This window comes from Homo sapiens, chromosome 13, assembly GCF_000001405.40.
Source record: "Homo sapiens chromosome 13, GRCh38.p14 Primary Assembly".
NCBI classification, from domain to species: Eukaryota; Metazoa; Chordata; class Mammalia; order Primates; family Hominidae; genus Homo; species Homo sapiens.
In genome coordinates this window covers 33,003,227-34,156,659 of record NC_000013.11, presented here as the reverse complement: position 1 = coordinate 34,156,659, position 1,153,433 = coordinate 33,003,227, and the positions used below count along the sequence as shown (strand labels likewise).

The 1,153,433-nt window shown below is 39.2% G+C and overlaps 4 protein-coding genes, 8 long non-coding RNA genes, 1 other non-coding gene and 2 pseudogenes across 42 annotated transcripts, besides 36 other annotated features; 8 read left to right on the top strand and 7 right to left on the bottom strand.

Annotated features, from left to right (window-relative positions):
- Positions 1–107: part of an enhancer, noted in NCBI's record as "P300/CBP strongly-dependent group 1 enhancer chr13:34730690-34731889 (GRCh37/hg19 assembly coordinates)", that runs on past the window's edge. NCBI's record gives its function as "activates an origin of replication core promoter dependent on BRD2, BRD4, P300/CBP, MED14 and CDK7 cofactors, with strong dependence on P300/CBP, by STARR-seq in HCT116 cells {active_cell/tissue: HCT116}" and the evidence as "EXISTENCE:reporter gene assay evidence [ECO:0000049][PMID:35650434]".
- Positions 39,298–40,080: an enhancer, noted in NCBI's record as "NANOG hESC enhancer chr13:34690717-34691499 (GRCh37/hg19 assembly coordinates)". NCBI's record gives its function as "activates a minimal SCP1, AML or CMV promoter by ChIP-STARR-seq in naive H9 embryonic stem cells {active_cell/tissue: H9 hESC(naive)}" and the evidence as "EXISTENCE:reporter gene assay evidence [ECO:0000049][PMID:30033119]".
- On the top strand, positions 55,822–55,949 carry LOC124900343 (small nucleolar RNA SNORA25). The gene has a single exon (XR_007063954.1). It is a non-coding gene; the product is annotated as a small nucleolar RNA SNORA25 (small nucleolar RNA).
- On the top strand, positions 73,350–73,883 carry VDAC1P12 (voltage dependent anion channel 1 pseudogene 12; annotated as a pseudogene).
- LOC124903153 (uncharacterized) lies at positions 75,147–126,895 on the bottom strand. The gene is made up of 2 exons (XR_007063754.1): positions 125,419–126,895; positions 75,147–77,287 (listed from the first exon to the last, which is right to left on the bottom strand). It is a non-coding gene; the product is annotated as an uncharacterized LOC124903153 (long non-coding RNA).
- Positions 135,524–136,723: an enhancer, noted in NCBI's record as "CDK7 strongly-dependent group 2 enhancer chr13:34594074-34595273 (GRCh37/hg19 assembly coordinates)". NCBI's record gives its function as "activates an origin of replication core promoter dependent on BRD2, BRD4, P300/CBP, MED14 and CDK7 cofactors, with strong dependence on CDK7, by STARR-seq in HCT116 cells {active_cell/tissue: HCT116}" and the evidence as "EXISTENCE:reporter gene assay evidence [ECO:0000049][PMID:35650434]".
- LOC107984589 (uncharacterized) lies at positions 137,662–139,462 on the top strand. Its single transcript, XR_001749817.2, has 2 exons — positions 137,662–137,744; positions 139,204–139,462. It is a non-coding gene; the product is annotated as an uncharacterized LOC107984589 (long non-coding RNA).
- A 16,540-nt stretch (positions 139,463–156,002) lies between these two features.
- LOC105370156 (uncharacterized) lies at positions 156,003–172,671 on the top strand. Its single transcript, XR_007063753.1, has 4 exons — positions 156,003–156,153; positions 157,170–157,361; positions 164,272–164,476; positions 172,597–172,671. It is a non-coding gene; the product is annotated as an uncharacterized LOC105370156 (long non-coding RNA).
- Positions 172,672–179,282: 6,611 nt separating this feature from the next.
- On the bottom strand, positions 179,283–338,511 carry RFC3 (replication factor C subunit 3). Of its 14 annotated transcripts, none has more exons than XR_007063695.1 (10): positions 338,395–338,511; positions 335,391–335,528; positions 332,676–332,743; positions 330,774–330,871; positions 326,643–326,824; positions 325,805–325,941; positions 325,306–325,404; positions 321,443–321,512; positions 214,362–267,533; positions 190,102–190,573 (listed from the first exon to the last, which is right to left on the bottom strand). XR_007063695.1 is itself a non-coding variant. In XM_047430491.1 (10 exons), exons 1-9 carry the CDS (start codon positions 338,479–338,481, stop codon positions 267,471–267,473), a joined length of 942 nt encoding a protein of 313 aa, XP_047286447.1. In that variant the 5' UTR covers positions 338,482–338,511; the 3' UTR covers positions 190,102–190,573; positions 267,439–267,470. The 14 variants fall into 14 exon arrangements, 13 of the variants coding, with proteins under 13 accessions (XP_011533477.1, XP_047286447.1, XP_047286448.1 ...); XM_047430491.1 differs by having other exon boundaries at positions 267,439–267,533; XM_047430492.1 differs by having other exon boundaries at positions 214,362–214,407.
- Positions 215,375–215,874: an enhancer, noted in NCBI's record as "H3K27ac hESC enhancer chr13:34514923-34515422 (GRCh37/hg19 assembly coordinates)". NCBI's record gives its function as "activates a minimal SCP1, AML or CMV promoter by ChIP-STARR-seq in naive H9 embryonic stem cells {active_cell/tissue: H9 hESC(naive)}" and the evidence as "EXISTENCE:reporter gene assay evidence [ECO:0000049][PMID:30033119]".
- Positions 327,011–327,121, top strand: RNU5A-4P (RNA, U5A small nuclear 4, pseudogene; annotated as a pseudogene).
- Positions 398,350–398,449: a silencer, noted in NCBI's record as "silent region_5257". NCBI's record gives its function as "represses an Ori minimal core promoter by ATAC-STARR-seq in GM12878 lymphoblastoid cells {active_cell/tissue: GM12878}" and the evidence as "EXISTENCE:reporter gene assay evidence [ECO:0000049][PMID:35858748]".
- Positions 432,546–432,715: a silencer, noted in NCBI's record as "silent region_5256". NCBI's record gives its function as "represses an Ori minimal core promoter by ATAC-STARR-seq in GM12878 lymphoblastoid cells {active_cell/tissue: GM12878}" and the evidence as "EXISTENCE:reporter gene assay evidence [ECO:0000049][PMID:35858748]".
- LOC107984551 (uncharacterized) lies at positions 469,488–477,110 on the bottom strand. The gene is made up of 2 exons (XR_001749964.2): positions 477,054–477,110; positions 469,488–469,793 (listed from the first exon to the last, which is right to left on the bottom strand). It is a non-coding gene; the product is annotated as an uncharacterized LOC107984551 (long non-coding RNA).
- Positions 477,168–477,227: an enhancer, noted in NCBI's record as "active region_7585". NCBI's record gives its function as "activates an Ori minimal core promoter by ATAC-STARR-seq in GM12878 lymphoblastoid cells {active_cell/tissue: GM12878}" and the evidence as "EXISTENCE:reporter gene assay evidence [ECO:0000049][PMID:35858748]".
- Positions 477,238–477,427: an enhancer, noted in NCBI's record as "active region_7584". NCBI's record gives its function as "activates an Ori minimal core promoter by ATAC-STARR-seq in GM12878 lymphoblastoid cells {active_cell/tissue: GM12878}" and the evidence as "EXISTENCE:reporter gene assay evidence [ECO:0000049][PMID:35858748]".
- STARD13 (StAR related lipid transfer domain containing 13) lies at positions 479,866–1,053,523 on the top strand. 11 transcript variants are annotated; one of them, NM_001243476.3, is made up of 18 exons: positions 479,866–479,982; positions 492,523–492,770; positions 495,317–495,383; positions 632,288–632,422; positions 716,936–716,969; positions 989,038–989,109; positions 991,242–991,323; positions 1,014,287–1,014,350; positions 1,026,371–1,027,731; positions 1,029,114–1,029,287; positions 1,030,420–1,030,579; positions 1,038,397–1,038,595; positions 1,043,729–1,043,939; positions 1,044,768–1,044,882; positions 1,045,753–1,045,974; positions 1,046,570–1,046,787; positions 1,049,726–1,049,902; positions 1,050,950–1,053,523. In NM_001243476.3, the coding sequence occupies exons 4-18, from the start codon at positions 632,393–632,395 to the stop codon at positions 1,051,065–1,051,067; spliced, it is 3,237 nt and encodes a 1,078-aa protein (NP_001230405.1). In that variant the 5' UTR covers positions 479,866–479,982; positions 492,523–492,770; positions 495,317–495,383; positions 632,288–632,392; the 3' UTR covers positions 1,051,068–1,053,523. The 11 variants fall into 11 exon arrangements, with proteins under 11 accessions (NP_001230405.1, XP_016876324.1, XP_047286715.1 ...); XM_017020835.3 differs by lacking the exons at positions 492,523–492,770; positions 495,317–495,383; XM_047430759.1 differs by lacking the exons at positions 479,866–479,982; positions 492,523–492,770; positions 495,317–495,383 and adding an exon at positions 600,430–601,729.
- Positions 516,807–516,946: an enhancer, noted in NCBI's record as "active region_7583". NCBI's record gives its function as "activates an Ori minimal core promoter by ATAC-STARR-seq in GM12878 lymphoblastoid cells {active_cell/tissue: GM12878}" and the evidence as "EXISTENCE:reporter gene assay evidence [ECO:0000049][PMID:35858748]".
- Positions 519,283–519,532: an enhancer, noted in NCBI's record as "active region_7582". NCBI's record gives its function as "activates an Ori minimal core promoter by ATAC-STARR-seq in GM12878 lymphoblastoid cells {active_cell/tissue: GM12878}" and the evidence as "EXISTENCE:reporter gene assay evidence [ECO:0000049][PMID:35858748]".
- Positions 544,882–601,927, bottom strand: LOC102723406 (uncharacterized). 2 transcript variants are annotated; one of them, XR_007063750.1, is made up of 6 exons: positions 601,843–601,927; positions 588,375–588,460; positions 585,817–585,998; positions 549,784–549,922; positions 546,032–546,227; positions 544,882–545,893 (listed from the first exon to the last, which is right to left on the bottom strand). It is a non-coding gene; the product is annotated as an uncharacterized LOC102723406 (long non-coding RNA). The 2 variants fall into 2 exon arrangements; XR_001749811.2 differs by lacking the exon at positions 588,375–588,460 and having other exon boundaries at positions 545,002–545,893; positions 601,843–601,910.
- Positions 613,544–613,653: an enhancer, noted in NCBI's record as "active region_7581". NCBI's record gives its function as "activates an Ori minimal core promoter by ATAC-STARR-seq in GM12878 lymphoblastoid cells {active_cell/tissue: GM12878}" and the evidence as "EXISTENCE:reporter gene assay evidence [ECO:0000049][PMID:35858748]".
- Positions 613,754–613,853: an enhancer, noted in NCBI's record as "active region_7580". NCBI's record gives its function as "activates an Ori minimal core promoter by ATAC-STARR-seq in GM12878 lymphoblastoid cells {active_cell/tissue: GM12878}" and the evidence as "EXISTENCE:reporter gene assay evidence [ECO:0000049][PMID:35858748]".
- Positions 666,600–667,176: an enhancer, noted in NCBI's record as "OCT4-NANOG hESC enhancer chr13:34063621-34064197 (GRCh37/hg19 assembly coordinates)". NCBI's record gives its function as "activates a minimal SCP1, AML or CMV promoter by ChIP-STARR-seq in primed H9 embryonic stem cells {active_cell/tissue: H9 hESC(primed)}" and the evidence as "EXISTENCE:reporter gene assay evidence [ECO:0000049][PMID:30033119]".
- Positions 745,925–746,492: an enhancer, noted in NCBI's record as "NANOG hESC enhancer chr13:33984305-33984872 (GRCh37/hg19 assembly coordinates)". NCBI's record gives its function as "activates a minimal SCP1, AML or CMV promoter by ChIP-STARR-seq in naive H9 embryonic stem cells {active_cell/tissue: H9 hESC(naive)}" and the evidence as "EXISTENCE:reporter gene assay evidence [ECO:0000049][PMID:30033119]".
- Positions 768,472–768,551: an enhancer, noted in NCBI's record as "active region_7579". NCBI's record gives its function as "activates an Ori minimal core promoter by ATAC-STARR-seq in GM12878 lymphoblastoid cells {active_cell/tissue: GM12878}" and the evidence as "EXISTENCE:reporter gene assay evidence [ECO:0000049][PMID:35858748]".
- Positions 808,627–821,206, bottom strand: LOC124903152 (uncharacterized). Of its 2 annotated transcripts, none has more exons than XR_007063751.1 (4): positions 821,047–821,206; positions 816,619–816,890; positions 810,469–810,560; positions 808,627–808,706 (listed from the first exon to the last, which is right to left on the bottom strand). It is a non-coding gene; the product is annotated as an uncharacterized LOC124903152 (long non-coding RNA). The 2 variants fall into 2 exon arrangements; XR_007063752.1 differs by having other exon boundaries at positions 810,469–810,537.
- On the top strand, positions 821,394–822,814 carry LINC02344 (long intergenic non-protein coding RNA 2344). Its single transcript, NR_146541.1, has 2 exons — positions 821,394–821,655; positions 822,611–822,814. It is a non-coding gene; the product is annotated as a long intergenic non-protein coding RNA 2344 (long non-coding RNA).
- Positions 870,603–870,732: an enhancer, noted in NCBI's record as "active region_7578". NCBI's record gives its function as "activates an Ori minimal core promoter by ATAC-STARR-seq in GM12878 lymphoblastoid cells {active_cell/tissue: GM12878}" and the evidence as "EXISTENCE:reporter gene assay evidence [ECO:0000049][PMID:35858748]".
- Positions 870,743–870,802: an enhancer, noted in NCBI's record as "active region_7577". NCBI's record gives its function as "activates an Ori minimal core promoter by ATAC-STARR-seq in GM12878 lymphoblastoid cells {active_cell/tissue: GM12878}" and the evidence as "EXISTENCE:reporter gene assay evidence [ECO:0000049][PMID:35858748]".
- STARD13-AS (STARD13 antisense RNA) lies at positions 875,326–879,106 on the bottom strand. Its single transcript, NR_046693.1, has 3 exons — positions 878,964–879,106; positions 877,004–877,199; positions 875,326–875,631 (listed from the first exon to the last, which is right to left on the bottom strand). It is a non-coding gene; the product is annotated as an STARD13 antisense RNA (long non-coding RNA).
- Positions 895,774–896,274: an enhancer, noted in NCBI's record as "H3K27ac hESC enhancer chr13:33834523-33835023 (GRCh37/hg19 assembly coordinates)". NCBI's record gives its function as "activates a minimal SCP1, AML or CMV promoter by ChIP-STARR-seq in primed H9 embryonic stem cells {active_cell/tissue: H9 hESC(primed)}" and the evidence as "EXISTENCE:reporter gene assay evidence [ECO:0000049][PMID:30033119]".
- Positions 905,274–905,483: an enhancer, noted in NCBI's record as "active region_7576". NCBI's record gives its function as "activates an Ori minimal core promoter by ATAC-STARR-seq in GM12878 lymphoblastoid cells {active_cell/tissue: GM12878}" and the evidence as "EXISTENCE:reporter gene assay evidence [ECO:0000049][PMID:35858748]".
- Positions 953,906–953,995: a silencer, noted in NCBI's record as "silent region_5255". NCBI's record gives its function as "represses an Ori minimal core promoter by ATAC-STARR-seq in GM12878 lymphoblastoid cells {active_cell/tissue: GM12878}" and the evidence as "EXISTENCE:reporter gene assay evidence [ECO:0000049][PMID:35858748]".
- Positions 956,347–956,396: an enhancer, noted in NCBI's record as "active region_7575". NCBI's record gives its function as "activates an Ori minimal core promoter by ATAC-STARR-seq in GM12878 lymphoblastoid cells {active_cell/tissue: GM12878}" and the evidence as "EXISTENCE:reporter gene assay evidence [ECO:0000049][PMID:35858748]".
- Positions 956,747–956,816: an enhancer, noted in NCBI's record as "active region_7574". NCBI's record gives its function as "activates an Ori minimal core promoter by ATAC-STARR-seq in GM12878 lymphoblastoid cells {active_cell/tissue: GM12878}" and the evidence as "EXISTENCE:reporter gene assay evidence [ECO:0000049][PMID:35858748]".
- Positions 960,424–960,614: a silencer, noted in NCBI's record as "fragment chr13:33770183-33770373 (GRCh37/hg19 assembly coordinates)". NCBI's record gives its function as "represses an EF-1alpha promoter that drives an FKBP-Casp9 reporter gene in an ReSE screen in K562 erythroleukemia cells {active_cell/tissue: K562}" and the evidence as "EXISTENCE:reporter gene assay evidence [ECO:0000049][PMID:32094911]".
- Positions 968,304–968,453: an enhancer, noted in NCBI's record as "active region_7573". NCBI's record gives its function as "activates an Ori minimal core promoter by ATAC-STARR-seq in GM12878 lymphoblastoid cells {active_cell/tissue: GM12878}" and the evidence as "EXISTENCE:reporter gene assay evidence [ECO:0000049][PMID:35858748]".
- Positions 969,547–970,746: an enhancer, noted in NCBI's record as "CDK7 strongly-dependent group 2 enhancer chr13:33760051-33761250 (GRCh37/hg19 assembly coordinates)". NCBI's record gives its function as "activates an origin of replication core promoter dependent on BRD2, BRD4, P300/CBP, MED14 and CDK7 cofactors, with strong dependence on CDK7, by STARR-seq in HCT116 cells {active_cell/tissue: HCT116}" and the evidence as "EXISTENCE:reporter gene assay evidence [ECO:0000049][PMID:35650434]".
- Positions 972,328–972,417: an enhancer, noted in NCBI's record as "active region_7572". NCBI's record gives its function as "activates an Ori minimal core promoter by ATAC-STARR-seq in GM12878 lymphoblastoid cells {active_cell/tissue: GM12878}" and the evidence as "EXISTENCE:reporter gene assay evidence [ECO:0000049][PMID:35858748]".
- Positions 973,590–973,809: an enhancer, noted in NCBI's record as "active region_7571". NCBI's record gives its function as "activates an Ori minimal core promoter by ATAC-STARR-seq in GM12878 lymphoblastoid cells {active_cell/tissue: GM12878}" and the evidence as "EXISTENCE:reporter gene assay evidence [ECO:0000049][PMID:35858748]".
- Positions 1,009,493–1,009,792: an enhancer, noted in NCBI's record as "active region_7570". NCBI's record gives its function as "activates an Ori minimal core promoter by ATAC-STARR-seq in GM12878 lymphoblastoid cells {active_cell/tissue: GM12878}" and the evidence as "EXISTENCE:reporter gene assay evidence [ECO:0000049][PMID:35858748]".
- Positions 1,046,831–1,046,920: an enhancer, noted in NCBI's record as "active region_7569". NCBI's record gives its function as "activates an Ori minimal core promoter by ATAC-STARR-seq in GM12878 lymphoblastoid cells {active_cell/tissue: GM12878}" and the evidence as "EXISTENCE:reporter gene assay evidence [ECO:0000049][PMID:35858748]".
- Positions 1,047,021–1,047,080: an enhancer, noted in NCBI's record as "active region_7568". NCBI's record gives its function as "activates an Ori minimal core promoter by ATAC-STARR-seq in GM12878 lymphoblastoid cells {active_cell/tissue: GM12878}" and the evidence as "EXISTENCE:reporter gene assay evidence [ECO:0000049][PMID:35858748]".
- Positions 1,063,798–1,064,354: an enhancer, noted in NCBI's record as "OCT4-NANOG hESC enhancer chr13:33666443-33666999 (GRCh37/hg19 assembly coordinates)". NCBI's record gives its function as "activates a minimal SCP1, AML or CMV promoter by ChIP-STARR-seq in naive H9 embryonic stem cells {active_cell/tissue: H9 hESC(naive)}" and the evidence as "EXISTENCE:reporter gene assay evidence [ECO:0000049][PMID:30033119]".
- KL (klotho) lies at positions 1,090,517–1,140,417 on the bottom strand. 4 transcript variants are annotated; one of them, XM_006719895.3, is made up of 5 exons: positions 1,140,347–1,140,417; positions 1,102,383–1,102,893; positions 1,101,345–1,101,613; positions 1,094,880–1,095,981; positions 1,090,517–1,092,811 (listed from the first exon to the last, which is right to left on the bottom strand). In XM_006719895.3, the coding sequence occupies exons 2-5, from the start codon at positions 1,102,789–1,102,791 to the stop codon at positions 1,092,474–1,092,476; spliced, it is 2,118 nt and encodes a 705-aa protein (XP_006719958.1). In that variant the 5' UTR covers positions 1,102,792–1,102,893; positions 1,140,347–1,140,417; the 3' UTR covers positions 1,090,517–1,092,473. The 4 variants fall into 4 exon arrangements, with proteins under 4 accessions (XP_006719958.1, NP_004786.2, XP_047286732.1 ...); NM_004795.4 differs by lacking the exon at positions 1,140,347–1,140,417 and adding an exon at positions 1,139,401–1,140,237; XM_047430776.1 differs by lacking the exons at positions 1,090,517–1,092,811; positions 1,140,347–1,140,417 and adding an exon at positions 1,139,401–1,140,237 and having other exon boundaries at positions 1,095,088–1,095,981; positions 1,101,295–1,101,613.
- Positions 1,139,212–1,139,271: an enhancer, noted in NCBI's record as "active region_7567". NCBI's record gives its function as "activates an Ori minimal core promoter by ATAC-STARR-seq in GM12878 lymphoblastoid cells {active_cell/tissue: GM12878}" and the evidence as "EXISTENCE:reporter gene assay evidence [ECO:0000049][PMID:35858748]".
- Positions 1,139,342–1,139,441: a silencer, noted in NCBI's record as "silent region_5254". NCBI's record gives its function as "represses an Ori minimal core promoter by ATAC-STARR-seq in GM12878 lymphoblastoid cells {active_cell/tissue: GM12878}" and the evidence as "EXISTENCE:reporter gene assay evidence [ECO:0000049][PMID:35858748]".
- Positions 1,139,480–1,140,057: an enhancer, noted in NCBI's record as "H3K27ac-H3K4me1 hESC enhancer chr13:33590741-33591318 (GRCh37/hg19 assembly coordinates)". NCBI's record gives its function as "activates a minimal SCP1, AML or CMV promoter by ChIP-STARR-seq in primed H9 embryonic stem cells {active_cell/tissue: H9 hESC(primed)}" and the evidence as "EXISTENCE:reporter gene assay evidence [ECO:0000049][PMID:30033119]".
- Positions 1,140,058–1,140,633: an enhancer, noted in NCBI's record as "H3K27ac-H3K4me1 hESC enhancer chr13:33590165-33590740 (GRCh37/hg19 assembly coordinates)". NCBI's record gives its function as "activates a minimal SCP1, AML or CMV promoter by ChIP-STARR-seq in primed H9 embryonic stem cells {active_cell/tissue: H9 hESC(primed)}" and the evidence as "EXISTENCE:reporter gene assay evidence [ECO:0000049][PMID:30033119]".
- Positions 1,140,132–1,140,201: a silencer, noted in NCBI's record as "silent region_5253". NCBI's record gives its function as "represses an Ori minimal core promoter by ATAC-STARR-seq in GM12878 lymphoblastoid cells {active_cell/tissue: GM12878}" and the evidence as "EXISTENCE:reporter gene assay evidence [ECO:0000049][PMID:35858748]".
- Positions 1,140,207–1,143,808, top strand: LOC124903151 (translation initiation factor IF-2-like). Of its 2 annotated transcripts, none has more exons than XM_047430819.1 (2): positions 1,140,207–1,140,824; positions 1,143,025–1,143,808. In XM_047430819.1, the coding sequence occupies exons 1-2, from the start codon at positions 1,140,218–1,140,220 to the stop codon at positions 1,143,213–1,143,215; spliced, it is 798 nt and encodes a 265-aa protein (XP_047286775.1). In that variant the 5' UTR covers positions 1,140,207–1,140,217; the 3' UTR covers positions 1,143,216–1,143,808. The 2 variants fall into 2 exon arrangements, 1 of the variants encoding a protein (XP_047286775.1); XR_007063749.1 differs by having other exon boundaries at positions 1,140,646–1,140,824; positions 1,142,987–1,143,808.

Below are 1,153,433 nucleotides of genomic sequence, written 5' to 3'. Positions count from 1 at the left end.
TAAACGCTATGGAGAATCAATAAATATCGACAGGCAAGGGGGCAGAAGGAAGGAGAGAGGTTTTGCCAACCTCAACTGATATCTGTTAATAATACCAAACAGCAATCTGTCATCAGCCTGGCAACACTGGATTTTCCCCAAGGAAAATCCAGGGTCCCCTCCCAGCAGTTCTTGGAGAAAGAGCTTAGAGTTCTGAGTTCCTGGGAGAGGATGGACTGTAGGCGGGATCAGAGTACTGAGATCCTGACAATTAAACCTGCTTACATTTTCCCTGCGTGCAGACATGGTGTTTGGAAACAGCAACCTCCAGTCATCTTGCTTAGCTCTTTGGGGTTCTGGTCATACATACATCTTTCTAAACTTCAAAAGTCTATGCAAGCACACTGACCTGGCAGGTTATTTGAATTCTTGTTCTGGTTTACAAGTCTTTCTAAGACATTTACACCAGAGCTAGAAGAAAGAGACCGGATTTTGGAAATTGCTCACAGGTTCGAGAGAGGATTACCGGAGCACAAGAGCCGGGCGGAGGTTGTCTACTTTTTCTGCTAAATTGCACAGTAGATTCTTTCAGACCTTGAGGAAGAGATTAGAGAAAGATAAATCAGAGTGTTATAACCCTGTGCTGAGTCACAGCTCTGAGGTTCTTTTATATTGCTGGAGGCAGCTTTCAAAATCCGCTGTTTGCGTGTGGCTAGAATAAGGATTTGTCCCTCAGTCTCAGGACGTATCCTGGTCGTGTCTAGTCCTTCAACCTATAATTCCAAATCAGATGAAATTTCTCTCCAGATATTGTGAAAAATACTCTCTATATCGCAAGGTTTTTTTTTTTTTTTTCCTAATGTGTAAACATTTCTCTACCTGGCATATCAGCAAGGCAAAGACCCAAATATTAATTGTCCTTCTCCTGATTGTGTGTGAGTCACAGGACTAAGCTCTGTGGGGTAAGAAACAAATTTTTGAAGACACAGTCTCTTGCTTCCAGGTAGTTGGTCCCAAGCTAATAATAATAGGTACCATCTATTGCAGTCTGCTGTGAGCCAGCCATTTCACATTCATTATCTTATTTAATCTTTCAAATAAATAAATCATGTGTTGTGATTTATGCTATCTTAATGGGTTAAAAAATCATAGTCAATTCTTCTGGTTCTGTTGAAATGTATTCATGCAGGTAAACATCTTTAATCCCATATTAAAAAATTAAGTTATTAAAATAAACGCAAATTAAAATGTAAGAATGTGAGTAGCTTGCAATGTAACAGGGCCAGTTTCTTCTTCATTTTACAGCTATAGAAACTGAAGTTCAGAAAACTTAAGTAAAAATGGCAAAATCCCAATTAGAACTAAGCCTTTGAGTCCAAATTTGAGTGTTTTCCTTTATACCACATTGCTTCCCTGTTCTAGTTTTAGAAACAACATAAATTCTTGAGAAGTTAAATAAAAATACAAAATTTAATGTTATGTCAAGTTAATTCAGGACATGCTACAAGACAGCAGAAAATAAATTTCCAAATGTGCAAGTAAGAGGATGCAGCCCCTACTGAGAGGGAGCCTAGCAAATTTGAACTAGGCCTTGAAAGTAAAATTTGGATACCTTGAATGCAGGGGTGGAGGTCAGTATTTTTCAAGTTTCCCTTTCTTTTTTTTCCTTTTTTTTAAAGAAATACTATTTGATATCTTTTATGCATTGCAAAGTATCTATGGATGGAATGAGATGTCTGGGATTTGCTTATATTACTCAAGAAAAAATAAGTAAATCAATACATTGGGGGGATAGATTAAGCGATGTTGGCAAAATGCTATTAGAGGTTTATGATAACTTCAACAGTGCAAATTATTCGATAAATGAGAGTTCATTGCTCTATCTTCTCTTCTTTTGTGAATGCTTGTAAAGTTCTACACTCACAACTTCACAAAGAAAGTGTAATTGCTGCAGAAGTCTTTGTGCAACTGAGGAAGCCCATCTCTAAGAACAATGATAAGAAACCCACCCTGAACTTTTTCAACAGGTAAGCTCATTTAAAGGTGATAACCAACAGCAACAGGAAAACAGGAATGTCCTCAAGAAATAGTCTAAATTTTAATGACAACATTGTGATTTAAATGAAGATAAACCTAAAAAGGCAGAGAGATTTCAGATATCAAAAGATTGATTCCATGACTCAAAAGCATAATGTGTAATCTGGAGTCAGAGGCAGGTGATATTGACTGAAGCATACGTCTCAATTATTTCTTGAGTTAGCTGGTTCTCCTCCTCTGCTGCTGTACTCTTTCTGTGCCAAATGAGTAGCTTTTCTTATTTCATCACCGCATTTTGACTCTAATCTGAGAACATAATCCTTATTTCAGTTCTAATAAAATTATATTTTTATTTCCATTCATAACAAAGCATCGCACAACAGTGTCATAATTACTATGAATTTCTTGCTTACTTTATTTCTCTTTAATTGGAAATTTCAAAGGATTTAACCTATTGTTAGTGTCTTGGTTATATCCACACACAATCAAATACATATTTAACCTCTCCTGGAACACAGCTAACAAAGGCACTTGTTTCAGAATTGGCCGGTGGGGGGAGTTTTTCAATTAGTTCATTATCCCAACATTTTATAAGCAGAATCTGTGAAAATTCATGGGCCAGATTTTATCAGCTCATGTGTGTAATGAGGAAGGCACGGAAATTATTAAATTAACTGATAGATTAACATACACTTGGGTACAAAAAAATGCACCAGGGCTTTTAGGATTTAACAATAGCTCATTATTTTGACATGACACTGTGGGATATGATGAGGTTTCTCTTCAAATAATCTGATCAATCTTTTATTCTTTAATTCATAGTACCCTCTCCTTTCTCCTTTTTCCCTTTCTGCCTTTGTCAGATGCCCAGGCGCCACAGTACCAGGCGTTATCAGTACCAGCTCACATTCCTTTCCTTATTTGGAAAGAGGACTAACTTTCCAGCTCATTACAGACACCGCTTCCCCTTTCCTCTCCACTTTCTTTTGCGTGCCCACCTTATCTTAAAAAATCAAATGTTTAGCCAACCGGGATTAGTTTAGGTTGTACGACCCGACCCCGGCCAATGGGGAAAGGTTACAGGGGCAGGACTTGAGTCAGGAATAAAGGCTCTCGTGCCCATTTGTTTAGGTGTGCTCTCATGGTGACTGGCCAAGGAGGAACCCCTCTGCACAGAGGTAAAATTGCTTTGCTAAGAATCCTTTGTTCGAGTGTTCAATTTTCTTAGGATTTTGAGAATTACTCCTAACAACACCCTGTGCCTAAAAACTACAAATGGGTTAGGAAGATAACTCATTTTGTCTAATTTAGTCTCTGAATTAGGAAGTTTCTTACTTGGGCTTACTTAGCTGGAAAAAGACCAGAATCTCTCCCAAGTCACCTGGAAGGGCAGAGCTTCCATGCAGGACTGCATGTTTTTTTGGCAACTAAAATGGTGTCAGGTCTGGGCCTGTCCTTTCCCTCACAGCAACCAAGTCCTCTCTACACACCTTCTCCATGTGCCTCTCTCTACCAAAGGCATTTTTCTAGCTATGCTGCCAGTATCAAGATACAAAATGAATACTGGCTATTTCTTGTTAAGCATATCCTGAATCCCCATCAATTTCTAAGTATTTCACACAAATTAATTTATTTGATCCTTTCAACAACTGCTGCCGAACTTTGACTTGCATGTAAATTGGTCTCATCTTGATCCAGAGTTAAACATATAACACAATTTTATCTTTGGTTTCACTAGTAACTCACTCAGCCTCTCCATTTCCAACTTCAGATTATAGAAAGCAAAGATCTGATTGCACCAGCTCATTTCTTGAGCCATGCTACACAAAGTCATCCTGTGGGTTAGCTTCCCTTCTACCCACTACAAAGCACTGCAACATTCAGCTATGAACTGCAGGCAGTTCACTTTGTTCAGAACATAGGACCAAAGCCAGCTATGCCTGTGAGTTGGGTGGAATTCCTGATAAGGAGTTGTAGGAGGGACAGGTATTATTGACATCACTAGGGTCGGGGAAGAAGCAGGATATCACACGCCTAGGAAATTGACCTATGATCTGGGAAGCCTTCTCTTGCCATTCACACGTGAATGGTGTGTGTTGGGACCTGCTCACATTTGGGCTGAGAGATGCATGAATGTGGTAACTAAGCAGCCCTCAGAGTCTGTGTCAGAGCCTGGCTATTACGTAGGTAGATCAAGGAGTTACTTACACAGTGTGGTTTGAGGGACCTCAAAAAATTCACTTCTTCCAAAATTTGTCTCCCACTGGCTGTAACTATGTCTTACATCCACCATTAAAAGAGTTCCTTTGGGTTAAAGTAGATGATAAGGAGGTTTCCTGCTTGCCTCTGTGTTCACCACTCCACCCTTCTCATTCTGCTTTGCAGTTGCATTGCAGCCTCTTAGCTCCTTCCACATGCTCCGTTCCTTTTCATTTACTCACAATGGAGAGTGCCCCATTCTTAAAGCCCTCTGATGCTTGACTAATTTCTACTTGCTCTTCAGGTTTCAGAAGACACTAACTCCAAAATCTGGCTCCACTAGTTATGTACTCTGGCCAATCTCCCTTATCAAAGCTCTATCTACCTACTGTGTACTTCATGTTTTATGAGTAGCCTTGACTTCAAACTCTCCTCTGAGTCAGGACAGCTGATGATTAACCTGGTTACAACTACATAATCAAACCCAACACAGTGCCTGGTACATGTTAAGTGCCAATATATATTTGTTAAAATGAATCAAAATAAAACTGTTACTTATAAGTGGAAAGTCATTAATCGTTGTTAAGCTGCAGACACAATTTACATCGGAGATTCCCTAGAAGGGTGGTGGGGCACGGTCCATAAGTCAAATGCATTTGGGTATTACCTAGAAAAGCTAAAACCAGAGAAGATAAGACCTAGCGATGAATACTCTAGGTTTGTATACTGTGGAGAAAGAGGGCATCCCCAAAGGTGAAGGTTGCATGTCAAACAATGCTGCCCATATCTAAGTTAGTCCCAGTTCACATAAGCTTTATTCTGGACCTGGTGTGACTTTTGTAGCAAAGCCTCATTGGCCTGTTGGTTCTGTTGGTGAAAGATATTGCATAGAGGAGTCTGGATAGGGGCCACAGAACCAGAAATGAGACCTATTCTACCTGCCAAGTCTATAAAAGGGGTGAGTGAAAATTCTAAGTAAGTAGACTCCCATTTCCATATTTGAAGTAGGTGATTAAGCTCTAGAAATGGACTCCAACTACTTGGGGGTCGATTAGTTCTTATGAACCTTTTCTCTTTTTCTCTGGTGAGGAAGTGTACATTTATTAACCAAATAAAACAGAAAAGAATGTTCTTCAGAGGAAAATAGATGGTAATGACCCCAAGGAGATTCAGTTTTTCATAAGACACAGTAGATTTTGAAACACAGAGGAATGCTTGATACTTGATAGGGACTCATTTGTCTTAAACTGAGTTTTACATTCATGTTTTACAGGGCTTTTCTATGAGTTACAAAGTAGTGGCTTAAACTGTTAAGGTTTGACCTGTGTTGATGATTGAGCTTCTTTTTTATTTGTTCGAACAAGAGACTAGTTTTGATTCACCCAGTCTTACAATTACATTGTGAAATCATATTTGAAGACGTATAATATAATAATCATTGTTGACAGATTTGATGCTATATGTCAGTCCTTTTTAAAATGTTTTTATTAATAATGTTCTTGAAAAATGTGATCAGGTGAAAAGAGGAAGGGAATAGATATGGAAAAGAAACAAGACAGAGGCAAAAATGAAGGAGGGGGGAAGAAAAAGGGGGATAAATCTCTCTGCCTTACCTCTCTCCTCTCTAGGCAAGACGGTTTACAGTCCCATTATGGTTTTCAACAGAAACTTTTACATCTCTTGGAGAGACATCTTCCACCCTGAATCGTACAAATGTAAGGTTTGAAGAGTGAAAAAAAAAAAGAATTTAGCTAGGATCTAAAAATATAAATTCCCCAATTTAAAGTTAGAATAGGAAAAAATGTATTTCAAGAAGAACCACCTCACTAACTGACTTTTAAAATATAGTTTTGCAATTTTTTTTTAACCTCAGTTTATTGATGGACTAGAGAGGAAAGATAACTATAATCTTAGAGAACAGAATTTTTTAAATCACATTTATATTTTAGGATGTTGCGGAAAACATTAGAAAAAAATCTTAGAGAGGGCCAGGCACAGTGGCTTATGCCTGTAATCCCAGCACTTTGGGAGGCTGAGGCGGGTGGATCACCTGATGTCAAGGGTTCGAGACCAGCCTCACAAACATGGTGAAACCCTGTCTCTACTAAAAATACAAAATTAGCGAGGCATGCCTGTAATCCCAGCTACTTGGGAAGTGAAGCAGGAGCATCTCTTGAACCCAGGAGGTGGAGGTTGCAGTGAGCCAAGATCATGCCATTGCACTCCAGCCTGGGCAACAACAGCAAAACTCCATCTCAAAAAAACATAAAGAAATAAAAATAAAAATAAATAAAATAAAAGCTGAGAGAAAGACAAATCAATAAAGAAAATTCTTTTAGCTAGGGAAAAAGCCTTTATGAAAAAAAGGAGTTGAAATCCAGGTACTAGGAAATATGTTTACAGGCACTGGAGGATGGTGTCCTTTGAATCTACCTTTTGGCAAGCAGGACTAAAGCACCTGAGGACTCGAATTAGTGGGGTTTTGTTCATGCTGTCTCTTGTAAAAGGTATTTAGATAAGGTGCCGTGAGTATTCCCTGAACCATGTTCACTCAGAAACAAGTAATTCAAGGGACTCATAGCCCTCCACCGTCTCTTTAGAACTAACAGGCAAGTCTCTGAATAGGAGGGAGGAAACAGACTGCCTTCAATAATGGATTCTGAGAATAGCTGAACAGCGTGGGTCTGCTGACAGCGCCCCCACTCCCTGGTAGACTGCTTCTGAAAAAGACTAGGGGAGAAAGAGTCCAAAATATAGTTCTCTAGGCCACCAAGAGATGTGGAATTGGATACGGCTCATGAAGAACTGCCTTTCACCCCAAAGTATATTACTATGCAGCCTCTATTTCACTGGAGAAAGAAATTGCATATAAAGATGGATGCTAGCGATCAGACTTCAGGTGCTAAGTCATGCCGTAACCGTTGGATCACCTGGGAGGGTAAGACCTGGGGAGGAGTCTGGGCAGAGATAATGAAAGGAAAAGAGTTGTTTCATTTCATCTGGAAGTTATCTTTTATCTACAGTTGTCACATTTTAACTGCTTTGATGCCATTTTCCCTCTAGAAATTAAGAACATCTTTTACTGGAGTCAGACAAAGTTGGACAACTTTTCCCATTTACAGAGTACGTGACTATGGATAAAGTACTTAACCTCTCAGTGACTCGGTTTAAAATGGAAATAGCAATGTTATCTGCCTCTCAGGGCTGTTATGAAGATTCAATGAGATAATGCTCATGACATGGATAACCTTGGATGTGGCTTTGTTTAAGCCCCGCAGAGACATTGGCACTACTGCTGTGGTGGCTGCTGCTCTGTGTCCAAGGGCCTTTCATTTTGTATTTAAGGATGGGGGAGAAGGAGTAGGTACAGGTGGGTGGTCAGCACCAGAAGCTTACACGTGACTAGTGTGTGTCTGTAATAAAAAGGAAAATAAGCCGTGAATTGAAGAAAGAAGATTAACATTAATGTTGTCTACAAAGGCCAGAAAACCAACAGAGATTTACAACAACAACAACAGCAACAAGAAACCCTAGAAAATATTGATTAGGTTCTGCAAAAGTAAATAAAAATAGTGTCAGTCAGCTAGCCGCTAATTCTAAGCAGTCCTATCCCCCAGCGTAGGACAGAAACGATTCTGCATATCATTAATACATAACAGATTCATTTTGCTGTAAGTTTAATTTGATTACTTCACTAAATTCTGTTATTAATACTCAGCCTTCTGCTGCTCGTGTAGCAGGGCCCCCTGTTCATGATTTTTAGAAATAAAAGGATGTATTTGCTCAATATCCACCCAGAAGGAAGGGACATGATGTCTCCCTACAGCTAGGATGAGAACGGGCTACTGTGGAACGTGAAGGGGAGAAGGCACGGTGGGCGCTGCTCTGGGACAGAGATGCTAATGCCAACAGAGCCACTTCCCGCCAACCTAAGGTGGGGAGTGATCCCCTCATATGCATTTCACAGGTCCAGTCAGATAACAAAATCCTCTCCAAGTCCTTCCACAAACAGAATTGAATAAAAGAAATGGGTTACAAAGGTGATGAGTTGAGATGGCAAAAAATAAAACTTGGAATAGCAGCATCCAGTCACCACCATGAATCTAAGGGTGGAGTGGCAAGAGGATGGGGTAGCCTTCATTCCCAGAGCCCAAGAGCAGGAAACAAAACTGTGGGAGAGGGTGGCACATGGTAGGTGTTAGAACCTCAGGGAGAGGTACTACTGACCAGTGTTAGAGCCATGAGGAAGATGCAGCTGCTGCCAGATCTGCAGATGGCTCCAAAGCTGAGCAAGATGGAAAAACCTACCCTATTTTTCCCTCTTCCAGCCTTGCAGCCTTCTGCCAATGCCTCCCATTGGCCAAAACTACCAGGAAGCCAGTCTTAAGGGAGCCTAGGAAAGGTAGTTTCCTAGGATACAAGGCAAAAGCAGCGAAAGGAACAGAATGGAGCTGATGAAAGCAAACAGGCCAGCACATCATGTTTGATTGAAACACTTTGTGAAAACTGACCTGTGGTTGGATGTGAGTTAAGCTGAACACCCTTACCCAGGAAGCCCACAGAGAGCAGAAACAGCCAAGTCACACCCCAGACCCCTCAGTCTAGCCAAGTCATGGAAGTCCCCACTGGTGAAAGACAAGGAACTCTGGGTTAAGGAGACTTTTTCTCTCCGCTCACTGTTCTCTGTTGTCTCCTCTCTGAAAACAACTATGTGTTAATTGATGGTTATCAGAGTTGAAATAGATAATAACATATTCATACAATGCAATCTAATTTGCTTAAATCAATGGTCCTTTGTTTCGGATTATCCATTCAAAGCTTTTCCTCATCATCCTTAATAATTGAAAGTTACACCTCATGATTCTCAGAATAATTAACTTCTTAGATTTCTGACTTTACGACTAATACAGCTTTGTAATAAGAACATGTTAGATTTGTATAGATCTTTGCAGCTATGGCTCCCAGTCACGTGCATTATCCCATTTTGCTTTATACTCTGAGGGTCTGAAGTGAGGGAGAGAGAACTAGCATTTGTTGAATATTGATGATGTGCCAGGCACTGTGTCGAGAACTTTCCAAGGATTAATTCAGTTAATCATCACAACACCCCAATGAGGCTGATATTATTATTCCCATCTTACAGACGAGGCAACTCACTTGCAGGGAACTGTTCTGTTTAAGATCACACAGCCAAGTCCAGGACCCTATCAGAGTAAAAAACTTACACCCACACACGCCCCTATCACACACACATAATCTTGTTATATATATGATATGTATGTATATTATAAATTTCATATATGTATATATTTATAAAATTTACTCCATAATTTTGTGATTTTTACAAAAGCCTATATTTACAATTCAGTCATTTAGAAAACTTTAATATTTGAACAATTTCTTTGATGTTACATGTGCTGCTTTGGTATCAGAGATGAAAACAAAAAGGCCTCAGGATGTGACTACTGAATGGCTCTGGTTTTGTATGTACAAAGTTGAGTCCTCTTTAAGCTTCATTTACCTTCTGTGAAATGGGAATAATATATATTCAGTTGAAACACACAGCAATGATATATATAAACACATAATAAAAGTGCCTACTCCATGTAAAGCTAGATGATAAAAGTTGTCATTGTGCTTAGAGTATTCCATTGACAGTTACGAACTCTGTACCCATTACTGCACTAGGTGAGATTTTTCCTTGCACTTCATTCATGAAATAATGCTGAAGGGTGTGCCTCTGACATGTGTTTAACGCTGCAGATGTTCTTAGTGCTCAGAAACATCCCGCTCAATGTTTCCATTTTTGTTTAGCAGAATGTAGTTCAGGAAAAAGTTCTTGTTAGGATCCCTTTCTAATGTCAGGGAGTGAGCACATTTGTAAGCATATAAACCCTGCCTAATTTAAGAGAACTCTGTTATATTTGGATAAAAACAATAATAATATTGATAATAATAGTGAAAGCACAATAACAAGTCAGTTTGCAGAGTCCCAGCCCCAGCACTGCAAGGAAGAATATTGAGGAGTGGCCCATCGATAATACCTCAAACACTGGCACACACTGTATTATAATCTTACTTATTGTAAGATTGATAATACAAATTTATATTCTGTGTATATAGCCAAAAGAATTGAAAGCAAGGTCTTAAAAAGAGATTTGCATGTCCACGTTCCTAACAGCATTATTAACAACAGCCAAAAGGTGGAAACAACTCGTGTCCATCAACAGATGAAAGGATAAGCAAAATATGGTTTATGCCTAGAGTGAAATATTAATCAGCCTTCCAAAAGGAAGGAGATTGTGGCACATGCTATAACATAGATGAGCCTTAACAACATTATGTTAAGTGAAATAAGTTGAGCACAAAATAGCAAATATTGTTTGATTTTACTTATATGAGGTACCTAGAGTAGCCAAATTCATAGAGACACAAAGCAGAATGAGGGAGTTCCTATTTAATAGGCACGGAGTTTCAGTTTTGCAAAATGAAAAATGTTCTGGAGATAGATAGTAATGATGTTTGCACAACCATGTGAATGTACTTAATGCTACTGAACTTTATATTTGAAAATGGTTAAGATAATAAATTTTACGTTATGTGTATTTTACCACAATTTAAATTTTTGAAAAAGAAGACATACACGCACACACTTACATACACACACACACACACACACACACACACACGTGCAAGATAGTAAGACAAGGCATTTTACCCAGCCTGTAATCCCAGTATTTTGGGAGGCCAAGGTGGGTGGATCACCTCAGGTCAGCAGTTCGAGACCAGCCTGACCAATATGGTAAAACCCTGCCTCTAATACAAATACAAAAATTAGCCAGGCATGCTGGTGTGCACCTGTAGTCCCAGCTACTTGGGAGCCTGAGATAGGATAATCGCTTGAACCCGGGAGGTGGAGGTTGCAGTGAGCCAAGATCATGCCACTGCACTACAGCCTGGGCAACAGAGCAATACTCCATCTCAAAAAAAAAAAAGAAGTATTATTTTCCATAGTTACAAAATACTATGTGAACCTCTGAAGGCGTTTATAATCTGGTGATGTCAGGCACTAAATAAATAAATTGATTACAAATTATGATAACCTATGAAATATTTCATTCTATTTTCTTCCCCACTGTAAATATTTGTTTTTCTAAAGTTCACATATCCTGCGAGGTCAATTTCAAATGCTACTTCCTGCCCTGTTCAGCAATCAGAGAGCTACTCCCTTCTAAGCCCAATTAATTACACGCTACACTCTCTTGAGACTTTCAGCATATTTGGCTGTATGTTATGCTCATTAGATTTGAAGCCAAAAGGTAAGGTCTACATTTTATCTCTCTGTGTCTCATGGTACCTAGCACAATATAAGTATTCAAAAATATTTTTTGGTAAAAGCTGTGATATCATCAAAGTACAAAAATCACAGATTTCGGAATTTGGGGTGCAAAGAGGGTGAAGGACCCCCTAGGGCTAAGGATTTCCTGGGATGTCCTGAGATGCAGTATGTCCGCTGCTAAAAGGAGACATACTGGGCAAACCAAGACAAGCAGGTATCCTGGGTGTAAAATGCAGTATCTTAAAACAAAATGGGTGCTTCAGTTTGTAACTCCACTATATACACCTGACAAAATACACTTCTCAAAAGCAAAATAGACATGAACACCAGAGTAAAATAACAAGAAACAATTATATGTAAGTCTTAAGCCTTCTAACCGGAACTCTATTTCTGATATAGTCACAGTTTCTGCTCTTAAACTCACAAATACTGCATAAAAGAGAGTTTGATAATTTCCCTTTCAATATAATTATGAAATCAACACTTCTTTTCCCATTTTGGAGAGAAAGAAATAAATCCATAATAAAGATGCTAATTAAAAATTCCTACATCTCACATTAAAGCCATGGCAGGTATTAAGAGTACTGAATGTTCCGATTAAAACCAGGATGCATTTGCCTTACAATATCCAGTTCCACTCCCTCAGGCATCAATACAAAATTAAAACTGGATGCTGGGAGCCTGAGTGCTTTCATCTAAGAGCATGTGCAGTAAGACATCACAACGTGCTCATAACATGCTGATCTCATTTCAGCCTCCAGCAAAGGGTTGTCGAGAGATGCTAATGACCACTTTATCCTCCCCTTGGACTTACTCTATAGAAAGCTATTTGTGCCATCTCAGAGGGCCAGCATGACCACCACTCCACTGCTCTGGGACACCTAATAAGTCAGGAGCAAAAACACCAGGGACTTATTCATCATTCACTTGTTCATTCCAATGCACATTTGTTGGGCACCTAACTAAGGATGTCCATGGTTCTGCTAATGGCCATGAGTACAAAGAGGAATAAGACTATTTCCAAGGGGTTTACAAACTGATGGGGAAATAAAGTACAAACCAATGGGGGAATAAGGAGTAAAAGGGGGCAATTACTTTATCAGGGAAGGTCAAGGGAAACATCATGGGAGAGGTGACGTGTGTTTTGAGTCCTGAAGAATCCAAAAGTTGCAAGTGGAGGAATGGAAAGGAAAGAGAGATGCATCCTCTAGAAAAGAGTATAGGATATTCCCTGTGTACACTTTCCTGGACCTGTTGTAACAAAGTACCTCCAGCAGGGCAGCTTGTACAACTATTCATTGTCTCACAGTTCTGGATGCTGGAAGTCTGAGATCAAGGTGTGGTCAGGGTTGGTTCATTCTCAGGGTTATGACTGAGAATCTGTCCCATGCTTCTCTCCTAGTTCTAGGAGTGTACTGGCAATCTTTGGCATTGGCTTTGTAAAAGGAAAATATCTTGGGCCCTTTCAAGCTGGGACCCACTCAGGGCAAATCTGCCTCCCATTCTATTCAAGTCATCCCTTGAACTCACAGAGCTAGATGCATATTCTGATTGCCTTCTTTGAAAAGACTTATCCCAAACCAGAAGAATGCAACCATCTGTCTCTCACCTATATGTGACCTGAAAGCCCCTAGTGGGGGTCCTTGCTTTGAGCTGTCTCCGCCTTTCTGGAATTTTCAGGGTTCACAGCTTTTAGACGCATCACTCGTATATCTGCCTCCGCCTCTGCATGGCATTCTTCCCATGTGAACATCTATATCCAAATTTCCCCTTTTTCTAAGGACATCAGTCATATCCAATTAAGGGTCCACTCTACTGCAATAAGACCTAGTCTTAATGTAACTGATGACATCTGAAATGACCCTGCTTTCAAATAAGGCCACATTCTGAAGTGCTGGGGAGTAGGACTTTAACATATGAACTTGGAGGGGGAACATAGTTCAATCCATAATACCCCGGAAAAGGAGTCAGACAAATTAGCACATGGGGGAGGGGATATTTTTAAGGTAGCAGCATATATAATTTTTTTTAAATGGTAGAAGAGAAAGGTGAAGGCAAGGCTTTGAAGCGATTCTAGAGCCATGCTCAGGGTTAAAGAAAGTTGAAATATATGCTCAGATCTTCTGGGAAACATTGATAATTGGTGATGGGATGAAAAGATTCCCAACCATAAATTAAGGGAAATGCTGCATTAAACAAACGTTAATAGGTTTCTTTATAATATAAGCTTCTCAGAGGCTGTAACATGGCAACGTGCTTTATAAACCTAGAAAGGTGAGAGAGAGTATGCAGTGCTTATAAAACTTCTGTCTCTACAGAGACTTTTTTTTCAGTTACTTCCCATTGAAAACTGATATGGACATAGTCGCTGCATGCACTTTCCACCTGACTCCTTTTATATCTCTGAGCTCCCATTCCCTTATTGGTAGAGCTGGATAATCATAGCTTTTCGTAAGTTCAGTCCCCGTGAAGTGAAGAGAATGCATATGGAAGTGATTACGAAAAGGTAAACCACTATGCACATGGGAATCCTTGGAAGCCTCTTGAGCAGCGAGTGGGAGTTTGTAAATTTATTGGAAATCAGGTAAGAAAGCAGAGTAATCATTTGGGAAAATAAAGGCCCCAGGGAAGTGGAAATCCATGTTTTCATCCAGTCAGTATCAAAAGCCTGATGGAAGCATCCCTTGCTTGGGCTACTCATGCCTTTCCCACCCATTCTCCCTATTTGTACTTCATTTACTCATTCAACTAATATTTACCAAGCCCATTACTATGTCCTAGGCTCACTGCTCAGCATTCTTCAGCATGTGCTTTTTCCAAGTAATCTCCATAAATTACTTGAATTCAATCTGTGCTCCGCTTCCTGTTATCAACTTGGCACGTATTGTCTGCATCACATGATTTGACATTTGCGTATGCATCGGCTCAAACCATTAGCTCTTTGCTTCCATTTGTATTTTATGTTCCTCCTAAATGAGACTAAATCTACCCTAAGCAATTACTAATAATACCCCATGGACCCCCAACTGCACTGTACACAATACTAAATATATAGAAGATAATAAATATGCAATGCATGAAGAAAATTTTGCGTCTTGGAGAATAGAATTTCTGTAACGTCATGCTGACTTATCCTAATGTTACACAGACATTGACAACAAAACATAGAATGTGAGGATACACAAATTACATATTTTTATGATTACCCATAATCATAATTGTTCAATAATTCCTAAGTGCTCATGTATGTAAGAAAACCACTGTGTATAAGACCAGCTTTGATTCAAAAGAGTTGAGCTTGCCTCTCACCAGCATGGAGCTATCATAGACAATAAGAAATGACAAACAAATAACATGAAATGGGAAGACAACATCTGTTTATAAAAATGATGATTCAGGCATGGGGGAAATTAAGACCTGATTTATTTAAATAAATGGCTCTTACCACATTATTTGACCATTGGGCTCTTTCTGAACAATTTTTTTTTTTTTTTTTGAGGCAGAGTCTTGCTCTTTCGCCAGGCTGGAGTGCAGTGGTGCAATCTCGGCTCACTGCAAACTCCGCCTCCCAGGTTCAAGCGATTTTCCTGCCTCAGCCTCCCTAGTAGCTGGGATTACAGGCACCCACCACCGTGCCTAGCTAATTTTTGTATTTTTAGTAGAGACAGGATTTCATCATCTTGGCCAGGCTGGTCTCGAACTCCTGATCTCGTGATCCACCCACTTCAGCCTCCCAAAGTGCTGGGATTAAAGGCCTGACTGAACAACTTTTAAAAATTATTTAAGGAAGTTCAAAAGAACAGTTTATTTTCGTTTGAACCCTAAATTAAGGTCATTTGCAGATTACATAATATATTGAATTGCTAAATTAAAAAATCACCAAATTTGCTGTGAAGATCTAATCAGTGCTTCTAAATCTCCAATTTTGTGCTATTTGATGTGTTTTGTTAATTTGTCAGGTTGATGCACTGCATTAAGGTTGAAAATCATTTCTTTGGGAGGAAATTTTACTTTTATCAACTTTAAAAAATGACCATAATTTGTTCAGAAAATATTTTGTCAAGAGTTTAGCTCATAAAAATACTGAATGTTAGCTTGGTGATCTAATAAGTCACTCCCCACATTATGGTTGAGAAAAGACACAATAATAAACCAAAATATGGAGCCAATAATAATTTCCTTCAAAAACCTTGCATATCTACAGATGAATCAAAGGGGAAGAAAACAACCAGACAACAAGCAAGTCCCTGGAGAGTGCCTAGCTGTCTGACAGTCCATGTTTACTCATTCAAAGATGCCCTTCACATATCCTGACCCTCTTTCCAGCACTTCCACTGCTCAATGCGGAACATTATTCTGACTAATGATTCCCTTCCAATCAAGTTTAATAGTTGTTTTCATCTCTTCAGCACTGAGAACTCCATATATCTGTTTCTTTTCAAATATGGTTTTAATTCAGGAAATACAAAAATGTACAAGAAAAAATGATAAATCGATGCCTCTTGTGAGTATAGTAGCATCAGTATAATAGAAAGAACACTGACCTCAGAATTAGAACACTCTGGTTTGAAGTCAAGACCTTCTGAGCCTTGGTTTCTTCCTCTAAGGATATTAACCTCTCAACATTTTCTAATTCATAACATTCATCTAATGACTAAGTGAATGAATCTCACAGGATCATCTCTCTCTGTCCTATTCTACTTTGTCATCCCTCTTTGCCTTTTCTTATTTAATACCACTCCTTCATACTACCTCCTACCTCCTTCCTTTTGTACTCCCAATTACGCAGTGGTTTCCTTTTCTGTGACTTTTCACTTGCAGTCACTTCTCTTGGTTTCTTTATTTACTTTGTATCTCTATCTCCTTTTCTCTTTTCCCACACCCACCTTATGCTTGGAAAAGCCTCCTGTTTTACATTTCCAAAGTCAACTTCTTCCTGTCACACAAAACCTAACAAAATTCACTCCCTCTGCCTTTTATATGCTCGCAGCAAACAATAAATGATTAAAGTGCTGATGGTAAACTCATCTGCAAAAAACATGTATTCTGAGCAATGGATTTTGGCAAAGAAAAGATAGGGAGGAACTGCAACCCACTTAGTAATTTCTCTAACCAACCGTTAACACATTTGTGCTACCATAATTATTGCTCTGGCAAATACTACATTGTCATAGAAACATTGTTTCCCAAACACTTATTTATAGATTTTATTGGTGGCATATGTTAACCGTGAAGCAGTTTCCATAGTGTTGTTGTGAGCTTTGACAATGAAGAGTGATAAGGAACACGATTCAGCTTCCACAGTTGACCCACTAATTGGAAGTCTGTAAAACAAGAAATTTTCCCAGACTTTCTATATGTCAAGGTGAGTAGAGCTGGTGATCCCCCAGATGCACTTCTTATCATAAGGTTTATTGCCCCAAGGAAGAGAAGTAAATGAACCACCTAGAGGTAAGAAGTTCACAAGGGAGAAAATGAGGCTAGAACACAGGGTTTGATCTCATTTGACCAACTGTGCAAGGGAGGGAAGGATATCCTGAGTCTCAGGAAAGTAGCATCTCAATCTCCTTGGACTTGATTCTAGGAGTGAGAGCAATACAAAAAAGGGAAAAAAAAAAAAAAAAAAAAAAAACAAGAAACAAAGGGAAGGAGAGAGGAGGGAAGGGGAAAGGAGGGGGATAAAGGGAAAGGAACGGAAAGGAATGGAAAGACACAACAAAAGCCCAGATAGTATAAAGGGGCAACAGAAGTAAAGGGGATCTGTTACCATTTCCTATTTCAAAACTGGCTAGCAGGCTGCCCCGGAGCTGACATGACAGGTAAGGCAGAATAAAGTGGTGGTGTGGCAGAGGGAAGGCAGGAGAGCACCTCTACATCCTTTTAGCACAAATGTGACAGGCCCACTTGCCAGGGGTTATGGGGAGGTAGCTGACAGTTGAGGTCCAAACTGTTTTGCCAAAGAGCCACTGAGGCGAGGGATAAGATGACCTCCTAGCAGAGACTTGGAGCTCACAAGCCTAGGCCGGGACTGGATAGAATGTTCCTCTAAGATTCCAAAGATCTGCATGCCAAAAGAGCCAAGGTGAAGCCAACTTTGCTGTAGGCCTGCATGAGAACCATGGGGTCCCCACCATATTAAGTGGATATAGACTGTGAGGCACACAAGCCTTGGATACCTCATCAGCAGAGGCAGAGAGGACAAAAGCAATTCTCAGACATCCACTGTGCCTCAGCAAGAGGTCAATAGGTGCTTGCAGGGTAGGACAACAGGTAGATTAGTTGCTTCCCACTAATGCTGTGGGAGCTGTGGAAATAAAGACCAATGAAATGGTGCTATAGCAAGGGAGTCAGCCACCATCACTTTTGTTTTGCTGACACTCAAAGTCAGGGAGAGGACTGGGAAAGCTTTGTAGGGGAAAAAAAGGAAGGCTTCAGGTGTGCCTCAATTAGAGGCTGTTGGTGTGGGAAAGCTGTAGGCAGGCTAACCAGAGCCAGGCATGCTATGGCATTGATTAGGGGTGCATATATTTGGCTTTCACTGGGTTAGTCCTAAACTGGAAGTGCTTACAAAAATTAGGGAAGCTGTCAGTTGTTAATCAAGTCCTGGTTGTCTTTGGCTGATTGTAACAGTAGTTATTGTTAGGTTCTTGGATTGTCACTAAGGATAACAGTCTGGCTTCCTTTAAGTCGGACTTACATAGCAGGCTGGCTTCCTGGGCTGTTTATTGTAGAAAAGGGAGTCGGTTTCCTGGGCAGGTTGCTGCAGACTGTTGGTTGAAGTTCTAATTTTTATATACAATCTGGCCAATGTCAGTTTGTATATTCAGTTTCTCAGAGCACAAAGTATCCCCTGCCACCTGGGTGGCATCTTGGAAAGCAGGTTGAGAAGGAACAACTCGAGAGAAGAGGAATAGCTCTTTTGGAGAGTTCAAATTTTGAATTGATTGGATATTTATTTTTTAAAAAGACTGTGTTAGCCATCAGTAGACTGTGAGGTACACAAGCCATGGATGCCTCATCAGCAGAGGCAGACAGGACAAACAGAAAGAGACTGTTGCCTAAAAGTGAGGGATTTACCACTAACGATCAATTTAGTTTTTGTTGTTTGTTATTCTGCTAGCAACAGAACTAGAGAATCCAAAGCAAGATGAAATCGGGTTAGGAATATAGAGATTTACATTTTTTGCACACACCATCTGTAATGTGCAAATTTTGACCCTGTTTTATTACACATAGTTTACGAATGAAGACTCTGACACTAATAAGTGTTCAAAATAACAATCATTAAAACCATATATTTCAAGGTGCCACTTTCTGGGATACCCAGGACACTTGAACAGAGAAAGGGGCAGTTATGCCACTTGAGGGTCCAAACAATGAACACAAACCCAATAGACTACAGGTTGAGAATGTGGAGAAAACACCCATTCCCAATAAAACTAACTCATAGATTTTCCAGTTTTGTGAAATTTCAGATTTTGCATGCCATTGTTCTTATAAGCACATACACATGGCAATCCAAGAGTTCCCAAGTTTGACCTCGATAACATGGACAGAATTACTGAATAAAACGATAACAATTTGGGATCAAATCACCCAAGCAAGCTAGGTGCTCTTGTCCTGGAAAAGAGTTCTCAGTGAGAACTTAGTGAGAGGCCCACACAGGCCTGTGGACCAAGCTTTCCACAACAGCACCTCTGTAAACTAACTTGGCTCACTTTGAAAAGCTGCAGACAAAGTCAAGGGAGCAGAGGTTATTTAAGTAAAGAGAATAAATAGCTCTGGGCTCACTGTGATTAGTTAGAAAATAAAATGAGATTTGATGAAGCACCTTTGTATTCATTCCAGAACTCCAAATCACTTCTTATTATGAATATAGGGTAATACAAGTTGAATATCATATAATTAATGTTCATTTTTAACACTCTCTGGAATTCTAATTTTTAAAAGCCTCCCTTAAGATGTCTTCCACCCTGACAGCCACATTCTCAAATGTTCTAATGCCACCTAAAAAGACCATGTTTCATAAATTCCACATTGATGTTATAATAAAGTAGCAGAATAATTTTAGGATTTATTTCCATTTGATGATTGCCCTATTGCTTTTGAAAATAATGACTCTCAATTATTCCAATGTGAGATGCATTCACTTTATTACATTACCTAAATTTGTCTAGATATTGCAAGGCTTTAGGCAGCTCCTAGTAAAGACACACAATGTTCCTATTTCTTTCAATTACGCTTTTTAATATTAATTTCCAAAAATGGCATTTTCCCTTATTCTCTTATTTACTAGAAAATAAACATTAGTGTGTTGTTCTTAAGCATGGTGGTTTTACATTTACACATACGGTCCCTATTTTTTCTTCTTATTCGATTAAGGATAGAGGTAGGTAATTAAAATGAGTATTTGACCACTTAATTATCTACTGTGTGCCTTTGCCACTTATTGTGCTTACTCTTTTCATTTTGCAAGAAGAAAGGCTCAGAAAAGCTAAATAACTTGCCTATGACAACACAGTAGTAAGTGATAGACATACTGGGTTTGTCTGAACCATTGCCTCTCACTGCCATTCCAGAGAGGGTGAGAGGGCCTGGTTCTCTTCACATCACATCAAGTCAGTACCCTCTCTTTGTCTTCTTTTTGTCCTCTCTTACCTGATGCAGGAAGCTGCTCTTTAAGAATACCGGCAATGAAGCCAAGAGTTCTAGGTTCAAACTCTGTACCCTCAACAGGTATTAGCTATGTGATAGAAAGTGCACTACTCCCAATGCACCAAAATTAATACTAGTTTGGGTTATAAATTGCTCCGTAAATCTCAGGGCTTAACCCAGTAAAAAGGTATTTCTTGCTGCCATCACAGTATAACACAGGTAGGAAAAATCTCCTCCACATAGTGACTCAGGGATCCAGGATGTCTCCACCTTCTGGTTGCAAAGATGTCCTCCCATGACCCAGCTGACAAATGAGAGGGAAAAGAGGGCATGTGGGTGAAAGGCACTTTGACATGTAACCATTGGCCAGAACTGGTCACTTTTCATCAGCCAACAGGTTTAAACTAAATGCAAAGGAGACTGAGAAAATATCAGTGAGTACATGGATATCAGTGAATAACAGTTTCTGCCACATTGGGCTAGTTTTTTTATTATTTTTTGTTTTCTTGATTTGTCTAGGTCTCTGTTTCTTACTTCTATGAAGTAAAGATAAAGCACTTAGCAGTATGCTTGGCACATAATGTGCATTTACTCCATGTTTTTAAGTTTAATACATTATATAAGTGTGTAAATAGGCCCTCAATAAAGATGAAAAACTACGTTCTTTGGATCAATGAGAGGAAAACTGAGAGAAGAAAGTGGATTTGCCAAACTAAACTTCAACAAAGATCCCCAGGTAAGTCATATTTTAGAATTCTAAACACAAAATTCTCCTTATAACATTATATGCTGGAGAAAAAATAAGAATCTCAGCAGAAGAATAAGTAAGTACTTCGAAGGAAGGAAAAAGGGCAAAAAATGTAGAGTGGGAGGGTTACGAGACAGAGAAGATCATTTGTTTTTGTTGTTGATAATATTTTTCTTCTCAAAATTAGAAGGCCAGGAGATAATAAATAAGTAGAGGAAAATCCACTAATAACTATGATGTCTCTCTGAAAATAGTAACTAGAATTGTTTCTGCTTCCAGTTTTCTAAATTCCCTTTTACACAGGAATGAGTTATTCATTTAATAAACTGAGATTTTTGTCCCAGCTTTTCAAATCTCCTCACTGATCTATATCTTTCAGCTGCATGTCTTATGTGTTCCAGTATTTTAGTATAATTTAATTATTATTTAATGCTTTTTCATATCTCAATCCATTTTTCCTCCCCAAATTTCCTAAATTATCAAACATATTCTCAGGCTTTCCATCTCTGTAAATGATCTTTCTAAGGTCAAGCATGATAGCTACTCTACTTTGATAGAGATGTAGGAATCGTTTTCTGAAATGTAATGCACATTCTTTGCAAGTGCAAGAGTAGCATAAAGTTCAGGGGAAAAAAATTAGCTCACGTTTTAGTAGCTTCCTTTTTACCTTATTGCTGTTAGACTTTTTGTTTGCTTTTTGTCTTGCTTTTAAGAATAATATCTTTATTATTTTGTGTAAACAGTTATTATAAAAATGATTATTCTAAAAATATAAAACAGAAAGTTTTACTACTACAATATGTTTGACAAAATTAATTTAGACATGTTCACATAGAAAATAGGATAAGCTGATAAAGATATATAAATGGAAATAATCAAATTATCGATTAGACTACTTATTACTTTTCAATTAAAAACGATGGCTTTCCTCTCAAAGGTAAGGCACACTCTTTTTCAGATTGTAGCATCTCTGAAATCCAGACATTCTCATAATGGAAAGCATCTTATGTCATCGTGGCCAGGAAGTGGTCCTGATGTGATGTTCATTGCTTGGACCTGCACGAACTTGACTGCCATTCTTGGTGGCCTGATCGACCAAATGCAGCCCTTCAACACTCAGGCAGGAAGGAAGTCTTGCTTATTGTCTAAAAACCTTTCTTTGACACCTGGTTAAAAAAAAAGATACACATACTTGCAATTGAATAACACTGATTATCTCTAGATTATAAACATTTTCAATTTCTTCTTTATATCACCCATTCCTTTACAGCAGCACAGAAATAGACTAATGCAGGGGATTATATAAATCTATGAAGATTTACTGGGGACTCTGAGTTGATAGTAGCCTAAATTTTCACCTCCCGACTATTCTCTGAATCATGAGAAGGTTTTCTATGAAAAAAGAAAACGGAGATGAGTCTGAGCACAACTTCTCCATGATCTCCAGGGGAAGAAAGTGTGGGGTGCAGCAGCAGAGAGGAAGGTGAGCCTCTACTGAAGCTCAGGGTGAAGATTTCTTGCTATGTGGAGGTCCCAGGTCATGTGGACCTACTGATATCGCTGTGAGGAGTAGGGTCTGCTTGCCCCCTAAGAAGTCTGAGAAAAAAAAGATTTTTTTTTTTTTTTCAGATGGAGTTTCACTCTTGTTGCCCAGGCTGGAGTGCAATGGTGCGATCTCAACTCACTGCAACCTCTGACTTCCTGGGTCAAGTGATTCTCCTGCCTAAGCCTCCTGAGTAGCTAGGACTACAGGCGTGTGCCACCATGCCCGGCTAATTTTGTACTATTTTTCTTTTTTTTTTTTTAGTAGAGACAGGGTTTCACCATGTTGGTCAGGCTGGTCTTGAACTCCCGACCCCAGGTGATCTGCCTGCCTCGGACCCCCAGAGTGCTGGGATTACAGGAGTGAGCCACCGCGCCTGGCCAACAAAAAGATATTTTTTAATGTCCACAATACAGAGTTAACAATTTTTCCGACTGTGCTTTAATCTGTTATCCACAAAAGTGGCATGAAAACTAAGGATATAAGAATGATAAAAGTAAAGTAGTGAAAAAAAGATTGATAACTAAATATAAACCAAAAAAACTATAAAAGTGAATATATTATGATCAAGTAGATATATCAGCATGGTTAATCTGAGAAATGCAAAGATTGTTTTAACCCAGGAAATTAATTGACATTTACTACAATAATGATATAAAAGAGAAAACTCACATACTATCTCAACAAATTTTGAAAAAGTATTTAGTATAGTTTAACATCTATTTATTACTTTTTAAAAATCTCTGAAAGATAATTAATAGAAGGGAACCTTCTTAAACTTGACAGAGGAACTTTCTTAAACTTATCAGTAAGCATCATACTTAAGGGGAACACTTTAAATACATTCTTTTTAAAACTCAAAAGTTAGACAAGAATATGCTGTATCACAGAAACTGTTTATATTATGGTCAATGCAAAAGTCAAGAAGAAGAAGAAAGAGTTCTAGTTCTAGCTATGGTGGAGTAGTTGGGGTCCTATGTAAACCACTATAATAGCTGTGTCAAAACTATTACAACAATTCTTTCTAGACAAAATTCTTGAGAGAAGCAAAGAACACACACACACAAAAATGGAAGCTGGAAGGCACTAGGATGACATCTTTTTAACACTGAAATTTAAAAAAAACCACAAAAACAAAAAGCCTGTCAACTTCGAGTTCTATACCGAGTGAATTTATCTTTCAAAACTAGAACCAAAATAAAGATGTTTTTAGGACTATAAACAATCAAAGAACCTGTTGCCAGGGGATGTTTACATGAGAAATAAAAGAAGATTTCCAGGGTGAATAAAAATGTTACTATCAGAAGCATAAGACTGCAAGAAAAACTAAAGTGCACCTGAAAGAATACACAGGTGAGCAAATAGAAATAGATACGAACTGTTTAAAACAACAGCAATAATAATATCTTGTGGGATTTGGAACATATATGAAAGTAGAATATAACAAAAATAGCACAAGGGAGGGAAGGAGTACTAGAAGTTCAACTTTCTAGGCTTCTCTGTTTGGGAAGTGGTAAAATACTAATCTAACAGGCTGTAATGAATCAAACATAAGTATTATAATTTCAAATGCAACCAATACACTCATAATAACAAATTATATAACTGAAGAGCTAATAGAGGAGAAAAAGAAATAACAGAAAATACTTGCTAAATCCAAAAGCAAGCAAGGAAATAAGAAGAAAGGGTACAAACAGATGAGAAAATAGAAAGCAAATATCAAGGTAGTAGACATAAATCCAATTAAATCCATCATTAGAGTAAATGAAAATAGCACGGAAAATGCAAGATGAGCCTGGAGCATCTTCTAACACCAGAACGTAAGGCAGTGCTTAAAAAACAAGAATACCGGCATAGCAAATTCACAAACGCCAAAGCTGGAACAATTTAAGCAACTAAATAAAATAGCCATATTTTCTCTTTGCCCTAAAAGCACTCACATTGGCTGGCCGTGGTCCCTTGCCTGATAATTGACCCAAAGCTTTAATTTTAAAGGACCTAAGCTATTAATAGTCCTGCCTACACTGCATTGCTATAGTTTTCATTTTTCGTAACACCTTTATTGAGATACTCTTCACATATCATACAATTCACCCATTCAAAGTGTAAAATTTAAAGGCTTTTAATATATTTGCAAGGTTGTGCAACCCTAATCACAATCAGCTTTAGAACACACTTATCACACCCCAATCCCCTGCCAAAAAAAACCTGTAACTATTAGTAGTCACTTCCCTACTTACCCCTAAGTGTCTCAACTTTAGGTAACCACTAATATAATTTCCATGTCTGTAGATTTGCCTGTTCTTAGCATTTCATGTGGGTGAAGTCATAAGTAGTTGGAGTCATATAATATGTGGCCTTCTTTGTCTGGCTATTTTCACTTAACTTAATATTTTTAAGGTTTATCCATGCCATAGCATGTGTCAGTACCCCATTTTTTATGCCTAAACACTATTCCATTCAGTATGAAACATATAAAATATACCACATTGTATTCATTCATTCTTCAGTTGATGGACATATAGACAGGTTGTTGCCACATTTTGGCTACTATGAGTAATGCTGCTATGACCTTTGTGTACAAGTGTTTGTGTGGATACATTGATGTTATTACAGGACCTAGGAGGACTGAGAGGCAGGCCAGAGGAACTCCTGCATTGCAGACATACTCTTCATTATCTCCATTGCATGGTAGCAACCAACTTTCCCCTTCATTAGAATCCATCACTCCAGCTACTACAGTAAATTTTTTTTGTCAATTTATTTTATTTAGTAATTCAGAGCCCCAAATGGTTAGGTGGTAGTCTCGACTTCTAGTTAAATAGATCCATTGCTATATCTTTTTGGAAGTTTTCCTTGCTTAGGAAACCCATAGATCAACAATACCCAAAGTCACGGGGGTAGGAAACAAAAACTTTTCTAGTGGATCACTAGAGCTAATAGAAAGAAAAGCCACTCTCATTTTCACCCCTTGATTCTCAGACCCATGATTCTTAAACATAGAAAAACTGAACAATGGAATAGGGAACGATTAGAGTATATATTGTGGGCTGGAAGACCTGCCAGATGTTGAAACCCAGCTGGTACCAGAACTGAATCTTTAAAAAGCGATTCCACTTTCTATCAGATCAGATATTTCAGAGTAATATTAATGTGCTATATTAAAATCAGGAAATTCTACAAGCATAAATCCATTGCTATATTGAAAATGAGTTCTTTGGTCAAAAGCAATGTTGTTAGCATAGCAGCCTTGGTAGATGCACTGTAATTAGGGACAGCAGAGTAAGCATTATATTCTAGTGAGAAGAAAGTTCTGTCCCTTCCATGAGGAAAATAGTTCAGCGTATCAACCTGCCAACACGATCCCCTGAGGAATAATGCCATATTAACGCCTTATCACTACTTTCTGCTGTTGGCAGGTGGGACATTCAGTAGCAGTTGAGCCAGACTGGCCTTAGTGAGTAGAAGTCCACATTATAGAGTCTATGTGCAACTTCTGTCTCTGCTGCTATGACAACTTTGTTTATGAGACTTTGGGGTGAGTTTAAGGTAAGATAAGAAAAGAAGCTGACTGACATCCACAAAATATGTCATCTTGTCCACCTTATTATTAAGACCTTTCTCTGCTGATTTGTCCTTTGGTGAGCATTCACATGAGACATGAATATCTTCAAACTCTGTACCCATTAGGTGAGAGCAATCCACAGACCTCTTCCCTAGACTTCCTTGTCACCTGTGTTTTAATTCTTCTTCTTCTTCTTCTAAGTCCATAACCCCAAAGCCAAACCATTAATCACTGCCCATGACATGATGTAGATCTGTACTTTTGGCCATATTTCTTTCCAGAAAACAACCAAATGCACTTCTCAAAGCTCTGCTGGGAGAATTTTTCTTTATCACTGTCCTTCGGGGCCACCTGGATGGGGCTACAGTGCTGCAAACATGTACTTTCAGGTAGTGACAGCAAATAATGCAGAACCATGTGTAATGCAGATCTAAAGGTTTTCTTCTACAGTCAACTAGATATATAAAAACTCCTCAAAGGCCCAGCATGGTGGCTCACGCCTGTAATACCAGCACTTCGGGAGGTTGAGGTGGGAGGATCACTTGAGCTCAGGAGTTCAAAACCAGCCTGGGCAACATAGTGAGACCAGATATCTAAATTTAGGGGAAAAAAAAAGAAGAAGAAGAAAACTCCTCATAAGGACATAGATATGAGTTGAAGGCAAATGTAGCAGTTTTGGGCAACTGGATGCTTGCTCATTGCTTTCAGGACCTTCTCAAACTCAATATTATATTATGTTTGAGATAATAATAATAGTATATGTTATATACTCATATAACCATATGTATAGTTAAAAGCAATATTGTTAGCATAGTGGCTTTAGTAGATGCATTGTGTTTAGGGAAAGCAAAGTATTGCATTCTAGTGAGAAGAAAGTGCTGCCTCTTCCATGATGAACATAGTTCAATGTATCAACCTGCCAGCAAGATGTGTGTGTGTGTGAATCACTTCTATTTGATGATCAAGGGTTGCTGTGCATGCATAACTTTATGACTTGGTGCATCAGATAACATTCATTCAGGATGGGCAACTCAGGTTATATTGCAAATTGCTCCATGGTCAAGCATTCAGGCTAGTAGCAAGTCAGAAACTGTTTCTTAAAAAGTAGCTATCTGCACAGATTGGCATAACTTTTATCCCAAACCATAAAGAAGTGCACTGTCATTCTCCTATTGAGACTTGCCAAAGGCTCCAAACAGCATCTCTATCTGCCACAGATGCTTCAAGCACCATGAGATCTGGTAGGTCATATGGTCCAAATGAGAGAGCAATTGCACAGCAGCAAGACCTGTTACAGAGCCTACTCTTGTCCTGAACCATGCTAAGAATTGGAAATCTTTCTGGATACTGAGTAAATGTATCAGAATTGCATATTCAAATGAAGTATATATATTGCTTTTAAGATCTAAAGATGCCCCCTAGGGTTACTGCCTCTCTCTTCGTGGTAGGAGTATTCAAATGTACCAACTTGTTCCTTACCTTGAAAAAACATTTCAACATGGTCCAGATGAGAAAACATTTTCTAAAAAGAACCTGATAGTAAATATTTTAGAGTTTGCAGGCCACATACAGTTTCTATTACGTAGTTGTCTTTTAAAAAAAATATGTGATCATTCAAATATGTAAAAAAATATTTTTAGCCCACAGGCCATATAAAAACTGGTCTCTGACCAGTGTCACTGTTTGGCCTGTGAGTCACAGTTTATAATCCCTGCCCTAGAACACCAGAACTCAAATTATTTTTGTCAGGTGGCAAACATCTGGATTTTTGTGGAATTTATTTTATGCCTTCAGGCATGCAAATATCTTACTTAGGCATCTACTAAGGAATACTTGTTACTTTCCTGCTCACCAGGTCTAATCAACACCATCACCCCCACGCCGTGGACCAGTGTGATTTTCTATGGGATGGAGGGATGAACAAGGCTGCTATAGATCAGGTTATGACAGGCCTGGAGAGTTGAGCACATTTTTAACAACAGCTGCAATTGAATTCATCACTGGACGAGTTTTACGATAAGCCATGGTCATTCTTCAATATCCATTTGTCTTCTACATAAACCAAATAATGAGTTTAATGGGGATGTGGGGAGAGTCGCCACCCCGTATCCTTAAAGTCCATGATGGTGGCACTAATCTCTGCAGCCCCTCTAGGGATGTAGTATTGCATTTGATTCACTATTTTAGAAAAGGAATAGTTCCAGTGGCTTTCACTTTCCCATCATAATAGCCCTCTCTCCTAGAGTCATGGAAGCAATGTGGAGATTCTGCCAGTTCTGCACATGTCAATTTTAATTATGCGTTTCAGAATTGGAGAATAACCACAGAATGTGTGCAATGGGCCCCCTGTGAGACAAACCCAGCCAAACTCCATCGATCACTTGAACTTCAGAATTTCCTACTCTGCCTGGTGGATCAAAGTGACATTGGAATCTCTAGGAACTGGTATCAGTTCAGAGCCAGACTATAGTGATCCCTAAATAGTCTGGTTATTTTGCCTTCCCTAATGCATAACCACCCTGGTAAATGGCCACAGATCCCCTCGGAGAAAACTACAAAATGACAGCATCAATTTTTAGCTATGTTGCGTTGTCCCTCCTCAAGGGGACTTGGTCTCCTCTTCATTTAAGGGACTCTGGACCTGTCATCTGGCTCGATTCTTGTAATTGAGGGATCATGACTGCCTTTCGTGATTCAAGTCAGTCTTCCAGATAAATACATGCAGCTTTTTACTTACACGAATCAAGTAAGCCCTTAATAAGCCAACTATTTCAGGTCTAAGGACACCATGAATAATTAGGCAATGCTGACAATCTCTGTGGGTAAAACTACTATGGTTAGTGCTTTAGTTCTGCTATTTATTATGGTAACCAGCCCATCTTGTTATGGTGATGAGTGCATTGCTGCCCCTTGGCCCCCGCCACAACAGGATCCCATCATTTCCATTGAATTCAAGAATGAAAGTATTTCTTTTGCCCCATGGAAATCATCGGCAAAGTTAAAAGATATACAACAGACTGACAGATATCCAAGATCAACATAGATCAAATAATTTGTTCATACAAAGAACTTCTACAAATCAACATGATAAAGAAAAGTAATCAAATAGAGACATGGAAAAGGGATATTAATAAGCTGAGGAAAAATCTTAGTGGCTAAACATGTAGAAATATTCAATTTCACAATTAAACTCAACCTTTTAATTTGCAAATAAATGCACATTAAAATAATGAGAGACCACTTTACACCCATGAGATTGGAAAAATTTAGAATGTTGCATGGTGCCAAGCATTAGCAAGGTTATAGGGCAATGGAAATTCTGAGGAGTGTAAGCAGGTGTAGTCATTCAGATAACCATCCAGGTATATCCTACATCTTAACATTTCCATCCAGACAAATTATCTCACAAGCTGATGAGGAGATATGTATAAGATTTTCAACATACCATTACTAGTGGAAGTCAGATATTGGAAGCAACCTAGATAACCATCATTAGAGAAATATATTAATAATTTTTGAAAAGTAGAATATAGTTGTGAATGCACACTATGCAACATAATGCAGAAAGTCTTGCTGAATTTTCTTGCCAAAATAGATTTTTTTCCTAACTTTTCATTCTATATCCCTATTATCTCTTTGGTTCAAGTGAGCTTTATATGCTGAGAGATGTCATGTCTGTAACAGCCAAAATCAGATCTCCATATTCCACTTTTGGAGTATACTTAACATGATAGCAAAAATGACCTTAAAATATATGTGTAATATAAGTGTTGCCAAATAGGAATTATGGTCCATCTTCCCGTTGATTAAATTTTCATATTATGTTCTCAAATAAGATTTTACAGTTTTCTTCACTTATTCAATCATGTATTAATCCAATAACAATTTATTGCTCACTTACCATATATTCAATCACTGTTCCAGACACTGGAGTACAACAGGGAACGAGATGGACAAAGGCTTCTACCCTAGAGAAGGGTGCTTTCCAGCATTTTAGATAATAATCATGTATTCAAATACATATAAAACACAACATTAAGAAGTCAGATGTGCTTTGTAGAAATAGAACATTTGGCTAGAGAGAATTTGGAGAATATATAGGGCAGATCCTATTTGCACTTGTCTATTCTTTTTTAGTTATTTTTATCCCCAGCTAATTTCAATTTTTTTTCACTATTCTTAGTGGAGGAAACAGAGTGTAAGGAGTAAAACAATACTTCAAAAATTATTATTATTGTTCTCCAAAACACTATTTAGGTAAACCCTTGAAATAAATAAACTAAAAAAGGAGAACTCAGAGAATGAAAATAAACTCCTAGAATATTAAAGATGTGATAGTAGAAATATAAAACCCAACCTCATAATGGAATATAATTTTAAGAAACTAGAACACAAAGACAGAGATGAAAAACTGAAGATAAAAATAAAATAGAGAATCAGTATAGTAAAGGAAACATAAAAATAAAAGATACCAGAGGAGAGAACAGAGACCATACAAGGGAATAATTGTCAAATAATTCAATAATAATAGCAGCAATAAACTACTCAAAATGCAGGGTGTGATTTATTTCAGGTGGAATGAGCCCACCTCCCAAGTGCTTAGCACAATGGTTGGAAAATACCTCACACCAAGTCGCTTTAGTGGGAAATTTCAAAGCATTGGAGACAAACAGACATTTATGGAAGCATCCATGGTGAAATCAGGGATGAGGTGGACACATTTTACGTTGTTTGTAAATGTATCGAAGGATTTTTCAATCTTGCAGAGGATTTGGGGATGAATAAGTAACAGGCTCACAGAAAACTCAGCAAAAGAAAGAAACACAAAGACTACAAGAAAATGTTTAGATTACTTGAAATAAACTATATTTTAACATAAAAGGAGAAGAGCAGGTTGGAATCCACCATAGTGTTCTTCATTGTCATCTCACTTTCTGCTTTACCTCCTCCCCACTGTCAAAGAATTGGTTTGAAGGTAAATGGCAGAAAATAACTCCTGCTATCACCCTGATTTTCATTCCTCTTTCATTTTTTCTGGATTTTGAGAATAAGAAAACTCTTACTTTGGGTTTTCTGTATCCTCCTCATTCCTCTTGGTTTACCATTACTCTTACAATGGTGTCTCCTCTCTGAAAGGGAAATAAAAGCTTTCTCCAGTTATTTTTCCTATATTTCTATGTCTGATGATTTCATGAAAAACAAACTGTCTCAATTTCTTATCTGCAAAATGGACACCATAATTTCTCTATTTCCAGGTAGTTGAAAGCAATCTTGGCTATAAGGATGTTAGAACACTGTCTGACCCTGGTGCAGGGTCAGTGGTGGTTGTTGCCAGTAGTAATAGTAGTAGTAGTACTAATAGTAGTAGCAGCAGCAGCAGCAGCAGCAATAGTGGTTGTAGTATGAAATACTAGTCCTTGTTCACTCGCCTTGTTGCCAAAACTGAGTCATGTCACTGTGTGCACAAAATGTAATTGATGGACACAATATGCCTTGGACAGCATATGCACTCAGTAAATATTTGTTAACTGAATAAATCAATATATATGGGAATGAGTGCTAGGTGCTGGAGGCTTTTTTCTGTTAAATTGACTGGCCTATTTACAGAGAAGTGATCTTTCTGGTTAGATTTCTCCCCAGAGAATTCTATTTTTATTTTAATTGAAGAGTAGTTATAAAAGCTAATTGACTATTTGCATTTGCAGGAAACTATTCCTACCTCCCACCAACCCCAAACCCCAAGCGGCAATCAATATTTAGAGGTTTACACGTATACCCATGGCTTAAAGGAAGTAAAGCCCAAGATTAATGTATACAGCTTGTCAGATATGTACTTAGACATTTTTTTAATGAATCCAACTCAGGCAAGTCAGTAATTAATGCCATAAAATTCAACTCAACAGAAACTCAATTGAAAAATGAGAACAACATAAGAGAGTTCTATTGAAAGAATGGCTGTCCAAGGTTGCTATTTTTAAAAAGTAATTCAAGGTACTGTGTCACTTAAACAAAAGCAAAGATATAGGCACTTTGGCTTATATGGAAACATAAAACTATCCCCTCATGTCTTTAAAACTATGTTTCATATGGATGTATTAGATGCATGTAATGTTTAACAAAAGTGCTGAAAGTTATTTTGCTGGCAAGATATGAAAATAAAATTAAAAATGAAGAAAAATGTCCTTATGTATATAAGCATAGCAGAATTACATATTTAAGGCATTAAATTATTTGACATATTTTAGTAAACCAATTATCCGAAAACATAGTTATCAGAAAAAATGAGTTAATGAATGTGGGGAAAAAAACCTTGTACTAATTTCCAATTTGTTATTTTTTTAAATGTTACATAAATTAACCTATTTTTTTCTACATTGAAAGAAAGAACTGGTAAGGGAAGAAAAACGTTATTGAAAATTTAAAATTAGATAATTCCATAGACATATTCATTACAATAAATCATTTTTATCTAAAAGTATGATGTCAGATAAAATAAAAACATATAGGAGACAGAAATTTTAATCTATGAAAGAGGATTTCCTTAAAAATAATGCTGACTAATTGGTAAGCAAACAAAATATTAATGTAAATTGATATGGTTCACATATTAACATTTAAAAAAAATTTAACTTACGTTTCAATAGCATTCCACTGTCAGGTACTTGACCATGTGTGACTGTGTATGTGTGCTATGCTATTATTTTATGGATTGCTCAAATATTTCATAATACATGACACTATTTAGAGTATTGAGAATAAAATTTAGAAGCAAATATTGTCATATGAGAAATCACAACTAGCTATAGTTTGATTGATGTTTATTTTATACAGTATTTCCCGGGCACTGTTCACTAAAACAGCATTGGTTCCAACCCAGGTATTCCTAGTTCTGTATTAAATTGCTATTTTTATAAGTACTATTTGTAAGTTTTCTTCAAAAATAAAAATGAGCCAGAACAGGGGCTCATCATGCCTGTAATCTCAGCAATAGCAGAGAATGAAATAGGAGGGTTGCTGGAGCCCAGGACTTTAAGACCACACTGGCAACATGGTAATGTAGCAGGACAAGCTGCAAACAAAACCCCTCAGACACCGAGTTAAAGAAAGAAGGGCTTTATTCCGCCGGGAGCTTCGGCAAGACTCATGTCTCCAACAACCGAGCTCCCTGAGTGAGCAATTCCTGTCCCTTTTAAGGGCTCACAACTCTAAGGGAGTCCCCGTGAGAGGGTCGTGATCGATTGAGCAAGCAGGGGGTACGTGACTGGGGGCTGCATGCACCGGTAATTAGAACAGAACAGAACAGAACAGAACAGGATAGGGATTTTCACAGTGCTTTTGTATACAACGTCTGTAATCTATAGAAAACATAACCGATTAGGTCAGGGGTCGATCTTTAACTACCAGGCCCAGGGTGTGGAGCCAGGCTGTCTGCTTGTGGATTTCATTTCTGCCTTTTAGTTTTTACTTCTTCTTTCTTTGGAGGCAGAAATTGGGCATAAGACAATATGAGGGGTGGTCTCCTCCCTTAGTAAGATCCCCATCTCTACAAAAAAAAATTCAAAAATTTAGTCTGGCATGGGGGTTAACTCCTGTGGTCCCAGCTATTTGGGAAGCTAAGGCCCAGGAAATCGAGGCTGCAGTGAGCTGTGTTCATGCTACAGCACTTCAGCTTGGGTGACAGGGCAAGACCCTGTCTCAAAAAATAAATAAGCAAATAAAATAAAAATAAAAATAAGTGCAACCATGCCTCTATCAACATATTTGGCTTTCTGACCTGGCCAGTGAAGATTACATTAGTATTTCGGAGCATATATGGGTTTTTCAGTTCATGCACGTCAAGAGCTTTTCTTTTTTGCTACATGACCAAGTTCAAATTCAAAAAAGGTAATATTCAGATTTTTCTTGAATATTTTCCTAAGTTCCTAAAACTACCAGAAACAGACTCCTCTCTTTGCCCTCACTCCCACCTACACCTCATGCATCTAACCTTCAGCCACCAACACAATGGCCAATGCTTCAGCTGACAAACCCGAGGTGGCATTCCTCCTCTGTGGTCTTCCAGGAATGATGACCAGCACCCATCTCTCCCTACCCTTGGAGAACTTATAACCTTTCCTACACTGCCTACCGACTGATGACTTACTGCCTTTATTGTCCTTTATATATATGAGAACAAGTTTTTATTATATAATATTCTTTCTCACTTAATCAGATTACAAGTTACCAAAATGGACAAATTTAGACTTAACCTCTTTTGTATCTTTTATTTATTAAAACAACAAAAATAACAACTAAAATAATACTGCAGTTAATTTTCCAACTTGATAAATACATAGTGGCTTTTCTTCCTGCTAGAACCCTTTGTATCTGCTGACAAGTTCCAGGATGTCAAGGTGGAGGTAGGAAAAACCTAGAACTCAGGGTAGGAGATAGAAAAATGTAATGAATGGCTGGGGAAATTGGTTTAGCTTGAGGATTTTGAATGAAAAATTTGTTCTATTAGAGCTCAGAACATGCTACCCTAAAATGTGGCACCTTGGCATAGTGAGTGTTTTGAGTTGAAGAAAACTGAGAAAACCACAGAAGCAGGAAAGTCTCTCTGAGCTTCTCTTATTCTTTCTCTCCTGAAGACCCTCATATCACAGTGTCCTACCCTATACCCAGAGGAAGAAATGTCACACAAGGACACAGAAAAGGATAGGAACAAACAGGTCTTCCTAAGTCCCCATCCACCACCAGCTTATTATCAGTAGATCCTACCTTTTTATCCTCCAATCATATTTCCACATGACTGTGCATAAATTACAGTTTTCCCTGGGTCTTTGAGTCTTCATTTCTGAGGGTTCCCATGTCATGTAAAACTTTTATTAAATAAATTTCTATGCTTTTATCTTTTGTTGTAGGGGTCTCAACCATGAACCTCGTGGTGGGTAAGGAAAAGATATTACATTTCTCCCCTACAATTTACTCATCAAACATTTATTTAATGCCTTCTGTGAACCAGGCATTATGAAAGGTTCGAAGGTAGAATATCTGTAAGCCTGTCTTGCTTTCTCTTGAGGGAGACAGCAAGAAATCAATATGAATAGCCTAGTGGCATAAGCACTATACTGTAAGTTTGCATAGGATGTGATGGGAACATAAAATAAGGGAAGGAAAATGAGTCTGACTGGGAGAGTCTCAAAGAAGGACATCTGAAGGTGACTTCTGTGCTGAGTCTGAGTAAAGAATAGAAATTAGCTAGATATAGGAGGAAGATCATCAATACAAAGAACATTCTTGGAAAGAGCATGTGCCCAAGAATAGAGGCAAGAGAACACAGGGTGTGGTCAAGGAATTGCACATAGTTTAGTATGGCTGGAGAGTAGGAAACCTGTAGGAGAGTAAGATGAAAAAGGTAGGAGAATGAGGCAAAGACCAAATCCTTGTATGCCATGTCATTCAGCACTAAGATTCGATCCTGTGGAAGATAGGGAGCCATTTGGGGATATTAAAATAGAGCAATGAAATAATTAAATTTGTATCATAGAAAGATCAGCTTGACAGCTGTGCTTAGGATAGATTAAAGGGGAGGATTAGAAGGCAGGGAGACAATTTAATAATCCAGAAGAGAAATAATGACAGCTGAGCTGGCAAAAGCAGCAGTGAAGACAGAGAGGAGGGAGCCAAATTAAGTAAAAGGAGAGGAGAGCATGAAATGAATAGTGTTCAATCAGTTTGCTGTAGGAGGTGAGCAAGAGGAGCCTAGATTGATTCCTGGAATCATGGCTGGAGTGAGAGAGTGGACAATAGTGCAATCCATCAAAAGAGAAACTCAGGAAGAGGAATGTGGTGTCATGGTGGCAGAAAGATATGATTTCTGTGTGGGACATATTAGATTTTCAGTGTCAAATTTGGAATGGTCATTTGGCAGTTCATTAGAATATATGTGTCTTGAGGACAAGAGAGAGACTTGGGCTGGAGTCATTAGCATATGTAGGGCAGCTGAAGCCAATGAGACTTCTCAGGAAGAATAGAAAAAGTGAGAAGAAGAGGAATGAGAACAATTATTATCATGTAAGATGATAATGAAAAAGGAGGAGGTTAGGTAATGGATGAACCAAGAGGGAATAATGTCAGGATAGCCAAAGGAAATATATTAGAATAAGGAGTAGTCAGTTATATCAAATTGTTGTCAAATTCTGCAAAGAATTAGAATAATCTAAGACAAAAATATTGCCTACTGAGTCTGGCATTTGGAAGACATTAATGACTCTAGTAGAGCCAACAGAACAGAGGTGGGGACAAAAGCAAGACATCAATGGGAAGAAGAAGAATTGAAAACAGTGGACTTGGCCCACCTTTTCAGGAGGCTTGATAACAAAGAAGGCATGTGTAACCTTCCAGGGTAGGCAGCTTCACAAATGACTCCCAAGGACTCCCATATGCTGATGTTCATGCCCTATGCAATCCCTTTTCCTTTGATGGGGCTAGACTACCTAGTGACTTGCTTCTAATATGTAGAATGCAGTAACATTGTTGGGAGTCAATACTTAGATTACCGCAGCTTCTATCTTGCTTGTTCTGTGTGGACTCTCTCCTTTATTCTCTCTCGGGGAAGCCATCTGCCATACTGGGAACTGTTCTATAGAGCAGTCTATGTGGTAAGTAACAGAAATCCTAAGTCCACCAGCCAGTGAGGACCCCAGACCTTTCTCCCACATGAGGGAGCTTGAAAGGGGTTCTTCCTTAAACTTCAGATGAGACTGCAGCCCCATATGACACCTTGATTACAACCTTCTGAGAAACCCTAAGCTGTGTCCATATTCCTCAACTACCAAAAATATGACATAATTCATTTTTTAAGCCTCTAAATTTGAGAACAATTTGTTACACAGCAACAGATTATCATTATACCTTCTAAGAAAAGACGATGGTGGACATGGAGTGGCTAAATAAATAGCAAATAAAAGGCTCCAGGCCAGGTGTGGTGGCTTGCGCCTGTAATCCCAGCACTTTGGGAGGCTGAGGTGGGTGGATTACCAGAGGTCAGGCATTTGAGACCAGCCTAGGCAACATGGCGAAACCGTGTCTCTACTAAAAATATAAAAAAATTAGCTGGGCATGATGGCGCATGCCTGTAGTCCCAGCTACTTGGAAGGCTGAGACAGAAGAATTGCTTGAATCTGGGAAGTAGAGATTGCAGTGAGCCAAGATTGCACCACTGCACTGCAGCCTGGGCAACAAGAGCAAAACTCTGTCTCAAAAAAAGGAAAAAAAAAGGCTCTAAACAGATAAGTGCCTGAGAAGAAATGAGTTGAAAAGTTTTACTCTGGAGAGGAAGAGAAACAGATATTCACTGATTTTGGAGAGAGAAATTAAGTAGGCAGTGTATTTCCTAGTGGGCTTTCTGTTCTTCAAAATAATGTGGATGTCTATTAAGGATGGTGAAGTTGCCGAGTAAGAGATGGGTGGAAACTTGTTATTCTAGGTACTGAGAGGAATGAGAAAGTGAGTCGGGTGAGGAAAAAACTGAAATATAGCTTAGGAGTGATAAGGAACTATAGAAATCGGAAAGAAGAAAGAATGGAAGGACAAAATGAAGGAAGAATAGGGAACTGAAGAACAGAAATATGGAAGAGTGGAAGGAAAAAAAAGAAGTGGGTTAGGTGGTTAAAATTACAGAGTGGATATTGGGCTTAGCAATTACTACAATGTAGATAAGGACAAGAAAGAGCATGGTAATATCATCAGATTGATCAAACAGAATGGATATGCAGGCAAATGAAATTCAGACTCAGGAAAGAATAAATATTTGAATTACTAGTCTACTATGTACAGAAAGTTTTTCTGTGATGATAACAGAATTTATGGTTGAGGAAAATATTATTATTAATAGAAGTAATATTTTTAGTATTGCTTCATAATAATAGCAAGTTACTATGTATGGTGTGCCTATGATACATCAAGTCAGTAGGCTAGGAATATGAACTTAATTCTTCCATTCTTGTCTTATCTTGGTCCTAAAGACTCACTAAGTCTTACTATTTTTTAGTTTTGACGAGCTAAGTAATTTTTCCTCCATCAGACTGTGAAGTAAGGGTAGGAGAGACTGCTCCTTATTCCTTAACATCTATTCTCTCTTTCTTGTATAGCTATAGACTATTTGGTTTGCCTATCCAAATAATGTACCCAGATAAAGAGTACATTTCTCAGTTCCCTGATAGTTGTCTGTGCTTCTAGATTCTGGCCAACAGAACATGAGTAAGAAATAATGTGCGCAACTTACTGGTTATGCTCTGAAAGAGAAATTGTGTGCACATCCCTTCTCTTCTCCTCTTTTCCATTGTCTGGAATGTGAATGTGATGGCAGGAGCTGGAGCAGTCATCTTGGGTCATTTAATGTAAACTGCTTGTTGAAAATGGCAAAATTGCAAGATGGAAAGCATCCAGGTCATTGTTTAGTAGCTTCTCAGCAGAGTGTAGGAATGAAGCCCTCTTTCTAAAATTGAATCAGATATCAAGACTGATACGTGCACACACACACACACACACACACACACACACACACTCCTACACACATTGAAAAGGTTTATTATTCACACATTGAGGCTTTTTGTTGAGAGCTGGACAGGCACCCAAGCAGGTTCAAAATGGCTTCAGCAAAAGGTAGAGTGAATGGCTTTGGTTTTCACTGTGATGAGGACATGGGGTGAGGGTTCTCAAGCTGGCCAGCATTTGTGTGGATTGAACTCCCTGCTGATTCCAAAGGAGGGAGCACAGAGGCTTCCTTATTGGCTTGCCCAGATGTATGGTAAAAGGGAAAGAGTGAGGGGTGAGGTAGAACAGCAGTCAGTCCCACATCCAAAATAAAGTCAGACTGTATTACATCCTCAACTCTATCAGGCCTCATGCTGGCTGTGGACCACCTGCTCAGATATTTATATGACAGAAATAAACTCCAAACTTATTTAAGCCATGGCATTTGGAATTTTCTTTTTGACAGCAATCTAAACTCTACCCTGCCTAATGCAGCAAGTGATGCTGTGGAAACCGTGAGAGGTAAGGTCCTCAAAATACATAAAAGGGAGATGAAAAACATGACTGAGAAGGAGGGAGAGAAAAAAGGAGAAGGCTATACATAGCTGCTATTCTCCTCAAAAATAAAGAAAGAAGAGATTTTGGAAAAGAGTGCAGGTCTGATAATAGGAATGAGAGAGAATGCTGAGCCCCCTCCTGCTGGCTTAGCTCCTATGTGAGCTGTGGACCTCAAGGGTAAGAGAGAGGGAGCAGCCCCTTCTCAAGGGGATTGCAAGAAAGACGAGGCTTCAGAGAAAGTGGTACATTTCACTTAAGCAGAATAGTCGAAGGGAGAATTACGTGAAGATGTGTGAGTTGAAATGGTGGGTTTACAACAGAATAGAAAGACTTGTTATAAAAGGCTGAACCAGGGAGGAAGCATCAAGTTGGAAAACGAGATTACTAGAGTGGGTAAACAATTGAAGGTGGTGCATTTTATGCACTGGATGAGAATAATAGCAGTGGAGTGAAGGGAGGCAGTGGGCTCCGGACTAGATATGAATCACTGATGTAAACGGTGGTGTTAAATAACAATGGAGATTAATCTGTATGTGATGGGAAAGTTGTGGGCTACCTTTGAGGAGAGGTCTGATCAAAATTGCCTTTTAGAAAATCCATTGTAAGAGCAGAGGTGGGTAGAGGAGTCAGGAGGCAGGACGATAGAATTTTCCTTGCCTGAGGTGTTACATTTGCATAAAACCTATAAATTCAATGGTAGGAAATGAATCCTTTCTTCCTCTGGGTTGCCAAAGCACTTGTTTCTACACTTAACCAAATTTTCTTAACACTTTTTCTGTTTTCTTGTTTGCCTTCCCCTACACTGAGAGCTCTTTCTGAGCATGTGTTATCTTTCCATTCTTGTATCCCTAGGGCACAGTCTGGGGATTTGAAGGCATTCAGCAAATGCTGTTCAACGAAGAAATGAATAAGAAGCTGTCAGAATATTTAAGACATATGGTGCATAGGCCTCCCACCAAAGAAGTGACAGCAGGAATGGAGAGAAAGAAGGACATCAGAGGTATTTAAAAGAAACAATCGTCAGGACATGGTGACTGGATGAAGAAATGACAAGACCCAGAAACAATTACAATGTCCAGCCAGAAAGGTCCGGTGGCACTTTGGTACAATTGAAGACACTAGGAAATGTAGATGCGTAGGTAGATTCCCCACGCCCTCTTTTTTTTTTTTTTTTTTTTTTTTTTTTTGGGATGGAGTTTTGCTGTGTCACCCAGGCTGGAGTGCAGTGGCACAATCTCGGCTCATTGCAACCTCTGCCTCCTGGGTTCAGGCGATTCTCCTGCCTCAGCCTCCTGAGTAGCTGGGATTACAGGTGCGTGCCACCACGCCTAGCTAATTTTTTATTCTAGTAGAGACAGGATTTCACTATGTTAGCCAGGCTGGTCTTGAACTCCTGACCTTAAGTGATCCACCTACCCGGCCTCCCAAAGTGCTGGGATTATAGGCAGAGCCACCACATCTGGCTTTTCCCACCCCCTCTTATTTCACCAGTTGATAGTTCTTGGGGCCTGGGAGTGGAGTGGAAGAAAGTGAGGTGGATGGGACAGTGAGAGCAATGTATGATGTCCTATTCTAAAATATAAAATAATAATAATGCAAATAATAATGTAAATAAGTCAACCACATGCTCAAGAATTAAAGATAAGGCTTAAGATACAGATACATAATTAAAACTACACTAAGCTATTGATTCTCTGGCAATACTTTTAAGGATACCTCTAATTCCAAAGGCCTATTATATTTGACAAAAAGCCTATACGATATGCAAGAATTGTATTTTCTCAATATCAACCATCACATTTAGAAAACCTTCAGAAAGCATATGTACATAGTATCTTATGTGTAAGTGAATGAGAATTTTATGAATAAACTTTTTAAGGGAATTAAGACAATACAATCGTCTGTATCTGAAATAAAGCAGAGACAAAGGCAAAGATTATAGCTATGGATGAGGTGAACTGAGTATCAATACATTCTAAGATAACATAGAGTTAATGAAATTTATTAAATGATCAATACCAGTATAATAAATATCCTGGCAATAGTAAAACTGATAGCCCATAATAAAGAGGAAAATATATTCGAATAGTCTTCCAAGAAGACAAAAATATAAATACATGGAGTTGTTTTTTTTTTTTTGAGAGATGGAGTCTTGCTCTGACACCCCAGCTGGAGTGCAGTGGTGTGATCTTGGCTCTCTGCAAGCTCTGGCTCCTGGGTTCACGCTATTCTCCTGCCTCAGCCTCCAGAGTACCTGGGACTACAGGTGCCCACCACCACGCCCGGCTAATTTTTTTGTATTTTTAGTAGAGACGGGGTTTCACCATGTTAGCCAAGATGGTCTCGGTCTCTTGACCTCGTGATCCACCCGCCTCGGCCTCCCAAAGTGCTGGGATTATAGGCATGAGACACCATGCTCGGCTGGAGACATTTTTTACCAGAAATTATTTTGTTCTATCAATTACTTTGAAGATACACTAAGCAGTTATGAATTAGATGAAATTAGCAAAGGTTGCAACAATGTTAGGCATGAACTGGTGATAATGCTGAGCCCATTTCAACCAGAAATAGATGAATTTAGTTTTGCTTAAAGGAAAGATGATCAGCCCAGCCAGGCACTGACCTCAGTAAACCATTTCTAAACAGAGGAAGCTCTAACTTCCTCATTTTGCCCAAAAATGCTGCATTATGGGAAGTCAAGCCTAGGTATTTCCAGGGTTCTCACTCCAGCTGTCCATTCAGCTGCAGCCTGAGCCACCTGTTGCTACCCACAAACCTCCTCAACCAAGGACAGTGGGGATCTAGGACCGTGTCTTTTGCATTGCTTCGTGTCTAAGGAAGGTTGAGACTGCTTAAGAATAGGAATTTCACTCTTGCAATGTAGCTAAGTGTCAAGGTCTGGGAAAGAATGCTGCTACCAAGGGTGGCTCCGCAGGCTTTTATTTTGTCCCACAGCTTGGTTCCAGACACCAACTCTTTATCCTTCAGTCACCCTAGGGTGACTAATGTCTATCAGATGCCTCAATGTATCTTTATATTGAACCTAAATCTTCTTGGGTTAACTTATGGAGAATGGACAGAAATGACTTGGGGAAGAATGAGTATAACAAGTGAGCATGTATAGAACCCAAAAGATCTGAATATGAAGGACTTTTGGGAAATAAATCACTCTTTTTCAGTTTATTGCTGTAAACAGTGTCAAGCTTGCTTTCCAACTACTGCGTCACATAAATGCCAACTCATTTTCATGTACTTTCTGAAAGAGATAACAGAAACAGCAAAACAACAAATATGATTATAAAAATGGCTTTGAAGTAATTAAATGTGTGTCAATTTATTTTCCCTGTACCAATTAATGTAAATGTGTAGAAAGAAAATTGTATCATATTTATACATCACTTCTGGTAAGACTATTGGGTCAAAAGTAATTGAGTCTTATTTCAATCATGTACTAGAACACACAAGGCGTCCATGGGCTTCACCAGCTGCAGTTTGTCTATTCTAGTCAGGTTTGCTTCTGAAACTCTGGTTCCCTAAGGAGAGAAGGCTTGCCTAAGGCTGATCTAGTTCTCCCAGAGGGAGCAGCCAAAATGGAAAACTTCACATCAGCAGTCCAAACAGCAATTCAACCTCCCATGAAGAATAATATTTTTATTTAGCAGATTCAATCAAAGCAGTAATCCCAAAATTCTTCATGCATTTCTTGGGCTTTTCAATAAAAGAGAGGTTATAGTTAGGACATGGATTTAACTATGGAGGAAGAGAAGCTACTATTAATTTTGCCTGCCAAAAAATCAATAACTAATATTTTAACCTTTCTATCTCTTTCTTTCTCACTCACTCTTTGGCTTAAGAAATAAAGCCTGTGTATATTCTTTGCTATGATTTATGGGCTGGTTTGAGACATTAGGAAAGTAAGTCAATAGCCCCTTTAGAAAATCCTGGTGGGAAAATTTTCTGATCCAGGAGTCAATCAGAACTCACACTTCCAGCAAGGACTTCTCTTTGTTATCTTCAAATCCGATTTTTTGGTGACTATTACCTACAATTACCAGGTAACTCATTGCAATTGGAAAGTAAGTTCTCAGATTTCAAGACATTTACAGTATTCTTTTGGGACATCAGCTTCTCCAACAGAATGCATTTGCTGATGTATATAAATAAGACCTCAAAGCTCTATTGAAATGGAAGAGTTCCGTGACCCCCCTTTCAGGATGTGCAACAGGGGTGTGGCTTGTCTGTTTGGCTGCCACTGCTGCTCAGACCCCTAAGGGGAAGAGGAGCACACAGATGGGCAAGTGCAGGAGCCAGGGTGAGCAGTTTTGGGCTCCAGCCCCAAAGTAGCATCTAGGGGTGGGTGCCTGCAACTCCCAAAGCCCCAGTGGGCATGCTACAGAGCTCTTTTAGCTCTGCCATCTATAGATGATCTAAGTGTTAATCAGCTCAGTGCCCTCTTAGTACCGAGTTCTTGTCTGGTGTCTGGCAACCAGGAAGAATCAGGTCACACACAGACTTGAAGGATAGTGAATGCAGAGGTTTAACTGAGTGACGGAGGTGGCTCTCAGTGGGATGGGTAGGAAGCTGGAAAGGAAATGGGGTGGGAAGATGATCTTTTCCTGGAATTTGGCCATCCAGCGGCCGGTATCCTCTCCAACCATCCCCAGATGAACTCCTCTTGATGTCAGACTCTCCTCTCCGTCTGTGCCATGCCGTTCTGCTGCTCTTTTGCCCTTCTGTTCATCTGCTCATGGAGACTGGGGTTTGAGGTTCATATGGGTACAGGATAGAGGGTGTGGTGGGCCAAAAGGCAACTTTTGGGTGCGAAAACAGGAACACTTGTTCCCATTTAGGGTTGCAGGTTTCCAAGCTTGAGGGTGGGGCTTTTGCCAGGGAACCGCCCGCTTCTACCCAGTATTTCCGTCTCAAGTTTGTATCACTATATTTGTCGTTTCTGATGACAGACAATAGGAAAGAACAATAGGAAAAGGGATGGATGGATCCAAGGAATATTCCCACTGAGACTAGCAATCTCAGAATTTGGGCTTAGAGAGTAGCAGCATCACACCCCTTTTGCCTTCACTTTGACCATCTAAGGTTTTAAAGGCTATTTCTTGAAGCAATGTCAACATTAAGAACCTCCATTTGCTTCTTTTCACTAAGAATCTTACAAGTGGTAATAAAATTGTCTTTATTTCATTTAAGATCAGTCAAGTTTTTATTATATTTAGAAAAATTGCCATCCAGCTGTTTGGAGACCAAACACATATCAATGGTAATGACAGGCAAAGTCAGATGGAGCCAGCTTAGGAGACCAGACCTTCATATCCAGTTACTGGATGCCAGTCTATTTTTGCTGTAGAATCTCAATGTTAGAATGTTTTCTGCATCTTAATCTGTTTATGGCCCAGGCTAAGGTCATAGAGAGCTCCCTTCATTTCTATTTCTTCAAGCCAAGCTCCTTCTAAATGAAAAACTTTCCTCCCATTCTTGCATATGTCTAGGGAGCTCATATGCTTGCGTTTTTGTTTGATCTTCAGTTTCCCTAAACCCACAGGCAGTATTTCTCCTTTAGGGTAGGCAGAGAGGTGCCTCATATTTGCTTATGAATAATTTGTCTCCTATCTAGATGCCCAGAAGTACTAAATGATTTTCACAGTATAGCATCACAAAGGATGACATAGATACATGCATCTCTATGCCTGTATATGCATAGGCCATCTCTAGAATGATACACAAGAAATGAATGAAAAGAGTTTTATCTGGGGAGAGTAACTGAGGGGATCAGGATAACTGGTTAGGAGGAAGACTTACTTTACACTGTCTTCTCTTTTGTGATGTTTGAATCTTTTTACAATGTATTGTATTACTCAAATAAAAAATGGATTTAATTGTTTAAAGAAAAAGCTAATATATAGAGAAAATGTATGGTATGGAACAGTACACTTAGTATGGTTTCATTTGGATAAACAAAAGGATCTGGGCATATACATGGAAAATTTCTAGAAGGATACAAAGAGTTAATATTGGTTAGCTCTAATGAAGGGGCATGGATTCTGGAATAGGTAAGAGACACTTCTTATCCATAATATTTTTAATTACAAAGGAAAATGTAAATATAACATATGGAAAGGGGGTGGACTAAGAAAAAGGGAGACATGATGTCTAATCTCACGATTTCTAAAGGATCATGTGTTCTTGAACTAAGTGAGATACTATCATTTCAATAACCAAGGCTGCCCCCAAACACGCATGCGTGCGCACACACACACACACACACACACAGCCATACACAAAGATCGCTGGCTTTACTGAACATGACTTTACATTTTATCAGTAAAAATGAGTTATGCAAGTAACATGCTTAGTTTTTCACAAAACTAAATCATTTTTCTAACTCTTGCATCATTAATGACATGTCAAACACAATCTGCTGCCATTGTCAAGATTGCATGAGAGAAACATAACTTTAGTTTCTAATACGTGTACTGATAATTTATGCAGCATCTTTCCTTTTAAGACACCCATGAAATTTGATTAAAACAGAGACACATCTATCTATAGGCCTGAATTTAGAGTTACCTAGAGAAATTAGGTTTGAAAAAAGGAAAAGAAAAAAAAAAAAGAAATATATCCCCACCACTCTGCTCTCTCCTCATGGGAACTTGAGTATAGGAATGACTGTTGGGAAAGTACTCCGCTCTATTGCCCTGTCCCTATATTCTTCACAGCAGAATCACCCTTGTTCCCAAGACCATGTCAGACTTCACTAAATAATGAATTCAGGAATTCCAATGTTTGTGTGAGTGTGTATGTGGCAGTTAGGGGGATTCTTCATATCACATTTACTTTGTGTTTTGTAAAAAATAATAAGAAAGGTAATGTTTCTTATCATATAGCCATGAATAACCCACAGCAGAATAATCAATTAAGTCTTTAAAATGCAGATTTATGTTATACCACCCTGCCCTCAAAACATACTAAGCCACTGCCCTGGAGGGAGAGCCTCATATCTATATTTAAAACAAATTACTCAGGCAATACTCACATGTATAATTATTTGAGATTCGTGGATCTAAGAAACAAAGGCAATAATAATATTATGACTGACATTGATTGAATGCTTTCTATTTTCCAGTGACTGTTACCACCATCCTGCAAACAACCCTCATCACTCACCAGGACCACTGCCTCAGGCTGTCACTGGGTGTCCCTTATTTTACTTTTATTTTCCCACCTCCATCCCCACAGCAGCCAGACCCTTTTCAGAGACAAATACTCTCTGTGACTCCACTCCTTCAGGTCTTCTAATGACTTCTAATCTCATTCAAAATAAATTAAGAATCTCATCCAAACATTTTCCCATGACTTTCAAGACCCTGCATGAATCAGCCTTTCTAACTTCTTGAACTTCTTTCACCCTTTGCTTCTCCCCTGCTTCTTCAGCAACTCTGGTTTTCATCCTGACCCTTGGACACATCAAGGACACTCTCACCTCCAATTCTTTGCACTTACTATTTCCTCTTCCACAGAAAACTCTTCCCTGAGCTATACATAAGCTTTACTCTTCCAATTAATTTGGTATTCATTTAAGAGAGATATAAATATTTTCTCTATAGGGAGGCCCTCTGTGGCAAGCAGCCTCTAGGATCATGTCTACAGAGTCCCACTTCTTGGTATTCATAATTTCCTCTCCTGGAATAATTTACTTTTAACCAATAGCAGCTAGCAACACTGGGGTGTTGCCACATAAATAATTTGGTTATAAAGATTGTTACTTCTGCCTTGTGTCAGGGTGTCTCTCTTGCAAGCTTTGATGAGATAAGCTGCCATGTTGGAGAGGCCCATGTGGCAAGAAGCAGAATGCAGCCTCCGGCCAACAGTCAGCACAGGCCTGAGGCCCTCAGTCTAACAGCTCTCAAGGCATCAAATCTAGTCAACCACCACATAAGAGAGCTTGTAAGTGGAGCTTTCCCCAGTCAGGCCTTCAGATAAGACCTCAGCCCTTGCCAACTCCTTGATTGCAACCTTATGAGACATCCTGAAGCTAATCATTGTCCAGATTCTTGATCCACAGGAACTGTGAGATAATTAATATGTATTTTTTAAGCTAATAATTTCTGGGGTAATTTTTTACTCAGCCATTGATAGCTGACACAGCCTCCTTACCTGCCATTTATAAAATACCACCTTGCCATCCATCCTGTCTCCTGGCCCTGCTTTTTTTCTTCCTAGTCCATATCACCACCTGACATTATGTATGTATATATGTACTTTGTCTGTCTTCACTTACTGGACTTTTACCCCCTTTTGTTCATTGGTATATGTCCATGGCCTAGAAGCAGTCTTGGCACATTGTAAATTCTCAATAAGTATTTACTGAATTAGTGAATTCGTCATTGAATTTTTCGAACCAATGAATTATATATGTGCATTACTATCTATTTTTTTATGAGGAAACAGAGACATAGAGATTTTAAGAACATGTCAGATCACAACTAATAAGGAGTTGAGACAGGATTTGAATCCAGTCTGTCTGACTCTTTTTCCATTTATAACAATGTTTCTTAACTGGGGGTTTCTTAAACTGGAGGTTCACAAGTCGCTAAGGATTTCAAGCTAACTCTTAGTAGTTTAAATTTGTTTAATTAAAAAAACTGTGTTGATAATCTGAAAATATAAATATATTCTGAGCCACATGGATGTCGATTATTTTACATAATGTTGCCACATTAGCACGGAAGCTTGTGTAAGTGATCAGGTGAGCTCTATTTTAGTTATAGTATCCTTCCTGATTCACAGCCTGTAGACTGTAAATTCCAGCAGCTGATGTGAGGGCAACAGTCTCACAGAGACAGTTTAACCAGCTGCAAAGTTGCAAAAGATCAGACCCCAGCAACAAAGCCCTTGATAAAGTGGTTCTTTTCTTCTGATTGAATGAACAATGAATGACACACTAGCTCAGTATGTATCAAAATAGGGTTGTAAAATGGACAAATACAACCAGTAAAACTTAGTGATGACTTGCCTAGAATTTCAAACAAATGATATCTTATCAAAACAGTTTGTTGCTAAGCGGTCATCAACATCTTCTCCAGATCTATCTCTTAGCCTTTACTCTTCCCAGCCCTTGACTCCCTTCCTCCTTTGCTCTCTATCCTGGTCCCTTCTATCTCAGGGGTCAGAGTGAGTCTGTTTGTGAACAGTGTCTTCCCTAAATAGGAAACATGAAGAACTGTAAAAGAAGTTAAACCAAGGAGTTTTAGCTAGGCACCCACTGTCTACAGCATGGAGGAAAACCACAAACCAGCCTTCCTATATGTTCTGACCCACCTGGAATGCAGGCCAGCACTGTGGGTCCTGGACTTACCACCTCTCCAAGTCTTACAAACCTGCCTGAGCACCAGTAAAGCAAAAGCAGTATTTACCGTGTGTGGAATCACTCTCCAGAAGCCTTGCACTGTCATTTCAGAGATGTATAGTCCCATAGGAAACATTTTGGCCTTAATATAAAAGAAAAGCCAAACCTATGAATCAGGGTGTTACATCAGGCATGCTCTGGACACTCCTTTAAATTTCTATCACACCACTTTGAGAAACAATGGACAGTAATGACCTTTTGAAGGAGCAAATTCACATTTTAAATGTCATCAAGACAGGATATTCCTTATTCCTTTAGCTTTTTAATCTACACCTAAGTAATATGGTATAGCTTTTAGGCCACTGGATCTCTGCCTCCCAGACAGGAGCAGATGGGAAACACACACATTCTATTATGCAGATAAGATGTCCTGAGTGAGAACAGTTCAATTAATATATTACATATTTGAAATTCAAAACTATTATTTGGATTATTTATTATCTATATTACTATTATCTATTAATATTTGATTTGTACTTTAAAAACATATTCTACAGATTCTTTGTATTTTAACATCATAACCTTGACCCTCCAAGGTCAGGCAAGCTCAACATTTTTCTCTAACCATTTTCTTTGTTTTTTTTATTTTTTATTTTTTACTTTTTATTTTTTACAGAGAAATAGCAGTGACTACCTATGGAATACCTACTAATGCCTCGCTCCACGCTAAGTGCTTAGCATGATATTCTGTTTGTCCTCATATCAGCCTGGTGAAGTAGGTATTACTATCTCTAACTAGCACAAGGTCACAGGAGTGGTAGAAGCTGTGTGAAGCAAGGCCTTAAACTCAAGTTATCTGTTTCCAAAGTCAATAATCTTGACCCCATTTTTTAATCTACTAACAGTAGTTATGTATTTTGCATTGCAGAACTCCAAGGCTTTCATTAGCATGTAAACAGAACTAAAATTATTTTACAATATTTGGGTTTGATTCTACCTCCAAATATCCTGTGATAGTATAACCAATTTGGTATGGTCTTCCATATGGGCAAAAATTTGATTTTGAAGATTTTTAAATTTTAAGATTTTTTAAAAGTACAAAAATGTCACCCTTTTTTTTTGTTGTTGTTGTTGTTTGTTTTGTTTTTTTTAGAGACAAAGTCTCACTCTGTTGCCCAAGCTGGGGTGCAGCGGTGTGATCTTGGCTCACTGCCACCTCTACTCCCAGGTTCAAGCAATTCTCATGCCTCAGATTCTCGATTATCTGGAGGTAAAGGCATGCACCACCATGCCCAGCTAATTTTTGTATTTTTAGTACAGACAGGGTCTCACCATTGAGGGGTGAAGTTGGCGGGACTTCCTGGGCCAGTTCAGGGACTTTGGCAAAAGACCCCTGTGACTCAGCGTTTTGAGTTCTTAACCAATTGAGTGAAGGATTCAAAAGTAACCACTCCAAGGGAGGACTGAAAAAAGAACCACTCTCAATGGACAAAAAAAAAAGAAAGGGGAGGGGATAGCACAGGGGTATAAGCCCTAGCCACCCGAGCCAGCAATGGCAGCTCTTCCAGGTCCCCTTCCACCACATGGACGTTTTCCTTTCACTTTGTTCAATAAACTGCGCTGCTGCTCACTCTCCTGGTCTGTGGACTCTTTCTGAGCTGTAACACTCACTGCGAAGGTCCTCAGCTTCACTCTTCGAAGTTACTGAAACCACAAACCCATCTGCAGGGAAATCTCCTGACTCACCATGTTGGCCAGGCTGGTCTCGAACTCCTGACCTCAAATGATCCACCCTCCTCGGCCTCCCAAAGTGCTGGGATTACAGTCAGCCTTGTTTTCTATGTGCTTAGAATCTAAGTTATTATGGATCGTTTTTCCGGTCAAAAACAGAGAAAAGCTGTCTCTACTTTAAGTACTCACTTATAATTTCCATCTTCAATTACTGACCATCCAAATCTTGACAAAAACCTCCTGAAGAAAATCAAGATTTCTGATGACTTTACTAATAATGATTTCCCCTATTTCTAAGCTCTGTCCAAAATTATAATTAGTCAGAGCATCTAAAAACTTTAGCCTGGATTATATTATTTTGTGCCTCACAGAAATACTTTCCCAGATGTACAATTGACTATTAAGTCTTTAAATATGTTAGAAAATATGTTATTTATGCCTGATCATTATTATATTATTTATTCATTCACTTATTAATCAATATCTCTTCTGGACACTATGTTTATTACTAAAGATATGAAGACAAAAAGAAAGTACACATAATCCTTGATCTCCATGATTTAATAAAGCAACTGGGAATAAAAAGGAATAAAGTAAAATAATTGTAACAAGAAATTGTGAACTTAAAATTATGTCACAAGAAACAGGTGATCTTTCCTGATAAATTGATACTCTTTCTTCTATTAAATAATAAAAGCTGTTAAAGTCATCATGAACTCTTTTTGTCCTACCTCTTTATCTGACAACCACATTTTGTGCTCAGGTGCATCAATTTCTCTTTACTTGGATATTCTTATACAAATATTTATCATTTTAACACATCTTTCTCTTTATTTTTATTTTTTTCTTGAGACGAAGTCTTGCTCTGTCACCCAAGCTGGAGTACCATGGCGCAATCTCGGCTCACTGCAACCTGCGGCTGATTCTCCTGCCTCAGGCTTCCGAGTAGCTGGGATTACAGGTGCCTGCCACCACACCCAGCTAATTTTTGTATTTTTAGTAGAGACGGGGTTTCACCATGTTGGCCAGGCTGGTCTCGAACTCTTGGCCTCAGGTGATCCACCCGCCTCGGCCTCCCAAAGTGCTGAGATTACAGGCGTGAGCTTCCCAAAGTGCTGAGATCACAGGTATGAGCCACCACACCCGGCCACATCCTTCTCTTCAATATCTTGACTCTTGTTCTTTTACCCTTATTTCAATTGTTTTACAGGTTTTGGTGGCTACTTTTTAAACAATTCTTCTCCCTGCCAGTCCCCCAACACTCACAGACTTGGCTGAAGCCCCTATGTGTTCAGCCAAAGCTACAAAATGATTTTAGAACCAAAGTGGCCCCAGGACAGGAGCAGATAGAGCAGATCTCAGCCTGTCCTTGGCAACCAGTCTCTGCTGTGGGAACAGAGTGGCCATGACCCTGTTCATGTACGACGGGGTCTCACTGGAGCTGAGGGGCCAAGTTCTTGCCGCATCACTGTTTGTTTTTTTTTTTTTAATTGGGCCTTTCATCACCATTCTAAAAAGACTTACTCTAGAAATACCTGAAAAAGATATAATTACGAGAATAAAATGTTTCCTTGTAGAAATTTTCTGCCTTTTCAAATGTGCAACACATTTCTACCCAGCTCCTCCATAAAACTGCTGCAAAATTGACCCAATACCCATCAAAAATCCATCTAAAAAGTACTTACATTTAGTTTCTTGGAGTTCATTCCCCTTCTCCTGGTGGTTTTACTTGTCCCATGGGATCTAAATGTTCAGGTTGTTGCCCTGGGTTTGCCATTACTTCGCTGTGTGGAAGACACACGTGGAGAGAGTTTCACTTGTAAGAGAAAAACGCCCCAGCTGGGTCCGAAATGGAATTTCAGGGTCTTGCTGTTTTCTGATCTTATGAGCTAGATGTCTATTTTCACTACAGAATTAATTTTAGACTGAGGCAGCAAAGGGAAAGCTTTTTTTTTTTGCCAGGTTGTTTGTTTCTTTTTAAGTCCTGGGGCTTATAGGAAGGAGACAGGAAAGAATTAGAGGAAGACTAAGAGCTGCTTTTATGAAAGACTTTGGAGCCTGATGTCTGAGGGTACAGGAATAGTTGCCTCAGAGGTCCTGCCATCTAACTATAGGTCAGGCCAGTCTGAGGACTCTCAGGAGTAGAAAAAGCTATGCTTGGACAAGGATGGGAGGGAACAGCCCCAAGACCATCCCTTCCTGTAGCAATGACCATGAGGAGAGGCCTTCATCAACAGGCCTCTGTATCGTAGTCACAGAAAGCACAGGCTTTGCCATTAGAAAAACTCTACTGGTGAGTTCAGGCTCCACTCCAGTCTACTTTAGTGGAGTGGCCAATTGCTTAACAACTCCAGACTTTCTGTTCTCTCACGTATACACCAAGGAGAATAATGAATGGCTCCTGTGTCATAAGCTCAGTATGAAGATTAACTGAGATAGTGCTTGCCAAGCTTTGATCACAATATCTGACGCAAAGCAAGTACTTAATAATTATTAACTACGAGAAACAGAAATGCAAAAAAGAAAAAGAAGCAGAGCAGGAGATCCAGGAAGACTAGACCCTGCTATGAGCAGCTTTTAGAGAAAAGGAAATTTCCAGGTGATAGAAAGTGCTAAAGTCCCCTTTCAGGGGTTTAACAGAAGCCATACTTATTAATACTAATATGAATACTACTATTACTTCATGTGTACACTCATGGAACTTGTGGATATTTGGGTTGCTTAAGATCAGTATGAAAAGTTACTTTTCTATGTTTAAAAGAATTTAATACGGCTGATTTTAATTGGATCAAATAATTGGTTGAATCCATTTATATATCCTCTAATTAGTATGAACTTTTATGCCTCATCTTGACCATTGAGAGTCTCCTTAGACGTGTTGGTCCCTTAAGTGACCCTTTTCTTGTAGTTGCAAATTCCAGGACCCTCTGTACAACTGTCCTGATGCACTCTTTTAGGGAATATGTATCTAGCAGCCTGGCTTTGAACTGTGACTCAGAAGGTTCCCACCTTTCAACTCTCCCTGAAGGTTTCATGATAGCCTTTTTTTACTTTCAGTATCCTACTGGCTATATCTTTGGGAAACTAAAATAAAATCTAAGAAAACTTTAAACTTTCTTATAGCAACAAGCTTTAGTCTACAGCGCCCAATTTTCTAAAATCTTTAGAGCTTCGTATTGTCTTTATTTCTGAGGATAATTTTTTTAAAAAAACTTTGTACCATCTTCAGGTTTCCACCTTCCTCCAGGTAAAGAATGGCAAATAGGGATCAGCTTACAAGTCAACCCCAATACATTGTTAATAGGTGCCAACCAAAAGAAAGATTCTGAGGTTTTGATCTGAGTTCAGAGGGAATAGAGTGTGGAGGAACTAAACTGGGAACACAGGAGTCCAGGATGATGGCCCAGAAGCCACAAATCTACTGGGTGCTGCGGTGTGCTACGCTGACCTACCTCCGGAAAAGCCCTTACCTCAAGCCATGCCCAATAATGTAGTCAGAGCACAGGAAGAACATCAACAAGCATCAACACAGCTGACTAGTTTGTTGTCGTTGCTTATAAGAGAATTTCAGTAGAAAGACTTCCAACTCATTAGCTTTTAGACTCCTCCAAGAAAGGTATTTTGGGGGCATTTTCTATAATATAGCAACATTTGAGTCTTTTTTAGACCTTCTGAGGTTAACCCACAGTGGTAGCATAATGACTAACTGCATAATATACCAGCCATGCCCATGATACTTTATATCAAACATGATGGAAATTTTATTAAACTCATAACAACTGCACAATAAGAGGTTGTCATGATATATGAATATTGAGACAAATAGTGTGAAACAAAAAAAAAACACCTCTTCTTCTCTATCCTTGAAATTTTCCACACCTTGACCATAGTTTCAAGGTCTTTATGATTCTTCATGGCTGTCATTTGATATGAAAATTACCTTTTCAAAAATAAATCTTGTCCATGATATTGCTTTAATCTCTAACTTAATGCAAAATTATGCTACTTGGTGCATGAGACTCTCTTCACATTTTCAATGAAGAGAATTCCCCAATACTTAGGTTTTTCAAGAGGTACACTACTATTTCCACATGTCAGGACTTCTAGTTAACAAGACGATTGAACACGCAGTCTGTCTCCACTGCCTTTTAAATTACATTTAAAATAAAAGACATAAGAAAGAAAACCCAGGAAGACAAGGAGAATAGGAACAGAGACAGAATATAAAAGAGATAAAAACAAGATCTAAACACTGGAAGATAGATTATGAGCAATAACTGACTTCCAATCTTAGAGAAAACTACAATCTAATTATAAAGTGGAGGAGGCTAACGAGAAGCAAATTGATGTTCACCTGAAAGACCTCCAAAATGCTCTGGAAATGGCAGAAATAAGTTATTCTAAAAGGGGAGGGACAGTGTCTGAAAACAGAAGGATAAGTTGAAGGACTGGTTAAATTTTTCAAGGGAGAATTGAGCTTCACTCTTGCAATCATCCTTTCCCAATACAGCTAAAGCCTGGAAGTTCACCCTGGAGAATTCAACCTGAAAGGATGTTAGGTTGCTCACAAGACATATAGCTGAGGGCGAATATGAGGGGCTGTATTAAAAACAGGGAAGTTATGTGAACTTTGACATACGGAACCTTGAGACATTCAGCAACCTTCATCACTCAGCTTCCAGGAAAGGAGCAGGTGGATTTTATGTCTCTAAAGCAACAAACTAAGAAAACTGATCTGCCCATGGGAAAAGACCTACAAAAATACACAAATGAAGGCCTGAAACAAAGTAGCTGGGCCACCACCAGTCACCCTATATTGAAGCTCAGCAGTTAACAAGGCATACTCATAAACATGTTTTTATGTCTGTTTTAAATGTGATCACTAGAAAAGTCTAACGTAAAAGAACAAACTGATTTGAAACAAAGAAAAAAGGAGAACTCCAAGACAGCAAATAGAGCAGAAAAAAAACTTTTTAGAACTTCAATATTCTCAGAGATGTAAGAGAAGAAATGGCATGCAGGAAGGGATGCTATTTAAAAAGGATTATTCAGACAATACAGAATTCTTAGAAGATAAAAACAGAATGAAAAAATTTAAACAACAAAACTCAACAGAAGAGTTGAAAGCCACGATTTAATAAATATTTCAGAGAGAAGAAAAACTCACAAAGAGATACAAAATACAAAGAAAAAAGGAATGCAAAATACAAGGAAAAAAGGATCAGGACTTCCAATAGTATACTAATTAAAAACACCAGAAAGAGAGAAGAGTGAAAACAGAAAGGAGGGAATGATTACATAAAAATCTCAAGAAGATCCCTCAGAGTGGAATAACACAAATTTCCAAACTGAGTGCTCAGAATAACAAAATAAAAGTTCTTATCTTCCTAAAAGAGCATGTCTTTATGAAATTTCACAACACTAAGGCAAAAGAAAAAGCAAAAAGCTCCCAGAAAGAAAAATTATGGGTAACATATAAAGAGTCATGAATAAAAACAACATTAGGAAGTATCCCAAAAACAACAGTAGAAATTAGAAAATAGTGGTGGGAGACCTTCAAAATTATGAGAAAAAATTATTTCTAACATGTAGATAACTTCAAAGAGGGCTTGCGGAGCTGCAAAACCAAGAGCTTTTAATGTATTACTGAATATTGAAGTTCTCCGTAGGATGCCATAGTCACTCAGTAGTGCTATATCTTCCTAAGCAGATATAAGACTTAGCTTCTGATAATCATGACCTAATAACCCATGATTGGTAATGTAGGAAGTAAATGTCTCAAAGTTAAAAAAATATTATTTATAACATGGAATGTTATATCTGGGAAAACTATCAATCAAACAATATTCCAAAAAGTTTATCTTTTAGGCACCTTACCTTATGGAGTTACTGGAGGATGCACTTAATGAAAATAAGGGAGGAAACCAAGAAAGCAAAAAACTGGGTTTCAGAACACAAGAAGTCTAACACAGCAGAAAGAAGGGTATTCTAGTGATGACAGCTTGTAGTAAGCCAAAGGAACAGCCACTATCAATTGGTGCAAATGGACAGAAGGCTCCAGGAGTTATATCTCTAAGAAAAAATAATAACACACACACACACACACACACACACACACACACACCACAAGTGAAGGCTGTATTACCTGTAACATTGAATCTACTGAGGGGAGAGTTACATTTCTGGCAATGACAAACTACCCCTAGGGCATTAAGAACCAAAGCAAAAATTAAACGGAGGCAATTATCAACTGAAGACAATTCAAGAAGCTTTACCTAAAAAAGGAAATATAATCATGGACGTCATGTGGTTGAGGAGTGAATAATAATTTTGTAGAATTTTTGACATAGCTGTATCGGGGAGATAAGAGAATGCAATTACCTGGGGGAGGGGAAGAGAGTATATTTTTAAAAGCTAAATCCTTTCTAACCAGATACAAGACTGGGGTACTGGTATTTCTTTATATTACATTCTATAGTGCATTTGTCTTTAAAATCATGTACATGTATTCATTGAACAGAAATAAAACATAACTTTCAAATTGCTGTATAAGCTATCACCCAAATAATTATCTTTTACAATAACTAACCCTAGTAGTGAGCATTTTTACATTTCTAGTTAAATTTTTCTTCCAGTTTTATTTAAAATTTCTTCATGAGACCAAGTGCTCATTGTTGAAATTAATTTGAAAACTGAGATAATTAACAAAGGGAAAAGGCTGCTTTTTTTTTCCCTGAAGGATAATTAAGTGCTCTGATTCTTTTATACACTTTGCCTTTGTAAAATTCATCATAGAAAAAGTAACACCATAATATGGAAGAATAACTTCTCTTGGGAAATCTTGACTATCACAGAGTTGAGTTTCAAATTCTCAGGATAGTTGCCTGAGTATTCCTCCCTAAGAGAAAGATCTGTCCCTTGACAAGGAACTTGGCACTTGAATGATAAATAAAAGCCTTCTCTTCATTAAATCCACTCTTATTTAGTAACTGAGAAGGTCAAGTAAACAAGACAGCAAGGAAAATAGGACAGACTCCTCTAAAATCATCGGGCAAGGTGGATCTTTTTAAGGACTTGTCCTCTAACTGATTCAATCATTCTTGGATAAGTGCTTGCCTCAAAAAAGAAGCCAGCTACTAAGTGGGAAAGGAAGGCTGAAAAGTGATTGCAGAATTATTTTTGTATAGGACTTTATAACCTACACAGATAACCCATCTTATTCTTTCCATTGACCTTGACTTTTTGGTTAGCTCAAGTAATTTTTCAATAAAAGAGTTCATATAATGTAAATCTTTGTAGAAATGAAAACAAAAAAATGTTTGAACTTAATTTGAATGTAAATGTGTTTTACTCTGTTTACAAAATGCTAACCTGAGTCTGAAAACTGTATTATTTCTTTCTGGTCTATAATGGTCAAATAATTGTTTTTGTCATTTTTAGAGCAATTTTCAAAGAGGTCTCATTTCAAAGAGAAGTGTCCAATATCTCGATTTGTTTTTTCATTAGACAATCTCTCTAGTTACAAAAGAGTATTTAATACAAATTTCTGGTGGAGAGATGTTATGTTGGTCCTCTCCCAAATTCTCTTAATATTTTTATTTTTTCATACATCTGAACAACTCATTAATGTAACACCCTATGGGCAATATTGAAGGCATCAAAATAATGCTTAAAGAGTCTCAGAATTTACTGTTGTCTGTTAGTTAAGAGGCAATACTAGCGATGTGTGCATGCACAATTTAAAAGACCAGTACAAAGGGTTTATCCCCACACTTTGTCCACATAAAACCAGAACTTTGATTTATAGCTGCAAACACTGTTTTCCAAACCCACAGGTGTCTGAGAGTTGGCCACTTAGACTCAACTCAGCCTGAAGCCTTTGTTCAAAGGGAGCTCCTTCATCTTCACAGATGCCTAATCTGTTTGCTGCTGCTGTTTCTCAGCAGTTCATAACTGTGCCACATGGTTTAAAATTGAGCCTCAGAGCTACCTTAAACTCTTTATTCTCTCCTGATTGAGGTAGCCCCATTTGCGCACACTATCTAGAAGCTGGTGAGGTGTTCTGCTGTCACCCATCCTGTATCACCTCCAGAGGTGCCCAGTCAGGGCAACTGACCATATGCTACAACTGGGGCTTTCATTCCTAATGATTTTCTGAAGCTGCATTGGTGAAATTACACAAGAGACCAGGTCAGCAGGCTGCTTCCAATCTTTCAAGGAGCTGTTTGTATCACTCTCTTCACCCTCAGCCAATTCTGGAGTTCAGTACCATATTGGCACCTCATTGTCATTCTTGGTATGGGGTTTAGGCTTTGTTTTTCTCAAGGGAGTGTTGGGTTTTGTGCGTCAAGAGCAGACTACTTTCAGGTTTAGGTTGCCTTTAAACATCCTTACATTGTGGGTCTTATGTGACCAACATTGATACGTAATATTGGTCTTTTAAGGTTTATTGTAGATCCATTTGTAACTTAAGACATGAAATAGTCCATGATCACGCCATAGGTGTGTCAGACTTATAGGAATCACTCAGGATGGCAGGAAACTCTCATTTGTTCATGTTCATGGGTACTCACATGAAACTTGTGAGCTGTTCTCCTCCAGAATCTCTTTCTCGCCCATGTGTGGTTTCTCCGTTCTAGATCTTTTCCATTGAACAATCCCATCTAACATATGTGTGTGTGTGTATGTGTTCCCATGTAACAATTTTTCCTGAAAATAAGCAATTTCTAAGGTACAAATTTTTACCTTAATTATGTAAGAGTCTAAATATTTGAGTACCAGTGATAATAAGACACTTTATCACAACTTAAAAATGAGTGCATTCAACTAAAACTCTCATCCACCATAACCTAAAAATTGCAAACCTTTTTATACATCCATCTTTTGAAAAGATCTACATCATAATCAATGTCCAATAATTTAAAAAATATATGTAAGCATCTCAAAGCTATAGCATTTTTAAAATGCTATTGACCAAATGTGTACTTATATTGACTTATCTTGCCAGGAAGTATTATAAATCAAAATAAGACAAATAAAATTATTTTTATAACAGCTTGATTGAGATAGATACTCATTTAGGATACATTTTATGGTATCTAAACTATATATTTATGGTATTTAGATACCATAAGATGTATCCTAAATGAGTCCATTTTATAGTATCTAAATTATCTCAATCAAGCTGTCATAAAAATGTACTCATTTAGAGGTCATTTGTAAAATTCATTACTTTTTGATATATTCACAGAACAACTGTACTGTGAATTTTATTGAATTTTACACATGTATTCTAAATCTACTCATGTACATGTGTTGAGTAAACTGTGCAGCCATCAACACAACCAATTTGAACATTTTCATCACCACCACCCCCACCAAAAAAATCATGTCCCGCGAATTGCTCTCCAATACATCCATCTCTGCTCCCTCCCCTAGCATTAATCTACCACTACACAACCACTAATCTACTTTATGTCTCTATGGATTTGCCTTTTCTGAACATTACATATAAATGTAGTCATATAATATGTGGTCCTCTATACCTGGCTTCTTTCACTCAGCATGATGTTGTCAAGACTCAAACATGTTGTAGCATGTGACAAAGTCTCCTTTCTTTTAATGACTGAATAATATTCTATTCTATGCATATACCACATTTACATTTTGTTTATCTATTTGTCAGTTCATGAACATTTGAGTTGTTTCTACCTCTTGGCTATTATGAATGATGACGCTATGAGCACTCGTGTACAAGTGTTTGTGTGGATATATGTCTTTATTACTCTTAGGTATATAGCTAGGAATGGAATTGCTGGATCAAATTACAATTTTATGTTTAACTTTCTGAGGAAGTGCCAGAATGTTTTCCAAAATCACTGCATCATTTTTTTTAATCCCCACCAGTAGTTTATGAGGGTTCTGATTTCTCTATATCCTTGCCAATATTACTTATTACATCTCTTTTTGATTATAGCCATCCTAATGGGTATGAAGTGGTAACTCATTGTGGTTTTGATGTGTGTTTTCCTGATGACAAATGATGTTGAGCCTTTTTAATGGCCTCATTGGTCATTTCTATGTCTTTTGAGAAATCCCTATTTGAATCTCTTGCCTATTTTTAAATTTGGTGGTCTTTTTATGACTGAGTTGTAGAAGTCCTTATATATTCTAGACACAAGTTCCTTATTGGATATATAAATTTCAAATACTTTATCTCATTCTGTGGGTTGTCTTTTAACTTTCTTGATAGTGCCCTTTGAAGCAGAAACATTTTTAATTTTGATAAAGGCCAATTATGATGATTATTTTTATGTGTCAGCTTGAGTGGGTTAAGGGATGCCCAGATAACTGGCATTATTTCTGGGTGTGTCTCTGAGGATGTTTTCATAAAAGATTATCTTTTGAGTAAATAAGTTTGCCCTCACCAATGTAGGTGGGAATCATCCAATCTACTGAGGGCCAGAATAGAACAAGAAGACAAAGGAAAGGAAAATTTGCTCTCCTTGCTTCTCCTGCCCTTGAATATCAGTGCAGTTGGTTCTCAGGACTCTGGACTAGGACTGGGATTTACACTATTGACTTCCTGGTTCTCAGGTATTTGGACGTGTACTGGAACTGGACCACCAGCTTTCCCAGGCTTCCAGTTTATAGATGGCAGAGCATGGGACTTTTCAGCCTCCATAACCGCATGAGTTAGTCCTTCATAGTGGCTCTCTTTCTGCATATACTTCTATGTCTCCTATTTTTTCTTTTTCTCGAGAGAACCCTAATACACCAATTTATCTATGTTTTATTATTCATGCTTTTAGTGTCATATGGAAGAAACCATTGACAAATTTAAGGTCATAAAGATTTATCCCTAAGTTTTCTTTAAAGGTATTACCTTCTACATTTACGTCTCTGATCCTTTTTGAGTTAATTTTTGTATGTGGTGTGAGGTAAGGACCCAATATCATTCTTTTGCATGTGAATATCAATTTGTCATAGCATCCTTTGCTGAAATTAAATAACACTAAAAAAAGCATCTAATTTCCCCATATAAAAGATTAAAATCCTGATAAAGATATTGTATTCAAATTCACTGAGTCATCATCATAACACTGGTTTAATCACCAATTTCATATGTTATACAGACTGTTAGTATAATTAAGCACAGATGCTTCTTGACTTATGATGGGAATTGGTCCCAATAAGCCCATGAAAATACCATGTCAAAACTGCATTTAATACACCTAACCTACCAAACATCATAGTTTAACCTAGCCTACCTTAAACATGGCCCAAACACTTACATTAGCCTACATTTGGGAAAAATCGTCTGACACAAAGCCTGTTTTAGAATAAAGTATTGACTATCTTTTGTCATATATTGAATGCTGTACTAAATGTAGAAAACAGAATGGCCGTGTGGATACTCAAAGTACAGTTTCTATTGAATGTGTATCACTGTTGCACGATTGACAAATTGTAAGTTGAACCATCCTAAGTCGTGGATATCCATATTTTTTCAAGTAAACACTGGGCAACATAGTTACCAAGCTCAAATGTCATAAACTTATATTTAACAGATAGCAGTATCATAATGTATTATGTAAAATTTCTTACATCCTCTCTTTCTATTTACTGCAACAAATTGTTTAATTAAGAAAAGACTTTTGGTGTCCAAAGTGTCCAGAACACTTTGAGTGTTAATTGAGGATAAATTTAATAAAGGTCAATATTCAAAACTCTAAATACATCCTCACCAACACTTGGCTTTTTCACTTTCATCATTCTCCTGGATGCGCAGTGGAATCTCTTTCTGGTGCTCATTTGCATTTTTCTAATGACTAATGATGTTGGGCATCTTTTTATCTGCTTATCAATCATTTGCATATCTTGTGACATTTCTACTAACATCCGTTACCCATTTTTGTTGCGTTATTTTCTTCTTATGATTGAGTTATCAGAACTCTTTATGCATTTGGGATACCTGTCCTTTGTTACATGTGCATATTGTGAATATTTTCTTTCTGTTGGTGGCTTGCCTTTTCATTTTCTTAATGTTGTCTTTGCCATTCAAACAGCAGACATTTTTAGTAGTGATGAAATAAGATTGAATATATAGCAATAAAACAAAATTAGTTCCAGAAATAGACCCACATATTTATGATAACAGATTGTTTAAGTACATAGGTTGTGTTTTTGCCAACATTTTATAGTTTCAAACCTGAAAAATATTATTTCAAAATAAATGATACCACTGTAAAGCTGAATCAATTGGAAGCATTGGAAAATACTTGTGGTTCTAATAATGAGCACTGGAGCTTGCCCATGGTCAATAGATTTTTAACAATGATTTCAAGGTAACTCCATGGAGGAGGGAGGAATAGACTTCCAACACATGATAGTGGAACAAGTAAATATTCATTTGGGGGAAAATCATGTTTTAATTTTATACCATACATAAAACAGTTAATTAAGTACAGATTATAGGCCTCATCATAAAATCTAAAGCCATGAAATTCTACAAGTAAATAGGAGAAAATCTTCACCACTTTGGTAGGCTAAGATTTCTTAGACAGGAAACAAACAACATAAAGCAGTACATGTTTAAAACATTTCAATATTAGTCCAAAGTATGTCCATGAGGAGATGAGACTTATTTTTCATACCTATAACATGTTACATGTTCAAATGAACATTGCTTATAAGATTAGTCACCCCTTGCTGGTAGAGAAGTGGGGGGTCTACAGCACAAGGGTAAGGTACCCATATGCAGAGGGAAAGGAGATCTCGCCTCTGCCTGATACACAGAGGAGTGTTGGGCTCTGTTCGGTTTTAGTCTGTTTTTGTAACTATGCTTACTTTACCTCCTTCTTTCTCTAGGGTGATGGCTTTCTTAGAGTTGGCCCAATTTCCATTAGGTTTTAAAGAAATTCTAAGCACATTTCTCAGCTGTACTTACACTGAAATCATTTTCTAATGTGACTTCTAAGGAATGCTGTAGTTGTGAGAGGAGAGGATGTTCTTGCTAAGAGTGAAGCAGTGCAGTACCAGCAAAGAGGTGACTACTAAGAAGACACTGTATCCCACAACTGAAAGTTGCAGGGCAACAATGTCATCATCAACATTTTCTTTCTCTTTTCCCTATAGGCATTTTAAGAAGTCTTTTATTTTCAGTATAAAATGTTACGGGAATACAGACAAGTCCTGAAAATAATCTCATAGTATATTTCTACCTACACGCTACATTTACCAAATCTCTTTGAAATTTCAGTTGCTTTCTCCCATTCATGGGCTTTGGTAGTATTTTCTTCTTTTACTGTGCTCAAAAGATTTCTTAATTTCCAAAACTGAATACAATTTGTTCTCCCAGCTTTCTTCTTGGATGTTTTCATCGCTGAGGTCTGTGATCCCATTTCTTTCTGTGCTGAATTTGAATATCTCTTAGTCACTGATAATAAGCTCTCCCATCATTTTCACACTTGAAATCAATCTCTCTTAGCAGTAAACAGCAGTCCTAGTATTCTTTTTAAGTTGTAAAAAAATTTAAAAAGGTATGCTGAAGTAATCCAGCATGCAATACACAAAACTAGAGAATGAAAGAAAACCCTGGTGCAGATTGATTCAGCTAAAGGAAGATATAGTATGATCAATAAAGAACAGACAACTCCTTGTTTCCTTGTCTTCCACACAGATTTATAAAATTGAAAATTAGATTCCATAACCCATTTCCAGGGAAAACAAAAACCGCTTTGAAAGCTAACTCTACTAAGCTCTGCCTATTACCTTTCATCTCTTTCACTAAATCTGATGCTCTTCACAGAAGCACTTTGGAGTTTTATAAATCAAAGAACTAAAAGGAAAATCTACCCTCTGAAAATTCAGCATGCCTTTGTACATTAGCTTTGTCACTATGCTAATAGGAAATATGTCAGCTTCTTATGATACACATTTTACTCCTAGTGTTGTATCTGGGCAATTTTAGGAAGTATATGAACAACTCTTTTAGGCTTAATACTAAAGCCAAGAATATAACAGAGGCATGAAATATCCAAGAGAAAACATAATGTAGAAGTACAAAAGTAACATTGTCTTTTGAACACATTTTTAATACATTTTTGTAATATAGTTGAAATCTTATTATATAATAACTGGGTATATCTTAAATACTTTCAAAATTGGAATTATGTGATAATGAGTTTTATTTGAAATAAATGAGCTGTCACTTGGGAACTGAAATATTTTGTAATTCAAAGATACTTTTGAAATGTTCTTCGGTCTACATTAAAAGTGTTTATGCCTCACACTCAAGTTATTTGTGCTGTGAAATAATGTGCAAAAATGAGATTTTGTGAAGCAAAGGAAACAACCTAAAATGTAACAATTATGAACAATACTGAAACTGGAGCATCTACGGGCTATGAATGGTTGACCCCATAATGGTTAATAACAATTGAAAAGAAATGAACCAAAAACTAAGAAACAAAACTTGCAAATGTACCAACACCAATAAAGACATGTTTAGCCTCACTAGTAAGTCCAGAAAACCAAATTAAAGCAACAGTGAGATGCCATTTTTCAACTATTAAATTGAAATATATAGACACTCACATCTAATAAGGATGGTTTAGGGGGATTTCCAGCAAACTGTTAATACTGGCTACCTCAGATGGATGAAATTAGAAAAGCGAAAAGTAAATTAATTACGCGTTAGGGACTTCTGAAATTCCCTGTTTAAAAAAACATGTAAAAGTTATAACTTGAAAAATAGAAATATGCTAGAAAAGTAATAGAAAACACATATGCACACACACACATAATTCTCCATGTTGGGTTTCCTTAGGTGCTGCTGTCTAAACTGTAAATTTCTGGAGTGCAATTTGGTAAATCAAATAACTTAAAAATGCACAAAAATGTAAACTTAAAAATCTTAAAAAAACTTTAAAATCTTCTTTGACATACAAAAATTTACTTTTAAGAATTTATCTTACCAAAAATAATTATGATGACAGGCAGAAATAACTACGGGAGAGTTTACTAAAGAGCTTTCACCATAGCAAAATGTTGGAAATAATATAAATGTCCAATAATAGTAAGCCAATTAAGTAAATTACATGTTATCTGTATGATACACTACTGCACAGAAATTACAAATTATGCTATAAAAGAAAACTTAATGGTGTTAGAATGTTCATTATATATTATTAAATTAAGAAGTAAGTTGTAAAATAGGATTGCAGTGAACCTGCTTTTGTTTAAAATTACACAGTTGTAATTTTCAATATACCATATATATGATGGCATTATGAATTTACATCGTAATATTAACAGTGGTGATGTCATATTGTTAGGGGATGTGGAGAGTTTTAATGTATCAATGCAATCTGGACATTATTCAAATAGCAGTTAAGATCTAAGAAAAAAACTGTGCAAGGAAGAACCAGTTTGAGTGGTAAAAATATGGGAAAATTTTTCTGTCACTAATATCAGCAGAGAGAAATGAACAGACTTAAAGGAGAGAAAGGAATTATGAGAGCCAGAACTCTAAAATAACCCCCAGTGAATCATGGTATAATCCCCTCCCCTTAAATGTGAGAAAAACCTGCAACTTGCTTCTAGCAAATAGAATATGGCAGTCAGTCCCATAATTATGTTCTTTATGTAAGACTTCATCTCAGTAGACTAGGGCAATGGCTTCTCTGGCTGGCTTTACAGAATCCAGCTGCCACATTGTAAGAGCTATGAACAGGCCACATGGACAATAAGTGCAGGAACCTCTAGAACCTGAGAGGTGGTACCCAGTTGGCAGACAGCAAGAAATTGGGTCTTGAGTCCTACATCCACAAGGAACTGAATTCTTTGTTTTTTTTTTTTTTTTTTTTTTTTTGAGACAGAGTCTCCCTCTTTCTCCCAGGCACCGGACTGCAGTGGCGCTATCTCGGCTCACTGCAAGCTCTGTCTCCCGTGTTCACGCCATTCTCCCGCCTCAGCCTCCCGAGTAGGGGGGACTACAGGCTCACGCCACTGCGCTCAGCTGATTTTTTGTATTTTTAGTAGAGACGGGGTTTCACCGCGTTAGCCAGGATGGTCTCCATCTCCTGACCTCCTGATCTGCCCACCTCAGCCTCCCAAAGTGCTGGGATTACAGGTGTGAGCCACCGTGCCCGGCCAGGAACTGAATTCTTCCAACTACTTAAGCTTAGAAGAAGACCTCGAATTCAATAGAGAAACACAGCTAGTATGACACCTTGAAAGCAATTTTGTGACACTCTGAACAGAGAACTCAGTTAAACTGTGCTTGACTTCTGGGCCACAGAAACCAGGAGATAATAAATACATGCTTTTAAAAATCACCAAATTTGTGATCTTTTTTTAGCAAGTATATAATCAATGCCATGCTCCATGCTTGGCATTGATTATATAGTGTCAGCAATCAAGAAGATTATAGTTAGAGAGAAAGATGGGCAGAGAATAAGAAAAGACAGTGCATTATAAGTGTGATGCAAGAGTCACACACGGGACATGTCAATTACATTATGCTGAGGTGGAATGGTGGTTAAAAGCACAGGCTTCAAATTTTGACTCACTTGGACTTGAATTCTAACCCGACAACTTACTAATTTTATGCACTTAGGAGAGTTGCTTAAATGAAAGATCCTCTTTTTCCATATATAATGGTTATATTAAGGCCAACCTTGTGGAGTTATTGTGTAACTAAATTAAATAATACATAGCTTGCCAGGCGCGTTGGCTCACACCTGTAATCCCAGCACTTTGGGAGGCTGGGGCAGGCAGATCACGAGGTCAGGAGTTCGAGACCAGCCTGACCAACATGGTGAAACCCTGTCTCTACTAAAAATACAAAAATTAGCCAGGCCTGGTGGCATGCGCCTGTAATCCCAGCTACTCAGGAGGCTGAGGCAGGAGAATCACTTGAACCCAGGAGGCAGAGGTTGCAGTGAGCCAAGGTTGCACTACTGCACTCCAGCCTCGGTGACAGAGTGAGACTCCATCTAAAAAAAAAATACAGAGCTGTTTAGAACATAATACATGCTTACTGACTGTGAGCTATCATAATTATTATTTTGCTTCAAGGAGGTAACACCTGAACTAAACTTTGAAAATGAGTTAATCTACTAAATGCTAGTGGGGAGTTTGGAGAGTCTAAGGAAAGGTAAAGGAGTTAAAACTAAAAAGGTAATTGTATTAGTCCATTTTCACACGGCTATAAATAACTTCCTAAGACCAGGTGATTTATAAAGGAAAGAGGTTTAATTAACTCAGTTCCTCATGGCTTGGGAGGCTTCAGGAAACTTACAATCATGGTGGAAGGGAAAACAGGCATATCTTACATGGCAGTGAGAGAGCTTGTGAGAGTGCAGGAAAAACTACCGTTTAAAAAACCATTAGATCTGGTGATAATCCACTCACTGTCATGAGAACAGCTTCCTTCTCTGGCACATGGGGATTACAATTTGAGATGAGATTTTAGTGGGGACACAGAGCCAAACCATATCATTTTGCCCTAGCCCCTCTCAAATCTCATGTCCTTTATACATTTCAAAACCAATCATGCTTTCCCAACAATCCCCAAAGTCTTAACTCATTCCAGCATTAACTTAAAAGTAAAAGTCCAAAGTCTCATCTGAGACAAGTCAAGTCCCTTCTGTTTATAAGCCTGTAAAACCAAAAGCAAGTTAGTTACTTCCAAGATACAATGCGGGTACAGGCACTGGGTAAATATTCCCATTGCAAATGGGAGAAATTGGCCAAAACAAAGGTGCTACAGGCCCCATGTAAATCTGAAATCCAACAGGGAAGTCATTAAATCTTAAAGCTCCAAAATGATCTCCTTGAACTCCATGTCTCACATCCAGGTCATGCTGATACAAGAGGTGGGTTTCCATGGTCTTGGGCAGCTCTGCCCCTGTAGCTTAGCAGTGTATAGCCCCTCTCCCAGCTGCTTTCACAGGCTGGTGCTGAGTGTCTGGGGCTTTTCCAGGTGCACTGTGCAAGCTGTTAGTCAATCTACCCTTCTGGGATCTGGAGGATGGTGGCCTTCTTCTCACAGTTCCACTAGGCAGTGCCTCAGTGGGGACTCTCTCCCACCCCACATTTCCCTTCTGCACTGCCCTAGCAGAGTTTCTCTATGAGGGTTCTGCCTCTGCAGCAAAATTCTGCCTGGACATTCAGACATTTCCATACATCCTCTGAAATCTAAGCAGAGGTTCTTAAATCTCAAATCTTGACTTCTGTGCACCTGCAGGCCCAACACCATGTGGAAGCCACCAAGGCTTGGGACTTGCATTCTCTGAAGCAACAGTCTAAGCCATACCTTGGCCCCTTTTAGCCATGACTGGAGTTGAATGGAGTAGCTGGGATAGACACGCCAAGTCTTGAGGCTGCACAGAGCAGTGGGGGCCTGGCTCGGCCCATGAAACCATTTTTCCCTCCTAGGCCTCCAGGCCTGTGATGGTAGGGGCTACCATCCAGATTTCTGACATGCGCTGGAGACATCTTCCCCATTGTCTTGGCAATTAACATTTGACTCTTCGTTACTTATGCAAATTTGACTTGAATTTCTCCCCAGAAAATGGGTTTCTCTGTCTTACTACATGGTCAGGCTGCAAATTTCCCAAACTTTTATGCTCTGCTTCCTTTTTAAACATAAGTTTCAATTTCAGATCGTCTTTCTCAAGTTCAAAGTTCCACAGATCTCTAGGGCAGTGGTAAAATGCTGCCAGTCTCTTTGCTAAAGCATAGCAAAAGTGACCTTTACTCCAGGTCCCAGTAACTTCCCCATCTCCATCTGAGACCACCTCAGCCTGGACTTCATTGACCATATCACTAGCAGCATTTTGGTCAAAACCATTCAACAAGTCTCTAGGAAGTTCCAAATTTTCCCACATCTTCCTGTCTTCTTCTGAGCCCTCCAAACTGTTCCAACCTCTGCCTGTTACCCACTTGTATTAGAGCCTTGTCCAGGTCTATAATAAACTTTGAGGGAACAATAAACTTATGCTGTATTAAACCACAGAGTTTTCTGTTTGTTTGTTTTTTAATCTCAGCATAATCTTGCCTATCTGATTGATACAGATATTATTACCAGAAATTGGGTAATTTCATAACAAAGAAAATTAGTTATGTGTATTAGTCAAGGGGCTGGATGACAGTGGTGAGAAAACTGATACTGGAGGTTACAAAAATGGTAACCCATGTTATGTAATAGAAAAACAGTTGGAAAAATCTGGCCTAAATGAACGTTTTAGGTAGATTACAAACACAATGAACATGTAGCAAGATTGAGAAGAGATTGAAAAACAGTAAGTAGTATGTGTCAGTTCCAGTTGACTGTGCTAGAAATGGTTCTCTGAGAAAGAAATGAGCTCAAAAAAGTAGTGGCTCGTTTGTAAGTATAATGTAAAAAACATGGAGAGGGCCCAGAAATTCAGAGAATTTGGCATCAAATAGGCAACTGCTTCTCAAACTCAAACAGAAGAAAATGAGTAGGACTTTGGGCAAAGATGGCCCATTAAAACTGAATGTTTCATCTAGGAACAAATTAAGGATTTGTCATGAGACCCATTTTAAAAATCCATGGATAAATTAGGGTACCCAGGGTAAATATCAAATTAAGTTGTAGTATCCAGTAAGTCTTTTAAGTTGGTTAAGATAGCTCAGGGAAAAGAACCTAAAGGTGATTTTTCCACCCACGTCTGATAGGCTCAGGCAGCAAAAATTAATTCAAGGATAGGAGGGAGTGGTAGTTCATGACAGCAAGAAAGTAAAAAATTATAGCTAATATGAAAATTAAGACTCTTGAGTCTTGAGGACTGCTAGTATGGTTATTGACATATGAAACTGACTGTAATTGAACAGATAAGAATCTCAGTGTTTGAGAGTCATACAGCAAAAGAATTATCAACCTGCACTAAAAGAAACTTTTTTGAGTTTTGGGAACTGAAAATGACCCATAGGCCCTCGAACATCAACAGGCAAGAAGTAGACTGAGAAAATGTTACAGCATCTGCTGAAGGCATATTCTAGCAATACCCAAGGAGGAAAATGAAAGGAAGAAAACCTCACAGGAGGTGGAGCGAAGAACTACAGAAAACAACAGACTGTAGAGCCCTTTCCAGGGAACAGAATCTGAAACCTAATCATATACAGTTGTCCTTCCATATCCACAGGTTCTATATTTCAAATTCAACCAACCTCAGATGGAAAATATTTAGGGGAAAAAAGGGATAAACATAACACCACCACAATAAAAAATACAAACTTGTAAAACAATGCAGTATAATAATTGTACAGGAAGATGTACATAGGTCATATGTAAATACTACACCTTTTATATAAGGGACTTGAGCATTCATGGATTTTGGTATTTGCAGGGTATCTTGAAACTAATCTCCCACAGATATTGAGGGATGACTGTATAGCATGCCTTGTTCCAAGGGTAGAGAGCCATTGCAACATCTTTACCCTTGCTGTATACCAGTGATGAATGTATCTTGCATTTTTCCTTCATCTGAATATCTACTGGGGCCATCCTAACCTTGGTATATTGTTATAAGGGGTGTAAGGAGAGACAAACAACTTACCTTATGAATGTATAGGTCTCTGTAATAACAGGGTACATGTCAGGACCAAGGTGACCAAAGGCATCACTCAGAGATCCTGGACTTGAAATAGAATCCAGTTGGTTTGGTTAAAATTTTGGGTTATAATCCCTTAGGAAAGAGGTAAGTATTTTTTGCATGTCAAAAGGAAACTAAATTAACTACTTGTTGTGTGATAGGACTGGGTAGTCATCAGGGCTATTCACCGAATATTTCCAACACTCCTCTAGGTACATGGAAGGAGAAAAATGCTCTGCCCTCTTGAAATTGGATGTGGCCGTATGACCTGATTTAGCCAATGACACATTTTCAGAAGTAGTACCAGTGATTTCTAGGCAGAAGTTTTAAGAGCCAATATGCAATTCTGTCTTCCATCCCCTTCTGTCTGGTTTGGCAACAGGCAATGTTTCAGATCAAATCTATTTCATCAGCCTGGATTCCTCAGTCAGGAAGACAAAAAGCAGAACCTCCCAGCTACTTGTGGAAGATGTTGCTGTGAGCTAGTTCTTGTTGTATGAAGCCAATAAGTTTGTTGAGTTGTTTTTATACTAGCATAACTATTCTATCAAGATCGATCCATTAACATGGGTACAAGGTGCCTGTAATTTTGTTCCTGTCTGACTCTCAAGGCATACGCCAACCATTCTCTGAAATGCTTGTACTCCAGAAATTCTAGTAAGCTACTTTAAAATAAAAGAACAATGGTGTGCAGAGCATAAATCGGAGAGAGGAAAACCAGAGAATGATATTGAAGTCATAGGAACAGATGAGCCCAGGTAAATACACAAAGGAGTCTAAATATGAAAGGCTAAGGACAAAGCAAAGGTATTTAAAAGCTGAATGGAAAAAGGCATGGAATGCAACAAGGGAGGATGGAGGCAACTTAAATCTGTTAGAGAAGTTCTAGGGAAACCAAGGGAGAAACATTACAAAACTGAAAGTCTCATAGCATCAAACTGGACAAAAAGATTAAATAGGATAGAGATTAAGAAGAAACGATTAAATCTGACTATTAACAGGACTCTGTTGTCTTCAAGTAGAGTTTCAATGGAAGAAAGGATCAATAAAAGGACTGAAGAGGCCTGGAGATAAAATGAGAGGAGAGGAAGAGGGAGTTCAAGAAGAACAAGGGAAAACTTGCTTCTGGCAGTCACTGCCTCATTCTTTTTTAAAAAGTAAGTCATCTTCTAAGGCTCCTCCACTTCCAAATTCCAAGGACCCAATCCAGAAAGTGAGGTCTAGATTAACCCCAGACATGTGTTGGTTGACCTCCATGCTAAATCTCTACAAGAATCAATGTGGCGTTGGGATCTAAGCCACTCCAGACTTGACAGTGGACAAGTCTAAACTCCTGGATAAGTCTCTCCAAGCTGCTATGTCTCTGAGTGTAGTTTGGTGCTTGAGGAGGAGCCAACATTTGTTACACTTATTATATCAGTCATCTCATTTAATCCCCATTACAACCCTCCAAGGTGTGTCTGCACTGGATAGGTAAGAAAACCAAGGCTCATGGCCCAGCATGGTGGCTTACGGCTGTAATCCTATCACTTTGGGAGGCCAAGGCAGGTGGATCACATGAGCTCAGGAGTTCAAGACCAGCTGGACAACATGGCAAAACCCAATCTCTATAAAAAATACAAAAATTAGCTGGGCATGGTGGCACATGACTATAGTCCCAGCTACTTGTGGGGGCTGAGGTAAAAGGATCACTTAAGCCTGGGAGGTCAAGGCTGCAGTGAGCTGAGATTACGCCACTGCACCACGGCACTCCAGCCTGGGTGACAAAGTAAGACCCTGTCTCGAGAAAAAAAAGAAAAAGAAAAGAAAATCAAAGCTCACAGTGTTTACATTACAAGATCAACTTGTTATAGGCAGCAAGGCCACTATATCTTTCAGACTCCAAAGCCTGGGCCTGTGCCATACTGGGTGTATCAGTCACCATTCGGGTACGCATGGTCCTATGCCATAACATCTAGTTATGCCACAGAATGTAAAATTTGCATAAATTTTTAAGATGAAATTCAAGACATCCCAAGATGTCCAGGCATCAGTCTGCATGCTCTTTTGCCAAGGTGGGTCCTTCTTCGGAAAAGTTTGAGAAATACTGCATGTTCATACCACCTAGAATGGACCCAGGCTGAAACAGAAATTGCTGAAGCCAGAGCCACTTCAACTCCGGTGAAAGAGAGGCTAGAGACTGTGACAGAGCAAATTCCTCCCTGCATTACATCTTTCTTTGATGCCAGGCTCCTATGTGCACACAAAGCCACTGGTCACTTGTGAAGATTACCCAGTGATGAGATGTGGCCTTCTCAGTTTTTGGAATGGGGAGATGACAAAAAGCAAGCTTTTCTCCAGGTTTCAAATGAAATTTTTAACCTTCTTCTCTCTCATCCCCCAAAATAATTTTGACCTATTGAAATATAAACAGTCTTAATACAAATAGGCAAATATCCATACCTTCCCGCCATGGCTGCTGGAGGCCATCATCACTACCTCTGAGCAGAGGATGGCTGTGCCACTCGCACATGGCAATCTTGGCAAATCTACCAGGGATCCCTTCACCGAAGCTATGGACTTGGTGTAATGAAACTTTATTTAAAAACAAAATCTGGAATTTACAAGTTCGGGTTCAGTCCACACTGAGACCACCAAAGTGATGGGCAGCCTGGAAACCAAGTACAGAAGCATTGAGTGTGGTCCGGCATTTATGGGGAAATGGAACACTGACAACATGTGAGGCACCAAGACTGCCATGAAGATCAGCTTGCATGTGGACTGAAGCTGACCTTCCATTCATCTTTCTTACCTAACACTGGGGAAAAAACGTGCTAAAATCAAGACAGGGTACGATCGGGAGCCCATCTGCCTGGGCTGCAACGTGGATTTGGACATCACTGGGCCTTTAATCTGGGGCATGCTGGTGCCGGGTTAGGAAGGTTGGCTGGCTGGCAACCAAATGAATTTTGAGACTGCAGAGTCCTGAGTAACCCAGAGCAACTTTGTGGTTGGCTACAAGACTGATGAATTCTAGCTTCACACATGTGAATGACAGGACAAGAGTTCAGTGGCTCCATTTACCAGAAGGTGAACAAGAAATTGGAGAGCGCTGTCAATCTCTCCTGGACAGCAGGAAACAATAACACTCATTTCAGAATAGCAGCCAAGTATCAGATTGACTCCGAAGACTGCTTTGCAGGTAAAGTGAACACATCCAACCTGGAGGTGTTTCTACTCCAGTTCATCAACACCTCTTTTACACCAAGCTGATAGGTGTAGGATACACTCACAACCCTAAAGCCAGGTATCAAACAGACACTGTCAGCTCTCCTGGATGGCAAGAACATCAATGTCAGTGGCCACAAGCTCAGTCTAGGACTGGATTCAAGCCTAAATGAATACTGTACAATTGTTTAATTTAAAGTATTTTGAAGCATAGCTACCTTCAGAATTTAGTGTATCTTTCAATGTTGTATGTCCAGGATGCAAATATTGCTAAATATCATATCAGACCTTCAGGTTGTAAAGACAATTCAGCTTTAAGGTGTTACCCTTTCAGAAGTAGAGAAGAAACCCAATTCCACAAAAGATCCTTTCAGCTGTAGACTTGGGGAGCTAGGTGGCCCCTCTAGAGATCAGGTTCCTTTTTTTATCTAGAAATGACTGCAATTGGAAGCTGATGATATGTAGGCACTTTGTAAATGCATATTGAGTAAATGAATGAAATTGTGACTTCCTGAGAAATGAACCGTGGTTACCTAACCCTACTTGATGAGAGGCTCCTTGCTAGATGGTGTGTACAAACTCACCTGAAAGGGACTTTTTAAGACAGCTCTTTATGACCTGTTTCTACTCCAGTTCATCAACACCTCTTTTACACCAAAAGGTCTGCAGGGTGTGGTAACTGTTTCTTTTTTGCCATTTTGAGGTGGAAGAGGGTGCATGTGATGAAGCCAATAATTCAGGACTTAATTCAGTTTTACATTGTGGTTTTTGGTCCTTGGACCAGAGTAGGAAATAGCTACCGGGAGCTCCAGCTATAAGTTTGGAAGAGGCTGTGTGATTGTAATAACATGGTGACAACACTCAGAATCTAAATTGGACTTCTGTTGTATTCTCACCACTCTATTTTTTAGCAGTTTAATGAACACACTTTATATTCTTCCATTTTGTGTGGAATTAGAACCTTCCCTTCAAATACTGTAATTAACATCACTTAAAATAAAATTTGAAGAGAATACTGAAACCTCATCCTTCTATTGTCTTTATTAATTAAATGTAAATAAACAGGAAAAAAACAAATAGGCAAATTCTACTATCTAATTTATTCATTTAGTTTCACATACAGACTTAAAAGAGTAAGTTTATATTAATTTAGCAACATTGCATTTGAAACAATTTTATTCGAATGCCTCATTCGCATCTTGTCTTTATTGCTTTCACCATTGCTTGACTCACTTTTCGAACAGGGTCCAGGGCCCATGTCTTTCTTACAGTCTAAATTGATCGAGAGATGGTTCTTTTCCATTTGTGTGGAGGCCGTCAATGAATACCTCATCTCAAGCCACAAGAAGCCAATTTGTGTATATTTTTTTAGAAAATTGTTTTGTGTGTCTTATAGGTATTTATTTGCAACCTCTACATTATCATTTACTGTATTCCTCCTAAAAGTAATCTTTGAAACTTTAAGCCTTCCTTATATTCAACATTTGAAATTGCATGATCATATACACAGGGGTACAAGTGAAATGTTACAATTTAAATTGTGTTTAAAATAATTTAAACTTAAACTATGCTAAATTTTTGTCTTAAAAAATTTTATCAGCTGACCTTAAAAAATTTTCAAAATTAGCATTGTTTAAGGTATTTTCAGGCAAATGTGTCTTTCCCAAATATATCTTTATTATTCAAAATTAAGTATTAATAATAAAGCCCATACCATGTAATATCAAAGTCCCTCTTCTCTAAGTGATAATTGTTTAAGAAAAAATGATAAACTCACCTTATAGTCAGACATATATGGCAACTATTTTACTAGTGCAAAACTAACCTCAGAACCCAAGAGTTCAGAAGGGATTCATATAACTATTAATGATTCCAAATTATGTCTTACCTTCACAGCATAATGAAATTGGCCACAGCATAATAATAAGTTTCTCTTCCTCCTGTCTCCATATTCGTCTCTCCTCACTTGCCTATGCTTGATTTCTACTCATAATTCAATTCTAGAGCAATTTATATCACTTGCTGGGCCTGTTGCAAGCCCCAAATTAATTACAACTTGGTAGTTTGGGGTCATCTCAACATAGCCCTTCTCTAAGGGAGTGGTTCACAAATGAGGGAGAACCTAATTTCATGTGACTAAAAAAAGTAAACTTGCATCAACAAATTCAGTACCCTTTGAGCATATCACTTGCAATTTAATAAAAGTACATTCAGGGGGTCTTCATTAAATGCTGGCATTCTTTGAGTGATTTTACCTAATAATATTAGCTGACATTCCCGGTGGTGCTGTTTTTCTGAATTATGTGTGAGCTCTTCCAATTCCTAATAAAAATGTCCTTCTATGCTGCTCATTTCCACATTCATATTTCCAGCCCTGATTCTCACCCAAGCTCCACTCCAACCTGCTCCTTAGAAATCATTTCAAACCTAGGATGTTCCACCATCACCTCAAACCCAACATGCACAACGATGAATTTATTTTATTGCTTGTCTGAAGAGTTTTCTAAAAGTTTTGGGTCATTCACCACGGGAAAGAGGGAATGAAAGTTACACTTAATATAGGATGTATGGGTCTATATAAATTAATTGACATAGTGGTCAGAAAACCCTGGCCATAAAATAGTTCCACTTCCTTGTATTACTAATTTTGCACACCCGAGCAAGATTTTATAAGTTGTGCTAATAATAAGTACATGTTTTTCTCTGCCTGGGTTTTGTGTATCAAGTGAGAAGTAAACACCTCCTGCTGCTTCTGCTGTAATTCCCTCTGAGTAAGCACTGCTGTGTTGTGTGTGTACATGTGTGTGTTTGTGTATATGTGTGTGTATGTTTGTGTGTGTATGTGTGCATGTATGTGTATGTATATGTACCTGTGTCTGCATAGGTGTGTATTTGTGTGTGTGTGTTTTTGTGTGTTTCCATGTGTACATATGTGTTTATATGTTTGCATGTGTGTATGTGCACATGCGAATTTGTGTGCTTGTGTTTGAATGTGCACATGTGTATTTGTATATGTGTGAATGTGTGTGCAGTGCACACTGTAAGAAGATTAAACCTGGGTCACAAAGTGGAAACCTTACAGTTGGCCTGTCTCCTTTTTGCCGTCAGCTGGAGCTCTGCCCTTGTAACTTTCAAGTCATTTTCAGGGTGGGTCATTCACATGGTGTCCACCACCAGCCCCTTCAGTCCAGAGTGGGGAATGTCTTGATTGAGACCATTTGCCTTGAAATCAAAGGAACATAATAAGGAAAATAGGATGTTGGTTCCAATTTTTGTTTTCTTGTCTACCACATCCAATAAAGAGACACCTTTTGTTTTAGTTTATATAAAAACATCTCTTTAGAGAGCTCAATCTGCTCAAACAATATGGGTTAGAGAAAAGAAGCTGTTTCCCATTTCTACAAACAACTCAGAGACCAGGTACAACATTCTCCTGATAGATCTCCATACACACACACACACACACACACACACATGCTCACACACATTCACATTCACAGACACATATATTCAGTCACACATTCCCACCCACCCACACACTCACATACACATGCTTATTCACACACACACACTAACATCCACACTTACATACACATATACACATTCATGCCCACACACACACACACATACTCACATACACATACCTTCACACATGTGCACTCATATACACACATATTCACACATATCCATGCCCACACACACTCACACATACTCACATACACATACCTTCACACATGTGCACTCATATACACACATATTCACACATATCCATGCCCACACACACTCACACATAGATACACACACTCATTCACACATATACACACATTGATGCACACACACACACACATTCACACCCACACTCACACTTGCACACTGCCCCACACACAATCAAATACACATCTGCACTCACACACCTACTGTCACACACACCCAGAAGCACCCACACAGCCTTTTCCCCTTCTCACCAGTCATATTTGTTCCTCATCTTTCAAGGAACAGGGCCCAATTACTCTCTCTGGTTCTTTTACAGTGTCTGGCCTGTCAGCTCGTCCTCTCCATCCCCACAGCTGTCTCTTCATTTCAGTGCATCTCCTGACACCCGAGTGACTCACAACTTCCTCCTAATGAATCTCCCTGGCCCCAGAATCTTTACTCTAGTCCACCTTGTCCTGGCACCAGATCCATCTTCTTGATCACAACATTTTCTTACTCCAGCAGGTGCCACCTCATTGATGATCAACAAGTCAGGCACATTTAAACATCATTCAATGAGGAAGGAGAGATTGCGAATGATTCTGGGTGGCTTGGCTGCCTATTCATATGGGGATAGGGGAATTGACGTCTCAGCCTGTCTCTTAGACTCAATAGCCTTGTCAGCAATCTCCAGAAACATAACCATCTTGCACAGGCCCTCATGGTATATTTCTATTTTTGTGCATGTCCTACCTTCCTAAAAATATCATAAGCTTTCTGAGGATAGGGACGGTGCTGAAGCTGTAAGTTCATCCTCCACAGTGGCTGTCAGATACCTTCCCGTGCGAGTGACTCCCAGCACGACCTCCATGACCTCTGTGATCTTGGGCAAGTCATATGAGTTCTCTGAGCCCCACTTCTCTTTTATATAAATGAGACAAAGAATACCTGCCTCAAAATGGTCTTGAGAATCATATTAGCCAATGCAGCTAAAAGGCTCACCACAGTACCTGGCACACAGTAGGTATTGAATAAACCATAGCAATGACAATTATTTGCTCAGTGGAATGCAGATCATCAACTAAAATCCTTTGGAGAAATGTCATGCAAGCATTTGCTGCTCTGAAACTCTGCCTAAGATACAAGGAGGCAGGTGTCACAAACAACAAAGTCTCCAAAACCAATTGCCACAGCCAGAGTTTTATCCAGGACTTGGATTTTGAATGGCAATGTTTATAAACAAAGTAGCTGGTTTTCAGGAAACCCCCAAACTCTCCCAGAGATCAGCAGCACCATTCCTTCCCACAAGAGACAACCAAACAGAAAATGAGCTATGTGTGCAATTTTATGTGCCCCTATCTCAGGCATTGAAATAAGCCCATCTCGAAATGCAGCTCAATCTCTCTCAGCTGTCTTCTCTCTGAAAAGCGTCCTGGCATTGAGCCACTCTCCAGCTCCCATGGACAAAAATGAAGCTCTACACCTTCGTGGTAAACCATTCATGTCCCCAGAAAGGAATGGATGGTTTCAGTCTCCCCCTTTCCGCATTTTAAAAGGTCATTTTAAAAGTTATTGCTTCTTTGCTACCACTAGATGGTACTAGCCAGCTGCTTGTCATGTATATATTTTTTTATTTTGTGTTTTGTTTACTGCCTCTGAGCATTAATCCAAGAAGGCTGATTACAACAACATGCTTTGCAGAAATGGTACTTTGAGAGACCTTGGGCAGTCATCAGAAAGTAACTTAGCTGCCATTTGTTAACTATGTTACCACTTCCCCTTGATATTTATTTATATAAAGTTCCTCTTTGCCCCATCCTGGATAAAGGAAATATTTAGTGTCATACAGATTATTCATACCACACTTGTCCACATTTGGGACCTTAGGAAGGCCTGAGAGAGATGTGGAATGCAATGACTGAATTGAAGGCAGCCAGAATAAACATTGGCTTTTCCACTCTCCTCAGGAGTCATGTCTTGCTGCCCTTTACTGAGGGTACCTCAATACCTCTGAGGGTATCTCAGTCCTCTTGCTTCAGACTCCCAGGAGACCCCCAATGCCTTAGGTTTTCCATACAGATACTTGGATCATCTTTCTCTTTTCTAGAATGGAAAGACAGCAGTGGATATTAGAAAAAGTCATGGGACGTGCTGAGAGAGACTGGGGAGTATGGCCCGGCACCAGATCTCTTTCTTCGCCACTCTGGCTTAAGACAATTGAAGGGCAGACTTCTCCTTGACCCCCCAAGCTCTCAAGACATTAGGTGTCACTAAATCCATACTCACAGGAGATGAATGGATTGTCAAGAGTGGGGAAAGAGTACTTGACTTTGCAATCTGTAGTCAGGCTATGAGAATAAGTGAGAAAGCACTGTAGCAGTACTATGCTAAGCCAAGATTAGTCATGAATAGTCATTTGGAGATGGTTATCAATGAAAGATTAAAAGATTCATGCAAAATTTTAGTTAAACTGAAGGGATGTTTAGCTATGATCCAGACCTCATTTTAATTACAATGCAACCTCTGTTTAAATATGGGCAGTTGGAACAATTGCTTAATCTTTCTGAGCCTCAGTCTTCTCATCTGGAAAAAATAATACTTTCTGCGAAATTATTGAAAAGACCAAGAAAAATAATGGCTGTAAAGCTCCTGACATTTAGCAGGAATTTGCCAAATGTCCCTCTCTCCTCCAAGTAGCTACAATGGAAAGTAGCCCCGCCCCACCCCACCCCCCAGCATCTTCACCCATACCTTTTCCTAGAGTAGAGGCTAAATTCCCAGGAACTAGCCCCCAGACACTGAAATTATTGTGAAATGCAGGAAAACCCATAATGCCAAATCTTTGATTTCCCCTGCCAATAGCAATGGCTTCCACACCTTCTATTCATATGCCAGTCACGTTGAAAAGAGGCACCTTCTAATCTTGGAAGAGTTTACCAGCAGTGAGACAGGTATATTTTTTCATCTGTTATCATAAGGAAAATACTTTTATTTCCTTAAACAGAATTTTTCTATTGAAAAGAGAAACAATTTTGCTTCATTGCTTTTTTTTCCAAAAGTAGTTCCTAATGCCCAGTGTGACAAATCAAAGAGACACTGTGAAATGATGGTATAATCTTTTCTGTCTACATTGAAGGAAAGTATAGTGAAATTACCGGGTAATTCCATACAAATAATTGCTACAGAAACACAGCATGACATTAAGCTAACATATAAAAAAAGGATATTTCATCTCTAGGTATAGAGAACAATAGATTTAAAAAGCAATAATTTGAGTTGACTATTACACACTCTCAATATATAGAGATTCAGGAAAAGCTATTAAATAGCAACCTTACTACCATGTACCAAGCAAGTAGCCAGAGTGAGTAGATTCTCATGTTGGAGCAAGAAATTTAAAAATCTTCTGCTTATCATTAAAAATTATAGTCATCTCAATGTTAGTAGCATCTACAGAAACACAAAAGGAAAAAAGAAAGCTAAAGAGGAAGACTATATGGGCAGGAAGTAGAAAGAATAACATCTATTGTACTACAGTGTCTGCTTTGCGCTTTTAAATGACTCAAATCCTTTGGAGTGTTTTATTTAAAAAACATCAAAGTTAGAATAAAAACTTTGGTAGAATTGGTAATAATCTAGTATTGTGTTGGAAATAATTCTAAAGCCATTTTGGGGTTCTGTATCAAAGACAGCCAAAATCAATTAGTAATTTCTGCCATGCATGCCATAGGCACAATTGAATAGTTTAGAATCTCCCCAGTGTACCTCTAGTATCAGATATCTGGGAGAAATTAGAAGATCACCACACATGCCCAGGAAAAGGCACGGGGTCACAGAAGCGCTAGAAAACTTTAAGTGTACACTTCAGGCTTATCCTCAGTACAGAGACAGCCTGTAACAGTGTACACACACACACACACACACACACACATAACCAAGAATGGTGAAGTAGGAGAATGTAATTTCCAGAATTACCAAACTATTAGATTCAAATATCCAGTTTTCGACAAAAAATAACAAGTCACACCAAGAAACAGGAAAGTATGACCCATTCAAAGAAAAAATATATCAACAGAAATTGTCCCTGAAAACAACCTGATAAAAGTTATACTAGCAAAAGAGTTTTAAAAAACCATATTAAAGATATGGAGAAAGTCCAGAAAATAATGTACGAACAAAATGGAAATACCAGTAAAGAGATAGATAGTCTAAAAAGACAAAATATTTCTGGAGCTGAAAAGCACAATAATAAAAATGAAAAATTTACTAGAGGGATTCAAAAGCAGATTTGAGTGGGTGAAAGAAAGAAGTGATAAACTTAATGATAGGACAATGGAAATGATCAAATCTGAGAAGTAGAAAAAAGATTGAATAAAAGTAAACAGAGCTTAAGGAACCCATGGGATAACATCAAGCAATCCAACACACACATTTTGGAAGTCTCAGAAGAAGAGAGAGAAAAAGATAGATAAATTGTTTGAAACAAATGATAGTCAAAACTTAACTCAAGTTTGATGAAAGACACAAATAGAAACATTCACGATATTCAATAAACTCCAAATAGAAGGAACTCAAAGAAATCAACACTGAAACACATTTTAATCAAACTGTTGAAAGCCAAAAGCAAATAATCTTAAAAGTAGCAAGAGAGAAGTGATTCATCACATACAAGGAATTTTCTATAATATTATTAGCATATGATCATCAGAAACTCTGTGGGTCAGAGTGGGCTAATGTATTCAAATAGCAAAGGGAAAAAGAAAACCAGTCAATATTTTGTGAATTATACTTGTCTCACAAGATATGCTAAAGGGAGTCTGGCAGGTTAAAATAAAAGGACACTAGACAGTAATTTGAAGCTATATGAATACATAAATATCCAGTAAAGGTAAATACATAAAAAATTGTAAAAGGTAGTATTATTGTAACAATAGTGTGTAACTCTACTTTTTATTTTCTGTGTAATTTAAGAGGCTAATAACTTTTTAAAAACCGCAATTATTAGCCAAGGCAATATTATTGTAGTTTTGGTTTATAGCTTCACATTTTGTTTCATATATAACTTAAGAGGCTAATGCATTAATAATTATTAGTTTATGTTTTGGGGCACCCAGTATGTAAAGATGTAATTCTGTAGCATTAACAAGTGAAAGGGGTGGGGACAGAGCTGAAGGAGCAGAATCTTTGTATGTTATTGAGGTTAAGCTGGTATATGTTCAAATTACAGTGTTATAAGTTTTGGTTGTTAATTCCCATAATAACCACAAAGAAAATGGCTAAAGAATATATACAAAAGAAAACAAGGAAGAAATTTAAACATTTCACTACAAAAAAAAAACCTCAACTAAACACAAAATAATAGTCTTGCAGGAAATGAGGGACAAAAAATCTATAAAGCATATAAAAAATAAATCAAAAGATGACAGAAGTAAATCCTTCTTTATGAGTATTAACTTTAATTATAAATGCATTAAACTTTCCAATCAAAACATGGAGATGGGCAGAATGGATTTAAGAAGCATGATCCAACTATATGCTGCCTAAAAGAGACTCACTTTAGATTCAAAGATGAAAATAGGTTGAAACTGAAAGGATGAAAAAGAGTATTCCATGCAAACAGTAACCAAAAAGAGCAAGGGTAGATATAGTAATATCGGAAAAAAAACTTTAAATTTTAAAAGTTTACAACAAACACATAAAGATATTATATACCAATAGGTTTACTACAAAAAGAAGTTATAACAACTGTGTGTAATATTTATCTGGGAGGTGATACCAGGATACAGGATTGGAGGAAGTGAGAAGAATGGGAGAAGAAAAATCCCCCTTCATCTAGACTGCTTCTGTAGACAATGTAGGTTTGACTCTGCACACTTCTATCTATTTTTATAAGGAATTGCTCCATGTTCTTCAACAGTATTGTATATAGAATGCCTCCCAGCACTGTCCACATAAACAGAATTAGCATGGCATGTGGGTGTGGGGAAATGTGAAAGGGAATGCAAGAAAACTTTTTTCTCCCATTAGTTGAAAGTTTTTACATGGCATTCTCTTGGGGCCAGTTTCTATGGCTTTGGAGAAGACCCTGGAACAGAATAAGGAAGGGTGACTATAGCTTCAGAGGTAGAAGGCTGGCAGTTTGAGGGGAGTCTTAGCTTGGAGTATATCTTACAAGTGGGCTGAAGTACTGGTATACTCACTGAACAACTCAGTCTAATGACACACATGAGGTAATTATCAAATGGTGGTGAGTGCACAAATAGAACTTTGCACAAGGGTTAGGGAGTTCAGGGGAGGGCACTTAACTGAGCCTGGGAGTGGGAAGAGCGAGATGTCAGAGAAAGTTGATATTTAAATAATGAGTAGAATTTGGCTAGAAAAAGAGAAGAGAAGGACATTTTAGCAAAGAAGTATGTACAAAAGCAAAGGCATTGAGGCAAGAAACAGAGGTGGGGGGTATGGGATGTGTGTGTGTGTGTGTGTGTGTGCACGCACGTGTGTGTGTTACAGGTGGCCACAGGCAGTTACTGGTGAATGAATGTGCTAGCCAAACATTGAAAAATGACAAGATTAGAGAAGTATGAAAGTGTCACATGAGCCCTGAGTCCCAGGTTAAGGAGTATTGTTCTTTATGCAGAGGACAATTGGCACCTAAAGAAGTATTAAGCAGAGAAGTGACCTGGATGTAGGACAAGATACTGAAGGAGACAGATCAGACTGGCAGCCTCTGCAGTTGTCCAAGCAGGATATAGTAGAGACCTGAGCAACCTTTTTTTTTTAAGTGAAGTCAGTTGATGTGTAATTTGAAAGTCAGGTTTATTGAGGTATAATTTACCTTTTTAAGTGTACAGTTTGATGAGATTTGACAAATGTATGCAGCTGTGTACTTACTGCCACTATCAATAGAGAACGTTTCTGTGATAGGTTGAATCGTGTCACCCCAAAATTCATATTCTGAAGTCTGTAGGAGACCAGAATATGCCACCCCAAAATATGCCTTTTTGGCATAAGAATTATTTTGAGCTAATTATTTTGAGAAACAGCAGACACAAGAGAATCTCTAAAGACAGAGCATAAGTTTCCATTTATAAAGGAAATTTACATCTATAAAGGAAATCTCCATTTAAGGGTGTCTCCCTCTTTATACCAGGAAGACAAGGAGGACTGTTTATCACAAGACACTCTTATCAATGGAGAAGACACTGACTTAAATCTGCATAACATTTAAATCATACCCTTGTTTATCATACTTTTCCTGGTCACCTTCCTACAACTTGCTTCCCTAGACCCAAAACATCTTTCCTTTGTGTTAGCCCAAGTTGGTAAATCCAAGTTCAATGACCCCTTTCAATTATTATTCATCCCTGTTTCTCTTCTCTATATATGAAATAGACATGTAAGTAGACTTACATGGTTATTTTTCTCTTGTTAATCTGTTTTGTTACAGAGCCCCAGCCAGAAACCTAGAAAGGTAAAAGAAAACATATGTTTTACTCCTCTTCAAGTCCTAACTTACAGTACCTCCAAATATGACCTTATTTGGAAAGAGATTAATTGAAGATGTAATTAGTTAAGACGTGGTCCTACTAGAATTAGGTGGGCCCCTCATCAAATATGACTAATGTCCTCATAAAAAGGGAAGAATTTAACACAGACAGGGAAAATGCCACATGAAGATGAAGGCTGAGATCAAAGTGATGCATTATCTGCCATGCAGGGAACCACCAGAGAGTAAGAGAGGAGAGTGGAACAGATTCCCCTCCCAGCTGTCAGAAGAAATCAACCCTGTCAGCATTTTGATCTTAGACTTCTAGCTTCCACAGCTATGAGATAATACATTTCTGTTCCTTAAGCTACTCAATTTGTGGTAACTTGCCATTGCAGCTCTAGCAAACGAACACAGTATTCAATTCCCAAAAGTGCTCTGTCCCCTTGCAGTCAATCGGTATCCCATTCTTGGTCCCTGGCAACAAATCAACTGATTTCTGTCTGCATAGTTTTTCCTTTTGTGCAATATCCTATAAATGAAGTAATAAAGTAGGTAGTAACATTTTGTGCCTAGCTTCTTCCATTTGGCATGATGTTGAGGCTTCAATTTTGTTGCTGCATGTGTCAGCAGTCTGTTTCTTTTCATTGCTGTGTGCTATTTCTTTGCATGGATGTACCACAATTGGTTTATTCATTTACCAATGAATTGGTTTATTCATTTACCAATGTCATTACACATTTGGTTTGTTTCCATTTTGGGGCCTTATGAATAAAGCTGAGATTAATTAATACATAGATGTAGATCTTTTTGTGTGAGGCATTTTTGATTTTTGAATTAATTTTTTTCTCTTTGATTTTCTGGTGTTCCAAGTAGTTGAGGATTAGAGGTCATGTCAGCCACTGCAATTTAGGAAGTCTCAGGAATTGAGAAGGGCCAGCTCAAGTGGTTTCAAATGGATATGTCACTCCAAAGTCTCCCCTTCTGCTTTGGTGTTTCATTTAGTTTCATACTCAGCTTTCTCATCTGACTCAACATCTTAATTCCAGGCACTTGTGAGAAATTACATGGGTTGCAAAATGGCAGGAAGAAAAGATCAAATCTCTTTTGAATTTAAATTTGGAATAAAATGGGACTTCTGTTTAAATTCAATAGAAGCAGTTAACAAAGGAATACAGACATTAAAGATGTTTCATTAAAATTGCCCATAGTGCTACATTGAGTGATTCATGGTTTTGAACATTTAAATGAGTCATACTCATCCAGGGCCTAAGCTAATTTCTATTGTAAATGAAGTACTTAGAGAAATTGTGTTTACCAGCTAAGAACCATGTAAATTCTCCCCAGCTTAGGTTCTACCTCCTTCATGAAGACTTTCTCTAAGGCTCCTGCCTCAATATTTTACACCCTAGATTCCCCCTTGAAAATTATAATACTACCCATTTGATCTCTCATAACAAAATAACACATGCATCTTTATTCAATAGATTTGTGTGTGTGTGTGTGTGTGTGTGTGTGTGCATAAAATATGTTATGAGATTTAATCTCCAAAATGTCAGAGAGTACTCAAACAAAAAGAGCCAGGTAGAGATTTCTTAGTCTGTTTTGTGTTGCTATAACAGAATACTACAGGCTGGGTAATTTAGAAACAAAAGGACATTATTTCTCATGGTTCTGGAGGCTGGTAAGTCCAATATCAAGGTGCCAGTGTCTGGCAAGGGCCTTTGTGTTGTGTTACTCCATGGCAGAAGGCAGGAGGGCAAGAGAACATGAGAGAGCAAGACAGGACTCACTTTTATTTATTTATTTTTTTTAAAAACAAACCACTCCTGTGATAACAATGTTAATCCATTTACAAGGGCAGAGCCCTCATGCACCAATAACCTCTTAAAGGTCCCACCTCTTAACACTGTTGCACTGGGAATTCAGTTTCCAGCACATGAACTTTGAGGGACACATGCAAACCATAGCAAGAGATAATTTTACTATTCATGATTAAACAATTATAAAGCACCTGCCATTTTTAAAGTTACTTCTATGTGCCAGAACTATGCAGACCAATTTATTTATGCTTTCTCACTTATATCAATTTAATTTAACCTAATTCTTATAACAACCTTACAGCATATTAAGGTGGTACAATGTAGTGGTTAAGAGAGAAAGTTTGGGATCAAAGAGAACTGGATTCTCATTTTGGCTCTGTCACTTTCTGGCTGTGTGATCTTGGAGAAGCTGCTTGATGTCTTAAAGCCTTTTTGTTTGTTAAATATTAATACAGGCATCACAATATCTCATGTTATGAAAAGGACAAATGAAGTAATGCATTTAAATAAACACTCAAAAATAAAAATTATATAGGTTAAGCAACACTAATCTGGAAATCCAAAATCCAAAATGCTCCAAAATCTGAAACTTTTTGAGCACCAATATGATGCCATGAGTTAAAAATTACACATGTTAGTTACTGAACACAAACTTTGTTTCATGCACAATATTTTTGTTTGTTTTTCTGAGACAGGGTCTTGCTCTGTTGCCCAGACTGGAGTGCTGTGACATGATCACAGCTAACTGCAGCCTCAACTCTTCCCAGATTTAATAGATCCTTCCATCTCAGCCTCCTGAATAGCTGGTACTACAGGCACATGCCACCACACTTGGCTAATTTTTATTTTTTGTAGTGATGGGGTTTTACTATGTTGCCCTGACTGGTCTCTAACTCCTGAACTCAAGTGATTTACCTGCCTTGGCCTCCCAAAGTGCTGGGATTACAGGCACGAGCCACCACACCTGGTCATTACACAAAATTATTTAAAATATTGTATAAAATTATCTTTAGGTTATGTGGATAAAGTGTACGTGAAACATAAATAAATTCCATATTAAGATTTGTGTCCCATCCCCAACATATCTCATTAGGTATATGCAAATATTCCAAAATAAAAACAGATTACAAAATGTGAAACCCTTCTTGTCATAAGCATTTCAGGGATACTTAACATGTATTGCATATATACATATATAATGAAATGAAGGCTCAGAGAGGTGAATTAATCTGTTCAAGATCACACAAGAGCGGCAGAGTTAGGTAATGAGACAAAGGACATTCATCCCAGACCTGACCTTATAAATGTCCACATCTTACACTTTTATTTTCTCCCCTGTAGCACTTGTCATACCTAAGTATTTATGCTAGATGCACTTTTAAATTTGTTTGGAGCAAAGGAATTAATGCTCATAGTTAGAAAGGACTCTCTCTGACTACGCAACTATCTAGATAAGATTGGCTAAAGCATTCAATCCCATACCTTCAGGAAGCATAAATTGCACTGAGATTTCCAAGTAGTCCTAGAAGATCCATATTCCTATGGCTTCCTCTGCTCCTAGGTCTCTGCTTATTTGTGGTATCTTGACTTCATACATATGGATCCAAACGAGATGCTGAGTTTCTGCATCGGCCTTTGTTGAAATAAAGTGTGGAGACTCATCCAAACTCTAGAGTTGATACGAAGATTATTTTAAACTGAAGACATTTTAGTTTCAGATGCAGAAAGAGCTTTGTTGGAGTTTCTCATATCTGACTAAAAGCAGAGACTTCCAAGAGTGAATCTGCCATAAATCCTCTTGCTGGGGGTGCTTCACTCCAGGTAAGACCACTCACTCACTGGGATGAGAGATTGCATAACAACATCATCACAAACTGTCATATGTTTCATTCGATCTTCTTAAAAGCCAATTTGTTTTTCCTAAAGCCCATTTGTTTTCCCATCGAAGCCCTTTCTCCCTCCTCTCTTTTCTTTATTAAGTTGAGATATAAACCCCTATATCTAGATGTTCAGGAAGCCTCTTAATCCGAATGCTCCTGGATGCATAATAATCTTTTTCCCTGTTAATCTGCTATTGCCCATTAATTTTCAGGCCCCTGATTACTGGAATTAAGTTGGTAAAGTTTTTCCTCTTAACAGAAGTTTCACGTGTCCTCACACGTGTAAGCTCAGCCGACTTTCTTAACAAGTAGGAAGCCACAGGCATGGTTCACTCTCAACTACTCCCTCTGTTATGAGGAAATTCATTCTTTCCTAACTTCTATGTGCAGACATTTCCAAACAAGCCATCAAGCATCCCAGGAGACAAAAACTCCTGTCATTTTAAGGAACACTCTCCTTCAAAGGTAACCATGACTGCAAATAAAAATGTTTTCTGTTAAACATGCGTATAGTTATTGCGTTACTTGTGGGCTTGTGCTGCACCATATTCCATTGTGACTTTATTGTTCTCTACTCTTCATGGCATAAGTAGTAATCTCATTAAGGGAACAAAAAGGTTACGACTTTTTCATATAGTTTAGTTGATTTGGGGATGGATCACATGTTGTGGAGATATCTTCATAGTTAAAACTTTGTGAGGAATTTTCTGAGCACCTTCCTCTCAAAAGCTGAGGGTCTGCAGTATCTTTCATATGCTGACATTTGCCATTTCTTTCTGTCTCTGCAATTGGTACCTTGATCCAAGTCACCAGCATCTCTCATCTGGACTACCACAATAGTCTCGTAACCGGCCTCCTTGTTTCCACACACCAATTAGTGATCTTTTAAAAGTGTAAGCCAAATGAGGTCACTCCATTACCTTTAGAATCTAAACTCCCAATTCCAGCCTTCAAATCTTCCTCTTCAGCCCCATTCCATACCACTGTAACCCCTCCCACTGTTGTCAAATAAAAGGTATTTTGTGCTAGAAGCCAATGCTATGACACCAGGTTTTCGAGAAAAGAAAAGCTTTATATTGCAAGTTGACTCACAAGGAGACAGGAGTGTCAAGCTCAAATCTGTCTGCCCTGCTGGCTTCAAAGCAGGCAGGGGGTAGATTCTGAGATTAGTAGGTGATTAGTGGAAGGAAAGGGGAGGTCTGTAAGGTCCTTGAGCATGTGTAGTTCTCTTGTCATACTATCTCATGGGTCACATGTGCAAACTCAGGGGGAGTTATTATAAAATAGATGGTGGAAATTCAGGTTGTGACCTCAGTAAGCTCATTCTATGCAGACACCAGTCAGCCATATTGGTTCCAACCAATTTCACCCAGTTCTTTCATCTCTTAAGCAGAGGGAGTTTTAGTGTTTCAGCAAGTTGTTTCTTTTTTCATCTGCCATCCTGCAAACTGAATAATTTCTGTCTAGTAATTGGTTTCTTTATCTCTTTGGTTAAGCACAGTTTCATCATCACCTGCTCCAGCTACTTGTACTCTTCCTCCGACACACCTAGATCCTTAAGGTCTCTACACTGGTGGTTTCCTCTGCCAGGAATGCTGTTCCCCTAGATTACATGACTCACTCCTTGTCAGTCAAGTCCTAAATCTTGTGTCACTCCCTAATAGAGGCCACCTAGCCCAGTCACTCTCCCTTTATACCCAGTTTTATTTTCTTCAAAGAACTTCTCTCTAGCTGAAAGAATCATGTCATTAATCTGGGTGATTATTTATTATTGTTTTTACCGCTAGAATATAAACTCCTTGAGATCAAGTAACTGGTCTGTTTTATTCACCTCTGTATTCCTTGTATACAAAACTTAGCAGCTAGCACATAAAAGGTATTCAACAAATATCTGTTGAGTTGTAGAATGAATGGCCTATCTTCTTCATTTCTACTGTCAGTGGTCTATCACAATCTTTCATCTGACTTATTGTTCTTTTCTCCTTAGTAATAAATATCAGTTTCTTCTATTTATTGTTATCAGTATTTTCTTACACATACAGTAAGTCTGCTTATTTTACATCCCACTTTAAAGACTTCTACTCACTTGCTGTTGCCTGAAAAAAAAAAAAGAGAAAACTCTTTAGGTAGCATACAGGGGCCTTTGTGATCTGGGCCCTGCTCACCTTTTGAGGCTGCCATTCAATGACTGCGCCCCAACATGACACCCAGGGACCCTATGATTGAGTGAAACTGAACATCTTTCCAGCCAATTAATAAACTAAAAGTTGTTAATTCGCCCCCAAGTAACAGAGATTACATTTTTCCACTAATATATAATAGCTTCCTAACTCTTTTGTGCAGCTATTCAAGCCCTTCTTCACTCTCCACAAAACCCCAGACCTTCCATTGAACCTCAGCCTCTCTCAGAGTATTCCACTTCTTCCAAGAATTTCCATCCCAGTTTTTATCCTAACGTTCTAGAATTTAAAGCCCTTAATTCAGAGCTTCTTACCATGCTAATCCAATCTGCTTCTTTGCTGAGTTAATTTTGATTAAAAATCCAACCCACAAATTAATAATAAACAACATGAGTGACCTGGTTCCTAATGGTACCATCTTAGACTGAAAGAGTCAATGTGGCTTGCAAATTGACTACAGGGGAGCAGCTATGAGCTTGCAGTCCTGTTCACATGGACATTAGGGATTCTGGCAAGTATTTGTAGCTACAAATAAATGAGTTTCCTGCTAAGTGAGCCATCTGGGATCGCCCCCAGGAAGCTTCTCAAAGTCAAGAAAGTCTCTTGATGAAACAGCCTCTGCATCCCTAACACCAGCTGCCAGGTTCCCACCAGGTGATCTCCAAGTGTACCCCAAATAATGCACACCACAATCTGACAAGCTTCAGTGTCCGAACAATCCACTTTCCCTTAAAAACCTCCTTTTTTTTTCTTGTCCAACACAGCTTCTAACTTCTTTCTAACACTGATATTTCCATGGCAACAAATCCTTCATTGTTCCTTAGGTAATGCTTCCCCAAACTTGTTTGTTTAGCTGTGGCTCTTTTCCCTCCTACTCATATCTAAAATACTAAGAAAATATATTAAGTAACATAACCCAAATGCCTGATGATTCTTAATTGTTTCAATGCCAATTTCCACCATTTCTTTTAAGATGTGTTTCTTCTGGTATAGTGAAATGAAAACCAAGTTCCTGGAAATTCTGAGGACTTGGTAGCACTGCAATCTTATCTTCTCTGCAGTTTCTACATACTGATTTTGGACCTCAGGTTGATCGTCTGTATTAAGAAAGACATTTGGATTTTTCTGGATTTCCACACATAGACCGAATTCCCACAATTAAAGGACTATCAAGAATCACTAGATCCATCCAGATAAGTGACACAGGATACTTACCTCATTCTTGAATTTCTCTGTACTTTTGGAAACAGAGTAATATTTGACTTATGTAATATTCCTTCAGGAAATAATATAACAGAACACTACCTTAGACCAAAACAACAACAATAACTTTTTTTAAACCTGTACTATGGAAAAAATCCTGAACATTACTGGCAGTTTATTCTTTAGTTAGATGCAAAATATATGCACAGTAATGCTAAGATATTTTAGCTTCTGCAATTTCCACTGAGGAAAGAGATGTTAGTACTACTCACTGCATCTGGTGGTTAATTTTGTATCAATTTGGCTGGATTAAGGGATACCCAGATGACTGGTAAAACATACCTGGGTATGTCTGTGAGGATGTTTCCAGAAGAGAAAAGCATCTGAGTTGACACATTAAATGAAGAAGATCCCCCTCAAATATGTGGAAGGACAGCATTTAATCTGTCAGATGACCAGATAAAACAAAAAGGTGAAGGAAGGACAAATTCACCCTCTCTCTGGAGCTGAACCATCCATCTTCTTCTGCCCTCAGACATCAGAACTCAAGGTTCTTGGGTCTTTGGACTCTGAGACCTACCCCAGAGCTTCAGGTCTCAGGCCTTTGGCCTTGGACTGAGAATTACATCATCAGTTCCCCTAGTTCCATGCCTCTGGACTCAGACTGAATTACATTAGCTTCCCTGGTTCTCCAGTTTGTAGCCAGCATATCATGGGACTTCCTGGCCTCCATAATCATGCAAGCCAATTTCCAATAGATCCCATCTTATATATTTCTCTCTATATGTATTCTATCGGTTCTCTTCCTCTGGAGAACCCTGACCAATAAACACAGAATCTCATTGGTATGTTTTGTGAAAATTGGTTGTGCTATCAAACATCTTAGCAGAGCATAGTTCATAAACTGTGTCAGAGAAACATTTGATTACAGAGATACAGAATATTAGTTTTGTGAAATTTTGAAGGGCTTAACTTTCTAAGACCTCTTCCAGGAATCCAAAATATCTGGTTGCTAAATAAGTCCTGTCAAATCACGTATCTGGTATCTCAAAAATCTTTGCTTTGCTGCATACAGGCAGTAAAATTTATATGGCTTCTCAAATACATAATGTGTTAAATTCATGGCTTCATGGGAGTCTGCAAATGACTGACAAGCCTTAAGGTTGCAGGCTGGCAGATATCTCATGCTACTGAGGTTTTTCTTGAAGAGGTGAGGATTCCACAGGAGAATTCTAATAAGCAATCAAGTTTCAGCCCTTGAGCTTCTTAACAGGTGAGCCTAATGATTAGAGGAGGTATGAGAATGCCAGCAGATCCACACCTGATTTGATTCTATGCATCAAATGTGGGTACATTTTTCCTTCCTTATTTGTGTATGTGTGTGTGTGTGTGTGTGTGTGTGTGTGTGTACATGCACACACAGGAATAATGTACTTATATTAGGTAAAGACAGCAGCTGGGGGTGGAAGGGAGGTGTGCATAGTTGGAGAGAACATGTGTCTTTATATTTAAATTCAAGGTAATATCGTATTTTAAAAGGATGGTACTATAGCAGCTAGATTAATGTGTGCAAAGTGATTTCAACTTTTTAGATGAGCCTTTCCCAACTGAGAGTCTGTGGCAGAATTAAGCCCCATATAAAACTGAGTAACTATTTTCTCAACTCTCCAGAGGATGGTACTGTCTAAACAGTACCATTCTAGGTACACAGAAATAAATCAATTCATTACATACAAATGATGACATAGGGTATATATATGTATGTGTGTATATATATATGTGTGTGTATTATATATTTATAGATAAACATGTATTATATATTTATATATAATATACAATTACATATATAGAATTCTACAAAATATCAAAATAGTGTATAATTATACATTTGCTATTTATAAATAAAATAAGACACACAATATTCATAAAATGGAAATGGTAGTAGAAGGGTCTGACTCAGGTCATCTAATGTAATGCAACAGAAATGCAATATTTTCAATTTCTTTTTTACATCTATTCCATGTGAGTATCACAAACACTTTGTAATCACAGCCAATTTCATCGAGGCAGGAACTGAGTCTCAGTGGTTGTGGTAGCTAGTCCTCCAGGACAGCCCCACTGTGACCCATGGTTCATGGTATTCTGGGCTGGCCTTGGGACTGACTCTCTTTTCACCAACAGAATGTGGCAGAAATGAAGGTTCATGTCTTGTGAGGCTCGGTGGTAAGAAGTCTTTCAGCTTCATCCTTGATCTCTTGGAAACACTCTGTCTTGAAGCCTGAGCCTCCATGTTAGAAGTCTGACTGCCCTGAGACTGCTGTGCTTGTGAGGAAGTCCGACCTACCCAGACGCACAGGACACTAGGTGGAAAGAGCAGTGCCAGCTCTAAGGAAGAAAAGCTTTTCCTCTACCGTCTAAGGTTCTATATCTGAGTCTGAGAATTTAATTATATTATTTATGTTTATATATATTCACATATAATATGTAATTGCATACGTAAATTTTCATATAATTACATATTATATATAAATATATACATTGACAGAAGATTAATAGTAGAAAAGCATACAAATTGTAATATTTTTATATGCACATGGGATCCTTCATACGAAAAATGAAGATCCAAAAAAGCTGTTAGGACTGAGAGCTTATATACCAATTATATCAAAGAACAATAAATTTATGGAGAAGTGACAAGACAGAGGAAATGGGGTTTAAACTTCTAGGGGCAGTATTGTGGGGAAGTGACTCAGAAATAGATGAAGTAAACTAATGGACGAGAAAGTGTATTTTAGAAGGCTTGTCTGTACAGATGCATTTCAGCATCAACTCCCAGTCTCTCTCCCTGGTGCAGGGGCAGCACCTTTCTCATGGGAAGTTTTATGACCTGCTTTTAGATAGAAAGAGAGAAGTTCTTTCCTGTATCTATTGCTTCTGAAGTGCCTTCAGCCCAGAATAAGCCATATGTCAAAGTGGCATGTTTTGGATCATATATTTTGATCCTTTTCGTAGCCAGTCCATAGGCACCATGTATGTGGGTGAAGCTGTCTCAGACCCTCTAGACTGGAGCAGCCACCAGCCAATACCACCAAGTGACCTCATGTGACTCCATGTGGGAAAGAATCCCTCCGCAGATCCACGCATGAATTTTTGATGCATGAAATTCTTAGATATGATAAAATGGTGTTTTTTTTTCTTTAACCTTTAAGTTTTGGTTAGCTTGGTATATGGCGGTAGATAACTGTGGCAAGGAAGTTAAATGGCTTGTTCTAGATCCACAGTTTTATAGTAGCTGTCATGAGTGGTACAAGGTTAGAGATAACCAGGTCCACACATGTTTGTGTCTTTCTACAATGTCAAGCTTTTATTAATGTTATTTCAATCACAAAAGTCCCAAGCTCCAAGGAGTTCCCAAGGAGGGCATTCTCCTCAGTACTTATTTACTCGGTAGTCAGAGCCATGGGCACACAGGCTGAAGCCATTCCACAAGTCAACACGGCAAATCATACATAATAGTATATTTAATCAATATATAACTATTGTAAGTTAAACATTCCACAATAAACAAAGTAACATTTAACATCAAGAGGAAAAAGAGATATGAGAAAAGGTTAATGAATCAGTTCAGGGGGAGGGAAGAAGGCAAAAGGAATCCTGGTCTGGGCTCAGTGTCAGTAGGTCTTGAAAGAAAGAATCTTCGAGGTTGCAGAGCCTTTGGCAGCAGATGTCAAATTCTTAACATGAGTGACTGCAAGACGGTGTCAGTTAAGATGGTCACTTTGAGCTGCTGAAGGCCTAATCTTTTATAGTCACAGGGTCCTCTATTGAGAACTGATAGTGGAAGAAATGTGCTTGTATCCTTATCTGGTTAGAGGCAGTCTTTATTTTTTTATTTGTTTATTAGGCACAACATCTTATCCTTGTTGGCAAAGTGCCCTATGAAATATAAAATTCAGCCTTTTTCTAAGATGGAGTTATTTGTGTTAATGGTATTCTATACAGTTGCCAAGTCAGAAGCAAGGTAAGATTCCTAATCTGCAGTTCCTGAGTTAGCATTACTATGGAGGCCCTGAAGCTGTTCTTACAGTTGGAGTTCAGGGGAAAGAAGTCATCTCTACCCCAGGCTCCTGACCACCATCCTGTTGACCATTTAAATTCTCCCATGTATGGCCGGGCGCAGTGGCTCACGCTTGTAATCCCAGCATTTTGGGAGGCCGAGGTGGGCAGATCACGAGGTCAGGAGATTGAGACCATCCTGGCTAACACGGTGAAACCCCATCTCTACCAAAAAAATACAAAAAATTAGTCGGCCGTGGTGTCGGGCACCTGTAGTCCCAGCTACTTGGGAGGCTGAGGCAGAAGAATGGTGTGAACCCGGGAGGCGGAGCTTGCAGTGAGCCAAGATAGCGCACTACTGCACTCCAGCCTGGGCAACAGAGTGAGACTCTGTCTCAAAAAAAAAAAAAAAAAAAATTCTCCCTTGTAACATTCTGCTTTCACTAAAGTGAAGATGACTATGATGACCATAATCTCTACTTATCTTTTGATATCTTAGTTTGAATGACTTTACAATTCTTCCATTGGGAGTAAATTTGATAGAGAAGAAAGAAAAAAGTTAATGTAAGTTGAGGTTAAGGCAGATTTAGCAAATTAAAATAAGGAATGTCAAGTGAAATTTGAATGCTAGATAAACAAAAACATTTCTGTAGTATAGGTATGTACCATTTAATATTTGGGATATACTAAATTAAAAGAAACTTAGGCATTTGATATAGTTTGGATTTGTGTCCCCCCCCAAATCTCATGTTGAATTGTAATTCCCAGTGTTGGAGGAGGGCACTGGTGGGAGGTGATTGGATCACGGGGACAGATTTCCCTTTGCTGTTCTCATGACTGTGAGTTCGTTCTCACGAGATTTGGTTGTTTAAAAGTGTGTAGCACCTCTTTCTTCTTTTTCCTCCTCTTGTTCTGGCCATAGGAAGACATGCTTGCTTCCCCTTCACCTTCCGCCATGATTGTAAGTTTCCTGAGGCCTCCTCAGCTATGCTTTCTGTACAGCCTGTGGAAGTGTGAGCCAATTAAATCTCTTCCCTTTATAAATTACCCAGTCTCAGGTGTTTCTTTATAGCAGTGTAAGAATGAACGAATACAGCATTTATATCAATTTCTAATCTAACTGAGATTCTTATATTTAATCAGGCAACTTTTGGTTGGAGGGAAGGTTTTGGAAAGAGGAGGCTAGAGGTCTAGAGAAAAACATTTTTATCCTTCACATTATTACCTAGGACCAACCCTTCCCAGTCCATTGTTTTTTTTTTGTTTTATTTTGTTTGTTTGTTTGTTTGTTTGTTTGTTTTTGGCAGTGCACACCTTAATTTTAACAACAAGAAGATATGGCTACATCAATGCTAAAACATTTCTGTGGTTAGAAAAGCACTTGGCCGGGCGCAATGGCTCACGCCTGTAATCCCAACACTTTTGGAGTCCGAGGCTGGCAGATCACGAGGTCAGGAGATCGAGACCATCCTGGCTAACACGGTGAAACCCCGTCTCTACTAAAAATACCAAAAAAATTAGCCGGACGTGGTGGCGGCGCCTGTGGTCCCAGCTACTCAGGAGGCTGAGGCAGGAGAATGGCGTGAACCCGGGAGGCGGAGCTTGCAGTGAGCAGGAGATGGCACCACTGCACTCCAGCCTGGGTGACAGAGAAGACTCTGCCTCAAAAAAAAAAAAAAAAAAAAAGAAAAGAAAAAAGAAAAGCACTTGGAGTTCCCACTTTTCTGAAAGTAGGTTGGGAGCATCTATTCCACATATAAAAAAACAGCTTATGTCATTAAACATAATTTATTTTAGCAGTTAGAGCACAGCTTCAAATTCAAAAACAAACAAAAAAAGTCACAAAGCCTAAGTACTTGACTTCTAAAAAGACTTCAAAAAATTTCAGAACAACTTAGAACAGTGTGTAAATTAAATGAGCAATTCAAAAATTTGATAGAAACTAAGAATAGCAAAAAAGGACAATGACAAAATTAGGTGACAGTAAAATTATAAAGACAAATATACCAAGAATTCCAAAGTCAGTGGGAACATTCCCCCTACCCCACCACCATCACACTTTATCCCTGCAGCTGTGTACAAACACCAGACACGTCACGGTGACCTTACATCAAGGGGAGATTACACAAATTGGTGTATTCTGTTAAGAAGAAAAAGTAGTACACAGTACATTTTGAACAAAAATTTAAAATTTAAAATTTTCATTAAAAAAAAGAGGGGAGGCAGTGTGGTGGCTCACAGCTGTAATCCCAGAAATTTGTGAGGCTGAAGTGAGAAGATTGCTTGAGGCCAGAAGTTCAAGACCAGACTGCCATAGCAAGACCCCATCTGTACAAAAATAAAATAAAATAAAATAGAATAAAATAAAGTAAAATATCCAAGTGTAGTGGTATGCTCTTGTAGTTCCAGCTACTCAGGAGGCTAAGGCAAGAGGATTGCTTGAGCCCAGGAGTTCGAGGCTACAGTGTGCCATGATTGTGTCACTGCACCTCAAGCCTGGGCAACAGAGCAAGATCCTGTCTCTTCAAATAAATAAATAAATGAATGAATAAATAAATAAATTTTTAAAAGAGGGGGGCTGATGCTTAAAAGATAAACTTCTTTTTATCTGGAAAGTTTACATATGTGAATTGCCAATAAAAAACAGGTATTAGTGTTTTAATTTGCTAGCTCTAAAATTATTGTAGGGGACAAAAACAATCTTCCTTCTGCCCTTCTAAGTTCTCAGCTGGGCTCCATGTAACAAAAAACAGATTAACAAGAAAAAAACAAGTTTCTAATTGTTATTTTATTTATTTTTCTCTAGACAAGGTATAGCTTTGTCACCCATGCTGGAATGCCATGGCGTTATAATAGCTCAGTGCATCCTCAGACTTCCTGGTTCAAGTGATCCCCCCACCTCAGCCTCCTGAGTAGCTGGGACTACAGCATGCACCACCATACTTGATTAATTTTTTAAAAATTTTTCGTAGTGACAAGGTCTTGCTATGTTTCCCAGGCTAAGCTTGAACTCCTGGCCTCAAGTGATCCTCCTGCCTCAGCCTCCCAAAGAGCTAGGATTATAGGCATGAGCCACCACGCTCAGCCAAATGAGTTTATTAAGATGTGTATTATGCATATAACACATGGGAATGCCCAGAAATGAGTAACTCAAAGAGGTGGCCTAGAACTCTGGCTTACACAGTGTCTTCAACACAGAACAATAAACTTAAAGAGAAATGACAAGGTGAAAGAAAGGGACCCATGTCTCCAGGGACAGTAAATTGTGGAAATGCAAGTATAAAGGAAACTAATGGTAGCTAAAGGCTAAATAGTAAAGTTTATTATGTGGACTGCATTCTGGTATAGTCTCCAGGGTGATTAATTTTGTTCTTCCTGGTAGAGAGAGGAGGGACAGTTTTGTAAATGTAAGTCCTGCTTTGAAGCAAATAAAGGGAGGGCAGGGAGCTTTTCTTGTATCTTCTCAATTGTCTTCAACTTAAAAAAGTCTTTCTGTCACAGTGGCATATTTCAGGCAGGGTGTCATATTCTGCCACCCTTCACTGAGTTTTTGAACTACAACACTAACACACTTCTGTGACAGTCTCTCACCAAATTCTTCTGGCATGTTTTCCAGTGGAGACATTAAAATATTGGAAGAAAGAAAGTGAGGCAGGAGGAAGGGAAGAAAAAGGCCCAGAAGAATGTCGGGAATGTTATCAAGAGCTCCAACTTTGCCATCTAAATATGCCATTTTTAAAAGGTTAATTGTATGATGGGCCACTTCAGCAGGAGGACTACTGTGAAAACAGGAAGGAAGTGTTTGGGGAAAAATGAGTTCCAGGAAATATTCTTCTGCTTCTTGCACACTAAAGAACTCAGACCTACAGAACAATGATATTAAGAAGAGTTGCCTGGGTGGTTATTCAGGCTGTGATTCTGCAGCATGGTAAGCATAGCCTTAGGTGATAATAAACGATAGTGAATGAATGTGTGCTCACCAGCAGACACACAGAGTTGTGCCTTGGCTCAGAATGGAAGGATATGCAAGGGACAGTTGTACAAAGCTAATTTTTCTTTAGGGGATTCATTACAGTACAGCCTACTAACAATAAATGTGCTCCAAGGAAGCTCTGGACAGGTGTTAGGAATCTTTGTCTTAGCATATCAGTCAAATTCAAGTAGCTACTGGTGACCTCATCGCTAATTTGACTACTGTTGGAAAGAAGCTGAATTGTGTATGGCAACTGGGTATTTCCTGAAGTGATAAAGCCATGATTCTCAAAGTATGTTCCCTGGACCAGCATCAGGATCACCTGGGAACCTGTTTAAAATAAAAAATGCACACACACACACACACACACACACGCCCCTACTGAAGTAGAAACTCTAGGAATAAGTCCCTACAATCTGTGTTTTCTCATGTCTTCCAGTTGCTTCTTATGCTTGCCAAGGTTTGAGAACTACTGATGCAGAGAATTAAGACTAATTTTGGGTGTATTAGTAATTCCTCTATCTTTTGAACAACATGAATTATATTTGTGTTTGTTGAGATTTTTTTTTTTACCTTTTTTACCCAAAACTTTCTATCCTCCTTTTCTTCTTTAGTTATATATAAGCATAATTGCTACTTTTTCTAAGAATTAGAGCAGAATTCAAGGCACAAAGATAGTCGTATGATTAGCCAGATAATAGTGGCACATACTAAGTGGGGCTATTGTTGTCAAGAAGGGTTCCTGGCCAGGTGTGATGGCCTATGCCTGTAATCCCAGCACTTTGGGAGGCCAAGGCACACAGATCACTCAAGGCTAGGAGTTCAAGACCAGCCTGGCCAACATGGTGACATCCTGTCTCTTCTAAAAATACAAAAATTAAGTTGGGTCTGGTGGAACATGTGTGTAACCCCAGCTACTTGGGAGGCTAAGGCAGGAGAATCGCTTGAGCCCAGGAGGCAGAGGTTGCAGTAAGCTGAGATCACACCACTGCACTCCAGCCTGGATGACAGAGTGGGACTCCATCTCAAAAAAAAAAAAAAAAAAAGGTTGTGGGGAAAGCCAAGATGACTGAATAGGAGCAGCTCCGGTCTGCAGCTCCCAGCGAGACCAATGCAGAAGGTGGGTGATTTCTGCATTTCCAACTGAGGCACCCAGTTCATCTCATTGGGACTGGTTAGACAGTGACTGCAGCCCACAGAGGGTGAGCAGAAGCAGAATGGAGCGTTGCCTCACTTGGGAAGTGCAAGGGGTGAGGGAACTCCCTCGCCTAGCCAAGAGAAGTCATGAGGGACTGTGCAGTGAGGGACTGTGCTATGAGGGATGGTGCTATCCAGCCCAGATAGTATGCTTTTCCCATGGTTTTTACAATCTGCAGACCAGGAGATTCCCTCGGGTGCCTACACCACCAGTGCTCTGGATTTCAAGCACAAAACTGGGCAGCCGTTTGGACAGACACCAAGCTAGCTGCAGGACTTTTTTTTCATACCTCAGTGGTGTCTGGAACCCCAGTGAGACAGAACCATGCAGTCCCCTGGAAAGGGAGCTGAAGTCAGGGAGCCAAGTGATCTTGCTCAGCGGGTCCCACCCCAATGGAGCCCAGCCAGCTAAGATCTACTGGCTTGAAATTCTTGCTGCCACCACAGCAGTCTGAAGTCGACCTGGGACGCTCAAGCTTGATGCGGGGAGGGGCGTCCACCATTACTGAGGCTCGAGTAGGCCATTTTCCCCTCACAGTGTAAACAAAGCCACTGGGAAGTTCAGACTGGGTAGAAGCCACCACAGCATGGCAAAGCCACTGTAGTCAGACTGCCTCTCTATATTCCTCCTCTCTGAGCAGGGCATCTCTGAAAGAAAGGCAGCAGCCCCAGTCAGGGGCTTATAGATAAAACTCCCATCTCCCTTGGACAGAGCACCTGGGGGAAGGGGTGGCTGTGGGTGCAGCTTCAGCAGACTTTAATGTTCCTGCCTGCCGGCTCTGAAGAGAGCAGTGGATCTCCCAGCACAGCGCCCGAGCTCTGCTAATGGACATACTGCCTCCTCAAGTGGGTCCCTGACCCCCGTGCCTCCTGAAATATGGAACTATGTGAAAAGACCAAACCTATGATTGATTGGTGTACCTGAAAGTGATGGGGAGAATGGAACCAAGTTGGAAAACACACTTCAGGATATTGTCCAGGAGAATTCCCCAACCAGGCAAGACAGGACAATATTCAAATCCAGAAAATAGAGAGACCACCATAAAGATACTCCTTGAGAAGAGTAACCCCAAGACACATAATCATCAGATTCATCAAGGTTGAAATGAAGGAAAAAATGTTATGGGCAGTCAGAGAGAAAGGTCAGGTTACCTACAAAGGGAAGCCCTTCAGACTAACAGCAGATCTCTCTGTAGAAAACCTACAAGCCAGAAGAGAGTGGGGACAAATATTCAACATTCTTAAAGAAAAGAGTTTTCAACCCAGAATTTCTGATCCAGCCAAACTAAGCTTCATAAGCAAAGGAAAAATAAAATCCTTTACAAACAAGCAAATGCTGAGGGATTTTGTCACCACCAGGCCTGCCTTACAAGAATGCCTGAAGGAAGCTCTAAATATGGAAAGGAAAAACCGGTACCAGCCACTGCAAAAACATACCAAAATATAGAGCCAACGACACTGTGAATAAACTGCAACTAATTTGCAAAATAACCAGCTAGCATCACAAGGACAGGATCAAATTCACACATAACAATATTATCCTTAAATGTAAATGGGCTAAATGCCCCAATTAAAAGACACAGACTGGCAAATTGGATAGAGTCAAGACCCATCGGTATGCTGTATTCAGGAGACCCATCTCACATGCAAAGACACATATAGGCTCAAAATAAAGGGATGGAGGAATACTTACCAAGCAAATGGTAAGCAAAAAAAGCAGGGGTTCCAATCCTAGTCTCTGACAAAACAGAATTTAAACCAACAAAGATCAAAAAAGACAAAGAAGAGCAGTACACAATGGTAAAGGGATCAATGCAACAAGAAGAGCTAACCATCCTAAACGCATATGCACCCAATACAGTAGCACCCAGATTCCTAAAACAAGTTCTTAGAGACCTACAAAGAGACTGAGACTCCCACACAACAATAGTGGGAAACTTTAATACCCGACTGTCAATATAGACAGATCAACGAGACAGAAAATTAACAAAGATATTCAGGATTTCAACTCAGCTATGGACCAAGAGGACCTAATAGATATCTACAAAACTCTCCACCCCAAATAAACAGAATATACATTCTTCTCAGCACTACATAGCATTTACTCTAAAACTGACCACATACTTGGAAGTAAAACACTCCTCAGCCAAGGCAAAAGAATGGAAATCATAACGAACAGTCTCTCAGACCACAGTGTAATCAAATCAGGATTTAAAAACTGACTCAAAACTGCACAAGTGTATGGAAACTGAACAACCTGCTCCTGAATGACTACTGGGTAAATAACGATATTAAGGCAGAAATAAAGATGTTATGAGAAAAAAGACACAATGTACCAGAATTTCTGGGACACAGCTAAAGCGGTGTTTAGAGGGAAATTTGTAGCACTAAATGCCCACAGGAGAAAGTGGGAAAGGTCTAAAATCAACACCCTAACATCACAATTAAAAGAACTAGAGAAGCAAGAGCAAACACATTCAAAAGCTAGCAGAAGACAAGAAATAACGTAGAACTGAAGGAGATAGAGACATGAAAAACCCTTCAAAAAAATCAATGAATCCAAGAGCTGGTTTTTTGAAAAGATGAACAAAATAGATTGACTTCTAGCCAGAATAATAAAGAAGAAAAGAGAGAAGACTCAAATAGACACAATAAAAAATGATAAAGGGGATATCATCACTGATCCCACAGAAATACAAATTACCTTCAGAGAATACTATAAACACCTCTATGCAAATAAACTAGAAAATCTAGAAGAAATGGATAAATTCCTGGACACATACACCCTCCCAAGACTAAACCAAGAAGAAGTCAAATCCCTGAATAGACCAATAACAAGCTCTGAAATTGAGGCAATAATTAATAGCCTACCAACCAAAAAAAGCCCAGGACCAGACGGATTCACAGTCAAATTCTACCAGAGGTACAAAGAGGAGCTGGTACCAATCCTTCTGAAACTATTCCAAACAATAGCAAAAGAGAGACTCCTCCCTAACTCATTTTATGAGGCCAGCATTATCCTGATACCGACACCTGTCAGAGACACAACAAAAAAAAAAGAAAATTTCAGGCCAATACCCTGATGAACATCAATGCGAAAATCCTCAATAAAATACTGGCAAACCGAATCCAGCAGCACATCAAAAAGCTTATGCACCATGATCAACTTGGCTTCATCCCTGGGATACCAGGCTGGTTCAACATATGCAAGTCAATAAATGTAATCCATCACATAATAGAACAAATGACAAAAACCACACGATTATCTCAATAGATGCAGAAAGGGCCTTTGATAAAATTCAACATCGCTTCATGCTAAAAACACTCAGTAAACTAGGTATTGATGGAACATATCTCAAAATAATAAAAGCTATTTATGGCAAAGCCACAGCCAATATCATATTGAATGGGCAAAAGCTGGAAGCATTCCCTCTGAAAACTGGCACAAGACAAGGGCATACTATGCCCTCTCTCACCACTCCTATTCAACATAGTGTTGGAAGTTCTGGCCAGGGCAATCAGGCAAGAGAAAGAAATAAAGAGTATTCAAACAGGAAGGCAGGAAGTCATATTGTCTCTGTTTGCAGATGACATGATTGCATATTTATAAAACCCTATCGTCTCAGCCCAAAAATTCCTTAAGCTGATAAGCAATTTCAGCAAAGTCTCAGGATACAAAATCAATGTGCAAAGATCACAAGCATTCCTATACACAAATAATAGACAAACAGAGCCAAATCATGAGTGAACTCCCATTCACAATTGCTACAAAGAGAATAAAATACCTAGGAATACAACTTACAAGGTATGTGAAGGACCTCTTCAAGGAGAACTACAAACCACTGCTCAAGGAAATAAGAGAGGATACAAACAAATGGAAAAACATTCCATGCTTATGGATAGGAAGAATCAGTATTGTGAAAATGGCCATGCTGCACATTCAATGCTATTCCCAACAAACTGCCATTGACTTTCTTCACAGAATTAGAAAAAACTATTTTTAATTTCATGTGGAACCAAAAAAAGTGCCTGTATAGCCAAGACAATTCTAAGCAAAAAGGACAAAGCTGGAGGCATCAGGCTACCTGACTTCAAACTATACTACAAGGCTACAGTAACCAAAACAGCATGGTACTGGTACCAAAACAGATATATAGACCAATGGAACAGAATAGAGGTCTCAGAAATAACACCACACATCTACAACCATCTGATCTTTGATAAACCTGACAAAAACAAGCAATAGGAAAAGGATTCCCTATTTAATAAATGGTGTTGGGAAAATTGGCTAGCCATATGCAGAAAATTGAAACTGGACCCCTTCCTTACACCTTATAGAAAAATTAACTCAAGATGGATTAAAGACTTAAACATAAGACCTAAAACCATAAAAACCCTAGAAGAAAACCTAGGCAATACCATTCAGGACAGAGACACGGGCAAAGACTTCATAACTAAAACACCAAAAGCAATTGTAACGATAGCCAAAATTGACAAATGGGATCTAATTAAACTAAAGCGCTTCTGCACAGCAAAAGAAACTATCATCAGAGTGAACAGGCAACCTACAGAATGGGAGAAAATTTTTGCAATCTACCCATCTGACAAGGGTCTAATATTCAGAATCTACAAGGAACTTAAACAAATTTACAAGAAAAGAACAACCCCATCAAAAAGTGGGCAAAGGATATGAACAGACACTTCTCGAAAGAAGACATATATGCGGCCAACAAACATATGAAAAAAAGCTCAATCAAATCAAAACCACAATGAGATACCATCTCAGGCCAGTTAGAAACAACAGTCAGGAAACAACAGATGCTGGAGAGGATGTGGACAAATAGCAATGCTTTTACACTGTTGGTGGGAGTGTAAAATTAGTTCAACCATTGTGGAAAACAGTACAGTGATTCCTCAAGGATCTAGAACCAGAAATACCATTTGACCCAGCAACCCGATTACTGGGTATATACCCAAAGGGTTATAAATCATTCTACTATGAAGACACTTGGACATATATGTTTATTTCAGCACTATTTACAATAGCAAAGACTTGGAACCAACCCAAATGCCCATCAATGATAGGCTGGATAAAGAAAATGTGGCACATATACACCAACAAATACTGTGCAGCCATAAAAAAGAATGAGTTCATGTCCTTTGCAGGGAATGGATGAAGCGGAAATCATCATTTTCAGCTAACTAACACAGGAACAGAAATCCAAACACCACATGTTCTCACTCATAAGTGGGAGCTGAACAATGAGAAGACATGGACATAGGGAGGGGAACATCACACACCAGGGCCTGTTGGGGGCTTTGGGGGAAGGGGAGGCATAGCATTAGGAGAAATACCTAATGCATGTGGGGCTTAAAACCTAGATAATGAGTTGATGGGTGCAGCAAACCACCATGGCCCATGTATACCTATGTAAAAAACCTTCACGTTCTGCACATGTATCCCACAAAATAAATATACTTTATATAATATTTATACTTTATATATATAGTATAAAATCAAAGTAGTTTAGTAAAAACCCAGTCTTCAAGATTGAGATCTGTAATCTTAAATCTGAATTTTAAATATTACTGTTAACCAATAATTTTCTCCCTTTTAAAAAAATATATATTTCCTATCTCTAACTGAACCAGACTAGAAGAAATGATAAACCTGCAGCAATAAACATCCTAGCATCTGGATTGTGGTTTTTCCACTTAGTCTGTGTACGGTATGCTGCTATAACAAAATCTGTAGTTAGGTAATTTATAAAGAACAGAAATTTATTTTTTCACAATTCTGGAACTGGGAAGTCTAAGATCAAGGCACCAGGAGGTTTGGTTGTCTGGTAAGGGCTGCTTTCTGCTTTTAAGATGGTACCTCATTGCTGTCCTCCAAAGGGCAGGAACACTGTGTCCTCACACACATCTATTCATTTGCTTATTTGTTTATTTAATGAGTGCCCTAGTAAACTTCAGTGTTGACAAATCAGTTTATTTTCTTTTCTCCTACTTTTTCTTTTCTTTTTTTAAGACAAGGTCTCACTCTGTCAACCAGGCTGGAGAGCAATGGTACAATCATGGCCCAGTGCAGCCTTGACCTTCTGGGCTCAAGAAATCCTCCCAACTCAGCCTCCAAAGTAGGTGGGATTACAGGCATGTGACATCATGCCCAGGTAATTTTTTTTTTTTTTTTGTAGAGACAAGGTCTGGCGATGTTGCCCAGGCTTGTCTCAAACTTGTAGGCTCAACCAGTCCTCCCACCTCAGCATTCCGAAGTGTTGGGATTACAGGTGTGAGCCACTGCACCTGGCATCTCTTACTATGTTCTAAGAACAAAGGCATTATTTACTCACATGGCTGCACATTGGCTTATTTTGTATAACTTTATTGAGATATGATTCACATCCCATGCAATTTACCCATTTAAAATACATCATTCCATATTGTTTAGTAAATTACAGAAATGTGTAACTGTCACTACAATCTCTTATTTTTTAACGTACTTTTTCTAGTATTATTTCAGTGCCATCTCTTATTATATATTAAATACATTGTGATATATTGAAAGTATTATTGATTTTGATGCTCAAATTGTTCAATTTAGCCATTGTCCCTTTCCCCCAGGCCTGGCAACCACTGATCTACTTTTTTTTGTTGTTGAGATGGAGTCACGCTCTGTCACCCAGGCTGGAGTGCAGTGGCATGATCTCGGCTCATTGCAAGCTCCACCTCCTGGGTTAATGCCATTCTCCTGCCTCAGCCTCCCAACTAGCTGGGACTACAGGCGCCCACCACCACACCTGGCTAATTTTTTGCGTTTTTAGTAGAGATGGGATTTCATCGTGTTAGCCAGGATGTTCTTGATCTCCTGACCTTGGCCTCCCAAAGTGCTGGGATTATAGGCTTGAGCCACCTCGCCTGGCCTAATCTACTTTCTATCTCTATGGATTTGCCTATTGTGGAGACTTCATATAAATGAAATTATATACTATGTTGCCTTTTGCATTAATTCTTTAACTTAGCGTAATGTTTTCAAGGTTCATTCTTATTTGTAGCATGTATCAGTACTTCATTCCTTTTTATGGCTAATAGTTCATTATATGAATATGCCAGATTTTATGTATCCATTCATAAGTTGTTGGATATTTGAGTTGTTTCTCTTTTTTGGCTATAATGAATAATGATGCTATGAACATTTGTGGGCACTTTTTTGCATGGAAACATGTTGAGTATATACCTAGGATAGGAATTGCCAAGTCACATGGCAATTGTATGTTAACCCTTTTAAGGAATTACCAAAATGTTTTGTGAAGAGATCGTGCCACTCTAGAATCCTACCAGCAATATATGAGCATCCCTACACATTCTCACCAACACTTGTTATTGTCTTTTTTTTAATAGCCATCCTGGTGTATGTGATGTGGTATCTCATTGTGGGGTTTTGTTTGTTTTGTTTTATATTTTATTGCTTCTCTGTTGTTCCTGTAGATCACTGTGGCTTTGATATGCATTTCCCTAATGATGTTGCACGTCTTTTCTTGTGCTTAATGCCTATTTGTAAATCTTCTTTGTTGATTGAAAAGATTCAAATCCTTTGCTCATTTTTAATTGGGGTATTTGTATTTTTATTATTGAGTTGTAAGAGTTCTAGACACAAGTCCTTTATCATACATATGATTTATAAACATGTTCTCCCATCCGTTGTTCCCTTTTAACTTTCTTGTTGATATTGTTTACAGCATAAAGTTTTATAAATTCTGATGTGTTCCAAAAAAAAAAAAAGCATTCCTGACATTGTGATCAGTGGCCTAGCAACTTCTCAGACCACTGGGTCACATGGTCTCTTCCCTCCAACAGACTTCTACTTCCATGCCAGGTGGGGCTGCCAGATTTAGCCAATCAAAATATAGGCCACCCACTTAAATCTGAATTTCAGATAACTAACATTATTTTTTCTAGTATAAGTACATCCTAGGCAATGTTTAGGATATACTGATACTTAAAAATTATTCATTGTTTATCTAAAAATCAAATTTAACCAGGTGGTCTGCATTTTATTTGGCAGCTCTAACTCCAGCCCTCTAACCCAGGGACAATGAACAGCATAAGAGAAAGCTCTGAAGTTTAAGACTTCAACACACATGTACTTTCCCTAGGAAGTAACGAAAAGTAAATGGTATCTCTGGCATTATCCTTCACTATGAAAAAGATTCACAAATAGGTGGCCCTTGGAGGTGATGTACTAGATGGTTCCCATCCCCTTCCTTGCCACAGGCTACCCAGTTGGTGTACTCGTTGCCCTGAAGCAAGGCAAGGCTGGGGTGCGGGGTAACTCTCTGTGTGTGCATGCGTGTGTGTGTGCATACTTGAGGTAGAGAAGAAAGTGCTCCAAGGCCATTTTCTACTGTATTATTTGTGGTCAGTTTTTAGAACGCTCAGCTTTCTCAACCGTAAGAAAGGGAATTACCTCATAGGGCTTCTGGTGTCTCAAATAAAATATTTTTGAAAGTGCTTGGTAAACCATGATACAGTAGAAAGTGCATGGGCTTTGGCATCAAATAGACAACAGAATGAATTTCAGTTCAGAGACTTATAAGCTGAGCAAGTTATTTAAATCTCTGAATGAGTTTCCTCATCTGTGAAGCAGGGATAACAACACATACCTCCAACGCTGTTATCTGCAGAAATAATGTATAAAAAGTTTCAGGAAGTAAGGAGGCACCACAGACAGTACCTGGTCCTATATATTATGGGCTGAAGTTTTGGAACTTTGGGTAGTATAAAACTCAATCTCTTTTCCTGCTCCAGGTTATTAAGTGCCCATGATTTGAATTTTATAAGATCAGGGTCTGACTCTATTCTTTCAAAAGTAATTAAAGCCAGCATAGATTTCTTTTTTTAAATTTGCCACTCAGACTGCAGGATCTGATGCCCTCATTAATGATTTCAAGAACTACTTAGAATGTATTAGAGCAGGGTGACCAGTTTAAATAATTTACAATCTGCTTAGATTATGCTCTTACATCCAGGATGGAAGAGAGTCTTGGAAGACCTGAGGCTGAGGGTATTTGATTTGAATAAATTAAGCAGGAAAAAAATCTACATTAATTTGCAATGGAGTAATTGATACAGTAATATATATTATTAATTTCCATTTGCAACTGGATTAACTATGTAAATATATACATGCCTTGCAGTGTGTCAGGATGACAGGACAGGTAGGGAAATGATTTCTGGTCCAGTCTACCTGTACAGATTTCTTGAGAATGATGGCCTTAACTGTCAAGTTAACTACACAAAGCAATTACGTTGAGTTACCATATTTTACAGACACATGTTTAGCCATTAATTGGCTCATCCTCCTGCATCCAGTCCTCCTGAGTAAAAGGAATTTTGAAAAACAGATTAAGAATTTATGTCAGAGGTATATTCTTTCAGTGGAATCTACTACAAAATGCAATCTTAGAGAAAATCACACCTGACTTGTGGCTAATGAATATTTTCTTTTTCAGTTTCCAATTTTGGACCACTTACCCATTTTAGTTTCTTTCTTTAATGAGTTGCCTTTCATTCAACTCAGCAGGACAAAAAATGTAAACACAACGAGTTCTGAATGTTCAGATGTGAAGGAATTAAAAAACAGGCAGCCACACCACCAAAAACCTCAGTGAAAACTCTACGGAGAGCCCCAGAGTACTCATTAGTCCTCCATGCCACTATCAAGTAATGCAGATTTCAGTCGTGGCAATGCCACTATGTGACTTGAGCCATTTATTTTTCCTACTTTGAATCTTAGAGCCTTAATCTAAAAAGTGAGGAAAGTGAAGAAAGTGAAGAATTTGGGGCCTATATTAGTTTGCTAGTGCTGCCCAACCAAGTACCACTGACTAGGTGGCTTAAACAATGGAAGTATAATTCCTCACCATTGCGGTGGCTACAAATCTGAGTTCAAGATGTCAGTAGGGTTGGTTTCTCCTGAGGCTTCTCTCCTTAGCTTGCAGGTGGCTGCCTTTTCCTTCTGTCTTCACATGATCTTTTCCCTGTGTGTCTGTATCCTAATCTCCTCTTCTAACAAGGATGCCAGTCATACTGGACTAGGGCCTGCCCATGTGACCTCATTTTATCTGAATTACCTCTTGAAAGGTCCTATCTCCATATATAGTCAAGTTTCTGAGGTACTGGGGGTTAGGATTTCAATAAAGGAAAATTTTGCAGACATAATTGAGCCCATAACAGGGTCTGACTCACCCTTCTCTCCAATATCAACTAACCTTGTATTAGTCACTTGTTTCTGATGTAAACAAAGTACCAACACATCCATTCTCACAGTTCTTGTGGTCAGAAGTCTGACATCAAGTGGGCAAAATCAAGTGTTGGCAGGGCTGTGTTCTCTCTGAAGGCTCTAGGGGAGAATCTATTTCCTTGCTTTTCAGAGGCCACACACATTTGTTGGCTCATGGCCCCTTCTTCCATCTTCAAAGCCAGTAATATGGAACTGAGTCCTTTTTACCCCGCCATCTCTGATTCTTTCTTTTGGTTCCTTCTTCTACTTATGGGGTCCCTTGTCCTTACAGTGGACTGCCTCAAAACTGTATTTGTCTCTAAGAACAGCCATAACAAATTACCACAAATAGGGCAGCTTGAAACAACAGAAATGCATTCTTTCACTGTTCTAAGGCTAGATGTTTATTTATTTTATTTCTTAAAATTTCTTTTATAGAAGGCTAGAAGTTTAAAATCAAGGTGTTGGCAGGCCCAGGCACTCTCTGAACACCCTAGGGGAGAATTCTTTCATGCCTCTTTCCAAGTACTAGTGGCTGCCAGCAATTTTTGGCATTCTTTGCTTGTAGAAGCATCCCTCTAATCTATGTCTCCATCTGCACATAGCACTCTCCATTTGCATGTGTTTCTACATCCGAATTCTCCTCTTCTTATAGGAATATAAGTCACATTGGATCCAGGACTCACCCTAGTCCAGTATGACCTCATCTTGCCGTGTTTACATCTACAAAGGCCCTATTTTCAAATAAGGCCACATGCAGGTGGTTTCAGGTGGACATAAATCTGGAGGGAGATACTATTCAACCCAGTACAGCAACCTCAAATTCCATCTGCAGCCTTAATTCCCCTTAGTCATGCAATCTAATATATTCATAGGTTCCATGGATTAGGATATAGACATCTTGGGGGATGGGGTGGTGGAGGGATTCTTCTACTTACCACAAACCTGATAAATAGATCAGCACTTGCTGTATCTCCAAGAAATCTGTATATTTTATCCCACCTCCTAATGATAGTCCTCCTCTCACTAACCTCTGTTGTACAGTTTTGCAATAAGAGATACAGCCATCATTAGCACCCTGGGGAAATCACTTTCCTCAAGTAGACACTCACATTGCTGCTGTTCAATGTATGAAACTGATCACCAATCCGTGATTCCTTAATGGTCTTTTTCTGCTTCTCTCCTGCTTCTCTCCTGCTGCTCTGTGACACTGTTTCTCTACTGCTGATTCTCTCCTGCTGTGCTGTGACACTCTTCACTCACCACCTCCATTTTTTTTTTCCCCCAAGACAGAGTCTTGCTCTATCACCCAGGCTGGAGTACAGTGGTGCAATCTTGGCTCACCACAATCTCCGCCTCCCAAGTTCAAGTGATTCTGGTGCCTCGGCCTCCCAAGTAGCTGAGACTACAGGCACCCACCATGCCCAGCTAATTTTTGTATTTTTAGTAGAAACGGGGTTTCACCATGTTGGCCAGGTTGGTTTTGAACTCCTGACCTCAAGTGATCCACCTTCCTTGGCCCCCAAAGTGCTGGGATTACAGGCATGAGCCACTGCGCCTAGTCATCACCTCCATTATTGACATGGCAGAACCTTTACTTTAGTCAGTTCCCTGTGCATAGAATTTCTTATTATTCCCACTTAAACTATTCTAGCTGATCATGCAAAAACCATATATTTCAACTTTTTCTCCTTTAAACTTGCCCTAAGTAGGTAGTAGACCACCTAATTCTGACACACAATCCATACGTTCATTATTCATAGAAGCTGCCAGAAAATTATTACAACTTCTTTGACAGTCCTCCCATTGAGAGTTGGAGCCTGTATCCCTTCCCCTTGAATCTGAGTGGGTGTATGATTGCTTTAGCAGGGTCATGGAGGTGATCCATGTGAGCCTCACAAGGCTCAGTCATAAAAGGGTATGCCACTTCTGCCTGATTGAGTTGGAATGCTCTTTCTCATGAGGGCCTCTCTCAAAACATTCCTTCTTGGATCTGAGTTCCATGCTTTGAGAAGCCCAAGCCACGTACAGAGGCCACATGTAGCTGATTAATTCTCAAAGTCCCAGCTAAACTCATGTTCAGCCATCCCAGTGCAGGGGCCAGATATGTGAGTGAAAAGGTCTTGGAAGTGGATCCTCCAGCCCGCAGCCATGTGGGTCTTCCCAACTGAGGTTGTGAAGAAAATCTCCTTACTCAATATTTGATTTCTAAAGATGGCTTCTTGGTCCCCTTCTGAGGAAGTCTCACTAACTTCTATAAAGATGCATTTCCTTTCTTTGTGGATAAATTTCAACTCATTACGCTGAGTGAGGAAAGTCAAACTCAAAAGGGTGCATACATACACTATGCATGATTCCATCGATATGAAATTTTAGAGCTGGCACATTAATCTATGAGAAGAGAAATATGATCAGTGGTTGCTTGGAGAAGTGTTTGTGATTATCTGGGAAGGGTCACAAAGGTGATAAGGAGTTGGAAATAGCCTATATCTTGATAAGGACGTGTTTTAGTCCATTTTCTGTCGCTTATAATAGAACACCTGAAACTGGGTAATTTATAAAGAAAAGGAATTTCTTACAGTTATGAAAGCTGAGAAGTCCAAGGTCAAGGAGCCACATCTAGTAGGAGCCTCCTTGGTGGTGTGGACTCTGAAGTCCTGAGGTGATGCAGGGTATCACCAGGCAGTGGGGCTGAGCATGCTAACATGCTAGCCCAGGTCTCTCTTCTTCTTATAAAGCCGCCAGTCCAACTCCCATAATAACCCATTAATCCATTAATCCATGAATAGCTTCATCCATTCATGAGGGCAGAGTTCTGATGATTCAATCATCTCTTAAAGACCCCACCTCTCAATACTGCCACATTAGGGATTAAGTTTCCAACACATGAAATTTGGGGGACATATTCAAACCATGGCAGGCTGTACATTATATGGGGGGGGGGGTCTACATTTTTAAAATGGATCAAATTATATTTTTAAAATCAGCATATTTCACTGTAAGTAAATTATCCTTCAATTTTATACACTAAAAAGTATGTAATAGCCTGAAGTCTGAAGTATATAAAATATAAATGATTAGCTTTTATAAAAATACAGTTAGCTTGTAAAGAGTTGGGAGTTTACATGTTTCCTTCTGTTAGCACTGTGCCTATTGGATTATCAATGGAAATTATGATTTACTGAGATAATTAATAGCTAAGAAATACAAATATTATCCTTTAAAATTTTTTAAATATGTCACTTTGCTCTTCAATCATGAATATAATTCCTGTTCATTGTATAAATGTTAAAAAACATAAAACAGTTTAAAAGCAAAAAACATATGTGATCTCAGTCACAGCCTTTGGGATAAGCAAATGTCTATGTTTTCTTAGTATCAATCCAGAAAATTACAGGTGCAAATATTAGTGCAATGATACCACTACCTTCTTGCTATGTGCATATGTGTGAGTAGGGGGAGTGTATATTCAAAGATGTGTACATCAGCACAGCTCCGCAGCCCTGAGAATGCTGTCTAGTCAGGAAACTAATTTCACTCCATCCCACTGTGGTCTCTACTTCAAGGGCACTGATGATCATTTTATTATTTTGAATCTGACCCAATGAGCCTTAACTGAACTTCACATTTACCCAACAATTCAGGGTTGATAGGTTTTCGTGTCATCAGTTCCTCTTCCACAGAAGAAAAATAAAAACATTAAGCTATAATTTTAAGCATCTGGGGGATGAGAGTAAGGGTCAGGAATGACCTCATTGTATCTGGATGACTTCTCACACGTTTCCTGTTTGTTGACCACATCGGCTACTCAATTCAACACTACTGTGCCTTGGCCAACTTAATGTTGCATTGATCTTGATTTATGTGTCCTAACGGTCATTTATGCAGATCATTCAGATAAGAAAGAAAATAATAATTAGTGAGCCCAGACACAAATATTTGATTTTCTAAAATTTTTATAATTTACCTTACTGTAAGCCAGTAGCAACACCCTGCCTTAATGCCTGCTTGGTTTTTAAATATACACTCTGATATGATAAATACTGGGTCTACAATGTTAATACAAAGTAGATGTGAGTGTAAAGGGATGCTGCTGTGAGAACACTGATGACGGAAATAAAAATTACTATTATAATAAGATGTCACCCATGGCTAACAGGTTAATAAAACACATCTCTTCATTTCAAATTGCATAAAAGCAGAATTTACTTGGATCCTTCCTCAGAATACTAGCAAACAGAGAGCGGGAAACAACATACTGATTTTTAAAATCCTGAATGTGATTAATTGTCCAGCATGTCTATAGAAAATAAAAACCTTAGATTGCACCACTGCACTGCAGCCTGGGTGACAGAGCGAGACTCCGTCTCAAAAAAAAAAAAAGAAAAGAAAAGAAAAGAAAAGAAAAACCTCAGCCATTGCCCACTGATAGTAGAGGAAAAGTAAGATTTAAAAAAATGTTTAGGAAAAGATCCAGTAACCGTGTGCAATGAAATACGAAAAAAGAGAAGTTTGGGAATGCCAGATTCACCCTAAAATGCAGAAGAAGGCACTACCTGTTTCATTGATTGTCCTTTTTATGTGTAGTTCAGCTTCCATAAAATCCCTTTAAAATATACTAGATCTAACTGATCCCTCGTCTCTTATGAAAAGACCAATCCTTTAAACAAAGACTGCTCAGATTTCTTATTTGTAAAGCGCACTAATAATGCCTGCCCCATAGGATTGTGCTTAGAGCACATTAATAAATACAATTTATTCATAAAGTCTTTGTTGAGCCCTTCTGTATGTTTGTACTGTTCTCAGTCCTGAAGGTGTGGTGGTGAGCAAGGCAGATAAGATGCCATCTATATTCTAGAAAGGGTGGATCAGTGAGGAATGTGTTTGTCTGTGAGTAAAAGGATCCTCACCAAATAGTGGCTGCACAGCAGTGCTGGTCTAGAGTGCCTGTAGAGAGGCCTGCAGAGGGCTGTTGAGGTGGTGGCTAAGACCGGGGTGATGGCAGTGGAGATGTATAGGAAGTATATCATGGATTAGAGTCAATGGGACTTGCTGATGGACTGGATGCTGGGGATAAAAGGTAGAGAGGATTCACAACTGACTTTTAGATATTTGTCTTGATAATTAATCAAGAAGGAGAGAAGAAGGAGGAGGAGGAAGAGAAGAAGAAGGAAAAAGAGAAGGGAAAGGACAGGAAGAAGAAGGAGGAGGAGAATGTTGTGTTGTTTCATAGTTTAATGATATTTTATCATTTTAAAAGCATTTCCAACCTATAAAGGCACTCAAAATAATTCTGTAGGCAAATAAAACTGGTATCAAGTCAGGAAACCAGATAAATAGCATGCCTCCAATGTTGATGTAATGTAGGTATGTTTATACCACGTCCTGCAAATAGAATATTTGTAAAAAGCATCTAATTTAACTTTTACAACATCCTATGAAATGAAAATTAATAATCACATTATGAAGATAAATAAACTGAGGCTCAGATAGATTAATTCACTTGTTCAGACTTACATAGTGAGTTGGCCATATCAGGATTCTATCCTCGGTCTCCTTAATGTTCTGCCTTCTTTCCAATGACAAGCATGTAAATTCCTAAGAGCTTTTTTAAGCTCAATGATGGCATTACTTCCTTCTCTGAGTTAATAAAACCCATCCTCGGAAGGTTACCTGGGGGGAAGGTTGTTACCTTTGGCTGCTTAAAAAGGAGAGAGCAAGGCACTGAAAGAATGGGACATCCATTGAATGGGTCCACCTGGACAGAAGTGTGGTGGGAGAAGGGAAAGGCGGGGACATGAGCTTTAGGACACACTGGACCTAAGGCAGATCGAGACAGAACAAAGATGCTGAGAACCTGAGTGGGGGTGGGGCAGGAGCCAAGGAGTAGTTGTGTCCCCACAGGAAACCAGAGCAGCAACAACCGCTTCTTTTTATATCTCAGGTGAGCTCTGTTTCCATATATAACTAAACAGAAGACTTGGGGTCAAATATCTGAAATAGAGATATTTTAAACATTCCTAATATGCCTCTGTTCAGAACAACAAAAAAAAAAAAACAAAAAAAACTCTGCCTAAACTTTACATTCAGATATACCCAGGGCCACATGAAAGAAAGCATTTGTGTTGACTTTGCACTGCTCCTCTTGGGTAATACTGCTTTGCAGTCTGTTCCTCTTAGGTCATTCACAACCAAATAACGCCCCCCTCCTTTGTGGCTCCGGTTAAATTTCATATTTGCTTAAGAAAAACACAGAATCTTGGGAAATTTTAGCCTATTACAGACATTAAGGAGGAACAGTCTATCTGCTTCTTATTTCTCTTAAAACACACACAAACTGCAGTGTGGGCGGCCAATGTTACCCTGGTGATTTCCTTCCCTCTGTTCTCAGCTAAAATTGTGCAAAGCTAATATGAGCACCTGAGTTCTACAAGAGAGGACACAATTTAGAAAGGGAAGCTATTAGAGAGCAGGGGAAGGAATGGGGACTTCCATAGGCTGAATGCTAATCAGATTAAAATATGTGCAAGGAAATTATACTTATGCATTTTAATCTGAGGCAACTGAGCTGGTGCACATTTTCTTAGCTGAAAGGAATGGCGGAAATGAGCTCATTTGAGTAGTGTGGGGACAGTGGCCTCACTCTTGTCTTCCCGTGCAGTCCCCTTACGTTGCACAGTATCCTGCAGAATGATCATTTTTCTCCATCGTGGAAATAAGGTTGCTTAAAAGGGCCAGAAGGTACTGCTGATTCCAAGTCAAGCTGACTCAGACTGAAGGAGGAAAATGAAAAGTAAATGCAATTTCATTTCAGGTTTCTGAAAGCTATTTACAAATGAGAGCAAAAAACACCATAGAAATCATGACCAATGCAGTATGCAGTGTCCCCAAATAGATGATTAAGATGGAATGGAATCACTTAGTAACACCAACTGAATATTCATGGACTGTCAGGGAGCCAGCCTAGAGGAGGTGAGATGCTGCCAAGCCGAGCGGGCCTGTGTGTCCTGGAAGAGGAGGGGTCTCTCTGCCTCTCCTCTTGGGTAGTTAGTGGTGATGTTGGGCTCCCAGCTTTGAAGCTTCCTAATTCAGGCTTTGATTTGGAGGCTTTGCACTAGCCCCTAAAAGCATGAGCCTCTGCATTCCAGAAATCTGATGTCACCCAGGCACAGTTGTGTAGGGGCTTTTCTTTTGTGAACCTTCCTTGAGAAATCTGGCTGCTATACCTGGGAGGTAGGAGAGCTTTTCTATGCCTGTCTTCTCTGTGATGATGTGAAAGCTCCTAATTCCAAAAGATTTCATCTACCCAGTAATAGCTACCAACCCGCTTCCTTCTACTGTTCAACTTATTACTGTGTTTCCTTAACGCTGAGATGCACATTATTTTCCATTTTAAAACTCTGAAATTGAGGGTAGATCTTACAATTGATATTGCCAACTGATCTCTTGCAATCTATATTGTAGTATTTCTTTCCCACTCTTTTTCTCTAAACAGGGGCGATTGAATAAATACAGTATCCTAGTCAGGAAAAATGAAACTCTGCCTCCAGCCTCTAAAGGCCACAAAGAATGAAATTGACAGAAGTAAGTAGGAAGAGAGTGCCCAGGGCTGAACCCTGATGGTTCTGGGTCAAGTAGCCAAGACAAGTGGAGGTCAAAGAGATGTGGCCCTCAGACCTCTACCGGACGATCCATATGGGCTCTGCCAATCTGTGACCACATGGCAATTGTCTTAGAATAAGGGAATCAACCCAAATTTGTCCCTGTTCTTTCTATTGGTTTGTTTTAGCTTTTGCCATCATAGCTATACTAAAAGAATAAGGGTCTTTTTCTACACAAGAGTGGTGAGAAGAGCACTTCACCTGTTTACTTTTTAATGTCCCTTTTAAATACATGCCCCCAGATGTCTAATATGCACATTCTTCCTGCTGCATAATGTGCCTGAAGCACTGGGTTTGCCATGTGCCTCCCCAAAGCAGCCCAACATCCACATGCCCACCTCCCCATTGGCCAAGCAATGTCTGTGTCCTTCTGCCCCTTCTTTCAGGGCTCTGTTAAGTGATTAAAGCCACTTGGAGAAATAAATTTAGGCAAAAAGGTTAATGGATCATAGTATCTGCTTTACTCGGGTATTTGTATTTTAAAGGGTTCTTTAAGAAGTACAGCATCTTAATCAAAAATAATTGACTTTGAATTGAAGGATTTTTCAGGATGCAAGGAAGGATATTTAGGGCAAGAAGGATTTCAAGTACCCATCGAATCCTATCATGTGGGCACACACACACTCTGCCTGAGCCCAAATGGTCTGGGCATCAAGAAATTTAAAAAAGCTACTTCTTTGCTCCTGGCATTGTCATCACAGCTTTGGGGATCCTAATAAGAGAAGAGTTAAAAAAAAAAAAAAAAAAAGAAACCAGTTTTTCATTTGCAAACTGCTTACCAATTAGCTTTTTATGAACACTTTAGTCTTCTTTCATGATGACACAGGCTGAGGGTATTTACTCAATCTAACTTCTCCTCAGCTTAATGGGAGTATTTGACTAGTCTCTGTAACAGATTCACCAAAACAAACATTTATTCTGCTACTAAATGAGAGACACTCTGCCAGTCACTGGGAGAGATTAAGGAATGTATAAGACATGGTCATGCTTTTCAAGGCCTTACTATCTAGCTGGAGAGAAAAATTCATATGAGCCAGACGGAGAGCTAAATGACAGACTCAACACAATGACACACGGATGACACAATGGAAATGAATCAGCAAATGCAAGGTTGAGTATTTCAGGAGAAACAGTTTGCACAAAAAGCCCTTGGATGAGCTGAATCTGAAGGATGGTATTTGGGCCACCTGTTATCTTTATTCCCCTGGTGCCCTCATCTCCTTTGGAGAATTTTCCTCTTTCCATTCCATCTGGTTGTGGAGGCTGTGAGTCCCACATGGTATGATATCTGATTCAGCTTAGAGCAGTCAGAATTCTTCACCCCTCTGATATAAAGAACGGCTCCAGGTAAACACATGACTCAACCTGGGCCAGCTGGAGCCCTTCCCTGCATTGACTGATTCACAGGCAGGGAGGAGCTGTCCTCTTCTCTTAGGATCTCTAAACTGGGGGCTGTGAAGATGTTATTGTTAAATGACATTCCTCTCTCATGGAGAAAGCTTCCCTGCACAGTGAAGCTAAAATTCAGGAGAAAACAGAAATGAGAGAAGAAACAGGGATGTTCCTGACATCTTTTGAGCACTTACACGTAGGTCCACCTTCTAGTTTCACAGGCCAATAAATCCCCTCCGCATCTTATTCTTCAGACACTTCTATCCACCCCACTTCTGGAGCTCAGTTGTTTTCATGTTAGTCCACGTGATGTGGTCCCAAAGAATCACTAATGTTCGGTTCTGTTTTTTCCAGTCTTTCATCTCTGTGTTTAATTTTCTGTAGCTTCTATTGTTATGTATTCAAATTCACTGATCTTTTCTTCTGCAGTGTTTAATCTGCAAGAATCCCATCAAATTTTCTTTTCAGATACTTTTTTAATATTTTGAAGTCCTATTTGAATCTTTAAAAATATACATATTCCATTTATCCTCTCAACATGTTTGTCTTTTTCCCTATACCTTGAATATATGCAGCATATTTATAGTAGCTATTTTTAAATCCTTATGTGCTAATAATATCATATATGAAATTTCCAGGTTTGCTTCTTTTGAATGAACTTTTTTTCCAATTACAAATCATATTTTCCTACTTCTTTACATTCCTGGTAATCTTTATTAAGTGGTAAATCTTGTACATTTAATATTGTTGGACTTTGGCATACAGCTAATTTACCCGGGATCAAGTTTGATTCTTTCAGCATTTTCTTTTAAGCCTTAGTAGGGCAGGTCTAGAGTAGCCTTTTGTTTGGGGCTAATTTAGCCCAATTATTCAGGCAACATCTTCCTGAGTAGTCTACCTGATGCTCTGTATATTGTGAATCCTGTGTGAATTCTAGGAATTATTCTGTCTCCCAGCCTCACAGAGTCCTATACCTGTACTTGTACTTGATATTCAGCCTCACAGAGCCCTGTACCTGTACTTGATATTTAGCCTGATAAAGGAAAAACTTCGGCCGAATTAAATTTAAAATGGTTTAATTGAGCAATGAATGATTCGTGAATCGGGCAGCCTCCTGAGCCACAGCAGGCTCAGAGACTCCAGTGCAGCCACATGGTGAAAGATTTATGGACAGAAAAAGGAAACATACAGAAAATGGAAGTGAGGGACAGAAAAAGCCGGATTGGCTACAGCTCCACATTTGCCTTAGTTGAACATGATTTGAACAGTTAGCTACATTTGATTGGCCAAAACTTGGTGATTGGCACAAGTGTAGGGTACAGTCTGTTTACACTTCCACTTGTGATAGTTCACAGTGTACAGAGAAACCTTTAAGCCAAACTTAAAATATGTAAGGAGGCAGCTTTAGGCTAAACTTGATCTAAAAAGCCAAAGATTTCAGAGAACTCTGAAGATTTCCAGAGCATGTCCTCTCTCTTTCTCTGTGTATATGTGTGTGTGTAGCTTTCTCTGCTCTAGGATTCTGTAAATACTGAAAGTTCTAACTGCCTGGATTCTGAAGTCCACCTCCTCGACTCTGTAAGACCACTGGGCTTTGCTTGGGTTCCTACCCTGTGCTATGCATCGAAACTGCCTTCGAACCTGGACAATTACAGGACTCAGTACATTTACTTCCCTTCTCTTGGAGTCATGGTCCTACCTCTTGTTCAATGTTTGAAAGTTGTTATGCTCTATATTTTGTTTGGTTTTCTAGTTGGATATGGTGGAAGGCAAATCTCAGAGCACTTAATCTTTCATGGATAAAATCAGAACTCCCAAACTCTAACTTTTTATGTACTTTTTATCAAAACTTTTTTCTTGGCTGGGCACGGTGGCTCACGCCTGTAATCCCAGCACCTTGGGAGGCCAAGGCGGGCGGATCATGAGATCAGGAGATCGAGACCATCCTGGCTAACATGGTGAAACCCCATCTCTACTAAAAATACAAAAAATTAGCCGGGTGTGGTGGTGGGCGCCTGTAGTTCTAGCTACTCAGGAGGCTGAGGCAGGAGAATGGCGTGAACCCAGGAGGCGGAGCTTTCAGTGAGTGGAGATTGCACCACTGCACTCCAGCCTGGGTGACAGAGCGAGACTCTGTCTCAAAAAAAAACAAACAAACAAAAAAAAAAAAAAAAAAAAAAAAACCTTTTTTCTTCAGAAACAATCTATAATTTATACTTAGGAAAAAATAAGATCGTGCCCAAATATTAACTAGTTTATGCTTATCCCACCCGATTCCTTATTAATATGCCACATCTCCCCACTTTCCTACTTGAACTGATCTCAGGAGCCTCAAGTTATGAAACTTGGTTCATCTGTCAAATGGGGATAATAAAAGTATTCACAGTTTGTGGTGAAGATCAAATGAGATAAGTTATATAAAGCCTGGAATATAATAATTGTTCTGCAAAGGGCAACTATTAGTACTACTGAATGAATCACAGAAAGTGGAAATACTGATTTAGTTGAGTGAGATGGCAAGATTAGTGGGTCCATTTCCCTACAAATAAACACAGACAATAACACACAAACACATTTTCAGCATAGTTTCATTTGGTGACAACTTTTAGTCCAACAGGCCTTGTTAACTTCTTTACAAAAGTTCCTCAAGAGTTCAAAGGTTCATTGAAAATGCATACCATTCAGTATTTTATGTTCTATAAATCTAATTTTAAAATAATAATTAAAACTAAATATGAGTTGCATAATTGTTATTGAAAATTGATGCCATAAAAATAACCAGTTCTGGTCATCTGAGTCCTAGGGATGTCAGAGTCTCAGAAGAGAGAGCACGGGAGGAAGGAAGGGTTAGGTTGGTCTTGAAATTGAATGATAAATTACAAAATTTGCACATCTCCTAAATCCTGAAAACAGAAGTAATGAAACTTGGTGTCTGTCTTTTGTAAATATTAAAATGCATTAATTATCTGTGGAACATTTTGTTCTGGATTTTGATTTCAAGATACCATTGCTCTCATTTTGAAATAGCGTTCCCATCAGATATTTGTATTGCTAGATCACAAGTATTCCTCAGGAATATGATCGGTCTCTTTTAAATATTCAGGCCTTTTTATTCCTTTACAGAGCAAAGATTTACTAAGTATCTGTATATTCCAGATACTGTGCTCAGTTCTTTCACATGCTAGATTATTTATATTGTTTTCTTACAACATAGATAGTTATTGCCATTTTATAGTTGAGGAAATTGGGGCCAAGAGAGGGGTTATGCTTTACATAAAATCACACAGCTATTAAGTAAAATTTCTAGAGAAATAGGACTGAGCTATTTATCCTTAAGGAACCCTTTCCTTTAGTTTCAAAAATATCTATTAAAAAATGAGGATGATGCCTCAGTCTCAAAAAGACCATGAAAACACAGGCTATAGTGGCAGATGGATGCCTTTACCAACTGTAAGAGAAATGGGAATGATGCTGCCAGCCCCCGGTGAACTGAGATCAGTGAATTCACCCAGCATCTGATCCCAGGAAGACGACCTCAGGGGGTACTATATTGCTTCTTCAAGAAGACTTCTGAAATTTGTCCCAATGTCTAAGGAATTAAAATGTGCTTTAAAGAAAGGGTAAAATTGAAGCATTTTACTTCCTATTTTGCTTCTGTCTATTTGCTCAGGAATTTTCCATAGAGGCTTGAACAAATAATTTACTACAGGGTTTATATATTCATGCAAATAACATTATTTCTCTAGAAGACTACACTCTTTGTTCTTTCAGATGCTGGAATATTTCTGTTTCCTCTTGCAGTTGGTTTAAAAGGATTTCGATGCAAATACATGGCAGCAAATATTCTGTAGTCTTCCCAAGCTCTTCCTTATATACTGAGTAAGAAAAAAACTGTGCTCCTGAACTTGGGTTCCCTGTTGCTTCCAGCAGGTATAGGATTTGACACTGCCAGAGACAAAACAGCTGTGCAGCATGAGTTCCTGCCGGAGAGATATACAGTCTGCCTTCGGCCAAAGTGCTTTGAATTCACCGTGTGCTTTATGACCAGCTTTTCTGATTCTACTATTGTAAGTTGTGATTTCATCAGCTTTTGTTTTGTTTTGTTTTCCCTTTTGATTTAGTTGAGGGGAAAACTCTTTTATCCCCCTTGATATGGCTTAGCATCATGGTTTTTGGTACATTGAGGCAGTTTGAAGTAATAGCTGAAAAATTTCAGGTGTTGATGCCATCAGGGTGTTCTGAGAGGAACTGGTGAGGGAGCAGGCAGCCTGGAAATAGCCCTGCCCTGAAATCATCCCCCAGGACTGCGCCTTGGTTGCGTGAGCTGTGCTGGAGTGGAAGACCCCATTATGTGGGGAGTCCCTGTATCTGGAGGGACTCTCTGGCGGTAGACCTGTGACCAAAATCACTCAAAGTAGAAACACACAAACTTATGCCTTCTTTCTCTATTTGTCTTAGTCCATTTGTACTGTTTTAACAAACTATCAGAAACTAGGTAATTTATAAAGAACAGAAATTTATTCTCACAGTTCCAGAGGCTGGGAAATCCAAGATCAAGGTGCCAGTGGGTTTTGTGTCTGGCGAGGGTCCAGTCTCTGCTTCCAAGATGGCACCTGAACACTGTGTCCTAGCCTGGTGGAAGGTAAAAGAGCAAAGGTGGGAGAATGTTGTATCCTCACATGAAGGAACAGCAGGAGAGCAAAGAAGGTCCTACACTAGTTCCCTCCAGCCTTTTTATAATGCACTAATCCATTCATGAGGGCAGATGCCTCATGACTTAATCACCTCCCAAATGGCCTCATCTCTTAATACCACCACAGTGGGGATTAAGTTTCAGCATGAATTTTGAAGAGGACACATTCAAACCATAGCACTATTGTAGGAAGTCAGCAAATACATTTTTATAAAATAAGCACACATTTTTCTTTATCCTTTATAAATTCTGATTCTGCCTGTGCCATGATAAATGATGCCACTGATATCCTCATGGACTCCAATGGACTCACTTAGCCCACAGACAGACATCGTCTTTCTTCCTATGGTAGACTGTGGAGGCTGTGCTACAATAAGGAAATGGCCCATTGCTTTTTCTGTAAGTAGAGTGCAAGTGCCTTTCCTGAACCACTGTTGAATGAACATAATGTTCCTCTTACCACCCTAGCCATTCCTTTTCAGTCTCCTTTGCTGGTTCAGCCCCATCTCTCTGACCTCTAAATACAGGAGTGCTCCCAGGCTCGGTCTTTGGCCTTGTTTTCTTTTCTATCCACACTCATTGCATTGTTGACCTGATCCATCCTCAGGGCTCTGAAGACCACTTAAATAGTGATGCTTCACAGATTAGTATCTTTAGGAGGAAGCTTCTTCATGAATATCAGACTGATATGTTCAATTACTTACTCACATCTCCACTTGGACATCTAATTAACACCCAAACCCTAACATTTACAAAGCTAAGTTCCTGATATTTTCCCCAACCTTTGCTCCTGTAATCCTCTGCATCTCAGTAAAAGTCACACATATTCTTCTAGATGCTCAGGTCAAAAGTAGTTAAGACTGACACTATCTTTCTTGCACACCCCATATATTATAAGCCATCAGCAAATCCTGATAACTTAGTCTTCAAAATGTATCCACAACCTGAACACTTCTTACCAGCTCTACTGCTCCCACCTTAGTCAAGCAACCATCATCTCTCGCTTGAATAAGCATGCAGCCTCTTAGTTTATCTCCATGCTTTCATTTTTTGTCTATGTCATTTGTCCAAAACACAGCAACGAGGACAATCTTATTAAAAGGTCAACTAAATCATACCACTCCTTAGCTCAAGATCTTCTGATGGCTTCTGATCTCACGCAGAGTAACATCCAAAGCCCTTTCCATGAGCTAGAGGGTCCTACACGACCCGCTCTCTTTTCTCCCCATTGCACTTCTGACCTTTTCCCCTACTACTCCTGCTACCCTCTCCCTCTCCCTCTGTTCCAGTCCAATAGCCTGTCCTGCTATTTCCACTTCAGAGTCATTGCACTTGTCTTTCTCTCTGCCTGCAATGCTCTTCCCCAGATATCATAATGGCTCCAAGTCCTTGCCCGAAGGCTTCATTCACATGTCACCTCGCATGGGAATAAAGACCAACCAAATTAGAACAGGCCACAGCTGTTTACTCAGAGCTTGCTATAGCGATGGGGTCAGCCACCATCAACTTTGAGTTCTTCCATTTTGGCAAGAACTCAAAGGCATGCAGAGGAGTGGGAAAGCTTAGTAGTGGAAAAAAGGGAAGGCTTTCCGTACACCAGGATTGGAGGCTGTTGGTGTGGGGAAGCTGTAGGCAGGCTAACTAGGAGTGGGGCTCCCTATGGGATTGGTTAGAGCTGCATATTTGGCTTTCTCTGATTTGTCCTACATTGGAAGGGGGGACAAAAATCAGGAAAACTGTCAGTTATTAATCAAGTCCTAGCCACTTGGGGATGATTATTACAGAGGTTATTGTTCAGCTTCCTGAATTGTTATCAAAGATAGTAGTCTGACTTCTTATAAGTCTGACTCATAGGTTGCAGGTGGGCTTCCTGGGCTGTTTATTGTAGATGTCGATACTGGGGTTGTTTTTCTGAGCAGCTTGCTGCAGCTTGTGGCCCTGAGTTCTACTTTTTTATGTGGTCCGACCATTGTCCATCTGTATATTCAGTCTTTCACTTCTCAGGGAGGCATTCTCTGACAAGCTCACCTAAAATGCCAACTCTCCCCCACTCCCTTCCTTTGTGTTTATCTTTAATATGAGTCACTATCTATATACCTCATATTTTTTTATTTATCTTATTTATTGTATGCCTCTCCTTCTAGAATATAAACTACTTGAGAAAGGGAATTGGGGCTCTTTTAAAAATTATTGTATTCTAATACCTAGACCAGGTCTATCTGGCCTATTATAGAAAGTCAATGACTACTGCTGAAAAGAGCAATGCAATATTTATTAAGAATCTATTATTAAGGAGGAGCTATACTAGTTAATAACTTTACCATGGAGAAATCTGACAGTCACCATGTTAACCAAGTGATCAAGATTAATGTCACCAGGAATGAGTCATATTGATATTATGTACACCTTGATATTAAGTGATGAGATCACCACATCTTTTCTGTAGTTTTCTTCCCCCAAACCTATAGCTATGATCTAATTATTAGAAAAACATTCTTTGGGAGGCTAAGGTGGGTGGATCACGAGGTCAGGAGATCGAGACCTTCCTGGCTAACACAGTGAAACCCCGTCTCTACTAAAAAAAAAAATACAAAAAATTAGCCGGGTGTGGTGGTGGGTGCCTGCAGTCCCAGCTACTTGGGAGGCTGAGGCAGGAGAATGGCGTGAACCTGGGAGGCGGAGCTTGCAGTAAGCTGAGATCACGCCACTGCACTCTAGCCTGGGCAACAGAGCAAGACTCCATCTCAAAAAAAAAAGAAAAGAAAAGAGAAGAAAAACATTAAACAAATCCAAATTGTGGCACTTTCTGCAAAATACCTAGCCAGTCCATCCAGTACTCTTCAGAAGTATCAAAGTCATGGAAGACAAGGAAAGACAGAGAAAGTATCACAGATTGGAGAAGACAGTTAAATGCAATGTGGTGTCCTGGGTTAGATTTTGTAAAAGAAAAATGACACAGTTTTTCCATGGAACACTGATGAAGTCCAAACAAAATCTATATAATATTGGTTAATAATATATTGTTGGTTAATAATATATTGTATTAGTGTTAATTTCTTACTGTTGATCACTGCATCATGGTTATGTAAGATATGAATGTCAGGAAAAGCTGAAAGAATGGTATATAGAAACTGTACTAATTTTGCAATATTCTATAAATCTAAAATTATTTCAAAATGTAAGATTTTTTAATTAAAAATATTTGAATGAGAGAAAAGGAGTTACATTAGGAACTGGTAGGGGTATTTCAACTCCACAGAACCATTCCAAATGCCTTTATTAAACATCACAATGCACTGAGCATTGTTGAAAATGCTAGTGATGGAATATCAAATAAAATTAAGGGCCTGACTTACGGTCAGGTAGAAAGGACACTATATGCTAAAGTTGCTATGATGGGCCACTGGGCAAGAAAAGGCAGAGGCAGAGAGTTTAATTGTATGGAGACAATTGTGTACAAGTAGGGTCAGTATCAGGAGATGCTTCTTAAAGAAGGTGATGCTTGGGCTGATTCATAAGAGATGAGTGTTTACCTCATGAGGAGGAGCTTGATTGGATGAAGGGAGATGGAAGAGCATGGAGGACAGTACAGAAGCCCAGAGGTAGGCAAGACAACTTCACCCAGGAAGCATATAAAAGTGAGTGCAGAATACCTCTGACACAGCAATGTCCTCCACCAAGCTGCACTGACTTCGGAAGACATATTTTCTGTTTGTTACACAACTTTAAAACTGATATTTTAGTCTTTTTTAATTTTGAATTAAACCAATATACTTGAATCTCATCTTTAAAGACAGACATGTGTCTAAAAGAATTCCAGTTACTCTTATATTTTGAAGTGTTTGTTCATAATTTAAAACTAGCTCATAATTTAAATCCTTATTGTGTTCAGATGGTATTTAATTTTTTGAACGACATTACTGAGGGGTTATTTAGGAAACTTTCCATTGCCAAGAGAGTGAAGTGATATATTTTCTCGAATGGCATTTTTGAATGTGTGGAGTGAGTATAAATTTTGCTGGTTTGTGGTCCCTGGAGCTACTGAAATGTGGTCTGAAGTGTATTGTAAGTATATATTTTAATTTTTTTGTATAATGTCATATTGTGACATCCTGAAAACCCTTTCTGGCTGAGGAGAGACTGCCCTTCTTGGGACTAGCCAATTTTTAAAGATAACAAATAACCTAGCCAGGAGTATGTCTTTGATATACAAACTAATCAATCTAGAGCCATACCTCCTCTATCTGGTTTATCCACCCCAGGAGGCAATATTCCTCTCACGTGATCATCCCAGAGCCAGGTGCCAGGCAACCACAGACCACTGCTATAGCTCAAAGCCCACCAGAACCACCCGAATTATTCAAATGAGCCAATCCTAGTCTGTTTGCCCTGCCACAACTTGCATTTCTTTCAGAAACTGAAAACTGTGGCCTATACCTTCCCCTTGCTCCTATTTTCTGCATCCTGAGCACCATGGTGTTTTTCCCATGTGGCTGTGTCTGGTACATGCTGTGCCTCTTGTTTAGTGGGGAACTGCATTAAAAACCTTCTTTCAATGGAATTAGGCTCACCATGCTGTCACTCAGTCACCCTAATACACTAAGACTTGGGCCCAATAAGTAGAGATCATTTATAAATCTCAATGGGATATAGACAACATTTTAACCAACTGAGTTTAATTCTGTTCATTGTTTTTGATTGTTATGGAATGCCAACTGATGCAATGAGAGTAGGCAATTATATCCCTAGTGATGAGGACTGTGAGAGGTGTGAGTTGAGTTAACCCCAGCCTGGTTTGAGACAGGTCAGGTGAGCCATCACCTAACAGGAGAGTGAAATGCTGGCCGCAAGGTGTATGGATCCTTTCTAGACCTGGGTAGGGGCAGTGTGGGGAAGCAGAAACACTTGAACCAAGTGTCACAGAAGCCCTTCCTCTCCTGCTGCCCCATAGATGAGAAATGTTCTGTCAGTTTGTGCACTGCTGATTTGTATATAAGGAGGTCCCCTAATAGTATCAGAACTTCCTGTTTCCTTTGGCTGGAGCATTTGGGGCAATAAAGAAAAATTCTTGAGACAAAAATGGAAGGCCACAGGAATTTCTGCTTCTATAGCCTGGTGATTTATTTGCTTTTGTTCTCCTTTGTATATCTCTGAGTCATCTGATCTCTGACGATTAGAAAGGACATGGGGGCTGGGCATGGTGGCTCATGCTTATAATCCCAACACTTTGGAAAGCCAAGCTGGGTGGATGCCTTGAGCCTAGGACTTGGAGACCAGCCTGGACAACATGGTGAAACCCCATCTCTACTAAAAATACAAAGAATCAGCTGGGTGTGATAGGGCACAACTGTAATTCCAGCTACTTGGGAGGCTAAGGTGGGAGAATCACCTGAGCCTGGGAAATCAAGGCTGCAGTGAGCCATGATTGCACCACTGCACCCCAGCCTGGGCAACAGGAGTGAGACCCTGCACCCCCGCCCCACCAAAAAGAAAGAAATATAAAAGGACCTGGGGGAGTCTTAACTTGTACCTGTATGCATTCTTTCATCCCACATTAATTCATATCCTTCATCAATATCTCAAGTGCTGCAATGATGGCTATAAATGATCAAGAAAGCAAAAAAAGCCCCTATTGACCTAGAATTTTCTGTAAGTGTCCAGCTAGATTATTATAAATTATGTATCTTTTCATCACTGGCCTTTTCCTTTGATATTTTACTGAAAATTGGCCTGAGGCTTCAAATCATTTTGTACTGGTTTGAAAAAAAATTTCAAGTAATTAGTTGCAGTTTACCATCTATCAACTGCCATCCCCACTCAAAACAATTCCTCCTGCCCCACAGCCACTCCAATGGACAATGTCTTTCTCTTGGACCAGATGAGTTCTGAAATCCAATCTAGTGTAGCCATTGATTCATTTGGATAGAGAAGACAAGATTGAGAAACAGTAAGTTAAAATTCCTGATTGGTGGAAAATTGTTTATAAATATATCAGTGCTTTATTATATTTGTTTAACAGTGGCATACTTAGCATTTTTACAGATTTCTTGAAGTACAATCAACATAGAGTAGACTGCACACATTTAAAGTATACAATTTGATAAGTTTGATATGTATATACACACACCCGTAATCCGTCGCCTCCAAAGTTCCCTTATTCCTCTTTATAATCCCCGCCTCCCACCACTTTCCGCCCACTCCTAATCCCAGGCAACCACTGACCTGTGTTCTGTAACTATAGTTTAATTTACATTCTCTAGAATTTCATTTACATAGAATATATGCAGCATCTGCTCTTTTCTGATGGCTTCTTTTAGCATAATTATTTGGAAATTAAGCCAGGTTGTTTTGTGTATCATTCCAACAGTATCCCAGTATACAGATGTATCACAATTTGTTTCTGTTCTGTTTCTATGGTATTGTTTGATTCATCGCTTTAGAAAAAGGGCCAGAATTGAAGTAATTCAAGTTCTGTTTATTTATTTGCATCTTCATAATCCCCATCCTACTATTGTTTATGTAGAACACATGGTTTAAATGCAGGGACACTAATAAATACAGGGGTTGTACCAAAGCAAGCGTAAAGGATTCAGAGCCATTGTAGGTTAACATGTGTCACTGAGGCTGCAAGGTAAAGACTCTCTGTAAAACAGAAGTTCTCCCAATTAACTTCTACATAGAACACAAGGTTTATTTAAGGCTAAAAAATAAAATGGGCTAATTTGAACTGTGTGTGTGTGTGTGTGTCTGTGTGTACACGCATGTATGTATCCACAAGTAACTATAGCAATTGTCTGGAACTTAAACCAACAAAAGCTATTTGGAGGGGGAACATCTTATATCTGACATTATTTAGAATTGCCAACCCATGGTGATAATAAAAAGGAAGCTGATTTTTAGTCAGTTTGTTTTTTCTTGTTTTAAAATTCTCTACAGGAAACACACCCCCTTATTACCTGCTTCTGAGGTACAGTACTTCCACAAATCTATTCTCAGTAATAAATCATATACTGTTTATTATTTATGAATTATGATACATTTATGGTTTTTAAACATACAATATACTAATAATATCAATATGAATCATTTAAAATTTCCAATATTCCACATTTTTTACATACCAATTGGCATTGTCATGTTTAAACCTAATATATTTATAACTAGTCATACTATAATAGTGATTATAATGGTAAATTTTATTACTGTTATTCAGTAGGACTAACAAAGCTCATCTGTAATGGTCTTATTATCTAAAGGTATAAACCAGAACACGTAACTGCCTTCCTGTATGCCTCAGTGTCCTCAACAAAAGAGAAAGAAAGCCAGAAGAAAAGAAAGAGAGAGAGAGAGAGAGAGAGAGAACAAGAATGAGGTAGATATCATTTCTTCCATCAATTTGCATTGCTGTCATCACAATGAAAATGTGCTGGTCTTTCATTTACATTTTTGTTGAGTGTCTTATTCAATGAAAAGACTTTCAAATATGTGTAAACTAGAGTTTCTCACAAAAGGTGTTAAAATGTAGATTTTCATAGACATGAAATAAGAAAAGCTTTCTAGCTTCATTAATAGATGTAACTATAATTGCACATTGCCATTGGAATAAGAGGCAAAGTTAGCATCATTCTGACAAGACCAAGGATCTGAACAAATCCATAAAGAGAGACTAATGTGACCTAGCCACAAACCAGACATCTAACTCAGCTGGTCAGTTAGTCTACTGGTGTGTGCTGCCTTGATAAATGTTTCCCATCCCAGTGTCTCTCAAATCTGGATTAGATGCACTGCTACATACTCACATAGCATCCTCTATTTTCACTCCTAGAATAAAATTATACAATTGTATTGCAAAACCCTACTTATTTGTTTTCTTTCTCCAGTAAATATCAAGAATTATCTTCATTCATCAATGTATCTCTGATGCAATACCTACCATGTAGCAGAGCTCAAAACATTCTTGTTAAAGAGAAAAATAAGTGTCTAACTTTTCACGAAAACAACTGAGCAGATGGTTTGCTATAACCCTTTTCCATGCAGGAAAGGATTTAAAGTGCTTGACTGACTAACAGTGGCTCAGTAATATCATCTTTAAGTCTAAAATAACATACATCACCAATCAGGAGTGCTTAAATCACATCCTACCAAACACTGTCATCAACGATAAATTTTTTTAAGGTCATTTCTTTATTGAACTATATCTAGTTTGCTGAAGAAAAAAAAACAATATTGGAGGGAAAACAGATAGAAGGCAAGCTTTCTTTTTTCTTTTATAATTAACCATGAAGAGACGCATTTGTTTGCCCAAGCATTCTAAATATTGCCTACATGGTTTTTGGAATATTTTATTTTTCCTTTGAAATCATTTTTAAAAAGAAAAGCATTGCTTCTGAGAGTTACGAAATCTCAAAGGCAGTTACAAATTCATTTATCACTTTAGTGCAGGAAGATAAACAAGGGTATAGAGCAAAGACACTCCATTATGCTGTAGCAGAGCTACATTTTAGCTTTGGCTTTGACTTTACTTGAGGATCCTGTGCTAATAGAAACATTGATCTTATTTCCAACATTGCTTTCCAGCATTCTCCTAAGATGCAAATGCCTCTTCAGCTTTTGTATTTGTCTCTAGGCATGGAGAATTAAATCCACCTTGTGGTTATGCATAAACATCACTGCCTATTGGATGCTTTTCTTGATCACCATGCTGATCACACTTCACAGCAGACAGCCAATCATAGCCCTCCTCAAAGTGTGCTGTAATTGTTTATATGTTTGAATAAGTGGACTGTAATATGTGTGAGGTTTCCTTCAACTCACATAGAATTTTCATAAACTTGCCTGGATAGAATCAGCTCACAAGAAAATGAATTAGAGTCTTAAAAGCAGGAAATAAATCCAATAGCCTAAAGTAGTTTCTACATATTTCTTCTGCCCTTTCAAAGAGAACTTAAAAGAATTCAATCTATCTTTTTTATATTAGGTCAATCTAATCTCTTTTAATTGAATTCAAGATAATTCAACCTAACTCTCTCCATTTACTATTATACTTCTGTTAGACAATTTTCCTCATGTACTTATTTGTTCCTTTAACACATTCTACTTACAGTCTTCCTTTAACCCACTTAAAAAAGATACTAATACAAATATACTACAGCCAGACTATCAAGAAGCTTGAAGCACAGTGGAGAGGACATGCACAAAAACTGCAGTACAAACAGCCTGTACAAGTAGACACTTAGACACAGGGTGTTCCACAAACCTGGAGGAAAGCACAGAAATCTTGCAGATTGTGGGTTGGCTAGTTATGCTTGCCAGGGAAATCTTCCAAGAGGAGCTAATGCTTGAGCTGTATCTAAAGGCTGAGTAGGGATTTTCTGTCTGGATAAGGTAGGAAGGGGAATACAGACAAAGAGTATCACATAGGAGGTCTTGGAGAGCAGAGTATGCTTTGAAAACAGGTGAAGTATGTGTCAGGAAAAGTTTGGAAGTTACTTAACGTGTAACTGGGGACAAAAGCATGAAGGGCCTTGTATCCCTGCTGGGTAGTTTTGAACTTGATCTTATGGGGAATCGATGGTCAATGCAATATTTAAGCACAACTGGGACATATTCAATTTGCATCTTAGAATGATCACTTTAACATAAACATATAGCAATGTTTTGCAAAGAAAATTTCTAGGGAACTTTGTATATTAAAAGTCATGACTTAAAATTATTTCTGGTCAAATAAACTTTGGAAATGATAGGTTAAGCATACTTAACAATTTTTAAGACTTCTCAAAAATCTTTAACTTCCCTATCTTTGTTTTGTTTCTCCAAGAAAAAGAACATGTAACTTTTCCCAAGCCCATTTCATGAAGAAATCTTTGGATTTTTCTCTCACCAAATATCTCATGGGATTAAGGTTCCAAGTAGACACCTTGGAAAATGCAGGTGTATAGGATAAATTGGGGAGTTTCAATGAAGTCAATGAGATCACTTACAAGAATATTATATGAGTTCTATCAGGAGATTAACAGTAGTAAGAGATTAGCAGTGGTAAGGGCATGGAAAAGACAAACCAAATGAAGTTCGGTTATAGGAATGGCAAGAAAGGCCACAATGGTCCCAGGCTTGGTTTGGTGAATCACTTTGATCCCTGAGGTACTAACTTCTTAGAGTCTCAGAACTTAACCTGCTGGAACTTTGTTAGAAGGGGCTACTTTAATCCTAACTATAACATCTCCCTTCTTTTTAACATAAGGAAATCGAGTTCCCAATATGACTGATCAGGATCAAGAATCATCAGCTCTCCACGCTTTTCATATTTTCCCTGGAGAAGAGCCAGGATGTGAATATTTATAAACACTGAATAATCACCAAACAAGGTATGTTTGTCTTTGGATTATATTTCTTTGCTGGTATTTGAATAGAGCTCCATGTGACATTTAGGGAATTGATGATGCTCTAATAAAACTAATGAAGTCCACTGTCAAGACTTGCTCTGAAGGAGCTGGAAAGCTGCCTAGCATTTTTATCCTGTCCAGCTGAGTTCCTTCTCACTTCCTGCTCTGCGTTGGGGAGAGAGAGTAGCACCTTCCAGGCAAGGCTGCCTGAGTTCGCACTGGGCACAATGCTTTTTCTCAGTTCAGTCTATGAGGCACATAACATATTTTGGGAAGGGGATCAAGGGATAATTATGTATTTTGGCTTTAGTAGAATTGTACCATGGCTATGCAATTATTCCTTCAAGTGGCCACTTTTAGGAATATTGGGTGCTAAATGATTGCATATTATTATAGTTTCTATTGTAAATATGTATATGAAAGGGCATTTAAAATCCAGTAGCAAACCACTAGTAAATTTCTGTGATTTTAGTTGAAATGATACACAATCTTTCTTTTTGAGCACAGTGGACACAGAAGGAATATTTTTCGGTGCTCTTCTTCCTGCTCCAAAGAGCCGCATCAACAGACCCATGTCAGTGCTCTTACTCACTGGCCGAATGGGACTTTGATCCTGCCACAGTTAAGATCAAAGGGTTGAGATGCCTTTGAAACGACTCTCCAGTCATAAATTCCACATTTGAAATATCTTGATGTCATAGTCTCCCGGCTGTTCTCTCTGCTCTGTGTTTTCTGGTAGCTTTCAATTTCCTCTGACAAAAATATTATTTTGCATAGTGTATCCCGGGCATTTTCATTCATTGGTGGCAGTTTCTGAAGGGTGTTAATTGGAATACAAGCCACTTTCCTTGGCTGTTAAAAATTACTCAAAGTCAAAGACAATCAACTTACTCTATTCTCATGCATTTTCCATTCTGGTAAAAATGTTTATGACTTGCTTTTACTCAAGATTAATAAGAAGGCAAGGGAACTATCATTGAGACACACCCGATTCACTTAAGGATCTGCAATCTTCATACTAAAGGACTTAATTTGGTTTCTCATTGGGAAGGAAGAAAGGGAGGGAGGGAGAAAAGAAAGGACTGTCTGTAAATATTGAGAAAGGAAGTATAAGAACTAAGAAGCAAAAACATTCTAGGAAACAGCCCTTGTACACTAGGAAAAACATTTCACATTGTTATTCCATAAACCTTGAATCACTTATTTTTAGTCAATACATTATTAAAATGAATATCTTCCCTACTTAGAAAAAATGCTTTTTTAAAAAAACTACCAATTTTTTATCAAGAAAGGTAAAATCTTTAATTATTTTGAAATGTTTTACTTCATTTTCTGGATGATCATGGCTATACCTAAAAAAGAAACTGAAGCAAATAGGTGAATATTTTCAAAATTTAGCTGTTAATTAAATGGTTACACTTAGGAATGCTTCTCAGCTCCATAGGTTAAACTTATTCTGGAGTCATTGACAAAAAGTGTGTGTTTCATGACTGAACATTATTCAATACCTGGATTAAATACAGCCTGTCTATAAAAATTTTCCAAATTCCTAATCTACAGAGGGAAAATTGTGCCTGACCTATTTTGGGTTTATATTCCACCTGGGAGTATCCATAGATAAATACACAGATAGATATATAGATAGCATTAATTATACTTCTTGCAAAACTGAAATGAATGTCTATATCTATAGGAAACTACCTCTAGATGTTCCACAATGACAGGAATGAATCATTCCTACTTCTATCCCCTGTGCCTAAACAGAGCCTAGTACCATAGTAAGTACTATATGTGATAGGTCATTTACTTTTTAAACATATAGTGAAATAAATGATTAGATATATTTGGTATGATCACAACTGTAAAGTTATCTTTTTATAAATTTTTGTCATAAATTTATAATTTTTACATTAAAAATATTACTACATATATTACTACATATATTAGTCAATATATTAACACATCTATTAGTCAATACATTACTACATATATTAGTCAATATATTTATACATATATTGAATGTATTAGTCCTCTTTATTTTATGTCTGTTTTCCATCTAGATCCATATAGGGAGAATACATCTTCCTTGAAGGATCTTTCTATGACTATGACATCAAGATATTTCAAAGTTTTATCTCCATTAGCATGGAAAAACTGAATTATCTTTCATCTCCTAAAATACAACACTTACAAATATTCTGAACTATTTTGGACACCTTAACAAAATGAATACAAATTCTGAGCACATAAAATGGTGAACTATTTTCAAATCCAAGCTTTTAAACTTTCAAAGTGTTGAGCTTCTCTCTCATTTCTTGCTTGAAATAGACTTTAAGAAGGCAGAGTTGTTGGAACAATTAGAAATATTTTTACAATATCAAGGTGTGATATGAATTAAAATTGTTATGCCAAAGAAGCTCCTGAACTGTTTTCCTCTCTTTACATATAGAGAAAATGAGAATCATTTTCTAAAAGCAAAAGAAAATGATGATATCAGGAAAAGACCTGAGAGATTAAGAGACACAGAATAGCTAGATAAATGTAAGAAAAACTTGGTAAAGATGCTATGAACTGTACTAAGTAATACACTAGCACTAACCTCATGTGACATTGAACACTTAAAACAATGTTGTCCAATCTGAGCTGGACAACAAGTATAAAAATACACATTAGATTCTAAAGATGTAGTGCAAAACAATGTAAAATATTTTATTAACAATTATATTACACTGAAACGGTAATATTTTGGATATATTGGATTAAATGACATATATCTTTTAAAGAACCATAGAAATATATTTTGTAAATTAAAGGAAAGATGATGTACTTACATGTTAAAATATATATGTATTATTACAATTAATTTCATATATTTCTTTTTCTTCTTTTTAGTGTGGTAATCAGAAAATTTCAAGCTATATGTATAACTCACGCTGTAGTTCCTTTAAACAGCACCACTGTATAGAATCATTTTTTCTTTTCTAACTTTTATTTAGTTTAAATTGGTCTTTAATTAAATGGACTTCAGCTTTTAAGCAGCACAGAGCCTTGATATTTTTAAATGCCTTTCTATTATAATATCCTCTGGATACATTATAAGAAGCACATTTTAAAATTTATTGATGGGTTTGCAAGACAGCATATAAAACACCTACAAGGAGGAAAAAAAAAGAAAAAGAAGCTGAAAGCAAATGAGTGAGTAATAACCTCCTAACTTGAATCTGTTTCTGTCCTCAGGGCAAGAGGAGAGCTTGGGAGATGAGCCATTTCAGGAGGGCTGGGGTGAAACCAAGCCCTGGTGCCACTCAGAGTGGAGAAGCTGGAGGTGAGAAGTGCACCGGGTCGGGAGCCACGAAGCTGACTATACTACTGTGAAAAAAATAGGCCAGGAAAAAACCTACCTCCCAGAAAGAAAGACCCTTCAAGGAAAACGTATTCTCCCCATATGGTTCCAGAGGGAAAACGGACATACAATAAAGAGGACTAATACATTCAATATATGTATTAATATATTGACTAATATATGTGGTTAGGTATTGACTAATAGATGTGTTAATATATTGACTAATATATGTATTAATATATGTAGTAATATTTTTAATGTAAAAATTATAAATTTATAACAAAAATGTATAAAAAAATTGGTATAAATAAGCCATATTGGGAATTTTTAAAAAGAGGACTTAATTACAGAGGTAGCAGAGATTATAAAATTCAGAAAGAATACTGTGAACAACTATGTATCATTAAATTTTAAAATTCAATTAAAAGATCAGAGGCCTAGCAGGAATAACTTACCAAATCAGGCTCAAAAAGAAGTAAAAAGCCTGAAGAATCTTATAATAATTAGATAAATTAAGTCAGTAGTTTAAAACCTTCCCACAAGGAAAGCATCAAGCTGTGAGTCCTTCCCACCTTTTAAGAAATGAATTATTCTAATATTTTACATATTCTTTTAGGGAATTATGAAAAAGGAATTCTTTGTAAGTCATTTTATGAGATTATATTAACCTTGATCTCAAAACCTGGCAAAGACAGTATGAGAAAGGAAAGTTATGATACAATCTCACTCATTAATCTGTATGTGAAAATTCTAAACAAACTGTTAGCAAATCCAGCAATAAATTTTTCAAAACAAAATCCTCATCAAGTTGAGTTAATGCCAAGACTACATATCCTACAATTTCACTTATATGAAACTCTAGAAAAAGGCAAAACTGGAGTGACAGAAACGGATCAGAGGTCAGCAGGGGTCAGTTATCTCGGAAAAGAATCCGTTGCAAGGAACACAGAAACATTTCAGGATGTGGGTACCCTGTTTATGGGAGACTTTTCTTGTACACACACAAAAAAAACTCCTTTACAGAAAGAGACCTAGAGGAAAGATGGAAAGGGCTGCTGCTTGCCAAATCTGGAGAAATTTGAGGAACAAAATAGATATCAATAGTGGCAAATTGCAATTCGTTGAATAAAATAAGAGCCCATGAGATGACACTGATAATGAATGAATGAGAGAAAGAGAAGGAAAAGCTCTTTTTTGTAGCATAATTTTGACTAATAAATATTGAAGGTGTTATTGAAGTAGAAACCTCAGTATCTTGCAAATACCATTGTTAAAACTGATTGAGACAGGAATCATCAGTGGATGCTAAATCTAGGTGGAAAACACAATCTCAAGCATCTCCCCATGAATTACTTATTACAAAAGAAGAGTTACTAATTGTACAGTGGAACAATGGGACAGTAACTTAATCAAGTGATCAAAGTTAACATCACCAGTGAGGAGCAAACACATCCTGTCCTTGGACATGAATCCCAAGATGGGTGCAATATCACTTATGTCACATTACAGCAAAAAACAGGAACTATCATACAAACCCAAATCGAGAGACATTCTATAAAACATCTGGCATATATTCTCCAGAAGCATCAATGTCATTAAAAATAAACAAAGGCTGAGATTTTTGTTTCAGAATAAAGGAGAACAAAAATACATCACGAACTAAATGCAATTTTGCATCTTAGACAGAATCTTGTACAGAAAAATATGTTATAAAGTACATTTGGAGACAGTTGCTAAATTGGAGTATTGACTCTACAATAGATAAAAATGTATCGACATCACATTTTCTGAATTTGACAGCTGAACACTGGTTATACAAACAAATAGCTTTGTTCTTAGGAAACACATAGTGAAGTATTAAAAGGTAAAGAGTCATATGTATGCCACCTACTCTTGAGTGGCCCAAAAATGATAATAAAAATATTTGAGAAACAGAATGCTAAAGCAAATGGGACAAAATGTTAAAAACTAGTGAATTTGCTAGAGATTACAAGGGATTTCTTCATACCATTCTTGCAAAGTTCTGTTAAGTTTAAATTTATTTTAAGACAGATTTTTTTAAACTTACAAAGTTTATTATATACTAATATCAAGCAATCTCCAAACTTTATCATTGAATAGAATAACCAAGGTGCAGAATGGCATGCTGCTATTTATATAAAATAAGGTGGGTGTGTGTACATATACATTCATACATGCACATACACATGTACATATTTTCTTGGATATGCATGGACTATCAAAAGATAAAAAGAAATTGGTAACACTCTTGGTCTCTAGAGAGAAAAATTGAAGATGAGAGGGAATCTTTGCTTTACAGCCTTTGATCCTCTGGAAGTGTAAATCATCACTCAATCCAAATAATAAATAAATGGGCAAAGATGTAAGTGTCTGACAAAGCCATATATTGGTAAGAATGTGGAACAGTGACATCTCTCATATACCACTGAAGGAGAACACAGGGAAGGAAGGTGTGTGTTCATGGGGAGCAGAGACAGCTTTGAGATATGAAGCAACAGGCATGCCAAGCCTCGGGGAACTGTTCCTGTCCTTCAGGTCAGAGTTCTCCCACCTTCAGGTCCTGGGAGACTGGGAGATAATGGCAAGTTTTCATTTATTCATTCAGCAAACACTGTTGTGTGTTTAGACCCAGGGAGGCACAATCAAATCAACAAGAGGCACCCGGCCTTCTTCCTTTCTCCTCCTCTATGGACCCTTCTCTATCTCCTCTGTGGGCACTTTATTGTGGCCTGTCTCTGTCCTCAGGGATTTAACCCCATTTTCCTTCTCTTTCCACGCTAGGAATAGTGTCTGACATTTTACAAGTCAATGACATCAAGTCCATACATTAAACGTTTTCTGGACATCTCTGTTTACATATTCCATAGCTACCTCTTGAGGAAATAAAACAATTTTGCCAATGGAAGACCCCTCCGTACCAATACAGAAGAGAGAGAGAACAATTTAAGATCAAGTAACTATTACCCCAGGCATATGTGCATGTAAAGGTAGCAGGAAAGTATCTACAGTGTCTGTATAGAATTTCACACAAATTTATTTGTAAAAGTAGAAGATAGAACAATTACAATTCTCTTATCTCCATGAGAGACAAGAAGACACACCTGTTGTGTGTGATTGTCTAGGTATACCCCGTGAGAGGCTTCTAAGTTCATCATGGATGTGTGTGTTTACAGTCTCAAGGGGCGGAAGGCTTATGATCTTGCCTTGTGAAATCCAAGGTCAGATGTTTTATGGGGACCTTAGTGTTTTGAAGGAGATACCCTAAGGAAGAGAACATGGATGAGGCAGTCACCTCTCTCCTCTTTGCTAAAGAAAATGTGATCATCTTGCACTGACATTTAACAGCTTGATCAGTTTGTCCTTCCATTCCACAAATGAATTATTTCCTAAACTGCAGTCGTCTCGTTTGCCTCCAGGGTCAGCCTTCTCCTTCCTCTGAATCCTGTCCCTCAGCATGGCAGTGAATGGCCCTGCCAATCCAACAAGTCTCTGCTGAAGCCACAAATTAAGACATTACCTTTGACTCTTTTGACTCTATTCCAGATTCAAGTCCCCTCTCATATGGCATTAGAAATTCCTGGCATCGTACCTCCTAAATATCTATGAAGTCTGTCTCTTCACTCTGCCCTCACTGCCCCGTGTAATTTGGGCCACACCACCTCCTCTCTACTCTGGGTATCAACAGCAGCCCATTCTCTGGCCTCCCTGTTTCCAGGCATGGGCTCTGTAGGCGTGAGGAGGGGTTGCAGCAAACAGACATGGAAGCAGGAACAATTTATGTTTATTTCTTTTCATCAAAAGAAAGATTTAATAGAAAATAGAGCCATAAAAAATGATTCTTCAGTGCCCTCCTCATATTATTTTACCCGTTTCTCAACTTCTCCATTTTAGAAATAAAGCATTCTTTATTTTACTCCCTTTTCACATTTTACAACCTATTTCTTCTCTCTCACTTTTCTGTTCCATGTAACATTCACCCAAACCCAAATATTAACAAGAATGTAAAATATCCTAAGATAACAAACAGTAATGTGTGGATTTCATCTGGCCAAGTGCCATTCCCTCCGGGGTCATGGTTGGCAGCTTCTGTAGAATGGGAAGGTTCGTCCTGGTGCAGCCGAGTCCCCACAACGGACCAAGGTATTGGGCTATGCAGTAAAGACTGCACTGGTGATGAACAATAGATGAGACAGCCTGTAGAATAAGAAAGGAGCTTTCGGGATTTAAGATGTAAAATCAGTTAGTGTCTCGTACATTTGTTTGTCTCTCCACAATTTGCAAAGCCCTTATTGAGAGAGCAGACTTTTTTCCTCGGAAATGAATTTGCCAAAGGCTTGTACAATTGGGAGTGCACTGGGGCATTTTTGGAAGGGAGATTTGGGGTAGGGGGTGATGAAGCAGTGAACAGCTATGGCTACAAAGGGGAACAGCGGCAAGGCAGGCAACTGGGAAAAAAGCGATACGATGACTTGGGCAAATGGCTTAAGCCAGGTTATTTCTCGCTTTGCTCACTTTTGGCTATGCAAGCAGATCCCTGTGGCTGTGATTTGGTTATTGTTGTTGTTCTTTAATCACTTATGGTAGTGGCAGCTCATTTGGTTTCTGAATTTCAAGCCCTGGTGGGGATTTCTTCAGTGCTCCAAGTGAAGAAACGAAATTGGGTTGTTGTTTTTTATTTGAATCCTTTAAATCTTATGAGAAGAAAACATGTCATGTAGCTGTAATTTTATGGTGTCATTCATACTGCTATTCTGAAAGCTGTGTTGGTGTTTCCATTGCAAATCAGTCCTTTTATAGGTTGATATCTGTCAGGAAATACTCTAGGGATGGAAATGTGCCACCAACATACGTTTTGGTTCACCTGCCTCAGAGCTTAATTAAGATAGCTACTTTTGCTTTTACTCAGTTTTTATCACTGAAAAAATGGAAATATTAAACATAAATATTTTTAGCCTAATGTAGAGAAAAAAACGTCCCTCTCTCTGGCATGTGGCACTCTTTTTCATCTTACAGAAAGAGGAAAAACAAGTCCAAGCGTAGTGTGTACACCTGTCACTTGTTCATACAAAAGCCAGATGAGACCCCAGAGGTGACAAACTTACAAGGTGCTCTGTGAAAACCACCAGATCTATCTCTTCGGGACTCCATGCACTGGATCAAAAGTCGGGCTATTTAGCAAGAACAGTAAATATTCTGTGTGTATATTTGATGATGCATCCACCTTTCTCATATTGAAGAAGGATATTTTCCTGACCCCTTCCCGGGACTCACGACAGGGGTGCTTCATTTACTCAGCTGCTGCCCTCAATCCATGTGGGAGGGAGTATGTAAGCAAACAAGGTGGGAACTGGAGTGCATGAACGCTGGCCATTTCAGCGCCGGCGGGATCAAACTCCACTGACTCAGACCCACTACATTCCACCCCTCACAGGAGAGAACACTTAGGTAAGCAGGCGCAGAAGCTGGAGCAACCTCTTTTGGACACTGACAGGAGCAAACTTCATGCATGCACTGCAGCAGTGTCCAGGCAGGGTGCCTGCAATTCACAAAGTCCCAGAGGGCATGTTACAGTGCTCTTTTAGCTCTGCTGCCCGCAGGCAGCTTAAGTGTTAACAGCTCATTGGGCTCTTTGCCTTTTCACATGAGGCGGCTGACCTCTGCCAGTGAAGGCAAAGGGCCAGTGTGACAGCCCTCTGCACTCGTGGCTCCCAAGCTTTTGTCCAGCATCAGGGAAAAACGAGGTCACATGATCAAATTGAAGCTGGTGAATGCAGGGGATTTTATTGCCAGTGAAAGTGGCCCTTAACGGGGAGGGAAGCTGAAAAGAGGATGAGGTGTGTAGGTAATCTTCCTCTGAAGTCCGGCCATATTCGGCTGATTCTTCTCCGAAGTTATGCCATCAAGCTGTCCCTCTGAAGTCAAGCCCGCTTCTCTCCAATGTCCAACCATAGTCCCTGATGTACAGCTGCTTCTCCCCTCTGCCAGCTGGTTCTGGGGTCTTTATGGGCACAGGATGGGGGGTGGGGTGGGCCATGGGTAGTTTAGGAAAAGACAACATTCGAGTGGGAAAACGGGGAGAGAAGTTGTCACTTTGGGCCATGGGTTTCAGGCTTTTCAGATTGAGAGCTGAGTTTTGTCAGAGACCCGCCCTTTTCTCCCTAGAATTTCTCTGCCCCCTGTACCTATGAATATGAGAATGTCCTTATGAGTGCTAAGCTCTCCTAATGTCCTGTGAAGACATCAGAATCTCATGGATAACTGCTTTCGGTGTTACTGTTCATTATCTAAAAATTTGTTTTTCCCCTGCTGATACAGATCTTTAATAATAGTGATTTATGATTTAGATGCCTGAAAGCTAAGTCTAGAAGGAGCTCTGAAAGAAGATTTATTTCACTTGCTTTCATAAATAAGTACTAAACTACTTGGAACTTGTTTCCTCATTTGCGAAATACCAGTAATGATAGGGCTTTATCTTTATTTTATATAATCTTAAGTAACACCTGCGTATGATAAAGTGAAAAATATTCAAATAGCACATAAGGAGATACAAAAGGGGGAAACATGTCTCTTTTACTCGTCCGAATTCTACTTCCACCGTTCACTCCCTCCCTAATCCAGTCTCTTATGAGTCCTTCCAGAGTGATGCCTTGCTGTGTATATTTGTATACGTATGTGCATACAAGGATACATGCATATGCATATGTCCTTTCTTTTTATTCCAGACATTTGCAGAACATTATAGGATTTAAATTAAAAATTAAATTATACTAGTTCTAATGATTCAGTTTCTTCTTTATATTTTACTCTCTTCAGCTCTTATATGCTAAGGAGTCCTGACATTTTTTAAAGTAGATATCAATCATCTTTTACGTGGGAGGGTGTTTCTTTCACCAAAGAAATCAGTTTCTGAGAGTGTGTCTCTCAAAAATTAGAATAATGCTACGCTCTGTGCACACCAATGACACTTGATGAAAACTGTGTAATGACTGAAAATATGGGTAGATAATATTTTGGTTGTGACATTCTGATGTAGCTTTTTTGATGGTAACTACTTTGACTACTAATTTTTAAATTTTTGCATGCCAATATTAATTTCGCACAATTTTTCACACTTCCCAATTTAACATTTTTTCCTCTAGAAGACTCTTCATTATTTTTGATAATGATTTTTATGTCTTTTCAACAACAACCAATTCTCCAACACCAAACGGCTATCCCATAATTCAATTTAATTCTGACATTCACTGCACAGAGATAGAAATGATCCTAAAGGTTAAGGCATCAGTCTCACAGACTGCCCCACTCCAGATGCTAGCTGCAAATGGGAACCCTAGACTATTCACACTTCTGAGCAGCCAGCTACATATTTAGGTGTTTCCGGGACCCCCTCTTGGGTTAGATAACTCACTAGAATGACTTAGAATAACACTATACTTACACTTATAATTTTATTTTAAAAGATACAACTCAGAAACAGCCAATGGAACAGATGGATAGGACAAGGTATGGGGTGAGGTGTGGAGCTCCCATACCCTCTCCAGGCAAGCACCTGAATGTATTCACCAATTTGGAAGTTCCCCAGATGTCATTGTTTAAGAGTTTCTATGGAGGCTTCATTATGCCGGCATTATGATTAAATCATTGGCCATTGGTGATTAAACTCAATCTCTAGCCCTTCTCCTCTTCCCAGAAGTTGAGTGTGGGGCTGAAAGTTCTAACCCTCTAATCACATGGCTCGTTTTTCTGGTGAGCCACTTAGAACTTCAGTTTTCTCACTGTGATATGCCAATAACAAGAAAGCCTTATTTTTTCTTTAGTTTATTTAATCTTAAGGTCATAGCTGCATATGATAAAGAGAAAAAAATTAAAATAGTATGTAAGGATATACAAAAGGGAAAAATCCCTAATCTGAGGGTAAGACCTCCATCATGAGTAATCTAATTAACCATACCAAAAAAAAACACTCTTGCTTGCATGGTGGGTCACTCCTGTAATCCTAGCACTTTGGGATGTCAAGGCAGGAGGATCACTTAAGCCCAGGGGTTTGAGACCAGCCTGGGCAACATGATAAAACTCCATCTCTAAAATAAATAAAAAATAAATTAGCCGGGCATGGTGGTGCATGCTTGTAGTCCCAGCTATTCGAGAGGCTGAGGTGAGAGAAGTGTTTGAGCCTAGGAGGTCTAGGTTGTAGTGAGCTGTGATCATGCCACTGCACTCCAGCCTGGGTGACAGAGTGAGACCCTGTCTCAAAAATAAATAAACAAATAAATAAATAAATAAATAAAACAGTCTTATCACTCAGGAAATTTCAAGTGTTAGAAGCTCTGTGATTTTTTTTATATATCACAACCATATTTTTGCTATGACCAATTTTCATTTTCTTTAAGAAAATTATGGAGTTGTTCATTCTCTTAATTTAAAATACCACCAACAAATATCAAATTTATAATCATGCATTGGTCTGGTTTTGGACTATTACGTTCACCAATTTATTTATCAACCTCTCCACTTAACACTAATAGAATACTATTACCGTTTTAATATGTTGATACCTTATGACAAGTCCTTTCCCTTTTTCAAAATTTTCTTGATTATGTTTACATATTTAGTCTTCCCAATGGTATTTAGAATCAGCTTGACAAATTCCATGAAGAATCTATTGGAATTTGGATTTGAAATGCATTGAATTTATGGGTTATTTTAGAGAGTCTAGACATTTTTTATTTAATCTTGGTGAAGAGGTACAATATTTTAAACAGAATTCTAAGGTGGCCCAAAGAGTCCTGCCTTATAGTGTACATGCCCTATATAAACCCTATTCTTTGAATACTGGCAAGGCTTGTGCATATGATGGGATTTTACTCCCATGATTATGTTACCACATGTGGCAAAAGGGATTTTGCAGATGTGGTTAAGGTTCCTGATCAGTTGATCATGAGCTACTAGAAAGGGAGATTATTTGGAGGTGGGCCTGATCTAATCAGGTGAGTCCTTAAGAGAGACAAGAATCAGCAGCAGATACTCTTCTGCAGGCCTTTAAGAAATAAATTGCTGTTGTGAGCAGAGGGAAGTCACATGACAAGGAACTGAGAGCAGCCTCTAGGAGCTGAGTACAGTCTCTGAACTCACAGCTATAAAGAAGACAAAGAACCAGTGGGGCTCGGTGACTCATGCCTGTAATCCCAGCACTTTGGGAGGCCGAGGTGGGTGGGTCACCTGAGGTCACAAGTTTGAGACCAGCCTGGCCAACATGATGAAACCCCATCTTTACTAAAAATACAAAAATTAGCTGGGTGTGATGGCACGTGTCTGTAATCCCAGCTACTCAGGAGGCTGAGACAGGAGAATCGCTTGAACCTGGGAGGCAGAGGTTGTAGTGAGCCGAGATTGCACCACTGCACTCCAGTCTGGGTGACAGAGCAAGACCCCGTCTCCAAAAAAAAAAAAAAAAAAAAAAAAAATACAAAGAACCGCAAGAATATGAATTTTGAATTTTGAGAATCACTTGAAGGAGCTTGGAAGAGAACTCAGAGCTGCAGAGGAGAAAACAGCCTGGCCAACACCTAGATGTTAGCCCTGTGAAACCCAAGGCAGACAACCCATTTACACCATGCCCTGACTTCTGATCTACTGAACTGTGAAATAAAAATTGAGTGATGTTTTGAGCCACAAAATTCGTGGTAACTTGTTATGGAGCAATAAGAAATAAATATGTATACCTCTAATGTTGGTAGGCACTTCTAAGTTTTTTCCTTAAAATATTTCCATATTTTTTAAATCTATTTTTAAAGTTTTAAAACTTTTATTACTAGTGGGAACGAGATGTTTTTATTTATCATGTAATTAATTATTGTCACTATAGAAACTAGTGATGTTAACACTCGTGATGTTTTAAGTTAATCTGGTATCTGGCCACCTTGCTAAACATAATCATCTTATTCAATTCATTTTCTTTTATTCTTGCCAATATTTATACATATTTATTCATTTTCTCATCTTACTGCACTAGCTAGAATTTCCCATATAACATTGAAAGTTGTTGATGATAATAGGCTTTCTTTTCTTATTTTATAAACTAAAGGGAGCACACCTAGCTTTTCACCATGAATTTCGATATCAGTTCTGGATTTCTGGTAGACACTTTTATAATATTAAATAAATATTCCTCTATGCTACTTTGGAAAAAGTTTGTTTTTTTGTCATTGGAAATCATGGCTAGGCATTCCTCTTTAGCAACTATTGAATGATTTTTTGTGCTCTTTAGATCGGTTAATGTAATGAATTACAATGATACATTTCTCATGTTAATGTTTCTTGAATTGACTAAACACTTCTTGGTCTTTTAATACATTGTTAATATTTTATTTTGAATTTTTACATGCACTTTTATAAATTAGAATGGCATAGAGTTTTATTTTGTGGTGCTGAACTACCTAAAATATATGGCTAATGGATTAAAATCTTCAGATATACAAATTTATCCTAATTGATTTCTCAACTGTATGCACTTATAAACACAAACACAGATTCACAGTTTAACAGGTAAACCCCATGGATGCAAGCTCAAATGTGTACAGGAACCAGGCAAATATACATAAGTGAAGCCACTTCAATAGGTCTGTGTACAGTGGACAAGTGCTAGACACTCTGGCAGAGAAGCCCATGATCTATCTAAAGAGAGCAGCCTCCACTCAGGTCCAGGCAATGACTGCTGGCGGAAATATGACTACAGTGTTGCCAGATCTACCAGATATTTAATTAATTTCTAAGATTTGACCCAAATGAAAAAAGAAAAGAAAAAGAAAAACCACCCCCTGGGCCTCGTTTGTAACTTTTGAATTAGGCAATCAATTTTAGGATTAACATAGTCAGGCACATAAAAAAGGTATCACTTATTTCTTTAGACAATCAGAATAAGAAGAAAAAATTATGTCCTGTGAACTTTCCATCAATAAATAGACCAGCAAACATCTTTAAAGAGTCCCCAAGAAAGGCAGATTCCTTTAAAAATTAAAGTGCAATTTAAAATGTAAGAAAGCAGAGATGCTTCTGAAAGACAATAAGATCACTGAAGAGTACTTGTTAATCAGATTTTTATGTACAGTGATAAAAATGAACATCTCAAATTGCTTCCAGATCTCGTAACTAGCCAAATAAACCTAAGCAGGACAATGAATCATTGTTTTTTGCCTTAGATGGAAACTATAATTTTCTCTAGGTTAAAAGCACAAAGTTAGAAAGCAGAAAACTTCAGACATTTTTGTAAAACGGAAGCATATCAGCTACATAACTCTTGGTTGATATGAAGTTCACATCTTCCAAAACCAAAAAAAAAAAAATTATACATACTCTCTTGAGATCTATCTTCTGCTTTTACAGGATGTAATTAATATGCAACCCTTGCATCCCTCAGGCATATCTACTTGGGGACAGCCACGAAACAGGGCTAGTAACAAAGGTAGTGGTAAGAAAAGGTAAGGAAAAAGGTCTACGGTTTTGAGTGCCCACCTACATACACTGTCACACCGACACATATACACACAGGGATATCATTGGCACTGCAGACTCTCAAGTCCCCTTCCTATTCCCTAGAAGAATCACAGACAGCTCACATATTCATCTGGGCCCCATATTACTTTTCTTGCCGAAGTCTAGAGTGTTGCTCTTCCATCCGTTATCATTAATTTGGCACTGAAGCTTCTGCAGATTCTATGGTCCGCTCAGCTTCTGATCTGGAGTTTTGTGGAATGGCATTTTGAGAAATGCTATGGCAAAGGAAGGGCCTTTAAAATTATGTCAGCATTGTCTGTTCTGTCTCTGTGGATATGTGCCTTCCAATGTTACTGAGAGTCCTAGTCCAATGATCTCTTTGTTTTCAGCTACAAGTTGGATTTATGCTGATCCAATAGGTGCATGGTGTAGTAATTAGAAGATGTCAGGCTGCAGTAACAAATACACCACACATGTAATGATGCAACATAATAGAAACTTCTCTCTTGCTCTTTTTTTTTTGAAACTGAGTTTTGCTCTTTCGCCCAGGCTGGAGTGCCGTGGGGTGATCTCGGCTCACTGCAACCTCCCGCCTCCTGGGTTCAAGCGATACTCCTGCCTCAGCCTTCCGAGTAGCTGGGATTACAGGTGCCCGCCACCACACCCGGCTAATTTTTCTGTATTTTTAGTACAGACGGGGTTTTATCATGTTGGCCAGGCTGGTCTCAAACTCCTGACCTCAGGTGATCCACCAGCCTCGGCCTCCCAAAGTGCTGGGATTACAGGCGTGAGCCACAGCGACCGGCTGAAACTTCTCATTTATGTGATGAGTCAGAATACTCCTGGGCGGCTCAGCTCAGCGAGGGCTGTCTGCTCCCTTCGCGGCATCAAGCTGGTCATGACCCTGCCTTCTCTGCTGCCTGTCTTCCACAGCCAGCCAAAACGGGAAAACAGTATGGAAGAACATGGGTGGAAGATGTTTATGCCAGGCCTAGATACGACAAACGTGACTTCTGCGCACATTCCATTAGCTATAATTCAGTCACGTGGCCATACCAAACTGTAAAAGAAACCGGGAAATAAGTTCTAGCTGAGTGCCAAGGAGAAGCTGGCAGCAGAAGCAGATGTAGCTAGCAGTCTCGGCTACAGATGGGATGAAATATTATCTAGACCAACAGCTGCAGGGTACCCCATAGAAAAAATAGACCCTCTTTCTCTATAGATTTCTTTTCTCACTTCCCATTTTTGGTAATACTCATCCCACAGGTTAAAGGACCAAAAAGCTGTCTTTGAATATGAGGCATGTATTTTGTAGGTTATAGCATTTGGGCACTTGAAGCCTCTGCCAGTCTCCTGCCTCCCAAACGTGAGATCCGTTCCTGCTACATTCAAAGCATGGAGACTACAGAAGAAACTTAACCCATGATCTCTGTCCTTCGGACGTGTATAGTTAAGTTTCCAGAAAAAAGGGAGACTCATTATATTGACAGACATGATAAAAGTGATCTAAAAGTACACTATTAAATCTCCTCTCGTTACAGAAGAGGAGAAGCAATGCATCACTGGGAAGTTTCTGATTCATCGCCATATACACAGCATGCATGAGTGGTTTAGGGATAAAGAGAAGAAACTGTTGAGGGTTGACTACATTTTTATCAGAAACCACTTTATTAATTGTATAACCAGTGGTTTTAGATACAAAAAAAATCTCACGCCTAGAAAGCTTGACGGTACGCCATTTTAATTTTTTTCTTTTTTGTCCTCTAGTTCTCTCTTGTGACACACTGGATGAGCGAAGAACTCATTAAATTGTATTTCACATTTCTTCTGTCTTCCTTCATAAAATAATGAAATCAAAATTGAGAATTACCGTGGTTAGAGAAGGGCCTGTGATGAGTGCAGGGAAATGGTTTATGTCTAACAACTATTTAATCAAAGCGTTACCAAGATCCATCTGTAGATTTAAAAGAGATTTTCTTCCAAGTTTTGCTGTATTGAAATGCAGTGCAAAACTCTGCATTAAACCACGAATTCTCCAAATTCAATAAAAGGAAGTGTAAAAAGATATTTTCTTCAAATGCCTCCAGCTGGCCATCTGCCTTAATCACATACAGGCCTCAAAATTGTTTTCTGCTGACAATAATAGGCTTTATAAAGAGTATTACTGTGGAGTGATTTGAGAGACTGTGGAGAGTACTGTGACCCCTCGCCTCGGTGGAGTGGAGCGCGCCTGGATGGGAATACAAAGTTAGAAACCAAGAGAGAGGCCGACCCTTTGGTGTGCGGATTCCTCTTTAGCTGCTATGGCACGATTCTGAAATCTTTCCGAGGAGCAAGGGACAGCTGATTAGCTGCTGGTCTTCTGCCCTCTGAGGGCAACCCCACACAGCATAGATGGCGGTGCAATGATTGCAATAATTCAACAAAGCAGGAACTTTAAAAATAGCTACCTTGAGCTGCTACTCCAATCATGGCATTCACTGTGCAGTCCCACGTGGCCATGCTCAGGGCAGCGTGGCGGGTGAGCCCTGTGAATCTGCACAGAGCTAGGGAAAATAGAGGCAGTGAGGAGTGGGGAATGCAGTGAGGTCCCCATATTACTCAGATGGTGTTTCTAAACTCCTGCCTTGCTAAGGAAACTGCCCTAGAGCAGCCCAGCCCCTGGCACAGTCCAGATTGATGGCACAGAAGACCGGGAAGCACTTACAGGAGACAGCCTTTTAAAGGAGGGGAGAACACATACCTTGGAATTGAAAAATCTAGGTTCATAACACAGATATGCCTCCTCTTTCACCCTTCCTGCCGCCTCCCAGGGATGCTAAATAAATTATCTCCTTGAGCCCTAGTTCTCTCATCTGTGAAGGAAGAATTACAGCAACATGCACCATTCAGGATTGCAGTGTGGAGTGATTGAGATGGCTTTGAAAGGGCTTTGAAAACAGCAAAATGACATAAATATTATTGAGTGATATTAAAGAACAGAAAGGAAATTCTACACAGAGATCCTAACATTGGGGTCTTATTTCTTTAGGGAGAAATAGCATCATCAAGCAATTTGAGAAAAATGAGCAAGTAGATTAGAAATGTGAAATCACAGGATAATGACAGGAGTGGTGCTCATTTACCTAGGCACAGATGCACACTTGTATATGCATGTGAAGTTTTCAAAGGGCATCCTTTAAACAGATAGTGGCAACAACTGTGGAACAGAACAATCCCCCCACCATGCCCCGCAGTTGTGTCCATAGAACACATTTATTGTGCCATGCCCTGCTGCACACGCCTGTATGTGTCGTGAGGGGCATGGCATTCTTACAGGGACACAGAGAGGTAGCCACTGGTATCATTTTCCCTTTAGAGACAGGGAAACTGAGGCTCAGAGAAGCTAAGAAACATGTCTGAGGTCATTTAGGTATTTAGTGCTTCAAGGCAAGTTAAAAATCTAGGGAAACAGCCTACACTACTGTCTCAGGTGCAAGAGCTGACGTTCAGAGACCAAAAGGATTTTCCAAGGTGACTCAACTCATAAACAAAGGAATATTCAATACTAAAACATGAGTCTTTTAACTGCTGGCCCAATGATCAGAGACAAAATGTTGGAGTGAAGAAGGGTAACAGACTTGCTCTATTTCTTCCCTCAATTATACATTTTTAGGTAAAAGGGATTGATTAGAAGAGTTGAACATTTACAGTGTTATCTGTATTGACTTGGATAATTTAGGGCCTAAAATTGAAAGTCATGGAAAGATCTGAATTGTATTAGAAAACTTGGCTGACTAATATTTATATTGCAGCCACTATTCCTTCTTCCACATTTCTCCTCATTCTTGATAATTCTCTTGCTCTGGAATCTGCTTGTTTTAGGCATTCGGGTCCCTTAGCAAATTTTGTCATGAGCCAAAATCCCTGCAGCTTTTCCCCCTTGGTTGCCTTCCCCCTGGCTAGCGTGTCTCATCTTCTTATCAAATTCCCAGACAAATGCACAGCTAGCTCAGCTCTTGTTTCACTGGGACTTAAGAAAACTGTTTCCTTCACAAGAGAAACTTTTTAGCTAATTCCAGAAAAGCCCCTACCCCATCACAAACTAACTCCCCAAGTAGTCAGGGCTGTCACATCTTTTTGTCTGCCAAAGGCAGAGAAGAGAGAACGTGAGGGTCCACCTATCTCTCAGTCACAGAGGATGAATGATCTACGCCAGCCTCTCTCCTGCCAAAAATAAATCAGTCACTCCCCACTTGGGTGTCACTGAGTTGCCATTTCTGCCTGCCATGAGAAAGGGTTCTGCGTCAGTACCAGGAAGACTCAGACTTGTGAGTTGGGAGACAGTGTGCCCTAGCAGAACAAGCACACAGGCTTGGAAACCTGTCAGTAATGGTGTCCACTCGCAGAGGTGCTGAGGGAAACAGGAGACATGATCTACAGGAAATGCTCTTCACTGTTCTGGTCTCAATAGAAGGGGGCTGGGATTGGCCTGAATTCTAACCCACCATTTAATAACTTTGAGACCTGAGCATGTCACTTCATTTTTCTGATCTTCAGTGTCTTCAGATTGTTCAGTTCAACAGTTAAACATCCAACTGAAGGCCAGAGTTAATTCAACAAATATTCATGAGGTTCCTATGATAAGCAAGACCTATGTTTGCTCCCATCAATACAGCAGTGAGTAAATTGCACCCTCTAGGCTCCAATAGAGATTATGGTCTAGAGACAGGCATCTATAAAAAGGAGGGCTAAATGCTTGACTGTGGGGTTATTTTGAGAACTGGATGAGAGAAGGGAAAAACAGTACATAGGCACTCAATGTACATTGTCCCTGTGTTTAATCTTCAGAAATTTGCATATATAACAATCAGGTCAATTTCAATAGCTTCAGTAGAGTCTTACCTGAAAGCTTAGTGAGCTCTCCTTATGAGGACCCTCTCATTTAAGAGGGACCCTCTCTTCATAAATTGTACAACATTAAAAACTCACCTGAACTTCTGGACTATGCTTATCCAAGTTGACAAATATGGGAACACCTAATTATCGCATGGTACTCTCCATTTTCCCTTTTGCATATCGAATCCTTTTGAAATTTGACAAGTAGCTTGGGCTGTTCAGAGGGAAGAAGCTATCAAAGTCCAAAGCAATATTCTGGCAGCTAAAATAGGCTGCAGTGACCTCACAATGGCGTTTTAGCAATGGCCCTGCAGGAGGCATTCAGTAATGGGCTACTTGGGCTAGACCCTCTCAGCTAAAGGCTAGGCCTAGTCTAGTAAAAAATGCAAAAGGAAATAGAGGCAATTTTCCAAGTAATTCAGGAGAAAAGCACTTTCATCTCAACTCTCAAGGTACAGTAATTGGCACAAACCTTTGGGCCCTGGCAGTGGAGACCAGGCCATTGGAACCAAGGTGGAGTCAGTCATGCAGGAAACGTGGAGTGCGGGCTGGGAGTGGAAAGGAAATCATGAGGAGGAAGGCACATTCTTGTTTCTCCTAAGATCTGGATGGGGCTCCACCCACTGCATGGATTTGCCCCTCTTCCAGTTGCATATGACCAACTCAACGCTCCAGTTTTGCTGAAAGAACATATCTAGTTATTTTAATTCATACAGCATCTTTCCAGTCATTACTTTCTTCACTTTAAAGTCAGCAATGGAGTTATTTCTGAACCTAGAGAGCAGTGAGCATGCAAAGTCAGAGAGGAGGGCAAACAACTCACAGCAATCATAATAAAAACTCTGCAGGAAAACGGCATCCTCCCCGGGCTGCCAACCAGAATTACATCAAACAATTTTAAAGGAACTAGGAATTTATTGTCATCAGTCTTCCCTCCCTGTGTGTCTCTGGCAAGATGTTTACTTATGGCTCAGCCTGAGTAATTGCACCAATTCATTAAAAATGAATAAATAAAACCCCTCCTTGGTGACTGCTTTATCATTCTGAAACCCAGCCTCCAGGAATAATTTTGCCAAGTTGAACACGGGCAGAAAAGGGAGGTGCTGATACAGTGCCCAGCTCCTGGCTCTGTCTTTTCTGGGATATACACACTCAGTCACTTCAGATAAATCATAAGGAATTGTACTTTAACCAGTGAGTAGCATGTTGTATGGGGAAAAGTATGGATTTTGGACACAAAGAGAAGGATGCTAAAAAAAATGACTTCAATTACTGTGTGATTTTTGATAAATTATCCAACCTCTCTGAATTTGAGTTTCTTTACCTACATAATGGCTGTTGATGAGTATTACTTAGTTAACACAAGGGAAGCACCTATCACAGGGCTAGAGAAAATATTTGTTCTTAGTAAATGTACCTTCCTTCACATTAGTAAATATATCTCTTTCCCTTTCCTCTTGTTTTCTAGGGCTTGCTACGTAGGCCAGAACTACACCAACACGCTTTGATGCTGAAGCAGAATTTGGTACAAGGTGGCTGTAAGTCAGATCTCCTGCTAATTGTGTGAAACTGTTTATGTTGATTCATCTAAGCAGCTGGTCTTTTGAGAGAGATGCAACAGACCAAAGAACAAAGACAGAAGCTTGAGAAGCCATGTTAGGTACAGTTTCCCTTAGCTCCTACTCCTCTTTCCTCCACTTACAAGTAGTTGAGCAGCGTAAAAGCAGAGGTATAACACAGCTCTTATCTTTTTAGTCTCTCAATTTTAGACCCCCCGGTTGGGTTACTGTTAAACAATAAGGTTAACTCTGCAACCTGAGGTGACTTCTTTTATTTGTTTTGCTATTTGTTTATTATAAGTCAAGTGATGTCTATGAAAAAAATGAAAACAATACAGAAAAGTAGTGTGAGGGAGAAAGTGAAAGCCTTCTGAAGACCCATTCCCTTCTCCCTCTACCAAAATGCTGACCCCACACACACAACAGATTTGGAGTCTGACGTCCAGACTGAGGAGGTGACATATTGAATTGCATGAACTGCACTTCTTTGGAAGCCAGTTTCACCATTCAGAAGCCTCAGGGTTGTGATATTTGGTGGGAGATGGTTCTAATGGAAAGTGAATTTTAATCTTTATATTGGCTGAGGCTGCCTTGAGGGGCCTTGATAGCCACTTCTGTCACTCCTGCATAAACCCCTGTGAATATGCCTTTTGGTTCCATTGCAAACAAATTTAGACTCTGTAGAAATTACCAAAGTATTTTTATTATGATATATTAGTTAATAAGGTCTTTCTAACTCCTAAATTTCTTATTACCTTTTTTGAGAGTTACCCAGTAAGAATAATAGCTATCACTTTTTCAACCCACATGATACTCCTCAATTCACTGAAACAGTAAGTTAAAAAGTTTTCCAGTCCTTTAAGGATGGTCAGCAAATAACCAAGATGTTAAAAGAAACTGCTTGAATTCTGTATTTATTATTCACATTTAATGCATACAAAGAAACTCCAGCAATCATCTTCCTATGGATTTTTCTTTCTCCCTTTTCCCTCTTGGCCACGCTTGTCAACTTCATCCTACTCATGAGATTTCTCCCTACAGCAAATTCAAAAAGATGAAAAAAAAACCTACTAAAAAATCATCGTTGGTTCTCCATTACTCACAAAAGTCCAAATGCCTGTCATCCAGGCCTCTTTAGCCTTCTTCTTCCCTTAATTGCCTACATGGATGTAGCACAAGTGGGGCTGCTTCCACAACACTCTCCCAGGATCTTTGCCTCTAAGTATGGACTCTGGTGACTTATTCTATCCACTGAGAATGATCTTCACTCATCTGCCTGAGATATCTTATTTATCTGTATCAGAAATAAAAATGTTTTTTAAAAAAAAAACTACAGAAGCAAAGTGACTGTAGCTACTCCTGCTTTGAATGATGGTGTGGGGATGACAAGATGTGAGATGTAGCATTGGCAACATTCATATTTGAAGAAGACAGTCCTATCAAAGCATTTGAGCTCAGATTAGGAAAACCCTGTTATTTCAATATTTTGTGCTGCTGAAGTATGCAGTCCTAAAACAGAAATTTCATGGTTTAGTATAGTCATAAATTACTTAATGGCGAGAATATGTTCTGAGAAATACATTGTTAGGTGATTTCATCATTGTGTAAATATCATAGAGTGTACTTATACAGACCTAGAGGGGAGAGCCCGCTACGCATCTAGACTGCATGGCATAGCCCATTGCTCCTAGGCTGCACACCTGCACAGCATGTTGTACTGAATACTGTAGGCAACTGTAACACAATGGTAAGCATAGATGCATCTAAACATAGAAAAGGTACAGTACACATATGGTATAAAATATAAAACTGATACACCTGTATAGTGCAGGTATATCTAAGTCAGCTTAGAATTGAATTTTGGGTAAGGTCTGCAGTGAATTGTTCTACAAGGCCTGGGAGCCTTTTGTTGTTTTTTGAGAGGCAGCCAAGGTGCAGTGGAGAGGAGAGCTTTGTAAGATCAGCAAGGACTTAAGTGGAGAGACTGTCTAGAGAAAGGCCCATTAGGGAATGTGGCTGAAAGACTGTTCATGACAGAGCTGTCTAATATTTCCTGTCACATTATCTGCAGTGTGGTATGTACAGTCAGCCTCTCCACCTTCCCAACGTTTTAGTAAAATTTATCCAACTCCCAGCCTACTGTGTGTGTAACTTCAGAAGAGAGAAGGAAGAGGCAGGGGCTGGCCAGTAGGGCAACATGGTGTGGAAGGGGAGAGCATGTCCTAGGCAGAGCTGCTCAAGGGACAGCAAGAATGCAGCAGTGGTTGGGACCCCTGTGAATCCCCGGAGTCAACAGAAATGATGGTGGGTTCCCTTTACATATATAATGGGCATAAACCAGTTTGAGTTAAATCTTAAAAACGCATGATAGTCCTGGAAAACTAAAGGACATGGATCATAAGCAAGAAGGTCATATGTGGGCAAAATATCCACTCCCAAAACTCCAACTGAGAGATCACATTTCCTACAAAGTAAAAAAAAAATTAAGGGATGATGGAAGGAAACAAGAGGAGGGCATGGAAGGAACTGCACAGCTGCAACGAGAAGAGGTGGCGGCTAACAGACACAGTATTTCGTGCGATGACTCTGTCAGCATAGCCTGATGAAGCAATGGTGCACTGCCTGCAGCAGCTCCCTTCATAATCCCTGCACTGGGTTTCCTTCCCATCGCTCCCCTATCCCCACCCATGTCACAAAATCCCCAGGCGTAGCAGTCCTTGTTGTCAAGGAGAGGTTTTGGGCCTGGCACAGTGGCCGATGCCTTAATCCCAATGTTTCGGGAAGCCGAGGCAGGATGATCACTTGAGCCCAGGAATTAGAGACCAGCCTGGGCAACATAGTGAGATCCCACCTCTACAAATAATAAGATAATTAGCTAGGGGTAGTAGTGCATGCCTGTAGTCCCAGCTACTCAGGAGGCTGAGATGGGAGGATCATTTGAGCCCAGGAGTTTGAGGCTGCAGTGGGCTATGGTCGAGCTACACTGCACTCCAGACTGGGCAACAGAGTGAGACTGTGTCTCTAAAATTATAATAACAATAATAAAAATAACAATAATATGGAGAAGTATGGGAAGAAGGAGGGGTTCCAGAGCTGTAAAAAGTTTCATGTTGAGGTTGCCCAAATGTATTTTCTCAATGTTCTGCTATTTCAAGAAATGCTCAAAAATTCTCGGATGTTTGCTAAAAGAGAACTTTTGAACTATTGGGCTTCACAATAATGATATTCCATCCATATTTTCCTTCATATAAAGTTGATATTAAATATGTATTTAGGGACAGGTGGCTCCAAGGTCTTAGTTGTGATTACCCTGTGAAGAGTATAATTTTTCTAATCAAAACTGACATTTCAACTTATAATTGGAATCCTTCTAAATTTTCATATAGTTTCCCTAAGTATTTCTCCATTAAGTTGTTATAGACTATACATTCAATCGGAAATTTCTCTTGACCATGTCTATGCATTTATCATTTAAAGTAATATGAGTCTAGAAGCCTAGGATCATAGAGTTCAAAGGGCCCATAGAGATTATCTAGTTGACACCTTTCATTCTATATATGAGGAAATCAAGGCCCCAGAGGCAGGGAATTAAATTTTACTCTTCTCACTATATTATCATCTTTGGGCTTAACTAAAAATAATAACCTCTCAAATAGAACCTATAAATTCAAAACCACTCAGTATTTGACACAGTGGTAATTCATGAGGATGATGACAATTTTATTTTTAGCCCCATTCTTCACCCCTCCTTATGGTCACACACTTTGACATGTGACTTTTCAGTTCCTCTCAGGAAAAGGATGGAGAATATTTCCCTGATCCTTCAAGTTTAACTTTAAGTTTAGCCAAGTGATTTATGCTGTTCAATAAACTGAGGTGGAAGAGACAGTGAGGGAGCCATATGCAAACCCAGACCTTCCAAAGTCTGTGGGTTTCGGCTTGCTGTCTGGGGCCATGCCCATCACAATGAGAAGAACATTTCTCTTCTAAATCATTGATCCAAGGAAGATGAGAGGCACATGAAGCATGGCTTTCCCATGCAGCCCACAGATGTGCAGTGAGAAGCTGAGCTGCCCAGCAACTTGGGCTTAAAGTAAAACCACCCAGCCAAGCCCAGCCATCCTGCTGATATATAAACAGTCATAAATGACGGTGGGTTTAAGCCAGTGAATTTGAGTATACTTTGTTGTGAGCAATAGCAAGCCATACAATGATGAATCATTCATAACCTCCAAATCTATTTTGAAATTATTGTTAACAGCTTTTAATTGCAACATGGCTTATTTTCATTCCATGTTATATACATTCTGGGATGAATTTTACCCAAAATCAGTTAAAGTGCTGCACTGAGTCATTCCTGTGCTCAAAAACAAATGCTTCAGATGCTTCCGAGTGCCTGAAAAACAAGTTTGAGTTCCTCAGTCTTGCTTTGAGCCTTTGCAGATTAGCTCTCACTGTCTCCTACAGGTTTCCTGCCTTCAGCTGGACCTCCCTGGTGTGTACGTGTATATAAAGTATGGATTTTGGAGTTATGAGTATGAATTAAAATATTGGGTGTCCTCACTTTCTTGTCATTTAATTTTGGGCAAATTCCTTCACCCCAGCCCCAAGTCTCATTTTACCTGCAACGCGGAGCCAATTACACCTCTATCGTTCAGTTACTACGAAGATCCACCTAGGTGGCATATGGAAAAAACCTGCCTTAGAGCTTAGCTTTAGGCAGGAATGAGGGTAGGGAGAGAAGAGAGAGCAGCTATTTCCCTTTTTCCTTTCTTCCTGTCTCCACTCTTGGAGGGTAATACCCTAAATCCCTACTCTCTACCTAGGAGAGCATCAGTAGTAAAACTCGCAGCCTCTCTGATGCCCACATTCCTCACAGAGGAAAGGGCAATGGTGAATGTTGCTAGAATTTGGCATCCATTGAACCATTTTTTTGGTGGTCATGGTGATGGTGCCTACAGCCAGACCAGGTGCACGTTTCCTTTTTCACTCTCAGTACTCTGTCAAACACGAGCCTGTTATTGAGAGGTAACTACCTCACTTCACTTCCTGCCCCTAAATGAATATGTAAGACTTTTTGAGGTCCTCCTTCCTCCAGCTGAGTGGACACAGAAGTTTTCAGTCCATTTTGCAGGCCCAGTAGGATTCAGAGTAGAAGGTAAGAAGCTTATTTCAGCCTTGACTCTAAGACATGGTGTCCAGTCCAACTCTCTATTCCATTCAACTACTTTCTTTTGTGTACGATCCACTGGTGGGCACTCAGAGGAGAAGAGGGCTTCCTTTTCCCTCTTCTTTGCATCTCTCTAAATTCAGCCTGTTCAAAATCTAGCTGCAATTGTGGTCTCTGATTCTTTGCCTTGAAACTGCAATAAGCCTAATCTCTGTATAATTCATGTGGCTTTTGTGTAATTAGCCACGTTTTCACGTTGACATATTATCTCCTCTTTCAGTTGATTCAGTTGATTCTATATGTACCTTTATCAAGGCTAACATAGCACCTGTCACAGGTAAATGTCCACAAAATATTTAACTTATTTATGAATAATCTTTTCTTGTGAATTCATGCCTATTGTCCTATCCAAGAACAGACTATACAGATGAACTTGTAAGTGACCCTTGGCTTTGACCAGTAATGTTGGTTTGTTGTTTTAACTAATATTAGAATTAAAATCGCTCACCTATTGCACAATGGCCTGTGTTTGCTGCTACCTGTCCACCTTTCTTGCTTCTCTTCTCCATTCCTGTTGCCCTGCCTTCCCTACCTCCCACCATCACCATATAGACAGTACATCTCCAGATCCTGAACTAACATAGTTCTCTGATCACACCTCTTTTTTCCCATCTTCCTTAATCTGTCTTTAAGGCAATTTCCCTTAACTGTTGATTTATTTAATTTCGTGGGGCCTATGAATTGACCCTCCAAGCTCTGGTTATTTATTTCTTCTGCTATACTTTCCTTAAGTAGAAAACAAGTAAACCTCTGATTTTTGTTTGTTTGTTTACAAAGCAACTAAAATTTTGCTAGCTACTAAAATTTAGTAGCAACTTTTCAGTAGACAAAACAGTCTATAGACTGTTGGGTATGTCTATAGACAATCTCTGTAGACTGGCTAGCTGCTGAATGCAACGCTAGGTAAATATTGACCAGGTTGGATTGCATAGGGTTAACATAAGCAGTGGTTCTTTTGCAAAGAAAGACAGGGAAATTGGAACACTAAACTTTAGCAGTTGCCAAATGAAGGGCCTCAGGAATCTGAAATGCCCTCTCCCTGACTCTGTCAAGAGGCTCATACTGTTACAAGCACCAAAAAATAAAAATTTCTGTCAAATGTGACGTTTGATCTTGTAGACTAGCTTGTGCCTGACCTGCAGTGGTCAGTGGAGCATGACATTGTAAATGGAGGACAGCAAGAGAGACTGTGTACCCAAAACCTGAAGCAAAGCCTGTGTTTGGAAAATACAGGATGGAAAAAATATATCACCATGGCAACAAATTACTTTTATATTCACATAAAGCAAAAATAGATCTCTCTCTCTCTCTCTCTCTCTCTCTCTGTTTCTCTTTCTTCCTCTTTGAGAAGCACATATTTTAACGTGCATGGAAGATTAAAGGTGATATGCAGAAACAGCTGCACGAATATATTTTCATTTTTCTTTAGTTTATACTAATGTTGGTATCAATCTGAAAGACAGAATTTTGATCTGAAAGTATCTCAGTTTCAGAGAGCAGGAGCAGCTTAGAGGAGAAATGTATAATTTAGTCAAAAGCTCTATTTTGTCTTAATATAATGATGGCAGAATTGAGCTTATCAAAACAAAATGTTCCTGGCATCAGTCACCAGGAAAAATAATATTCCTTCATGTATTTTTTCTTTCTATTTGAAAAGCCCCAAAATGTTTTGCCCCTCCTTTTAGCTAACAAAGAAGAATTCTTCAGCTTAAATTACATGAAGGTAAATGATATTTTCAGGAGTTATTAGATCAGGTTCTTCTTTTTCTTTAAATTCCCAGGACTTGTTGCACAGCATGGTGACTGCTATGGAACATTGGTATGGAGTTTCAGGAGAAATAAGGGTGATAGGATCCAGCTCCCCCCAGCAGAGTTCTTGGATGTCAAGTCCTGATAAATCCCCGCCGCCTCCTGGGTCCAAGCTCGGGTACCACTAACTTGTCCCAAGAGAGTGGGGAGTGAGACCTGTAAGTCAACTAATATAAGGTAGATGTTTTTGATGATACATTTTATCACATTTTATTTCTCTTAAAACATTATTTTCAACACTTAACAATAATCCTTATTTCCTTTGTGAAATCTAAGGAAGATATCTCATAAGTTTCTTCCCAAAGCCAGCAAACTATTTGATCAACCCTGTGAAACTGTCACTTCTTGTAAAACAAAAATGGCCCAATATTAGCAGTTGCATAAGGTTTTAACTTAGTAGGTATCATATCCACTATAATGGTCATGGGACTACCCCCCAAATCACTGAAGTTATTGATGATTCACTTCAAATTCATCACCATCTACTTTTTGCTTTCATAAATGAGAGGTGAAAAGCCTTCACGTTTAGCGATCAGTTGTGTTTCTACCCATCTTACTAGGTACAGCCAAATCTAAACTCATTATCACCACTCACAACCTAGCAAGCTTACTTCTCCTGGAATGTCTGTTTCAGCAATTGGCACTCTTACAGAAAAACCTGGGAGCAATCCTCAATTTCTCTCTCTCTTTCCTTCAGCGCTCAGCACTTACAGTCACTGAGTTTCATCAACTGCAACCTTCCTTTCTCAGCCTCAATGATACTGACTGCTGCTATAATTCAGGACTTTATCACACCTGCATTAGTGCGCTAGTCACACAAATAGTCTCCACATTTGCATCTCTTCATACACAAATTCAAATTCCACTGCTGCCAGAGTAACTTTGCAAATATTACAAATCTAAATAACCCTTTCCTCATCAGAAATTTCATGTTTCCCTATCGCCTAAGGATAAACTCTCAATAGCTAATTGTACCCACCTGGGAGCACCATGCACTTTTATTGTTGGCTTCATTTGCTTATCCTGGCTACCAACCCTGGAATAGCTTACCTCACCCTATTCCATCTTGCCCAGCTTGGAAATCCCTAATCATCATTTAGGACCAAACCCAGGGGCCATGAAAACTTTTGGCGGGGAGAAGAATGAGCTTATTTCATTTGTTTATAGTTTATTTCTATTTCTTCGGCCTACTTATAATCTTCATTTATTTATAGTAAGTTTTTGGACATCTTCTTATTTATTTACAACAGCTTATTAGATATATTTTGTGAATGTGTTTTTCAATTTTATTTACATTCAGATATCTATAGAATATACTTGCATATATAGTATGGCTTAGGGATCAAACTATTTTTTTCCCAAATAGAGTTACTTGTCCTGAAGCCATCTTTTCTTTATGGTTCTGATAAAAGTTTTATAGAAATCTCTAATATTTTTCATTGATTTCCTCTGTCTACATAAATCAAACTATACCAATAATGCTTTAAAATGTTTTTTAGTATTTGATAAAACAAATTCTTACTACTTGCTCTTAACTACCTAAATTTCCTTCATTATTTTCCTGCATCTTCTCTTCTAAGTAAACTTTAGAATCAGTTTATCAAATTTCATTTGGGTTTTAATTAGAATTGCTCTCTATGTATAGAGTAATTTGTTTTTGTTTTTTAATTTATTATTATTATACTTTAAGTTTTAGGGTACATGTGCACAATGTGCAGGTTAGTTACATATGTATACATGTGCCATGCTGGTGTGCTGCACCCCCTAACTCGTCATCTAGCATTAGGTATATCTCCCAATGCTATCCCTCCCCCCTCCCCCCACCCCACAACAGGCCCCAGAGTGTGATGTTCCCCTTCCTGTGTCCATGTGTTCTCATTGTTCAATTCCCACCTATGAGTGAGAATTGCGGTGTCTGGTTTTTTGTTCTTGCGATAGTTTACTGAGAATGATGATTTCCAATTTCATCCATGTCCCTACAAAGGACATGAACTCATCATTTTTTATGGCTGCATAGTATTCCATGGTGTATATGTGCCACATTTTCTTAATCCAGTCTATCATTGTTGGACATTTGGGTTGGTTCCAAGTCTTTGCCATTGTGAATAATGCTGCAATAAACATACATGTGCATGTGTCTTTATAGCAGCACGATTTATAGTCCTTTGGGTATATACCCACTAATGGGATGGCTGGGTCAAATGGTATTTCTAGTTCTAGATCCCTGAAGAATCGCCACACTGACTTCCACAATGGTTGAACTAGTTTACAGTCCCACCAACAGTGTAAAAGTGTTCCTATTTCTCCACATCCTCTCCAGCACCTGTTGTTTCCTGACTTTTTAATGATTGCCATTCTAACAGGTGTGAGATGGTATCTCATTGTGGTTTTGATTTGCATTTCTCTGATGGCCAGTGATGGTGAGCATTTTTTCATGTGTTTTTTGGCTGCATAAATGTCTTCTTTTGAGAAGTATCTGTTCATGTCCTTTGCCCACTTTTTGATGGGGTTGTTTGTTTTTTTCTTGTAAATTTGTTTGAGTTCATTGTAGATTCTGGATATTAGCCCTTTGTCAGATGAGTAGGTTGCAAAAATTTTCTCCCATTTTGTAGGTTGCCTGTTCACTCTGATGGTAGTTTCTTTTGCTGTGCAGAAGCTCTTTAGTTTAATGAGATCCCATTTGCCAATTTGGCTTTTGTTGCCATTGCTTTTGGTGTTTTAGACATGAAGTCCTTGCCCATGCCTATGTCCTAAATGGTAATGCCTAGGTTTTCTTCTAGGGTTTTTATGGTTTTAGGTCTAACATTTAAGTCTTTAATCCATCTTGAATTAATTTTTGTATAAGGTGTAAGGAAGGGATCCAGTTTCAGCTTTCTACATATGGCCAGCCAGGTTTCCCAGCACCATTTATTAAATAGGGAATCCTTTCCCCATTGCTTGTTTTTCTCAGGTTTGTCAAAGATCAGATAGTTGTAGATATGCGGCGTTATTTCTGAGGGCTCTTTTCTGTTCCATTGATCTATATCTCTGTTTTGGTACCAGTACCATGCTGTTGTGGTTACTGTAGCCTTGCAGTATAGTTTGAAGTCAGGTAGCATGATGCCTCCAGCTTTGTTCTTTTGGCTTAGGATTGACTTGGCAATGCAGGCTCTTTTTTGGTTCCATATGAACTTTAAAGTAGTTTTTTCCAATTCTGTGAAGAAAGTCATTGGTAGCTTGATGGGGATGGCATTGAATCTGTAAATTACCTTGGGCAGTATGGCCATTTTCACGATATTGATTCTTCCTACCCATGAGCATGGAATGCTCTTCCATTTGTTTGTATCCTCTTTTATTTCTTTGAGCAGTGGTTTGTAGTTCTCCTTGAAGAGGTCCTTCACATCCTTTGTAAGTTGGATTCCTAGGTATTTTATTCTCTTTGAAGCAATTGTGAATGGGAGTTCACTCATGATTTGGCTCTCTGTTTGTCTGTTCTTGGTGTATAAGAATGCTTGTGATTTTTGTACATTGATTTTGTATCCTGAGACTTTGCTGAAGTTGCTTATCAGCTTAAGGAGATTTTGGGCTGAGACAATGGGGTTTTCTAGATATACAATCATGTCATCTGCAAACAGGGACAATTTGACTTCCTCTTTTCCTATTTGAATACCCTTTATTTCCTTCTCCTGCCTAATTGCCCTGGCCAGAACTTCCAACACTATGTTGAATAGGAGTGGTGAGAGAGGGCATCCCTGTCTTGTGCCCCTTTTTCAAAGGGAATGCTTCCAGTTTTTGCCCATTCAGTATGATATTGGCTATGGGTTTGTCATAGATAGCTCTTATTATTTTGAGATACGTCCCATCAATACCTAATTTATTGAGAGTTTTTAGCACGAAGGGTTGTTGAATTTTGTCAAAGGCCTTTTCTTCATCTATTGAGATAATCATGTGGTTTTTGTCTTTGGTTCTGTTTATATGCTGGATTACATTTATTGATTTGCGTATATTGAACCAGCCTTGCATCCCAGGGATGAAGCCCACTTGATCATGGTGGATAAGCTTTTTGATGTGCTGCTGGATTCGGTTTGCCGGTATTTTATTGAGGATTTTTGCATCAATGTTCATCAAGGATATTGGTCTAAAATTCTCTTTTTTGGTTGTGTCTCTGTCCGGCTTTGGTATCAGGATGATGCTGGCCTCATAAAATGAGTTAGGGAGGATTCCCTCTTTTTCTATTGATTGGAATAGTTTCAGAAGGAATGGTACCAGTTCCTCCTTGTACCTCTGGTAGAATTCGGCTGTGAATCCATCTGGTCCTGGACTCTTTTTGGTTGGTAAGCTATTGATTATTGCCACAATTTCAGCTCCTGTTATTGGTCTATTCAGAGATTCAACATCTTCCTGGTTTAGTCTTGGGAGAGTGTATGTGTCGAGGAATTTATCCATTTCTTCTAGATTTTCTAGTTTATTTGCATAGAGGTGTTTGCAGTATTCTCTGATGGTAGTTTGTATTTCTGTGGGATCGGTGGTGATATCCCCTTTATCATTTTTTATTGCGTCTATTTGATTCTTCTCTCTTTTTTTCTTTATTAGTCTTGCTAGCGGTCTATCAATTTTGTTGATCCTTTCAAAAAACCAGCTCCTGGATTCATTAATTTTTTGAAGGGTTTTTTGTGTCTCTATTTCCTTCAGTTCTGCTCTGATTTTAGTTATTTCTTGCCTTCTGCTAGCTTTTGAATGTGTTTCCTCTTGCTTTTCTAGTTCTTTTAATTGTGATATTAGGGTGTCAATTTTGGATCTTTCCTGCTTTCTCTTGTGGGCATTTAGTGCTATAAATTTCCCTCTACACACTGCTTTGAATGTGTCCCAGAGATTCTGGTATGTTGTGTCTTTGTTCTCCTTGGTTTCAAAGAACATCTTTATTTCTGCCTTCATTTCGTTATGTACCCAGTAGTCATTCAGGAGCAGGTTGTTCAGTTTCCATGTAGTTGAGTGGTTTTGAGTGAGATTTTTAATCCTGAGTTCTAGTTTGATTGCACTGTGGTCTGAGAGATAGTTTGTTATAATTTCTGTTCTTTTACTTTTGCTGAGGAGAGCTTTACTTCTAAGTATGTGGTCAATTTTGGAATAGGTGTGGTGTGGTGCTGAAAAAAATGTATATTCTGTTGATTTGGGGTGGAGAGTTCTGTAGATGTCTATTAGGTCCGCTTGGTGCAGAGCTGAGTTCAATTCCTGGGTATCCTTGTTGACTTTCTGTCTCGTTGATCTGTCTAATGTTGACAGTGGGGTGTTAAAGTCTCCCATTATTAATGTGTGGGAGTCTAAGTCCCTTTGTAGGTCACTCAAGACTTGCTTTATGAATCTGGGTGCTCCTGTATTGGGTGCATATATATTTAGGATAGTTAGCTCTTCTTGTTGAATTGATCCCTTTACCACTATGTAATGGCCTTCTTTGTCTCTTTTGATCTTTGTTGGTTTAAAGTCTGTTTTATCAGAGACTAGGATTGCAACCCCTGCCTTTTTTTGTTTTCCATTGGCTTGGTAGATCTTCCTCCATCCTTTTATTCTGAGCCTATGTGTGTCTCTGCATGTGAGATGGGTTTCCTGAATATAGCACACTGATGGGTCTTGACTCTTTATCCAATTTGCCAGTCTGTGTCTTTTAATTGGTGCATTTAGTCCATTTACATTTAAAGTTAATATTGTTATATGTGAATTTGATCCTGTCATTATGATGTTAGCTGGTTATTTTGCTCGTTAGTTCATGCAGTTTCTTCCTAGTCTCGATGGTCTTTATATTTTGGCATGATTTTGCAGCGGCTGGTACCGGTTGTTCCTTTCCATGTTTAGCACTTCCTTCAGGAGCTCTTTTAGGGCAGGCCTGGTGGTGACAAAATCTCTCAGCATTTGCTTGTCTGTAAAGTATTTTATTTCTCCTTCGCTTATGAAGCTTAGTTTGGCTGGATATGAAATTCTGGGTTGAAAATTTTTCTCTTTAAGAATGTTGAATGTTGGCCCCCACTCTCTTCTGGCTTGTAGAGTTTCTGCTGAGAGATCCGCTGTTAGTCTGATGGGCTTCCCTTTGAGGGTAACCCGACCTTTCTCTCTGGCTGCCCTTAACATTTTTTCCTTCATTTCCACTTTGGTGAATCTGACAATTATGTGTCTTGGAGTTGCTCTTCTCTAGGAGTATCTTTGTGGCCTTCTCTGTATTTCCTGAATCTGAATGTTGGCCTGCCTTGCTAGATTGGGGAAGTTCTCCTGGATAATATCCTGCAGAGTGTTTTCTAACTTGGTTCCATTCTCCTCGTCACTTTCAGGTACACCAATCAGACATAGATTTGGTCTTTTCACATAGTCCCATATTTCTTGGAGGCTTTGCTCGTTTCTTTTTATTCTTTTTTCTCTAAACTTCCCTTCTCGCTTCATTTCATTCATTTCATCCTCCATCGCTGATACCCTTTCTTCCAGTTGATCGCATCAGCTCCTGAGGCTTCTGCATTCTTCACGTAGTTCTCGAGCCTTGGTTTTCAGCTCCATCAGCTCCCTTAAGCACTTCTCTGTATTGGTTATTCTAGTTATACATTCTTCTAAATTTTTTTCAAAGTTTTCAAATTCTTTGCCTTTGGTTTGAATGTCCTCCCGTAGCTCGGAGTAATTTGATCATCTGAAGCCTTCTTCTCTCAGCTCGTCAAAGTCATTCTCCATCCAGCTTTGTTCCGTTGCTGGTGAGGAACTGCGTTCCTTTGGAGGAGGAGAGGCGCTCTGCTTTTTAGAGTTTCCAGTTTTTCTGCTCTGTTTTTTCCCCATCTTTGTGGTTTTATCTACTTTTGGTCTTTGATGATGGTGATGTACAGACGGGTTTTTGGTGTGGATGTCCTTTCTGTTTGTTAGTTTTCCTTCTAACAGACAGGACCCTCAGCTGCAGGTCTGTTGGAGCACGCAGCCATGTGAGGTGTCAGTCTGCCCCTGCTGGGGGGTGTCTCCCAGTTAGGCTGCTCGGGGGTCAGGGGTCAGGGACCCACTTGAGGAAGCAGTCTGCCCATTTTCAGATCTCCAGCTGCATGCTGGGAGAACCACTGCTCTCTTCAAAGCTGTCAGACAGGGACATTTAAGTCTGCAGAGGTTACTGCTGTCTTTTTGTTTGTCTGTGCCCTGCCCCCAGAGGTGGAGCCTACAGAGGCAGGCAGGCCTCCTTGAGCTGTGGTGGGCTCCATCCAGTTCGAGCTGCTTTGTTTACCTAAGCAAGCCTGGCCAATGGCGGGCGCCCCTCCCCCAGCCTCACTGCCGCCTTGCAGTTTGATCTCAGACCGCTGTGCTAGCAATCAGTGAGACTCCTTGGGCGTAGGACCCTCTGAGCCAGGTGCGGGATATAATCTCCTGGTGTGCCATGTTTTAAGCCCGTCAGAAAAGCGCAGTATTCGGGTGGGAGTGACCCGGTTTTCCAGGTGCCGTCTGTCACCCCTTTCTTTGACTAGGAAAGGGAACTCCCTGACCCCTTGCACTTCCCGAGTGAGGGAATGCCTCGCCCTGCTTCGGCTCGTGCACGGTGCGTGCACCCACTAACCTGCGCCCACTGTCTGACACTCCCTAGTGAGATGAACCCGGTACCTCAGATGGAAATGCAGAAATCACCCATCTTCTGCGTTGCTCACGCTGGGAGCTGTAGACCACAGCTGTTCCTATTTGGCCATCTTGGCTCCTCTCTGTAATTTGTTGAAAGACAATTATTTCCCCCAGTCAATTTCCTTTAGAAAAGTTAACTGACCATAAATATGTCAGTTCATTTCTGTAGACTGTTATCACTCTGCCTTGATAACTGTGGCTTTATACCAAGTCTTGCAACCTGATAGCATAAAAGCTGCAATTTCATACTTGTTTCTCAAGAATGCTCTGACTTTTCTAGCTCACTTGCATTTTTATATACATTTTAGAATCAGCTTTTTAATCATTCAAAACGCCCTATTAAATTTTGATTGGGATTGTATTGAATTGTTCAACTAATTTGAAGAGAATTGATATTTTGACAAAATTGAGTCTTTCAACCCACAAGTATGTTTCCATTTATTTCAGTCTTCTTAAATGGTTCTTAGTAATGTTTTGTAGTTTTCAGTGTAGAAATCTTGCAGTTGTTAAATTTATTGATTTTTTTCCTCACAACCCTAAATTTTTAATGCTATTATACATCATGTTTTTAAATTTCATTTATATTTTTATGTGAATAGTTTATAGAAATTCAATTGATATATTCATATGATACAATTTGTCTTCTGTGATCTTGCTGTATTCACTTATTAGTCTTAATATTTCTGTTGCAGATCTCTCAGGATTTTCTAGCAATACAACCATGTGATCTCTGAATAAAGACAGTGTGTGTGTGTATACTGCATATATATGACATATATACATTTATATACTGCATAATGAATTTATACAATGATAAATAATGTAATAATACAATTCATTTTTCTATTTATTTATTCTATTTCTTACTTCATTAGCAAGGACCTCCAGGGCAATTTTGAATAGAAGTGATGAGAATGAAACCCTGTCTAGTTCCTGATTTTAGGGTAAAAGTGTAAACTATTTCACCATTATATATAGTTGTGGCTGTATGATTTCTGTAGACATACTTTATGAGACAGAGGATCTTTCATTCTATTATTGATTTTCTGGAAGTTTTTTTTCTTCTACCATGAATGGGAATTGAATGTTTTCATGTTTTTTTCTATACCACTTGAGATAATAATATAATGATTTCCTTTATCAGTTGTTCAATGAACTATGTTGATTGGTTCTTGAATACTAAACATATTTTGCTTCCTGAGATAAACTTCACTTTCAATACTGTATTCTAGGTGTTTAAAAAATATTTTATTCATTATATTTATTATTAAATATTTTAGACATCATATTATAGATTTTAATATTCAATGGTTACTTTAAATATAGTTCAATTTATTAAATTTAATGTGCTGGTTATTAAACCTTTTAAATTGATTATACATCCAAATAGTATGGAATATTTATTAAATATTCTATTTTTATTTTTATTCAAAATACTTTTAAAAATATTTTCCAGGATGTGATTGTTTATATTGCTAAGGATTTTTGCATCTGTATTAATGAGACACATTTGTCTCTCTTTTAAAAATGTCTTTGGTAGTCTTCTAGACAAATAAGAAAATGTTGTTCCTGCCTCTTTAATAATCAGCAGAGTCTGTGGAAGACTGGCATTGTTTCTTTCTTGAATGTTCCTTCGAATTTACCATTAATGCCATCCTTTAAGGAAAATTTCAATGTCTTTAACGGATATGGGGGTATCCAGACTTTCCATTTATTTTTGTATCCATTTCATGGGATTTGGTAAATTGCTTTTAAAGGAACTTGTCAGTTTCGTTTGAGTTATCTAATTTATTGCCATAAAGTAGTTCATAATATTTTGTTATTATCACTTTAATATCTAGGGGATCCCTGGTGAAGTCCTCTATTTCATTTCTATACTGGTAATTGTGTCTTCTCTCTTAGTTTTTTCTTTGATTAATTTTGCTAGGGGTTTATCATTGTTATTAATGTTTGCTAAACCTACTTTTGTTCTTGTAGATTTTGACTTTTGTTTGCTTGTCTTCTCCACTTTTAAAGTGTATTAAATTTGGACCAATAGACAATGATATATTTCTCTATTTAGATATTCTTTAATTTATCTCAATAATGTTTCATAATTTTCTGTGTAGAGATCTTGTGGCCATTAAATTTATTTTTGTATTAGTTTTTGTTATTATATATGGTATCTTTTTTACAATTAAAACTTATTCCTGATGAATTACAGAAATACAAATAATTTGATATTATCAACATATCTAAAGTGATGCTGGGAAACTCACTTTTAAATTCTCAGTTTATCTGTAGAATTTTTGGGTTTTCTACAGGCACAATTTTGTGATTTGTGAGTAATAACCTTTATTTCTTTGTTGACAACCCTTATACATTTAATATCTTTGCTTGCCTTACTGTTTATATTAGAATTTCTAATAAAATACTGAAATAAATGATGTTAGTAAACATGTTTGCCTCATATCAATCTCAAATGGAAAGTATTTACTATTGCACCATTATCTATGATGTTTACTAAAGGTTTTGAGCAGATATTTGTTTTCAAATTGAAGAAATCCCCTTTCCCTCCTAATTTGTCAGAGGAGTTATTTTTGAATAAAAACTTGGAGAAATTAAAAACTTGAATAAAACTTGAGAAGGAGGGAAACTTATGCAAGTGTGGAGAAAGGGCGTCATGTGAGAGAAAACAGTCCATGCAGGCCCTGGGATGGGAGTACACCTGAAATGTTTGAGGAACAGCAAGAAAACCATGGTTGCTGGAGACAGCTGGGAATCAAGAGGGGGCAGGAGAACATCATGGAAAAAGGATGGGGATTGGGAAGGACAAGATATGACTTTTGTATTAATACAAGCATTGAGATTTCTCTGTTGCTAATAGGAGTCGAAGATAGAAGGAGGGAGGCAGAAAACCTGAAATCATTCAATACCTCTATTTATAATACTGAAACAGTCAACATTGCAGAAATGTCCCCAAATTAATCCATAGATTCATTGTAATACTAATAAACATCCCAGCAAGGTTTGAGGGTAGAAATTATAATCTTATTCTAAAATGAATATGAAATTTGAAGACTAGCCAAAATAATCATGAAGAAGACCCATGTGGAAGCACCTCCATTGCCAGAAATCCTTAAAGCAAGGAAATACAGCACAGTGATGATGCAAGGATGAAAATATGAAACAATAAGCCAGAAGAAAATGGCCAGAAATAGACCCACATATACAGACATTTGGTTTGTTACAAGAATGCCTCTGCAAGGCTGTAGCAAAACAACGGTCCTTCCAATAACTGGTGTTGAGCCAGGTAGGTATCTGTGTAGGAACCTACTTCATACCATTCCCCAAAGCAATTTTTGATGAATTGAAGTCAAATTAAGAATGACAGCCGGGCGTGGTGGCGCATGCCTGTAATCCCAGCTACTCGGGAGGCTGAGCAGGTAAATCACTTGAACCCAGGAGGTGGAGGTTGCAGTGAGCCGAGATCGTACCATTGTACTCCAGCATGGGCAACAAGAGCAAAACTCCCATCTCAAAAAAAAAAAAAAAAAAAAAAAAAAAGGCAAAATCATAAGACTTTTGCAAGGCTACATAAGATAATATCTTTATGACCTTGGGATATGCCAGGGTTTTTTAAAACGGGACAAAAAGCATTAACTATAAAGGTAGAAATTGCCTTTAAATAAGTCATTAAAATAAGAACTTTTGTTCATCATAAGACACCCTCAAAGACTGAAGCCTATATATATGTATATATAGATATATATAGAGAGACAGAGAGAGAAAATATATATAGTGTATGTATATATCTCCATACAAATGTATATATAATATATATACTTCCATATGTGTGTATATATATACTCTTTAGTCTTTTATATATACATACATATATATATATATATGTATATATCTCCTAGTACCATTTACTCTTCTAAGTGTTGATAACTGATTTGATTTGTATCTTTTCATTGACTTTTTTTCTTCATAGGCTATGGTGTTCAAGGTAGCCTTTTGTTTACAGTAATAATTATCATAATAAATGTGACACTTCTAGTAACATACGAAGCATTCTATTTCATATACTTTTGGATATATTTTTGGATGAGTATACTAAATATGTTCTTTTTACAGCCCTTCATTTCTCAGTACATTATTAACAATTATTAATACTGGCCTATATTCAACCTCAATAGCTTAAATAACTGAAAAATCAGTTTTAAATGGCACCTTCAACTCTTGAGGTTTTCTTCAGCCAGTCACTCCTTCTCATAGTCTTTTTTGCTTCTGTCAATCACGAGCAGCACATAGTCTGGTAGGAAGACCACAATGGTCATGCCAATAAAAAATGACCATTAAAATTAAAGGCTTCTGACTTTTTAAAAAATCATCTCTTTCTCTCCCTGCTTTTGACCTCTTCCTGTCCATCATTACTCCTAAATGGCTGCTGCTTATTGGTTTCTTCTGAGCATAGCTTTGATAAATGGGACAAAATCATCTTTTTCTCTTGCCTCAACTTCCACAATTTGATTAAAATTCTGAAGATTGAATAGGGAATTTTATGAATGACCATCTATCATATACAAGATAACCTTGCTATTAGTAGCAGCGTGAATTCATTTGTTTCCTTTCATTATTATTGCTTGGCTGACTAAATAAAAGCTCTTTGGTTACAAATTGTTCCCTATAGAAAAAAGAAAATCAGGACTTGTTGAAGTAGATAAACTGAGATGATAAATTGTATAGCATGTGATGTGCTTCTCTTTAAAAAATAATAATAATGTGCCTATTTGTGTCATTCAGTCAGCAAAGATTTTTAAATGTTGGCTACGTATCAGGCAACTGAATTATGTGTTGGGAATATAAAGTAAAATAAGACACATTCCTGACCTCAAGGAACTTAGAGTCTAATGAAGAGTTGAAATAAGTACATAAGTGGTTATATTTTACTTTGGTAAAAGATATGATAGAGAAAGAATAAATAAATAAGATGGGGCCAGTTAGGAAAGGCTAGATGATGAAAAAGGGGAGTAGAGAGAGATCTCAGAGATGTTTCAAACACATTATATATTTTCAAATAGCTAGAAGGGAGGATATTAAATGTTCCCAACACAAGGAAATAATAAATATTTCATATAGTGAAGATGCTGATTACCCTGATCTGATCACTATACATTGCATGTATCAAAACATCATTATGTACTACATAAATATGTACAATTATTATGTGTTGATTTATAAATAAAAATAAAAAACTATTTTCTAAAAACAACAGAGGGGTGGTGGATTCTTGGTAGATGCCACATATAGGACTGTGGTGATGAGTTTATGTCCTAAGATGAAGAAGAATGACTATTCTAAAGTATCCTATTGCTGGATGTTATTAAGAAATGGCTTATATTTTAGAAAATTCTTTCTAAAATATAAAGATGGATTGAGAAAGATGGATTGAAGGGAGGTCAGACTGGGAACAAAGAAACTAGTTGAAAGATCCAGGTGAGAATAATAAGAGTGTTATACTATGGGTCTGGAAATGGAGAAGCAGGAGGAGCAAAACAGATGTCATAGTAAGTTAGCACAAGACTGTGCTAATTTATTCTAAAATGCTCCTAGGCTTCAGGTTTGCTAGGTGAGGGATATAATAATATGCTGGGAATTGGGTGTGGGTATGATACAATCAGTTTTAGACATGAAGAATTTGAAATACCTGTGAGACAACTAAGTGGAAGAATTTAGCAGACTTGAATAAAGACTTGGAATTCACTAGAGTAATCCTGACCAAAAATCTAGGTTTCTCGAGTTATTTGCATGCTGCCTAATAGTCGAAGCCCTGGATATTGATTATGTCACCCAGGAGGGTGTGAAAAGTAAGAAGAGTAGAAACTCAAAATGGGCCCTAGGGAGCGTCTGCTGTTAAGGCCTGAGTCAGAGAAAGAGGAACCACAGAGGACCACAAAGGAACAACCAGAGATGCAGTAGAACCTAGGAGACAGCTATGCCATGGAGATAGGAAGGGGAAAATTAATTCTCAAATATTACACAGGCCAAAAATCACATCTGACTTTCAAACAAAATTATGGACCAATAGGATTGGGGGATGCAACTCATTAGGTTTGGAAGTATTCAGGGTTGCTGAAAAGAGTAAAGGATGTAGAAAAGATGCAATAGATGAGAAACTAGGAAATGGAAGAACAAAAACAACTTGTTCAATTAGGATAGCACAAAACAAATGCAATTCTTTATGCCTGATCATTTGGTAAATTGGATAAAGGCAAAAACATTTTTGATCTTAGAACCATGAGGGAGTCTCGGGGCCTTTGGTGTCCCCGCCCTTTCTCTTTTAGGCGGGTCAGGTATTTTCATATCTACATATAGACACATTAACTGAGGCTCACAGAGTGATTCATGTGATATTTAGTTAGGTATAAAAAACATCACCCAACACATCACAATCAGGCCTTTGCCTATCCTTTTACCTCTCCTACCAGAAAAGAAAACACTGTTTACTGGTAATTGGTTTGGGAGTCTGAGCCATCTTGCTTGTTAAGTTTCAGGCCTGTTTCTTTTTGCATGCAAGCTTTAATTCTGAACTTGGAGAATTTTTAATGAAAACAGCCATATGTGACAAGGGTCATAAATGAATTATTTATTATATCAATTCCTGGCTGCAGTAGAGACTAGGTTTTGTTGTAGTAAAGTAGCTTTCAAGGCTTTTTTTAAAAAAAACCAACAGAAACGCCCCTTATAGTTAAATAATATAATACATAGAACCAATATATAAAACAGCATTCCAGGATATTAAACAATAATATTTATTAATATAAATGTACTTTATAACATTGAAATTATAGAATATATTTTTACATTGTATTTTTTAAAGTCACTTCATGAAGTTGTTTCAGTAAACACAAACAATTCAAAATTGAGATTATACCGGAAAGTTGAAGATAAATGAACCTGCAGCCAATATCTGTCATGGCTTTTGCTTACATAACTTGGAGAGAGTCCATATTCACACAGATAGGGAGATGCAAGTGGTGATTTTTTTTTTAAACAACTTACCTTGCATTATCACAATACCCTCTGCTTATATAGAGGTGGTTAAGGAAGCACTGCACAAACATGAATCCAGTAGATGGGACAGGATAACATATCAGTTGATTCCAATGTTGAGATGTGCTATGTAACACATTTTAAGAAGCATGTTGGTTTTATTTCTGATTTTGAACAGTGAGAATATATTTAAATATAATTTATAGTAAATTTCTGTCAGATCCCTGGAGTACATAATCTTTTGTGTAAAATAAAGCCTATTCAGGTCTCATTACAAGGTCTGCTAAGCCAGGGTGGAGCAGTGCTTTTTAAAGTAATAGAAATTTTTATAAAACCCTTATTGTTTTTAAATAAAACCTTTATTTCAGAATACACTAAAGTTGGAAAGGTAACAGAGCATTCTCATATATACCCCACATCCGATTTTCCTCATTATTAACATCTTCTATTGCTATGATAGATAGACCGCAGTTAATGAACCAAGACTATGCATTATTATTAGCTAGTCAATATTTATTCATACATCATGCATTAGTCACCGTGTTGCCTTAGGTTCCTCTTGCTTGCCACAGTTTCTCAGACTTTCATTGTTTTTGATGACCTTGACAGTTTTGAGGAATACTGGTCAGGAATTTTGCAGAATGTCCCTCACTTGGGATGTGTGATTTTTTTTCTCACGATTACATTGGTATTGTGAATTTTTGGAAGGAAGCCCACAGAAGTAAAGTGCCATTCTAATCACATCACAATCAACAGGACTCATCACTATTGCTAACCTTGACTACCTGGGCGAGGTAGTGTTTGTCAGGTTTCTCCTCTATTAAGTTACAAGTTTTTTCTCCCTTTTTCATGCTAAACTCTTTGGAAGGAGGCCACCATGCACAGCCCACACTTAAAAAGTGGAGAGTTAAGTTCCATCTTCCTAAGGGCAGAATATGTATGCTAATTATTTGGATTTAGTCTACACGGGGCATTTATTTCCTCACCCCCTTTTATTTTTCTAACCTTATTTTTATTGCTATATAATTGTTGTACATATTTTGGGGGTACATGTGATATTTTGATACCTGTATACAATGTGTAATGATCAAATCAGGGTAATTGGAATATCCATCACTTCAAACATTTATCTTTGTGATGAGAACATTATGAATCTTCTTTTCTAGCTACTTTAAAGTATAAAATACAATGTTGTTAACTATAGTTATCCTACTCTACTAATACTAGAATTTGTTTCTTCTATCTAACTGTATTTTTGTACCTCTTAACCAACTTCTCCTCATCTCTGCTCTCCCCGGCTTCCCTTCCCACCTCTGATAACCCCCATTCTACCCTCTGCTTCCATGAGATCCACTTCCACATATGAATGAGAACGTGCCATATTTGTTTGTACCTGGCTTATTTCACTTAACATAATGACTTCCAGTTCCATTTATGTTGCTACAAGTTACAGGACTTCATTTTAATATTCCATTGTGTATATCTGTTCCCAGATGGATAGTTTGTATTCCATAATTTTCTATATCAGTATGAGTTTGTGAATTTTTATTTCATATGTTTATAATCCAATGCTTCTTTCACTGGGAACCCTTTCAGTTACTTCCTACGTTCTTTGGTATACCCCATCATTGTGGGGTTTTCAACTACTTTTTGGCACTTTCTTATTTTCTTGCAGCACAAATTACTCCAAGTTCATCTCGAATATTTCCTGTCCTCATTCTACAATCAGTCGCTTCTCCAAAGAACCTTGGTTCATTTTATTAGAGAATAATTATCAGAAACCAAAATCTGGGGGCTAGGTAGGCTCTCTGCTCCCAGAATATCATTGCTTCTAGGCCCCCTCTGCTGACAGAGCAAGAAAATATATTTGTAATTCTACATGCATATACATTAAATTAATTTAGTTTTTGTTCAATTCTAGTATACATGTATAGGGGTTTCAGAATCATTAATCCACATACCTGTTGGGCAGCAACTTTATCAGCCACAGTGCAGTGCTTCTGTGTGCTTCTTTCAGCCTTTAGTCTCATAGATTCCACTCATTGTCAAAGTTACTTAGGTCAGCACCTTTACTCCTATGCCCATCAGTGAGCTTGTTTCGTACATTTGTAATATGGTGGGATAATTTTGCCACATTCTATATTCAATCCTGGGATTTCCAGACCTCTTAAGAGATATTTAAAGATTTGCATAAATTACTTTTTTGCTGTAAAGTTCTATGGGTTTTGACAAATACATTATGGCAAGTATCTACCATTAGAATATTATATGGAATAGTTTTACCAGTCTAAAAAAATTCTTTATGCTCATGTACTCAACTCTTTTCCTTTCCCCTATGGAACTTCTAGCAACCACTCATCCGTTTACTATCTCCATAGTTCTGCCTCTTCCATATAGTCATGTAATTGGAATCATATAGTATGTAGCCTTTTTAGACTAGCTTCTTTCACTTAGCAATATTAATTCAAGATTCATCCATACCTTGGCAGGTTTGATAGCTCAGTCTTTGCATTCTTGAATAGTTTCCACTATATGAGCATACTACAGTTTGTTCATCAATTCACCTTTGAAGGACGTCTTGGTTACTTTCAGTTTGAGGTGATTATAAATGAAGTTGCTATAATCATTTATACGAGGTTTTTAAGTTTTCAAATCAGTTAAGTAAATATCTAGTAGCATTACATTGCTGGATTATATGGTAAGACAATGTATAGCTTTACAAGAAACTTCCAAACTGTGTTCCAAAGTGGCTGTACCACTTCTCATTTACACTAGCAATGAATGAGAGTTCCTCTTGTTCCACATCATTGCCATCAGTTAGTATTATCAGGGTTTTGTTGTTGTTGTTGCTGCTGTTGTTTTAATTTTAGCTATTCTAAAGGTATATAGTGATATCTCGTTGTTTTAATTTGAAATATGCAAGTGATAAATGAAGGGGAACTTTTTATATGTTTATTTGGCACCTTTATTTCTTCTTCAGTACAGTGTCTACACTTTTGCTCATTTTTAATTAGTCTGAGCCTTTTTCATCTTTAAAATCTATTCTGATAAATCAAATAATTTGTATAGTTTTCCACTAATTGACATTGCATATTCTTACTTTCTTAAAATTTGGAGAATTGTTCTCGGATGTACTTGAGGTGGTCACTATTCTCTCATTTTGTAAAGTTAGCAAATACAGTCAGGTAAGAATCCTTAATTCATGACAAAAATAAAGACTCAGGGACCATCATTCCATGCTGGGGAAGAGGTAGAGGTTAGGGAAGGAAATAGAGTTGTTTAGCAGCAGAGAAAACAGCAGTCTGGGCCCCAGATGCACAAAGATGTGACTGCTAATGGGCTACTTGTGAGAGCCAGGGCAGTGTGTCCACACACAATCAAAGTGAGACTGGAGATGAGCAAGTGGAAAACAATGTTCCTTATTACTACAACAGTTTGCCTTAAGTCAAGTAAATAAAAAGAAAAAAAGAAGCATATCATGTGCTAACTTATTTTCTAGGCACTTTCATGATCGTTTCCCCCAAATGAAAGATTTAAAGCTTGTTTTGCGCCAGGATGATTTCTGCAGCCACGAGTGCAAATTCACCAGACCTTGGCCAAAAATCAGTGTCTTCTTCAGATACCCTCAGCCTCTGCACTCTTATTAGCCATGTGTGGTACCCACTGTTACTGCCAGTCCTGTATCTCGGCCCTTAGAGCACATGGCCTATGGGAAAGAACAAAATACAGATCTTGGTTTCCAGAATTACTATGCTGGAGAGACAATCAGAGGTGCCTTTGAGTCTTCTACTGGGATACAGCCTAGAAACAAAAAGAGAGGTTGCAGGTCACCTGATGTCAGGAGTTGCAGACCAGCCTGGCCAACATGGTAAAACCCCATCTCTACTAAAAACACAAAAATTAGCCAGGCGTGATGGTGCATTCCTGTAATCCCAGCTACTCAGGAGGCTGAGGCAGGAGAATCGGTTGAACTAAGGAGGCAGAGGTTGCAATGAGCCGAGATTGCACCACTGCACTCCAGCCTGGGCAACAGAGTGAGACTCTGTCAAAAAAAAAAAAAAAGAAGAAGAAGAAGAGGGAGAGGGAGAGGGAGAAGGAGAAGGAGGAGAAGGAGAAGGAGAAGGAGTTGAAAATGACTTTTATAGTCACCAGGTATTACGCCCTATGAGATGCAGTCTTCACCCTTCCTTTCAGTATCTCCCACAAAATGTGTTTCCAAGCCTCACTCGTTGCTAGGTATGCCATACTATCTCCCTTTCCAGATGTGGCTGCAAAAGTAGAGAAGACTGGGCAATATTCAGCGGTTTCAATGAAGGCAGAAATAAATCACCTCCATGACACTGCACTGATTTTTATCTGCTGAGCTTTAGCCATGTACTGTTCCCTCTGCCAGGAAGGCTCTCTCTGGTGAGCTATCCAAATGCTGCCATTCTGGGAAAAATCTGACCAAATCTCTCCTCCTTTAAGATATCTTTCCATAGGGATCTCTCAAATTCTCAAACTTTTATAGAACTTGCAGTTTAACCATTACTACAGTCTATTACTTATGTATATATATATATACACACACACACACAGTCTGCAATATTTGATATGTGTTGTCTTTGCTCTTTTATGAGACAGCAAGGAGTCTATGGCTTTTGCAGAGTAAAATAATTTGTGTTATTTTCTATATCATCCTTCAAAGCTGATATGGATTTTACTCACAATAGGCACTAAATGAATAATATTAAGTAAATTTATTCTTAGTATCCAGTCCAGAAATCACTGTGGCGATTCTTATGCCCTTCTGCAAGGTAGGTCCCATAAAGCCTCTTGACATTTTTCTATTTCATGCACTCTTTATGTATACATTTATCAAGTACCTACGACAATGTCATATTATTGTATTATATGTGTAATACATTAGCATCTAATACTCTGTGATAGATGCTGGAGATAAAATGATATATAACGTATTGTCCCTTCCCTCAACAAGTTCACAATTTAGGCTTAACGGGCCATAATGTGGTACTAAGTAGAGCTAATATTGCCAGCTACATTTCCAGGCTACCAATTTTATTATGAATCTTGCAGGTACAGAGTTTGGTGTCCATTTGGAGAAGCACAATGTGAATAGATTGTGACAGGGACTTGCAAACATCTGGTAGACCCAAGTAGAAATGAAAAGCTTCCATTCCTACTCCAAAAGATAAAAATACTTGGTAAAATACAACAAAAAACATAAAGTCAAACTTAATAGCAAGAAAGAGGAATCTTCAGGTGCTAAACATGAGAAAAGAACTCCAATCTAGGAGAAGTGGAGTTGTCTGTCTTTGAGGACTGAACACACACTGAAGACAGTTGGATTTCAGCACCAACCCAGGGCTGGAAGTGGAGGTTGTGGGCCCAGAGATAAAGGAGAAGCTGTAGTTGGACTCTGTGCATAGAAATAGACCCCAAGAAGGGGCTGTAATAAAGGTAAACTAAGATTTGAATATTTTATACTATCTTGAGGATTTTGAAAAAAAAGTTCAAAAACATAATTTATAAAACAAATTGAAAAAGTTGGCTACATCAAAAAGTATTACCATTTTATTTTGCATTTCTCTGATTATTAGTGAGGACAGAGTCCTGCTCTGTCACCCAGGCCGGAGTGCCGTGGTGCGATCTCGGCTCACTGCCAACCTCCATTGCCCAGGTTCAAGTGATTCTCTTGCCTCAGCCTCCAGAGTAGCTAGGACTACAGGTGCACGCCACCATGCCCAGCTAATTTTTTTTGTATTTTTATTAGAGATGGGGTTGTGCCACGTTGGTCAGGCTGTTCTTGAACTCCTGACCTCAAGTGATCCACCCACCTCGACCTCCCAAAGTACTAGGATTACAGGCGTGAGCCACTGCACCTGACCAGGAATTTTTAAAGTAAACACCAAGAGAAATTCTTACATAACTATTAAAGAGACATATATATTTATTTAATCATGACTTATAATTGCAAAATATTAGAAATGATCTAAATGGCCAGCTGCTGAGACATAGATAAATGCAACTTGGTATGTTCTTGTGATGAAATGCTGCAGAGAAGAAGCAGAGCCCACTGACTGTTTTTGTCAATAAAGTTTTATTGGAGGACAAACATGCTTCTTCATTTGCCTTATAGCCTATGGCTGCTCTTATGCCATAACGGCAGAATTGAGTAGTTGTGACAGAGACTATGTAGCTCACAAAGCCTAAAATATTTATGATCTGGCCCTTTGCAGAAAATGTTTGCTGACTCTTGCTGTAGAACAATTGAAGATAAATGTTTCTGCATGAACAGATTTCAAAAATAATCTTGAGTGAAAATTACAAGTATTCAGAATGACGCACAACATTTATTTTATTCCTATTAATTTGTAAAACAAACAGAACAGCAGTATAAGTTGGTTATAGAAACTTTCTTGGCAAAACTTTTATAAAAACTCAAAGGTCAAAATTTTCATCCAATTCATGATAATGGTTCCAATTCTGAAGTGAGAAAAGGAAAAAGGACTGAAATGATCGCAAAAGAGAGTTCAGCTGGTCTGAAGGTTTTTTTCTTCTGTTTTCTTAAAATATATTTAAAAGAAACTTAACAAATATATCAACTTTGTTAATTCTGCATAATGGATATTTGTTATATTTTCTCTGTTCTATTCTATATTTTTTTTAATAAAAAAGGGGAAAGATCATCTTAGTAGGTTACAGAAAGCCTGGATTCTATCTCAGAGATGTCAAGGCTTGGCTCATACCCACCTGGCTGTTGCCATTTAAGTGTACACCAAGCCCCTTCCAACTCCCAGGACTGACATCTCTTTGGCTAGCAGCTTTCTCTGACTTTCTCTGAACCTGATCAGTCTCTGCATGTAGTAGGCTGAAGTGTCAAGTATTAACTTCCACTCACCCACAAGACCCTTCTCAATGGCTGAAGAGAGTTGGTGTGTATGCGCTCAGCAGGACCACCAGTGAGAGAACCCTGAGGTATGTGTCCTGTGTTGCTTCCCAGAGTTCCCACCCAAACGAAGTCAGTTACATACAGTAAGAATTTATTTGATATTATGCCCAGTACTGCCTCTTTTCCCTTTCCCCTACTGGTGTTTCCTGGAATTATTTTCCAAGTGAACTACTGCACTCAAATTCTTGTCTCAGCATCTGTTTCTTCGGGAATTCAAACTAAGACAGTCATTTACACTTTATAAAATATGATCACACAGTTGGTTCCTCAAAGATCTAGAAGCAGAAACACCATTTGGTCCAACAATCCCATTACTGGGTATATGCCCAAAGGGACATAAAGCATTCTGTTTAAAAATACATGCATGTTTATGTTCATTGCAGCATTATTCTCAATAGCAAAGACATGGAATCGACCCAAATGCCCATCAATGATAGATTGGATAAAGAAAATATGGTACATATATACCATGGAATACTATGCAGCCATAAAAAGGAATGAGATCATGTCTTTTGCAAGGACATGGATGGAGCTGGAAGCCATTATCCTCAGCAAACTAACACAGGAAAAGAAAACCAAACACTACATGTTCTCACTTATGAATGATAGTGAATGATGAGAACACATGAACATTTAGGGGGAACAACACACACTGGGGTCTGTTGGAGGGTGGAGGGTGGGAGGAGGAAGAGCATCAGGAAGAATGGCTAAAGGATGCTGGGCTTAATACCTAGGTTATGGGGTGATCTGTGCAGCAAACAACCATGGCACATGTTTATCTATGCAAAAACCCTGCACATCCCGTACATGTACCCCGGAACATAAAATAAAAGTTGAAGGCAAAAAAAAAAAAAACAAATCTGACAATAAATAGCCACTTAATATCTTTGGAATAGCTTACATAAAAAGACTGATAATACCAGAAATATGCTCACATATAATTTCTATAGTTATATCTTTGTGAAGTAGGTTGGACAGGGCATATAATTTTCTATTTTACAGGAGAGGAAACTGGGGGCTGAAGAAGTTATCTCCCACCACCACCAACAACAAAAACCAGAACAAATAGAATTTGGACTAAGATGCAAGTCTCCTGACTTTCAGGTCGAATCTTTCTATTGTGCTCTTCTACTTAAGAACATCACTCTCAGCCCTCCATTTCCACTGTGTAAATGTAGGCTGTATTAAGAGACCTTGAATCTGTAAAAAATGGTGCCACTTTGATTTTATTGTAACTGCCTTGGAAATAGTCACACATGTGTCCTAAAGGGGCTTTGTCTCTGTGTTCAGAGGACTCTGGGGTTTTCCTGAGTGCCAGCTGGTGAAAATGCTTATTTAGTCTACTCTTTGGGAGCAACGAACAAGGTGCAAAGGCTCCCAGTTTCTGTAGGAAAATCGCTGGTGAAACAGACTTTCTTCCAGTCTCCTGTCTCTAAGTTGCCAAGGTTCACCTTCAAAGGGTGGCGTGTCAAGTTTTGTGAACTAATTGCTTTAGCTTTGAGGTGCTGAGGCTTGTTAAAAATTCTTACTCCTTATTGATTCCCTGTGGCTTTTCAAAAAGAAAGGACACTTTTCATCCAGCATGTGAAGAACCTGTGATACAATATCATCAGGAGTTGAAGGCAATCAAAGTACAGATTTCAAAACCCATTGCTGCAAAATGTTTACTTGTCAGATCTCATTTGTTGACAGTGTTGAAACGTGTGTAACTTCTTGCTAGGCAGACTTTTAAAATGTGAGGACATGGCAGTAATGAAGAAAATTTGTACGGTGGGTGAACTGTGAGCTGGAGTGTTTGAGTTTGACCTGGTAAAGTCAACACAATGCCGGCATTAGTATTCAGATGAAATCTCAGCTCCTGTGAACAAGCTGCCATGCGGTCAATTTGTCAAGATAAAACTTCAGAGCCTTGTTCTGTGTCTCTTCTCTTTAATAACCAGAACTTCCAAGACAACGTAAGAGGCAATTTCAAGGATATTGACGACAATCTTCTTTCTGAAAGGGTTGCACTGAATATACTGGCAAAGTGCTTAGTCAAGCACTTTATAATTTACAAAGTGTCCTCTCCGAATTTTGCTGTTTGGTCTGCACAATCATTTCTTGGAGTTGAGAACATTTTTCAACAATGTTGGATACTAATTATTCTACTGATTATTAAGTACTTCATGCATGGAAAGCACACAGAAAAACTTTTGATTGTTTGATTGGCTAAAAACAAGGCAACCTAAGCTTTGGTAAAGTCTGGTTGTCCTTCATTCTGTGAACTTACTCGTTGATCATTTAGTTAAATTACCATCTGATCCCCATGTTCTCAGCTACATTTGTAAAGAGTAAATGCTGGGCCAGGCGTGGTGGCACACCTGTAATCCCAGCACTGCAGGAGGCCGAGGTGGGAGGATCACTTGAGGTCGGGAGTTTGAGACCAGCCTGGCCAACATTGTGAAACCTCGTCTCTACGAAAATTACAAAAATTAGCCAGGTGTAGTGGCGCACACCTGTAATCCCAGCTACTTGGGAGGCTGAGACAGGAGAATCGCTTGAACCCAGGAGGCAGAGGTTGCAGTGAGCTGAGATCGCATCACTGCACTCCAGCCTAGGCGACAGAGCCAGACTCCATCTCAAAAAAAAGGAGTAAATGCCTATTGCACTAGAGCTGGCTTTAGAGAGGTAAGGTGTTGACCCTAAGTAGTGGTTAAGGGGCACGATCAACTCAAGATAACCCTTCATGGGTGACAATAAAATCATTATACCTTTGTCTTTCTGTAAATTCACATTTTTATCTCAGTCTTCATTACCCTAGCAGAGAATTTGTCAAAGTGTATTCCAAAGAGCTTTATGGATGTCAATGGGTATGACTTGTTTTTTAAAATAAAATTAAGATATCAATAAGTATGATTTGCTTTTTAAAATAAAATAAGGTTAGTGGTCAAATAAGTTTGAGAACTGCTTGTTTAAACCAAGTTTAAGAATTGCTGGTGTAGGCCGGGTGCAGTGGCTCACACCTGTAATCCCAGCACTTTGAGAGGCCGAGGTGGGTAGATCACTAGGTCAGGAGTTCAAGACCAGCCTGGCCAACATGGTGAAACCCCATCTCTACTAAAAATACAAAAATTAGCTGGGCGTGGTGGTGTGTGCCTGTAATCCCAGCTACTTGGGTGGCTGAGGCAGGAGAATCGCTTGAACCCAGAAGGCAGAGGTTACTGTGAGCCAAGACCGCACCACTGCACTCCAGCCTGGATGACAGAGCAAGACTCCATCTCAAAAAAAAAAAAAAAAAAAGAATTGCTGGTTTAAACTAAGTTGAAAATTTCTCAATGGTAGGATTCTGCAGAGCATTTAATGGACTCATATATATTGTACTCTCCAGAAGAGATCTTAAATAGTAGTGTTTCTTAAACAAACTTAACTCATTAAGCTCCTTTACCTGGATCATCTCAAGGACTGGCACTCCGCAGAATACAGTATGGGAAATACTAACTGGGTATTAGAAAAGGATAAAATTTCATTGGCTTCTCTTAATTAGGTCTTTATCCTCATGCTAATAAATTTGTTAACTTTAGTTTATCCCTAATGTTTTCCCTTTTTTTAAATTTTTTTTTTAATTTTTTAAGGTAGAGTCTCACTCTTGTCACCCAGTCTGGAGTGCAGTGGTGTGGTCTCAGCTCACTGCAACCTCTATCTCCTGGGATCTAGTGATCCTCCCACCTCAGCCTCCCGAGTAACTGGGACCACAAGCGGCACCACCACGCCCAGCTAATTTTTTGTATTTTTAGTAGAGACGGGGTTTCGCCATGTTGCCCAGGCTGGTCTTGAACTCCTGAGCTCAGGTGATATGCCTGCCTTGACCTCCCAAAGTGCTGGGATTATGGGTGTGAGCCACCACGCCTGGCCACTTTCCCATTTTTCTATGAAATTTTCCTGGAAAACAATATAATTTACTTGCATGTTGGTTTGTCCAAGAAATTGAGATCTTGTATCCTTGCTGCTATAGAAATTCATGCCACTCTGTAGGGTTACAAAGTATTGAAGAGGAAAGCTGAGAACTCAAAGTGCTCATTTCCAAAAGTAGTATTTTTCATTGAGTCCATTAAGTTCCTAAGCTGTAATTTGAATATAATAAAAGTATAATATACATGTCAGACATTTTACTCCCTGACAAACCAATGTGCATAGAAAAAATATTTGTGAGAAAATAGCAGACCAAAGCTAAAGAAGAGAAAGTAACAATATCATTTTATTGCAGGGTGGCATAGGTAGTTGTACTTATTAAATACATGACAAATAGGTACCAGCAGATGAGTTAGATGTAGGGATACAGATGGAAATAAACTTCCATGGTCCCCATTCATCAAATTTATTGTCCTCTGAGAAAGACATGAGTTCATCTGATCATTACAGAGGAGATGAGTGTTTTGAAGGAGAAGCAGAGGGTTTTGTGGATGTGATTAGCAGGTGGACCTAACCAGCACAGTGGGTCAGGGAGGGATTTTCTCAGGAAATAACATTCAGGCTGGAGTCTGAATCTTGAGCTCTGAAGCAGGTGTCAGGACATTCAGAGCAAAGTGGATTATATTTGCAAAACTTCACATGCTAAAAGATGAGAGAAGTCCAGTCAGTAGCAAGTTGTTCTTTGGAGGTCCTCAGAATATGTCACAGCTTCTTGATTCCTCCTTACATGCCTGTAAGAGATATTCACTATCCAATCAATTGTTTATCACAGACCCTACTATGAATGAGATTCCATAGAGGATACAAAGGATGTGTAATACACTTCAAAGTAATTTAAGGCTCAGGAGCAAGCTACGAATGAATTAAGAAAATAAGGCAAAGACAAGTAAATATTCAATGTCATTAAAGAGCATGCGGAATATAAGAGATGGTGGTCAAACTAGGTCCACTCAATGGGTCAAGCTGAGGGCATATGTCAAGGACACCTGCAAAGCCCTGTCCAGGTGCTTAGAGAAAACAGACTCTAGGGTATTTCAAAATGTGCTAGGTACACTCTAAAACAGAACCACTGTTTAAATGCTGAAGATAGTTTCTATCTGATAAGAGGTGGTGATCCAATACACCTTTAGAGGACTGTCTTCCCTTCTTCAGGCAAACCCCTTTCCTTGGCCTTTTCATTATAAAAATGCAATAACAATAATATATAGACATCTTATTTAAATCTCACAATACCCGTGTGAGGAACATACAGTCTTACATTGCTTCATGATAGAGATACTTTCTGAAAAATGCACTGTAAGGGGATTTTGTCCTTGTGTGAACTTTCTTGGGTGTACTTACACAAAGCTACATAGGATAGCCTACTACACACCTGTACTATTTATTTGGTATAGCTCCTAGGCTACAAACCTGTACAGTATGTTACTGTACTGAATACTCTTGGCAATGGTATTTGTGTATCTAAACATAAAAAGGTGCAATAAAAATACAGTATTAGAATCTCATAGGACTACCTTGTCATTGACCGAATAGCTCATGACTGTATTATTTTTATCATCCCCACCTTACAGATGACTGTAGAGGTTTATCAACTTGCCCAAGGTCATATCGAATTTGGGACTATAGTCCTCATTTGCTAACTCTAGAACCTGCTTCTCTGAGTTTCCTGAAGTAGCTTTGACAAATTATCTTAAACTAGATGCCTTAAAACAAGAGAAATTGACTCATAATTCTAGAGACCAGAAGTTCAAATTCAAGGTGTCAACAGGGCCAGACTTTCCCCCAGAGACTCTAGGGGAGATTGTTTCTTGTCTCTTCCAACTTTTCCAACTTCTGTGGCATCCCTTGGCTTGTGGCCACATCACTCTAATCTCTGCCTCCAGGTTTACACTCCCTCCTCGTTGTCTGTCCTCTTTGTGTTTCTTAAAATAACACATTATGTTGGACATAGAGACCACCTGTATAAGCCAGGGTGATCTTATCTGAAGACCTTTAACTTAGTTATATTTGCAAATATCCTTTTTCCAAATGAAGTGACATTCAGAGTTTCTAGAGAAGTGGACATAGACCTATATTTTTGGGGGTCACCATTCAACCCACTATTCTGCCCTTACCCAGAACATCATACTATTCAATTGGTGATGTGGTCCAGGCAGCTAAAACTACTTTGTGGTAAAAATGTAAAAGATTGTCTATGCTGGAGGCAGACAGCCCAGTTAGCATTTAGGGGAAAATGTGTTTTGTCTCAGGAGGAGACGGGGATGATGGGGAAGATGCTATGGCGTTTATTTCCCACTGTGATTCCCATAGCCAGAGCTGGTGGGAACATTTTCAAAATCAACCTTGTGAAACTCTGGACAAAAACAGAATGATTTGGGGATCCAGGGCTCAAGTGAGGTGCAAGCTTGGGGACTATGCACTACTTCTGAATGGAATCCACACCCATCTGGCTCACAGAAGAACCACTGTTGTGAATCACATTCTTTTCATTATAGCTTATGATTGATAATTGCTTTTAAAAAGTCTAGGCTTTGGAATACCCATTTTCTATCTCTTCTATTTTTCATGAGCTCTCTAGACATACTGTCATTTCCTCTGAAAACAATAACGGTATTGCCTCCTTTATAAATACACATTTTACTAGTTCATGTTTCATGATCTGTCACATTATGTAGATTGTGAGCAGTAACTAGGGTAATGGACATAGCATAGTTGAGCCTCAGAAGAAGGGCTAATTTGTGTACAGTGAGGTCAGCAGCAGAGCAAACAGCCCTGAAGTTACTGCAGCGATTTCATCATTTGAAGGACGACAATGATGGTCAAGACCAGCTTGAAGGCGGAGGGCAGAGGACAGAAGGTGGCTCTTTTCATCACCCCACACTTTAACATGTAGTCCATCATAAATAAAGTAGATTATCACATTTTTCACATTTCACAAACAAAATTGCCTTTTATTTTAGGTGGTTTATTTCCTCTTTGGTGAGGCTTTCATATCTTTCCTGTGGCTTTCATATCTTTCCTCCTGCAATCTCAGTGTTGGCCGTGATAACACGTTCACTTTCTCTTCATTAACTGTCATTCCACAGAGAGACATGAACACAGAAGAACAGAGACAAGTCAGGGAAGCCCAGAAGTCCATTATAGAAACAGAGGATGGAGGAAATATCAAACAAAATTAAAATGTCCCTAAGTAAATGCACACTGCTCTATAGAGCATCTCGAGGTTTGTAATCAGGCATGTGAGTAGGGAAAGGTGTGTCTGGAGTCTCTAAGTTTTGCTCTCACTAACACAGCCTTTCATCAACGATAATTAATTTGGTGTCCTCACTGCAGAGCGTGATTCTCAGCAACTACAGTATCTTACTGTTTAGGTAGTTTTAAGTTTTATAAATATAACACAAACTGTTCCTACAGACCTGTTTTCTGAATTAAGGTTTTGCTTAAGTAGGCAAGAGCCATCCTGAGCCTTCATGTCTGCCAGGAAATATTAGGTCACACAGAGTCTCCTATTTGACCTTGGCATGTTGTTGGCAATAGCCCTAGATCTTTTTATCTTGTCTCTAGCAAGAAAAGAAAATAAAAACGAAAACAAAATAAATATCTCAGCTGTTGCAAACTTTATGTCAATTTACTTATAATATTTTAATTATAATTGTAAAAGTAATATATACTTACTATACATAACTTAAAAATAAAGAAACATGGAGAATAAATTGAAAAACCTGTAATACCACTACTTAGTGGTAACCTGTGGTAATAAGACTTTCATATATTTTGGGTAGTAATATTTTAAATTTATATATGTATATACCATTTATTGAATTCCTGCTGTGGGTAGGACTAGAGTAGTCATTTGACAAAGGGTCTCTCATATAAATTCACAAAAATGTTCTATTAGACAAATTCTATTCCTCTGATTTTATAATGACATCCTGATGCCCAGTGAATTTTCAGAGAATCTCAACTAAAAAACAGTAAAAGTGCCACTAAAAGAGTCTAACTCCAAGCCTCATGCCTCTAACCTCAATGCTTCATTGTGTCTTATGTATGTATCTATACATACATACATACATAACACTATTTGGAACTTAGAATCTTTTATTTTGATTTTCATGATGGCAATCACAAGCATTTCCCTCTGTTATTAAATATTCCCAGAAAATGTTATTCTGATGGTTGGATAGTATTTTGTTGCATGAGCATCTCAGATTGTAATATTGTAATGCACATCAGTGAACATAAATATTTGGCCTCTGATTGGTTCCTTAGGATATGCCCCAGAAGTATATTGTAAAAGCTGTGACTATTTGTCAGACTCTCAACATTTATTCTGAAAGTGTAGGACAGTAGCTTATCCATTAGTAAACATTCATTAAGCCAAAAGCCATTCACTTGGGGTGTGGGGCTGGGGGTTAGGTTGATAAGAAGCAAGAGGAGAGTAAAGAACAGAAAAATGGGGGAAAGCTTCTGCTGAAGAAGTGAAGGAGACAGGATGAGCTGGGACCCTGAGGCACCGACAGGTTAATGGCCTGTGTTTTTGATCTCCTTTCTTTGGCAGATCCATCAAATCTTCCTTTACATATCCCCCCTCATAGCTCTGGCTAATTCTCAAATTAGGATTTGAAGTGGCATGAACAGTCTAGAGAAAGGAGAGGAAGTTTGGGAAAAGGATCCTACAGAGAAAACAGGAAAGTTACCACCTGCCTCTGCAAGCTCTTGCTGCCTGCACTGGCCACACCATCACTTTGTACAGCCAGAAGAAGGGCTTGCCTGACACTCCCAAGCCACTGTTCATGACTCCTCTGGGGACCATTGCTGATGAGATCAGTTTCTTTAAGACAGTTGTGGCCAGATGGTCCCATTCCTTCTCTTTTGCTAAAATTCTTACAGAGGAAAAGATTTCACGGTATAGCCTTTATTTGTCAGCCAGGTCATCAATCTTTACTGTCAAATTCACATTATCCTAAGGCTTATTCTTCCATGGGGTTACTGAGATGCAAGGCTTCCAAAGCACTATTTCCAATCTCTGGTCTCTATGTTCTCAGTTACTGATATCTGGCCATGGGCTTTCTGACTGTGCTGTCTTGAGTGTTCCTCTTGTATCTGCAGCCTGCCTCCTAACTGCAGTCCCCTTAATTGTCTCATAAATATGGCCATCCAGAAATGAGTTAGCAGCTTTGATGTCTGGTATCTTCTTCTCCTTTACCCTGGAAACCTAGGCCTCTGCCCATATGTTTTTCTTTGTGTGCTTTCAAAAGCTAGTAAATGACATCATTTGATTCATCAAACAACAATATTGAACAGCTATGATGTGCCAGCCATTCTGTTATTCTATTTCTGTTTCTAGGAATAGATAAAAGAAGAGGCCATGATTCCTGCCCTCAGGAAATGTTCAGTGAGTCAGAGAAAAATACAAATAAATAATTACAGTAGGTTTGTATAAATAAATTACTAGACATAGGCCCAGGGTAACATAGAGAAGCATTCAAATTAGATTGGAAGTAATGGAGGCTTTGACGAGGAAATGGAAGGAGTTCTGAATGATGCACAGATGTGAAGTAGGAGGAGAGGGAGAAAAATGTGGCCGTGGAAGAAATGACAGCAGGGGAGCAAGCAGGGGTCTTTGAGACCATGTGTGTAATAGGCGGGGTGGCCAGATGTAGCAAATAAAAATCCAGGACACTCAGTAAAATTTGAGTTTCATATAGACAACAAATAATGTTTTACTGTAAGTATAAATACCTCCCATTTAATATTTGGAACATACTTATACTAAACCATTATTTGTGATTTATCTGAGATTCAAACTTAATTGGGTGTCCTGGATTTCACTGGACCACCCTAAGTTGATAGGGAATGGCTAGTGATGTAGGGACTGCAATAAGAAGTGAATAATGGAGTGACCATAGAACAAGAGGGGGGGATCAGATCATGATTTAAACGTGGCCCCAAAAGCACCAGAGATCATTGGCAGATTTCAGGCAGGCAATAATGATCACATTTGCATGTTCAGGGTCACCTGGGTCTCCATCTGGGGCATGAGTGCAGGAGGCCAGTCTGCTGGGGTGCCCTAGGTGAGAAATAAGGGTGTGTGAATTGAGGCAGTGGGAGAAGGGGAGCCTGCACCTCCCAGGGCTATTTGTCATTCTCCTTCTGTGTACTGATTTTCCAGTGAGGTCCTGACAGTTAACCTACAAGAAGAACTGCCCAAAACACCTTTGATATTGACCCAACATGACCAGAAATCTTAGATGAAGGATGCCCAGTCCTTGTAGGTGGAGAATTCACTGACAGTAGAAGGAAGGTAGGTTAACACTGGCTGTGTGTCAGATGGGCCTAACAATGCAAATTTAAAAAATAATTACAGTGCATTTTTATACAGATAAGGTCAGGCATGGGCTCAAGTTTCTGCGGAGAAGCTAGACTCGGGCAAGACTCTTCGTTTATCCTTTAAGGTACCAGAGCCCCTGATCTTATGGAGTGTGCCCAAGGCCATATATCTGTTCAGGTTCAGAGACCGGCCTGAAGACCAGATCTTCTGATTGAGTGCCCTTTCAATACCATCACTTGATTTTTGTTTTTTGGTTGTTTTGTTTTGTTTGTTTTTTGGTTACTGATATAGTTTGTCTATTTGTCTCCACCCAGATCCCATGTTGAAATGTAATCCCTAGTATTAGACGTGGGGCCTGGTGGGAGGTGACTGGATCATGGGGGTGGATTTCTCATGAATGGTTTAGCACCATTCCCTCGGTGGTGTCCTCACAACAGTGAGTTCACATGGGAGCTGGTCATTGAAAAGTGTGTGGCACCTCCCCTGACACTCTCTCTTGCTCCTGCTTTCACTATGTGACCTACAAGCTCCCACTTTGCTTTCTGCGATGAGTAAAACCTTCCTGAGCTGTCCCCAGAAGCTGAGTGATGCCGGCGCTATGCTTCCTGTACAGCCTGCAGAACCATGAGCCAATTAGACCTCTTTTCTTTATAAACTACCCAGTCTCAGGAATTTCTCTATAGCAGTGCAAGAATGGCCTGACACAGTTAGCCTAGGTTGACAAAAAACAGGAAATGGGTGCAAGGTATAAAGCCATACCTTGGTGGTAGAGGAAGGGGCAGGGTGGGTCATTAGGAGATGAAGACCATGTAGTGCCAGAGATCACTGTCTGGTGGAGACCAAAATGGACAAGGCTAACAATAAATAAGTACAACTGGGCCTGAGATAAATGTTCTGGATGTAAACAAATTGCCATGAGAGCTGAGAGTGGGGAGACTCACTGGGAGTGAGGAGATTGAGAATGATTTCATAGGAAGAATGCAATTTATGCTGGGGTCTGCAAGATCAGGGGTCTATGGCAAGGGAATCAAGAGGAAGCCAGGAGCTATGAAGTCTTTGCTGTGTTCAAAATCGTCATTTGTGTCTAGGTCACAGGGGCCTTGAGGGAAGAACTGGGAATAACAGGTGTTGACGTGTGGAGAGGTAACCATTTGCAAAGAGTCTTGGAAGCCCTTAATAAGGAGTTTGGCCTGTATTCTGCAGGTATGAGAAGTTATCGAGTTTGTAAGCAGGGAAATAACCTAATCATAGTTGTGTTTTAGAAGGAGAGCAGAGACCACAGGGTGGAGGTGGCTTACATGTGGGAGGAATTTAACACAAGAGACATTTAAATAAAGTCACTGAAGCAGATCAGGAGTGTTACCAAAGGGCACTCTGTGGATCTCTAGGTCCCTGAGCAGCAACTGGGGTGAAAGAGGCTCTCAAGCATGTCTGGAGACACAGAATCTTATGTCTTTCTTGTATCTCCAAAGCTATTTAAATGCAGAATTTTTTAAAATAATAGTTCTGTGGAACTAATATAAGTGACATTTAAAATATTTAATAACCAGTAATGAATAAATACCAACTAGTCATAATGAATGCCAGTATGGCCTTGGAGGCCCTCTGCAATACCAGGCATGTCCTAGATCATGGAGGCAAATGGGAAGTGCCAGGTAATCATGGGGGTAGGGCAGCCAAGATGCAGAGGGCAGCCAGGATGCTCATGGTATTCATCTCTGCAAGTAAGGTCAAGTGGCTGGTGTCAACATTATGGTGGATTAAAAACATACTTGACATTCAGAGCTTTCCACAGTCTTCCCAGAAGCCACATCAAGCCTTACCTGAAACTCCAGACATCATCCCACACTCTCCCTATAGTAAACAAGATTATTTCCTATTTCTGAAAAACGCCTTCTGTTTTCCGTCTCTATGCTGTTGCATAGAGTACGTTTCCAAAGTATGTTCAGAAAAACTCCACCTCTCAGGGGTAACACTCATCCAGTTTGATCTGGTACAAACATGTCAGTTGTGAAAATACTGAAACACATCCATCTCAGTTTGAAAAGCTTCACTTGATTATAAGAACAGGAGCAAAGTGCAAATACCTCCAGAAATCCCCAATCACTTGTTCTCCTCACTGCTCCTGGGGCATGGGTCTATGACAATTCAAAAGCTACAGCTGTACTCCCTAGACGGGACCCTGCCATTACACTCCAAACGGCCTGGCCCATTCCCACCTCAAGGCCTTTGTACTTGACGTTTCTTTTACTTGCGATGTTCAATCACCCTCTTCCAGCAGAAACTTCTTCATGCTCTGGCATTTAATCTGAGACCTACTTTGATGTCTTAACTTCACTGTCACCTCCTCAAAGAGTCCCTCTCTGATCTCGCTATCCATGGAACCACCTGCTTTTTATTTGTTCTTTCAGTCTATTAATTTCCTTCTTGGCATTTATAATAATTTGGAGTCTAATTTTGTTAGTATGATTTTTTTAAAACTCTCGTCTCTACTAGGATATAAGATTTATAAAGACAGGTGCAGCATCTGCCTGGTTCACCATTGTATTCCTAATTTCCTACAGCAGAGTATGGTACAATAGTAAAAGTTCAGGAACAACCTGTAAAAAGAAAGAGAAGCAGGCAGACCAGCTGCCACCTGGCCAGCCTGGGAGACTGGCAAGACTGGAGAAAGACTCCAGGCTTTGAGGGATTGCCCTCCTCTCCCCACCATCCACGGTGTACAGAAGACCTTCACGTTTGACTACATTGGGTTCTGGGCCAATCAATGCAGTGGGCTTGCGCTTGTGCTAAAGATCAGCCATCACAGTGACATGTTTGTCTAAGTGAACTTAGAGCTTCCGGGCCTCACAGTTATGTACTTGGCTTTCAAAAGAACTATTCATCCTTTAGAGCAAGCAGAATTGGGCCTCATCCTTCCAGGTTACTCCAAAACAAATGTCGCCCATTTCTCTGCACATTTGTAGAATATTCAGTAGTCATAAGTGGTACGGAACAGGGCAAAATGCACACCAACCACACTGCTCTGCATCCTGAGCAACTTCATCCCATGTTTTATTTTGCATTGCCATAATGGTACCTGTTATATTATAAAATTAGGTGACATTACAAAATATAGGTCCTAAATAATCCAATTATGTTTTTCTCCTCTCTGGAATAACTAATACTTTATAACAATAAAGAAGAAAAGAAATGCAGGCTTGATCATCCAATGAGGTTCTGGGAAAATTGACGCAAATAAATTACTATCTTCAGCTTTTCACCATAATTTTTTGACGTAGTCTTTGGGATGCTTCAGAATATTAAGAGAAAGAAATAAATAACCTACACATTTATAGTCATCTTTGAAACCTGTAAAAAAGTCACCAATACAGTTGTATATATACAGAAGCATAACAAAAGGACATGTTTAAATATAGATCAGTAGATAAATAGATAATAGTTGACGATGATCATGGATAGATAGATGATAGATAATAGATAGTAGGTAGATAAATGTTAGATGATAAATGATGAGATGATGATGGAGAAGATAAATAGATATATACAGACAGATATTAGATCTCTGCATAGACCTAAACATATAGACAGAAGGAAAGGAAAAAAGAGAGATGTACAAGATTATATCCTATTCGCAACTAACACACATATACAACTTTACTATTTATTAGGTTCTAAATTTTCTCATTTGATTATCAGGACATATGTGTGGATACTTAAAGCAGGGATTATTTTCCTGTTTTACAAACAATCAAAAACAGCCTCACTAGACATCTAGTGCTTTACCCAGCTTCACACAGCTAAGAGTGGGAAGAGCCTCCTGGGACTCCACACTCTTCTTTATGTGTTCTTGATACAGAAGTTCTAAGAAACAAAATCCCTGAACTACATAACAGTCATGCATTTAAGGTTTGGGCATATGGAAATACTTTTTGGTATGAGATAATGTATTTTATTTGTAGGTTAGAACATCTCCTGTAGCATATGTTTCTAGTTTAGCAGAGTTTAGGGAAATTTATTAGTTTGGGCTTCAGTATTCCTGAGATGATGTACAATTTGCTGTGTTCATCTGTATTCACAAGCTGCCATCAGGAAATATCTTATACCAACGTGGGCCCAGAAATCACTGCTGTGATTACGTCTCAGATTAAACTAATACTTAGGACTTTAACCTACCCTTCCTAGAAATCCAACCACTAATTTCCAATCCAATGTTCTGATTTTTATGTTTCAATATTTCTGATGTATTTTTAATTAACCTCAGTGCAAGAAAGGAAAATACACTTTAATCTTTTCTCTTTATTTTGTGTCCTCTCTGTGTCTTTCCAAGAGGAGGCAAGATAGAGGGGGATTTTTAACACATTGGTGGACACTGGCAGAGAGGTCTGCATTTATTTAAAGAGTTGAATGCAAACAAATAGATTAAAGAAGAGGAGAAATAGTAGATATTTGGTGAATGATACAGTTGTTAAACTTTGTTAATTTTTTCTATTTGAAGAATGCTATAATTTATTTATATTTTGAGAGATGCATTATTAACCAACACTTTATAGATTAGGCTCCTTCTTCAACATTTGGAAAAGTTGGGGCAGTGATAGAAAGTTGTTTAGGACATGCTGCATTCTCCTGCACGTGGCCTGCACATGCGCCTCCTGAAGCCCCTGAGACATCTGGGTGGTGTGTGGGGCAAATTTTTTAACTGGTTTAGCCCAGCATCATGAAGTTATTTGGCTGTGAAACCTATTTCTTGAGGAAAACCCAAATTAGCCATAGAATATACTTTAAGCTACTGCTTGAAGTACATTCATGTTTAAGTTCAATCACTTTCTTATGTTTAAATTGGCCAGCTAATTTGATATTTTTAAAACTTACTGGACAACACTTATGTTGAGCAAAATCAGTGTTTTTGAGAGGCAGGGTTAAGGACTAGTCAGGAGGGAGTGAGATCAGGATTAGGTTTATAGTCAAGGTGAATAAAAGATTTATTTCCCTTTCACGCCCCTCCTTCAGGTAAGCGCCTGTTTATCATGTAGATATACTCTTCCTACCTGACAGCTAGTTGCACTGTAGCAAATTTTTTTTAGCTGTTTTCATTCTACTCTTTCACTTGTAGCTTGTACTAGTAGCATAAGGAAAAAAAATACCCACAAATATCGTTGTTAAGCAGAGTTAAACCTTTTTTTACAAGTCCTCCATCATTTATCTCTTGCAACTGCTTCCTTAAACTTGGTTAGTTTGTAGAATTTCACACATTAATCTTCCTGTAGCTTGCTTCTGAGAAGGCTTCATTTCTCCTTCTTCACTCTTGTTCATTAACCCTATAATTTTTCCGTCTTGGTAGCTCAGTGATGTCATCATTCTTTCTGAAACCATTTCTAGACACTGAAGGGGAAATTAGCACCATAAGATTTAGAGTTTTTGCCACACACACGGCCATGTAGAGAGGCTGCATGAGAAATAGCCAAACCAAATTGCTGAGCCCCATTCAAATGGTTTGAGTCTCAACTGAAGTAAAATGTTTGCTGGAGAGACATCAATATTAAGCTTAGTGCTGAATTTTGAAAAGAGGCAACAGTAAGCAATGGGCTTTGCTGTGGACTGAAGGTTTGTGTTCCCCTAAAATTCATATGTTGAAGCCTTTATCCCCAGTGTGTTGGTATTTGGAGATGAGGTCTCTGGGAAGTAATTAGGTCATGAGGATGGAGCCCTCGTGAGGAGATTAGTGATTTTATAAGGGAATTCAGAGACCTGAGCTTGCTCTCTAATCTCTGCCTTGTGAGGACACAACCAGAAGATGGCTGTCTACAAACCAGGAGGTGGGTCCTCAGCAGACACCTGATCTGCCAGCACCCTTAATCTTGGACTTCCAGCCTCCGGACTGTGAGAAATAAATGTTTGTTGTTTAAACTACCCAGACTATTGTATTCTGTCATAACTGCCTGAACGAACTAAGACAGGCTTCATGAAAATGGAAGTAGATTGCGATAAGTTGGCCCTATCCTCAAATTTTGCACATAATGGCCTGATTAACCTCAAATCATAGTAGGATTATCATAGTCCAAGCACTGTAAAGGAAGACCTCTGTTGCCTGGAATATAAAGCTCATGGACATTTGATGAAATGACCATCACTCAGGGGTCTTCTATGTTCTCAAAATGACAAAAATTTATATTTGTGAATTGTGATCTTTTTCCTTAGCTACACTTATGAAACTCTAATAATTGTGCCCTCTATTGATGTCATGTAAATGTAGCTATTCCATTCTTTTCCCCCAAAATCTGTTTACTAAAATGTATATTTTGCTTGAGAAACAAAGATAATGAGAGGTTATTCTTTTTTACCTTAACTCTTTACAAGGTTGCTATCAATTTTTTTGGTCAATTATTTTCTGGATTGGGAGCTAGGTGAAAGGAAATTACAAATTTTAAACTATTTTCTTAGCACCATACTTGACATTCCTTTAAAATCTTGTTTGTAGAACATGCCTGAGGTCTTCTCATCATCCCAGATTTTCAGAGTTATGCAACACCTATCTTTTAAACTTAAAAGGGAACAAGTAAAATTCTCCAATTAGTAAAACTCTGCTTAACACTGTATATGTTACCTAACATTCATAATTCTCCAAGTAGGTTTTTAGTTTTATGCTTCTTTAAAATTTATTCTAAAATGTCGCATCAAAATTCCATTCAATTTTTAAGCAAAAAATGAACAGACTAAAGAGAAGTATGAAAAATTAGGGAACTGGGCAAACCAAAAACGTCTGGAAATATAACTGGCCTGTTGCATTTGTTCTCTGTAATTAGATTTCAGTTTCTTCTTTGATTCTCGGAATTCTAGCTGACTTTGGGAATTATGTCATCATGAAGGCTACAACTTTATAGGGATAAAGTTGTAAAATGGCAATCATTTTTGTTCCTTAGGAAATAAGCAAATAAAACAAGAAACTGTTTTCCCAATAGTTTTCTTAAGACTATATTTATGACATCTCTAAAATTTAAAAGATTTTTCTACTCACTGTTGAGAAGATGGCTTTAACTTTTCTCATTATCTAGGAGCAACAATTTCAACCACAACATTGCCATTGAGTCACTATTGAAAGGCTTCCAGGAGAAATGACTGGGTTTTCCTTTTATTCACTGGGCTTTTTTTTTTTTTTTTTTTTAAAGAGCAACACCACACTCCAAAGAGGTATTTTTTTATTTCATATTTCTCAAAGTCCAGCCTAGATCTAGACCGCTAATAATTCAGAGCAACAGAATATTCACAAACCCTTCCTACAGGTTAATACGGAACATCCATCCATTCTAAAATAAATACCTTCCAAACAGTCATATAGGAATTGTAAACTATGAGCTAAAATTATAGATAAATTTTCCCCCAAAATTATATATTTAATTTCTTCTAAACTTTTTCTTTTCAATGTGAGCTAACGACTTCAAAGACAACTGTATGCATGTTTATTCTACACAGTCAAAGAAGAATTTACTTAGCCAATTTTTTATAAGAGCAGATTTGTGATTTCAAATATTTGAATGTCTCCCCATACAAAGGAATGAAATATCTTCTAGGTAGCTTCTGCGAACAGATCTGCAACCAAGGGCTGGAAATTACAAAGATATTCTGATAGGAATTAAATTGTGATAGGAAAAAAAAACCTTTCTAAGAATTTGCCTAGGAGGATACTTTGGGAGGAGTGAAATCCTGTCCCTCATGATTTTCAAGGAGTGGCCCAAGCAAGAATGCCACACAGGTTGTTCTTGAGTTTTTATTGGAGGCTGGAGAAAAGGGCCATCATCTCCCTTTCAACTAGGACCAAAACATTCATTTCTCATATCCAAGGTTGTGGTTGTTAAGAGGGTGATTTGAAGAGATCACCAGGGAAAGTAGTGGGATTTCTACTTAGCACCAACTCTGTATGTGAACAGCATTCTTTATTCCTACTTACTTAATCAGCTCAACATTCCTGTGCGACAGATATTACAGCATCTGCAGATGAAAACCTGAGATTCAGAACTGGCTAAGATATAGTCTAATAAATTGAACTTTTTCCCACTTTCCAAAAATTCCTATTTCAGATTCCAAAGTATGTGTTCCTTCTACACATTATATGGTTCTGGTATTCTTTCTCTGCAGTTGCTTCCATTATCAGTAGTCTTCAAGATCAATTCAGAAAGAGATTTAAAGAGTACTGCTTCTAGATGATTTTTCAATAAAAATGAATCCTCAAGGCACATGTCATTCCCTTCTGCTTCTTGGGAGCTGGTTACCATATTTTAATGAGGATTGTGCACTTACGTGTTCAAGTCTATTGACTGCTTGCTGAGAAAAATATTCTCCAGACATAAACAAGCTAAACCATGAGCTCTTTTCTCATTTCAGAATCTCTTGTGGCACCAAGTACAGTGCTTTACATTAGTAGGCATTCAACAAATGAATGTTCAATTGAATCCAATGTTATTCTTGGGAGTGTTTACAACATATGTAAATGGAACTATTACATGCCTTAAAGCCAATGACTTTGTGAATCTTGACTTCCAATTGATAAGCTATGCCAACTTGGAATAGTTATTTAAGCTCTCCGGATCAAATTCCTCAGCTATAAGATAATGATAATAATATTTCCCTTTCATGATTATTGTGGAAATTAAAGATAATTCATGCAAAGAATCTAAGCTACTGCTTATCACATAGAAGTCACTTAGTAAATAGCAGCTATTATTATCTTTGACTTGTCAACTTGTTATTATATTAAACACCTGTATGAGTTTGAAACCATAGAGATTTGCCAGTAGTTCTATTAGATGATTTACTCTAAACCTTTCCTTTATTCCAGAAGGCTGCCTGTGGATAGCTTTCGAAAGGTAATTTCTCCATTTAGTCAACTAAGGAAAAAATTTTTCTAAGAAATGTGAGAAAAACAAAATCCCCTGGGTTTAAAAAAAAAAAGTTATTTACAGCTGGGTGTGGTGGCTCATGCCTGTAATACCAGCACTTTTGAAAGGCCAAGGCCAGCGGATCATGAGGTCCAGAGATGGAGACCATCCTGGCTCACACGGTGAAACCCCGTCTCTACTGAAAATACAAAAAATTAGCCAGGCGTGGTGGCATGCACCTGTATTCCCAGCTACTCGGGAGGCTGAGGCAGGGGAATCGCTTGAACCAGGAGGCAGAGGTTGCAGTGACCCGAGATCGCGCCACTGCACTCCAGCCTGGGCAACAGAGCGAGACTCTGTCTCAAAAAAAAAAAAAAAAATGTACTTATAGTATACCCAGTGATATGCAAAGAGCACTTAAATGTGACCTCTTCCATTAAGAAACTAACATTCTAGTTAGAATGACAAGACCAAAACCCATTAGAAAAGAAAACCAGAGAGTGATTTACCACCAAAAACTTTTCTATTGATAACAGTATGACAGATTTCCAAAAAAAAAAAAAAAAAAAAAAAAGAGCCATCAGAGTGGGCTGGAGACATCAGGGAAGTCTTCAAGAACTTTGGCAGCCACAGGTAGAAGTTGTATGGCATGGAGAGGAAGAACCACATGAGGAATAAGTGAAGGGAAGAGTAAACATGTGGGTGGAAACCTTGGAAGAGCTTATGGTGAATACCAAATTAGAGGAGGAAATTGGGTGAATGAGATGGGACCATCTTATAGAAACATTTTGGCTACAAGGAGAAGAAACCTAACACTGGATTAGGTTCAAAGAGAGAGAGAGAGAGAAAGAGAAGAGAGAGAGAATACATTGGCTCTGTTAAGCAAAAAGTCCAGATCTTGCTTCAGGCAAGGCTAAATCCAAGACAGAAAAAGATGTTATCAGAGCTATCTCTTCTTCTCTCAGCTCAGTTGACCTGTGTGTTGGCCTCATTCTTTCCTAACTACAGACGCTTTCTTCCATGTTGCCAGGGAACATGGCTGGGGCAAGCCCAAATTATCAAGTTAGAAACTTAGAAATTTTGGTGAAAGGAGTATTTCTTTATTCCACTGGTTTTCTAAATATGGTTTGCAGACCCCTAGAGAGTCTCTAAAACCCTTTTAGGGATCCACAGGTCAACACTATTTTTATAATAATACAAAGACTTTTTTCCTTTTTCATTATATCGATATTTTTACTAATAGTGCAAAATCAATGTTAGCTAAAACTGCTAGTTCCTTAGCCAGAGGCACCAAAATTGTACTAGCAGTCATTTTATTCTTTACTGCTACACAGTTACAGTAAAAATTTTAAAAACCACTTTTATTTAAGAACATCCCTGAAGAAACAGTAAAAGTTATTAATTTTATCAAATCTAAACTCAAAGTACATGAATTTTTAATATTCTATGGAATTAAATGGGAAGTGCACTGTACTAGGTTTCTCCAGAGAAACCAAACCATAACGGGGTGTGTGTGTGTGTGTGTGTGTGTGTGTGTGTGTAGAGCGAGAGAGAGAGAGAGGGAGAAAGAGAGAGAGAAAGCAGAGAGAGACAGGCAAGTCCCACGATCTGCAGTCAGAAGCTGGAGACCCAGGAAAGCTCCTGGTTTAGTTTCAATCCCAAGGCCAGCAGGCTTGAGACCCAGGATAAGCCAATATTTTAGCTTGAGTTTAAAGGCAGGAAAAAAGCTTATGTCTCAATTTGAAGGCTGTCAGGTAAGAGAAATTCTCTCTTACCTGGAAAGGTCAGTCTTTTTGTTCTATTCAAGTCTTCAATTTATTGGATGAGGCTCAACCCCATTAGGGAAGACAATCTGCTTTATTCAGTCTACCTATTCAAATGTTAATTTTATCCAGAAACACCCTCACAGAAAAACCCAGAATAATATTTGACCAAATATTTGGGCACTCTGCGGCCTAATCAAGTTGACACATAAAATTAATCATCACGTGCACCTAAAGGACTTCTACTGCACACCACAGTACAATCATGTCATGAGGAAAAGCACTCAGCCAAATGTTTGAGTTGTGAGCCACATTTGCATGGAATACTATTTTAATTTGAAAGAATAACCAATACATAAACTATTGTTATTCAGAATTGAGTACGGTGCTTAACGTAAATGATAAATTTTTAGCTTTCTAATTGCTGATTTTGGAAAACGTGTATTAGTCTGTTCTTAGGCTGCTATAAAGAACTGCCTGAGACTGGGTAATTTATAAAGAAAAGAGGTTTAATTGACTCACAGTTCCGCATCACTGAGAAGGCCTCAGGAAACTTACAATTATGGCAAAAGGCACTTCTTCACAGGGTGACAGGAGAGAGAATGAGTGCAAGTGGGGGAAAATGCCAGGCACTTATAAAACCATCAGATCTTGTGAGATTCACTCATTATCATGAGGGCAGCATGGGGGAAACTGCCCCCATGCTCCAATTACCTCTACCTGTTCCCACACTTGACACGTGGGGAAAGGTGAGATTTGGATGGGGACACAGAGATGAACCATATCATTCCACCCCTGACCCTCCCAAATCTCATGTACTCACATTTCAAAACACAATCATGTCCTTCCAACAGTCCCCCAAAGTCTTAACTCACTCCAGCATTAACCCAAAAGTCCAAGTCCAAAGTCTTATCTGAGACAACACAAGTTGCTTCTGCCTATGAGCCTGCAAAATCACAAGCAAGTTAATTACTTCCTAGATGCAATGGGGGTACAGGCACTGAGTAAATACACCCATTCCAAATGGGAGAAATTGACCAGAACAAAGGGGCTACAGACCCCATGCAAGTCCAAAATCCAATAGGGTAGTCATTAAACCTTAAAGTTTCAAAATGATTTCCTTTAACTCCATGTCTCACGTCCAGGTCATGCTGATGCAAGAGGTAGGCTCCCATGGCCTTGGGCAGCTCCACCCTTGTGGCTTTGCAGGGTACAGCCCCTCTCCTGGCTGAATTCACAGACTGGCATTGAGTGTCTGAGGCTTTTCCAGGCATGCAGGGCAAGCTGTTGGTGGATTGATAATTCTGGGGTCTGGAGGGCAGTGGCCCTCTTCTCACAGCTCCACGAGGCAGTGCCCTAGTGGGGACTTTGGGGGAATCCAACCGCACATTTACTTTCCACACTGCCCTAGTGGAGGTTCTCCATGAAGTTTCCACCCATGAAGCAAACTTGTGCCTGAACATCCAAGCGTTTCCATACATTCTCCGAAATCTAGGCAGAGGTTCTCCAGCCTCAATTCTTGACTTCTGTGCACCCACAGGCCTAACACCACAGGTAAGCCACCAAGGCTTAAAGCTTGAACCCTCTGAAGCAATGGCCTGAGCTGTACCTTGGCCCCTTTAGCCACAGCTAGAGCTGAAGCAGCTGGGACACAGGGCACCATGTCCCAAGGCTGCATGGAGCAGGGGGTCCCTGGGCTCAGCCCACAAAACCATTTTTACCTCTTAGGTCTCGGTCTGTGATGGAAGGGGCTGCCATGAAGGTCTCTAACATGCCCTGGAGACATTTTCCCCATTGTCTTGGTGATTAACATTTCACTCCTCATTACTTATGCGAATTTCTGCAGCAAACTTGAATTTCTCCCAAGAAAATGGGGTTTTCTTTTCTATCACATCGCCAGGCTGCACATTTTCCAAACATTTATGCTCTGCTTCCTCTTGAATGCTTTGCCACTTAGAAATTTCTTCTGCTAGATACCCTAAATCATCCTTCTCAAGTTCAAAGTTCCACAGATCTCTAGGACAGGGCCAAAATGCCACCAGTGTCTTTGCTAAAGCATAGCACGAGTCACCTATGCTCCAGTTCCCAAGAGGTTCCTCATCACCTTTTGAGACCACCTCAGCCTGGACTTCATTGTCCATATCACTATCAGCATTTTGACCAAAGCCATTCAACAAGTCTCTAGGAAGTTCCAAACTTTCTCACATCTTCCTGTCTTCTGAGTCCTCCAAGCTAGGAAGTTCTGAACTTTCCTACATTTTCCTGTCTTCTTCTGAGCCTTCTAAACTGTTCCAATTTCTGCCTGTTGCCCAGTTCCAGAGTCGCTTCAACATTTTTGAGTATCATTATAGCAGCACCCCACTCTCAGTACCAATTTACTGTATTAGTCCATTCTCACGCTGCTATAAAGAACTGCTAGAGACTGGGTAATTTATAAAGAAAAGGGGTTTAATTGACTTATAGTTTCGCATGGCTGAGGAGGCCTCAGGAAACTTACAATCATGAGAGAAGGCACCTCTTCACAGGGCAGCAGGAGAATAAGTGCAAGCAGGGGAAAATGCCAGATGCTTATAAAACCATCAGATCTCATGAGACTCACTCATTATCATGAGAACAGCATAGGGGAAATCACCCCCATGGTCCAATTACCTCCACCTGGTCCTACCCTTGACACATTGACATTTGGGGATTATTACAATTCAAAGTGAGATTTGGGTGGGGACACAGAGCCAAACCATATCAACATGTATGTTGCATTATAAGCTTGATGGTATCCCAATTTTCAGATGAGGTCACTGGTGATGTTACTAAATGTGGTTTAAGACATCATAAAATGAACACATGTCATCATTTAGCAGATATGCATATCTTGATGAACGTATACTTTCCAAATAATCAGTGCATTTCCAAATGAAATCATGAACATGTAAAAGATCTGTACAAACTGCCAACAGATTTTATTATAGCTGCGTACAAAAAGCTCACCGACATGGTTTCAGATTTCACATTGCAACTAACCTTTAGGAAACTGCCACTTGTCAAGTTTTAGTATAGTCTCAAAGAATAATATCCATAATATCTATAAAGACTATTAAAATGATTCTCCCTTTTCCAACTACACATCTGTGAGGCCAGATTTTCTTCATACACTTCATCCGTAGCAACATATTTTATGAACTGCATGTGCAGTAGATTTGTTTATTAGGGTAATTATTAAAGAGATTTACAAAAATATAAAACTATGCCATTTTTCTCACAAAATATTTTCATTTTAGAAAAGTTATATGCTTAAAAGTATTTTATTTACGTTAACATGTAAAGGGTTTACTATTTTGTATTTAAATGAAATAATAAATGTATTTATCATTTTTAATTTATAATATGGAAATGTACAGATAGAAGCCACATTAACAAAAGCTCTTGGGAGTCCTCAATAACTTTTAAGAGTAAAAAGAGTTTCTGAAAGAAAAAAGTCTGGAAACTACTGCTGTATACCAATGTATACAGCAATCCCAGTAATCCCAGGGCACATTCCAATTAGACTGCCTGAGTCATGTGTCTTGACAATGGTTGAGCTGGTTTGGATCACAGGAACATTTATTTGATAACGATGGAAGGAAAAAACAGTGCTGTAATAAGTCGCTTCTTAAAATGTGGGGTGTTATTAAAAGAATAATGGGAAAGTGCTACTGGGAAGGCAAACACAGCAATTGTACTCTACAGACAGGGATTCTCCTATTGGCCATTTTAGAAACATTCCCCAGGCAACATGAGATTATCCAAGTGGAGAGAACCAGAGTCAGAGCCATTTCCTAGGCCGACAGAGCAGCGCTCCAGATGAGATACTGAAGGTTTGAACTCAAGTGATGGCAGTAAGATCAGAAAGCAAAAGGCATATCACAAAGAAACCATAAGATTCTCCATCTGGATATATAGAAGATAAATGGAAAGAGGAAACAAAGATGACTCCAAGATGTCCCGCCTTAGAAAGGGATACAAATGTGGTGTTTGCAGGTAGTAGGAAGAAGGTGCTGTTTAAAATAGTAAGTCAAGAATATACCATCTCATTAGGAGTGTTTGCCCTTTCTAAATTCATATCAGGTTCATCTGAGCGTGAACTAGTTGAAACCACATGGTGATTATCAGGCAGCGTATATCCCTAAAGGCATGTAGTGTTATCATTTGCCAATCTCTCTGCTTCCAAGAGAACAGATGGGGTCTGTGGGTCTGTATTTTAATATCACTTGAGAAATTAAAAACATCATAATGCCTCACTGACTCAACTTTAGGGTGAAGAGAGATGTACAGAGCCTCGTTACCCAGACAGGCCATTTTCAGTTCATTGAAGTTTCCTGGAGCTGTGGGCTCAGGCCAAGAACTCCACTTTGTGCTCCCAGAAGTTAATCCTCTCCTGTCAAGTTTGTTACTATTGTGTTTTTTTCTATATATATTTATCTTCCTTAATTTGCAAACTGTATCTAAGAATCAGAATCCCTCGTAAGGATATTTTGAAGTCTCATGAGTTAACATGTATGAAGTGCTAAGTACTATATGAATATGGAAAATCATAAGGACATAACCTTAACCCTAGGGCTCTATTTTTGTATCTTTCTTGCCAATGGTTTTCCCAATCACACTACAGAATTAGAATATAATGGTTAAAATGGAAATAATAGTATGAAAGAATATGAGGCAAAGGCCATAGAGATGAGCTGGGATCAGAAAGCAGGATGTTAATCAACAAGGCAGAGAAATGGGAGGAGTCTGATCCACAGGGCAAGAGCTGACAAGGCTAACAGATTAGCCGGGATCTGAGGAGGAAATAGGTCTCAGAAACTCAAGATGAGAGGAATAACAACAAAAACAAAAATGTGTTATGCCTGGGAGCCCTTTGGCTCTATGACAATGATTTTGATCTTTCTGAGATGCTGAGTTAAGTCTTCTGGTTGTTTCCAAGGGGTTAATCTGAAGTTTCTTGTACCAATCATGGACTGTTGCTGTTGCATTTGCCCCCACTGTTTCCTTGAATATCCAGGGCAATATCTTCTCATCTCTTGGCAAAAAGAAAGGAATATGTGGAAATTTGAGTGTGTGCGTGTGGGTGGGGCAATACAATTCCATTCTCAAGTGCTAACTTTAGTCGCAAAACTGAAGATTCCTGCACCTTGAACTCAAACAAAATGATTTAAATGTATTTTTAAATGGCTGATTACTGGTATTTTTCAAGGGTCAGTCTGTGACTTCACAAAATTCTTGTGTTGAAAGATTTTCATCCCGTGTTTAAAACAAGCAGAATAGAGGATGGTGATCGCAAATGAACCACATAACCAACAGTTTCTAGGGCTTAAACATATGTGTGACTAAATGGGTTCCACATCCTTGCATTCTTTCCTTCACCTAAAAGTAGATGCTCTCAGAGCATTATCAACAGCACACTCATCGTCATCACTCATTGATCAAAGATTTAAATTTCACACATATAATGAGCAGCGTTGGAAGGAATTGTTACTTAAATGGCATAGCTGCTCACTTTGTTCAATATTACAAATGTAGGGATTTGCAAAGGATGTGTTTTGGATTGAAATAAATTTAGCACTTTTAATTGCACAAGAAAAAGGATGTCACTTGTCACAGAAAGTAGAAGGGTAGTTTATATAGAGAGTTCATAACAACCAAATGAATAGAGGACACAAATACACAAAATACATGATCTTGAATGTCTGCAAACAAATTCCTATCAATCCTTTCTCAGGCTGCAGTGTATGAGAATGGATAACCCTGAGAAAGTAAGCAACAAAGTGCTTATGCTCTAGGGCCAAGCAGCTTGGAGTCAAATCTTACCCTCTACCAATACTGACTAGAAGCAGGTCAATTAATTTTGGGGGGCTTTGTAAAAGACATACCCTAAATTGACAGCCAATGACTCATGCCCTTGTATGTTTACCTCCCCTTGAAAGCTTGCTTCTGCCCAATAGAACCTGCGAATTTGCTTCTAACCAATACAATATGGTAAAAGTCAAGGGATTATTCAGATATCATTAAAGTTCTAATCAGTTGACTTTAATCAAAATAAGAGAATCTCCTTCTGGCCTCAAAAAAGAAGCAAGCCCCCCATGAGTTCTACAGATTCAAGAGAATAAATTCTGCCAACAGCCATGTGAACTTGGAAGAGGACTACAAGCCTAAGATGGAATTTCAGCCCCATCCAACATCTTTTATTTTTGACTGATACGTATTAATTGTACATATTTATAGGGTGCATGTGATATTTGAACACATGCACACAATACATAATGATCAAATCGTGGTAATTAGGATATCCTTCACCTCAAATATTCATCATGTCTTTGTGCTGGAAACATTCCTAATCTTCACTTCTAGACAGCTTTGTGAAACCTTGCAAAAACCATGTAGGTAGGGCATGCTCAGACTCCTGACCATGTAAATGTGAGATAGAAAATATGTATGATGTTTTAAGTCAGTAAGTTTGTGGTAATCTATTAAGCAGCAACAGAAAACTAGTACAGGCTTCTATTTCCTGTAGGCTAGAAATAAAAATAGTACATACCTTATGCCGTGTTATGAAGTTAAAAGAAGTTAACATATGTAATATGCTTAAAATAGAGACCCTAGGTCTATTTCTGAGGCAAGATGCCTCAGAAACTTGCAGAATCTAAGGCAGGGCTTATCCCTGCCCATCAATGAAAAATGAATGCTAAAGTAAATTATGAAATGTCATTAATAAACATACTAGTTCACATGCTATTTTTTGTTAAAGGCCTTGACTAAAATTATGGAAACAACCACATATTGACCTTGACAATCAAAATTATGAAATTCTCCAATGATTATTGATGGGAGCCACTCTGAAGGTGTTTCCTATGCCTCACTCCATTCACCAAGGCAGAAACAGCTCTGCTTTATGGCACCTTAGCAGTCAAGGTTTCATGTCATTGGAACAGGCCAACTGCTAAAGGTGGGCACCAGACTTCTCAAGATTTTCTCCAGGGAATTTAGAACCATTGGCATTCCAATTCAATCTACTCACTACATAAATTGACTACAAGTATACAGCTAACGTGATAAAAAAAAAATAAGATGTTAATTACCCTATCATTCAAATAGCAGGAGGATCTATGAATTAGTACCATGTACCCCAAAACAACAATAATGGTGCTGATATTTATTCTGCTCCTGTATTGTTTATAAACTTATTATGGTATAAAACTACAAGAGTTTAATCAGACATCACAGGAAGTCTGTAAAAAAGGGTGAAACAATTAAGAAGAGTATGTGAAATATGGATGAGCCCACTGCCATTGATGTTGAAACTCTAAGTGCATAATGTACCTTAGCATTAAATTAAAAAGTATGGAATGTTCCTAACACAAAGAAATGATAAAGGCTTGAGGCAATGGATACCCCAATTACCCTGATTTGATTATTATACATTGTATGCCTGTATCAAAGCATCGCATGTACCCCGTAAATATAGACAACCATTATGTACTCGTAAGAATTAAAAATAAAAATTAATAAAATAAAATAATACCTTCAGTCTTCAGGCCATTAGTCATTATTGTTGCTAATATTAGTTACTAAAAAACAAAAATAAAAGGCAAAAAAATTACAATGCATACCAAGAAGCATTATTAAGAATATAAAATAGGATACAGAAACAAACCAACAAGTGATGCAGGCATTAGATTTATCAAACACACACTTTAAAACAGCTATAATTAATGTACAAAAAAAGATAAGAGAATTTTAGAGAAAAAGTAGACAATATTTTAAAAATCAAATAGAAATTTTATCTAAAATTGACAATTCAACAGATCATTAGATTGGGCTCCCCTGAACAAATGATATTACTGAACAGGAAGATAGAAAATATGCAAATTAAAGGATAAAAACATTTTAAAATGTATAAAACAACATAAGTTATGTATGGGAGATATTTAAAAATTCTAAAATACACATGATCAGTGTCCTCAATTGATAACACAAAGAATGAGGTGGAAGCAATATTGAAGAGATGTTTGCCTATAATCTTCAAAATCGGATGGAGGCTCTCAACCCATACATTCAAGAAGTTTCATAAACACTAAGAAGAAAAAAAAAACCTTAAATCTACACTTAGTCACATAATTGCAAACTGTTAAACACCAAAGATAGAAAAATCTTAAAGATAGCCAAAGAAAACAGGCAGCTTCGAAGAAAGAAAACAAGATTGGGCTGGTTTATTGACAGAAACAATGGCAGTTAAAAGACAATAAAAGTATATATTTATGGTGCCAAAAACAAAGTGCCAAACTAGAATAATATAGCAATTGAAAATAACCTTCAGAAACAAAGGTAAAATGAATATGCTGCAGACAAATACAAATTAAGAAAATTCACCACCATCAGACTTTCCTAAAATAATTACTAAAGGAAATTCCTTAGGCTAAAGGAGAATATTCCTAAACAGAAACACAAAATGCAAGAAGGAATAAAGGGTGGCAGTGTTGTAGAAAAAACCAGGTTCTTGTCATATGACCAGAAAGGATTAGGTGCGCAGACACATTGAAGGGTGATTAGAGAGGAATGTATTGGGCAAAAAGGAAAAAAAAAAAATCTCTCAGGAAAGTGAGACGGAGTCCTGCTAACAGGCCCGCCTCCTCACAGACTGATTCCCAGGTTACTACCCCTGCTGAAGAGAACAGCCTCCTCCCCTGCTTAAGGCAGGAATTCCCCATAGCTCCATCCACTTCCCTCAGTACGCATGTCCAGCTCCCATCCACTGTGGGCATGCCCTGACAAAACCCTGGGCAGGTTTCCTCATCTGCACAAAAGCATCTGATGTAAACACTTGTGGGTTGGGTCGGAGATTCTCTGGGGACCCATTTTTATCTGCCCAGGCATTTGGCTGTCTCAGCAGAAAGTTGTAAATATGTGGATAAATATAAATTAAAGTTGGCTATACAAAACAATAATAGTAACGTGCTACAGAGTTCATAACGTAATAAAAATATATGATGGCAATAATGTGAGAGGCAGAATGTAGATGAATGGGGTTAAACTATTGTAAGGTTTCTAAACTATTATAAGGTTTCTAAACTATTGTAAGGTTTCAGCATGATCAGAGAATTGATGAAAGTAATTTTATTAGACTACGGTAAGTCAGGGTAAGCATTAAATAACAATAAAATAAGATATGACAGACAAGGTAATAGAAATTGAAATAAAAACATAAAAATATTTGATGACTTCAACAGAAACATTATAGTAAGATAATGGCTATGACAACAGCATGATGAACATACTTGACACACTTGGTATATACAGACTACTATGCACATCAACTGGAGAATATGCATGCTTTTCACACGCACATGTAACATTTACCAAAATTAGCAACATGCTGGGCTATAAAGCAAATTTTTGAAGAACCAAAACTATCCAGAGAATATTCTCTGATGAAATCATCCCCATGTGTCTGGCAATGAGGCAACATAATCTTAAATTGTTCCATGGATCAAGAATAAGTTGCAATGAAAAAACAAATAATTTTTGAACCTGATAGTAAATATCAGATATAATAAAATTTGTGGAGGGCAGTTGAAGTCATACTTAGAAAAAAAATTATAACATTTGATTAACATATTAAAACAGAAGAAAGGTTCAAAATTAATGATGTAAGAATTCAATTTAGGAATTTAGATAAAAATTCAACAAATTAACTCTCCCCCATAATAAAAAGTAAGGCAGTAGGAAGAAAACAATAAATTAGGAATAAAAATTAATGGAATAAAATCCAGTTATTCAATACAGAAAATCAGTAACATGAAAGTTTTTTATCAAAGTATTAATAAAATGGATAAACTTTTACGAAGATGGATCAGAAAAAAATAGAGTGAACATAAATTGCTGATAACAGAAATATACAAAAGAAGCACCCTCTCAGATCTTACAAATATTAAAAAGACAAGAGAAAATTATGACAATTTGGTTCTCTGGGGTGTTTTCTCTGACACCAACAACCTATTCTCTGATTCTCTAGATACTAGCTGGGTGTCCAAAACTTCAATCCAATTCTGACACTATCTACCCAGAGTTAGTACAGACTCCATAAAGTAAGGAGCTCGACAGGACAAGACTGTTCCCGCTTCCGACACCAGTTTCAAGCCCTGAGCCACCTGTACTTCTGATGAATCAGCTGTAAAGCAAGTGTTTCCACCACCCCTCCTCGGGTTTAATACTTTGCTAGAGCTGCTCACAGAACTTACTTATTTACACTTTTAAACTTACATTTACTGGTTTATTATAAAGGATACAATGCAGGAAGAACCAAATGGAAGCAATGCACATGGCAAGATACAGAGCGAGGGAGTCACACAGAGAGAGCCTCCTTACCCTCTTGGGTGCACCACCTTCCGAGCACCTTGGTGTGTTCACCCACCTGGAAGCTCTCTGAGCCTCACTGTCAAGAGTTTTTACTGAGCCCAATCTCCAGCTCCCTCCCCTCCACTCTTCCCAGAGGGTGGTGGAAGGGCCTGAAAGTTCCAACTCTCATGTCAACTTGGTCTTTCTACCTTGAGTCATCTCATTAGCACAGACTCAGGTGGGATGGATAAATTGGACTATATTTAAATTAAAAATATTTGTTCATCAAAATATGTGATTAACCAAGTGAAAAAACAAGCCACAAAATATATATTCATATATTTTAAAACTACAAATTAATATTATAATGGTAAAATCCCTACAGAAAAATAGGCAAAACACCTTAGCATGCCCTTCATGTTGAGGATCTACAGAATCAATACATACATGAGAAGATGCTCAATTTTATTAATCATCATTATAATTAGCATATCAAAACCATTAATATGATACCACTACACACACACCAGAGTGGTTAAAAAGAAACTAACTGAAAAATCCCAATTGTTGGCAAAAACCTGAAAGATTGAAGAGCTTATTACACTGCCAGTTGGAGTGTAAATTTGTATAATCACTTTGGAAAACTGTTTTGTTGTAGCTACCAGAGTTGAACACATGCATCCCCAATGACCCAGCTTTCCACTCTTCAGAAGCACTCAACAGAAATGCATACATTTGTCCACCAAAGGATATGTACAAAAATGTTGATAGTAGCACTGATTGTAATAGCAAAAAAAAACTGAAATGTAGTGAATTGTGATATATTCATACAATGGCATACTATTTAGCAATGAGAATGAAGAAATCACAAATATATGACACAATGTTGAGAAAAACAGAAGCAAAATAGTACATACTGTATGATTCCACTTGTATAAGTTTCCAAAACAGACCAAATAAATGGATTTTTAACACCATAGTGTTAAAAATCAGAATGGTGGTTATCCCTGGGAAATGATGATATGCTTCTTAATCTGTTGCTTCTTCATGGTTTTTACTTTGTGAAAAATTATCCGGTTGATTATTATGATTTTTATACTTTTCTGAATGTGTGTCAAACTCCAATAAAAAGTTAAAAAATATATTTATGATTTTTAAAAACGGGATAGAGCATATTTCCTTGAGGAAGTGAAGAATATGCCAACATAGTTAATTTGCAAACTTGCAATTACTTTATATTTCATTGCTTTGAAGTCATTTTCATTTTCAACTCTTACTTTTTTTTTTTTTTTTTTTTTTTTGCAGTTGGACTTTATCTTGAGCTGTGGCTGTGAAAATGCCAGATCCTAGCTACTAGAATATTCCTTAGGACATTTGCAAACATCCTTGGACTTAGTGGGAGGGATTTGAGGGAGAGGAGAAATACATCTAAACTAAGTCAGGTAACAGAAACTGCAGTTCAGCCCATGGCGTGCTTCTCTTCCTGATTGATCTTCTGGATAAGCAAGCACAATGGGGCATTGTCTTGTGACCAAGGGCAGAAAGCTGCCACCCCTCTGACTGTACAGAGAGCTGAGACACTAGGAGAGCCAGATACTCCACAGGCACCCCACAAATGTTAATGGCTAGTGGTTTGGAAAACAATGATAAGGGCTACCTGCCCTGAGGAGCACATTAGAGGAAGAAATTTCATTGCTCTCAGGCAGCCACTTAGCATTTTTCAAGTAGCAAAGTTAATCTAAAATACAATTTCAGTTAGATTAATTTTAGATAAGGAGTCCGGCTACACCTTTTCAAAACTCATTTCTAAGTTATGTGATTATCTTCTGTGTATTTCTAATCTGTGTTTCTATGCGCATGCTACATGGTAATTGTGCACAGGAGCAAAAAAGTACAGGAAAAGCACAGACCAAGAGTCAAAAGACAGAGGCTTTAGTCTCAGACTTGCCACATGCTAGCTAGGTGACCTCAAGCAATTAATTCATTTGACCTTTCTAGGCCTCAGTAATTCATTGGTAATATAAGAGGTCTCAACTACACAATTTTTTAAAAAATTGTATATATAAGTCATGCATCTCTTAATGACAGAGATACATTCTGAGAAATGCAATATTAGGCTATTTCATCATTTTACAAACATTGTAGAGTGTACTTACATAAACCTAGATGGTATAGCTTACTACACACCTAACCTTTTGCTCCTAGGCTACAAGCCTGTACAGCATGTCACTGTACTGAATGTTATCGGCAATTGTAACAGAATGGTAAGTATTTGTATATCTAAACATATCTGAACATAGAAAAGGTAAGGTGAACATATGGTATTGTAATCTTATGGGGCGACTCTCACATATCTGATCCCTCGCGTATCTGAAACATTACATGGTACATGACTGTATTTAAGATGTACAACCTGATGATTTAGTATACATATACACCATGAAGTTATCATCACAATCAAGATAATTAACATAGTCATCACATAGTTTTGCTGCTGCTCTTGATTTTTTGTGGTGAGAACATTTAGGATCTATCTCTTAGGAAATTTTAAGTATACAGTACAGTAGTGTTTCCTATGTCAATTATACAATTTCTAGGGTTTCTTCTAGTACTAATATTTTCTGTTAACCAAACCTCCAATCCTCTAGCACCTGTATTCATTCTTTATGGGTGCCATAACTGTACCAGAAATTGAATGGCTCACAATAACTGAAGTTTACTGCCTCACAGTTCTGAAGGAAGTCCGAGATCAAGATGTCGGCAGGATTGCTTCCTTTTAAGGACTTTGAGGGGAAATCTGTTCCAGGGCTCTCTCCTGGCTTCTGGTAATTTGCTAGCAATCTTTTATATTCTTTGGGGCTTGCAGATGCATCACCCCAGTCTCTGCTTTTATCCTCACGTGCTGTTTTCCCTGTGTGTGCTTCCAACTCTATGGACAAATTTTCCCCTTTTTTCAGTCATATTGGATTAGGTCCTATCCTAATAGCCTCACCTTAACTAATTTCATCTTCAAGGACCTTATTTCCAGATAAAGTCACATTCACAGGTACTGGGGTTTGCAACTTTTATGTATTTTGGGGGGTACAAAATTCAACCCATAATAGCATCCATGGTTATAACTAAATAGTAATTTAGTCTAGGAAAATTACTCCATACAAATCCACCCCTAGGATCTCCTCTAAGTCCAATCTAGGGGTTAACGGTCTTGTCTCCCAAAGCCACTGTGCCCACCTGATAGTAACCCTCACCTGCCACCTGGGTTACCTGTTATTATGATCTGCCCAGTGATTACACTTCCCAGATTTCATAATAATGACCACCTGTGGCTTCCACACCTTGGGGGCAGTATGCATAAGACCAAGGCTTTCTGCTTCTTCCTGCCTCCTTCACCTGCAGTCACCCCAACCCGTCATCCCATACAAGTGCACACACTGCACCTGTCATACCATCGCTCTCATAAGGGGAAGATGAGACCAGCTCAGTGGACCCGGAGCCATACATAGCTCCCAGCATGTCATTCAGGGGACCTGCCCATGCTGTTCATGCAGCAGCTTGAGCTGTGAAACAACACTTTAGGCCCAGCACATTTTCCCCTACCAGGTCATTCTAACATAATTATGTAGATTCAGCCATAGATTTAAGTTTTGTCAAGTATTCTTAAGACATTGTTGATTGGTTGGTTTTTTTGTTTGTTCCTAACAGACCAGGTGAAATGCTAATGCTGTGTCCTCTTCCCACAAAGTCAATCAGAACATGCTCATGAGTGACAGGATGAGCAAAGGAACAAAAGTTTCAGAAACAAACCAAACAAGGTTTTATATTACCTCTTTTTTATTTAAAGGTGAATTATGGTGAAAATCTAAGTTCTCTCATCTTACAACCTTCCACAAATTAGGATCAATGGAAAGTGCTGCTACCAGCAATTATGTGAACCACTACAGACAGTAAGTTGATTATGAAAGAAAAAAAGCCTAATTTTTAATTAGAAAGAAAACTTCAATTGTGCCCAACACTTGTACTCACAAGTCAGACATGAAATGACTTCAGATCAGCAGCTATTTAATTTCATCCAATCTCTAGCAAGCAGCTTGGGATATTATTTGCAAGTACAACTTTTTTGCATTATGGAATGAGAGAGCTCTAATTTCTCAAAGAACAAACATGATATATTTTTGGCATCATTTCAATGTCAAAGAGACTTTTGGGAATAACTAGGAAGTTGATGGCATTTTTACATTTTCCAGTTACATTTCTAAAACCTCAGTTGTTTCCTCATAATCATTTCCAGAATCTCAATGGAAAGTTTATTTAAAACATTGTCCCTGCCCCCTTGACATTTGAAAAAAAAAATCTCAAGGCAGAAAATAATATATTATAACATTTCAAAGGAAAAATTGACATATTTTTGGACCTTGACATGATCCAGTTATCTGGTAACCAAATAAGACTTTCCAAACAAGGAAGTCAGCCAAAATATCCATAATGTAGAGTTTCAGGCAGTCTTCATGACAGGTTCAGCAGGGTGCATCACAATGTGAGCAGACCATCAGGAATGGGGGGATTCGGCCATCCAGGCTGATGGTTCCCATCATGAGAGCACTGGATATAGGACATGGGGCTTGGGCTGCAGTCAAAGGTTCCCAGGCTCAGAAGAGACGCTTATAGGAGAAAGGGAATACCTTGCATTTAGAAAGAAAAAAGTAGTAGGGAGATTACCAAAGACAGATGCTTGGCATAGGAAAACAAAACAAAACAAAAACCAGATAGACCCAATGACAGAAAATGAAACACAAAATCAGGGCTAGGCAAGAGGCAAGACTGGTGGCTGCCGAGTCCAGGTGGGGTCAGCATTGACCATAAAGACCAAGGTTATAGTAATAAGCAACTGGGAATCTGGGACACCAGCTATAGAAAGAAGAGACTCCCAGGCTGGGCTGTCAGAGGATCTGGTAGTAACTGATTCGGACATCCAGGGAAACAAGATAGGAACCCAAGCCAAGACACACAGTCATCTCAGAGCTTGGAAAGCCCTCTAAGCATTTCTCTTTTTAGTTCCAGTTGCAGTTGCTTCCTTCTCCCTCTTACTGTCTCATCATGTGCCCTTATCACCTTCCTTCTATCAATTATTGTTTTTTGTTTTTGTTTTCATTTTTGAGACAGGGTCTCACTTTGTCACCCAGGCTGGAGTGCAGTGGCACAATCTCATCTCACTGCAGACTCAACCTCCAAGAATCAAGCCATCCTCCCACCTCAGACTCCCAAGTAGCTGGAACTGTAAGTGCTCACCATTGCACCCAGATTTTTTTTTTTTCTTTTAGTAGAGATGAAGTCTTGCTATGTTGCCCAGGCTGACATACTCCTGAGCTCAAGCTCAAACTCCTGAGCTCACGCCATCCTCCTACATGCTCTTTTCTTTGTCCTTTGGCTCTATTATTAAACATTTAATTTCTCTTTCCTTTCTTTCATTTCCCTTTTTTTCCCCACCACCTTCTCCTCTCTCCTCTAGTTTCCCTGCAGTCTCTGTCTGCCAGTCTCGCCCTCCCCCATACCATTCATCTCCCTCCCCCAATCCTGCAGTCTCCTGTTACTCTCACATTAAATTACATATTTCTCTTAATTTAACGTAGTTAGCCAATGAAACTTTAAAACCCCAAATTTTAACTTTAAAAGAATATCTTTAGTTGTTTATATTTCTCTCTCTTAATAAAAATATAAATGCAAACAAATTATTTTCCTTTTACATGACTTGGGATTTTTTTTTTCCAAGCCGGTCAGTGATCCTTAATAGGAGAGGGGAAAAAAAGTTTCTCCCTTCTTATTTTCAATTTCACAGGTCATCATTTGAAAATGCATCACTAACAATGAAATACTTTGTACATTATTAAATTTTATCATCTCGATTTATTATCTTTGTTACACGGAGACAGAGAAGATGAGAATCTAACCTACTATTATAAATGGTAACAATTATATTCACCTAAGCTAGGGTTTCTTAAAACATCACAGTTAAAGGAAATGAGCATCTAACCCAATCATAGCAGTGGCTATAGAACCCATGATAACAAAAAACAATCACTAAGCCAATAATAAGTTCTTGGGATAAATTGTTTCCACAGCACTGACCAGCAGTTCATTTTAACACAATAGGAGCTCATTCCCAAACAATGTAGGACAGGTAAAATGTGGTTATTGCACATTCTTTGTTCACCCAGATCTCTATGTGTTTTCTGACCTCTAATACTAAAATTGCAACTGAGGTCCATATTCTGCATCATCAGCTCGGCATTAGCAAGCAGGAAAAGAAAAAAGAAAGACGACCACAGATCTGAAGAATGTATTGTTTGCCATAAGCATTTGCATCAATGAGGCTGAGCAGCTGTCTCAAAGCTCTTATGATATCACCATCTGTAACTCAAAGGGAAAAACCAGTATCTCAGATTTTTCAAAGGGTAAAGGGGGTATAATTGTATTTATTAGGTGTTCAAAAGCTTTGACAAGAGTGGCCTGTCAGATGTTATCAGCATGTGCCAGTTGGCATGCAGATTATGGACATATTGTCCATTTAGGCTGTCAGCCTACAAGTCTCAACCAATGTTTGCAAACATGTACAGCAAAAGCCAGTCGTTGTTGTCACAATGTCAGGAATATTGCTCAGAGACTGATGTCCTCACTGTTTAAAACTTATATGGCAATATACTTTGCAAGAGAAACAGACATTTCAAGAAAAAATACATAGACTAGCATTGGATGTGGTTTATGCATGTGGACCATGCATTATTTTACATGACTATCTTGATAACATAAAAATTTTCCTACTGTTTTTGCTTTAGAGTAATTCTTTCTCTGTACTTTCCCTTCTCTGTTTGATAACCTCAAGCCTCATTCCTTCCTTGTGGGCCCAGTTCTACAGTTTCATGGAATTTCTCATATTGCTGATAAAAAGCATTCCAAAAAATTCAGCAGACTAACACATTTTAGTACTTGCATGTTATTTTATAATACAGAGATATGAAAGAAGATCCCAATAAATAAAGGCATACAAAAATGGTTTGGGAGGGAAAACTGTTTTATAAAAGATATCAATTCTTCCCAAAATATACTGCAAGACAATTCCAATGAAAGTCACAAAGAGTTTTCTTCCCCTTTTTGAATTTCTGAAAAAATTATTCCAAGGTATATTAAGAAGAATAAATAGACAAAAATTACTAACTTTTTTAATGGCATTAAGGAATAATTTCTCTACAGCAGATTAAAATGTGTTCTTTAGCTACGACAATTAAAACTAATGTGATGCTTGAGCTAGAATAGACAGATGAACAATGGAACAGACTATTGAGATGGTAAATTTCATGCTGGCAGAGTCCACATGTGTTTTATTCATGACTGTTTCATTCATACTGATATCTCTGCAGTGCTTGGAACATAGTAAGCATTTGTAGAATTAATGAACTAGCACAACAAAGGCAATATAAATAGTCTCAGAATACAAACACACACACACAACATACGAGAAAGATTCCACCATCAGTGAATGAAAAACAAATGTATATTCAAAAAGTATGGAGAAAATTGTCACTTAGGAAAATAATATGCTGTTTTAATCATCACCTCACAGAATACATGAACAGAATTTGACTTTATAATGAAGGTGTTAAAAAGAATTCATTAAAAAAAGCAAACGTAGGTGACTATAAATTTGATCTTTAGATTGCAGGTAGGAGACTCTTAGAGGAAAGGGAGGAGGACTTTCCATGTTTAAAAGTAACATCAGATATCACAAAGGAAAATGTATTTCCACTACCAGACTTCAGGGCCTCTGTATGGTCATGTACCTTATACACAACTTCTAAGGCAGTCATTCACAAGGAAATGGCACCCCCTGGAGGTAACATTATATCTTTGTTGGACCCCCACACTGTGACAGTAATTTTGGTCTCCTGTTCGCAAGATTTTAGAATTTACACATCTCATGATATGAGTCTACACCATGGAAAAAGGTAATATCTTGTCTCACACTCAGCCCCCAGATGGCTTAGATCAGTGGTCTCAAGGTGTTGTCCCCAGACCAAAAGCATCAGCATCACGGTATCCACACCAGACCTATACAGAAACAAAAACTCCAGGGTGGGGACCCGCTCCTGTGTTTAACAGCCCCTCTAGGCAATGCTGTTGTGTGCTAAAGTCTGAGAACCACTGGTTTAGATGAAACGAACTACCATCCACATTACAACTAAATCCATGACTTCTTGGTTCAACTGTACTTTCATTGCCATCGTGAGCAGCATGTAACATCAGCTCTTGAAAATTCTATTTTGATCTGGATATTCTCACTATGTTGCTTTCTGGGAAATTTTCTACAATTCAATATGTCCAAGATCCAGGATCCATAAATCAAAGGTGAGAACATTAATAGCATCTAAGTCCTACATATCATGTAAAGACACATTGAAACACTTCAACTCTAAATTTGCCCCAATCATAAGCTGTCACTAAAAAAAACTCTAAGAAAAAGGGAGAGAATGTAATATATCACCTAGATGCCTTAGAAATATATTAAGAAATGATAGATTATACCAAATGATGGTGACCATTTTCCAAAAGAACTAAAGGAAGAGAGAAAGGCAGGGATCATACTGATTATAACAAGCTTGAGGTTTATCTATCCCTAAATTTTGCCCCAAGCTGTTCATTTTATCACCATTAGTACGTTACATCGATACATATAATTAGTAAGAAAACTTCCAGATCATCAACAGGAAAGTGTTTGAAGGTCAGGAGTTGACAATTCACAGAAGAGGAGATTAAAAGAGCTATGTGATGGTTAATACTGAGTGTCAACTTGATTGGATTGAAGGATGCAAAGTATTATTCCTGGGTGTGTCCGCGAGGGTGTTGCCAAAGGAGATTAACATTTGAGTCAGTGGACTCAGAGAGACAGACCCATCCTCAATCTGGGTGGGCACCATCTAATCAGCTGCCAGCCTGGCTAGTATAAAGCAGGCAGAAGAAGTTGGAGAGAGCAGAATTGCTGAGTCTTCCAGCCTCCATCTTTCTCCTGTGCTAGATGCTCCTTGCCCTCAAATATCAGACTTTAGGTTCTTCAGCATTTGGACTCTTGGAGTCACACCAGTGGTTTCTGAGGGGCTTTCAGGCCTTTGGCCACAGACTGAAGGCTGCACTGTCAGCTTCCCTACTTTTGAGGTTTTGGGACTTCAACTGGCTTCCTTGCTCCTCAACTTGCAGACGGCCTATTGCGGGACTTCACCTTGTGATCATGTGAGTCAATACTCCTTAATAAGCTCCCCTTCATATATACATCTATCTTATTAGTTCTGTTCCTCTAGAGAACCCTAATACAAGCTGATAGATGAATTAGCTAATAGATGAAAGAATTAAGTCTCTTTAGTAATAAAAGAAAAATAAAGCTATACAATTCAGTATTTATTAAATAGTCAGAGATTAGGAAAAACAGTAACACTCAATGCTAAAAATATAAGTATCAAATTATCACAAATATTCAAAAGGAAAGTTGGCAAGCTACATTAAGAACTTTAAAATGCTTAATCTTTCTGACTCGAGAATTTATTCCGGGTCTCTGTTCTAAAGAGATGAACAGAAATACACACAAAGATTCATAAAAATGTTTACCTTAACTTTATTTCTAATAGCATAAATTGGAAATAATCCAATTGTCAAATTATAATAATATAGGGGAAAGTTCAGAAAATTACTTATGAAAATGCAGAATATTGAATTGAAAATATATTATGAGTTCAACTGTATAAAATATAATAAACATGCATCTACCAAAATGTTAGCACTGTTCATTTATAGAGAAAATTATAGGTAAGTTTAAAATTTTTCCATATTTCAAAATATTTTGTAATGAATTAAAATGACATGACATTTACCAGAAAAAGAAATTCCTAAGGACATTACATGAATATCACATTTGAAATATTTGGGAGCTATATGAAGTTGTATGATCTTTCTTAATATCTATAAATCTCAATAACCTTTAGTAAGCTTTATCAACACAATTATTCCATTAAATTTAGTGTTAATTAAATCTCTATAAAGAAAGTATAGTTTTTCCATTGACTTGCAATATGAAGTCAGCGATGTATTTAGATGGCAAAACTCTTCTATTACCTACAATTAAATTTTTTTAAAGCCCACAAGTGTACTGGCTGTGGTTGGAAAAGAAGATACATCAACTACTCTGGCAATATTCTGTGAGCCATGATAGCAATGTCTTCTTCTCTTGCCACCTCATCAACTCTCTAGGATAATTTCCTCATGACTGGGAATGTCTGTCAGACTTCCTTTACCTTTCGTGGTAAATTTACAGTATCAAAAAGGTAAAAGGTAGTAACATATTTTACGAACAACTAGGTAGCCCTCCTTTAAATCCTTTTAATCTATGGTTTCAAATAAAATCTGGAAAAAAAAGAAAAAAATTATTTGTCCATTTTAGAATGGGCAAAGGCCAAATAGATTTTGAAACTTTTTGGCATAATACTGTAGAAAAAAATTGTTTTAAATGGAATCCCAGATCAGGGCCAAAGGTGGGCATATTCTTCTACAAAGAATCCCAATTCTATTTTCTAGGGCAACTAACCCATTTCAGATAGTTTTCACTTCCCCCCCCAGACATTGGTTCTCTTCATTCAAACGCAGTATTTGCTGTAACAGACATATACCTGCCTAGTTCACTGAATGGCGTGCAACTGATCAACACTGTACAGGTTTAAACACAGGCAAGCTGCTATTGGACTTGTATTAAGTATGTGGATAAGATGTAAAGCAAACACCAGAGAAAGTATATTCAGTAATCTAGCACACATCCACCTATGCAGCCTCTTCTAAAGTTAGAGTTGGGAAGAGGCAAGGTGAGCTGATCAATGTAATAAGGCACGGTGAACACCTTTAATTTAACAAGCAGCATATTTAACTCACCTCAACATGCCCAATTTGTGTATACCCGTGAATATCAAGCTCAGAGCATGGTATTTCCTCCGAGTGAACTCTCTCTAAGCCTCTGACTTCTGGTTTATGAGAGGTGAGCAATCCTGCCATCACTATACAACTTGATTGGAAAATTTAGGACTCACATTTGTAGCAGGTATCAACCTTTACAACCATGGATATAACTGCGTAAATACATAAGTGTATGTCCCTATTTTTGCGTAGTACTTGCATCTCAAGTTGTCATTTCTGCTACTGAGTCACTTTCATGATTGACTCAGTCTTTCTTGGATACCTACTCAATCTTGTCTCCTCACCCCTTTCCTGAGAGAAGTGGTTGGGAATACTAGGTAAGCCCACGATCCTGACACTGCCTGCATTCAAATACCAGCAGTCACTTCACTGCGGTGGAAATTTGAACAAATTATTTTACTTCTCTTTCTTCAGATTCACCCTCTGTCAAATGGAGATGATAATAATTGTCACCCACCTTACAGGGCTGTTTGGAAGACTAAATGAGTTATTAGATGTTAACAGTGCCTTGCCCATGGTAGATGTTATGAGAATGTTAGCTGCTATTCTTACTGCTGAATTAAGTCCCTAGAGCTTCTATTCTACTGTCATATTGGTCTTTCTCATCTGAAACTCCTCCTTGGTATTATAGGGCCACCCACTGCTGATGTAAATCAACCTATTTCTCACTCAGTGGCCTTTGTTCCAGGCAGGACCACAGAAGTCACCCACACACCAGGCCTCTCCAGTTCCATAGCTCACCCTCAGCCCCTTCTGAATTTACAAGAGTTGCAGCTGTGAAAGTTGTCAGAATCAAAATAGAGTCACTCGTGTCAAACTCTGGCAAAATGGAGCCAGGGCCATGATGGGAGGGCTCTCACACAGGGCTGGCCCAATAACAAAAACTGCTACAAGAAACTTTTCCAAGCCTTAATTGCTACATGAGTCACACATGGACAACAGCACAAGGAGAGTTGGCCTCTTAAACAAAAACACTCACCAGATCCACTGTTGTGCAAGCCCCTTCCAAGAAAACAGCCTGCTGTGACTTTAAGATGACAAGTTTTACCTAGCAATGCCACCACTCACCAATCAGAGCTCACCAGCTCCTGGAAGACATCACCAGAACCAATGAATTTTCTTTCAAAACAACTTGCATAACCCCCTCTTTCCCCCAATAAAACCCTAACTTTCCCTTTGGTCTTAGGACTTATGAGAGGCCATCCAGGTCTGGGCATGTGCCCCAAATTGCAAATCTTTTTTTTTTTTTTAACTGCTTTAAAAAGCCTTTATTATTTTTCATTACCAAGCAATGTGAACATCAGGTGCCCTCTTATTTTATTCCTGAGACTTACGCCACTCCCGATCTTTTTCTCAATTTTGATCTTTGCCAGGGAAGGTCAAGGATTGGGTGAGATTTCAAGAATGAGGTCAGGGAGGAATATATAATATATTGATATGATATATAATCTATTATCAAAATATTTAAAACTTTCCTATACTTCACTTTCACTGAAGCTTAATTTTCATGTTTTCACTTTTTTCTGGTGTATCTCATTTTATCAGCTCAAATGCAAAATTCTCAAAATCAAATATAATCATTTCCTCTCAGAATGAGCCATTATTTCCTAATTAATACAGAGCTTTGAAATGAATATAATCAAAGCATAGGCCTATACCATATCAATGTACAATGACCAAAGCCTGGTTGGCCTTTTAAAATGTTGACAAAAGTGTATCCCACAGTTGCAGATCTCATTTGACCTTATTCAAGTAATTTCCCCAAAAGTAACTTTATTTCTTTCATATGGTGACTATAGAGTACCACAAAATTAAGAATGAGGGTACAAGTTTTAACCCATATAAACCATTAACATGAAAACTACAGTAAAACTTACTGAATTTGAACTAAAGTAAAACTTACAGTAAAAATTCCCTGAATTTGTTTACTGTGAAAGAATGAAATAAAATCTGCTGGGAATGGGCTAATACATAAACAAATACATGTAGCTAGATAAGAATATTTATAATTACTTTTTAAACTATTGGGGAATATTCAAATTTAATGTGGATTTCCAATTACAACCGACATTTGTTATGACGAATGTGTGCTAGGGTATTTTTTTTTAATTTATTTATTTATTATTATTATACTTTAAGTTTTAGGGTACATGTGCACAATGTGCAGGTTAGTTACATATGTATACATGTGCCATGCTGGTGCGCTGCACCCACTAACTCGTCATGTAGCATTAGGTATATCTCCCAGTGCTATCCCTCCCCCCTCCCCCCACCCCACAACAGTCCCCAGAGTGTGATGTTCCCCTTCCTGTGTCCATGTGTTCTCATTGTTCAATTCCCACCTATGAGTGAGAATATGCGGTGTCTGGTTTTTTGTTCCTGTGATAGTTTACTGAGAATGATGATTTCCAATTTCATCCATGTCCCAACAAAGGACATGAACTCATCATTTTTTATGGCTGCATAGTATTCCATGGTGTATATGTGCCACATTTTCCTAATCCAGTCTATCATTGTTGGACATCCCAAATTGCAATTCTATCATTTGTGTATTCCCAAATAAAACCTTTGGCTTAGAGATTAGTCTTTACATTCTTATTTGATATTGATACAACAATGTCAGACACTCTGCAGTCTCATGTCACTTCAGGATTTCAGGAGATATGTGGTGGTGGTTGGTCGGGGGGTTCATTCCATAGTCTCTTTCTTGGCCTAAAATGCCACATCATCATTTTCTATTTCCACCCTACTGACATACATAAATATATATGTATATGTGTGTGTGTGTGTGTGTATATATACATACACACTAACTTAATTGTGGTAATCATTTCACTATATACATATACATATATATGTATGTATATAGTACACTATATATGTATGTATATAGTACACTATATATGTATGTATATAGTACACTATGTATGTATGTATATAGTACACTATGTATGTATGTATATAGTACACTATGTATGTATGTATATAGTACACTATGTATGTATGTATATAGTACACTATGTATGTATGTATATAGTACACTATGTATGTATGTATATAGTACACTATGTATGTATATAGTACACTATGTATGTATATAGTACACTATATGTATGTATATAGTACACTATATATGTATGTATATAGTACACTATATGTGTATGTATATAGTACACTATATGTGTATGTATATAGTACACTATATGTGTATGTATATAGTACACTATATGTGTATGTATATAGTACACTATATGTGTATGTATATAGTACACTATATGTGTATGTATATAGTACACTATATGTGTATGTATATAGTACACTATATGTGTATGTATATAGTACACTATATATGCATGTATATATGTACACTATATATGCGTGTATATAGTACACTATATATGCGTGTATATAGTACACTATATATGTGTATATATATATGTACACTATATATATGTATATATATAGTGAAATGATTACCACAATTAAGTTAGTTAACACATTTATCACCTCACCCATGATTAAGTTAGTTAACACATCTATCATCTCACCTAGTTATTTTTTTGTCTTTTGTCTTTTGGTGGGAACATTTAAGATCTAATTTCTTAGCAAATTTTAAGTATACAATACAGTATTGTTAACTATAGTCACCATTCTATATATTAGATCTACAAAACTTATAAATAAAAGTTTGTACTCTCTGAACAACATCTCCCCATTTTCCCCTCAATCACCAGGCCCTGATATATATATATATATACACACACACACACACACACACATACACACAATGATGGTATACATATATATATAATATATATATATACACACACATTGATATATAATATCAATAAATGATGGTGTGTATATATATTTACATATATATATATAATCATTTCTTTATCTGTTCATCTTGCTGATGAAGCAAACTTTTTATATATAGGGCCAAACAGTAAATGTTTCAGGCCTTGCAAGCTATACCATACCTATTACAACTACTCTACTTTGTCATTATAGCAGGAAAACAGCTATAATAGCGGTAAGTAAATGGGCATGGCTGTTTTCCAGTAAAGCTCAATTTACAAACACAGTCAGCAGGTAGGATTTGACCTGCCAGGCATAGTTTGCCAACCCTGATCAAGAACAGAAACTCATTGAGAAGGAAGATTATACCTGAATCTTCTTACACAGATAATTTGCCACCTTCCATTCATAGAAAACCGGTGATGTTTGTATAAAAATAAATAAGTGAAAAAAAGAATAAGTGAACTAATATGCTTCCACCTAATACATCTACACTTGTCTTTTAAAGTCAATTATCTGGTTTTCAGAGGACTTGATTGCATCTTTTAGAGTTTAGGTCTGTAAGCACACTTCCTCCTAGGTTTTCTACAAGTTATATTTAGTCTCTTTTTAATTTGATTTTCAAAACCTTGTCAGGGCTGAACCAGAAGTCTAAGAAAGCGCTGAGCCCTGGTGCCAGCCCTGACAAAGAAAGCTTTTGGATCTTGGGAAATCAGCTTCCATCAAGCCTTCAGAGATAACTCCAGCTCTAACCCGAAGGAAAACCAAGGAGTCCCACAAGTGACTTTCTCTACTTTTCCTAATGTGTACCACAGACACATGGAACTAAACTTTCTCTGGCAGCCTGGGACACCTTGGGGCTTAGAAAGCTCTCCTTGGTGTAGAATGGGCCAGGAAAGATTAAAGCACCTTCAGATTTTAAAAGGATGTGAATACCAACTAGGAGTGATAGAGCCAGCTATCCACAGACCCTGGTTCCTGGCCTCTCGTCATTGCATCAGCCTGCCTCACCTCCTCCTGTGGTTGTCTTTCCCATTTACAACCCCATCTATAATTTGAGTTGTTATTCAAGCCCTATGTTCAAAATCCCCAGAATCACAGGGCATCAGCCCTAGTCAATATCACCTCTTCATTCAATCCTGCAAGTGACCATGTGGCCTGAAGACCCCTGGGAACCAGGCCATCCCACTTGTTCTGAATCCACTAGTTTTCGTGTTAATATCCTCACCCCCAACTATGCACCAGCCACACTACAGCCAGGAGCAAGGATGACATTCAAACTGCCAGTCATGGTCTCCAGCCTTTTGTGGCTATTCCTGGCATTTTTTGGGCCCAGCTGCAGATGGATGACCCCCTCCCTGTGTCAATAAACCTAAGTAAAGGAAAGGCTTCAGGGTGTCTGTCTAGGAGCCTTTCTCCTAGCAAGATCGGCTGTCTCTTTGGTCTCTCTCATCTCCTCTCCTCATAGCTAAAAGAACAAAATCAGATTACAGTGCAATAGCTCTATCTCTATGTCACAAAGAATACACATCAAGGGTTATTATTATTTAGTTCTTTAAAAACTGTCATTTTCCAGTCAGAGCGGGGGCTTTTTTGATTCCCTACTTAAGACGAAAGCAACCTCTTTCTCTACTTTTCCTAATGTGTTCTTAAACTTTAATAAATGGTCCCTTTTATCAATTCCCTGGGAGTCTACACTCAATAAAATTCCAGCAGTGATTTATTGAACACTTACTGTATGCCAGCTGCAATACTAATGGCTTTACATATATCATAAGTTAATTCCTGCAACCCTACGAGACACCTACTATTACCTCTATTTTACAAATGAAGAGACTGTGGGCCAGAGAGTTAAGGCATTTGGTTTCATATTCCACAGCCTATAACTGGCTGAATTGGGTTTGAACTCTGGCTCTATAGAGCCCTCGTGCCTAATCCCATGGCCTCTCTACTTAACTCTGCCCTTTCCAATGAGTTTCTGGTAATATATTCAAGATTATTTGACTAGCTACTTTTTCATAACAGCACAAACTAAAAAACATATTTTTCCCAAAGGTTTTATGGCAAGACTTTTTTTATTTATTTGAATAAGTACCACCAGTCATCATTAACTGTTGTTTGCCCAAAAAAAGACCATTTTAACATTTATTAATAATATCAACAAGTAAATTATCTAAAGTTGTAACATACTTAAATAGTTAACATTCTTGATGATAATTATCACAATATGATGATATATGACAACCTGTGGTTATTAAGTAAACATGATGATTAGCTTGGGTCCTTAAATTGAATATTTCCTGAGCATAGTTTAGAATTCATAGACACAAAAAAATTCAAATATTTTCTTTCTAGGATGATGGGAAAGTCCTAAAATTAGATTGTGGTGTTGATCACACAACTCTAAATATACTAAAATTCATTGAATTATACACTCAAAATGGATGTGATGGTATGTAAATTATGTTCCAATAAAGCTGCTTTAAAAAATAAAAAAGAAAGGAAAATACAGCAGTAAAAAAAAAAAAAAAAAGCAATGAAGCTGAGGCTTCTAAAGATTACTCTCTTTCCTAATTCTCGCTTGTGGATGATGCCAGGCACCACTTTAAACAGGTAATAAGTGTCATTTTCACTCCATCTTCCAGCAGCCCTCTGGGCAGGTGTTCCTATCCCTGCCTGACAGATGGGAAGAAGAACATGCTGAAGTTTACCTAGACCTGAGAGAAGGAATCAGGAGGCAAAACCAGATTTCTCTGACTGGACTCCAAACACCATGCTGTCTCCTATAATTCCCTTAATTCTATATGTCCCTACTACACCTTATTTAAAATTAGATAATTAGTTCAAATCCTTGTCTACTTGGCATTTGAATGAGCAACCCCTAGAGAAACCAAAATGTGTTTGAAGTCTGGAGGAAGAGATAAGCAAATCAAAAATCTCAAAGAAACCCCAGAGGGTGTCTTTGTTCCCTCCCAGGGCTCCATTCCAGGGTGCACTGGGAGGGTGCTGTGTTGCTGCAAAGTCATCGTGAAAGGCTGCACCATCAGGGACCCTCAGTGGTGTCACCTCAGCCTAAGAAACACAGATCCCAAGCTGCTGATGCTGCAGTTTATGTAACAAATGCAATCTCCTCCTTAAAAACAGCAAATTCATGTCATCAGTGTATGTTTCATGCAGGGGTTGAGACCCTTCCCTAGGAACGTGTAGGCACAAGAACTCAAGAAACTGTCTTTTGACCTCTGTGTCCATTTACATTTGTTTTTCCCTCGGTTTGGAACACTCTCCCTAACCCTCTAAGTTGTGTGTCTTCAGTTCTCTCCTTCAAAGCCGTTGCCTTCAGGAAGACTTACTTGACTCTTGGGCAGTCCCAAGCTCCACTTACGGAGCCACTAAGTGCTACAGAGCTGGAAGTTCACTGCTGACAGCACTTAGCCGCTGCCATAGTAGATGTGAGCCTCATTGCCTAATGAGGAAGGAAACATGTCTGCCACATTCACTCCTGAATTCCCAACAGTTAGTCTAGCACAGGGAAAATAGTAGAAGCTCATTAAATAATCACTGAATGAGTGAAGAGCCTAACTTACTTGATACTCAAGATTTCAAATTTTAGTTTTGTTTGGTTTCAGAGAATGCAGTCATCTCTAAATTGTTTAATCTATGGGGGATGAATATATGCAAACAATTATAATGCCACGTGGTAAGTGCTATAACTGAGGCATATACGAGGTACGTTGGAAACATAAATTTGCCTCTATATTCACTTTAATTAAAATAAATAAGACTCATAATATGAACCAACTATGTAGTAGGGAAGATTTAGTAAGATAAAGACTCATTTAGTAAGATAAAGACATGCTACCAATACTTCATGATCCCAAGAAGAAAGATTCTGTACCGGTGTAATGAGCTGAGAAAGTAGCTCTATTACTGCATTAAAAATGTTTGGTTGGCTGGGTGCAGTGGCTCACACCTGTAATCCCAGCACTTTGGGAGGCCAGGGTAGAGGGATCACTTTGAGGCCAAGAGTTTGACATCAGCCTGGGCAACATAGCAACATCCCCCTCAATCTCTACAAAAAAATTTAAGAATTAGCTGGGTGTGGTGGCATGCACCTGTGGTCCCAGCTACTTAGGAGGCTAAGGCAGGAGGATCACTTGAGCCTAGGAGGTCCAGGCTGCAGTGAACCATGGTCCTGCCACTGCACTCCAGCCTGAGAGACAGAGTGAGGACCTTGTTGCAAAAAAAAAAAAAAAAAAAAAAAAAGTGTGGTTGTACAAATTCTAAAACTCACACATGCAAGGGTGAACTATTGACTATTGCTCCTAAAGAGCTCTCTCCCCACCCCAACTCAATCATCCAATCAACAGGATATTTGTTTTGGAAGAATAAATTTCTTGAGAGGGTATTTGGTTGGAAGTTACTGTGATGGAACTTTTTTAATCCTTGTGAAGATTCTCTTTCCAGGTCAGGCTTGTCCCGGAACATTGCTTTTTTCCCATAACATGGGGATGCTGTAAGGATGCTAAAAATTTATTGAGGTTCTGCTAGCCAAACATTCTCTCCCTTCAATCCAAACACATAATTCCAGAAACCCAGGAGTGAGTCCCTGTGAGAGGGTGCAGAAGGGAAGGTTGATTAGGGAGACTTAGGCAGGAACAAGAGTAAAATTTCTAGGGCATCTTTTATATGCCTGCCACCATATGAGCAGTATGACATGTATAGTTACGCTTCATCTTTAAACAACCCAATGAGGTTATGACTCTCATTTTACATGTGAAGACTACAACCCAGGTTAAGTATGCACAATTAATAAATGATGCATCTAGTATTTTATCTACGACCATTTAGACTCAGAGGCTTTCTTCCTCAGCCTATATCCTCCATGTATATCTCTTTTCCCCCTGAAATCTGCCAACAGGATTAACAAGAAGCAGACATGACTCTTCAATATAATTTTGACATTTTTCAGAAAAGTTACAGCAAAATGACATTTGAAAAGCATACACACAGACATTAAATAATACCAAAAGTTTAAAGCAAGCAGAATATTTTTGAAAATCATCTAGGCATTACATCACTACTTTCAGGAAAATAAAATAAAAAAACAAGCCAACTGGTTTATTCACTTTTCTAGGTGATCAGTTTACATCTCAAGCATATTGATTCTCATAACCACAGTACAAATATAATTGGTGTAACAGATTTATCGAGCATCTTAACTTAGAGTAAATGTCTTGTGAGCGTATGCATAATAGCTTTCTAGAAGAACTTCAATATCAGCCAAAGAAATAATCACTTACAGAGAAAAAAAGAAATACATTGAGCAATTCAGCCTAACTACTTTCAGGGTTTCCATGACAACCACAATTAGCATCATTAAAAAAAAAATGGATTTGCTGGTGCAGAATAGTAGTCAAATACATGTCTTCTAATTTATTTCTACCAATTAGAAATACAAAAAGATAATTGAAAACACTGCTTTGACTGCGCCCATGAATGTACTGCAGCATTTCTGAATGGGTGAGGCAAAAACATCATCAACATAAACAATAATGATTGTTTGGGACGACTCAGATAAATGTCCTCCAGAAATCTCATCTGAACACTTACCATCAACCCAAATCAATTACTCTATAGAATAAAGAAGAACGGACAAGGTCTTTGTTCCAAAAAGACCAAAAGGTAAAAAGGATTCCCTTGATAAACCTTCATTTTTGGCAGGGTGATCACTTCGAATTACAGAGGTTAACTAAAGGCAAATCAATAAGCTGGAGCTGTCACCATTTCATGATGAGGCCCATAAAAACTTTCTGATCGCCGTTTTCTCTTGGCTTTGCTTTTGAGAATGTGGAAATATGGCCACATCAATTCTGAGCATATAAACTTGGCTGTGATTACTGCCTGCCTTTGGCTGAGTCAGCATGAAGTCACAGCTCCAGAGTAATGGGATGTGACAGCCTCGGCCTTCCTGTCGGGCGGTTTTTGTCGCAATGCCCTCCACTGTTGGCAAATTGTGTACATCAGCCTTCTTTATTTGGTGCTATTATTTGAGGTTTCTTGCAAGTCACAAGTTGATTTGCTCCCCCAGTTTTTTCCTATGGGCAGGGAGGCAGCAACATTTCTATGTCATTTTGGTAATAATAACAGCTACTTTGTATTAATTACCCAACAGCATTTTGCAAGCATTCTCTCATTTACTCCTTACAACAATGCTGTGAGGAAGGTATTATGTTACATGTGCTCATGTTTCTGCTCAAGAGACCTCACTCCAGAGAAGTGACAACCCTGAATGCCACAGCCAGCCAGGGGCCATGAAAGGGTTTGAATCCTAGCAGCCTGGCTCAGGACTGGTACTGTAGCGAAGGTACTCCAGTTGCTGAGGTCAGAAACCCTAGTAATTCTCCAATCCAATAACTGTTGTTAACAGTGTGTATTCCATGCAAACTAAGGCATCTGCAGCATGTCTGTCTGAAATTTATTTTTTTGAGCAAGTATTGCCTTGAGAGGCAGAATGATGCAGTGGAAAGAACAGAGCCACAAGGACCTAGGTTGAAGCACTAGCTCTGTCACTCTCCTGCTCAATGACCTTGGGCAAGCCTCTGGACCTTTCTGAATCCAAGTTTCCTCAACTGTAATAGGAACCCCTGTAGAGCTGTAGGAAATTCTAGCAATGGCATATGTTACATACTTAACAGAGAATGGGTACTCTGAAAATGAAGTGGATAATGATTCTGAGTTTCTTAAAACCAGATCCTTCAGATTCATCTCTGACACCCCCTTACTGGCTGCCCCAACAAGTGAAGGTTTCCTGTTTGTTTGTTTTTTTTTAAACAAAATTCAAGTGGATTGTCTGTGTGCTCTGAAAGCTGCTAGTGGAGTAGACAAAAGGGTCTCTTTTCATTTTTAAGTGAGAAAAATCTTTCACAGACACCTTTATACAGAGTGTTATCAGGAAAGGTTTGCAATCCCAGAGAGCCTGTCATTTTCTAATGAGGAAATTTTACAGTCATGAAAAGGTCAACTTACATAAAACAAGATGGTTTGAGAAGGAAATTAAATGGTGTCTGAGCCACGACCACCAGGTTGTGCTTTGCCCAGCATGTGGAGGGTTGAGAAAGGGCTTTATGAGGCCTACAGAGAGCAACTAAGGAACCAAAATGGCACTGCTGGCAGCATTAGCTTAACTCTAAGGAAACAGGAGGGCTCTTTAGATCCTAATTTATTTAAGGAGATCCTGAAGAGGCCCTGGAAACAGCAGCGTGTGCTGCAATATTAAAAGGATGCTGCTGAGATTCCAGGTCCTAAAATTAGCTCATCAGACTAACCATCCTTTCCATGCCTCGGATTATCTTTCTGGAAGCTAAGGCTCTGGCTTATTTAAAAGTCTACTCTGTTTGCAATAAAGAGGCCCACGAGAAGCCAGGACACTCTGGACTCGCTTACCTACACAAGGGCTACACTTGTATTCTGTGAAATGAGGGGGCTGGCAGGGAAACTGCCTTTGCCTGTGATAGTGTCTTACGACTCAAGGCCTTTACTGGGGAAATGTGGATCCTGGATGTCTTGCAATCTATTCGCATTTTAAGCAAATGAAAACAGGAGCTTATGTCCAAGATCTCACCCTTCTTTTCTGAGTTTTAAAGTTTCAGGAGCTTGAAATTTAGCACAGTAATATTTCTGAAGTCTCCTGCACTCATTTAGAAATTGCATCTTTAATTTTAAAAAAGTCAAAATAACAACTCTGACATATGTTGGGTGTTAAATTATGTCAGTAACCTTGGAAATGTGGGAAGTTATATAAACCAAAAATGCATTTGGCAAATGTAATTAAAAACATTTAGTGCACATACATACACATGCATACACACATATATACACACATATACATACGCATACATGTATATATGTGTATGTACATGCACACTCATATGTACACACATACACACCTATGTGTATATGCATATAAACATGCATATAAACATGCCCATGCTTATATATACACACATGCCTACATATACACAGACACACAGACATCTACGTACATACATTTGTGCAGCTGCTCCCTGTGAGTGGCCTTGGTCAGTCATCACTGGTGCTATTAGCCAAACATCCATAAGTATTATGAGACAATATTCTGCATCATCACATTTCATCTAGTTGAAACCCAGATGGTTGTCAATGCAGAATGCTTTCTACCCAGGTGAAATCTGACTTTGTGTGATCCAGTCCTCTTTGAGACATCTGTTTCTGTCACCAAAGGCCTACAGTGATTTTTATCTAAAGTGAAGATTGAATAGAATAATATACAAGCAAAAGGACCATTGCTTTCTTTTTTTCTTTCTTTCCATCTCTAAGGGGATTTTCAAATAATCTTTTTCAGATCCTGGGTCTTAAGGAAAACAGTTTTGGAAATTGCACCTTTCAGTTTATGGCAGATGGTAAGAGTGGCTCCAAAGTTCAGATGTGCACTATACAACATGCAAATGGCAGGCACCTGCAAGCCAAGCATCTCCAGCAAGCAAGCATGTTCCTCACAAATGTCTAACCCTAATGAAGCTCTGTCATTTAGAAATATAGTTATTCCCAGCTGGGTATGGTGGCTCACCCCTATAATCCCAGCAGTTTGGGTGGCTGAGGCTGGTGGATCACCTGAGGTCAAGAGTTTGAGATCAGCCTGGCCAACATGGCAAAACCCCCATCTCTACCAAAAATACAAAATTAGCTAGGTGTGGTGGAGTGCGCCTATAGTCCCAACTACTTGGGAGGCTGAGGCGTGAGAATCACTTGAACCCCAGAGGCAGAGGTTGCAATGAGCCGAGATCGCACCGCTGCACTCCAGCCTGAGTGACAGAGTGAGACTCTCTCTCAAAATATATATATATATAGAAATATAGAAATATAATTATTGCCTCACAATGTTAATATGAATCATTACGAATAATTTTAGTCATTGTTTTCTTTTTTAATCACACTAAAATAACAACCACATAATATTTATAAAAGCAGCCAGCACAGACTTCCATCTCTCCTACCCAATTCTGACTGGGAAACTATTCTGACATTGGAAATTAGGGTCTAGGAAGTTGAAAGAAAAAGAAAACAAAATTCTGGCATGGGCATGAGGAACATTACAGAAATCTACCCCCAAGGACGGCAGCATTTTCCTTCTTCATTGCTAGTGGATATTCTGATTAGTGAGTACATTTATTTTCTTCTGTAATAATAATTATAGCATGCAAAGCATGTTTTCAGATTAAATAAACCTTATGGTCCACGCACTGAACAAGGTTGGAGTTTAATAGGACAAATATATAGAAAGAGATATACACATATGTACAGTTGGTAATATCAAGAAAAGGGTGCAAGTGTACTGGCATTTACAAACCTCTTCATTTTATCTCCTGAATTCTCTGTTGGCAGCATCATAATTCCTGCAGTAGCAACTATGACAGCCAAACAAAGGATTAAGGCTGTTTGTTGAAAAGCAGCAGCAGTTGAATTCATAAGCAAGAGAAATTCAATATACTTGTAAATGCCTCTCACAGTACAAAACAAGGAAGATAAGACATGGAGAAACAACTATTTATTGCTCTAAGATTACTTGAATTCTAAAAGCAAGGAAGGCTTTTTATTTGGTGTTTGGAAGGTGCCATCTTGGATTTTGACTACATACAGAACAATTCTTTGTGGTGTTCACATTTAATATATCATAAAAGAATATCAAAATGAGTTGTTGAAGACTGAAAAAAGAATATTCCACTCTTCTAACACAATTATTTTCAGTTTTGTTTGCTCTTTCTCAGTCATTTTCCTATTTTATACTTATTCTTTGCATAGCTATAAACATAGAACTGGTGAATTCTTGCAAACTACCTTATTTATGAGATCATAAATTTTGTTCAGATTTCTAAGAAGACTGTAAACATTATAAATAGCTGCATAATGTTATGTAGAATTCATAAATGGGATTGTCATTCTTAATTATTATTTAGCATTGGACATATAATTTGTTTCCAATTTATTCTTATAAATAATTCCACAATAAATATCTTCATACAAGCAGCTTTTTTCTTTGGCTGAATTATTTTCTCCACATAGTTTCCAAGGAGGTGAGATTCCTGGACCAACTGGCATAATACTTTTGTGCTTGATTGACAGAAGCATACTGTTTTCTTAAAATATTGTTCCAATTTACCTTGTCATCAGCCATGTGTGTACACAGGGTGCCCACTTCTACATTTTTCTGGTAGTTTGGACTTTTTAGGAGCAAAGTGGAGGAAGAAGGTAGAGTATGGAAGAAGAAAGTTTGCATGAAAGTATAATAGTGGATGTTCACTAAATGTTGGTTGGCAGAATGAATGGATAGATAATTACTTTTCAAATGCTCATCTTCCTTGGAAGAAAAAGTAGCCTAGAATAAAGCATTTGTCTAGCACAATGAGTGGTTCCATTTTTCTTCCAAAACTTGACTCAACAATACAGAAAGCAGTGGCTTCCTATTAGCTTAAAAGTAGAAATAAGATGCTCTTTTCAATATGATTTATATTATTATAATTGACCATGAACCGCCTTAATATCACTATCATAAGGACAACACACTTTTATCATCATTTCCAATCTTTAACTAAATCTATTTGTAAGGCAATTAGCTGTCTACTATTGATTGGCCATCTGTTTCCCCAGTAATTACATGAGCATATCACTTAGCAACGGGATGCACTCTTCTTTCATATTTTCATAAAATTACATGGTTATGGTTTTAAAGCAAGAAAATAATGAAGTCTTCTGTTATTATAAATACGTGTATAGTCACATGTTCTATACACATATATGTGAATGGGTGTGGCTGTCTGCTCCTTTCCTCCCTGCTGCTGTAGTAAACATGGCAACAAGGATATTTGCCTTCTTGGGATATCTCATAACAGCAACAGTAACTACCAGAGATTGAGGGCTCACTATTGACAAACACTGAAACTTGCCAGAACTTCATATACGATATTTCACTTAATCCTTCAGCAATCCAATAAGCTAGGTGTTTTTATATCTAACTAGGTAGTGTCATCTCATTTAAAGATAAAGAAACTGAGGCTTAGAGAGAGTGAGTAATTTCCCTAAGGTCATATAGAAAGGGACAGAAATGGGAGTTTAAACCAGAATTATCTGCTCAAAAGTCCATGTTTTTAGCTTCTGTGTCCTTTGAGCTTATCACAAAATTAGTTCATTTACTACTCAGGCAACTTGGTGTTTCATGAACAATTTTACTATTATTCCCATGGCTATGAAGAAGAGATTCCGCAGTGCCTCTGGCTTTCTCTCTGAATTCTGGCCTTACATAAGCAGCCCCATCTAGATTTTTCTCTGCTCCTCCTTCTCCCGTTCCCCCAGTGCCTGGCTAGGCACTCTGAGCTCAATTAGAGCCTGTTGGGACTGCTTTGAGTGCTGAGAAACCACCCAGCTCCTAGGTGGAATTTGATCTCCTTATCCAGGGAGTGTATTCATAAAATAACTAGTTATTAAGTTTACATACATACACTGATATTTTCACTGGCCTGCTTTATGCTGGACAGACACACCTGGGTGACCCACAAACATTTCAAATTCAAATGGTCTAAAGCTAAACTCACTCCTTTGTCTTCTGATCCTCTTTATATCCTCAGGCTCTCCCTCTCCCAGTGTCCCCTGTTTCTGTGAACAGGACTAGCAGAGACAGATAGATTCAGTAGCATCTGGTGAGTGCAATTTATCTATGATTTCTCTCTCTCATCCACCCACACACCCAGTTATTAAGCTAATTACCACTCCCATCCTTCCTCTTCCCTTCATCCCTAGGCCACCCTTATAAAAGTCCCCAAGCTGATATTCCTGCACCCACTCTTGGTTATGGCAATCTCTTCTGTGACAGCACTGCAGCAGGAAGGACCTTTCTAAAATCCAATGTCTGATCTTTTTCTCCCCTGCATAAATACTGTATGATCCCACAGCGTTCATAGAATTAACTTTCAATTCCTTTCTCAGGTTCACATGGCCCTTCATATCCGGCTTCTATACCTCTCCAGCCTCCTCTCCAGAGATGAATGAATCCCCTACATTCTAGCCACACTGCCTCTCTTCTGATTCCTCAGTTACAGCCTCTTGCCTCCAGGCCACTGCCCTGATGTTCCCCAGGCCTCCTTTGCCTAACTACCAGTTCTTTCCAGCTCAGTAACTTCTAACCTCTATCTATTTCAAAGCTCAATGCTGAAATTAGTGCCTCTAGAAAGCCCTTCTTGATGCTCTGGATCAGAATAAATGTCCATCTTAGGACATTTATTGCATTTGTCACACTATTTTGCAGTCACTTATTTACTTGTCACATTACCACCATCACTGTGGGGTGGGGCAGTTCATCTTGGTCATTATGGTATCTCTAGGTCCTAGGACCCAGAGTTAATGAAAGCTCCATTTGTCGAATGACAACTAATGGACTAAATAAATACTAATGATGAGAAATTGGGACCTGCAAAACAGTATATCTAGATTTGGACTTTTTTTTCTTGATTACAAATCATTAATTCTTCAGATCCCTTTCTTCATCTTGACCAGATCACATGGCTAAGAATTTGCAAATATTAGGTTGGTGCAAAAGTAATTGCAGTTTTTGCCATTACTTTTAATGGCAAAACCATGATTACTTTTGTATCAACCAAATAGTTCTTAGATTTGCAATGAGGAGAAGTGGTAGTATCAAGTGTGGATGAGCTCTGACAAGAAGAAGCATTAATGTCTTTGCTATAGTTTGGATATGGTTTGTTCGTCCGCACCAAAGCTCATGTTAAAATTTGATTCCCAATATAATGGTATTGGGAGGTGGGTCCTAGTGGGAGGTATTTGGGTCATGGAAGCAGATCCTTCATGAATGGCTTAGTGTTGTTCTTGTGGTAGTGAGAGAATTACTCTGGCAAGACAGGACTAGTTCTCAAAGGAATGCATTAGTTCCCTCAAGAGTGGGTTGTTGTAAAACCAGGACACACCTTGGGTTCAGTCCCTCTTCAGATGTGTCTGCTTCCCCTTTGTCCTTCTTCACCATGTTCTGATGCAGTACAAAAGCCCTCACCGAAAGCTGATCAGGTGCCAGTGCCATGCTTCTTGAACTTTCCAGCCTGCAGAACTGTAAGCTAAATACACCTCTTTTTTTTATAAATTACTCAGCCTCAGGTATTCTGTTATAGCAACACAAAATGGATTAAGACGGGTGTCTAACAATAATACACCCCAAAATACTTGCTTTAATAACCTTAAATACACAGCTAGTTAAGAAAGAGTATAAGTCATGGAGAGACATAGCTGCTGACACAAACTTCTCTACATAAACTCTTGCCTCCTACATGTACACTTACAGCAGGCTGTTCTCCCACTTGACTCTGCACTGGTGATGGAGGCTGTGGTGTAAATGAGCTCTCTCATTCACCAGCTGTTTGACCTTAGTCTATTCAGTTCAACAGAGGCAGCTGGGCCTCAGTCTTCTCATCTGTAAAATGGGTGATTGAACTGTCCTGACACTGACCCCTACAAAGTCTACTTCTGCCGTTTAATAAATAAAACCTTTCTTCTTCAGTGCTCTTCTCCAAGCCCTGTGATGTGGTTTGCTTCTGTGTCCCCACCTAAATCTCATGTCAAATTGTAATCCCCAATGTTGGAGGTGGGGTGTGGTGAGAGGTGATTGGATCATGGGTGTGGATTTCCCCCTTTCGTGCTGCTCTCATGAAAGGGTTCTCATGAGATCTGGTTGTTTAAAAGTGTGTGGCACCTCCCTGCCCCACTTCCTCCTGCTCTGCTCCCCCTTTGCCTTCCACCATGATTGTAAGTTTTCCTGAGGCCTCCCCAGAAGCTGAGCAGATGCCAGCATCATGATTCCTGTACAGCCTGTGGAACCATGAGTCAATTATACCTTTTTTCTTTATAAATTACCCAGTCTCACATATTTCTTTATAGCAGTGTAAGAACAGACTAATACACCTACCTCGAGCTCTTATAGCCTATTGCGTTTTTAAGTGCTGTTCTTCTTTGCCTGAAATATCCTCTTCTAGACTCCTTGCCAGGTAGCTCCTATTCTGCCTATGGTCTTGACTCAAGTGCCATGTCTTCCAGAAAGCCTTCGGTGATCTCTCTAGCTGGGCCAAGTGCTTCCCTGCACTGACATTTGTTACACTGTTCTCTGTTGTTGGTTTACTTCCATAAATCTCTGAGCCAGCTGTCAGTAATAACAATGATGAACATTCATGAGTGCTTACTATGTGCCAAGCACTCCCAAAATGCCTTCAATCTTCACCATAGTCCTATTAATAATCCCCACTTTACAATGAGCAAATTAGGCTTAGAAAAGATAATGTCTAAGTGAGTGACAAAAACTGGGCCTCAGACACCAGCTATCCAATTTCAGAGTCCAAATTTTTAGTCCTTATGCTATGTTATCTCTTTTTGAGAGAAAAATCTGTCTTATTTACTAATACATGCCCAGAACCGAGTAGGAGCTAAGTAAATGTTAGATAATTGGGTAAGTAGTTGAATGAATAAACAAGTGAATTAATGTATGTAGTCAAAGATGCAATAATAACACAATAAGAAGTGCAATAATAAAAATGAAATTAATTAATGCCAAACATTGAGATAATACAAAACTTGAAAAACTTATATAAGCATCATTATCATTATTTCTAGTCTACAATTTTTATGTCCTTTGCTGAAAAGGTTACTACCTTTTTATGATAGACCTTCCCAGACCTCTGTCTTCCTCCTACCTGAGCTGAAGTGCCTAACATAGAACCCAACACATAGTATGTGCTAATTAAATGTGAATCTTACTGAGCAAATGCCCTGAACAATCTTTCCTACGAGATGTCAAGTGTCACCCAAAGGGGCATTACATATGCAGTTACCAAGTCCTCAGGTACACTCTTATTTTGATTATGTCTCTGGGAGCATGGCTCAAAAGAGGAGCCATCACAGGGAGATGACGCCTTCACCTTCAGGCTGAAGAAAGAACAACCTAGGGCAACCTATTTATTAAGTTTATCCCACACTAGAAAATAGAAGACAGAGCAGGAAGAGCAGAAAGAAGAATAGAAGAAAGAGGAAGAGGTAAAGAAGGAGAAAGAGAAGAGAGAGAGGGGTAACAGGAAGAATAAGACAAGGAGTGAGAAAAGTAAGAGGAACAATAGGAGGAAGAGCTTAGGGTAAATGACGAAGAGGAGCAGAATAAAGAGCAGAAGCAGATGAAGGAGAAAACAAGCCTCCCCTCAGGTAATGCCTTCCTTGGCTTTGAGAGGGGTTATGTGGACTGTAGGAGAAGCCCGTGTCTAAGAACAGGAGGTCAGGGACCAGGGTGGCCTCTCATTACCTCAGAGGCCCCAAGAGAGTCATCTTTATGAAGATAAAGTGAAAGAGTTGTACTAGAAATTTAAAATATCTCTTCCAAGTCTGAAACATTAATGGTTCCACATAAAGCCCTGCTTTTAATTCTCTTAAATCTCGCCTGAAAAAAAAAATGTATATTACAGGTAGTTTCAACATCTTTTAGGCAATGTGAGAAAAGCTATTAGATTGGGATGGTTAATTTTATATGTTAACTTGAGTGGACCTGGGGTACCCAGACATTTGGGAGAACATTACTCTGGATAAGATTAACATTTGAATCAGTAGACTATGTAAAGCTGATGGCTTTCCCCACTGTGGTGGGCCTCAATTAGTTGAAGACCTGAAGAGAACAACAAATGTTGACCCTCCCACAAGTAAGAGGAAACTCCTGCCTGAGTGCCTGAGGTTGGACATCAATCTTTTTCTGCTTTTAAACATTGACTAAAACTTTGGCTCTTCTTGGGTCTTGGACCTTTGGCTTTCAGGTTAGAACTTATGTCATTGGCTCTTCTGGTTCTCAGGCCTTTGGACTTAAACAGGATCTAAACCATTTTCACTTCTGAATATCCAGCTTGCCCAAACTATAGATTCTGAGACTTCTTGGCCTCCATATTTCTTGAGACAATTCCTCATATTAAAGCGTGTGTGTGTGTGTGTGTGTGTGTGTGTGTGTGTGTGTGTGTATCTCCTGTGTGTTCTTTTTCTCTGGCGAACCCTGACCAATACACAGACTATTATAGAATACAGACTAACAAACCCTGACAATTGCCCTCCTTCTCTGCAATAATAATAATTCTCCAGCCAATTTTGTGGAGCTGATGATCTCCGTGAGAACTAGGGTTCAAGCTTTCTACATCATAGAGAACCCAGTGAGCTGCCTCTGAAATCACAGATAACCACAGCTCTTTTGGCACTCAAGTTAGAATTTCCAAAAATTCTAGGGCTCTATGCCACAAAAGCCTACTCTATGGCTCCTCAGTGTGATGCTCTGGATGGTTTCCAAATGCTGAACCTCCAAGTCTGCATCATGTCTCTCTCTTCTAATAGGTTGTTCAGAAGACATTATCCTTTTAAAACAACTGCCAAACTGATTAATGTAGCACTGTGTGTGTGTGTTTTTTTTCAGATAAATGCAGTGCAAATTATTAATCTTATTAATGAAAATATTTTGGGGTGTTCTTTGAGTAGTTTAATACTTTAATACCCTTTCTCACTTTCAGCATATCCTTAAAAAGAAAATAAAATTTTATTACCTAGAATTCTTTATTACGAACACATTGAAGACTTTCTATTACAAAAGATCTCAGGGAGAGGTGACATATAACATGTATATCCTATGAAAAAAAAAGAAAGAATTTTTTAAAATATAATGAGGTTATTCCCAAATACTTTTCAAAGGTTTGTAAAAGGCCTTGACTTTAATGTTGAAATGTGACAGAAGAATTATTTCTGATTACATGCTTTCCTTGCTATTTAACAGAGTTTAAATTGGATCACTGATCTAAAATATTCATTTTGAAAATTACTGTACCAAAAATTAAAAGATTAATAGTTGGTGCTTTCAACTGTGGTCTTTAGAGACAGCCAAATGGTATTAAAGCTTGTTCTTCATTGTCTTTTTGTTCTAAATAATATCTATTAGGATGATTAGTATCAATATTTAAATTAACCAAAGAGGCAATTTTAATTCTGTTCTTCTAAAATGAGAATGAATTAAATCTACAAGAAGTTTTTCATTCTAAAATTTTATGAAACATTTAAATGATGTCTTCTTCACTAAAGAAAAGTATTTTCAGGTATAGATTTAAGTGTAATTTTTGAAATAAGCTACATTCACAATTAACTTTTCATTTATTTTATTTGTCTTGGGAAGATTTAATTTTTGATATGTAATAATGGGGTAATAAAATATGTTCTAGGATTTATTATTTTTAAGAACAAATGGCAAACACAGCAATCCAGGATTTCTGGTCCTGGTTTAGGTGTATAAAGATTGCAACTCAATTGTTTCCACTTCTAAATAGTCTTCCATTTTCACAATCCAAAAGCAAGGGTTTAGGAATAGAACATATTACCCAAAGTCTCTACCCCACAAATGATTAGAACTAGAACTCAGTAAATGGTTAGCACTACAGTGGTATGTGAGCAACAGAAAAATACAGATCACAGCTAGTGGCAGTGGCTCATGTACGTAATCCCAGCATTCTGAGAGGCTGAGGCAAGAGGATCATTCGGGCCCAGTGAACTCCTGGGCAACATAGTGAGACCCTATCACTATAAAAAAATTTTTAAAAATTAGCCACGCATGGTAGCATGCATTTGTAGTCTCAGCTACTTTGGAGGCTGAGGTGGAAAGACCACCTGAACTCGGGACACAGAGGCTGCAATGAACCATGATTACTTCACTGCACTCCAGCCTGGACAACAGAGCAAAATCGCTTCTTTGGTACTAATCATCCTAATAGATATTATTTAGAACAGAATGACAAGGAAGAACAAATTTTAATACCATTTGGCCCTCACTACAGACCACAGTTGAAAGCATTAACTATTAATCTTTTAATTTTTTGTGAAGTAATTTTCAAAATGAATATTTTAGATCAGTGATCCAATTTAAACCTTGTTCAACAGCAAGAAAAGCATGTAACAAAAAAATAAAGATCACAAGTGAACCAAGGAAAAGGAGTAGCCCTTTCATAAAAGGGAATATATGCAAATGAAAATAAAAGTCAACAGTTAAACAGACTGCAAGATGATGGCTGATTCTATTAAAATAATAATTTGAGACTTGCGTCTTCATGGAAAGTGATGATCAGAATAGGTAGTGTCTACATGAATCTTAGAAGTCCATATTTAGTCATATGGAGATTCTGGGTATCTCCCGGAAAGCTGGATCCAATGTTACTGAACCTACAACTGGTCAAACCAACATTCTTACCTTGAAGGTCAGTGGACACAATGACTGGGGACTTTCTTATAAATCGGTTTATTAAACTACCAATCAATCTCTCTTGATTTACTATAAGCCAAATAAATAAGAATCACACACTACAGAATGACTTCCAATTTAGATTCACAGGTAGAATTTTAAGATGCTGTGGCAATAAGAACAGAGCTGAATTACAGCCTAAGAACTGTGTTTTGAGGATATGATCAATGTGACACTTACACAAACAGAATCATTAATCAAACAACAGATTAAGTAACACTGTATGCATAGCATTATAAGTAGTGCTAAAATATAAGCCACAATCCCTCAAGGATATTATGATTTTTATGTTAAAAACAGAAGTAATTTGTGAAGACAAAATTCACTACATGGCACATCATAGAAAACTAAGCACAGAAACAGTTCAGAGAAGAGTAGTATCAATATGCCTTTAAGACTTCTTCCTATTAGCACATAGATATGGATTGTCTTATCAGGTCAGACATTTATCAAAGTGGGCTTTCCAATCACTGTTCTTGGTTTGTTTGTTTTGTTGTTGTTTTTATTTTTTATTTTTTGAAAATGACCAGATTTGGTGAAGAATGTTAGTGAATCATTTGAGTTCAATATTAATATAGTCACTGGAAATCCAATAAATAATATTTAGAGTGCACTTACTAGGTGTAAGACACTGAGCTTCATATTGTAGCAATCATCTGTACCATGAACATTGACTATTATAGGGGAAGAGGTTGTGGGAAAACTGCTTCAGCCCTGAAGACCCTATAGTTTCCATAAAACAAGAATGTAGATATTGTTATAAACTCATAGATGAATTATTTTCTTGCCATTTAGATTTTTATTTTATACTTAACAAAAGAGGTCTTTCAGGCTTAGATTTTTTGCCTTATGACACTCATGCATGCAAGAAAAAAAAAAGAGAACACAAGTGAAAGAAATCAGCGATGATGTTTTTAAGGTAAAGACAACTACAGCACAATTGTCACCTGGCTATCTGTGATTGTAGGCCTATCCTGATTTCAGAGATGTTAAAATGTGAAAAGCAACATAATAACAAATAACATGCACTCGTATACCCAGTACCTTGCTTAAGATACAGAACAATTTCTAACATCATTGTGCTGTAGTTGTAAAGACAACTACAGCACAATTGTCACCTGGCTATCTGTGATTGTAGGCCTATCCTGATTTCAGAGATGTTAAAATGTGAAAAGCAACATAATAACAAATAACATGCACTCGTATACCCAGTACCTTGCTTAAGATAGAGAACAATTTCTAACATCATTGGAGCCACTGATATATCCCTCTCTGGTCACAGCTCTCTCCTTTCCACCAAAGATAATTGCTGCCTTCAATTTTGTATTTATCATTCCATTGTTTTTCTCTACAGTTTTGCTAAATGCGTATCCCAAACAACATATTGTTCGGTCTTATTTTTCAACATACTTAGGCTCTGAGAAGTCTCACCAGCTGTTTAGGCCAGCATTGCCTCCCCAGCTTATTTGGCCATGGGGAATGTGTTCAGTGCAACCTCCATTACTTTCTGAGGAAACGGTGTTCTGAGGAAGTCACCTGGGAGACGTGGGCATGTTAAATGTGGAAGAAATTGCGGCGAGAGAAGGGCGGGCAGGCAGATTAAGGCCAGATTGTGGAAGGGCCTGAATGGCACGTGAGGGAATCTGGACTCTATCCTGACGCTTTCAGAGCCATCTGGTCCATTTTAAAGGATGTGACATGATCTGGCCTTGCTTCGGGAGGGTTCCTCTGACACCAGGAAGATGGATTAATGTGAAGAAAGACTGGAGGTAGGAAAACTAATTAGAAGAGAGTTAACAGTAGCCTAGTGAATGATGATAAGGCTCTGAGATGGGCCAGTGGCAGAGTTAAAAAGAATTTACAGGGGCCAAGGGAGAACACATGTTGGGACACTACCAAGACTGGTGACAACTGGGAGTGAAAGAAAGATGCTCATAAGAAAACTCAGGGTTTGAGCTTTGGCAATCAAAAAACGAGTGGTGCCATTAGGAAGAAAAAAACAGGAAAGTCAGGCAGAACAACTGATTTTTTAGAAACTATATAGTTTTGGGCATGGAAGAAGATGCAGTCATCCATTTAGTCAATATTTTCTAAGTGTCTACCACATGCCAGGAAATGTACTAGAGGCTGGGCATACAGTTATGAGAAAGACAAAGTCCCTAAGGTACAGCAAATAAATAAGAGTTAAAATTGACCATAAACAATTTTAGTATGTTCAAATTCAGATAGCATTTCAGAAATAAGTATTTTAAACAAAGGGATATAAAAGAAGCTGGTACTGAAACAGCCTTGTGGGCATGCACACATAAATTCAGGGAAGAAAACGATGTTAGTGTAATAAACATGATGTTTACAAGACACAGCAGGAAATAGATACCTATTTCTTTGCATAATTTTGGACACAGGTGCATAATTGGAAGACAAAATGAGATACTGAGTTTCTGTTTCAGTCTTGGAAGATAACCAATTAGCATCAGAGTTATCACCAAGGAAAGAGAGCACAGGGGCCAAACAAAGGGACTTCAGACCCCAAACCATTTCCCATAAGAGAAAGGTGACATAATGAAATAAACCTAACTAATAAGGCTCCAGGGAAAGTAATACAACTGCAGGAAAGGTCTGGGCTAAATCTCATGGGACAAAACATAGAGGCATTTTCTTGGTTATGCATAAATATGTGAATCCAGGGAAAAATATTGAGGACATCTGGGGTACATAGAGTGGTTGCTGGAGCCCACTTGTGAAACCTATTGTAAAATGTTCAGGAGTTTCATGAGCTAGGTATGAAACACAGATGTTATTTTAAAATAAGTTACATAAACTTACAAGTAAATACATTTCACTTAAAACAAAAGGTAATACACACTCAAAACTTATCACGAGTTATATTACATTGTACTATGACCTATGCTTCTGAGATTTTTTTTACACCTACTGTTTCTGTATGGTGGAAATACTTATAATGGAGTGTGACTGCACATTTCTACCCAAATTCACCTTCAGTGACATCATGTTGCTATCTAGGAGTATTTATACCACAGAAATTGCAAATGCTACAAATCAGTGTTTGATCTATTTCTCTGATTGCCTAGACCTGAGAAAGTGACAGAGAACTTTCTCTGTAGTAGGCTGAGCAAGATGGAGAGAGAGTAACCGGGATTTGGTCAAGAGCTTGGCAGGGGTTGGATTGTGTGGAGCCTTTCAGGCTACAGAAAGGAATCTGGATTTTATTCTTGGTGGAAAAGGGAGTTATAGTAAGGTTGCAAGCTTGTCCAACTGGTGGCGCACAGGCCACATGCGGCCCAGGATGGCTTTGAATGCAGCCTAAGACAAATTCATAAATTTTCTTAAAACATTACGGGATCTTTTTGCAATTTTTTTTTTTTTAGCTCATCAGCTATCGTTAGGGTATTTTAAGTGTGGCCCAAGACAATTCTTTTCTTCCAATGTGGACCAGGGGAGCCAAAACACTGGACACCCCTGGAGCAAGGGAATGACAGGATCTAATTTACCTCTTTTAAAACTTCCTCTGGTGGTTCTGTGGATAACGGACTGTCAGTTCACAAAAGTAGACATAGAGGGGCTACTATAGCCTTTCAGATGAAAAATAATGTTGGCTTGGACGGGGAAGAGTGTCAACAGCAATTAAGAAGAGTAAATGAATAAGGGGTAAACTTGGGAAGTATAACTGATAGGCTTAACATTATATGCAACTAAACTATCTGATATACACAGTATAATATTATTAAACTATAATCATTAAATGCTTTTGAATAAAATACGGAACAATTATCAATAGGCTTTACTGCCAGATGCAAATCCTTTTTTACCACTGATTTCCATATAATTAATAAGTGACATGGACAATGATCCACTAGTTATTTCACATGGTCCTTCAGATGCTAATCCTTATGAGACCTGAGAATCCCATAGTATGTCACCTGCAAAGACAGCCCCATGTTTCTCCACCTACATTCATCCTGCCTTTTCAAATTGCTGATTCTCAAACTATGGCAGGCAGACACTTGCTTCTGATAGAACCACACTGGCTTCAGATAGGGTCAGCGTTATGCTTGAACAAACAAGAAGACTAATTATAATAGGACCTATGAATCTCACCATATTCCATCAGCCTCCAAATATATTCTCCATATTTCTTCACCCACGTCACCCTGTCTCCTGCCCATATATTCACCATTTTTTTAACCTGAACTGATATTCCGTCATCAGTGTTATTCCACCATCACAGCTTTTGCCTTATGTGTGGGATGGCAGAATAGTAATTTTAAAAATGTACCCATAGCAGGGCAGGGGTCAGGGTCTAGGGTGGAAGTGGATATTTCTCTTCTAGAAATCATCATGCTTTTTTCCACTAAGCAGCTTTAAATGAATTAATTTATCACATTTTAGAAGCTGCAAAGAGTCTGATCATGAGATTTTGTTTTTTTGTTTCTTGTTTATTTTTATGTGTTTTTATTTATGCATAAAAGATATATTAATACATAGTTTGGGGTACATATGATAATTTAATACTTTCATGTAAAGATCAAATCAATGTACATGGGATAACCATCACCTTAAATACTTTTCTTAATGCTAGAAACATTTGAATTATTCCCTTATAGCTCACGTGAAACGTAAAATAGATTATTATAAACTATAGTCACCCTACTGATCTATCAAACACTAGGTCTTATTTTTTCTATCAGGTCATATATTTGTACCAATTAATTAACTTCTCTTCATCCTTCCTTCCTCTCTACCCTTCCCAGCCTCTGGTAACTGCCAGTCTACTCTCTATCTCCATGATACCCACATTTTTAGCTGATATATATGAGTGAGAACATGTAATATTTGTCTTTCTGTGCTTGGCTTATCTCATTTAAAATAATGACCTCCAGTTCTATCCATGTTGCTGAAAATGGCAAGATTTTATTTTTTTATGGCTGAATAATATTTCATTGTGTATATATACCACATTTTTTTATCCATTCATCCATTGATGGGCACTTAGGTTGATTCCATTTTTGGTTATTGTAAATAGGGTTGCAATAAACATGAGAATGCAGACATTTCCTCAAAATGTTGATTTACTTTCTTGTGGATACATACCCAGTAGTTGAATTCCTATATCATATAGTAGTTCTATTTTATTTTTGTGACGAATTTCCATATTGTTTTCTACAGTGGCTGTACTAATTTACATTTCCACCGGCAGCGTATAAGGGGTCCCCCTCTCTCCACATCCTCACCAGCATCCATTATTGTCTTTTTGATAAAATTCATTTTAATTGAAGTGAGATAATGTCTCATTGTGATTTTGATTTGCATTTCTTCGATGATTAGTGATGTTGAGCATTTTTTCATATACCTGTTGACCATTTGAAAGTCTTCTTCTGAGACAAGTCTAATCACATTTTTTGTCCATTTTCAATTGGATTATTATATTTATTATTTTTTTTTTTTTTGCTATTCAGTTGTTTTAGCTTCTTCTATATTCTGGTTATTAATACCTTGTCAGATGTATAGTTTTCAAATATTTTCTCCCATTCTGTGGGTTGTCTCTTTGTTGATTGTTTCTTTTGTTGTGCAGAAGCTTTTTAACTTGATGTAATCCCATTTGTCCTTTTTTTGCTTTGGTTGCCTGTGCTTTCGAAGTCTTACACAAACAATCTTTGCCCAGATCAATGTCTTAGAGTGTTTCCCCAGAGTTTTCTTCTACTAATTTCATAATTTCAGGCCTTAGATTTAATACAGGTCTTAATACGTTTTTTTTTCTATATGGTGATAGACAGAGATAGGAATCTAGTTTCATTCTTCTGCAGATAGTTAACCAGGTTTTTCAGCACCATTTATTGAAGAGACTATCCTTTTTTCCATTGTACATTCTTGGAAACTTTGTCAAAGACTAGTTGGCTATAAATGCATGTATTTATGTCTGGGCTCTCTACTCTGTTCCATTGGTCTATGTGTCTGTTTTCATGCCAGTACCATGCTGATTTGGTTACTATAGGTTTGTAGTAAATTTTGAAGTCAAGTAGTGTAATGCCTCCCGCTTTGTTCTTTTTTCTCGGGATTGCTTTAGCTGTTCAGAGTCTTTTGTGGTTTCATATACATTTTATAATTGCTTTTTGTATTTCTGTGAAGAATGTCATTGGCGTTTTGATAGGGATTGCATTGATTCTGTACATTTCTTTGAGTAGTATTGTCATTTTAACAAGATTAATTCTTTCAACCCATGAACATGGAATGTGCTTTCATTTTTTGTGTTCTCTTCCATTTCTTTTATCACTGTTTTACAGGTTTTCTTGTATAGATCTTTCACTTATTCAATTAAATTGATTCCTAGGTGTTTTATATTCTTTGTAGCTATTGTAAATGGGATTTCTTTCTTGACTTATTTTTCAGATTGTTTGCCATTGGCATATATAAATGCTACTAATTTATGTATGTTGGTTTTGTATCCTGCAACTTTACTGAATTTATTTATCAGTTCTAACAGTTTTTGGTGAAGTCTTTAGGTTTTTCTAAGTATAAGGTCATGTCATCTGTGAACAAGGCTAATTTAACTTCTTTTTCCCAATTAGGATGCTCTTTATTTTTTTCTCTTGTCTAATTGATCTAGCCAGGACTTCTAGCATTATGTTAAATAAAAGTGGTGAAAGTGGGCATCCTTGTCTTTTTGCAGATCTTAAAGGAAAAGCCTTCAATTTTTTGCATTCAGTAAAATGTTATCTGTGGGTTTGTCATATACAGGCTTTATTACTTTGAGGTTTGTTTCTTCTTTATCTAGTTTGATGAGGCTTTTTATTGTAAAAGGATGTTGAATTTTATCAAATGCGTTTTTAGCATCTATTGAAATAATTATATTTTTTAAATCTTTGTCTGTTGATATGATGTATCACATTTACTGATTTGCGTATGTTGAACCATCCTTGCATTCCTGGGATGAATCCCACTTGATCATGGTGAATGATCTTATTAATGTATTGCTGAATTCAGTTTGCTCGTATTTTGTTGAGAATTTTTTTGCCTCTATGTTCATCAGGGATATTGGCCTGTAATTTTGTTCTTTTTTTTTTTTTTTTTTTTTTTTTGTCTTATTGTGTCTTCGTCTGGTTTTGTTATCAGGGTAATGCTGGCTCCATAGGAGTTTAAAGTATTTTCTCCTCTTCAATTTTTTTGAAGAGTTTAGTTTGAGTAGAATTGGTGTTAGTTCTTCTTTAAATGTTTGGTAGAATCCAGCAGTGAAGCCATGAGGTCATATACTTTTATTTGATGGGAGACTTTTTATTACAGCTTTGATCTCATTACTTGTTATTGGTTTGTGGAGGTTTTTAATTTCTTCATGGTTCAATCTTGGCAGGTTGTATGTGTTCAGGAATTTATTTATTTCTTCCGGCTTTTCCAATTTGTTGGCCTACAGTTGCTCATAATAGCATAACAGTCTCTAAGGATTTTGTGTATTTCTGAGGTCTCAGTTTTTATGACTCCTTTTTCATTTCTGATTTTATTTACCTGGATTTTCTCTCTTTTTTCTTAGTATAGCTAAAGTTTCGCTGATTCCATTGTTCAAAAAACCAACTTTTTGTTTTGTTGATTTTTTGTTATTTTTTTAGTCCCAACTTCATTTATTTCTCCTGTAATCTTTATAATTTCTTTTCATCTACTAATTTCAGATTTGATTTGTTCTACCTCCCTAGTACATTGAGGTACATCATTAAGTTGTTTATTTAAAGTCTTTCTACTTTATTGATATAGGTATAAATTGCTATAAACTTTCCTCTTAACACTGCTTTTTCGGTATCCCATAGATTTTGGTATGTTTTATTTCCATTTGCATTTGTTTCAATAAATTTTTAAATTTCCTTCTTAATTTCTTTATTGAGCCATTGGTTGTTCAGGAGCATGTTGTTTAATGTACACATGTTTGTGTAGTTTCCAAAATTCCTCTTGTTAATTGATTTCTTGTTTTATTCCATTGTGATCTGAAAAGATTGAAATGGTTTCTACTTTTTTGGATTTGTTGAGGCTTATTTAATGGTTAAAGATATGGTTTATTCCAGAGAATATTTTATGTGCTGATGAATAAGATGTGTATTCTGCAGCCGTTGGGTGAAACGTTTTGTAAATATCAGTTAGGCCTATTAGGTTTAGTGTGTAGTTAAACTCTGATGGTTGAGTTTTTAAAAACGTTTTGTCTGAATGATCTGCCCATTATTACAGTGGGGTGTTAAAGTCCCCTACTTCTATTGTATCACAGTCTATTTCTCCCTTTAGATCTGTTAGTGTTTTTTTAAAGTTTTAATGTTTATGAGTACATAGTAGGTATGTATATTTATGGGGTACATAAGATATTTTGATACAGGCAATTGTTAATGTTTTTATATATACTTGGGAGCTCTGGTGATGGGTACATAGATATTTATAATTGTTGTATTTTCTTGGTGATTTGACCCCTTTATCATTATATAGTGAACTCCTTTGCTTCTTTTTACAGTCTTTGATTTGTAGTCTATTTATCTGATATATTATAGATACTTCTGCCTTTTTTTGGTTTCCAGTTGCCTGGAATATCTTCTTCCATTCCTTCACTTTCAGTCTATGTGTGCCTTTACAGATGAAGTGACTTTTTTGAAGGCAGCATACAGTTGGGTCTTGTTTTATCCCTTCTGCCACTCTATGCCTTTTAATTGGAGAATTCATTCTATTTACATTAAGTGTTAATATTGATAAGTAAGAACTTACTACTGCCATTTTATTGCTTATTTTCTGGTTGTTTTCTAACTCCTTTCTTTTTTTCTTACTCTTTTCCTTTATGGTTAAGTAATTTTTTCCCTGGCAGTATGTTTTAATTCATTGCTATTTATTTTTAGTGACTCTATTATAGGTTTTTATGTTATGAGTACCATGAGGCTTATCAAAAAAATTTCATATATGTAACAAGTTATTTTTAAAGAGTTGATGACTTATCTTAGATCACACAAAAAATAGAAACAAAGAATAGAAACAAAAAAAAATCTACAATGTAACTTCATTCCCCCACATTTTGACTCTTGTCCCAATTTACATATTTTTATATTGTCTATCTCTTAACTGGTTGTTATAGCTATTATTGTTTTTGATATATTTGTCTTTGGAGTTTCAAACTAGAGTTATAAATGGATTGCACACTATAGTTACAGTATTAGAGTATTCTGGATTTTTACATGTACTTAATTTTACCCATGGGTTTTATATCTTCAAATTTTATTTTTGTTTTCCTTTTCTTTTTGTACATTAATTTTTTTGTTTTCTTTCAGGTTGAAGAACTCCCTTATAATTTCTTTTAAGATAGTTCTACTAGTGGTGAATTCTCCCAGCTTTTGTCTCAATAAGATTTTATCTCTCTTGCATATTTGAAGGATAGCTTTGCTAGATACAGTATTTTTGGATGAGAGGTTTTTTTCATTCAGCACTTTAAAAATGCAGTTTCACTCCCTGTTGGCCTATATAGTTTCCATTGAGAAATCTGTTGCTAGACAAAAAGAGGATAGAGCCTCTTTATATGTTACTTGCTTTTTTTTTTTTTTTTTTTTTTTTTTTTTTTTGAGACAAAGTCTTACTCTGTTGCCCAGGCTGGAGTGCAGCAGTGCAATCTCAGCTCACTGCAACCTCTGCCTCCTGAGTTCAGGTGATTTTCATGCCTCAGCCTCCCAAGTAACTGGGGACCACCACTCCTAGCTACTTTTTGTATTTTTAGCAGAATCAGGGTTTCACCATGTTGGCCAGGCTGGTCTCAAATTCCTGACTTCAAGTGATCCACCCTTCTTGGCCTCCCAAAGTGCCAGGATTACAGGCATGAGCCACCAAACCTGACCAAATTACTTATTTTCTTTTGCTGCTTTTACTATCCTCTCTTTGCCTTTGAACATTGAGAGTTTAACTATTATATGCCCTGGGGATAATCTTACTTGGGTTGAAACTATTTGGTGTTCTCTGATGTTCTTATACCTGTATATTTACATCTATTTGAAGATTTGGAAAGTTTTCTTTTTGTTTTGGTTTAAACTATTTTATACTTTCTTTTTATATTAGAATAGAAACTTTTGCAATCAATCCTTTTTTAAAATTATATATATACATATATATATATTTCTTTGTTTCAATAGCTTTTGGGGTACAAGTGGTTTTTTTGTTATGCAAACAAATTGTACAGTGGCGAAGTTAGAGATTAAAGTGAACCTGTCACCTGAGTAGTGTACCTTGTACCCAATATGTAGCTTTTTATTCCTTTCACTCCCACTCTCCCCCATTCTGAGTCTCCAAAGTCCATTATACCACTGTGTATGCCTTTGCATACCCATAGGTTAGTTCCAAATTATAAGTGAGATTATATGGTATTTGGTTTTCCATTCCTGAGTTACTTCACTTAGAATAATGGCCCCCAGCTCCATCCAAGTTGCTGCAAAAGACATTATTTTTTGTTCGTTTTTATGGCTGTGTAGTATTCTATGGTGTGCATATACCACATTTTCATTATCCACTCTTTGGTTGGTGGGCACTTAGGTTGGTTCCATGTCTTTGCAATTATGAATTGTGCTGAAGTAAACATATGTGTGCAGCTGTCTTTATGATATAACGACTTTTTCCCTGTGTATAGATATCAAGAAGTGGAATTCCTGGATCAAATGGTAGATCTACTTTTAGAAATAGAGAAATATCCAGACCTTTAAGAAATATCCACACTGTTTTCCATAGAGGTTACACTAATTTACATTCCCACTAGCAGTGTATAAGCGTTCCCTTTTTACCACATCCATGCCAACATCTATTGTTTTTTGACTTTCTAATAATGGCCATTCTAGCTGGAGTAAGGTGGTATCCCACTTTGGTTTTAATATGCCATATTCCTGATGATTAGTGACGTTGAGCATTTTTATATGTTTTTTGGCCATTTGTACATCTTCTTTTGAGAAATGTCTATCATGTACTCTGACCACTTTTTGATGGGATTATTTGTTTTGCTGATTTGAGTTTCTTATAGATTTTGGATATTAGTCCTGTGTCAGATATATACTTTGTAAGTGTTTTCTCCCACTCTGTGGGTTGTCTGTTTACTTTGATGATTATTTATTTTACTGGGCAGAAGCTTTGTAGTTTAATTAGGTCCCATTATTTTTGTTTGTGTTGCATTGGCTTTTGGGGTTCTAATCATGAATCATTTGCCTAGGCCAATGCCCCAGAAGTGTTTTTCCTAGGTTTTCTTCTAGAATTTTTATGGTTTCAGGTCTTACATTTAAATCCTTGATCCATCATGAGTTGATTTTTGTATACGATGAGAGATAGGTGTCCAGTTCATTCTTCTACGTGTGAATTATCCAGTGTTCTCACCATTCATTGAATAGGTGTCCTTTCCCCCATTTATGTTTTTTTAATACTTTGTCAAAGATCAGTTGGTTGTAAGTATTTGGCTTTATTTCTTGGTTCTCTATTCTATTCCATTGGTCTATGTCTCATTTTTATAGCAGTAACATGCTGTTTTGATTATTCTCACCTTGTAATATAATTTGAAGTTGGGCAATGTGATACCCCCAGATTATCCAGGAACACCTGCAGTGTTCCACTAGCAACAGCTAGCTAGGTTCCAGACAATCTGCGCTCAGAACCCAAAATTGCCCCAGGCCATAAGCCTTCCTAGTGGTGACAGCAACTGGAGCTTTTAGGCCACACTCCTCCCAGTCAGCCAACAAAGGTGGGATATCCAGCTCCTGTACCCTTGGCTGAAGCACACTTCCCACTTGCCCCTCAGTTCTGGCCAAGGGTTTGTCCCCACTCGAGATTATATCATGAATCACAGTTGGAAGCTTCTCTCAACCTATGACTGTCACTTGAGTTAGCTGGCAGACTTCCACGAGGTCTCCTGTGAGGTAAGATCAGGAACGACTTCCCTCCATTCCCACTGGAAACTGGAAGTGCATGCAAAGCACATCCTGATGCCACTCCTTCTCATATACTCCCCACCACTCACTAAATCAGCTCCAGTACTGGGTAGGGTTATGGCCCTCCCCCATATCCTGGATTGCCAGGCTACCCAGTGGAGGTCTATATCCCAGAGGCAGCTTATCCCCCTCTCACACTCTGGGGACTTACAGTTTTTCACCTGGCTCATTGTGTAGGGTTCTGCTTCTTTCAAAGGGTCTGTGGTTTGTTCCTGTGTTGCTTATTGGAAAAAGTTCACAGTGTGAATTTCTACACACTTTTGTCTTTCCAAGTGGAAGAGACATACTAGCAATGCCTCCAAGCTGCCATCTTGGCCCTTTGGAAAGTTGGGGTTTTTTGTTTGTTTGTTTGTTTTTTTCCTTTCAATAACCTTTCTACTCCTTGCTCTTGCTGAACTCCCTCTTGAATAGCAGTATTTCTTAGATTTGGTCATTTGATGTCATTTTCTATATCCTGTAGATGGTCTTCATTCTTTTTTCTTTTTTCTCTCCTAACCATATTTTCAAATAATCTGTCTTTGAGGTGACTGATTCTTTCTTCTGCTTGATCCATTCTGCTGTTGAGAGCCTCTAATAAATTTTTCAATTCAGCAAATGTATTTCTCAGTTCCAAAATTTTTGTTTCTTTTTTATTATTATTATTTCAGTCTTCATAAAATTAGTCTGATAAATTTCTGCATTGATTTTCTGTGTTATCTTGGAGATTGCTGAGTTTCCTTACAACTGCTATTTTGAATTCTTGGTCAGAGAGCTCACATATTGCCTTCTCATTGAGGTCAGGCACTGGTTCCTTATTCTGTCTATTGAAGAGGTCATAGTACCCTGCTTGCTGTTTTGTTTTGTTTTTTTCTTGTGAATGTATGTGTATGTCTTTGTATTAAAGAGTTAGTTATTTATTTCAGTCTTCTTTGTCTAGATATTTTTGGTTTTATTAGATATATTTTCTGAGAGATTCTTCAGTGCTAGGTTGTTGCCTCCTTTTTGGCTCTTGGTGATTCCTTAATCCAAGGTTCACCTAGGTTCTAGTAAATAATTGGGGTGCTACCTGTCCCAAGAGGGGGTTCCAAAGGGGATATCCTGGCAGTGTGGGAAGGCTGGCTAAGGGTTCATGCCCAGGGGTCCTGTGGAATGTACTTCCAATGGTGTGGTGCTGCTGAACAACCACTCTGATTTGGCATCTCCCTTTTTCAAGTTACAGATCAGAGTTTCCAGGGCTGGGGATGGTAGTTCCACCTCCTTCCCTTCTCTCGGCCTGTCCTCAGTGATATTGTCCCTTCTGGCATTTGAAATGCTTTCCATGAGTTAAGGCAGGGACAGTTCTCCTGCCAAGGCTCCCAAGATGGTGGAAAACCTGCTTGTCCACCTTGATCTCACTTTTTTGAGTGTAGAAATTGTGAATGGAGGGAAATACTTTGTGCACTTGGTGCTGGACAGAAGGGGCATTACCAATATAGAAATTCAATTACCTTACAGCCTTCTCAGAGATTTTTCATTTCTCTGTGGCCCCAGGGACTGTCTCCTTTTTGTACTTGAGCTCTGAGATATTGCTGGTGATAATCTTGGTGCTGTCTATTTGTTTTTGGTTTTTGTCTGGGGGAGTGAGGTCATCTTGCTTCTACACTGCTATTTTGGAACTGCCTGAGGTTTGACAGTAAAGAAAAAATGTTCATAAGTGAAAGTGTGATTGGTGGTAATGGCTGGGAGTTGGGAGACACAAAAACACTAACTTGAGAATTATAGGCTCAGATGTTTGGATAAGGTGAGGTAACAAATCTTAAGTGGAAAGACTGATGGGGATATCAAAAAGAAAATAGAGATAGAATGAAGTAGGGAAACAGAAATGAGACGGCACCAATACCCAGCTTTGGAATGCTTACAGTTTTATTTGGAGCAGAAAGGATATAAGATGTTTTCAGGCTGAGGCTGCCTTTCTTTAAGTCTTAAGGCCCTCCAGTTTCAGTTGGATGAAACCTTCTATTAACATATGAGGGACCCACATCCCTTATTCTGGCTCCTGGAGCTCTGCCTTTGATGTTCTCTCTTGGATCCTTTCTTCAACTTTCCTCTAATTTTTGTCTTAGTTAAGCTTAGCTTACCTGCTTCATTCAAGGCAACACTCCCTAAGGAACAGCAAATTTCTGTATTTCAGATGTCTCAGCTATCTCTCAAAGCTAAATCAATACATTTACAGCATATGAACTGTTATGATGATGGAGTTATTGGATTTTTAAAATATTCATTTGACTTGCTTGGATAGTTATCTGACCAAATTGTTTGGTTATTTTGGTATTATGTAGAGACAGTTGAATAATGTTATTAAATTATATCTAATCTGTTTTTTTTCCTGGTTGAATTGTCCTGCTATATTTAACTTCTGTGCCTAGAAATTATTTTCTGATGTCTCGTTAATTTTCCTTGCATTCCTCTGAAAGTTTTCACAACTATTCTTATTCTTAATATATGGGACATAGGACTTTAAGCACATTTATATGATGCAAATATATATATATTCTTGATGTATTTATGTGATTATATGTGTTATGTGTCTATACATATATATTTGACATTGTAGAAGTAGAGCATCTGGTATTTTCATCCACATGTTTGATATTATATAGTTGTTATAATCCAGTTGGCTGTGTGCTTAGGTCACTTTTTTTGTTGTTGTTCATTGATGGGTGTAATATGCAGATAATCAAGATTTGATGCAATTAAGATAAAATACATCTATCATTTCTCCTTGATCTACCATATTAGATTAGCTTAAAAGGATTTGATTTTAAGTAGGACACATTAGTCATTATCCACTAAGTACCTTTTTGTCTTCAAGTTATTTGCAAATTTATTGTATCAGGGTTTCTGCCAGTATTTTCTTAAGCATCCATGTGAAGGTTACTTGTCTGCTCTGCTTGTTATATGACTTGTGACTTCATTTAGTCCTCTACTGGTGACAGATTTCCCTGTTAACACCTCAAGATAAAACCTTTAGGGAACCTTGCATATGAATAAAAAGAATGCATTAAAACCAAGGTTGGTAGAGTTGCTTCTATTATTAGAATTCCTACTATGATTTTCTGCCAGCATTTTGAGGGCATAATGAATGCTTAAAAATACCATTGCCACTCTTAGTTGTATATTTAATATTAGACTTAGCAAGCAAGATTGTAAAAATGCTTAGTTTCTTATTTTTTACAACCACTAAACGTGGTGGAGTCTTCAGTTATTTTAAGTAGTGATGACCTAGAAGGACTAAAAAGATAAAAATTATTGGAAATTATAACCTTTTTCACCTTGTAAGTGAATTAAATTATATGTAACACAAAGTTTATGTTATTTCATGAGGTATGTGATTGATACCCAATAATATTCTGTCTCCTAGCTATGACATTTGCATGTTTTAAAAATTAGGTTAATTTTACATATTGATATATCTAGAAGAAAGCATGGTATAAAAGGAATAGGAATGGATTAAGGAATCCCATTGGCCTAGTTTGAATCTCAGCTGGCCCACCTACAAGCTGTGTGACCTTGGACAAGTAACCTAAGCTCTTGGAGCCAATGTTCATCATCAATAAGATGGTGAAACCATCTCAGTTTCATCATCAATAAGATTACCTATCTTAAGAGTTTGTAGTAAGCTTAAAGGGGATGATGTAATTAAGCTCAGGACAATGCCTGACACAAACATAGTAAATGATAAATAAACATGAGGGTCCAAAGATTCATAGATTTTCCGAAGAGAGGTGGGAAACTGCTAAACCATTTTAGGGCAATTATTTTGCTCATTTCATCACACTGGGTCAATACGATTGCTCATTTCATCACACTGGGTCAATACGATGGCATCCAAATCACCATTGTGAGGTATCTAGGATATAATCCCTTCTAGTCTAATGAAGTCAGATTAACATTGCTATTATCAGATAAGGCAGAACTACCCATATAGGGTAGTAATGGCACATACATGAGCTCTGATATTGCTTCTGGGCATGGATGGAACCAAATTTAGATCATCAGCACAAATGGAAAATTGGTGTAGGCTCTGGCCAAATGACTGAACTCATAAATTAACATCATTTGCTACACAATAGTTCTATTGAGGTGACACATTACCAAGGGTTATGCAGGCCTCAAGTCAAAGCTGGGACCCTACCCACCCCACACAGTTTACATACTGAACCTCAACACCCTCGGAGACTTTAACAGGAGGTCGTAAGGCTGCTCCTGATCATAAAGAGTCATTATCTCCATCATCACCAACGTACTAACAGATACATATATAAAATATATAGGGTCCATGAAGTCAGGACCGTTGAACCTATTGACCACCAGTATATCCCTAGCACTCAGAAAAAGAATCTAATCCATAGTAGGCTAACAAAATGTCTTTGTTCTCCAGCTTCATCCATGTTGACACAAATGACAGGATGTTATCCTTCTTTATAGCTTAGTAATATTATATTGTGTATATATACTGCATTTTAAATAAACCAGGCACAGGCAGACAAATACTGCATGGTTTCATTCATATGTGGCATCTAAAAAGGTTGCTGTCATAGCAGTAGAGAGTAGAATAGTGGTTACCAGAGGCTGGGGATTGGAGGAAGCCTGGGATAGGAGGAGAGGGTGGTCAATGGTTGCAAAGTTATAGTCAGCAAGGAAGAAAAATTTCTGGTGCTCTATTACATAGTATGGTGATTATAGCTAATAACAATTTGTGCATATTTCAAGATAGCTAGAAAAGAGGATTTTGAAAGTCATTAGCACAAAGAAGTAATAAAGGTTTGAGGTGGTAAAAATGCCAACTACCCTGATTTGATCATTATACAATGCATACATGCATTTACACATCACACTACCCTCTAAACATGTACAATTATTATGTGTCAACTATAAAGAGAATGTTAAAAATAAATTTTTAAAAAGGGTATTTGTTTACTAAATTTTCAATTGGCAAATTTTTTAATTATCAACCAGCCTGTGGAGTTATGGAGCTAAAAAATCTTACTAAAGGTTAAAAACTAGCCCAGCCCTGTTGGTTCAACGCTTATGATTTCTAAATGTTCCTCAAAATATCTGTATATTATTTCTTGCCTTACCAAGAATAGTGTAGTGAACATAACTGCATTGTTCAGTGATGTGTTGGATCAATGAAGCTTTGGGTTATCATGCTAAGTCCAGTCTCGTCTTTCAGCTGCAGATACAAATGCAGGAAAAGTAAGAGTTGGCATGAAGAAAGTATGATCTTGTAATACAAATTTAAGATTTTCTTTAAAGGGCCGGGCGCGATGGCTCATGCCTGTAATCCCAGCACTTTGGGAGGCCGAGGTGGCTGGATCACAAGGTCAGGAGATTGAGACCATCCTGGCTAACACGGTGAAACCCCGTCTCTACTAAAAATACAAAAATTAGCCAGGCATGGTGGCGGGCGCCTGTAGTCCCAGCTACTCAGGAGGCTGAGACAGGAGAATGGCGTGAACCTGGGAGGTGGACATTGCAGTGAGCTGAGTTTGTGCCACTGTACTCCAGCCTGGGTGAAAGAGCAAGATTCCATCTCAAAAAAAAAAAAAAAAGATTTTCTTTAAAATAAATATTTGCTATCAATGAATGTTTTCATCACAGATCTTTTTTTCTAAATCCATATGGAGAAAAATAGTATTTTCCAGGAATCTGCTATATGAGATCTGGATAATTTTTACTATACAAAACTTTCATTGTCACTAACAGTTATTTTATTCCAGAAACTGTTTGTGAGCATCTATTGTATACAGGAATATCATTCATTGTATCCATCCATAGAGTAACGCAGCATTGTGGCTACTCGGCTTCCGCACTTGAGAAATAGTCATAGATATTTAACTGCAATTCAATATATTATAAAATTACAATCTTTATAACAATATATAATTACAGGAAACTGTGGTTAACTAGGAGTGACTACTCTGTTTAGGAGGACTTCCCAGAAGAGGCACCATGTGAGGTAAGTCTTGAAGGGTGAGTAAGAGTTCAGTAAACCAAGGCCACTGTGTTATAAAACTCCAAGAAGCACCATTCACGTTGTATGTAATGGTGCCCCCTGAACTTGCATGCCAGTGGAAGAAACTCTTTGTATATCAGTTATGATGCTTTCACCCCATCAAGCTACCAATGACTTTCTTCACAGAATTGGAAAAAACTACTTTAAAGTTCATATGGAACCAAAAAAGAGCCTGCATCACCAAGTCAATCCTAAGCCAAAAGAACAAAGCTGGAGGCATCATGCTACCTGACTTCAAACTATACTACAAGGCTACAGTAACCAAAACAGCATGGTACTGGTACCAAAACAGAGATGTCGATCAATGGAACAGAACAGAGCCCTCAGAAATAATGCTGCGTATCTACAACTATCTGATCTTTGACAAACCTGAGAAAAACAAGAAATGGGGAAAGGATTCCCTATTTAATAAATGGTGCTGGGAAAACTGGCTAGCCATATGTAGAAAGCTGAAACTGGATCCCTTCCTTACACCTTATACAAAAATTAATTCAAGATGGATTAAAGACTTAAACATTAGACCTAAAACCATAAAAACCCTAGAAGAAAACCTAGGCATTACCATTCAGGACATAGGCATGGGCAAGGACTTCATGTCTAAAACACCAAAAGCAATGGCAACTAAAGCCAAAATTGACATCTAATTAAACTAAAGAGCTCCTGCACAGCAAAAGAAACTACCATCAGAGTGAACAGGCAACCTACAAAATGGGAGAAAATTTTCGCAACCTACTCATCTGACAAAGGGCTAATATCCAGAATCTACAATGAACTCAAACAAATTTACAAGAAAAAACCAAACAACACCATCAAAAAGTGGGCAAAGGACATGAACAGACACTTCTCAAAAGAAGACATTTATGCAGCCAAAAAACACATGAAAAAATGCTCACCATCACTGGCCATCAGAGAAACGCAAATCAAAACCACAATGAGATACCATCTCACACCTGTTAGAATGGCAATCATTAAAAAGTCAGGAAACAACAGGTGCTGGAGAGGATGTGGAGAAATAGGAACACTTTTACACTGTTGGTGGGACTGTAAACTAGTTCAACCATTGTGGAAGTCAGTGTGGTGATTCCTCAGGGATCTAGAACTAGAAATACCATTTGACCCAGCCATCCCATTACTGGGTATATACCCAAAGGACTATAAATCATGCTGCTATAAAGACACATGCACACGTATGTTTATTGCGGCACTATTCACAATAGCAAAGACTTGGAACCAACCCAAATGTCCAACAATGATAGACTGGATTAACAAAATGTGGCACATATACACCATGGAATACTATGCAGCCATAAAAAATGATGAGTTCATGTCCTTTGTAGGGACATGGATGAAATTGGAAATCATCATTCTCAGTAAACTATCGCAAGAACAAAAAACCAAACACCGCATATTCTCACTCATAGGTAGGAACTGAACAATGAGAACACATGGACACAGGAAGGGGAACATCACACTCTGGGGACTGTTGTGGGGTGGGGGGAGGGGGGAGGGATAGCTTTAGGAGATATACCTAATGCTAAATGATGAGTTAATGGGTGCAGCACACCAGCATGGCACATGTATACATATGTAACTAACCTGCACATTGTGCACATGTACCCTAAAACTTAAAGTATAATAATAATAAAATTGAAAAAAAAAAGGATGCTTTCAGATGCAAGAAAACAGGATACTACAGAAAGTGGCTGAAATAATGATGGGTTTTTTTTCTTTTTTTTTTTTTTCTTTTTTCAGATGGAGTCTTGCTCTGTCGCCCAGGCTGGAGTGCAGTGGCTCACTGCAACCTCCGCCTCCCAGGTTCAAGCGATTCTCCTGCCTTGGCCTCCCGAGTAGTTGGGACTACAGGTGCCCACCACCACGACCGGCTAATCTTTTGTATTTTTAGTAGAGACAGGGTTTCGCCATGTTAGCCTGGATGGTCTCAGTCTCCTGACCTTGTGATCCTCCCACCTCGGCCTCCCAAAGTGCTGGGATTACAGGCGTGAGCCACTGTGTCTGGTCCGGTTTCATTTTCTTAAAATCTAGAAAAAAGTGGTTCTAGGGTAGTTCAGGCATGTGGCTATGTCTACGCGGCTTTTTCCATCATTTCACTTCTGTCCTCAACATGCAGCTTCTATCCTTGGGCTTATCACTCTGTGGTCAAAAGGCGATTTCTGAAGTCTCAGGTTTACCACATGCAATTACAAGAAGAGAGTCAGGCAGTTGAGAAGACTCTCCTTGAATGTCTTTTTTAAGCTTTTTTTTTTAAGGGAGAAAAAGTCCTCCATGGCAGTCACCCAGAAAATCTACCTGTATGTCTCATTGGCCAGCAGTTATCATATGACCATCACTAGTTGCAAGAGAGAATGGAAAAGCAAGTAAATAATATCTTTAATCTCAATTGTGTGACTCAGTGTCTACTAGAAGGAAAAAGATGGCTGGTGGAGCTCTGGGGTAGGCAACTCACAGTGACTCCAGACTATTTAAAGGTTAAAAAGGGATTATGACTTTTGGTCTCCAGAACCAAACATTCTGACAAACACTAAGGTTATTTTGTCTGTTTCTTCTAAAACTGCACTTGAGTGTTAATAATTTCTAGTAGATAATTATTTTTCCTTTTACTTTCTCAAGAGTAGTATGCTTCAGCTAAACATCCTGTTTTATTCTATCAAGACACCTCTGAGATCAGTATAATTATACTTAATTTTTATTTGCAGAGGTGGGCCAAGAAGGAGTTAAAGTTAAGCAACACAGCTAGCAAATAATTAAATAATGAAACCTAGATGGCTGGGAGGGGAGGAGGGGGTAAGGGCTGAGAAATTACTTAATGTGTATAATGTACATTATCCAGGTGATGGTTACAGTAAAAGCCCAGACTTTATCACTATGCAGTATATGCATGTAACAAAACCGTACTTGTACTCCTTAAAATTACGCAGTTTTTTTTTTTAAAGAAAGCCTGGAATTGGTTCATGGTACTCTGACTATTAGATCAAGTTTTTTTCCTATGATGTCTCAAATATTTATATTTTCATAGTATGATATTATTCTATGATGTGATAATATAATGTGATACCATGATAGAATTCCATACACTAGAATGCAGTTTGATAATATAACATAGAGTTAAATTCTGCCATGTTTCAAACTGACTAGTGCAGCCCAAGGCCGACTAATCAACTTTGTGGGCATTTTTCATTATAGGCTCAAAGGTGGCTCCGTTCAATAGGGCAGTCTTTGTTCCAGGAGCCCACTGTGCCTCTTCCCAGCACGGTGCAGTGCCTGAGAGAAATAAAAGAGTTGGCTCTCACACTAAGAGGTCGAGGAGTTCAGGAAATGACCTGGGTATGAGAGCAACGGAGCATAGGAAAAGTTGATCTTGAAAAGCAAGAACTATACTTTCCTTGGACTCCTTTCTCTTTTTCTTTCCTCTGGTCTGCATCTGTCCACATGAAATAACAAAATCACGAGCAAGTCAAAAGAACATATTGTGCCAAGAGATAAGATGAGCCTTTGGAAACCCATAAGAAGCTCAGATATACTTCAGCCCTGGGGAAAGAGACTGCACGGACCATTTGAAAACTGAGATGGACTCTGTGCTCAAGATCAATAGATTTAATATTCGATAGAGTGGCCGCTGTCGCCATGGTGAGCGGGCTCTGGATGTAATTACAAGGTTCAGCTGGATGGATTGCTGGGAGAAATGCTTTATGAACAAAACAGGGTTGGTACCCTTACACAGTTCATCTCCAGCATATTTCTGACGGTCAGAGACAATTCAGAAGACGGTGCATTTGAAGACATAGTAGAAATGAGAATAACTGGGTCACTTCATTCTGGGGCTTTCAAAGACTGCTCTTCTAAATCAGGCTAGATTCTAAACAGCTCCCAGTGTCTATAGCTATAATTCAGGATTGTGGCTAAATGTTTACCTGACCTCATTTCCCAACTTGAAGAATTAGCTATTAGACAAGTGAATATAAAATTTCTCCAAAGCAAGCACACTTTGGTCAGCGCAGAACCCAATCAAGTAGAACTCTATAGCACGCATCTAAAGAATGGGAGAGGTCGAGAATAGAGTTTGCCTAAGATGCTATCGTGTATCCTTGAAAACAGTGAGCTGAACAAGGGGTGGAATGTCAGGTTTCCACGTTATAGGTGGTTCAGTACATTTTGATCATGCTAATTATCCATTTGTGTAGTTGCTCAATAAATGATGTTTCAGGATACACAGTTGAGCTTTCTGACTGTGCCATATGCACTCTGAATATTCAGAGATTATTCAAAGGCTACACATTGGTGACAAACCCCAGAAATAAAGCAAATGGTGGAGGTGGCTTTTTTTTTTACTTTTAAGTTCAGGGGTACAAGTGCGGGTTTGTTACATACGTAAACGTGTGTCATGTGGATTTGTTACACAGATTATTTCATCACCCAGGTATTAAGCCTAGTACCCATTAGTGTTGTTTTCCTGATCTTCTCTCTCCTCCCACTCTCCACGCTCTGAAAGGCCTCAGTGTGTATTGTTCCCTCATATGTGTCCATGTAGCTTTTTTAAACATAACTTTTTATTTTTGAAATAATGGTAACTTCTCATTCCACTGTTAAAAAATAATACAGAGATCCATGTACCCTTTACCTATTTCTCCCAATGGTAATATCTCACATAACTATAGCACAATGTCACAACCAGGATATTGATAGTGATATGATCCTTCAGCCTCATTCAGATTCCCCCAATTGTTTCAGGTGTGAGTGTTTGTGTGTGTGTATGTGTGTGTGTAATTTTAGTTATATATAGGTTAATGTAGCTACCACCACAATCAAGATGCAAAACAGTTCCATCACCTCAAGGGTCTGTCATGTTGCCTTTGATGTGGCATTTTAATAACCCTTAAAGGAAAGGTGAGAAATATTTCATTATTTCAGTGAAGTGGGAAAAGCAAACTAACAAAAATTATGCAATTTTAAACACTCATTTTCAAGTTTCTTTCATTTTCCATGTCCATATTCTCTCCTGGATTGGACTGCTACAAAATACAATTAATCTGACTTCACAGAGTTCCAATATTTTTGCAGGGTCATTTTAAGATATATAGTTGGTTGTTACTCAGTTACTTCCATTATAACACACATGACCCATCAATTACATGCCTGGGTATTTATTTTAGAGAAACAAAAAGTTACATTTGCCCACAAACCTGTGCACAAATATTCACAGCAGCTTTTTATGTAGTTGCCAAAAGTTAGAAGTAACTCACATGTACATCCTTGAGAGCATGAATGTGTAAACAAACTGGAACATCCACACAATGGGGTACTACTCAGCAACAGAAAGGAATAAAAATGGACACAAACATCAACTTGGATGGATCTCAAAGGCAAGGTGGTAAGTGAAAAGAGCAAATCAAAATATATCCTGTATGATCCCACTTATAAAACATTCTCAAAATGACACAATTAGAATGATGAGAGATTAGTGGTCATTCAAGGTCAGGATTGGGAAGAAAGTGTGAATATAAAAGAAGTTTTATGGAGTTTCTTTGTGGTGATGGAACAGTTGCTGTCTTAGGGCTGCTTTAACAAAAACACAAAAGATTGGGTGGCTTAAACCACAAACATTTACTTCTCACATTTCTGGAAGCTGGGAAGTTCGAGATCTAGGAGCTAGCAGGTCCACTGTTGGGTGAGGTCCTGCCTCCTGTTTGTATCCTCACACGGCAGGCATAGAGACAGACAGAGAGAGGAAGCAAACCCTTTTCTGTCTCTTCTTATAAGGGCACTAATCCCATCATGAGGGCTCCACCCTCATAATCTAATCACATCCCAAAGGCCTCATCTCCAAACACCATCACACTGGAGATTAGGGCTTCAACAGATGCATTTGGTGGGTTTGGGAGGACACAAACATTCAGTCCATAGCAGTTATGCGTCCTGACTATGGTGGAAGTTACATGAATCTACACGTGTGATAAAGTTTTACAGAACTATATAACCCCCTCCCAAACATGTTTGCACATAAAAAACAGGTGAAATTGGAATTAGGTGTATAGTTTAGTTCATAGCACTATATTATACTGTGCCAGTTTTCAGGTTTTGATAATGCATTATGTTTACATAAGATGCTAACATCAGGGGAAGCTGAGAATAGGATACAAAGAAATTATCTGTTCTACTTTCGTAACTTTTTGGTAGTCTAAAATTATTTCAAAATAAAAAATGAAAACAAAACAAAAAGTTCCCCCCAATTTGCAGAGAAGTTAGCTAAGATTCAAACAGGTTAAATAATTTACACTTATTTTTAAAAACCCTCAAGCCAGTAAAAGGCCAAACTGAGATTTGAGCTCCAGGACTTCTGAGTCCAAATTCAGGGCTCTTTATACCACAGTGCTCCTATTAGCCATGCGTTTAGCTTGAGCAGATAAACATTCAAGTGACAGTTGAAGGTCATTTAAGTAGATAGAAGAACATGTTCAAGGTCAGGAGGTAAACAAAAGCAAGGAAAGAAAGTACAAACCATCAAAGCCTGATGGGCAGAGGAAAGCACGGGACTGAGAGAACTGGAGCCATGGAGGGTACAAGAACAGGGACAGAGGGAACGAGAGGGTGTAGGTTGTGAACAGGATATCCTGATTTGAAGATGGAGTGACTCTTGATGATGATAGACCCTCGAAATAGCCCCCGAGAGGAGACAACTGGCCGGATCCTACTGAAAGTAAAGGTCTGAGTATGAGATGGTCAAGGAATTGCGAGGCCTGAGAGTCAAGTGAGTGGTCCATTGGGACATTCAGGTGAGCCAGAATGATGCAAGAATGTGATGGACAGGAAGATGAAGCTCTATCCCTCCTCGCAGTGTAAGCATCCTGGGGGTAGGTACTGTGCTTTATCTTTGCTCATCACAGAGCCTACAACAATGCCATGGACTTAGAGCGCCAATGATGTTTGCTGAACTAACGAATGAATATTCTCATGCCCTAAGAAACTGAAACAGTTATTGACTCTTATTTAGCCCCTATTTTCCCATGAGGGAGTAGCTTTGGTTGATCAGCATGAACCAAAATGACCATTAAATTCCATCTAAAAATATGTTAATATCATTTTTCATAACAAAGATAAAACATCTTACTAAATTTTGTTTAAACAGTTATCTTAAGTGTCATATATTATAAAGTAAATATTAACCCATAGAGTTCTGATTATCACTAACATCTTTTTTTGTTTGTTTGTTTTTGAGACTGAGTCTTGCTCTGTCACCTGGGCTGAAGTCCAAGGGCACGATCTCAGCTCACTGCAACCTCTGCCTCCTGGATTCAAGCAATTCTCCTTCCTCAGCCTCCCGAGTAGCTGGGACTACAGGCGCCCACCACCACGTCCAGCTAACTTTTGTATTTTTAGTAGAGATGGAGTTTCACTATATTGGCCAGGCTGGTCTCGAACTCCTGACCTTGTGATCTGCCCACCCCTGCCTCCCAAGTACAGGCGTGCGCCACCGTGCCCAGCCACTAACATCTTATAATGCGTGCACATCTGTATGTGCACACCTATACACACACCTTTCCATTTAGAGAATTAAAATGTAAGGTGGTATTCAGAGTTGATCTACCATGGTCTCGATTCTAGAGTTGTGCTGTGCAATACAGTAGCCACTAGCACCATGTGGCTGTTGAGATTTAAATTAAATAAAATTTAAATAAAATTAAAAATTCAGTTCCCCATTTGCACTAGCCACATATCAGAGGCGCAATAACAGCCTGTAGCTAATAGTTACCTTATTGGACTGTGCAGTTATAGAACGCCCTCATCATCTCAGAAAGTTATATGGAATAGTCTTGCCTAGAGCAACCCACAATGACTCACTAATTCGTCTTTTCTGACCCTTTCCTACCTCCCTCACACCATAGTGTCACCTAAGTTTAGTACTCTATTTCTCAATGGGCACCTTACATCCAAAATGCTGCACTTAACATTTATTAGGTTACTTTTCAGCACAATTACATAAAATTTGACTATATTAGAATCCTGTTGTCTTTTATATAAACATATCAGATTGACTATTAATATGTCATAATATGTGTTTAATATGGTAAGAAGTGTGTCAGACAGAATAACAATGCCCCAAAGATTCTATGTCCTAATCCTCAGAACCTATAAATAGGTTTTATATTACACGATAAAGGGGAATTGAGGCAGCAGACGGAATCAAGTTTGCTAATCAACTGATCTTGAATGGGAAAGATTGTTCTGGAGTATCCAGGCAGTCCCAATATAATCACAAGGTTCCTTATAAGTGGAAGAGAAGGGGAAAAGAAAAGTTAGTGTCAGAGTGATGCAATATGCGAAAGACTTAAGCCATGGCTGGCTCTGAAGATGGAAGGGGCCATGAGCCCAGAAATGCAGGCCATCTCTGGAAGCTGGGAAAGGCAAGAAAACAGATTCTGTCCTAGAGTCTCCAAAAAGGAACAGAACCCTGCCAACACCTTGGTTTTAGCTCAAAATCAGCGCGGACTTCTACACTCCAGAACTGTAAAAGATAAGCGATATGTAGATTTAAACCGCTAAGTTTGTTGGTAATTTGTTCCAGCAACAATAGGAATCTAATAGAGAGGTTTCCTAAAAGTCAATATAATTGATGTAATTGTTAGTTATTTAATTTTTTATTTATTTCTTTTTTATTTTGGTAGCTGTGGGGAAGTAGATTGTAAAAGTATTAGTGATACTTTAAGTCTTGGAAGTTTTTTGTTTTAGTTTTTGTTTGTTTTTATTTTTCCCCTAAGACTTTGAAGCTTCAAAATTGGCCTTGTAAAACTTCGTGGGAGTGAATGGAAGAAAGGTTTGCAGAGGCAGAGAGCAGGTCTTGAGCTGAGTATCCAAGCATAGAGTTGCTAATGTAGTACAGTTGTTTGCCTGGAAATGACTGAGGATAAAATTAGCTAGCCTATTTTGCTTCAGGAAACGGGCAAGGAAATGATATAATCTTTAAGAACATTAGAAAAGGAAATTCATAATTTATATTACTGAGTAATTTCATTTATGATAGCAATAATACAATTGTTCTATTGTGTCTAGTCACTGAGATTTATGTTATCAGATGAGTTTTTAATCTCCATATGTCATTTTTTTGGTTTAATGTGTTTCTGCAGACAATAAACATAAGAAAATAAAGCACTGAATTTCACATCAAAGTAGTAAACTAGGTCTAATGTATTTGGGATGGGAAGAAATTTATAGGGACCTATGCTAAAATACAACCTAGAGTTCTCATATGTACCAAAAGATTATGATAACGATAAGTGCTAAGAAATCACTTCTAAACCTTCTGAAAATTCACACACTCATCCCCTTTTATGCTTGCCTGAAATTTTCACATTATGAACTGACAGGGTTTTCTTGAAGCTTTAAAGGCCAATGTTAAAATGCAACATGGAATTGAAAAAAGTAGGAAAGGCCAAAAATGAATAAACAAAGAAAAGGTTTTGACAGATGACAGAAGAAACCAAGCAGCAGATAAGCTCATGGAAGCTGGTATGGAAATTATAGACAATTTCTTGGTCAGTTTTTTTCAGCAAATCTATTCTGAATGAACCTGCCAACAGCTCTGAACATCCTGTGTGCACTCTCACACTCTCAGAGCCTTGGAGACCCGCTACATTCCATCTCTTCAGATGCATGTGTCCAGCTGCCTACCACACACCTCAAACTCAACATGTCCCAAACTGAACTATTCGAATTCCTTTCTACCCCATACCTGCTCCTCATCACATTTTTCCTGACCCAACCATTCAAGCTGGAAAGCTCAGTGATCCTTGAATCGTTCCCTCTTCCACCCCTCACCATTTCCAGCCCATCATCAAATCCTCACCATCCCTCCTCCTCTGACCTTTAAGGTACACGCACTTCACATCCATTTCCAGAGCTCATTTCCAAAGCTCGTTAATCTCATGGGTTCTTGTGGAAACTGTAATTGGTCCCTCCTAACTAGTCCTGTCAGTGAAAACGATGTATAACCACTGGATATCACTCAAATTATTTTATTTAAAAATATTTTTGTATGCTTGTTATCTGAAAATCACTGTACAAAGACACGTCCCTTGATATCAAAAAGTTCTAGTGGGATCAGGAACAATAATAATACAGAACAATAATAAAAATAACTGCAGTTACTACTTATTGAGCATCTTATATATTTTTGGCATTGTTACAGATGCATATATTGCCCCTAATAATCACAACAGCCCTACAGGCAGGAATTACACTCATGGTATAGCTGTAGATATGGAAAGCTCAGAGTCAGAGAAGTTACTAACTTGACAAGATCTCACAGTCCTGAGTAGAAACCTGAATTTCTTGAGGGCAGAGGCTATAATAGCCTATATTATATAATATTGTAATAAACTATATTTAGAAATATATTTAATATAAACTTATTATAATCCATTATAGTGAAATGTTTATAATCTAACAACATATTCATATATTATATAAACTATATTATATAATAATAAAACCTTTTCATTTTCTTTTTAATCTCGGAATTTAAAAAATTCAAAGCACCATATATTATATATTATATATAAACTTATTTTATTATAATCTATTATAAAATGTTTATAATCCATCATAATACAATGTTTATTATATAAACTACTATGTAATAACATAATAAAAGCTTTTCATTTTTATTAATGCCAGAATAAAAAAACATCAGACAAAGTAGTGGCTGGCTTTATAATGACAAACAGTCTAAGTCAGAGGAAAGCTATAGCCTGTAGAATGACATTCATATTCCTTAAACAGCTTCCATATCAAAGTGTCAGGTTCTTCCTGTTTATGTTTGTGAGCTCTAATTCTCCTTAATATACCTTGGTCCTATCATTTCTTACCGCTTTTACAAAGAAAATGCATGCAGTTAATGAGATTCTCTCCATAGGAGCACTGTGATCATTTAATGAAAGAATGTCTGTGGAATGCCTGCCACAGAGCCTGACAAAGAGTAGACCCTCTATAAGAAACAGTCAATACAGCATAATGGCTAAGACAGTGGGCCGCATAATCAGCTTACCTCTACTCCTTAATGCTGTGTGACTTTGGCTAAGTCACTCAACCTCTCTGAACCTCAGCCTTCTCACAGGTAAAAATGTGGCTGCTAATAATACTACCTATATCATGAAGTTCCTATGAATCCAATTGGATAATGCATGTAAGCACTTAGCCTGATTTAGTAAGCCATCAATAAATAGTAGCTTTCAGCTGTTATCTTGCCTCCTCCCCAGGAAAGCAAAATTGCAATAAAAGTGTTATAGTGAAAAAAGAAATCAGTGTCTGCTTTTCATCCACTGCATTTATATAGACACCAGGCTTTTTTGCGAAAAGCGCACTGGTTTATCATCTGAACAGAAAGAGAGCAAACCATGGGATTTGGGAGCTCAGAGAGAACATTAGCTGAAATCTAGCTCGATCTGGCCAAGTTCAGAGATAAGATAGAGGTTCATAGAAGAAAATCGACTTCCCAATGCTGCAAAGCTTATTTAAGGCAAACCCAAGAGTAGATTCCAACCTCTCCTTTATAATCCCATGCTCGTTCAACTACGACAAAATGTACACATTTTTGGAGGTCAGTTCAATACCTTCTCATGTGTTAGAAATTCTAAAATAAATTGCTAGTCACATTGTTCCCAAATGTCTAAGTGATTATATTAATTTAAATAAACTATCTATGGCTCAGTTTTCTAAAATTCAAGTAAAAGGGAATTTATATACTACTAAACACGTTTCTAAATTACCTAAAATGGATTAAGATAAAAATATGAATACTCTCACTGAGTTAAAGTTTTTAAGATTAAGTGAGTTTCATACAACCACTCAAATTCAGAAAGCAATGAACATTGATTAAAATAAGGATTGTCAACAAAAACTTTGAAAAATAAAGTGAGGATATTAAAATTGAGTCAGGGGTGCTTTTTGCCTTCAGGGAGATCCCATCTGCCAGTTCCCTGATAGGACAGACCACGGAAGCGCTTCTCTAGCAGCTGTATCTTCAGCTGTATCACCTGGGAGCTAATTGTTTAAACTGTTTGAATATGCTGAGTATGCTCATTTATTGGGTAACTATTGATCAAAACTTCCTTTACTCCAGGCATGGTGGTAGGAGTGGGAACTGAAATAATACAATAAAATAAGGTCCCTGTCTTCAAGAATCTTTGGATACAATAGGAGAAGCAGACAAGTGATTAAGAAGCTGCAATCCAGGATAACGGATATCAGTAGTTAACGCTTAGGATAATCAAAATCAATAGCTAACATTTATGAAACACATACTATGTGCCCAGCAATATACTAAACACTTTCAAGTTGTTTCACAAAACCCTCTCAGAGGGCTGCTATGATTAGCTTCAGGAAACTGATGCCAGGAATCTGCCCAAGGCCACCGAGCCAAAAAGCAGGACTCAAACCTGTCAGCTGAGCCCACGTCCCGTCTGTAAGTGACAGTTGCTCCATGAGTGATTGACGGGGAACATATAACATGCAACGGCACCCCCAGGAGAGGCTCCTAACCCAGGCTTGGTGGATCAGTGCCCATTTCCTAGAGGGCCCCCGAGCCTTGAAACCTGAGGTGAATTGGGATCATGCTGGTTGGAGGAGGGTAAGAAAGACCTTTCAAGTAGGCAAGTGAGTGAAAGAGGACTCGCCTTACCACTGTCCTAAGGATTGTTATGTGGCCTTCAAGTCCCTTCTTGGTTTGGCCCAGCCTCAACTCTTTACCATTGTCTACTCATAGGCTTCTGAAAAGTTAAATGAAAAGTTTAACATTTTTCAGTTTATTTAAAGGACCAAGTTTGCTTTCCCTGCTGGGTCTCTGGGCATGCCACTCCTCTGCCTAGATTATAGCTACTCCTGGGTAATGCTTCGTCATTCTGCAGGTCTCAGCTTACATATTGTTTCCTTTAGGGAATCTTCCATGAGTTCTCTCCAGGCCCTCCCCAAACTGGCTTTTGGGTCCCTACTATGCACCCTGTGGCCCCCTCTATTTTTGTCATCGCAGTAGTAAGTATGCTAATAAATCCACCTTCAAACATCTGCCTTCTCTATGAGACTCCATAACCTCCATTAGCAAGGTTTGTTTTATTCATCACTGTATTACCAAAGCGTGGCACAATGCCAGGCACATAGTAGGTGCTCAATAATTATTTGTAGAATGACTGAAAAGATCTAAGTGTATGGAGTAACATCCCCATCTTGTGGCCTTTTGGAAGACGCCGGGTAAATCTTAATCCGCTGTTGCATTTTCAATACCAAAAGCACAGGTGGACTTTCAAGATCCTTACTCCATGCACTGGATAACATTAAAATAAAAATGGGATCCTATCTCCAAGTTCAATGTTTCCCATGGTTAGTTAACACAAAGCAGGAGAAATAGTTGGAAGGGAATCAACCTGAATATATGGCTCTAAACAGAAGTGAGGCACTTAAACCAGACAAGCCAGTTGCCTTGTCTACTTCCATTATGGAGCAAAGGATTTTATTTAGGTTTACCATCTGGAGGGTCATTTTCCAGGTATATATTTCCTCATGGCCTGAATCATTCTCAGTTGGATTTACAGCCTACTTCCAATCATAGAGCTCAGATGGAAGGAGAAAGCAGATAGTTTGGAGAGGAAGCACCCAGCTAGTGGCCGGGCATGGTGGCTCACGCCTTTAATCCCACAACTTTGGGAGGCCAAGGCAGGTGGATCACCCGAGGTCAGAAGTTTGAGACCAGCTTGGCCAATGTGGTGAAACCCCGTCTCCAATAAAAATACAAAAAATTAGCCAGGCGTGGTGGCGCATGCCTGTAATCCCAGCTACACAGGAGGCTGAGGCAGGAGAATCGCTGGAACCTGGAAGGCGGAGCTTGCAGTTAGCCGAGACTGCACCACTGCACTCCAGCCTGGATAACAGAGTGAGACTCTGTCCCAAAAAACAACAACAAAAAAACAAACAAAAAGAAGCACCCATCTAGTTAGTGGCATTGCTGGGCCAGTGTCCCCATCACGCTGCCTCTGCTGTCACAGTTGAGTTTGTTAATAATTGAGCTATGATTAGTGTGTGGTAGAATAGAATGATGGCATGTTGTTATTTAGCTCATTTCATTATGGAATAATCATAATTAGCATGCAACTTCTCTCTTTATGTGTGGTCCAGAAGAGGATGATGGCGCATAAATTAAAGTTATTCCCAAAGTAGGATGCTTTGAAAATGTTGCAGAGAAAGAGCAATAACATTAAAGTTTTATAGAGAGATTAGAATTTGAGTGAAAATTTTTATATACAAAAGCATTAAATTTTGATGGACAAGTCTATTCATCCCCAAAATAATAATCTACAACTTCAGAATCTTAGACTATTTAAAGAGGAAAGATGCTTAAAGGAAGACTGCCTCTGATTAAAATGAATAAACATTTTTAAAGGACTTTGACCGCCTCAAAGTAATTATTTCAGGCAGTTACCGGAGCATTTCCTGTGAGCCATGAACTGAGCACATCACATAGACTATCCTATTTACCCTCATCATCAACAACAGGGGCCTGGTCTAAAGATGAGGAGATGGAGCAAAAGAGGGTGAAGGGTCTTGTTCAAAGTCTCATCATGAGTAAACAGTGGACCCAAGATTCAAGGCACCAGAATCTAGAGTGCCTGCTTTCATGTCCCTTTGCAAAACCAAAAGTTAAACATATCCTCTCTCTGTCAGTTTGTTACCCTAAAACGTTTTAAAGATGTATCAAAGTTATGATCTCACTTCTCAGACACTCCATGGATGTCTTCTCTGTCCCTTTGCCCAACAGAAATTTCTGGTATAATAATAAGCCACAGTGAAGTCAAAACAGCAGAGTATTTGGAGTTGAAAAACAGGCGCTTTGAAATAGTTTAATCTTCCACTTTATCAGGTCACTTAATCTTCCTCGAACTTTTCTAAATCTGTAAAATGGGTGCAACATCTATTTCACACAGTTGTTGAATTTCATGAAATAATATCTTTAAAAAGGCCTGGGACATGAGGGTTGCTCGAACATTTGTTGGTTCTGACTCAATGACTGTCCCTGGGCTCCACAACCCCCTCTAAACTTGGCAATGCCTCCTCCACCCCATTGTATATAAGCCTGGAGGTGTAGAGTTGGTCACTGAGACATTGGATTGATAGGATAAATTTCTTTGCTAATATTTGAAACATTCTCGAGGACCCTATTAGGTTCATAGAAATCTTTTCCCTCAATTTTGTCTCCTAAACAAACCAAATCTAGCCCTTTCTAGTCACAGGCCTAGGTTGTTTAGCCCAACTTTAAAAGTTAATTGGCTCTTTCAGTCATCACTGAATGTAGAGGAAACATACAAGCCCAAATGAAAACATTCTTCATTTATTTTTCAGAGAGAAACAATCACCAATGATTCACTCATTCATTCAACACCCTGCAAACATTCAAACATTTACTGAGTGCCTACCATGTATTTTGGGGGGGGGGGTTTGGTTTCTTTCTTTTTTTGTTCTGTTTTGTTTTTCATTTTGTTGTTTGTTTGTTATTGAGAGGTAGTTTCACTCTTGTTGCCCAGCCTGGAGTACAGTGGTGCCATCTCAGCTCACCGCAACCTCCACCTCCTGGGTTCAAGCGATTCTCCATCCTCAGCCTCCCGAGTAGCTGGTATTACAGGCGTGTGCCACCAGGCCCGGCTAATTTTGTATTTTTAGTAGAGACGGGGTTTCTCCATGTTGGTCAGGCTGGTCTCGAACTCCCGACCTCAGGTGATCCGCCCGCCTTGGCCTCCCAAAGTGCTGGGATTACAGGCGTGAGCCACCGCACCTGGCCGTTTATTTTTAATAAAATATAATGCCAAATGTTCAGAATATTTGGAGACTGGTAAAGTTCATATAAGTTGTAAATATTTTTACTACCTCTTTCAATCATTTCTCAAGAATTAAATTCCAAGAGTGATGAGTTTACACTGTATGTGAATAGCACAGACGTGTCTGAACTCTCCACGCTGACGACCTTCCAGCACTAATAAGGCCTTCTCCCCTCCAGTGCCTTTGGTAATGGGCATCTCCCTTTCCAATTCAGCCACTTACATCGTATTTAAGATTATGAATAAGCTTTCATTACCACACACTCTGCCCTTTGTCACAGCCAGGGACATGAAGTCGAACAAACAAGTAGATATTAGGCAAGAGTTCTCTTATCTCTTGCCACAAAGATAAAAGAAAAAAAATTGAAGAAACAAATGAAACCTCCTGTCTGAACGTTAATAAAATGATTAAGAACCAAAGGACTTTGAAATACTATTGTAAATACTGACTACTACTAAATACTACTTGGTACAAGCAGGTATGCTTTAAGAACTCTAACTGAACCAGTCTCTAACTGAACCAAAATCTTAAATGTTTTGCTTTTACTAATCTGTAAAATAGTGGGGATACCGGCCCTTCTGCTCATCCAGAGGTCAGGGAGACTGAGTGGCACAGCTGCCATGCCAAGTGAAGAGAATGGCCCCAATGTTACATAAATGTTACTACATGGTTTAGGCTCCAGAAATCTCTTCTGCCTTCTATATTGTTTGTTTTCAGAGAATGGGAGAGGCGATAATGCAAGGTAAAGGGATATGGTGAGCAGAATAATGGCCTACAGAGATGTCCACGTCTTGCTCCCTGGAACCTGTGAATATGTCACCCTACATGATGAGAGGAACTGTGCAGATGTGATTAAATGAAGCATCTGGAAGTGGGAGATTATCCCGGATTAGCTGGCTGTGGCCAATGTCATCACAAGGGTAGTTGGAAGAGGGCAGCAGGAGGGCAGCAGAGTCAGGAGGTGGGATGATAAAAGCAAGAAGTTGGAGGGATACGAGGAAGGGATCATTAACCAACGATTGCAAAAGGCCTCTGGAAGCTGGAAAAGGCACAGACACGGATTCTTCCCTGGAGCTTCTGGGAGCAACCAGCCCTGCTGACACCTTGACTTTAGCCCAGTGAGAATGACTGCAGACTCTGAGCTCCAGAACAGTAAGAGGATAAATGTGGGTTGTTTTGAGCCACTTGATTTATGGTTATTTGTTATGGCAGCTATGTAAAACTAATACAAGTACGAAGCTGTGTTCTCTAGTTACAAAGACCAAAGGACTGAAAATCAGAACACTTCGGTTCCAATTTTGTCTCTGACATTACTAGCTGTGTGATTTTAAATAAGTCACACTGCCTCTCTGGGCCTTGATTTACCATATACCAGAGGGCTCCACTAGTTCACTCTTTAGTGCCTTCTAACTCTGAGGGTCTACAGGGGACACAGTGTGAAAAGCACAGAGACACTTAAATCAATATCCTCCTTGTCCTCCTGATGATATTCTCAATTTTAATTTATATTCTCCTTCGCCTATTATACCTCAAGCAATGATAAAGCCAGATAATAAACTCCAGACATTGGTACTGAAGACATAGAGGCATATTAAATGCATTTATAAGTCCTGGGATCTGTTTGACTAGTATACAAGATTTTTTTGGAAAAACAAAACAAAACAGAACAAACAAACAAAAACAATGGTCCTACCTTAGGTAGGTTTATTTTAGAGAAAGACCTTAGTTCTAGCCAGACATATGGGCCGGCTGTTCCATTGCACCCACTGAGTGTTTATCTTCTCCACTCCTGTGCAATAATTTTAATAAAAGTCCTGCAGCAGCCTTCACCCCAGGTGGTGAGCCAGCCCCACCTGTCTCTCTTCCTGACAGACTGTTGAACATGGATGCCTTCCAGAGACAAAAAGTCATTATTCTGCCTTCTCAACCTTTCTGTTTTTGCTCCAGGTGGCTGTTGCAAAATGTTGTATATTTAGAAACATGATGTCAGCTATTTCTTATTTTGCCATCATTGAGATGTCATGTGCCTTGAATTTTCCAACAAAATAGATCACTTTTCACACCTGTCCCCATTCTGTACACACCAGAGAAAATTAAATGGATTAAAGGGATCCTGCCAATTTATGTTTCATTTCTTCTGAATAAACAAGCCCACCCAGGCACCTGGCACTGGAAGTGAGCTGAAGACAACCAGGCAATGCTTTGCCCTTCACCAGTTCCATGCAAATGATTTTTTATGAAGCTGAGCTGTTCATTGCTTTCAATCTGTCAGATTTTATGAGGATTTTCACCAAAATCAAAACAGAATCCAAAATATTCCGAGCACACCTTTAAGAACTAGATTCTAGGTACTTAGCAAATCTGACAGTAGCTCACTCATGGTATTTTGTCCATTTGATCAAGGATTGCTCGTTCCCTTTGTGGAACCACCAAACAAGGATAAGCAAGTTAGACTGGTATACTTCTTTCTCCGAGATTTGTACAGCATCAGGTTTTTTACGCTGACCATCTTGCTCAACTTGCTCAGCCTCTGAAGGCTTAAGTAATCCAATGGAGGCCTTCTAGGATGTGACTTGAAGTTAAGAAGGTGATAGTCATTATTTTAGCATATTAAGACACCGGACATATGCTAGGAAAAGATTAACTCTCGCAATGTGAAAAGGTCTGAATAATGAAGTCCTTGTCTCTCTCCCCACTTTCCCTGCAGGATTTGAAGCACCCACTTCTCCTTCCCCTTTTCCTCCCAGGCCAGCCCCATCCAGTAGCAAAACTAGATGAGGAAAAGAAAGGCAAAGAACTCACACTGGAGGTGAGACAGAAGGGAGAACTTTGGGAACAGATGGCACAAGAGACATTCAACAATATCTTTCTTTGCAGATAAACATTAATCTTCCTGAAAAGGATTGTATTTTCTATTGATAGAAGTCATTCCATTTTTATATTTTTTAGTTTCTTCTGTGAAAAAAAGCAGTTGAGTAAACAAAACAACAATCATGCCCCCTACCCCTAAAAAAAAAAATCTACACAGTTTTTTATACATCTCTCAATTTTTTGTGGTTCCCTGTCCCTAGATGGAAATCAAATGTTATCCATGAATCAGTCTTGTAAAGGTCAAGGCTCTTGGTTACAAGCAATGGAGACCAAATATCACTAACTTAATGAAGCAGAAAAGGCATTTGCCAAAAGGATATTGTGTCATTAACTCAATCAGCAAAAAGGCCAGAGAATCCAGGCTGAGAAAATGGGCAGGACCAGAGTAGAGTGAACAGCAGGGAACCAGGCACATTTTGTCAGGAAGCCACCTCTGGTGACCACCACTGCTGACAGTAAGAACTCAGTGTCACCACCACCAGACACCTCCTGTTCTTGCCTCCAGGATTCTGACACTAGCCACTGCCCTTGCTGGATTCCACACTTATTCTCAAACTAGCACCCAGAAGCACTTCTCACCTGGCTTTGTACCACTGGAACATTTGAATATTTAAGCCTAGGCAATGCACACATATTCCAGGAGCAGAGGCCACGGGAAAGGAGTGTCTGGCCTTTTTGTTACCTGTGGAGTGTCTTGACTTTGAGTCATCCAGGTTCTTGATATTTTGAACAAGGAATTGGGCAATATTCACAAATAAAGCAACAAAACAATGAAGCAACAAAATCACAGAGCTATTGAAATGAAAGTACACTCCCGTACACTCCACAGAGTGGGAGCAGGCTCCAGCAAGCCACTCAAGAGCACTGGTTACAGAATTTTCTGGGGTTTAAATATCCTTTAGAGGTTTCCCACTGGTTACTTAGTTACACTCTATGTAAATGAAGGAGTGGCCCACAGCCAGTCTGATTAGTTGTGATAGGTGACCAATCAGAGGCTGAAGTTACAAAGTTACAAGTGAAGACTTGCCCCATGACCAGCCTGATTGGTTGCAGGAGGGAACCAATCAAAGGTACTTTCCATTTTTCATCTGTGAGGCGGTGCAAAGTTAGTAGCCTCTTATCCCTTTGTAAGTTGGGTGTGGAGAAGTGGGGTTTTCCTTTTGATTCAGTTCTAGGAAGTAAGTGTGAATCAGCCTTAGTTTCCCTGCCTCCAGACCCTACTCTCCTGCCTCAATTTCAGCTTCTGTAATGGGAAGTGAGGCCTCCCTTCCACCAAGACTCACATTTTAAAGGTCTCTGCACAAATGGAAGGGAAGGGTGTTGGAGCTTGACTTTCCGAACAATAGCTGATGTCCTGCACAGGTCCAGTTATCTTCGTACCTGATATCCACATATGTTCTTCACTTAAAAACACTTATGCCTCATATGATGCAACGTTCCTTAAACAATCAAGACATTTTCAAGCTCTCCCAGCAAAGGAAGGCAACCCTAAGCCTTGTCAGTTACTGCCTCCAGCTCAAAGTCTAAGAGCTCTGAGTGATGTTATTTTCCTCTCTATTTCTGTTGGATTCCACCTTAATATTCTGTAGCCAGTGGCCTGAAATGTAAAATTAACCAACAAAACTCATTTTTTAAATGGCATAGTAGGGAGGAAGGAAAGACAAAGAAAATTAGTCAAAATATACCAATGTATACATAACGTGGTAAAGAAGGAAATATGAGTCCTGGGGTTGTAGCTGATAGTTGTGATTTCTCCCCACTACTGTACAATTCATCTTCCTTTCATCTTCAGCCAACATAGTAACCGGTGTGGGGTCTTTAGCTCATGGGTGACACAAACCTTCCTTCCCATCTGGGAGATCGCAGCCCTGGTGGGTCTGGCCTGTAGGGGGCAGCTGTAATTTTTCATTAATTTTCACCACTTGATAAAGTAATAATAGGATGCTGCCCAGGGAATCATCTACACTCATCTCTTTTGGGTAGTGAGGCCCTATTTCCTCCTGACAGTTAGAATCAATCATCCCATGATTCTTATTTTCCCCTCTTCTCTCAGAAGCATGTGTGGCTTAAAATGATTAAGTTTACTTTCCAATTCTTCTGAAAACTGTTAGTACATCCACTGGAAGAAGCATTTCTCCTTGAGGTACTAAAATGATTAACAGAATCACAGGGAAAGAAAGCAAGCTTTATAGGTGGGTCATTACTTTACCAGGTAGAGAATCAATTCCCATTTCCAATTCATTATTCCTGGACATGCACATCTCTGAGTATGGAAGAAAGAGTACTGTGTTTCAGTTGACAGTTTAGAGTGTATTCTGGATTTTGTAAAATCGGGTATTGGCACTATTATTAAGTATTCCACTGTCCACTGCACTATTCTATAAAGCTAACTGCTTCTAGTGATGGGGATGAGATGAGATCTGGGAACTCCAAGAGTATTAGCATTGCCTTGTTTCTTTTATTGCACTTAAACTTCCAGTTGGCCCTTCCTACTGTAACAGTCCTTCCTTCGTAGATCAGGAAACTTATGAAGATATTTGCCAATTACTCAGGAAATCTATTCCAATTGTATAGAATATGCACACTTATGTATACATATATATTTATATGTACACATATGTACAAGAATGAATAACCATGTTCAAAAACATGATTATTTACCCTATTTACCCTAAACTGGACCCTAATTATCATCTGGCTTTTTAAATACCTATTCCTCCTGGTAGGCCTTAGTGGAATTTCAGAAATTAGTCTAGATTAGAGCCATTGGAAAATCTTCCCTTAGAATATTTAGGTATTTCCTTTTTCCCAGGGCCCAGTTACCATGGTAAATCACTACCAAGAAGGCTTTTAAGGAAAAACCAGTAGAAATATAAAGAGTATCCCCTTGTGACTTTCTATCGGGCCTTTTCTGAGGGGGCTCAGACCTGCCTTTACTCAAGGGGCTCCAGCTTTTTGATGTGGCTCAGGGCTGAGAACTGTATGAGGCATAATGACTCTCCATTACAAAAGCTCAAGTCAGGACTCTTTGCAACACCTAGAGATGGTTTTATTTCTTATTTGAATTCATTAAGAAAGCTATAGTGAGCTTCCAATCAAAGAACTCATGATCAATTATCCACCTCCAAACTGTATGGATCACACCCTTCCAGCTGACCATGAAGGTAAGCACACCATGTTACCTCTCCCAAATAACTGCTAGTACTTGCTTGGGTCTCTGGGTGCTTCCCATTGAGTTTATGAGACCATTGCCCCTGCAGCACTTCCCATTGGCATCTCTGCCTACAGAAAAAACCCCTGGACCACATCTCAAAGGTGCTCACCTCAACAATATATTTGTGAAAGCGTTGGTGAAGACAGTTCCTTCTAAGACCTCTTGGAGGATGTAGTTAGGGGAACCACACTTGATTAGCCAACCAAGAACTACTGTCTCTGGTAGACATAGTCTATGGTACACCGAGTTTCATTTTGTTTTGTTTTTTTTGAGATGGAGTCTCACTCTTGTGCCCAGGCTGGAGTGCAATGGCATGATCTCGGCTCACTGCAACCTCCACCTCCCGGGTTCAAGCAATTCTCCTGCCTCAGCCTCCTGAGTAGCTGGGATTATAGGCATGAGCCACCACGCCCAGCTAATTTTTTGTGTGTATTTTTAGTAGAGACAGGGTTTCTCCATGTTGGTCAGGCTGGTCTGGAACTCCCGACCTCAGGTGATCCACCCGCCTCAGCCTCCCAAAGTGCTGGGATTACAGGTGTGAGCCACCATACCTGGCCACACTGAATATTTTCTGACAGATAAAGTTTATTTACACCTCTGTAGAACCTAGGTTTTATTCAACTACCCAAGTCAACAATGAGAACTATTTCTTGCTGTTTGGTCTAGTACATTGAATCCAGAATCTCTGGGATGTGAGCCTACAATGATAAATGGGTTGATTTATAATTGATTGATTGATTGATAAATACATTGGTCTATAATTATGCTTTTCCCTCCTTGGTAGAGCTTCCTCAGAATTCATTTCCCTGTAGATTTTGCTCATAAGAATTTAGCAAAGTCCTGTTACTCTTTTCTTATGCCAGCTTTCTCCACCTAGGTTTGCCTTTGTAATTTCTCAGGCACCAACTCCTCCATCACACACACTCAATCCATGCATTCCCATTCCAGACCTAGAGCTGTCACTAGAGAGGGTGAGCACAAAGGAAACAACAGCTTCTTACAAGGCAACTCCCTCAGGCAAAGGCACCATGCAACAAATTCCCCTTACTTTCCCAATTTCCACAATCATTATAGAAATATTTTTTTTCATATTTTTTATAGAACTTTCAGGTGTTTTGAATTGGGAGGATTACTGTGCACTGTGAAACCACTATATCCCTGGAAACCTCTCCAGCAACAACTGATGCTGGTGATAACACTCCTATTTAGAAATCCTCCTTCTATGTTTCTATGTCTTCATTCTTCTAATTTTGCATCTTTGTCCAGTTTCTGACTGTTCCTCACTATTCCAAAATGAATTTTGTTCTCTTTCTTCTTCTCTCTTCTATTTCTACAGTTTGAGCTACAATCAATCGATTATTTTCATCAATACATCCCTAGGCTTTACCTCTCTTTACATCTCAAAATCGCCTCTGCAACATCATATGTCCAAGACAGAACTCCCCTTCCTCCTGCATAACTCACCATAGCTCAGGTTAGGTTCTTGGAATCATATTTGAGTTGTCCCCTCCAAATCTCATGTTGAAATGTGATCCCCTATCAAATAACTCCATAAAGTATCTAAAATCTATACCATTTATTGGATTATATCACTTTCTGCTCAATAATTTCCAAAGGCTTCTCATTACCCTAAAGAAAAAAATTCTATAGTTTGAAAACTCGAGACTACTGGTGATCTCTTCAACTTACTCCCAGCCCCATAACTCTCCAAACAGATCTCCAGGTCACCCCTGACCTCCAGTCACACTCCCCAACATAATCACAAGTTTCCACTCACTCTCATATCCACCCTTCATGAGCTCACTTCAGCATCACTGTTCATGCTATTCCATCTTCCAATTCCTAACCCTCTACTCTCAGCTGAACTAACTAAAAAATCCAAGAACTGAAAGAAGACAGAACAAGAGAAAGAGGATACAACAATTAGATGCCAGTCGTGTTCTTGAGAGGATATTCTAGGTAGGCCTAGCCTTTCCATTCTTTGGCTAAATGATATGGTTGGATAATTGTCCCCTCCAAATCTCATTTTGAAATGTGATCCCCAATGTTAGAGGTGGGCCTAGTGGGAGGGGGTGTTTGGGTTAGGAAGGCAGGTCCCTTAGGAAGGTCTTGGTGCTGTCCTCAGGGTAATGAATGATTTATCATTCTACGAGTTCACAGGAGACCTGTTTGTTTAAAGGAGCCTGGCACCTCCTCCCTCGTTCTCTCACTCCCTCTCTCACAATGTGATACTCCAGGTCCCCCATCGCCTTCCACCATGAGTGGAAGCTTCCTGAGACCCTCACCAGAAGCCACGCAGATGTTGGTGACATGCTTGTACAGGCTGCAGAACCATGAGCCAAAATAAACCTCTTCTCCTTATAAATTATCCAGTCTTAGGTATTCCTTTATAGCAGTGCAAATGGACTAAATACGCTAAGTCAGAGAGAGGAGGGGGCAGAAATGACAAAAACCTCGGGAGAGATGTTTGGGAGACTGAGAGTAGAGGAAATCTGTGCCCCATGCCCAGTAGAACTCTGAAAATTGGCAAGATCCCAGGGTTCTCAACCTCACATACAAAAAGCATAGAGTACTTATACAGCAGGGCAGTAACAAATCTGGAACAAAGGACTTAGCGGTTTCATGGAAGGCCTGTGTATCCACGCAGTATCAAGCAAGAGAATGATGTCATTGTACCAGGGAGAAGCCAACCACATGGACAGCATGGACAACCTCTGTACAGAGACAGAATTCTTATGGTTGGAACCAGGAAAACACAGCAATTACCTGGGTAAAATGACTCAAGACTGATGGGAATGAGAATGGCTCAGCTGATGCAGGTGTGGTTAAATGACACAGACCCACAGAACATATGGCTCCACTCAGTACCTGAATATTGCAAAGCCATGTTGCCTTCTCCCAAACACCCTTCCTCCTCCCATAAATGCAACCTAGGCGGGGTGGGGAAGAGTGCTATGTGCATGAAGATGAACTGTCTGTTACCTAGCAGAGTGAGGACCCCAAACAGAAATTAAACCCAGAGACAGAAATAATGAAAACAGTCTTTTCTTAACTGCCTGATTTTGTGCATGAGATTCATATCTGCATATGTGCATTGTGTATATATGTATGTATTGTTTTCATTCATTATATTACTGATGCAGTTATAACTATTGTGATGAAAAACTGTCTATCAGTTAAAGGCACTTTATGACTGGAAGGAACATCATTCCAAAGACTGTACTTCTAGGTACAAAATCATGCTAACCAACTAACCAGCAAAACAGACGCACACATTCTCTGTGGGAAACACTATATGTAAGGACCTCCAGAAAATTATTTTCACAACTTTTCTTAGAAATGCATGTAAGAATTAATTTATTATAAACAATAGAATCTGACAGCATTGGGAGGCAATTTGTAAATTCCATTCTATGATGAAACAGTGCAGCTGGAAACTTGGGAAATGGACTAAGTAAGATGGCCTTAGAGGTGTCTCCAAAACAGCAACCCTCATTATATTTTTAGATCCTGATTTTCCTTCTCCTTGTATAATTTGGGAACATTTAAATTGTCAATTGCAGAAAGTGATCAGATCAAAATACTTGAAAATTTAAGACACAGCTATAGAAGATATGCTTTTCAATATGTATATGAAGATATATGAATATATCAAAATATAGAATGTCAAAAATACATGAATATGTAATACATACATATTATATTTACCTGTATATTTTAACCTATAACATGTCTCGCTTTTAAAATATTTTGACATGTGTGTGTATGAATCAGTGGGAAACATACTGATTTACATAAAATCATTGACAAAAGCAGCTTATTAATGTAGAAAACCAGCAGAAAATAGATGAATAAGTCTAATCATAAAGGATGGGAAGCATTAATGGAAAAAGTTGCATAAAGACATTGAAGCTGATTCAAGTCACGGGAAATCTCTAAGCGTTTTCTTCAAAAATAACTGTTAAATATATTTCATTGCAATTATACTTCACAACATGTTCATTCTCTGTCCCTATGGGATTCCATTTTGCATAAAACCTAAATAAAGTGTCAGACAAAAAAAAAAAAAAAAACTTTGCTGAGATTGGATTTAATTACCAGACCTAATTCTTCAGTATGGCACTCAGCCAAATATCTGGGAGAAAATGCCGACAGGGCTAGAGACCTGAGCGACTTAGCTAAGTGGAAGGGAAAACATTTTTGATTAATTGAAAGGACAAACACTTCATCTTAAAATGTCTAAAGGTGAGACGTATAGAACTAAATAAATCTATACTGCTGTTCAACAGCATTGTTTTGATAATCCTGTGAATTACTGTATCATCTGAAATTGCAAGAAGCATATTTTCACAGGCAACTTTCTACACCTGAAGTAAAATTTAATGTTTCTTAGAGCTTCCAGAATAGGCATTTCTATTGCTCATAAAAACAATTTCTTACATTTTCAGGGTTAGTTTTACTGCAAAGGGTATTCTGCAGTAAATACCTGTAATTGGTTGCAGTACTTTGGTATGGCACAGTGTCGGTACAAAATTGTTAAGTGAAAAATCATTTTGGGAGCCTCTAAGTAGAGGTGTGCGTGTTCTCACAGGTTGAACTACCTCCTTGCCATTGAAGTGCAGTGATTGTACATGCTATTTCAAACACAAAAATGTGATCATTTTTCCGTTTTTTTTTTTTTTTGAGATGGAGTTTTGCTCTTGTTGCCTAGGCTGGAACGAAGTGGCATGATCTCGGCTCCCTGCAAACTCCACCTCCTGGGTTCAAGAGATTCTCCTGCCTCAGCCTCCTGAATAGCTGGAATTACAGGTGCCACCACCACACCCGGCTAATTCACCATGCCTGGCTAATTTTTGTATTTTTAGTAGAGACAGAGTTTCGGCATGTTGGCCAGGCTGGTCTCAAACTCCTGACCTCAGGCGATCTGCCCGCCTCGGCCTCCCAAAGTGCTGGGATTACAGGCATGAGCCACCACACCCAGCCTCCCTTTTCAAAGTCATCCTGCAATCAGCAACAATTAATATGCTTGTAAAATAGAGAGATCACTTTACCGATATTATTAAATCAACACCGCATTAAAATAAAGTTTATCATCAATGCTCTAAGAAATCTTGAAATTGACATGCAACCTCTATTTTTATATTTTACAAATCTTTTTCCCCTTAGTATTTTTTAAGGACAATGACATGAAGCTTTAACTAGTATATTTCACTTTTATGCCAATATATTTTAAAATGTTATGTAATCTGTTCAAATATGTTTCTCAGCTGGGTATGGTGGCTCTGGCCTGTGGTCTCAGCTACTCAGGAGGCTGAGGCGGGAGGATCACTTGAGCCCAGCAGTAGCCTACAATGAGCTAGGATCATACCACTGCACTCCAGCCTGGGTAACAGAGCAAGACCTGGTAAAAAAATATATATATATATTTAATATGTTTCTTAAGTAATGAGAAAGGGGAAAAAAAGGGATTTGGCTACTTTAAGACATCTCTGCGGGACTTGCTGGTTTTATGAAAATGAAGTATCACTAACCAGGAGGAAGTTATTTAAAGGGACGTTAATTGGCGGTTGCCAAAGTAACCTTCCCTGATTGGAGGAAAATCATGACAGGGACTCATGCTGCAGACAGAAATATAACACGGTTCATTTCCCTTTCTTCTCTCCTTGCCTTGGCCTGCAGGGAAAGAACGAGTTTCTCTCTCCTCACGGCTGCCTGGGACACATGCGGAGTCGATTGTCACATTAAAAAGCCGAGGGATAAGCAAAAACACATCCAAAGCAGGCAGCCAGAAGGAAGAGAAGTCTGGGGTCCAAGTCACAGGATGCACATTGGAGGCAACTGGGAATGCCTCCTCTGCAGAGGGGACAAGTAAGGAGCAATACAGTCACTGATTCAAACATCTGGAGCACTCAAAGGTAGATGTCTTTAAATGTGTTTGTGCAGTCATGGAGGGCAAATTCTAGCCCTCCAAGCAAGTGAGTGTGTGGTGGCCAAAAGCCTCCATCCTCCTCCTTCCCTTGGTTTTCCTGAGTCCCCATTTTGCTACTTCAAGTTTCTCTCCTGGCTTTTTTCCTTCTCAAAAGAAAAAAAAAAAAGTGCAACACACTTAGTCTTCTCCAGCTGCCAAAACAAAATGCCACAGGTGGAGTGGCTTAAACAACAGAAACATATTTTTCTCATGGTTCTGGAGGCTGCAAGTCCAAGATCCAAGTGACTGCAGGGTTGGCTTCTCCTGAGGACTGTCCCCTTGGCTTGCAGATGACCACCTTCAAGCTGTGTCCTCACATGGTCTTTCATCTATGCATGCCCCTGGTGTCTCTTCCTCATCTTATGAGGTCACCAGTCCTATTAGATTAGGGCCACACCCTTATGACATCATTCAACCTTAATTACCTCCTGAAAGGCCCTATCTCCATGTATAGTCATATTCATATTGGTGGTTAGGGCTTCAACATATGAATTTGGGGGTGATGGGGACAAAATTCAGTCCATAACATGCCCAGACAGAAGTGAGTCATTTATCCACCATTGAGGACAAAATTCAGTCCATGGCATGCCCAGACAGAAGTGAGTCATTTATCCACCATTACGTATGGGATGGCAACTTTATTTTTTATTTCAAACTGTAAATATATGCACACACATATATATGTGCATCCTAATAATGCTTTATTATAAAAATAATTCATGTTCCTCAGAGGGAAAATTTAGAAAACAAAAAATAGGAATTATCCATAGTCTGCCACCCAATCACTGCTAAAATTATGCTCCTTTTCCTCATGACTTTTCTGAGTATACTTCTAAACTTGTCATCTCTATACATAGTCACTTTTATATACTGTTCTCTTCACTCATTAAAATATAAATGTTTTGATATTATTTACAATCCTTCAAAATATTTAATGACTTTATACTTTTTATCATAATGTTATGTCTAGTTTTCATTATTGGGCATTTAGATTGATTATCGTCTCTATTATAAGTATGTTGGGTTGGTTTGTTATTAACCAATGCATTTATTATCCCTCAAAATTCTTGTTTTGCATCGCAATTCTCTTTTAGGCCTTTAGATGTTGCCTTGGGGAAAAGACGATACACAGATTTAGAGTTCATGCTCAGCTTCCGAGTTTTATAATGGAGTTTTGACTCTCACAGCAAACATGAAGCAAAAGGTTATTTTTGAGTCTCAAAAGCCTGACTTTTGAGTGTCAAATAAAATCATGGTGTATTTGTGGCATTTCGTTTATACCAGGAACAATAAATGTGAAAGGATGTGAAAACAGTCAACACAGTTCATCCAAAGTCCCAGAAGTCAGGGAGAGAAGGATGCTGTGGACACATACGACTGAGTGTGCATTCAGCATTTGAGGATGTGTATACTGTATGTTGTGAATGGAGTTTCAAATTCAGGGACTGCGATGCTACAGTTGAAAGAAAAAGAGATGTCCAAGAAACAGAATTAGAAAAACAATTTTGGGGATAAATTCTTTCTCTAATCTTTGAAAGCCTACCATGTTCATTTCCACTTAAATAGATAGATAAATATCTCATTTTTCCATGGATAGAACAGAGATAGCTAATTGTCTATCTCAATATTTATTTTCCACTTTTTCTCGATAAAAAAAATTAATCAGTGCAATCATATGCCCCACTGTTCTCCAACCGTAGGTATGACCGTGGGTCCAAATTCTTGCCATTGAGAAATAAGTAAAAGTGTATCAGGTGCCTCTAGGAAATCTTCTCAAAAGTTTCCATCCTGGAACATGAACGTGATTATTTGGGGTTTCAGCTGCCATCTCAGAACATGAGGACAAGTTCATGCTCCTGGGCTTGTGAAGTGAAGAGTGGGAAGGGACCTGGTTACCAACAATTTTGCCAAGTTGCCAGACTAGCCGCAGAATTGCTTTTACCTGAGGAAAACACAATTCTGTCATGTTTAATCTACCGTTATTCTTTATTATGGGTTTTTCTGTTATATGCAGCCAAACCTAACCCTACCAAATGCGGTGTGGTACCTGCTGATTTGGAATAGCTGAGAATTAAGTATTCTCAAGCTACAGTAGGAGACCAAGACACAAAACAGAAGACTGTGAAGCTAAAAAGAAATGGAGAAGTCATTTGGCCAAGCTGCTCTATTTTGTAAACTTCATCAAATCTCTCTGGATTAAGGCTGGTCATCCATAAAATAATGTCCACATCTCAGCTTCCGAGATGGTTATGATCTGGTCCCTTCCGCTCCATCCTTATTTCACAATATAGAAATTATCCTCAGGAACTGTCAACTCATGTTAGTATCTTGATAAAACATGCACATCATTTCCCCATGTGTTAATTATGTGCCAGTCCCTCTGTTAAAAATACGCTTTCTCTGCTTAACCATTTTGCTCAAAAATTCCCTTTTTGATGAAAGCTGTCTACCTCCAAACTCCCAGACAGGATGATCACTTTCTCTTCATGCTGTCCTTAAGATTTATGTACTTTTATATTATTGGACTCAAACATGTAAATAAAGTCAGCATCTAATGCAATATTATTTATTTCTATATTCCTAGTACCCAGAACAGAAATATACAATAAGTGCTGAACAACTGTTTGTTGAATTGAATCACATTTCATATTAGGAAATTAAGGACTCTGAAAAGGTTACCACACTGGGTTTTAATGAGCAAAGAGAGCCAAGATTTATATCAAACGTTCAAACAAAAGAGGAGAAAATGAAGCAAAAATATTAATTTTAATGTTAGCCCCACTAACACTCCCCAGTTTTTCATCTTCTTAATTCATTGGGCTTAAACATGAAGCCTATGGTCAGCCAGAGATGCTGATTGCCTTGGGAGAGCATTGCTCCCATCTCCATGAGCCCACACCCTGCACTGAGCTCTGCTGACTTGTGTTTCCTTGAGGTTCCAAGGGCAGGCGGCTTAAATGTCATCCCCAGAAGAATCTGCAGTGAGTCAGAACCATACATTCCATATGTCAGCTTTGAGTCCATTCTGTAGGAAGAGCTGAAAATGTATCCCCTATTCTATTTTCTGTCCAAAATTATGTCCAGGCATACTGTCTAATGTAGCATGTCAGAGATTCCGCAATGAGATTGGACGCTATCTTGAAGATATTCCAATAACCAAACATCTATAAAGAGATGCCTCTTATTTGAAGACAATTTCCTTGCTATTATTAAATTCCAAGGAATAAATTTATGTCTAAAGATTAGATTGCTTTACAAGTTTAAGTTCAAAGACATGAAAATCTAAAAGTACTAAAGTTTGAAATAAAATTCTCTTGCCCCATGTATTAAAATTCAAAGTACAAAGTCCACTTACAAAACAAATACCCTTCCCCTTCATATCATCTTTTCTGCAGGCTTAGTTGGCAGGATTTGCTGTCTGGGTAGAGTTGAGGTTCCTCCAGTAACCACCTGTCTCTCTCTGGAATGGGTCTGGAGCTTCCAAAGCCTTTCAAGTCATAGTAATTCAATGCCCAGTCTCTCAGGGGCCTTACTTTTAAAGAATCAAAACAGCTAACAGGACTCACAAAATTACCACACCTCTTTGTCACACGCACCCAATTTAGAAAGCCAATCTCCTGTGCATAGGTCAATTATTCCAGGCAAAATTGCATTTCCAGAACCAGAGCTACCAGGACCCCAGTAATCCTGGTATCTGAGAGAAAAGGAAAATCTTTCTGGAGTCAATCTCAACAGACGTCTCTCATTCAAGACCAATTGTCTGTATTCCATGACTTGCTTACTTAAGCCCAGTGGAAAAATATTCTCCCAGGAATACGTTTATTTTGCATTTACCATTTACAATTACATTTCCATATCAGTTTTTTAACTTTTATTTTAAGTTCAGGTATACATGTGCAGGTTTGTTACATAGGTAAATTTGTGTCATGGGTGTTTGTTGTACAGATTATCTCATCATCCAGGTATTAAGCCTAATACCCATTCGTTATTTTTCCTGATCCTCTTCTCCTCCCACCCTCCACCTTCTGGTGGGCTCCAGTGTCTGCTGTTTACCTGTCTGTGTCCATCTCTTCTCTTCATTTAACTCCCACTTATAAATAAAAACTTGTGGTATTTGGTTTTCTGTTCCTGAATTAGTTTGCTAAAGAAAATGGCCTCCTGCTCCATCTGTGTTGCTGCAAAGGACATTGAGACTGTTTTACTTCCTTATACCATATATGAAAACCAACTCAAGATGGATTAAGACTTAAATGTAAAACCCAAAGCTATAAAAACCCTGGAAGACAACCTACGAAATGTCATTCTGGACATAGGAATGGGCAAAGATCTAATGGCAAAGATGCTAAAAGCAATTGCAACAAAGGCAAAAACTGACAAATGAGATCTAATTAAACTAAAGAGCTTCTGCACAGCAAAAGAAACTATCAGCAAACTAAACAGATAACCTAGAGAATGGTAGAACGTTTTTGCAAACTATGCATCAGACAGAGGTCTAATATCCAGCACCTATAAAAAACTTAAATTTACAAGACAAAAACAAGCTCATTAAATATGGGCAAAGGACATGAACAGACACTTTTCAAAAGAAGACACACATACAGCCAACAAGCATATGAAAAAAAGTTCAGCATCACTGATCATGAAAGAAATGTAAATCAAAGCCACAACGAGATACCATCTCACATCACTCAAAATGGCTATTGTTAAAAAATCAAAAAATAACCAGTGCTGGCAAGGTTGCAGAGAAAAGGGAATGCTTATACACTGCTGGTGGGAGGGTAAATTAGTTCAACCATTGTGGAATGCAGTGTGGCACTTCCTCAAAGACCTAAAAATAGAACTATTATTCCACCAAGCAATCCCATTACTGGTATATACCAAAGGATTATAAATCCTTCTATCATAAAGACACACACACATACGTTCACTGCAGCACTATTCACAATAGCAAAGACATGGAATCAACCTAAATGCCCGTCAATGGTAGACTGGGTAAAGAAAATAAGGCACATAGACACCATTTCTTTACATTTCCATTTTTGTGGGAAAAAAAATCCATCTATGTTTCCTGTGTGCTTGCTCGGAGCATTAAGAAATATAAAATCAGATCAACTTAGAAAAAATGTTAAAAGTTTATTGTGCACACTAAGAACAGTTCTCAAACTGGGAGACTTCAAACTGAAAGTAGTAAGAAGCCTCAAGAAAAGCAGCCACAGCGCAGATTATAAAGCACAAAGGAGGAGTATTTTAACCTTTTTTTTCTTGCCTGTTGTATATTACCATCCCTTTTAGGGAAGTAGAGTTGTTTAAGCTCATTTGTCGCTAGTCGATTGTTTTGATTTCAACTGAACCATGTTCATAGAGCTTATGTTTTGTTTCCGTCATGATTAGAGCATTATGGGGAAATCAGGATGACTTAAGTTTTGACTACATGGTTATGGGCAGTTGGCCCTGGGGTATATCTAAACTATGGCCTTGGTTCTTCCTTCTTTTTTAATAGTATCATTTCAGGCATTTCTGTCTCCTTGCAAACTTGAAATAGACACCTGAAATAGCAGCAGCCAGTCCCCAAAATCACTGTGGGTTCTTTCTTCCCATCAAGCATACCCAGAACCTCTATTTCCATTTTCCCATAGAATCTTAGGTTTTTAAGCCCTTGATGGTGCCCTAGATTCAGTCTCTAATCCATGCCACACCTGCACCATCTCTCAGGGGCAGCCATTCTTAGTCCTGTGCCACAGGGGCTATTTCCACCATCTGTAGCTATGGAACTACTTGGGACATGAAACCCATCTGCTAGGAAAGACTTCTTCATTCATAATTCATCTTAGCTGAAGAATCACCACTAATAGATTCCTGCACTAAAGCAGTTTTGTTGCTTCTGAAATTAAATTTTTGATGCATTGGTATTTAATTTCCCTGTGCTAGTCCCCAACCCCTTTCAAGGCTACTTGAGTTTCTTAACAATTTAGTCTACTTCTTAAACCAGTCCTTTTTCTTCTCTAGTCTATGTAAGAGCTAATGCTGCCTGCAGGAACTGAGTGGCTCCCTTCCATTTACTTTGTCTTTGCTTTCCGTCTCAGGCAATTATTTTTATAACTACTCTGGATTCATCTGTGAGGTCTACCATAGTAAGAGAGAAGAAATCAACAAGCTCTCTGTTCACCGTTCAGATTTTGTTTACCATACTCTCAATGACATGGATAATCTCCCCAAGAGAGATTCTTCCATCAGACAGTTAACAAAAACCTGAACTTGGTCTCTGATTGTCACATCTACATTTCTTCGTATCTTTCTACTACCTTCCATTAAGATCCTAATTTCATAAATTCATCAACTAAGGTCAATAAGTTCTCTCAGAGTAAATGCAATGCTTGTATCTCCCCGTGATGACTGTGTCACATGGAAACTCACGTAAGAAATGCTTTGAATATCTCTTATGCATTTTCTAAGTCTGTCCAGATTTCTACAACTCCTTGGTACAGCTGTTCCAGTCTTTAAGTAGTAGTTCCCCAGTTGCTCCAAGTGAGGTCCTGTGGGTTTAGAAAGTCACCTCTCAGTGACTTGGGTTTTCTTAGGGTTATCATCCTGGACTTCTCTCTCTTGGGTTCCATACACCATTTATGATTTAGTAACAACAAACATGTATTTCCCTCTTTAAAAGCAGTTAGAATTTAGGTACCTTTTTCTGCCCCTTGTATGTTGGTCTAACTCCATCTTCAACGTACCTTTCTCCCTGTATTCTTTCTTAGTGAATAAATAATCTCTTCCTCCAGCGTATCCTGCCTACTTTCCTTTATTAATCTTCCTCTGTTTCTGGATTTAATGGAACTGAAGTACCATCTTTTAACCACTCTAGTTTTTTCTTTTCTTGAGCAAATGGGATAATTGGAGGCAACCAGTTGCAGGCACAGAACACTTTGATATCCTTGTGTTTGGGTTTCTAATAATGTCATTTAGTTGATTTTCTGTCTCAAGGGGATAGCAATTTCTTTCTAATAAGAGTTCATATCTCTTATTTCCTAATTAATAAAGTCTAATGCACATCTATGGTGAAATCACAATTTGGGTCTCAGATAGCAAGTCAGGGTTAGAACTTAAGATATTAATGTATTCAGAGCCAATTTGGGATTCTATAATGGGAGAGGGAGTCTTAAAAGTCTGTGGAAATGCCACATGAAAGGTTAGCAGGTGCCTTCACAGCCCTCCTTGATCCTGAAAGAGGTCTTCTCTTGAATCTGGAATACCCAATCTAGATTATCTAGCTGGTCTTGGTACTAACCATGTAGACCTAGAGCCCCTCTAGTGCTCTGTTATACATGCAGAGCTAGTTGCCTTGCAGTTTAAAAGTGGCAAATATTCTTCTGACCACCAATGTTTAAAATGCCTGTAAAACTCTTCTCTACAATGGAATCTTGTCTCAATTTAGGACAAGGTTGGTCTGTGCATTAAGCCAAAGCAGTCTCTACCTGAAGCACCCAACACAGCTAAAGGACTGTGTCTTATTTTCTCACGAGTTGCATAAGTCATAGGTTGCAGTCACCTGCCAAGCTTAAAATTCCTCATGACAGCCAGAGCTTTCTTCCCAGGCTACAGAAGTTCAAAGCCAAATGCAAACAAGTAAAAATCAGTTTGACCTAAAATAAGTCTCTATAAACTATTATAAGTCTTTATAAACTATTATACTCAATACATTTAATCCCTAAAGTCCAAGACCCACATTTGTAGGCCTTGGATGCACAAAAACTTTCTCCTTCCAAACTTTCTCTTTTATTATTATTTCTCAATGTTCCTGGTGAATATACCAAATTTTGAGGTTTCTGAGGGTTACTCCCCAATAAATGGCACCATTATTCTATGCTCTGCTTAGAACAAGTTGAGATCAACAAAACAGATTCAGTGGGAAGCCAAAATATAACCTGTTACTGATAGAAATTAGGCCAGAAGACACGGTTTTAGGTGGGGGCAGTGCTAGACTTTAGGCCTCCTTACAGGCAAGAAGCCTGACTACTTACACATAGGCTCATTCTCAACAGAAAAACAGTTGGAGCCACGTCAAGTAGGTTCACTGATTCTTCTCAAAGATGAGAATTAAATAAAATACTCCATCTCTCTAAGAGCTGGATGAATAAAGACAGGCCTGCAGTAACACTACTGAAGCTTACTTCCAGGAAAGAAAGATTAGAAACAGGAAACAATTATTCCTGGATGACAATAACTTACAGTTAAAATCTTTGCTTACTGCTTTTTATATTGAAAGTAACTTTTCTCAAGATATTTGTGCAATTCAGATAGTGCAATACTCTCATAGTTAGTTTTCAATACCATGTTGCACCTCAATTTAATATATCTCATTTGTGGAATATCAATGTTTCACAATATCAATGTCAATTCATTTTTTATAAAATTTGATATCTGAAAGCCAATTTTAAAATTCAGTCTTCAACTTCACAGTTTGGGGAATGGATTCATACTTAGGTCTGTTATTTAAATGTCTGGGTATTCTTTTCCCACAAGATTGTAGACCAGATTATTCCCAGACAAATAGTTTCCTAACGAGCCAACTGCAGAATGTGTGAATTGGATCATATGTGTGTGCAATGCTTTAAGAATGACCTTACACAAAAAATAGTCACTGTTTAGATGGGTTATACAGTTGACCCCTGAAAAACATGGGTTTGAACTGCATGGGTCCATTTATATGTAGGTTTTATTTTGCCTCTGCCACCCCTGAGACAGCAAAGCCAACCCCTCCTCCTCAACAGCCTGCTCAACACAAAGACAGAAAGGATGAAGACCTTTATAATGATCCACTTCTACTTAGTAAATATATATTTTTAGATAGTAAATATATTTTTTCTTCCTCAGGACCTTCTTAATAACCTTTTCTTTCCTCTTATCTGACTTTATGGTAAGAATGTAATATACACGACATACAAAATACGTGTTATCTGAGTATTTCTGTTGTTGGTAAGGCTCTGGTCAACATTAGTCTATTAAGTTTGGGGGAGTCAAAAGTTCTATGTTGATTTTCAACTGTGACGGGTTGATGCTCCAACCCCCGACATTGTTCAAGGGTCAACTATATTATAAACTAAGGAATCCAATCTTTGTAAAGCAGGAAATGGGGGTAGAGAAAAATTAGTAGATTTTCCCTTGGATGACATGAACAATTCAAAAATCATTTGCATATATCCTTGTGTAACTACAGCAGACGCTTTAATTATGGACCCAATTTATCAACAAAGCATTATGCTCTCAAGCCATAAGAATCAATCTAGTTCATGATGTTAATTTCTCATTCCATGGAGGGTTTTGGCTTGCTTTTCAAAGAAATTCATGCTGAATCAGGCAATTAGTAAATTTAAGTTTTATACCCTTCCAACTGAATTTATTTTGTGAGGAAAAAAATCCGAAAGTAATATCAACTACCACAGAAGAATTGTCTTAGTTATGTTTTCTAATTTTGATCAATGTATATTAAGCTTATTGACTTCCTTTCAAAATTAAAAAAAAGTTGTGACTCATGAGCACCAAGTTTTCAAATCCTTTATTAAAATTATCATGTACAAAACTAACTTAATTCAGTGATGTATTTTAAATATCTGCACTTTGATCACTATTAAAAACAGCATAAAATGAGTTTGTCCTGTAAGTTAACTGTATTTTCAAAACAATACTTATGTTTAGATATACTTTTGCTAATGTTTGTTTTTCTAAGTCAATATATATTGTACTCACTCATTTATGAAACTGACATTTGCAAATTGTTTTGCTATTCTGACAATTTTTCATACAGTAAATATTAATTTTACAAGAACATAATTTATTTCAATTAATTTAAAATCAAAGCCTGATTAAATTTTGATGTTTTCTCAGTGTATCAATTTAAAAATCATCTTCATACCTAATCATAACCTGTTGTATGATGTTTCATAATGATATATTAAGCTGTATTCCTTCAAAATAGATACATTTTATTATAAATTAAAAATATCCTTTACATCTATAAAGAAATACGCATGCTCAATTTTTCTTGAACCATATAACCCTCTCTTACCTCTCATTTTACACCAATTTTGATAAAAGGTTTGGTTATTAGAAAGTTTATTTTTCTCATCTCCACAATTTAAAAACAAAGAAAAAACTGTGTAAAATAATAGCTAAAACTGGTGAGAAATGGAAAATGCATACCTATGTAAAAAAGATAGCCACTCCACAATTCAAATTAGTAACATAAAGATCAAATTTGATTTTTTAAGAAAATCAAGAAGTTAATGTTTTTGAAGTATTTCTATATTTTTAAATATTGACAATTAATAATTGAAAACAATGTGTAAGCTAGCACTATGTAAATCAAAGAAAACAGACAAATGTTAACATGTAATTAATATTCTCAACCCAGGAGACAGTTGATTGTTGAAACAGAAACCTGAACACATCATAACTCTAATACTTTTTTGTTTGTTGGTTTGTTTTTTTTTGAGACAGAGTCTTACTCTGTAGTCCAGGCTGGAGTGTGGTGGTGCAATCTCGGCTCACTAAAACCTCTGCCTCTCGGTTCAAGTGATTCTCTTGCCTCAGCCTCCTGAGTAGCTGGGATGACAGACACGCACCACTACTCCCAGCTAATTTTTTGTATTTTTATTAGAAACAGGGCTTCACCACGTTGGCCAGGCTGGTCTCAAACTCCTTACCTCAACTGATCTGCCAGCCTCGGCCTCCTTTGGGATTACAGGCATGAGCCACTGAGCCTGGCCTACTCTAATATTCTTTAGTGGCATCCTTTCTCACTTAAAAAAAAAAATCACTGCAATTGTCCTACAAGGCTCTATATCAGTGATGGCCTGGAGAAGGGTTATACTAGCTCACAAGAGCTGACTGTTATATTTTCCATTGCTAGCTTGAAATTGGCCATGGTGAGAGTGTTTACACCAGAAAAACTGCAAACACTACAGATCAGGACCTTTTATTATTGATTTTTTTCCCTAGAGAGCCAGCTGCTAAACATTTACCAGAATACCAGTACCCTATATGATCTATCCCACCTCACCTCCATGTTAGCTCAATGTTCTCACCTCATCTTTTGCCACTTTCCCATTTGCCCAACCTACTCCACTGGCATATTCCTTCCTGCTTCAGGTCTTGCATATACTGTTTAGTTTGCCTGGACTATGTAAATTACTGTGTAACACAGTCTACCTAAAACAACAAACCAAAATTCTCCACCTCCACAGCACACATGACATAGAATATTTTATCAGTTTATCTATCTGTCTGTCTGCCTGTCTGTCTGCCTGTCTATCTATCTATCTATCATCCTGCATTCATCTCTTCGTGATAGGCTGTAAACTCCACAAAGGAAACTGATGTCAATTTTGTCCTGCTGTATCCCCAGTACCTTAAAAAAGCCATGGCAAACAGCAGGTGCTCAATAAATATTTTTCTGAACAAATGAATGGATAGAAGTTGCCCTTAGTGGTCTAAATCTAAATATTTACATTTCTATCTCTTTTTAATAGAAATTACTTGCCATGTTGAGTATGAAGAATTATTGATTTTTAAATGCACAAATAGCTGTTTTGAATGACACCCATGCTTTTGGTTTAAATCTCTTATGCTCATCTGAGTATACCTAGCCATGAGTCCATCTAGTCTGCCTGTTATGGTTCATTTGATGACAAATACAGGGAGAGATGAAAGCAACATCCATCTACAAGGGATAAAGGCCAGAGCTTGACAAATGACTGTCAAAATGGAGAGAGGGGTCAACTTACATGCTAAAGGTTTACACCCGGTATCTAGAAGAAAAGTAGTACCCTGACACAAGCAATAAGCTAAGAGAAGTAGCTGGTTTAACAGATGCTGGTGAATTTGTTTTAGATAAACCAAAATTGAAATGGCTGATGGTTGTATTAGGAAAAGCACCTCATGTCTGGATGTGGGAATCATCAACACATGTACTCTTTTTGAACTCAAAACTGAGTTGTCTCATGAACAGAAGTAGAAAGGGGGAAGGAGCATGGAAAAGACAGATATTAAGCTGATCATTGAATAAAGAAAATTAGGTAGAACCCCAGATAATCCCCACTGCTGTAGAACATGGAAAAGAATCAGAAAAGATGACATCGAGAAAGGAACAATGGGAAAGGTCTACTTTGGGCTGGAAGAGATCAAAAGCTCAGTGTGGAACATGTTCAGTTTGAGATGTCTCTGAAGTATCTGTGAACGAACGTCAGATAGGTGTTTAGATGCATAAGTGTGAAATTCAGCTAAAGTTTGAGCTCATATAAATGGAGTTAACAGCTAATAGATGGTATATAAAGCCTTGGGCATGTATAAGGTCACCCAGGGAGAGAATCTTATGAGCAGCAGAGAGTCGAGAATAAAGCTATATTCCACATTTGATGGCTTGGTAAGAAAAAGCCTGTAAAGTGAGCAGCCAAAGATGTAGGCGAAAAAATACAAGAGAATATTTGTCTCAGGGAAACCATGGAAAAAGGAGATTCAAGAAAGGGCAACACATATTGCTGAGGTCAATTAAAAGTTCACTGGATACAGAGCAAGAATTCACTGGATGGAGATGCACACATACATACATCCCTTTTAGACTAAACTGTATTTTTGAAGTTATAAGAAGGAAAACCAGATTAAAATGGATTGCAAACTAAGAAAATGTAGGCAATATGAACAGAAAACACTTAAAAAATGTGTAAAGAGTAGAAAGAGAGGGTGCAAGATGAGGATGTGAGGTATATGAATGATTTTTTTTTTTTAAGAGATACTTGACCATATTTATAAAACAATGAGATGGAATTTCTGCTTCTGGTATGGCTGACAATCTTACAGTAGATAACAACTATAAGCTTTGAACAAACTTATAAAAAGCAACTGCTGGAGGAGGAGGTGAAGCAAGATGGCCAGATAGCACCTCCTAGAGATTATCCCCCTCCCCCACCGCAGGAACACCAAATTAGTACCCACACAAGAAAGCACCTTTGTAAGAACAAGAAATCAGATGAGTGATCACAGTACCTGATTTTAACACTGTATTAAAGAAAAAGGCACTGTAGAAGGTAGGAAAGACAGTATTGAATTGCCTACACACCCCTCTCTCATCCCCCATCAGCTGCAGCATGGTGCAGAGAGAATCTGTGTAGGCCAGGCATGGTGGCTCACGCCTGTAATCCCAGCACTTTGGGAGGCTGAGGCAGGTGGATCACCTGAGGTCAGGAGTTCAAGAGAAGCCTGGCCAACATGGTGAAACCCCGTCTCTACTAAAAATACAAAAATTAGCCGGGTGTGGTGGCAGGTGTCTGTAATCCCAGCTACTCGGGAGAGGGAGGTAGGAGAATCGCTTGAACCTAGGAGGCGGAGGCTGCAGTGAGCGAAGATCGCACCACTGCACTTCAGTGCCTGGTCAACAGGGTGAGACTCCACCAAAAAAAAAGAAAAAGAGAGAATCTGTGTGCACTGGACAGTGCTTCCCCGTCACAGTGGAGAGCAACACATGACAGAACCCACAGAGAGAGTATTTAGACCAGCCCTAACCACAGGGGAATTGTCTATCCCAGTGGGCAGAAACTGAGTTCCAGCTAGCACCATCATCATGGGCTAAAGCACTCTGGGGTCCTAAATAAACTTGAATAGCAGTCTACGCCACAAGACTGCAATTCCTGGGCAAGCTCTGGTGCTGTACCGTGCTTGAGTCAGCCAACTTGGGATACACAAGACCCAGTGAGACACCAGCCAGGGCAGCCAAGGGAGTGCCTGCATCACCCCTCCTCCAATCCCAGGCAGTACAAATTGCAGCTGCAGAAGAGATTCCTTCCCTCCACTTGAGGAGAGGGGAGGGAAGAGTAAAGAGGACTTTGTCTTGCAACTTGGAGACCTGCTCAGCCACAGTAGGACAGCACACTTGGTAGAGTCCTGAGGGCCTCATTCCAGGACCTAGCTCCCGGATGACCTTTGTAGACACACCCTGGGCCAGAAGGGAACCCGCTGCCTTGAAGGGAAGAACCCAGCTCTGGCAGAATTCATAATATGCTGACTAAAGAGCCCTTGGGCCTTGAAAAACATCAGTTGTACCCAGGCAGTATTTGCTGTATGTCTTGGGTGAGACTCAGAGATGTTCTGGCTTCAGTCCTGACATAGCACAGTCCCAGTGGTAGTGGTCATAGGCATGCTTGTATCACCTCTCCCCTAGCTCCAGGCAACTCAGCATGGAGAGACAGAAACTCCATTTGTCTGGAGAAAAGGGAAGAGAACAAGAGTCTCTGATTAGTAATCTAGGGAATTCTCTTGTATCTTACCCAAGACCACCAAGGCAATATCTCTATGAGCCTGAAAGAGTCACAGCATTACTGGGGTGCCCCCTAATGCATATATGGCTACAGTAACCAGACTTAGATCACAACACTCAATTTTCTCTGAACACTTGGAATGCCTTCCCAAGAAGGACAGGTATAAACAAGCCCATACTACAATAAATACCTAACTCTTCAATGTCCATACATCTATGAACATCTACAAGCAGCAGGGTCATCCAGGAAACATGACCTCACCAAACAAACTACATAAGGTATCAGTGACCAGTCCAGAAGTGAAAGAGATATGTGACCTTTCAGACAGAGAATTCCAAACAGCTGTTTTGAGGAAGTGCAATGAAATTCAAGATAACATAGAGAAGCAAGTCAGAGTCCTATTAGATAAATGTAACAAAGACATTGAAAAATTTTTAAAAATCAAACAGAAATTCTGCAGCTGAAAAATTCAATTGGCCTATTAATAAATGCATCAGAGCCCTTTAATAATGGAATTGATCAAAAAGAAGAATTAATGAGCTTGAAGACAGGCTATTTGAAAATATACAGAGGAGACAAAAGAAAAAAGAATAAAAAAGAATGAAGCATGCCTACACGATCTAGAAAATATCTTCAAGAGGGCATATCTAAGAGTTACTGGCCTTAAAGAAAAGGTAGAGAGAGATATAGAGGTAGAAAGTTTATTCAAATGGATAGTAACAGAGAACTTCCCAAGCCTAGAGAAAGATGTCAACATTCAAGTTCAAGAAAATTATAGAACACCAAGATTTAACCCAAATAAGACTATCTCAAGGCATCTAATAATCAAACTCCCAAAGGTCATGGATAAAGGATCCTAAAAGCAGCAACAGAAAAGAAACAAACAACATACAATGGGGCTCCAATATGTCTGGCAGCAGATTTCACTATGGAAATCTTACAGGCAGGAAAGAGTGGCATGGCATATTTAAAGTGCTGAAGGAAAATATATTTTATCCTAGACTTATATCCTGTGAAAATATCCTTCAAACATTTAAGGAGAAATATAGACTTTCCCAGATAAACAAAAGCTGAGGAATTTCATCAACACTAAGCCTATCATACAAGTAATGCCAAAGGGATTTCTTCGCTCTGAAAGAAAAGAATGTTAATGAGAAACAAGAAATCATCTGAAGGTACAAGACTCACTGGCAATAGTAAGTACATAGACAAACATAGAATATTATAACACTGTAATTGTGGTGTGTAAACTATCCATATCTTGAATAGAAAGACTAAAAGATGAACCTATCAAAAATAACTACAACAACTTTTCAGAACATAGACAGTATAATAAGATATAAACAGAAATAACCAAAAGTTAAAAAGCAGAAGCGATGAAGTTAAATTGTAGAATTTTTATTAGTTTTCTCTGTTAGTTTTTGAAATTAGTGTTAAATTGTCATCAGTTTAAAATAATGAGTTATATTATTTGCAAACCTGATAGCAACCTCAAATAAAAAATCCTACAACAGATACACAAACAAGAAAAAGCAAGATATTGAAACACACCACTGAGAAAATCACGTAAGCAGGCAAGCAAGAAGGAGGGAAGGAAGGCCACAAAACAACCAGAAAACAAATGATAAAACGGTAGTAGAAAAAACAACTGCTGGAGAGAGAAGAACAGCAGAAACTGGAAGGTAATCAACAATTGGAAGGTGGGCAGAGCACTAGAGTTTTTCATTTTTAAGGCATTTAGCCTGAAGGCAGGCCACAGTCATCACTAACATGGGCAGCTAAAACTCTTATGAAAACTTTACTGTCTTATTGGATTAAAGAACCAGAAGACTAGGGGGCAGCCACTGCTGCTACAAAATGATAGAGGCAATCCTTTAAAAGAGAGAACAAGAGAGCTTGAACCCTAATTCTGCAAATACTTTCTTCTGTAATCTCTAAAGCCCAGATCATTCATAACCACTAGATACTATTCACAATTACTCAACAAAGAAGTAGAAAAACATGATTAATCATCAAAAGAAAAAGACAATCAACATAGAACAAACCCAACAAGATGGGAAGCTTAACAAGGAAGATGGGCAGCTTCTCTACCGTATTAGGAGAATATAGGTTGCATATAAATGTAGATATAGTCAACAGGATGCATACAAATGAGGATATGGTAACATAGGCTGCATATGGATTTGGTTTCGGTAGCTAACAAGAAGGTAAAATTATTTGCTCCAAATTAAGTTTTGAAAAAGGCATTGTGGAGACTTGATCATAGAAACATATGTCCGTTGGGCAGTGTTGACAGCCCATTTCTTGGTTGGTAGCTGTGAATTTATTAGAGTGGCACCCATGATCAGCTGGATCCAGTTTCTCATCTGCAAAACAAGATCATAATGTCTAGTTCAAAGAGTGTTAGGAGAATTAAATGAGAGAATGCCTGTGAAGAATCTAGCATAGTGCCTCACATAAAGGTACTTAATGTTATTCTAGAGAAACTGTGTCAAGCTCTTTCCATGCCTACAGCTAGTAATTATTTTGCACAGCTGCTCTTCAGGAAGTTGCTTAAGTTTCTGGTGCTGCTATATTAAAGAGAAGGTAACTTCAGTGGGCCATCAGCTAATTAAACAACTGCAAAAGGAGCATAAGCTACTAAGCCACAAAGGTACCATATAGTGTTTGTAAATTGGCATTAGGCTGCAATTTAGATAGGAGCTGAGGTTTGTGGAGACCACTATTTTTGCAAAGCTGCAGAGAGGAAAGTAATTTATTGTAAATCTTGTACACTATAATCAAACTGATAGAGAACATCTTGTGATAATGCTCCAAATTTCCATAGAAATTGTAAACAGGAAAAAAAAAAACAGGAGCAAATAGCTAGAGAAATCTGTTCATCAATTTGAAAAATATGAGATGACTATGTTTTACTTGGGAACAAGGTACAAAGAAAATTGCTGCCAAGAGTTGAGGTTTTTTTTGTTTTTTTGTTTTACTTTTTAAGGAATGTGTTTTGTGATTAAGTGCTATAATTTGGAAATAATATTTAATGTACTATTACTCAATTCTGATAAATCTCAGAGTGTAAAACAGCACTTAAAACTACAAGTTTCTGTTGTGATGTATACTGCACAACTACAAATCCCATGAACAAATTTTTAATTTATATGAAACATAAAATCATAGATTTTTAAAGAATGGCATAAAACACTGATTCACACATGGAAACCAGGGCCTTAGGTTAGAATCCTAGCTTCAAGACTTATACTGCCACTAACTGTTAATGGGCTTGCCCTCCCACTGTACAACTAAAAAACTGGACAAAATATATAAAGCAACCAGTAAGGTCAACTCTATACCATCATTCTGGCTTTCTGCCTGGAAGAAAGTGGCTGCGGGGTGGGAAAGAAAAACCTTCCTTCCCACCCTACATTTGGCTGCAGGGTAGGAAGGAAAAACCCAGGTAGAGAACTGTGATAACAGTGAGTTGAGGAAAAGGAGCAGAATTCAGAGAGGCTGAGGTGGCTGCCTATGTTGGGCAGAGATCTGGAAAGAAGGGAGTTACACAGAAAAGCACTCCTACGTTAAGAGTTGCCTTGTTATCTTTGGTTGATTACTAACACGCAAGTAGCAGATACAGTCTGGATCCACTGGACAAAGAGGGTTCACATCTTAGGTGGGATGGAGTAGGATGGTGGAAGATTAGATCGTATTACATTACTCAGAATGGCATGCAATTTGAAACTTACAAATTATTTCTGGATTTTTCTTTTTTTTTTTTTCCTGAGACAGGCTCTTGCTCTGTGGCCCAAGCTGGGGTGCAGTGGCACGATCATAGCCCATTGCAGCTTCAACTTCCTAGATTCAAGTAATCCTCCCACCTCAGCCCCACTAGCGGCTGGGCCCACAAGCACATACCACTACACCCAGCTAATTTTCTATTTTGTTTATCATTTGTAGAGACAGGGTCTCAATATGTTGCCCAGATCATCTCGGGCTCCTGGGCTAAGCAACTTTCCCGCCTCAGCCTCCCAAAGTGCTGGAATTACAGGCATGGTCACCGCACCTGGCCACATAATATTTTCAAATTGCAATTGACCATGGGTAACTAAAACCATGGAGAAAATAAAAACTGCAAGCTGAATAATTTCCAGAGCTCCCACAAGGCTGGAAGATATTTGAGTTCTGGTGACCCAGAATGGTTATACCCCAATGATCTCCAGGACATGCAGTAGAGACCCTAGAAATATCATGCCCCTATTTTAAAGCTAAATTAGGACTCAAGACTACGCCAGGCCTACTCCAAAAAAGTTTACAAACAAGCATGAAAAACAACAAGCTGATAATCAAATACAGTTGACCCTTCAACAATGCAAGAGTTAAGGGCATAGACCCCTATGCAGTCAAAAACCCCTGTATAACTTTTGACTCCCCCAAAATGTAATTACCAATAGTCTATTGTTGACTGAAAGCCTTACCAATAACATAAAGTCAACTCATTTTGTATATGTCTTATATACTGTATTATTATATAAGCTACAGAAAATATTGAGTGATATGGAAGAGAAATTACACCTACAGTACTGTACTGATACTTCAAAATGAATACACTGTCTGAAATTGAGGGCAACCACAGCTTTAGACCTCAATCTGTAAAGGTACCACATGGCATTTTAAATGAATACAACACTTAAGCTCACTGCAATACCAACAGGAGGTGGCTACAGAAGTATTCAGGCAGCATAGTATGTACTGTAATTTTATGCAGTTATGATTTAATACTGCACTCCCCAACCTTTTTAGCACCAGGGACCAGTTTTGTGGAAGACAATTTATCCATGGACCCCAGAAGGCTGGAGGAAGGGGTGGAGAAGGATGAAACTGTTCCATCTCAGATCATCAGGCATTAGAGTCTCATAAGGAGTACACAATCTAGATCCCTCACATGTACAGTTCACAACAGAGTTCCCACTCCTATGAGAATCTAATGCTGTTGCTGATCTGACAGGTGGTGGAGCTCAGGTGGTAATAGTCTCTGGTGCTCACTGGTTGCTCACCTCCTGCTGTGTGGCCCCAGTTCCTAACAGGCCACAGGGGGCTGAGGACCCCTGAATTTTACATTTGTTTACATTTCTCTTGGCTGTGAATGGCACCATGTATGGTCTGAGTTTGTGAAAGTTTTGATAAATTTTAACTTTTTGTACTAGATTTGTATATATTTTATCACAGTAAATGATGAAACAGACTAGTAGCTACACATATTTTAGGCATTTATGATGTACCTTTTTAAAATTTTAAAAGATATTTCTAGGTTATGCATTTTTCCATGAGTATTTTCAAATTAAGTCTCAAAAAAATTTTTTGTTTATTGAAAAAAAAACTACGTATAAATGGATACACACAGTTCAGACTTCTGTAGTTCAAGGATCAACTGTAATTGTCTGCCAAGACAAAGTCCAACAGTTAAAAAAAAACACACACAAAAAAAAGAATTCAGACACTTGATAATGTAACATGACAATGTAATAATGAGAGAGCCAGAATCCAATCCAAATTAATGCACATACAAAAAGGCAAGAAATCTAACCCACAACCAGGAAAAATATCAGTCAATAGAAACAGATCCAGAAATGACAGATATAATAAGCAGACAGACTTCAGAAGAGCTATTATAAATATGTTCAAAAGATTTAAAGAGAAACATAAAAACAATGAGAAATATAAAAAAGCAGCAAATGAAACTGCCAGAGCTGAAAACTTGAAGGAAACTATTCAAACTGTAGGACAGTGAGAAAAAAGCTAGGAAAAAGAGAGACTCTGTGACTTATGCAACACTACCAAATAACGATGTAATTAGTCTTAGAGGAAGGGGCAGAAAAATATTCAAAATCAGTTTTTCAAAATTTAATAAAATACAAAAGCCCATAAATCAAGGACTGCAACAAACCCAAAGTAGTGTAAAGCAAGATAAACACACACACAAATCGCACCAAGACGCTTCTTACTCAAACTGTTGGAAACTAGTCATAAAGAGAAGTTGGAAATCTTAAAAGCAGCCATAGTAGCAAAATAAAATTAAAAATATGATGACTACATATCTCTCTTCAGAAACAACACAACCCAGAAGACAAAACACAGATGGGGAAGAAAAACTGTCAAACTACAGTATTTAATCTGTATTTTGTATTTTGAAACCATCTGTATTTTGTCCATTGAAAATGCTTTCCAAAAGGAATGCAAAACAAAGACATTTTTAAGCCAAAAAACTCTTAAGATAATTCACCAGCAGACCTGCTTCACAAGAAATGATAAACTTTTTCGGGCTTTAAAATAAATGATGCCAGACTGAAATTTGAGTCTACAAAAGCAATGAAGAAATCAATCAGTGGATGGCTACTTCTACTAATGGAAACAGGAAGATATTGGGTGATTTCCCACTACAGTTAAGTAGAGAAGTGAACAAAATTGTCAAAAAACAACCAATTCAGTACACTGAAGCTTGATCAAAGTCACACAACAAATTGAAGAATGTCTATTATTTCAAAACTTATCAGCTGCAGGTAAAAATGGCAGCAACATTATGACCCTCTATGCCTAGTGATACAACCATACACCTGTCACTTGGCCAGTAAAAAATGTAGCTTTATAAGTTTAGGGCTGGATGCAGCCAGAGCAGTGGACTTGATTCAACATCGGGGCAAGGAAAACTCATTGCTTTGCTGGATAAAAATGGCAGACTTGGTTCAAAAAGGATGGGGAAAACCCATACAATAGCTTTGCTAGCCCTAAGTTGCAGGCCTAGTTCATGGCCATTGACAGACAAATCAGAAATTAAACTGAGAGATCCTAGAAGTGGAAGAACCACAGAGGGGTTAAGCTAAGCTCACACATATAACTGACGGACGGCTAAACTAGAAAATAAAAACCAAGGGGTACTGAGGACTGGTTGCAACCTTGAATGCATTCCTCATTCCACATGTAGTTCAGTTGTCTTGTAGTCTCATGATGTCTAAGTATAAACTCTGTTCACATCATTGGTTGGTCACTAAACTACACAGACAGAAGGATAAAGCCAGGCTAAAATAAAAGCGACTGAGCAGAAACATCAGTGATTGCACAATGCGGTGGAGACAAATTACACAGCTGACATCTAAGCAATCCATGAAATAAAAAAAAGAAAAACCATCAGGAGGAAAAAACGTCAGAAAAACAAAAGAGAATCCTAAGTTGCTAAAATATCTTACCTAAAACGTCAAGTTTTCAGCCAAAAATTACCAGACAGGGAAAAAAGGGAAAAGTGTAACAGTACACAGGAGAAAAAGCAGCCAAAAGAAACTGACTCTGAGTGGAGCCAGATGTTTAACAAATACTTCAAAGCAACTAATACAACTCATAATAATCTGATTCAAGAAACTCAACAAAGCCCAAGTAGGAGAAATACAAAGAAAACTACATGTAGACATATCATACACTACTAAAAGCCAAAGAAAAAAAGAAATACTGAAAACTGCAAAAGAAAATTGGCTCATTATGTAAAAGGAAACAACCTCAAGACTACTGGCTAACTTGTCATCAGAAACAACAGAAACGTGAAGGCAGCAGAATGACATATTCAAAGTGGTGGGGGTTTAAAACACCCAAATCAACCAAGAATCCTATAAATGGTAAACTACATTCCAGAGAAACAAAAACTGAGAAAATTGTTAGCAGACGTACGCTATAAGAAATACTCCTACCATGCAAACACTAATCAAAAGAAAGCTGGAGTGTCTACATAAATATTAAAAAAAGTAGATTTTCACAGTAAGGAATATCATTAGAAATAAAAAAGGGCATTTCATACACATGATCTTAGCCAAAAGACAGAGAAGCAACTGGGCACTTCATAATGATAAAGGAGTCAATATATCAAGATATTATTCAAGTACCTAAGAACGATCTTCAAAATGCTTGAAGTCCAAAAGAACTGAATTAGACAGATGCATAATTATGGAGGGAGATTTCAATATTTCTCTCAGTGAAAGACTAAAAACTAAGAAAGACAGAGGAGGTGTAAAAATATATTTGGAAAATCCCTAAGGACTTGGAAATTGAACAACACAATTCCAAGTAATCCATTGGTTAAAAAAAAAATCACAAGTGAAATCAGAAAAGTTTGAACTAAGTAGAAATGAAAACCTAAAATATCAACATTTGTAGGAGAATGTTAAAAAGCTTAATCAGTACTCAGAGTGAAATTTATAACTTTAAATTATATTAGAAAAGAATAGTCTAAAGTTAATTATCTAAATTTCCAAGTACATAACCTAGAAAAATAAGTAGAGGGAAAAAGTAGAAGATAAAAAAGGTAATAAAATATAAATGGACAACAACATAGAAAGTCAATAAAACCAATACTATAGGAACAACAGGAATTCTCTTATATTGCTGGTAGAAGTGTAAAGTAATATAACTTTAGGAAAGTTAAGCAACTTTTTAAAAGTTAATGTTTACAATATTGTATGCCCAGTCATTGCACTCTTACGTAGTTACTCAAGACAAATAAAAACCTGTCCACAAAAAGACTTACACGTAAGTATTCACAGCAACTTTATTCATAATAACCAAACCTGGAAACAAACCAAAGATCCATCAGCAAGTGAATAGGCTTTAAAAGTATATACAAAAATATTGAACAATAAACATTAACTAGTGAAACATTCAACAATATGGATGAATCTCAATAATGAGAGAGAATGAAGTATTACACAAGAATGCTTACAATATCTGATTCCATTAAATTCTTGAACTGGCAAAACTCATCTATAATGACAAGATCAGTGATCATCTGGGCCAGGGTAGGGATGAACTGACTGCAAAGGGATATGGAGGGAACTTTTTGGGGTGACGGCATCTATACCTTGATTGGGATCATAGTTTCACTGGTCAAAAATCAAACTGTACCCTTAAAATGGGTATATTTTATTTTATAAATTATACTTCGTAGTAAAGGAATTGTTCGGAGTCTGTCACACAAATTTGTCAAGTAAACCCTTTGGTCCATGAACCAAAATATTTAATTAAAAAGGGCAGAGCTAATGACAAAACACAAAACCTGTTCAAAGAGTAATTACTACAGTAACATACCTTTCTCCAGAACTTCATTCTGAATTTTCTTCAAGAGTCTCAAGTACTTAAATTAGTGAAAACATGCTTATTTCTTAGTACCGACCTAATACTAATCTGAACCACTGAAATAAAAGTTGGAAATCTGCAGCCTCAACAGAAATGGTATCTGCAATTTTGTCCATACCAATAATTATGTTTCAGAATGAAATCTTACATTTCCTACAAAAATACAATTATTCATTGAGAGAAACTAGAATTAAATATAATGGTGTGTCAAACAATCATGTTACCTGTGGCAGAAAATGGTCATCTGGATAAATGAAAATAATCTTTGCTTTCTAATGTGTAAATCTCCTTTAGCAGGTGAGAGATTAGACGGAAGAGAATAGGAGGATCAACAATGAATACTTGAATAACCAATGCTTAAAGTAAATTAAGATCATTTTCTTAGACTCTAAAGTCTCTAAGTTATGTACAAAACTACATACTTCAATAGTATAGGAGCAATTATTTAACTCAGAGGATGATTAATAGTTCACAGAGAAGTTATTACCAAAAAAACGCAAATACGACATGATTAAGTTCAGTTAATTTACCCACAGCTCTTTTAATATAAGCTGTATGTAAATACTGATACTGAGAAATCTTTGCAAGAATAACTGACAGAAGTCAGAACATCATGCCTTCCAATCCATCCTCCATGAACTTCTTATAAAGTGCCATGAATTTGGCCACAAACGCTTCCAAGTGATAAATGGCTTTGCTACCCAGCTGTAGACGATGCTCATAGTAAGCTGCCATTTGTGCCACCTCCCCTTTCAGTTGTCCATCACAATTATGTAACAGTTCTGAGAGAAGGCCCTAAACAAAAATAATCAGTAATTTAAAAATCATTAATAAAAACAGCTAAGCATGCCTTATTTCTCCCATTCACAAAAAGACTAAAGTTAAACATACTCTCTTTATATGTGTGAGATCTTTAATTTTTTATGTGAATCAACGACCTTCATCCAAAAGCAAAAACTTTGGGTACTTTTTCCATGACATAAAAATGTGGTGGGTATCAACCACATTCTAAATTCCAAATATTTAACTGCACAAAGTGCAAGGATATAAGTGTAAGGATGCTTTCTGCAGCACTATTTATAATAACAATAATAATTTGTAGACAACCTAAAGTTCCACCAATGGAGGTCATATTCGGAAAAGCTATGATACAGTCACACAACAGAAAACCATTCATCCATTAACAGAACGAAGTAAATCTATACATATGGTCATGACACAACATCCATACTAAAGTGTGGAAAACTGAGAAGTTTTGTGAAACCACATATATACACGTACTTGTTTCTATGTGAATAGAAAAGAGGTCTGTTAAAAGTGGTTACCTTTGTGAAAACGGATGGGTGGAACTTCACTTTTTTCTTTGTAGCCCCACCCTCCATTATCATCCCTGCACCTTGGTATTTCCTTTACAGCACTTACAACACTCTGAAATTCTCTTCTTTATTTGTTCTCCTTTTCACACCACTAGAATATAACTTCACTTTAGGCAGGCCCTCCCTTCTTTTCTTCAGCATTCCTCTAATAGTGCCTGGCACACCATAGAGGTTCAGTAAATACGTGCAATTAATGCGCTGGAGAGAAAGAGGTGATATCTTGATACTGCAAAAAGCCCTATGATCACACACCCAGCGTCCAAATTTTATAGCTGTAAAAAGTTCAAGATCTGAAATTGGGTTACCTTCATTATTATCTCAGGAGGAATACAATGAGTTAGAAGCTCATACAGCCTTCCACGAACTTCAAGGAGCCTACATAAAACAAAATAATTGGTATTTTGTGAAGAAAATAAGAGGTAATTTTTCCAAATTCCCACTGTATGGTTTTACTTTATGAATTAACAAACAATCCAATACAGAATTAACAACTTTATGACCTAACTTTATGAATTAACAAACAATCCAGTAAGAAATAATAACTGTTTCTTAAATAGTTTACCATACTTAGGATAAACATATGGAGGCTTCTCCTAACTTCAGTTCATTTTTGAAACAGAACATTTTCAGAACTCTTTTAAAATGAGACGTCTATATTCAGGGTTCCTAATTATATCAAAACACCATGAAAATACCAGATAGAAATTGAGACTTCATGAAGAGCGCGGGTTGAGCTTATTCACACCATGGAATTTAACAAACTTTAATGACATGTCAAGTAATATGTTTTTCTTTTCTCCAGACAGATACCTGAAACATCCAGGAAATGGTCATGAAAAGATTAAAAAGTCAATTACATAGGTGACACAAGATAATATACGCATGAAATATAATACAATGCCACTGCCTAGATTGCACAGTAAAAAAGCAATGTGGCAGGGATACAGAGCTGTCCCTGTCATAAAAGGGGCGGCACAAAGGTTTACAGGTAAGCACGCAACCAGGCTAAGCGAATAGGAACATTCAAACCTCTGAGTCCTTCATTCTAGGCCCTTCTCATATTCTAGGGAGAGAAAGGGGAAGAGGAGGGAAATGTACATATGACGTTTTAAAACAGAAAAAAAAAAAAAAGAGAGAAAGTTCCAAATACACATTCTTAAAGGGAAAAACTTCTGAATTTTTACAGTACAGATATATATATATATATATATATATATATATATACACACAGTACAGATGTTCCATACTTCAGATAAATCCAGGTAGTGATTTATAAGAATTCTTAAAAAGCAGAAGTCAATCCTAAGACGTCAGGAATATGAAGCCCTGGCACATTAAATCTTAAAAAAAGTGGGGGAAAAAAAAAAAGAACTAGCATTTCTGGGGCATCTGCTATGTGTAAGAATTGAAACAAATAATTTAACTCAGTACTTACACTAGCCCATTTATTTCAGATGAAAAAACTAAGGCCCAGATGGTTTAAGTAACTGACAGAACTGACCACAGCAAAGCATGATTTAACACAGATCTATCTTTCTTACTCCAAAGTCCACACCCTTTCCAATGTCTGTGAAAGTATTTAACACCTTAATTCTGTACTAGGTTCGCTGCAATACACTATTAATTCCCCACAACAATGATGCTCTTTTACTGAAACAAACCTGAAGTTCAGACAGGTCAGGCTTCCATCAAGACTTGTGTATTTGAGCCAGCATTTGAATTCAGGCCTGACTCAAAAGCCTGTGATTTCTCTGACATCCCAAGAATAAAACTTGATTATTAAAGCATGAATAATAAAAATAATTTCATATGGTATGAAATTATTTTAATATATGTATATAGCTTACTTCTGAAAAGTTGATTCAGGATGTAGTTACCTATACAATTGAAGTAACTATACTGTGTGTAGTGCATACATGTTAACATGCATCTTGTGTTAGTCTTGAGTTAACTTCTAACATTACTGTTTTACAAAATTAACATATTCTACATTTACCATGTCTGTGTCATTATTTCCTAATAGCTTACAAGTGATTAAGAGTACAAACTCTTCTGTCAGAGAAACATGGGTATCCTAGAACTGTCTCTATTATAATAATGGAATGTACCTGAACAAGGTACCTAATCTCCATAAATGTCAGGGTTTTTTTTTTAATCTAAAAAGTTAATATTTTTCTCATAGGTGTGTTATATCAATTAAATAACACGGTGTAAGAGCTGACATAATCATTCATGAAATATTCGCTGCTATTCAAATTAGAAAATTATGACTGTTCTAAGACAGATCAAATGAAAAATCGAGACCACAAATATTCCAGCAAGACAAAGGAGTCAGAAATCAGAAGTAATCATTTGGAATTGTGTAGCCCAGTGATCAGAAAGATACCAGACTTCCAGGATTTCTGGCCAGCCCCAAGGCTTTCTGGAATTGAGCAAAATTTCTTTTTATGTAGCACAATGGAATCAATTCCTACAATTGTTGGTTTAAACAGGAAACAGGAGCACCGCTTCCTGCACAAGTTCATTTATAAGCCGTCAAAATGTGTTAGGAAAACCAGAAGAAATTTGTAACAGCAGCTAGAAGAATTAAGCAAAGGAATAATCAAGTAGTTTTATAAAAGCACGTGATAATTATCAAACATTACAACCTCAAGTACCTAAATCCCCTAAAAGTAGGTAAGTTATATTGCTATCAATTTTTCTTCTTTAATATCAGAACAAAAACAAGAAAGTCATCTTCAGTGTAGAAATATTTTATAAAAGTAAAAGGCACCTAAGACATGCTTTATTTGAATTTTATCTCTTTAAAGGGTGAGGTCTCTTTATTGATAATCAACATTTTACAAAATAAAATGAACATATTTTTCCTAAAGATGAAGTTTCTTTTCTAATGAGACTACTTATAACATTTGGTACTTCTTGGAGAAAACTATCGATTTCTTCAACTAAAATAATTGAATTCTGAGAATTCAAAGCAAACCTTAAATGAAATACTAAGTACCCACTATGTATGATCCACTATCCACCTCCACCAATCTATATGGTAACCAGGGAATACATGTTACAATACCTTTGAAGAATTTCTTAAAAAATTAGAATTCATCAGATGTATCAACAAAAGGAGAAACATGGCATATTCCTCTATTATTTTCATTAGACCAAGGAAGAGTAAGCTCTATTGGCTGCAGTCTATTCAGTCTATAGACTGAACTCAGTTTATTCTGAACCCTAAAATGATCAACTACCCTCTGTAAGGTCCAAAGATCATTTCTCAGTTCAGAAACCCAACAAGGATATGAGACTGTGCTTTAGCCAAGTCTGAGGAACCTTCTTCATACTCTCCAAAGTTAGTGGGCCTTAACATTGTCATTTTTTATTTGGAGGAAAGCAAACTGTGTTTCTCAATCGAAGCTGCCATAAGTCAAACAACTAGCAGCTGAGGTATTTTCAGAATGGTCAACCTACAAATAATAGACCTACAGAAGTAACGGAAGCAATTTTGAGCAAATGTGTCAAAAAATACTTCCTGAGTAAAAATGGTATATACACAATGCTATCCTTAGTAGAACGCATGGTCATCTATAAGCACAGGGTTTTTTAGTTTTCAAACCATTAATAACTCTTTTGCTCTTCACAACAAATGCAAAAGTACCCTTGGTGAGGCAATAATAATATCTTCAATATACAAATGAAGATAAAACTCTAAAATGAAGTTACCTGATCAAGAACACTTAGCTAGGAGTTCAGGACAAGAACTAGAAGTCTGACTTATAGTCTGGTGTCTTTCTAGCACATGATGCATCATTGATTACAAAGTTTTACATTGTCCTTTACTAGAAAGCTACGCACATTATCTCTAGCTTTGTGTTGTATGTTAATGTTAAGTAATCTGAGATCCTAAAAGGAAAATTAAAATTAATATAAATTCCACTTTTACATGATCACATGTAAGCCATGATATTACAGCTTAATAAAAGCCATAATATCACACACCAACTATTCTGAACCACTAAATTTCTGAAGTTAAATGCTACATTTTCCTTAAAAAGTTAATACATAGATTCAGGATTTAATTATAATTCAAAATGACATTAGCATAAAATAGTTAATATGTGTCCTATGATATCCTGATAATGAAAGCTTTACTGTCATCATTTTATACTGGTACCTTTGTGGAGTTTGCTGACTGACAATAGCATTTGCAGTCTCCCTCAGATACACCTCCCAATCTGTCTCAGGGATTTCTTGATCTGCAGTAAAAGGATATCTACATGACAAAAAGAGAACACAAGAAGTTAAACAGAAGTGTGCTTATGTCCTAAAACAGGAGTCCCCAACCACTGGTCCGTGCGGTTAGGAACCGGGCTGCACAGCAGGAGTGAGCAGCGGATAGGCCAGCATTATGGCCTGAGTTCCACCTCCTGTCGGACCAGTGATGTTATTAGCTTCTGATAGGAGCGTGAACCGTATTGTGAACTGCTTATGCAAGGGATCTACGCTCCAAATGAAAATCTAATGCTTAATAATCTGAGGTGGAACAATTTCATCCTGAAACCATCCCCCACCCCTGCCCAGTCCATGGAAAAATTGTCTTCCACAAAACTGGTCCCTGGTGCCAAAAAGCTTGGGGGCCAAAGTCCTAGAATGTAACTACCCCTTCCACTCACTGTTGCACTCTGCAGGCTTCACACATAAGCAGGGCTTTTCTGAGATTTCTACAAGACTTCTCTGCAAGTCTATGAGCCAGTTGTGAAGGAAGATTCAGACCTTCCTTCTTACACACAGTAGATAACACGTGGCAAATCTACAAATAAAATTAACAAAAATGGGCAATCCATTAAAAAGCAGATTAAGATTCATTTCTGTTGATATCCTCCTAGACCCTTATAACTGTATTACTCTCAAAATTCTTATAAGTGAAACTTACACTAAAAGTAACTTACCACTCTGCATCTAACACAATGTTGCATATTATCCCTACTTTGCATGAAATCTCCCAAAATCTATTAAAAGCTGGAAAGATATTTAATGTGAGGAATCATAATTTTTGCTGATGGCTGTTAAGAATGGAGAAAAAAATATATCTATGTATATATATTCATATTAATGTTATTTCATACTAACTTTAATTCCCTTCCTAGGGACTAGGTATTCCCACATCATCTCTTTGCAAAATCTGTTTCCTCAATATTCCAGCCTCCTCTTATAGCCAACTAAATCAGCTTGAGAAAGAAGACAGTAAATAACTAGCCCTTACCTAGTTTAGTAGAATTCGTAATACCTACTTGTTCAAAGTAAAGATGGTTTAAAGGGAAAAACACTTTCTATATATTGGCATCTGGTATTTACAACTATACGCTTTGGTTTGTTCACATATTAATGCTTTGCATCCAGGTCTGTAGGTGTTCTTAAATTACTGATACGATTCCCTTCTTTTACAACAAGCATACAATATTCAGAGAATCTGAACTGATTTATTTTTCAGAAAAGTGTAACTTGACCTACATCTTCAATGCTGGGAGCAGGCACACGAACCGCCAAGCACCTACTACGAATAGGTGGGATCACTTTAGATGTAGAATTGCAGCACAAGATCAATCTGCAGGTAGACATATATTTTTCCATGGTTCTTCGCAAGGCATGCTGAGCATCTTTGGTGAGTTTGTCAACTTCTGTCAATAATACCACTGAGTCAAAGAGAAACAAAACAAACTTTAACTTGAGTTCACTCAAACTTTAACTTGTCTCTTTCTTCCTTCTCATTATCCAGGATGAAATCCTAAATAATAAGCCTGATATACTACTCTTCCCATTGGCAAAGATAAAGTTATAAGTATGGTAAAATTACTTTATTATTTTAAAATGCTACAATCATACTCCAGTTTCTCTTCAGATCATATAAATATTTTGCCTTTTACTAAAGACTTCTATAGAGAGGAACAGCTCTGAGTTTTTAATATTGTGAGACCTTGCGTTGGCAGGGCTAGTAAAAAAAAGAAAAGAATCTATAATCAAACAAGACCAAGAAACACTAGGCTAAATGAAGTTAAAAGGTCACTTTGTAGTAGAAATCATTGCAACCTTTATTATTTATATGCGCTAAAATTTACCAAGACAAGGAAGTACTGTGCTGCATTTCCCCAAAATAACTTTACTCAGCAGCACATTTCTGTGGTACACCTTAATCTAAAATATTAAATTCCAAGGAATAGACTTTGGAAGACAGTGGTGCAAGAGATGTAGGCAACAAGGCATGAGGATATCTGGCCACCATAAAGTAAGATTCCATCTGGCCACAATCACAGATCAGCCTTAACATAGTTCAGGAATAATGTATACACAGAAACTGAATCCAATATTGTATTTTTCATTATATTAACAAATTATTTCTAGAAGATGAACTGGCAGCATGTAGCATTTAGATCTGCCCCATAAAAATAAACAGAACAACTAAAGATTCCAAAACAAAGAACCCATGAACATTATACAGAAACCAGGCAACAAGCTTTACCCAAGAACCCCAAACATGAGCAAGTGAGAATAAGCAACTAAAACTGGAAAGGCCCACATAGTATCAGCAACGGTGTGGGAGGAAGATTTTGACAGACTTTATGACAGGAAAAGCTCAAAATCACCCACGGGAACATACTAGAAACCATGGTGCGGCCAATTTGAAAGCAGCAGTTGGCCAGGCACAGTGGCTCATGCCTGTAATCTGCCTGTAATCCCAACATTTTGGGAGGCTGAGGAAGGCAGATCCCTTGAGCCCAAGAATTCAACACTAGCCTGGGCAACATAGCAAAACCCCATGTCTACAAAAATACAAAACATTGCCGGGCATGGTGGTGTGTGCCTGTAGTCCCAGGAGACTGAAGTGGGAGGATTACTTGAGCCCAGGAGGTCAAGGCTGCAGTAAGCTCTGATGGCACCGCTGCACTCCAGCCTGTTGCCACACAGTGAGACACTGTCTCAAAGAAAGCAGCAGTCTTACCGAGGGGGGAGATTCGACAGAGCCCAATTTATGGGTGAGAGCAAGGGAACCCTGATGCAGTAAGGTTTGACAGAACAGCAGACTCTGAGAATACCAAAATGAAGTTCCCTTCTAAGACAGTGTTCCAGGTGGCTGTGGCTGGTGCAGTGGCTTGTGCCTGTAATCCCAGCACTGTGGGTAGCCGAGCTAGGAAGATGGCTTGAGGACAGGAGTTCCAGACTAAGACAATGCTCCACAATGAGAAGAAATCCCAGACCAAATTGAGAACAGGTAAAAGAGAGACAAAGGAAAGAATCCCAATAAAGGTGACAGAAAATAAGATAGGGAATAGAGCTCAGAACACAAGGTCATTTATTTACTTTATTTTTTTATTTTATTTTTTTAGAGACAGGGTCTCACTCTGTCACCCAGGCGGGAGTGCAGTAGCTTGATCATGGCTCACTGCAATCCCAAACTCCTGGGTTCAAGCAATCTTCCCACCTCAGCTCCCAAGTAGCTAAGACTACAGGCATGAGCCTAATTTTTTTTTTTTCTTCCTTTGGCAAGATCGGGTCTTGTTGGTCTCAATTTCCTGGCCTTAAGTAAAGTGTCATATATTTTTTATCACTTTGTAAAAATAATACAAGAGGTAGCTGTAGAGCCCCAGACCTAAAAAAAACTCTCTGGCCTTCCTCTCCTTCCCTAAGTACAGGAAAAATCACTTTACTTTTAACAAAATGACCAACACAAAAGGATCATGGCCAAATTTCAACAGTTATGCAAGAAAGACGAGCAGAGGAGCAGAATAACATCTTTATGGATATGAAAGAGACAAATTATTTCCTAAACTGTTACTTAATTCATAGTTATTGTTCTTTTTAAGTAACAGTAAGCTTCATGTAAGAATAGGTTAATTCAACTGTAATTGGGTGGTAAAATATTGTTCACATTTTTAATGACCCTACAACATTTCACTTTTAAAGGTTTGTAATTGTAATCAGGTATTATTAATTTTGATTAAAATTTTAAATTTCAACTAAATTTCTTATAATAACCGATGTTCAACATTTCTCTTATAATATTAATAACAGATTGAGGATAATGGCACAATATTTCCTATATTTACATACACATATCATTATTTTGTATAGTGATGTTTGAAACAGTGACTAAGCAGTACTTGGTAGGCAGAAAACAGCAAATTCAACATGACAAGTCATGTTTACTCTAGAAATGCAGAACAGTTTTGTTTTGCCTTTTTTTGGAGATATAGTCTCGCTCTGTCACCCTGGCTGGAGTACAGTAGTGCAATCACAGCTCACTGCAACCTTGAATTCCTGGGCTCAAGCAATCCTCCTGCTTCAGCCTCCCAAAGCACTGGGATTGCTAGCATAAGCCACTGTGCCTAGCAAAAGTTTTAATATTAGAAAATCCAGTAATATAACCTATGATATTAATGAACTAAAGAAAAATCATAAAAGCATATTCATGGATGAAAAAGAAGCATCAGACAATATTTAACACACATTTGTGTTAAAGACACTCAATAAAATAGGAACTTGAGAATATTTTCTTACCATGATCAAATACATACACCTCAGACCAAAATCCAGCAATTAATTATGGGGAAACACTAAGGCTTTACTTCCAGAGTCATGACATGGACATCTGCTATCTCTATTACTATTAACCACACTATTGGAGGGTTGGCCAACATAATTAGAGAAGAAAAAGTATTTAGAGCCATAAAAATTGGAAAAAGGAAAAACAATTTACAGATTACATTAATATACATCTAAAAAAACTCAAACTACCAAAATACAATTAAAAACAGTAAGAGAATTTAATAACATAGCAAGATATAAAAGTAGGATATGTTAGTAACTCACATATATAAAACATTCAGAAAATATAAGACTCCATATATAGTAGCAAAAAATAAATTCATAAATGTAAATTTATTTTGAAATATGGAGACTGAGGAAAGAAATCAGCTGAGAATATGTACAGCGAATTCACAAAACAATAAAAATGAGCAATAAAGGAAAAATTTATCACACTCACTAAAGAAGAACAAAACACTATCTTCTCCACTCAAACTGACAAAGATTAAAACAAATTATCCTCAGTGTTGGTAAATGTCACGGAGAAATGAGCACTCCCAAACACTGCTATTGGTAGTATAAATCTATACCCTCTTTCAGATAGAGAATTTGGCAAAATATATCAAAAGCATTAAATGATGGCATATTTATTATCACAAAATCTCACCAGTAAGAATGTATCCATATATATAGAAAAAAATGCTTGGATGGTAAAGTCTAAACTGTTATTAGTAGCTGTCTCTGGATGGTGGGAATATAGCTGATATTATTTTCTTTTTTATCTAAATATCTGATAATGAACATATGACTCGGTCATAAGAACAATTATTTTAAAATCATGTAATTTCTGATTTTAAATCACGTATTTTTATTCATCTTGTTCTAAAATATCAAATGGATGGCACAAATAATCCTCTTTCACATAAAATTCAATTCCATTAGACTATAAACTCCCATGAGCCCAGAGATCAGGCTTCTCTCCTGTTCACTTTCATAACTCAAAAAAAAGAGAGAGCACTAATGCTTGGCAGCTTCATAAAAAGAAGTCTTTTGATCACCTACCTTTAAAATCCCTTTGAGAGTTTGTTTCAAGTTGTTGTGATTGTGCCACTGTTTTCAACATCTCCTGAATGACTACTCGGTCACTATTTCCAGCATCACTACACAAAACAAAAATAATGGTATATAGTATGCCCTTAATATTGTTATTATAAGAAAAATGGTGAAGTTCTTAAGTGGTCAAAATTTTAATCAAAATTAATATCACTTAACTATAATTATAAGCCCTTCAAAAGTAAAAAGTTTTAGGGTCATTGAAAATACTAACAATATTCCAATTGGATTAACATCACTGAAAACACTAAATATGTTGTTACATTAAGTTTACTGTTAACATAAAAAGAGCAACTACTAATAATTAGGTAACAGTTTAGCAAATACTTTGACACTTCTGTACCGACTATAGAAAATTAATACCTAATTATAGCTAATTTCTCAACTATCTATAATTGTTGAAAATACAAAACGTAACTCTTTGAAACAGAAATTCAATCCCTAGTCCTCTTCCACATCCCCAAAATAGCAAAGATCTAAGAGAGAACAAACAAAGAGAAGTCTGCTCCCAGCACTAGAATGAAACTGATTCAGAGACTCAGTAAAGCGATGAGATAAGCAAATTGAGTTTAAGACACAAAGTCAAAACTCCGTAAACTGATGACTTATTATAGGTATTGAGCTGTCATTTACACCAATATTATTGCTTTGGCACTTCAGTCAAAGACCTCTCAAGCCAAGAGAAGTCAATTTAGGCTGATTCAATGTTAATTTCAATCACCCCAAAAGCAATCGGCTTATTCTCCAATTGCTTATCTATGCTTCAGAAGAACTCACGATGAGAAAAACAGGTCAAAGCAGTTAACTTTATTTTCTCAAAGAGCCACTAAGTTTTCCCAAGTCACTACTATTATTATAGATCAATATACCTACAGTGTTGCTCTTACGATCATTTTCCTAGCCAAGAATCCAAAACATTCTCCATTTGTATCTGGAATTAACATTCCCTTTGTTTCTTTGATCAAACCCATTCCCAACAACCTTATTTCTCTTAGTTTTCTTTGAGATGCCTAGAGAAAATAATAAAACCTATCTGTTAGGGTTGTTTTAAGGATTAAATGTAATAATACAGGTAAAGCTTCTCACAAAGTGCCTGCTACTGAAAACAAGATACACATTAGCTTGTAATGGTATTCCTCCTGCTCCATTCGGTCTCCTCCCTCTCCCTGAAATGGATGTTCACTCTTGCCTCTATGTCACTGCCCATGTTGAATATGACTGACAATATCCTCAATTCTGTTCTCCTTTAAGAACTCATACAGCCCCACAGATCATAGCAGCTTACCCAATTTAGCTCCCAGAATCATTTCTACACCACTTAATGCTTAATAGCTATTGCATGAATTTTCAACGCCTCTCCAACAAGTTCCTAATTCTTATTACTGCATGATATAGAGAATAAAGATATTGGTTGGTGAACTATTATAATACCTCTAATCAAGAAATTTAAACAAAGAGAGTGACAAAGAAAGATTTGGCAACCCAAAGTCAATTTCTGAAATATTTACTCCAAACACTGTAAACTTTTTAGACACACTGCTCATCAGTAATGAATGAGCCAACATAATTAACAAAAATTTACTGACAATACAATGTACTGTGTGTACATCAATGAGCTCCCTAGAGCTAGAAAAGGTAAATACATTGTTGAAATTATTTGACACAGAAGGCAAAACAGGAAGGGCTCTAGGATTCCCATTTCAAGCAGGGCAGCTCCACTTTAGTCTGTTTTATAAACTGTGCTTCCACACGTATCAATTTATTTCAAAAAAGGGTTTCAATCTTTTAAAAAAAGAAAGCCCAAAACCAATTTCTTTAAAAATACTTAATTTCTATATAGTAGTAACTTACCTAGGATTAACTTCAAGGTGGTAGTTACTTGCAATGGTGCTAATTTCAATTTTTTTTTTAGATGGAGTCTGTGGACAAAGAAAAAGATATTTTTAACATTTATTTATTGCCTATTTCCCCACTCTTTTGTATTTTCATTGGTTTTCCTTTTATTACACAAAGTAAAACTTGAGATAACCACCATTCATGTTTTAACTTTGTTAATCCCACTCTTTTCTCAATGTGCAGATAAACATGTTTTTATATAAATTGGGTCAATCACACATCCTGTTTCATTGTGACTACTTTTTTCTTTTCCTTATCTCCAGAAATCCCCAAACCAAATCTGTATACCATCTGAAACACAGATCATTGCAAACGATCTGTTCCTTTCAGTCTTTCCCATGTTAACACAAAAATAAACATACACAAATGTATTTTCATGGAGTGTCAATGTTTCTTGTAAAAAATAAAAATTAAAAAAAGGAAATCATACACGTCTCTGTGTTTTGCTTTTCCTACTTAATATATCTTGGCAATCCCTCTCAGACAATTGGCACAGTGTTATAGTCACACACCAACCTATGGCATGGATGTTGCAAAGCTGGTCATACTGATGGACATTTTGTTTTCTGAACTCAAACAATTCCACAATTAATATCTCTGTACATATGTTGCATATACTGCTTTCATTTCTATGTAAGAGATTCCCAGTTTTCTGGATTGAAGGGAATGTGTTTTCTAACTTTAATATAATACATGTGTGTGTATGTGTGTATGTATTGACCAGTCTGCTTCATAAAACAGTTTAACAATTCACTTTTCCACTGGCAACACTCTTCCCCAACATTCCCCATCTACAGTAGGTTTTATCATGCCTTTCAATTTTTCAGTTTGGTGAGTATATAATAGACTCACACTGCTTGACTATCACAAAGGTCAAACATCCTTACATGTGTTTAATGCCTCTTATATTTTTCTCCTGTGACTATTTGTTACAGAAGAATCTATTTTTCAGTTTTCTACCAGATTGTCTTTCTGTTGCCAATTTGTAAAAATCTCTTATTTACACAGTCCTTTCAAATTTTTGTGACAATCTTTTTCTATTGATTTTATGTATAATTTCTGTCATAGCAATTTTTCAAATTCATATATCCAGGTATCTACTTTTCTTCTATAGTTTCCATGTTTTCCTACAAAAGGTTTTATTGACCCAGGAGCAATTCATATAGTCTAAAAAATTTTAATCGAAGATATTTAGTGTTTCATTTTAAGTCTTTAATTCATCTGGAATTTATCTCTATAAATTGTATGTCATAGGGACTCAACTTCGTTTTCTCTGGATAGATAACTAGCTATGATGACACACTGCTGGCTTATCCTCTTCCACTGATTTGAAATAGCACCTCTATCACATTTCTAAGCTCTCTTTCCAGTTTCACTTGTCTAATTCTCTATTTTCATGCCAATATAATACTGTTTTATTTACAATAGACATACAATATGATTTACTACACATTAACACAAGCCCTACTTCACTAATCTTTTTTCATAATTACTTTAGCTAGTCTCAGAAATGTACCGTTCCATATGGACGGACTTTAAGATCATTTCATACAATTGTAACAACCACTTGAATTTTAATTAGAATTTCATAGAAATTTATAGTGTCACCTGGGGCAAACAGATAATTTAAAATATTAAGCCACCCATCTGGGAAGATGCTGCAACATTCCATTTGACTGGCTGTTTATTGTCCCTCTATAAGATATTAGTTTCTTCTGACACATCCACACCATTTTTGTTAAATTTGTCCCTATATATTTATACGAATTTCCACAACATACAACCAGCATCTCAAACTCAATGTATCTAAATATATGCTAATCAACATTAGCCTAAAACCCAGTTACCTTCCTGAAGATTCTGTTTATAGCACTACCATCCACACTCAGCATATGATTTTTTCAATGCCTAATATGTAAAGACATTTTACCAGAAGATATGAAGGATATGAAAATGAATATATGTTCTCGACATACAGTCAAAACAAATACAATCTTTTCAAAGTAAAAGATGTATAAACTACTACAACCAAAGCAAAACAAAATAAGTACTATTAAAAGTACAAACTACAAGTTGTAGAAGAAAAGTTAATTCTAATGGGGTATGAAAAGGAAGGATACATTTCAGCTAGATCTTAAACATCATCCATAATGGAAGAGCATAAGAATGTGCTACACGGTATGCAGCTGGACATCTTGGCAAGGGCAAGATCACAGAAAGCCTCTCAACTTCCCAGAGTTGCAGGCCTCCTTTCCCAGTCAGTCAGTTGCCCACTCTTTACCAAGTCACTTGATACCATGTTTAACATTTTTCTCAAAATCATTCTCTTTCTTTCCATCCCCACTACTGCTCTCAGAAAAATGAAGTCTGGAAACCTGAGTTCTAATTTCAGCTAAGACATTGTCTTATTAGGTAATCTGAAATTAATCTCACCCTCTACATTTTACCCCAAACCCTCTGTTGCTCTTATTTCCTATCTAACATAAATGGCTTTGCTCTGGTTATAACAGATCCATATCAGTAGCTCTCAAATCCTGTGCCCCAAGACTACCTGTGGAATTCTTATTTAAATCATACATTAGGAAGCAACTGAGTTGGGGGGACATACATGACCAAGACTGAAAGTCCCCGCTATAAATTACTTTCAGGGCCTCAAAGTGAAATGCTTACTGTGATGGTCTGATGTTCAATTCTCAATTTTTCCACTCCAACACCATAAAGTTCACGTAGAATACACATAATTCTTGTCTTTTTTCCAGCACCTGATGGTCCGTACACTAACAGATGAGGAAAGTCACCACACTGCACCTGAAAAAAAAGAACAAGGCATTTTTCCCTAGTCAAACTGAACTGCTCTAGGTAGAACCAAACTACTTTTTAAGTAACAAATATTTTATGTGTCTACCCATGAAACTCCCAGTTCATGAGTAGATACACCCAATTTTTTATATATGTGTAAAACTTGGAGTTTCATGGGTAGATACACAAAATATTGTGTATCTTTTATATATATATATATATATATAAATATATATATGCTGAAAAGTTTACTATTCGCCTGACACTAATTTTGTATAACTTATATACGTGACAGCACATGCAAGATACAAAACTAAATGCTAGAAAGCGGGAACTCCCAAACCTGACTATCAGAATCTCCTAGAAAACTTTTTAAAATAAAGGACTGACTAATGAACAGACCCTATCATCCATGAGATTAGGATTCTGTAACTCTGAGATTCAGGCCTTTCTTACTTCGGACTATTAGAAACAGTCCCTGTGATAACAATTCAGTGCATTTGGTTTCTTTGGGAGGTTACTTGTGAGATAAAGGAAAACTTCATAGGAGAGTGGGGATGCGAAACAGGGAAAGGAAGGCAGCCAGTAAGAGTGTGTTGTCAAGTTGAATGGCTCTAGGTATCTGTGTTTGATCCTGCTAGGGAAACTCTTAAAGCCAACATAAACACCCACCAGAGTGTTAACCCACCCAAAGGGTGGGGAAGCTGCCGTATGATTATCTCTGATGAGTTCTTTCTTGAAGCCTGCTTAGAAAAGTGGATGGGGGAAAAGAAAGAGCATTAATTCCAGGCATTTCAAATCTACTATGGGTGTCACAGAGAGAAAAGCCCTCAGGCAAAGTACAGATGTACAAAGTTAGAAGTCAGAAGTCAGTCTGTGTGCACTTAAAAGCAAGAGGACTGGGTAGGGCACTAACAGTATCTGCTGATGATGAGTTTTGCAAAAGCTTTTCGGGTGTTTCTGATGATCAGTCTGGTTTGGGAACCAGTGCTATGAAGGCTATAAAGATGAGTGGGTGACAGACCTTAGCCTCGGGAGCATAAAGTCTTGTAAGGTGAAGTTCTGTAAATAACCATTATTGAAAAAATGGAATACGTATCTTAAGAGAAGCGCTTATTGCAATGAATTTTAATACTTTGTAAACTCATCCATCTCTGTCACTAAAAAGTCCCAAGGAAAAGAACTATTCAATCTAATATACTGCCTGGAAAATGGCAAGTGTCCCACAGACACTTACTGCCTTGTTTTTTCAACTTCAATCTAATCAAAAATAAGGGTTATGCTTTAAATGTTTCATAGTTTGATTAAGCTGCAAATAAAAGAGTAAACAGGTGAACATTTCTTAAAAGCAAATTTAACACATAAGACCATTATATTAAATTCATGTCCAAAATATACATTCCAAATTCTGTACAACAAAATGTGGCCACAGAAAATAAAATGTATTCTATCACTAGGAAAACTGAAGACAAAGCTATTGACGGAAAATGTAATTTGTCTATAAATGATGGATACTGCAGTAATCAATTTATTTTAAATTAGTATACATGCAGTATCAATAAAGAGACCAAAAAAAAACCTTCAATGTCACAACACTATCAACTAGTCTAATGATTTTTACGTGTACAATCTTTTCTTATTATTTCTTATTTTTAAGACGCACTTAATTAAATAGTATCTGTAAATCTAAGAAAGGTCGGAAGGGAAAACCAGGGTATTGGGCAAAAACGTTTCCATCAGCATCATATATTAATTTGAGTTCCTTAAAAGGAGTGGATAAATGTCTTCCACAGACACTTTATTCTCCTAAAGATCCTTCTTTACTCTCTACTCCCTGGAAGATTCAGTTCGTTCTCACAAAATATTGCCATTGGGCACTTTTATCAACTACAACAGACAAAGAGGCATCAGGATAGAGGGGAGAGGATCTTTCACAAAGCTCTAATCTCAGCCACGCACGGTGGCCCACGCCTGTAATCCCAGCACTTTGGGAGGCCGAGGCAGGCGGATCACCTGAGGTCAGGAGTTCGAGACCAGCCTGGCCAACGTGGTGAAACCCCGTCTCTACTGAAAAATACAAAAATTAGCTGTGCGTGGTGGCGGGCGCCTGTAATCCCAGCTACTCGGGAGGCTGAGGCAGGAGAATCGCTTGAACCCGTGAGGCGGAGGTTGCAGTGAGCCGAGACCGCGCCATTGCATTCCAGCCTGGGCGACAACAGCTAAACTCCGTCTCAAAAAAAAAAAAAAAAAAAAAAAAAACTAATCTCAGGAACGTCCTAATACAATTTATTTGAGAATTAGAAACGATCTTTGGAGTAAATACATATTTACAACACTTTACTTGTAAATGACAATGACATCGAGAAATCTTAAGCCAGCTAGAAAGTAAATCACATGGTGTCATCTCCGCTCAAAATGCTCCAACGGCTTCTCGTCTTATTCTGAGACTGACTGGGTCTGCACTCCAACTCCATCCCAACACATACACCCATCTCCGATTACCCTTCCCGCTGGTTCACCACTATCGGCTACGCCGGCCTCCTGAGGTTCTTAGAACATGCCGTGCACATCCCTGCCCGGGAATTTTGCACTTGCTGTCCCCTCTTACCTGTTCCACTCTTTGCTCGGATTTCTGTATTTATGACTTTTCAATTTCCTTCAAGTCTCGGCTCAGATGCCACTTCTCAGTGGAGCTTTTCTTGTTTAAAAATACAAGCCAGCCTCCCACACCTCTTCCCCCTTCCCTGTGTTATTTTTCTCCATAGCACTTATCACCTTCCAATGCGGGCGGGAGAAGCACTGCTCCTCAGGGGGGCGCGAAACCCCGAGCCGGGGGGCCTCCCCTCTCCCACGCTCCCGGCCCCCGCAGACTCACCAGGTTCCGCAGCTGGGCCGCCTGCTCCTTGTGATAGTCCAGCCGTCCCAAGGAGCAGGGCCGATACTTGTCCACCCAGAGGCTCATGGCAGCTCGAGTTCCCGGGGGCCTACGCTTGAAAATCCCGCGCGAGCGCGCGTCCTCCCCACAACGCAGAGACAAGTTTTCCCGCGAGCTCCAAATCTCGTGACGTCACTACCGGTCGCGGCCGCGTAAATGATTTTGGACGGAAAGGCTACGGGGGCCGTGTGCAGACAAAATCAGCTGCCGCGTCGATGCCCTCTAGTTCTGAAGTTCACTGCTTTATTTATTTTCTCTTTGTTCGCACCGTCTATTATATTCTAGAAATTATCAAGCGGAATTGAAAATGTGGTTCTGACCCTTTTGGCGTCACATCCAGATACCTCAGAGAAGACCGTTCCTTTCATTTATTCATTCTTTCATTCACTTAATTCATTCAACAAAAATTTACTAAATATCTGCTAGGTGTGGAACTCTGTCCTCGGCACTAGAATATATACATCTCAGGGTTTCACTCACTTGGCAGGTACCCAGTAAAGCTTCATTGGATGAATCGCTTGAAAATGTCTGATCTTCACTATCCTTTGTTACCTCTATTCCTCAATATTCTTATTGGATTAGAAACAAAAGAATCAAGAGCATGGAAAAACTACCCAAATGTGGTCTGTAGGGGAGAAGACACGAGGTTAATATGCATTCTAAGTCTAGAATATTTGAAAGCCCTCCAATTAAAATGTGTAGAAGCATCTGAACCCCTCAGAAAAATATTCTGCATATGAAGTTGATATGCAACTTTTGAAGTTCTCTTCAAATAGTGCCTCTCAAAATGCACTTTACTCATTGTACATAATATTAATTCCTTATTTAATTTATGCTTTTATTTTATGTATTATTAAGAACCCTAAGTCCTGCCATTTGATTGCAAGGTCTTACAGGCAGGAAATGATTTCCAAATATACTTAATAACCTTTCACCAAGGTGCCTCTTACTCATTTATTAATCAATAATTTATCATGTTCTTCTATGAATCGTCATATTACATGAATTACTCCTGCAGGTAAGGTATTATCCACACCACCAAGTATAAGATTTAATCCCTGTTCTCGAGAAACTTTCTATAATAAGCCTGGAAGGCTTCTGCCTCAGGGCCTTTGCAATTACTGTTTCCTCTTCCTGGACTATGTTTCTCCAGTCAGCAGAGTTGGGTCCCTCATTTCCTTCAGGATGTTGGCTCAAGTATTATCTCCTCACTGAGGCTTCCCTGACCACCCTATTTAATATTGCAAAAAAGCTTCATCTTCTTTATGCTTCTCTCCTTTGGAATTGAAATGGAGGAAGTGTTTGAAATGAGAAGGTAAAGGAAATCAGAAGCAGGGATACTGAATTGTGGTCTATGTGTATATCATAATCATAATGAATGATAATGGAAATAAGTACTGAGAGGAATAAAGAGAAGAACCAAGTGCTAGAATGATCAATAATTTGGCAAGAGTGACCACAGGCATGACAGACAACTTCAATAAGGAGCAGTGGTTGATGGTCTCTACCGTGAAGACATGTCTCTACCATTGAAGCACATGAAGACATGTGCTTCAATATTGTTGGGGGTTCTGAGGAAGGAGAAATAGTGTGGTGACCCAGGAAGTCCAGTTAAATTTGAATTTCAGAAGCTTTTTCATATGTCTATGGCAAAATTTATTACAAATGATTTTTTTTCTCATATAAGTATGTCCCTGGCAATATTTGAAATTGTAATAAATATTGCCAGGGACATACTTATATGAGAAAAAAAATCAGCCTTTATCTGAAATTCAAATGTAACCAGGGCCCTGTATTTATCTAGCAATTTTACTCCAGACTCTTGAATATATAGGATATGAGAAATTGCTACAGAGGAAGTAAAGTCCTCGGGGTTGGTAAACTACAGCTGCAATCACTTTAATGTTTAATGACTCTGGCCCTCAGGTATCTTAGCTCTTTTTTTTTTTCTTGAGATGGAGTCCCAGTCTGTCTCCCAGGCTGGAGTGCAGTGATGCGATCTCGGCTCACTGCAACCTCCACCTCCTGGGTTCAAGCGATCCTCCCACCTCAGCCTCCCATGTAGCTAGGGTTACAGTTGTGCACCACCACGCCCAGCTAATTTTTTGTATTTTTAGTAGAGACAGGGTTTTACCATGTTGACCAGGCTGGTCTCGAACTCCTGAGCTCAGGCAAGCCAGCTGCCTCGGCCTCCCAAAGTGCTGGGATTACAGTAGCGAGCCACCACGCCCGGCAATCATATAGTAATTGTAAGTTTAATTTTTTGAGTAACTGCCATACCGTTTTCCACAGTGGCTGCACCACTTTACATTCCCATGAGCAATGCAAAAAGATTCCAATTTCTCCACATCTTCACCAACCAACAACCTTTTTAAATTTTAGTCATTCTGGCAGGTTTACAGAGAAATCTCATTATGATTTTAATTTCCCTAATGATAAATGATGTTGAGCATCTTATTAATTATTAGAATATTCTTTTGTAAAGTGACTATTCAAATATTTTGCCTATTTTTATTAGATTGTTTGTCTTTTTCTTATTAATTTCTTTCCTTTTCATGCATGTATTTTAAATAATCTTTTTCCTACATGTGGCTTGGCTTTAATCTCTGTTAATGGTGTCTTTTGATAAATAGTTCTTAAGTTAAATATAGTTCAGCTTGTACTGTTTTACAAAATCTTTACCTACTCCAAAGTCTTGAAGATGTTCTTCTGTGAGTTTTTCTTCAAGTTTTATGGTTTTGCTCTCACATTTAGATTTTAAATCCACTGGAATTTTTTTTTTGTATGCCTCCATACAAAAAAAAAAGTCTAAAAGGTCAAGGTACATTTTTTTCCATGTGGATATCCAGTTACACCAGCAGTGTTTATTAAAAAGACCTTTATTCACTGTACTGTAGGGTCACCTTGTCATAAATCATGTGACCTTGTATGTGTGGATTTGTTGCCGAACTCCCTGTTTTGTTCCATCAATCTATTTGTCTATCTATGCACAGGTACCAGACTGTCTTGATTACTATAGCCTTATAATAGGTCTTGGTTTCTGGTAGTTTGACTTCTATTCTTATTCAAGATTATCTTTGCCAGTTTTTGTCCTCTGCATTTTCATATAAATGTTAGAATCAGCTTGTTAATGTTGCAGAAATCTTGGCTGAGTTTCTGTTTGGTATGGCTAGTTACAGGGAGTTAAGTCCATGTCTGAACTTTGTGGATTTCACCTTGTTGATCTTCAAAATCATAAAACATAAATTGTTCCACTTGAGCATATTACAAACCACCTATTTTACTGATGCTTTTATATACGCAACTACAATTCTAAAACCAAAAAAAAAACACTTTACTTTCTGTATGATTTAACTGTGATATATATTTAACACATCTTCAATTACCCTTGCTACCTTCTTAAAAGGTAATATGTTAAAACTGAAAATACTCATTCATAGGCATTTAAAAGGAAATTTTATTTTAAGTGAAATGGCATGAAAAAACAATTAAAACTTTAAAAACACAAAATGTGATTAAATATCCTAGGGGTAAAAAGATAGGGTCTTTATTCCTTCGGGGCTTTGTTTCTCTCATCGCTGATGTTATTATCATCTTGATGTTTGAAATATGACTAATCTATGGCCTGTGAGAGACAAACCTTGAACACGGGAGATCCCACAGTGGAGCAAAGTGAGAGGATGACCCAGGCGACAAAGACAGAACAAGCTTGGAAAACCACCAGTCCAGGCAGAAGCAGGAGGATTACTGTCTTCAAGAAGATAAAATTAATACCTGATATGCTTGCACATACTGAGATGAGATTTACTCCTATAGAAAAGAGTTTAGTAATAAATTAGCAAGGTGTGTGTTAAACACTAAGTCAAAGACAAAACAAGACAATTACTAATAGCAGAGTACATAAAAGGTACAGAGTTGTTCCTCCGTGTTAATGAGGAATTGATTCCAGAACCTCTACAGATCACCAAATCCATGGATGTTCAAATTCCTTATATAAAATGATGTAGTATCTGCATATAGTCTACACACATCATCTTGTATACTTTAAATTATCTCTAAATTACTTACAATAAGTAATGTAAAGAAAATGCTATGTAAATAGTTGTTATTGTTTTTTATTTGTATTATTTATTGTTGGTTTGTTATTTTTTGTTGTTGTTTTCTGAATATTTTCAATCTATGTTCGGTTGAATCTGTGGATGTGGAACTGGGATATATGGAGGGCTAACTACATAAGGAATAGATAATACATGAGAAAGGAAATTTTATAGCATTAAAATATGCTCAACTGTGAATAATATTTACATAATCCAAATAATGTAAACATTATGGGCTGGGCATGGTGGCTTACATCTGTAATCCTAGCACTTTGGGAGGCCAGGAATTTGAGACCAGCCTGACCAACATGGTGCAACCCTGTCTCTACTAAAAACACAAAAATTAGCCAGGCAAGGTGCCGTATGCCTGTAATTCCAGCTACTCAGGAGGCAGAGGCAGGAGTATCACTTGAACCCGGTGTATCACTTGAACCCGGTGGAGGTTGCAGTGAGCCGAGATCATGCCACTGCACTCCAGCCTGGGTGACAGAGCAAGACTCGGTTTCAAAAAAAAAAAAAAAATTGTGTATTTCCCTATGAAGAAATTATAATATAAAAATAGGGGGAAATGAGAGGAAAGGAAGTGTGTACAGTTGTGAGAATGGAATTGTATGAGAGGTGAGACCTCATCTCCACAGAAGGAAATTGACAGCTAAACAAGCAAAATCAAGAAGTAGTAGTATTAGCATGTTATTAAGAAACATGGAATTGATGCCAGAATACACATGTGTGCATGCACACACGCACATACACACGCACACAAAAAGAGTTGAAAGTGTTTTCTGGGCCGGGTGCAGTGGCTCACGCCTGTAATTCCAGCACTTTGTGAGGCCGAGGCAGGTGGATCACCTGAGGTCAGGAGTTCAAGACCAGCCTGGCCAACATGGTGAAACCCTGTCTCTACTAAGAATAAAAAATTAGCCAGACGTGGTGGCGGGCGCCTGTAATCCCAGCTACTCAGGAGGCTGAGGCAGGAGAATCGCTTAAACCCAGGAGGCAGAGGCTGCAGTGAGCCAAGATCGTGCCACTGCATTCCAGCCTGGGTGACAGAGTGAGACTTCGTCTCAAAAATAAATAAATAAATAAATAAATAAATAAATAAGAACGTGTTTTCTCTGGGAAGCAGACATGAAGTGTCAGGGCAGAGACCAGGGGCAGAGGATGTCATTTTTTACAACAAGACTTGTGGAAAGTTTTGACTCTTTTACTTTGATAAAAGTGAAAGGTAAGTAAAAAATTTTTAAAAAAGATTAATTCAATGTGAATCCCATGAAAATACTAGTCTCTACTACCACACATATTAAAGTTATTTATTTCAATGTTCATAACAAGATTTCTAGAGGACTCACCTACCTATTCAAGGAAGTCAGGAAAGATTTTTTTGAGGAAGTAACACTTAGAATGAGGCTGGAGCAGTAGAATAGGCCAGAAGGAGAGATGGAGAGTGTATCTTAGGATAAAGGACCAAAAACAGCATAGTTCTGAATGGGGAAGTGGCTGGACTTCTACCTTAAGACTTGCAGGACCTGAGAGCAGTGCCCATGGAGGAGGAAGGAGGAGATGGGGTGGCAGGCCAATGAAGAGACATGTCGGGCACTCTTCTAGGTTTTAGTAAGGATTTTCTGGTCTTCCTTTGGAGTTTCCTCATGTTACCTCACAGGTAATGTAACAGGATTTAGCCATTTTTTCCCAGCTTCAACATTCTACAATTCTAAAACTCTGAGCAGTTTTCCCAGGGATTTTGCGTGGGATTTTGTAATAAAAATCTCTCTGCCTGGACTCAGGAGAAGTTTCCACCCTGGCCCAGGCTTTGTCCTTGCCTCTTTGATTAACTTTGGGCCAGTCCCTTTTTCCACTAGGTCTGAAAGGACTCATCTGCAAAATGCAAGGTGGCTCTAGATAACCTCTACGTGCCCTTCAAGCTCTCACACTATCACTTTGCTATTATTCTCTGTGCCTTTGCCGAAAAGAATATCCAGTTCTTTAAAATATTCACACTTTTATGTGAAACTCCTACCTTGCCCAGGATCTTTAACAATTGCTTAACATTCCAATTTTTTAGATATTTCTATAAAATGGAATAGCTATACCAATAAATGCTAGTTTTAGCAAATGGGACGTGTAGACAATTGGTCTAAGATGAAGGACCATCAAATATTATTTCAATCACTTTTTTACAAATATATAATTTGATTTCTTTCTCTTAGAAATTAATAATTACAATGCTAATTTTATTGTAAACTTGATAATTTTAGAAGCATAATGCTTTTATTATAATCAGCAGCTCATTGACTAGTCAATTATTTGATGATTTTTCTGATTCCCATATATCTTCTGCATCCTTTTTTAATGAAATGTTTCTTTATTATTATTACCACTAACTTATATTCTGAAATACTTCAGCCTTTCAGTGTTATGGAACAATCTGGCTTGATTTAGATGGATCTTTGTTTATTCCGTGGGTAAACTGGACAGGAAAAAGCCATTCACTCACCTCCCGATTACTAGACAGCTGAGGCCTAGTAATGTGCTTAACACTGAAAATAGAAATAATAGTAAGTTTCACGTACCAATAACAAAAGAACTTTAACTTAGATCTCTATTAATAATTAAATGATATGAATTTTTACTCTAGGCATTCAAACTGAAATCTAGTAGGATGAGAACACAGATATGGAGAAATGGAGTCATTTGGGATTTGACAGAATCACAGCAACATGAGCATAATAGGACCATTCCCACTTGACTTTTTAGTCCACTGTCTCACCACTGAGCCACTGTGCAAGTCCCTGACTGACAAATATTTAACTATTACTTGTGTTAATGGCTAATGCCAGACAGTGAGTAACCACCTCCAAGTTACATTTGCTGCTTTTTCTACAATACTCGAGTTGGAAATTGTTCTACTTTTTTTCTGGTTATAAGGCAACAAATGTTCGTTACGGAAAAATTGAAGGAGAAAAAAGAGACAGGTATATATTTATCTATATTTATATTTTTTAATTTATTTTCTATTTTTTGAGACAAAGTCTCCCTGTGTTGCCCAGGCTGGAGTGCAGTGGCACGATCTCAGCTCACTGCAACCTCTGTCTCCCAGATTCAAATGATTCTCCTGCCTCAGCCTCCAGAGTAGCTGGGATTACAGGCATGCACCACCATGCCCAGCTAATTTTTTATTTTTAGTAGAGACGGGATTTTGCCATGTTGGCCAGATTGGTCTTGAACTCTTGACCTCAAGTGATCCACCTGCCTCGGCCTCCCAAAGTGTTGGGATTACAGGCATGAGCCACTGTGCCCGGCACTTTATATTTATATTTTAACCTGCAGAATCTCTAATGCAGTTAAGTTAGCTTGAGTCCCATATTTGCTTATATATATGATAAAGAAATCTGGGATTCCAGTATCATTGCTATTGGATTTCCAGAGTAAGAAATCACTGAATCTATAATGAATGATTGAATAATGAATATATGTCTATAATGAATATATGATCATTTGTATAATGATATATAAAAATGATGAATATATAATTCTATAATGAATCTATGATCATTTTCAACAATATTTCTGTCCAGCAACCTAGGCACTATACCAAAACAACTTTTATCTGCTTAAATTGCTGCTACACACTCTATGTTACTTTTTCATTTTGTTGGAATTTGAGTAACTATATTGCTGTCTCTGGGATTAAAAGAAAAATTTACTTTTAGATTATCTAAAATCATATTCCTTCAGATTTACACATTGTTCTCTGTCAGTTGTAATATGCCCTTTGTATCAAACTCCCTGCAAAAAGTCAGAACCTGAAGCTTTTAAATCCCTTGGTTTCTATAATTACCTCTTGTTTAGAGTTGCTTTCATAATTTTGCTTGCTTTCATATTTTGTTGCTATTACTGTTTATAACTGCCTCCTACCACATATATAATAGTAACAATACTCTCTCAATCACCTTTCTTCTGTAAAAATTCAAAATAATACATATTTAATTAGGAGGTCTCTAAATAGTACCTTTTCTCTGAAAACTATAAAGATTTGGTTTTAAAATATATTACAGTAATGAGTAAGAGAAGACAGTAAGGATCAGAGAAAAGAGTGAAATACAGCAAAGAATTCCAGTCAGCTGCAGAAAACCTCAGAATTTAATTATAACGTTCCTCTACAAAAGGGCCACCCTTGAGTACTATCAATGAGTAAATCAGTTTATGCATACCGTGAAGGGGGTGCAAGATGAATTAGATACAGGCTCTGTTCTCAAGGAGCTTATGGAATGATAAGCATATATGCAAATAACTCTCATGAAAGCAGTAAGTGATAAATGCCTTAATGTAGCTTCAAACATTTTTATAGAGGTTTAAGTTCAATTACAGTTTGACTGACTTGGGAAGGCTTCATGGAGGATCTAGCATTTAGCTGGGTTTTGAAGGACACATAGGTAGGGTTACAAAAGCCATCCCAAGGGAGGATATTACTGGGGTAGAAGATTGTAATGAGCAAAGACCCAAAGGTGTCAAAACACAGAGCAGGATTTTCTTACGGTAGAAAATATAAAGGAGAGATGGGAGAGAAGATTGGGAAGAACATTTAGGGCAAATGTTAGGAGATGTTTAAATGGCAATTTTTAATGAGTTTGCCTTTATGCATACACAAGAAGCCATGGGGGGAATGATATGTCTTCTTGCCTATAGGAAGAGCTTAGTAAATACTTGTTGAATTCAATGGTGATATCTGGATATAGGAAGATGAAATGTGTGAATAGACATAAATAAGGTATGGGGAGTGAGATATTAAAAATAAAGAGACCCGCCCAAAGATTTACAGTTAATAAGAATTGACTGAGATTCCACCCAGAGACTAACTCCAAAGTCTACCTGCTCTAGCACTATGTACACACTGCCTGCCCCTGGCTGTAGTCATACCTCATGATATTGAACACCATGTTCTAAGCACTTCACCTGTGTTATTTTAGCCTCCCAATAATTCTATGAGGTATGTACATCTCTTACAGCTCAAGAAACTGAGAAACAGAGATTTAAAATTGTCTAACAAGTGATGGAGCAAGGATTTCCAACCAAGTCAGTCTCAATTCCAGCACCACTGGGCCTACCTAACCACTGCATACATTCTCTCGGGCTGTGCCCCACACCTTGACACACCATGGTTCCTGACTCTTACCCACAAGTAATACTAAATGACTTTTGGTTTCCAGGAAACTCCAGCTTGCTTATATTTCCATCCCTTAGTATATGATATTCCCTCTTCCTTCACTTCCTTTCTGCTCTCCACCCATCCCATACTGTAGTTCCTCTATGACACCTGCCTTGATGCCCCCAAGCAGGCTCAGATGGTTTTTCTTTATGGTTTTTGCATCTTCTACAAACACCTAATATTGCTATTTCCACATTGATTTGTAACCAGTTATTTTTTCCGTTTAGCTTCTTTAGAATATATATGTCTCTATGCCTTGCTTAATATCAAGAGCTTTTTAGAGACACAGATTCCCAGGCCTTACTTCTGAGGATTTTAATTCAGTATGTCTAGAATGAAGTGTAGGTATCTGTCTTTTTTAAAACACCACAGCCTTTCTGACCTGTCACACAGTTGGAGAATCACTGCATTATGTTTTCAGGTTCCTTGAGGATCATCTTTACAACCTTAACATCTATTACGGTGCCTAGAACTGTCAGGGCTTAATTCATATTGAACAAACAGATGAATAAATGTGGGGTTTGATTGAAATAATAATAATAGAGATAATAGAATAATAGAAATAATAATTTTTTGATTAACAAGAATAGGGCAAACCAGAAGAGGAATTTATTGGATCATGGAGAAAGTAATGAATCTGGTGTTAGACTTGTTGCATGGAAATATTCAGCAGGAAGCTGAGAATGTGGAAATATTATTTGGGAGATGTAGAAACATTATTTGGGAGAGGTCATGAGTGAGCCTGGGAAGTTGAATACATTTCCCAGTCACTGTAGACAGAAAACAGAAATGGACAAATAGTTGAACCTGGGGAATCCCCACATTTACAGAACATGAAGGACAGAAGAAAATAATACATCAACTAATACTACCACATTGACTGACAGCAACAATAGTGGTAGTAACAGTAAGCATGAAAGTCACAATTTTAATGGAGTACCTAGTCTATGGAAGTCTTGTCAGGAAGGGCTCCATACACGTCCACATTAAATCTTCATAGCAAGCCTAGGAGCTAGGTCATTTTTAGTCTCACTTCACAGATGAGAAAACTGAGCTTCAGAGAAGTGGATCAACATGCAATTAATGCTCAATGTCTATTAAATTTATCTGGTCTAAAGTTTTCTCTTAACAAGCCATTAATGGAAACAGAAATAAGAAGAGGATGGTTTAAATGGTTTGAAAGGTAAACAACGTAAACATAAATCCAGCTATTTAGACATTAAGAATTACAAAGTATTTAGAGAGATTGTAAATCTTTTGACTTATTTTCTACTTAAGATTTCTACATTCTGATTTGCAATTTAGAGTTTCATTGTGAAAACTATGAAGTCACGAATATAAAGATGAAGGTGTACTTTTCTCAGTTTGTACCTTATTAACTAAACAAGACAGAAGATCCTGACCAGCAGGGTAGACGAAAAGATAAACACATCGGTGCTAAATTAAGGTGTTACATCTTTGTCTCAGCCTTCCTTATCCATCTCATTGAAGGAAAACTCAACAAAGACTTAAGGTATTGTAGGGTTTCATAGCAAACAAAAGAGTATTTTTTATTGTCTTTGACTTTTAACTTACCTGCTCTGGGTGATCAAATCTGTTACAAGAAAAGATACATTTGTTTTGAAGTGGTATTAGTGCCATCAATTCTCATTTTTCCTCTAGAGTGAACATCCAAAAAGTGGATTTTTAATTTTTTTCTGTTTGTTTTATTGTCACTATCACCTGCCCTCTGCCCTACACCTCCACCTGTCCCTACACAGCAATTACAACCTGAAATGCCATCAGGGGCTGGGCAGGCAAGGGCATGATCTAAATTTTGAGAGAATAAACAGGAAGAGAACACAGGAGGTTTCTCTTCACCAAAAGCAGGTGGCCCCCCAAGCAGGATGCTGGCACACTGGTAATAGATCTTCAAGTGTTTTGCGAAAAGCCCCAGTCTGGATTTTTATATCTAATTCCTTGAGAAAATCAATGACACCATGCAGGTCAACAGGACACTTCCATGGTCCAGATTCAGCCTGTATTCCTTGGCTGACTGACTCTGCTTAAACCTTGTAACATTTCGTTCGAACCTTCTCAGAAAGAGAAGAAACGGTTTTGACTCAAAATTCAAATCATGTAGTATTACGGCTTATTACTTGCTTGGTGCTTGAAGGAAATCTTTGGTGCAGGTAAAAGCTGAAACATTTGACTAACAGGATGCTGAGGAGGTCATTTCGACTGTCACTAATGCAAATGTCCCCTTTTAGTACCCTGGAGCCTCTGACAGCTGATAAACGATTATCTGAAAGCCTGTCGCTCTGGATAACAGGTTAATAGGGTTTTGCTTGTTTTGGTTTTACAAAAAATGTGTGATATAAGAAAATACATTTATTCATGTTTTTCACATTTGAAGATTAACCAAGTCTTTCTATAAATAATACCTTGGCCACAAATAGATAAAAAGCAAAGCACATCTGACGATTTAATAATTTATTTCCACAATAATCTGTTATACGGAAATCAATTCTCTGTTCCATTCCTGGAATGAAAGGGCTCAAAAATCCCTTTAGTTTCATCTATTTTAAGAGATGCACAATATGTTTTACAGCTAGTAGTTATAATCTTATGAAATATGAAAGGCTTTTATACAAACAATGTGATTATACAAGTGAAAGTACAAGAATTAGTGGTGACTTCTAACAGAATCTATTGCGTTTCCCTGTATTCCTTGTACTCTTTTCTTATGTCTCTGATACTTTACAAATGCTCTAATCTACATCCCTCTTACTTTCCAATTTAGGAATGATTACATCTTGTAGGAACCACTTACCTATAGAGGGAATTTTGAATTGTCATGTCTTTTCTTATGATGCTTTCGAATATTAATCATTAGAAATTTAGTTTCAAAAGGCAGTCTATTCATCAGTTTGAGGGCATCTCTATTTATAGGTAGTTTAAAGAGCAATTAGTATCATGAAATTTACTCATAATATTGCTATTAAGTTTTACAAAAAACAAAGTTCATGCAATTTCTATGTAGCATTTCATTGGTAAAACTAGATGCATTCTAAACACTGTTTCTTATTCTGAATAAAACAGCAACTATTCAAATTAGAATATGAATTATTTTATGGCCTACAATTAGCCTGGTTCATCTAATAAAAGAAAGCTAATTTAACAGTAATTTACATTTACAAGCACACATTTTTATAAAATGTTTTATTTAAGAAAATTGAAAACCATAGCCATTAGAGCAAGAATAAAGCAATATTGGCATGCACTGATATTATGATACCCTTCTAGGGTAGGAATTCTGCTATGAAAACATATCATAAGCTGGGTGTGGTGGCTTTTGCCTGTAATCCCAGCACTTTTTGAGGCTGAGGTGGGCGGATCACCAGAGGTCAGGAGTCCTAGACCAGCCTGGCAAACATGGCGAAAACCCGTCTCTACTACAAATACAAAAAAATTAGCCAGGGGTAGTGGTGCACACCTGTAATTCCAGCTACTTGGGAGGCTGAGTCAGGAGAATCTCTTGAACCCAGGAGGTGGAGGTTGCAGTGAACTGGTCGCGCCACTGTACTCCAGCCTGGGCAGCAAGATCGAAACACCATCTCAAAAAAAAAAAAAGAAAAGAAAGGAAAAGAAAATATATCTTAAAGTGTATAATGGCTCATTAATTACAGAATTTTATATTTCACTTACATAAGGTAAAAATGAGTGATCCCGAATAGCAGGTGACTCTCCAACATGCAGTCACACAGAATCACAAGCTCCTTTCAGTCTGCATCTCTGTCATTTTAACACGTGGTTTCCAGGTGTTGCTCATCTGGAATGGGGTTCAGAACATCCTACCCCAAGATATGGCACCTTGGCATATTGAATATTTTAGGCTAAAGGAATCTGAGAAGTGGCATATGCAGGAAAAACTCCCTGACCTTCCCCTGGAGCAGATAATAAGACCCCTATGTAAGAGATGCCCTCTCCATACCCAGAGAAAAGCAGCAACGTTATCTCTGAAAAAGGAGGGATGCTGAGAGGAATCTGAGTGAATAGGCCTTTGTGAGGTGTCTCCAGATTACTACTCTTAGTTCATTCCCCTTTTGTCCTACCCCATTTTTCACAACACTCCTCTCTTCATCACACCTTGTATAATAATGCTTAGGCCTAACCTTTTCTTTGGGTCTTCCTTTCCTTGTGAAGGCTCCCATGTCACAGATAATGTATATGAAATAAATATGCATGCTTTTCTCCTATTAATCTGTCTTTGCTTTAGTCACAGTCAGTGAACCTAAAGTGGGCAGAGAGAGAAGTTGTGTTTTCCGCTTTCTACATCTGTATCAAATCAATGGAAAGGGAAAAAGCATGGGAGATCGCATATGGAAAGTTTGTTTGGGCCAGGACTGGTAGTAGCATATATTACATCCATTGGCTTGACTTAGTGATGTGGCCACACCTAATTCAAATAGAAGTTGGAGAAAATAGTGGGACTATATGTTTTATGTTTTAGAATAAGAGAAAAAGAGCTTAGAGAGCAGGCAGCCAACCTCTGCCACATCAAATATTTGTGATTGTTCATGGAAAGCATGATCTCTGCAAAGATTTAAGTGCTCCATGAGAAATAAAACACCTAATAGAATACTAGATTTATCATCAGAAAATTCAAGAATGTGCTTGTTTTTTGTTTGTTTGTTTATTTGTTTGTTTTGAGACAGATTCTCACTCTATCACCCAGGCTGGAGTGCAGTGGTGCGATCTCGGCTGACCGCAACTTCTGCCTCCTGGGTTTAAGCAATTCTCCTGCCTCAGCCTCCCAAGTAGCTGGGATTACAGGTGCCCACCACCACGTCCGGCAAATTTTTGTGTTTTTATTAGAGACGGTGTTTCACCATGTTGACCAGGCTTGTCTTTAACTCCTTACCTCAAGTGATCTGCCTGCCTCAGCCTCCAAAAGTGCTGGGATTACAGGCATAAGCCACTGCGCCCCACCGAATGTGCTCGTTTTAATACATAAGCACTGAATTTTAGTTAACATTAGAATGAACTTAATAGATCATTAGTAAGTAGCCCCTAGTCATATATAAAGCTATGTCTGTATGCCCAGTGACCATTTTCTAGAAGAAAGGATTGAATTTTAGACCAAACCTAGCTTTTCTTGAGAACCCTTGCAATCCAAAAATGAACTGGCAGACAACCATACATGAGAGACACTGAGAGTCTGTGCGTGAGAGAAAAAAGCTTTATCATTAATTGCATTTTTATTGTGCCGGGCACTGTGGAATACTTTGCCTCCATTGTGGGTAGGTACACATTGTACAGATTAAAAAAACTGAGGTTTGGAGATGTCAGTTAAGGTCACATAAACTAATAGTGGGCAGAACTTGATTGCAAACTGAGGTCCATCTGTCTGTAGAACTCAGGTGCTTAATCACTATACTATATTATCTTGGGCGTTCAACTCAAGCATTCAACTCAACCAGAAACACTCCATTGCTTCATTGTCTTGATAATTCTTATCTTCATATAGGTAAATCCATTTTTTTATTTTGGCATCATGAGCCTTCAGGTTTAGGATAAGCCGGGTGGAAACATTCCTGTTGAGGTGACAAATAGGGTTGAAAAAGCCATGGTCAGGTAGAACTGAGAAGCCCATTATGCAGGAAATAAACATAGCTTAAAAAAGAAAAACTACATGGGAAGCCCATAATTGTATCAAGTACAAAATTATGATCTTTTTCCAGGTGGTTTCCTTGGGTGTCCCTCTCTGGCCAAACAACACTAGGTGATGGCCATACCAAAAGTTGCCTGACACACACTCTCCAGTGTCCGGCCAAGACACAAACTGCTCTCATGGTCTTGCTACTCATTTTCCCTTCTTGTCTCACCTTCATGGGTTTGAAGACAGAATTTAGTCCTCTGTCTTTTCTTGCAGATTAAGAAGCCCAATTTCTTTGAAACAAGATGGAATAATGAAATATGTTTAAAATCTAATTTCTTGAAGGGTCTAAGCCTTTTCTGAGGTTACTCTGTTCTAAATCCTACTGGATGTTCAACCCAGTAAGAGAGACAGGAAGGAAGATCTACAAGGCTTCATAGGAGACGATATTTCCACAAATAACCCTTACTTCCTTTGAGCAGACTTTCTCAACTTTTCTGCCTACCAATGCTGGCCTGATGTACATGATGATTTTTGTTTTCTTACATCTACTGCCTCTTTTCCTTTTCCACTCTAGTTCAAATCTTTTTCTTATGTACATAAATTATGTCAATACTTTACATTGCTCCTGTCTCAAGTCTTACTGCTCTCTGAGCATGTTTTGAATTTTCTATTCATATAATTCTTCTGACTTCAATGACATCTTCCCAATGTCTGCTGTTGAAAATCCCATCTATCCATTAGGGAACAGTGCAAAGACATCCTCTTTCATAAAACTTGCCCCCTCTGGCAAGCTCCTTTCCTCCTTGGCTTCTTAGGACAATGTCTGTGTAGCCCATGTGGTACTTAACTCATGTAACTTTTTATCATAGTGGTAGACAGTGTGAAGAATGACTGCTAAGTGCCAGGCATTGCACTAGATGCTGCATGATGGGTCCAATGATGGAGAAAATGTGGTCCTTTTCTTTGAAGAGTTCACTCTCAAAGGTGGATTCTCAGTGGAGAAGATAACAGAGAACCAAAAACGAGATAGGAGAGGACCCCCACCTGTATTGAGATAGAGACATTTATCTTAGATTTGATGAGCTTAAAGCTTCACTACATCCTTGCTACTCAAAGTGTGGTATCTGGCAACATCTGGGAGCTTGTTAGAAATTCAGAATCTCAGGCCCCACCCCAGCTTCCTGGTGTGCGTTTTAACAATATCCCCAGATGATTTTTACAAACATTAAAGTTGGAGAGACATTATCCTAGGTTAAGAGAGATTCGTATTAGTTTAGGATTATTGTTCTATCTATATAGAATTTACACTTTGTGTGCATGTTTATAGCTTTCATATATGTACATGAACAAACTACACAGACTGTATGTCCAGATATGTGTATATACATATATACAACTAACTATAATTATATATATTGTTCATTTCTTGGTATAAAAGCAATTCTTTTTAAATATTATTTTCTTTCTTTAACATCACAGATTATGAGTTAAATTTTTTCATACTTTTCTAAGGGGAGAGTACCTAAATCAGGTGGACACACGGACAATTTCAGGTAAGGTTTAGATTCCAGACAGTCCTATGAATGAAGCAGCATTTTTCACAGAATGAAGCCTGAATTGTAAATATTCATTTTAGGTTATACCCCCTGCTGGTAGAAGCACCAGGAGAGAAGTTGTGAAATGCGTCTATAAAGTAGTACCATTTGAGGTGGGTCCTAAGTGATATACATATATGTAAAACTCTCACAGTAACGCCATAAACATAATGGTAGGAATGATGATGTCCAGAAGTAAATTGGAGTTCTAAGAATAAGAAAAAAGGAAAGATGAGATGTTCAGTAGGCAACTGTGCACATCTGCCCAAACCAGCACAGCGTGAGGGTTGGGGGGTTGTTAGAAATGACTGGAAATCTAGGCAGGTGCCAGGACAAAAGATCTTTGTACCATTGTATTCAGATGATGTGATTTGTTTTAGAAAAAATATAACCTAGAAGTTATGTGGATGAAGGATGAACTAGAACAAATAGGTGATAAAGCTGGGAGAGCAGTTAGAATGTCTGGTCATGAGATGGCATGAGCCTTTTCTAAGACAGTGGAACTAAGAGGAGATATTTAAATGAGAGTTGCAGAATTGTTACATATGGGGGTGAAGAGAAGTAACCGTCAGGAATATTTCTAAAATTTCTTGTTTAAATGACTGAGTAATAGTAAAGTTATGTACTGAGCTCTGAAAGATCAAATGCATTTTAAACAGAATAGCTTCTAAATGTTTACTTTGTGTATCATAAATTTAATATATAGCCTAAGCCCTTAGTGGATGTTGTAAACACTGAAGAAAATGAACTATCAACCTCCCTTCTCTTCTACTTTCACTTTTTTTTTAAGAGACATTCTCACTCTGTTGTCCAAGCTGGTCTTGAACTCCCGGGCTCAAGCAATCTCCCCATGCAGCTGGGAACTACAGGTACATGCCACTCTGCCTGGCCCTACTTTCTCTTATTATATGGGTCATTCGAAGTTTAATTTTCATATGGCACATTAAAATCAAAATATCACAGCACCACTGAACAAAGAACAGCTATGCCAAGCAATCATTTCAAAGAAAATTTACTTTTACTTCCAAAGGAAATGGTTACTAAATGATAACGTTTTGTTCCCTAAGAATATTATGTGTTATTAAATGGGAAACTAGATTTTCCCTGGGCCCCAAGGTAGCTCAGATTTTTTTTTCCTGAGTCTTGAGTTGTCACTGTTGTTCTCTGAAATAAAAGCTCTATTGCGGCAAAGCCTACAGAACCTTTTATAAGATCATTCAAAGACTACTTCCCAAAGATACAGATTATAGTGCCCCACAGTGGTCTGCAGAGTAACAAGACGTCTTTTTCTGCAAACTTTTCCATACCACAAAAGAAAGCCTATTTATAACAATATACAACTGTATTTGGACTGGCATAATGAATGACCACAAACTTGGTGGTGTAAAACAACAGAAAGGTATTCTCTCACGTTTTTTCTGGAGGCCAGAAGTCTGATATCAAGGTGTCTACCGGGCTGCTTTTTCTGGAGGCTTGGAGGAAGAATCTGTTCAATGCCTCTCTCCTAGCTTCCTGTGCTTGCTGGCAATGCAGCATTCTCCAGTGTGCAGAGGCATCACTCTCATCTCTGCCTCTGTCTTCACATGGTCTCCCTCTCAGTCTTCTCCTCTGTGTCTCTGTATCAAATCTCCCACCCATTTCTCTTACAAGGACACTAGTCATTGGATTTAGGCCCTACTCAAAATCCAGGATCGTCTCGTCTTGGGATCCTTAACTTGATTATATCGGCAAAGACCCTGTTTCCAAATGTCACATTCACAAGTACCGGGGTTGGGACATGGACATAATTTGGGGGGCCGGGGAGACACAACGTAACCCTTCACAACAAGCTTTACTTGTTATTACTTCCAAAGGAAGTAGTTACTAAAACCAAGCTTTTGTGCTGCCCAGGAGGCCAGGGACAATGAGACTGGAACTTGAATTCATTGATCTAACTGTGAACCTAAGAGGAGTAGCAGAGCTCTATTCAGATGAGTGCTTTTGAGGTATTCTATCCAGAGTTCTTTCTAAAGTGTCTCTGATGGAGAGACCCCTTTTTATATTTTTTCTACATGCTACATTCTTCTACTTAAAAATATTTTTTCATTAAATAGTTTAAAATGGATGAAGTTTTTTAGAATTGTGGAATCATCATTACACTTTTCTTTCTCTTACAGCAATAAATCAAAGAAAGACAAAACGTTGCCTATTTTGATTGCCCACTTTTCCTCTCTTCATTACAACTTTATTCACTAGGTGACTTCATCCTGAAAATTTCCACATTTTCAGTTAACTTTTATTTACAGTTTTGAAAGAAGACTCTCTAAACCATAAAAAAAGGCAAAAAATTATCTGAAGTTCTTTGATGTATCCATAAAGCAAATGTGTGTATCTGCTTGATAGCTAACTAATGTTAAATACATCACTAAGACTAAACTTTGATCTTGCATTAAGAATTTTAAAATTCTTTTGAAAGAAATTAAAGTTTAAAGAAAGCAATTTGCATGTTAGTAACTTTTGTCTATAGCGCTCTCATTAGTAGCTTACAATAATATGAAACACAATTTTATATTGTAAGCAAATATTGCCAGGTGCAGTGGCTCATGCCTGTCACCCCAACACTTTGGGAGGATGAGGTGGAAAGATTGCCTGAGCTTAGGAGTTTGAGACCAGCCTAAGCAACATAGTGAGACCTTGTCTCTACAAAAAATACAGAAATTAGCCAGCCATGGTGGTATGTGCCTGTGGTCCCAGCTACTCGGGAAGCTGAGGTGAGAGGATGACTTGAGCCTGGGAGGCAGAGGTTGCAGTGAACCAAGATTATGCCACTGAATTCTAGCCTGAGTGAAAGAGCCAGACCCTTTCTCAGAAAAATAAATAAATAAATAAATAAATAATTACTGGTTAAGAATGTGAATAGAGGCCAGGCGCCGTGGCTCACACCTGTAATCTTAGCACTTTGGGAGGCCAAGGTGGGCAGATCACCTGAGGTGGGGAGTTCTACGTCAGCTTGACCACCATGGAGAAACCTCGTCTCTAATAAAAATACAAAAAATTAGCCAGGCATGGTGGCACATGCCTGTAATCCCAGCTACTCAGGAGGCTGAGGAAGGAGAATTGCTTGAACCTGGGAGGCAGAGATTTCAGTGAGCCAAGATTGCACCATTGCACTCCAACCTGGGCAACAAGAAAAAAACTCCATCTCAAAAAAAATAAAATAAACAAAAAAGAATGTGAATAGAGATGTTTGAAATGTTTGAAAGAATTTAAATGTAGATTCGACCTAACTTTTTTTAAAAAAATTTATTCTTATATTGTATAGTTAAATTCACTCCAAAATAGTCCTTGAGCTATTACCCACTTGAGCTAAGTACTGTTTCAGGATACTATGAACAGACAGACAAGTTCCCTTTTTCATGGAGATGTCATTCTAGTAGGACAATACAGACAATAAATATGCAGCAGGATAATTTCAGATACTGATGAGTGCAATGAAAATGATAATATAAGATACTGTGACTGAGTGTGACATGAGTGTAGGGTGAGAGATAACTGCTTTAGCTAAAGTAGATACAGAAGCCCACCCTAAGAGGATGATGTTTGAACTGAAATTGAAGGCTGAAAAGGTACTTTTAATACTGCTAAAACGGCTCACGTTATTAGGGAAGAAAAATTCATCTACTGTCGCATGAAGCATAAGCAGTCTAAAGAAAGAAGGAACTATGTCAAGTGGCTTCAGGACAAGATTTGAAGCCAGAACATTTATTTCTGAGCTGATGATTCATCAGTGACCTGACTTCACCTTATTTATATGGCCAGAAACCAAACGGTATTATTCCAGACTCAGATCCGTGTTCCTCTACCAGATGCAATTTTCTCCCATCAATTCTGGCTGCGAGAGAAATATCTCAGCAGCAAATAGCTGGAAGTAAAGGCTGAAACTGAAACTCTACAGAAGCGTTCTGTAAACGCTTTCTCCAACCCACCGTTGCTCCCTTTTTCTTACCCACAACCTGTACACAGTTTCACATGTGACCAAGTATTTTGTGGTTCCTGAGGCTTGGAGGGGTGGATCTAGAAAAGCCTGACAATAATGAGAAGATTGGGAACAGAGCCGGATTTTTAGTAGAGAAGCAGGGAGAGGCATTCCAGTTAATTACCTAGTCTGTCCATGCTGTAAAAAGGTTGCCTGGATAAATCAATTCAGCAGAATACCTACCTTGAAGTTATGGTCAAGTTTTTATTTTGTGTTGGAGATCAAGTTTCTCTTGAAGTCCAAACTAATGGTCATCATTACTAGTATTTATTAGTTCCCTTTCTTTTTCTGTTTTTTTGTTTTGTTTTGTTTTGTTGTTGTTGTTGTTGTTGCTTTTGTGGAATCTTGCTCTGTCACCCAGGCTGGAGTGCAGTGGCGTGATCTCGGCTCACTACAACCTCTGCCTCCCAGGTTCAAGTGATTCTCCAGCCTCAGCCTCCTGGTTAGCTGGGACTACAGGTGCGTGCCACCACATCCAGCTAATTTTTTTGTATTTTTAGTAGAGATGGGTTTCACCATGTTGGCCAGGCTGGTCTTGAACTCCTGACCTCAGGTGATCTGCGTGCCTCGGCCTCCCACAGTGCTGGGATTACAGGTGTGAGCCACCGCACCCAGCCCCCTTTCTTCTTTCTTTTGTAAAATCAAAAACTGAGCTATAATTTACATGCTATAAAATGTGTACGGATTACTCAGTGTTGACAAATGTACACATCTATATAAATGCCACACAATGAAGATATCAAGTATTGCCATCACCTTAAGGGTTTTCTTCTGCTTCTTCCCATTCCATTTCTATTCCTCTATCCTCCATTCCAAGAATACTGATCTACTTTCTATCACTATAAATTTTTCATTCCTAGAGATTCATATAAATTGAATAATATAGTACGTGGTCCTTTTTTCCTCTTAGGATGATACATGGAGATTTATCAGTGTTGACTTTGTTCACTGAGAAATATACCATTGTATAGATGTACCGCAATTTATCCACTTGCTTCTTGACGGACACTTGGATTGCTTCCAATTATTTGCTAACATGAATAAATATGTTATTAATATTCCAGTACAGGCCATCTGTTTTCACTTTTCTGGAGTAAATATCTGAGAAATTGCTGGGTTGTAAGGTTAAGGGTATATTAAACTTTGTAAGAGATTTCCAAATAGTTTTCCAAAGTGGTCAAACCATTCTGCATTCTCACCAACAATGTATGAGTGTTCCAGATGCTCTTGTCTTTACCAACATTTGGCATTATATACATATATATATTTACATACATGTATACACACGTATAGCCATTTGATTGGGTGTGTTGTGGTATTGCACTGTGATTTACGTTTTCATTTCCCTGATGACTAAGCATTTTTTCATGTTTATCGACCATTCACATATCTTCCTTTGTGAAGGGTCTAGTCAAATGTTTTGTGCATTTTAATTGGGTTGATTCTTTTTATTGAATTGTGAGAATTCTTTACATATTGTAGATACAGTCCTTTGTGAGATAAATGTATTGTGCCGATTGTCTCCCAGTATGCAGTTTGCCCTTTCATCTTATTAATGTTAATTTTCAAAAAGCAGAAGAGTTCCCTTTCCTATTATGTTGCTGATTTTTTACTTGTTTTTTTCTACTAGTCATTTCCCTAATTTGTGAATATTAGAAAACTAAATATACAATTTGCAGTGATATATATTGCTAAATATTCAATGGTAAAAAAAAATTGTCCTGTAGCATTGAAGGAATGTTCAATATTTGTTGTTGCCTGTATTCATTTTATTAGTTTTCTATAGCTGCTGTCACAAATTACCACAAATAGAGCATCTTAAGATGACGTATTTATTATTTCATAGATGTGTAGATAAGAAGTCTTATTACAGCATGGTTCAGGTGGTTCTCTGCTCCCAATAGCTTAAGGCCAAAATCAAGGCATTAGCAGGGCTGCATTTCTTTCAAGTTCATACAGGTTATTGGCAGGATCCAGCCCATTGCAGTTGTAGAACTCAGGTCCCTGGTGCCCTGCTGGCTGTCGACTAGGGCTCATTCTCAGTTTCTAGGGGCTGTCCACATTTCCTGGCACATGACCTCCTTCCAAGCTTACAGTGGTGGGCTGGGGTGGCGGGGGTCTTCCTCAAGGTCTCTAAGTCCCTAAAGAGAACATAGAATTCTACTTACCGTGCTGCCAAACCAATATCTATACTACCGGTGAAGGGAAATAGATCCAGCTACAGTTTGGAACTAGAAACCCTAAGAGGATGTTTACATTAGAAATTGGGACACCAGTCCTATCATAAATAATTACACCAATGTTAAACATTAGCTTATAACTTAAGAGATTGTGGGTGAGGTTTAAGTTATAGACATTCTGCATCGGTAACTTATCAAATTGTCACTTTTTACCTTTTTTTAATTACTGTCATATTGGGTATGAGAAAGAAATTTTTTTTCTTTTGCTATTTTTTCTTTATTTAGCCATTAATTTGAAGGATACTCTAAACAATTATTTATTAACAACTTTTATCTGGAAATCTACAGCCCTAATGAATCTGAGATATTTATTGAGAATTTGCTAACACTGGTAATGTAAAGAAATCATAACAGCCACAGGTACTAAAAGACTACAAATGATTCTTCCTCTTTTACCCTTTCATTCTATTCTATATCCTTTCAGCTGTTTGAAGACTGATATAGGATATGTGAAAGGTACAAGAAAATATATATGGTGTTTTCATTGTTAAGTTGTTGTATTAGTTGGCTAAAGCTGCCAAAACAAAATACCACAGACTGGGTAGCTTAAACCACAGACACGTATTTCCAAGTCCAAGATCATGGTGCCAGTGGCATTGTTTTCTTCTGAGGCCTCGCTTCCTGGCTTACAGATGGGGCCTTGTCGTTGTGTCCTCATGTGGCCTTTTCTCTGTGCATGTGTGGAGAGAGAGGGCTCTTTTGTATCTCTTCCTCTTCTTATACGTACACCAGTTCTATTGTATTAAGGACCCAACCTATGACCTCACTTAACCATTATTACCTGCTTAAAAGCCCTATCTCCCAATATAGTCACATTGGGCATTTGGACTTGAACCTATGAATTTAGGAGGGGACACAATTCAGTCCATAACAATTGCTTTAATGACATTTTTATAATGAACAAATGACAAATTGAGGTTATGGTTAGATTGTGGCCCCTACTCAAATAAAAAGATATGTTGAAGTCCTAACTCTTATAACTTGAAATGAAATCTTATTTGGAAACAGAGACTTCGTAAATTATTTTTCAAGTTGGTTCATGGCCTTTACTTTAATGATTTAACATAAGGTGGATCTTTAATAATCTGTAAGAGTAAATCATTACTAAAAAACTAATTCATATTACTTTTTTATTGTGGTTAAAAAAACACAAAACATGAGATCTACCCTCTCAACAAATTGTTAAATGTGCAATACATTAGTTAATTATAAACACAATGATGTAGAATAGATCTTTAGACCTTTTTCATCTTGTATAATTTATACCCATTACATAATTCCCTGTTTCCCCAAAGCCCCAGCAATCACATTCAACTTTCTGCTTTGATGATGTGTTAGGCTGTTCTTACATTGTTATAAATACCTATAAATAAGACTGTGTAATTTATAAAGAAAAGAGGTTTAATTGGCTCACTGTTCTGCAGACTGTACAAGCATGATACCAGCATCTGCTTGGCTTCTGAGGAGGCCTCAGGGGAGCTTTTACTCATGGTGAAAGGCAAATGTGGAGCAAGCATGTCACAAGGCAACAACAGGAGCAAGAGGAAAGGACAGGTCCCAGACTTTTAAACATTTAGATCTTGTGTGAACTGAACAGGACTCACTTATCACCAAGGAGAGCTAAACCATTCATGAGGGATCTGCTCCAATGATCCAATCACCTTCTACCAGGCCCCACCTCCAACACTGGGAATCATATTTCTACATGAGATTTGGAGGGAACAAACATCCAAACTACATGAGATGAGTTTGACTACTTTGGATATATCATGTAAGTGGAATCATGCAATATTTGTCCTTTTGTGACTGGCTTATGTCACTTGACATACTGTCATCAAGGTTCATCCATGTTGTAGCATATGACAGATGTAATGGTTAATTTGACTGGGCCAAGGGGTACCTAGACATTTGTCTAAGCATTATTCTGGGTGTGCCTGTGACAGTGTTTCTGAATGAGATTAACATGCGAATCTGTAGCCTGGGTAAAAGAGACCACCCTTCCCAATGTGGGTTGGCCTTATCCAATCAATTGAAGACTTGACTAGAACAAAAAGGCTGTTTCTCTTTCTCTCAAGATAGTTTTTAAATTTTCCTTTTGGTTTCTTCTTTGACTCATTTAAGAATAAATTTCCACATACTTGTGAATTTTCCAGTTTTATTTCTGCAGTTGATTTCTCACTTCATTTTATTGTGTCCAGACAAGATACTTGTTATTATGTCAAACTTCTTAAAAGCGTTTACTTGTTTCATGACCTTATACGGGATATATCCTGGAGAATATTCCATCTGCTTGTGGTAATGTGTATTCCACTGCCATTGAGTGAAATGTCTGTTAGGTTAATTTGGTCTATAGCGTTATTCAAGACTTCTGTTTCCATATTGATCTTTGTTCTCAATGTAATATTCATGATTAAAAATGGTGTATTAAAATCTCCTACTATTGTGATGCTGTCTTTTTCTCCCTTCAGTTCTGTCAACATTTTCTTTGTATGTTAAAGTGCTGTGATATTGCATACATATATATTTAATATTTTTATATCCTCCTGCTAAATTGGCCCTGTTATCCTTATGTAATGATCTTCTTTTCTCTTGTAACAGTTTACAACTTAAAGTCTATTTTGTCTGATATAAATACTGCCATATCTGCTCTCTTTGGTTACTATTTGCATGGAATTTCTGTTTGCATCCTTTCACTTTTAGCCTATGTGTGTCCTTCACTCTAAAGTGGGTCTCTTGTAGACAGCATATAGTTGGACCTTGATGCTAGTCATTCAGCTACTATATGTCTTTTAGTTGAAAGTTTAATTTACATTTAAAGTAATTATTGATACAAAAAACTTATTATAACCATTTACATTTTTTTACATCTGCCTTGTCATTTTTGTCCCTCTTTTTCTCTTGGCTGTCTTCTTTTGCATTTTATTGATTTTTTTAAGTGCTATAATTGGATTTTTTCTTATTTCCTTTTGTGCATCTTCTACAGGTATTTTCTTTGTGGTTACCATGGCACTGTTATAAAACATCATATAGTTGTAACAAACTATTTTAAGTTGATAAAAACTTCCATAGCATACAGAAACTACAATTTTACTTCCTTCTACACACACTTATGTTATTGATGTCACGAATTACACATTTTTGTATTGTGTATCCATTAGCATACTTTTATAGTTTTATATGCTTTGTCTTTTAACTTCTGTACAAGAATTTAAAGTGATTTAGGCACCACTGTTACAGTATTACAGTGCTCAGTATTTGTCTATGTATTTACCTTTATGAATAAGCTTTATACTTTCATATGTTTTTGCATTGCTATTTCAGCTTGACGATCTTCCTGTAGCATTTCTTGTAAGACTGCTCTAGAAATGATGAACTCCCTCAGCTTTTGTTTATCTGAGGAAGTATTTGTCTCTTTTTACTTTTGAAAGACAGTTTTGGCAGATGTATTCTTGATTGGTAGTATTTTTTCTTTTAGCACTTTGAATGTATCATTCCACTCCTTTCTGAGTTACATGGTTTCTGCTGAGAAACCCACTGACAGCCTTATGGGGTTCACTTTATGAAACGAGTTGCTTTTCTCTTGCTGCTTTCAAATTCTCTCTTTGTCTTGACTTTTGACAATTTTATTATAATGTCTCTAAGTGTGGATTCCTTTGGATTTAGGGATTTAGGTGATCCTATTTTAGGTTGTTTGGGTTTTTTAAATCTAAATGTAAATTTTCTTCCTCAGATTTGGCAAGTTTTTAGCCATTATTTCTTTAAATAAGCTTTCTGTACTTTTCTCTCTCTCTGTTCTCCTTCTAGGACCCTCATAATGAGTGTGTTAGAAACCCTAGAAGTGCTTAGGCTTTCTTAACTCTTTCATTCCTTTTTTCTTTTTCCTCCTCTGACTGGTTAATTTCTAATGACTAGTCTTCAAGTTCACTGATTCTTTCTACTGCTTGATCAGATCTGCTTTTGAACTCATCTAGTGATTTTTTTTTTGAGACCAGTTATTGCATTCTTCAGCTCCAAAATTCTATTTGGTTATTTTTTACATTTTCTATTTCTGTGTTGAAATTCTCATTTTGTTTATGCATCATTTTTCCAGGCTCATTGAGCATCTTTATGATGGTTGTTTTGAATTCTTTGTCATATGATTAATATACCTCCATTTCTTTAGGATCAGTTTTTGGAGACCTATTTTGTTTTTTTGATGGGTTATATTCTCTTATTTCTTCATATTTATTGTAACTCTGTGTAGGTATTCATATATTTGAAAAAAAAAAAAGGCCACCTCTGCCAGTCGTTATGGACTGGTTTTGTACAGAGGAAGACGTGTACCAATCAGTTATGCTAGAAATTATGGGGTCCTCTTAAACTGTTTTTGTATATGTGACTTTTCAGAATGTGTGCTTGTAGATTCCTAACTAGGGAGATTTGCCAGTTTCTTTTTTCATCAGTTTTCAATCTCTTGCTCCCTCTGTTGACTGTCATTCAGGTATTATTAGCATTGGGTTTTTTAATAATTAATTTTTATTTTTATTTCACTAGTTTTGGGGGTACATGTGGTTTTTTAATAAAGAACTTACATGGCTAAGTTCTTTAGTGATTTCTGAGATTTTGATGCACCCATCACCCAAGCAGTGTAAACTGTACCCAATGTGTAGCCTTTTATCCCTCACCTTCTTCTCGTCCTTCCCCTCAGGGTCCCAAAGTCCATTATATCATTCTTATGCATTTGCATCCTCATAGCTTAGCTCCCACTTATAAGTGAGAACATATACTATTTGGTTTTTTATTCCTGAGCTACTTCACTTAGAATAATGGCCTCCAGCTCTATCAAAGTTGCTGTAAAAGGCATTATTTTGTTCCTTTTTATGACTGAGTAGTACTTCATGGTGTATATATACCACATTTTCTTTATCCACTCTTTGGACAGTGGGCATTTAGGTTGATTCCATATCTTTGCAATTGCAAATTGGGCTGCTATAACCATGCACGCACATGTGTCTTTTTCATATAATGACTTCTTTTCCTTTGGGTAGATACCTAATAGTGAGATTGCTGGATTGAATGGTAGTTCTACATTTAGTTCTTTAAGGAATTCATAGTGGTTGTACTAATTTACATTCCCACCAGCAGTGTAAAAGTGTTCCCTTTTTATCACATCCACACCAGCAGCTATTGTTTTTTGACTTTTTACTCCTTCTTGTAGGAGTGAGTTAGTATCTCATTGTAGTTTTAATTTGCATTTCCCTGATAATTCCACTGTTTGTACAAAACATAAATTCTAAATACATCTTCCTCACTTTGTTTTTACATGCATTATCAGGACTAGTAGTTGGCTTTCTTTCAGTCTCTTTTTTTTACAAAGGAATAAAGTTGTATCATTTCAGAAGAGTAGAGAACAAGAAACCACAGATATAGCTTTGCTCAGGAGCCAAGCGATCGACTCCCATACCCTAGCCTCAGCCTGTGTGGTGTAAACGTATGCAAATTTCCAACATGTCATCAACCTCTGAGGTCAAAACTACCGTGGTAAATGGTTATTCCATAAAGGCCCTGGGTGGGGGTTATAGTAATTAAAGCTAAGCCCTAAATGCCAGTAAACATAGATGATGGGACTACATTCAAATCATACCAAGAAAGGGATATTGTAGCAATCTGTGGGATAGCTTTCTAAATTACTTTCATCAAATGATATTGGATTCCTACAAGATAAATCCACCCTGAACATTATTTGGAAGATACAACACTCAATATCATGCGTTAATACTAATTACAAATAAAAAAATTAAGGGAAAGTAAGCACATTTTAGAAGAAAATATGTATTATTTAGGAAGTATTTGAATTTATGGAGCAGTTGAAAACATAATACTTCAAGTGCATTAGAACATAAAAGCAATGATTTCTGCTCCAGTCAGATGTCATCACGGGAAGCCTCCTTTTGGTGTATGTTCTTTATTAGGAACATTCATCTTCATGCCAATCAATGCCACCAGTTGATTTTAAATTCCATAGTAACAGTACTAACTATTAGGAATATGAAGAGTAGCAATAAAAATAATAATTATAGTAAATGTCTGCTTAGGGAAAATTTTCAGCTCCTTCAGGAGTTTGATTTCTTCTTTGTCTCATGGAGGCAAATTATAATGATTGTTTTGTCAGTTGCTACTGGAGATCTTTTAGCTTCATACCACATCAGCTCAGAGATCCCAAGTCTGTCACTCACATAATGTTAATTAACCATTTGGGGCCCTGCAGGGAGCTGCTGTTTTCTGATTCCTTCCATTGAATTATATAGAATAAAATTCAGTGTTCTCTTGACACAGTACTCCTTTAATCCCACAATGCTCTGTGGTAATTTTAAATCAGATACATTGAAAGGATATTAACTTTTACAATAATATTGTACAATTAAAACTATATATGTAAATCCAAGAGACTGGAGGAGTCTACATATACTGAGTTTCTTATTTAACAATAACTGATGATTTTTATATAATTGAGAATAAATCTTTATCAGATGATGAGACTCAGAGGATAATAGGTCAATTATTATGGTAATTTTTTAAATCTCTTCTATCGTATCTTGTGAGTGAATAGCTGTGTAGAAACAAGAAGAAGTAATATAGGTCAAATGACAAAAAAGAAAAAATTCTAGAAATTCTTCTCTCATTGGGAGATCTGTAAAAACAGTGTCTCTCATGTTTGTCATTACTGTATCTTGGGGCACAGTGTGTGACATGTGGTCATGCAATAAATAACTGTTGAATGAAGGAAAGGCATGATGACTATCACAGAAGATCTTTCTGCAGTCATTTTGACATCATCTTACCTTGGTGCTTTTATTTCCATCTGCACATTTTTATTATAGTACAAAATTTTTTTAATGGGTGAAAAAGGATGAGTATAACTGTTTTCTCCATTAATTGCACATGGTATTTTGGAACAACATTGTGCTAGGGGTCAGATAGCTTCTGGTGGGATGGTCCCATTCCTGTCGTGATGTGACCTTGAACTACTCAATATCTGCAGTCCAGTTGTCCCATTGACAAAAATGCAGAGAATCACATCTGGCAAGATTTTATTACAGATGGAATTATTTTAATAGCAAAATACAATCATGAAAGATGCATGCTGGGATTAGTAAGAGAAATATTAAACTATGTTGTGTTTATACAGTACTGTAACATTTTAAAAATTCCTCCATTTTTAATCACCTGATTTGCTGATAACAACACTACCAAAAATATTTAACTTTTCCATCAAATACAAATATATTAGCCTTGGTCATCTAAAATAAAACATGGGCATTTTCTAAGCTACATTTAAGTATAATTTACACATCATACAGTTCACCCATTTGAAGTGCAAAATTCAGTTTTTTTTTGGTAAATTTTCAGTTACAGAATCACCACAATCCAAATTTAGAATATTTTCGTTGCCCCCAAAAGATCCCTTGTGCCCTCCCCCTTTCTACCTCCAGCTCTCAAAACAGAAAAACAACAAATACTCTTTTAGTATAAGTATGTTCCACATGTTGAAAGGGACATACTTACAGTAAAACATTTTTTATTATTTGAAATTCAGATTTAACCAGACATCCTGTATTTTATCTGGCCATCCTACCAAAACATAGACTCCAAAATAATATTTTAAGAATTGTTTTTGGAAACATGCTTATTCACAACCTCTTTATTGGTAACCCAAAGTATAGTTTTATATGATGGCTGACCAATGACTTATGTTTTTACAATTTTTGCTACATAAATTACCATTGACACAACCAAGGAGATCTGCGAAAAAAAAAAATGTTTCTAAAGAAATTAACCCTCACATCCTTTTCAGAGGTGAATGCAATTACCAGAGGGCTGCAGGCAGACGGCCAGGCTTAGTGCTGTGCTGTGATGCTGCAAATGTTTGTGATTTTCTCTGCTGTACCCTGAGGCAGTACACTTTCACTTTTGGCATTCTCTAGGAATTTGTGCATTTTAGAATTAGCTGCAGTGCACTGTATATTTGCCCCAACTAGTGAAGGTGTGACCCTCACTCAGTGGGGACTAGTACGTGTCAAGCCACGTGGAAATCACAAAGAAGAGGGTTCACTCTGCTTTATTCATACTCCATGGTATTGGAGACCTGAGCTCTCAGGCTGCAACTGTTTAGTAGCCAGAGACCCATTTTTTATATCAAATAGAAGGTCAGTTGAAACATAAATTTTGGGTTTGGAAGACTACTCTAGATAAATATGAGGTGAAGAAGAATATTCTATCGTGGGTTCTCTTTCGGTTTCAGTTTCTATCATGTGGTTCTTCTTCTTCTTCTTTTTTTTTTTTTTTTTTTTTTTTTTTTGACGGGTCTTATTCTGTCTCCCAGGCTGAAGTGCAGTGGTGCGATCTCCATTCACTGCAACCTCTGCCTCCCGGGTTCAAGCGATTCTCCTGCCTCAGCCTCCGGAGTAGCTGGGACTACAGGCGCCCGCCACCACACCCGGCTAATTTTTGTATTTTTAGTAGAGACGGGGTTTCACTATGTTGGCCAAGTTTGTCTCGAACTCCGGTCCTCAGGTGATCAATCCACCTCGACCTCACAAAGTGCTGGGATTACAGGCGTGAGCTACCACACCCGGCTACGTGGTTTTTGTTTCTCTGATTCTACAACCTCAGCCTAGTCATTCAGTCAATCTGTCCACAAATACTTCTTGAGGGTAGGATTTGAGGGTCTCCTCTCTGCTAGCTGGTAGAGTAGGGATACAGAGGTTCAAAGATTGTGTGTGTCTAGGTAGCTCAGTGCCTGGCAGCATGGGCACTCAATTCACATGGCAAACTCATGTAGCAGTGAATGAGACAGAAACCGCTCTTGCCTCGGTGAGCTTACAACCCATTCTATTGACCGTTCTCAGAAAAGTTTGGAAGCTCAGTGGAGAAAACCAGGCTACAATAATCTCAGCAGTCCTAGCTTTTCTTCTCCTATGGTCTCTTGCTTTCATTGTGAGTGCTAAAATGTCTTAATTTCCTATTATGGATCCCTGGCTTGAATGAGAAGCCAAAATATGAAATGCTTCTTCCTAAGCTTAGAAGTAGAAGATACTACTTCAGGCTGGAAGAGTCAGTGAAGTTTCTCTGAAGAGACAAGAAATGTACAGTTTGCGGAAATGGCACTGCAAACAAAAACCCAGAGGCAAAAGAGGCTGAAATCAATAAAAATATGATTTTGTGCTAATATGAGGCATAAAGTGCTTTTTAAAATCGGTTGAGCATATGTGTGTGGTTTATTTCTAGGTTCTCTGTTCTGTCCCATTGATCTATGCATTTATCCCTCTGCCAATGCCATACCGTCTTGATAACTGCTATATAGTAAATCTTAAAATCAGGTACAATGATTCCTCCAACTTGATTCTTCTTTTTCAAAATCTTCTTACCTATTCTAGGATTTGTGCCTTTCCATAGACATTTTAAAATAAGCTTGTTTTTGTCTATAGAAACCTTGCTGAATTTTGATAGGAATTGAATTAAATTTATAGACTAATCAAAGGCTAAAATGCTTTTATATGTACAAAATCAATTTCCCACCTTGAAACCCACGATAAAGTTCCCATATTGACAACACACACACACACACACACACACACACACACACCCCACACACAAATTCAATGACAGTTGGGCATTGTTTTTTCATATAAAGCAAGGAAGACTGCAGAACCCTTTGCAACAGGAGTGACCCTTTAACACTGGTTCAAATAGGAACTAGAACAAGAAGTGAAGTTCTATAGTGAGATGTAATGCCAATCCTAGGTTGAATGTCAACATAAGGAGTCTCTTATCTCAGCAGGAGGTTACAGCTGATAGGGTGGCCTGACTCACTTTGTGGGGCATTATCAGTCAACCTGAACCATAGAAGCTCACTTCTAATTTTCCTCAGACTGAGGAAATAATTTAGAAATGGCAATTTTCTTCCTAGGCTTATAATTTTCTTTGCACTACATGAAAATTTCATTTCAATTGGCTTATGATAGAGCAGCGTTTTGACAGTTCAAATTCATGAATTAAAACAAAACGAAGCAAAACTTGGACAGTGGCAAAGCAGCACATTACTAAATTTACTGTTACAAACTAATGAAAGCTACTGGCAGCTCAGTTCTATGGCTGTCTAACAATCTTATATGATTAGTATTTTATTTTAAAATAATTACTAGTATTATTCAATATTTAGCTAATATAATCTGTCATAAAAATGGCATTAGATTTGTGGGAGTATAAAATGGTGCTGCTGCTATGGAAAACACTATAGAGATTCCTCTGAAGATAAAATATAGTATTACTATATGATCCAATAATCTCACTTCTGGGTATATATCCAAGGGAATTGAAAGCAGGATCCCAAAGAGATATCTGTATACCTGTGTTCACTGCAGTATTATTCACAACTGCCAAGAGGTAGAAGCAACCCAAATGTCCATCCACAGATGAATGGATAAAGATAATGTGGTATATCCATACAATAGAATATTATACAGCCTTCACAAAGGATATCCTGTCACACATTACAACATAAATGAACCTTAAGGATATGATCCTAGATGAAATAAGCCACTCACAAAAAGACAAGTACTGTATGATTCCATTTATATGAGGTATCTAAGATCCTCGAACTCATCAGAACATAATGTAGAATGATGGTTGCCAGGAGCTGAGGGTAGAGAGAAATGGAGAGTTGTTATTCAATGGGTACAAAGTTTCCCGTTTGCAAGATGAGAAAGTTCTGGATATCTGTTATGTGACAATGGGAATATAGTTATCACAACTTTACTAAAATTTTATGTTATGTGTTTTTTTAACATTTTTTTTAAAAAGGACAAGAGTAGTCATGCTGAGACCAAATACTTTCTTACTCATAAGAAAAAGAATTGAAGGTTTAGCTTTTAAAGCTTGTTATCTCCATATAAAATGAGTTTGTTGTAGACTGGACATGGACTATTTCCAAATTTGCATTGGAGATTGACGCTAAATATGCATCACTATGTGCAAAGCTTAAAAGGGAGAATTATTTAAAATAGATTAAATGATGTGGAATAAAACTTCCAAAAGCTGTAATTGAAAGTGTCAGAAACATTAGCTTTGCAACAAGTAACATTTAATCACATAGATTATACAGAAGCATAAATTTTTGTAGGTTGCTTTCTTCAATCAAATTTACATTTTAATCTGCCAAGACTGTTCATCACTTTTGACTGTCTGGTACCAAGCAGCTTGTCAGAACTTATAAATGCAAACTGCCTGCATTAGGAATAGGACTTCTCCTTTAAACACTAAGATAATGAAAGTTTAATTAGAATACTTCAAGATCGCAAGTGTCTGAGTGCAGTGAGATTAATATAAAGGGCATTTTGTCTATCTGCATTTCTTTAGTTACTGAAATTATAATCATTTAAAAATTATGATCATTTATGCTCATAAAATGATTTAATTAAGGTTCACTAAAATGTAAAACTTTTCAAAGTTGGACACTTGCCAAATGAGAGTGTGACAGGCAATACACCGTTGCTGTCAGAGGAAGCTGTAAGATGCACGTGAGTTCTCTTCAAAGGCCGGATTGGGAGAGGATGCTTATGGCCACTTTGGTGGATCTGCTAAAATGAGAGGGTTCCGAAGAGAAAGAACCCCCATGTGTCTGCAGGCCTCTGCAGCTCCCTCAGTGTATGTATTAAATCCCAACTCCTGGTCGGGCACGCTGGCTCACGTCTGTAATTCCATCACTTTGGGAAGCCGAGGGAGGCAGATTGCCCGAACTCGGGAGTTCGGGACCAGCCTTGGCAACGTGGTGAAACCCTGTCTCTACTAAAATACAAAAAATTAACCAGGCATGGCGGCATGCACCTGTAGTCCCAGCTACTCAGGAGGCTGAGGTAGGAGAACTGCTTGAACCTGGGAGGCAAAGGTGGCAGTGAGCCCACTGCACTCCAGCCTGGGTGACAGAGCGAGATTCCGTCTCAAAAAAATAAATAAATAAATAAATAAATAAATAAATAAATCCCAACTCCTCTTCATAGTTGTCCAGGGAATGTATTTTCCCTATGAGCAGACTCTGAAGCAACCTTCATCTTGATTTTCCCAGTATCACAGAGAGCTGCTATCTCAATAAAGTACAAATGTGTGTGCTTGTTAATATCACTGTAACAAACTGTAGTTTGTAGTGTATGTATTTATTTGTATTCTGTTTTATGATACAAATGCCATCAGGTACAGTACAAATGTCACAAGGAAGATTAGTTAAGAAATGAGGGTGAATCCATGCAAGCACAGAATCTTCCTAGAATATGCATTTTTGGCCAGCAATGACAGTGACCCAGATAAAAATATTATAATGATTAAACATTTACCAAACCATGAGGATTATACACTTCCCCCAAAACACCTCAATGGGTTTGCATTTGTTTACGTAGAGCGACGGAACAGAAGATGTGGCATAAATTGCTCCTGTTGTTATTTGGTGCCTTAGAAAGCAATGCTTTGGGACTAGCCAGCGAGGAGACCATCACACCACCACTGTAGTGTGACAGGTCCCCCATCAGGTTGCTTAAGGGTGTACATCCACTGCTTGAATCATGAAGGCCAGGCAGTGAGCCAAGACCATGTTGCCCAGCCAAGGAGCAGGTGTCCCTGAGAACCCAAATATCCCAGAATGTAGGTGGGAACATACCAAGGAAAATATTCTCATTGCAAATACACAGTAAGCAAATAGCCAGAAAATTAGCTTAAAAGCAGCTGAGAGATGGGTGACAGGGGAGATCTCTGGAGTTGTGCTGCTGCCACCCAGGATTGCCCTGTATATGTCTTAACAAACTCATCTACTCATCAAGCTGGACTCATCCAAGTCATTCCTTCGTCTCTTGGCCCCTTCCCAGGTTGGAGGTGGGGGGAAATTACAATCCCAGGTTTTTCTCATAACAACTGCCAAGCATGCACTGTGAATCTACCACTCATGAGGCATCATGCTGCTCAGCAAGGGGTCCAAACATAAAGAAAATCATCCCTGTATCCACATAAAGAAATATATACCCAAGGAATTAGATTAAAGGTGTTATGAAGATTTGAAGAAAGAATAAATTACTTCCAGTTAGAAATTATTTCATATAAAGCCCCACTGTTATTTTTACTACTGGGAATCTACCCGTATGAGGTAAAAAAATATGGTACTTATGTTTTATGGACATAAAAGTGGTAATAGCTCCTTGGGTCCATGCAAATAATGCACACTGAAAAATCTATTTACTTTAGCATAAGGGCAGGACAAATGTTATTCGTAAGTTGATTACTGTGTGGTGATCGTAAGGGAGACCAGGAGAACATAGTTAGAATGTAGAATTCTTTGTTATTTAACATGGCTCTCTGGTTCCCTGTGCTCAAACGATTCCCTACGGCTCGGATGAGGATGAATGAGTTAACCAGATGGCATCTATCAGTAAAAATATGGCTCAGTCCTGATAATAGCAGGCTTGCAGGTGAACTTGAGGGTGGTTCAAAATGAATTCAGTCCTGGTTGTCTTGAGTCTAAGGTGTCTATGGGCCATCCAAATAGAATTGTAGAGGAAGAGCTTGAATATTGCCATCCAAACTTCAAAGTGGAGATCTGGACAGGAGACACAGACTTTGGAATACTAAGAATAATTAATGTTGCCACAGTGCAAGTAGATGATATTAAGAGTTTACAGCTGCCAGAAGAGGTTCTGAATTTAAGGAGCCATAGTTTTTACATGAGGAAGAAGGACAAATGGTTCAAGAGTGGCATGAAGGTCGGGCACGATGGCTCACACCTGTAATCCCAGCACTTTGAGAGGCCAAGGCGGGTGGATCCGCTTGAGCCCAGGAGTTTGAGATCAGCCTGGGTAACATGGTGAAACCTCGTTTCTACTAAAAATACAAAAAATTAGCTGGGCGTGGTGGCACATGCCTGGAATCCCAGCTACTTAGGAGGCTGAGACAGAAGAATCACTTAAACCCAGGAGGTGGAGGTTGCAGTGAACTGAGATCGTGCCACTGTACTCCAGCCTGGGTGACAGAGTGAGACTCAGTCTCAAGAAAAAAAAGAAAAAAAAAGAGTGGCATGGAGAATACAAAGATTACTGAGATTAAATCTCAGCCTGAATCTACTCGAGGCTGGAAAAATAGACCAAATCCATTTAAAAGGGCCAATTAAGATTCTGTATCTTCAAGGGGATGCCAGCTTTCAGTTCAGGCAAGAGGTGCAAGGGGTTCTCAACAAAGAAGTTGAAGATGTTGATACTGTTTGGATGTTTGTCTATACCTGAATCTCACATTGAAATGTAATCTCCAGTGTTGGAGGTGGGGCCTGGTGAGAGGTGTTTAGGTCATGGAGAGAGATTCCTCATGAATGCCTTGGGCCATCCTTTTGGTGGTAAGTGAGCTCTCAGTCTGAGTTCACACAAGATCTAGTCTTTTAAAAGTGTTTGGCACCTCCTCCCCCACACTCTCTCACTTGCTCCCACTTTGCCTTCCACCATGAGTAAAAGCTCCCTGAGGCCTCCCCAGAAGCTATGCAGATGCCGGCACCATACTTCCTCTACAGCCTGCAGAACCATGAGCCAATTAAATGTCTTTTCCTTATCAATTACCCAGTCTCAGATATTTACTTATGGCAATGCAAGAACAACTTAACACAGATGTCAAGGATTTCATTTACTACATTAAATGCTCCAAGTTCTCAAAGGGGAAAGTGGGGAATGAAATGGAAGGGAACAGAAGGAAAAGGAAGAGCAATGAACTATATAATTTTAAGCCAGATGAAAGAATTCACACAGTGACACGTGGCATGAGATTATGAGAGAGGAAAGAAGCCCAAAGGGCTTATAATACTTTGAAAATAAATGTGAAGCATGGTGGAATTTTCCAAACTCAATATTGCCAAAAGACTTTGTCCCAGCAGGTCCAGTCTAAGAAAAGGCACAGGTCTCTCTGGAAGGAGTTGATCATTTTGCTTGATTGAGAGCAGGCCAAGGGATTTGTATCTCAGGTGAGCAACAGTAAGATTAACTTGTTTTCAGGACTCCCACAAACACTAAACACAGCAGCACCCCTCAGTGGATGGGAGACCTCCATAGAAGCCACCAACAGGTGGCATTCATAAAGGTCTGTCACAATGTCAACGTTCCCTTCTTTTTCTTCTCCTTTATTTTGTTCTATAGTAAATATTTATTGAGAGTTTATAATTGCAAGTAGCTGTCCTGGGGCTTGAAGACACAGAGATAAATAAAGCATATCCGCTGCCCTCCAGATGCTCAGAGCAAAATTATGCTAGTAGTTATATCAATCAAGAAAAATTCTATGAGACAGCCATGAAGATGAACACCCGCAACCTGAATATATCAGAGCCAGTCAGATATCAGATATCAGCTCTCGATGCACAAAAATTTTAACAAAAGTTGAGAAATATCCCTTGGTACCATTCTCCACGTATTTCCTACGACTGTTGTTCACTGCTGTCAAGTATAACATTGCCAAGATAATCAAGTCAGGAAAGCATAGTGAAAATGATGTTAGTGATAGATTTTAGAAAACATACCTGCGTAAATATTATTCCATTTATTAAATCATCATTGTATATGAGCAGAACTTGCCAGTTCTGTTAGCATCTACTCTGTAGTCCGACCTGTCCTCACCAGGTGAGGAGGATCTTGTCCTCTATGGAGGCCAGGCCCTTCTACCCCTCACTGTTCATGCCTGCTCTATCCTCTGCCTGTTATCTTCTCATCAACTGACAAGTGTCAGTGAAACAGTTCAATCTAAGGGCTGGTTTTGGGTCCCATCACAAAACAGATCCAGCCTCCCCTACTCCCCACGATCCACAGTCACTTCTCACCAAAACCAAGTTCTCACCAGCATATATTGCTCTAGCCTAGCAACTCAATAAGAAGTTTCAGCCCTCATTACCAGGGCACACAGTACATTGCCATAATTTATTCATTACACCTTATTGAGTGCCTGCTAAGACCTGGGAATTCAGTATGAATAAGACATGGTTTCCTTCACTAAAAAACTGAGGAGGGAAAACAACAAAATATTCTCTGAGAGCTAAAGGGACTGCTTAGAGAGTGAGCATGAGGCATGGACAAAATCATTTTATTTCCTTCTTTCATGGTACAATAAAAGCCTGGAAATATTTAATAGCTAATGATGTAATCTTTTCTCTATCATCCTTGCCGGAGGAGCCTGGTGACTCTAAATCAAACTCTATTTGCATAAATATTTAACATGCATAAACATAGCATTCATTCATATAGTAATCATACAAACAGGGACATTCAATTCTGAAACTGGCACATTGGTCTACATTTCCTGCAGATAAGAGGGGATTACTGTATTCTCATCGATCCTGCTTTCCTTCAGTTATCATTCTTGTCCTGGTATAGAAACATTTGTAATCATTTCCAAAATATCGGATTTAAAATTTGGAGGCCAAACTGAACACAATATTCTCCAGAGTGAAATATAATAAATGGTTCAACCTAGCCACGGCAAGCAGTAAATAAAGAACCCAGTTCATAGGTTCATGGTACAAAAGATTTAATCATTTATTGTCTAAAATTTACCTTAATTTTTAACCTCTCTTCCATCAGTCCCTGGCATGTGGTAGGTGCTCAGTTACTGTTCATCAAACAAGTATGTGAATGAATGAATTTGTTAGAACAAAACTAAATGTCAGCACGTCCAACTCTCTACCCTTTGCGTTAATCCTCTCTGACAACGAGGCATCCAACCCTTTAAAACCATTCTAGTTTTCTGTTACCTTTAAAAACTATACTGGACATCTTACAGTAATTGTGGCCAATAAGGAGACCATGCATTCTGGTCTTCCAATCTAGTCTTGATGTTAAATATTGTATCCTCTTGTCAGACTGCAAATTGCAATTTTTGTATCAGGATCTATGATCACTATATATAAATTATAGCACTGCTTTTGTCAACCCTAAATAACAAAATTCATGAAATATAATGAATTTAGAGTTTAATTTAAACTCAAAGTTTGAGGCTGGCACCTGGGAACATAGATTCAAGTTGCCTGGAATATATCTTTGGATCAGCAGCAGTTACAAGTGGGTTTTTAAGGAAAAAAAAAGAGGCAATTCCTAAGTTGTTTACCAAGAACTTACACTAAAATAACATAAGCTGTTGATTGGCTAGTCATTGTTTTTTGTACTACAAATTTCACGGATATTAAGATAATACATGAGGTAGCTAGTCAGCAACAAAATGCCTTTGAACAATTGCGCACAGACACGGGTGCAGGGGCCATGACTGAAGTCTCACACTCGTCTCTCTGGATCTGCTAAATTTTGCATACCTTACATAACTTAGACTGCTCTGAGCTTTTAAACTCTTTTTCTCATTCTCATACCTAGCCTATGCCTATCACTTTTGCTTTCCTTCCTTTCTTTTTCATCTTCTAAAACTTTGGAAGAAAGTCAGGAGAGAAGCTGACTTCATGAGTGAATGGAGCAGATGACAGGAGAAAGAGATTATCCCAAAGCTATCTCAAAAGATAGTTTTTGCAGTAATCCTCTGCAGCACTGAACACAACCTGGCTGTGCAGGGAAATGGGCAAACTACCTGTGGAGCCTCTGGGCCAGGTGCTCTTTTGGAAAAGGGATAAGCCCCAACAACATAAGAGTCCAAGAGTCAGCCCAGAACACCGCTCTGTTACTGTATAGTTGCAGTAATGAATGCTGTACTCCCAAGTCATGGTCCTTTTTGAATTCCCCAGTAGGACAATTCCAAATCGATAGCTGCATACCAGGATACCACATGACTTAAGTCTGTGGGCTTTGGAAACATTTGATTTGGAGTAATAGGGAGTATTACTCCAAATAGGGAGAGTAATAGGGATTATCAAGACATTGCTAATCTGAAGACAATGAACAACACAAAAAGCACCAATTAACTTGAGGATGATTTTAAAGAAATTTTTTTTCTATAGTCACTCTGCCATGTGGTTCAGTTTCATGTTTTTTAAATATGTGTAAATTGCAAATGAGTTTCCACACATGTCTCTACGTCAACTAAGCAGGAGACAAACTCACTCAGGTTCTTCAGGTTCATTCCAAACAGCCTGAGAGTAACGGTCTCATATCTGAAGTGACAAAAACTAAATTTGCAGCCTGCCTAGGACCTCAAGGTCACACTCTTTGGGAACGCATTTTTTTCTTTGAGATATAATCAGGACACGTTTTATTCCAAAATTACAACTGTGGACACAGGTTCCAAGAGGTGACAATACTTGTCCAATGTCACTGAGGTAGGTAAAATACCCAAACTCAACCCACACTTGCTGGTCACATTATCTGTTCTCTCTCTATTTTCGAACCCAAACTGGTTTCCTATGATCCTCTTGTCTCTCCCAGGAGGAGCGGTTACAAGGTTAAGGGTAAATAAAGAAAGATTGCAGGTGAGAATTTCAATTAGAGTGAGGATTTCCTCAAATTTAGAAATATCTAGCCTCTTGAATAAAATAAAATAAAATTCAAATTCTGAAATTTTGACCTCTATAAACTTTCTCTTTAAGACAAATCTACACAGTAAGTAGTCAGAGTTTTATAAACATCAGAGGGCTCTGAGCAGATTCTGTCGAAGTATTATTCTTTTTTAAACCACCTATTTCCTGGTTTGTAGCACGGTGTTAAAATGATTGATTGAACAAATAAGTTCGTAGTGGTTGAGAAAAAGCAACGCTTACCCAGCTGAACCAACTACAAATCATACATCATTTTGTAGCATTACATCCTTTGCCTGTTGTAAGAAAAGCCACAATAAATAAAAAATAAAAACACACGCACCCACAGTTCTTAATGACAACACAGAGAGAAACGGGTGGGAGATTTTTGCATCAATCAAATGCTGCTGTTTTTCTTAGAAAAAATTCTCAACACGAAGGCCTCTGGAACAGTGAGCTGTGGGCTAGATATCTCATTTCTCCTTTCTGGGCTACTTCCAGCAACATTTGCAGTAGTACAAACACATCTTTCATCCTTAATATACTTACAACCGAAGATGAAAAAAGCACAATGCACTGCTACCAAGATACTCACATCATCTGTCTTGGAAAGCTATTGAAGTAGCTCATGGCTTTAGCTGTGTCATATAGAACAGTTTGCAAGTCGGTTTTGTACACATTCATTAAGCACCTATATTTTCAGATTGTGCAGCAGAGACACAGAGATGAATAAAACTTAACACAGCCCTTATAAATTTTATTTTACAGTTGTGGAGATATGAGAGCTAGTCAGGAACAAGTGACAACCCATTATGATAAATGCAAGAATAAGTGTGTACCCAAGAGACAGAAAAGAGGTCCTTGGAAGCAGGTGGTGAGCACCTACTTAGAGAGCTCAGAGGAGGCTACCCAGAGGAGATGACAGCAGAACAGGACTTTGAAGAATCAGTAATTCTCATGAGAAAGAATTTGGCTGCAGGCAGTCTGGGCAGAGGGAGCCACATCCACACTGGCATACAAAGCCAGGAACAGAAGCAGCTGGAGCTTGCTGGAATCTAAAGGAAGAATGCAGGAGGTCAGTCACAATAAAATGGCAGGGAGACAGGAGGGAGCATTTTTAAAGTGGCATGAAGTACTGAGACCTTTGTTTATGCACATCTTGCAAAAAGGAGCTAGACTCTTTCCCTCTGCCTTTTGAAAAGCCCCTCATATTTATCCATTTGGTCTGCAACTACCTGATAGGAAAAGCTACCAAACGTTAGAGGCAGATATTTTCCCCCAATTAAATATACATACATATTTTTCTCTAAGAAGTCTGTCTGTCAAACTCAAGATTAGCATGGCCTAGCGATTAGAGCATTGGCTTAGAGTCAGGCAGGTCTGAGTGCAATATCTGATTCTTCCATGTGAATTCTGGCAAGACTGTAAACCAAAAAGTGACTGAAGCAGACCTCAATCTATCAGAGGTTTATTTTGCCAAGGTTGAGGATGCACCCAGAAAAAAGCAACACAAGTCACAATAGCATCTATGACCTGTGCTTTTTATAAAGAAGATTTGGGGAACTTCAATATTTAAAGAGGAAAGAGCAAGCAGGAGGGGAAGAAAAAAAAGGAGGGGGGCAGGCAATGAGGCAAGTGATTACATTCTGATAAGGCTCTGATTAGTGCTCAGTGAATCTACATTTTACATATAAAAAGGAGGGAGTGAGGGAATGTCAATTATGAATTCTTCTTGTGGCTCGGTAAATCTACATTTTTCATAAGATAAAGTAAGCATGTGAAATTACAGCTATCTGTTTGGGAACAAAAGGAAGATAGTTTTTGCATGGCTCAGTTACCAAGTTAACTTTCCCTTTGGCATAGTGAGTTTGGGGTCCTGAGATTCTGTTTTTCTTTCGCATACTTAAACCTCAATGTTTCCATTTTTCTACCTGTAGGATGATTGCTATGGGAATTAAATAACACGTAGTTACCAGTGTCTGGAGAGTGGTGTCAAAACACAATAACCACTGCTGCTGTTATTATTATTATTTTTTTTTTTTGAGACGGAGTCTCGCTCTGTCGCCCAGGCTGGAGTGCAGTGGCGGGATCTCGGCTCACTGCAAGCTCTGTCTCCCGGGTTCACGCCATTCTCCTGCCTCAGCCTCCCAAGTAGCTGGGACTACAGGCGCCCGCCACTAGGCCCGGCTAATTTTTTGTATTTTTAGTAGAGACGGGGTTTCACCGTTTTAGCCGGGATGGTCTCGATCCCTGACCTCGTGATCCGCCCGCCTCGGCCTCCCAAAGTGCTGGGATTACAGGCGTGAGCCACCGCGCCCAGCCTGCTGTTATTATTTTTATTGGCAGTTTCTTAGCATCATATTCCGTTAGTGTCAATTGAATAAATGAGCCATCTCATTATAAATCCTTCCAACCAAGCCCAGTGACAAGCAGGTTGTATATCAGCAAGCAAGCAGCACCTCTGGGAGCCTTGAGATGGGCCAAGAAGAGAAACCATAGGATCCTGAAAGTAGAGAGCGTCCTTTTCCCAACTTACCCCATTGCCTGCCTCCAGTGCGAACTGGGCAGAGCAGCCCAGAAGGTTAGAGGAGTTTTCACATAAACTCCTGACTGTGCATATGGAAATGTGGCCTCTCCTATCCTAGGGGCATGCTTGCCTGGGAAATTGTGAACCAAGGTTATTAGGTCATCTTCCTTATGCGGCCCTCTGCAAAGGCATTTGGTAAAGCCTTGAGCCTGGACTCCGGAGAGCACAATAAAAACAGCTTGATTAGCAAGAGCTGAGAATATTTATTCCCTCCAGAAATATTTTCTTAAACAACCTGAGCTATTTATTCAATCTTGCATTTTAGAAGCAAATTAGATGTTGAGGTGAAAGTACCCTGATGAGAATATCAGAGCTGATTTCCCAAGAAGGAAGGATTTCTTCAGAGTAGAGAAATGGAAATGCCTCAGGCTCCTGTTCCAATAAGGGAATCATATGTTTGTGGATGAGAATCCGTTATCTATGAGATTGCTCTGGAGTTTTTACAGTCCTCACTTCCATAATTTCTATTTTGAAAAGATGCCAGTCTTATTAACTAGAGGATACCTGGATATGTCAGAGATGAAAATGCCTTTATCACATCTTGAGTACATTCTGCATTGCTAAAATGTATATCTCAGGCCGTCTCTGCCAGTCATTCCTCATTACATTCTGGGGCAAGGTTTTCCTACTGTCCTCGCAGGCACAAGCTAGAAGCATGAGGCTACTGAGGAAGGCCAAGATTTAACTCCCAACTTCATTAAAGGTAACTGATGAGTTAAATTTCATAGCTTAGTTACCAAGTCTTTACCTCCCTCATCATAAACAAAGGACAAGTATTTTGGGAGTGTTTCATTAGTGTGCAGATCTATCCTCAGCATTGTACCTAAAGCTAAGAATAAACTATGCTCTTTACAATTAAGAGTTTTGTAACATTGAAGCGAGAGGGAAGGTCACGGAAATTAGCATGCCAAATCAAGAGCAAACAATAAAATCAAAGTAATGTAGAATAATTGAAATAGGTCAGAATATGAAACAGAGTATCCTGCTGTGCAACTTAGTATTTGTGAAATCACAGCTATTAATTTTATTTCACTAAGCCTCAGTTTTCTCATCTCTAAGATAGGGGTCAAGCTCACTGGAAAGTCGTAGGATCAAGCAAGATAACGTATGTAGGTAAGTGTTTTGTAAGCTTCAAAGCACCCCCAACGTTAGGTATTATGAGTACCAAATTCTGTAGTATAGACTTGATATTCCCCGTTACATTTTTCTAACATGGTGACCACTGAGTTATTTGTGATATCTAGTTTAACAGTGTATCATAACACAAGATATAATGGCTGAGTAATGCAGAGAAAATCTATGAAATCTAGAAAATGCATTGCCAAATTGGATTTCTCACTGCATTTAGTCATATTCTTATGATTTTGATTTTGAGTCCCTAAGATACAAAATATTCTTGAGAATTTATGTTAACAACTCTAAATATAACACATTATTTTTTCAAGCTATTATAAATTAGCTATGAACATCACCGTAAGACAATAGCTTTAGAAGATCCCAACTGGCTGCAGTGGCTCACGCCTGTAATCCCAGCACTTTGGGAGGCTGAGGCAGGCAGATCGCTTGAGCTCAGGAGTTTGAAACCAGCCTGGGAAACATGGCAAAACCCCATTTTTACAAAAAATACAAAAAATTAGCCAGGTGTGGTGGTGTGTGCTTGTAGTGTCAGTTACTCGGGAAGGCTGAGGCAGAAGGATTGCTTGAACTGGAAAGGCCAAGGCTGCAGTGAGTTATGATTACACCACTGCACTCCAGCCTGGACGATAGAGTGAGAATCTGTCTCAAATAAATAAAAAATGAAAATCCCAAAACAGAAATCTAGGGAGAGTGATCACATTAAAAACATGATCTTGCCCATAAGGATTTTACTTTGTTTCAGGACTATTTTTGAAAACCAGGGTTGATTTTTCAAGTACTGTATAGAGTAATGAAGGATCATGAGCAAGTTTCAAATAAGACTCTAATACTAGTCATGCAGATTTGCACCTGCATCCATTTATACTCAAACGATGCCATTTGCATGCACAAATTGAGTAATTAAACAGCTAACTACAAGATCAGCAAATGTAAATGCTTATTAGCCCATCAGCAAATTGGTGCTCATAAAAAATTTCCAATCATACCTTATAGTCCAATTTCTTTTCACCTTGCAAATATTGGCAATATTCTTATACTCCCCAAGTTTCCAAGATTTAAAAGACCTTGGGTTTAAAAAAAAAAAAAACTCCCTGAAGTGTTAATTCCCCGTGAAGTTTTCAGAGTTTCATAGATTGAGTTTCTAATATTAGCAAAAATGATTAATTCTCACAAAATACAATGTTGTACAAACATGTGTATAGTGCACATATGTATATATGTGTATATTATAGATACATATACACATACATACATATATATACATACATATACACTATGTTTTTCAATTGAATTTTATTACTAAAATAGATCTTACCACTTTCTCATTTCCTTATTTTTCAGACTATAAAACTAAGAACCAGAATAAGCAAACACCTCTCATTAGTTTGTGCAGCTAACTAGGTTTGGTTCTCCTTCTCCTGATTCATTCACGTTAGCTTCTTTCCTCTTAGGGAATAAACTTTCTTCTTAGAAAAGGCAGAATACCCGAATAAGCCAGAAAGTAAAAATCAATATATGCAAACAATTTTCCAAAATTATTCAAATAAATTTTTCCTTCTTATTTTTTAACAAGATAAACAACTTGAAAATCTGACATCATGTGATGCTTGGAACAGAGTTGAGCAGTTAGGGGAACGGGGGTTGTCAGACTTTATGGACATCTGGGTCTATAAAATTTCAAATAATGTGTTTTCAGCCTTTATTTTGCCGAGTAAGGACATTTAAATAAAACTGCTATAATTCACTAATGTCATAATTTCTAAAAGAAAAAATATTTTCTTACCAAAAAAACTGATAAGATATGATCTCAGAATAAAGGACTATCTTGTAAGTCAAATCATTTGTTTTATGTAAAACTATGTAAATGAAGTTTACATAAACACCATTTTTTCAATCTGTTTTGGGCAACTTAGGACATTCTTCCATATGTTGAATCAAAATTGACCTTCCAAAAACTTTCTCCCATTCTCATTTGTGTGTCCCGGAAGAAATGCTAGTACCGGTGTGGCACCAGTTGTGTACAAACAAGTCCGGTGTCAGACCACTGGATTCTTAGACAAGCACAGCATGGTGGCAGAGACAACCAACGTTTATAAAAAGAACCCATGTCTTAAAGGACGAAGAACAGACCAAAAGATCTGAAAGACATTACTGAGGATTTCAAAAAACTTCTGACAAAATTCCACGCCAAAGACCAAATAATAATGCCAAATAATCATGTCACTATGATTTTTAAAGTGATGACAAAAGCAGAACTACTTGAGCACTGCGTCACCTACAAAGTAATTTTACACTTATTATTTCATATATTATTGATTATGTGGGGGACAAAAAATATCTTTTCCTTCTGCTCCAAATGAACTTTTCCTTAAGTTCATTGGCTGCGGCCCCATATTAAAAGAAAGATTAACAAGATGAAAGCATATGAATTTATTTAATATAAGTTTGACACGACACAGGAGACTTCTTAAGGAAATTAAGACCCAATGAAGCAGTTGAACCTGGGGGTTGATTTGCTAGTTTTGATGAAGAGCAGAGTCATGGCGAAATGTGATAAGACAAAGGGTGTGAGTGAACTGGAGGGAACTCGGCAAGGCCTGTTGGTTCAGAGTCCTCTCCATGTCCATTCATCTTTGGAGACAGGGATGCTCCTTTACTGTAGGTATACGGGGAGCACCTGTCACTCACATGAGGGTCTTCTGAACTGCTTCAGGGGAGGAGGCTGGGGGAACATCAGAAAATCCTTCCTGCACATGCCGTTTCTCAAATTTTTTCAGCTTAAAACATTCACTATGCCAAGGTGTTATATTTTGGCATAATGTGTCCTGAGCCATCACATACATGTATTATAATATTTATGTATATTATTTCCCATATTATTTATGTATACGATTATACATATTTGATCACTATTTTATGTTTGGAGTCAAATCAGAACATTTTTATAAAAAAAAATTACAGGATACAATGGATACAGTTAAGTGTACACTGAGAGAGGTAAAGTGAAGTTCATGAGAATCCTCAAATATCATAGATTTTAACCCATGTGTCTTTGCTCTTGCTCTTCTTTCTGCCCCAAATGACCTTTATCTCTTTAGAAATGCATGAAGGGCCTAATTTCCAGGTCTAGTTCATTGCTTTTTCAAACTCATCTCATTTGTGCTTTATACAGAAAAGTATTATTGCACCTACTGTTGAGTTTTATTTAAATCTGTTTCTGTGGTATACCAGAAGACTCTCAAGGGAAAGAACTGAATCTTACTATTTTATATATTTTTTATCTCATCTCAGGTTCTATGTCACTTTCTTCAGGAAGTCTTCCTTCCAGCTAGGGTAAATATTGGAACATGGTTGGTGTTACCTCAGCACTCAGCACCATATTCATTACCTTAACCTTTGTCAACCTCTACTGTTGTTATCTTATCCTTGTCTGTCTCACCCATTAGAGAACAATACCCGCCATGGTGAATGGCACATGGTAGAGTCTCATTAAGTATTGTGACCAGCAAAGTGACTTACACAGAGTAAATAATAAATTTTTTACATAGGATTATTAATATATATATATTATATAATATATACAATATATATAATATAGACTTCCTGGAATTATTTCTGGAGGTGCAGCTAAATGTGGACATTTCAATTGTTACCTCAAATCAAATATTGTGAATTGCATAATGCATCATCACCTTCCAAAACAATTTTCCCATTCAATTCTCTATATCTGTCAAGATATGATCGATCCTTCTCCATGCCACGCATGTCTCCTAAAGGGGAGGGGAGGGACATTGCTACATCTCCAATGCCAGGACAGAGCTTTGCAATTAGTAGGCACTCAAAAAGTAATTGTTGAATAAATAAAATCTTAAAACTTTGGGGTTTTACTCAAACAGTGTCAACCGTATTGATAATGTTTAGTTTTACAAATGATGAGTACCTGATGTTTGCCATGTTACTTTAAACTACTTTTTGTAAATCTGAAATATTTCAGAAATTTTTTCTTGTGGTAAAAGAGCATAAAATTTACCATCTTAATTTTTTTAGTAAAAGGCAAAATATTTATTCCATCTTATATTTACCATTTTAAAATTTTATTTTATCTTAATGTTTTTGATATATACATGTGTGGGGTACAAGTGTAATTTTGTTACATGCATAGATTGCACAGTGGTTACGTCAGGGCTTTTAGGGTATCCATCACCCGAATAATGTATGTTGTACCCATAAAGTAATTCCTCATCCCTCATCTCCCTCCCACCCTGTCATACTTCTGAGTCTCCATTGTCTGTCATTCCATTCTCTATGTCCAGGTGTACACATCTTTAGTGCATTTTTTATCTTAACCATTTTAAGTGTACAGTTCAACAGTGTTTACTACATGCACTTTCTTGTGCAACCCATCTCTGGAGCTTTTTCATCTTGCAAACTGACACTCTTTATACCTGATGAATAAACCTTCAGTCACTGGTGACCACCGTTCTCCTTTCCTTTTCTGAGTCTGATTCTTTTAGATACCTCGTATAAGTGGAATCAGAAACGGAAAGGAGAATGGTGGTCACCAGTGACTTTTTTGTCTTTTTGTGACTGGCTCATTTCGCTTAGCATAATGTCTGCAAGTTTCATTCATGTTGTAGCATGTGATGAGATTTCCTTCTTTTTTAAAGGCTGAATAATATTCTATTGCATGTATATACCACATTTTTGTTATCCACTCATCCAGCAGTGGACATTTAGGTTGCTTTCACCTCTTGGCTATTATGAATACTGCTACAATAAACAGGGTGGGTCAGAATAAAGTTCTTAAAAACCCAAGCTCATCTTTGACTCATGTGTTATCATGTTCTAATTATTTTCTCAATCTTTCTTCTGTCTCTGCCTTCTTTTCTCACTGACATTTGTTTCAATTTGGTTCAGCTACTCACTGCCTCAGATCTGGATCACTAGAACAGTGCTCTGATTTTTCTCTCCCTCTTCAGTCTCTTCTTACTTAATCAGTTTTTACACTGCCCTCCAACTGACCTTCTTAAAACGGCCACATTAATCACATTAATCTCCCAGTGAATCCTCACTCTGGAAGGAAGTAGGACCTGAATTATAAAGTCCTCCTCTTTCAACTTCATCAATGATTCCTCCTAATCTTTGCTTTTGCCAGTTGCTAGGGTTCCACTAGGCAGGGAGAGCACAGAGAAGTGGCAGAGGGAGGCCCTGCAGAAAGGGGCAGGTGAGACCAGACATGGTGGATCATGCCTATAATCCCAGCACTTTTGGAGGCCAAGGAAGACAGATCATCTGAGGTCAGGAGTTTGAGACCAGCCTGGCCAACATGACAAGATCCTGTCTCTACTAAAAAAATTCAAAAATTAGCCAGGTATGGTGGAGGGTGCCTGTAATCCCAGGTACTTGGGAGGCTGAGGCAGGAGAATCACTTGAACCCAGGAGGCAGAGGCTGCAGTGAGCCAAGACTGTGCCACTGCACTCCAGCCTGGGTGACAGAGTGAGACTCTAACTCAAAAAAAAAAAAAAAGGAGGCAGGGGAGGGCAAGTGAGCTACTCCCTCAAGGAAGATGCCAAAGGAATTGTTTAGAAATATCATTTGATAACCCATTAGGCTGAGATGGCTCCAGTACCCTGGCTTCTTATGTAAGCAATTCAATGTAAACACTAAAATAAAACTTAAGCTTAACCAATCAGAAACAAACAACTAACCTCTAACTAGGAGGATTCCACTTTAATCAATCAAATGTGTTCTTTATCTTGCTTCTGCAAACACCTCATAAAAGTTTTTCCTGCACACCCCTTCCATGAAGCCCAAACCACTTGTGGTTTGGTGCTGCCCAATACATGAATCACTATCTCTTCAAATAAACTCTTTAAAATTTCAGCGCACCTAAGTTTATCTTTCAACAGACTGTAGTCAAGATTTCGGGTTCCCAGAGTAAAGCTGGTGAAACACATTTGGGGTGAAAGTTAAAGCAAAATAGGAGGATGAGCAAAAGGAGTCTCTCTCATGCACACATACACAATGATGAAGTAGAGAGTCACAGGACTGGGGTAGAGAAAGAAGTCACGTCCATCTCCAGTCAGTCAGTCAATATTCCCAGTTCAAAACCAAAGGCAAGAAACTAAACCAGCTCATCCAGGAGTCAGGGACAGGGAATTCAGAAATCTCAGAGAGGGGAGCAAGGCGTGACTGGTTGGCGTGTTCCACCTGCCCTTGTTCATCTGATCCTAACTTGTTTTTAAGTAACTTTTATGCTTTAAACTGCTGACACATTATATTCTTGTGTATGTGGTTTTTAAAAGAATAACCAAAAAATCTTCAAATAAATAGACACATATAAATGAATAATCTTTCCCATAATATTAAAAATTCATTCCAAACATTAATGCTACATAATATTCCATCAAATGTATTTAACTAGTCCTCTATTTATTTGCATTTATGTGAATATCTTTGTGCATAATCTGCTTATTTCCAAAAAGATGGATTCCTAAAAGTAGGCCTGTGTGTCAATAGATTCGAACAACTTTGAGATTCTTTATACATGTTGTTCAATTTCCCTCATAAATACATACCAATGTACAAGACCCTGGTTCTCTAGTCTTCCTAACACTAAGCATTGTGAACCACTACTGTATTTACCATCCTAACCTCATGCACAAATAAGATTAGGCAAGAAAGTAAATTTGCACAAAAAAGAACAACCAAGATGAATAAGCAGAACAACTAGCCGCAGAGAAAACAGATGTAAATCAGAAGACAGAAGGGAGTTTTAAAATTTCTTGTTGATATCCTCAGAGAAATGTAAGAAGATATTGAAACCATAAAACAAAACCGTAGGCTGCTATCAAAAAGGAGCAATGCTAGAAAAATATATTCCTTGGTAATTAAAAAATATTATTGCCAAAATGAAAAATTTAATAGAAGTACTGAGAAAGATGTGTAAACCTCTCATAAGGTGTAAACCTCTCATAAGGTAGAGCAAGAGAAAAAAATGGCAGAAAATCAAGTGGTTAATATCTGGTCTGGCCTTTCTGAACACTGAAAATAACAATATAGTTTTCAGACACTGAGCTGGGAGAGAAGGGATGGGAAGGTGAAGTATAAGGATCAAAAATGTCCATCTGTTAAATCAATGGGTCGAGAAAGTTGGCAAAGCAAAGAAGACAGGATAACATATATTACTTAGAGAAGGAAAGGTGTGAACCAAAAGTATCTGTAGACAGGTCTCAATCAATTTAGAAAGTTTATTTTGCCAAGGTAAAGGACAGACCCGTGACACAGCCTTAGGAGGTCCTGACAACACGTGCCCAAGGTGGTCAGGGTACAGCTTGGTTTTATACATTTTAGTGCAATGGTGCGATCTTGGCTCACTGCAACCTCCGCCTCTCGAGTTCAAGCAATTCTCTGCCTCAGCCTCCTGAGCAGCTGGGATTACAGGCGCCCACCACCATGCCCAGATAATTTTTTTTTTTCTATTTTCAGTAGAGATGGGGTTTCACCATGTTGGACAGGCTGGTCTTGAACTCCTGACCTCATGATCCACCCACCTCGGCCTCCCAAACTGATGGGATTACAGGCATGAGCCACTGCACCTGGCCCAACAATTCTTGAAGAGAGCCAGAGGCCAAATTCAACAGATGAAATACTTAAAAATTATTTTCTAGCTTTCTCCCAACACATTATTTGACATGAACATCTGATGATGACTTGACCCCGTCTATCAAAAAAGTCATTCATTTCTTCTAAGATATTAAGGCCCATAAAATTATTCAACCCCCACAATATTCAGATATGCATATTTATTCTATGAATTACTCCTCTGCAGGAAGAAAAATCTTTGCCTGAAACAAACATCTGTTGCCTGCCCATACAAAGCTATTCTCCCATTTGTTCAATTTAGTGAGATCGTACATATAGGAACACTTTTTTTATGCCTTTATTATGGTTATCCATATTACAAGCAATGCCCCAGAGTCTCACTGTCCAAAGTATTGAGGAAGAAACTACATTGTGGCTGCCATTGTATTCTAATTACACATATATTTGTATATTTTGGAAGAGTATTCTCTTGCCTGTTGTACAGAGGTCTCTTTTTTGATTTAACCATCTTATTAAGTGAAATGGATAATTTTAAAAAGCATCACTGTCTGCTAAAAAGGGAGTATCCTGGTAGAATGGGAAAGTATGTTGCCTTGAAGAGACAGTATTGCTTCTGAAGGCACCTTGCTTTATGCCCCAGGCAGCTTGCCAAGTTTTGCTCTCACACAGCATTTCCTCCCTCTCCCACACCTGAGGCACAAAGAGAATGAGAGAAAGAGGTGGGGCACGGTGGCTCACACCTGGAATCCCAGCAGTTGGGGATGCCAAGGCAGGCGGATCACCTGAGATTAGCAGTTTGAGACCAGCCTGGGCTACATGGCAAAACAGCATCTCTACTAAAAATACAAAAATTAGCCGGGTGTAGTGGTGGGCACCTATAATCCCAGCTACTTGGAAGACTGAGGCAGGAGAATCGCTTGAACCTGGGAGGCGAGGTTGCAGTGAGCCGAGATTGTGCCACTGCACGTCATGCACTCCAGCCTGGGCAACAGAGCAAGACTCCACCATCTCAAAAGAAAAAAAAAAAGAAAATGAAAGAGAGAGAAAAACCTAAGTAATCAGCTCCTCTGCTATTTCAAACAGGTATTCGAAGGTAATCAGAATTGTTCTAGAAACTATTGATAGCGAAAGGTTAAGTGACCTCTTTCATCTCAGAACCTCCAGTGACTACCTCCTCTGTTGCAGGGGCTAAGAAACACAAATGCTTTTCAATACAGCATCCCTTCTAAGTTTACTCTTACGCTTAATCAAAACTAATGAACTAAATTTACGTGATTGTTTTAAAGAAAAAGTGCACATGTAAGCAATCCAGAGGGTCACAAATGCCAGTGAACATGAATCTTTGCTAAGGCATTGGGAAATTCCTTTCTTCTTTGTTTCAAAGACTAAGAGAAGGCTTAGTTCAGAAGTGACACTTGAAATGGCAAAAAGCTTTTGTTGTCATCCCCCTCCTTGTCATCTCATTGACTACAGGGCCATTGTTCCTACCTGGCAGCCAGTGAGAGCCAAGTTTGTTATATAATCTGGAAGGCTTTTGGGTATTTTAGATTAGGTATAGATAGAGGCTAGTTTTTAAAGTGATTTATTGAGTTTGAGCTTCTCAGCTTCTTTAATATGTCTCTGGAACACAATAGTGCCTGCAGCTAGGTACTAGTAGGTATCAGTTAAATTTTACTTCCAGAAAATTTTTAATTAAATGAGAAATATCTGAGAAGAGTGAAATTTGGAATACAGATGTTTCTACCAAAATTGGCACCTACAGCATTTCAGTTGGCAAATTCCTCTCGGGTTTTTTTGTTTTGGGCTTTTTTTGTTTGTTTGTTTGAGACAGGGTTTCACTCTGTTGTCCAGGCTGGGGTGCAGTGGCCCAATCTCAGCTCGCTGCAACCTCTGCTTCCCAGGTTCAAGCAATTCTCCTGCCTCAGCCTCCCAAGTAGCTGGGATTACAGGCACTCACCACCACGCCCAGCTAATTTTTTGTATTTTTGGTAGAGACAGGATTTTACCATGTAGCCTGGGCTGGTCTCCAACTCCTGACCTCAATTGATCCGCCCACCTGGGCCTCCCAAAGTGCTGGGATTACAGGCATGAGCCACTGTGCCCAGCCAATTCCTTTTCTGTATTCACCCCCACCCCCAGCCCTTAACCCTTTCTCCAAGATCAATAAATTACAGACTCTTTTCACCACTGTACTCTAGGAATAACTTCACTTACCACAAATGCAGTGCTCTGTGAGTGTTCACCATGATTGAACAAAATATCAGCAAACTACCTTTTGTCAGCAGACTGAAAAAAACAACAAAAAAAACAAAACTCCTAAACCCACTGCCTGTGTAGCTTTGAGTCATCGTGAATAATTTTAAGAAAATTGGCCAAAATGTCTCATAAGTATGTTATCAAGATGGCAGCAGCAGTACTTTGGTGTCCATTTCTGGGAAATTTAACTTGGGTTATAAAGTTGCATAAGAACGATGTGGGCATAACCTCATCAATCTCATTTTTGAAAACAACAGGAAAGCAGCACTTCCATCTTTTTAAGGAGTTCTAAGAAGCTATGCTATTAAAGAATGGAGAATTTTATATACCAATTCTGGAGAATTTATCTTGTATCTGTGAGAAATATTATGCTTTAATTTTTAGGACAACAGCATTCTCCTCTGATAATTTTTAATTCTCTCACTACTGTCACTAAAAATAATTTGCATAGAGAGCTTAGGTTCATACTCTATCACTTACTAATGCCCATGCAGGGCAGGAAAAACAATTGCATATTTAATCCTTTTCTTTTCTAGCCAAAGAAGGAAGGAATGTTTAAGAGAATGGGCTGGAGGCTGGGCGCGGTGGCTCATACCTGTAATCCCAGCACTTTGGGAGGCCAAGGTAGGGTGGATCACGAGGACAGGAATTCAAGATCAGCCTGGCCAAGATGGTGAAACCCCGTTTCTACTAAAAATACCAAAAAAAAAAAAAAAAAAAAAAAGCCGGGCGTGGTGGCAGGTGCCTGTAATCCCAGCTACTCAGGAGGCTGAGGCAGAGAATTGCTTAAATCTGGGAGGTGGAGGTTGCAGTGAGCTGAGATCGCACCACTGCACTCTAGCCTGGGCAACAGAATGAAACTCCGTCTCAAAAAAAAAAAAAAAAAAGGAATGGGCTGGAGTTGGACTGACCTTGTTCAGCCCATGGTTCTGCAGCTTACAAACTCTGTGATCTTGAGCATGAGACCTAACCTCTTTTTGCCTCAGTTTCCTCATCTTCAAAATGAGGACTGTACTAATACCTATGGTATAGACCAATTGGGAGCTAAACAATATAATACCTGAAAAATGCTTAGCTAGATTCCTGTTCCTATTGTTATCATTTAACCATTTTAAATTTTTTTCTCTTATCTGTGAAAAGAGGATAATTATTTTGACTAACTTACCATGTTGATGTGAACACAAGAGGAAATAAAACACTTACCACACAGCTTGGTACCTAATATGCCCTCGATAAATAGTAGTTATAATTTATTACTCTGACTTTTCAATAAAACAGCAGATGTCATTCCAAATATGGCTCCTTCCCAATGAACTTCAGAAACACTGCCCTCTAGCAACACATCTTAAACCTCCTCCGAGGTTCCCTCTATTTTAGAAGCTGGTTGTAGCACCGTTGTTTCTGGCTTGCTGATGAAATAGGCTCGCTCTGTCCTTTGAAGGTGCACTTTGAAGAGATTGGTCACGGCTGGCCTCTGCTGCCTGCCCCAGGCTCAGGCAGCTGGATACAAAAGGAAAGAAAACACGTTGGAAACATCAGCTCTGTGTGTTCTTGGGTCCTAACAAGCCATTTGCTTCTCTCCTAACTGTTCATGTTGACTCAACCATGAACACCGTGTTTCCTTAGCAAAATCAACCTGAATGTTAATGAAAAATCAACACAAAAAAGCACAGCACAAAGAATTAGCTAGGGCATTACTTCACAAAGTCACAGATGGGCAGATCATCTTGGAGTGGAGGATAGTTAAAACAGCTGGCCGGGTGCGGTGGCTCACGCCTGTAATCTCAGCACTTTGTGAGGCCGAGGCGGGCGGATCACGAGGTCAAGAGATCGAGACCATCCTGGCTAACACGGTGAAACCCTGTCTGCACTAAAAATACAAAAAATTAGCCAGGCGTGGTGGCAGTCGCCTGTCGTCCCAGCTACTGGGGAGGCTGAGGCGGGAGAATGACGTGAACCCGGAAGGCGGAGCTTGCAGTGAGCCGAGATCGCGCCACTGCACTCCAACCTGGGCCACAGAGCCAGACTCTGTCTCAAAAGAAAAAATAAATAAAATTTAAAAAACAGCTAATAAGGAGCTCTGGCAGTTAAACCCCAGGTCCCCTGTAACTGGAGGCCAGAGGAGAAGGAGTGTCTTAGCTAAACCGCAGTGAACTGGGGTGCTGCCGAGACCACCGAACCCCAGTGGCATTCCTGTGTTCATGAACTAGAACAGAAATTGCTCCAAAACATGCTGGGCCGGCTGGCCCTCATCTAAAGAGCAAACGAAGAAAGGTGATAAATAGTGTCCTTTGTACCATTCACCTGAGTGTCTTCCATAATATTTTTATAGTCTTGCTGCTTTTTGCAGGCAAGCAGATTTGGGGAAATAATTTCTCCAGCTTTAGATATTTAGGACATTTCCCAGTTTAGTGATGACCTTCAGAATCTTTTGTTTCAATTACCTAGATAATACAAGTAAAATGTCCAACAGTAGAGATATAGAAGGAAGTCAGGCCTCAACTGCCTAGATTTCTATTTCTACTTTGTGCTTGACCTTTCAGTACGAGACCCCGGTCTTCAAATCTTGGCCTCGTCCTCATTTCTTCAACAAGCCTCGGTTGACCTCCTTAATGAGGTCAGATTTTCTAGCAATGTTTTCATTGAACCAAGCATCCACTTTCTTAGCACTTACTTACATTACATTATATTTATATGGCTGATTACTTGATTAATGTCTCTTTGGTGCACTTGACTGTAAGCTCCATGAGAGCAGGGGTCCTGTCTGCTTTTGCCTAACATTGCATGCCCACACTTAGCATAAGCCTGGCCCAGTGCAGATGCTGAATAAATGAAGAAGGGGAAAATCACTTATTGCTGATATTTAATGACCCCCAAAGCTAAATCTGTTGCTGAACAGAAATGGATGTGGCCTGTGCTAGAGGACCTTAGGACCCATTCACTGTCCATCTGCATGCTGGTTAAAAATGACTTTCTCACACAGATCAGAGGTCCTCTTAGGGGGGAAAATGAGAACTATAGTACAAGAAGAGGGAAAGTAATACCTCACTCCTCTTTCTCTCTAAAACCAGATTCCACTTAGGGCTTATGTCAGAAGGTAACAACTTAATCTCCAAAAGTAAACTTTGGATTAGGTTTAAATGATCAAAATTCAATTTTATATCTGTGGCTTGAAATCAGGTGAGATACAAGTTTTAGAAAAAGGATAAGATGATTTTGCTACTTCCTACTATATTTCTATTTCATTGCATGATCATGGTCTTTAAAAAATCATCTTACGCATGAATTTGAATTGAAACAAAACTTCTTATCTGGTTTGGGGAAAAAAGCAAGATGTGAGCACTTCTATGTAATTATGTAAAACAACCTCAGAAAATGTAAAGTCAAATTAGGGTTTTCAAATTAAATAGAAAGATAAGCTTTGTGAGTAGAGGGAAACATTCACTGAGGAGTCTATTTTCCCCCTTAAAGTTAATTAAATATTGTTTCATTTTTTATTTTTTTGAGACAGAGTCTTGCTCTGTCACCCAGGCTGGAGTGCAACGGCATGATCTCGGCTCACTGCAACCTCCGCCTCCCAGGTTCAAGCGATTCTCCTGCCTCAGCTTCCAGAGTAGCTGGGATTACAGGCGCCCACCACCACACCTGGCTAATTTTTGTATTTTTAGTAGAGACGGGGTTTCACCATTTTGGCCAGGCTTTTCTCAAACTCCTGCCCTTAGGTAATCCACCCACCTCGGCTTCCCAAAGTGCTGGGATTACAGGCGTGAGCCACCGCGCCTGGCCAATTAAATACTGTTTTACAGATTTAATACTGAGATAATGGTCCATACAGAACAAACTGCTTTCAGGTCAGTACCCAACATACATGGAAGTCAGGTTTCACTGCATTGATAGAGGGAAATGGGAAAATGAGGCACAAAAAACATAAAAAGCAATGGAAAGTTTCAAAAAATAATCCTCGTGTCAAGAAAATATCCATTTGTTTCCAGATTATGCATTACAGGATTTCAGTCCTAGCCTTGTCCTTTCAATTTAAAACCATAACATTGAGCCAAGGCTATTCTTCTCTGTGTAGCCAGAAATTCATCAAGTATTTTTAAAATGATAACAGAGAGTGGAGAAATAAAAAAAATGGCCCTTTTTCTGAAGGCAATTATATTATATTTCCATGAGTAACATGTTACATTTGTTATTGTAAAAAGGAAACTGACTTTTACTCTACAAAAAAAAATTATTTTCAGAATACTTTTGTATAAGAGAATTAATCTGATCTTCTCTCATTGGCGGGTGAAGAGGGACATGGAAACAAACAAACAAATATATATATATATTTATATATATATACATGTATATATATATATATATATATATATATACTCTACAAAAAAATTATTTTCAGCATACTTTTGTATAAGAGAATTAATCTGATCTTCTCTCATTGGCCAGTGAAGAGGGACATGGAAACAAACAAACAAATACATATATATACATTTGTGTGTATATATATATATATATTTGTGTATATATATGTATGTATATATATGTATATATACACAAATATATATATACACACACACATATATATTTCTTTTAACATTCAACATTCTGATACATGGCATATTACAGTATATTTTGGAGGGCTACAGTGGATTATGGAATTTGAAAAACTCTACTTCCTTCTGCCTAACGAAATACTTGTATGGAGTCAGGTAAAATTACGGGGGCAATTAAAAATCTGATGGCAATAGTTTTATAGGTTTTGTTTGATTTAAGGAGTACAGTGACAGTCTGGTTATCATAATCTAGTGGTTGGAAATTAGCTTTAAACACTCTGGCAGCCATATCTCCTGAAAAGTGTTCTAAATGGGCTTGAAAAGCCATGAGCTGGGTAGACTTAGGAGTTTTAGAAAAGAAATCTCTCTCAGTAATGAAGGCAGGACCTTATACTACACTGAGCCCCATAATATGCTGGTTCCTGAAAGATGAGATTCATGTAATCACTCATGGTCCTTATTCTTCAGTGTGTTCCTCTGTGAACATACACAGAATGAGAGTTCACTATGGTTCTAGCATACTATCAGTCTCACATCTTAATATGAGTTCTAAGATCATTGTGCCATCTCAACAGTATGCATTTTATTTCTATTTTTTACTAGATTTAAAAAATCTTTATACTGTGATGGGTTTTTGGATACAGTTAGGACTTCTAGGACCCTTATAAACACTGTTTGCTAAGCTGTATAGGTGTCCAATCTGCCCTTTGAGACTAATGGCCCTAATTACATGACTGATGTACTTTGCAGATTAAGTGAAATCTCCTCAGTATAATGACCTTAGCTCATTCATACCTGGCATGTTCTGAGTAATGTAGTTACTTTCATTTATATGTGAGTGTATATTTTACATTATCATTATCACCACATCTTAGCCCATTAATCCGTAGTGTGGTCTTAGGGAAATGAAAGGAAATATGGGAAGGTTCAGTGCTGATAAAGGAACTGAAATTAGGGTTCCTACAAATGCAATGGTAGACTGATTCCTGTTTCAGAGTCAGATCGACAAAAATAACTGAGGGAAGAAGATAGAATTGGCATCAAAGAAGTAAAATTACAACTATTTTCTTACCCTACACTGGCAACAACAGTTAAATTTGAGTTCTTTCCAATTCCCTAAAGGACCAGGCTTTCTCTTGGTTACAATATGCATGGATGTATTCCTAAAAAACTATATAATCTAAATTTTTACAAGACTAAATGTATCACAAATACACAAAGGAAGTAGTTCTCTTTTCCTCCTAAAAAAATAGGTAATGTGACACTCCTATGTCTCTTGTGTCTTGCAATTAGTTCTATAGTATGTCACAAGGAATTTGTTACTACTAACAGCTGAAGTATCAAGGTTTGTGAATTATTTACTTTAAAAAAATGTTGAGTGTGTGCAAGATTTTCCCTACAATAAAATCACTTTTATTAATTTCCGTTTGACCATGCTTCCTTGAGTGGGACAGAAAAGGATGACATTTCAGCCATTATACTGGGAATTGTCTTAATCCATGGCCTAAGTTTGCCAAAGCTGAAGTGGTTGATTTGTCAGTGTGCTATTTATAATCATGGTGTGATAATTAAGTGATTGTGATGTTTCACTAGCCCCACAAAATTGTTTTCAGTTTTGTCAAGATCTAGGTCTGCTCATGGGGGTGTTGGGTGTGTGCATGCCAGCACTCGTGTGCATCAAGGTGGAAAAAGAGACTGAAATAAATATTATTAAATAATTATGCACTCTTCAACGTTTTTAAACTCGTAGAATTCTGATACCCAAGAGATGGTTAATTGACCATAAAAATAAGTCTGTGCTTATGCCTATCACACCATTTTATCATTCTACAATTGTAATTGCTTGTTGACCTATCTGTATCTCTTGAGTTCCTTGAGGACGACAACAGTGTCTTACACACAGAGCACACCCAATAAATATTTGTTCAGTCAACTTCAATAAACATTATTTTAAAAAATCTATAAAATGTGAATTTATACAAAAGCCAAATAGGGAGTCAATTAACTTTACAAATTCCTTGACAGAATGTGTGCTTAAAATTATCTCAGAAAAAGTCGATTTGAGGAGTCCACCCATTAAATGGGCTTTTTTTTAATTAAAATTTTTTTTATTTTCTTTTTTTCTTTCTTTTTCTATTTTTTTTTTTTTTTTTTTTTTTTGGAGATGGGGGGTCTCACTATGTTGACCAGGCTGATCTCCAACTCCTGACTTCAAGCGATCCTCCCATCTTGGCCTCCCAAACGGCTGGGATTACAAGTGTGAGCCACTGCGCCCAGCCGATTCTTTTTTTTTTTTAAGCCAAGCGTATTTGTACTTACTCTTAAGGAATTTCAAACTCTTTACTAACATTAATTCAGTTTAGTTCAACCAAGGTTTTTAGTTTCTACTCTGTGCAAGATTTTATGATGTGTGCTAAGAAAACATGATGAACTAGACATACTTCTTATTCTCAAATATTAGGTGTGCAAGTAAGTAATTGTAATATAGCATGAGAAGGGTAGTTATATATATATATGCACATATATTATATATACATACATATTTTATATATATATACATACACATATGTAAAATATCCAGTTATCATAAAGGAGGGAAGATCAAGCCTACTAAGACAAGTTCTGGAAGTTTTCCTGACAGAAATGACATCTTAGCTGAAGCTTCAGTGATGAATAGTTGGTGATTAATGAGCAAATCATGGGGAAGGAGAAGATAATTATCCTAGGAAGATAGCACAGCATCACAAGAACAAGCACAGAGACATGGAACATCATGGATGGAAATAGATGTGCCAGGGGAATGTGTTGAAACATGTGGTTAGGGAGGCAGGCAGGTTGCAGATTACGTAGGGCCCACCCAGCATGACATTCTGAGGAGCTAGCACTCAATTCCACAGCCAAGAGTTCTAAGCCTAAAGTCAACACAATTATATTTGTGTTTTTAGAAGCCCACCAATGTGGCAGGAGGATGATCAGAGAATGAGAATTGTCCTGACACTTATTTTGCAAATGATAAGGCAGGAACTTTTAAATAATGCCAGACAGTGCCACAAGAAATTCAGAGAAAGAGGTAGACGTAAGAAAGAGTCATGAAGCAAATCCACAGAACTTGGAGGTGAGTAGTGATGGGGTGGTGATGAGTATTACACCAGGCTATTAGCATCTCATTAACACTTCTTAGATCCCCTAGACAAGTTCTTCTGCACTTCAGCATCTCAAAATCACCTGAGGAGCTGTTTAAAACCCTCAAGCCCAGATGCATGAAGTCAAAAATCTCTGGAAGTGGGAGGCCATGTCATTATGATTCCAATGTGCAGTGAAGGCTGAGAAGTACTGGTGTAGATGAAGACTCTTCCTCTAAGTTATTTGGGAAGAAAACGAGAGCTTAAATGACCCATCCAAAGTCACAGATAATGGGAAATAAAATCCAGGCCTCCCATTTCCCAGCCCAGTGGTCTGACCACCAGATTGAATTACACCTAAGAACATCAGCAGATCGTTAACCAGCACTGACAAACCAGGTCCACGGCATTTATTCATTCACACTCCTGTGTGCCCAATGCTAGCAGAAACTGACCATACTAAGAAACAGCAGATATTTTACTTCTTGAGATGATGATGTTGGTGATGATGACAAATTGCTTAGAAAAACATAATACTCCTAAACGTAAAGCCAAAGAATATACAATGCAAGCTATAATTAATGCTAGAAGCACTTGCTGAAAGAGCTACAAGGAGTTCAGAAAAAACGAGAGTTAACTCTGGAAAAGATCATTCAAGGAGGAGACAAGACTCAGCAGAATGTAAACTTGACATTATGAGTATTTCAAAAGGCAATGAATGACATTTCATAATCTTTCACTAGCAATCCAATTAATTCTGACAGGTATGCACATAAGTTACTTAGTATTGCTTTTGCTAGGGAAGATTTAGTAGATTCAGGGGGCGCTTACTGCCCTTGCACAACTTTTAGTCATAAATCAAAATGTAGATACAGTCATTTTATTAACAGAAGGATTGGGTCAATTGGAGAAAAAATCCAATTAACAGTGAAGGAAGATGAATTATTATTAACAAGTTCATGCAGTTGTGAAGAATACCTTCAAAGTGTTTCTTCACACAGAGTAGATAATCTGTTTAACTGGCATAGTGATAATATTCACTGTGCCTACATGTAAATATCATGAAAGTACAAATTTAATACTCAAGAGTTTATCTGGAGAATCTAAAAAGACCAATTTCCTATAATATTACAATAATTCATCATCCCATAACCATCAGTCCTTCATCCCTCTCTCCTTTGTATGTACATTGAACATAGTTTCATCTTTCCTGTGATATCCTCATCCTTTGAGTTTTAGATGTCAAGGTACAATCTACTGCCTTGTCCACTCCCACAAATACCCACTCCTGTTGGGAGAATCCATGGTGAGTGGTGAAGAGCATGGACACTGGCCTCAGACTACCTGGGTTCAAATCCTGGCTCTATCATTTACTAGCTAGATGATTTTGAGTAATTTATTCAAAATTATTCAACCTCTGTGTGTTTCAGTTTCTTCATCCTTAAAATGAGAATAATAGTATCTACCTCAAAAGGTTGTGGTGAAGATACTTCAATCAGTTAAGACTTGCAAAGTGCTTATAACAATGCCTGAATACAATATGTACTCAATAAATATTGGTTATTATTAGAGTGTCCTGTGCTAGCAAGTGTTCAGTCAATATTGCATGGAACGGTTGTTAAGAGACTGATGACATAGAAATAACGCGAAAGATAAAAGCATAACAACATACACTACAACCAACAAGTCTTGGTCTTGACCAGGCACAGTGGCTCATGCCTGTAATCCCAGCACTTTGGGAGGCCAAGGAGGGTGGATCACCTGAGGTCAGGAGTTCAAGACTAGCTTGGCCAACATGACGCAAACACTAAAAGTACAAAAATTAGCCAGGCGTGGTGGCGTGCACCTGTAATCCCAGCTACTCAGGAGGCTGAGGCAGGAGAATTGCTTGAACCGGGGAGGCTGAGGTTGCAGTGAGCTGAGATCGTGCCACTGCACTCCAGCCTGGGTGACAGAGTGAGACTCTATCTCAAAAAACAAAAAGTCTTAGTCTTTTTCCTGATGAATTTCATACTTGGAGTAAAATTCTAGAGAACTTCTGTAACTTCTCTTTGACTTTTATAGCTATAAAAGAATAATGTTAGTACTTTTTTACCCCTTCATACTGACATTAGGATTAATTCTATAATATTTAGTTTGGTGCAAAAGTAATTGTGGTGCAAAAGTAATTTCCTTTTAACGGCAAAAACGGCAATTACTTTTGCACCAACCTAATATTATAGAATTAATATTTTTGAAACATTTGAAGATTGTGTTTTACAGGTGCAAAATATTATTTTTCTCAATATCTCAATTTCTGTACAAAGCTTTCCAGAAAGAACAGGGAACTATTTCTGATGGAATCCTCAAAGAGCTGAATACCACATTCTTTGTTCGACTTGGCAGATTTGGAGCTTCGTGGGTGCTAATTGTCTAATATTAATGCACATAGAGTGAAGACAGATGCAAGCCCTATCAAGAGACTGTGGTGGAAGAACAAAGGATTGTGACAGTGCCTTTTAAGGAAAGTGGCATTGTCCTGTGCTATCTTTTAAAATGCCCAAATAAACCGGCATATGTCTCATGAGATTCTTACCTATGTCAAAGCATTAAATTGATGCCTCGTTGAATTCAAAGTGATCCCATCTCTAAGCTCAATGTCTTTAAGAGTGATAAACCCAAAAGCTGTGGAGGATATTCAGTGCACAACCCCAGGGAATAAAAATGTATGTCAAACACTGATTTATTAAGTAATTTCTGTGAAAGCTGCACCTCGGTGATACATCGCGGGGGCTGAGTTATTGGCGGAGGATGTCCTAGGCCACGTGGAAGCATCCCAAGCTTCTTGAATTTACAACTCACTGAAAGAAAGAGGGGAAAGAGCTGCTGAGAGAAAACCACCATTCCATTTAGGTGGTTTGTTAAATTGTGATTTGTGGCAAGCACTCATTTCAAAGCCACTGTGTTTTGTTTGATGAGTTCTTGCCTTTGCCTGTGACATGGAACCACATGTTCTCTGAGGAGGCTAACGGAGGGCTGCAGGAGCTCTGTGCCTGCCTCCAGGATGCAGAATGGCCAAGTGCATTTTCCACACAGTGGCTTCTTCTCCAACAGATCACTGTCACTGATCTAGACCCCAAATCTGTGAAAACGGATATTAAATTATTCCAAATGACAGTTTCTGTATGATTTCACTTCAAAGGCTTTTAAAGCTAAAAGGAGCCTTAGAGATCATGTAGAGACAAACTTCTCATTTTATAGATTAAAAAATGAAGACTCAGAGAAATGATGAGCCTTGGCCAAGAACACACAGCCAGGCCCTGGTTAAGTCAGGACTGGAGTCCAGTGCCTCAGACTTAGACCAACACCCTTCCCCTGCTTGAGCTAATGTCTGCATCACTGAGGTTGGATTATGCTAATGCATACTGCCCTTTGCTTGAGTGCCTGATATATTACCTAAACACAGCTTAGGACATTAGGAAAACTCAAACACACAAACAAACAAACAAACAAAAAACAACAAAGGAGTGATGTGCTAGGCATTGTTGCTTATAGTAAAGTTATGGGCAAAAAGCCTAAAATGCAGGCTGCTTTTAAATAGGCACAGAATAAGCCAGGTGCGGTGGCTCACACCTGTAATCCCAGCACTTTGAGATGCTGAGGTGGGCAGATAACTTGAGGTCAGGAGGTTGAGACCAGCCTGGCCAACATGACAAAACCCCAACTCTACTAAAAATACAAAAAAATTAGCTACTCGAGAGGCCGAGGCAGGAGAATCCCTTGAACTCAGGAGGCGGAAGTTGCAGTGAGCCAAGATTGTGCCACTGCACTCCAACCTGGGCAACAGAGCGAGACTCTATCTCTGGCGGAGGGGGACGGGGGGAGAAGGCAGAGAATAATATGACTAAACGGCTTGATTAAAAAGTGTTAGTTTTCTTGGGAGACCCAGGCAGGTGGATCACCTGAGGTCAGGAGTTCGAGACCAGTCCGGCCAACATGATGAAACCCCATCTCTACTAAAAGTACAAAAATTAACCAGGTATGGTGACAGGCACCTGTAATCCCAGCTACTCGGGAGGCTGAGGCAGGAGAATTGCCTGAACCTGGGAGGCGGAGGTTGCGGTGAGCCAAGATCACACCACTGCACTCCAGCCTGGGTGACAAGAGCGAGATTCTGTCTCCAAAAAAAAAAAAAAAAGTGTTAGTTCTCAACGAGGTAACATAGAGCATGCTACAGTGAGCAGTAAACATACTGTTTGCAAAGATTTCCAACTCATTGGCCTTATCTAAAATATTTACAACCTATTTCCAAATCTTGTGTTATTTCACTCACTTTCTTATGATTCAACCAGAAGCACATGCCTAGTCAACCACAAGTATTTCTTTCATGCCTATTATGTACTGTTTAATATAATTCTCAGTGATAAGCAGAATACCAATTCAAAATTTCAATTGGTTTGAAATACCAATGCAAAATTAGCTGCTAAAAAAGCAACTTTATAATATCCACCTAAGATTAGATGTGTGTCCAACACAGGATGCTAATTAACATAGAACATTGACTTTCTGTTTTCTCTTTTTCTTTCCCACTTTCTCTCTATATAAATATTTATGCTCACACACACGCACAAACATATCTGTGTAGGTACATATGTATATATAGATACATCTCTTGACATCAAGTAGTATGTGTTTGTGTATATGCATATATACATATACTAGGGCGTGTGCGTGTGCGTATTGCAATAGTCCCATCAAAGTGGTGAATATATAGGTACACAGACTGAGTATGCTTGGAGTTTAGTACACTGGAGAAATTGATAGATATCTACATATGTATATGTGTGTATCTATCTATCTCTCCACCTATCTATACCACCTCCCTTGACCTTGGCTTTGTTCCTGGAGCATAAAGTAGCCAAGGTACCAAAAAGTAAACTTTTCTTTGATTTTGGAATCTTAACTCATTAAAGCTACTCAAAAGCTTGGAAATCTTTGAATGGAATAATCTCCCAACAAATAGTGAATGAAAATGCATGACCAAATGTCATTGCTGTGTAACAGACCACAAAAATAAACCTTGAGTCTAATCAACTTTTATTTAAGTTCACATCTTTCAGCAGCAAGTTCCAGTTTTCCTAAACCATTTGCCTTCTGATGCTTAGAATTACATGAAGCGAGGAGATTGGCTTCATATTCTGCAGGGTGGTGTATTGTAGAGAATCAGAACAGGGCTGTTGCAGTAATGGGAGAAGGCAGCACCTACTTGAACTTCTTCAGATACTTCAATGTTTGTCTGGACCAATGTTAATATCTGGAAGTCTACTGGTAATAAATTATTTATGTGGATCCTCTTAAAATAAACTAAACAAACAAAAGCTGTTTTTCCTCATTGCATAAGTAATTTTATAGGGAAGAAAAGACTGACTTTCTATTCACTTTCCTAGACTCCATAACTGACTCTTTGAAATAAACTGACAGGCAGATTAACAGGAGAAAAAATATACAAACTTATTAATTTTTAATTTCATGTGCATGGGGATATCACAGGAAAATAAGGTGAACACCCAAAGAAATGGTAAGGTTTGGGAGCTTGTATACCATCTTAATAGGGGAAGAGGTGTGGGGAGAGGTAGGTCACATGGGAGAGACCAAATGATTTTTAAGAAAGAAGAATGGGCTTTTAGAAGCATAAATATGATAATGTGATCACTTGTGACAAAATTTGCCTAGGTGTGGTGTCAATTTCCAGTGTCCTCTTTTTTTTTTTTTTTGAGACAGAGTCTTGCTGTGTCACCCAGGCTGGAGTGCAGTGGTACGATCTCCGCTCACTGCAACCTCCGCCTTCCGGGTTCAAGCAATTCCGCCTGCCTCAGCCTCCCAAGTAGCTGGGATTACAGGCACCCACCACCATGCCTAGCTAATTTTTTTTATTTTTTAGTAGAGACAGAGTTTCGCCATGTTGGCCAGGCTGATCTTGAACTCCTGACCTCGGGTGATCCGCCCTGTCCTCTCTTTTAATAAGCGTCAATCTTCTTCTGTTGATGAAATTCCCAGGGAGGGGATTAATGACAATGGAGTCAATTTTGAAGGATCTGTCTTTAGGCAGATAGGAGAGTTCAGAGAAAGCCTCTCATTGCATTTGCTGCTTTTCAAGTGCCCTCAGCTCAAAATAATAAATATAGTTGTCCCTTGGTATCCCTGGGGATTGGTTGCAGGACCCTTGCGAATACCAAAATTCACCAATGCTCAAGTTCCTTATATAAAATGGTGTAGTGGCCAAGCACAGTGGCTCATGCCTATAATCCTGGCACTTTGGGAGGCTGGGGCAGGAGGATCACTTGAGGCCAGGAGTTTGAGATTAGCCTAGGCAACATAGCAAAACCCCATCTGTACAAAAAAATTTTAAAAAATATCTGGACATGGCTGCACATGCCTGGTGTCCCAGCTACTCAGGAGGTTGAGTTGGGGGAGGGTGACTTGAGCCCAGGAGATCATGGTTGCAGGGAGCCATGATTGTGCCACTTTACTCCAGCCTGGGCAACAGAGAAAGACTTCCATCTCTTTTAAAAAAACTAAATATATATACACATATTTTATATATATATATATACACACACACACACACACACACACACACGTATATGTAGGATATATGCAAATACTATACCATTTTATTACATTTATATATACACATATTATATATACACACACATATATATACGTGTGCGTGTGTGTGTGTGTGTGTGTGTGTGTGTGTGTGTGTATATAAAATATGTGAGTCCCTGGAGAGGGCCCCACCCTGGAGCTGAAAAGCCTGATACCTTGGCCCAAAGTGAGAGCTTACATCCATGTTTCCCCACTTGAATGTTGCCTTTTCCAGAATCACCCATGGCCCACCCCATAAAATCCCCAGACTCAGCCAGCAGAGAGGAGGATAAGTAGTTGGACATTGGAGACTATGGTTGGATGTTGGAGAGAAGCAACTTGATTTCAGAGGGACAGCTTGATGGCATATCTTCAGAGAGGAGTCTGGCCAGACATGGCTGGACTCCAGGGGAAGATTATCTTCCCACTTTGTCCCCTTTTCAGCTCCCCTTCCCACTAAGAGCCACTTTCATTGGCAATAAATTCTCCTGTGTTTGCCATCTTCAGTTCATTCCTGCAACCTCATTCCTTCTGGATGCTGGACAAGATCTCGGGTGCCATGAGTGTAGGTGCAAAGGGCTGTCACACTGACCCTCCACTGAGCTGTTAACACTTAAGCCACCCACAGGTGGCAAGGCTAAAAGGGCACTGTAACACTCCTTCTGAGTCTACAGGAGTCACGGGCACCTCCACCCCCAGATGCCACTACAGGGCTGGTACAGAGTTTGTACTTGCCAGTGCCCAAAAGCACTCACCCTGGCTCCTGTACCTGCTCACCTGCCTGCTCCCCATCCCAAGAGAGGTGGAGTGCAGTAGGTCAAGTGAGTAGAGTTTGCTCCTGCCAGTGCCCATGCACTCCAGTTCCCACCCATGAAAATGTCAGGGAAATATCCTCCTTCATTAGGACCCCAAAATCACTACACTGATGGGAAAAGTCAAGCCAGGAACTGCTTTGGGCCAACCTGCCTCCCTTTCTATTCAAAGTCATTCCTATGCTCACTTAGATAAATGTATATCTGACTGCCTCCTTTGGAAAGGCTAATCAGAAACTCAAAAGAATGCAATCATTTATCTCTCACCTACCTATGACCAGGAAGCCCTCTCCCCACTTTGAGTTGTCCCGCCTTTCCAGATGGAACCAACGTACATTTTATATATATTGAATGATATCTGGTGCCTCCCTAAAATGTGACTGGACCACCTTGGGCACATGTTGTCAGGACCTCCTGAGGCTGTGTCATGGGCTTGCATCCTTAACTTTGCCAAAATAAACTTCCTAAATTGACTGAAACCTGTCTCAGTTATTTTGGGTTAACATGTGTGTGTATGCATGATAAAATGGTGATAAAATGGTATAGTATTTGCATATAATCTATATATATCCTTCCATATACTTTAAATCATCTCTAGATTAGTTATAATACCTAATACAATGTAAATGTTGCAAAAAGAGTTGTTACAGTATATTAGGTTTTTATTTGTATTATTTTTTATTATTGTTTTGTTGTTGCTGTTTTCTCTTTTTTGAATATGTTTTGATTTAAATTAGCTGAATACTTAGATACAAAACCCATGGATAAAGAGGGCTGACTGCATACCAAAACAGTATATTTTGGGGTAGCATATCCTGAACTCCTTGACAGTCATACTTTGGGGTAGTATATTCTGGACTCCAATAATACATATTTATTTCAGACTAACATAAGATACCAATAAACAAAAACAGAGAAATAAAAATAACTCATAATCCCATCACCCACAGATAAATACCATTATGTATATAGTCCCCAGGCCTCATTTCTTTTTTCCTAAGAAGGAAATGTGTACCATATTGTATGTTTTATAACCCGCTTTTCTTATTTCTCTCCATATATAGAAATATTCTGCCTTTACAACATTTTCAATATCTATTCCATAGTCCCTTGGAAAGATGTATGCTTTTATTCTACAAATCCCCTTATGTTGGACATTCCGTTTAGTTTCAATCTTCTAATATGATAAGCAATGCTGCAATGAACTTCTTTGTAGGTAAATATTAGGACAAATTAATGATTTATGCTGTTGCTTAGGATGTTTTAGAATTGCTGGTTTTAAAATATGCTAATTTTAATCCTTTTGGTATTTCCAATCTGCTTTATTTATTTATTTATTTATTTATTTATTTTTTGGAGATGGAGTCTCACTCTGTCACCCAGGTTGGAGTGCAGTGGTGTGATCTTGGCTCACTGCAAGCTCTGCCTCCCAGGTTCACGCCATTCTCCTGTCTCAGCCTCCCGAGTAGCTGGGACTACAGGCGCCTACCACCATGCCCGGCTAATTTTTTGTATTTTTAGTAGAGACGGGGTTTCACCGTGTTAGCCAGGATGGTCTCAATCTCCTGACCTCGTGATCCGCCTGCCTCCACCTCCCAAAGTGCTGGGGTTACAGGCATGAACCACCACGCCCGGCCTCCAACCTGCTTTATTAAAAGGCAATACTAAAGTGAAATCTCAGCCATACAGTCTACGTACCATGACTCCTCTTTAGCCACTTTCTATTTCACAATGAACTCCTACATTTTCCATACAGCTACTTTGAACTCTAAATAGGTTCATCATTTCTCTCAATACTGCCAATGCTGGTTATTATCATTTTGTTTCATCTTTGGCAATGCAATAGTAGGAATTCAACAGAGGGCATTGCAATATTATAAGTCCTCTTACTAAATGGAGCATTTAATGAGTACTTGCCCTTCCGAATGAGCATCCGTTGTGGGACAAGCCTGTACTACATGTTGGATATGAAGGTGGATGTGATGTGGTCACTGCCTCCAGGAAGCTTTAGCTTTAGCTAAAGGCATTAAGCCCCCAAGGATGAAGTAGTGGGGGTTTAAGCAGAAGCTGTTTTAAAGAGGGTGAGTGCAAAACGTGTGGTGAGCCACAGGACCATGTGTATTCAAATGTATGCCATGGGCTGCTGCTGCTGCTGCTGTTTCATATCACTTGGCACTGCTGAGAAGGCTGGCAGTGAGGCTGGTTAAATTTGTAATAAGTTGTTCATTTCTGCATAAAGGAAAAATGGAACAGCAATTTTTCTTTTCTAATGTTCAGTTACCACTGTCCTTTATGTGAAACGATAACAATGGACTCCCTCCCATCAGCATCTTTGAAACACTCTCCTCCTGTGGAGACGACTGGCCTGTGGTTGTGCAGCAGAGCAGACATGCTCATTTCTGTCGTCAGGTCACCATGTTCCCTGCAGGTGTGTGGCTCATCGTAATCCTCTATGCTTGCACTTAATGGGTTTTTTTTTGCAAGATTAAAAATGCAGGTGTAGCACACATCATTAATCCCCAATTTCAGTTAACTGAACTGTGTGTGTATTTATGCAGCTGCTGACTCCTGAGACACCCACTTGGAAAGAAGACAAAAGTTCTGAATGTACCTTTCTGTAATTCAGTAAACATACAGAGTACAAATTAAAAAAAAAAAATTAAGGATTTTTAATTCAACAGCCTTGCCAATGGGGGCACTGGCCACAAACACACTTGTTCATGAAAAGATCTATTTCAAGTATTCTCCTGGAAGCAAGAACCAGTATCTGGAATGTAGGCAGCATTTGTTCTTTAAACAAAATTAAAGTTTTACAGGAATGCAATGCTGTGTACTCATTAAAAAAAAATTACAAGTAGAAAAATCTGGAAAGAATCCATTTTGTGCTGTGTCTTTCCGACTGGAGGTTGTAAGTGGTAGCCCCTCCCCTGCCCTGGAGGACTTCCCTGCTCCACCCAGCTGCTCTAATCCCATATACTTCCTGCCTGGAATCCTCCTGAAGCTGCTTCCATCTTCTACCCCACTTCCTCTTGCTGAGCAGCATAGTAACTACCGTTCACATCACCTCCACTATGTTCATCATTCTGTGAAGTAAATAAAAGTGGAGGAAAGGCCCCACTACAGAAGATGAGGTGCAAAAAATGCCACCTCAGAATGTGGCATATTGACATACTGAGTGAAGCATGCTGAAGGAAATTGAGAAAACCTCAGAAGCAAGATAGTCTCTCTGACCTTCTCCCACCCCTTCTCCCCTACAGTGGGACATAGAAACTGAAATTCCTCTTGTCCCTCTCTCCCCTGAAGTGGGCCTTAAAACCTAGGAAGGTTACCTCTGACCTACTCCCACCCTCCTCCCCTGAAGATTTTCATGTGACAGGTGTCTTGTCCTATAGCTGGAGGGAAGGAATGTCACACAGAGAGGCCAAGAGGAATCTGAACAAGCAGGCCTTACCAAGTACCCCCCGCTTATTACCACTTGATCATATCCTTTTGCCTCCAGTCATACTTCTGCATGACTGTCCATAAAAATCCACACTTTTCCCTGGGTCTTTGAGTTTTCATTACTGAAGGTGCCTATGTCACTTAAAACTTGCATTAAATAAATGTGTTATGCTTTTCTCTTGCTAATCCGTATTTTGTTATGGGCCTCAGCCATGAACTGTGAGAGATAAAGAAAAGATACTAAGTTTTCTCCCCTACATAGATGAGGAAGTTGCAACTCAGCAAGAATCAGTGACTTTCCAAGGTCCCATCTTTTCTGAAGGATGCTCCAAGCACCCTGAGTGCACACGCAGGGAACTGGAAGGCCACAGCTCACTCTGCACCCAAACCTGCAGGAAGAAGTTTCTCTAGGAACCAGTCAGGGGCAAGTTGTAGGACTCTTAGCAATAACCTCTGCTGCAGGGTGGAAGAAGCTTCTGCCTGGAAGGCCAGGGGAATGAGGGAGGCTGAATGAGTTTGCCCTCTCCACCAACTCGCCCCACTCTGTCACCACAGCTCCAGTTGTCTCTTTCAGTTCTCATGAAGAGCTCCCAGTTACATGTTAGCTTATTCTCATTGTTTCTAAAGTCTGAGGTGACAGACAGGAAGTCTGTTGATTGTGAAAGATCAGATCCATAATCATCAAAACATACTTGCCCTGGCAATGTCAGTGTGCGAGAGCAGTACCATTCGTTCACATATCCTCCTTCTCTAAACCACCCTCTGTTTCACAATGAAGCCCCGAATTTTCCATATGGCTGGTCTGGACCCTGCATGAGTTCATCATTTCTTGTTTTACCCACTCAGCAAACATTTATGGAGCCATTACTCTGCTGGAGGCTGTTTACAAAGAGTCAAATAAAGCAACATCTCTTATCTCTCCCTTTCCCCCTTCTCTTCCCACTGAGAGCTCACAACATAACAGGTTCTCCAGCTTTCTTCTTCCTGGTTGAGCTGAGCCATTGCAAGCCCCAGGCATCCCAGGGCCTCACCTGGGACTCTACACACACTGATGAATGGGTGGAGGCCGAGTTCACTGTCAGTGTGGAGACTACTCTATGTGGGGCTGTAACACCTGCAAGGGAAAGGGATGGGGCGTCCTGAGTGAGTTACTGGGCTGAGCCACCTGGGAAGGCTAGAGGCTGGAGAGGAGCCATTTCAGCCTGGGTGGCTTGTGGCATTTGTGGGTAAAACTTGGGTGACCAGCAGTATGCAGAACAAATTGCAGAGAAGAGTCAGCCCTCAGATTTCTGATTTGTTAGCCTGCAAAAAGGTGGATAGCCACTCTCACCCCTCATATTTGTACCTGTAAAATCATTCAACCAGCTGGCTGGCTTCCACACTTGCTCCCTCTCAGTCTCTTTGCTACAGGGCAGCCAACATAGCCTAGAAATGCACCAAGCCCTTCTCAATACTTCCATGGGCTTCTCACCACAGTTAGAATAAAATCCAGCTTTAAACTGGACTACAAGGGCCTGAGTTACTTGGCCCTCAGCCTCCATCCTAACTCCTAACACTCCTCTGTCTCCCTCTCAGCCACTTTAGGTCCTTGCTGCCTTCAAGCACTCCCATCTCATTTTCTTTGTCCAGTTCCTCTTCCCTCTAGATGTTCTTGGTTGGATTTAGAACTCAATTCAGATCTCACCTCTTCAGAGGCTCTTTCTGACCACCACTGTTTAAGATAACACTCCCTGCCTCCCTTTTCCTCTTCCCCTGCTTTTCAAAAATATATTTCATAGAATTTATCTCTACCTGATTCTATTCTATACCCATTTATTGTTTGTCTATCATACCCACTAGAATGTAAGCTTCATGAGGGCAGGGGTCTAATCCTAATCACTGTTCTCTCTTCAATGCCCAGGATAGTGCTCTCACAAAGCAGGGGATTGATAAACATACGTTGAATAACTGTGTGAATTAACTAACTTGGAAATGCTGTCAGGCTATATTAAAAAGCGTAAGTCCACTAACAGATTTGGATTTACACATGTGATCAATTACAGAACAATCCAATGAGCACACGTGCTGAGCTAATCCAGCCACTGATTTTACTTTATCTCCAACTAACCAATTTAATGAGATTGTCTTAGTCTGCATGTGTTTCTATAAAGGAATACCTGAGGCTGGGTAATTTGCAAAGAAAAGGGATTTATTTGCCTCATGGTTCTGCAGGCTGTACAAGAAGCATGGCGCCAGCATCTGCATCTGGTGGGGGCCTCAGACTGCCTCCACTTATGGTGGGAAGTGAGTGCAGAGATCACCTGGTGAGAGAGGAAGCACAGGGACAGGAAGAAGGTAGTCTCTTTTTAATAACAAGCTCTCATGGGAACTAATAGAGCCGAAACTTACTCATTACCTTGAAGATGGCACCAAGCCATTCATGAGGGATCTGACCCTGTGACGCAAAAACTTCCCATTAGGCCTCACCTCCAACATTGAGGATTATATTTCAATCTGAGGTTTGAAGGGTCAAATATCCAAACTATAGCATTAACTAAAACAATACTAGGAAATTAATTGATTAAGTTTTTGATAAGTACTAAAAAAGATGGCTTACCATGTGCCATGAAATTAATTAATGGCAACTCAATGTGTTGTGGGATGCCAGAATGGCTTCCCTGAGGAAGTGACATCTAAGCCAAAGTCAAAAGGGTGAGAAGGAGTTATCCAACTTAGGAAGAAGAGATGAGTCTTCCTGGAGGTGAGCAGCACATGCAAGGGCCCTGGGGTGGCTTTCAGTTTAGTTTATTGGAGAAAGTGAGAGAAGAATCTGTGTGGCTAGGTGAAGAGAAGGAGTAAGACAGGAAATGAAGCTGACAAAGCTGGGAGGACCCACACAAGCCTCACACAAGCCCACTAAGAGATGTAAGAAAGGTGACGTGATCAGATTTGCTTTTTTAAACATCTGTTTTTATGTAGCATGGAGGAGAGACTGGAATACGGCAAAACTGGAAACAGGAAGGCCAATTAGGAGGCTATTGAAGTAATTAAGACAAGATATCATGACAGTTTGGACTACTGAAGTGATGCCATAGATGGAGAAACACAGTAGATTCCAAAAGTGATTCAGAGATAAAATAGGCTGTGTTGGTGACCAGACCTGAGAGAGCAGGGAAGAAGGAGGTATCAGGAATGGTTCCTATCTGTTATGAGTTGAATTATATGCCCTTTCCAAATTCATGTGTTGGGGTTCTAACCCACATCAAAATGTGACCTTATTTGGAAACAAGGTTGTTGCAGATGTAATTAGTGAAACCAAGATGAGATTATCCTGGAGTATGGGGGGCTCCTAACCTGGTATGGCAGGTACTCTTATGAAGGGGAAATCAGAGCACAGACATGCACATAGGGAGAACACCCCCTGACACATGAAGGTGAAAGCAGAGATAGGAGTGATATTTGCAAGCCAAAGAATGCCAGAAGATTGCCAGCAAACCCCTAGAAACTAGGGGAAAGGCCTGGAGTAGATTCTAACAGGCCTCAGAAGGACGCAACCTGGACAACACCTTGATCTTGGACTTGAAGCCTCCAGAGCTAAGAGACAATACATGTCTGTTTTGTGAGTCTATTCAGTTTGGGGTACTTTGTTACAATATCCCTAGTTCAAATGAGTACACTCTCATTTTTCCACACCATGACTCCCCACAGGTTCTATGCTAAAGAACAAGGGACAGGCTGGAGATACCTTTCTTCAACTCCGTTACCCCCAAAAACCTGTCGCTACCAAAGACCTTCAGAAAGATTGAGAAATCAAATGCGCAGAGTACAGAATAACTCATCTATTCATCCATCCATTTGTCTAGAGATATTCACGCAACCACTCTTGTCTTTGGGATCTACACTGTTTCAAGTGCTGGATGAAACTTGAAGTATTATCCACTTATATGAAAAAGAGAGGCTGGGCACGGTGGCTCATGCCTGTAATCCCAGCACTTTGGGAGGCCAAGGCAGATAGATCAAGAGGTCAGGAGTTCAAGACTAGCTTGACCAATATGGTGAAACCCCATCTCTACTAAAAATACAAAAATTAGCTGGGCATGGTGGCGCATGCCTGTAATCCCAGCTACTCAGGAGGCTGAGGCAGGAGACTTGCTTGAACCCGGGAGGCAGAGGTTGCAGTGAGCCAAGATCGTACCACTGCACTCCAGCCTGGGCAACAGAGCGAGACTCTGTCTCAAAAAAAAAAAAAAAAAAAAAAAAAAAAAAAAAAAAAAAAAAAAAAGAGGCCTTTGTTTGAGGGTGGTCAGTAAAATTATAGCCAAACTCTTGAATTCAGATGAACAATAAGAAAATTTGGCTGACCTTCAAAAATGCATTCCAAATAGTAAAGGCCATTATTGTGCAAAGAACTTTCCAGAGAATGTGGTAATAATCCCATAGTTTGAATCAGAAGCTATTTTGCTGGACAGGTCATTCAATAATACACTTCGGGGAGCAATCTTAAATAATAAAGGCAAGTAGGCAGGGCAGGATGACTTCATTGTTTCCGTCTTCATTTTCTCTAAAAGCTCCTTGTGGAGACTTCATGACATGGGTGGCCAAATTACAACCACTGAATCATACAGTGGAAGATGAATCAAAATGTCATGATTGTTCCTTCTACTCCTATTTCTGACTTTTATTTGCCAACCTTATCCTCTGGACTTTTTTCTACTTAGCATTTTCAGTTAATCTCCATTTTGCAAAGTTTTCTCTTATTGTCTTTGTGCTTAAACTGCAGGAGTGTTAATTAAGATACAGAAGCTACAGACAGACCAGGTTCACACATCTTTTGGTGTCACCATAGAAAGTAGGCTTTCAGGTGCAAACTGCCAAGAGCATTTGCCCAGTTCCCATGTGTTTTAGTAAGTATTACTTTACATTGTTAGCAGGAAATTAGCAGCAAGATTATCCTCACATATTTTCTTTTGAAATGCCTACATTTTGTATTTAAGAACTGAGTTTTAGTTTCCTGGCAACTTTTAAATTGCTTCCTATTTCTGCAGTTTCACGTGTCTTACTGTATTGGAGGTCAGAGCCAACCCTAGGGTTGCTAATTAGCACAAAGCAATGAATGAGATAGCTTTGAAAAGGCTGTCCTCTTCTAGCCAAATTGGCTTTTTATCAAATATTCATTGATGTCTGATCAAGCCAAAACAGCCTGCACCTAGGAGAATGTAGAAATTGGTCCCATCAGAGGGGACCAAGTGCTTATAGAGCATGCAAACTCAAGCCCATCTTTATTTTTCTTAGGTTCATCACAGAGGCACAGGGCTCGTAAGACACATGGGCCTGCTGTGATACCTCCAAAAATGCCACATCCTGCGGCTCTCATATTACAATGGTTATTTCTGCCTAGAATTCAACTAGTGCTTGGTTTAAGCGTTGCAGATTGTATAGCACTGTATACAGAACCGTTGAGGCAAGAAATCATTTTTCAGGTAAACTTCTTTTCTGGGAAGACTTTCCATAATCCATTGACCTTTCCATCAAATCCTAGTTCTTTTCTTCTTTAAAATCCTGAGCCTATCAGTCAAATTTCCAGCAACAAAAGTCCTTTTCATCCTTTTCTTGCCCCTGAATACAAAAATACAGAGATTCATCAGATAGAGCGCATGAGGGAGGTCACAGTCCTCAGTAAGCAAAATGAACAAGAAAAGATAAAATTTTGAGTACACAAGTTTTTTTTGTTTGATCATTTTGTTGTTGTGTTGTCTTAAGAACTCAAGAGGCTGCAGTGAGTTGTTTTTATTTTTTATTTTATTTTATTTTATTTTTGAGGCAGAGTTTCACTTTGTCACCCAGGCTGGAGGGCAGTGGTGCAATCTTGGCTCACTGCAACCTCTGTTGCCCGGGTTCCAGCAATTCTCCTGACTCAGTCTCCGAGTAGCTGGGATCACAGGTGCCTGCCACCACACCTGGCTAATTTTTGTATTTTCAGTAGAGACAGGGTTTCACCATGATGGCCAGGCTGGTCTCGAACTCCTGACCTCAAGTAATCCGCCTGGCTCAGCCTCCCAAATTGCTGGGGCTACAGGCATGAGCCACCACATCAGTGAGTTATTTTTAAGTTGAAGAAATACAGATAAGGTACTGTCATTGCTGCACACAGCTGTGGGTTTCAATGTCTGTTAAACTTTCCATTCCCTTCTTCACTCCTCCCAAGCACAGCCAATAAAATAAGTCTCACACTTGTCTCTGGACCCTCATAAGCTAAGGAAGAGGAAGAGGGTCAGAGACCCTGGAAGCACATGGCCAGCAACATTGAGATGCATCTGTTTCCCATTGTTGATAGAACAAATTATCACAACTTCAGCAGCTAAAAAAACACACAATTATTATCTCTCATTTGTGGGGTTAGAGATCCACATTTACTTGGTTGGTTTCTTTGCTTTCAGTCACACAAGGACAAAATCAAAGTGTCGGCAAGTTAAGCTTTTAATTCAAAAGCTCTGGGGCAGAGTCTGTTTCCAGGCTCATTCAGGTTGCTGGCAGAACTCAGTCCCACCTAGTTGCAGGAAAGAGGTTTGGATTATCTCTCTGGAGATTTGATGCTTCCAATCTCTTTGGCTCTCCCTTTCAACTTCCTGTCTCTTGCTTTCCTCTTCTGCTGCATCTCCTTGACTGACTATTCCACCTTTTTCTTCTGCCTCCCATTTGAGGTGTCAGAGCCCTGGCACTGGGAAGTGGTCGACTCATGGGTTGGTAAAAGGAATTTACCGACAACAGTATAGGTTTGAAAAAGGAAAGTGTATTAGGAAGAATGTTGCAAAAGGGTGCAGTGGGATGCCTCGGCGAGAGGACTGAGTGCCCCGTGGTGGATTTTCCTTAGGAGCATTTATGGACCTTAAGGCGGGAGCTTAGGGTTGTAAAGTTAGTTTCAGCATGGCATTCCAGATACATATAGAAATTGTAGTTACATATAAAACTTGAAAGAAGCCTGGAATCAGATGCTGACTTTAGATACTAGGGAAATTTGATCACTTCTAAATTCCCAGACAAGGAGTTTTGCCTCCAGGTGTCCTGTTTGATGGTCACCAGGTGGTCTTCGCTCACTTCTAAATTGCTCAAATAAGAAGTTTTTGTCTCTGGGGCCTGTTCACTGGTCACCATATGATTTTTCTCTTCTCACTGCCTTTAAGGGTTTAGGTGATTACAGTGGGCATACCTGGATAATCCAGGATAATATCCCTATTTTAAGGTCAGTTGATTAGTAACCTTAATTATATCTGCAACATGTCTTTGAAGCGGTACCTAGATTAGTGTTTGATTGGATGACCATGGTCTTTCAGAAGTAATTTACAGTCTGCTACTATATAGAATATAATGGGGGGCATGGCCTTGGGCCATCTGTGCACAACAGATTGTTAAACCAATTCTTCGGCTATCTTGGAGTATCAACAGAGGCCTCAAAAATTGAGAACAAAATAGTAGGTGTCAATACCCCAACATGATTTGTTGGAGACATGTTAAATATTACAAGATAGATTTAGTCACCGTTAGCCCATCACTCATTCCAGTACAACGAGCCGCGAATTCACTGGTAGTGAGGACTGTTTGAGAGAGTGCTGTCAGTGTGCTTTGTAGGCTGAGTATACTAGCATGCCCAATGAAGGTGTGTCCGGAATTGGTTCCTGCCAGTGGGTTCGTGGTCTCGCTGACTTCAAGAATGGAGCTGTGGACTTTCATGATAAGTGTTACAGCTCTTAAAGATGGCACGGACCCAAAGAGTGAGGAGTAGCAAGGTTTATCGTGAAGAGCAAAAGGACAAAGCTTCCACAGCATAGAAGGAAACCCGAGCAGGTTGCCACTGCTGCTGGGGTGGCCAGCTTTTATTCCCTTATTTGTCCCCTCCCATGTCCCATTTCTGTCCTGTCAGAACGCCCTTTTTTCAATCCTCCCTGCGATTGGCTACTTTTAGGATCCTGCTGATTGGTGCATTTTACAGAGTGCTGATTGGTGCATTTTACAGAACACTGATTGGTGCATTTTATAATCCTCTTGCTAGCTACAGAGCGCTGATTGGTGCGTTTTTACAGAGTGCTGATTGGTGTGTTTTACAATCCTCTTGTAAGACAGGAAAGTTCTCCAAGTCCCCACTCGACCCAGGAAGTCCAGCTGGCGTCATCTCTCAAAAGGACGAAGCACGCTTCCTTCTACCTGCAGCTGAGGGAATGTGGTTTCAAGACAGCCACTCAGAGAGCTTGACACTTATTCCCTAGAATTTGAGGAAAGCAGAAACAGATATCTGATGCAGGCCTCAAAAGTCAAGGATGTGACTCCCTGGCCTAGTGGAGAGGGAAAGTGCCACAGCTATGTAAAAGAATAGAACACTCCAGAGTTTGGTGAAGCAAGGAAAGATGCTTTGGTTTTCCCTACAGCTGATGGTAAACCTATGGGACAGAACCAGTCTTGGGTCTTTTTAAAAGGGTCTGTGCCCAAGATCACCTTCTAAGAGGGATGAGAAGGCCCAGCAGAGGAAGCCGGTGATTGAGGGTAAAAAGTATCAGCAGCCACCCAGAGGGGGAAATATAGAGGAAAAATCTCCCATCATTGGGGAGACGGTCTCCAGAGAACCCCTAAGCAGCCCACAAATAATTAGAATTTGGACACTGCCACATTCAGAAAACACCAGTACCAGATCACAGCCATATCAGTTAAGGGGAGAAAAAATATCTTTCTCTCCTATCTTAGGTTCATGGCTGAGGCCCGTATAAACAAAAGACAGATTAACAGGAGAAAAGCATACAAATTTATTTAATGTAAGTTTTACATGACACCAGAGCCTTCATAAGGCAATGAAGACCTAAAGAAATAGGTCATAGAAACAATTAAGTGTTTTTATGCCAAGTTGGATGAGGAGTAGAGAGTCACGTAGAAATATGATAGGGCAAAAAAGGGTGTGAGCGAAGGGTAATAAACGGGAAATTTAGCAGGACCTGTGTCTGCAGATTCCTCCCCGTGTCCCTCTATCTTCAGGGATTAGGATGTTCCTTTCTCCCCAGGTATAGTGAGGACACCTCTCACATGAGGTCTTATAAACTGCTTCAGGGAAAGGTCAGAAAATCCTTCCTAGGTTTTATGACCTGCTTCAGGAAGAAGGGTTGGGGAAGGTCAGCGGGACTTTCTTATCTTTGTTGTTTTTTCAAATCCCTTCAGCTTTAAATATTCAGTATGTCTTTTGGGGCAGTGTGTTCTGAGCCCCATGGCAGCCAAACTAGATCATTTTATGCCTTATCTACCTAACACTCCCCTGCCTCTGCCAGCCCTGCAGAGGTGGTGAAAGAAAAAGCAGAATAAGTAGCCTATGCCAACATGAGCTGGAGGATGGGAAAATGTACTTTAGGGGAGAGTCTGCAATGTGGTAATTATAACATGAGACTGGCCTAGACTAGAAGAACTATTGTTAATTCCCTAAGGTTTCATTTAGGGGTAGCAAAAGAGTCTTCAACAGAGAATGGTGATAAAGAATAACAGTGCTTTTTTGCCCTCTTAAATCTAGCTTGTTTGATAAAATAGTTACACGTTATTTATTAAATGTCATTAATTATTATCATCATCTTAATTGTGATGAAATTATCTCTCAGCCTTTCTCTTTGCCTATTTAAATAACATCAGTTCATTTCATTGAGTGTTTTAGTTGTTATTGAGCATCTCCTGAAAATCATTTCTCTGTGGTATCAGGCAAGAGCCAAAATAATTCCATACCCTTAGGTTCTAGTTTTGCTTTTTTTTTTTTTTGTTTTGTTTTGTTTTTGAGACAGAGTTTCACTCTTGTTGCCCAGGCTGGAGTGCAATGGAACTATCTTGGCTCACTGCAACCTCCCCCTCCCGGGTTCAAGTGATTCTCCTGCCTCAGCCTCCAGAGTAGCTGGATTACAGGCATGTGCCACCATGCCTGGCTAATTTTGTATTTTTAGTAGAGATGGGGTTTCTCCATGTTGGTCAAGCTGGTCTCGAACTTTCGACCTCAGGTGATCCACCCTCCTCGGCCTTCCAAAGTGCTGGGATTACAAGTGTGAGCCACCGTGCCCAGCCTCTAGTTTTTAAATATGCAATCTGAGAAAAGAACAAATTACTGCTACAGTTATTTCCAGCAGAGCCATTAGAAAATGAATTGTAGTTTTGTTATTGAGCAAAAGGGTCTCACTGCCCGATGTGCTAGAAGCCAATGCTATGACACAGGGTTTTTGAGAAAAGAAAAGCTTTGTATTGCAAGTTGACTCACAAGAAGACAGGAGTGTCAAGCTCAAATCTGTCTCTCCATGCTGGCTTTAAAGCAGTATTTTCAGTGGAAAGTTTCAGGGTGTGGATTCTGACCCTAATAGGTGATTGGTGGAAGGGAAGGGAGGTCTGGAAGGCCCTTGGACATGCAGTCATCTCTTCATGCTATCTCATGGGTTGCATGTGCAAATTCAGGGAGAATTAGTATAAAATATGTGGTGGAAATTCAAGTTGTGACATCAGCAAGCTGGTTCTGCATAGACTCCATTCGGCCATATTGGTTCCAAGTGATTTCAGCCAGTTCTTTTACCTCAGAAGCAGAGGGAGTTTCAGTGTTTCAGCAAGTTGTTTCTTTTTTAACTGCTATCCTGCAGACTCAAGAATTTCTGTTAGTCATTGGTTTCTTTAACTCTTTGGGGAAGGGTTTCAGTTTTCTCCAAGGTCTCTTTGCCTTATTTAATAGGTTGGTTGTCTGTTTAGTTAGGTTTGAAACTGATAAAGCAACTAATAGTTCTTTCCCCTTCACAGGGCACCTGGTTTTGTGTAGATACAACTCAGGGAATTATCTCCACACTGCATCTGCCATGATCACCTGTGAGCACCTCCTCCTGAAACCCGTCTTCACGTCACCTTTTACCAGGCCGACCCTACTTTTCTCCATCTGCTAAGAAGTGCAGCTCTACCACTGGAAGCATCCACTTCGGTCTCACTCCCATCCCTAGTGCTAAAGGACTCTCTAAGAGAGAATGTCAGCACAGTTTTGACAGAAACACTCTAAAACTCCTGGATATTCCAGAAAAATTAACTCTGGGCAAAAGAACATTGGCATCAAAGTAAAGCTCAATTTATACACCATAGCAATTTTTGATAGCTATAAACCTGACACGCAAATAGAATATTTTATGGCATAACACTACGTTTACATTAAAGTGCTTTTTAATAGAATATGTAATTTAGAAATATAAAAGTGCATCTTAATTGCCCACAAATGAGACTTTAAAGTACTTAGAAGTATCAAGAATATAAAATGCAAGTGATTAGATGAACTATGCTGTGAAAACTAACACTTAATTCAAATGTCAATAATTAAATAAAGAATAACGGTAGCATTAAGACAAAACTCTGTAAACTGTGCATAAAGCCTGTCCTGTGACTTTAAGTTATATCTTATATAGGCACATTGTCACCTTTTATATTTAATGCTGTCATTATGCATGATGTGGGATCATGTAGGTGTGTGTCACAGAGATTTAGGATCGGTAGACACCTTTGTCACTTCTTCATACACTTCCTCACCCATTATTGAACAAAACATTGCCATTCACAGATCTCTTGACTTTACTCAGCACAGAGCATGCTATTTCTAATTTGTTCATCACCTTACCAGCAACCTGTCTACCTCTGTTTCACCTGACCAGAGCAACAGCTTAAGGTTAAAATCTATGGGGACTTTCACAGCATCTGTCTCTTGCTTTGGCCCCATCAGGCTCATCAAACTTCCCCACTGCAAACTTTTGTGTCACTATTAAGTTCAAAACGAGTGAACCAGCAAAATTACAAGCTCATGGACCTGTGGTCCTTCCCGGCCACTGGATGTTAATGATGGCTTTAAGTGATGCTATAGAATGATTATATTCAAATAATGTCAATATCTAATGAAGTCATGTTGTGCTACAAAGCAAGATTGGGACAACAATTTTAATAAATGCCTCAAAAGAAGATTATAGGGAGCCATGAAAGACAGGAAAACTCAACCTACTTTAGGGGGTCTCAAAAGCTTCTCTGAAGACAGGACATCCAATCTCAGACCTAGAGGATGAATGAGTTACCCAGTATGAAGAAAAAGAACATGTTAAGCTTCTAAAGTAAGAAGAAAAATGGAATGAGGAACTAATAGACTAGTAGGGATGAAGAGAGAGGGGGAAAGAACATTGAGCTAAAGCAAGAGAGGAACAGATGTGGCACATGACAATTAGGGAGTGGCAAGAGTAAAAGTGAAGAGAGAGTTTCGAGGCCATTATAATAATTGGGGCAGAAGTGATGTTGGCTTGGACTAGGATGGTGGCAGAAGAAAAGAGAGATGGACATTTAGAAATACACATAACACTGTTTGATGATCAATTGTATATGGTAAGTGAAGAAGAGGCATTTGTTTCCTACATTGTTGTAGGAAATAATGTATATGGTGGTCCATTTTCAAGACAAAGTGCTTTAAATAGGCTCGGGCCTGCAAACTATGGAAAAACAGGATACACTAGGCCCCTGCTTTAATAGCCAGTGCCTGTTTGTCATGGCCCCCTTAGTTACCCTCACCCGAACCAAAAAGTTTAGTCTAGAATGAAAGTGTACTAGCCTGCAAAACAGCTGCTTTATCTATTCTTATCAGCTTGCCTGACTACCTGGGTCATAACTCAAGTACTTGTAAAGTCACGGAGCTGACCATCATTGCAATGCATTATGGGCTGCAACAAAATGCAGCAAGACAACCCTAAAAAAAACACCTAAAAGCCCCAACCCAATGACCAATAGGCGACGTCCGGGAAGATTGTAACCCCATAGTACTCAGCCTGTGAGGAACGGGGAAGGGACTTGTGCACTAGGGGATAAATTGCTTGTTGTAACCGTACTGGGTGTGCCTGCCCATCAGACACCTGATCTTGTAAGACCATCATTAAAAGTCTCTGCTACTCTCTATATCTCTAAGTCCATTCCTTGGGTTTAGATGAGTGAGCGTGTTTCTCACGTTTCTGACCTACACACTTGGGTGGAGGGCAGCACCATTTACTGTGCTAGTGGTCATTAGGAGAAAATGGAGTTGCTGGGGATGGGAGGAGGAGATGAGTTTTAGGCTTAGTGAAATTGATATTCCTGTGAAGTATCCAAGCAGCGATGTTGAGTAAAGCACTGGCCTGGGGCTCAGATCCAAGATCTGGAGTGGGAATGCAAATTTTATGGTAATTAATTTAAAGACCTTATGTGAAGCCATCAGGAGAGATGAGGTTCCCTAGTGAGAACATATAGAAATAAATAATTTTTTTTCAATAAAGAGGGTCTCTGGCCAAGCCTTAAGGGGCTCCAGTACTTAAAAGTTGAGTAGAAGATTATGTGTTAGAAGAACTAGAAATAGTTTTCAAGGATAACTAGTGTGGTACTGTATCCCAAAAGCCAAGGAGATGCAGAGTAGCAAACAACGGAAGTCATCAGAATAGTCTAATAAGTCAGCACAGGGCGGTGGCTCACACCTGTAATCCCAGCACTTTGGGAGGCCAAGGCAGGTGGATCACTTGAGCTCAGAAGTTCAAGACCAGCCTGGCCAACATGATGAAACCCCGTCTCTAATAAAAGTACAAAAGAAATTAGCCGAGCATGGTGGTGCACACCTGTAGTCCCAGCTACTCTGGAGGCTGAGGCAGTAGAATCGCTCGAACCTGGGAGGCGAAGGTTGTAATGAGCAGAGATCACGCCACTGCACTCCAGCCTGGGCGATAGAGTGAGACTTGGTCTCAAAGAAGGAGGAGAAGAAAAAAAGAATAGCCTAATAAGTCAAATAAAAAAGGACTAAAAACATCTTTGTGATTTAGGGACATGGAGGTCCTCAGTGATCTTAGCCAGAGCATTTAGAGAGTGAATAGCATAAGTGTAGTTATTAGTGCTTGAGGGCTGAGGAAGCTCAGAGTGTAGATAACTCTTTTGAGTGGAGTGAGTAACTGTCCAGTGTTGCCTAAGACAGTGCTGGTTTGGCCTGTTGTCCTGGAGAAACAGCTCCCTCTTCGAGTCTCCAACGTCGCCTGGTTTGAATGATAAATTATACATCATCTATATGAAGGGTGAGGAAAGGGAGGCAGCTGGAGGAGAAATTGGCATCGCATAAAAATCCTGAGCACTGTGATACAGCAGGGTGGCGGCATGCAGCTGTGAGTGAACCCCCATTTGAAGGTGGAGAGCCCTAAGTACAATTTTTAGTTCTACCATTTATTGGCTGTGGGACCTTGGGCAGGTTTATTTAAGCTCTCTGAGGCTAAAAGGACTTAAATTTCAGGGTAGAGTAAGGATTTTGTGTCAAGTGCTGACATATCATGCTCAGCAAGCATGAGTTCCCTTCTTTTCGTTCCCTCTCACTTGTTATTTGGCCCATGTTGTAATGGTTCTGCATCATTTCCTTCCCCACCTTCTACCCCCCACTGCTCCCCTCTTCACCCTCAAGTATCTCACACCCTTTGTGACAGAGGAAGTTCTTATTTCTATGTTTCTAGTGAAGCACTCTGTGTGTGTTAACATGTCTCTCTCTAGAAAATAGTTGGTGACCTTGCCTCCCTGCTCCATTATCCTAGCTGGGAAAATGTACTGATGCCCAACTCATTCATGTCAGTACATTTCAGCTAGCACTGATTGTTGCCTGCACCCCATGCTAGAAATGCTGAGAAATTCCACTGAAGTGTATGATATGATTCTTTTTGTCAAGAGCAGTCTCTTTCAGAAAGACAAATACTGTTCATAACATTCTTGCTACTTCCATTCCCACTACTTCGGCAGCTCTCCACCATTTATGGAGCACTTAGATACTCTGGGCTAGGCCTCTAGCATATGTGACAGGAAAGTTTTTAGCTCGTGCAAGGTATTGTTATAATGATTCCATTTTACAAATGAGGAAAACTGAAGTTTTTGTTTTGTTTTGTTTTGTTTTTGAGACGGAGTCTCACTCTGTCACCAGGCTGGAGTGCAGTGGCACAATCTCGGCCCACTGCAACCTCTGCCTCCCTGGTTCAAGTGATTCTCCTGCCTCAGCCTCCCAAGTAGCTGGGACTACAGGCGCCTGCCACCACGCCCAGCTAATTTTTGTATGTTTAGTAGAGACGGGGTTTCACCATGTTGGCCAGGATGGTCTCAATCTCTTGACCTCATGATCCACCTGCCTCGGCCTCCCAAAGTGCTAGGATTACAGGCATGAGCCACCGCTCCCGGCTGAAAACTGAAGTTTTAAGAGGTTAGGCAAACTGCTCAGAATTGCACAGCTCATAAGTATCTAAACTGGAGTCTGAATTTTGATCCATTTGACACCGAAGCCCTTAACCTTTCCATTTCTCAATAGAACAAAAAACAAATGAAATGTCATCTCGACACTTTACAATTTAGACAATATGCCATTTATATAGATTGTTTAAAACTTTTCATTAGAAAACAAAACAAAATCAATTTATGAAAGGGTAGACTTGACTCTTATCATGGGTCCAGATAAATGGTTCACCATTAATAAAGTCAAAGTGTGCACTCACTGAGCCGACATTCAGTACTAGGAGTACTTGCATAGCCTAGCAGGATTTTGGTCAGGACATTTTTTATGGGTGATTGTCTAAGATGGGCAATGTGTTCTACCACTTATTAAACTAGAAATGCTCCCCAAGGATTAGATTATAGATTTCCAGAGTCTCTTCTCTCCTCAGCATTGACTGTTTAAAGCAAATTTTCACTTAAATGCCCTTGAAGTCAAGTTGGACAGATTCAGTCCTGCCATATTCCAATAGCTCCATGTTCCCTCGACATGAACTCTCAGCTTTACAAGTACAAACAGGTGCTCAGGGTTCAAAATGACAGAGTTCACCGCAGTTTCCCAATAGCACATTATTCGTTTTCAGTTCCTGTTTCTAGCACTGAAATGGCACAGCCTTTAGCATGATTTAAACTGCCTGCTTAGAACCTAGCTGAATAATATTTGACTTTCAGCACTGCTGAAAGGATACTTAAAGCACAGACCTGGCATCTGTGTCATCTTCTGCAAATCAAGGTTGATTAATAACAAAATCACCTCGCCCTGGCATCCTGCCTTTCATCTGAGCAAGACTGAAGCTATTCCTGGAAAAAATCCAGCTTTCTTTTGCTACAGTCCTGAGACATGCCAACTGACACAGCAGGGGCAGGAAGGAAGGTCAAAGTTAGCATTTGAGTTTGGGCTGTGGGGAGGGAGGAGACAAGATGGCAACTGGTCCTTAAGAAACCCAGTGTGAAGGTTCTGTACGGTCAGGGCCCAGGGCTGACATCATGGGTGGGGCCACCATCATGCTTTCTCTGTCCAGCCAAGCTGGCACCCTTTTTATGGGCGAGCCTTCCTTCTGGAAATTGTTGATGTCATTAGTGGGTGTGGTTTCAGGCACTTTTCCCGCCTTTCTCCTGAAAACAAGTAGGTTATTCTTCTACATGAGAGAGTTCAATCTGTGCTCCATGGAAACTTGCCATGGCTCTAAGGACTTTTGAAAATGTGGAGTTTAGACTACGGGAATTTTTGTAGAGGAATTTTTTTCCTTCACAATTTACATTAAGAGGAAAAATATTCTGTCACTACTTTCTCCTAATTTTCACCTCACTGTGTCTTACAGCATTGCTGCCTACCTAAGAACACTGCAAGAATGTGCTAGAAAGTAGTAAAACCCATGCAAAGAAGATGCTTTGTGTTGTACTTGACATATATTGGACTCACTTGTATTGCAGTGCTTTCAACTAAATGTTTTCCTTCATGGCTCTTATCATATTTGTATCCATCTGGCCATTTGTGTAGTTTTTAATATTTTTCTGCCCCACCAATCTGTAAGTCCTGTGCCAGCAGGGCCCGTACCTATCAAGGTCACACTGTACAGTTCTAACAGTGATTGTGGTTTGTGGCATGTGATTATGTATGTGCATTTCATATGGGTATATGAAAACTCTATCCTTCAACCCCCAACCCCTCCACAGGCTCAGAACTTTACAACTTGGTTAAGAGTATGAAAAAATATTTAAATCTGGAAAGTTCAATCTTTCAAAAACATTGAAAACTTTTTTAAAAATTGCCTTTAGATACCGAAATTTAAAAAGTTTAAACCCACCTTTTGACCAAGAAAGAGGAGGTTGGCTTTTCTTGAGCAGACTTACTGATGATCTTGATATAACTAGAAGCGATCTGAGCATTCCAAAGGATGTTATAGATAAATTTACTATGAGGCAATAGAGAATTTAAGGCTGGCTACCATCTCCTTGATTTGCATGGTTTTACTTTCAGAACTCCAGCCAGTTGTTGAGTCAGATATCTGTATTATAGTTATAGTTAAATCACCACTTCATCCAAGAGTGGGTGGCATGTTCCTCCTCAAAATAGAAGAAGCAAACATCAAACTCTATCAAAATGCACAAGTGAACTACTTTACTTAAATATAGTTCGGATGGTTTACAGAATTAGAGATTTCAGGCAATGGAAAATCATACTATAAAACTTAGTAAGACAGAGGATAACATTGTTTCTGTTAGAAGTCTGCTATGTTCTAAAAACTTGCAAATGGCAAACTTACTGCTGTGTCCTCATGGAACCTTTTATATGTATATTCTCATTTACTCCTCAGGTCAACTGTTTAAGATGGGGACTATTAATCATATATTTTCAAGGGAAGAGCCAGGTCTCAGAGAAGTGAAATAACTTAGACTATGGAGCTAGTGTGAAAAGCTCTAATGGAAACACATAATGGCTTAACAGGGGTGATTATATTGACTTTAATTCCTTTCTGTCATTTTGTCTTCTTGTTTATCACATATATAACACTTCAGCGTATAAATAAGAAAAAAAAACCTAGTTCTGAAAATTGCCTCTAAAAGCATAATGTTGAAGATTTGGGAAAATAAAACATAGTAGTTAACGTAAAATAGGCACTTGGAAGCAAGAGGTTGCAATTCTAACTCTAAAACGTTTTTCCTATGTGACACTGTCAGAACCAAGTTAGGACAGGGCTGTGTTATTACATCCATTTTGTGGTTATCCAACTTCGGTGATTTTTTTTTTTTTTTTTGACAGAGTCTCGCTCTGTCACCCAGGCTGGAACGCAGTGGTGCAATCTCAGCTCACTGCAACCTCCACCTCCCAGGTTCAAGTTATGTTACCATCTATTAGGGACTAAATTGTGTCCCCTCTAAAATTCCATGTGTTGAAGCACTAACCCTAGGGTGACCATATATGGACATAAGCTTTTCAAAGTAATTAAGGTTAAATGAAATCATAAGGGTGGGGTCCTAATCTGATAAGACTGGTGCCCTTATAAGAAGAAGAGACACCAGCGTTCTCTCTGTCTCTCCATGCTTACAGAAAAAAGACCATGTAAGGACATAGCAAGATGGTGACCATTTGCAACCAGAAACCAACCCTACTGGCACCTGGATGTTGGATTTCTATCCTCCAGAACCTGTAGAAAATAAACTTCTGTCCTGTTCTTTTCTTTCTTTCTTTCTTTCTTTCTTTCTTTCTTTCTTTCTTTTTTTTTTAGAGACAGGGTCTCACTCTGTCACCAGGCTGAAGTGCAATGGCGCGACCTTGGTTCACTGCAATCTCCACCTCCCGAGTTTAAGCGATTCTCCTGCCTCAGCCTCCCAAGTAGCTGGGATTACAGGTGTAAGCCACCACGCCTGGCTAATTTTTTTGTATTATTAGTAGACACAGGGTTTCACCATGTCGGCCAGGCTGGTCTCGAACTCCTGACCTCAGGTGATCCACCTGCCTTGACCTCCCAAATTACTGGGATTACAGGTGTGAGCCACCTTGCCCGGCCTAAACTTTTGTTCTTTAAGCCTCCCAGTCTGGGGTATTTTGCTGTGGCAGCCCAAGCAGACTAATACACAACCCAATTAATAAACACTAATAGTGTCTAAAATTATTCCACCATTCTAGAAAATTATTATTTTTTCATTATCCACAGTCATTGCTTTGTCCTGTGACAAAAAAGCCATGTAGCTGGAAGCCATCTGGGTGGCAGTACAGAATTAAGAGCCACTAGAAATTAAGTCCATACTCTCCCTGGAACTCAAATTCTACCAAAAAATAAATTTTAAGTGAAAGTCTAATGGAAGGAAGAAGAACATTTGGAGCAAGTGTGAAATCAACATTCTGCTCCAGGTAGGCACCATTTGATGGGGAGTGATCCTGAGTGCAGGGTTGGGGAACGGGGTGGAACTTTCCTTTGTGCACAGAACTGGGACTAGAAAACAGTGATTAGGAAAGCAGTCAAGTGACTGATAAGTACACAAATGGAATAGCCCTTGGGAGTTTTTGAGATTGCGTTTGTTTGAAGAAAAGAAGAGCATTTTCTTCATATTGATATGACATTGTATTTGCCAACTGGTATTTACTAGAAGCCCTCCAAGTTCATGATTCACACCTGAACATTCCACATTCTTTAAAATTGTAGTGCACCCTTCATAACTATATATTTAGTATTTTTATAAATTAGATTACAATTTAATTGGAGAATACAATATCAGAAAAATTATCCAAAACTTAGAAATATTGCCTAATCAAATGTGCTACTTGTCTGGCCTTCCACAAGAAAGCACATGAGGAACTAAGACATAATTTTTCCTTCTTATTTGTAAAGTCTAATTCAAAGTTATTAGCTCAGCACAGTAAATATACGTGCTAAAGACTGGGTGAACAATGGCAAATAAACTTTGAAGACCAAATCCTCTTTTACAACTAAAAGTAACATTACTGAGCTTTCTGCAGGATTTTCTGGGTAAGTTTTTCTGCATGGCCAGCCCCAGCAAGGCCCCGAATGCCTGGTTTGCTACTTTCTAATCCTGTAACTTCTCTTCCCATAATAATGTGTAGCTTGTAAGGCCTTAGCTCAATTTTCCAGATGATTTCAGAGACAAAGAATTGCTGATTTGTTACACTAATCTTGACATTTCAAATTACAACTGGAAATAATCTTCCTTAATTAGTCATGTTCTTTCTGTTGAAAATATCAGACATTTGACATATTTGTTTAGCAAATATGTCGATTTTCTGGTCTTTATGGTCTTTCAGTCCCATGTTGATATTCACATATTAAATTTTTAGCTTGCTCCACAGCAAAGATGCAAATATATATGTGCATATGTATATTATATATGTACACATATAGTATATGAATCTACAACCATGCTTGGGGAATACAAGGTATAATATGAATATTATATATATATTCATATATATCTATATATATTTATATATGTGAATCTACAACTATACTTGGGGAAAACAAAGACTTTATCCAGGCTCACCCAGAATGGTTATGAGAAAGTGAAACATTCTTTTCTTCCCTTAATAGGCAAATACATAGTTTAAAAGCTACCTCCCCAAATATGGGAGAATCTTTAGAGAAAGTGTTAAATCACAATAGCATTAAATGTACATTTACTATCAAGTCTTTTGCAATAAAAGCTGACATTAACTTTTTCTCTACAATATTTACTATAGCACTGTGCTTACCCAGGCTTTTATTAATATATGTTTATTTCTGCATTTCCATTTCTCAGCTACCTTTTATATTTTAAAAATTACAGAATTTATAGAAGAAAATTGTAGGCTGATAACAAACAAAAAGGTTTTTCGAAATGGCTAGCATTTGCTCCCAGCAGGGAAAGTAAAGGAATAGTTGCTGTATCCTGAGCCACCCATCCCGGCCCAAGTCTTTGTCCTGCTGAAGTGGTAAATTCTCCCAGAAACGCAACACAAGGTGGTGCTGTTGTATTTATCCTAAACCAGCTGCCAGCCTGGCCACTTAGGCTGTCGGTTTGATCTGAAAGTGGTAGGTGTGTACCAAAGGCATGGGTTTTGCATATGTAGATGTTTACAGTGTAGTCCTCCTTTCAGATAAGAAAAGATAAATAGAAGAAGGAGGAAGAGAGTAAGTTTCTCCACACATGGAAGCTTCTGGAGAAACTGTCTTAAAAAAAAAGAAAGTGCATGGGTTCCTTTTGTTACTAAATTATAGGAGCATGGAAAGTTAGGGCTAGAAGAGATAAAACATTATCTAGCCCATCTTCCTATCTTCAGAGAGGATTTCATTTATAAATTATCAGCCAGTTAAACTTTTTCTTTTGGTTTTAAAATTTTCCAGGGAGGGAGATGCCACTTGCTCCCCCAGCAAATCAATACTCCCTAGTGTTGGGAAATTGTTGTGGACATATGTGCACTTCCTCTTGTTCTGAATCCAGAGGGTATGGGAAGGATTTGATCAGCAGATGTGCCTAGTGAATGAGAAGCACACAAAAAAAAAATGAATTACAAGTCAGGGCTCTGGATTCCTCTCCCTCACTTGCTTAGCTGGGACAAGGTGGGCCTCAGATTTTGCATCTGGAAAACAAAGAGATTGGACTAACATCAGTGGGTTTCCACAAATGGCTGGATCTCAAAATCACCGGGGAAGCTTTTTAAAAAAATACAGATTCCAGGGCCTTGCCTATAAATTTGCTCAGTCAGAAAATCTAGGGCAGGGCCCAGAAATTGCACTTAAAAAAAAATCCAAAAGAACTGTTTTCCTTGGAAAACATTTTTCTTGTCTGAAGACATGGAAATTAGCTAAAAATGTGTAGGCAGGCAGCCCAGCACAGATCTAATGACTGGTGCATAGGTACCACTAGATTAAATAACTCTTAAATCCCATCTGATTTTATGATTTTCCAGGTATCCTTAAAACAAAAGCCCTTGAAAAATAGAAGTGAATTATCCCAGATCTAAAGAATTTCCTCTTGAATCATATTCCCAAGCCTTTGAGTAATCTGCAGTATGGATTTACAGCAAGATGTTTTCTAAATTTTTCAAGCACATGAAATTGGGAAGTCCAGGAATATTATTATAGTAAAGAAAATCCAATAAAGTCCTTGTGTTCAGTCCAATGCCTACACGCTATTCTATTTTCTGGTTACTGTAACTATGAATTAGTTGACAGTTATGAAAATAGTATTTGGACTCTTTCACTTTCATTTTTATAAAACTGGAAAGTTAAAAAACTAGTCAAGTACTTGGCCCATGTATAAATAGATAAGTCACATACTGGCAAATTGAGCTGTATAAAAGTTACTTACACAGACAAAAATGTCTCTAAAGTCTCTATGTAAAACGTTGGCTTTCTGACTCTGAGACTGTCTAGTATCAATGTGAAATTCAGTAACAATGCAATTCAGATTCTTATACCTCAAATGTCTCATTTGAAAGAATCAGATAATTGAAGTATCATTTGTTTATTCTCGTTTATAGTATCAAGGTAAATAATTCTGCCTTCCATTTCCCCTTGCTAATGTAATGTGACCTCAATGTTACATGTTACTAAGTAAATCAATTAGGAGATTTGGCCTGTGTATGTGACTCTTGCAAATGGGTAATTACACCATCAAATAGAAACTTATACACTCTTTGCAAGCCAGTCTTGAAGTCACTTCCAAATAGTTGGTTCTCATTATTTGTACTTTAAGAGCCATTTACAGGTCTAATTAAATTGTTTCTCAGGAATATAAAGATCAATGTTTCCAACCTCATGAATTGAATATATAAAAGAATGCATGAGGCCCAAATTAGCATTTCGTTTATTAAAATAAGTCAGTGTTGGAGCTGAAATCCATTAAATGACTTTAAGTAATCTGTCTGTTAAAGCTTTCAAACCACCTCTCAAAATCTGGCCCAGCTACCACCATTTATCAGTTACAAATTTCCATATTCCTCTGCTGCTCAATCATGCTGTACTAAATTATCTCTGAGATCATGTCTTGTGATTCTCATACAGTAATAACATCTGCATTTCCTGGATTTTCCATGAGCTGTGTCATCCTTTCAAGATTGTTCAAGAACATGTTTGTTCCTTTTATCAGAAGGACAGCAGCACTGCAGATCTTTTCCTACCAAGAGTCCCAAGCTCCACTGAATAAAAATAGCCTTGTGTCCTTTGGAATGCTCTGAACCACTTGGGGAAAAAGAATGTCTGTCATCGAATCACTATCATTTGTAATGTCCTCTCCAAAAGAAAGCCAAGGGGGAAAAATGCTAGAACTATTTGTGACCTCATGAAATACAAAAGAAAATTTACTTAGAACAATACAGCTTTTCTTTATTGTATAGTCCCCACTTCTTTGAACCACACCAATTTTTGGTACCAAACTTTGTTCCTCTTGTGTACAGGCTCTGAGCATGAGGAAATCAGTTGATGTCTCAGTAGTTGGTGCTTTGATAAGCAGATAACCTGTTTTGAACAAGGTTTATCTGCTTTCACTGCCATTACTACTGCTGTCTCCCAAAGACTCAGGATGCCTTCTCCTTGGAGACAGAAAACTTCATTCCTTATTTACCCACAACCCCTATTCAGTGTTGTTATTGAACTGTAGACTACAATGAAAGATTGCAATTCTTCAGTCGGCTCTGTTTTAGTTTTGTCCTTAGTCAAGGTACTGAACTTCTCTGAACTTGAGATACCTCATCTATAAAATGGAAACTGCATGCAAGTGTTGCTTGCGTGGAATTAAGGATTCCAAAAGATAAAGCAATCTTTGCTATGGACTAAATGTTTTTATCCTCCCCGCCGACAAATTCATATGTGGAAATCCTAAGCCCTAAGGCGATGGTGTTAGGAGATGGGGCCTTTGGGAAGTAATTAGGTCGTGAGAGTGGAGCTCTCCTAGTGGGATTGGCACCCTTATAAAAGGGATCCAGGAGAGCTCCCTCATCCTCATTCCACCATGTAAATACAGAGCAAGAATATACTGGTCTATGAACCAAGAAGTGGCACCTTGATCTTGGACTTCCCAGCCTTCAGAACTGTGAGAAATATATATGTTTGTTGTTTAAGCCACTATACTATTCCATGGTATTTTTGCTATAGCAATCTGAATGAACCGAGACACTCTTTCTGAAAACAGTCTGTAAATTGTACATTGCTATACAGATGTAAGAAGTTGTTAAATACTGGTTGTTTACAGCAGTGACCTCCAACTGGGGGCACCCAACTTAAGAGGTACAAAAGCAATACACTGAGGCATGGAAAGAGAATATTAGAACTCCTATGTGTGATTGTGTTTAAACAAACAAAAACTCCAAAAAGACATTAAGCCCTACTGATATTTAATAAATGAATTAAATCTGATGCCTTTCTAAGTGTGCACAGGAAATGGTCATGGAATTGGTACCTGAGATATCCTGAGAGCAGTGTACCGGAAATATTATAGTACCACACAATAGAGTGGCAGTGGTATCCTCACACATCTGTACACATTCTGCACATGGCAACATGCTGCAGTATATGTATGTACTGTTGGCAAGCAGAATAACGCTTCCCTCACTGCCCCACCCAAAAGATGTCCTAACCATCAGAACCTGTGAATATGTTACCTTACATGGCAAAATGAATACTGCAGATGTGATTAAGTAAAGGATCTTGATACAGGGAGATTATCCAGGTAGCCCAATGTAACTACCAGTGTTTTTTATAAAGAACAAGGGAGGGAGGAGGGTCACAGTCAAAGAAAGAGATGTGGAGATTGAAGCAGAGTCAGAGTAATGATTCTTGGAGGGGGCTTTGAAAGAGGCCACAAGCCAAGGAATGCAGGAAGCCTCTGGAAACTGGAACAGGCAAGGAAACAGATTCTCCCTAGAGCCTCCAGAAAAACACAGCCCTACTGACACCTTGAGTTTAGTCCCATGATATCCATTTTGGGCTTCTGACCTCTAGAATGGTAAGATAACAAATTTGTATTATCTGAAGCCACTAACTCTGCTATAATTTGTTACAGCAGTGATAGAAAAATGATATATCCTGTTAGGCAGATTTGTGAATTCTATTATCTAGTTTTAACTGACAGTCATAAAATTGGGAAGTGTCTTAAAGAGATCCCTATAGGCAAACTGTGGCTGGAAGACAGTTGTAGTAATGCAAGCACAAGTGAACAACAAGAAACAGTGGAGTGAACTTTACCTTACACCTCAGTTCATTTTGAGGTCATGGTGATGATGATCTGACATATTTAGTTCCATTGTTTAAATGAGGACAATGGTTTTTTGTATCATAAATATATAAATTTAAAATAATAAATATTACTTTAAAATCTGTTTTTTATATCTATTAAGCCTTTGTTAAATTAACTTTTTTATTTAGAGATAATTATAGGCTCACATCTAGTTCTAAGAAATAATAAAGAAGTCCCTGTACCCTTATCCCAGTTTCTCCCAATTGTAATGTCTTGCATAACTATAGTGCAATATCACAAATGAGATAGTGACAGTGATATTGACATTATTCAGATTGTACCCACTTATATGCACCCATGTGGGTATACGTGTATGTACTGAGCTCTGTGTTAGTACATTCTCACACTGCTATAAATAACTTCCTGAGACTGGGTAATTTATAAAGGAAAGAGGTTTAATGGACTCACAGTTCCACATGGCAGGGGAGGCCTCAGGAAACTTACAATCATGGTGGAAGGGGAAGCAGGCATGGCTTACATTGTGGCAGGCAAGAGAGAGCCAACAAGAGCAGGGGAAACTGCCTTATAAAACCACCACATCTCATGAGAACTCACTCACTATCATGAGAACAGCATGGGGGAAGGAACCTCATAATCCACTCACCTCGCTACCTCAAAAAGTAGGAATTACAGGTCCCTCCTTCAACAAGTGGGGATTACAATTCGAGATGAGATTTGTGTGGGGACACACAGACAAACCATATCAAGCTCCATGCAATTTTAGCACAAGGATAGATTGTGTAGCTAGCCAAGTTACACAATAATTCCATCAGCACAAGGATCCTTCATGCTACCCATTTACAGTCAAATCCACCACCTCTCTTTCCCCCCCAGACTTTAGCAACCATTAATCTGTTTTCCATCTCTATAATTTTATCATTTCAAAAATACTATATAAATGGAATCATTCAGGATGAAACCCTTTGAGTCTGGCTTTATTCACTCCGCATTCTTCTCTTGGGATCCATCCAAGTTGTTGTGCATATTCGTTTTTTAGTGTTACTGTTCCAAATCACCACAAATTTATCTACTTAAAACAACACACATTTATTGTCTCACACATTTCTTCTCTTTTTTATTGTTCTCAAAGTCAAAAGTCTGGGAACAGTGTGGCACAATGGGGCCCTCTGCTTAGAATCTCATAAAGCCTAAAACAAGCTCAGTGTTCCCTCATAGAGACTTGGGATGAATCCACTTCCATGTTCATTCAGGTCGTTGGACAAGTTCAGTGTCTTGCAGCTGTAGAACAGAGGTCCCCATTTCCTTGCTGGCAGTCAGCTGGGAACTAATCTTTGTTCCTAGAGCTTGTCTACATCCTTTTTATACTTAATGTGGTGCACCTCTAGCAATGGCAGATAGGGTATGTCTCATGAGTGGGATCTCTCTAACTTCTGCTGCATCTCTCCCCGACTCTAGCCACAGAACATTTTTTGCTTTTAAGAGTTTCTGTGCTTAGACTGAATCAACCTGAAAAGTCCAGAATAATCAGCAAAGACCCTTTTGCCATGTAATAGGGATAGAGAGTATACATCTTTTGTGGGGAGGTGGGAGCATTATTCTGTCTACCACATTGCATGTATCCATAGTTTGTTTCTTTTTTGTTGTTGTTCAGTAGTGTGCCATGGTATGGATGTAGAACAATTTGTTCATCCATTTACCCATTGAAGAACATTTCAGCTTTCTCCAGTTTAGGGCTAGTGTGAATAAAGATGCTATGAATATTCTTGCACATGGTTTTATGTGAACATAAGTTTCTTTATTTCTCTAGGATAAATACTCAGGAGTGCTATTGCTGAGTCATGTAGCAAGGACATTTTCAGTTCTATAAGGGGAAACTGCCAAACCATTTTCCAGAGTATCTGTGTCTGTGTCATTTTACATAGCCACCAGCAATGTATGTTTTCATTGTAGAAATCTTTTACTTCTTTGGTTATGTTTATTCCTTGGTATTTTATTTTATTTGTAGCTATTGTAAATGGGATTACTTTCTTGATTTCCTTTTTAGATTATTCAGTGTTGGCATGCAGAAACACTACTGAATTTTTTTTTTTTTTTTTTGACAGAGTCTTCCTCTTTTGCCCAGGCTGGAGTGCAGTGGCGCCATCTCGGCTCACTGCAAGCTCCGCCTCCCAGGTTCACGCCATTCTCCTGCCTCAGCCTCCCGAGTAGCTGGGATCAAAGGCACCTGCCACCACGCCCGGCTAATTTTTTGTATTTTTTTAGTAGAGACAGGGTTTCACTGTGTTAGCCAGGATGGTCTCGATTGCCTGACCTCGTGATCTGCCCGCCTTGGCCTCCCAAAGTGCTGGGATTACAGGCATGAGCTACCGCACCTGGCCCCAACACTACTGATTTTTATACGTTGATTTTGTATCCTGCAACTTTACTGAATTCACCAATTCTAATAGCTTTTGATAGAGTCCTTAGGTTTTTCTAAATGTAAGAGCATATCATCTGCAAACAAGGACAATTTGACTTCTTCCGTTCCAATCTGGATGCCCTTTATTTCTTTCTCTTGTCTGATGGCTCTAGCTAGGACTTCCAGTACTATGTCCAATAGCAGTGGTGAAAGTGGGCATCCTTGTCGTGTTCCAGATCTCAGAGGAAAGGCTTTCAGTTTTTCCCCATTCAGTATGATACTATCTGTGGATCTGTCATATATGGCTTTTATTGTGTTCAAGTATGTTCCTTCTACACTCAGTTTTTTGAGAGTTTTTATCATGAAGGGATCTTGAATTTTATCAAATGTTTTTCAGCATCAATTGAGATGATCTGTTGATATGCTGTATCACATTTGCATATGTTGAACCATCCTTGAACCTCTGGGATAAATCCCTTTTGGTCATGATAAATGATTATTTTAATGTGTTGTTGTATTTGGTTTGCTAGTATTTTGTTGAGGATTTTTGCATCTATGTTCATCAGAGATACTGGCCTTTAGCCTTCTCTTTTTCTGATGCGTTTTTGTCTGGTTTTGGTATCAGGGTAATATTGTCGCCAAAGAATAAGTTTAGAAATATTTTCTCTTCTGTTGTTCAGAATAGTTTGAATAGGATCAGTATTAGTTATTCTTTAATGTTCGGTAAAAATCAGCACTGAAGCTATTGGGTCCTGGGCTTTTTTATTTTTCTGGGAGATTTTTATTATGGCTTTGGTTTTGTTACTTGTTATTGGTCTATTTAAGTTTTGGATTTCTCCATGGTTCAGTCTTGGTAGGTTGTATGCTTCTAGAAATTTATCCATTTCTCCTAGGCTTTCCAATTTATAGGCATATAGTTGCTCATACTAGTCTCTAATGATCCTTTGAATTTCCATGGTAACAGTTGTAATGTCTCTTTTTTCAGCTCCAATTTTATTTATTTGGCTCTTCTCTCTTTTTTTCTTAGTTAGTCTGGCTAAAGGTTTGTTCATTTTATTTATCTTTTCAAACATCCAACTTTTTGTTTCATTGATCTTTTGTATTTTTTAATTTCAATTTTATTTTTTTCTGCTCTGGTCTTTACTATTTCTTTTCCTCTACTATTTGGGTTTTCTAGCTCTTTAAGATGCATCATTAAGTTGTTTATTGGAAGTTCTACTTTTTTGATGTAGGCACTTGTTGCTATAAACTTTCCTCTTAGTAGTGCTTTTGCTGTATCCCATAGGCTTTGGTATGTTGTGTCTCCATTTCCATTTGTTTAAAGAATTTTAAAATTTTTCTTCTTAATTTTTTCATTGACCAATCAGTCATTCAGGAGCATATTGTTAAATTTCCATGTGTTTGTATAGTTTTCAAAATTCCTCTTGTTATTGATTTCTAGTTTTATTTCATTGAGGTCAGAGAAGATACAGAAGACTATTTCAATGTTTTTGAATTTATTAAGACTTGTTTTATGGCATAATATATGGTCTATAGTTGAGAATAAATTATGTGCTGAGGAGAAGAATGTGTATTCTGTAGCCACTGGATGAAATGTTCTGTAAATATCTATTAGGTCCATTTGTTCTAGAGTGCAGATTAAGTCCAATGTTTCCTTGTTGATTTTCTGTCAGATGATCTGTTCAGTGCTGAAAGTAAGCTGTTGAAGTCTCCAGCTATTATTGTAATGGGGTCTATCTCTCTCTTTAGCTGTAATAATATTTACTTTATATGTATAGGTGCTTCAGTGTTGGGTGCATATATATTTACAATTGTTATATCCTGTTGCTGAATTTACCCGTTTATCATTATATAATGACATTTTGAGTCTATTTTACAGTTTTTGTCTTGAAATCTATTTTGTCTTATATAAATACAGCTACTCCTACTCTCTTTTGGATTTCCATTGGCATGGAATATCTTTTTCTATTCTTTTATTTTAGTCTATATGTGTCTCTTCAGCGGAAGTGTATTTCTTGTAGACAACAGAGAATTGGTTCTTGTTTTTATATTCTATCCATTCAATGATGCTACATCTTTTGATTGGAGAGTTTAGTCCATTTACATTCAATGTTATTGTTCATAAATAAGGACTGTTACTGCCGTTTTATTTGTTTTCTGGTTGTTTCTCGTTCTTTTTTTCCTTCCTTCACTCTTTCCTTCCTTCCTGTATTTCCATTTTAAAAGTGATTTTATCTCATGGTATGTTTCAATTTCTTGCTTTTTATTTTTTGTGTATCTGTTGTAGGATTTTTAATGTGAGATTACCATGAGGCTTGAACATAACATTGTATAGCACATTATTTCAAACTGATGACAACTTAACTCTGATTGCAAAGCAAACAAACAGACAAGCAAAGAGAAAAGAGATTATCTATTCAAACTTCTTCATTAGCAGATGAAAAACCTTAAATCCACAGACTTATCTTTATCTCTTTCTTGATGTGCTATGCTTCTACCCGTTGCTCAGTCAAGAGCCCTTTTCCCAACCACCTCATGCTTTTTATATCAAAATCAGTCAAGGAAATGTATAGACTTCATTCCTTTATGGTGGTATTTTCTGACAATGACCTTCCTTTCGTCCATTATTTTATGGTTCTTATGCCCCTGCCCAGTCCTGTCTCCCTGCTTTTTGTTACTTGTCACCCACTTGTAAGTTATGATCCTTTCTCGTGAGCCTAGTCAGTACTTTTGTTGTAAGACAGTACAGACTCATTTTTTTCTTCTTCATCACTGATTACATATTAGAATATATGAGCATCTTCTTTTTAACAAAACAGCATTTTTCACAATCCCCACTGAATAGTCAGGAAGAATATACAAAGTCCTAGATCATAACATTGTTTAGAGTGACACAGAGAGAATTCAGAATGTCATTTGGGTTAGATTAGACAGAGAGATATCTCTTTATATTATAAATGCCAGTATTGCAGTTTCATATTTAGGCAAGTATTCACTGCAGAAATTTTATGATTAAATGGAATCAAGAAGAATGTCTGAGTATTGCTATTGTTTTCTTATAAGCATGCTGTTTCTAGATTGATCCCCAAAACCAAGACCCACTTTAGGCCTGCTCCTGAAAAGACTCCCAAAGCACATACAATAAGTAATAAGTTATTTGTGGATGGAATAAATTGGTGCCCTGAATGATGATAGCAAGTAGCCTAAGATCAGATATATGTATTTTTATATTATGGATATCTATAACTCCTAAAGACGTTTTTTAAACCCGATCTAAGAGCAACTCAAGGGAGTATGATCAAAAACTTCCCTGGGGCTCAGAATTATTCAAAGAGCTTAATAGAAACTAACATTGAAATTGTGTTGGCAGGTCGGGCTCGGTGGCCCAGGCCTGTAATCCCAGCCCTTTGGGAAGTTAAGGCAGGCAGATTGCCTGAGCTCAGGAGTTTGAGACCATCCTGTCCAAAATGGTGAAATCCTGTCTCTACTAAAAATAAAAAAATTAACCGGGCATGGTGATGCACACCTGTAATGCCAGCTACTGAGGAGGCTGAGACAGGAGAATCGCTTGAACCTGGAAGGCAGAAGTTGCAGTGAGCTGAGATCGCACCACTGCACTCCAGCCTGGATGACAGAGCAAGACTCCATCTCAAAAAAAAAAAAAAAAAAAAAAGAAAAGAAATTGTGCTGGCATCTGGGAATCTGCATTTTTACAAACTTCTCCAGGTAATTCTGCTCTTCAGTCAAGTAAGAAATCAAAGTCCAGCTACAAAACAAAATAATAGAGTTTCTTTCAAAAACTTCTTGTTCTCAATTTATGTATTGACAACTGCTCTCTATTTTTACTACCTTAAAGTGGGAAGAAGGAGAAGGAGGAGGAGGAGGAGGAGAAGAAGAGGAAAAAGAAGAGGAAGAAGAAGAGGAAGAAAGAAGAAGAAGAAGACCCTGAAGGCTTTCTTAGAAGAGGAAGAAGGAGAGGAAGAAAGAAGAAGAAGAAGGAGGAGAAGGAGAAGGAGAAGGAGGAGAAGGAGAAGGAGAAGAAGAAGACCCTGAAGGCCTTCCTAGGTCTCCAATGTGATACTAGTTGATATTACACAAATTCATTAAAAATAGGACAATACTTCCTAATTGAAGATTTTTTTTTCTTTTGTTGTACATTGCACAGCTGTATAGAATCAATGGTTATGAACTGAAACATTTGACAGCCACAGAGGAGAGAATGTCCCATGATCCACCCAAGCCAAGTAGCATTAAAAGGAGTTTTGTAAGAAATCATTCACTAATTCAATAAATATTTATTTTCTTACATGTTCAATGCACCATTCTACATGTTGTGACCTAATACATATAGTTTTTGTCCTAATGGAGGCACAGCCCAGATAAGAATTCTGTTCAATAAGTAAGTAACTGCAAGGCAATGGAAAGTGTGATGCTTGAGGAAGGACAGGTGCTATAAACATATACAGCAATGTCTTAGTCAGGAATCATTTGGATGCAAGCAACAGAAATCCACTAACAGTAGCAGAAATTGGTAATTTAACACATGGCTACAGGTAATTCTCACAAAACCCAGAGATTAGGAAGTGGAGCTGTAAGGAGGTATGGCGTCTGGTTTTTGTTATTTATCTTCCTGAGGATACATGATCTTGCACATTTTCTTCATTCTGGGCATTTTTTTTTCATTCTCTTTAGCCTGGTTTTCAGGTTTATGATTATTAATTCTCCATGCTCCACAATGGCACTCCAACTGAGTTTATCTCCCTTCCAATTTTTAATACTAACTTAAAATGGATTATTATTTTAGTTTCCAAACCAAATTCCCAGGAAAGAAGCAGACTGGCCTCTTTCAGCTTTGCACCCACGTGGGCTAAGAAAACACCTCAAGTTAGGTCTATTTTAAAGGATGCCTTATAATGATTAGGGGGATAGTATCCTAGAGGAAATGGCAACTAACTGAGGCTGGATAGAGATAATATTATCAAAATCCTGCGGAGGAGGGTCATAGCACCTTTGGAGCACTGAAAGAAGTAAAGGATAGCTAGAACTTAGAAATGGTGGGAAGAGGGAGGGGACAATAGGTTAGAAGTTGAGGCTGGAGGGGAAAGTAGAAGCCAAATGACAAAGGATCTGGAAGGCCATGCTAAGGGACTGGGCTCTAGTGAGGTGGTCCTCCTGGATGTAAACTTCAGCAGTAAGAATGTCCCTACTCCTCAAATCACATCCTTCATACAGCTATGCCAGAATGTTTAGGTTTGGTTTATGGCCATATGGCTTTCTCTCCTGTCTCTTGCTATAAGTGTCCTTTTTTGGGCCTTTCCTGGATCTTGCCTGACATGCAAGTATATAGAGTCATGTTTTTTCACATAAATGGAAACATGTTTAATTTATATTACTTTTCTAGTGATGCCCAACATGTCTTTAACTTCTTTGATGTGTACACACAAAATAAAAGCCAAGTCCCTTGGTTGAGCCACATATTTTTATTTCCAGAAAGGGATATAAATAAAATGAAAGATAAACTAGGCATTAGAATAACTTATCTATTTTCACTTTTCTTTGAGATTTGTCCTCAAGCATGACTAGGAAGGTCATAATGTGACAATTTGGAAAATCTCATTTCAAAGCAATTATCCCAAAAATAATAAGGGAAAATAAACACTAAGATAAGGGACACTGACAAACGAGATGCCAGCTCAATGAGTTGAATTTGGCTTTCACAACGCATTTAAGCAGGACATTCCTGTATTTTGAAATGTTTTACGACAATCCCCACTCCCAGCCCATTTGTTAAACCATGCAGGTTTTTCCAGGCTGTTTCTTCACATCCATCAATTGTGGTTCCAGAACTGAAAACCTGTAACTGACTTCCTCCCACTAGTTCCCTCTCTTTCATCTGCCTGAATTTTCCTTTTGTGCTTCTGATTACACTTTCTCATTTTCACCATTCAATAAGCCTTGCTTAGAACTAACTGTCTTATTGAATTCCTTTTCCACTAGTTTCTGATCATTTTAATTCTGGACTGCTGAAAGATCATTTGCTTGAGTCAGACCAGATATTCAACCTATCTCTAAAACCTGACTTGGAAAAAATAAACAAGTTGTGTGACTTTAAATGGAAGCCCCCTTTCTCGGACCCAATGTCATTGATGTCCTTTTCTTTCAGAGGCTTGAGACAAAGGCAAAGTCAGGCTTATGTAGGAAGTTTGCTACTTTGAGACAAATAAGGGTACACTAGGTGGAGAGGATCCCCTAGAGGACAGCATGTGTGGTTGTCACCTCTTTGTTCTCTGAAGCAAATGAACACACCAACTGTGGACTGTTTTCTAAGAGTGTGGTTAAATGCACATCTTGGAGGGGCTGAGTGGGTGATTACTCTCTGATTTCTGTCTGACTCCCTGCTTAGGACAGGGAAAATAAAAGTTAACTAATTCTCAGGCAAAATGCCATTCTTTTTTCTTGGCAGATCCTAAAGGCCACTGTCTTTAATAATTTAATGTGAAGGGTAAATTCCAGATTAGAAAATATTGTTCTCATTGAAATTTTAACTTGCACACTTTAAGAATTTGAATTCTAGCAGATACTCTTTTTTTAACTGCTTGACTAAATTTTAAGGCTCTAGTATATTGCAATTTTCCTTAGCACACTTTCTGCTGCTGGCTCAAATCTATCATTGAGCTGACTTCTACCGAAACTGGCACTTCATGAATAATTCACACTTACGGAAGTACGAAGTCCATAAAAAATTATTATTTTTGCTACTGACTTGAATAGCCAAGATACTTGTCATCTCTCAACATTAATTTTTGATGGCTTGTTCCAAGAATAACAAAAAATGAAGCCAAAGAGGCTGAAAGGACAATAACAACATCTCTTTTTGTACCTGGAGATATACAACTCCAGTTTTCTCTGACACACAAATTAGCATCTCAGAGGAAGGAACCGTGGCACCAAGGGATGACAGATCCCAAAATGGTAACACTAAAACCAAAATGCAATGAATATTTTGCCATTAAACAAGATAGGTTCTAAATAGATTAAATGTTTATTAAACTAAATTAGTGTTTTTAAATAGTTAAAAGATTTAGAACTTAAATCCCAGTAATATTTCTCAGCAGTTAGAACCAAAAATAAATTCAAGTCCTCATAATTACCTATAAAGATTATAGTTTGCAAAACAAGCACACTGATTTTTAGAGAAGGGAGAAAGAATAGACTTAACAATCCTCCATATTTTCCAAACACAATTTTGCATTAAGCAATCTTCTGGACCTATGTGAAAGTTATTCATCAGAATATTTGCATTTTTATTTTTTGCTCTTTTTATATATCTTGTGACTATATAATATACCTGATGTCAGAAGAAAATTCTGCTTTGTGTGGTTCACAGCAACTTTTCCCCAGAGGAACTTGCAGGACTTTCTAGATCTAATGTGTATAGCCAGCAAGCTTTCTGTTACGTTGTAAAGTGGAATAATATGTAAACATCATTAACACCTTTTTCATTCATGCACCCAGCTGTATTTTCATTTCCTTGATTTATTAGATATAGTGTTCACTTTTATGGTCTCCATTGTCTGAAAATAAAAGGACAATATAAAAACACAGAAACAACATTATAGAGTTTTTCTGTCTTCTAGTTTCTTTATTTAATCAAACCAGTGCTAAAATGGATCATTTAACTATTAGCAGCTTCTAGAAAAATATAAATACATAATTTTTTTTTCTGTCCTATACTAAGTTGTAGATCTTGTCATGCTGTGATATATACTCTTCTCCAAGGTATGATTAAGGAGTTCCTTCATTAAAAAATTAATTTTTCCAGAGTGAGATCACCAAGATGGTAAAATAGAAAGTAAACCATGGCTGGGCGCAGTGTCTCATGCTTGTAATCCCAGCAGTTTGGGAGGCCAAGGCAGGCGGGTCACTTGAGATCAGGAGTTTGACACCAGTCTGGCCAACATGGTGAAATCCCATCTCTTCTAAAAATACAAAAAATAGCTGGGAGTGGTGGCATACCTGTAATCTCAGCTACTCAGGAGGCTGAGGCCGGAGAATCACTTGAACCCAGGAGGCGAAGGTTGCAGTGAGCTGAGATCACACCACTGCACTCCAACCTGGGTGACAGAGCTAGTCCCCGTTTCAAAAAAAAAAAAAAAGAAGGTAATCCATTTATCGCCCCCAGAATATGAAGAACTGTATACCCATCCACAGTCAAAAGTCTCTCTATGGGAGCCTCAGGATGTAGGTAGGAGTTTGTGAAATCACAGTGGAGCCCAAGACCTAGGAGAGTTGTTTTGAGACTACAGACTGACATCTAGTTGGCAGATCTACCCTGGCACACTTGTTTCTGGGTTCAAGCCCATAAATAGCCTAGTCTCCCAAGGGGCTTGGTTATAGCTTCATTTAGCCTTGAGTCTACAACCAAAACCATCTTCCCAGGCATCCAGAAGAAATCATGCACACTAATGCCTTGGTGGAAAGAATTGTTGGTTGGCAGACTGACATCAGTCTCAGCAGTGAACCTGAAAGTTGTCCTGAGGGGCTGCCCCAGGCTTCCCCAGCTGAGGTCCCAGCTCAGAGCTACAAGAGGACCCAGAGGGAGTCGTAAATCCTATATCACCTATATATCCCTGCCTCAGGGTTTGAGTCTCCCTGATGGGCTCACCAACCTCTAACCCACAGTAGATCTCAAGGGGACCCAGTGTCAGCTCCAGCCCCTCTCACTGCAGTGAGGGAACTATCCCATCTGTGCTGAGATCTGCTGGGAGATATGTAACTACCTGCACCAATGACATGGGCTCTCCAGTCTCTGTCCTACAGAAGATCGTGAGGGCCCAGTCTCAGCTCTGGCCCTTCTTGCTGCAGTCAGGTAACTATTCTGTCTGTGCAGCATCCTGGTAGGAGACAGGTGCCCCTCTGGAACAACAAGACTGGGCTCTCTGGCCTCAGTCTCATAGCAGATCTTGAAGGGGCCCAGTCTCAGCTCTTGCCATTCTCACTGAAGTTGGGGAATAATCTTATCTGTGCTGAGACCTGCTGGAAAACATGTACCTGTATGGGCAAAAAAGAGATTTTCCAGCCTCTGTTTCACAGGAAATCTTGAGGGGCCCAGTTCAGCTTCAGCCCCTTCTGATGAAATCAGGGAATTATACCATATGTTCAGAGAACTGTTGGAAGATGCATCTTTATCTAAGCCAATGTAACAAGCATGCCATCCTCCATCCAGAAGAGATCCTGAAGTGGTATAGTCTCAGCTCTGGCCACTTCTGCTGCAGCTGGGGAACTATCCTATGTTTGAGAGAACTTGCTGGGTGATGCATACCCCTCTGAGACAAAACAAGGCTCTCTAGCCTCTGTCTAACAGCAGATATCAAAGTGGCCCAGTCTCAACTCCAGTCCTTTTCACTGCAGTAAGGGACCCATTTTCTCTCTGCCGAGACCTGCTGGGAGGGACACATGTCTAGGTCACCAGGACAGTCTTCTGGACTCAGGTCCCTGACCAGCACTCCCATACAGCTCCAGTACTTCTCTGGGTCTTTGTCAGGTCCACGTGGGCCAGAAAGCTACATCAACCTTGGAGCCCCTGTGAGATTTGCAACAAGCCTGGACTTAGAATATCTCTAGTGCTGAGACAGCTGCAGTGGTCAAAGGCTCAGGGAACAAAACAGTCAGTTGCCCAACAGTCCCTTGAAGGCCCTCTGAAGAAGGGCAGACAGAAACAAAGCTAGATTACAAAGACTAAAATAAATAACGGATCCCTCAATGTGCAGACTTTCACAAGCATGAAGAACATTCAGGGAAATATGACCTCACCAAACAGACAAAATAAGGTGCCAGAAGGCCAGGTGTGGTGGCTCACACCTGTAATATCAGCACTTTGGGAGGCCAAAACAGGAGAATTGCTTGAGCCTAGGAGTTTGAGACCAGCGTGGGCAACATAATGAAACCTCATCTCTACAGATAATTAAAAAAATTAGTTGGGTGTGCTGGCATGTGTTGTGGTCCCAGCTACTTGGGAAGTTGAGTCAGGAGGATTGCCTGAGCCTGGGAGTTCAAGGCCACAGTGAGCTGAGATCAAGCTATAGCATTTCATCCCGAGTGAGAGAGTAAAGCCCTGCCTCAAAAAAGAAAATGATAAAGATAAAAATGTGGGATCTCTCAGACAAAGAACTCAAAAAAATAGCTGTATTAAGGAAGCTCAGCAAACTTCAAGAACACACAAAGATTCAATTCAGAAATTTATCACAAAAATTAACAGAGAGATAAAATGTTTTTTGAAAAATTCTGAAGCTGAAAAATGCAATGCATGAAATTTAAAAATGCAATAGAAAGCATCAAAGCAGAATTGATCAAACAAAAAAATCAGTGAGGTAGAAGACAGAGTATTTAAAAATACACAGTCAGAGGAGAAGAAAAATAAAAAGGAAAGAACAAAGCTTACAGGATCTATGGGACAATATCAAGAGGGCAAATATTTGGGTTCTTGGAGTTAAAGAAGGAACCAAAGAAGAAAAGGGGTAGAAAGTTTATTCAAAGAAATAATAACAGAAAACTTTCTAAATCTGAAGGAGAATAAATATCCAGGTACAGGAAGGTCAAATGTCACCAATCAAATTCAACCCAAATAAGAATACCCTAAGACATAATTAAACCCACAAAAGTCAAAGAGAGGATCCTGAAAGCAGTGAGAGAAAATAAACAAATAACATATAAGGGAGATCTGCTATGACTGGACACAGATTTCTCAGCAGAAACCCTACAGACCAGGAGAGAGTGGAACAATATATTCAGAGTGCTAAAAGAAAAAAAAGAAAACAAATTGTCAACCAAAAATACTGTACACCGCAAAGCTAGCCTTTAAAAATGGACTAACAAAGACTTTTCCAGATGAACAAAAGCTGAGGGAATTTATAGCTACCAGGCCTGTCCAACAAGATATGCTAAAGGGAGTTATTAAAAATGAAACAAAAGGATCCTAACATGATTGTTATGGTAATACTGTACTCATGATGTTTAGATTGCTTATATCTTTAGTCTAAGAAGACTCAAATACAAAGCTATTAAAAATAATAACTACAACTTAAGAGGTGGGCAGTATAAAAAATGTAAATTGTGACAATGAAAATTCAAAACGTGGGAGAATGAAGTTAGTGTGTACAGGTTTGCATTTTGAGGTTTCTTTATTTTCTTCTTGCAATCAAAGTTAAGTTGGTATCAGTATTAAATACTTATTATAACTATAGAATGTTTTTTGTAAGGTTATGATAACCACAAAGCAAAAACCTATAACAGATAATGTAAAAGTAAAAAACAACAAATTTAAACATATACTACAAAGGAAAGTCACTTAACCAAAAAGGAAGACTGGAAGAAAGGAAGAGAGGAGTTACAAAACATAAGGAAAATAAGTAACGAATAGGCAGTAGTAAGTCCTTACCTGTTAATAATAATATTGAATGTAATTGGACTAAATTCTCCAATTAAAAGACATAGAGTAGCAAATAGATTAAAAAACAGGACCCAACTATGTGATGCCTACACAAAACTCACTTCATCTATGAATAAACACATAGACTGAAAGTGAAGGAATGGAAAAAGGCATTCCACACTAATGGAAATCCAAAAAGGGACAAAAGTAGCTACACTCATATCAGATAAAGTGAACTTTGAGTCAAAACTGTAAAAAGAGACACAAATAGTCATTATATAATGATAAAGGAGTCAACTCAGCAAAATGTTTTAACAATAATAAATATATGTGCACCCAACACCAGAGCACCCAGACATATAAAGTGTATGTTAATAGATCTAAAGGGAGAGATACACTGCAATACAATAATAACATGAGACTTCAACACTCACTTTCAGCAATGGACAGATCATCCAAGCAGAAAATCAACAAGAAAAATTACAATTAAACTATACTCTCAAACTGACCTAACAAACATTTAGAGAACAAGTCATTCAATGGCTACAGAATATTTTTCTTATCAACACATGAAACATTCTCCAGGAAAGATCATATGCAGGACCACAAAACAAGTCTCAAAAAATTCAGAAAAGTCAAAATCTATTTCATATATTTTCCAACCACAACAGAATAAAACTAAGAATCAATAACATAATGAATTTTGAAAACTGTCCAAATACATTAAAAGAAAATAACATGCTCCTGAACGACCAATGAAGTCAATAAATAAAAGAAGAAGAAATTTTAAAATTTTCTTGAAACCAAGGAAACACTACATTCCAGAACCTATGGGATACAGCAAAAATGGTACTAAGAGGGAAGTTTATAGCAATAAATGCTTACATCAAAAAAATAGAAAGACTTCAAATAAAGAACCCAACAATGTACCTAGAGGAACTAGAAAATCAAGAACAAAGCAAATCGAAATTGGTAGAAGGAAGTAAATAATAGAGATTAGGGCATAAGTAAATAAAATTGAGACTAAAAAAATACAGAAGATTGACAAAAGAAAAAGTTTTTTAAAATACAAAATTGACAAATATTTAGCTTGACTAACCACAGAAGAAAGAGGATTCAAGTAAATAAAACCAGAGATGAAAAAGGAAACATTGCCACTGAAACTACAGAAATACAACAAATCGTTAGATATTAATATGAGCAATAACATGCCAACAGATTAGACAACCTAGAGGAAACGGATAAAGTCCTGATATTAATACATATAATCCATCAAGTTTGACCCATGAAGAAATGGAAAACCCAAACAGACCAATAATGAGTAACAAAATCTAAGGAGTAACAAAAAGTTTACCACCAATGAAAAGCCCAGGAAATGATGGATCCAGTGCTGAATTCTACCAAACATTTAAAGAAAAGCTAATACCAATTCTACTCAAACTATTTCAAAAATGGAAGAGGAAGTAATATTTCCAAACTCAACATATTAGCCACCTGATACCAAAACCAGACAAGGACACACACACACAAAAGAAAAATACAGACCAAAATCCCTAAAAAACATAGATACAAAAATCCTCAACAGTACACTAGCAAATAGAATGCAACAACACATTAAGAAGTTCCTTCACCATGATCAAGTGGGATTCATCCTAGGGATGCAAGAATGGTTCAACATATACAAATCAATTAATATGATACATGGTGTCAACAGAATGAAGGACAAAACCCATATGGTCATTTCAATAGATGCTGAAAAAGGCTTCAATAAAATTAAATGTCCCTCCATGATGAAACACGGAAGAAATTGGATTTAGAAAGTCAACATGATAAAGATCATATATGACAAGCCCACAGCTAATACCACACTGAATAAGTAAAAACTAAAATCCTTTCTGCTAATGAGTGGAACAAAGCAAGGATGCCCACTGCCACTACTTTTATTCAACATGGTACTGGAAGTTCTAGCCTGAGCAATTAGGCAAGAAAAGGAAATAAATAACATCAGAATTAAAAAAGAAGAAGTAAAATTATCCTTGTTTGCAGACTCCACCAAAGACCTCTTAGAACTGGTACACAAATTTACTAAAGTTGCAGGATACTGACAAAAGTCAGTAGCATTTCTATATGCTAATAGCAATCAATCTGAAAAAGAAATCAAGAAAGCAATTCTCTTTCCAACTTTATGAAAAATATACCTAGAAATAAATTTAATCAAAGAAGTAAGATCTCTACAAGGAAAACTATAAAACATTAATAAAAGAAATAAGAACACACAAAAATGGAAAGGTATTTCATGCTCATGGATTGGAAGAATTAATGTTGTTAAAATGTGTATACTACCCAAAGTGATCTACAGATTCAGTGCAATCCTTATCAAAATTCCAATGACATTCTTCATGGAAATTGGAAAAACAATCTTAAAATTTGTATGGACCCACAAAAGCTAAGGCAATACTGAGAAAAAAAAAACAAAGCTAGAGGCGTAATAGCATGGTGCTGGCATTAAAACAGACACATAAATCAATGGAACAGAATAGAGAACCCAGGAATAAATAAACACCCTTACAGCCAGACAATTTTCAACAAAGGCAGAAAGAACATACATTTGGGAAAGGACAGTCTATTCAATAAATAGTGCTGGGAAACTGGATATTCACATGCAGAAGAATGAAACTAGATCTCCATCCTTCACCATACACAAAAAATCAACTCGAAATGGATTAAAGTCTTAAATGTAAGACTTGAAACTATAAAAGTACTAGAAGAAAACATTGGGGAAATGCTCCAGGACATTGGTCTGGGCAAAGATAATTTGTGTAAGACCTCAAAAGCACAGGCAACAAAAGCAAATCTAGACAAATGGGATTACATCAAGTTTAAAAGCTTCTGCATAGCAAAGGAAACAATCAACAAAGAAAAAACTCACAGAATGTGAGAAAATATTTGTAAGCTATCCATTCCATAAGAGATTAATAACCAGAACATACAAGGAACTCAAGACAACTGAACAACAAACAAACAGATAATCTGATTAAAAAATGGGCAAAATATCTGAATGGACATTTCTAAAAAAAGACACACAAATAACTAACAGGTATATTTAAAAATGCTCAACATCATTAATCATCAGGCAAATGTAAATCAAAACTGCAGTGATACGTCATCTTACACCAGTTAGAATGGCTATTATCAAAAAGACAAAAAATAACAAATGCTGGTGAGGATGCCGAGAAAAGGGAACACTCATATACTGTTGGTAGAAATGTAAAGTAGTACAGCTATCATGGAAAACAGTATGGAGGTTCATCAAAAAACTAAAAATTGAGCTACCATATGATCCAGCAATCTCACTGCTGGGTATATATCCAAAAGAAAGGAAATCACTACACCAAAGAGTTAACTACACTTCCGTGTTTATTACAGCACTATTCATAATAGCCAAAATATGAAGTCAACCTAAGTGTCCATCAGTGGATGAATGAATAAAGAAAATGTGGTATTAATGAACAATGGAAAAGAAAACAAAATGAAATCCTGTCATTTGCAGCAACATGGATGGAAGTGGAGGTCATTATGTTAAGTGAAATAAGCCAGGCCCAGAAAGACAAATATTGCTTGTTCTCCCTCATAGGTGGGAGTTAAAAAAGCAAACCTCATGGAGATAGAAAGTAGAATGGTGGTTACCAGAAGCGGTGAAGGGAAGAGGGAAGGGGAAAAACAAGAGAAAACTGGTTAATGGGTACAAAAATACAATTAAATAGAAGAAATAAATTCTAATATTTAATAGTACAGTAGGAAATTTTAGTCAATAGTAATATGTTGTACATTTCAAAATAGCTAGAAGAAAAGAATTGTAATGTTCCCAATACAAAAAAAGATTAATATTTGAGTTGATGGCTATCCCAATTACCCTGATTTGATTATTACTTATTGTTCACATGCATCAAAACATTACATGTACCCCCAAATATGCACAATTATAATATATTAATAAAACATTCAAACAAGTATTTTTTGAATCACTATGCTATAAGATCATTTCCTCAGGAGTAGAGCAAAGAGGAGCCAAAGCATCATGCAATCATTTAACAATTTGCAGTGTTCCCATAAAAGATAAGATTTTGAGATGATTCTAAATGCTTAGTTCTAAGCAGACTCTGATTTGACAGGTAAGATAGAGAAACTGATGAACACCCCTCTTTCTGGCATAGTGTTGTCAAAATGTTTCAAGGCTATACAAATGAAGATTCCAACAATAAGTTCCAACCGTCTACCGTTCTCCACAAAATTCTTCTTGTGTTAAAAACTTTAGTCTGTCGTTTATTTATCAGAACATATACCACACAACTCTGTGGAGATGCTTCCCTGTGCCAGTGACACTCTGGGCTCTCCATACTTTTACTTTTTAGAAGTTCTGAGGCAAAACACGCTTACACTTCTCAAACAAAGCATTAGTCCCTTGAGATGAGGAGGAAATAAGTACTAGTGTCCTTTTTTTCAACAGGGAAACTGGACAGGGAAAAGTAATGTGTTAGCTAAATCTCTGTTTGCTGAAGCAAAAGGCAATAAATAAATAAATAAATAAATAAATAACATTATCCTTTTATTTATAAGGATAATTATAAATAAAGGGTAAAGGGGCAATTTTCCAGGTAATTTGTACAAAACCATTTGATGTCTTGAATAATATGGGAATGTTTCAGTACTACGTATTTGCAATCTCTATTTTAGTTTTAGAGATAGAGACACAAAAGGATTAGAAGATTGAGCACCATATTTTTATAACTCCACATTTCAATTTCCAGAGATCCTTAAGCTATTGTAGGATGGAAGCAAAATCAGTGCTGGTGTTTTTAACTGTATATTAATTTACCTATTTCCAAAATCTGGAAGAAAACAGATAGAATAGTGCTTTGCTTGAAAGAGTGTTTTGTGAAAAGAACAAACATTCATTTGGGAGTTCTCATCTCTAGCTTGCTTTTCTTTATGGAACTGACAGCATAGATAATATTGTAGAAGCAGAAGTAAAGTGACAGTGAATTGAACCACATGGCATCATTAAACAGGTGTGTCTGACCATCCCAATCAGCAAACTGCAATTTAGATAAGGAGAATTGTGGAAACAATATATGTGTAGTTTGCTTTCTAAATAAGTAAATATGGGTGAACAAGGTACCAGTCATAGACATAAATGTAAGAACTAAAATTATAAAACTTTTGGAAGAAAAACTAGGAGCAAATCTTCCTGACTTTGTGTTAGGCAAGGGTTTCTTAGCTATGCCATCAAAAGTGGCAAAAGTAATAAATAAATGAATAAATTGGACTTCATCAAAATCAAAATATTCTGTGCTTCAAATCATCAAGAAAGTGAAAAAACCACAGAATGGGAGAAAATATTTATGTTTTATATATAGTAAAAGACTTGTATCCAAACTATGCAAAGAACTCTTAAACTCAGCAATGAAACCACAAAAAAACCTATCTTGCAAATGCACAAAGGATTTGAATAGATATTTCTCCAGAGAAGATACACAAATGGCCACCAAGCTCATGAAAAGATGCTTACCATCATTATTCATTAAGGAAATGCAATGCAATGAGATCCCATTCACAGCAACAACGAAACAAAACTTCACACTAAGGACAGGGCTCGGTGGCTCACGCCTGTAATCCCAGCACTTTGGGAGGCTGAGGCGGGTGGATCACGAAGTCAGGAGATTGAGGCCATTCTGGCTAACACTGTGAAACCCCGTCTCTACTAAAAATACAAAAAATTAGCCGGGAGTGGTAGCGGGCGCCTGCAGTCCCAGCTACTCGCGAGGCTGAGGCAGGAGAATGGCGTGAACCAGGGAGGCGGAGCTTGCAGTGAGCCGAGATCGCGCCACTGCACTCCAGCCTGGGCGACGGAGCGAGACTCCGTCTCAAAACAACAACAACAACAACAACTTTACACTAAGGTGGCTAAATTAAAAAGACAGACAGCTAACAAGTGTTGGAAAGGATGTGGAGAAATTGGAAACTTCACATATTGCTGGTGGGAAAATGAAATGGCACAGCTATTTTGGAAAAACAGTTTTGAAGTTTCTCAAACTCTTACACATAGAGTTACTACATGACCCAGCAACTCTCTGCTCAGTAAAAACTCAAAAGAATTTAAAACATACGTCCACACAAAACTTTCTCCCTGAATGTTCATAACATATTCACAATAGCCAGAAAGTGGAAACACCCACATAATCAGTTGGAGGGTACATGAACAAATAGTAATGGAAATTTGTTTGTGGATTAACAGCTGTGCCGTGAAATTTTATTTGGCCCTACAAAGTAATGTGATAACTGTTACAACATGATGAACCTTGAAAACATTATGCTAAGTCAAAGAAGCCAACACGAAAGTTAATGTATCGTATGATTCCATTTATATGAAATGTCTGGAATAGGTGAGTTCATAAACACAGAAAGTACATCCGTGATTGCAGGGGCTGGATGGAGGGTGGTATGGGGTAAGACTGCTAATGGACATGGGGTTTCTTTTTGGATGATGAAAACTTTCTAAAATTAGCAATGATAGATGCAAAACCCTGTTAATATACTAAAAGCCACTAAATTGTACTCTTTAAAATGATGAGTATTTTGGTATGTGACTTATAATAAAGTAGTTATTTTTACAAGTTGTGAATAAGGAGTACAGTTTGGGTGGCTGGGAAGCAGGGAAGCAGGAATGACAAAGAAGATGTGATCAAATTCTCTGCAGGTCATAGAATCTTTACTGAGTTTTTTTTTTTTTTTTTTTTTTTTAGAATGCTCTTTTCATGTTTTGTGTTCCTCCACTGGACTTAATCTAATGCATCCAAAGCATGAGAAGAAAGAGTCCTGTTCCCAAGTACCAGGGAAATTGGGCATTGCTTCCAGAAGACATGAAGAAACCTGCAGCAGATTCTACTCTGGATTTTGCACAAGATCGTGTTTCAAGTCAAGGTGAACCCCAGAAACTGAGAAAGTCAATCCACTCAAGAGAAAATGCTCAACTAAGGAGGAGATAAAGTTCATTTCTTCTGTGATTTGATTTTTTTTCCCTTGCAAATAGAAATCACATTCATTCAAAATCAAAGACATTGAATTAGCTGCATAAGAAGTCATGGATAATTCTTTAAAGATATAGAATCACACAGATAATGGCAAGTGTTGGTGAGGCTTTAGAATAACTGGAATTCTCATACTTTGCAGGTGGGAGTGAAATATGGTTCAGCCTCTTGGGAAAACAGTTGGGCCTTTTTTTATGAACTTATTCGTACACTTTTAGTGCATGACCCAGCAGCCCTACTTCTAAGTACTTACCTCAGAGAAATCAAAACATATTCACACAATAACTTGTATGTGAATTTTTTAAAGGCTTTATTTGTAATCACCCAAAACTGGAAACAAATATCCCTCAGTTGAGGAAAAGATCCCTCAGTTAAGGAAAAGATAAACAAATTGTACATTTGTACCATGTGATACTATTCACCAGTAAAAAACAATGAACTGATTCCTGCAACAAGGTGGATGAATCTTAAATCCATTTTTCTAAGCGAAAGAAGCCAGGCTCAAAGGGTTACATACTTATATAAGATACCACTCGTATAAGATTCTTTTAAACACAAAACTACAGGGACAGAAAACATATCAGCACTGGATAGGGGTTAGGGTGGGAAGAGGGGTTGATTACAAAGTACAAAAGACATTTGGGACAATGACAGAACCATTCCACATCTTGATTGTGGTGATGGTGACATGGCTGTATACATTTCTCAAAACTCACAGAAAAATGCGTGACTTTTACTACATGTAAATTATACCTTAATACAAATATGGGAAAAAAATTCCAATGGACTTACTCACTTTTAAAGACAACATTACTTGATTATGTGGGCCTGGAACAATAATTAAAAGTGTTAGTTTGTGATCAAACAAAATGCTGTTAATAAAAAATCTGTGAGATTTCTGAAAACATGTATATATTATATATAATATATAACTACATATTTTACACACACACACACACTTACATATAACATCTGTAGGTAATTTTTTTTTTTTGAGACGGAGTCTCGCTCAGCTGCCCAGGCTGCAACCGTCTCCTGGGTTCATGCAATCCTCCCGTCTCAGCCTCTAGAGTAGCTGGGATTACAAGCACCCGCCATCATCCCTGGCTAATTTTTGTATTTTAGTAGAGATAGGGTTTCATCATGTTGGCCAGGCTGGTCATGAACTCCTGACCTCAGGTGATCCGCCCACCTTGGCCTCCCAAAGTGCTAGGATTATAGGCGTGAGCCACCATGCCTGGCCTTCTGTAGGTAATTCTAAGTGAATCATCTGGACTTGCTTCAGATAGAGAATAATTTTGGTTAAACTAGGGCTAAAAATGATTCATTGAGTTTTTCCTTTGGAGAAACATAATCATTGTACTTAATCAGAAAACGTTATTAATACATTGCTGAGAATGAAGAATCACAAAGATGTTTTTGTTTATTTTTGTCCCTGTTACAAAATTCTACAAGTCTCTGCAAGCATGTTACCTTTATAGTTATGTTCCAGGGAAGGAAAAAAAAACTGAGGTAGAAATTTTTAGTCCTGAAGTGACATTAGCAAAGATTTCATAAATTTGAGTGACAGATGGTATATGGTATTTATGAGCCCAGTTGTTGAATGCTTACAGAGTGACTCATGTTGTTTATCCAAGGGGAAGGAATGGCATTATCTTGTATAAAACGTTGCCGTGCTGCAGAAAGACTACAAATCTCACTCATCCTTGAGCCCGTCTCCTTTCTAGTTGTATTAGTAATAGGCAAAGTTTCTTTTGTTCAAGTTATTTACCACATCTAAGTCTTTTAATGTAGCTTTTATATGCTGGACCAAATGTTTATTCCAAATGGAAAACAACTGAATTGTGTTTGCACGAATATGTTTTAACCTATTGTTTGTCACGTGTAGAAAGAGTGTCCGTATACATGGATACATTTATGAAATTTGCTTACATATGGTATTTGGATTTGAGTAAACCAGACTTTTCATGTTTTGGTTTCCCTTAATCAAAAAATAAAATTCTATTAAAGTAGAGGGAAAATAAAGAAGCATTTAATGGTATTCATGGATTTTGTATAATTGGTAACAATACCTGTGGTAGTGTAGCAGAAAAAGAGTTTTAGCAACTCTTAGTCATCACAGTTTGTAGATCAAATATTACATATATGATGATGATGTGATTCAAATTTGGAACTATAGCTGGGGACTGCTGAAGGTTGCCTGCAGCTTATGAGATATTTTGGAATAGCACTATTACAAATATTTTAGATGCATTTTTTTTCATTTTCACTATTAGTTTTGATTGTTGAGGCCCGTAACAGATTTCAACTGAGTGGATTACAAGCCTGTAAATGTAAAAAGGGCAGGGAATTCCCAGATCTAAAGTTTAATTTTTGGGGGGGAAAAGTGTTCAGATGAAGAGCAAAGATAACAAGTTTGAGGTACAAGACTGAAATTGGAGCTGAGGTCTTTGGGACATGGGGTTTTTCCTGTCACTCAAGAGTCTGGGCATTTTAAGGAGAATCAAAGTGGAATCCATGCATGTGAATCTGATGGTGGCTCTTCTGGCTGTTCTCACCCTGCTGTGCAGAGATGAGGTGGTCTGTGGAGAAGCTCTTGGAGACTGCTGTGGGGAAAATTGCTTTATGGAAATGAGGTTGTCATTTTTTGATAATAGCAAAGATACCTAGATATTTCACGTTTAAAAAACTCCAAACAGTAAAATTTGGTTATTTGTCACTACCCTACACTGCTTCAGTTCACTCCAACATCTTCACAGGAGCTCTCCACCCTGGCCTGGAGTCAGAGGAAAGAACAGTGTTGCTGGAATCCATGTAGTTGAGGCTCAGCTTGATTTTACCTTCTTTATGGATGCACCTTAGTGTGTGTGAGTATGGCTGCAAACCAAATTCAAAATGAAGGGGAAAAAGCCAATTTGAGAGCCTTATACTAATGAGAACATATATTATGAGAGATTCCTGGCAAATTGTATTTTATTTCTAAGATGTCACTTCCCCATGGTAGAAAATTGCATAAGGGCTCTAGGTCTGAAATCTAAGAGTTACCATATATTTTTGGATGAAATGTTCTGAATCCCACTCTGTAGAGTCTATTCAGACCAAAGTTAAGGACCACGTTATTTACCATTTACCACCCAGGCAAGGGAAATCCAGCCTTCTCCTTGGGGAAGCAGATGATGATTTGTTGGTGGACCTGCAATATTTGCCATCCTATTGACTGGCGTGGTTGATCCAGATTATCTAACTGGATGGGGGTGCCCTTTCTTCCTGAACACTCATGTGGGCACTGCTCAAAGCTGCCTGATACCTGCTAGACCAAAGAAAGGAATCGAAAACTCATTCCATCCCTAAAAAACCAACTAGAGTCAAAGTGTAACAGCTTTAACTATGACATAATAGTAAGATCAGAATTCTTATTCTGCCATAATCTTAGAAAACCAGGTCAATATCTTGATTGCATCACTAGATTCTGGGTCGCGTCTGGTATATGAAGAAAGAACAGTGTAAGTTCAGTGTGCTCAGGGATTGAGCTCTGCCAAAAGCACCAACTGAAAAAGAAATTCTACACACTAAGGACTCTTGGGGAAAGAGAATGTTTCTCCCTTACCTAATAAGCGGTGCTTCTCAGGCATGGATAGAAAACAAATATCACCATTTCCTGTTCCATAAAATGAAGATAATATAGGATGTGGAGGAGGATAAACTGGCTGGGTTGATGTATATACACCCTTAGCATGGTATATAGCTAACAGTAAGTGTTCAAAAAAGGGTAGCTCTTTCTATTTCATTTTTCTCGTTAATGAAATAGAACACAGCAACAACTTATTATGGAAAAAAACATTAGGAATAAAGAAGCAAAGTGTATGTAATTCCTTGCTCTATCTTTTGGCATTTTGTTGACTTCAAAATTAGATGAGTCAATATTAACAGATTCCAGAATTATAAAATTTGAGAGTTAAAAGGCACCTTGTTCATCTGCTTATTGGTTTATTGAGTACCTACTATGTATTAGAAATAGAGATGTAAAGATGACTTAGACACTGCCTTGCCCTCCAGGAATATACACTCTAAGAGGAATGACTTGCAAACAATGTTAAAACAAAGAAGAAATACAGTGAGACAGACATGCAAAATGTATTAGGAAAGCATTGATGATGAAGACTTAACTCACTGAAGAGGTGAAGTCCTGGTTGTTAGGGAAAGCTACCTGGAGTCTATAAATGATGATGGTTGATTCAAGTTTTTATCTACAGCTGGTTAGTGAGGTATGGAATTTGTCCAGTGTCATGATAGGATGGGTTCAGGGCTATTGACAAGGCCTAGTGAGCTGAGGCCAGGAAAGGCCCTACTCAGGAAAGCAAGGAGTAATCCACCCACTTGCAGCTGTTGGCATCTGTAAGGCAGAATTGAAGATCAAGACAAAATAATATCCAAAGGACAGATATTATCTCAGAAAGTATCAGTACTAGGAATTTCAATCTAGTACATAAGGCACAGGAATTGTGGGAAAAAAAATAAATATTAGGTAGTGGTTCTGGGATATCAGTGCACTCACAGCCAGACTCTAGCCAGTGATTGAGGAAGCACAACATGAAATTCACCTCCTGGAAAGATCTGAAAAAATTCGAAAGGAAATCCCAGCCCCAGCTAAGAGGGCTGTGGTTTAGCTCAAGCCTTAGAGGGTCACCAGGGTAGACGGCATTGCATGCAGAGGTTGTGGTGTCGGGAGCAGGTTGGAGCCCCTGCTAGGTACTGGGCCAACAGTGTAAGAACGCAGAGCAAGTAGGGAAAGCACATACTCTGCAGCTGTCTCTGTGTAAGCTGATGCTCTGGGTGCACCTAATCTCAGCTCTTGATGGTGGTATGGATTAACCAACTGACCGGTTGCTTTCTACTTCACTTCATTTTCAATAAGACTTAAACTGACAATCAGCATGGCTAAAACCCATAGACCACTCAGATACTGACAGTTTATCCAGAGTTGCTGTTTGAGTTTAGATTGCATCTCCAGCTTGTATGTAATGGAAACAATTTATGTGGGTGTCTCATGTATGATGGAGAGACATGTAATGGGAAATTGGGGCACTTGACACTTCTAGGGGATAAGGAATTCGTATCTTGAGAAATACGATGGTTATGAATATGCCTTTAAATCTGAGTTCTTAGAGGCCTAGGTCAAGAATACCCAGAAATTAATAGGCCTACATCAGGGCTTGCACACAGTGGAAGCATGACTGATTTCTGCTATTCATGAGCACTCTACCACTTGCCATGCATGGTGTGTCACAGCTACTGTGGGACCAATCTTTCTTCCTGCAGTGGACAGACATTCTCCTCTCCCTCAAGGACATGGAAGATCAGAGAATTTGGCTGAGCCATTCATGGGCTGAGGCTCTCACAATGTCACATACAAACATACTTTTATGCACGAAAACTGTATACTTGCTGCTGATCATGATTATCGATATTAACACAAACTATTATTTTAGTGACTGCATCTATGGCAGATGTGATGCTGAGTATTTTATGAATATTATTTCCAGTCTTCGTAACAACCTTTTGATTTAGGTAGCACTGCTAGCTATATTTTTTTTAATAAATAAACCATGGCTCATAGAGGTTAAACAAATTTTCCTAGAACATAGAACTGGGAAGGGACTAAGGTTTTATTCAAATCTACTTCTATTGGATGCAAAACCAGTGCTATCCCCACCACCATCCTGTGTCTATATACCTTTGTCACAGGGCCTACTGCACTTCCAGGCAATTCCTGTTCTGTACCAAGTTGTCATTTAATGAATTTAAAGACATCCTTCATTTTCTGACATATCTAGCAAAAGGAATCAGAAAAGGGAGGGGGAGGTTAAACAGAAAAAGTCCAGTGGAAATAGCACATAAAAAACCCCTATATGTATTATAAATATATACAGTACCTGTGTGAGTGGAATGTAAACCAAAAATAAAATTTTGAGGCCCCCCTGCCAAACCATCTGAATGGACTCCCTCCTCTCAGTCAGGGCACTCCAAAGTTAACCTGAAGGACAGCTCAGGCCATGACGAGAAGTGAGGGTCAAACATGCCTCCTCATGCCCTCTTCTCTTTTGGAATTCAGGAAAAGCCGACCAGCATTGACATCAACACAGACCTTAAGTATGATGAGAAATATTTACAATCTATTCTTTTTGAAGCCTGCCACCTGGAGGCTTCATCTGCATGGTAAAACTTTGGTCTCCACAAACCTCTTTAATGCAGACATTCCTTTCTATTGACAAACACTCTTTCAACCAATTGCCAATCAGAAATTGTTTAAATCCACTCATGACCTGGAAGCCCCTACTTTGAGTTGTCCCGTCCTTCCAGATGGAACCAGTGTAAATCTTACATGTATTCATTGACGTTTCATGTCTGCCTAAAATGTATAAAACCTAAGTGTACCTTGATCACCTTGGCGCATGTCATCAGGACCTCCTGAGGCTAAGTCATGGGGACATTCTTAACCTTGGCAAAATAAACTTTCTAAATTGATTGAGACCTGTTGAGAGGTGAAGCCAGCAGGGCTTCTGGGTCAGATGGGGACTTGGAGAACTTTTGCATCTAGCTAACGGATTGTAAGGGCACCAATAAGCACTCTGTAAATGGACCAATCAGCGCTCTGTAAAATCGACCAATCAGCGCTCTGTAAAACTGACCAATCAGCCGGATATGGGCGGGGCCAAATAAGGGAATAAAAACTGGCTACCTCAGCCAGCCCCGGCAACCCGCTAGGGTTCCCTTCCGCTGTGTGGAAGCTTTGTTCTTTCACTTTAGACAATAAATCTTGCTGCTGCTCACTGTTTGGGTCCGGACTACCTTTATGAGCTGTAACACTAACCGGGAGGGTCTGTGGCTTCACTCCTGATGTCAGCAAGAGCACGAACCCACCTGAAGGAAGAAACTCAGGACACATCTGAACATCTGAAGGAACAAACTCCGGACACACCATCACTGTAGCACTCACCACCAGGGTCCGCAGCTTCATTCTTTTTTTGTTTTGTTTTGTTTTTTGAGACGGAGTCTTGCTCTGCCGCCCAGGCTGGAGTGCAGTGGTGCGGTCTCGGCTCACTGCAAGCTCCGCCTCCCGGGTTCACGCCATTCTCCTCCCTCAGCCTCCCGAGTAGCTGGGACTACAGGTGCCTGCCACCACACCCGGCTTATTTTTTGTATTTTTAGTAGAGACGGGGTTTCACCGTGTTAGCCAAGATGGTCTCGATCTCCTGACCTCGTGGTCTGCCCGCCTCAGTCTCCCAAGGTGCTGGGATTACAGGCATGAGCCACAGCTCCTGGCCGGCAGCTTCATTCTTGAAGTCAGCAAGACCAAGAACCTCCAGAAGGAATCAGTTCCGAACACACTGTCTCAGATACTTTTAAGTTCACAGCCAATTATACATGCACATACATATTTTATATACACACACTGTCAAAAATTATAAAACTTCAAAAGTACTGGACAATAAAAAGTTGAGGGGCTTAATAAAATTCTATGGTTCTCTGAAAGCAAAGAAAATGCAATTTTTCACAAGAATGGTCTCAGAAGTAGGTCTCCAAGGCAAGGAATCTTGCCCTACCTTGTTCCTTCAATGCCATTGAGCTGTTGGTGTAGAAATGCAGCCACCATCCCTGGAACAATTTACTTCACAAAGGATTCTACAATACGGGGCAAACCACTATGTAAAAGTCAGATGTCTTTTACTTTTTAGAAGTGCCTATCCTATGCCAAGGAGAGGCATAGGATACTATTCTCATTTTTGAAAATGTTCCCTTTTTGATGAAAAATGTTCAAAGCTAGGACAAAGCACTCTTAATTGAAATAATTCAGAAAAAAAATAGCTCCGGATGGTGGGCGTTGAGAAGATGCTTGAAAACTGCAGAAAAAAAATTCCAGAAATATAATTTTAGTATCGTTTTTTCCTAACTATTTTTTTTTCTTTTTGAGACAGAGTTTCTCTCCTGTTGCCCAGGCTGCAGTGCAGTGGCACGATCCCGGCTCACTGTAACCTCCGCCACCCCCACCTCCCCCCCCACCGCCCAGGGGTCAAGAGATTCTCCTGCCTCAGCCTCCCAAGCAGCTGAGATTACAGACACGTGCCAACACATCCAGCTAATTTTTGTATTTTTAGTAGAGACGGGGTTTCGCCACGTTGGCCAGCTGACCTCAGGTGGTCCACCCGCCTCGGCCTCCCCAAGTGCTAGGATTACAGGTATGAGCCATCGCCCCCAGCCCTTTCCTGCCCTTTAAAAATCTCTTTGTTGTGTGGCCGAGGCAGCTTTATGGGTTCTTTATGACAAGTAAGGGGGAAACCTGAATGACTGTTTTCTTGGTAAAAGCTAGAGCTGAGTGCAGATGCAATCTGTTATCCAGGGAGCCAGGGCAGAACGGTATATTCCATTACATGTCCACAGCTGCGTGGGATGTAATGGTTTCTGGTGTCAGAGGTGAAGAGCTTCAATTTAACGGAGACTTCTTGCTGCAAGATTTGCTACAAGGAGTTTGTGAACCTTTTGATATGTATATTTCCAAGTATGTAAGACCCAGAAATAGAAAAGCCCCCATTAGAAAAATTCTCACAGATCACAAACAGCCCAGGAAAGCTAATGGCCTGAAAGGTATCCTCCCCATCCACCTTTCTCCCATCCCACCCCCAACACACACACACACACACACACAAACATCAAATACATACATTTGGAGAAGACAGGAAGTGTATGCTCCAAATATAGAGAGGGCTTGTGCTTATGGTGGGACCTGATTTGATGGACTTCTGTGTTTTCTGTCGTTCTGTGAAAGGGATCTTCCTCTTTGACCTCTATCCTGTTAAAAATTTGTGTTTTCCTGCTAAAAAATTTTGTTTTCTAGCTTTTCTGAGGAGACAGATTATACACTTAGCACAGTAAAGATACATACAGCACTTCCTGAGCCACTGAGGACAGGAATTTTTTTTTCCTAGAAAATAAGCAAACCTGAGTGTGTGTGTAACTGGATTTTTTTTCTTCTCTTAGCTGGAAGGTGTCATGTTTAATGAGTGGCTTTAACCGTTTTTTGCACCCAAATCCACACCTTCATGTCTGTACCTTGAGGCCTCCAAGGAAACAATAATATGGCAGAAAATACCAGGATGGCAATAATGTATCAGATCAGGGATAGGATTCTTTTTCTTATGAAGTCAGGTGAATTGGTTCTCTCTGAAAGGAAAGCCTTCAAAATGTGCGAGGGAAATACAAGGGATTTCAGAAAAATCTGTTGAATTTTTAATAATCTTTCAAATCCCTCTGAGCAGGGAACAACGTTACTTTGCATCCACAAGGACAGCAACTGCAATCTTTCCAGGCCCTAAAATGTTATAGTCAGAACCTTCACTCTGGGCCAGAAGGCCTCTGCAAAACTTCCAGAAGAAAAATCAAAAGTAATTTTAAAAACCTTCAGAGTAAACTATAACATCTACATCTCCACACAGACTGAGTTTCTGATCATGAAAACAAACACTATTCCACTGTTGACTTCATTTTGGAATCATCAGATTGTTATCTTAACAATAAACAGTTTCAACTAAACCATCTCTTATTCAGATTTTTGAAACAGCCAGTGCAAAAAAGGACACACTCTCTCTACACATGACAAATATATCTTTCTTAGACTTTAAAAGGAATTTCTTCAAATTGTTTGCAATTAAATACTGTTCAGAACAATACAAGAAACTCTGACAGGGTTCTAGAAATACTGAAAATCAAAATAGCAAGAGTGAACCTCTTTGATCTAGGGATTCTACAATTAAAGTTTCTTGAACTATACAAGATTTATAAGCACTGTTATCAAACATGGCAACAGGTAGAATTTGATCAGAGAAAGCCATACAGATACATCTAGATTTGTAAAATCCAAGGACGAAGGCTTTAATCGGGTGCTGCAGCCATGGAGATGGGAGCTCAGTCTCAAATCCATCTCCCCTGACGGACTAAAACTAGGGATTTATATAGAAAGGAAAGGATGTAACAATGTGTAAGAAAATAGGAGGGGCAAGGAAGCAACAATGATAAATGAGGGGTCAGACTTGAGAGGCCTGACCTGGTGAGTTTTAGTTCTTTGGCACTTTTTCTGAGAGACCTGAAGGTTGTTTCCTGAGGTAGGAACTCAGATGAAACAAATGTAAGTTTCAAGCTTTAAGACTAGGGGTCAATTTGCAATTAAATATTGTATGTTTATCAAACAAACGAACAAAAACAAACCTATCTATGGCAATGGTCCCCAACCTTTTTGGTGCCAGGGACTAGTTTCATGGAAAACAATTTTTCCATGGTCCAGGGGTGGAGTGGGGGGTTTGTGGGGTGGATGGTTTCAGGATGAAACTGTTCAACCTCAGATCCTCAGGCATTAGATTCTCAAAAGGAGCACACAACCTAGATCCCTCGTATGCGCATTTCACAGTAGGATTTGCACTTGTATGAGAATCTAATGCTGCTGCTGATCTGACAGGAGGTGGATTTCAGGTGGTAACACTTGCCCACCCACAGCTCTCCACCTCCTTTGTGGCCTGGGTCCTAACAGGCCACCAACCCCTGATCTATAAGATTATCGGGTCAATTTCAAGAAGACACTCCAAGTGTTCAACTTCCAGTGCAGCTCATGGCATCTTCAGAGGGAGCTTTTTCAGGGTCATCACTCTGGAGAGATAAAGGAGTGAGCAATCTGGCTTTTCTGTGTCTGGTGTGTCTTGGACTTTAATAGGGAAGATTAAACTTTTTAGAAACAACTATATCTCTCCTAGCTGCAAATAACCTTGAGAGCTCTCTTGAGAGAAAGGATCTCAGCCTTTACTGAGGAGAGATGTTCATTGGAAATGTCAGCGATGTTTTCATGTTTCAGCTATAGGTTTAGTTGTAGTTACACTTAGTTCTACTAGCTTAACATCCATGGTAAAAGTTCTAAGTGGCGAATATTATTTCTCCTTGCCCTGAAGACTGGGTCCCATAGGAGGAGGGTGGACAGGCTTCCAAATTCCTTTCCCATCCTGCACCCTCCTTGGTGCCCCCCTGTATCCCTTCCATCTTGGAGCACTCTTGCTTTGTCTTCTTAGCCCCCAACTTTGCTGGTCAGATGTCCTAAGACCCGCACTTGGCAATCTTGTCTTATCTCTATACCCACTCCTTGAAAAAATGTATCCCATGGCTCTGCAATTTAGCAGCTCCTAGATTCCCAGCCTCAGATCCCATCCCTACTCTTCTCAACACAACAGTGTGGCTAAGTGGAGGGCCCTGCAGTCATACTGTCTGGGTTCAAAACTCCATCCATCAACTTGCAGACTGTGTGACTTGTACAAGTGACTTAGCCTGTCTATGGGCCTCAGTGTCCTCATCAGTAAAATGGTGAGGCTGATAGTGCTTGAGGTTATTTCGAGGAATGTGTGTGTTAAATGCATGGAAAACACTTGGAATAGCACTGGGCATATCAGATGTGCTCAGGAATGTTAGTGGCTATGGCTGCTACTGCTGCTGCTACAATTTAAGACATCTACCTGAATGTCTTGCATGCACCTTGAAACCAGTATTTCTTAATGCAATTGTGAGCCAGGTAGATAATACATTGTGTCATTTAACCCGCACAACAGCTCTCAAAGTAGTATTCCAGGTATCTGACCGTCTACTGCTTCATAACAAACAACTCCAAACGTGGTGGCCTTAAACAAAAACCATTTTATTAGGCACATGAATTCTCTGAGTAGGGAATTCCAACCAGCACAGGGAGGGTGGCTGCTTTTTCACCACATCTGGGACCTCAGCTGGGGGTGATGCAAGCAGCTGGCAGTTGAAATCAACCAGAAGCTTCTTGATCTACATGTCTGGCACCCACAGGGGACTACTTGAGAGTTGGCTTTGGCTGAGACTGTTGACCAGGTCACCTACACGTGGCCTCCCCATGTGACTTGAGCTTCTCAGAGCCTGGCAGCTGGGTCCAGGAGGTAGCATTCTAACAAGACATCTGGAGAGTAAGAGACAGAAGACAGAAGCTGAAAGACCTTTTATGAGCTAGCCTCGAGACAGAGCATTGCTGCTACCATACGTGGTTGGCTAAAGCAATCACAAGCCTGCCCAGGTTCAAGGTTAGGGAAGATAGACTTCACCTTTTATTGGGAGGAGTGTCAACAAATGTATGTTCCTTTTAAAAAATTGCTACAGGCAGGTATCATTATGACTATCCCTCAATAATGAAGAAATAGAAGCTTAAATGGATTAATACAGTAACTTAAAGAAGGTGACATAGTTAGAAGGTGGACGAATCCAGATGTGAGCTCAAGATTTTATGTTGAGCATGAGTTTATTCTTATTTATTCTGCTAGGCACTTTACACAGTTTCAATAAAAGAACCAATGTTTCTGTTCAATTATTAAAAATTCTCAGCTGTTTTCCCTTGAAATATTGCTTATCTTCCAATTCTATTCTCATTTCAAGAATTTACTAATTCTCTTTTTAACTAGATCTCAGTTAGAGTTATGACCTTTTTAAATGTGTTTCAAGAATTTCTAATTACTTATTTTTCATATATACCTGTTTCTGTTTCCGTTCTGCTTATTTTTGCTTTATAATTTTTAAAAGTTTTTAAAGTGAGTTTTATTCTTTTATCTCTTTTGGAACTCTAAACTCAACTGGAGAACGTATCAGAATCCTATTAACTAGAAAGCTCTTGTCAAAATGCATCTCCCTTATTTTCCTCCTTCCTATCCTCCCCTACCCAAACAATAGATTTAGGCAGTTACAGATAGACCCCAGACATGTTTATTTTAGGAATGCTTCTGAGGTGATAATGACCCACTGCCCATCCATCTTCCCCACCCTCTTTCTGCTGACCCATCCCTCAATGCACACACTCCACCCAAGTTTGGGAATCATCACTTTAAAACATAAATTTAAAAAGTATCATGCATGGTAGGTCTTGATTGTGTGTGTTTGTTTACTACCAATCCATCCCAATACCAAGCAGCGCCATTTTCAATTATACTGGAAATATGGATTCTTTGGGGTCATGTAGAACATACTACCTGAAATTTGGGGAGACCCAGATACAACCACCACCCCCTTCATCCTCTTCAAGTAACTAAGCTATTTCAGAAAAATGGAGGAATTGTGATGGAAAAGGAGAGATTTCACAGCCCTAAGCAGGACCAAAATGGGATAGGTGCATGGCAGGTATGTTCTAAGGCTCGAAGTTAAGTCAACAGAAAACCCAAATGCACTGTTATTCAGCAGAGGCCTTAAGTGATCAAGGAACAACTTGAGGCACTGGGCACCATGGGGAAGAGATTCCAGGAGAACAGGGGAAGGTTGTGGAAGGGGCAGTGGTGGGGGAGGGGGAGGAGTTCCTCCTTAAACAGTTTAACTAATTGGTCATATTGTTACTGGTGGAGGGTGTCCAGGTTCTTCACAACTTGAACAAAGAATTGGACAAAACGGATAAACAGAACAAGGAAAGAATGAAGCAATACAAGCAGAGATTTATTGAAAATGAAAGTACACCCCCCAGGGTGGGAATGGGCCGAGCATAGGGGCTCAAGAGCCCCGTTACAGAATTTTCTGGGGTTTAAATACCCTCTGGAGGTTTCCATGGATTAGTTGGTATATGTAAATGAAGAGGATGTAATTGGAAGATTTCATATAAATTGCTTTTGCCTTTTAAAAAATCAAATCAGGACTGAGCATGGTGGCTGACGCCTGTAATCCTAGCACTTTGGGAAGCCTATGTAAATGAATACATACTTAGGAATGCCTATGTAAATGAATACATTTACATAGGCATTCCTATGTAAATGAGGAGGATGAAGTAAATTTACAAAGTCATTTACTTGGTGTACGCCCTATGTAAATGGTGAGGATATTTCCTGTCATAGCTGAAGTGTTTCCATTCGATTTAGTTCTAGGAAGTCAGTGTGAATCGGCCTTATGTTCCCTGCCTCCAGATCCTATTCTCCTGCCTCAATATTGTTTCTTGGGGGCAGGAGGGCGGGGTGAGGGGCGGTTCTTACTGCCAATTTATAAGACAAAAAAAAAAAAGGTTGCCAATCACCTTTTAATGTATACTCTGCATTTTAAAAAAGATTTTTTATTTTTTTTTGGAAGAAAGCAAAAGTCAGACAGGTCTCAAAACCTTACATACCCATCCTGAATAGCATTCTTCAATTGATAGCAAATAACTACTTTTCTAAATTGGACTCAAAATATGACTGGAGATTTTTGCCCTAATATGCAGTGGTGTGCTTCTTTATATAAATCTGATCAATAAAAAGATTCACTGATGAAATGTCAACAGGTAATGGTTTTAATCACAAAGAGATTCACCATAAATTTTTTCTAAATAGCAAGTTTCTTTAATAAAGTATGATTTTTTTTTTTTTTTTTTTTTTTTTTGAGACAGAGTCTTGCTCTGTCGCCCAGGCTGGAGTGCAGCAGCATGATCTCGGCTCACTGCAAGCTCCACCTCCCAGGTTCACGCCATTCTCCTGCCTTATTCTCCCAAGTAGCTGGGACTACAGGTGCCTGTCACCATGCCCGGTAATTTTTATATTTTTTAGTAGAGACAGGGTTTCACCGTGTTAGCCAGGATGGTCTCCATCTCCTGACCTCACGATCCGCCCGCCTCAGCCTCCCAAAGTGCTGGGATTACAGGCATGAGCCACCGCGCCCAGCTGATTTTTTTTTAAAGACAAGGTCTCACTCTGTCACCCAGGCTGGAGTGCAGCTGTGTGATCTTGGCTCACTGTAGCCTCCACCTCATTGGCTCAAGCAATCCTCCTGCCTCAGCCCCCCAAGTAGCTAGGAGTATAGGTGTGCACCACCAAGCCTGGCTGATTTTTTGTATTTTCAGTAGAGACAGGGATTCACCATGTTGCCCAGGCTGGTCTCGAACTCCTGAGCTCAAACAATCTGCCCTCCTTGGCTTCCCAAAGTGCTAGGATTACAGGCGTCGGCCACCATGCCCAGTACTGATTTGATTTTTTTAAAAACAAAAGCAATCTATATGAAATCTTCCAAGAAAACAGTAAATTCACGAAGAACAGTATTCCAACATTTTCTCTTGAATCCATTGTTTAAAAACATTAAGATAATTTATTTTTAGAGTAGTTTTAAGTTTCCAAAACCGTGGAGCAGAAAGCGCAGTTCCATATACCCACCTCCCTCACCTTCTCCCCTCCCCACCCCAGGTTTTCCATTAACATCTTGCACTGCTGCGCTACGTTTGTCACAACTGATGAACCAGTGCCAAAACATTATTACTAACAAAAGTCCATAGTTTGCAATAAGGTTGTTCTTTGAGCTGTGCACTCTCTGGGTTTTGACACAGGCATAATGACATGCATCCACTATCACAGTGTCACACAGAATAGTTCCACCTCCCTAAAAATCTCTGTGCGTCACCTATTCACCCCTCCCTCTCTCCCACTGAACCCCTGGCAACCATTAATATTTTTTACTGTAGCTACAGTTTTGCCTTTTCTAGAATGTCATATAGATGGAATCATATTTATTGTAGCCTTTTCAGACTTGCTTCTTTCACTCAGCAATATGCATTGAAGTTTCCTCCACATCTTTTCATAGCTTGACAGCTCATTTTGTGTCCAGAATTGGTGGGCTCTTGGTCTCGCTGACTTCAAGAGCGAAGCCGTGGCCCCTCCCTGTGAGTGTTACAGTACTTAAAGGCGGCAGGTCCGGAGTTTTATTCCTTCAGATGTTCAGATGTGTCCAGAGTTTCTTTCTTCTGGTGGGTCCGTGGTTTCGCTGACTTCAGGAGTAAAACTGCAGACCTTCGCGGTGAGTGTTACAGCTCATAAAGGCAGCATGGACCCAACGACGGAGCAACAGCAAGATTTACCAGGAAGCAAAAGAACAAACCTTCCACAACGCGGAAGGGTACTCAAGTGGCCCACCAGTGCTGGCTGGGGCAGCCTCCGTTTATTCCCTTATCTGACCCCACCCACATCCTGCTGATTGGTCCATTTTACAGAGTGCTGATTGATCCACTTTACAGAGAGCTGATTGGCCCATTTTACAGAGAGTTGATTGGTCCATTTTGACAGGGTGCTGATTGGTGTGTTTACAAACCTTGAGCTAGACACAGAGTGCTGATTGGTGCATTTACAATCCTTTAGCTAGACACAAAAGTTCTCCAAGTCTCCACTAGAGTACCTAGACACATAGCACTGATTGGTGCCTTTACAAACCTTGAGCTAGACACAGAGTGCTGATTAGTGCCTTTACAATCCTTTAGCTAGACACAAAAGTTCTCCAAGTCCTTACCTGACTCAGGAGCCCAGCTGGCTTGCCTAGTGGATCCCACACCGGGGCCTCGTCTGGCACCGCATGCCCGCACTCCTCAGCCCGTAGGTGGTCAATGGGAACTGGGCTCCCCGGAGCAGGGGGCGTGTCCATTGGGGAGGCTCGGGCCTTGCCGGAGCCCACGGGGGAAGATGTGGGAAGGGGGGGCTCGGGCATGGCGGGCTGCACGTCCCCATCCCTGCCTGGGGGGAGGCGGCTGAGGCCCTGCCAGAATTCGAGTGCAATGTGGCGAGCTGGCAGTGCTGGGGGACCTGGTGTACCCTCCGCAGCTGCTGGCCCAGGTGCTAAGCCCTTCACTGCCTGGTGCGGCACCAGCGGGCGCTCTGAGTTCCGGGCGCGGAGCCCGTGCCCACCCGGAACTCACACTGGACTGCGATCGCTGGCGCAGCCCCAGTTCCCGCCCGTGCCTCTCCCTCCACACCTCCCGGCAAGCAGAGGGAGCCGGCTGCGGCCTCCGCCAGCCCAGAGAGGGGCCCCCACAGTGCAGTGGCGGGCTGAAGGGCTCGTCGACAATGGCCAGAGATGGCCAGAGTGGACGCTGAAGCCGAGGAGGCGCCCAGGGCGAGCGAGGGCTGCTAGCACGTTGTCACCTCTCAGTTTCTTTTTATAGCTGAATAATATTCCATTGTATAGATGGACCATAGTTTATTTATCTGTTCACCTACTGATGGACATATTGGTTGCTTCCAAGTTTTGGCAACTGTGAATAAAGCTACTATAAATATTTGTGTGCCTGTAAGTTTTCAATTCATTTGGGTAAATACCAAGGACAATGATTGCTGGCTCGTATGGTAAGATTGTATTTAGCTTTTTAAGAAACTACCAGATGGCCCATTTTTTAAGCCTGTCTTTTAGACTTTCTAATGTAGAAGACATTTTTTACAATTCCCGTCCATATACGAAAAAGAAATCAAAATAGAGAACAGAATCAAATAGATCACCACACATTGCCCATTGAAGAGTAAAAAAGAATAACTGCAACATCTGTTCTTTCTCAACAAAGGAGATGGTGAAATGGCAACATTGTGATGATGAGAACACAGCTGGGATAGCTCTCCCCCAAAACCGGCCCCAATGCCCCACACCTCCCATACTGAGTAGTCCCCTTCCACCTTGAATCTGGGATAGCTTTGGGACCACTTTCACCAACAGAAAGTAGCAGAAGTTATGTTGTGACAATTCCAGGCCTAAGCCTCAAGATGATCTGGCAATTTCTTTAGTACTTTGGAGAAACTTGATCTGCCGTGTGAGAAGTCTGGCTATTATGACAGAGAGGCCATATGGAGACAGAGAGTGAGAGGGAAAGGGAGGAGGAGAGGGAGAGACCCTAAGGCCACAGAAAGAGAAAGAGAGGCCTATTTGTCTTAGTATCCCAGCTGAGCCCAGTTGAGCCCATTTTCCTGCCATCCCTGCCAAGGCGAGGACATGCCAGGGAACCTTCTTGAATGTTCCAGTGCATCAGTCCCCAGTTGCCTACAATGTTAGCAAATAGTACATGGAGCAGGAGAATCATTCACTTGGGCCCAGTCAACCTAAAGAACTGCTGAGATAATAAGACAGACGCTTTAAGCTACTAAAATTTGGGCTAGTTTACTATTCACCAATGGATAACAGAAACAATCATCTGCACTGCTTTTCCTTCATTTCTTTATTTCCCTGTATTTGCTAATTTCTCAAGTAGTTATAAAATTTTGTGGTTGAAGTAAATGTAATTCAAAAGAAAACTTGCTTATTTTTATTTATTTTATTTTTTGAGACGGAGTCTTGCTCTGTTGCCCAGGCTGGAGTGCAGTGGCACGATCTCGGCTCACTGCAAGCTCCGCCTCCCGGGTTCACGCCATTCTCTTGCCTCAGCTTCCCGAGTAGCTGGGACTACAAGCGCCCGCCACCATGCCCAGCTAATTTTTTGTGTTTTTTTTAGTAGAGAAGGGGTTTCACCTTGTTAGTCGGGATGGTCTTGATCTCCTGACCTCGTGATCTGCCCACTTTGGCCTCCCAGAGTGCTGGGATTACAGGCGTGAGCCACCGCGCCCGGCCGCTTATTTTTATTTTTAAATTTTATTTTAAAATTTGTGGTGGTGGCTGTCTCCAGTGATTTCTATCCACTCTTGTTTTTGGGCCCCCAAAGCCTTCCCAGCAGTGTGTGCTGCCGCGGTCACGGGTTGCCACGTAACTGTTCGTAGCTAAACGGATTCCCTTCACTCCCTCTGTTGCACTTGGGAGAGCAACATGAGATGTGAAGGTGGCCAATTTATGTTAACTCTCAGCTGTATGCTAATTATTGGCCAAAACATCCCCACAGATGGCCATAGGAAACATAAGTAAGAATGCCTAGATAGCTCAGATCATGGCATGGTCAGTAAATATTGCAGTGGGGAGCAAGGTTAGTAAATACTGCAATGGGGAAAGTTACAGTGAGCACTGTACAAACTAAAAATCCACAATAGTATACAATTAAAAAAAAATTAACTATACCTTTGAGAAAACATAATCCTCATAGGAAAAAGCACTATATCTAAATCTAATTTTTTTTCCCAAAAGCTAGCCTTAACACATTAATTTCACTCCATATATAACGGACATTGTACCTCTCTCAGTTATTAGCTTTCTGGCTGTTTACTAATTTATCCAACCAACATTTCATAAGTTCTTTACATGTGCCAAGCATGGACTGTGCTAGAAATAAATGAGAGAGAGAATTTCAGAATACCTGAAGCAATTTACAGTTTAGTGAGGTAGACAGACAAGTGATAAGAAATCAAAATGCAGTTGAAATATTGTAGTAAGATGGAGCAAAATAAGAAATAAAGGGTACTCTATGAGAGAAAGGCACTGTGAGAGGCCAAGGGAAATTTCCTGGCATGAAAAGATTCAGATTGAAGCCACGTTGTGAGAGATCTGAGGCCAGGCCTACCGTGCTCTGGGCTTCCGTGCACAGCCTCTGCTGGGTTCACCGGCCAGGGCAAATATTAATTGAGCATTGTTTGCAGGTCTCTGGCCCGGGTTCTCAGTGAGTCAGCACTCTGTTCACTCAACAAGGGTGAATCCCCCACTCACAACATGGGATTTCCCGCCCAGCGGAAGCTCATGCAATGGCTCAGGAAGAATTGCACTAGTCAGACTTTTCAAACCACAGTTTTTCTAATTTTACTTTTGCACTTTGACGTAGAAGAGACTCATGTAGTCACCTTGTTTTGCATAGATCTCCACCCCTGCCGGGATATCTCTCCTGTATTCAGCAAGTCAATAAACCTTTCTTCCCCTCGGTTCCCAAATGCAGCTCCTTATCATAGCCCTGTTGTACCTTTTGCTTTTACTTTCGATGGCTGAGTCTTGAGATAAGGTAGCAGCATTGCAGTAGTTTTCCTATTACTCAAACAAATATTTCCTTTTCTCCCCAGTGGGCCTTTCTCATGCCTTTTTTTCATTTATCAGATTTTAGAATGTTAATGATACCATGGGTTCCACACCACCCCTTCCAAGGAAGGTCACCCCTTCCACATGAGGTCATCAGTCATGAGGTCATCACCATGAAGAAGAGAAACAAGAGTGCTCAATTTCACTACAAAAGTATTGGGTACAGCTTCTTCATGAAGTCCTACCTTGGCCTTTTAATATCCCAAAAGACAGTTTCTTTTTTTGAGAGTCTTGCTCTGCCACCCAGGCTGGAGTGCAGTGGCACAGTCTCAGCTCACTGCAACCTCTGCCTCTCCGGCTCAAGCGATTCTCATGCCTCAGTCTCCTGAGTAGCTGGGATTACAGGCGTACACCACCATACCCACCTAATTTTTTTTTATTTTTAGTAGAGATGGGGTTTCACCATGTTGGCCAGGCTGCTCTCAAACTCCTGGCCTCAAGTGATCTGCCTACCTCAACCTCCCAAAGTGCTGGGACTACAAGCTTGAGACAGTTTCTTTTAGAGACTAATCTCCTAGGATTATTTTCCACCAGGATGAAACTCAAAATAATGTAGTCCAAAAGTCAAAAAATGATGGGCAGCAGGACAAATTTGACAGGCAGATAGATTTCATTTGGCATTCACAATGTTTTCAAATATTTTGAGTAAGTTACCCACGTATGAAATCTAGGAGATTTCACATAAAAATCTGAAAGTCTAGCTTCTTCTAAAACAGCAGACAATGGGACATAATGCAGCCCCCATTCCAACTGCGAATCAGCTATCACCGAGTGACAGCCATGCTTGGATACATGAGCACACGGTCTCCATCTCCCCTTAGCGCCCACCCAGGGAAGTGCACTCTGCACTCCGAGCCCTTGCAGGTAATCAATTTTCCATCCCTAAACTAGTTCAATTCCCTCACTCGACAGAAAAAGCAACTGAGACCCAGGGCTGGGAGCAGTGGCTCACGCCTATAATCCTAGCACTTTGGGAGGTCACGGAGGGCTGATTGCCTGAGCTCAGGAGTTCAAGACCAGCCTGGGCAACACGGTGAAACCCCGTCTCTACTAAAACACAAAAAAATTAGCCGGGCATGGCGGCCTGCGCCTGTAATCCCAGCTACTCGGGAGGCCGAGGCAGGAGAATTCCTTGAACCCAGGTGGCAGAGGTTGCAGTGAGTCTCGATTGCGCCACTGCACTCCAGCCTGGGCGACAGACTCGGTCTCAAAAAAAAAAAAAAAAAAAAAAAGAAAAGAAAAGGAAAGAAACTGACTGAGACCCAGAAATACCCTAAGAGTTCCCTGGGCTGAGAGTTTATTATTTGTACAACCAAAACCAGATCTCGAACAAACACGGGTCTCTGCAGCACTTTCTACTTCCAGGTGCTATCTTTCTCTCTTCTTCACATCTATGACCAACTGCTCACCATGGTGAACTGCTTCAGGCTCCTGTCCCAGCAAGGAGGATAGAATGAACAGCATCAAGCTCTATGCAAACAGTAATCAGGACTTAAGTCTTAACATTTTGATTTTAAGAAGTTTAATTATTTTGACTTGGCTATATATTTTTTCTACCCAATATCCCTTTTCTGTGTCACATTGTAATCGGTAGATAAATACACAGGTGAGAAAGCAACAGGCAGATGTTTTCCTGGTCATTGTATGTCTGTGTCCTGTAAGAAGGTGTGGACTTCCTCCTCACAATGACTTCTAGTTACCTTGATGGGGAGAGTCCACTTGAAATATTATGTCAATATCACAGATTGATTTTATAACCCAGATGCAGTAGATTTTCATTTTACCCTTGGTCCTGGTGGAACATGGTTAGCAAACATTATTTTACATTGTACACTGATAATCATGAACTTCATTCCAATAAAACTTCCTGTCAGCTCTTACAGAATAGGCACTTTTCTAGGTGGTGAGATGAAGCTTTATAAATTACTCCCTCTCACTAGCCTGAAACAGTAGTAGAATTCCAAAAGATAGCCTTCTCTCTTATCTTAACATGTTGGTGCCGTCTTACTTGTACCTCAGGAAGCTAATTAACAGGAAAAAAAAATTGTCTCTTTTATTTTTAATGAATAAGAGGCACATCTCAGCAAAAGTGTGAAAACTTTCAATTGGCTCGAACATTTTATAACCTTTTTCTTCCCCTAAGAGGTGCCCAGGACCTCACAATGAGGTGCATTGTGAGCCTCATGCCAAGGTTAATTTGGCACCTCTGTCACAAAGAGCATGTGCAGACTCTGACAGGCTTTCAGGGAAGCCACGTCCCCCATGTGCTCTTCTGGTTTCCTCATTGGTGTTCAGGAAGAGGAGGCTGGGCTCTTCTCGGGGAGTGGAGTGCTATGACAGATGAGACTTTCATGCAAGAAAATAAATCCTGCACATTTGATGTACTGCTTTAAACTTAAAGACCTCTTTGGACCCGAAATTGTAAGGTAAGGAGTGCTCAGCCACAATTCTTGAACTTTGAAACTGTGAGTGTAATTTGAGGACGCTCCTTAAAACTCTTTGTTGTTTAATATGAAACTCTAACATGCTGCCTAACCTCCTGCCTTTAGGAATAACAGCTCACTGTCAAACGTGCACGCACAGCTCTGACTTAAAAGGAAAAAACTCACCACTGTTTAAAAAATAAAATGTCTTCCATAATGAAACGGTCATGTAGATTTGTTGTACTTTTACACATGTGTGGAAGTGTCCAGAATAGACTGGGTTTTCTCTCTGCTCTCTGTAAATCAGTATGCTTAAAAATGGGATCAAATTATCCTTGCCAGTTGAAAGGGGGTCTGGGTGCAGGTCCAATCCCATAGAGAGAAAACACCAGTGCAACTGTAACCAAATGGCAGTCCCGATCCGCAGGACTTTATCCTGAATGTCGCTTCCTGCTTGCTTAGGCATGGGAGGGGATTAAACTCCGCCGCTACAACTTCATTGGCACTGCTCTGTAAGATGTGAAAAATCTGTTGGGATCAGGTGTTAGTGTGTACAGTCCAGTTTCCTGTGATTGCGGCAAATTAAATTGGAAAGTTGAAAGTAATTATAGTACAGACTAGGAGCCAAGGATTTATCAGACATAAAAGGAGGTAGAACAAGTTCAACAATATAGAAGGCAATTATTTGTCTAATGTTGTTAACAAAATCCGATCTTCCTGTAGAAATGTACAGGAACTTTTAATATTTTTGTTCAAGTCTGATCTGCCTCCAGAGGTAGAATACTCGATGCTTTTAGCTAGCTCATTGATCTGTTCCTAAGAGGGCATCACTGTATAATATTTCTCTCTCACTGGGGAAAATAAGATGTTGAGTCTTCTTTTTGTGCCCTAGAGAACTTAAAAGAGAAGACGTAGATGATAATCAAACTGCATCTATTTTCTTAAATCTTTGTCCACATGTTCCTACTCTCCTCCTTTGCCTTTATCAGATATACAGGGACTAAGTTAATTGTTACTTCCCCTGAGATCTCCAAACCCTCACTGTACCCTTTTCACAGAGAGCACCAATCTGCATCCATATCTCCCTCCACAAAAAGCAAACCATATTCTTGCTCCATATCCTTTCTCATCCTTGATAGGGGCTTATATTTCCATGTAAGTCCCCAGGGCATATTCCCATGACACAGGTTCTCTCCTACCTACATATTGAGTAGGTGAACCCCAAAGGACATCCTACCTAAAATCTGAGGGTGCAGCAGTAGTGGAGTCTTGGCCTGAAAACTCTCTCCTCCAGACATTTTCCTTTCCAGAACTAAGCTGCTTCACCTGACTTTAGGTATTCTCATGGCTTTATGCTTTGAACCACATGACTGATTAGCTGCGCACAGATTAGGGTAGGTGCTCATTCACTCTAAGGATTAGAATGTTGAAGCTACCTTTGTCCTGGAGGGAAGAAAATTTCCCCAACAGGCATGCCATAAACATTGTGGGGGTCTCTGGAACTGAGAGTGGCTCTCTGAGGATTTTTCTCTTTCTCCTGTCACTCTGTTTCTTGCTAATCTTGGCACACATTTTAAAAATGGCTCTAGCCGAAAGGTGAAGGTTCCTAAGGAAGGGAAGCTGGGCTGTTTACTTCATGCAGCCAGGACACCCAGGATGTAGGTGTGAAGAATAGCAGTGGGCTTGGATTAGCATTCCAGTGTGCCATTGCCTTACTGAAAGAGTTATTTTTAACTTGACAACATTTCTCCACATCTGCATCCAAATACTATGTATGTGAGGATAAATATTTAAGTAATGTGTTAGTTTCATTAACCAGACACGACATCAGAGCCATTCTCGGCAATTTCTTTTCTTGTTTTAATAAAATGAAAAGGAATAATAGGGGGGAAACAAAAATATGTTACTGTGTCAATTTAGAAAAAAAATCACCAGAAAAAAATTTCAAGATTTCTCTGTTTCTTTTACTAAAGATGACACTTTCTTTATTGAAAGATTCACTCAGGTTCTGGTGGTTTTCATCTTTGACAGTCTGGGGTCTTTCCCTCGTGGCTGCACTCAGACCCTGATTTCTCAGCATAGGAATGCCTGGGGGACAGTCCCCAAAAGGTAGAGAAATGCACTGGAATTATAAACTCGAGGAATAAGATTATTCCTCTTCATTGGTCTTACTGCTATTCCTATTCATTGGTCTATGCTAAGAACCAAATCCTGATGAAACCACACCATTACAGAGCTCACATTTAAAGAATATGTCATTTGTCTGTAGAGCTAATAGTTTTCTTTATTTTTCTTAGTTTTACTTTTCATTTTTTATTGAATGAATGAAAGGCTGAAGAAATAGCTGAAATTAACTATTATGATTTCATGTCCCATTTGAAGAATATTTCATTGTAGAAATTTTCACTAAGATTAGGTGGGAATGCAACTCTTCATGAACAAACATGAAGAGATGCAATTAGACCGTTGTATTTTAAACCCTAAGACAGTGAGGAATATGATATTTAAAGATAATAATTCTGGCCTGGTGCGGTGGCTCACGCCTGTAATCCTAGCACTCTGGGAGGCCAAGGTGGGCAGATCATCTGAGGTCAGGAGTTGGAGACCAGCCTGGCCAACATGGTGAAACCCTGTCTCTACTAAAAATACAAAATTTAGCTGGGCATGTGGTGCATGCCTGTAATTCCAGCTACTCGGGAGGCTGAGGCAGGAGAACTGCTTGAACCCAGGAGGTGGAGGTTGCCATGAGCCGAGATCGCACCACTGCACTCCAGCCTGGGAGACAGAGCGACTCTTCCTCAGAAAAAAAGAAAAAAAAAAAGAGTAAAAGAGTTAATAATTCTGGGCCTAGCTCAGTGGCTCACACCTGTAATTCCAGGACTTTGGGAGGCCAAGGCAGGCAGATCACAGGACAGGAGATGACCATCCTGGCTAACATGGCAAAACCCTGTCTCTACTAAAAATACAAAAATTAGCTGGGTGTGGTGGTGTGTGCCTGTAGTTCCAGCTAATCAGGAGGCTGAGGCAGGAGAATTGCTTGAACCAGGGAGGTGGAGGTTGCAGTGAGCCAAGATTGTGCCACTGCACTCCAGCATGGTGACAGAGTGAGACTCTGTCTCAAAAAAAAAAAGAGTTAATAGTTCTGACTGCTTCCATCTATAGACAAGAAAAAAAACTAATGTATATATTCTGTCTTATCTAATATGGCAAAATCATGTAAGGTGTAACTTACTACCTATATGCCTGGTGTCAACACTTAGAGGACTCACAAAGAGTTTATTGGGAATTTCTAGGAGTTTTGCAACTCTTATGCACCTGCCCTCTCAGATGGCCACAAATGTAGGCCATGAGCAGAGCCAAGCAGTACTCACAGCCCTAGAATCACACTGATTTTTAAATAATAGTAAAATAGGTCAAAGGGAAATAATATTGGGAAACCTCTAAGGATGGAGTAAGAAAATAAGAACATAAGAATATTAAACACGTGATATTCTTGAATTGATTCTGTAGAGATGCCAGAGGATGGAGAAGTCAAGCCATTTCCTTGAGAATCAATCAGCACAAAACACTTGGAATAAAATGCGTGGATAGCATCCTAGCTTCATTTGTCAGTGCTTAGCTCAAGCAGGAGGTTGTCCCCCACTGGGGTCTTTGAACCACTCTAAAAGGAACTTATGCATATGCTTAAATTGCCTTAAATTGGCAATATTCTAAAATAGATTATTAAAGGAATGGCTTGTAAGACATCCAAAAGAGATGCCAATGGATCCTAGCATTCAGAACAGATTCACTAAAATGGAAATAATCAATATAGTTATATTGTTTTGTTCTTGTGTTACTAGCCTGTAGATGGATAGCATGTTATTTAGTCGAAAGTAATTTCATCAAAGCAAATTGGTCAACGTGATAAATTGGTTGCAAATAATTATTTCCCATCATTATATATTCAAGTATGGGTGATCAAACATGGGACAGCTTTATAACACTGTATCTTTAAATATTGTTTAACAGTTTTCAGAACTCTTATTTTTGTCATTATGTATAATGAATTCATCTTCAAGTAATTACTTTGTATTGTGAAAAGTTTGAACAACTAAGGAATTGCTTAGAGGATAAGCTAAGGATTTTTTAAATTTTATTTAGTTATTTATTTTATTTTAAGTTCTGGGATACATGTGCAGAACGTGCAGGTTTGTTACATAGGAATACATGTGCCATGGTGGTTTGCTGCACCTGTCAACCCATTATCTAGGTTTTAAGCCCTGCATGCATTAGGTGTTTGTCCTAATGCTCTCCCTCCCCTTGTCCCCACCCTGTGACAGGCCCCAGTGTGTGATGTTCCCTTCCCTGTGTCCATGTGTTCTCATTGTTCAGCTCCCACTTATGAGTGAGAACATGTGGTGTTTGGTTTTCTGTTCCTGTGTTAGTTTGCTGAGAATGTTGGTTTCTAGCCACATCCATGTCCCTGCAAAGGACATGAACCCATTCTTTTTTATGGCTGCATAGTATTCCATGGTATATGTGCCACATTTTCTTTATCCAGTCTATCATTGATGGGCATTTGGGTTGGTTCCAAGTCTTTGATATTGTGAACAGTGCTGCAATAAACATACATGTGCATGTGTCTTTATAGTAGAATGATTTATAATCCTTTGGGTATATACCCAGTAATGGGATTGCTGGGTCAAATGGTATTTCTGGTTCTAGATCTTTGAAGAATTGCCACACTGTCTTCCACAATGGTTGAACTAATTTACACTCCCACCAACAGTGTAAAAGGGACAAGCTAAGGATTTAATAATAGAAGCAAATTATTTGAAATTGATAGAGTGGTTGAACTATAATTGTGACTATAATTGTGACTTATGTATTATTTTAGGCTTTTCATTCATTATTAAATTTAATTGTATTTATTTATTTAATTATTTAATTGTATTTATTTATTTATTTAGAGACAGGGTCTTGCTCTGTTTCCCAGGCTGAAGAGCAGTGGCCCAGTCATAGCCCACTATAACCTGAAATTCCTAGATTCAAGGGATCATCTTGCCTCAGCCTCCAAAGTAGCTGGGAATAAAAGTATGCACCACCACACCAAGTTAATTTTTGTATTTTTTGTAGACAGGAGGCCATGCTATGTTGCCCAGGCCGGTCTTGAACTCCTGACTCAACTGTTCCTCCTGCCTCAGCCTCTCAGTGTTGGGATTACAGGTGTGATCACGACCATCCTATTTTAGGATTTTAAAATAACATATGCATTTTACTGGGAAATAATGAATGCAAACCAGAAAACCAATTTTAAACATAATCCTATTCAAGAAGGGCTAGCCAATGATTGCACATTAGTGCATGGTAGGCTTCCATATTGGAAGACATATGGTCTTTTAACTACCATATGGTAATTGGAAACTATCATAAATTTAAAGCAATCCATCAACTGTTGGACATTTGCATTATTTTAATTAATTGCTGAACAGTTAGATTGTTTCAATTATTCTACATTATAAGCAATGCCTAATAGGAATAACCAGCTGGAAAATAATTAGAAATAAAAAATCAAACTATTGAGGAAAAGCAATACACGCACAAAATACATAGGGTGCAAAATGGGTGGCAATTCAGACCAACTTTGAAAAAATACCTATCAGCATTATTCCCTTTTAACTAGACCATAGTTTTGAAGAAATTATCTTTTTAACCAAATTGCTTTTTGTCAAATTGCTTTTAGGCAAATTGAATTTGGGCAAATTAACGGGAAACAATAGTTCAAGGAAATGCAATAGACAAAATACACTTGAACTTCAGTGGGGCATTTTTGTAAATCCTTCATGGTATCATGGGAGACAAGATGAAGAAATATGGGCCTAGCTAATGCAATGAGGCAGATTAATAACTAGTTGAATGAACTTACGTAGAGGGTGCTTATAAGCAACTCGGGGGAGGGGATGTCTGGTGACTTACTAAAAACCTTGTTCTTGGTCCTGTCCTGATAAGCATTTCTATCAGTGTCTTGGATAAATGCACGTTTAGTAAATTTCTGAATATAACGCCAAAAGGAAGAATGCACTTATGTGACGACAGCATCAAAACAAAAACAGATCTTAACAGGTTGGAATAATGAGCTCAAGCTACCTAGACCTAAGTAACTGTGACAAATATAAGATTATTTATTTTGGTTCATAATCATAAGTGCACAAGCCCTCATTGGAAGAATTTGTACTTGTGAAATAAGACTTTAGGATTTTAGTTGATAGTAAATTCCATATGTTATAGACAAAAAAATGCAACGCGATCTTTGGTGACATTCTCCAATTATGTTCGTTCAATGAGTTATTAATCTGCCTAGTTGCATTAGCGCTGCCCATATTCTTAATCTTGTCTGCAATGATACCATGAAGGATTTTCAAAATGTCCCACTGAAGTTCAATGTGATATTTGGTGACATTATTAGAAACACAGAGGAAGAATATAAGATACTTGGCATACTATATGCCAAGCCCTGTGCAAGTCACAGCCTGTATCGTAGTCTCATCCCCCTGTGGCTTTCCTTGCTTGTGAATACATATGTAATCCTTGAGCTACCCTCAGGATCCTGCAGCCCAAATGATCAGCCAATCCAGAAGGTGATTCCAACACTTCCCACTCCAAAAGTTCTATTTATTTAAATGTTACTCAGGCATTTGTGGGTAAATATGGAGAAGGTGGTAGTAGTTGGCCTACCAGGGCAGGAACAATCTTCAAATCTGCACAAGTGTAAAGAATAATGATTAGATTTTGTAACAAAGTACATTTGGACAGATAGGGCTCTTAAGGGACATACAAGAGTAGGATAAGAAGAACATCCTCTTCTGGCCGGGTGTGGTGGCTCACGCCTGTAATCCCAGCACTTTGGGAGGCCAAAGTGGGTGGATCACGAGGTCAGGAGTTCAAGATCAGCCTAGCCAAAATGATGAAACCCAGTCTCTATTAAAAATACAAAAGTTAGCCGGGTGCGGTGGCAGGTGCCTGTAATCCCAGCTACTCGGGAGGCTGAGGCAGGAGAATTGCTTGAACCCAGGCGGCAGAGGTTGCAGTGAGCTGAGATCACACCACTGCACTCCAGTCTGGGTGACAGAGTGAGATTCTGTCTCAAAAAAAAAAAAAAAAAAAAAAAGAACATCCTCTTCTTATCATAGCAGTTAGTGAGCATGGGTAAGATTCCAGATGGAGGTGAGCAAGCGGTGGAAGTCCCAAAGGACCACTGGCGATGGTGTGCCACACACCAGTGAACCCAGGCATGAGAGGCTGGAGAAAGCATGAGCATACTCTGATAAGGTTTAAAGACTCAGGAGGGGATGAAAATCAGAGAAGCCGGCCTCTTCTGTCTGTCCTGGACAGAACTACATTTATCTACTTAGTAGAGGTTTCTGCATTCCTTTTTTATTTGTTTCTATGAGGGTCATTTCCTGTGTCTGTGTTCCTTTACACCCATCTGCTTCTGCGGATTATAGGCTGAAGGCTGAGTCTTTAGTCCTATTCTGCAAGCCATTCTCAGTAGGATGTGCTTTCCATTGCTCTTAACTTGGTGCAACAGAAAATAAGGCAATACATGGCTGTGACTTAGAGCACAAGTTTACATTGTGATCCAGGACCTGCCACTTGCCAGTTTTGGGAAATGCATTTAACTTTTCTCTGTCCATTTTCCCATGGGTAAAAGTAGAGGTAATATTAGTATTACCTGTCAGGGTTGTTAAGACAATTAAATAAAACAATATGTGGTAAACTACTTAGCACAGCTGGACCATTCAATGAAAATTTTAATTGCTATTTTTGCTGTTTTTAGTTAGCCTCTATGCCAGCTTTCTTCACTCCCTGAAGCTGAGCAAACACCAATGTAAAATAGCATGTGATCTTCAGGGCTAGATGCAATTATGAGGACTAGCCAACCATCCCTGTAACAAAAGGTAGGACCCAGTCAGCTTTAACAAAATAGGGCCTTCAGAAGGAAGGTGAAGAACTAGCGGTGAGCATCATCTTTCACTCATCTTCTCACTCAGGGTTCCAGGAAACACGTTCTCTTTAGTCTCCATCTGTAATCTACTACCTTGGGCATAGAGACTACCTCTTGGGCACATGGGAGCACAGTCCTATTCCTGTTCTGTCACTACTATACAGGCAGAAACTCTTCTTTTCTTGGAATTTTAAGTGAATACTATCATAAGCCCCCCTGTCCTAGCAATCCAGTTTGACCAATTGTCAACTCATAGCCACCCTCACCCATACTCTCCCACAATGCCCACCACCAGGTTGCTGGTGAAGTGAAACTAAGACATCATCATTTCATTTATTCAAATATTCAAGTTTGCATGTCTAATAAAAGACCTAGGACTTGGTTTTAGCAGTTCGATTTTTCCTAGAGGTCCATTTTTGAACAGATATTTGCCATTTTTTAATAGATATTTGAAACAATTAGGTAGGTGCAAAGTGTTTCAGTTCAACAACTGATAAAAGAAAAACTTCAGCCGAATTAAATTTAGAACAGTTTCATTGAGCAATGAATGATCCCCGAATTGGGCAGCCTCTTGAACGAGAGTAGGCTCAGAGACTCCAGCGCAGCCACATGGTGGAAGAAAATCTATGGACAGAAAAAGGAAAGTGATGTAAAGAAAATGGAAGTGAAGGACAGAAACAACCGGATTGTTTATAGCTCAGTGTCTCCTTATTTGAACAGGGTTCAAACAGTTGGCTACATTTGATTGGCCAAAACTCAGTGACAGGCACAAGTGTAGGCTATGGCCCGTGTCTGTTTACACCTTCACATGTTATGGTTCATGATGTACAGAGGAACCTTTAGGCTGAACTTAAGATATGTAAGGAGGCAGCTTTAGGCTAATGCTCATTTAACATGACTCTTCAGCATCCATTGAAAGGGATGTTTTTGTAACAGACCACATGAAAAACATTGTTACCAATGAAGAGTATTCAGGATCTTTTCACATTTTTACATCTCTGAAATTGAGATGCATTTTACAACTGATAGCAAGTGGTAGTTTAATTGACAGTGTTGTTTTTCTTTCTTAATGATACATTATCTAATGGTGCATCTCACAGAGGATGGTGTCTTAGAAGTGAAGAGATGCAATAGTTGAGAAGATAAATGGACACATTCACACATACACACAAATGCACCTAAAACTACTTGCTTAATTGCCTACATGTGCATCTATATGAACTAGAAAATGAAAGTAAATTTAAAGTAAAATGAGTACATGAGTTCTGAGAGAGCAAAGTAGATATTTTTGAACATTTTTCTGAAAAACCAGATAAAAATCATATAGACATTCTATTCCCACAAAGAGATAAAAACCACATAGGCATTCTATTCTCTTCCAACAGGTACAGCAGCATCCCTACCATGGAGGGTAAAGCTTGAGATTCTCAAGATAATGCTGTTTGTCCCTCAATAACATTTCCATAGTCAAACTCTCCTTTCCATATCATCGCTGTTGTCTGCACTTATCATCATATCTTTCAGAAGCTTCTTAAACAGAGATAACAGAAATGGCAAGAATGAACAATGTGGTCAGAGAGGAAAATATATGTGGTTAATAATACATTTTAAAAAGTGCTAAGTTATATATAATGGAAGCATCTATTCAGTCTACATGATGTTTGGTGAACATTCTTGGGTTATTTGTGGTTAACGGAAGTAAATTCTGTCTTCACAGCATTTGTCCCAAAGTTTGGGACCTAAAATTTATCCATCTATTCATCCATCCACTTTTTAAATATATGTGGTTAATAATACATTTTAGGCTGGGTTTGGGGCTCCCGCCTGTAATCCCAGCACTTTGGGAAGCTGAGGAAGGTGGATCACATGAGGTCAGGGGTTCGAGACCAGCCTGGCCAACATGGTGAAACCCTGTCTCTACTAAAAATACAAAAAATTAGCCGGGTGTGGTGGTGGGAGCCTGTAATCCCAGCTACTTGGGAGGCTGAGGCAGTAAAATTGCTTGAACCGGGAAAGCAGAGGTTGCAGTGAGTCGAGATCGCGCCACTGCACCCAACAGCCTGGGTGACAGAGCGTGACTCTGTCTTAAAAAATAAATAGGCTGGGTGCAGTGGCTCACGCCTGTGATCCCAGCACTTTGGGAGGCTGAGGCGGGCAGATCACGAAGTCAGGAGATCGAGACCATCCTGGCTAACACAGTGAAATCCCATCTCTACTAAAAATACAAAAAAAATTAGCCGGGCATGGTGGCATGTGCCTGCAGTCCCAGCTACTTGGGAGGCTGAGGCAGGAGAACGGCGTGAACCTGGGAGGTGGAGCTTGCAGTGAGCCGAGATCGTGCCACCGCACTCCAGCCTAGGGGACAGAGCGAGACTCTCTCTCAAAAAAAACCAAAAACAACAAAAAAAATTATTTCCAGCCTATGAATGTAATTTTATATGATAAGTTCTAATCAATGTATTAGTAACATTAAAACAACAATGCAAAATGAATTCAGAGAAACTTTGGCTATTTCTCCTGAGATCCATGGAAGTGATCTAGAAATTTTCCTCCATTTAGAGATTAGGAAGCATGCCATAGCATTCCCAGAGATTCTGTAAGAAGGCTGGGGTCAAAGGAATGTGTAGACATTACCACATGGCCTAGTCTCATGTTAGCAGCAGCTTCTCTTTCTTCAGGGACAAGTCAGAGGTCTTTTTGTGCCTTGGTTCATTCCAGGTCCCTGTGGTCAAGCATGGATTCTACTGACACGTGCAGCCCAAGAATTTACACTGAGCCAGCTGAGTGACATTGACTTAGGATCTTCCCCCTTGAGACTCTCATTAATCAAAAGTTATGGCACCGAGGAGACCCCAGGAGAGAGTCAGAGCTTGGAGTCCATTTTATTTCTAGCTTAATGTTTCCCTCTTCTCTCATTTAACATCAGCCTTTTCCGAATGGCTGCCTCTGAAAGCCAGAAAGCTTTCAGTTGATTAAACAGCATTAGTTCACCTCATTATTGGAAGAAAAATAGGAAAGTCAAAATAAAGATGCACGTTCTCCTATAAGAGAAAAAATTATCCTTGATAGTAATTCCTCCATTGTCTGAAATAATCCTATTAGGCATTGTCTTTCCATCAAAATTAACCAGCACAAAGCAACTGGCAGGAGAAGGGAGCTGGTGAAAGAAAATATTGCTGTCATTTAACTGCTCATCGAGAGATAACTTAAATGGTCTTATTTCTTAATTAAAGGTACAAGAGTAGCCATTAATTCTTGACCATAACAAGATTAAATATCTGTGTATTGTTTTTTCTTATGTTCTATCTTCAACTCGATAGCTTCTTGCATGTCTTGTTGCATCTGGTCAAAAGTTTATTTGGATTTTTTTTAATTAAATACTTCTTCAGAATATGAAAAATGCCACAGAGGCACTCCTTTGAAAATTTATTGCATAAATTGCATAAAACGTCAAGGGATTCAGGTTTTCTCCAGTTCAGTCACCACTCAACAAGGGAGCATTAGGTAAAACATGATCAAGAACTTCCCTTAAATAAGAAGCAGGACTTTACCTTTGAGCAATCTGGATTCTGTTGTTGGATGCTTCCTTGACAGGCCCCTGACCCTGAAATGCTCGCCACAGTAACAGGGTCTCCACTTCCTCTGTCCCTCCTTCGTTCTCGTCATTGTGACGTTTGCAACACAGTTTACAAAACATTTCTCACACAGGATCTTATTTTATCTTTTCCGTCAGGATGAGTAAGGTAAGTAAAAGAGTAAGTAGTTTTTGGCCGGGCGTAGTGGCTCACGCCTGTAATCCCAACACTTTGGGAGGCCGAGGCGGGCGGATCATGAGGTCAGGGGATCGAGACCATAGTGGCTAACGTGGTGAAACCTCGTCTCTACTAAAAATACAAAAAATTAGCCGGGCGTGGTGGCGGGGGCCTGTAGTCCCCGCTACTCCGGAGGCTGAGGCAGGAGAATGGCAGGAACCTGGGAGGCGGAGGTTGCAGTGAGCTGAAATTGGGCTACTGCACTCCAGCCTGGATAACAGACCGAGACTCCATCTCAATAAATAAAAGAGTCAATAGTTTTTTTAAGTTCGGTAACTGAAGTTCAAAGCAGGCAACTGACTTGTGTCAATTTCAACAAGAACAAGACATGAAGCCAAGAGTGAAATCGATTTCTTCAAGGTGAGAAAGAGCATTGCTAAGTTTCATCACATGCAGCAAACTGTGAATGCATTAAAAGGTGTTTTCACCAAGTCCAAAGACAACACAGTTCTGTAAGTTTTCAGAGAGAAAACCCTCAAGTGAGAAGTACTATTGATGCGGAACCCCTGCTGCCGATGTATTCTGTCAAGCTGTGACACCAAAAACTCAACAACAATTGTAAAAACAAAATAAGTGTGTCTGCTACTAAACCCTATTTAGCGTAGTGTTGTATGTGATAGTGGACCACAAAAAAGGAAATGGGAAGAGTGAAAAGAGCCTCCCCGAGCAGGTTCGCTGAATGGAGTGGAAATGTGAAGTTGAGAAATGAGTGTCTCTTCAGCATCCCTACGTTTTCCCCCTCAGATCCTGAGTGGCAACTGGAAAGGATTCGTGGTTACTTGGATCTAGGAAAATCCTGTTTTATCTCTGATGGGACTAAGACAAAGCACTCCTGTTAGTACAACCCAGCTTGCGTTCCTCCCTGCCTGCAGAGGAAGCATTTGGATGCTTCCCTTCCCGTTGGAAGTTGCCAGTCTCTCTTCAGAGTGATGAGGGCAGAACTGGTCATTACGGAAAGAGTCGGAGGAACGGTGCCACAGCATCAGGTTCAGGCAAGTAAGGCGGAAGCTGAACTCATTAAGAGGCATTTGGAACCCGGGGTTTCTTGTTTTCCTGTTGGAGAAGCTCTAAACTCTGAGAGTGTCCTAACCCGATCTGAGAGAGCCTTTCTGACTTGCTCCCTCCTGCTCTGCTGTCCACTTGACCACTCAGTGTCTATTTTTTTCTGACTGTCGTAGAACACTTGGGCAATGTAGAAAACAGTAAAACACAAGTAAAATTCCCTTATAGTCATACTCCCTTATTAGATAACCTCTGTTAACATTTTGTATGTCTTTGTAATTCTTTTCCTACTATTTTAACATAATTGATCCCAAACTAAATATAATTTGCACTACTCTTATTAGCTAAATATATGACAAAGGCGTTTCCTTATATTTTTAAAATTCATCATAAACATTGTTTTTGTTGATTGCATACTATTACTATTTCAACTTTTTTCACGTACAAAATGAATAAACTATACCCTAGCAGCTAAGCATTTCATTTTCTTACAGTATTTTTATTTTTCAAAATGCTGATATCATTATTTTTTGTCCATAATAATTTTTGTCCATAATATTTTTGGATCTTTTAAGTATCTTTAAATTTTAAAACAGTTTTAAGATTTTTATCATTGAAAGAATATCGTTGGCCAGGCATGGTGGCTCATGCCTGTAATCCCAGCTCTTTGGGAGGCCAAGGTAGGAGGATCAATTGAGCCCAGGAGGTTGAGGCTGCAATGAGCCATGTTCTTACCACTGCACACTACGCTCCAGTCTGGGTGACAGAATGAGACCCTATCTCCAAAAAAAAGAAAGTAATATTGTTTGATATTAGAAAATTATTTTCTAGAAAGGTTGCATCAATTCAAACTACTGTTAGCAGTGAATAGGAATAAATACCTCACCTCACTCTCACCAACACTGAATTTGATATATTCTCAAGACTTTGCTAAGTTTATAAAGAAAACAGTGTCTTATTTTAACTTGCATTATTGTTTACTGCTATGGAAACCAAATTTTTTTAGGGAGAGCGTATTCATTAGCTTTTTATATTTCCTCCTTGGGAAAATTTTATGTCTCCTTATGCATTTGACCAATAGGGTTGTAGCTGTTTTCAAATTAATGGGTGTCAGCTTTAAAAATTCGTTTTAACCTTGTGTGATCTTTAATCTCACAGCAAATAGAGAGGGGGTATAGTGCATGGTATACTCCCTGCTCCCACAGATTTGTCTTTGTTGTCTGCAGTCTGATAAAGAGGGGGAGGTTTGTTTCCAATAGAACTGGATTGGCTTGTGACCATGGCCTGAAAACGGCAGAACGTGAAGTTAAAGTGCAGGGTTTGATTTGTGGAGAGTCACAGACAAAATCAGATGTAACTTGCACCTTGACCAGGTGCACACTTCACTTGGGCCTCCAACAAGGCTGTTTGGGAAAGGAGTGGTAACATATCCATTCCGGTGGCCTTTCCATTACAACATTTTCAAAACAAAGCAAATTTTTACTTCATTTTTATACAACCTGTAAAGTGTCTATATACAATCAAATTAAGAGAAATGTAATAACTCTAAACTGATTGGGAAACCCAGACAGATAGTTTGGTGGTTGGGCAAGAAATAAATAACTTTTTTTTTTTTTTTGAGACGGGGTCTTGCTCTGTCGCCCAGGCTGTAGTACAGTGGCATGATCTCGGCTCACTGCAAGCTCCGCCTCCGGGGTTCACGCCATTCTCCTGCCTCAGCTTCCCGAGTAGCTGGGATTATAGGCGCCCACCACCACGCCCAGCTAATTTTTTGTATTTTTAGTAGAGACGGGGTTTCACCGTGTTAGCCAGGATGGTCTCGATCTCCTGACCTCGTGATCCGCCCACCTCGGCCTCCCAGAGTGCTGGGATTACAGGCATGAGCCACCGCGACCAGCCAAAATAATTACTTTAATGATGACATATTTGTGAACCTATATGTATATTAGAATATAATCATAATTTTTTTTTTTTTTGCCAGGAGATCATATTCCTGATTCTTCCCCTCCTTATCCCTTGCCCTCCCATACGTAGATACACATATATGTACACTCCCCAGTTGATATGGGTTGGCTCTGTGTCCCCACCCAAATCTCACCTTGAATTGTAACAATCCCCATGTGTTAAGGGCAGGACCAGGTGGAGGTAATTCAATCATGGGGGCGGTTTCTCCCATGCTGTTCTCTTGATAATTAGTGAGTTCTCACGAGATCTGATGGTTTTATAAGCGCATGGCATTTCCCCTGCTGGCACTCATTCTCTCTCTTGCCACCCTGTGAAGAAGTGCCTTCTGCCATGACTGTAAATTTCCTGAGGCCTCCCCGGCCATGCGGAACTGTGAGTCAGTTAAACCTCTTTTCTTAATTACCCAGTTTCGGGCAGCTCTTTATAGAAGTGTGAGAACGGACTCATACACCAGTAGAGTACCTACACACACTACAGTTTTTAGGACTAACAAAATTGAGTATGTGTCAGATCTGGACGTGCCTTCTTACTTCCTCTTCCCTTGGCTGGTCTCACAAATCCTGCATTTCAGGTTAACCACCTGGGACGGTAAACTACCGAAGTCTGCTTCTGCTTCCAAAGGAGAACCGCAGTGAAAGGCAAGTCCTCATTATCTCTTGTCCTGTATCCTTGACATTACAATTTATCCTCCAGTTTAGGTCACTCCATATCACCAAGTTCAGCCCCTATCATGATAAGTGGCATTTGTTGATAACACTATGAGATCCTATTCTTTGAGTAATGTTCATGGAAGAAATCTAAGGAATAGTGTTGCCAGATATAATACAAGCCACCCTATTAAATGTGAATTTCCAGGTAAATAACAAATAATATTTCAGTATAAGTATGTTCCAAATGTCACATGGAATCTATTTATAAAAATTTATTTGCTGTTTATCTGAAATTTAACTTTACATGTATGTCCTATGTTTTTCTTTGCTATTTTGGCAACCCTACCAAGAAAGTGAAACCATTAGGAATCTAACAGCACAGGCCAGGCACAGTGGTTCACATCTAGAATCCCAGCACGTTGGAAGGCCAAGGCAGGAGGATCATTCGAGGCTAGGAGTTCAAGACCAGCCTGTGCAACATAGTGAGACTTTGTCTCTACAGAAAATAAAGAATGTAGCCAGACATGGTGGCTCTCACCTCTATTTCCAGCTACTCAGGAGGCTGAGGTGGGAGGATGACTTGAGCCCAGGAGTTCAAGTCTGCAGTGAGTTATAATTGCACCACTTCACTCCAGCCTGGGCAACAGAGGAAAATCTTGTCTCTTGAAAAACAAACAAACCCACAGTACAAATCAAGTAGTTACTTAGTGTCCTACCTCCCTGACAGTACAGAGAGAACCACCCCCAAATGTTACTATCAAAGGAAACAACTGTACTTCACCAATGGTCTGCACCTGATCAGTACCAGCAAGGGAAGGCCAAAGGCAAACAAGTCAGACAAAATGTAAGATTTGGCAACTTTCCTACTGATGTGGAATTATTGTAATTAGAGAGATTTTTAACAATTGGAGAAATGTTAAAATTTAGAGAAGTTCTAACTGATGGAAATATCTTTTTAAATAGTGAAAAACTATGACAACTAACACAGATAATAGCACTATTTCAGAAAAACAGAATCTCACTTACTGTCATTGACATAAAAAAACATGAATTCAGCTAAGAAAACCCCCACAAGTACAAATCAGTAAAAATAAAAACCATGGTTCTGCTTGTGCTGGAGTATTGTTGGGAAGGCCCTCGTGAGCAGAGCGTAGCTGGCCTGGCCACACCTGCCTACCTGGCCTCTTCTCTCCTCCCTCAATGTTCCTCTGAGGACCTCTCAACTTTTCAAACTCTCTATTCAAACATGGCATTGGCATCTCTGCAATTTAATGAAGATTGTTATCAAAGAATAGCATGTAAAACCATATCAGGTATGATTTAAGCCCATGAGTAATCAAGATTTAAATCCTTTATTTTGGTTGTAGACATAGTTTCCCAGCTTGTAGCATTAGACAAAGTTTGAATTTTCTCATAAATGGCACAGTTGAGGGGTAAGCGAGAGACAGTCTGGCTTAGCTCAGGATGTCATTTTCTTGGAGAAAAAACAGCTGCAACTGATGCCTGAAAGATAAATTTTAAAACATAGGTTTCCCCCAAAATATGAGCCTACTGACTTCATTTAGCATGGGTTTTCCCCACGCACCAAGCAAGCAAGCGAGCAAGCATTTCTGTAGCAGACACCAGCTGGGTGTCTTCCAACTCAATTCAGTTCTGGTGCTATCTGCCTGGAGAGAGTGTTAGGTCCCATAGGTTCAGGGCTCAGTCCCACAACTGCTCCGACTTCTAATGCCAATCAAAAGCCACAGGTTGGCTGGGAGCAGTGGCTCACACCTGTAATCCCAGCACTCTGGGAGGCCAAGGCGGGTGGATCACGAGGTCAGGAGATTGAGACCATCCTGGCCAACATGATGAAACCCCATCTCTACTAAAAACACAAAAATTAGCTGAGTGTGGTGGCATATGCCTGTAGTCGCAGCTACTCAGGAGGCTGAGGCAGGAGAGTTGCTTGAACCCGGGAGGCAGAGGTTGCAGTGAGACGAGATGGCACCACTGCACTCCAGCCTGGGCAACAGAGCAAGACTTCATAAAAAAAAAAAAAAAAGAAAAAACCCAGGTTGTGACCTGTGCTTCTGACCAACAGGCTATAAATTGGAGTTCACATACCCACCTTTTCGTGTTACATTAATTTGCTACGGTGGGTCACAGAACTCAGGGAAATGCATTTACCAGTTTATTACAAAGGATATTACAAAAGGATGCAGATGAACAGATGCATAGGGATATGAGGAAGGGGGCAAAGAGCTTCCATGTGCTTCCTGGGCTTGCCACCCTCCAGGAACCTCCACATGTTCAGCTATCAGGAGGCTCTCCAAACCCTGTCCCCTGTGCGTTGTAATGACAGCTTCATTATGTAGGTATGATTGATTAAATCACTGCCCATTGGTGACCAAGTTAACCTCTAGCACCTCTCCTCTTCCCAGAGATTGGGGAGTGGAAGTGAAAGTCCCAACTCTCTCTCTAATCATGCCTTAGTCTTTCTGGTGACCAGCTCCCATCCTGAAACTACCTGGGAGCTGCTAGCCACGGTCTTAGCATACTAAAAGACATCACTTTGAAGATTCTAAGAATTTTAGTAGTTGTTTCCAGGAAAGGAGGACGAAGACCAAATATATATTTTGCAATATCACAGTCTCTGGTATCTTCAGCTGGTGAAGGACCATTGGGATGAAAAGTGAAAGGTATGTTGAGAAAAAGATACTCCAGACTAAGAGTCAGAAACTGTCCCTAAATTGACAAGTGATTTAACTTTTTAAAATTTGGATTTCTTATTTACCAGAAGAGGAAAATACTAACTAATCTATCTCAGAGGGGTTATGATATTATAGCAACAAAAACATTTTGCAAAGTTAAAAACACCACATAAACAAAACAATCATATTTGTACTCACCCATGTTCATGGCAGCATTATGCGCAATAGCAAAAATGTGGAAGCAACTCAAGTGTCTATCAATGGATGAATGGATAAACAAAATGCGGTATGTACATACAACGGACTGCTCTTCAGCCTTCAAGAGGAAGAAAATTCTGACAAATGCTACAACATGGATGAACCTCGAGGACATTACGCTAAGTGAAATAAGCCAGACACAATAGGACCAAAATTGTAGGATTTCATTTAAACGAGGTACCTAGAGTCATCCAATTCAGAGAGACAGGAAGTAGTATGGTGGTTACCAGGGACTGGAGGAAGGGGCATGGGGAAGTATTATTTAATGAGTACAGTTTGGGATCATGAAAAAGTTCTGGAGATGGCTGATGGTGATGGTTGCACAACAATGCAAATGTATTTAATGCCACTAAACTGTACACTTAAAAATAGTTAAAATCATGTATTTTATGTAATGTATATTTTGCCACAGTCAAAAAATACACTATACACCATAAAATAGAAAATCTACTTTATAGAAAAACACCCATAATCATCAGAAGTAATAGTAGATTTACTAGTGTAAGTGGTAGTATGAATGCATAGGTTGAAAAAAGCCTTCACATTGATTGGGTTTATGTAGAAGAGTGAGCACAACTACTCACTGACTTACAAAGAGAGGAGGCAAGACTGCCTTTGGACAGTTACATCTAAACATTTCGAAGGATGTTAATGACACTAAAGGAAGTTTATATACCTATGTTATAAGAATAAGTTAAAGAACTACATCCGTTTCTCTATAATTCATCCCAAACATGTCCCTAAGTTCAGGAAAAGCTTAGTATATTTGCATATTTTCTACACTTTGAACTTTAAATCTGCAGTTTCAGAGACCAGACTAAGTCCTCTGCTGCCTGTAATACCTCCTGTGCTTCCAGTGTTCCCTGATGATTCTGTAAGGTCTGTAACGACAGGGATCATGTTGACTCCTTCAATACTGAACATACAGTGCCCAGCACAGGGCCTGGCACTTACTAGATGCTCAACAAGTATTTTTTGAATGAATCAGGTATTGGGGGACAAACGGTGGAATCCTATTTTTGTTTTTTTTCTTTGTTTGTTTGTTTGAGACGGAGTCTCACTGTCTCCCAGGCTGGAGTGCAGTGGCACAATCTCTGCTCATTGCAAGCTCTGCCTCCCGGGTTCACACCATTCTCCTGCCTCAGCCTCCCGAGTAGCTGGGACTATAGGCGCCCGCCACCACGCCCAGCTAATTTTTTGTATTTTTTAGTAGAGATGGGGTTTCACTGTGTTAGCCAGGATTGTCTCGATCTCTTGATCTCGTGATCCACCCGCCTCGGCCTCCCAAAGTGCTGGGATTAGAGGCGTGAGCCACCGCGCTCAGCCTAGAATTCTATTTTAAGAACATGCTTTGTGATTCTATCACTCCAGTGGTGGACATGTCCTACCATCTGTAAGCTCAAGATCCTCTAGAGAACTGCAGGATTCAGGGTGCTCTACTGACAGTACCTGGGGCAGCCGGATCAGGAAAGAGTTTGTCTAGCCACAGTTGTCCCTTGCAGGTAAGTTCCAGGGATCTCTGGTTTAGATGAACAGATTTAAGGATCTGAGTATTCTCTTCGCATTAGAAGTTCACCCCTTGGGAATATGAATTTCCATAGGAATCTAAATTATTCTGAGGACTTCCTGTGCTACATATCCATAACAAGATTCTCAGAAAATCCAGGAATGATCCCAATTTCCATTCCTGGTTTAAGATTCTCCGGCAAATTAGGTGACTCTGGCCCATGTCCCTACTAAAGCTGCCATTAATGTCTACATGACCAATGAGGAACGAGAGCTAGACCTAGTTTAACCAGACTTATTGGGAGAAACTCATAACCTAATTTTTTATGAGAAGTGTCCAGATTTTCAATTTTTTACAATATTTTTAAGGCAAACAAAAAAATCTGTGAAACAGAAGCTTACCTGAATATATTAAACATCGTAGAAAGCTTTCAAGACTTTTAGATATTTCTTAGATTGATCTTCCCTTTCTTTCCTTTCATTCTTCTTCCATTCCGTCTTCTCTTTCCCTCCCTTCTATCGCTTTTCCCTTTCTTCCATCCATAAATATTTATTGAGAAGCTACTATGTCCAATGACTATTTCTAGCACGGGGTATAGAACAGAGAAACCAGACTATATCAAATCAGAGTTTAGATTCTGTTGAGGTAGGAGGGGAGACAGGTAATAATAAATTTTAAAAAATCATTAGAATACATAGTGATAATTGCTGTGGAGAAAAATGAAGCCAGAAAGTGGGATAAGGAGTAGGAGAGAAGTTGCCCACTTAAGTAGAAAGGTGGGGAGGAGAGTAGGTGCAAAGGCTCATGGCTGGTGTGGACCAGAGTGGTGGCATTGTTAGCTTACTTAAATTCTTTGCCACTAAGAACCTCTGCTTCTAATATGTTTCCCATTTTCAAGCATGTTCTTGCAAGTTTCTCTGGGGTCAGCTGCAGTATTTCCCTGAGGATTTCAAACCTGCAACGACAGCAGCAGTTCTGGGAACCAATTCCAGAACCTCCTTCTAGCTGTTGCTATCCTGTGCTCATATAAAACTTTGCCAACAATTTGCATTTGTGAATTCATTCATCGATGCATTTATTAAATATCTACTATGTTCCAGTTACTATATAGAATTCTTGGGAGTCAAAGATGGAAAAGACACAGCCTCTGTTTTCCAAAGGGCTTACATCTAGTACTAAGGAACAAAAATTATCATAAATAGGTGACATAAAGTGTCTCCGGTCCAATAAAAATATATACAAAGGGAATTAAATGAGGGAGTGATCACTCATACCTGGAGAGATTAGGACTGGAATGGACTGGGAGGGGAGAGACTAAAACTAAGTATGCATTAATTTGAGAGCATCACCATGATCCACAAAGTCACCGTTTATTATGGACTTGCCTCTCATTAAATTATGACTAGTATATTGGCCTCCTGGATTGATGTATTGGAACTGGTCATAGAAAAATACCATCAATTCTTGCCAATAATTATATTTTTCCTCTGAAGGAACTATTCATTGTCTCAGCTCTCATTTCAGTTGCATAATGTTTAGCCAGAATTTTAGTCCATGCAATTCAAAAGAAAAGTTTATTATTGTTGTTTATGCCCATCCACTAAAGAGTAACATCTACATTAGAGTTAACCTCTCACTAATAATTACTTCTGAATTTAGAAAGACATTAGGGATTAGGTCTGCTCGTCCCATTAAAGTCAATTAAAACAAAGAAGGATTCTTAGCTTGTATTTCTAAAGCATTCAGATTTGTAAAATGCCATGCAGTTATTTTGTGTATCTAGTTCTTAACACACCTCCAGGGGTGAGGGACGGGACTAGCAGACTGAAAAAACTCAAAAGAGAGAAATAAGTCACACCATGAGGTGCGGCTTGTCAATGGCCACAGGGCCAGGCACTGGAGAGACAAGACAAGAAGCAGCTAAGTCTGAGGCTGGAGTATTATTCTTTCTATCAAAGTCTCCTTCTATTCAGTCAGCTACAGAAGACCCAGTGCTGTGAGAAAATCAGACAGAAGTATTTCCAAGACTTTCCATGTCTGACTAACCAAGGTAAAATCAGGAACTAACCTAACAGCTTCTGCACCATGGCAGAAGAGTTTGCAGAAATGTACCTGTTTTACTTTTCAATAGATTATATTTTAACACTTTTTATCTTACTCTATTTGAGTTTTTGAGATGTGATTCACATTCTATAAAATTCACTCTTTTAAAGTGTACAATTCAGTAGTTTCAGTATATTCCCAACATTGTTAAATCACCACCACTAACAAATTCCAGAGCATTTTCATTATCCCCAAGAAGATGCCTGCCCCCATTAGCAGTCAGCCCCCATTCTCCCCTTCCCCAGGCTCTGGCAACCACTAATCTACTTTCTGTCTCTATAGATTTGCCTATTTTGCACATTTCATATCAATGAAATCATACAGTATGTACCCTTTTGTGTTTCGCTTCTTCACATAGCATAATATTTTCAAGTTTCATCCATGTAGTAGCATGTATCAGTACTTTATGCTTTTTTATGGTTGAGTAATACTTTAATTCTATTTGTCAATTCATCAGATGATGGACATTTGGGTTGTTTACTCTTTGGGCTATTATAAACATGCATGCACATGTTTTCATTTGTCTTGTGTACATACTTAGGAATGGAATTGCTGGGTCATGTGGTAACTATGTTTAACTTTTTGAGGAACTTTCCCCAAAGTGGCAGCACCATTTTACATTCTCACTAGCAATGTATGAGGATTCAATTTCTCCTCATGTTCACCAATGCTTGTTATTGTCTGTCTTTTTTATGATAACCATTCTAGTTGCTGTGAAGTGGTATCTCATTGTGGTTTTGATTTGCATGTCCTTAATGATTAATGCTGTTGGAAATATTTTCATGTGTGGGTTGGCCATTTGTATATGTTATTTAGGAAGATGTCTATTTAAATCATTTGCCCATTTTTTAAATTGCGTTACTCATCCCTTTGTTGTAGAGTTGTAAGAGATCTTTGTATATTCTGGATGTTAATCCCTTATCAGATAAGTGATTTACAAATATCTTCCTCAATTTTGTGGTTTATCTTTTCACTTTCTTGATAGTGTCCTCTGCAGCACAAAATATTTAATTTTCATAAAATCCAATTGATCTTTTTTCTGTTTTGCTGCTTGTACTTTTGGTGTCATATCTAAGAAACTAGTGCCTAATTGGCCACAAAGATTTATTCTTCTACATTTTGTTCTAAGAGCATTATAATTTTATCTCCTACATTTAGGTATTTGGTCCATTTCGAGTTAATGTTTGTATATAATATAAACTAGTTTTCCAACTTCATTCTTTTGCAAATGGATATTCAGTTGTCTCAGCATCATTTGTTGAAAAGGCTTTTCTTTCCCCCGTTAAATAGCATTGGCATTCTTGTCAAAAATCAATTGACCACAGAGGTATGGGTTTATTTTTGGATTCTGAGTCCTATTCCATTAGTCTATATGTCTATCCTTACTGCCTCTACCACACTGTTTTGATTACTGCAAGTTTATAATAAGTTTGGGAAGAGGGAAGTTTGAGTCTTGTAACTTTGTTCGTCTTCCTCAAGAGTGTTTTGGCTATTCTGTATCACTTGAATTTCTCCGTGAATTTTAGGATCTGCTTCTCAATTTTTGCAAAGCACATGTCTCGGAATTTGATAGAGATTACATTGAATCTCTATATCAATTTGAGCAGTATGGCTATCTTAACAATATTAAGTTGTTCAATCCAAGAGGCATGAGATATCTCTCCATTAACTTGCATCTTCTTAATCTCTTTTAGTGATGTTTTATAGTTTTTCCACTCTAAAAGTCTGGCACTATTTTTGTTAAATTTATCCTAAGTATTTTCTTCTTTTGATGTCATACCTTATTGTATATGATGGTCATTTTTAATGTATCAAAAATTAGAAATATAAGTAGTATCATTAAGAAACAGATATCACTACCTACTAGATACCAGATATTTGACCAACACATTGTCTCATTGAATCTACTCTACAAATTTTGGTAGTTGCTATTACTATTCCCAATCTACAGAAAAAGAAACCAAAGCTCAAAGAAGTTAGGGAACTTGCCCAACATTTTTTCTCCTAAGTAGTTCATTGAAATTAAAACCAGATATAACTGACTCATTAATTTCATGTGTATGTCATTAATGAAAATATTTTTGTGCTCCATTATATTGGCTTTGAAGACAATAATGGTTTGGGAATTCATGTGTTTTTATAGCCTATGGAATTATGAAGCTGTTAAGAGTTTTACTTTCTGTACCCATATGAGGAGTAGATTGTGAATAAAATGTATGGGGAAAAATTACAGAATAACTTTCAATGATGTTTATTGTTTAGAATCTAGAGATTTTGATTTATTAAAGTCCATGTGTGACTTTATCACATATGCAATCATCAAATTGTGGCTTAAATTCGTCTTCACCAAAATTTGAACTTGGTATTAAGTTAAACTTAGTGTTAAGTTAAATTATCAAAATTCCTGCCTCTCATTTCTATGTTGTATGAATCTAATTAGGCTGAGCTGAAGCTGAGGAGGGAGAATATCTGTACAAATGTCATAACCAAAAATTCCCAAATGCTGGGGCATTTTGGTCAGTTCAGTTCAAGAAAGATTTATTGAGGGCTGTGGTTCTGGTTTTCTATTGTTTAGAACAAATATTTGATGGATTGAAACAATAAGCATTTTATTATAGATCATAATCTTGTGGGTCAGGAATTCAGGCAGAGACCAACTGGGCAGTTCTGCTCAACGTGGCACTGCTCAACATGACACTGTTCTTCTGCTCAACATGACACTGTCATTCATTCAAGTCACTTGTTGATATTCGCCAGACAGCTGATCTGGCCTGAAGGGTCCAGGATGGCTTCACTCACATCCCTGATGCCTTGGTGGGGAGAGAGGAAGGTGAGCTCAGCTAGGCCCATTCTCATTTCCTCTCTACTTTCGCCAGCAGAGTGGAAGGACTTCTTGCAGAGTGCTTCAGACTCCTAGAGAAGGGGTGAAAGGTAGCATAATTCCAACATACTCTATTAGGCACAGTAGTCACAGTCTGGCTAATATTCCTAAAGAAGGGAACTGGAGCTCACCTCCAGATGAGAGTAACACCAAGGAATTTACAGCTATTGTTAACCAGCTGTAAAAATCTTGTGCCAGACATGGCATTAGGCTTTGGGGAAACAGAGATTAAAAAGACACTTTCTCCTTAATCAAACATCTCAAAGTTTAATGAGCTGTTGTTAGAATGATCAAATCATATAATTTATTGTCCAAACCAGATATTTTTAAGAATGACAGGGGGTGTAAGTAATTACTATGCTTGGATTAGAGGCATGAAATGGGACTATCCTATGCAACCCGGAATGATGATCACGCTAGTTTATGAACACATTGAAATGTAATACTTCGAAAGTGATAAAAAGCTTAAATTATTTTTCTTTGATGTCTTACAACTCCTGTAGTGCGTACATTTTCATTTTTTAATGAAAGTGAGTTGGGGAATAATTCGAGACAATAACTGTGAGATACCTGTGGGAATTAAAAGTAGTTAATTTTTAAAAATCATGATTTTTTATTAAGAAGAACAGATCTCAGATCTAAAATATTATGTTTCTTGCTACATCCCTAGCTTTTTAAAACATAATAAGGAAGTTGCTTAGTAAAGCTTTGTGATAAAAGCCAATGTTTGTGGACATGAACAAGCTCAGAATTATCCTTGATATTATCCACCTTGTCTTAGTCCATGAGTGTTGCTATAACAAACCACCAAAGACTGGGTAGTTTAGAAAAAACAGAAATTTATTTTTCACAGTTCTTGAGGCTGGGAATTCCAAGATCAAGGTGCCAGTAAGATCAGTGTCTGGCGAGGGCCACTCTCTGCTTTTAAGAAGGCCTTCCCCCAGAGGGGATTGACACTGTGTCCTCACATGGTAGAAAGGCAGAAAGCGGGCTCTGGAGCTCATGCTAAGCTTTTTATAAGAGGACTTACTGCATTCACAGGGGCAGAGCCCTTGTGGCGTAATCACCTCCCAATTGGCCCACTTATTAACATCATCTCTTTGGGAGTTAAGTTCCAACATATGAATTTTGGAGGGACACACACATTCAAATCATAGCATGCACACCTTCATCTGTGGCTTCTGTTTTATCCCTCCAGGACCAATTACTGAATTTTACTTTTACACAAGTTCTTCTTTAGAGTAAAGATTAAGAATTCAATTCTCAGATCTCTCTAAGTTAAAGCGCCAAAAGGCTTATGACTTTAAAATGTAATGTTTTAAAAATTGGAGTCGGCCGGGCGCGGTGGCTCACGCCTGTAATCCCAGCACTTTGGGAGGCCGAGGCGGGCGGATCACGAGGTCAGGAGATCGAGACCATCCCGGCTAAAACGGTGAAACCCCGTCTCTACTAAAAATACAAAAAATTAGCCGGGCGTAGTGGCGGGCGCCTGTAGTCCCAGCTACTTGGGAGGCTGAGGCAGGAGAATGGCGTGAACCCGGGAGGCGGAGCTTGCAGTGAGCAGAGATCGCGCCACTGCACTCCAGGCTGGGTGACAGAGTGAGATGCCGTCTCAAAAAAAAAAAAAAAAAAAAAAAAAAAAAAAAAAAAAAAAAAAATTGGAGTCACGTCACATTCAGGTGTGGGACCAAATAGGCTCCACCGCCAAATAAAAAAGTGACTGTTTGTCACTCTTCATCCCCAGTCAGAAGCAGTTGAGGCTGCGGTTTGTTTCATGTGAGTGTCTGGATTTGGCACTCAAGTGGCTGAGAGTAATTCCTGTGAGCCAGGAAAAAAGGGAATATGAAATTTCCCTGGCCAAATGTTTAGAAGGTATGACAAATACTAAGAATAAAACCTTAGACAAACTATATTTCACAACGACTATTAATTTTTATTTTTTATTAATTGGGGTGGTTTTGGTTTTATTTTTATTGCTTCCAACTGTCTTTAAAGTCAGAGTCACTCACAGCAATGGAATGTGCTGGCTTCTTCCTATTTGCCTGAGAAAAAGATTTTGTTACCTCTTTTACCCTAACTACCAAGGTCAATTTTTTTTAAATTCAGAAGTTAAATTACCAAGCCCTCATCTCTATTTTAGAGTGTTTTGACATCAAGTGTTTTGAGGAAAGGTAATGGATGGAGATAGTCATTAAACCAATATTTATTTTGAACCTATCATGTGACAGGCTCTGGCTTAGGGCAGGAGATATTACAATGAAAACATGCTGACAAGATCCCTTTATGATGTTTATATTCGGTATAGCCAGAGAAATGACAAACAAGTAAATTATAAACACTAAAAAGGCATATTATATTAAGTATCTCTAATGAAATACACAAGATGACGTTATGGAAAGTAACTGGGGGATGTGGGAGGTAGAAGGTGATTAAGACTATCAGAGAAGGCCTCTCAAAGAGAACATATTTGAGCTTAGACCTGAAAAATGAGAAACGGAAAGCCAAGAAAAGTCGAGAGAAGTGCATTTCAGACTGAAAAAACAATAACTGTGAAGGGCCTTTCACCTAGCAGTAAATATGCAATAAACGTGTGTTAGCTAACCTGGGCCAAACTCCCAAAACAAACAAAATACAATAACTACAATTTTGCTAATTATCTGGACTCTAGAGTATCAAGATCCTAGATAATTTGTTCAAATTAGGTCCAAGTCTCATTTTAAGAGCATCACAGGCTGGGCGCAGTGGCTCATGCCTGTAATCCCAGCACTTTGGGAGGCCGAGGCAGGCGATCACCTCAGGTCGGGAGTTCAAGCCAGCCTGACCAACATGGAGAAACCCCATCTCTACTAAAAAAAATACAAAATTAGCTGGGCATGGTGATGCATGCCTGTAATCCCAGCTACTAGGGAAGGCTGAAGCAGGAGAATCGCTTGAACCTGGGAGGCGGAGGTTGCGGTGACCCGAGATCACACCATTGTACTCCAGCCTGGGCAACAAGAGCGAAATTCTGTCTCAAAAAAAAAAAAAAAAAAAAAAAAAGAAAGAGAAAAGAAAAAAAGAGCATCATAAAAACTATTGCTAAGAGAACACAAACTCTTTGGTAAGTAGCTGTGATTTGGGGAAAGCCACTTCTCTTTTAAATTATAAATTGACAAGATTGAACCAGCTGTTCTTTGATGTTTTGAAAGCCCTAAGGACCTCCTTAATACACAGAGAAGGAAACTGAGGCCTAGGCAAGAAGGAAAATTAAGGAGTTAATGTTGACTTAGAAACTACTACATGGGAATCCTTTCCATACTATGCCACATTTCATCCTTCCAATATTCTGGACTAAATAGCAGTATTCCTGTATTCCAAACACGAAAAAAAGTAAAGTAACTTACCTAGTCTGCATAGCTGGTAAGTGGCAGAGCTACGATTTGACCCCAGATCGGCTGAAACCGCTGTACTAGAACCCAAAGTAGTAGGTAAGAGCTTGGGCTGCAGAGTGTGAGAGACATGGATTCAAAGCCTCTGCTCATCCAGCTAGTGAGCCTCGGCAAGTCAATTAATTTCTCTGAGACTCAGTTTCCACACAGGAAAATAGAAATCATATTGTCTACCTCTTACCTTCCTTAGTTACTTTCCATAATGTCATCTTGTGTATTTTGTCAGAGATAATATAATATGCCTTTTTAGTGTTTATAATGTACTTGTTTGTCATGTAGGCTTGTTTGTCATGAGGCAGTTGGAAAGATTAAAATAAAACTCAGCTTATAAATATGCTTTTATTTCATTTCTCCAAGGATGCACAGCACATAGAAACAGACCTTAAGTCTCCTATATCCTAGAACAGAGCACGTATCATTGTCCTTTATGAGATAAGACTATATTAAAAATGAGTATATTCATTCACTGAATACCTGATTATTTAATTGTATATTTATTTAATTGTATATTATTTGATTATATATGTATTGTATATTTATACACAACAATGTAAATGTTGAGGAATGAAAACAATAAAGAGAAGCGTCAGCTTATTTTCCGCATGTGTCAGAATAAGCTTTTAGAGCCTATTCTGCCAAACACTAAGGCAGAATTCAATGGGACCAAAACCTTTGCTAGATCTTTCCCATTTACTGTGTCTTGAATACATAACCACATTATGAACAGGGATTCAACAACCTAGATATGTCAAACTCTTTGCTCAAGGTCCTTCAAGATAGTTTCCAACTAATGGGACTGTCATTGTTAGTATTAAGAAAATAGGGTTTAGGTGAGTATTTGAAGAATTAGATCAATTTATGGAGCCAAACTACATGAATCAGTTTAAATATTTTATTTGAGATAAGGAGCAGGGAGGGGAAGGGGCTGCTGAATGACCTCTGTTGACCTGAACTACTAGACAGTCATCCAGGACAGTGTACAACTGGGAAAAAGGCACAGTGGAAGCTGTTTTCTTAGCCCTAAATATTAAATATATGCTTTTTCTACAATGAAGTAAATTATAGAAATTACTAGTATGATTGAGATAAATGTTTTGGGAGATAAAATTTTTTTGAGTCCCATGGGATGTGGATGTAAAGAAAAACATATTTTGAATTTCTGTGTGATTCTACCTTTCTTCCAAGGACATCAAATCCGTTCACATGCCATCAAACCCTTCTAAGACAGCTACAGGCAGGGCCCTTTTAAACTGTAGACATCAAAGTTAAGGAGGAACTAGTCAAACATTAGTAAAATGCAAAAACATTTTAAGTTAATTGTTGGAACTGGTGGAAGACTTCCTTAAAGGAACATTTCCTTTTAAATTTTTTATTTTATATTTTAGGGGGGGCTGCATACTTCTCTATGTAATTGTTAGATACAAAAGGAGAACCCAATGTGTATGAAGTAATTTCTTTTTATCATTAATTTTTGTACCAATGAATTTTTAAATTCCTCATAAAATATTACTCTTTCAAAAATATTTTATTTAAAATCTAGCAAATAAATAAAATATTGTATTATATAACACCTTCCACTTTTTAAAAGAATTTGCATGTAACATTTCACTGATTTGAATTTTGCAGGAATGTAATATCTTAACACTCTCCTCCTATCCTTTTGCCAGAATTTCAGAATAGTTACAGTTGACCTAAATTTCATTAAAAAAAAAAAGTCAAACTTGTGTGTGATTTCAAAGCTGCAAAATGACAGCTTTGATTCCTGTGTCTCATCCCTATGGCAAAGCAAAATTCTATGTGTGACATCACAAACTAGCCAATAGCAACTTTATCCCCAGAGACACCATGCCTGACTTTTCCTATTGCTGAGGTCTGCTAGAGCTTAGGCAAGTGCTGAGCAGCCGACAGCCATGATGTGTGGGAATTCGCAGAACTTCCCAGAGTCCTTGTATTCCTCTATACTGAACCCATGAGTGCTTCGTGTCCTCTCCGCCACTTACCTCTGTATATCCCGAGGCAGAATGTTTTTCCCTTACAGGGACCACTGATAGAAAGATTCAAACAAACAAAAAGAGCAACAGGATATTTATTTTACCATGTCGCGTTTTAAGATCTTATATGAATACCATGGAGATTATTTTCCTTGGCCAAAAAGGAAAATGAGTTGGGTGAGGACTAGTTATAGACCAGTGTAGTTATTTAATGAAAAAGAACGGGACCTATCTGACAGTCAAAAGCATGCACCTGGGACATGCTCTCTGAGTATGTGCAGTCATTACAGGTTTTACTCTTGCAATTGGACTTAACCAGATTAACTGATTTTGCATTTGCTTTGATAAGCTTTTTGTCCGTGTTAAAAACATTACTATCTCTGTGACAATAGCCTGTGTCCGTGTGTCCCTTATTACTCAGATGTGTTTTCTGGGTAATATTCTCCAGCTAAAATGTCACAGAATTCTTAATTAGTTGCAATAGTTGTCAGAAGGAAAAGAAAAGGGAAATCCCCTTGGTGATATTGCTGCTGATACTTGCAAATAAGATCCACCTTAAGTGACACCCTGGCTTAAGGAGAAGTTGACCCCCACAGGCATTCCTGTGGGCAAGCTTTTGGACAAATCAAACAGCCCCAAGAGCAAGCTCTGCCACCCCACTCTAAAGCCACTTGCTTCTATCTTTAAGAGATAGAACTGAGGGCCAACACCTGCTGTTCACATGGCTAAACAATCATTTTTTGTTTAATGATAATAAATTCCTAACACAATAATCCCTTTAGACTTTGGCTGCCCAAATTCTACTATAGGTTGGTTATGTGAATGTGCTGCCCTCCTTCCTACTTCATAGTTAAAAGAGCACCTGCTTACAATGAGGAAAGTGGTATATCCTTGAGTCCATGATCTGTTTCTGTGTAACAGAACACCCCTCACTTTTGTGGCTTGAAGACACTATTTACTCACAATTCTGTGGGCAAGTGATTCGGGCTGAGCTCAGCTGGGTGAATCCACCTATAGACACATCATCTGGTAGCTTGGCTGTCTGTGAATTGTCTAAGATGGCCTCACTGATGACAGTTGATGCTGGCTGTTAGTGAGGCCTTTCTCTCCCTGTGGTTTCCAGGCCTCAAGAAGGCTAAGCAAGGCCTTTGTACATGGAGGTCTCAGGGCCTGCAGGAGGGCCAAAATGAACACTGCAAGACATCTTGTAACGGAGGCTTGTAGATCACCCACCTTCACTTCTGCCACATCTTATCAGTCAACATAAGTCACAATGCCAGCCAAGGGTCAAGGGGAAGGGAAAGAGACTCCCCCTCTTAGTGGGAGGAACGGCGAGGTCACGTTGCAAGAGACTCCTGCTTCCATCTTTGGAAGCAATCTACCACAAAGAACTACTACCAAAGTATTTGTAATAAAACCACAGCAAGATTCTGCCCAGAAAGAAAATTTCCATGTGTTTTAGCTTACTATTTCTGACTTGAAGGTTTTGTACTCTAATGATGCAAGTCTGTCACATGCATATTGTTATATTGGAGCCATCTCAACATTTGAGTGTCATTATTCCTAGAAAAGCCCATATTTAAGATCTGTCCAGAGAAACTCCCAGGGGAGGGAGTGGAGCATTTCAGGAGGTTGCTCATTGGTTTAGTTCTGCTTTTTTGGAACACAGACTCACCCACAAGTAGTTGCTAGTGCTTTTTCGTTTTGTTTTGTTTTGTCAATTATAGGCTTGGAGTGGAAGAACAGCTGGAAGTAGAAATCTGTCAGCTCTAGGAACTGACCTCCCCCTCTCTTTCATGGCCGCATGACGCCTCTTCAACTCTCTCTGCCTCTCATTGTATCTCTGTTTTTCTCTGTCTCCTCTCTACCAACAAGATCTTCCTAAACTTCTGTCATCTCTGTATGTGTATGTGAGTGTTGCGTGTCTCTGTGTGTGCGCTGTGCAAAGTACCCAATTCATTTTCCCGGCATTCGGGAATCAGGCACCATTCACATCTCTGCCTATGTGATGCTACCCCCAAGGGCCAGGGCTCTTCCTGTTATAGGTAGCTTTTGCTTACTTGGACTAACTTTGTGATAATTATCTGAATGGACTATTATTTTCTCCATTTTACAGGTGAAGAAATTAGGCTAGAAAGATGTTAGTGTTGTCCCAAGTCACACACCCAAGAAATGGCCAGACCAGGCCTGAGTCCAGTACTGTGGGGCCCCTGGAGCCCATGCTTTCAACCCTCTCCGATTCTCCCGCACTGCCTTGTTTTGCACATGGGTGGTCCATTCTTGTCCTTAAAGCTTCTCAACTGTGCAGGTTCAGCTCCCATCCTTTTGTAAAAGGTTGCCAATTGGGAATTTCCCTGTTGTTTCATAATTTTAGTTAAATCCTCAAAACTGAAGCTAACAAGTAGGAAGAGTCCTCAATTTTTAAAGGAGAACCTGGAGGAGCAGCCAGATATCTCCTACCTGCAGCCCTTGCTAAGAGGTGTCCAAACTGGAGTTTTGAATCTTAGCCCATCTCCCCATCCAGCCTCTCTCAGCAGATGTCTAGAATCTCCTGGGGGAAGCAAGGAGGGCATGGAGAGTTCACTGATGCAAGAGAGTAGTCTGAGTTAGGAGAGTTGTTGGGGAAGTTTAAGAAGCGTGCAGTGTGAGCTGCTCACCAGCGGCTTAGACCAGGTGAGAGAGGCGCTGGGGGGAAGTGAGGATGCCTGCCCCATGGCAGACTGGCACCCGTTCACCAGCTGAAAGTATGCTGACCTGCAAAACCAAACTGAACCGGGTGTGCGACAGGAGAGTTCCTGACAAAGAACTTTCTCCAAAGCTAATTTCCTTTATTGTGTCTCGTGAACAAACTGATCTCAAGTCTATATTTCTCAATTCACATTCCCAAGATAGAGTCTGGTTGACTCAGCCCTGACTTTATTCTGGGCCACACTATGAGTCTCCAGCCGGCTGTTGGCTTGGCTGCTGGTGCTGAGTGCCCACCCCTAGTCCAGCTGGCTGTGGCCAGGACAGGGTCAAATGGAACCAAGGACAAGGCCTGAAGGCCATTCCTTTTGAAGGCGTGGTGGGCAGGACACTTCCCTTATGGAGGCAAAACAGGCAAATACGCAGCGTTCTTTTAGGCATCAGGGACTGCTGAAGATTTCTGCAGGAGGAACCAGAGAAGACAGTCAAGCTCTTCCTAAAAGTCCTCCTCTATCTGTGTGTGTGTGTGTGTGTGTGTGTGTGTGTGTGTGTGTGTGTGCATGTTCTATGTAAAGTACCCAACTCACTTCACTGGTATTTAAGAGAATCTCAAGGTACAGCAATGCATTTCGTATTATACATGCATGCATATTTGTGAGAAAGCTGTATGGCTCTCCTTTCCCGAGCAGCTGGAAGCAGTGATCCATCTCTTGCAGGCCTTCATTGCAGGGCGATTGCTTAATAAATATTTATTGTGTGGAAACTCTGTCCTTGTGTATGAGTTCACCCTGACCTCTTGCCTCAGTCCAAACCTGGCTTCCTTGATCTCAGCTTTATTTGTTCTGAAGCAAGTAGGGAGGTTTTTTTTTTTTTTTTTTAATGTTTGTTTGTTTGTTCCCAGCATTCCTCTGCAGTATCTGGGGATCTCACAGCCCCCACTGTCATCCGGCCTTTGAGGAAACACAGGGCGATAGACAGAGCAGGAGAGGCTGGAGTCAGCCAGATGTTACTAAATCCCACCTGCGCCATTTACTGACTGTGTGACTCAGGGCAGGTTATTTAAGGCCTCTTGGATGTTTGAGATCAGGAAACTGAAGTCCAGAAAATTAAGCAGCTGGATCTTGTAAGCTTCTGCTGATTAACTTGTAAACGGGGCTCCTGGGAGTCACCCCTTGGAATGTTTGGAAGCCTTCAAGAAGAGACAAGTTTCTGCAGGGGGCCTGAAGCACAGGAAGTGCCTGACTCTTGAGTGACCAGACCCACAGCCGTCCTGTGTTCTTGCCACAGACTCTTCTCCCTGGCTGGAGCTTTGCTCCAGGCCCACCAACTTTTGCTCAAATTCTCTTTGTCTTGAAACTTCTCAAGCATCTTTCTTAAATTGGCTGCTGAATGCAGCCTTCTGTCTGCATTGCTGATCACACCTCCCTCACTTAAGCATTTGTTAAATCCAGGTGTTTATTTTTTGAGCTCTAATTTATTCACATTCCCTACCTCCCAAGCTTTACCCTCTAGACTGTTATCCTTTTCTCCTAGGTAAACGTCAGAAAAGATCAATCACCCTCATCAATTCATTAATTTAGTCATTCATCCAACTACCCTCTTGCCAGTACTCTGTATCAATACAATGTTTTTCAGTAGGGTGACGGGAAAGAAAAGAAGGGAAGACACAAAGATGAAAAAGACAAATTACTATTTTCAAAGAGCCTAGAGTCTAGAATGAGCACCACCATTGGTAGATAATAGTTGTATCTATCATTGTTATGCAATAGTTATAGCTTAAAATTAACAGAGTCAGTATTTCTTTTTCCTTTTTACATTAGCATGACAAAAATATCACAATCCTGTTCATTTCTATTCCAGTAGTTTGTATGGGACAGAGTAGACAAAAACTTTTGCTACCAAAAGTTACACGATCCAGCTGCTCGATTTTCTGGAATTCGGTTTCCTGATCTCGAACAAATGAGAATAATAATCAGTATATCACAGGCTTCTTCTGGAAATTAAATGAGAGAAAACAGCCATACAGCACGGTTCCAGGAGTACAGTAGACACTCAATAAAGTATGGGCTTGTTGGGGCTCAGAAAACAATACCCCAAAATGAAGACCTCAGAAGTAGTTTCATAAGCAAAACTTTTTCTCTGATCTTCTCCTGCCCTCCTGTCTCTCAATCCCATTCTTTCCCAAAGCTAGCCATAGAAACTAGAATCACTCTTCCCCAAGGTGGGTCATAGAAACCAGAACTCTCATTCCCAGAGCTAGCCATAAAACCTAAAATATGACTCTAAGTTTCCTTCCACCTTTCTGTGTAAAAACTGGCCATAAATAAATTACCTGAGCTGTGTGTGGTGGCCTCACACTTATAAACCCAGCAGTCTTTGGGAGGCAAAGGTGGGAGGATCATTTGAGCTCAGGAGTTTGAAAGCAGCGTTGACAACATGGTGAGACCCTGTCTCTGTTTAAGAAAAAGAAAAAAGAAAAGAAAGGAAATGATCTGACTTAGTTGTTTGACTGTAGGCCATAAGAACCCTATTCTAGAGAGAGTCCTGCCCCATACTCAGAATGAAGGAATGCATGCTCATAGAGGCCAAGCAGGATCTAGACACACAGGCTTTGCTGGGTTTCCCCACTCAGTCTATCAGCATTAGATCATACCCTTTGTGTCTAGTCCTATTTCTACATGGCTGTGCATACTTTGTTGAACCTAAGCCTAAAGATGAACAATTCCCCCTGTGTCTTTGGGTCTTCATTCTGAAGGCTCCTGTGTATACACATTAAATAAATGTGTATGCCTTTTCTCCTATTCATGTGCCTCATATCAGTGACCTTTGAACTTCAGGGAGGCCAAGAGATTCCTCCCAGCTTCCCTTATATTAGAAAAGGAGGAAAAAAGAAAAACAATTCCTATTCTCCACCTACTATCAGTGTTTTTCCCTCCCTTCACTCCTTGATCTGAGATTGGGATCAGTCCCAACCAGGAGATTCTCATGTACTCACTTCCTCTTGGTGCCTTAAGAGCTTTCCTCAAATTGTATTTCTGAGCAGGGACATTTACAAGCCTGCATGGAACTGAAGGATCTCCTGTCTGAAGATTCTCACAAGTAATTGATAGAATGAGATTTATTTGACAAATAACAAAACCATCTGCCAAATCCATGATTAAATGGCAGGGACTCTGGGTCTCTTGTGCTTAGTGAGGGAAGGAAGGAGGTGGTATGTTTTCAGTGAAACACTCACTGAATGGAACTCCAGGCTGGAGGGAGAGTGAAGAGGGAAGAGAATACAGTCCTTGCTATTTTCCTCAGCTGATTCATAATACATTAACACCCTCATTTACATGGCCTATTAGAAGTTATTTATATTCCAATTACAGGCTATTTGAATATTGCATTTGTAGTCGAATTACAGGGTTTAGGGAAAGCTCATTTGTTTTCAAGAAAGGATTCTGGTTTAAAGACAAAGATATGGGCAGCTTGCAGATACGGGCAGCTTGCAGAAGCTCTGGGCACACCACAACCTGCTGTGTAGAGATCACAATGAGAAATGGTGCCTAAGACACAGAAATCACTGACACCCTTGTGGGCCTGTTAAGGGAAAACTAGGCAGAAGCACAAGGAGAATATCTTTCTCTATGACTGAAAACAGCAACTCATGGTAGATTGTACACCTGCTTTAGGAAGCCAGCAATGTGACTCACTATCCCCAGGCAAATTCCCCTAGAAGGTCTCCTCTCACCCATTGCTCTACCCAATGTCGAGAGAAAAACCCATTGACAAGTACAATTTAACAAAGTTTCATTGGGCAAAGAATGATTCATGAATCGGGTAGTCCCCGCCACCCACCAACTAGAATAGATTCAGAGAGACTCCATGTGGCCATGTGATTGGAAAGGATTTATGAACAGAAAAAGGAAAGTGATGTACAGAAAACGGAAGTGAGGTACAGAACAGCTGGGTTGATTACAGTTTGGCTTTTGCCTTATTTGAATGAAGTTTGAACAGTTGTCTGCCTTTGGCCAAAAGTTGGTGATTGGCACAGGAGTAAGTGACAGTCTGTTTACACATCCAGTTAGGTTACAGTTCACTACATACAGAGAAACCATTAATCTAAACTTCAAATATGTAAGGAGGCAGCTTTGGGCTAAACATAATTTAACACCAGGGAAACTGGATCATTCCCTTCTTTCTGCTTTCATGTTGGTACCTACTAGGAGAATTTTTCTATATTACAGTGACTTACATATCTATTTTCTCAACCAATCAGGACTTCCTTGGAGGCAGGACTTTATTTTCCTGCAGACAATAAACTTCACAAGGGCAAAGACCACGGCTGTTCTTGTGCAACTTTGAATCATCCGTCTCCCAGACAGCCCTGGCAGATAGCAGATGCTCAAGGCCTGGGACCTGCTTCTCCCTCAGTCCCACATGGCCTTGGTACAAGTATTCCCATGACTGAATTCCACCCTAATTCTTCTTGAGAGGCCTCTCAGACCACTCGAACTTAAGCAACCTCCTCCTGTTAACTCTCCAACTCTTCATCATCTCACCCTTGTTATGGCTTTGCAGCATTGGTCATCATCTGGCATTATCTTATTTGTCCATTTGTTTCTCATTTCTTCCTTTCTTTTCCCCTTATGCTGCAAACTACTTGAGAGCAGAAAATTTTCACTTTTATTCACTACTTTATCTCCAGCCCCTAGAAAAATGTCTGGTTCACAAATATCTGCGGAAAGAATGAATTTGTAAATTGAGGTCATTAGATGCCAAAAAAAAAGGTTAGCTAAAAAAAGTATGTAAGTGAATGAATGAATAAATAAAACATAACCACAAGTTTGGTTAGAAGTTTAAAACTAACAGCTTTGAACAAAAAAATTATAAACCAAAAATAAAATTCTAAGACCCCCAAGTGACTGATGGGCCCTACCCTCAGCCAAGGGCATTCCAAAGTTAATCCAAAAAACTAGTTCAGGACGTACTGCGAAGTGCGGGTCAGACATGCCTCATTATGCCTTCCTCCTTTTAGAATTCAGGCACAGATGACCAGCACTAACATTAAAACAGAGACCTTAAGACTGATAGAAAAGACTTTTTAAGTCTGAAAAGAAACATTTACAATCTATTCTCTCTGAAGCCTGCTACCTGGAGGCTTCATCTGCATGATAAGGAACTTGGTCTCTACAATCCCTTATCTTAACCCAGACACTCTTTTCTATTGATTTCAGGTCTTTAGATAATAACTCTTTCAACCAATTGCCAATAAGGAAATCTTTGAATCTGCTTATGACCTGGAAGGCTCCCCTCCTTCCAGGTGTCCTGCTTTTCTGGAAGGAACCAGTGTATATCTTACATGTATTGATTGATGTCTTATGTCTTATGTCTCACTTATGTCTTATGTCTCACTTATGTCTTATGTCTCACTAAAATGTATTGATGACATGTATCTTACATGTATTGATTGATGTCTTATGTCTAAAATGTGTAAAACCGAGCTGTAGCCCAACTACCCTGGGTACATGTCCTCAGGATCTTCTGAGTCATGGAGAGAAGCTGCTGAGCCTCCAATTCTCTCCTTTCTAGGAGAGCCAGGGCTCTGTCATGGGCCATTAGTCACTCATATTTGGCTCAGAATAAATCCCTTCAAATATTTTACAGAGTTTGACTCTTTTCATCAACAGAATAAAAGACAGTATTGGTACTATGACTGAAGCAAATCAAGTGACTAAAGAAATCTGGAAAATTGAGTTCAATAGCTGATGTTTCATGAATTTTTTTAACCTGTTAATAAAGTTGACTCTGCAAAAATTAAAATTCAAAACTCAGACCCATTTATTTTACATTTTATAAGAATTTTACTTAGCAATATAATTCAAGTCAATTTAACTCCTGTTTTTAATTATTTCCTTGAAGCAAATTATCTGGGTTAGCATTAATTGTAACTTCCTTGAATTTCTTTCCATAGGATAAAATGTGTGAGTTGATTAGAAACTATTTTTCAGTCTTTGACAAGGTAATTATCATAGCCCTTGAATGAGCTGCAAAATAGTAAGTGTGAACTGCTAAGAAGCCTGATAGAAAATGCCATGTTAGTTGAAAGTTGGATCACATGTTGGTCTGCAACACAGATTGGTGAGCCCTTGAAATGAGTTCCCAATGAGCACAGAGAGAAATCAAAATAATATTGATATTCCAGATCTTTCCAGTTACACAATGGAAACAGCATTCTTCAGAGGGCTATGTGTTAAAACATACCCTGTGGCTGTTTATCCTTCTCACGACAAGTTTTGTTCTCATTTACCCCCTAGGCCAGAAGGTAGCACTTTGAGGGTATGGGCCATGCAAATGACTATTTCAGCTTCTAAGATCAAAATAAATTTTGTTTCCTGTAATGTGGTGGTGGAAATGTAGAGGCCTCTTCCCCTCCTTCAGGCCACCCGACTTTGTTGAATGGCTCAGAGTTTAGAACATGGCCAGAGAAGTCACACTCTCTCCATTTAAAGCCATGCTTCAGCTTACTAGTCGTAAGACCTTGATTAGTCATTTACCTTCTCTCTGTGTCTCAGTGACCCCTCTTTCCAGATGATGACAGTACCTACCACAGAGGTTTGCTGTGGGGATTACATGAAATTATAGTGTCTGGCACATAAAACATTCCAAATAAGGATGAGTAAGGGTACTATTCATTCCTTCATGGTGCTTTCAGGAGTAGTGTGTTGCTCACAACCTAGATTGAACTCTACTTCCAAAAGGAGGCAAAATCTGAGTTTAGAAAAGATAACACCACTGACATTATTACATAATAATACTCCAGGAGATTAAAAACAATTCTAAACCCTTAGAGGTCTCAGAGGTCCCTAGAACCAGCTGCCTGGTTGTGTAAGTGGTATAACTTGGACGAGGATTGTGATAATCCAAGCAGGGCAATGGATCCAGGGTCCTGACGACCCAGCCAAGGTTTTTGACAAAGGAATATAAAAGTAGCAATAATGCTTTCTTGTTGTGACTCATTTTTTAAAAATAGTTTCTGGGTAAAATGGCAAGTATAAGATAAAATAGCAAGTGCAATTATCTCCTATTCTTCTGGAGATACAGGAATAGACTTCTGAGAAAATTATCACCTTAGCCTCCAGTTGAGCTTCAGACTTTGAAACAGGAAGAAGGTTTAGAATTTCAGTTTCTTGAATAGTCCCATAATTAGGGTAACCAAACTCCCAGTGTTCCTGGGAGAGTCCCGGTTTATGCCTATTGCCCTGGTGTCCCATCGCATTCACACTCCATTTCACTCTCCAAAGTAGCCGGGTTTGGATAATGAATTTTACACGTTCCCTACTCAAAATGCAATCACAGCAAGAGTCATGGCGAGAAAAGCTGCTGAGCCTCCAAGTTTCCCCTTTCTAGGAGAGCAGGGACAAATCATGTTTCTTGTGTTCTTTAAAATAGAAGACTAAGGAGAAAGCAAGTGTCAGGGGCTACAAAAATCATCGCAATCAGTCTTACTACCATATACTGAGCATTTAGTGTATTTACTATGAGTGATGATCTCTGCTAAGTTCTGCTATGTGCTTTTTTTTTTTTTTTTTTTTTTGAGACAGAGTCTCGCTCTGTCACCCAGGCTAGTGCAATGGTATGATCTTGGCTCACTGCAACCTCCACTTCCTGGGTTCAAGCTATTCTCCTGTCTCAGACTCCCGAGTAGCTGGGATTACGGGTGCCCACAACCATGCCCAGCTAATGTTTTTTTGAGATGGAGTCTCACTCTGTCGCCCAGGCTGAAGTGCAGTGGCGTTATCTCAGCTCACCGCAAGCTCTGCCTCCCGGGTTCACGCCATTCTCCTGCCTCAGTCTCCCAGGTAGCTGGGAGTACAGGTGCCCGCCACCACACCCGGCTAATTTTTTGTATTTTTAGTAGAGACGGGGTGTCGCCACATTGGCCAGGCTGGTCTTGAACTCCTGACCTCAAGTGATCTGCCCACCTCAGCCTCCCAAAATGCTGGGATTACAGGTGTGAACCACTGCGCCCAGCCTGTGCTAAGTGTTTTTTTTGTTTGTTTGTTTTGTTTTTGAGATGGAGTCTTGCTCTCTCGCCCAGGCTGGAGTGGTGCGGTGGCACAATCTCAGCTCACTGCAAGCTCTGCCTCCCAGGTTCACTCCATTCTCCTGCCTCAGCCTCCCGAGTAGCTGGGACTACAGGCGCCCACCACCACACCCGGCTAATTTTTTCTATTTTTTAGTAGAGATGGGGTTTCACCATGTTAGCCAGGATGGTCTCGATCTCCTGACCTCATGATCCACCCACCTCAGCCTCCCAAAGTGCTGGGATTACAGGCGTGAGCCACCACAACCGGCCTGCTAAGTGTTTTTATATCCATTTTCTCACAACTCTGTGAGGTAGGTATTTAGTTTCCATTTATTAGGGAAACTAAATCAAGGATATAGAGCAGCACATGTTAGAAACGGGATTTTAACCCCGGGCAGTCTGGTGCTATGGTCAGTGCCCTGCTCTGCTGTGCTGTTCTTTTGTACATCCTGTACATGAAGTGGAGGGTCCACAGAGTGGGCACTTTAAAAGGTTTCTCTGAGCCTAGGGAAGCATTTTCTAAAGCGAAGGCAAGAACTGGCTTTACTTCGTAAGCGATCCATATCCACTTTGTTTGGTTCTTTAACATATGGTTTAAAAATGCCTTTAAAAAGACCTGAATGCATCTCAAATGTTCCCCTTTGGTAGTATCTCCAAAGAAGAGCTGGTGCATAGCTGCCTCTCTCCTGCCCTTCACTGCTGATCTTCCACTGCCAGGCATCTGCAGGGGACATTCTGGGGAAATGACAGAGCCAGAGCCTTTGCAGCCAACACAGAGCATGTCTTCTGGTTCACCACCTCTATCCACCCTTCATTCGCAGCGACACCACTTTCCCTGGAGGCCAGTGAATGTTGTTTTTCTCTCTGTCAGTGGGGTAATTCAACCAAGCGAGAGAGAAGTAGGAGAAGAAAACTGTGTGTGTGTGCATGTGTGTGTGTGGCGGCGGGGCAGGGCGGTGTTTATCAAAACGCAACAGTAATTTGAACTATTCAGTTCTGGTACAACATAGAAGCAGTGTAGTGACCTCTCGAGGCTCCTTTCAGGATTTTGGATGTAAGAAAGGAGAATTTTGATTTCAAAAAATGGCTTTGAGGTATCTATTCAAATCTAATAACTTCTGCAAAAAGAAAAAAATAGCTTGGGACTAAAATCTCTTTTAGATGTCTATTTATTTTGTAAATCAAACTTTGAAAACACCCTGGGGCTATGGGTTTAGAAACGGTTCCAAAGTTCTGGGAAACACCCCCTGATGACAATGAGAAATATTCTATGCATTTACTGAACAGCTTCTCCCATTGGATCATGAAGGCATACTTTAACTGTGAGGTAACTGAGGCTGGGTAAGTCAGTAATTCATGGGGTGATCTGCTCCTTAAAGGAGTTCTGACATGTCTTTGGCAAAAGCTTTCAGATGCTATGATGCCACTCAGAATTCTTAGCTCAGGGATATAAATCAGGTTGTAACATGAATAAGGTATGTAAGAAATCTTCCTTTCTGTTATGAGGTAAGAGAAAAATGAGGTTATTTAAACAATCCATGTTTATATGATGGCCATCTTTTAACAAAAATTCTTTTCAATACATTAAAAATGATCATTGAATCATCAAATGTAGTTTTGTCCTCTGATAGACAAAAGAGTAGTGTCTAGACTGTCTGATGAATCTATTTGACTGAAAGATAAAAACAAATGTGGTCTTGTTGTCATCTCTGTGGCCTTCTGAAAGCCCAGTGTACAGAGGTCACACAGGGAGCCCCAAGAGGGTGGTCAGGAGGGAAAATGAGCCCTCCACTGTGCCTACTCATTTAATAACACCGCCCTGGGCAGAGAGGCAAGACTGGGGGTGCTGTTTGCAGAGTCACGTCACCTTCTCCTTGTGACCTTAGAAACCATGCTAAATTCTTCCATTCTGCAATTGCCTTTCACATAAAATTGTTGAATAAAAAAACCTGGAACCAGCCTGAGAGGAAAGTACATGATAACATCTGCCTTTTACTTTTTAAACATTATTCAGAAGATGCAATCAAATATAACCTAGTTGTTATGTGCAGTGATTACATTTTAAAAGTTATGCCAATCATTCATGTAGAGCTAAACACAAAAAAGGAAGCTGCAGATGCAATCTGTGAAGGACATTTAGCGGCAAATGTGCGTTTTCTTCCACTTTTTTCCTGCAATTTAATATCCACTAAACTGGATAATGACTAAGTATATATGTATATCTTTAGAGGCCAGTATATGTTGTTTCTTTGTGTTAGGTACACTTGGAGTCAATCTTGTGACTAAGGCAGAAGTGAGATGATCTACGATTCCATTTACAAGAATCTAATATGAGGCTCTAGCATTCATTTAGAACTTCCATTTATGTACCATAAAAAAGAGGATATCAAGTGAATAAAGGAAACCATCAAATCTTTCCTTAGCACTAGGCAGCATTTGGATGACAAGAGGAATTTAGAAGGTGAGGGCTTTCTAAGTACCCACAAGGGTCAAATGCAGTAAGTGGCATGCTGAATACTACAGCCAATATTATCAAGCACTTTTTATCATTATTGTTATTTACAACATACCCCTCTTAGTAGGAATTAAATAAATTTTTGGAGAATTTCAAGATAAGTCCATTGAACAAAATAAAAAATAACAGCCTGGTCTAGTGACACTGTGCCCTTTTGAAGTGACAGCACTGACATTTTCTAGCATTAATGCTATGTTTATTCAGGTCTTGGGTTATCATTTCATTGATCATTATTCAGTTCCATGAATGATCACTGTGCTCTTGAAAGAAATTACGTCTTGCTTATTGCCTCTTAAATAGAAATGAAAAAAAAAAAAAGAATATAGAACATCATGGCATAGTGATCAATCTGTAGAAAAACAATGAGACTTTATACTTATAGGAAAGTAGGTAGCCAATTGATTTATTTCCCCTGAAATACATTTTTCTAGCAGAGTAAAACCCACAAATCAGAAGGCTAGAAAATAAAATATATGCCAGTGAAGAGAAGTGGTCAAGTTTGGTGATAATTTTGTGAATATCTTTTTTCTACGAAAGCACCAAAAGCTTTTGCTCCCACTTAGATTCCAACCCATTTTCTGAACTTAAGGGATACTTTGGAGCAAAATCCCTTGAATACACCCAAGTTGATATAAAGACATGTAGGTACAATATAGACATAGTGGAAAGGAAGTTGGCTTACCAATGATATTCTGAATATGATTCATGGTCACCTTATAATTTATATCAAACTATAACTATATAATTCTGGAAGAATACCATAGACTCATTCACAAGGTTCTACATAAAATATTGGGTCAAAGTAGTGCTGAATATTGGTGATGAATTGGCTCACTAGGCTAGAATGTACCGGAACATTTTCCATAGGGAGCAAGCAAGAGGAATGGCTCAGGAAATGTGATTTTATGAGAGCTCAAGAGTTCATGTCTTAGCCTATCCTCAATTACTCATATGTGTTCTTTGGCTTTAAGTAAATTGCCTACAGTGTGTTGATTATATGTATTAACTATAGATGGATAGTATCACTATCAACTTGTATCATTGAGCACCATTTGCTAAATAAAGCTAGTAAATGCAAAGTAATGATTCCATTAAATGGCAAAAACTGGCTTCCTTTGACAACACTACGATCAGGAATTTTTATTGTGACCATTACCTGATAAACTCTATTTAAATTTTTATGATGGGTGATTTTCTTCTTATTTCAAATTTAGTGGAAGTGTGTTACCATGAAGCATTCTTTCTTCCCATTACTGTAACCAAAATTTTTAACGCAAATTACTTTTATGTGCTCACCAGATATCATGAAAATATTTTAACCTGATCTCTGAATATGGTATTTTGAATACTAGAAGCTTTTGTATTTACATAGATATTTAAAGAAATAAAGTAAAAAATCATAGCATATATTAATAGCATCTTGTTGTTGTACTCCAGAAATCTACATTTCAATTAATCAAATTCAACAAATATAACTATCATAGACATTTGATTAAAATAAACAAACACAAATCTTCTAGGTTATTCCCTAGTTTCGCACTGTTGAGCCCAAAGCTCATAACTGCATTCACATGTCTTGTACCATGAGGTATAGGCATCAGCATTAGGACCTGGAATGCTCAGCACTTCCGTAATCACCAAGAAGATGAAACCATATCTCTTATACATGATTTACCAATGTAAGAACATGAAGAGGCTATTCTAAGTGCTTTTAGAAAAGAAAATGGAAATCATACTCTTAAATGTCTACCTGATTTTATGAATACTCCGGACAATTTTGGTTTTAGTTCAGCACAATACCTGCTTATTTTGAGAACTGGATAAATGGTTTTAGATAGATAGGTGTCAACCTGCCATTTCTTCAGAAGGAAGGAGGGTAACATATTTTGGAAGATCACTAAAAGTACATGTAGTGTTTATAAATCCCTAGTGCTTTTATTAGTAAAAGATTATTGGGTAAGAAAGAGGCTACCAAGTGAGTCTTGTTGTAAGCTCATAAAACTGTGTGATTTATTTAACACTTTCCAGGGCTGGACAGAGCACTGATTATTTCCACCGGTATATAATGCACACTGGGCTGACAGCAGAACATGGGATCTAATTTACAAAGACTGAGTTTTTTGGTTTTTGTTTTTAAATGCAGGCTCATATCTCAAAGGGATTCATAATGAATGCCAATGAGTTAATTACTGCTTAGGAAGATCTGAATCTTTCTATCTCAGTAACTATACCAGTAAGACAAGGATGGGAAACGTGTTAGAAGAGAAACAAATGTCTTTCTTGCATCTACCACATAATGGCCAAGGAGATGATGAGGGAAGGTGAAGGAGGATTAGGATGGTGGGACTCATGGGCTCTCAGTACCAAAGGTGTACAAGAAAACTTGTGTTTCAGTAGGTGGCTCTACCGGCTAGCACATATCCAGCACTATGAAGAACAAGATACAATTCCACAGACTTGGGTCTTTACAAAAATTCTTCCTCTTCATTTAATTTTTCCTACCCATAACTCTTGGATAAAATTATATTAGCAAGTCAAAGTGGCTATAGGTCACTAGGGACTTGGTGAAATGTGGTTCAGAGCCTAATATTGCATCTTGCAGAGTGACTACGTTGAATCTCTGCACGCAAGGTACGCAATCTACACCTCTGAAGGGAAAATCATTATGTGGTGGCGGCAGCAGGCCAATTTGGAAGAAGTATCAGCAAATTAATTTTTTCCTAGGCTTAAAGAAAAGCTTCCTAGGGGCTAGGAAAGTGGTGAAGAGGTAGGAAAGCTGGCCAAAAGAGGGTCTCAGGGGCCTCATTAAAATAGGCAGAGGGAAAGGAGTGTCTGAGGATGCAAAAAAATGAGAGGAGCTGGGACCTAGTGGCTAATGAGGGAGGGACGCAGGACCAGGAATTTGCAATCTGGATCAGCAGCTGCTTTGCTGAGTCGCTCTGGGAAACACTTCATTTTTCTATTCCTCTTGCACTTTGCTTTAAAGCAAGCTACTACACCTACTTCATAGGGTGGCTGTGAGAAACAGTCCATAAAAGCAAGCTTGAAGACTTTTGTAAATATACAAAAATTATGTAAATGTGAAAGAATAACAAGGACTATCAGAACATATTATGTAAATTATATCAGATTCAATAAAAGGCTTTCATTTGCCTTTGACGTGCATTTTATTTTTTTATATTCATAAACTAAATGATATTGAGCTTGTGTTACTCATCTAGAAAACTGCAAACCTGAGATTTTTGCCACATTAGAAGTAAATTAAACATTTACAACCGGAGATAGTGTTTCAGATAGAAAGGGGTCAGGGAAAGAGGCAATGAGACAGTATTGATTTTTTGCCCAGCTATTCCTTGGCTCTTGACAGTTCAAAAAATGATGTTAAAATTCAGCAGTATTTCTTTTCTGTTTGCTTTATATTCTTACACATCTAAAGACACCAGCTTATAGGTTATATGCTTATAACAAGGAATGCCATATAGTCTCATACATAATTCTCACATTTATCTCTTACTTAATTTAAAATAGATTTAATCTCAAAACTTAGTGTTTTTTCTAGAACACATGCATATTAGTTTCTAGACAAAGTGAAAGCCCAGTAAAAAATCCTTATGAATCATTTGAATATTTATGTTAAGGCCAAGCCACAAATTTGGCTCTATCTAGAAATCTCTAACAAACAAGCTAGAATCTAAAAGACATATGGCTGGCAGCATTGTATTCACTTCTAAACAAGACAACACATAAGCTCTTGGCAATTTTCTTATAAGTTTAAATGGAGACACACTTTAGAGCCCTCTTCCAGGACAGTCTAAGTAATAGTGTCCAGTAATTTCCAGTTAAAGTGTTATTTGTTGATTTGCTAATGAGCTGACATTATTGTTGTCTTACCAATGAAGTATAGTTAAAAGTGAAATCAGGACTTCTAAATGTAATATCTGCTTTCCTATGGCGTTTGGCCCGTGGAGTTGGGGTAGCCTCATGTAGAGGAGGAGTTGAACTGGGGACCTGGCCTACAACCCAAGACATACAAGAAGTAGAGCTGTCTCTTTATGCAGCTACCACCCAGGCCTCTGCCTTCACAGACAATCAAGCTCAACATAGCTAAGAAGCTGCTGGCGACCCTCTTTTGAAAAGATCCCACAGTAATCGTAATCACATAACTGCCATCTGCTATTGATCATTGGCACTGAGCAAATAGCATCTCATGTAACCCTCGCTACCATCATAGCTATTTCCATTTCCAGTTGACAGAGAATGAAACTCAGGGTTGGAACTCTGGTGAAGAGTGATGCAACTTTCCTAAGATCAAAAGGCAGTAGGAGACTGATCTGGGATTTGAATGCAGGTCTATCTGATTGAAAAGTCTCTGTTCATCCCCTACAATGCGGTGCCTCCCTGGGGCAGATGAATGCTCAGCCACGTCAGTCATTCCCATCTGCTGTGCCACGGAGGTTCAGGTGCCTGTTAGAGTGAAAGAAAGAGTGTATCAGGTGTACCTTCTTCTTAGCCTTCCTACTTCAGTCCTTCAAAGAGATTTGATTTCTCTAAGGTGTCTCTTGTTTATACAGAATGGATTGAGTTTTGTCACATTCAATTCTGATTATGTGAGATTCCTGCTGAGTGAAGCCAAAGCTAGTTACTTTAATGCCTATTAGAATAGGTTCCTTACAATGTAATTCTGAGAAAAAGAAGGACCCATTCTGACTCGTACACATACCTGAACTTGAATTTTGATGTTGGTCACAAGAGTTCTTTCTGATGTGGAGGGAACAAACATGACTGGATGAAAAGTGACCAGGCTTGTTATTAATACTAATGAATAAATTAATTAGTACCAGGTACAGAGCAGAAAGAATAGAGACAGGGGCATCCCTAGTTCAATTTCTGGGATAAATAAAAGAAAAACATTAGAAGTATATGTGTCCATGATGCATGTGGTGTGTGTGTGTGTGTGTGTGTGTGTGTGTGTGTGTGTGTGTGTTTTACAAGAGAGAGAGTCCAGGAATGAAAAAAGATATATTTATCCCAACTCATTACCTTGTTCAACCAAAAGATGACTGTCTTAGAAATAGCCTAAAATTAGGTTGCAGTGAGTCGAGATCGTGCCACTGCACTCCAGCCTGGCAACAGAGCGAGACTCCGTCTCAAAAAAAAAAAAAAGAAAGAAAAAAAAGAAATAGCCTAAAATTACGCAAAGTAAATCTAGGCTGATTTACACTATAGTGGTGGGACTTTCTCCAATAGCTTCGATGTTCATCTCACTATTGTGGTTGCTGTACGTCAGAAAAGGCAGGAGCCCCACGGTGCAGCCCTGGAGGATGGGCCATAAATGACACATGTACATAAATTAAGGGCTAGGCCAATGGGCAGGCTTGGGTGCTCACATTCAGAAAGGACCACTGAGGCCTCTCCACCTTTTGGACCATGTCCAGGGCCATGAAGGACAATCTCAACCTATCTTGAGGCAGAAAAGAACATTTTTTTTTTTTTTTTGAGATGGAGTCTTGCTCTGTCACCCAGGCTAGAATGCAGTGACACGGTCTCAGCTCACTGCAACCTCCACCTCCCAGGTTCGAGTGATTCTCCTGGCTCAGCCTCCTGAGTAGCTGGACTTACAGGTGCCCGCCACCGCACTCGGCCAATTTTTGTATTTTTAGTAGAGACGGGGTTTCACCATCTTGGCCAGGCTGGTCTTGAACTCCTGACCTCGTGATCCACCCACCTCAGCCTCCCGAAGTGCTGGGATTACAGACGTGAGCCACCATACCCAGCCAAGGACATAATACATATGTTATAGCATAGATGTACCTATCTACAAGTGGAGAAACTAATCCTACCTGGATGTTGAAGACAGTTACCTTACAATACAGCACTATGCTACACACATAGTAACTACTTACATAATGTTTGCTAATGAAAGAATAGATAAATACCCTTTATATCATTCAAAATATCACTAATTCTGCTACTTGGGAAAGTCAATGCCAAGCTAACACTGTCTAGATTTAAGCAGAAAATATACAATAAAATATTAGTGTTTGTGATTAAAAGCTGGTTTAATGATCTGAAAATGATAAAGGGAACAATGATTGATGAAGTTTGAAGCAGGTTTATTCTATTTCCCTTTATCAGAACCAATTTTGTAACTATACTATTCTAAGTTTTATGGATTCTTTAGTCCTGATGGCCAGAATTTTTATTTTATTTTATTTTTTTGCTAGTGCAGGACAAATCTTGTCATTTACAAATAGGCAAACATGTAATCAAAAGTGTAGACTTCTCAACATGGACCCACAGACAGGTGGGCCTCCACATTCCAGATTTGTTATTCTGAATTTGGGATGTGTGCTGGATTAATTCATACTCTTTCTTACAGTAATGACAATGCTCAGCCTGCTGGCATATAGCACCACTTGCAAAGATGAGGAAGGGGAGTGGATGACATGTTTCTTAGGTTGGCTTCCAAGAGTAGGTAAAGATTATATAATCCCACTCACAGAAAAATACTTTCCTACACTTTCTAAAATAAGAGAGTCACTTGCAGTAATAGCTTTCTCTGGAGATGCATGTAATAACAGCTTTATTTTCTTTATTTTGCTCATTTTTATTGATTTGGTTTTCATTTTATTAGACAGATGGATTAGAGAGATAGATAATAAGGTAGGTGAAGATTTCACCAACAATTTTCTCAAATATTGGAGGTTCAGCCCATGCATTTGATCATTATGCATTATTATCTTTTCTATAATTAGATTCATGTATAGCTAAAGATAAGGTAGAAATAATAGAATGGTTTGAGAGATGGAGGTCAAGCGTGAGGTACTGAAGGAAGACAAAATCTGTTTAGCTGAGAGGATAAAAAGATTAGATAGTTTGACTTTGTCCTTACACTAATCTCCCATTCCTCCCTTTCTCCTCCTGTCTTTGAAGGGGTCACAGCTGTTTCTCAAATAGCTACTCTGTGTGTGTATGCACATGTGCAGATGTGTGTGTGTGTGTTTCTGATGTAGCTATGGTCTATCTATAGACAATGCCAAGAGTCTCTCATATAAAAGTTTTATATTTACATTCATGAGAGGCAGAATAAAAGGCCAAGTCAGAACAGAATAATTTTAAATTGGATTTTCTTAGTGACACTGGGAGAAATATACATTTAAGAATTCTCTTGTTGGGAGGCCAAGGCACACGGATCACGAGGTCAGGAGATTGAGACCATCCTAGCCAACATGGTGAAACCCCATCTCTACTAAAAATACAAAAATTAGCCGGGTATGGTGGCGAGAACCTATAGTCCCAGCTACTAGGGAGGCTGAGGCAGGAGAATCGCTTGAACCTGGGAGGTGGAGGTTGCAGTGAGCTGTGATGGTGCCACCGCATTCTAGCCTGGTGACAGAGCGAGACTCCGTCTCAAAAAAAAAAGGGTACCATTAGGTTAATTCTCTTTCTAACCAAGAGAATTAACCTAATGTTTAACTGTGCTCTCAGACATTATTGTCGATTTTCTGTGGAAGGCCAGACACCCAGGTTTTGACAACTTCTTTTTTATTTTATTTATTTATTTTTGAGACAGTCTCGCTCTGTCGCCAGGCTGGAGTGCAGTGGTGCAATCTCAGCTCACTGCAACCTCTGCCTCCCGGGTTCAAGTGATTCTCCTGCCTCAGCCTCCCGAGTAGCTGGGACTACAGGCGTGTGCCACCACACCCAGCTAATTTTTGTATTTTTAGTAGAGATGGGGTTTCACTATGTTGGCCAGGATGGTCTCAATCTCTTGACCTCATGACCTGCCCGCCTCGGCCTCCCAAAGTGCTGGGATTACAGGCGTGAGCCACCACACCCGGACTTGACTACTTCTTAGAGTACTGCCAAGGTCACCCTTCTCGTTCAGGACAGGCTGGGCTTCTACCTCTGCCCTTGCCTCTGAGAAGATGAGTTCTCATTTCTTTCTCAAGCATGAAGAGGCTAAAATGTCTGTGACCCTACCCCTCCTCCACTCACTCTTGTGCCTAGGCTTGCTCTGACTTGATTCTCAGAAAAGGCTCTGCTCTGCCCCTCAGAAGGGACAGGAAGCAAAAGAACTGCCACTGCTGCCCTCAGGATGGCATGTGGGAGGGACTCCACCTCCCACTGCTTCCGAGGTACCCCAGCCAAACAGGATGACATCTTCCTTGTACAGATTCTGACAGCTTGCAGTTGTTCTGCATGGAAGGAAGTACCACTTTTAGGCACTGACTCCTTGAGCATATTATGAGAGGAGGCAGCTGCAGTGAGGTGGGAAGAACAACTAGTCAGTCACCCACATCTGACACCTGACCAGCTGGGTGGCCTTGGGCAAGTTGCCTTGGATTAAGTTATCTATAACTAATCTAGACAAACTGCTGGCAAGATAGAAACTTTATCCAATTACCTACATCCAAATAATGACTCTCACTTGCTATTTAACAGACACTGTTGAATAGCTATTGTACTGGCCTTAGGAGGCTCAAAGGAAATAAAAGCTGCATCTGAGTGTCCGTTGTTCTTTCATAAATGTTGGTTGAGTCTGTGCTAGATCTCCAATGCTGGGCAGGACATTGGGTAATTAAAGATGTGAGGAAGACCATTGCCAACTTGAAGGAACTCTTGGTGTAAGGAGATGGGGAAGTAAACAAATACATAAATGCTGATAGTGCTGTTTTCAGCACCATGATGGTGATGAGCACAGGTGGGATTCAAGCACTGAAAAGCACAGAGGCAGTGCCTCACTCTGCCCGCAGCGGGGCCCACAAGTGTCCAAGATCACCCTTACAGACATTTAGTCAGTATCTTAGCAATGCATGCATCAGTAGTTCATTTGTTTTTATTGCTGATTAGTACTGCCTTGTATGAGTATACCACAATTTGTTTATCTGTTCTCTTGTTGGAGGACATTTGGGTTGTTACTAGTTTGGGTTGCCTGAGTTTTTTTCCAGCTCATAACTATTATGAATAAAGTAGCTATGAATATTCTTGAATAAGCCTTTTTGTAGGCGTACATACTCATTTCTAGGAGCAGATTTGCTGGAAGGTGTAGTATGTATGTTAGTTTTACAAAAACACTGCCAAACTTTGCCAAAATGTTTGTAATTTATTTTACATTCTTCAACAACATATGACAGCTCCAGTTATTCTACAACTCTCTGATACTGGGAGTACTGTTTTATCAATCTCTTCAATATTCCGCCATTCTAGTCCATGTAAAAGGCTATCTTGGTGTCTTTAATAGCATTTCTCTAATAATGAATGGTGTTGAGCATCTTTTCATGAGTTTATTGGGTCTTCTTATAGCTTCTATTGTGAAGTCTTTTTTTAACACTTTTTTTGGTTGTTGTTGATTTGGTTGTCTTTTTAGTATATAGACAGGTAGATGTAGATAATTAAATACGTAGATGTAAATTAAATATGTAGATGTAGATGTAAATAATATCAGCTCATTTGTTGATTTGGTTGTCTTTTTAGTATATAGACAGGTAGATGCAGATAATTAAATATGTAGATGTAAATTAAATATGTAGATGTAGTTGTAAATAATATCAGCTCATTTATGGGGCGAAAATAACCCTATTACCAAAACCTGACAAAGGTTTTGTATGTATGTACATACATACACAGAAAACAAATATTTTCTTCTGGTCTGTGACTTGCCTTTTCAGAAGCAGACTTTTTTTTTTTTTTTTTTTTTTTTTACTTTATTGAGGTTCAATTTATCATTGTTTTATGTTTAGGGCTTTTTGTGTCTTTTCTAGGCAAATTTCACCCACTTCAAAGTTGAAAAATATTTTGTATTATTTTTCTACAAAATTTGTGGTTTTAAGTTTTATGTTGGGGTCTCAAAATAATGTTTGTGCATGTTATGACATTGAAAATGGCATTAAAACATTTTATATCTCATTTTCAAGATGTTTCTGCAATATTATTCTTTAAATGTGGTAAATTATCTGATCGATCTCACTGATTGCATTTCTGAGATAAAATCCATTTGGTCAATTTATTTTTATTTTATTTTATTTTACTTTTGAGATGGAGTCTCCCTCTGCTGCCTACACTGGAGTGCATGGCACAATCTCAGCTCACTGCAACCTCCGCCTCCCAGGTTCAAGCAATTCTCCTGCCTCAGCCTCCTGAGTAGCTGGGACTACAGGCGTGTGCCACCACACCCAGCTGATTTTTGCATTTTCTTTCTTTTTTTTTTTTTTTAGACAGAGTTTTGCTCTGTCGCCAGGCTAGAGTGCTGTGGCGTGATCTCGGCTCACTGCAACCTCTGACTCCCTGGTTCAAGGGATTCTCCTGCCTCAGCCTCCCGAGTAGCTGGGACTACAGGCATGCGCCACCACGCCCGGCTAATTTTTGTATTTTTAGTAGAGATGGGGTTTTACCATGTTAGCCAGGATGGTCTCGATCTCCTGACCTCGTGATCCGCCCGCCTCAGCCTCCCAAAGTGCTGGGAGTACAGGCTTGAGCCACCACGCCCAGCCTTTTTTTTTTTTTTTTTTTTTTTTTGAGACGGAGTCTCGCTCTGTCGCCGAGACTGGAGTGCAAGCTCCACCTCCCGGGTTCACGCCATTCTCCTGCGTCTGCCTCCCTAGTAGCTGGGACTACAGGCGCCTGCTAGTACGCCCGACTAGTTTTTTGTATTTTTAGTAGAGACGGGGCTTCGACATGTTGGCCAGGCTGGTCTCGAGCTCCTGACCTCAAATGATCCACCCGCCTTGGCCTCCCAAAGTGTTGGGATTACAGGCGTGAGCCTGGCCCATTTGGTCAACTTATTATTCTTTTTACACGGTACTGGAGTGATTTACTAGATTAAAGTGTTAGATTTTATGTCTATGTTCATACAGATGGTGGTCTTCATTTCTAATGTCTTTGTCAGGTTTTGGTAATAGGGTTATTTTCGCCCCATAAATGAGCTGATAAATATTTCCTCTTCCACTATGCTCTGACAACATTTGGTGGAATTGGTTGATTTTTTTCTTTTTGTTTTTTATAAGGTTTGACAGAAATTGCAAGTGCAGGCCTCCACAGTGGCTCACACCTGTAATCCCAGCACTTTGGGAGGCTAAGGCGGGTGGATCACCTGAGGTCAGGAGTTCGTGACCAGCCTGGCCAACATGGTGAAACCCCTTCTCTACTAAAAGTACAAAAATTAGCCGGGCGTGGTGGTGGGCACCTGTAATCCCAGCTACTCAGGAGGCTGAGGTAGGAGAATCGCTTGAACCCGGGAGGGGGAGGTTGCAGTGAGCCATGATCATGCCCCTGCACTCCAGCCTGGATGACAAGAGCGAGACTTCGTCCAAAAAAAAAAGAAAAAAAAATTGCAAGTGCAACCATCTGGGCCTGCAGTTTTTCTTTGTGGAAATGTTTTGAATTATAAATTCAATTCTTTTAATATATATAAGCTTCTCAGATTTTTGAATTTTTTTTTTTTTTTTTTTTTGGAGACTGAGTCTCGCTCTGTCGCCCAGGCTGGAGTGCAATGGCGTGTTCTCGGCTCACTGCAAGCTCTGCCTCCCGGGTTCACGCCATTCTTCTGCCTCAGCCTCCCGAGTAGCTGGGACTACAGGCACCCACCACCACACCCGGCTAATTTCTTTTTGTATTTTTAGTAGAGACAGGGTTTCACCATGTTAGCCAGGATGGTCTTGACCTCCTGACCTGGTGATCTGCCCACCTCGGCCTCCCAAAGTGCTGGGATTACAGGCGTAAGCGACTGTGCCCGGCCAGTTTTTAAATTTTTTTTAGTGTTTTATTAAGATGAGTTTTTCAAAGAGTTTGTTAATTTTATCTATTATCAAATTTATTAAAAGAAACTTTTTTCTAATATATTTTCACTATTCTTCTATATGCAGCAATAGTTCCTCTGTTACTGCTGATGTTAATAATTTGTTTTCACTTTTTCTTGCTAAGTGCTTACCAATTTTATTATTTTCAAAAAACTGTTTGACTTTATTAATTTTCTTTATTGTTTACACATTTTCTACTTCAGTTTATATGCTTTTTTAATTTTCACTCTTCTACTTTAAGTTTAGTTTGCTCTTCTTTTTCTACTTCTTAAGATGGGACTTACTGGTTTTACATCTTTTTTCTAATATAAACATTTAATATTATAACTTTTCTTCTAAACACTTCTTTAGCTGCATCTCACAAATTTTAGCATACTGTGTGTTTTCATTATTACTTAATTCAAAATATGTTTTAAGATTTCTAATATTTCCTTTTGGATTTATTCTTTGATCCATAGGTTTATATAATGTGTTTTTAAATATCCAACTATTTTTGGCATTTCTATGTATTAAATTTTTTATTATATTTTATCTATACAAATATTTGTATATTCTGTTATATATGTTATATAACATATAGCTGTTATTTCTATATTGTTTCTTTTTATTTCTAGATGTATTATTATTTATATATTTTATTGTCATTTATTTTTAATTTAATATTACTCTAAGATTTTAAGTGTGTGAAATGTGTTAAGACAAAGTTTATCTTGGTGAATGCAGCATGTGTACTTGAAAAGAATGCATATTCTGGCCGGGCATGGTGGCCCATGCCTGTAATCTCAGCACTTTCAGAGGCCGAGGTGGGTGGATCACCTGAGGTCAGGAGTTTGAGACTAGCCTGACCAACAAGGTGAAACCCTGTCTCTACTAAAAATACAAAAATTAGCCAGGTGTGGTGGCGGGCACCTGTAATCCTTGCTACTTGGGAGGCGGAGGCAGGAGAATCACTTGAACCTGGGAAGAAGAGGTTTCAGTGAGCTGAGATAGCGCCACTGCACTCCAGCCTGGGCGACAGAGTGAGACTTTGTCTCAAAAAAAAAAAAAAGAAAAAAGAAAAAGAATACATATTCTGCATTGTTGGGTATACTGTTTTTTGAATGTCAATTAGGTCTTGTGGGTTGATAGCATTTTTCAAATTTGCTGTATTCTTTACTGTTTGTGTTTGTGTCTATTTGTCTATTAGTTGTATAAATAACAGAAAGAGGGGTGTTAAAATCTCCAATTATGGTCATGGATTTGATGAAGAATATTCCACCCACTCTTTTTTTTTCTTTGAGACAGAGTTTTGCTCTTGTCGCCCAGGCTGGAGTATAGTGGCACGATCTTAGCTCACTGCAACCTCCGGCTCCCTAGTTCAAGAGATTTTCCCACTTCATCCTCTTGGGTAGGTGAGCTGTGCACCACCACGCCCAGCTAATTTTTTTATTTTTTAGTAGAGATGAGGTTTCACCATGTCGGCCAGGCTTGTCTCAAACTCCTGACCTAAAGTGATTGGCCGACCTCGGCCTCCCAAAGTGCTGGATTACAGGTGTGAGCCACTGCAACCGGCCTCTAACGTATTTACATCTAATATTATTATTGATATGGTTTGGCTCAAATCTATCTTCTTATTGATTAGTTTTACATTTGTCCCATCTATTTTGTTTATTTTTTACTCTTCTTACCCTTTTTTCACTACCTTTTTTGTAAAATCAAAAATTTTTAGTATTCTTTTAAAATTCTCTATTGGCTTTTTATCTACACCTATACTTTCAGCTAGCTATCTTTTTAGTGGATGTTCTAAGAATTACAATAATGTAGTCTTATCAAAAAACTATTAATTTAAAATTAAGTTAATTAGGTTCATTTAAAGTAAAATCAATTATTATACTACTTTACTTAAGAAGCTAGGACAAACATGGGGCTCAAACATGTTTCCTTATCTCAGTTTTCCCTGCTGTTCAATGATGGAAAAATTCATATTTTTTCTGCAGCTTTACAGTATGCTAGAGAACAGAGCCAGTCTAGTTTGCAGTGTCTTTTATTAAAGAGAGTATTATTTTGTCTGGCAAACAAGTAAACTACTTGGAATCTTCCCTGTTCTGTCAAGCTCGGTTTGGTTCTTTGTTAGGGCTGTTTGAGTACAGTTTTGTCTTTAGTTCTAAGTTAGGTCCCTTATCTGAGGTGTGGTCTTTGCTTATAGGTTGTGGTGCTTTTGGGGTCTGAACGAAATGCCCACGGTTTTCAGAGATGCTTGTCAACTGACTGTTCCAGAAATCTGTCTTCTAACTTTACATGGCTTCTAATATTTCATGGTCTGCTCTCAGCCCTGAAGCAATCACTTTCTTTTAGGACTCATGGAATTTTTTCCTCTGAATGCACGGTATATCCCTTGGCCATGAATCCACAAAACACACACACACAGATTCTTATGGTCCCAGCTCTCCTCAGAACCCTCCTTTTCAGTACCCTGCCCTGAGAGTTCCAGATGCTTCTGTCATCTTGAAGTCTGATCTTAGCCTTCTCAGCTCAGCAAAAGCACTGTGCACTGCTTGGGCTCTATCTCCCTGCACTGCAGTTCAAAACATGCCCCCAACAAGAAGCTAGGACAAATATGGGGCTCATCTGACGTTTCCTTACCTCAGTTCCCCTGCTGTTCAATGATGGAAAGATTCAGTTTTTTTCTCTCCAGTTTTATGATATGCCAGAGAGCAAATCTGGCAGCAGTAACTGTATCATAGCTAGAAGAGGAAGTCTCACAATTTATTTAATTTGTATCCTCAATATCTGGCTCATAGTAAGCAAGCCATCGATGTAAGATATATGGGGCATGTATGAATGGATGTATGCACATTTGGATTACTGAAGGGATGGGTAGAAGAAATTTGTTAAGTCTTTTCTCAACATTATTTTTTCTCCTTAGCACTTTTCACAGTCTAACATACTTTATATTTTACCCATTTTAAATTTTCTTTTGTGTTTCACTCCCACTAAAATGCAAGTTCCATGAGGACATGACATTTTGTTTTGTTCACTGATTTATTCAATGACTGACATATAAAAGTTGCTTAATAAATGTTTGTTGTTAGAGTTGATTGATAGATTTTTCAGGATGATCTAGCATACTATTACTGAAATTTGATAATGAAAAAAGTCTAACAAGTGTAAAATCCATTAATGGAGAGTTAATACTTTTATGGGAGAGTCATTTTAGAGTATCCTATCATTTTTGATTAACAACTAGAATGCTCACTTCAGCAACACTAATCCTTTTTCTGTTCATCATTTACATATGTGACGCTTTCTCCTGCCTTAGAAACTTTGCTGTTGCATCTTTGCTTTTTGCAAGGATGGTTCCTTATATCATTCAAAATGCAACTCCAATGTCTCCATTTCAGAGAGGTCCTCCTGCTCTAAAATAGGACCACCTATGCCAATTTTCTATCATAACATCATGCTTTAATTCCTTGAGAGAACATATTCCTCTCTATTTTATGTTTACATATGCATCGTCTTATCTGTCTTCCCAGGTGACAAGCTCTGTGAAAGCTGGAATTTCATGGGGGCTCTTCGAGGTAAAGCCCAGCCCCTATACCAGTGCTTGGTCCTCAGTAGACACTCAAAAAATCTTTCTGGTCATAGGCAGAATTCTAAGATGGCCCCATGATCTCTACCACCTGCTGTTACTACTATGATTATGTTATCCAACATTTCAAAGGTTCTTTGAAGATGTAGTTCAGGTTACTAATCAGTTGGGTTAAAGAAAAAATGATGATATGGGTGAGCTGAACCTAATTATTTGAGTCATTTCAAAGCAGATAATTTTCTTTTGCAGCACAGGACAAAGTAAAAAAGATTCAAAATACAAGAAGGATTTATTGTAGTACAGTGTGAGTGTAATGTTTCCTGAATATAACATTCTGTTCCTGTGCCCTTGATAGTAATATAAGGGCTAAGTCAAATGCCTCTTCAACTATTAAGTAGTCTCAGATATCACCTCTTTGCTGTGCAGTTTACAAGCACTGATTGCTTATGTATGGGAGGAGGGAACCAAACCTATTGAGTGCCTAATATACACTGTACATGGTACCAGGCACTATTAACTCGTTTAGTCATCACAACCACCTTATAGTGTTATTGAGTCAGCCCATGATCACAAACTAAGTGATCAAATTATGATTCAGCCCCCAGGCAGTTTAAATTATTTTTAAAAATCAAAACCAAATCAAAACAAAAACCCAGGGAAAGGAGGATAAACTAAGAATAAAAGCACTCAACGCTTATAGTTCCATTTTAAACCACGCTAATGGCACTAATAACATAGGGTGCTGTTCCACCTGTTGACAGATGTACCCTATCCTCATTATCTGGAGTCACAGTTCCTTAGGGACGCTCCCTACCCAAGTCCCCTTGCCTGGTCCATTTTACTTATCACTCAGGTCTCAAAAGACACATTATTTCCTTGAGGAAACTTTTCCCGACCTGTCCTTTCTCCCAGACCCATGTGAGTTCCTCTTGTTATGGATTCTGATTCAATTAAAATAAAGACTATTTTTCTAGTTATGTATTTTGTGATTTATTAATACCCATGTAATTACTTAATTACTACAGCATAAACAAATTTAAAGGCAGAGGCTATATCTATCTTTTTCTGAAGTGTATCTTCAGAGCCTAACCATGTATGGCTTGTAGTAGGCACAATATAAATACGTAAAGAGAATGAACAAATACCCAAGTGCCTAAGACAGTGTTTGCCATGGATGGCATAGACTTTTCCCATGCCTTGTCCCCACCATGGCTGAAAATATTTTCTCCTTAGTGACTGAATACATGGATGGGTAGAAGGATAGATGGATAATTCTCAAAACTCTTCCAGTCTAGATTTCTGAGATTCCCATTCAGAGAATGGAAAATATGCGGAAGAGCAGAAAGTCTTTGTTGTCTATTATCTGCTTCTTGCTGACTACTAAAACCACCAGCACACTGCTGTCCCTAGAGATCTCACTTTACGTGAGGGTGCTAGAGAGGGTCTTTCTTCTTTTCTTTCTTTCTTGCTTTATTTTTTCCCTTCTCTTCCCTTCCCTGCTCCCCTTCCCTTCTTCCCTTCTCCCCATTCCCCTCCCCTTTTCCCTCTCCTCTCCTCTCCTTTTCCCTCCCTTCTCCCCTCCATTTCCCTCCCCTCCTCTTTGCTTCTCTCTCTCTCTCTTTTTCCCTGTCTTCCTTCCTTTCCTCCTTTTTCTTTTTTAAGCAAATCTAATTCTGTCAAGAAATGTGTCTTTAATATGCTTTGCCTGGCTTCCTCGACAGAACTAGCAAATGTTAAATAATACAACACAAAATAAATAATACAAATTATACAAATGATGGTATGACATTCTCAACATCAAGCTGATTCATTTAAGGACTGGCAACATCAAGCATTATTCCAAAGAAATTAAACACTTGGCAATACTATAGGTACGCAATTAGTATTAATTGGTCTGAATAGTACTTTGAGCCCTTGAGTAATTTATTTTCCCACATAGTTATTTCCATCTGAGGTTAAACACAAACCACACTGAAAGGCTTCTTTGGGTGCAGAGCGATGCTATTGGAAAGGAACCTGGATGTCATGATGATATCTCTAACACTGGATTTGCACAGCACCATGCTTTGCAGAAGCTTAATTGTGTTGTTGTTTTAAAGACAGATTTGTGCCAAAGATCTGGCATGCTGCAGAGGATGCCAGATGGTTACCCTGGAAAGTTTCTTCTCGGTAACAGGTGGGGTGTTCCATCTCACTATCCAGCCCAAGGCACAACCCAGTTCTGTCTTAGCTCTGTGCTATTCTGGGAGCCAGTTCTCAGCAGAGAAGCACTTCTCCAACAATGGAAAATACTTTTTATGTAAATCAGTGGTGCCAAGCACATAGTAAGCACTCAAAGATAATGCTTGTGGATCTTTAAGTTTAAAAATCCATATGTCCAGTCCAGTTTTCCTCTGAGTATCAGCAACCAGCTGTCCACACTCAGCATCTCCTCCTGTACCTCTGCTACTTAGGAGCCAAAGCAGAACCATGGCTTCTGCCCACAGTCCCCAACCCTTGCCTTAGGCCAAATTGACTCCCACCCTCAAGTCCCCCCATCTCTTTAAATGACACCACCACCCACTAAATTGCTCCAGGCAAAAACACAGGGGTTTTTGCGGATTGCTTTTGTTCCCTGACATCCCACTTAAATTCATTAGTAAGTTCTGTTGACTCTACCTCCAGAATATATCTCTAACCCTATTCTCTTGTTGATTAAATTGTTGTCCAAGTCAGTATCCTCCCTCTCCTAACTGGCCTCTTTTCTTCTATTCTTGTCCTTTAAAGTCCCTTATGCACCTGGCAGCTTGGGTGAGCCCTACCATGTCAACTGGACCCTGACAGTTTCCAAAAACATTTAGAATGAAATCCTACTGGTTGGTCCAGCCAGGCCCCATGTGATCGGTGCCTGCCTAACGAGAATCCTATCTTCTTTCCCTCTTGCACTCACTCACCCCTCCCCAGCCTTGTCTTTGACCCTCTAGCACACTGAGCCAGCACCAGGCTCATGCACTTGATGCTTGCTGGCCTTGCTGTTTGAAATGTATGTCCCCCAGATCTACTTGGGAGCCTCTGCTTCTTGAAAATCACAGGTCAAACACCACCTTGTCAGATTGTCTGGCCTCCTTGGCTCTCAATCACATTACCCTGTTTTGTTTTGTTTTTTTCATGGCACTTGATTATGTTTAAAAGTATTATTTGCTCACGTATATGTGTTGCCTGTGTCCCCCACTAATACAGAAGCTCCTTGAGCTCTGAGACTTTGCCAGTCAGTGCAGCACCCCTGACATGCGGAAGGGTGGACACAGAATCCACACTCAGTGAACACCTGTGGCCCACCAGCTGGCTGAAAATGCAAGTAGGGTCAACATTGGTCTCAAAGGGACCAGTTACTTTTCTGGATCCTGAAATTCTGAAACTTTTACATAGCAATATTTGGCTGCAATCAATCACAGACAGTAGGAAAGACTCTAATTCCAATTTTCCAAGAAACACACACACACACACACACACACACGGAGAATGTATCCATAGAGATACGGTCTATTTAGGCAGCCTTCGGGTCCTGCTGGAGCACTGGAGCTCTGGTTTTCAAGCTGAGCTGGTTGCCAAGGGCTCTACCTCAGGAAGCTGGAGCACCAGGCATCCAAGCACCCCTCTTCGGCCAGATCAGCTCTGCTTTAATCTGCTTTAATTTTAAAACATTTAATTGGCTTCCACAAAAGGGGATGTCTGAAAGCTAGGATCCCTCCACTGGAAAAGAATACAACTGACTATGTTCATGTGCACTTAGAAGTCCCCATCTGAACACCCTAAAACAGCTGAGGTGTGTTTCTTTGTAATCTCATGCTTCTCCCCTGCCTTCTGCTCCCACTGTTGCTGCCTGGGTTGAGATCTCACATCTGCACTTTTAGCCCTAAAAGGACCTGGAAGTTCTTTTGTGTCCTTTCCCACCCCTTCTGATAATCCCTTCCTCACCCTGCTGCTAAATTAACATTTCTCCACCAAACACAAATCTGAGCTTGTCACTATCCGAGTGGCTCCCACGTCCACTGAAATCACTTTATGCTCAAAGCCTGTCCTGTCAGGACCTTCATTCTCTCACTCCTTCAAGAGTTTGACAGCCTGCAAGCCTCCAGACCAGCCCTCAAGCTTCCAGACCAATGGTGCTTGGTTATCCACTCAACATTCACCAAGGCCTGACTTTCTCCTTTCTGGGTGCTTGGCTAAGCCAGGCCATTCCTGCTGCCATTCGCCCTTCCTCTGGGACTCACCAGTTGCAACCCTATCTCTTCTCTCTTCCATTTCCCCATTCCTCACACCACCTTACTGCACCCTCAGGGAAAACTACTCCCTCTAATTCTGTGCCCACAACTTTGTTTGCACTACTAAGGTGACACTAATCACACTACTTTGCTCTGTGGACTATAGCTTCAGCCTGGGGAAAGATAAAATTTAGAGCAGAGTTTCGGGTGTCACTTCAATTCACTACTGTGTAAGCTTAGACTCACCCTTTCTGAGCCTCATCCACTTTACCTATAAAATATATGTAATAACATCTCCCTCTCAAAGCTGCTGTGGGTGTTGTGATATATGTGAAAACAATTTGGAAACTACACATGCAAAGTATTTTTATTCCTATTGGCTGCTTGAAGGCAGGAACCATCCTATTCATTTTTGACCTAACCCCCATCTCCAGTGCATGCCAGGATGCAGCAGAGCACATTCATTTCAGTATAATTCTGAGAAAAAGAGAAAGGACCCATTTCAACTCAAACTTAATACCACAATTTGAACTTTGAAGTTGCTCAAAAGAGTTCTTTCAGATCTAAAGAGGAAAAAATGACTGGAAGACGAGCCTTTAGGCAACTTATTAACTGTTTTTACTTGCATAACAGATTATCTGGGGGGCCACATGAGCCTTTGACAGAACATCTGTGAAGTTAGAACAGTCTTCGGTCTTTTGTGTACTCTGAGAAGTCCAGGCCACAGGAGTTTGCCATTCTCTGATATTTTCTGCAACACATTAAACTGTTTAATGCAAATTTACTCCATTCTAAATTTGCATGGGGCCCAGGAGCCCTTTGAGAGAGAGCTTGAGTGAGACCTTGGGTTGACATATACAGGGCTGTCTGATGGCCAGGGTGAATGGGTATATTCCCAGAAGGGGAATAGACAAGAGAAAAAGAAAACAGCCTCCCTGAAGTGATGCTTCATGGAGAAGTCTTAAAGGATGGTGCGGTTTTTGCAACAAGGTGTGGATGAGGCAGGGAGTAGGGGCTTCCAGGAGGCTGTGCCCCTGGCTTTCTTTCCCATCTTGAGTGTGGATCACCGTGTCTGATGATCAGACCGGTCAGGTTGTGCCCTAAACAAAGGCACACACACACAGGAAGGCATCATTCACATTGTAGGTTTGTGCACACTTTCTTTGCAATTTTCTGCCAGAGGAAAGTCAAGTGTCTTAAGGACTCGCCTAATTCTTACCAAGGCACTGTTGGAAAGTCAAGTGTCTTAAGGAAGGGGTGACTTTCCTAATTTTTACCAAGGCACTGTTTAGGGTAGGGGAAGCCCTGGCAGGGACCCTTGGAAGAAGAGGGCTGTCTATAGTGGAAAAACTATCACATTAGGAGCCCAATAGTTCTACTTTAGTTCAGTATCTTAGTTATTTTAGCCCCTTAGAACCTAACACAACACCTGGTACATATTTATTCAGTAAATTGGATTGATCAATGCCTATGGGTTTTTAAAGTTTTATCCAGGAGGCATCACAGATCTCATTTGTTCTTTATTCCTTTTGTGTTCTCTTCCCAGACTTGTGGTTTTGTCACAAGGAGATAATATTTTCAGCAAAAAATATAAACTTTCCCTCAAGACACAAATTAGAAAATATGGTGGTGCGGTCCCTGGTGAGGAAGCCATCCTTCCAGGCCCAGAATTTCCTGCCCTGTCCATTTCCAACTTATCATAAATACTTTCCTGACCCCTAAAATGCAGGACACTGATCAACTCAGTTAAGAAGTTTTTATTTCAAGCCTGCTGGGCTTTACAAAGGACTGCATTTGACTCTGGGCATGGATTCAAAGTCCTTTTGAATAAATGACCTGCTTATCTAGCTGTCAAAATGTGGACCTCACTGGCACTCTTAACTATAGCCCTGATTCAAGTTTATGTGCCAGAAACGGAACTTCTGTCTTTCAAATTCAACAAGGTCTTCAGACCATGGCCGCCTTGCACAATATGGACCAGCAGTTGCTATTAGAGCAACTAAGGGTATTTACGGTTTATTCAAATAATGTAGTGCAAAGAATAGGAGGTTTGAAAGCCTGGCGAGGAGTGGAAGAATTGACTTCCATAAATCTAGGGCCCTAAAAATACCTTTTTTGTTCAAGCGTTGGAAAGAATTTTGTCGACCTTTCTGCTTCATTGGCATTTCTTTACGTTTTCCTGGTAACCAGAGACAAGTTGCACAATCGGTGTGGCATTTGGCTCCTGATTCTGGGGGAGAGGGAGCGCTGTCTGCTTTTTCAGCAGGCCCAGCACAGTGGAGCGCGGAGCATTCAGCACTGGGGGAGCCTGCCAGCAGCTGGCCCTGCCAAACTAAACAGGAATCAGCGCGGACAAAGGGAAGATTATGTGGTGGAAAAAGGATACCCCGAATTAAGGCAGGAAAGCCACGTCAATTATATTTGGAAGCGGTGTCTCTCCCCCGGGTTACAAAGCCGTGTCTCTAAGATTTCTGAGGATGTTGCTGTTTCACCGAAAGCTCACCCACAAAAGGTCAGTGGGTGGAGTTCAAACAAAATGCTTTTTCTCTTATGACTTCCTGTGGATCTTGATATCTCGCCACAAGTCTTTCTGCCACCACTGTGCCCTTCCATGCACACTAGTCACAGCAGGAGGAGGACAGGAACGCGCGCCAGGAGCGGATTAGGGGACGTGAGCAGGCGACCCTGGCAGAGGTTCTCCGCGCAGTGGCCCGCGGTGGGCTGGGCGTGCTGAGCACTGCGTCCCTGCTTCAGTCCTGATCTCAGCGGAAGAAAAATAAAAACACAACAAAACTCAAACCAACAAAACACCTGGGATTTCCCGGCCACCAGCCCCAGTGAGTGCCCCCACAGGATAAGCTCTTACTAACTCCTCCTGGTGGCCCCAGGCTGACCTCTGCAAGGTTACTGTTGGGAGTTGAAGGCAAAGCGGCCTGGCCCACTGCTGGTGATACCCAGGCTAGGCTAAGTCTCCTGAGGACACGTGGAGGCTCAGCGCAGGCGCAGGAGCAGCGCGGGGCTGGGAGAACTGGCAAAGCCACCTGCGGTGCTGTGCCCAGGGAGTCCATGATTCTTCTCTCCTCCTGTCTCCTTTTTCAAAATGCAAAATAAAATGAGAAATTTTGTTTTTAACAATAAAAGTAACAAATATATCATCACCAAGATGTTTAGATGTTAGTATTACTGGAAACAACTTGCTTTTTTTTCTCCTTAAATAAGTAAGACTTTGAAGATACAGTAAGGCCCCACCTTCATCCCTCCCCTCCCCAGAGTGAACCTCCTTAAATTTGTCTATATTGTTCCCACGTGATTTTTCTTATTTTTTCCATGCATAGTTTTATTTAAATATGATCTTGCATGGTTTTTAAATTTATGTAAATGATATCCTTTAAATATCTTTTTACAATTTACATTTTGCACTTAACCGGCCACTTTAGGAATTTATCATTGTGAATATCAATGTAAATCTAGCTTTAAGATTGTTTAATAAACTTTTCAATAAAAACAATTATTTTTTAAATCGATTCTATTCAGGAGCATGACTTTTTTCCCCACTTTTTAAATTACAAAGAATACAATTAGCATGTTTGTACATTTACACTAGCACACATGCCTAGTGTATATGGGAGTAGACCCTAAAGAACGAAGAAGTAGAGGCCGGGCGCAGTGGCTCACGCCTGTAATCCCAGCACTTTGGGAGGCCGAGGCGGGCAGATCACGAGGTCAGGAGACAGAGATCATCTCCTGGCTAACACGGTGAAACCACGTCTCTACTAAAAATACAAAAAATTAGCCGGGCGTGGTGGTGGGTGCCTGTAATCCCAGCTATTTGGGAGGCTGAGGCAGGAGAATGACGTGAACCCGGGAGGTGGAGCTTGCAGTGAGCCGAGGTCCTGCCACTGCACTCCAGCCTGGGCAACACAGCGAGACTCCATCTCAAAAAAAAAAAAAAAGAAAGAAAGAAATTAGAAGTAGAATTCCTGGGCCATAGGTCAGTTTCAACATTGCCAAATATTGACAAATTGCTCTCCAAGAGGGCTATGTTAATTTTCAAGCTCACCAGCAATGATCAAGATTTTCACCAAAACTTAGTGCACCCGATTAATTGTATTTGCTGACATGACGGTTTCAAGTGGTACCTGGCCGCTTGACTTTTCAATTCCGTGAGAACTAGTGAAGTTGAGCATATTTTCATATGCTGTTGTCCATTTGAGCTTTTTGCTTAAGCTGCGTATTTACATACTTTGCGACATTTCTATTGTGTTATTGCAGAGTTTTTAAAATAAATTTGCAATTTATATGTGGTTTCTACACATTTTCCAGTATATGATTTTCCTTTTTACTTTGTTTATGGTGTCTTTTAAATTTTAATATAGTTAAAATTTAATTTTCAATGTAGTTAAATGTATCAATATTTTTTTTTTTTTTTTTTTTTTTGAGACGGAGTCTCGCTCTGTCGCCCAGGCTGGAGTGCAGTGGCGCAATCTCGGCTCACTGCAAGCTCCGCCTCCCGGGTTCACGCCATTCTCCTGCCTCAGCCTCCCGAGTAGCTGGGACTACAGGCGCCCGCCACCACGCCCGGCTAATTTTTTGTATTTTTAGTAGAGACAGGGTTTCACCGTGTTAGCCAGGATGGTCTAGATCTCCTGACCTTGTGATCCTCCCGCCTCGGCCTCCCAAAGTGCTGGGATTACAGGCGTGAGCCATCGGGCCCAGCCTGTATCAATATTTCATCCTTTTTTTAGTTCTATGAAGATTTCTCCATGCTTCACTCTAAGACTTTCTTTTTTTTAATTTCAATCTTTAAGCCTGAATCTGGGAATGTGAATTTGTATATCATGAAATAGGGATTTAACTTTTTCATGTATGTAATGAACTGTTCTACACTATCTGTTGAAGAGTCTACCTTATCACCACTGAATTATGATACTACCTGTCATATTGTTTCCCTATTTTGTGTGCTGATTTCTATGTTTGCTCATTGATTTACTTTTCTATCTCTGAATCAGTTCTATACTTTTAAAATTACTAAATTTTATAAAGTCTTATGGATTTTTCCCCTATTTTTCCCTCTTCCTATTTTTCTTTCTTCTAGATTTTCTTGGCACTTGTTGGCCATTTACTCTTTCATAATATTTCAGAATCAGCTTGTCCAGATCCCTAAAAATGCCTATTGAGACTATGAGTGCAATTATATTAAATGTATTAAGTAATTTTGGGAGAATGGACATCTTTATGATATTTAGTCTTTCCATTGTGAAAGCAATGCATCTCTCAATAAGTTCTTCTTGCATGTCTTTTAAAAATGTTTTCATGGGCTGGGCACAGTGGCTTGCACCTGTAATCCCAGTACTTTGGGAGGCCAAGGCAGAAAGATAACTTGAGGCCTGGAGTTCCAGACCAGTCTGAGCAACATAGTGAGACCCCATCTCTACAAAAAATAAGAAAAAAAGGGCATGGTGGCACATGCCTGTAGTCCCAGCTATTCCAAAGCCTGAGGTGGGAGGATCGCTTGAGCCCAGGAGTTTGAGGCTGCCAAAGGCTAGGATTGTGCCATTGTACTCCAGCCTGGGTAACAAAGTGAGACTCTATCTCTAAAAAACGGTTTCTTTAGAGATATTGGACATTTTCATTACTTTTTTTTCTGGGCAGCTTTTAGATTTTATTATTAACATAAATTGTGTCTTTCAAAATTATGTCATCTGATTATTTGTTGCTTAGTTATTGTAATGCAAATAATATTTTATATTATATCTTGTATCTAAATACAATCCAACATTTTTTATTTGTTCTAATAGTTTGCATAAATTCTAGGATTAACTGTGTGGACGATAATATCAAGAATGAATTTTTTTTCTTCCTTTCTAATCAGTTTAACTTTTTAACCTCTCCTGCCTCCAATTTGCACCATCAGAAAAGAAACAATGGGCCAGGCGTGGTGGCTCACACCTGTAATCCCAGCACTTTGGGAGGCTGAGGCAGGCGGATCACCAGGTCAGGAGATCCAGACCATCCTGGCTAAGACAGTGAAACCTCATCTCTACTAAAAATACAAAAAATTAGCCAGGTGTGGTGGCACGCACCTGTAGTCCCAGATACTTGGAGGCTGAGGCAGGAGAATCATTTGAACCCAGGAGGCGGAGGTTGCAGTGAGCTGAGATTGCGCCACTGCACTCCAGCCTGGGTGATAGAGCGAGGTTCTGTCTCAAAAAAAAAAAAAAAAGAAACAATGATAGCTGACAAACTAACTCACTCGTAATCTTAAACACCATGTTTTTGTTTTATTTTTGTTATTATTTTTATTATTAGTGCATTGTGTAACTTCAGTGCTTTAAAATTAAAAATCAAAATCAACCAAAAATTTCACATATATTGGGACACTTAAAAATGTATAAATCAGTTGCGGTAGGCAAAAAAAAAAAAACAAAACTGTCCCCCAAGTATCCACTTTGTAATCCCTGGGAACTGTGAAATGCTAGGTCACGTGACAAAAGGAATGAAGGTAGCAGATGAATTAAGGCTGCTAATGAGCTGACCTTAAACAAAGAGATTAACCCGGATTATCCAGGTGCACCCAGTGTAAATGAAAGGGTCCTAAAGTGCCTGGGAGAGAGGCAGAAGAAGCGGTCTGAAAGATGCAGCATACCAGGGAGTGCAGAGGGCCTCGAGAAGCTTGAAAGGTTAAGGAAGAGAATTCTCCCCGGAGCCTCCAGAAAGGAGCGCAGCTCTGCCATCGCCTGGATTTCAGCCCAATAACACCAGTGTTAGACTTTTGATCTGTAGAACTATAAGACATTTGTGTTATTTTAAGCCACTACATTTGTGGTAATTTCTTTACAGCAGCAAAAGAAAACTAATACACCAGTGGAAATTAAAAACTACATAAAATAATAATGTTACATATCAAAGCTTTTGAGATTCTGTTAAGGCAGTAATTATAGAAAGTAGACAGCCTTAAAATGCCCATACTGAAAAAAATTTCAGATAATAAAGTATACAACCCAAGAAGTTAGATTAATAGCAGAGTAAATGCAAAAAATGGAAGAAAAATCATTAAAGGAAAAGCAGAAATTAATGCGATAGTGAAAATAAAGCTAATATTTTAAGAACTTATAATATCCTGAGAAATATTCTACATGTTTTACACATATTAACCCTTTTCTTTCTTACAATAACCTTATATATAGGTATTATTATTGCATTTTTTCTTTTTTTCTTTTTGAGATGGAGTTTTGCTCTTGTTGCCCAGGCTGGAGTGCAATGGTGCGATCTTGGCTCACTGCAACCTCCACCTCCGGAGTCCAAGCAGTTCTCCTGTCTCAGCCTCCTGAGTAGCTAGGATTACAGATACCTGCCACTACACCCAGCTAATTTTTGTTATTTTTAGTAGAGATGGGGTTTCACCATGTTGGCCAGGCTGGTTTTGAACTCATGACCTCAGTTGATCCACCCACCTAGGCTTCCCAAAGTGCTGGGATTACAAGCACGACCCACCGTGCTTGGCCTGTCACCTTTTTTCAGTTGAGGCATCTGAGGCATGAAGAGATTAAGTAACTTGCTCAGCTAGTATGTAGAGAAATTGGGGCTCAAGCCCATACCCCAGACTCTAGAGTCCATGTCCTTAACAAGCACATTAGTCATCTAACTAAACAAAAATGCAATAAAGAGAATCGACATCCCAAATTTGTTTCTTTCAAGAGACTACCGAAGTAGAACTATGGCCTGATATATCTAGAAAAACAGTGGAAATAAACAATATTAGGACTGGTAAAACAACATAACTACACATCACTAACAATGTTTAATATGAAAATATTATGCACAGTACTCTATTAAGAGATTTGAAAACTTTGACAACCAGATGTTTTCCTAGAACAGCGCTATTCAAAGTGTGGTCAGCTGACTGATCAGCAAATTATTTCTTGCCACTCTGCCACAAAGTAAGTACAGAAACCGAGAGTAAGTGCTTAAAACCTGTTAAAGCATTTTTTTGTTGTTGTTGTTACCCTACTGCAGCATCCAAGCACATAATTTTGTATTTTACAAAAGTGTTGGTCTTTGATAAATTTAGAAGCTCTGTCTTAGAAAACTATAACTTAAAACTGACTCAAGAAGAAATACTAGATAAAAAATAAAACAAGACTGGATGTGGTGACTTACTCCTGTAGTTCCAACACTTTGGGAGGCTGAGGCAGGAGGATCACTTGAGCCCGGGAGTTTGAGAGCAGCCTGAGCAACACTCTGGATAAAATTTATCTTTTTCTTCTTTTTTTTTTTTTTTTTTGAGACAGGATCTGGCTCTGTCACCCAGGCTGGAGTGCAGTGGTACTGTCATGGCTCACTGCAACTTCAAACTCCTGAGCTCAAGCCATCCTTCCACCTCAGGCTCCCAAGTAGCTGGGACTACAGGCTCACACCACCACACCCAGCTAATTTTTTAATGTTTGGTAGAGATAGGGTCTCACTGTGTTGCCCAGGCTTGTCTCAAAATCCTGGACTCAAGCAATCCTCCCTTGGCCTCCCAAAGTGCTAGGATTACAGGTGAGAGCCACAGCACCCAGCCAAATTTGGTATGTCTTTGGGCAAAGATCTGTGAGTAGAAAACTCTCTATATTTTTGTCTGGACTGGTCTATATTTCAACTGTACTCATAGTTATTGTTTAGTTAAATACAGAGATCTAGCTTTTTAGACATTTTCTTTTAGCATTCTTTTTTTTTTTTTTAAAGACAAAGTCTTGCTCTGTCCCTCGGGCTGGAGTGCAGTGGCCCAATCTCAGCTCACTGCAACCTCTGCCTCCCAGATTAAAGCAATTCTCCTGCCTCAGCCTCCTGCATAGCTGAGATTACAGGCACACACCACCATGCCCAGCTAATATTTGTATTTTTTTAGTAAAGACGGGGTTTTGCTATATTGGCCAGGCTGGTCTCAAACTCCTGACCTCAGGTGATCTGCCTGTCTTGGCCTCCCAAATTGCTGGAATTACAGGCATGAGCCACTGCACCTGGCCTCTTTTAGCATTCTTAAGTTATTCTATTCTTTTCTAGCCTCCAGTATTGCTTTGGAGAAGTTTGCTATTGATAAAATATTTGTTCTTTTTCTTTCTGGTTTCTCCTAAGATCTTCTCCTTGTCTTTGGTGTTCTGTAATTTCACTATCATGTGTCTAGATGCAAATTTCTTTTTATTATGCTTGGCATTAATTGTACTACATGAATCTGAGCATTTATGAATTTCATAAATTTTAGAAATTTCTGCCTCTCAGATCCTTATCATTTCTTTCTGACATTTCTGTCTGACATGTATTGCTGATTTTCATTCTACCCTCCACATTTCTTCACCATTTCTTGGTAGTCCACTCTGCATAATATCCTCAGAACTATTTTGCCATTCACAAATTCCTGCTTCAGTTCTGACTTTGTTATTTAATCTGTCAATTTAATTTTTAATATAATGATTGCTTTTTATTTCTCAAAATTTTACTTGGCTTTTTATCTACCTATTTTAATCTACTTAATTGTAAGAGTGTCTTATTTCTTTGGGTTTTATTTTTTGTACTTTTAATCCTTTTAAAAATTATTATTTTCTCATCTGCCAGAATGTTATGTTATCTGGAATTTTAGGAACTCTAAATGTGGTATTGCTTTGTCTTCTTTTTCTACTGGTGGATTTTTTTCTTCCTAAAGTTTTTTAAATGGGGTTTGTGGGATCACACAGCACACACAGGTCTGAGGCTAAAACAACTTCTGTGAGATTTTAACTATGGGAATCCAGTGAAAAATTTTTAAAATTTTTTTTTCAAAAATGTGTTTACTTCTGCTTCCAAAATGTACTCTTTTAGATTTATCACTTGGCTGAGATCAATTTTTTTTAATTGACCAGGTTAGGGGAGTTCCTGATGTTTAGAAAGCATCAGTTTGTACTCTAAATCCATAAGGCCCATACTTATGAATTCTCAGAGTAGAATTTTCATGCTTCTACCTGAAGCCTAGCCAGGAAGAGAGCAATCTCCTTGTCTTCACCCTGTGCTGAATTTTTCTGGCTTACCCTTTTGTTGTGTGTGTAGTCCTCATAAGTCCCAGCGTTATGTATGTTAGGGGTTAGGAGCTTGTTCAGTTCCAGCCTTCTGTTACCAAAACACCAGGGGCTTGGTTTAGGTCCTGCTGCTTGCCACACAGATAGCCAATGCCTGAGACAACGAGTATTGCCAAGGAAGAAGGTTTTAATCATGTGCTGCAATGGAGGAAATGGGAGATCACTCTTAAATCCATCTCCCTGACGGCTAAAACTTGGGGTTTATATAGCAGGGAGAAATGCAACAATGTGTAAGAAAACAGGAACTAGGGAGGGGTAAGAAAGCAATCATGATGAATTAATGGGTCCAGTATCTTATTGTCTGGATGTGGTGATCTGGTGAGTTTTGCTTGTTTGATACTTTGAGAGGCCCGAGGGATCCTTGGCCCGAGGGATCCTTTCCTGAGGAAGGAACTCTTAAAACAAATATAAGTTTCAAGCTTTAAGACCAGAAGGATCAATTTCTATGTTTATCCCAAAACAACTGTCTATGGCAGTGGTCCCTAACCTTTTTGGCAACAGGGCCTAGTTTCGTGGAAGACAATTTTTCTACAGCCAGGGGTTGGGGGACCAGGGGGATGGTTTCAGATGAAATTGTTTCACCTCACCAGGTATTAGTTAGATTCTCATAAGGAGCACACAATCTAGATTTCCCATATGCACAGTTCACAACAGGGTTCATGCTCCTATGAGAATCTAATGCCATCAATGCTCTGACAGGAGATGGAGCTCAGGCAGTAATGCTTGCTTACCTGTTGCTCACCTCCTGCTGTGCCGCCTAGTTCCTAACAGGCCACAGACCGGTCCATGGCCCCAGGTTTGGAGACCTCTGGTCTATGGGACTATTGGGTCAGCTTCACCTCCATCTTGAACATGTCTCAACTGCTGTCCTTAAATTGACATTGACACCTGAATTGGGTTAATAAACTGCCCCCCACCTTCTTAAAGTAGCAAAATCAGATCATATCTATGTGCTCTGGCTTTCTTTTCCTGCTTTGCTTTTGAACCTTTTTCAGTCTTCTGAGCTCTGCTAGGCATTTTTTAAATGCTTAAAAACATTACTAGGTGTTTTGGTGGCTCACGCCTGCAATCCCAGCACTTTGGGAGGCCAAGGCAGGCGGATCACGAGGTCAGGAGATCGAGACCATCCTGGCTAACACGATGAAACCCTGTCTCTACTAACAATACAAAAAATTAGCTGGGCGTGGTTGCACGTGCCTGTAGTCCCAGCTATTCGGGAGGCTGAGGCAGAAGAATCGCTTGAACCTGGGAGGCAGAGGTTGCAGCGAGCTGAGATCTTGTCACTGCACTCCAGCCTGGGCGACAAGAGCAAAACTCCATCTCAAAAAAAAAAAAAAAAGAATTACTAGATGTTCGTCACAGGAGGTGGTTCAGATTATATCATCCCCAGTATTGCTGAGCCAGATCCTCCTATTTATTCTCAGGAACAAGTTCCCAAATGCTCACAGCCACAGTAGAAAAAAATGTTTTTCCATACGACTGCTTAAAGCCATTCTCTCTGAAAGGAACCTGGGGAAAGTGCTGTCAGTAGTTAACTAGAGATCGCAGCATCCTCAGGAAAATATCCAGGGGTCAACAGTTTTGGGCCCACTACAACACTGCCCTCCAGGGTCTACTGTCCTTCACAGTTCTGGGCACAGAGTCAGGCCAGGGATCTCCGGAACATGGTGAAAGGAAGGACCAGGTAGGCATGGTGAGGAGGAGCAGGAAGTGTGGGGTAATAGAAAGAGATCTGGAATCAGAACACTCAGGTTTAATCCCAGTCTTGGTGTTTGGGAACTGGGTAACTTTGGGCAAGTCACTTCGCAGAAATTCAGCTTTCTTGTGTGTTAGATTAGGTCAAGGCTTTTCAAATACTCCCTCCCATAAAGCATTTTCTTCAAAGAAAGCCTAACATTAAAGCAGATCAAAGTAGAATTGCTCTGCTTGAAGTGGGGAGGGGTATTGCCCCCTGGCTCCCACCCTTTCCTATCCCCAAGAAACCCCTGAGGCACTTCCACAAAGTCCCCAGGGCTAGCGCAGTTTGACACGATCAGGTTCACCTTGTAAGGGTTTGATGTGAACCTTCTTTGAGTTGGCACCAAGCAAAACAGCCAATAAAGAGTCATTGAAAGTGATTGCATTAAAACATGGTTTCTATGAGGACTAAAAAGTACCTTCCAGGTTTCCTAGCAACAGAAATCAAGGTCTGCTGGCCACAGCAGAAAAAAAAAAAAACAAAAACATTTTTTGAAACCTGGAAAAAAAATGGTTGAATTTAACCCTTATCCTCTATTGTGATGCAACAATAGAAATGATCATAGGGCGACCATGTTTTAGCCCTTCCACCTCAAATCTTCTACCCTGTGAGCTGCACGTGTCATCACACACCAAAAGACAAGAATAGTAGAATTCCCATGTTAATGAAAAATGAAAATAACATTTTCCATCGTTTGATCCAAGTGTTGCTTGAGAAAGGAAAGGGATGAGAGGAGAGAAGTAATGTGAGCACTTTTCCCTTTCATACCATAGTACGTAGGAGAAGATAGCAAACACAAGTTTTAGGATCTTCTTGGTCTCTTTATTCTTCTTTAAAATGAGCATTATCTCCTCATTTTACAGATTAGAAAAATTTATTCAGAACTTAATAGCCCATCTATGGTCACACACATATGAAATGGCAGAGACAGGAGAAATAAGACTTTTTTTAAAAAGCTGATTTATAATTTTTATTAAGGTATTGACAGCCATACAATGTTTCTGGTAAAAAGTGTACATCCCTTTTCTTATTTTTCCCCTACTTTTTACTTTGAAAAAAATTAAACCTGCAGAAATATTAACAAATTGAATAGGAATACCGTATACCTTTCACCAAGATTCACAAATTAACATTTCACCCATTTGCTTTCTTTCTATGTATATGTATGTATGTGTTTCTGTGTGTACATACAAATGGATCTAAAACAGACAGATATGCATGTTTATGCTGAACTGTGTAGTTACTTAAGAGTTAACACTTTCTTCTATATAACCAAAATACCATTAACTATTCATAAGAATTAAATACATGGATTACCATTTTACACGGGCTATATTTAAATTTTTTGATTGTCTTAATACTATCTTTCATAGATTTAAAAAATCCTGGGTCAAATCAAGATTTGTACTTTGCTTTCTGCTGTTGTTGTTTTGGTCTGTTTGATCACTTTATCAGGAGCAGTATTCTCCCTATTCTGTTTCTCATGACATTCACTTTTTTTGAATCCAGATCAGTGTCTTGAAGAATGTTCCACATTCTAGATGTGTATGATTATTTCTTCACAATTTGATACAGGCTCTGGTTTTTAGCAAGAAAACTACATACGTGATATTGAGTACTAATTGCATCCCATCAGGTGGCAAATAAAGTCAGATGGGTTCCCTGTGGGTGAGAGCAAGTTTGATCACGTAGTTGTAAGATGATGCATGCTGGATCTCTTTGGTATAAAGGGGCGTTTTCCATTTGTAATTCGTAAGTAACATGCATGGAGAAACTTTGTGACCATTTGAACACTCAGTTTCAGAACAACATTTCAGCTAATGGTTGTAATCCATCATTGATCTTAATCTTGCCTTAATCATTTATTCATATTGAGAAGTATAAAATGGGAATTTTGTTTTAGTTATATCAATTCATTCCACATTTATTAAATGGCATTATGTTTATAAAGAAGTCTTTCTCTGTCTCTCTCTCCCTCTCACTCTCTCTCTCATAGCGCTAGTTCAGTAGTCACTGTAAACTGTAAACTCTTTAAATTTTGCTGCTTTTGACCTAAATTTCTCCTTAAAAAGGCCTTCTTGTGGAAAATATTTGCTGTTGGCAGGCACGGTAATTTAGGCTCATTTGTCCAAGGTGCCTTCCAAAAGCTTAATGAGGAGGAGGATAGAGGCAATTCACTTCACCTAAGCTCCTAGGAATGAAGTTTTCTTTTATTAATAAGGAAATTGATAAACAAGGTTATTAAGTAACTGATGAAACTGAGAGCTGAGAAAAGTATTAACAAAAGAAATAAAAGGGTAAAGATTGTTGTTATGGTGTTACTGAGATCCTCAAACTGCTCATTTGATTTCAGGTTAAGAGTTTCAGGTATTCTTTGGAAGCCTCTGAGTTCTATAAAGGAAATAATCTAGTTCCAGTGTTATAAGTATAATTAGTGCAAAGGGAGTTCCTGGAACACGTGAAAAGTTTTAAGGCTGGGATGTAAGATTTCTTTACTTACTGCTTTTCAAATAAACTAATGAGGGGATAAATAAACTTGGTTTGGGTTAGGATGCCTAAAATAAAACCCAGCGCAATATGATATGGTTGAGGCTGTTTCTCAAGGAAGTTTGGAAGAGAAACCAACTGCTGGATGAATTTTTTTTAAATTGAAACTCTCACAATTGAAATTCCCTCCTTGTAGATATCACTCCCAAAAGTTTCTTACATCATGGCAAACCATAAATATTTCTTTTAAAGGAATGAAAGCTCTTGATACACAGATTTCTCTTGAACCTAAATTTTTTAGGAAACATGTAAGGAGAGCCTACTGTCTTCTTGGCATGAATTTACAAGTTAGTGATCCAAAGATGAAAAATGCCCAGCTCCCGCCCCATGGCATCTCCAGAATTTCTGTTTAGAAGTTTAGGGACGGTAATTTAGGAGCTAAGGGATTTGTCATGAGGCTGTGTTTGCATTTCAAGTGAAGTTAGTTTAAGATTATATGTTATAGATTAATTTAAAAAACTAGCAAAGTTTTATGAAGATGTCTTCACTCATATTTTCCATAAAACTGAGAAAATATCAGTTGTATTAATATTAAAATGGCAGAGGAGAGTTACTGATGGAAATTATGAAAATGCTAAAACTTTTTCTCACATATTGTATTATACCAACACTGTTTCTACACTTGCAAATCTTGGTCTAAATAGGAGTGATAGATGCATAAACAAATAACTGTAATAAAATATAGTCTTAATAGGATAGATTAATTTAAAAAGAGTCATTTAGTACCCAAATAGGGCTAAAATCATTCATTTGAGTTACAGCCTAAGAGCACAACCATGAGATTTTCCCTTCAGAGACAGTTGAGAACAGTTTGATTCAGAATTTGATACTTCTTTTTATCCTCAAATTGAATGTTCCTGGAGAACATTCACAACCATCGAACCAGACTCATCTCTTACTGTGCAATACGAGGGAATACTAAGTTCGAAGGGAGCCATATGAGTAGCATGTAGGATACCAAATCTCTAGGAGTAGAAGTCAAGAAACAGTGAGACTACTGGCTTAGCAAAAAAGGACATTGACATTAGGGTAGAAGAGACCATGAACACCTTGATGGCTATGTCAGGAATGTCCTAAAGGCTGGGGTCAGGTGGCAAAGATGACATGATTAATAAGCTCTTGAAGAAAATTTGTAGAACAAATAGCATCATTCAGGCACTCACTTATTTTTCTGTCAGTACAATATATTATAGTTCAAATCTATCAAATAATAGCCATCAACATTTATCCAACTTCTGCCTAATTAGATGTTGAGTGTCTTGAAGACAAAAGTGCAATCTTTTTTTTTTTTTGAGACGGAGTTTCACTCTTGTTGCCCAGACTGGAGTGCAGTGGCGCGATCTCAGCTCGCCACAACCTCTGCCTCCCAGATTCAAACGATTCTCCTGCCTCTGCCTCCCGAATAGCTGGGATTACAGGCATGTGCCCCATGCCCGGCTAATTTTTCTATTTTTTTTTTTTTTAGTAGAGATGGGGTTTCTCCATGTTGGTCAGGCTGGTCTGGAACTCCCGACCTCAGGTGATCTGCCTGCCTCAGCCTCCCAAAGTGCTGGGATTAGAGGCGTGAGCCACCGCGCCTGGTTGCAATTTTATTTATCTATATTTCACCAGCACCCACTACTCTGCCCAACACATAGTAGAATAAAGGTTGTATGATGAAATGAGAAAAGTCTGGATAATTCTGTTAACCAAGAATGTAGAAACACATTAGAGTAATGATTAGTAATAATATAGATGTTGAACAGCAAAAAAAAAAGAGAAACCCAAACAATTCCATTTAAAATGGGCAAAGGATTTGAATAGACATTTCTCAAAAGAAAACATAAATGACCAACAAGTATATGAAAAAAATATTCAATGTCACTATCATCAGGAAAATGCCAATCAAAACCACAAGATAGCATCTTGCCCCAGTTAGAATGGCTATTGTCAAAAAGACAGGAAATAAGAAATGCTGACAAGGATGCAGAGAAAAGGATATTCATACACTGTTGGGAATGTAAATTATAATAGTACAGCCATTATGGAAAAAACCATGGAGTCTTCTCAAAAAACTAAAAATAGAACAGCAGTACTATGCAGCAATCCCACCACTGGGTATTTATTTAAAGGAAAGGAAATCAGTATATCAACAGATACCTGAACCCCTATAGTTATTGCAGCACTATTCACAATAGCCAAGATGTGGAACCAACCTAAGTGTTCATCAATGGATGAATAGACAAAGAAAATGTGATATATATACACAATGGCATACTATTCAGCCACAAAAAAAGAATGAAATCTTATCATTGCAGGAACATGGTTGGAACTGTAGGTCGTTATGTTAGGTGAAATAAGCCAGGCACAGAAAGACAAATATTGCATGTTCTCACTCATATGTGGGAGCTTAAAAAGTTGATCTCATGGAGGTAGAGGGTAGAATTATGGTTATCAGAGAAAGGGAAGGGTCAGGGAATGAAGAGAGGTTGGTTAATGGATAAAACATACAGTTAGAAGGAATAATTCCAGTATTTGGTAGCACAGTGTAGTAACTGTAGTTAACAATAGTTTATTATATGTTTCAAATTTGGCAGAAGATTTGGAATGTTCCCAACACAAAGAAATGATAAATATTTGAGGTGATAAATGTCCTAAATGCCCTGATTTGATCATTAAGCATTGTATGCATATATCAAAACATCACACGTACCCCATAAATATGTATAATCATTATGAATCACTAAATATATATAACATGCATGTGTGTGTATTGATGACATTTCAACTATACCATATATATTGTGGGTACGAGACTTAAACCATGACATAATGGAGTGTGTTAGAATAAGTATTTAATACTTTTTATAAGGATAAAAATATAATTTGATGATTTAACCCTTTCACTTGGGGCGTTTCGCCTATCATAGAAATGATGAAAACACCAAACAATTAGCCTTTGAAACAAAGTGAAACAAATATAATTTTTCAATTCTCTATGCTGAATCTATACTATTACCATACACAAGCAATCCTTAATGACAATAGCCACCAGCTTAATAAATCACAGCTGAGAACAAACTATGAAATCACATATTGGATAATGATTCCCTGATATCTCCTGGAAGTTAGTCAGTTGGTTCATATCTGGAAGAGCATCTGATTTCAAACTGAGGCTACAAATACTCAAGATCCAATACAATTTAAACAGTAAACAGCACAGAAATAAAGAGTGGGCTCTTCTCCTAATGCTAAGCTTCAGGACAATTAGCAGAAATCCAGTTAGAAGCTGTGGTTCTTTGTTTGTTTGTTTTAACAGAGCTGTCTTGCAACAATTTTTAAGAGAGTATTTTAATACGTGATTAAATCACAAGATTTAAAACCTAGCCATTTCATAATTGCTAAAAACCATGCCATGCTGACCCAAGACTTTTCCAAATTGCAGATTTATTATTCTGCAATAAACCATAACTTGGTATTTGGTTCCCCTGAGTGAATCCATTCTTTAGGTACACAGTAAATCATTTTGTAAAAGTAGATTTCATCTATGTGTGCACAACCCATGTATCTTAGATTGAAGATTTTCACTTTATTTTTAGAAAGACTTAGGTATAATTTAAATAAGGGTATCTTTCTCTATATTAACACATTTTATAATCTTTTAAACTCTGTTCTCATTATAATTTAAATTTTCTCTTTTAAAAAAGCATTTAAGCCTAGTGATCCATTTAATTTTTAACTCCTACTGTCCTTATCTAAAAAACATCATATTATGCCAGTGAGACAATGTGGATTGCTCTAGCTGACATGTTCTCTAGATGATCCACATAGTTAGGTCTTAGTAGATAGAGTTTTTTGTTTTGTTTTTACTTTCTAATAGGCTGTAACATACTTTTATTTGCCCAAACTTCAACACACATAAGCTCTATTTTAAAGATAATGAAGTAAGCTTCTCTCTTAACCCCAATAAGCATGCATGCATTCAAAATCATTTTACTGTTACCTCCGAAGTACATCTATGTGAAGAAGTGGAAATGGTAAAATGTTTTTGTTCAATGTCAGGTCTAAAAGGTAGTCCTAAAACAGTTTGGAAGTTTCTCAGAAAATTAAAACTAGAATTACCATATGATCCAGCAATTCCACTTTTTGATATATATCCCAAAGAAACAAACCAGGGATAAAATATTTGTGCACCTATGTTCACAGCAGCATTATTCACAATAGCCAAATGGTAGAAGCAATCCAAGTGTCCATAGACAGAGACACACATAAAGAAATGCAGTATACACATACAGTCAAGTATTATTCAGCTTAAAAAGGGAGGAAATTCAGACATATGCCATAACATGGATGAAACTTAAAGATATTCTGCTCAGTGAACCAGTCACAAAGGACAAGTTCTGCATAATTCTGTTCATAAAAGGTGCTTAGAGTAGGCAAATTTATAGACAGAAAGTAGATTGCTGGTTGCCAGGGCTGGGGAGAGGCAGGAATGAGGAATTCATGTTTAATGGGTTGAGTTTCGGTGTGAGAAGGTAAAAAGTTCTGGATATGGATGATGGTGATGATTGCACAACAACGTTAATGAACTTAATGCCACTGAACTACACACTTTAAAATCATTACAATGATAAATTTTGTTATGTATATTTTACCACAATTTTTAGAAAATAAATAATTTTAAAAAGTAACCCAAATATTTTAATAAGGTCTAACAAACTTCAAAGTTCATGGTTTTAGTAGATCATCCTCCTAAATCTTTTGTGAGATCCTGTGATGCAACCAGATATGAGATGATTCATTATGGCAGAAAAAGCTTGGCAGAGCTGGTCCTCTGAACAAGACCTCTGATGGCATTTAGTTGGCAGATCTGGCTGAATCCAAAGCCTATAATATTTCAGCAAGTTTCAGATGTAATGGGTATCTTCATGGCTAGACAGAATAACACCATGAGGATTAGAAGTAGGTGCTATTCATTGGCATGCCTGTAATCCCAGCACTTTGGGAGGCCGAGGCAGGAGGATCACAAGATCAGGAGATAGAGACCATCCTGGAAATATGGTGAAACCCTATCTCTACTGAAAATACAAAAAATTAGCCGGGCATGGTGGCGGGCACCTGTAGTCCCAGCTACTTGGGAGGCTGAGGCAGGAGAACGGCGTGAACCCGGGAGACAGAGCTTGCAGTGAGTCGAGATCGCGTCACTGCACTCCAGCCTGAGCGACAGAGCAAGACTCCGTCTCAAAAAAAGAAAACAAAAACAAAAACAGAAGTAGGTGCTATTGGAAGAGCTTAGGCAACTGCCACCAGGGGACTGTGTCAGCCCTGGGTAAGGGAGATGGGGACTGATCCCATCTCTAGAGAGATGGGATGTCCTGTCAGGTGAATCCTGACACAGAAATCCAATGTAGATATTGGGACCTGTGTAGGGATGCAGCAATTTGGGAGGGATTGATCTCAGGAACAAGGAGAAACTGTTATTGGTATTTAATACCCCGGTCAAAGGATGTATTTTCTTAGGATTGAGTATGGCCTCTTAATTTTTCCTTAGCTAAGGCAAGACTGGCATGGGGCTGAATCTGTGCATAAATGTCCTGTGGGTCTCCATTATTCCAGAAAAGAGAGTCTCGAGGTTATGAGTGAAAAAGCTCATAGTAAGTTCTGACAGTTTAAAAGTAAACATCTGGCAGGGCACGGTGGCTCATGCCTGTAATCCCAGCACTTTGGGAGGCCAAGGCGGGGATCACCTGAGGTCAGGAGTTTGAGACCAGCCTGGACAACATGGTGAAACCCCATCTCTACTAAAAATAGAAAAATTAGCTGGGTGTGGTGGCAGGTGCCTGTAATCCCAGCTACTCCGGAGGCTGAGGCAGGAGAATCACTTGAACCCGGGAGGCAGAGGTTGCAGTGGGTAGAGATCCTGCCACTGCACTCCAGCCTGGGTGACAGAGCAAGACTCTGTATCAAAAATAAAAAAATAAAAAATAAAAATAAATAAATAAAAGTAAACATCTTCCACATCTTCTACTCCATAATCTGGCTGAATTGACATAATTGTCAGCCTTGGCTCATAGAGGCACATGTATCAGATCCTCAGCCCTGGCATATTGACCTAGTGCACCCATGGAGCATCTCTGGAGCTCTTCCCACCCCTCTCCTAGGTGCCCACCTTCATTCCTGCATCCAAGTGGTCTTCAGCCTCTCCCCATGATATGTTGAGCTCTGATGTCCCCAACCCAGCCCTCCTGCCTTCTTTATAATCTACTCCAGCCTGTTGTCCAGAACTATTTGAGGGAGCTTGGGCTTTAGGCCTACATTACCCTCTCTCTGTAGAAGGTACTCAATAAGCATTTGCTAAATTACATTGAAAACTTTCACATCAATTTAAAACTATTTCAACTCATTAAGTTACTCAAATTCTCAGTGTATGCTTGTGTCAGAAAATTGGACTGGGAAGGAATCAGGAGTTAGTTCTTAATAAGCCCTATGATCTTAAGCAAGTATCTAAGCTCTTCGTTGCACTCCTTATAAAATAAAAGACTTTTTTTAAAGTCCTCAAAAGGGAACTTTCCAGGCTTATATCTCATTCCTCATTGTGTAAGACTGTATCTTAGGTCAGGATCACAACTATATATCTGATCTCTGGAGTATCTCATTCTCCTGTAAACAGTTGACCCCTGGCAAGGGCATGAGGCCCTAGAATTCTCTCCCATTGCTGACCTCCTAAGCAATGCATTGTCTCCTTCTGATCATCTTAGCACCCCAGATCCTCCAGATCTCAGGTCTGAAATAACCTGTTGGGCCTATTTTTTATGGCTAAAACAAATAAACATATTATACAATATAGTAACTTGAAAACTGATACAAACTAAAGGATAATTTTTATTCTTTGAATACCAAAGGGGATTTGATTCATACGCATGGAAAACCAAAAACTTATATTTTAAGGCAGAATTTGAAAATCGATCCACTGGACTCAATGCCAACGTAAAGCAACAAACCATTTGCCTTTGTTGCTTTTAAACTAAAATGACATGAACTAATTCTAATTGCGTTTTGAAGAAAAATACCCACTTCAGCATGAATGACAAATTGTATGCCAGATTTCAGCTTCCTATGATTCAAAACCGTGTTGCTAAAAAGCAGGTTGCCAACAGATCTTTAATTACTAGCATTAGTGCTGCGGGCATACAAGCCTCTAACAGGTAATGCATAATATGAATATAAAATACATAATTAATATAAAATTCATATTAGAAGAATTTTAATTAATGAGTGAACATCACTATTGCATTAGCTTTGTTGAGTAGGTCAAAGCTTAAAGCTGTCCAAATAATAGATTTTTATGTTTCTTTTTTTTCCTTCCATATTTCTCAGGGCAAGAAATTAATTTTGTCCTGTTCCAGTGTCACCGCTAGACCAATGACTGTCGTGTGTAAAGCCTAGCTGCAGGGAACTCCCCAAATGCACAGCCATGTGTGGCTCCAGAAAAATGAGCAGAATCCCTTTTCTCCAAAGATATGATTATACTGGGATATCAAATAGATTATTTTTCTCAGAAAATAAGGAATGTTAAATTTGTTGTGATGATAGTGATGAAATGAGACTTAGAAATAAAATGCCTCTCCCTTCTGTCATGCCTAGCTTATGTGGTCATAGATTCCATTTCAATTTAGAAAACTTTCTTGTGCATAATCTGGGGAGTACAATGCTGAAAAAGACAAGAACTTATATTATGGCAGGGGATATATGATCCCATCAAGATACACTGATATATGCATATAACACATGCAAATACACATTTTTTACTGAAAATGAGTTTCCAAACTAGCATTTCATCCTTTTTTTACATGATAAATAAGGTAAAGTTCCAACAGACAGAGTTTTCTTTAATAAACGTGGCTTCAGATAATCACTATTAGCTGGACCTTCCTATCTGGAAGACAGAGTAAATGGATGCATGAGAACAACAGGCCTGAGTCGTTGCAGACAAGGATTTTGACTGAGCATCTGCCCTCGCCTTGCAGTGAAACTGCAGCTCTTGCGTGGGTAAGGTGAAAATATGTAGGAGAATGCTACTGGCAAGAGCCAGGCAAGTCTTAAAAATGAAATGAATGCGAAATTCCAAATGTTATTAGAATATAACAGTTGCATATGTTAAATTTTAAGGTACTCTTTTCCATAGTATTGCTCTGTTATACAAGTACGAGGAGACTTTTAAAAATTGCAGATTGGAAAATAATAAGTTTAAATTCTCAAAGCGACTTCAAGATTAGATATGTTAAAAAAAACTTAAATTATTTTTTTGTTTAATTATACTTTAAGTTCTAGGGTACATGTGCACAACGTGCAGGTGTGTTACATATGTATACATGTGCCATATTGCTGTGCTGCACCCATTAACTGGTCATTTACATTAGGTATATCTCCTAATGCTATCCCTCCCCCCTCCCCCCTCCCCCCACCCCATGACAGGCCCCAGTGTGTGATGTTCCCCTTCCTGTGCCCAAGTGTTCTCATTGTTCAATTCTCACCTATGGGTGAGAACATGCGGTGTTTGGTTTTTTGTCCTTGCGATAGTTTGCTGAGAATGATGGTTTCCAGCTTCATCCATGTCCCTACAAAGGACATGAACTCATCCTTTTTTATGGCTGCATAGCATTCCATGGTGTATATGTGCCACATTTTCTTAATCCAGTCTATCATTGATGGACATTTGGGTTGGTTCCAAGTCTTTGCTATTGTGACTAGTGCCGCAATAAACATATGTGTGCATGTGTCTTTAGGAGAGCATGATTTATAATCCTTGGGGTATATACCCAGTAATGGGATGGCTGGGTCAAATGATATTTCTAGTTCTAGGTCCTTGAGGAATCGCCACACTGTCTTCCGCAATGGTTGAACTAGTTTACAGTCCCACCAACAGTGTAAAAGTGTTCCTATTTCTCCACATCCTCTCCAGCACCTGTTGTTTCCTGACTTTTTAATGATCGCCATTCTAACTGGTGTGAGATGGTATCTCATTGTGGTTTTGATTTGCATTTCTCTGAGAGCCACTAATGATGAGCATTTTTTCTTTAAAACAACAAAGATCAAAAGAGAAAAAGAAGGCCATTACATAATGGTAAATGGATCAATTCAACAAGAAGAGCTAACTATCCTAAATATATATGCACCCAATACCGGAGCACCCAGATTCATAAAGCAAATTCTTAGAGACCTACAAAGAGACTTAGACTCCCACACAATAATAATGGGAGACTTTAACACCCCACTGTCAACATTAGACAGATCAACGAGACAGAAAGTTGAAAAGGATATCCAGGAATTGAACTCAGCTCTGCACCAAGCAGACCTAATAGACATCTACAGAGCTCTCCACCCCAAATCAACAGAATATACATTCTTCTCAGCACCACATCGCACTTATTCCAAAATTGACCACATAGTTGAAAATAAAGCACTCCTCAGCAAATGTAAAAGAACAGAAATTATAACAAACTGGCTCTCAGACCACAGTGCAATCAAACTAGAACTCAGGATTAAGAAACTCACTTAAAACTGCTCAACTACATGGAAACTGAACAACCTGCTCCTGAATGACTACTGGGTACATAACGAAATGAAGGCAGAAATAAAGATGTTCTTCGAAACCAATGAGAACAAAGACACAACATACCAGAATCTCTGGGACACATTTAAAGCAGTGTGTAGAGGGAAATTTATAGCACAAAATGCCCACAGGAGAAAGCAGAAAAGATCTAAAATTGACACCCTAACATCACAATTAAAAGAACTACAGAAGCAAGAGTAAACACATTCAAAAGCTAGCAGAAGGCAAGAAATAACTAAGATCAGAGCAGAACTGAAGGAGATAGAGACACAAAAAAACCCTTCAAAAAATCAATGAATCCAGAAGCTGGTTTTTTGAAAAGATTGACAAAATTGATAGACCACTAGCAAGATTAATAAAGAAGAAAAGAGAGAAGAATCAAATAGATGCAATAAAAAATGATAAAGGGGATATCATCACCGATCCCACAGAAATACAAACTACCATCAGAGAATACTATAAATTCTTTATATGATGATACTAATGTGTAAATGATTGGTCAGAAAAGTAGAGCAAACTACCAGATTTAGTTTAGAGAATAGTAAGCAAAGAGGATGGTCTGAAAACTCCCTTTTACTTAAGAAATTATATGTGTCTGTCTCTTACACTAGACTAGCTTATGAGTGCTGAAATCACCAGCACTTGGTTTATTGTAGGTGCCCAGAAAATTGCTTGTTGAAAGAATGAGCCTGTGAGTTAAGTGAGGGGGCGAATAAGTAGTAAGCAAGTGAGTGAGTGAATGAATGAGTGAATAAGGAATGAATGAAGATGTGCCAGGAAGTACATTTAACTCTAAGAGGAAGTGACCTTTGAACCTCTAATTGAAGATGAGTAAATGTTTCTTAAATCCTGTTGGACATAACATTTGCGATGTGCCCCTTACTTCTAGCCAAGTGCCTTCTCAAGATCCACATTTCAATCATGACAATGGTACTGAAAAAGAAACAGTCACCTTCTTTATTTTTAAGCAATTCTCTTTCAATCAACTTTTAATTATCCTGAAGGAGAAAACCAGTGGTGCAGATATAATCCCCAAATCTCTTTTAGGAATGCATTAGATGATGGCTTTTTTACAGTAGTTTGCCTTCTAATTATGTTTTGATTAGGTTTATATTATAGTTATTGAGAATTCCCTTAGTAGAGAGTACAGCAGGTCAGGCAATCCATAAACACTGTAAGTAAAGCACTGAAGTTGGCTGGAACTGACCCATACCTTAATCTAAGACCTTCTATTAGAAATGCATTGTGCTAAGCACTGCAAAATTTCAAAAGGGTTCAAATTTTATTCAGTGGTGATCATTGAGAATCTATTAGAAGGTAGGTACTTTTTTGGGGGCTGTAGATACAAGAAGGAATAAGATATAGTCTTACACAATGAGGAATGAGATACAAGCCTGGAATTTCAAGAGCTCACTGCATAGCCAGCAAGATGTGCATATGTGACTTTTATCACTACAAAGCAGTATGTGCTAAATGATAAATGGGTAGAGAAGATTTAGGAGAATTCTCTAAAGCAGACTGTCCAATAGAAATATAATATGAAACATATTTGTCAATTTAAATTTTCTAATCTTCAATTTAAAAAGGTAAAAAAGGAGACGTTGATTTTAATTATACTTTTTATTTAACCCAATATATTCAAAATATTATTTCAACATGTGATCAATATAAAAATTGTGAGATTTTTATACACTTCTTTTTAGACTATGTCTTCAAAATCTGGTGTGTCATTTACACTGAAAGCACATCTCAGTTCAAACTAGTACATTTCAAGTGTGTAATCACAATTTGTGGCTGAAGACTACCTTGTTGGGAAGCACAATTTATTATCTGGATTCAGACGCATTGGCTGGAAAAATGTTAGAAATGCAGAATCTTATGCTCCATCTCAGACCTAATGAATCAAAACCTGCATATTATCAAGATATTCAGGTGATTCCCATGCACATTAAAGCTTGAGAAGCACTGGTCTGGACAAGGAAAAGGTGTGAATGACCATCTGGAGTTAGGAATGCTGAAGGAATGATTACGGGCCAGCCATGATTAGAATGTGTGAGAGGCTAGAACTCAAGGGTATATTGATTGTTTATAAGGAATTTGATGAAACTTATTAAATCTGAGTCTCTGTTTCTCAATCTTCAAAATGAGATTAAGCTTGCAGAACTGATCTTAGGAGTAGAGATAGAGTAAAGGAAGCTCCTTAATGTCTGGCTCCTAGATGTGGGGCTTTACATAATTCCACTACTGATGGGCCATAGTCAGATGAAGACTCCAATGTTGCAAGATTTTAGCTACAAGGGAAATGCCTGAAACTAAGAGAATTTTTTTTTTTTTTTTTTGAGACAGAGTCTCGCTCTGTCGCCCTGGCTGGAGTGCAATGGCACAATCTTGGCTCACTGCAACCTCTGCCTCCCAGGTTCAAGTTATTCTCCTGCCCCAGCCTCCTGAGTAGCTGGGATTACAGGCGCCTGCCACCACACCCAGCTAGTTTTTGTATTTTTAGTAGTAAGACGGGGTTTCACCATGTTGGTCAGGCTGATCCCGAACTCCTGACCTCAGGTGATCCAGCCGCCTAGGCCTCCCAAAGTGCTAGGATTACAGGCGTGAGCCACCGTGCTCGGCCAACTAGGAGAAAATTGAACAGGGGTACTCCTGAATATGACTGCTGTCACATACCACTATTTTGTATGATTGGCAGGAGTCTCCCATGAGAACCAATGTCAGAATAGGTTCACCCAAGTTAGGATGGGGCAGGGGAGTTTCACAGGGATTAATGAAGGTGCTAGGATTCACCTATCAGGGTCATAGCTTGCTGTGATCACCCCTCATCACAGTGTGTTGCAAGACTTTGGTCATATAGTTTAAAAAGAAATTAACAAGACAGGAAAAGATCAGATCACTGGTCCTTGTGCTTATTTAACACCCGGCTCTTTCACTAAGTTGGCATGCTGGTTAAGACACCTTACCAGATGTCAAACTATGCTAGCCTGTCTCAGAATATTATCCAGCCATAAGTAATAGTATTGAGAATTGGAAATCCACTAGTATTTTTGTTGAAGATTAGCAATCCTCCCCTTCTTCTAGAAAGGGCCATGTATCAAGAATGTCAACCATCACCAAAAAGAGACCATAGTTATGTAGAGTCATGCCTGGGGACACACCAGAGCTTTGTGAGAAGGCCAGAAATCAAAGTGGCTAAGTGAAATAAGCAACTTAGCAGGAAAGGGCGATAACCCTGGGATAATGGAAATATCCTGGTTTTGGAGTCTCAGGATCATGAGGTTCTTGTTTTAGCTCTGCCATACTAACTAGATGTGTTTTCTTAACTCAGAAGTTTAATCTCTTGTGGCCTCAGCTTCTGCATACACAAAAATCAAGGAGCATTGATATGTGAATCTTTTTGGTCATTTCCAGTTGTATTTTTATTTGATTTTTAAATTTTTATTATATTCTTATTGCAGTAAAACATATATATCATAAAATTTACCTTTTTAATCATTCTTAAGTGGCATTAAATACATTCACAGTGTTGTGCATCCACTACCATCACCGGTTTCCAGAATTTCATCTGCCCATACTAAAACTTCATCCCCATCAAACAGTAACTTTCCATTCCCTCTGCCCCCAGTTCCTGGAAACTGCCATGCTCCTCTCTCTGTACACAAAGTTGCCTACTCTAAGTAATTCATATGAGTGAAATCATACAATATTTTCCTTTTATATCTGGCTATGTAACTTAGCATAATATCTTCAAAGTTCATCCATGATGTAGGATGTGTCAGAATTTGAATTTCTCTCCTTTTTAAGGCTAAATAATATTCCATTGTATGTATATATGTATACTACATTATTTTTATCTTTGAGACAGAGTCTGGCTTTGTCACCCAGGCCAGAGCACAGTGGTGCAATCTCAACACACAGTAACCTCTGCCTCCTTGGCTCAAGTGATCCTCCCACCTCAGTGTGCCAAGTAGCCGGGACTACAGGCATGTACCACCACACCTTGCTAATTTTTGTACTTTTTCTAGAGTCTGGGTTTCATCATGTTGCCCAGGCTAGTCTTGAACTCCTGAGCTCAAGCAATCCACCTGTCTTGGCCTCCTAAAGTGCTGAAATTACAGATCTGAGCCACAATACCTGGCCTATAATACTTTTTTTTCATTCATTTGTCAATAGACATTTATTTCCATCTTTCAGTTATTATGAATAATGATGTTATGAGCATAGATGTACAGATACCTGTTTGTGTCCCTGCCTTCAGTTTTTTAGGGCATATGCCCTGAAGTGGAATTGCTAGATCAAATCATAATTCTATCTGTAATTTTTTGAGGAACTGCCATACTATTTTCCATAGTGATTGTACCATTTTACACTCCCACAAGCAGTGCGCAAGGGTTCATTTTCTCCATATCTTTGCCGACACTTGTTATTTTGTCTTCTTTTCCTTTTTGATAGTAGCCCTCTGTATTAGTTCATTCTCACATTGCTATAAAGAAATACCTGAGACTGGATAATTTATAAATTATGAAGAAAAGAGGTTTAATTGGCTCATGGTTCTGCAGGCTGTACAGGAAGCCTGATGCTGGCATCTGCTTGGCTTCTGGGGAGGCCTCAGGAAACTTACAATCATGGTGGAAGGCAAAGGAGGTGCCATGGCCAGAGCAGGAGCAAGAAAGAGAGAGGGTACCACACACTTTTAAACAGCTGAATCTCATGATAATTCACTCCCTATCATGAGGACAGCACCAAGGGGATGGTGGTAAACCATTCATGAGAAATCCGCTCCCATGATCCAATCGCAAATGTTGATGCCAAGGGATATGAGGAACAGGGACAGTCTTAAGGTACTTGTGAACGGTGCCCATTTTGCTAATTTGATACAATTCCTATTGCTCAAATTCAGCATTTAAAATCAAATAAAGAAAGACATGCTCGACATTTGTAACCAACAGGGAAATGCAAATCAAAACCACAATGAGATATCACTTTACCCCCAAATCTCATGTGGAAATGAAATCCTCAGTGTTAGAGGTGGGGCCTGATGGGAGGTGATTGGATCATGGGAGTGGATTTCTCATGAATGGTTTACCACCATCCCCTTGATGCTGTCCTCATGATAGGGAGTGAATTATCATGAGATTCAGCTGTTTAAAAGTGTGTGGTACCCTCTCTCTTTCTTGCTCCTGCTCTGGCCATGGCACCTCCTTTGCCTTCCGCCATGATTGTAAATTTCCTGAGGCCTCCCCAGAAGCCAAGTAGATTCCAGCATCAGGCTTCCTGTAGTCTGCAGAACCCCATGAGCCAATTAAACCTCTTTTCTTCATAATTTATAAATTATCCAATCTCAGGTATTTCTTTATAGCAATGTGAGAATGAACTAATACAGAGGGCTACTATCAAAAAGGAAAAGAAGACAAAATAAAATAACAAGTGTTGGCAAAGATATGGAGAAATTGAACCCTTGTGCACTGCTTGTGGGAGTGTAAAATGGTACAATCACTGTGGAAAATAGTATGGCAGTTCCTCAAAAAATTACAGATAGAATTACGATTTGATCTAGCAATTCCATTTCTGGGCATATGCCCTAAAAAATTGAAGGCAGGGACACAAACAGGTATCTGTACATCTATGCTCATAACCATTATTCGTAATAACTGAAAGATGGAAATAAATGCCTACTGACGAATGAAAAAAAAAACATTATAGGCCAGGCATGGTGCTGAGCGAGATTCCATCTCAAAAAAAAAATTGTTATGATGATTAGTATTGGTCATGGACTGCGGATAGATTCTTTCTGTTTGGGTACAGTGGCATGTGGTTTGGAGCTATGAGTTGCTACAGTTCACTGCAATGGTTCCTGAACAGGAGAATTCATGCATCAGCTGATGTTTTGTGTCTTTTGGGACTAACTGTGCCTTACCCTAAATATCAAGAATGGAAATAAGGAAGTGGACCAAGGTAATAACTTAAGACTGCCAGCAGCTGACTGAGGCCAGACTAGAAGGACAGAAAAAACCCTGTTAGTCAAAAGGCAGGGAAAGTGTAGACTAAAATATAGGAGCCACCAAAAAAAAGGTCTAAGACGGAGTTTTGCAAAGACTGGGAAGATGCTGAAGTCCCCAGGGGCTGAAGAAGTGGGAAATGATAGGCATATTTTGGTCCTAAATGAGTATGTCAGTCAGACTTCCTTCGGTAGGATAATCATCCTTGCTTGGCATAAAATTTCAAGTCTTAGGCAGATGAGTTAATCAGGGTTGAAAGGTTCACACCACTAATAGGGTTTGTTTCTATGTTCCATGTTTGGATTATGATAAACCTGTGACTATCACTGAGTTTTTGAATTAGTAAAGGTGACTAACATTGACAGTGTCTGTAAAGTAAGTCTACTGACTTCTACAGCTCATGTCAGTTCTAAGTAGCAAAAGAAAACTCACAGCAACTGCAACAATTTTCCTAGTGTCATTAGGTCAATAAAATTAGTTTTGAACAGCCTTCCAAACATGCAGTTCACAGAGAACCTTTGGGATTGGGACAGTGGATTGGAGGAGATGAGGTGGAGAAAAGTGCCTATGCTCATCCCTACTGTCTTGACTTTCAGGAGAAATTTGATGAATTGGTGGAAGCCGAAATTGGGCAAGCAATATGAGAAATGTGATTCCAGTTTTTGTCAAAATCTCACCTCTGTTTTATGTCAATGAGAAATAGATGCATGTTAACAAAGCTCTCTTTGAAAATAAAAATATTTCCCATAGCTTAGTTGAAAATTTTGTGAAAAAGTGGTTAGGTTGATGACCCATCTTGGGGTCCTCTGGACATTATACCTTATCTGCTGTGTTGTACCAAAGAAAAGTCAAAATATGATTTATGTTCCAGAACAACTCAGGAGGAATTATTATTTTTTGTGTCAAAGTACTCCAAGGCAAAGGTGATAACAAATATCAAAAATAAATGATGTGATGAAGAGCTATGTTTGATTACAGCTGTGCTTGGCATGTACATATTAACAGGTATTCGTAGATATACTCACTGCAGTATTTTAAGGACTGTTAGCATGCTCTTAATTCTACCTTCTTCTGTTGGGCACAGAGTACATCCCAAAACTTGGAGAAGAGAGGGTTTTTTACCCAAGTTTGAGGATGTTATGATTTCAAATTTTCAGATCTACAGACCATATGATTCCAACTACTCATCTCTATTAGGCAACATAGAATGAGTAAAAGTAAGAACAGGGGTCAGAAACATTCCCAGTTTGCATTCTAACTCTGCCACTTAACAGCTGTGTAAACTTGGGCAAGTTACTTAGCCTTTTTCATCTTTTTTTTCTTTTTTTTTTGAGATGGAGTCTCACTCTGTTGCCCAGGCTGGAGTGCAGTGACGTGATCTCGGCTCACTGCAAGCTCCGCCTGCTGGGTTCACGCCATTCTCCTGCCTCAGCCTCCTGAGTAGCTGGGACTACAGGCACCCACCACCACGCCCAGCTAATTTTTTTTGTATTTTTAGTAGAGACGGGGTTTCACTGTGTTAGCCAGGATGGTCCCAATCTCCTGATCTCGTGATCTGCTCGCCTCGGCCTCCCAAAGTACTGGGATTACAGGCATGAGCCACCATTTTCATCTTTAATTGTTTATATAATGGTAGTTTGCTGTGCTGTTTCATGATAATGTGCAGACTGCCTAGTACATAGTAGATGTTCAATAAATGTAGTAACCTTCCTTTATTGTTTTGTTAAGTTTAGGAGTATATATTCACCCAGTCTTTCATTCTACAAATACCTGTTAATATATACATGTCAAGCACTGTTGTAATGAAACATAGCTCTTCATCAAATCATTTATTTTCGATATTTGTTATCACCTTTGCCTTGAAGTACTTTGACACAAAAAATAATAATTCCTCCCGAGTTGTTCTGGAACATAAATAAGTTACCTGGTATTTATAATATTTACAATATTCATAGCTTAACATTAAGTATGTACAGTCTACGTAAATAGGATGAAGAGTACACAAATTGAAACACCAGTTTTACAATGCAACAGAAATAAAATCCTACTGAGGACTAACAAATTCAAATGAATGTTGCTGCACAAGTCTTATTTTTATATAGAATGTAATATAGTTAGTCTATTATGATAATTAACTACCAAGACAAATTATAGAGTTGATCTTGGGCCCACTGGGAACTCATTCCACCCTAAAAAAAAATATTGATTTGAAATTCTTTGAACATTTTTATTTAGAATTTTATAGATCTACTATATTTAGATCTGGGAATGTATGTATGGTGGGAAAAGTCTTGGGTGATTGTCTACACAGATTTTCTTCTATAACTGTTATATTTTAGGACCAGAGTTCTAATAAAGGATTGATAAATACTGATTACTGAAATGTTCTGACAATCATCCTCTGTTCTCAAAAGCTAAATTATGGATAAAATAAGCATGAGAAAAAGGCTAATTTCAAAATTAATTGTCCAGAAAATTTTCTCTTTGTGGTTAGGACATATTTAATAAATCAAATTCTCCTTATTTAAACTGGATTAGTAAATACTGAGTTAAACAGAAGAACATAAATACAATGTCTTCAAGACAACTGAAACTATACTTTTGTAAGAATATTCTAAATCTTTATGGTTTGGGTTTCTTAAGAAGTAGTCATTTAATTCTTACAGTTTTGATACTTTTTTGTATTTTCCTGGGAGAGATAAACAAATATATATGTATGTTTTCTAATTCTGAATAATCACACTATACTAAGTCTATCTTGCTTATAAATAGAGATAAAATGTTTGCCAGCCTGGCCTTGAATCATGTAGATTTTTGAATAGACTTTATTTTTTAGAACAGTTTCAAGTTTACAGAAAAATTAAGTGGAAAATACAGAGTTCCTATATACCCTTCTCTTACTGCTGCCCTCCACAATACTGCTCATTTCCTCTATTATTAACATATTTTATTCGTGTGGTACATTTATTAAAATTGATGAGCCAATATTGATACATAATTAACTAAAAGTCCATAGTTCATATTAAGGTTCACGCTGTGTTGTGTGTTCTGTGGGTTTTGACAAATATATTATGTACCCACCATTATGGTATTGTACAGAATAGTTTCACCTTCCTAAAAATGCCCTCTCCATTCACTTATTCATCCCTTCTCCCCTCCCCACTAAGCCCACGGCAACCACTGATCTTTTTATTATCTCCATAAGAGTGCCTTTTTCAGAATGTTATATAGTTGGAATCATATGGTGTGTAGCCTTTCCAGATCCCCTTTTTTTCACTCGGCAGTATGTATTTAAGGTTCCTCCATGATTTTTTGTGGATTGATAATCACTGAATAATATTCCATTGTGTGAATTTACCATAGTTTATTAATTCACCTACTGAAGGACATCTTAGTTGCTTCCAAGTTTTGGTAATTCTGAATAAATCTGCTATAAATACTCACATGCAGTTTTTTGTGTAAATATAAGTTTTCAATTCATTTGGGTTAATACCAAGGAGTGCAACTGCAGGATCTTATATTAAGAGTATGTTTAGTTATGTGAGAAATTGTCAGACTGCATTCCCAAGCAGCTATACCATTTTGCGTTTCCATCAGCAATGAATGAGACCACTTGTTACTCTACATCGTCACATTCAGTGTTGTGTTTGTGATTTTAGTCATTCTAATAGATGTGTAGTGGTATTTCATTATTGTTTTAACTTGCAGTTTTCTAAAGATACATGATGTTGGCAATTTCTCATGTATTTATTGGCCATCTACATGTCTTCTTTAATGAGGTGTCTGTTCAGATTTTTCCCCATTTTAAATTGAGTTGTTTTCTTACTGTTCAGCTTTAAGAGTTTTTTTTGTATATTTTGTATACCAGCCCTTTATCAGATATGTTTATATATAATATATAAATTATATATATATATGATATTTCAATAGCTTTTTGAGTACAAGTGGTTTTTGGTTACATAGGCAAATTATACAATGGTGCAATCTGAGATTTTAGTGCACCTGTCACCCTAGCTGTGTACATTGTACTCAATATATAGTTTTTTATCCATCACCCTCCTTCTGAGTCTCCAATATCCATTATACCACCCTGCATGGTTTTGTGTACCTGTAGCTTAGCTCCCACCTATATGTGAGAACATACAGTATTTACTTTGCATTCCTGAGTCACTTCACTTAGAATAATGGCCTCCAGCTCCATCCGAGTTGCTACAAAAGACATTATTTTGTTATTTTGTGGCTGAGTAGTATTCCATGTGTATAGTAGCACATTTTCTTTATCCACTGATTGATGGGCACTTAGGTTGGTTTCACATCTTTGCAATTGTGAACTATACTGCGATAAACACACACATGCAGGTGTCTTTTTGACATAATTATTTATTTTCCTTTGAGTAGATACTCAGTAGTGGGATTTCTGGGTCAAATGGTAGAATTACTTTTAGTTGTTTGAGAAATCTCCATACTATTTTCCAGAGAGGTTGTACTCGTTTACATTCCCCCCAGCAGTTTATAAGCATTCCCTCTTCACCACATCCACACCAACATCCATTGTTTTTTTTGACTTGTTAACAATGACCATTCTGGCTGGAGTAAGGTGGTATCTCATTGTGGTTTTAGTTTGCATTTCCCTGATGATTAGTGACGCTGAGCATTTTTTCATATTTTTGTTGGCTATTTATATATCTTCTTTTGAGGATTGTCTATTCATGTCATTTACCCACTTTTTGATGAGACTATTTGTTTTTTCTTGCTGATTTGTTTGAGTTCCTTGTAGATTCTGGATATAAGTCCTTTGTCAGGTGCATAGTTTGCAAATATTTTCTCTCATTGTGGGTTGTCTGTTTACTCTGATGATTATTTCTTTTGCTGTGCAGAAGCTTTTTAGTTTAATTAGGTCCTATTTCCTTATTTTTGCTTTCATTGAATTTGATTTTGGGGTCTTAATCATAAATTCTTTGCCTAGGCCAGGGTCCAAAGGAGTTTTTTCTAGGTTTTCTTACAGAATTTTTTATGGTTTCACGTCTTAGATTTAAGTCTTTAATCCACCTTGAGTTGATTTTTGTAATATGGTGAGAGAGAGAGGGATCCAGTTTCATTCTTCTACATGTGGCTATCCAGTTTTCTCAGCACCATTTATTGAATAGGATGTCCTTTCCCTAATTTATTTGCTCTTATGCTTTGTCAAAGATCAGCTGGGTATATCTGACTTTATTTCTAGATTCTATATTCTACTCCATTGATCTGTTTATCTATATTTATACCAATACCATGCCGTTTTAGTTTCTGTAGCCTTGTAGTATAATTTGAAGTCTGGTGATGTGATGCCTCCAGATTTGTTCTTTTGCTTAGGATTGCTCTGGCTATTGAAGGTCTTTTTCTATTCCATATGAATTTTAGGATTATTTTCTAATTCTGTGAAAAATGATGTTGGTATTTTAATAGTAACAGTACTGAATCTGTAGATTGCTTTGGGAAGTATGGTCATTTTTTATGATATTGATTCTTCCAATCCATGAGCAAGGGATGTATTTCCATTTGTTTGTGTCATCTGTGATTTATTTCAGCAGTGTTTTGTAGTTCTCCTTGTAGAGACCTTTATATGCTTTTCAAAGATTTTTTTGTCTTGTCTTTTCATTATCTTAACAGCATCTTTCACAAAACAGAAGTTTTGAATTTTTAATGAAGTTCAACTACCAATTTTTCTTTCATGGATTTTGCTTTGGCTTTGTATCTAAAAAGTCATCATCAAACCCAAGGTTACCCAGGTTTTATCCTATGTTATTTTCTAGGAGTTTTATGGTTTTGCATTTTCCATTGAGGGCTATAATCCTTTTTAGATTAATTTTTGTGAAAGATGCAAGCTCCGTGTCTAGATTCATTATTTTGCATGCAGATGTCCAGCATCATTTGTTAAAAAGACTGTCCTTCCTCCATTGAATTGTCTTCACTCTTGTCAAAGATCAGTTGACTATATATGTGTGGGTCTATTTCTGGATTCTCTATTCCAGAGTTCATTTTGTTAGCAATAACTCCTATTACTGAGTAGCTTTTACCTCATAGCATTATTGGTTATTAATAATTCTGTTAATCTTTTCATTCAGATAAAATTTACATACAGGAAAAGGCAGATCCTTTCCCTTTTTAATACCAGATAAGACTTGATCTTTTAAGTGCAACAATGTGAAAGAATGGAATTTTATACTATGCTATTTATAGCTGAGGGAAAACCTGTTAAACAGTGAAAGCCTGTCTTAAAGTGAACTTATTTCTCTGTAGAGTAGAGGTGGTTGCCATCATGATTATCAGCAACACGATAAAACATGATGTAATTGGATGTGACTAAGTTTAGTTTGAATCCAAGGTCTGTGCTGCACAAATCTGTAGTACATTATGAAAATCACTCAATCAAGAATAAGTTTCTGCAGTAAAGACATGGACATAATTAGGCATACTAATTAGGATTGTGGTAATGATTAAATGATAAAAATGTTTTTAAAAGGGCTTTTGTGAAACGTGAAATCCTAAATAAATGCTAGGTCTTGTGTTTATTGAATCATAAAACTTTAAGGGAGTTTTTTAAAGATCAGTGCATTCGGCTGTCATTAGACAGCTGGTGGCTTTAAACCGGAAACTAAAGCATTAAGTTATTAAAATCACTAAGAATGCCTTTATAATGACTTCCAGGGAAGAGGATTTTACAAAATTTTATCAAACTGTATTAAGGTTTGTTACTATGAACATACCTTATTATATGGTTTTAAAATGTCTAATTAAATATTGTAATATGTCTAATTGAAATCCCTCACACTATATTATTTTTATCCCACCTATCTTTGGTGAAAAAACTAAGTTTCCTCTCAAATTTTGTAACTGAGAAGAATAATATTTGGGGAATAAATTACTGAGATGGGCATGTGGATGACTGATATGTGGTTTTTTGTTTTTCTTATTGAGAAAATTAGCCAATCAAAGGCAGATTAATTTATTAGTTCTCAGCCTTCAAGAGAGAAGCGTTAAGCTGGGCATGGTGGCTCATGCCTGTAATCCCAACACTTTGGGAGGCTGAGACAGGAAGATTGCTTGAGCCCAGAAGTTTGAGACCAGCCTGGGCAATGTAGCAAGACCTTGTCTCTATTAAAAAAAAAAAAGAAAAATTACAACTAGCTGGGCATGGTGGCACACTCCTGTAGTCCCAGCTACTTGGGAGTCTGAGGCAGAAGAACTGCTTGAGCCCAGGAGTTCAAGGCTGCAGTGAGTTATGATGGAGCGACTGCACTGCAGCCTGGGTGACAGAGCAAGACCTTGTTTCAAAAAAAAAGAGCAGAACCAACAGTAATTTTAAAAATATTTAAACCCAAAATAGCCAACTGGCGTAGAAACAGTGTGTTCCCTTAACTGGCCTAATTTTATTAATCCACTCACTAGTTCATTAATTCATTCAACAAAGAGTTAATGAGTAATATTGCTCCCTATAAAGCTCCCTCTGAGCTAGTTGTTGTAGTAAAATCAAAATACATTGAAAAAGATGTGTCATCTCAAGGTCTTTGCAGTTAAAGAGTCCCATATAGATTTTTTTTGTTTTTACTGCAGCTTGTATACATTACATATAATTCCTGAACATTATTAGGCAAGTGTCTGGCATAGAGGGAGAGGGGCTTTGCAAATTTCTTGTACATTAGTCTGTTTTGGGTTGCTATAGCAAAAATACCTCAGACTGGGTAATTTATAAATAAAAAGAGGCTTATTTAGCTCACAGTTCTGCAGGCTGAGTTCAATGGCATAGCCCTGGTTTATCTTGAGGGCTTTTGTGTGGTGCCACAGAGACCAAAGGGGAAGCACACAGGAGCAAAGAAGAGGAAACCTGAGTGGCGTCCTGGCTTTACAACAACTCACTCTCAAGGAAACTCATCTATTCCCCTAAGAACTAATCCAGTCTCACAAGAGTGAGAACTCATTCACTACTGCAATGACAGCAGCAAGCCATTCATGGGGGATCTGACCATACAACCTAAACACCTCCCATAGGCCCCACCTCCCAACATCACCACAGCAGAAATCAAGTTTCAACATGAGTTTTGGTGAAAACAACCATATCCAAACCATAGCACTTGGCCATCTCTATGTCTATTTCTTCTTTTCCCTTTCCCCACAAAATGTAGAATTTGGCCAATGTGGGCAGGATATCTGAAAATTGATGAAGTCATTTATATGGTAAAATAATTTGTCCAAATTATATTTTAGACAATTATATTTTAGATAAATTATATCAGGATCTTTGGGGTTCATTTTTACATATTAGAGGCATATACGAATATATTTAAAATACGTAGGTATGGCCGGGCGCAGTGGTTCAAGCCTGTAATCCCAGCATTTTGGGAGGCTGAGGCAGGCAGGTTACGAGGTCAGGAGTTGGAGACCAGTCTGACCAAAATGGTGAAACCCCCATCTCTACTAAAAATACAAAAATTAGCCAGGTATGGTGACATGTGCCTGTAATCCCAGCTCCTCAGGAGGCTGGGGCAGGAGAATCACTTGAACCTGAGAGGCAGAGGTTGCAGTGAGCTAAGATTGCACCTCTGCACTCCAGCTGGGCAAAAGAGTGAGACTCTGTCTCAAAAAAAAAAAAAAAAAAAAAAGTAGATGCATATAACATCACTGTGAAACTGATTTTAGGTTGAGAGTATAACAACAAATTATGCTATTTAAGTCTGCATCCCTAGTAAGTAAACAATTCAAGCAAGTTGGGGAACACATTTCAACTATATTTTGTCTCTTTTTCATTTATTTTCCCATATTTCTTTTTTTTCCAAGATAGGATCTTGCTCTGTTACCCAGACTAGAGTGTAGTGGCATGATCATGGCTCACTGCAGCCTCGACATCCCAGACTGTAGTGATTCTCCCTCCTCAGGCTCCCAAGTAGCTGGGACTACAGGAGCCTGTCACCACACCTGGCTAATTTTATTTATTTATGTTTTTGTAAAGACAGGGTCCCAGTATGTACCGCAGGCTGGTCTCGAACTCCTGGGCTCAAGTAATCCTCCCACCTGGGCCTCCCAAAGTGTTAGGATTACAGGCATGAGCCTGACCTATTTTCTGATATCTCTAAATACAGTGTGGAAAACTTTTTTTAGTCAATCTAATTTGAAAGTATCTATAATCTGATAAATACTAGAAATGGTCTAACTGATGTCTAAATCTCCAAAATCCTCCCAGTGAGATGATCCATACTTTCACTTACTGTGTTCTCTCATGTGTTAAAAAGTTTGTCGATTTTTATATTCCACATCAATATAACAAACTTGATGGCAGTTTAGGAAGAATAACATTTACTACTGAAGATGTACTCTGACAGTGCTTCACACTAATTATAGATTTCTGCAGCATACACTGAAGCAAGACACATCCGCAGCTCCTCACACTCAGCGCCCCTGTATGCCTCTCTTCCATTGCTTTCCAAACTCCTGTCATGTTTTTAGGCAAGGATCATGATTTTTGTCACACTCCTGTATCATCTATACTATTGTTCATTTTTTTAAGGACAAGCTTCAAGCTTTCTTTTTAATTTTATCTTTAGCTAGTAACTCTGAAATCACAGTTTTATGTGTTATTTTTGAATATATTATAAAAATACCTGTAAAACTTTTGTTCATGTTCACCAGTGTACACAATTTGTTCTGGGAATTAAATGCCTGAAGACAGGGTCACAGGATACTGGTGGTAAGATAAAGGTAACACCCAGCGAGACGGTCCTATGAATCTAGATACTTCTTGAATCCAGTTTCCCCAATTGAACAAGGGAAGAAATAATTGATTTCTTTATAAAATTTAACATTATTATGAGATGATTTATAGATTTTCTGCTTATACTCCCTGGAACATTCTCTGCCTGAATACCTATTTACTTTAAAACATGTACCAACAGAACCTTAATATCTGTCACCATAATATAGTCTGATTGTTTCAGAAATGTGCAGTGGATTTTCAGGAAAACTAGGTGTTTTTGTACACCCAAGTGTAAGCTTTTGAGCCATGTAATTTGTGTTATCTGTCTAGTCCACCAGGATCCCTAGCCTTATGGAGACTTTAATAATATTGTTACATAGTTTATAATGGAATAAATACTTTCATATTTTGCATATATACAGCATCAATACAATGGTGCATGGGCCTCATACTTTTAAGATCTTTAAATAGATAGGTTGGTATGTACGATATCAGATACTTAACTAGAGCACATGTTTTCCATGGACTTCTAATTTTTATGTGAATCCAAACAGTAACACTTTTTTCTATATAGATATCAATTATAATTTATAATTTTAATGTTTATAGTGTATGAGCTGAGATGTTTTCTTAGGTAAATGCATTATCTAGACATCTCCGTAGTTGTCTGGGGCTACCGTAGTCTAGACTGTTCCTGTAATTAGGGAAGGAACCCACATCACCATCACCTTTCATGTAGAGCCCTGAAGGATCACATTTTAACTTGTGAAAGAGATCAGAGGCCACCAAGCCATGATTTCTTAATTGTTATAATAAAGTAGAAATAAGACATATATCCTGGGTCATCTTGTGCATTAAAGTTGTCCCTTGATATCTGAGGGGAACTGGTTTCAGGATCCCCTACAGATACAAAATACTCAAGTCCCTTATATTAATTGGCCTAGTATTTTCATTCAACCTATGTGCATCCTTCCATATACTTTAAAACATCTCCAGGTTATTTATGATACCTAATATAATGCCTATACATCACTTAATTCTTGTGGATTAAACATAATACTTGATGTGTATCCAGTTCCGTTTTTGCTTTTTGTAACTTTGTGGAATGATTTCTCTGAACATTTTTATGGTTGGTTGAATCCATGGAGGTGGAACCCCTTGGATACAGAGGGCTGGCTGCATTTAGAACATAGTATAAAAGATATTTGAAAAAATAGTTTGTATTCCAATGCCATTTGAAAATGTAAGTTGCATTTGATATAAGAAACACTTCAAACAAATTAAAAGAGTTTGAGTAATGAACAAGTCATGGATTGGGCAGCCTTCAAGCCAGAGTAGGCTCAGAGACTCCAGCACAGCCACGTGGTGGAAGAAGATTTATGGACAGAAAAAGGAAAGTGACATACAGAAAATGAAAGTGAGGTACAGAAACAGCTGGATTGGTTACATCTTGGTGTTTGCCTTATTTGAACATGGTTCGAACAGTTGGCTACATTTGATTGGCCAAAACTCAGTGACTGGCACAAGTGTAGGCTACAGTCTGTTTACACCTCCACTTGTTATAATTCACAATGTACAGAGAAAAGTTTAGGTTGAACTCAAAAATATGTAAGGAGGCAACTTTAGGCTAAACTTGATTTAACGCATTATAAGTAAGAAATTCTGGTACCTGGAAAGGGAGACTAGGGACAGTTGATGGTTGACGATTAGGATGCTACTATGCAGGCAGAAAACAAGAAATCTTGCAGGTGCTTGCTTATTGAAGCAAATATATAGTTCTTTATCTCTGTTTCTGGTGTGCAATTTAATTAATATTTACCAGGCTTTGTTGTTTCCCACACACTGCTAACTTAAGGTCCTGAGGACATTGGCCTAGCAAATTCCCTGGTTATTTTCTTTCACAGCTATCCTTGCAGTGGGGTTTTCTTGGTACCTCCTCTGCTCTCAGAAGCCCACACACTCTTAAGTCCCAGAAGAGACATGGTTTCAGGTCCTCTTAAATATTCTCCACTTCATAGCATCCAGTTATACATATAGTCAAACAGCAAGCAGTTATTTCTGTGACTGACAGGCATCTGGTACAAAGCAGGCTACATCTCATCCCTGGACCCTGCATAGCACACTCACCTCTTAGAAAGCGGGACAGGATATTGAGCCTGCTCTCCTTCATTAGAAACTGTTCAAGTTTCTTTATCTGATGAACTTGAATATAGGATATAGAATAACTGCTGGCAAGGCAATGATGGGGAAAGAGTGTGGCCTTGCTGGCTCAGAAGACTCAGAAGTACAGACCAAGTCCCTTCCAACACTCTGACTCTTAGACTTGAGTATTTGAGTTATGTAACTAATATATAGCATAAGGTATGCAGAAAAATGCAGGCATTATAAATAGCTACTGCATTTAATTTTTAACTATCTACACACTAGACATTTTGTTCTCAAAAGCAAAATAAATAAACTCAAAATAAGTTGAATTGAGATACTAATTTTATGGATTGAAAGACCTTTGTTTACTTTGTGAGGAGTTCCTCACTTTGATAATTGTGATAGGGCACAACATGAATTATAATTGCCAAGCCAACTTAAAATAAAGGTAATTCTACTTGTTATTCTCGAACAATTGAAATCCGTTGTGATGGAATCTCAGTTCTTTGGAGAGCAGGAGATGTCTTCCCCTCAGGAGTCTGACACATGCCCAGTAAATTCAAAACGTGCACAGGAGGAGCTGTCAGACACCAGACTGGGAATTTCTGCCAATCCATAGGACTAGAGTCTTTACCAAAGGATTTCTCCTCAAGGATACCCAAGGTGCAGCATGATGCCTCCAACTCTCAGGATGGTATGAACATGGGAGTAGTTGAGGATAATATTCATATTTCCTCCCTCAAGCCATATCTTTCTGTATATCTTTCAAATCAGAGCTTCAAAGAAAAATCCAAAACATATCATAAGCAAAAATCCAACACAATATTTGTTTCTAACCTTGACTAAATAGCCTTTGCTGTTGGTAGAGAACTCCATATGTGTGACATGACAGACGCTTCATTTGATCAGTCTGGAAAAGAGTGAGACAGTGATGCTTCTGCACAGCTGTCCCTCCGTTAAACGCATCTAAAGAACCTCAGTCAGGAGCTTTCTTCCGAAATGAGCAAACTGTCTGTGGACTAACAAAGAAGAAAGATTTGCATTACCAAGACAGTCTCAGTAAACAGGTTGGAAGTAAACCAGAAAAGAGCAAAACTGAACAAAAAGCAATCCACCTAGTAGTGAGTTGTTAGCGAATTACAGTAGGAATGATCCTTATAAATGTTCCAATGATGATTTCTATGCATTTCCAGTTTAAATATAATGCTCTTGCCAAGAAAAGTTAAGGGTTAAAAGTTCATTAGTGAGTCTTTGAATGGGGGTCAAATGGGTAACATAAATTACAAAGTTTAAATCATCTATGAGTGTCCTGGTATGTCCAAAGTTTTGCTTATTAATATCTAAAACATAAATGGTATGACTACACAATGGATAGAAAAATCAAATCCCCAAATAATCTAACTTGTACATGAGAATGAGTAGCTAGTTTTTAGAGATTCTGACTTCCTCCCCCGTGCTCTTTCATAGATGCCTTTATTGATACACAGTGGCACATGGAAGCCCAGCTTTAAATGGGTCAGATGAGAAACGATATTCATTACTTTAAACTGGATGTACTTAGAATATAGCCACACACTGATATTTCCCTTTGGCTCATAAATTTTTTTTGTATTTCATTAGTTTTTGTGGTACAGATGGTCTTTGGTTACGTGGATAATAAGTTCTTTAGTGGTGATTTCTGAGATTTTAGTGCACCTGTCACCCAAGCAGTGTACACTGTACCCAATATGTGGTCTTTTATCCCTCATCCCGCTCCCACCCTTCTCCCCAAGTCCCCAAAGTCCATTATATCATTCTCATGCCTTTGCTGGTTAGTAAATTTTTAACACGAACAAGCATAATTCTCCTTATTCATTTTATTTTATCTCTATCTTAAGCTATTGATCAAAGGGAAAATTAATATTTCTGTCTGAAAGTTAATAATCTACTCTGTTGCCATTTCATCACAACAGTAAGTCAAAAAAGTCAATCAATTACGATTGAAGTTAATAATGAAATATTAGTGTAATTACCACTTCCTAACTGATGCGGGTCTTTTTTTAACCTTCTTTCTTCTGATTGAGATGTTACCTCTATATGCAGAAGATTTCTTTCTGCTCACTTTCACCTCATTTAACATCTTTTCCCTTTAACTTCAAGCTCTAATTATATAAGACTATTAAATCCTTAAAATTTCTTAAAGATTGATCTCACAATTGAACATAAAAACCCTCCTCTAATTACAAACTATTTATTTATTTATTTGGAATAGAGCATTTAGCCCAGGCAAGGGGTTCGATAAGGCTTACTGCAGATGAGTTTTTCTTGTTAATTTACATAAGGTCTTCATGTTACAATGGTTATGTATTTTTACAGCTCATATTCAATATTGCCAAACTGCTCTTCGAAGTATTCAACCAATCTACATTTTTATCAACAAGGTATGAGTAGGAAGTAGCCCTGAAATTTACACTGTCCTTATTACCTTTTCACAAAGAATAACATAGTATAACATCATATACAAGATTATTTGATAGCTCTAAACTAGCCATTTAACAGGCCATGCATATAAATTAATATCTTCCCACTTCAACACTTAAATTTTATAGACATAAGCTTAAGTAAACTCTGCCTTGGTGTTATTTGCACTCAGATCAGAATGGCCAGTCTACCCACTGAGAAGTTCTCCTATGAGTCTTCTCCTGTACTGTCATATTTGTGAAGCCATTTTTAATAGGGTAATGGTTATTGGTAGTTTAAAAAAGTATAAGTTTTCTATAGGAGAACTCAATTGTCTAGCTTACTATGTCATTAGAATAATTCTGTCCAATATAAAGCTCAAATGTATAAGCCTACTTTGAATTTGATGTACACATATAGTTAGTAAATCTTTCTGAAATGTAGCTTAACAAATCTCTCTTGGATAAATACATAGCTAAATGTAAATTCTATAAATTATGTTGAGGCCTTATAAATATACTGAATAAATAACTTTATACCTTTAGTGTGTTCACTGTTTAATCCCGTTTATAACCTGGGACTTTCTGATATAATCAACAACCCAAGAAACTAATTCTTAATTATTTAGTGTCCAATGGCAGGCAGAAGCCCTACGTAGTCAGGGAACATCATGGTAACACAACTAGATTAGATGTCAAGTGAAATTAAATTGATAGCTTACCTCTGTTACTACACTATTTCTCCTAAACATTTGATATCCCTGGGACAGATATATTTAAGAAAATCTTTAGAGCTCTTCCTTCCAGCATTTTGTTAACAAATAATTGCCACAGGAGAATGCTAAGTATCTTATAGAATTTTGCAAAAGTCATTTGACCCAAGTAGGCTAGGTAGTACCACATCAGGGTACCCAAGCATCGTGAGCATTTCTGAAGTCGATTCCAGGTCTTCCATACCTGTTTGCTACCTCTCCACAAGTCCAAGCAGACTGGTGTCTTTATCTTGATTTACTGTAACTACCAAAGCAAGATAGCAGTAGCCCCTGTAGAAATATACATGGTGATAAAAGGATTTATAGTGCAGAATAAGAAGGAACTACTTCTCAGGGATAATGCCTGTTTGGCAGAGTAAACTTAATTTTCCTGTTATTTCCTCCCCAACACCTAATCCTTTAAAATATATTGACTATTAATTTAAACAATAGAAAAAAAAATCCCTAAATACCATTATCCATAAAAACAATCTCTTCATTTTCTAAAGAAGAAAAGCAAACCCACAAACACTTTCTGTTATTAATGGTGACATATGGCCCAGTGAAGTCCCAAATCATTTACATACAGACTTCTAAGGGAAGCATCAGTGGTTATAATGGAGGAACTTCTGGCATGAAATGGGCAAACAGCATTTTGATCCAGCTATTTTGACATGGAGATGTTTTGACCCCATGCTTAAAATTACAAGTGTTTCAATAAGTATACTGACATAGATGAATTTTTGTGGAAAAGGTATATTCCAGAGTGAATTTCATTAAATGAATTTAACTACTAGATGAATTGTCTATTCAATGCACTTGAACCATTTTCACTTTTTGTTCACCTTCATTTTTATCTTTCTAAAATGCTCCAATGCTATCATTTTTCTGTAAATTAAATAGGGGTTTGATTCATGGAAAACTTTTTGCCCATATCAAGTTTTATCAATTATAGACAAGAATTATCAACTACAATTCTACCATTATAAATGTGTACGTTTGGCCATTAATTATATGAAATTTCACTGTACATGATCTAAATAGTACCAAGCTTTGATTCTTCTGTCAATTTGTGTTCCACAACAAATGACACCTTGTTACTGTTTTAGTTGGTGTAAGTTCTATTTTGTGTTCATTACTTTTACTAAGATCTGATTTTCCCTGGGCCACTGTTGTTTTCACAAAGACGTCATGATTCTTTACTGTCCTCTCCAGGTAAAATTCAGCCATTGTAAGTTTTATTTTCTTGTTTGTTATTTCTATCAGAATATTTGTTATGAATTTGAGACAAAAAAGTTGGGCCTATTTATTTATTGGAGCAAAGGGTATTTGAGTGAGTGTGAGTACCTAGTAGGGTCAAAGCATTCTGCTTCAGCAATACATATTTAAACCAGGACCAAGTGAAGCTTCAACAAAGCTTTGGAGAAAGGCTGATGAGTTGGGTAAAGCATAGGAATTGCACTATGGGAATATTAGAAGGGCATGCTGTGACTTGTTTAAGGTGTAGAGGAGTAAGAAATTACTGAACCATCAAATTAGACAACTGGAAAGAAGTGAAAACTGAAGCCAAAATACAAGTATTTGGTATGCATGCTAGAACCTATGTAATATAGTAAGTGATGGTAGGCCTGCTGTAAGCTAGATGAAATAGGAAACTGACTATGGAAGGATGGAATTTAGACACAGCAAGGATCACATAGTAATAGCCTGCACCTGAGAGCAGTGATCCCCATACTGCCTAATTCTATAAAAGACTTGCGACTGGGAATCTAGGTTTCTCTGACTTACCAAATTTCTCACTTCTCTCTAAAAGATTTCAAGAGGCATGGGAAGCTGGCTGTCTATTCACTGTGTCCTTGATCATGTGATCTTTTACACTTCTTTGCAGGTTTCACAGAAATGAAAATTAGAAAAACTTTAAAAGATGAGAGAATATGTGTACCATAAGATGAAGTACTATGATTATAATGAAAGGGAAAAGTCACAAGTGCCAAAAACTATGCTAGAAGGTAGACTTGTACAGAAAACTAGACTTTGTCTCTGAGTCTCAGGCAGTTAGAGATCATGCAGAGATATAAATAAAGCAGTTCCTTCTTATCAATGGGGCATACATTCCAAGACCCCCAGTGGATGCCTGAAACCGCAGATAGTACCAACCCCTAAATATACTATGTTTTCTTCCTATATGTACATACCTATGATAAAGTTTAATTTACAAATTAGGCAGAGTAAGAGATAACCAACAGTAACTAATAATAAAACAGAATAATTATAACAATCCTGCATACTATGTGAATGTGGCCTCTCTCCAAATATTTTATTGTACTGTACTCACCCTTTTCCTTGTGATGATTGGAGAAGATAAAATGCTGATGTAATGAGATGAAGTGAGGTGAATGTCACAGGCATCATAAGATAGCACTTAACACTTATGAATTGTTTATTTCTGGAATTCCTCATTTAATATTTTTGAACAATGACTGACCACAGGTAACTGAAACTGTGGAAAGTGAAACTACAGATAAGGGGAAAGCTACTGGATTAAGTTATTTTACAGATATAGGTAGAAGTGCTTTAAAAGCATAAAGGAGAAAGTAATTAATTAGGCTTGGGAAAGCTTTCCAAAGAAGGTGACATTGATTTCAACCTTGAAGGATGAATAAGTAGGAAGGTGTTCATTAGAGTAGGAAGAGAATAGCCAGGATATGTTGGATCAAGTTCCTGGCCATTGGCTGATGTTAATGCCAGTAATCATGCCCTTCTGTGATATATGTTTCTTACCTGTTTGGAGGCAGCGTCCTGGGCAAGGTGAGTGATCTGTATGAGCCTACAGGTAATTGATGTTCTTCTCTCAACTTATGGATTAGAAGGCCCAAATTATCCATCAAAATGGTATGGAAAGGTCACAAAATCCATGGTAAATTTGCTTTCCTTCAGGTTTACCAGTGTAGCCCTCTATTTAAAGTTGCCAAATATATTACACATTTTATCAAAATACATATTTTTTCTTTTTAAATTGATTTATATTTTATTAACACATAGTTGTACATGTTTTTGCAGTGTATGTGATAATTTGATATATTCATATCAAATTTGGGTAATTATTTATCACCTTAAATATTTGTCTTTTCTTTACTCTAGAAACATTCAAATTGTTCTCTCCTAGCTCTTTAGAAATGTACAATTGATTAATATTAACTGTAGTCACTGTACTGATATTTGTGCCCATTAATCAATCAATCTTCATTTCCCCCCTTCCCTCTACACTTCCTGGCCTCTGGTAAGCTCCAATCACTCTCTATCTTCATGAAATCCACGTTTTTTTAAGCTCCCATATATAAGTGAGAACCTGCAATAGTCATCTTTTTGTGCCCATTTCACTAAATTTTGTGCCCATTTCACTTTTTGTGCTAATTTCACTAAACATAACGACTTCTGGTTCCAGCCATGGTGCTGAAAATGACAGGATTTTTTTTTCTTTTTTTCTTTTTTTTTTTTTTTTGAGACAGAGTCTCTGTTACCCAGACTGGACTGCAGTGGCGTGACCTCGGCTCACTGCAACCTCCACCTCCCAGGTTCAAGCCATTCTCCTGCCTCAGCCTCCCGAGTAGCTGGGACCATAGGCGTGTGCCACCATGCCCGGCTAATTTTTTGTATTTTTAGTAGAGACAGGGTTTCACCGTGTTAGCCAGGATGGTCTCGATCTCCTGACCTCATGATCCGCCCACCTCAGCCTCCCAAAGGGCTGGGATTACAGGCGTGAGCCACCGCGCCCACCTGGATTTCATTCTTTCTAAGGCTGAATAATGTTCCATTTGTAGGTATACATTTTCTTTATCCATTCATTCACTGATGGACACTCAGGTTGATTCCATATTTTGGCAGTTGTGACTAGTGCTGGAGTAAACATGGAGTGTAGATATCTCTTTAATAAGTTGATTTTTCTTTTGGCTACACATCCAGTAGTGAAACTACATATGGTAGTTCTATTTTTAGCTTTTGGATAAACCTCCATAGTCCTTTCATAGTGACTCTACTAATTTACATTCCCACCAAGAGTACATATATGGTTCCCCTTTCTCCATACCTCGCCAGCATCCATTTTTCGTTGTCTTTTTGATAAAACCATCTAAACTGGGATAACATGATATCTCCTTGTTTTTGATTAGTATTTCTCTGATATTAGCGATGTTGAGCATTTTAAAATATACCTATTGGCCATTTGCATATCTTATTTTGATACATGTCTGTTCAGATCTTTTCTTTTTTTTTTTTTTTTTTTTTGAGATACAGTCGCAGTCTGTTGCCAGGCTGGAGTGCAATGGCACGGTCTCTGCTCACCACAACCTCTGCCTCCCAGGTTCAAGCAATTCCCGGGTTCAAGTGATTCTTCTGCCTCAGCCTCCCAAGTAGCTGGGATTACAGGTGCACACCACCACACCCGGCTAATTTTTGTATTTTTGTAGAGACGGGGTTTCACCATGTTGGCCAGGCTGGTATTAAACTCCTGATCTCAGGTGATCTGCCTGCCTCGGCCTCCCAAAGTGCCGGGATTATAGGCATGAGCCACAGTGCCCAGCCGTGCCCTTTTTAAATCAGATTTTTCGTGTGTGTGCTACTAAGTTGTTTGAGCTCCTTATATATTCTAGTTACTTATCCCTTGTTGATGGATAGTTTACAAATATTTTCTCTCATTCTGTAGGTTGTCTCTTCACTTTGATTCTTTCCTTTGCTGTGCAAAAGCTTTTAGGCTGGATGTAATTCCATTTGCCTACTTTTGCTTTTGTTGCCTGTGCTTTTCATGTCTCATACAAAAATGTTTTGCCCAGACCAATGTCCTGAAGCATTTCCCCAAAGTTTTCTTTCAGGAGTTTCATAGCATCAGGCTTATATTTGAGTCTTTTATACATTTTTATTTGATATTGGTATATGGTGAAAGATGGGGTCTAGTTTCATTATTTTGTGTATGGTTATCCAGTTTTCCCAGCACAATTTACTGAAGAGACTGTCCTTTCCCCATTGCATATTTTGGTGCTTTTGTTGAAAATGAGTTGGCTCTAAATGCGTGGATTTATATCTGGGTCCTCTATTCTGTTCCATTGGTCTATGTATCTGTTTTTATACCACTACCATGCTGATTTGGTTACTATAGCTTTATAGTCTATTTTGAAGTCAAGGTAGTGGGTTGCCTCCAGCATTGTTCTTTTGCTCAGAATTGCTTTGGCTATATGGGGTCTTTGGTGGTTCCATATACATTTTATGATTTTTTTTCTATTTCTGTGAAGAATATCACTGGTATTTTGATAGGGATTGAATTGGATCTGTGAGCTGCTTGTCATAACAATATTAATTCTTCAAATTCATAAGCATGGAATATCTTTTCATTTTTTTGTGCCCTCTTCAATTTCGTTCATCAGTGTTTTATAGTTTTCCCTGTAGAGATCTTTCACATCTTTGATTCAATTGATTCCTAGGTAACTTATATCATTTGTGGCCAAAAGCAACAAATCTAATTTTTAAAAATCAAACCTTAATAAAAATTACCTTAGCAATATCTTACTACATTCATTCTTAGATCCTCCAACAGCTTATGCTAAACATAATTTTACATTGGTGGCAAGGGTTTCTTTGGTTGTTTGGCTGTTTTCTTTTTCCCCCTCAACTAATGCTAGGAAGTTGTCTGTAATATATATAATTTTGCTTTTAATTATTGATATTTTAACACTTTATATAGCATATTTGTAAAAATGTTTTTAATCAACCAATTTAGGTAAGATCGTTCTTTTCCCCCAAAATGACCACCGTTTTTCTATATACATTATTTATTTGACAAACATAGATTGAGGACCTACTTGGTACTCTAGGGCATATGAAGATGAATAAGACAGGACCCCTAGACTTTAGAATATTTAGTGGTATGTACATTATTTATTTGAACCTATTTAGAAAATATGCACAGTTAAAAATATATATATAAATTACCATATAATTTCAGATGAGAAACAGACTTATTATTGTTTGTGGGGGAGTCCAGGAAGGTTTCCTGAAGGAAGTGTCATATGACCTGAGCTTAAGTGTTAGATAGACATTGAACATGGGGGAATGGAAGTTATTCTAGGCAAAGAGAAAAATGTGAGGAAAGTCATATAGGTAAAAAGATGTAGGCAGCCAGATTGGAGAATCAACAGAAGTTAAGTCCTTTGAGGACACGGCCATAAAGAAAATTATGGATGATAGAAATAAACTTTTCTAGTTTTTTTAAAGGCAGTAAATAGCTAAAATAAATGTGAAGATTTGACTTTGGATCTTGTAAATTTTGATCCCATATCTTCAAATATTACCACACCAGATACATTCAAACAATATTTACACTGGATCTATATCTCATATGAAAAAGGGGGCATTTAAATGATGTTCAGAATCAACCAAGTAACATTCAAGAATATAACTCATTCACTATCCTCAGCAATGGAGATGTTATCTCAGATATGAATATTTTGAAAAACCTGAAGTGAAATAAGCTGCTAAATTTTTAAAAAAATAACCAGTTCTTTCAGGCTAAGAAAACTGAAGGCCAAAATGTGTTACTTTTTACTTTCGGCTACAGTTTAAGCAGAAAGAAATGACAGCACATTAATCATATTATGTAGTAAAATAATGGCCCTAGGGTGGGGTCATTATAAATGATGACATCTTTGGAACTGTTTGACTAATGCTGTAAATTATCTCTGTGCTGTACTAAGTGTTAGAGTATAATATTTTTTATATCTCTGGATTGCAAGGGATTAGCAATACCTTTACAAAGCAATTAATTTAGGAAGATTTAAAATGAAGAGTAGACTGAAGTTATTCACGGCTGTTCATGGTATTAAACTTGATACACTGGCAGAGGCAGTAAAGAATTTCAGGCAGGTACACTGGCACAGATCTTTAAAATCCAATTTGTAACACATATCTAAAGACACTCACACAGATATTTTTTAAAAAGACAAGAAATGCAATAGAGGAAATGAAACATTTCTAAGTAACACAATTAGAAAGTAAGAAGATAGACTATTTCTAAAAGTGATCACAGAGGATCACAGAGTCTATCAGGGAAAAACATCTTCAATTTGGAAGTAAATAGTTGCAGGATGAAAATAAAAATTCAAGCAAATAATTTTTATTAGTGTGACCATAAAAACTCCATGTTTTTTGCAAAAATTTTAAGCCCTAGAATAAATCCTATAGACTTGTGTTTTCTTTTTTTTTAACCAAAATCAACAATGTTCTGGATTTCCTCTTCATGCAAGGCTAACATCTATCTGTTAGAAATCCAGAATGAAAAAGAAAAATCATTCCAAGTTATCTGGATTAATACTTTTACAAGCTTATGAATTTTTATACAAAACTAAAAGAAATGAAAAGGTTAAAGAAGTAACATAGACAAGATTCTTACACATTTTTACTGCAATGCTGGCAACAGTGGCCTCTGAGAGATATAACACCTTTATAAAGCTTAGTAATGCCAACACTGAAGGGATTTAAAAAATATGCCATCATCAGTCCAAAGAATGTAAGTTGGCTGGCTATTGTCAACAGATTGCAGAATAAAGAGAGATGGAAATAACTCAAACCAAACACAAGATTGCATTTAATTATGTGAGGCATTATTTGAAGGGCTCTGATTTTGTATGCCTGCAAATCCTTTCAGTTTAACCAAAGCATAACAACAAATACCTGAAACTTACCTGAAAATATTACTGATTTTGAAATATTTTTAAATTAAAGATGGGCAATGAGATGTTTTAAGAATGTAAAAATGGTGGATAGCTTGTGGGCTTACAAGTGAATTTTTAAGTTATGTATTCTGAAAGGTGGTTATTTTCTCTGCTCTGTTGCTGCCAAAACCCATTCAAATTCATTTTGCAACAATGTTTACGATGCTGAAACAGCTCCTTTATTGTGACCCACGGGATGTAAGACTGATTATGTATACTGTCTAGATTTTGAGGTGGCATTTCCTATGTCATTTTGCCATCCTAGATTCTGTTGAAAAGGGGAAAAAATGAACTCAAGTTTTTCCCATTTTGAAGACTAATCCTTTTCCCTTTAAAATAATTTACTTCGTTTTCTTAGGATATTATGCTTTCCAGCAGTCCATATAAGGACAGTTTAACTTTTTAAAAAGTTTAAACTTACAACCTATGTATTTAAGTTTTCAGACCAATTTGAAGTTCCACTAGAGAAAAACAATCATTTAAAGGTAAGAACTAATGTTGCACTAATATTTAATGTCCTGCTTGTAAGTATAAGACAATAGTGTGGGGTAGCTATGTGGACAGCCATAGGGAAAAAATACAAACCATCCTTAAAATATTACCTACCATGTCAGCAACAGTTTTTTATTTCATATTAAGCTCTCAGAACCTGAAAATCTGAATGTCTTAGCACAGTTGCTATACTACAAAATACCACAGACTAGATGGCTTAAATAACAGGCATATATTTCATAGTTCCAGAGGCTGGGAAGTCCAAGATCAAGGTGCTAGCACATTTAGTTCTTGTTGAGGGCTCTCTTCCTGCCTTGCTGACTACTTCTTGCTGTATCTTCACATGGCAGAGAAGAAGCTCTAGTGTCTCTTTTCTTTTTTTGAGATGGAGTCTCACTCTGTCGCCCAGGCTGGAGTGCAGTGGCGTGATCTTGGCTCACTGCAACGTCCACCTCCCGGGTTCAACAGATTCTCTTGCCTCCACCTCCCAAGTAGCTGGGACTACAGGCGCATGCCACCACACCTGGCTAATGTTTTGTATTTTTAGTAGAGATGGGGTTTCACTATGTTCAGGCCAGGCTGGTCTTGAACTCCTGACCTTGTGATCTGCCCGCCTCGGCCTCCCAAAATGCTAGGAGTACAGGTGTGAGCCACTGAGCCTGGCCTCTTCCTTTTCTTATAAGGACACTAATCTCATCATGGGAGATGTACCCTCACAACCTCATCTAAACCTCATTGCCTCCCAAAGACCCCAAGTCCTAATATCATCACATTGGGAGTTAGGGCTTCTATATATGAATTTTGGAAAGACATCAATATTTAACACCAACTATATAAAGTTTGAAGGTCCCTTAATTTCTTTATTCTCCAACTTTATTCCAATTCTTTCAAGTCTAAGGTATATCTGAGTTTTATGTATTACATATAAATAGAACTTTTAGTTGAATAAAATAGGTGATACTTTTGGGAAAACAAAACATAACATTATTAAAAACTCATTATAAATAAATGTAGCAGGTTAATGTAGTTTAGAAAATAGTTACATAAAAGTATTAGTCTTCAAAAGCATTTTCCAAACCTTTCCTCTAATTTTTTGAGACAGGGCAAAGGAAGAAACCGAACAGTCTTTGCTAATCATTTGAAAAGATTTTTTGGGGGAAAATAGAGAATTCAAATGACAGATTAGTTAAAAATTATAATATAAACCTGCCTATCATATGCCTAAAAACATGAAATTGAAAAGTCAACTATTCTTACTTTTAACACTGTATTGTCTTCAATTCTCAGGATATGTACTAATTTCCAGATGAGTAACTTGGTTAGAAAGGGATGACACTGAACCTGAGGATTACTGATAACAAAAAATAAAACTCTAATATTGGGAGAATTCTGTGCATGACAATAGCAGTAGCCTTATATTAGCAGACAGAGTACTGCTATAATCATTTTATTATATTTGTCAGAATAAACATTTAGAATTATATGGGAGTGACTTCTTATTGTATTTATAACCATTTTCAGGCCCTAGGATAGCATAACAGAAAGTAGAAAGTGAGAAGAATCAGTGAAACATTAGCTTCTGAGCAGTGTCAAAGTTTTTGCCCCTTTTCCTAAAGAAAACTTAGTAATTCCTTTCTATTTCTTTCACTTCTTTCCTTCATTTTTTCTGTATCCTTCTTTCTTTCCCTTCTTTCTCTCTACCGTACAGATAGGCAGGTATTTTTTTAATTTCAAAAAATAAATACAAATAGTTCAAAGCAAGCTGGGAAAAACACCTTACCAACAGGGCCATATTTTAAAAGAAAGTATATAAATGTGCTTTAGTAAATATATTATTTTTAAATTTTATTTAACAAGCATTTATTGTCCCTAGTACTTTCCAGGTACTTTTTTGTTTTTAAAATATTGACTTATTTAACCTTAACAACCTGTGAGGCAGATATCACTATTATCATCCCCAATTTATAGATAAGGAAACTGAGGCATAGAGAGGTATGTACCTTGCAGGTACCTTGCTCACAGTCACAGAACAAGCAAGTGATGGAAAGAAAGATTATGAGTGAAAAAAACCTTGGGAGAATTTGGAAACTATTTTTTTCCTCTTAAAGTATTACTTTGTTTCTGTTCTATACATGAGATTGTATTTCCACCTTTATTACAAAAGGACTTTTTACTACATTTGGCTTTTTACAATCTTAAATGGTTTTTATTTTCATGAAATAGTTTGTTTATTGGTTTAAATGATATGGCAGCTTACTCCCTTGTGCTTCTCTGTCATTGCCCTTGAGAATGTTCCGATGCACAGAAAAGGAAACTCTCACAGCTATAATTTCAAGTTAGGGACCAGGGTCATGTCAACATCTCGTTCTCCCTAAATTCTCTATGGCCTCTGAGGAAACCTTCTATAGGTATACCTTCCTGCCTCTTAGCAACGGTTTATCTAAACTCCTTTCTCTTAGCAAGGACTTATACCTTGGCTTACTAAATGAGTGGTGGGAGTGGAAGAGAAAGGATTAAATCATTTCTACAAAGGTCTCACCCTTTCCAAAGTTTCCCATTCTGAGTTTTCAGTAAGCAATAAAAACAGTTAAAAAATCATTTACAGAGCACCTTCTAGGTAACACATACAGTGATAGTACTAGAAATATAAAGAGAAATAAGATACAATTACTGTCCTGCAGGAAATACGGCAAATAATAAAATACTAAATCTTATGAAGAATGTAAATTCTTCATAAATTTCAAGAAAGTGAGCAATAATTTCCCTGAATAAGATCATTTGAAAACTAATGGCTGCAAGATTTTTAAAAACGTATTTGTAGAATAACATGAAAATTCAAGAGGAGATTTTTTTCCCAGATTTATACAAGAGTATTATGCTACTTGGAAATAATACTTTCTTGGAAATCATCACAAGTCATTACATCGCCCGGGTGAAGTCTGAATTTAAAAAATCAAGTTCAATGTATGTAAGCTTCTGAAACAAAAGCAACACATTATCCTAACTTTAAAGAAGAGAAGGAGGGAGAGAAGGAAGAGGGACTAGAAGGAGAGGAAGTGGAGGGGGGAAACAATATTCTTTCAATCTAAGGGGTTAAAGGAGCAACAGTAAGGATTTCTTTACAGAAGACTTCTTATCTCTTGTGAATTTAGTACACTCATTGGTGCTCTACAGATTGAATGAGAGGTGGAATGATATCATCCAGCTAGGTACTGTTTGATGAATCTGCTTTTTTCAAACTGGTGAATCACCAAATGGCTGCTTCAGGTAAAAAGTTGCATGCTTGACTAAACCTCATCTCTACAAAAAATACAAAAATTAGCCAGGCATGATGGTGTGTGCTTGTGGTCCCAGCTACTTGGGAGGCTGAGGTGGGAGGATCGCTTGAACCCAGGAGAAGCCAAGATCACACCACTGCACTCCAGCCTGGAAGACACAGTGAGACCCTGTCTCACACAAACACACAAAAAAAGTTGTATGCTTTCCTTACCAAAATGAATTAGGCCCTCCCTAAGTCTTTAATGCATTATTAGGAAGATAATTTAAACATGTGAGAGAAGTTGGTAATCCACCATAAATCCAGAATGTTTAAAATGATTTTTATAAAAGTAAGTTTTAGAATAGGAATAGAAATGTGAAAAGTAGGAGTAAGGAAAAGACAGTGGGCAGTGGCTTATGTCTGTAATCTCAATGCTTTGGGACACTAAGGTGGGAGGGTCACTTGAGGCCAGGAGTTTGAAACCAGCCTGGGCAACTTAGTGAGACCCCCATCTCTACAAAAAATAAAAAAGAATTAGCTGGGAAAGGTGGCGCCCCTGCGGTCTCAGTCACTCAGGAGCCTTGGGTGGAGGATTGCTTAAGCCCAAGAATTGGAGGCTGCAGTGACCTAGAATCACGCCACTGCACTCCAGCCTGAGTGACAGAGTAGGACTCTGTCTCTTTAAAAAGAAATTTTAAAAAAGTGAGAAAGGAAAAGAAAAGGGAGGCGGGAAGGAAATGAATAAGCATTGAAAACATTCTTCATGAATATCTGAACCCTATTATAAAAAAGAACAATTAAACATCATCTTGATTTTATTTTACCTTACCTTATGAATTTTTCCATAAGAAATCTAACGTATTAAAAGTCCATTACATTGTGCAAAATGCCAGTTTTAACAGTAAACATGACAGCATTAACTTTTGTGTGTTCCTACTTTGCCAGTTCTTGCTTCACTAGCTAAAGAGCCCTGTGTCTATGAAAGCTCCACAGCCATGGCTCTGTCATTTATTTTTCTGAAGAAGAAATATTATTATCTCCAAACCTGGGGCCTCAGGAATACCACATCAGACAATAAAAATGGGTCAGACTATAAAATGGGTCTAATACTAACAAGAGATTGAACATCATAGAAGAGTGGGCAAAGTCCATTTACCTAACTTATTTCATGTGATTCTCATAATTCTGATGTTAGATACTAAGACCTTATTATCTCAATTTTTTAAGTGAAATAATTGAAGTTTGCAGAGGATCAGGGACTTTTCTAGGTTCACTTAACTAGTGTCTAGCAGGACAATGCTTAACCAGTATTTCCTAACTCCAAGTTGTTTACTCTTTCCATTAGATCACCATCCATTCTCTCAAAAATCTAACTGAGGTTAGGTTGGACTACAGAGGAACGAACAGCTGTTTGGGATGATCAGCAGCTTAGAGAATAGCATTAGAACTTACAAGAATGTACCCAGGGTATTGAAATTTATAATAAAAACAAACCTCCCAATTACAAAATAATTTCAGGATAAAAAAGGTTTACACCTAATAAGGCCATTCTCTTCTTTCCCAAAAACTTCATGAAAAGTTAATGCAGACAGTTGGAGCATTTTAGCTCCTCTGCTGGTCTGGCCTCTGACTAAAAATAAACAAGCCCTCTCCCCTGCAGAAGCTTTGCTGAAGCCCAGCAAGAGGTTAGAGAAATAGCAGACATGGGCTTAGCTGATTTGATGCTAGGCTAAGAGAAAAATCCAGGCTTAAGGTCTCTGATGTGAAAAAGAGGAATGGATTGAGAGGGCACCTAACACCTAGTTTCAGTTCAGATACTAACTAGTTACATATGACCTTAAACACATTTTGAAACCCTTTATGATTACTTCCTACATCCTTTCTTAGTTATCTCAGAACATGACCTAGTGCGGAGTTTCTGACACTGTGATCCTTAGACTACCAGCCTCAGAACCACCTGGGAGTGTTTGTTGTTAAATGCAGATTCCTGGGCCCTACATCCAGACCTACTAAACGAAAATGCCCTCAGATGAACCCAGGAAAACCAAGGTATGCTTTCAAAGTTTGCATGCTTAAAATGTGCCAAACACTAGGAGGGCTTTTGAAATAAATTACACATAATTTTGATCCCAACCCCAACATTTACTGGAAAATTACTTCACCTTTATCTCTGTGGAGTTTGCAGCCCCAAGCCTTTTCTTCTCAGTCACACTCAGCCAGCTAAGCCTCTCTGGACCTCACTTTTCCAACCTCTGAAATGGGTAAGACAACATTCAGCATATTGAGTGGATATGAAAAATAAATGAGATCATGCATTTATATCTTCAGTGTGCCTAACAATTTATAACACGTAAAAAATAATAAATATTAGGTAACTTTACTTTGTAATAACAGGCCTTAGCATAATAATAGCAGATATTTGATACTTACTATACATAGTACCTGGCACATTCCATGTCTTAATTCATGTAACTATCATAATAATCCGATGAAGAAGGCACTATTATTATGCTCAGTTCTTCTAGAGAGGAAGAGTCTGAGGCATGGAAGGTTAGGTAACTTGCACAGGGTCACACAGACAGTAGGTGATGGAGTCACAAGCCCTCTATGCGAATCAGCTACAAAATTGAGAATTTCTCTTTTAGAATCACTGCCACCATCACTGCCTTCAACAAATACATGGCAGAGCTGCATCCCACTTAGAAGTTATGAAATTGGGGCCAGATTATTTTGATACATACCACATTTTGAGATACACTGCCAAATTAAGAGGCTAAAAAAATTACATCTCCTGAGTATTTAATGTTCCTCCCTATATAAGTATTATACTATTTTAATTATTATAGCTTTAAAATGTGGTTAAATATCTATTAATATTGATTAGGCCAGATACCCAATGGTGAAGAGAAGATATAATTGAAATTCATAAACTCATGGAAGGGAGAGGCATTTAGCATATTCACCAAACTCTAATAATAATATAATGAATATGTTAAAAATAGAAATCTTTTAAAAAATTTGCTGTGAATCCTGAAAACTAAACTATAAATTCTAAAATTTTGATATAATTATTGGGAAATTTTTAATTAAAATAATGCTTGCAGCCAGGCACGGTGGCTCACACCCGTAATCCCAGCACTTTGGGAGGCTGAGGCAGGTGGATTATGAGGTCAACACATCGAGACCATCCTGGCCAACATGGTGAAACCCCGTCTCTACTAAAAATACAAAAATTAGACAGGCGTGGTGGTGGGTGCCTGTAGTCCCAGCTACTCGGGAGGCTGAGGCAGGAGAATCACTTGAACCCTGGAGGCGAAGGTTGCAGTGAGCCAAGATAGCGCCACTACACTCCATCCTGGCCACAGAGTGAGACTCCATCTCAAAAAAAAAAAAAAAGTGCTTAGTTTTATAATTGTAAATTATAAATATTTAAAAATTCTACTCAAACTATGATCAAATACAAAATTACTATTAACATATTGGTATATTTCCCATTAATCTCCTCATGAAAAGTTATTTTTGTTTTGCTTATATACTTATATTCACACTATTTATATACCTTTACGTCCTATGTCATTTAACATAAAATTTATAAGCATTATTTCTTATATTCACATGCTACTTAAAATTACTTTAATAACTGCATAAGATGCCTACTTCTGAGTTGTAAGTTAAACAACTACAATTATGATTATTTTGACTAATCTCCTACCTAGGTGTTTAGGTTGTTTCCAATTTTGTACATTTACGAATGAAACTGGAATTCATATTTGCCTCACCCAGTTTCAGGATTATTTCCATTAAAAAAATTCCCAGAAGTATAACTGCTAGATCAAATGCAACTCTTTATATCAATAAAAATTATTGAATTATCCATTTCAAAATGTTTGGCAATGTATTTTTAATACATACTAAAAACAAATAAAATGTTTTATTTCTTATTTTGTTTAATCTTCTACTCCTATATCCATATTATATTTTAGCTAGTACAGTGTAGCTTTAAAATATGGTTCAGTGTCTACCATAGCTTGTGTAATTCATTTCTCTTCCTTTCAAAATATTCTGTGAATTTTTGTGTGTTTTTAATCTTCCAGATAAACTTTAGAATGATTTTAAGTCAGAAAATCAAACTTTCATTATGATTTTTACTAAAATTGTGTCAAATCTATAATTTGGAGGTAACTGACATTTGGAAGTATTATTTTTGATATATGGAAACATAGTTTGTCTATTATTTATCTCTTTTTAATTCTTTCAAAGCTTAATCACTTTTTATTCCTATAGGTCACAAATATTCCTTAGTAAAGGTATTCTTAAAGTTTTGTTGCTATAGTGAATGTGCTTCTCCTTTCATTCATTTCTTAACAGCTTTGAGGTATAATTTACATATAAAATTTATAGTTTAAGTATATAATTCAATGATTATTTTTAGTAAATGAGTTGCTCACTTGCACCACAATCTAGTCTTAGAATGTTTCCATCACCACAAAAGGATTTTACCTTCTGTTGGTGGTTTCTCATTTATCTGTTACAGTCAAAGAACGTACTTTATGTGATTTTATTCCTTTTAAATCTATTCAGATGTGTTTTATGGCCTAGAATATGGTCTATTTTGGAGGACAGTCTGTGTGTGCTTGTGAGGAATGTCTATTCTGCTTTTGTTTGGTGGATAGAGTTGGTGGATCAGTAGTCTGCTGATCGTGTTGTGTAAGTGTTAAGTGATACAAAACATATCCTTGCTAATTTTGTATCTAGTTGTTCATCAATTATCGAGATTGGGGTGTTGAAGTCTCCAATTATTATTGTCTATATCTCTCTTTAGTTCTGTGATTTATTGCTCCATGTACTTGGGGAAATCTGAGGTATATATATAACTTTTCTATTTTCCTGTTGAATTAACCCCCTTATCATTATGAAATGTACTCTTTGTCTCAAGTATTTTATTTATTTTTGTCTCAAAGTGTATTTTGTCTAATATTAGTGTATTCACTGCAGGTCTTTAATGGTTACTGTTTGTATGATATATCATTTTCCATCCTTTTAACTTTCAGACTAAATTTTTGAATCTAAAGTCTGTCTCATGGCAACCTGTGGTGGCTCATGCCTATAATCCCAGCACTTTGGGAGGCCAAGGTGAGTGGATCACCTGAGGTCAGGAGCTCAAGACCAGCCTGGCCAACATGGTGAAACCCTGCCTCTATCAATAATACAAAAATGAGCCAGTATGGTGGTGGGCACCTGTAATCCCAGCTACTTAGGAGGATAAGGCAGGAGAATCACTTGAATCCAGGAGGTGGAGGTTGCTTGGAGCCAAGATCCCAACACTGTACTCCAGCCTGGCTGACAGAGTGAGACTCCAACTCAAAAAAAAAAAAAAAAAAAAAAAAAAAAAAAAAAAAAAAAAAAAAAAGGGAAAAGCAAAAGCTTGTCTCTTGTAGACAGAAGATAGTTGGATCTTGCTTTTCAAAATCCAGCCTGACAATCTCTGCCTTTTGGTTGGAGTATTTAATCTATTTACTCATAATGAAATTACATCTTAACCATCCCTAATCTGAAAATCCAAAACTGAAATTCCCCCAAATCCAAAACTTTTTGAGTGCTGACACGAAGTCACAAGTTGAAAATTCCACACCTGACCTCATATGATGGATCACAGTCAAAATGCAGATACACAACACACAGTTTACTTAATGTCTCCAAAGAGACCCTCCCAGCCCCCTTCAGCTGTGAAGTATCTTTTCCACACATGCCCCAGACTTCGTCATGCAGGCACATCCACAAAGGGTAATAAAATGGCACATGTCAGGCAAGACACACCAATGGCGGGTTGCCTGTGATGCCCTACATGAGGCCAAGACCTACATGCCTTACTCATTATGTTGTTTTGTTTTGCTTATTCTCTTCTCTGTGGTATAAAGGTATTGTGGAAAATGTAGAAAGATCTGCAGATACCCTTATGAGTAACAGTAGTAAAGAAAAGAGGAAGCATTTATACTTATCTATAGCACAGAAAGTCAAGCTGTTGAAGAAACTGGATGGTGGTATAAGTGGAAAATGTCTTATAGAAGAGTATAGTGTTGGAGTGACCACCATGTATGACCTGAAGAAAGAGAAGGATACATTGTTGGAAGTTCTATGCTGAAAGTGATGAACAGAAGTTAATGAAAAATAGAAAAGCAATGCATGGAGTGAAATATGAAGTCCTTGAATATGTATTGAAAGAATGGAACCATCAGTGTCACAGTGAATACATGCCACTTAATGGTATGCTGAACATGAAACTTGCAAAGATCTATCACGATGAACTGAAAATTGAAGGGAACTGTGAACATTCAACAGGCTAGTTGCATAAATTTAAGAAAAAGCACAGCGTTAAGGTTTTGAAGATTTGTACCATTTCCTGATCATGAAGCAAGGGAGATATTCACTGATGAGGTTACTAAGGTCATCACTGATGAAAATCTGATACCAGGACAGGTCTGTAATGCTGATGAAACATCACTGTTTCGGCATTATTGCACCAGAAAAACACTGACTACAGCTGGTGAGACAGCTTCAATAGGAATTAAGGATGCTAAGGACAGAATAACTGTTCTGGGATGTGCTAATGCAGCACGCATGCATAAAGAAAACCTTGCTATGATAGACAAAAGCTTATATCCTTGTTGTTTTCAAGGAGTAAATTTCTTTCCAGTAAATTATTATGCTAACAAAAAGGCATAGAGAATTAGGGATATCTTTTCTGATTGGTTTCACAAACATTTGGTACTAGTGGCTCTTGCTTGCTGTAGGGAATCTAGACTGAATGATTAACGACTGCAAGATTTTGGCACTGCTTGATAAGGATTCTGCTCATCATCCAGCAGAAATTCTCATTAAAAATGTTTAGGTCATGTATTTTACCCTAATTGTGACTTCATTAATTCATCCATGTGACTAGGGTGTTCTTGGATCAATAAAGAATAAATATAAAAAGTTTCTTGATCAGCATGCTAGCAACAGTGAACAGAGGCATGAGTGTGGAAAGTTTTCAAAAGGAGTTTAGCACGAAGAATGCCCATGTTTGGAATACAGTGACAAATACACAGTTGTGCATGCCTGGCACAACCTCTGGGCTATAACTATGTTCAGTGATGGTGATGAACAAAGTGGTGACTTTGAAGGTTTCTATATGTCACATGAGAAAAAAAATAATGTCTGACCTCCATACATATACAAAAAAATACACCTTCAGAGTCTGGCAGTAAGATGGAAGAAACAGATGTCATGTAAGTTTTTACCAGCAATAATGCGGCTCTAATTATTCATTCATTGATCCATGGGGAAATAGCCAAAATGGTTCTTAATCAAGGTGATTATGATAATAGTGATGATGAAGATGATGTTAACACCGTAGAAAAAGTGCCTATAGATGACATGGTGAAAATGTGTGATGGGCTTATTGAAGGACTACAGCAGTTTATTTAGTATCCCCAAATGGGTTAAAACATGGATTTTTAGATTTTAAAATGCTGGGCTTCACCCTCAGAGTTTCTCATTCAATAGATTTTGGTCAGGGGACAAGAATGTGTATTTCTAACAAGTTTCCAGGTGATGATGATATCATCCTGGGATCCACACTTTACAATTCAATGACCGAGTATATTTATTTTTATGAGAGAATGTGTATTACTTGATTTCAGTTTATTCTCAATTACACAAAAAATAAATGAGGACACTTAATATTTTGAAAACATAAGATGGAAGAATGTATAGCTATAGCAACACATCTAACTAAACTATTACTCAGTAACCAAAAAAACTCAATAGATTCTCCAAAGCACAAATCAAGATGTCCTTTGCTGAACTGTATGAAGTTTCTGTGTTTTATTTTAATTAACTGACATGCTAAGGACAAACATTTTCTCGAACTTATTTGTTCTATAAATTGTTAACACATGAGTTTAAAAATATTTATATGGTAATAATTATCAGTCATCTTTTCTTTTGATTACTGATTGCTTTTGTGATTTAAAAAAATATTTTTCTATCCCGAGATTAGATATTCACCAGCAATTTCCTGATTTTTGATTTTGTCTTTCTTTACATATATCACTTTGGTCTACCTAGAAATTATTTTGATGCATGTATATTTTACTCAATTTTTAACTAAAATAAATACAATTATTTTTATACAGAAAATTCTTTAGGCATACTATATTCAGGGCATTGCAGTAAATACTCTCAGTGTTTATAATTATCTTTGTAAGATGCATATTAAAACAGCAAACATTGTTGAATTCTCCAAGTTAGTTTTATTTTATAGCATGAGGTGGTATAATCTTCTTAAGCATTCCTGGAAATATTTTTTTAAAAAAAATCACAAACGTATCACACATATCTAAAATTAAGTGTGCCAACTATATACCTTTGATGTTTCCTGAGAGTCCTGAGTTTGCAAAACCTTACCTATATAGCAACATTCAACTGTGTACAATTTTATGAATCAGGCATCACATTTTCCACGAGTCCACTCCACAGAAATGGCTTCAGTCCATTTCATCAAACTGCTATGTTGTGTCAATAAGCTTTCTATGCACTATTCCACTTTTAAGAACTGATGGCCCTTGTACATTTGGGTTTTTTTCAACCAACAGTTGCATGCTAAGAACATCTTCCAAATTCTGTTAGAAGACTGAAGAGGAACTTGGTCAGTTTTTCAGCAGTCATCCATGTCCTCTTGTTCTCATTTCTGTTTTCTTCCTCCAAAAAAAATCACTTCCCCTATCTTTGGCTCATTTATTTTTCTATGGTATATCACTGCCTAGCATTGGAGTTGTTTTAACTTTTTCCTTCACCTAGCATTACTTATCAACATGATAGTTACATTCCCAAAAACTATATTGTAAAAGAAAGCAGGGATGAAATATTTAAGACCTGATAGGAAAAGCAGGTTTAGGAGATCAGAGTTATAGTGAATCTAAAATAAAGGCTGATGGCTCATTAAATAAATCAACTAATGGCATTTTAAATATTTTTAAATAGAAAAAATTGGCATTGTTCAATAACTAGTATTCCTTCTTCCTAACAAACTTTTTATTTCATTAACCTACTAATCATCTAAGATTCTTATGAATATGTTTTTCCTTCTTGTAAATAAAAATTGTTATGAAATATTTTTTCTTGGATCTTCATGAAATGAAAAATGCTTTTAAGTTTTATTATTCAATTACCTTATTTAGCCCTGGAAAATTGAAGAAGAAAATGCCAGTGCACTGTGATATAGTCTTAAAATCCTTCTAAATGCATTGTTTTATATTCAAAAGAACTTAATGCCAAGGCATAAATGACCACAGCAGAGCACTGCTCTACCCTAAAGGTTTTACATCCCAATTCCTTTCCTTTGGCTTATGTTGTCTCAGTTTTCTATATTTCTCTCAAGGTTACGTTACAAAATTATCTATACATACTTGCTCTTCCATATATTTTACCTCTTCTTCTCAGGGCCCTATGTTTTGCTGTAATTTTAAAAATTATCTTCAAGAAAAATTGCCCAATTTTTACAAACATAGTATCCTAAATTCCCACATTTGTGAAAAAAGTATAAATATGTAAATACACATATGTAAAATTTTGTACAGTAGGAATGTTCATTGGGGAAACGTTACTGAAACTGACACAAAGTGTTTAACAGAAATTTGCTTAAAGGGATCAAATTTCACCTGGCATAGGAACATATTTAAAACAGTGGGGTTGACACAATAGCTACATCTGTGTAACCAAACCATCAAGGCTGACAAACTAAATCCAGTTGTTAGTAAAGTTAATGACTAATTCTGATCAATACATGGCCAAAAGAAAAAGAAAACACTGTATCATAAGAGCTGAAAAACATCTACTGGGAAATGACTATTTTGTGAATACTTAAAAGCCTTATAAATGTACTATTATATTTTCACTTTTTCTAAAGTATTATAATTGGCAGGGCTCAAATTAGTAAAGTTAAATATATTTCAACATTTTATTAAACACTGAAAATATTTTATCCATATCAAGTATCAGGGGCTTAAAATGAGCTATTCCAAAAAAAAGTATCTCTCATCAATACTTTCACTTTAAAAGAATTATTATAATTTATCCATATATGAAATACAAAAATTATTAGAACATGTATTAGGCTTAAATTGATTACAAATAAAAAACATTAATCTTGCCTGTAATCCCAGCTACTCAGGAAGCTGAGGCAGGAGAATCACTTGAGCCCGGGAGGTGGAGGTTGCAGTAAGTGGAGACTGAGCCACCGCACTGCAGCCTGGGCGACAGAGTGAGACTGTCTCAAAAAAAAAAAAATTAATACGACAACACAATAATAAATAAATTTAGCTCATCACAAGGGAGCATGGTCATTAAAATGAGTTTAGCAGAATAGTCAATTCAAACTTATTTCCAAAGACTAACAGTATAAATTATAGGCAGTTTGAGATTTAAAATGTGGCAAACCAAAAATAGGGCAGTATAAAGGCTACAGAGACTCAACTACCAATGAATGACAAAGAAAAACTGGCCCAATAGTTAGTCAAAATGTGACTATTAGTACTATTAGGCTAAAATTAAAAGTATTAATAAGTCTATTGATTATAGCAAATAAACCGCCAAAAAGCTCTAACAACTAAGACCCCTTTAACAGCTGAATCAACTTAATTCTTCTTAGACAAATGCTTTTTGCCACAAATATTCATTATACATCCATTTACATATTATGTTCTTAGAAAATAAGAGAAAAAAATCAGAAAAGGAGGCTTCCACATAATAATAGGAATTATTTTTGAAAGAAAATCTGACGTGGGAATCCTAATCTAATTACTGTATCAAAGTCAACCAATTCTTGGTTGAAAGTAAACTACAGTATCATTTCATAAGAGTGTTTACTGATGAAATTAGCCAGGATAAATTGTAATGTTAACAGCCATAATAAATAAATGTCATAAAATACTAATTACTTTTAGTCAACAAAATAAGGTTATTTAACAACTGTCTTAGTCCATTTATTTTTCTATAAAGGAATACCTGAGGCTGGGTAATTTATGAAGAAAAGAGGTTTACTTGGCTCACAGTTCTGTAGGCTGTACAAGAAGCATGGTACCAGCAGCTATTTCTGGTGAGGGCCTCAGGCTGTTTCCACTTGTGGGTGAAGGTGAAGGAGAACCAGCATGTGCAGAGATCACATGGTAAGCGAGGAAGCAAGACAAAGCAGCAAGAAAATCGATAGGAGGGAGGTGCCAGGCTCTTAACAACCAGCTCTGACAGCAACTAATAGAAAACTCACTCATTATCACTAGGAGGGCATCAAGCCCTGTGTCAGGGATCCACCCCCATGTCTGAAAACATCTCCCATTAAGCCCCACCTCCAACACTGGGGATCAAATTTCAACGTGAGATTTGGAGGGATCCAACAAACCAAATGATAGCAATAATGCTCCCAAAATACAGCAGGTATATGAAATATAGCATTACTAATGAAGTGTCCTTTACATCTTCTCTGCCTGCTTCATTAGTGAATTTATTACAATAAAGTTTAAAATAAGGCAAAGAACATTCACCTTTCGGGCCAGGCACAGTGGCTCACGCCTGTAATCCCAGCACTTTGGGAAGCCGAGGCAGGCGGATCACGAGGTCAGGAGATCGAGATCATCCTGGCTAACACGGTGAAACCCCGTCTCTACTAAAAATACAAAAAATTAGGCCAGGCGCGGTGGCTCACACCTGTAATCCCAGCACTTTGAGAGGCCAAGGCGGGTGGATCACCTGAGGTCAGGAATTCGAGACCAGCCTGACCAACATGGAGAAAACTGATCTCTACTAAGGAAAATACAAAATTTTAGCCAGGCATGGTGGCACATGCCTGTAATCCCAGCTACTCAGGAAGGCTGAGGCAGAAGACTCACTTGAACCTGGGAGCAGAGGTTGTGATGAGCTGAGATCGCACCATTGCACCCCAGCCTGGGCAACAAGAGCAAAACCCCGTCTCAAATAAATAAATAAATAAATAAAACAAAAAAATTAGCCAGGTGTGGTGGCACACGCCTGTAGTCCCAGCTACTCAGGAGGTTGAGGCAGGAGAATCGCTTGAACCCGGGAGGCAGAGATTGCAGTGAGCTGAAATCTGGCCACTGCACTCCAGCCTGGGCGACAGAGCAAGCCTCCATCTCAAAAAAAAAAAAAAAAAAAAAGAGAAAAAACAACAAAAAAACAAAACCATGCACCTTTCCCTGATTTAAATGATTCATCAGTAATTATCCAAATACATGGTACTAGCCTATTAGGGAAATACCATGGTTTTAAGACAGTTGTTCTCAATCTTTTTTTTCTTCTTTTCACGAAGGCCCATTCAGGCTAGAGCAGAGAGGGGGAAGCTTACATCCAGTAAACAAAATAGCAGTGATTTAAATAAAACTGAGACCAGAAAACCGACTGCTTTCTACATTTTAGGAACTGATTATCATAAACATAAACTTATCTAACAATATCTGTATTTCTATTTGTAGCAAGCACAAAAGTTACAGTGTGCAGCACACTTTAATCACTGCGTGATTTAATTACTGTGTCAATAAAGGCAGTGGCACAGTCAGAATTTGACAGAATTGAGAAAAGTCCTGCTGAAAAGATGAGACAAGTTCTGAGATGATCATTTTTTATAATGTAAGCACTGTGTACATTTATAAATGGCACGGTAGGGATGGGAGTGGGCTGGGGGTAGAGAATTCCGTAAAACAAGGGAACTTGAGGAAATGCAAAAGACTGAAAAAAACCTGGCATCTTCCAAAGGGTAAAATTAGTATGATTGTTTAAACTATTTTGTCCTTAATTTTAGTCATTTCTAATTTAACAGCTAAAGAACAATTACTGTATAATAACTGAAATATTTAGTATACTTGGTATTACAGCACCCTCTATCACATGATCATATACAGAATACATTTCTATGAACTGGTTGCTTTAATCTGTGAACATTTATGTAGCTCTCTACTGGTTCTAGGGTTTAGTTTACTACTTCCCATCCACGGAGTCAAAAGGACTACTAACTTGTGCAGGCTTAGTATCACCAGTATATTTTAGTACCGTCTGTCCTGCAACAGCAAAAAGCATTATTGACAAAGCAATCCTGAACTCTAAATTATTCCAGGTGTGGTCCTAGTACCAACAGCATCAGAATCACCTGAGATTTTACTAGAGCTACACTAATCCAGCTGTATCCTCAGACCTTCCCTCCCAGTTATAACCTCTGGTGTTGAGGCCCAGCAATCTGTTTTAACAAGCCTTCTAGAGAATCTGGATGCATGCTCCAGTTTGAGAAGCATTACTATAGGAGAAATACAATCAAAGAGTCAAGTTAACATGTGCTATCTAAACTCTAAAGGAAATTTGTTTCATTATATATTTTGATATCCACAGCACCATTCCAATAAAACATTTAGAACAACTCTGTTAGTACTCCAAGATTACAGGAAAAAAAGAACATTATTAAAGGAAAATGTGTTGATTTTACTAACTTTGGGGAAATTACTTTTCCTTTCTCTGATTATCTAAAAGAAACGTGACATGCAAACGAATCTACATTGAGCATTTCTGAGGCTACCTTTCTGAAACTTCCATGGCCTATTTTAAAGCAAATTACTACATTCTGCTTCTCGATGGGTTCCTAACATACACAGCAGGCTTTTACAACAGCGCTTTAATAGGCCAAAGGAAACAAAAGCTTTTACAGCAGAGGCCAATGTAAGCCACAAAGCTCGTGTCATCTTCCTACCAGGCAATTAATACAGGGTCCCAGTCCTCAAAGATTAAAGAACTGATACGGGGAAGACTGAGAATGACCCAGCAACAACGCATAAGGAAGCAAAAAATAAAAGGACGCCGTTTCTTCTGGACTTAAAACTAGAGAAAGAACAGTTTCCGCTCCATTTTGGGTTTGTAAAGCTCCTCCTACAGGCAGCTTCCGCTTCAGAGTCGCCACAAAGTCCCTCCCGCGCGGGAACTCGGCGGGGCGGAGACTCGGGTCCCTCCCCGTCCAGGGCGGGAGAAAGGAAAGCAGGGGCCACGGTTTCTCTGGAAGGTTCCGAGAGAAGGGCGCGTGCCACCTCCGCGGGTGGCGGGAGACTCGGCACCAGATGGCGCTGCCGCACCGAGAGCCAGAGCCTGGGCCGCTGGGGAGACGGGAAGAGGCGTCACCGGATCCCTTCCTTTGCGCTCGTTGCCGGAAATGTGCGCTGCAACCAGCCTCTGGTCCCGGATATTAAGACTTCTGGAGGGTTCCCGCGTGAGGGCGGGGCCAGAACCGGAACCGAACGGCGACCGACGAGCCCCGGAGCGGAAACCCGGGGCGGCGCCAGCGGGCCCTGGTTGCTGGTGCGCGCGCCTCGTCTTGGTGGGAGGGCGAGGGGCGGGGTCTCGCCGTGCGCTTGCGCACTTTGGGGACGTAGGCGCGGTCTGCGTGTGCGTCTTTTTCAATGTTTGCACGTTTGCTAGGCAGGCAAGGCGGAAATGGTGGCGTAATGGGTTTTGTTTTAAATCCCGCCCACGGGGTTTGGGTTTCTGGCTGTGAGTCAGGTTTCTGGAAGGCTTTATGGAAAATTAATGGTATAAGAGGTAAAACTGGATCTGTACTGTTTTCTTAGTCCTTAGCGATCCAAATGCAGTCTGGGTGCGGTCTCAGTGCTAAGATGGACCCAGCCTTCCCCTCTAAATCTTAGTGAACCGGCTTGATCCCCCGGTCTGTTCATCTTTCAGTGTTTATTCTGAGAAGGTAGGGGTGTCACAAGGAATAAAAAAGGCACGCAAACAAATAGACTACTCGTGTGGAACCAAAAACATTTTCAAATTATTTAAGAAAGCATGTCTTCGTGTTTTTTAAACTTTTTAGCAAGCGATTCTCTTAAGGAGTTTAGTTTTTAATTTTTGTCGATACACAGTTTTATATTCTGTGTTTTCTGGTGTGGCCTTGGTCTTTTATCAAATTTTAAAGGAAAGCCTCTTGTGCAGATGTGTTACAAAGAAAAATTTTGTCATTTTTTCACTTTTGAATTTTGGAGGACCATAGTAGTTTCTGAAAGTGCATTGGCTTTGTTTTTAGATGCTGCAAGGAAACAACCAAGTGTGTTGCAGAAATAAAATCTGTATGAATCTGCATCCGCTCCGTTTAATTTTAAACTAATTCCAAAAATGTCATCTGTGCAAAGTGCTCAGTTCTCCTGGAAAATTTCTTCAGCCTTGGTAAACACTTTTATCTGGATTTCAAAGCTCTTTGCAGTCCAGGGCCTATATAAAAACAATCCTTGTAAAAGCCAGAGGGAAAGGAATACAGGCTTTTAAGTAGATATTTTGAAAGAAACAGCAGTGGGCCGGAGGATATAAGAAAGATTGTCCGAAATTGCCAAATAAGTGTATTTCATTGTTTTTTGCTAAAACCGTTTGATAGTCTGGGTAGTTGGTACTGGAAAAAACGCTGCTGTGACGTGAGGAGTACTATGGCACCTGTTTATGTAGAAGTTAGGGGGATATTGCAATATCATTCAAGATTGGTCAGAAATAGGGCAAGAAGGAGGCAGGATATCCAAAGGGGAAGAAAAGGGGAAAATGTTGGAAGATACTAGAAAACACGTGAAAGAGGTCAGAGCTGAAGCTGTAATAGGTCTTCAAAGAGTGATCTGGAAGATTGCAAAATAGCTTTTAGACCCTAAAATCAAATGTGTGGAATATGGAATCAGTTTATTTCATCATTGCATACTTCAGCTTTGGCTATATCCCATTTAGTTGCTTACTTTTTTTTTTCGACTTTCCCATCTTTCTCTACATCGTATATAACCAACCTTAAATTGAGGGATTGCTTCATTTTGCTACCATTATACTATAAAGTTACAGTAACATAGCCCTTCACAGTTCAAAGAGTACACATATATTCAGAAATAGTGGCATTGACTCCTTTGCAAATATCCTCAACTCTTATCCCTCACTTTTAGCACTTCCCTGGCAAAACTCAAACCATGGATGAACTCCTGCATGCATTTATCTTTTCTGAGCTTGGGCTCAGCCTGTTAACTGTTGGGTGGACTAGTGTGATCTCACACCTAAATTGGCTCTGCATATTGATCAGCTCTCCTACTCCTTTGCTTTACTGACTTTGCCCTTTCCTTCTGTAATCCAAATATCTCATTCTTTTCCTTCCTCAAATTATCAACTTCCTCAACTAATGACTTTGCCTCACACTTTATTGAAAAAAGAATTGTGAGCATAAGCCAAGAATTTTTGTGTATTCCCACCATCGAATCTATTTGTGTCTGCACTCATCAAACATCCTTGTATAGGAACCCCCTTTATACATGGTATTGCTTTCCATAGTTTCAGTTACCAACTGTCAACCGAGGTCCAAAAATATTTAATGGAAAATTTCAGAAATATAAATTTTAAATTGCTAGAAGTTCTAAGTAGTGTGATGAAATCTCATGCTGCCTCTCTCTGTGCCTCCCAGAACGTGTATCCTCCCTTTGTTCAGCATCCACTATCACAGTTATCAACTATCACCATATCACTGAGCTTGGATTCAAATAACCTATATTTTCCTTAATAATGTCTCCAAGGCCCAATAGTAGTGATACTGGCAATTTGGATATGCCAAAAGAAGCCTTAATGTGCTTCCTTTAAGTGGAAGGTGAAAGTTCTCGACTTAAGGAATCACCTAAGGTCACTAGGAACCAAGTGGTTGGTAAGAATCAGTCTTCTATCTGTGAAATTATGAAGAAAGAAAAAGAAATTCGTGCATAATATATTTAGGGTAGGGTACTCTCTGAGGTTCAGGCATCCACTAGGTTCTTGGAACATTTCCCCTGAAGCTAAGGGGGAACTACTATAGTTTAAAAGGGTGACAGGTCTTTTTATCAAATGCCAACACTTGCTATTTTTAGTTTTTAGTTTTAGCCATTAAGTGGGTATATGTTCAAAACTTTTGCCCATTTTAAAACTAAGTTGTTTGTAATTGAGTTGTAGGAGTTATTTACATACTATGCGTATGACTTTTTTGTCAGAAGTATATGTTGTGAATATTTTTCTCCCAGTCTGTGGCCTGCTTTTTCATTTTCTTAAAAGTGTCTTTTAAAGAGCAGCTTTTGTTTGTAAGTTGTATATTTGTAGGGATTTGTACGTATCCAAATATTCATTAGCATAAAGCTGTTCATAAAATCCTCTCATTTCTGAGATTCACAATATATCTTATTTATGTTTACGATCCACTTAATTTTTAGTATGGCACAATAATGGTTGATAGTCATATTTTTCAAAATAGAAATCCTGTTATTCTGGTAGCATTCGTTAAAAAGATTATCCTTCATTGAATTACCTTGGCACCTTTATTAAAAATCTGCCGATCTTCTGAATTTCTATTCTATTCAATTTCATTGATAAATATGTCTGTTCTTAACCCAGTCCCACACTGTATTGATTACTGTAGCTTTATACGTCTTGAAATCAGATAGTGGAAGTATTTTTTTCCTCAAAATTACTTTGGCCATTCTAAGTCCTTTGCATTTTAATATAAATTTTTAAATTGTCATTTCAATTTCTAAAAACATCTGCTGGGATTTTGAATGGGATTCTGTTAAATTTATTCATCAGCTTGGAGAGAACTGACATCTTAAAAATACTGAGTTTTCCAATCTATGAACATGGCATATATCTCCTTTTATTTTGATCTTTAATTTCTGTTTGTAATTTTCAGCATACAGGTATTGCACATACATTGTTAAGTTTCTTCCAACACATTTCATGGTTTTTATTCTAAGTGTATTTTTTTAGTTTAAGTTTTCAGTTGTTGAATCATTTTATTTTAGTTCTAGAATTTTCTTATGCATAGATTCTACGTCTCTAGTATTAATAAATGCAAGGCCGGGCGCAGTGGCTCACGCCTATAATCCCAGCACTTTGGGAGGCAGAGGTGGGCGGATCACAAGGTCAGGAGATTGAGACCATCCTGGCAAACACGGTGAAACCCCGTCTCTACTAAATATACAAAAAATTAGTCCGGCATGGTGGCAGGCACCTGTAGTCCCAGCTACTCAGGAGGCTGAGGCAGGAGAATGGTGTGAACCCGGGAGGCGGAGCTTGCAGTGAGCCGAGATTATAACACTGCACTCCAGCCTGGGTCACAGAGCCAGACTCCGTCTCAAAAAAAAAAAAAAAATTAAATAGTTTGTGCCCATTAACTCCAGTATTTGGATCATCTGTGGATCTTGTTTCCATTATCTTTTTCTTCTGTTTCCTGGTATGCCCAGAAATTCTTTATGAAATGTTGTCTTTGTTTATGAAAAAAAAAAAAATACTGGGCTCTGAGTGGTGTTTTTTACTTTATGGAAGTATTTGTAGGATTTACTTTTGCTTCTATTAGGAAGCTAGGCTAAGGGCAGAGCACCTTAATCTAATATGGAAGTGAGATTATTTCAAACTGGTTTTTAGACTTTGTTAGGTCTCGTCTATTTCAGGTTCTTTCTTACTCCTGAGGTGACCCTTTCTGTGTCCCAGCTAAAAGCCGAGGTGTTAGGCCTTCCCTCTTTCGTGGGCCCTGAACTCGCATTTTTATTTTCTCAATCAGTGGACTCCTGAAAGCAATCTCTTCTCAGCTTCTCTGCTTCTTAGTTGCCATTATCTGTGTAACTTCTCAGCCTCTGAAACAACTTCCAAATTGATGAATAAGGTAAGGGGAAAAAGAGAGTCAAATATGGGCAGAATTTTCTGCACCCTTCTTCGGGATCTTGCCCTCTCAAGATCCTTTTTGTATTTTACTCAGATTTCCCTAGTTCTTCACGGTTCAGAGGCGGGGTCATTTTTTTTTAAATCCTCGTAATCTGAGAGTCTTTATGCTAATAAAGATAGGCTCATTTTTCTGAACTAGTGTCAATACTTTTTGTTTCTAAACATCAGAAGCAACACAGAAGACATGGAAGTGACTTTCCGTCTTAATTCCAGAGGTGTTTGTGGGGCCTCCTGGCAGTGGTACCCCCTTGCCACAGATGGGTTCCTAGGCAATGCCCTAGTTCTCTTTAGAGTTGGCCTGACTCTGTCTTCTGTATGGGGAAGCACCCTCTGTTCCTTTTGCTGAGAGATCAGGGTAGTTCTGTTTCCAGGCGAGCTAAACATGACTATGCTGTAGCTGTAAATTCAGTCTGTCACCTTTGGTACTCTTAAAATACAAGCATATGTTCTAGTCAGGCAAGAAGAAATACATCTTTTCTTTTCTTTTCCTTGTTGGTTTTTTAATTTTTTTTTTATGCCAGTAAAGAAATATACACTTCCCGGCCAAGCCCGAGAGTGGATTTGATTTTTTACCGTAATTTCAAGGAATAATTATATAAAACATTGCCCACAGGTCTGTGAGTGTACTGTAGAAAGATCGAATGATCAGGACTTAATCCAAGACCCCTCACTTTCTGCATGGGTGTAATTGAGCGTTATTTAACTTTTCTGAGCCTCAGTTTCCCTAAAGTGTCAAATAAGATACCTACTTGCCAAGACTGGGTTTTAATAAGATTGTTTGTAAAATGTCTGATACATAGTGGGTTCTTTATTGTTTTTAAAATTATTTATACAAACAGTTTTAACTTCAAGGGGGAATGTTAGTCATAACTTGTCTGCGTAGCAGCAGTATTTCGGAAACCACAACATTTCCAGATTTCTGCTCATCACTTAGTTTGTTTTATTCAGTAAACACTGATTGGACTCCCACTAAATGCTGAATGCTGCACTAGGACGCAAAACCAATGAAACAATAACCTTTCTCACAGCTATGTAAACAACTTGTTCATTTTATTGAAAGCCGTGCTCAGAACTGTTCTGGAAGTTTACTCATCTGTAGTGCTCAAGTCGTGGTATTTGCTCTCTTGCTGCTATTTAATGAATCCTGAAATTGTTTTTGTAACCTAAAATAAAATTTTTACTATGATAAAATAACCTAAAAGAAAATCTGATTAAAAAGTTTATTTAATGTGGAATAAAATTTAAAGCAGCTCTAATATGAATAGCAAGGGAATTTTGTTACTAACAAACCGATAGAACAATATAATGAGGCAGTTTCACTAAGACTGTATGACAAAATGGAACCTGAACTCTGCTCCAGTGTATTAATAATTAGTGTGACTTTTACAGAGATTGGAGTATAGGCTGTTATCAGACATCACAGGGAAGTTCTGTTCAGTAAGCTGGCAGAAGCAATTTCTTCTTTCTTTAAAGAGGAAAACCAGGTGGTTTTACAGTTGAGTGTTCGTTAAAAGAGGTATCTACCAGTTTTTCCCTTTTAATTCTGCTTTTCAGATTGTGCTAGCCCAGAGAGAGTTATAAATCCCTTGAATATAAGACATTGACTTCAGTTTTTATTGTCACCTCTCATATACATCCCTAATGTTTATCTAATTTTTATCTTACCAAGACAGCATAATCATTATGCAGTAAATATAGACTGAGTAATATTACAACATTCTCAGATTCAGGAGACTCTCCCATGATGGGAAAATATATTTCAGAATCAAATACTCTTATTTCCTAAGCTTCGTTTTCTTTATTATTTTTTATTAGTTTTCATTTTCCTAACTTATAGAATAAACAAATGCAGTTTGGAACAATTAAAAAGTTTCTTACAGTTATTGATGATAAAACAGTCCAAATGATGTTACACTAAATTTCATAAATTCCTGGCTTTAAAAATACGTATGATGTAATGGCATGTTAAATAATGGCCAGCACAATTTAGTTGTCTTATTTGCCATTTCTGTTTTGCTTCACCATTTTACCATTTTATTTTCCACCTTTGAGTCTTCAGTACTCTTAACTGTATCACTGAGGATTGACAATCCTATATATTTAATTTATTTACATGCACACACGGAAAATGGAATGTCACATCTAGAGTAGCTTTCCCATAACCCAGCTCTATTCATGTCCCCCAAATCACTGATGCTCTTATTCCAGATCATGATGAGGACCAACTGGGGTGTAAGCCTGACCTCTGTGTGTTCTATAAGGGATCACTCAGTCCTCTTCCATTCCAATAATTTAAGTATAGATTTTCGGACTGCCATCTCGCCTTGTATAATATGCTTAGATGGAATCAGTAAAACAAATGTGCCTTTTATTTCCCTGAATGGGATTATTGTAAAGAAACAAGAAGCCATCAATAAGGGGGCAAAGTTCCCTTTATCCCCAAAACACCAATAGTCACATTTGAGGGCTAGAACATATTTACTTCAGCTTTTGTGGTAAGAGAAAGAATGTAAGTTTTTTATGTTCAAAATAAAGTTGACCTTGGTGCAAAACAACCAATATGTTCTAAGAACTTTCTCCTCCTTTGGAGCAGGCCTTTGTTATATCTCTAATTAATATAATTAAGTTATTTTGAAAATCAAAACAATTAATTGATGTTTTTCTTTCTCATCTGCTCCTGGAAGTTGTATTTTTAAGTTACTAAAATACAATTTTATCTTTAATTGATTGCCTTTGATTCTCTGTGGTAAAACTTAAAATACAAAATATATTTTACTTAATTGTATCAATTTGAAATTGTTATAGTTCAAGAATATTTGTATGTAACTCTTCTAAACTTTGAAATCATCAATATTAAGTTTAAAGGAAGACTTGGGGCTAAAATTTCCAGTCAGTGCTTTTTTCACTTTTGCTTTTATTTTTGGCCAGTCGTATTCAGATTTATGTAATGAAGAAAACCCATTTGGTTCTCCTTTTTTTTTCTTTTTGAGACAGAGTTTCGCTCTTGTCATCCAGACTGGAGCACAATGGCATGATCTCGGCTCACTGCAGCCTCTGTCTCCTGGGTTCAAGCGATTTTCCAGCCTCAGCCTCCTGAGTAGCTGAGATTACAGGCATGCACAACCACACCAGGCTAATTTTTGTATTTTTAATAGAGATGAGTTTCACCATGTTGGCCAGGCTGTTCTCGAACTCCTGACCTCAGGTGATCCGCCCGCCTCAGCCTCCTAAAGTGTTAGGATTACAGGCGTGAGCCACAAACGGCCCGGTTCTCCTTTTATTATGTCCAGAATTTGGACATAACATCTTCTTTCATCAAGAAAATGGTACATTTTAATTTGTTCTGCTTTCCCTCTTTGGGGTTAGTGTTTCATTTGTCATGAATAGTTTGGATGGTAGATAACCATAACTTGAATAATAAAAGGAAAATAAGTTTTTATAAAATAATGTTAAAACAGGCCCAGTCCTTAATCTCATAGTGCTTATACTAGACACTTAGAAGAATTTAAATATATCCAAAGGCCACTGAAATGTTCTATAATCATTTTAATAGTGTTTCAACAGTGTATTCTATATATAAAAAAATACATTAGAAAAGGTTCCTTTTCTCCTGCTTAACATAGTACATGATCACAAAATACATGTATGAAAAAACAGCATGTAGTTTCAAATATCTTTAAAACAAGGATAAACAAGAGACCTTTTTAAAAATGTTGAAATCCAATGTCTACCTGTTGAATTACATTTAAAACCAGACAGAAAATACACACTTCTTTCTGTCCTACTTCTTCAACTATTTTCCCTGTCTGGTGCATAACATTCTTAAACTGCTTAGAGGAAACTTTACACAGAGCAATGCATCATCCAGTTAGTTCATGTGGCTCTCCCTGAGCTTGAATACCATTCCAAAGAAGATACTCTAAAAGTCTGATAACTCAAAATAATATAATTTGTAAAGGCCTAGTATTTTATGGTAGGAGACTCTAGGACATAAAATAGACATTCTATTGATGAGAAATCTGAGAGTATAGAAAAAGTGAAAAGTACACCCAGCTAACAAAAAGAGTGATTTCAGGGTTGCTAGTAGGCTTTCCTTGCTTGCCCCAGAGCATTCCTATTGTGATACCATCACTCCACTTATCTCTACTTATTGATCAGTTGTCAGTTACTTTTGAAAAGTCCTAAGCACAACGTTCTGACCAGAATTCTGATGAACATAAAGTAAGTATAAGATATGTCCTTCATTTCTAGGAACTTTGAGAGTAATTGAAGAAAAGAGACACATTCATGTAATGGAAAACACCTTCTGATGATGTGTGCTGTGAGAGCAGAGAAGAGCATAATTAACACTCAGCATTTGTTAAGGGCTGAACATGTGCCTAGAGCTTTATATCCAGTCCTCACAGTCATGATCAGAGTGGCTGGGGAAGTCTCCATGGAAGAGGTGCTCAGGTGTTTGAAAGTTTTATTGACATCAAATACAAGGAAATTGTAAGCAAAGGCTTTGGTTTAAATTTGCATGTGATCTTACCATGTACTTCCTAGCCTTTTTCAGTTTATATAAGCATAAATCCACTTACTTACCAGATGTAATAATTTTATTGAATGGAAACAACTTGATAGGGTGAACAAAAAAAAAAGAGCTTTGTTTTTTCTTTCTGTTGTTCCTTCAAATATGTGCAAGGAATATTTCTTCTCTACTTTGAATGATTTATCAGGTGGGTGCCATAGTATTTCCAATCATTTTAAAATAAAACATCCTCTGGTTACCTTTTGGCACAAGAACAGTTTCATTTAAATATTCAGAACTTTCAGACCATTTATAATCACATAGCTTCATAATCTTACCTAATTTAAAGCTGCTTCCCACTGCTGAGACCTGCTATGGGCAGAAAGGCCTGTGGGGGTTGGCTTCTCTTTTGTTTTCATATCTTGCTCTATTGCTCCTCACCCAGTCTGCTACCTACAGTGTCTCATCCTCCAGGGTCTTACTAGGTAGAAAGGACTGGGGGAAAAGACCCAGGTTTACATGGTCACTACTCTGACAATCTGGAACTGGCATTCTTGGGGCTTTGATTGACACTAAAAGTACCTCTTTATGTTCCTCTGCCTGGAATCTCCAGTGACACAATTCTCGGATTGGCCTTTCTCCCACTGGCCACTTAGGACTTAAGCCAACATTTAGCCATGGGTGACTGATATGTTTGCCTCACCTGGGTTCTTTCTGTTGGGGTCCCATTGTCCCAGCCCCTTTGGAAAAATTTTGTGGCTGATTTCTTCACCTGGAAGGTGCCCATCTGGTCCACAAGAACCACTTGTACTTCCTTGACCCAGTTTTGTGTGGAAATACAGTAATCATCTTACAAGACCACTGCTACCCTTTGGATTCCTCATGTCGGAATCAGACACCAGGTATGAATCAGATTAGTTCATAATTACTTGAGATATAAATAAACAATTGCTCAGAAGTACAACTTTTTTATACCCAAATGACATAAATTTCTCTCCTGTTTTCATGAAAGGAATTTTGTACACACAGTATCCCAGGTATATTAATAGCATACAAGTAAAAGTCAAAGCATTACAACTTTGACAAAAATAAACAGAATGTTTTCAGACTTCAAGATAGAAAAATTTCTTACAAGCACAGCCATAAAGGAAGAAAACTAAATCCAGGGACCAGAAGAAATGCTAAAAATTATTATTCAAGAAAACTTTCCTGAAATAAAAAAGATTAGAAGTTACATATTGAGAGAGTTCTCCATACACCTAAAAAGATCAACCCAGAATTATAATATCAAGACACTCTACCACAATTACTGGGTTTTAATTTTTTAAAAATCCTTTGACTATTTAGAGGGGAAAAGAGCACATGATTTATAAGAGATCATAATTAGATAAACTTCAGTTTTTTTCATTAGCAATACATTAGGCTAAAAGAAAATAAGGTAACATAATTAAGATTCTCAAGGGAAAAAAGTATGTGCCAAGCACTTTGTGTCCAGAAAAACTTACTTTGTAGCAAAAAGGGCACAATGACTATGAGATCTTCCTGAAGAGCCTGCTAGAAAATGAGCTTCAGGTAACAGGTGAGCAGAACGACAGCCTATAGACTGTGCTGAGCTGCAATAGAGACTTCGTAGGAGAACTAAGACTAAATGAAGGCTAAGAGGAAGAGAAAATAGTATATAATCACTAAAAAGATGGGGACGGGGGGACAGCACATGCAAAACCTTTTACAGTGTTTTCAGTACTTCTGTTGGTGGTAGCATTAGGATTGTTATTTTGAGACTATTAAGTGTATAATATGAGATAAAAAACAAATGAGTAATTATGGAATATTATAATTCTGTCATAGTCTGTGTCCTTGAGAACCAAGATTCTCAGTTTGGAAGAAAAAAGATACAGATGTAATAGATTAGAGACTAAGTAAAAGTCCTGTAGTCTTACATTCAAACTGGAAGTATTGGATATGAACTCATGAGGTTTCTCTCTCTCACCACTCTCTTCTCTCCCTTTCTATCTCTATGTCTGTTGAAAACACCTAGAAACAATGACCAACACAGTGGTAATGACTGTCCCTATTGCTTGGATTGTGTTCTTGAAATAATTCCTTATTTAAAGAAACCAGGTCTTCTAGGAGAAACTTCTATTTCTAGGCTTAAGGAAGGAAATGTACAAGACAAACAGCTTGACATACCATGGCAAAGTAGCTATCAAACACTACCAGGGTCTCAGAAACCAAATTGACAAGGCACCCACTAGCTAAGGACAGAATAATTTGAATGGCATTCACAAGAATAATTGCAATGGATTGAAACTTGTCAAATATATTTAAATACATGGTTCATAACGATACTTTTTTAAAAAGAGCTGATTGCCTTTAGAGCATGATAAGTATATTTGTCTGTTTTCAACACTGCTGATAAAGACACACCCAAGATGACAATTTACAAAAGAAAGAGGTTTAATGGGTTCACAATTCCACCTGGGTGAGGAGGCCTCACCATCCTGGTGGAAGGTGAAAGGCACATCTCACATGGCAGACGAGAAGAGAGCTTGTGCAGGGAAACTCCCCTTTATAAAACCATCAGATCTCATAAGACTTATTCACTATTACAGGAATAGCACAGGAAAGACCTGCCCTCATGATTCAGTTACCTCCCACCTGATCCCTCCCACAACATGTGGAATTGTGGGAGCTACAATTCAAGATGAGATTTGGGTGGGGACACAGCCAAACCATATCAATAGGGAACCAATTCATTATCTTGAAAACTAATAAATAAAGTGAAAGGATGAAGTATTCTGCTTTCCTATATGAACTGTAACACTAGGTAGCCAAATAGTAAATGAGGGAAAATATCTCTGTATAAACATATTCCAATTCATAGATGAAAAAAGAATTAACATATCACTGTGTTGCAGCCTCTAATGAATGAATACATATAGGTATTTCGCATGAATAGCTGCTAATATCATTAAAAAGAAAGACAGCCAGACATTATATACCTCTTGATGGAAGCACACAACACTACCTATAGTCATGCCAAACGGATTAAACCCAAATCTTAATTCGCTCCTTGTTTTCAGAAAAACAGAAGACAAGAACAAGTTGAAATATGCAATTGAACATGCAATTTGCAAAATTCAGATTGGGAAAACTCTTGGATTTTTCAACAGATAAACTATAACAAAAATAAATTACAGATGAAAACACAAAAGACATAAAAAAATGTATGAAGGGGCAAGACCACACTTTAATGCCTAAGGATGCACATGAACACATAAAGATGCATCTCAGTGATAAAGAATGAAGAATGCAAGGAAATAATTACTGTAAAAGCCAGAATAATGGTTACTTATGGTGGGAGGAAAAGAGAATTGCAATTGGTATGGGATATTTGGAGGGGTTTGGCTCGGGGAGTTCTTGCAAAGTTTGACTTCTTGATGTGGTGGTGGTTAAAGAGTTGTTCACCTTTATTTATGAAGCCATGAATCTGTTTTGTGTGCTTCTCTGTATTTCTCCTTTATTTCACAATAAAAATAAGGTGTTGAAGAAGCATTCACCAAAAAAAAAAAACATGAGTAGAGGCAAGGGAGAATTAAGTTTAAATTTAAAATGTTGGGATACCAGCAATTATTATGCATGTTTTTTAACTCTTTGATATTTATGTAGGCTCCTTATCTTTTCTAATTTTCTCAATTGTAAAACACATCAATAAAAAATTTCACAGGGCTCCCATTACCTACAGCAAAATTTCAAACTCCTTAATATGTGGTTTCTTATCCGGGGTTCCCCATTTACCTTCTACAGATCATTTGCTACCGGTACCCCCTAGGCATCATTGGATGGACTCAGATAAAATCCTCACTATTCTTTGAACATGCTGTATTGTTTTTGTGCTTTCATGCCTTTGGATTCCCATCCCCTGAAATACTGCTATTCTTCCTGCTAAATTTAGTTTAAAGGTTACCACCTCTATGAACACTTCCTTTTCCCCTAAGCAGAATTACTTGCTTTTTTTGTCTGTTTTCCCATATCGTTTTGTACATACTTTGGCTTAAATCCTTTTGATAGATCTGTCTATATGACCCTTTCTCCTTAGTTTAGAGGTCTTGAGGAAAATATGTTATATTTATTTTTGTTTCCTCAGTCCTGGGACAACACTTGGCATATGAATGAATGAATGACTGGCTGGCTGGATGAATGAATAAGTGAATGAATGAGACAGGAATTGAGGGCTCCAAAGATATACTTCGTTGTAACACCATTGGGTTCAGTAACAAGATGCAGATTTCTAAATCAACTATGTACAAGTGAAAAATAAAGGCATGAAACTACAAAAGCTTGTTCCATATGTAATTTTTAAGTAGAACTGGACATCATGATGACTCTTCTGTGTTCTCACATCTCATGCTTTATTCCGTTAGTTTCTATGCATCTTCAACAGATCACATCATGGGATTTGGAAGAGATATTTGGGTTATTCAATCAACAGGGCACTAACTTTCGTCTTAGTCTGTTATGTTTGGTCCCTGGTTCCTTTTTTTTGCAGTATTCAATCCATCAGAAAGAGCATAGTCATGGCTCTCATAAAGTATATAACACAGTTAGATCTCTGGCTTCCTGAAGTTCTGTCAATATCTTGTGTAAAATATGAGCCAAAAAATAAAACAGGAAGTAATAAATAAAACCCTATGAATAAATATAATTAGTATCCCCATTTATTCCAATGAGATGGCAGAGGCATTGGGAGGTTAAGTAATTGGCTGAAGTCACAAGTTACCCTCTTTACATGAAATTTTGGCAAAAATTAGAATGATAATTTTATTACTGGTTTCCTGTACAGTAAGCAGAGGAATCATGATATGAACTTAGGCAGCAGCCCACTTTCATTACAGTAAATATAAGCACTGAAAAGATGATCGTTACTATGATGAAAAAAAGAAATCTCGTGACCAGCACTAGGAAGTATGAAAAACTGGAAGGCCTCTTATTTCTCAGATGTGGAATCAGTGGTGTCTTTCTTGCTAATTTAGCAGGAGAAATAAATTCGTCTGTTATAGGAAGATCTGAGATTAGAAACATTTTTAAAGATAAATTCAATACAAATTATATTAGCTCAGGGCTGCGTGTGGTGACTGATGCCTGTAAACCCAGGACTTTAGGAGGTTGAGACAAGAGATCCCTTGAGGCCAGGCGTTTGAGATCAGCCTGGGTAACATAGCGAGACCTCATCTCTACAAAAATAAAGAAAAAAAAGTTGGCCAGCCATGGTGGCACACCCTACGGTCTCAGCTACATCGGAGACTGAAGCTGGAGGATGGCTTGAGCCCAGGAGTTTGAGGTTGCAGTGAGCTATGATTATGTCACTGTACTTCAGCCTGGGTGACAGAGGAGACTGCATCTCAAAAAAAAAAAGAGTATATATATATATATATGTATATATATATATGTATATATATATATATACACACACACACACATGTATCTGTATATTGTGTGTGTGTATATATATATATATATATAATATTAGCTTAGCTGGGGAAAACTTTGATATGTGTTTAAACTTCATCATGTTTTGAATGTTCTCTGGAGGTTCATTACACAAACTACTTTGTTGAGATATAGGACAAATCTACTACCTGAAGAATAAATGTCAAAGACAACTTTCAGTCTATGCTAGGCTCTGACATTCAGCCAATTTCATTTATATTTGGGACCAAAAACTAGTGTTACATTACTTATGGCTTTTGGATATTAATGGTCAGTTAACGGGTTCTTAATAGTATTCCAAATGTTTTAAAATATGGATATTTCTTTATAAATGTGCCTTCCTCTAGAAAATTAAACATGATGGTCTTAGTTTTCAAATCATCTGAGTAAGATTCTTCTTTGCAAATCAGGAAATTTAAAAATAGCATGCTATAATTTTAAATATTATATAAAATTTAAATTTGTATAATTATTTCAGAAATGTCCTAGAATTTTTTAAACAAAGGGGTTACCTATCTGTATTTTTATTTTTTTCTTTTATTCTGAACAGAACAGGATGAATAAAGGAATCAACTCTTTATTTCTCCTGGCTTGGACAGTCCACCACCTGATTCTTTGCTATATTTGCATCCATATAAATATCTTAACTCAGAAATTTTTTCCTAAGTTCTCTTTATATGAAATTTGGGCAAAGATTAGGAGGAGAACTTTATTATTGGTTTTCTATAATTCATAATTGATTTCCTTTTATTGCTCAATTGTATGTAGTAGAAACTATTCAGTAATGTTTATTACATTAGTAAAGTTGACTGTAGTAGACTATTACCTATTCATAGCAACCTTACAGAATGACTATAAGGATGGCATTTTTAAATTTTTTGTGTGGGGGAAGGGGTCTGGGAAAGGAACAAAGGAAGAGGTATTGTTTGAGTAATATATGAACTACAAAAAGTAAGTAATGGATAAAGACCCATAAAAAAAAAGTTTGAAAAATCAGGGATTACATTCCAAGAAGAATGAAGTTTGATGGAAAACTCTTGTTCACTTATTTTGCAATACAAAGATATTAAATTAAACCCTTAAAACTATGTATTTAAAATAATATAGAAGAGGCTAAAATATAAAAGAAAAATTCTAAGGAATAAAACTTAATAAATAATATTTTTCTAGCTGTGTCGCTTTCTTGTCAAAGAACAAAACAGTTCTCTTCTTTTGACCACTGGGGCTCCCCATTTGTAATGGTTCTAAAAACAACACTTCAAACCACTGTCATTATTTAAAATTCACGTCACATGATCCTCAGGACAGCTCAGAGACACAGGAAGTATTGTCTTCCTGTTCTCTATCTTTACATTTTCATTATTCTTTAATCAATTTACCTGTCACGTACTAACATAATAATAGTTAATATTAACTCCTCACTTAGTATGTGCCACACACTTTTAAAAGTGCTTTACCCTTATAAACTCCTTACAGTCCTTACAGTCCAGAGAGTACAAAGCATTACCACTTCTAGTTTTACAGAGGAGGGAACTTAGGTACAGAGAGAAAAAGTAAGTAGTCTGTAGTCTGTAGCTTGTTAAGTGTCAGAGCCTGGCTTTGAACCCAGAACTCTAGCTCCACAGCTGGCATTCCTAACTACTCTTTTGCTCTCTTGGTATGGTGGCTACAAAAGTCAACTAAAACTTAGGGTCCTAGGGAAGAAGCACGCAGAGAAAGCCATGGAAATAAGCAATTCGGTCTTCATTTAACAAATATGTATTGAGTGTTCACCCTGTTTCAGTTGCTGTGCTAAGTGCTCAGCTACATATTACAAATATAACTTATTTGTAAGGATTCATAGCTTCCATATTTATTTTATGAAACTAATATCTTCTTGAAAGAAAAATTAACACAGGGCATAAATGAATATGGCTGCAAAAATACCAAAGAAAACACCAGCTAACAAAATTCAATAGAATTGAAAGGAATTGCATGTCACAGCCAAGCACAGTTGCTCTCACAAGCATAAGGATGGTTTAATAATTGTGACAATTATTGCCGGCCACAGTGGCTCACGCCTGTAAAAAAAAAAAGTACACAGCAGTAACTATCAGAAAATATTAGCTACTATAATCATCACCATGTTATTGTCATCATAAGCAACATCGTAAGCAAGAGAAATATAATTTTTAAGCAGCACATTTAAAAATTCTCATCAGACTTGGCATGCTCCTGTGTACTCACATTCTGGCAGATGCCAAATCTGCCAGGCACAAGGAAGTGTTGAATAAATGTCAAAAAGTATTGTTTTACAGGCGAATTAAGATTTGAGGAACTTAGGTCCACTGTTAGGTAGCTAGTATTTGGCAGTGCTAGATTCATGTACAAGTAGGTTTATTCTACATTCCCCCTCCCACCAAAAACAACCTCTGATAATCTATGAGTAAAATTAGTTAAATAACAGATTTACATCTCCAGCCTTTCCTGCTTCCGCAGATCTGATACTTTCTCCAGACGGAATATGCCAAGACAGAACATTGCAGTAGAGGCTTCTAGATAACTTGGACATAGAGAGATGTGGAAGACTTCCAAGCAATGGGAGGAATTAGTAAAGACAAACTTATTACTTCAATTTGATAAAAATTCATCCAACTTTCTTGAAAAGAACTTTTATTGTATTTAGAAATTTTAGGATTCTCTTTATACTAATATATTAATATTTTTAAATAATTTTATTTGCATAGTTAACCTTCAGAAATATAATCTTATAAATTGTTCTCCACTATTACCACATATGGTCTGAAATCATAAGGCTTAAAAGACCATTGTGGCTCTATATGAACATCGTTTTATTATTTCAGTTTTTCAATATTACTTCAGTTTTAAAAACACATTTGGAGGCAGGCAGGGTGACTCACTCCTATAATTTCAGTGCTTTGGGAGGCCAAAGCAGGAGGATCACTTGAGCCCAGGAGTTCAAGACCAGCCTGGTCAACGTAGCGAGACCCTGTCTCTACAAAAACTAAAAAAATGTAGCCAGGTATAATGGCAAGTGCCTTTAATACCAGCTACTGGGGAGGCTGAAGCAGGAGGATTGCTTTAGCCTGGGAGTTTAAGGCTTCAGTGAGCTATGATCATGCCACCGCACTCCAGCCTGGGTGACAGAGCGAGACCCTGTCTCTAAGAAAATAATCATGAAATAAAACTAAACTAAAATAAAACACTTTTGGTGATCAAAGAATACAAAATTTTGGTTAGGCAGGAGGAATAAATTCAGGAGATGTACTGCACAACCTGGTGACTACAATCAATACTAATATACTGCATACTTGAAAATTGCCGAGAGTAGATTTTAAGTGGTCCCACCGCACACACAAAAATAAGTATTTGAGGTCATGCATATGTTAATTAGCTTGATTTAACCATTTTAAAATGTATACATGTTTTAAAACATCATATCGTACACCATAAATATATACAATTTTAATTTGTCAATTAAAAAATAAAAGATTATAATAAATACATAAAATACCTCTGGTTTTGTTTTTAAAGTTTTAAAAAATGCCAATATAGTTCTATAATTTATCTTGAGAGTTTACAATCACTTTTAGTTTATAAACTTACATTATCAAGTCCTTAGGCTTTACTGGGGCTGATCTCACTAACCAAAAATGTCTTTGGAAAAATTATTAATATTTAAGAATATTCTTACATTTTATGTCAATTTTCAAAATGATTGTAGTTTAAAAAAATTTTTATTGATGTAACAGTCTTTAATTAACTTGAACTATTGCCTAAGGATAGTCCTTTATATATGAAAAAAACCTCTTTAAAAAATTTTTTTACAGGATTCTATAAACCTGGAGAGTAATCCTAAGAAAAATCATCAGAAGAAAGGAATTTGTAGAACTAAAACTGCAAACATCCAGAATCTTGATGGTGTGCCAAGCCAAATGTCAACTGGAACTCAACCAAAAACTAAAGTAAGTTTTAGTTTTCTTACATATGCCCCTGGTGTGAGTGTCCTGCCCTGTTCATACGGTGTAATTCACCAAGGTAAAAACAGCACTGTGTTCACAAATTATCTATTTTTCTTGTTTGTTTTTTCAAACTTAACATTAGCATTAACTAGTGTTTCATTACAACATGAGAAAATTTGTAATGAGAACATATATAGTTGTTAATATTTATAAAATTAGAAAAAAATGCTCTTGCTGAAGGTAAAACGGTTAGTCCATTGTAACCATGGCAGTGGATTGTACATACTTCAATTCATCTCTTCATTTTTAGTAAAAACTTATGCTGCAAATGCAAATCTCCTTGAACTATGTTTAAAAGTCTCCCTGTCGGGTTAGTCTGTCTCCCACTGTTCGGAGATCCAGAAAAGAGGCATAAGAGTGGGAATCACATCTAGAAAACATCAGCTACTAATATTCAATCCACTTTGTTTCGAAAATTGCCTTTGTTCTACCAAGCTCAAAATAATATACAGAGTTTTGTTGTTGTTGTTGCATTTTGGGGTATATTTTTAATGAGGAAAAAATTGACCAACCTTTTCTATAGACGTTTTACAACTTTTCATTATATTTATAACTTTTTTGAATCTTTTAAATTTTTTTCACTTTTTAAAAATTGAATCTGAAAGTAGGCCTTCATAAGTCCTGACCAGTGTTAGATATAGAAGGATTTTAAGTAATAATTTGCAAGGTTGTATACAGTTGCTTATAGTTCTTGATTTTATGATGCCTTGTCTGCTTTACAATGTAAAAAGGTAATAATAATTTTACAAATAAATATGAAAGGCAAACATCATGTGTCCTTCTGACAGTAAACAAGAGAAACTTTAAAAATTACCTAGAAAGGGATAATTTAAGAAATTACTCAGCAAGATATGGGCAGGGTTAAGGTAAATCAACAATTCTAAAGTGTTGGTGGCTCAGCAAGATCTTTGACCTTCACAGAGAAATACAGCCACAACCAAACTTCTGCCTGACAAAGAAGAGGCTCAGGGAATAAATACCCAATTTCTTCCTCCTCCCATCTTCTAACCTCCTCCTGGGACTTCCTGCTGGCTGAATCCATGGAGAAGTCAGGAGGAAAGGAGCTAAGTTGATCCATTCTTTAGAAACTGTGCCCCACAGAACAAGGTGGAAAAAAGCAGAGAGTAGTTTCAGATAGTCAAATGGAAAATATTCAGCACACGTGATAATAAAATAACATTGTTAACTGCCATGATTGAACATGGAATATGTTCCACGCACAATGCTAAGCTCTCACACACATTGCCTATTTCATCCTTACAACAGCCCTGCAAGGCATTACTACCTTAATTTTCTAGAGAAAAAACCTGACCTTCACAACATGGCAAAGTTACCAGGGTAGCTATTCATGTTATGCTGAATTTACAAATGAGAAGACCAAGGCCTAGCAAAGGTAGGTGACTTGCCCAAGGGGGCAAAACCAGTACTCAAGTCTGGGTCTCCATGCTGTCTGTCACTACCAATACACAAGAGAGCTTTTGTAATGCCTTTATAAAAAGGTAATGCATATTACCAAGGGAAATAAGGCAATCTGAAAAGGCTACATACTGTATGACTTCAACTGTTAATACATGAAAAAGACAAAATTAAGAAGACAGTAAAAAATCCGTGAGTGCTGGAGTTAGGTGGAAGGAAGGATAAATAGGCAGAACATGGAAGATTTTTGGGGGAATGAAACTACTGTGTATGATACTATAATGGTGAATACATGTCATTCTACATTTGTCAAAATGAATATACAATAGAATATACAACACCAACAGTGTACCCTACTGTACACTATGGGCTTTGTGTAATAATGATGTGTCAGTGGAGGTCCATTATTTGTAACAGATGTACCACTCCAGGGTACAGTGGGCTATGTTGATGATGGGGGTGCTGTGCATGAGTGGAGCAGGTGCCATATGGGAAATGTCCGTACCTTTCTCTTAATTTTGCTGTGAACCTAAAACTGCTCTAAAAAGTGAAGTTTATTTTGTAAAAACATTGCTTTCAATTAAAAAAAGAAAAATATAGCACATCTTAATTATATTTACTGTGATCCACATTTTGTTTCTTTTTCGTAAAGAATGCCTGATAAATAGTATTAAACTTCTACACAAGACTTCCTACTTGGAACATTCCTCAGCCCAAGAAGAAAGTATTTATTAGATATTTATTGATTTTCTTAAAAATTAACAATGAAAGTTAAAAAGGAAAAAGCCATTATCTTTAGTTTAATGCTATAACTCATTGTCTATTGCCTCTTAAGGGAATGTAATTTATTAAAGAGGCATTTGGGACTTGCCTTAGCTGCTTTCCTAATAGTATTTTTTTTCATCTTGTTTCTTTGTTTTTGTAGTAAGCTCTTAATTATCCTTGGATAGATAATTTCTTTCCAAATTAGCTCATTCATGATAGGGACAGAATAACTTTATAAATTATTGTGTAAAAACATAGGGAATATTTAATTTTCCGGTCCGTTCACAAAATCATAATCTGTCAATTCTTAGTGGCACAGAGTGGAGAGGAGAAATATATATCCTCAGGTGTTAATACTGACATCTACTTATCCTCTGAACATCTTTTTCTATTATCTGCTTTCACTACCACTGTCTATAATAGGCATTCCTTCCAAGATGGTAACATGTAAACAGGCAGCATGCAAGCTGGGGCCCATGTGGCAGAGGAACCCATTTGATGCTGTTCTAGCTGTGAATCTTTAGGAAGATAGACAATAGATTCTGTTTCCCTTGCTGTTTTCCTATTCTAGAGAACAACTTCTAAAGAGTCAACTCACTTCTAATTCTTTCAACTATCATGAACTCAGAAGCTCCCACAGAGAAAAATTGCCATTGGCTGAATTTCTGTCAAGATAGAAAACAAATTCTTCAATCTAGTGTACCTTCATTCATCTGACATTATTTTCTTAGTTTCACAGGCTAGCCTGCATAACCCTATTTCAGCCATAAATTACCTGATGTGTAAAATTCACTGCCCTGTAGAACATGTCTGAGGAACATGTGCTCATTTGTGAATCTAGGCCTGACTGCCAAACAAGTGACTCTCAGTTCCTGACAAATACTGAGGGCATGGGCTCTCCCAGCTCGAGTCGTTCCCATGGGGCTAGGACTGTGCGTTGGTTGGAGATGAGACAGGTAGGTGATGGGTCCTGAGTAATGCTTATCTATCCTTTCAAGGCCACCTGTGCTCAGTGAACTTCCTAGACTCTAATTGGGGAAGCTAAGTAAGAATGAAGGAATATCTGGAGGCTTTGTAAGAGTTGAGACCTAGTGTGGGGGATAGAGATTTGACAGATGAGCCTGTACTTTAGCTGGAAAAGCCTGTACTTTAGCTATGGAAATATGGGAGAAGAGAAGCCCCAGGTGGTGGGGGCATGGGGGATCTCCTGCCTCATGTAACTTCTTCCTCGCCATTATTTCCTGCATGACAATCACAGGGATCCCTGCTTGGGATGCACAGTGGGGAAGTTCCAAGGATTTTTGGAAGAACAAAGGGATCAGAAGTGTATGTGAAGCAAATCCTCACGACAGCAGCTGTGGGGAAGGCAGAATGACTTTGACCACCAGGCTGAGGTAGCACTACCCGAGGGGCAAGCTGAATGTACACAGTGGTCCAGCAGATGAAGTTAGACTGGCCGCTATTGTTTAAAAAGAAAAGTAACGTCTTGGAGTATAAAACACAGTACTTTATACTGTGTTTATGATTAAATTAGGATGAACTATTCTAGGCTATTTAGGTCCTTATGTCTTCTGCAGCTTTGGGAACTATTTGCCAGGACTAATACCTACTAAGCCATGTCTGTGTAAAACAGCATCTGTCTCAGGAACACAGCCCAGTTGTGTGGGTGAAAATATGCAGTCACAACCGCATGTGGCCACTGCATTCTTTAGGCCTTGACTAGATATATCCACCCATGAAATCACCCCAGCTACCAGACAAACATATTTCTCCTCTGAATTATTAAAGAAGTACTTTTAAACATGGCATTTCTGAAAAATTCAAGGCTTTCATTCTGGTTTGTTTTATAGCCTTTACTGATCACATGTTTCCTCTGTCTTGAATGGATAGCAGCATCGACTGTTGCAATAAATTCTCCACTCCGCAGACCTGGGCAGCCCACACCTGTGCCAGAAATTATGCACCAGATGGCAACTGAAAATGACTGGATATCTATGAGAAGAGGATATTTAGAGAAAATACACATTTACAAGTAAAGCAAGGTATACATTTTGCAGTGCTCTTAAAAACACATTTGAACAAGTCGGCCTGCAAATATTTATGGAGTGCCTTCTCTGTGTAGACCTTCAAGAATTGCTGTTTTTGTGTTGAGTTGGCTCTATGCAGGACTTGGAAATATTACGAATACCTCATCTCTTACAAAAAGACGGGAGAAATAATGATTTCCTAATGTTTCAAGGTCTCTCCACTGTTGATTTTCTGTGTTATGAAGTTGGAACAGAGATTAAGGGATTAACCATCAACGATGCTTTCTGTGGCTTTTTAAGTTGGTCATTGCTAAAAAAATTATGTAATGGCGCTTGCTAAAGCACTTCAAGATAGGTATAGGAATCACAGTAATGAGATTTTGCAGTGGGGAAGAGATTGGGTTCAACTCTAAATGCAGCATGGGCAAGTTGGAATTTATAGCCAAGGAGGAGGGTGGAGGCCAGTGGATAAAAAAAATTCCCAGCTGGGCACAGTGGCTCACACCTGTAATCTCAGCACTTTGGGAGGCCGAGGTGGGTGGATCACTTGAGGTCAGGAGTTCAAGACCAGCCTGACCAACATGGTGATGGGGTTCCATCTTAAAAAAAAATGAAAAGGAAAGAAAAAAGAAGGAAGAAAGGAAGGAGAGAGAGAGAGAGAGAAAGAAAGAGAGAGAGAAAGAAAGAAAGAGAAAGAAAAGAAAGAAAGAAAGAAAGAAAGAAAGAAAGAAAGAAAGAAAGAAAGAAAGAAAGAAAGAAAGAAAAAATTACCAAGAGGAAATATCATCAACAGGAGTGGGAGTCTGCCTAAACCCACCTGAGAGGATTCTTGCTGAAGACAGGCCAGGGTAATCAGAAATCATCACCTGGGGGCTGGTGATGCATAATGAATCTGATCAGATATTGAGGGGCATCAGGTATGCAGGCTTGTTAAGCTGACTTAGCAGGGTTCTTGCTAAAGTGCTCAGATGGGCCTAGGAGGTTTAGATGTTTGGTCAAGCAGAGAATCTTTGTCATCATGTGCCTTGACCTTATATGACTCATGGAAGACAGGACCCATTGGAATAGCCTAGCCCATGGCAGGAGGCTCTGACCAGGGGTAGAAATAGATTTGGTTCATACACAAACAGCAGGGTCCTACAGACTTTAAATATCCAGAAAAGTCTCCATCAAGGTATGCAAAGTGCAGAAGTGACTGTGAATTCTGGCCATAAATATCAGCGTCTTGAAGTTCAGGTTCTTTAGTGATTACACAGCTGTTCCTGGAGAGTGAGTGTGACAGGTGAGTTATCAAACTGTGCCACTTGCCTCTACTCAGCCCTATCATCCTCCCCACCCTCCCCAAACAGCTGTCACCTCTTGGGAAATTTCCTTCTCTACAGTTAAGACCGCAGGACCATAAATTGGTGCCCCACCTCCCCTCCCATATTTGCATAACAAAAATGAGGTCTCCTGAATCTTTTTAGTTTTCAAATCATTTTGCTGGAGAAAACTTGAGAGGCAGTTTGGCATAGCTTTTTGAGCTGCACGAATGTTATCTTGGTGGATTTCAGGAGTAGCCACAGGTAGGCGGCTTTCTAACCCTTCATATTGAAATTAGATTGCTGTCCTTACTGTTGAGGAATACAAGCAGTGAGTCCAAAGTAGAAGGGCAATTCGATGGATAAATTTATACTTTAACACTCTTGAAGTATCTTCATTTTTAACAGATCCTGTCTTGCCCAAGTAAATCTGGGATGGGGGGTAATTTTGGCAGTGTAACAGTAAAATGAAAGCAAACCAAGTAATGCACAAGAAACTGTTTCAGAAATGGGCACAACACAGGCTGACTAGCCCTGTCTAGAAGTCTGTGCTCCTGGAAGTTGTTTCTGCTTTTTCAGAGCCTTTTCCTGCCCCCAACTTCTAGTCTCACTGATTCCCTAAAAGCTTCAAGATTGTTGTTGTTGTTGTTGTTGTTGTTGTTTGTTTTTGCCATTGTTTTTAAATAATGAGTCCCAGAAGCAGATGTAGAGGAGGAGAAAGAGTGTGGCAGGGAGCAGCCAGTAGGTAGACAGGACACAGAGACAGGGCAGGCGGTTCTCAGTACAGTCTGGTTATTGTGAGGCAGGTTTGTATACATCATGGATTGACAATGGTTTGTTATAAACATGTCTCTGTATGGATTTATTTGTCCGAAAAATATCAGAAGCGTAAAAAGAATGGCAAATCACAATTGCAAGAGTATGTCCAGCTGTTGATGGCAAACGCTTGGAAAATATCCAGCCCCATTGCTCCCTTGAGCTGGATTGATACTGCCTATGAACTTCCTTCAAGACAAACACAATCAGTTTGGCCATCCCTTTTAATTAACTCCACATTATCAGAGGAACCTTTATGCACTCCCTTGAATATCAGGACTAAATTTGTTTCACTCCATGTAGAACTGTCTTACTGGATGTAATTTTCCAGAAAGTCAATTCTGCCTTCAGGGCCAGTAGGAACATCTGTGAACATTCTGCCCCTGTTCTGCCAACTTTGGTTTAAGTCTTCAGACATCATTTTAGGAATAAGGAAAACCATTTTTTAAAATTTCTAATGGAATAACTTCAGGACCAGCATACTTGCTATATGAGTAGCATCAAATTCTTACATCTATCCTCCAGCAAATGAGGGCCAAGGAACTCTTCTTTGGTTGAGGTAGAGGTAGGCAAAACGAATTGGGTTTTAGCTGTTCAGCGGTGATGTTAATGCCCATGGGACAAAAAAAGAGGGCAGGATGAGCTTGAATAGGGTGGGGGGAACATTGTGATAAAAACCTATGATGCAGAGTTGAAAGTTCAGCATTGCCCATCAAACTGAGCCCCATAGGTAATTTAAAATATTTTAGCAGCCACTTTAAAAAAAGTAAAAGGAACAGGTATAATTAATTTTAATAGTATATTTTATTGAAACCAATATATCCTAAATCTTATCATTTTTGACATGTAATCAACACACAAAAATTACTGACATATTACTTTTTTTTCTTCTCCCTCCTTTTTTTTTTTTTTTCTGAGACAAGGTCTTGCTCTGTTGCCCATGCTGGAGTACAGTGTTGCAATCATAGCTCACTACAACCTCGAACTGCTGGGCTCAAGTGATCCTTGCTCCTCATCCTTCCAAAGTGCTGGGATTACAGGCATGAGGCACCATGCCTGGCCTGATATGTAACTTTCTTTGAGGGGTTCTAAGTCCTCAAAATCTGGTTTGTATTTTACACTTATGGCACATCTCAATTTGGACTAGCCACATCCCAAGAGCTCAGGAGGCATTTGTGGGCCATGGACAGAGAAGCTCTAGGTGGTAACCCAATAGGAAGGACTTTATGATGACCAAAGCCATTTGTTATTGTTTAACCAATAAAAAGATAATCTTATAGAATCTAAGTCAGAGAGCATTAAAAAGAATAATGAGAAAAAATTAAGCAAATTAACTTTGGATATGGATTCCCAAGAAATAGCCTGGCAAAGGAAGATTTATTTGACCAGTAGAGTTTACTGAATAGGCTTCAGATGCATGTAAGGGGATATGTTTTTTTACTTTGAATTAAAATATGATGATGGAATTCATTCAAAAATGTTCTCGGTGTTCTTAAGGTAAGTAAGAAAAGCTGAAACTGATATGCTTAATTATTGCCCTGGGTTTCAGTAATACTCCAACTATATATGAAATTTCAACTATATATGAAATTATATATAATTCATTATATTATGAATTATAATGAATTATAGATACTGAATATATATTATGACATAAATATATATAATTCATATATATGAATTATATATACATTATATATTATATATAAATTATATATAACACTTCTGAGAGTGTTATATATACAAAGTTAACATATATGTGTGTGTATGTGTGTGTGTATATATATGTGGATATATATATAAAAACTGCTTTGCTAAGAGTGAAAGTCATATGCATACCTGGGTTACTGTCATTGGCTAACGAAAGGCTATATATACTGTGGAGATAAGCTATCAGATAAAATCCATCATCACAGAGAATCGCTAATTGTCAGAAACTTGCTCCCCAGGTGGGCAACAGAGAATTAGTGGAGATGAAGAAGGGCTGTCTTTCTGTCGAAAGCATCTTAGATTTGTTTTATCAAAACATTTACTACCCATCTCTACAGCCTTCAGCCCATTACTCTCATTATGTATTTAGTGTGAGGACATGTACTGCTCAATAATTAGTTTTATCCCTCACCGTGGACTTTCAGTGGCTTCATAAAAGTGATAAATGGTTCTTCTTGGACACGCAAAATAAAGATTGGCAGGCAATTTAAAGTTAAGATTTCCCAGTAGAACCATCACTACCAACAAGCTGATACACTGACTCTTCTATATTCTGAGAAATGTTAAAATAAGGCCAAGATTTTTATGGTCCCCACTTTCTAGTGCCCCAGAGGCTTTCCTGTCCTTCATTTCTCCTGTGCCAGCTATCTCTGCACTTTCCTTGTTTCGTCTCCTTGGAGAACACGGACAAAAGTGGATGCTCCTAAAATCCTTCATTTCAAGAGGCTCTAGGTTTTGCTGAGACAATTGCTTATGTGAGAAAAATTACTTTCTTGGGAAATGGCTTAGGAAGACACAAAAACATTTTTACACCAGCAGACAGCTGAATTATTTGGCAGCATATCTTGTAAATCAGTGCTCTCAGAACCTTTTCTAAATAGCCTGCTCCGCAATACTCCATGTAATTATAATAATAACTCTTCATTAGAGTAAAGGGTTTTCTCACACATTGGAGCTTTACCACAACCTTGTGAGGACATTTGAAAGATTCCACTTTTTTGATACAGGAACTGAAGCCAGAACATTTGAATAATTTGGCCAAGGTCACACAGCTGATATTTAACACATCCAGCCTCTAGTACTCTGGCCTTTACTCTACATCACCTCCTCTTCTACATCTTTGTAAGTGGTGTTTTCCAGGCCACATAACCTGGAAGCGGTAATTGTAAAACCACACACTTTCCGAGGCTCCACTCCCATTTATTCACACTCCATCTACAATTTCTGCCCACCAGTTCTAGAAGCCTTGGGCTCTTTTTCTCCCGAGGAATCTTGGTGGGAGTGGGGTGCCGGGGGAGAGGTCCACGTATGTCTAAAACTTGGATTGGTAGACTGCATCATGGCAGGCTCCTTTTTTGTTTGTTATGACTGTTTGGAATCCATGGTATCATCTGTCACTGTCCATATTGTGGTGTAGCTGAAGCCCTCCAAAGATCCTGATGCTGCCCCTGTGTTTTGCTCTGTCACTTGCCTGGTCCAGCTAGAGGCTGTTCTAGCGTGCAGCTGCAAAGGTAACAGCAGAGTAGGAACATGCCCTTGGTCCCACCCTACCCTCCAGCCTCCATTGTGGCACCTACTGTTAAACACTGCCCTCAACAGAGTCTTTAAGGAAACTGCTCTTTCCACTTTTACTCACTTTTGACCGCCACCCTCTCTCCCAGACCAGCTCACAGAGGCTGAGCCAGATGCAACTGGTAACTAGATAACTAGGTAACAAGCCCAACAATTTCTCCAGCAGCACCCCATGGCCGTCCTTCCTTTCGATGAGTTATTTCCCTGAGTGTCTTTAGATCCTTCAAGCAAACAGACCCTGCTGGGCCTACCCTGCTCCTCCTTCCCACAAGCCAGACACATTATCTCATTTAGATCATTAAGCTAAGACCTCTACAATTCCTCCCAAACACTGTGTCCATTTTCTCCATTACACTTTGTGAACATCTACTGAATCATAGCCAGATTTTTCTGCCTGAGCGTCAAGGTATTTTCCCAACTGTTTATTTAATCTTATTATCTTCCATGCCCTTCCATCTACTGATGTCAGAGAGAATCATGTGTGTAATGGGTATTTTCCATAAATATCAATGGGTTAACTTAGTTAATTACAAGCTACAGGTGACAGATTAGAGGCTGACTTTCTCAGGCACATTTCTAGATATATTTTATTAGAGGTTAAAATATTTTTCTCTCAATCTACAAAGCTGTTATTTATTATCAGTGTCTTTTTCATCTTGAAAATTATCTTCCTTGTTACGTTACGTGAATAAAGTTGTTGGTGGATTAGTGGGGACTTCATTAATGGGGGAAACATATTAACAGCATAGCACTGTGTTGCTATTAAACAAACCAGAATGCAAGTTGAACAAAAATCTGCTCAGAAGCTCATAATCTAAGAAAGGTTATAGTAATTTAGATCTATAAAAGCATACACAGAGACTCATAAATACATAATGGCATAGCATGAAAAAAAATCTAAACTTTGTGAGCATGAGTGCAAGTATAATAGTTTTATGTGCTATGGAATTTAAAAATTAGTCATGAGAATTGCATCTTCAGAGAGGATATGGCCAGGTTAAAAACAAGTCAGCACTCACTTCCTTTTTGGGAAAACTTCAAGAGGGAAATAAGATTTCCAACACCTTCATACTATGAGGAGGAAGAAGTTGAGGTTCATGGAAGTCAGTGAATCACGTATGTCTCTCCTCCCAGATTTGAAATCAATTGAGAAATATGTATAGCTATCAGGAAGAGAGAAAATAAACACTTTATTGCTGATAAAGCTAAATTGGAGACCACGCCTCAGACCCCAAGTGTCTTCTTATTTTCTTCTACTCTTATCCCAAATAGAACTCAGTGATCCCAGGTGAGTCAGCCTGTGTGAAAGAGAGAGGGGCTGAGCAAGGATCATCAAACAGTTCTCAAAGGAGAAAGACAAGGAGAATAAACCTCATATGCCTGGTGACCCTTTACCCTATCTCACTCATCAGATAAGTCAACAGTCAGCACATTTTCTGTAAAGGGCCAGATAGTAAATATTTTAGGCTTTGAGGCCATGTGGTTTTGGTTCCAACCACTCAACTCTGCTGTTGTTGCATGAGAGCAGCTGTAGACAATATATAAACAAGTGAATGTGGCTGTTGTTATTATTTTACTAGGGTTGCCATAACAAAGTACCACACATTGGGTGGCTTAACCAGTAGAAATTTACTGTCTTACAGTTCTGGAACTAGAAGCCTGAGATCAAGATATGCACAGGGTTGGTTTCTTCTGAGGACTGGGAGGGAGAATCTGTTCCAGGACTCTCTGGTATCTTCTAGTGGTTTGCTGGCAATCTGAGCTTTCAAGAACCTGGGATGAAGCTATGGTTAGAGTGAAAAAACGGCCGAGCGCAGTGGCTCATGCCTGTAATCCCAGTACTTTGAGAGTCCGAGGCAGGTGGATCACCTGAGGTCAGGAGTTCAAAACCAGCCTGCCCAACATGGCGAAACCCCATCTCTACTAAAAATTCAAAAAATTAGCCAGGCGTGATGGCGGGCACCTATAAACCCAACTACTCGGGAGGCTGAGGCAGGAGAATCACTTGAACTCTAGAGGTGGAGTTTGCAGTGAGCCGCAATCACGCCACTGCACTCCAGCCTAAGCGACAAGAGCAAAACTTCGCCTCAAAAAAAAGAAAAAAAGAGTGAAAAAACATAGTAAATTTAAAAAGCACCTGTCTTTGCTCTAAGGACTCTAACACTTCTCTAAGACTCTTAATCTTGAAAGCTTTTAGTTATGCATTTTAACAGTATTTATTACTCCTCATCTTGTAAGAAAAGCAAGACTGATTTGCATTGTAAAATTTTGCTCACATATAATAGGATTTTTAGTGCATGTAGATATCACTTTAATCAGCAGTCCTCTTTTGGCACTTAATCTCCTAAGATTGATCTTAGTCTTTAGTTTCCAGTGGCTTGCTGTGTAACCTTTATTTACAAGATTTTGTGAGTCAACTGTTAATTGGGAAGAGTGGTCTTAAGGGACATGCCACCCACCACACTTTCTTCTGGAATACATTCTCCAAAATCTGCTCAAATACCAAGCCACATTACTAAAAACAGCCTGTGTCTCCTTCCTTATTTCAAAGTCTCCATCCAAATTGTCTTCATGGATTTACAATTAAACAAGTGCCTCTGAGCTTTAATTAATGGCCAATTTTTTTTCTATAAGAGCTGTGAAAAGAGCATTTCTGCATCTTTTATGAAGCTTCTGTTAAAGACTCAATTTTATTACATGGGGCTAGTGTATAAAGAGCTAGGTAATTAGTTATTTTTAAACTTTAGTGATAGAAGCAAGTAATCTCTCCTAATGAAGTATTTCCTTCAATTAAGATAACCATGGTACGGAACTTTTTGATATCCATTTTGCTTTGCCTTTTCAGAAGCTCAGCGACCAGTTTTGTACTTGACTCTAGTGGGGAGACTCCGCCTAGGATTTGCAATACAACTTCCTCTTCCTTCATTTTATTATTTGGATCTTTTAGTTTTTAATTTGCTTTAGTGGTTTCATTACATAGTACCTTTTATTGCAAAGAGACACAAAAAATTTTTAAACGTAAGTAGGATACAAATAATAAATAGTAAATGGTTGGCTCTCATCATCACTTTGTCCAGGGGAATCACCCTCTAATACAGATCTTTGTGACCTTAGCTACCTTTTAATGCCATCTCAGTTTACAGTGATTTTTTTGTTTTCCCTACAGATTTTTAAATCAACAATTCCTGTACTGAAATGTTACATTTGTTAAATAAATAAATATATCTTGGACTGCAGAAATACAGCAACTTTTTTTTTTTTGAGATGGAGTCTTGCTGTGTTGTCCAGGCTGGAGTACAGTGGTGTGATCTTGGCTCACTGCAACCTCCACCCCCCAGGTTCAAGCAATTCTCCTGCCTCAGCCTCCCGAGTAGCTGGGATTACAGGCACACTCCACCATACCTGGCTAATTTTTTGTATTTTGAGTAGAGAAGGAGTTTTGCCATGTTGGCCAGGCTAGCCTCCAACTCTTGGCTAGTCAAGTCATCCGCCCACCTCAGCCTCCCAAAGTGCTGGGATTACAGGCATGAGCCACTGCATCTGGCCAACATCAGCTTTTAAACAGAAAAAAAAAATTTAGGTGTCAGCTCAATTATTTCTCTTTGAAAGAATTTAAATGAAATAGAAATTATTTTAATTAGCTGTTAGGATTATTTGGCTTGTGAACTCAATTTCAATTATTTGGCTTGTGAACTCAGTACACAAAAATGTATTTATTGACTCAAATAATTTGGAAAACCAGGGCTTATCAGTCCAGCTTTAGATATGACTAGATTTAGAAGTTCAAAATAATTTTCTCTGCTTACTAAACTTGAAGTTGGCTGCATTATTGGGCAGGCTCTCCCCACAATGTGGCAAAAATGACCAGCAGCAGTTCCTAGTTTATGTTGTACTGGCAGCTGGAATTTCTAGTAAAAATAAAAATAAAAAGTCAATTTTTCAATAGCTCCAACAGAAGACCCAGGGAGAGCTTTTATTGTCCTGGCTTTGGTCATGTGATCATCCCTGGATGTAATCACCATGAATGAAGAAATCCAGTACTTTATTGGCCAGGTTTCCATGATAGCAGCCCTAGAGCCAGGAGTTCTAGAGCCCCACCTAAAGAACTTGGACTCAGAATGGGAAAAAGCTCCTAAAGAGCTGAACAAAGCACAGGTTAACTATGTCTCTCATTATCTTTCCATCCCTTGGCTGCCCAGTATCCATATGAGCCTTCTTTCTATTTATAAAATTCTCAAAGTGGCCCTTGCAAATATACCTCTACCAGAAAAAATTCCCTACCTTCACTCTAAAGGGAGACTATGCTTAGGCTCATCCAGTTACTGCTTTCAACTTCAATTCCAGAATCTCTAAGTTATGACATTTTTTTGGTTGGGTCTAAATGTAGCTCATCGTGGCTTGGCAACCTCTGGCTAAAAGATAAATTTAGCACTGCCACTTCACATTGGTAGAGAGAAAATGCCATCACTGCAATAAAACTTCCATTTGGAAAAGGCGAGAAGGGCAACCACTGAAGATTGATCTCAAGTCCATCACAATGATCTCATGCTGCTGGGCAAAGAGAGCAAGGACTCTCTGACCTGGCAGTGGAGGGAGTTCTTTGTTCAGGAATCTGGCTGGCCCTTCACTGCTTTCTGGGAGGAACTCCCTTTCCTATTGTCCTGCACAGCTATGCGTCAGATGGACACCAGGAAGTTCCTGTTCTAACAGCTAGAACATTTTAGTTCCTCCTTCCTGTGGGTGTGGGTTTGGGCACTGAAAATTCGCCCTACGAGTTAGGCATTCTCTGGGCTGTTTGCTGAGCCTTGGCATTTCACTGGCAATGCCACAGCCTCTCCTGACAGATCTGTTGGCTGTTGCTCTGTTAATTTCTTGGATACTCCCTACAGTGGTAACAAAGCCAGAGCTTTTGTGGAGTCATGGCCCATCAGCCTGGTTCCAAACCTCACTGATTCTCCCTCTTAGCAATCAGCCTTTATGCTCTACCCCTCTCCCTAGCCATTTGGGCCTCACACTTGGAGGCAATGGGCTGAAATCACACAGATCCTCACCCCTCAGTGGTGGAATTCCTAGGGATGGCTTTTGGAGTAGAATTGTACCTGCTCTCTTTGAATGTACAGCAGCAAGTGTTTGGAACCCAGATCCCTGGTTGACCAGGATCCCAATCTCTTTTCCCGTTATGTTTCCTGCTTGTACTAAATTTAGCATGGGGCAGAGATTTACACATCCTAAAGGCCAATGGTTATCTGCTGTTGGCCATTTTGGAGTGCCTGGAGCAGGCAGAAAGGATGACTCTTAGGAAGGACCAAATCCCTTTTCCTCTTTCCTTCTGCAACTGCCAGATGAGGCTGAAGGTCGTTCCTTTCCTATATGGTCTTACTGAAGGCCAAAAGAAGTAGCCAACAACCTCCAAAATTCTGGCATCTTTTTCCTGATTCCATAAAACTTGATATTTACAGTCAAGTCATGCATTGCATAATGATGTTTTAGTCAACAACAGAGTGCATCTATGGTGGTGATCCCATAAGATTATAATAACATATTTTTACAGTACCTTTTCTATGTTTTCTATGTTTTCTATGTTAGATATGTTTACATACACAAATACTTAACCATTGTGTTACAGGTGCCTACAGTATTCAGTAAAATAGCATGCTGTACAGGTTAGTAGCCTAGGAGCAATAGGCTATATCATATAGCTTAGGTGTGTGATAGGCTATACCATCTAGGTTTGTATAAGTAAACTCTAGAATGTCCCCACAATGACAAAATTGCCTAATGATGCATTACTCGGAATTTGTTCCTGCTGTTAAGCAACACATGACTGTATATGATTTGAGTTCTGATACACATTAAGCATCTTTCATCTGGCGGCTTTGCTGTCAACAGCATTTGCCTTTTTCCCAGGAATGGGGCAGTCCTCCCTCTCACCTCAGCTTATCCAGTGTCACATTTTAAGAACTGTCATTTACAACACTCCACTTCCAGCTATCAAATACTGTATTGGTTAGGGTTCGCTTCAGTGCAAATAATATAAATTCAGCTTATAAAAGTTTAAATAGAAGGAATTTCTTGGCTTCTCTGACTAGAAAGGCCAAAGATGCAATTGTCTTCAAGCATGTTGGTTACAGAGTTCAGTATTATCAGTATACATTTTTTTCCACTTGTCCCTACTATCTATGTTGGCTACTCTGTAATTGTTTTTCCACTTGTTAGCAAAGACAGCCACCAGCAGCTTCAGGCTGCATCCGCAGGGTTAGCAACACAACCAAAATTGTAAATACAAATATTCCTTTGTTGGCCTGTCTGGGCCACCTGACCAGTTTTTTAGGAATGTAGTACTATACTTAGCAAGTTCTGCAACACATGCCAGCTTCCCCTGGATCCAGAGAGTAGGATCAGCCACTTGCAGTGAGAATGGCAGAGGAGTGGTTTTCCTGAAGAAGATGCTAAATCAAAAAGCCTGTATTCCCTACCTTAGGCAAGTGACTTGAAAGTTGGGAGGCAGATACCTAAACACACTTTAGTCTTAGTTACATATTATCATGTACAATTGACCCTTGCACAACACGGGCTTGAACTGCACAGGCCCACTTACGTGTGGATTTTCCTCCACCTCTGCCACCCCTGAGACGGCAAGACCAACCCTCCTTTTCCTCCTCCTCCTCAGCTTACTCAACAAGAAGATGATGAGGATGAAGATTTTGTGATGATCTGCTTCCACTTAATCAATAATAAATATATTTTCTCTTCCGTATGATTTTCTTAAAAAAAATTTCCCTAGCTTACTTTGTTGTGAGAATACAGTATATAATACATACAACATATAAAATATGTGCTTGTCAGCTATTTATATTATTAGTAAGGAATGCAGTCAACAGTAGGCTGTGTTAACAGTTAAGTTTTCTTGGGGACTCACAAGTTATGCTTGGATTTTTGACAGTGTTGGGGGTCAGCACCCCTAACATGTGCCTTGTTCAAGGGTCAATTGTAATTATTGAACACACATTCTTTCTATAGCACAGTCACTCTCATACACTTTGGCCTCAAGAGCCCTTTTAACCCTTAAAATGTATTAAGGACCCCAAAGAGCTACTGATTTTGTGAGTCCTTAATATAATGTTTACTTTATTAAACATTGAATCAGAAATTTTAAAATTGTTTCATAATTTTATTTAAAATAACAATAATAATCCCAAAAAGTTAATGTAATTAGAATATTTTAGTGAAACATTACTATATTTTCAAAACAAAAAGAATTATTGAGAAGAGTTTTACATGTAAAAAAAACCTGGTTGCTTCATTACTATTTTTTACACTTTTGCAAATTTCTGTAATATCTGACTTAATAGCAACTGAATTTTTATATCTGCTTCTGCTTTAGTTCATAACTATGTTGTTTGTTTTGGGTGAAAGAGAATCTGGCATTATAGTTATGTAGTTGGAAAAAGGAGAAGTATTTTATTTTATTTTATGAGACAGTCTCATTCTGTTGCCCAGGCTGGAGTGCAGTGACAGGATCATGGCCTTCTGCAGCCTTGACCTCCCAAGCTCAAGCGATCCTCTCACCTGAGCCTCCTAAGTAGCTGGGACTACAGGCACATACCACCACACCTGGCTAATTTGTAGAGACAGGGTCTCACTATGTTGCACAGGCAGGTCTGAAACTCCTGGGTTCAAGGGATCCTCCCATCTTGGCCTCTCAAACTGCTAGAATTACAGGTGAGAGCCACCAATCCCTGGGCAAGAAGTATTTTAATAGCCTTTTTAGATAATTGTATGTATTCTTTTATACTATACCAAAACTCAACAAGTGGTAATTTCTGCATATGTAGAATCTGAACCCATACCAATGAGCTTTTCATATCTTTTTACATTAAAATCCATTGGTCAAATTTGCCCTTCGAATGTATCTTTTACCTATGAATGATATTGTATCAGCATGCCTTGGTTGTTTGGAAAATATTGGTACACTGAGTTATGCAGATCTTCCACTTCTGAGACACTTCATTATATGACATCAAAAATATCACATCCATTTGGATCAACACCATTTTCAGAAAAGTCTCTAAGTCTTTGGAAGCTGTCAAGCTCACAGTGGTGAATACAAATTTTCTAAGCTTCTAATTTTCTCTTGAAAGCTGGAGTTATGTTGTTGACAAGAAAAATTGTCAGTGATAGGCTTACTTTATTAATTTTTGAGAAAATGTCTGCCAAACACCCACATCTGAATAAGTATAGTTTGTTAGTTGTTCATTCAAGGAAAAATGGTCCTTCACAAAAAAAGTACCTGATTCAGCTTGCAACTCAATCACACATGCTTTTCCTCAAGTATTTTCCTTGCAAAATGCAAGGAAAGTGCTTTAATGCTTCTTTCTTATGTTGTCACACAAATATTAAAAATATGTACTCAGGCATTGAGATTTAAGAAAACAAATTTTTACTGCTTCATCAATAACCTTCTTAAGTGAAATTTGCACTGTATTTTTCCCCGACAAGTGCATGTCACTGAAGAGTACAGTGACTATGGGTACAGTTGGGGGACACTGCTTTGACTTGTGCTGTGACACCAACGGTTTTACCCAGCCTTGTTTTTGTACCATTAGTAAATATTTCAACATGGTGAAAAAGGCAAATGACATCTCAGTAGTATAAAGAAAATAATTTTGACCTTGCAAACCCCCAGGAAGGGTCTCAGAGATGCCCAGGACTCTGCAGACCACACTTTGACAACTATAGCTATATCATGTAAGAACTGAAATAAATATATTTGTGGAGGACCCACCATAAAAGGACTCATGAGCATGAGGTGCTATTTTGGCTTGGCCATTGTTTTCTATCTGTTATTTTTGTCACTGTAACAATGTATGTCAAACTAGACTTCGAAATACTTTGTTCTAAATTTTCATGAAAGTTGGGGATAAAAAATTTAACAAAAGATGTAGTTAAATCAGAAGACATTGCTCTTCGGCAGATTTGTTTGCCAGACAAATTTGAAAATTGTCTTTTCTTTCAAAAGACGTTTTGTTGTTTAAGAATTATTTAAAAGGATAATATTAATGTTTTGGTATTATATTTTATATCTGTGCAAAACCATATATAATTTTTCTGGCTTATAATATTTAATGTCCTACTATATATAAAGATTCATTTTTGTGAAATGACTTTTTAAAAAATGTGAGTTAATTCTATATGAATTTTTAATTACTTATTGTATTATATACTGAATTATTTTTTAGTACTAGAGAAACCTGAGGATGGATTCCAGCCATACCAATTACCAACTAATGAATCTTCAATTTTTACCTCCCTTATTCTCAGTTTCCTTATTTGTAGAACATTTGGGACATTTTTCTAAGAATGGTGTAATGGTATAATAAATGTGAAACTTAGTGCTTTGCTGACCACATTGAGGACACTCAATAAATGTTTATTTTCTTTCTGCCATCAACTTACTATTCCCAGTCTCTGCTTACAAGAGCAACAAGCACGGGGTTGTAAACTCACAGACTTAGGACAGGGAGTGTTGGGCTCCTTTATTCAGTTCTCACTGAACACCCAAGCTGCTATGAGTTGTACTTGGGAAGCAGGCTTTCTTTCAGGCAGAATAATATGCAGGCTGTAGCTGAAGGACTTTTCTGCAGAAGTAAGACCTTTCTAGCAATGCCTCAAATAGAGCAACTATTGCTGCCATCTTCGTGGTGTAATTTATTTTTTATAAGAAGATATGAGGCAGTGCACAGTGGCTCAGGCGTATAATCCCTGCACATTGGCAGGCCAAGGCAGGTGGTATTCTTTTTATTTTTTATTTATTTTTTGTTATACTTTAAGTTCTAGGGTACATGTGCACAACGTGCCAGGTTTGTTACATAGGTATACATGTGCCATGTTGGTGTGCTGCACCCATCAACTCGTCATTTACGTTAGGTATATCTCCTAATGTTATCCCTCTCCCCTCCCCCCACCCCATGACAGGCCCCAGTGTGTGATGTTCCCCACCCTGTGTCCAAGTATTCTCATTGTTCAATTCTCCCCTATGAGTGAGAACATGCGGTCTTTGATTTTCTGGCCTTGCGATAGTTTGCTCAGAATGATGGTTTCCAGTTTCATCCGTGTCCCTACAAAGGACATGAACTCATCCTTTTTAATGGGTGCATAGTTTTCCATGGTGTATATGTGCCATATTTTCTTAATCCAGTCTATCATTGATGAACATTTGGGTTGGTTCAAAGTCTTTGCTATTGTGACTAGTGCCGCAATAAACATATGTGTGCATGTGTCTTTATAGCAGCATGATTTATAATCCTTTGGGTATATACCTGGTAATGAGATGGCTGGGTCAAATGTTATTTCTAGTTCTAGATCCTTGAGGAATCACCACACTGTCTTCCATAATGGTTGAACTAGTTTACAGTCCCACCAACAGTGTAAAAGTGTTCCTATTTCTCCACATCCGCTCCAGCACCCATTGTTTCCAGACTTTTTAATGATCGCCATTCTAACTGGTATGAGATGGTATCTCATTGTGGTTTTGATTTGCATTTCTGTGATGACCAGTGATGATGAGCATTTTTTCATGTGTCTGTTGGCTGCATAAATGTCTTCTTTTGAGAAGAGTCTGTTCATATACTTTGCCCACTTTTTGATGGGATTGTTTGATTTTTTTCTTGTAAATTTGTTTAAGTTCTTTGTAGATTCTGGATATTAGCCCTTTGTCAGATGGGTAGATTGTGAAAATTTTCTCCCATTCTGTAGGTTGCCTGTTCACTCTGATGGAAGTAAAGCACTCCTCAGCAAATATAAAAGAACAGAAATTATAACAAACCATCTCTCAGACCACAGGGCAATCAAATTAAAACTCAGGATTAAGAAACTCACTTAAAACCGCTCAACTACATGGAAACTGAACAACCTGCTCCTGAATGACTACTGGGTACATAACGAAATGAAGGCAGAAATAAAGATGTTCTTTGAAACCAATGAGAACAAAGACAAAACATACCAGAATCTCTGGCACATATTTAAAGCAGTGTGTAGAGGGAAATTTATAGCACTAAATGCCCACAAAAGAAAGCAGGAAAGATCTAAAATTGACACCTTAACATCACAATTAAAAGAACTAGAGAAGCAAGAGTAAACACATTCAAAAGCTAGCAGAAGGCAAGAAATAACTAAGATCAGAACAGAACTGAAGGAGATAGAGACACAAAAAACCCTTCAAAAAATCAATGAATCCAGGAGCTGGTTTTTTGAAAAGATCAACAAAATTGATAGACTGCTAGCAAGACTAATAAAGAAGAAAAGAGAGAAGAATCAAATAGATGCAATAAAAAATGATAAAGGGGATATCACCACTGATCCCACAGAAATACAAACTACCATCAGAGAATACTATAAACACCTCTACATAAATAAACTAGAAAATCTAGAAGAAATGGATAAATTCCTGGACACATACACCCTCCTAAGCCTAAACCAGGAAGAAGTTAAATCCCTGAATAGACCAATAACAGGTTCTGAAATTGAGGCAATAATTAATAGCCTACCAATCAAAAAAAGTCAAGACCAGACGGATTCATAGCCGAATTCTACCAGAGGTACAAAGAGGAGCTGGTACCATTCCTTCTGAAACTATTCCAATCAATAGAAAAAGAGGGAATCCTCCCTAACTCATTTTATGAGGCCAGCATCATCCTGATACCAACGCCTGGCAGAGACACAACAAAAAAGGAATTTTAGACAAATATCCCTGATGAACATTGAAGCAAAAATCCTCAATAAAATACTGGCAAACCGAATCTAGCAGCACATCAAAAACTTATCCACTATGATCAAGTTGGCTTCATCACTGCGATGCAAGGCTGGTTCAACATATGCAAATCAATAAACGTAATCCATCATATAAACAGAACCAAAGACAAAAACCACATGATTATCTCAATAGATGCAGAAAAGGCCTTGGACAAAATTCAACAGCCCTTCATGCTAAAAACTCTCAACAAACTAGGTATTGATGGGACGTATCTCAAAATAATAAGAGCTATTTATGACAAATCCACAGCCAATATCATACTGAATGGGCAAAAACTGGAAGCATTCCCTTTGAAAACTGGCACAAGACAGGGATGCCCTCTCTCACCACTCCTATTCAACATAGTGTTGTAAGTTCTGGCCAGGGCAATCAGGCAGAAGAAAGAAATAAATGGTATTCAATTAGGAAAAGAGGAAGTCAAATTGTTCCTGTTTGCAGCTGACATGATTGTATATTTAGAAAACCCCATCGTCTCAGCCCAAAATCTCCTTAAGCTGATAAGCAACTTCAGCAAAGTCTCAAGATACGAAATCAATATGCAAAAATCACAGGCATTCCTGTACACCAATAAAAGACAAAAAGAGAGCCAAACCAGGAGTTAACTCCCATTCACAATTGCTTCAAAGAGAATAAAATACCTAGGAATCCAACTTATAAGGGATGTGAAGGACCTCTTCACGGAGAACTACAAACCACTGCTCAACAAAATAAAAGAGGACACAAACAAATGGGAGAACATTCCATGCTCATGGATAGGAAGAATCAATATCGTGAAAATGGTCATACTGCCCAAGGTAATAATTTGTAGATTCAATGCCATCCCCATCAAGCTACCAATGACTTTCTTCACAGAATTGGAAACAACTACTTTAAAGATCATACGGAACCAAAAAAAAAGAGCCTGCATTGCCATGACAATCCTAAGCCAAAAGAACAAAGCTGGAAGCATCACACTACCTGACTTCAAACTATACTACAAGGCTACAGTAACCAAAACAGCATGGTACCAAAACAGAGATACAGACCAATGGAACAGAACAGAGCCCTCAGAAATAATACCACACATCTACAACCATTGATCTTTGACAAATCTGACAAAAACAAGAAATGAGAAAAAGATTCCCTATTTAATAAATGATGCTGGGAAAGCTGACTAGCCATATGCAGAAAGCTAAAACTGGATCCCTTCCTTACACCTTACACAAAAATTAATTCAAGATAGATTAAAGACTCAAATGTTAGACCTGAAACCATAAAAACCCTAGAAGAAAACCTAGGCAATACCATTAAGGACATAGGCATAGGCAAGGATTTCATGACTAAAACACCAAAAGCAAAGGCAATAAAAGCCAAAATAGACAAATGGGATCCAATTAAACTAAAGAGCTTCTGCACAGCAAAAGAAACTACCATCAGAGTGAATAGGGAGGCCAAGGCAGGTGGTTCTCTTGAGGCCAGGAGTTCAAGACCAGCCTGGCCAAAATGGTGAATTTTTATTTTTATAGAAAAATACAAAAGCTAGTCTGGTGTGGCAGTGGGTGCCTGTAATCCCAGCTACTCAGGAGGTTGAGGCAGGAGAATTGCTTGAACCCGGGAGACAGAGTGACCTGAGATAGTGCCACTGCACTCCAGCCTGAGCAACAGAGCAAAACACTGTCTCAAAAAAAAAAAAAAAAAAAAAAAGGAGAGAGAGAAGAGGAAAGAAATGTGATGTGGCAGGGTTTTTTGTTATTTTTTTAGGTTTTTTTTTTTAAGACCATAAATATTTTTCCGATAGTTATACTGTTTTTCCTTAAAAAGCAAGCATTTTATAATTATTATATGCATACTGAAGCATTATTTGAGAATCCTTAATACAAGTTGGTTATCTCCATTGTTTAAATTGAAAAACAGTAAGAGAATCAATGTCCCCATATCATGAGGAGTTAGAAACTGGAGTTATGGTTAGAATTTTCTATCTCACTGCTTTACTTCATTAGTGATGCTGCCCTCATGATAGAATTCCTGCTGTAGTTGGTTCTACTTTAATAATACTTGGCAGCTCTTGATTCCTTTTGCTGCTAAATATATAAACAAAATGTTAGAAGTCATCACAGTCTGAGGCAGAAAGGATTTCATCAAGCACTCAACTGATTGTGTCTGAAGAAATAACAACCCAAAGAGCACCCAAAATGGATTTATTTAGCAGCAAGAAAAATTTTTCATTGAACATCTTTAATACATTCTGTTCAGGTGCATTAAGGCTGATTATTAAAAAAGAACATAGTGAAATGATATGAGACAGGCATCAAATGACATAGGAAAACTTTTATAAGTATAATGATACAGAACTGTAGGAAATTGTCAATCTCATTTTCCTTCTCTGCTGGTTTTCTAATCCTTAGCATTATTTCAACTATGTTTTTAAAAATTGCACAATTAATTTTAGAAGTCAAATAATGTAAGTTAGAATCAACCAATAATTTCATTTGAAAAGATGGCTGGCCAGGATTTCAGCAGGCCTAGGTTCTAGTCCTTACTTTCACTCTAAATTTTTCTCAATCCATTGTTATGGACTGAGTGTTCGTGTCCCTCCTTCCCAAATTTATATGTTGAAGCTCCAACCCACAATGTGATGGTATTTGGAGGTGGGGCTTTTGGGAGGTAATTAAGGTAGAGTCTTGAGGGTAGGACTTTCATGATAGGATTAGTATTTTTGTAAGAAGAGGAAGCGTGGCCAGGCACAGTGGCCTGTAATCCCAGCAGTTTGGGAGGCCAAGGTGGGAGGATTGCTTTAGGCCAGGAGTTCAAGACCAGCCTAGGCAGCACAGCGAACAACAACAACAAAAAATTTGCTGGGCACAGCAGCAGGTGCCTATAGTCCCAGCTACTTGGGAGGCTGAGGCTGGAGTATTGCTTCAGCCCAGAAGTTTGAGGCTGCAGTGAGCTATGATTGTGCTACTGCACTGTAGCCTGGGGAATAGAGTAAGACCTTGTCTCTAAAAAAAAAAAAAAAAAAAAGAAAGAAGAAGAAGAAGAGGGAGAGGGAGAGGGAGAAGGAGAAGGAGAGGAAGAGGAAGAGGAAGAGGAAGAAGAGAAAGAGGAAGAAGAGGACGAGGAAGAAGAAGAAGAAGGAGAAGAAGAAGAAGAAGAAGAAGAAGAAGAAGAAGAAGAAGAAAGAAGAAGAAGAAGAAGAAGAAGAAGAAGAAGAAGAAGAAGAAGAAGAAGAAGAAGAAGAAGAAGAAGAAGAAGAAGAAGAAGAAAGAAAGAAGAAGAAGAAGAAGAAGGAGAAAAGACTGGAGCCTGGAGCTCCTTTTCTCTCTGCCATGTGAGAATATAGCAACAAAGTGGCCATCTGCAACCCAAGGAGAACTTTCACCAGAGGCCAACCACATTGGCACCTTGATGTTGGACTTCTAGCCTCTGAAACTATAAGAAATAAATTTATGTTATTTAACCAACCAGTCTTTGGTATTTTGTCATGGCAGCTTAAGCTGACTAATATACTTGTTCAACCCACTCAACTTTTTTCAACCTCAGTTTTGTCATTTATAAACATAAGATTATCAGATTAAATAATTTCTGAGGCTCACTCTGTGCTAAAATTTGTTTTTGTTTTTGTTTTTGTTTGTTTGTTTGTTTTTTGAGACAGAGTCTTACTCTGCTGCCCAGGCTGGAGTGCAATGGCGTGATCTTGGCTCACTGCTGCTTCTCCCTCCTGGGTTCAAGTGATTCTCCTGCCTCAGCCACCCGAGTAGCTGGGATTACAGGCATGTGCCACCACACCTGTCTAATTTTTGTATTTTTAGTAGAGACGGGGTTTCACCATATTGGCCAGGCTGGTCTTGAACTTTTGACCTCAGGTGATCTGCCTGCCTCGGCCTCCGAAAGTGCTGCAGTGTACTCAAAATAGTTTTGTTGTGGTAGGAAGAATTTGAGACTATTTCAAGATTCCTCTCTCAGTATTTCTGAAGCATTGCATATGCAAATATGCAATATTGAAAATATGAAGGAGATACAATGTATGCCTTCTTTACTATTTTATAACTTGGATCATAGCTGAATGTACTCTTTACTTTTGATTCATTATTATCTTTCTCTGTACCATTTTAGCATTTTTTATTTAATACAAGAAATATTTGTATCTTATCTTGCAAAGATGTTATTTTAAATTGTCATTTAATATGTATAATTTGGACCCATTTAATAATAGAAAGCATTTAAACTCATTCAATCTCATTGATTATCTTTTCTACCCAAAGCTAATCTTATGTTTCTTTCATTATATTAATAGAGGTCCTATTACCTTATCTCTTGCCTATTACAAAAATGCAAATATTTTAAAAAGTCGAATTCATGACCCACTGCAATATTCTGAAATAAAGAGGCTCTAACAATCCCTAATGTAAAATCATTAGAGGAACTTGAATTTTGATCTATTTAACTCTCACTCATATCATTTCCATTAAAACCTTTTTCATCAACATTGGGATAACACTTTGACCCAGAGTGTGCACTTAGCAGAGGAGAATTCCAAGTTCTTATAATTGAAGGTTATCAGTTGTCATGCTGTGCTTCTAACTATTTCATATTGACTTAAGACTCAAGAGTAAATGTATTATTTTTCTCTGTTTGCAAAGAACTAGATGCTTTTAAAACTTCAATTTAGACACATGGAAGTATCAGTAGCTTCTAGTTCGTCTCTTTGAAATCAGTTCTTGGTATGACAGCTCTTTTTTATTAGCCACTATTGTAATGTCTTAGATTATGTTATGCTAGTAAAAAGTTGGTTGTTATTGATGCACATGGTGAAGGAACTCATTTCGTATTACAGAGTTTTGCATGTCTGTATTTATCAATTCCCTTGATACTAAAGTAACATAGTAGAACCACAAAAGTAATTACGTTATTTACTAAATCATTATCATTTCAGAGTTGCAAGGGTTGTATATGCCAGGACGCTCTCACACGTCTAATTCCACCTTCACCAAACCTGATACTCTCCACAATGAGTAGGGATCACTAGACCTATGAGAAGACACAATAGTACTTGGCACTTGGTGGATGTTGAAACTACAGTAATAGCTCTAGACAGACAGGGAAAGACTAATAGTGATTTTTAAAGCAGATAGTAGATAGAATAAACAAATCAGCTAATTTGGCCACCAAGTGAACTTGACAGGTTTGTATATTGAAGAGGAGAGAGAAATAAGTGGAGCAGTGTCAAGATAACTAGGAGGAGTGACTGCGTGATTTAGCTGTGATTTAGAACTAAAGGCTCATACTACCACCTGTTTACTAAATATTTTTATGATCTTGGAAAACCTTTCTCACTTCTTTATCAAAATAGAGACTTCCCAAGGTTGACATAATCATAGCTTCAACTCTGTTTGCTGATAGAGGAAATGAAATTTCAGGCTGAGTACAGCCTTATACACAGTCCTTTAGATGACTAATATTACTCAGAGAACAAAATAAACATTCAGTCTTCATGGAAAAGAAGTAGACTGTGTATTTTTGGTTACATCTTAATATTTAGCACATAACGTCAACAACATACATTTGCACATGGAGGAGCCCAGCAGATCATTTTTTTCAGGATGGTAATTAGATTAATGATTTGGGAAACTTAAAGGTCTTGGGATGTGATGGGACTCATTCTGAGGTCGTGCTAATTAAGCTAAGCCTGTCTTTTATTCTTCTCAAAATTTGGGAGGATACCCAAGGTCTATTTTCCTTGCCATAAAGAATAACCACAAAGCTGTGAAAATAAGACAAAACAGAGTTCTCTTACAAAATTATCTGTTTGTTATATACTTGAGGTTCAGTTGAGAAAAACGGTACTTGTAGGATAATTGCAACAAAACAGAGAGCAGCTTATCACATAGCCAAAATTTATCCAGAAACGAAACTATATAAAGATTTTCAAAACTCAAGGATCTAATAGAATTTGAAAATTTATCATTTGATGTTGAGACAAAATGGCATACATTTCTTCTTTGTTTAAAAAAACAGCAATGAATATGTATAAACTGTATCATCACTATCATAATCATCATCATGAAATTTAAAAGTACTCTTCTGTATGTGTACCTGTTCCAGTGTTATAGAAAAAGAGTTAAACATGGAAGCCATTTGGATGCTTGATACTTAAAAACATACTATATGTGCCTATGCATACAGGTGATTCAGATGAATTGATATTACACAAATGTCTGACCTAAACAAATTTTTATAACATGTATAAGAAGAGAAATTGCATAATCAAGTGGGATGATAAGTTAGGGAGAGAACTGTATATTAAAAATGATACCATGAGGAAGTTTTTACCATGAGGATATTATGGAAACTGACCAATTATTCTAAATAAATTAATAATAGTAATAGTAACAATAATAATGAGGCAGTGTTAGCTGCAAATGTATTTGCTATTGTAAATACACTTTATTTTTTAATAAAATAAACTGAGTTTATTTTTAATTTATAAAAGAATAAAGTTTATAATTCATATGTAAATTCTATAATGCATATGTAAATTATAAAATTTATACTATAAATTATATTATGTTTACATTAGAAATTATATAAGTATATTATAAATTATATTTAAATAAGTAGAAATTATAAAATCATAAATTAAAATGATTATAAATATATTATAAAAATAAAATTATTTAAATAATTATTTAGTTAATATAATTATATATTAACTATATATAACTATAATTATATTAACTATACATAATTATAATAATCACATATTAACTATATATAATTATAATAATTTATATTCACTATCTATTATAATAATTATATATTAACTATATATAATTAAATAATATAATTATATACAATAATATATAACTATATAATATAATAACATAACTATATATAATTATATGTAATCATTATATAATTATATATTATATAATTATAGTACATTCTAATTGTATAATATTAATTATGTAATAATAAAATGATTATATTATAATACTTGTCTGAATAAAAAATAAATTATATTAAATGTGGAAAGATTATTAGCTCAAGATGAAAATTGATTTAAATCATCCATTATAAAAGAGGCATGGAAAACAGAGAGTAATACAAAACAATTCAAAACCATGCTCCTCTTCCTTCTTACTAGCTTTATTCAAAGAAAATATATACATGGCAAGTATTTGGCAAATATTTCCATCCTGTTTAGAAGATTGGAAATCTGAGACACAAATATTTAAATATTTTACTCAAGACTAATAAGAAAGTAAGTGATCCACATGAAGAAAGTGTTCAAGCTTTCCCGTCCTTTAACTTTAGTTCATGCTGCCCCTTGTAAATGTTTATCATTTATCTTCAAGGCTTTCTCGAATAGTACCATGTATAGAGGAGCTCATATTATTTGATAAGTTAGCATTTTCTTAACAAGTCTCTAATGTAAAAGACAAGTTCAAAATTCCACATTTCCACTGAGCTGTCCACTTAAAATGGTTAAGATGATAATTGGCTTAAGTGATGTCTAAGAAAACCTAATGTGATAGAGTTCTGAATAGTTTTTTAATTGACAGGTACAATCACAAGAATGGATGAAATTGGGAAGTAAATTGGTTTCTGATATTATTCTCATGTGTTGTGTATTTTCTGAAGTATTTTTATGGTGTACATGTAGGAGCTAGAAGTATCTGGCATTACTATACTTGACAGACAAGCTCAAAGTGAGGCCCAGAGCTAGCGGAAGTGTAGGCAGGAAATGGAGTCACTGAGTCATGTCATGGGAATGCATGGTTAGTGAGCATTGATAACATTCAGACAGACTGCACTGTTGATTTTGGAAGACTTGTCGTGGGAACCCTAAGTAGAGTCTTTTGGGGGCGCATTTGTTTTTATGTTTTCTACTGTGTGTAAGTGGTCTGGACTAGTTATTTCTTTTTTTGGTGCAGCAGCAAAGAAAACCGTGACATTGTGACCTCTATAGAGTGTATCATATAATCTCTCTGGCAATTGTCCTAAGTGGCCAACTGGTCATTCTCATTGTGCTAGCTATAGTGAAATAAAAAAAAAAAGTACTGCTTTTTTGGTCAAAAAGCTATTTTCCTGAAGCCTCCATCCAGTTGCATCTGGACTATAATCTTAACAGTCAATCCTGTTGACCACTGTTCTATCTTCAGCAATCTTCTCACTGGTAGTAGACAACGACCAAATGCAGTGTGTCAAAAATAAGCCGGGAAAGCCCATGCAGAAAGGTGGGGGAGGTAGAGCAGGAGAGCCTTAAACTCTGATTGTTCTGATTATAATTCCTTTTCACGCCCATTTCGTCTTGCAAGTGGTGGTTTATTCATTCGAATCAACAAATATTTATGGGAAGCATGCTAAATGCAAGGTACTGCATTTAGGGGCTGAGGACACAATAATAAAATCACGGCTCTCCTGGAATTTAGACTAGTCAGGTGAGGAAACAATAAACAAAGTAAGTAAAATGTGTAGTGTGCTTATTAATGGCAATAAGTGCCCCGGGTGGGGGTGGAGTTGAAATAACATCAGAAAGGGGATACTGGGTGGCCGGAGTGAAGGTTTGCAGTTCTAAAGTGGTTGTTTGGTGAATGTTGCACTGAGAAGGTGGCATTCAAGTCAAATGGGAAGGAAGCATCTGCTCTGCTTCTACACTAGACCTGGAGTTCAGAAAGAATTGGAGCGCTTTCTGTCCCAGTTTCAAAGGAAACTTGGAAGTGAGCAGCTAACTCTGGGTAATCAGGTATCTTGATGAACACAGGGTTCCCAAAGTGGTTTTGCCTTTTTGGGTTTACTACTCTGTCTGATGAGAAACCCGCACCAAGTCGTTTACGGTCTCATCAGAAATGTCATTAACCTGGCACCAACCTGTGGATTTTTTTCATAGCTGTGTTCCACTCAGACCTACCTTTGACCTTGGGTGCAGCCAACAACTGGCCACTTTCTGTGAATGTACAAGTTTAAGTGTGGGGCTGAAGAGTTAGTTAGAGGCTGAGTAAATCCTAGATTTGAATTTTCTTAACTTCAATATTTGTCTTCTTTTGGATATGCATTGTTTTATACAGTTGATCCAGAAAATAGCTACTTTTTAAAAAACTAATAAACTTTAATTTTTAGAGCAATTTTATGTTTACAGAAAAATTAAGCAGAAAGTACAGCATTCCCAAATACTGCGCACCCCCACAGTTTTCTCTCTTATTAACATCTTTCTTTAGGTGTTAATATTCTGTATTATTTATTACTTATTACTAATACTCCCTATTATTTAGATGTTAGTATGCCCTATTATCTGCATTTGCTATGATTGACGAATCAGTATGATACATTATTATGAAGTAAAGCCATTGTTTACATTAGTGTTCACTGTGTTGCATAGTTCTACCGGTTTGGACAAATGCGTAAGCAGCTTTACTGATCACGTGAGATCACTTCTGTGTTCATTCTGGGACTTTGGAGGGGTTGGGATAGTTGAGTGTGATAAATCAGGCCCCAGACAAGATCCCTGAATCTAAAGTAGGGGTTGTGTGAGTGTCTGAGCCTTGGTTCCGCAAGGAGGCTCTGTTGTGATAATGGGTTTATGGTTCCTAAAAGTCAGGTGATCATGGCAAACTTTTTAGCTGTTCCACCCCTAATCACACACATTGCTGATTCCCTCTGGAAAATTTAACCTGCTTGGAAGTCCGTACATCTCCCAGCACCACAGAACCTTGTTCGACAGAAGGAGGATACTTCAGAAAATCTATGCAGTAAGAGATGCCTGTTCTTTTGTTGTGTCATATTTGAAGCAGTTGAATAGTCAAAAGTGCACTTAGCATTTGAGTGACTTTGGCAGTTTAACCTCCATGAAACTCAGCTTTCTCGTTAAAAAGAGACATAATTGTTACTGGAAAGGGGTCCTGATCCAGACCCCAAGAGAGAGTTCCTGGATCTCGCACAAGAAAGAATTCAGGGTGAGTCCAGAGTAAAGTGAAAGCAAGCTTATTAGGAAAGCGAAGAAATAAAAGAATGGCTAGTCCATAGACAGAGCAGCCCCAAGGGCTGCTGGTTGCCCATTTTTATGGTTATTTCTTGATTATATGCTAAACAAGGGGTGGATTATTCATACTTCCCCTTTTTAGATCATATAGAGTCACTTCCTGACGTTGTCATGGCATCTGTAAAATGTCATGGCCCTGATGGAAGTGTAGCAGTGAGGATGACCAGAGATGACTCTTATTGCCATCTTGGTTTTGGTAGGTTTTGTTTGGCTTCTTTACTGCAACCTGTTTTATCAGCAAAGTCTTTATGACCTATATCTTGTGCTGACTTCCTATCTCATTCTGTGACTTAGAATGCCTTAACCATCTGGGAATTCAACCCAGTAGGTTTCAACCTCATTTTATCCAGCCCCTATTCAAGATGGAGTTGCTCTGGTTCACACGCCTCTGACATAATACTTAACTCAGAATCAATGAAATAAGCTCTGGGAAGTACCTAGATCTGGTAGACATTCAGTAAATGATAACTGTATTATTACAATATCTGTCAGGCCTCTGAGCCCAAGCTAAGCCATCATATCCCCTGTGACCTGCACATATACATCCAGATGGCCTGAAGTAACTGAAGAATCACAAAGGAAGTGAAAATGGCCTGTTCCTGCCTTAACTGATGACATTACCTTGTGAAATTCCTTCTCCTGCCTCATCCTGGCTCAAAAGCTCCCTTACTGAGCACCTTGTGACCCCCACCCCTGCCCGCCAAAGAACAACCCCCTTTGACTAATTTTCCTTTACCTACCCAAATCCTATAAAACGGCCCCACCCCTGTCTCCCTTCCTGACTCTCTTTTCGGACTCAGCCCGCCTGCACCCAGGTGATTAAAAAGCTTTATTGCTCACATAAAGCCTGTTTGGTGGTCTCTTCACATGGACGCGAGTGAAAACATTCAATTGTCATCATTTCACTACCAGAGGTTCTTGCATTTAGGTTCCTCAGAAGAATCCTCTGGGACAACAGGTTTCAAACCTTATTCCTCAGAACTCTACAGCTCCTCATCACATTGTGTGAGGTTTAATGGAGAAACAGATTAGGCTGGACTCTAGATTTCCATTTTATTATTTATCTCTAAGGTTGTAATGTGCAAATAAAGTTTATAAACCATTTTTTTATGAGAAGTGGTTTTAGACAGAGATCCTTGATTGTATTTTATAAAGTCTACAACAGAGTGAGGCTAAGTTCTTGTACTTTCTTTTCAACCCCCAAGGTCTCACAGATCACTGATGAAATGTACCATATAGACTCTTAGGAATTTTTGCTAAATCCTTTCATTGGATTTTAAAAAGAAAAAAACAAAGAAATGAACAAAACAATAATCTTGAAATTTTCCAGATTAGAACACGTTCTCTCCTAATACATGATTTGGGATTTCTTTTCTTAAGGGACTGCTCTGATCTTAGACAATCAAATCATCAATGTTTTCAATTTTATATTAATGTCTCCTAAGCTAACTCAGCCCTCACATTCATTTATTCAAAAATATTTGTTGAGTGTCTACTGTGGTGCCACGTACCAGAAATACCATGGAGAAATGTTTTCCGTTTTCTACCTGGCATTTTTCCAAGGTCTGTTATCCTTTCAACAGTTCAGTTCAGCACAGAACTTGCATTTTAATTTTCATTACAAACAGCCTGCCCATCTACCACTGGCACATTCTCTAGCATGTCATAAGCAAGTCACATGGCCACATAGTATTGAAACGGGAGACTTCCCTGACTCCCTTTACAGGATATGAGACAGGGGTATGGCTCCCTTGTTCGGTTGCCCACTGCTCAGACCCCTTGTGAGAGGAGGAGCATGCAGATGGGCAGGTGCAGAGGCCAGGGCGAGCACTTTGGGCTCTGGCCCCATGGTAATGTCTAATGGTGGGTGCCTGCAACCTCAGTGTTACAAAGCTCTTTCAGCTTGGCCACCCGCAGACGGCTTGAGTGTTAATCAGCTCAGTGGACCTTCTGCCTTTTCGCAAGGGCAGAGGGCCAGTGTGACAGCTTCCTGTATCCCGAGCTCTTGTCCAGTGTCCCGGAAAAATTGGGTCACACACGGACTGGAAGGATGAATGTGAGGTTTTATTGAGTGGTAGAGGTGGCTTTCAGTGTGGTGGATGGGAAGCTGGAAGGGCGGGGGCTGGGGGATGGAGTGGGAAGGTATCTTCCCCTGGAGTTGGGCCACCCAGCGGCCGGAGGCAAAACTCCTCTTGCACCACCCCCAGCCAAACTCCTCTCAGCATCCAGATGCCCCTACTCTTCTTTCTCTCTGCCGCGTTGTTCCACTGTCGGTCTGCTTGCCTCCTGTGTCCTCACCTGCTGGTCTGCTCTGGAGCTTGGGATTTGGGGTTTATGTGGGTGCAGGATAGGGGATGTGGCGGACCAAAGAGGAGCGCGAAAACAGGAATATTTGTTCTCATTTAGGGCCATGAGTATCCAGGCTTGAGGGTGGGGCCTTTGCCGGGGAACTGCCTTCTTCTACCCAGTATTTCCCTGTCTCCTGTCCATATCAGTATAGTACATACCTACTAGCATCCTTCAATTTGCTATTTCAAATTAATTCCCCAGCGCAAAATAAGCATGTGGAATTCCTTAAAACACATAAAAAAACAAATTTTTGAAATCAGGTTGTAAACTATTGTCATTAATTCCATTTATAATTGTATCAGATAAAATTCTGTTAGTGGTTATTTAAACTTATGTGAAAGTTTAAAAAAAATTTACTTAATGAGTAATATTATTACTTTATGTCACAACCATTGCTTGCTTAACATACAGTTTTTCCTTAAGCTCAAGGTTATCGATCCATTTGATTTTTTTCCTTTCAGCAATGTTCCAATTTTGAAAATGATCTCAAAAATGATTTCTACCCCTTTTAGAAGAAAGAATACAATGGGTTACATTTCTGGTCTGGTAATTCTCTGAGAGTCTTCATGCAAATAATGAGAACTTGCAAAATGGGCAGAGATAAAGAAAAGAAAACTTGAAGTGATTAGCCCCATGGTGCGTCGCTGTTTCTTGAGCTTTTCAAATGCAAGCCACCATTGTTCAGATTAATAAAATTAGCACATTCCATTTTGGCCGTAGAAGCTGGATAAGTAAATTACTTCATACTTTCCATTAAACTCTAATTTAAACACTTTGAAAAGAAAGTATAAAAGGAAATTTTAATAGGTACATTGTTTTCAGATGTCTATATCCTGTTTTTTATTAGTTGATTGGACTTGACCCACATAAAAGTAACATTTAATTTCTCTAAGTCATGTATTAGACATTGGTCAGAGAAAGAAAATGAAGAATAATATGATGGCTTCTTAGCTTTTATTATAACTAAATAGAAAAATATCTGAATACTGGACCACTAAATTAATTTTTAACTTGGTTTACCAAGAGATAACTTAATAACACAAAAGGCTTTACTATAGTGAGTTGCCCTATGGAAGTTAAAAGAGAAGGCAGAAAACTATAAAGGCTATATGACTACATATAGATTATATAACTTGATATTTATTTTCCTGAACTGAGAGTTGATCTTTTTTTATTAGCAATTCTAATCAATTGATTAATCATTGACCAGAGGAAGAAAACTAATAATAAAATATGCTGGTATGAACTAGTTTATTAATAGTGGGGGAAGAGATGTGAATACCTTAGAAAGATATTTAGAAGCTAGAATCATTTAGGCAGGGTGTGAAATTAGAAAGAGATGGAAGAATGAAGGGTGACTCCCAGCAGAAAGCACACTGCAGGAAGACCAAGTCCAGTCAGCAGGGTGTGTTCAACTTGAGTGTAATGAATCTGAGGGACTTGAGGGTTAACCCAGTGGAGATGATTGTTGGGGAATTAAATATGAGTCTGAAATTCAGGTAAAGAAAATGTGTTAATAAGCATGACTTAAATGCTTTAAATGTGTTAACACAAAATCATATATGATCACAGCATAAAGAGGGATGAATTCTGTGAATATCAAAGAAGGCTACAGAGAGAAGTTGGTATTTGAACTTGAAAGATAGATAGGATTCCAGTAGTTGGAGAGAAGAAAGGATATTCCAGCTTAGGGCAATTTCATGTGCCAAGATTCAAAAGCTTGAAAGTGTTTGTATGATCAGGAAATGTCTGGTAGAAGAAAAAGCATAGAATTCATGAAGATAATGAGTATTCATGCCCAAAAGGAAGATCATTGCCTAGTAATATTTTGATCTCATTCTTAAAAATCTTCATTCTATTCTCGAGGGGCAATTGGGATCCATTGAAGATTTTTGAGGAGGAAAGAGCCAGATATTGGAAATAAGATGTTGTAGACAGAAGTAATTGGGTTTGATTGTTGATTTTATTTGTGATTGACACAGAAATACAAATCAAAGATAATACTGAGGCTTCTAAATCGGAAGGGTAGAGTTGATGAAGGTGCAATTAATTAAGAAATAAAGCACCGAGGAGAAGCACACCTGGATGAGGGGACTCTTGAGCTGAGGCATGGTAGACCTCTAAGGTGGCCCTCTGGATGCAGCTCCGGAATCGTGCTAGCGGAGATGGAGATTTGGCAGCCTGGGTCTTCAAAATCAAGATAACTGTAGTTAGAGGAAGGAGTAATGAGAAAAAGGAAGATTAAGGACAGAACCTTAGGGAATATGTACACTTAAGGGAGAGGCAGAGGAAGAGGAACTAGAGGGGAAGGCTCAGTGACCAGAGACACACAAACAAGAACCAGGAGAGGGCAGTATCATAGAAGCCAAGGAAGAATGGTATCACCAAGGGAAGGAGAGGATTAGATGCTTTGAAGCTGCCCTGGAAGACCAGCACTGAGAGAACAGACCTTTGGAGCTCACAAATACAAGGACATAGCTGAGCAAGAGGTCACAGAGAGAATATTTTTCATTGAGTGATGGGTTGTATGCCAGATTGCAAAAGGTGAAGAAGTGACTGTCAGATGGATCACACACTGCAGCATAAGTATAAGCTTGGTGAAGTTTGTGGATGATAACTAAAAGAGAAAGTAAGATTGAGGAACGTGGCTTTGGAGGGCAAGGCAAGCAATTCATTGAGAAAAATCTCGTGTATTAAGGAGAGTAAGGGCATTGTAATAGACCAAGGTTAACACTTTTGAACAAGGAAGATTATGAAGGTGCCCAAATTAAAAGCTTTCTAATGATGTGAGTGCACCGGGATCTCATGAAACTCTCATAACATTCTTCCATCCCTAGCCCAGAGTCTTGGGAATGTCTCTCCTCCTTTTAGAGCCTTTATCTTACATCCACATTCTGAACTTTCCCCCTTTCTTTTCTTTTCACAGACTATTTAAAATATACTAATGTCTCCTCATTTATAAGGGATGTAGCCAAAGTAATTTTGTGTATTTTTAACTTTTGGATTCTTTTCCGTGTCTATGTGTGAGATGATAATTGTGAAAACTGGACTAACTAGATCCCAGGGAAAATGAAAAAAGCATATCCTTTACACATATAATGATAGTAACAAAATCAACAACAATAATAAATACAACTACAGCAACAGCATCAGCAGCTGCTAAGATTTTCCTTACTTTGTGCTAAAAGAGTCCTAAGAGCTTTACATGGATGATTTCATTTGATCTTCACAACTTTGTGATACAGGCTTTATTAATGTCTACATTTTCTAGATGAAGAAACCAAGGCTCAGGGAGGTTAAGTTGCCCAAGGTCATAGAGCTTGGGAGTGCTCAAACAATATGACAGAGACCAATAACCATACTTTCTAAAAGGTCATTGTTTTAATAATAAATGGTTATTCCAGGCTACGGTGAGTTTAGAAAAATGATTTGGCTTGAGTAACTTGTTCTCCAATAGAAAATGTCATATTTTCAATGATGCAATATGGCAGGCAGCACAATTTATTGTGGAGGAAACTTTTTAAAGGTCAATGAGGAACTGCTCTCCCTATGTCATAAAAGTCCTAACAGGTCACTGTGGAGGTACTCTTTTGAAGGCACTGCTTTTCTTTCTGCAGGCAAAAGGCAGGCAGTGTTCAAGTGCAAGAGCTTGTGTTTTGGAAGAGGAGTTGTTAGGGGAGAGGAATGGCTGTGATGAGGCAAAGAAGTGTGTCAGTAAACAGAATAGTGGAGGACATGAGCCATGCAAATCACATATTGGAAAAAAGCATCAATAAGGAAAGATGGAAAGAGGACAGTAGTGCCCACTTCTCTGCGGTTTCACTCTCCAGAGTTTGAATTTACAGTGGTACAGTACAATAAGATATTTTCAGACAGACTGCATTCACATAACTTTTATTACAGTATATTGTTTTAATTGTTCTATTTTATAATTAGATATTGTTGTTAATCTCCTACTGTGCCCAATTTATAAGTTAATTTTATCATAGGTAGGTACATATAGGAAAAAACATAGTTTATATAGGGGTTGGTACTATGCACAATTTCGGGCATCCACTGGGATGCCTGAAATGTATCATTATGTAGGAAAGAAAGGATTTGAAGCTTCCAACTCTGCAGCTGCCCTCTTCTCGGTCCCACTTTAGCCCCTTTACTTTGTTAACAAGCCCATACTTGTTAAGTGTATGGACACTGAGAAACCCATTCACATTCTATTAGTGGCTCTTGAGGACACTTCAGGAGTCTCTGGGTCCAAATCCCAAGAAATAACTCCAATCTACTTCTTTCCCTAGGGTCACTCTAGGTCAGGGCTGATCTCAAAATGCAGGTGAAATCAGTTAGGAGCACTCTGACCATGATTTATAAGCAGTCAGTCAAGGGTCTACAGTGAATTGTTCCCATCTTCAGCGCTCTGAATTGCACACTTTCTGCATTCCACATTTTGATTATCTTCAATTCACCAAAGTACACCTGATAATTAATTCATTTTATTTTAGCCCAGTCTAATTCTTGTTTTCTTCTTGCATCTCTGCATGGACCTTCTTTGGCGTTGAAATAATTTGAAATTGAAAGGTTGTATAATTTTCTGATTTCTTGGAGTGTTTTTTGAAAGTCAAAAATATTTTAGAAACAAATGTTTTTGGTAATTTGACTTTTAGTACTATCAATGATGGTACCTTATATTTGTATAGGCATTAATAAAATGCAAAGGTATAGCATATCTATTACCTCATTTAGTCTCAATTTCAAGTGATAATGGGAATTCTGTCCCTCTGGAGGATCAGATTCTCAGCTCTTTGTCAGGGAATTAGCAAGGCCCAGCCATTTCCACAATATCTTCATGTAGCACAAGAAAATTTTCAGGGCTGGAAATTACTTTATAATCTATGTTGTTCTTCTTTAAAACATTAACTCTTATTTGTTTTCTAATGAGTTTATGCCAACAAAGCATTTTTTTTTAAGTTTGAGGGCTAAATATTGTGGATATGTTTTGCATATTTACATAATTTCCTAATTTCTTGGAGAGTTTTTTGAAAGTCAGAAACATTTTAAAAACAAATGTTTTATACTTTAAACTGGTCTCACTTCAAAGATTTTTGTAACATCATGGAACATTTCACTTCGGTAATTAAAAATGCCTTTGAGTTTCAGAAGAACTAGACAGTAATAAAACTATTAGCTGTCTACTTATTTTTGACATTCACTTCATTCAAGTAAATCTGAATGCATTTCCACTAATTGCATTTGCAATTTACCAAGTAGGAGTTTGAGAGAAAATATTCCTAGGCTTAATTTACAAATCTGTCAAAATAACTGATTTTGAATAATAGAGATCAGTTTCTCAGTATGTGAATCTGCTATTTTCTTCTTCCTGTATTGCAGTGGTTTACTTATTCTAGTTGTTTCAAATATTAGCTGGTAGTGTTAAAGGTTATGAATGGTTGGATGAAGTGTCTCCTTAAATTGATATTTTGAAATTTAGGTGATCTAAGACTTTGAAATTGAGCATAAATTTAGATACTTAATGTATCATCTTATGAGATTACCTTACCTCTATTTCTTGGTTTATCTTCCCTAACTTCTGCTCCCATACTTGGAAATGACTACATAATCACCTGAGCAACTGATTCATCTTGCTCACTGCCCAGATAGGGCCAATTTATCAAGACAGGGGAACTACAATAGAGAAAGAGTTTAATATACATAGAACCAGCTAAATGGGAGACTGGAGTTTTATTGCTACTCAAATCAGCCTCCCCCAAACTTTGGAAGTGAGGGTTTTTTAAAGGTAGTTAGGCAGGTCAGGGCTAGGGAATGGGTGCTGCTGATTGGTTGGGGATGTAATTGGGTGTGGAAAATGATTTTCCTGCACTGAGTTTGCTTCTGGGTGGGGGCTACAGGACCAGTTGAGTCATGAGTCACATGTCCAGGTGTATTCATATGGTCTTCAGCAATGCAAAAGTCTGAAAAGACATCTCAAAAGGTCAATTTTAGATTCTACAATAGTCATGTTATTCATAGGAGTAATTGGGGAAGTTACAAATCATGTGACCTCCAGAACAATGGCTGGCAATCATTTAACTATGCCTACATCTTAGCAGAATTCAGGCCCCTTTCATAATTCTAACCTGTGACCATGTTTTAGTTTTATAAAGACAGTTTAGTTTTGGGAAGCAGTATTATCACTTAAACCATAAACCAAATTTCTCCCAAAGTTGGCTGGCCCACATCCAGGAATGACCAAGGGCAGTTTGGAGGTTAAAGGCAAGATGGAGTTGGTTTGATTGGGTCTCTTCCACTGTCTTAATTTTCTCACTGTTATAACTTCTGCAAAGGTGGTTTCAACCACATCCTAATTTTATGCAAGTTATTGAACCCACCGTATTGGAATTTTTTAATAATAATTTTTACACTTTATATAAATCTGAAATTCTAAGTGACTTTTATTGGGCAAATGTCTCATTTCATTTTGTTTTTCTAGGGAAAATCATATACTTTTCATATAGCCATGCATTTGTGGCTGAAATGCCAGTGGTTTGGTCTAGGTCCCATTGCTTGCAGCACAGAAAGCCAATCACAGAGAGTGTGAGTATTGCCAGGGAAGAGGGCTTTTTATTCGGGTGACATCAGCAGAGGAACATGAGAGATCAGTCTCAAATCCATCTCTCTGATCAATTGAAACTGGGGGGTTTATATGTGGGGGAAGAAATGTAACTACAAGTGTGGGAAAACCACAATTAGGGAGCTGTAAGGAAGCAATCATGATGAATAATGGTTCTGGCGTCTCATTGTCTAAATGGAGTGATCTGGTGAGTTTCCATCCCTTGCCTGAGGGTTGCTTTCCTTAGAAAGAATCTCAGATGAGACAAATATAAGTTTCAAGTTTTAAGACTGGGAGGGTCAATTTCTACGTGTATTCAAAAATCTGTAAATATCATTTCTATGTGGAAATTGGGCCAATTTCAATTTTTGGAAATTCTTAAACTTCCTGAGATATGGTGAAAATTATCAATTATTTTCAAATTAGAATTTTCTTCCAACTTCTTTAGTAATTGCTCATTTATTTATTTGGCCCTGACATTAAATAGATCTGTTATGTTCTAATTTTAATTGACTTCTGAGGCTACTTACCACTGTAAGTTTGGACCACATGGTCTTAGGAGATCCACAGCTGTTCTAGATTTTTATCCCTAGTTAAAATTCATTCCAGATTTTATTATCTTAAAGTTCTCTAGGTAGGTTCTTGTTGATTATGTGCCCTCCAACTCCCAAGGATTTGGCAACCTTAACTCACTTTAGAATTTTGTGACTTCCTTGCCAGGTGAAGTTCTATAGGGAAATGCATACTGAAGGTTTTATTGAATTCAAATCCAGACTGTAATCAGGAGGGTGGTCCAGGGTGTCCCCAAATCAATGCAAATCCTTTAGTCAGTGTTATTATTCTCCTCCCTCCTACCTGATTTTCTGCTTCTCTCCTATCTGCTTAATTTTTAAGAAAAGATAAAGACAAACTTTAAAATACAAACTAATCTGAGGATTTTTCCTGAAAACTTTCTTTGTTAGATTATGGCTAGACTTCAAACTTCAAGTTGGATTCTAATTACATTTTATATATTGGCCTAGTGTACCAAACAAAAGAACAGTTAAAAACATAAAGCCTCCCTTAATTAAGTTTCCCTATTCTTTCCTTACCACATTAAAAGATGCATTTTTAAAAATTGTGCTTTTACCTTTGATAATTATTTATCAACAAATGTCATGTTTATTTTTAAAATTCTAATCAATTATGTATTATCAGTAATCAATAATTACAACAAATAATTGTTAAACACGGAAGAAACACTTAGAACCTCATCACAGCATGAAAATTTTAAAGATTAAAAATCTATCTTTATATACTTATTTTTGTTGTAGAAATATAAATTAGTGATCAACAAAATGCTTTTTATTGATTTTCATTACATTAGGACAAAATACTGATGGGCAACGGGAATGGATTTTAAGAAAAGGCACCTGTTAAAAACTGTTAAAACTGTTTAAAACAAGCTTGTTAGTGGATGTTTTCATCTTTTTATTGTGAAAATTTTTAAACATAAGCAAGACTAGATAGAAGAGTAGCCATGAACCCTCACGTACACATTATCTAGCTGCCATAGTTACTGACTCATGCCGATACTGTTTGATCTGCACGTCCACCTACATCTCCCTTACCTATATTATTTTGAAGCAAATTCCAGTCATTGTGTCAATTCATCAGTAAAATTGTAGTATATATCTCTAAAAGATAAGGACATTTTAAAAACATAACCACAATGTCATTGTGATACCTACAATTATCAATAATTTTTAGTATCATCAAATATCCAGTCAGTGCTTCTATTTCTTTTTTTTTCTTTCTTTTTTTTTTTTTTCGAGACGGAGTCTCGCTCTGTAGCCCAGGCTGGAGTGTAGTGGCGCGATCTCGGCTCACTGCAAGCTCCGCCCCTTGGGTTCACGCTGTTCTCCTGCCTCAGCCTCCCGAGTAGCTGGGACTTACAGGCGCCCGCCACCACCACGCCCGGCTAATTTTTTGTATTTTTAGTAGAGACAGGGTTTCACCGTGTTAGCCAGGATAGTGCTTATATTTCTAACCCAGATTTTTTAAGTTTGTTTAAATCAGAGTTCAAATAAAGTCCACACATAAAAATTAGTTATATGGCTCTAAAGTCTTTTAATTTATGGATTTGACTACTTCTCTCTTTCCACCTACCCCTCCTTCTCTCACATTCACACACAACCTCAAGTTTTCTCTCTCTTTTAATTATTTTTCCTTACTAAATTATTTGTTGAAGAAATTAGATTGTGTTTTCTCTAAAATTTCACACAGACTGGACTTTGATGATTGCATTTAACATATTCCTTTATCCTCCGTGTTTTCTATAAATTGATAGTTGCATCTAAAAGCACAAATAGACTGTGGTTCAATATCTTTAGGTAAAACTACTTCACAAATGGTGCTGCCTTCTTTCATTAAGAGACATCTAATATCTGGTTATTTCTTTTTTGTGATGTTAGCAGCTGGAGTCATTCGATGCCTAGAATGATTATTTTCTCAAGAATTGCAAATGGTAATATACAGAATTAGTGCAGTATATTTGAATTAATCATTAGTATATTCTATTAATTATTCTAAATTTAATAACTTCTCCCATCTACTATTTGGTTATGTCTTGGTACAATTCATATTGGAAAGGAAGGATTCATGCTTGATTCTTTTCATTTACCATTTTTCAAAATAATGACCTTATCCACCGAGATCCTCTAGTGGTGAATTATTAGTTGTTATTGCTTTTAGTGGCACTAGAAACTAATGGATTTAAACATATTTGATATGCTTTAAGCCATTACTGGTAATATGGTTCTTTTTCTTAAAGTTTACCATCTTTGGTCAATGAGAGCCTCTTGAAGTTGGATCCTGACCCTAATAAAAAATTACATGACCCCAGTAATTATTAATAGCTTCCCGGATTTTACATATGATAAGACCTTTCAGGATCATCATAAACATTTTCTATTCCTGAAATTAGTCATTTCTCCAAGGAGTTCTCTTTCCTTTTAGTCAAAATGGAATTTTGAAACCACAACTGGGGATTTCATTGCTACTACACTAGTCATTGTTTCTAAGCCTTTTCATTAGATAGATAGAAGAAATGTACATGTGTGTAAGAATGCATTTTTAAAACAAAATAATCATGAGTTTATATTCATGATTTCAACTTAAATTTAGTACTACAGTGTACTTCTCTGCTGTAATCATATATCTGTCTTTTCTTTTCCTGTAGTGATAATCCTGGTTCTCAAAAAACACTAGGGATGGTAGAATATCATATAATAGTCATGGTTTCATGCCATGACATATGCACACGGGTTTCAGAATGATAAAACCAACATTATTACTACCCACCATAAGTACCAGAAACACTTAATATTCATTTTTGCAAATCACACCAACTTCTTCTCTGTATGGTTATATCACCAAGTGGATACATATTTAGCTTAATTTTGTTCACTTTTATTTTTTATGGATTTTTAAAAATTTAATATTGTTCTATAATTCTGTAAGATATTAATGGTTCTGAACTCAAATATGTAATACAAAATGAGTCCTAGCTTCTATCTCTATTACTTCCACCCCATTTCCTTGCTCTTTCAATAGGCAGCCATTGAAAACAAGTTCTAGACTATCCTTCTATTGTTGTTTTAAAATTATATATAGCATATGTGTGTTATAAATACACATACAAGTATTCCTTCTGTCCTAAACTATAATACACTATACATTCCTTCTCCCTCTCTTGATCTTTTCATTTAAGAATTGTATTAGTTCATTCTCACATTGCTATAAAGAAATACCTGAGATTGGGTAATTTATAAAGAAAAGAGGTTTAATTGGCTCATGGTTCCACAGGCAGCTATACAGGAAGCATGATGCTGGCATTGGCTTGGCTTCTGGGGAGACTTCAGGAGACTTACAATCATGGCAGAAGGAGAAGGGGGAGCAGGCATCTCACATAGCGAGTGCAGGAACAAAAAGAAGGGAGGTGCTACACACTTTTAAACAACCAGATCTCACGAGAATTCACTATCATGAGAACAGCGCCAAGAGAATGGTGCTAAACTATCCATGAGAAATCCACCCCCAAGATCCAGTCACCTCCTGCCAGATGCCACCTCCAACACTGGGGATTACAATTCATCATGAGATCTGGGCGAGGACACATATCCAAAGTATATCAACAATACATCTGTGTCAACTCCATAGCAGTACATAGAGATAATCTTTATTTCTTTGTTCAGGAACGTTTATTTCTTTGTTCAAACACCTTAGCACTCCATTGCATGGATATGCCATAATTTATCCAAGCAGTCCTTTGCTGACATATGTTTGACTCTTTTAGGTCTTTTGTTTTTACAAATAATGCCACGATGTAGTATGCATCTGTCTTTTTGCATTTTTGTCTCTGCATTTTTGGGAAAGTGAAATGAATGCAGTTCTGGATCTAGGGATTAATACACAGGGAGCTCTGCCAGATACTATCAAATTCCCCTTCATAGGGGTTATGCCGTGTTTGCATTCCCACCAGCAGTGCATCAAGTGCCTCTTTCCTCTTGCTAAAAGAGAATGCTATTAAAGTTTTGGCATTTTGCTTATCTAATAGATGAGAAATGGAATCTCTGTGTAGTTTTAATACGCATTTATCTTATGAGCAAGACGGATAATCTTTTCATATGTTTAAATGCCATTTGCATTGTGATCTACTTTTCTGTGAATCATTATGTTCATTTCTATAGCCCATTTTTCTATAGAGCTGTTGGATTTTTTCCCTACTTATAAAATCTCTTTATATATTAGGATATTAATTTTTTGAATGGGATATATTTAACAAATATTCTTTCCCAATTTGTAATTTGACCTTTTACTTTATTGTTATTATTATTTGAGACAGGGTCTTCCTCTGTCACCCAGGCTGGAGTATAGTGGCATGGTTACATCTCACTGCAGCCTTGACTTCCAGAGCTTAATCAATCCTCCCACCTCAGCCTCATGAATAGCTGGGACTACAGGTGCATGCCACCATACCTGGATAATTTTTCTATTTTTTGTAGAGATGAGGTTTTGCCATGCTGCCCAAGCTGGTCTCAAACACCTGGGCTCAAGTGATCCTCCTGCCTTGACCTCCCAAAGTGCTTGGATTACAGGCATGAGCCACCATGCCCAGCCTGACCTTTTACTTTACTTTTTTAAGTGGGTGATGGTAGAAATCAAGATGGATGAAATTTAGATAACATTGGACACATTGAAAAAAAAGTAACATCAGTTTTATTAAAATATCATATTTATAATACACCAGAATTTATATCCTTTCTGACCTTTAAGTGCATGTTCAAAGATTTTTAATATCAATGTTAAAAAATATATAATGTGAAAAAATATTTTGGGTGATACCTGAGGAAAGAGATTTGAAAAATTTAGGTCCTCAATAGTAATTTTAGTGGTTTGGCACCTACAAAAGAGCCTGGGCAGGTATCAGGAAAAACAATATGACTTCGTGGGTGAAGGTGTTACTGAAACACCAAGGATTTGGGCTAGGTCCTGTTGCTCACTGCATAGAAAGCCAATCACTGAGACAACAAGCATTGCCAGGGAAGAAGGCTTGATTGGGTGCTGCATTGGATGGGAGATCAGTCTCAGATCCATCTCCCCAGCCAACTAAAATTGGGAGTTTACATAGTGGAAAAAGGAATGTAGTTACATGCAGGAAAACACGAATTGGAGGGGTAAGGAATAGGAGTTGGTAAACAGGAAGCAGGTGGTCAGTTAGGAAAACAGGAATTGGAGAGAGGTAAGGAAGCAGTCATGAGTCATGATGAATGAGGGGTCTGAAGTCTTACCGTCTGGATGCAGTGACCTGGAAATTTCAGTTCCTTAACAATCTGGGAAGCCTGATGGTTGGTTTCTTGAGAAAGGAACTCAGATAAGACAAATGTAACTTTCTCAATTGTTAAGACTTGGAGGGTCAATTTCTACGTTTATTCAAAATAAACTAAACATAAATTCTATTGGATAATTGGGCTGGTTTCAGTACCTTCTCCTCATTTCTCAGTCATGGGGAATCTGGTCATTGATCTTTCTGGCTGCTTCATGCGGAGGAATGGTGTTGTGGAATAATGGGATGAAGAATGAAAATGTGACACCTGTAATTCAGTTGTTGTGTCTAGACTCCAAAAGGAAGAGGATATAACAAGGCATGTCTGACCTCCCATCCCATCATGGCTGGCAATTCAGTTTTAGTTTTTTCTGGGGTCTTCTTGACCATAAGTGGGTTCACTTAGTCATCATGGAGCTTAGGATTTTAATTTAAGTTTACATTCCTCAGTTCCTTGGCAAGATTTGCCAGAGTCAGCATCAATGGCTAAATTTTTATTTTGTCCCATATTATTGTTGGGGTGATGTGGCTACCTGCCCCAGGTCTATCCTGTCCCTTAATGGGACCCCTGTGGTAAAGGGACTTAGAATCAAAAGTCTTATAGCCAAGTAAACATTTTAGGCCAGACAGGATGGAGATGGGCAGGCACTCATTAACCCTGAAAACCCTTTAAGCATTTTAAGAGCCCAAAACCAAAAGCTGAAAAGTAAGTTTGTAGAATTGAATCCTGGTCTTAGATATTGACTTGTAGCAATTAGCCATACAAAACATAAGCATTTTGTTAAACTCATTTGAATTAAAGAATTTAGAGAGGTAACATTTCTTAATTTGTCAGCTGTTTGGGCATTGTGTGCCCATCCTTGATTTGGAATACCTGAACTAATTTTATCTGTCAAAATCGGCTCTTAAAATCTCATGTGCCCACCTCTTTTACAGTAGTCCCTGGACCTCAAAGGATTGAACAGCTTTAATTTCTGGCCCTGTGTCTCACGAAAGCAATTCATTTTGGTGTCACCTTCTCCCAGGTCTGAAGACAAGGTTCTGACTGGAGTCAATGTTCAAGATTTAGCAGGAGTCAGTGTCTTTTTCAGACCCAGAAGTCAAAAGGCTTCATTAATAGGGTGTTTATTCAAGATGTTAAAAGGCTCAAAATACTTGATCAAAATAGCTAATATGTCACAAATTAAAACACTGTTATTTGGTGTCTACTGGTTATTGCCTGCAGCACTTTAAACCATTGTATTAAAGTAGTGAGGTTACTTCCTGCATAAGTCTAACTGTTAGCATTCTAGTGTCCAAAAGCATCAAAAACAGAGGTCCTATGCCAAACTTATCAAAGCAAGACAATTAATTTTTCTCTCCTTCATTACAAAAATGGTAATGGTAAATATCCGTTTTGGAAATTTAGTATGAGGATAAATGATCTCCTTTTACTTAAATAATGTACCACAAAACAGGGACAAAGTAAGAACAAGTGCACAATAATTTCTTTTTAGCTATTTAAAAGAGTGTCACACATTGCTAAGATTGATTCTAGATATAGTGCTGAAAACTGATTAGGTAATTTTTACCACTAGAATCTTTACACCAGTACAACACTTGAAAACATTTTGTTTTTAAATATATATATGAAGGTCCAACAGTGATAAAATGTTTGGGATCAAAGATCACTAAAAATCTCATTTTTTATTATTATTCAATCCAGATGGATTCTACTTAATTATAATAATGGTAAACACAATTAAAGTAATTTGAGGGAAATCCGAGTCAATATAATTTTCTTAAGGACAAGGCCAATTGTTGCTGAATATTAAAACTTTGTACCCGTATCACAATTTTTCTCATTACCTAAAGGAAAAGATCTGAAACCAATGGAAGTTATTGATCAAAATGAATTACCTTAGAAAAAACACCATTTAAACATTTCTACTCTCATCTATTTTTCTTTCTTTTTTTTCTTTTTTTTATTTTTGAGACAGAGTCTTGCTCTGTTGCTAGGCTGGAGTGCAGTGGCGCCATCTCGGCTCGCTGCAACCTCCACCTCCTGGGTTCAAGTGATTTTCCTGCCTCAGCCTCCTGAGTAGCTGGGACTACAGACACATGCCACCACGCCCAGCTAACTTTTTGTATTTTTAGTAGAAACGGGGTTTCACCATGTTGGCCAGGATGGTCTTGATCTCTTGACCTTGTGATCTGCTCACCTTGGCCTCCCAAAGTGCTGGGATTACAGGCGTGACCACCACACCTGGCCTACCCTCACCTATTTTTCTAAATAACAAAATAAACAATGTATGATTTATGTTTAGAAATTGTAAAAATAAGTCTTTTATTTTGAGGGAGGAAAACCTTGATGCTCTTGTAGCTCTCTAGATTATCAGAGGTAAGCAAAACCAATCCAGTTTTAAATGGCTGGTATGCTTTATTGTATTTTGGAGGCTTGACAAAGGTAGCTTAGGAAGTTTAGATAAATAGAGCAAATGATGAATTGTTGGAAATGCGTAGGACACAAAATGAGTATCCACAGAACCAATTACAAGCCTTCCATTAGAAACTAAGAAAATCAATAGTTTAATATAAATATATATAAGTAGAAATTTTTGTCAATAATAACATATCTTCTTTGGCACATTTTACATACAGAATTATATATTAACTAGAATTCTTATTCTTAGTAACCTTAAGAATAAACTGATATTCTTTGGGAAGCAAGAAAATCCTGAACCATCTGTCAAATATCAGTATTTTACAGATGAAAACCATTCCACAGTTTTTAGAAACATGTTTCCCCATATCATAATCCTTTCTTAAGTGGAAGTGACCCAGATATCCAAGGAGCATCAAAAATAATTTTAAGATTTTGAATTATACACAAAGTTTACCTATAAGCACGTATCCCTTTTATATGCACTCACTTCTTTTATTTTTTAACAGTTTCTCTAGATTTCTTCTGAAAACTGAGATATTAAGCAAAACTTGTTATCATTTCAAGTTACTTCCTTGTAAATAATTTTTAATAGCCTATAAATATTAGATGTTTACCTAAGCAAGAACCTTAAAGTTAAATGCAGGGGGATTTTTGCCAATAGCTCAGAGGATTCAGCTACTTTTATTAAACCAACAAAAGTAAATGAGTCTTATTTGTCAAGAAATTCACACAAATGGAGATTGTTTTAGTTTTGGCTGGGATTATAGTTTTATAACTTTCTCTTCCAAACTCTGATGTCTCAAAATATCCAGCAGAGACAAATACAAAACCCAGACAGAAGTGTATGCTGCCAATTTCAAAGCATTTTTATGTGAATTTTATCAATAATTTTAAAGCCAGCTGGTATATTAGAGATCTACTCAAGTCACATGAACTTGAAAAATTCTTGGACTTATTTGTTTAATGTACAAGCATTCTTTCATTTATAAGTCAATTTGTTGCCAGGTAAAAATAATATGGAACATCCAGACACATATATACACATAGAAAGATCCACTAGCTTTTACCTCAGAATTCTAGTCATGAGATAGCAATATAAACTCAGCAGCTTGCAGACATGTTCACATGGTTAAACTCTGTTTGCTCCAATACGTAATTCAATGAAGGCTATGTACCAAAATTTTGGGTAAAGCAGTTTCCATGGCAGTTTGATTTTTAAAGGGCATATCTCCCCAGAGTCCAAAGAACACTGGGGCCACACCACAGAAGAACATCATGTACTAACTAGCTCGACTCTGGTTAGAACAGCAGCATAAAAGCCTGGATACGTGGAACTCCATCTTGCTTTCCCATTCAACCAGAAAATGAGGCCCATGGAAAGGCCAAACTTCTCCAGATTCCAAAGAATACTGGGGTGAGACGGTGTTACAAAAGAATATCAGTTTATCAAATTCTCCCATAACTAGAGGGAACACACACATAAAAACAAACAATCACCAAAATGCAATCTAACTGCTGCAACAACAAAGTCCCAAGAGTGTCCAAACTCAAACAATTGGGGTGCTTTCCTCTCTCAGTTGGTTGAGCTTGTTTAACCTGCAAACAGAAATTCCTTTGGAATTTCCCAAATCGAGAGGAGCAGATCCTGCTGTCTGGGCCCACAAAAGAACCTCACCCATTTGATGCAGATGCAGGTGACAAATGTTAAAAACCATTCTTCCTAGGCAATCAGGAACATGGTTAGGGCTGGCAGTGGCAGGGCCAGAGAGAGACTGAAATTCACCTACAGCTAAAAATGGGTGGACAGCTGCTTAGAAGGGCTTCTGAGACTCTCCTGGCCTATGGCAGTGAACCATAAGCAATGCATTACTGGTCCGGGAACCAAAATCTCTTATTGAAACAGCAGGGGTTTGGTCTGGGTTCATTTCCTATATACACAGAAAGCCAATCACTGAGATGACTGTTGCTAAGGAAGAGGCTTTATTCAGATGCTGAAGTCCGGCAACAATACTCTTTACTGGCAATACTCATTGTCTCAGTGATTGGCTTTCTGTGCAGCATGCAACCAGACATATACCAAATTTCTGGTGTTTCAGTAACACATATATGGCTTCAAATGTGATTTCTGACACTTACTAGCTCTGTAAAATTGTGTAAATTACTTGACAGCTTTGAATGTTAGTTCCTTGTTTTTAAGAATGTGGATGATATTTACTATTCTGGACTTTGTGAGTATTACATGAAGCCCCATTATAGGGCCTTCATAGATGATAGTGCTTCTTATTTTCCTGACACCAGATTCATCTCTCTGAAGCAGGATAGTATCCTACTCCTTTTTTGTATCTCCTGTGTCTAACACCATGCCTGGCACATGGGATGCACCCACTTGATAAATGATGAATCAACAAGCCAACTAGGAAGTTCAAGGACAACTCAGAATCTTAAGTATTTTATGCCTAATTTTTCTTATAACCTATAGTTTTATTTCAGTGTATGTTTATGAGGCATTACTCCTGATAGAGTTCCTGAGGCCATGTCAGGCCCTTTCAAAGAATACCTAAACTGCCTGAGGGGAGGGTAAATTAGTCTCTCCAGTTAACTTTGAATCAGGAAGGAGCCAAAGATATTCTAAAATCTAGACATTTTCGCATTCCTCTGGGTCTTGGCTGAGACTAAATTGGACCTCAGGCCTATGGAGAACACACAGGATGAATATTAATTTGTCTGCACATATTCTGTTCAATGTTAGACCTGCTTCTAAGCCATTGTATTTCTTGGGTGCATTTTTGCTGCATGATAAATTGCTGCATGTTTTGGTGTTCAGTGGTGAACAAGAAAACCGCACTGAGCTCCATAGCTGACATAGGTGTATGTCAGTGATTCTTAATGCAGCAATTTTGCTCCCTGCCCTCTACCTGCTCTAGGGAACAACTGGCACTGTCTGGAGATATTTTGACATGTGACAACTCGCAACTGAGGGGAGGGTACTACTGGAACCTAGTCGGTAGAGCTCTCTAATGTTGCTAATCATACCACAATGCATGATGAGACAGCCCCCTCCACCACTATGATAAATTTTCAGCCCCAAATGTCAATAGTGTTAACACTGAGAAACCCCAGTATATGTATTTCTTTTATGATTGAATTTTGAAAAAATAATTATAAAACCTATGATGTACCCTCAAAAATTAAAAATTAAAAAATTAAAAGAATAAACAAGAAAGAAGAAACAAATGCACTGCATGCCTATATCAAAGCATCTCATGTACCCCAGAAATATATAAACCCACTAGGTAACCTCAAAAATTAAAAATAAAAAGATTTTTAAAAAGAAAAATAATTATAAACTGATGACAAAGTTCTAAATAAAAAAGACTTGTTATGAAAAGCAAATTTTTTAAATGGTTAACTTGACACTTGAGCAGATCATACATAGAAAAGAAAGGCACCATCTGTTTGAAAATTTGATGAAAGGCAAAGGGAGTATACTACATAATTTCACTCACCAGGCTTTTATTTTATATTAATAAATGAATTCACATATATAGATGCCATATCTGTCTCTGCATAATTGGCTTTATATAAAGTACTTATAAAGAAAGAATATTCTTCCTACATATTTCTCCTAATTTCTTATTTCAGCTATCTAGGAAATAGTAAATTTAGTTCAGAAGTATCTATAATGCAGCTTGGCAATTTAATGCTGCAAATATTTGTGACCATTTTGAAAGGATCCTTAAACGTTTCTCAGGAAGACCATTTTGTTTTGCTTTAAAAAATAAAAATATGTTTGTCTGCATTGCAGATGGGCATGAAATCAGTTGGCCATGTGACTTTTTTCCCCCAAGGAGCCAAAAAAAAAAAAAAAACAGGGGGCCAATATGACTGAATTGTGAATGTATCTACTCTGGTAATCAATTACTTCTGAAACACAGCTCTGCAAGTCTTATATTTTAGAATGGAAATAGCCCTCTGAGGGAGTATTAGGTATTCCTTCCCATTCTGAAAGTAAACCTTGCATTGTAAATGTAGCAAATAAAAAAGAATTGGGAGTTTATTTAAATAGATCTGTGGGTTTAGAAGCTGAGGATTAAGCATTGTGAATCAGCCATGCTGTAATGCATTTGCAGGAACTGGCTGCTGCAGCCTGCAAAGCTGGTTTTACATTATGCAGAAAGACCTTTCCAGCACAACTCACAGCAGATCTCTCTGCTACTCTCTATGTGGCTACATGGCTAGGGCAATTTCATACTCTTTGTCTTTTCATATGAAAAAATGAAAGTGTTTGGCTTAAAATCTTATACATATCTTAATATCATTCCAGCAGTAGTTCCTTAAAACCTGCACAGCTCTGGCTACCCATATGCAGAAAGCTGAAACTGGATCCCTTCCTTACACCTTATACAAAAATTAATTCAAGATGGATTAAAGACTTAAATGTAAGACCTAAAACCATAAAAACCCTAGAAGAAAACCTAGGCATTACCATTCAGGACATAGGCATGGGCAAGGACTTCATGACTAAAACACCAAAAGCAATGGCAACAAAAGCCAAAATACACAAATGGATCTAATCAAACTAAAGAGCTTCTGCACACCAAAATAAACTATCATCAGAGTGAATAGGCAACCTACAGAAAGGGATAAAATTTTTGCAATCTATCCATCCGACAAAGGGCTAGTATCCAGAATCTACAAAGAAATTAAACAAATTTACAAGAAAAAAACAAACAACCCCATCAAAAAGTGGGCAAAGGATATGAACAGACACTTCTCAAAAGAAGACATTTATGCAGCCAACAAACATATGAAAAAAGGCTCATCATCACTGGTCATTAGAGAAATGCAAATCAAAACCACAATGAGATAGCAACTCATGCCAGTTAGAATGGCGATCATTAAAAAGTCAGGAAACAACAGATGCTGGAGAGGATGTGGAGAAATAGGAATGCTTTTACACTGTTGGTGAGAGTGTAAATTAGTTCAACCATTGTGGAAGACAGTGTGGCGATTCCGCAAGGATCTAGAACTAGAAATACCATCTGACCCAGCAAGCCCATTACTGGGTATATATCCAAAGGATTATAAATCATTCTACTATAAAGACACATGCACACTTATGTTTATTGTGGCACTGTTCACAATAGCAAAGACTTGGAACCAACCCAAATGCCCATCAATGATAGACTGGATAAAGAAAATGTGGCACATATTGGATAAAGAAAATGTGGCACATATACACCGCGGAATACTATGCAGCCATAAAAAAGGATGAGTTCATGTCCTCTGCAGGGACATGGATGTAGCTGGAAATCATCATTCTTACCAAACTAACACAGGAACAGAAAACCAAACACCACATGTTCTTACTCATAAATGGGAGTTGAACAATGAGAACACATGGACACAGAGAGGGGAACATCACACAGTGGAGCCTGTCGGGGAGTTGAGGGGAGGGATAGCATTAGGAGAAATACCTAATGTAGATGATGGGTTGATGGGTGCAGCAAACCACCATGGCACATGTATACCTATGCTAAACCTGCACGTTTTGCACATGTACCCCAAACTTAAAGTATAATAAAAAATTTAAATTGAACAAACAAACAAACAAACAAAAAAGCTGTACAGCTCATGTCTCATGAACATCCTTTTCCCTTGTCCCTACCCTGCTTGAAGTGGATTATTTGGGATATCTGTGATCAGGTGACCAGGATCTTACTTCTGGTTCTATCATTAGTCTATGTATGAGATTAGACTAATCTTAAATAATGTGTGTCAATTTCCTCTTAATTAAATGGGATAATAATGTCTACTCTCACCATTTCACAGAATTTTTATGAGCAATTAATACCTTTTTTAATTTCCCTATCCCTCTACTCTAATATTGTCTCTTTGCCAGTGTCTCTATTTCACAGTTATGTACCCAATGTCTATGGGAGTACCTGGTAAATATCATTCCTTAAACATTTGTTCGGTGAAATGTAAGTTATTTCAGCTTTATGTTTATTTCTGCCAATACTCAGAGTGAGGGGGATATCATGTAAACTAGACTTGCAGTGACTTAAAAAGCCAAAATGTTGAATACATCTCTCAAGCGAATCTAAAGGCAGAGAAACCATAGCACCTCAACTTTAATTCTTAAAATTACTGGATTTCATTTATTATAATGGGAAGTGGCCATCTAGTGTGAGTTAAGAATGGGACATTGGAATCAGGTAATCCTGGGTTGGATGCTGCTTCTGAAACTTACTTGTGACATTGCATAAGTTTCCTGAACTATGCAGAATCCAGTTTTGTTTTGTGTGAAAGAGGAATAGTAATAATATCTTCCTTATAGTCTTATTCTTAGGGGAAAATGAGAGAATTTATATAAAGTGCTTAGTCCAGTGCTTGATGCATAGTAAGCATGTATATTATGGTAGGCTAGCTGTGGCAACAAGTAGGTCCCCCAAATATACAATAACACAACTACAATAGTTTGAGGTATATGTTGTTAGTTAGTAGTGGCTCACTTTTGTGCAATATTCAGGAAGGTAAGTTCCTTTTTTCTAATGGTGCTACCTTCATCTAGGGCCCTGTTGTCCCATGGATCTAGCCAGTGGAACATGAAGGAGAAGGCAGAGAAGGCCTTAGCAAGGAAGTTGCCATGTCACTTTCTGCTCTCACTCTGTTGGTGAGAAATACTCATATGGAGAAGAAAGAACAGAAGGTTACTGTCTTAGTCCATGCTGTGCTTCTAGAAAAGAATACATGGAACTGGGTAACTTATAATGAATAGAAATTTATTTCTCAAAATTCTGGACACTGGAAACTTGATCTGGGCAAGATCAAGACATTAGCATCTGGTGAGAGTCTTCTTGCTTTGCCATCCCATGGCAGAAGGTGGAAGAGCAAAGAGAGGATGAGAGAGAGAGTGGGGGAGGGGGTGGGCAAAGATGGCTGAACTTGTCCTTTTATAAGGAAGCCACTCCTATGATAACAAACACACTACCATGATAATGGCATTCATCCACCCATGAGAGAAATGTCCCCATGGCCCAAACACCTTCCATGAAGCCTCACCTCTCAACACTTCCACATTTGAGGTAGAGTTTCTGACTGACACATGAACCTTGGGGGACACATTCAAGCCATAGTAGTTGCTATTACAAGGATTGTCAATAGATTAATTGGATGAAGGGAGCAGTAAAAGGTAAAAGCTAAAGATAAAATGTTTCACATCAGGGGCCTGTAGAGATACCAATTTCTTTAATCATAATCAGGTATGCATGAGGATAAGTAGAATGGAAAGAAAAATTTATAAATTCCGATTTAGAATATTGAATTAGATGTCCACAAGAATATCTCCTTGGGAGAGGCTTCTGGGCATTTGGAAAGGTAGGATTAGAACCGGGGTCCTGGGAAGTTCAGGATGGTAGTAGCCTTTTTGGGAGCCATTCACATAGAACTAATGGTTATATCCTGTGACTAAATGCAATTGCTAAAAGATGATGCATCAATTTTATCTTGCCTTATTCCTGGCACCTTTGCCATGAGGTTTGCTTAAGTAACAAAACTGTGATTACTTATAAGAATTTCCCAAAATGTGACTGGACCTAAAGAAGACAGCAATCTTCTGTTCTTTCTTCTGTTCTTTCCCTTGAACAGCAATTCAAACAAATGTCCTTAAAGCAAACCTGGGGATGAGACATAATATCAAATATATATACCATCTATAAAGTGGAGATAATAATGACATCATGAAATTGTTGTGAAGGTTAAGATAGGTAGTACAGGTAATGTGTCTAAGTGCCTGGCGCATGGTAGCTCTCTCATCCTATGGACTCATTTCCAACTGGTCACCACGCCATTATTATTATGCCCTTATCCTAAATATGCAACCCAAAGACAGGCAACCTGGAAAAGATTTAGTAAGTGTCCTCATTTCGCTCTGAAAAGAGACTTACTGCTGTGCTTAGACCAGAGGTCCCCAACCCCTGGACCATGGACAAATACCAGTCCATGGCCTGTTAGGAACTGCATCACACAGCAGGAAGTGAATGGTGGGCAAGTGAGCAAAGCTTCATCTGTATTTACAGCCACTCCCCATCTCTTGTATTACTACCTGAGCTCTGCCTCCTGTCAGATCAGCTGCAGCATTAGATTCTCATAGGAGTGCAAACCCTACTCTGAATTGTGCATGCAAGGGTTTCTAGGTTGTGCCCTCCTTATGAGAATCTAATGCCTGATGACCTGTCACTGTCTCCCGTCACCCCCAGACAGGACCATCTAGTTGCAGGGAAACAAACTCAGGTCTCCCATTGGTTCTACATTATGGTGAGCTGTATAATTATTTTATTATATATTACAATGAGAGAGATGGATTACATCCTATTATTAGGATGTAATAATAATAGAAATAAAGTTAACAATAAATGTAATGTTTTTGAATCCTCCCCAAATCATCCCCACCCCCTCAACCCCCACTGTGGTCCCAGTCAGTGAAAAAATTGCCTTCCACACACAAGTTATATCCTTGATAAAATATTGATTTTTATTTGATATTATGTAGACCACTGGTCAGGAAGAATGCCAAGTATGTGTTTCCCTTCTGAATTGGGATTGTCTTAAATTTCTTTGTGGCTTTAAAGACTTTTGATTTCACAGAAGCCCTATTCTGACTCTTAAAGTACTTTGTATTCATGTTGCTTTTTGTGCTTGGAAAGCAATTTATAAATAGCAACTAATAACATAAAGTTATGGTATTTTTCTAAGTTAGTTTCCTTGTTTTGTTGGGGTTTAGTCTATATTTACTGTTTTTTTAACTTCAATCTTTAAACTTTTATGGATGTTAGTATACAAATACATTAAAGTTCAGTAAGATACAATGAAATACAAATAAATAGTAAGCACATTCATTTCATGGGTGTAATATTGAGGATGTAAGTCTGAAATACTTTCTAATTACTGTCTAGGAGCTTAGCATTAAAATATTGGAAGGTCAATGGTTACTGAACTATACGTCCATCAAATAGTGTGAAGTCTGGGATTTACCTCAAAATAAGCCAGTAGGGGGCTGAGGGAGAATATTGAAACTAAACTAGTCATATGTTGATATTTATTGAAATAGGAGAGGGATGCAGGGTATTTTATTACACTAGTCTCTAAAGTTTTGTCTGTATTTGAATGTTTCAAGTTTTACTCTAATATTTTAAATTACTGGAGAGTTAGAGTCCCGTCATAACATATTGTATGTTAATTATACCTCAGCAAAGTTGATTTAAAACATTCATTTTACATTAAAAAATAAAACCTGTAATATGTATCTCTTGTAAATCATAAATGAGAGAAAATTAGGATATACTGAGCACTGTTTAAGACTGCTCTGTCCTAAACAATGCTAAGTGCTTGTGGTAAGTTTTGTCAACTAATCCTCATACCAGCCACATGAAGTAGGCATTATTAGAACTGCATTTAACAAATGAGAAAACCTAGGCTCGGAGAGATAAGAGTTCCTCAGTGGGGACTCTGGAATCATACAATAAGTGATTGGAAGGTTAGAGTCCCATCACATCATATTATTATATTTATTCATATATATAGGTATATATAATTTTCACTTTTTTGATAATGTCTACTACATTAATGAGATAGCATATTTCTAAGGAAATATACCAGTGCATGTATCTCGTTAATGTAATAGACATTATCCTTACATGGACTGGTATATTTCCTTAGAAAGACAATATGTAACATATAGTGTAATTGGCAGATGTTTTTTCCTAGCCAGTCTGGAATGCCTCTTAGCGTAGTGCATGTCATTTTTCTAGGTAAGCCAGTCAGTCTGTAGTGGAGCAAATGAGGAGAGTGATATGAGTTCGGATCACAGAGGAAAGATCCTGTAAGTCCCATCCTGAATGCCATGGGAACCTATCAGAGACTTTTAGGCAATGGGGAGGAACATTATCTGATGTATTTTGAAGATGAATGATAGAAATACAAAAGCGGAAGAAAAGACCAGCTGGGCACGGTGGCTCACGCCTGGAATCCCAGCACTTTGGGAGGCCGAGGCAGGTGGATCACGAGGTCAGATCAAGACCATCCTGGCTAAGATGGTGAATTCCCGTCTCTACTAAAAATACAAACAATTAGCCGGGCGTGGTGGCGGGCACCTGTAGTCCCAGCTACTCGGGAGGCTGAGGCAGGAGAATGGCGTGAACCCGGGAGGCGGAGCTTGCAGTGAGCCGAGATCGCGCCACTGCACTCCAGGCTGGGTGACAGAGTGAGATGCCGTCTCAAAAAAAAAAAAAAAAAAAAAAGAAGAAGACCAATTAAGAGACTGCTGTAAGGCAGGCAACAGATCATGGTAAATGGTAGAAAGAAAATAGCAAAATAGCAATGAAGATAGTAAAAATAAAGGCTAGAAGAAGAAAGTGGGAGATTTTAGGGGAAGCAGTTGACAGGACTTGATAATACATTGGCTATATGAACTGAAGGAAAGAATCAAGGATGCTTCCCAAATTTTGGCTTGAGGTTGTGCTTTTATGGAGATGGGAAAAACCTAAGGTTTTAATGGCACTTGTAGTTTGACTTTCCTGCCGGACTGGCAGTGTCTTGCAGGCAGGCACTACACCTCCTCATGTGGTATCTAGTACATAGCAGGCGTTCAACAATTTTTTTTTTGGAGACAAGAGTCTCGCTCTGTTGCCCATGGCATGATCTTAGCTCACTGCAACCTCCGCCTTCCGAGTTCAAGTGATTCTCCCACCTCAGCCTCCCAAGTAGCTGGGATTACAGGTGCCCGCCACCACACCTAGCTAATTTTTGTATTTTTAGTAGAGACCAGTTTGTGCATTGTTGGCCAGGCTGGTCTTGAGTTCTTGCCTCAAGTGATCTGCCCCCCTCGGCCTCCTAAAGTGCTGGGATTACAGGCATGAGCCACCATGCCCAGCCTCAATACATTTTTTAAACAAATAAAGAAATGCTCAGTATTATTATGCAATAGTAGCATAGGATCAGTGCAGGGCTCCACTCTTTCAATGGTGGCTTTAAAGGGCAATGAAGCATGGAAACAGATTCCTTTCAAACATGGACCTTTGTGTCATCTCTTATCAAATAAGGTTTTGGAGCAACATATGTGTTACAATAATTGACTTGTATAAGTGAGAATATTTTGTTCTTCATTGTACATATCTTAATGCTTTAATGAAAAATCTTTTAAAAATATTATTGGAACATTCAAATAAAGACCAAATCATAGAGACTAGTATAATAAAATACCCTTTATCCATCTCCCATTTCAATAAATATCAACACATGACTAGTTTTGTTTCATCAATATTCTCTCTCAGCCCCCTACTGGCTTACTTTGAAGTAAAAATCCCAGACTTCACACTAGTTGATGAATATATAGTTCAGTCACCATTGATCTTCTAATGTTTTAATGCTATGCATACATACATATACATATACATATACATATATATATATATATATGTATTTTTTTTTTGAGACGGAGTCTTGTTTTTGTTACCCAGGCTGGAGTGCAATGGCACGATCTCTGCTCACTGCAACCTCTGCCTCCTGGGTTCAAGCAATTCTCTGGCTTCAGCCTCCTGATAGCTGGGATTACATGTACCCGCCACCATGCCTGGCTAATTTTTGCAGTTTTAGTAGAAATGGGGTTTTGACACGTTAGCCAGGCTGGTCTTGAACTCGTGACCTCGTGATCTACCCATCTCTGCTTCCCAAAGTGCTGGGATTACAGGCATGAGCCACTGCACCCAGCCTATGCATATATTTTGACACCCAAAAAGGATAAAGCACTAGTTCCCACCAGGTTACATGAAGTGGGGTTAGCACACTCCAGACCTCCAACTATGTTACCCTAGTGAGTTCTATATAGCTGGTCTCTGCTTTCTCTAACATTTCTTGGCACTTCTGAGGTAGGAGGCAGGACTCGACTCTGGAGGCAGGTCTTGGACACTGGACCAAATTGAGAACTAGCTAAAGTAGGGACAGGGCAGAAGCAAGTTTCCAAAATATACATCCACCAGTGCGCAATGTCAGTTTCCATTACCATGGCAGCACCTGGAGGTTATGGACCCTTTCCATGGTAACAACTGGGCAACCTGGAAGTTATCACCTTTTTCTAGAAATTTCTGCATAATCTCTTCCTTAATTTGTGTATAATTACAAGTGGGTATAAATCTGACTGCAGAACTGCCTCTGAGCTGTTCCTCTGGGCACACTGTCTATGGAGTAGCCCTGCTCCACAAAGACCAGTATCCCTGTTGTTGCTGTGCTCTGGCACTTCAATAAAAGTTGCTGTCTAACACCACAGGCTCACCCTTGAATTCTTTCCTGGGCAAAATCAAGAACCTTCCCAAGCTAAGCACCAATTCGGAGGCTTGCCTACCCTGCATCACTTCCAGAGATTTGCAAACTATTTACTTATTCAGTTAGACACCAAATATGTATTGACCATTTAAATGGAAAGCACTCAACTAGGCATTTTGAGAGATACAGAGGTATATCATGGGACTCTAACCTTCCAACAATTTAAAATATTGTGGCGGTTGATATTGAGTGATCCGGTGTCAACTTGATTGGACTGAATGATGCTAAGTATTGTTCCTGGGTGTGTCCGTGAGGGTGTTGCCAAAGGAGATTAACATTTGAGTCAGTGGACTAGGAGAGGTGGACCCACCCTCAATCTGGGTGGGCACCATCCAATCAGCTGCCAGCATGACTAGGATAAGGCAGGCAGAAGAAGGTGGAAGGAGCTGACTTCCTGAGTCTTCCCGCCTTCATCTTTCTCCCATGCTGGACGCTTCCTGCCCTTGAACGTCAGACTCCAAGCCCTTCAGCTTTTGGACTCTTGGACTTTTACCAGTGGTTTACCAGGGGCTTTCAGGCTTTCAGCCACAGACTGAAGGCTGTGCTGTTGGCTTTCCTACTTTTGAGGTTTTGGGACTTGGACTGGCTTCCTTGCCCTTCAGCTTGCAGACGGCCTATCATGGGGCTTGACCTTGTGATCGTGTGAGTCAATACTCCTTAACAAACTCCCCTGCATATATACACATTTCCTATTAGTTCTGTCCCTCTAGAGAACCCTGACTAACACAAATATTAAAGAGTAAAAGCAGCATGCAGACTAATAATGTGGTATATGATCTGTAAAGGGTAAGTGAATGGTACAGAAAGTAAATATTTCAAAGACTGGGGAAAGTGAGCTGTTTGTTTTTGGTCGGGATGAACAAGAAAGACACAATGGCAGTGGGAGGATTCAAACAAATCTTTAAAGAATGTTGACACTTTAAAGGTGGACTTCATTCCCAGGAAGACAGAGTAACGTAAGTGCAAGTTCAGAGGCAAATGGCAGAATAAACGAATATATGTAGAGAGAAATGGTTGATAGAATAGAACAGATGGGGCGGAGTGCAGGGTTTGTGAGAGAGAGGTGGGAGAGAGGCTGGAAAGTGTTAATATGGAGAGAAGACAAGTTCAAAGTTGTTTCTTCTTCATTGTGGTTGCATGTTTATAATTTAAAAATTAGAGAGAAAATCATATAGTTCCATTTTGTGGCAAAATGAACTATGTGGAGATTGCTGCTAACTAAACTATTCTGGACTTTTAAGACTGTATGGGCAAGTTATGTTCTTCAGAGGATAGATTTTTTTTTGGTTCTACTTGCCATTCTAAAAAGTGTGTCTATTCCCAGTTTTAAATTTTGCATAAATATGCAGATCATGACAATCAGAAACAAAGAAAAACCAGTATTACAAATTCATATATATCATCTCTATCTTTAATCCCCTGTAAAAAATCACTACAAGATAAAAAGCCTAAACTGTAACCTATTTTTAAGCAAAAAACCATAATAAGCAAGAATATTGTCACAAACTAACAAGTATAAATAATACTTAGGATTCCTAGCAGGCAAAAATACCTCAAGAGAAGCCTCTGCTACTATGGAAAAGGCACAAATCTGAAATAAGACCTAATACAAACCTGAGTCCCCACTGAGGAACCCTTATCTCTCTGAGTCTAGGTTTCCTCCTTTGTTAAATGGAGTGCTAATAATACCTACTTTATGTGGCTGGTATGAGGATTAGATGACAAAACTTAGCACAAGCACTTAGCATTGTTTAGGACAGAGAAGGTGCTCAGCATATCCTAATTTTCTCCCATTTATGATTTTACAAGAGAGACATGTCACAGGCTTTGTTGTGTTTAACGTAAAATGAATTTTTACATCAACTTTGCTGAGGTATAATTAACATACAATAAACTGCACATATTTAAAGTGTACAATTTGATAAGTTTTAACACATGCCAGCACCCAGGACACCATCACATAGCTAAGATAATGGCCATGTCCAACACAGCAACAGTTTCCTCACACCCCTTGGTGATCTCTCCTTCCTCACAACTGTCATCCCCAGGCAACCACAGACCACCTTTCTGTCACGGAACACTAGTTTGCATTTTCTAGAATTTTACAAATATGGAATTAAACAGTATGTGCTCTTTTTGTCTTGTTTATTTCACTTGGCCTAATTATTTTGAGATTCATGTATGTTGTTGCTTATATCAATAATTCATTTCTTTTTATTACAGAGTAGTATCTCATTGTATGAATAGCACACACATTTATATCTTTGAGCAGGCTTAAAGTTGCCAATTTCAAAAATGATAATATAGCTTTAAAATATAAGAACTGGCAATTTTAGTTGAGTGCAAGAAAGATGTTGTTCATTTTGGTCACCTTTTTTTTTGTTTTTTTTGAGTTGATTCTACATGATGCTTTAGAAATCTAGAAAAAAAATGTAGCATATTAATGACTTTTATTTTTTAATTTGGGAGAAGAATTTCTCTATTCAAGAAATGAGTTGTCAGTTATTTTTAAAAATAAGCGGGAAACATTGTCAATATTTAAAATTTAAGAAATATGTACAAGACAAAGGAGGAAGTAAAATATCAACCTAATTCCATGGCCCAGAAACAATCTTTCTTTTTTTTTTTTTTTAAGATGGAGTCCTGCTCTGTCACCAGGCTGGAGTGCAGTGGCACTATCTCGGCTCACTGCAACCTCTGCCTCCCAGGTTCAAGCGGTTCTCCTGCCTCAGCCTCCCGAGTACCTAGGACTACAGGCACGTGGCACCACACCCAGCTATTTTTTTTTTTTGTATTTTACTAGAGACAGGGTTTCACCATGTTGGCCAGGATGGTCTCCATCTCCTGACCTCGTGATCTGCCTGCCTTGGCCTCCCAAAGTGCTGGGATTACAGACATGAGCCATCGTGCCCGGCCCAATCTTTCTTTTTACCATTGACCTTCATCCCATAATTAGAATCCTCAAAGGAATAAAGAAAGGGGAAAACAGAAAAAAATAGTTGAAGACATAATGGCCTAAATTTTACAAATTGGTTGAAAAAACCCACAGAACTGGAAAGCTCAGTGAACTCCGAGTGTAAGAAATTTGAAAACTACACTAAGAAGCACATTATAAAGGAATTACTTAACACTAATAATAAAGAGATCATCTTAGTTCAGCCAGAGGAAAACAGACATATTACATACAGAGGAACAAAGGTTAGAATGGCATCACATTTTTCTTTGGAAACAATGCAAGCTATTGGAGCAATAAGTCTATGTCCTGAAAAAGAAAGTGTCAAGCTAGAATTCTATATCCAGAAAAAATATATTTCAAATAAACATGAAATAATGACTGGTTTACACATACAAAATAATAAAAAATTTAGCACCAGAAGACTTGTTCTACAATAAATGTTAAAGGAAGTCCTTTAGGCAAAAGGAACATAGCACAATATGGAAGCACGAATCTGCACAGCTTGGCAGTTCTTAAAAAGTAAACACACCTATCATACGATTTCACCTTCCCACTTCCATGAGAAAAAGAAGAAAATATCTAGACAAAGAATTGTACAGAAATGTTCATAGAAGCTTTTTTGTAATAGCAAAAACCTAGAAACAACCTAAGTGTCCATCAGCAGACAAATGAGTAGACAGATTGTGCTATCTCTAAATAATAGAACACTACTCAATAATAAAGAAGAACAAACTAATTATACATGCAGTAATATGAATGAATGTCAAATGCATTATGCTAAATGAAAGAAGCCAGGAAAAACAGAATAAATGCTGTATTATTTTATTTATACAAAATTTTAAAGAATGCAAACTGATCTATAGCGAGAGAAGGCACATGCTTAGTCACTTGGGTGCTGGAGGTGGGAGGGAAAGAAAGAATGGGAGAGGTGGAAAAGGGGCATGAGGAAACTTTTGGAGGGAAGAGATGTTTATTACCTTGATTATGGTGGTAGTTTCATGGATATAGTACATCATAACTTATCAAATTGTACACTATATCTATGCAATTTATCTTACATCATTTGTACCTCAATAGGCTGTAAAAAATGAGAAAAGACAGCAAGATTAAAATAATAATAATAGGCCGGGCACAGGTGCCCACGCCTGTAATCCCAGCACTTTGGGAGGCCAAGGTGGGTAGATCATGCTTGTGGTGTGTGCCTGTAATCCCAGCTACTTAGGAGACTGAGGCAGGAGAATTACTTGAACCTGGGAGGCAGAGGTTGCAGTAAGCCCAGATTGCACCACTGCACTCCAGCCTGGGCAACAGAGTGAGACTCCATCTCCAAAAAAAAAAAAAAAAAAAAAAGTAAACATGTTGTGCAGATTGTTCCTCACTCAGAAGCGCCCAGAGGAAGAATGGGGTCTGAAATCCGGACACATTTGTCAGTAGCAAGAAGATGCCCTTTTGTAATCCATCTACCAAGAAAGAGAGAGAGAGAATATATAATTTGTTTCCCAACAGGAATTGCTGGATTCTAATTTACATAAAGACCCTGTCTGTGTTAGCAGCAGCCTTGATGAATCTACATGTTATCATCATCATAATGTATTATATTTTATTTTTATTTGGAGATAAGAAGAAGCACCTAGTGAGACTAAAAGAATTGCTAAACTTAAAAGTTTCTCTACCCAGGAGAAACCAGATTATAAAAGATTCCTTGCTGAAAACATGAAAAACACTAAGCAGTTGAGTTTGTTATGCTTTTATAAACTACATATTTCGCGGGAGGCTGAAGCAGGAGAATGGCATGAACCCGGGAGGCAGAGCTTGCAGTGAGCCAAGATTGAGCCACTGCACTCCAGCCTGGGCGACAGAACAAGACTCCGTCTCAAAAAAAAAAAAACAACAAAAAACAAACAAACAAAAAAACCTATATATTTCAACTTTAAGTGATAACTTTTAACTTCCTCTTATAAAAGATAAGGAAATGAGCACATTAACACCTTCTCCAACGTCCCCTTCTTTGCACTTTTTGAGTTTTGTTTTTATATAATTACTTTGGCATTGTCAGAATAAAAACCTAAGTAATGGTGTGAAGGATAATTACAGAAACTATAACCATGTAAGATGATGGAAATGCTGTGATTCTATATTTAAATGAGTTTGATGCTCACCACCTGTTCTTGTATCATGGCTTCTCCATGTCTTAGTTAAGTTTTCATTTTCTATCTTCCCTTTAGCAGTTTTTGTTATCAAAATCTTTGTATTTTTAAGGAGTTACTGCTATATACCAAATGCTTATGTTACCCTCAAAATTCATATGTTGAAATCTAACCCCCAATATGATGGTATTAGGAGGTGGGGGCTTTAGGAGGTGATTAAGTCATGAGAATGAAACCCTTATGATGGGATCAATACTCTTGTAAAAGAGGCCCCAAAAAGATCCCTGCCCCTTCTGCCTTGTTGGAACATAGCAAAAAGATAAACCGGGAAATGGGCACTCAGCAGACACCAATTCTGCTGGCACCTTGATCCTGGACTTTCCAGCCTCCCGGACTGTGAGAAAGAAGTTTGTTTATGAGCCACCCAGTCTATGGTAGTTTAGTATAGCAGCCCGAATGGACTAAGACAGGTGTATTGGATGTTTCCTGAATTCTTGCACTCCTAATATCGTCTATCTGTTGTTTTCAGGCTTATAGAATAACTTAAATGGGCAGACAGTTTTTAATTCCAATTCTATTTCCCCCAAATCTTTGTAAACGAAAGTTCTTTTCTGGCTTTGAGGACTTTCTTCTGGATGCCTGTATGATTCATCCTTTAGAGAGGAATATCAGTGATGCCACTGAAACTTGGCATTGCTTGTATTAGATTTTCTGGAGGACAGTGGGAGCCATCAAACAACAAATAAAGTGGTTGTTTATTTCACAAAAGTTCCATTACTGACTGAATTACCTTTGTGTTCTGATTGTTGATTGCTTCTTCAGGAAAGCCAATTTTCTGTATGTTGGATTTTCTTCTTCCATATCTATCCTCCTTGCCACAGTCATTTGACATCCTGCTTGCTAAGGAATAACATGAGCCTAAAACTTGGGTGGAAATGCACTGGGGAAATTTGTTTTCTTGTCACAAACACTCTGTCACCAAATCTTTTAGTTCCTTTGCCCTGGGGGCAAGTCTTCTCTCACTTTTGGACATCATTGGCAAATTTCTTTGGTGGAGAGCCAGATAGTAAATGTTTTAGGCTTTGAGAACCTTACAGTTTCTGCTTCAACTACTCAACTGTGTCATTGTAGCCTGTTACAAATGGAATTGTTTCCCTCATCTTAGTCCATTCTCACAATTCTGGAGGCTGGGAAGTCCAAGATCAAGGTACAGCAAATTCAGTGCCTGCTTTCTGGTTCATAGATGGCACCTTGTCCCTGTATTCCCACATAGTGGAAGGGACAAGGTAGCTTTCTGGTGTGTCTTTTACAAAGGCACCGATCCCATTCATAAGGGCTGTGCCATATGGACTGATGTCCTTAGAAAAAGAGAAGGACACAGGAATGAAAACTTACAAGGAGAAAAGGCCATGTGAGGACACAGCAAAAAGGTGGTCATCTGCCAGCCAAGGAAAGAGGCCTGAGGAGAAAACAACACTGCTGATACCTTGGACTTCCTAGCCTCCAGAAATGTAAGAAAATTAATTTCTGGCCAGGTGTGGTGGCTCACACCTGTAATCCCAGCACTTTGGGAGGCTGAGGGGGGCAGATCTCTTGAGGCCAGGAGTTCGAGACCAGCCTGGCCAACATGGTGAAACTCCATCTCTACTAAAAATACAAAAATTAGCTGGGCATGGTGGCTCACGCCTGTAATCCTAGCTACTTGGGAGGCTGAGGCAGGAGAATTGCTTGAACCCGGGAGACAGAGGTTGCAGTAAGCCGAGATCATGCCATTGCTATCCAGCCTGGACAACAGAGTGAGACTCCATCTCAAAGAAAGAAAAGAAAAGAAAAGAAAATTCTGTCGTTTAAGCCACCCAGTCTGTGATATTTGTATGGCAGCCCTAGCACACTGATACATATATAGCTTGAAAGCAGCCATAGACAATATATAAACAAATGCTCATGGCTGTGTTCCAATAAAACTTTATTCATGGACATTGAAATTTGGATATCATATGACTTTCTTGTCATGAAATATTATTCGTTGTTATTTATTTATTTATGTATTTATTTATTTAATTTATTTATTTTGTTGAGACGGAGTCTTGCTCTGTCTCCAGGCTGGAGTGCCGTGGTGCGATCTTGGCTCACTGCAACCTCTGCCTCCCAGGTTCAAGTGATTCCCCTGCCTCAGCCTCCCGAGTAGCTGGGACTACAGATGCACGCCACCATGCCCGGCTAATTTTTGTTGTTGTTGTTGTTGTTTTTTTAGTAGAGACGGAGTTTTTCCATGTTGACCACAATGATCTCAATCTGACCTTGTGATCCACCCACCTCAGCCTCCCACAGTACTGGGATTACAGGCGTGAGCCACCGTGCCTGGCCGCTTTTTATTTTTTTTTAACTATTTAAAATGTAAAAATCATTCCCAGCTCACAACAGAACAAAAATAAGCAATGAGCCAGATTTAGCTGGCAGGCTCTTGTTGTAACTCTTGTTCTAGAAGGCAGTTTGATTCAAACTAAAGCCCGGTAAATCACAAGGCTTTGTCTCAAGATCTGATACTTGATTATTCCCTTCTGTCCTTCAGCCTGGCTTCACTTCTGGGTGTAAAAGGTAATATGGGGCATCAGCCTGTCTTAGCCCCACCTCCCCTGACTTCCTTTTGTGTTAGAGAACTATACATAAGGGGACTCCCTGCCTCTCTCAAATTCTCTTAGTACTGGTTTTCCTGGTCAAAGGATAATGGATAGACTTTCCACTATCGTGACACTTACTTTTGGAGATGGTTGCATCCTGTTCAGAGTCTGAGGCTTGTGTCTGCTCTCAGCATCCTCCTGTTGGCAGACCTTTCCACCATAAATGGCTTCTGTGTGTCACAGTCTGTGGTTTAGGCTTATGGCCATATTCTGGTTTTATTGTTGTTGGAGACTTTTTCCCTCCTGTTTTCCATTATGTTCCTGGGCTTTAAGCAACTGGGGTGAATTAAAAGTTCCTTTACTTACATATCTTTGAACAAAAGCCAGCCAAATCCTTCTGGACAGTTGGGAATATGTCTTTTATTCTCTGCCTTCCCAGAGTGTAGGCCAGGGCCTGGTGCAGAGTAAGTATCTACTGAGTCACCAATCTTCTCAATTTTCCTTATTAAACATTTCCTTGCCTCTTCTACTCTCACACATGCTGCCATCATCTCTTCTCTGAATGTCTGCAACAGCTTCCACACTGGCCTCCTCTAATCTGGCCTTGCTCCCCTTCATTCGTTTTCTACTTTTAGCAAAATGATCTGATTATATCACAAATCTAAGCATGCCACTCTCTTGCATAGAACTTTTCAACAGGAGCTCTATATTCTTAGGATAAGCTCTAGAGCCAACCACATAATAGTCATTCAATAAATATCTGTTAAATGAAAGATTATAGGGAATCAGAAGCCTCAGGTCGTAAGAAAGAGCTCAGACAGGCCACTGAGTTATCGTATCTCCTTTGGCAATTTATTAAATCTTTTTTTGCCTCAATTTTTCTGTCTATAAGTAACTGCCTATGGTGATAAAGCAAAACTAAAATAGTGGATGAATATGTTAGTTCATGTCTTCCAAGAGTAGATACGAAGATAGGATTAGATGTGCAAGAGATTTCTTAGGGAAGGTAGAAAGGAAAGTTGGGAAGAGCCTCCAGACTGCAATGGATGCCTGACACTCATGGAAGGAGGGAGAGAAGGAGGGTTTTCAGACCACAGTGCAGTTCCAAGAAAGCTTAGCCTGATCAGTGGAGATTCCCAGAGCCAAACCCACCTATAGGAAGTGTCCCACCTCTCACTGGAAACAGTCTGTATCAGTCCTCCTGCCAAGTTCATTCACTGGGCAGGAGCAGCCTGCAGGAAGTGTGTTCTTCACATCAGGAGGATGACGGATTGACAGAGGCAGAAGCACCCTGTAGCAAAATATCTGAACAGTGCATTCTCATAGCCTCCACAAGTAGAAAGCCCTTTGAGTTGTTAGGAGATGAGACATTAAGTAAACACACACACACAAAAATCATCTTTCCATTATTCAAGGACTGTCTGTTTAGCTTGTGGGTCTCACATCACGAACTATCAGTTTTACTTTTTAAGCCTTTTCTTTCTGCTATGTACCTTTTATCTCTTCACTACTCATCAGCACCTTTGTGCAGAAGTTGCAAGAATAGAGAAGCAACAACTCAGACCATTCTTTTCAAATGCTGAATTAGCAGGGCCCCAAATCCTCCCTGTTACACACTCTTTTTTAAAAACATTTTTCATGTTTGGAGAATGTTTTTATCTTCTTTTTAAAATGGTAGCATGCAGCAATGTGTTTTGTCTAAAAATGTTGTTAAACTATGTTTTGGTCAATAATAGTTTTAAAGGCCTAGACTTCCATTTACACAGATAAAAGAGTGGCTCTATGTTATTATTACTATCTCATATACTTCATCTCTTATTGGGATTTCCTTAAACAACTGGCTTTTCTGTGGCTTTCAAATTCAAAATGAAAAAGGATGCTAAAAAAGAAAAGCCAACATCACCAGTGTTTTCTCTATACTTGAAAGAAAACATGTTCTTAAGAGTCATTTTTATTTCTTAAAGCACTTAGGATTTATTCATGAAGTTACTTGAGCTGGTGCCAGAGAAAGGAATAGACCATCCAACATCTGACATTTTCCAGGGCGATGTGTCCAGAACTTGGTGACCCAGTTATTCTCTATTGGCGTATATTCAGCTGAACAAGCCAGGGACCAAGAGGCATGAGGCTTATGAAGCATAGCATGTTTTGTTGTTGTTTTTGTTTGTTTGGTTTTTAGCCAAAAACTACTCTTATAAAGAAAATGAAGCATTAAATAAAATGTGTCACTACAATCTTGTATAATCTTGAAAGCTGGCACTATTGAGCTATGAAAACAAGACTAAAGGCCAAGGCAAATATGCCTATGAAATACTCAAACCCAGTGGGATGTTGCCCAAGGAGGCCTGCCACATGGTAATACCCAACCCAAGCTCTTGATTTGGATTTCTTGCTATGCACACCTAAAAGTGAGGTGGCAGCTGTGATTACTGAAGGACAAAATTGGAATGTAATAGAATGACCCTTTCCCATAGTTTCTTTAATGTCAGGCAATATATTTTAAAGTTAGAAATGAAACTGAATATAATAGTTGAAGAAAAGACATTTTCATGTTGATATACATCGCTGTTCCAGGTTACTCATTTGTTTATTATGCATAGATTTAGCATATCAGGTGCCCAGTCTAGGCCTCCATGTTATGGATGAGAGATGGTACACAAGTTTTTAGCTTAATCTTTACATTTTTATGAGGTCTATATTACTACCTCCATTTTATATGTAAGGAATCTAAATTTCAGACAATGGAGAAGAGTTGCCTAAGCGCATATAACTAGTAAGAGTTGGATTCAAGACTCAAACCCAATGAATCTAATTCAGAAACTCAAGTCTTTCTAATATACAATAATGTCTTAAGGAAAATAGAGAAGGAGAAATATTAATTTCTAGTACTCACATTTGCATGAGGACAGAAGACAGGTTTGTGAAATAACTAGGGACTAGTTGGAGGCAGTATTTAAGCATGAAGCTCTAGTCTGAGTACTACAACAGTGCGGCAGAGGAAAACACTGTGTTGCCTCTCAGATGGAAAATAGGTTTCCCCTGACACCCACCCCCACAACTGCCCCCAGCTCCAGCTCCAGCCCTTCCTTATCTGGCCTTCATACCCCAGAGAACTGAGAGTTCCTCCCATGTGTGCCCCGCAACTATTGGCTGCCCACCATGGCCAGACTGTCATTATCCACACCCTCCTCATCTCCTTCTCCAGCAGACCTCGTGCCCCTGGGTCCATTCCAGAAATCCTGTTCCCTTGTATTTGCACCTGTGTTCTTGACTAGCTCCTTCTCCTTAGGCCCTGAACATACTGAGATCTCCTGATCTCCTCTAAATTACAAAAGCCCTTCATCAAGGTACCTCCTAAGGCCAGCATTTTTGCTTCCTTCAATCTTTCTGATTGAGTTTCTTGAAGTAAATTATTTCCCACTTATTCCTTAATTTATTTTATTCTAATTTCTGTCTTCTGGCTCTTGCCAAGGTCACTTCATAATTACCAACTTTTAGTGACTTCAGAGGTATCAATTTTCAGTCCTTTTCTATTAACCTATTCCTGCTGATTAAAGTCTTCCCTTTTTTGTTATATACCATATCACTTTCTTCTCTGGCTGCTCTTCTTCAATCTTACTTCAACTTCACAAATGCTATCATGCCAAGATTTTTGCCTTTACCTCTCTTATTCTCGGTATAACCACACTTTCCTTAAACAATCTCAGCGTCTTTTACAGCTAAAACATCATTGATATTCCACATTCCTGAGCTCCGGCTTCTCTATGCAGACCCAACTGAGTGTCTCATAGTCACTTCAAACTCAATGTGTATAAAAGTAAAACTCCTTTTCTCATGATCCAAACCCCTGTACACCTCCCCTGTTACTCCCTTTGTCAACATGAACCAGGTGCTCAGCCAAAACCTGAAAACCATCCAAGACACCCTTTCTGTATACATACTCTAGTCCGGGCCCTATGTTTCACCTAGTCATAGTTTATGGCAACAATCCCCTGACTTGTGTCCGATCTCTTCCTTTCCACCCCCAGTCCATCCCTCATGTTGCTTCTAGATTATAAAACTTACATTTTTAGAGTCCTCATCACCACAGAAATTGTTCTCAACTCATTAACATAGTAAAGTATTTTATTATCTAGCCCACGTCTGTCTCTTAAACCCTATCACTTTCCACTCTTTTCTATAACTGACATTTCAGGAATTCCAAAATACCTGCATTTCAGCCAGGCATGGGGGCTCATACCTATAATTTCAGCACTTTAGGAGATAGAGGTGGAAGGATTGCTTGAGCCCAGGAGTTCAAAACTGGCCTAGGCAACATAGTGAGACCCCATCTACAAAAAATAAAAAATTAGCCAGGCCTGGTGGCATGTGCCTGAGGTCTCAGCTACTCAGGAGGCAGAGGTGGAAGGATTCCTCGAGCACAGGAGGTCTACACTGCAGTGAGACATGATTGCACCACTGCACTCCAGCCTGGGGGACAGAGCAAGACCCTGTCTCTTTTAAAAAACATACAAAAACAAAAAACAAACTTCACCTGCATTTCCCCAAACGGCCATGCTTTCTTCTGCTCCTCTCTTTTGTACATGTTGTTTCCTCTCCCTGGAATTCCCCTCTCCCTGTGTTTTCCCAATGAGCATATTCTTCAACAGCCATCTTAAATATTACTATCTGTAAACCTCCCCTGATTCTCTACATGATGTCCACTACTTCTGCCTCTTGTGCAACCATTATGTCTTGTATATCTAAACAAAAAAGTTATGATCCTAAAGGACTATAAGATTGTAACCTTTTTGTTATAGAGCTGTCTTCTAGCCTAGACTATGATCTCATTCAGGCTCCATAACTAAATTTCAATAACACAACCAAAAAAGAAAACTTCAGGTTAATATCCCTAATGAACACAGATACAAAAATCCTCAACAAAAATAAGTGAGCCAAATTCAGCAGCACATTAAAAATATCATTCACCATAATCAAGTGGAATTCATTTTAGGGATGCAAGGATGGATCAACACAGGAAAATCATTAAACATGATATGTTAATAGAATGAAGGACAAAAATCATACTATCTCAATAGAAGTATTTGATAAAATTCAACATCTCTTCATAATAAAAACTCTCAACAAATTAGGTATAGAAGGAACATGCCTCAACATAATAAAGGCCATACATAACAAACTCACGGCCAACATCATTCTGAAAGGGAAAAAGCTGAAAGCTTTCTCTCTAAGATCTGAAACAAGACAAAGGTGCCCACTTTCACCACTTTTATTGAACATAGTCCTGGAAGTCCTAGCTAGAGTAATCAGGTAGAAGAAAGAAATAAAGGGAATCTAAATGGGAAGAGTAGAAATCAAGCTGTCCCTATTCGCAGATAGTATGATCTTTACATATAGAAAACCCCGTACTTCACACAAAAAAACTATTAGAACTGATAAATAAATTAAGCAAAGTTGCAAGATACAAAATCAACATACAAAATCAGTTGTATTTCTATATGCCAATAGTGAAGAACCTGAAAAAGAAATCAAGAAGGCAATACCATTTTCAATAGCTACAAAAAATTACCTAGGAATAAATTTAACTAACGAAGCAAAAGATAACTACAATTAAAACTACAAAAAAATTGAAGAAGACACAAAAAATAGAAAGTTATCCTGTGTTCATGAATTGCAATAATTTATATTGTTAAAATGTCCGTACTACTCAAAGCAATCTACAGTTTCAATGCAATTGCTAACAAATTACCAGTGACATTCTTCACAAAAATAGAAAAATCATTCTACAATTTTCATGAAACCACAAAAGATCCTGAATAGCCAAAGAAATATTGTGCAAAAAGAATAAACCTGGTGACATTAGACTACCTGACTTCAAAATATACTTCTAAGTGTTAGTAACCAAAACAACATGGTACTGCCATGAAAACAGACACATAGACTGATGGAACAGAATCAAAAATCCAGAAATAAATCCATGGATCTACAGCCAATTAATTTTTGACAAAGTTGCCAAAAATACAAAATGGGGAAAGGAATGTCTCTTCAATAAATAGTGTTAGGAAAACTGGTTAAACACATGCAGAAGAATGAAACTAGACCCTTTTCTCTCACCATAGACAAACATCAACTCAAGATGAATTAAAAACTTAAATGTAAGACCCAAAACTACAAAACTGCTAAAAGAGAAAACACAGGAGAAAATGTCCATGAAAAATATCCTACACCAGGATTTTTTTGGATAAAAACTTCAAAAGCATAGGCAACAAATGCAAGTATAGACAAATGGGATTACATCAACCTATTTTTTTTTTTTGGCACAGCATTTTAGGACAATAGAACAATTAACAAAGCAAAGAGACAGCATGCAGAGTGAGAGAATATATTTGCAAACTATGCATCTGATGAGGCGTTAATATCCAAAATATATAGGGAACTGAAACAACTCAACAACAACAACAAAAACTCAATTAAAAAATGGGCAAAAGGCCTGACTTTACATTTCTTAAGACATACAAATGGCCAAGAAATATATGAAAAAAAGCTCAACATTTTTAATCATCGGGGAAATGCAAATAGATATCACTTCATTCTGGTTAGAATGACTATTATCAAAAGGACAAACAGTAACAAATGTTGGTGAAGACGCGGAGAAAAGGGGACCCTTACACATTGGTAGGGGAAATGTAAATTAGTTCAGCCATTATGGAAAACAGTATGGCGGTGCCTCAAAAACATTAGAAATAGAACTACCCTGTACTCCAGCAATCCCACTACTGGGTATATATCCAAAGGAAATGATATCAATATGTCAAAGAGGTATTTGCACTCCTGTGTTTAGCACAGTACAATTCACAACAGCCAAGGTAAGTAAAGAACCTAAATCCCCTCAGTGGTTGAATGAGCTTAAAAATACAGTATATATACACAATGGAATACTATTCAGCCATAAAAAAAGAATATTTTGTCACTTGTGGCAACATGGATGAACCTGTTAAATTATATTGAGTGAAATAAGTCAGGAACATAAAGATGAATACTGCATGATGTCACTTATATGAAATCTAAAAAAGTTGTTCTCATTGAAGTAGAGAGTAGAATAGTGGTTACCAGAGGATGGGAAGTGTAGTGAGGAGGGAGAATAGGAGAATTAACAATAATGTATCATATTTCAAAAAAGCTAGAAGAGAGGGTTTTGAATGTACTCAGAAAAAGAAATGATAAATATTTAAGTGCTGGATACGCTATTATAATCTGATTTGCTCATAACACAATGAACACATATCGAAACATCACATATCCCATAAGTATGTACAATTATTATGTATCAATAAAAATTTAATAATAATAACGATAATTTAGTTTAAAGAAGAACTCAATTTTATTCTAATCTAGTCAGATTTTCAACAGCATACATAACCTCTTTCACTAACTTTAAGGTATTCTAAAAATTAATTGTGCTTATTATCTCAATCAGTTAATTCTGTATTGTAATAAATTCTGCATTTAATTGCTTTCTAATGGTGTTTATATATATATCTTATTTCTCTCTTATTTTCAGAATTAAAGAATTCTGAGGATAAAATTTGTTGGATTTTGAGCTAATTAACACTCCCATCTCTCCATTTCTCACAGATTAATCTATTGTCTTTTCAGTCTGAGCTTCTGTGTGTCTTATTGAGCATCTTAGAGCATACTATTTCTGTTATTACTATCTGGTAAATGTAATCATTAATTTTCAATCCTTCTAACAAAATCTAGTGAAAAGTCATATGACATATGTTTTATACTCTTGCACTGATGCTTCCAGATAAGCATGACATTTTCCAGAGGAACGTGTAAGGAAGTGGTAAGTTGGGGTTAATGAGAGTCAGAGTACAACTCAAGTCTAATGTCCAAGTTGGAGCAGGACACTCAGCAAAGGATCTAAAGGGAAGAACACAAAAAGTCTGAGCAAGTAGGAAAAGGGAAGCCCATACTTCAGTTTCATGGTTGGAAAAGAGCTAGCCAGAGGCAAGGAGAGCACCTGGAAGCCTACATCCCTGTCTAGGTGTTGCAGCAGCATCATGCTCAGCTGCTGGCTTGCACACAAGCTCGTGGAAGAACCTGTTTTGGATAGAAGGACTAGTAAGTATTTGCCTAGGGCACATAGTTGTACAAGAGACGGACGTTTTTAGGTCCTTGCGGTTTCTTGCATTTCCAGAAAACTTGCTTCAAATATTTTTCCAGATGCAAAATTCCTTGGATCCTTGTTTTAGAATGAATCTATTAACTAAACTGGATCCAGAAAAAGTCTATAATCAGTTTTGTTTTTCAGAAACTTCACATTAAATTTAATGAATTCCTTTCTTTGTTCATGTATTAATTTCTGGGACTTGGCCCAAATCCTGTATAAAATATACACAGAAAGAGAGAGAACAAGTAGCCTCTTTATGTAAACTAATCAAGAAGGAAATGAAGCCACCCAAATGTGGGCTATGCCATCTGTGATCTATGATAAATAACAAAACTACAGTCATGTTTTTTCCTTAAATGTTAACTGTAAAACATAGTCCTTTTTATTAGCACCAGATGTCAAGAATGCTTATTAAAATGCTATGGTTTATTAAATAGCATCATTTTAGACTCACTGAACTAGTAAAGACTCGTGTTTTTGCATTAGATTAAATGTCTAAAATTCTGTATTACTCCTTCTATTTCAAATACATGAACGCTAATATACATACACCAAAATTTATATTTAGAAACAGAGAGATTTATATATCATAGGTGAAACTGAAATATTTTTCAGTCCACAAAAGTGGATTTTCATTTTACTCTTATGTATAAAGTTTATTGAGATTTTTATATAGCAATGAAAATAAGCATGACATATCTCAGATCTATAGGAAATCAGGGAAGATTAAACAAAAATAAAAAGTATATTTAAAACTATATAATCTATCTTTTTTAGTGATTTTGGTTTTTTTTTTCTTTTTAGCTTTCATCACGTAGTCATATGTGAGGAAATTGTGATCATCCCTGTCTCTTCCCTCCTTCTAGCTAAGAGTCAGTATGGCCTTTTCTCGGCCTGAGTCAGGGAAAGAATAGCTTTGATAATTAGACAGAAATCACTATATAGAATTTTTGCAGAAATAGAAAGTTTTGGGAACTTTCCTGCAAGGCCATGCTTGCAATATTTTGAATTCAAATTTAAAGGGAATAGTGAGAATTTAGTATGGTAAATAAGGAACATTATATTTTCATTTTACTTCTTCATCAACTGATAGTTTGGTTAACCTCTTCTTTAAGACTGTCTTGTCAAAATGACTCTGCAATTACAGATTACAATGCTTTGAAATATTTTATTTTCTTTTTTTAAACCCTATACTTTTTATGTATAATTTGTACATGATCTATTGGGTAGCTAACATGAGGAGTGCTATAGTTTGGATGTTTGATTCCTCAAAACTCATGCTGAAATTTAATTTCAATGTTGGAGATGGGTGTCTAATGGGAGGTGTCTGGGTCACAGAGGCAGATCCCTCATGAATAGATTAAAACCCTCACTTGGGTTGAGGGGTGAGTGAGTTCTCACTTTATTAGTTCTTGTGAAAGCTGGTCGTTAAAAAGAGCCTGGCACCTGGCCCCTCTTCTGCTTCCTCTCTCTCCCTGTGATCTCTCTATATACAAATTCCCCTTCACCTTCAGCCAGGAGTGGAAATAGCCTGAGGCCCTTGCCCAGTTTTGAGCTGTTCGGGATACCAGAACTGTGAGCCAAATAAACATATATATATATTTATTTATATATATAGCCTCAGGTATTTCTTTGTAGCAACACGCAAACAAACTAAGACAAGGGTGATTTAGGAAAAGGTTATTTGAGATATAATTCACCTATAACAAAGTCAGCCATAAATTACTCGGGCCAAACTCAGTGTGTAATATATCCCATATACTTGTCTAAGGAAACTAACTTTCTAGTGGTAATCTAGTGATTAACCTTTTCTACTCATTGTTACTTAGACATTATCCAGTAATATTCAAATCAAGGTTACTACTGAATATAACCTATTGAGTTTGAAACCAGCAGGTGAGTTCTGAATAAAGTAAAGGGCAGATAATAAAATAGCTTCCATGTTTACATAAGAATTTATTTACTCTGGGATTTTTATCTACTGCTTTTGGTTTTAAAGGTTAACATGAGGGCATTAGGAAAAAATGGGCCCTTTGTTTTTCAGGAGCAGCAGGTGTTGAAACTGCTTTCTAGTTTGACTAGTACAATAGTAGTTAATTTATTCATTGACTTGATTGATCATTACAAGCCCTAAGGGACATAGCCTCCCAAAAAAAATTATCTGAATGTTTTTATGGTTACTTAGCGCAGTTCTGTATTTTAATCTGTCATATTTGGCTATGTGGGCAAAGGATACATTACTGGGTACATTTGTTTCAAAAAGCAATTGCATTTTATATCCAGCCTTATCATAAAATAAATACCTAAGATGTTTTTAGACTGTCTGCATGAACATGGATTTATAACTACTATGGCTTTGGAGGTATTACAAAATTAACACTTTCTGGGGGATCTCAGCAAATGAGGCAAATGACTTTTTGAAATTTTTTACTGTTACATTATAATCATTTTTGGAGACAGGATCTCACTCTGCCAGCCAGGCTGGAGTGCAGTGGTGGGAACACTGGCTCACTGCAGCCTCAACTTCTGGGGTTCAAGTGATCCTCCTGCCTCAGTCTCTCTAGTGGCTGGGATTACAGATGTAAGCTATCACACTGGCTAATTTTTTCTATTTTTTTTGTAGAGACAGGATCTCCTCATGTTTCCCAGGCTGATCTCAAACTCACTGCCTCAAGTAATCCTCCCACCTTGGCCTCCCAAAGTACTGGGATTACAGGCATGAGCCACTGCACCTGGCCTGCAAATTACCCTTAAATGTAACTCAAAGGAATTTACTGCTAATTAAGAAGGAACTGAAGCCACCCAAACATGGTTTATGCTATCTGTGGTCTGTGATAAATGGCAAAACTACAGTCATGTTTTTTCCATGAGAATTATCCATGAGATAATTCTAATAGTTATCCATGAATTATCCATGAGATAATTCTTACAGTTCTAGAGTTCTTGGATCTCCAATATAGACCACTTACCTGCTCCAAGCCACCTACACAACAGAAAGGGTTAAGCACCTAGCATAGTGCTAGAAATGTGTGTATCTATATACTGACTAAGCACTCGGCAAATGTTTAGTGAATACAATACCCAGAGAAAACCCACTGGTGGTCGAGAGACACGTGATCTAACTATACTGACATCAGTGAATAAGTGACATCATTTCACATCTGCTCCAAAGTGTACCCTTCCTTCATGTTTATAGAGCTAACTATAATCTCAGGATTATTAGGTGAGTATGAATAATTATCCCCCCAATAGGAGCAGTTTTCTAAAATTGTCTATCCATAAGTCACATTTTGGATTTTAGAGATATCTTCTTTTTTTTTTTTTTTTTTTTTTGAGACTGAGTCTCGCTCTGTTGCCCAGGCTGGAGTGCAGTGGCACAATCTCGGCTCAGCTCACTGCAGCCTCCATCTCCTGGGTCCAAATGATTCTCCTGCCTCAGCCTCCCAAGTAGCTGGGATTACAGGTGCACATCACCACGTCCAGCTAATTTTTGTATTTTCAGTAGAGACGGGGTTTCATCATGTTGGCCACGCTGGTCTTGAACTCCTGACCTAGTGATCCACCCACCTTGGCCTCCGAAAGTGCTGGGATTACAGGCGTGAGCCACCACACATGGCCGAGACATCCTCTTAATGTGTTATATTGCTAAGTTCTAAAGAGTTTCTATTTGGATTTCCAAACAGAGGGGTTTGAAGTAGGAAGCAGCAGGAGGTTCAATATACGGGGTTGCAATAGAGTGTGTGCTTCTAGTGTTTTTTTTTTGGGGGGGGGACCCTTTTTATTAATTGTTATGAAATTCACTTAACATAAAATTTATCATCCTAACCAATTTTTTTTTTTTTTTTGAGACAGAATCTCGCTTTGTTGCCCAGGCTAGAGTGCAGTGGCACTATCTTGGCTCACTGCAAGCTCCACCTCCTGGGTTCAAGGCATTCTCCTGCCTCAGCCTCCCGAGTAGCTGGAACTACAGGCACCTGCCACCACGCCTGGCTAATTTTTTGTATTTTTAGTAGAGACGGGTCTTCACCGTGTTAGCCAGGATGGTCTCATCTCCTGACCTTGTGATCCGCCCGCCTCGTCCTCCCAAAGTGCTGGGATTACAGGGGTGAGCCACTGCGCCCAGCCCATCCTAACCATTTTTAAGTGTACAGTTCAGTGGTATTAAGAACATTCAGATTGTTATGCAACCAACCCCACTGTCCATCTCCAGAACTCTTCATCTTGTAAAACTGAACTCTGTACCAATTAATCAATAACTCCCTATTCCTTCTTGCCCTGGCCCCTGGCATCCTGTGATTTTAAGTGAAGATTATTATGTTAAAATATTGCTATATAATCCATAAAGAAGAATATGTTCACCATCACATTTATGAATGTTTTACAATTAATATATTATGGAAAATGGGTGTTATGTATTCATTTTTTGCCTCATCAATTTTCCTGGGAAATGAGGGCCCCTATGCCTCTGCTTCTAATGTTTCATGTACTACTAAAATGGTAGATACATGAGGGGCTCATTTTTAATATCTCTAACATCTTTGAACTTCAGTAATATTTTTCAAATATTTTTCATTTTTCAAAACACTAACTTTTGTTGCTTTAATTTCAGATAATTAGTTTCTCCTTTTATCTCATCATGATACCTCGCACTTGAAATGTTCCTATTCTGTATACATTCATATATTCATCAAATTCAAACTCTGTTTACCTTTTAAATATTCTACATTTAGGACAAGATAATACTTGGCCATACTTTTGTCAAATATTCTCTCTGGAATTCCTATTTCAGTTGGGTTGCATTGATTTATTTTGAAATCAAGTAATCTGACTTTCAGTTATTGTGCCAAGGATTATTTATTATTATTATTATTAATGTATGAGTAGCTCTGTTAGCACTCCATCTCAAGGTGTGGCTGAGAAAGCATACTTCTGTGTTTTGTTTCCTTTTCAAGCCGTGAGGCTTAAATTTTTCGGCAGCAATTGCTCTTAGTTCGTAAGTGAGAATTTTTAAACAGCTGAAATGGAAGAATTCTACTGGGTTATTTCTAATTTACATGATTGTCAGAACATTATTGTATTTAGAGAATAATGCTTAATGTTTTATTATGTTCAAGTAACACAGCTTATTTTACTTTCTAAGTTTACTCTGTTTCTTATTCCAGGTCAAATAGTCATTAAATATATTTGCTTCCAGACCAAGTCAGAACCACTGATATTAGTTTAAAAATATGGAGGGATCTTTTCTCCTCTGTGTGTCACAAATGTCTGAAGTTGCACCATTTATTAAAATGAAATGAAGTTCTTTTATTGGTGTTTATTGTCAAATGATGTCCCTTTCATATGTGAATATCCTTGGGAAAAGTGGATCTTATTGTCACTTACCAACTCTTTTGTGGATTTGCTTTTTCCCGGGGCAAGTATGAGCACAGGCGTAGAATATAGGGAGAAACACAAACAATGGGATGGGAAGGAACTGTGGTATCAAGGACAAAGCTTTAACTGCATCATCATTTTGCCTCTTTCCTGACTGACTCTTGTAGAATACTGTGTACCTGATACTTTGAAAAAGTTAATAATCGTAAGCATCTGTTTTTCCGAATTTCCTTCACAATAATCAACCAATATTTACTGTATACCTTTTCTCTGCTACACTTGGGGCTCAGGACATCCCCTGAATTTTTGTACTTACTCCTCAAAGCAACCCCATTTTACTGATGAGGAAATGAGGCTTAGAGAAATGTGGTCACTTTTTTAAGGTCATATGGCTAGGAACTGTCTTTCTGATTGCTAAACATATTATCTTAACCACAAAACTGTATTTATTCTTAGAGTAATGAGGAATCATTGAAGGATTTTAAGAAGATTGAAGTGATCACATTGATTTTGAAGGAATCACACTGGCTGAGAATATAGATTGGAGAGAATTAAGACTAGAATCGGACTAAGAAGTTAGGAAACTATTGCAATTTTCTAGGTATTACCTGAATGTTGCCCAGGAGGTGGCAGCAGGGATGAAAAGAAGCAGATGGATTCAAGCAACATTTGGAAGTAGGCTTCAGCAGGATGTAGTGAGGACAGGAAGGAGTCATGGGTGATCTTTGAGTTTCTGATTTGAGCAAACAGGTAGATGGAAACACCATTCACCAAGACAGAGGGAACATAGACAGGGGATCTGTATGTGTGTGTGGACAAGGAGGTGGAGGAGGAGGTGGGAGGGGAGGAGAGGACGTTGAGTTTTGGACACAGAGTTTGAGGTGTCTGATGTGAAATGTCCAAAGGCAAATGTGCAATCAACAGTTTGTTCTTGGCCAGTCACGGTGGCTCATGCCTGTAATCCCAGCACTTTGAGAGGCCGAGGTGGGCGGATCACTTGAGTTCAGGAGTTCGAGACCAGCCTGGCCTTGGGTGACAGAGTGAGACTCTATCTTAAAAAAAAAAAAAAAAAAAAAAAAAATCGCTGTTTTCCTGGAGCTCAAGGAAAGAGACCTAAGTTGGAGATCTAAACCTGAAGGTTATCAGAATATGGATGGAAAGTACATGAGATCACCCTGGAAGAAGGTGCAAAGTGAGAAGGGAAGAAGGGCCAGCACCCATCCCTAACAAGACAAAATAAAACTTAAGTAAATGAAATCAGCATATAAGAAGGGCACAAGCAAAAGGAGAGCCCACCAAGAAAATGATACGGAACAAGCAGAGGGGTAGAAAAGACAGCAGGGACAGCATGGGATTCAGAAGGCCAGAAGGATAAAGTTGCAGAAGGAAGGAGTAGTCAGCTGAGTTAGGGCCTGTGATGTCACTGAGAGACACAGTGACGCAGGGCCTGGCTTTAGCACTAAGGAGACTATTGGTGGCACCAGGGCCCTGGAGCAGTGGATTAAAACTAGACTTTAGTCTTCTTCTCAGTTACTAAATAGACACATGGTATCATGTAAATCTTTTTTTTTTTTTTTTGCCTCGTTCTGTCGCCCAGGCTGGAGTGCAGTGACACGATCACGGTTCACTGCAACCTCTGCCTCCCAGGCTCAAGAGATCCTCCCACCTTAGCCTTCCAAGTAGCTGAGACTACAGGCACATGCCACCATGCTCGGCTAATTTTAAAATTTTTTTGTAGAGCAGGGTGTCTCGCTATGTTGCCCAGTCTGATTTCGAACTCCTCGGCTCAAGCCTGGAACTCCCACCTAGGCCTGCTGAATTGCTGGGATTACAGGCATGAGCCACTGCACAAGGCCTGTATTGTATAAATCTTTACTTAAGTCAGAGAAAAATACATTTAATGCGTCTTCCCCATGAATGAGTATTTTGATGACTTTTATGATTCCTGATGATTTGTGTAGTTCCTAAAATCATTCAATCTTCATGCCTCAGTTGGCATTTTATTTTCATTTCTGGAGGCCATTTGATTCTAATTTTACAATCTTATTTTTTGTCTCAAACTCAATATTCTTCACAAAAGTGGTATAATTTTGAGATATTAAGAGTGATACTGTTTTTTTACAGGTGCTCTCTGATAACAGACCCAAAGAAAGAGTGGGTAAGTCTCCCTGAGAAAATGTTTTCCTGTTTATGTATAAAAGTTGTTTGGAGAGCTTTGCCTCATCCCTATAAATTTAAACATGCCATAAGTGTTGCTGAATCATGGATGCAAAGTTGATGGATACAGTATGATGTTAAATCAGAATTTGACCTGCATTTTGAAAATTGGAAAAGTTCATTGGGTTTTCTCTGGTCCTCATGCAGCCATGCTGCTGAGTTTATCTCCATTTTGTAAAGTTGATTTTACACAGAAAGAAGTTGCTTTGCATAACCAGTCTTTATCTTGAAATGTACCTTGTAAGTTAAATAGGAATTAAATAAAAGATTGCACCTTTACTGAAACATCTGCTTCGAAGGTAAGGCCTCTTGAAAATAAGGCATATATGAGGGTAGTGGTTTATTTGTATAGCTTTTGTATTTGGAAATGTTCTGTATAAATCTGAATACTTGGCAGCTTTATTTGTGGAATCTTATTTTAATGACTATGTAAACTAACAGCTAACCAATCTTGAATCACCACTTCTTACCAACTCTTTAGCAGCTGTTGTTGTACTTTTCATTTGAATAGTCATTATGGATAAGACATTCTGAAATCTCCATATCAGTCCTCACTTCATACGGTCATTTACATGCTTATACATAGAAAGGAACCCCTTCAAAGCCCTTTATGTGATTCCACTGCATGTATTCTTCATATCTTGTAGATAGCGTATTGCTAGACTTGAAAGTTAACACTTTTCTCTGAGTTTATATCTTTAAAGCCCAATTTTGAAGTATCTTGTCAAATAATGCCTCTAAAAGCAATAGTCTGATGCTACCCTTATCTGCATTGGTGCCAGCATTATTTCCATTTTTATACACTCATTTTTCTATAATCTGCTGAGAACCAGTTTCAGTTCATTATTCAGACACCCAAGATCTCAGCTTCACTTATGCTTAGGATGAGCATTGGATCTCTGGGATATAGTCATCTGCTGTTCTTCAGCTCTTGGGGAGATTTGCAAGGAGGCCTTTACACTGGGCCTCCAGGCAAAAATGACTGGCTAGAACTTTGTCAGGAAAATGTCTTTAGTGAGTGTGCCGAACCTATCAGCTCTCCCACTAAACAACCAAGCAGAATTTGTTCTTGCCATTCTGAGAAATGCTTGTAGCATCAACTATGCATAATTTTTGTCCATGACCACTTTTATATTTGGGACTTCAACTATATATAACCCTCAACCACCTGGCAGCTAAGTGGGAAATAAGCACAGACCTCTTTTAAAATCATATGAATGTGTCCAAATAGTAAATTATGACATAAGTAGAACCCTCTGTGCTTCGTCTCTCTTGTTGAAATTCCAACTTGAATTAAAGGAGCTGATACTGCATTTACATCAGCAAAGAACGTGTTTCGCTTCAGAAATGACCAAAAAAGGGATTTACACTAATGAGCAGCCTGTGAAGCTTTTAGACAATCAAAGTATTTCCCCTGGAGAACTGATAACTAGAATAATAAGTCTATTTTCTTCATTTTATAAGTATATCCAACTTATTATAGCAAAAGAATATTTTTCACCATGTAAAAGTTACAATCAAGAAAGTAAGAAACAACCGTAGTTGACTTCTGGGTGGAAATGACAAGTACTTTTCTAACAAATTACATCTCTGTGAGGAAGTTCAGCCATGGAGGCTCTGAAGTGGTTTAATAGTCCTAGATTGGATGTGGAGCTTACCTGTGGGTCTTCAGGTATCGTGCATGAGAGTTCGGTCTACTACAGCCTGAATATTTCGCTGTTTAACCACTCTGTCATTCAGGGCTTCATTTGGCAGGGGAAAAAATCAAATAAGCAAGCAGGCCAGAAAATCTAGAAGACAGTCAAATCGATTTTCACATAAATATTTATGGAAAGCACTCTGGGAGAAGGAAATATTGGTGAAGTATATCTGAGAACAATTTTTCTGAACATGTAAATCAAAGGAGAATTATAGAAGCCTAATTCCAATTTCCATGCAGATACAAAGCAGTCCATAAGTTTGGGTTTTTTAATTACAGTCATCCCCCCTTTTTTAACCTCATCTTTCAAATTAAATCATTAATAATTTAAACTTTTGATGTTCATTCCTTTCTGCTGTTTGTAAAATGTAAAGTCAACTGCCCTCATTCCTAATTTGGCTTTCCATCATTGCTTCTTGATTGGAATGTCCAAGAGCTTTGCTCCGTTTTAGCAGAGATATGTAGCAGGACGAGCCGCAGGCAAAACTCCTCAGACACCAAGTTAAAGAAGGAAGGGGTTTATTCGGCCAGGGGCATCAGCAAGACTCCTGTCTCAAGAGCCGAGCTCCCTGAGTGAGCAATTCCTGTCCCTTTTAAGGGCTCACAACTCTAAGGAGGTGCATGTGAGAGGGTCGTGATCGATTGAGCAAGCAGGGGGTACACGTGACTGGGGGCTGCATGCACCGGTAACTAGATTGGAACAAAACAGGATAGGGATTTTCACAGTGCTTTTCTATACAATGTCTGTAATCTATAGATAACATAACCGATTAGGTTAGGGGTCAATCTTTAATTACCAGGCCCAGGGTGTGGCACTGGGCTGTCTGCTTGTGGATTTCATTTCTGCCTTTTAATTTTTACTTTTTCTTTCTTTGGAGGCAGAAATTGGGCATAAGACAATATGAGGGGTGGTCTCCTCCCTTAACAGAATATGGTAGTCAGACTGAAGGGGCCCCTCCATATACAAAGATGGAAGGCGGAATGTGACGTATAGTAGGAGGATATGACCCTGACCCACTGTTGACCCTTGTGAGGTGATTTTTTTCTTGTGTTCCAAAACTGCCTGATTCACATTTTCCTCTGGTCTCAGTCACTGATGGGGGTAAAATGTGAAACCCAAAGTAAAAGAGATTCCAGCAGAAAAGCACAGGCACAATAAGGTGGTTTAAAGGCCAGTCATTATTGCTTTCACTACAGATTAAGAGAGAATGCCACTCTTTTCTAGGCAGTTTAAGCTGTCCACTGGGACCAAAAGATCTCAGCCTAGTGATGAAAGAAACATCTACTGTAGCAACAGTGGGATAATTCCTCCCAGTTTATGCCTATTATGCTGTGGCCTTTATTAGATAAAAATTCACAACAGAAATGAATGTTATATATTATACTATAGTTTGCTTAATGGAATGAAAAATTAATTTATTTTTGAAGAGTAAATATATACCTAAATATACACATACTATAAAATTAACCCAAGTAGTGATGGTTGACTTAATTTGCTTTTTAATTCCTCTTTTCATTGTATGTATTATCATTTCTTTAAATGTGTCAATAGGAGACTACAGCCAAATTACTGTGTTCTTCACTGTCAAGAATATTTGAATCTCACATTGATGTACCATTCTTAGTGCACAACATACTATTCATTTAAAGATTGTAAAAAAATTTTCTTTGGTTTAGAAAACAATTTTAAAACCTAAGGAAAATAAAATCACATCTGAAGAAATCATATATTTTTTTCTCTGAGTAATGTCACTAGGGCAATAGGGACAACTCTTCTTAGAACAGTTTCAAAAGACGCTTCACGGACATAGCTATTCAACCTTCCTCCAAGAGCTATAATTACTTCCCACCTTCTCAGCTTCATTGTGTTATGGCGTTTTGTTAGGCACATTATCAAGAATAGAAGGATCTGTCAGGAACAGAATTTCACAAGAGTTAGAAGTATAGAGTATGTAGGAAATCAAAAGTACTAGCCAAATCCAATTATTATGAAGAAAATCATGTACTATATGGAGTGTACCTATTCTTCTGTTTCACTAGAATTTAATTGTAGTGACAAATATCTGAGCCGAAGAGATTTTTGGTACCCTTTATCAATTCCAATATGAAATTATAACTTCAATTTAGTTAATTAAGTGTCTGTTGAACATTATTATGTCCCTTGCACTGTGCAAGGCATTAGCAATACAAAGATAAAGTGAGATAAAATTATCCCTCCTTCAAGAAGCTTGCCTAAATTAAATTATCTCTCTAGATTTTTCCAGTGAAACCAGAGCCTTTCAAAAAGTAAATTTATAACTATTTCATGAAATTTATAGTAATTTAGTAAGATTTTTAAATTGTGATTTCCTATGGCTATATATGTAGAGAGATAATTACCATTCTGTAGTAATACAGCCACATGAGGCAAAAAGAAAGCATCAAAGTGTGCCAAGAAGAACCTTAGTTTTATTTGATTTTAATTAGTGGGAATCTCTATCTTGAAATGCAAGTGCCACATAAAGCTTAAGAGCTTTATAAATCTAGTTAAAATACAATCTTTCCCTCCATAGTTGAGATATATCAGCTTATTCCCTTGAAAGTTATTCTGAGTACTTAGTTTTAGCTCTTGCAAGCTGCCAACTTAAATACAGATAGGGAAAAGGAGAGTGTTTTCTATCCACCATTCCTACCTCTCGCAGTGGAATTCATGGACTTCTTCCGGGCAAAGTTCCCCAAACATCTACTGAAGAGCCTTGAGTAGCAGAGAAGTCAAGGAACCTGCCCTACTAACAAATATGAAATTTATATTTGGCCTTAAGATTTCAGGTGACTTCAGCATTGCTGTCCCATAACTTAGCTTGGCTGTCTCCTTCTCTTGAAACCTAAATGCCACCTGTTTTAAAAATCCTTCTCTGCTCACTCTAGCTAAAGAAGTTGACTCTTTCCCCAACTAGTTTCTATGGCTGCAATCTCTATTTCTTCAGAGCACTTGTCAGAACTTATAGTTTCCTTCCTTCCTTCCTTCCTTCCTTCCTTCCTTCCTTCCTTCCTTCCTTCTTTCCTTCCCTCCCTTCCTTTCTTCCTTTCCAATAGGCTAGAAAGTCCATGTCTTGTTCACTATTTTATCCCTTGCTCCCAATAGACTGCTGCCATACAACAGGTGCTCAAAAACATTTGCTGACTAAATGAACTCCTAAACAATAGCTGTTATATTAATAAAGTTAAGTGCCACCAAGAAACGTATATGCAGCAGGAAGATCTCGTGTTTATCTGGTGGCTTTGTGGCCCTCTTTGCACATTGCCGAATACCCCAGTTTGAAGAGAGTAATTCCAAGATACTAGAGGAATACAGATCCGTATTGACTGAGAGCTTTCATGAGCCAAGAAAGCATTATGAGACTTTGACATTCTTTATGTATATTCATTAATTCAGTCCTCAAAACAACCCTATATCATTGGAAGTATCGTCCTCACTTTATATGTATAAAACAGTAAGGGTCAAAAATGTTAATTTGCTCAATAAGTGTATAAGTTGGAACTTAAATCTCGTTCTGTTTGATTTCTTTTTCTTTCTTTCTTTTTTTTTTTTTTTTTTTTTGAGACAGAGTCTTGCTCTATCATCCAGGCTGGAGTGCAGTGGAATGATCTAGGTTCACTGCAACCTCCACCCCCTGGGTTCAAGCGATTCTTCTGCCTCAGCCTCCTGAGTGGCTGGGATTACAGGTGCACACCACCATGCCCAGCTAATTTTTGAATTTTTAGCAGAGATGGGGTTTCGCCATGTTGGCCAGGCTGGTCTTGAACTCCTGACCTCAAGTGATCCACCTGCCTCGGCGTCCTAAAGAGTTGGGATTACAGGCGTGAGCCACAGCGCCTGGCCTCTTGTTTGATTTCTAAGACTGTGTACCTTTCACTAAACAAATACTCTCCAAAGAATATCATGGAGGGCTGACTATTGACTAAGTTGCTACTGCTTGTCCATCCACAAACTTCTACTACTGTGTATGGATTCATAAATTTATTGAGTGGGCATTGTGACTCATTACAAGGAATGCATAGAAGAAAAACAGTGCCTTCCCTGAAGGAACTCATCACAAATGGGGGAAGAGAATAAGGAAATACACAGAGGGGGCAAATACACAGCCATTTTCTATGATATTTCTGCTGTTACTCAGAGGGTGGGCATGACAGGGACACAGGCCATATTTTTAAAATCAAGGAAGCATTATTTTTATGATTATAGTTAATGAACCCTCCTTTGAATGTTCCTTGTAAATACTCAGTGTTCACAAGAGAATGCTCTCTGAAAAACAAAACTACAGAACGCAAGAGGTCTGATCTCTGTTTTAGCAGAGATGTAATATGGTAGTCATACTGAAGGGGCCCCTCCGCATACGCAGATGGAAGGCGGAACGTGACGTAGCAGGAGGATGTGACCCTGACCCACTGTTGACTCCTGCAAGGTGATTCCTGGTGATTCTTTCTTGTGTTTTAAAACTGCCTGATTCACATCTTCCTCTGGAACCCAATGTAATAGAGATTGTTGCTGTTGTTGCTTCTAGAGAGTCTTTGAAGGAAGCTAGACCTGAACAAATTCTAACTAAAGACAAAGCAGTTCCTGGTTTCTCCCTTTTGAGGTCTTCTGGGAGATAGGAGCAGTTCTTCTAGAGGATGAGAGACATTGAAAAGATGAGATTATGACCAGAAAGCAGAAAGTAATCACAATACTTAGTAGGAACTTTGTTGGCAAAAGAGAAACAATATTATCTTGTTAAAAGAATCCTTTAGTATAATCAATACTTTCTTCAATCAGAAGCACCGAAGTATCAATTTATTTTGTTGTTCAAAGCCATTTGTTGTCAATAACAGACGTTTGCTGAAAAACATCCTTTTAATCTTCTCATTTGTTCCATGATTTGGAAGGAAAACAATAAAAATTGTCTATTCAATAACATGATTTTATCTGTCTGAGGTTTAAAAAATGGGTCTCTCTACTTTTATTTATGGCATATTGTTTTATTAAGTAATATAAATTTAATGGTGAAAATAAAGCGTTATTTCATTTTTTTAGATTCTATAGTATGCCCACATCTTCTAAATCATTTTGAGATTAGTTAATGTTTATTTTTATTGTTCTTGAAACAGCAATCTCTGTTTTAAGAGATTAATGCAAATCTGTGTTGCATTAAAGAAAATACAAACATTAAAAAGCAGCCATAATTTTTGCTTCTGAAAATGCCTTTTATAAGTATGTTATGTGCAAACATATAATCTTGAAAGTACTATTCATACCCCATTATCTTCATTGTGATTTTCATATAAATAAATATAGTACCATAGAAAATTTTAAATCACCTATCGTACTGACTGCAGTCTAGCAGATAACTTTGAAATACATTAATCTCTGGCAACTAATTCAGTCTTTGGAAATATTGGTAGATTTAAATGACTTCTTATAGGCTTAGGTTGTTTTGTGAAGCTGCCCCTTCCCCCAGGCAACCGTGCAATTGTCCTGTTGAGAATGTGGACCCTTTCATGAGGCACTGTTCTAACCTAAAGAGCTGAGCAGATGTTAAAAAAAATCACTCCACATAATTTTTCTAGAAACTAATTATTAAATACTATTCTATTAAATCCTGTTCATTTGTATTCTAACTTTTTCTAACATCTTTTCTCTAAGAAGAAAAGAAAGATTCCAAAATTATATTAGAATATAGGCACCATCAGAAAAGCTCGCGAGTGACTGTGGGTCCTCTTTTCTCCTCTCTCTCCCAGCATCAGAACCTTCCAACCAGGACCGTCCACACTGCAAACTAGGCACTACCTCTCCTCCTTTACTTCCCAGCACCTTAATCACCCCTATTTTTCCTTGAGCATATCCTGCTCTTCTATACCTCAGAGACTTGAAGACAAGGTGTTCCTTGACTTCTCTACCTGGCTTACTCTGATTCAGGTTCACCGGGCCGGATCAGAGGCCAAGTCCTCCGCTGAACTTTCCCTTGATCCCTAAGCAGAGTGCCAGTCACAAGATACTTTGTAATGGTTCCGTCATTGCCCCTGTAACATTCTGTAATTTCTATTGTAAACCCCATGGAGGAAGGTACAACAACTTATGTTCTTGGTATCCCTGGCCCACCACATGTTAGACCTTTGATATATTTTTTGAATGAATCAAATAATCATTTATATTTATGACCACCCTGTAAGGTAAGCAATATAACTATTATCTTGATTTTACAGAAACTGAGGTTAATAGATTTTAAATGGTGTGTTAAATTTTGCACGTCTATTAACTGGTAGGAAAAACTAAGACCAACACTTTAATAAAATAAATTTTCTAACACTCTAGTATTGGGTATTGCTTAATGTTTTGCTTTTGATATTCAAAAAAATTTTTCCCATGATTCGATTTTAAGCCTAGTTATTTTCAAAGACATCTATTCCACAACAGTGCCATCTAATAGAAATATAATGTGAGCTACAAATGTGAGTCAAATATGTAATTTAAAATTATCCATAAGTTTCATTAATAAAAGAAACAGGTGAAAATAATTTTAATAACATTTTATTTAGCCCAGTATCTCTAAAATATCATTTTAACATATAATCAAAATAAAAATTATTGAAATTTTGTATTCTTTTTTATAATAGGTATTAAAAATCTGGGGTGTATTTTACACTTAACAGCACATCTTAATTCAGACTTGCCACATTTTTTTATTAAACGATGTTTTATCTATGCGCAATAGATATACACAGTTCCATGTTACACACATATATGTGATAATTTAATACATTCATATAATTTGTAAAGAACAAGTAGAATAATTGGAATATCCATGACCTTAATTATGTGTCTTGTCTCTATGCTAGAAATATCCAAATTGTTCTCTTCTAGCTATTTTGAAATATAGAATAGATTATTGTAAACTATAGCCACCTACTAATCTAGAATAGTAGGTTTTATTTATTTCTTCTATCTGACTCTATATTTGTACCCATTAATCAACTTCTTTTCACCTCCACCTCCCTTCTATCCTTTGTAGCCTCTGGTAATCTCCAGTCTATTCTGTCTTCATAAGATCCACTTTTTTAGCTCCCACATGAGTGAGAACATGCAATATTTTTCTTTCCGTGCTTGGCTTATTTCACTTAAACTAATGACCTCCAGTTCCATCTATGTTACTGCAAATGACAGGATTTTTGTTATGACTGAATAATATTCCATGGTGTATATATACCACATTTCTTTATCCATTTATCCATTGAAGGGCACTTAGGTTGATTCCACATTTTGGCTACGTGAATAGTGCTGTAATAAACATGGGACTGCAGATATCTTGTCAACATATTGATTTCCATTCTTTTGGATATATATCCAGTGGTAGAATTGGTGGATCATATGGTAGCTCTATTTTTAGGTTTTTGAGGAACCTCCATGCTGTTCTCCATAGTGTACTAAATTACATTTCCACCAACCTTATACACAAATTCTACTTTCTCCACATCCTTGCCAGCATCTGTTATTGTTGCCTGTCTTTTAAAAATGTATTCTAATTTTTGATTTTTCTGGGTACATAGTATGTGTATATGTTTATGAGATACATGAGGTATTTTGATAGAGGCATGCAATGTGAAATAAGCACATCATGGAGAATGGGGTATCCATCCCCTCAATAATTTATCCTTTGAGTTACAAACAAATTACTTTTCATTTTTAAAATGTACAATTAAGGCCAGGCGCAGTGGCTCACGCCTGTAATCCCAGTACTTTGGGAGGCCGAGGCGGGTGGATCACTAGGTCAGGAGATCGAGACCATCCTGGCTAACATGGTGAAACCCCGTCTCTACTAAAATTACAAAAAATTAGCCAGGCGTGGTGGCGGGCGCCTGTAGTCCCAGCTACTCAGGAGGCTGAGGCAGGAGAATGGCGCGAACCTGGGAGGCGGAGCTTGCAGTGAGCCGAGATCGCGCCACTGCACTCCAGCCTGGGCAACAGAGCGAGACTCCGTCCCCCCCCCCCAAAAAAAAAGTACAATTAAGTTATTATTGATTATAAATATACAATTAGGTTATTATGGCACACCCTGTGGCACTATCAAATAGTAGGTCTCATTCATTCTTCCTATTTTTTTGTATCCATTAATCCTCATTTCCTCCCCTGCCAGCACCCTGCTACCCTTGCCAGCCTCCGGTAACCATCCTTCTACTCTCTATGTCCATGAGTTCAATTGTTTTGATTTTTAGATCCCACAAATAAGTGAGAACATGGAACGTTTGTCTTTCTCTACCTGGCTTATTTCACTTAACATAATGATCTCCAGTTCCATCCATGTTGTTGCAAATGGCAGGGTCTTATTGTTTTTTATGGCTGAATAGTACTCCATTGTGTGTATGTACCACATTTTCTTTTCTTTTTTTTTTTTTGAGACGGAGTCTCGCTCTGTCACCCAGGCTGGAGTGCAGTGGCGCAATCTCGGCTCACTGCCGCCACACCCAGCTAATTTTTTGTATTTTTAGTAGAACCGGGGTTTCACCGTATTAGCCAGGATGGTCTCAATCTGCTGACCTCGTGATCCGCCCGCCTCGGCCTCCCAAAGTGCTGGGATTACAGGCGTGAGCCACCACGCCCGGCCCTGTACCACATTTTCTTTACTCCATCTGTTGATGGACACTTAGGTTGCTTCCAAATTTTAGCTATTGTAAACATTGCTGCAACAAACACAGGAATGCATATATCTCTTTGATACACTGATTTCCTTTCTTTTGGGTTTATATCCAGCAGTGGGATTGCTGGATCATATGGTAGCTCAATTTTTAGTGTTTTGAGAAACTTCCAAACTGTTCTCCATAGTGGTTGTACTAGTTTACATTCCCATCAACAGCACACAGGAGTTCTCTTTTCTCCACATTCACGCCAGCATTTGTTATTGCCTGTCTTTTGGATATAAGCCATTTTAACTAGGGTAAGATGATATCTCATTGTAGTTTTGATATGCATTTCTCTGATGAGCAATGAGGATGAGCACCTTTTCATATGCCTGCTTGCCATCTGCATGTCTCCTTTTGAGAAATGTCTATTCAAATCTTTTGCCCATTTTGTGATCAGATTATTCCATTTTTTCCTATAGAGTTGTTTGGGCTCCTAAAAAGCTCCTAATAATTGTATATTCTGGTTATTAATCCCTTATCAGAGGGATAGTTTGCAAGTATTTTCTCCCATTCTGTAGGTTGCTCTTCACTTTGTTAATTGTATCCTTTGCTGTCAGAAGCTTTTTAACTGATGTGTTGCCTGTTTTTTTGATAAAAGACATTTTAATTGGGATGAGATGATCTCTTCTTGTGTTTTTTATTTTCACCTCTCTGATGATTAGCAATGTTAAGCATTTTTTCATATGTCTGTTGGCCATTTGTATGTCTTCTTTTGAGAAATATCTGTTCACGTCTTTTGTCCATTTTTTAATTGGGGTTTTCATTGTTGTTGAGTTTTTCGAGTTCCTTTTATATTTTTAATATTAACGTCTTTTCGGATGCATAGTTTGCCAGTGTATTCTCTAACTCTGTGTGCTGTCTTTTTGCTCTGCTGTTTCCTTTACTGTACACAAACTTTTTAGTTTGGTGTAATCTAATTTCTATATTTGTTTTGTTGCCCATGCTTTTGAGGTTTTATCAAAAAAATCCTTGCATAGACCAATGACATGAAGATTTCCCCTATGTTTTCATTTAGCAGTTTTGTTGTTTTGGGTCTTACATTTAAGTCTTTAATCCATATTAAGTCATTTTGTGTATATAATGATAGCTAACAGTCTAGTTTTATTCTTCTGCATGTGTATATCCAGTTTTCCCAGAACCATTCATTGAAGAGGCTATCTGTCCCCATTGTATGTTCCTAGTGCCTTTCTCAAAGCAGAGTTGGCTGTAAATGTATGGATTTATGTCCGAGTTCTCTATTCTGTTCCATTGGTCTATGTGTCTAATTTTTTTTTTTTTTTTTTGAGACGGAGTTTCGCTGTTGTTGCCCAGGCTGGAGTGCAGTGGCACGATCTCAGCTCACCACAACCTCTGCCTCCCGGGTTCAAGTGATTTTCCTGCCTCTGCCTCCCGAGTAGCTAGGATTACAGGCATGCATCACCACGCCCGGCTAATTTTGTATTTTTAGTAGAGATGGGGTTTCTCCATGTTGGTCAGGCTGGTCTCGAACTCCTGACCTCAGGTGATCCGCCCGCCTCGGCCTCCCAAAGTGCTGGGATTACAGGCGTGAGGCACCACACCTGGCTATGTGTCTATTTTTATGTTACGGACTAGCCACATTTCTAATGCTCAATACCTGTATATAACTACTGGCTACCATTTTGAACAGCACAAGTTGTTGTTTGGTTTGACCCTCGTGAAAAATAGTATTGGGTGAATTTATTTCAAGTGGAAAAAAAGGGAATATCTTTATGGCATGGCTCGTGAAAACTGGCGTGCCACCAGTGTGGGTTATATTATCTTTCCCTCCTTAAATCCTCTTGACTTAAAATATTTGTAGGGATTATTGGTTTCCTTAACGGATTTATTGAAAGTGCTCCTACCATCCTCTGTAATCCAAAATATTATTTTTATGTTTTATATTTGTTAATACAAAACTGAATAACATTCTTTTTGGAGGCAGAAAATATGGGCATTTGGGATAGAGAGGCCTGAGTTTGAGTCTAGGTCCCTGTCACTTAACTAGCCTTGTGATTAAGACAAGGCACCCATCTGTGTACGTCTCATTTTCCTCGTCTATTAATATGGATAACAACGCACCTATTGGGCATAATTATTATTAGTGTTAAACGAGATAATAATAAATGGAAACTTTTAATTTTGATGCCTGCACATGATCAATACATAATAGCTATTACTTGCATTGTTATTATTGATAATAATTAGTTCTATACAGAGCTCTCATAACCACCTCTACCTAAAAGTTATATTTACTGAGTACCCAAATCATGCATGATAAAGCATTTTAATGGTGAATACAAGTTCATAAACTGAGAATAGAAGGAGAAGCCAAGGTATTCTAACTTTATCTAAAATGTGAAAACTCATTCTTTATATGTAATCTTGAGTAAGACACATTCCATTGTCTCAGATAGAAAATACGAAGAATATTTTGTCATAATAATAGGAGTACTGTGACCTCTTAATACAACATAAAGAATTTTAAAACAAATAAGTACACTCTATTTACCCTTCTGAAAGGAAATGGACAGATAGCAAATACAAATATTTTCAAAAACCAATATAATGCCTCAAGTGTAATAAATAAAAAGAAAAATAATTTATAATTAAATGACAATGTATTTAGTATATAATGCTCAGCTTGGCCACATTAGAAGATATAATGAAATAGCCCAATGCTTATAATGAATAGTTTTGGATTTAAAAAAAGTAAGAATATGAGAAGTGATTTGGCAGAAGAGTTACAGGTAAGTGAAAGAGTGGAGGTAAGGGGGAATTAGAATGAAACCAGGGCTGAGATGAGTAATAACAGGCAGACTTGTAAGTGTGTGATAGAAGGCAGAATAAAATAACCTTAATTAAAGTCAAGATTAGATGCTAAGACAAGTTGTCACTGTCAATGTGGAGAAAATGAGGAAGTCTGATATTCTTGCAAATGAGCTGGGCTTTATTTATGTATGATGTCACAATAATTAACTTCATGTTATAAAATAGGACAGGGTAGAAACAAAGCATCACCAAAAACATATATGCATTCTTGAAATTCCACCACATGTCAGTGTATACGGTTAGTCTCATATGTAAAGACATTAGAGATAATTTTCTTCCATAGGCCACAGAAAAATAAGGATGGATTAGGAAAAGGAAGCTTTACTACAAGAAGCTCTAGAGAAATTGTACAATTTATGGAAGTAGTATAGAAAAGCCTAGATAACCCAAAAATAAATAAATGGTTTAAACACAGACTATCAGAGTCAACATTTTAAAATAATGGCTAAATGAGAATATATATATTTGGACACAGTAAAAACAACAATTTCAGTAATTACAAATGCAGGTTACTTCGGATGTCTTAAACTGGTGGTCCCAATACCATGAATGACATCATCCTTGGTAACATGTCCTGTGATGGTGAACAGATCTTCACAAAGTTATGAGCAAACTTCGCAGTCTTCCCACCATTTACATGGTAGTGTCATTGCTGGAAAATTGAGTATGTATTAAAACCATGTAAAAACTGCTTTCTGTCTGTATGTAAAATACAGTAAGGGTCTAGTCTCAGAGAAGCTCAGATAATAACTAATGTGGCAGTAGATTTGGCAATCATGTAGAATGCAGGGTACACCTTCAGTGTCCAGTCCTGGTTTTCAGGATTGTCAGAATATGACAACTGGCCACTAAGTTCTAGTGAAAGATCCCAATCATTACAATAAACAAAAATGTACCTCCTCATTTTTTCCCAAATGCACACATTCTAGAAGGTGTAGCATCTCCCTTGAGAACCATTGGCTTAGAGAGAAAGAGCACCCTGGCCCTTCAGGGCACCAATGTAGCAGCATAACTTAAGTTTGGGGTCCCTCCTGGGATGGGGTTGAGCACACATTTGCTACCTGTTCCGTCAACTATGTGGTGCCTACCTCGGCATGCCAGGTCTGACAGTTCCTAGGCACTTCAGATGCTTGCTGGACACTATGCTTGTTGGTGGCTTTGAAAGAAGCTCTTTCCAAATAGGAGGCAGAGGCAAGGCATTCATGATGCCTCCTCAACTTGTGAAAGAAGGCACCATGAAATAAACGCATATACACCATTTGAATGGTTTTCCCTTTCACTAAGCTCTTGCATAAAGTGAGGCTACAGTTTTTGTTCATCTTCTCAGAGTTTTCATTAGATTGAAAGTCTTCAAGTATCTATTCTTAGCATCAACATTCACATCAAAATCAGTCTGTCATTCAGTAACAATCAGCAGCTCAAAGTAACAAACTTTCAGACACAGAGTTTTAATTCACTTTTTAAAGTCATCTTTTAATTGTGGAAGCAAACCACTTTCTCTGCTGGAAAATTTACCAAAGGCCAGCTTGTCAGACTATGTCTATTTTGAGTAACATTGCAAGTTTTCTCAAAGTTAGAGTTGAGCTGCCTAATAAGTTACAAGATGAATTGGACTTCTACATGTAAAAATACATGCCTACCACTACCGCTATGTCTTTTTTTGATGAGCACTTCCATGGCTCCTCATTACCCACAGGATGAAATTCAGAAAATTTGTCTGGCCATTAAAGATTCTAAAAAATCGAATTGCCACTCACTGCCCCCGGACGCTGCCAGAGAAACCTTACCTTGCTTCCTCCACCAGCTGCCTGAGCTTTTCTTTTCACGGGTGTTGCTTAGGCCAGACACAGGAGACCCTGGGCTTGCAATTGAACCCCTACTTGGTCACTTTAAATGATTTCACTTTCAGGATTCCTTTTTTCATAACTACAAAGCAGAGGGCAATAATGTGCGCAGAATGCTTAGCACAGACCCTGGTGCACAATAGTTGTTTTCAAAGTACTAGTTCGTTTCTCCTCCCTTTTAAGGTCTTCATCTCACAATCCTGAAGAGCACTGTCTTTGAGACCAGCCCAAATTCCACCTCTGTAAAAATTTCCCTGAAGATCTCAGCTGGAAGTAATCATTCATTTATTTGATGGAGATACTGGCGAGAGAAGTTAAATAGCTCAGAACTTTATAATGGGTAATGAAAGAGCACAATTTCAACTTAAGTAGTCTGGCTCTGAGTCTGGGGTTTTTGTTTTTTGTTTTTTGGTTGTTTTGGTATAACAGATTTTTTTTTTGTTACAGATTTTTGTTTATTTTTGTTATTATTATTATACTTTAAGTACTAGGGTACATGTGCACAACATGCAGGTTTGTTACATAGGTATACATGTGCCATGTTTGTTTGCTGCACACATCAACTCATCATTTACATTAGGTATTTCTCCTAATGCTATCCCTCCCCCAGCTTGCCACTCCCCGACAGGCCCCAGTGTATGATGTTCCCTGCCCTGTGTCCAAGTGTTCTCATTGTTCAATTCCCACCTATGAGTGAGAACATGCCGTGTTTGGTTTTCTGTCCTTGTGACAGTTTGCTTAGAATGATGGTTTCCAGGTTCATCCCTGTCCCTGCAAAGGACACGAACTTATCCTTTTTTATGGCTGCATAGTATTCCATGATGTATATGTGCCACATTTTCTTAATCCGGTCTATCCTTGATGAACATTTGGGTTGGTTCCAAGTCTTTGCTATTGTGACTAGTGCTGCAATAAACATGCGAGTGCCTGTGTCTTTATAGTAGCATGATTTATAATCCTTTGGGTATATACCCAGTAATGGGATCGCTGGGTCAAATGGTATTTCTAGTTCTAGATCATTGAGGAATCGCCACACTGTCTTCCACAATGGTTGAAGTAATTTACACTCCCACCAACAGTGTAAAAGCATTCCTATTTCTCCACATCCTCTCCAGCACCTGCTGTTTCCTAACTTTTTAATGATTGCCATTCTAACTGGTGTGAGATGGTATCTCATTGTGGTTTTGATTTGCATTTCTCTGATGACCAGTGATGATGACCATTTTTTCATGTGTCTGTTGGCTGCATAAATGTCTTCTTTTGAGAAGTATCTGTTCATATCCTTTGCCCACTTTTTGATGGGGTTGTTTGATTTTTTCTTGTAAATTTGTTTAAGTTCTTTGTAGATTCTGGATATTAGCTCTTTGTCAGATGGATAGATTGCAAAACTTTTCTCCCATTCTGTAGGTTGCCTGTTCACTCTGATGGTAGTTTCTTCTGTTGCAGAAGCTCTTCAGTTTAATTAGATCCCATTTGTCTATTTTGGCTTTTGTCGCCATTGCTTTTGGTGTTTTAGCCATGAAGTGCTTGCTCATGCCTATGTCCTGAATGGTATTGCCTAGGTTTTCTTCTAGGGTTTTTATGGTTTTAGGTCTAACATTTAAGACTTTAATTCATCTTGAATTAATTTTTGTATAAAGTGTAAGGAAGGGATCCAGTTTCAGCTTTCTACATATGGCTGGCCAGTTTTCCCAGCACCATTTATTAAATAGGGTATCCTTTCCCCATTTCTTGTTTTTGTCAGGTTTGTCAAAGATCAGATGGTTGTAGATGTGTGGTGTTATTTCTGAGGGCTCTATTCTGTTCCATTGGTCTATATCTCTGTTTTGGTACCAGTACCATGCTGTTTTGGTTACTGTAGCCTTGTAGTAAAGTTCGAAGTCAGGTAGCATGATGCCTCCAGCTTTGTTCTTTTGGCTTAGGATTGTCTTGGCAATGCAGGCTCTTTTTTGGTTCCATATGAACTTTAAAGTAATTTTTTTCCAGTTCTGTGAAGAAAGTCATTGGTAGTTTGATGGGGATGGCATTGAATCTATAAATTACCTTGGGCAGTATGGCCATTTTCATGATATTGATTCTTCCTATCCATGAGCATGGAATGTTCTTCCATTTGCTTGTGTCCTCTTTTATTTCGCTGAGCAGTGGTTTGTAGTTCTTGAAGAGATCCTTCCCATCCTTTGTAAATTGAATTCCTAGGTATTTTATTCTCTTTGTAGCAATTGTGAAAGGGACTTCACTCATGATTTGGCTCTCTGTTTGTCTGTTATTGATGTATATGAATGCTTGTGATTTTTGCACATTGATTTTGTATCCTGAGACTTTACCGAAGTTGCGTATCAGCTTAAGGAGGTTTTGGGCTGAGATGATGGGGTTTTCTAATTATACAATCATGTCATCTGCAAACAGGCACAGTTTGACTTCCTCTTTTTCTTATTGAATACCCTTTATTTCTTTCTCTTTCCTGATTGCCCTGGCCAGAACTTTTAACACTGTGTTGAATAGGAATGGTGAAAGAAGGCATCCTTGTCTTGTGCTGGTTTTCAGAGGGAATGCTTCCAGTTTTTTCCCATTCAGTATGATATTGGCTGTGGGTTTGTCATAAATAGTTCTTATTATTTTGAGATATGTTCCATCAATACCTAGCTTATTGAGAGTTTTTAGCATGAAGGGAAGTTGAATTTTGTCGAAGGCCTTTTCTGCATCTATTGAGATAATCATATGGTTTTTGCGGTTGGATCTGTTTATGTGATGTATTATGTTTATTGATTTGCATATGTTGAACCAGCCTTGCATCCCAGGGATGAAGCCACCTTGATCGTGGTGGATAAGCTTTTTGATGTGTTGCTGGATTCGGTTTGCTGGTATTTTATTGAGGATTTTCGCATCGATGTTCATCAGGGATATTGGTCTAAAATTCTCTTTTATTGTTGTGTCTCTGCCAGGCTGTGGTATCAGGATGATGTTGGCCTCATAAAATGAGTTAGGGAGGATTCCCTCTTTTTCTATTGATTGGAATAGTTTCAGAAGTAATGGTAACAGCTCCTCTTTGTACCTTGGTAGAGTTCGGCTGTGAATCCATCTGGTCCTGGACATTTTTTGGTTGGTAGGCTATTAATTATTGCCTAAATTTCAGAGCCTATGATTGGTCTACTCAGATATTCCACTTCTTCCTGGTTTAGTCTTGGGAGGGTGGATGTGTCCAGGAATTTATCCATTTCTTCTAGATGTTCTAGTTTATTTATGTAGAGGTGTTTATAGTATTCTCTGATGGTAGTTCATATTTCTGTGGGATCAGTGGTGATATTCCCTTTATCATTTTTTTATTGTGTCTATTTGATTCTTCTCTCTGTTCTTCTTTATTAGTCTTACTAGCAGTTTATCAGTTTTGTTGATCTTTTCAAAAAACCTGGATTTATTGATTTTTTGAAAGGTTTTTTGTGTCTATCTCTTTCAGTTCTGCTCTGATCTTAGTTATTTCTTGCCTTCTGCTAGCTTTTGAATGTGTTTGCTCTTGCTTCTCTAGCTCTTTTAATTGTGTTGTTAGCATGTCGATTTTAGTTCTTTTCTGCTTTCTCTTGGGGCATTTAGTGCTATAAATTTCCCTCTACACACTGCTTTAAATGTGTCCCAGAGATCTGGTATGTTTTGTCTTTGTTCTCATTGGTTTCAAAGAACATCTTTATTTCTGCCTTCATTTCATTATGTACCCAGTAGTCATTCAGGAGCAGGTTGTTCAGTTTCCATGTGGTTGTGCAGTTTTGAGTGAGATTCTTAATCCTGAGTTCTAATTTAATTGCACTGTGGTCTGAGAGACAGTTTGTTGTGATTTCTGTTCTTTTACATTTGCTGAGGAGTGCTTTACTTCCAACTACGTGGTCAATTTTATAATAAGTGTGATGTGGTGCTGAGAAGAATGTATATTCTGTTGATTTGGGATGGAGAGTTCTGTAGATGTCTATTAGGTCCATTTGGTGCAGAGCTGTGTTCAAGTCCTGAATATCTTTGTTAACCTTCTGTCTCATTGATCTGTCTAATACTGACAGTGGGGTGTTAAAGTCTCCCATTATTATTGTGTGGGAGTCTAAGTCTCTTTGTAGGTCTCTAAGGACTTGCTTTATAAATCCAGGTGCTCCTGTATTGGGTGCATATATATTTAGGATAGTTAGCTCTTCTTGTTGAATTGATCTTTTACCATTATGTAATGGCCTTCTTTGTCTCTTCTGATCTTTGTTGGTTTAAAGTCTGCTTTCTCAGAGACTAGGATTGCAACACCTGCTTTTTTTTGCTTTCCATTTGCTTGATAGATCTTCCTCCATCCCTTTATTTTGAGCCTATGTGTGTCTCTGCACATGAGATGGGTCTCCTGAATACAGCACAGTAATGGGTCTTGACTCTTTATCCAATTTGGCAGTCTGTGTCTTTTAAATGGGGCAGTTAGTCCATTTACATTTAAGGTTAATATTGTTATTTGTGAATTCAATTCACATTATGATGTTAGATGGTTATTTTGCCTGTAAATTGTTGCAGTTTCTTCATAGCATCAATGGTCTTTACCATTTGGCATGTTTTTGCAGTGGCTGGTACTGCTTGTTCCTTTCCATGTTTAGTGCTTCCTTCAGGAGCTCTTGTAAGACAAGCCTGGTGGGGACAAAATCTCTCAGCATTTGCTTGTCTGTAAAAGATTTTATTTGTCCTTCACTTATGAAGCTTAGTTTGGCTGGATATGACATTCTGGGTTGAAAATTCTTTTCTTTAAGAATGTAGATATTGGCCCCCACTCTCTTCTGGCTTGTAGGGTTTCTGCCAAGAGATCTGCTGTTAGTCTGATGGGCTTCCCTTTGGGGGTAACCCGACCTTTCTCTCTGGCTGCTTTTAACACTTTTTCCTTCATTTCAACCTTGGTGAATCTGACAATTATGTGTCTTGGGGTTGCTCTTCTTGAAGAGTATCTTTCTGGTGTTCTCTGTATTTCCTGAATTTGAATGTTGGCCTGCCTTGCTAGGTTGGGGAAGTTCTCCTGGATAATATCCTAAAGAGTGTTTTCCAACTTGGATCCATTCTCCCCATCACCAATCAAATGTAGATTTGGTCTTTTCACATAGTCGCGTATTTCTTGGAGGCTTTGTTCATTTCTTTCTACTCTTTTTTTAATCTAAACTTGTGTTCTTCCTTTATTTCATTAATTTGATCTTCAATCACTGATATCCTTTCTTCCACTTGATTGAATCGGCTATTGAAGTTTGTGCATGTGTCATGAAGTTCTCGTGCCATGGTTTTCAGCTCCATCAGGTCATTTAAGGTCTTCTCTACACTGTTTATTCTAGTTACCCATTCATCTAACCTGTTTTCAAGGTTTTTAGCTTCCTTGTGATGGGTTAGAACATGTTCCTTTAGCTTGGACAAGTTTGTTCTTACCAACCTTCTGAAGCTTACTTCTGTCCACTCGTCAAAGTCATTCTCCATCTAGCTTTGATCCATTGCTGGCTAGGAGCTGCAGTCCTTTGGAGGAGAAGATGCACTCTGGTTTTCAGAATTTTCAGCTTTTCTGCTCTGGTTTCTCCCCATCTTTGTGGTTTTATGTACCTTTGGTCTTTGATATTGGTGACCTACAGGTGGGGTTTTGCTATGGATGTCCTTTTTGTTGATGTTGATGCTATTCCTTTCTGTTTGTTAGTTTTCCTTCTAACAGTCAGGTCCCTCAGCTGCAGGTCTGTTGAAGTTTGCTGGAGGTCCACTCCAGACACTGTTTGCCTGGGTATCACCATCAGAGGCTGCATAACAGCAAATATTGCAGAAGAGCAAATATTGCAGGCTTATCCTTCCTCTGGAAGCTTCGTCCCAGAGGGGCACCCGCCTGTATGAGGTGTCTGTTGGCCCCTACTGGGAGGTGTCTCCCAGTTTGGCTACACGGGGGTCAGGGACCCACTTGAGGAGGCAGTCTGTCCATTCTCAGAGCTCAAACACCATGCTGGGAGAACCACTGCTCTCTTCAGAGCTGTCAGACAGGGACGTTTAAGCCTGCAGAAGTTTTTACTGCCTTTTGTTCAGCTATGCCCTGCCCACAGAGGTGGAGTCCATAGAGGTTGTAGGCCTTGCTGAGCTGCGGTGGGCTCCACCCAGTTTGAGCTTCCCTGGCAGCTTTGTTTACCTACTTAAGCCTCAGCAATGGCAGACACCCCTCCCCTTGCCCAGCTGCAGCCTTGCAGGTTGATCTCAGACTGCTGTGCTAGCAGTGAGCAAGGCTCCGTGGGCGTGGGACCTGCCAAGCCAGGCATGGGAGAGAATCTCCTGATCTGCTGGTTGCTAAGACCATGGAAAAAGCACAGTATTTGGGCAAAAGTGTCCTATTTTTCCAGGAACAGTCTGTCACGGCTTCTCTTGGCTAGGAAAGGGAAATCCCCTGACCCCTTGCACTTCCTGGGTGAGGTGATGCCCTGCCCTGCTTTGGCTCACCCTTCATGGGCTGCACCCACTGTCCAACCAGTACCAATGAGATGAACCAGATACCTCAGTTGGAAATGCAGAAATCACCCGTCTTCTCCATTGATTACACTGGGAGCTCCACACTGGAGCTGTTCCTATTCGGCCATCTTGGACAAAGATCTATAACAGATTTTTTTAAACAGGCTTATTGAGATACGGTTTACAATACACCCATTTAAAATGTATAAGTCAATAATTTTTAGTATATTCACAGAGTTTTGCAGCTATCACCGTAATAAATATCAGAACATTTTCAGCAGGACAAAAAGGAAATCCCTCACCCATTAGCAATCAATCGCCATTTCCCCCCCAGTCTTACCTCCTAGTCCCTGAAAACCATGAGTCTACTTTGTGTCTCTACGGATTTGCCTATTCTGAACATTTTGTATAAACAGGATCGTACAGTATGTGGTCTTTTCAACTGGCTACTCTCTCAGCATAACATTTTCAAGGCTCATTCATGTTGCAGCATGGATCCATACTTTACTTTTTTATTCTGGAATAATATTCCATTGTATGGTCATACTACATAGAGATGATCTGTTCATCAGTTTGTGGACATTTGGGTTGTTCCCACTTTTTGGCTACTGTGAATAATGCCGCTATGAACATTCATCCACTGGTTTTTGTGCGGACATGTTTCTATTTCTTGTGGGTATATACTTGCCACAAGAAAGACATTTCTTTCGTTAGTTTTCCTTCTAACAGTCAGGTTAGAAGGAATGCTGGGCCCTGTGGTAATTCTGTGTTTAACATTTTGAAGAGAAAGCCAAACTATTTCCAAAATGGCTGCACCAGTTTAAATTCCCACCAGCAATGTATGTATGTTCCAATTTCTTGACATCCTCACCAACACTTTTTATTATTTGTCTTTTTTATTATAGCCATCCCAGTGGATATGAAATTGTTATCTCATTGTGGTTTTGATTGGCATTTTTCTAATGACTAATGATGTCAAGCATCTTTTTGTGTGCCTATTGGTCACTTGTGTATCTTCCTGGAAGAAATATCTGTTCAATTCCTCCTTTATGGTCACTTTTTAAAGCCCATTTTAAAATTGAGTTATTTGTCTTTTTAAAATGTTGAAGTATAGCAATTCTTTATATAGTCTTGTATACAATTCCCTATCAGATATACTATGATTTGCAAACATTTTCTTCCATTCTTAGAGTTGTCTTTTAACTTTCTTGATGGTGTCCTTTGGATTACAAATTTTTTAACTGTTCATAAATTCCAATTTATCTATTTTTTATCTTGTTGCTTATATTTTTTAGATCATCTCTAAGAAGGCTTTGCCTAACTAAACCCAAGATCATAGATATTTATTCCTTTGTTTTCTTCTAAGAGTCTTGTAGTTTTAGCATTTACATTTAGGTCTGCAGTCCACTTGGAATTAATTTTTGTGTGTGGTCTAGAGAAGGAATCTGACTAATCTTTTGCGTGTGAATATCTAGTTCCAGCATCACTTGAAAATATCATTTTCCCCCTATTGAAATGACACTCTTGTTGAAAAAGAACCTGTGATTTAATTTTAAAATAGCCTGTGTTCTTGTCGTTTCTACTCCCTGTCCATCAGAAACTACAGACTACATCCTCACCAACTACATTTTCTTCCTCAATCACATTATGCTCTTCTATACTTCCTTGTTATTCTGCACACTTCCAGTCTATCTGGAATACAGTTCCTTATCTCATTTGCCTGCCAAACTCCTACTCAATCTTACCACCCTTACAACTAGCTCAAATGGAATCTACTGTCTAGTCTTTGTGGCTTTACCATCAGCACATTATATAGTTTTTGAAAATGTTTTACTTTTCTTACTAGATTGATATCTAGTGATTGATAATTCCTCTGCTTTTTCTTTTCTTTTTAATTTTCCCATTTTCTTTCTTCAAACACCTGGCATAGTATCTAGCACATAGTACACACTATGGATATAAATCTGTTGAACCAAATTAATGAAAATGGCCTTGGCCAGGAGTTTCAGGTCCTATGAGAAATTCAGAAATATCTTAAAGAAATCAAGCATTCAATAAATATGAAAGGTAATACAAATGAAAACTGCAACCCACAGCAAAAACATGATCATTTTCTTATTCTTCTGATAAATTTCCTGGAGATTTATCATTGCTATAGCACTGTTAAGAGCAGAGAAAGCTAGGGAAAATTTTACAGGCTGATAAAATGTTATGTGAGCTAATGCACTTTTCTAATCTATCTTACAGATTGCGTTAGTAAGAATTTTTTAAATCAATTTTCTTAATGACTATCTCTCGCTTAGTTTTTATAGCTTATTTAAAGAAGATTAAGGATGTTTTAGTTGCAAATCCAGAGGCACTTTGAATGTATAAGCTTTTGGCCTTTATTTTTAAAACTGATTTATAAAGGTGTTTATGAAACCAGCATTATACACAACGATCTGAAATTGAGGTCTGCGGAGCGCTGCAGCAAAAGACAGACATAAAAATGAAATGAGAGGAAGACACTTTTTCAAAGCTCGTGTTTAACAACAAAAAAAAGAACATCTTCATTTCCTAGTAAAATTTTTCTTTAATTGATGTCCTAAGAATTATGGAATAATATATACTTGTAGAAACCAGTAAAACAATATAAAGATATATAAATTATAAGTTAATCATTTCCCTCTTACTCCTACTGCCACTGCCCAGCAACCATGCTTGACAGGCATTTATTTATTTATTTATTTATTTTTTGAGACGGAGTCTCACTCTGTCGCCCAGGCTGGAGTGCAGTGGCGCAATCTCAGCTCACTGCAAGCTCCGCCTCCCGGGTTCACGCCATTCTCCTGCCTCAGCCACCTGAGTAGCCGGGACTACAGGCGCCCGCCACCACGCCCGGCTACTTTTTTGTATTTTTAGTACAGACGGGGTTTCACCGTGTTAGCCAGGATGGTCTCGATCTCCTGACCTAGTGATCCGCCCGCCTCGGCCTCCCAAAGTGCTGGGATTACAGGTGTGAGCCACCATGCCCGGCGACAGGTATGTTTTTATTCACAATCATCTGTTTTATAAACATTGATATACATACAAATATGTCGCAGGTGTCTATTGCCATGTAACAAATTACAGAAAAAGAGGGAAGCGAGGGGCTTACTGGCAACCATCTTTACAGACATTCTACCCCAACGATTCCTATCTAGAGGTTGGCTGCTTTGTTGTTTGCTCTTGATGAAATGGAAGCATGCTATGTATATTACTATAAAATGTTTTCTAATATGACAGGATTAATAATATTGATCCTAATAATTCTATATCCCTTTAGCCATTTTCTCTCATTGATAATGTTTTGCAGAACTATATAGTACAGTATCACAACTAGGATATCGACATTGACACAGTCAAGATAGAGAACATTTTCATCACCACAAGGATCCTCCTGTTCTGTTTTCCGTAGTCACATCCACTTCCCTCCCACCCCCACCTGTCCTTAACTTCTGGCAACTACTAATTCTTTTCTTTCTGTAATTTTTTTCTTTTCAAAAATGATATATAAATGAAACATACAATATGTAACATTTTAAGATTGGCTTTTTCCCTTCAGCCTAATTCTCTAGAGGTTCATCTAGGTTGTTGCCTGTATCACTAGCTCGTTTCCTTTTATAGCTGAATAGTATTCTGTGATGTGGACTCACCAAAGTTTGCTCAACCATTCACCCATTGAAGGACATCCAAGTTGTTTACAGTGGGACTATCATCAATAAAGCTGCTAAAAATATTCATGTAGAGGTTTTTGTGTGAACCTAAGTTTTTCTGTGTGATAAATGCATAGGAAAACAATTGCTGGAAGAAATTTCTGAAGTGTCTACCAGATTGACTGTACTATTTTACATTCCTACTAGCAATGTCAGAGGGATATAGTTTCTCTGCATCGTAGTCAGAATTTAGTGTCTTCTCTATTTTTAAACTTTAGCCATTTTAATAGGTGTGCTATAATATCTCATTTTGGTTTTAATATGCCTTTTCCTATGGACAATGCTATTGAGCATCTTACGTGTTTCCTTTTTTCTTTTCTTTTTTTTTTTTTTTTTTGAGAGGGAATCTCACTCTGTCCCTGAGGCTGGAGTGCAGTGGTTCAATCCTGGCTCACTGCAACCTCTGCCTCCCAGGTTCAAGCGATTCTCCTGCCTCAGCCTCCTGAGTAGCTGGGATTATGGGTGTGTGTCACTATGTTCAGCTAATTATTGTATTTTTGGTAGAGATGGGGGTTTTACCGTATTAGCCAGGATGGTCTTGAACTCCTGTCCTCAGGTGATCTGCCTGCCTCGACCTCCCAAAGTGCTGGGATTACAGGCATGAGCCACCGCACCTGGCCTCATGTGCTTATTTTCTTTCTGTACATCCTCTTCAGTGAAATGTCTGCTCATTTCTTTTGCCTATTTTCTAATTGGATTGTGGGATTTTGTTTGTTTGTTTGTTTGTGTATTTTTACTTTTGAGTTTTGAGTTCTGTTGTACTCTAGATACCAGTCCTTTGTTGGCTATGTGGTTTGGAAATATGGCCTCCCTCTCTGTAGCTTTTCATCCTTTTCACATGAGGTTCACAGAGCGAAAGTTTTTAATTTTAATGTTTGTCAATTTTAAAGAACCAACTCTTTGTTTCATTGGTTTTCTTTATGGTTTTTCTATTTTCAATTCCATCAACTTCTGCTCTCGTCTTTATTATTTCTTTCTTTCTGCTTGCCTCCAATTTATTTTGCTTTTTTTCCCTAGATTCTTGAGGTAGGATCTTAGATTATTGATTTGAGACTTTTCCTCATTTCTAATGTATGCATTTAGTGTTACAAGTTTCCCTCATGGCTTTAGCTATGACCCACAAATTTTGATATATTGTATTTTTTCTCATTCTATTTAATGTATGTTTTAAAACTTTTCCTGAGCCTTCCCCTTGAGCCATAGATTATTTAGAAGTGTGTTGTTTAGTTTCCAAGTGTTTGGAGATTTTACCGTTACCTATCCGCTATTAATTTCTAGTTTAATTACATTGTGGTCAGAGAAAACATTTTGTTTTATTTCAATTGTTTTAAATTTGCCACAGTTTGTTTTACAGCCCATGATGAGGTCTATTCTGCTGTGGTTGAGTGAAGTGTTCTATAAATATTAATTATATGCTATTAGTTGATGGTGCTGTTGAGTTCTTCTATATCCATGTGTATTTTCTGTCCTCTTGTTCCATCAGTTGTTGAGAAAGTGTTTAACTCCAGTTATAATTGTAGATTTGCCTATTTTTCCTTTTTGTTCTATCAATGTTTGCTTCACATATTTTGAAACTCTGCTTTTTGACACATATGCATTTAAGATTACTGTATCCTCTTGGTGAATTTACCCTTTTACATAGTGTCCCTCTATGACTCTCGTCATTTTTTTGTCACTGTATCCAACTCATTTTCATATTACTATAGTTTTTTCTTTCAATTAATGTTTGTATGGTATATTTTTTCATTATTTTACTTTCAACCTGCCTGTATCGTTATATTTGAAGTATCTTCCTCATAGACAGCATAAAGTGGTTCTTTTGTAAAAAATCAATTCTTTCAATTTTTGTCTTTAATTAGTATATTTAGATCACTATGTTCAATGTAATTATTGATGTTAGAGCTTAATTGTGCCATTATAATTTTTGTTTTCCATTTATTCTGTTTTTCTCTCTTTTCTTTTTCCTACATTCTTGTGTGTTACTTGAAAATATTTCAGAATTCATTTTGCTCTTTCTATAGTGTTTTTGAGGGTATCTCGTTGCATAGCTATTTTAGTGGTTGCTCTAGACATGACACCATATTTCTATGACATTGCAGTTTACTGGTGTCATTTTGCTAGTGTGTGAAGTACAGAACACTTATCTTCCTGTACTTCCCTTTCCTCTCCTCCATTTTTATTATGGAAGATAAAGTCTTTTCTCAATTTACATTTAGAACTTAAATATTTTCTGTTTACATTTAGAACCACATCAGACAGTGGCATAAGTTTTGTTTCAACCATCAACAGAATGTGGAAGACACAAGAGGAGAATGAAAGTCTTATCATATTTACCCATATTTTTGGTTAACATGATTTTCCCTCCTTTCTTCTTTCACTATTCCTTTCTGTTTAGAGAATTTCCTTTAGTCATTCTATTGGGGTAGGTTTGCTTTTGACAAATTCTTTTATTTTTCCTTCATTTGATAATGTCTTTATTTCTCATTCATCTCTGAATAATATTTTTGCTGATATAGGATCCTGGGTTGACGATCCATTTCTTTCAGCACTTGAAAATTGTTGTTTTTCCATCAAGCCATGTGAAGACATAAGGAAACTTAAGTGCATATTACTAAGTGAAAGAATCCAATATGAAAAGGCTACATATTATATGATTCCACCCATTTGGCAGTCTGGAAAAGGGAAAACTATGGAGACAGTAAAAAGATCAGTACTTCTTTATTTTTTGAAAATTTTCTTTCCAAATAAACCTACTTCTTTCTATGCTTGCCAAAATCAAGAGCTCTCTTAACTTGTTTCTCGGTGGGAGCCTCTTCCCACCTTCCCTTTGTTTCTTGGGAACAGCAGCCTCATCATTGCTGAAGTGCTGCCCACAGAGCAGCCTGCCTGGATGACTGGATCTTATAAAGATCCAATGGAAAGTCAATAGCAGAAATGCATTTGAGCAGGCTATGGTGTCTCTAGAGAGTGGACAATCAGAGGAAATCCCAGTTAAAAACAGACTCTGAAGTGAATCAGTCCACTTCTGACAAGTAAGAAAGGAAATGGGAAGAAGTACAACAGCAAGGGTGGAAACAGTTTCTGCCTGTTATCTGTCCCACATACGCCTTTTATTATGGAGAATGGCGCTTATTTTGCCTGACAGGAGCTTACTCTGCTAAGGAATTTTCTAAATTTAATTTAAAAGGCTGAAGATGTCTATTAAGTTATGTATAATGAAATAAATGATGTAGTAAATCTTGCTATGTCCCAATATTTTGAAGAAGTCAAATATTACAAGTCAGAAATGTTGCCATAAAATAGATGAAACCATAGGGACTGTAATGGTAGGATTAACAAATTAAACAGCTTCTTTTAAAAACTGCTTTAAAGCCTAAAAGTTTGCATGGAAATTTTGATGAGTTGAAATTGGAAAGCCATGATTAGGAAGAAATGTCAAATTTCTAGACATTATAATGAAGTGAACCACATTCTTCCTTTGGCTGATGACTAGTTGTTGTGCTGATGCTTGGGTTGAGGCTGGGAGAGGCCACCTCCTGCACAGCCTGACATTGAGCAGAGACTGCAGAGATTGTCTGCCAGAGGACAGAAATGTTCTGTATGGTTCCAGAAAAAGATGAACGCAGGGCAGTTTGTGATTTCATTATGCCATACTGTGTGAGGAGCGCTTAAAAGAGAAAGATGAAATTATTGTGTTGAAAGGGTCTAGTTCTAGTGCAGACAGTTTGTTTTAACCATCCCTCACAAGTGGTTTCCTTTTGTAGGAGAAGACCCTTCTCCAACAGGGAAGGGGCAAGAGGTCAGGCACTCTGGGTGGGTCCTGTGGATGGTGAGAGAAATGACAAGTACTTCTTTGTTACCCAAAATGAGGAGATAAAGCCTGATGGCTGAGAACCTATAAACATTGGCCTCATGGTTGGAAATGCACTTAGCATCCTAACTTTAATTGTCTTGGGATGTTACTGTGATCAAGCAAGATGTCCCCATTCCATACTATTAACCTCTTTGCTCACAATGAGCCTTTTGAAGAGAGGGTGTATAGCACCTACATTTTTCTGCTTCTGCTTCCACTTATGTGACCATTAGCATCTTCCGTGACACCAATAAAATGCTGGTGGCAGATTATCCTAGAATATTTTCCATAAATCATCTGACAATGACCTAACCTAGTCATCTATCAGAAGTATATTCCTACAAAGGAGAGGCACACACAACCACTGATTTTTATTAAGCTTGCATTAAGCACTTACCAGAAGACAGCAATAAATTAGTAATCACCCCAGTGTTTTCCAAGTGAAGTGGCAGATTAGAGGAATTCTGACATGCTATACCAAATATACAGTACATGGTGTGCAACACAGACCAGGGAAGGGAGGATAAAGAGATTGCTAAAGAACAAAGACAGGAAAAATTAAACTGGAAGGAGAATGTGCTGGGAAAAGCTGTGACTGTAAAGGCTGACATTTGTGTATAACATAAAGGGAAGTTGAAATACCACAGTGTCTTCCTTTCTTGGTAAGGTATTTGCACTTCCAGTTAAGACTGGTAAATATAAATGAAGAAATCTTATTCCCAGAAGGATGTTAGTGTGTCCTGACCTGTCATGTTCTGAAATGTATTTTCCTCTATTTGGTCAGGCAGGTACTAGGCTAACTTCCACTGCCCATAACCAAGTTCTGAACATAATATCCAAGGTGGGGAGAAATGTACCCTCACATGCCAGGGATTTTCTCTGCCAACAGAGTAGAAAAGGCAGTAGAAAAACGTACTTAATACATTTCTCTGCCCTGTTGAATCTCTAATGCATAGCACAAATTTTCACCAAGCAAGAACGTTATGATGCATGATGAGAAGAAGAAAATCTGCAACCTCTTCTATCTCATTTAGTAACTTAAGGTCCCTTTTATTTATTCTTCCACTCATGGTGCAGTGCTCAAAGCACAGCTGCTAGCACCAAACTGTTTCAGTGTATACTGTAGCTCCACCACATGCCACCTGGGTGACCTTGAGTAAGTTACTTGACATCTCTATGCCCTCAGTTTTCTTATCTGTAAAATCGAGACAATGATAGTAGCTGGGTCTTAGAATTTTATACAGATGAAATGAGGTAACATTTGTAAAGCACTGAGAACAATAGCTGGCACATAGTAAGTGATATATAAATCGTACAAAAATGTTTTTGAAGGAATTTTATTTACCAGACACAGGTCTAGGTATTGGAGATACATACAGTGTAAATAAAACAAAGTCTTGACTTCATAGAGCTTTCTTTCTAGTGGGGAAACTAGGTGATAAAAACAAGAAAATATATAATATGAGTTAAGGTGATGGCTGTCATGGAAATATCAAGCAAAAGAGAGGCAGAGAGAGAATGGGGTGCAAAGTGAGAGGGCTGGTTGCTCTTGGTGGAGGCTGGTTCGAGAAGATGTTTTGGATAAGGTAACATTTGAGCAGAGATGTGAAGGAAGGAGGGAGAAAGCTATCCCGATATCTCGGGAAAGAGAACATTCAAAGCAGAGGGAACATCACTGGCAAATGCCTCAAGGTAAGAGTAAGCCTGGCCTTTTAGATGAAGAGCAAAAACAGCCAGAGAGAGGTGAGGGAGGTGGGACAGGAGGAGAGAGAGGAAATGGATTGGGATGACATCAGCCAAGGCCAGATCTTTTATGCCCAGGAAATGGGCTTAATTCTTCAGTTTAAAGAGAGCATAATAATCAGCTTTTTCCAAGGATATACATTGTTGTACCTTTGTGTCACAAGATTTTAGTTATTTTAAAATAAAGGCATTAAGTAGAAGTAACCCAAGCATCCACCCATAGACAAATGAATAAGGAAAATGTGGTGTATACAAACAATGGAATATTCAGCCTTAAAAAGGAAGAAATTCTGCCACATGCTATAATGTGGATGATCCTTGAGGAGATTATGTTAAATGAAATGAACCATTTACAAAAAGATGAATACTGTATGACTCCACTCATAGGAGGTATCTAGAAAAGTCAGATCCATAAAAACAGAAAGTAGAATGGAGGTTGCCAGGGGCTGGAGGGGAGAGGAAAGTGGGGAGTTATTGTTTAATGAATATAGAATCTCGCTTTTAGAAAATGAACCATTTCTGGAGATTGATTACACAACCATGTGAGTATACTTAACACCACTGAACAGTACCCTTGAAATGATTACGACGGTCAATTTTATGTTATGCGTAGTTACCACAATTACAAATTTAAAAAAATAAAGCTATCACACGGATTCACCTGCATACTACTAACACACAGAAGTAAGGCACAGGCAATGGGTAGAGAATGCCTGCTCTGAGGGTGTACCACAGAGAAAGAGACCACAAGAAACGACAGCCAGGGACAACTCCCGTTCTTGAGGCTGGCTTTCATTTCACGTTGAGATTAGTAAATGCAAATTACTCAATCAACTCATGAAAATACATTGCTACAATTATTCCCAAATCCAGACTCTGTGAGAATAGGGGTAACATGAAGGGGCATTGACTTCACTGTAGCTTTGATGGCTTTCTGACAATGGTTCCTCGCTACCACCAATATCCCTGAGTTTGCTTTGCAAGAATTGCCACTGCCACCCAGGCGGTTAAGGCAATGTTCTAACTCCCAGGCCAAGCTTTTCTAAGCAGCTCCTGGCTGTGATTTGAGCATGAATGGAGAAAATAACAAGATTCATTTAAGCTCAAAAATAAGGATGCTGAAGACCCTCTGAGATATGTGTGTAGATTATATGCTTTTAAAAATACCTGCTGTGACAAAAAAACCCATAATTTCCATCTAAAATAACACTTTCAAATAGTATTTTTTACAATTATGATTAATTAAGCTGTTTCTACCTAGTATTGCCCAGAAAAAATAGGAAGAAATGGCAAAATAAAAGCCAAAACCCAAAATGCAAAAAGCAGGAGCAATACTGTGCACACATTCCATTTTGGTGGGTATTCTACCCTTGTGGTACCCGAAGCGCTTTACCTCTCTGACTACAGTTTCATTCAGCCACAATCTGCAAGATGGAACACCTAGGCCTTCCATGCTGAGGGGACAATGACTGTGAACATGGCCAGGGCAGAAAAGGAGCTAGTGACAGGCCTTTACAGCAGACTTGAAGGAGGCCTGCATTTTAGAGACCACCCCGCTGCCCATCTGAGTTAGAAATACAGATTCAGAGACCACATGCCTTTAGTCTTTGTAGCCAGAGCATAACAGATTATTTTACATGCGTGCTGCTGGACCGTGGGTTAAACTGGCTAAACTTTTACATTGAGAACCCATATTCTGAGCTGCTCTCTCAAAGAATGAACTAGTACATCATTACCTCCGCTCACTTTAACTGCCAGATTTCCTTTAAGTGAATTTCTGTGTACAGTCAATCCTCCACATTCACAGATTCAGTATTTGTGAATTCATCTACTTGCTAAAATTTATCTGTAACCCCCACATCAGCACTCGGTATGCTTTTACAGTCATTTGTGGACAGGCCCAGAGCAGTGATGCACCCGTGCCTGGCTGAGGTCTCACAAGGCGACGCTCTGCCTTCCTGTTTCAGCTCTCTACTATCAACAAGGGTCCTTTATGGGTCTATTTAGAACCACAGTTTTGCATTTTTGTGCTTTTGTTGGTTATTTCACTGTTTAAAATGGCTCCCAACCAGAGTACTGAAGTGCTGTCTAGTATTTCTAAGTGCGAGGAGGCTTGGATGTGCCTTACAGAGAAAAGGTAAGTTTTACAGAGAAAATGGAAATTTGGTTCAGGCATGAGTTACAGTGCTGTTGGCCATGAGTTCAACATTAAACAATCAATAATCTAGATTAAACGAGGCATCCTTAAACAGAAACACACAAAAAAATAAAGTTATGTGTTGATCAGTTAGTTGACTAGAAGCTTGCAGGAACCTAACTCTGTATTTCTCCTAATAGCAAGAGCTCCGTACTCAAATTCAGTGTCCACAGCAAATTTTTAGAACATAATCACCATAAATAGTAAGAACTGACATATTTTGAAAACTCTGAAAAACATTCATGCTACCTAGTTAGTAAAACAAGTATAGTATCTAAAACAAGAGGTTTTTTTTCTGCAAAATATTGTTCTTCGGCTATGTCAGTGGTCAAACATGTTTCTATGTATTAAATCACAGCTTAGAAAGCCCTTGTTAGCCTTAGGTAGTATTTCAAATCTGTTTGGTAACAATATAGAGGAGTAGCTTAGAGTATGGGTTTTGTCATTAGATAGATTTGGGTTCGTCCTCTTGCTAGTTCTGTGAATGTCATCTTCATGCCACTTGCTAGATGGACAAGTTGTTTAAGTTGCCTGAAGCTCGATTTTTCTCATATAGATAAAAGGGAATAACAATAGTTCCCATCTTGTAGGACTTCTGTAAGTCTTAAACAAGACGACACACAAAAATTACTAAACATACTTATTGGCACATAGCAGTGCTCTCTACATGTTAGCTATTATTATTACTGTTTTCTGAGTCCAATTCAATGTAAGATTTGGAGGGAAACTTGTCTCTGAACTGTTCTATGTGGAGTTTACGGTTGGGATATTTGAGGAAATGGAGGAAGCACAATATGATGACACAGAATGACAAATTTTGAATCCTTTTCTGTTTACCAACCTTGCTGGGTGGGCTATGCCCATATCTTTGTATATATCATTCGTTCAACAGATATTTGTTAGCACACAGAACCATGGAATGGAAGGCTGCTATATTACTTATTAACACTTATGTTAATTTTCTAAATCCATTGAGTTAGACCTGAGTCAGTCTATCTGCAAATACATTACAAGGAGGACCATATTTAGATAAGTTCCCTGAAGTGGAAACTACAGACTTCAACGATTCTCAGAGCAGAGATCATGTTGCTCTGTCCTCTGATCTCTCCTGGACTTCTCAAACTAGTGTTCTGAGCCATGTGAACACAAGGAATGGCTCCTGGCTTCTCCCTGCAGGCCCTGTGTGTGTGAGCACCCACAAGTGAGGGGCTACGAGGGGCTACACACTCAGCCCCACCCAGCAGAACCTGATGCACGCTTAGCAGCACAGAGGGGCACGCGAAGTGTGGAGGAAAATAAACTCACTAAAGCAGTGGTTCTCAGGTTCTCAGCCTGCTTTCTGGCTCACCCTTCCCAAGGGATATGATAACCTACTGATCAGTACCACTGACTCAGATGGGCATTAATTCTTAAGGAGGAGGCGGGGATTGTGTGCAGTGGGGTGGGGACAGGGGCGTCAGAATTTCTCTGAAGCAAATGTAGTTTGAAAGAGTCCCAGAAGGCTGGGTGTGGTGGCTCACGCCTGTAATCCCAGTACTTTGGGAGGCCATGGCAGGCGGATCACTTGAGACCAGGAGTTAGAGACCAGCCTGGCCAACATGGCGAAACCCAATCTCTACTAAAAATACAAAAATTAGCTCTGCGTGGTGGCACATGCCTGTAATCCCAGCTCCTCGAGAGGCTGAGGCAGGAGAATCACTTGAACCTGGGAGGCCGAGGTTGCAGTGAGCGGAGACCATGCCACTGCACTCCAGCCTGGGCGACAGAGTGAGACTCTGTCTCAAAAAAAAAAAAAAAAAAAAAGTCCCAGAGGTGATTCTGACATCCTCCCCCACCACTCCCTTTGGCATGGTGTGACAATTCCTTCTCACATTACTGTCTGGTGAGGGAGAAACTTAACATGTTCCTTGTCATTTCACAAAATGTTTGGTTCTAATTCAATGCCCACATGTGGTGTTTTTTCTACCCCAAGATCTTACTTTATTGTTTAGAGTGACTTGTTCTTAGTCATGCCTTTAAGTAGCTTAAGGGACATATCTTAGATTCACTCTCTGGAACACTACTTATTCCAAGTCACCAGCCATGCATTCTAAACAGCAGGAATACTCCTCTATAAAAGCATTCTGCCATTTCTGTTTAAGGCCCTTGATTTCTTCCATTAGTCAGACTCTCTCTCTCTCATTTCTAACTTTAACAACAGAGCATTTTATTTTGCTTTTTCTTGTTTGTGGGAAAACACATCCTGTTTGGATTCTTGCCTGTTAAAAAAAGACTTTAAAAGGCAATAATACAGTTGAGAAGAGATTTATGCCAGCAGAAATCCAGTTGCTGTTTTGACCTCTTTGAATCTGCTTCTTATCAAGATGTCCTTTGTAATACCATATAGTTCCTTCATCTGTATTCTAGGAGCCATTAAGACGTCTTTCCCACTACCCATGAAAAACTTATCTCATTATTATCTATTTCAGCTACGCAAAACCAATGATTATCAGCCTCTTCTGCGTATTACTACTCATCAATAACACTAGCTATTAAACTAACGATGAAAGGTTGCGTATGACTCAAGAGGTCTGAAGAGAAACATGTAATAGAACTGCCCTATTAATAGCACCTAGAGTAATGGAAGAATCTAGAGGAGAAAAAGGATAAAAGTTTGACCAGAATTTATATAGGAGAGTGAACTGCTGAACTGCAATTGATTTTTTTTAACCCTTATAGCAAGTGAAGGTTCTGGGTATTTTGATTGCCATTGTGGAATATTTTCTATGTTCATGAGTTTTGGGAGGGAAAAATGCAGAATAATACTCTGTTTTCTATAACCTGGCACCCAAATGGACTGCAGATTTATTGAGGGACCTTGACCTTAGACAAGATGTCTATTTATACAAGGATAGTGCTTTGTAATGATGTCATGATGGGATGCGTACTTGAAGTCATGTCTAGGTTTCACCTCTTATTAATGACAAAATTTATTACAAAGTATTTATTTCCAGCCTATTACGTTTCTTTTCAAAAAATACCATGCTATCTACAAGTGAATGAAAAATGAGTCCTCTGAAGTATCAAAATTATTTTTAATATTAGCATGGCTATCCATGATATAAAACAGTTTTGGGGATGATTTATTCACTTGCCTATTTGCCACACCCTTGGCCTCTGCTCAAATTAACCTAAAAACAATTAGTTTAGGAAACCCCTAACTCCACACAATCGTTCCTAAGTGTAAACACAAACAAACTCTGTCATTATTGCTACACCAAGTGTTTTGAACTCTCACAGCTCACAAAGAAGCAAGCCACTGAAACAGGAGAGTTCCCTGATCCCCCTTGCAGGATGTGCAGCAGGGGTGTGGCTTGCCTGTTCGGTCATCGTTGTTGCTCAAACTCCTGACAGGAGGGGGAACACGCAGATGGGCAGGTACAGGAGCCGGGGCAGGTACTCTGGGCTCCGCTCCTGCAGTAGTGTCTAGGGGTGGGTGCCTGCGGCCCCAGTGTTACAGTGCTCTTTTAGCCTTGCCATCCTCAGACACCTTAATGTTAACCAGCTCAATGGACCCTCTGCCTTTTTGCAAGGGCAGAGGGCCAGTGTGACAGCTTTCTGTATCCCGAGCTCTTGCCCAGTGTCCCAGAAGAATCGGTTCACACACGGGCTTGAAGGATGAATGCGGGGTTTTATTGAGTGGTGGAAGTGGCTCTCAGTGGGATGAATGGGGAGCCGGAAGTGGGGATGGAGTGGGAGGATGATCTTCCCCTGGAGTTTGGCCATTCAGCAGCTGAACTGCCCTCCGGCCACCCCCAGCCGAACTTCTCTCAGTGTTCAGAAATTCCTCCTCTTCTCTCTTTCTCTGCCATGTTGTTCCACTGTTCATCTGCTTTTCTCCTCATCTCCTTATCTGCTCCTCTGCTCATCTGCTCATCTGCTTCTGGAGCCTGGGGTTTGGGATTTATATGGGTACAGGATAGGGGGATATGGCAGGCCAAAAGGCATCTTTTTGGGCACAGAAACAGAAATGCCTGTTCCTACTTAGGGTCAGAGGTCTCCAGGCTTGAGGGTGGGGCCTTTGCCAGGGAACCGCCCTCTTCTAGCCAGTCCATCTTCTAGCCATTTCCATCTCCTGTCCATTCATCACCAAATCCTTATTGAAGAGAATCCACTTACACTGTTTCTGAAGGTTATTTCATATACTGAGTAGTTCTTGCTGCTGTAAGAGCTGAAATTTTTATGCTGTGCTCTAACCCTAATTTTATCAAGAACAGAAGAACTACACAGCTTGTTTCTAAAACTACGAAAGATTACTTCTTTCAAATATTCTTTTCTACACTTTTCTGGTGTCATTGCTATCTTGGTGAGAGTGATTGTAAACACCTTCTGTGTGCAAAATATCATGGGAGATGTACAATTTGAATATAAGGGCACTATCCATCTCACTACATATAATTTAATATTTTCATAATTATCCAATATTTATTCACTTTATGAAAACAGATTTATTTGTACTGTCAGGCTTATTATAGGCCTTGATTGCATTTCCAAAAGGGCCTGTCATTTGGCAGCTACAGTTTAATGCTTTTATTCACAATTTGTAGAAGACATGTAATAACTACTCATCACATTTTGGGATGTCATAAAGATGGGAAAGACAACAGATGTAAAAGATAATGGAGTAAGATTCAAAAATACTTTGATGTGTTGGAACAAATGGCCTTAAACCCACAAAGATGAAGTTTAATGGGAAAAAATATAAGAGCATGAGAGTCACCTGTGGGCCTTGTTGGCCATGAAAGATAATCAAATATTGGGCTGTGAATTTGTTCAGGTCATCCAAGAAGCTGACATCAAGATGAAAGTAAATTTGCAAGGATTTTATTGGGGAAAATGTCTGAGAGAGAAAATGGAGAGGGAGCTGGGAAGAGATGGGAGAGCCATCCAGCCTTGATGCAAATCTGATTCCTAGTGAGGAGAGACAAGAAGGAAAGTTGGGTAAAAGCACCCTGGACTATCCTGAAGTCTAATGGAAGTGCGGCCAGGCCACTGGTGTCTTTAAGCCAAAGTTGGCCTAAAGTTGAACAAGTTCTCAGGCTCTCAGTGACAGGCTGCCTTAGGAAGCCTGCGGCACTTGATAATTGTCTACAAGCGGCTGTTGGGAGGCTTGGCTCTCTGCCCCAATTTTATGAGTGCAAATGAAACAATGCATTTCAGAGTGTGGCAGCTGGGGCCAATAGTCAAGTAGTTGAAAGTCTGCAAGGTGCATTCTCAAGGTACACAGGAGCCAGTGCGTATGTAATTTGGCTTTTCAAAACTCCATCCTAGTTTTGCTTAGAAAATATTTCAGAAAAAAAATGTTTAAATAAATAATTCAAAACTAAACAAATCTGAGATCCTGAAAATGCAATCCTGTTTTAGGATTTCTGGTTTCAAAATAGTTACTGTTCACTGAGAAGATTTTTAAGACAAAGAACGAAATTCTGTTCTTTGCTGGAGGGGTGTCCCAGGGGTGGAGGGGTGTCATGCACATATATTACTAGGGAATAATGATTGTTTCATATTCCTTTTATTTCAAGGATCTACAGTCATTCTCTTTTTGATGCTTAAACTGCCAACTTTTGCCAGTGGGAGCCCTGTTAAGGCTGGCTCCTGAGTCGTTTTGACATTCCACGTTAATCTTTGTTTTTAGCTTGTAGATCTTTTTTTAAAAACCAATTTTATTGAAGTATTATTTACATGTGCTGAAATGCACCCATTTTAAGTGTAAAGCTTGATGAGTTTCAACAACTATATCTCCCACATCACAGTCAAGAATAGCCATTGAAGACGGGCTGGGTGCGGTGGTTCACGCCTGTAATCCCAGCACTTTGGGAGGCCAAGGCGGGCGGATCACGACGTCAGGAGATCAAGACCATCCTGGCTAACACAGTGAAACCCCGTCTCTAGTAAAAATACAAAAAAAAATTAGCTGGGCATGGTGGCGGGCGCCTGTAGTCCCAGCAACCCGGGAGGCTGAGGTGGGAGAATGGCGTGAACCTGGGAGTGGAGGTTACAGTGAGCTGAGATTGTGCCACTACACTCCAGCCTGGAGGACAGAGCAAGACTCTGTCTCAAAAAAAAAAAAAATAGCCATTGAAGTGATATCTGCACCCCCATGTTCATTGCAGTGTTATTCGCCACAGGCAAGATATGGAAACAACCTAAGTGTCCATCAAAGTATAAATGGATAAAGAAAATGTGGCATATATATATTCACACAATGGAGTATTATTCAGACATAAAAAAGAAAGAAATCTTGCCTTTGTCACAACATAGATGAACTTGGAGGACATTATTCTAAATGAAATAAGTAACACATATGAAGACACTGTGTGCTCTAACTTATATACGGAACCCATAATAGTTGAACTCTGAAGCAGAGAGTAGGATGGTGGTTACCAGGGGATGGGGAGTGGGGGAAATCAGGGAGGTGTTAGTCAAAGAGTGCAAACTTTCAGTTACAAGATGAACATGTTCTGGAAATCTAATATACAGCATGGATGATTATGGATGTATTAAACTAATTTGATTGAGATAATCATTACACAATGTATATGTATATCAAATCATCATGTTGTATACCTTGAATGTATTCAATTTTTATATGCTGGTTAAATATTTTTAAATTAAAAAATGAATAGTCATCCACAAAGTTGCCTTGTACCCCTTTGCCGTCATTGCCCCCTCAATCCCAGCCCTAGGCAATCACTGACCTGTTTTCTTCCACTCTAAATTCCTTGTGCCTATTCTAAAATTTTATATTAATAAATCACATAGAATATATTCTCTTTAATTGATGCTTGATTTGTAAAAACTTATTTTAATGCTTTTTTTTTTTTTTTTTTTTTTTTTGAGACAGAGTCTTGCTCTGTCTCCCAGGCTGGAGTGCAGTGGTGAAGTCTCGGCTCACTGCCACCTCCACCTCCCGGGTTCATGCCATTCTCCTGCCTCAGCCTCCCAAGTAGCCGGGACTACAGGCACCAGCCACCACGCCCAGCTAATTTTTCTTTTTTTGTATTTTTAGTACAGATGGGGTTTCACTGTGTTAGCCAGGATGGTCTCGATCTCCTGACCTCGTGATCCACCCGCCTCGGCCTCCCAAAGTCCTGGGATTACAGGTGTGAACCACCATGCCTGGCCTAATGCTTTAGAGATTAAACTGTATCATTAAATGTTTAAAAAAGTTTGTACCCTTTGACTAACATCTCCCTGATTTCCCCTACACCCCATCCCCTGGTAACCACCATCCTACTCTCTGCTTGAGAGTTCAACTTTTATGGGTTCCATATATAAGTGAGAGCACACAGTGTCTTTATATGTGTCGCTTATTTCATTTAGAATATTGTCCTCCAAGTTCATCTATGTTGTGACAAATGGCAAGATTTCTTTCTTTTTTATGCCTGAATAATACTCCATTGTGTGAATATATATATGTCACATTTTCTTTATCCATTTATATCCATTAATGTGGTGGTAGCTTGCTCCTTTTTATTGCTTGGGAAATACTTTTTTCTATGGATAGATTATAACTTGTTTATTTACTCACCTGTTGACAGACTTTTGAGTTGTTTGTAGCTTAATGCTATTTAAATCTGCTATGAACGTTCACATGAAGGCCTTTGTATGGATATATGTTTTCATTTCTCTTGAGTAAATACCAAGGGATGGAATTGTGAGTTATGTAGTCATTATGTAAGAAAACTACCAGACTACTTCATAGAGAGCTTGTGTCATTTTAGATTTTCTCCAGCAATGTATGAGGGTTCCAGTTGTGGTACATCCTCACAAACACTGGTGTACAGTGGTATCTCATTGTGGTTTTAATTTACATTGTCCTGATACTGATAATATTGGGAATCTTTAATGTGCTTACTGATTATTTGCATATCTTCTGTTTTGAAGTGTCTGTTCACATCTCTTTTTTTTCCCCATATTCCTTGTCTTCTTTAAAATTTAGTTGAATTTTTTATATATATTCTGCATCTATATCTTCAGATATATGTACTGCAAATATTTTTCCACTCGGGGGCTTGGCTTTCTACTTTTTTAACAATGTCTTTCAAAGAATAGAATAATTCCATTTTGATGATGAAGTCCAGTTGACCAATTTCCATATAGTTCATGTTTTAGTGTCTTAAGAATTCTTTTTCTGCCCTCAAAATCTTGATGATTTTATCTGATGTTGTTTTCTAAAAGTTTTATAGTTTTAGATGATACTTTTGTTCATTTCGTGAATGTTGTAAGGTAGTGTCAAGAATGATTTTTCCCATATAGATATCCAATTATTCTGGGATTAATGTTAGCTCTAATTATTACAAGAGCACAGACCTAAGGCTGACTGCAAGACTTGTGAGGAATAGCCTCTGTCTCCTCAAAGGAGAGTTAGCAAAAACCAGGACACCTGTCTTTGAGCCTGTAACCACCTCCCCAATTCCTCTTCAATAACAGGCAGTAAAGGAGAAGATCATTTATTGCCCAGTTGACCATACAATTTGGTCAACATATTTGCTATGTTTGCTGCTTCTGTCATCTGAATGTTTATATTACCCCAAAATTCAAATGCTGAAATCCTTATCCCCAAGATAATAGCATTAGGAGATACGACCTTTGGGTCGTGTTTAGCTCATGGGGGCAGAGCTCTCATAAGAGGCCAGAGAGAGACCTCTCATCCTTTCCACCAGAGGTTAAATTGAGAATGCTGTCTATGAGGAAGTGGGTCAGTCACTGAATCTGCCATTATCTTGATCTTAGATTGCCCAGCTTCCAGATTGTTAGAAATGCATTTCTGTTATTTGTAAGCCACCCAGTCTATGGCATTTTATTACAGCAGTCCTGGCAGACTAATACAGGTACCAATTCCTGTGAATTTCTCTCAAAACCCATTATTTGTCCCATGAGGCCCTTGTCCTTCATTTTCCAGAAAGCTACATCTCTGTCAGCATCCCATACTCATCACTAAAACTGTCAAACTCTGTGAAGGGCCTGAAATTTTACCCTCCTTGCAAACTAACAAATTAGCCTGCCATAGCTTCAAGATGTTGGCAGAAGATATGAGTCTCCTGGATCAGAGACAAAGGACTTTATTACTCATGGCAACAGCAGAAGCCACAGTATTGACATCTGCACTGTCTCCCTGAGCCCCAATTCCTACAGAGCAATACTGGCACATGTAGTGCATTGTGGTACAAGAAAGAATCCTGGGTTTAGTGAAACTGGAGTTTTTATAATGGGCAGTAAGTGTGCCTGCCCCTTGCTCCTGAGAGAGGCACTAGCTCCATCTGCCATGGCTGTTGGCTATGCAAACATCTGTGAAAAAAAAAGATTGTCCAAAATAAATGCAGTCAATGTCTGTTTATAAGTCGTCTGGAAATGTAGGAGAGAAATGGAAAATTGTTGCTCAGTACTCACAGCTCCCCATATTGTTCTTTCCTGGCCTCATGGAGTTTCTTTCTATGAATCCCAATGGACTCAAGGAGATCCTCTACAGATCTCTGTAGCTTCTTGTCTGCACAGCTCCCTACTCTCCAATTTTCTGGTCTGAAAATTTCAGTCATTTCAGCTTCCCCTTGAATTCTTGTCTCTGTCTTCTCAATTTAATATGATTTTTTTGCTTTTGCTGGAGTTCCTCCTCACAGGCCCTTAATTCAGAAAGTGCTTCCAGGAAGAAAGCTGGGGGTGATTATAGGGCTAACCTTATCTATTTCCATTCCCTCAGGGATCCTGTTTCTGTGCTACCTCCTATACTGTCTGAAAACCAAACAGATATCTCATAAATTTTGTCTGCTTTTTTATTGTTTACAGTGAGATTATGAGTCCAGTATCAATTATACAATTACCAATTCTACCCCAACATGGTAGAATCAGATATCCCCTTTTGTTTGTTTTTCAGAAATTTTTGGGGCAGTCGTTAAAAATCATTGGCTTTAAGTTGTGTAGACACAGAACTAAAATTAATTATATACTTAAAATGGGGTAGAATAATATAACAGTTATACTGAAGCAAAAATGTTTCCTTTACTATGTGTGCTTTTGTGTAACAGACTGAAGTTTAAAGGTGCCATTCGGGGAGTGAACTGGGTTAGTCTGTCTGCACCGAAGCCAGTAAGGTGAATGAAGAGTCACTAGAAAAGCATTATGGAAGTCCTTCTTTGAAAATACAACTTATTTTTAAACCTTTGAGGAAATGTCAGATTAACTTCTTTCATGTGCTCATCTACTTCTTAGTAAATGTTTTGGTCTTGAGGAGAAGCACATCTTGGTTGGACACCGTGGCTCATGCCTATAATCTCAGTACTTGGGGAGGCTGAGGCAGGAGGATCACTTAAGCCCAGGAGTTCAAAACCAACCTGGTCAACATAGTGGCACTCCATCTCTACAAAAAAATTTTAAAACTAAAAAATTAGCTGACATGGTGGCACATGCCTGTAGTCCCAGCTACTCAGGAGGCTGAAGCTGGAAGATCACTTGAACCCAGGAGTTCGAAACCAATCCTGGTCAACACAGTGAGACCTCACCTCTACCAAAAAAAATTTAAAAATAAAAAATTAGCCAGGCATGGTGGTGAGCACCTGTAGTCTCAGCTACTCAGGAGGCTGAGGCAGGAGGATCACTTGAGCACAGGGATTCGAGGCTGCAATGAACCATGATGGCACCATTACACTCCAGCCTAGGTGACAGATGAGACCCCCGTCTTTAAAATACAAATAAATAAATAAATAAATGTTTAAAAGGAGTATGTATTTCTTCTTTACTAAGTCAGGACTTTCCATCTTTATTAACTATAAAAGTAGTTAATAAATAAACTTATTAATAAATAGTTAAGAAAGTTGTTAATAGTTAACCAAGTAACAAAATAGTTAATAGTTGGTTTCTAGCATAGTCTCACTTATTTTGACAATTAACTCAGGACCAAATTAGTAGAGTGGGAAAAATCAAGGGAAGGGTCTGTCATTCATTTTCCCAAGTCTTTTTTCCAAAATCAACCAAACGCCAGCATAGTTAGGGTGGTCTGTCTGGCTCATTTCCCACCTCTTCTCATCTTTAGTATTTCATGTATCTTCCTCTTTTATTTCCACTACAACAATGGTGCATCATTTAAACGCTTGCGTTTTATGATCTTATAAAACCAATTAATAGAATTATAAATATTATAAATATATTCACCCAAAATGGATTTAAGCTGGTACAAAGGTCTTTATTATTCATTCACTAGGTGACTACATTTTTCAGACCACTCTGAGCCCATTTTACCATAGTTAACAAAACACTACTATAAATTGTCCTTTTAGTATCATTGTCAGTTAATGTCAGAAAATTAATAGAGATTTTAAAAATCATCCTTACTTTGAACTATAAGGTATTATGACTGACAAATAGAGCACAATAACTCTACCAAAGGAAAATCCAGAAGTTGTTTCTCAACCTCTAAACTAAGCTACTCTGCCCACCCATGTGTTAATTACCTTCCTGAAAAATAAAGCTAATCCAGCCACGTCACTCCACAGCTTGAAGACTTCTGATGGCTCCCTGAGTCCTGATGGATAAACTAAAACATTTTAGAGAACACAAGGCCCGTTACAATTTCAACCTAGTTCTAACCTTCAACACCATTCTCTGCTATTGTCTCACCTTAGAACTCTATCACTCTGAAATCACTTTATCAGGTCAGAAGGGCTTTTCACAATTCCATGCCTGCTCTCAGGCCATTGCATCTGTCTACAAACACTCCTCTGAATAACTCTGCCTGCTCTGGCCAGCGTTGTTGTGTGGTTTTTCCTTTTCACATCTTTCACACCTCTGTGCCAGTGGAATGTACTAGGAACACATCCCTGGCATGTTCTGTGCTTTAACCAGCTGGTGCAAGAGAGTCTGGTTAAGATAATTCTCCAAATTTTGATGCTTTAATCTGCTATCATGTTGATCAACAATAAGTCCAATATCATTCCATGAATTTCTACTCTAAACATCCTCGTAAATCCTCTGGCGTAATTACATAGATAATGTGACTGTCCCCTAGGCCCTAGCAGATCCAGGCAGAGAGAGGATCATGATTTCATGTTCTGGAGCAGGGCTGTCCAATACAACTGGCTGCAATGATGGGAATTCTTCTGCACTGTCAAATATGATAGCCACAGGCCACATAGGGTCATTGAGTATTTGAAGTTTAGCTAGTGTGATGGAGGAAATGAATTTTTAATTTCTTTTTATTTTAGTCTAAATATACTTTAAATAGCTACATGTGGACAGTGGTTACCACACTGAACAGTGCAATTCTGGAATTTTCATAGGCTTATAGACCCATTCATAGGACTATTATCCCAGGGATAGTTGATAGAAAAAAAAAAAGGAATAATAATGTAAAAGGAGACAATGGGCCATAAAAATTAAAGGACTAACAGAGTAATATGGTTGTGAGAATTATTTTCTTTTTCTAATCTTTCAGGATGTTCATATTGTATTTTAAAGGTTCTACAGCCTTTCTTTACTATGCAAGTTCTGTTGCTCTAAAACAGTAGTCTTAATTTTATATAATAATTTCCTTATGCCTTTATATATGTCCTTCAAGGAGAGAACATGCATTAAATTATAGTGAGCTTGTGATTGAACTACTCGGTAAAATGCTAGACAAGAAAGATCATTTTAGAGGAATATGTGAAAACAGAAGTTATGCCTGAATGAATTGTTAGCATTTGTTATCATTATAATAAGGAAGGTAATTCACTGTGGAAGTCAAAGCACAATGTGGGTATCCAATAGACCTTGGTCAAGTTATTTAATCTGAGTTTCACAACTTCCTATTTTGTCAAATAGTATGCACCCCAGTAAGAGAATTTATATGAAACCTTTAGCTTAGTGTCTGGCACCGAATAAAATATGTAAATGTCATTTGGTAGTATTAGTATCAAATGAGTATTACTCTGATCATGATTATTATATTATCATTTTATTAGTATTCTCATTGATAGAGAATTTTAGTTGACAAAGTACTTTCAGAACATAATCTCATTTGACCCTCTGAGCAGCCCTCAAAGGCAGGCAGATAATCCCACTTTATAAAAGAAAACTGAGATTGTCAGACTTTAAGAAACCTGCCAAGTACCAAAAGATTGGAGCTATCTACCGATGCCATAACCCATACGCAGCCCACTACACCATGCTGACATTGCTTTTGGTAATCACGTTGCTGCCTTTTTAGCTATGCTAGTCAATTCATTTTTTTCATCTCCAAATGCTTAATCTAACCTGGGTTTTTGCATCCATTCCTGCTTCCCAGGAATGCCCTCCCCTAGAGCTGCCTCTCTTTCCAGCCACACTCAGCTATTTTGTTTTTAATTTTTCTTATGTGTTAGGTGAGCAATGCTTCATAATATGCAGTAGTGGCTTGTGTAAGCATTGGCAAATAAATTTTTCAAACTACTCTTATCCATAGCCAAGAGCAAACACCTAAGATTTATCTCTGAAAAGCCAGGCCAGCATTTAAATCTGGAGTTCAACAAATGCGTCTTTGTTTCAGTTGATCTTGACATCAGTTATAAAAGTTCTTAGGCATCTGCCAAGAGTCTTTGCCGTATTGTACCTTACAAGTAAGAGACAAAGGGCTTTGGAGTAATTAAACAAAGCGCAATTCTACATTTTGTTTACTCAAGACTCTATCCTATATTTTTCATGCCAGCAATACTTAAATGGAAGTTAGTTGAAAGGTGACCCACATGAGGCTTAGAGAATTAGACTCCCAGTCCACATTCAAAAAGTGTTTCTGCCAGTGCATATTAGGGGATATTAAGAAGATATTTCTCTTCTTAATTAGGCAGAATACAATGATGTGATAGAATAAATGTAGAACTTGATTACCAGGCCGGGCACAGTGGCTCACACCTGTAATCCTAGTACTTTGGGAGGCTGAGGCGGGCAGATCACCTGAGGTCAGGAGTTTGAAACCAGCCCGGCCAACATGGTGAAACCCCTTTTCTACTAAAAGAACAAAAATTAGCTGGGTGTGGTGGCACATGCCTGTAGTCCCAGCTACTTGGGAGACTGAGGCAGTAGAATCACTTGAATCCAGGAGACGGAGGTTGCAGTGAGCTGAGATAGCGCCACTGCACTCCAGCCTGGGCGACAGAGTGAGACTCTGTTTCAAAAAAAAGAAGTTGATGACCACATTCATTCCACCTCATCGGATCAAATATGAAGATATGGCCAAATCAACATGGCATCCTTCACATCCAAAGGCAATATGAGTGTCTTCATCCTCTATAATATTTTCCCATCCACACATCCAGCCTGCTGGGCATGGGGTCACCAGGCATGAACACTTAGCAAAGAACGCACATGGGCAAACACAACAAGGTTGCAAGAAAAACAAGGTGGAGAAGCAAAGCATATTATAGGACCCTAGGGGCCCTCTGTGCATTTTAACTTCTGATTAATAATTGTGAGCTAGATTACGAATCTGCAGGATGTCTATACAATCTTAAGCAACTGAATTTCTCTCTCTGTTTCACCACCTGCAAAACGAAGAAGTTGAGGGAAGAATTTACGCCACAGAATCAAGTAACAGTGCTGCTAAAGCCCTCTGCAGCAATAATATTCTAGGATATTATATCACGGAGCTTTTCCAAAAGGCAGTCATTTCACTCTTCTCTGAGTTCTTTCCAAAAAATCATAAGTATTGCAAATCTTTCTTTGGTATCCCATCAAGAGGCCTCTTCCATGTGGCAGGAAGGTGTTTCCTCTGAAGCAGGGCAAACTCTGAAGGCCACTGGCAGTCCCACTGAGAGATTGCTCGAGAGATCACAGCCCCATGCAGAGAAGAGTCATCAGTAATGATGTGGTGAGCACATTTTGACGCAAAGCTGACAACATATGGCCTCTGCTCCCCGGCTGATTTCCTGAGCTGTCCTAAGTGTCTTTACCAAAACACTCCTTCTTCCATCATTTGTGAAGCCCACCTAACGGTCATTTATAACTGATTCTGTCACGTCCATAATAAGCTGCCTAGATGTATTAAGATTCTTAAGAAATGTTTCCAAATTATGTGTTAAAGTAATATGTGGTGTGATTGTCTTGTATATCAGCCTTGTGTATACTGGGGACATTTATCTCACTAAAGCAACACTGCTCTTGCAACCTTGATTTACGGTAAATGTTCCTACTTGCAAAGCAAAACACCTTGAATCCGATTTTAAAACAAATTGCACACATTTCAATCAGCCATGATTTTGGTAAATGCAGTGAATGTTAAAAGACAGAACATATACCACATGATCTGCTTATTTTGAAGGGTTTCGTCTTGCTGATTGTCAATATCGTTGGCTCTGCTTTTCACTACCTAGAGCACACAATCACAATGTTAAACCTGATCTAAATTGTTTTCCATTTCTTAAGATGCAGTCACTTGTTTTAAAATAAAATGAAGTTTTGTATTCTTGGTGAATTTTCTTAACAATAATTAATGATGTTTTCTTGTTATATTTTTGTGATAACCCAGACTCTGATGTTTTCTAGTCAATAAGAAGGGAAAATCCTTTCTGTGACACACATACTTTAAGAAGCAACCAGCTGAATTGTTACCAGAATTCAAGTGCTGCCTGATAAAATCAGTATGTCCTGTTAAAGAAAGACAGAAGTAGGAACCAGTCCATGAAACTGCACCTGAAAATATGATATATAAACTTATCTAGAGGAGAAAAGGGACACAGAGATTTTTAACGATGCATCTAGAGTAGTTCTCCTTCTGGCCCAGTGTGCAAAATGTAAAGAACTCTTGCATCTTAATGACGGATAGGGTTTTCTAGCCACTAGTATGATATTCACCAGAGATAAAGCCTGCATTATTCTCTAAAGGAGCTAGAATGGGAGCTCGCTCTCTTCCTGGACCAGGAATAACAACTCTCTCTTCATACTTGACCATAGCATTCCTGACACAAAGTGTGTGTCCTGAGTTATATTTCCAATAGTGATGTTAGATTTGCATTCATTTATTTTTGCCCTCTTATTTCTTCTTTGTAACAAATGATACAAATTTATGAAGAGGTTGGAGCTCCCAGTGCCCTCTGTCATTCTCAAGTAGAGTAAAGCTTGCGCTGCAAAACAAGATAGAGCTGGTGCTCTTGGAATTCCTAGTAACTTGTTCTAACAAAGTCAGGTGTTCCAGGGAGCTGGGTAGCAAAACTCAAGTTCTATTAAAACACCAGGTTGATGGTAAACATATCCTAAGGCAATTGACCCATGTCACTCTTGGGCAAAGCAACATAAAAGCCAGAGAACAGTCTTTGGTTCAGATTTCAGAACTGAAGTTAATCTCAACAATTCTAGCTTTTATAAAATTATCAAAGATGAGAATACTTTTTTCTTATATTTATTAATAGCTTGCATACCTTTGCTCATAAAGTAAGTACTAAAGACATACTTTTAATTGAATTTTCTGGGTGTTTTACCTTTTCCAGACCCTAGCATCTTTTCTTCTAATCTAGATTCCACAGGCACCAATGACGGTATGAAATTTTGCTGCTGAAAATGGCCTCCATATCTCTATTTTATCCTTGCACGAAAGAAGGGTGGATCATTCTCATTTCTGTTTCTTCAACTGATATTTTAAAATAAGATGAGAAAATAAGTCAGACTTCTAGCAGTGTAGCTTTAAAAACCCTTTGAATTACTTCCAGACTTGTGAAGATACTGAGGTCAAAATTACAGGATATTCTTGCTTCCTAAGCATAATTACAGATTACCTTACACTCAAACATAATAAACGAAGATAAATGAGATGAAATTAATGTAGTAAATTCATTTTAATTGCAATTGGCATAATTATTAGATTATATGACCATGTAATATAAATTTAATGGAAGTAAACTTTTAAATTTTATTTATGCACTTAGAAGTAATTAAATGTGAATGAACAATGTGACTATAAGAATAATTAATTTCTCATGTGAATTAATTAAGGGTGTTTTTAAAATGTTCTCTGTAGTTTACGATAGAAAAAAGATTGTAAACCCATATTATTACAGTATAGCAGGCAAATAAATAGCTGAAAATGGTAGATGATGGAGAGGATGCAGTGAGAAGCAATTTGCACCTGGCCTGGCCCAGCTCACTCCCTCGCTCCTCCACCAGAAGGTTTCTCTGCTTTCCTCCACCACAGTTCCTCCCACCATAGCTCTCTCAAATGATGGGAGAAAGGACCCTTTCCCTCCTCAAACTGTTCAATTAGTGGGTTCATTCTTCCTTACATACCAGTTTCACATACCTTATGTACTGGGTGTTGTCTTAGGAGGACCACTAACCTCAAGAGGCTGGGTGCGGTGGCTCAAGCCTGTAATCCCAGCACTTTGGGAGGCCAAGGCAGGCAGATCACCTGAGGTCAGGAGGTCGAGACCAGACTGGCCAACATGGTGAAATCCCATCTCTACTAAAAATACAAAAAAATTAGCCAGACGTGGTGGTTGGCACCTATAATCCCAGCTACTTGGGAGGCTGAGGCAGGAGAATCGCTTGAACCTGGGAGGCAGAGGTTGCAGTGAGCCAAGGTTGCACCATAGCACTCCAGCCTGGGCAACAAGAACGAAACTTCATCTCAAAAAAAAAAAAAAAAAAGAAGGACCCCTAACCTCAAGGACTGAAGGATTGATGAGGCAAAGATGTAAAGAGTCAGCGAGGTACTAGGAGCTCAGGACACTGAAGTCACAAGGCACCGGCAGCAACACTGACACAATGCTCAATGCCTCCCATATAAGGCTACTGAGATTAGGTTTGATCTTAGAGTCTGGGACAGATCTCAGCCTGCTAATCTGAGTAACGTTGGTGTGGCTGCCAGGCTGCTAGACAGAGAACCAAGTAGGTAATTTCAGGTCCATAGGCTTGTGCAAGTCAGAGGATAGGGCGTGTCTACAAAGGGGAATTAGCAATGCAGGGCAGCAGCTTACTGACTTCCAAATGGATGACAACATTCTAGAAGAGATGTGACTTAGCTGAACTCTGAAGCCAGATTCCTCCTTTGTGGGTATGTACTCAGCTTGGGCCCCAACTTCTATAGGCTTTGAGCAACAATCCCAGCAGCTAAAGAGCTCCTCCAAATCCACACAGAGCTGCCTCTGCAGGGTGTGGCCCTGCGGTTAGACCTGTGCGTGACTGCACTGCCCTGGCCCTTTAACTTTGCCCATCCACTAAGATATTATGCCTCTGCTGGTGGATAAAGGCAAGCACAAACTGGCCTCTTCTAGGCAGTCACTCTTGATCTCTGGCTACTTGCTCTAAACCTGGTCGTTTTTGCTCAGTTTTCCTTTAGTTCTCAGAACCTCAGTCTTGATGTCTGTTTTCAGTTCCTACTGTTCACCAAGCCATTAGATTTGTCTGGGGCTTGGTGGACCACAGCTTTCAACTCCTGTTGGCTCTGCTCGCCTCCTAATTTTAACGCCTCTGGTGGTTGGGGAAGAGAAACTCTATGTTGCAGTCCCCACCTTATAGAAAGGCACCATTGAACTCTAGCTCCCCTCATACCCTTCACTTTTGTCCTTTTCCCCTTCCCAGCTTCTTAGCCCAGGACACTCATGTGCTTACAGAGGAAAGACCACCATATGGCCGATGCATCTGAAAGCAATAATTTAACTGAGGCATAGCCCAAGAATGACCCTGTGGTCTAAGGAGAGTGTGTGTTTGGAGTCCCAAGCTAAAGAATCTGGGAGCGGCCAATCTGGAGTTTCACTCCTTGTCCATGAAGGACATCTGGACCCCAGTCCCATCCTTTGAAACACAGGCTATACAGGGGATAGAGGCCCTTGGTGCTGGGTTAAATGGAGGTTGCTAGGTGGAAGGTGCTAAGTGAAAATGTTATACTAACATCAGGCTTTTTACCATCAGTAGCGGTACTCCTGTCCAGCCTGCTGCCACTGCACTGTCCCTGTCTGTAAATTCCCCAATAAACCTTATATCTCGTTCACTCTCTCCAGATCTCTTCTTCAACCTCTTGGACTCATGCCATCCCTATTGGAGTGAATAGGGGTCCAGCATAACAACCACTTAAACACAGACTGGGCAGTACAGGGGAGTGCATCCTTGACTGTGGACTCCTTGAGACAAGTCACCACGGTTTTTTGTTTTGTTTTGAATCCCCAGCACTTAGCACAGGGCCAGCAAACATGGGCACAGACTAGAATGTTTCTGTTCATTATAACCCCATGATAAAGCACAACCACTTTAGTCAGTTTCACCTGAGATTCCCTACTATTGAGATGAAAACATTACGCACAGCTGGTCTCAGTGGCGCACTTCTGTAATCCCAGCAACTTAGGAGCTGAAGTGGGAGGATTGCATGAGGCCAGAAGTTCAAGACCAGCATGGGCAATATAGCACAATCCAATCTCTAAAACTAAAAATAAATTAGCTAGGCATAGTGATGCATACCTCTAGTCCTAGCTACTGGAGAGGCTGAAGTGGGAGTATCACTTGAGCCCAGGAGTTCAAGGCTGCAGTGAGCTATAGTTGCACTACTGCACTTCATCCTGGGCAACAGAAACCCCATCTCTAAAGAAAGAAAATTAGGTGACATGTCCCTCCACCTGTCAACCCAACCAAACCAAGATATTAGCAGGCCTATGCAGAATTGGCAAAGAAGGTTGTAAAAATCCCTGTCTGTTCTCAGCCCATCAGCCACCTCGAAATTTTAAAAAAGTTTAAATTAAGGTAGAAGAGTGAGGAGGGCAGGTCTGTTCTTGGTGGAGCAGTCAATATGCTGGGCTTTCTCTCACCCCAAGTCAGATAAGGGGCCCCCAGGATTCCAGTGCCACAAGAGAACCAGAGAACTTGGCGTATATTTTCTGGACTTTGGAGGGCCCAGGAAATGGTGACTTCTGGAAACATAAAGGCAAAAAGGCTCTGCCTTGGTCTACCTGCCATGATGAGAGAACAGAAAGAGACACTAGGAGGAAACCCCTCCTACTAATGGCAGTGGGCACACGTCCCTTAGTTCCAGGCTGCACGTCGACCCCCCCAGAGGAGGTCACCTTGAGAATTGCCTGTTGGGACCTGGATGGGGGAGGCCACCACACACCCAGGGCTGAGAAAGAACCCCAGCAATGTGCCCTCCTGGAGAAGAATCAGCCTTGGGAATTTACCATACCTGGAGGGTGACCATATGGAGCTCATGTGACCCGCTAGCTCAGCATGTAAGACATTTTCTCTTCCTGGAGCCCCTGAGGAAGGCAGGGTGATTTAACAAGAGCAGGGTAGGGGAGAAAGGGGAAACTGAAGAGCAAGAAAACCTTGAATCTTGGATCCAATTTGAAGCTTTTTATAATTACAGTGGACTGGATATTTCAATTATGAAAATGAGGTTGTCCTTAGGACCAAATGTGACCAGGTTACTTTTAATTAGCTATGTGAATCAAAGAACCATGGCACTTGGGTTTTCATCCAGGGTGAGGAACAAATGGTTCACAGGGAGGGTTTCAAGACAAAATGTTGAAAAAGAGAGTGAAGCTGCTTTGTGTTTGCATGCAGTTGAATTCAGCTGATATCAACATACCTGATGAATAAATAATGAATTGATGAGCAAATGAATAAACGCAAGCAAGGAAATAATTGCAAATTTAGTATTATTACTCTTATTACTCAATTTGACTCACACATTAGGCTTAAGTTTAAGCTTTTTAAATTTTATTTTTATTTAATTTTAATTTTTTTTTTTTTGTTTTTTTTTTTTTGAGACAGAGTCTTGCTCTGCTGCCCAGGCTGGAGTGCAGTGGCACAATCTCGGCTCACTGCAACCCGGACTCAAGTGATTCTCCTGCCTCAGCCTCCCAAGTAGCTGGGACTACAGGCATGCACCACCACGCCCAGCTAATTTTTGTAGTTTTAGTAGAGACAGGGTTTCACCACGTTGGCAAGGCTGGTCACAAACTCCTGACCTCAGGTGATCCGCCCTCCTCGGTCTCCCAAAGTGCTGAGATTACAGGCGTGAGCCACCGCGCCCAGCCAAGTTAAGCTTTTAGAATCTAGTTATCTGGTTTACCCTTCTCATTCCCCTTTATCTCTGCTCTTAAACAGGTAAAAATGCTGGTCATTTTTTTTTTTTTTTTTTTTTTTTACCATTCTGGGCAAATACTCTTTTACTCAGTTACCAGTTCCTCTGGCTTCTGCTTTCCTATTTTTCTGATCAATTTTACTTTTTTCCTGTGCTCACAGTTTAGGACAGCTGTACCAAATAGGCACTTTGCCTTTTTTTCATTTTGAAAACTTTCTTACTTTGACACTCTATGGATGCATCTAAGAGCAATTTCCCTTTCTGTTTTCTACATATATATATATATATATATATATATATATATATATATATTCCGAACCTTTCTTCCAAACCAAAAATCTGGATTTCCAAGGTGTGTTGAAACTATTATCAACCCAGACATGCATATATATATATATATATATTCCGAACCTTTCTTCCAAACTAAAAATCTGGATTTCCAAGGTGTGTTGAAACTATTATCAATCCAGACATGCATGTGTATATATATATATTCCGAACCTTTCTTCCAAACTAAAAATCTGGATTTCCAAGGTGTGTTGAAACTATTATCAACCCAGACATGATTCAGGAAAAAGATTATGTATATTCTTTGGAGTCTCTTTCTATTCTCTGCCATCATTTTGGTTCCATATGTAGGTCATCTGCTCTCTGCTAGTTTACCACCCATGCTCTTCCCATGGAGCCCTGGGCACATTTAACTAAGTCCCTCCTTGCTCAGCATGCAGTCTTTTTTGAGGGTAGAGGTGGGTGGAGTAAGGATTAAGGAGATGGGCAGGATATGAGTACCACAGTGGATGAAGAGATCAAAGAGTTTGAGGACTACATTTCTGTAGAACACGGTGGGTGTCATTAACTAAACCATTAGAGTAGTTTCAATACTCTGTACTTTGAGTCCTTATTCTACAATTCAAATTAGTATATTCTATTTTTATGCTAATTCACTGTTGTACTACTCTACTTCCAGGATTATTTACTTTTGTGCTACAGTACATAACTGCTACATTTTAAAGTTCATTGCAGCTTATTAATATTAAATGACGTGATTCAAAAGCATTTGCTTTCTCGGGCCAGTGGACACAGAGTACTCTTAAGATGCATTAAAATATGGATTGGTCAGTGTTTAACAAACCCTACTGAGTGGTTTCTGTGATTTAACAGTCAGCTTCCCGGACTCTTAGCTTGGCTGGCAACATGACAGTGCTTTAACCATTGATTTAGAAACTGAAGAGAAGGATTTCCGTTCAACAGCCACCAAGTAATAAACAGCAGGGTTAAAGCTAAAGGAAGAAGCTACCTAGTTGTTATTATTGGTTGTTAGATTCAAAGCAATGTCACTGTTCCTTTTATCTGAGTACAGCCTGTGATCAGACCTCATTGTACAAGACACTGTCCTTAAGCCTTAGTTATCTTTGCTGTAGAGCTGGGCTAGCCAACCAAGTTGCTCTCCCAGGGATAATTTATCTTGCAGGTGACACATTAAATAGAACCACGCAATCAAAGTTTGAATTCTAGCCTTCTGTTGTCTTGGTTGGTCAGGCTAAATTAATAATCGAACCTGGTGCCCTTGAACGAGCTCCCTGCTGTATACATTTAGCTGGCCAAACCACTTCCCCTCCCCCGACACTCCACCTCCTCATGGATGAAAACTTCTGGTAGAAAAACAAACTCACGAAGGAGAAAAGTACCAGGTGCATGAGACATGCAGATGACTAGAAAGGGAATGTGCAGCTTCGTGTTCGTGTTTCTTTTTTTTTTTTTTTTTTTTTTTTTTTTGAGACAGTCTCACTCCGTTTCTCAGACTGGAGTGTAATGGCACAATTTCAGCTCACTGCAACCTGTGCCTCCCAGGTTCAAGCAATTCTTCTGCCTCAGCCTCCCAAGTAGCTGGGATTACAGGTGCATGCCACCATGCCCTGCCAATTTTTTTCTTTTTTTTTTGTATTTTTAGTAGAGATGGGGTTTTGCCACGTTGGCCAGCCTGGTCTCAAACTTCTGATCTTAGGTGATCCACCTGCCTTGGCCTCCCAAAGTGCTGGGATTACAGGTGTGAGCCACTGCACCCAGCCACAGCTTTGTATTTCAAATCAAACACTGACTGTGTGCCAGTTACACTGGTCCCTGCAGAAGCCATTGCCAGACCTTTTTTTTTGACACAGGGTCTCACATTGTTGCCCAGGTGGGAGTTCACTGCAGCCTCGACCTTTTAGCCTCAAGCGATTCTCCTGCCTGGGACTCCCAAAGTGCTGGGATTACAGACATGAGCCACTGTGGCCAGCCTTACTGCCAGATTCTTCTCCGTGTGTAGTATTCCGTGGTAAACTCAGCCTCAAAGGAAGCATACGCTACCCATGTGGCATGTCTGTGAGACAAAGAAAGGGAAATAGTGGGAGAAACATGAAATGTCTTATGAGGGAATCTAAATAAATTTTGAAAGTTTGATTTCCAATATTTCATTTTTCAATTTATAATGGAAGCTCTAACTAGATGTTACCCACCATCCCAGACCAGCCCAGACCCACTAGGCCAAAAATATTTAAAGTATGTAAATGCCAATTATGTTGCGTATATAAATAAAGTACTGCCTGGAAGCTAGATATCATGGAATGATACTAAAGGCAGTTAAGTTTACGTTGTTCACTAATTATAATAGTAATAGCTAATATTTATTTAGCTATCAACAGAATAGCTAAATCATAGGAATACCATTTTTCTATAATGCTTATCGGTGGAAGAGCATTTATTTCTTATCAGTGTTACCAATGTAATCATGTTCTTCTGTAATTTCAAACATAAGATAGCCTATTTGTTACCAATGGAATCGCATTTTTCTGTAATTTCAAATGAGGCCTAGGCTATAGCCAATATATGTAGAGTCACAATTTCTACTCTCTTAAATTATGGCCTTTTAGAGTTCTTGAATCCATGTTTATTTGTTTACTTAACATTTGTGTGCTGGATGCTACAATGCAATATCGAGCAGAATCAGGGTCCCTCCCTTCATAGATTTCAGAGCCTACTGAAAGGACCAACAGTAAACAAATAACCACATAAATAAACTTACAATTACAGATGATATCAATGCTAAGTAGGAAGAGATACATGGCATCCCGAGAGTTGATATCAGCGATCTGCCCAGTGTGGGGAGGGTCTAGGAGAAGTGGCATTTCAGCTGAGGACAGTGGAGAGTAGGAGTTACCTGTGGGGAGGGGACAGGGCACAGCACCGCAAAAGCCCTGGATGCCAGGGAGATTCGGCACAACTTCTATAACTGGATTGACTTAACTTGAAATGTAATTTGCTCGAAAGAAATTAAAATTAAAATTCAGGGCAAGTGACCTGAAGTTACCCAACAGAACACAGAACATCAGATAATTCCACTAAGAACATTCAATTCTGCATGACTCAGTGCCTGCAAGGTATGCCATGCTTCGTTTATGATGGCAGCGTAGCCTGGTCTCCTGGTCTATGCGTTTGCGCTAGGAGCCAAGAAGATCTTCAGCTTATGGAGTTCATGTGACCATCCCATCCTTTGTGGCCATGGACAAGTCAGTTCCGTCTCTGTAGGAAACTTAAAGGACAAGCCCTAGAGGGGGCAGGTGTGGGAAATTATTGGATGGTATTTTGACTTTGATGTATCATTATGCAAAACCATATCGAGGAATGAATTATTCATATTCCAAGAAATAATATTGAAAACACTTGAAAGTAATTAAAGAAGCAGATCCTTAATATATAATCAAGGAATTTTTTATGTTTTAATTTATTTTTAGTTTTATTTTTTTATTTTTGAGAGGGAGTCTCACTCTGTCACCCAGGCTGGAGTGCAGTGGCACAATCTCAGCTCACTGCAACCTCCGCCTCCTGGGTTCAAGCGATTCTCCTGCCTCAGGCTCCTGGGTAGCTGAGATTACAGGCGCCTGCCACCACGCCTGGCTAATTTTTGTGTTTCAGTAGAGAGGGGGGTTTCATCATGTTGGTCAGGCTGGTCTCGAACTCCTGACCTCAAATGGTCAGCCCACCTCGGCCTCCCAAAGTGCTGAGATTACAGGCATGAGCTACCGTGCCCAGCCAAGGAATTATAATTTCTAAAATTCTATGAGCATTTTCTTCTGAATGCTTTTCTGAATATGTAATGTATGTGCCCATATGTATATAGCCTCTCCTGGGTCACACCCTTATTGCCTATTAGCATAAGTCAACTGTGAAGCGTTTAATAGGCGTTTTGTAGGGGGTAGGGAGCAAAAAAATTCAATGGTTAAATAAATTTAATGAAGATTGGAGTAAGCAAATAGATTTTCTTACTGCCAAAGTGGTCAAAGTGTTTAATATTTTTATATTAGTCTAAATTGTAAAATTCTGATAAGGTAATATAATATTTGGCATCTACTAAATTTATTTTCTCAGAGGACATTTGTTCCCTCAAATATACATTCCTCAGAACATAGCATTCCTATATACTCGTAGAGGTGATCTAAAATTAGAAAAAAGTCAGTCAGTGATATTTTTGCTTCTAGAATTTGTTCCTACCTCATTGCCTTTGTGATTATGTCTACAATTCTGGGCCAGGCCTGTAAGACCATTCACTGTCTGGACTCAATCCAATTCTGTCTGCCATGCCATGCTGTGCCACCCTTGCCCCTGCACTTTATGCTCCAGACACACTGACCTTCTCCTTCTCCCTCACCTTGAACACACCCCCCTTCCCCACCTGAACCTGGCACGGGTACCCTCTGGTTGGAAAGGCCTAGCCTGCTCTACACCTCTCTGCCTGAGCCCCACTTTGGCTTGTCAATTGCCTGTTTGTTCTTCAAGGTCTAGTTCAAATAGCTTCTCTGGGAACTTTGTTCTTTCTTCTCTGACAGCATTGACACCATTGTATTCTCTTGCATCTGTTTACCAGATCCTCTCCTGCCTCCCCCTTTGACTAATTTCTTGCTTCAGGGCCAGGGCAGAGACAGTTCCCTCGTTTGCATGCAGTCTTACCTAAGAAAGCACACAGAGGAAAGGTCTATACCAACTGGATGAACTTGAATTTGTGTGTGGGGGGGGTGGGGGGTGGGGGTGTGTGTGTGTGACGGTAGGGGTATTCTCCACCTTTTTTTTTTTTTTTTTTGAGACAGAATCCCGCTCAGTTGCCCAGGCTGGAGTGCAGTGGTGCAGTCTCAGCTCACTGTAACCTCTGATTCCAGGGCTCAAGCCATTCTCCTGCCTCAGCCTCCCAAGTAGCTGGGACTACAGGCGCCCGCCACCATGCCTGGCTAATTTTTGTATTTTTAGTAGAGACGGGGTTTCACCATGTTGGCCAGATTGGTCTTGAATTCACCACGTTGGTAAGGCTAGTCTTGAACTCCTCACCTCAGGTGATCCGCCCACCTCAGCTTCCCAAAATGCTGGGATTACAGGCATGAGCCACCGCGCCTGGCCTCCACATTTTAAGTAAAATAAATAAGTCAAACTATAAAACATCTGTCTGATAAGTAACTCTTCTCTGTCTTGCATGCATTTATTTTATCGCAAGAGTATTAAAATTATGTGTTTTTATGAGTCATGTCTGAGAACATTGTCCTTGAGTGCAGGGACCTTATCATATTCATTTTTCATCCTTAGCACTTAGCATAGATCTTGGCATTTAGTAAATGTCCAATAAATGATGCTCAAATTAAATGGAATCAAATCTTGCTCAGCTCTTTGCTGCCTTGTCACAGTAAAGTGACTAAGCAAGCATGTGAACCCTGGGATCAGAATGCCAGGTGTGAATCCCAGCTGGTCACCTGCTGTGTGACCTTGGGGAAGTTACTGAACTGTTTTGTTCTCTGTTTCCTTATCTGTAAAAGAGGATGTGAATATTGTCCACCTCCTGGGCCTGTTGTGAAGATTAAACTTATCTATATTTACATCCATTTCTACATCAGTATTATCTATTTATTTTAATTATACAAAGTGTCTTTCTCATGCCTTCCCAGTGAGAGAACAGGCAATTAAATGTTGTGATATACAAACAGAAAACCTCCTACCCTTCTAAGTCCTATTAAATGTCAAATCAGAGATGGGGTCATGTCAATAAAGGAGCTACCAGAACAAACATGAAAGTATAATTTACATTATGCATTATAATCCTTCCAATTAAAACCCCCATTGTAAAGAGATCTGATTTCTAACCTTTTAAATATTGTTATATGGCTTTTATGAAAAATTCTGCAAATGTCAGGAAAAAATACTATAGGGTGTATTTTTAATGTGGACTATTTTACAAGGTGCTTTCAAACATATGATAGGATATCTTAGTCTAATTGTCATAAGAGCTCTCTAAGGAAAATCAGATCCAGTTTTATAGTCCATTTGAGCTGATGGTACAAAAAAGTGACAGTTAAGATCAAGTACACTACATGTCAGATCACGTTTCTTGTTTTTTTATTTTGAGATAGGGTATTATTCTGTTGCCCAGGCTGGAGTGCAGTGGCGTGATCTCAGCTCACCACAGCCTCGACTTCCCAGGCTCAAGAGATCCTCTCACCTCAGCCTCCCTGGTAGCTGGGACCACAGGCAAATGCCATCACACCTGGCTAATTTTTGTATTTTTGGTAGAGACGGGGCTCCACCATGTTGCCCAGGCTGATCTCGAACTCCTGGGCTCAAGCTATCTGCCTGCCTCAGCCTCCCAAAGTCCTAGGATTACAAGTGTGAGCCACCACGCCCAGCCTATGTTTCTTTTTTTCTTTTTTTTTTTTTTGTTTTTTTGAGTCAGAGTCTCACTCTGTCACCCAGGCTAGAGTGCAGTGGTGCCATCTCAGCTCACTGCAACCTCTGCCTCCTGGGTTCAAGCAATTCTCCTGCCTCAGCCTCCCAAGTAGCTGGGACTACAGGCGCCCGCCACCACACTCGGCTGATTTTTTGTATTTTTAGTAGAGACGGGGTTTCACCATATTGGCCAGGCTGGTCTCGAACTCCTGACCTCGTGATCCGCCCGCCTCGGCCTCTCAAAGTGCTGGGATTACAGGCGTGAGCCACTGCGCCCGACCACGCCTGGCCTATGTTTCTAATAAGAAGTGCAGGTTTTCAGAGAATGGAATTATTCCTGAGAACCACAGCAAGTCAAGGTGTAGTGGAGGAGATGGGGCTCCAGGTGGGCCTTGGAAGGTAAGACTAATGCAGGTGGGAAGAGGAGAAAGGGCATGAGGACAGGGAGAGCAAAGGTGCAGAGGGTGGAAAGCATTTGGTATGTTTGGGGTGACAGCTCCCTGTGTGGCACAGTGGACGTTCAGCCTGGCCTTGGGAGTGGAGTCTCAGCTGGTCTCAGTAGGGAGTGGGGGTGCTGAAATGCCAGGGCTTCAGGGCTTGCTTGCTTTGCCAGTTTTAAGTTTAACCACCCACTTCCCTGAGAACACCACTGGCTAACTTGCTGCATGAATTACAAGTATGATAACCAAGGAAACTCTGGAGACCCCCCTTTAAAATAAACTTGGCTCAATTGCTTCACTGGACAAATAGTAACTAATACCAGCATTGTCCCAGGGCTGTAAAAGTAGCCATCCAGCCACTAAGAAATTACCCAACATTCCTACCAGAATTGTATTGGCTATTGTGAATGGCTTTAATAACAGGACCTTGTTCATTTGGTTTTTAGATAGGTTATTACTGATTTACCCATTCAATCAATTCCTGTTTTCCTCTGCTGGGTGTAAAAACTGCTCCCAGCCCCAACCTCTGGGTTTAGGACAAGGGAAAAACAAAAAAGGACTACATTATAACCCAGAAGGTGATCACACACCTTCCTGCTCTAAGTGTAGGCTTTTCTATTGTGATATGGATTATCCAGGAATATTATATCATCTTCCCTAAAAGCATTAAAAATAGGATGCATTCTCATCCTCTGTAAGTGGAGCTTGCGTGGTTGTGTGTGTGTGTGTGTCCTGGGGGAGATGAGAGTATAAGCGGGGGTGGGGGAGAATAATTTAAATGCTCTGCTAAGATTTCATTTAGTCCCATGAGTCTACGATAACATTTTTCTGTCATCATGCAAAGATCAATAGAATTAATAAGAATAACAGTTGTAGTACCGACAATTCTGGATAGATAAAAGACCTTTGACCTTCCAGAGAAAATCCAGTATTTTTTCCATTCAGTATCATTAAAGTCACACACATACCTCTTATTACTTTCAGTATTTTTCCCAGATGTCTCTTCACATTCAAAAGAAGACACAAAGTAAAATTAAATGTTTTTTTTACCAGAACGTGGCTCTTGTTTGCTGCTTCAGATTTTTAAAGCACACAGGCATTATCTATAACCCATCCTCAGGGTAATCCTGTGAGGAAAAATATGTACTCATTATTGATGGAAAAGGAGATGCTTATAGCTTTTGCTTAATTTTGTTCCAAGCCTCTAGGAGCAATAACAACAAAATGATTGTTTTTACTAACAATAGAAAAAAATTGCATAAAATACATAAAACTATCTTAGAATAAATCGGACACCTTAAGAGTCTCAGTAAGTTTTTCTTATGTGCTGAATACCATGTAGCATCTTATTGACCAACCCCCAAGTACATGTTCATTCCTTCCCAAAGCCAACCCTCCTTTTCCCCACAGTGGCCCCAGGCCTGTCTTCTAGAACTCTCAGCAGCATTTGATATTGTTACTTGGAAGGCCCTTGACCTCCCTGCTTCCTTGGCTGTCATAGAGCAGTGTCCTGGTGCTTCTTTCACCTCCCTAACTTCTCCTTCTCAGGCTTACTGGCTCCTCATTCTGTCCCCTAAGCCTAGGCACTGCCCAAGGTCTCTTCTTTCTTTGGTCTCTGTCAGGGAGATATCTCACCCAATCCCAAAGCTTCATCCTTCCATAAAAATCCGTATCTATATCTAAATTGTCAGCTTCCTCCCTTTGAAATTCTAATCCTTTTTTTTTTTTAAAGATGGGGTCTGGCTATGTTGGTCAGGATAGAGTGTGGTGGGTATTCACAGGTTCAATCACAGCTCACTACAGCCATGAACTTCCAGGCTCAAGTGATCCTCAGCCTCCTGATTAGCTGGGACTATTAGGTGCCTGGCTAATCCTTCATTCTTGATTCTGTGCTTGACACTGCCCCAGCTGTAATTCTTGCACCTTCAACCTGCTGCCTTCCCATTTCCTCCTCCACCCCACTTCTAGAATGCGTAAGTACCCACTAAGTCATAAACTACAGGAGGACAAGGCTTTTTGTTGTTGTCATTTTTATTTAAACTTAGGTATCCTCAGCACTTTAGAACAGTACCTGGCATATAATTGACATTTGCAAAATACTGAATGAATGAATGAATGACTATCACTTCATCTCTACCCACTACAAACCAGCCTAACTCATCTTTATGTCCTGTTTGTCACCTGTGCTTAAAGCTAGGGTGTAGCTTTACACATTAAGCTTACATTAAGTAATATGGTCAAAACCATATTAAGTAATATGGTTTAAGTAATATGGTCAAACCATACTTAAGTAATATGGTCAAACCATATTTCTTTTCTATTACTTAAGTATGGTTTGACCATATTACTTAATATTAAGTACATTAAGTAATGTGGTCAAAACCAGTAAAGTATGGTCAAGTATGTTTTGACCATATTACTTAATATTAAGTATGTAAAGTAATGTGGTCAAAACCAGTCATATTACTTAATCAGCCAAACCAGGGCATTTTTTGGTGTGAAAGGGGGCTGATATGGTTGGCTGTGTCCCCTCCCTGCTAATAAAAACATACCTGAGACTGGGGAATTCATTTTGAATTGTAGTTCCCACAATCTCCACATGTCATGGGAGAGATCCAGTGGGAGGTAATTGACTCATGGGAGTGGTTACCTCCATGCTGTTTTCATGATAGTGAGTTCTCACGAAATCTGATGGTTTTATAAGGGGCTTTTCCTGCTCTTTGCTCAGCACTTCTCCTTGCTGCTGCCATGTGAAGAAGGATGTGTTTACTTCCCCTTCTGCCATGATTCTAAGTTTCCTGAGGCCTCCCCCAGCCCTGTTGAACTGTGAGTCAATTGAACCTCTTGCCTTTATAAACTACCCAGTCTCAGGTATGATTTTATTAGCAGGGTGAGAATGGACTAATAAAGGGGCACTATAAATAATTATGCTGGGATGACAGGCATAAACTTAACCTGATTGAATGTTTACCCTAATCATTAGCATTTTTTACTTTTCCTCCTCATCTATTCCCTTGCATTGTCAGCTGCCAAGACACACATCTGCCTTTGCACTGTCCCCTCACTTAGTCTTCCCTTTGCATTCTCACCCCTACTTGCCTCTTCAGGCTTCGGCACATCTGGATTGGTTTCTATTAACAGCCTCTTGACTGGTCCCCTGAGCCTAACCAGTCTCCCCAGTGTCTGTCTCTGCCCATTCTATTGCCACCTACACATGGCTGCTGGATCAATCTTCCTAAGGGATAGCATGAGTAATATAATTTCTCTACCCGGAAGAGTTTCACTGGTTCTTCACTAATTCTGAAATTCATACAAACTTGCAGCCTTTAAAACCTTCAATCTTGGGCCAGTCTAATTTGTAGGTATGGATTCTCAAGACATGAGTACTAAGAGTGGAATTGGCATCACCATTTCTAATAGGGGGCCTATTAGCAATAAAGAATTTTGGATTGTATATTAGAATCTATAGAATCAGAGTCTACAATTTAGCAAGATTCCCCAGTGATCTGTATAAAGACTAAAGTTTGACAAACACTGCTCTACACTGTAGCCTAACAAGGAGAAATCACAGCTCTAAAATCACCCCCAAGATTTTAGCTTCCATGCTTTGTTTGTATGGGTCACTTTTTGTAGGATACCTGCCCCCACCATCTCTATTCAGTAAAATTGCATTAATCTTCCAAAGATGAACTCCAGCAACTATATACTCCATGAAAAATTTCCTGTAACCCCTGAATATTATCTTTGCATCCCCTGAACACCATAGTATTTAATTTCTAGTGGCTTGCCGCTATCTCTCTTACCTTGAATTACAGATATTCTAGTACTAATTTTATACACACACTCATCTCCTCCTTACATTGTTAGCACAATATGGGTAGTTACATTTTTTATTGTGATAAAATATACGTAACATAAAATTTACCATTTTAACCATTTTAAGTATATAGTTCTTTGGCATTAAGCACATTTATATTGTTATGTAACCATCACCACTATCCATCTCCAGAACTTTTTCATTATCCCAGACTAAAACTTGTACTCATTAAACATCAAATTCCCATTCCCCAGCCCCTGGAAACCACCATTTCTACTTTTTGTCTGTATGAATTTGACAACTCTAAGTACCTCATACAAGTGGAATCATGTATTATTTTCCTTTTATGACTAGCTTATTTCACTTAGTATAATGTCTTCAAGGTTTATCAATGTTGTAACATGCACCAGAATTTCCTTCCTTTTAAAGGTTGAATAATATTTTACTGTAGGTATATACCACATTTTGCTTAATCATTCATCTATTGATGGACATTTGGGTTTCTTCCACATTTTGGTTCTTGTGCATAATGCAGTTATGGATATGTGTGTAAATATCTGTTTGAATCCCTGATTTCAATTATGTGGGGTATATATTCAGAAGTGGAATTGCTGGATCATATGGCAATTCATTTTTAATTATTTGAGCAACCTTTATACTGTTTTCCACAGTGGCTTTGCCATTCTACATTCCTGCCAGCAGTGTGAAGATTCCAATTTCTCTACATTCTCACCAACACTTATTTTCTATGTTTTTTTTTTAATAGTGTCCTAATGGTATAGGTCTGAGATGGTATTTCACTGTAGTTTTGAATCATATTTCCCTACTGATTGAAGATATTGAGCATCTTTTCATTGGCCATTTGTATATCTTATTGGCAGAAATATCTATTCAAATTCTTTGCCCATTTTTTAATTGGGTTGCTTGCTGTTGTTGAGTTTTAGGAATTCTTTATATGTGCTGAATATTAACCCTTATTAGATATGTAACTTGCAAATATTTCCTACCATATTGGCGTTTTTTCTCTGCAGTGTCCTTTCTTATAGGAACTGTTCAAAGAACAAATGAACTTAACTATAGTGCTTTCAAATGGTATCTAATCAATATTTATATTTTTTAATTTGAGTTGTTAAACGATGCTTAGTTAATGATTTATCACTGTGCTTAAATTTATGATGAAACCTGACTAAATGTAAATTAACTTTGCTTTAAAATTATTTTGGTCAAATCCAATGAGATCGGGGAATGCCAAATATAATTGTGAACAATTTCAGGCTTGAGCTCTGTTTGGGGTGCACAAAGGAAGCTTCAAAACATAGACTGACAATGCCCCATCATTGTCCTTAGATTTAAAATCTTAACACTTACACAGGGAGGCTCTGAATATTACTTGCTAGCATATGGCAAGAAAGAGATTAGAAATTATTTGTAGTACAGTTGGAGGAACATTTAAATTCCTGTTTTGTTAGGGCTTGTAGCATAATAAAAGTCAACTGAAAAATAGAAAGTAGCTCTGAAAGAAATAAACTTTCAGAGAAGTAAGGATGTTTATAAAAATTCAGACTGTACCCTGAAGCATGACCCCTGTTGGTCTTAATGTAATCAAATTCATCATTGATATGGCAGTAGCAAATGAGAAAAGCTAGTGGACATTTGTGGGGTAATAAAAACAAAAGGATAGTAAGTTATTTATTTTTTCTGAATTGTATTATTTGGCTAATTTATAGGCCAAGAAAACTACTAATAATAGCCATAACAATCCTGTCTCGGTTTTACTTTCTCACCCTCTGGCCTTTTTGCTTTGTGATTTATTTTCAGCTCAAGAACTTTCTACCACAAACTATCATTAGGCCACAGAGTCACATTGGTTGTCTATGGCTATAACCATGTGCCTTCTGTGGAATAGTTTAATGGGAATTCGGTTGGTTCATATTTGAAAGGATTACATAAAACCTCTTTGAATAATTAGCACAGCATCCCAACAAAGGGTTAGTTGATTTTTTTCCAATGAAAGGTCAGACAAGAGAAAGTCATTCAGAAGGCATACGAGATTGCTTTCCTGGGGTCATTTTCATTCTGAATTATGAAACAACTTCAAAGACATGAGTCGATCACTTAGTATTTTTTGGTACAAAACATTACTACTGAGTAACTGTAGTTCAATGACAACATCTTCACTGGATTAACATAAATGAGAGCTAATAATGGTGCATTCATGCACATATGTAGGTGTATTCAAAGGGTATGTGTGAGGACATTAGCCAGGGTCATACTTAGCCCTTCATTATGACTCCCTATTTACTCGACCCCTGACTTTATGATGAATGATCCATTTGGAATGAACTTTTTGTGCCCTTTCAGATATATGGAGGTTACATATATTCCCCGACTGCTTATGTCTAATACTTTAAACTTTTTTCTGGCTTTTGTAGACTCATTCACTAACCTTTGTTTTGAAGTGATTTGTCTGATTGCTTACATTAAAAGGGGTTACACATGAACAGAGATTCAGAGTGGGGAATCCATAGGCCCTCACACTTCTTTCTGATTGGTTGCTTGGTAAGTCGAAAATGTGGCAGGTATTTCTGAGATGCAATCAATTCTTTCAAGTTTCTTTGTCTGAGCTTTAATTGGAATTCAAACAGAAATAAATTTCATGATGACATTTTCCTAATTTCAGTTCTGAAATAGAAGAAATATGGTATTGTATAAAAACCTTGAATTGAAAAATGAGGAGTTCATGCATTAGGTATAAAACGTGTACCTGTAATTATATAACTTTAGAAAAGAGACCTCAGAGGGTCTCCGTTTTATTTCTCACTTTACAAATGGAAAGCAAATGAGAGCTGGTGAGTTCAAGGGACCAACCGAACATTCTCTAGCTCATCAATGGCAGAGCAAGGATGAGAACTCAGGGAGCAGGAGGGAACTCCGTGCAGTGTCGTTTTTACTATTGCGCATCACCTTCCTTCAGTGAGTCCTTTTCAGAAGCAGCATATTAATCAATTCTTGCCTTTTTAATTAGAGAAACCCTGTGCAAAGATGAAATTAAAAGATTGTTTCTTTATTATATGTTGAAATTTTTCTTAACCTTCACCATGAAAAAACAATGCTTAAAATAGCAAATATTTTTGGTAAGGTGACAAAATGCTGTCTAGTATGAAATCCTTAATGGCATCAGTCTAAAATTCATAGTGGTTGACAACTTCACACGCAGACCCAAAGAGGGTCCACTTTCTCAGTGGTTTTTCAGAAAGGACATAGTGTCTAACAGATGTTTAACCAGAGCAGATATGGGAAGAAAAAACAAGTGCTGACCTCTTCTAGAGCATACTTTCAGATGTTAGTAAGGGTGAGAGTAGACAAGACTTGGATAGCATTTCAGAGTATCTCTTTGCTCAGATGGTAGAAGCATTGACATTGAAGGAGGAAAGATAACGAAATCCTTTCTTTTATTGAGGAGGAGCCCATGTAAAATTTCTGTGAGCATAATTCATGCCTGTTTATTTAGAGATGAAGTGAATTGATCTTGATTGTGAGACAGATTTTTAGACGAAACTAACTATTTCTTTGAAATTATTATTTCTATACTTAAAGAAAATATGTCAAAGTGGCTGGGAGCGGTTGCTCACACCTGTAATCTCAGCACTTTGGGAGGCCGAGGTGGGAGGATCACCTGAGGTCAGGAGTTCAAGACCAGCGTGGCCAACATGGTGAAACCCGTCTCTACTAAAAATACAAAAAAAATCAGCCAGACATGGTGGTGGGCACCTGTAATCCCAGCCACTTGGGAGGCTGAGGCGGGAGAATCACTTGAACCTGGGAGGCGGAGGTTGCAGTCAGCCAAGGTTGCGCCACTATACTCCAGCCTGGGAGACAGAATGAGACTCTGTCTCAAAAAAAAAAAAAAAAAGAAAGAAAGAAAGAAAGAAAAGAAAAGAAAGTATGTCAAAGGAAAGCAGAGTGACATTCAGAAAATACAATTTTGTTTTACATAAGAATGCTGCAAAATACCAGGATACTGATTAAATTATAACCAAGCACCAAATAAATCCTAGAATATTTTTTAAATGGTATTAGCAGTGTTGTACGTGTATTTCTTCTTCTGAAGCTAATTGTACCGTGAAAACCATTGTTCCCTATTCTCCAGACCCTGCTGAGAGTGAGAGATGTATGGAAATTCAGCAAAAGTGGCCCATAAATATCAAAATTAACTCATTCTAGGAATTCATTTGATTCTGGGAGGATCAAATCATTTATTTGATTCTAGAAGGATCAAAGGTGGTTAGTATAGCTGTTTACAATAGATTCAGTTTAAAAAGCTCCCAGTGATTGATGGTTATATGTGCCAGGCCCTGTTCTAAGTACTTTATAAATATGATCTTATTTAATCTTTGCAACAGTCCTATGAGGCAGGGAAAATTATTGTCCCCATTTTACAGATGAGAAAGCAGAAACACCAGAGAAGCTATAAATTGTTCTGGCAAATAGCAGAGCTCAACTGGAAAACATCTAGGATAAAGGCCATGAACAATAAGCTTATGTACTTTATCATGTAGCTTCCAGTTATTTCTAATATTTTAAGCTATCATGATAATTTATCTTTTGAATGTAACACTAGAAACATCTGGAGAAATTAAAGTTAAACAATTAAAAGCTTATGAACTGATCGATATTTCTTGAATCACTTAACAGATGTTTACTGAGGGGCAACTGTGAGCCAAGCCCGGTGATTTTCTATTCCATTAATGATAAGTAACTCTCAAAGCAAGGGAAATTTCTTCCAACTGCCTTCAAAAAAAAAACTGTATGTAAAAAATATATGTAATGCACTTATATGTGCATGTATGAACATATATACACATTTTTAAACAAGTAGAAAGTGAGCTTTCAGATCCTTTGTACAAGCCTAAAACAAGTGACATTTGATTAGAAGAAAAATATGTTCTCAAGTTGATTTCCATTTGCCTTGAACTACTAGATCCGTTTCCACACCATTAACTTTGCTCAGGACAGACAAATAAGGATCCATTAGAAAACGTTCTTAACTTAAATGTAAGCTTTTTTGAAGTGGGCATTATTTTTTTGGTAACTAACGTCAAGTGCACTGAAATGGAATAAAGATGGTGATTTTTCAAGGTATTTGAAGGGAGAAAAGCTCAGCAAGAGTGGTATGCATTTTCACTGCAAAAGGCCAAATTTAATTTGGCAGTGGAGATCGAGGAGCAGGTAAGATTTCATCTGTGTCAGCAGAAAAACGAAACAACAGAGGCACCTGCCAAATGTCTCAATGCTTTCAGAGGCTGACAAGGGTGGGAGGAGGCTACTTCTGAATTGGTCTAGGATGCCTGATGAAGCTAAACAGAAGTAAAGATGTTACCCCACTTGTAGAGTGGTGGGATAAAATGCAGAACAATACAGACACCAATGCATTTTATGGGACATATAGGGAAAAATTATTTGTTTGTTTAGTTGAAATTCGAATTGAACTAGGCACCCTGTGTGTCTATTTGCTAAATCTGGTAGCCCCACTCACTTCCCAAGTCTGCAGCTCACCTGGGCTCCAAGCTACTGGTGGCTTCCATGGTCTTGGTCAGAGATGCCAGTAGGGGATATAAATGTGTTGTGCTGGAATCTCTAACAAGGAATATAGGAAGGGCCTTCCAGAAGAGTTTCCTGGAGGCCGGAAACTCCTGCCTGCCTAACCCCATGGGAGACACACCAAATGGTGGGCCGGCTCCTCCGAGTGCTGCTCGGAGGAGGGTTAGTTGGCCTGCCTCATATCCGCAGCCACCACCTTGTTTCTGTCCAGACTCTCATTCTCAAAGCTATCCTTGTCTACATTCTTATTTAAGACCCTTCACAGCGCAGGCCCTTTTGTTCCTATGTTGCTATCTCCAGCACCAAGCACAGAGCCCAGGATATAGTAGATGTCCAGTAAATGTTTCCTGAACTTGATGTTTTCAAAGGTGGTGGTGGTGGTGCTGCTGCTGCTGCTGCTGCTGTTTCTTGCTAAAAACAGAAAGGAGGAAACAGGGATAAATTGTTCCATCCTAGTCACTCATTATTTTTCTTAATTTTTGAAAGCCCATAGTGAGTGACAGAGCTGCATGCATATAATGCCTTTATACTATGTGCCCAACACAGTGTCTGGTACATAGAAGGTACCCAACAAATATTTGTTGAGTGAGTGAATGTTAATTATGACATTTGAGTATAAAGAGAGCCGGCATAGATCTATCTACGATTCTCAGGAGTACCATTTCACTGAAAGAGCTTTTCTATGTTACAGGCACTGGGCCAGGATCGAGGAGGGAGGCTGGTTAGATGTGACCTAGCTCGGGACACATTGCAAAGAGTTAGTGGGGGCTTTAAGGAGGAAGTGGAGGCAGATATGAGTCATGGGGTTTACTCCCCTGAGATAAGAAGTGTTTGAAGTAAGGGGGAGAGACTGGGGTACAAGCAGTATCAAACAGCAGTAATAAGAAAGAGAAAGAGGAAGGAAACCCCAAACCACATTATCGGGAAGCTGGGGAGAGTTCTTATAGTTACTGGGCCTTTGGAACACTTTTTCCAAATGGCCACATATCTGGCCATGACAGATGTAAATTAATATGCACTAATTGTGAGAGATTACTAAATCCTTAAATTCACCTAAAACAACACACTTTCTTAAATGTAGTTCAATTTGAAATCCTTATCACACTCCACTACAATATTGGATACAGGCAGGAAAAAAATACTTTCAGTGAGAACTGAGTTTTCCCCAAAATTGCCTCTAATTGATTTACATTATATAATAAGATAAAGGCATGCTAGATAGGCAGCCTGATGCCATCTTACTTTGGGATGCTTTTCTGATGAGGATGAAAGCAGAAACAGACCGGCTTAATGCAAATCTATCACTGAGACACTCAAGAATTAAACAAATGGCTATGAAACCATAAGGAGCTTACTGCTGGGGGTTCTAATACATGAGGTATGTTTTATTGTTGTTTTTACTATCTAAAAATTTTTTTGTCCTTCTTTTTTTTTGAGAGCTACTCACCTTTGGGAAGTGATAGTTTTAATCTTTTTTCTCCTTACTGCAGTTAACTGAATCGCAGATATCACAGACTGAATTTAATTGAAGCCAGCTTGTATGTGTCATTGATTAACTGTTTAAGGCAGAGAACTGTCTGCAGCTTTCAAAACTCAGCTTGAAGTTTTTACCCAAATGTGTGCTTTATTAGAAATAAATTGAAAGAAGATCTGGAAACAGCTGGAAACATTCTTTTTTTATGTCTAACATACATTTTGTAAAAGAAAAGTAGTCAAAAATTAAGTCATTTGAACCATGATAAAGCTCATCTCTGACCTGATAAAAAATATGCTTTTCCCTTGTTTTTGATATATTATCTCCATAGCGGCAGAAAGATCGTGAATGTGCATGCTGTTAATGCTGCCATTAATCACTTGGCTATATACTGATTTTAATGTATTTTTAAGGCAGACTTAGACTACCAGATACTTAAGTGGTATTCTCTCACAGGCCATGGGTAACCTCCTGTCATATGACTCAAAATCCCTCATAGAAAATAAACTTTTAGCTTGAATCCAAAAGGTTAGCTTTCATAAGAGTTCATCTTTGAACCCCCAGCAATAAGCTCCTTTCACTAAATGTTGATATAATATCCGGCCTATCACATGAAATCAGTGTTTGATGTTTATGAAACTCGTAGGACTGTACAAACGTGCTGTTTTATAAGGCATTAATCCAGAGGTCCAATAATATGTATAGTGAAGTTTATCTTGACAGGTAAATCAACTCATTGCTAAGTAAAATAGCCGGACAATACTATCGTTGTTACTGAGCTGCAGGTGTTTAAAGAGCTTAGTGAACTAAGGGGGAAACTTCCCAGAATCACATGGCAGGAATGCATGGTAGGGAAGGAAGCAAAGCTTGGTTAGTTGGTTAGGCAGGTGTTCAGAAAATTTAAAAGGGAAAATAAAAAATCTAAAATCCAAAGCAGGTACCCGATTAAGTTTTTATGGCCTTATTAGAAATAATAAAAGAACTAAGGTTAGAAACAGGAAGATGAAGTTATTTCTAAATAATCTTTTTTAGAATAATAAAGTGAAAGTTTTGGAGATAACCTCGCTCTGAAAATTTACAGTGTCCAGCTTACAGGGAACTTCAGTTATCTAAAAACAAACATACTGGCTATCAGCCTCAGAAATATTTATTAAATCCCTCCAGGGTCTGTGACAGAGTTCTATCCTTGATCCTGTCTTTCTTAAGCTTTCTTAATAGAATGGCAAGAAGTATTATTTGCAAGCATTTTTGACAATAGTAGTCCAGTAATATATACATATAAGTGATGCATTCATTGACATACTAAGCAAGTATAAGCCATTCTGTATCTATGATACTATACCTAGAAAAAAATTCTATATAATTTTTAATACATATATCAAAAGTGATATATATATATCACTTTTAGTGATAAAAGTCTCTAACTGGCATTATTAAGAAAACAATTGCCTAAAATTTTAAAAAGAAAACTATCAATGGATGTATTTTTGGTATGCTAATAATACCTTAATAAACATATTTAAAAACATGAGGGTGGCACAAAAAATAAAAGAAAAGCCTTGAAAAGAAATTAGGAAAAGAACAGAAAGGGATTTGTGAGCAGCAGCAATTAATGGCTCAAGTGAAAACTACTATGTTTTATAATTGTACCAAGAAAGCCATGCTGAGTAGAGAGAAGACAATCCGAGCAAAATGTTTTACTGGTCCAACACCTGACCTGCAATGAATTTATAGTTCATGGGTGAGTGTTACAGTGAGCATGATTTATTCTTCAAGGTATTAAAACCTGAAGAATTGTATTTAGTATTTAACTCTCCCACTATTCATCCACAAAGCCCTTTGATGAAATCGTGGCATTTTATCTTCTAGATAATCTTGTGTTCACTCTTGGCTGCTACTACCTAAGGGTCAAGGAGGGAAATCTCAAGTCTTGCTACCCGCCTTACCTTCCCTGGCAGGGCTCCCTTCTCCAGCCCCGACTGTCGCCGTCCAGCGTACAGAGGTGTTCAGATACACAGTTTAACCTTATAACTGTGCAGTGAATGCAGAGGCACCAGCTGTGTACTGTTGATGCACATGAGAAGCATACCTTTATTTTGCCTAGTTCCCTTTGCTCGATTAAAGGCTCTAGAAAAATCTTCCAGCACCTCCTGTTCCCAATTCCTGTTACTTTCTAGATTTCTCTATTAGGAGCCTCAAAGCTGTGGATGTTTGTTTGGTCCACCTCTTCCCACCCTTCCCCACAGACTCCCCCATTCCCTTCAGCATCCCTTTCTTACCCTCATCTCCTAGGAACCCAGGACCTTTACTGCTTGAGGCTCAGGTGAGCCTCAGTCCCTTCATTTTGTGGTCATCTCACATGTGTGGAAGGTGCCCAGCTGATTTGACTCCAGAGTTTTTTACCTCTTGCAGTCACCTCTCTCCAGAGTAAATTCCCGCAGTTTCTGTTCCTACTCCAGCCCTTTTATATGTTGTATTTGAGCCCCTTTCTGTTCTCCTGGTTTCATGTAACAGCTACCTTTCTTTTCTCATGCATACCCTATAGTTTTTCTCCTGTTTCTTTTTTTTTGAGACGGAGTCTCGCTCTGTCTCCCAGGCTGGAGTGCAGTGGCGCCATCTCGGCTCACTGCAAGCTCCGCCTCCCGGGTTCACGCCATTCTCCTGCCTCAGCCTCCCGAGTAGCTGGGACTACAGGCGCCCGCCACCACGCCTGGCTAATTTTCTGTATTTTTAGTACAGACGGGGTTTCACCGTGTTAGCCAGGATGGTCCCGATCTCCTGACCTCATGATCCACCCGCCTCGGCCTCCCAAAGAGCTGGGATTACAGGCGTGAGCCACCGCGCCCAGCCTCCTCTTTTTCTTAATCGTTATTCTATTCTCCTTTAAAACCACACACACCTTGCCCACGAGGAAGTCGTATTTTTCCCCTAGATGGGACATTTAAAAAAATATTGTTTTCCCATTCAGACACACAACAAACTTGCACGTTAAATTCATGATAAACTCTTAAATATTAAGAGTAACCCATTTCATTTTTATTATATTTTTAAAATACTGATGACTGTGCATTTATGTTTTCACAAAGAACACTCCAAACTCCCACTCTGGTTTGAGTGGAGTAAAGATTTTATTATGTTTTTAAATTTTATTTTTTGTTGAGAAGGAGCCTCATGATGTTGCTTAGGTTGGTCTCGAACTCTTGGCCTCAAGCAATCCTTTTGGCTTGGCCTCCCAAAATGCTATGATTACAGGCTTGAGTCACTGTGCCTGGCTGAGGGAAGGGGTTAATCTATGATAGCATTAGTTTTATCAAGTGTAAACTGTAGATTTGGGGGTGGGGGGGAACCTTAAGTAATGTTTTAAATTAATCAGCTTGATCAAATATTCCAAAACGTTGTTCATCACATTCACCCATAATGCATGGCTATTATGAAATTTCCTGTCATTCATGGTGATTTAATCAACTGTGACTTAATAGTTAAGTGTTTGTATGTACATTTTCTATCTTTTTAATGGATTAATGCTAAATATTTCAACATTTGGAAGGGTAACGCATAGGCATATCTAGCTTCTCTAGCCCACTCTGCAGCCCCAGTTTTCAATGCTTAATTCACTCAGTAAATATATATTGAGCATTTACTATGTTCTGAGCACTGCATTCACTACTAGGGATGCAGACATTAAAAATCCACTTCCTACCCTCAGGAGGGTTTCAATCCAATGTAGGAATAAAACTGTTACTTTGTGGGGCTTAGGTGTAACTTTAGAAAAGAAGAGTCAGTGTGCTCCAGGCAGAAGAACACGTGCAAAGGCACTGAGGCAGAGAGTGTGGTGCATTTAAGGAACTGCCAGTTCCTCTATTTCTTCTATGAGTATCTGACAAGTATTGGTGTTGAGGGTAAGAGGAAGAAAGTGTACCAGGGCCTTGAGGACAGTGATGAAGATTTAAGCTAACCACTGTGACTGTTTCTGGAAAACAGGAACCAGACCCTGCTAGAGACATGGCAAAGATTTTGCTGATAATTCTCACCCCATTGGCATCATGTCATCAGTCTGTGCAGTTCTGGAACTTCATTGACAGTGTGTGGTGGCCTGCATATAAGACTAGATAGAGGGGTTTTGCCAGATAGGCATGGAATAACTAAGAAATAAAATAGCTCTGTGTGTACATGTGTGTGTGTACTGAGAAGGTTTTGAAAGTCTGGTTCATGGAACTTAACTGAAGGCATGATGTCAAGAAAAAGGACTGATTAAGTAAAGGAAAAGCAAACAAAGATCATGAGACAAGATGAGGAATGCTAAAAGGATACAAGGTCCATATAGAAACTGAGATAAAGGTTCAAGATTCTGGAAGCACAGTGATAGTGACTTGGCCCAGCGTGTGTCCCTGGGAGTAGATGGGTGAAGTGGAGTGGAGACAAAGGTCCTGGAGTTGTGAGTTGAAATATTTAAGCTCTCCAGATGATGCAGGACAGACTCTTCTAGGATTGATAATTTCCACTGATGGCACTAGCTTTCTTGGCAAATGATGTGTGATTCCTTGAGCATCTACTGTGTATCAAACACTGCTCTAGGTGCTGGGAATCAGTTTCGGGAAAGAAAGACAAGGTCCTTGCTCTTATGGAATTTACAGTCTAGTGAAGGGGCAAGTCAAGCAAGGAATAAAAAATAATCACAAAATATTATGTGGACATACGTTCTGGTCAGAGTTTAGTGAAGTTTGATCATAAAATGGTCAGGAAAGGCTTCCAAAGAGGGGACAGCTATGCTAAGACCTAAAAGTTAAGAAAATCAAATTCAACAACCTTTGTTGTGGTGGTGGTTGACGTTGTTGTTGAGATCACCACGTGCCAAGCAATGTTCCAGGAACAGGGGATGCAAAGAGAGATAAAACAGAGACCCAGGGTTACACAAGTAAAATAGAGGTATCAATAAAATCCATTAAATCCAAAGGATTTCTCAGGACTCCAAAGATGGATTTGAACTTGTCGTTTTTCCCTTATTGATATGGTTTGGATGTTTGTCCCCTCCAAATCTTATGTGGAAATGTGATTCCCAGTGTTGGAGGTGGAGCCTGGTGGGAGGTGAATGGATCACGGGGACGGATCACTCATGAATAGTTTAGCACCATCTCTTTGGTGATGAGTGAGTTCTCACTCAGTCAGTTCACACAAGCGCTGGTTGTCCCTCACCCTTGCTCTTGCTCTTGCCATGTGATCCTTCTGCCCCCTTCCCCTTCCACCATGATTGTAAGCTTCCTGAGGCCCTCACCAGAAGCCAAGCAGATGTTGGTGCCTCGCTTGTACAGCCTGCAGAACAACGAGCTAATTAAATCTATTTTCTTTATAAATGACCCAGCTTCAGGTATTTCTTTATAGTGACACAAAAATGGCCTAACACACTAAGTAATATCAGACATTTTTATTTTAAATGGTACTTGCAAAATGATGTATAAAAATAATTACAACAAATATATTATTAGCAGTGAATGACCACTACTGAAGTGATATAGAAAATATAGTATTTTCTCATATGGAAGGTAAATGCAGTTGACCCTTTGATATAGTTTGGCTCTGTGTCCCCACCCAAATCTCATGTTGAATTGTAATTCCCAGTGTTAGGGGGTACCTGGTAGGAGGTGATTGAATCATGGGGGTGGATTTCCCCCTTGCTGTTCTCACGATAGTGAGTGAGTTCTCATGAGATCTGGTTGTTTAAAAGTGTGTAGCAATTCCCCTTTCACTCTCTTTCTCCTCTCCACCATGGTAAGATGTGCTTGCTTCTCCTTTGCCTCTTGCCATAATTGTAAGTTCCCTGAGGCCTCCCAGCCATGCTTCCTGTACAGCCTGTGGAACTGTGAGTCAATTAAACCTCTTTTCTTTATAAATTAGCCAGTCTCAGGTAGTTCTTTATAGCAGTGTGAGTATGGACTAATACATCATTGAACAATGCAGGAGTTAGGGGGACCAGGTCCTCCTACTCCCCCGAGCTACAGTCTAAAATCCAAGTATGACTTTTGACTCCCCAGAAACTTAACTACGAATAGCCTACTGTTAATTTGGAAGCCTTATCATTAGTATAAACCATTGGTTAACACGTTTTGTTATGTTACATGTATTATATATTATATTCTTTCAATAAAGTAAGTTAGAGAAGATATATTCACTATTCATTAAGTGCAAGTGGATCGTCACAAAGGTCTTCATTCTCATTGTCTTCACATTGAGTAAGCTGATGAGAAGGAAGAATAAAAGAGGGTTGGTCTTGCTGTCTCGGAGGGCAGAGGAAGAAGCAGAGGAGGTGGAAGGGGAGGCAGGCACACTCAGTGTAACTGTTTTTGAAAAAAAATCCAGGCCAGGCGCGGTGGTTCACGCCTGTAATCCCGGCACTTTGGGAGGCCGAGGCAGGCGGATTACAGGTCAGGAGATCGAGATCATCCTGGCTAACGCGGTGAAAACCTGTCTCTACTAAAAATACAAAAAAAAAAAAAAAAATTAGCCGGGCGTGGTGGCGTGCACCTGTAGTCCCAGCTGCTGGGGAGGCTGAGGCAGGAGAATGGCGTGAACCTGGGAGGCGGAGCTTGCAGTGAGCTCAGATTGCGCCACTGCACTCCAGCCTGGGTGACAGAGCAAGACTCCGTCTCAAAAAAAAAAAAAAGAAAAGAAAAAAAATCCACATATAAGTGGACCCACACAGTTCAATCCTATATTGTTCAACGATCAACAATATGTCCTTCTGTCTACACAGAAGGATTCCTTCTGTCTACACAGAAGGATTCCTTCTGTCTACACAGAAGGAATCCTTCTGTCTACACAGAAGGAAAATGTATATTAAATAATAAAAGTAATTTCCATTGCCCCAGATACTCTTAAAACTAATAACTCTCCTTTACTAACGATGTGATCATAAGGCACTAACAGGAAGACACTTAAAATTTAAAAAAATCGACTGCCGGCCAGGAGCAGTGGCTCACGCCTGTAATCCCAGCATTTTGGGAGGCCGAGGTGTGTGGATCACAAGGTCAGGAGATAGAGACCAGCCTGGCTAACACGGTGAAACCCTGTCTCTACTAAAAATACAAAAAACTAGCCGGGAGTGGTGGCACGCGCCTATAGTCCCAGCTACTTGGGAGGCTGAGGCAGGAGAATAGCTGGAACCTGGGAGGCGGGGTTTGCAGTGAGCCAAGATGGCGCCATGGCACTACAGCCTGGGCGACAGAGTGAGACTCCGTCTCAGAAGAAAAAAAAAAATCGACTGCCTTTGAACTATTTTTGTTGAAGAAAGAGGAATTACATCTTGAGGCTCCCCCATTTTTAAAACGTCATAAATTGAAAGACACTTTGTTTAAACTCCTAAGAGTTCTGTTACTGATAACAAGGAAATGTTGCAGGACGTTGGCAGAACCCAGTCTGTGTCCTCATAACCCCTTGTTTATCTGAAAGAATCAGAGACCAGTTATTTTGAAGTAATCATTCCCTTAAAATGCACTCAGTCTTAGAAATCATTTTAGATAACCAGACGTTTTCCAAGGGCTTAATGATAGATTTAAATATAAGGTGAGGTAACTCTAGATTACTTTAAAGAATGAAATAGGTTTAATCTCATTGCTGATGGAGAAGACATTTCTATACTGATCATAATATATTATCTGACAACCTCCAAATTTCTACAAACTAGTGGGGAAATAGCCTATCAAGTTAAAGGGACAACTTTGGCCATTATACTATGGCCTCTGAAGAATGGCAAGGGAGCTGTGGGGAGAAGAGAATGAGACTAGATTTTTTTTTTTTTTGAGATGGAGTCTTGCTCTGTTGCCCAGGCTGGAGTGCAATGGCATGATCTCAGCTTACTGCAACTTCTGCCTTCCAGGTTCAAACAATTCTCCTACCTCAGCCTCCCGAGTAGCTGGGATTACAGGTGTACGCCATTGTGTCCGGAATTGGTGGGTTCTTGGTCTCACTGACTTCAAGAATGAAGCCGTGGACCCTCGCGGTGAGTGTTACAGCTCTTAAGGTGGCGTGTCGGGAGTCTGTCCCTTCTGATGTTCAGATGTGTTTGGAGTTTCTTCCTTCTGGTGGGTTCGTGGTCTCGTTGGTTCAGAAGTGAAGCTGCAGACCTTCGCGGTGAGTGTTACAGCTCTTAAGGCAGCGCGTCTGGAGTTGTTCGTTTCTCCCGGTGGGCTCGTGGTCTCGCTGGGCTCAGGAGTGAAGCTGCAGATCTTTGCAGTGTTACAGCTCATAGCAGCTCATAAAAGCAGCGTGGACCCAAAGAGTGAGCAGTAGCAAAATTTATTGCAAAGAGCGAAAAACAACGCTTCCACAGTGTGGAAGGCAACCTGAGCGGGTTGCCAATGCTGGCTGGGGCATCCTGCTTTTATTCTCTTATCTGGCCCCACCCACATCCTGCTGATTGGTAGAGCCCAGTAGCCTGTTTTGTCAGGGCGCTGATTGGTGCCTTTACAATCCCTGAGCTAGATACAAAGGTTCTCCACGTCCCCATCAGATTAGTTAGATACAGAGTTTCCACACACAGGTTCTCCAAGGCCCCACCAGAGCAGCTAGATACAGAGTGTCGATTGGTGCATTCACAAACCTTGAGCTAAACATAGGGTGCTGATTGGTGTATTTACAAACCTTGAGCTAGATACAGAGTGCCGATTGGTGTATTTACAATCCCTGAGCTAGACATAAAGACTCTCCACATCCTCACCAGAGCAGCTAGATACAGAGTGTCGATTGGTGCACTCACAAACCTTGAGCTAAACACAGGATGCTGATTGGTGTATTTACAAACCTTGAGCTAGATTCAGAGTGTCGATTGGTGTATTCACAGTCCCTGAGCTAGACATAAAGACTCTCACCAGAGAGCAGATACAGACGTCCTCATCAGAGCAGCTAGATACAGAGTGTCGATTGGTGCACTCACAAACCTTGAGCTAAACACAGGGTGCTGATTGGTGTATTTACAATCCCTGAGCTAGATATAAAGACTCTCCACGTCCCCACCAGACTCAGGAGCCCAGCTGGCTTCATCTAGTGGATCCCACACCGGGGCTGCAGGTGGAGCTGCCTGCCAGTCCTGTGCCGTGCGCTTACATTCCTCAGCCCTTGGGTGGTCGATGGGACTGGGCACCGTGGAGCAGGGGGTGGTGCTCCTCGGGGAGGCTCGGGCTGCACAGGAGCCCATGGAGTGGGTGGGAGGCTCAGGCATGGCGGGCTGCATGTCCCGAGCCCTGCCCCATGGGAAGGCAGCTAAGGCCCGGCGAGAAATCGAGCGCAGCACTGGTGGGCTGGCACTGCTGGGGGACCCAGTACACCCTCCGCAGCCACTGGCCCGGGTGCTAAGTCCCTCATTGCCCGGGGCCAGCAGGGCTGGCTGGCTGCTCCGAGTGTGGGGCCCGCCAAGCCCACGCCCACCCGGAACTCCAGCTGGCCCGCAAGCGCCGCACGCAGCCCCGGTTCCCGCTCGTGCCTCTCCCTCCACACCTCCCTGCAAGCTGAGGGAGTGGGCTCCAGCCTTGGCCAGCCCAGAAAGGGGCTCCCACAGTGCAGTGGGGGGCTGAAGGGCTCCTCAAATGCCACCAAAGTGAGAGCCCAGGCAGGGGAGTTGCCGAGAGCAAGCGAGGGCTCTGAGGACTGCCAGCATGCTGTCACCTCTCACCAGCACACTCGGTTAATTTTTGTATTTTTAGTAGAGATGGGGTTTCATATGTTGGCCAGGCTGGTCTTGAACTCCTAACCTCAAGTGATCTACCCACCTCGGCCTCCCAAAGACTGGATTTAAAGATGGATGGTAAACATTTGAGTCTTGGTTCCGCAACTTATTAGCTGATGATCTTGATCAAATCATATAACTTTTCTGAATTTGTTTCCCTGCCTGTTTTGTTTTGTTTTTCTAAAGAGTAGCTGCTGACCTCATGTGCTTGTTATGTTAAATAATGCTTACAAGACGCATTATCCTGGGTAGTGCTAAACTAGAGCAAGGTCTTATTAATGATGAAATTCCTAAAGAAAATGCCATACCTACACAGATTAATTAACAAGGTGGGAGTTAGTACTGAGATATCTCCAGAAGATTTTCCTCTAGAATGTGGAACACATGCTGCCTGTCTTTAGAGATGCCAAAGGTTTGTTGAACACATATTTGTGGAATAAATATAATTGGAGTGGAGGGTTACCCCATGGAAGGTGACAAGGGTCCCAGCCCCTTTCAAGTGTCCACACCAGTAAACATACTTAATCAGCCTTGATTTATGTCAGCAGTTGGAGCACAACTAGGGCCACCAGGAGAAACCTGTGTCACTCTAGGAATACAGATCTTTGTTGAATAAATATCTTTTTATGCATGCAAGTAGGAAATGTACTTGCTCCATATGCAGATTTTCCCTAAACTTTCCTATTATTTACAATACCTTTCATTTTGATGACACTTTGAATTATAAAACACTCTCACATATAGTTTAAGTATGAGCAGGGTAGGTAGAACAAAGAGTTCTTTGCTGCATTTGACAGATAAGGAAGTCTATGTTTAGGGATATTAAATAGCTTCTATCTCTCCTACACCTTATCATTCCCAGAGCTAAGATGTGAATCCTATTCTCGTACCTCCCACATCCAGTGCTAGTTTATAATTCTCATGAGTGACTTCTTGCTGTTTAGCATGAGGCTATTCAGAATTTGGCTGGACTGGAATCTCATGAGAATTGCAGAAATGGTTTAGGCAAAATAGTAGCAACAACAACAATAGCAATTAAAATGTAATGCATGCTCATTATATGCCAGGCATCATTCTAAATATTTTGCATGTATTATTGCATTTGATCCTTGCCAAAAATCCTATGAGGGAAGCATTATTATAATCCCCATTTTATAGATGCTGAGGCTGAGGAACTCAGAAAATGGGTAACTTATGGAGATTACACAGCTAGTAGGTGCGGAGCCATGGTATGAACCTAGTTGGCTACCTCCTCTGTCTATGCCATCAGCCACTTCCCTGTACTGCCTATGGGAGCTGGGGACTGGGGCTTTCACTGCTCTTCAGATGATGTGTTCATTGACCTTAAGAAGCTCAGTAGCAATGGAAGAATGCTTCACAGTGTATGTTTGAGGTCTCAAACTACTCTATGTATACTAAGACAGTCATAACAAATTACCTAAATCGATATGCTAATGCGAGGTTGTGTGGTAAGCTAAATTACTTACTCAACCTTTATAAAACAGACAGTCTGAAGGATAGCACAAGTGATGTCAAGATGATTTCAATCACTGGAAACGTCTTCAATCCAATGGCCTGTGAATGCCATCAGAAATTTGTAAGACACTTACCCAACGTCTCCCATATGGTAATCATGGTCCCCCCAAAGTGTACATGAAAATATAGAAAGGAATTGTGATATTTGTAAAGTTGATGACCATGATATGACATTGAGCCTGAAGATTCAAAGCATTTACCAGTCTACATCAGGAAAATATGAAACACAGCCAAAGTTATTAATTGGCAATGCAGAGCTTACAGCTAACACTAAATTTTGCTTCCAAGAAAGTGTGGAGCCTGATGCTTTTTTAATTAACAGAACAAAACCCGAAAAGCAATCAAAATTGTTAGCATTCAAAGACTGGCAGATTCAGAGCATGGCAATGGGACACACAGATAGACCAATCAGGGCAGGCACAGATTGGTGACTGTGATCCAAGGACCCAGCTTGAAAAGTCAGCTTCTCCAGAACTTTCAGCAACACTTTTAAAATGAGGAAATAAGTAACATGAGATTGCATTTCACAATCTCCAACAGCATGTCCCTGAAATGGAGCGAAGGATACACCAAAGGAAGAGTTGCTACATCCCATCTCTCCTGGGAAAGGAACATGCTGCAGGGAGAGAGTTGCGAGAGCTCTTCACCCTTCTACCCTGCAGCAAAGGAAAATGGGTCTCCTCAAGGAAGGCATTTCCCCACAGCAAAGCTGCAAGCAACATGAAATAATGCACCATGACTATGGGTTCTTGGCAAAGGATTCCTGGCCTGGTACAGTTAGAAATTGGGCTCTATTCTCAAGCAAAGGGTTCCAACAAAAAAATACCGCAGCAAGCAGACCGTGGAATGTGCTTCTCCACTCTTCCATACGGGGTGATGGCACAGAATCAGAGTTGAACATGGGAGGGAAGTGGAAGGGATAAAAATGTAATGGAATTGCAGAGTTGTTGGCATTCAGATGTGTAGGTGGTGGGTGGCAAGTCCTGCTTATTGCCTGTGGTTGTGAGAGGCAATGGTGATGGGTCTTATTACATAGCAGTAAGAGAAGGAGAAAAAAATATATATCTTTTCATTTGTCAAAGTTATTTATCGCAGGATTATTTGTAATTTTAGAAATTTGGAGAAAAATATTCAAAATTGTGAAAGCTTTAAAATAAATTATAGTGTGTTTATCCCACAGAATTTTAGATATTCATTAAAAACTACATTTTAAAAGAAAATACATTGGAAAAATGCTCACAATCTACTGCTTAGTGAAAAAAAATGAAAAACTTGGTATAAAAATTCTTCCAAGTTTTTTTAATATGCAAGGAAAAAAATAAAAAGGAAAATTTTCAAATGTTATCAGCTCTCTTTTTGGTAATATTACAGGTACTTTTAATGTTTCTATTACAATTTTTGTGTTTAAAAAACTATAATTATCAGTATGTATATTTAAAATTAATAAATATTATATAAGAAAAGAGTGATAATTAATGAGAATGAAGCAATATCACCATAAGCATCCTTAAAATTTACACTTAGACTAAGGAGCAGATCCTAGTGGTAACCAGTCATTTAAAACTATAGGAATAGTCATTCAGTCAGTAAATGATCCTACTCCTACTATGTGCTGTTCACTGAAAAAGGTACAAGAGGTTGAGAAATAAAAGTTCTGTGCTAGTCCTACCTGGAGGAACTCAGGACTGCAGGGACAGCTGAGAAGAAACAGGTAAGGACACTGAACTCTGGCTCTTTGATAAGTGCTCCTCCGGCAGTATCCCCAAAGCATGGAAGAAACACAATGGAAGAGGAATCCATCCAGCCACTGGGATTTGTAGAAGGATTAAGGAGGAGGTGACATCTGAGTACATCTGAGTTGAATCTCGAAGGATGAGTGAAGAACAAAAAAATTAGGGTAAGGGCATTCAAGAACAGCTAATGTATAAAGACGTAGAGTGCAGTGAGACCAAGAGCTTTCAAATGGGACTCTTTTTATGCTGAAATTCAGGGAAGGGAAAGAGAAAACCTGAACTAAATCAGTTACTCAGGAGATAGAGAAGTGGGGGAAGATTGAAGCAGCATAGGATGTATGGAGGTGTTTCAGATGTCTTCTAGATTTCTCTCTCAGTCACTAGATGGGTGGTAGCACCAGGTGGCTCACATAGGAAATAGAGATGAAAGAGCAGGTTTGGAAGGAAAGTTTTGGAGATACCCATCCGGAAGGGAAACAATACATGGCCCTAGAGTAGAATCATTCATTTACTCTGCAAGTATTTACTGATCATAACTGTCTGGGACTGTTTTAGGCACTGAGGATGCACAAGCAAGTAAGACGGACAGGGCCTCAGCTCTTATGGAGCTCACAGTCTGCCTGGGAGACCAACCACAAACAAACAAACACAATGTCTGGAAGTGGAAGCGCTATAAGGAAAACTAAACTGGATGCCGTGAGAAGGAGCTATTTTGGTTGGGTGTCAGGGAAGGCTTCTTGAAAGGGCTCAGGATAGATTTGGGCTAGGACAGTAATGTAATTATAATAGTATTGTTGTTGGAAGCATAGGTTAAGTCTTTTCTATGTGCCAAATGGATTATTTCATTTAATCCACAATGCAATCGTCTAGGGAGGTACTACTGAGAGGCAGAAACATATGCAGAATCAAATGGGACACTGCCTTTAGCCACACTCTTAACCACATATACTTTCTATCTATAGCCTGTCAGGCCTTAAGAAGGACCATGTGAGGCCATCTGTGAAAAGGAGGAACCCAGGGGAGGGTGTCGCCTGACAGCCACGAGACAAGCCTGTGTCAGAGGAAGGAAATGGGCTACAGTGTCCAATGGTCCATGCACCCTGGAAAGGACAACAATAACTGGAACACGTTGTTAGATTTAGCAACCAGATGATTATTGGTGACCTTGGCAAGATCACGTTCATTGAGGAAGGGAGGAAGCCCAGATTGCAGTGTTGACAGGGAAAGACTTCTCTTCCCAGGGACACAGGGTAGAGGCAGTGGGCTTTAGGATGGCTGCTGTTATTTTAGTTTTGGTTTATTTAAAAGCAGGGTGAGACTGGAGGGTTGAGCCTGTGGAGAGGCAGAGATTGAGGGTATGTGAGGGAGAGGAAATAACCAATGTAGCAAAGTACCTGTAGGGACAAGAAGGGAAAGAAAGCCCAACACAGGTGAGGGACGTGGTCTCGGGCTGGAAGAGCAACACCTCTTCCGCTGCGATGGGAGGGAAGACAGTAAGCAAGAAGGTAGGTAGGGCTAGGGGGTTACCTGAGTTCTTTTCTCCTAATAGGTGATATTTTCATCTGGTGAAGGCCCCACAGGGGATGCTACCTAAGGTTCAACTTTGAAACAGATCTTGGGGAGAATGAGAGCGGATGCTGTACAGATTACTCCAAGTAGCCCTGAGGTTCCTGTTGAGGTTGGAACACTTGGCATTTGTGGCGGCTCCATCTGCACAGCTGTGTGGTTTCTTCCAACAGGGCCAGCAGCCGGGGCTGGCAGAGAGCTGGGCCATGCTGGGTGGCACACACTGCTCAGCCGGCACCTGTTCCAGGCAGATCATTTCCGTCTTTCATCTGGCTTCTCTTGGACAGTCCTCAATTCATGGGCCATCCAACAGCCAGAACTAAACAAATGTGCAATTCCAGAATTTAGTCTTCAAATTAGTCATTTAAGGAAAACTCCTAATCAATGGCATCTGAATATAAAATATGTGCTAGAATAGAAAGTAGTAGGGGCCCACGCTCTTGAGAGCTAAATGATCACTGAAATAGCTTGAATGGTTATGTTCTGTTCCCGTGTATATAATGTTAAAACTATTGCGTCTGTTTGATTCAACAAGAGGTCCCTTCTAAAAGTCAAGTATACAGCTTTCCTGGGAATGTAATTGATAAACATTTTGTTGTTACACTGTATAGCAGCCACTTTAAGACAACAGGAGTCTTGTTCTTTGCAGAGCATTTTGTTACCTCTGCATGCATACAAAGCAGAGGATGGAATCAAAAGGGTATTTGGCTTGTGTCCAGAAAGCAATCTGGATTAGTCTATATAACCGGCTGTCACAGTTTCAAGTCCGTTTCTGATCCGTGACTTATTGCTTCATAACTGACTATTTCAAAGATTTACCAGGATTCTACAAAAAAAGTATCTCATTACTTTCTAGCTCATTCTGAGGTATGTTTCACTAGTTAACATTTTTAAATATTTAAAGTAACAAAATAAGACAATAAAGACTATTTCTTACCATCATCCCTGTCATTCCCATTTTCTACCAACAAGATAAACTGATGGAGGGAATATTTACTAGAAGTGTAGCAGAAGTGTAGAGGGAATACTTTAGGTAGAGGTTAGTTTGCATTCCCTAAGTCAGTAGCAATTTATATAATAGAGGAAGGACTGAATACTTTTAATTTTCAAACTTCCTGTGGAGCACCTGGAATTAAAATGAATATCTGATTAAATTTTGGTTCTTATGTGGCAGCTTGGTACAAAGACATTTAAAAAGAAATGAGATTCAAGCAATTTTGCAGATTCAATAATTCAGAAATTCCTTTTGAAAAATTTGTTCCCCTCCCCAAACCTGAGGTGTAAGGCATTAATCACATCTCTGAATTAGTTAAATGTTGTCACAGTTACTTTCTTGGAAGACCTCAAAGCACTTCAGAAACAAAACTTTGTGAACTGCAGGACACCCCGAGGCCTGAGACAGTATTGTCTTCTCCTTATGAATGAGTTGAAGTCCAGGAAGTGGGCTTGGACTTCAGTGATGATGTATTTCTTAAAGAGCCAATACATTTCCTTCTTTCCTTCAGGAATCAGAGTTAATTTCTAACTACAAGCCTACTTTACGTTTTTGGCTAAAATACCTTAAAATTCTTCTATTTTCATATTTCACTTCTTCATAATACGTACTTCTTTCACTGCATACAGATTGTAATGCTTTCTCAAAGTATGTAAATCTATTTTAGGTAGGTTCCTTATGGTTTGACCTGAATATTTTAAAGTTATTTTTCTCCTCATAATGGCTATGCAATGGAAATAATATTTTGACACTTCAAACCGTATTAATTTAATTGTAGTTTGCAGCCAGATAATTATTTCATTGAAGAAATCAGGAAGGATTAACATAATGTTCAGATCACCAATATTGAACATCAAAAGAATGTCAACCTAACCGAGTAGCTGACTTCAAGTAACTTGAATTTAGGGAAACTGGGATGAGTTATGCTCTCACTGTGGCATATATAAATTTTTGTTGTTGTTGTTGTAGTTGTGAAGGTGGTAGTTTCTGAAACTGAAAAATAAAGGAAAGTATCAAGAAATAGGAGGAGTATGGTCCAGCCCCTGATTTCTGGGTAAAACTGGAAAAGAAGCTGGAAGCTCCTTGAGTGGGGGGCCGTGGGGACCAGGCTGTCAGGTTGGGCGAGGGAGGGAAGGGGAAGCGCGCTCCTGGAAGGAGTGGGGCGCGAGGCAGCCAGGGGGAGGGCAGGGGAGGGAGGGGAGTGGAGGAGCGCCCAACGGAGGGGAGGAGGGGAGGAGAAGGAAAGTGGGAAAGGAGTAGAGGAGTTGGCGAGCGCAGAGGTTAATAACCTAGCGCGGCGTTTCTGGTGGCCAGGCATCCCGGTCCTCGCGCGTGGCGCAGCCTCCCAGCGCCGGACCGACCCATGTCGCGCCCGCATTGGGTCCCGGGACCCCGGCGGGAGTGCCGCGTCCGTCCTTTCCAGTCGCCGGGAGTCTGAGTCGCGGGCCACGCGGGAGTGGCGGTGGAGAGCCCGCCGGTCGTTATGAGGACGGATCTAAAATGACCAGCAAACGGAAACCTTGCCAAACGCAGCTCAGGAGATCCATCAGTGAGCAGTTGCGGGACTCCACGGCCAGAGCCTGGGATCTGCTGTGGAAGAACGTCCGGGAGAGGCGGCTGGCAGGTCAGTGCCCCGGAGACGCCGCGACCCACGGGGGCGGGGGAGGCGCCGGCCCCGTAGCCCGCCCGGGCCCGCCGCCCTCCTCTGCTCTGGGCTCCAGGGCATGAGTTTCAGAGCCCAAGGCCGGGGCGAGCGGGCTGCGGGCACCACCCTCCCTGGGCCGGGCCCCGAGCGCCCTCCCGCCGCGCCTCCCGGTGGGTGTGGGCTCCGTGCCGGACGCGCGCGCTGACAGCCAGGCCTGGTGCTCCATGCTGGCGGGCCGCGGGACGGGTTACCTGGAGGGGCTGCCCCCGGGCGGCCTTTTAGCCTAGGCTGTCCCCTGCTCCGCTGCCATCCCATTCCACCCCAGTGAATAAGTGCCCAGACCAAGTGGCCCTTCGCGAGGGCTGCCCCTTCCCAACTTCGCCTTCTCCACGTGGGACACATCCACTGAATGCGCGGGAGGGAGAGTGAATGCAAGGCAAGGAGCACGTCCGAAGCGCCGCAGACCAGCCACTCGGGGGTAGAGGGGGGGATGTGACGGGAGACAGGTGGACGGTAGTTGGTGCAGGTAGCTGGCTGGCTGTCCGCAGGCCCTGCCAGCTGTGAAAGCAGGCTTTCCTCCCTTTGAGGTTGCAAGGAAAGGCCTCCCTTTGGGACTCCATTGTCCACGAACCACAGCAAGAGAGGAAGTGATTGTTTTGAGCCAGGAGGTCCTTAAGAATCCTTGCGTGGATCAGAAGGCCGCCCCCTCCTTAGTACCTCTCCCAGTGTCACACTGCCCCTTGCTGCTTCTGTGCATGCTCCATGGAGCCCTCTTTCTGTAGGGCCAAGGATGCAGTGGGCGGTCCAGCCATCTCAGAGCCTTCACTGGGAGCTTTAGGACACTTTAGTCACTGCCTCATGCCTGCCCCAATAAGGGAACGTGGCCAGACTCCACAGCACAGTTCCTGGGCAGTGCAGGGTTTAGGACCCCATTCACCAACATGTTGGCTGCTGGAAGATGCTTCGGGGACTGGGGGAAGCATGATTGGAAGGGCCCCTGAGGTGACCCTGAGGCAAGTCTCTGGACCTTGTTGCCTCTGTGTCCTCTCCAGGACTATCTCTTGAGCTGGGCAGTGACCACCACATGGGGCAGAAGAAAGTTCTAGAGAAGAAGGTCTGATGCCTAGAAAGAAGGAAAGGACACCACTGGTGAAGCGGGAGATTTAACCTTCTTTGAACTCCTCCCTTTTTTCCTTACTTGAACTGTAAAGCAAGTGGTTTGCTAGGTGTTCTGCCCTTAAACCCATGCACCCACATCCTCATCAGCCTGAAAGCATTCTGGGGAAGATGCCCAGAATCTATAGCACCTTGAGAGAAGGTCACTAGCAAGCTAAATTAGAAGTGGAGATTATGGATGATTCCAACACTCAATGTTGTAAGCATACAATGTTCATTCCACATTTTCTCTCCAACACAGTGGCCACATTTAGTGTGCACCTAAGAAATAAACAGACTTTTTTGGTTTGGACCCAGAAATAAATTGTGGTAACCCAGCAGTTTTGACTGTTGATGTTTAAAAACCTGTACATGCACTGTAGACCTCAATTAATAACAATTAGTAACTTTCCCTGTTATCATGCTAAATTGTATATTCTACATGATGGATGGTGTTAGAGAAATTTTTGTGGTCTAGTAAACTTTTGTTGCTTCATAACTTCAGAATGCTTACTGCAAATGTTTCTTTCATAGCTTCTGTTATTTACGTTTGTTAGTTTGTTAAATCAATGGGTCCTCAGGAAACAAGAAGTCATTCCAGGAGGCCTGCCAAGGCTGTGCTGGGTTTTTATAGAACCTGAGACCGAAGATGACTGCAGCTCTGTCTTTTTCAAGAAGAGATCTGGGAAGGAAGAGAGTGTCATGTAAAGATTTTAAGCTATTAAGATTGTCCAAGAAAGTCATATTCACATGAATTTTACATTGCAGTTAAGGTGGTGAAGGGAAAAAGTTTTAATCCTGGGAAATAAACTGTAGATAGAGACTTTAAGATCGTGAATATATAGAAAGCTAAAAGTGGTTTCAGAATGGGAACTATAAGAGTGCTCTCAAGAGTAGTGCAATTATTTTTTAAAATAGCGGTATGAGGTTTGAAAATGTTTAATCAGAATATTAATATCTGCTTACCCATAATCTGCTTACCACTCTGCTCACAGTGGATGCCAGCAGGTTATTCAGCTGGGACCAAACAATCCTCTGTGAGGCCGACTTCAACTTCTCCTTCTCTAAGCAAGCTGGGATGCCTGCCACAAAACCAGGCCAACTCCGTGAAGGCGCTTTTAGATGCAAATTGATTTTCTTGGATTTTCTTGCTAAGGTAGCTAAAATATGGAACTTTGGCCATGAGACACTGAAATACTTAAGTTATTAATGTTGGCATCAATTCTAGGTGAAAATGTTCTTCATTTGTAAAAGTGTTCTTTGTATGGTTCAGTTCACAGTACCAGAATAACCAACCACAGCACGCATCACTTTACAATGAGGATATAGTCTAAGAAATGCATTGTTAGGTGATTTCATTGGTTGAGTGAATCAAGTGTAAATCATAGAATGTATTTACACAAACCTGGATGGTATAGCCTACTACACACCTAGGCTATATGGTATGGCCTATTTCTCCTAGGTTACAAACCTCTAGAGCATATTACTATACTAAATACTGTAGGCAATTGTAACACAATGGCAAGTATTTGTGTCTCTAAACACATCTAAAAGGAAAGGGTACAGCAGTCAGGCGTGGTGGCTCATGCCTGTAATCTCAGCACTTTGGGAGGTCAAGGCGGGCAGATCACTTGAGGACAGGAGTTTGAGACCAGCCTGGCCAACATAGTGAAACCCCATCTCTACTAAAACAAACAAACAAACAAAAAAATTAGCCAGGTGTGGTGGCACACATGTGTAATCCAAGCTACATGGGAGGCTGAGGCATGAGAATCATTTGAACCCAGGAGGCAGAGGTTACAGTGAGCCAAGATTGTGCCACTGCACTCCAGCCTAGGTAATAGAGCGAGACTCTGTCTCAAAAAAAGAAATAGAAAGGGTATGCTAAAAACACGGCATTGTAAGCTTATGGGACCACTGTCATATATGCAGTCCAGTTCATCATTGACTGAAACGTTGCGTGGTGTATAACTGTATATGAATACGCCCCAAGAGGGCATCTGTTCTGTCAACAGATGATATTAGGCTATTGACTTATTTTCTGTCTTGCTTTTATATCTGTTTTTATCAAGTAAGCTTAGTGCTGGAACTTCTTTAACTTGCCTAAAATTTTCTTCTTACTATACTTAGTCAATGGAACAGTGTTCAAAGTGCTTTATAATTAACTTGTATTTGTGGCCAGGTGCAGCGGCTCATGCCTGTAATCCTACTACTTTGGGAGGCTGAGGCAGGTGGATCACCTGCGGTCGGAAGTTCAAGACAGCCTGGCCAACATAGTGAAACCCCATCTCTACTAAAAAAAAAAAATACAAAAAAATTAGCCTGTCATGGTGGCATGCACCTGTAGTCCCAGCTACTCAGGAGGCTGAGGCAGGAGAATTGCTTGAACCTGGGAGGCGGAGGTTGCAGTGAGCTGAGATTGCACCACTGCACCCCAGCCTAGGTGACAGAGCAAGACTCCATCTCAAAAAAAATAAAAAATAAATAAATAAATAAATAAACAAACAAACCTGTATTTGCTATCTAGGGCATTCTGAAGGTATTTGATTCTTCCTTTTGCTTTTTTCCATCCCAAGGAAGGAAATCCTTTTTCTAACTCACTCTTATTTCTCTTCATGAAAAGCTGTCTTGTCAACTGAACAGATAGACAAAAAGAAGTAGAGCTATTTAAGCATATTAAAGCCTATGGGTTTCTGTGCCATGTGACCATATTTAGGAAGGAGGGGATCATACATACTTGAAAAATGCCAAACCAAACCGAACTAAACCAGTTATTATCCTAGAGTTTCTGGGGCCTGGGGAGTTTAGCTGGGTGGTTTTGTCTTAGGGTATCTCATAAGATGGCCTTCAAGCTGTCAGCTGGGGTGGCAGTCATCTGAAGGCTTGACTGGGTCTGATGGATCTGCTTCCAAGCTCGCTCACCTAGTTGTTGGCAGGCCTTGGTTTCTCTCTGGCTGTTGGCTGGCAGCTTCAATTTCTTGCCCTGTGTGCCTGACACACAATATGGCAGAGATCTGAGAGAAGAGAGCATGCACTCAAGACAGAAATTGCAGTGTTTGTAACCTGATCTCAGAAGTGACATATCATGTGGGAGGGAACTGACTACATACGAAGTGGCTACCAGGAGGTGGGGATGACTGAGGGCCAAACTGGAGGCTGGATACCACAGGTACAAAAGCATTTAAGATTGTCCTTAGCACATGCCAGGTCAAATCTGAAATCTTCCTAACAAGGAAGCCCCAAAGCAAGACCTTTTTTTTTCTGCTTGAACAAATAGCCTGGGAAAAGCATTTCTTAACGTAGGTCACAGTGACACAAATAATGAAACCAATGGAAAGATAAGATATGAATGATGTTCAAATATATTCACTTCATTGCAAAAATATGAAAAGGAGTTATTGTTAAAGAAGAACTTATATTGGGAGCTCTTATTGGGCTTTCCAATTCCGTGGCAGTTGCTAAATTTCCACTAGATTGTGGAATTGTTGTCCATGCATACTTCTTAATTTTCTAAAATTATGCTCCTCATGGGGCCCAGCAAGTTTTTCTCACTGTCATCTCAGTATCCATTATTACAATAATGATGGTAATTGTTTAGTTGTTAGTGTTCAAAGCAGGATTCAAATTCAGGTCATCAGAAGTCAAAAGCCATCTGTGCCTATTTCCTATTGTACCACATGGCCTCCTCCCTGGACTTTGTGGAGACCTGTGGACCACCAAATCCTTTCTAAGACCCTCTGTCACTTGCAGTTCAATTACAAAAGAACAACAAAAAGAACTGGAAAAGTACTCTTTCTTCCCTCCTGGAGTAACAAGAATAACCCTGTGCACCTAAAGTAGCTTGTCCCCTAATCATCCCATTGCACTCTTTAGTGTATGGGCTTATAGGGATTTGAAACAAACAAACAGCCATACATCTAGCTTGTCAGGGCCCCTCTGTGGTTCATTCTGCCCACAACCATTGGGAGAGCTACAAGAATGAGATGCTGTTGTAAACCCTACATGCACAGCAGGTTTCTTCAAGGTGGGAGAGTGACAGGTTATTTTGGCTTCCCCAGTTCCCTAATCAACCACTGCTGGTGACAATTCTAAACTTTTATGGCATCATTAAATTCTTTAGGCAGAAGCATACCCGTTAGCTTTTGGTGTTTGTAAGCAGCTTGAATTACTTTTTAGCTGTTAAAGTCTAAGAACATTCAAATGACTTTCCTAAAGCTTTCTGATTCTCTGCTTTAAAACCCTACTCTATTTTAATGGAAATGTAATCCATATGTTTGATTCCATTATACTCATATAACAATATTTAGGTAGCCTGTGAGCTAATTGATGTCTAAGTCTTTTGATCTTCTTTATAGTCTCATTTTAAATCATTTATCATAGACACAGGAAGTTATATTGCTGCCAAAAATATTCTGACTTAAAACAGTGAAAAGTTCAAGTTTTGTTAGAAACATTAATTCCACCAAATTTCCGTGAGTTCTTGTCATGTTAAAACAGGTTCATTCATTCTCAAAGTCAACAGTAGCATCCTGTGAAGTGATATAAACACAAGATTGGGACTTCAATGCAAAGCAAGATCAAGAATAAAACATGAGCCACAAAAACTTCCTCTTAACATCTAAATGTGTTCTATAATATCAAAAGTACAGGATGATACTCAACTATTCTTTTCATGTATTTTATATCCGTTTTATCATCACTTTTCTGTGTAGAATTGACCATTCTATTCTGTCAGCATTTTTTGTTTGTTTTTTAAACATCTTTTGAGATGATACTACGTTTAGATGCTATTTATATTAACAATAACAAAAAAATCTAAGTCAAGAAAATATACAATTAAAATTAGAAAAGAAGAGCACATCACTTATATCAGGGTTGTCAACTTTAGCCACATAGACTCATTTGGAGCCTTTCAGAAGTACTAATTCTCTGACCTCCTCCCGGAGATTCTGATTCAATTCAGATGGGGTCTTGGTATCCATATTTTTAAAAGCCCTGCAGAAGATTTCACTGTGCAGTCCAGGTTGAGAACCACTGACTTACCTTAATTCCCACATAATAACTTGCAGAATTCTGGGGCGAATACAGGGTTATATTCTAAGCCCTAAGAAAAGTTTTGCTTAATTGAGGTCAGAAGGAACTTGTCCTATCACAGGGACAGAAAAAAAAAGATCAGTCGTGCCTGGAGAATAATGAAATAGGTGGTAAGAGTGGATGTCAGAAGTGTAGACAGAGGGTCAGGTTATAAGATAAAGTTAGGCTTTGTTGGCAGGAAAAGAAGTTTTGATTTGGTTCTACAGGAGATAAGAACAAAGGGCTTCAAGCAGAGGAGTGACAAGACCTGAATAAATTACTACCAGTGATGGTCTAGGTGAGAGATAAACAGTGACATGGACTAGGGTGATAGTGATAGAAATGGAGAGAAAGGAACAGATTTGGAGTGTGTCTTGAAATAGAGACAATAACAGGTTGGTTGTTGGAAGCTAGGGAGAGGGACTACTAGATTTGTAGATTTGTTTTTTTTTTTTTTTTTTTTAAGACAGGGTCTCAATCTGTTGCCCAGTCTGGAGTACGGTGATGGAATCATGGCTCAGTGCAGCCTCAACCTTGAAGACTCAAGCGTCCTCCCACATCAGCCTTCCGAGTAGCTGGGACTACAGGCTTGCGTCACCACTCCTGGCTAATTTTTGCATTTTTGTAGAGATGGGGTTTCTTCATGTTGCCCAGACCAGTCTGGTCTCAAACTCCTGGGCTCAAACAATGTTCCCACCTCCACCTCCCAAGGTGCTGGGATGATAGGCATGAGCCACCGAGCCCAGCCAGATTTTTTTTTTTAATTAATAATTTTTTTTAATTTTACTATTATTATACTTTAAGTTTTAGGGTTTTGATCTGAGCAGCTAAGTGGAGTGTAGCAATGTTGGCCAAGATGAGGATAACTGGCAGATTTGCATGGGAGAGAAAAAGGACTCAAAGGTTCTCTGTTGGCTCCATTAGCTTTGGAATGCCTACTAGACATCCAAAAGTAAAAGTCAAGGAATTGGATGCATAAGTATCGGCTTTGTAGGAAAGTCAGAGCCAGAGATATAATGTGGGAATTATTGGCATATGACTACTTTATAAAACTTGGGAACTGGGTGGAGCTACTTAGAAGAGATTGCAGATAAGGGGAAGGGGCCAAGGGCCAAGTCCTGGGGGGCTCTTTGGTTAGAGTGCAATATTTGGACATAAATATGTCCATATGCAAGTACTATTAGTACATACGCACGTACTAAATTTTCAGGAAAATAGAAAGAGAGCAACATTATTTCTAAATTCAACATTCTTCTATCACAATAGTACTGCTATATTACATAATCTTTTGTGATAGAGTTACAAATTTGGTCCTAGAACTGTTGATGGACAAAAATAATCATTGATGGGCATGGTGGCTCGTGCCTCTGTGCTCCCAGCTACTCAGGAGGCTGAGGCGGGAAGATAGCTCTTGCCCAGGAATTCAAAGATTCAGTAAGCTATGATCATGCGACTGCCCTTCAGCCTGGGTGGCACAGTGAGACCCCATGTCTTAAAAAAAAAAAAACAAACTATAAAAAAACCCTCACTGATCAAATGCCTTTTTAATTTAAAAATTATATTGCAAAGTAAAAAAGCAAACAAACTTTTTTTAAGGAAAATACTTCTCAAGTTGCCTGCATATGCACAAAAAAGAAAAACACAGTTTATTAAATAAAAAATGTTTTTAGCATGAGCACTCCTCTGGTTACTATAACTGGTTGGGCCTACGTATAATGGGATAAGAGCTTTACTTTTGGCAGGACTTGGCCAGTGTCCTGATACCCAGGAATAGTCTGATCAAACAAAGCTTAGCTCTTAGGAAAGGCTGTGCATATTGATTTTTCCAATATAGCATCCATTTACTGACCTTTAAGGGTTATGCTTTGCCTCTGACACCACTGGTTAAGGTAAAATTTTTCAGAGCATATAAATAGATAACCAATGTCTTAAATGTTTGTATTTGTGGCCTGGCAGAGTGGCTTATGCCTGTAATCCCAGCACTTAGGGAAGCTGTCCGTGGCGGGCAGATCCCTTGAGGTCAAGAGTTTAAGACCAGCCTGGCCAACATGGTGAAACCTCGTATCTACTAAAAATACAAAAATTAGCCGGGTATGGTGGGGATATGCCTGTAATTCCAGCTACTCCAGAGGCTGAGGCAGGGGAATCACTTGAACCCAAGAGGAGGAGGTTGCAGTGAGCTGAGATTGTACCAGTGCACTCCAGCCTGGGCCACAGAGCTTCCATCTCAAAAAAAAAAAAAGTTTGCATTTGTAAAGGGTGTAACTTAACCTTGGCCTAACCTATCTGCAATATGCTGGCCCACCCTGGGGGGCAATACAGCGTCCTCCTTGAATTGGAAAAAAGAAAGACCATATTCATTAATTGCTGGTGGCTGCTCTGAATAAGAGGCACAAGCCCAGCTGGTTCGCTGAAATTTCTTTTTTTCTTCTTCTTTTTTTTTTTTTTTGGAGACGGAGTCTCGCTCTGTCGCCCAGGCTGGAGTGCAGTGGCACGATCTTGACTCACTGCAACCTCCACCTCCCGAGTTGAAGCCACCACACCCGGCTAATTTTTTTGTATTTTTAGTAGAGACAGGATTTCACCATGTTAGCGAGGTTGGTCTTGATATCCTGACCTTGTGATCCGCCCACCTCGGCCTCTCAAAGTGCTGGGATTACAGGCTTGAGGCACCGCGCCATGCCGTTCACGGAAATTTCTTGAGAGGACCGCAGAATATGATTTTTTGTAAGCCACCAACTTGATCATTTAGACATAGAGCATGTCTAATGAAATTAATATCTACTTCTCTTTTGTGCTTTTTACATCTTATGTTGAACAAAGCACATATGGAGAAAATTTTGCTTTAAGACTTTGTGAAGTTTCCTAGGGGTTTATCCAACAGTATATTTCTATTCTGTCCTTTTGCAAGTTTAGCAAGCTTGTAAAATTAAAATAAAAGTGGTTTTAAAAGTCTTACAACATTTCTGGGCTTTTTTCAGAGTCCTTGAATGTTTAGTCCTAAAAGAGTTGAGTTGAAGGACAAACATTTTTGTCACGTTTGTAGTTAGTCCATAAGTATTTATTGAGCCATGAAATAGCATCCTTGTCAAAGCATGTTGGGACAGTAGTGCAGGATATTAATTCAGTACCATGGCTGTATCTTGGTGAGGCACATAAATTTTACTATGCTGCCCAAATCACTTAACTCATCTATCTGACCAGAAATGAAGCAAGCTTCCAGAAATTGCACAAGAGCAGTATAGAATGTAGCATGACTACACAATATTTTATTTGCAAATCTGCTGTGTCAAGACATCTTACACTCTCAGGCAGTATCTTTCTTTAGTAACATTTTTCTCCAAAATAAAATTTTCAGAATCTTATGTTTCTGGTTTTTTGTACAATAGAGGCTTCATTATCTATAGTGCATCATGGCATATTGTGTTTGTTGAATGCTCCTTTCTCCTTCCTATATAGGAAATTCAATGAACAAGAGAGACAATTATGCAATCCATAAAAATTCATACATTTGCTTGCAATGATATTAAACTGGAAGGTCTTATGCTTCTTATTCTCTCTGCATCTGGATAAAATGGAAACATTTCAAATTTCTTGAAGCATCTTTGAAAGTGTTTTTCCACACTGGGAAACAGGGAGACACAGTCTCTACAAAAGATAAAGAAAATTAGCTGAACATGGTGTCACGTGCCTGTCCTAGCTACTCCTACTTGGGAGGCTGAGGTGGGAGGATTGTTTGAGCCCTGGAAGTTGAGGCTGCAGTGAGCCATGATTGCACCACTGCACTCCAACTTGGGTGACAGTGTGAGAACCTATCTCAAAAAAGAAGTGTTTTTCCATTGGAAATAAATATTTATTATTAGAAGAACAATCTAAAAGTATGAATGTTTGAATATCATAAAAAGCGTAACAAATTATGCTAATCTACCCCTTTGTGGGAGCATACATGTTGTCACAATGACACTACAAAGATGGCAAGATAGTGCTTCCCTCCCTTACCTGATGTTGAGTTGTATTCATCACAGAAATCTTAACAACCAACTAGAAAACAATGATGGATTGCACCTTTCCTGGCCACAAGGTGTTGTCCTCATAGTCTTGGTAATAAATAGTATTTTCCTTTTTTTTTTTTCTTTGAGACAGAGTCTCGCTGGTCTTGAACTCCTGACTTCGTGATCCACCTGCCTTGGCCTCCCAAAGTGCTGGGATTACAGGCATGAGCCACCGTGCCCAGCCATTGTGTCTTTCTTTTAGTGCCAAGAAAAGATTTCCTAAGCAGTAGATATAAAAGAGAACTTATTGTTACAATGAACATAAGTCAAAAAAGCTTTTGCATATTTCAAGTATTATCTTATAGAAGGTTTTATTCTTTCTAGACAGAAAGAAGAGAGGCTTTGTGCTAAGTGTTTGATTTCTAGCTCTTAGATCTAAAACAAAGCAATGACAAATGAAAAGTGTATGTGTAGCCTTTAGAGTAGCACCATAAAGGTGGGAAAGGGGTGGAAGCTATTTGGGATATCATACATATAAAATCAAAACCCATCAAAAAATGGGTATTAACATCTGTGAAGTTAGCATCAGTTTAGTCATATGGTGACATAAATATTTGTCACAACTACAGTGCTAGAAGCATAGATTGTACAGTGTCTTAAATGCATGTCCTTTAACTTTTGGTACCTATAGCTGTGTAGTAGAGGGTAGCGTTGGTGGTATTAGGGCATGATGGAAGATGACTGGCACAGCATCACGATCTAGTGGTTAAGAACAGCTACTGGAGTCAAAGCTACATGAGTTTGAATCCTGCCTCCACCAGTTAAACCAGTGGGCCCTTGGGCAAGATAATTAATCTCAATGTTTGTCAGTTTCTTCATCTTTAAAGAGGAGGATAAGCATAGTACTTACCTTAGAGGGTTGTTATGAGGATTAAATGAGTTAATATTTGCAAAGAACTTAGCACAGTGTCTGGCCCATAATAAACCCTATGTAAGGGATTATTGAAGACAACATACATATAAGTAGGGAATAGAGGAGCAGAGGCATGTGTTCCTGATAAAGGAGATCCTTTAACCCCCACCCGAAACCACCCATTTCCTTCACTTCTAGATTCATATGCTTTGTTCCTGTATCTTTCTTTCTTTTTTTTTTTTTTTTTTTTTGAGACGGAGTCTCGTTCTGTCGCCCAGGCTGGAGTGCAGTGCCGCGATCTCAGCTCACTGCAAGCTCTGCCTCCCGGGTTCAAACAATTCTCCTGCCTCAGCATCCCTGAGTAGCTGGGACTACAGGCACATGCCACCACGCCTGGCTAATTTTTTGTATTTTTAGTAGAGACAGGGTTTCACCATGTTAGCCAGGATGGTCTCGATCTCCTATATCTTATAAACTCATTCTAGATCCCATGTCCAGGGAATTCCAAGAACTAAGACATTCAGCTCACTCTCCTTGCTCTGACTGGGATTTTTTAAAAAATCAAATGCTAAATATATTGTTAGCATGGCTGGCAGCATCTCGTATCGATCCATTAGTGTTATATCATGAATCTTTCATTATACTAACATTTTGTCTTTCTGAAAGACTGTCAACTATGATTTCATCATCAAAATCACCATCAGCTGTAGAGCTATGCAAATGAGAATTCATCTGCATGCTTTTGGCCTAAATGGAATTTGATGGAGACCTAATTAAAATGAGAGAAATTGGACTAGATAATCTCTAAGGTCCCATTTAACTTTAAAGATCAATGAGTCCGTAAAACTAGACCGTGAGTCTAAAAGAACCTTAATGTCCTCAGTCTTTTAGTACCTTTTCTGTCTGGATTTCATGGGTTGGTCTGATAGTTGAGAGAAAGGGCAGAAGCCCATAAGTGTACCCTAGGAAACCTACCAGTGTCACTCCCATGAAGCTTTGGCTACTTAGCAACTTATACCAGCAACTTATAACTGGTACCTTCTGCTATTGGAACTACATCTACCAGAATTGAAGAAGGGACAAGAGGGGACAAGTCAGGAGTCCGGAGCCTGCAAACTCCTCTAAGATCTCAACAGTCTTTGCACTACACCCCGGCAGGGCTGACTGCAGGGTCATGTGACCTCTGCAGTCACACAGGGCCCCATGCATAGAAGGGCCCCTCATTTGGTTTAATGTTCTGCTGTTACCATCTTGAAATTCCTAATAATTATTGAATGGAAGGCCCACATTTTCATTCTGTCTTGGACCCTGCAAATGATGTAGCTGGTCCTGCACTCAGGGGAAGCCAGTTCCTTGTAGAGCCATGACTTGCTTTGTGAATTCACCTTCACTGGTGACTTGGTGTTATATACGTAAGACAACAGCCATGTGTAAATCACTGAAAGGACCTTGGAAACAGTCCCTTGAGTATCTACAATCTACAGTCCACATCCTCTGTGCCCCTTGCTTTTGGGGAAGGTGAACCCCCAAAAAAGAAAGTGTTTATTTTATTTTATTGTTTATTGATTCTGACAACAGCATTATAAAGTAAGGCAATAATATGACCCTTGATGTTTGCAGAGTTACTGATACAGTGAGTGTATTTCCTTATGACATATATTGAAGCAAATATTTTAATTAGTTTTTTAAAAAGTATTGTGGTACTGAGGAATAATAGGAAATTGGGACAAGGTACAATTCTTGATATGATAGACTTGCAGATCTTTTTTTTAAATGTCTTAATTAAGCTGTGTCTTAATTAAATATTTACAATGCTCATAATAGATTAGTTCATTAAACCACTACTATTAAAACCATTAAAGCTATTTCTTGTGTAGGTTTCACCTAGGGTACTTACTCAGAAAAGGAAATTAGGAGAGGTAGTAATAAAGCCTATCATTTATCATCAGGGATTTTATATCTGCCAACATTTTATTTTGTCATTATTCCCATTTGTCTCTGGGAAAAACACTAAAGCTGACTGGAGTCTAGTCTTATAAAATTGCATAGGTTAAATCCTCCTTTGCTAATGCAAATGTAAATATTTTACATTTAACCTTGTAAAATATACACACATATATGTATATATATATTTCTTTTGTTTAAAAATTATTATTTAATGTGAAGTATTATGTTGGTGCAAAAATAATTGCAGTCTTTGCTATTACTTTCAATGGCAAAAACCACAATTACTTTTTCACCAACCTGATATTTCTGGACAATTGAAAATAAGAGTGCATCCATGCGTTTTCACTTGTTCTTAGGCTACTTCATCCAATAATATATTTGAGTAGTTCTGAACAGGAACACAAGTAAGGAGAATTTTTTTTTTTTTTTTTCTGATACAGGGTCTTGCTGTGTCACCCAGGATGGAGTGCAGTGGTGTGATCTTGGTTCACTGAAACCTCAACTTCTGTGGCTCAAGCCATCCTCCCACTTCAGCCTCCTGAGTAGCTGGGACTACAGATACATGCTACCATGCCCAGCTAATTTTTTAAAATTTTTTGAAGAGACAGAGTCTCGCCATGTTGCCTGGGCTGGCCTCAAACTCTCCGGCTCAAGCAATCCTTCCACCTCGGCTTCCCCAAATGTTGAGATTACAGGTGTGAGCCACCGAACATGGCCAGCAGGCAGCTTATAATCAGCCAATTCTAGGCCATGTTGTAAGGAAGTGGACCTGTCTTTGACAGCAGGGTCCTGGCACCCAAGTGGACACAGGTGGTGGTCCTGTAACAGTGGCTTGATTACGCTGTTTTGTGTGTCTAATCTGAACATAGGGAAGTATAAGATGTGTAAGCAGCTTTATCAAAGAGTTATAACAAGTTTTACTTTCCAGATATGAAATGCTGAATTTGTATAAATAAATTAAACCTTAATAGCACAGTCATTAGTATTCAGAAATTTAAGCTATAAGATCACTCTGGAGAAGCCCTCCTGTATCCATACTTGAATATAATGATTTACTTGTGTCTCTGTTTACCCTTAAACCACAAGCTCATCCAGGGAAAGGGTAATGTCTTATTCATTGCAGACATGCCAGCTGCCCTAGCATGTAGCTCGTATACAGGAGGTGCACAATGAATGCTTGCTGAGTGAATGAATTAATGAATGAATGAATGAATGAATGAATAATATTTTAACATTAACAGCTACCCAGTATTGGACTCTGTTGTATTCCTGGCACTGTGCTAAGGACTCCGTGTATGTTCGTACTTAATGCCCAGGCTTCTCAGCAGGTACTACCAAGGTCACTGTTAACACAAACAGCACCTTGCTGTGATTTAGAAAATTCACATCAGTCCTCTCTGGGATGATGAATTAGAAAAAGTTGCCTCTTCAGTGACAATGCAGCCCCGTAGTTGTGAGGCTTGGCGAATGTAGCTGGGGCTGAATTTCAGCCTCCACACACCTCGTTGGTTGCTTGCTGTGCGTATGGCACAGACTACATAATGGTACGTGTTGACTATGCTTACCGTTACTAACCTACTTTAGGCGGAAGAGACCTCCAAGGCTGGGAGAGGTTAAGTGGCGTGTGCAAGGCACATACCCACTACTTGTAGCTATGTAGGTTTGAGAGAGCAGCATGACTCTCATGACTTATGAGACCCCAGTGACTGCAGGACCTCCACCCTAATCACAGTCTAGCACTTAGGAAGGCATCACAGTTCATGGGTGTCGTAGTGACAGCATGGAACCATTTTCGGAGTCCTGCCCCACTGTTGCCTCACACAGGGTGTCACAGAGGGAGCTGGCTGTGACGTTCCAGCATCCCAGAGTCTCAATGATAATGATGGGGATTAATGGTGATCCTGATTTTTTCTCTAGCGCATTACAGCTAAGTGTTAGTCTATGAATGTAATATAACAGTGGTTTAAAATCAACAGATTGTAACAAAAGTCCCTCACAGGAGACAAAGCTGGTGCCGTGATCTCTATTGCATTAATGAGACAAATGAGGATAGGAAACATCATGTGGCTTCCCAGGGCTCCATGGCAGGGGCGTGGCAGGGGGGATTTGAGTCCAGGCTCCTACTCCAGTGCTGACCTTTCCCGTCACTTTCCTGCTGCCCAGTGTGAGCTCTATCCTGTCCAGGTCAGTCAGCTGCTGTTTCCTCCATCCAGCCAGTGACACCCAAACCTCACGGAGCATCGGAATTACCAGAAAAGCTTTTTAAAATACAGGCTGTGTTTTAAAATGTGTGAGTGTGTGGTGTGTGTGTGCGCTGCGGGGGGGTGGGGGGTGTAGGAGTGTGTGTGTATTTATTTCATAACAACCTTTCCAGGTGTTAGTTTACCGCCTGCCTGGCGCTGTCCTTCCATCAGTTATTGGAAATGGCTCTAAACTCTATTTCAGGCTCATGGCTTATGCCATGGAATGTTTTCCAGGTCAGATACCTTTATCTCTCTCTCTGCCTACCTAGATCCTGCCCACTTTTAAAGAGCTGGCTCAAGCCCTTCATGGTTTCCTTGCCAATTCCATTCTAGTGATGCCCACTCCCACCTCTTGAGGGTCTCTCCTTTTATGTCTTGGGGGTGAGAGGGCAGGAGGACCGGCCCTGACAAGGGTCCGCTGTGTGTCAGGCCCTGATTAAGGGTTTTTCCGTATGTCATCCTTCCATGACACTGAGGTCCCGATCATTACTTTAAAGATGAGGTAAGTGAAGGAGCTTGGCCAAGTTCAGTGCAGGTAGTGAAGTGCAGACTGGGGTCTCATCTGGCTTCAAGTTTCCCCCTTTTCCATCCACTCTGCTGAGTATTTCAATCTGGTCCTTGTCTCACCAGCAAGATTTCTTTTGTAGTAGAATAGAGAAACTTTGTCTTGCAATAAAAAAGTCTTTCACCCTCTGCTGTATAATCCACATAGTAAAATAACCTAATTGTTGAGGAAATACAAGAATGGATGCCTTCTCTTACTTCTCTTGCAAATCAGTGCCTAGCAAACTTCTAAAAGGTGAATTGTTGATAGATTATATGACTTATTTTTCTTCAAGCTTTTTAATATGACAAGGGAATTCCAGCCAGTATTTTTACCTCTTCTTTCTTTTCAGAGTCATGAAGTATTAGAGCACATGGATGTCTTATAGATGATCTTGTCCAAGTCATTCATTTTAGAAGAGCTGATGGAACTTCAGAGAGGTTAAATTCACCTGTTGCAGGTCACCTATCTCCTTAGTGACAAGTTTGAGATTACAGCCCAACTTCAAGTCACACTGACTCTTGTGATTATAAGTGAAATCATACTTGGCCACTCATTCCTGAGCAAGATGCCTGTTTCTGAAATTAGTCTCTAGAGTACCAACTTTTCAGGAGAAAAGATGGTACCTTACTTACCTTCAAGAGCAAAGCCTTTCCCATGTTTCATAAGTGTTTCTTGGCAGCCTAACTGACTCAGTGACTGATTAAAGGAAAGACTGAAGGACATGAAAGGCATTGACTTGCTCCCTCCTAAGTGAGTTCCTCCTCAGTTTACCTCTGATGACCCCAAACCCCACCTGTCCTGCCATGATCCCAACCTCAGGTGTTTGGTGCACCTGTCAGCTTTGTAGACTTGTGCCAGATAAACTCCTACCCTCCAGCCTCCTTCTAAGGTGCAATTGGAAATTTTCATTTTACAGCTAAAGGAACCTAATACTGCTGTTGTTATTGCATGTTGGAGGGAGGAGGGAAATGGAGAAGGCATAGTTGAAATTTATTTTTTATTTTATTTTTTGAGGCTGAGTCTCACTCTGTTGCCCAAGCTGGAGTGCAGTGGCATGATCTTGGCTCACTGCAACCTCCGCCTCCCAGGTTCAAGCTATTGTCATGCCTCAGCCTCCTGAGTAGCTGGGATTTGGTGCCCGCCACCAAGCCCAGCTAATTTTTGTATTTTTAGTAGAGATGGGGTTTCATCATGTTGGCCAGGCTTGTCTCGAACTCCTGACCTCAAAGGATCTGCCCATCTTGGCCTCCCAAAGTGCTGGGATTACAAGCTTGAGCCACCGTACCCAGCCAGCATAGCTGAAATTTAAAAATATGTTTGTCATCTGTTTAAAATGGAAATGTCCCTTTTGGCCACTTAAAATTATTATTATTATTATCATTATTATTATAGAGTTTAAGAAAAAAATGAATTTCTTGAGTAATTTCCCAAATTATATGATTTTATTTTTACGAAGATTGCAAGGTTCTCATTCACTTAATTTATTCAACAAATATTTCTTAAGGACCTACTATGCTAAACACTCACAGCACTGAGGATTCAGTGTTGAACACAACTGACAAAATCAGCAGCCTTACTGAGCTTCTATTCAAGTGGTGGAAACAATAATAACTATATGTAAGTGTTGTAATTAGCATATTATGAAGAAAAAACAAAAAATGTAGAGAAGCTGGAGACTGAAAGGGGGTGCTATTTGGGATACAATGAACAGAAAAGGTGTCTCAGGTGGTGTGGGCTGCTCTGACAGAATATCATAGACTGGTGGCTTAAACCGCAGACGTATTTCTCAGAGTTCTGGAGGCTGGAAGTCCGAGATCAGGGTGCCAGCATGGTTGGATTCTAAAAAGGACCATTTTGCAGTCTGCAGACAACCGTTTTCTGGTTGTATCCCCACCTGGCAGAAAGAGAGTGAGAAATCTCTCTGTGGTCCCTTTTATAAGGTCACTAATCCCATTTACCAGAGCTCTCCTCTCATGACCTAATTACCTCCTAAAAGCCCCATCTCCCAATACCATCAAACTGGGGGTTGGGACTTCAACATATGAAATTTGAGGGGGACACAGACATTCAGTTCGTTGCAAAAGAACTCTCTGGAGAAGTGGTGTTGAAGCAGGGACATTCAGAGATCTGGGAGAAAGAATGTTCTAGGCAGAAGGAAAAGGACGGGAATGAGTCCTGAAGCAGGAGCCTGTGGAAGTGTCTGTGGATAGGTGGGGAGGTGGGCAGGGCTGGAATGCAGTGAGCTACAGGGAGAGGTTTAGGGAATGGGGTCGACAGGTAGCCAGCTCCTCTGCAGCTTTATGCCTGGGAGAGAGTCTGGATATGCTTTGGGGTATGATTTGCTGTGAGCAATTCACCTGGTTTATGATGTAAAATGTGGAAGGAAAAGACAATACAGGCCAAGAGTGGAAGCAGTGAGACCTTTTACAGGCCTCCTTGATTATTCAAATTTAGTTAATGTCTCAATTATACAAAAAATACTTAGTTGCTAATTACGTAAAGACCATCACATAATTAAGAGGAAGGAGCAAATAACCTCTGGCCCTTGGTTTTTTTATGCAAATGGGAGAAATTAGCTACATTCATTCATCCATGAAAAACATTTATTGAGTGAACATCATGTGTCAGACACTCTGCTATGCTCTGCACTGAGAAAAAAGATGAAAAAGACCCTAATTTTAACTAACACTCAAGGAACTTAGGACAAGTATGGTAGTAGAAGAATGAAGAACAGACCAGGTGTGGTGGCACACACCTGTAATCCCAGCACTTTGGGAGCCTGAGGCAGGTGGACCACCTAAGGTCAGGAGTTCGAGACTAGCCTGACCAACATGGCGAAACCTGTTCTCTACTAAAAAAAAAAAAAAAAAAATACAAAATCAGCCAGGCATGGTGGCGCATGCCTGTAATCCCAGCTACTTGGGAGGCTGAGGCAGGAGAATCACTTGAACCTGGGAGGCAGGGATTGCAGTGAGCCGAGCTTGCACCATTGCACTCCAGCCTGGACAACAAAGAGCAAAACCCCACCTCAAAACAAAACAAAACAAGAAAACAAGAATGAAGATGTAGGGAGAGATCAGAGGGTGGAGTGGCTTGTCACAGAGGAGGTCTCTGAGTTGAGCCTTAAAGGAGAGAAATTACACTGGAAGGAGAAGGAAGTACAGAGCACAGGCAAAGAAACAGATGCACGGAGCAGCATGAGGAATTATTTGATGTTGCTGGGACCTGAAGTGCAAGAAAAAGAGCCAGTGAAGAGAAGACTAGCAAGGGGGGTCAGAGCCAGATGAGGAGCTTGCAAAGCTCATCCTTTGGTGCTCTATTGGATAGTCTGCAAATTATTTTCTGACTCCAGGATGACAAAAATATGTGAATCCATTTTCTTTTCTCTCTCATGAGCATCACAAGCCCGTTTATTTTTATATCCATTCTGTCTAAATTACTTTGCTCTACAACTTTATAGCATAATCATGAGAGCCTCTTTTCTTGCATGGATGTTGCAAAGAGCATGAAGTCCTCCATGGCTTTTAAAGAAGGCTTTTGTTGAATTAGCAGAACCTACCAGAGCTCCTGGAAATTCTGGGTTTCCGGTCTCTGGGGGCGTCTTCACTCCAAGCCTCGGTGCCCTTACTTGGATTTGCAAGTTTAGAGTTAAAGTAAGTGTCAGAAATACGTGTGGTGATTACAGACACTTTGTAGCCAATAATTTCCATAGTGGAACTGATATCACTTCTTGACCTATTTTTTCAGAGGACTTTTGCGCAATAGTTACTTTAGAAGCACCCTCTTGAAAAGAAATCTGAAATGGACGTAAAAGGCTATATTTATTTGTTCATAGCATTTCTTGATGACCTGCTTTATGCAAGATTTCAAAGAGCTCACAGCTATTAATGACTACTTAAAACTCTTAATATCCAAAATATATAAGGAACTCATACAAATCAATACCAAAAATACAAACAACTGGATTAAAAAATGGGCAAGGGACCAAAATAGACACTTCTTAGAAAAGGAAATTCAGAATGCCAATAAACATGTGAAAAGGTGCTCCACATCTGTAATTATCAGGTAAATGCAGGTCAAAACCATAATGAGATATCACTTCATACCTTTTAGGGTGACTATTGTAAAAAAGATAAAAGATAGCAAATGTCGGCAAAGATGTGGAGAAAGTAGAACCCTTGTTCACTGTTGTTAGGAATATAACTTTATACAACCATTATGGAAAAAGTAGGAAGGTTCCCCCAAAATTCAGAATGGAACATATGATCAAGCAGTCCTACAGGATTGTAAAGAGCTCTCTGCATTCCCATGTTCACTGCAGCATTTTACACGATAGTCAACATATGGAAACAACCTAAATGTCCTGCAGTGAACAGATAAAGAAAATGTGATTTTGGCCAGGAGCGGTGGCTCACGCCTGTAATCCCAGCACTTTGGGAGGCTGATGGGGGCGGATCACTTGAGGTTAGGAGTTCAAGACCAGCCTGGCCAATATGGTGAAACCGTGTCTCTACTAAAAATACAAAAATTAGCCAGGCATGGTGGCAGGCACCTGTAATCCCAGCTACGCAGGAGGCTGAGGCAGGAGAATCACTGGGACCCGGGAGGTGGAGGTTGCAGTGAGCCGAGATTGCATCATTGCTCTACAGCCTGCGTGACAAAGCCAGATTCTGTCTCAAAAAAAAAAAAAAAAAGAAAGAAAGTGATTTTATACAATCACACACACACACACACACACACACATACACACACACAATGGAATATTATTCAGGTTTAAAAAAGAAGAAAATCCTGTCATTTGTGACAACATGGATGAAGCTGGAGGAAGTTATGCTAAGCAAAATAGTAGGCAAGACACAGAAAGAGAAATACTGCATGATCTCCCTTTTACGTAGAATCTAAAATAGTCAAACTATAGAAGTAGAAAGTAGGATGGTGGTTGCCTGGAGCGGGGAAGAGGGGAAAATGGAGTGATTTTGGTCAAAGGGTGCCAAAATGGTAATTATATACAGGGAATAGATATGTTAATTAGTTGGAATGTGATAGTCATTTCACAATGTATATGAAGACATCCCGTTGTACACCTTAAATATATACAATTTTTTATATGTCATAAAAACTAAATTGTCACAAAGAATTTAAAAGACAAAAAAAAATCCTGTAATTCCATGACTTTAGTATATTTACAGAATGATTTTAGGGGTACATAGTTTAAAAGGTTTCACAAAATTTCATTAAAAGTTTTTGAGTTATTTGATTATGTATAAGTTCAACCTCTCATGAAAAGCTGAATTTATTTAACATACTGACTAGAGGCAAGAAAATAAGCCAGAAGAAAAGTATTAATTCATGGTGCAGAACTTGAGAATATGCATTGAACAGCTGCACCGTAACACTTAGCCTTTTTGTTCACATGAAGTTGCTCTCTGGAATCCTCAGATAGCTGTAGTTGCCTGAGGGCTCTTCAAATGTCACCAGGGCAACAATAAAGTAACACACATGAAGCAGGCCCTCTGTGGCATTCTTTATGAAAACCATTGAATTAAATTATTGCATAACAAATCATCTGCATATGAAAGGCAGTGAACTGTTAGAGAACCCAGCTGAAACAATGCTGAATTTGATGCCTACCTCCACTGATAACTCACTGGCACCCTTAGAACTCTTGTTGTGACTCAAGGGCCCCTATTTGGCATGTGGGAAATATTAATACTGTATTTATAAGACCACAAAGGAATTATGAGCTAAATTAGAGAGATAGTTGTGCTGCTTAGAGAAAAACTTCCATGTATCCCATGACCCCATCCCTCTTACCCTTTCTTGGTCAATCTTTCAAAAAGAAAAATGCATTTCCTGCACTCTGGTTGAAATGGTTGCTTGCCATCATGGAGATTCTAGAAAAACCGACAATAGTTAGCAGTGATGGAGTCCTTGCTATGTTTTAGCACAGAGACTGTGCTAAGCACGTCTCGTGCATTATTTTATTTCATTCTAGTGGCCCATAGGGTTAGTACTATTAACATACCCATTTTATAATGAGGACATTTTGACTCTAAAATGTTAGCTGATTCTGGCCTGGGTTCTCAAAGCTAAAGAGAACTCTGAAGTAAACATTAAGAACCACATGATCTGTTTCCAGAGCCCTCAAACCTCTGAACATATTGGTTTAGAATAAACTACTTCATATCACAGCCTCTATCACCATTATACCTGGATCCTGCTTAATCTAGAAGCCATAGATGGAAATTGTTATCATTGGAAAAACAATTTTCACACTCAAGTATATTAATTCAAGAACCCTGTGGAGAGACAGTATACGAAAAACAAATGTCATATGATGTTTTAGGTATGATTAAGCCAAAATAAGACAGACTTTAAAAATATACATAGACTGAAATATTTACATTCAAATGATATTAGTGGCCTGCCACCTTATCTCAGCAACACTTGAAGCTCTTCTTGGGAATTGTCAACTTTTGAACCGCACAAGAAAACAAGTCTCTTCTTTGTTCAGGTTTCAGTTTTGGATTCCTGAAGATCAATCACCTTCTTTTCATCAGGTTTGACCATGAAAAACTTAACTATTTTAAAGAGCAAATCCATTTTCAAAGTGCATAAATGTAGCACCTTTACCATGTATTTGAAAGGACAAATTTCACCCTCTTTTTAAATTATACTTATTTACTTACAATGATAAAAAATAATACTGATTATAAAAATCACCAAAGGGACCAGCACAATGGCTCATGCCTGTAATCCCAGTGCTATCGGAGGCTGAACCCAGAGGATCCCTTGAGGCCAGGAGTTCAAGACCAACCTGGGCAACATAGCAAGACCCCATCTCTACAAAAAATTTAATAAATTAGCCAGATGTGGTGGCCCATGCCTGTAGTCCCAGCTACTTGGGAAGCTGAGGCAGAAGGATCGCTTGACCCCAGGAGTTTGAGGCTGCAGTGAGCTATGATTGTGCCACTGCACTCCAGCCTGGGTGACAGTGAGTCCCTGTCTCTAAAAATTTTAAAAAAAAGTAAATATAAATGCAAAATAAAAATTACCAAATATAATAATCACATACGTCTAAAGTGTACTCAAAATAGCATTTGGAAAATATTTCAAGCTGGCCAGCATTTAAAAAATGAATATCGTCTCTCAAGAGAACTTATTTAATGGAGACAGAAGATATGTAGGTATTACATGTATATTTTAAATGGTAACATTGGTTTATCATCACATTTCTAGTGTGGTATTCTAAGATTGAAGCACTAATTGTGGATAAATGTACAACTATTTCTTAGGTGCACCATTTTTCTCAAGGGAAATTAAAATACAGCTTTTTGAGTGCTAACCATGTGCCAGGCACACTTGTGATTGAAATTAATACATAAAACAGTCCTAGAAGGTCAGAATTATGCTCAGTTTTCATAGCATACAACCACAGTTCACACAGGCTTAGGAACTTGAACAAAGTCACGTGGCTCAGGCATGTGACCGTGAAGTGTCCAAGATGGAAGAACAGCATGGTTTTTGCTGCTTAAAGGGGGATAAACATCTACAACAAATTATAAGAGCACCACTTGAGTGTGAATGGATTACTAGAACTGAGGTGAGATATATTCTTAACCTAATACATAAGATAACCTATGTGAAAGCATTAGAAGCAGTCATTTTATTAATTCCCAAGTTTTAATACAAAAGAATCACTTTGAGGTGTTTTTCAGTATACATAATTTGGGGTCCACCTGTCAGAAAATCAGATTGAACAGATGGGGGTCCAGGAACCTGCATTTTTAAGAACCATTTCAGGGAATTGTGAGGCTGTTGATGTGTGAACCCCACTTCGAAAACACCATTATATCACTCAGCAGATGCTCTGAATACAGTTTCCTTTTTCTCCCCTTAATGTCGGAGTACAGGAAGAAACCAAAGACAATAGTTTTAAACAGGGAACTTAGTACATAGGGTATTGTGTTTGGTTTACATTACTTTATTGACGTACACTAAAAGAAAATTTCATTTCAAATTTAGCTTCTTACCTTAATGGCCTCTTTGTAAAACTCTAGTGCACAAAAGTGGTGTTTAACTAAGTGAAAACAGCTCTGGCAGAAATCTCTGGCTGATAAATCTCTTTAGGGCTTTCCTAGCATAGGGAGTGGGTGAGGAAGGCCAGGTGGGGAAGAGGGGATTTCCTGTTTATTTGTGCTACCTATTTAAAATGATTCTCTACATCCTGTGATTTTTACAGTTGTTCTGAAAGGAAGCGCTGATTTTTAACTCCACTGAAGTGCAGTGCTTGTGTTTCTGGAGGAGAGAGAGAGGGAGATGGGGATAAATCACCTCTGCACGTTTCACCGGTTGATGAATTATATATTCTTTCAGCTTCACTTTTCTGCTCTTTTTTTTTTTTTTTTTTTTTTTAAACGGAGTCTCGCTCTGTCGCCCAGGCTGGAGTGCAGTGGCGCTATTTCGGCTCACTGCAAGCTCCGCCTCCCGGGTTCACGCCATTCTCCTGCCTCAGTCTCCCAAGTAGCTGGGACTACAGGCGCCCGCCACCATGCCCGGCTAATTTTTTGTAGAGACGGGGTTTTACCATGTTAGCCAGGATGGTCTCGATCTCCTGACCTCGTGATCCGTCCGCCTCGGCCTCCCCAAGTGCTGGGATTACAGGCGTGAGCCACCGCGCCCGGCCACTTTTCTGCTTCTTAGTAACAGAGACAATGTTGGGCTTCACAGGACTCAAGATGACTTTCTAAGGTGATTTGGGGATGCAGTGTATGCATTTTTTTACTCTTTTTGAAAAAAATCTTTTCTTCGCCTTTGGAGTGTAACATTTGGATAGTTTTATTCAGCCCATAATAGGACCAAAGGGAAGGGGATAAAAAAAAATTCTTTAAAGTACCTCAGATAAAAAGGTTTTGTGAAGAAAAGGACTCAAAATCCTAGGTTATACCAAGACTTTATGTTCATTTTGAATTTTCTTTATTCATTTTTTTCCTCTCTGTGTATAGAATAATCAGGAGATATTGGTGGGCAGAACTGTTGGTTGATAACAGGAAGCAGAGTATCTGAGAAAGGCCCTCATCCTGTTTCCTTTTGGAGCTACTGAGGCCTCACATGCCAGCCATTTTAGGATTTGATGAAGGCTAGAGAAGAGTTAAACTGAGCCTTCACTTACTCAGCATCAGTAGGAAGTAGTGTTGGCTACACTAAAAACACCGTTGTGCCAGTGAGGATTTGGGGGGAAAATGACAAGCTGCCTGTGATAAACAAGCAAACTGTGACAAACTTTTTGATGTGTAGGTTCTGAAGCTTTTCAGTTTACGTCCTCAAAAGATTATTTATATATATATATATGCACACATGCACAATATAGCATATATACTTTTGATATACATGAAAGAGAAAAGATGAGTGGCAGTAAAATAGAGATTCCAGGATTTGTAAACACAGGGCAATAGAAATGACATTTCCGGTACAGTCTGGAGGAGCAGCACCCATTTTCAGAAAGGAAGGTGTTAGGGATAAACTTGACAAGGATGTGGAAGACCAACATATCACAATCAATCTGCAGGCATTTGTTGCGGCCTTCCATGTACTCAGAAAACACATGCAGTCTTTTTATAGATGATGAAAGTGGTTTTCTTGATTTGGGATAATCTAAATATTATAGTCCTTCAAAAACATACAAATGCTAAAAATTGAAGATAACATCTCTTCATTAACATTGAGTGAAAAACAGAAAGCAATGAAGTCCATTGGGGGGATAGAAAAGACATGAAACGCTAAACACCCCTTACCCTGAATAATTTACATGAGTATTTTCAAATTGTTTTTTAAAATAGAAAAGCAGTGATAGCTACCTTGACTTTGAAGCTCAAACTCTAATTTTCTATTTGACATCAGCTGTTGGTTTTGTGTTTGATAGAGTTGGGTCCTAAAGATACACGATTACAAAATCCATTTAGAACTTTTAATTCTGGATAAAATAAATCCAGTTTCTAAGTTCAGTATCAGCCCTCACTCCTGGCATAAGGAGCTTTTGTTATGTAGGACTTGAGGAATGCCCCAGCTGGGGAAATGCCAGTTAATAGATTCAGACAGATGGATTTTGATGAGAGTCTGCACCGTTCACACCCCTTAGCAAATGTTTTCGAATATTCTCAAGTAACACACTTAACTTGAAAACAAATATGGATTTGCTTACTTTAGAGTCAATAGTAATTATTATTATGAGTAGTGCATAAAAATATCTGCTCTGTTTTTGCATCTTAGAGTGCTAAATTTATATGTCACATTATAACTTTAGACCTTTTACTGCCTTCTACATACAGAGAAAACATACTTTGAATTTAAAACCAGGCTTTGGCAGAGAATTATTTCAGCTGTTGCAGAATATTGCATTTTTTTTCTTAACCTCTCCCTGCCCAAAGTCAGAGTGATAATCAGCTGTGGAAATAGCCTTATGAAATCCCCAAGAGGAGCGCAAGATCCTGACGGTGTGTTTCGTGTTTTTGTTTCCCTCAGTAGAGACTGTGAAACCAGACCAAAAGGGAATAACACCAGAATAGAAATTAGACTGGACCAAGGAGCAAGTTGGCGTTTCTTACCTGAGCCATTTTGTGGAGCCAAGTGGTCTTTTAAGAGCATGATGCATATTTCTGGCTATGTTTTCTGCCAGAATCCATTTTCTTCTGGCATTAAGTTAATTGAAGGCCAGAGAATCAAGTTTAAAGTATAGAAAAATGGGAAAGCAGAAGATCAGAGACAGTGCTTTGTTTGAGGTAGTAAAATGAGAAGCTAAGTACCATGTATGTACCGTTACATTGAGTGTCTTTTTTGGGCAAGTCACTTTGCTGGGTGCTGGGAATTCAGCTGAAAAACAACTCTCATAAAACTTGCCTGCCGTCTAGGGGGTAGATCACACTTATGTGACAAATTGCCCATGTAATTATTTAATTACAGTTGTGGGAAGGGCTGAGTGGGAGAAGGGTGCGATCAGAGTATAGCAGGGAGGCTAACAGCATCTGTAGGTTAGAGAATGCTTCCTTGAGGAATAGCGTTTGAGCTGAGTTCTGGAGGGTAGTGTAAATTCCATAGGAGAAAGGGTTAGGAAGGGCGTACAAGGCAGTGGGAACAGCATATGCAAAGGCTCAGAATCAGGCAAGCACTTGGACTAGAGCAGGGATTGGAGGCACCTAATATGGCTGGAGCTCAGAGAATCAGTGGGAGCCAGGCTGGCAGGCACTGTTAACACAGTGTGGCACAACCCTGGTAGGGGCCTCGTCACATTACAACCTGTGCTGCCCAGCATGGTGGCTCTGGTTGTTGCTACTCATTTTCTGGCCGGAGGAAAAAATATGGAGATTTCAAATTTCTTCTCTTATTCTGTTACAGTTCTTACCTATGTCTCTATCTCCATGTTTAGATGCCTATAAAAAAGAAAAAAGAGTGTTTTTAAAAATTTCTCCCAAGAAAATTATACTACTGCTTGTTCATAATGCCCTGCCAATTTTAATTAATTCAACATCCACAGGGACATTGTTTAGGTTGTGTATCTTTCAAAAACTGGACTATTAGTTTAAATTGGTAGAAAGGAGAACTAGATTGCATGATTGTAGCAAATATCGACTTAGGTTTTTAAAGATAGCAGTCTCTTCTTTTTAACTTCTGAAGTCCTGGCTTATCAAGAGAAAAATAAATTTTTGCTGTGTACCAAAATAGAATGCTTTCCAGATCCTATTTCTGAATAGCTGAATAATGCGTCTGCAGCTTTTTACGTCACTGCGCGTGCAACAGCTGTTAGGTCATTCCTGCAACTCCAGCATTTGTTCATATTTTCAGATGTTCAACATTTTTATGAGCAGATGTAAGATTTTAAGTTTCATTTGGAGAAAACATGCCTTTCCTACTTGCAAAATATAATTTCTGCTTCATTTGTTAGGAAATGAAAATATCAGATACATTTTTTAATGTACTTATGCTGGATTTAACTTCTCAGCTAAACTGCGTGGAGAACGGTACAAACGACAGTGAAAACAGAGAGCTCCTTGAGCCTGTAGGACAAGATTTACTGATTGCATTGTTTGGAAGGCTCATGTTAGTAAGACTTTGGGCTGTTTATTTGTACATCGTGTACGTTCTGAGGACATCCAAGCCATTCTTGTTGTCATCATCAGATTTGAAAAGTTGTATAACTGAAGGTATTAGATACGAGGGTGAGTAGTTGCAGTATATAACATTGGTAAATGAAATCGATTTGGAAATGAGCTATAATACTTGTTAGCAGTTACATATATGCGAATCTCAACACTGTGATTAATGAGCTGTGAATTGATAGTATCTGCTGAACACTACTTTATTCAGAACATTGTTTTACTCACAAGTCATAGCAGAAGAATTCAAAAAAATTAGAGGACGCAGACTCTGATTTTTAGTTTAGCCTTAGCCTGATGCACAAATTATGCATTCTTGATAACACTGAAAAAGTAACAAAATTTTCCAAAAATTACGCATGAATGCTCTGCAAACTGAGTGTGTAAGTGCTGAAAGAATAGAGAAGAAAAACTCCTATGAGCAAGGATCACTTATGGAACTCTTCTCAGAGGAGATGAATTTGGGCTTGGGTGGAGAGAGAAATAAGCAATGTGGACTGATGTTCAGCAATAAGATCCAGAGAGCAGGAAAGCCCCGTTCTTTGATGCTACCACCTCCTAGCTCTGTGGCTTTAGGCAAGATACTTCACCACTCGACCTCAGTTTTCTCATCTATAAAATGGAGTTAATAATCATTTTTGAATGAGTATTAAATAAGATAATATATGTAAGAGAACAATGATGGCACAGAGTCAGTGCTTAAAGTGTTGGCTTTTATTATTTATTGCCTTTTTTTTTTTTTCCCTGAGACGGAGTCTCTCTGTTGCTCTGGCTGGAGTGCAGTGGCATGATCTCAGCTGACTGCAACCTCCGTCTCCCAGGTTCAAGCGATTCTCGTGCCTCAGCCTTCTGAGTAGCTGGGATTACAAACACCTACCACCATGTCTGGCTAATTTTTGTATTTTTAGTAGAGACGGGGTTTCACCATGTTGGTCAGGCAGGTCTCAAACTCCTGACCTCAGGTGATCCACCGGCCTTGGCCTCCTAAAGTGCTGGGGTTACCTCAGGTAAGCCACCACACCTGGCCTATTTATTATTATTATTCATTAATAGAAATTACAGAAATCAGGTTTACTAGGTGGAGGGAATGCTGTCTACAAAAGAACAAAGGGGGCGACAAATCTGTCTCAGAAATATTCAGTCAGTTTTAAGCAATAATAATGTTATTTCTAGCAAATACAATACATTCAATGTTATTTTAAACATACAATATTGAATGATCTCCATAAAGTTGACTGTGTGACTTATAATAGTCTCTGAAATCTAGAAATTATTAATATACATCCAGAACTCATGGCTAACCTTCAATGATATGTTAATAGTGAAAGAACGAGCTTGTGTTTACTTGCATAGAGGGAGGGTATGACAACTTCTACTGAAAATGTGTCAATATAGTTTTCCATTTAGAATGGTACACATCGGAAGTTGATTTTGTTTGTTTTCTAGAGATGGGGTCTCCCTGTGTTGCCCAAGCTGGTCTCAGATTCCTGGCCTCAAGCAGTCCTCCCCTCCTCAGTATCCAGTGTAGCTGGGAGTACCAGTGCAAGATACCATACCTGGCCAATCTTTTTTTATTCATTTAAAAAATATCTGTGGGTAGAAATATGATTTAGAGAAATATACATAAGGTATATAATCTAAGTATATTTTGAAAAATTGCAGGTTCTGAAAAAATCATCTGAGTACACCTGAGAGGAGGACTGAAAACATAGGAGTCATCTTCAGAAGAATTTCAAATGCCATTTTCCATGCTAGTTAGCTAGCTAGCTAATCCCTCCACATAATACATACTACATAGCTAATCCTATCAAATTTCCAAACCATTTTCTTATGCTAGTTAGCTAATCCCTCCACATACTACTCCTAGAGACCCTGCAATGCCTTGATGTCAGAACAGTCCCCTGGAATCCTGGAGTGTGGTCTCTGGGAAGGAAGAAAAGGGCCCTAGAGTTTGAGCTGGACAGCCCTCAGCTCCTGGCTCAAGTCACTCAATAGTTCCAACTCTGTATTCTCCTGTTAAATAGCTACCTTTAGACTTTCTGTAAGGAGCAGGAGAAATAACATTTGCAAAAGTGACAAAACACATCTCTATCTGCAATCTAGACATTCATTCTAGCAGTAGCCAAAGGCTGTGATCACCTTTGCTTTGTTTTCATCCTTTATGAGTGTACTCTATAATTAGTGCTTTCAATACACAAACTCACTTAACATTTACAACAGTAGGCAATCCTATTATCCAAGTTTACAGAGGAGGATGTTGAGATGGAATGAGGTGAAATAACTTGTCTAAGAGCAGGCATTTAGCAAGCAGCCAAGCAGGGCTTTGAACTTGGATGGTATGGTTCCGTATCATGCTATAGAGCCTCATCTATATCCAAAATACAGCAAGGAGTACACAAGTATGCATCTGGTTCCTTTTAGGGTTTTATCCAAGTTTTAAGTTTTTGTCCAGGCTTATAAATATTGAGCTATGAAACTAAAGGTGCCTTAGAGATAATCTATGAGTCCAACCCCTTATTTTGCCAAGACCTCACTAACGACTGGACAGGATAAATGATTGACCCACACCAAGACAGAGATCTTGGTAACAGGGATGTGGCAGGTCTCCTGATTCAGTGCTTGTCCCATTCCACTGTGTAACTTCTCTAGCTTTACAGGAGATAATTTAACTTACTGTTAAAATCACATTCATTTTAAAATAAATTTTTAGATAAAATTCACATAAAATACACCCTTATAAAATGCACACTTCAGTAGTTTTTAGTATATTCACAAATTTGTGCAACCATCATCACTATTTAATTCCAGAATATTTTTATCACCGCAGAAAGCAACCCATGCCTATTTGCAATTATGCTGTATTTCCCCTCCCTCCAACAGTTAGCAACTTTCTGTCTCTGTGAATTCATCTCTTCTGCACATTTCATATACATAGAATCATAAAATAGGTGGCCTTTGGTGTCTGGCATCTTTCACTTAGCATGTTTTCAAGGTCCATCCATATTGTAACATGCATCAGTACTTCATTCCTTTTTATTACTGAATAATATTCCATTGTATGGATATTCTACATTTTGTTTATCTGTTTATCAGTAGATGGACATTTGGGTTGTCTTCACATTTTAGCTACGATGAATAATGCTGTGAGCATTCACATACAATTTTTCTATAAACAAATGTTTTTAATTTTCTTGGGTGTAGATCTATGAGTGGAATTGCTTGGTCATTGGTAACTCTGTGTCTAACTTCTTGAGGAACTGCCAAATGGTTTTCCAAAGTGGTTGCACCATTTTACATTCCTGCCAGCAACAGGTTCAAATTTCTCTACTCCTAATCAACACTTGTTATTGTCCAACTTTTTTATTGTAATTATCCTAGTCATTGTGAAATGGTATCTCATCGTGGTTTTGACATGCATACTCTTAATGACTAATGATATTGAGCATCTTTTCATGTGCATTTGTATATCTTCTTTGGGAAGATGTATATTCAAATCTCTGACCATTCTTACTTTTTTTTTGTCTTTTTATCATTGATTTTTAAGAGTTCTTTTTATTTCTGGATACTAGACTCTTATCAGATACATGATTTGCAAGTATTTTTTCCCATTCTGTGGGTTGTCTCTTCAGTTCCTTGGCAGTGTTCTTTAAAGTTCAAGTTTTTAATTTTAATGAATTCCAATTAATCTATTTTTCTTTGATTGCTTATTGCTTTACATGTCATTTCTAAAAAATGACATCTAATCCAAGGTCATGAATGTTTTCTTCTAAGAGTTTTATAGCTTTAACTCTTACACTTAGGGCTTTGATTCATTTTGAGTTTATTTGTGTATATGCTATAAGGTAGGGGTTTAACTTCATTCTTTTGCATGTGGATATCTAATTGCCCCAAAACCGTTTGCTGAAAAGACTGTTCTTTCTTCACTGAATTTTCTTGGTATCCTGTTGACACATTCATTCTTATATTAAAATAAATACGTATTCTCTGTGAGTCAGAATGAGTGAGTCAATTGTAAGTTTGTTGTATTGCTTTTAAAACTGAGTAGATCATAAAAATGTCTCTGTTGTTTCATCTATAAACTGAGGGTGATACTACTTTTTGGTAGCATAATTTAAGGTGTAAAATATCTTGCTGAAGGCAGAGGGCTAGATCGTATTACCTCCCAATAGATTGGACACTAGCCTTAATTGTAAACCTCTAATTGATGCCAATGTGGTTGAAAGACTTTTGAGTCTGACCAACATAGATCCAAATCTTGACTCCATTACTTACTAACTGCGTGACCTTGAGCAAGTTAGTTCTTGGGAACTGGTTTATTGTGAGGATTGAATAGGATAATGTATAAAAATATTTGACAAAATTACTGAGATTTATTCATTCATTTATTCATCCATCCGTCCATCCATTCATTCTGGAAAAACTTACGGAGTGCTTAAAAAAGCTAAAATAAATTGAATAGACAAAGTCCGTGCTCTCATAGAGTTTACTTTGTCCTGGGGACACAGATAATAAGCAAATAAATCAATAAATATATAACATAGTATCAAGTACAGATAAGTATATGAGAAGAAAAATCAAGCAGATTTTACAAAATAGAAAGTGAGTGTAGGGTTCTTATAGATAAGATATTGAGGAAGACTTCTCAAGGATGGTGATATTTGAGGAGAGATCTAGATGAAAGGAGGTAATTGGCCTCTTAGATCAGGGGGATGAGTGTTCCAGACAAAGAGAAAGTGGAGAATTGACAGTAGAGGGCAAGAATGAAAGCAGGGCTGCTGCAGTAGTCAGTAGGTGAGAGAATAGTGCTTGAAACAGGAAGTAATGAGACATGGTGTGATTGGAGTGCATTTGAAGGGAAGACCATCAGGTGTTGATTGTAGGATGCTTCATTGTTGGATGACTCTTAAAGATTTAGTTTAAGAAACTGGCTGAATGAAGATGCTATTAAATGAGTTGGAGAAGCCTGGCAAAGAGCATGTTGGGTTGGATGGGCACAGAGTTCTCTTTGGGACATATTAGAGATTCAGGTGGATACAAGTCTGGAGTTCAGATGAGAGATGGGATTTTTAGAATGACCAGGATATATTTAGTGTTTAAAGTCAGGAATGTATGAGATCACCCAGTAAATGAGTATATACAGAGAAGAGAGGAGGACAGGGAATGAGCCCTGAGGCACCACCACCTCAGAGGTCAGCAAGGGAAGAATGTCTCAAAGGAGACTGAGATGGCAGGAAAATCAGGAAAGCCTGATATCCCAGAAGACAACTGAAGACAAAATTTCAGGAAGGAGAGACTGATCACAAGTGTCAAAAAACTTCTGAGAGGTCGAGAAAGAAAATGGCCAAGAAATTATCATGAGTTTGTCAAGACAGATGTCACTGGCACCCTTGATGAATGTGGTTGCACAGGAGTGGTGGGGACAAATGCCTGATGAACGGTGGGGACAAATGCCTGATGAACGGGGTTCAGGATAGAGAGGGAGATGAAGAAATGAATGCAGTGGATAAGTCCTAGCAAGGTGCTGTAGTACATGCTCAAGAAATATTATTAAAGCATATAATTGGAGATCGAATTCAGAGGCAGCACAATAGCTTGGAAAGAGCACAAGCTTTGAGTTCAGCTCCTAGCAATATCACCTACTTGCTGTGTGACAGCAGGCAAATCACTTCCTGAGTCTCTGGGCCTTATTTTCCCACATTTATAAAATAGAGATTATAATACCAATCACACAACATTGCCATGAAGATTATAGATAACGAATAACCTATCCTGGGACAGCTTCTGGCATGTGATAGTCACACTACAAAGTGGAAATCTTATATTACTAAATTTATTTATTTACTAATCAGAACCAAGATTGCTTATTTCTACATTGCTTATTATAGATGAATCCATAGGCTTTGTAACCAGATGACTGGGAACACTTCACAAAACAGGAGGAGTCATTTCTGTGTTTTGAAGGCTGAATGGAAGTTTTTTTGGTAAAGAAGAAGTGAAGGCATATTTCTGATAGAGGAAACCACATGTGAGAGATAACAGGTGTGTCAGAAGGCTGCCTGAAGAGAATTAGAGAAGATTAGGTTGGAGAGGAAGGCAGAAGGTAGAGTCTGAAGACCCTTATAAACCATGCTAAAGTAAATGTGATCTTTATGTAATCTTTAAAAGATAAATTGTACATCACGACAGTGATTTCCATTTTATTATCAGAGCTCAATGCTTCCATAGATCTGAGTTTTAGAATTTACCAGCTAGAAGAACCACTTGGTAAGTAGAATGCACGACAACACAGTAACCCCTGTGCGCACCTTAAAGGTAAATTTATAACATTTTGGGAGCATCAACCACTGCTCCCAAAATGCTGGTTCTTGGATAGCAATCAGATAAAACTCATGATTACATATGAAAAAAATGTTGTGTAGGATTTCCAACTGACATTTTTGTTTATTATGAGATTTTTACCTTTTTACTTTTTGATGTTTAAAATGTCATTTATTTTAATGAAATGGTGATGATGTTGAATGCTTTGACCTAGCAAAATTAAAAGGTAGTTAAACTCTAGTGTTACTCTTGAACTTTGTTTTGAAATTATTCTCATCTGTAAAATTCTAAAGTCTGGGATCTTCTGTCTTAAGGTACATGAAACCTGATGTCTGTAAATATTGGTTCACTCAATTAAGAAGGCCTCACAAAGAGTTTCTATTTACCATTGCTGTCAGTGGATGCTAACTCTGCCAATTAAGGGTCTTAAGGGTCTTCTCACTCTGGGGGTGGCCATTCAAATGTCCCTAAAGAAAGTTTCTATATATGCACAAAAATGTAAGGTCTGGTATATGCAAATAAATTCACAGCTGTGCTCTTTAATTTTGAATCCCAACCTCTGCTGAAAGAGATTGACCAGATGCTCAGATCAGAGCATACTGAATATTCCTGCTAATCTTTCTCTCTTCAGTGGAAGGATTTGATGAATTTGATGAAGTGGAAAAGTGAGATTTTGCCAGGAGCTTTCACGTGCTGAATCAAATTTCTATAGTTTTTACTTCACATTTGTGCTACAAAGACAGGTATCTGAGGGGAACTGTGTTTTAATGACAGTAAGCTCATTTTAGTTTACATTACTGAAGATGAGCATCTGTCTGTTCCTTGACAAAGTATTTTGCAAAGTGTTTTCTGTTATTTCTCTCCAAGGATGTTACAGAGGACACACATCATCCAGATCTTATGTACATTATAACTTCCAATGAAAAAGTGCACTCTTCCTAACTTTTTTTTAAAAAAAGTGTTTGTGTGTCATTTGTTTTGGCTTTGTCTCATTCTATAACCTAAATAATTCTTAGTCAACCACATGTACTCTCCATAGATTATATTATCAGGTACAGAGATTATAAAATACATCACTTCCAGTCTTAAGAACTTGATTGCTCATTATTAAATAGGTGGAATAAAGCACCAATGCAAGCTAGTACTGGGGAAGGAACCCAGCTGTGGTGTTCTAACAGACATGGGTTTGAATTCTGGCTCTACTGCTTAGTTTTCTGGTCATTTCTTTGTCTGTAGCATAGGGATAATAATACTGATCTCATTAGGTGCTCGGTTGTGTTATTGGTTGTTATAAGAATTAAATGAGACATTGGTTTCATTCACTTATCAAATATTTATGAAATGTCTGCTATATGCATAAAAATACTTAACAAAGAGCCTAGAATATGGTATTTAATCGCAGTTGCAATTATTTTGGCTTTTCTTCCATGTCTTGATTCAGATAACTGGCCTTCTGCTATAATCCCTTATGCCAAAGTCCTTATCCTGATAACACATCTAAGCATTTCGTCATTGCCCATGACATTCCTACCACCGTGGCTGTAGTCCTGCTCCAAATCACTATTGGTGCCCAGGAGTAACTGTTGACTCTTGCCTGCTTTGTCTGTTGCCCTTGAGTTAGCCATCACTGGGTTTTGCCCACTATGGAGTTTCTCTGATGCCACTATCTCTGCTGGACTTTGGGTACCTATCCAGTTCTTATCCCTCAGCTTGGGCTTGGCCTGACAGCTACCATAATTAGATTTGCTCTTATCTCATTCCTTGGAGAGGGGTCTCTCTCCAGGTGCCAGCCCTTACCGGTATTCCTCCTAATGTCACAGTTAACTATGCCACATCTAGCTCTAAGGATTCACGCACTGATGGCAGGGTTGACTTACTGATGGCAGTTACAGATGGCATGTGACCACAGCCATGTGTGTGATGGAGATACATGGAAAAGGATGAAAGTACCTAACTATCATATCAAAAATATAATTATAGAAAAGATGGAGATTAGCCCAAAGAAGGTCAGAGAGTATTTTAAGGGGGTGCAACATGGTATCTGTAAATGCTTGGGAAAAGACGATGATGAGTTGTTTTGCTAGGCAAAAGTAAGAGGTTTCAAAAAAGGTCAGGTAGCTATGAAGTCAGTCAGCTAAGGAGAGTTTAATGATTGCCCTAGAGTAAGAGGACTTGGATTAGAGTATTGGCTCTGCTATTTATTATCATTATGATCTTGGTCATTTCTAGTCTGTCAACATCAGTTGTATTACTCATTTAATAAAGTGAAGGAGTGGAATTGTGCTACATGCAGCTGAAAAACATCAGCTTGGGGTTCTGTGGGAGCCAACAAATTAGAGAAAGGTGGAGTTGGGACAAGTGGATTGTGGGATGCTTTCCAGAAAAGAGGATTCTCAAGAGAATGTTTAAATCTAGGTAGAAATTCACCAGAGAATGGAGAAAAGGGAAGATGCTCTGGCAAGGGTCAGCATCATATGCGAACTTTCAGGCATGAAAGATTAGCAAGTTGGAAGAGAAAGAATTAGGACCATGGATGCCAAATCAGGGTGGCTGAAGGACATACAAATGGAAATATTTAATGGGATTGGTGGCTTCTGCTTATTGAGTTCCTGTTAATTTTTAATTAATAAAGCAAGCATTAATTAATGCTACATTGTAATAAAATTTCCCCTTGGATAACACATTTTTTTCATTCCAAATATCCTGTTTACTAAAAGCAGATATCTACAGCAATGCACTCATGATAAATTTTAAAAATTCCCATCAGTAATACTTTAAATAATGTTTACTTTTACTGGATGCTTATACAATTTCTATTTGTGTGTGTCCCCAACAATCTACAGTCTTTCATATCCAACAGCAAAACTGGCCATTCTCTGAAGAGATTAAAAGCAAATTATGGGCTTGGATTCAGAACTTCAGTTCCGCTAACTAGGATCCAAATGTTCTGGAACTCATCACAGTTGGCTTAGAATTGTTATCACCTAGGAACAATGTTATTACTTAGGAAAAGAGTTCAAGTAGAACCCTGGTAAATCTGGCTCAACAAATGGACCGTGCTTTATGGAATTTTTGTTGTTTATTATTACAAATGTTGTTGTTACTTTGATCTGAATAAGATGTTCTAAAATAAAATTTGTCTCTGTGTCCAACAACAGGTCCTGGCATACTCAATCAGCAGAGTTTCTGTTTGTTTTGATTTGCAAAGGAAAGCCATGTTGCCACATGTCTACTCAAATAAATTACCACCACCATCTACACTGACTCATTTAGAAGGAGCAAGTCCACAAAGCAAAAATTATAATATATATTAGAAAGTATTCATGCCAAACACATTGAGAATGAACAAATGTCTCATTTTTCTCCTTGTTTTAATGATACCATCTTTTGACTTTTACCTGCATCCCGAGTCAAGCACAAATGTGGAAATGTAGAGTCACGCAAAATGAGAGGATGGGGGTGGGGTGAGGGCAGAAAAGGCCGGAGAAAAGGGGTGGAGCAGGAAAGGCATGGGTTAGTTTCTCTAGATAGGAATATAGGCACAAAACACCCCTGACAAGGGAATTTCAACTTGAAAGACTATCTTCCCCAGCTAGGTGGCATCTAGAACCCAGGATTGCCATTCAGAGAAAAGGAAAAAGAAAATAAGAGGAACAGGAACATAACGTTTTGTCCCTAGGACACAATGACTTGTTTCTCTTTAATAAATGCATGGGTTTAAATATGGAACCTTGTATTTTATAGTCAAAGCAAATGAAACCCTAAGATAAACAGTAAAAATGTTTGTTGATTACATGTTACTGCAGCTTTTATGTATATTGTGTAAAACAAAACATGGATATTTCATGAAATGCTTCAAGCACAACTTTCTAAGGAGAAACAACCATTTGTTCTGACACGAACTGCATATCCAATAGGTGACAAATCCTGTAGCATTAACTTTTTTTCTTATAGAAACAGCATTAAGTGTTTTTTGGGAAATGAAAGAATTACACTTTCCCTACCTCTCTGCCCCCTGCTTTAACATAGAACTTACTGGATAATCCACATGCAAGAAAAGCATCTCTTGCCTACCAAGGTGCTTCCCACCTATGCTGAGAAAGGACTTGGCCCTGCCCTTGGCCTCATCTTCTCTCACGGCTGCCTGCCTCCTCTGAGCCATGAGCTCTTGAATGTCTCAGCCTTTGTGCTTTCATCTCTGTATCCCAGAACCAAAAAGGAGCCCACTAAATATTCCGTTTTGACTCAATGAACAGAGAGATGGATAACTTCAGACTACAAGTGATGAAATACGTAAATAAGATTACAACTAAAATATATAGTTTACAAAGCACTTTTAATAATCTGATTTATACTCAAAATCATGGTATAAGGTAAACATCTCCTATCTGCATTTTGCAAATAAAGAAACAGAAGCTCAGAGAGATTAAGTAGGCTTCCCAAGAGCACAGCTGATGAAGTTGGCGAGTTGGGATTTGAACCCAGTTCTTTCCTAAAAATCCATGTCATATGCCATAAAATGATGTTTTGGTCAACAATGGACCACATATATGATAGTGTTTCCATAAGATTATAATGGAGCTGCCCTATACAGGTGCACTCTTTTTATCTTTTTATTTTTAGTTTTATTTTTTTGAGACAGGGTCTCACTCTGTTGCCCAGGCTGGAGTGCAGTGGTGCAATCATGACTCACAGCAGCCTTGACCTCTCTGGCTCAAGAGATCATCCCGCCTCAGCCTCCCGAGTAGCTGGGACCACAGGTGCATGCTACCACACCCAACTATTTTTTTTTTTTTTTTTTTAAGAAATGGTGTCTTATTATGTTGCCCAGGTGGGTCTCAAACTTCTGGGCTTAAGTGATCCTGCCTTGACCTTCCAAAGTGCTGGGATCAAAGGGGTGAGCGACCTCACCCAGCCTATCTTTTATACTGTATTTTTACTGTACCTTTTCTATGTCTAGATGGACTTAGATACACAAATACTTACCATTGGGTTACAGTTGCCTGCAGTATTCAGTACAGTAACATGCTGTGCAGGTTTGTAGCCTAGGAGCAATAGGCCATACCAGATAGCCTGGGTGTGTCATAGGTTCTACCATCTAGGTTTGTTTGCAAACTGTGATGCTCGCACAATGATGAAATTGCCTAAGGACACATTTCTCAGAACATGTCCCCATCATTAAGTGATGCATGACTACTTTCTACTACATCCTGCTGCCTCTGAGAAGTATTATACACAATGAGTAGAAGGTGAAAAGATTATATATTAAAATTCAATATATATATTGAATTTTATTCAAGGTGAATAAGAAAGCAGTCTGTTTTCAAAAAGTTCAGAATATTAATGATATTTCATGAATGCCCACATTCATTTAGTTTGTTATTTTTTTATAATAAAGGAGAAGAACCAGCAATGCAAGTTTTATATCGCAAGAGAGTTGGCAGTGTTTTATTAACCTTCCTGCTCAGTTGCCTTCAATGATATAATTACTGCTATTTATCAGTCTGTGCAGTTTTCCTGAATTACAGCCTAGAGTTGTGTAACTTTCACTTATAAAGAAGAAGGCTGGAGGGTGCAAAATATTCTATTATAATCCTATGAAAATATTTTGTAAAATATGTTTCCCTTTTGCAATCCCCTAATTATTTCTTTTCCTGCAGTCTTGTCTTAAACTCATTGACAGCCGGAAGAACCACCAGCACCTTTGCTAGCAAAGGGGGAATTAGGGCCATCAATGCATCCAGGAGGGTGTCAGCAACGTGGTCTCCCAAGAACCAAGTGAGCAACAGCTGCCTGCTGCCGTCTAACTTGCAGTTGAAAAGAACTCAGTGTGGCCCTGTATTCCTAACTATCCAAACACTGGGAAGAAGAAAGCCTTTGCAAGTCATTATTCTCTATATATACATCCACTTTCTTCTCTTAGGAGAGCATGATGTCAATAGACCCTACATAAAAGTTGTAAAAAATGAATCAGAGATAGATCATTCACAGAGCTAGATCTAGAAATGTGATTCCATATGAAGGAAAAACACACAGGAACAGGTGGGTCAGAGCTTAAGAACACATATTTTCCCCATCCCCAATCCCTCTCTTGGAGGTAAACCTTTGACTCAGAAGAGACTCTTTCTGTACCATACATTCATTCCCAGTGGAGATTATCAGTATTTCCTGCTGTCTTTTCTGCTATAATATTATGTGCAGTCTAAGAAACGTTGCAAATTCTACAAAACTGTGGCAAATGTCCTGAGTGGGACTAGGAAATCCTGAACACAGGGCAGTTGTTACAGATTACCAGTGCTTTATAGGGTTCTCATTCAGTGTACAGTATTTGAATGAAACAGTAGTTGAATACGGCTGTTCTCTCTCCTCTCTCCTCCTTGCAAACCTTCTGCCTCAATAGCGAACTCTGTGCTTTGAAAGTGTTACCATTGCACCAGCTTCTCTCCTGCCTTCTCTTGATCTTGACCTTCATCCTGAGACATTAGTTGGTCAGGTGTCTCCTTGCATAGAGCTAAGAGCTGACCCACAACTCCAATTTTCATTATCACCCTGATTGTGAAGGCTTTGACTTCCCTACTTCCAGCTCTGCCGCTTTCTCTGGGCCCTGGATATATTGCTTGCGTCCTCAACTCGCTAATTTCACTTCAAACTCATTATGAGTTCAGAGAAGGAAGAGTGGTTGTATGATCCCAGGAGGGCTCATGGAGGAGGCAGGGCTGGAGCTGTCGTGTTAGGTTTTTCTCTATCAACCTGGCTAGAGCTTTTATATTAAGAAAATGTATTGAGTTATTGGAATTTAGTGTCATGCCTTGTACACATCCAGTGTTTCTCATTAAATCTGAATTGCTAATCTGAGGTCAGTATTAAGTCCACAGAAAGTTGTGCTTGTTAGAGAATCACAGAATAATGTAGTTTATGAGAGAGCCTACTAAGAGGCAAAGTGCCCATCAGGTTCACTGGGGCTCTTGCTGACCTCAGAGCTTGGAAGAAGCTCATAGCATGCACTTACTGTGGGCAGACAATGATCAGGTATGCTATGGGAGGAAATGGGTATTCCCATGAGACAAATCATGCTTTGCCAAGACATCTGACTAGAAATTAGAAAACAGGCTGGGCGTGGTGGCTCATGCCTGTAATCCCAGCACTTCGGGAGGCCAAGGCGGGTGGATCACCTGAGGTCAGGAGTTCGAGACCAGGCTGACCAACATGGTGAAACGTTGTCTCTACTAAAAACACAAAAATTAGCTGGACGTGGTGGTGGGTACCTGTAATACCAGCTACTCAGTAGTCTGAGGCAGGAGAACCACTTGAACCCAGGAGGTAAGGGTTGCAGTGAGCTGAAATCATGCCATTGCTCTCCAGCCTGGGCGATAAGAGCGAAACTCAAACTCAAAAAAAAAAAAAAAAAAAAGAAAGAAAAAGAAAAAGAAAAAAGGAAGAAAAGAAAAAGAAATTAGAAAAATAAAATAAACAAGTAATTAGTGGGGCTCAAGTTTATCTCATGGAAGAAATGCAGATACGCATATTGATAGATGCTTTTCTAACACTTAAAAAATATATATATACTATAAACCCTATACTTGTGTCTATTTCAGGCATACTGGCCTCAAAACAGTCTTCAGCTCTATTTTCGCCATGCACTGTCTGTACACCGCTTATATGCAAAGGAACATTTTAGTTAGAAGAAATAGTCAAAGGAAGAAATAAGCAACAGCTAATTGGGAAACAGACATTCTAAAACCATGATGATGATCATTTTCAGAGGAGATAGCCATGATTTAATTGTTCTTTTTCCAGAAACTACCAGTGGAGTGTTTTGCCAGGTGTCCTGAAGCAAATGCTACTACAAAGCTCCACGTGGAGCAGGACTCCTGTCTCTCCAAATATAGCCCCTTTGTGTTGAAGGCCAAGAAATCCAATGATGGAATGAAACAATGGAATTCTGCCCAGAAACTTTTGTAAATAATGATCCCTTTGATAAAAATTGACTAGTAAGGAAACCACAATTGCTCTTTTAGCAGTAATTGTTTAAGACATTTGATTATAAATGAACAACACATGGTAGTCTGTGACCAAGACTATTCTCATTTATTTTTTAAATTTTATTTTATTTTATTTTAAGTTCCAGGATACATGCGTAGGATATGTAGATTTGTTATATGGGTAAATGTGTACCATGGAGGTTTGCTGCAGCTATGAACCCATCACCTAGGTATTAAGCCCCACATGCATTAGCTATTTATCCTGATGTTCTCCCTTCCCTCTCCCCAACTCCCTGACAGGCCCCGGTGTGTTGTTTCCCTCCCTGTGTCCATGTGTTCTCATTGTCCAGCTCCCACTCATAAGTGAGAGCATGCTTGTTTGGTTTTCTGTTCCTGCATTAGTTTGCTGAGGATAATGTCTTCCAGCTCCATCTATGTCCCTGCAAAGGACATGATCTCGTTTCTTTTTATGGCTGCATACTATTCCATGGTGTATATGTACCACATTTTCTTTATCCATTGTAACCTTGATGGACATTTGGGTTAATTCCATGTCTTTGCTATTGTGAACAGTGCTGCAGTGAACATACACATGCATGTATCTTTATAACAGAATGATTCGTATTCCTTTGGGTATATATAACCTAGTAATGGGATTGCTCGGTCAAATGGTAGTTCTGCTTTTAGGTCTTTGAGGAATTGCCACACTGTCTTCCACAATGATTGAACTAATTTGCATCCCCACCGACCGTGTAAAGGCATTTCTTTTTTTCTGCAACCTCACCAACATCTGTTGTTTCTTGACTTTTTAATAATTGCTATTCTGAGTGGCATGAGATGGTATCTCATTGTGGTTTTGATTTGCATTTCTTTAAGGATCAGTGATGTTGAGCTTTTTTTCATATGTTTGCTGGCAGCATAAATGTCTTCTTTTGAGAAATGTCTGTTCATGTCCTTTGCCCACTTTTTTCTTCTTTCTTTTTTTTTTTGTTTCTTTTTTGAGAAGGAGTCTCACTCTGTCGCACAGGCTGGAGTGCAGTGGCACAATCTTGGCGCACTACAACCTCCACCTCCCGGGTTTGAGTGATTCTCCTGCCTCAGCCTCCCGAGTAGCTGGGACTGCAGGCATGTACCACCACTCCTGGCTAATTTTTGTATTTTTAGTAGAGACAGAGTTTCACCATGTTGGCCAGGCTGGTCTCGAACTCCTGACCTCAAGAGATCCGCCCACCTTGGCCTCCCAAAATTCTGTGATTACAGGCGTAAGCCACCATGCCCAGTCCTTTGCTCACTTTTTAGTGGGGTTGTTTGTTTTTTTCTTGTAAATTTGTTTAAGTTCCTTGTAGATTCTGGATATTAGACCTTTGTCAGATGGATAGATTGCAAAAATTTTCTCCCATTCTGTAGTTTGTCTGGTCACTTTGATGATAGTTTATTTTGCTGTGCAGAAGCTCTTTAGTTTAATTAGATACCATTTGTTAATTTTTGCTTTTGTTGCAATTGTTTTTGATGTTTTTGTCATGAAATCTTTGCCCATGGCTATGTCTTGAATGTTATTGCCTAGATTTTCTTCTAGGGTTTTTATAGTTTTGGGTTTTACATTTAAGTATTTAATTCATATTGAGTTAATTTTTGTATAAGATATAAGGAAGGGGTTCAGTATTAATTTTCTGCGTATAGCTAGTCACTTTTCCCAGCACCATTTATTAAGTAGGGAATCCTTTCCCCATTGCTTGTTTTTGTCAGCTTTGTTGAAGATCATATGGTTGTAGATGTGCGGTCTTATTTCTGGGATCTTTATCCTGTTCCATTGGTCTATGTATCTGTTTTTGTACCAGTACCATGCTGTTTTGGTTACTGTAGCCTTGTAGTATAGTTTGAAGTCAGGTAGCTTGCTGTCTCCAGCTTTGTTCTTTCTGCTTAGGATTGTCTTCACTATACATGCTCTTTTTTGGCTCCATACAAATTTTAAAGCAGTTTTTTCTAATTCTGTGAAGAATGTCAATGGTAGTTTAATGGGAATAGCATTGAATCTATAAATTGCTTTAAGCAGTATGGCCATTTTCACAATATTGATTAGAAGATTCTCATTTTTATGTGTGCTTCCCAAAGGAAGAAGTGATGGGTATAAGATAAGCACAGAAGGATTAATATAAAATCTATGATCTTAACACATATCTCAGACTTTAGTAGATATAGGATCTACCTCCAAGATGCAGATGGAGAGAATGTGTGCCAACTTTTAAACTGGATCATAAGGCTCCCCAAATACCTTACTGCTTACTTGCCAAATGGATGGCAAGGCCTGCCTGCAGGTTTCCATAGAACCCTGTGCTTTAATATGTCTTAAGACTTACAGAGGGTATTATAATTGCTGTTATTTCTTGTCTACTCCATGCAGGGAGAGTCTATGCCCTTTGTTTCTTTATGCTCAGTATTTAGTATAGTTCATAGCACATAGTAGGTACTTGCTAATAATAAACAAATCTTGATTCAGAAGGTATATGCTTATTCTGTATAAAGTGTCCTGCTAGTTACCGTGGAGGACACGGAGATGTAAAAGATATGAGGCTCTACCTAATCCAAGATTTATCTCCAGCCTTATATGGAACACTTCTGCTTAACTCATTCTGGATCTTTATCTGTCAGTTCTTCGTGTGCTTAGTGACGGCAGTAAAGTAAGTGCTCATTAAATGTATGGTGAAGGAATGAAGAAATGTACCTACCTGGCAGTCTTGATTAATTTGACATCAAAAGCTTGGGACTGCTGTGGCTCATGCCTATAATCCCAGTACTTTGGGAGGCTGGGGCAAGAAGATCACTTGAAGCCAGGTGTTCAAGACTAGCCTGGGCAACATAATGAGACCTCATCTCTACAACAACAACAAAAGCTTGGGGCTAATATCTCTCACTGTATGAATGAAATCCTCCAACCTCTCACAGGCTGTTTCCTCAGCCAGTTGTGTTCAACACTCTTAATATTTAACTGCAGCATAGATCCCTGAAGCAGGTACTAACATTATGGATTTTGTTCACCATTGCATTCTCAGCCTCAAACCCATGGTAGATGATCAGTAAATCTTTGTCAGATGAATGAAGTTGTTAATGTTTCCTTTTTAGCCTATATAGAGGAGATGCTAAAAGTAAACAAATAACTATGATGGAAAATAAAGAGTTAAAGAGAAGTAAAACAAAGTGTTTTAGGGGGTTCACTTGTGGGCAAGGCAATGTCTCGTGGGGGTACAATATACTTGTAAATAAAATGTATCAATTTTTATATTATTTAGGGTAGATCTTAGAATGTCAGAAGGTGTGGCTATCAGGGAGGACATTAACTTATATATTTTTAAAACTCATGCATTAAAGTTACAGAATTCTTTGATTCAGAGATGTGGAGTTTAAAAATTACATAGAATTCTTATCTGTATGTCCACGGGGAAAATCCAGTATTTTAAGGGGTTTTTATTACATGGAATGTTGACAGATGTTTCTTTTCAAGATTTAGAAGTGAAGGGCTTCAAAATTTAATTATATGAAATTAATGTAAAGCACTAAAACACATTCCTACAAGAGTTTAAAGTGTTTTGGTATCTGAAAATAGACCCTATGTCTTTTCAGAACTAAAAGCCCTCTAAATGAATAAAATCTTTAAGAAAAATAATTTTACTTTTAACAATAATTATATTTAATATATGATGTAAATAAAATAGAAACCATCAAAGCAATTCCTAAAACATTTGCTAACCATGTAGACATCTATGGCTCAGTAACAAGATCTAAAACCTCAGAAGTAAGGGCCTTCGGCCTGTGGTGTGTCTGCAGTGAGTGGATTTCACAACGTGGGAAAGTCCACACAGTTTTCTTCCTTGTTGATGAAAAAATGAGCTACATTAGAAAATTGTCTTTCATTGTGCCAAGTCATCTGCAAATCTTGTTAAAATGTAGGCTCTGATTGAGTAGGTCTAGGGTGGGGCCTGAGATTCTGCATTTCCAAGAAGCTCCTGGTGATGTCACACTGCTGGTTCTTGACCTCACCTTGAGTAATATAGAATTTGAAGTCTCCTAAGAGTCCTGCTGCCCCAGGGTCCTAGGTGAGGTTTCCAGGGTTCTAGTATGAAGACCTTGTCATCAGACATCAACTGGGATGATGGTTCAACTACAGAAGGTGTCTATAAGACCTTCTCACTGAGTGTGCACAGTGCTTTTCATTCCTTTACCACTTCAGCTTGAAGGAATAATCTCCCTGATTGTCTTTGACATACAGCCTACTCCCTTCATCTCCCTCTGTTTAAGTGCCAGAATATAGTGGTACTTAAATTCCAGTATATAACAGAATATACCTTGTGTGACTTCAGGCTCTTTGAGGAACCTGGTCAGTACTTGTTACATCATCTGTCAATCAAAACTTCTGATAATTTACTGAGCCCTACCATATGTCAGAGGCTCTCTGTATAATGCAAGGTATGTGTCACTATCATTTATTTTGCAGATGAGGACACTGAAGCTAAGATAGATAAAGTGAAGTCTAGGGTCACCCAGCCATGAAGAGGAGCCAGGTTTTGAATCATAGTCTCACTGGTGTCCAAGCTTTGGTCTTTCTGATATACCACACTGCCTCTCTGAGGGAGACACTAGGCTGGATCAAGAGAAAGGTTCAAAGATGTGCGTGGGATATTGTGGGTTTCAAGAAGTTTATCATATAAGAGCAATAAGAGATGACAAAAAAGCAACACAGAGTGAAAGGCCCAATGACTATGCCAGAAATAAGTTTCATGGGAATGAGGAGGAAGGAGTAGGTGGCGTACACATGAGGGGCCTGGGAAGGTATCCTAGAGAAGGGGGCCTCTGAGTCAGGTCTTGAAAAATGAGTGGGAATTGAAGGAGTGAGAAGAGAGCCTCACAGGCTGTGAGAGCAGGGGTGGACTCTCCTTCCAAACATGAATGATTTCAAAGGTTTTTAAGGTGACAACAAGAAAGGCTACCATGATGGGCCTTTAATGCCAGACTGAAGAATCTGGACATTGTCCTTTTACCAGTGGGGGAAGCTCTTGATATTTTAAAATAGTATCAGAATGATATTGTAGAAGGAACAATATATCAGAACTATACTTTAGGAGATTAATCTGAGAGCTATATATGCAAACAACTAGAGCAGGAAGACAGGAGGTTAGTTTCCTCATCTGTAAATTGAAGAAAAAACAGTAACTACCTCATAGGTTTGTTTGTAGAATTAGATGAGATAAAGCCAGGCACAGCAACTCATGCCCGTAATTCCAACATTTTGGGAGGCCGAGGTGGGAGGATTGCTTGAGTGTAGGAGTTCAAGACCAGAGTGGGCAACATGGCCAAAAATACAAACATTAGCTAGGTATGGTGGGGGTGGCACACGCCTGTGGTCCCAGCTACTTGGGAGGCTGAAGTGGGAAGATCACCTGGGCCCAGGGAGGTCAAGGCTTCAGTGAGCCATGATCACGCCACTGCACTCCATTCTGGGCAACAGAGTGAGACCTTGTCTCAAAAAACAGAAAAATTAAATTAAATGTAAAAATTTGAAAGAAAAGAATTAGGTGAGATATATGTATGTAAAGCCCTTAGAATAGTGCCTGACACATACATGTTCAAAAATGTGAGCTATCATTACTTCAGCATTCTAGTCATGATGGTGAATGAGCCCAAATTCTGTATTTATTTACATTTAACAAATATTATTGTCAGTTCTTCATTTTAGAGTCTCTTAGTACAGTTCCAGGCCATGGAAGTTACTCAGCATCAGGTAGTGTTGCTGTTATCATCATTATTTCCCTCTTGCACTCTTCCTCCAGGTAGGTATGAATTTGTTTCATCTCTTCTCTGACTTTAATTATTATCAGGGGTACAATGACTTTCCTTTGCCTTAATGTTGCCTCATTGCTTGTATCAGTCCTTCCTCCTTTAATTCTACTCCAATTATCCATGAGAAGCCTTTCTGAACATGCTTCCTGCCTGCAGGCACAAGTATATGAAGGAAGGGCTATAATTCTGAGAAAAATTTAAGAAGAAATGGGCAAGTCCAGTCTTTCTAAAAAAAGAAACTCAAGGTGGAGGCCGGGCGCGGTGGCTCACACCTGTAATCCCAGCACATTGGGAGGCTGAGGCGGGTGGATCACGAGGTTAGGAGATCGAGACCATCCTGGCTAACACGGTGAAACCCTGTCTCTACCAAAAATACAAAAATATTAGCCAGGCATGGTGGCGGGTGCCGGTAGTCCCAGCTACTCAGGAGGCTGAGGCAGGAGAATGGCATGAACCTGGGAGGCTGAGCTTGCAGTGAGCCAAGATCACGCCACGGTACTCCAGCCTGGTCAACAGAGCGAGACTCCGTCTCAAAAAAAAAAAAAAAAAGAAAAAAAAAGAAAAAGAAACTCAAGGTGGAAATTTCCTGCAGAAGAACTTGATTGGTTATGGCATTTGGTGTATACCAGCAGCTTTGAGTCTTCATACGTTAGCCCCCTCTATACACAAAGACTTAACATAATGAAGTAAAAGGCATATTAGACATCATTAATTAGGACAGAAAGTCATATCCAGAAGAAGAGAGAGAAGACAGGAGGCAGCATGGAGGAAGAGGAATAAAGTAACCATCAGGGCACTGGTCCTCATGCTCCATCTGTGCTGAGTAATCAGATGCCCTTGTGCAATTCACACATGCCAAGTGAAAATACCATCCTTCCTACCTGTCTTTCACCCAGCATTTCATTCTATCAAAGTTTATTGTCCATTCCTATGTACCAGGCACTGGACTAAATGCTGTGATACAATAATGAGCAGAAAGACACATGGTCCCTACCTTCATGGATTGTACAAGCTAGGGGAATAGACAGATATTAATCAAATAATCATGTCCCCAAAATATCACAATGCAAGTATGACAGAGACTACAATGGAGATGTACAGGGTGCTGCTTAGGAAGATGGAAAGCATCCTTTAGGAAATGAGCGTTGAGCAGTGTTCATTATGCCACTGCAGGGATGGTTAGCATTTTAGCTCAGTACGAGGGAAGCGCATGTTCAAAGCCTCTGGAAGGGAAATGCCAGTGTCCCTAGAATACAGAGACCAAGAAGGAGGCTGTGAATTTGAGGCTGCAAGAGGAAGTAGGAGCAAAACCGATTAGGGACCTGCGGGCCCTTTTAAAAGGTTGATTTAAATGGTAATTTCCATAATCAATAAAATGAAGGGCTTATATTTATAACTTTTAAATCTTGAAAACTATACTAAACAAATAGAAGGCAAATTTCATTATCATCATGAGTATTGTCTTTCTGAGTTATACTAAGAGAATTTTACCAAGTAACATAGCATAGCTTTAAAATAAGCATTTCACGTAAAGTAAGCATTTATTTCACTCAAGGAATCAATGAACAAGGTTGGACTGATCCTGCAGTCATAAAATACTCTCCAGAGAAAAGTCTAGGCATCCACCCTTTTAATTCATACGAAGTTGGCGATTTCACAGACTCATAAACTCTTAGTTTGGAAGGGACCTTCCCTGCTAACCTATGACATTTCTGATTCAGTTGACCACATAAAATTGAAAACATCTAGCTATGGAAGGAGGCCTATTCTATCTCTATACTTTGAACTTGCTTCAAAGTTCTCACCCATATTTTTGGTCAAAACCTGCAGGATGAAGTGATGGGAAGGAGAGCACTAATATTACGATATCTCAGTGCTTCATATACATAAGCTAATTTAACCCTTACAAGAGCTTTATGAGGCTTAACTTCAATTTTATAGATGAGGAAACTGAGATGCAGAAAAATGAACTAATTTGATTTGTCCAAGCTTATGTAGTTAATAAATAAATAACAGAGCCTGACTTTGGTTAAAAGTTAACTCGACTCCAAAGCCACATTTCTAGGTGTTCTTGAAATCATACTTTAGAGCCATTTAAAAAATATTTTGAGTGTTCCAGCATCCTTTGAAGATCTGATGAAATCTAAAAGCCTCATGTTCTAGAAAAGTGAATATACACCCAACATATTGCATGCAGTTGTAGAGTTCCAGTGGCCCATCCATCACAGGTTAATAACTTTCAAGTTACTGTGTTCATTGGTTAAATCTTAAGCTTTATTACGACAGAGATGATGTCTGTTTTATGCATTGATGCATTCCAAGCACCAAGAACTTTGCCTGGCACAGAGTAGGCATTCATGAAATCATTGTTAAATGAAAGTGATTCCAAGTGCCTGGGCCCATTCACCTACCTCCTTAGAACACGATGGTAAAAGGACAGTGCAGATGGAGTGTCTCTGTACGGAATTCAACAAAACCACAGGATAACTTCTCAAATCTGAGCACACAGGACCTCAAGGGACCTCCCAGGCCCAGGTTTGAGAAATTATGGGCCAAATTTTGTTTTGTTGTGTTTCATTATGTTTGGCTTTTTTACTTTAAAGTCACTTCCTCTTCATCCTGAGAAAAGAATAATGTCTTTAATAGTTCCTTTTAAAATTTGAATTTGAGGTGCATTAGTGGAAATAGCACTTCTGAGTAATTTCTTAGGAAGTGTTTGGATAAAAAGTGTTTAGACTGCTTTATGCAAATGGTTCCCAGTGTCACCATTGTGTTATTTAAATAGATTTTGCTCATTGTTGTGAGGCTAGAGCTTTAATATGCCTAAGTGTATAGTCATGCATTGCTTAATGATGGGGACATGTTCTGAGAAATTCATCATTCGGTGATTTTGTTGTTGTGTGAACATTATAGAATGTACTCACACAAATCCTACAACACACCTAGGCTATGTGGGGTGGCCTATTGCTCCTAGGCTACAAACCTGCACAGCATGTTACTGTACTGAATTCTGCAGGCAATTGTAACACAATGGTAAGCATTTATGTATCTAAACATATCTAAGCATAGAAAAAGTACGGTAAACGTATGCTATTATAATCTTATGGGACCACTGTCATTAAGCAAAACGTTATGTGGTGTAAGACTGTATTTTTAAAGCTGAAGTAAATATCAGCTCTTCAGAAAATATTGTAAGGCTATTCTATGGAATTTATCTCAGGTTTTAAAACCAGGGATAGCTATAAAGAGAGTTTCCTACGTCTGGAGATTGGATCTGTGCAGTGGACAGCTCTTGCCATGCCCATTCAATCTTTCTCCAAAAAGCTACATGCAAGAAAGGACACAAAATCCTTCATTCAACTAGTTTGCTTTTGCTTGGCTTAGATTGTGATCTAGTTGACTCAAATAATAGAAAAGGAATTGATAATCATATAGACTTGGTCTGTTTATATACATTCATATGAGATGCGTGTGTGTATGTGTGCATATATACATGTATATGCACATATACTTATAAACCTTTTTTTTTAAGATATGGAAAGAGAGCCCCTAAGAAGCTAAATGACTTACATAGTAAGCCGTAAAGGTGGTGCGTGGTTTGGTGTTTTGTGGCAGGAGGGTGGTATGACTGCAGTGGTCTCCTGAGAAGCTGAACGTTCTGTGGCATTAAGTGTAGATGGGGATTGGGCACAGTGGCTCACGCCTGTAATCCCAGCACTTTGGGAGGCCGAGGTGGGTGGATCATTTGAGGTCAGGAGTTCTAGACTGGACCAACATGGTGAAACCCTGTCTCTACTAAAAATACAAAAAAAAAAAAAAAATTAGCTGAGCATGGTGGCATATGCCTGTAGTCCCAGCTACTTGGGAGGCTAAGGCAGGAGAATTGCTTGAACCTGGGAGGCAGAGGTTGCAGTGAGCTGAGATGGCGCCACTGCACTCCAGCCTGGGTGACAGAGTGAGACTCTATCTCAAAAAAAAAAAAAAAAAAAAAAAAAACTGTAGATGGGATGGGGCCAGACTAGACATAGAGACACAAGTAAAACTGTCAGGGTGCTCCAGGCAGGAGGGCAGGTCCCTGTGTACAGGACACATCATGTAATAAGGAATGGATTTGAGAGGCATTTTGAAAGAGGAATCAGTAAACTTTTTTTGTTTTCTCTTTCTTAGATGAAATTATTTTGAACACTGGAGTTTTGCATAACTGTATGAGACACTGGGAAGTTCAAGCCATGTAAGACCGTATCTGTCATTGTTGTGCAGATTTTTCTTGTCTGTCTGTCTTATATCTGCAATACACAGAGGCAACTGGAAATAAACTAAGACTGAGGTTCCTTCTCCATACCCGTATCATATATCATTGGTTAGGCTTCATCCCCTAGTCATACAATAGAATATTTTAAAAATGGAGATTTAAGAATTATCACCCATCATTTCACCATCCTAAAAATGGTCATGATTATCTTTTTGGTGCAGTTTCTTCTAAACTTTTCTTTAGCATGCTTTTTTTTTTTTAATTTTCAAAACATTATAATCATAGTCTATACCACACAATTTTGGTCTTACATTTTTTCACATACAGCAATGCACTGGCTGATTAACAGAGTGCTGGGACTGGATTTTCCAAAGCAAGCCATATTAATAAACAAGCCAAGGCCAAGGACAGCCCTTGAGATTCCCAAAGTCAGGGAATGAAAGAGAGGGTTTTAAGGTCATTGAAGATTGTGAGGAGCTTTTGTTACAAAAGATAGCAAGTTCTATCTTTCTGTGCAGCAATACATTTTTGGTGCTCAGTAAATATTCTCTTGTGATTGATTAGTGTTGAGTCATTTTGGCGGAGCCACTAAGGAGAAGGTAACCATGGCTGGCTATCTGTGTTATACCAGATCTGTTTAAACAGGTCTGAACTATAAGACACAGTGTGATTATGGTGGTGCTCTGGGAGACTGGCCAGAGGCCACTGCGTGCTGTGATAAGCATCACGCTGTAAAGATAAATGGTTAAAAAATCTCAGGAGTCTCTGTATCTTCATGCATACACACATATTCTCTAATGGGAAAGAACTCCTCCAGAAAGTCTGTACAAAACAGGCACAAAAATAAATGAACCTGGAGGACATTATGCTAAGTGCAATCAGCCAGACAGAGAAAGACCAATGACGCATGATCTCATTTACATGTGGAATTTTAAAAAGTTGAACTCGGCCGGGCGCAGTGGCTCATGCCTATAATCCCAGCACTTTGGGAGGCTGAGGCAGGCAGATCACCTGAGGTCAGGAGTTCAAGACCAGCCTGGCCAACATGGTGAAACCCTGTCTCTACTAAAAATACAAAAATTAGCTGGGCGTGGTGGGGGGCCCCTGTAATCCCAGCTACTTGGGAGGCTGAGGCAGGAGAATTGCTTGAATCTGGGAGGCGGAGGTTGCAGTGAGCTGAGATTATACCATTGCACTCCAGCCTGGATGACAAGAGCAAAACTCCATCTCAAAAAAAAGTTGAACTCACAGAAGCAGAGAGTAGAATGGTGGTTGCCAGGGGCTGGGCCCAGGGATAGGGGATGCGGAATGGGGGAGATGCTAAGTTCTGGGGATTTAATGTACAGGATGGTGACTATAATTAATAAGACTCTATTGAATACTTAATGAGGGAGTAGATCTCAACTGTCACCACACACACACACACACACGTGTCACTATGTGAGGTGTTGTATCATGATGATTTTTAAATTTTAAAATATTTAATTGACTGATAAAGATTGTATATCTTCAAGGTATGCAAGATGATTTGAGATAGAGATACATTGCGTGATGATGTCTGCAGTGGAATTAACACACGCATCACCATTCATGCTGTCCCTGAGATCCCCTATGTCATGGTGATTTTTTTTTTTTTTGAGATGAAGTCTTGCTCTGTCACCCAGGCTGGAGTGCAGTGGCACCATCTCAGCTCACTGCAAACTCTGTCTCCTGGGTTCAAGCGATTCTTGTGCCTCAACCTCGTGAGCAGCTGGGATTACAGTAACGAGCCACCATGCCCAACTAACTTTTTCTTTTTTTTTTTTTAAGTAGAGACGAGGTTTCGCCATGTTGGCCAGGCTGGTCTTGAACTCCTGACCTACCTGACCTCAGGTGATCCACCCACCTTGACATCCCAAACTGCTGGGATTATAAGCGTGAACCACTGTGCCTGGCCTGTCATGGTGATTTGAATACTAATCTGTCTTATTAATTGAAGGAGGGGTATCACATAGGAAAGTATTTATGCAGTTTTTTTCTCTTCATGGGCATCTTTTCCCCCATATAGTCTTCCTAGCCTTCTCGCCCAGGTATGCATCCCTCTAGGCACCTGCAACACCTTTCTGCCATGCAGAATACCTCTATTCTGTTCTGACTTAGTCGTCTCTCCTCTGCCCCCCCCGGGCACCCTCTGCACACCTCTGTCATAGCACCAGCAACGCAGTCCTATAATTGTAACTGTCCTCCTCTTTTGTCATGATAAATTATTGTTGAGAAGAGAGACAGTGTCTTATTCTTCTCTGTACCATCACAGTCTAGCCCTGTGCCTGGCATGAAGAATACATTAGAAATATCTGAATAAAAAAGGGTAAAGGAAATGGTAAGGTGAGTTAGGGACTTTGTCTCTGTTGATGACAAACGAGACGTCAGAAAAAAATCTTTTTATTACACCAGGATCACTTTTGGTTAAATTATTTCTCTTAACTCAAAAGAGGAGCCTCCCCTTGCTGCCCTGCTATTACCCTAAAATGTGTCTTCCAGTCACTTCAGAGCTACATGACACCTAAATCTAGACCTCTAGAGGGATATTTTGCTACTCTCTCAAATTTGTAGTGCTCTTCTCTTTACAGGATTTTTAAAATGTTGCTACTCTTCTCTGCACCACTTTCAAGTACAGATTGGTGGTCTTATATTAGGAATATGGAAGGAAAGCATTCTATCATATTTTTCATATTTTTTGGTATACTGGGCTGGATTTATCCAACAAGGCATATCTAAGAAATGCAATTGCATTATTCCTCCCGCGCCTTTATTCCTCCACAGTCGTGGGCCATACTCAATTCCCAACTGCTGCTTGACACCATGAAGAAAGGGATTGTATATAAGAATGGAGACAGAATCCAGGGCAACAGGTCAGCAGACAATCGTAATAATGGTGTGCCTCTCACTGGGTAATCCCAAATATTTACAAAACAGATGATCAGAAGATTTTCCAAAGGATTCATCATAGGATTTCTTCAATGAGCAAGTGTTCATTTCATATTCAAATTATAATTTGAGTCAACATTAAGAAAATATATTCACTGTTGTTCAAGATGGGAGGAGGTTATAGAATCCTACCTGAAGTAAATGAAGGTAATCCTCTAAGTGCAGACAAATTCTACCTAAAAGACTAAAAATTCCCCTCTAGTAATCTAAGCAATTCATTGAAAATAAAAATAAGCAATTGCTTTTATTTTCATTGAGGACAAAAATAAGTAGGTTCTAGAAAATACCAGATAGTAAATTTGTTAAAATCTCCAGTAAAATTATTGAATGAACTATTAAAGAGATAAGTATGAGCATGAAGAAACAGAGATGGTTGATAACCCAGATGCAGTTTGAGTCCACGAAGAGCAAATGAAGCTACATGAACACAGTCTCCCACTTTGGTAAGGTAGCAAGACTGGCCCATCAGAGGAAGGTCATAGACACAGTTAGTGGGTGATCAACTCAGAAGATTCTGCCATCATATCCCTTTGGAAAAAATATAAGCTAGAAAAGAAGGCAGCTTGGAGCACTGCATCTGGTTGGATAGCTGTTCCCACAAAATACAGACCAGTGGACTGAAGTCCCTCAGAAGAGGTATCTGTAGGGTCAGCTGAATGTAGCTGGCTCAGTGCCGCTGTACTGTTTAGTTAAAGGCACGGCAAGCATGCCTATACAATTTGTAACTGATACAAAGATAAGGTAGATATTACTAAAATTTTCTTATGCCCTTTATCCCCTCTTTGTGGAGCAAGAGGTTTGCTCATCCCTCCAGGCTCCCTAATTTTCACAAGGGACCTTAAACTGTCCTGTTTGATGGTCAAAGCATATACTTTTGTCACTAGCCAACAAAGTGAAATACATGTCTTTGCATTAGTCAGGGTTCTCTAGAGGGAAAGAATTAATAGGATAGATAGATATAAAGGGAAATTTATTAAGTATTGACCCACTCAATCACAGCATCCCACAATTGGCTGTCTGCAAGCTGAGGAGCAAGGAGAGCCAGTCTGAAGCCCAAAACTGAAGAACTTAGAGTCCAATGTTTGAGGGCAGGAAACATCCAGCACAGGAGAAAGATGTAGGCTGGGAGGCTAGGCCAGTCTCGCCTTTTCCTTTCACGTTTTTCTGCCTGCTTTATATTCTAGCTGTGCTGGCAGCTGATTAGATGGTGCACACCCAGATTAAGGGTGGGTCTGCCTTCCCAGCCCACTAAATCAAACGTTAATCTCCTTTGGCAACATCCTTGCAGACACACCCAGGATCAATATTTTGTATCCTTAAATCCAGTCAAGTTGACACTCAGTATTAACCATCACAGTATTTAAGGCTCTTCCCAGAGAATAAAACCTAGAATTATCTGCTGTCCAATCCTTGTTCAATCCAAGTTGTATCATCAGCAACAAGAATAATACCTATAATGATTGCCTAAAAAAATATGCATCTATTCCTCTAGACATCCTAAATTTTATCTTTGGGGAAATTCATATAATCATTTATTCAATTATTTATTCAATCAATTTGTTCAACCAATCGCTACTGATGTCCTCCCACTCTGTGCCAGGACTTACAATAGGCATCAAGTATAGAATGTGAATGAAATAGACACAGACCACCCAAAGCAGTCTACTGGGAAAAATTAGCAACACACAGGTCCATGAGCGAATACATATGTAATTATAAATTGGGAGAGGGGCTATAGGAACCAATAAGGGGATACTGCCTTCACTTAGAGGAAGTCAGCAGGGATGGCTTGCCTGAGGATGCATCAGTTAAGCTGATACTTGGAGGCTGAGAAAGAGCCAGCCATAGGAAGGCTCCATGCAACACTGCAGCTGAGGAGTAGCACGTGCAGAAAGGCAACTGAGGCAGCAACGTGGAGGAGGCTAACGGGGAGCTGGAGTTGATAGGGGAGGGGTTGGCAGGGACTAGATTGTGCAGGACCTGGTGGTTCAAGTAAGGAGTTTCACTTTCATTCTCGGTGCAATGGAAAACTCTAGAATATTTTAAGCTGGAAAGTGCTGACATGGTCTGAGACATGGTTTAAAAGATCACAGACAATAGTGTACTTGAACCACGGTTTTCGAAGACCCTCACAGAAATTACTTTCCCTAAATAATTTGTGAAGGATACAGTTAAGAAACTGTGAACTAAATTTTGCTACTTTCCCTAAATAATTTGTGAAGGATACAGTTAAGAAACTGTGAACTAAATTTTGCTACCATATCCAATATTTTTGAGGGTGGTGATTTTTTTTTTTTTGAAATGGGGTCTTGCTCTGTTGCCCAGGCTAGAATGCAGTGGCACACTCATGGCTTACTGGAGCCTTGACCTCCCAGGCTCAAGTCATGCTCCTACCTCAGCCTTCCAATTAGATGGGACTACAGGCCCTCACAACCATGCCTGGCTAAGTTTTGTAATTTTTTTTTTTTTTTGTAGAGATGGGTTTTTGCCATGTTGCCCAGGCTGGTTTCAAACTCCTGAGCTCAAGTGATGCACCCAAAGTGTTGGGATTACAGGCCTGCTGATTCTTTATGAGGGCCTGGGAAAATCTTCCCTGGGGTCAGCATACCTGGTGATCTGTATTTATCTTGACCACTGTTTTGTTTTTCATCTTACGGATATGTTGAATTTTGTAACTGGGTTTTTGCTTTGTCAGAGAGGCATCTTAAGCCACATTCTCACCCACTTCCAGCAAATGTGCAGGACTTCATGGCTTGCATATCTGTGAATGGATTTTACCCCTAGCTTTATTATTTTCCTGCCCTTACTTTACCTTTCCCCCAAATTCAGTTAGTTGTTTATTTTTTACTTTTATAATATTGGGGTAGGGGTTGTTAGCTACTAGAAATAACAAGGCAGAAATAAATAGCTGGAGGAGAAAGTCAGGAATTGAACAAAACTCAACTACTGCAATAAGATTAAAGACCTCTTCTTAAGTTCAAAAGATCTTTTGGTAAGTAAAGAATAGAGAACAGTCACATAACAGCAGATTTTATGAAAATAACAAAGATAGCATCCAGCTATTTATGCACTTAGATATATATGATCTAATATATGTGCTTATATATGATCTAAAACATTTAGATCATATATAACAAATAGCACGAGACAACAGATAGCCTCTAGCCTCCCACACTTCACTTAACGTGGGGTATAGTGGTAAATTTCTTTTCTGTCTTCCCTGGCAGACAGTCCCTTGAGAACAGGGGCCACATCATACTCACCTTTGTATCTACTATACTTACTGCCCTGTTTTTCAGGCATCCCATGTTAAATTTATGAATGAGTGAATATAGATTATAAAAAATAAAGCCTCCCATAATCTCAGACTGCATCAGCAAAAGTACAATGCCCTGAATGCAGGAAATATGCACACAGTGTACCATGTACTACTGTGCTTGGCCAAGTCTAGAGCTCTAAGCTTAGAGTAGATACCCACATATTTTTAAAGGGATACTGACAGACTGGAGCAGATCCAAAAGAGAGCAGTCAGCTGGATGAATGGCTAAAGTCATGTGGTTCGATGGAAAAAAACGTGAGACTACACAAAAACATTCTTACAAGGGCTTTTGACAAACATCTGAAGGACAGCTTGTGGAAGAAAGCATAGATTTGTCCTGCCTGATTCAAAATGGCAGAATCAGAGCTAGTGGATGGAAATTAAAAAGAAGAACATTCTTCAATAGCTTGGGGTCCTCTGTGGGATAATACACTCTGTATATGCAGGTAGAGAATTAACTACTGCAGTAGTTGAGTGGTTGGATTAGAAAATGTTTAATATTCCTTCTAAATTCAAGATGTCAAAACTTTATGCCTGTAGTAGTTGCAGTAACAAACAGATTCCATATGAACATGTAACAAGCCAATCTAATTAATGTGCCACATAACAGTGGTTTACAGGTATTAATATGACTGGTAAGACCAAAGAGCTTTGTATTAGTCATGAAAGTGTTTCTGGAGGCAATAGGTTTTAACTGAGTCTCATGGGTGGAAGAGAAGGGAATCACACAATTCTAGATCTGTGAAACAACTGAGAAAATGAAAGAATTCTGGTTTGGCTGGAGTGCGTGGGTGTAGTAATGGTCCCAGGACAGGACAGACCAGGTTACTGTCATATGGGCTGGAGCTGATGGTTGCATCCCCAGGGAATGGCATACGGGAGAGCACATGCTCCTGGAGGCCCATAGATGGGAATGCACCAGACAGTAGGGAGGGCTGAGAGACAAAGTAAAGGAAATCTATTACCACTTACAAGTGTTTGCGGCAGGATCTGGACTCCAGATGAGAGCTGTGGTCTGGAGCTAGGAAAGCTGATCTGGACCAAGCTCTTTCATGGAGTCCTGGTCAAAGCTGCCAGTGTTAGTGTCACCAGCTTGTCTGCACTGGGCATGGGACATGGGGTGCATGCAGATTGGGAAAGTTAATTGGCACAGAGTTGGGCACACACATCACAAATCAATCGGTGAAAATCCTCAAATGCTGGCCTTCAGAGCCCACAGGAAGGCTTTGACATCAACCCACAATCTTTGGGTTCATGTAATTTCGAAAGCAGCCTTCCAAATCAGCTCTGCATTTTTCTGCCTGCCACTTGTATCTCAAACATTTTCCCAGTTGGCAGAACTACCTTGGCTCCCTCTGAACAGACTGATGAGGAGGCTGGAATGTGTGTGAAGGAGTAGAAAGGGCAGCAGACAGTGAGCCATTCCTGGCTTCTGTAAAAGCACTCCTTAGCGTTCTGCCCTGTGTATACAAGATTCCATTGAGCGCTAATCTGGGATCATCTATCAAAATACTTGAAAATTCCAAATACCAAAAGTTTTGCTTAGAGGTCAAATTTCAGAGTTTTGACTGTATTTGGAGTGTTTGCATTGACAGTGAATGCTATGAGAAACTCAAGGCATACGCAGCATTAGCCTTGAGGACGGACAGAATGCAGAGAATAAACTACCCTGGAAAGGATTGGCAAAGAGGGTCAAGCTGAGCTGCTTATTCATTTGAGGGTTGGGGGGGTGGGGAGAGTCTCTAGTCCTCACCTATGGGTTACTCCTAAGAGGGCTTGTGGCTTCTATTGATTGACTAAGGGCTCTGGGATCTGTACTTCTTACTTGAAGACACCAACTCTCAATCACCACGGGATTTTAGCCGCCCCATACCCATATTTCCATGTAGGCATTCCAGTATCGCAGGCAGTTAAATAGGATTAGGATGATTTTCAGGCTCTTCTTCCAAAATGCTCTCCCCTTTCCAATTTCCGGAGTGCCTTTTCGGTGCCGTGTTTTTCCTTCCCTGTCTCTCCTGTGTAATAGTGAAAAGAGTGAAAATAGCATCAGCTTGGAGATGCACAAAGGCTCTGCACTTGCTTGCTTTGTGACTTCTGTGAATCTTAGCCTCCTTTCCATCCAATCAGATACCTCCAGTGATAGCTGTGGAGATTAATGTTAAAAAACCTAAAATGTGAAGCCATGAAGGCTTCAGACCTGGCACATAGTAGGTGCTCAATGCTGTTCCCTTCTCTCCTCTTTCCTTTCCCTTCTCTTTTGCTGTCTTTGGTTCTCAGTAACCATCTGTTTATCTCACTCCTGAAATAGTCTTACTGAAGATCACAATTGATGAGCAGATTAGGAGGGAAGAAAAGTAGGTGAAAACTGAACACAAGTGCCATCTGTTTTCCTCATTTTTAAAGGAATTAGAGAGGAAGAGATATGGTGTCAGTCCTGGAAGATGCTTGTGATTTGGGCACTCTCTCCCTCTTTGATTCCATAGGACTTCATGCACTCACTGGAGAAGAGGACCAGCTCTCTCAGTTGCCTGTAAAGGAAAAGCCAGAGAGAGAACTAGCCACTTCTTGATTCTAATACAACAGACCTGTCTACCCCAGTGGTAATTCTTCTAACACGGGGACTATATGATCACAAAAAAGAATTTATTTAAAAAATACAAGTTTCATAGCAATGGCAATACTTTAGCATAAAACAAGGTACTAATGACATGCTAATGAGAAAATAATGTTACATATTTGCTTTAAATATAGTACCTTGGAAATACAAAATGACAAAAACATGGTGAGCAGGTACATGAATTTATAGATACTACTTGAACTATGAAATAAAACTTTAGCGGCCCTGTATATGCATACAGAAAACCAAATGTTGATATGTGATCCTTCCTAGAGCCCCTTATTAAAATGCTGGCTGATTTTTTGAAAAAATGAGGCTTCATTCTAAGTTGGCTTTTTTTTTTTAATTAGGGAATAAAAATTCCCTTTTTTTAAAAAAAAAAATGTAGGGCCAAGTGTGATTGGTCACGCCTGTAATCCTACCACTTTGGGAAGCTGAGGCAGGAGAAATGCTGGAAGCCAGGAGTTTGCCATCAGCTTAGGAAGCAAAGAGAGACCCCCATCTCTACAACTTTTTTTTTTTTAATTGGCCAGGTGTGATGGTGTGCACCTGGAGTCTCAGCTACTTGGGAGGCTGAGGCAAGAGAATCACTTGAGCCCAGGAGTTGGAGACTACAGTGAACTATGATTGCGCCACTGCAATCCAGCCTGGGAGACAGAGTGAGGCACCATCTTAAAAATAAATAAATAAATTCAATTCTTGCTCTTTATTGCTAAGATTATTTTAATGAAATATTATATGTAGTCATAAATACAAACTTATGATCTTAATGTTTTCAGAACCAGACACCCCAGCACTTTCAACACATTCATGACTATGCAAAAAGGAGACAATGTAAGTTTTATTGTCGTTGTTATTGTTTTATCTAGTAACCTCGCCTTGACACACTGCAATCCTTCTCAGGAAGAATCATTCCACTTGTTTTCATAATAGAATGCAGCCAAGTCAGCAATGAACTGCAAGGTTGGCATTGGAAATGGCCGGTCTATCTTTAAGTGCTCTCCAAAGCTATAAAAAGCTACGTATTTTTTCCTCACCTTTACCTTTTTACCTTTTCCTCACCTTTACTTGGTTTCCCAGAACATGTTCAATGTTCTCAAGTCCCATGCTCCCCTCTTCTTTCTCTCTCCACCCTCCTTCCATTCTCTTCCAGTAAAAAAGTGATAACCACCAAGTGTCTGCCTTGAACAAAAAGTTATGACACAGATGCTCCCAGTGTTGGACCATCAAGCCGAAAGCACGTGCACAAAGCAGCTGATGCAAGCACCTTAATTGGACGGCCACCGGTGCGGACTGAGCTGGGCTCATGAACCTTCCAGGCAGCCAACTTTGCAATATGGTGCTCGACCTTTCTCCATTCGAGCTTCTGCCGAGCAGTTCCTTAGGTCTCAGATCCCTTTCACCTTCCACAGACGATGCTATGGAACAGAAAAACTGCTGCTCAAATCCTAAATAAGAATGGAAAGTGCACAGTATGGCCCCATAGATCTTTCTTTCCCTTCCTGCCATGAAGCCAACCTGAAAACAAAGACATGATGACTCTTGTGTAACCACCCGAAGAGGCTGACAATTACCAACTACGTGAGGTAGTAGGCAATTGTCACATGCTGGGCTGCAGAGATCGTGCTTAACTTGTTTATTCTCATAGCGGGACAGTTATACAAGACGAGCTGCTTCTCAGAATCAGGCTAGCAACAATTCCCTCAGGGAAAGTTGTTAAGGCTTATGGGCCTCGGAGAGCCAGAGTAAGAAGAATCAAAGTCCTAATTTAAATCCTGTTAAACTTTTAATTTGGAAATAATGTAGAAATAATTTCTCATTATTAGACTATAAATTCCCAGCCAGGCTATGTTTCCGTCAGCCAAATGTAGAAGCAACTTGGTCATATACTTTTTGTATCAAAGAACTTTATTCTTTCAGCCCCAGGCTCAGAATTTGATAACATGTTTTCTGTGGACTTTTTCTCTTCACATCAAACAATGTTAAAGAAGAAAAACAGGGAAAATTATAATGACATATACATATATGTCACTCAGTGTGTGTATGTATATATATACACACATATATACACATATATATACACACATATATATATACACGTATATATATACACACACACTCAGATATGGCCAAACTGAATTACTAGCAGTTTGCTTAAACCATATACTCTGGTTCTGGATCTGCACACATGGGTACCTACAGTCTCTTGCAAAGCCCTCCCCAGCCTCTGCCTATCAGAATTCCCCCCATTTTAAAAAGCCTATCCAAATGTCTCTTTCTCTATCTGGCTTGCAATCATCACCCCAGTCAAAAATAATATTGCTCACCTAGCATTGTGTTTGCGTCCTTTTTGAGACATATATATGGCCTCATGTTAGAAGCTTTTGTATAACTTCTCAATGGGTCCTTAGCAGGTTGATGACAGTATCTTTGAAGTACCTTTGCAACTTCTGCAGTGATTCTTGTCTTAAATGATTCAGTGTCTTAAATGTGATAGGCACCTTCTAAGTATTTTACCTCTAGGTGATTAAAAATTGGGGAAGTAGAGAAATCAAAGAGGAAAGGATGCTTAATACGTAACGCGTGTGTACTTTGCCTCTCTGAGTCTTATCTGTAAGAGCCCTCCAATTCCCATCACGTGAGGGTCAGGATCTGTGGTGTATTCACTCCTGGTGTTAAAGCCCTTGAAGTTTATTTTTCACTGGAAAAGTTTTTATTTGAGTTGTTTCTTGATAATGAAGGTGGTGGCTTACGCTCAGCTGTTGATGCTTGTTTGAAGTAGTTTTTTTTTGTTGTGTTGTGTTTTTTAAATTTAAGAGATTTATCAGGTCCATCTTTTACCTGGCTGCTGCTGCCCTGTAGAAAGCGAAGGAGCTTTCTCTAACTTTGACAGGCTGAAAAGTTTCCTGAGCCCTGGACTTGTTTGTCTTCTACTTGTTTTGCCCTTCCCTCTCTCTTTTTCTTTCGACTCCTTTAGTGAGGGCTGCTTTTGGGTGCTTCGTCAGCTCTGAGGCACGTCAAATACGTGTATTTTGCTTTCAGCGTTGTGTGAGGGACCCTGGCGGCTGGAACTGCCTCTGGTCGGGGCTTAGGGCTGACTGCAAACGTTCCCATTTTCCTCTCTTCCTCTCATTGGTTCCCGAGGTCACGTGAGGGCCCCGGGGGTTGGAATTCTGAGTTGTGGCTTTGGCACTCCTCTTTCTTTTTAAAAATCGCTGGGTCTGTTGAGCTGTCCTGGGCTGGGTGCCTTGCTCTTTGACTGAGACTGGAGACAGACGGCAACAGCCACAGGCAGACTGAGGTGGCAATAGGAAATCTGCCGAGATGTTCAGTCAGGTGCCCAGGACCCCAGCCTCAGGCTGCTACTACCTAAATTCCATGACACCTGAGGGCCAGGAGATGTACTTGCGATTTGATCAGACTACAAGACGCTCTCCTTACAGGATGAGCCGGATTCTAGCACGCCATCAGCTAGTGACTAAAATTCAACAAGGTGAGTGGCCGGCAGTGGAAGGCTGTTGCTCATTCTGATTTCTGTTGGCTCTATTTCATGCTAACCCAGTTTTTTTTGTTTGTTTGTTTCCACTTTATAACATATGGATTTCTATGCCACACTACCCGTAACTTTGAAAAATAACTTTAGGCTGCAGTTTTCAGCAAACAGGACAGTCCTTAGCTGCCACATAGCTCAACATAAAGTGCACAAAAAACTTCACGGTGGGACAGTGAATCATAAATTCCCAAACTGACGTGTGTCTACAGAACAGATGAGAACTGTTACTCAGTGTGTATCTTAGGAGCTTTTCTGCAGTTTCCTCACACTCCGTCACATTTAAAATGTGGACACTTGTTTATTTCATTAGGGAGGAGGCGAGGGACTAATGTCCACCCTGCCCAGAGTATTTCGAATATCCTTAGTGAAGAGGAGGAAAGCAAGAATTCTGTTCTAAAGGCCACCAGGCTAAGCACTAGAATCGCATTCTCTTCCTGTTTGTATGTTTATGTCAGCAGTTGCCACAGATGTGTTAATATTGTTTTCCTGGTAGAGAATTAAGGTGTTCGTTCATCTCAAAACAAATCCCGTAACCTGCACACAAAACTCCAGCTTCCTAATGCAAAGAGAAGAGAATATTGATTATAAGCTGCTTGATATTCTTTTTATTCCCAGCCCCTCAAAATACCAGCCTGGAAGTCTGGACATTACTAAAATTTACCAGTCTCAAAAAAAAAAAAAATTTAAAACATGCTCCTTATAGGGTATATCAGTAGAAAGCAGAAAGACGAACATTCCTAAGAAGCCCCTAACACACACGTTTACAGTCAGTTAATGATCACCCTCCTCCTAGACTACAAAAAAGAAATTATTATATTGGTGCTAAATAAGTTAACCAGGAATTTTTAGAGCCGTTCCTAAGAAGCCCCTAACACACGTTGACAGTCAGTTAATGATCACCCTCCTCCTACACAACAAAAAAAGAAATTATTATATTGGTGCTAAATAAGTTAACCAGGAATTTTTAGAGCCATTATAAAAATACAGTTTCCACTTAAATAAATGAGTTTAAGATTATATTGAATATTAAAGAGGAAGTTGGGGTTTGTAATCATGAAAATCTTATTGTAATGTTTCCAGAAAGAACAATATGTATTCTAGCGGGCAGCATTTGATGAGATTGTTTCCTTGGAAATTAGGATTTGTTTGTAAAGGTTCAGGAACTAGTTATGTGTGAAGGATGCTGGTCCTTCCTACATGCTGGTCTGATTTCAGGAAGGATATTATGTCATTGCATAAACTCTGTGTCCAGGTCTTGATTGAATAGAAACAAAAGTAATTATTTCCCTGTGGCTAGATTTAAAAATACTTTAGGCTTAGAATAAAAACCAGCTCCACTTTGGTTTTAGAAATTTCTGACAATGGTGCCTTTCCAAATGCCATCATCTTTATGAACACCGAGGCTTAATGATGCGCTATCATCTACAAGATATAAATGTTCCTCAGCATGCATATCATATGAGAAATATTGCAGAGAACTAGCTGAAATTGCTTTGCAGACCTCCTTAGATGTATTTACAATAATTTATTTTATTTAAATATTATTTATGTTCTTTTTGGAATGAGGGTTATTTTTCCATTCAAGATTTGAAGTTGTGAACACATGCACTATCACTGAACGTGCCCTGTCACACAGACATATGGGCACCCTCAGTTTATGTTTCATTTTTGTCTAATTAGGTAATTTGAGAATTCCCTCTTTTTTATACTGGGCAATGGAGTGTTTGAAGTCAATGAATGCCTAACACTTAAAACTGACAGTTAAGATCACAGGGAAGCAATAAAGATTTCCAACAGTCTTGTGATTCAGAAATCATTATGTGTTAACATCATACAACTCTTTAGTAAGACAATGAGAAAGCAATGTGAAACAATTTTATTGAGTTTATTGTATTAGAAGATTGGTTTACTGTAATTTCAGAGAATGTGGATTAAACAGTTACAGCATACCAAAATCATTGTAGTTAATTTTTTTTATTATGCCCATTTTACAGATGAGAAAACAGAGGCACACAGATTTCAAGCATCTTATCCAAGGTCACCCAGTAGGAACTGATACTTGAATACAGCTTGACAGTCCATGCTCTGCAATACACTAGACTATTTTTTAGTTTTTATAATGAGTGCTAAAGTACTGAACCTATGATTGAGTTTCAGATTATATAATATACTAGAGACTTTTTAGACTTTTCTACTCAGGATACAGCAATACACTATATTATAGGACCAGAATTGGTCACTCATTATGAAATTTCCTGTCAGGTTATATTTCTCTAGTGGAAACAAAGTGCTACATGTTTTATTCTCTTTAACCAGTTACTACCCAATAACACAGGATGTCAAGTTATTTTACTAAAAGCTTTGTTTTCTTTTTGTTTTTGAGACAGAGTCTTACTCTGTCGCCGAGGCTGGAGTGCAGTGGTGTGATCATAGTTCACTGTAGCATTGACCTCCTGGGCTCAAGCGATCCTTCCACCTCAGCCTCCTCAGTAGCTGAGACTTACAGGAGTGTGCCACCATGCCTGGCTAATTTTTAAAACTTTTTTATAGAGACAGGGTCTCACTATATTGCGCAGGCTGGTCTCAAACTCCTGGGCTCAAGTGATCTTCCTACCTCAGCCTCACAAAGTGCGGGGATTACAAATGTGAGCCATTGTGCCCTGTCACTAACAGCTTTTAATCATTCCATTAATCATGTGCAAATAAAATTAATGACAGCATTATTTTCTGTAGTTTACAGGTTAGTATCTTAAAGTGACAGCCACATCACTAAAATTGTTTGCATTATTCTACTTTAGAGCTTTAAGATTTAGAATTATGTTAATTTGATTTAAGACATCATTACTTATAATTTCTCATGGTTGTTGGGAACAGTGGAAACAAGTAAGTTGCTCCCCACTGACCTCATTATAGTGAGATAATCATTGAATGGCGTGCACATGATTCAATAGCAGATACACTCATGGGGAGGAAAAACAAGGAGGAGAAATAAAGGAATCTTTGATGATGCATAGAATCAGAATTCATTATCCAAACCCAGGATGAATCTAAACTTGCTCATCTTAGGGTACACATCAAAACATACATGCATCATTTCTCTAGCCTGTTTTTTAGTTCTGGGGTTGCAATTCCATTTCAAAAGAGAGGAGATGTTTAAAAGAGGGTGTTGTTTTGCAGAGTGAAAGTTTATCATAAGTCATACTGCCCATAATCCCTACCCCACATTCTTGCTTGAATCAATAGGGAAATTGTTGTAGAGAGAGAGAATGGAAATAAGAATGGTCCTTATTTGCCTCACTGACTGGCGCTTGGGAGTGGATAGGAGAGAGGATGCTGGGGGTGGTGGAAGACCATGTTAGGCCAAGGAAAGGGAGAATTGGATTTTTTTCTAATTTTTTTTATTGTGGTAAAATACACAATACATTAATTTTGCCATCTTAACCATTTTTAAATGTATGGTTCAGTGGTACTTAATACATTCATAATTCATAATATCCAACCATCACCGCCATCCATCTCCAGAACTCTTTTCATCTTGCAAAACTGAAACTCCATACCCATTAAACAAGAATTCCTCATTCCTCCTCCTCTCGGCCTTTGGCAACCACCATTCAACTTTCTGTCTCTATGAATTTGACTACTTTAAGTACCTCATATAAGTGAAATCATACAGTGATTCACTTTGTGTGACTGGCTTATTTCACTTTGTACAATGTCTTTGAGGTTCATCCATGTTATAGCACATGGCAGGATTGCCTTCCTTTTTAAGGCTGGATAATATTCCATTGTATATCTATACTACATTTCACTTTCTGTTTTTTTATTAGTAGCCATCTTAATGGGTGTAAGGTGGGAGAATTGGATTTCTATGTCATTATTTGATGGTTTTGATTTATTAGTTCTACATCATTATTTGGTGGTTTTGATTTAGTGCAACATGATGGATGCACCATGTTTAAAGTCTACATACACACACACACACACACACACACACACACACACATATTTGGAAAACCCAAATGTAAGTAGAAACATAAATGTGATTGCTTGCTTTGTGAAAGAACTTATCACACTATTATACTTTTTATTTTATTTTAAATGCTTAGAAAACAGCATAATCCGGATTGCAGTCAAGTCCACTGAAGTAGGATAAGGAGACAGGCATCCAGGCTCTGTATAGAAGCTCCTTCGCTCCTTTACAGCGTTGAGTTCCAGAGCTTCACTGGACCTTTGGTTTTTGATGAGACAATGAAGTGGATGGACTATGATTGCTCAAGTTTATTCTGTGTCTCAGGTTCTGGAATCCTCTCTGTGGTTAAGTCAGCAACTCTTTGAACAGGATTGTAGAAAGCAGGGGAACATAAACGTAACATACTAGAACCTAAAAAGGCAACAGAGCGGCTTTATTATGTGGAATATATCAGTGGCTTACAATTGTTCTACAGTTTCTCAAGGAAATGGTAAAGTGGAAGTTAGGTTTTTGTTCTACCTCAGCAACTAATTTATTGTGTGATCTGAGAGAAGTCACAGCTTCTCTAGACCTTTTTCCCTTCTTCCATTAAATAAAGGGTTTGGATTAAAGAATCTCTGAAGTCCCCATCATCTCTACATTCTAGGATTCTGCAATCACAAGTATTACCTTAAGACAAAAGCAATGCATATTTACATTTTTCTTATTATGTCATTCAGCATATACCTGGACATGCTTCCTTGAAACCTGTGTCATGCTTTCATTAATATCGATGTAATAGGAATGTTAGGAAGTCCAGTCTGTTGAACTATTTAAATGTCAGTATAACTATAATTATACAGAAACTTGTAAACACCTTTCTTTCTCCAAAATCCAGGCCTGTAAAGTGGAATTGTCTTGATGCCTGACCTATAGCAAGGATTGCAGCTACTGAAGGAAGTCCGTGTGTGTGCCTCTTACCTCACAATACAACCTCTTTCTTTTCTTGATAGAAAATGTGGAATGTAGAAAGTTTCACTACCGAGAAAGTAGTGAAAGTTAAACTGTCATTTGAGTTGCCATTCTATCTGAGGCTATTTTTAAGTAGATATGGCACCTGATTTGAACTCAACTGGAGTGGGATATACTGCCTTTTAAAAATTTCCCCAGAGAATGCCAGTGGGCATGAGTGATGTATTCCCCCTCATTACTATGTCAAAAGGCATCTTGGGAATTTGCCCAACCTAAGTGGTGAACATGGCCCATCCCCATGGCCCATACCCCCAGCAACTGGGTAATGTCAGCCTAAATTAAGCAATCATTTGTTCTTTTGGAATTGCCCTTTCTCTATGTTTAGTACTTTCTTGCCCGACTACTTTCAAACCTGGAGGGTGAATGCACTGGCAGAAAGACAGATGGAACACAGGAAGCAGGCTGAGAATGCATCAGTCATGTATTGCTCAAGTTCTGTCTGTTTGTTTTTTTTTTTAAGAGTGGCAACTGTCATAAATTCACATTTCATGAATCAGAGCCTCTTTCTACTCAGTGCTGGTGTTTGGAGGGCCTGTACAGAAAGGATACTGTTTAACCAAAATTACAGGAAAATCTGCTAAGTGAATTAAATTAACTAACTTTGACTAACATTTTAAAAATTACTACATAGTAAAACTAAAAGAAGTCAAGAAATGAGTACTGGGAGGAAATTAACAAAAGGACAATATGCTTGTAAACATATAAAACTTGAGAGTTTAACTTTAACCAAATTGTAGGTTCAATAGCTACACATCATTGCTTTATAACTCACACATTGGCCAGGGTGGCCAATCCATTGGAGTTGCCTGGAGCAGCACATGACACAGTAGCACAGGGTGTACAGAGATGGGTATTTGCCTTGTGCCTTCTTCTGTGCCAATCGTCCAGGAGTTACTCTGTTGGCAGAATGTTGAAACTTCTGTTGTTCAGATGCAGACAGTTGCCAAATTTGGGTTCTGTAACTTTAGCTTAAGTAAATAAAAATTCATTTTTTAAAATGTCTTTCCCTCTCCCACCTTCCCCAATCATCAGTGCTTTAATTCTTAGCAAATTTTGGACAATGGTCAACTCTTACAATGCAAAATTCCTCATTTCATTAGCAAATTAATCATGAACACAGAAACACAAGTTAGAAAAAACAGTCACTGCTAGTGGTCTTAATAGTATCAATTGATGACCTAAAACAGATTTAAAAAGAGAACAAATGATAAGTGGGTTTTGGCAAAACTCTTATATAAAGGGACATAAATAGATGGAGATTTAGTGGAGACATGTCATTAACAAGAGTACACACTTTCTCTGTGTTTCATTAGCTATGACAACAGGGTAGTGAGGCAATCAAGAAGACTTAAGAAGATAGGAGAACCTGAACATGCATTGCACACCAGATATTTGAATGATCTAAAGACCACATAAAAAATATTTGCCGTCTCCCTTGGAGCAATTGAAATATGATTTTGGTATGGGGAAAGATACTATATATTAATTTACATTCCACCTCATTACCTAGAGGATTTGAGGTCATTTATAGAAGAATATATAACTAAAGATTGCAAAAAAGATAAATCTGATGAAAAGAGAAATGTTGGCCAATTAATGAGGTAAAACTAGGAAGATATATCACATGGAAATATAAAATGTAAGGCCTTGAATAATAATCAAAAATGGGCTGCAAATTTGGCTTGAGCTTCCCTGATCTAAGCAAAGAGGAAAACACAACCAAGGGAAGATTTTCCCTGTTCTTAAGGTAAGAACTTACCAGCCAAGATTTTCCTGGGACTTGCTCTTTGGGAGAATTTTCTCCCAAGAACTTGACCTATGAGAGGAATTTCTCATACAAATCTCATAAAGGGAACACTGCAAGCTATAGTGAATGGTGCCTTCAACCATGCCTGCTGTGAATTCAGTAGTGAGTCTCATTTCTTATAACATCCTGCAGTGGAAATGGGGGCGTCACAATAAATTATAGTCCAGTAGAAATATTTGGGTGTGGGTGGGTGGGTAGGTAAAAACGAGAGGTCAGGTATGCAGTCTTCAGATTCTCTGTCTTAACCTAGAAATAGCATGGAGATTATCCACAGGCAATTTCTATAAGTCTGCTTCACAGAACACTAGGCCCATTAGACAGATATTCAAGGGAGAAAACATTTCTGTGGTTAAGTCATTTTTGGAAATGCTACATTCCCTTTCCCTTGGAAATTCAGACTTATGAAAGGCTCAGGAAAATCTTGCACAAAGTAGTTTAACTGTGTTTAAACTGGTATATTTCATCTTGAAACCACTTTTCACAGGATACTGGGAAGTCACATATTGCAAAACCAGCTTTCCCTGGGGAACACATTTTGGAAATGCTGATCTAGGAGAGTATGTGGCCTACGCTTCCCTTAGATAATTCTCTCTGAATATACTTCTTGCATAGATTTGGCAGTAGATACTTTGAAGTTGTGTTTTGGAGAGGAACATTGCAAGTATTCTATGTTTTCCAAAAAGGCCAGCCACAAATACTTTAAAAGTCAACTGAGTAAAGGCCAGATGACCATCTTTTTATGAAAATTAACAACCACACAAAGATTCTATCTTGGGTAGGCAGAACAGAAAGCTGAGTCGGTATATGGGTAGAGTTAATAATTATAACATCAAGAATACAACCATTCCTCAAATAACTCTACAAGATAGGTACTGTTGAGCCAGAAGGAAGAAATTATTGCCTTCTAGCTCTGGCTTTGTCTTACCATAATGTAGTTGAAGTCCTGGGTGAGGTCCAAATGGTTCTAACATTAATGTAGCTAATTCAGGATATTCCATTACTGCTGGGAAGTGGAGTCACTGCCCCACAGGAAAGAAGCAAGAAACTCTTCAGAAGTCTTAGAGTCTCCTTTGCCGTGGGTGACATGGGATATGGACTCACTGAAGCTCAGGCACTGATGGGTGGCTCCGAGAATTTCTGAATTCATGGTCCAAAAATATCTTTGGTTATATAAAGGCTCTCCTAGTATGACAGAAAGAAGTGAATGAAGTAAAATTATGTAGATAATTCTAATTAGTAAAATCTGCTTGCTTTAGTTATGGAGACAACTTATCAATTTCCAGGAAGTCTACAAATATATTCTTCAGATGTTTTTCCTCCTGCTGGCAAAGAGATACACATTAGCATTCACATTATGAATGACGCTTCTGGAGAGAAATCACACAACATCCAAAAACTCCAACAGAATGCATAGGGAATTACCATACTGCCTAGCCCAAGCCGCCACACTGTGAAGTCACTCAAGACCATGGTGGTCATTCTGGACTGGTGCAGTCTAGGGAAGGACCAAGTACCATGAAAATTTATATACTACTGTTTGAAAAGACATGAATTCTCTCTCTTTTTTTTTTTTCAGAAGCTTAGGATCTAAAATAATCTAAATGGAGAACTTGGAAAATAACTTCAAAATTACAGAAAATGCTAATGCTGTTAGCAAAAGAAAATCAATAGAAATAGATCTACAGTGTCTGGCTAGACTGTCAAATGATTTTCCTCACACAGCATAGGAATCCTGAGAATTTTAAAGGTCTGACAGAGGCAGAGCTTACTAAAATACAAATGATTTGTGTTGCTTTGCCTCCTAACAGTTGGATAAAACACAAGGGCGAAACAATGCAGAGAGATTGGAAAGGAACTTGGCAGTCACCAAGTACCTAATTTACATGTCAGGATTTCGAGCTGAAGTAGGCATTCTCTTCCTGCATTCCAACTCTCCCCTTCCTGCTTACTTCTGAAAATCATACATATGGACAGCAGGAACCTTTGATTAGTATTCAATCTCTATGAGTGAACAGTAGCATTTCATATACATTTATATTCACCAAACGACACACTGGATACAAAAAGTATGTATAGTCATAAAATCACATTTTCCTCTGAGAGTTATACCACCCTGAAATTATGTATAATATGTAAAATTATTATAAGAAATAAGAACGATTCACAAATCCTGCGTTAATGATATTCCAACGATTCTCACTCAAATAGACGGAGTTCTTATTTGAGAAAATTAAAGAATCTTCTCCAGATGCTTTGAGGGACACAACACATTTCCCACTACATGCATTTCTCAAAATAGAGTGTGAAATCCATCGCAAGGCCCTTACTGTCTGGACTTCTGTAAACCCATGCGTTATGTTTAACAGGTTCTTAATCATCAAACCACCTTCATTTTCACCATTGGTCTCTTTCAGATAGGAAAGTCTACTGACCTCCTTCCCTGAAAATTTGGATCCTCATATTAGCATTCCATTCCACTTGCTGTACTTTTAGTTGGAAGGTCTAAGGCAGACAAAGCTGCTTAAATATTTTTATCACTGACTTCCTAGAAGAAGGAGGAAAAAATCTTGGCAAGAAGAAGGGAAATCAGTCTTGCAGAATATCTTGAAGAAGCCTGCGAAGGAATTCCACTGACTGTGTTCATTATCTATTGGTCCCAATACTGAGTGGAATTTTTATGTGTTATCACTGGCCAGGGTGGCCAATCCATTGGAGTTGCCTGGAGCAGCACATGACATGGTAGCACGGGGTGTACAGAGATGGGTATTTACCTTGTGCCTTCTTCTGTGCCAATCTTCCAGGAGTTACTCTGTTGGCAGAATGTTGAAACTTCTGTTGTTCTTAGGAGCAAATAATTGAAACATGTTGGTTGAATTTCAAGACACCTTTTCTTCTCTTTTTCAAATAGCCCTGTGATTACAGATAGCCTTGATTCCTGTGGGATCAAGAATGTCTTAGGGATGTTGTCCATCAACCCAAACTCCAAACTTACTATAACTCTAATTTAGAGCACTTTCAGGGCTTTGGAGTCATGTACACGTGAATTTGAACTCTAGCTCTACATCATCCCCATAGAGTGACCTTGGACGAGTCACTTAATGTTTCTTAGCTTTTGTTCCTCTGTGGGTAAAATGGCATTAAAAGAGCAACAGTCTCAGAGTTATTGCAAGGATTAAATGAGAGACTATAATTAAACACAGATCACAGTGTCTGGCACATACTAAGTGCTCAATTTAAGACAAAATGATTATTAAACATCCATGTACATATGACCCTTCAAACTGCTGCATCATCAACTGAAGAGTAAATTATGTTTGAGTAAGTTATACACTTTGTATCATGTTTATTATGGCAGACATATATAATGCCACATTTTTTGTGTGTGTCCTCATGTCTTCCAGAAAATTTGAAACAAAAGAGGTTTTTTTTCTTAAACTGTAATGAAAACCATTGCCTTTTCCAATTGTGGTTTCCTGTGGACACCAGTTGCTCTCTCTCAAGTTGCCCTGAACTGGCCTGAAATGGTGGGTTTAGGCCAGGCTTCAGGTCTTATAGATAAATAGTAAAGCCCGTTGAACTTTACCTTGTAGCAGTGAAAGAGACAGTCCTTGGCAGGAAGTGTTCCTAGCTCTCGGAATCACTTGGTGGTAAATACTGAGCTGAGAGGGCAGGAGTGCTGGAGGAAAGGGCTGTGCCTCACATTAAACCGAAGGGCCGGGAGGTTCTTGGTGGGGGTAAGCGGGTGGGAATGAAGTCTGAGGCAAACATCATTAACTGGTAATAGATGGGACATTTGGGTTTAAAACTGTATTCCTTAGAACCCAAATATCCGTTTAACAGCCATCTTTTCAAAGCAATCCAATATCTATTTTTGATCCTCCAGTGATGGCAGCAGGAGGCCACCAAACCCAGGTTGGGGTGATCTTAGATAAGTCACCTAAGTCTTCCGGTTCTACATTTTCTCTTCTATCATGTAAGGGGTGAACGGATCAATCTGTAACTGAGGTTCTGGAAAGCCAATTTGCCCAAAGGCTAGTGCTACATTCGTCATGGAAAACAACTTAAAAATTATAAAACATGGTAATGCTTTGAATGACTGTCTTAGTTTGCTGGGGCTGCAGTAATAAAGTGCCAGAGACTGGGTGACTTAATCCCAAAAATATGTTTCACAGTTCTGGAGGTTGGAAGTTGAGAACAAGGTGCCGGCAGGGTTTGTTCCTTTGGAGGCCTCTCTCCTGGGCTTGCTGACAGCTGCCTTCTTGCTATCTTCACCTGGTCTTCCTTCTGTGTGTGTCTGTGTCTTAATCTCCTCTTGTAAAGACACCAGTCGTATTGGATTGGGGCCCATCCATATGATCTACTTTTATCTTAATGACCTCTTTAAGGGCCCTATCTTCAAATATACTCACACTCTAAGGTATTGGGAGCAAGGACTTCAACACATGAATTTGAGGAGATGCAATTCAGCCCCCACTACATGAATCAAATATTTATTTCCCAATTTTATTTGTTACATCAAAAAAAAAAAAGACAGACTGATTTTTATGATATGCCTCTGCTTACCAGCATGGTGCTGATTGCTTCCATGTTTTTGTCTTATTCAATACTCAACAGCCCTCCCTTGAAGATCGATATTAGTATCTACCTGTTTTCAGCATAGGATACTGAGAAAACATTCATCACAAGCTGAAAGAAAATGAATGAAAGAATAAGAGTATATATTTAAAAAAATTTCAACTCTCTCAAATTCTTGTGATTTTTCTAAACTGAGGTTAACTTTGAGATTTTTGTTAATTTTGTAAACCTTTCCAGTTTTACATATCTTTGTGGAGAGAAACAGAAAAAAAGTGCTGTACAATGCATGTAAATTTTCTAATGCCCACTTGACAACTTAAAAACTAAGCTCTCGTACTAATTCAAATGAATTATTTAAGAAACTTTAATTGCCCATTTCCTCTAAGGATTTCATTCCTTTTGATTGAGGAATATTCTTCATATTTGTTGAATCCCTCAGCTATGAAAGACTGCCTACAAATCTGATCACTATCAATTTGTTGAAATTTATTCTTAGAGTTTAATGGACTAAAATCTTAACAATTAAACATTGTGGATTCTTTTGCGTTATTGATTTTATGGAATATGTATACTCTTAAGTCCCCCTCTATTTAGAAATTCCTCCAGAAAGAATAGAAACATCCTTTAGTACAGTCTTATACATCATAAGTTACATGTTAATCTTGAGCCTTGCAAAAACCTTGTTTTGTAGGATAAAATATTGGCTGTCTGCATATGGTATCTTGGAAACCCTGAAAAACGGTTGTCATATTAATTCCTTCACCAGTGTAGTGCATGACACTTTGTGGAGCAATTCCACATGCATTGTCATTTTGAAGACAGGTGTCCAATGAAATTATAGTCTTGTATTAGGAATCTCTGTCCTCTGAAATCTTTCAGAGAACTGAAAAATGCATAGACAAGTTTTCCTACTTTGACATGTTTCTGATTTCATTTTCCTGAATCATTCCTTTGGAATCGAGTTTTGTTGTATGGAAAAACACATTTGTCCAAGAGGGCGCTATCAATAAGTGGAGACTGACTTGATATAATAAGGAAACTTGGCGGCATGCAGCTGCAATTGTAAAACATTAACCGGTAAAAGAGAGATTGTTTCAGAGTCCAATTTTCCCTCCTCCCCAACCCCCATTTAGAGTAAAATTACTTCCTCACCTCCCAATTGATAATTGCATTTCTGCCAAAGCCATTATATTTCTGTTGGTTTCCCATGAGTTTCTTCTGTCACTTTTGCCTCCTTCTCTGTCTTTGGTTACCTTAGCAGAGCTGGCCCTGGACACTGTAGCTTCCATTCTGTGAGGTTTATTGCTTTGTTCGATAATGCCAGGAATGACGTTGAGTTGAGACAAGTTCTTTTCAGATCATTAGCTGTCAGTCACCTTTCCTTCAGGCTGCTTGAATCTGTGCAGCTGCACCCAGAGGCCCAGGCAAGCCATGCCTCTGACTACGGGAGAATATTTCCACTGAATCACCCATGAAAAGACTCAGGGTTTGTCATGGATAGGCAGGTTGTCAGCAGAGTTTATTAACCTTTAAGATGTACTTAGATGAAATATTTGGGTCTGGATTGGTCATTTGACTTTTATATTTCTCACCACAATATTGAGCCTTTGAAATGTTTACATTTTAAAAAGTAGTAACAATATACTTATGCAGGTTGAGTAACCCTAATCAGAAAATTCAAAGTCTGAAACGCTTCAGAATCTGAAACTTCTTGAGCACTGACGTGACACTGAAAGGAAATGCCCATTGGAGTATTTTGGATTTCGGATTTGGGGATTAAGGATGCTTAACTGATATAATGCAAATATTCCAAAATTTTTAGACATCTCAAATCTGAAACACTTCTGGTGCCAAGCATTTCAGATAAGGGTTACTAAACCTGTAGCTACTTTTGTTGAGGACCCACTGTGATGTACCAAGAACTATTTTCAGCACTACCTATATTACTATTTTATTTAATTTTCATAAAGACCTAAGAGTTAAGTTTACTCATCTGGAAAATAAACATAGTAAGACCTAACAGATGAGTAAACAAATTCTCCAGGAGTTAAATAAACTTTCCCAAAGTCACACAGCGAGTGGGAGTTGGAACAGGGCTTTGAACTCAAGTCTGGACGATCTGGGAGCCCACGTTATTCTTGACTGTGCAACCCTGTCATCTTCATAATTATACGTAGGCATGTTTACTTGGAACCAAGAAGTTTTTTTTTTATTTGTATGTTTTATGCTTTTTTTTTCCCATCATTATAGACCTGGTTGGTTCTCCCTTCCTCACCAACCCCTCATGTTGCTGGAGGACCTCATTGTGCCACCAGCAGCAAAGCCGTGTGCCCATCCTATACTAACTACCCTCCCACTCCCCTCTTGAGGGCTGGCTGCTCTTTATCAAGAACTCTGCTTCCCAAGTAAATGTCCAAGGCATCAGGATTCCCAAGGGCAGGATCCAGCATGTTGCTGAACCTACCTGAGGTTCCTAAGTTCCTACCTAAGGAATAGGCGTCACAGAAAGTATGGAGTCTTCTACCCGCAACCTCCTTCCTCTACTTCCAGCCCTTCAAAATGCTGCCCTTCTTCCTAGAAAGTGCTGGGGTGGGATGCCCATTCTCCCCCAAGTTTTCCCGGGGCACCTGGGGCCCACAGAGCTCAGGGCCTCTTGTGACTTCACAGTGGACCTTTTCTGACACTAGGGAGTACAAGGAGTGAGGTGGGAATTGGGTAAGACCTGTGTTGTTCTCTAGACAGTGGATCTGGAACTCAGCCATCCTCTAGTGAGAGAAAAGTGTGTATTAAAGGAGGGTCCACATTTTCAGAGAGAAGTCTTGGGTGGAGATTTTTTTCTTCCAGATTTTACAGTTCTGTCCTCAGTCATAGCTGAGGCCCGTAGACCAGAATAGTTACAGTTGTATTCTGCACTTGTAGCTAGTGAACAGTAGCCAGTCAGAAAAAAGTATCAATGTTCTGCCAACTTCTGGTGTTTGTGAAATTTTGCCAGAAGCAAAACAGGATCAAAAATAATAAACAGACCTCCTCCCTGGCTTCTTGACTGCTATTTACATAAAGAGATTGATGAACTGACTCTGCTTGTGGGAGTGTGCAGGGAAGGGAATTTTTAAGGAGAAAAGGTTAATTTTGGGGTCCTTGGTTGCAAGTGATTTGAGGTTTTCTTCACTAATTGGGTTTCCAGAGACAACCTTTACTATAGATGGTGTTGCTTCTCCATTATAAGCAGCCTAAACTATGGATAAGACAACCTGACACATGGATTACATGCAGCTATAAAACTTCCACAGGGAAAGAAAATGAACCTTGAAAACAAAGGAATAATATGAGCCTTAAGTAGAACACTTATGTTCCCAGTAGAGGGAGAGACCTAATTTGTATGGCAAGCTTGGGAAATCTGGGTACGGGAGGCCTGGGTTCTCGAGCACGTTTGTCCTAACATGGTAGTCATCGATATTTTTGTTAACCTCTCATGCCTCAGTTTTTGAATCTATGAAATGGGAATACTATTAGCTCCTACTATTCTGTAATATAATTGAGGAAAAAGTAATCAATGTGAAATCAATTCAAATGGAAGGTGTGGTGCTCAGTTCTAGAGTGCCTGAGGGATGCTGGCATCTGTTAGGGGTCACTAAACTTGCCTGCATACAGGTGCCATATAAAGCCAGACCCAGCTCTTTGCTGTCCTCAGTTGCACCAAAATATAACTATATTTGCTTCTCTTCCTTGAATAATAATTCATACCACTCCTCAAGGATATGGGAATAATGTGCCACTCTGTGCTGTTTTGTTTTGTTTTTTTGTTTTGTTTTAGGCCGAGTCTCACTCTGTTGCCCAGGCTAGAGTGCAATGGCGTGATCTCAGCTCACCGCAACCTCTGCCTCCCAGGTTCAAGCAACTCTCCTGCCTCAGCCTCCCAAGTAGCTGGGATTACAGGCACCTGCCACCATGCCCAGCTAATTTTTGTATTTTTAGTACAGACGGGTTTTCACCAGATTGGCCAGGCTGGTCTCGAACTCCTGACCTTAGATGATCCACCCACCTCGGCCTCCCAAAGTGCGGGGATTTCAGGTGTGAACCACTGTGTCCAGCCTTGTTTTGTTTTTATTCGGTTCACAAATGGGCAACACCTACTTGAATAATTCTCAGCTTCACTTTAAATATTTTTTATATATTTGATGCACTGTGAGCGAATGTATATAATTAATTAGGGTCATTTCAAACTCTAGTTTTCCCTCTCATTTTTCTTTCTTCTCATTTTTCACCTTCATTCTGAAGTGTCAAGAATTATACTTTGTATTTTTACTCAGCTTATAAATATTGTTTCACCTTTAATAATTTCCCATCAGCAGGAGGAGAATAAAACCTTTTAAAGTGAAAGGTACTGTGCCATAGACTGAGGGACTCTGACAAGTCCAAGTGTCATAAGTCATAGCTTTCAAAGTTATGAATTTCCAAATGTCAATTGGGCTTACTGCCTAAGGCCGTGATTTTGTGTGGCTGGCTATTCCTAGGCAGAAGAGCCTGGTGTGGGTGTCTAGCTGGAGGCTTCCAAGTACTTATTGTGGTCTTAGCGGGCTGTCTGACTCTGAAGAGACTTAAGGACCCCAATGTCACACCGCCCACATTATCTGATGAGGGATGCCTGGTGTTCCCCTGCCATCCTACCTAGCACAGCCTGAGCTGGAAAGTCTTAGGAAAGTAGGGTGAAAGTTGCCGGAAACACACACTGTATAAACATATTCCTTAACGTGTTTAAGTTTTGTTTGATAGTTTTGATATCAGTATTATTTTGTTTGCTTTAAATATTTGAGTATGCTGATGATGGTAGTTTTTAGGGAAAAGGGTAGTTACTAAGCTGATACTCATGTGAAAGTCTTCAAAAATTGGTAAACACCCTACCCATTTGGTCATTATTTGGAAAGTCTGGGTATCCTAACTTTTTTTTATCTTCTGAGTGGAGCTTGAGGGGAATGTGAATGAGGAAAGAAAGCGCTTATGTGGCAGAGGAGTACCCAGCTCATGGAATGGCTTGTCAAAACTTTTTGCTCCAACAAAAACTTAGACTCTACATTGACTTCTTCCTTACACAAGAAGGTGAGACTAACTTCTCGTGCCTCCAAACTTCCTGGCAGCCTTTGGTTTAGCAGAACACATTTCTTGTTTATAGCTGGCTCTGCTCACTGAACAACCACTTAAATAAATTACCATGTTTTGTGATTGATGCTAATAATCTGACATGGAGTTATTAAGACTTCAGATCCTTGATTTATTGGAGAAAGAATCTTTCAGATGTTTCTTTTGTTTGGCTCTGAGAAGCTGTACATTTTCTGAAACTTGTAGTTGTAGAGGCCATGTTCATTGCTCTAAAGCATGGCTTTGGCGTTAGCTGGACCTACGTTCAAATCTTAGTTCCAGCACTGATGCGCTGTGTGACCTTGGGTAAGTTCCAGGAACTCTATAAGCCTATTTCCTCGTCTAAAATGGGAATAATAATAATAACAACATCTTCTGCCTACAGTTGTTTTAAGAATGAAGTGTTCTCACACCTGCAAAGTGCTTATCACAGAGCCCGGCTCTTACTCAGGGCTCAGTGTGTGTTACTTTAAAGGGAAAACAAAAAAGGATATTAACCATCAGCAACACGGCCAGTTCTGCTATGGATGAACTACTTATGGGGAAGATGAAAATACCCGAGCTTAGATAAATACATAAAGTAGAAGCTAAAGAACAGCCACAATCCTAGTGAATCTGAAATGAGTGTTTAAAGTATCCTCAGAGGAAGAAAAAGTATAACAAGGGCAGCTTAGAAACTGCAATTTTAGCAGGGAGTTTTCTGATCAAATGTATTTACCTTTGAAAGCAGATAGCTATCGAACTCTTGGTATGATAGATAATATGTTTTGTCCTAAAACAAATGAGACCAACCCCCAGAAGTCCAGTGTATGAACTTCATCTCTGGCATGAAGTTGACAGAAGCGTGTCTAACCTTTGATAATGCCTACTCTTAATATTTCAAGTCCAACTTCCCAAAACGAAGCACAGAATCTTTCAGACATTTGCCTTAACAGTACAGTTAACTGGAAACTAATAATACATGGTCCCAACTCCTCTCATAAGATGTGGTAAGATAAGCCCAGAAGAAGCCTGGGACAGTACCCTTCATCCCACCCTCTAGTTTGCAGCCTCTTCCACAGCTGAGAGGGAAAGAGACGGCCCAGCAGCAGAGACAACATATCTTCCATGGCCAGAATCCCCTCAGCTTCTTGTCAAAGACAGCCTTTTAAGTCTTCTAATCTAACTACGTTTTGCCAAACTCAAAACATTGGATCTTGCATTTGTTGTAACTCCACTGGCTTACAGAAAATGAAGTGCATTTATTGTCTTTCTATTTCTGTACAGGGGAAACTAGTCTTCCATTCACTCACTCACTCACTCACAAGATTGTTTGTAAAGTAGCTACTCTGTGTCAGGTGCTCTCAGGTCCTTGGGATATAACAACGCATTCAAATACAATATCACACCAGAGTTTGATGGGCGGACCTTAAACAGGCTCTGAGGAATGTCATAGGTGCGGGAACGGACATCTGTGTGGGGAGAGTGGAGGCACAATGGAAGGTTTCAGTTCTCATGATAGCTGTTGGGTTGTTGTTGTTGTTGTTGTTTTAAGGTTTATTGTTCCATTGCTTCAGCTTCTATCCCTTGGTCAGAAAGTGTCCATGCCTGTCTTTACTGGGAGATTGAGGGAGGATTTCTTGTTAGCTGTCTGGGGAATCATGAGGTTATGACTTCATCAGTTTTTGCCCTTTTATGTGTCTTCCTTCAAATTTGAATAGGTGGTCCAGTCTGGGAACAGGGAACCCTCTCCCTTTTGTGAAAGTGTGCTGTCCTTGAAAAACCAGGGCCCACCCTCTACGGAGAGTTTAGCTGTGTGCTGACACTGCTGCACTCGAGTTTGTGTTCCACCTGGAAGGATTATGATAAGATAGTGGTAAATTTCTCATGAATTCAACTTTAGTAACATAGCAGTAACTTATCACAAATATTTAAGAGAGACTACATTTCAGAAACAGAGACCACTTTTTCCGCATCAGCTCTTCTATTGGAGAACCTAGCCTAGTCAATATCTCAACAAATATTTGTTCAAAGCCGATTGTGTGCAAGATCTTTTCTGGGATTGTGTATGATGCAAAAATTATATAAAACATGATCACTGCCTTCAAGGAGATTATAAGTAAGTGTGATAAGACATATAAACTGTCATAAATATTGACAATTCAAGGGAGCGTATGGCTTAGTGACTGACAGGCTATCAAAACAGGCACTTAGAAGTATGTGTAGGCAACAGAGTGGTAAGGTAAAGAGGGGAGACCACTGGGCCTGAGCCATGGGAAGAAGCTGTATTTCCACCGGGCAAAATCGCAGAGTTGTCCTAAGCAGGGCAACAGAATGAGTGGAAAAGTATGACTTGAGCAATTTAGAATGTAGTCCAAATTCAGTGACATGTGGAGGTTATAGGAAATACAGATGATAAGGTTGGCAAAAAAGTTTGAGGCCAGACTGCAGTGAGTTTGAAATTTATTTGATAGGTAATAGGGAGCTCCTGAGGGCTTTTAAGTAGAGCAGAAATAGGACAAAAAGAGCAGCCTAGAAAGATGAATAGATAAACATGGGTTTGAAGTGGCCAGACTGAATGTAAAGATATAGTCATCGTGGTTGAGCATGTATTTTATGCAGGCCCTGCCTAAACATGATCAATAATTATGTCATGTAATCCTCAGAAGAGGAAGTACCATTGATGTTCCCATTTTAAAGATTAAGAAACGAAAACCCAGAGAGGTTAAAGTCACTTGTTCCAGTTAAACCCAAATAACTAGCGGAGCCAGGAGGTGAACCCAAGGCTGTCTATTGCTGTCTGTGTTCTGCCACAGCTCCAGGCTTCTCCTTAGAGTGGTTGTTGCTTCTGCTGCTGCTGCAGTTACAGTGACTACTCAGAAAAATACCATGAGGGATGAGGATCTTAACTATGGTGATAAAGAAATTATAAATACAAGAGATAGCTCCATAACTTTTCGGGATGGACAATGTTTACATGCCTTATAAAATTTTTATGTTTACAATTCCTAATGTATCTCTTCATGTTCTCTCCCCACTCCCCATGATAAGAACCCATTAATTTGAATTTATTACTGTACCTTCTGCTTGAGATTTTTATTCTACTTCAAGACACCTCTTCAGTGATTTGTGTCATCAGTAATTCTTACTCAGTAAAGTCTGGGTCACCTTACAACAGAAATTTCACTGGAATCATATACATTTTCTTCCTGCTTTTGGCATGACTAAAAATGTATTGAAAAGGGATAAATACAATAAACTACGAACATTAAATGAATTTAATATGAGTGGCAAGGAGATTTGAATTTTAAACTGCTAACATTATAGTTGCTTGAACTATTTCATATTTTATAATTCTTAGAGTAAAATTTGCCCAAATACAACATAATTTAGTGCCTGATTTTAGAAATGTGAATAAACCAAAACACTAGTTAAATTGGTACAAGTTGTCTGAAATAGCTGTAAACCCCAAGATTAATTTGTAAAGAAACTCAATAAACAAATGTCCCTATAGGACACCTGTTCATATTGTTTACACCAAATTCCTAAGTGGTCTGTCAGCATCTTAGCAAGAAGGAGATTTTCAAATGTGAACTCTTCCAGAAGTAAAGATGTTTAAATATTTAATGAAGTAGGAAATTGCACATATTTGCCTCAGGCAGCTGCCCCACTGATACTGAATAAAAAATACTCATAGAGTATTTTATAAGAGCTATTAATATAGAGTTTAACTTCTCCACCTGAATTGTAGTTCAGATTCTGAATCTCTAGCTGCAGGTTAAATCCAAATTAAATGAGATGAGTAAGGAAGCTTCAGGAAACAGAGTTTGTGTGCTTCAAGGAGGAAGAAGCCACCTCGGAGAACTGGCTTACTCTGAAAATGCGCAAATGATCCTGAATGATCTCTGTGCTCATTAGCACCCCTGCACACATTCTGCTATTCTCTCAGCACACTCTAGTCTCTTGACTCCTGTTTGGAAAGCAATGTTTCACTATTTCCCTCAAATCCAGGCCACTTTTATTTCTCTTCATCAAGACGGGTTGTCTCTAGGGGTCAAGATGGGCAGAGGTTATGTTGAGTCAGCAAAGACTCTCTGCTTGGCAGGTCATGGTCACACCCATTCCCGTAACTTCTCCCAGCATGCAAGAACTAGAGGCCACTGCCCAGCCTCTGAGTCAATGCCAGGTTGTTCTCTAGAATAGGCTGCTCCTGACCCAGTAACCAGCTCCGGAAGTTTCCAGGCTTCTCAAAGGAGCCTTCTTCTTTGAAGGCTCCCACTTAGTGTTCTTGTCCCGTATTTATATGTCAATGCAATTCTCTCTTTCCTGCTGATCAAGCCATTCTGTTCATGGGTGGCATGGAAGAGGTCATAACCTCTGCAACCCTTCTATGTGTCAAGAAAGACCTCTAGACTCTGCTGATGAAATACGTGACCCTAATTGCCTCTCCATGCCAATGGCAGACTCATTCCCTGGCTGTTTCTGACATTACCACCAGCTGAGCTAAACCAACAGGACCCAAGTTCCTCAGGGAGCACATTGTTTGGGCAATTAGTGGTTGAGCTCCATGGAAGTGTGATCCATGACTGTTGCTATGTAACAAACTGTCCCAAACTTAGTGGTATTAAACAACCATGTTATTATGCTCATGGATTCTGTGGGTCAGGAGTTTGGAAAAGACACGGTGGAAATGGCTTGTCTCTGTTCTTTGATGACTGTGACATAGGCTGGCAAGACCTGCGGGCTATGCCTGGCTCAGTGACTGGGCTCCAGGAACATCCGAAGCCTTGGGCACTTGCATGACTGGCAGTGGATGCTGCCTCTCGGTCAGGACCTCAGTGAGACTGGCAGCTGGTGCATCTACATGTGTCCATGTGGTTGCCCAGGCTTCCTTCTTCCCCACATGGAGACTGCATCCCAAGAGTGAGCAAGGCAAGGTGTGTGACTTTTTATGATCTAGTCTTGGAAGTTGCCTCTTCACTTTTTCTGTATTCTATTAGTCAACATAGCCATAAAGGTCTGCTCAGGTTCAAGAAGAGCAGACCCATTATTCAATCGGAGGAGTGTCAAATAATTTGTAGATTAAAAAAATATATGTTTGACACATTCAGTAATGCTGGGTTCCTGTCATTTTTTCTGGCATGTGGCTGGCACCTAACTGATTCATTTGACTGAATGCTCCAACTAGAATCATCACGCGATGTTCTTTTGTCCCCAACATGAAGAGAGTGCTCGGGTGACATTCCATGTATGCCAGCTGCATTGCACCAATTCTTTGGTTGTGACTGTGTGAATAGTTGCAGGCATCATTCTGTGCAGTTTCAAATACATTAGGCTCATTTAAGCCCCTACAAACCCCGTGAAACAGGAAAGAAGAACATACTCCCACTCCCTTCCCAAGATTAAAACAAAATCCAGAATCTCTAAGCAAGGCCAATTGGTACTCAATTTTATCCCAAACCTGGTTTTCCACCAAAAGTTCTCTCATTTCATTTGTAGCTGTTTACTTTGCTGCTCCTGAATCCTTGGGAGGTAGAATTAAAGTTTCTGGGTGATGTTTTATTAAACATTTAAAGGAGAGGGGGCTCCTTTACAGCAGAGGCTTGCAAGCAGGTACAATTTTGCCCTCCAGGGAACATTTGGTAATATCTGGAGATACTGTTGATGATCACAACTAGGGGGTGGGTGCTGCTGGCATCTAGTGGGCAGAGGCCAGTGATGCTGCTGAACTTCCTGTAATGTACAGGATGCTCCCCCACACCAAAGAATTATGTGGCCCAAAATAGTGCCACTGTTGAGAAACGCTACTTTACAGGGGGTTTTATAATCCTTCTAATAAAATGAGGAAACTGGGGTTCAGAGAAGCTGAGTGACTTGCTTAAGATTCTACGACTAGTAAGTGATGAGCCAGAATGTAGACTCTCATCTTGAGATCTTCGGTCTCATGTCTTTATTTCCTATGGTACTTGAGCTGGCCTTGCCACCTGCCTGTAGAGAGAGGACTTGGAGTGGGGAGTGGGTATTCTTGCTTTCCTGGAATTCTGGGCATCCACCACACCCATCTAATAAGCAGAAGTCACTGGGATGGACATTGTGCTCCTGCAGTTTTCTTTACTCATTAGGATCCAGGGGCAGGGCTTACATGAGCAGAGTGAAGATTTCGGTAAGGCCTGGGTGGGAACTGGACTCTAACCTCCCAGATCGAGACTTGTAAATAACAACTGAAAAACTAGAGTACAGGGTGTGTGTGTGTGTGTGTGTGTGTGTGTTGTGTGTGTGTGTGGGGGGGGGGGTTCTGGGTGTGGTGTGGGAGGGAAGTAAGATCTTATCCCACAACAATAAGCAAACAGCTAATTACTTGTAATTTTGGAGATAATTGTTTTCTCCTCCTGCAAACATGCCAAACAGGAAATTAATTTAAACCCCAGAAAGTTCGAATCATCTGCAGATTGTCAGGAAAGAAACACTCATTATCCCCTTAGAGCCCCCATCATATCTAACAGGCAGGCTGAAAAGTGCAGCTGCAGCACAGGGCTGCCACCTCTGTGCGAGGTCCCCCCACTGGCTGGTGGCTGGAGAGTAACAGGACGGAGCCTCTAGCAGAGGCAGGACCGAGGCAGGCAGACGGGGCCCAGCTTCCCATTGACACCTGATTCATGCCACCTGATGCAGAATGTCTCACTGTGAGTCATCCTTGCTGATAGACCTATTCATCACTTTGAATTCCATGTCAGTGCAAGAGCTGGCTTCATTCGGCCTTGGATAAATGAGTCTTCAGGTAATAGATGACAGTTAAAATATCAGGCAAATGTTATCTCCAGTGAAAGACTTGGCTTTGCCCGCTTAGTCTGTTTTGCTTCTCAGCTTAAGGCAGTCTCTCTTCACTTCTAAGAGGGAGGATGAACACAATCCAGATTGTTCATTTAGATGAAGCATCTTCCTCCTCCTAACTTCTCACTGCTCGTGGGCCCGAGTTCACCAGGGAAAGCCTTCTAGGGTTGAGCAACAGAACAAAAGGAATGGGCTGCCCTGCCTTCCGAACCCAAGCAACCCGTGCATACAGTGTTTTAACTGTTCTGGAAAGAATGAAGCATTCATAAGCCCTTCCATTTTCAAGAAAAAAATTTCCTGTGACATTTTAATCCCCTTTTGTGCTGGAGAATTTTTAGAGTTTTCTCCTGCCAGTCATCTCAAATGTTTTGTATCTTTCCCTTTTAGCTGAATTGCGTATTATGAGCCATGACCCACAATAAAAAATAATGCCACTGTTATTGAATGAAAGTCTCGTTCTTTGGGTTATTCTGGGCTATGGGGTCAGCATATAAATGCTGACCTCTGAAAGTCCAAAGATGTTATCTAGTTGAGGCTTATGCCGGGAGAACAAAAATGAGCTGTGAGATGAAAATGACCACCTGGGATCTCCAATTTGGTTTATGTTTCCGTGAAATAGTTTCTATAAATGATATGAGTGGGTGCCACTGCATTTTCTCTAAAAGGAGCGCTGGCTTATTTCTGAGATCTCTTGTCTGTGTATGGAATTTTTGTAGTTACTCTCTATCTAAATTGGGGTTCTCAATCTCCCCACTATCGACATTTGGGGGCCAGGTAATTGTTTTTTGTGGGGACTGTCCTATGCATTGTGGGATGCTAAGAGGCATCCATAGTTTTTACCTCTGGATACCAGAAGAGATCTAACCCACAAGTTGTGAAAACCAAACATGTCTCCAGACATTGCCCTGTGTTCTCAGGGGAGCAAAAATCCCTGCAGATGAGAACCATTGAGCTAAATAAAAATAAGGATCCCTAGATAGATACAAATGAATTCATTCCTTTGTTCAATCTTTTAACAAATGTCTCTTAAATGTCTTCTGTGTACCAGAGTCTTCTTTGAAGATTGTAAATTGAGAGATGACTAGATCATAGTTATTGCCCTATAGGGACTTGGAGAGAAGACAGGCATGAATCTAAATAATTACACCAGGAATGCCCTCTAATGAAGACGGGAAGGACGTGGCTTAGGAGTTCAGAGGAATAAGTGTTAACTCTTCTTGAACTTATCAGATTTCCTGAAAATTCTGATTCTCCATTTATTCAGAAACACTTACGTTTTCAAGGGAAAAAAATCCTGTTTATTAAGATATTACACTACAGAGAGTTTCAAAGTCAAACTTATGAATTCTTTTATGTAAATGTTTTGGTAAGGTAAATTTTGGTTTCAAATGTAGATAAAAGAAGTCGCAATATCTAGATATTAGTTGATGTACAAAACATGTACATGAAAGGCTCTGAATGAACGGATTGGGTAACAGCTGTTCAAAGGGCTGAGTGAGCCCTGAGCTTGGACAGTGTCCAGGCTCTGTCTTAGGAAAGTGTCTGCCATGCTTTGAAGTCACAATTTTGAACCTTTGTTCACAGTAACAGACAAAAGTGGATGTTTACACTTCCTGGGGCTTCAGATTTGATGACCTCCCCCGTAAAATGTAGAGGGCAGTAAGATGAAACAGAAATAGACCTGCCTCCACTGTTGAAGCAGCGTTGGCAATGGCTGCCCACTGTGAGCTGCAGCGAGCACAGCTCCCAGACCACCAGCTGGAAATCCACCCCTTTCTCTTTCATTGCAAATAAGTGCGAAAGATGCTACGATAAGGTTTTGAATCTATGGCAAATGAATATTTGAAATCCTTTGTATGTTTTAACTATGTGGGAGGTACTGTGATGTAATCATGAAGAACACTAGCTGGAAAGTTAGAAAGACCTGGGTTAAAACCCAGGCTCCACCAGGCCTAGATGTTTGACCATGGACCAGTTATCTAACCCCATGCTGCCTCAGGTTCTTTGTAGAAATTAGACTAATCCTTCCCACCTCAAAGGATTGTTATGAGGTAATTATAGGAGATATTTTAACTGTCTAATTTTTTTTTTTTTTTTTTTTTTTGGAGATGGAATCTCACTTTCTTACCCAGGCTGGAGTGCAGTGGCACGATCTCGGCTCACTGCAACTTCCACCTCCTGAGTTCGAGCATTATCCTGCCTTAGCTTCCTGAGTAGCAGGTCCCTCCCATGACATGTGGGAATTATAGGAGCTACAGTTCAAGATGAGATTTGGGTAGGGATACAGCCAAACCATATTAATATGGAAGGTCATCATTGCCTAGGAAGTGCCTGCATAAATAGATATAAGTTGAGCTTTTAATTTGCTTTCAGTTCAGGTTAAATTTGGAATATTGGTAATGATTTTTAAACTCAAGCAAGCGTATTGTCACTTTTTGGCGATTTCCTAGGCCCAACTGAACCATAAACAGAGGATTCCTTTGCTCTTGATCTTTTGAGACCTAATAAGAATGCACAAACCACTTTCAGTGCTCTCTTTGCATGACAACTATGTAGATGTGATGGAGTCTGGCAATGTCAAAAGAAAGGAAGCATCCTCTACCCAGGGTTGAGATTGCATCAGATCATGGGAACTGACACCAAAGCCAGTGTGAAGTTTAAGAGTGGAGGCATTGCTGAGAGTCCCATTTTGAAGAGGTCCTTTTTATTCCTGTGCACATTCTTGCCCAATATCCTCCTTACTGATATATGCTTCTCTATTAATTTTTAATTTCTACCAAAATCTCAGAAAGAAGATACTGTCAGTCCCTATGAAAACAAGGACTGTAACAATCTCACAAGTTTGTTTCTCAAAAGATAATTTTTCTCATCCATTCCTGCATTTATTCATTCAACATTTATTCAGCAACTGTTAGATGCTGGGCAAGACAAGATGTGGGCCCCACCCTCCAGGAGCTTCCATTCTAGTGGGGGCAGGGGAGGAAGGGAGGGAGGTAGAGAGGTAATGATAGTACAGGACAGAAGTACAAGGGTAGGCATTAGTGCAGGATCCAAGGGGAGCTCCAGAATCCATACTAAATGCTTAGGGAAGGCTTCCAAGATTAGGCAATGTTCCTGTTGACTTTTGAAAGAGACAGCCCAGCAAAGATAGAACAGAAAGATGTTGTTTTCCAACAGTATGGCACAACACTTGAAGAACAGAAAGACACTTATAGGAGAAAGATCTCATGTGCTGTAGTCAAGCACAGTGAGAGAGCATGGTCTGTTCTAGGAAGAGCAAATTAAGGAGAAACCTTGTTTTCTGTATGGAAGCAAAGGCCTAGATAGGTCACTGTGGCTCCAGAGTTGAGCATGCATTGCAGAATTCCATTGCACTGATCCCTGTTATCCTTCTCCAAATCAGCCTGACCATAAAAGGGTTTGTGGCTCTATTAAGTCCTTGTGTAAGAAAAACTACACATAAAGATTTAATTGAAAATAATTGCAAGAATGGTTCTCGGAAATATTCCACTACTCTGCATTTAGAAATAGCCTGAAATGTTTTGTAATCCATCTGCGTGCCTTCCAGCTAGAGAGCGTGCAAACAATACACACTGAAAAGGCCACTCTTTTTTTTTTTTCTTTCTTCCTAATCTCCAGCATTGACGATTGCATGGTGTCTTGTGTGTTTCTGGTCTTCATAGCCATTAAACTATTTCTAAGTTGAATCGAAATCCAGTTGAAACCTGTTCTTTTTTGCTCTTCTTCTATTGAGAACATAGAACAACTGCTCTCTAGCACATCTATTTTTTTAGGAAAATGGTTATGGAAGCATTCACTCCAATCACATAATATGGGTGGGCAATTGCTTGCTTTAACTACGCCAGATAAAAGATGACCCCCAATTCTCCATGGCAACCAGAATCATTGACGATCAAGCCAGAGGAAGATGCTTTGTGTAAATTGTGTAGCTAGAAGGAGATTTGCAAATGAGGGGACTCTCACTGGCTTAACCCAAGAAGCTGATAAAGGGGAGCTGTCCATTTAAAATGCATCAGAGCCTTATCACATTCATATAAAACAAAATGACTAAATGAAGCAGCTGGAAGATTATAGTGAGTTTTAATTATCTTTTAATAGCCAAAGGGCTCTTGCCAACACATGCTGATAACCTGTCACTTGTTATGTGTCATATAATCTCCATTTATGAGTCTCAGCTGTTACAAATTGAAAATATATTTACAGTGATGATCTTTCCTTGTTAAATGCAAATTCCCAGAAATGTTCAAACTGCAAGGTATCCTCACAGCTTTGTTTCTGTTACCCTCTTGTGTGGAATTGAAAAGGCTGGTAATACTAAACAAATAATAATAACCAACCTTCTTCTTGTTCATAATTTATGACTCTCATTATGAGTATAATAATACCAGTTCTTAAAAAGTAAGGGTAAAATAATTCCTGAGGCTTGGAGATTATATTTCTGAAATTGCTTACAAATCCTTTTTTAATGGTAATCCACATTTTTTTCAAATCTGCCTGCCACCTTCTCCTCCTCTCCTTAGGTGTATCCATCTCAAATGTCTTCAGGCTCCAGGGCTCCAAGGCAGCTGCTGTGATGTCATTCATATTCCCTCTATATTCCCTAGATAGATAGGTAAAGATATAGGTATAGATATAGGTACACTTTTATATACCATGCTTGGCATTCAGTACATGTGGGATCAAATGAGAAAAAGTCTTGCAAAGTTGCTGACCCCTTCTACTTGTCTTCTTGCCTTGACCTCACTGGTATCTCATTTCTCTGCTTCTCTTGACTATTTTTACTGATGTCCTTGGTAGCAGCTCTTATTCCTCTGCCCAGCTCTGTGTTTCCCAAGATTTAGTTCCCATTCATGGTCTTATCACCAAATTTACATGGATAATTCCCAGATCTACATCTTCAGGTCAGACTTTGCACCTTTTTTCCAGTTCTATATGTCAAATGGCCTTAATTGAACATCCTTAATTATATAGTCATGATCTCTTCCAATCAACAAGTTTAACAACTGAATATGTTAATTTTATGTCTGAAAACTTTTCCTGTTTTGGTTAGAGCTTCATTTGCTCTGCCTATCTTCTTGATAAGAAACTTTGTGTTATTTTGTAGCTTTTGTATCTGTATATAGTGAGTCTGTAAGGACTACCTTCGAGATCTGGCATAAAGATTAAATTATTCTTTATTTCCACTGCAAACATTGTGGTTCAAATACAGAAACTTGTCTATTTACTTTCAACTTTAAAAATTTAATATATAAACAAATTATACTTTATTGAAATCTTCATCAGTCCTGCTCATCACCTACAGATGGGGTTAGCAGCAATGAGTCAACATTTTTGTTTCTGCCATCTTGTTTGTTAACATGCTTGTCTCGTTTAAGCTTGACTAGGAAGGTTTTTTGCAGTCATTTTGAACTGATTCTGGTTTGTTAAATGCAAAGCAGTATTCATTCAGAATTTAAAAGCAGTTCAAAGTTCTATTAAGAAAAAAATACCCCTATGATTACCATGGAAACAAAAGCAGATGTTTCAAAAAAATTTTAAAGAGAAGAAAATGTGCTGCATTGTGGACTTGGGATGAATAGTTTGCTAGCTGCTGAACTGTCAATGTGCTGATGGGTTCTGAAGGAACAGGAGTAAATAATAGAACAAGTGAAAACTGTGGGGCCTGGGTACCTGGTGATCATTTGCAAGAGGGGAGGAAGTGAGGCGGACACAATGGCAACACTGCTGACTGTAGGGCTGGAGGAGCAGCCTCTTAGTCACCAGGGCCAGCAGGAGCCCTCTCAGGAAGGCCGAGCCAGTGAGGGTGCAGGTAATGAAATGCACATCATTGACCCAGGATCATTTCTTAGTTCCCATGCCTGTAAAAATCTGCACATCAGAGTGGTCACAGCCCAGGGCTGGTGACAGGTTCAAGGCATGTTCAGAATTTGGGACGCCACGAAGCCAAATTTGAAAATTCATTTTGAAGATGAATCCTTTGTTATTGTTGAGTGTATACTTGGCTCCTTTAGTATTTCAGTAGGCTTCATTAATGAACACATTTGGAAAGTGGTCAGATGAAGATAATCAACTTATGTATGTATATTTATGCTTTTTATTTATACTTGATATAAAAATTGACCTGCATACATGTGCTCTTTCTTTAGTGCTTATGAAGAGTCTTATACTACCTGTAGACCATCATGATATGTGTCAGTTTGGGGAACATGAGCAGAAGGGCCAGTAATTAGTGTTAGCTCCTCAACTCAGAGTAGATAGAACTCCTGGAGGTCTCTTCCCTGCACAGTTGCAAGCAAGGGTTTGTGCCTTTGCCATGAGCCGTCCCCTCCCTGCCCTGGAGGGAGTGTGGCAGAAATGAAGTTAAGGATGGAAATCTCTTTATGCACAACCCTTGTTTGTTGGGGAGGAACAGGCATTTTGGGGCTCACTCTGGTTCAGTCTGATTTTTTTCTGTCTCTAGCAGCCTCAGTAGGTATGGCCTTTGTAGTAAGAAGAGAGGAATCATCTCTGTGAAAAAACTTACCATCAAGGCACACTGTACTATGAAAACTCTCCCTTCCCATTCACCACCACATCTACTAGGCTGGGAGAGGGTGGACAGGGGTATGGTTGATGGCAACAGGGTGTGCGGGCCCTGGAGGATGGAGTTTGGCCCAGTTGTGAGCGGTTCTCTTTAGAGAGGGTGGGCCTGGATAAATATTTTTCTTAGCTTTGATAATAATAGTGAAAGTCCCTCTCAGCATCCTAAAGGTGAGGATTTATCCATCTCTTACCATAAGCCAAGAAGGGTTGTGACACTGGGGTCCCTCTGAGTAGTATGAATGATACACACATCAGCTTACACATCTGTATGAGGCTTTCAACTTTGTTGTATTCACAGTGAAACGGGAGAGTTCCCTGGTCCCCCTCGTAGGATGTGCAACAAGGGTGTGGCTCACCTGCTCGGTCTCTGAACCTGATCAAGCCTCTGAGGGGGGGGGGAGCACACAGATGGACAGGTATAGGAGCCCAAGTTGTCGTGTGTTACAGTGTGCCCTTTTAGCCCTGCTGTCCGCAGATAGTGTGAGTGTTATCCAGCTCAGTGGACCCTCTGCCTTTTCTCAAGGGCAGAGGGCCAGTGTGACAGCTTTCTGTATCCTGAGCTCTTGTCCAGCATCCTGGAAGAATCAAGTCACACACAGACTTAAAGGATGAATGTGGGAGTTTTACTGAGTGATGGAGGTGGCTCTCAGTGGGATGGATGGGGAGCCAAAGAGGGGTTGGAGTGGGAACACGATCTTCCCTTGAAGCCTGGCCGTCCAGCAGCCAAACTCCTCTCTGACCACCCCCAGCCAAACTCATCTCAGCATTCAGACATCCCTCCTCTTCTCTCTTTCTCTGCCACGTCATTCCACAGTTCGTGTGCTTGTCTCCTCACCTACAGGTCTGCTTCTGGAGCCTGGGTTTCGGGATTTATATGGGTACAGGATAGGGGGGCATGGCAGGCCAAAAGGACATGAAAACAGAAATGCTGTTCCCACTTAGGGCTGTGGGTCTTCAGGCTTGATGGTAGGGCCTTTGTCGGGGAATCACCCCCTGGTATCCAATATTTCCCTGCCTCCTGCCCATATCAACAGAATACTTTCAAATGCTAGAATATAGGCAACAGCTATGAAGGGATTGAGAGGCCTAAAACAATACTCAACAAATCAGCAATAATGACAACTCAGCACAGTGACACTGTCTCACAGAGCCTGTAAAGGTGCTCACCTGTGTCACACGCACGTGTTCTCTCTCCAACACTGTTAAGCCTATTGTCCTGACTACCCCTTGGCATATCCACTCTGTTGAGGTGTACAAATTATCCTCTTTGCCGCTGACTTGACCTCATGCTGTGCCTCTGACCTCAGTCCGCTTTGCCACCCACTACCCCATCAGCCTAGTGTCCTATCTGCTGGGGACCAACCAGCCCACTTTGTCTGAGATTCAATAGTTTCCAGAGACATTAGGCTTTCAGTGTTAAAATGAGGATCACTCCAGGCAAAGCGGGATGGCTGATCACCCTGTGTGTGTCAGACTGTGCATCCCAATAGTGCATATATTCAATTGCAGCACTAATACATTTTACAATTTGATCACCAATTGACAGCACACCTGGACAGGGTGTTCCCCCATGGTCTGTGGCAGGCCTGTTGAAAAACCTTCATTTATGTTTTGTTCATTGCTCATCAAATTTGTATCCGTTCAAGAGAGGCCTTTATTTTTATCCCGTTCAGTCTAGGCATCATCTTTAGATCGTACTATTTTGAAAGTTCAATTTCAGGCTTTGATGATACGCTTATAAATCAGAGCTACCCTTGACATAAATCAGTAGAATCAACGCCATACATTGAAGGGGGTCACCGTGGTCTCGGGGGCCACATGAAGCAGACACAGCTGTACAGCTGTCAGCAGAGGTGGCCGAGAAGGCATCCCTGCCCTCATCACTGACCGGCAGCCTCGGCCTTCACAAGGAGGTCCCCCTCACCCAGCAGTGCTGCAGCTAGAGCCCAACAGCATGCTTCATCTTATAAATACACGCTGCGGCCCTTGTTGTAGGTGGAACCTTCATTTAGTGCTCAACTTAAGTTCTGTGTGGATAATTGTGTTCTTTGGGGTAATTGTGTTTTTCCTGGATGAAGCATGTACTGCATATATTATTTCCAGGCATGTTTACGCTGTCCATTGGCTTAATGTAGCTTTTAAAATGGTCTGTGTGTTAACACCTATTCTTAATTGCCAGAATTTGAACTCAAGGGCAAGAATAGTGAACATCACATCACAAATCCATGTTCAAAGGAGGAATACAGCACCTGTCTTTCTACCGAGGTCTAAGAAGTCTTTTAGGAAGTCTGGCTGTCCATAGTCATTGCCTTAAGACCATAAAAACTATCCTTTTAGCAGGACTACAATGATGGTAGGCAAAGAACACACATGGTGTTCTGGAGGCATAAAGTTAGGGCTCTTTTCTGGTTCATGGAAATACCACATGATACTAGGATCTAAGTATCATGGGAAAATTGTTTGGTGGTGACCTTTTTATATGTCCCTAAAATAATCCAAAAAACGGAAAATGACTGGGTCAGATCATCTGTGACATGGGCCCAAGGTCAGTACCTTAGGGAAGCTCGCTTGGTGGGTGATGTGCTCACTGTCTTCTTTAACCCACCAGCTCTCTAACATTCTCAGGCAAAGGCAACACATTTTCATCCTTTACAACCCTCGTCGTACCACCTACTGGCACTGTAAAACTTCTGCAACTTGCGTCAAATCCAATTTTATTGGAAAAGTACTTTCAGATACAAATCTTGCTAAATGATTTGATGTGGGAAAAGTTAGAAAAATATCTAAGCAAACATTCTCCTGGATCAGTCTTCAATTGTGTGATTTCGAGCAATTCTTCCGTAATTCAAGTGAAACACATACCTGCTGGGTCAATACTATTGATAGTGACAAAATTGGTTTCCCTCTGACGGCTTCAACATTATGTTGGAAGCCCTGCATGTGTAGATCTTAAAGATTGGGATTGATAAAGTGAGAACTGTTCAAAGCTGAAACTGGTTGTTTAGTCCATTTGAAAGTATGCGGAAGGGAGGGACCTGAATATGGCCCATAGAGTGAAAATCTTCTCCGTCACTCACTGTGGTTAGAAACAAATGACAGAGGGCTGTTGTGCAGCTATTTCAGTATTGTAAATGGAACATCTAGCACTCTGTTATCACTGCTCCCAGGGCAGCCTCTTGAGGCCCTTGGGCCATCCCAGCCTCACCATGTTCTCCTCTCCATGTTGTCAAAAATAGGCAGGACGTAGGAGTGTGGCAACCGGAGAGGGATTAAAGGCAGGGAGTTCCAAATAAAGGGCAGCCTCTGAGCTGTAAAAGCTGCTCACAATTTTGGATACATCATATACATAACCAGAATAAATTGAATTAGAAGATGATGGTCTTTCCTTTTTAGTGCCAGAGGGCCATTTATCATGTAGGAAATATTTAATGTAGTAATGATAGGAGTATCTTATTTAACGTGTGATTATTTTTATATCTATTTTATATCTTTAGCCTTTTAGGATGAATAAAGCTTATCGTTTTGATTTTCAGCCTTTACCAGAACTCTGAAGAAGTAAGGTTTTGCTAGTTTGTCTGTTTTGGAAAGGAAGGGAATTTACTTTGAAATTGTGTTCAGGATTAGGTGTTACTCATTTAATGTAAGTAGCAGCCTTACTTGACAAGCTAAATAGGGTGGTAAATCTGAGGTTTGCAGAGTAGACTTCTAAAATCCCCATCTAACATTAAAAATGTATTTCATTATAGCTTACCATCAAGGGAGGAACTAACCCAACATATAGATATGCCCATACTTTACACAAACAGCCAATTAGACATATGTATTTTCTTTTGATGAAAAGAGAAGCTTTTGGAAATGCAAACATGTGCATCCACTTACTAAGAGTCTACCAGCCTCTTATGTGGGACTGACATAATGATGTCTTGTGCACTTCCTCTTTTAAAATACAAAAATAAATGACACTGAGACCAAAAGCTCTGCAAATTAGTGGCTATTCAGGCTTGATAACTGTACTGAATGCACATGGTTTTCTGATGATGGCCACAGCTGGGGAATGAATCATCCTAACCTGGCAGACTGTTTTAGTAAACCTTTCATTTTAATGAAGTGATTCACTTGGAAAGAGGGGCAATGCAGCGAGCATAAGGCCCAGATACTTCCTTCAGCAGCCCAAAAATGGCTCAGAGCCACAGAATCTTGTCATTTGATCATCCTGGCAGGCTTGAAAGTGAAAGAATCCCAGGCGGCCTGTCAACCTCAGTGGGTCCTACCTCCTGTAGACCAGATGTTTGTGCAGCATCATCTCCCCCCATGCTCACAAAAATCCTGTGAGGTTGATGTGATGATATTTTATAAATAAAAACATGAGCCTCAGAGAGTTAAATAACTTACAACTCAGGCATCTTAGATTCTACACTATATGTGTTGCTGTTCCTTGATCTTATCTTGTTCTCTCTTCTTCCTCTACCTATAACGTCTCCCTTCCCTTCCCTTCCTTATCCTATTCCCATTTCTCCCCTCCTTCTATGCTTTCACTTATTCAAAGCATAGTGAGCTTCTACACCATGCCATGCCCTATGATAAATGCCAGGATCCAGTAATGAACAAGACAGACTTAAGTCTTGTCCTCATACAGTTTATGATCTAGCAAACAAGAACAGATGTGTGTTCAAATAGAGACTAAGGAACATGGGAGGAGGGGCAAGACATCTGGAAGGGATGCTTCATAGGAAGAGAGCAAGTGTACTGGTTGACAGACAGACTGAGAATATTTAAAGATTTCAACAGCATGGGTCAATGGGCCAAAATCACTGGTTGAAATTACACAGGAATAAATGTAAATCTGCCATTTCATATTATATAAATACAGAACTGGGACCACATGACTTCATAGGGTTCCAAGTGATGTTTGAAGCCTCAGCAATATGAAATAATGCCTTTAAAAGGATGCAGTCTTAGGCTGTGTCTGTACCAGCATGGGTTCCAGAATGAAGTTGCTTGTAATTCCATGCCACATCTGCAACTCTCTGCAGGGCTTTCTTGTTTTAAGGGAGACATTGGTTACAAGACAGTGAATACTGTTTTTGCGAGAATAAAATTCTCCAGAATTATATATTTCCCTTGGTAGAAGGTGAGAGACACACACTTAATTCTTATTCATTCCTCTGCGCTAATGAGCTTTCCTATAGGGAACTTTTGGCTTGGTAGATATGAACTAGGAGGAGATAATTGGCCCCCCAAAGTAACTGACTTTCCTTAACAATACCTAGCAATGTCTACTGCTCAGAATTTTCAGAGAATTATTTTCCAGATTTTTTTTTATTGTTGTTGCTCTTTTAGTCTGATTGAGGAAACAAAATAAGGGTGTGTAAAGCTGCTGTAAAAGAACATAATTAGTTTATGATGGGGGCTGGGCACAGTGTCTCATGCCTGTAATCCCAACACTTGGAAGGCTGAGACGGGGGGATCACTTGAGCCCGGGAGTTCAAGACCAGCCTGAGCAACGTAGTGAGACCTGATCTCTACAAAAAATCAAAAAAATTAGGCAAGCATGGTGGCAAATGCCTGTAGTCCCAGCTACCCAGGAGGCTGAGGTGGGACTATTGTTTAATCCTGGGAGGTAGAGGTTGCAGTGAGCCGAGATGGCGCCACTGCACTCTGGCCTGGGTGACACAGTAAGACCCTGTCTCTAACAAAATAAATAAATAAATAAATAATAACAGATAATTGGTGTATGATGGCATTAGGAAGAAACGAAAGGGAGACAGTTTGAGGAAGTGGAAAGGATACTGTCATTGGAATTAAACATGCAGATTTAAATACCAACTATACCTGTATTAATTGATACAGACAGGTTATTTAACACTCTCTGAGGCTTAGTTTCCTTAATTGCAAAATGGTATACTAATATCTGCATTGTACGATTGTTGCAGGGATTAGAAATAATATTGGCAAATTCATGACCAAAAAGCCTGGCACATTGTAGGTGGCTAAGGAAACCTTGAGAAAAGAAATCATTCAAAGAAAGGAGGTGGAGTCAAAGACGAATTCTTGGAAGAAATGCATTTTTAGATTCATACTTAAGAAATCGTAGACATAGACTGACTGAATATTAAGAAACCCATTACAGACGGAAGAAACAGTGACAAAATGAAGAAGTAAGGTCAAGGCCTTGTGTAGATACTATTGTGTTTTCTTTTTGGTCAACTGAGTCATCGTGAGTTAGTGTGTTCTCTTAGGATTGGAATTTATTGACAGCTGCTTGTGGCCAGTGATAACCTTTGTGTGTCTGTTGATTTCCCTGCTTCGAAATCCTCCTACCATTTAGGAAATGATGTTATCGTGTTCCCAACTTTTTTTTCCTCATTTTAATGTATAAAGCTAGCAGTCATTTCAATGTCATGTAGCATGTCACCTATTTTTCATGAAACACATTTGCAATGGCTGCCTTTAAAATATAGTACTCATTTATCTTCCTTTATCAGAAATATCTGGCAAGGGGAAAAAGGAGTTTTGTTTTCTTTTCTCTTCTTTAGTAGAAATGATTTCCCAACTTATTAGTGAAAAGTAGCTTATTTAAAATTTATTGTTTTAAAGAAAACTAGATGATATGTTCAACTTGCCACCCTAAAATCTAAGACCAGGGAGTATCAAGCTCATTCAATAAATACAACTAATAATTTAAAATATTATGTAATTCAGGTGTTTTGGGAACACCCAAACACTGAATAAGGGAAAGGATAATGGTGAGAAAGAAACAAAGTGACTGGAGAAGTGGAGGAAGAAGAAAAATCAAAATATGGGAAGCAAAAGGGGAAAGGAATGGGAGGAATACCAAAACAAAAGAAGATAAATGAAGGAGAAAAGAAAGACAAAAAACAGGGAAGAGGAATAGAGGGATGGGGGAGCAGTGTGGAGTGGGAGTCACTGTACCTAAGGCCAGAGGCCCTGCTGCTCCTTCCCCACCCATCATTCAAGTCTGGACCCCAACTGGTAGGTAACACTGGAAGCTACAGCTCACAAATCTCTTAATGCTCTCACATGCCCAGGATCGCCATAGACTTCCAGTTTTAAGTAGTGACTAAAAATTCCTTTGTTATTAAAAGTCTATTAAATTACATTCCTTTATTCTTCCTTTTTTATCTTCTTCTTTTTTTTAGAGAGAGAAGTTCTCACTCTGTCGCCCAGGCTGGAGTGCAGTGGCAGGATTATAGCTCACCACAGCTGGTTGCCACCACACCCAGCTAATTTTTTATTTTTTGTAGAAATGAGGTCTCACTATGTTGCCCAGGCTGGTCTTGAACTCCTGGACTCAAGCAATCCTCCTGTCTTGGCCTCCCAAAGTGCTAGGATTACAGGCATGAGCCACCATGCCCAGCCTTCTTCTTCTTAACGATAGCCCTGACTCATTCGAAAGTCAAGACAATAATAGAAATGTAAGTTTAAAATGTTATATGCCCATTTATTCAAAATTAATATTTTTAGCCTCATTGAGTCTTCAAGTGCAGTATATAAGGACCCCCCAGAAGATGAGGTAAATCACCCACATGAAAAGCCCTTTGTGTCAGTGGTCCCCAACCTTGTTAGCACGTCAGAATCACCTGGCCATTCATGAAAACCTGGGGTGTCTGGGCACCTCAACTGAGAGTGGTTTGAATTGGGGTCTCAGCACCCACTATTTTGTAAGCATCTCAGGTGATGGGAAGTTCAGCCAGTGCTGAGAATTGTGCGTTTTGGGCGATAGCAGTAGAGTGAGTGAATCACGGTTCCAGCACTTACAAGTGAGGGCCATTCATATACATATATAACTGGGATATCTAATATATAGCAAATTGAAAATTTGTAATACAATAGATATGTAATATATTTGATATTGTACTTGATATTATATTTGGTGTCTGTTATATATACAGCAAATTGCAAAAATATATGATAGAAATATATATTATATCTAATATAACGTATATTAGGCACCCTGAAACATGTTATGAAAAGACTAGCTCCAAAAAATGAGAGGGCACTGGTCATATGGAGCAGTTGTCCTGGCGACGGCATTGCAGAGACCTCATGTTGAATTCGTGTCTGCTTGTCCATCATCTGAGCACAGTGCTCATCACGTTGCCCCCATCGCCTGCTGAATTGAGTACTAAGTCCCCACTCAGAGTGTCCCTCCATTCTGACTCTCTGCCGCCTGGTATCTTGGCTCCAGACAAACCAAGCCGCACTTTCTCTTCTGGACTTTTTTCCAGCCGTTTTATTTATTTATTTATTTATTTAATTTATTTATTTATTTATTTATCCGAGACAGAGTCTCACTCTGTCACCCAGGCTGGAGTGCAGTGGTGTGATCTTGGCTCACTGCAACCTCCGCCTCCAGGGTTCAAGCCATTCTCCTGCCTCAGCCTCCCAAGTAGCTAGGACTACAGGCATGTGTCACCACACTCAGCTAATTTTTGTATTTTTACTAGAGACGGGGTTTCACCATGTTGGCCAGGCTGGTCTCGAACTCCTGACCTCAGGCGACCCACCTGCCTCGGCCTCCCAAAGTGCTGGGATTACAGGCATGAGCCACCACACCCAGCCCAGCCATTCCTTTAAACTGGACCAATCTATAACTCTCTCCATAACCACACCCTTGTCACTGTCTTTTGAAATTTTATCCATCCTTCAAGGTCTTCTTCCAAGAAGCAATCTTAATTCTCTTGCCAACAGATAATTCTTTTTGCTTTTGAAATCCCACCGCATAGTGTTTTATTCTCTCCTCTCTCTCTCTCTCTTAGTTTTTGTTTTTGTTTTATGGTCATCAATATTTTTATTATTTTATTTGTCTAATAACCTGAGTGAAGGTTTAGAATATCTTCTATATCTTTGGATCCTCGTTGGATCTACCTAGCACAGTGTTTTGCACAGAAAGTGCTCAACAAATATTTATTCAATAGAATTAATAAAATTTTTAAAAAGATGTTGATAGGGGTATGAAACCTATTGAAATATGAAACTTAAATTTAAGCAGGTGTGATTGTTGAAACAAATGGCTGGTTTTAGAAGATGCTTGTCTGTTCCTAGACATACAGACTTAGACAAAGATACAGCCCTGAGAAGCTCAGGTGGACTAGAGATGTGTGTGTGCCTGTCTGGGGTACATTAGGTGCATAGAAAGTGAATGAATAGGTAACGTTCTAGCCAACCCTGACTTGATGGTAGTGCTTTCCTCTTTTGTGAAGCAACACAGCCACTTATTCATCTTAAGTCACTTCTCCTTACCTCTCTTTGATGCGCATGTCTTAAATTATAACCCTGGGATTTATTATCTTTTGCTTCAAGAGACAGACAAAGCATTTATGTCTATGAACACAGTGCAGTTGCCCTTCTACCCACACACTAAAAAATGAATTAAAAAATTGCCAAGCTTGAGCTTATTCATTACAATGTTTCTCTGGATAACAGGCCCACCCCATCCCTTCCTGCACCCTTCAAATATCCTTACTTGTACGGTGAATAAAATGTAATTTTATTGTCCTTAGGCTATATCATTCTTCTGCTCACAGTAACCATGGGCATGCATTTAAAAGTAGAATCTGGCCTCTTGAGTTTACCAGTTAATTTAATCAACTCCCTATAAATTACTTTACAAAAAAGGTTGGGGGAGAATGAAAGAAAAGAAAATCTATTTTAGAAACAAAAATGTATCTGTGCAGCTTTGTTTTCTCATGGAAGACAAAGGTTCTTTCCAATAGGACAGAATGACAGTTCCACTTATCTTGGCTGCACAGAAATTAGATCAGTAACATATTTTCTGTTGAAGAAGAAACCTTATCTTAGTGGCTCCATTTCAGAATCAATCATCTGCATTTCAGTCCTGCCCCTTCTCACAAGCAGGGAACATTATACAATTTGTATGTTTCAATTAGTTTGCCATAAAAAATAAGTAGCTCAAGGGCATTAGTTTATTACTGGTATCCAGCCATGTTTTCTTTTGCTAAATGACATTCTGAAAGCCTCCATTCTGAGCATAATCACCTTAGGGTACCCACAGAATGTGGCCCCAAATGATTCAATTACAGCTAGAAGTTGTTCTCTTCCCAAAGCACGAGTCTTTTGCATTCACAGGATATTTTTTCTTTCATAAACATTCCTGCGAGAATGTAAGTGCGGATGAAGATTGTGTTCTGTCTTCTTCTTGTCTTTTTTCTGTTTACTCTGATTTTATAAAATGCAGTGTCATGTCTTAGGACAAATTATCCTCAGTTTGCCAGCAAGTGAGTTTATAAATTATTTTATTCAAATGAGAAAATTTTCCGCTAGAACCAATAGTAAAGGATGGTGAGTTTCCAGCTGACCCACAATGACGTATTTAACTCACAGTGAAACTCAGCTCTGCGGTTTTAATAGTTTCCTTTTATTTCTAAGAGCAAGGGAGCCTATGTTTCTAATAATTGGACATGTCTGGAACTGTCCCTAACATTTGACAGTTTTTTCCTCCTTGCCAGTGTTAAGGAGATTCTTTCTTCCTCACTTCAGAGACAGCTTAATGTGTTGTATTTGGATGTAGGGATGTGTCAGTTACCTATTGCTACATGACAACCGAATTCAAATTTAATGGCTGAAAACAACAGTCATTTATTGGTTCACAGTTCTGTATGTTGGCAATTTGGTCAGGGCTCAGCTGTTGAGTTCTTCTGCTGGTTTCTCCTTTCTTGTGCAGTTACAATTCATTGGCAACTTGATGGAGTTTTGTGGCCTAATAGTGTCTCCCTCAGATGCCTCGTGGTTGGTTTCAGCTGTCAGCTTGGCCTTTCTCTACATGTGGTCTCTTATCCCCAAGGAGGCTAGCCTGGGCTTCTTGTCTCAGAGTTCCAAGAGGGTAAGCATAAAAGCTGAAAGACCTCTTCAGCCCTAGGCTCATAAGTTGCACATCACTTCTGCTTGATTTGTTGGTCAAAACAAGTGGCATGGCCAAACCCAGATTTGAGGGCTCTTCTTGATAAGAGGAGCAGCAAGGCTAAATTTCAAAGAGATACAGGGATGTGAGGAATTATCGCAGCAGTAGTCTATGTAAAAAGTCTGCTAGAGGACTGGTGGGGTGAGTGGTGAGAGGTGACAGGTGGTGAAAGGAGTGAGAGGGTGACTGATAACTTTGAAGTTCAGAGGACCTGGATTCCAGTGTCGCTTTACTATTTCCCAGTAATGTGACTTTGGAAAAATTATTAACCTATCCAAGCTTTAGTTTCCTATCTCTTGAGACTAATTCCTCATCCACAGAGAACTTACTAACTCTCCTCCTTCACCTCCCACATCCTGATTTTCAGCTTTCATGGTATCGGCATTCCCAGATGAAGGTACAAGTTGACCATCCCTAATCCAAAACTCCAAAATCTGAAATGCTCCAGTGAGCATTTCCTTTGAGCATCATGTTGGCATTCAAAATCTTTCAGATTTTGAAGCATTTTGGATAATGCAAATATTAAAAAAAAAAAAAAAAGAGCCGGAATCTGAAACACTTCTGGTTCCAAGCATTTCAGGTAAGGGATACTCAACCTCTATTCCCATCCAAATAAGTGCCCAAGTTAGAGACCTGGAAGCCATATACTCCCTTACTCTCATCTCACTCTTAGCCGTTGGTTCCTGCTTTCCACCTTTAAACCAGTGCTTAAATACCTTACAGGTGCCAGACCTGGGCTTAACAGGTAAACGAAGCTGACATAGTTCCAAGGAACTTGCACTCCACTGATAATATGAGAATCTCCAAGTTCTATGAAGGAAACAAAATGTTGTGAGAAACAGTAAGGGCCCGGGGACCCTGTTTTTGCCCACCCATCTCCACCACTCCCTGCTGAGTCCGGGACACCATTATCCCTGGCCTGTCACAAGTGTCTCAGCCACACGGATTCTCTGTCCTTTATGGTTCATCCTTCACACTGTTGCTAGAGGTATCATTTTTGAGAAAAAAAAATTAATTCCATACTTGAAAATCCCTATGACCCATAGGATTAAAATCTGAACTCCTTAAGGTGGCATAAGAGGCCCTTCACTCTTGGCTGTGGTGTAGCCCTTCCCACACCCAGGTACTCTTCACCCTGAGGAGCTACACTCCTCACAGGTTGTGGGATTGGTCATACACTGGCAGGAATCTGTGCCTTCCCTATAGGAAAGTCTTTACTCTGAAATGCCTCTCTTTGATGCCTACCATTCCCCCTTCCACACTCCAACATTTCTATTTACTTTTGTACTTTAGAGCTTTAGAACATGTAAGTGCTCAATAAATGTTGAATGAATGTTTGTGGTATTTAAAGGAGGGGTAGCTGAGTATGGTTGTGTCCACCAAAGAGTACCATGAGGAAGAAGAGGAGGTGCACTGTGCTATGGAGTGGGCGGTAGGGATGGAATGAGGGGGCCTTCCTTGGCAAAACAGCAATAGAGTAGGAATAGGAATTCCTGTAGCCACATCATCCAGGAAGGAGAGTTGTGATGGAGAGGTGTTTTCTGAGGCTGAATACATGCTTGCAGGAGCCAGCAGTTTGGAAAAGACTGGGACTGTTTTTGTTGTACAGTGAGAAGTAATATATACCTGCTAACTTAGAGGAATTACTAGGAAGCTCTAAGAACAGAAAAACAGACAAAGACACACCAGCTAAGCCTCCAAATATATCAGACTCAATACATAGTAAAGAAAAGGTGTTTTGAAAATAGTTTTAACCATAAAACTATTAACTCCATACTTTTTTTATTTTTTATTTTTTTTTTAGTATTTACTGATCATTCTTGGGTGTTTCTTGGAGAGGGGGATTTGGCAGGGTCATAGGACAATAGTGGAGGGAAGGTCAGCAGATAAACATGTGAACAAAGGTCTCTGGTTTTCCTAGGCAGAGGGCCCTGCCGCCTTCCGCAGTGTTTGTGTCCCTGGGTACTTGAGATTAGGGAGTGGTGATGACTCTTAAGGAGTATGCTGCCTTCAAGCATCTGTTTAACAAAGCACGTCTTGCACCGCCCTTAATCCATTTAACCCTTAGTGGACACAGCACATGTTTCGGAGAGCACGGGGTTGAGGGTAAGGTTATAGATTAACAGCATCCCAAGGCAGAAGAATTTTTCTTAGTACAGAACAAAATGGAGTCTCCTATGTCTACTTCTTTCTACACAGACACAGTAACAATCTGATCTCTCTTTCTTTTCCCCACATTGCCCCCTTTTCTATTTGACAAAACTGCCCTCGTCATCATGGCCCGTTGTCAATGAGCTGTTGGGTACACCTCCCAGACAGGGTGGTGGCCGGGTGGGGGCTGCCCCCCACCTCCCGGATGGGGCGGCTGCTGGGCGGAGGGGCTCCTCACTTCTCAGACGGGGCGGCCGGTCAGAGACGCTCCTCACCTTCCAGATGGGGTGGCGGCGGGGCAGAGACACTCCTCAGATCCCAGACTGGGTTGCGGCCAGGCAGAGGCGCTCCCTACATCCCAGATGGGGCGGCGGGGCAGAGGGGCTCCCCACACCCCAGACCATGGGCGGCCAGGCAGAGACGCTCCTCACTTCCCAGACGGGGTGGCGGCCGGACAGAGGCTGCAATCTCTGCACTTTGGGAGGCCAAGGCAGGCGGCTGGGAGGTGGAGGTTGTAGTGAGCCTAGATCAGGCCATTGCACTCCAGCCTGGGCAACATTGAGCACTGAGTGAGCGCGACTCCGTCTGCCATCCCGGCACCTCGGGAGGCTGAGGCTGGCAGATCACTCGCGGTCAGGAGCTGGAGACCAGCCCGGCCAACACTGCGAAACCCCATCTCCACCAAAAAATACGAAAACCAGTCAGGCGTGGCGGCGCGCGCCTGCAATCCCAGGCATTGGGCAGGCTGAGGCAGGAGAATCAGGCAGGGAGGTTGCAGTGAGTTGAGATGGCGGCAGTATGGTCCAGCCTCGGCTCGGCATCAGAGGGAGACCGTGCAAAGGGGAGAGGGGGAGGGGGAGGGGGAGGGGCATACTTTTTAATTAAATTTTATTTTCCATTTATACATACATGACTGAAATTGCCTAGAAAAATACCTTTGATTCAGAACTAAAACTGCTTTATCATAGCTTTTGTTGTAGTTTAACATTAATAAAAATGCAGTTTTTATTAATACAAAAACTGCATTAATATCAATTACGGTTTTATTCTATTGTGTTGAATACCCAAGTTATTTCTTAGCTAGATTTTAAACATTCACTAGGTTCCTTTTACTCATTCCATTGTTTCTATCTTTATTGACCTCCATTAGTGCTAAGAATTAACTTAGATCTACTTTCTATGAATAGAGGTCTGTTTTGACACTTAATAGATTGTAGAAATCAATGGCCCTGAAATAGTTTACAAAACAATTTCATACCTGTAAGCTCATGGAATCCTCACAACAAATTCAGAAATATGACAGAACACAGTTTACTCATTTATAATACAATCTTAATAATGGCACCCTACACAAGATATCCAACTTGGGAAGTGATAAATGAAAGTATCTCTGTTTGCAGATGACATGATCTTATATGTAGAAAACAATAAAGACTCCACCAAAAAATGGTTAGAACTAATAAGCAAATTCAGCAAAGCTGCATGATACAAAACCAACATGCGAACATCAGTTGCATTGCTATACATGAACAATTATCAATCTGAAAATGAAATTAAGAAAACAATACTACTTATAGTACTATCAAAAGGAAATAAGGATACTTAAGGATAAACTTAAGGATCCTTAAGGATAAAATACTTAAGGATAAACTTAAGGATCCTTAAGGATAAAATACTTAAGGATAAACTTAAGGATCCTTAAGGATAAAATACTTAAGGATAAACTTAAGGATACTTAAGGATAAAATACTTAAGGATAAACTTAGGGATCCTTAAGGATAAGATACTTAAGGATAAACTTAACCAAAAGGCAAAAGACTTGTACATTGAAAACTGCAGACATTGCTGAAAGAAATTAAAGATACAAGTAAATGGAAGGAAATCTCATACCATGGATTAGAAGACAAGATTGTTAAAATGTTTATACTACTCAAAGTGATCTAGAGATCCAGTGCAATACCTATCAAAATCCCAATGGGATTTTTTTATTTTGCAGAAGTAGAAAAAATTCTAAAATGGATGTGGGATCTCAAAGGATCCTGAATAGCCAAAACAATCTTGAAAAAGAAGGACAAAGTTGGAGGCTTCATACTTCCTGATTTCAAACATGTTACTAAGCTTCAGTAATCAAAACAGTATGTTACCGGCATGAAGACAGACATATGGAACAATGGAACAGAATAGAGAGCCAAGGAACAAATCCTCGTGTATACGGTCAGATGGTCTTCAATGAGCTCATCAAGACTACATAATGAGAAAACGACAGTCTCCTCAATAAATGGGAAAACTGGATATTTACATACCAGTGAATGAAGTTGGATCCTTGCCTTATGCCACATATAAAAATAACTCAAAATGGATAAAATAGCTGAATGTAAGACCTGAAAACTATAAAATTTCTGGAAGGAAACAGGAGAAAAGCTTAATGACATTGGATTTGCAAAAATTTATTTGATATGACATGCAAAACACAGGCAGCAAAGCAAAAATAGACAAATGGGACTACATCAAACTTAAAAACTCCTACACAGCAAAGGAAACTGTCAAGATTGAAAAAGCAACCTATGAAATGGAAGAAAATATATGCAAACCATACATCAGATAAATGGTTAATATCTAGAATATATAAGAACTTCTACAACTTAACAACAACAACACAAACAAATTGCCTGATTTAAAAACATGGGCAAAAGACTTGAATAGATATTTCTTCAAAGAAGATATACAAATGGCCAAGAAGTATATGAAAAGATGCTTGGTATCACTAATTATCAGGAAAATGCAAATAAAAACCACAATGAGATATCACCTCATATTCATAGGGGTGGTCATTACCAAAAACAAACAAACAAACAACAAAACAAGAAGTCTTGGCAATGATGTGGAGAAATTGGAACACTTGTGTATTGTTGATGGGAATAAAAAACAGTGCAGCTGCTATGGAAAACAGAATGGAAGTTCCTAAAAAAGATTATAAATAGAATTGTCATATAATCCAGCAATTCTACTTCTTAGTATATCTCTAAAAGGATTAAAGCCAAGAGCTCAAAGAGATTTGCACCCCAAGTTCATTGTTGTGTCAGTCACACTAGCCAAGAGGTAAAAGCAACCTAAATGTCCATTGATGATGAGTGAAAGCATGAAGAAAACGTGGTATATACATAAAGTAGAATACTATTTAGCCTTAAAAAAGAAGGAAATCTTGTTATATGCTACAACGTGTGTGAGCCTTGAGGTCATTATGCTAAGTGAAATAAGCCAATCACAAAAAGACAAATTCGACATGATTCCACTTCCATGAGGTATCCAAAGAAGTCAAACTCATAGTCACAGAAAGTAGAATGATGACTGTCAGTGGCTGGGGGGGAGGGGGAAATGGGGAGGTTGTTGCTTAATTGATATAGAATTTCAGTTTTGCAAGATGAAAAAGATGTGGAGACCCATTACACAACATGTACATAGAAAAAACACTAATGTGTTACCTCTTAACACATTAAGAAGTTATTTTTTATCACTTAAAAATGGTTAAGATGGTAAATTTTATGTTGTGTTTTTTTACCACAATAAAAAAACATGCTACCTCATGGGGATATCATAGGATTACAGAGATAATGTATATAAAGCACTTGACTCATTATATGCACTTCCACATTAGCTATTATTATTGCTACAAATTAATCAACTCAAGCCTAAGGATGATAAGTGACTTTCTCAAGGTTCCACAACTACTAAATGGCAGCACTGACCATCAAGTCAGGTTTTCTCACTCTAGAGCTCATAGATTTTCTACTGTTCCTTGCTTCCTAAAACTGAAACTTTCTTTCATATGGCAAAAATTTACACCCTGGGATCCCCAACCAAAATTTCAAAATCACTAGTCTGTTTCTTACTAAACATACATATAAAATAGATGATCTACTTTTAAGTCTATGCTGCTTTTCTAATGTAAACTTTTTTATCACTCACTTTACCTTTTGGGGGATATATATTCATTTTCCCCAAATCTTTCACCTTATTTGACCCCATCCTTATTCCAATCTCTTGGGCAGCCGTTCTTAGTCCATTATAGTGCCTTAGGACAAGCAGATGTTTAGGTTTTAACTATTAAATAAATCTTTAGTCTTGAAATCTGGTTTTGCCATTGAAACTAGCCAGGGAGTTGGACCAACAAAGAAAAACCCAAGTGAGTGAGGATTATGTCTGTTGTGTTCAATGTTGAATTCTCAGGGCTTTATGTGGTGCTGTATTAATGGATGAGTAAGTAAAAGAAAGGTAAGTGCTATCTGAAAGAGAGTCCTAGATTATCTGAGCTGGAAAGTAATCCAAGGTCACCTGTAACTACTCAGTAGAAGAGCTAATCTCAAAACATATTTCTACTTAATACTATCCCACTCATAAGTGATACTGATCAGTTACTCTGTGTCGTTTACATAAGATGTGTTCTTGAAAGACATAATTTTGTCTATCTCTTTTTATGAAGACACTAATGAAACATTTCTTCAGACAGTGATGAAACAGTTCTTTGAATCTAACATACTCTTGGTTTTTGTCACCAGGTAAAATGTTTCATTTGATTCTAAGCCATAAAGACTCTTCTCAACCCAATTGGTATAGTTTAAAGGCAAAAATCATTTCAGAGGAAATATGGTGTTTCTCAGAACATCAGTAGAGATTGTGCCAAGCTTTTCCTTAAAATTTTTTGGTAAGTGTAGTCAAATGGGTGTAGGGGATGGTGGTGAGGGGGGAGATGGGAAGTTTTTAATCAAGGGATCACACTGATGAGTGGTATGATCCAGAAATGTCTTTTCTAGCACCAAAGTTAGGATTAACTGGAGAAGCAAGATGCTGGAGGCAGGAAGACCAGAAAAATAGTTCATTGCAATAGTTCATGTGGGAAGTGAGACTACTGCAAAACAGGTCAATGGCAGAAACAAAAAGGAGGAATAAGATGTTATAAATTGAGGCTCGTTTACATTCTTGAAGGCAGGGCCCAAGTCTTACACCTGCAGCACTAACACAATGCCTTCTTGCTGGCAGGGACTCAATTTATAGATGTTTTATGAATTTATGAACCGATTGAAAGTGAGGCCAAGGAAAAACAGGGATTACAACATGACTTCATTATTTAATTATTTTTCCTAGTTAAGGAAGAGTGGTGGCTTCTTTAAGAAGTTAGAAATCTGGAACTAGGACTTTGAAAGAGGACAAGAGTGAAGTTCCAGGAGTGGGGCTGAGTGCAGAAAGAGATTAGGATATGACTAGGAGAAAGCTGAATTCCTTGACATGGACAAGATTGTAGAGGGCTGGTTTAGGAAGAAAAGAGAAAAAGTTAACGTGTAGATCTTTGGGGAAAGTACATATAGAAGAAGAGGAAGAAAGAAGAAAATTGAGCAGTGAAAACCAAAAGTAATTCCATAAGGGTATATATCCTAGGGAAGAAAGAATTTCAGGAAGGAATCAGTGGTCAAAAACTATCAAACTCTGAAGAAGAGATTGAAATGTTTAAGAGAAAGGAATGAATTTATACCAACTGCAGAAGATGGCTGTAATTTAATTTCTAAAAGTAATACATTCAGTAATGCAACAACGTTGAAGAAAGCTATTGAGTAGCTATTGTGAGCCAGAGTGGTTGTAACGCACTGTCCTCACTGTCCGCAAGGGATTGAAGACCAGTTGATTCCTGCTGTTACCTCAAGATCAAGCATTGAAGCCATCCCAGCATCAGAGGACTCAAGATAATAAGGATTGCTCTTCCCCTGTATCCACATAGATGCACTTTCCTAACTGGCTTCCTTATGCTCAGCATTAGACCACCATATTGCTAAGGAAACAGGGGGATGCCAAGGAAGACTGTTGCTGAAAGCTTCTGATTTAGCACTCCAAAGTTTGGAAATCTTTGCATATGTACAAAGGCTTAAGAGGATTAACCAGGATGAAAAACTGAGGTCTGCTATTCAGCACAGGAGATTTTCCTCAAAATCTCTAACACTCACGCAGCCATGCGTTTCCACCGAACCCAGGGAACTCCTCGCACCTGGTCCTTCCTTATTCCTCTCCACAGAAACACTAACAAGGCGTTTGAGGAGGGTCCTGCTTGCTACCAAGTCAGAAGAGAATGCAAATCAGATTCCTGCCAAAGATTTTGGATCATGCCTTACTGGCCAGCCATAAATTCTGTCTTCTGAAAGGAATGATATGATTCATTCTCAGCAATCTGAAGCATTCAATAATAGAGTGATTCAATCTTCAAAAATCAAAAGGCACTTCGGGTTCCCCAAAATGCCCAAGAGAAAGCACAAATTACTCACGATTTGTAATAAAAACAGTACGTTTTCATAATTTTAAGAGGCTAGAATGAGCTTTAAGAGAGCAAGATATATGCATTATGTATTTATGTAAACTGATTTGGGGGGTGGATTTTTTGCCCCCAGTTGGGTCATTTCTGTACCTTCTCATTCAAACTGTGAGATTAGCCTGATGTTCATTTACCAACGGAACATCCACCTGCCCAAGCACACCTGCTGCTCTTAGGACATAAGCTGCTAATGCAATGTTTCTTAAATGTGCACATGCATTAGAATCACCTGGAGGCCTGGCCAAAGCACAGATCACTGTGCCCCACCCACAGAGTTTCCGATTTAGGAAGTCTGGAGGGGACCCAAGAATTTGCATTTGGAGCAATTTCTCATGTCAGAGGTTTCCAGACTTCCTTGGCTCCTGGTGTCCTCAAGGCCTCAGTAGTTTTTGCACAGTGCCCTTCGACAGGGCTACCAGACTTTTCTGGTAACTCTGTTTCTAGGCCAAAAGAAATACCTAACAGTTGCATTTATTAAGTACATAGACCGAAACACCTGGAGAAGTATTTATGTCCTAACAACTTAGCAGCTATTTTTAAAAACACCCTTAAATTGAAAGAAAAATAATATTTTATTTCATTAATAATAACCACAATTACTTAATAATGAGATGTCTGCACTGGCTGGACACTGCACAGTTTCTCAAACCTGGGAATCAGATGGGTTATTGCCAGCCTTATTTTCTGTTCCACATTGATTTTCACATAGCACCTGCTTTTTATCACAGCATCTGCCAAAAATCCAGCTAGATATGGCCTCATGGAAAGGAATGTTGTTGACAGGACCTCATGTTGAAAGCAGGAACTACTTTGGACTAGTAGTTTGCTCAGTGTCTGACAGATGTCCAGTGTTGCTTGTGAGCCTCTCAAGAATTTAAAAAATATCCCAAGCCTCCTGTGTGAGTTTGCTACAGTGCCCCAGAGTGCCCTGGTGCACATTTGGGGAACTGGGGACTCAAGCATTCCTGATGCTAGTTTGAAGACGCCACTTTGAAAACCACTGTACTAATGGCTTCAAGAGACCAGAGGAAGGAGTTTTCTGAACATTTTTACATTTTCTGTGATAATACATAAGATCCTTAAAATATTGAACAGGAAGAAATGCAGATAAAAACATACAAATTCACCACTAATGACTTTTTATTTCTATAGCAGAAGAACTGGATATGGAAGAAATCAGAGAAGGAATAAAGATATCAGAAGGAGTTGTATGCCATCATTGTTATGAATAGTTTACAAAGCAATTTTTTACAACCTTCTAAAGTCATAACTAATTAAACCTGGCAATCCCAGTGAGCCAGGTAACAATTATTTTCCATGCTTTACACACAGGAAACTGATATATAAGATTAGGTGACTTGCCTCAGGCCAAAGAGAGGTAGATTTGTTGGAGGCAGAATGCTAAAATCACAGTATTTTTGCTTTCATCAAAAAAAGTTATAAGAAACTAGACTAACATTTCATAACATTAAAAAAGTCCCTCAAACTTCATAGTTAATTTTCACGAAAATCATGTAAGGTGGATGAACATTGAGTAGCACCATTTTACTAATGAGAACTCCATGGCCAGTTGCGGCCTTGTGCAAGGGGAATGTCAGTGAAGCATTTGAGAGAGCCCATGAGTGGAAGAGAGCAGATGGCATGATGAGTGTGAAGACACAGAGTTACAGGAAGAGGAAGGCTGGTTCTTACCTTTGAAAATAGCTGGGACTCTGTTCCTGTATCCTCAGGAGCATTTTCTCAAAAGAACAAAATTCAAAGTCACTTGAGGACAAAGGGGCAGAAAACTCAGCTTATGACCAGAAAAGCGGGTACCAGTCAGTAGTTCTCCATCTCGAGGGGTAGATGTTCTGCATCTGTTTGATGAAATCATTACTTCACTGGGGGCTGGAACCAAGAGGTTCAAGAGGGTCTATTCAGACACAGCCAGTCTGGCATATTTTTCTATTTGTACGTATGCTATAAGCCACATATGTACACAGATATGATCATACATATCTTTGGCTCATCCACAGTGCCTGGGACAGTGAGGGCCTGGTGCATTTGATGCAGGATTTTTCTTGGCCCCTTCAACAGACTCATAGAAGGGGCACCCCACCTATTCGGTCTGCCATGCTCAACCCCTTGCAGGAGGGAGCACGTGAGCAAGCAAGTGCAAGATCCGGCTGGCTGCTCCGGCTGCTGACACAGGAGCAACTTCTGTGCAGGGCCTGCATCCAGACCAGGTGTGTCACCTTGAGGGGAATGCAGCAACACCCAGGTAAGGATGACTGCAACCCTAAGCCCCAGAGGGGGTGTTACAGTGCTCCTTTAGTTCTGCCATCTGCAGACTTGTATTAACAGCTCAGTTGGCCCCTTGCCTCATCGTGTGGGGTGGCTGCTCTGCCAACAAGGGCAAAGGGCTGGTGTTACAGCCTTTCTGAGTACCTGCACTTGATGGGTCCTGAGCTCTTGTCCAGCATCCAAGACAAAGGAGATCATGTGAACAACTGAAGGATGGTGAAGGCAGAGAATTTTTATTAAGGGCTGAAAATGGCTCTGGGTGGAGAGGAGAACTGGAGAAGGGACAGGAAGGGCAGGTCGTCTTCCCTGAAGTCAGGTTGTCCCTCTCCCTGCAGTCAGGCTGTCGTCTCCTCTAATGACTGAGTCTGGGGTCTTTATAAGCACAGGATGGGGAGTGCATACTGATTGGTTTGTGAGTATGCAAAAAAGGTTAAAGCGAAGATACCACTCAAAGGTGGGCCTGACAGTGTAGAAAACCAATTAGGAAAGGGTAGGTATATGTAAAATAGATGAAGGGTGGGGATCCATCAGAGGAAAGCACACCAAACAGGAAGACAAGCTCTCAGTCCAATCCGAGGATTTAACTTGTAGCTTGACTTTCAGGCTTTAAACTCTCTTTGGCTTGGAGTTGGGGTTTCACCCAGTACCTGCCCCTATCTGCTGAGGCATTTGGCTGCCTCCTGTCGCTATCACATTGAGCAGTGCTTGATATGTTACTGAAGTGCCAGGGGTTTGGTCTAGGTCTTGCTGTTCTCAGCACAGAATGTCAATCACTGAGACAACAAGTATTGCCAGAGAAGAAGGCTTTAATCAGGTGTTGCAGCCAAGGAGAATGGGAGATTTAGTCTCAAATCCATCTCAGTAATGGACTAAAATTGGGAGGTTTATACAGGAAAACAGGGAATTAGGGAGGAACAAGGAAGCAATCATGATGAATGAGGGGTCTTGTATCTCATTGTCTGGATGTAGTGATTGAGTGAGTTTCATTCCCTTGAGTGAGGGTTGATTTCCTGAGGAAGGCACTCAGAATAGACAAGTGTAAGTTTCTAGTTTTAATTCAGAGGGTCAATTTCTATGTTTATTCAAAAACATTCAAATATCATTTCTATGGGACAATTGGGCTGGTTTCAGATACACGTCGTCAAAGTTTTTGGAGCATGACTGCAAGATTCTGGAGGAGAAGAGAAGAGATGAGAGATTATAAATTGAGTGATTGTGTTTTCACCTGTCCTGGGATATATAAGATTTAATACACTAACCAGTGATCTAGATGACTAAACAGAGTACAGTATCCCTCTGTATCTGAGGGTTCTTCCCCACTTGTGAGTCAACAAATCCCAGATAAAAATATTTGAAAAAAAATTAAAAATAAAAGAATAACCGTACAACAATAAAAGAAATTTTTAAATACAAGAATTATTTACATAGCTTATTTATTTATTTATTTAATTTTGAAGACAGAGTCTTGCTCTGTCACCAAGGCTGGAGTGCAGTGGCGTGATCTCGGCTCACTGCAACCTCCACCTCCCGGGTTCAAGTGATCCTCCTGCTTCAGCCTACCAAGTAGCTGGGATTACAGGCACACACCACCATGCCCAACTAATTTTTGTATTTTTAGTATAGACAGGGTTTCACCATGTTGGCCAGGCTGGCCTCGAACTCCTGACCTAAGGTGATCCACCCATCTTGGCCTCCCAAAGTGCTTGGATTACAGGCATGAGCCACCATGCCTGGCCTATTTACATAGCATTTACATTGAAGCAAGTATTACATGTAATCTAAAGATGATTTAAAATATATGCGGGATGTGCTCGGTTACATGCAAATACTATGCCATTTTATATCAGGGACTTGAGCATCTGCAGATTTTAGAATGGGTGAGGGGAGCCTGGAACCAATCCCCTGTGGATACCAAGGGATGACCCTATATACTAAAATGACACTGAATCATGAAACTGTTAAAATCTTTAAAGTTTCAGGTAAACCTTAGTCATCTGGAAAAGTTATGGGAATGCCCCGGACCTGCAGTCAGAAACAGAGACTGCAGTTTGTGCCCCAGCTTTCTCCCTGCTGGCCATGTGACCAAGGCCATTCTTTAACAGTTAGTTTTCTAAGATGTGGGTCTAAATAGAGCTCCAAAGTGAGATGGTAAATGTGAACGCATGCCACAAGTTTTTATTATGTTACCTTCAACTCAAGATGATGCGCATGGCCCAAACCACAACTCCCCCAAATCTGCCCCTCCTCCAGTCCCTCATTCATAATGTAGGGTTCTCTAATGCCCTAGCCTGCAGGGCAGTGAGGCCAGCCTGAGTAAGCCCTCATGTGTGTTATAGGAGTCCCAGGACTACGAAGCACCAGAGCTCATACCCAGTCTAAAGAAAGCCACTCAGCCACCACCCATGTGCCAGGCCTGAGCCTCGTCTCCCTGGTGCCTTGTGCAATGTATGGCACAGTGAGAGCCTGGCCCTGCTGTCCTGAAAATCTTCACCCTGTCCAGGGCCTTATGCACCGATGGCTGCCAAGTCAGCAGCTTGAGGGCCTGACCAGCCCCTCATCTCCACTCCCAGCCCATTGCCATTGAGACTTTCTTCACTGTGTCTCACCCTTGAGATAAACTTGAAGTTACAACTGTCCTTTATCACTCACTCAGCCAACTGAGGAGTGTCCTGAGATGCAGGACTTTAAGTTTTAAAACTGGGATGGTAGGTCATCCTATATATAGCCCAACTTAAACTCTATCTCCTTCTAAGCTAGTGTCCCAATCTCTCCAGTTGGAAATAAGTATTATTTTCTCTCTTCTTTATATGCCCACAACATTCTGACTATGCCCGTATCTTGGCACTTCACAGGTATTAGAGTTCTTTCCCAAGTGTTTCTGCTTCCTTCACCAGGTTCTTAGCATCTTGCAGTTATGGTTCTTCCATCCTCCTCAGTGCCTCGCTGGCACTTTGCACATCAGGGGTACTTAAGAGTACTTTGCATAAACTGAACAAATTAATCATTCAAACATAAAATGAGTAAAGACCGACCTTACGTGTCATAATGGACTAAGTAAACAGTGTTTTAGAAGAGATAATGTGATTCTCAGATGAATCAACATGAGGATAACAGGAAATAGGCTGAGATTTCAGCAAAAGAGAATTCTTGTGCATCAGAAAGCAGCCCTTGACCGGAAAGGGTGATGAAAAAAAGTGGATATAGCTTACAAAAGAAGATTATGAAAGCTCCACTCTCAAAATCATTCAGCAGTATCCCAGCATTCATGAATGTTTGTTTAAAATGAAGATTTTTCTGAAATAAAGGGCTGGGCAAAGTAATGTTGGAGGCAGTGTTCAGGCAGGCTGCCTCCAGGAAACCCAGGGTGCCAGGATGAGTATTCTCCCTATTTCTACCAGAGCAGCCACGCCTCTTCTTCTTTCTAACCAAGGTAGGATGTGCATGTACTGGCTTTTTCCTGTCCAAGTTGTGGCTGTTTAGGTTTAGAAGTCAAGAGCGTGACAGTAAAACTAACTAGCTGCAGATGATGATCTTATGTTGCAGCTGAATACTTTTCCAATACAAGATTTATCTGGGGACATAAGACTCAGTGAATTACCATTTGCCATGGTCTTCACTGGAGAACGATGGCTACAATCTCCTTCTTCCCCATGTGGACTGACCATCTGCTCCCAATAATTGCAAATTCGCTTCCAGGCCTCATAATGTCTCCCTGTGTTCTTGCTTGTCTTTGAAATGCCTCAGGCAACTGCTCTTCTCTCCAATGGAGCAGCCACAACAGCTGTGGGATTCACTAGGGTTTGTCTCTGCTCCATTTCTGGCAGCAGGCAACCACCACTAAGCCACTCTCCAAAAAAGCCTGCAAATTGTGAACCCATTAAGGTTTAACTCCTGGGGGACAACAAAGAGAGCTGCCTTTGAATGTGAGCTCTGTGTGCCTCACTGAGGCTTCTGGCACAGGGGCTTGTCCTCAGGGCCAGGGTGATGCGTAGGGAAAGTTACAAGCTTCTGAGGGAATATTTTCACAGGTTTTCCAAACAAAGGGTTCTTTCTTCCAACCCCATACAACTCTCTTCTGATTGCTAATTAACCAAAGCTAGTGAAAAACAGGCCATTTCTGTAAATAGACTAGAAGTAGTGTGTGTGTGTGGTGTGTGTGCACGCGTGCACTCGCGTGTCCATGCCTGGCACGGGTGATGTGACTTTTAGTATTTTTCGTCTTTGTTTGTGTTTGTTCAAGCAGACCATGAAATGAATGAAAGTCTGTTTTGAGTTCGACAAGAGATAAAGGGATGTTACAGGGCATCTTGTCCTTCTGGTAATTTTTCCAGTGCTCACGCAGTCTTGCGGTTGTCCTGGCAAATCGAATATGTTAAGTGTTTTGCTTTAAGTTGCCCTCTTTCCTCTTAAGTTGAGAGTTTCCACAGTCTTCACCATAGGGTCGGTTTTGGTCTGTGTCATCTCAGTGTCCTGGCCGTATCTCAACTGTCTTCCCCTGTTTACTTCCATGGAGTCGCTATTTAGGAAGTCCCTTTTCAGCCCATCTGCCTTAAATCACTGCATTGTTTACTTTCCCACCAAGGAGTTTTCCCTCCGTTGGTTGCATGCCTTTTAGATTGAGTATGCATTTGAAGATCTAGAAGCCCATACAGGCTGCTGGCAATTTTTATTCAGGCTGCTTCACCACTTGGTGCAGTCTTCCACCTAGTCAAAGCCTGCCAGAGTCTGCTGGCCTTTTGGAATGGTTGCTGAAGTCTTCAAAGCCCTACTTCTTTTAACTTTGCTTTTGTGGTTACATATGAGTAGTTTCATAAGTTTTGCAATTTGGTATCTTGGAGTTTTGAAACAATGTTGCATTTTGATTATTTTATCCACAATTATGATACTTACTGTGAGGTTACGTACCAATTAGATCCTTGTCTTACTCGTGTCTAATCAATATTTCTTATTTGTTTTAATTCTGGCCTTTTTGGTTATCAGACTCTACGTGATGGGGGAAAAAAGCTCTTCACAGGCCTCTAGTGGACATGTAGTGGAACTGCAGAAATCTTGTATTCGAAGGTGTAAAACTGTGGTGTGACCCATGTCCGAATTAGCAATCACAAACATGTTATTCATTTAGTATTTAATTTAAAGATAAATAGTATGCTTGGAAGCAAGGAAGATAGGGATACTGGTGGAATCAAACTCTTGGTTGACTAACCACAGAATATGACCAGGTTGTCCACTGTCGCCTGTTGTCCTCTGAACTGAGTTTCTTTCACTAAGGAGTCCACACAGTCTCTGTTTTATAACAGGAGCTCAATTTTAACTTCCAAAAAAAAAACACTGTAAATGAACTGTACTCTTAATTCATTTTTTATCAATGATTTTTATGAAGAATGCCTGATATTTTAATAGATTCATAGTTTAAATAAGAAACAATCAGTATGAATGTTTCTTCTCAAAAGAGTTGAAAATAATATGTCTCTATAAAGAAATACATGGGGGAGTAATGTGGTCCAGAGGCAACCTCAGCCTTCGCCAGAGGCTGCAATCCACCAGAATCCACTGGGGCTCCCTCCCAGCCTTCAGTGATTTTCCATGAGCACTCCATGTACTCTTCATGCTTCTGTGCCATGCTTTTATGTTGCCTTTGCCTGAAATAACTCCTCCCTTCCACCACTTCCCCACCTGGCAAAATTCTTCATGTCCTTACAAATCCAAGTCAAATGTTCTTTTTTATTTGCATCTCCCTTCCCCCACCACGCAACTGTTAAAAACTGCTCTGCGTTGTTTCGTTTTACGATCGCACATTCAATCTATCATTATGTTCATTTGTAAAGGGCCTGTCTCTTTCTTCTGATGGGCTTTGAGCTTCTCACATGTTGTCAGGATGGTGTTGTGCTTTGCAGTATTCTCCTCATCACTTTAACCTCAGTACCTGACACAGCTCCTGGCATCTAGTAAAGACTTTTTCAATTAACTGATACTCCTTATGGTGCTTGTCCTAGGAAAAAATGGGAGTGAGGGAAGTGTGCCTCATTTTGTCTTTGGTATCTAGGTTTGCATCCAGCATCTTGCCTCCCTGTTGTACCCCCTCCATAGTCATGTCCAAGTTAAAGTGGTCCTAATACCCTAAATTACCTTTTTCAGGGTATTTGGAGTATAAACCTTATCTCAAATTTAAAATGAAATGCTTTGCCCTAGTGTTAAACAAGAACAGGAATTTCAAGCAATTAGGCTGATGAGAGAGTAGTTTGGGGGAATGGAATGCCTAGCTCTAAATATAGAGTTAATGACTGTCTCTTTTCCCTAAGAATTGGACTAGCTTCACTATTTGTAGAGGAAGTTTCCATGCCTCCTTTTAGATTTAACTTACAAAGTATTTTCAAGGTATTGATATGGAAAGTAGTTCTGGAACAAATTAGGTATCTGTTTAAATCCACATATGGTTGAACTACCTGGGATCGTATTTTAGCTATCTATGAGGACATTGAGATTCTGATGAGTCCATCACTGCCAGCAGACCTTGAACTAAGATAGAAAAGACTAACGATGGAACTTTAAGGGAATGGCTTTATGGCTAGAGATCTGATGTTACTTCACATCAGAGGGCTGAGCAAAGCTCGCAGGTTGTAGATGAGACCAATTCAAAGCAACTGGTCACTGAGGCATTTTGTTATGGCCATTTAAAGGTTAGGAATGAAGTTTGCTTTGCTGAAAACACTCAGTTTGGTTTTGCTTAATTTTCTCTGGGGCAGAGGTTCTTAATCTGGTGACTTCTCTTTAAAACTTCAGAAATTATAAGAACGAATGAATATACATATGCCATATGTTTAATGGAGAGAAATGTGTTAAGATCCCTAAAAATCTTTAAAAACAGTTAAGAAGTACTGTTTTAAGAGAAAGATAGATGTTTTATAGTATGAGTCAAGTTAATAGACTTTTTACCTAAACATCGCTTGGACTAGCCTGAATATTACATTTTCATTTATTGTCCAATTGTCTGTTTATGAAATGTTCTTATCTGAATAATAGAAGTAAATTTGAGGCCGGGTGTGGTGGCCCATGCCTGTAATCCCAGCACTTTGGGAGGTCGAGGTGGGCAGATCACCTGAGATCAGGAGTTCAAGACCAGCCTGGCCAACATGGTGAAACCCTGTCTCTACTAAAAATAAAAAAATTAGCGAGGTGTGGTGATGCATGACTATAATCCCAGCTACTCAGGAGGCCAAGGCAGCAGAATCACTTGAACTCAGGAGGTGGAGGTTGCAGTGAACCATGATCGTGCCACTGAACTCCAGCCTGGGCGACAAAACAATATTCATCTAAAAAAAAAAAAAAAAAAAGAACTAAATTTGAAAGCTATTGTTCAAGTATCCTAACACTTATGGCAATAGCTGGCAGTAGACTTTTACTAAAGACTTCCTGTACTTTTATGAGCCAAAAATGAAGGAATGATTAGTTGGGGCAAAAGAACAACTTATTTATAAAAAAATGAAAAAGCACAAATAAAGTTTGTCTCTAAGAAGAAACTGCTTGGAGCTTGCATTAGTTTGCTCAGGCTGCCGTAACAAAATGCCATAGACTGAGTGGCTTAAACAACAGAAATTTGTTTTCTCACAGTTCTGGAGGATGGAAGTCTGATATCAGCATGCCAGCATGGTTGGGTTCTGGTGAGGGCTCTATGCCTGGCTTGCAGATGGCCGCCTTCTTGCTGTGCCCTCACATGGTGGAGGGAGGGCAAGCTCTCTGATGTCTCTTCTTATAAGGACTTAACTAACCCCATCATGAGGGCCCTACCTCATCTAACCCTAATTACCTCCAAAAGATCCCATCTTTAAGGATGCAGTCACACTGGGGATTAAGGCTTTAACATATGAATTTGAGGAGGAGACACACTTCAGTCCATATCAGAGCTTAATCCATTTGGTGCAAGTGTTACTTCAGTTATGTAGTTTTCTAAATTTGTAATTAAATGTTACTATTAGAAGGAAATCACATATTAATACGAAGAGTTGTTTTTTTTTTAATTAAGGAAAAGATTTAAAGAGCACAAAGCAGTATTTTATGAAACATAAAAAATATATCAAAGATCATTGTGCCAAGGAAATGAGAAAGCTAGGTGTTTAATACCTCTACGTTTATGATACAGTGATACTTCGCTTATCCAAAATTCTGCTCTGTGGTAGCATGAGCTATACAGAAAAGACCTAAAAACAAGCAGCATAAATATTATGTACCAAAGCTCTTCTGTTTTATTCATAGGACAGTTCCTGGCATCTTTACAACTAGGTTTATTTACTCTTACTTTACACGTAATCCTAACAAGCTTTGTTTCTAGGACTTTAGAGAATTAAAAAATAAAAGTTAGAAGGAACAGGGGGACTGCAGATGTACAGACGGCGGCCAGAAGTGGTGACTGACTTGTTGATAGCAATAGAGGAGAAGAAAATAACTGTAAAAAACCAGTCTGGCTCAAAGACCCTGCACAGCTGCCTGAGGTCAGGAATGGCCCTATTTCCCATGTATTTCCCAGTTTCTGGCATAGCACTTGGTATATGTTTGTTGAATGAATGAATGTTTTATTTGGTACCAAGAACATCACAGTACAGTGTCTGATATTCATAATGTTGATCTTCAGTGATTAAGAATATATTAAATTATTTATGTATATTCCGTTTAGAAAGAAAGAAATATATCTATTTTTAAAATATTGTCATCCAAAAAAGTTATTTTTTTTTAAGTTCAGATATTCTAATGTTATATTTTTAGGTACACACACACACACAAAATCCTGTTATCCTGAAATACCTCATTCCTGAAATATTCAGGTTTTACTGTCATTTGTTCCTGAAAAGAACGGGATGATGTAGGCAACTGTCCAACTGCTGAATCAAAGGTCGGTTATGCTTAGAAAAGCATAGTTACGAGAGGAAAATGTACAAAGATGGTGATGTTTTACATCTCATTTGTGTTCTAGTCAATATTGCTGATGTTGTTTTCTGAAGGAACAGAGACCCATTCAAACTGGCTGAAGTACTAATGGTGGATGTAGTAGTCAATTAGCTATTGACAAAATATTCTAATGTAACTCTTTTTGGCATGTGGTGAGATTATATTTCCTCTTTGATATGAGGCATGGCTATGTGACTAGCTTTGGCTGCTGAAATGTGAGTAGAAGTTACATGAATCACATCCAGGTAGAAGATTTAAAAGCCAGTGTGTGACTGCCATGTTTCCTTCCTGTAACTGTGGTGAGACTGTTGAGATGAAGTCTCCATCACGCTGTGTCCTTGAGGGAGTAATATGGGCTGAGCCTCACTGCCAACCCTTAGTGGCCACAAAGAGTGATAAGTACACTTGTGTTGTATGAAGCTGCTGAGACTTGGGAGCTATTTGTTACTGAAGCATAACTTAGCCTATCCTGACTAATACAGACTTTATTGTAAAGATACAGTACTATTCCCCAAATCTAAGACTAGGAAAGAAAATACAGCTGGGGCTTGTGGCAACTGAAATGAAATCCTGAAAAGATGAGAGCATTATCTCCATCCTATGGCTACCTGGTGTTTCCTACCTTTGTTTCTCCCCTCAAGTTGTGTATTACTCTTAACTAGTCAAGCTGCTTTCTCAGCCTGCACATTATCAAGTGTAACTGCTCTCTTTTCTCCCTACCAGGGATTCAAACTGTTTTGGGTCACCCAATTCAGGTTCCCCAGAGTAGGAATCTATTGGCTCAATCAAGCCTATATTAGGGCCTCTTGGATCAGGTGTCCTCCCCTACTGTAATCAACTGTGGCCATCACTCACCAAACCTGTGATCTAGGGAATTCCTAAAGCTAGGGAGAATAATGGTTAATATTTAGTGATCATTTAATATGTAGTAGGCACTGTTCTAAGTGCTTACATGTGTGAACTTATTTGCTCTGGCAACCACCATATGACATAAATATTATTATTATTATTCTCATTTTATAAATGTACAAACTGAAGCACAAAGAAACTAAGTAAATTGCTCAGGGCATACTTACAAGATAGAGGCAGGATTTGAACACAAGGCAGTGTGGCTCCAGAGCCCACACTTTTAACTACTATACATAGAATTATATATATATATATATTGAGATGGAGTTTTGCTCTTGTTGCCCAGGCTGGACTGCAGTGGCACAATCTCAGCTCACTGCAACCTCCACCTCCCAGGTTCAAGCAATTCTCCTGCCTCAGCCTCCCGAGTAGCTGGGATTACAGGCACCCACCACCTCACCTGGCTAATTTTTGTATGTTTAGTAGAGATGGGGTTTCACTGCATTGGCCAGGCTGGTCTCGAACTCCTGACATCAGGTGATCCACCCACCTCGGCCTCCCAAAGTGCTGGGATTACAGGCATGAGCCACCGTGCCTGGCCATAATTGTATTTTTAAGTGTATTTCGCCTATACAACCAGAAGTGTCTTACATATGAGCTTCTAAAATGTCTCCAGGTTGCTTTCAGTTTTGTTTTATGACAGCAGTGTAAAAACATCATTCTTGAAGGACCAAAGTGGGACTTCTCTATAACCATGTATTGCCTGAGCTGTTGTCCTCAGATAACTCATTAACATCTTTCTCCAGACTCTCAGACCTGCCAGCACAGGCTGGGTAATCTAGGACAAGTTGGATGACTTCCACCAAAGTTGTTCAGCTGACTATCAGATCTTAACTAAATTAACAGGTGGTCTGTTTTCAGAAATGAAATTCTTCAGTGATCCTGAGTAGCAGATGGATTCCTAACCCTTCTTTTCCTTTGAAAGTTATCGTATTTACCAATCACTTAATTTATCAGCACTTCACAGGCCAGTGGTCCAACAAGAAATTAATCCAGTCTTAGGAAAAGTCAGCCTGGGAACAAATAAGAATTACAGCAGTTAGTCACGAGGACATGTTTCTTCTGTTCTCTCTGTGACATTATTTGTTACAAAAAGGAATTTTGAACATTTTGCTGGTTGCTGAACATTTCAAATGGCTGAGAATCTTTAGGGCCTTGCCATTTACACATTATGTGCATAGAACATATAGCTATCTTATTTCTTCTTCATCTCTAACATAGAGGGCTGTGAAGAAAAAGAAAAATGGAAACCCAGGAGAAGTAGACATGATGTGTGTCGTAGGAAAAGGCAACAGAAGGTGCTTTGGGAAATGTTGTCTATCTGCTAATATTATATATTGGATGCTTATGTAGATTGCACAGGTTCTGGAATTCAGAAGGCCCCAGAGCTTGGCTTAATGTTCTGCTGTTGCTGTCTTGAAATTATTAATAATTTGTAAAATTGTAGCAAAATACACATAACATAAAGTTTGCCATCTCCATCACTTTTAAGTGTACAGTGCAGTAGTGTTAAATCTATTCACATTCTTTTGCAATCAATCTCCAGATCTTTTTTCACCTTGCAAAACTGAAACTCTATGCCCATTAAACAACTCTCCAATCTCCATTCCGCAACCTCTGGCACCCACCATCTGACTTTGTTTCAATGAGTTTGACTTCTCTAGGTACCTCATGCAGTGTATCTTCCTGTGACTGGTATTTTTCACTTAGCCTAATGTTCTCAAGCTTCACTCATGTCGCAGCATAGGTCAGAATGCCCCTTTTTTTTTTGAGATGGAGTCTCGCTCTGTTGCCAGGCTGGAGTGCAGTGGTGTGATCTCGGCTCACTGCAACCTCTACCTCCCGGGTTCAAGCAGTTCTCCTGTCTCAGCCTCCTGAGTAGCTAGGACTGCAGGTGTGCACCACCACACCCAGCTAATTTTTATATTTTTAGTTGAGACAGGGTTTCACCATGTTGGCCAGGATGGTCTCGATCTCTTGACCTTGTGATCTGTCTGCCTTGGCTCCCCAAAGTGCTGGGATTACAGGTGGGAGCCACCGCACCCAGCCTAATGCCCTTGCTTTTTAAAGCTGAGTAATATTTCATTGTATGTATATACCACATTTTTTTATCCATTCATCTGATGGGTACTTGGGTTGCTTCTACCTTTTGGGTATTGAGAATAATGCTGCTATGAATGTGAATGTACAAATATCTCTTTGAGACAGAAGTTATCAATAATTTTTTGGCAAGAGGCCTGTGTTTTCATTTTGCACTGGGATCCACAAGTCTTATAGCCAGTCCTGCATGGAGGAATGGGACGAGAGTTAGCTGGAGACCCAAGGAGGAGCTGAGTTGGCCGAACAGAGGAACAGGAGGAGGGATCCACTCAGATGATCAGCAGGAACCCAACTCAGAGGGAAGAGGGGGATGCATGTCAAAGTAAGACTGATGCTTTTGCGCTACTGTCAGTTTGCAGTTCTCATAAGTTGCAAAAGTTTATGATGATGTTAGTCTGCCTTAAAAAGCAAGGAAATGTTTACCGTGCTACAACATGGGTGAAGCTTGAGGACATTATACTAAGTGAAATAAGCCAATCACAAATGGACAAACACTTACATGAGGCACCTGGAGAAGTCAAACTTATAGAGACAGAAAATCCAACAGTGGTTTCCAGGGGCTGGCGAATAGGGAAAGGGGGAGTTGTTGTTCAGTGGATACAGTTTCAGTTTTGCAAGATGAAAAAGTTCTGGAGATTGGTTGCATAAATATATATTTAATGCTACTGAAATGTACACTTTAAAATTGTTAACATGGTACAATTTTTGTTAGGTTTATTTCACCACAATTTTTTTTTAAGTTGATGACGAGTGTTTTCATTTCAGTAGTCCATCTACTACTGAATACTCTTCCAGGGCTTATCTATATGGATATGGGGGTAAGTTAACTATTGTAATGAATGTAAGGACTATTGTGAACTCCTCTAACTGCTCCAACGATATTCAGTAAATCTCTCATCTGTTCTTGCAGTTCTCTATAACTTTGTATCCCTCCATTCATTTTATAGAAGGCAAACATTTTCTGTTAATATAAAAATGCTATTCTTTTGTTGTTCTGAATTATGGAAACAATTAATGACATAGTGTAATCCATTAGAATCAGAACCTGGATGACTTTCAGTCAACTGTTTTCTAGAGATATCAAATATTAAATGCAGCCTTTATTTTATTTATTTATTTATTTTTTGAGATGGAATCTTGCTCTGTTGCCCAGGCTGGAGTGTAGTGGCACAATCTTGGCTCACTGCAACCTCCGCCTCCCAGGTTCAAACAATTCTTCTGCCTCAGCCTCCCAAGTGGCTGGGACTACAGGCACCCGCCACCACACCCGGCTAATTTTTTGTATTTTTAGTAGAGACGAGGTTTCACTATGTTGGCCAGGCTGGTCTCGAACTCCTGACCTCATGATCCACCTGCCTCAGCCTCCCAAAGTGCTGGGATTACAGGCGTGAGCCACCACGCCTGGCCTAAATGCAGTCATTTTTATAAGGGATCATCTTCACCCTTATAGCTAATATTCATTGTCTACAACCAGCTGATACTCATTCTCTAGAATCTAAAATAATAAATAATTAGAGTTATTTCCATGAATTTCAGATCAATGTGTTTCATGACCCTGAGGAAATTCATTCCCTTATTATTGTGTAAAGTTTTCTAGCCATTCAGTTTGCTATATCAGCTAGTTTTCACATGTGTTCTCCATTTGTATGATTCAGGTGTTTTATATTTGAATGCCTATTATGTGCCAGCAGTGCTCTACCCACTGAAGATATATCAATGTCCAAAACAGAAAAACATCCCTGCCTCATCAAGTTTTTAATCCAGGAAAAGACAGGCATTAAAGCCAAAAAGTGAGCAACCAGTGTGAAGGTGAAATGTGCTGTGGAAGAAAAAAGTTAAAGCAGGAACAGGCGTCTGATTGTAACTTTTTGATAAGGTGCTGTGGGTATATCATGGAAAAGCGTTCCTCTACCCATCAGTATTTCAGTCTGGAATCTGCAGTTGTCTATTTTTATACTTTTCTTCTCTTTTCTTCTTTCTTTCTTTCTTTCTTTTTTTTTTTTTGTTTGTTTTTAGAGACAGGATTTTGCTTTGTCGCCCATGGTGGAGTACAGTGGCGTGATCATAGCTCACTGCAACCTTGAACTCCTGGGCTCAAGATCCTCCTGCCTTGGCCTCCCAAGTAGCTAGGACTACAGGCATGCACCACCGTGCCCAGGGGTCTTGCTATGTTATCCATGCTGGACTCAAACTCCTGGCCTCAAGTGATCCTCCCGCCTCTGCATCCCAAAGTGTTAGGATTACAGCTGTGAGCCACTGCACCTGACCTATTTTTTTTTTTTTTTTTTTTTTTTTTTTTGAGAAGGAGTCTCACTCTGTCGCCCAGGCTGGAGTGCAGTGGTGCAATCTCAGCTCACTGCAAGCTCCACCTCCTGCATCCGACCTATTTTTATACTTGTTTCATTTTGCACTGGGATCCACAAATCATGTAACCAGCCCTGCATGGGGGAGCAGGATGAGAGTCAGCTGGAGCTCTAAGGAGGCGCTGAGATGGTCAAGCAGAGGAGCAGCAAGAGGGGTTCCCTCAGGATCAGCAGGAACCCAACTCAAAGGGAAGAAAGGGACACACATCAAAGAAAGATTGGTGTCTTTGCAGTACTTTTCCCTGCTCTACAGTCATGCCCTGGAACTGTGGCGTACTGCATGGTGACCGTCTCCCTCAGTCCATGGAAAGTTACTTTTATTTATTTATTCTGAGATTTATCCACCCCTTAGCATCTTACATAGTACCCTGTAATTGTATTTCACAATAGATATAGTAAACACGATTGTTATATTTTTAAAATTAGAAAGGGAAGACGCCCTGTAGATTTCCAGGGCCCTTATTTGTAGAGTCATCCAAGTTCTAGGTTTACCTTTAGGTTCTCCTTTAGAAGAAATAATCTTACAGGTATTCTCTGTTTTTTCAGTGCCGTGTTGTTCAGCATAACCAAGCATAGAATGATGTGACCTAATTCGTATTTATCACAGAGTATCCTTCCCTGTCTTTTTAATATCAAAATCTTAATGCTGAGTTTCACAAATATATAAACTACTATCTGTTCTTCACAGACAACTGAATGAAAGATATGTTACAATAATGCCATCTGAATTTATATAGTACTCTGCTGTGTTAAGGTATGGCAGCATTTCTTATAATGTTCTATTTAACAAGGAGGTTAAACAGGTTCCTATGAGTCAGACAAATGAAGTGAAATAGGCATCATAATGTAGGAATAGTGTGGGCTTTGGAATTACATGCTTTGGAGTGAGAACTAGATTTGAATATTGTCGTACCAGACCCCTATTCACTTCAGTAGAGATGGCACCAGGTTCAAGAGGCTGAAGGAGAGACTCAAGAGTCAGCAAATGAGACATAGGGTTTATTGAGAAGAACTTACATGCAGAGTGTTCCAGTGGTGGCAGGCTGGACAGGAGCACGGAGACCACCTTCAGAAAGCATGCAATTTATGTACCATTTTCACTTACCCTTCACCTGGAAACCTTCACTTAACCCAAAACAAAGGGTCTGACTCCCCAGGACAGCCCACATTCCATGGGACAGGCCGTGGGCTCAGATGTTCCTCATAGATAAGGAATGAATCTCTGGTTGGCCACTCCTGGATTCCTTAGCTTGGAACTCTGAACACGCATTCCTCTTAAACCATAGGGTAACTCTCAGGGTGTTGCTCAAGCTAAGCTGTTGCTAGCAGGTATGTTTGCCATACAGTAAAAAGTTGGCTACTTCCGTGTAACTTTTGACACCATTGAAATCTATGAGCTTTTGTTTTCTCCTCTGTAAAGTGGAATAAAATGAGATGTGTGTGAATTTGTGTGTGTGTGTGTATGTGTGTGTAATATAGTCTGCTCCAAGCTTTGCCATGAAGTAGACACTCAGTAAATGTTCATTTCCCTTGTCTTTCTCTTTTAAAATAAATCACTCGCCTGATTTACCTGTCCTGCTAGACTGAGGGCTTCCTGTTGGAAAGAACCGTGCTTTGTTTATCCTTGCCCCAGCAGAGACTCTGAGCTTATAGTTTTTTCAGTAAAGCTGCATTTAAAAAACAATTTTGAGCTTAACTTTTAAAATATTTTTCATGAAGGTGTTTATTTCTGGCTTGGTGCATTCTTCCCAGAGGGAGCATCACTCTCCTCCCTTGCTCTCTTGGAGGTTTTATCTTGTATCTTCCTGTTTTGGAAGGGCTTTCTGATGCCAGCCCAGTGAGCTCATGCAGCGCTAAGTGGAGAAGGCCAGGCCGCATGGTCCTCCTTGACCTGAGAAAATCTAAGGCCCCCTTCCCCTGTGTGCTTGCACCACACGTGCAGTCAGACATCACAGCAGCCACTCTGGCTTCCTGCCCATGAAATAAATGCTCTCAGTCTGACATTGCTCAGTCTGACAAGAGACATATTTGACAGGAGCAGGTTGGATGGAGAGGGTTTTGAAGAGGCCAAGCAGTGGAGGTGAAAGGCAGGAGGCAGGAGGTGCTCACACCATGGAGTCACAAGGGTGGGGCAGCCTCCTCACTCATCCCCAAGTGGCATGTCAGTACTTAGTTGGCACATGCCATCAAAAACAATGAGCTGCAAGAGTAGAAATGTCTTTCAAATTTCATGTCCTGTGGGCTATGATAGGTGTCATATGGTGTCATGCCAGATCCCTATTGACTCCAGCAGGGATAGTACCATGTCCAGAGGCCAAAGAAGAGACCTGAAGCCAGCCAACGAGACATAGGGTTTATTGGGGGGACTTACATATGGGGCAGTCCAGTGATAGCAGACTACACAGGAAGACCACTACTGTTTATAAAAAGCATGCAGTTATATAGCATTTTTACTTAGCACCCTCCACCTGGCAACCTCCATTTAACCCAAAACTAAAGGCCTTGATTCCCTGTATGGCCTGTGTTCCAAGGGATGGGCCAGGGATTCGAATGTCCCTCATGGATAAGAAGTGAAACTCCAGGTTGGCCACTCTCAGATTCCTTAGCTTGGGACTCCAAACACACATTCTTCTTAGACAATGCGGTCATTCTCAGGGCATGCTTCAGTTATGGTTGTCAGGTGCCTCTCCTATACATATGGTCAAATGTTACCAACCATATATTTATTTAAATTTTTTATTGCCATAGATTTTTGGAGAATAGGCGGTGTTTGGTTACATGAGCAAGTTCCTTAGTGGTGATTTGTGAGATTTTGGTGCACCTGTCACCCTAGCAGTATACACTAAACCCAATTTGCAGTCTTTTATCCCTCACCTCCTTCCCACCCTTTCCCCCAGAGTCCCCAAAGTCCATTGTGTCATTCTTATGCCTTTGCATCCTCATAGCTCAGCTCCCACTTATAAGTAAGAATATATGATGTTTGGTTTTCCATTCCTGAGTTACTTCACTTAGATTAATAGTCTCTAATCCCACCCAGGTTGCTGTGAATGCCATTAATTCATTCGTTTTATGGATGAGTAGTATTCTATCGTATATATATACCACAGTTTCTTTATCCACTCATTGATTGATGGGCATTTGGGTTGGTTCCACATTTTTGCAATTGCGAATTTTGCTGCTATAAACATGCATATGCAAGTATCTTTTTCGTATAATGACTTCTTTTCCTCTCAGTAGATACCCAGTAGTGAGATTGCTGGGTCAAATGGCAGTTCTACTTTTAGTTCTTTAAAGAATCTCCACACTGTTTTCCAGAGTGGTTGTATTAGTTTACATTCCCACCAGCAGCATAAAAGTGTTCCCTTTTCATCGCATCCACGCCAACATCTATTTATTTTTTATTTTTTTTATTATGGCCATTCTTGCAAGAGTAAGGTGGAATCACGTTGTGGTTTTAAGATTTGCATTCCCTGATCATTAGTGATGTTGAGCATTTTTGTATACGTTTGTTGGCCATTTGTATATCTTCTTTTGAGAATTGTCTATTCATGTCTTTAGCCCACTTTTTGGTGGGATTGTTTATTTTTTCTTGCTAACTTGTTTGAGTTTGTTGTAGATTCTGGATATTAGCCCTTTGTCAGATGTATAGATTGTGAAGATTTTCTTCCATTCTGATACCAACCATATTTTTGATCACAAAAAGTTTCCTGTTCTATCTATGGTTTTAAAATGGCCTGCACTCAAATACTTCAGGGAAATGATACTCTGCCTTCCTTTTAAGATGCCTAGAAAATGAGATTTCTCTGCTTGTTCTAGTCCCCACTCCAGTAACTCTTCAGTCACATTTAAGCCATGAAGCAGCCACATCTCCAGGTGATAGAAGTGACCTTGAATATCATGAGCATTATTATGTCTGAGCATCCTGGATCCAAACTCTGAACTACATCATAATCAAAAGAACAGAGTAAAAAAAGTTTTCAGTGTAAAAAATAAGTCATTTGCTATATTACAAAGTGAAAGAATGTTTATAGGTTATGAGGGGATGCTGTTTGGAGAGTTGCCAGAGGTTGAAATAGGAGATAGATCTTCACTGTTTTTGCTTTGTTTTGTAGAAGTAAAGCACTTGTTAGCCTTTGAGGGTTAAGACCGGCTGGGCAGAGCAGAGCCCAAGCTGCAAGGATGGGGCCTTCAGCATGACTCCAACAAGGCAGAAACATGTCTGCAGATGAAACCTCAGGTCTTGTAAGGAAGAATCCTTATGTGAAAGCAAGATCCCACCAGTCAGAGACTAGCAGGCTCAGTGAGAGGTGCTTATTTCCCCCCACCCCCCCCCCCAAGTACTCATTCTATTCCTGAATTTTCTGATGCACTTACCTCTAAGCTGGGCAAAGCATTTTCTTGTTCACTAAATAAATTATTTTGCAAGGAGCAACAGTCTATGTGTCTGAGGGGAAAAACTACAGTAGAACCTAATGCTTCCAAAGGACTTAAACAAGATTCTGTTTCCCTGGAAACCAAGTCCTTTCCTGCTGGTTGTACACATTTTTTGCAGGAGCACCTGTGAAAGGAGATCAGTAGCATCTGAATCTCTTGTCAGTGATGGCCCCCTTGAAACTCACAATGTCTGTGGTGTTTTGAAGCACATTCTGGTTGTTTTAGAAACTCATACACTGCACAGCACTGGGAATATTTGGTTTTAGCTACCATTGCAGGGGATGTGTGTGTGTGTGTGTGTGTGTGTGTGTGTGTGTGTGTATGTGTGCATGTGTGTGTGTATCTGCATGTGTGTGTTTGTGTGTAAGGTGATGGAAAAGAAAATCTGGGATTTATTAAAAGCTAAGGTCTTTAATAAGTTCTGAAGTCACTGAAAGGTTGTGGAGCTGGCAGATGCACTTATCACTCGGCGCGGATGTTCCTGCATTTGGATTACTGGGAGCATTATAGTAGAGCAGCTAATCTTTTGTGGCCAGTGCTGCTTGCCTATGTTGATAAGTGTGATTAACAACTTTAAAAGTCAAATACGTTAGCAAATGCCTTATAGCTGCCAGGAATGCTTGTGGCCACCCACGCTTTGCAGCAAAATGAGAAGTCAGTCTCAGGAGCTTAGGATTCCTAGACTTTTTAGATAAGTATGCCTCCAAGTTTGGTTTTTAAGTTTATTTCAACCCAGTCATGTAAAGTTATTGTTAGAAAGCAGTCAGATATAAAACCAAAAAATGAAGAATGTGCTTTTTGTTTGTGAGGTTTAAAGAGATGATGCTCATTACACTTTCAGAATCCTCTTTAAGTCTGCTTTCTCCTTAAATTTCAAAGTGAACTTTAAAAGAGATGCTAGATTTTTAGAATATTTCATCGCACAGTCGCTTGTGATGCGAACCCCGAATGAAAGTGAAAACTCTAGTGTATATATGATTTGGGTGAGGCCGGGAGAGGTGAAGTAATCTTCAAAATAGTGGAAGAAATCCAGCTTAGAAAGTGATCAGCCTGCCTTGCCACGTGACCTGGGGCTTTGTTCTTTCCATACTGCAGCTTCCTTGTTGATGCCCATTAGCATCTTAATTAAAGCAGGCCCTGTGCTAAGTGTTATACCAAGGATTTCTGGATTTCTCTGCCCAGGATTAAAGATACCACCATTGAAAATTTAAAGTATAAGCTTTGATATACAGGTAAAAGGTTAGTAGACAGTTGGGGTGAAAGGACAAGATAAGCACAGAATTAGGGTAATCAATCCTGAAGAACAGCAGTGCCAGTTGCAAGAGGCAAATCCAATCTTGTCTTGCCATGAGCACAATGCATGAAATTGGCTTGCCCCAGCAGGTAGTTTATGCTTTCTGCCTCACTGTTGACTTTCCCTGGTCTGCGGCTGTTGAATGCCAGAACTTCACATACTTTCTCTACCTCGAGAGAGCCAGAGTAGGTTCCATTCCTTGGCAACAGAAACAAAGAGCAGACTCTCTGGAACATCAGACTTGTAGGAAAGATGCTGATGTGATGGAGATTTTGTTTATCCCTTATGTCCTTCTGAGCCTCTCTTGTGAACATAGTTAATTTTGTACTACATGATTTTGTCTTCTGTTTTCAATACGACTCCCCAGTGCATGGTTGACTCTTTGCCGACAAGATTTTTTTTCTCCCCCATTTCTCTCCCTCTCCTTTTGGGTAATATAAGCCAGAGTGTATAACTCTTAGAATTTTACAAATATTGACATAGAAATCCTATATGTGCAGTGAAATGTCCACAGAGATAAGGCATTGCCGACATTTTCAAACTGTACCTGATGTGGAATGAAATTCTTAGCATTGGAATTTTATGTACCCAGCTGGCATTACTGTTACAGTTCATTGTCAGAGCCCTCATGTTACAGATGTACTGTCTGATTTTTCTTACGGAACCTTTTTGGATAAAGGGAGTTCAAAAAATCAGGGTCAATAACTCAACTAGCAAGTACATTGCCTTGATTTGCTTCAAAACAAGAACGTAGCAGAGATAAGGGGTAGGTTGCCTTGATCTAAAAACATGATGGTTTGACAAAACTTTCCTTTTTAAGCAATACTTGCTAACAAAAAGGTGAAAATGTGTCATTTTATAAGGAAAGGTAACTTTTTTCTCAGAAAAAGAAAGGCAATTTAATAATAGCAGAAATTAGATGACAGATTGTCATACCTGTTTAGGAATGTAAAATTCTGGAAAGGGTTTTGCGAAGAGATTGTTTTTCAAACACACTATAAACATGAGTTTCTTTGGTTCTCCACATTACCTGGAATGCTTGCGAGTGAAATTGAGTTGGAGGCATATGTAGTAGCCTGAGAACCTGAGAACCTCAAGTTGCGACTTGAAAATAGGCTCCATGACCCTAGAGACTGGAAAGTCCCAGAGTCCTCCTCATGCACATCTGCACCTGCCCACACCTGCCTGCAGGACCCCTGAGGATTAATACATGTTGCTGCTCATGTAGGCTCTGGGTGCCAGTGTGCCCAAGCAACTCAGTGTCCAAATCTGAAAGGTTGACATTTCTATTGCTGTAAATAAGAATAATTCAACAGTAGAAAGTGGCTTTATTTTCTGCTTAAAATGGGAGTAGAAAACAAGGCAGGCATGCTCTGGATATCTGCACATATGCTAAAGGAACAGTTGGTCACGAAGTAAGACACTTAAATTCTACTTAATAAATGTTTTCATTTATGAGTTTGTGCGGGTTCACTCACCCATCTTTTCTACCACACTGCTCGGGATGTAAAGCTATTGGAGAGGTACAGAGGGACAAATCTGTCAGCTTCAGGGGGACAGGTGAGCCACCCCAAAAGGCATGCTTCTGAGTGGTGCTGGTTCCTTGGTCTGGTCCCCTGAAACCACACTTTTGACTAAAACAGTCACTGGGGTTCCACTGAGCTAATTTGTTATTAGCTTTCTTATTTGTTTATTTGAAAATCTCCAAGACATATTGTCCAATGAACAGAGTAAGTCTGAGAATAATACATATATTATGATTCTGTTTCAGTGAAAAGCAATTCTTATGGGTGTATAACATGGGTATATATGTACAAGTATGTATAGACATATGTGTATATTTTACATACATAAGATATGTGTATGAATATGTGTCATACACACACACACACACACACATACACACACACACACACACACAGAGTCAGCTCTCTCTGTCCATGGATTCCAAATCTGTAGATTCAACCGGGAATTGAAAAATATGTTATTTTAAAAATTGTGTCTATATTGAACATGTACAGACTTCTTTCCCTTGTCATTATTCCCTCAACAATACACAGTAGAACAACTGTGTACATAGCATTTACATTGTACTAGGTATTATAAGTAATTTAGTGATGATTTAAGGTATACAGGAGGATGTATGTAGGTTAAATGCAAATACTATCCCACTTTGAATCAGGGACTTGAGAATCTGTGGATTTTGATATCTGTGGGGATCCTGGAACCAATCCCCCTTGGTGTCTGATATCACAGATATCAAAACCCACATATATAACAAGTGTGTTATATATGCATAATAAGTTTGGAAGGATACACACCAAACTGTTAATAGTGACTACTTCCAAGGAGACAAGTGAAATTAGAAGTTAGGAATAAAAACAGGCTTTTACTTTTTTAGGCTATGCTTCTGCATTATTTAAATATTTTCAATGAGCATTATTTGGTATCATTAAAATATTTTTAAAAGATATTTTAAATAATATTTTTATTTTAATATCTTTCATGTTTTATGTAATATTTTTATTTTAAAATATTTTTAAAATAATATATTAAAGATTTTTTATTAGCTACTAGAGTGTGTTAGATATTCTTTGATTTCACTTTGTGAAGATAAAAATAATTTACTAAAAAGGAATGATCCTGTCCTATACAATAACTATATTTTCATATTTATAATGATATTCATAGCATAATGCAAATAACGTATGGTACATTTCCAGTGAGTTTTTGTTTTCTCATTCCTTTATGTCAAGAAATTGGTGAATTTCTTGGTATCCAAGATCTAAACCAAAATATATGACCAAAAGAAATGGAGAAATGGTAACAACAGGGCTTGAAATGGCCGATTCTGATGTGGAGGTGCCCTCTTTAGAATGCCAGCTAAACTGTTGGTCTACCAGATTTTGAATGGTTGATTAGATGCTAGCAGCATCTGCAGGATCGCTTAACCTAAGTGTTAAATAACACACAATATCGCACCCTATTTGCTCAAGTATTTCAAATTGCAGGCATTAATACAATTAGCAGTTCTTACAGAGAATTCTTAATTTCTTGATTTGTGGTTAATCAAAGTCAATCTTTTAAGTGTAGTCGTAATCACCTATATTTTAAATCACCTGTGTTTTATTCCATTCTAACTATGGAATGATAGCATGTATTGAATGCTTATGCTAAGCTCTGTGGCAAGCATTTTATGTACATTAACGCACTAAATCTGTGCAACAACCCTAAGATGTGTACCATTATTATCTAGTCAACAATGAGAGACTGCAAGTAACTTGTTCAAATTCACACAGCTTGTACCGTCAGAGCCAAGATTACAATTCAGGCATTTGGGCATTAAGTGCAGTTTTTTTATTGCACTGTAAAGGGAGCACACTCTTATCCATGAAGTCATACTGCCCTCACTGGCTGTGAAATACTGTGTTCTTCATTTACTCTTGCCGGAATTTGCAAATTGTCTGCAACCTGCTACTTTGTAAGGGCTCCTCCCTTGATGTGCAGTAAGTTCTGCTTCCTCAGTGTGCTCTCCCCTCTGCAGAGCTGATGTTTAATAGACCTGGCTCTTTGCAAGAAAGAAAACAAAGTCCCCAAGGAGCCATATTTATTGCCTCTAGGATCCTTCCTACCTTGCCCCTTCAAAGAACACTGCGGCTGTTGTCGACCCCAGCGTCTGCTGTTGAAGCTGCACACCCACTCTGTGCATGAAGCTGGAACTGGACTCTGTTTTTTTGTTTGTTTGTTTGTTTTTCAAGACAGGATCTTGGTCTATCACTGGACTGGAGTGCAGTGGCATGATCACAGCTCACTGCAGCCTCCACCTCCTAGGCTCAAGTGATCCTCCCACCTCAGCCTCCCCAATAGCTAAAATTCCAGGTGCATGCTGCCATGCCTGGCTAATTTTTATTTTTTTTGTGTGGAGACAGGGTGTCTCTGTGTTGCCTAGGTTGGTCTTGAACTCCTGGGCTCAAGTGATCCTCCCACCTCGGTCTCCCAAAGTGTTGGGAGTGCACGTGAGCCACTACAGCTTGTCTTGGACTCCGCTTCTTGTATATGGTCATTCAAGATGTCCTGTCATTGAAAAGAAAGGGAATGATGATTGAAATATCGGTCCCTCACTTAAGGATGGCAGGACTGACGACCAGCAGATCTGTCCTAATTGTTGTTGCTGTGTTCAGTTTATGAACTTTCACTGCACTTACACCTAGATATTGCTTGGAATGGTTAATTGGCTTCTTAGGCCCTGGAATTTGGAAAAAAAAAAGAGAGAGAGAGAGAGAAGATTCAGACATCATGCTTTTTGCTTTGCCATCTGGTATAATTCTTAAAGGCATTTTTAGGTCCCCAATATGGGTAGTGTTGCTGTTTGTTCCTTTCCAATGCTGATTGGCTCAGGCACACAGGTTCTGGGCTTTTGATTATGAAATTGATCAAGGCTGGATGAGGCAGATTTCTGGCACCTTTGAGTCAGTGGTTGTAGGCAGAGACACCATATACATTTGCGTAGGTTGTACACTGCACAGCTCTAGGTTGTCCTGGTCCTGGGGAACGCAGGTGCCAATATGGGGGTAACACACAAGTCCTGAGGTCCCCACCCATGCACATTCCACTCCCCAATATTTTCCTTCCTTTGCCATAAATTGAATCTCTGTCTAAAACTTCTCTTCTAGGCATACTTCCTGACCACTAGCAATCTGGTGCTTATCACCAACATGTGACAACAGTAGTCTTGTAGCTGTGTGTGTATTTTAAACGGCTGCAAAAGTATTTCACTATGTGGCTGTACCATAATTTATTTGTAAGTTCTCTATTGGTGAGCACTGAGGTAATTTGCAATCTTTTGCAATGAAAGATGCTGAAATTAAAACTTGAATATGTGTGTACACCTGTCTGCAAATACCTCCAGGAAAAATTCCTCCAGATGGAATTTCCTAAGACATATCTCCCTGGACTCACATGTCTTTCTGGTTGCCTCTAGCACTCTTCCTGTTTTCAACCCTGTCCTCCTAGTTCAGCCTTCATGACCTCTTGCTGAAATAATTGCCATAGCCTCCTGAGTGGAGCCATCTGCCTACGCTTCCCTTTAGAATCCATCCTTAACATGGTTTCTAGCTCTCACCGCTCAGACTGTGTTACACCTGTGCTCTAAAACCCCCAAGGGTTCATAATTGCTACCTGAGCTGGTATGAACTCCCCATACCCTCTCCCAGCATCCAAGGCCATCCCATATATGGTTCCGCCCCACCTTTGATGACTCATTTGCTTGATTTCCCCCACGTGTTCCCTGTGCTTCAGCAGCACCAGAAGGTTCCTGAGTCCCCAAGCTTGCCTTGCCTCCTGTTTCTTTGGGTGCCTTAGAGCTCACTCCCTACTTGGAAGTGTCCTTCTCTCTCCTGGGTCCTCCCTCATCTCTGCCTGTGTACCCTCATGCTACAACCCCGCCATGTTTTCTAGATTCTCCCACTCCCACTCCCCAACCTAGACTCCTTCCACCTCCCACTGTCCTCATATCCTGCTTTAGGTGATAATTTCATTTCATGTACCCTTGCAGACCACCTGTGCCAGAGAGAGCTGGCAGCACACATCCTCTGAAGTGGCTAGCACGGAATGTCTTGCACATTTTAGGAGGTTTTTTAAAAGGATTTATTAGATAAGATCTTCGCAGTTGACAAATTCTCTTACCCAAAATTGGCATAATCCTTTAGCTTGGGGAGAAGAGATCACACACATGAAACTATTATGGAAGTAGGGAATTTCCCAATATATTTAGTCAAGAGCACAGAAGCTCATTGGCAGTGAGGTGCCAGGCAGGGTAGGAGCAGGAGCAGCCCCTATAATCTGCCTTTTGTGGGCGGGGCAGGGTCACAGATGCCTGTCACACAGCCTGCATCGAGCAGGGCCTGCTGGATTAAAAAGCTGACTTCTGGCCAGCTACAGCAAGCAAAGACTTGCAACACCATATGGGAAGAATTGACCCAACAATCCATGTGCTTTCATTAAAGGGATGTTTACAGACATCCTGGTTCTTGACTCAAGTTCATTGTCACAGAATGACGTTCTCATGGAGGAAGTGGGAAAGGGGTGGAGTTGAGGGGTGAGTGTAGAAAGCTGGACGAAATCAGGGGACCCTGAACAAAATCTCTCGTGTTACTTTTCAGTTACTCAGAAAGCCTCTCTCTCTACAAATCCCTACAAGGTTGAGACACACAGGCACTCTCAACCTTGAAGTATCTGATTTTACAACTTCAAACTCAGGCTTCTCACAATACTCTATACTCCCTCTCTTAGAGTGAGTACCTCTTATCTAGTTCAAAGTCTCATTCATTCTCTTATTTGACAGACTCCAGTTGTGTTTTTCTTGCCTTTAAGGAGCTCACTGACTAATGGCAGATGCCAGTTCTAGGGTTCTATTGAGTGAGAGTGGAAGGAGAACTAAGGTATCAAACTTTTGCTATTCAGCCCCACTCTGCCCTATGCTTACTTCGTATTCTCCCTCACTGTGGAGTTCAAACATTTAAAATCTGAGTGGCTGTTATCCTCAGCATGCACTGTATACTCTGCACCTTACTCCCGGAATCCTTTCATCTTTAGCTCTCCTTATCACAGGCAGTGGTAGTTTGGTATCATCCTCTGCCAGATTAAACATGTATATTTATTTAATATTCTCTCTGTTGTTGAAAATAACAATACGAATGTTGCATAATAACAACAAAGTTCTTTATCATCTTCATTTGATCTGCTGTCATCTGTGAGGTCTCCAGAGCATACTCTGTGCCTTTCATGTTCGAGGACACTGCCGAGAAATAAAACTGAGACTCGAATCCAGATCCTGTGACTGTGAATCCTAGTACAGTATTCCAACATATAGCCTTAGTTTAGGAACACTCACTTTTTCTATTCATGGTAAACGTGTGGCCTCCACTCACTGATAAGGTGAGATTACCATCGAGCATGCAGTATACGAAAGTCTACAATGCATTGTTTGTCATGCTCACTTACAGAGCAGACTGATTGTTCCACAGTCACCTGTTCAACCCCACTTGGTAGTGGTTAACCCAGAGAAGCAACTGCCTCTCATCTGGAACCTGAAATGCATCCCATGCATTCTCCTGATTCACCAAGTTCATTGGCAGTGTAAATACAAGCAAATCCTGTTGCCAACTGAGGGTGTAATGTCATCAGAATGTGAAGGATGACCTGAGTTTTTTAAGGATACACAATTAAATGTGCACTGATTTTGTTATATCCTATTTTGGCATTTTCTCCTTTTCTGTTTTCTCCTTGGAATTGGTTTGCACAGTATTAACAGATTAAAAATTATTTATGGGTGTGTGTGTGTGTGTGTGTGTGTGTGTGTTTCAGTCATGGGCATCTTCTTTCGAGTCTTATTAGGCATGGAAAAACCTAAGCTTGGTTTAAAACACTTCTTCCCTTCCTGTGAAGTTTTAGGCTAACTTAAAATGGGATGTGTTATATAAGGAAGGCACCTGACACTAGCGGTGGGGGTGCCTAGGAGAAGGAGCACCCCCCTTGGTTTGTGATAGACTGGCAGCGTTTCCTCTGGTATGTGCCAGAGCGGCAGAGCCAGTTTTAAAAAGAGGATTTATAGGAAATCCAGCTGTGAGTTTTCGTTTTTTTCTCTTAGAGCTGGAGGCGGGGCCAAAACCAACCTCAAACCAGGCACACCATTGATCAGGCTAGAATGATGTGGACCAGTCTCACAGACAACAGCCAAGCACAGAGGAAATATTAGCTGGCAGAGATAACGAAGAGAAAACACTCGGTGACAGATGCACCATCTGTCAGTTTCTGAGGAGCAGTTTTCAAGAAAGCTGAAAATGAATTGAAGAAGAGAGGGGTTTTGTTTGAAAGGTACAGCACAGCCTAAGGACAATTTTAAACAAAGTAAGTTTGTGTTCCATAGAAAAAGAGGTCGTGGTGGTGGGAAAGACAACAGTTACTTCCTATGTAGATTGTGAGTTTTGTCATTGATATAAAAAGTTTTCTTTGTAGTGGACTTGATATTTACAACATTCTCTTAACAAGAACTTGATTTAAAATTAAAAAGCAGTGACTGTCATTTTGGCTACTCACTCTAGAAACATTTGCAAGTTACAGTTAGATTTATTTTACTTTTATTTAATCTCAGAGAGAATTGTTTTATCTCAGACTACAGATATAGATAAGGCCTTCCTTCCTTCCTTCCTTCTCTCTCTATTTATAACAATGGGCAAAATTATTTGTATCTTTCCTCAAAGGCAGTTTATTAAGAAAGCGACCCACCTTTCAGATTGACGAGGTTGGCAGTAAATGCTTTGTATTAGCATGCTTAATTCCATGGGCTACGTTACTTAAATAGCTATGAATATGACCTGGACTTCCTACGAGCCTTCCAAATAATGTTATTGGTGTTGACATCATTTTTAAAGGAAGCTGCTTCTGGATCTTCTGTAGTTTATCTTTCTCAGAAAGTCTGTTACCCTCTTTCAGAACATAAGCTACCATATGAAACAATCCTGCTATTTATGTTTAATACATTTTTCAACGGCTTCGTTTTCAAAGTTGGACTTGGGCTGTTGGTAATTGTATGTTACATCTAAGTGGTTTGCGTTCGATGTCATATGTCGCATGTTTTATTAGGCCAGGATTCGTCTAATTCCAAGGGGATCTAAAGCAGTGATTGAGAATGATAAGATTCTATGAGCGATAGCAGAAAGTTTTCAGGGGGCTCACAGGAGGTCCTTTATTGGAAAAAGTCAATTCTTTTACAATTTACACAGGCGGAAAGGGACTTATTTTGCATCTGCATTAGCAGGCTGTCTAGTCCAAACCAGAAGTGGAAGCGCTGGCTGTAAACTCGCCAAAGTAGAAACCACTCAGTGTTATGGCCCAATATGGATGTCAGAGCTCTGGAGCATGTGTGGGAAAATGGCCACAGGCCAACGTCTGGAATCATTTATCTTCCGGTAGAGCTGAGAGGAGAACTGTTTTATGCGTTTTGCAGAAATCCTTGCTGATTGATTTCATTTACATAGAGCTGGTGCAGAGACTGATGGTGAGGACAACTATAAATGGGAGAGAAATATTGATCTATTTCTGCTTTTCCTGACATCCTGGTCTCATTAGTGTTCTTAGCACCTTTGAATGAGATTATGCCGTTACTGACAACCATATGGTTTCTACGGGGTTCTTTCCACGCGTCTCATAAGAAATGACACATTTATGTCTTTTCTTATTGGGGAAATCAGAAACTGAAAGTTGAAGATTTTGTCGTACTGTCTTTTCATTAGCTTAGCCTGTTTCCTACAGTCTAAATGTGAAAAATGAGAGGAAGGAAATATCAGTAGACAGAGTTCTTTGTACACTCTGTGCAACCTATGTAGTCATTGAGAGATGTGCGTCTGATACTCTTTGTGAAATACTGGAACATACTGTTGTTGTGTAGATTCATATCTGCATGTGAAGGAATCATCTATGCCAACCAGTATGTTCTGCATGAGCTAAACTCACATGTGCTGACACATGCTGACATGTGACAAGGTAGCATCCGCACCTGTTTTTCTAATGTGTAAAAGAATTTTGCCAGCTTCTGACAGTACCCACGTCAGACCTTATGGAGACGATTTTAATTGATTTCAAGGACCGAGGTAACAGTCAGAAGCCTTGGATTTCAGATACTACCTTTATGCTGCCTAATTTTGTGACCTTGAGGAAGATGATTAACCTTTTGATGAATCTAATTCACTGCTTACAAATATAATGAATAATTATAGCCATTTTTGTCTCCCAGAGATATTTCAAATGTCAGTAAGACATTTATAATGCATCTTGTGCTATTAGCTTTTGGTACGTATGCCATTAATGAAATTGCCTCCACTCTCTTAGACAGAACTTCTGCATTACACTGAAAAAGCTAAAAACTTTAGCCTTTAAAGTTAAAACAAAATTAAAAACAAAATTCTATAATCTTATGTAGTAATACTTTTGTTTATAGGAGGCTGCTCTTGAAGGTATTTGCATCTATTTTTTTTCTCTTTGTAGAATAACTATTTGATTTTCTCATCAAGATTCTCAGCATTGTGTAAGACTAGTCATTTCCTCAAACAGGTTGAACTTTAAAAAATAGGGCTAAAATTGGTGTGATGCTGCTTTGATTTAGTATGGTTGAATATATGTAATTTTTAAACTTCCTAATGTAAAAAAAAATGGATAATAGTGCAGATTAAGGTACCTAATATTTTCTCACATTTTATAGATACATAGATATACCATACAAATAAATATATGCTAATCTTCATATATGCATATACCCACACACATCCACTTCATCTTTCAAAATAATCCAGTAAAACTGATAGCATAGCAGCATATAAGATATGAAAAGATAGGAGTGATTACTGTGTTTTCATTTTAAATCCTTTTCATTTTACATGATGAACATGATCACAGCTTAGTGTACTGCAAAGGACATCAGAAGCCAGACCTGCCAGTACAGAGAATCACCACGCACCCTGTTCTGTGAACACAGGTGTGTGGTGGCCCCTAGAATCTCGAAATATGGCAGCCTTGGGAGCCACGCCATTCAACTGTGCTCTTCCGCTGCATTGTGGGAATCAGAATGTGTGCCTTACTGTAGCACGAGGTGGTTGGGAGGCCCATATGACATAATGTGCATGAAAATGCTTTGAAAACTTTCAGGCCATTTAAAGTCACTAATTGAACTTCGACAACTTCTTTGCTGCTGGAATATTCCTTTCTTCCCTTTCTTAATAAATTCTGCCCGTCATTCAAAGGCTTCTCTTAGCTCTTTTTTGATCTCAAAGGTTTCTTTGGAGCCCCCAGAGGTCCCTCTCAGAAAGAGGAAGTGAGCGAATTTTGCCACCCGTGTCCCTCCTGCCCCACCCACCAGATGACTTCACTATTACACTCCATGTTTTCACACCTCCACGCTCTGCCCAGTTCTGTCCCTGTGCTCTGCTAAATGTTTTCTCTACCACTTGCCAACATCCTCCTCCTCCTCCAAAGCTACCTTAAGCATCACTTGCCTTTGAAACCTTCTCCACCACCATTCTTTCACAGAGCTAGAGCCTTCTTCATTCATGGTTCCAAACTTCTAATCAAGGTTTTATCTTATTCTACTTCATTCTTTATTTACACATCTTCCTTCCTCCCTAGGCTCCGCAAAGACAGGCCAGGTACCATGCTGCTTTGACTCCCTGGTGCTCGCTGTAGTTTCTTATGTCTGGTTGGTGTTCAAGTAATGTTTGTCAAGTGAATGAGAAAGTCAGTCTTTCCATACCACTTCTTTGTGGGGTCCTGTCATTACACACCTTCTGGGACAGAACCCTGGTACCCATTTTTGTGTCTGGAATAAATTGTCCCTTATGGCATAACAGCATATAGACTGTTGTCAGCTGGGAACCTGAGATTGCAACAATGCAAAACCCTACATCTAATCACCAGCAGATTAACTATTAACCTACTAGTCCTATCTGAATCCTACTAATCATAGTTAGGTAACTAAACATTAAAACTATCATCCATCTGTCTCTATTCTGAGAGAGCCTTGGCATATCTGTGACTAGCTGTGTTTTAAAAAGAAAATCTGACCATCTTTTTGAAAGGCAGTTTGGCAGCATTTATCAAGATCCTCTGATCCAGTAATTCTCCTAGGAAACTATCCTAACGAAATGGTTTCATAAAAATGTAGACAAAGCTTTCTGAACAAAGATGTTCAGCATGATATTATTTATAAATAATATGAAAAATGGCAAATAAGTGACCAGTATTACTTTTATAATCAAATAAAAATTCTTAAGAATCCAAAGGTTGCCTGACAGATTATGTACTAATTATGTTGACCATAAGGCCTCCATTTTTAGGTTCTTTACACAGAATCAAGGATATACTTGGAACAATCAAGTTGAGCAACTTCTTACCATGCTTCCAATTTTACTACTCTCCCTTCTGTTTAAATTTAGAAAATGTTGAAAATAAGGTAACCTTTGAGGCCAGAATTTGAAAATTCTTTGACAGAACAATAATCTGAGTATCAGAAGGGGCCTAGAAGGCCTGCCTCAACCATTTTCATTTAAAAATTGACTGCATGGAGAGCTGGAGATTCAAACTGGTTTAACTTTGCTCTTGAGCTGAGGTTTAAAACAGGTAAAAAGAAAATTTGAGTCTACTTGTTCAAATACTATGAAGAAAACTATGTAAATTGTGGAAGTTTTTTGGCAATCTCTCATTTAATCTCTTTTTACATGGAATAACTGGCAGAGGTAAAGCCATGTTATCATAGTAGATTCTGCATGTTACATTGGGATAAACCACAGGAATACCGGAAATAATCACTGACAAAAATAGGTTCATGTAGTCAGTTGAACACGGGATTTGATGGGGCCATGCCACTGAGATACATCATCCATCACCACATCTGTGCTCAGTGTGGGAGGGTTTCTGTTTCCAATTCTTGGAATAATACTTAAAGTGCATCCCCACTAATAATGCCACCCGCTGAAGCTCTCGGTACAGGGGCCAGAGCTAAGGATTGCTAGTGGGCAGGAACATTTCCATCTCATCCCAAAAGTGCAGAGAAGCACATTGCTTCTTTAAGCATATTTCTATTTTTTATTTTTTATTTTTTTATTTTTATTTTTATTTGTTTATTTATTTGTTTATTTTTATTTTTTATTTTTGAGATAGAATCTCACTCTGTCACCCAGGCTGGAGTGCAGTGGCACAATCTCGGCTCACTGCAAGCTCCGCCTCCTGGGTTCACGCCATTCTCCCGCCTCAGCCTCCCGAGTAGCTGGGACCACAGGCGCCTGCCACCATGCCCGGCTAATTTTTTGTATTTTTTTTTTTAGTAGAGACGGGTTTCACCGTGTTAGCCAGGATGGTCTCAATCTCCTGACCTCGTGATCTGCCCACCTTGGCCTCCCAAAGTGCTGGGATTACAGGCGTGAGCCACCATGCCCGGCCCTTTAAGCATGTTTCTAAATGGTCCTGTTCAGTTGTGTTCCATGTGCAACAACAGAGTAAGTGGGTGCAAGTCCTCTGCTTCAGAGAGTTCACTGTTTAAAAGGTGAAGGAGTGCCAACTTCCAAAGTGAATAGAAACACAATAATACATATATGGGTAAGTCCCCCAGTAGGGCAACAGCCAAGCACACATGCAATGTCGGTGGCAGCAGGTTAGGTGTGGAAGGAGCAGGGGAAAGTGGAGTCCTGAGAAATTCACTACAGGGAACTTAAGTGTTAATGACCGGAGAGTACCTTGAAGTGGTCTCGTTGTTGGTGACGCTTTGGAAGACTGAAGCAGACTTCAAGGGGCTGGCACGGTAGCTCCTGCCTTGCCAAGGGCTTCCACATACAGATGGTGGGTGGCACAGGGACGAATAGGTCATTTACCTGAGCTTGAGCTGAGCCAGGCTGGTTAGGGGAGCTAGATGTGAATGACAGAGCAAGCGGCTAGCTGAAGAAAGCTTCACTATCTTCCAGCCCCAGGAACCCTTAGGGGATGGCAGGGAAGGGCATGAGCTGTGTCAGCAGACCACAGGGCTAGAAGGCAGCGTGTTTGGTTACCTTCAGCCTCTGTGGGGCCTCCCCAAAGACCTGTTTATTCTGCACTCAGCAAAGGGCAAGAGGATCCTATCTGAATTTGTTGCTCATGGGCCCAGATTTCAAACATGCTCTACTGCCTCAGCAAAGATTATGCCATAAAAGCTACTTGGAATTATTGGTTCTCTACTCCCCAAAGGAAAACAATGATTTAGAACAGTGTCCTGAGAACCGCTGTTCTTCCCACATGTGCTTATTATACTGCATCCTGGACCATTGGTACTGGGCCCGGCCAATGACTGGCCATATATATACATTACGAGACATGCCTAAGGAGGAGAAACCCAGCAAGCAGATGAGATACAATTTCTCAAACTAACCATAAATTACTCCATGAAAAGAACCCTTATGTAACACTGAGGCATCCTGATTAGTGTTCTTTGGGCCTTGCAAGTACCTGAATGAAACCACAAAATAGTTAAACAACAATATTGGGAACTCAGTTTCAATAAAAGCTGTTTATTTTTAGCTGAGGATCAAACTCCAAAATAAGTGACCTCTCTGTGGCAGGCATTCTAGCAGAGCAGAAGTTATTTTTATCTTTAGAGTTTCTTGTAAAGTCTTCTGCTTCATGTTGGCTTAAACTATAGCTTTCTGTTTCTTTTCGGTTTTGCTGACATTCACTTATTTGGTGTTGGTGTATTACTTCTACAAAGGACCTAAATGCTTATCTCACTACAGTTCTCCTCCTCCAAAATGCACAGCTAGTGACATTGTATACTTAATGCCAACAAACATTTATTGAGCATCTACTGTGTGAAAGGAACTATGAAAAGGAGACATATAATGTCTTTTCAAGAATATTACAGTCACGTCTTGGGGACAGATATGGACACAATTCAAGAAAGAATGATTTTTGTTGTAATCAGGGGCTTAAGGCAATGTGCTATGGGGCACATATTTAAATCCAATTCAAAGAATGGAAAAGCTTTATGCATGATATGAAATGTGGCCTGGAAACATCAACAGATTTCAGTAGAAGGTAAAGTAGGAAACAGATGCTCAAGATCAAAGGATGTATGTTTAAAAACACAAAGACTTTAAGTGTGTAATGTGTTCAAAAATAGATGAGTGAACCTCAGCGTGACTATACCTTAGGATGTATGGAGAGATCACTGCATTGGGAAAGGCGATTGGAAAAGGAGATGGGGGCTAGAACTTTTTAAGGGTTTTAGATGCTATTTAATAAATCATATGTAGTTACTGACAAATTATGAGGAAGGTGGCGATTTTCAACTTGTAATTTAGGATGAATATTTTGGTAGAAAGTGCATTAGAGAAGATGCAGTAGCACCATTTATAGGTCCATTGCAATAACCCACCTGTCCATTTAAGTATATATTCATTAGATATCTACTGTGTGCTAGGCCCAATTTTAGACTATAGAGGCACAGGAATGAGCAAAATAGGAAAACAAAGTTTCCTGACTCGTGGGGCTCATGCTCTTGTGGAGAAGACAGAGAGTGAATAGCATAAATAAATGAACTATGTTTATTTTAGTGATAACTGATAAAGAGAAGGAATAAAACAGGGAAAGGGGGTATGGAGGTGAGGGAGAAGGGTTAATTTCTGTACATTTTGCAATATATATTCAAGGTAATTAAGGAAGGCCTCTTGGAGAAAGAACTTGAGGGAAGACCTGAAGGAAGGAGGCTTTAGGCAGGGTCTCTAAACATCTGGGGTAAGCCTGGGTCAAGCAGAGGAGACAGATAGGGCCAAGGCTCTGATGCTGGGTGAGCCTGGGATGCTCACAAGTTGACTAGTGAGTTGGGCAGTGTGGGCAGAAGAGGGAAAAGGAGAGAAACAAAGCATCCCTTAGTGACTGTGGGCTTGGTTAATAAAGAATAAGTCAAAGACAATTTAGATTTTTTTCCTGGATGGCTTAGGTTGACATATTTGGTGTTGAAACAGCTTTTCTTTTGTTTTGTTTTTTTGAGACGGAGTCTCACTCTGTGGCCCAGGCCGGAGTGCAGTGGCGTGATCTCGGCTCACTGCAACCTCCGCCTCCTGGGTTCAAGCAATTCTCCTGCCTCCCTCCTAAGTAGCTAGGACTACAGGTGTGTGCCACCATGCCCGGCTAATTTTTTGTGTTTTTAGTAGAGGCGGGGTTTTACCATGTTAGCCAGTGTGGTCTTGATCTCCTGACCTCATGATCCGCCCATCTCGGCCTCCTAAAGTGCTGGGATTGCAGGCGTGAGCCACCGCGCCCGGCCTGAAACAGCTTTTGTAAGATGGCCTTGGTGACCTCATCAAGGAAGAGGGGAAGTCAGCTAAGAATTAGCAGCCAGGGATTAGGACTGGGGATGGAAATTCAGTGGCAATGTTTTGGATTACCTCCTGGGAGGAACAGGAAAAGGATCTAACTACATACTAATGTAAGGACGGATGAGCAGGGTGTTGGTTCTACCATGGCTTGCTGATCCGTTAGGCAAGCATACATTAGCACTTACTGCGTCAGCAGCAGCACTGTGTCGAATGCTGGGCAGACCGAAGTGGAATTGGCTCGCTGACGGAGAGGAAAGAGAATATTTATAAAGTTTGTTCCTTCATCAGATCTGAGAGAATGAGATAGCGTAAATATTTAACTCTGACAATAAGCCCACTTGCGATACAAACAAGTTTTATTGGGCTGACGCTTAAGAGGTCTATTGAAAACACACACACACACACACACACACACACACAACTCTCTTCCTTTGTCTATAGAGATAACTCAATTCACACCAAATAGCTATATTCTTCAATAATTAACCCTGCCTAAATCTGTCTATAGAACTGAGTTTTCAACCAGTACGCTTACAGGGTGCCTCACATGGGATATGAGTGTGCCCTGAATTGGTAATAGGTGTGCTGAAAATATTGACCTCCTCAGTCTTGGGCTGGCTGAGCGGGACCTGGGGTGACCAAAGGCTTGAGCTTCCCATAGCCTAGTAGCTTATCCCAGCATGTAGTACAAACACAACGTGTGTGCCATGTGTGAAAAAGGCTGGGAAGCAGGCAGTGTGGCCACCCTATATTCATTTCCCCGGCACAGTGGCCCCAGCCTTTGTTGAATATACACTCATATCAGTAACAAAATCTTGAGCAGTACTCCCAATATATCTATCTTTATGTATTTTATAAGTTACATGCAGTTCTACTGTCATTAATATCTCAAGTCATAAAGGCCAAAGTCCATCAATAATTACGTAAATCTCTATTTCAAATAGTCTTCCAGACAATTTTACACTAGTTCAGTTGGCTTCTTTTCTGGTCTAAATCTGTGTTCATTATTGCTGCCTTGTAGAAGTGACTGTTAACAGGGCCAGTACTAGGAGTAAGGGAATTTCAGCTTTGTCTCTTTCTTGTTGGCTACTCATTGCTGGTAATTAATATTTTCTCTTTGTGGTTCCTCTGCAAGAATCTTTTTAAGTTGCCTCTCCATTCTGTTAGGATTAGTTTGGTTAAAGATAAGCAATGTAGCTCACAGTCTCTCAATCGAGTCCATGTCGGCTGCCGCACATCATGATGTAGGGCAGTACTGAAAGCAAGCGTGGAGGTAAGATTGCTGGGGTCAATCCTCTCTACTATACAATCGCCACCCTCCCTCCCAGAAACCACTGGCAGGCTGGCAGCTCCAGTGAGGGCGCCTCCTATCATATCCTGATATTGCATACTGGCATAACAATTTGTTTCTTTAAAAATATTTATTTTATTTGTATTTATTATTATTATTGTTTTTTGAGACAGAGTCTCGCTTCATTGTCCAGGCTGGAGAGTGGTGCAATCTCAGCTCACTTTGCCCCCCAGGTTCCAGCGATTCTTGTGCCTCAGCCTCCTGAGTAGCTGGGATTACAGGCATGCGTCGTGTCACCACGCCCAGCTAATTTTTGTAGTCTTAGTAGAGTCGGGGTTTCGCCATATTGGCCAGGCTGGTCTTGAACTCCTGACCTCAAATGATCCACCCACCTCGGCCTCCCAAAGTGCTGAGATTACAGGCGTGAGCCACTGCACCCAGCCTAATTCTTTAAAAATATTTTAGAATATTTTAATACGAAATTTTAAACACAGATAACATTTCTCATATAATCATCTGAACCCTATTTTGGAGAGCATTGTTCTTGTGGCCTCTAAGTGTCTATTACCTCCCTTCTTAACCAAATGGAGAAAGCTTTTAGTTGTTATGTGTGTCCCATCTGCCAACCACAGTACAGAGCACTCATTTCATCCTCACGACCACCCTTTGAGGGAGAATGATTGTCTCCATTTTACAGATGAAAAAACTGAGGCTCAGAGGGTTTATTAACTTGTACAAGTTGGCATTGCTTGTAAGAAAGAGAGACAGATTTGAAACATATGATCTTTCCCATCTTCCTTCCTTCTTACCGCCTTCCTTCACTTAGGGCTTGGGGTAATTTCCGTTCTTGTGTCTAAAGAACTAAGTCCTAGAAAATAATGAATTTTCAGATCTCAAGACATGCTTTACGATAATACTGTCGTGGGTGCTACGTGTCGGCTTCCTGGCTAAAATTGCAGCATCGTTATGGCTGGTTTCTGTCCATGCGGCAAATCTGGTTGCTATGGTATCCTTCACATAGAAAAATATTTGTCAGCTCCAGGTGGCTGGAACACCACACAGGCTTACTGATAGTGAGAATACAAGCAATGATTCAGTGAATTACAGGACAGTCTCCTGAGAGAAAAATGTGGTCCCCGGGGACTTTGATGAAGTAGCCTAGAGATGTTCACTTTGTATTTTTCCCGCTACAAAACTTCAACTTTAGTTGGTTGAGTTACAGAGAGAGTGGCTAAATCTGCAAAGATGTCAGTAACAGGGGATTACTGAAATAGTGTTCCTTCCTGTGGGGGAATATATATTGCATTAAAATAAATGAATGTGTTGACCTAGTAAAATTAAATTGCCATATCCAAAGTAGTGGCAGATTAGGCATTTTAATTGTTGGTCATTGATTTAAATCATCTCCTGAGTCAGAATGTATTCTCATTGAACATGATTACATCCAGATAATGTTTTCTTCCAGTAAGAGGGAAAGAACAAAGGAAAATAAATAAAACACAGTTCACTAGAATCTCATAAAAGTTCTTGCACAAGAAGTGAAGTAGCATGGGAAAATATGAGTTCTTTTACAAAAACAACTTTTTCCTTGAAGTCACTGCAAGATTGCTGTTCACATAACATATTGGTATGTGTATATGTTTATACAAGAGGGGGCTGCAGGCCCAGGAAAATGTAAATAAATCAAAGTCTCTATGGTAGCTGTGGTCATTTTAAAAAATGACTAACAGCATATATAATCTCCTTTCAAAAAAACAGTGAGTTGTTCGTTTCTGATTTTTTAAAAATCCATTTTCACTTTCTCCAAAGAAGCCCATATTTGAGGGTTGAGAATCATTTTTCTTTTCCTCCCAATTCTTCACTGCTTTGAATTTGTTTTATATTCTGCCCAATACAAGCAAAGCATTATAGTATTGAAAAGTTTTCTATTAAAAAACATGACAAATTACATCTAGTTTATATTAAAGTAATTTCATTCTGCACTAAATACCTTAAAATATGATGTTTAAGTATAAACTTACTTTTAAATCAAAAACAAATGCTGATTAACCTTTTAAAAATATTCTTACCATGAAAGAATGTACATTTACAAGATAATGTAAATCAGGGATTTTTTTTTAAGATTCAGTCAAAATATTTTTTTAATGAAAACATTAATCCTCTTAGTAAACTGAATTTCATAGCAGAATGTTTCCATAATGAATATTAACCATCTCTCCTTACTTAAATTATTTACCAAAATTCATTTAATACACAATTTTTAAGGTTTTTTTGAAGTGAAGTATATTTATGGTTCAAATATCATCAAATAAAAATATGGTATTAGGCATGTGCTGTGTTCATTGCCTTCTCCGTGTGACTTTTCTGCTAAGTTTAGTCCATTGAATCTAAGTCCAGATTGAGGCAAGAAGAGCTAGAAGAGTATGCATCTACCTAGCAAATACTCTGTCTTTCTTTTTCCCTATATAAGTGAAATAAGCTCTAACACTCCTTGAGGTCTCTGGGATCATTCTGGACTAGTTTGTAACAGGAAAAAAACAACCTGAAAACCTCAGCTTAAAGGGCCTTTTTTTGTTTCAACTCTAAAAGAAAAAAAATGCATAATCCTATTACACTTAGTTATCAGCACCATTTGAAATCCTGACTACCTTGATAATCACCATGGAGCCGTGTAGCACTTAGCTAGTAGAGAGCTAAATTCAATTAATAGTACAGATGACTGGATAAACCTCCTCATTTATTTTACTGATCTCTACAGTTTCTCTCTCCTGTCCTCCAAGTTAAGATCTTTTTTGTTTTGTTTTGTTTTCCTGCTTCAAATACCATGTCACAGCCAACAAAAACACCACAGGAAGTCAGCTCTGAGCAGCATGGCTTTGAGGAAAGGTGGGAGGCATTGGGCTTCTGTATGTCTGGGTTTGAATCCTGACACTGTCGCTGGTTGTGTTCACGCTTTCCGACTGGTTTGTCGCTGGTTGTGTTCTAAGCTTCTAGTTGCTCATCTCCAAAATGGCAACAGTAATGTCTACCTGAGTGTCATGAGGGTGAGAGATAATACAGTAAAGAGCCTCGAGTTGTGTTCTGTCTGCGTGTTTGTCCAACAACAAACTATTATGTGACGTTTTCATTGTTACTGTTTCTCACCTCTTAAAAAGCTCTTAAAGACCATTCTGACTGGAAATAATGTTCCCACCTAGAACCTTCTGCAAGGCGTCAAGATCTTTGATGGTTCAACTTTTCCTTCTCCTTCTAATCACTAACAACTTTCATTTTCATTAAGCCCTGCTGTATAGATGATCTCTTTTCTTACTCCTCATACTACATGCTGCTGTGGTGAACATGTGTATTTAGTGGCTGATTAAAGTATGAATAAATAAATGAAGAAATTATGTGAGGAATTGTTTGTCCTTTCTTCAGTTGCATTTTTATTTATAATTTATACCCTCCTTCTTTTAAAAAGATGTTTTAAAAGCTTTGCCATTTTCTCATCCACTTATTCCCATTTAGTTATGAATGAGGGCTAGAATTTGAGCAAAAGCTGTGGTATGAGTTATAGCATCCCATTTGTGACCTTGGGCACCTCATTGAACCTCCCTGATCCTAGCTTCTTCCTCCATAAGATGGGAATGGTAATACCTTTTTTTTTTGAGACAGAGTTTCGCTCTTTTTGCCCACGCTGGAGTGCAGTGGTGCAATCTCGGCTCACTGCAACCTCTGCCTCCTGGGTTCAAGCAATCGTCCTGCCTCAGCCTCCCAAGTAGCTGGGATTACAGGCGTGCACCACCACACCCAGCTAATTTTGTATTTTTAGTAGAGATGGCGTTTCTCCATTTTAGTCAGGTTGGTCTTGAACTCCCGACCTCAGGTGATCCGCCCACCTTGGCCTCCCAAATTGCTGAGATTACAGGCATGAGCCACTGCGTCCCACTGGGAATGGTAATACCTTTTTAAAAGCTCTTGTGAGGATTAAGTGAGCCATTGCACATAAAGCATTTAGCATCACATCTGACACCTGATATCAACAATAACAATGCAGATACCTTTAAGCAGAATATTTGAATGGCATATGCATATGAGAATTAGAAAAACAATTGAATGGCTTTCACAGGTCCTATAAACTTTCCTCGTACAACTTATATCAGGGCAAATACTCCTGAATATGCATTAAGAAACCTGCAACATTCTCACAAATTCCACAAATTCAACATATTCCAGTAACAACTGTGGATGATTATGATTAATTAATTAAGGAATAAGAGAAGGAAAGTTGTCGATGTACTGTTTTAGCTTCTAAGTAGCATATTCCCTGTTTAGTAAGTACTGCAATTAAAGCCAATGTTTATCTCCAAACTACAAAATGCAAGAAGCTCTAGAAATGTTCTTTTGTTTTTTCAATAGTAACTATTTCATGAATTGCCAACAAGTTTTACCATGCCACTGTGTGCCTAACACCGGGTTAATTGCTGTGGGAACTGCCAAAAAACAGAGACTCCAGCTCACAGACTCCTGTAACCTGATTTCAGAGAATACCATCCAAGGCCATGTGCACCAAGGGCCAGATTGCCCGGCTGATTTGCAGGCTGGCTGCAGTCTGAGGCCATTTCTCCAGCTGTTTTAATAACTGTCTTACAATAACTGACTGCCTTGCAAAATGCAGTTTTATTTATCTCCCAATATCAGAATCCTGCCTGCCTTCTCATTTTTATTAGAATTGGATTACAAAACAGGGAGAAATCAACATGTTACCTTTAAGAATAAAATTGAAAATGAACAATCAGTTGAGGTTGATGTCAGGGACAAAGACATTGCTGAGGCTGTGGTCTTGGATGTTTAGCTAGCTGTGTCAGAGACCACAGTATGAAATTTATAAACCATTTGGATTAGAGCTCATCAACCATGCTTTCCTAGCAACCAAGTGCAAGGGCAATCTTAACTTTCCTACAATGTTCATGTGGATTTTTCTGGATTCAGTTAGCCTGGGTGTGGCTTTTGTCTATAATCACATAGCCAGGACATCGGCATGTGGTTGACCTTCTCTGGAGTCCCATTACATTTTTCCAAAGAGACATTAATGTCACCGACTTCAACACAACATTTCATCTTAGAAATCACAGGATTGTAGAGCATTAAAAGCATTACAAGACTCTAAAAGAGCCCTCATTTTACTGGTGAGAAGATTAAAATCAGATAGGGTAAAGTTTTGTGCCCAAGGTCATACAAGTAGCTAGCCACGTTGTTAATTAACCTTTCAGTAACAATAATAGATGGGGTCTGTGACCAGCCAAGTATTAAATCGTTTTTTAAAAATTAAATTAAAAGCATTCAGAAGTTAGTTAACTTACCATCTAATAATCCATAGTGGGCCAATCATAAAAGCTTCCCAAAGAAAAATACACTTAAAAAGCTGAAAACCGCGTATATAGTTTTTGACATGACCTTACTTTAGTAATTGTTTATGTCGTAACTTATTAAAATAAACATACCTTGTAAATTGTTTACAAAATCCCAACATCTTTTTGGAAATGAGTATAATAAGGCATTGCAGTAATACTTGGTATTTTGTTTTTGTATTTTTGAAAGCTGATATTTTGGGTTTTTTTTGAATGCTGGTATTTTTAAGACTGTGTAATTTATATTCAGTACTTTAATAAACGGGTGTAGTGGCCGGGTACGGTGGCTCATGCCTGTAATCCCAGCACTTTGGGAGGCCAAGGCCGGTGGATCACAAGGTCAGGAGTTCGAGACTAGCCTGGCCAACATGGTAAAACTCCATCTCTGCTAAAATACAAAAATTAGCCAGGCGTGGTGGTATGTGCCTGTAATCCCAGCAACTCAGGAAGCTGAGGCAGAAGAATCGCTTGAACCCTGGAGGCGGAGGTTGCAGTGAGCCAAGATTGTGCCATTGCACTCCAGCCTAGGCAATAGAGTGAGACTTGGTCTCAAAAAAAAAAAAAAAAGAAAAGAAAAGAAAAGAAAACGAAATGGGTGCAGTATTCCAACAGTACATCATTTATTTTTCATCTCTCATGGTGGTGGTGTTAAGAACCACATGCTTAAAAACCCTTGGGGTTTTGTTTTCATGCCTGGCTCAGGAAATCCTTAAAATATATTTTATTATTTTTTTTGAGACAGGGTCTTTCTCTGTGACCCTGGCTGGAGTACAGTGATAGGATCATAGCTTACTGCAGCCTCTACCTCCCGGGCTCAAACAATCCTCCCACTTCAGCCTCCCAAGTAACTGAAGCCACATCCGGGCTAAATTCTTTTCATTTTTTTTTGTAGAGACAGAGTTTCATTGTGTTCTTGAACTCCTGGCCTTAAGTGACCCTTCCTCATTGGCCTTCCAAAGTGCTGGGATTACAGGCATGAGCCATCACACCCAGCCTATCCTTAAAATATTTTTAACTAAACCAGATTTAGGGTAAAATAAAGCCCAAATTGGTATTCACTAGCCATGATAGACCTTTAGCCAAATATTTAGTCATCAATTAATGTGAACTTCCTGGGTGATTATAGGGTATCTAGTATAATGAGAAAGTTGTTTTGTCCCAAAAGGGGATCAGGAAGCTAAATTTTAAAATAACATAAATCTAGAGTTAAGTTTGGGATCATCATTTTTACAATAGTATATAAAATGGCTTAGAGTGGGTTGCAGTTGAAAGTAAGATGCTGTTTCAGGTGGTACATTTCAATCAGTGACTTCTGCTGAACTCCTGCTAGAAACTGGGATCACCCGGGCAAGGATGAACACAGGGAGGACACGGGGCAGAGGACCATTTTGTACATGAGAGAGTAACTGAGTCAAGCAGAAAACTGTACTTAGATGAAATTGAGAAAGGCGTTGAAGTTTCTGATTAGCGAAATAGCTGTGAACTGGGCCCTGTCCCACAGCAAGGGCACCCATATAGAACAGGAAGGGCACACAAACAGGTTCCTTCTTTGTGGGAGGGAGGTTCATACACAGCAGCAAGATGACCAGCTAGAAGTGTCCAGAAGTACTCCTGCTAGCCTATGAAAGTGCCATCGGAAGGACTGAATTTGTTTAGGAATTTTGAAAGGACGACAAACCAGAGAGTCCCTTCCCTTTCCTCCTGCTTTCCCTCCTTCCTCCGAAAGGAGGAAGGAGGGAAAGCAGGAGGAAAGGGAAGGGACTCTCTGGTTTGTCGTTCCCTTCCTGCCCTCCTGCTTCTTTTCCTGACTTCCTTCCTGCCATTCCCACTTCCTCCTTTCCTTCTTTCTTATAACTGAAAGTTGGTTATATCTAGCCATTAAATACTAGTTTTAAAAGATACAGCCACTTTGGAGATTCTAACCAAATTATAAACATGCTTTCTATCACCTCTCAAAAAATATTAAAGTAATAAAAAAAGCTTTGTTTGTAGTTCTTCCTTATGGTTTTATATGAAGCATCGAGCTATTCATGACACTACTTTTAAGCAATTAAAAGAAACAAAATAAAACATTTCTAAATGACAAAAGAAAAGCATAAATACAAAGTGTGAGAGTCATTGACTTATACCTGACAGACACTAAATGTCTGCTCTAATAAGCAATAACAATTAGTTTAAAAAGGAAACACCAAATGTCACTTCACAGCTTAAGCCTAGAAAGCAAAGTTAGCCGGAAAATAATTACAAAAGTCTAAGGGATTTCATGGGTTTTGTTATTAAGGCAAAGTGTCTTTTCGTTTGTCATTTTCACCAACTAATCTGACAGATTCTTTATGAAGAAAGCACAGAGCCAGGAAATTGTACCCATCTGGTCAGTACCTGCTCAGAGGATCTGATATTAAAGTCTAGATCACTCCAAACTGCTTTTTCAATGCATTTCATTTTCTAGAAGTGACGAACAGTGAAACAAACCTATTCAGTCAATTGAAATAGTTATTTCGGGGAGAAAATTGAATCCTCTTCAAAAGAAGCTGTTTCACTATCTTAGTGTGGTGAGTATTGAAAGTTGGATGGTTTCCATGAAAACAAAAATGGACATAAAAGACAAAAGAGTTTGTGAGTGATATTTACAGTGAAGTTGAGTATGTGTGCATGTGGGTGGGTGGGTGTGTGTGTGTAGCAGCAGATCATAACCAGAAATTTTTCTCAGAATTAACTCTCTGTGTCCATTTTAATTTTTGTTGTATGACTCATTCAATGTTCACTATTCCCATAAATATAGGCCATACACCTACTGTTTTCCAGGCATATGTGGCCACTGGGGGTTAAAGAAGGTTGAGGTTCCTGTCCCTAAAGTGTTTATCATGGTAACCAACTAAATGTTTGTTTCCTACTCACATTGAGGGCAGAAGATACTGCATCACTTCCAGGCCTACTGAAGTTCCATCACCTCCACATGAAGCTTCTAGGTCACCTGGGCACTGGAACATCTGCTGTGGCTAAAGAAGGAGAGCCGGTGGCAGGTCACATGGCAGATTCACCCACCTGCCTTTGGCCAGTGCTCTTTCCCATGGCCCAGCAACCAGGAAGGCTAGAATCAGAGTCCACTCAAAGGTCTATCCCATAGTCAGCCGGGTTTTGCCACAACATTATTTAAAGATGCTTCGTTTAGGTTGGGCGCAGTGGCTCATGTCTATAATCCCAGCACTTTGGGAGGGCCGAGGTGGGCAGATCACTTGAGGTCAGGAGTTTGAGACCAGGCTAGCCAACATAGCAAAACCCTGTCTCTACTAAAAAATACAAAAATTAGCTGGGTGTGGTGGCACAGGTCTGTAATCCCAGCTACTTGAGAGGCTGAGGCACGAGAATCATTTGAACCTGGGAGGCGGAGGTTACAGTGAGCTGAGATCATGCCACTGCAGTCCAGCCTGGGTGACAGATCAAGACCATCTCACAAACAAAATAAATAAATAAATTTTTTTCTTTTAAAAAAAAGATGCTTCATTTAATTTTTTTTTTACCATAGTAAAAATATCCTTTTATTAAAAACTGATCTGGAAAGCTAAGACTCATGCACTACATTTAATGAATGAATGGTTAGTGACAAATAAAGATAGAAGTCTCAGTAAAATGCATGCCCTTCCAAGCCCTTTCTTCTGAACAGGTCTCAGGTTTGCCCAATCAGACTTTTCATAAATGTAAGACTGATGAATTTGCTTTTTATTTCTTTCACTCTCCACCCTTTCTGAAGTTGCAGATAAGCAGTAGAAAGTCCATGAGCAGATTCTGGAGGTAAATCAAGTATTAACTAATGCACAATTCAGATCATGACTGTGACAGCAATGATTATCTCAAAAAAATCAAAAGTGGGCAGTTCTCAGCAACTCCTTGTCTGACCCCGATAGAGCGGGACCCTTCCCCCTCTTTCCCTGCCTTCCCGGCAACCCTCTCCCTCTGTCATTCTCTTCACATCCCCCAGGTCAATGCTCTTAAACAGAAACGGAAGTTAAGCCACAAGGTTAGAGGACAGGAAGTGACTCAATGATTCCTTGGGGGTCAGGTGTCTGGGTAGTGAGAGAAAGAAGGGAGAGAAAATTCCAGATTAGAAAAGTAGCCCAGATGGGAGAGTGATCAGGGCAGGAATTTCAGAAACGACAATGACATCAGCATTAGTGGTACTCCTCCACTCTCCTACACAAGCACTTAAGAGCGTTGCTGTGAACTACTTCCCACCCATTTTCTTTGCAAGCCTAGGAACGCGGGGCTTTCTGGCAGATTTAACAGGTAGTTTGGTGGTGTCTGGATTGTGCTAATAGAAGCCATTATACCAAAGATAATTTTTAAAACCTAGAATTTAGTAAACAAGGGTTTTTTTTGTTTCATTTTGTTTTGCTATTTTGAGATTGTTAATCTCAAATACTCTCAATTTGCTGATTTCATTATTGTGTTAGGACATAAGTGAGATAATGAAGTGGATAATTAATGACATACTCTTTAGGATGTAAATAAAAGCCACACTCCACAGAAAAAAGAAGTACCATAAAGCTTAAAAGAGATCACGAACCTTAGTACCTGCATTATACAATGAGGATAGTTTTCGTACCGAGGAAAAGGAAGGAAGTCTCTTAGAATCATCATCTTTGCTGCTTTTAGTCAACTGTGGAATGTTTTAAAACTGTATTTATGGTCTTAAAGGGCATGTAAGAAAATATTTGGAAATTTCAAGCAAAAGATTAACCACTGGAATTATGATAGAAATCGCACTGTTTCTTTACGAGAGGAGAGTTCTGTTCGCTACTAAAAGACTCTGTTGAGAATGTGAATGAGTGGAACATACCCCACCTTACATTTTAGTCCTCTTTAGGGGTTTGATTCATTAGAAAGTGTGTGGTTCTTTCTATTCCAAACAGAATCCTTTTCTCTGGGACTTTATTTTAAGGCTGTGATGCAAATCTTTGGTGTTCCTTTTTAATGGGAATGAAAACAATGAGGAAAGGAAGTGTGGAGGCTTGGAATCTCAGCTGAGGCTTCGCAGGTCACTGGGGAGCAGTGAGGTTCCTCTCCACTGTTAGCAACCGGAAACATGAGAGAGGACTATCATCTGCTCCTTGCTCTGAATTTCTTTGAACCTCCATGCTGGAACCCTCCTCAGTTCTCCATGCAAACGTTAACCAGGCCCCTTTGTGGTGCTTGGTGCTGCGCTGGTGCAGAGAATGCAAAGACACTGTCTGTGGTGGGAAACAGAAAAGCAGAGTGAACCACACATTCCAGCGCCGGGGTAAGTGCTGGATCAGAAGGGCATGTGGGTACAAAGGATAGACCTTTGTGAACTTGTTACTTAGCCTTGCATGGCCTCAGTGGCAGTGGTCAGGTGGTCTGGAAGGACATGGCGGAAAGATAAAACTAGAGCTGGGAATCAGAGAGGCAAAGAGGAAAAGAATTGACTAGTCACATAAAGCAGAAGAAGAATGTCATTCTAGACAGTGGGAAAATTGCCTATAGGGAACAGAGGATGGGAGTTGGAGGGTCGATTTTAGGAAACTTTGAGTTGTTTAGCACCATTGCCAACTATCAGGGATGTGGGCAGTTGAGACACAGAAGAATATCAGGGACCCAGGCTGAGCTTAAGAATTTCATAGTGTCCTCGGAAATTTGGATTTTTCTTTGGAGAGATTTGAGAACCATGGAGAATTCTAAGCGAAGGAGACAGTGATCAGACTTGGGTTTTGTCTCTGAAGTTATCTTTGCATGATGTTGGTAGCACTCCTAAAAAAATGCATAAATTGCCTTCAAAACATAAGATGTCCTGCTATTTTATGGAAACATATACAAGAAAGTCTTTATTTTCCAGCACTTCGTGTTGCTGAGCAGAGATTCTTCCTTCATCCCGTGATCTTAAGCTTAGCCAACATCAGCCACTGATGGCCTGTGTGCGTGTGTCTCAGTTCTTTAAGGGCAGATACCTGGGTCCATCATAAATGTCTAGAGTGCAGTCAGAATTTACCTGAACCCCACATTTTCTGGCATACATGGAGGCTGCTGTTGAAAATAAATAGATCATCTCTCTGAAAATGAGATTTATCTTTTAAATTTACACCTGAGCCTCTTCAGCAAGGCAGCATGGCCAAGAGTGTTTAGAAGCTACAGGACAGTGCATTTTCTTGGAGCATAGATTTTCCTCAAATTTGAAGGAAAGCTTTGTTGCATTAAAAGAAGTATGGGCATGTTATATTCCAACTACACATAGGAGGAAATAAATAAATCCATTGGAAGTATCTGTTTATTTTCTTCTCCCATTTGGGTACATCAGTGGAAATTGTGAAAAGTATTCATTTCGGTTAATAATAATAGCTCCAATTTTTAAGTGCCTGCTCTGTGTCAAATTACATAATTCATTTTAACAAATGTGAACATAACGTCAAGTTCAAATCCCTGTGACAGAGACCAGGATTGCAGCAGTAAACTAAATGCTCTTCCTTGTTCTGGAGTTTCTCACATCCTTACAATGACTCAGAAGAGTATATATAATGTTGTGCACATTTTGCAGTGAGGAAACTGAGGCTTTGAGATGTAATGAGACTTGCTCAGGGACCCATAGAGTAAACCCACACTCAGCCAGCTCCCCATGGCCACCTTCCTCTCTGAAAGATTTTTTTAAAATTCCAACTTACTGTCTCTTTCCCCTTATCTGTTCCCACCTTTACTTTATCCACTAGAGACATCCATTTCAGAATCCACTTTTCTTTCTCTGAAAATCAACAACGGCCATCAACCATCAGCAGCAGCAGCAGCAGCCGTGCCCATATACAAGCTTGTTTGTATCTTCATTCTTAACAACAGCCATGGCAACCCCAACCACCACAGACCTGTCCCTACTGTTTTCAAATTCACTGAGCTCACACTGTAACTCTAAAAGAGACAGAAGTCACAGTTACATCTAACAGGACAAGTAAGAATTCAAGATGGCCAGAGATCATAGAGTGGAGGTGGCTATAATTATCAGAAGGGTTCAGGAAAGGTTTGTTGGAGGAGGTGTCCAACAAGCTACACCTTCAGGAAGGAGAAGTTTAAAGTAGAGAGAAAGGCTTTATAGGCAGGCCCGACTAGTTCAGTGCCCCAAAAAACTCATCCCATTACATCATATATTTTTCCTCTGCTCCTGAGAACCAGCGTAGTCATAGCTGAATGTGGTTACATTTCAAGGGAAAGGAGGCATTACTGAACTGCAATTAAAAGCATCCCCACATCTCCAATTCCCCAGGAATGCCTTCTTGGACTGGCTGGATGATTCCCTTGGAGGTGTGAATGGGGCAGCCTGGGGGAATTGGGTTTCCTCCAGGGCATATTCAGGGAGATTTTGGGTGGTCCTGACTGGACCAGGCCTCATTCCTGCTCATAAGGTGACCTAATCCTTTGTTCATCACCGGAACTGCCCTCCTTCTCCAAGTTCCTCCAGATTGGAGATGACTCCCCTCACCAAATCTGACTTCCCAGCACTATTCCAAACCCACATTTGGAAGACCTCTAAGCTTCATGAGATTTCTTGTTATTGATTAAGGCTGGGGTCTGGCACTCAGCCCAACCACAGCCCCAGCAATAGTAGCATCAGACTTCTCAAACAGAGTGGAACAGAAAGCTATGAAAGCCTGGCATGTGCCCTTCAGCCTCTTTACATCAGACCAAGAGAGAAAAAAGAGAGCAGGAGAGCTTTTTCAGGGGGCAGAAGTTTCCTTTGCCAAAGATCTTTGACCAGCAGCAACGTGCAAGTCCTTTGCAGGGAATAAATCAATGGGCTGCAGTCCACTCTGGCTTGAGATTTATGCAGAGCAAGAAAGTCACTCTCAGCTCCTCCTTAATTCAGCATGTCTTGAGCACATGCTGAGCTCCGAGCACTCTGCTAGGCACTAGTGGTACAAAGAGTAAATAAGGCAACCTCTGCCCTCAAAGAGCTGTGGTCTAATGGGGGAGAGAGATGTGTAACAAGAACATTTCAGTATAATCTAAGGACCATAATGAATGTGTGAAAGTCCAGAGAAGAGCCGAGCTAACCTGGGATACAGATGATGTCTTCGCTAAATCTTGATAGAGATAAATGTGAGCAAGTCAGGAGGTAAATAGGGAGAGGAATGTGACAGATGGAGAGGAAACAGTGTAAGCACAGGCGTGGGATATGCAACAGCAGCCTGGGACTGGGGATCTCCGGGCAGCTTCACGTGACTGCACGTGAGCCCCAGAAGCACACAGAGGCCAGGCAGGAAGGCACTGTGGGCCGTGGTGATGGGCTGGTACTTTATTCTGCAGGTGACAGGGAGACGTGAAGGAGTTTGAAAGAGAATGAACATAGTTTCACGTTAGAGATTCAAGGAAGGCAAGAACTGAAGCAAGGAGAGCTATTGGGTTCTGTTGCAGAAGTCCTGGTTTAGACAAAATGAGAGTCTAAACCAAGCTCGTCCAGCCCACGGCCCCAGGCCGCATGCAGCCCAGGATGGCTTTGAATGTGGCCCAACACAAATTTGTAAATTTTCTTAAAACATTTTGAGATTTTTTTTGTAATTTTTTTTTTAGCTCATCAGCTATGGTTAGTGTTAGCATATTTTATGTGTGGCCCAAGACAATTTTTCTTATTCCAATGTGGTCCGGGGAAGCCAAAAGATTGGACACTTCTGTTAAACCAAGTCCAGGAGACAGAGGTGGGGAGGAGGGTAGGAGTTTAAGAAATATATTTGAGTCAAATTCAGCAGGTGCTGGGGTTGTGTAGTGAGAATATGGGGACTGGAAGAGACAGAATGAATCTAAGAAGACCCTCAAGTGTCAGACTCATAGAACTGTGTTCCATTTTTACATTAATATATTTTACCAGATGCATCTCATACAGCTGAGTGTTATCTAGTCAGTGTTTTAAACGGGTGATGAAGTCAGTGGATATGACTATTAATTCTGAATAGGAAAGCATAGAACAGAAAAATGTCAGATCTCCTTGCATACATAAAGTGCAACTATTGTTTTATGAAACTTTGTTTTAGTCTATGTGTGTATGATGTGTGTACATGTGTGGTGTGTGCATGTTCACAACTACATGAAGTTTATTTCTGACTAAAGATTGTGATCAAAATATTTGAAAGTCCTGGGATATTCTTTTTCTATGGTTATGATTGGTTATTCTCAGGTATGACTGACTATGCCTCAGTCAGGTTAAGATGATCTTAAAAAGCGAGACCGATTCTTTTGTGGGAAAACAGGGAAATCTTTTCTCACTACTCTTCTTCCAAGACTAAATCTCTCATTACTGTGCGCACTTGGAACTCCTAAAGATTCCATCCAGAGAGAAAGGGAAAGATTGCAGCCAGCAGAAGCAACAATCCTAGTCAGTGCCAGGACAATGTCAAATGCCCCACCCTTCAGAAAACAGTAGCAATATCGAGATACACAGACATTGCTGCCCACGAATAGCCATGTCCCTCAGAGGCAGAATCAGAACTAGAAGAATAATGTTACCTTATTTTCATATGGAGCTTACAGTTTGCAAAGGACTTTCATAATACATTTTCCCATATGTACAACAGCCTTGTGAGTTTGGAAGAACCTGAATATCTGAGAGATGTTTTGGGTGTTTATTGGCCTTCAGATCTATAAATATTTTTCTCTTATAGTCATTCACCCATTCAGTCAACATACTAAATGATAGCCATTTACAAGACTCTAGGCTAAGAACATGAGATGTAAAGATGCAATCTGGTTTCCAATCTGGTAATGTGTACCTGCAATGTCAAAATTTAAGAGGATACAAAATCCACATATTTATTTAAGGATGTTTGCAGTTTTACCTAAGACATATTTACAGAATCCATGTGCATGAATATGTGTGTGTGTGTGTGTGTGTGTGTATGTATGTGTGAGTGAAAGACAGAGATAGAATATCTATGTCTCCAAATTCCAAAGTCAGAAATTGATAGCCCACGGGAGACAGAGCAGGACAAAGCTGATATGCCTTAGGCCTCCAAGGGGCATAGTGTTATCTTCTTCTTGGGCTAAGGGAGAGCACCTTAGAGGTAGAGTAAACACACACATTTGAGGAAAGCTGTGTAACCTCAGGAAAAACAAAAAACACACAACAATGTTTGCATACAAAGGGTTTCCCAGGCCTCTCAATTATATCTAAAAACCCCAGGTAAAGAGCTCTCGGTTTATGCGTTAAATTGAGCAAGATAGACTTCATCTAAATTTTTTAAAAAATTATGTGTCGATATTTACTTGTTCCTTATTTTAGAGAAGCAAAAGTTTCAAGGACGGATTTCTAAATTTTCCATTTGGCACTAGGTATAATTCAAGCAGTCATGGAACATTAATTGTAACCATTATATGCATAAGAGCAACACTTCCTTTGTTTTTAAATGTAAATGTATTTAAGTATTTGAAAGGTATTTGAATTACTTTCCCCGTCACCTCCTCACAAAGCAGATCCCTGAATATACACCTAGCATGTTTCTCATAGTGAGAATGACCTTAGGAAGCCGACCTGGGAGATTCATGACCTCTTGAGATCAATGACCTTGGACTCCACATTAACCCACAACTTCTCCCAGTCATTAGTCCACAGGAAGCCCATATCCCTTGCTCACAATTTACTTACTTGTTGAGATTTTTTCTCATAACATGGAAAAATAATCTTCTGAAGGCATTTCCCTTAATGAAGCCCACATGTCTGATACAGATTTCTTTCCCAAGGTCCTGGAGTGTTTGGTTATGTTTTAACACATCTTTGCCCTTGAGATCCCCGCATATCAGGCATGTGATTGCTAATATTTTACTTATTAACTGGTAAGCACGTTGTAAACCATAATCGCAATACTGTCTTCCCCAGCCTGGTGTTTATATCCTAAAAGTAACAGCCTCTTAGGAGAAGGCTCTTACTGCCATTATCCTAAGGTGTCATATTTCTGAATGTGTCCAAATGTCACATATCCAAAGTGTCACATCTCATTTATGACTCTCATTACATCTTGTTAAAGAGCACTGCATTGTGTGAAGCATGGCTTCCTGAGATACAGCTTCATTTACCAGAAAGAGTATCATGAAACATTCTGTGGACTGCAAAAAATGAATTGCATGTTAGATACTTGTCGTGTAAGAATCTCCAGGCAGGTTGATGGGTGCCATGTGACCCCAAGGACCTCCTGCAGGCACAGAGGGAGGAGCATGAGATTCTACTTCCAAGAAGGCAGTGAGTTCACACGAATCTCAGCTCCTAATTCATCTGGGGGAAGAAGATGGGTTGTTTATGGCAGAACCATGTGGCTAACCTTCTTCTGCCTTCTTCTGAATCTCACCTCAACTGCAAGGCTTTTCCTGGTCATCTTATCCAAAATGCCCCCTCCTGCTCTGAGACCCGGAGGATAGTGTCCTGTTCTGCAGGGCTTTTGCTTTCTTTGGTTGTGGTAGTGCCTGGATGGGTCTTTGTCTATCCCTGCTTGGTTTAGAGACCTACAGGGTAGGACCCACTGCCCACAGCCTTGCATTCACCTTCAGCACCTACCAGCAGGCTTTCACAACAGGGGCACCCAGCAGGTGTCTGTTGAATAAATAAGTAAAGACAAATGCCTTCCACTTCTGCATACCAAATGAAGAGAGCTGAGAGAAGAGAAGCAGAGACCATCCATCAGAACCACTATCTTCTAATATGGGAAAGTAACATAAGCACCTCTGCCCTAGTAATAGTAGCAAATGCTGTGCTCCAGGTACTTTACAGAAATGCAATCATTTAATCTTTACGGCAACCCTCTGAGGTAGGTACTCCTGTTTATTCCCATTCTATAGATGAAGAAACTGAGGTATGCTAGAATTAACCTACCCAGGGTCACACAGGTAATGAGAGGTGTATCCAGAATTTTGGACTCACTTCTAACTGCTTGATGCCGTATTTACCCCTCTTGTGCCCATCTGGTTCAATTATGCCCTCAAATAAAGGAGTATTTTCTAAAAACATTGACAGGTTCTTTTTAAAAAGTTAATCTGTAAAACTAAGTATATGTATTCAATAAGAGTAGAAACTTGAGCTTTATTCCAGAAACAGATATGCCATTGGTTAAGAACAAAATGAAATTAGAATGTATCTTCATTGTAAACTCTCTTTAAAGCAATAACATGAACCCTGTACAAAAGTAGTCTTGCCTTAAAGAGTTGCTCTTTTGGTAAATTTGCTAGTTTTACAAATTTGGATCATGTTTTGCTTTTGATTATTTGAAGAATTTTGGGAGTCACATAGACTCCAGATATTCATTTAGTCATTAAAACAAGATGTGGAGATTTTCTTTATTTGGTCTAGTTTGTTTTGTTTTTTGAGTACAACCTTGAAACTTCAGCAACCAGGAAATACCAAGTTATTACATAAAGTAAAATATATCTTTGAAATTGTCTAAATACATATGCAGAAGGTCAAAGACAAGTGAAACAGCTGTTACATAAAATCTCCACTTTCCAGATACCTAAGACATTCAAGAAGGAAGAGGTGGGAATACGGTCCAGGACCTTAGTTTTGAATTTCCTGGCTCCTGTTAGTTTAAGATATCCCTGTAGCATCATTTAAACACAGTTCTGGTACATGAATAAACTTCCATTTGGAATTTCCTTTTTGAAGTCTGCTGAGAATATAAATCAAAACCATATGAGATGTGTCTTAATCCAGAATGTGAAATAACATGAGAAATGTCAACCCAGAAGTAGTCCCTGAAATACGTTCACCAGGATGCACGTTCTGGTGAAATTCTTTATTTAGAATGAAAGCCTCCAAAGAACTGGATTTATTATTTTTAACCCATGATTATGGCAGCCTGAATTGATGAAAGAAGATACTTTTTAAAGTAATGTCAGTAGAAATGTTATTCAAGCCACCTAGAATGTTTGAGAAGGACATCTGTTGACATAAAAAGATGTTCAAAATGCATTGTCGAGTGCAAAAGCAGATTCCAATTTTATTTAAAGATTATGTAAAATAGATAGTATACTTAGCCTAGATACATGAACACATCTTCATAATAAAAGAACAAGAGACGTTATGCCAACAAAATATTGATCAATCTCTAGGTGGTAGAATTATGGCAATATCTTCCTTCCTTCCTTCCTTCCTTCCTTCCTTCCTTCCTTCCTTTCCTTCCTTCCTTCCTTCCTTCCTTTCCTTCCTTCCTTCCTTCCTTCCTTCCTTCCTTTCCTTCCTTCCTTCCTTCCTTCCTTCCTTCCTTCCTTCCTTCCTTTCCTTCCTTCCTTCCTTCCTTCCTTCCTTCCTTTCCTTCCTTCCTTCCTTCCTTCCTTCCTTCCTTTCCTTCCTTCCTTCCTTCCTTCCTTCCTTCCTTCCTTCCTTTCCTTCCTTCCTTCCTTCCTTCCTTCCTTCCTTTCCTTCCTTCCTTCCTTTTTTCCTTCCTTCCTCCCTCCCTTTCTCCCTCCTTCCTCCCTTCCTCCATTACTTTCGTTTTCTTTTTGCTTATATTTTTGCTTAGTAACAGAAAATTGAAATCATTTATTTGATTTTCAAATAATAAGCATAGTGCCTTCATTTGACAGCCTTCTTGTTTATCACATGGCTTGACATGAATGCTGCTAAAATCCAGTGATATCCCCAGCTCAGCTGGTCCTTGAGTTGACTTTGACGGATTTGCCAGCCTTGCAGTATGCCAGAATTGTGTAACTAGCATCACCAAAATCTTACAATAGAGCCCATTTGCTGGTACTTTAGTCATGAAAGGATTGGTTGCATTTTTAAATGGCTGATTTGGTTTGTGTTTTTTCCTTCTATTCGTACATTTGCCTTGATTTGACTGTGTGTGTGTAAGTTTTTCAAATCTTAGGTTTAGATTTTGCTACTCTTACAATCAGATTTCATTTAGGAATTTTAAGCCACTTTTATCTCTTATTCAAATCTATTCTTACAGAAAATGATCTTTTTATACCTGAATTCAGTGAGTATTTGGCAGGCAGATTAGCCAAGACCGTCATACTGACTTTATTAGTAAAAGTTGTCATATTCCTCAAAGCTAGCCAGGGAATTAAATTCTATTCATATTAGACAAGGTAGCCACCTGGACCTCCATTTAGAAATAGATGTATCTTTACATAGCATGTACTTCTGCTGTTTCCTACTTTGTTTTTAAACATCAAATGTGAAGATCCTCAATTAAGATTTTGTGACGATAATTATAAAGGCCCAAAGAGTTCTTTAAAATTTGAAGTTATCTGCTATACAATTTTAAATATTCCAGAATTTGTAAACTTCTATTATATTAAACTTTTAAAACATTTTTATAGTTGATGTAACTTTCTTAACCTTTTGGATTACATTTGTGGCATGTTTATGGGATGCCTCAATTAACTTTAATCTGAGTATGCCGTGTGTTTAGATTGTAGCATGATACAAGTCATTGATGCATCACTGTGCCTGATGACAAAAGGGAGTTGCAGCATAGGAATTAAGTTTCTTAAGTCTTCAGTGGAGAACTTCATCTCTTCCATCCCAAATCAAGTAAAGCTATTTCAAATACCTGAACTCATTTTAAATTTCCTTCTATAAGGAATATATAATGTCAATATCTATTAACAAACTGCAAATAAAAATCCCTTAGAGAGCAGACTTTTAAGCTCAGCAGTATCTTTGACCTTGAAGAGCATAGGGAAAAATGAATCTATCGATAGCTGTAAACCTAGTAACAATTTCATTTCTTGAATGTAATCTTTATTCCTGGAATGAGTGATGCATGTTTAGAAAATCATTCATACTGCCAATGCTGTTGCCTACGTTCAGCAGACAAGTAGAAAGGGTTCCAGAAAACTGGCAAAGACACGTTGAAAAATCCTAGTAAATATTTTATTTACACTCTGAGCCAGTGCCAAGGAATTTTTTAAGAAAATACATACAATATCAAGTTTTCATGTATACTCAGATAATAGGATTATACTTGAGCTGTGGAAATCTTTTCCTGGAATTAAATTAAGCAAGAACTAGTTTTGATTGATCCAGATATGACAGTTGCTGAGAAGTTACATGCAGAAAGCCTTGCAGAGGGAGTCAGAAGCTTCAGCCAAGCTGTATCTATCTTGCCATGTCAACCCCAAAAGGAGCAAAGGAATTGAAAAGGGCCTGCAGAAGTATTGGAGTGACTTTATCCTAACAGAATCTGTGCTCCTTCTTTCACCTACATGGCAAGGTTTTCCCCTGCTATCATGAAATCTTCTTGGGTAATTGGAGTACCAAGAGCTAAAAAAGAGTTGAGCAAATCAAACAGCAGATAACCTCTTACAAGCATAGACATTCAGAAATGTCTGAAAAGATACAGGAGGAGTTTGCATCCCTAAAAACACGCATTTTTTTAACATTTAAAAAAGAAAAATCTTAAAGCAATGTAGGATGGAAGAGTACCTGTCAAAAGCTAAGAAATCTGACTTCCTAGTGGTGGTGGGATTTGTCCAAAGCAGTTGCTCTTCCCCAGGCAAGAAATCATCAGCATGACACAGAGTGAGTACCCACAGGCCCTTCTGATACTGGTCATTTGGCCAATTTTGTGGAAGTTGGAGCTCGGCTCTGAGAGCCAATATCAAGACAGCAACCTGGACTCTTGTTCACCACCTTTCCTACAGAAGCTGGAGAAACTGAATTAGAGAGGGAGAGACAATCTGCAGAATCTCATGCACTTGTCCCAAGAAGGGTTACTGAAGACTCTACTGGCTTGGTGGTTCAACATGGAGGTGTTTTGGCCAATGCTTGCAAATTATGATGCTCTATCTAATTGTCTGGTCAACTCTGTGTTCCCTGCCTTGCATTTCAGTTGCTTGACTGACTCCATCTTGAAGAATCTCTTGGGATTTAGTGGTAGGCAGTGGCTCCACAACTTCAAAAAGCTGGGGATGTATGCATGCAGCCTCCCTGAGAAATACCACAAGCGCCTGATTGGAACAATCTGTATCAAATGAAAGAGGAGAATAAAGAACTACTCTGCTTCATGGAAAACTTGAGTCAAAACAATCTGGTCAGAAACTATTTGGCTGGGAGAGCATCTATTTTCTGCTTTCTTTTTCTCTCAGATTGACTGGGGTTTGGGGATTGTAAACATTTTTTTCTTTTTAAATACTATTGGGAATACAGGCATGGAAAATATATTTCTGATGAGTTTCCTCATTCACTTGCAACGGAGCTTTTGATTTTCTGTGGTGCAAATGTGTATATGAGCACACATTCACACACATGGATGCATGTGAGGATTGTTTACAACATTTTTTGGAATTCATATAGATCATGCACTCTAGGCAGAGAAGCAGAATTCGGAGCAGAAATGATTACTGAGACTATGTTCATCTCTACACCACACTAACAGACATGCAACAACAGTTTCCGCTTGAGATAAAGGTCCATAGTGCCTTCCATATGCCTCATCTATAGAGTGAATAGCTGGCAGCTGTGTTACATTAGCTTACGCTAGATTATGCCACTTGAACAAATTGCCCCTCAAGTTGTAGTGGCATAAAACAAGTGTATTTATTGCTTATATTACATGTCAGCAGCTGGTCTGCTGTTTCTCTGTCCCCAGTGTCATCATTCCAATACCTAGGCTGAAGGAATATCTCTTAGCCTCATGGTAAAGGGAAAAGAGCAGGAAAGGTGGTTGGGTTAGGGGATGGCTCTTGAGATGTTTTTCTGAAACTAGCACAGGTCACATCTGTTCACATTTAATTGGCCAAAGTGGGTCATATGGCCAAGCATAACATTAGTGAGGTGGGAAGGGTATGCCTCCTAGTTGCAGGAGAACTGCACATGGCAGCTGGAAAGGGCAGGGCGTCACTGTGGGCATACAAAGAAAAAAAAATGCATAAGTGTGTGTGACTATATAGTATATATATATGTTAATTATATATTTAAGGCTAATTAAAAATTAACAGTAAATATGTGTAACGTATTTGTTTACGTATATGTCATATGTCGTAATATCTATGGTTTCCCCAACCAGGCTGAAAAAGACTGATTAAAAATAACCCTTGAGTGACGAGGAATAAACCTGCTTAGGTTTATTCTCTACTTAGCTGGAGAATTTGCTCGATCTTCTTTTACTCTAATAGGAATTAAGTGACTAGATTTGCTATGAATCCAGCTTCCAGAAGATATTTCAAGGCCTAGGAAACAAGGCTTATGTGTAGAATTGGTGAAGGAATTTTATGTCTCAACACATCTCTCATTCTTGCGTTTGGGAAAGAAGTCCACATAAACAGAGCTGAGAGTCTCTGTCTTGACTGAGTACAGGTAAGCGTGATCACTCTATACGGGTCTTCCAGGTTTCCTCTTCCTATTGCTGTATACTTGCTGACAGTCAGATATTTTATTGCACATCAAGGAAAAGATTGCCTCAAATTATGGATAGATAAAGTGGGTGTTTATAAGTTGATCCACTATTTTGAATATTCAGTGATTAATAATCCCAAATTCATTCCAAATAACCTGTATTTTAGTTCCTCTTAGTAACTTAGAAAATCATGGAAAGAAAATGTTATGAATATTAGGAAAAAATTATATTTGGTATACAATTAAGGTCTTTTACATATCAAAATAACTTAACATATAATTTTAAAAGTGCAAAAAGATATATCCTGATGCCATACCATGGGATGTAAATCAAAGTCTGTTACTACTAAAAATCTGACATTCCTTCCTGTATCTGTCACTAAGGTTATAAAGCCCTCCTGGCAGGATTATGGTGGTAGCGTATGGTTCTATGTAATATTAATGATTGCATCATTGGTATCCATATATAGATGGGATGGATACCCTGGCATTGATTTTAACAAAACTGGCTTAATGTATGGCCAAAGAAATACACCTTCAATAAATACGGACTTCACTAGAGAAATTCTGTCTGAAGACAAAGGAGTCATTCTCCTGAAGTAGTAAAGTTACTAATGAAGCTACCTTAGCCATATAAATTATCCTAAGCCAGCAACCACAAGCCCGTTGAAATGTTAACACCTTTGATATACTTTAATAGTGATAATTTCATCCACTGCAGGCATCTTGTGGTGGCTGAGTCATCCTGCTATGCTGGTACCCGTAGTCTTTTAGAAACAGGGTGCCCACCAAATAGGCCAGTTTAAAGGAAAAGACAAAACACTCTACTCAAGCCTACTTTTTCTTAAATCCCATGACGATCACACTCTTTCTTTTCCTTACTTCTCTTAAGTACTTTTAACGAACATTTAAAAAAGAAGACCTATTTAAATTGGAGCCAGTTTGTCCATAGAAATTCAAGGAGATTTGTAGGAACAACATAAATACATGTGCTCGTATGTAATGATTTCATAAACTTTCCACAATAGAACAGATTCTTTCTAGCCAGCTACATGTCTGATAATAATAAATTTTAATTTGGGCCTCATTTGAATTTTTGGTCATTTAGAAAGGATACCCAATACCTTTCAGTGAGCTATTGAAAAAGTATTTGCTATGCTGAGAAAAACGTAAAACAAAATGTACATACTTAAAATGCTTAGCCAAGAGAACACACTGTTCCCAAGCATGCTAGAAGCACGCTAGACACACCAGCTTAAAAATACAATGAGGTTGTAATGTGAGATGAGGCCTGCAAACCTGGGCAGCAAATTTGCTGTGCTCACTATGTTTCCTGACTTGCCTGAGGTCCTACAGAGCCTTGTCCACAGACTGTCTGTAGCTAAGAGACTACATTAAAGAAACAGCTTGTAAATCTCTTTTAACTCCCATAGACTTCCAGCCTTCTCCACCGTCAGTCTACACTGGTGAGGTCCTATTGAACTCTTTTCTCTTGGCTACCTTGATGTTATAATCTTCCTACAGGGAAATGCAATTGGCAGTATTCAAAAATCAAATATTTAAAAAATAAGCATCATTCTCGAAACAAAGTAAATTTCCCATTTTTTTTACAAATAAGATCATTATATAAGAAAATATTCGCAATGTATTCTTAAGTGAAAAAAGCAGTCAACCAAAGATATTAGCATAGTACTGTTTTGACAGATAACATATATAAAGTTAGGTGTTCATAATGGGGCAAGAGTTGACTTTTTTCATTCATTGTGACTTTCTCTATTAGGAAGTTTTCAACACTGGGCATGTATAATTAAGAAACATGATAATATGTTCATGTGAAAACCCACATCGGCCATGGTTTGTTTCCACGGTGCCTTTGTTCTCATGCCCATGGTAGTGGGTGCCTCCCCAGGTGCTAGCAAGAGCTTCCCTCTGCTGGGTCTGTCTGAGGATAGTGGTCACATCATGCTCAAAGCATGTGTAAGGCAACTGAGGCAAAGCCAGTGACTTTGCCTTAAGTGGAATCGCAGATATATGGCTGAATAGCACGGGTAGCACCACACCAACCACTGAACTTACTGAGTAAAACAGTGAAAATGTTTGCTAGACCAGGCTACCAGTGGAAACACTGGATATCTCCCTTTTCAACCAGTTGATTTCAGCCCCCAAATGACTATTGGTCTCCTTAGACTAACAGGGATGGGGTGCTCTTAAGAATCAGGTCACCTTATGTGGGTGGTGGTGATAGGGCTAGGGAGTGTGCTTGGAGGCAAGAGGCGTCAGCCCTACATAAACCATGTAGAAGAGGCTCCTTGCAGAAAGAGGTTCCGTTATCAGAATACGTAGGGAAGGATGTTGGACAGACAAAAATAGATACCTGCCAGAGAGCAAAATGAAATAATTATTACATAGAATAGTTACAAAAATTACATAGAAATCTTTTCATAATACCAAGCTGAATGGATTGGATTTTCACCAGCAAAGCAGCACAGTAACCTCCGTAGAGATTGGTGGGCCCTTCTGTCCAGGTCCACTCTCTGGTTTCACTCCACACTCAGGTTTTCCATGAGACAGCTACAGTGAGCTGAGGCTTTGCCTTGCAGCCCTGGAGCTGCTACAGGGGTGGGTAAGGGTAGCAAATGGAGAACAAATAAAACTGTCAAAATGTGATTTTAATAGCTCTTAATGCTTTTACATAATATTATGCTGGCTAGCAAGAGAACAATAAAAAAGAGTTTTTCACACTTTTCTCCTCAAATGTCATTTAAATCTCATTAGGTAGATCTTTGTGAAATGATGGCACTGGCAATAATGATTCCTTTTTAGTTCTCCAGTCATTTTGGCCAGTGGAAGGGCCTGGGGAAAAGCATTAGTATTTGGCTGATTGGTATTAGTAGGGGCCATGAAGAATTAATAAAAATTGTAAGACTTTTTTACCCTTCCCCCCTCAATTGGATGGGCAAACTCAGATTTGATAGGGGTTAATTATGCCAGATTATTTTGCTTGTTTTGTCACTAGCTGGTAAATGAGAGTTGGCTTTGTCCTTAAATTGAGGTATCAAGATGTTGGGACTGCAGCTAGGGTGGGGGAATATGAAATGAGGGTGTGTGTTTGAGAGACATTTGGGCAAATAGAATGGCAAGTTGGGTATAGGAAATGATGCTACACGAGGAGTCACCTGCCATGGCTAGGACAGGGCTGCTTCTAATTTATGATATTTACTCATTGCAGTTTTGTTGTCATTTAAGCCTGAGGTCTAAAAGTTTAAGTGCCTGCCCATTAAAGCAAACAAAAAAAATCATCTTATTTGAATGATTGATTTATCTGGGTTCTGGTTAAAATTTGGTTATTCATGTATGTATCTGAATAGGATTTCAGTTCGTTATCCATGTTGCTGTCATAAAAAATGAAATGCAGCTATTATCTGAGGAGCCTTTTAAATAAAATTTCCCTGGCTAGCTTCAGCCCCATTGCACTGTCCAACCAGAATTTTAAGTTCCAAAAGGAGTGTTGTTTTCAAAATTTTTAAATTTTTCATTTTTGTGGGGACATAGTAAGCGTATGTATATATTTATGGGGTACATGAGATATTTTGATACAGGTGTGCAATATGAACTCATTACATCATGGAGAATAGGGTATTCATCCCCTCGGGCATTTATTCTTTGTGTTACAAACAATCCAATTATACTCTTTTAGTTATTTAAAAATGTACAAATAAGTTGTTATTGACTGTAGTTACCCTGTTGTGCTATCAAATAGTAGGTCTTATTCATTCTTTCTAATTTTTTTTTGTACCCATTAATGATCCCCACCTCTCCTCCAGCCCCCACTACCCTCCTCAGCCTCTGGTAACCATCCTTCTAATCTCTATGTCCATGAGTTCAATTATTTTGATTTTTAGATCCCACAAATTAGTGAAAACACGTGATGTTCCAAAGGGAGTTTTCTAGAAGGATTCCTGGCTGCCCACTTCTTCTCCACCATGTTATCCTTTTCATCTTCAGGATCTGAGCTCACCACATTCCCTGGGCTGGAGGGGTGCGAACTCTTTCATAGGTCACTTCCCACTCTCTGTCTTTGAGCTTTCTAGGCTGCAGAGCCCCTGTCTTGTGGGTCTTCCCCATTTGTTCTTCATGGCCTGGCTCTCTGGGACTGTCTTGCTGAACACTACATTTTCATTGTAGTAAAGGTAATAATAAAACAGAAAAAGGCATAGGATTCATGTAATGCCAAGAGAAAATATAATATTCTGTGCTTCTCTCCAAGACTTGCTGACTCATAATTAGGTTTAGAGCATGTCTAGAAATTAGGTGTTTTCTCGTTACTATCCGCTGTATTATATGGGAGCGGGAAGCAAATCTGAGCTTGAAAATCTATTAGGCAGCACTTTATCCATGACTCAGGAGCAACTCACCACATTTTCCACACGTTACAGATGGAATGTATGTTTTCCTATTTCCTCTGAAATACTTGTGTGGTTATCAAAGTAGGAACCTTCAAATACAGACTCTCAACTGGGTACTAAATAGAACTTTTGAGCAATGCAATAATTGCCTTTTGTACCTTCCCAGAGGAAAGCCCAAGTTAGCCCAGGCAGCACAATTCAGCTAAGCTGTGTTTTGAACAGCAGTTGTGGAACTCAGAGACTCCTTTTCTGATAGAAATGCTTTCAATAGCTTTTCTTTCCAGCTTGGTTCCCTGGATGTTTCTGAACCATGTGTCCATGGCAGGAATGGGTACATGGTAGGAACATGCTGGTCACACTTAAGTGGAAAACCCTCACACAAGAGACAAATCTCAAGCTTTTGAAATCATCAGTCCCTGGAGTAACAGTAGATTAGGGGATGACAGAAGAGGCAGGCGTTCCGGGGCAGGAGCCACCACAGGCTCTGTTTCCTTGGATTTAATGACAAAGTTCAATCTAGATTTAACCAGATCTGTGGAACTAGGCGGTAGGGTTTTGCTCTTCCTGGTGATGCCTGAGTAAGATCTGGCCTTTGGTCTATTTTCCTAACATATACCAAATAGCTCTGGCACATCAAACATCTTACTGCACAGACACTGAGCTTTCAATGTTGAGGTACAATCGCAGGCCCAGGGTGATGTTAGTGTAGATCATTTCTGTGCAGTGATCCCAAGAACGCCCTGTACACTCCAGCTTTGGCTATGGGGAAAAATTAGCATCATAGTAAATGGAAATACAATGACCTGACAGGGACCCATCCTAACAGCGGAGGAAAGGGCCTTGGTAAAGACTTGTGATAATAGGCTGTTTAATTTTGTTTGGAGAGACTGGACTTTCAACAGATGAACTTCTTTCCCCTTGGATTCATATTTGTCTAACAGAGTTGTGGTTGGGAAATGATCCAGGATTCACAAGGTCAAAAAGTGACCTGGTTCACATACTGTAGACTCCTCCTATCTCACTCCACAGCTTCCCCAGGCAGGTGGTCCGGTGGGCTGTTGGTGCATCCACACCAAAAATGGTCACCCAAGGGACATATCAACCTCTTGGGCTTGGCCCTCAGAGGTTCTGGCAGGCTCATCAAACTCAAGTCTCAATTCCAAATAATCAACTTTCCTCTTCTATGCCGCACTCTACAGCTTGAAATCATTCCAATGTGCTTGATTAATGAACATTTTGTTATAATGCATGGGGAATTAAGGCTATTAGTGAAATTTTTAAAACAATAATACACTGGATTTTAGCTTTTTTTCATGAGAAAATACATTTTCATAGGCAATCTAGTTGTAGTCTTTCTTAAAGTTATCCCAAGAGTGAAAGAATGAAGGAATGTTGAATAAACATTTTTAGCCTAATCTTTGGAACTTAAAAAAAAAATTCCATTAAAAAAAAAAAGAATTGTAAAGAAGAATGCCCTCTTTTCCCCTAGTGCCCTGGTTCCCTGGTGTATAAATAAGACATTTTTCCCTGCCTGAAATTCAGCCTTTGTCTTCTATGATCTGTGGTTTTGTTATTATCCACATACTTATGGATCTACATTGAAGATTATCTTAGCAGACACATAACAAGGACCTTTGTATTACCCGCTCGTTTTCCACCCACTCCCGGGTAAGCCTACTTATGCAGACTTACCTGGAACAATTTTGCTTTGTAATAACTTGCACAAAGCTCACCAGTGTCTCCATGATTAAGAAGGCAGAGTACTAGGGTGCGGCTGTGGGACTCACAATTTTATCTCTCTTGTGTTTTTCAGAAATTGAGGCAAAAGAAGCATGTGACTGGCTCCGTGCTGCCGGGTTCCCGCAATACGCTCAGTTATATGAGGGTACGTCAGCCCTTCGCTTCGCTCTTACACAGAGAATAAATCCAAAATGAACCACACGTATCCTGTGGTGTGTTTTGACTTCCAGATTTTTTTTTCTCGCCCATTTTGCTTCGCTTTCTTTTTCCCTCGGCCTTTTTGCTATGCCCAGGGGTTATCCTGATACCAATTTAGAAATGAATATCACTTCCCAGGCCCACTTTACTTTCTGCTTCCCACTACTAATTCCCATCTCTTTACCGCAAACCCCAACTCGACGTTTTCCTTCCAGCATTCTGCCATCAGCAGCTTTTCTGCACTTCCTTCTTTTTCTCCTTGTTTTTCCTTTACTACTCTCACTTTTCTTGAAATCACAATGAACTCACTGTTAAAAAACTTCCTAGAAGTCACAAAATTAATTATCCTGAAATTTCTGTTTAATTCTGTTTACTTTATATGAAAAATGTCAAGATATAACATGAATCAGATGTTATTCTTCCGAGTTTTAGGTAAGGTGTCTTATTGCTAGCATTACACTTCCTTTCATTGATTTTTTTTTGGTTTTTTTTTTGTTTTTTTTTGAGATAGAGTCTGGCTCTGCCACCCAGGCTGGAGTGCAGTGGTACAATCTCCACTCGCTGCAACCTCCGCCTCCTGGGTTCAAGCAATTTCCTGCCTCAGCCTCCCAAGTAGTTGAGATTACAGGCGGGCACCACCACACCTGGCCAATTTTTGTATTTTTAGTAGAGACAGGGTTTCACCACGTGGGTCAGGCTGGTCTCGAACTCCTGACCTCAAGTGACTTTCCCACCTCGGCCTCCCTAAGTGCTGAGATTACAGGCGTGAGCCACCACCCAGCCTTTTCATTGATTCTTTAATTGACAGTTAATAGACATACTCATGTCCCTTATATCTAAAGTTATAACCAAAGCTTTTAACTTCTTCTCGGATTGTCCTTATCTAGTAATGAACTAGTCAGGACCCCAACAATGAGCAGGTGGCAGGCTCAAGGCCATTTACAGAGGATTTGTTTCTAACAGTGCTCATTGCAAAGGTGCAGGCAGGACAGGGGGTGGCCACGAGGAACGGTGCACAGTGCAAGAGCCCAGGGCTTGTAGTGGCACAGCTGTCACTACCATGAGCCCAAAGGGACAGGCCAAGGAAGAGAGTGCCAGAGCCCAGGAGGAGAGAGGAGCCTCAAACCAGACCCTAGGAAGGAGCACAGCTGGCAAGAGGCAGCCTTCCATGAAAAAAAATCACAAGTGTCTCCCTCCCTCCCTCACTAGCCGAGCAAGACAGCTTCACTCTGGAACCATCTGTAAGTCACTCACATGATTTTTTTTCACCAGAAGGGGAATTATGTCTGTTTCCAACTCATGCTAAAATTTAGATACCCTTAGATTTATCATGACTGGCAAGGTGTAGACAGCACAAAATACAAGATGAGATAAAGGAAAAAGTGGCAAGTCAATGATAGTGACCCAGCATGGTTACATTTGGCTATGTCCTCTATTCCAATGAGCTGCAGATTGCTACCTCCATGAACGAGGTACCCAGAATTCACACCATGTTCTAAATATTGCCTGTGACCTTCAAAGCTGGCATGAATTGTCTGTTGGAGGGAAGTAGTGTTCGAATTATTCTTTTTGGATAGAATCAATTTGAGTATTTTGCTGATACTCCAGAGTGATAAAGATTTTGCTACTAAAAAAAATTTCAGATGATAGAACTTTGGGTATTTTTGGAAATTTCCTTTTTGAAGGAAAAAAATCTGCCAAATTAAGTATTTCGTGAAACCATCAAGATAGACGCCAGTGACCTACGTGTTAGGTGGATGGTGAAAGCACAAAAGCTCTTCTCTGAGGCCACATCCACCTAAGACTGTAATAAGGATGAGCTAGAAAAATGCAGGCACTTAGTGTTCAATCCTATCCAAGGTCAAGCACTTGACTATCCTCATATTTCGCACTTATATTGTACTCCTAAAAGCATTTACAGTGATAGCAATTTTTTGCTCTCTTAAACATTCCCAACAATGATGATGGGCAGTCACTGCTATTAAAATCAGTGGCTTTTACAGACCTTGAAGGTCTGAATATGTTGGTGCTCATTCAGATAAAACAAAGTACATCAACTTCTTTGTCTTTCTCTCTCAGATTCACAATTTCCCATCAACATTGTGGCTGTCAAGAATGATCATGATTTTCTTGAAAAGGACCTTGTAGAACCTCTTTGCAGGTAAACCATGTGAAGTATTTTTGTTTCTTTCCACTGTTCAGTCTGCAACAGGCATCACTATACTGAAGGGCGAGCTCAGCTATTCGGCAAGTATTCACTGAGTGCCTACCATGTGCCTGACCCAGGTGCAGGTTCTAAATGTACTACTGTTAATGAGCATGATCAGTTTGTGTTTTCATGGAGCTTAAATCCTAGCAGGGGCCTTTGGACACTAGATTAGGAAAATGACAGAGAAAGAAGAGAGAGAGAGTGAGAGTGAGAAAAAGAAAGAAGGAGGGGGAAAGTTTATTTCAGAGAGTATAAATGCTATGGTCAAGCTAAAACAACATGGGGATGTAGACAGTGATTGGGGGTGTGGATGGGTCAGTAGAGGGAAGAAGCATGAGCAGGCTCAGCATGTGTGGTGAGGGAAGGCTCTGAAAAACTACGAGTGTGTCAAACTTGGCTGTATTTTTTGCAAAGTCAAGTGATTATCTCCTCAAACTCGTGTGTATGAACTCAAGTAATTGTAGCACCAAACTGGCCTATTTAAGCTATTAGTTTGTGATAGATAGTGTAAGGAGACAAAGATGTATATATGGATAATTTCTTCCCCTTAAAACAACGTATTATCTTGTTGAAGAAACTCAGTTGAAGAAATGAGGTGTGAATACCTGAGCAAATAACAATTATAATTTGGGTAATAATAAAAGATCCAGGAAAAGCTATATTCCTGAAGAATTAAATGCTGCCTGAGAGGTGGTGTGTCTGTAGGAATTTGAAGTTTCATAATTAAAGCCCTGAAGAGAGGTCAGAGCTGAAGATAAGGATTAGTTATGGGAGATGAGTCATTTTACCAAGGCCATACAGCTAGTTTAGGGCCAAAATGACCTTAAAACCCAGTATTCCTAATGCTAAATCCAATGTTCTTTCTAGTATATTCTGCATTTGACATAAATAAGGTAGTAGTTTAAAGGGAAAGTAATGATTAGCAAAACTTATGAAGACAGGAGCGATCAACGCACATTAAATAGTGTGTAAATTACCTAATCCTAGGCTTGCTGAATCTTCAGACACGTATATACATAATATATTTTTGTGTCACAAACCAGTCACTCTGTGTTTTCTATATGAAGAGAAAATAGGTTTGTGTTAAGAAATGATCTCTGAATGTTCAAGAAAATAATACTATGGGCTTGCTTACATGGGTGGAAGAGCAAAGAACTCCTCAAATCATAAATGACAGGACTAAGTTATTTGGACGAGAAAACAAACAAACTCAAAATGACATTTATGAGAGCTTATGAAGTGAATGGATGATTTGGTTGTGATTCTGTAAAGGTAATGAATTGGAAAGACAGTGTTTCCTCTTCTGCATGTCTAAGGTACACAGCAAGCAGGAGCAGATTCCTCCTCATAAGCATTCACTCCACTCAGAGCCATGTAGCCAGCACTTCGTCCTGAGTTTTATCTCTCAGTTTTAACCACATATTTTTTTGCTAGTTGGCTTTTTTTAATATTTGAAAAATTATATATTATTTTTTCCCATTGAATTTTTGAAATGTTTTCATTAAGTTGAGGTATAACATATATATATGTTATATATATATGTTATATATATATGTTTTATATATGTTATATATATGTTTTATATATATGTTATATATATATATGTTTTATATATATGTTATATATATATGTTTTATATATATATATGTTATATATATATGTTTTATATATATATATATATATTTTTTTTTTTTTTTTTGAGACAGAGTCTTGCTCTGTCGCCCAGGCTGGAGCACAGTGGTGCAATCTCAGTTCACTGCAAGCTTTACCTCCTGGGTTCAAATGATTCTCCTGCCACAGCCTCTAGAGTAGCTGGGACTACAGGCATATGCCACCACACCTGGCTAATTTTGGTATTTTTAGCAGAGATGGGGTTTCACCATGTTGGCCAGGCTGGTCTGAAACTCCTCCTGGCCTCAAGTGATCTGCTCACCTCAGCCTCCCAAAGTGCTGGGATTACAGGTGTGAGCCACCGAGCCCAGCTGAGGTATAACATTATTGATATGGTTTGGCTCTGTGTCCCCACCCAAATCTTATCTTGAATTGTATTCCCATAATTCCCACATGTTATGGGAGGGACCCAGTGAGAGATAATTTGAATCATGAGGGCGGTTTCCTCCATACTGTTCTCATGGTAGTGAATATGTCTCATGAGATCTGATGGTTTTATCAGATCTTTCTGCTTTTGCATCTTCCTCATTTTCTCTTGCCACCACCATGTAAGAAGGGCCTTTTGCCTCCCGCCATGATTCTGAGGCCTCCCCAGCCATGTGGAACTGTAAGTCCAATTAAACCTCTTTTTCTTCCCAGTCTTGGGTATGTCTTTATCAGCAGTGTGAAAATGGACTAATACAATAAATTGGTACCGAGAGTGGGGTGTTTCTGAAAAGATACCTGAAAATGTGGAAACAACTTTGGAACTGGGTATCAGGCAGAAGTTGAAAGAGTGTGGAAGGCTCAGAAGAAGACAGGAAAATGTGGGAAAGTTTGGAACCTCCTAGAAACTTGTTGATTGGCTTTGAAAAAAAAAAATGCTGATAGTGATATGAATAATAAAGTCCAGGTTGAGGTTGTCTCAGATGGACATGAGGAACTTCTTGGGAACAGGAGCAAAGGTGACTCTTGTTATGTTTTAGCAAAGAGACTGGTGGCATTTTGCCCCTGCCCTTGAAAGGATGATTTAGGGTATCTGGCAGAAGAAATTTCTAAGCAGCAAACAGAGCATTCAAGAGGTGACTTGGGTGCTGTTAAAGGCATTCCATTTTAAAAAGGAAACAGAGCATAAAAGTTCAGAAAATTTGCAGCCTGACGATGCAGTAGAAAAGAAAAACACATTTTCTGAGGAGAAATTCAAGCTGGCTGAAGAAATTTGCATAAGTGTCAAGGAGCCAAATGGTAATCCCCAAGACAATGGGGAAAATGTCTCCAGGACATGTCATAGGTCTTCACAGCAGTCCCTCCTATCATAGACCTGGAAGTCTAGGAGGAAAAACTGGTTTCATGGGCCAGGCCCAGGGTCCTTATCTGTTTGCAGCCTAGGCACTTGGTGCCCTGTGTCGTAGGCAGAAGGGGCTTGCCTTGTCTCATATGAGACTTTGGACTATGGACTTTTGGGTTAATGCTGAAATGAGTTAAGACTTTGGGGGACTGTTGGGAAGGCATGACTGGTTTTGAAATGTGAGGACATGAGATTTGGAGGAGCAAGAGGTGGAATGATATGGTTTGGCTGTGTCCCCACCCAAATCTCATCTTGAATTGTATTCCCATAATTGCCACATGTTATAGGAGGGACCCGGTGGGAGATAATTTGAATCATGGGGGGCAGTTTCCCCCATACTGTTCTTGTGGTAGTGTATAAGTCTCACAAGATCTGAAGGTTTTATCAGGGGTTTCCGCTTTTGCATCTTCCTCATTTTCTCTTGTCACCACCATGTAAGAAGGGCCTTTATCCTCCCACCATGATCCTGAGGCCTTCCCACACATGTGGAACTGGACTACGTCCAATTAAACCTCTTTTTCTTCCCAGTCTCGGGTATGTCTTTATCAGCAGTGTGAAAATGGACTAATACATATATATATAAAGTAAAATTGACTATTTTCAGTGAATAGGTCTTTGAGCTTTGACAAATGCCTCCAAGTTGTTATAACCACCACCACACTCAACATATAGAGCAGACCAGGTGTTGTGGCTCATGCCTGTAATCCCAGCACTTTGGGAGGCTGAGGTGGGTGGATGTCTTGGGCCCAGGAGTTTGAGACCAGCCTGGGCAACACAGTGAGACACCATTCCTACCAAAAATACAAAAATTAGCTGGGCATGGTGGCACACATCTGTAGTTCCAGCTACTTGGGAAGCTGAGATGGGAGGATCACTTGAGCCCAAGAGGCAGAGGTTGCAGTGAGCCAAGGTTGTGCCACTGCACTCCAGCCTAGGTAATAGAGCAGGACTCTGTCTCAAAAAAAAAAAAAGATATAAAACAGTTTCCTCACTCCCAAAATTTCCCTATTCCTCTTGTTAGCAGCTTCTACTCCTACTCCCAAACTCTAGCAAACCACTGATTTGTTTTTTGTACCTATAGTTTTGCTAAAATATCATACAAATGAAATCAAACAGCATGTAGCCTTTTTAGTATGGCTTCTTTCACTTGTTATAAAATAATAAAAATTCATTTATGTTGCTATGTGTTTTAATAGTTCATTGCTTTCTATTTCTGAATAGTCTTGCATTGTATGGATGTCCTACGGTTGTTTATCCATTAGCCAGTTGAAGAACATTTGGTTGTTGCCAGTTTGGGTGATTATAAACCCACTCTAAACATTCATATTCAAGTTTTTGTATGAGCATTTAAGTTTTCATTTCTTTGATGTAAAATCCTAGGAATGGGATCGTGGGCTCTATATGATAAGTTTATTTTAACTTTATAATTAACCACCAAATTTTTCCAAAGTGAAATATTATCTTGTACTGCCATTGACAATGTATGAGAGTCCTTACTGCTCCACATCTTTGTTAGTACTTAGTATTGTCAGTTTTTGTTTTGCTTTTAGACATTTTAATAGATGTCTGGTATTAACTCATTTGCACTTTCTTAATGACTAATAATGTTGAATATGTGCTTATTTACCATCCATACGTCTTCTTTTATAAAATATCTATTCAACTCTTTTGACCATTTTTAACTGTATTGTTTTTCTTATTGTTGAGTTTTGAGAGTTTGGATATGTCCTAGATATGAGTCCTTTGTCAGAAATGTGTTTTGTAAATATTTTCTGCCAGGCTGTAGCTTGCATTTTCAGTCTCTTAACAGTGTCTTTCACAGAACAAAAGTTTTTAATTTTTCTGAAGTCCAGTTTTACCTATTTTTATTTATGCTTTTAATGTCATATCTAAGAAATATTTGCCTAACATAGGGTCACAACTATTTACCCTATGTTTTCTTCTGGAAGTTTCATAGGTTTGTGTTTTATATTTAGACCTATGATCCATTTTTAGTTCATTTTTATAGAAAGAACAAGGTGTGAGTCAAGATTTACTTTTTGTATATCAATGTCCAATCATTTCAGATCAATATTGAAAAGACTATACTGTCTTTACTGAATTACCTTTGACCATGTATGTATAAGTCTATTTCTAGACTCTCTATTCTGCCCCCATTTATCTATGTGTCTGTTCTTTCATCAATGTGACACTGTCTTGATTACTTAGGTAAGTCCTGGAATGCAATATTCTGAGTTCTTTAACTTTGTTCTTCTTTGTCTGCTTTGGCTATTCTAGTGCCTCTGACTTTCCATATACATTTTACAAACAGTTTATTGATATTTATTTTAAAAATCCTAAAGGAGTTTTGATTTGGATTTGTGGAATCTCTGTATCAGTTTGTTCAGAATTGATATCTCAACAATATTTAGTCTTTGTGTTAATAAACACAGTATATGTCTCTATTTAGGTCTCCTTTGATTTTTTCAAGAGTGCTTGTAGTTTTAAGCATATGAGTGGTTCACATTGATAGTATCTAAGAATTTCATGTTTGTGGTGTTACTGTAAATGACACAGTGTTTTAATGTTTGTCTTCAGTTGCCCATTGCTAGTATACAAATTTGTATATTGTCTTTGTATCCTGCAATCTTTCTAAAACTCACTCATGAGTTCTAGTAGCTTTGTAGTAGTTTCCTGAAGATTTTAAGTCTAAAATGTTAAGGAAAAAATACATTTTAAACCAAGAATAAAAATTCTATTGCATATTTTAAAATCAGGATTGCAAGGACAAAGATTGTCTCTGATTATGCAGTTCTATTTACAGGATGATATAGGTGGCTTAGCGGGCCAAGCTTTGACTCTCAAACATGTGGGTGTTGAATCCTTATCCACTTGCTGCTGCATGTGATCTGAGATGCCTTGACTACGTTATGGGCTTTTCCATCAAAGTCTATGCTTTAACAACAGAAAGCATCTTCCAGACATATCATAGGGATGAGCAAGTACAATTCATGTGAAATCATTCAGAGATATAAAGTTCAGGATAATAATACTAGTGTCGTCCAGAAAAATCAGGAAGTCTTCTCTTGTAGAGCACATGACCTGTCATGATATAGCCCGTAGCAGGATTCGTCCATACATACCCCCAAAGGCATTACCACATCACCGTGGAATAAGGCTGCAATACTAGACACCACAGTGCTCCTGATAAGGGCCCGGCTTGTATAAAAATGGTTAGAGTGGCAGGAAGTTGTTATAACTGGAATAATTCTTATGGCAGCTATGTCTCCAAAAATATTACGAAGCAAGAAAAACATTTGGCTGGAGGTGTGCGAACTGAGATTCTCAGGGCGTAGGAGCTGTGTGTAGAACAGAGGCCAAAGGAGTAGTCATACCCGGGGTGGATCAAAGGAAGAAGCAGAGGAGGTAGACAGATGGAGGTGGCTTGGCTACAAAGAAGTGTGGAGTTTCTTTCCCTTCCTCTTGAGATCCACCAAGACACAGATTTCCAGCTTTGCAAAAGCAGAAAGCAGGCAGAAGGAAGATCTCCAGTCCGCGGGGAACGGCAGCACTTTTAAAACTTTGAGATTGATGAGTGGTTAATTAGACCCTCAGCCACTCCTATGGTAAGTCATGATGGATGCCAAGACAGCAGTAAGGGGTTGTGATTTTCTTTGTTTTCTTCCTTGTGCACCAAAGACACAGAGATGGAGCTGGTCTCTTGTTTTATTTTTAAAGCTTTGTGGGCTCTACATTTCATGTATGTATTTGAAATGCTGAGCTAGTGCAGATCATAAACCGAATCACAGCCGGAGGGCAGGCAGCTTCTGCCAGGTAGGCAGATGAAGATGGGAGAGTCAAAGAGCTCCCGCAAGTGTTAGCCATGACAAGAATTCCACTCACCTTTGGTATTCTGCAAGCATCTCTCCTGAGTAGATAGATAGTGAATGCCCTAGGTCCCAATTTACTCTTGAGTTGTTAAGCAGTGTTACCTTTTTTGATTGGTTTGGAAATATGTATTGTACTAAGGATATGTCTGGCAGGGAGGACCAAGGCCTGGCTCTGAGGCTCTGAATATGTAAATGTGTAGCTTTCTCTTGCTCTCTCTCTCTCTCTCTCTTTCTCTCTAGCTCTCATTTTAGGCCCCAGAAACTAGACACATTTGCTGTCTTTGCAGAAGGTGTGACCTCCAGAATGACAACCATGTCTCTCTGTTGCTTCAGCAAGGCTGCATAGTAGACACTCCATAAATGTTTGTCCCTGCAAGTCAGGAAAGTGCACTTTTTATTAATGTAACAACCACAATTGTAATTGTATTCTGATGTTTTTTATTGAATTCTTAATTGAAAATTATTTTCTCCTGTAAGTCATGAGAAGCTACTTGGAAATCTAAGTACCTAGGTGAGCTCATTGAAACTGTAACTTTATCAGAATGTAGGGATAGCCAAGGTGTTAAAATAGTTTACAGAGTTTGTAACCTTTAGGACAAATTGCAGTAAACCAAAGCTCCTGAATGAACTATTTTGAAGGAGAAGTACTATGTTAAATTTGCATTTTGGTTTGCAGTATTTGCTCAGGCTGCTGACATACAGCCCCGATGCTCAAGATGATCTCTGAATTTCTTTCTTTGTTTGTTTGTTTTTAGGCAGAGTCTCACTCTGTCACCCAGGCTGGAGTGCAGTGGTGCAATCTCAGCTCACTACAACCTCCACCTCACAAGTTCAAGCAATTCTACTGCCTCAGCCTCCCAACTATCTGGGATTACAGGCACCAACCACCACGCCCAGCTACATTTTTTGTATTTTTATTAGCGATGGGGTTTCTCCATGTTGGCCAGGCTGGTTTCAAACTCGTGACCTCAAGTGATTCACCCAACTCGGCCTCACAAAATGCTAGGATTACAGGCGTGAGCAACCATGCCTGGCCATCTCTGAATTTCCAATTTAATGTTAGGCCAGTAAGCCATTTGCATAATTTGTGTTTTTTAATAAATACTAATTAATTATAGCACATGCAAAACAAGGGCATTCACCTTGTTTGATAGAGCTAAGGAATCGGTTAGGATTATACAGTATACGTATCATTGCCCTTAGTATTTAAAAGGATAATAAATAATGATTTTCACATGGGGCAGGGGTGGGGATTGGAAGGTAGTGTTGACAAAAATGGTATCTACAATTTATCTACACATACAAAGGCCCATACTTGATTCGAGTATGTTGAATAACATTAATAATATTAAATAATTAAAGTCTTTATGAATATTGATATTTTAAATATTTTTCCTTTTAGAATATTTATCACAGAAAATGTACAGTATTACATTTCAAATTATTATGTCCTATAATAAATAATAAGTGACAATTAACTGATTTCTTGGGCAAGTCATTGGGAGAAGGATATGAGGGTTACATGATCACCACAGTCACTTCCACCTTTAAAATCTTGAGTCTATAAATAAATACAGATCCCAATAAATCATTATTTTATTTCTTTAAAACACTTACAAAGTGCTTATTATATACCAGGCACTGCATTTAAGTATATTGCAAATATTTACTCATTAAATTCTCATGGTAACACTGTAAGATAGGCTCCTGTCTGTTTTAAGCTCTTCAGCATTCTTGACTGTAAAGATGGGCTGTTAACATCATTCCCCCTTTACAGAGGAGGAAACTGAGAAACAGAGGGGTAAAAGAATGTGCCCACTAACAGCTAATAAATGGTAGTAGGAATTACCCAGACAAGAACACATGACATTTGGATGGGCTTGTTTGAACTTTTAGTTTTTTTAAAAAAACTAAATTAATGTGCAGAAAAGCCATCTTCCCCCTTCCCCACCCCACTCTATGAACCCCACTGCAATCTTAGTGTTGCCAGTGGAGCCATTTCAGGTTCTTGTCTTTGCCACACAAAAGAATTTGAAAGCAAGACCAAAGTGAAAATGTAGCAGATTTATTGTAGAGCAAAAGCAAGAACACACTCAAGAGAGGAACAGGGACACGCTCAAAAGAAGGAGCCGTGCCCAACATGGCCAGGGCTCACGAACTAGATGAATAGGTATAATGAAGGCTTGGAATATTCTATACTAAGGGAATGGGTTTTCCAGGAAATTGATGGGCAGTTTTCGGAATTGGAATGCCACCCTTTTATTGACTAAGTATTGTTAATCCAGAACCGCCATGGCGTTAGCTGCGTGATAGGAGTGGGATGCCCTTACCCATGGAAATTTTATGGTAATGGGGGCGTAATGCAGCCAAGGTTTGGCAGTCATTCATTTGCATAATTTGTGTTTTTAAATATATACTAATTAACTGTAGCATGTATATCTTGCATTTACCCTGTTGTGGCCAGTTTCTTCTTTGTTACATTCTTATCTGTGCCTAAAGCAGGATGGCTGCTGCCTGTCTTTATTGGTACAGCCTGTTGTAACCATTCCTTTCCACTAGGAAGTGGGTTCTTGCACTAACCTGTTTGGCCCTATTTGTATTGCTTTTAGCTTCCTGCAAGTAATCATGTCTGTTCTCTGGCTAGCTGTCTGCCTCACTAGTCTATAGAGTTTGGGGACAGGCTTGAGGTATAGTCAGGAACAGACATAATAGGTTCAAAGATAGGGGATTTTGCTAGTATATATTATTTTGTATAAAAAATGATTTTATATATATTTTTAATGGCCTCTTTTGTGATCTTTTTCAACCAGGTACTCAGGATGACTTTTATATGCCTAAGCTTTCAGGAAGAATGTGTAAGAAGATACAAAATCAGGGAGGAGATTGAGGGGAAGAGAGAGACTTTATATTCTTGTTATTCACTTCTCTATGTATATTTCAGGTGTTTGTATTGCATTATTAAAAACATTAGCAATGTTTTAAAAAATGCCTTGCCTTGCAGATGCTAATGGCTAACATTTAGTGAGTGTTCATTATGCATGAAGTTGTGTGCTAAGCTCTTTACATTGATCTCACTTAATTTTCATAACAGCCTATGAATAACAGGTGTTGTTCAGAATTGAGGGTGAGCTGAGTCCTCCTGGTTTGAGCAGCTGGGTGGCAGAGATACCCTTCCCTGAGGTGGGGAACAACCATGAAGGAGGAGCGAGTCAGGAGGGAAGATAGGGTGGGCTGAGGTGTTGGGTGGGTGAGGTGCCAATGTCCAGTGTTCAGTAGGGTGCCCGGCCCGGAGCTGGGGATGGAGATGTGAAGTCACCAGCATGTGAGGAGGAAGGCCCTGAGAGTGCATGAGGTCACTCAGGGACAGCTGGGACAGTGAGGAGAGGACTAAGAGTGGATGCCGGGGAATCCTCTCTACGGGCAGGCAGGGGAAGGGGAAGGAAAGAAGCCCCAAGTGAAAAGAAGCCCCAAGGAAAGAAGCCCCAGGGGAAGGGGAAGGAAAGAAGCCTCAGTGTGAGTGAGGGGTGGGCTCCTGAGCAGCCGGTTCCCGCGCGGCTGCTTTGCTCAGCCTTCAGTTCTTGACCCTCTCTCAGAAATCGCTAGTCATGACCCTCACTTGAAGCTGGACCAGTTCTCACTAGAAAAATTATCTGGATCTGATGCAATTATTGTAAACAGTTACAATAAAAAGCTAAGGACACCCCACTCAATTTTCCAATACAAGCACATGTGAATATAAAATTGGTCTGAAATTCCACAAACTAAAGAGGTCCAAGAAAACCTGGACTTTTTTTTTGTTTTAAGTTCTTTCCCCCGGGCCACTTTGGCCATCACTTTTTATTGAATAGCCAAGAGAGCCTATGTTCTTCCTTGAAGTCCTGATGATTAAAGCACATAGCTTATTTACATTTATTTTCTTGCACAAGCTAAATGAAATTCACACAGTTCCACATAGATATCGTGTCCCTGGACAGCATACATATACTTAATTTTCTTTGTATAGCTAGAGCCCTCAATGTTTAACTGCTTTTCTTCCACACCTCAACTAATGTCCAGGGGCAGTTCTTTTGGGGTTTATGGACTGGAACAGAGGTCAGTATTCCTGCTGCAGCCTGACCACTCGGCAGAACATCAGAGGGAAAAGCTGAACAGAGGTGTGGCCTTCCCTGGCTGCGTAGTGGCACGGTGACACCACCTGCTGACTTCTGACTTCTGACTGTCCTCTTTCTTTTTCCTGCCCCCTGCCCCCAGTGCGCCCGACACCCTCCCTGTGGATGGCCTGTGATTGTTGAAAGGCCCCACCCTCATGGAGTTACATACCAGAATTGTCTCTTTGGCATTAGTATATCCATCTCTGCTCTCCAGAATCTGCATTTTCCAACAGTCCGCCAGCATGGAGACCTTTCCCATGCCCTGCAGCTACAGCCCGAGGAGGAGGAGCTGCTCCCTGACTTGCCTTTGATCCCTAGGTTAAGAACACATCCTCAGTGACTTAGGTTCCTGAATGTCTTGGAGGGCCCCACCCGGAACACTCCCCAGCAGGCCGGGCTAGGACATACATAGGAGCCTGGGTGAGAAGTTCAGGCTGCTAGGCTTTAATCAGAATTGTCTGTAAGAGTTGAACTCATCATGCCCCTGGTTGTTATTTCTCTCAAGCCTTTGGCAGGAATATTAGAAGTATCACAGGAAACTGGTCATTAAATCAACACGAGAGACTTCATGACCAGTCTAAAGTCTGGCAGTTTAGATGTCAAATGGGAATCTAAACTACAAAGAAGGAGAGAGTCCTATTGTTTTCCTATACATCTGTAGGCAGAGGGCCGCTGGGTGTCTCTCCAGGCTTCTGTTTCAGCTTGAGTCAAACGCCCCTGCTGGTCTGGGCCCGGGCACCTCCCAGCCACCCTGCAATACTCAGGGCACACAGGCTGCTTAACATCCCTCCCGGCACACAGTCGCCCAGCGTTTCTCTGGTCCTTCTTCCTGGTCCCTCCGTTCCTGCACTCCTGGCCATCCTCCCAGGCCCTGGGCATCCCTCTCTGGCTCTTTTCCTGTGTGCCCAGGCAGTCTGTGCACAGCTCGATTTTCTGCTGACGACCGCCTTACTTCCATTAGGGTCTGCTGACCATGCAAGGGACTTTCTACCAATTTCCAAGTGCTCAACAGTGGGGATGGCATCTTAGTCAGTGGTATATCGTGGGTGCTTGGTGTCACATGGCCTTGTACTGAGCAGGACTTCCATAAACATTTGTTAAATTGAACTGGAACCTGGAAGAAAACAGCCTGTCAGTTCTCAAATTACTTGATGGCATCTTCATGTTAGAGAAGACTATGTGGTGATAAATTCTTCACTTTCTCCTCAAAATAACCTAAATCACCCTCCTTCTTAGCTAGACATTTTAAAAGAATGTCCATGCCTTTCCTAATACTGCCCTCATGAACTGCTCAATCCAAAAAGTGTTTTTAGGCTTTATCACTTACTCTTTCTTAAAGATTTGATACAGCCACCCAATTACTCCCTCCTTTTTTTAATGCTCATTCTGTTATAGGCCACGGGCTCTTCGGCTCCCCATGTAATACGGGAATTAACGCGGGACCAGGCACATTTCCCAGACTAGGCTTTTATTTCAAGGCTTGTGCTTGAGCACAAGGGAGACAGCAGAGGCCCAAGGATCCTCCAGCTAGTTTCCCAAAAAGAGCTGGGAGGGATTTTTTTTATTAGGCAGAGAATTGACATCGGAGGAGGTATGTGGGCTGGGCTGGGCAAAGCCCATGGTGGGTAGGGGATGAGTAGGTCACGATGGTTATCTTGAGTAATGGGCCACCTTGAGGTCTGGCTGGAGGCAACAAGGCTGTACATTAGTTGTTCCTCATTCCTTTCTGAGGTGGGACACTGCAAACTTGGTTCAGTGTTTGGTTTCCTAAGGCCAGTTCCTGGAGTTCTTTAAGTAAAAGACAGGGTAAAACTTTATAAGAGCACAGAAGAATGGCTATTTTTTTTTTTTTTTGTATGACTGAAGCCTCGGGGTTAGCAGGTATAGTGTCAGCAAAGTAGTAGCATGGGTTTTGAGAAGAGAAGAAGAAAAAAAATGAAAAAAACATGTGAAGGAGGAGCCTCTCACCACTCCCATTCTATCTCAATTCCAGGGTCCTAGGACACCATCTTCAGCTAGTTGTTGTCGACTCCTACATCTCTGACTGCACCTTCCCTGAACCTGGCTCCCTTCCTTGGCCCATGCCTTAACCACTGTAATTCTCCAGAGTTCTGGATTTCCCCTGGATGATTGACTTTAATTATTATGTATCTTCTGTGTATATCATCCATATGTGGACCATTCCCAAGTGGGTCTGAATGTGACAGGGCCCCTAAAATTTAACATATCCAAACATGAGCATGATCATGATCTCCCCCATATCTTAGCTCCCTGTCAACTTCCCTATTTCCCTGTTTCCTCTGTGTTTAACGGCATGTTCAGCAAAGTCTGAAATCTGGGAGTCATCCTCTGTTTCTGCCTCTCTGCAGCTTCCACATCAACCAATGGCCGAGTCTCTGTCTTCACGCAGACATCCCACTCTCACTCCCCTTTTGCATCTCTCTGCCATCTCTCCCCTGGACTATTAGAACCATGTTATAATTGTTTCTCTTTAGTTCCTTCTCTATCCTGCTGCCAGTTACATTTCTAAAATGCAAATCTATGTTACGCTCCTGTCTAAATCCTTCAGTAGCTCCTCATTGTACCAGATTGCTCCTAACATCTTCATTTGAATCCTTTGTGATCTAGCCCCTGCCTGCTTGTCCAGGCTTATCCCTCAATATGGTTTGAATGTCTGTCCCCTCCAAATCTCACATTGGAATTCAATTCCCAGTGTTGGAGTTGGGGCCTGGTGGGAGGTGTTGGCTCATGGAGGCAGATCCCTCATGAAAGGTTTAGTGTCATCTTCCTGATGTTGAATTCTCCCTCAGTTAGTTCACGTGAGATCTAGTTATTTAAAAGAGCCTGGAACCTTCCCCTTTTCTATCTCTCCCTCCTGCTTTCACCGTGTGGTATGCACACCCTCTCTTCACCTTCTGCTGTCATGGTAAGATTCCTGAGGCCTTACCAGAAGCAGAGGCCAACACCATGCTCCTTGTACAGCCTGCAGAGCCATGAACCAAATTAAACTTCTTTTCCTTATAAATCAACCCAGTCTCAGGTATTCCTTAATAGCAATGAAAACAGACTAACACCCCTTTTCATATATTTGCAATTCCTGGATTATACCCTGCTATTTTGTGCCTATTTTTTTTTCCTGTAATTCTCCTTGCCTAGACAGCAAATTTCTCTTAATCCATCATAGGTATGCTCAAATATTACCTCCTCTGGGAGGCGTTGTCCCTATGCTCTCAGAAAGTGAGTAGCTTCTTCTCTTTTTAATCATGTTTCTATCCCACATGGGACCATGAGATTCTCAAGGGCAGGGACCATATCTTTTTAAATACTGTATTCCCAGCACCTAACTTATTCCTGGTACACAGCGCACTGTCGGATGAACGAATCTTGGCTTCTTCTCTTCTTGTTGACTTTCCCATTAGAACCTCAAGTTTCACTCTTAAAATGAGACTACTATTTCACATTTGCTAGCGTATTAGCCCTTCTCAAGGATTCTGAAGACAACAGTAAAAATTAACAGGTTGTGGCAGCAGTATCATTATCTTCTGAAAGGGTCAAACTGCTGTGTTTAGGTTAACACATGAATTCAGTTTGCTCAAAACATGAAGAGGACAGGCTTCATCATGTGCCATGGGTTTTCTCTTCCCATGGAGAAAGTAGAGAGGGTATGGAAACAAGTGTTTATTGAATAGCCTGTGCTGGGTACATGACATAAGCTCTCATTTCCCAGGCCTTCCTAAAATTTTTCTTAAGTAGACAGGAGCAGATAAATCACATGGCAGAAAGAAGTTCTAGCTTGGCTGCTCACTAATGTGTGGCTGCCTTGAGCATATGGTCCCCTCAGAGACTTTATCTTCTCATCTGAAAATAAAAGCATCAGTCCAAGTGGTCCCTAGTGTTGTCCAGGATCTAATGTTTCCTTAGCAAACATTATCTGAATGGATTGGCTCTGAGCCAGGGCCTGTACTAGGCATGAAGAATGCAAATAAGATGCAACTCATAGCCTGTCATACTCAGTGGTGGAGAATAATTCTGCTATCCTGACTATACAAGGTCTATTGTAACTACTTAAAGTCAATCACTGATTGGACCTATATGAACAAAGCATGCTCAGTTCAAAAAGAAAAGCCTACCGAGCCTATCATGTATAAAACTTCCTTCTAGGATTTATGGGGATTAGAAGAAGAATAAATTATGGTCCCTGTCTGAATCAAGGCTCCAATCCAATGGAGGACACACTATTCATGCTGCAAATACATTCTATAATTGAAATTTTCATCCATGCAGGAACAGTTTTCCAAGGAACCAGTATTAGACCAACTCAGATTATCTGAAGGATTTTATATTACTTATGATTAAGTTAAAGGGAAGCAGATACTGGGGCTAAATATTTGTCCTAAATGCAGATTGGCTTCACTCACACGAGAATTTTGCAGTGGTTTTGATAAAGTGTGATGAATACTTCCACTGTGACATATTCTTTTACTTGAGGCAGTCAGATCTTAAAGAGGCGTTTACATCTGTCAGGGATATGTTTCATCCAATTTGTATTCTTACAGAATCTAGCCATTGTTTATTTTACCTTGTGTAAGCTAAATCACAGGCCAATGCTATACCGTGATGGGAATATGTACCTAGTTTCAGACAACCATAGACTATTTTCCCCTTTGGCTTATGGCAAGATTCAGAAGGAAGATTTGGATGGTTGTTTGAAATCTACCTAAAATGTCTAAGATGTCTTCAGTGATGATGACTTTGTTAGTAGGAATGGCAACTAATGAGCAAGTAAACCAAGAACAGAAGACACATAGATAATTTTACATCAGTAATTTCAAAGTCCAAAAAATGAAATTGTTTTAAATGAATAAAAAAAGACTTCATTTTTAAAAATTGACTTTGTTTCTTAGAGAATTTTTAGGTTCACAACAAAACTGAGCAGAAACTACAGAGAGTTTTCATATATAGCCTGTTCCCACACAGGCACAGCCCCCCGCCCACTCACTATCAACATCCCCCACCAGACTGGTACATTTTCTAGAATCAATGAACCTACATTGACATATCATTATCACCCAAATTCTCCATAGTGTACATTAGGGTTCACACTTGGTGTTATATATTCTGTGGGTTTTGGCAAATGCATCCACCATTATAGTATCATAGAGAGTAGCTGCATTGCCCTAAAAATCCTCTGTGTTCCACCTTTCCACTCCTCCTCTCCCCAACCCCTGGCAACCACTGATCTTTTCACTATCTCCACAGTTTTGCCTCTTTTAGAATGCTATATAGTTGGATCATAGAGGATATAGCCTTCTCATACTGGCTTCTTTCACTTAGTAACATGCACTTAAGTTTCTTCTATGTCTTTTCATGGCTTGATAGCTCACCTCTTTTTACTGGTGAATAACATTCTATTGCCCACATGGACCACAGTTTATCCATTCACCTGACATATCAGTTGTTTTCAAGTTTTGAAAATTATGAAAAAGCTACTATAAATACCTACGTGCAGGTTTGCATGTGGATGTAAGTTTTCCATTCATTTGAGTAAATGCCTAGAAGTGCAATTTCTCGAGTATATGATAAAAGTGTATTTGGCAGTAAGAAGCTGCCCACTGTCTTCCAATGTGGCCATACCATTTTTCATTCCCACCAGCAATGAATGAGAGTTTCTGTTGCTCCACATTCCCACCAGCATTTAGTGTTGTCAGTGTTTTAGATTTTTACCTTAGATATGTGGTTGTATCTCATGGATGTTTTAGTTTGCAATTCCCTAATGACATGTGATGTTGAGTGCCTTTTTAAAGGCTTGTTTACCATATATTCATCTCCTTTAGTGAGTTGTCTGTTCAGATGTTTTGCCCTCTTTTTAACTGGGCTGTTTGTTTCCTTATTGTTGAGTTTTAAGGGTTCTTTATATATTTTAGCTAATAGTCCTTTAACAGAGATATCTTTTGCAAATATGCTCTCTCTGTATATAGCTTGTCTTCTCTTTCTCTTGAAAGTTTTTTTCTCTGAAAGAACTAAGTAGAAGTATTGAATTTTAATGAAGTCTGGTTTATCAGTTATTTCTTTCATGGACCAGGCCTGTGGTGTTGAATCTAAAAGGTCATCACTTTATTCAAAGTCATGTAGATTTTCTCCTATGTTATCTTTTTGGAGTTGTATAGCTTTGTGTTTACACTTAGGTCTATGATTCATTTTGAATTAATTTTTGTGATGATATAAGGTCTGTGTCTAGACTAAATTTTTTTTGCATTTGAATATCCACTTGTTGCAACAGCATTTGTGGAAAGACTACCTTTTATCCATCGTATTGCCTTTGCTCCTTTATAAACGTAAGTTGACTCTCTTTGTGCGAGTCTGTTTTGGGTTCCTCATTCTGCTCCATTTATCTCTTTGTCTATTCTTTCACCAGTACCATACTATCATGATTACTATGGCTTCATAGGAAGTCTTGAATTTGGATAGTGTCAGTCCTCCAGTTTTGCCCCTTCATTATTGTGTTGGTTATTCTGAGTCTTTTGCTCCTTCATATAAACTTTAGAATCAATTTGCTGATATCCACTGTTTTGGTTTTTTGTTTGTTTGTTTGTTTGTTTAAAACTGGACATTTTAAATATTGTAATATGGCACCTCTTGAAATCAGATCTTCTCTTCCCAGGGTGGTCATTGTTGCTATCTGTTTAATGAATATCTGGAACTAATTCTCTAAAGTCTGTATCCCTTGTTGTATCCACTGAAGTATCTACTCAGTTAATTTAGTAATCAGCAAATGATTGGACAGAGATTTTCTTAGATACCTTCAACCAATCCCTCAGTCTTTGCTGAGCGGCTCTTTGTGCATGTTACAATATGGCTTCAGCACTGCAGCAGGGAATTGATAACTCTGCCTTAGCCTTGATTTCCTGCTTGTGCAGATCATCAAGGTCAGCTAAAGGTGGAAGATTAGGGCCAGCTCAGGTCTTTCCTGGGTATACACACAGTTCTGCACATGTACTTGGCCTTCTAGATTCCTAGGAATACATTGGAACTTTTCTAAGTCCCCTATGGACATCTCATTCTCCCAGATATTCTTTTTAAGCTTTTTGGTTAGCATCTTGTTTGGCTCAACTGTTATTACCATTTCAGGCAACTGCCATGTTGACTAATTACTACTGACTGTCTTTGACAAACACCCTGGGTATAAGCTAGTTTCAGTAATGATTTGAGTCAGGTTAAATAAAGACAAGCGCTGTGAACTGGGGGTTTTCAGGGAATTCCCAGACAGCTCAGATAATGACAATTCTTTGGTAACGGAGTTTTGGGGAAGCTCAAACATGTTCTTCCCTCTCCAGTGGATGCAAGGCTACTAGTTTTCACAGCTACTCTGACGGTGATGCTGTTGATTTTCAAAGCTCCTGAAAAGCTGGGGAAAAGGGCATAGGAATAGGGTGGGTTTGAATGTCACAAAGCTCACTGTCCTTACATATGTTTAACCATTTTTCTTAAATAGACACTTAGTGTTACTTAGTTTGTTGGAAGCCCATATCAATTTACAGCTTTCTTAAAAAGTTGATTTTGACAATATCTGCCAGTACTTTTGTTGATTTTATGAAGAAGTGGGGTTTTGGAGGTTTTCACTTAACCTTTTTCACTGATGTCACTCACTTGCATTATTTTTTATTCAGCTTTATTTAAATATAATTTATATTCCAAAAAATCACCAAAGCATACAATTTGATTAATTTTGTGAAATGTACAGCTATGTAACTATCACCACAATCGTGACATAAAACTTTATTTTTTCAGCTACAGGGTCCTACTATGTCACCCAGGCTGGAGTGCAGTGGCGTGGTCTCAGCTCACTGCAGCCTTGACCTCCCAGGCTCAAGTGATCCTCTCACTTCAGCCTCCTGTGTAGCTAGGACTACAGGCACGTGCCACCATGCCCAGCTAATTTTTTTTTTTGAGATGGAGTTTCACTCTGTCACCCAGGCTGGGGTGCAATGGTGCAATCTCGGCTCGCTGCAACCTCCGCCTCCCGGGTTCAAGCAATTCTCCTGCCTCAGCCTCCTGAGTAGCTGGGATTACAGGCATGTGCCACCACGCCTGGCTAATTTTGCATTTTTAGTAGAAATGGGGTTTTACCATGTTGGTCAGGCTGGTCTTGAACTCCTCACCTCAGGTGATCCACCTGCCTTCACCTCCCAAAGTGCTGGGATTACAGGCATAAGCCACCACACCCGGCTTAATTTTTATATATTTTTTTTGTAGCGACAGGGCCTCTCCATGTTGCCCAGGCTGGTCTCAAACTCCTGGGCTCAAGCGATCTGCCCACCTTGGCCTCCCAAAGTTCTGGGATGACAGGCATGAGCCACCATGCCCAGCCGTGACACAGAACATTTTTGTGACCTCAAAAAGTCCCCCAGTGCCAGCATTTGGCAACCACTCATCTGTTTCCTGTCACTACAGTTTTGCCTTGCCTGAAATTTTTTTGATGAGTGGAATCCTGTAGTGTATGCTCTTTGTGTCTGGGTTCTTTTACTTAGCATAATGACTCTGAGATTCATGTATAGTGTTGTATGTATCAATAGTTAGTGCCTTGAATTGTTGAGTATTCCATTGTATGGATATACCACAATTTTTATATCCATTTACCAGCTGATGGACATTTGGGCCATTTCTACTTTTTGGCTATCTTATGATTAAAGCTGCTATGAACATTCAAGTACAAATCTTTTTACAGCAAAAAAAAAATTATAAAAAGTATAAATCTTTTTGTGGACATGTGATTTCTTTTATCTTGCATAAGTAGCTGAGAGTGGAATTGCTAGATCAAGTACTAAAAATATATCTAATTTCATAAGAGACTGCCAAACTGTTTTCCAAAGAGACTGTACGCTTTGGAAGTTTCAGTAGTTCTGAATCCTTGCTAATACTTAATGTTGTCAGCGTTTTTACTTTAGGTATTCTGTTGTGTAGTGGTGTCTCGTTATGATTTTAATTTGCATTTCTTTCATGACTGATGATATTGAACATCCTTTCATGTCTTCTCTTAGAAGTATCTGTTTGAATATTCTGCCCATTTGAAAATCAGGTTGTTTGACTTGTTACTGAGTTTAAGAATTCTTTAGGTGTTCTGTATATGAGTCCTTTATCAAATACATGTTTTGCAACTGCTTTTTCCAAGTAGAGAAGCAATTTGTAAGGTACAGGCAAACATCTGAGTTTAGGGGCAATAAAAGGACCCAGAGCTATAAAGTCAAATCTACTTAGAGTCTTCAGCTTTAGAAAATAATAAATAAACTTCCTGCATGTGTCAGAAAGTATAAAGCATATTCGAGTCTGTGGTATATAGAAGATGATTCCTTTGATGTCTTGTGTGTGTGTCGTAGATCAAAAGCTTTTCCACAGAAAAGCAGAATGGAGTGTTTTGTTTGTGCTTCCAAACCCTAATGGAAGAACAAGTTCACTAGATAAGTTCATTTTATAAATAACAGGCAATCCTCCCCTAAACAAACCTGTTACAGAGCCACCAAATGTGCAATATCCACCATTTTTTTTCACTTCACACCCACTCTTAGGTAGACATGCTAACACACGTGGAACAGACCAAAGAGACAGGCTGAGAGCCTGCCAAAGATGGTCTCAGATGAGATGATCAGCTTCCAACTCAGCATTGCCTGCTATATCTGACACTAATGAATGCGTAGTCAGAGGGTACATTGGAGGTGGTTGAAAATGAGGAGAGTCATTAAACGTATTTCAGTCGGTGAGCGACGTGAGAAAAAGTTGAGAAATAGAACTGGTTTCAGTGTAAAGTTTTAGAAGTGGTAGTGAAACCAATTAGGAGGCTGATGCCTGACTCTTGATAAACAACGACAGGAGACTGAATTAGGGCCAAAGGAGAGGCAAGACTTCAAAGACATCATAGAGGTATAATTGACAGGATTTGGTGATCAACGAATGTAGATTGTGAAGGAGTAGAGCCTCAAGATGACATTATTTTCTAGTTTGGATGGCCCATTGGTGATGCTCTTAGTCAAGACAAGACAGTACGTAGGAGAAACAGGTTTTGAAGAGAATGCAGAATGTGACTCTGGCCTCAGATGAGATGCCTGGGCTGGAGACAGAGGACTGGGTATCACTTGAGTCTAATTTATGTTAAGATTCTTCAGTAAGGCCATGGAGAGTAAAAAGGGATGGACCTCAGTCTGAATTCTAACAAAAAAATTAATAGTTAAAGGGCAAGTACTGCTTCGTGGCAGGAAGGAGATGGTGTCCAGAGAGATGAGATAATTCATAATCTTGAATGTCAAGGATGAAAAGAATTTCAAGGAATGATGGGTACTAATTTGTGACTATTGCTATTAATAGGTCTTTGCTAAAAAGAAGCCATTGAATTCAATGGTTAGAAATTCATTGGTCAAAACTGGAAACAAGCTGGGCGCGGTGGCTCACGCCTGTAATCCCAGCACTTTGGGAGGCTGAGGTGGGTGGATCACGAGGTCAGGAGATCGAGACCATCCTGGCCAACATGGTGAAACCCCATCTCTATTAAAAATACAAAAATTAGCCTGTGTGGTGGTGTGCACCTGTAGTCCCAGCTACTCAGGAGGCTGAGGCAGGAGAATTGCTCGAGCCTGGGAGGCAGAGTTTGCAGTGAGCCGGAGATTGCGAAACTGCACTCCAGCCTGAGCAACAGAGTGAGACTCCGTCTCAAAAAACAAACAAACAAACAAAAGAAACGACTGGAAACAGCTCAAATGTCCATCAGCAAGAGAATAGGTAACCCAATTGTGTGTCTTCATACTCAGGAACTAAGCTGAATGATTATTGGTATACTCAACAACATGAGTCAATCTCACAAACGTTGTGTTGAATGAAAAAACAGTCACTCAAAAAATACATACTATATAATTCTACTTACACAATGACCAAGAAGAAGCAAAACTAATCTACGGATGATAGAAGTCAGAAAGAGGGGCTGGGCACAGTGGCTCATGCCTGTAATCCCAACGAAATGAAAGAAATGCTGGGTAACATCTTTGAGAGTCCAGCTGAGGGTGAAAATCAAAATGTATTTATTAGCACAGGCTGCCATGATGGAACACCATGACCGAGTGGCTTAAACAACAGAAATTTATTTTCTCACGGTTCTGGAGGCTGGAAAGTTCAAGATCAAGGTGCTGGCAGGGTTTGGCTCCTGGTAAGGGTCCTGTGACCTGTAGATGTCTGCCTTCTCACTGTGTCCTCACATGCAGAGAGAGAGAGGGAGCTCTCTGGTATCTCTTCTTACAAGGACACTAATCCTCTGGGATCAGAGCTCCTCCCTGGTAGACCCCTTTACCCTTAATCACTTCTTTACTCCAAATCAATCACGTTGGACATTCACATATGTGAATGGAGGGCTTCAACGTATGTGTTCTGGAGCGGCATAGTTAGCCTATAGCATGTATAATTCAGCACTGTGATGTGAGTTATTTTCTACCTATACCCAACCACCTGAGATCAGGAGAGAAGATACACGGTTGTGTTGATCCATATTTAGAGGTTAACGGGATAGACTTGATGCAAGGTCAAGGTGGCAAACGATTGGAGGAGATAGTGAAAGTATGGCTAAAATGATCAGCCATGGATTCCAAGAACAGTGGAAAGAGAAGCCAGAAAAGGGCTGGGTTTAGATTAGGGAAAAGGCAGGGATTGGTAGGCTTAGTGGTAGAGTCCTCTCAGGTCAGGAGGCTGGAGCACAAATGGGAACTACTATATAGCATACCTTCTGTGGGTGCAGTACTGTCTTGGGACATAATTGGTTGTTCCTGCAGTTTCAACTTTACTGGAAATAAAGGAGGATTATCAAACTGGAGAGATTTAAATTCATTAGTGAAAGTAATCATCACATTTTTCTTTCCTTTTAGACGACTAAATACGTTGAACAAGTGTGCCTCAATGAAACTTGATGTGAACTTCCAAAGGAAAAAGGTAGGTGCCCACACCTTAATAAGAATGTGGCTATGCCAGTGAATGCCAGGAGTTTGAGATCAATCTGAGCAACATAGTGAGACCCTTGTGTCTACAAAAAAATAATAATAATAAATTAGCTGGGCACAGTGGCTTGTGCCTGTAGTCCCAGCTATCGAGAGGCTGAGTTGGGGGCATTGCTTGAACCCAGAAGGTTGAGGCTGCAGTGAGCCATGATCATGCCACTGCACTTCAACCTGGGTGACACAGTGACACCCTGTCTCCAAAAACAAAAAAGCAACGTGAACCTAAGCAAAATTTTGAAATGCCTGACCATCCATGTGTATTCTCCATGTCCCATTTCATCATAACCACCTAAATAAGTCTATTATAAACTAAGACTGAAATCTATTTGTTTTACCTTTCATTTTGCTTTCTTTTTTTATTAGAGGGTTTGCGTAAAGATGTAAAATATCTCGGTGCTTTATGGTGATCTTTCAGAAGTGTCCGTTGTAAATGTCAACCCCTTATTAGACTCAAATGCTTCACAGCAGTGAGTAGATTAAAAGTTCAGAAAGGATCTGGGGGTCCATGGCGAGTGACTTCTGGCTCATTTTTTCCAGTAGTGTTTTATTTCATGCATGTGTCAAGATGCCCCCACTATCAGGCAGATTCAGCTGATAATGTATGAGGGGGCCCAGGGACGGTGTGACAAGATCCTGAACTCTGGCTCATCTTTCACCATTCTCCCCACTGTGTACTTGTCTCTAGCCACAAGGAATTCGGTTCAGTCCGAAAAGTCACTAAGCTCCCTCCCCATCACAGGACTTGCCATGTGCTGCTTCCTCTTTATGGATAAGACTAGAGATTTGAGTTTTGAAATAAAGCTGTACTTTATTGAATATGTACTGTTTTCTAGGAACTAGATTATGTACTTACCACACATTATCTCATTTAATCCGCTGAGATGAGGCTTCTCTGTTTTCTCTATAAGGAAGGTAAATCTTGAACAGGCTAGGTCATTGCCCACGATCTTGCAGCTAGCGGCGGAGCAGGGTTTCTACCTCGGAGGTGTCTGATTCCAAAACCAAGGCTCCTAGCCAAAGTGCTGTACAGCCTCTCTTTTTCACTGAATTGATTCTTTTTAGGAAATTCAGAATTAGGGTCCTTAACTACTTTTTTCATTTAACATCTCTACTACGTAGCAACTCAAGCCTCCATATATTTTGAAGGATCAGAGAAAAAAATCTTTGAATCAAAAGAAAGTGTTCTTGGCCAGTTGCGGTGGCTCACACCTGTAATCCCAGCAATTTGGGAGCCCAAGACAGGTGGATCATCTGAGGTCAGGAGTTAGAGACCAGCCTGACCCACATGGTGAAACCCGTCTCTACTAAAAATATGAAAATTAGCTGGGCATGGTGGCACACGCCTGTAGTCCCAGCTAATCGGGAGGCTGAGGCAGGAGAATCACTTGAACCCGGGAGGCGGAGGTTGCAGTGAGCTGAGATTGTGCCACTGCACTCCAGCCTGACAGAGAGAGACTCCGCCTCAAAAAAAAAAAAAAGAAAGAAAAGAAAGTGTTTTTATCCTGGTCTACACAGAGAAATCATTAAAGCCAAAGGATTTTAAGTTACCCCTTAGTAACCTAATCTTTGAAAATAACTTTAATCTGAATTTCTGCTGTAAAATAACACCAAAAAAAAAGAAGATCAAATGAATTTTAGTGGACCTCACCTTAAAAACAATTTGGGATTTGAGCTGGGAACCAAAGCTTTAAGCTGAGGAGGTAAAACAGTGAAAAACAATATCCAGAGAAATATTAAAACATGAGCAGTTTGTCCAGGCCAAAGACAAATTTAAAATGTGGGAATAAACCTCCCAACAGCTGTCTGACTGAATAGACCCCTTGAGAAGCATACACACTATTTGAAGCATGAGGGTCAGATGTTGTTTTGATTGGAACACATGGTTCCTATTAAACTGAACACAGCCATGCCTGTGTGTCTAAAGTGTGGCTCCTCAAATGGCTGGTCTATACAGCTGCCTATACCGACCATTAGCTGCACTGCATCACAAAAGAAAATGCCAAAAAACTAATGACATGAGTTGTTTCCACACAGTGGAGTGATTGGATTTTTACCCTGTCACCAGCTTTTCAAAACCCAGAGGCGAGATGGGCTTGAATAACATTTGTTTGGCTCTTTGTGCGTTACCTCCACAAAAGCTCCTCTGTAAATTGGTCACTTCGGTATTCTGACCTTAATGTAGTCTTTATATCGCATCTAGTGGCACACGCCCTTAAAGCCCCTGCTTAGCTATAGGCCTCAGAATGCATGCACTTGAATAAAATATTGCTTTTCATGTTGTAAATTGGAGAGTTATGGCCTGAATTTTCAAATAAATAATGCTGACATGTGGTCTCCACCTACTTATGAATCTCAATAATGACCAGAATCCATGGCCAGATTGAAGCAACCACTTAGGAGACACTGTTGTGACACCCGTTTCTGTGATCTTCCTCTTACACAAGCCATAGACTTTATTTAATCCCTTATTTTACTGTGAAAAAATAGAAAAAAAAATGAATAGGAGCTAAGACTAGGCCAAATGATCACAAATAGAAAAGGAGACTTGAGAATCGAGCACCCCGTGAAAAGCTCCAGCCAACTTCAGTATTTATTTATTTGGAAGAAAAATAAGGCAGCGGGATTTCCTCTAGGTAAGTCCCCATGTTAAGCCATCCAAGAAATAGAAATAGAATCCCCACCTCCAATCTGCAGAATCCCAGACTTATTTAATTCTGCAGAAAGTCATCCCCAAGTAGCTAAACTGTCTGGGGTCACAATCATTGTGCCTTGGGACTGCCGGACCTATGAAAGGGTTGCAGGTGCTGGCTCAGCAGTTTGTAGGGATAGCAAAAGCTGACACAGGGCTTCCTCCCCACCAGGCACTATTCCTTGTCCTTAACTCCATGTCACAGTTGCATAAATTGAAGGGCTTGGCACTTGCCCAAAGCCACACAGAAATAGCAGAGGCAGTACTTGAATCTGGGTAATCTGGCACTGGACTGATCCTCCTCACCTTTCAGAGATATTCAGAGACAAACTGGAGTCTGGGTGAGCCTCTAGCCCTTGGCCTGACACCTGCAAGGGTCTCATGTTTCCTCAGCAATACACTCAATTCACTGTGTATATTGTTTTTATAAGAGGCATGGTTCTTGCCATCTGTACTAAAGTCCACAATTTATTTATTGTCTTCATGGCAATTGTGTTTAATCCTGTAGATTTTGGTGGGCTGACACAAGGAAGAATGTGAAAAGTCCACAAATAGGTGATGATGGTGATGAAGGCTTTTTCATGCCTGGTTAGCCATACACCTTTCTTATACATGAAATGCCACTTCCAAAGCACTGGGAGAAATGACAACACCGCTACCCTCCCACAATACAGTTTCTAACTGTTTTGCAGAAGAGAAAAGGGACCCTTTAAGGATTCGAGATGACCTTCCCTGCCTCTGTAAGAGTCAGGTGGAGGAGTATTCTCGAGCTTAGCTGCACGCCTCACTGGAAGACTAACAACCCAGCCAAGAGCATTTCAGGAGACAGGACACCAGCACTTCTGCCGCCTGCAGCTCGGGCTCTCCACTCCCGCGGCATTCCCAGCGGCCCATTCCTGCTTCCAAACAGGCAGGCCCGGCCACGTAGCTCCAGTTAACGTCTAAATTTCTATGTGACTATGGATGCGTTGCCTTTTGCAGCTGTGGATTCGTGTGGGTTCCTGTTTCCAGTGTAAAGATATGGCCAAATTCCGTCTTTTGAAAAAAGCCCTTCTTTATGGAATGTCTGGTTGGCATCTGTCTCTGAGGAATATATAATTTCAGTGAAGAATGTTCTCATTTTTAGAAAAAAAAAAAAAAAAAAAGCCAAACAGTGGAGACTCATCTAAATTAAAAACACCAAGGCACACACAAAGTAGCTTTTCTCGGGAAAATGTTTCTTCCTCATTATTACCTACAAAATTCGCGCTTGCTCCATGATGACATTGAAATCCCCTGATTAAAGTGTTTATGTGATTCAGCTTCTATTCAAAGTAAAAGCCAGAGACTGAAGACTCCAATTAGGCTGTTTATTAAATGAGGAAAGAGAAGGACACATATCCACATGGGACTCTTACCTTTCCTCTTACCTAGGAATATGTCTCAAGAGAGAAAGAGCAGCTTCCAAAGAAGGTTCTGGTTGAACTTATAATTTTAATAAGGCTCTCTGAAATAATGACCAAAGGTGGAAAGCAACACAGAAACCATGACTAATTGCCACCTTGCAGCCAGCACCTCCTGGCCTGGATGCCGTCGGCATTTCAGAGGCACTGCAGCTGTTGACAAGGGGCCTGGCCCCCCACCCACCCCTACTTCCCACTCCCTTGCACACCCCCGCATCTCCCACCAAATGAGACACCTCCTGGCAACTCCAAAGAGCAGTCAGATGAGAGAAAGTCCATCATTCACTTGGCTGGAGAGTATTAACAGCCTTGAATTGCAAATAATTACATGCGAATGTCCTAAAACTGTAGGGTATTTGAGTTGGAAGGATCTTTGGTCTTATTTTCCAACCTCCCACTCACTCACTGCAGGATTTGCTTCTTAGTGCATCCCTCTCCCTCACAATTTGCTGAGCCACTGTTTATTATAAGCTTCTCAACATGACGAGCTCTTCACATGGCAAGGCAATTTATTTTATTCTACAGACTAGAAAGGCCTTCCATATGATAAGCTAGGAGCTGATTCCTTCTAATCTGGCCCACCTGAACCTAGCTTTTTTCCCTGGTGAAGCACAGAATATGGATTTCCCCATTCACTCAGAAGCCCTTTAGCTCTGTCCTCCAGAACAGGGAATCAGCACACTGCTGCTCCTGCTTTCATAAATAAAGTTTTATTGGATCAATAGCTACGCCCATTCATTTCACAACAATGGCAGAGCTGAGTAGGTGAGAGAGAGAGACCTTATGGTGCATACACCTAAAATTTTTATGATATGGCCCTATACAGAAAACACTTGCAGACCTTTGCTCAATCTAGAACAGTTTCTCAACTGTCAGTGGTGAGTGACTGATTTTCTTATTTTATTTTTTTCCAGTCTGCCACAGACTAAGATACTTTTGTAAAATTCAATACAAATGAATTATTAGAAATATTAATTTTAACAAATTATAGAAAATACAAGGCTTAATGTTTTATTGTTAGGCTCAACTGACACAAAGGTGAGTACTGATAAATATAATCAAAACAAATATAACAGGAAATAATGATGCAGGATTTTTCTCAACCCCACTTCATCAGCCAGAAACTTCTGTGCCTGGCAGGGGCCCCTGCTTCTTTGTTCCTGTCACCCTGCTCTGTGGCCTGTGGCTCCCTGGCTGACCCAGCCCTGCTGCTGCTTCTTGGCGCCAGCAAAAGGAGGGCTGCAGCTTACAACCCCTTTCGACCCCACTGTTCAGTAGGTCCCAGGTTCTTGTCCCACATCAAAGAAGAATGAGGTTACACTGACAATTAAAGGGTGAGGAGGGTGGAGAAGAATTTTTATTGAGCGACACAGCAGCTCTCAGTGGAGAGGGGATGCAAGGGTGGTCCCGAAGTTGGGTGGTTTTCTCCCCTAGTGTGGCTGGGTCTGGGCTTTTATAGGCTCAGAATGGGGGAGTGCCTGCTGATTGGTTTATGAGTGTGCAAAAAAGCTAAAAGAAAGACACCAATCAAAGGTGGGCAAGACAGTGTAAAAAACCAATTAGGGAAAGGTAGGTATATGTAAAATAGAGGAAGGGTGAGGATCAATCAGAGGAAAACATGCCAAATGGGAAGAGAGGTTCTCAATCCAGTCTGTGGGTTTGTAGCTTGACTTTCAGCCTTCAAACTGTCTTTGGCTTGAGGGTGGGGTTTCACCAGGAAGCTGCCCCTATTTGCCTAGGCATTTGACTGCCTCCTGCTTCTATCAATAGAAAAGAATTACAAAAACTGTTCAGATTTTTATTGAAAGTGTGCGTATATGTGATTAATACAAAGAATCACAATTGTGCTCATACCATTTTTGTTGTTCATCTGTCATAACTGAACAAAAAGTTTACTTTAAAAGAGAAATCCCTCAAATTAAATGCCTATATGCACACTTTGAACAAGCACTTTGACTGCAAATGTATAAGATATATATAATTTTTTTTTTTTGAGGTAGAGTCTCACTTCATCACCCAGGCTACAGTGCAGTGGCGCAAACTCAGCTCACTGCAACCTCTGCCTCTGGGGTTCAAGCGATCTCCTGCCTCAGCCTCCCGAGTAGCTGTGACTACAGGCATGCACCACCATACCAGGCTAATTTCTGTATTTTTAGTAGTGATGGGTTTCACCATGTTGGTCAGGCTGGTCTCAAACTTCTGATCTCAGGTGATCTGTTCGCCTCGGCCTTCCAAAGTGCTGGGATTACAGGCATGAGCCACTATGCCTGGCCATAAGATTTTTAATGTGACAACAAGTTTCTTCTTTGTTATCTAAGTTAAGTGGGATTGATAACAATGTTACTCATGGGTAATAATGTATATCTAAAATTCTTTTGTTTGAGTACCAGTCATCGTAGGGAAACCAGTGAAGAAAGGTTTTTTAAGGCAAGTTAAAAGTTTAGGGTATTCCTTTTCACTTACTACTTTAGGGTATTCCATTCACCTTTTATTCAAAATGAGGTAAGTGATGCTATATTTCCAAAATTCATCTTCAGTTCTTCATCTCTAGCCAATTCTTATAATTATAAAGTTATAAATGTAAATTACCTGTGAAACAGTGGATTCTGTACATTATACACTTTGGTTTATGGTAAGCAAACTAACCTTGAATTGGCACTTGTTGTAAATCAGATTGACCACACACCAGTACCATGCAGCTGTCACTCATAGGACTCACCGTTTGAATTTGACTACACCCAGACTGGTCTTTACCCTGTTCAGTAAGACAAATCCACTGATTGTGAGCTCAGATAGCACAGACTTTTCAAATGGTGACAAATGGTTTTACTTCTTACTCTCAATTTCTGTATCTACCTCATTAAAGAGCAAGTTTGGGGACTGGCAGCCCCCTGACCACACTCTGAGTAGCACTGTCTAGAGTTCCTCATTTCTAAATCAAGCTATTAGTTCTTTCAATTGTCCACCCCAGGAGGTTGTGGTTCTTAGATCCTTGGCCATTCTGATTACTCTTCTCTAGAAATGTACCCCTTAAAATGTGGAGCGCTTAGAAAGAACCCATTGTTCCTGATATATGTGACCAGTGCAGAATGCAATGGGCACTGACCTTTTGAGTCTTGGGATCTATGCTCTGGTCATGCATCCTAAGGTTGGTGTCTTTGTTCAGTAGCCATATTACATGGTTAAGTCACATTAAGCTTACATCTGCCAGAACTCTCAAGACTATTAATAGCAGGAAGGGCTGTTGAACTATGTTCGTTTTATCCTGAAGATCCTGTAATTGATTTTTGAAGTTAGAGTCATTATATTTTACTTTTATGAAATTTTATCTTATTAACAGGTCATCCTTCACTTCTGTTAAGCTCTACACACTTCTCAATATTGCTATTCTCTAACAACAATAACTAGTTTCATCTACCACTTTAGGGTTTATATGGTATTTTCACATATAGTCCCATTTGGTTCTGTTGATAAATCATGCTAGACATGTGTTATTATTGTTTTCATTTTCTAACTCTGAAAACTGAGTCTCAAAGAACCCTTAGCAAATAGCCTAATACCATCTTTACAGTTTAAAAACAGGAGTTCCGGCCCATTCAAGTTACTCTTAAAATGATCATAACCTTGAGACATGCTTCCTTCAGTTATTTACAGTCTTTTAGTCACACGCTTTAGAGGAGTTACTCAACCAGTTACTGACAAAACTCTCTGTAGCAAGCTTGTCCAACCCATGGCTCACGGGCTATATGTGGCCCAGGACAGCTTTGGATGTGCCCCAACACAAATTCATAAACTTTCTTAAAACATTATGAGTTTTTTTGGCCATTTTTTAAAGCTCATCAACTATCATTAGTGTTAGTGTGTTTTATGTGTGGCCCAAGACAATTCTTCTTCTTCCAATATGGCCCAAGGAAGCCAAAAGATTGGACCCCGTTGTGTAGCATCTAGCTAGTGAGCCATATTGTCCACAACGTGGGAACCTATTTTCAGTTGTGTTGCTGAAATTCTGATGCTCCATGTCCCTGGTACGTCCATGGTTTCTGAGACAGGAGAATAAAGTTAGTTTGATGTATCCTTTTCTTTATAAACACATCTGACTCCTAGAGATTTCCATTTTACATTTCTAAATAATCACAAACTATTCATTGTTAACCTCAAAAATTATCAAACAGATGAAATCTGATAATCTCTTTTAAACAATCAGTACACTTCCATAAATACCACTGGAGAGTCTGAAATGTGCCTGATGCTCTGCTGGGTCCCAAGTGCGTAAAAAAACCTTAAACTCTACTGCAATGTGTTTTTCATACTGCAGATCATGGCCCCTTGGTAGGTTGTCAAGTGAATTTGGTGGATCACAAACAACATTTAAAAAAATAAAATAGGCTAAACTAGATTAAAAAGTATCAGAATACAAACAAACAAGGATAATTACTTAAGCATAAATTTTTTTTTTTTTTGCTTTAGTATAGTCTGTATGCATGCCCTGAGTTGTGATGGAAAATACATTTTTTGTTGTGTGTCACTATCAAATAGTTTGAAATATCCATCATTAGTGAAAGAAACAGACACAACCATTTCAATACCCTTTGGAACATACCATGATCGTTGTAGGCACAGGGTGCCAAAGAAGACTGGTCGTTTTTTTTCTCTGTTGCATTTTGCTTTCTATTGCTTTGGTTTTTGTTTGTTTGCTTTGGTTCAAACAACCTAAATACTGCAAAATTTCCCTGAGCTGTTTTCCTTTTTTCCCAGGAGTTTGCCACTTTTTCACATGCCTTAGTTGGGCTGTAAATATCTTCCTGTTGGCCAAAGTGAGTATAATAAGCTCTTAGAGACCAGCAGACAGGGCCAGGCTTTCCCTTCCCAGGCCACAGTGCCCAGCTTGGCATGTGTTCTTAACCTAAATAAAGGAGTCCCTATCCAACTAGTATGTGGTGTGCTGGCATCATAACCAGGTTTGAGAGAGGTAGTTGGGGCCAACACTAAATGTTGTAGTTTCTGTTTTAAAATATCTATATTTTCTTTAAAGTCATATCCTTTTTTTTTGTCTTCTCAAAAACTGTCTGCTAAAAGGGCTTTTTCATAGTCCTTATTTAATATCAACTTCTCACTAGCTTCCTAAAATGCAATACAAAAATCCAATAAGTTCAACGTTCAGCCTATCATGGCACCTTGTGTATAAATGACCCTCATATGTCAGTTTTCATTATATCAATCACAGGAAAAGAGGGAGTAGAAAGTACTAGTAGGAAAGTATATTTTGAGTCATCATTCTGGAGTCTTGCCCTTTTTCCACTTGTACAATTACAACTTTCTAAACTCTTTCATCAGAGCTTTATACAACTTTTTTAAAACTCAGACTCATTTTTCACTGTGATCTCAAGCTGTAGGATTCTTTTTTGTTTCTTTTTGTTTCCTTTTTTTAAGAGACAGGGTCTTGATATGTTGCCCAGGCTAGACTCAAACTCCTAGACTCAAAAGACCCTTCCACCTCAGACTCCCAAGTAGCTGAGATTACAGGCGTGAGCCACTGTATTAGTCCATTTTTCACGCTGCTGATAAAGACATACCTGAGACTGGGTTATTTATAAGTAAAAAGAGGTTTAATGGACTCACAGTTTCATGTAAGCAGGCCTCACAATCATGGTGGAAGGCAAAAGGTACATCTTACATGGCGGCAGACAAGAGAGAAAGAGAGCCAAGCAAAAGGGGTTTCCCCTTATAAAACCATCAGCTCTCATGAGACTTATTCACTACCACAAGAACAGTATGGGGGAACCACCCCCACGATTCAATTATCTCCCACCGGGTCCCTCCCATAACACATCAAAACATGGGAATTATGGGAGCTACAATATTCAAGATTAGATTTTGGTGGGAACACAACCAAACCGTATCAGCCACCGCACCTGACTTCTAAGCCATAGAATTCTTTTCTGTACCTTGGCTTTGTACTCGCTTTCACTTTAAACTTGAATGTTCAAGTTTGTCATTTAGTCAAACCTACACGGAAACTAGATTTTGAAGGAATAAACAAGAATAGGAGGATCCCCACAATGATTAACTGTGCATCTGCTTAGGTTTCCTTAAAAACAACACACTGCAAGGTTAAAGGGAGTTAAAGTGGACGCTAGATACATAAAAAGATTAGTAGGCAATTGAACAAACATTGAAAGATACAAATAAGCAAATACCTCTCAGTGAGGGACTGCTGAATGCACTACCTTCTTTATTCTCTTCAGCAAACCTATGAGGCAAGACCCGCTTCAATCTTATAAGTGGCAGAAACTTACTTTAGAGAGGGTAAGTAGACTGTGGACAGTCACCTAGCTCTTAACTGGTATCACTGACACTTGGAACCAGGTCTTAAAACTGAACACCCAGGTAGAGTAAAATAAATTTAATTCAATTCACAAAAAATAAGCAATTATTATGTCCTTGGCATTGGACAGGCTATACATATGAATAAATATGTTTATATGAATAATGAAACAGAGAAACACAGGTCTTGCTCTTTTTTATTTTTTTGAGATAGTGTCTCACTTTGTTGCTGCGGCTGGGGTGCAGTGGTGCCATCACGGCTCACTGTAGCAGGCCCGGCTCTTGATGACTTCACCTGTAACAACTGAGAGTGGAGGCTTTCAAGCAGAAGGCTTCTAAGCTGAAAAAAAAAAATCATATGATTCGATTTGGACTACACTGTGGAAAGCTATTTAGATGGGGAAGATGCTGGAGACAGGGTTTCTCCCACATTTTTACTGTAACAGATCCAGAGAGAGGTGGCAAGGCCTACACTAAGAGAATGAGAGTGAAATTACGAATGAGGGAACAGATTTGAAAATCAGTTCAGAATTAGGTCTTGGTGATGTGCTTGGTGAGGATGAAGCAGGATCCGATGATTCAGTTTATTTCAGAAGGAAATGATATGCTCTAGGTCAAGGTCTGCGCTGGGCCCAAGGCTATGCAAAGCTAAACCAGGCCATCTCTGGCCTCAGGGAATGCAGATGCTCCCCTCTCAGGGGCTGCAAATTCAGGCAGAAACCAGACACCTAGAGTCAATGTGTGAGGCCCAAAGTGTAAGACAGTGCCAAGCCGCGGGGACCCACTGCAGCCACACAGAGGTGTGCGTCCTGCCAACGGCATTCTGACTCGGAGTTGATTCCACAGAAAAAGACGCTCATGCAGAGTAGCCGGATTGGATCACAAATAGCGATCTCCAGAATGGCTCCCTCATCTCTACTTAAAGAAATTCAGTGGTTCATTTTGCTGTTACCTTATCCAGGGAATACACGATAAGAATCAAGTGCAGGGGACTAAAATAAGGAGTGTTAGCTTTGAGATATACTGAAGCTGAGATTCAGATGGGGCAAGCTGGAAATATGGTCCCCGGGGCTCAGTGAAGAGGTTTCTGGAAAGAAGTAAGTGCCTTTTATGGCAGAGTTGAGTTCCTTTGTGAAAAAGAAGACTGCAGGTGCTTTATATTTAGACCGTCTAGTCTGATGTAATTATACCCTCTTTATAATCAGTCAGGGAAAACTTCTTAGAGAGGAAGGAAGGAGGCATTCAAAACCTCTTTGAAAATGGGAAGGAAGAAAGTTTGGCAAGTTGAGAAGGGTCCTCTGGCCACTGGGAGGAAGGGTATGTACAAGACAGTGCAAGTGGTAGAAGGACAGCTTAGAGGTGCCCAAGAAGCTCACACCTGTGCATGGGAGGACAGAGGGGAGGGAGGTGGAGGACCACACAGGGCTGCCCTCAGAGCACCCAGAGTTCCTGCTTCAGCCACGCTGTCTGCTAATGAGCATTTTCCTTGGTGCTCTGCAGGGTGACGACTCCGATGAGGAAGATCTTTGTATCAGCAACAAATGGACTTTCCAAAGAACCAGTCGCAGGTGGTCTCGTGTGGACGACCTCTACACGCTGCTCCCTCGAGGAGACAGAAATGGGTCACCGGGAGGCACGGGGATGAGGAACACGACCAGCAGTGAGAGCGTCCTCACAGACCTGAGCGAGCCTGAGGTCTGCTCCATTCACAGCGAAAGCAGTGGAGGCAGCGACAGTCGCAGCCAGCCGGGCCAGTGCTGTACAGACAACCCGGTCATGCTGGATGCCCCACTCGTCAGCAGCAGCCTCCCACAGCCCCCCAGAGATGTCCTCAACCACCCCTTCCACCCCAAGAATGAGAAGCCCACGAGGGCTAGGGCCAAATCATTTTTGAAACGCATGGAAACACTCCGAGGGAAGGGAGCCCACGGGAGGCATAAGGGGTCTGGGCGGACAGGTGGCCTGGTGATCAGTGGGCCCATGTTGCAGCAGGAGCCAGAGTCCTTTAAGGCTATGCAGTGCATCCAAATACCAAATGGAGATCTCCAGAATTCGCCGCCACCTGCCTGCAGAAAAGGGCTCCCATGCTCTGGCAAGTCGAGTGGCGAGAGCAGCCCGTCGGAGCACAGCAGCAGCGGGGTGAGCACGCCCTGCCTGAAGGAACGCAAGTGCCACGAGGCCAACAAGCGCGGGGGCATGTACTTGGAGGACCTAGATGTGCTGGCGGGGACAGCACTGCCGGATGCAGGGGACCAAAGCCGTATGCATGAATTTCACTCCCAAGAGAATTTGGTGGTGCATATTCCCAAGGATCACAAACCAGGAACATTCCCCAAGGCACTTTCTATTGAAAGCCTCTCTCCCACAGATAGTAGCAATGGGGTTAATTGGAGGACCGGTAGCATCTCCCTGGGCAGAGAGCAGGTCCCTGGTGCCAGGGAGCCCCGGCTCATGGCGTCCTGCCACAGAGCCAGCCGAGTCAGTATCTATGACAATGTCCCTGGCTCCCATCTGTATGCCAGCACAGGAGATCTTTTGGACTTGGAGAAAGATGACCTTTTCCCTCACTTGGATGACATTCTGCAGCATGTCAATGGGCTCCAAGAGGTAGTCGATGACTGGTCCAAAGATGTCTTGCCTGAACTGCAAACTCATGATACATTGGTTGGGGAACCTGGCTTATCCACCTTTCCATCTCCTAATCAGATCACCTTAGATTTTGAAGGTAACTCTGTCTCAGAAGGTCGGACGACACCCAGTGATGTGGAAAGAGATGTAACATCTCTTAATGAATCTGAGCCTCCTGGGGTCAGAGACAGGAGGGATTCTGGTGTAGGGGCCTCTCTGACCAGGCCAAACAGGTAGGTGGCATGCACTTGTGAAATGATTTTTCATCCATTTCATAGTAATTGTGTTCTGTTTATTTCTTTAACAAACATACACAGAGTACTTACTAAATGCCTGACTCTGTTCTAAGTGATGTATGTGATTAGGAATTATTTGAACAGAAGTATGACTTCTGTACAGGTATCATGGTGATTGAATCCATGTGAACTCATATTTATTTGTGCTTATCCTTTATTTTGTTCCTAGTTTTATCCAAAAATATTTTGAGCTTCTTATGTGCAAAGCGTTATACTGGGCACCATAGGCAGGGAATCCTGGATAACCAATACCCAGTTCCTAGGCACCGACTCTTCCCCTGACCTTCCTGTGATGCGTTCATCAAAATGTCTCTTCCCCAAATTTTACACTTTTTTTGCTCCTATAAGAAATTTCTGAGGCCTAAGATGTGTACTCTGCAAGTTTGTTTTTGCTTTAAAGTGCCAATTACAAAGTACATCAAAGCTGACCTACAAAGACCGTTTCAGAAGCACCATAGAAAAATGGCCCTGTGCTGCTGGGTTTCTGGTTGAGGCAAGGGTGTGTCTTGTGGTTCAGTGATGTGTCACCTCTGTACCTCTCATCTTCGGGCTCCATCTCAATACTGAGCAAGATATAGAGTGTAGACACATGGAAGACAATGAGAAAATTTTCTACAGCCCTAGACATTCGACAGCTCTCTCCCTCTCTCTCTCTCTGTTTCTTGCTCCCTGTCTGTATCTCTCTCTCTTTCTCTCTTTGTCTTTATCGCTCTACCTCTGTCTGTCCTCTGTCTATATTGCTCTATCTCTGTCTTCCCTCTCTCTGTCTCTTGCTCTGTCTCTATCTTTCTGTCTCTGTCTGTCTCTCCATCCTCTGCCTCTGTATCTCTTTTTGTCTCATCTCTCCATCTCTCCATCTACATCTGTCTCTCTCTTTTCTATCTCTCTGCTCTCTCTGCTTCTGTCTATATCTCCCTGTCTCCGTCTCTTTCCTCTCTTTCCGTTTCTCTCTCTCCCTCTGTTTCTCTCTCTCTCTCTCTCACATACACACACACACACACTCACTCACACACACACTGTCTCAGCTTGCTCTCAACACTTTGGGAACAAATTTGGAATAAACAAACATAATATTTCCTCTATCACTTATTTAAACCCCCTAATAAAATGGATAATAAGACTTTTTCCAGATTTATCTGACTTGGAAAAATCATGTCCTATGTTTATTCTGCACACTTGTGTCTTCTGTTCCATTTGCTTTGCGATTTTCTTTGCTCGGCTGCTATCTTGATTAGCTGCGTGTACCTTGGTGATGTCCCGTGTTTCCCGCTACCAAGTCCACTTTGTGACTGGCTTCTCTGATGGTCTCTCTGGTAAAGGCGACTCCGATGGAACAGTTTCCAGCTGTCGCACCAGCCCCGGCCGGCCCCAGCATCGCCCCACATCAGCAGCCAGACGGCCAGCCAGCTGAGCCTGCTCCAGCGCTTCTCACTGCTCCGCCTCACGGCCATCATGGAGAAGCACTCCATGTCCAACAAGCACGGCTGGACATGGTGCGTAGCACATTCACCTAGGAGGGGATCCTTGGCTCTAGAGCTAAGTGTGTGATTGCAGAAGCTTCCATGTTTACTTTGTGATATCTGAAAAACCCATTCATTGCCTTCACTGATGATCTCCTGGACATAAGGCATGAGCTCTGCCGTAGCCTCGATGCAGTGGACCCTACAGGAAACATTGCTCTATTTGTAGTTCTCAGTTGGTTTCCAGGGAAGGCAGTCAGGCTCCAAGAAAGGAAAAAGAGACAAGTAAAGGGTGATTAATTGTGAACAGAGGAAATAAAAATAAACTTGCCATAAAATAATCCTGGCAGTTTGCACAGAAACAGCTGTCACTTGTACCTTCTGGCCTGATGCAAAGCTTACCACTTAGAGCATTGATTCATTCAAAGAGCATTTAATTCTTCAAATACATTTCTGCTTTTATTTCATTGGCAAATAGAAACAAGAATATGCAGTAAACCTTGTAATAAGGAATTGACAGAAGCATGTTAGAACTTGAATGTGGACCTATTGTAGATGATTTGGTGGGTTTGAAAAAATACAAAATGTGTCAGTAATTGTTCTATGTTTTATATTATACATATTTAAAAAATCAATGGTGCTTTTATGAAATATTTTAGAAGGTTATAAATTCATGGTCAAATCAATATATGCTTCTGTATTAAAATGTCCTTTGAAAACTACAACTGGCTCTAGAAAAGTAAGATAGAGCCAAGAAATATTGTTCTTCTTTTCTCCCTTCCTTTTCCTCCAACCCCAGCCAGATTTCTTCTTCCTCTTGTAATTTTTAATTTGTTTTGTTTTGTTGGGGACTTTTAAGTGTTCAGCACTTGAGAAATAAGTCTATCACAGTTAAATTGGAAAGTTGTCCACTTGACCTGAAAACAGAGCTACAAATACATTCTGGGAACGTGACTCATGCTGTTTAGTAGCTAGAGATAGCAAGCAGGCAAGGGCCACACAGAGCACAGCAGTGTCCTGTGATTAATGCAGAGAGAATGTTGAATTCACCCCGCATCTGTTGGGTATTCCAACAAAAGCCTGGCTTCCCTCATGCTTGCTTCCAGAGCCTCACCCCACAGTGTGACCCAGGAGGCTTGCATGACCTGGTTTCTGTAAATTCTAGGTCAGTTCCAAAGTTCATGAAGAGGATGAAAGTTCCCGACTACAAAGACAAGGCTGTCTTTGGCGTTCCTCTCATAGTCCACGTCCAAAGAACGGGACAGCCCCTGCCTCAAAGTATTCAGCAAGCACTGAGATATCTACGCAGCAACTGCCTCGATCAGGTAGGGCTGTAACCCCCCCGCTGCTGCCCCACCACCCCCAACCATGGGATTGGATTGAGGGGATGTCAGACTGAGTCAGATCTGCCCAATATCAGGCAAGACATGCCTCACCAAAAATAAAAGGCATTGTGACCTTTATGTAGCAATATTTAATTTGAACAAGACATGTCCTATTTGAGGATGTTTCCTCATTGGCAACTTAAATGATGACCTGGAGTGACTGGGGAAAGTTGACGTTAACAGTTTGTTCCTGGGATGTCTAATTTGCAATCCCTAAAAACTAGAGTTAAGCTATGTACTGTACTGCATTTCCTTTGTAACTATTATTTCAGTGCCACCATTGATTTCACACTGTTCTTTTATCCCTATTATTTTTGAAAAAGAATTAGGTTTTTCATGCCTCCTTTTATTAATTCTTTTTTTTTCCTTTGAAGCAGCATCATGACCAGGAAAACTTAAACCAAACACAGATTTATTTACATCTTTTAAAAATGTGCAAGTAAAATATGAACAAAAGTATCAGCTAAGTCAAATATCCCCTCATTTTATAGAGTTGATTCAATGCTGAAGCTAAACAAAATATTCAGAGATTTGCTGCCTCCGAGACTTTTGGGGCCCACCATAATGGTGGACTGTGATTAAATCCAGAGTGCTGTCCGTCCTGTACTTTACAAAACAAAGGCTTTGCTCCTCCAAATTAACACCCATTAGCTTCTTAGACATTCTGTCCAAAATAAAAGTTGTGTTCTTAATTGATAAATTGCAGCCCTGAATAGTGGGTATATTTCCAGGCAGCTATTCTGTAATAGTCCCTGTTCATCATACTTTTTGATGCCATGCAGAGAATCTGTACCAACCTAAGATTATTTGTACTTTTTATTGATTTACCCTGGTCCTTGGGCTCAGTGGGCAGGAATGAGCTGGCTAGTGATGCTTGTAGAGACCCCAATACTGAGACCACACTTAGAATCAGGCTGGTCTCTTGGTGAACCAGAAATCAATTTTCAGTGCAGAAAAATAGCAGTAACTTCTTCATTTGAAGTTGTCTTTGACTGAACTGAATGTGTGTTCCCCTTTGTCCCTCCTCATTTTTAATTTAGAGAATCTGCACATAACATTTTTCCATATTTGTATGTCATCGCAGAGGGTGGGATGGCTGCTGTCATTGTTGTGAGGATGGCTGTTTAGTTTTGAGAAATGGCCTTAATAGCTTGCCTCTTATTCCCCAGAAATAAGGGTGACAGGCTACTTTTCTAGGGTTCTCTTCTTTGACAGATGCCCCAGCATGAATTGACTTGTGAATCACATCCCAATAGAGTCAGCCAATGAATCTCGTTACTTAAGCAAACATTTTAATTTTTTTAATCTTAGAGGTTTTACTAAGAATACACATTATTCAAAGTTAATGTCCATAGCTATAAACCATTCCTGCCCCCCGTAGCTTCTGAATAATGTGCAGTGCCAATATCATTGCTGTTAGTGGGGCCAGTCTCTCTTTAGAAGCAAAAGTCTTATCAGTAGAGAGAAAGACACAGGGCACCAAAACCTCTTCCACCCCTGTGTCCATCTCAGGTCAATTTTTTAAATCTGGGAGAATGCCAAGATGAAAAACAGTGTGCCGGCAAAGGCTTGGAGGAAGAAGACTCATTTCAAGATATAAATACTGATTCTAAATGTAATTAAAATGAATAGAGCCACGCATCTCGCGTCAGTCACATGGGAGAATCCGTAGGACATCGAAGGGACTTTCACCACAGTCAGTCACCACCTTATAATGCACCCAGTCCTGGCAGGGCTTCCAGCCTTGGAATGTCCCTCCCTTTCCTTGTCAATGTGGTGTGGGAAGCACGCAGAGACCACCTCTCTGGCTCCTGTGAAAAAGGAAGGTGGTAATAGGAAGGAAAAGGGGAGAACTAGAGAAACATAAGGAATCAAAACCTGGCTTTTCCGGAGATTTCAGAGCAAGCAAGAGCTAGTAAAAGCGAATCAATCAGAAAAGCGAGGGGAAAAGAGTGAAAAGCAAGGAGAGCAACACCAAACGAATGTTCTTTCTTCGCCAACAGCACTTCTGTGGAATTGAAAAGATTCCAGTCTGCCCAAGGCCTTGAGATCTCAGCCTCAAAGCTGCAGAAGACGAGAACATCCGCAAATAACCCCTTCTATGCCACATTTTAATAGGAAGTACCACCCCATACTCTCCCAAGGCATTGCCCCGAGTCTCAGGGAGAAGGCTTCCTGCAGTGCGATGGGCCCTTCTCCCCGTGCTAAACACTCGCCTCGCATATAAGCACTCATTGCAGTTGACCCTGCCCCACAGAGCCTGACACATTGCCAGCCTTTTGTCTTCCACACTCCTGCATGCCCAGCAGTTTCTATATGATGCAACAGAGTGTCCATGTTTGCCCTTGCAGCTGGCTGTGGGTGAGATGAGGAAGTTTAGCCTTCAATTATGAACCATTTGTATTCAGACATAGTAGTGTGTAAGAGGAGCCTTGCTTTGTTGTCTGAGCTTTTATTTCTGCCCTAAATCAACTGTGCACAGAATAGATTATACCTATTCCTGATGAATATGAAGTCACCGCAGTGAGAGGCTGAACCTGCAATGCTCAGAATAAGAATCTGCTGCATACTCTTCTTATGAATCTTTCTTTCTCAAGAAAACCAACCTTCCTTCATTAGCTGAGCACATTTCTAAAGAAGAGGAAATGGAAGTCCTGATAAACATCATTAAGTCCCGAAAAAGATTAGCATAAACAGGATGCCAAGAGGGAGATTTAATATTATTCAGATGGAATGTGAATTCTAATGCACCACTCATGCTCAGCCTCTCCTCCTAATAGAGCAGTAAGTTTTAAAAGCCTAATCATGCTGGGAAGACTCTTAGTACTCAGTACAAGTGTCCCTGCCCCCGCTGGCTGTTTGTCACTTTTTCTGTTGCCTGCCTCAGATAAAGTGAGCAGTGCTCTGGGGCTATCCAGTGAAATTATCCTTGAGTCCTTGCTTTTTTTTTTTTTTTTTTTTTTTTGAGATGGAGTCTTGCTCTGTCACCCAGGCTGGAGTGCAGTGGCACGATCTCAGCTCACTGCAACCTCCGCCTCCTGGGTTCAAGTGATTCTTCTGCCTCAGCCTCCTGAGTGGCTGGGATTTACAGGCACGCACCACCATACCCAGCTAATTTTTGTATTTTTAATAGAGATAGGGTTTCACCATGTTGGCCAGGCTGGTCTCGAACTCCTGACCTCAGGTGATCCACCCGCCTCGGCCTCCCTAAGTGCTGGGATTACAGGCATGAGCCACTGTGCCCAGCTGAGTCCTTGCTTTTTCATAGCTAGGTTTTTAGGTGAAAGACAACAGAAAGAAGACAGGAAAACTAGACCAAGGGGACACTCATCACTCGCCTTTTATCTTCAAAAGGAAATGAGAGATCACATACAAGAGAGATGCTTATAAAATGAACTCTGCATTGCTGATGGCCATTCTCCCCTTTCTCAAGAGGGTGGCTGGGCTGAGCTTTAACAGTAGATGACAGCAGGACCTGTTATGCCATTTGTGGGACCAGTGAAAAGAGAAAATGTGGGATCACTTGTTCATAAATCATTGAGAATTTCAAAACCAAGACAGCAGAGCATTAAACTAAGTGTGTGAGACCCTGTGTGATGGCCCAGGCTGCCCGTCCATGGGTGACAGACACAAAAGTGAAGGAAAAACATTATGCCCTCCTGGGATCTTCCTCATAACGAAGCTGAGGGAGCTGGGGCTGTTGCCTGCCCATCCACTGTGATCAGAAGGATGAGCAACAGGGCAGGTATGGTGGCTCACACTTAAAATCCCAACACTTTGGGAGGCCGAGGTGGGCAGATCACTTGAGGTCAGGAGTTCAGGGCCAGCCTGGCCAACATGGTGAAACACCATCTCTGCTAAAAATACAAAAATTAGGCTGGGTGCAGTGGCTCACGCCTGTAATCCCAGTACTTTGGGAGGCCGAAGCTGGTGAATCACCTGAGGTCAAGAGTTCTAGACCAGCCTGGCCAACATGGTAAAACCCTGTCACTACTAAAAATACAAAAGTTAGCTGGGCATGGTGGCAGGTGCCTGTAATCCCAGCTACTCAGGGGGCTGAGGCAGGAGAATTGCTTGAACCCAGGAGGCAGAGGTTGCAGTGAGCTGAGATCGTGCCATCGCACTCCAACCTGGGGGATAAGAGCGAGACTTTATCTCAAAAAAAAAAAAAAAATTAGCTGGGCGTGGTGGTGCACACCTGTAATCCTAGCTACTTGGGAGGCTGTGGCAGAAGAATCACTTGAATCCAGGAGATGGAGGTTGTGGTTGAGCTGAGATCATGCTACTGCACTCCAGCACTCCAGCCCTGATAGACAGAGTGAGACTCTGTCTCAAAAAAAAAAAAAAAAAAGGATGAACAACAGGTTTCTTCTCCATTTTTTATGTGGAAAACTATCTCTTGTCAAAAATTCAGATCAAATCCTTGCTTTGGAAACTTTTTTTTTTTTTTTTTGAGGTGGAGTCTGGCTCTGTTGCCCAGGCTAGAGTGCAGTGGCACAATCTCAGCTCACTGCAACCTCTGCCTCCCAGGTTCAAGAGATTCTCCCACCTCAGCCTTCCAAGTAGCTGGGATTCCAGGCACCCACCACCACTCCTGGCTAATTTTTGTATTTTTTAGTAGAGACGAGGTTTTGCCATGTTGGCCAGGCTGGTCTCAAACTCCTGACCTCAGACAATCCAACCACCTCGGCCTCCCAAAGTGCTGGGATTACAGGTGTGAGCCACTGTGCTCGGCCAAAACTTTCTGAAGAAGAAATGATTATTGGAAACCACTCGTTGCCGTCACAGTGTTTTTCTATGAGGATCGAGAGGGGAAGCTCTTCTTCTGGTCTCAGGATCTCTCTATGCCTTAGAAAGACCATCTTCTACTCACTGTGCCCAGTGGCTTTCCACAGCAACCACTAGAAGCCCCATCCCAAAATGGCTTAAATGACAGGAAATTCATGGTCTCACAAAACACAAACAAAAAGTCAGGAAATAGGCCAGCCATGGCGGCTCACACCTGTAATGCCAGCACTTTGGGAGGCCAAGGTGGGTGGATCACTTGAGGTCAGGAGTTCGAGACCAGCCTGGCCAATGTGGCGAAATCCTGTCTCTACTAAAAAATGTAAAAAGTAGCTGGAAGTGGTGGCAGGTGCCTGTAATCCCAGCTACTTAGTAGGCTGAGACAGGAGAATCACTTGAATGCGCCACTGCACTCCAGCCTGGGTGACAGAGCAAGACTCCGTCTCAAAAAAAAAAAAAGTCAGGAAATAGAACGGTTCCAGGGTTAGCTCAATCATCAGCTCATCAATAGCTTTGAAGAGAGGTTCTTTCCATCTTTCCCTTTGGCCATCTTCAGCTACTATAACTGGAATCTGATTTGAGACCACCTTTTCTTTATTAGGTTTATGAAAGAAAATTTTCCTGCTGTACTTCCAACAAAAATCCACAGAAACCAAAATATATATATACGTCTATATTTCCCATGTCCCCTAGAAGACAAGGCCAGGGCAGGAAGGTTATTGTCAGACTTCGAGGCAGCACAATAAATCCCTGACTACCCTCTGGACATCCTAAGATCTCAGTCAGAAAAAGCAGCTCAGAGCCCACAGCTGGAGAGCTGCAGACATGTCTAAAATAATTAAAATAACAATATTTGCTGAAACGAGAAAGAAATTTGGAAACCAAACAATACAAAGATAGCATCTCTGGGATGTGTGTGTGCACGCACATGACTGTGTGCCCAGAAACAGCCCGCAAGACACGGTGGACAAAAGAGGAACGTGCTCGACAATTTAAACAGAAACACTGTCTGCTTTATTCTTTTTGTAGATCCTGATCAACATTTCTCTGCTGTTAAAAAAGTAGGAATTCTTCTCAAATGGAATAATACCTGCTCATATGAGGATAAATATTTGTGAGTCACACTGAAGTATTTACCTTCAGGGCATCTCGATTATGAGAACTCTCGTACAGCACAGCCAGCCCTGTGGTGTGCACAGTCCTGGGCCTCCTTCCAAAATCAGAAAAGCAGAAGATGTAAACAAATCGGAGATGGATCTCACCCCAATAATCACTCACCTGACATCTTGAATTTTTTTCTCTTTTGACAGTACATGCTTTCTTTCCATGCCCTTTGATGAAATTTGGAGTTGTTGCCAGTTGAAGGAAGATAAATATTGTCTGGATTCTTTGTGGCGAATCATCTAAGTATGGCAAAACTGTGCATTTTCTAGACATTCCAAACTTTAAGAATAAAAAAGAAAGTAACTCATATTTTAAGTGACAATATTATCAGCCTGAATATCCTGATGTGTGGGATTAGAGCGATAAACCTTGGAATGCAAAGAAATATTACTAAGAATTCTGTTTTTATGGCCACAAAAAGTAGCAGTGTATAATTTCCCCTGTGATCCATTCGGCTGACATATACAAAAACCTGAGTATGCTCTAATGGCTTGGAATCCTTCCCCTGCTGTTACCACAATTTAAAAGAATGAGGACTGCTCTCCATTTGTTGCAGCAATCAGGAAAGCCTTTGTCACATACCCGAACTTGGGTGGAGGCCGGCCTGGCACACAGAGTGATCAGTAAGACGACCTGTATTAGGCTTTCCTCCAGGTATAGGGGGGATGAGCAGTGGCTGACACTAGTGGCCACTGTCTACCTGACCAGCCACTCAGGAAGGTTCTACCTTGCTTTGCAGAAGTGGGCCAACCCATGAGCCACTGGGGAATGAGAGCTGTGAAAATTGAGGGTTGAAGCAAATCAACTCCCTATAGGCATTTAAAAAATAGCAGACATATTATTTCACTATAAGCCAGGGTGCCCAGGAAAGTTCAGTTCCTTTTTGAATAGCGGGTAAGTCCAGCACAGAAAGTTCCTCTAGAGGGCCTAGAGCTTAACCTGCCCCACCATTGCAGGATCTTCATTCTTGCCGGGCTCTGCTCTGCCTCACTCATTCTCATTAGGGCCACTCTGTCCTTGATGCCTTAATGCTCCATTTATTCATCAAGTAGGGGAGGAGTCTAGACTCTAAGATGAAAAAGGCATGATATGACAATATCTTGAGGTCTGAAAAAAAAGCCACCCAGGAATCATTCTCACTAGAGCCATAGCTTACTGCATAAAAACAAACAGGTAGAAAAGTAAGTGCCAAGAATTCCAAAGAAGAAAAAGTAAATAAATTCCTTAAATCAAAATATGTACTTATGATATTAGTCTGTTTCATGAACATATTCCCCATAAAACTCTCCCCTGCAGGGGCACTGGATATGGCTGTTTATCTGGGATTCTTTCATCCACGACCCACATTGTTTTCACCAAACCTCCCATTGACCAGACGTTCTCAAAATCCCCATGGCAATGTAAACCCTAAAGGGCAGGGAATTTTATCTGTTCTGCTCACTAATGACACCTAGGAACTCTAAGCATGCCTGATACACAGTGGTTACTTAATCACTACTTGTTGAATAAATGAATAAAATAATAATAACATCTGCAGTGTGATAAGATGTAACAGGTCGCAAAGCACATGCACATCTATTTCCTCACTTACTCTCCACAGTAATCCTGTGAGGTGGGGTTTTATTCTTATCTTCATTTCATAGGAGAGGAAGACAGTGTTCGGGTACTGCCTAAAGTAGCTATACTAGTAGTTCAGCATGTACTAATTGGGAGGCAATTCCAGCTCATCCAGTTCCCTTCCCATGCTTCCTCCTCCTCCTCACAACCAAGTGTGGCCTGGCTGACACATCCCTATGGCTTTGTTTCAGGTGGGTCTTTTTCGCAAATCAGGAGTGAAGTCTCGAATCCATGCCCTTCGCCAAATGAATGAAAACTTCCCTGAGAACGTCAACTATGAAGACCAGTCTGCTTATGATGTGGCGGATATGGTGAAACAGTTCTTCCGGGACCTCCCTGAGCCTCTTTTCACCAACAAGCTCAGTGAGACCTTTCTCCATATCTATCAGTGTAAGTGGAAATAATGAGATTGGTGTTCTCGTGGGCATCCTTCCACTTTAATGAAAATAATTCCCTATAGATTGAGTTTTAATTATACGAATAATACATCAATCCATAAAGATGTATGTAATCCTGCTCTCCTCTACGGAAGTAACTTTTGCTCAAAGTTTGATATGGAAATCCACAAGCCATTTTTTTATGCATTTGAAAATACCTTTTTGACATCAAAATATTCCTTCTCAAAAGAGTTTTGTGTATGATCTAAAACAAACTTTCAATACATTTACAAAAATTTAAAATGAAAAAGGGACACAATAGAAGTTGTTTTATATATAGGTATTTATTAAAACTTATTCAATTTTTTAAAAAAGTAAGCATTTCTTTGGGATATAGGAAATTCAAAGTGACATGAATTAAAATGACAGGAAATAAAAACAAATGTATTTTAGCACAAAGTATCTTCATTGGTGAAAAGTAAGCAAACCAAATCAAGTCTTAAGCTTAAATAAACTTATTTATATTTTCACTTGGATTTTTTTTAATAATGTTAAGTTCTCAGCAAAGCCTGTATAATTAAAATAATCCCTGAAAATAACAATTGTTGATTAAGAAGCATATCCTACTATAAGTGGTTGCAATGGGGGTATTAGAAATAAACACATGGGCTGGGCATGGTGGCTCACGCCTGTAATCCCAGCACTTTGGGAGGTGGAGGTGGTTGGATTGTCTGAGGTCAGGAGTTCAAGACCAGCCTGGCCAACATGGTGAAACCCCATCTCTAACTAAAAGATACAAAAATTAGCCAGGCATGGTGGCGGGTGCCTGAAATCCCAGCTACTCAGGAGGCTGAGGCAGGAGAATCACTTGAACCCAGGAGACGGAGGTTGCAGTGAGTGGAGATTGCACCACTGCACTCCGGCCTGGGTGACAGAGCGAGACTCCATCTCAGAAAAAAAAGAATGAAATTAAACACGTGACTCTTTGCTAGATATGACAATGTTAACATTATGAATTATTTTGATGGTCCAGATCCCAATTCATGGGGGAAAAAAGCCATTTGGCCCATGGACTTTGAGTTTTGAGTTTTCAGCAAAATATGCCTGAAATGGACCTTGACATGGACTTGATTCAATTTGAAGAATATCCATGCTATAGAGAATTCTGTATAAAATGTGTTTAAGGAGTCCATGATACTGCAAACTCAGAAAGGATTGTAATCAGAACCACTTGTGAAAACAGATTAAGGTGGCAACCCACTAAGTAAATATTAGTTTTTCAAAGTAAGTAGATTAAGTTAAGTTAATGGTACAAGTTGCTAGAGCCCAAACAGGGAGTTCTTGATGTTGTTGCTGTGAGAGGTTGAACTACATTTTTCAATTAAGTCTCCCTTATGGTTTGGAAGTATCAGATATGAGTCTTTTACATTTAATCAGTTCTTGGATTAAAGTTGACACTAGTCTAAGGCTAAAGCCACATTACTTTCAAGAAATAAATGTCTTTGGCCCTTTCTGAGTCACAAGCAAGAAGCCAGATCAAAGCAGGCTTTATTTTAGCTGAGCAAACATTTACAGAGCGTGACTTCTGTACTGGGCACCGTGCTTAGCATGGCAGAGCATATGGATGGATGAGACTCACTCTCTGATCTTAAGGATCTTACAATTGAGGGAGATGAGGCATGAACACAAAAAACTCCAACACAACAAATTTGGAGAATTTCCATAGAAAGGTTACAAAGAAAAGTCCAAGGAGGGAGAGATGAAGAATGAGGGCTTCATGGAGGAAGTGACAACTGAAGGCTGAGATATGTGAGGAACACATTTTGGGTACCTGCTCGGCAGATAGCATAAGCAGAAGTCAGGAGAGCCCAGTGTATTCATCTGGCTTGCATGTATGGCAGACATACAAAGTGACACCAAATGACACTGAAAAATGACGCTGGGGCCATAAAGGAAGGACATTGAATATTAGGGCAAGGAGTGTATGCTTGATTCATTAAGCATTGGGGAACCGTCGGGTGTTGTTGAGGGACTTACCAGTTACAGTGTTCTCAGCTGTAAAGACAGAACCAAATATCCAACGAACAGTCATTTGAACAGTCATTTAAACAATAAGTACATTTTATTATCTCACATAATTCCAGAGTTGGGTATCCCGCAGCTCAGTGATGCCAGGGCTAAAGTCAGCCTCTATTGGCTTTCCCTTTAAGGTCACAATATAATTGTCACAACTTATAATTATCACATCTTCACAAAATCACATTCCAAGACAAGAAGAGAGTGACCACGCTTCTCTTTGGCCATGTGTCTCTTTTTATCAGGGTCATACATCTTACAGAAGCTCTCAGCATTTTTCTTGGCCCTCAGGCAGAAGTGGTTTACAGCTTCCCCCTTAAACCAAACACTGGAAAGAAGACCTGGGTTACCAGTTTTGGTTTAGGGCAGCATGGTTCATCCCTGGGTCTGAGGGAGACACCCATTTCCCTGAGTACATTGCAGCTCACACCTGAGCAGAACATGTGTTTTCTTAATGAGGAAGAAGGGAAGAATGGGTATTGAGTTGAGCAGGTGGCCAGCCTTGTATCTGCTACAGGGAGAAAGTCCATCAGCACAGTGTCATTGACCCAGGAATCTGGAAGTGGTGCACAAGAGGCACCGAACTGGACGAGCATGGAGACTCAGGGAGTCAGCATACTAATCAAGGTTCCAAATTACCTGCAGGGACTTCCAGCAGTGAGACTGGAGAGAAGATATTCCATGCATAGACCCTAGAGTCAAAGTTTCCAAACTGCTACTGTGGCAGAGAGGAACGGTTCCTCCTCCATTTCTCCAGAGAAGTTCTGTTTTCAGCTATGCCACTTCTTGGATTTTTGTCAAATGATGAACTAAATTGGAGTGTTGGATGGGTAATGAAAATATTTGAGTCCTACCCATCTGGAGGAGGGAGAAGGATAGAAGAGTCAAAGACAACCATAAGGCTTTAAGGCCTGATGATTGAAAGAATGTGGAAATTGGAGGGGAGAAGGGTTCAGAATCCACAGGAATCTGAATTTGAGGTGCCAGGATCCCCCATATGATTGCAAATTATCCACACTTAGAAATTCAGACCTAGAATCATCCCCTTAGAGCCAGGAAAGGGGCAGGACCCGCAGCAGCATGGTATGTAACAGAAAGCTAAAAGAGCATAGGATCCAAAACAAATGCTGAATTTAGGTATTTGAAGCGTTTTTAGTAAATAATAATAATAATAATGGACAGGAAGTATTTTCTGATGGATAAAAGAACAAGCGGATAGAAAGGGAACTGAGACAACATATAGAGATGACAGGCGACTCTTCAAAAATGATGGCTGGGAAAAAATGTTGGCATGGAAAAGAAGCTTAGTAATCTAAAGTTAAACAATGTATACACACTGGACACCTTACCTAGAGCAGCATATTTAAAACAATTCTGCAGCTCAAGCAAAACTTGTTACACCTCTCACAAGCTTCAGATCATTAGTACCATCTGTTTCTCCTCCACCCTAAGCGAGAGTAAGAAAATGGGTTCACTCTAATTTTAACAAAACGGCTCTTCTCTGTAAACCCCAGGTATATCTTGTGCCAGTACACAATGGACATGGTGGGAGTGGAGACGGGTTTCAGACCACTGAAGGCATGCTCAGGCTTTTCTAGGAACTTGGATTTGCTAATCAGGGCCATAGTGTGGTCAGCCCTGGCATGTGACGTCATGCCTCCTGCATGAGACTGCAGGCGAATCCAGCATCGATAGCCCCCCAGGACCACAAAGCCTGGGGCCAGCCAGGACCCCCTCAGAAGGTCACACCTCAGCCCTTCTGGAACAGCCAGCTCTGAGTTTGTTTTTATCATGCACTCCTGCCAGTAGCAAATATCTGAATGTGTATTTATGTTTAGTAATATAAATATACTGGATGTACTCTAATGTACTATGCACATTATAAAGCACACCCAATCAGTATTTTTAATGGGTAAGAGAAAAGATAAACACACGTGGGAGTGCTAATGATTTCTTCTCACACCTCAAGAGACTGTCAGGAGCACACCTCCCCACCCCTTGAGAATTCAGACACCCTCGTGTGGAGGCCCCTGCTCCAGAACATGGCACTTTAAGAAAGACAACAGTGTTGACAGAAGCAAGCTCCTGACGGTGTCTTTCGCAGTGAGAGGACTAAAGTGATCATGAAATAAACACAGCCACAGGTGGGAGCAGCAAAAGGCAGCACCTATCACTCATTTGGTGTGATTTCCATTTAGTTCCCCTCATATTGTTGGAACCAATTCCCTGGTAAGCCTGCATAACCAGTACCCACTACCACAAGGACCACCCTCAAGGGTAATGGCACTGAGAAGGGCCAGACATCCCCCATAACCTTAGGCTGCCTGGTTCTTCTTCTCCAAGCACAGCCTCCATTTCCATAAACCCCAAGATTATGGAACAGGTGACGCTGGGTCTCCACATGAAGTCAATAGCAGGCATCCTGCAAAGCAAGTCCTGGGAGATTTGTAGGAAAAAGGAAGATGTACAGGCTTCCCCTCGAGAAGCTGGCCCTCTAGGAATGAGGTCAGAGGTCCCACCAGCTCAACACCACTCCCGGTGAATTGTGCAGCACTGGCATCATGGCCTGGCTGGCAGGGGTGGAGAAACGCAAGGCGAGGCTACTGTTCCCTAACCCAGTGGTTTTCAAACCATGTCCCACGGAGCCTTGGGCATCCTGAGAGTGGCTTCCCAAGCTGTCTGTCAGGGAGGATGGGCAAGAGGGATGCCAGGTTGACAGAGTCCTAATCACCAACTTCACCCAGAAGCCTTCTGAAAGCAGGTGAGTGGGTTGATTGCTCAGAATACAGAAAACCAGGATGGTGGTGCCCCTTTCTAAACCCTGCTTGGCCATCGAGAGCGTGGGATCCAAAGTTCAATTGCAAGGGTTGGGACTCAGCTCTGCCTCCCATGAGCTGCGAGGCCTCAGCAATTACTGACTTCTTTGTGCCTTTCCTGCTGTTCTGGTTGTTTTTGTTGATGATGACTCTGGGTGCGTGTTCACACGAGGAATGTGGAGCTTACACAGTGCTTCCCAGCTGGCTCTTTCTATGTCTGCTCCTCCAATGACCTGGCATCCACTTTTCCTCAGATGTCTCCAAAGAGCAGCGGCTGCAGGCCGTGCAGGCTGCCATCCTGCTACTGGCCGATGAGAACAGGGAGGTCCTGCAGACGCTCTTGTGTTTCCTGAACGACGTCGTCAACTTGGTGGAAGAGAATCAGATGACGCCCATGAACCTGGCAGTGTGTCTGGCCCCCTCCCTCTTTCATCTTAATTTATTGAAGAAAGAAAGCTCTCCACGGTGGGTTTTTTTTCTCAGTAACAACAGTAATCCCAAAGCAGGCATTCCCACAGTTCATAAGACTGGATGGATGGATGGATGGATAGATAGATACGAATGGATATATTGGTAGACAGATTATAGATAGATAGGTAGGTAGATAGATCAACGATAGGTAGATGATAGATTGATAGATAGTTGATACATAGATGATAGATGACAGCTAAATAGATAGATGATAAATAGATGGTAGATGATAAAGAGAGATAAATAGATGATTGATAGGTAGATAATAGAGATAGATAATAGATTATAGATAGATAAAATGTGTCTCATGCTACATTTCAACTTCAGGATTTGTCAACACTCTTTTCATAATCAGAAAATCTTGTGAGACACCCTAATTCACGGGGCTCAGATTCATAGAATTATTGAGCTAGCATTGAAGAATGCCAGCTGTGATCCAGAAAGCTTGAGTTTTATGTTGTCTGTGTGAGTGAGGAGGAAAACATACACAAAGTAGTATTTTACAATTTTTAAAAGGCTATATTTAAGACCAAAGCACAGGAGCTTGCAGTTAAGGGGTTTCAAACTTTGGAAAAACAGATTAATTTTGTCCCCTGCTGTTCTTCCTGCCCTTTAGTTTTCCAAGATTTTTCCTTGTGAACTGTCAGACTGTTAGCCTGATTCAGATATCTAAGATATGTGATCATTGTTTTTATTTGGAAACGCAAAAGCCTGGGATCTGGATAGCATCTGGGTATAAACAGAAAACAAAAGGGATGAGTTTGGTATTGTGACAAGCTCGTTGGTGTGGGATCTGCTTAGCACACTCACGTTCAATTACAGAGTCATACAGAAGAAATATGCCACTGGGAAGCCAGATCAAAAGGACCTCAACGAGAATCTGGCAGCAGCTCAGGGGCTAGCGCACATGATCATGGAATGCGACAGACTTTTTGAGGTGAGCAAAAGGCTCGAACCTCCGCCTCCCTAGTAGCTCTTGGAACTAGATAAGACGCTTGGGATTGTTGCTACATTTATGGTTTCTATCTGTTTGTTCCTGATTTTATGACAATAGTATATGTTATAGCTCTGGTGTTTGCTTCCAAGAAAGCTGAGGAGCTAGCTATACAATTGAGGCTTTGATAAAGACACTTGGGATTACCATACTGATGGTTTTTATGCAAACAGTGCATCACCTGCCATTATCAGGTTCAAGGCCAGTCAGCCAATTATGTTCTATTTGATTTTACCTTGGAGCTTGATTAGGTTAAACATCTGTGTGAGTGTGTGTATGATACTGAGGAATCTTTGTTGCTAAGAACCAATGACAGCTTATGAATACAGCCACAGATATGTAAAAGAAGTAAGTGAACCAGACTTGTGGCATACTTTTGTGATAGAATTGGCATTTGTCAATGGGAAAAGTGTGCTAAAAAAGTAAAGCTATTCCCAAGTCATGTTTGATGTTTCCCTTCACAAGTCTGTCTGTTTTAAGTCTTATTCATAGTGGGTAAAGTTGTCTGAGCCCATATTTTGCCAAACTGAATAAAAAGACAGTAAAGGTAAAATAAAAGGGAAGTGAAAATAATAAAGGGGAAGTCATTGCAATGTTTTGAATAATAAATACAGCCTCAGAAACATGTTTGTATTTCCTGACTTTAGGAAGGCCCCTCCCGGCCTTGGCAATGATCTTAGAAAAACATCTCTGGCCGTGTGGCCCTCGGCCCGTGGCTCAGAGCCGGGTTGTGGGTGAAATGGCTTTGCTTTCTTTGAGTCTCGGCGTTTCTTTGGCTCAGTGTGTTGCCCTTTCATGCATCCGTTGGTCTAGGTTCCACACGAGTTGGTGGCCCAGTCTCGTAACTCGTATGTGGAGGCTGAGATCCACGTGCCAACCCTGGAAGAATTGGGGACACAGCTGGAGGAGAGTGGGGCAACTTTCCACACTTACCTGAACCATCTCATCCAGGGCCTCCAGAAAGAAGCCAAGGAGAAGTTCAAAGGATGGGTCACGTGCTCCAGCACGGACAATACAGATCTTGCTTTCAAAAAGGTAATCTCAGAGGATGGAAAAAGATCACCCCCAGAAAGCCACAGCTAACAATCAGACATTTGTTTTTGCATTGAAAACAGCTGCTGTGTCCACAGGGCTTGGCACACACGCGGACAGTTAAGGCACATGAACCATTCAAAGAACTCAGTCCAGAGATCTGTTGCCTATAATCAGAGAGTAAACTATGGAGCCGGACAGCTGGATCCCGGTCCTGTCTCTCCCCCGTAGCTGTGTGATGTTGGGCAAGTCACACACCTCTCTGTGCCTCAGTTTTCCCATTTGCAAAATGGACATTGTAAGAGTACCACTGTCGGAGGAAGGCTAATTTACAAACCAAATGGCTTAGAATAGTTCCTGGCACACAGTAACCACTAGGTGTGTTGGTGATTATTATTTTTATCATCATTATTATTCTTTTAAGCTTAAGGACTAAAATGTTACAGCTGAGGTATGTAGTATCACTCTCAATTTACATAATCAGTGATGGTTTTTGAACACCCAGCAAGGTATGATAGCAAAACTAAAAGCCCAAACAAAAAATGTTGGACCCATATCCCAGACAACCTCTTCAGCTTCTGACGTTGTCTTTCCCAAGGTGGGCGACGGGAACCCGCTGAAGCTGTGGAAGGCTTCTGTGGAGGTGGAAGCACCCCCCTCAGTGGTCCTGAACCGCGTGCTGAGAGAGCGCCACCTGTGGGACGAGGACTTTGTGCAGTGGAAGGTTGTGGAAACTCTAGACAGGCAAACAGAGATCTACCAGTATGTGCTGAACAGCATGGCTCCCCATCCTTCCAGAGACTTTGTGGTTCTCAGGTGAGCCTGACTCTAGGGTTTATGATGTTCTGTTCCAAAGGCAGGACGCGAACTGTAGATGTGAGCACTTCTCCTGGTGTCTCCCACCAAAGTCCAGCCTCCACGGGGAACACTAAGCCGGCTCTTGTTTCCCTCAGTGACATCTGAGTTTTCTGTGTCGATGCCCGACTTCCTGTGTCTTTTCACCCAGCCTACAGCTCTGCCTGGGCTCTCTGATTGCCCCTCTCCTTGTGGAGCACACAGTTTATTAGGCCATAAATATTATTCATTTCCTCAGAGCAGACGGCCCAGAAAAGCTGCTGTTTGTCCGGTTGCACTTTCTGCCAAATTATGCAAATGGATCTGACTGGCTTTTCTTCTGATTTTGTTTTTCTCCCCTGGGAAAGTGTGTGTAACTCTCAAGACTGGAGTAGGTTTGACTTCAGAACTCATCTGTATAACTTCAGATGCTCATAGCTATTACTATGCTCAGAAACCTTGGCACTGCCCTGGAGGTCCAGAAAATCTTGTTGATTCTGTGTCTGCCAAGGAAATATTTCTTCTGATTGATGTAAGGGTTGAGTTCCAGACCCCTGTTCTTGGGGTTTGGAAGGGGATGCTCAACCAATGATAGAAAGTTTGCACAGTAGAGATGCAGTGTTGCATCAGCCAGAACAGAAATTGAGGGTGCTAAAGAACCTGAATAGAAGGTAATTAGATCAATATATCCTTTTTTATTGAAAATCTTGGCAAGCCTTGTCTCATGTCACAGATCAGCAGTGTAAAAGGAACCTATTGTGAAACTCCCAAATGTATATTTAAAACGCTTTCTTTATGAAACCAGTTTTGATGGCAAACTAAAGGTTACTTTTCACATGAGCTCTTTATGACTTGGGAATTGGCCCATGGAACCTTGACTTTTAAAGGTCAATTTTCCCTAAATATATGTATTTATCTCTGCTTCCTTGGGATCCTGCTGGAGAATGCAGGCAGTTTATAAGGGTGGCATATTACCAAAGTTATTAGGACATTAGTCATCTGGTGGAATTAAACTTCATGCTTTCACTCCACAAGTGGAAAGTTGAATAGCTGTTGCAGGATGGCTGCCATAGGAATGGGGCCATGCCATAGCGTGCCTCCTCCCTCCCTCCAGAGGAGGCTGAGGGCCTGAGTCTGTGTGTAGAACCTCCCTCCTTCCATCCATCCGGCAACCCCACCAGCCTGCTATTTATCAGTGCTTCGTTCCATCACGACCACGTGCCAGGCACTGCAATAGGCTCTGGGTATGCCAAGGGAATGCAGCAAACCCCTCTCCTGCTCTCTTGGGGTTTGTATTTCACTGGGGAAAGTCCATAAAAAATAAGAAAGGGAGATGGGCTTACTTATCCTGGGAGGAATAAGATAGGGAGATAGTAAGGGATGGAATTTTAAATAGAATGGTCAGGGCGGGGTCTTGCTGCACTGATTTTGATCCAAGACTTGAAGAAGTGGAGTGGACCATGTGGCCCTGAAGGAGAAGAGGTGCAGCCCTCCACGGGCTAACAATGAACCAGATCTGGTTCCCAACAACAGGAATTCCTTATGTGTAGGATACAAGGAGGTGGAAAGTGATGAGTGTGGTGAGGAGGCACGGGGCTGAGATGCCTCCTGTCTTCAGAGCATCTTACAGTCTAGGCTAGCATGTATGAGGCTGGTCACCTTTCAGGATTGCTGCATTTGTCTCTCATGTCACACCCATTGCTAGCTCCTCGGGAGCTTCCGCTGAGAGTTGCTGGAGATTCTCCCATTTATCCCAACAAATCTCTACAACTTTCAGTCGTCACGATTTATCACATCTTCGTTCATGAAAAGAGTAGTCACAGCATGGAAGTCGCTGAGCATTTGTGTGGGGCTTGGTTATTCCCAAGTTCTTGTCAAGCACATATCACCATTTCTCTTCCTGGTGTAGGAGGACAGGGTGAAATCATGGAGGACATGACTTAGTAAGGGAATAGAATTTGTGGAGTAAATCATGGGAATTCTAATAATGCAATCTATTATGATAGATCCCTGGGGTAGAAAGGGAAGTTAGAGGTTGTTACAGAGATGTTCTCATAGCTCCTGACTCCCATCCACAACCTTTTTTCAAGGGGTAGCCACCTCTGCTTGAATAGCTCTAGGAACAGGGAGCTCACTGCCTCCCAGGGCAGCACATTTCATTTCTGAACAGTGCACATTGTTAGACAGTGCTTCTCTCCTGCACAGAAATGTACTTTCCTATCTCTGCCTTCTGGAGTCAAATCAACCATATTCATTTCTTCTCCCACTCAAGAGCCACTCAAGTATGTGAAGACAATAAGCAGGCCCACATATGTTTCTTTTCCTTCAAGCTAAGCGTACCAGTTCACTTCTCTTTGAGCATGCCCTCCTCCAGGAAGCCTTCTCCATATTCCTCCCGCAGCCCCCTCTATGTGATCCCAGAGCCCTCTGTGCATAATCTTACCAGTGCATTTACCTCAGTGCTTTTAGAATTCTGTTTAGAGTGTCAGTATTTTTCCTCCTGGGCTGTGTATATCTTTATGTCCTTGGTGGCTTCTCAGAGACTGGCATGTCTATCTGCTTAATTGATGTCTGCTGAATGAATCGAATGAGTGAGTTCTAATAATAAACTGTAAAACCACCTCTTCGAGAATGGGCAGGAGCCTCTGCAGCTAAGCAGAGCTGGGGATTCCAGATGCAGATCTGAAAGCTGCAAGACCATTTCTGGCCTCACAGTCCCAGAGCTGAGATCCTTGCTTTGAAATTCTCTGTATAAACTTTACACAAGCTTATGAAAGCCATTAGCTTAATCCAAGTCACTAGCATTGGAATCTGAGCCCAGGTTGTTGGCAGGAAAATATAAACACAAACCTTAGCTCTGTGTTCAGGTTCTTCTTCCTCCCTCAGTCATGACTCTGATGTGCGGATTGTTTTGCTACAGGACCTGGAAAACTGATTTGCCCAAAGGAATGTGTACCCTGGTGTCCCTCTCCGTGGAGCATGAGGAAGCCCAGCTCCTGGGTGGTGTGCGAGCAGTGGTGATGGACTCGCAGTACTTGATAGAACCGTGTGGCTCTGGCAAGTCAAGACTGACTCACATCTGCAGGATAGACCTGAAGTAAGTGCTGACTCCCTTAATGGCAGGCTCAGATCTTGGGAGTCTCAGCTTGTACAGCACATCCAGCAGGGATGTCACCCTGATTTCTTATTTCACTGTATTTGTTTCCTCATTGCCATTAGTGTGCTTTCATAGGTGGATATGTATGCCTCCCCTCTGTCTTTCCCCCTTTCCTGAAATTCTGACATTTCTCCTGCAACTGTTTGTCTTTCTTTATTTTCTGTTTTATGCCTACTTATATTTCTGTCTTTCTCCCATGAAACACACACCAGAAACAGAGCCTGACACATAGTAGGTACTCAGTAAATCAGAGTTTCCCTCTCTTGTGTTTCTTTTTGAGACAAGGTCTCACTCTGTCACCCAGGCTGGAGTGCAGTGGCACCATCAGGGCTCACTGCAACCTCCACCTCCTGGGCTCAGGTGATCCTCCCTCCTCAGCCTCCCCAGTAGCTGGGACTACAGCTGCCCACCACCACACTCAGCTAATTTTTGTATGTTTTTGTAGAGACAGGGCCTCGCCATGTTGGCCAGGCTGGTCTCAATCTCCCAACCTCAGGTGATCCGCCCACCTCAGCCTCCCAAAGTGCTGGGACTACAGACATGAGCCACCGTGCTCGACCATGTATTTCTTTTATGCCTGTCCCCTTTTGCTGCTCCCTCTGGTAGTTCTTTGAGAAGTAAGTAACTTACATCCAACCCCTTCAAGGCATTCATGATGCTAAACCCAGTTCTTGGTCTGGGTAGACAAAACGGAGTTTTCACAGTAAATTCTGGATTTCATCTGAATCTTTTCATTTTACCCCAAGATGTTGGTATCATTTTAAAGCACCTGATGAGTACTCAAATGACAACATGAATACTTAGCAGCCAGGACGTTTTCAAGGCCCCTGATGGCAGAATGACGTCCTGAGCCCCTCAAGGCAGCAGCCCGAGCTGTCTGCAGGTTCACTGGTCATCGGGGCCCAAGGGCAGCCCTGTCCACCAAAACTAATTGCTGTGATTTGGAAACAAACTTTCCCACTTCCTTTCTGATTTCTTTCCCCACAGAGGTCACTCCCCAGAATGGTACAGCAAAGGCTTTGGACATCTGTGTGCAGCAGAAGTTGCCAGGATTAGAAACTCTTTCCAGCCCCTCATTGCTGAGGGCCCAGAAACTAAAATCTGAGTTTTGCCCAGTGTGACATCAAACTCAGGGAAGAGGAAGCTAAAGTGACGAGTGTGGCAGAGAGTGTGCATGTGAGAAAGCGAGAGAAAGAGGAACTGAAGGACGCGGTTAATGCCTAAAAATGGAAACGTTAAGAAGTTGGAATGTTGGAGATGCAAGAATTTCCAAGAACTTTCTTAGCCTTCCTGGAGATGGCTACATCCCTACTAATATAATTTTAAAATGAGAACTTTATATATATTACTTAAAATTAAATGGACTATTCCTTGTGCATTGCCTAATTTGCTATTTAAAGGCTTCTAAGAAGCGTATACCTAACTGTAAATAAATGTATGTATAGCATATGTACATATGTGTGTATATCTCCATCTTTACTGTATATATGTAAAATACCAATTTTATATAGAATTGTGTGTTTTGAAAATGACGGTGTCTGACTCAGTGAGTCCCTTCCTCACACAGTTCTTTCCAAGTGGCTCTGGGCCCCATCTCTCCACTGTCCTGTAAGCTGTGCAGAACCTGCTGCTAACACCAAGGTGTGAACATGCCCTGATGCCTAACCAAAGATGAGTTAACCAAAGGAAAATAACATTAAAGGAGACTTATGTGTTAACGCTTTGTTTCTGCTATTCAAAAACTGAGAGTGGAGATCTGGGATAAAGCAAGGAAATAATAATTACTCCTCCTTAAAGCAAATGGGGGGGTGAGAAGTCATTACCAAATTTAAAGCTAGATGAGGAGTTGCCACTGGGCCCAGTAAGATGGAATTTCAGTGAGATATGGACCACCGGAGTCAGCGAGAGTGACTGAAACAGAAGCGATACCTCTCGCTCCCATGCCCATCACTACAGACCCCAAGTCAAGATGAATATCATAGCCTTTACTTCTTCACAGCCAAAGGGAGCCCCTGTGTTGTCTCAAGTTTTTATAAATACATTTCATAATGTTATTAAATGTCATTCTATTTGACCAGTGGCCTATTTGGTCACAGTTAATTGGTGTTTTCTTATTGCACTGAATTCAACTCCAGACACCATACAAAGGGAGATGATGGCCATTCCGTTCAAATCCTAGATCGTTACAGCTTCAGGGAATTCATATTTTGTTATGTGTAGGATACTCTTAAAATGTAATTCATTAAACTTTTACAATCTGAAAGACAGGGTTTTTAACTAACATGAGACCAAAACTATGTTCTTTGATTAGTTTTAGATAGTATAATCGGGTTTATTAATTCTTCTGTGTTTCTTCACTAGCCAGTCCAAGCTACCTATGCATTTGACCCAACCTTATTTATTATTGTACAGATGAAGCGAATTGACTCCCTTTAGCCAACTGCTAATGGATCGAATGTGCTTTTTATTGTAATTCAACAGCTATAGAGAGAAAGATAACTTATTGTGTGTTTGATTTCAGGGAGAGAGATTTTCTTTGGTCATCCATAATAGAGATTGATAAGATTTAGCAACTGGTGTTGGAGAAAAAAAGAAAAGCAAATGAGTGTTTTCAGGTTTTTTTGCATTATATGCATTTATGTAATGTTTCTGTTATCAGCAATGTGCAATTATTTTATTGAGAGGAATAAAAAAGCTTTCTATGAGTTTGGTATGGTGCGAGGAAAATCTTACAGTTTGAATTATGACCTAGAAATTTTTCATTCCCATATCTACCTAAGAAGGAAGCAGTAAATCCATAATTTACCTTTTGGGCAATGCTTTGTGAGCAAAACAAAGTCACTTCTGCCATAACATCTTGAATTTAACCATATATGCCAGATTACTTTATATGCATCAACAAGATCACCAGTGAAGTTTAATCTAGCTAAACACTGGTCCTGCTCCTGAGATGGGATCCTATGTGTTTGGAAAACGTGATAGGCACACGAGGATGAGTGGCTTTGTATCGCCCAGAGAGGTGCTTGTCCAGATTTCACATGCACATGAATTGCCTGGGGATCTTGTGAAACTGCAGACTCTGCTCCAAGTAATCTGGGCTGGGCCTGAGATTCTGCATTTCTAAGGAGTCTCAGGGATGCCTATGCTGCTGGCCTAAAACCACACTCAGAAACGAGGACCTAGAAGATCCCTAAAACAGAATAAGAACAAATGTGATTGTATTTCTGATTCTCCCTCTCTTCGAATTATCTGACTTTTTTGTTTTTGTGCACATAGTAATCATATCACCGCTGCATAACAACACAGTGCATCTTTTTAAAACAAGGAAAAGGGAAAAAAAGGAGAAAAAACGATGCATCAAGCTTGTTTGTCAAATACCACAGTATTTTATTCATTGTTATCTTGCCAATGGAAATAAAGTATGATATTGCATTTAAATATTATATTTATACCTCATGTATATTTTTACCTCAATTGTTGATATCAATCATCAATTGTAAATAAATAATTGCCAAGGCAAATAAATTTATATATATTAAATATTTCCTATTTTCTATAAAATAGATGTTGATTTTCATGCTTCATCTTTAAATGGAAAATTTGCTTCATGAGGAAGATTTCTCCCAAGATAGCCTGCCATGACTTTGACTCCTTGGTACCATCTGTAGTCAATACTGTCTTCAAATACAAAGAAGTTGTTGTCAACAGACATTCACTATCAGGCTGGGTGCCTTAACCTGGATCTAAGGGATTAAAGTGATGGGTGGGGATTTTTTTTTCTTAAATTTCATTGTCCTTAAATCTAGAAGTTATAATTCATAATTTTTTTCATATTCATAATATTTTTATCAAAGGTTTAGTAAACTCTTTAGCTACATTTTATTTTTGTTAAGTGGACAAGAAATCAAGATATGATGAAATGACTTACAGCCGCACTACTAGACCATGAAAAGTAGCCACAAATGACTCTAAATCTCTTCCCTTCTACCCTTGAAATCTGAGCATCTCTTCTAAATATCAGCCCAGAGAGCCCTTAAGAAAGCCGGGGCTCTCAAACATTCTCAGGCACAGGCTTCCAAAGCCACAGAAGCCCAGAAGACTGTATGCCCCTACAAAAGTTGTCCCAACTCTGCTCTCTTATCTCATGCACACCTTCCCCTCTTACTTGCAAGTTTTGCTTTCATAGTAGGCAAAGGGGGAATTCAATGGCGCTTTTTCTCTTCTACATGAAGGAAAAGAATGTGATGGTCATTCTAGCAGCCGCAGGCTACAGATGTCCTGAGAGTATGGATCATATGAATTCAAAGGTGATTCTTGCTAATTACTCTGATCTCATCACCATATATGTATCAAAACATGCAGTGACTATGTACCCCACAAATATGTACAATTATTATTTGTCAACTAAAAGAACTTTGAAAAGGAAAGAAAAGTTTTTTACATTATTCCAAACACTCTTCATGAAATTCTTAGACATAAAATTGTTCCACCTGTGTCTTTTGATATTTGGTTACAGAAAAACTGGACATATGGTTCCTTCTCAGGAAGATAAATGTAAAGGTTTAAAACAGACCCCAACCAAATGGAGTGTCACATTCTGATACGAACGCAAAGTCAATGTGTGCTGACTGCACAAGCAGTGAATAAACACCTGACCTTGTGACACTGGAATGTTGCAAAGTCATGAAGTTTAAACAACTGATGATGTACAATTTTTGACATTCCATAGGCAGACTATATCCCTTGTAGTTTTTCTTAAAGACAGTGTTTACTTTCATTTTAATAATCCCACTCTTCAGCCTCCTAGATGTCACCTAGTTTATATCCTTCTGGTGCACAGCTGAGGCTCAAAATTCCCAGCAATATTGTATCTCTGCAGAAAACTTGCTTGCATAAGACTTTTATTCACTCAGCACACATTTATTCAACAGTGAATAAGAGTGGGACACAAGTAGGCAGAGGCGTTAATACAAAGAAGACATAATGTGGGGGCAGAAACTGTGATATACAGTCAATTTTCATTGTTTGTGGTAGTTCCTTTCTGTAAAGTTGTTGCAAACACTGAATTAGTGAATACTGAACCATTGCTCCTAGCAGAAATACAGGATTAGGTTCCTGTGAGCCTCAGGTCACAATATTTTTGTCAACCCACCACTACATAACCTTGTTTTATTGTGTTTCTGTTTAAGACACCTTATTTAATATATAGTTCTTATAAGTTAGTTATCTGCAGTATTTCTTTATAATAAAACCCTAGCAGAGAAGGATTTAACATTTCCCTGATGCTGGGTAACATAACTGTAAATTTCTTGGGCTTTCAGCCTCTCAACAGTACTCTTTTTACTACACTTTAAAAATCAGTTGTCATTTTATGAGTCCACAAATTTAGCTGTTTTTCTGTCTTTTCCATAGTTTCTTCATGCACTATAAATATCACTTCAGCACTTTCCAGAACAGCCTCATGTACATATTGGTGAACTTCCTTTTCTGGATGTACTATATTGTTGATTGATTAACAATGAACTCACACCAATAGCCCTATAACTCAAGCATGAACGAAGCTCATCTAACATACATATTTTCTCCATGAGGCATACCCCCAGCCTTCTTGTACTTAGGAACATTAGACAGCACTTTAGTGCAACATCTGGGGGTCATTTGGAAAGTGAAATTACCACCCAAAAGCACAAAAATTTGAAAAAAATGGCAATTAATAGACTGTAAAAAGGGCACATTTATAGTATGTGAGCCGAAACAAGAAGGAAGCGAGCACACTGACCTCAGCTGGGAATGTGCATTCACATCAGTGACTCCCATTTGTTGACACTCTGAAAATGCCCAAAAATGACCATAAAATCACTGCATGTATTGATCTGAGGGTTACAAATAAGTGTTAGTGAGTAGATGAATTCACAAATGTAGAATCCACAAATAATGAGAAGGGTCTATACATACAACACCCAGTGACAGATTACTGTGAATTCTACAAGAGCCCAGGGGAGTCAAAGGACAGGACGTCTCACCTGAGCTGGAAGAGCTTGGCCTTTATCTGTTAAGCAAACTAGAGCCAAGAGGCAGAGAAATGAACTCGCACTAGTTTTGCTGAAAGAGATTTAAAATGGACTTGGAATCCATTAAAACAGACTTGGAGTATTAACAGTAAAACAGACTTGGACTTAAGACAGACCTGGAGCATTACTAGGCACAGGAGCAGGGTTGTAAAGTTACACCCGTCTTTGCCAGTGTTCTTCACCCGTTTCCACATTAGATGTATTAGAGGTGTCTCACCACCTGCCATTCCTGAGCTGAAACTAATCCATGATAACTTCCCTTTCTTTTCATTTTATAACTCACTCCTTTCTCCTATTTAATGTAGAATATTTCAGAAAACTTGGCATTCATATGATTAACCTCAGAGAAGATGCTTTTAAAACCAAAATAACACCTTCGATGCTACACATGACCCGGAGAGAACCAGATCAGTCCAGGTGTTACATGATCCTAAGATGCCAAGAGCTGATAAGATGAGATTACTGGTGAGATCCCCAAGAACAAACCCCAAATCAGCAGGAAAGTTTGGGTTGCCAGGCTCATGCCTCCCTCTCTTGTTATCATGCCCATTGTTTGTCACAGGAGGTAGGCTTATCCCAGTGATGAGTGAGTGCTAAGCCCAAACCCCTCCTCACTGCCAGAGGAAGTCTTTAATCGGCAGAAGCTAAGCTTGAGTTGTCAGTTTGCCTCTGCCCACAACTCCAGCATGGCCAAGACATGGAACTAAAATCCTTCCCATAGGCCAGACTAGTCTGTCCTTTCCTGGCTAGCTGGCTAGCTTGGGCCCCTGAGGGTGCAAAGGAGATGCTTTGGGTTGGTAACCTGAATGACTAGTGGTTTTGTTGAGGATGGACTGGCATGATGAAGGGCAGAGTGATCTGTGAATCCAATTAAAAGACTGTTGTAACAGTCTAGGTGAAAAATGCTTGTGGGCAAAGAAGTGGATAGCTTTTAAAACATATTTCAGAGCTATAATAGAACTAATAAGATCTATATACTAGCTTGTTTTGAAATGGTGGGGGAAAGGAATTATCTCAAAATGACTCTGGATCTTCTAGCTTGGAAAAACTTTGTGGTAAATTATTTAACTGATATAGAGACAAAGAAGAGGAGAAGCAGATTCGTGGGGGGCAGCAGAGCAGGGAGAGAGCCAGGTTAGAAAGGATGGCCAAATGAGCTCTGATCACACAATGCTTGTGGTGACTGTGAACCATCCAGGTGGAGATGCCCAGCAGCATCTGGGCATATATATAGGTCTGTGATCGTTAATTTTGTGTCAACTTTGGTAGATTATGGGGTGCCCAGATTAAACATGGTTTCTGGGTATATCTGTGAGGGTGTTTCCAGATGAGATTAGCATTTGAGTAGACAGAGTCAGTAAAGTATAGTTGATCCTTGAACAGCACAGGTTTGAACTGTATGGGTTCACTTATATGTGGATTTTTTTTGACAAGTATATTGTAAAAATTTTTGAAGATTTGTAACAATTTGAAAAAACTCACAGACCGTGTAGCCTAGAAATATTTAAAAAGTTAGGTATTCATGAATTCATAAAATATATGTAGATACTAGTCTATGTTATCATTTCCTAACATAAAATATATACCAATAAATTATTAAAGGTTATAATTTATCAAAATGTGCACACAAACACAGACTTACATGGTGTCATTTCCAACTGAGAGAAATGTAAACACAAAGAGGCAATATTAAATCACAATTGCATAAAATTTATTGTAGTACATAATATACTACTGTAATAATTTCATAGCCACCTCTTGTTGCTATTTCAGTGAACTCAAGTGTTACAAGAACTTCTTAAAGTTCCATGTGATGCTCATCATCTCCATGTGAGTAGTTTGTCTCTCCAGTAAAATGCATATCACAATAAAAAGTAATCACTTGCAGTTCTTAAGTGTTTTTCAATGTGCAATATTGTAAACCTTGACTAACACCAGGGGACCCATACGAAGTACCACTAGTGATGCTGGAAGTGCTCCTAAGAAGCAGAGAAAAGTCATGACATTCCAAGAAAAAGTTGAATTTCTTGTTATGTACCATAAATTAAGGTCTGCAGCTGTGGGTGCCCATCATTTGAAGATAAATGAATCCAGTGAAAGGACCACTGTGAAAAAAAAGAAAGAAAAGAAAAGGGAATTCATGAAGTTGTGGCTGCAGCTATACCAGCAAGACATGAAAATAGCACTTTTAGTGAAATACCTTTTAATCATATATTGAAAATGTAGCTTTTATGTGTGTACAGGATTGCTACAAGAAAGACATACCTACAGGCTTTAATATAATTTGAGGAAAAGCAAAGTTATTATATGATAACTTAAAACAAAATGAAGGCAAAGGATCTAAACCTGGAGAATTTAATGGCAGCAAAGGATGGTTTGATAATTTTAGAAAAAAGTTTGGCTTAGAAAACGTCATGATAACAAGATAAGCAGCTTCTGCTGACCAAGAGGAAGCAGATGAGTTCCCAGATGTCATTAAGAAAATCATTGAGAAGAAAGGATATCTGCCTGAAAAGGTTTTTAATGCAGATGAAAGTGCTCTATTAAGGAGAAAAATAATGCAAAGGACATTTATTAATATTATTAAGAAAGACAAATAAGCACCAGAATTTAATGCAGGAAGGGATAAGCTAACTCTATTGTTTTGGCAAACGCACTTGGGTTTATGATCAGGATTTCCCATATCTATAAAGCTGCTAACTTCAAGCCTTGAAGAGAAATGATAAACATTAGGTGCCAGCATTTTGGTTGTAAACAAGGCCTAGTCAAGAAGAACTCTTTTACTGGATTGGTACCACTAATGCTTTGTCTTGAAGTCAGAAGTAACTTACCAGTAAGGGATTGCCATTTAAAGTTCTTTTGATATTAGACAATGCCCCTGGCCACCCAGAACCACAATGAGTTCGACACTGAAGGCATCAAAATTTGTCTACTTGCCCCCAAACACAATGTCTCTAATTCAGCCTCTAGATCAGGGGGTCATAAGGACCTTTAAGGCTCATTAAACATGGTACTATATGAAAGGATCATCAATGCTATATAAGAAAACCCCTCTAGAGAGAACATCATGAAAATCTGGAAGTATTACACCATTTAAGATGTTTTTGTTGTTCCAGAAAAGGCCATGAAATACATCAAGCTCAAAACAATGAATTCCTGTTGGAGAAAACAGTGTCCAGATGTTGTGCATGACTTCACCGCGTTTATGACAGAGCCAATCAAGAAAATCATGAAAGAGATTGAGAATATGGCCAAAAAAAAAAAAGTGGGGGGGGTGAAGGGTTTCAAAATCTTGGATTAGTTCAAGAGCTAACAGACACCACATGAGAGGAATTAACAGAAGATGACTTGATGGAGATGAGTGCTTCCAAGCCAGCTGATGAGGAAGGAGACATAGAAGCAGCAACAGAAAACAAATGCATACAGACAACCTAGCAGAGTTCTGCTTATTTAAGACTGCTTTTGACTTCTTTTGCAAGATGGACCTTTCTGTGAAATGGTCACTGAAACTAAAGCAAATGGTGGAAGAAGGATTGATACCATATAGAAACATTTTTAGAGAAGTGAAAAAGCAAAAAAAAAGTCAAACAGAAGTCATTATGTATTTTCATAAAGTTACATTGAGTGTGCCAGTCTCTCTTACCTCCTCTTGCACCTTCTCCACTTCTTCCACCTCTGTCACCCCTGAGACAGCAAGACCAAACCCTCCTCCTCCTCCTCAGTCTACTCAATGTGGAGGTGGTGAGGATGAAGACTTTTATGATGATCCATCACCACTAAATGAATAGCAGATATATTTTCTCTTCCTTATGATTTTCTTAACATTTTCTTTTCTCTAGCTTACTTTATTTTAAGAATACAGTATATACATATAATACAAAATATTTGTTGATTGTCCATTTATGTTATTGGTAAAGCTTCCGATCAATGGTAGGCTGTTAGTAGTTCAGTTCTGGAGGAGTCTACATGCAAATTTTCAACTGTGCAGGGGTGTGGATGCCTCCAATTTCCACATTGTTCAAGGGTCAATTGTAAATTACTCTCCCCAATGTGGTTGAGCAACTTGCAAACCACTGAGGGCCCTAATAAAACAAAGGCAGAGGAAGGAGAAATTTGCCCATTTTTTCCTCACTCACTACTTGAGCTGGGATGTCTCATGCCATCTTCTCCTGCCTCAGACTGGGATCTACATCACTGGCTTTCCACGGGCTTCCAGACTCAGACCAAATTACAACCGCAGCTTTCTTGGATCTCCAGCTTGGTGACAGCAGGTCATGGGACTTCTCCATCTCCAAAATCATGTCAGCTAATTCCTCATAGTAAATCTCCACATATATCTCCTATTTGTTCTGTTTCTCTAGAGAACCCTAACTAATATAAGGTCTGAAACCCAAGGAAATGATCAGTGCCCAAGGCTGGGGGTATATCACTTTACTCACTTAAGTGGTGTCATTCCTGACCATGTACTTAATGATCCAGTGATGCCCAGCCACCCCTTCATGTCCCCAGTGACTACATTGACCTCCCTATCTGGTGGGTCATAGGTCACTGATAGCCTAACTCTCCCGCTAGGCTATAGACTTTTAAGGGCATGGATCATGCCTCAATTAACTTGGAAACTTCATCTGTTAGGACCTTTTCTGCTGCATCATTCTATAAGCGTTTGTTAAAATGAACCAGTTTGTTAAACAGGACATAACAATGATAGAAGTTGCAAATGTCAAGATTTCATTCTTTTTGTGCCTGAATAGGATTCTGTTGCCTATATATACATTTTCTTTATCTAGTAATCCACTGACAGACACTTATGTTGATTCCATATCTTGAATATTGTGAATAGTGCTGCAATAAAAATGGGGGTACAGATATCTCCTCAATATGCTGATTTTATTTCCTTCAGATATATACCCAGCGATTGATAGATCATATGGTAGGTATATTTTTAGTTTTTTGAGGAACCTCCATATTGTTTGCAATGGTTGCTGGACTAATTTACATCCCTACTAACAGTGTATGAGCATTCGTCTTTCTCAGCATCCTTGACAGCATTTGTTATTTTCTTTTTGATAATAGCCATTTTCACTGGGGTGAGATGATATCTCATTGTGGTTTTGATTTGCATTTCCCTGATGACGGGAAGACAAATATCGCATGTCCTCACTCATATGTGGGAGCTAAACAGTGAATCTCATGGAGGTAGAGAGTAGAATGGTGGTTGCCAGAGGCTAGGAAGGGTGTGGAGGGAGGGAGAGATAAAGAGAGATTGGTTAATGGGTAAAAAAACACAGTTAGATAGAATAAGTTCTAGTGTTCAATAGCACAGTAGGGTGACTGTAGTTAACAAGATTTTATAGTATATTTCAAAATAGCTGGAAGAGAAGATTTGGAATGTCTCTAACACAAAGAAGTGATAAATGTTTGAGGTGATGGATATGCTAATTATCCTTATTTGATCATTGCACATTGTATACAGGTTTTAAAATATCACATATAGGACAGGAGCGGTGGCTCCTGCCTGTAATCCCAGCACTTTGGGAGGCCGAGGTGGGCAGATCACTTGAGGTCAGGAGTTCGAGACCAGCCTGGCCAACATGGTGAAACCCTGTCTCTACTAAAAATACAAAAATTAGCCGGGTATGGTGGCGGACACCTGTAATCCCAGCTACTCAGGAGGCTGAGACAGGAGAATTGCTTGAACCCAGGAGGCAGAAGTTGCAGTGAGCCGAGATTGCGCCACTGCACTCCAGACTGGGTGACAGAGCAAGACTCCATCTCAAAAACAAAACAAAACAAAACAAAACAAAAATCACATATACCCCATAAATAGGTACAATTATTATGCACCAATAAAAAAATTGTTTTAAAATGATAGAAGCCATGGAAAGGAAGCCATAAGCCAGGGACACTGTGAAGAGTACTCTAAAGCTAACAAAATCACTTCTATTTTCGATTTTGACTGCTTTGACCCTCCCCATCGTACAGAAGATGGAGAAATAGCTTGATATGGTTTGGATATTTGTCCGTCCCCTCCAAATCTCATGTTGAAATGTAATCCCCAGGGTTGGAAGTAGGGCCTGGGGATAAGTGTTTGGCTTGGCACCCTCCTCACAGTAATAAGCGAGCTCTCACTCTGAGTTCACATCAGATCTGGTTGTTTAAAAGTGTATGGCACCTCCCCTGTCTTTCTGTCTTGCTCCCTCTCTCTTGCTTCCACTCTTGCCATGTGATACGCAGCTTGCCCTATACTTTCTTCCGTGATTGGACGCTTCCTGTGGCCGTCACCAAAAGCTGAGCAGATGTCAGCACCACACTTCCTGTATAGCCTGCAGAATTGTGAGCCAATCCGACCTGTTTCCTTTAGAAATTACCCCGTCTCAGATATTTCTTTATGGCAACACAAGAATGGACTAACACAAAGCTGGTCTTCTAAAAAGTTAACTGTGATTGTTTCTGAAACTAGCACATGCTGAACACCTGTTTACAACAAACAGGAACATTTGCTTCCTTCACGCATTCAATAAACACGTATGAAGCACTCATTGTGTGCTAGATACTTATCTTAGGCATTCAGTGAATAAAAAGATGAATAAAATGAGGGAATAAAACAGACAAAATTCCCTGTCCTCATGGAGCTTATGATCTAGTGGAGAAAGCAGCCAAAAAAAACCTAAATAAATAATTGTCCAGGTAAGCTCTATAGGAAAACAAAAACAAAAGGAAAGAGATGGGCAATGGGAGAGTTGCAGTTTTGGGTAAGATGGTGAGGAAACACCCTACAGAGATCCGATTCAAAACTACACCCTGTCAGAGTTTTCATTTCCTTCCACTCCACTCAAATTGCTAAAACTACACTGGTGGGAATTATCAATTAATCGATTTGCTGATCACCTATGTCTTGTGAAGAAAAAGAAGTTCAGCAACTTAGACACATGCGTCCTCTGAGAACTGTCCTTGCTGATAAAGGACGGCTACATCTTCCCGGGCAGTCAGAAAGCAGGGCCAGCAAGGGATGCACAGATGTGAGAACACCACATGTCCCAGGCCACTCCATTTAATTGTTATGCCTAATGATAATGGGGAAGTCATTGGTTGTCCTGATTTCCAGAAATTGGCATGTCCCAATGGCCACCAGATACTTCAGAGAGTTCTCATATGAGCACTTCTCGTGTGCCCAGGAGCAGGCCCTGTGGATCAGCTTTGTTGTCCTCATCACCCACCCCGTCACCACTGCCCCTGCTGCCAATGACCCTGTCAGCTCACTGCCTGCTGGGCATATCTCCCTTCTGCTCTCTCAACACCGACCAGGCTTTGAGAGGAGACCTGATTCTCCCCTTGACATCTCTCTGTGGAGCTGGTCTGAGTAGGTAGGTATGTTAAATCCCCACAGCACACCTGAGACTAGGCCGTCACTGCTAATAAGACTCAACTAACACACTAGAAGCGTGTTAGAAGTGGAGCATAACTTAAAGCTGCTAATAAAGGTGGCCCCTCTTCGAGCCCATTCACCCAAACCTGGCTTTGGAGGCTCTTATCTATCCGGCCTGTCCTGCCATCCCCTCTATCAGCTCATCCTCCATGCTGAGAAGGAGTGAGCACTTCACCTTGAAGCAAGGGCCCCAGTGATCCCAAGCCCACCTCACTCTAAGGCAGAGTTCCCCCACGTCTTCATAATATGAGAAACATAGAATGTGATGGCAGGAAAAATGTATCACTTCACCTTGGGAGAAGAGCTACTTCCATCTACTTATCTATAGGGTGTGGCTGGACCCTCTGATTCCAGAAGATAATCACACAATGGACTTGCGTTGATTCATTTCCCTAAATCCGGTTACCTCATAGGAAACACCACCCCCTGGTTTCCCACAGGCATAGTCGGAAAGCCAGCCACCACCAGCCCTGCAAAAGTGGGTAGTACTTGTGGCTTCACTGCCTTCCCTTGCTGGGACCTTGTCCTCCCAGCAAGGTAGAGCAAGTTTCTCTTTAGTACCACCCTGTTCCAGAACCCCGTTTCTGTGTGTATCAGTCATCCCACCTGCTGAAACGCTGACTGATGACATTTTAATATGAATGAGTTTCAGACAGAACTATTTCACTACATATTTGCATAATTAAGCCTTTTATCTCTTTATTGGGAATCAGAGGCTTTGTCTCCTGTTACATGGATTTCAGGCATCAGCAGGTAGGTGGGAGCTATTTTTGGAACAATGAACAGCCTGAAATTATACGACCACATACAAAAGCCTAAACCTGAGAGTCGACCTGACCTTGTCTTCTAAGATGATTAGGCTGGGCAGAAGCATTTCTGCCTGCACAGGTCCCTCCTTCTCCTGGGAGGGTGGGGAGCTGCGCATTTCCAGGACAGTCTGGGGAGGAGAAATTTGTCTTGAATTCAGAAGAGCTCTTCCTGGCAGCCTTGCTGACATGACCCTTCCTTCACCTTGTTCCTCTTCTCGTATTCCCTTCTCATGTTCCTCTTCTTGTATTCTTCCGGATTCCCCAAATCCCACCTTTTCTTGTGGAAGAATCCCTAATGCCTTTGTGTTTCAGATTTCCAAGCCCATCAAGCATTTACTGAAGAAATGCCCAAGATTGTGTGTGGTATACACTTTGAGTGAATACCGTAATGCTCAGCTTTGTCAGAAACTTCCTGCCCAAGGAAGACCTCAGAGAATGCCCACATCACCTGACAGAGGTGAGAGCCCAGGGAGAAGGGAGCACATCTCTAAACAGACACAAGCTGAAGATGTTGTATGAGGAAGCACCCAACCAGGGTGCACTGGACCAAAATATAGAACAACTGGATTTTTGTGCTATTGCTTGGTTTTCCTTGTGGTCCTCCAATTTCTCTGTTGCTACCTCATCTACATATTAAAGTAAGAGGAAACAGGCCTAATAATCAATCCTACGATGAGTAGTTAGAAGCCACAGATAAAGAGTCCTGTCTTTCCTGGAGATGGGCAATTCAAAATCACTTGGGAGAAATACACTATCCAGTCATCCGAAATTAAATATGTTCTCTAAAGAGCAGCCACTAGCGGGAAACACCATCATCCATCACCGGCCCCTGCTGGAGCCTCTGTCTGTGAGGCTGAGCCTGGGGCGGCACACAAAAGAACCACAGGTTCCAGAACCATGTTTCTCTTCTAGAACCACAAAAAACAGAATGCCCAACTCAAAAGAAATTGGAAATGGCAAAGGAGGGCACATTTTTATTTCGTTTTCTGCCAGTTTTCAGGGATTCCAGTATAAGCCCACTAGGGTATGCACACAACACAAAAGACATCAGCCAACCCAATGCAAACATCAAACCAGCTATGCAGCATTTCAAACAAAATACAGCCATTATTTGACTGCATTGCTCAATTTTCAGAAGGCTTGTGGCTGTCCTAATCTTCCCCATACATCTCAAAGTTCATACTTTTAAGTCCTCTAGTCCTCATAACTAGATTACTGTACAGGGCTCAGATTATTGCAAAGCAGGCATCAAGCAGAATACTTTTGCATAAAACAAAGGGATTTTAAACACAGTACACACAGCAACAGCTGCTGCTTGGTAGAACTGAATGGGAATGGGAGAGGGGCCTTCTTCCTCTGAGAAGATAGAAAAACACTCTGTAACTTTTGTTCAAGGATTTGGGAGTATAAAACAAACAGCTCGTCGTGTTCCCACATTCCATAGTCAAGATGTTCTGCAGAGATTGGAACTAAACTGCTCAAAGTGACATCAGGAACTATGTAAATCAGGAGGAGAGCCTCTCTGGGGCTATAAATCTCAGGACAAGGTTAAGGTCACAACCCCGGAACAAGGGAATTCAGACCCCTCTTCTGAGAGACTGAGGGCTGAATACTTGCATACTGCTGGACAATAAGAAAATCCTATCAGCAGCAAGCAGGCATGGCACTTTACCAATGAATTTTCCAAGTGGAAATCTGCGGCTTAATGAGGAAGAACCATGGTGAACCAGAACTTCAGATCTAGTATGTTTGTACACATTAGGGGAATCTTTTGAGGCCCTGAATGCTATCTGCTCTTTGTCTTCCTGCCTCAGATCATTACCTACCATACATGGAACAAAATCTCCATTAAGGAAAAAGTGAGCAGACAGCAACAATTCCATGCTGACATGCTCTGGCTCTGTGTCCCCACCCAAATCTCATCTTGAATTGTAATTGTAATTGTAATCCCCATGTGTTGGGGGAGGGAACTCGTGGGAGGTGATTGAATCATGGGGGTGGTTTCCCTGTGCTGTTCTCGTGATAGGGAGTGAGTTCTCATGAGAGCTGATGGTTTTGTGAGGGGCTTTTGCCCGCATTTTCTCCGCGCTTTTCTTCATTCTTCATTCTTCCCCTTCCTGCCGCCATGTGATTTACCATGATTGTAAGTTTCCTGAGGCCTCCCCAGCCCTGCTGAACTGTGAGTCAATTAAACCTCTTCCCTTTATAAATTACCCAGTCTTGGTTATGTCTTTATTAGCAGCATGAGAACTAATACCTGCTATATACCAGGGAATTTTCCTATCTATATATAGACATATACATATACACATGTATATGTACACACATATATCCATATAATTTGATATTATATACAATTTATGTATCAGTCCTCACAAGTCCATACTATTTGTATTTTTTAAAAGAGTAAATTGAGGCACAGAAAGGATGAGAGACTTCCCTGAAATCATCACTCAACTGGGACTGAACTCCAGGCAATGTGGTATTTACTTGTTTGCTGACTTTAGTGAGGAGGGCTCCTCTATGGCAGGACAATGAGATGAACCACCCAGAGTGGAACTCAGGAAGACCCAGGGCAGAATTAGGCTGAATGGATCTTCTAGAGAGTGAAATGAGGAATATAATTGCAAAGAATCTCCATCATGAAGAAAACATTAAGGGCCAGGAGCCTGCACAGCATGACTTCTGATGAGCGCCGGCCCTAAAAAGGTGACGGGGCACATTTGCAGGGACATCTTCCACTTCTTGTTCAGCCATGCAACTTCTGCCCTCCCCAGCACCCCACTGGGAGAGAGAAGATGCTAAGGTGATTCACTGGGGTTCATGGCATTGTTTGCACAGCACATTATTAGCACAGCATTGCCAGGTGTCACACATAGTGTAGCTCCTGTGGGCACACAGCTGGGCCAGTGAGTAAAGCCTCATGTACAGATGAATCTGCCATCCCAGCCCTCTGGCCCATGCAAGCTGAGGAGTGAAAGACTACTTGCCTTTTACTGCAGTTCTCTGACATTTGCACAGCTATTAATAGAGATGTCTTTTGACTCCATTCTGCTATTGTTCTTGTGCATAGAGATTCTTCAGAGCCTAGTGGGAAGGACTGAGAAGAGGTGATCAAGATTTCAGCATTTTGGGGTCCCTGACAGTAATATCTAATGGCACTAAATTATGTCTTCTTTCTTGAAAATTGGGCAGAATACCAAGTACAAATGCAAAAGATGGGCATAGCCTCTAAGAGTGACCTCAGGATGCCTGAAGCCCAAAAATGCATTGAGGTTTTCAGAGACGTTCTGAGGATGCAAAACATTTTTTAAATAATAAAATTAGACTTTTAAAAGCCATATTTATGCAAGAATAAACAGAAGGAAGGAATAGGCTTCTACCTGACATGATATAATGTCAATAGAAGACAAAAGGAAGGGAAAATTATTTCTTATTTATAGCATTCTCATCTTTCCAGCCATAAAAATCTCCCCTGCTAAAAAAATGTAGAAAAAAACTTAATGGTTAAGAGGAAGTGGTGTTTTAAAAATACGTCCAAAAATTATTTGATGCTCTCTCTTCAAGAGGTGGAGCTTAATTTTCCTTCCCTTAAGTGTGGGCTTTATTTAGAGACTTGCTTAACAATAGAATATAGCAGAAATGACTGAGAGTGATTCCAAGGGTGGGTTTTAATTTCTCTTGGGTGGATACCTAGGAGTGGAATGGCTGGACCATATGGTACATTTTTGCTTAACGTTTTAAAGAACCGCCAAACTATTTTCCAAAGTGGCTGCATTATTTTACACCCCCTCCAGCAATGTGTGAGGATTCAACTTTCTCCAAATCCGCCCCAACTCGTGTTATTGTCAGTCTTCTGGATTAGAGCCTCTCGGTGGGTGTGAAGTGCCTTCTCAATATCCTTCACAGTTCTAAACTTTAAGCAAAAATAAAAGTTCCAAGTGATCACATTAAATGATAGAATTCAATTAACTCAAGTTCTGGTTCTTCCTCTTTACAATCACTATGTTGTCCCTGTTTATTTCAAATTGACAGTTTTAAAAAATCACAGGGATTGGAAACTGGAATTGAATTATGCCCACAGCAAAACAGAATAATTCCAAACTCTGACTTACTCTTAGTCTTACTTACTCTTGAAACAAACCCATGTAGCTGAGTCTGCTTGTGTCAAGGACTGACTATGAGGAGGAGGTTCTCTAAATTAACCTCCTTGTTGGCTTTTGAAGTGTTTATTAAATAATCAATAATAAAATGTGCTAATATGAAGTTTGCATGTATTCTCTCACAATTCAGCAGTGACTGCAGTAATTCATCACAACTTAGGACAATAAACTATTTTACTGCGGAAGAATGATTTATCACTAAATTATTTAGAATTGCCAGCTCATAGTGATAATAAAAGGCAGTTCAAAGTTTAGTCGGTGTTCTTAACGTTTTTAAATGATCTCAGGTGATGCAATAATGAACCCTTCCTGCTCATGCCCCAGACAGATGCTCCCACCCCCTTTGTGGTACCCCAGCCCAAGACCATCCCCTCACCCATGGAGGAAGCTGTGAGCATATAGAAAAGCTGTGGCTTCTTACTGACTGGTATGTTTTTTAAACCGGAGGAATTGCAATGGTTTATCACTTTTATAAATTGCCAAGGGACACTGGCTATTTGGCAAGTGGTTTCTTATAAAGCAATGAGGGGAGATGGAGAGCATCTTCCTGCTCTTGCCTCCTAGACCCTCTTCTGAAATCCACTTGGGCCTGGGCTTATCCTTATTTGTGCTCTATCTTGTTTTTATAGATTCCCCCTGTGAATGAAGAAGAGAATGTGCTAAATGAACACAGCTTCAATGTGATCTGATCATCAATAGATTTAACCAAGGAGAACAAAAGAGAAGCAAGTGAACGCATTCCAGTACTGACCAGGGTAGGGGTGGGGGACACTAGGACACCCCTCATACTTAAGCATGCAAAGGCAGTAAACCTTTGAGAGGCACACACGGGGGGCTGAGCAAAAAAGTGCAGTTACCTCGAAATGACAGGACGACTCCCAGTTCAGAATGACGGGAAGTTAGTTCCATAAAACCACAAAGAATGTTCTGCCACAGGGGCAGATGGTCAGTCTTGGAACCGCAGGAAAGGACAAGAGGCGAAAGTTGAAATGCCCGCCTGAGACCTGCCTGGGCCATGGGCTTCCAGAGCCTGGTTCCCTGTCCTTGCAGCTCCCTGGGGAAACAGAGGCCACAGGCGTCTCACCCTTGCCTCATTTAATTCTGTTCTGTGCTCACTGGGAAACCGTCTGATTATGAATTTGCTCCCACACTGGGAGGCTCATAGAGAGAAAATGTGTATGCAGGCTCAGAAACTATTTCTGGATCTCAGAGCAGAGCACCAGGTATAAGCGGGGCTGAGGGGATTGGGGGGTAGACAGATGAACAAAACCAGGACCTCCATACATGGGGCTTCCAGGTCACAGAAAGCATTCTTCCAGCCCCGCCTCCACCCCAGTGCCTCCCTCCGAGTCATCAGGCAATACCTTAGCCAGGCCAAAAGTAGTTTTAAAGAATGTCTCTTTCCAACCATATTGAACATTTGCATGATTGGGCATTCTCAAAAAAAGGAGCCCATAAGGAAGGCAGAGTCCTCAAGAATGGACATCCGAGGGCACACGCCAAGCTCCAGCAAAGGGACTCCTGAACACGAGTGCTGGTGGAAACCACAACCTCAAAATCCAGCTATTTTCAAAGAACTTGTGCTCAGAGCATCATCATGCAAATTAAAATTGTGGTAGCCGTTCTTCTTATTGGTGCATTAACATCTCTGAAATTTAGATGAAGAAGGGGGTCACACAAAGTGGCAAAATTCACCAGGGAGTCTATTGTTGTTATTGTTTAATGTGGCCATTCTTCCAGAAATTACTTTCCCACAATCACCCATCTCTACAGGAACAGAGCTGTTCTGAGCGGCACGCTAAGCACAGTTTCTGAGAAGCCCAAAACCTCAAAAAGACTGTTTCTATTTTAGAGGACAAACTATGAAAGGTTTCTTCTCAAATGTTCCATCTTGAACCTCCACTTTTCCACATTAGGTAAGTATCAAAGTGATTAAATGAATCATTTTCTGTTCCCAATACCAAAAGAAAGTTCATCTCAGTGTAAAGGCAAGCAAGGAGGGAGTTTGATATGAGAGCATTTATTGAAGAAAAGGCTGCAGCACTCCGCGTGAAGTGAAAGGAATGAGCCCTAAGACCTCTCCTACCCTCCCATTCGCTTGGAGAACACTGAATTTGCACTCAAAGGTCTGTATCAAGGGTCATTTAAAAGCTATACTTGCTTTAATGGTTAGTTAAGGTAACAGTGGATTTAAACGAACCATGTGATGTATCAGTGAGGAGAGATGGTCTTTAAAGATCATAAGACTTTTGTCAAGGAATCCTAGCAGATAATGGCCCAACAAGGAGGGAGAAAATCAGGGGAAGAGGGTTGACTGAAGGTAAAGTAGCCTGGAGAAGTAGCAGCACTCCCTGCAGCCTCTCTTTAGTTCCCAAGTGAGTTACATGACCCCCGAAAAGTCTGGAAGATTTGGTTTTAGGGTTTTATTGGCATTCTCAGTAACAAGTGATCACATAAAGCCTTTTACAGTCACAGATCCCTGCTTCCCTTCTTAATGTGCTAAAACTCCAGGCATTAAGGGAAATGCAGCAATTCAGAAGTTCAATTGTATAGATTGCTCTTTTTTTGATTCATTAAAGGACTTTAACATGATGAAGCTGGTATAATAACTGGCAGATATATTAAACTGCCTGGTAAAATGGCTGTACAGCGGCCTCTTCGTTTCTGTGGCACGAACACAACCTGGCAAATGGCGCGCTCAAGAACATGGCGCTCCTGTATTTATTTAACAGGCTGGAAAGATGAAAACAATTCTCCCAGTGTGCCCAGTGGAAAATTATTGCTGGCGGGAGATAGTAGCTACAGGAACAAAAAGGTAGGAAGTCAGGTCTGATGAAAATGAGCTGAAAGCTCCCCTAGCGCCAGCCCGGTGTTCTTTTTAGATTTTATATTCCACAAAGAGAACATAAAAGGGGACCTTAGCATACATGCTCGTTTTTAAAATAATTCTGTTCCCTCCCTCCCTCTTCTTTCTTTTGTTTCCTTCCTTCCCCTTCCCTTCCCTTCCTCCTTCCTTTCTTTCTCCTTTCCTTCCTTCTCTTCCTTCTTTCTTTTCCTCCTTCCTTCCTTGCTTTAACTCTATAACTCTAACTCTTCCCTTTTCTTCCTTCCTCCCATTCTTCTTTCCCTCCCTTACTCCCTCCTTCCAACCATACTAAGTACTCCATGTTAACAACCTAATGTTGTAGACAAACACATACACCCACTAATATACATATACAAATACCTATGTATATACATAGTTTTGTCATTGTTTATTAATATTAGTCACAGAAATGCAGTGTTATACATTTTTCTGCACCTAGATTTTTCTCAGTAAATACATCAAGGAAATCCTAACCAACTGAACGGTTTTGCGGTAATTTATTCTTTTTAAGGGCTGCATAATATTTTATGATAAAGATGGATTAAAACATCTCCCTATTTATGTTTCAGAATTTTAGTTGTATGAATAATGTTATAATGAACATTGTATATATATGTTCTTATGAAATTATATCATTATGTATTTCTATTATTTAGAATAGCTTCCCAGGAATGAAACTGGTTCACACAAGTGTAGTGAATTTTTATTTTGAAAAATGAAGATATAGCCATACTGCAATTTAAAAATGGCTTTAACAATTCACATTTCATTTGCAAAGGATGACAACACCTTTTCCTCTGCATTCTTACCTCTAAAGAGAGTGATAGTGTTATCATTCTATTATTTTTTTGTTAGTTATATGGTTATAAAGGGACACAAATTTGCATTTCCTTAAGCACTAATAATTTTGACATCTATATGTTTATGGCCATTGTATATACTTTTGGGTAAATTATCCACTTATGTCTACTTTATATTATTTGTTGCTTATTAGAAAGAACTCTTGGTGTTTAAAGATGTTAACTTTCATCTATCATCTGTGATGCAAATGTATTTTTAACTCTATAATTTCTCACTGACCTCGTTTCAATCTCCTACAGATTTTGGTTTCTTTTCTTGGTTAAGAAGTCTCTACAAACCCTAAACTGTATGTATAGGCTCCCAGACTTTCTTCTGAAAATTCATTCATTCACTCATTTATCTATTCATTTATTTATTTTTACACTGAAGTCTTCAGTTCCCTGGAATTTATTTGTCTATATTCTGAGAAACAAGTGCCCATTTCTATTTTCTCCTGGATGGAGAGTCAGCACCTTCCTTCTCACCCTGAATTGAAATAGCAACTTCATAATATATTAAAGTTGCATATATTTTGGAAGCTAGTTGGAAGGTCTGCTATTCAATCACTCTAACATGTTTATTTATTTCAAAAACTGTAAATGACTTATGTATTTGATTATAGTGACTTTGCAGTGTGTTTTAATATCTACACTCACTATTCTTTTCATACATTTTATTCTTGGGCATTTAATTTTCTATATAAACTTTAAGATCACTTAATATTATTTGCAAATGGTGTGCTTCTAATTGGAATTGCAATATATTGTGTAATAATATACATCAATATTATATACGTTATATACATATTGATGTATATAATGAATTTGGGGGGATCTAACATTTAAATTATTTTCAGTCTACAGATCTAAAAACTTAGTATACCTCTAGAACTTAGTATGCTGTTCCATTTGTTTGAGTTTTGTTCTCAGGACTTTAGTTTTCTTCACACAGGATTTCTTTGCATTGTATTACGCCACGAATTAATTTTTTCCATTTCCATGTTAGATGGACTTTTGCTGTTGATTATTACATGTGCATATTTTATATGTCCCCATTTTATCAAATTATCTCATCAATTCAAATACTTTTTTTCTTAAGTCTGTTGGGTTTTTCAGGAATACAATAATATTATCAACAAAAATAGAGTTTTAATCTTTCTTTTCCAATGTTTATATAAATCGTTATTTTTAAAATTTTATTTTAGAGATGGGGTCTTGCTATGTTGCCCAGTCTGGACTCAAACTTCTCAGCTCACAGGATCCTCCTGCCTCAGCTTTCTGAGTAGCTGGGACTATAGGCAGGCATGCCCCTCCACACCTGGCATTGACAAATTATTTTACTGCCTTTTCCCACTGCATTTGCTACAACCTCTAAGACAATAGTAATGGTAAGATCAAACATTCTTATCTGATTCCTGATAATAATTGAAGTGATTTTAGTGTTTTGTTGTTTAAAATAATGTTTGCTTATTTTTGTAGTTTTTGTCACAGTTTTTTGTTTTTTGTTTTTGTTTTTGAGATGGAGTCACGCTCTGTCGCCCTGGCTGGAATGCAATGGCTGGATCTTGGCTCCTGGGTTCAAGTGATCCTCCCACCCCACTCTCCTGAGTACCTGGGATTACATGTGTGCACCACCATGCCTGGCTAATGTTTGTATTTTTAGTAGAGATGGGATTTCACCATGTGGCCAGGCTGGTCTTGAACTCCTGACCTCAACTGGTCCGCCCACCCCGGCCTCCCACAGTGCTGGGATTACAAGCATGAGCCACTGTGCCCGGCCCATAGTTAAAAAGGCTCCTCATGTACATCTTTTCATAAAGTTGTTAAGAATAGCTGCTGGATTTTTATCAAAATGGCTTTTCAGCATCAATTGCTATGTTTATTTTTCTGCTCTAATATGTTGATTTAATGAATATATTGCTGGATTTCCTGAAACCCATATAACCTCGCATTTTTGCAATAAACTCTACTTGACCATAGCGCATTGGTCTGTTAATATATTTTGAGATTGCTCAAGCTAAAATCACATTTAGAGTGTTTTTGCATCTAGTAGATAGCATTGATCTTTTTGCAGTATCCTCATAGGGTTTTAGTAATAAGATTGGCTTTACAAATACATTGAGAACTTGTCTATCTTCTTCCTGGTCTTAAATAGTTTAAATCACATCAGAATTGCCCATTCTTTAAGGTTAAATAGTGTTCAGCTATCAAATTATTCAATCCTGTTAACTTTTTCAATAACACATTTTAATAACTTTTCTAATCTCTTCTTGAGTATTCAGTCTACTCAAGTTTTCTACTGCTTCACTCTATGTTAATAATTTGTATTTTCCTAGGAAATATCAATGTTGTCTAGGTTTCCAAGGTATCTTGTTGAGATTAAAGTTTTTGTACGTGGTCAAGTACCTGATCAACTATTTTTGTAAATATTACATGGACACTTAAAAACTGCATGTTCTTTAGTAGTCACAAATGCATACATTGTATTAAATAAATAGAAACATATTGAATCCACTTTGTACTAGATATTCAGGATGGGCTCAGGATAAATAGGTCAACTTTCTCCCTGTCTCCCTTGGCCCATCACCAAACTCTTGTATAATGGCATTCACCACATCTGTCTCCATTGACTGGGTAACTCCTGTCCCTATTGGCTGGGTAACTCCTATTTATGCTTAGGTCTCAGTTTCATGCCACTTCCTTCAGGAAATCCTCCTTAATACCCTAGACTAGGTTGGGGAACAGTGTCATCATGCACAGAACTCTTTTTTCGTGGCACTTTTCTCATTTGTAATAATACAGTTATTTGTCTAAGTAATAGAGTAATGTCTTTCTCTCCTATTACCTAGTAAACTCCAAGGACGGAATAATGTCAGGTTTATCTTAACCTCAAAACATAGTAGAACATGGTAGTGTACCTGGCACATAGTAGGCAAGCAAAAATGTTTCTTACATGAATGACTGAATGAATGAATGAACAAATGGTCTGTTAATCAGAGGAAATATAAATTTGGAAACTGTCACTGGTAATTTTCCACCACGTGGTTGGAAAGTCAGCCTGACGACTGCTGAAACAGACATGCAAGAAAAAGCTGAGTTGAAACATGGAAGAAAACAAAATTTCCTGGCTCACAAGACTATATCAATCTCCACTGAAAGCTTAAATCAGAAGCCCAATTACATCCCATTCCACGGTTTTGTCAAACCTGATGTAGCCTTATAACTCCACTTTTTGTTAAAGCTAAAAACAATAGATTTCTTTAGTCTTTGTCTAATGCTTCTTTTCTTTTTCAGGATCCCATCGGGGATATCACATAACATTTAATCATCATGTCTCTTGGGCTTTTCTTGGCTCTGACAGTTTCTCGTACTCTGTTTGTTTTTGATGACTTCATCATATATGTGCTTATTTTATTCTGTCTAATTTTATGTTTACTTTATGTTCACTTTGGTTTACTTTGTTGTCTCTTCTCCTTCCTTTTGTTTTTTTAACTAGTTTTCAAAAGCTTCTTGTTATTATCATTTTCCTTTTGATAATATTGTTATTCTACTATAATTTCCTATTCTATAAATGTCCCCTCTCTCTAGAAACTCATAAGAAAGCACATATTCCTGTTTTATAATTTAACTAAACAATATGTAACTTATTTCCGTCACCAAGTTCATCTATCCCAATAAGATGAGTCTTTTAGAATATTTTCACTTCTCTATTCTTCTCCACTCTACCTTTATCCAGATCAGAATGAAATCTTGTAAGTGCTTTGCTTCATTTCACTTTATTCTTCCTCCACCCCTAACTTCTAGGTTTTTCTAAAGTAGCTTAGTATTTCATTCCAGATTACTAGAATTGCCTGGCCAGGCACAGTGGTGGCTCAGTCCTGTAACCCCAGCACTTCGGGAGGTCGAGGCAGGAGTATCGCTTGAGCTCAGGAATTGAGACAACATAGCGAGACCCCCATCTCTAAAAATAATCAAAAAATGAGGCAGGAGGTTAGTTTGAGCCCAAGAGGTCAAGGCTGCAATGAGCCGTGATTGCACCATTGCGCTCCTGGTGATGGAGTGAGACCTGGTGATGCCTGGGTGATGGAGTGAGACCCTGTCTCAAAAAAAAAAAAGAAAAAAAGAAAAAAAGAGAATTGCCTTTTCTAGTTTCAGAATTCTCATTTAGGGTCTACTACTGTCATTGGATTTAATTATATGTGCACTGCTGACAACTGTTTCTTTTCCACCTCATGTGCTCCTGTCTTTGTTGGTGGGGTTGGTGGTACTGGGAGGAGGGTAGTACTGGGAGGAGTACTATGGTACTGTTTGCTTACAGTCTTCCTCTAGCAGTTTCCTCTATCCCAGCTGCATAAGCAACCTACTCTGAACTCACTCTGAAACTCAGCACACACACGCCTTCCTCTTCCCCAAAAGGCCAACGGCATCCTGAGTGGGTCTAAGGATCTCAGGTTGCAGTCCTTTTCTCTCAACAGTCAGGTTCCCCTCCCTGATTTCATGTCAGGTGTTGCACATGAAACATTGAATGACACTCTGATTCTCTAAGTCACTGGTTATTTCTGTCTAGAAGTTTATCATATTTTCTTTTTATTCTTGAAATTTAAGAATTTAACAGACCACCTTCAGTGACTGGGTTTGTTGTTGTTGTTTTTTGTTTTTTGTTTTCTCATCCCTTCTGCTTGGAACTTGGTGAATAGTTTTAATGTGCACATTCAGGTTGTTCTTAATCTCAGACATTTTCTTCTTTTATGAGTTTAACAACTGCCTCTTCTCCAACTGTAGCTTTTCTCTCTGGATCTTCTTTTATTCACATGTCAGTTTGTCCAAGAGATATTCTCCAAAACCCTATTATTTTCTCACATGATGGTCTTCTGCTTGTACTTTTGGTCTGTGTTTTTTTGTTTGTTTGTTTTTGTTTTTTGAGACAGAGTCTCGCTCTGTCACCCATGCTGGAGTGCAGTGGCACAATCTCGGCTCACTGCAACCTCTGCCTCCTGGGTTCAAGCGATTCTCCTGCCTCAGCCCCCCCAGTAGCTGGGACCACAGGCACATCCCACCACACCTGGCTAATTTTGTTTTTGTATTTTTAGTAGAGACAGGGTTTCACCATGTTAGCCAGGATGGCCTCAATCTCCTGACCTTGTGATCCTCCCACCTCAGCCTCCCAAAGTGCTGGGATTACAGACATGAGCCACCATGCCCAGCCTGCTCTGTGTTTTTAAATATTAGCTCCAGTTCAACTTCTAGGCTGTAATTGCAAGTCTCCACAGTGACTGCTACTCTCCTTCAATTCATTTACTAGCATTTTTAGCTCAAAACTCATGCAGAAGAAAGTCTTTTAAAAATATAACTGGCACTCTTATGTGTTTAAGTTTGAATCCATTCATTTAAAAGTTTGCCTAGTGTGTTCTACATGTTTTTCCCCTCTGAACTCTGGGGCCCAGGTCTCACTCTTGGAATCCCTCAGATGATGCCATGGAATGGTGCTTCTCAAATGTGGTCTGCAGATCCCTGGAGGTCCCTGGGACACTTCCAGGGGGTCTACAAGATCAAAACAACTTTCATAGTAATACTAGCATGTTATTTGCCTTTTCCACAGTGTTGATATTTGCCTTAATGACACAAAAGCAATGGTAGGTAAAACTGCTGGTTCCTTAGCACAAATCAAAGCAGTGTCACAAAAACGCATCAGCTGTCACTGTACACTTCAAAACCACATCTGGAGAAAGTGAAGAATGAAAGACTTGAGTCGTTTGTAAAGGTCCTTGTAATAAAAGGCAACTCTGGGGTCACCTCCAGCATGGCGGATCCCGGGCTGTCATCTCCCTCTCCCTAATAGACCAGCTCCAATTCTGGAGAAAGACAAGAGGAGGAAAAGAAAAACACTCATAAAACATACCGGTACTTTTTACAAGAGTAAGGACTGAGAAAAAGAAAAAAATTTACTCCTCAGCTTTCCTTCATCTTTAATGTCATCCAACACCTCATGTGCTGCTTTGGCAACTGAAAAACAAGCTCAGATTGTTCCTAAACCAAGGCACGGCCTGGACAGATGCCGGGAGGCAACACCTGATCCCTCTGATTCAGGACACATGCTCAACCCAACCCTGAGCTGACTGTTTTCTCTGCTACATGCCTGTATTCTTCATCAGGGTGAAGGAAGCATGAACTCTTGCTAGAGAACCATAGTCTCCTTTCTTCTAGTAATATAATTTCCTTCTGGGAGCAGGGCTGGATAAATAATTTGCAGGACCCAATGCAAAAAGAAAATGAAGACCTCTTGTAAAAAAAAAAGTGCTATAAAAGGTAATAAAATATAAGAATTTTTCCTTTAAAAATATCTTGTTCCAGGCCAGGCATGGCAGCTCACACCTGTAATCCGAGCACTTTGGGAGGCTGAGGTGAGGGGATCACCTGAGGTCAGAAGTTCGAGACCAGCCTGGTCAACATGGCGAAACCCTGCCTCTACTAAAAATACAAAAATTAGCCAGGTGTGGTGGTGCATGCCTGTAATCCCAGCTACTCGGGAGGCTGAGGCAGAAGAATCACTTGAACCTGGGAGGCAGGGGTTGCAGTGAGCTGAGATCATGCCATTGCACTCCAGCCTGAGCTACAGAGTGAGACTCCCTCTCAAAAAAAAAAAAAAAAAAAGATATATATATATAGTTCCAAAAAAAGTAATAGGAGTAATAGTGATACATGAATAGCAACATAAACATGCATATTTGCAAAATAATATTTTGGTGTTACAATCTTACGTAATGTAATAAGTGATTGTATTCTATTAATGTGGTATCTTGATTTGATTGTGAGATTTTTCTAGCTTACTTGTCTAGAAATATATTAGATTGTCAAAATCTAAACATTTAGCAACTTTATTTTTAATAGATGTATATAATTAAAAGCAACATCAATCACTTTTGCAGATGCAAGATTACAATCAATTTTTGGATAATTTTTAATTTTGAGAAGGATCTTCCTAGGTACGTAACTGTTACTGGAGCCATTGAGAGTATGTTATTGGTTATGAAAACATTACTGGGATTATTTCAGGATATTATATTGGGATACGTTTCTGATAAATTATATCAAAATGTGAGTTGTGTTATATCTAGATTCCTGCAGAACAATTTTTCTAAAAGATTTATCTCTGTACGAATCAGTTTTATGTAAGTCTGAAGTTAACTTTAAATGTGAATTTATACTGTGTTATATCATGTTCTTTTGTTGTTGTTGTTGTTTTCTGTTTTGTTTTTTGGGGCCAGGGTCTCACTCTGTTGCTCAGGCTGGAGTGCAGCGGTATGATCTCAGCTCACCATTACCTCCACCTCCCAGTTTCAACCAATTCTCCTGCCTCACCCTTCCAAGTAGCTGGGATTATAGGCATGTGCCACCATGCCTGGCTAATTTTTGTATTTTTAGTAGACAGGAGGTTTCACCATGTTGGCCAGGCTGGTCTTGAACTCCTGGCCTCAAGTGATCTACCCACCTTGGCTCCCAAAGTGCTGGGATTACAGGTGTGAGCCACCGTACCTGGCCAATACAATATTATATAATGTTATTTTAATGTTGCCTCTGAAATTTCCTATAATTTTCCTATAACTTATGGAGCTGCCATTGCCACCTCTGCTGCTGCTGCTGTTACACATGCTGGGCTGGCCACACCCTTAGAAACCCACCGTACCTTGGACTTCCCTGAGGCACGCACATGAGACCCGGCCAACCGCTGTGTATGCACCCTGCCCACCTGCCCTGGGCTGCTGCTCACCACACCCCATCCATGTGGGCACTGCTGCCTGGCATATCCCCTCTGCCTATGCGCAGGCTACACTAGCCCACAGACATAATCACAAAACACAAGTCCAAAGAGGAAGTCATATTAAGAATTTCAAGACGGTCACAGAAGAACATTAAGCTATGCAATTACACAGGTGACACTGCCATGAAGCCAGCCCTGCCTGGGAGCCCGGGCATAGAGCAATGATAATTTCTGCTTTCCCAGACGCTAGTCACTAGTGGTTTGAATTGAAGTGTTTAATGCACTTTGTATTGCCAAGCTAGTAAGTAATTTGTCTTATCAATCTTCGGTTACAGTCTCTCCTCCTAGAAACAGTAAAGGCTCTGTACAGCTTTCTAAGCCAGCAATTGTCTCTCCTCTTTGTAAATGAGTTGGCTGTCTTTCCTAGGAAACCAATCTGAACATAGCTTTGAATAGTCACTAATGACTTAAATTAGTTGCTGGGTCTTTCTGAGTCCTTAATTTTCTCCAAGAGTTATTAGCTCAGGCATAGAGAAACACCAGACTTATCTAGCCACTGAAATCACCATGGCCATAAATGCAGTTCACAGCGTAATTCAGAGTGCAAGTTCTGAAGCAATCCTGCCTATTTAAATCCTATTTCTACTTCACCTTTCCTACTGCAAGCCTTTGGCATAAGCTATGGTTTGAATGTATCCCCTCCAAAATTCAGGTGTTGCCAATATGATAGTATGAAGAAGTGGGGCCTTTAATAGGTGATTAGGCCATGAGAGCTTCTTCCTCATTAATGGGATTAAGGCCTTTATAAAAGAGGCTTCACATAGCATTCTGCTAATTCACTCTCTTTGCCCTCTACCTTCTACCATGTGAGTACACAGCAAGAAGGCTGCCACCTTGATCTTAGACTTCCAGCCTCCATTACTGTGAGAAATAAATTTCTGTTCTTAAATTACTCCGTCTGTGGTCTTGTGTTACAGCAGCACAGACTAAAACAGCATGTTATTCACTTCTGTATACCTGTTTTCTTGTCTTTAAAATGAAGATAATAGAATATCTTCAAACATAAGGCTTGATAAGTGTTTATTACACTCCAGTTCTAAATAAATGGGGTTCAATCTCTTAGCTTACAGCAGTGATGTTCCTAAGAAGACAAAAATGCTAGCTTTGACTTGCTTAACTCTTTTCTATTAGATGTAGAGGATGTTTACTATTGCTTTCTGAAGGGGTCTGCAAAACAGCAGAAATGGGAACCCAATTCAGCAAGGCCATTACAAAAGTACAGCTGGGTGAAGGCTGCTGCAGAATCAGCTGAGGGTGTGTGTGTGTGTGTGTGTGTGTGTGTGTGTGTGTAGGTAAGTCGGTAGGTATGTGTGTGAAGAAAAGGCTCTGGGTCTGCGTATGATCTACCCTGTGCTTACGTGAAAGGCGGCCCTGGGTGTCCATGTATATATCACCAACAAATACGTGCAGCTTTCATTTGATTACTGGAATTGCTTCCTCTTGTTTACCTGTCAGTTGTCAGCAGGGCTCCAGTGAGACAACACAGATAAGTAATACAGAACAGACCACCTCCTCTTACCCACACAAGACAAAGAGCAGGCATTTTTTAAGTGTTTTGTTTTAAGTGAGATGAGGCTTTTCAAACCTACCTTATGTAATATTTGGTCATGGATTTGAAGTACAAGCCAACAGCAAGGTTCTGTAAAAAGGAATTAGAATTTAAAAAGAAATTCACATTGAAGTTTCATCAGCTTTGCTAGTATGGACTAAAAGGTTAATTCAGGTTAATTCATCAACCCTATATGCCAACAGAAAGGCATGTTAAAAATTAATTTCTTCCTGACAGATTTTATAAAATATATGTGTGACCTGTTACAAGGAAATCAAATCATCAAAAATGATGAAGTTGTAACATTTTGTTAAATTCTCCCATGAGATTTGTATTATAGAATATCTGCAGGTGTCTCTGGCTCTAAAGGAGTGGCCTCTAGAAATGGTCATGAAACTTGTGTCCTACCCATTCCCCTGTCTCCACGGGCCTACGCCTGTTCTGCCCCCCACCCAGGACGAGGCCTGGCTGTCCAAGGTTGTCCCACAGAGTGCTTATCCCACTTTTTGTTGCCTTCTGCACCAGCTGTATTAAGATCTGATGAAAAGCTGAACAAGGAAAAGAGAAACCACGTTGGGATTCAAACCACAGAGGGAATGTTATACACAGAATTGGTTATGCGGTGGGTAATGGAATTGCTGAGAAGCCAACTGGGGATGATAAGGAAACACTAAGAGTAGCAACAGTAGAAAGCTACTACTTCCCCTGGGCTACAGGATGACAGAGGACAGAGGATGTGTTACTGGGCTCCCAGGAGTCAGGGTCACCTGGGAGAGGCTGGCAGTCTCACGCAGTGAGACTGGAGCCATGAAAGAGATTCAGGGCTACATCTCAGACCAATTAAATTGGAATCCCTGCCATCAGTGGTTTTTAAAACTCCCCAAGTGATTCCAAAGCGCAGCCAAGACTGAGAGCCGCTGCTTCGAGTGCCTAGGCAGAATCTGCATTGCCAGATCAACTCTGTTCCAGACTGAGCAGACATGGGGAGAAGAGCTGTGGCCATGCCATCACTCAGGGTCCAAAGCAGGGACCAAATGTACCAATAGATCAGAAAACCAACCCGTTCTCAGGTATCTTTGAAGAAATAACCAAGAACCAGATTTGATTTATAGAACTTTTCTTCATAAGTGACTTCTTAGTAATTGCTCTATAAAAAACTATTTTAAAGAGCCATAATTTTGCTTAATGTATATTGAAAAAAGTGATTAAATATAACACTGTATGCCACTTACAGTAAACCAGTATTATCTAGCACAATCGATGAAAACGTCATTTTGAATATATATAAATTGACTGGAGTAGGATATCCTGCTTAATAACTCTATTAACTTGCACATATTAAGTGTGTGCTAATTATTTGTTGAATGAACTAATCATCAAAGGAAGATTAATGTACAATGTGATATTACTGTGATTTTTATTGTGTTTTAATTCCTTGAAAATTGATAATCTATGATAATACATATAATGAATCTTTTAACGAGAAACAAACATCTTCATATGGTCTTTTTTTAAAACTGACTGAGAAGGCCTTTTAGGATTTTGTACAGCCCTGGGGTAATCACCATGAACACCAATTATCATCATGAATATTGTTAAAGAGAAGTGTGATTGGCAAAATGCCAGATAACAGAGTTCAATTGAGCCCCAGGTAACTGGAAAAACAGTTGACTCCTTTTAACGAACCACCTGTAATAAATTTCTATGCCCTTTTTCACTGGGCATTTATTCATACAAGAAATGCTTATTAGGCAGTTAATATGTGTCCTGGGGAGTAACAAGGCAAATAAGGTCGTTGCCTCAGAGCACTTTATAATCAAATGGAAGGGATTAAACAATCACACAAGTCCCATAGGAGGTGATAGGTGCTAATTCTGTTTAGTGAGGTTTGGGGATGACCAGGCCAGGGGACATGAGAGGAGAGGTCTGAGAACAAATACCAACCAGCTGGGAGTAGGATGCAAAGATGCTCCTGGAAGAGGCAAGTGACGTAATCAAAATGGTGCTTGCCGTAAGGCTCTTGATTCAGTTACTCTTCTAACATGTTAAAAATAAGAAGAAGAAAGCAGATAATTTTGTCATTTTTTTCAAACCAGAAAACCAGTTAGGGATTATTGGAAAAGTCTGTGCAAAGAGTGCAAAGAGTACAATTGCAGCAAGCACCCAGATGAAGGGTGGATGCTGCAAATACCACAGTGAAAAGAATCCATAGAATTTCACACCTGAATGTCTCCAAGGGTTGTTTGGGGTAAATTAGGGAAACAGAAAGGAAGAGCTAATTAGAAAGGAAAGATAGTGAATATTGCCTTTCAGATCTATCTGGTTGAAGGCTGAATAGACATCCAACAAGAGACATCCACCATGAATGCACTAAACAATTCACAGTTTACAAAGTAGTTTTGCTATGATACTGTGTAATCTGTACGCAGAAATAAAACACTCGTGTCACTCGTATTCCAAAATATTTTGAACAAAAGTGTGCATTTCTTGGTTAACACAGTATTCTTAAAGGCCTTCAAAAATAGCAGCGCAAGTCACCTGTATGTGCATCAAACATGTACAATTTCCACTTCACTTTCACAAAAAAAAACCACAATGGTGACGATGATGTCATCCAGGCTTTTAGGTTTATGTTGAGGAAAACTAGATGCAGTGGCCATCATGTGATGTGAGTGATGAGCCTGGCTTGGCACAGTGTAGATTTGTGCTTCACTGTCAAGGGCTAGAGAGACAACAGAGACAATGGAGAGTCTATTTTGCAATTCTATTGCAATTGGGTTGGTAAGAACTGTGGGTGGTAAAAACCCACAGTTTGCTTCATAAGCATGATAGCATTTGATTCTTCTTTTTTCTCTATCTCTTTAGCAGTCACAGAAGTGGGTTCAGTGTGAGAGAGAGCCAGATGATAATAATTTACATCTGGACAATGCTTTTACATTGATAAACTATGTTCTCATATGACATGAACACCCTGAAGCTTTCAAATAGCCCTGGAAGGTGGGTGCATTACAAATGGATGCACCAAACACAGAAAAGAAATGGCAATTAAACCTAGGTCTCACGATGTCTCCAGGTGAGAAAGAGCAGGTCTATGACAGGCTTAGAGAGTTTGTTCCAGAACTATTATTTTTTTCAGACTTCAACCTGCCCAACGCAGCAATCTCCCTTCAAGACTAGCTTCGTTCTGTCTTCATTCAACATATATTTTAAAATATATTTTTAATGATAAAAAAGTTCCAATAAATTTAAAACATTTGTCTCCTAATTCACATCTTGTCTGTTATCAGTAAACATGCACATAATATTATGTGCATTATCATACAGATCTGCTGTTTTTCATTTTTGTTATCTCATATTGAATATACATCACCAGAAGATGTTTGAGCATATAGGATGTTTTCAGCATAAGGCTCTTGATTTAGTTACTCTTCCAACATGTTAAAAATAAGAAAAAAAAAGCAGATAATTTTGACTTTTTTTCATGATTTTTTATATTAAAGTTATTTCCAATTTTAAAAAGTATGGTAATTTAGACTTTGAAGTCTGTTTTAAAAATTTTAAATTGTAGTCATCTGCACCTAAAAGGTCTGTTTCACAGAAAACCGAACACTGCATGTTCTCACTTCTAAGTGCGGGCTGAATGATAAGAACACATGGACACACTGGGGGGAGCAACACATACTGGGGCCCGTCAGGGGTGGGGCAAGGGGAGGGAGAGCATTAGGAAGAATAGCTAATGGAGGCTGGGCTTAATACCTAGGTGATGGGCTGATCTGTGCAGCAAACCAACATGGCACACATTTACCTATGTAACGAATGTGCACATCCTGCATGTGTACCACAGAACTTAAAATATTAAAAAACACGTCTGTTTCAAACAATGATTATGCATTTAAAGTGATAATTTGTTTGTTAGGACATCATGTCTTAAGGTTTTCATTGTGGCAACCTTAAATCAGTACCTGTTTTCCATCCATGGCACTTGTTGCATTCTGACGCTTTCTATGATACCATTTCAGTAACAACAGACTAATAGTTCTTTTCTCTCTGTCTCTTGTTATCCCTATTAGAACAAATTATATCCCTCAATCAACCCAGAGGGCCCTTAGCCCCTTGCTACTCAAACTGTGGTCCACAGAAGAGCAGCATCATGGGCACTCCTGGGAGGCTGTTAGAAATGCAAACCCTTGGGCCCATCCTAGACCTCTAGAATCAGAATTGGCATTTGACTAAGATCCCCAGGTGACTCATATGTGTGTTAAAGTCAGCAACGCACTGATTAGATCACTGGTTCTCAATTTCAGCTTCCCATTGCAATCACCTGGGAGCTAGCTCCACTGCCCCCCAGAAAAACTGACTTCATTAGTCTGAGGAATTTTTTAAATCCCAGGCGATTCTGATGTGTAACCAAGGTAGAAAAGCACTGGTCCTGATTAACTCCCTCTTTTTATAGACAAGAAAACAATGAGGCCCCGTGGGTTAAGGTGACTTCCTCTGGGTTATAAAGCAAATTTGCAAGTAGAACTAGAAAATAGGGGCTCTCTACCTGGTTTAGGTACCAGATACCTAACTGGTACCAATTTGGAATAAATATAAGAGCCTGCTCCACCCAAAACCTGGGCCCAGGGCCTCTGTTGTAGTTCCTGGAAGCTGGCATATTACTGCCTTGCCCTTCCACTCCACTTTCTCAACTCAGGCATGCTCTGACTTTCTGGACACACTTGAATTCGTTGCCTACAGTTCTCCTCTATCCTTCGCTTTCCTCCCTTCCTCCACTGGGCCCACTCCCACAAGCCCTAAAACCATCCCCAGCCTTTTCAGCCTCTTTGTACACGACCTTCCTCGTATCCTGGAGGAACACTCCCTGAGCTTCCCCTCCAACGGCTGGCTTCTCCTTCATCAGTCCTCTTGATGCAAGCTGGAAATGCTTCACTCCTAAGCCCTCGAATTCCGACATTCCTGTTTCTCGTTCAATTGCCTGTGCACTGGTCTTTCTCGCCTTCTTATATTCACTGGATCTGCCCTTGACTACACCCTTCCACAAAGCCCCGTGGTTCTCCATGAACAGGGTGTCAGAATCAGTCGGGAGTGATCCCTTACCAAGCCATGGGTGCTGCCGCCATCTTCCCCCAAAGGCACTTTCGAAAGCGTGGGCTGGGAGGGGAAAAGGCCTGGTCTTCTGCATTTAGCCAGCACATCCCAGAGCATGCAGATTCAGAGGTACTACTCCACTCTGGGGCTCTCCCCAAGGCTGCAAGCCCATTACCTAATTTCTGGTTTCCCTCAGCTCCTTCCTCTCTGTCTGAGTGAACCAGTGCAGCCATGTTGCCAACACTGCTGGAATCTTGCAGCTCATCCTGTCAACATGATGGTCGTAGTAACCCCACATTGTGTTTGTTTTGGTGGATTGTTAGGCCCATAACAGGCACAGGTAAAATAAGGACATTTAACATGGTACCAATTTGGGATAAAAGTTGGTTCAATCTCATCTCGTCTTTTACTAATAAAATATCTCTATCTGACCCATCCATCTTCCTCTAATTATATCTCTGTTGTGTCCTCTCTGGCTTACCACTACTGCCCCCTGTTGATTGAAATGTTGTATTTTGAAGCCTTGGGGCTACTTACCAGAGACTCGTGGTTCTCATAATTTAAAGGGGAAAAAATATGGTTATAAAACCAATATGCCTTAAATGCAATACTGTGACCTTGGAACACTATTGAATTTGCCATCTAACATGTTGGATATAAATTATCCAAAGCTTTGATTCACATGGAAAACCAACTGAAATGTCTTAGGCAAAATTTATGGTCACAGCCATAATTAGACAACAACTGGTATAATATCGAAAGGAAATTGAATTTTATAAACTGATCAATTGAGATTTTAAACAGAAAAAAAGGTCAGTCTATTCCAGCAGTTTATTAAGGAATAATGTTTCCGTTGAAGATAATGTATACAAAATAAATTAGGTCACTTAACATTAATTCATTTTACCATAAAGTAAACATATTGAAAAATTATACTAAAATCAGAAAGTCTACCAGAGATTTTTGAATCTCATAAAAATTAATGAGCCTTCAATTATTTACCAACCAAATAACAAATATACACATTTTAATGTTTTGTCTGTGTCATTAGATTATTTCAAAAGAGCAGATGGTTCAACATATTGATACAGAAATATCTGCTGCCAAATTATCTTCAGAATTCTATCAATCCAACATTTGTAAAATTTGAATCCAAGAAGGTAATTTGGTATTATTAAGTAAATGTGGGGCTTCGTTTTTCTAAATTTAGTTTTACCAAGGGTATTCTATGAAAATGTATATTCAAAGTCACAAATAAAATAACTAGAAGGCTTCAGGATGAATCATTTTGACTGTAATAGTCCCTAGTTTTACATTATTGAGCTCAAAATATCTGATTAACAAGAAATCACATGCACATTAAGGGTAAGTTGTATGAGTCTAGGAAAAAAATAACGTCTGGGGTAGATACCCAAGGTATTGAATATTTCCTATGTTCAGCACTGTGCTAAGATAGACACTCCCATTTCAAAGATGAGGAAACTGAAGTTCACCAAGGATTGCGTTACCCAAAACTACCCAACTGTAAGGTCATTTTGAGCCTGGTCTTGTTCTTCTTTCTCTGCCTTTTTATCTCAATAATATGTAGGTTGAAATTGTTTTCTTCTCTAACCCAATGGGTAAAAAAAAAAAAAAAAAAAAAAAAAAAAAAAAAAAAGCAGAGGTCGGGGGACTTGAGTAGTAGTCACCAAGTCTTTTCTGGTATGCAGAAATCATGTAAAACAAGATTTCACCATATTGTAGGTGTCCTGTCACCATTATTAGTGGCATTTCCACCCTTTGCTCAAGGTTCCCTGTGGGTTTTCTGGACCTCTTTCTCCTTGATATCAGACAATGGGTGTTTAACCACAAAGATATGGAAAAAACAAGTTCCAGGAAATGTCCTACAACCAGCAAAACTCCAACAATATTTAGTGGTTATAAAAATGGAAAAATGCAATGGGTCTGAGGGGAAAAGCTACACATTCTAGGAAACTAAGTATTTGGAGATGACATAAAGGGTTCCTCTAAAATACTGTTTTTGTTTACAGATAAAGAACTCAGCCTGAGAGAGAAAGATTACTGACTAGTTGAAAGACATGTGGATAAGGAAGACAAAAAGTTACAACCTTTCACTTAGTGATTTGTCTGGAGGCAACAATTTAGGACAGCAGTAAGTTTTACTGCCTCTCTACCTAGTAAGACAGGTTATCATTCCTTCCTCTGAATATATAGGATGGAGCTGTGTGGCATCTAACACATCGTCATTGCTGGCTGACAGGTGATCTCTATTAAACCAGTCTCTGGGCACAGGTGATGGCAGTGAGCTAATTCTGCTTATCATTTATTCCGTCATGTATTCAATTAATCAACATTTGTTGAACAATATCATGTAAGAGATACTGCGCTAAACACTGTAAAAAATATACCAGACAAGACATGGCCTCTGCCTTCCCCTCTAGAACCGAGGTCCTCCCATCCAGGATGGCCAACATGCTCCAAATTAACATGTTCCTTTCCAAGTGCAAATTTCCAGCAGCATTGCTCAATATTAAATATTAAACAAATATGCTATAGACCAATCTAATTACTTAGTACCAAAATTACTTAGTACCAAAAAAAATGTGAAATATCTCAATAATGTTTATATCAATTACAAGTTGAAAATACAATATTTTGGATATACTGGAAAGAATAAAATATATTATTAAAATTTATCTCTTCTATGCCTTTTTATTTTTTAATATGACTACTAGAAAATTTAAAATGAAATACATGGCTTGCTTGTATCTGTTGAACAGCACTATCATAAATAATTTAATGGAAAACTTCCAAGGCTCTAATAGAGTCTTCTTGTTATTATTTCAGAGACAGGTCTCATTCTGTTGCCCAAGTTGGAGTGCAATGGCATGAACATAGTTCACTGCAGCCTCAACCTCCTGAGTTCAAGTGATCCTCCCACCTCAACCTCCCGAGTAGCTGGGACTACAGGTGCACAGCACCACGCCCGGCTAATTTTTAGAAGTTTTTGTAGAGACGGGTCTCACTATGTTGCCCAGGCTGGTCTCAAATTTCTAGCCTCAATTGATCCTCCTGCCTTGGCCTCCCAAAGTGTGGGGATTACAGGCATGAGCCAACAGGACCAAGTCAGATTCTAAGTATTGACTGTGGAAGTCAAAGATAAAATGACGTGTCACTAATGAAACTGGAAAACCGTCCTTCCAAAGCAGGGCAAAATGAACGGCGGATAAAAGTCCACCTGGGATCAAAGGAATACGCCGCGAATGCAGGGCGAATACAAGTGTGTAGGAAACAGCCCAGACACACTGGGGAACCACAAGTCGGCCACTTAGCGCCCCTGTAGAATTGGCCCACAAAGGAAGAAGAGGTGTAGGCATTCTGGAGGATGGTTTCTGTATTATATGTACACCAGAATTCATGAGAGGAAAGCATCAGAGAAGAAGACTAGAGTGGAAAGAACGCGGTGCTCTGAGACGCGGTGGAGGAATGAGTGCACTTCGCCCCACCAGGGCCAGGAAGTCCCCGCCTCCAGCGCCGCCGCCTAGTGTCCCGGGGCTGATCCTAGAGGTGCCCTCCTTTCGTTCACCCCAAGCTACCTGCGAAGTTTTACCGACTCAGAGTCAGCATGAGGCGGGCATTAGAAGGTAGCTGGATGGTTCTCAGAGGTCGCTTCTCTTCGCGGCTCTGGCTTCTGTTTTGTCCTTTTCAGCTCTTGTGTATTTCGCTGTCTCATCTCTGAAATTCTCTCTGCTCCACACATGGCCTAGCCTGGGTCGCCCTCCCACCCCTACCATCTTCCAGCCGCGTGGGTCAGGCCTCTTGCAGTCACACCCATTTCTCCACTGCTCCCATCACATCTTAGGTGGCTTAGTCAACTCAAGTTTTTTTAATTACAAAAAAATTAGCTAGCAACCACTCATATGATTATGAAAGAAGGCAAAAAGTTGCAGGCAGATTTATTATTAATATAATACTTTATCAAGGAGCAAAATTACTTCTCTTTACAGTCAAGGAAATTAAAGTAAATGTAGCAACAAAATTATTTTTAAACAACATTCATCAACATTAATAAGAAACTAGTCTAACAAACGGGAACGGTTAAGTTGTGATACATTCCTGTGGTGGAATACTCAACAACTATTAAAAATCATGCTTTTGAAGACTAATAATGACAAAGGAAAGTTTCATAATAAAAATTAATAAAGATACTAACTATATACAATATGATCTATGTAAAATAAAATACGTAGGAAATGTTAATAGTGGCTATTTCTGGGTTCTGAGATTATAGATAATTTTTATTTTTTCTTTGCATATAGTTTCTGTGTTTTAAAAATTTTTACAATGAACATATATTACTCTTATAATCAGAAAAATATATACATAAAATAAACTTGATTCTCTAGCATCCAATTTTAATAAGTCCACTTTAAAATGAATATTACCAAAAGCTTATCTTTCATGAAAAAATCATACCTCTAAAGATGATATATTATATAGTACAGTATATTATTATACACTATGACCCTGTGTCAGTGAGGTTGGCAATGCCTGTTATGACATTGGTTTATCTTGCCTGATACAATATTGACTTATCTATAAAACAGCTCCAGTGTAATAGAGAGACTTCCCTGTCTGAAAATCAGCAAGACTTATTTAAGGGGCATTAAAGGATGAGACCTAATTAGCCCTTTCTAGATATCACTAGCATGTTTCAGCGTGAAAGTTCAAAGTAAAACTAGTTCAAAGCTACTTCCACAGAAGTAGCAGCAAAAACATAAAATAGACCTCAGAGATCACAGAAACAAATCCAGTGTTATTCAGACCAGATTGCTTTTGAACCTATTAAGAATTTGTAAAACTATCAACTCAAAGAAATTACAGTACAGCTAAAGAATAGAAAGTAGTGTCACTGTTCATAGAATGAGTGATTATTTCATCCTTATTCTCTAGGGAAAGGTCATGTCATTCATTCCAAGATCTGCTCAAAAATGGTGTATAATCAGATTAATCATAATGTTGCACATAATAAGCACTTTTTCCTCCTTTCCTCCACCTAGAGCCACTGCGGTATACTGTATTTCACAATTGCTTTATGCTTCCTGAAGAGCCCAATATCACAGGATTCATGTTTGTTTTTCCGCAGATACTTATCAAAAGTTTCCTATGTGCAAGGCCCTCAACAAGATGCCAGTGAGACAGATCCCTCAGGGACACAGGGTTTAGACAGGACCTCAAAAATCATATAAAATACACATTTCCATAATTTGCTCTCCAAGTATGTCATTAACCAGATACATAAATTAATACTAGTATTTGATAGAAGCATTGCTTTCGAAAGGAACATTCCAGCCTAGGACCCTCTGTCGTCTCTCCTGTATCTGCCATCTTCTTTTCCATAGGAAACTAGATTTGACAGAGGGGAAGCCACTAGGCATTATTATGGCAGCTGAGAAATGGTTACTTGGTACATAACTTTCTATTCGAACTCTTGCAATTACTACTTCCAGAAAAACATTAAATTTAGAAGTGGGTGCAGAAGAAAATATTCCTAATCTTGTCATTCAAATTTCTGCACAAATGTTGCATTGGTGTGGTTCCTATTTTTCATGCTTTTGTTAGTGTGTTACAGAAATTATAGTGCCTGTCAGTTTTTTAATCACCCAAAAAGAGAACAAATTCAGGCACTATTCGCATTATTCAATATTTTACGATCACCTATGCCCATTTCAAAACCTCTGTCATAAGCCACAAAAATGTTTTCTAGAAGTCAAATGTATGAAATTTACAGTTTCACAACACTTAGAGGTGCAAATGGTTAACAGCTGATGTGTCTGCATAATTATTTCAAAATGAATGAATAGAAAAATGTTCAGAACTATTTGTAACTTCTTCTGCCTTTCTTCGAGTAGTAAAATATAAGGGAGAGAGAAATAATAGAAGCAAAAAATAGAAAAGCTATGAAAGCCAGTAAAGACTTTCGGGTGTGAAAAAAACTGCACTCAGTACACACGGTGAATTCTTCTGGACAAAATCTTTCCAGAGTTTCTGGGCCCGGGAAACCATTGCTGTCAATAATTTTCCTGTAATGTTTCATGGATGCCTTGGGCTCAAACTGATCTGCAGCATAACGATAGAGGCCAAACCTCGGAGCTGTGCGGTCGTTAAACGAATAAGCAAAGTATCCGCAAAGATTGATACCATCCAGTATGTGGGCTGGAAAAACAAAAGGATAGGAGAGTAGTTATTACGTATTTTGCACACAACACATCACTTTTTTTTTTTTTTGAGACGGAGTCTTGCTCTGTCACACAGGCTGGAGTGCAATGGCACCATCTTGACTCACTGCAACCTCCGCCTCCCAGGTTCAACAGATTCTCCTGCCTCAGCCTCCTGAGTAGCTGGGACTACAGGTGAGCACCACCACACCTGGCAAATTTTTGTATTTTTTTTTTTAGTAGAGATGGGATTTCGCCATGTTGGCCAGGATGGTCTCGATTTCTTGACCTTGTGATCTGCCTGCCTCAGCCTCCCAAAGTGCTGGGATTACAGGCGTGAGTCACCACGCCCGGCCACTTTTACGTAGCCTTCCTGCTGGGAAGTTTCCGATACCATTTAATACAACTTCAGACTCAATTAGATTTCATCAGAAAAGGCTTTATTTTATGTAAAGCCAAATAGGCAAATTATCAAGACAAATATTGAGCTGCATTTAGCAGGGTTGAAACCCAGGGGTTAATTGGATCAGGTCTGCCTGTCCTGCTTGCTTTTGGTCACTTGCTTTTCGTGTGTGTATGTGTTTTTTTTTTTTCCTTTTTCCATGAAGCTGAAGGTTGTCCCATTGTATGCTGAAACTTAACCTTCACTGGCTACTTTACTGATGACATTCATAGGTTACCATGGCAATGGTCACTTCAGTTGTTTTTCCAAGAACTTGGGGCAGCTCCTGTCCAGTTCAAACTAGTTAAGACCACTGACCCTTCCACTGGGCCTGCACAAGTGCCTGAGAGGTGGTCTTTTGACGTCAGAGGGCCCAAAACTCTGCCCTCAGATCATGCTAACACCACCATTTTCTGTGCATGTGTCTAACCTGTTACTTCATTTTCCCCCCCTGCCAATCACTCTTCACCATGCCTTAGACCACCCATTCCCTAACCCATACATATTCCTAAGCCTTGTCTTCAGAGAGGCAGGATTGGAAGTTATTCTCCCACCCCCTCGCTTGGTCCCCTTACAAATAAATCTTTTCTCTTTTGCAAAACCTGTGTCACAGTGATTGATTTACTACACAGAGAGAACAAACCTGGACCTGGTTGTTAAATGGGTGTTTTACATAATTCAATCTACTATGATATACTTGGGTTAAATCCTTTTTTTTTTTTTTTTTTTTTTGAGATGGAGTCTTGCTCTGTCACCCAGGCTGGAGTGCAATGGTGCAATCTTGGCTCACTGCAGCCTCCACGTCCCCAGTTCAAGTGATTCTTCTGCCTCAGCCTCCCGAGTAGCTGAGATTACAGGTGTGCATCACTACACCTGGATAATTTTCGTATTTTCAGTAGAGACGGGGTTTCACCATGTTGGTCAGGCTGGTCTTGAACTTCTGACCTCAGATGATCCACCTGCCTCAGCCTCCCAAAGTGCTGGGATTACAGGCATGAGCCACCATGCTTGGTCTTTTTTTTTTTGAAATAGTGTCTTGCTCTGTCACCCAGGCCAGATTGCAGTGCTGTGATCATGATTCACTGCAGCTGGACCTCCCAAGCTCAAGCAATCCTCCCGCCTCTCCTCCCAAGTAACTGAATCTGCAGGCGTATATGCCACCGTGCCCAGCTAATTTTTGTGATTTTTAGTAGAGACAAGGTCTCACTATGTTGCCCAGGCTGGTCTCAAACTTCTAGGCTCAAGCAATCCTCCTGCCTTGGCCTTCCAAAATGCTGGGATTACAGGTGTGAGCCACCATGCCCAGCAAGGTTAAATCTTTATGTACTGCTTTATGTACATGAAACAGTTAAGACTGCTGTGGAGCCATCCAAGATGGAAGACAAGAATCTAGGCTTGCATAGATCCAGAGTAGGGGCTAGGGATTTCTGGTCTTCTACTTTTAGCTACACTCCTTTATCCTTGGGGAAATGCTAGATATCTCTTGGACTGTTTCAGTGAGGCACAAAATGGATAGCCCTCCATTCCAAGGGTGGCAGTGTGTGTTGATGTTGGAGATTTAATCAAGTGTCATGCCCTCTGGTGACATAACCTTCAGGAGATAGCCGCAGCTAGGGCTCCTTACCTTTGAGAGCTTCGTTTATGTAATTCTGCATATAATACACCCTCAGCTGGTCGTCCTCAGCATGCAGCCCGTCATCGATTCCATTGGATATTATGTACATGGGGAGGTCTCCGTACTTGAACTTCAGCCAGTTCAGCACTTTGCGCAACCCCCAGGGCACTACCGCCACCTGACTGGGGGAGTTGAGCCACGTGATGTCGGTCATTTCTTGCACTTCTAGGTAATCATTGTATTTTATTGGATCTTCTTTTTCTGAGTCTACAAGGATGGTGGTATAATGGCTTAAAGCCAAAAAGTCAAAGGTACCCTGGATTAGCTTTTTTTCATCTTCAGTGAAATAAGGAAGAAGAAAATTGTTTCTTTGGTTCAGCCAGTCCCTCATCACCCATGGATAATCTCCAGAGCCGAAAATGGGCTCAGCCAGCCAGCCAATGTCAAATTCCAAAACTCTCTCAGCCACCTCTTTGTCCTTTTGGGAGAAAGGGCAGGCAGGTTCTATCCAATCAGCCTGCAAGGCTATGGATATTTTCCCATTCTGAGCATGCCTAAACTTTTCATTGTACACATGCCAAGCCAGGGCATGGGCCTTCAGAAGGTTGTGGCCAGCACTGTATGTCATATTCCTTGTATACGGCTCATTCATCGTTATCCAAAGCTTGACGTGATGGCCGAGCTCTTGAAAGCACAGTCGGGCATACTCTGCAAAGGCCAGGGCAGTGTAGGGGTTCTCCCAGGCGCCCTGCCTGGCCAGGAGGCGCGGCAGTCCTTGGTTCGGGGCCATAGGCTGCCACAGGGCCACCACTGGGGTGATGTTGACACGGACAAGCTCGCTGGCCATGCAGCGATAGTACTGCAGGATGGTGTGGTTCACCTGGGACTGGTTACCCAGAGGGAGAATCAGGGCCCAGTCCAGGGAGAAGCGAAAATGTGTAACGTGCATTTCCTGGAGTAAAGCGATCTGGGGCTGGATGGCAGCAAAGTCAACACAGTAGGATTTCCTCTTCTTGGTCACAACCCCATCCACTTTAATAAGCCTTTTACTGTGGTGGACATCCCACAGGTAAACATTCAGGTCGGTAAACTGAGACAGAGTGGTATCTACCTGTGAAGGGCAGAGTAAACATTAGCGTCACCTGGGCAGTCCTGAGGAAGTAATTCAAAGCAATTATTTCAGCAAAACTAGCCAGGAATATGAGCAAAAATAGAAGCCTTTCTAGCTGAGAATGTGAACTATTTTTCATAAATTGTCAGCTCCTGAGGAAGACAATATTCCACTTTCTGATATGCACACTCGCTTTACCCATAGTTCTAACTCTTCAACTGTTTCTTTAATGTGACCCCCAAAAGTCTGGATTTGGTCACTTCAGATGACAAATGCTAATGAGTCTTGCACACTACTTGTCGGTGTTATGTAAGCAGAGTATTTTTGGGTGTTTTTCTTTTAATGTAAGAAATCATTAATGTCATGAGGCTTTCAAATTTAAAAAGAAAAAAAACTAGATGAAAAAAAGAAAAAACTTAAAATGTGAGTGAGTTGGCCAGGTGCGGTGGCTCATGCCTATAATCCCAGCACTTTGAGAGGCCGAGGCGGGAGGGTCACTTGAGGCCAGGAGTTGGAGACCAGCTGGGGCAACACGTCCAAACCCCGTCTTGGCCCGGCATGGTGGCACGGGCCTGTAGTCCTAGTTGCTCGGGAGGCTGAGGTATGAGGATCACCTAAGCCTGGGAGGTCAAGGCTGCAGTAAGTCATGATCACATCACTGTACATCGGCCTCAGTGACAGAGCAAGATCTTGTCTCAAAAAAGAAGATTTAAAAAACTGAGTGAGTTAAGTAAGAAAATGAAAAGATATTTATAATTAAATTGTGCTTAAAATTACGCTCTAAATTGAGGTTTGCTATAGGTAGAGGAAGTGCTAAATAAACATAACTCTTGCCTTTTGTTGGGTTTAGGGTCAGTGACAGAATTTAACAAATTCAATCTGACTGATGGTAGAAAGTCCGAGAGAGAGGCCAGGCGCAGTGGCTCACGCCTGTAATCCCGGCACTTTGCGGGGCCAAGGCGGGCAGATCATGAGATCAGGAGTTTGAGACCAGCCTGACCAACATGGTGAAACCCCATCTCTACTAAAAATACAAAAAGTAGCCAGGTGTGGTGGTGCACACCTGTAATCCCAGCTACTCAGGAAGCTGAGGCGGGAGAATCACTTGAACCCGGGAGGCAGAGGTTGCAGTGAGCCAGGATCATGGCACTGCACTCCAGCCTGAGTGACAGAGCGAGACTTCATCTCAAAAAAAAAATAGAAAAAAAGAAAAGAAAGTCTAAGGAGGGAGAATGTGGAAGGAAAGAACAATATTGTCATCCACCCATAGTGGAATTTTTAACGTAGTTAAAAAATTTTTCTAAATTATTCTTCTGTAACAATGATGATGATTATAGTTCTCAATCATATGCTATAAAATCCTCCCAAATAAAAATTTAAAAAAAGTATTTAGGAAAAGTGTGCAAATTATAAAATCAAAATCACAAAATCATTCCTTCATGTGTCTGCTGTGGAGGGAATGCAAAGTGAAAAATCCAGCTGGAAGATCTGCACCCTAAGCCTGTGTTCCCCTCTGAAATAATCCTGTTAGAACAGGTTCCTTGGTCTGATGCTCTGTATAAAAGCAGGGGTCAGAAACCATAGCAGAGGTTTTGTTGCATTTTACGGGCCTGTTGCAAATGCACTGCTATTTCTCTGGAGAGATAAGTGTGTTTATAAAGAAAAGTCATTAAAAACAGCATGTCAAAGGGAAATTGCCTTTTCTGGAGAATTGTCCCTTGCAGAACACCCACACATGCACTTCCCCTAATGCTGTGGGAATGCTGTCAGAGTATTTTTCCACTGTGATGCACCCCACAAATCATGTTTCCTTAGCTTTGAAGGACAGAATATTTGCACGCTCTTTTGAAGCGTTCAGAGTTTGAAGGAATTTTTTGGATTATTTTTATAGAGCTCTGAGTTGACTAAATTCATAACTTTTTTTTTTAACCGTGATTGTTCCAAAACAACAGCTTTTATTCAGTCCATCTGAAAACAAATATGAAAGACTAGGGTATCATTTCTGGAGGAAAAAAAAAGTTTCTTGAAAATACAGGACAGGCCGGGCATGGTGGCTCACGCCTGTAATCCCAGCACTTTGGGAGGCCGAGGTGGGTGGATCCCGAGGTCAGGAGATTGAGACCATCCTGGCTAACACAGTGAAACCCGGTCTCTACTAAAAATACAAAAAATTAGCCGGGTGCGGTGGCGGGCACCTGTAGCCCCAGCTACTCAGGAGGCTGAGGCAGGAGAATGGCGTGACCTTAGGAGGCGGAGCTTGCAGTGAGCCGAGATCACGCCACTGCACTCCAGCCTGGGCGACAGAGCAAGACTCTGTCAAAAAAAAAGAAAAAAAAAAAAAGAAAATACAGGACTTTTGGGGCAAAATTCCACCTAACCTCCATTAATTTGTTAACTAAGATTTTACTAAAAAAATAAAATAGTGAAGTTGGACCTTTCAGAAGGAACGGCTATTAAAACATGTATTTAGTATGTTATGGGAGAAACTTTCTCCTAACAGGGACCAATGTTAAAGAGGCTCTATGTCCTCACTACATAGTGAGTTCAATATTTATATTAACTATGAGCATCCGTGGTTATGGGAAAACAAACCTCTCAGCCGAGAAAGTGGGTCCAAGTAAAGTGACAATCCATGTGAATGAGCCTAAAGTCAGGTTGTGTGCTTCTTAGGATATTATTTTTCAAGTTGTTCAGGTGAAATGCATGCCTCAAACACTGAAAGTCTGAAATACTAGCCAGGAGGGAAAAGATGAAGTTCAGTGGTTTAAAAATCACTTCTCAGGACTTTAATATAATGTCTTAAAGCTGTAGAGTACTGTTTGTAAGTGAAAACACACACACCTCAGAACTGACATACAAAGAACTTATTTTGACTACGTCAGGTCAGTTAGGGAGTTAGCTTGAGAAGGGTACTGTCAATATAACACAAAGCCTGAGGTGAAAACCAGAAGAAGAAAATAGCAATTGCAGCCTTTCCCCACCAGGGAGCTTCCAGAGAAGCTCTCATCTGCTGTGGGTTTGAGAGTGACTTAATTTTGTGTTTGTTGGGTTCTGCACAGGAGGAGACTGCCAGGAGGAGGGGTGGGGTCCCCAAGCTGATGAGGAAAAAAGGACCGTGTGATCTGAGAGAGAGACCTCTGGGGCCAATTAGTGGCTGACCTTAGGTCAGATTCTAAAACAATAGCTTCTAGAGTGTAGTAGGAAAAGGAATTATCTCCCATCTCCCTTGCTATTCACTGCTATACTTATTGCTTCTGACCAGCGTTTTCTCTTCTCCCTCAAGGAAATAGGATGTACCCTTAAGACTTTCTCACTATTTACCAATTCCCAAAGCCAGCGCACAGCCCCCTGATGAGGAATAGAACAGGAGAAGTAGGGCTCCCTCCGACACCCCCACTCTTGTTCTGCATTCGTTCCCATGATCTGCACAGCAATGCTGGCTGGGAGATTGTGCCGCATACAAAGGACTGAACCTGCCAGACTCAGGCTGCTATCAGAGATCCGTGCTCAGCAGGGAGCAGGCAGAAGGTCAAGAGATAGAACAAGGACCAGGGACCATCCGATCTATCCCCAACCCCAGTAAAGAGGAGGAGGAAGGAAGGCTACGGAGGTCTTCTTCCCTTTCTCCTCCCCTTCTTCCTCACCAGCCTCACTTCTCCCACCTCAGATCCTCTCTGAACCCCACAGTGGAATCCACTCTGAGGAGGGAAATTAGGATAAGGAGATTTCAAATAGCAGGAGGCTGGGAGAGAAGGAGAGAGTCGGGGCAGGGCAGAAAATTGCACACCGAGCAGGAGGGAGCTCAGAAGCCTTTCTCCTGGGCTCACATATCCTGGCATAAAAGATGACACATCCAGTCATTTTTTTTTTTAAGAGACGGACTCTTGCTCTGTCACCCAGGCTGGAGTGCAGTGGCGCAATCTCGGCTCACTGCAAGCTCCGCCTCCTGGGTTCATGCCATTCTCCTGCCCCAGCCTCCAGAGTAGCTGGGACTACAGGTGCCCGCCACCACACCCGGATAATTTTTTTTTTTTTTTTTGTATTTTTAGTAGAGACGGGGTTTCACCGTGTTATTCAGGATGGTCTTGATCTCCTGACCTCATGATCCGCCCGCCTCGGCCTCCCAAAGTGCTGGGATTACAGGCGTGAGCCAGTCATCTTTTAAATGGAAGGCGAGGGTTTAAGTCTGAGACTGCCTGTAAAATGAACTGGGTGGTCTGAAAAAGAAGAATAATCCCAACCAGCAAAAAATGTACTAAGGATGGTGTTAATTTATTTCCTTATAAATAAAAGATTTCAATTGGATATTTACAAGAAAACAGCAACCCATTTCACATTCTTCCAAGTGTTTCCTTTCAAGCTGTGATTTGCAGAACCAATTAATTGGCTACCATAACCCAACATGTCAAAGCCAACTGCTTGTCTATGGACACTGAACTCTGTCTCTGTCTTGAGGGCTATTTTCACACTTGGGACTCTATCAGCAGCAATCCCCCAGCCCCGCCCTTGTTACTTACCACCATGCCCGCTTCACTCCATTGCATCATTTGTGCATACATTGTTTTCGCTCAGTAGACTCCTTTGCTCCTTTGAAAGCAAAGGTTACCCTTACTCATCTCAGTATACCCTCTACCTGCACTCCCCTTAACCAAGCGACCCGAGCAACTAACACAAGGCTTCGGACACACTAGACATCCAATAAGTGCTTACTAGAGTATCCAGTCAAATGCTGGAAAACAAGCCCCTTCAAAATTTAGGAAGTCTGAAAGAATGTTAAGGGCTTACTACTGAGAAGATGCTCAATAAATATTGGTTGATCATTCTGAAGAAATTTCGTATCATTTCAATGACTATTGCTAAAAAAGACATTCTGACCAGTGAATCATTGGATCTAGGGTTTACTTTCTTAGGGTATTTCTGCACATTTGTGGAGCCCACAGTTGTGCCTCTGGAGGACTCTGCCTAATGTTCCTGCCTCAGTCTCAGCAGCACCACTGAAACTCAGAGGCTTTGGAGTTCTGTGTTAGATCCTGTTCATGAAAAAACTCAACTGCCTTAAAAAGGATCAAAAACCACAGTATGAAAAGAGAGTGTTTTATCTTTTTACTGTCTTAATCGGATCTTAAATATTGATATGCTTTAAATTTATTTATCTTTGGATCTAACTTAAACAAGATGAAGATTGGAAGAGTTTTGGAGAGAAGGGTGCAGCATTCCAAATTGTGCCCTTAGTGTACTCATAAGGAATTGTTTTTGGCTCAAAGAACGGACAATGTGCCATGACAATCAGCCTAGGAAGGAAGCACTACTTACTAGTGATAGGGCTTGGTGAGACTGCTGATTGGTTTTGTCAGCTGACTTACTTGAATGTAGTTGTCAACAACTCCCCAAGCAAAGTCACAGGGAAATGTCCCTTCTAGGGGCTGATTTTCAGGTAAAGGAGGGAAGCCATTTTTCTCTATCAGCTTTTGGTAGAACAAGGCTGAAGACTTTGGCAACAACATCTTGTCCTGGCTTAGAAAGTCAACATAGAAGAGTCCACGCCTGATGCTGTAACCTCTGTGCCACTCGAAACCATCCATGAGGGACCATGCGGTATACCCGATGACATCCACCCCATCCAGCTTGATGGCTGCAAAGGGAAGAGGGGACAAGAGCAACATGACCCTTCGCTGGGCACTTGCATCATGGTTCAAGAGCAGCTGAGCGTTTCCTACTTAAATAAATAAAGTGTAATGCTTCTCGTTTGGTAAGCCAATGATTTTTCTTCTTGACGAAAGACTCTAATCAAACCTATATAACTCTACAAATAAATGCCCTCAAAATTGGCCTATCTAATATGTTTTTTGGATTTCTGAGCACCTTGAAAAAATAGTTCCTTATTTATAATAGATATTCTACAGGGCTGGAAAGATGTCTTGTACCACTTTCCATCCTAGACACCCAGCTTTGTGTCTGATGCAATAAATAAATAAATGAAGGCTTTAAAAGCATGATCTATTTATACTATTTTCTCTAGAAAACATGGACATTCCTTTTTCTTTAAAGTGTTTTATTCAACCAAAATAACAAGAACTGAAAAACATGTGCAGAGAGCTAGATATCCTGGGATTTGTTTTATGTTCAATTTAATCTAAAAATCTAGATTAATAACTGAAAGTTAAGTAATTACAAATATTATAACCCAGTTTCTCATTTACAAATGGGTTTTTAAAAATTAATTCAAGTTCCTCAAGACTCCAAATGAGAAAGGTGTTAAATGAATGCATTCTACTATTGCCAAAATGAATGTCTCCATTAGGATTTAAAAATATAAATTCACATCATTTATGTTAGATAATCTTAGAGATTTTTTTCCAGAAGATTTTGGCAGGAAATGAGAACTTTACCCACAATCATACCTTTTAAGGTTTCCATGATGAACTTTTTGAGGTAATACATATATTTGGCATCATCTCTCTTGGTGGTCCCTGAGACAAACCAGCCATTTTCCACAATAAATATTTGAGGATGGTTAAATTCAAGGTCAATCCAGGAAAGCAGTTGCCTCAGGTTGGGAGATTCCAATTGGCGGAACTTCATGTGAGGGTCCAAAAGTTGAAAACTCAAGGTGGGTCCAAAGCAAAGAGCAAAAAAGTCAGCAGTTCCTTTGATGAACTTTTTCTCAGATTCAGTAAAATCAGGCAGAATAGATGAAAGGTTATTCTTCATGCTCTCGGGATAGTCACCATCAATAAATACGGGTTTGGCAAACCAACCTAGTACAAAGTCCAGAGATTTTTGACATTCTTTGATGCTGTGGTCGGTCATTCTTCGAGGATTGATCCAGTGAGAGCTTAGGGCAATGGACACCTGACCTCCCTGAGTGGGACGGAAAGAAGTATTGTAGAGATGCCAGACTTTGGCATGAGCCTATGAAGAGAAAAACCATGGCAAATTTATCTCTAGTTGTGAGGAGAAATGCAATATAATACTTGAATCCCCAAATCAGATTATATCTGTTTCTCATCAAGCCTAACTTAATGACTAACAATATAAAAATCAGCTAGAACCAATACATTATTTCAAAGGTAGGTCACCCCACAGTGAGGTGCTACGGGGACTAGAGTTATTTCCATTGGTCTTTAGCAGTCAGTGGAAAAATGTAGATTCCTTGGGTTGAGTGTGTAGTTATCCACATTTTGAAAAGCTAATGAAATAAAAGAATTTGTTATAATAGCTTACTATTTAATTGACTTTGGATTATGTACTTTTTAATTTACGGGTTTCATGAAAAGAACCAATGCTACATCTGTGATCACACCAGGAATTTCTAAATAGGATTATATTTTTTATCCTGAGACTGGGAGTTTTCAAAATGACTCAGGTCGTTGGAGTTAATTTACTGTTTCATAGTCATCTCTCGTAGCTAAAATTCTAACAAGCAATCTTCTTTCTTCCCAAGAAGAATCAGTACAATAAATTAAAGAACCCACTCCAGCATCTAACCTTGGCCTACCCTCCAGAACTCTGGGACAGTTCTGGTTTCCCACAGACCCAGGGTGCTAGGTCCAAGCCAAGAGCAAAAAACAGCAAAATACAGCTGCAAGGAAATCAGTTGTCCATTGTTAGCATGCAGCCAGGAGTTTCGTACAGCAGTGAAAAGGGCTTTGCATCCATAAAACCAACTTTATACTCCCATAAATTCTTACTGACTTCTAATATCTTATTTTCATTTGTTTCCTTTTTATTTACAAGGAAGAGTGAAAATTATAGGGGTTTTTTCTCCCCTACTTGAAGTGAGTTTCTCTTTCTCTTTGAATTCCTTGATTTACTCTCCCTATTTTCCTACAAATACAAGTGTTGTTTATCAGCCTTTATTCCCCTAACATATCCTCTTTGAAAACTCCATTCAAATTCTCTGTTTGACTCCATATATTCTCCAAAATGATCATGCCAATTTTCATTCCACTCCCTGGGCCTGCAGAAACTCCTTTGTTCATTAAGCCAAACAGCCTCTTCAACATATCCTAAATATTCCTCTCGTGGTTCATTTCAGTACAGGCATCCAAGAATGGCCTCATCAACATTCTTATGGGTTCAGCCAAACATTTCAATGAAATAAGATAGTTTGTGGCTAACTTTTCTTTTTAGTTTCTTGGTGAACATATCTACTATGTTTCATTTCACTAAATGTATTTTTTCACGACCTGAAGCAGCTATCTATATGCTAAGAAGGAAATAGAGAATCAAATGTTGATCAAAAGAATAGTGGCACTTGCTTATGTGGTCTAAGAAACCAGGGTCTTAATCGTGCCACACTTCTGTCAGTTTTATGATGTCTCCTACCCTTCTCCATCTTCCCCATCACACCTCCCCAGGCCTCCCTTCCTCATTGAAAGGAAACCTCATGATGTTAACAGTTAAACAGAGGCTGGGCATGATGGCTCATGCCTGCAGTCCCAGCACTTTGGGAGGCCGAAATCCCAGCACATTGGGAGAATCCCTTGATACCAGGAGTTCACAACTAGCCTGCGCAAAGAGTGAGACCCCATTTCTACCAAAAAATCCAAAACTTAACCAGTCATGGTGCTGTGTGCCTGTAGTCCCAGCTACTAGGAAGGCTGAGGCAGGAGGATCACTTGAGCCCAGGAGATGGAGGCTTCGGTGAGCCATGTTCACACCACTGACCTCCAGCCCAGGTGACAGAGAAAGATATGTCTCACAAAACAAAAACAAACAAACAAATAAACACAACAGTTAAACATAAAATCCATTGAGCAGTCCAGGCTAGTACTCAGCAATTAACCTCTTGAGACCAAAAACCAGGGGACTTTCCTAATTTGACCGCATTTGAGGCCTATGAACAGTCATGTCCTAAATCTACCAGGCACCTTTCTGTAGAATAAGCGCTGAACAGGGAATGAAAGAGTGAAAGCAAACAAAGAATGCATTAATCTCGGTCAGTTTTGCAGGTAGCTGAAGTCATACAATGGAATTTTTTATAATTATAGACCACTCTTCTAACCTTGAGGACTTTAACAAGGCTCAGAGGAGGAGGTTTAGCAAGGACATGATAAATGACCTGGGCCATAAGGAAAGACATATATGGTCTCTGATGGCAGATAAAGTTCCTGCTCCATCACTCTTTTTTGTTTTGTTTTGTTTTAAGACTGGGTCTCACTCTGTCACCCTGACTGGAGTGAAGTGATGGGATCATGGCTCACTGCAGCCTCTACCTCCCAGGCTCAAGCAATCGTCCCACTTCAACCTCCCAAGTAACTGGGACTACAGGCACCTGGCTAATTTCTTTTTTATTTCTAGTAGAGATTAAATCTTGCTGTGTTGCCCTGGCTGGTCTTAAACTCCTGGGCTCAAGCGATCCTCAGCCTCCCACCTCAGCCTCCCAAAGTGCTGAGATTACAGGCATGAGCCACCGCACCTGGCCTTCGTCACTCTTGAGTTGGCCACATTCCTTAATTTGGGCAGGTAAATCTAACTTTCCTGTGCCTCACAGGACTGTTGTGAGGACTAAATGAGACAATTCATGTAAAACTCCTAATGCAGAGTTTGCAACAGTAGGATCTCCATGAATGCGTATCCCTTCTCTCTCTAGAGGATGAACAAACCAAAAGGAAGAATATTGCAGGTGGAGGAAACAACCCCTGCTAAGGAATTCAGCCCACAGTAGCGATGTGACATACTGATAAAACTTGGGGTTTGGAGTAGAAGAGACTTAGGTTTAGATTCCCTACTCCTCTAACTATGACCGGTGTGAGCCTCACTTACTGCTCTGTACAAGTGGGAATGACATCTATTGTCCCGTAGGGACACTGTGAGGATTAAATGACATAATGCAAGTGAGAGTGTCTTTTAAGTAGTTGATTATTTTACAGAGGAATACACTTGCAGCATTAGAAAGCATTTCAGATATCATTTGGATTAACTGCTCACCTCATGCCAAAACCCTGTTGAAACTTATTTGATTACTCTTTACAGCATCCTAACTTGGTGGTCATCCCAGGCATGGCACCGTCTCTAAGAAATCGCTGCAACCCCATGGACCCCCATACTGTGCTGCATGCCCCTCCTCTGGACACCAAGAGTCTCACACATACTTCTCTAATATCATTTACTGCAGATAATGAGGGGCATCCCTCCCCAGAATGAGCTCCCTGTGGAGTTCCCTCACTCCCTCCCTGGCACACGGAGGCCCTCATTGTCTGTTAAACTGAGTTGAACCAGCTTCACCACCTCTTCACGAGCCAGTTCACTCCCTTTGCGGATGGTACATTTGACAGATTAAATATTATGAGGCAGAGTGTGGGAAGGTCGCTATTTAGGATGTTGCAACAAATAAGGATGATTAACAGGGAGATGGTTACATATAGTCTTGCAATGCTTTCTAATTATTCCTGGTATGTTAATCTTATAGGCTTGTTGTCTTAAGATTGGGATTTAATAAAGTTATTGACAAGGACTCAGTGAAGTTATTAACTGTATGGCCAAGAACATTCATCTAAATACTATTTTTAATAGCCAAACATTGAAAACAATTGAAATGTCTAATATTCAAATATGTTTACCATGTATGAATGTTTTAATACATGATAGTATAACTAAAGAAATACCATTATTCAGGATAATGCAAAAGAATATCAATTAACATGTAAAAACGTTTCTAAAATACTCTGAACAGAAAAAGGTTATAAAATAGCAAGTAGAGTTTAGTAGCACTTTGATCTGGAGGGATTTATAACTTGTTAAAACCTGTTTTACAGCAGGATTGTGGGTGGTATAATTCACTTCATTTTACCCATCTATATATTTTTTTCATTTCCTACCATAAACATGTATTGCTCTAGAGATTAAAAAAATAAAATTCAAAAAGGGAAAATGGCTGATAGCAGTTGGATGGCAGGCCTGTTTGATGGTTATTAAAAGTCTCTGCTTCATCTCACCCTGCCCACCTGTTCTCCAACTTGCCCTATGGTCTCTGCCTGAAATCCAAGTCCCAGGCACATTGAACCCCACTTGAAGTTCTAAGATTATCTAGCCTTCCATGCTTTGGAGGTGCAGCTCTCTAAGGTATGTTTTGCCTATTCCCAGTTCCTTCACTCTTACACCCACTTTAAAACTCAGCTTAGATGTCGCCACCTCCAGGAAGCATTCCTTGACATCTTCCCTCTCCCTAGCATGGACTAAATGTCTGTTCTATGTGTTTCTATGATGGTCCTCTATCCAAGACCTTAACCATATATTATTGCATTTATTTAAGTGTCTGGATTGTAGGTGTTTTGAAGGCATTGAGTCTTTTATCTCTCAGATTCTAGCAAAGTCTCTGCAACAGAGCCAGTATTCAATAAACAGATCTAGAGGAATGAAGGCTGGCACTAAGAACCAGATCAAAGGGTCTAGGACAGAAGCAACATTTTTCTGGGCTGAAGCAGGAAAACTCTCTCATAAGCTACTCTGGTTCTTATTTTGCTTTCAAGATCATGAAAGACAGAAAACTTTCAGGCACATACCATTAAAAAATAAATTAGAAGGAATTTTATATGGCAGGCCTCTGAGAATAATACCATATTATCTCATAATGTGCTAATGATCCACTTTGGGGTATAAGTCTCTCTCGTATGTGATGCCCTCCTTGCTTCCTTCTTACCTTCCATCTAGATTTTGAAACATGGAGTCTGAAAAAAATCTAGAAGAAAAATGGATCTGGAATTCCTTCCTACCAACTAGCTAGTAGCCCCAAATTTTGGAAGTCGAGGAAAATAATTTTGGAAGTCGAGGAAAATACTCTGAATTCCACAGAACATATAGACATTTTCTCTTTGGCTAAATTATAAGCTCCCTGTCATTTGCCTATACGTATCCCCCACAGAACCCAACAAAAAGTTTCACACAAATAAGCTGCTTTTAAATGGTGGGTGGAAGGAAACAGGTGATGAGCCTCAGGTCCACTCCAGCTTTCTGCCTTGGGTTGTGTTCTAGGTATGGCTGAGGCAAATGAAGCCCACACAATACACAGCAGTATTGCTGAGCTGAAAAGGAAGAAAGCAATGATGAGGACTCTGAAGCAGGTCAACGTACTGGAGAGAAGAAATCTACACAAAGGAAGGACCTAGAAGTCTGCATGAGATTTCCCAAGGATCCTTGGCTGTCCATGCACAGGACAAGATTTTGTGAGGCTCAGCAAAGAGAAGCAGCCACAGGTCTGGGAGATGAATACCAAAGGTTGGGTAGGTCTGGAAAATATTGCATTTCAGAATAGCCAGAGTAGAAAAATGCAGCTGAGCACTTCAGGCATCCAGCTGAAACTCAGGAAGGTCATTACCTGAGAAGTAAGAACAAAGCAGGAATAGACCAGCTCTAACAAAGACTAAAGCCACATCAAGTAAATCTGGTAATTTAACTTCTTGGCAGAACTAAATACAACACCCTTTAAAAAGAGACAATATTGACCAGGCTTCCTATAATATCTCATTCATAGCACACAGAGCATAATAAAAATCTACTAGATATGTGAAAAAGCAGGAAAATGAAACCCTTAATTAAGGGGAAAAAAAGAAGTATTCAATATCAACAGAAGCCAAGATGTCCCAGACATTGGGATTAGCAGAGGACTTTAAAATAGCTATTATAAATATTTTTAAGGATTTCAAAGAAAAGATAGATATAATGAACAAATGGAGAATAACAACAGAGAAACAACAACTGAAGAAAACATGAAAATTCTAGAACTGAAAAGCGAAATAAACAAATTTTTGAATGGGATTAACAATATTAATTCTAAATGGAATAATAATAAGAATAAATAATGTAATCCCTAAAACTCACAAAGATATTAAAAGGTTTCTCTAAAAAGCCAATAAAATAAGAAAAATGAATTACCAAAAAATCTGATTTTTCCAAAAGATGCAGAAATAAAAAACAAAAAACACATGGAACAAAAAGAAAACAAATAGCAGGATTGTAAACATAAACCCAAACATATCAATAAATATTCAAATACACATGGACTAAATGTTCCAAGTACAAGACAGATGCTATGAAAGCAGATTTTAGGGGCTGGGTGCAGTGGCTCACGCCTGTAATCCCAGCACTTTGGGAGGCCAAGGCAGGTGGATCACGAGGTCAGGAGTTCAAGACCAGCCTGACCAACATGGTGAAACCCCGTCTCTACTAAAAATACAGGTGCCTGTAATCCCAGCTACTCGGGAGGCTGAGACAGGAGAATTGCTTGAACCCGGGAAGCAGAGATTGCAGTGAGCCAAGATTGTGCCACTGCACTCCAGCCTGGGCAACAGAGCAAGACTCCATCTCAAAAAAAAAAAAAAGAAAGTAGATTTTAGAAAAGTAAGTTTCAATTACATTCTGTGTGCAAGAAATATACTATAAATATAAAGTGATCATGTAAAAGAAAAAGAATGGAAAGAGACATATTATGCAAATGGACAGCATTAAAAATCTGGCATGGTTATATTAATAACAAAATGGAGGCTTTGAACATCACTATAATTCACCTAGAGCTAACAGACATATATATTAATAGAACATGCCACCCACCTAAAAAAATCAGAATATACATTTTTCTCAAGTGCACATGATACATTTTCCAGGATAGATCATATGTTAGACCAGAAAATAAGTCTTAATAAATTTTAAACTGTTGAGATCATAAAAAGTATTGTTTCTTACCACAATGAAATGAAACTAGAAATCAATAACAAAAGGAAAACTAGAATATTCACAAATACGTGGAAATTGTTGACACACTCAAACAAGCAATAAGTCAATGAAGAAATCACAAGGTAGATTAGCAAAAGCTTAAATGTGTATATAAAAAACTAACTGAATATGTAACATACCAATACTTATAAATTGCAGCAAAAGCAATGCTCAGAGGAAATTTTATAGCTTTAAATACCTACATCAAAAAAAAAAACAAGATATATCTCAATAACTTAGTCTTCCACCTTAAGAAAATAAAAAAGAAGAGCCAACTAAACTCACAGCTAACAGAATAAAGGAACTAATAAAAATTAGAATGGATATACACAAAATACAGAGCAGAAAAATTATAGAATCAACAAAATCAAAAGTTGGTTCTTTGAAAAAAATCAACAAAACAGACCAACCTTTAGCAAGACTGACTAGAGAAAAAAAGAGAAAAGAAGCAAATTAATGCAATCATAAAAGAAAGTGGTAACTGACCTTTTCTGTATATCATTTCTATAATAAAAAGGATTACAAGAGAACATTATGAACATTTGGATGCCAGCAAATTAGATAACAGAGATGACCTGGCCAAATTCCCGGAAGCACACACATTACCAAAAGTGGCTAAGGAAAAAATACAAAATCTAATCTAGGTGTAAAAGAGATTGAATTAGTAATCAAAAACTTTCAAACTAAGAAAAGCCCAGGACTAGTGGCTTTAATAGTGAATTGTACCAAATATTTAAAGAAGAATTAACACGACTCTTTTCAAGCTCTTCAAAAAATAGAAGAAAGAACACTTTCTAACTTAGCCAATGTGGCCAGCATTATCTTGATACCAAAGCCAGATAAAGCCACCACAAGAAAATAATAGTTACAGATCAATATCCCTTATGAATATAGATGCAAAAGAATGCAACCAAATACTAACAAAACAAATCCAGCAGCATATTTTAAGAATTATACAGCACAATCAACTAGTATTTATTCCAGGAATGCAAAGATGGGTAAACATTAAAAAAAATCGTTGTAATGCATTACATCAATAGAGTAAAGGGGGAGAAAACCCATATGATTATCTCAATTAACGCAGGAAAAGCATTTTACAAAAATCTGAAAGTCTTTCATAATAAAAACACTCAGAAAACTACGACTAGAAAGGAACTTCCTTAATATGATTAAGAAAAGCATTTATGGGCCGGGCGTGGTGGCTCATGCCTGTAATCCCAGCACTTTGGGAGGCCGAGGCGGGCGGATCATCTGAGGTCAGGAGTTCGAGAGCAGCCTGACCAACATCGAGAAACCCCGTCTCTACTAAAAATACAAAATTAGTCGGTGTGGTGGCAGGCACCTGTAATCCCAGCTACTCTGGAGGCTGAGGCAGGAGAATCGCTTGAACCCAGGAGGCAGAGGTTGTGATGAGCCGAGATCACGCCACTGCACTCCAGCCCAGGCAACAAGAGAAACTCCGTCTCAAACAAAAAAACAAACAAACAAAAAATTATGAAAATCCACAGCCAACATTACAGTGAAAGGCTGAGAGCTTCACCCCTAACATCAGGATTGAAAGGAAGATGCCTGCTTTCACTATTGCTCTCTAACATTGTACTAGAAGTTCTTGCCAGAGCAATTAGGAAGGAAAAAACTATCCAAGTTAGAAAAGAAGTAAAACTATCCCTATTCACAGATAACATGATTCTACATATGGAAAATCCTAAAGAATTCACAAAAATCTATTGCAAAAAATAAACGATTTCAGCAAAATTGCAAGGTACAAGATCAACACACAATAGTCAGTTGTATTTCTGTACAATAGCAATGAACAGTCCAAAAAGAAAATTAAGAAAACAATTCCATTTATAATAAGTTCCAAAAGAATAAAATATACACAGGAGTACATTTAAACACTCTCACCATTGCTATTAAAATTGTACTGGAGGTCCTAGCCAGTGCAGTAAGGCAAATAAAAACATAAAAGGCATGTTGATTGAAAAGGGAAAAACAAACAAACAAAAAAACAAACTTTGTTGTTCATTAAAAACATGATTGTCTGTGTAGAAATCCTAAGATTTTTAAAAAAACAGAAAAACTATTAAAACGAATAAGTTAATTTAGCAAGTTGGCAGAATACAATGTCAATACAAAAATCAGCTGCATTTGGCCAGGAACACTGGCTCACACCCATAGTCCCAGCTACTTGGGAGGCTGAGGTGAGAGGCTCCCTTCAGCCCAGGAGTTCAAGTCTGCAGTGAGTGCTGATCACGCCACTGCACTCCAGCCTGGGTGACAAAGTAAGCCTCTGTCTCAAAAAAAAAAAAAAAAAAAAAAAAAAAAGAAAATCAATTGCATTTATATATGAACAGAAAACAAACAGAAAATAAATTTTAAATACAATGCCACTTACAGTGGTACCAAAATCGTAAAATACTTAGAAAATAATTTAACAAAAGATGTGCAAGTTTGCTACAATTATAACACATTGCTAACAGAAATTAAAGAATATGTAAATAAAGAATGAGATACCATTTTCATGGATTGGAAGAGTCAATATTGTTATCAGATTTCCCCAGATTGACCTACTGAATCAACACCATCTCATCCAGAATCCCAATAAACTTTTTGTAGAAATGAATAAGTTGATTCTAAAATATATACAATAAGAACATAAAACAGCTAAAATAACTAGAAAAAGGAAAAACACAGTTGAAACATTCACATTACCTGATTTCAAGACTTATTATAAAGCTATAATTATTTAATATAGGGTGATATTGGCATAAGGATAGACAAATACATCAAAGGAGCAGAACAGAAAATTCCAAAATAAACCCACAGCCAACTGATTTCTAACGAATGCATCAAAGCAATTATGTGGCAACAGGAAAGACGTTTCAACAAATGATCCTTGACAACTGGAAAAGTGTATGAAAAAATTAAACCCCAATCTTGCATAAAAATTTGAGACAGATCATAGATCCAAAGCTAAAAGCTAAAACTATAAAACTTATAGAACAAAATGTAAGAGAATAGTCTCTTTATCTTGGAGTAGGAAAATACTTCTTAGAACACAGAAAGCACTATATAAATATACATATATTAAAATATCTCCCCTCAGTATGTGATTTGCCTTTACATTTCGCTAACATTTGATGAGCAGGTTTTAATTTTGACGTCGTCCAATTTATCAGTTTTTGTTTATGATTAGTATATAATTGACAAAATAATTATATCCGAAATAAATACGTAAGCCTACCTATCAGTAGTAAAAGAAAAATAACTCCCCTTCCCACCATGAGCAAAATATTTGAATAGATATTTCACAAGAGAATCTTCACCAATGCTCAGTAAACACATAGAAATGTCCTCAACATCAACACTATCAGGAAAATGCAAATTAAAACCCCAACGAGCACTCACACCCACTAAGATGCCTACAACTAAAAATACTGGCAACAGGCTGGGTACAGTGACTCACGCCTATAATCCCAGCAATTTGGGAGGCTGAGGCGGGCGAATCACTTGAAGCCAGGAGTTCGAGACCAACTTGGGCAACATGGTGAAACCCCATCTCTACTAAAAATACAAAAATTAGCTGGGTGTGGTGGCACGCCTCTGTAGTCCCAGCTGCTTGGGATGCTGAGGCATGAAAATCCCTTGAACCTGGGAGGCAGAGGTTGCAGTGAGCCGAGATCACACCATTGTATGCCTGGGCAACACAGTGAGATGCTGCCTCAAAAAAAAAAAAAGACTACCAACAAATTCTGGCAAGGACGTAAAACAACGGAAATTTCATACATTGATGGTGGGAGTATAAATAGTACCACCACTTTGGAAAACTATTTGACAGTTTCTTATAAAATTAAAGATAGATTTTCTCTATAATCTAGCAAGTTCATACCTAGGTATTTACCAAGAGAAATGACAACATAAGCCCCCCAAAAGACTTGTACAATATTAAGATAAAACTTACAAATTGATATGTTCAAAGATGCTGGCCGGGCACAGTGGCTCAAGACTGTAATCCCAGCACTTTGGGAGGCCGAGGTGGGTGGATCACCTGAGGTCAGGACTTCGAGACCAGCCTGACCAACATGGTGAAACCCCGTCTCTACTGAAAATACGAAACTTAGCCAGGTGTGGTGGCACATGCCTGTAATCCCAGGTACTCGGGAGGCTGAGGCAGGAGAATCGCTTGGACCCACGTGGCAGAAGCTGCAGTGAGCTGAGATCGCTGCCACTGCACTCCAGCCTGGGGAACAAGAGCGAAACCCCATCACAATTAAAAAAAAATGCTTATAGTAGCTTAAATCGCAATAGCAGAAAACTGAAAACAACACAAATGTCCATTCACAGGAGAATGTATAAACAGTGTGGTTTGTTTATACAATGGAATACTATTCATTAATGCAAAGAGTGAACTACTCTTCTAGGCAGTAATATGGATTAATGTCAAAAAGATTGTGTAGATTGAAAGAACTCAGACACAGAGTACATTCACAGAGTTGTTTGATTCCATTTACATAAAGTCCCAAAATCAGTCTGTGGTGATGGGAATCACAACAGCGGTTTCCTACGGAGGTGAGAATTGATTAGAAGTCACAAAGAAACTTTCTGGGGTAATGAGAATATTCTATATCTTTACTTGGATATTTGTTACAGATATCCATACACATACAGGTGTATGTAGTCATCAAAATTCATCAAATTGCTTATAAAACATGTGCATCAATTTTAAAGATCTATAGATTAATAAATATATAATAGATTAATATCTTAGTCATTGGCAAAGCTATTCAGGTATAGAAATATAATTACCTACAATTTATGTGGCAAGAGAATACTGATTTTCTCCGAAACATAAATTCATCTTTGAAACTACTACAGTAATCTGTTAGTTAAAAAAATATATATATTTAGCTTTTAATTGCAGGGATCATATTCATTCAACAAATATTACACTAGGCACTTTTCTAGGGGATTCAAAATATGATCCTGTTCTTATGGAGCTTACATTCTTGGGAAGAAGAGAGATAACAAATGAAAACAAAGCAGAGAAAGGATAGAAGGTAACAGGGATTGGGATGGGAAGGCAGTTTAGACAGGCAAGTCTTCTTCAAGGAAGCATTGTCTGAGGATCTGTAACAGAAAAAGTGAAGAATGCTAAAAAAGACTGGGACCTGAGATGGGGGTGTGTGGAAGGAGCAGAGAACCCGGAGGATTGGGCAGAGGCGGTAGAGGGTACGGGAAGGGCATTCCAGGCAGAGTTGAGCAAGTGATGAGAGCATAGACTCAGCCAGGCTTTCCTAATTCTGCCCCCTTATTAGCTGTGGGACCTTGGGCAAATTATCTGAAGTCTGTGCCTCTATTTCCTCATCTGTAAAGTAGGGATAGTAATAGCACCTCATGGTTATATCCTTGTGAGGATTAACTAAGTCAATACATGGAAAGCACTTAGAATTGTAAATGCTATGGAAGTGTTTCTTATTCAAGTGTTGTAGTAATGTTTGATTGGTAAGTTCAAAGATACTTACAGTATTAGGTTGGTGCCAAAGTAATTGCAGTTTTTGCCATTTAAAAAGTAATGGCAAAAACTGCAATTACTTTGGCACCAACCTAATAGCTTTAATCACAATAGCAAAAAAACTGAAAACAACATAAATGTCCATTTACAGGAGAATGTATGAACAGTGTGGTCTGTTAATACAATGGAATATTACTCCTTGTTTCCTTGTGACTCTTAATCAATTCTCAACATAGGAGACCACTGTTGTGATTCCCAGTACATAGAGTGATTGTGGGACTTTATGTAAATGGAATCAAACAACTATGTAAATGTACTCATTGTGTCTGGGTAATGATTGATAAGTTTCCAAAAATCAGTGGCTACTACGTGGAAAATAGGATCTAGGAGGACAAAATGGGAGCAAGGATACCAGTTAGACAACTATTGCAATGGTCCAGGCAAAAGATCATGATGGTTTGGACCAAAAAAGATAGTAACAAGTGGCTAGATTTAGGCTATTATTGAAGGCAGAATCTGTAGAACCTGCTGATGAATTGGATGTTACATGTTGCATGTGAGGAGGGGAAGAGGAATCAAGGAACTCAAAGAAAACAAAAAATAAGGAGTTGGGGAAGGGAAGGGATCAAGTTCTATTTAGGTCACAAGTCTAGCTTTCAATGAAGATGCCTGGTACTCAGCTGAGTATATGAAGCTGAAGTTGGAGAGACATGGATGGTATCACCAATCACCCAAATATGTTTCAGGGGTAATACTGAATGGACCGCTTTTTGTTATCTATCATTCATTAGATTTTTTAAAAATTGAAATGGAATAATTCTTAAAGGATTAATTTAATCCTACAAATAATCTTAATTAAATGGACTGAGACCAATGGTGGAAGAAATGAAATGCAGCCCATAAGCAGAAAATAATTCAAATAGCTCATTTATGTCTTCTCCCTATCTAAGAAAAGGGCCCTCCAGATGTTACTTTAGTTCTGAATTAAAGGTGACCGTTTTCAAAAAGGTCAAAGGATTGAAAAAATTTTAGAAGGCACTAGAGATTTATTTTCTTTTTCTTTCTGGCACCCTATTACCTCAACTTCAAGAAGAGTATTGGGATTACATTGTCTGAGGACTTCCTTAAAAGTCACTGCTACTGTGTGGTGTTTACATAAGCATGCCAACTAGCCTGATGTTTGTGCTCGCAGACCAAATTATTTCTCTTATTTCTATCAGCACTATGGTTTATAAGCTGCAGTTCCTTAAGACAGAATTTCAAACAGCCTCCCACAAAACAACCACCTAATAGAACACATAAATAATTTCCCAAAAATAACTATCTACAACTTTATCCACAAAAAATAGCCAGTAGTCTCTGTGTGCAGTTCCTTAAAAGTTGCTCAGGATTTAACCAATGCAAGGGGGCTCATATCTGCTTTCCCTGACACCCAGTTAGACGAATATGTGTGAACAGGCAGCAGCTTGGCACCCCTACCTGCTTTGGACTTCTTAGCAAATCAAATAAGTTGCATTTCTAGCTCTGAGCACCAAGCCTTACAGTCTTCTACAAAGTAACAGGAAGACCAGTAGAATCGCATATAAATGTAAACAGCATCACTTCCCAGCCTAGCTGTTTTGCTACAGCCAGGTCAGTTTCTCATTACTCCTCATCCAGGGCTGTACCTACGTTGGATGCCAACCTACTAGCCCTGAAGTTGCATTCTACTTTTCCTTCATATCCATATCCCTTTCTGCCTTCTGTTCTGGACTTGCCTCTTCTAAGAAGTAGTTCCTAATGAACCCCACTTACTCTTAGTACTATCTTCCCCAATTATCAACTGAAAATTCTCACTTCTTCCAAATTTGGCTCAATTCCCATCTCCCCTGTGAAGTCTTGTTTGGCTCCCCACGTGCATTTAGGCATTCCTTTCCCAATGCACCCCACCCACAAGCAGGAGTAAATAACATGCTTCTTCATAGTTCTTCCTAAGTTGGTGGCTCTTCACCAAGATTGTATTATACTCCCCCACAACAATAAAGTTGAATGGAAACAACTTGAACATCCAATAATGTGGAATTATTCATTCATTTATCCTTTCACTCAAATATTTATTAAGTAACTACTATGGGCCATTTATAATTCTTAAATTAGTTGAAACAACCTAAAGGGCTAACAATAGGGATTAGTTAAAATAACCCAGGAATAAGACATTAAATGAAATAAATTATTAGCAACAAATGATCAGTGTTGATAAATAAATTATAATTTATTAATTTTATGAGCAATAAATGATCACCATGGACAAATATAGCTTATTAAATTACAAACTATAGTTAGCTATAGATAGACCACGTACAGTATTACCTAATTTTGGAATCATATGTACAGATGTAAAATAAATACACATAAGACAGGATTTTAAAGGATTTGTACAGAGATAGCAGTTATAGTCTCTATTGAGTAGGACAGTGGGCATTTATTATGTTCTTCTGCTTCTCTGATTTTCTGACTTTTATGTAACGAAATATGTATTGCTTTTTGAATAAGAAAACACAAATTTTTTAAAACTGGAATTTTCAATTTTGGAAAATTTTCTAGTTCAAATTATTTACTATATTGTTTTTCTAAGTTGATGATGTCTGCTCTGCTTGTTTAGCTGTTTTCATTTTTTCCCCCACAGGATGGATGGCATAGATTGTTCCAACTAATTCAATCACTCACTTTTCAATGATTACTTATTGATTTCCTAATTTCCTATTGTTATACCTTTCAGTCATTCTGATTTCTGAAAAAATTTGTTAGAAATGTTTTAAAAATTCCTGGCATACCAAAATTATTAATACTGGGAAGTCTAGTAACTGGGATTTATTTTTCACCAAATGGTCTAGTTGATTAAATTATTCTCCACCAAAATGTTTTTGACCATGTTGCATTTCATCAAATCATCTGGAACTCTCCCAAAAAAACTGTAAGATCCAAATAATTAAGCCAAATAATTGGACTATCTTTTCTAGCCTGTGCCACCTCTGGGGCAGATGGGTTAGGGGAAAAGAGCCTTTAAAATATCCCCCCATAGTGGACTCTGGCTGGTGCTTAGGGAGGGCAATGGAGTGTCTAAGCATGGAAACTATGATTAAAGGAACAGATATAAGAATTTACCCAACGTGTTGTGAAAATGATGATATCAACCTAATTAGGCTACAGGATTAATAGTTTGTGGCTTTTAGAAAATAAGATTACAATAGACAGTATGGGGCCAGAATATGAAAAGTTTTGAATGTAAAGTTATTTGGATTTGACAGAATAGGTCACAATAGATTAGCATAAATTTCTGAGACAGTGATGATCAGTCATATGCTCAAAATCATCCATTGCAGAATGCATTAGAATGTGAACAGCTGGATGTGGAAAATTGGCAGGATACTGCCAAAATGCAGATACAATTAAGGTTCTGGACAAAGGTGATGACTACTGAAAAGCAAAACAACAGGGCAATCTGAGAGATGTTTGGAAGTGCAGAATAAAAAGAGCATGGTGCATTAGTTACACATTGCTCACATGCTCATGAAGAAATATTATTCGTGAGCTGGGTTGGGCTCCACTGAACATGTCTTCTGCTCTGGTCTCATCTGGTTAATCTAGGATGGTGTTGGCTGGGACAAATGGGACAGGTTGCTTCTGCCCCACATGTCTCATCCTCCAGTGTACTAGCTTGGGCATTTTCTCATGGCAATTGCAGAGAAGCAAGAGACTAAGCAGACACTAATAAGCATTTTCTCAGTGTTTGCCAGCATTATGATTGTTGGCTAAAGTAAGTCACATGGATAAAGCCAGAGTCAAAGGAGAAGAAGGCCAGAGTCAAAGGATAAGCTGAATGGACACCTAGAGTAGAGGACACTGCAAAGTTACATGACAAAAGGCATGGATACAATGAAGAGAGGACAACATTGGGGCCTTTAATTCAATCAGTCTACATCACATTGTAACTCACTAGACCTAGGCATTAAAAAATAAAGTATTAAAGTTGACAGCTCATGCATAGTACACAGCTAGACCAAAAAATAAGTCAGTCTGGAAAGGTGAAGATATTTCTTGCTTTCTGGCTGGATCTACAGGTTCAAAAATCTTTGTTGTTTTTTTTAAAAGTGACGGTTTTGTAGATGGCATAATTCTCATGCCAAGACATTTATTTAGTCATTTATTCAACAAATATTATCCAACACCTATTATATGTTGGATATATAAGTGCTAAGAATACAGAAATGAGCAAAATCTCAAGCTTAGATGTATGCCATTACTTACTACATACTAACACTGATAGAAAAACTGACCCCCAATGTTCCCCAAGACACAATCTAAAAGAAGATATATGATTCCTATATTAAGACCTTTTCACAAGCCCTCAAACATTAGTATATTCAGTATCATAGCATTTTGCTTTCAAACCTTTGTTAAATCTTCAAGGTAAAGTCTACTGCTGTATATGATTGCCAAAACCTTTTATTTTACTCTAAGAACTAAGTTTGAGATTAGATCTCCTTTAGAAATCACATGAAATTATGACGTATGCTACTTTTGAGAAATAGACAATAAGATCAATAATAGGTTTATTTTATTTTGTTTTACTGTGGTAAAACATACACAACTTAAAATTTACTCTTTTAATTTTTAAGTGTACAGTTTGATAATTGTTTTAGTAAGCATTTATTATGAACTATCATACTGGGTTCTAGAGATAGTAAACATAAATAAGGTAAAACACCTGCTGTCATGAAATTTTTACCATTATCCACTGATTTTACAGGAAATCTATAAAAATAAAAGAATACTGTTTTCTCTTCTTGTACTTCAAGTTGAATGACCCAAGCCAGGCCAATGAGATACCTTCCCTGAGATTGTTTTGCTGGAATAGAGACATGTGACTGTCCTATATTAGGAGAGGAAGTGAATCTGGAGTTGCTGACATGGGAAGAGACTCTCTGGGATGATAAAAGCCAAACTGACCCAAGCATAAGTGCATGTGTGTATGTCTGTGTGTATTTCTGTGTGTGTGGTGTGGTGTGTGTGTGGTGTGTGTGCATGTGTGTGGTATGTATGTGGTATGTGTATGTGTGTGTGGTGTGTGTGCATGTGTTTAGTGAGGGAGAAGGAGAACCCACCTTGACAGTAATGGTTACTTTAGTGACAAATACAGTTGTTAACATCTAAAGTCCCTGGAGTTCTTCTTCAATCCTTTGTCCTTGTCGTAAAGTCCCTTTTCTTCCTTAAGCTTGTTTTAGTTAGGGCTGGTCAAATGCAAATATAGAGTTCCTTAATACAAATATAACCAAACTTGAGATTCTATAAGAATCCGTTTAGTTAAAAGTACACTGTAACAACCAGGCAAGACAAAGGTCAGGGTAGTTTTTGAAAATCATGTTGTAATTTTGGAGTTTTGTTACTTAAGATTGTTTTATCTGGACTTTTCCAAAGTAGGTGACAATAAAGGGCTTATTTATTTGTATTTAAATAAAAACTTCCTTCAAATGAAATAAAAAAGATTTCATAACTTACACTGGGTAAATACATCAATAAATCAGAGATTGAGCTTCTTGCTTCATTAATTTATCTGTACAGAACTAATTAACATTAGTTAAATCATTCTATTCAATACTAAATCATGCTGCGGTGAAAATCATTCCAAGTCATTGACGCTAGGTTGTTAACAAAATATCCAGCTTGTGACCAGAATCCATCTAACCCATTAATCACAGAATTATTACTGGAGACACAGAGGGGTTCCAATTCCTGGTTTTTGTATCTCTGTTTTTCTAATAGCAACAAAATGAGAACCATGAGGGAACAGGTAGGGAGGCATAGGCTAGATGAGAAAAAAGAGACAAGAAGATAAGGAACTCAGATAAGTGATGTTTTCCACAAGGTCAGCAAAAGTATTCCATGGTTCATCAGTCAAATAGGATTTTTTCAGTAAACATCTATTAGTATAATTGCCAATAATTCCACAATACCCTCATGAAAGAGCTACTCTCCAATATCAACAAAACTGAGACAAGCAGTTTTTCCTCTATAATGGTCACTTTTATTTTCTAAACATTCTACTTCTGCCTCCTTATCTAATTCTCCTGCTTTAAGTTATCAACAGCAGATGCCAACAGACTCTCCTTGAGACTTTCTTTAACAGGCTCATTTATAGCTCTTTGCTTTTGAAATAACTCAATTCATCTTGCAGTAGAGAACGCTTTTCACCCAAAGAAAAAGTGGCATGTGAGTGTGTGAGGATTTCTACATCATTGAACAGGATACAATTACAGGAAAATGAAATATGCTTTATGGAGTGGTGGATAGCGGAAAGTCATCGGCCTGCTCTTTCCCCCTTCTTTCGCATTTGCCTTTTTGTGGTAGCAGTTTCGACATGGTGTTAAGTCAAAGTTTTTCATAACACAAACTCCACTTGTGAAATCAACCTATGAGTAGCCTCAGCAATTTTGAAAATCAAAATAGAAGAGATTAGGAAATATCACAGTGCACTGCCTGTAATAATGGTAAGTTTTTTCTGTGAAAATTTTGTTTCAATGGTGTATATTCAACATGGAAAATGCCTTTCTTACTATGGGTCAAGATCAAAAAAGTTTGGAACTCACTGGTCTAAGTGGAGGGGGATTTTCATTCCAGAAGTATTTATTGAGCATCTATTGTGTGCCTGGCATGATTCTAGCACTTTGGGGCACAACAGGGAACAAATCAAAGAAAAACCCGTGCCCTCACGGAGATTCCATTTTAGCAGGAGGAGCGACAACCAACAACAAACATAATAAATGTAAATTATAAAGAATGTTCTAAGGCAATAAGTGCTATGAAGAAATAGAGTGAGGTAAGGAAGGCCTGGGGTGCCACGGAGAGGAGATACATTTTATTTATTTTTTTTTTTGGTGGCACTCACAAGAGTCTTTATTTTCCTTTCATTAAATGTGTTGTGATTTTCATCTTTTCATTTACATCTCTACAGAACAAAATCCGTTTGTGTCCCTATTAGGCAAGAATCCTTCCCATCGCTATCAGTTTTCTACAAGTTAAAAACTACCCTTACAGAATTTAAAATGCCCTAATCCATGGTAAGCAGCAAATTGAACAAAGGTGCACTGCCTTCTTCACCCCCAGAGAATGAGGATAGGAGAATGGGATTAACTAGGCAGGCCTGCCTGAGGCCTCAGTCCAGATGGACACCAATAATCCTGCCTCATTTCCAAGTCTAGGAAAATTTTCTGTACAGTCTCCCTTTGTGATCATAAATAATCTCCAAAGATTATATTTTATCACACAGAAAAACCTGGTTTCCTTGAGCTTTAGCCAGATTCATTTACAAATGTTTGACAAGGGGTGTTAATTAACACTCTATAAGCCTCTTGGCTCTACAGTGTACAGCATATTAAATTCAAAGAAACAGCTTCTGTCTGGGGATTTCATAAGGAATCTCAGATTGCCTTTTCAAAAGAAGGCAATCTGAGGGTGTGTGTTCATCTTTTTTAAAAAAAAATGCTTTTATACTAGAGGGTTTGTGTTTGTCTGTTTTTATCTTTTTTAAAAAAATGATCTTATTGGTTCTTCTATTCAGAAGCTAAAAAAACAAGCCCAATAAATTCATTATCACACAGTTTCATCCACAGCACCTGTAAATTTGGTGACTTCCTGTCTCCTCGAGGCCCCCAGAAGTAGTCAGTCTTCTCCGCTGCTCGTAAAGTGGGTTGCTGGAAGTAGAGAAGACTAGTTCCGGGGGCCTCCAGGAGACAGGAAGTCACCAAATGGGGGTGGTTAGAGGTGTGCCTCCTTTGAGAAGGAGCTTGTGACCATAGACTTAAGGAAAGTGAAGGGTTGGTTCTGTGGCTATGGCGGTAGGGCAGGTTGGGAAGAACCTTCCAGGCAGGGAGAAGAGTAAAAAAAAATAATGCCCCAAGGCACAAATGCAAGACCTTCAGTGTGGCTGGATGGCGTGGGGCAGCGGGGCAGGAGTCAGAGTTGAGACAAAATGTGTTGAAACACCTTTGAGAGTGTTTCCAGAACAGGGAACTGCAGCGTTAACTGCTGCTTGATCCCCTGTGACGAAAGGGAAATTTTTAAAACGGCAAGGCTTAAACGTGAAAGGAAAAGATAAAAAGCTTTTTAATCAAATTGTAAATGACATGGTTTTTCACTCTCCCATCTCCCGTATTTCTCACTGAGTAGCAGTAAACACAGGAAACAGCCACGCATAAGTTATACTGTAACTCCTCATAAAGGATCCTCTGGCTTCTTTCATTTTTCGGAAATGAGAATTGTGAAGGAAGAAAAAAGAGAGATCTGAATTGAAATGCACTTTTTCAGGACTGCTATTTGAGTTATCATGTAATGATTATTTCATTAAGCAAATATTTACTCAATAGACAAATTATTATGCTGGGCATCGTGAGGGGTCAAACATAGGTACATAGAATAATTACAGTATAAGTCTGAAAGTGAAAACGCCAGAAGATGGATTTTTTTTTTAATGCAATGGCGATTCAGAGGAAGGAAAGATTCTTTCTTGCTGAGGGAAATCAAGGAAGTCTTCCTGTAGGAGGTAGTTTCTAAACCTTATATTGAAAGATGTAGATCCTGGAGAGACGGAAAAAGGCATTCCAGGCAGATCACTGTGAGCTGGAAAGCCAGTGATGCTGTGGCAAAATGTATTTTTTACAGAAAATAGATGGGTATCTCCCATGCCCCATGATCTTTTACGATATAACCTGGCTGTTCCTCCCATTGGCGGATCTGTGGACCCTCCCCCTTGAATCTGTGGGCATGTGACTGCTCTGATAGAAATGAAGCTACATGATATCAAGAATAAGTGAAAAGAAGAAGAAGAAGAAGAAAAGAAGTCCATACCACTTCCTCCTAGTTCTCTTGGGATGCTTGCCGGGAGGGAAGCTAGTTTCCATGTACAGAGGCTACTAATCTGAGACCACTTGTGTAAGCGAGGCCAACAGAGATGCTCTGGTCCACAGCCAGGCTCAACCGCGGATCACATGTGTGAGCCGTCTTGCATGCCCCACCCCGTTCAAGCTTCAGATGACTGCGGACCAGAGAAAAACTGCGTGGGTGAGCCCTCCCCTAATCCTGACCCATAAGTTTGTAAACCAAATAAAATGGTTATTTAAAGCAATTAAGTCTGGGGGAATTACGCAGAAATAGTAATGGGAACAGATGTATCTGGGTTAGTGTTTTTGTAATGATGTAATGATGACACTCTCAGATGTCAATTAAGGTTAAAGACGTTAGTGGCAAGTCATGACTAACATTCTTGTCCATTTCAGATGCTGATGTGGACGAGGATGGTCTAGGCATTTGCTAGCACACCCCTAGATGTAACCTGTGCAATGCGGGAGGCAGCCTGGAGTCATGGAATGTACACTGGGAATAGGGGTTCAGAAAACCTGAGTTTTGACCCCAGCTCTGACCCTTGGTACCCACAGGAAAGTCAGCTAAACTCTCTGGGTCTCTCAATGAATTTACCTGCCCCAAAATACAAAAAAAAAGGACTCTAGAAATTATCAAGCATTATCCAGTGGTATGGGTTTTTTAAATTACTTTAAATTAATAAATGCATTTATATAGTTTAAAATCAAATAGTACCAAAGGCTTATCATGAAAACAGTAAGCATCTCCCCCAATCCCGTCTCTAACCCTCACTCCTGCTCCCCACTGGCAACCTTTTAGCTCTTTCTTCTCGTAATAACTATCATATTTCTAAATACTATGCTATTGTGAAATTTAATAATTCATTAGGATAATGAGGAGTTAGCTCTTTTACATGCCCCATTTTCTTCCCTTATTTTCCGAAATGTCTGTTCTTATTTAAATCATTGTTAGTATTTACATGAAGATTCCTATATAAATGTTCATTTTAGAGCCAAATAGGGCACTATAACATTTCCCTTTTCTAAACAGCTTTTAATTTTCCCTTGAATAAATAATGACCTCATTATTAAGCGTGCAGAATATTCTATATGTGATTTTTTCAATGTGTTAGTGATTCTCTATCATGTTTTCTATGATCGTATCTATTCTGTTGAGTCTACTTTTTCACCCAGAGCTCTTCCTTCCCTGCTAGAAGTTTCCAGCCTCCAAGTCCAGTTTGGACTAGATGCTGTCAAGAGCTGCTCTCGTCCTGGGAGTTTCCTTTATTTCTTATGGATTGAAACCATACTTTTTCTATATACTATTTCTTCCTATGTATTTACTACAATTTTGCTGGTGCATATCTTCCATTAGCTTCTTAGGAAACATGACACTGAAGGTGAACTTTCAATACCCTTACATGTCTATACATTCATTGAGCTAGGAACTCAGTCGGCTCTTTAAAGTTAAAAGCTCATGTTCTTCAGTTCTGGGGCATTTTATTATATTATTTCTTTACAAATTTCCTGACCTGTATTTCCTTATTCTCTCTTTCCAGAACTTCTATTAGTCTGATGTTGGATCTTTATGAATATCCTTTAAATCTTTTTCCCTTTCAAAAATGTGTTCTATTTCTTTATCATCTTGTACTACTTTTACAGCATTGCTTTGACCTTACTTTTCAAATATTTTACTAAATATTTTGTTTCAACTATTGTGTTACTGATGTTCAAGAATTTTTTATATGTTCTGATGGTTCCTGTTTCAGTTTGTGTATGTGTTTAATTTCCTGCATAATTTATTTTCCCTGGTTTGCTTTTCTGTTTATTTTATTCTGTTTCATGTTGATAGCTTTCCTCAAATGTCTTTCACCAGCATTGTCACCCCTTGCCCTTCTGTTGTACCTGCTCCCTTTTAAGCCTGGGTTCCTGATTATTGCAGGAGACAAGACTCCTGATGTCGGGAGTCTGCATGCCATTCCAAATTCATCATCTCCAAGTGTGGTCTAGCAAAATAATTTGCACTTATGATCATGCAACAGCCATCAGTTACTTTGAGAGATTATAGAAAATAAGGCGCTTGAAGAATGAAAATTTTCTCAACTTTAAAAGGGAAGATAATGTGAATTTCAGAAATAATAGACTCAAGCAAAATTAGGTAATGGTTAACAAAAATGCATCAGTACTATGGAAGGGAAGATAACTAGGAGACAACATGGATTCCTAGAATAAATTTACCAAACTTAGCTCAGAAAATTTTTATTGTATTATATGGTGCTATGATTTGAATGCTTGCCCCTCCAAAACTCATGTTGAAATTTAATTGCCATTGTAATAGTATTAAGCGAGACCTTTAAGAGGTCTCACTTTAGGCCAATTAGGCAATGAGGTCTCTGTCCTCATCAATGAATTAATGCTGTTATCATAGAAGTGGGTTCAATATCTCAGGCATGGGTTCCTTGTAAAAGGATGAGTTCAGCCTCCTTTTGTCTCTCTCTTGCCCTCTCACCTTCCACCATGGGAGAAAGCAGCAAGAAGTCTCTCACCAGATGCCAGAGACTTGCCCTTGGACTTCCCAGCCAACAGAACTGTGAGGAAATAAATTCCTTTAAAAAAAAAAAAAATAGGGCCAGGCGCGGTGGCTCACGCCTGTAATCCCAGCACTTTGGGAGGCCGAGGTGAGTGGATCACAAGGTCAGGAGATCGAGACCATCCCGACTAACACGGTGAAACCCCGTCTCTACTAAAAATACAAAAAATTAGCCAGGCATGGCGGCAGGTGCCTGTAGTCCCAGCTACTCGGGAGGCTGAGGCAGGAGAATGGCGTGAACCTGGGAGGCGGAGCTTGGAGTGAGCCGAGATTGTGCCACTGCACTCCAGCCTGGGCAACACAGCAAGACTCCGTCTCAAAAAATAAATAAATAAATAAATAAATAACCTAGTCTCAGCTACTCTTATAGCTGTACAAAATGAACTAAGACATACAGCATATCTGAGAACACAATAGTCATCTCTGTATGTAATAATCTTGACAGTTGCTAAACATTTTTGTGACATTCTTAGGGTCAAAAAGAAAAGTAGAGTGCAAATAAGATAGTACTGTTGCCACTTGAAAAAATATATTTTAAGAGTATTCATTGGTTCAACAAAAACTTACTCGTTGCTTATTAAGTATCAAATGCTGGTCAATGTTTGAAACATTGATTCATGGGACAGATCGACTTGAGAGAAGGTGACTAACAATATCCCACAAGGTTTATTCATAACCCTATTTCTTTGTAACTTGTTATCATCAAAGGGATGAAAACTCACAAAGGCATTAATCTAAAACTTTGAAAATTCTCCAAAACTTGAATCCAAAAGAGCTCTACAGAGTGTAATGCTATAAATATGTGCTATAACTAGCAAAATTAATATTTAAAGTGATAGAAAAAATATTTATGTCTTTTTAAAATTAAAAATACAAGTAATATATGTTCATGGTTTAAAATGTCAGAACAACTTACAAGAAAAATCACAGTTCCCTGTCCTACATTGCCCTACAATTCCCCCAGTTCTCTCTAGAGGCAACCACTTTTGACTCTTAAGACGTTTTCTTTTGGAATTTACATCTCCACACATCCACACTTCAGGAAGTATCCACTGACTTCCTATTATGCTAGATAAGGGTTTAGCTCTCTTACACAGGCAATTTAGTTATACAATAGTTTTGGGTTTAACCGACATTTGGTATTGACATTATTCTGCCAACATGAATATCATTCACAGCTGGACCTTGTAATGTAGTAAGTAAGACTGTTTTCCTTCTTATTTTTGTTTTCTTTGAAGTTCATAATTGCATTGCTTTTTGATTGGCTCTGTTTTCTTTGGGACTGTGGCTAATTCTTCCCTCAATTTCCAATAGCCTCTCAGCAGAAACTTCCCCAGGGAAGTCACATGAGCCTCCAATATTTTGGGGGGACACACTTCTGGAATCTCCCCCATTCTGCACTGGCTGATCTTAGTCTGCTGCACATCTGACATCATGGGTCTACAGTTCATCATCCTTTTCCTGGGTTAGACCTGCCCTTTCATAGATCCCATGTCTTCCTCCTTGTCTTCCTCATGTTATGTGGCGGTTACCCTCCAATAACTTCCTGAGAAAGGGTTTATGGAAGATTTATTTTTTGGGACTTTGACTCTCATGAATGATTGACAGTTTAGATAAGTATCAAATTCTAGGCTGGAAATAATTTTCATTCCCTTCTCTGAAGGGCACTCCTCACTAGTCTTTGTGATGGCCAAGAAATGCACTGCTCAGTGTTCCTGCTATAAGGAGCACAGTTGACTGAGGCCATCAGTTGCTACCCCTTTGAATCTGCCATTGCAGTTGATCCTAAGATCATGATTCTCATCGGCTACTCCCAGATGACTAAACATGGCAGGGGAACTAATGCAGGCCCATTTCAGCAAGATGTGGACTCCGCCAATGGGCAACATTGGCTCAAGGCGTCCCCATCAGCCTATGCCTGGGTTGTTCTGAGACCCACAGTGCCAACTGAAACTCTTCCCAGCCCATCCTTCTCCCTGCCCACTCTCCTTCATAGTTGTTGGACACACATCATGATCCAAAGGTTCAATGCCTCCCCTAGCTCCTTCCCCTTTATCCTTCACAATTCTTTCCCCAATAAATTTCTTGTACATCTAATCCTATCTTGACATTTACTTCTTTCAGGACTCAAACTAACACAAGAGGGGTTGGGGAACCAGCTCATTCACTTTCTGGAAAGCAAAGAGAATGCCATTCTGAGTGTTGTGTAGGGGCAGATAGTCCCCTTGCACAAATGGTGCTTCAATTGCTAAATATTTCAACAGCAGTAACCTGGGAAATATCCTGGTGGAGAATGTCATTGTAGGTGCAATGATTTAGGCATTCCCTGCCTACAAGGAGATGGAATTGAATGCTTTCTGATATATTGTATTGAGACTCTACAGAGAGCTAATGAGAAACTGAGGGCCAATAACAAACAGTTAAAGGCTCAATATAAGAGCCACAGCCTTCTCTCCTACAGTGGAAGAGTAGAGAAACTTAGCAGCAGGCCTAGGACCTGATAGACTTGCAGAGATTTAGGGATGTTTAAATGCTCAGCCAAGGCAGATCAGTTATGCCAAGGTCAAGGCCCCGGTTGGGGAAACCTGGGAATATTTGGAGCTTACAGAGGTGGCCCATTCTTCCCTAGTAAGAGATAGCACTTCTTTATGCTGAAGAGGCCTCGTCCCTAAAAAGCAACAGGTGCACCCCTCAGGAGCTGACCCGGCACTAACGAGGATTAAATCCTAGTATAACCCACCTGGAGACAGCTGGGCCTGATAGAGAAGAAAAGATACTATATCCCAACATTGCTTCAAGATTGAGCATGCACTGCAAATCCTGAGGAGTAGCGCTGGGGTCCTTGACCAAGGAACTGGAACTTAACACAGGACAAGAAATAATTCATTATCTAGGGAACACTTTCTCCGGAAGTATGTTTTCACGATCCAGCAAGGACCCCAGGAGACGCGGTAAAGTTGCTGCTAGGGTGGCTCTGAGAAGCCTGTAAAAAGGGATGCCCAATGCTGAGCAGGCGGAAATGCCTGACATTGTTGCCCTAACAGCTGATAAAAGAATCAAGAAGCAGAGAGAAGCTGGCATGCAAGAACCAGTATATTATGTGAGGTCAAACAACCCACCAGAGGACAGTGTTTCCCAGAAGTCCCAAGTAGGGAGAAAGAGCATTCACTGCACCCTCAGGAATATGCTCATGGGGGTGCCAATCTCACTGAGACATTCAGTGGGGGCACCGCTCTCCAGGCCAGGGCTGCTGGTAGCAGAGGTGTCACAGAGCTGGGCTTGTTGCCACCCACGGGGATGGTCAGAAGTTGAAATTACAGAGGCCAGATAGTGAGTGGTGCTTAACTGCCAGAAGCCAGGGAGTTATAAAGATGGTTCATAGAGCATGGCTACATAAAAAGTGATGACCCCTTGTACAGTTCCCCGACTTAGCCAATTTTCCAAGCTATAATTCACTGACTGAAGAGGTGCCTAGGTCCCTAGGAGCCAGGACCCTGCAATAACACAGAGGTATGACCCCCCCACCCCATTCTTCCCATTCAATATGAAAATGCATGTCCTCCAGCTATAGGAAATTTTCTGGAATTACTTCATTGTTTCCTTTCCTTTTACGTCAGTTACCTATTGCTGTGAAATAGACCGCCCCCAATTTGGAGAATTGAACTAATAAGAATTTATTTTTTTCCTCTTGCTTCTGTGAGTTAATGGGGTTTGGCTGGGCAAATCCAGTCTTGAGTATGCAGCCAGGGAAGGGACACTGCAAGGGAAAAGGCACTGGCAGGGAGAATGAAGGACAGAGGCTAGAGAGAGCCCAGTCCCACCCATGAACTATACAGTAATCTTTACATACTTTTTACATACTTATTCATACAGAAGAGACATAACATGGGCTGCCTTTTAATAATCATACATCAACATTTTAATAACCAATTAGTATTCCACTGTATAAGCGTACCAACATTCCTCTAACGGATTACCTTAACACATTTAGCTGATGTCCAGTTTTAAAGAATAAACCACCATCAGCGGTAAACTTCCTCTTATCTTTGCACATTGGAGATGAAATTTAATAAGATTGAAAGTTTGAAAATAAACTACCAAAGAGATGACAGGGATGTTTGGCTTCACAGCAATTCACAAGCTGGGGGGAAAAAACCTGAGAGGTTTTAGCTGACTGCAAACTAATTTGAGTCCGCGGTAAGGTGACAGCCAAAATTGTTAATGCAATCTTGGGCGGCATGAACAAAATTCAGTGTCTAACAAGAAATGTAATCGCTGAAGCCTACTCTGAACACCTGGGGCACTGCTTGGTTCTGCACAGCAAATGTTAAGAGAGGCCTTGGAAATTCCCAGGCTTTCTTCTTCAGCTCCTCATCCTTTCCCACCTGACGCTTCAGCCATTCAAAAGACCTCATGCTGTGGTGGGAATGGCCACACTGTCTCACCTGTACTGACTTTGCAAGGGATGTTTCCTAGAAAGGCACAATGCCCTTCTCACTTTGTGTGCCCAGCAAGCCAAGCCCAGCAGCAGGGCCCACTACCTATTTTTGTAAATAAAGTTTTATTGAAACACAGCTGTGCCCATTCATTAACACATTGCCCATGGCTGCATTCATGCTGCAACCACAGAACTGTGTAATAGTTGCAACAGACACTGTAGGATCTGCAAAGTCCAAAACTTAGCCCTCTACAGAAAAAGATTGCCAGCCTCTGATCTTACAAGTATTGCTTTCCCTGACTGCTCCCGTACTACCTCCCCAAAACGCTAACCTATCTCTCCTTTCTTGAAATAGGTTCCTAAGCAAGTACTTATTTCTCTTAAGGCATTTATACATTTTACTGTAATTATTTGACAATTACCTCTCCCCTACTAATCTGTGACATGAGGGCAGGAATCTTACCTTATCCCTCTTTTCTGACAGTGCAGAAACTTGGAAATGGCAGCTCTGGCCAGGAAGGAGTAAAAAGGCCCCCTAGGTTAGGAGCCCCCTCACAGCCCATGCCAGATAGATAGGAGAAAACTGAATCTCTCGTGCAGCCCAAGCAGTATACCTTTGGTGAGCAATGTCCACGCTGAGTTGTGTTTGACTGCAGACAATTTCTGGGAGAATGTAGTTGAGTCGGGAGTGAGACGCCCCTACCACTGTCCCCGCACCTGTGCAGGGCTGGCATAAAGGCCTGATGGGAACAAGGGGACACAGGTCTCTATGGAAGAACTTGGGACACCGAAGAGAGGAAAAGGCAGAGGAAAGAGGACCACATGATGAGAAATCAAAGAGAAGAGAGGACAGGCGGGGAAGAGCAGCATCCCCAAGAGGCTCTGACAGGGCAACGGGCTTGCCTCCCATGCCCCCATCCTCCCCTGCAGCTTTGCAGCCGTCCTCTGGACCCTCACGAAAAGAGCCCTACAAATATGCCTCCTTTGGGAGCCAGGGCTCTGGACTCTCTACAGGGTCCGGCACAGGGAGAACTCCAACCACTCGTCCTCAGTCCTCTGCACCCATCAGCAGGACAATGGTGATGGATGATGAGACAGAGGCAGGTCCCACAGACAACCCTAAACCCTCCCCGCTGGGGAGATAGGTCGACTTTCCCCTCTCCTCTCCTCCACCTTATCCTGAAACGTCAGAAGACAGAGCCACCTGTTCAAAGGTTACATTCATATTCTCAGAATTCAACATTGCACCTGCCTGCCACAGGGTAAGCTCTCAAGAAATGTTCCTGACTAAATGTCCAGTCACCTCCATGTCTTCTTGGAGCAGACATTAGCATGAAGGAGAAAATTCTAGGAAGAACAAAACGTACTGGTCTTTTCAAATATGTGAAAGATGTCTTTTCAAATATGTGAAAGATGTCTTGTCAAAAAGTGACTTGCTTTATTCTTTGAGATTTAGGAAGGCAAAGAGACAGTCACGGAGGAGTCCTGTGCAGCAGCAGGTTCAATATGAAAGAGAAAATCAAGGGGGCAACTTGAGTGGAACTGAGTTCCTCCTGCTTCAAAGGGTCAAGCAAAAGCTAGCTGACCCCAGGAGAGCCACTGTAAGGAGTTCGTCCTGGAGAGAAGTGTAACCTGGGATTTTCCAAATTCCTTCTGATTCTAACATTCTAATTATCAAATAAAATGCACTTATAGATATGGAAATAACATTTGCTTAACCATTATATTTAAAATTAATGTACATCACTGCTTTCAGTTTGAGTATTTTATCAAGCTATAATGATACCGGTTCATGGATGACGTGACATCTGTACTTCAAACAAAAAATGTTAATAAAAAAATCTATTGAAACTGGGGCCACAAAAGTTCAATCAATATTTATCTTTGGTTTAGTCAATATATAAAGTTATATCAGTCATAAACTTTAGTATGTATCTTTTTACCACCAAGCTGGATCCAGAAAGATATTTGATAATGTGTTTTATGTAAAAATACGTTATTTCAAAAATGATTTGATAGTTTTTGGTCAAATGCTATTGAAATAATTTCAAAGAAGAGGCAAATTAAGTAGTTAAGTGAGGCTACCATGTCTAATGCATTTGTATGATTCCTTCTAAACAGCTCAAGAGGACCATTTCTCAAGTATTTTGCTATTATTACTATTATTATTAATGATAAATTTATAGCTCACTTTTGTAGAGCTTTTTGTATTTTTTCAAAACACGTTGACATATATAAGGTGCTTTTAATTCTCACAATATGCCTGGGAGTTAGGCAATGTGGTAGAGCCTGCTGGTTATCCTAAATGATCTGTTCCCATCTGATTTCAACTTAATAGAATCATTCACTGAGCACCCGGCTCCTCAGGGGACAATTATTTGCAGACTCCTTTTGACCATGTGACTGAGTTCTGCCCAAGGGACAGTGATAGGTGCAGCTTCCAGGTCAGGCACTTGAGAGGCCACCTTTTCCCTCTTCCTCTCTTTTCCTGTCCACTGGATGAAATTGGGATATTATGTGCTCTGGAAATCAACAAAGGTCACATAACGTATCTGCCTAGGAAAATCTTTACTGTTCTTCCTCACTCTTTAAAACTCCTTCCCAGATATTGTGTGAGAGCAGACTGCAAGCGCAATATTCCATTTACAAGAAAGAATATGGACACGTTGAAACCAGAAATATGTATTTTACCTCTCCACTTATGCCTTTATTAAAAATTGTATTTCTTTCCTCTGTGCCAAGCACTGAGATAAGCACTACAAATTTTGAAATAAATATGATAGGTAGTCTGTGCTCTTAAGAGAGCCACAACTGAGTAAATGATCCATTCTACCTGTGGTTATTGCAGAATGAAAATATTTGAGTCAAGTCTCTGAAGGGTAAGTAAGAGTTTACCCCAAGATAAAGAGGGGAAAAAGGCATCCTTCAGGTTATCTTCATACTCAGAATACATCAAAATAGAGCATATAAAAGTCACATTCTGCTTATCTGTTTAAATATAGATTTCAAGTATAACTTTGCATTTCTGGAGAAAATGTGGATCTGAGACAATTCAATAAGCTGTGTGTTTTTACTCACCTATTATTACTTGTCCTCCCAGTAAGCATGTATTCTATTCTCCTCCTCCACCTAAAATTTCCTTTATGCCTCAAAAAGACAACATTCATTGAAAGAAAGACAACTTTTGCACAAATTAATTATAATAAAATTCTAGTTTAGAGCAATGATATTTTTGAGAATATAAGATAATTCAGAAGGCTTCTATGTGCAAAAGCCGTGATTGCTACATATTCAGCTGGCACAGTTAATTGTTCATTCATTTTGCACCTGAGAAGGTGCATTGACATTACTTGAATGCATAGTTTACATTTTCCTTCTTTTCTTCAACTCAAAATAATTGGCATTGTTAAAACACTGCTATGATTTTGAAATGATTTGATTAATTCTTTTCCTATTTTAAAATTTTTTCTTGGACTTGACTGTAACCTTCAAAAAACAATGTGTTCAAAAAGGAGTGATTCAAGCTGTTTGGGAGATATTTTAACTATTTCTGACTAAATGCACTATTGAATTCAGTAGTATTCTAAAATTTATATTAACTTTCAATCCAGTTGATTATTCTAGTTATGTACAAAATACATTTTTTTGAGATGGAGTTTCGCTCTTGTTGCTCAGGATGGAGTGCAATGGTGCGATCTCAGCTCACTACAACCTCTGCCTCCCATGTTCAAACGATTCTCCTGCCTCAGCCTCCCAAGTAGCTGGGATTACAGGCACCTGCCACCACGTCTGGTGAATTTTCCATATTTTTAGTAGAGACGGGGTTTCACCATGTTGGCCAGGCTGTTCTCAAACTCCTGATCTCAGGTGATCCACCCGCCTCAGCCTCCCAAAGTGCTGGGATTACAGGTGTGAGCCACTGCGCCCGGCCCCAAATACATTTTAATGAAAGAAAAACTTGTAAAGTATTTCTCAAAAGTGCATAGTATATGTAATTTGAGCATATATACAGTAGACAAATCGCTCATACTAATTACTTGGGGAATAAAAATTCAATCAGCTAACAAAGCCCCTTCCAATATATACTCCTAAAGCTGGCCAGGAGACTTTACCACCTGCCCTTATTCTGAAAACTTCTTCATAATGCTGCATGGTGACTACAGATAGCTTTTAACTGGACATTTTCACAATGGAATCATACATTTGATGATGAACCTTAAATTTTCACTGCAGATGTCAGAGTCTGCCACGTTATGTTTACCTATTTTTCCTTATCAGATTAGGATTTGGTAGTCTCTGTTCCATTGGAAAGTGGCTAGAAAGACTGACAAGGAGAGAAAATTCTAGTAGCATGAGTTTATAAAGGTGAAATCAGGCTATTCGGTAAACCAGAAGCCACCTTCTGAGCACCAAGGGAGGGCAAGATGCCATTTTCAGAGATACAGATGAAGGGAACAGGATTACCCCAGATAGCGAAGGGGTAAAATGGAGACAAATGGTTAAATAAAGGGAAGAGCGCGGGAGGAGGCATCTGAGCAAAGCGAAGTCCTGTGCAGGATGCCATAGAAGGAAGAGATGGCATTCAGGCATGGGGCCCAAGGGAGCGTGTTAGCTGGCTCCAGAAGAACAGGTGGGATTTGAAAAAGCAAGGACTCTGTCTTGTCCACACATAATGTCACCCTGTAGAGCATCCATCATGGCACACTGCAGGGGGCAAGGCAGAAATAAGAACCCCAGCAGTGAGGCTGTTCCCATTACCCAGGCAAGGTTGGATGGTGTCTTGCACCTCCATCGTAGTCATAGATAAGGGGAGAAGTGGTTTGATTCTGGACACATCCTGGAGGTAGGTAGAGCTGCAGGATTTGTTGATGGATTAGAAACAAGACATGAAAAAGGGGAGTAGTTAAGATTCGGGGTCCAACAACTGGAAGAGTAAAAAGTCATCATAATAGAGAAGGGGAAGCAGGGGTTTGGTTTGGGATGTGTTCGATGTGACATGCCCATTAGACATCCACGTGGAGAAGGCGGTTGTCTATGCCAGTCTGATGCTCGGGGAAACCTGGGTGGAGACTCAAAATCTCCAGTCATCGGGATGCAGCAGTATTCAAAGCAATGGCCTGGAGTGAATCTAGACAGAGCCCTGAGCCCTCCACTATTTACAGGCAAGGTGAGGAGGAACAAGCAAAGGAGACTAAGAGGGAATCGCCAGGGAGCTGAGAGGAGAAGCAAGGGAGAGCCAGGGCCTGAAATCCAAGTTGAGGAAGGATTCAAGGGACAAGAAGTGATGGCTTCAACAAACATTGCAGACAGATGGGCTGAGACCTGCACACTGATGCTAATGCTCAACAATGCCCAGATTAATATCTCCTAGCCCTACTTCCTTACGTGAAAGAAGTCTTTTTCACAGGTTCCTTGCACAAATGTTTGCAAGAATCTCAGGCGGTGAGGGGAGTTGAAGGTGGGAAATGGGAACACGTGTATTTCCAACTTGATTCTAATCCTCTTAGAACCCATATACAGAACAAAGACTCAGAGGCACTGCTGGGGCTGAACTCCCCAACTACAGTCCCTAGTGCTGATTTCAGGGGACATTAAGAACTTTGTTTCAAGAGCTGTGAAGGCTGAGCAGTTGGTCTTCAAGTCCGAGAGAAAAGGTGCATCCTCCTGGATTACACTCAAATGAGCAAAGCAGCCTGAGCTCCAAGCTCTTTGTAGGAGACCTCTCTCTCTCTGTCCCTCCTCCCCTCTCCCCTCTTCTCCTTCTCTTCTGTCTCCTCTCTCTCTCTCTCTCTCTCTCTCACACACACACACACACACACACACCATTTTTGCCAAGGCTCACTCCAGTATGAGGAACCCACAAAGAACACCAAGACCTCCATTCTGAGCAGGGCCTCCATTATTTGTCCTGCTGTTTGTTTGTTCTGCCTCCTGTCCTCCAGGCCATCAATGATTCTTGACTCTCTAGGAGGGGTCAAGCTTCCCATCATCCCAGGGGATCTCCTTAGCCCATTTGTAAGTTAGTGGAAACACAGAGGGAGTGAGGGAAGGGTGCTAGCCAGTCTTTATCCTTCACCAACATCAGATCCCGGAACACAACTGGCCCCTATATCTGTACAGCAGCAATATCTAAGCCCCAGCTAAAATGCCCTTTTATCAAAATCTGCAGAATGTTTTATCTTTTTCAGGTAAGCTCAAATTTTTCTATTCTCGCTTCCCCCAACCCCTATATACACACCGAGAAAGGTCATTGAAAACAGAATGAAAGTATCTCATACAACAAAATTAATTCAAGATACTTTCTTTGACAATGGGAACTCGCTTCTAAATAAGATACAAGAATGACTAAACACCAAACCAAAAGAAATGTGAAAGCAAAATTAATACTTTACACCAACTAACAGTTTGTTTGCAACATCAGCAAATGGAGCATTCACCTGTTACTAATTTCCCTAAATACAAAGTCCACTGCATTTCTAGGAAGGATGGTTAGTGTTTGGCAAATTTTTTGTGTAAGCATTGAAAAATATAACTGAGAAGTTAATCAGAGGGCCATGAGTGGGCAAAAAGATCTAAAACATGTTGATTATTTAAAACACCAGAGCACCAGAGAGCACGCAAGTCTTTATCTTATAATAAAATGATCCTATAAGTCACTATAATAACAATTGACTACTTTGTATATGCAAGTTTATCCTAGGGACTCTAAAAATAGAACTTGTAGGATTTAAATCTAAAGTAAAGATTTTATGGGCATGATCTATTAGATCCTCCAGCTGATCCATTTATTTGCTTCCAGTATGAACTGATAACTTGCTTATGTTTTCTTCAAAAAGTGAGACCATTCTTCCCATAGTTTTTCTATCACCAGCCATACACTGGTGGTCTTTAGAGTTTTTCAGATCCATAAAAGGATTGAAAAAGTATAAGAATCACCGCTCTAAAACATCCTTATGAAAAGACATACATAAGTATGAAATCACAAAAATCACAATGTGTTTCCAAACAAATCCAACATTCTTTTATGGCCAGTAGCAGCAAACAGGTTTTGTGGAACTGACATAAAATCTAATTTAGCCATTATTACAACATTACCAGCAGCTCAGAGCACTAAGTCACCTCAATAACCCAGTACTGCTCTGCCCATATTATCTATGGCTTTAATTAAAAGTGTTTAGAAATGGTTTTAGTACTGACTTTGTTCAGAATATGTGGCTGAATTCTAAATTTAAAAATAAGTCTTCCAGTAGGCCCACAAGTGATCAGAATTGGGTACCAAAAGTTGTACATTTAAACACTTTTATTAAAATGTTTATACATGTACATAAAATATTTTATTGTGATACAAAACTCTGTACAAAGTGTACTAACAACTGACATGATTATAAATGAATCCCCAAAACAATGGTGCCTAAATTTGAACACTAAGGAGAAAAAAGGAGGAAGAAATACTTGAGACAACTTTACCATGGCATAGCAATATTTCCTGCTGTCAAAATTAATAAAATATTTTGCACAAGGGTGTTACAATTAATTTTATCAGGCTAACAATGTCATAAGTGAGGAACCCTTTCAACTGTAGAGAGCACTGTGGAAATATAGATGTGGTAGAACAATCTATATCACCCTGCAGTTGTTTCTGTGTTTCTATGACTAGCTTTGTTTGAGATTGTATAAAGCGGTCTTCACACCCCGGTGAATAAGATTGGTGGATGCAGTTCCCTGCCCTGCCGCAGAAGGGACCTCCAAACACAGTTTAAATCTGACTCTCCGGGAGTTGTGTTTTGACACTTTCACAACAGTGTGAACTTGTGCCACAAGCAAGACAGATCTTATTGGATTAACACTGAACTCGTGACAGCTCCAGAGAGTAATGCTATCTGTGCGGCTTAAGAACAAACGTGTTTCTTTCATCCACCCTGCTCATTCTCTTCCTGCAGTTACTCCTAGCAAATCCTCCCCGCCCTCACCTCTAGGAATTCCTCTACACCCAGAGAAAGGAGTTTCTTTCCTCACTGCGGAAACCTATCACCGCTTCCTTTCCACAGATGGACTCCAAGGGGCACTCACTCGTGTGCCCACTAAGGGATTTCTCTCCTAATTCCACGCCTTCCAAGGGAAGTCAGAACTGCTCAGTTTCCCCCGGTGACCACATACACGTGTCCAAGTGAAGCCTCGTCTGGGGGAGACTCAGTTCCCACACTTCCCCCTGGCCCCTGTGGAGGCCCTCTGTCTCCCCTGCGTGGCCCTCCGCCTGGCCCCTCGCACTCACCAGGAGGAGGTTGTGCGCCACCAGGTACCCGAGCCGCGGGCTGCCCCGGATGCCGGGGGCCAGGCGCCCGGTGGCGTAGCCGTGCCAGGCCACCACGTAGGGGTTGTCGATGGTGATCCAGTACTTGACCTGACCGCCGAAGTGGCGGAAGCAGAGCTCCGCGTAATCCCTGAAGTGGTCGGCCAGGGCGCGGTTGGCCCAGCCGCCGTAGGCGTCCTGCAGGCGCTGGGGCAGGTCCCAGTGGTACAGGGTGACCACGGGCTGCACGCCCAGCTCCCGCAGCCGCTCCAGCAGGCGCCGGTAGTAGCGCAGCCCCTCGCGGTTGGGGACGCCCGCGCTGCCATTGGGGAGCACTCGCGCCCACGAGATGGAGAAGCGGTAGTGAGTGACCCCGAGCTCGCGCAGCGCCTCCGTGTCGCGGAAGACGTTGTTGTAGCTGTCGCTGGCTACGTCCCCGGTGGCGGGCTGCAGCGGCGACGGGGCGCCCAACGGCAGACTGGCGTTCCGGGAGTCTCCCGGGGGTGCCAGGGGGTGGTGGGTGAACGTATCCCAGATGGACGCACCCTTGCCGTGCTGCTGCCAGCCGCCCTCGGTCTGGTAGGCGGCGCTGCCCACGGCCCAGAGGAAGCCGTCGGGGAAGGTGCCCTGGAAGAGGCCCGCGGCCTCGGGGGCAGGAGGCCGCGAGAAACGGGCCCAGGTCTGCGCGCCGTCGCCCGGCTCCGCACGCAGGCGGCGGCCGCCCAGGCCCAGCAGCACCAGCAGCAGCGACAGCGACGGCGGCGGCGGCCGCGGGCGGCGCGGCGGGGCGCTGGCGGGCATGCTGCGCGGGAGCCAGGCTCCGGGGCCCCGCGCCGCGCCCCTTTATGCCCGCGCCCCGCCGCGCCCGCCCGCCCACCGCCGGCGCGCCCACCCCCGCTCCCCGGCGGGCTCCGCTGGCAATAATTACCTGCGAGCCGGGACTGCCTCCGCCCTGGCACTGGGGGCGGGGGCAGGGGCGCCGAGGGCGAGGGGTGCCCGGGAGGGGCGCGGCAGCGGGCAAGGTGCGGCAGGCGTCGCCCGCGGACGTCGGAGAAAGGCACCTGTTTCTCCCAGCTCCCGGGAGCCGTGCAGGACGTTTCGTGGACGCTCAGGTTCATTCTCTTTGCCTGCCGCGCGTCCTCTGAGAGCAGCCCTGGAGCGGCTTCGTCGGGGAGAAAAGGCGCCGACCAACTTTCCCCGACTTGGGGGCGGGATCCTGCCGGGCCCTAGCGGAGCGCGCCGCTGGGGAAGCACCTGCTCTCACTTTTCTCCCACTCGGAGGCCCAAAGAAGCTCCGGCTGGACATTGCTGGAGCCAATTAGGGACTGGCCGAAATCCTAGAGGGACTGCCAGGTGGGACAGCCGAGGGGGAACTTCGCCGTGCGCTGAAAGGGATTCCCCCTTAGGTGAGATGCTCGCGGGGAGACGCGCCCACCCGCGCCCCTCTTTCGAGGAAGACAAAGTAGATTTATGGGTTGCGTTGGGACTGGGGTTTTGCTCTCCCTTTTACTGTTACCTTTTAATAATTTCAAACCAGCACTCTATCTTTGATTAGATCTCTCAGAATACCCTGGTGAACTTCAAATCACAGTCGTTGATTGTTCTCCTGAAAAACCAAACACCAAGTTTCCAATTTTGAGTAAATCTCATTCACCTTTATTATCCTTTGGCATCTGTGTTACCTTTCGGCTCTGACTTAGCAGGTAATCTGTGCAAAGTTGTGCGCACAGGTCTGCTGGAGCGGGAGGTCCCTGGGTCGCACATTTGCCATCTGAGCTGTGGAGGGAAAGGGGAGGGAGAATTTAGCCGGAACACCCATTCCCATCCTCTACAATACAATGGAGCCATGACGTTTTTCCTGTTGCCAAAGAGCCCTTTTGACAGAAGTTGCAGAGCCACAGTGTCCATTTGGATGTGGGTAGATAGGATTGTGGCTAACCGAAATACAGTTGGTGGAGACTGAGAAGGTCTAGGCTCCACCTTTGTGATTTGGGGCAGGAAACCTCTGTAAGCCTAAGTTTCCTCCTCTATAAAATAAGGATGTCCTGTCTGCCCTGCCGCCTCAGAGGCTTGTGAAGTCCAGTGAAAAACTGCGCAAAGGTGACTCAAAGACAGAAAGCCCAGACAAGTGAAGGATCTTGCTAATATCCCTACCTCCCTACCCAGTAAGTCGTGCCTTAGTTTCCTCACCCGTACACGTGTGTTGAATGACCAAGATCCTCACAGAGGTGCATCCATTCTCCCCCAGTGATCTATCTTCCCTGCATTATTTAATACAAATTTAAAGGCAATAACATTTTAAATGTTGCAGATGAAGGTGCTTTTATTAATTCCCCTGAAATATAAGCACAAATTTATTCCAGTATTTTATGAAATATTCCCAACTCCAGCCAGCATATATTACCATGATTAGTAAGATTAAGTCTTCAGATTGAAACAGAGTTACTGCCATTCTGTTAAATATAGCATTTACATTTTTTCAATAAATACGAAATAGCAAACCATGACACTTCAGCAATTTTAAAAAATTACAGCACACAACTTCACTGTCACGCTGTCTTCCAGCTAAATTTAAAAAGCTACGTCTACATGGAGTATCACATTTCCCTTCTAGAAGTGAAGATTGGAGTGTCTGTTGGGTTGTAGCTTGTTAAGTTTCAATTAGAAATGCTTCATGGGTCTCATGGAAAATCGCTTAAGCTAAGTATTCATTTATTGATGTATGGTCTGTTTGCTCAGGGCAGATTTTATCTATTGCTATTTTTACTTGACCAGCAGCATTTTTTAAATTTTAAAGCAGTGATTAAAAAGCAAGACCAAGTTAACTAAACGTTTCACATTTGAAATTTGTCTGCCACATAGGCACATGCATCTCAAAGCTTTAAGCATTCCAAGACATGTTCCCAGATGATTGTTCATTTAACCCAGTGATAAAGATTGCATGATGATTAAACTTTATTTCCAGAACTTTCTGTTTATTAAGGTTCTGTTCATGGTTACTAAGTTCTGGGTTCCACAAGTGTGAGACGGAGTCTCACTCTGTCGCCCAGGCTGGAGTGCAGTGGCATGGTCTCTGCTCACTGCAACCTCTGCCTCCCAGGTTCAAGCAATTCTCCTGTCTCAGCCCCCCAGTAGCTGGGATTATAAGGGCACACCACCACACCTGGCTAATTTTTGTATTTTTAGTAGAGACAGGGTTTCACCATGCTGACCAGGCTGGTCTCAAACTCCTGATCTCCTGTGATCCACCCACCTCGGTCTCCTAAAATGCTGGGATTACAGGTGTGAGACACTGTGCCCGGCCTAGTGCTGCTGCTTATTTATTTTGGCTTTATTTTGGTTTTTATTTTTTACAACCACCTTCAAACATCTGAAACTTGGGTTTCAAATGCAAATAAGAGATTAATTACTTGCTGTGCTTTGAACAGGAAGGTGAAGTTATTGATGCATTGAAGAAAAGGACATTGTAAATTTATTTACTGACTTTGATTTTGGTGACAATTTCAACACTGAAAGTTGTCAACAATCTGATCAACTTTTCCTCCATTCTCCACATTCCTTCATCCAGTGCCTTCCCACCTGTTCTCTTTCCTATTGTGTTCCCAGGACGATGGGAGCCTTTTAACACCAATGGAGCAGGAGATGCACTGATTCACATGCACCCAAATACAACACCAACCCCACAAGCTCTCAGCTCACCAGTCACAGACATCACCTTCTACGGACATATTTTTATTTCACTGAGCTACAACTACGGGCAAGGCAACGACGAGCTGTGTGGAGACTTCAAAACATAGAGGACAACCTCTGCCCTCAAAGACAACATCCAACTGAAGAAAGGATCAAGAAAGATGAAAATAAATAAGTTGTTTGATTATGCTGTGTTAATAAATGACCCATAGAATAATTGTCAGAGAAATTCAGAAGAAGAAGAAATTACCCTATTTTGAGTTGTTTGGAAAAGTTTAACAGAGAAAAATATGACAATATCTGGGGTTTAAAGAGTAAAACTCGCACAAAGACCTGGAGGGAAGGAATCAAGAGATGCCAACACTGAAGAAAAAAACATGTTCATAGTGTATTCGTGGTGAAAAGAAAGGGTTTTTGTGCGCAAGGAAGTAATGGACCAAAATGCAGTAGTCCCAGTGCCTAGAATCATGCTGAGCACAAAACAAGTATTTGTTTAATGAGCAAATGAAAGTAGAGTTTCATTTGTCCAGTTAACAAAATACACAAGTATTCCCTGCCCTCCTCTTTTTAAAATTAATTAATTAATTAATTTTTAACAGACAAAAAATTATATATATTTTCATGTACAGCATGTTATTTTAAAATATATACACATTTGTAGAGTGGCTAAATTGAGCTAATAAACGTATGTATTACCTCACATACTTATTTTTTTTGTGGTAAGAAGACTTAAAATCTGGCCGGGCGTGGTGGCTCACACCTGTAATCCCAGCACTTTGAGAGGCCGAGGCAGGTGGACCACCTAAGGTCAGGAGTTCGAGACCAGCCTGGCCAACATGGTGAAACTCCTGTCTCTACTAAAAATACAAAAATTCACCAACATGGTGGCAGGCACCTGTAATCCCAGCTACTCAGGAGGCTGAGGCAGGAGAATCACTTGAACCCGGGAGGCGGAGGTTGCAGTGAGCTGAGATCACACCACTGTACTCCAGCTTTGGCAACAGAGCAAGAGTCTGTTTCAAAAAAGAAAAAAGAAAAGAAAAGAAGAAAAGAAAGAAAAAGAAGAATACTTAAAATCTACTCTGAGATTTTCAAAAATACAATATATTGTTATTAACTATAGTCACCATGTGGCACTATAGATCTCTTGGCTTATTCCTCCATCTAATTGAAATTTTGCATCCTTCAAGCAATATCTCCCCACCCCTCCACTCCCACATCTCATCTTTTGGCAACCATCGTTCTCCTCTCTGCTTCTGTGAGTTCAACTTTTTCAGACTCCACATATAACTGAGATCATACAGTATTTGTCTTTCTGTGCATGGCTTATTTCATTTAACATAATGCCCTCCAGGTTCATCCATGTCATCACAAATGACAGAATTTCCTTTTTTTTGTAAGGCTGACTAGTATTCCATAGTGGATATATGCCACATTTTCTTTATCCATTTGTTTGTTCATGGATACTTAGATTGAATCATTATCTTGGCTATTGTGAATGGTAATACAGTAAACAACACAATGCACATATTCCTTCGGCATACCGATTTCATTTCCTTTGGATATATACCCGTAATAGGAATTAGGAATGCTGAGTCATATGGTGATTCTTTTTTCTTTTTCTTTTTTTTTAAAAAAACCTGGTCTCACTCTGTCCCCCAGGCTGGAGTGCAATGGCACAATCTCAACTCACTGCAGTCTCAAGTCCCTCGGGCTCAAGCAATCCTCCCACCTCAGTCTCCCCAAGTAGCTGGGACTACAGGCATATACCACCATGCCTGGCTAATTTTTCTATTTTTTGTAGAGATGAGGTTTTGCCATGTTGCCAAGGCTGATCTCAAACTCCTGGGCTCAAGCAATCTGTCCGCCTTGGCCTCCGAAAGTGCTGGGATTACAGGCATGAGCCACCATGCCTGGCCATGGTGGTTCTATTTTTAAATTTTTGGGTGAACCTCTATATTGTTTTTCATAATGGCTATATTAATTTACATTCCCACCAATGGCATACAAGGATTTTCTTTTTTCTCTATCTTGTCAACACTTGGTATCTTTCATCTTTTTTTATAACAACTATTGTAACTAGGGTGAGGTGATATCTCATTGTGGTTTTAATATGCATTTGCCTGATGATTAGTGATGTTGAGCATTTTTTCATAGATTTGACCATTTGTATGTCTCCTTTTGAGAAATGTCTACTCAGATCCTTTGCCCATTCTTTAATTGGGTTATTTGCTTTCTTGCTATAGAGTTGTTTGAGTTGCTTATATATTTTGGATATTAAAACCCTTATCAGATGTATGGTTTGCAATTCTGTAGGCTGTCTCTTCAATCTATTGATTGTTTCCTCGGCTGTGCTTTTCGTCCTCTTCTACCCATCTCCCTGCTCGTTACTCTGCTCCAGCCACACTGGCCTCTTAGTTGTCCTTGGAACAAACCAAACTTATTCCCAGCTTTGGCGTCTTTGACTTGCCCTGCCCCATCTCTGGAATGCTCTTCATGAAACCACTTGCCTCTCCTCAGTCAGCTCCCAGACAAAAAGTATATCCTTAACCTTCTCTGCTCTCTCTGTCCAAAGTAGTTACCCCAGTTCTTCTCAACTACAGTACCCTGTTTTAGTTGTCTCATAGAGCCTATGGCTGTCTCAAATTATCTTGTTCATTTACTTGCTTATTTCCTTTATTTCCCATAAGAATGTGAACTCCATAGTAATGGACATATGGCCTTTTCTTTGCGATATCTCCAGTACCTAGGAGATGGTACCCGTCCACTGTAGGTGCTCTCTACGTATTTGTGGAATGAAGGAGTGGATGAATGAACCCATTGGTAAGGGATGGATTGCCCTTCCTCAGGGCCAAAACAGAATATTGAGGATTCTAAAGCTACAACCCGGCTTAGGAAAAGAGCCTGTGATTGATTAGTAATGTCTGCCCTGAGCACAGAAAAGGAAAGTGGTCACAACAAAACCATATTTGACATCCTACATGGGACTACAGTAGGCCACGGCCCAAGCCTACTCTACTGAAAAACCTCAGGAAGAACTGATGTTACGACAATAAACAGAACACAAAACTATGTAACTGTGAATAGCTTACATGCCAACATTCCCCAGTTCTCCCAGTACACCTCTAACAAGCCCAAAAGGGTTAAGAAGGATTAACACTGGAGTTCTGAGCTTCTCTGATCTAGCAAATTCTTCATTCCACAGAGATTTCCAGAACTACCAAATACCAGGCGCACCTTTGTGAAGGACTAGGGAGGCATCAGGGAGCCACTTCCACCCACTAGTATCCTCATTCTTCTTATTTGCAAGTAAGAGAAATGTGGAAGTGATTTACATTCCAAGATTTGAAGTCCAAACCTGTAAGCGCCCAACTCAACTCAGGAACCACTGAGGGTTTTTAACTAGTGAAGTTACAATGGCAAATTGCAGTATGCCTCAACTTATTTTAAGACAGAGGCAATATTAATTAACCAATCTATTGATTGGCAGTGACAGGCAGGATTAATTAAAAGAGGAGATGCTAGAACCTGAAAGACCACTTTGAAAGAAACTACAGTAACCTGGCTAATAAGTTAAGAAAGGCTTATGCCTAGCATGGTGAAAATTGTAAAGAAAAGGAAGGGAAAGATGTAAGGCGATTCAAAAAAAGACTGATTGAACATAAGAGAGAAGAGAAGATGAAAGACTAAAAGATGATCTTAATGTTTTGAGCTTAATTGAAAATAAAAATAAGACTATAGATATATTTAAGTACATTCAGAAGTATAACTAATTTGAGCAAAAGATAAATTCAGTGTTAAATATATTGAATTTGAAGTGTCACTCAAAGATATAAGTAAAGATATTAATCATATGATGGAACTATAGAATTGAAGCCAGGAGGCAGTTACAGCCTGGGGATTTGGACCAGAAACGTTGATACGAGGCTAGCACATAAGATGAGGATATTAAAAAAGAAACAACTAAAAGCCAAGGGCTGAGTCTTGGCGAATGTCTCCATTGAGTTGAATGGGTGGGGTAGAGGAAGAAAGGAGTCCAAACAAAGTGAGCCCACAGAGGAGTTCCAGAAGTCCCAGGATGAAGTGTTTTTCAAACTTAGGAGATGAGTATTTTTAAAAGGGGAGATGATGAAACTTGTTGAGAAAAGACAATTGACCTAGAAGTTAGTTCATTTGGTGACTTTGGAGACAGATTTTTAGTTGTAATGGGGACTAAAGCCAGATTACAATGTAAGTCATTAATGAGAGTCTGTGGGTGGCAAGAAAACAAAGGCCACAGATGTACACTTCTCTGAGAAGTTTGCCAGTGGGAGGAGAGAGAAAGAATGTCACTTGTCGAGTTAGCAGAGTTCAGAGAAAATTTTTTCAAGATGGGGAACTCTGCACATATTTTTGTGCTGAGAAGGAAAGGTTAAGGAAAATGAGAATGGGGAGTTTCGAGGGGAAGATGAAGCAAATAGCCTAACTAGCACCAGCTGTGATCTAAAGTAGCTGATTGTAGACTTTTAGTGTCCCAAGATATTAAACCTGGAACCAGTAAGAAGACCAGAAAAACAAGAGGATGCAGCTGGAATACTGTCATGGTGCAGAAGGGAACATAAGCCAGTGCATCAGGGATGGTGGACAAAAAGCTACTAAAAAGGCAACAAAAAGGAGGTCCAAAAAGACATTAAGACAATTGCAAATAGGTTCTCAGGAAGATATAGTTCTGCAGAGCTCCCTGGAGCTAAAGTAGACTGTGGAGCCACTAGATTCAATTTTTGTTGCTTCTGCATCCTGGGAAATCTGACTGTTCCTGGGTGGCTGCATCTCTTCCAAGTGGAGCAGGAAGCCAAGAGCTTGGATCCTGCACTCTCCATCACCTTCCATGTCTTCCTAAGTAATATCCCGCCTCCATAGCCTGATGTTGATTTGGACACTAACTAAACATGCCCTGACACAAGGCTTCTGTCTAGAACCTGGGAATAGGCTCATCAGGGACACAGGGCATTGAATTGCTGGAGTCAAGATGTTTCTATTCCCTTCGTCTCTCAAAAATTTCCCCAAATACAATGAGGAGAATGACAGACACATCTATTTTCAATGAAACTGAGAGGGGTTAGCATATGGAAAGGAAATGAATATGAATTGCTGGTAAGTGAGTTAGCTGAGGGACATATGAATGAGAAGCAAGATGATTTACCTGACATTCCTCCAGAAAGAATCAAGATCTGAGATACTAAGACAAGAAAGGAGGAGACGGAGGCCTTAAAAATACGAGTTGGGCAAAGTAAATACCCAAGTCTCCAATATGGTGAAAGAGAAATGCCAAATTCAGACTCACTAAAAGACTGTGATCCAATCATAGGACTATAGAATGATTCCCATTTCCCCACATCTTATCACTCCCCACCTAACCACCACATCAGTAGGGCTTCTGTATAATAACAGGGAAATACAGCTAAAGCTTCAGATCCTATTTAAGAAGAAGTCTCTAGGGAAGCCCAAAAACAATACGAGAGACAAAAACAAGGACAGTAAAGGCAATTTTAGCCTCTGATACCACAGCTATAATAAACAAACACAACCTAATTCCTAGCCAGATAAACATAAGCCTCACACTTTTGGGCTTGTCTACCTAGTTCATTTTATCTGATACATCATGTCTAACCTTCAGCCAAAAATTACAAAACATGCTAAAAGGCAAAAAAAAGAAAGAAAGAAAGAAAGAACTCAGTGTGAAGAGACAATGCAAGCATCAGAACCAGACTCAAAAATGTGTTTTTTTAAAAAATAGTTAAGCACTTCTCCAGGGGGGGAATAAGTTGTGTGATAAAGGAAATGTTATTACAGTACACTACTTGGCTCAGCTGTGAATGAAATTTACATACTTATGCTTAATATAAATGTAATAGACACTTCTGATTATAACTCTATTGGGCAATTGCATGAATGATTCAAGAGAACGTGCTGCATGCATTCTATTTTAAAATGTGAAGGTGAAATGTCAAATGAATGAAAAAATAGCTGAAAGAGTTGAAAGGGTTAAAACCAAAGGATTGATTATTTTTGAATTAACCTTTCAACATTGTTTGACTTTTTAACTTGGGTGTAAGTTAAAAGAAGTACATGTCAATAAGTCTTAGTTCAAAGTGCAAAAGGATTATATCTTCCTAAGAGGAGAAAGAAAGAGGTGGGAAGAGCTACCGACAGATTCAGCAGCAGAGACAAAGGTATAGGCAAATATATTTTGAGGTGAGAGGCTGACTGGGGTTGAGGCAAATGACAGGAAACTTAAAACTAATAATTTATATTTTCTTGTATAATAAAAGATTAAGTCAACTGCTGAAAGTAAGCAAGCTGAGTGAGTATGAAGAAAGCAAAAGAGCCTATAGTGAATTTCCTGAATAGTCAACAAAAGGGTATTGAAGCATCACTGAACAGCAGGATTGAAGCTGCACAGCATGCCTTGTTGAAGTAACTGTCTATATAAACCATATTTATTTCAAATACTTTAAACAATATTTCAAGTTGTCTATGTGCTGGTGTTTAAAACTCACAGTTTTAGGACCTATTTCTAACTTAGATAACAAAACAGCTATACTTTTCTTTCACATAATACAAAGGCAAATTTGCTGTTTCTTTGAATACGGTCAGTCTCTTTTGTTGATTAAGGACTAAGGTCAACGGTTCAGAATTTGGATGGCCCAATTAGCATTTGTTGAGCTCATTCTCACAGATTGCCATTCTTGCTGACCGCAGGCTTGAAATTGGTGTCCTGAGTCATCAGGGCCACTGGTTGGAATAATATGTGAATTAATTAATCAGACTGTATCACTAGCATAGAAAATAGCATAAAACACATCCCTCTGCAAATGTGACTAATAAAACTTGGGTGTTAGGGTCTGAACCCCTGACCAAGTGTCAGCAGAGCTGTCTACAAATCCTCACCCCTATGGTATTGATATTGTGCCTGTGCCATTTTTGTCATCTCTCCCTAAAGAGAGACGCTGAAGATCTTATTTTTTCAGCAAGAACCTCCTATGTGGCCCAGCGTTTTGATCTTTATAATTTCCTTCCTAACCTGTGGATCTTGTTGATTCTGGCTTGGTGAGGAGTTTCTTCTTCCTCTTGTCTGCTATCCTCATCTCCTAAACCTTGGCCCTTCATTCATTTCTCTCCTGACATCCTTCTTCTGAGAACTCAACTACTCCTGGTGTCAACTGTGAGAGTGATTCACACATTTAAATCTTTCCAGGCACGACCTCATCCCACACCTTCAGTGCCTGCCTGGTGTCTCCTCTGAGAAATTTCAAGGCTGCATCTCAAAGTCAATACATTTACATTGGCAAAGCACACCATCAAAGAATTAACACAAGAACAATCAAAGTATAAATATGAAAAATATTCAGCACCATTAGTGATAAAAGAAATGAAAATTGTGCAAAAGCAGTTCAGAAAATAGAGGAAAGAATGAAGGAGGAGAGTACACCGATATAATCAAAGCAATCTATTCCTGAAATAAGAATAGTGAAAAAGCAGTAAAATATATTAGGATGTACAAAAACAACTCGAGATACATATGGTAATTTAGCATAAGCTAAAATGTGGGGAAAGACTGATTTTTTTTAAGACTGGGGAAAATGGTCATTCCTTCAGAAAAAAAGAAAGTTTAATTCCAAATTCACATCATACTAACAACATATTTCTAATAAGTAACAAAAATGTTTAAATGCATTAAATACTAGAAAAATGTAGAATATTTTTATAATCTTACAGTAAAGAAAGCCTCTCCCAGCATGAAGCAAAACCAGATAACATAAAGGAAAAGGCTGACAAAGTTAACTGTAATTAAAGATACTATTAATAGAATTAAACACGAGTGACAGACAGGGAAGAAATATTTGTGAAGGGCTAATATGTAAAACCTATAAAGAGTTCCTGTAATTAAAAGATGAAACACAATCCACTCTCTGTGAAACTCATCAAAAGATATGAACAGGCAAGTCACAAAGAAAAAAACAAAAATGTCCAACAAACACAAGCAAAAAAGAACTACCCTAGTGATAAAGAACAAAAGAAAAAATTTTAAAGAGAGAGATAGCATTTTTTATCCAAAAATGGAACATTTTTTTAACATTTAGTGTTAGAGTACAGAAAAATGTGCCTTTATATAATAGTGGTGAAAATGTTAATCTGACAACTTTGGCGGAGAGTAATTTATCATTATCTGGATAAAATACACATACCCATGCATTATGTTTCAGAAATTCTACTTCAAGGACTGTCCTACAACTGTTGCAGCAAATGTCTAAGAATATTTGTGCACAAATGCCCACTGTATCACAGTTTGTAATAACAAACAACAGGGAAATCTCCAATGTATATCAATAGGGGAAAATTCAATCAATAATGTTACAAGTTTAGATTTTCCCCAGAAAAATCTCCTAGTTGAAGATATAGCAAAAGCTTATCTCTGAGGCACGGAAATAGAGGGGAGAATTTGCTTCCTCTTCCTTTAATTTTTACTTTATAAATACTAACTCCTCATCCCTTACCCCTAAGGAGAAAAAGAAATAGAAAGAAAAATGTGGGCCAAATAATCACATTGGGATTAACTCAGTTTTGTAGTCCCAGAGGAGGCAGATGTCAACAGAGATTGATGCTATCTGCATGAAAACAATCACTGGTCTCACTAACTTTTCTTTTCCAACTCTATCCCCCAGAGGAAGTATTTAGTGTAATATGTAGGGAAATTCCAAACTGGAGCCCATAGTCTTACAAAGGCAATGTCAAAAAACAAAGAATAGAGTTAAGGAGTAGATGGAAGTCACAGAGCCAGGGAAGGAAGGGGAAAGAGAAGCCAGGTTTCAGTAAACATTTCCAGTGCACATCCAGTTCCTCTTGGTAACGATGGCATCCAGCACTTGGCGGCAACAAGAGGGAGTGGCTTCCTGTTCCTGGAAGCTCAGCCCCCATTGTGTTTTGAAAAGCATCCCAACCGTTCTATGAGAAACCTAGTATCTGTTAATAAACAAATCCCTTTTCTGCTAAGGCAGCCAGAATGGGTTCTTTCATTTGTGTCTAACAGTGACCAATATACTAACCATATGGCTCTATCCAGCCTGGTACCCCAACTTAATAAAAAACAGCATCTTAGACCTAGAAAAAAGCTTAGGAATTGTATGATCTGAACTCCTACCCATGTAGGAGTCTTCTCTAAACCCCTTATCCCTCTGCCTAAACATTTCCCATAATGGGGAAACCACTGCCTAGTAAAGAGTCTGTACCATTGTTGGACAGTTACAACAGATCAAATATGATTCCTTTTATAGAATCTGCTTCATGGTACCACCCACTAGAGGGTCTTAGTTCTGTCCCCAGGAGCCATAGCGAGCATCTAGCTCAGAGGGGCATTTCATGTGGTTTGAGAGAAGCACTTGTCAGTCCTTCACTCTGCAAAGTGCTCAGTGTATATTGGAAGAATACATTAATGAATGTGTGTCATCTCCCCTTAGGTGCTGTAGCAACTACAATATGATCGAGCTTGTAATTGCACCTTCTTATAAAACCCATTCTTCCAATTCCCCCTCCTCCAACTTAGGAATCCTGAAGCGACACCCAGCCCTGCCCTCTAGGGCTGCAGGGATCTAGAGGCCTGCACAGCACCCTTGGGGAAGGTTGCCCCTGGAGATGGTGTTAGTGGATTTTAATGATCAGTGCCAAAAGGGGAATATAATGGCAAGGGCTGCAAGGTGTTGTGAAATTTGAGATGCCTGAAAAGCAGAAATAGGGAGTGCTGTGAGAGCTGTCATTAGCTCATGCTGTACAGCAAGCTGATGGAAGCCCCATGGAGGGAGAGGTTACAAGGAACAGTGTAGGAGAGCTGACCTGGAGCTGTGTCATCAGATTGGGGTGGAGGGTGCTGTACAACCCAGATCCTCTGGGGACATTAACCACTAGAATGCCAAGTGTGAAGACAGTCTGGCCTGAACTAGAATTAAATTTACAGCAAGCAGGACAAAGCCTGAAATTTATTTACTATTCCAATGGGTAGAAACAAAGCGTTTGTTCATTCATTCATTCAACAAATATTTACTGATCATCTATTATAGTGGGAAGATTAATGCCCTATTATCTCCCAAAAGATATCCACCCTCTGGGATCTGTGAATATGGCAAAAGGTAGAAAGGGACTTTGCAGAGGTGATTGAATTAAGGATCTGGAGAAAGGGTGATTGTTCTGCATTATCTGAGTGAGTCCAGTGTAATCACAGGGGTCCTTAGAAAGAAAGGGGCAGGAGAGTCAGAGCTAGAGACAAAGATGTGATCATGGTAGCAGAGGTC

Coding starts and splice junctions, on each gene's coding strand:
- KL (NM_004795.4), bottom strand. CDS start 1,140,219: ATGCCCGCCAGCGCCCCGCCGCGCCGCCCGCGGCCGCCGCCGCCGTCG. Junction 1,101,614..1,102,382: donor CATCATGGAAACCTTAAAAG/GTATGATTGTGG, acceptor TTCCCTTTGCAG/CCATCAAGCTGGATGGGGTG. Junction 1,092,812..1,094,879: donor CATAAACGAAGCTCTCAAAG/GTAAGGAGCCCT, acceptor TTGTTTTTCCAG/CCCACATACTGGATGGTATC.
- LOC124903151 (XM_047430819.1), top strand. CDS start 1,140,218: ATGCTGCGCGGGAGCCAGGCTCCGGGGCCCCGCGCCGCGCCCCTTTAT. Junction 1,140,825..1,143,024: donor TGAAAGGGATTCCCCCTTAG/GTGAGATGCTCG, acceptor TTGTGTTCCCAG/GACGATGGGAGCCTTTTAAC.
- RFC3 (NM_002915.4), bottom strand. CDS start 338,481: ATGAGCCTCTGGGTGGACAAGTATCGGCCCTGCTCCTTGGGACGGCTG. Junction 335,529..338,394: donor CGGCCCAGCTGCGGAACCTG/GTGAGTCTGCGG, acceptor CTTTTTTTTCAG/GTGCAGTGTGGTGACTTTCC. Junction 332,744..335,390: donor TTGAACATCAGACCATCACA/GTAAGCATTTCA, acceptor CTTTGTCCACAG/ACTCCATCTAAAAAAAAAAT.
- STARD13 (XM_047430759.1), top strand. CDS start 601,700: ATGCCCTCAGATGAACCCAGGAAAACCAAG. Junction 716,970..989,037: donor CAGACCCAAAGAAAGAGTGG/GTAAGTCTCCCT, acceptor TGTGTTTTTCAG/AAATTGAGGCAAAAGAAGCA. Junction 991,324..1,014,286: donor CTTGTAGAACCTCTTTGCAG/GTAAACCATGTG, acceptor CTTTCCTTTTAG/ACGACTAAATACGTTGAACA.